Below are 905972 nucleotides of genomic sequence, written 5' to 3' on the forward strand. Positions count from 1 at the left end.
TCAGATGTAATAGGATTGTATCTAGCGAAGAAATATGGCGTTCAGATTTTGTACTTGATAACTAGTCTGATTGTTTCATATCGATTCTGGTTCCAGTAAACTATTCATTTTGTCTTACTTTGTATTTAAATCGAAAGACCTGACAAGCTGGATGTAATATATTGATGAAATGCTGATGATCTGCAAAAACGCAGTGTGACGAATCGCAACTACGCTGATTCACTTCCTTCGCAGAGGATGGCATGCGAGCAGCAGACATGGAAACTGAAATGTTGCGCCACGTACATTGGTTTGTGAGAACGGCTACTCTGTGCACAATGAATTTCACCCGTGAGTTCGTCCGTACCGGAGTGGTTGATGGAGCGAATCTATTTCGTTCGGTTTATTGTCGTTATTGAATAGCCTCCAGGGGTTTTTCAGACTATTCGTGACAACATATATCTGTGACTGAAACACGTATTGTATTGTGATCTCATTTGGGATTATTGGTAGCGCTGTTGCAGCGCTTTCAAATTCTTTACAATAGATCTAACGTGGCTTTGAACAGACACTGCAGTCATTGAGTTTTCTCGTATGTTAGCTTGGTGCGAAGTATTCCTCTTTAGTAAGAGTCATTGTTGGACTTCTTCAGACTGGTGGTGTCTCTGCAAGTGGATATATAGGCAACAATATTTTGTCTTCAGAATGCTAAATTTTACTGTAATTGTAGAAAAACAAGTTTGTGGGTTCAGGAGGGAGTCATAAAACTTTGAATGTAATCTAAGTAAAAAGTTAATGAAAGCCAGTGAAAAATGCCTGTAACAGAGGAACGCACAACGTTATTAGTTGCCATGCCACTGGTTGTTTTAAGGGAGCGGGAAACGTATTTGGGTATTTCGTACGGACAAGCAGAAAAGTTATTGTGAGACCCGAATGTGCATTTTGTTGTTAACTGACAAGGAACGGTATTAGCTTCCAGGTAACACTATCACTGCCTATGGCGGAAAAAGGTAAACGAATAATACGTTACAAATACTGTAACACACCATCAATGTTTAAACCAAGATTCCATAGTATGAAATACCTTCGCACATTTGTCATTCGCTCGACGTGTTTTCTGGCTTGGGCAGCAAACGAATATAACGTACGGTGTGGCGTAAGGTAGCGTAATAGAGTCTTTAGTGTTGTCATTCTACGTCTACATCAATACTGCAAGCCACGGAGCAGTGCATAGCGGTGTACGTTGTATTATGCTTCTTTTCAGCATATCTCGGACTCGCTAATGGAACGAGAAAAAAATGATTGCTTGTATGGCTTCTAAAAGCGTTTTATGTTGCTGTATTGTGTCCTCATTCCAATCTAAACCCACGGAGTTTATCGGTGTCTCTCTCACTGAACTGACCGATAACAGTCTAACAACACATCTCTGTATTATTTCTATTTCTTCCTTTGTTCTGAGATGGTTGCGATCCCAAACACACGAATAGTAGTCAAGAATGGACCTCAAGCTTTCTGCAAGCGATTACCGTTATAGGTGCGCAATCTGAATAGACGATATATCTGAAAGGACCACAAACACTCTCTTCACTATGATGTCTGCAGGAAAGTATCATCAGTGGATGATTGTTTATATTTAGCTACAATCATCGACTTCGACAATATTTCCACTTGCTGGAATATATGGTAGCTCTTATAAAGACACGGTAATACGCTTTAAAAAAATAAAGAAATAAATTGTATGTGATATCAGGTTAGTTTAAATATGATGCATTAATATTACGAAACAATGTGAATTAAGACGAACACGCGAAACTGTTAGTAGAGAAGACGACTGTAATATATATTTGCTGTCAGGATTCTGGGAAAGTACTGAGCATCTGGAAGAAAAAACACTATACAAGAAGCTAGTGCGAACAATTCAAGAGTGCTTCAGTAGAATTTGAAGTCCATATCAGATAGAGATCATATCTCGAACGAATTCAGCATTATGATCGTAACACGTAAATACGGTCCATACGAAAGTAGCTCAGGGAACGTAAATATAAATCTCAACAGAGAAAGCTAACATTGTGTAGTGTGTGTATCGCGTATTGAACCAGGGACCTAGACACGACGGAGAGGCTTCGTCCCCGGCGTAGCCTTCAGTAGGTCGCAACCCCACAACAGGCGCAGCAGACCACCCACTCCACCGTCGCTCCACAGCGAACCCAGGGTTATTGTGCGGTTCGACTCGGCCCCTTAGTGGACACCTCCTCCCCCCACCCCCCTACGCCATCACCCCACCCTTGGGAACGTCTCATACCATATTATGAGTGTAAACCCAGATGTTTGCGTGGTAGAGTAATTATGGTGTACCCGTACGAAAAAATGGTTCAAATGGCTCTGAGCACTATGGGACTCAACATCTTAGGTCATAAGTCCCCTAGAACTACTTAAACCTAACTAACCTAAGGACATCACACACACCCATGCCCGAGGCAGGATTCGAACCTGCGACCGTAGCAGTCCCGCGGTTCCGGACTGCAGCGCCAGAACCGCACGGCTACCGCGGCCGGCGTACCCGTACGTGGACAGTGTTTGCGCAGCAATCGCCGTCATAGTGTAACAGACTGCGTGGCTAGCCGGGCGGGCAAGGTAACATTGTTCTCACGAAATTTTTTGGGGTAAATTTAGAGAACTTTTATCCGTGAAAGACGGTGGAACAGTTCTACTGACTTGGTCGTACACATTGCCTGATCGAACGCATCGGACACCCTTGGGTGATGCGGAATTGATAACACGTGAGGCGCACGCCCCAGTATCAAAGGAGTCGGACAGTACTGTGTCGTCCGTACAGAAGCGGTAACAGCGGAATGGGTTGCTTACGAGAGCTCCAGTGACTTCGAACTTGGACTGGTCATTGGACGTCACCTGAGTAATAAATCCATCAGGGATGCTTCAACCATTCTAAGTCGACTGTGAAGTGAAAACGTGAAGGAACAACCACAGCCAAACGAAGAACAGGCAGACCTCATGAACCGACGGACAGGGACTGTCGAGCATTGCGGAGGATGGTTGTGTTAAAGAAAAAGAAATTGCATGAATTCAGCGGAAGGATTGCCAGTATGATGCAGCAGTCCAACTGTGCGAGAGAGTTACAAAGAATTGAGTACAGTAGTCGAGCAGCTCCTCAGAAGCCACACATCGCTGTATAAGCGACGCTTGAGACAGTGTAAACAGCGACGCCACTGGACGCCGGATGACTGGAAGTTTGAGCGATGAAGCAGGCTTACCCTGTGGCAAACCGATGGAAGGCTTTGGGTGTGTTGAATGCCTGCCATCATGTGTTGTGCCAGTAGTGAACGACAGAGAAAGTGGTCTTACTGTATGGGGGTGTTTTTCTTGGTTGTGATATGGTCCCCAGATTGCGTTTAAGAATAAGCTACATTCGGAAGGAAATGAACACATTTAACACCGTTGTATATTGCATAAAGTAGGGGAACAGTTCGGAGACAGTGATTGATTGTATCAGCATAATGCACCCTGACACAAAGCAAGATCTGTGAGGCAGTGGTTTCGGGAGAATAACATTCCTGGAATGGACTAACCTGGCCTGAATCCAACAACACTACTTTCACTGGTTTCGGCTCTTGACAAAGCTGGGCTGCCATTACTCCACAGACACCTCACTGATCGCGTCCTCAGCAAAGTTCAAGCCGTTATGAAGGGGGAGGGTGGAGACACCCCGTGTTGATGTCCACTAATAGATGTTAGGATACGTTTTAACAGATAGTTTATCTCGCGGAAGTCTCATGAGAATAAGAAAAGATTCGTTTGCAGAAAGATGAACTTTTTTTTCGTAGTCAGTACACGAATTGACTACAACATACACTCGTTAATATTTATGGTTTTGTCTATCATAAATGATTTTTTGAAAGCCTGCGACAGTAAAATATTGGTTTGTTTATGAATAACTTTTCTGTTACCAGTCACAATTTTCTTTTATTCACATTTTACACGACGCGCTTCGGGAAATTACACCTATTTTCAAGTTTGTTTTCTCTTTGTACTCTGCAGTTTTACGTTATGTTTTCGACGTGTGAGGTTCTGCTGTGTTTTCTTGACTTTACTGTAATATATAAAGAAGCGCAAAACTTAAAGTTTTGTTGTAGGCCATTTTTGCAGAGTCTCACATCATAAGGAAACTGTAATTACAAGTTATTCCAAATTTCGTCACTACCTGCACGTAAAAACCGAAAACCCACTAAAAATTGCAAGTTTTTTGCATATTGCAGTAAATTCAACAAAACAAAGGAGAACCTCACACATCGAAAACATTACGTAAAAATGGCATAGTAAAAAGAGAAAACACACTTGAAAATGAGTATCAGTCCCCGAAACGCGTCTTGTAAAATATGAATAGAAGAAAATCGCGACTGGTAACAGAAAGTTATTTATAAGCAAATCCCATCGTTAGTATTTGTACGAAGTACTGTCCATCATGTACTATACTGTGGCTTCCGGAATATAGGTGTAGATTCTGAGGCACTTGTCGTCTGAGAGAGGTAGGAATCTTATTTTTCTGTTCAAGACGGACATATTTCTGGTATATGTGACTGCACTTATAAATTGCAGTTTATGATGCATATTTTGATATGTTTATTAAGAAAAGTAACTTTACCTAGAGTAACTTTGCATGAATTTGATATCGACGCATGTGAAAAAAATAAGAGTGAGTGTGTTCACCCTGTGGAGCGTGCGTAATCAGTAACTGCTGCATGTGATAGCAAAAGTTTCTTTTTCCAGAAACGTCACTGGAGGTAAACCAGGTAAATAAAGTTTTCGCTGCGGTAGAACTCATATTCCGCGAAATGTCACTGCAGTTCGTTTGCCGCAATGTAGGCCTCGCCGCAGGCAGTAGTAATGACCTTTTCGCATGCTCCGCCGGCAAGCTGCAGGTATGAGGGGTGTGGCCAGCCTACAGGCTGCATTGTGGGCAGGGAGCGAATCGCCAGGAGCGCGGGGCATGGGAAGCACCGCTGAATAATCCGCAGCCGAGTGGGCGGCGTGCAGATGGTGGTGGCGGACGCCGCCTCTAGCCGCTCCTGCCTGCCACAGCGTCTCTCTGCTTAGAGCCCTTTCAGCGTTCGCTGTACGTTTAGGTTCCGAGTGCCAGTCTGATTGGCAGCTGATGTGGAATCTATTTCCAGCTGCAAATACGCGAGCTGCAAAGATCGGCTCTTCCTTCAAAGACGGGTGTTTGAGTTGTATTTTATGTTGTACATCAAGTTTTTAGCTTACGTGAAAAGTGAAGTCAAATACAGATGAAGACCTCTTCCTGTAATGAAAGGAAATTACGGATTGAAAGGTGATAGGTAGACTATAATACGGGATTATTCAGGATGATGTACACAGTCTCAATTGACTGCAAAAACTGTTTGCTTTGACGTAAGATATTACGTGAGTATGTGTATGGAAACAGCAACTCAAGAAATTTCATTTGTTAGGGTGATCTGCAGCAACACGACTGCCAGTCCAACGGTTAAGGCATCGGGTGTGATTTAGTTCTGCAAGAGTGAGTGTGCCGTTGCAGTGCGTCAGAAATTGAGAACCTCTTTTAACGAGGCTCTATTTACCTGACAATTCATTTATGAGCGGCGATAGAAGTTCGTGGAAACAGGAAATCTTTGTAAAGGCAAAAGCAGTGGGCGGCATTAACATCTGAAAAACAGGTTGAACGGGTCAGGGAAACGTTCCTCAGAAATCGACAAAGTAAATGTCTCGTGGCACTCGCGACCTAGCAGTTCCACAGCCAGCTGTTTGGAGAGTGCAGACTTAACTCCTGAAAATGAAACCGTATCGGATTCAACTGCTGCAAGCTAGTACACATTGTGAGAAATATTTGCGGAGTTTTTCATCGATATGCGGTTGCGGACGCACTCTTCCAGAACTGAATCGTGCAAAATGTCTTCTCTGTTGGCCTAGCAGCCATGTTGCTGGAGATGACTCTAACAAAAAAAACTTCTTGAGTTGCCGTTCCATACGTATAATTATATAATACCTTACCTCAATGCAAATATTTCTTTACAATCACTTGAAAGGTGACTTAAATCATTATAAATACCCTGTATATCTGAGTGCATGCTGCATGTAATACAGTTTTGTCGTCTCGGTCTTAGTAGAACTGCATCTAGGTTGCTAAAGAACGGTTAATGGATTTTTTTCTGAAATTCTGCAAGATGTTATGTTTATTTCTTCAAAATCTTACACGCGCGGGTGCTTTTCAGCATTTCTCGACGCTCTTCCGTTTCTGAGACAAATTTGTACGTATCTGCATTGCCCCTTCATATGTAAACCTTTGATCTCCCACCGCAGAGTCCAAACTGATGCAGATCCCATGCTCCTGAGCAGCATGCTGCTGAAGGTCGTGTAAGCGTCGCCTAAGTTTTGTTTCTCCTTGTGACAGTGTAGTAACTTACATTAAACCGAATACTGAAATGGTTCATTTGATAGTTTTACGATGCATGCCAATAAAGTAATGTGGAGAGAATAAATGAGGGTTCTCCGTGATAGTCGGCAACAGTATATATTTCTAAAGGTAGAGGAACTGACAGATACAACGGGGCTGGAACTGTACTGACAAGATTTATGAGTCGGTAGGTACAAGTAGTACGACCTACCCATATAATCGTCAGCACTCTCCTGTGCCACCACATTTCAAAAGCTTCTATTCTATTTTTGTCTGAACGGTAAATCGTCAAATAATTCTCATAATGAATACGCAATGACGGGAAAAAATTGCAATATAATTAATGTGGAGTAATAAAATTTCGGGAATACATGTGTCTGGGTAACATATTTAAGTGATTAACATTGCAAGTCCAAGATAAGCCATTTCAGTTGTGAAATACTGGTACAATTATAACCGGTTTAACCGCCAGAATGTTGAATGCAAGCATGCATGTGTAGTACAGGTGCCAGATGTCAATTTGTGGGATGGAGTTCAATGCCTGTTGCAGTCGGTCGGTCAATACAGGGGTGATTAAAACTTTTTGTGGATGACGCTGGACTTGTCGTTGGACGTGCTCGACTGGATAAAGATCTGGTGATCGAGCAGCCAGGGTAACGTCTGGACATTCTGTAAAGCTTGTTGGGTTACAGTAGCGGTATGTAGGCGAGCGTTGTTATCCTGTTGAAAAACACTCCCAGGAATGCTATTCATGAATGGCAGCACAACAGGTCGAATCACCAGACTGACGTACAGATTTGCAGTCAGGGTGCGTGGGATGACTTCGAGACTGCTCCTGCTTCATACGAAATGATACTCCAGACCATAACTCCAGGTGTAGGTCGAGTGCGGTTGCAGATACTCATCTAGCCCCCTAACCAACACATGGTCTTCACTGGCATCGAGTCAGAACCAGCAGTACGATGCTGTACGACGGGACAGAGGCCCAACGTCGAACACGATGGTCGTCCATGTCAGTCGTTCCACGTGGCCGACCGGAGCCCGGTCTTCTTGCGTCCGTACATTCTCGCGACTACCGCTGCGAGCAGTCATGTAAGAGGCTATTTTCCTGCCCAGTCTTTCTGCAATATCGCAGAAGGAACATCCAGCTTCTCGTAGTCCTGTTACACGACCTCTTTTTTTTTTTAGGCGTACTTGACTGACATTAACTCACCACATCCAACCTCAAAGTTAACTGACTCGCAGCCGTTACTGTGTGTATTTAAAGCAAACCTGATTTGCGTCCACTTAGTGGCGCTACTAGAGCCACTCTTATGTGACTGGCACGAAATCTGAACAGACATTATGTTTCAGATGTAGAAACACGCGTACCAACTTTCGTTTATGTCGCACATCTCCTTCTTGGTGTTCCATTACTTTTCCTCAGTGTAGTTGTCTTCTCGCCTAAAGTGTCCGTTTCTTCCTAGATTCCTGTATGCCCTGCTGTATAAGCGACGTATTAGAGGTATTTGTGTAGTAGGGATGACACTTTGAGCCGAGTTTGCAAGTGATTTCATAGTTACATTACAGCACTTTCAGGGCGGTGTACGTTATTAAGTGAGGGGCCTGAAGATGATGTAATGTGACACCGAAATCAATTGCACATAAGACGTAGAAATACAGGTGAAAGCGTCGTCCCTAAGACATTAAGCTGCCGCCCCGTGCTCTGTCGGGAGATGGATGCATTGAGAGGGTAGATATGTTAGAAGAGTGAACGTGGTATCTGTGGCGACTGATAGCGTTTATTTGCGCCAGTGGAACAGCGGCGGAGTGCAGTGGGCGTCGTGGTGTCGGGATGTGATGCGCGTTGACGCACTGCCGCTCGCAGTCCACTGTGACAGCCAGCCGCGTGCGGCGGACGGCAGCCAGAGGCGCGAGAGGGGGCGAGCGGCAAAGCGCGCGCCGTAATTGTCACCGGAGCCGCCGATAATTGTCGCCATTACAAGGGCCGCGCCATTTGTCAGCCGGAACGAAGGCGGCCGTGTCCCTGACCGTGTCCGGGGAGCTGTCCGCGCTGTGATTGGCTGCAGCCCCCTGCCTGCCTGTTACCCTGGGAGGCTTGTACTCGCCCTGCTGCTGCTAGCGGTCGGCATGTTCGCGTGGCTCGTAGTTTTTATACTTTAACAGGAAACAGTTACCTGATGACGGACACGTGTCATCAAGAACTGCATTTGCACGTTGCCTGTAGAATACACTGCTGGCCATTAAAATTGCAGCACCACCAAGGATAGCACTAAACGAAGATGTGTACGTATTGTGTAGTAGGAACAATACGTGATTAATTTTTTTAGTTGGTTTGCTGGTTTGTAGTGTACCGAGTTGAACAGAGCTTGGGTCCATGAACAGCACGGAGAGAACTGTACTGTTCAGCATAATTTGTTTATTATGTACTGAACTATTAGGTTTGCCATTCTATATCGTCTGCTGTGGCTGTTTCCAGGCAAGCATATATGACGGTATTTCAATTACTTACGAAGACGAATGGTTTGAAATAGGACGTTACGTGCGAAGGTAGTCACCACGAATAAATAGAGAATACTTCTTAATGCGACTTTCCACTGAATTCCAACCATTCATTTCAATTTATTGTACTATGAACGACCTCCCCCCCCATGAACCATGGACCTTGCCGTTGGTGGGGAGGCTTGCGTGCCTCAGGGATACAGATAGCCGTACCGTAGGTACAACCACAACAGAGGGGTATCTGTTGAGAGGCCAGACAAACGTGTGGTTCCTGAAGAGGGGCAGCAGCCTTTTCAGTAGTTGCAAGGGCAACAGTCTGGATGATTGACTGATCTGGCCTTGTAACAATAACCAAAACGGCCTTGCTGTGCTGATACTGCGAACGGCTGAAAGCAAGGGGAAACTACGGCCGTAATTTTTCCCGAGGGCATGCAGCTTTACTGTATGATTAAATGATGATGGCGTCCTCTTGGGTAAAATATTCCGGAGGTAAAATAGTCCCCCATTCGGATCTCCGGGCCGGGACTACTCAAGAGGATGTCGTTATCAGGAGAAAGAAAACTGGCGTTCTACGGATCGGAGCGTGGAATGTCAGATCCCTTAATCGGGCAGGTAGGTTAGAAAATTTAAAAAGGGAAATGGATAGATTAAAGTTAGATATAGTGGGAATTAGTGAAGTTTGGTGGCAGGAGGAACAAGACTTCTGGTCAGGTGACTACAGGGTTATAAACACAAAGTCAAATAGGGGTAATGCAGGAGTAGGTTTAATAATGAATAGGAAAATAGGAATGCGGGTAAGCTACTACAAACAGCATAGTGAACGCATTATTGTGGCCAAGATAGATACGAAGCCCACACCTACTACAGTAGTACAAGTTTATATGCCAACTAGCTCTGCAGATGACGAAGAAATTGAAGAAATGTATGATGAAATAAAAGAAATTACTCAGATAGTGAAGGGAGACGAAAATTTAATAGTCATGGGGGACTGGAATGCGAGTGTAGGAAAAGGGAGAGAAGGAAACGTAGTAGGTGAATATGGATTGGGGCTAAGAAATGAAAGAGGAAGCCGTCTGGTAGAATTTTGCACAGAGCACAACTTAATCATAGCTAACACTTGGTTTAATAATCATGATAGAAGGTTGTATACATGGAAGAACCCTGGAGGTACTAAAAGGTATCAGATAGATTATATAATGGTAAGACAGAGATTTAGGAACCAGGTTTTAAATTGTAAGACATTTCCAGGGGCAGATGTGGACTCTGACCACAATCTATTGGTTATGACCTGTAGATTAAAACTGAAGAAACTGCAAAAAGGTGGGAATTTAAGGAGATGGGACCTGGATAAACTGAAAGAACCAGAGGTTGTACAGAGTTTCAGGGAGAGCATAAGGGAACAATTGACAGGAATGGGGGAAAGAAATACAGTAGAAGAGGAATGGGTAGCTTTGAGGGATGAAGTAGTGAAGGCAGCAGAGGATCAAGTAGGTAAAAAGACGAGGGCTAGTAGAAATCCTTGGGTAACAGAAGAAATATTGAATTTAGTTGATGAAAGGAGAAAGTATAAAAATGCAGTAAATGAAGCAGGCAAAAAGGAATACAAACGTCTCAAAAATGAGATCGACAGGAAGTGCAAAATGGCTAAGAAGGGATGGCTAGAGGATAAATGTAAGGATGTAGAGGCTTATCTCACTAGGGGTAAGGTAGATACTGCCTACAGGAAAATTAAAGAGAACTTTGGAGATAAGAGAACCACTTGTATGAACATCAAGAGCTCAGATGGAAACCCAGTTCTAAGCAAAGAAGGGAAAGCAGAAAGGTGGAAGGAGTATATAGAGGGTCTATACAAGGGCGATGTACTTGAGGACAATATTATGGAAATGGAAGAGGATGTAGATGAAGATGAAATGGGAGATACGATACTGCGTGAAGAGTTTGACAGAGCACTGAAAGACCTGAGTCGAAACAAGGCCCCCGGAGTAGACAACATTCCATTGGAACTACTGACGGCCTTGGGAGAGCCAGTCCTGACAAAACTCTACCATCTGGTGAGCAAGATGTATGAGACAGGTGAAATACCCTCAGACTTCAAGAAGAATATAATAATTCCAATCCCAAAGAAAGCAGGTGCTGACAGATGTGAAAATTACCGAATCAATCAGTTTAATAAGCCACAGCTGCAAAATACTAACACGAATTCTTTACAGACGAATGGAAAAACTAGTAGAAGCCGACCTCGGGGGAGATCAGTTTGGATTCCGTAGAAATAGTGGAACACGTGAGGCAATACTGACCTTACGACTTATCTTAGAAGAAAGATTAAGGAAAGGCAAACCTACGTTTCTAGCATTTGTAGACTTAGAGAAAGCTTTTGACAATGTTGACTGGAATACTCTCTTTCAAGTTCTAAAGGTGGCAGGGGTAAAATACAGGGAGCGAAAGGCTATTTACAATTTGTACAGAAACCAGATGGCAGTTATAAGGGTCGAGAGACATGAAAGGGAAGCAGCGGTTGAGAAGGGAGTAAGACAGGGTTGTAGCCTCTCCCCGATGTTATTCAATCTGTATATTGAGCAAGCAGTAAAGGAAACAAAAGAAAAATTCGGGGTAGGTATTAAAATCCATGGAGAAGAAATAAAAACTTTGAGGTTCGCCGATGACATTGTAATTCTGTCAGAGACAGCAAAGGACTTGCAAGAGCAGTTGAACGGAATGGATGGTATCTTGAAGGGAGGATATAAGATGAACATCAACAAAAGCAAAACGAGGATAATGGAATGTAGTCGAATTAAGTCGGGTGATGCTGAGGGAATTAGATTAGGAAATGAGACACTTAAAGTAGTAAAGGAGTTTTGCTATTTGGGGAGCAAAATAACTGATGATGGTCGAAGTAGAGAGGATATAAAATGTAGACTGGCAATGGCAAGGAAAGCGTTTCTGAAGAAGAGAAATTTGTTAACATCGAGTATAGATTTAAGTGTCAGGAAGTCATTTCTGAAAGTATTTGTATGGAGTGTAGCCATGTATGGAAGTGAAACATGGACGGTAAATAGTTTGGACAAGAAGAGAATAGAAGCTTTCGAAATGTGGTGCTACAGAAGAATGCTGAAGATTAGATGGGTAGATCACGTAACTAATGAGGAAGTATTGAATAGGATTGGGGAGAAGAGAAGTTTGTGGCACAACTTGACCAGAAGAAGGGATCGATTGGTAGGACATGTTCTAAGGCATCAAGGGATCACCAATTTGGTATTGGAGGGCAGCGTGGAGGGTAAAAATCGTAGGGGGCGACCAAGAGATGAATACACTAAGCAGATTCAGAAAGATGTACGTTGCAGTAGTTAATGGGAGATGAAGAAGCTTGCACAGGATAGAGTAGCATGGAGAGCTGCATCAAACCAGTCTCAGGACTGAAGACCACAAACATGAACGACCTGTAGAATCCCCTTGTCGTTGTCAGCTGCCGCCAGTCGATCATACCTGTTGTTCGCTACATTTTATGCCACGGCATAACTTCCAAACCCCTTCCTGCACATGAACTCTTTGACCTCTGTGGAAAGGAGAAAATGCTGCGTACGGCAGATTTGTTGCCAAAAAATTTCACGTTCATATTGATCTATCTGGCCCCTGTTTGGAGCAGCAGTGTGGCGGCAGATCTCGTCCTCAATAAGCACAGTACCGCGAGAAAACATTCCTCGCCTACTGTTTTGGACTGCATGCTGTAGTTTTCTTAGGAAGTCGCAATATTGATCTGCTTTAATAGAACTGGCTTTTGACATGAAATCCACCAGGAGAACACACTTAAATGAAAAGAAACTTCACCACGAGTTTTTTGTTGTCAGAGTTTGTTTGAATTTTGAGCGGTTTTTTTGGAGGACGCGGAATGATGCCGCTTGCGTGACTGGCAAATTTTCTATGCTGTGAAGTGAGACTCCAATATGTCATCAGTTCTTCATCGTATTCGAATTTTACAACAACCACAATATCCGGACACAGTTTCACAAAGTAAAACGGCAAATATTTTTGAATAGAAAATATAACTCGTCTACGGTTACGTGTCTGTTTTACACGACTTCATCCGTCACTTGATTCTTCGAATCGTCTGTGAAGAGCGACGGACGCCTAGATGTAATTTCAACGTACACAATTCTATGTCCATTGCTAAACATTTCACACCACTTTCTCACGTATCTTCCGTTTTTTTTTTCAGTACCACGACAAAAATTTAGTAATCGGTATATTTCTGCTGGTTTCAACTTCCGAGCATTCTAACATCAAATAACACGACTGTTCTCTAAATAATCGCAAGTTTGTATCACAGGATTTTGAATCAAACACTCATTTTAAAAAATTCGCAGTAACAACTAGTTTCGACTGGCATTCACACAACACTGAGACAAGATGTCGAATATACAGTTCCGCTTTGTAGAAGATAATGATGTTAGCAGCGGGAATTTCAGTAGGTATTTAAGTCCGGTATTAGCCTCATAGAAGATGAAGCACAACATGTTGCCGAAGAAACAATTTATTTGTGAATGTGTTGCACGAGTAGCGAAACACGACACTCCTGAAGTACCCAAATGTACCGAATATGCATCGGAGTTATAACTTGGTAGCCGTTCGGCAGGCAACGCACTAGGAACGTACCAGTGAGGAAGGTGAGCCTGGCTAGCACAGCTGTGCACGAATGTCTGCGGCTGAGACCTTTTTGCAAGAATCACTCCGTATTATTATCTTACTGACTACTTCCTCGGAGAGTCAGAGTTCTAGGGCTATTGGTACAAAACACAAGCGGCCATCGTCTTCCATTACAACTGTTATCACTGGAGTTTCAAGGTTAGTCGTCTCTCTCAGATACGTACAGTGTCGCTGCAAATAAGGCATGCGTGCAGATCGCCAGGAGCATGATACTGCGAAATTGGAAATATTTCAGATGATGAAGAGTCTATAGGAACGATAATGACGTCTGCAATGTGTTTATTATTTTACCTTGAACGATGTGCTGTCACATCATTTCTAGGAACTGTAGTTACTTTGTATGCCCACACGGTGTGGACGATAAAGCTGTCGTGTTCACGTCTGACTATAGGTTGTTTTTACGAACGTTTGAAATTAAGGAATGTATAAACTTGCTAGGTTTTAACAGCAGCAATAAATTCGCTTAGTTATGTCTGTTATTTGATTTTAAATGTGTATATTCCAGCAAATATGAATGCATGTGTTTAAAGAGTATCATGTGTAAAGAGTATTATCTTGGCTAATGTTAAATCCTTTCCCTTCCATGTATTTGAAGCAGAATTCTGAAACGAATTTAACAGTAGCGTAAAGGGGCTCAGGAAACTGGCTTATAGTGTTGGTGCTTGTATTTATGGATGATAACCCAAAGTTTCCGGTGCAATGTTACCTTACTTAATTACGTCACTCCCTAATTTATGTGACTTACTATTAAGGAAACTTGTTGATTGTTGCTTCTTCCCTGTAAAGATTGGCATCATGGAGCTACCAAAAGTTGTTGTAGTATTATTTATCACATACCACTGATTTCGGCCAAGCGACCATTTTCAGTTAGTGGTATGCTTCCGGTTTATGTTTTGACGTCGGACCGAGTCATTTTCAGATGCTGCGAGTTTTACTGTTATGTGTACTCGCTGCATGGATTTCAGCTACACAGTGAACTGTTGTTGGTCTCGGGCTGCTGTCTGTTTATAAGTACACTACTGGCCATTAAAATTGCTGCACCAAGAAGAAATGCAGATGATAAACGGGTATTCATTGGACAAATATATTATACTAGAACTGACATGTGATTACATTTTCACGCAATTTGGGTGCATAGATCCTGAGAAATTAGTATCCAGAACAACCACCTCTGGCCGTAATAACGGCCTTGTTACGCCTGGGCATTAAGTCAAAGAGAGCTTGGATGGCGTGTACAGGTCCATCTGCCCACGCAGCTTCAACACGATACCACAGTTCATCAAGAGTAGTGACTGGCGTATCGTGACGAGCCAGTTGCTCGGCCATCATTGACCAGACGTTTTCAATTGGTGAGAGATCTGGAGAATTTGCTGGCCAGGGCAGCAGTCGAACATTTTCTGTATCCAGAAAGGGCCGTACAGGATCTGCAACATGCGCTCGTGCATTATCCTGCTGAAATGTAGGGTTTCGCAGGGATCGAATGAGGGGTAGAGCCACGGGTCGTAACACATCTGAAATGTAACGTCCACTGTTCAAAGTACAGTCAATGCGAACAAGAGGTGACCGAGACGTGTAACCAATGGCACCCCATACCATCACGCCGGGTGATACGCCAGTATGGCGATAACGAATACACGCTTCCAATGTGCGTTCATCGCGATGTCGCCAAACACAGATGCGACCATCGTGATGCTGTAAACAGAACCTGGATTCATCCGAAAAAATGACGTTTTGCTATTCGTCCACCCAGGTTCGTCGCCTTTATGAAAGTCGGAAACGTGATGGTACTCATTTCTCCTCCTTACACGAGGCATCACAACAACGTTTCACCAGGTAACGCCGGTCAACTGCTGTATGAGAAATCGGTTGGAAACATTCCTTATGTCAGCACGATGTAGGTGTCGCCACCGGCGCGAAACTTGTGTGAACGCTCTAAAAAGCTAATCATTTGCATATCACAGCATCTTCTTCCTGCCGGCCGGAGTGGCCGTGCGATTCTAGGCGCTACAGTCTGTATCCGAGCGACCGCTACGGTCGCAGGTTCTAATCCTGCCTCGGGCATGGATGTGTGTGATGTCCTTAGGTTAGTTAGGTTTAAGTAGTTCTAAGTTCTAGGCGACTGATGACCTCATAAGTTAAGTCGCATAGTGCTCAGAGCCATTTGAACCATTTTAGCCATCTTCTTCCTGTCGGTTAAATTTCGCGTCTATAGTACGTCATATTCGTGGTGTAGCAATTTTAGTGGCCAGTAGTGTAGCATTGCAACAGTTTTTTTGTTGCTCCGTGATACCGCTCTTTCAATACATTAGACATGTGCAGAACTGTCTGTAGAAAATGATGTGTGTATTCACTTTCGAATCCATTTAGTAGATCCATTTTGTTCGTGTACTTCTGTATGATAATCCAAGTCTTTGCTGCTGTGACATCGTTTCAGTTTAATCATGCTTCAGATTTGTATAACTTTCTGTCAAGAAACAGCATTGAGATATGTGACATTTATTGAGGTTCTCTTTTACAGGTACGTGGAAGACACTGGCAGATGTTATGCAAGCTGGGGAAAAAACAAGGTAGCGTCAGGTAGGTTTAGTAGAGAAACTCACCAGGCGCTTTGCCGAGCACTCACATTGCTATAGGCATTGTTGATCTGACACTTATGAGCAGTAGGAAAATATATTAGTAACTGGATACATAATTTTGAACTTGAATTTTGATGGTCTGTAATTGTTTTCGAACAATGCACAGTCCATTCAAAAAGTTACGAGACTGACTTTGTTCCTGGCGTACACGCGACGTCAGCGCAGTAACTACGATTTCAGCGTGAGCTAACAACTGTAAACAAGAGATGTGCATTCGACCAGTCAGTTGGGATCAGGCAGATGTTAAGTAGCGGACGTGCAGCCGGAGTGTGTCAACTTTGTTGTGTCGCAAATCGCTAGGAGGACATCTCTAAATCAAATGTTCGAGACAATCTCCAGAATGTTTTGAAGAAGAAGGGTGTGTGTGTGTGTGTGTGTGTAACGTTTGTCTCTCACACTTTGACTCCTGAACAAAAGGACGGCGCGTAGGCGCCTGCCGTGCCTTGATTGAAATGCAAAACGCGGTAACTAACTAGACTTCATGTTACCAAAACGAACGTGCCACAAAACAATGTGCACAACTTCACATGGAGGGTTAACGCTTTGACCAGTGTGACCTGCGTGTTGAATAACTTCCCGGAGAAGAACCTTGGTGCCAGTTTCACAAGGTTCTATGAACGTTTTGTGTGTTTTACTCAAGCGAGGGCTCACTATGTATAACACTTGAAGCATTACAAGTGGTTCAAATGGCTCTGAGCACTATGCTACTTAACTTCTGAGGTCATCAGTCGCCTAGAACTTAGAACTAATTAAACCTAACTAACCTAAAGACATCACACACATCCATGCCCGAGGCAGGATTCGAACCTGCGACCGTAGCGGTCGCTCGGTTCCAGACTGTAGCGCCTAGAACCGCACGGCCACTCCGGCCGGCGAAGCATTACAATCTTAACTTACTTCTATTTTTTTTTAATTCAGTCTCGAAACTTTTTCGACTGACAGGGTATGACTAGAATGAAAGTATGAGTACACCGGTACGTTGCACTTACACCCGCATGTTCCAGACACACACACCTCTCGTAGGAACGTCCCCAGTACAACAAAACTAAAACTCCGCCCGAACGGGCCATGATGGCCGAACGGTACCTACCGGCCGCCGCGTCATCCTCAGTCCACAGGCGCCACTGGATGCGGATATGGAGGGGCATTTGATCAGTAGACTGGTCATTTTTCCCTATTCAAACACGCCTAGCAGCCTTTGACGCATACGGGGTACTCTGTCACCTGGCCATACGTTTAGTTCGACAACTTTTCATGTGGGAGTCTAGGGACCGATGACCTCAGCAGTTTGGTCCCTCAGGAATTCACACACACGACTTTTCACTGACTAACCTGGCGTAATTGTGCCCTTTGCGGATACACAAGAGACGGTGTTGCTGAACTTGATTGAGAGTTAACATTCCGTAACTTCTATCATACATTTCGGTACACCCTTTCACACATTCTTCTCATATAGATTTATCCAAGGCATTACTTCTGGATTTAGAAACGTTCAGTAACATTTGCATGTTTATGAAGCACGATTGGAGCAATGGACGACATGTTTAGTTAGCGTTGAAGATAATTGTGCCTCGCACACGTTAATGGTTGCCATTATCTCAAGTTCAGGAGTTCGAACTAGGCTGATAATTGAGTTCTTTCGAATTTGTTTCTTCGTAATGTGGTACTGTAGCTCGTTCCAAATGTTATGTTACCGTATCGAGACTTATATGGGCGCTGAGAGTGGAAAAGTTGATGACCGACGTCCAGCCTTAGTCCGCATTATTGCTACTTTGAAGGCCCGCTACTTGCTTGTCATCGTCTGTCACCATAACTCACAGTCGCGACTCGTCTAACAGTAGATGATATTTCCCGATGGATGTCGCTCGAGTTTATAATACGCTGGTGGCGTGGTACATGTGACTCTGTACTCTGTACAAAGAAACTCCATTTTGTTGAATATATTTTCCAACTCCGTGCCTGGTGAACGACAAACATGAGGCTTTCAGTCGTCAGTGGATGTTGTGAACGACGCTGGCTGCTTCGAAAAGAAAGGAAATACACTGTGTGATCAAAAGTATCCGGACACCTGGCTGAAAAGGCAAGTTCGTGGCGCCCTCCATCATAATGCTGGAATTCAGTATGCTGTTGGTCGACCCTTAGCCTTGATGACAGCTACCACTCTCGCAGGCATACTTTCAATCAGATTCTGGAAGGTTTCTTGAGGAATGGCAGCCCATTCTTCACGGAGTGCTGCACTGAGGAGAGGTATCGATTTCGGTCGGTGAGGTTTGGCACGAAGTCGGCGTTCCAAACATCCCAAAGATGTTCTGTAGGATTCAGGTCAGGACTCCGTTCAGACCAGGCCATTACAGGGATGTTATTGTCGTGTAACCGCTCCGCCACAACAGGTGCTCGATCGTGTTAAAAGATGCAATCGCCATCCCCGATGGCCGAGCCGTTCTATGCGCTACAGTCTGGAACCGCGCGACCGCTACAGTCGCAGGTTCGAATCCTGCCTCGGGCATGGGTGTGTGTAATGTCCTTAGGTTAGTTAGGTTTAAGTAGTTCTGAGTTCTAGGGGACTGATGACCTTAGAAGTTAAGTCCCATAGTGCTCAGAGCCATCCCCGAATTGCTCTTTAACAGTGAGAAGCAAGTAGGTGCTTAAAACATCAATGTAGGCCTGTGATGTGATAGTGCCACGCAAAATAACAAGGGCTGCAAGCTCCCTCCATGAAAATCACGACCACACCATTACACCACTGCCTCCGAGTTTTACTGTTGGCACTAAACACTCTTGCAAATGACGTTCACCGGGCATTCGCCATACCCACACCCTGCCACCGGATCGCCACGTTGCGTACCGTGATTCGTCACTCCACACAACGTTTTCCCACTGTTCAGGCGCCCAATGTTTACGCTCCTTACACCAGGCGAGGTGTCGTTTGGCATTTACCTGCGTGATATGTGGCTTACGAGCAGCCGTTCCACCATGAAATCCAAATTTTCTCACCTCCCGCCTAACTGTCATAGCACTTGCAGTGGATCCTGATGCAGTGTGGAATCCCTGTGTGATGGTCTGGACAGATGTCTGCCTACACACATACGACCCTCTTCAACTGTCGGCGGACTCTATCAGTCAAAAGACGAGGTTGGCCTGTACGCTTTTGTGGTGTACCGGTCCCTTCACTTTTCCATTTCACTATCACATCGGAAACAGTGGACCTAGGGATGTTTAGGAGTGTGGAAATTTCGCTGCAGACGTATGACACAAGTGACAATCACCTCACCACGTTCGAAATCCGTGAGTTCCGCGTAGCGCCCCATTCTGCTCTCTCACGATGTCTAATGGCTACTGAGGTCGCTGATATGGAGTACCTGGCAGTAGGTGGCAGCACAATGTACCTAAAATGAAAAATTTATGTTTTTGGAGGTGTCCGAATACTTTTGATAACACAATGTATAGCTATAGTTAAATGATCCTTGACAATTCTGACTGGACAAAGATGGGGAAGGAATACGTTGGTAGTCTTGTTGTAAGAACCTTTTTGCTAGATGCTTCGCCTGGTTTAAGGAAATCACAAGAAATTATATAAAGGTCGCCGGACGGGAATTGAACACTTTTTCTCTCGAACTGTGTGATGTCTTAACTATTGCTGCGTTCGTCCAGGTGAGCTGCTCTGATCTATACGAGAAAAAATTAATAGCTACTCTAAGCGGCACCATTTGTTGACTGTGGTCCAGGAGAAGTATTGCGTTACACAGGTTGTAAGAAACTTACATTGAAGTTTTGTTCCTGGATGAAGTATGTCTGGATCATTTTCCTTAAGGTATTCATACGAAGCAAAGACGTGTAAAGGCTTCAATAAACATTGATTATTTTTATTGTTTTGTTTATTGATGTAATCATACCTTTTTCTCACCGTTGGCTATACGTTCACTAAACGTGATTGCGTGCTTAGCGAAGAGGAAGGAAGGTTTTTATCTCTCGTGTTGTCGGTAGCAAAGTCATTAAATCCGGTGCACAAGGAATTTCAGCAAAATCATTCCTGCATGCCGCTGATGTAAACGTTACTGGCTATTACTTCATCGTGTTGAGATTTTCAGAAGCAGCGGATAGTTGCAGGAAAAATTTTCAGCTTTTTCTGTAACTGGAGAAACCATACCGTGTTGAGGGAATCTGTGTCGTCACAAAATTTTGTTTGTGAGCAATAACTGACTTGGAGCACTAGCTATATAGAACGTCATATTAGAACAGTTCAAATTCAGAAATTCTACATCTGAATATTTGAAAAAAGACTTTCACATACGCGGTTCCGTTAGACGTCCGTCACTTCGCACCAGACGCTGTTGCTAGTCGTCATGAATGGTGCTGTAGACAAATACTGGCAGCAGTGCGGCACCATGTCCAAGATGGAGGCTAAGCTCAACGTAAAACGATCTTGTACCGATCTAACTGGCGATGTTAGAGTTCAAATTTCTAATCCAGTTTCTCTCAGTTGTGTAAGATGACGCCAGCCAACATAGTGACGACACTCGTGCAGTCTTTCCTGCGAGAACTGCCACTGTCTGCGAATATTTTGTAACCATAATACGTAAGTTGCAAACGACGCGATGGCGGGGAAAGTGAAAGAATGCTCCTATCCAGGAAGCAAGATTACGGAGGATGTCCGAAGCAAAAAAGACATCAGCAGCAGGTTTACATAGCCAGAGAAAGCTTTCTTCAGTGAAAGACCTCCGCTGGCATTAGATATTGATATGGAACTGAGGAAGTAGTTCCTGAAAATGTGCATCCGCAGCACCGCGTTGTATGGAAGTGAAACAAGGAACATCGGAAATGTGGAGAAGAAGACACCGGAAGTATTTGAAACGTGGTGCTATCAAAGAATGTTAAAAATTTATAAAGTACTAAATTAAGAAACACAGCAAAGAATAGGGGAGGTGTTCTGATTTAAAAAGCAATGTCCTCAATTATATATGTAATGAATTTTTCCAGACGGATTAAAACATGCATTCGTTAAACTTCTTCACAAGAAAGGTGACAAGAAAGGATTAAATAATTGTCATCCAATTTCCTTAATGAGATTTGTTCCAAAATATTCGAAAAAGAAACATAGGCTACTCGAGACTAGTCTCACATTTAAGTAGAAACAATTTATTTAGCATATCACAGTTTGGATTCCATAAGGGTAACTCGACTGAGAATGCTATTTATACATTCACTCACCAAATATTACAAGCCTTTAATAATAAAGTACGTTGTGTAGATCATGTTACACTCTCAGAAAACCTCAAGTTTTAAGGAACTGATAGCTTTACACATAACTGGTCAGGAACATAGATAAGAAACAGATTGCAAAAAGTTGTGCTGAATATTTCAAACAATGTTATAAAAGTAGAAAATGTAAGTGATTGGGAGGCAGTCACAAAGGGAGTCTGCCCCAGGATTCAATTCTGGGTGTGCTCGTATTCCTTATACTTGTGGATGATCATCAGTCAGAATTATTACTTTTTGCAGACGATACTACTGATATAATAAATCTCATTAGAAGTGAAACATAGGAGATTGTTTGTGATTTTTTGAGAAAACAGGCTATATTAACTTCTGTACAACAAAAAGGGACAAACCAACAATTGATGTTGCACATAGACAAGGGTCGGTAAATAGGTTAGAATGCTCCAAAACTTGGTTGTACGTGCCGAAGAAAATTTGAACTGGAAGAAGCATATTACTGATCTTCTCAAACAATTAAGTTCACCTACTTTTGCTCTCGTGTAAATGCTAACCTTGGAAACAAACGAATTAAGCTCCTGACATATTTTGCAGATTTCGTCACAATAATGTTTCGCGTAAAAATTTTCTGGGTTAACTCATCACTTAGGAAGAAACCACTGACTGCAAAAAACGGTTCAAATGGCTCTGAGCACTGTGGGGCTTAACATCTGTGGTCATCAGTCCCCTAGAACTTAGAACTACTTAAACCTAGCTAACCTAAGGACATGACACACATCCATGCCCGAGGCAGGATTCGAACCTGCGACCGTAGTGGTCACGCGGTTCCAGACTGAAGCGCGTAGAACCGCACGGCCACACCGGCCGGCCACTGACTGCACAAAAGCGAGCAGTAAGAATACGATGTGATGTTTAGTCGTGGTCGTCATGTAGGTACTTTCTCAAAGAGTTGGGCTTGTTAACTGCACCATCACAGTACATATATTCGCTATTGAAACTCGTCATAATAACCCATCACAATCTGAGGAAGATAGTGAGGTCCATACCTACAGCACGAGAGAAAAAAAAAAAGATCTTTATTACCCAATTGTTAAAGCTGTCATTGACAAAGAAAGGAGTTCAATAAGAGACAACAAAAATGTTTGATCATTTGCCCAATAACATAAAATATCTGATAGATAACAAAGCAGTTTTTAAATCTGACCTAAAATCATTTCTCCTGGACAACTGCTTATATCCCACTGACGAATTTCTGTTTAAAAATGGTACCCTATTTTTAAAAAAATGTAGTTTTTAAATGTGGTTGCATGAGTACGAGTACAAAATAATGCATTTATTAATGTTAACACTAATCATGTATACATTGCTCTAAAGTGACTCGTTCTACATGATTTCTATAAAAGAAGAGATCAAGTGTTCTATTGGGTATGTAATTAAGTGAGGAAAATGGGCAATGGAAGCGACGTACCAGGAAGAAAGGACTGCCGGCCGTGGTAGCAATGCGGTTCTAGGCGCTGTAGTCCGGAACCGCGCGACTGCTACGGTCGCAGGTTCGAATCCTGCCTCGGGCATGGATGTGTGTGTGATGTCCTTAGGTTAATTAGGTTTAAGTAGTTCTAAGTTCTAGGGGACTGATGACCTCAGATGTTAAGTCCCATAGTGCTCAGAGCCATTTGAACCATTTGAAAAAAGGACTGGTTAAGTAGGACATCTACTGCAGCGCGGTGCTGGAAGGAACTGTTAGGGGGGAAAAAATAGAAGGAGCAGGCGAACAATAGAACATGCAAAACAGATTATAGAGGATGTTGTTTGTAGTATTTACGTAGCGATGAGAAGATGAGCATAAGACAGGAAGAAGAAAGATGATTTAAACAAAAAAAAATTATCACTGTTGATGTACGTCTATACTACTTGTCGTGCGGTCTTATCGGTAGAATGGCTTTCAGGTGTTATGTCATACACTGATCAACCGGAACATTATGACCACCGACCTACTGTCGATATAAACCCGCCTAGGCGATACCAGCGTCACCTGGCGACGGCCAGACACACGCACCGTTCGTGCAGTGTCAGTGAGCGTGCTGTCCGTGTATAGAATGGGGAAGGCGCGCGATCTCTCTGAGTTTTACCGAGGACAAATTATGATGGCCCGGAGGCACGAGCATTTGGGTATTCGAGGAGTGTTGTGGTGAGTGTCTTCAACTCGTGTGTGAAACCATGGTGAAACCACGTCCAAACGTCTTTGGATTGGGAGGCAAACCCTCGTTACAGAAGTCGGACGTCGTAAGCTGGGCAGACTGGTAAAACGGGACAGGCGGCGAACTGTGGCGGAACTATCAGACTTTATGATGGGTAGAGTACAAGTGTGTATGAAGGCACAGTGCACCGAACAGTCTTAACGATGGGGCTCCGCAGCCGGCGATCCAGTGTTAACACCACGACATCGTCAACTGCAACTGAAATGGGCACTGACTATCGGCCCTGGATGTTGGCGCAGTGGCAGAACTTTGCAAGATCTGATGAAAGACGACGCCTTCTTCATCATGCAGACAGGAGGGCGCGAATCCGTCGTCTTCGAAGGGAACAGCTCCTTGACACCTGTACTGTGGGACGGAGACGAGCTGGCGGCGACTCCATTATGCTCAGGGGAACACTCACGTGGGCATCCGTGGGTCCAATGGAGCTCGTGCAGGGCACCATGATGGCCAAGGATCGTCGTACATTGGTTGCAGACCATGTACACCACATCATGATAACGCAATGGCGAGTTTCAGTTGACGTGCTGGTCCCCCAACTTACCAGATCTGAAACCTATCGAACACATCTAGGATGTAATTGAACGTCGCGTCAGAGCTCATCGCCCCCCTCCCCGGAATATACGGGAATTGAGGTGACTCGTTTCTGCAGATGTGGTGCCAATTATCTCCAGCGCGACCTACCGAGGCCTCATTGCTTCCATGCCATGACATGTCGCCTCTGTTATCCGTGCCAAAGGTGGACATACCGGCTAGGTAGGTGGTCGTAATTTACTGGCTGATCAGTGTATGCCAAAGGGGCTCCGCTATCCGCTGTACTCTTCCCGTACTGGAAGGAGCTGCTCCCACGCCGCGGTTGACTTTTTGCGGGACACGGGCAGTCACGGCAGACAACTTTCATACCCCGGAGCGTCTCTAGAACGAGGACGTAGACAGTTTCGAAGAAGTCAGCAATTACTTCACATGCATTATAATTTCTCAACATCTTCCTTAGATTTAAACCTGCCTTGTTTCTTCGAGTATGAATTACTGTTCTTACACTGTAGTTCATTCCACCTTTTCTAAGTGTGAAAAATAGATGTTCTTCCATTCCACATAATCAAAAGCCTTCCTAAGAGACGTATAAGAAAGATTAGGATCCGTATGGAGGTATGCAGGCAGTCATTTTTCTGTAATTCGGTTCCCGAGCCGAACGGCAAAGGACCGGACATAGGCAGTGGCTCGCTGGGTGTTTATGTATCAGTGCGGCCAAAGCCGCGACACAGACACAAGTCGGAGAGGACACGGTTCCAGACTGCGACTCGCTGTCGCCCAATCGCGGCTGCCTTTGGCGGCTGATCGCCTATTAAGCGATGAATGGGCCGATTGGGCAGCCTCTGGAGGGAAAGCGGGCAGTGGCGCGGAGGCGCCGGCGGCGGAGGCAGCGGTCAAGCAGCGCCATTGTGCGCCTGATCCATGCTAATGCCGCGCCCGTCCAAATTAATGCGCAAATCAGCCGGCGTGTATGGGCCCGTTACAGGCCACGCGGAATTAATACACGGGGCGCGGATCAGGATCGGCGGCGTGACGCACGGCGCGGCTAATCATCGCCCGGGCCAGCGCTGCCCGCGGCCGACACCTGTACCGCCGGCGCTTCTGCACTGGCCACCAGTTTCCGTAGCGCCTCGTTTCCTACCTACCGTCGTTTCTTTGGGCGAGGACGGTCTTTTTTTTTCAGACGACTGTAATTGGACAGTTCGTGATACCTACACTATCTGAAGAAGGCAGTTACTGTACGTAACCCTGTGTGTCGTAGGCAACGGGAGTACTCTGTATGTCCCACATAATTCTGACCTCTTCACGAACATGGTACTTTTGATGCGACAAACAGTCGTGGATTGTGGATTCGGTTCTCGGTGTTGATTACTATATCTCTTCCTCCACCGCCAAATATAAGTAACCCTCATCACCACTTTTAATGCGCCCCAGACGAGTAGCATGTTAATAATCAGTAAAATGTATAAAATGTCTCAATGCAGTAATAATAATTTATTTACATGGATGTCTAATACATGGCTTTTGCATAATCTCTCACAAATTGCAGTTCATAATTTGAAAAGTATTTGAGAAGTACATGTACGAGCGGAAAAACGCTCTTACCCGCCACAAAAAAGACGAAAAGACTCTGACTGAAAAGTGGGATACCAGCTGTCTCATTCTGCCTTCCTCAGCACCTTTAATATTTTTCCCAAAAATTTTGGCGTGCGTACATATTCGCTACCTTTTTAACATGCCACTTACCTCAAACTCCCACGAGCTCCCCTGACTGTAAATCGCTCACACACACACACACACACACACACACACACACACACACACTAGCCCACCGCTGTAAGCTGCTCATAGCCGTCCATTCACACTTATCCATTCTTACTCACTCATTTAGTCCATCTCATCGTCATTATCTCTTTGCATCTCTCTGTCACTATATCCTGCCTCACAGCCAGTTTCCTTCGTTCTGTCTTACTGCTACTGTCTCCTCGCGCTGTCACTGTCTCCCTCATGCTCTGTCTTTTTCTTCCCACTGGTGTGTCTGTTCTCACTGCCACTGTCTGTCCCTTCCTCGTTATCATTGCCATAGACTGTGTCTCTAATTATCACTGGCTCTCACTCACTTCCACTTCCTTTTTATCGCTCTGGCATTTGCACTGCCTCCTTCACTCTTTTCCTACAACTGTTCTGTCACTGTCATCTATGTTCCACTGCCCCTGCGTCCTTCTCTTTCTCTCATACTGCCATTGTCTTATTCGCTCTTTCAATACCTCAACCACTGTCAATTATCTTCCAGTATTTATTACTTTTCCGTCTCTTTTTCTACTGCCATTGCCTTCTTTTCTCTCAGCATATAAGGCGGGAATATATTCGCATGCCAAAATTAAATAAACTGGAGCATATTCTCAATTTTTGTGCTCCGATAGGAGCATTTTTCTGCTGGATCCTATCATTTTCTTGTTGCAGCAGGGCGTGTAACTCACGTGAAAAGAAAAATTTTGATCAGTAACATTTAGATAGTTTACTTATGCGACTCACGTAAAAGGAAAAATATTGGTCAGTAAAATTTAGATAGTTTACTTAAGACTCGACCGGATTTTATGGCCAAAAACATTCTGTATATGCTTCAGTACTAAAACATAGGGTTCCCAAGTGATAACGGAGACACTTAACGGCACGTTTCTCCTGCAATGTTAATTTATAAACTACTTTCCCACCTAACACCGGATTTTACATGAGTATTTTTCATGTGCAGGTATAGTGTATCACGTGAACAGATAAAAATATGAATAAAATTTTCAAGGTTATTCGAGATAGGGATCTTAGAAATACACCATAAAAATTACAGCCATTTGCTGTGCATAGCCGTCTTGGAATCAGCGTCTAAGTTTTGGCTTAATTAAAATGTTTTTTGGTGTTTCTCGATATTGGATAAACTTTTTTTGAAAACAGGAAGACGTCACTTCTAGATAAATGTGATAGAGAATATATCGTTAAGATTTGAGCAATTTGCTATGGTTAGTTACTGAGATATCCGCTAATGACGGCGAAAAAATGGTGAAGAATGCTTTTTTCGGGTTTTCTCAGCAACCGCCCATGAGCTAAATAGTACGTCCATAAGCCACTTAAGCCGCACCTGGTACCACATACAAGGTAAAAAGAACCAACCGATTTGTCCGATTTCCCTAAGCTGTGGGAAGTATGTAATCTTCAAATTTTGAACCTGTACTGTGGGATAATGACACTAAGAAGATCCTTGTGTCGAGCATATGTACAGTCCTTAGCCCGAGGGCTAACTGGAACACTTGACTAACTTCTTATCACTAATAGAACCCACGTTATGAGTTCCGGAAAAATCTCGTTATTATGTGCATCGTTTTGTAACATATTACTCGTGCATGCCGTCACATGCGTACCGATCATGCTGTTAAATGACGTGGTGGACATTCACAACTGAGTAACATATTTGTAAGGTAAGAATCTCTTCAGTCGTAATGAACTACAACTAAAGCGAATTATTACTTTACGAATATGATGCCATTGATCTAAGGATTATAGCGGTAAAAGCCCGAACAATTTCGACAACGTTGTACACGATGATTATAATTAAAGTTAAACTTTCAAACCGCTGTAGAAATAACACACTGGTCAGAATGACGTCAAATTGCAACAGAATATTATCGGAGAAACGGGAAAACGTATGACAGAAGAAAAGTAAGTAGTTACAAAATGTAGCAATAGATGGCACTGTAAGCTTCATAATTTAATAGTGGTCGACTACAAATGACAGGTGAATCACACAACAATACCTAAGGTGTACGTTTGAAGTTAAACAAACTACTACTCAGTGTGCACGGGTTAATAGGTGTGATACTGTTAGTTACGTAAGCCCATCCACCACGGCTAGATCATATCACATCGGATGGGAGGAATCGGTTTTTAATTGTCTTGAGGCCAAAAACCGCCTAAAAAGCATCACTCATATCAGTTTTTAATTGTCCTGTCCTGAGGCCAAAAACAGCATTGAAAGTATCAATCACATCGGTTTTTAATTGTTCTGAGGCCAAAAATGGCATAAAAAGGCATCAATCCAACTGTACCACTGTTTTGCGAGTGTTTTACGTTGCAAAGAAATTGTTCTGAATTTTGGTTTAAGATTATAAACATCGCATTCCTACTTCCTGCAACAAACAAGAGTACATATAAAAGCCGAGCCACTTTCTGCATTTTTCGTGCTTAAGCGATAATTGTGATTTTATAAATTTATGTTGGATGCCTTTTCTTCAAATATTTTCTCAGGTTTCTGGCAGTCGGTTTGGAACAATGGTCAAACGTGTGTGCACTATTGTTCCTTTCGTCTGTTACAGAAAAGAAATAAATTGTCGGAGATCGCTGATGTCTAAAGCATACTGTCCGAATGAATCATCAGATATCCATGTAAGCTATTGCAGAACTGTTTTGTTGCAGCTCAGATAAAGATGCCAGTTACAAAACTGTATTTCTGTGCGGAGCCCTCAGACAATTTACCGTTCGTGTTGGGTACCATTTTTCTATTGTCAGAATTGTTGGACTGGTGGGGGTGGACCTTTGACTTGACCTTGCCTGTCTCTCTAATTCTAACACCAAATATTTATTTTTGTGGAGAAGATAAAAACTCTGTGTACGTGATATGGGCCAGCTCTCTAGAGAGTTCTCGAAGTTGCTACTTTTGTTCGCAGTAGACGTGGGCGTATTGAATTAATTGGACAGTCAGTAGTATTTGGATGCCAGTTGCATGTTTTTTAGTATGGAAGTCTGGTTCTGCATCGTTTCGCAAACTAAACTTATATACACGATGAGGCGATTAAACACTATAAGTAGTCCGTGGCGTGTTGGCGACAGTTTCGTCATATAGTATAACTGTACCTTTGTACGTTGCAACACCATGCAAATGGAACGTTGATCCAAATATACCTAGCGATTTCTTTACGCGTTCTAGCTTTGACCCAACGCAGGAAAGACTTGTAATAGCTGCTTGTAGTATTTGGCCTCGTAGTGTATCTATTGATGTAGATCTAAGAGGAAGCAACTGGTTCCGACGATACAGCTGTCGGTACCAGTGTATCATGTGACGTAGGGTACCCGTGGTCTAGGTGCCATATAAGGTGGCAAAATCACGATTGGTTGTGATTTACGATTCTTAGAGACAAAGCACCTGTAGCGGAGGATGGGGACGGCATCAACCGTGGATTTATCGAAGAAACCGTCCTATAGTGCCGTGTTGGATGAAATGTAGAAAAATTACTGGTATAGTAGCTGAGCTTTGTCTTGACATCGCTGCAGATGAGAAGCTACAAGACATTACTTATCCATAATCCTGAGCGTCTCTGACACGTCTCCGTTGTTGGATTCGCAGTTCATGAAGATCCTCTGCATTTCAGACCTTCGCTGGCTGGAAGACTTCTCTGGAAGGATGACACTTGTTGCCTTGTGTCTAATGTGCACGCAACCGCTGAAAATTTTCTATCCCCACTCACATATCATAATGTTCTTTGGCCATGGACATACCTCCACTTAAGTGTCGGTAGAGTCGTACTTCTGAGACGCTTTATATCTAATAATGCTCCGCAAAGAAATAAACAATAAGTAACACTTTGTATCAGATAGGTAGCTCGTTAGTACCTGATACGTGGGTTTCAAAATTTAATTCTTACTTTTAAAGCAGGAATCGCGGCTGATTTCTTCTCCTTTCCCTGTCTTACTGAGAGTGTGCTTTTTCCACGACTATAATGACCTCTCCGTCGATGGGACATTAAACTCGATGATTTCTTTCGTTCATCTGTCCTCAGAAGTGGAAATTTATTTCTCTTCCACCAACACAGAAGCTGATGGCTACTTTCTGCTACTATAAAAATTCAGTTCTCAGTGGCCGGAAAAATGTTCTCGTAGAGTAAAGGCGAAGAAGTACGCATTTAATCTTTGACGGTAGAACTACATACACTTGTTTTGGTGAGAATACTGGACTTTACTTTTTCTACCATATAAAAAAAAAGTTTTGCACTCAGAGATCTCTGTTTCTTTGGCCGGCGGTGTGGTGAGTCTTGATGAAGTTTCATAGACCGTCTCAAATACATTATCGCTTTCCCACCGAACATGTAGTCACAGAGGGAATAGCATAAAGCATCTTAGCTCAATTCAGAGTTAACTGGTTACTTAATGCGAGGAAACTGTGACTGTGTGAATGTCCCAGCACATTTTAGCAGAATCGTCTTTCGAAATGTCAATTCGTAGTTAGAGACGCGATAGTGATTGTATGCAGAGAGGGCAAGCAGCTTACAAGCTCATAAGCTCGTATTCTTCCAAGGAACGGAGACAGGACTTCAGTTACGCAATATAATGTTAGGCGAATACAGGTGACATGCGAGGTAAGGGCAGAGATGCAGAAGTAGATACGGATGCCCGGAGGACTGCAAACTCGGAATGTAGTCGCAGCTAACGATCCCATAACCATTTGCAATAAGGCCGTGTCAGGAAGCGGGAACAGCGGCGGCGGCCGCGGCCGCCAGGTAATCACAGGATGGCGTGCCTGGAGACCTTTGTCTTTCCGCCGTCGGCTTCTCTACGTAATGGGCGCGCGGCAGGTAAATCCCCGATTCTTCGAGTCCTTTTTACCAGACTGTGCCTCAGCGGCGCACGTAAAGAAACACGCAGCGGACTACTGCAGGCGCACGAGGGGACAAGACTGTTCTGGGAGCAGACCGCGCCGGATTAATATGCGGTCTGCGGGCCCGCTGACCGCCGTTAATCATGCAAATGGAAAGCGCCGGCGGCCGTCTCAGATGCTGACCGCCTGCCCGGAAATCCAATTCATTTCGATTGCAGATGAGTCGCGGGCCCAGCCCGGCGACCGCGAGTGCGCTGTTTGCGGGCCACCGCGGCGCTGACAGTCGATACCGTCAGCTCGTGAGAGCCCAGCAGCCAAGTGATCAGCGTTGCACTATCCTGGCTGACACACCGACGCTCTTCAGGCCGAATGTCGTCGAGAGGGGTGAGCTCTTGAGGGCAGTGGGCGGTCTGCTTAGGTTTTGACACGTTTCTTTGCATGGCTATTAATTAATAAAATAGTAAGATAACATTCCAACAGGTGATTATTATCATAATAATACCACCCAATCCCTTTCCCCTCGCCCTTCCATGAACCCGTCCACAAAACAGTTAAACTAAAACTCGAATCAGCTCAACACCAAAACTTTCAACCATTCCCTGACAGCCGCTACTTTCACATTCTACAATGCGCCCTAAGTAAACACACACACACACACACACACACACACACACACACACACACACACACACACAGAAAAAGAGTGAGAGAGAGAGAGAGAGAGAGAGAGAACATCTGTTCATTCCTTTTGTCTCTAGAACAGGGGTCAGGGATGAGCAGACGTTAGGTTTCAGCACACACTTCGTTAGGTTGGCAGCATTAGCATGAACAAACCATATAGGAAGACACATAAAGTGGACACACGGTAGTGAAGACTTCAAAAGACAAAAATGGTTCAAATGGCTCTGAGCACTATGGGACTTAACATCTATGGTCATCAGTCCCCTAGAACTTAGAACTACTTAAACCTAACTAACGTAAGGACAGCACACAACACCCAGCCATCACGAGGCAGAGAAAATACCTGACCCCGCCGGGAATCGAGCCCGGGAACCCGGGCGTGGGAAGCGAGAACGCTACCGCACGACCACGAGATGCGGGCCTTCAAAAGACAGTTTTCGGTAAATAATCTACACCTAGTGCAGGAACAATAATAGTGCTCCACAGCAGTTAGCTCAAGGAACATGAAAATTTTGAAGGAAAAATTTCGTAACGTGAATATATGCGTATGTTTCGTAAGTGAAGTGATATTGCGACCTCTAGCATGTGACTGGATGAGTGTTAACGTAGATGTCAGACGTAAACTCTAATATCTGTAAGTAATCACTTATGTACGTGAAAAAATAAGACTAACACTGTTCTATAATTTAGAAATATCGCATATCAAAACAAAACTGTATCATACTAGATTCCACCGAATCTGCCTTAAATAAAAGGCAAATCGAGTCTGGAACAAATTGCAGTTAGAAAAAGGCGTATTTTATTTCCTAAACGAATACTGCTTAGACTTCTTAGATTGTTTGGATTAGGACTAAATAAATCCACGAAAATATTGGAGTGCATTACAAAGAAGAATTGTTACTTGCCAAACATAAAACTCACAAAGACGCAACTAAATGATCAGAAATATGCTTTAGATGCAGGGCCACCGAGATGATTCTTCCTAAAGCAGACTGTACTGATCGTACAAAGACGTTGAAAAGAAGGTTCAACAGTAGCCCTGCCCCTCCCCCCGTCCTGTTCCCAATCCCCAAACTACTACCGCCACGCTGCTGGAAGAAAGTTTAAACGGCCAACAGTTCGTACCGTTCCCACCTATTGGAAAAAAACGGATTTTTCAGTATCGCATAGCTTAACAGCTCATCTCGCTTTAAACTCTCTGGAAGGTCAGTGCGAACACCATAATTAGAAATGGACAATTTCGCTCACCGATCATAAAGCGTGCAACTCAATAATTCTCTCAATTTATGTCCTTTCTCTCTTTAGCGATCAACTGCGGTTATGTTGAGGAAAGAACTGAGCAGTTTATTTCGTTATATTTTTCGTTATGTGTTACTCTCAATATTTTTAATGTAATAACCAGATTTCCGACAAGGCTTAAAGTGTGGTTATTGGGACTGTTTTCTGCGGAAGATACGTGTATGGCACATACAGCATTTGTCATCAGGCCAGCGGAATGTTTGCAGCACCTCGTATCTCTCCACCCGAGTATCTGATCCACTATGGAAGGCAAAAAGTGTAGGAGAAGACAAAAATGGAAATGTATCTAGTCAAAATCGTTGGGTTGTAATTGCTACTCTGAGATGAAGATGCTGGCACAGGACAGGAAGTGATGTCGGCCCGCACCACTCCAATCTGAAGGCTGCCGACAATAGAACAGATGTGGAGAAGAATAGGTGCTTTCTCGTCCTTGGAATTTTCGAGGCTAAACGATGATGGTACATTGGGCCAGGGCCTAATATAGGATTCGGCCTCGCAAATTCTTTCATGCTGACAGCTGCTACCGTCTAGCACAAGGTACTGTTTGCCCATGAAAGTCCGTATGCTTAATTGGATCATATCAAGATCAAAATAAACAAATAATGGCGACTCTTTTTTCTGAGCGTACCCGGCGTATCTTCACAAAGCGCCAACCACCTTGCGACGCGAATCGTGTATTGAGTGGGAAAAGCAAGGTTAGAGCTGAAGCTCTAGTCTCGTCGATATCCAAATTGTTAAATATGGTGCATTAGCTTCGACGGCGATTCCTAGAGGAACGACTAGGCTTTGGCCTGTTTAAGGAACCAAGGGGTTCATAAATCAGGATGCCCTTATTAATACTTCACCGCCGCTTCGCCAGAATACTAGTCCTACCGCTCAACTTGTAAGCCACAGCAGTCAATTTTCGGATTACAGTTTTGTAAAATGATCTAGAAACGGAGTCTTAAGATACTCAGTTTATTTTCTTAATGATCCGATTAACGGTATCCGAAGTTTCCAGAGGTGTATTAATCAAAATTATTAAATCTTACTTAGATCTTCTTCTGCACCAGCTCCTTCAAAACAGAGCCTCTGGGAGCAAATATACTGCTCCTAACGGTTCTGTCACTTTGAAATGCATCCTGAAATCTTATCTTGTTGGAATGTTTAATTCCCTTTGCGACTTCGCTTGAATCTCCTCCTCTGTATCAAATTTTTACCCCTTCAACTTCATTTTCAGAAGTCAAGCGGCGCGTCTTGGAGCAGAAGTTCGCTGCAGACTTTCAGGCGATGTTTTTACTCATCCTCTTCAAGCAATCGTGACACATCCTCGCTGAAAGATGAGACATGTACCCCAACGTGTTGGAGAAGTCTTGGGTGGTCTGTCTACGACCGGAACGGTCGTCGTCGTCAAACGATGTTCGCCCGATTTTGAAACGCTTATGCTTATACCACTCGCAAGTCTGGGTCAGACCTGATGCGTTGTAGCCAAAAACCTTTCTTCGACATATAGTGCACTTCTGTAGCACTTTTTTCCAAGTTAAACCAAGTCTTTGTACATACACGTTGCTGTTTCAGGTCAACCATTGTTAAACCGCATACTCATGAGAATACGACAACGGAAATATGCTTACCAGCAGCTAACTCTACCACTCAGTTCGAATTCGTTTCCTACACTCATATTTCTTGAACTTTCGGGCAGCACCTTGTAGTGAAAACGACACAGATAATGTTGAAGCTTCGAATCCAAAAAGAAATAATACAAATATGTTCGGCTTACGTGGGCGCGAAGTGGCATCAAATACCCTTAGTTCTTTCACATAATCTTGTTCCACCAGCAACAAAACGACAGTAAGTACCAAAATTAGGGGCAGTTCTTTCACAAAGAACTGCGTAATTAGCTGCTCGGTTAAAGACGCTCTCACAGTAGTTTTCTGATTAAATTACACTGTTTCAGAATACTGTTACAGAATTAGCCTTCAATTATTATTGGTATTAAAAGTACCCGTCGTTGTTGAAATCGGCAGTACTGTCTGATAGTTCGAGGTGACGACATATAGGCAGGAAGGAGCTCGAAGGGAGAATCCTTCCTGAGAACTCAGTGGACTAGTCATTCGAGATACAAATCCGTCAGGGACATTTAAACCCTCGTAAATCTGCCCAAATCAACTGTCGGTGATGTGGTTGTCAAACAGAAATGCGAAGGAACAACACCAGGCAGACCTCATGTATTGACGGACAGGAACCGTCAAACATTGCGGAGGGTGAATCTAAAAAATCGCGTGAAGTTAGCGGAAGGAATCAGTTGTGAGTTCCAAAGTGGTGCGAGCAGTCACCTAGCACAGTGACTGTGCGTAGGGAGTTAAAATGAACGGAGCATAACGGTCGAGCAGCTCCCCATTGAACCACACATTTCTGTCGCCAGTGCTAAGCGCCGCTTAAAGTGGTATAAAGAGCGACGCCACTGGTTAGTGGATGAGTGATTTTGAATGATCAGCAGCGCTATACCGTGTGGATGTGCCGAAAGCCTGGAATACCTGCAAAACGTTATCTGGTGTCATGTCTAGTGCGACAAATGAAATACGGAGGAAGTTGTGTTAAGGTATTCTGGGGGCGTTTTTCGTGGTTAGTCATTGCGTTTTAGAAAGCGCCAAATGCCAAAGGACATGAATGTTTTTTACAGCGTTGTGTACTGCTTACGTTAGACGAACCGGCCTGACAATGCACCCTGTCATAAAACAGCATCTGTAACAGAATTGTTTGTGGAAAATAACGTTCCTGAAATGGATTGGCCTAGCCCGGGTCGTGACCTGAACCCAATGGAACACGTTTGACATGACCTAGAACGTCGACTTCGCTCCAGGCCCCATTGTCCAAAATCACTACTTTCTCTGGTTTCGGCTCTTGAGGAAAATTGGACTGTCATTCCTCCACATTGTGATACCTCATTGACACTGCCCCCACCGGAGTTTACCCGTTATAAAAGCGATGGATGGCCCTGACCCATATTAATGCCCAATATTCTATGTCCGGATACTAGTGATCAGTCTTATTTCTTTTGCAGTTACTAATTTATTTTGTTTGAGCACTATCAACCCACATCATAATAGAAAATGTTATACTTACAGCATTATATATTCCACTCATCAGTGTGGAGATAAAGCAACACGTGATGGCGTTACTAATAATTCTTTCTCACAAACATCGTAGGCACCGGTACAGCCATCCCCCTTGTGAAGTCTGCAGGTAACATGGAGAAAGTTAAACCCTTATGCGGGATTTTTCAGTGTGCCACAATGCATCACACACAAAAATGTGTTACCGTAGTTGTTCAATCGGAAACACACATGAAGTGAAACTTACTGGCAGATTGAAACCGTGTCGCGGACAGAGACACGAACGGGGGACCTTCCGCGGGCAAGTGGTCAGCTACCTAAACACTACTCACGAGACGCACTCACACCTTTACTTCCAGCAGTACCTTAATCTCATACCTTCCAAAGTTCACACAAGTCCTGTAAGTTCCGCAGGAATACAACATGCTGCGAGCATAACAATTTTTGTCGTGATGTTGCTTGCTTGTGTCCAGTGGAACCAAATTAGATAATTGTTAAATAATGAAGGAAGACGCTACGCAGGAAAATTACTTCCTTCGGAAGTAGAATCGTGACTGCGTCACCCGCGACCCACCCCTTATTTGTTTCGTTCGTCACTGTTTTGTATTACTGCCTAGACGGCAGATTTTCTTAGAACCACGGGTGGGTCATTTCTTATCCGATTGCTGCAATCGTTATTGTAATCTCATGTCTTGTATGGCTTGTTCTTCTTCTTTTTATGTAGATCGTGTTTGCCCAACAATCTCACAACTTACTTTTATAGTCCCTACGTGATGACGTTGCAGTTCTCCAGCGGTGGAGGGGAGTGAGATCAGGTTGAACCATGTGTGAACGTGTACCCAAGTATCGGACAGGTAGTGCTTTGTTCTTGGTAGTGTATTCTGATTCTATAAATAGTGCTTGCGACATACAAACTTATCGTGGACAAACGTGTAAGAACAGATGAGGACACTATAAATGGCATAAACGAGGTTGTGGCTCACGAATCTGAGGGCGAACCGCAAGTGTCGGACTTGTGTATTACGCGAAATAGGAGACGTTTTAAATAACATGACTTAATTAATTCAAAATTGTCACCAAGGGGTAGAACGACGGATCATAACTTCTTTTTTTGTCATATTACGCGAGGTGAACACCTCGGCCACTTTTCCCGACCGAACTCCATGTCGCCATAGTGATGCACAGAATAAACTTCAGAAAATGATTAAATGGCTCTAAGCACTATGGGACTTAACATCTAAGATCATCAGTCCCCTAGAACTTAGAACTACTTAAACCTAACTAACCTAAGGACATCACAAACATCCATGCCCGAGACAGGATTCAAACCTGCGGCCGTAGCAGCCGCGTGGTTCCGGACTGAAGCGCCTAGAACCGCTCGACTATAGCGGCCGGCACAGAATAAACTATCAAATTGAATTAGATAACGAGGAACTACATTCGTAGGCCAAAAGACATTATTCAAACATTGATACTGTAAGAAATGTTTGATCTAGATGCAAGTTAGGTAGCAAGAATAATATAAATGACGTAGTTTACATCGGACGACTCGAAAATAAGAAGTTTTCACTAAAAAATAACGCAACAAAGTTCCTCTGTCAATCTCACGGACAACAGTGACGAGATATGCACATTAGAACTAGTCTGACCACTTCTCGCCAGGCAGCAGCACTGTTCAGGGCAAAAAATATCCAATGGCCACTTTTCCCATGCTGGCTACTTTACCACATCTTCCCGTACTGATCTTACTGTTAATTGACAACCCGCATAGTTAGTATGTTGGCCTTGCCGCAGTGGATACACCGGTTCCCGTGAGATCACCGAGGTTAAGCGCTGTCGGACGTGGCCGGCACTTGGATGGGTGACCATCCAGCCGCCATGTGCTGTTGCCATTTTTCGCGTTGCACTCAGCCTCGTGATGCCAACTGAGGAGCTACTCGACCGAACAGTAGCGGCTCCGGTCAAAGAAAACCACCATAACGACCGGGAGAGCGGTGTGCTGACCACATGCCCCTCCTATCCGCTTCCTCACTGAGGATGACACGGCGGTCGGATGGTCCCGATGGGCCACTTGTGGCCTGAAGACGGAGTGCTATAGTTAGTATGTTATTTTATTTAACAACAGTAATTGCAATATGGGACACGGTCACAAATGTTTACTAAATGTTTTGAATGCCATTTTCATTTTAATCATAGTATTGTATTACGAGAGTCGTAATTTGATTCCATATTAGTTTCTACAAACATGTACCACAGTTGAAGATGACCGTCTCTGTAATGCGCACTCTCGAATCGATGTTACTTCCGTTTGATATTTATACCGTAGCAGCTGATCGGCGCTAGCTTCGCACGCTCTTGAGCTGTCAGCCCTGAAAGACAAACGATAAAATATCCCACCCTCACTTCTATTAATCGCGCAGTGGCTGTGCTACGTACCACTCTGCCCCTGACGTAAGCGGCAAACCTTAATTTAGCTGACGCTCGAATTTACCGACGCCAATTAAAATCGAGCTCATCTTAAAACTATTATTGTCTCTGTAAGTATTTTTGTTTGTTGCGGAGCAAGAGAAACTCTTATTTGACGTTTTTTATTTTTCTGTTAGTTGATAGAGGAATATTATTATAAAATACGGCTGAGAAACTGGGGCCACACGAACAGGTGAGTCGGACAGCAGTTACACAGGCTGCAGTGTGTCATTATCTGCGCGGAATTGAAACAGTGCTTGCAGAACGCCCCCTCCCAACTTTACCGTGTTTGAGTTTAAAATTTTTTCCCCGGAAGTGTGTGTGGCAAATCCTAGTGAAATGAGCGCTGTTGACAGAGGGTAGGCGGCGCGCGCGCGTGTTCCCCTCGCCGGCTTTGTGCGCCAGGTGTGTCGGCCGCCGCCGCCGCCTTATCGGCCGTGCACGGCTGCGTGGCTCGCCTCGCCTCGCCGCTGCCAATACCTATCGCCGCGCCGTATCGCCGGGCGCGCCCTGCCCCCGCCGTATCGACTTGCAGCATTTTGCGGCCGCTAACTCCATCCCCCGCACCGAGATCTGCCTCAGCTACGCCGTTATCGCGTCACTGGTGTCTCGCTGCCTTCGTTCTTCCTGCTATACAAGCCACCGACTGCCAGCTGCAACACAATTCTGACTGCTGCCCGGTCCATCAGTTTTACACGTGTTCGTCTGTACTTTGCGATTCGCTGTAAATTATTGTGTGGCCGAGTGCAATTTAGGTTGCTGTCCGATATTAAATCTTTCTCTCTCGATCCATTCCCACCTAAAGCCTGGGGGGCGGGGGGGGGGGGGGGGGGGTCGTGACTGATTGTGTACGAACGTTCAAAGTAATGGGCCTGACTTGGATAGGAAGAAAATAGGCAGTATAAGGATGAGCCGTCATTGTAAATTATCGGGAAAATTTCCCTGCAGATAATAATCCTGCTTTTTTCATGATATTGCTGTCCGATAAAAAAAATGGGATACCATCGAGGACTGTGTTCTGTGCCATCAGGTTGTAAATATGTGCCTACCAAACGGTTGTAGTGCTAATGATTCATTTGTTACGGTCAACGGTGGTGACAGGAGGCCTGTCTGTCCACACTCTGTTTTTACTCTGCTGGCAGTAACTGTTCTGAGTTAGAGGTGAATAGTGGTTGCAGCATTCATTCTAGAGTACAACCATGCCCCAACGGCGAGTATATTACTCCTGTTCAACAGCTGCAGCCGTTTGAACGGTGTCACATTGTGGGCCTGCGGGAAAGTAAATGGACGTATCTACGGATTGCTGCAAGCGTAACAAACAGTATGTCTGTTATATGTCGCTGCTTTCGACAGTCGTCTGTGGAATATAGCGGCATCTAGAGACCAGGTCCTCGACGTCCGCATAGAACAGACGCACGTCAGGGTCAACGCAGTGTGCGAGTGGGGACGAAGTCCGGGCGTATGTTGCACCTGCTGTATCATCGAGGACCTCGGCAACCATCTGCTTGCAGCAGGATTGATATCACTTGCTCGTCTGGACAGGCAACCACTGACGCCACGCCACCGGCAAGTGAGGTCAGCCTGGAGTCGTGAAATAGTTGACAGGAGCGTGCAGTGGCGCTCTTTTGTCTTCAGTGATGAGAATAACTTCTGTCTGTATGTCAGCTATTTAATTAGACATGTAAAACGTAGTCCTGGTGAGCTGCCTATTCAAGAGTGCTTTCACCCACGGCTCACAGATGCTATGGGGTGGCCATCAGTTACAACTCGCGGTCCACATTTGGTGTTTCTGCAGGGTACAGAACCAGTGCCCGATACGTTACACAGGCTGTTATCTCCGTACTGTTGCCATTTTTTGACAAGAAAGTGATGTTCTTTTCCAGCAGCACAACGCACACCCACATACGACTGCTGCGACGCAGCGTGCTCTTCGTGGTGTACAAGACCTGTCCTGGCCAGCGAGGACACCAGATCTCTCGCCATTTGGACACGTATTGAACATCATGAAGCAACAACTTAATCGTCCTCCAGCGCCTGCAAGTACCAGAGCAGAGTAGCAACAAAAGAGACGAGGTGGATGGGACAGTCTTTTAGAGGACGCCATTCGGCACCTTTATGATCATTTTCATGCGAAAATACGTGTCTTTGTCCCCGCCAGAGGGGATACACTGTATTGATATGACTGGACATCCTATACTGTGACGTGTCTCCTTCATGTGGTCTGAATTTAACATCATACACTCCTGCAGTAATGTACTACCTGCACATCACTTGTCAGTAAAATGGCATTGCCGTTCAGGGCGTTGAAGTTTTCTTTCTGGTAGTTTATATTACTAAACGGCTAACTCGGTTCGTGGTGCTCGGTCCCAGTTCGTGGTTGCCTGCTTCACAACAAATTTTGATTTTCAGTATTTCATATAATTACTGACTGAAATTAAAAATGCTGTCATAATCTACTCATTGAGTAGTATAATGTTACTTTACAGGTTTAACACAGTAAGTTAAGCATCAAAGTTATAAAATGGACATCGAATTATAGTTGATAAATACCTGTCGTATGACGGACAAGAAGCTGTTGTTTGTGACACGTCAAAATAATAAGCTATAAAAATGTAGATGGCTTATCACACTCTCTCCACGAAGACGATGACTTGCGACTGGATTCTTCATTGAACGAAGCGGATTTCTGTTAAAACAAAGTAGTAACTTACCATATGAGAAGTGGTGGTGACGTCTGATACGTTAGTACTGCCATATCAGACGGTACTGTCAGGTGGAGAATACGTGGCCAAAGGCTGATAGGGATAGAACAACTTGATGCAGCGGGAAACCAGAGAAGAATAGATTTTACCAAACCGTTTTGCGCCAAGACATGCAAGAGGTTGTATTCGTACCTGTTAAATATTTGTTCCTCAAATTATAAACACCGAGCGAGGTGGCGCAGCGGTTAGCACAATGGACTTGCATTTCGCGAGGACGATGTTTCAGATCTCCGACCGGCCGTTCAGGTTTATGCTATCCGCTATTTCCCTAAATCGCGTAAGGCAAATGGTCCCTCGGAAAGGGGCATGGCCGATTTCCTTTCCCGTCCCTCCCTAATCCGAGCTTATGCTCTGTCTCTAATGACCTCGTTGTCGACGGCCCGTTAAAACCTAATCTTGTTTTCTTTCAAATTATACGGATACACCAGTGAGCCAAAATTTTATGACCTTCATTTTAATAGGGTTTTGCTCCACTATGCAAACACAGTACATCAGCGATTCTGCTTGGTATGGATTCTACAAATCCTTGATAGGATTCCAAAAGTATGTGGTTCCAGATGTCTGCGCACAGATCAAGCAATTCCCGCACATTACGGGATGGTGGTTTACCGGCACGCAGATGGCGCCCTAAATGTTTTTAGTGTGTACATACCAGGCACATTTGTTGGCCAAGACAACAGTGTGCGTTCGCTTTAATGCCACTCTAGCCATTGCAGCACGTTTCTGACCTTGGAACACGGACAATTATCCTGCTGAAAGATGTCATCGCCAAAGGAGAAACTTCAAGCACGAAGTGATGCAGGTGGTCCGCAATAATGTTCGCGTAGTTCACTGCTGTCATCATGCCTTCGATTACCACCACCGCCAAATTCAGTGCACCCGATAGGATAGTTCTGTCCTCACCGGCCTGCATCTGTGGCTTAGTGCATGTTTTGTGCAGTCATTCGCCTGAATGACAGCGTGTAAGCTCCCAACCAGCTGCCAGGTATACGAAGAAGTGCGGTTCATTCGACGGGCGACACGTTTCTATTGATCCATGGTGAAAATTCAGTGATACTGTGCCCACTGCAGTCGTAACTGACGATGTTGTTGGGTCAGCTCAGGAACATCATTGACTCTGTCGTCAGATCTGCCACAGATCGCTACCTAGCCTGGATTACACATTGGGGAATCCTCCGACTTGGTCGACCGATGCCATACGGTCTACTCGTTATTTCAGTATCCTTCAACCACTTTCCATAGGTGCTCACGACAGTAGTACGCCAACAGGCGTAAGCCTCGCCGTTTCAGAGATTCTCTTTTTCAACTGCAGCACGGGTTTTGTAAAAACCGCTTATATCAGTAGATTTCCGTATCTTCGCTATGATGACTGCCCACTCCTCTCTCTTCCGCTTACATTCTTTCTTTACTGCGTCACGTGCCCGCAAAACCACCAGGAGGCCTTCAACCATACGGTGGACGGTGGTCATAAGGTCTTAGCTCAGCAGTGTATAGACTTGACGTTGTACCAGTTTGTGATTGACATATTCAATATAATTCTTAAAATTTAACCAGTTTACCTGCCACTACAACAGACTGGTGGTGTTTCATTATATTGGTAGTACGTTTCAACAGTAAGGGACATCATAAAGAAAGAAATGAAAGAAAACGACCCACAAGTCATTCCGGCTGTCGCGTGTATTAGTGCGACTGAAAAGCATCGTTGTCTCTAGAACTCCTTTATATTTGTGATACTGGTCGACTGAGTACTCATCCACTGAGGAAGCCATACTCGTGCAACGACGTGGAATACAGGTATTATTTTTATTCTGGCAGAATTTCTACAATTAGACTATGCCTAAAACACAGTAAAGTTTCTATGAAGACAACTTGTGAAGAGTTCTATAAAAGTGAAATGCGAAGTATGCAAATAGTACAAAGAAAGTGGATTCCTAAAACCCGAAAGATAGGAAGGGTGAAAGTGCAGCCATGTATTTTGGACTGGCACTTCTGCTAAGGACGAGGGAAGAACCTGTCGACTACAAAACATCTAAATAGGATTAATAAACGCCAATCGTCAGTGATGGTGGTTTGTGAACAGAAGCTAAACGCATCAAATGTTACTCTCTCTTACAGTGTAGTACGCTTAAGACTGGAAAACGGTAACGATATGTAGGCCTATGTAACAGCTGCAGAAATAGCCACCTACACAAACATAATATCTCTTATGTTTGAAGGATATCAATAATTCCTACTTAGAAAAATGCTTCCTACCTACGGTATAGTGCATTTTTAGATAGGCAAGTCATACTCTAACAAATACCTGACGGACAACACCAAGCACTTCGTCTCAATTGACTGACACACAGTGATTTAGAATTGAAGTCACGCTGGGTTTGCGAGTCGGTATCTCTTGCGATATATTTCACGCCTTTTCCGAACCTTGCTCAGATTAGATCGGCAACGACACCTAGATTTGGTCGAAGTCCAACGCATCCGTTGTCTTAACGGTGATCATTAATCTTTTTCGCCGCGCCGTCGCAGACACCGATCTTATCTTAGATCAATTGTTCCTCTGCGCAGAGGGAACAGGGCTGCCAGGCGCGGCAACAGGTACGTCTAATTCTGTGGCGGTCGTTCGCTACCGAAATATCCCCAACTGCTGAGTAGTATTTATCTTGTCGGAGGCACGCAGCCGAGAGCGTCTCTCGCGGAAGCGACACTTCGTCGCTTTTGTGTACCTGTTTACAGGTCCATGCCGTTTGCGTAGCGCTGTAGTCACGTAAGAGAAGGCGACGTTGACAAGAACGTGAAGCGTACGGATTGTGTTGCCGAAGGTGATACAGCATTTCTTGCAATCAGGGTAATATTCATTCGCGTCGTATCCTTAATATAATCTACGCAGGTTGCTGCCGCGTACAGCGAAGCGCGCGGAAACAAAGATCAACGATAAGCTGATGGTCTGAAAAATTGCAGGGAGCTTGAAGCAGCGCCGATGGGCAAAGGCAGAATCTTCGTTAAAACACGCGTAATGAGACTTCCAGAATCAAAGTCCAGATCCAGAGAGCGTGGTAATAGTTGTATTTATGGATCGACGTACAGACGCTTCAACAATAAGGTACAGACTCCTGATCCTGTCGCCGGGTCGATTTTGTTTCCTGTAGCGAACCATCTGCCTTTTTTGTCGCGGCCGCTACCTTTAGAACTACACAGAGTATTCCAGGAGGAATGGTCAGTATTCAGGGATGTGTCTGGAACGATCATTAGAAGCAAAAAAGTCTAGTAAATATGGGCTTTAAAACGCACAACTTAAGAGCTGTGAGCACTTGTTCATTTTCGCTACATCTCTTCTACCGAAGTGCTCCTGGGACTCGCGTAAACTATAGCCGCCACTCTCTGGGTTGCTTTCTCTGTCGCTGGAGTGACGGGATTTTAGGACTTTCACAGTCGGCCACTTTGATTGTTAGTAAAATAGAATTCTTCTTTTTTCTGTGCTTTGCAGATTTTCGGGGATGGGGATGGTGGTAGGGTGGGGGAGGGGGGGGGAATTGTCAGTCACACCCTTGTAGGTTGACACTTGTTGGTTAACGCGATTCACTTGCAGTTCTTCTCTGAAGTTCACCCGATTTCTTAGAGCTCAATTAGGAGACAGCCCGTTAGAATCGTGGTGGTGGAAGAAATTATCTGTTGCAGCTACACTTCGTTGCCAACGTAGGATTTCCGAAATACACACTTATTCAGTGACACACAAATACTCTACTTCAAGACATCGTTGTACGACATTCCTAGGCTGTGACACTACTGCTCTGAAGCTAAGTCCAATTGGTGCACTATATAGTGCTGTATCCGACGTAGGCACTTTCGAAGAGGAGTGAATCGTCTCGGATGGATGAGTTGCGATGACTCGAGCTGTAGCTCCGACTGTGACTGGAACTGGTATTGGCTCTCGCTGGAACTCTGGAAAACACTCTGGAAGACATTGTGCTGGAACACTACAAGCATTCTGCTGGTTTAGCTCCGCAGTATTTGGTCCCCGTTATGCGCGAAGTGAAACGTATTTCCGCCCTGGTAACGAGATCTTTCAGCTGGCCACTGGAATTCGGTGGCGGACTCGCTTCGTCTGGGTGTGTAGACTGTGCTGTTCACTCTTCGTTGTTGGAGGGTAGTCTATCTCGCTAGGATTGTGACTCGCGATCGCAACATTACCATCGCTAGTGTCGAACAGTTAAGCATAAACACGAAACTGAAAAGAGGAAAGATGAGCAGTCACCCAATTTCACAGTAAATATTTACCTACGAACCCTGCTTGTTCGTTCTGTATAGGAAAGGAGTACTCCCTGCTGCGAGTTGCGGTGTAACCGGAAAGTAAACACAAACAAGTGCATGAGACTACTCCTGCCTCAGTCTTGTTTGTACATTCCTAGTGAGTAGAGTGTAGCCTTTTGGTGAGGGTGATAACGTAATGCCACAAAGACCATTTGGAGCCTGTTTTTCGGGGTAGAATATTTTGCCACCTGGAAGTCAGTATCGTTTCCAGGCTCTGACGATGGTTTCGAGACAGAAGAAATATTCGTCATAGGTCAGTACAACGTCGACCAAGAACCACCCCACAGCAGTTCCGATTTCTGGTCGTTACTGGCCGACGAAATCGGAGTACACCTGCAAGACAGTTGGCTGTAGAGCTTGCTGTTTCCCGAAAAAGATGATATCGGAGCGTCAGAATAGCAGGTCTGTTTGCCGGAAGTCCAGATGTGTGCATCTCGCTTACTCCAGCACAGAGACGGGCCCGTGTATTGTAGAGTCGGCGACATCAAAATTGGACAATGGGTGGATCCCGCTACATTTTGCGAAGTGATTCATGTCGCAAATTACTCTGGAGAGAACCTGGTAACCGACACAACCCCAAAAACATTGTGGAAAGTTACTGGTTTGATGGTTTTGGCGTCATAGTGTGAGGAGGCAACATGCTGAATGGCCGTAAGGAGCTGCACATCTTCGTCGGTGGTCGGAGGAGTAATGCATACCCTCAGAGGTACAGAGATGAGGTACTGCTACTACATGCTCTCCTTTTCAGAGGTGCAGTTGTTCCAGACTTCGTCTTCACGTTTCAAATTATAGGATGTACTTATTGCTGAAAACTTGAACTGGAAGAAGCATGTTACTGAGCTTCTCAAAAAATTGCTTTTCGTATAATTGCCAATCTTGCAAATAAACAAATCGACTTCCTGACATTTTTGCGTATTTCCACTCAGTGTGTCTTACGGAATAATTTTCTGGGGCAACTCATCCCATAAAAAGAAAGTATGATTGCACAAAAGCGAACAGTAAGAATAGGATGTGGTGTTCACCCATGGACGTCTTGTTTTGCGCAATAACATAAAATGTCTGAAAGGTAGCAAAGCAAATGTTAGATCTAACTTAAAATCAATCTTCCTGGACAACTCATCCTATTCCACTGAAGAATTTCTGTTTAAAAACTGGTGGCCAGTAAAAATGAAAATCCTACTTGTTTTTGAGTGTAATTGCACGAGTAGGAATAAAATAATATTGTGTTCATTGAAGTTAATACTAATCATGTATACATATCCTGCACAATGACTCATTCTACGTCAGTTTGATAAAAGACTCGTTCAAGTGGTCTATGTAACGTGTGGCTAGCTAACTAATAATTAAAAATAACGCTTGCCCCTATCGAGCTGCTCTGGTGGATGAATTCCTATGCATGGGATGTGTTAGGAAGGCGAATTGCATCCTGTCAGTCTCAACAAAGGACGCTTCCAGAGCTCTGCACCGCTCTTGCTGAGGAATGGGATCGACTGCCATGAGAGCTCGTAAACCATCTCGTAGGGAGCATGCCACGTCGCTGTGCGGCATGTATGGCTGTTAGGGGAAACCAGCATCTTTTGTTGTGGAATGGGTTCCCCAGTTGTATCATTTTCTTATACACGTGTATGTTAGCTATCAGAACTTTTCTAACATTATGTTTCGGGCACTGTTGTATGCCAAATACCTCGCGATTAAGCTGAAGCTTGTTCAGTAATCCTTCCGACATCCTGATATGGCAAAATGTTCTCGTTTCTTGAGTATGCTTAACTTTTGGACATTTGTGTATTTGGTCGGTAAGGGGAGGGTAAGTGTCGGAGTATTGTTCTTAACCACCAGACATGGCGACATTATCCTGAGCCTGCGTATTGTTTCGTGTAGTGAAGGCATTCGACACTACTGACGGTGATGCGAAGTTTGGCGGTCCCCGTGGTGCGTTTGGAGGGAAGTAGGCTATATGCTGGCACCAGATTTCATTCTATCCCTTCCCTTCGTCCCTCTATCCCTTCCCTTTGTCCATAAAAACAATATACTGTACGAGCACTCTTAACAGTTATTCACATAAAAAAAAACACACTTGAGACTTCATAACCGGTCGGAGAAAGGCAGAGGAATATCACTTCCAATAGGACCTAGCCCAGGACAGCAATACGGGATTCTCGCGACTGCCGCCAACACTCATTTATGTGTATGAGACAGCCTTTGACTTTTTTGACTTTGATATTCAGTAGAAGAGAATGAACACGCCGCCCCGCGCCTCCATTTTCACTGTTTCTCTGCGATTTATCAGCTCTTGTGTTTGGAAGACTGGAAGACTTGGCTTACTATTTATTCTGGGTAGTTGAGTATGCCAAATACGCTGACGGAAAAAAATCGCATCACCAAAAAAATAATTAATGTACAGTAATGAAATTTCTGGGATACATTTTCTAGGTAATATATTTAAGTGATTAACATTGCAAGATCACAGGTTAATGTAAGCGCGAGATAGGCCATTGCAAACGTGAAATGCTATTACATTAATAATCGGTGTAGTTGCCCGAACATTGCGTGCAAGCAGCCAAACGTGCATGCATTGTGTTGTACATGTGGCGGACGTCAGTTTGTGGGATGGAGTTCCATGCCTTTTGCACTTGGTCGGTCAGTACAGGGACCGTTAATGCTGTTAGTGGATAGCGCTGGAATTGTCGTCCGATGATGTCGCATACGTGCTCGATAGGAGACAGATCTCGTGACCGAGCAGGCCGTTCTAACACGTTAACACTAAAGAGAATGTTGGGTTACAACAGCGGTATGTGGGCGAACGTTATACTGTTGCAAAACATTCCTTAGAATATTGTTCATGAATGGCAGCACAACAGGTCGAATCACCAAATTGGCATAATTTGTAGTCAGTTTGCATAGGGTAACTACCAGAAAGCTCCTTCTGTCATATGGAATCACACCCCAGACCATAACTCCGGGTGTCTTCCAAGTGTGCCTAGCACGCAGACAGGTTGGTTGCCAGCCCACAAGTGACCTCTTAACGAACACGGCCATCACCAGAACCGAGGCAGAAGCAGCTTTAATCAGAAAATACAATAGCCCTCCGCCCTGCCCTCCAATGAGCTCAAGCTTGACACCACCGAAGTCGCAAATAGCGGTGGTTTGGGATGAGTGGAATGCACGTTATAGGCTGTCTGGCTCGGAGCTGTCCTTGGAGTAACTGATTCGTAACAGTTCGTTGTGTCACTGTGGTGCCAACTGGTGCTCATATTGCTGCTGGAGGTGCCGTTATGATGCGCTAGAGCAATACGCCGAAAACAGTGGTCTTCTTTCTCGGAAATTCCACGTGGCTGTCGGAGACTGGTCCTCTTGCGAATAATTTCTCGTGGCTACCACTGCCAGCAATCATGTACAGAGAAGTCAGGAGGCGTTGATAATTACGTCTTTGTCGCCTTAAAGGCATTCATGACTAACATCGACTCAGCACGTTCAATCTCAAATGAAAAACGCCTATCAACTTTCGTTCTCGTCGCACAACTCCTTCTTGGTGTTGCAATTTTTTTTCCCGTCAGCGTATTTTTGTTCTGCTTAATTGCGGTGTACGTGATCCACTGGTTCTGCTGAGCAGTGTAGACGAGATGAGCACGGAGGCGGGTTGCTTACGTGAGAGCTGTGCGGCGCGGCGCGGCGCGGCGCGGCGCCGGTGTGTATCGTGAGTGCGGGCAACCGTCGCCGCGCCCTCAATGGCTGGATTAGGCGGGCGTGTTTTTGCGGCAGCTACTCTGTATGCGTCCCGCCCTTTGTGTGTGCTGCCCAAATATTCCGGCGCCGTGCAGCCACGCGCTGTATTAAATCACAAGTTTCCCCCGCTGCGCGCTCCCATGTCTCGCCCTGTGGTGCGATTCTCCGTAATTACAGCGTGCAAAGCTACGCAGTAATGTTTACGCAATCGAATTAGTACCAACGATGTTTTATGTTAGCTATTTCTACCACTTGTTCCTCTGGATATTTGTAATTAGTGAAATATTTTTCCCGGAATTCATTAAACACTACTTCTTCTTCTACTATTGACAGGTGCTGTCTCATTCCGTGGACATACTGCACTAACTGCTATCCCATCTATTGAGTTCTCGTCCTGGTAGTTGTTTCCCTTGCGGTCGCTTGTGTTCGAAAATTTTAGCTAGTCTTGTGGGGTTCATCCATTCCACATCATCCTTCCAATTTCTTTATCTTGTCTTCACCCACTTATTTATATTTGTATTCCACACGGCGTCTTATCAAAACATTTATTTATTTTTTTATCTCACGTGATTATTTCTTGGATCTGTTTTAGTATCTTCATTTCCTCTACCATTAACTTTTGTTTTTTGTTTTTCGTTTTTCGTTTCTGCTCTTTTTTCTCAAAATGGCTCTGAGCGCTATGGGACTTAACTTAGGAGAGATTTGGAGACAAGGCAATGTTACAGATTGATTATATAATGCTTCGACAGAGATTTGGGAACAAAATGTTAAATTGTAAGACATTTCCAGGGACAGATCTGGACTCTCGCCACAATTTGTTGGGTATGAAACGTAGATTAAAACTGAAAAGTTTCGAAAGGTAGGGGATTAAGCAGATGGGAACTGGATGAGTTCAACGAGCTGCAGGTTGTTGGAACTTTCAGAGGGAGCATTAGGCAATAATGGACTATAACAAGCGAATGAAGACGAATGGGTAGCTGTAAGTTATGAAATAATGAGGGTAGAAGAGGGTCAAATAGGTAAGAAGACAGCACCGAGTACATAGCCTTGTATAACACAAGAGATAATGAATTTACTTGATGAAACGATAAAATTTTAAAATGCAGTAAATGAAGCAGACAAAAAGGAATACAAACGCCTCGTAAATGGTATCAACAGGGAGTGCAAAACGGCTAAGCACTAGGAGTGAGATAGGTACTGCCTACAGCAAAATTAAAGAGACCTTTGGAGAAAAGAGAACCACTTGTATGAATATCAACAGTTCACATGGAAAACCAGTTCTGCCGGCCGCTGTGACCGAGCGGTTCCAGGCGCTTCAGTCCGGAACCGCGCTGCTGCTACGGTCGCGGGTTCCAATCCTGCCTCGGGCATGGATGCGTGTGATATCCTCAGGTTAGTTAGGTTTAAGTAGTTCTAAGTTCTAGGGGACTGATGACCTCAGATGTTAAGTCCCATAGTGCTCAGAGCCATTTGAACTTTTTTTTTTTTCCTTGTGAGTCAATAGACGTGGTCGGCCTGTACGCTTTTGTGCTCTACGTGTTCCTTCATGTTTCCACTTCACTATCACATCAGAAACAGTGGACCTGGGGATGTTTAGGAGTGTGAAAATTTCGCGTACAGACGTATGACACAATTGGCACCCAATCACCTGACCACGTTCGATTCTCTGCCTCGTGATGACTGGGTGTTGTGTGATGTCCTTAGGTTAGTTAGGTTTAAGTAGTTCTAAGTTCTAGTGGACTGATGACCATAGATGTTAAGTCCCATAGTGCTCAGAGCCATTTGAACCATTTGAGCCACCACGTTCGAAGACCGGGAGTCCCGCGGAGCGCCCCATGCTGCTCTCTCACGATGTCTAATGACTAGTGAGGGCGCTGATATGGAGTACCTGGCAGTAGGTGGCAGCACAATGCACCTAATATGAAAAAAATTTTGTTTTTGGGGGTGTCCGAATGCTTTTGATTGCATAATGTATATTGATCGGAACCATACTTTCTACAGAGCCGGCACGAAACACGAGGAATGATCATTGATATCAGTAACACGGTGTATGTCAGATCTATCATTAGTTATAGCAATCGATGACTCTGCTTTTTAGCCGGCCGGGGTGGCCGTGCGGTTCTAGGCGCTACAGTCTGGAACCGAGCGTCCGCTACGGTCGCAGGTTCGAATCCTGCCTCGGGAATGGATGTGTGTGATGTCCTTAGGTTAGTTACGTTTAATTAGTTCTAAGTTCTAGGCGACTGATGACCTCAGAAGTTAAGTCGCATGGTGCTCAGAGCCATTGGACTCTGCTTTTTAACGTTATACGCGAGATCAGTTGAAATTAGTCCAGATTTAATGAATGATTATTTCACTGTGGACGTGCAAAACGTAAAGCTAATGTTTGACCAAGTTATTTTGTTTAGCAGTATACCTCAAGAAGTGGAGCTTGTTCGAATGTGAGTGAATTCCTAAGGGACCAAACTACTGAGGTCATCGGTCCCTAGACTTACACACTACTTAAACTAACTTATGCTGTTAACAACACACACACCCATGCCCGAGAGAGGACTCGAACCTCCGGCGGGAGGGGCCGCGGAACTTATTCGATGACATAAAAATCACGAGAAATTAGATCCGTACCACCAAATAACGAAAAATTAGGAGGAGTCAGACTCACACTTTTGATCGAAAGATCCGATACGAGAGGAAGAAAAAGCTGAAAGTTCTGAAGATAGTGATATCATTTCTGAAGCGAACCGAGATATTTTTGTCCTAAGACAGTGATCCGCCTATTTGTGTAACCATGCTGAATTAGTTTTCAAGCGACGTCCCAGATTAATGTGCAGACACCGAAAGCGTCAACACAGTATATGATGGACGGGACTCTTATTCTGGAGCAGCGAATATCAAATGCAAATTCGAAACAATCTTCAACTGCCAGAATAAAAATTTCAATCTGCAGCGGAGTGTGCGCTGGTATGAAACTTCCTGGCAAGTTAAAATTGTATGTCGGACTGAGACTCGAACTCGAGATTTATGCCTTTCGCGGGCAAGTGCTCTACAGACAGACATGTCTGTGCACACTCCACTGAAAGTGAAAATTACATTTTGGAAACGTCTTCCAGGCTGTGGGTAATCCATTTCTCCGCAATATCCTTTCTTCCAGGAGTGTTAGTCTTTCAAGTTTCGCGGGAGAGATTCTGCGAAGTTTGGAAGGTAGGAGATGAGCAACTGGCAGAGGTAAAGCTGTGATGACGGGTCTTGAGTCGCGCTTGGGTTAGCCCAGTCGGTAGAGCACCTGCCCGAGAAAGGCAAAGGTGACAGCACACGGCTTTTAACCTATCAGGAAGTTTATGTCTTCAGGTGCTTTCTGTGGAGTTTTGTCGAGCTGTTCTTAGTCGCTTGGTAAACTCACGTGTGTCTGGCTGTTGACAACCATCTTCAGAAGTTTCTGACATCTCAGTGTGGGTTCAGTAGTAATACTGTCGCTGACGTCGCTTGGTAAACGCAGTCGACACCAGAAAGAATTATGGTATAAAATTTGGGGTTTATCATTCTGGCGACAACGAAGTCATTAGAGACCGATGAGAAACCCCGTCGACCGTATTCTGTCCGAAGAAACCGCCCCAGCATTCATCTGTCGATAAATCCTGTTGGCCACATGGAAATTATAGTGCTGTGTTAGTTAGAAGGCGAGTACGTGATTTGTCTGCGCGAAGATGCACGGAGAATCCTTTGTGAAGTTGCCAATGTGCTGTCTTTGTGCTACGCCACACTAAGCAGCCGTTGTCAACTCTTGTAACTGCCAACGGTAGGGTAAGTGCCATAACGATCCATGGTTTCAGACTTTCCCTACATTAATTTATATGCTTGGAAAAGTACAACTCTCGTTTCTCAACGTAATACTTGCCATGTTTGTTTTATGCTACCCATAATGAACACAATAGTGGCTAAATACTTTCACCGCACCTAAACTAACCTGAAAATGAACGTTAAATGCTGTACTCGCGCACCTAAGCGCACTCTGCTGTCAAAGGTGACTGTATCCCGGTACACCGCCCCTTGCTGCTGCGCATCACCCGACCAGACGTCTCCTTACGTGCGCACCATTGTAGAACGTCGCACCTCCCGTATGTGTCTTACACGTCGAGCTTTCCGGTTAGTAACGTCAAGCAGGACATTCTCTGGCTAGAGGCTAACATTTTATGAAAAATTTAAAAGTCGATCAAACTGCCCACAGTCTTGCGTACAACAATTCGTTCTCAAAGTTCTCTTTGCTATTCAGTATGAGACGCTGACTTAAATGCGTCAGTGAAACTTAGACGTTTGTGGGGAGACGAAAACCGAATCTTAACATTGGATCACCTCTGGCCCTAAGAGCTACGGTGGGGCGGAAAGTAGCAGCCAACGGCGGCTTCACAAAGCTGTGTTATTCGCATACAACAAAGCCATTTCCCAGCGGGAGTTCTAGCAATCGAGGTGGCACTGTTGCAAGCTTTGGGGAGAAGCGCAGTTCAGTTCTCGTCCAGCCATCAATATCAATATCTGGGTTTTTCACGGTTTCCCTAAACCCTGTAAGTTAAATACTGGAAAATACTCTGAAAAGTACAGAGTTGATGTTTTCCCCCCCATTCTTATTCAGTCCGAGCCTTTACTGTGTCGATAATGACCTTGTCCTCGGTGGGATGTTAAATTCTAATCATCGTTCCGTGGGAATTAAATGCTGCTATGTCTTACACTCGTCCGAACATTGCAATGAACGATTATTTATGTAGACCTCAACATGGCGGGAAGGGAGAGAGAACGATGAAGCGTTCTCGAAATTTGATAACATTTTCACAATCGTTTGTCATTTTCTGCTTTTTAAATTTTTTTTTTTATTACAGTGGAGTGAGAGCTTTCCGCTGAACCTCGAATATCGCTTTCATAACGTGTATTTCATGCGTTTCGCTTTTTGTATTTACTGGAAACGTATTGGTTTCCCTACGCCAGTATTCCGTAATCTGTCGCAAGCATATGTTACAGTCAATCGCTTTTTCGAAAATCAAATCGAAGCCTAACTCACTAGGAAACTAAAGAGGCTTACAAGTTAATAAGGAATACTTAATTATAAGCCAGTTATTAGGAGTGATTAAGTTGATTGTATGCTTGTTGTTGTGGTCTTCAGTCCAAAAACTGGTTTTATGCAGTTCTCCACGCTAATTTAAATGCTGCACTTCAAACAAACACCGTCAGGAAAGATCTTCTAACACTTTTGTTTTCATTCGATGTTAGCAGTTTTTTCTTTTTCAGAAACGCTATCCTTGCAATTGCCACTCTGCATTTTATATCCTCTGTGCTTCTGCCATTATTTTGTTGCCCAAATAGCAAAACTCATCCGCTACTTACAGTGTCTGTTTCTGTAATGTAATTACCTCAGAATCTCCTGACTTTGTCCGACTACGTTCTATCTACCTCATTTTTGTTGATGTTCATTTTATAACCTTTTTTCAAGACACTGTCTCCGCCGTTCAACTCCTTTTCCAAGTCCTTTGACGTCTCTGGCAGAATTGCGGTGTCATCCAAAGACCTTGAAGATTTTATTTTTCTACCTGAACTTTCATTCTCTTTCGTTTGCTCAATGTATAGATTAACATCGGGGATAGCCTACATTCCATAGTAAACGTAAATTTCCGATTTAGTAACTGATATGACAGAACTAGACAGAGTGTAACAAAACCATAGTAATAACTTCGTGCCTTGAAGTGCTACTAAGAGTTTGATCATGAGTTTGAGGATTGGTTGCAGCACCTCACTAGGAAGTACCGGTATTTCATTGCCTCGTTGCTGTTCACTGATCACCCTTCAGCACTTTATGGATCTGTCGCTACACTAAACAGAACGACATTTAGACAATTGATGTAAACGTAAAATACCGCTCAACAATCACAATATGACTCGAAACTGCCATATTTCTGGTACAGAACATGCGCATTAATGATCTCTCTATCTTTCTTGCATGATTTGATCACGTTAGCCACTTAAGTTCGACAGACATAGCTCGTGCACCTCCGGTAGATGTTTATGTTACCCATGTACAGACTTGCAGAGATATATGTCGCAATGGAGTATACACTGACGTCAACCCCTCGCCTTTTCCCCGACTTTCCCTTATTCCTGTGAATATCCATAGTGGAATCAGTACGAAACTCCTTATTATTGTCAAACGCTTAACAACGACTTTGGGTACAGACTCAAGCGATACATAGTTCCTTTTATAATCCTTCAGTCATCAGAAACTTTAAAGTACAGATACTTAGTCCCATTTACCAATAATGTGTAGCGGTGACTTTCTTAACAACTGAAACTCTACTAGTATAGGTGATCGTCTGTTTAGTAGTGATGCAAACATGCAGTTACGTTGGATTCATTGACTGCTCTTTTGAGCACAGAGCTGACTTTTTCAAAGTAGTCGTTAATTAAACCAAGATCCTATATGAATGAGAAAAGCCAGCCTATATCAGTGTTGCGGCATGTAAGCAAAAAGAGAGAGGAAATCTGTAAAAGCCCACTGATGATGGTGAAGTTATCCCTGAAACTAGTTTTTGGATCATAAACAAACCTAATGGTGCACTCACGACTGCCATACGGTTCTTTGATTTAGCCAGTATACGTACGAGAATCCTGAAGATGCCAAGGTTCTTGGGATTTGTGCAAGTGGTAGCAGTTTTAGAACGATCCAAATTAGAAAAAAAAAAGTCACGTACGCTTGACCCATCTCAGATATCTCTTGAAATTTTTGAAGGAATGATTGCGGATATAACTGCAAAGAAAAATAGGAGGGTAATTTCTTTTGAAACGGTTTGAGGCTGGAAAAATTTTTCCGCGGCAGATTATGAATCTCTTGAATTATTACTTAAGCTGGCTATCGATGTGGACAACCTGTCTGCAAAATAGTAATGGCTATAGGAAAATAATTCTGTCATATCATATTGATAATGTTAAATATTTGTAATAATTATCTGTTTGGTCTCATTGACGCATTCTTGTCCAGTAAGGTCATCACTGTGGTTCCACAGTACCGTTGCTGGTCAGAAATCTATTAGGGCCTTTTCCCAAGAATCAACCTTCAGTAGCGCCATTTTGATATTAGTGCAACCAAAAGACGTTGCTTGAAGACGGTCGTAGTCGACGTACTGACACATGAACAATATGTTACTGACACATGAACAATCTGTTCAGGAAGGAACAGCCTTGGCTTGTATACAAGATGCACAAAATACGGTAATTACTCTGTAGACCCTCCTTGCTGCAAATAATTAGTTGTTGGCGTACGGAATTCTCAGTGGTACTGGTAATATTTTGATGTCAGGGAAGTGCTGTTGTTTACTTGGGGCAGAGGCTGCAATTCAGGCACGATCTACATACTCGTATGTGTAATCTGCGTACGTCTTTCAGACTGCCAACGTGTGACACACATTGCTGCATCCTTCGAAGTTGGTTCGCTTTGATGAAGCTAGAAACATTGTCCGTGGAAACCCACGATTTTACAGTTTAGACAAGTTCTGTAGATGCCCTTGAAAGAGGGAACGACAAAGGCGTCTGACTGAAGAGAAGAGTGCATGTTTTTAATGTTGTTTTTGTGTCGTTTCTCTCTTGCTAGGCTATGCTGACAGTTTTGAGGTAACGTGTGCAACTTAATAATTACAATTTATATTTTCAAATATCGGTTTCGTTTTATTTTATTATTTTTTCGAAAGAAATTAATGCAAAACGTGTATAGTAACACATAAAATACATTTATTTGGTTGCACACTGACGTAACCTTCACAAACATGAAATGTATTCGCAATTGCGAGTATGGGCTATATGATGGAATGACAGCAGTGAAAATTTGTGCCGGACCGGGACTCGAACCCGAATTTCCCACTTATTGCGAGCGGTCGCCGTACCACTGGACTATTCGAGCACGACTTACGCCCGATCCAAACTTCCACATGTCGTCTACTACTAATACATTTCACCTATTTGATAATGACTGTAGTCGCCGCTGTGCCTGTTCCTTGGGACATGCATGCGTGTCGGAAGGAACTTAGCAACGTACTTCTGTACAACACAGGCACTGCACTATAGCATCGGACCTTCAAACTACCAGCACAGCAGAGAGGTAGCTAACGTAAAAATGTTGGTCACGAGGGACTAACGCGGCTAGTGCATGAAAACTGAGTTCCGCCGGCGTCGCAGCCTGCCCGTGTTAGACGAAGGCGGAGGGTGGATCGGCCGGTGGCCTTCTGTTCCCTTTCCCCTTTAAGCAGCCCTCTCACGCCCCGTGGCGCGCCTCAATCAATAATAGGAAGCGTGCTTATCCCATTTAGGCGCAACAGCCCGACTCCAGCATCCCAGAGTGCGGCGGTCGGACCCCGCGCTCGTCCCCATGGGCCTGTAGTCCCAGTTTAGTCTGTGCACTCTTGGATCTTCGCGCACGCACGCACGCACGCACACACACACACACACACACACACACACACACACACACACACTAGTACGTAGTATTCGTAATAGTAGCCTTAACATAACCTGTAGCACAGTTTGGCTCCCAGACTTTGTTCCTCTAACTTCCTCCATCTTTACAAAACTTTTCGTATTTACTCAATAAAATACCTACGCTTCGGAGATCGGTGTTTCTCGTGTCTTTTAGTTCATGCAAGCTGCTTCCCCATATTTTGCACTCGAAAATGACGGTCGATTTCTGGTTGGTTTGCAGACTGGTAACTTCAGTTCTAGCTGGTGCATTTAATTTTTTTTACGTTCTGATTCATCAGTTCCAACTCTTTCCGCGAGAGATTATACAGCTCTCATTGCCTCCTGTGCATGCGACGTTCATTGAAACACACAACACGTTCGATGAATATTGTTGTAGTGTTGTCAGGAAGAAAGGAAAGAAGGAAGATTAGAGTAGAGTAATATCCCGACGATGATGAGCACAACATCGCACTGGGGGAGCATGAGGAAGGAATCATCAAAGCATTTGACTGGAACGGCGTAGGGAAACCTAAATCTGGTGTTCCTCCAGGGATTTCAACACATCACCCCTCCCCCCCCCCCCCCCTCCACCACTGGCAATGCGAGTCCAGTGTCTGAACCACTGCGCTGTCTCGGTCAGTAGTGTCGTCAGAAGCAAGTGACTTACTAGGTTTTGTAGACAACGGCTACCTTGAGTTCAGTCATCCGAAGTCATTTCAGTCCCATGATCATATCATGGCTTTGCCTCTTCAGCTTTCGTCAAATACATCACTTATTTCGTCCCCAACGAACTCTCTTTGAAACTACGCAGAGAAAAAATTTATATTCGTTGCCACGCTTAACTACCGATATTTATCATTTTGATTTTATATCATGTCAGTCATCTGTGCAACAACGTATTTCTGTTTTTCATGTATATTAGTACTATATACATCAGTTCTACTTTTTCTCCATGTTGTTGTTGTTGTGGTCTTCAGTCCTGAGACTGGTTTGATGCAGCTCTCCATGCTACTCTATCCTGTGCAAGCTTCTTCATCTCCCAGTACCTACTGCAACCTACATCCTTCTGAATCTGCTTAGTGTATTCATCTCTTGGTCTCCCCCTACGATTTTTACCCTCCACACTGCCCTCCAATGCTAAATTTGTGATCCCTTGATGCCTCAAAACATGTCCTACCAACCGATCCCTTCTTCTAGTCAAGTTGTGCCACAAACTTCTCTTCTCCCCAATCCTATTCAATACCTCCTCATTAGTTACATGATCTACCCACCTTATCTTCAGCATTCTTCTGTAGCACCACATTTCGAAAGCTTCTATTCTCTTCTTGTCCAAACTAGTTATCGTCCATGTTTCACTTCCATACATGGCTACACTCCATACAAATACTTTCAGAAACGACTTCCTGACACTTAAATCTATACTCGATGTTAACAAATTCCTCTTCTTGAGAAACGCTTTCCTTGCCATTGCCAGTCTACATTTTATATCCTCTCTACTTCGACCATCATCGGTTATTTTACTCCCTAAATAGCAAAACTCCTTTACTACTTTAAGTTTCTCATTTCCTAATCTAATTCCCTCAGCATCACCCGACTTAATTTGACTACATTCCATTATCCTCGTTTTGCTTTTGTTGATGTTTATCTTATATCCTCCCTTCAAGATACCATCCATTCCGTTCAACTGCTCTTCCAAGTCCTTTGCTGTCTCTGACAGAATTACAATGTCATCGGCAAACCTCAAAGTTTTTACTTCTTCTCCATGAATTTTAATACCTACTCCGAATTTTTCTTTTGTTTCCTTTACTGCTTGCTCAATATACAGATTGAATAACATCGGGGAGAGGCTACAACCCTGTCTTACTCCCTTCTCAACCACTGCTTCCCTGTCATGCCCCTCGATTCTTATAACTGCCATCTGGTTTCTGTACAAACTGTAAATAGCCTTTCGCTCCCTGTATTTTACCCCTGCCACCTTCAGAATTTGAAAGAGAGTATTCCAGTTAACATTGTCAAAAGCTTTCTCTAAGTCTACAAATGCTAGAAACGTAGGTTTGCCTTTCCTTAATCTTTCTTCTAAGATAAGTCGTAAGGTCAGTATTGCCTCACGTGTCCCAACATTTCTACGGAATCCAAACTGATCTTCCCCGAGATCGGCTTCTACCAGTTTTTCCATTCGTCTGTAAAGAATTCGCGTTAGTATTTTGCAGCTGTGACTTATTAAATTGATAGTTCGGTAATTTTCACATCTGTCAACACCTGCTTTCTTTGGGATTGGAATTATTATATTCTTCTTGAAGTCTGAGGGTATTTCGCCTGTCTCATACATCGTGCTCACCAGATGGTAGAGTTTTGTGATGACTGGCTCTCCCGAGGCCATCAGTAGTTCAAATGGAATGTTGTCTACTCCCGGGGCCTTGTTTCGACTCAGGCCTTTCAGTGCTCTGTCAAACTCTTCACGCAGTATCTTATCTCCCATTTCGTCTTCATCTACATCCTCTTCCATTTCCATAATATTGTCCTCAAGTACATCGCCCTTGTATAAACCCTCTATATACTCCTTCCACCTTTCTGCCTTCCCTTCTTTGCTTAGAACTGGATTGCCATCTGAGCTCTTGACATTCATACAAGTGGTTCTCTTCTCTCCAAAGGTCTCTTTAATTTTCCTGTAGGTAGTATCTATCTTACCCCTAGTGAGACAAGCCTCTACATCCTCACATTTGTCCTCTAGCCATGCCTGCTTAGCCATTTTGCACTTCCTGTCGATATCATTTTTGAGACGTTTGTATTCCTTTTTGCCTGCTTCATTTACTGCATTTTTATATTTTCTCCTTTCATCAATTAAATTCAATATTTCTTCTGTTACCCAAGGATTTCTATTAGCCCTCGTCTTTTTACCTACTTGATCCTCTTCTGCCTTCACTACTTCATCCCTCAGAGCTACCAATTCTTCTTCTACTGTATTTCTTTCCCCCATTCCTGTCAATTGTTCCCTTATGCTCTCCCTGAAACTCTGTACAACCTCTGGTTCTTTCAGTTTATCCAGGTCCCATCTCCTTAAATTCCCACCTTTTTGCAGTTTCTTCAGTTTCAATCTGCAGTTCATAACCAATAGATTGTGGTCAGAATCCACATCTGCCCCAGGAAATGTATTACAATTTAAAACCTGGTTCCTAAATCTCTGTCTTACCATTAGAATGTGTGAAACATTCCAATTTGGGGTTGTTCTCTGAAGTTTCTTATGCGTGCTATTTGGCGTCAATGTTGTATGTAAAAGGAATAATTATTCCTTCCCCGAGCGAATTCGCCAGATTTACGTTCTCTCGGGCCGTTTCTGATTTTGTCACATGGTCTTATATTGTGTAGCACCTTTTCTTAACAACTTCTTTCGTTGCACTAATTCTAACAGGTTTATTGACGTCCTTGTCAGTAGGTTTTTTAGTAGAATGTTGCATGACGAATGCTAATAACAGCCAACTTTATGACCGCGTTTGAGTGAAAATGTGGATCACATTGTGGTGCTTCTCATTCGTGTCTGCATTAGCATTACTCTCACTATCGTACAGTACTCCATCGTTTGGCTAATTTTTACGTTCCTACTGTTATGTTTCTGAAAACAGAGAAGCGACAACAAAACTTGTAACTTTTCAATGAAATCGTTCTCCTCAGGTATACTGCTGCGGAATTAAGTTCTCCAATGCAATACCCGTTGAATTGTTGCACTTTCCGAATCAGCCACCTTTACTTTTTTTCTGTTTCACTGATGCCGGGTGTCTTGATATTATGAAAGTTAATGTGAATTGTTTGTTTGATATTTCACGAGATGTCTTAATGTTATTGAAGTGAGTGTAATCTGTTTATTTGATAGTTCATGAGCCTTCGGCAATACGTATTATTACGATTCATATCCTCCCAGACTTATGCGATCATAATGGTGCAATATGCCGGAATAGTACATTTACTTTTCCTGTAATCTATTGTGTTCTGAAGCATTAGATTCATACTGTGTTCGACGACTGTAACCAAACACCGCAGTCAGAAGTTCACCGGTTCGAACAGTGCGGTACGTTGTTCCCAGGCGTAGCTATGCCTGCATAATCGCTTCGATGTGAGAGCGCCTAATGGACTAAGTTCATGGCCGTTCATTGGCAGAACTTTGCTCATTATTGCCCCAGTAATGCTGCGCACTCTATTCTCCCTCCTTTTTTTCCTGCTCGGAGTTCGCACACACGTGTTTGATACTCCTCCCTCTCCTTCCAGCTGCTGATCACGAACCGATTTACCCCTGGTCCAGGTTCTGATAAAAAGTCGCACGATATATCGCGAGCCTATATTTTAGTGATGCAAACCGGGCTCGAAACGAATAGAGCTGCCGAGCACCGTTGGTTATTGACTATATTGACTATGTGACGGTAAAACATACCGTAAGGAAGGAGAGGACTGAACGGTTACAGAAAGTTATCGCACAGATCGCCTTAAGAAAAGGGCTCGAGGCTGTTTCCTTATCTTTCTGGAGAACACAAAAGTTTAGCTAACCTACAATATTGGCGGTGATGTATTAACTTTGCGATGTGAACGGAGTCCATTACCTGTTCTCGGATGGCAAGCTCTGATATGAAAGGATTACACTGTGCATCATGCACCATACGTCGATATCCCCTTGTGGTGGTCGGACGCTGCTGACCTGACCCATGACGACGAGTATGCCTGTGCTAACGTTCCCATGCAGTCCGCCGTCTGACCACTGTCACACCCGAAAGCCCCACAGATGTGGATGTTGCACGATCCCAGCAGCCGACCAAGTGGAGTCCCTCAATAAAGCCCCTTTCAAAGTCTGTCACGAGCTTATAACGGTGTTTCACACGAGTGCGCAGCATCTCCTTTGCAGTAGTCACTTAACATCTGACGTTGCTCACTCCCCTTGAATATTTTAGCAGGCCTGGTAACAACACTAAATACGAACAACACTAATAAATTCTAACGGCCATTCTACCTGTTACAGAGAATTGGAAATTTAATCATTTACATACCTATCGATAATGTATGTGTGTCTTCTTGGCGCTTTCAATTTTTTTGTCATGTAGTGTATACGGGAATAAGGTACCCGTGATGAATCTGTGTGCAGTACAGTGTGCTTTTTTCATGATTTAAGGGCAAGAATTAGTACCAATGCATGGCATACTCCTCTCATAGAAAAAAGTGAGCCAACAAACATAACATCATCACTTCACAAACGTATCACCATCAATAGTGGCAATTGCCCTCACTCCATGAGACACTGCGGAGAGGTTTAGAATTTTTATCCAGGGCATCGGCGAAAAGTTTAATGATCAGGAAGTTTACGTCACTACCTCTCGTCGCTTTGGCGGCCAAATACTAGCGATGAATTTCTTCCTCCATCAGGATTTGGCACGACAGAAATTACAATATCTTCCTGCCGCGTGTTTTACGACATCTATGAAAAAATATGATATTAGCATCAAATAGCAGAAAACAGTAGTATTTCGAAACTGTCGTTTGGCTGAAGTACCTGGAAAGACAGTTCATATTATTTATACCTGAAATGAAATGATGGGGATGCGGCGGTCCGGGAGTGATAAGCAGCAGAGCCGACACTCGGCAGAAAGTTTTGACAGTTTATTTGGCTCCAACGATTCACATACTCCACTCACTGATAACTTGATTATTAAGTTAAGCACTCGAATTATTGAATCGTTTAAAAGCGCCAATAAATAAATTATCCCCAAACTAAAAACCGATCTGGTTTCAAAGTTGGCTACTGTTACTAAGCAAGGGCAATGTTGACACGTTCCCCGCTGCTAGCAGACTCCGTAGCCAGTGTCCTACCAAAAACACATCCTCTGTGCCGCTCCTTCGCACCGTATACGAAGGGGCGCATGCGAAACTCATGCCCTCTTGTGACGCGCCAAGGGAACTGCCGACACCGCAGGTCCGGGCACCCACGCTAGCGTACAGGTTCTCGATACGAACGTATCAATACTTCCACATAAATAGTTTTTGAATATTTTCTACAACCTCAGCAGTGCAGTATGTGGCCAGTGCTCGAGAGAATTAAATTATTTTATGTTGAATTCCGTGTGGTCTGTTCGTCTTCCATAAAATCCCTATATCAGTGAAAGGTTTCATTGTGTTTACGATTATCAGAACAATTTGTTTATTGCACTAGTCTTACGTTTTCAAATTCCTGTCCACGTGTACTTTGTTAGTAACAGTAAGCAATTTAGATACCCCTCAAGTCACAGGTGTAAAAACACCGAAACAAGCAGACGTACTTTTTTTCCCATCTGCTGTATTAGCTTCAGCGACAGATGTTTTCTGATGTTCCCATTACATTGATGCTTAGGAGGTATGACGGAGTTAGTTCTGCACTTGTCCAGGCTCTCCATCCGAGGTAAAATGCTGCGCCCTACCTAGCAAGAAAGCGTGAACTCAGTCAAAAACTTAATACGATACTCGGTGTACGCTGAGGTGACAAAAGTCACGGGATATTCGCTCGAATTGTCCAGAATGTTCTTCAAACCAACCGCAAACAATTGTGGCCTGGTGAGTTGGAGCATTGTCATCCATAAAAACTCCGCCGTTTTTTGGGAACATAAATGGCTGCAAATGGCCCTCAAGTAGGCAGTTATAACCATTTCCAGCCAGTGATCGGTTCAGTTGGACCAGACGACCCAGCCCCATGTAAATACAGCGCTTACCGTTATGGAGCCGCCATCAGCTTGCACAGTACCTTCTTGACAACCTAGGTCCAAGGCTTCGTGGGTCCTGCATTACACTCGAACCCTACCATTTGCTTTACCAACAAAAACCAGTACACATCTGACCAGGCCACGGTTTTCCAGTCGCTAGGAGTCCAAGTGTCATGGTCACGAGTCCAGGAGAGCCGTTTCAGGCAATGTCGTGGTGTTAGCAAAGGCTTTCGCGACGGTCGTCTGCTGCCATATCCCATTAACGCCATATTTCGCCGCACTGCCCTAGCGGATGCTTTCGTCCTATGTCCCACACTGATATATGCGGTTAATTCAAGCAGTGTCGCTTGTCTGTTGGCACTGACAACTCTACGCAAATGCCGCTGCTGTCGTTCGTTAACTGAAGGCCGTCGGCCACTGCGTTTTCCGTAGTGAGAGGTAATGCCTGAAATTTGGTGCTCTCGGCACACTCGTTTCAATGTGAATCTCGAAGTATCGAATTCACTGACGATTTCCGAAATGGATTGTCCCATGCGTCAAACTCCCACTACCGTTCCGCATTCAAAGTCTGTTAATTTCCGTCGTGCGGCCATAATCACATCGGAGACTTTTTCACACGAATCACAGCTGCACCTGTGTACTGCCCTTTCATACATTGCGTTCGCGATACTACTGCCTGCATGCCGCTATCCCATGACTCTTGTCACCTCAGTGTATAGTTCGGTAGCTCGGTTATAGATTGCCAGATTGCGGATGCAAAGGTTTCAGGCTCGATCACAGGTCAGTTGTAGGAGTTTTACCTCCCAATTAATTCTTCTCTCACCTCTGGACAGGTTTGTTACTGCGAAAAATCGTGAGTCACTCCGTGGTTCCGAGTCTGTGTTAAATTGTAGACCCAGCCGTAACTGGTCGGGAAGTTAGTTCAAAGGACGGAGAGAGGCAAGGGCATATCACCTCCAGCAGGCCCAGCCCTAGTAGTAAAACACAGTGGTGGCCAAACTGCCCACTTTATTGATGACAGCTTTACTTCACCCCGCTATGGTTGTAGACAGACAAGTGGCAACAGTGACAGCGGTTAAAACAGATCGCCGGATATGTAGGATTAGGCGAGATTTGTGGAACGAGGTGGTGCTGAGGAGGTAGGAGAATCGCGGAGAGTGGAACGCGGTTTTCTGGTGGTGCGGCGCCGCGGCTCCGTTCTCGCCACATCAGTCGGGGCAGCGGCGGGCCGCTTTAGCGCCGTGACCGGCCGGCGCCGCATGACAGCTCATTACGGGCCACGCGTGCCAGCGGCCGCCCCCCGTCCCGCCAATTACCGCGTGTTTAGCGCCGCTGACCGCGGCCTCACTCGCTCTCCCTCACCTTCTGGGCGGACACATTAGGCCTCCGTCACGCCGTAAGCGTCCGAAGAGGCAGCACTGGATGTTGTGACTTGCTTCTAAACTTGTACCGTTTCGGACGGAAGTGACGTCTGTCCTATTGGTGCAGTCCGTAGCTTGTAGCTTGCTCGTTTCTTTTGACTTCGAAGGGATCGAAATGAAACCAATAAATGAGTTCTGCCTTTCACCGTCCTTTCTACCACCACATTAGAAGATCATCGCCTGATGATCTGCTGCTCTCCGGACCATAACCGTCTCGGATTCCTCTTCATGTACTGCAGGAATATCGATTGCTAATTGAAATAAACTGGTTAATGAAGAGAACGGGGAAAGACTGCAGGCCAGTAATAGATGGCCGTATATGAAAAAAGGCTGATATATTCACGTATCCGCATTGAAATGAAGGCAATCCCGATACAAGCAGATCTTGACGAGCCAGTCCGCAATTTCGGACTGCACAGGCGATCAACAGTCTTGCTGTGGGCCAAACCACAGTTACGTGGAGTCACAAAATATGAACAAGGGTGACGGTAACCATTCCAGTTACTAGAGAGAGTTGTGATGCAGCATAACGAAGATAAACTCCAGGATTCGAATCGCAAGTTATGGTAAAGAGGCACCAGTAGAAGCACGTTGCCAGCACACGGGCGGGGCCAGGACGACAAAAGACTACCGAATTAACATCGATAAAACTGCGAGGCTGGTTTCTCGCTGCCCAAAGTTAACATGTACATCTTAAACACAGTCTACCTCACTATGAGCATTCTGCCTCCAGTGACTCGATCAGAATTGGGCGTTATGGTGCCTGGTTGCTTGCATGGCGGTGGATACGAACATATGCAGCGCACGATTGCTCGTCACGTAGTAAAGCCTACGATATACTGCGACGAATTGACCGTACCAAGCACTGCCACGAACAGAGGGCGAGAGCGTGAGTCTAAGTAGCTTTGTAATCTCGTCTCCCCACACACACCACAGTTCCTCTGACAGCAGGAGGTCCCTGCTGCCGACATAAGCGAGGGCGGAAATGAAGAGTGTCGCGTAGACTTTCAGCCGCAGTGTCATTCGGATCACCTAGGCAGAGGTCGGTGTTACTGGGGTGGCGCCGCGCGTCTGTTCCCCGGAAACGGTGGTGTCCCTATCCGCAACCGTCGCCTTGGCGTCGATTTTTGAAACCAACAGCCACTGGATCTTCTGCAGTTCTACACCACTTTGACGTTTTTTTAATTTAATGATCACTAATCTCATTCTCTACCCCCACCATTTGATATTCCTCTTATCAGGCAAGCTACCACTAGTTGATTGCTTGAGAGAATTGCTTTTAATGCATACCTAAGCGAATTAAAATCATCGCCTTCTTAAAAAAGTAGAACTTAGCCCCGTGCCTACTAGCATTACACTCGTAATTGTATAAGCAACCCGAATCAGTGACTGAAACAGCGGTTTTAATTTTATCTCCCCATCCCCGTCCCCCAATTTGTATAGGGACTAGGCTGGATCGCTATAGAGATATAGATGCGATTTAAAGTCTATGGAAAGTGTGATACAAACTAATTGCGAAGCGCTGCCAACTTACAACTTCTTTGTCATCCTTGTGCTTCCATTGCTCTGAAAATTGGCAACATCAGTTTGAAATATTTTGCTATGGAGAATAAAGGCTGTTGTCTTACTACTTTTCTTCCTCTCAGCTGTGTTTTTTATTCTTTTACGTATCAGTCATTGTGGACTATGGATATTTCAACTGTTTCTCCTTTCTTTTCTTTCACAGTTCTACCAATACATCGACCGCTTCTCCTTCCTTTTCTTTCACATTTGTCTCATCATATCTCAGTTCCTCTTTCTCCTTTCAAGTGTCTCCCACCGTAGTATTGTGTTACTCATTAAAGCCTTTCTTTCTGATTGGCACTCTTTCTTGGATATTTTGTGGAGTAATTCGGGATTCGTCCGTGTCTTTCAACTACTCTGCGCCACATTTTTTTCTTTAACGGCTCCCAAAATTTTCCTTAACATTTTTACTTCTTTGATTCCAGTGCTTCCATCGTTGCTCTTTTGTTTAGCATTCAACATTCTACTCTATAAAGTGCTTTTGGTCGAGTTACTGTAGACTAGAGAGTAAATTTAGGCCTGTGGGATTGAAACGGTTGGGAACTAGGTGCTGGGTCAAATAAATTGATAGTCTTTCAATGAATTTATTTAACAGTACGATCAAACATAAAAAATAGAAAGAAGGTATAGCTCTCGTAATGTTCCCGGCGAACATTTTAGAAAAGCAGTTTATACCCTATCAACTTTTCCGCTCTGATAAACACTTAGAATAATGAGGGCGCGAGCAACATAATACGAAATATAACTGCAGCCATTGGCCACTTTAAACGACAGTAGAATAAGGAAACACTGTAAGTAATAAGCGCTTCGCGGCGACCATGTGTTAAATACAATTTTAAAACTGTTAATATTAGTAGCTCGAAATAGTCAAAACCAAGATAACCAAATTTAAAAACATAACCGTTGGCAAATAGCCGTGAGAGCAGTAGAGAACATTTCAAATGAGATATCAACACTTGAAAGCAGCTCTTGAACAGAAACCTTTAGAAAACAAGCCCCACCATTGGGCTATCTTGTAAGATATAAATTCCATTCAGTATCAAGGGTCATAAATAGTAAGAGGCTGCCTGAAAGACACCGAAAGTCTTTAAGCTTTTAAATACTACTTCCACAAGCACATACAGTTAAACTGATTTTAAAATAAAGAAAACGTTTCACGTTTTAGCCTTCAGTCGGTAAAACAAAAAAAAACAAAAAAATAAAAAGAATACACCAAAGAGCAATCACCAAACGGCCACCAGTGTGAGAGGCCACAAGAATCAAGCTACAAAATCAGGAAACGCCGAAGTGGCACAGAACAAGTCGAAAGCAAATTAATAATAAACGTGAGCAGTAGTTCTGTCGAGGCCACCGGCCTCACGCAGTTTTGTATACAAACACAAATAAAATAGATTACATACGGAAAATATCCGCTTGCCAGCCTGCTGCCTCTATACTGACAAAGCAACCCTCAGCCAAATGTCAGGGAGCGCCCACACACGTCGGGGCCGGACAATATTACAGCGCTGTGTGTCTCGATAGTCAGGATGGCGGAACCCTGTATGGCAAAACACAGGGATTTTCCAAAGTTCCCCTCGCCTGCACCCGATGGCTGTAAAGCATATGCTCAACATAGTTTCCACGTCTTTTCTGGGTGAAATTAAAACCGACAGAATCACCCTGTACTTCAGGCAAGGTAGCGTATTCAGGGACACTGTCTCCGACCCGTGACTTGACGCTGCCCAGGCCGAAAGCAAACAGCCATTTTAAGCTGCGTGGCCGCCCCGACGTGTTTCCCTCCTCGGACGTAAACTCGACCGGAAGTTGGAAAAATGTGAAACAAGACTCATCCGACTAAATGACATTATGCCATTGCTCCATAGTCCATTTTTTTGTGTCTCCGGCACCACGTTTTCCTGTTATGGGCGGGCATTTGTATCGCTGATGAATGGCGTCCACCATACGAGCTACAACAATATACCCTCGTTCGAAATGTCCTAGCTGTGACATAATGCACTCACAACTACACAAAACAGTTTTCTGACCACTATTAACACTTGCAACGTATTGGGGACATTACACAGGTTCGTGGTGAAATACAACAGCGCCACGTGTAGGCTTCGCTATCATATGAATTTGTATTCAAGCATGTGTGTCTCGCGATGTTTCCGTATTTTTGTCTCTTTGTCCAACCCCTGTATAAGACGTAATGAGATAACTGTAACATTCATATGTGATAACTCTGGCCCAGGAAAGTTTAGGACTGGATTAATTAAAAAAAAAAAAAGAGGAATTGAGATGGTGTTTCTAATGCTTCAGGTGTTCTACACAGTGCCCTCCCCCCCCCCCCCCCCCCCCCACTTCATTTCAACGCACAGAATGTTCATATAAGCATGTGACACTGTCAGTAGAGTCCTTCCATTGGATGTTCAACTCCCACGTCATATTGGTCTGAATGTCGCTAATATGGTCAGAACATGATCCTTTGCGTGAATATGTACACCTTGTTGTTTTGTGGTCACAGAAGAAAAAAAAAATCTGTTTTTTATTTTGAGACCATTGGTATTGGTTGTTCTTTCTAGAAGATTTATTTGAGTAACTGATTGTGTCTGATTTTCTGAAAGTATTGCAAATTCGTCTGCAAAGGCCAGGCAGGTTACCATAATTCTATTTGATTTCCTTACCATGTCACTGATGCAGTATGTATAACTGAAACTGATTTCGTTAATTGTAAACTGCTATTCAAATGTGTGTTCCCTGTATAATGTTATCAATCTAGAAGATTGGAATAGCTACTCATCTTCCCAACATTGGTACTGGAATTACTCTCCGTGTCATGATGCGGGAGCCTGTTGTATTTCTGCATTCGGTCAGTACAGTGCTATTGAGATTGCATGGATCGGGCTTGTTCTGTTAGCCTTAGCTTTGTGCCTTTCTGTCGGTGTAGCGCCGCAGGGAGGGCGGTACGCTCGTGGAATGCGTTTGTTCGACAGCTATCGCCGGCGACGCCGACGTCGATGGAGCCTGCGGCGCGGCGCGGTGCGGTGCGGCTCTCCCTTTAAAGGCGGCTCCAGAGCGAGCGCCAGCAGTTATTGCGGCTCCTTTAATTAAGGCGGCAGGAATGCGAGGCGCACTGTGCACATTATAATTACTAACAGCCCTGTCCCAATTAATTACTTAGCGCCCTCTGCGGCAGACTCCTTGATTTCTGCCTTTCCTACTGTGGCGTGGGCGTCACCGGCGGCGGGCGCCGGCCGCGTTCTCTCAGCCACTCGCCCTGCCTCCACACAACACTGGTGCGCACACAAACGATTAGTACAGGTCTAATGGCGGCTTGTAGATTTTATTTTGGGCACTTGCCCAGTAAACTCACCAGAGCAGGAACATGGTGTCAAGTACCGTCCAAACTGAAATGAAAAATTCAGAGGAAACGCTCGGTGAATCTAAATACAAAATTTATGACTTCAATTTATGTGCTTCGCAGCCATGTAACCCTGGGCACGAGGCACTGTTGCTTAATAATGAGTTAAATACCTAAACGAGGGTTCCGGCAAATGACTTCTCTCTTTCCACGCTGATGAAAAGTTCTTGAATCTTTATCGGAAATGTAACAATTTCCGTACATTACGAACATTAGATTCAGGTAAAAATAATGAAAAAATCCTCAAGCTGCTAGTTTGTCCAGAAAATCGCTATCATGGTCGTGCTACTCAAAATCTATGTATGTATGAAATCCAACTGGCACTTCATGTATTCCTTTGGGCATCTTATGTACTTCAAATGAAACATACCCCGTGAAAGATAATGCATGAATTTCTTGAAACTAACAAAACTTTGGAAAATATATTGTATTTACCGCGGGGCCGCATGGCTTTGTCTTCTCATTGGAGTCTAAAATTATCTGTTGCGCTCTGGTGATTGCAGTATGAAACAGTGGTTGCAGAAAAGTGATATATGTGAGTCGCAGCAAATTTAAAATCGAACCCGCATGATCATACAGGCCAGGTTGGCAAGGGATGAACAATTGCCCGGAAAACTTAACCCGTTAATGCTCGAATAAATTTGTTCAAGGAAGAAAAATATCAAAAATCATGTCGTTCTAGAAGTAATCGAAACCGAACGACACGGCAGCACATCTCAGAAGCGTTGGTAGCTTCGTGTAGAATCTGCATCTACCGGCACTGGCGTTCGAAAGTTAACTATACACGTAGTAGAATCGCACAGGGAAGATGCGAATACGCGACGCCCGCTGTTAAGGGGCTAAGGAAGAAACTAACTTTCGCGTGATATATTGTGGCCAAGTAACTTAGCTCGATGAAACGTGGACCATACGTAGAAGGAACAACTACAGTATAGAACAGAAGATAACTGCAAGAACTACGGAATGAGACGAATGGAAATGATACTTTTATTCAAGGACAATAATTCGGTGAATTGACTGGCCTGACCGTTTCGCTGATTTAAATCCCATCGAACGCACGTGAGATGCGTTGGGGAGACATAGTGCAACACATCCATACACACCAGCGACCATCCAGCAGTTGTCGAGGAATGGAACGCTTTGCCGCTGGAACTCGTTAGCAACCTCGTTGCCAGCATGAGAGCACGTTGCACAGCATGCTGTCCTCCGTGGTGATAGCACCGTGTCCCGCCTTTTGTACTGTCCAGGAGACCCTATAATGAATCTTGATCACTTCTCTGTGTTTATTGTTTTTGAATGAAGTGTCATATGGCCCAAGTTTCATCGAGCTGTGTTACTCGGCAGTGACACATCATGCGGCAGTTACTTTCCTCCCTACGTTTTGCACACCAGACTAGAATGTTGGTTCTCCTCGAATTCTGCCACAGACATGCGCCTGTCATTCAGCACAGCTTTCGTCTTTTTTTTTATTGTTTCCCTGTGTCATCATATGCTTTGTGCACTAAGATGTCAGTAAATGAAATACTTCCAGCACAGTCCCGTGATGGACGTATATTTCCAGCTAGAATTGTATTCACTTCCATTCCCCACACACACTGGTAAAATGTACTACTCTGTTGTATTCTTTTGCTAATTTCTGTCTCCAAACGAGCATTCCTCATTAATACACTTCCCAAATATTTAAAGTTGTCCACTATTTCAATATCCCGTCTCTTAATATGAATTTGTCCCTTGGCCTCTCTATCCCCTCTGGTTACCACTATGGTCCTGCTTTTCTCCACACTAAGTTTCATTCCATATTCCTCGAGGTTATCATTTAGGATGTCTATTTGTTTTTTACCTCCTTACTGTTTGTCCCGCACACCACAATATCATCCGCAAATAGTAACAGCTTCATCTCCCTTCCTCTATGGGCTTCTTTCGTCTCTTTGACTATTTCACCCATCACCATTATAAATAGTAGTGATGATATCACACTTCCTTGTCATAGTCCCGTAACATTCTTAAACCATTCAGTTCTTCGAACTGGTGTCTACACGCAACTAGAGCTTTTTCCATACATTGCCTGGACGACTTCAAGTGTTTCCTTTCCAACTCCCTTTCTCTTCAAGGTTGCCCGTACCTTTTGCCTGGGAACACGGTCAATTGCTTTCACTAGGTCAAATCTTGTACCATTGTTCATACAAAATTGTGGAAACGTCAGGTAACGATGTTTTTGGATGGCGATCACACACTCTTCTCTCCAAAGTAGACCATAAAAGCCTAATAATATTGAGACACGATGATGTGATGGCCAGCGGAGGTTCGACAGTTCATCCTCGTTCTCACGAAACCAGTCTTGGACGATGAGAGCTGTCTGAACAGCGGGCCTGTCGTCTTAGAACACAGAATCACCATTCGGGAACAGACATTGTAACGTGGGATGAGTCTGATCAGCCAACATGATCACATAATCCGTGGCGGTAATGCGACCGTGATATGGCTACCAAAATCGACGCCGAACCCCCGCCATGTTTCACTCTTGGGATTTGAAGTCGGCTACAAGTTGGAAACAGCGTGAAACAACCAAATGCAATTCTTCCATTGCTCCATGGTCCACATTTTATGGCTTCGGCACCACGTTTTCCTGTTATGGCCATTTACATCACTGATGAATAGTTTTGGAATTCCAGCTCGTCCAGCAGTTCCTTGTTTATGCAGTTCTCTTCGTGTTGTTTTGGTGCTGAAAGGGTTCGCGAGTGCGACATCCAGTACTGCAGTGACCTTTGCAGCTGTCCCGTCTTATTTTTCGTCGCAGTCCTCTTCGGTGACCGTTTGTCACTATCACTCGGCATACACATTCGTCCGCGTTGGACTTAGCGGATGATGTTTGTTTTTTTTTTTTCAGTTTTCCCTGCATGCGGTAAAAATCTTCGATACATATACCTTTCTGCATTATCCGTGAAAGTTTGTAACATCACCACCGAATCACACTGTTAACAAGAACACCACGTCGGTCCCTTGGCTACGGAAGCCCCCACCATACGAGCACCAACGTTCGAGTTGGCATAATTTGCGACATGATGCACTCACAACTAGACACAACACTGTTCTGATCACGTTTGACACTCGCGACGTATTGAGGACATTGTACAGCTGTCTTTCGTGGCGAAAAACAACAGCGCAACCCGTAGGCTTGGCTAATATCTGCATTTACTCTCGAACACGGATTTATCGCAGTGTTTCCCTATTTTTGTCTAACCCCTATAGTGTGCGGGGAAGGCGACATAAAAAATAGGCAATTATATAAAAGTTAACGTATCGAAAACTGCTATCTGGTTAATGCAAGAGCCCTGTTTTTCCTTAACTGTGGAGGTCAGTATAATGTTCTTGTATATTTGTAGTTAAATTATGAAGAATGGAAAAATTAAAATTAGGGAAGGTGTACTGACACCGGACGCCGCGGAAGTTGAACGCCTGCCAGAGGAGAAGGATTTCGAAGGGGTTACGGGTCGCCGCGGCCGCGCACCGCTGTGCTCGCACGGTGAGAGCGCCGCGGTCTCTCCACTGGAATACGGTGGCCAATAGCGTCCCACTTTGCCGGTATATAGCCGGCTGTCCATTCGCACAAACGGTCAGTTCAGTGCTCGCTATACTATCGATCTATCTACGCTGTACTAGAACTGCTTGATTACTACTTTGCTTGTGACCGGTTACACTCTTTGGTCACATCTTGGATTTGCCTTTCCGTTGCTCTTGGCATTGTTGTCATCTTTGTGGCGATATCTTTGCGGAGCGCCTCCTTATCTTCTAGGTGGTTTCTCTTTGTCCTGGTCTGTTGCTTTACCCACGATCTATCTGTCGCATTTCGTTCGCCTCCCGTTAGTTTGTGTTACTCTTCCGCTGACGGCTTTCCCACCCAGTGGCATGTTCCGTTTCATCATTTCTTCCGTAGCTGCGACGTACGCACCAATATTCCTCTAACCGCGGATATAGCAGATGTTATGGATTGCGACTACATTAGAAACTACACCTAATATGGGGCATAACTATTAATGTAACTATACAACTAGTAAGTAAAGTGAATGAAAAGAGAGAGAAAAGAGGATAAGTTTGTAACATATCGTTAGTAACGCGGTACTTAGAAACGGATCACAAGTCCGGATTGGGGTACGACAGGAAATTGAATCGTCTTTTTCGAAGAACAAGGCTATGGCCCTAATCAATTTAGGGAAACTACCGAATGTCCAAATCTGGATGGCCGGACTGGGTTTTGAAACGCCGTCCTCCGGAATGCGAGTGCTGTGTCTTAACCACTGTGCCATCTCGTTTTGGTTTAAAATGAATGGTCCACTCGGAGTGATATTTTATGTGGCAGTCAAATAACCACTCATTGTAGCATTTATATAACTGGTCTTGCTGTACGATGAAGAGAGTGAAGCGTCACACGCGTCTTGCATGGGATACTGTATATTTATGAACGGCAAGTATTGAATAGCGACCTGTCCCTTGTGATCGAGCAGGAAATTTCAGCGACACCGGTCGCTTCGTTAGGTTCAAAAATGGTTCAAATGGCTCTGAGCACTATGGGACTCAACATCTTAGGTCATAAGTCCCCTAGAACTTAGAACTACTTAAACCTAACTAACCTAAGGACATCACACACACCCATGCCCGAGGCAGGATTCGAACCTGCGACCGTAGCAGTCCCGCGGTTCCGGACTGCAGCGCCAGAATCGCTAGACCACCGCGGCCGGCGCTTCGTTAGGAAGACTAAAATTAATCCATAGCATTTTCCCTGGAAAGTCTTTCTTTCCCTGCGTAGTTTTGTTCAATACGCATCAGACGTTCCTTTTAACGAATGTAAATTTAAACATTAATTTTTCCTCATTCCAATTTCAAGTGCAAAACGGTTGATACTCAAGTGCATGTAGATTTCGTTCATTTAGTACGCAGTAGGAAAAGCAGCAGAGTTCCTTTGCATTTCTGGCGTCCGATGCATATTAATCAGATAACCTCAATACAGTCGTCCGAAATTCTGAGTCGTACCACTGGATTTGTTTGTATTTCTTTAGCGCAATAGCCGGTGCTCTAATTCAATCATTGAAAGGCTTTTGGTGTTACAGACTTTGAAATGGCTAAGAAGAACGATCAATCAACTCTTCTGTAAACGATTCGTCACATGTCACTTTACTTTCATCAATCACTAGTCTCTCCCACATGTTCCATTGTCGCCCTGGCACCCTCCCTAATTAAAGATAAAAACAACCAAGACATGACAGCATATACTTTGGGTGCCCCGGTTTCACTTTGTGGGTGCGAGGATGGGGAGGAGGAGGAGGTGATCAAGTGAAGTTGGCTACAAATTAAGTTAGAGCGTGATTGGTGTTTAATGTGTAAATAATGTTGCATGTACATGGTCCTAGCGGCTTTCAGTATTTTTTTGTTTCGTTAAGGCTCCTCCACATTTTATTCATATCGGATATACTTTAATTGATGATATAGTGGAGATACACGAGGCCATCCATTTCATTGTAAACTTAAACGCACCACGCCAAATATTAATCTGTCCCTCCTCCTCCATTCTCCCCCAAAAAAGACAACTTGTAACAATTGTGTAGCGCAGCCTTTACTTTCAATAACGGCATCAGAAACGAGGCAGAGAGTCAATGATTTTCTTCAGGTGTATCAATACCGCTGAAGCAATTCATTGATTATCAGATTCCGTATAGCTGTCAATTTGCAGTATGTTGGTTGCTACGTTTTGCCTACTCTTCAAAAAAGTGGCAGACATTTTCTGAGCCATTACTATCGGGTTGTGCGTGCAGCCCTGTGAAAACAGATTTTCTCATTTGGGAAGACAGGGGTGTTCACCGAATAGGCATCATCAAAATTGAAAAGAAAAGTAAACACTTGGTCAGCTAGTATGCTTGAATAGACGACTTGGTTCGTTCACAGTAACCTGAATGAATAGTCCCACGTCATGGAACGTAGAACGGCCCCAATCCTCCAGTAATTGCGGATTATCTCATAGGGCCACCGCTACACTCAACGCCCGCCTTATATCATCTGAAAAAAAACGAAAGAAAGAAAGAAAGACTAAATGAGAAGTCTTCAGATCACACTGCACAACTTCTGTGTACTTGTGTCCAATTCGTCGTTTAGTCGATTTTACACGTACAGCTTTATGTGCCTATGTTGCAATTTATTTATGGGCCAGTGTGGAACCCCAATTCAATTTAGTTCTTGGCTTGACAGTGGCCTACGATAGTCCAGGTATAACGTGACTGAGTTTGATATGTCGTTGCTTAATGTCATTGTTCCGTTTCATCTTGTGTTTATTTTGCCATTTACATTCACAGTACTGAATACATCTGTAATATATTTTAAAATCATAAATGTGTGGTATGCAGCATAAAAATGTTCTAAAGTGCGTAGTGAGGTAACTGATTATAATATTACATTATGTATCTTTTTTAATAAATTTGTGTCGTCTTATTGTGTGTTATATACAAGTCTGCCAGACGATTACTGTAATTCTTGAACAAGTTCAACAGTAACAAAAAAATTTGCGGCTTGTAATATTTATATATTAAAGTCTTTTATAAAAGCTGTACAGTTCGACTTCCGCTGCTGCTGTGTTACGCTGTGGATGTTGTGCGTCACGTAGGCCTCAGCAAACGTCACAGAATATAATTTCAAAGTAACCATCCAGGGGTAGGGATTTAAAGTTTGCGTCGCTTCAAGTGTTCAGCTGCAACCATTATCTTGACCTAAAATAACGAGTAACTGCGTTAGAGATGGGACGAATGGAGAGACCTCTGCGTGAAGCTATTGGGAACCTGTAAAGCGTCTTCGACGCTAGTCAAATATTAAGAGTTCAGTCATTTATCCTCAATGTTTACAAGTCGTCGTCCCTCCGCACCAGCCTCAGCTGTTTCTCATTCAGCTGCGTGTTGGTTTCTAGCTGACGTCTGTCCTGTCGGCTCAGAGGTTGCACGGCCAGGAGATGTTAGAGACCCAGGCTCTGCGACGGGTTGCCGGCGAGCAGGGGCAGCTGCAGTGTCCTCGGTCTCAATCCCGACGATCCTTCGTGATCCATCAGAGGTGTACCTATCCTTCTATCACTTGGTGGGTTTCAGCACCCAAAGGCTCCTGAGGAACAGGAACATGGACTCTAAGAGGCCCTGTTGCTGGCTTTCACATGCTGGCAGCACCCTGAGATGTGGCGGTGGCGGAAGACAGTGCGTTTCGCCATCCGTAGATGGTTGGTGGCGAGCAGTATGAAGTTCAGCAGGAGAAGTACATCATCGGGGAGTAGACAAGGGCTGGAACACTGGAGTATTTGAAGGGAGCTGGGGTGAGGTTATGACGTGAGGCCCAGTACGTGGTGACTGCATGTGTCCTTATTCTGCCACATTCACCAAACAGGCTGTTAAATGCTACTCCCAGATCCTCACTGTGTGCTCTTTTGTAAGGGACAGAGTTTCTTGCGAGCTAACGAATCTGTCGCAGTCTTCTTTCTGCTGAATGCATATTCTCACTCGACAGACTGTGGCGTAATGTGTTTAGGGCCTGACCGACTTGCGACATACTGTCTCGCTACCTGCTTCCGCCTCTGTCTTTGCTGTGATTTGTTTTCCCTGTGGCAATGTTAATGAGTTTTAATAAAAAATTCTAATTTCCTAGCCCTTACTGTTCAGTGCCATAACAGCACTGTTCAGCGTAACAGGTAATCTTAGTTGGGAAAGTCAGCCTAAGCTTCAGCACGCACGTCGCTGATTGGCTGTCGTTTTACCGCTGCAGCTCCACAACGGTGCATTTCCAACCTACGGCTGTTTGGGAACTTTCCGCTTGATTCGCCGTTCCCTGAACTTATTACCAGGTTGCTTAACTTCATCCTATACAGCGCAGATAACTTGAATTGTAAGATACTGTTGGTACGACATAAAATATTTTAAGCTGTCTGCGACAGCAAACCAGTCGAGGGAAGTAATAAAACAGCATATCTGGACGAACGTTGGAGCCAAAGCGAAAAATTAGTAGGCGACGGGATCCAACACTGGAATCAAAAATGTTAAATAACAACCCCAGGATTTACTCTTGGAATTTTCCAGTTGCAAGAGTCATGTTCGAAAAACGCTTCCTATTGCGATGACGCAGGGACAAGAGCAGAAAAACTGTAACGTAGGTGGGTAGATCAGTCTGTTTGCCTAGATCCGGGCGTGAGCTGCTGATCGACTACGCATACCGACAGCACGTCCCCTGCTAGAAAACTGAATACGACCGCGGACGTCGCTCTGGGCAACCTCAAAGAAGAAAGCTCTGAAAGCCGTAGCGTGTTTATTTGGTTCGGAACGTTTGCATTTCATAGGTCAGCGACAGAAGGGCCCGAGGCATTGGCGTCTTTCTGGTCGGAGGCGAATGAAAGCAGCTCGCGCCTGACGGCTGCGGCGTGTTGCCGGAGAGGTCGGCGTGGCGTCCACACAGAGAGCGGCAAACATAATTAGGCGACAGCGCGCGACGCGGCCTTTGTGGGCGGCATACTGTCAACACGGGGCGTGTTTGCGCTCGATATCCGCGCGATCCGATCCCATCCGTGGCTGGTCGTCCGCGGCCGTAACTTTTCGTGGATCGGGAATCGGAGCGGTCTGTGAAACTTCGGCCTGGCGACGGTGCTTTGCGGGATGTTGTGCGTCACCGGTAAGCCCTTTGTCCAGTTTCAGGCAGGCTCAGATCTTGGAGACCGCCCCTTCCCCTTCCTCTCCCCACCCACACTCCCCTACTTACTAGATGGTTACTGCTAGATGTGTTGATAAGCGGCTCCGGACTACGGGACCTCCGTAAGTCTGGGGCCGTTTTAAGGTGTTAGGACTTGCACTACTTAGGTGCCGAAGTCGCGACGGTGCAGCCCCTTGGCAGATCGCACTGCATTCATTTTCTTGACTTGGGCAAGAAAATCCTTAGAGCCGTGTTTCTCAACCTCTTTTCCTCGGGAGCACACCAATGTACGTTTCAAACTTTCGAAACACCCCTGCGTGGTGACTCTTTTCAAGGCACACAATAAAAGAAACTTATTACTCTTAAGCAAGAACATTAAAAAATAATCCGGGTAAGTGCGGATAGGATTCGCGCACCGAATTTTACGTACAAAATTATGTATATAAGCATTTCATCCATCCTTGGAGTTGGAAGTTTCGACTATTTTTGCCTGTTACATATCGATAGTGGCAAGATATCGAAATATGTGACATTCATCCATCCTTGGAGTTGGAAGTTTCGAATATTTTTGCCTGTTACATATCGATAGTGGCAAGATATCGAAATATGTGACATAAATTGCTGAATTTTCTGATTGTCTTGACATGGAAGAAAATTTTTTGCACTGCCAGGGTGCCGTAGACTCTAGTATGTGACATAAATTTCAAATTGATGCGTCTACCCGTTCCTAAGATAACACGAAACAAATATTTTGTGTCTTGTGGTATATTCACATAATTAACAGCTTTCGGGTGTTTTCCGTTACTTGTACCGTAAAACCTTGCTGCATGCCAAATTTAATTATTCTAGGTCAACGGGAAATACGCTATAGGTTTTGATGAGTTTTTGACTATCAAAATATGTAATGTAAATGACAACACCTTTCGATTACTTTATCGTAGAAGGTTAAATTTTTTACATCGCGATGGGACGGTATACCTTAGTATGTGTCACAAATTTCAACTTAATTCATGGACCTGTTTCTGAGAAAAAGGATTCTTAACATTCGGACTAGTAGACAGACGGACAATAAAGCGATTTTATAATGCTCAGTAACGACAACAGTGAAGATTGCAAAAATGGTGAGAGCTTTACTGACGGGTTGCGCCTTTTTGAGTTATCTTCAGAAATCGTATAGGAACTGCGGGTAACGCATTAGTCATATGTGCACACCAAAATTTCCACTACTTATGACTAGTGCGCTACCCGCAGTTCCTATACAGTTCCTGGACATGCCTCAGAAAGTCGAAACGCGTTAGTAAAGCTTACACTATTTTTGTAACCTATATTGTTTTTTTCTCCAGAAAATATACCACTGTTCCTGCACCATGGCCATAGAAAGGGGTGATTCTATAAGGGTTCAGTTGTTACCGACTGAGGTAGGGAACCCTAAAAACAGCAAAGACATAGAATCCATTTTTTGTTGTTATGGGCTGACGATGAAATACAAATATCATATACTAAATACGTCTCTTGAATAGATAACATATGAACATTAAAGAAACTTATTACTCTTAAGCAGGAACATAAAAAAACATTGACATCAGAAATATAAAAAGACAAAATTTTTGCGAAGTGGATCTATGCGTGGACGAACTCTCCACAGACACTTCTCATCTTGCCGTCCTTGTCAAGGTAGCGAGACCTGTAGCCACATTGAGAATTCAAACTCGCACAAGTAGGACGTTGAAAATGGTAGTAAAAGATAGCTTATATTGCTTTTTATTCGCGACATTCCGATATTCTCTTTTGATTGAGGTAAAAAACACATCAGGAGCATTTCCTTTAAACTTTGATCTCAGTCAGGAATGCAGTCGATGATATTTCGGTAAGTAGCTCTTTTTCGGAGCTGTTTAATTCTGCTTTGGTTACATTCCTTCTCAGGTGTAGACAATCACTTCCAACCCGTAGTCGAGACCTAGGGAAAGTATTTTGATATCCCTTCTTGCAACTCAGATACGTACCCTTCAGTGTGTTCCTTTCTCTGATTTTTTTCCCCGTCTGTATTCAACTCGCATGATGCGATAGCCGTAGCCAGAGAAGCAGGTAGATCGTTATCTCCTATGTCCGAGATCCAAATGGTGAGGTTTTTTTTTTCCAAAAACGTGCTGGTTTTATCACTTGATGATATGCCTTGTCGAACGCGGTGAGAATATTGCCAAAATTAGTCCATGGCAACATTAACGAAGTGTGAATTGTAGCAGCTTTTCCTCGCCCTTATACTTCTGGCAGTGGGCAACGATGACCGAATAGTCATTTTATAGAAGTATGTCTAAACCCAGGGTTCTGTACTAAATGAGCCTCCACTCTCTCGAGAATATTTTCAGCTAAGTGGCCGAAGAATTTATGGACAGTGGTAGGATATTCTTCATGGGGAATTGCAGTGAATCAATTTTGATGGACGTTTCGTGGTGTGGCCCGAAGATTCAGTTGAAATATTCCATAAATATGCAGCTAGGGTAAGCTTCTAAAGTAAGATTGTTTCCGTCCTTAGCAGAACTTCAGCATAAAAAGACATCCTTAGAGACGCGACTGCTGCGTGTAGCAAAGGCACAAATTAGTAAGGTTGCATTTCAATAGCATCTTGACTCAGATCCCCGAAGGCTAACCAGATATAGGTTTTCCGTCGCTTCACTAACTCATTTAAGACGAATGTGTCGAATTACCTCATCGGCGACTGTGCGTAAATCTTAATGCAAGGTGTATCAGAAGACTGTCCTCTACATAAATGAAGGTATCAACATGGGGTACATTTTAACTTACACATAGAAGTGTACAGTTTGTATTTTTAAAAGTACTGTCCAGTTTAGGTACTATCCAGTTTAGGTTATATTTTTTACATGCAAGCACATACAGTTTGGGATATATTTACACTGTGGATCAAAGTTTTCATTTACCGTTCACAAATGTTCATTGTGCACTCCACCGAACGCAGGGAAAATATCCAGACGACAGTCAAATCCATCCCATTCTTTAATATGCACGTCTGGAGTTACTGCATTCATTGTTGTTGGTGTGCGACGATTAGCTGCCTCAACAATGGATAGACGGTAGGTCGTGTACGGATCTGGCATAGCATCTCCAAGGTTCAGCCTTCGTCAGTTATTTTGTCGCCAAAATAACAAAATCCACTTGCTACTTTTAGTATCTCATATTCTGATTTAATTCCCTCAGCGTCCCGTGATTTGTTCGGCTACGTTCCATTACCCTTGTTTTAATATTGTTGATATTCATTTTATAACCTCTTTTATTTACCGTTTAGCATCTTTCAAGTTCTTTACCGTCTTTGCTAGAATTCCACTGTCGCCAGTAAACGTCAAAGCTGTAATTTCTACTCCCTGAGCTGTAATTTCCTTTCTAAATTTCCCCTTGGTTTCGTTTACAGCTTGCGCAATTTACAAATGGAATAACACTAAGAAAGCATGCAGAAATCAGAACTCATGTCTCTCTTTACGTCTATTACTACTTTTACTGACTAGACTTGATGAATTTCGGGTGTCACGATTTCTTCCCTGTAGTAAATGGTCATGCACATGAAGTATAAGACTGTAATTCGCTTTGCGCCAAGTAGGTATGAATGTAGCAGTAGTATGTCCAAAGATCTCTGTAATCGTGTTCTCTGCGCGTGAAAGCTGAGACATTCCACGGAGACTTAAACGCGTGATTTCGGGGTAATGGTCGCCATTACTCAGCAATTTGACGTAACCGTCAGAGGGAGTTAAGACTCGAAGTTACAGATGCGAAGCGCGTGTCACCACTTAGCTGTCCCTTCTTAACGGCTGCGGGAATCGGATCGTGCATGCTGCGCCAGCTGAAGTTCGTCCTTGAACCGACTCTAACCAGTTACACATTTTCAGACCTAATACGCGTTCGTAAAATACCGAAAATGTGCAGGAATTACTCATTGAATGTTGAACAATTATTGCCGTTTCCATTGACGGTTGATTCTCAATAAGTGACGTAAAAATTTGAAAATTTAGAAATTATAACGTATTAGCTGAGAAATTAATCTATCCAAGTATTCTTAAAGGAATTTTCCGCGTTTATAGCGCAATTCATTTTTTTTCTATTTTTGCTTAATTGTAATCCAGTGCACACACTTCGATTGTTCCTTGTCAAATCTTGACCAGGAACATGGGTTGCGGGGCATCTCTGAGATGCCTTTTGTTTCTGCTTAAATAAAATAAACTCGTAAATGAAGGTCGTCCTGGACGGAATAAACTATGCGGTTAACGGTATCAGACATCATTAATTCTTTCCTATTTATAAAATACATACACTGATGGCCCAAAACCTTACGACCACTGCCACTGCCACATGGTGGCACTGTGGCCACTTCACGCGATGAGTGAGGGTGATTCTTATTAACGTTTAAAGACCTGAGAATCGACATAGATGACGCTGAGACAAGAAATCTAATTTTTGACACATGGGGCCGTAAATTTCGCGAAATACCCCAAAAGTGGATGACAAATGTTGAACATGCGACGTCGCCAAATGACGTACCTTGCCACACGTGTAGCGGTTGGATTGGTCGATTCTGTCTTCACCGGTAGGGGCTGGACTACACATCGCTTACTCGCATTCAAGTAAACGGTGCAGTTTTCGAACATATTTTGCAAATGTGATCTGTTATAAACGTAGAAGTTACAAAATTGTTGTCCTCGGTGTAGCTGAGGAAAAGTTGATCTTATTTTGTGTTTCTTTCTAGTTTCCCCTTCTTCCTGTACAGATATTATTTAGTATAGTGAACATAGGTCATTTATTGGTAACGATGCAATTCAGAAGCCTATACGTATTTACTTGTGACGCAATACTGTATATTTTTGTTGTTCTGTACTTTGCAATAAATCAGCGAGGACCGCGAGATCGTTAAATAAAATAATAAATCTCACCCAGTATAAACACACAACTTCGAAACGCAGTGAAGAAAATACTGTTTGTCGGGCCGAGGACTCGAACCCTGAGCCCCCCACACGCTACAGTCACGCACGAAGGCCGGGAGCCACACCGACGTGAATACTTGACTGAGGTTGGAACGATCAGGTGCGAGAGACAGATGGGTACAAATGCTGAACGGAACTTTTGTCGTCCGCTTATGCGATATTTCCCGACATTTGCGCCCCTTATTAATTTACTTGTCTCAACGTCATTACGGCGTTTCGGAGGTTTTTGAACGTCAATACGAATCAGCCTGTATAAGTGGAGCAAGAGGAATACAGACCGCAAATGGGAAAGTCGACTGACATAGCTACCCTGATAGCAGATAGTTATGGCCCAATGCCTGGGAGCGAGCCTCTCGTAAAGAGCTGTTTGCATGCTAGCGTCGAGAGCATCCACGGGAAGTGGTTAAAAGAGCAGTGAAAGCACGAAGACACGACAAGGTAGTGTACGACCACACAACGCTGATGTAAGCTTGCCCGCTCTGTAAGCGTGACAGGCGGCGACCTATGGTAGATGTGGCGGCGGAGTTCAAAAGTCTGGTGCAGGCACAAGTATTTCAGAGTACACCGTTGGGCGCACATCATTGAACCCTGAGCTTCGCAGCAGATGACCCCAAACTTTTTACCATGTGCTTCAACCGTGGCGCCAGTCACAGCTGCACTGGGCGAAGCATAATCAGGATTGTGGCGTGCATCAGTGTAAACGTGTCGCCCGGTCGTTAGAATCACGTTGCTTGTTACTCCAGGGTGATGAGCAGATCCCATACGCCGTCATTCAGGCGCACGGCTACTCGAAGTGTACACCAGCGCCGCATGGGCGCAGGCCGGTACGAGCAGTATTATGCTGTTGGGGACACTCACCTGGTCCGCTTGAGAACTGTCGTAGTAATTGAAGGCACCATGACCCCTAAGGACTGCAGAGTACTATTGCGGATCACCTGCACCCCTCCGTGCTCGATATCTATCCCAACGGCTATGGCACCTTCCAGTAGGATAACTACGCTTGCCGCAAGGCCAGAATTTTGATACAGTGATATGAGCAGCGTGAGAGTGAACTCACTTTGATTTCTTTACTGGAAAAATTCGTCGGACCTGAATCCGATGGAACACATCTGGGACGGTATCGGGTGCCAGTTCCGCACCCACAAACCACAGGCCGTAATTTGTGGGACTGCGTGTGACTTGTGCGTAGACTCTGGTGCCACATACTTCCGGAAACCTACCAAGGACTTCTCGAATCCAGGGCAAGCAGGATCGCTACTGTACTACGTGGTCATAAAGTTATGGCTCATGAACGCAGTTAAGTGCACAACAAACAGCAATCGACAAAAACAGTAACTACTAGGCGATTTTTGGGATCGAAACAGGTTTTTGTTGATCACAGACTAGCGTAATGGAGACCAGAAATAAGCACCACTTGAATCACACGTTTATCTTTTCACCCGACATATTTTCTCCTAACACATCTCATCTGCGCTTTCGTATCACTTTGGTTTTATTTGTGTCGCTTTCCCTTCTTTTCGTCAGTTTAGATGACAGAGAGGAAGCAAAACTTTGATTACAAATTCTCCTCTGAAAGTGGTGTTCAACCTAGTCTTTTCTTAGAGCTCGAGGAAAAGCTCGACGTATTATATCGATTGCGCTTCCGAAATATATAACTTCACCATTTATTCTTGTGAATTTCAGAATTAAGTAAAACATAAAGATCACGTATTTTTATACCTCGGAAGATACTGTAAATTAAACACTTCTTATTTACATATCAGTACTGCATTTTGTTTTGTTGTACAGTGTAAGTACCCCAGATTTCTTTTCACTTTCTGTTTATTCATCAGTCACCACATCAAAATGTAAGCTGCAAATCAAGATTACACTCTTCTTCACTTTCGGCAGGTAAGTAGCTACGGTTCGTTCCTTGTGGTATGCGAAAACGAATGCAAAGTGCGGCTTTTTTATATTCCTAACTTCGTCTGGGATTAGCAACTTATTTTTCCTAAGCGTCCTAACGAAAGTTAACCAATGATTTTTATAATAAGTATGTGACGTAAATTTAATGTAACAAAACGTGGAGATCGAAGGAATAAGTGTACCAGATTTAGGCGCAAGCGTGGAAGGTTTCAACAGCAGTTCATTTATTTTTTTAAAAGTGCAATGAATTGAAACACTTGTGATATTAAGTGTTAATATGAAGTTAGAAGAAAATTTAATTTACTCTAAAGTAATAAAATGTAATTGTCCGCGGTGTCTTGCAAAAATGCAACGTTGACAACAGCAACAACACCAAAACCAAAATGGAAAAGAATACAAAAAGACAAATTCAAAATTCTCGTTTGTCCCCAACTAAAAATATAATGGAACCAAAACAGAAAAACCGAATATAAGGCTGAAAAGAGCGTAGTCTCTCTGATCAGCGCTCTCTCACCCGTCAGAAGTGGGAAAGAAATACGAAAAAAATTGATAAAGTCTGAGAAACATACACGCGACAAAGGAAGATAGACGAGTTGGGAAGAGTGCGGGGGTCGGGAGACTAGTGCTGTCTTCTGGCTTTCCGATAAAATAAATGCCGTTGCAACTGTCAGAGAGGGAGTGTTAGTATCGCGTCAGAGGAAAGTCGCGATACAGTTACGGACAGTGCACGAACTTAGCAAAAACTGAAATATTCCGACGCATATACTGACAGGGCGGCGGTCGCTTCCGTGAAGTTTCGTAATTACTGGTCCACGTCACAGTTCTTCGTTTGTGGTAGCTTTGTTAGCAACTACACCTTCTCAAAAATGGTAATTACATGCGAGGTGGCATACCTAAAAATTTCATAGTCGATAAGGTGGAAACTTTTGCTTATGTATTGACAAAAATACGACTTCGTGAAGCACCATGTATGGAAATCTATAGACTACATTTTTATAGTTTACAATATTGTAACAGAATAGTAGAGCGAAGCATCCAACAGCTAAAAAATGTTCAAATGTGTGTGAAATCTTAGGGGACTTAACTGCTAAGGTCATCAGCCCCTAAGCGTAGACACTACTTAACCTAAATTATCCTAAGGACAAACACACACACCCATGCCCGATGGAGGACTCGAACCTCCGCCGGGACCAGCCGCACAGTCCATGACTGCAGCGTCTTAGACAGCTTCCAACAGCTAACTTTCAGTCTTTAAGTAAGAGTTGAAGACTGTTTTTTTCTTCCATCTTCATTGTTAAAATTACTGAGTGAAGAAACACACTGTACGTTAATTAAATTGAGGGTACATGTTTGACTTATTTTCACGCCCTACAGACCACTCTCCGAGAGATACATAAAATACGACTGATGTAATGTAATAGATCCAATTAAACTGCACAACTGACGGCATCAGCGGTACGAAGTGCTAATCCACAAGACCGTCACTTTGAGTTACTGCGCATTAGACGTTGGTTAAATTCAAAGAAAAGAATATAATTGCAATAAAACAAAACCATTTATATAGCAAACAGTTCCTTCTAGCGGTACAGTTTGAAATACTTGTTACCAGTACGTAACGCATTCGAAAACACAACGAACACTGTGACCAGATTAATCGTTGCGGAACTGAATGTCAGCAGTTTCTTCTTCCGGCCCCTTCACTTAAACTATAAATGCCCCCTTCATTTCTCAGTTGAGTCGTTTCCAACGACCCATCAGGGGCAGCCTTTCAGTCTACGGAACAGTAGTTTTTTTTCTGGAGCTCACACGCTTATACACTAGTGTCCAAAATTAAAGCCACAAACCGCTGTTTCCCCGTCCTGTGTCTAATTCACCTTATAATCGTACAAACAGTCACCGGATGTCCGTACGATCGTGTTCAGAACGGAAGAGGGCATTCCGGTCAACGGACAACACCAACCATGACGTCAAGGCACCTATGAAACGAGGTAGCGTTTGCCGCGTAGCCCCACATCCACAGTCATTGTGTACACAGTCACAGACGGTGCAATATGACACAGAGAAGACGCCTACAGACTCTCTGATGTAGAGAGTCAGAGAAAGAAAGGGAGCAGGACAGTCGCAGACTCATGTGACCCGATGGCTTAGTGTGAATGGTCCTGTTGTTTCTCAATGTGGCCACAGGGCGTAGAGACTCGACAGTATCCCGAAGACCAGGACAGGGCCGAAGAGGACCGTCATTTGGCTGTAAGGGCACGGCAACTGACATGTGAGCTCACGACATCCACTGGACGTGTTGCATCGATTTAAATGGTGTGCAGAAGGCTTCGGCAGTGTGTCCTTTATTGTCTGAGACCTACTGTGTGTCTACCTCTGACACTTCTTCACAGAAGGGAATGTCTACAGTGAAATCATCAACATGGGACCTGGGCAGTCGAACAGTGGGTCAATGTTGTTTTCACAGATGAGTCCCGATTGAGGCAGATTGATTCTCGGCGGATTCGCATCTGGAGGAAATGTGGAACACGATTTCTGGATTCAAATATTGTGGGAAGAGACCGGTGTCGAGGAGGATTCCTAATGGTGTGGGCAGGGATTATGTTGACCACTCGAACACCTCTTCATGAAACTGTACGGGTGAATCGGCAAGGTTTAAATGCTGTCGGATATCGTGACGAGACGTGGATTTCATTTGCGGTTTCCGAGGTGATGTTGGCCCAGACTTCGTAGTGGTGGACGATAATGGTCGACCTCATAGAGCGCGGGTGGTTAATGTTTTCTAAGGAGATATTGCGCGCATGGCGTGGCCTGCTCGCTCTCCCTATTTGAATGGTTCAAATGGCACTGAGCACTATGGGACTTAACATCTGAGGTCATCAGTCTCATATACTTAGAACTACTTAAACCTAACTAACCTAAGACGTCACACACATCCATGCCCGAGACAGGATTCGAACCTGCGACCGCAGCAGCAGCGCGATTCCGGACTGAAGCGCCTAGAACCGCTCGGCCACTACGGCCGGCGCAGGGAGTCAGCTCCACTGTGCGAGGCACTGCGATCACTGCACAGGCCGGCACTACACAGGACCGTGGTGCAGCCGGTAGGCCAACTGACGGGGCTTAACAGCGAAATCTGTGTCTCCAGACAAACCTCATCGATAGTGTCTAATTTACTCGGAAGATTTGCAACATCGAGAAAAGCAGCTCACATCTCTCCTCTTTATTTTTGCGAATAAAACCGTCTAGCTCGCTTAATATATTTTTGTTCACAACGATGTTTTGGTTCAAATGGCTCTGAGCACTATGGGACTCAACTTCTGAGGTCATCGGTCCCCTAGAACTTAGAACTAGTTAAACCTAACTAACCTAAGGACATCACACACATCCATGCCCGAGGCAGGATTCGAACCTGCGACCGTAGTGGTCTCGCGGTTCCAGACTGCAGCGCCTAGAACCGCACGGCCACTTCGGCCGGCACAACGATGTTTTGGCTGCTCCCATCACCGGCGTAGTGTGGAGGCGTTTTCCTCGCGAGCACAGCAGGGCGACTTCCGCAACTCTGACTCTGGCCTGCAGGCGGCGTCCCCGCCGTCGGGGCGCTGTCGGCCGCGAGCGGTTGTGCTGATGCTACGAGGGTTGGAACTCTAATAGTGGCAACTATTTATTTACAGCTCGTACAAAGTAGATACGTGTTTCAAAGTTTTACTGACCTTCAAAATAGTCACCAGCACTGTGTATAACCCGTTGCCAGCGATGTGGAAGTCGTAGGATACTCTTAGTAGTGCCAGTTGTGTTGACGGTTCGAGCGACGCGTTCTATTGCCGACGAATTTGTAGCGGTTCTGAAGTGAATGCCGTGAAGTGTTTCCTTCAGATTAGAAATCGGGTTGAACTCACGAGGGCTTAAGTCAGGGGACTGCAGTAGGTAGTATAGCACGTAGCAGCCCCATCAGTAACAGCTTGCACTGTACGTGCTTGAGCATTCTCCTGCAAAATAATGGTCAGGCCCTGCAGAAAGTGGCATCACTTCTGGCTCTATGCTGTTCATTTCTGGGAAACAACCTACGACCAGCTTAGAGACAGAAGTGATGATACTTTCTGCAGGACCTGACCATCATATTGCAGGACAATGCTCAAGCACGTACAGTGCAAGCTGTTACAGATTTGTTTGATTGATGGGGCTGCTAAGTGCTATACCACCTACTGCGCTTCCCTGACTTAAGCCCTCGCCAGTTCAATCAGATTTCTAAACTAAAGGAAACACTTCACGGCATTCGCTTCAGAACTGCTCCAAATTCGTCGGGCAATAGACCGCGCCGCTCGAACTGTCAACACAACTGGCACTGCTAAGAGTATCCTACGACTTCCACATCGCTGGCAACGGGTTATACACAATGATGGTGACTACTCTGGAGGTCAGTAAAACTTTGAAACGCGTATCTATTTTGTACGAGCTGTAAATAAATAGTTGCCACTATTAAAGTTCCAACCCTCGTATTTGCAGACGAATGGCGCCATGCAGGCGTGTTAAGTACGCGGCGGCGCTTGATGGCCGCGGCCCAGTTAATTGAGCTCAAAGCCAAACTTTTCTCATCACGGCTCGCCGCTCTTAACGGCAACTTCCTTACTCCTTAATTCTGCCTCCTTTTTTTCTCTTTCCGCGAAAACAGTTGTTAGACAAGTGCCGCGTGCACGTCAGGCCGCCTCCTCAAGCGCCCACGCCATTGTGCCAGTTCTTTGTGTGAAGGCTCACATGTGCTACGCTGGGAGGAATTGAGTATGAGTAGTGGCGGGGTAGTGGTGGAGTAGCGGTGGAGAACAAAACCCTCATCAGCGTTACGATTAAGTGTAACCCGCCGTTTCAGCTACGACAGTCCCTCGCAGTTCCGTCGCCACTAATTTCCAGTGCTGTTCAAGGGTTACGAAGATGAAATTTCTGAGCAGATTGTTTCCATTGTTCTGCGAAATTGTTCTGGTCATAGCCCTGGCGACTCGGGTTTGGGGGGGGGGGGGGGGGCACAGAAATCCAATCTGCATGCGCGGGCAGAGGAAGTAGAAACGTGCTTCCTGGAAGCGACATAATACGATGATGAATTCCGCATCGCGGTACCTACGGCTAATGTAGGCGGGAGACGGATGTGTGGACAGGAGTCTCTGATTGCGCCACGTGAGCCACATTCGAGGCCCACGTTTACATTTAAAACATCTGCAGGCTAAAGGATTGAACGGCCACTGGTCTGTTATCACCCTGTTTTCCTCTTAAGTACAGTACGTGCAGTATTTCGAATTTTTAATCTTTAACATTGAAAAAATTGCGTATTTGCCTGATGATATAGTACAGCTCTGCCTGCTGTACGCTTATGCTATTACCCGCTTACAAATTGTGTGGCAGGCTGCCTTGCTTATATTCGGGGACTAAATATTGTGTTCTTTGAAATGGCAGCTTTGTGTTCACATTATACTGTTTCTGCGGTTGTGTAAATAAAATATTGTCCATGTAAGTCTAAATATTTGTAGTCGAATACAGCCTCGAATAAAATAATGTTACTGAAGAAAGTGGGAAGAGAGAAGGAGGCGCCTAAAAAACAGCAGAAAACGGCTATAAATATTTTAAAAAAGGAAGGAACCCTGGGTTTTAACGTTCCGTTGACGACGACGACGTTAGAGGCGGGAAGGATGGAGTAGGGCGTCAGCCGTTTCCATTTCATTCGAACATTCGCCATAATCGATGCGGGACTGGTATTTGAACCGCCGTCCTCTCGAATGCGAGTCCAGCGCGCTGACCACGGCGCCACGTCTCTCGATCTGAAAGAATTAGTGACCAACGGAAAAATGTCTTTGAGCTCTTTCTTTTTGTAGAGTACGGACAATGATAAGCTTCAAGTCCCACAGCGACAACGTTTGATATTGTAACATGGCGATCGATTGCAGAGTTACCGCATATACGACATTACACTAGCATAAAATACGATATTGTGTTAAGTTTAAAATGAGGAGACACTACATTCAATTACTTATGTTCTGTTGGCTTGTCGCCCGATTACAAGTTTAAACTCGTTCCTGTACGCATTAAGACAGCTTTGGCAAATGTCAAATTTAAACTGTCACGGCTGGAAACGTCACGCTTATTAAAATATTCAGGGCTGTTAATCCGTGCTCTATTGAATTTGTTGTTGAAACCCAACGTTTCGTCCACGTCTGACGAGGATGTCTTCGAGTGGGTCGTCTAATTTTCGAAGATCGTGTGCTCACCCTAACCCGCTACTCAGTTAAGTGAAATTCCGCGTGCTTCAGCACAGATGCATGACGTCACACGTTTTGGAAACTCAAGCGCAAGCGCAATTGGCCATTGCCGGCCGCTATTGCTATTACCTTGTGGTGGAAGACTGGTGCACATAATCTTCACCAGATACCATTTACTTTCACACACTCCTCCTTGCGGCTCATGTTACTGAGGTGTTTAGTAATCCCTATGGCCTCCCTGTATAGCGTTTATAGTACCCGCTTGTGGATGCCAGGTCTTGAGTCGTACCTAAAGGAATCTGGTGGTCTCCTGGCTGCAAAGCATGTTCCGCAACAGATAACTTTCTGCTTCTCCCCTTCTACAGTTGCCCTAGTGCTGTTCTAGTCGTTTTTCGACAGCTGTTTTAGCGGTACCCACGTACATGTCGCCACAACTACACGGTGACCTTAAACTTCTATTTTTTTCCAGCGGTTTGCAAGCCTCCTTGGCCTACTTTAGGTGTTTCTGTATCTTCCGTGTGGTTTGTAAATTACAGTGAAATTCCGTTTCGTCGGGATCTTTCATAAGCGATCAGTTACATCCGTAGTCAACACCAGGAAAACCTTGGATTTTGCAAAAGCCTGTACATCCCTATGAAGTTATCGTGACTGTCGTAACGCTGTATTTTGTTTCAGTGGACGAATACCCAATCTTCAGCAAAACATTGATGAGATATTCCAATTCCGCGTCCAGCAGCTCCGATTCATAACTGCGCCTCGCTCTCTCCGCTATCCTTTTTGTAACACCTCGCTGTTATCGTGGGGTCTCATGAGCTACCATTTTCCTTCTTGAAAACTAGCGCATCGTGGAGATGTAATGTGCCATCTACCTCTCCCCGTAGTGAACCTTCGGACAGTCCCGTTGGGATGTTCATAAAATTGACCGAACTCTTCTCGGTCATGTTTCCCCTGCGCAAACATAACTGAACCATATATTTGGTTTTTTATTGGCAGTTCCTAATATCTGTTCTTCGATTTTTTTCAGAAAGAAATTAAATGTCACTGTTACTGGGCGTAAGGGGCTCCCCGTAACCACGCCATCTGTATGTTCGCGAAACTCATCGTCCGAGTTTGAAGTATACATGTGTGAGTGAATATTTCAACAACTTTGCAATATCGGCAGGAAAAGTCCAATTCAGATATTCCAACACTTCGTTAAGCGGAGCGAACCACGGTAAAAAGCAGTATGACATCAAAACTGACTCATATGTCCTTTGGCTGGATTGCTATTACATTTAATTTACTGATAAAACCTACCAAACCGTTGATGTAAGAGTCATATCGTTCCACATGGTGACTTAGTGGTTTTTTTCAAGAACTTGGCACTCGAATAGCTAGCGAAGTAGTGGCAGGTGGAGGGTGTAAAACTAAACGACATCTGGGTTTCGGCGCTGAAGAATGGGTGTTCCAGTCTTCCACCATAAGGTAACAGCAATAGCAGACGACAACAACCGATCACGTTGAATTGCACTGATTTTTTCGAATATATTACGTTACTCCTCTGCGCAGGGGCATGCAGAAACAATTTTATTTCACTGAATAGCGAGCCAGAGTGTGCATCTGATCTTCCAGAAATCTACAACGCCCGTTGCAGATACGCTCGACAATTGTGGCCGAAACGTTGGGTTTGAACAAGAAATTCATCCGTTCACTGCTTAATAGGCTGGAACATTTTAATAAGTGTGGTTTTTATATTTACAGTTTATTGAAAAATGTTCAGATGTGTGAAATCTTATGGGACTTAACTGCTGAGGTCATCAGTCCCTAAGCATACACACTACTTAACCTAAATTATCCTAAGGACAAACACACACACACACACACACACCCATGCCCGTGGGAGGACTCGAACCTCCGCCGAGACCAGCCGCACAGTCCATGACTGCAGCGCCTTAGACCGCTCGGCTAAACAGTTTATTGAGCTACATACTCACATCACTTGCTTGTCGATACAAATACGGAACTTTTAAAGCACAAGTTACGTCAGTACGGCATGTGGTTTCCCTGAGAAGCAAAGAAAATGCCTTCAGAGATGCGTAATGGTTCAAGTGGCTCTGAGCACTATGGGACTCAACTGCTGCGGTCATAAGTCCCCTAGTACTTAGAACTACTTAAACCTAACTAACCTAAGGACATCGCACACATACATGCCCGAGGCAGGACTCGAACCTGCAACCGCAGCGGTCGTGCGGTTCCAGACTGTAGCGTCTTTAACCGCTCGGCCACTCCGGCTGGACGATGCGTAATGCCATACTCTCATAAGATACACTTTAGGCTGCTGTAGCTGGTCATTGCAAGTCATCCTGTTAATAGCGGCTCAACACATTTCGGTCAGTTATCATTCCCCAACAATGACTGTTACAGTAACAGTCTTCATCCCCAAATGCTGTCATTGCTGTGTCCATTTGACGCAAGTGTATTTTAGCGCCGCAGATTTGCTTTCAGTAGTTTAGTGGAGCTCGGCTGTTGTATCTAAATGCTCAACTTTTTAGTCAATTACTTCATATTTCCCCTACGTATCGGTGTTTTTTGTAATTTTTCCCACATTTGACGGACTCCACTGTACTTGTAACGGAGGTCTCACCAAAGAGTTATCAGGCGCATTTCCTTTGTTGTTTCGCCAGATGTTTGTGATGTAATGATGAAGTCGGCCGAGACGAATATCGCTCACAGTGCGTTTCAGGTGACACTCGTTGCCGGACAGAAAACGTCAGTTTATTTCTTGTTGCAAGTGAAACGTGTAAGTAAAATGAACTTTTGTGCGTCCAATTGCTAGAGAAGTTCCAGATTAGTCCAGTTCGACATTCAGTTTAGCGATATGCATTGACAGGAACACCAAAACACGAAGAACGACCAGTATTCCATTAGCGAGTAATTGTTAAGTGACGCTGGTACATGGCGGTAGCAGACAGCGGTGCGTGTTCAAGAAGAAAGTGAAATGTGTACCGGACTGTCTTAGCACTTCGGCTGCACGTCTTACACTCCGTCAGTCGATATCAACACCAGACGACGCGCAAGCAGTAAACACGTTTTCGCCACATCTTTGTTGCCCGTCGTGCTCCATCTCAGTAACCACACGTGCCATGAAGTCAGTCATCTGCCTACGTGCAACAGCACTACTCACAAGGGGGCGGGGGGGGGGGGGGGCTTACTCGTCGTCACCGATTTTTGGCCCTTTGCCTTGTGCCTTGTTGATACTCATAGCTAAGCAAGCCACGTGGGGAACTGCAATCGCTGTAAATCGAAGGGCATATCTGAATCACTAGGTATCAACGAAATGCGACGATAGAATACGTCTTCGCGTGCATGAAAAGATGATTTGTTGCGCCATCTGTTGTTACATTTTGCTAGAATACGCCTTCTATTGTTCGAGCTCAGTTTTCACTGTTTCAGATAGGGCTGTATTTGTGCACGATTCGAACTGTTCACGTCACATTTCGGCAGATTTCGGGTTCCCTTCGATCTTTTGATCGGCATACGATCTAGTGGCTTTGTTGGTACTGTGAGGCACTGTGTAAAGAGAAACTTTGATTAAATTCATAAAAGGTTCTCTCTCATCGCAGAGTTTGACGGCAAACTACGTCTAACGCATCATTTCGCCAAGTATTGCCGTGGACAGATGATGATGTACGGTGAAATGTATTTTGATGCAGTCTACTCGGAATATGATTCCCTTTCCTCTCTCGAGGAGGGTTATTAATCAAATTCCTTACCTGCCGTTAAAAATAAACATCACGGTGTTGAGCTAATGTGTTTGGGGGGGGGGGGGGAGTCGTAATTGTTCTTAGAAAACTTCTTCTTATGATTGTCTTCCCCACTAGCCAACGCAAAGGGTTTCGTTACATCAAACACAATTTACTGCGTGTTATCTCGATTTATTTGCAGCATAAGTAACGTAAAAATTGAAAACAAAACAATCTTTCTGCAGAGAGGTTAGAACTCACGACCCACGGACTTCTGTTTTGTACTCTTTTCACAGCATCAGCCGCTGTCTGGATGCTACGAAGATATTAATGTAAATGAAACGTGCCTCGTCACCTGTGCCAAAAACGCTGTTTCTTCTAAACGATTGACCACTTTCTTTTCTGATGAAGCCCTGAATATACAATACATTAAGTCGAAATCGGTGTTGACGAGTAGATGCGGTCCCCTTGTCAGTCACTGATGGTGTAGTGATCATTATGCGTGTTTCTGATGCCATGTAATAAATCGTTAAACCGAATATCTCTCTTCAGTGATTTGGGAAACCTGTATCGATTGGACACGAAAAAGTGTACTAAAAATATTTTGTTTGTAACGCGAAACAAACTGACACCAATCGTCGACTATGGGTGTCGCATGAAACACTTAGTTAGCAGTAATTGTTTTGGCTGAGCCCATACACAGTGTGTTCCAGAAATCTCCGTACCCCAAGGTCAAAAGAGTATATTTGTTCATTGGAGAGCTTACACAGAAAAACTATGCATCGAGCAGATCTGTTTGTGCACTATTGAGCCTTTCATAGAGATCTGTTCGTCTCCATGCCGTTCTATATATCTTGGGGAGTACCTCAGGAGTAAAGCTACGTCAACACGTGTGGCCAGTTCTTCATTAGTCTCCTGTGGCCTGTTAATATCCAGGCTTGGTGGTCTCTATTTCAGTTGTAATGGAGACGTCGATGAACCACGCCCTATCTGACGACCTCGTAATTGTTCACCGAGGGACGCATGCAGCTGAACAGCAGCACCTCTGTCTCCTGCCGCAACTGCACGTGATCAATGATTCCTTGCTTTCGAGATGATGTAATAGCCGCGTGTGTATCATGCTCAAATAAGATATTCCGTTCATGTACTCTGTCAAAAAATGTGGTCGGAACAGGTATTATGATAACATCCAGGTATTATAACGGGAGTCACGTAACGTGAACCGGTTCCTTCGCTACACTCGAACGTAACGGATATTCTCCTTAGACCAGAAAACCAAATTTTTCCTGTGTGAGTGCGATATATCGCACATTCAACCGAAAACAACACTATTGTGCGAGGCAAGGCATTTGGGGACTGTGCCAACAAAGCACCACAAGGTGCAGCTTGCGACTCCGTATCGTTGTCAAACTCGTTCCCTAGTAGCGGTTTAAATCCTTTTATTTTCAAAACCTTTTTTAATGTGATAAAGTTTTGTTGACCGCAGTACTTGAAGCAGAGGACCTATATTCCGCAGCATTCACGTCTGTCGGTACGTAGCGCCAGCTCGCGTAGATTCTTGGCTTTCACGACTGTCGATATGTAGCATTAACTCACGTAGAGTAACAACTCGCCCTTATTTACGATGTTTACCTGACGTTGTCGGCTGTATTGGAGCCGATCTCAGAATCTAAATACGGTTGTGCTTCTTATTACAGAAGTTTATTCGCTAAAAATCAAAAAAATCCACAATGATTAGGTACTCATTTTAGCGAAATTAAATCGCATCGTCAGATCAAGTGCATAGAAAACATTTTTTTTTTTTGGTCAGTGCCAATCCGTTTTGTCGACTCTTCACTTTAACTGGACTCAATCTGTAGAGAAAACATTCCGTAGTACCGTCTTTCGTCATACAATAAGCTTATTGTATGACTAGAGACGGTTCTATGGAATGTCGTTGATATATTATTTGGACACAACTATAGAGACGATTTTCCATAGTATTGTCTCTCATCATACAGTAAGCTATTATTTTATTATATGACGTGAGACTGCCTAAGGAATATTGTCTCTGTAAGTTGTGTACAATTATTGTGAATAGTCGACGAAATGGGTTAGTCCTCGGAAAAAAATATATTCTGTACAAATGATCTGAAGACGGCGATTTAATTTCACAGAAACTAGTAAACACTGTGTATTTTTATGGGATCTGCGCGAATAACCTTCTATAATGAGAAGAACGGCTGCGTTCATCCTTATTTGCGGTCGCTGCATTACTATTAGGGACACGTTGCTCGGTCGCAAGCCGTTTTTTGCGAGACTGTAGGGTTTGTTAGGGTGCTGATAAAGGTCGCTTGTGCAGCCGAACGGCACGCGCTCCGCGAGTGCTGGGGTTCCCGTCCGTGCATTTCCACTGTGCGCCGAGCAGGCTGTCGTAATGCGATGCGTCAGACGTCGCCACTGTTTTATTGCGCGGCGCGAGCAATACGAGGCCGGCAGGCCAGCAGCGGGCGGCACTCCTCTGCAGCGGTGACAGCATTTGTCACTTATTTTAGCGCTTGTTATTTTTTAATGGCTCATCTCTCTGCTGTCGGTTCACCACCCAGCAGCATCTACGTGAAAAGAACGCCTACATAAACTGTTCGCATTCTGTCCGTGTATAGTGTTCCGCTGCGTGCTATGACGTACTGTCATTTACTCACCTGGGAAACCTGTCTGATGACAAACCAAAGGTGACGGCATTTTACGGGAAAACAAAATTAGATGCAAGAGTGTGTTAAAGGCCAAAAATGATAGAGCAAGTAACAAATTTTGAATAGTTGACATGCTGTATATCACGTGGAGACCAAAATGATTTTCAACCTACGAGGGCGTTTTGAAAAGCCTTGCCTCTGAATTTTTTGTGTGAAAACCCTTAAAGCTCTCTCAATAACAAAACGTTATTGTTGCTGTTGTTTTTGGGGAAGGAGACCAGACAGTGAGGTCATCGGTCTCATCGGATTGGGGAAGGAAGTCGGCCGTGCCCTTTGAAAGGAACCATCCCGGCATTTGCCTGGAGCGATTTAGGGAAATCACGGAAAACCTAAATCAGGATGGCCGGACGCGGGATTGAACCGTCGTCCTCCCGAATGCGAGTCCAGTGTTTAACCACTGCGCCACTTCGCTCGGTAAAACAAACGTTAGTAACATTCTACATCTTTATTCTTCATGTTTACGTATTTGCAGCCCTCTGCCAGTAGAGGGCTCCGAATTGTACTGTGTAACATGGCGTTTTGTAACTATGTCGTTGCGGAAGGAGCAGTGTGCTGTAATCGAGTTTCGGATTCGAAGAGGTCGTCCACACGTGGAACTCCCGCGCCTTCGACATAACAATGCCAGATCACACGCGAGCACTGCGACGTTTGACAACGATCCGACGCCGTTATTTCACCGTCATCGATCATCTTGCATACAGTCCTGAGTTAACCCCATCCGATTTTCATGTTTCCAAAAGTTAAAGAACACGTTCGAGAAATTCACTTTGATAGATAAAGCGGTGGAAGCAGAGGTGACGTTGTGCCCATTCAACTGCGTCAAACATTCTACAGTGATAGTATCAACAAACTGGTCTCTCGTTGGGAGACTATGTGACTATGTTGAGTAATAAATATGTAGAAATGATAATAAAGATGTACAATGTAAATAACGTTTTTTTTTAAAAAAAACTTTAAGAGTTTCACATAAAAAATTCGGAGGCATTACTTCTGAGCACGCCGTCGTATGTTACAGAAATTTAACGCAATGGTTGGTAGTGCTATTAGCCAAGTCTTCACAACAGAAAGCAAGAGGACAGTTACCTGAAATTTTTCATTTCTCTGTAACTCCTAGTTGTAATGTTGGAAGCGAAACAAAGAAGGACGCACTAAAATTCAGTGCGGAAATGCGATTTCTCAGGCGTTTAGCAGGGTATACAAGACAAAACCGAAAGTCAAATTCAGAAATAAGAGGAGAAATAGGATTAATATCTCCAAATAAAAAAATTGAATACTACAGAAAAAATGGAGAGAGCACACCAGTAAGAGGAAGGGTGAGAGACTACCAAAAATACTACACGGACACAAACCAACAGGACGAAGAAACGCAGGGAGCCCCAAAGCCAGATGGAAGAATGTGGACTAATCTCAGTAACCGAAAAAACTTAATAAGTGCAGGAGATGATGATGATGATGATGGAAAGCCTACCCGCCCCTCCCCCCCTCTCTCGTTCCGTTCCTCCGTCCCTCTTCTCTCTCTCTCTCTCTCTCTCTCTCTCTCTCTATACCTCCCACTTCACCCCCCACCCCCACTCCCAGTCCCCACCCCTCCCCTCGGTCTCTCTGACCGTCTTTCTCTCTTTTTGTGTTGTAGACAGGCATTGTGTACATTGAAAGGAATACGATTTGTTTGAAACTACTTAACGATAAAGTAAAACTCGATGGATGGCCTGTTCGCACGGTGTGCTGACGCAGGATTGATGAAGGTGAACCAGGTTCAGATCGAACACGACGGTCAGATAAATGACCGTTTGTCTAATGAAGCGGGAACCTGCCAGTGTCTGGTTTTCGGGCAGATTTTCCACTCACCTACACAAATGCCAGGCTGGTCCCCCATGTCTGTTTCAGAAGCGGAACACAGGAGTAGGGAAAACACGAGTACACACAGAACACAGTTTATACGAATCACGGTCAGGTGGCACTCTTTTTTGCTACCGCGGCGTAGCTGACTACTTTATTGACAGCTTGTGACTGTAAAATTTAAGCACGATTCTCTCTGCTTTAAGCACAAAGGTGTAAGTCCAATTTCAATAATTTTAAGTCCAATTTCGACGATTTAATAGAAGACATATACATCCTTTTGCATGTACGTTACTTATATTCGCACACGTGAACACCATTTTTCTTTTAAAGAAGAAGTTCTTGGCTGTAATATTCACAATAAGCTTAGACCCATATGCTCAAATAAAGTCGTCACTGTTCCTGTAAGAGAGTCATTCTATCTCATTTTACCTGTTTCTGTATTTACACCCTTTAGCCTGAAGAATATCCAATTTTCGACAACTAATCGAGGAGTAATTCTCTATCATTAGCGGACTGTGCCGCTTTCAGAACTCGAAATCATCATCTTAATCAATTGCTCACTTCATCCGCTCAGCTGCTTATCGTTGTCGTCGTACGGTTTTATCATATGACGTATCAGAGTTTTCCATACATTACACCATTGAACAATAGGTATCGATACTGCCCCACATTTTTCATATCGTCCACCCATCTCCCGTTTTTCGTCGTCTCCGTCTTCTCTTTTAACTGGAAACCCTCTAGAGACACTCATTACTCCGTTTGCCTGGCTACATTTTCTGCCTGCCTCTAACAAGTTTCGTTACAGTCTTAATTACGCCTTCCGCTCTAGTATGTTCTCTGGTCCATATATTGGTTTTCCTGTCCCCCTTGATAGTTCTCAAGATACAAACCACCATTGATAGCCGAATTTTCCCCAGCTTTCGAAAGATAGTCGCATCGAATGTCCACGTTTCGCTGTAATGAGACATAACTACACACATCAAAAAAAGTTTTGCCTCACCTCAGTTCTTCCGCCCTTTTCATTGCTCATGAAAACCACAAATTGCATGTTGTACCGCCATACAGCGAGACCTTCAGAGGTGGTGGTCCAGATTGCTGTACACACCGGTACCTCTAATGCCCAGTATTCTAATGCCTGTATCCGTTGTGGCATCCTATCCACAAGTTCATAAAGGCACTGTTGGTCCAGATTGTCCCCCTCCTCAATGGCGATTCGGCTTAGATTCCTCGAAGTGATTGGTGGGTCACGTCGTCCATAAACAGCCCTTTTCAATCTATCCCAGGCATGCTCGATAGGGTTCATGTCTGGAGAACATGCTGGCCACTCTAGTCGAGCGATGTCGTTATCCTGAAGGAAGTCATTCACAAGATGTGAACGATGGGGGCCTGAATTGTCGTCCATGAAGACGAGTGCCTCGCCAGTATGCTGCCGATATGGTTGCACTATCTGTCTGAGAATGGCATTCACGTATCGTACAGCCGTTACGGCGCCTTCCATGACCACCGGCGGCGTACGTCGGCCCCACATAATGCCACCCAAAACAGCAGGGAACCTCCAAGTTGCGGCACTCTCTGGACAGTGTGTCTAAGGCGTTCAGCCTGACCGCATTGCCTCCAAACACGTCTCCGACGATTGTGTGGTTGAAGCATATGCGACACTCATCGGTGAAGAGAAAGTGATGCCAATCCTGAGCGGTCCATTCAACATGTTGATGGGCCCATCTGTACTGCACTGCATGGTGTCGTGGTTGCAAAGATGGACCTCGCTATGGCTGTCGGAAGTGAAGTTGCTCATCATGCAGCCTATTGCGCACAGTTTGAGTCATAACACGACGTCCTGTGGCTGCACGAAAAGCATTATTCAACTTGGTGGCGTTGCTGTCAAGGTTGCTCCGAGCCGTAGTCCTCAAGGCCATTCTTCTTTCTTCGTTTCGGTCAACTGGAGACTACGTCAATTCAGTTGTCTCTTTTTCCGAGCTTTAACTGCCACCCAGTGCACTTGCATTCGTTTCTGGTGGTAGCATCCTCTCCTTTGGGTCCACGTCTTCCCTGTCCTCAGCTTCGGCTTTTCCTGGAAACCTTTGTGTGTTCTTAGTTTTTCCTTAAGCGAATTAAGCTTCTGAACATCTTGACCAGAACTCCCCGTTCTTGTTGATCTTTTTCAGCTTTTAAGATCCATGCTCCTTTGGTTTTCACATCTTGAAAGTAGGTCAATATGCTTTTAGATATCCTTCCTGGGCTCGTTCGTTTCACGTGGCCGTAAAAATTAATCCTTCTTTCCCGAATCGTGTTACTTATGTTCTCCACTTGCTTGTGTACTGTATTTCTGGTTTTGACCCTTGTGTATTCGCTGCTTTCTTGATGGGACTCAGGATTATTCTCAAATTCTTTCATCCTTTGGCCTGAGATTTCTCCATCAAACCTTTCTTGTACACTGAAAGAGTAGAGTGATTGCTGCTACAGAGTCTCCGGTCGTATAACAACGTAGTAGTGTCTAATTTTAGCGTTTAAGGCTTAGTAGGTCAGTACCATTTTGTTAACGCGTGACACGAAGGCTTCTTTCTCTGAAAGGTTAAGCTTTATCCATTCCATTCACCTAGGAATTTTAAATTTTCTGCCTGCTTAATTTTTCGTAGCCCGATCTCTGGCTCTCTTGGCGCTGATTTTTATGATCGTCATAAAATCCATCTCCTCAAAGGAGATCTGAAGTCCAGCCCTTACTACCCGTGTCCTCAGTTGGTTTAGTGTGCTAAATAATGCGATTCTGCTAACAAAGTCAAGTTAGGTTGACTTCGAGGGATTTTGTGTCAGCCATCGCGCCAAGTGTCTTCGACAAATACGCAAATAATACTGATTTCATTGAGTCCAGGCCAGAAACTTTGTCCAAATGTAGCAATTCCAGAAAAAAATGTTGTAATTCGTATTCCTTGTATCAGTTTAAATTTTAGTCACGACTGCCTAATAGTCCATTTTTCTGTATCAATTTCTATAGACAATTTGTTCCTTTGCTTGACAGCATCCTTTTTTTCTGCACATATAAGTGTGGCTATGTTAACGTTTATCATGAGTATGTTCTCATGAAGTACAAAGCAAGAGGATACCTTAACATGCTAGATGATTAGAAACAATAACGTTCTTGTGAAACGGCAAACTTTCGGAAAAGATAGGACGAAATACTTGGTAGCAGAGTTTGGCTTCCCCATATGGAAATGAATAATCATAATCAGTACTTCAGGCCGTTACGCGATGGGAGACGTAGCTCAGGGTATGGAAGTAATGCTTAGAAATAAAGAACTGAAGCCCCTGCTCTCCTCTACGCAGCTAAAGTTCCGAAAGCAACGTTGTACCATTATCCGGACCAGAAGACCTAATTGTAGATCCATAGTCACAACTTTGGGTCATTCAAAACGCTCTTCTGTCTGCGAATTTTGTCTTAAAAAACTACCCATTTGTCTTATTCAGTCAGTGAAAGCAATTTAATCACTTCAGTCTCTCAGAGTCATAGTCTATATCGCATACGGCAGGAAGATGGAACCAAATGCTGTAAAACTGAAAATAAAATAAAATAAAATTATCGTACCAAACCCAATATAATTAATATATAATTACTTTATAAATGTTCTTCCCTTCTGTATTACGTTTATGTGATTTGGGTACTTTGTGGTTGTTCCTTATTTGTGGGCTATTTTACTTGTTTGGTTTATTTTTCTAGAAAAATAAAGCATAAAACTGACGATTTCATTATGAGAACAAAAAGAATATTGCTGAAACTTAGTGTCAGTTTTGAAGACTATACAAGAAATTTTTCTTTATGAATTCTGCGCATTACTTGAAAGGGGCAACATTTCAAATGCGTCAGTTGTCAGGAATTTAATAGAAAAAATCGCCTTACGATTACAGCCGACCATTTTACTCTCCGTATGTACAAGGTATAAAGCGGACTGATAGCTTTCTTAAATTCATTTAGCGCCGTCGTTCAGCATTATCGGATTCTTGTAAGCACTGCAGTTAGTAAACAGACAAAAGTTGATTAATTTCTATCGTTATCAACGCTATCCGACATATGTTACTACGTCACGTAAGTAAACGTTTCGCGTAGGTTACAATGGGAACTTAACTATGTTGTTGTTGTTGTTGTTGTTGTTGTTGTGGTCTTCAGTCCAGAGACTGGTTTGATGCAGTTCTCCATGATATTCTATCCTGTGCAAGCTTCTTCATTTCCCATTACCTACTGCAACCTACATCCTTCTGAATCCGTTTAGTGTATTCATCTCTTGGTCTCCCTCCACGCTGCCCTCCAATACTTAACTATAATAAACTAAACTAATCAACTAAACAACTGATCACGGCGTGTTTCAAAGTCCAAAAGGAAGGCTGTCTTCCACGTCTTCTCGCAGTACCATCTTCTTTCTCTCTACCGTATATTTCAGTTGCTAATCCATCTTTATTCACTTCTCTTCCACCTTGTTTTCTTTCTCTTTCCATGTCGTCTTTTCGTCTCTCCTGTCATCTCCCTTCCCCAAACTCGATACTAATTTCATGTATACATCTCTGAGACTGGTTGGCCAGCAAGCCCGGCAATATCGCAAAGTATAGAATAGGTACCTAGCGCGCCGAAGTTTGGGGGGGAGAAGCTCCAAATGTTAGGCAAAAATCCTGGAACTTTCAGCTAATTGGCTTTATGGCTCCTTATGTTGTTAACAGTTACTCTCGTACCCTGCGGCACAATATGCTGCTCAAAACGAATTCTGGATCACCATCAAGACTTGCAGAGTTTCGCTTTTGTTATAAGCAGAAGTATCTCTTTCCATCCTCTATTGCGCACAGGTAATTGATAATTTTTTGTTTCATAATGCTTACCCTTTCACATGCTCGCCTTGTCTACAAGCCCACATATGTTCACAGATGTAATAATAATAACTATATGATGGGTACTCAAATGAAAACTAAACACACGCCACGACGTCACCATGGAATGGTTCCATTTAAAAGTAATCACCATACGCATTAAGATACTTATCCCACTGGGAGACGAGACGTTCAGTTGCTGTTTGGTAGAGCTCGATCTGCCACAACGGCACCCATGCATGTCACACTTCAGGTCGCTAAAGATGTGAAAATCGCACGGTGAAGGATCCAGACGGTACGGAGGACATTGCAGCGGTTCCCAACCAAATCGCTGAAGCGTAGCTTTCGTTCGGTTGGCAGAGTAGGGGCGTACAACAGGATGATTCCGCCCGACAGCATACGTGGGCGCTTTGACTCTATGGCGTCCGCCTGCTTAGCTGAGTGGTTACGTTCTTGCCTACCATGTAGCGGAGCGGGCCTGAGTTCGATACCCGGCCGGGCTGGAGATTTTCTCCGCTCGTGGACTGGGTATTGTCCTTATCGTCTTTTCATCCTCATTGCCGGCACGCTACTCGACCAAAGTGGCGTCGACTGCAATAAGACTCGCACTCGGCGGCCGAACTTCCCCGTATGGGGCCTCCCAGCTTGCAATGCCATACGATATTTTTTTTTTTAAGTGTCTTCAAAGCGCTGCGCATTAATTGTGGTTCCATGCTCGAACAACTCGACGAGCAGAGGGCCCCTGTAGTCGAAGAAGAAAGCCATCATGACATTACTGGAACTTGTGTGAAAAGCTTTGGATTTCTTTGGCTGCGGAGAAATGGGATGTTTCCGCTGTTTATAAAAGGTCTCAGAGCTACAAGAACTGAAGTCCAACTGCACGATATAGTTTTCTTTTTTTCAAAATTGAAGGGATGAAAATATTTCCAAGAAGCAGGACCTATGAAATCGGGTCCAGATTTGTGACTTTTCATATTAATGAACAGTTTCTGTCTGTAGAACAACATAGCAATATGTTGGATATATTCCAAACCCTGTCTTCCCCTGCTGTTATTGTCGTCTAGGGCTCCGTCTAGTACCGTGGGAGTTATTCCCCGATGTCTTAAAACATGTCCTGTCCTCCTTCTAGACCCTGTTTTTCACATATTTATTTCCTCACCAACTACCACTTAATTTTTGGCAATCTTCTTTAACGCCACATCTCAAACCCTTCGATTCTCTTCTTCTCTAATTTTCCCACTTATATTATTTGTTTAGTTAATACTGTAAACGTGAAATTCGGTCGCAGGTGTAGTACAAATGAAAGAAAGCTACATGTTAAATAGATCGGATATTATATATTTAACAAACCCTCCACAGCCGCGCGGGATTAGGCGAGCGGTCTATGACGCTCCCGTCATGGACTGTGCGGCTGATCCCGGCGGAGGTTCGAGTCCTGCCTCTGGCATGGGTATGTGTGTTTGTCCTTAGGACAATTTAGATTAAGTAGTGTGTAAGCTTAGGGACTGATGATCTTAGCAGTTAAGTCCCATGAGATGTCACACACATTTGAACAGACCCTCCACAACTTATGTGGACAGTAATTACTTTACACCGAGTTCTGTCGCACAGCATTGCTTGTCTCCTTAAAATTCCTTTCAGTGACACAATTCAGGCGTTTTTGCCTGTGTTAATTGTCTATGAATATTCGATAACTGTCGCCCTTTTGTAAGAGTCTGACAACTTCTGTAGGTAGTATGCGAATGTGCAGTTCATGAAATTCACTGTCACGGAGAATAACAACAGTCCGCCTGATAATCAGAACATTATATCCTCGCACCTGACACAGCGTTTGTTCACTGTCGGCACGTACAGAGCTTATAATTTACAGGAATGCCGTTACGTCTGCTTGAGCAAATGCTACTTTCCGTGCACCGAAGACATGTAGAAATGTGGACCAAGGACCAAGAGGCTAAGTGTTGAATAACAACAGTAAGGGTGTGCTGGTCAGTACACATGCTCTGACTTTATTGAGAACCGCCCTAATAAAGTTAAATCCGATGACAATTGGTACGTAGTAATTTGCCTTAATGAGCTGATATCAGTTCGATATGTTGATGTTCCGTTACGTAGGAAAGCGGGCATGTGTGTAGCGACCGTCGAATCTCGAGAACAGGTATCCGTGACAGTCCCCGGCTGTCACATTAACACTCGGAGAATGAGTGCGCGGTTCTTCAGTAGCATGCGGACGAGATACGGCCTTTCAACGCCACTGTGACATTTCGTGACCCTCTGTCCTATTTGTGACCATTCGATTTTCTTCGACCCATTGCTTCGACAAGCACATAACGATCGAGATGTCATGCCACTGCGGACTAGTATGATGCTGCAGCATCCTACTTCATGCAGACCAGTAATAATTTCTCTCTTCGAAGTATAGGACGCACTGATTGTGTAGTATTTTCTGCTAGAATTGTAACAGCGACACTCTGTAGACCACACCACAGTTTCCGTGTCGTAGCTCTCCCACAAATATGTCTCTCATATACTGTGCGGGTAACTCAAAAGTATCTCCAATATATATTTTTTCTGATTTGTTATGACAACAGTACAAAATTTACACTGCCTTCATTTTTCAACATAGTCACTCTGCTTTTCGATGCACTTGGTTGATCGATCCATAAGCTTTCAAATATCATGTATGCTTAACATTACTCCACTCTGGGGGCAGTCTAGATTGATATGAACGTAGAAGTAACAAACATCAAAGTGCCACAGTCGTTTTGGTAGAGCATTTATTCGGATTAACGGTTTCGGCAAAACTACGTTACAATCTGCGGATCTGTAAAGATTAGACCTAGTAAGCACAAAAACTGGGTGGTAGATAACTACACAGCATTTTTAACACAATGTGGACCCATAACGTCCCTTACGTGCTACACTTCAAAGCCTCTCGCCTATGTGTGCAATAATTTGTGCCACACAATAAGCAGACATTCCAAGAACATGCATGGCATTATATGTTAGCATAAAGGTAAAACAGTCATTACATAAAATGTCATACACAGTGCACCGATAAGCTCATGCTCGCTTAAAAGTGACTTACAGACTGAGACTGGGTAGTGGACATGGAAAATATGACAGTCAGCCACCGGGTGGCCCTACAGTAATAACAAACTAAAGTATAGCTTTTCGTATAAAGTCTAGGCACAAATATAAATCCACATACATGTTTACAATGAAATTATACTGTGATTGATCCAAATTAGTATATTATTTTTTATTTTTTATTATAATTTTTGTATTTAAAAAGTAGCGTCTTAATTTTTGTTGTAAAATACTTAACCTTTTAATTCTTTGTTAACCACAAAAGAAACTGCTGCATAATTATCATTCAGTGTGTCTTAAAGAAGCAAGACGTATGGTATGTTCAAACTATATACACTCCTGGAAATGGAAAAAAGAACACATTGACACCGGTGTGTCAGACCCACCATACTTGCTCCGGACACTGCGAGAGGGCTGTACAAGCAATGATCACACGCACGGCACAGCGGACACACCAGGAACCGCGGTGTTGGCCGTCGAATGGCGCTAGCTGCGCAGCATTTGTGCACCGCCGCCGTCAGTGTCAGCCAGTTTGCCGTGGCATACGGAGCTTCATCGCAGTCTTTAACACTGGCAGCATGCCCCGACAGCGTGGACGTGAACCGTATGTGCAGTTGACGGACTTTGAGCGAGGGCGTATAGTGGGCATGCGGGAGGCCGGGTGGACGTACCGCCGAATTGCTCAACACGTGGGGCGTGAGGTCTCCACAGTACATCGATGTTGTCGCCAGTGGTCGGCGGAAGGTGCACGTGCCCGTCGACCTGGGACCGGACCGCAGCGACGCACGGATGCACGCCAAGACCGTAGGATCCTACGCAGTGCCGTAGGGGACCGCGCCGCCACTTCCCAGCAAATTAGGGACACTGTTGCTCCTGGGGTATCGGCGAGGACCATTCGCAACCGTCTCCATGAAGCTGGGCTACGGTCCCGCACACCGTTAGGCCGTCTTCCGCTCACGCCCCAACATCGTGCAGCCCGCCTCCAGTGGTGTCGCGACAGGCGTGAATGGAGGGACGAATGGAGACGTGTCGTCTTCAGCGATGAGAGTCGCTTCTGCCTTGGTGCCAATGATGGTCGTATGCGTGTTTGGCGCCGTGCAGGTGAGCGCCACAATCAGGACTGCATAGGACCGAGGCACACAGGGCCAACACCCGGCATCATGGTGTGGGGAGCGATCTCCTACACTGGCCGTACACCACCGGTGATCGTCGAGGGGACACTGAATAGTGCACGGTACATCCAAACCGTCATCGAACCCATCGTTCTACCATTCCTAGACCGGCAAGGGAACTTGCTGTTCCAACGGGACAATGCACGTCCGCATGTATCCCGTGCCACCAAACGTGCTCTAGAAGGTGTAAGTCAACTACCCTGGCCAACAAGATCTCCGGATCTGTCCCCCATTGAGCATGTTTGGGACTGGATGAAGCGTCGTCTCACGCGGTCTGCGCGTCTAGCACGAACGCTGGTCCAACTGAGGCGCCAGGTGGAAATGGCATGGCAAGCCGTTCCACAGGACTACATCCAGCATCTCTACGATCGTCTCCATGGGAGAATAGCAGCCTGCATTGCTGCGAAAGGTGGATATACACTGTACTAGTGCCGACATTGTGCATGCTCTGTTGCCTGTGTCTATGTGCCTGTGGTTCTGTCAGTGTGATCATGTTATGTATCTGACCCCAGGAATGTGTCAATAAAGTTTCCCCTTCCTGGGACAATGAATTCACGGTGTTCTTATTTCAATTTCCAGGAGTGTACATCGATTAACAAACTGTCAAAGCACCACCTCAGGTGTAGAGAACAAGAGACAGTATAGATAGTTCGTGTTCAAATTTTTATTATTTAAAAAAAAAAGTTCGTTACGTAGCCGTTGATGGCAGTATAGTTTTATCGGAACCGGTACACTGAATAAATGCTCCACTAAAGCGATTGTGGCATTTTGAAGTTTAGTGCTTCTAATTTCCGTCCAATATCCTTAAAAAGAAACACTTTTCTATTGAGCAGTATGCAACGTGTGCACCGCTTCTTTCATATCTTCATCGGAAGTGAATCGACAACCTCTTTAACGATTTTTGAGTGGAACAAATAAATGGAAATCCGTCGGGCCAGATCAAGACTGTATGCAGGACCTCGAAATCCATATTCTGAGGAGTTCGAGCGGTTTGATCGACAATTGGTGAACGGGCGCTGTCTTGCATAAAAAGAATGCGGTTTGTCAGCAGACCTCACTATACGTTTCACATTAGAGGCTGCAAATTATTTCACTGCAACGTTTACTGTGGATCCCTTTTCCAGGTTGTTCCAGAAATGGCCCTTGTGTGTCACGAAAAACTGTGATCCAAACTACTTCTGCAGAGCGGGTGCAGTAGCTCTAATAGTTACTCGCACTGTTTCACCAGTGCTCTGTGTTGAGTTGTATTGGCACCCGTGTTGCACAGGCTTTACGATAGTTGAGTCTCTTATAGATGATAAAATGTCCCTTTGGTTTGCCGATTCATCAACAGTCACTCGTCGGTTATTCAAAGTCAGGCCACGGATTTTCTGAAGGTTGGCATCAGTATGGATCCGATTGGATGTACTTGTTTTTCCTCGTCCTTCACGATTTTTCGCTCGTTTTTGAATTGTGTAATTCACTGGTTAAACATTTCACCGTAAAAAAAATAAAAATTGTCTCCGTATTGTGCTGACAGTTTTGTATGGATTTTAGCTTCTTCTGCGCCTACAGACCACAAAAAACGACTTACAGATCGCATTCACTGGTGCAAACGGAGAATGGCGCATCCATGTTTACTTCACAAGACCGCAAAGCGGAATGATAACAACAGCGCTGAATCTCGCCCCAAGCGAAGAGATCAGTGCCATCTAGCGGCTGCTTCGTGCAGTGAGACGTACTACCAGGGTAAGGCTGATTAGATCGACGTGCGCATATTTAATAACTTATCCCTCGTAGAACTGATTCAGCAGATCACGCATCTGTGTGTATGATTCGATCTAATGCGTTCGGGCCAATATTCCAATTCTTCTGACAATAATATTTTCGCCATGTATCGCAGACTTTTCCTACATACAAAGAAATTTGTGACTGTAAAACTTTTTGAGTTCAGTGACGAGTTACTGGTGGCAATAGCTGATTATTTTGTAGACCTAATGAATAACAGTTGTGGAATATAATAAAAGGGTGCTGTGTCTAAAAGTGTGCGCATTTTTGCAGTACGAAACACAGTCTTTCACTGCCTGACGGAACGTTAAACTCTACTCTACCTCCCTTCATTGCTCGTCAGAGAAATTTGTACCTAACCGTATAGCAAAACTCATCTGCTATTTTGACTGTCTCATTTCTTGAACAATTTCCCTCAGGGTCGCTTATTTTCATTCGATAACATTCAGTTGGCCTTGTTTTACATTTATCGATGTTCCTCTCATAACCTATTTTCAATTACTATCCATTCCGTTCATCTTCCAAGTAATTTGCCTTTTCTGACAATTACAATATCATCGGTATATATCTAAATTATAATTAGTGCTCGCTCATTCTGCGGATTGAATAAAATGCGGGATATGCTTCCTGTTTCAACAACTGACTCTCTGTGGTGTCCAGCTGTCGTAACTGCAGTGTGATTTCTGTACAACTTGTAGAAAATCTTTCGCTCCCTGTACTTGATTCTTGCTGCCTGCAGAATTTCAAAGAGAATTTACCAGTTAGCACTGTCAAAAGATTTCTCTAATTCTACAATCACTTTTTACGTTTGTTTGGTTTTCGTCAACGTTATTCGAAAATAAATCATAGGTACTTTTATTTTTTACAATTTTCACCACTCAGTCATATGAACATTTCAAAATGCCGTATCCGCTTTCAATAACAAGAGGACAAAAATACTGATTGTATAATGTATAAAACCTGCCGAGTAACTGTGTACATAACAATAAAAAGGAATACAGTCATGCTACAAGTGGTTATCGTTGCCTTGACAACAATATTGCAAGAGGCTAAGTAGATGTCGAGAGTTTGTACGTGAAGTGAAATCTTCGTATGTAGGTAAATGTCTATTTTTACAAAAAATATATATAGTTCTTCAGGTTAGAGTAATGCAGTATGATTTTTAAGCAAGTTTCCAATACCCGTTGCAGCATTATGGAATTGTCATGTGACTGTGTCGTGAAAAATACTGAAAAACTGATAGAAATTTACTTAATCTCCAAGAGAGAATGCCCTTTTTACTTAAGCCTCTGTGTTCCTACATTTATTCGGACCCAAACTGATCTTTCCGAAAGCCGGCCTGTAGAAGTTTTTCCGTTCGTCTATAAATATTAGGTTGGTGCACAAGTTCGTAACATATTTGTTTTGCGTGTTGGTATTCCATTGCCATGGGTGTATTTACCCATTATCGTTTTTATGTGTAGTTCACTGTTGCTATTTGAGTTTACATATTGTCGTTTTGTCAGTTGGAGATAGTGAGTGGAGTTGTGGACGCTATAATGTGGAGTGCTAAGTGGAGAAATCGGAACATTTTCGACATATTCTTCTGTTTGAGTTCAGTAGGTGAGAGATAGCAGCAGAGACAACCAGAAACAATTGCGCCTTGTATGGGGATAATGCCATTGAACAGAACGCGGCAAGAAAATGGTTTACTCGTTTTAAGGAGGATCATTTTGACATTAGTGACTCTCCACGTTCACGAAGACCTTCGGGGTTTTCTGAAGGTCGTTCAAACGCATTACTCTACAATGAGCCACGTCAGTGTACTCGAGAACTGGCAAATGTGATGAACCGTCATCATTCCACCATCGTGCGACATTTGCATGGAAAGGGGACGTTTAAAAAATCGGGTGTATGGGTTACGCATGCTCTAAGCCAACATCACAAAAACCAGCAGGTGGTCATATGTGCATCTGTCCTTGCTCTTCATCAATTGGCTCGTTAACAACACCCTACCATTCCTATCCTGTATCGTTACTGGTGACGAGAAATGGTGTCATCGTGCTAACATAAGGAAAAGAAAGGAAGGGTTGAGTCCGAAAAAAGCTGCAACTCCCCGTATACAAGGGCCTGTGCGCATCCACAAAATATAATGTTATGCGTCTGGTGGACCAGCAACGGCTTGGTGTACTATGAATTGCTTCCTCGAGGTGTAATCATCATTGTTGATATTTATTGCGAACAACTGAGACATCTTGGAGACGTAATCAAAGAGCAACGACCAGGAAAACTGCGTGAAGTGATGTTACTCCTCGATAACGCCTGGTCGTATTCTGCTAGACTGACAAAAACTACAGGAGTTGGGTTGGGAAGTCTTTCCGCACCCATCTTATTCACATGATCTTGCGCCCTCAGATTTCCACCTTCTCTGCTCTGTATCGAACAAGATTCAAGGAATTTACTTTCCGGATGAAAATGCGCTCCAGACGTGGCTTGATAAGTTCTTCGCAACAGAGCTACGCGATTTCAACAGTTGCGGAATCGAAAAATTACCGCAAGCTGGCACAGTATGACAAATAGTGAAAGCGAGTATATTACTGATGTCTTTGTTATGTGTATCTGTAACTTCTGGAAAAACGCTACGAGCTTATGCTTCAACCTAATAATTTGCGTCAGTATTTTTCGAACACACTTGTACTAAAAAATTTTTCCTATTAAAATTCAGTCTTGATCGCACCACGTATGCTACAAGAACATAGATGAGCGGTTTCGGTCGTATCACATGACCATGATCAGACCCATGGCATCCTTCGAAGATGGTAGGTGGGTCTGATGATGGTCATGTGATATGACCGAAACCGGTCACCTATGTTCTTGTAGCATACGTGGTGCGATCAAGACTGAATTTTAAAAAGAAAAATTTAAAAAGGAAATTTTTTTAAAATTTTGGATCGCTGTTCCAAAAATGTTTATTACCACTTGTACTACACCAACAAAGTGTAGGCAGCATGAATAGAAAGAGATCTGAAATGGTGCTAAAATATTATGTGCTATATTCATGCCAGTTCATGTGCAACATTCTGACTGTTCTGTTATATAGATAACTGACTAAAAGAAAATAGTAAATAAATAATATGAAAGGACTCGCTTCATCAGAAAAGCTGTTTGTAGCATTAGTGCCAGGTTTTACCCTGTTATAATGAGGGACGCGGAGACGTGATAATTATATGGAGGGAACTACATAAGGGAGTCACGAGAGATTCTTAAGAGCGGAGCCTGTTATTCGAGGACACAGGTACCTGTGCAGCGTTGGAGAAGAGCCAGTCCACGCTTGCTGCGGCCATCGAGAGACTGGGCCGTGCCGTCGGCCCCGCACACGGGCCAGTGCGGGGACAAAGACCTTTTTCATTAGGGGCGCGGCACGCTCACAACAGGTGCATATTTGCACCGCACTCGCCACAAAAGGTGCAGCCGGCGTAATGAGCTGGGGACGCGCCACATCCTCTTTAATTAGCCGCAGCCCACAGCAAGTGCCGCTTCCGACCGCGGCCGCGCGGCCCGGCTTAAGCGCGTGCACGTTCCACGTACGCCCTCACATGCGCTCCAGGCGTGCCGCAGCTCTGCCGACGTCACAGCAGCGTGAAGTTCGTCGTAACGCCACTTGTCTGCGCTCTTCCGCCTCACGTGCGATGGATTCACTGTCACCAGGCGACAACTACTCCCCCTAATCGACGATTAGGGGGAGTACCTAAGTACGCCAAACAATCCTGTGGCGGCAGTAAATAAAATTCCGGCTCAGCCACAGTGCCCTTTATTAATTCCTTCCAATTTCGGAGGATAAATCCATCTTCAGTTATTTCAACGTGGACAATTACAGGCACACGCCAAAGGTTAATATACAGGCTATTTCCCAAGAGTGTGCAAAAATTTAACAGGACATAAAGGATGCTCCACTGAACAATTTGAGGTAGGGAACCTGGGATCGGAGAAGCCAGCTTAAGGAGATAATAGAAATAAAATCACATTACTGTGTAATTTTTTAGCTAACTGCAAACACCATGATTGACACAATGAACGTAATATTTGTACTTTAAGCGTTAGACAAGTTTACTTCCAATCTCCTTAAGCTGACTTTGACCCCAGGTTCCCTACCTCAAATTGTTCTTTGGAGCATTCTCTGTGTCCTGTTACATTTTTGCACGCTCTTACGGAAACACCCTGTATAGGGACTGGGTCACCTCGAAATCATACATTGCACGACATGCTGTATGACCCTCCCAAAACGACGACCCATATTAAACGAGGCTGGCAGCTTACTCTTTACCATCATTACCCACTTCTAGATATAAGTCTCGAAGCGCTTCCTATTTTTGAGATTATTTGTCTTTTACGGGGAAGCAAGCTTAATTCAAGGTGGGGACCAGAAATACAATTCAATACACCTTACAGTTCAGTGTGAAAGAGGTAGTCAACGTTCGTTTAGTACTTTTTACTTCAAAGGTGCCCTCTTCCTCTGCTTTCGTATCAGACCAGTCAGCAAATTGTCTAACACGCTTGTTAGACTGCAGGTGACCGATCCGTTTACTACAATTCGTACAAGAATATCGCACAAACTGTTGAAAACTGTTCGATACAAAATATCACAGGGATGGTTTAGTCTTATTTACAGAAATGAGTAACGATAGAACGCGATTACCATTCTGTCGTTCGCCGTCAAACAATTCCTTACCAAACTCTCTTGTTTGAAACCTGAAATAAAAATCTAAAAGCTAATGAATATCATTTGCATGACGAAAATTCGGAGAAGTGATGGAATTGAAACGATAGACAAGGCTATATATGAGAGATTACAATAATTATTCAAGTAATTTAGCATACACACTTTAAAGTACATGCAGCTCACTGAACCACAAAAACAAGAAGGGGAAAAAAAAGATTCTCAGACAGCAGAAGGGAGCGTCTTCATTTTTTCCGCGGTAGACATTAACAATCAGAGAGACAGATTATACATCAACATGAGTCGATAAAAAACTTCTCTCCATAGAAAAACTTTACAAAAATCCACCATTGAAATTACGAATTGAGACAGATCTCAATTTATTCCAATGGTAATGTTTTGTTCTCTTACCGACTTCTCTATATATTACGATAGTTTTCGCATCCAAGTTTGTCGTGCTTGTTTCTTTATGTCGTCCGTCCCTTTTCCAATGCCTGGCGTTGGAGGATTAACTTGTAATAATCCTGGTGTAGCTACACTTCGTCACCAACGTGTGTGTTTACAACAAACACCGAAGTGCTGCTGATGTCAATGTAAACAGGGGCGTTACTCTCAATCAGTTGTCAGGTACGGATACTTAAAAGTACAATTACTGAAATGACTGCAGTTCTTTTTTCAAAACACGCCGTTATTCAGTGTCACACCAATACTTATCTTCGAGAGATCTTTGTATAATATTCCTGGGTTGTGACAGTCCTGCTCTGAGGCTAATCCAATTTGTGCACACCATAGTCTTCTGTCCGACTAGGCACTGCTGTTGCAGTGTCGTACGTTGTCGAAGAGCAGCAGATTCCTCTTCAGGCAGGTTATTTGTTTATTTATTGCCATTGTATTGTATTGTATGGAATTGAAGACCTAGAAACGACGGAAAGTCTTCGTGTCCCCACCGTAGCCCTCAGTGGTACACAACCCCACAACAGGGTATAGCAGTCCACTCACCCCACCGCCGCCCCACCCCGAACCCAGGGTTATTGTGCGCCCCCACTGTTTTGACTTCGTCATCGTCTTGAAGACGCTGACCACCCAGTTATTTTTTAAAGTGCGGGAACAGATGGTAGTCACTGGGCGCAAGATCGGGGCTGTACGGAGGATGATCTAGAGTTTCCCATCGAAAAGATGTGATGAGATCTTTGGTCTGATTCACCACGTGCGGATGGGCATTGCCTTGCAGCAAAACGATCCCCTTGCTCAACTTCCATGGACTGTTGCTTTGATTCTCGTGTGACGAAGGCCACCCACGTTTCATCGCCCGTAACAATTTGGCTTAAGAAATCATCACCGTCGTTGTGGTACCGCTCAAGGAAAGTCAATGCACTGTCTAAACGTTTGGTTTTGTGCACATCCGTCAACATTTTCGGTACCCAACGTGCGCACAATTTTCGATAATTCAAGTGCTCGGTCACAATGCCGTAGAAAACACTACATGAAACATTAGGAAAGTCATCGCGGAAGGAGGAAATCGTAAAGCGTCTGTTTTCTCTCACCTTATTGTGCATTTCCTGCACCAAACTTTCATTAACGACCGAAGGACTCCCACTCCGTAGTTCATCATGCACATTTGTGCGTCCATCTTTAAATGCTCTCACCCGCTTTCTTACCATTCCATCACTCATAATGTTTTCTCCGTAAACTGTACAGATCTCACGATGAATATCGATCGCTTTTAGGCCATTAGCACTAAGAAATCTTATAACAGCCCGTACTTGACAGTCGGCGGGACTCACGATTAGCGGAGGCATCTTAAACACTCAGTACACAACGTAAACAAGGAATAATCAGACTGTAATGGCGTCAGTGCGTAGATTGAGGTACAGGCTTTCATTTAAAAATAAAATTATTGAGATATCTTAGCACGTCTCTTTTTAATTTCGAAACGGTACTTACTTAAAAAACACGCTTCGTATATTCCGCTTAAGGACCACGAAGGTAAGGTGAGCAAAATTAGGGCTCGTACTGAAGGTAACAGACACTCGTTTTTCCCTTGCTCTATTTGCGAGTGGTACAGGAAAGGTAACAGCTGGTACTTTCCGCCATGTACCGTGAGGTGTCTTGCGTAGTGTGTATGTAGACGGTGAGAAATAGTGTCGCTCGAGTTGTGATCTGGGCGTCATTAAGGTCTCATCGATATGAATTTGTTACAGGAGACAATATGAAAATTGCAGGTTACGTTAATATTGTTCTTACTTGCAGCTTCTCTTCATGGGATTTCTCTCCTGCATTACGCATTACATTTTGCGCTTGGACAGCTCACAAAGCTACAATCGTGTTATAGAGGATGAAGCACGTGCCGCTGTCTAGGTCTGCAATACACTCGTACCAGCTCCACAGAACACTTCTAGGATGTCAATCTGGCGATCGCTGACATGTAAATGGCGCTCACGAATGTTCTACAATACATTCGTTCACCAAAAACCGAAAGTCGTTTAACATTCACGTTTTGTGCTCAATAACATGGAAACAAAAGAGAATTACCATCTGTTGATGAACGGGTAATCGCTCGAACGCGGAATAAAAATTTGGAAAGAGTGACCGTTCGAAAAAGTCTGCTATCAATGCAATGACCAAGATGCACACTTTCATATTCGTCCTGTCCACAAAATGAATAAAAAAGTAGCGTGTTATCTTCAAGAGGATCGTGCACAACTGAATATCATGTTCAGATCAGCGCTGGAATTCATTCACAGTTTTCACGTGAAAGAAGGGAAAAGCGTAGTGTCAGCAAACAGAAAAAAGTGTATAATTGCATCAAAATGACGAATTTTTAGGAATGGCACACCTGAGGAACTATTATAAGATGTTTAATATTTGTGTAAAATTTACAATTTATCATGATAGTATTTCATCTTTCACTAATTTCTTTTTTATTTCTTTTCCTTTTAAATACTGTTTTCGTCTCATGGAATGATATACCAAGTATTTTGGCCATGATACTAAAGTTTTTTCGTCTTTTCTAGTCTTCGTGAGTATTCCACGGGTATGCAACCTTTCAGCGATTTTGTATGGAAAGAAACTAAGAAATAGGAAACCTTAATGCAAAACAGACAATCGGAACCAGCGAGAATTTGCAGAGATGGATTGCTAACGCAGTTGATATGTTTTGTACTCCTTGGCAGGACAGCAGCTCTTTCTTAATGGAATGCGGCTGTTCGTAACAGCTTTCCGCAATGGATGTTTTTACATGTATTTGCTCGAAACTTACAAGAGAAGGATGGGGAACTGCCTGTGCTTATGGATGTTATAGTTCTACATACATTCGTGTCGTGGGTTGAAACATTTTCAGGCAAATCGTTTTGATTACTAAAGCGCTCCAGTTTTCGGTATGATGAACCCACCTGTTTTTGTTCTCATTTACCTTGTTTTCACGCATGAACCGGTTTAAACAGTTAGAACGCAGCGCTTACAAACAGGAGTAATTCGTTACAACTTTATTCCAATTCTACACGGCAGATGAACCAATAAAGCTTATTATTGCTACTCGCGTTTCGAATTGCTCATTAAACAGTTAATGAACACAGATATGGAGTTCCCTCCGCTGTTGCAGCTGTTAATGCATTCTTTCACAGTTTTGAACATCGAACTGTTCATTTGTACCAAAATAAATGAAAAATTCTTATCGCTTCGAGAAAGGCAATGTACGAAGTGTTTGTAACTGTTTGAACAAATATTTAAACGATTCCGTTGTATTAGCGCTGGCATGGAAGCTATACTGTTGTATCAGTGTAGGTAATGATACAACGGTGTGAATGATCTCGGAAACTAAGATGTACGTTACAAAAGTTGTTTCAGTTGATCTCTGAGTCAATTTTGGAATCGTAGTATCTCATTAAAGGTCTGTAAGGTTTCTTGCGCCGTTATTTTGCTTTCGCGCATGAAGAAAGTTCTTCCAGTGTCTTCTTACAGCGACGATATTGAACCCCTCCTTTCCGGACCGTGTCGCCAAGTTTTTAAAATAATGAACTTTTCTTCTCAACATTACTTGATGAGAAGGAACCAATTTAATTTTCTTTCATTTGTAACCGTATTCTTGATATAAGTACAGCTGCGACACATTACCGTTGACTCTGTATGTCGCCGGCCGGAGTGGCCGTCGGTTCTAGGCGCTACAGTCTGGAACCGAGCGACCGCTACGGTCTCAGGTTCGAATCCTGCCTCGGGCATGGATGTGTGTGATGTCCTTAGGTTAGTTAGGTTTAATTAGTTCTAAGTTCTAGGCGACTGATGACCTCAGAAGTTAAGTCGCATAGTGCTCAGAGCCATTTGAACCATTTGAACTCAGTATCTCCAACTTTTCACATATGTTTGCAGGACCTTTTCTGTTCAATACAGAGTGTCAAAGCGAACATCTTTCAGCCGCCTAAATTTCCAAATTTTTTTATTTCATTGGGCGAGTGAACCAAAGGTGGAAATCTGCCTACAAGTCGGTCAGCGGGCCTGAAGATGGCGCAATATGTCGCCGAAACTGCCCGAAGTAACAATTTGGAAATGGAGGCGGCTGAAAGGTGTTTTATTTGACATTCCATTACAGTTGACGTGTTTATCACCATCGTGATAATATAATTTTTGTTTATTATTCAGAAATGACTTTTGTTGTAGCCGCTTCATTAATGCTCATGAAAAAGCTCAAATAATGCAATGTAGAGTTCATAGGACTTCACGTAATAACATGTCATTGATGTGGAACAGTCTAAAATATAATAGAATGGAACGGTATGTACTATCTCACAATAATTATTCTTCGACACAGAACGTTTATGCTCAAGGTACTTCTAGCAAATTTTATATTTTATAAAAGTAGAAGTTAAACTATTTTAAACATCAGCCTACAGCAGGCGTCGTACACTTAGACGATACACTATACAAGACACTGCTGTACTCCATTTATCGACACATTATCTATCTCTGCTTAGTCGGCATCCGCACGCATTCACATAAAAAAAAGGTTCAAATGTCTCTGAGGGCTATGGGACTTAACACTCTAAAGTCATCAGTCCCCTAGAACTTAGAACTACTTAAACCTAACTAACCTAAGGACATCACACACATCCATGCCCGAGGCAGGATTCGAACCAGCGCTCGCGCGGTTCCAGACTGTAGCGCCTAGAACCACTCGGCCACCTCGGCCGGCGCATTCTCATCAACAAAGATTTGAAGCAATAGGAGGTTGAAGAGCGGTTCCTAAGTCGCTAGACTCGCATTAGGGAGTAGGTAAGTTCAAATGTCCGTCTGATAGCCATATTTAGTTTTAAGTTGTTACGTGCTCAATTTAGGCGATGGACAGAATGGTAGAGCTTGAAAAACTCTGCAGCTGTTTTTCTACGCCCTTGTTCACCAGCACCGTCTGTAATAGTCTCTGTGTCGAATGCACACTTTTTTTTTCTTCGTTGAACTGCACTAGACCAGTGCTGGAAAGGACATATCGGTTACGGTCGCTATCTAATCCTTGGAAGAAGACTTGCGTTATGCTAGAAACAGAGATTGATATTTCGGCGTATAGTAAGCTACGTTTGAACATACTTATCCACCGTTCTACAGAGAATATTTGAGTCTGCATTGCACCTGCCTGCCTGACGCAAAATGGTTTCACGGCTCTGTGGCTGTCAGTCACTTGCCGTGGCAGGCGGTGCCAGGCGCCTAACTCCACATTCACAGCCGGAGCCTCCTGTTGGCGCCCGGTTGCTGTAGGGCGTCTGCTGCCGAGTGTGACAGTCATAACAGTGATTCTCGGCCCACCTCCGTCGGCTAAAGCGAAGCGTTCGCGTGTTATAAAAGTAAAGATCTGCCTGCGGAAGAGAGAGACCCGTTCACGAAACGATGACACTCAGGAACGCGTTTGAAAGGATCACCGAAATTCGCTTAGGCTGACGCTGGAGTGATTCTCGTAGGCCTATAATGTCTGTGGTGGCCATTTATAGGCAAGAAAAAGGAAGCATCAACACTCGACACTTAGACCCCGAGGTTCATTGTGTCTCAGCAGAGTACCGTATTGCAACTTATGTTCAAAAGAGAGAACTGTGTTTGGTGTTTAAAGTAAGTATTTGGCGGGAAAACATGTGTCAGCACAGAAAATAAACAACTGGACTGTTGCGGTAAGAGATCGAAATTTAGAACTGATGTCCACGTGGTGGTGGTGTAAAGATACTCGTCTACATACACACTGACTTAAAAATATCGCCACGCCGAGAATAACCAGTGTAGAATATTGAAATTTCTTGGAAACATAGTTAAGTGATTAGCGTCGGAAGATCACAGGTTATTGTAAGCGCGAGAAAAGTCATTGCAAATGTGAAATGCTGACACATTAATATCCGGTATAATCGCCAGAACGCTGAATGCAACCATACAAATGTGCATGCATTGCGTCGTACAGATGTAGCATGTCAGTTTGTGAATATGGAGTTCCACGCCTGTTGCAGTTGGTCGGTCAATGCAGGGACAGTTAATGGTGGATGTGGATGGCTCTGTAGTTGTTGTCCGGTGATGTCCCACATATGCTCGACTGAAGACAGATCTGGTGATCGAGTAGGCACGGCAACATGTCGACACTCTGTAGAGTATCATGGATTACAAAAGCCCTATGTGGCCGAAAGTTATCCTGTTGGGAAACATCCCCTGTAATGTTTTTCATGAATGGCAGCACGGTAGGTCGAATCACCAAACCGCTGTACAAATTTGCAGTCAAGGTGCGTGGGACAACCAAGGGAGTGCTCCTGCTGTCACACGAAATCGCATCCAAGACGGTAACTCCAGTTGTAGGTCCAGTGTATCTAGTACAAAGACTAGTCTTCTTCTAACTGACACACGGGCACCGTAAGAGAACCAGCTTTCATCAGAAAACGTAACAACCTCTACCCTGTTCTCCAATTGGCTCTCGCTTCCCACCACCGAAGTCGCAAACGGCGATGGTTTGGGGTCAGTGGAACGTACGCTACAGAGCGTCTGGATCGTAGCTGCCCATGAAGTAACCGACTGGTAACGGTTCGTTGTGTCACAGTGGTGTCAATTACAACTCATATTGCTGGCCCTGATGCAGTACGGTACACCAGAGCCATACGCAGGTCACGATGGCGTTCCCTCTCGGTAATGCCACGTTGCCATCCGGAGCCCGGTCCTCATGTCACCTTAAAGGCATTCTTGAACAACATCAACTCACATCGTCTAATCCCAAAGCTTACTAACGATCACGACCGTTACAGCGTGTATTTAAAGCAACCTGATTTGCATCCTCGTAGTGGCGCCACTAGCGCCACTCTTACGCGGCTGCTGCAAAGTTGAACAGACGTCATCTTTTAGATGTAGAAAAACGCTTACCAACTTTCGTTTATCTCGCACAACTCCTTCTTGGTGTTGCGATATTATCTTCAATCAGTGTATACAGTTGTAAACTGGTGCTCTTATACAGAAGAAAAATTCCAAAGACGTCGTATTGGTTACAGCTCTTTAGTCGGTCACAACAATTAAGCAGAGATACTACGCAATGTGAAGCGAAAGGAACAGATAAAACGAGTTTTAAGAAGATCGAAATGATGACGTCGATTTATTTGGAGGGGACTCTGCCAAACAGGAGAGCATTACCAAAGGTAACAGCAGCATGCCACTTGTTTTGTAACTGGTCGTTCTTAGACAGTAAGGCAGCGTTAAGTAGTTCCTGAGGAAGTTGCGTCTATAGTTGCCTTAAAGAAACTCTCCCTTGCGAACTGCAGTTAGGTAACTTTAAAGTTCCGTTGTCTCAGGTCCACTGTAAACAAATATTCTGCCTGTATGTACATGTTACGTTAGAACCTTTAAAAGATATAATAGATTACCTACGGATGCGTACAACCAGCCCTTCCCCTTCTTTTTATCATTGTCGCTTATTATACAAAGAGCGTTCAAAAAGTTTTGTCTTCTCTAATTTTAATTTTTTGCAGAAAGAGAATGAAATTTTTTGTGAACATACTTGGAACATTTAGCTATACATTGAGCCTACTCATTATAGCCTCCGTCAGCTGTGACGCATCTGCCCAACGTTCTTTCCATGATGTAAAATTCTGGGGATTGACTTTTGCACCATCGCTTGACACAGGAAAGGTCTTTTCACTATCAAATGTTTTACCCCGCAGGTGGGCCTTCAGACGACCAAAAAGGTAAAATTCAGACGGAGCCATGTCCGGACTGTAGGGAGGATGAACAATTTTCCAACGCATTTCCTGATTTTGTCCTGAGTCATAAGGGCTGTATGGGGTTTGGCATTGTCATGGTGTAGTCTGATGAGCTGACCCTGAAGCTGTGGTCTGTGGGCCTTGATGGCACGTCGCAGCTTGTGCAATGTCAAACAGTAATGGTCGCGGTTAATTGTGGAGCAGAGTCATCGCCGGTCGTGAAGAGGAACTCCATCACCGACCGTTGCCGCAACCTGACAACTACTTCACAGTCCATTGTGGTTCACCTGTAAATAATTTTATATACCAACTTGTAGCTAAATGTTCCATGTATGTTCGCAAAAAATTTCATTCTCCACCTGCAAAAAATAAAAATTATAGAGACCACTGTGCAAAACTTTTTGAACGCCCTTTCTACTATGCCACAAGTGTACCATTATTATTATTATTATTATTATTACTTTTGTGAGAACGTGATGAGTTGTCACGGTACAAGTGTATAATGCAGGATTACGCAAATAAAAGAAAAAATGACGTGACTGGAAGGCAGTACGGGCAGACTTTTAGCCTGACGCCGTAGCTGATAGGGTAACGCGCCGCTGCTCAACAATTCGCACCTTCGAATAACATTTAGCAGGCGCGTGGGACTTTGAACCTCGAGTTCTTGAAAACTCTTTAGAGGCAGATTGTACTAGAGCAGCATTTGTTACTGCTAAATATGTACGTCTACCACTACTGTTCGAAAAACGAGCAAAATCGACGACCCATTGGGTATATGCTGCCCTTGCTAGTCGGGATCTGTATTGAGACTATTTTGAAGATATTTTACCATCGGATAGTGAGAGAATAAGAAGGAAAAGGGGTCGCTGAAGGAATAGGAAACTGATATTGCGAGAGAAGGTGCAGCGGCTCTATTACCTGTGGCAGTGGCCGTGCAGTGGCTTAGTGCCGCGAACACTGGGAGGCAGCCCCCGCTGCCTGGCCGTATATCTTTTTTTAAGCCCAGAGGGTCATATTTCTCCCCACCAGTGCTGCACCGCGGCGGTAATACGGTCGCCTTCCTGAAATATAACCAGTTTTAAATTTTAATTTCGCAACAGGAAGCGAGGGGAGAAAGCGATCAATTAATTGGCTGTCTAGTTCTGGTACCTGGCTAATACGGCGCTCCCTACCCTCCGATTATCACCGCTAGCCAATTTGCAGAGCCGCTGCTGCCGGTGCCGGCGAATTTCCGCCCGGCCGGTCGTTCCCTGTCCCCTGACCCTCTTGTCCTATCTCCGCAGACGACCTCCGGTGTCCGTGAACCTGTGACAACAGCCAGTGTGTGACGAGCATTCGGCCGCATTGTCTCTACAGAAACTGAAGCGTGAGGGTACAGGCAACTTACATCAGTAGTAAACCACCACTGAGGCACATCGTCCCAGTCATCTCGTCGTCCGCGGCCGCTAATTTCGGGAGCATGCAACATGCTGGTTGTACTAGTAAGTCTTGCGGGGACAGAACACTGGAGCTACTACCGTCATTCTTTTGACCAGCTCTTTCATGATTCGCAGAGCACCTCATTGGATAGCGCTAGCAGCAGTACTGCAGCGATTAAGATACAATGCATGTTCCAGCTGCTTTTGTCTGGGGCAATGGGCAAGGTGTTCAGAAATAAACCAAAATAGTTGTAATCCTCCAGTTCCGACCAAGGTTGCTGGGGAGTCTCTCTTTGTTATCAGGCGAATGTCCGAACTGATAATCCCTTCGTAATCATTCCCGATGGGGAATCCTTCCGCCCACTCCCAGCCGGCTCAGATATTTGATCCAAAAGAACAGTTCAAAAACAGCCCAGCCTTACTCTAATCGACAAGTAGTGGAAATAAACATAAACAGGTGTCTGTGAGAAAACGGTCTGCATTTATAACAGTACACACGATGTCTGATGTTCTCACGTGTCATAAATACACGCTTTCATCCCGGCATTTTCGAATATCCTGACTTGTCGGAGAGCAAAGATCATTCTACGCGTCCACGCGTGCTTGCTGTCACTTAACATGTTAGAAACTGCTCGTTATTGGCACTGATGGACGGAAGCCTGACACTCATTTTTCTCAACGTGCGCTGCAAATGTCAGTCGCTGAGTCACCTTTCGATAACCTATTATATGCTACCTGCCCAGTATTATCGGTATGCAAGTCGACCAGCGTACATAGGGCTAATATGTTGCATGTAACTGTAGGGATTAACCCCATTGCTAATGACCTCTTTGTCGACAGCGCGTTAATCTCTAATCTTCGTTCCTTCCTACCTTTTACATAGTTTAAGGAACTTCCACAGCCGTGGTCCATTCGCTGCACATGAAATGCGACGCTGCAGAGTGTTGGAAGAGAAAGCATTTTATCGGCAGATTTAGATGTACTTCCTTCACTGCTTCACTTGTGAAATTGTTTTGAAACTGTGAAGCACCGTTCGTTACGTCCTCGAGGCAGGGCTCACAAGTCACATCTCCTACGCCACTGATCTTAGCCTTGATGCTGCTACAGATCCGACCACTGTTCGGTAGATGTACACCGGAAACATCCTTTACTTAAACACACTATTGGTCCCTTCCAACATTCTTGGATCTCAGAGAAGTAAAGTCTCAACATAATCATGCAAATCAATCACTCATGAAAACGATCACGTTGCTTCCCATGGAAACAATTTGGTTTCGTGCCGCTTGTAGCTTTGTAACCAAGTTTGCTCCTTTGAGCTAAACTTTCTACATCCAGAGCTTCGTGGTAAATTAACTCTTGCTAACTTCAACCGTAGCTCTCGGCTTCGGAAATCGGAACTGCCGGAATCCATTGCCTTTCCTCTGCGCTCTTAGCATCCAAAGCCTTGCCCTTTATTCTCCGCGAGGATCTGTAGTTGATTCCCCAAAACCTCGAATCCACAAGAACGACTTAATAATGTTCGACTACGTTCTTTCAGACAACCTGAATTGCAGTTATACATGGTATCCCAGGAGGAATGGTCAGTATTCAAGAATGTGACAAGAAAGGAATGATTTCCCAGATTATACACATTTAATATATTTTGTTATTTATTTTATATGTTATTCAGTACTTTGTTAGGTTAACACATCTACGCATGTACAGCAGTTAGTAAACATTACAACATGCATTTTAAAGTATCAATTAAAAATTACTTTTAACAATTCACCTGTAGGCATTGTACACATAACATTACAGCTGTTGTACGGTTCACAATTAATGCTCGAATGCCGGCCGGTGTGGCCGTGCGGTTAAAGGCGCTTCAGTCTGGAACCGCGTGACCGCTACGGTCGCAGGTTCGAATCCTGCCTCGGGATGGGCGTGTGTGATGTCCTTAGGTTAGTTAGGTTTAATTAGTTCTAAGTTCTAGGCGACTGATGACCTCAGAAGTTGAGTCGCATAGTGCTCAGAGCCATTTGAACCATTTGCTCGAAAATCCCACCCACCGTCAGCATCAATGCATTTGTGCACTTTTGACGGAACATGGTTTGTTGCTTCTCTGAGTAGTTCTGCCCTAATGAGGGCAGCAGCGTCCATCATCCGACCAAGCAGTTCATCTCGCGTTCTCATACTTCGTTTGTGCGCCTCAGACTTCATCCAACTCCATGAACAAAAATCTAATGGCATAAGGTCTGGCAATCTTCGTGGCTAATTAGTTGTACTACCACAACAAATCCAGTGGTTAGGGTAAGTGCAGTTGAGATGTTTTCTCACACATCTAATAAAATGTGGAGGGGTTCCGTCTTACTGGAAGTACAGTGAAGTCCGCATGGCCAAGGGACGCCGTCAAAGTGTGTAAGTAATTCTGTCCTACAATTCCCTCTTCTAAAATGGCTGGATCTATCTACATGTCGCCGATCATGCCACACCAAACATTGGTCGGAAAAAGAATTTGAAAATACATTTCCAATGGAACGTGTGAGTTTTCTTGCGACCATCAATGACTACTACGTGTACTGTTTCCATTCCGTGTAAACGTGGCTACATCATCGAGTGGTGTTAATGGAAGCAAATGACGATTGTCGTTTGACCAGTGATAAAATTCAAGTCATGTGGCACTGTCGTCATTGTAAAGATTGTGGACACGCTTTATATGAAATAGATACAAGTCTTCCGCATACAATTTTCGCCATGCACGTGTTCGTGGGACATTGATACGTGTAGAAATTCGCCAAGTGCTGTTAGTAGAACTGCACTGCACAGTTTTAACAATGTGTTGCTGTTCCTGCACAGATTGTCGAACTATGTGTTCAGGAGAAAAATGAGAACTTGGAAAAATTCCTGTTTGACTAAATGTGCTGAAAACTCTGGTGAACACTCTACAATCTGCTATTAGACATGTTGGAAAGCGCCGACAGTAACTTCGACAGCAGCATGAGCACTATCATCGCTGAAGCCGTAAACATACACAATGTGGCACAGAATATAATTTTGGAAATCTCTTGGTCTCTAATTGATTCACTGTTAAGCATTTCGTTATGTCATCATCAGAACACAGTTTTTTCGAGAAAAAATACAATGTATTGTACCTTTTGTTCTCGCCACAGCTGTGTTCTGATGATGATGGTGATGACCGAAACGCGTTGCGGTGAATAAATTAATTTACGGCCAAGACATCCAAAATTATATTCTGTGCCAAATCTCAGTGGATTGCTTGCCTAAATAAAGTATTTCTCAGTGAAGTGATGATACTCCGTACCTGCAGATTTTTCTTTAGTGTGCAAACACAGATGCTTCTCGCTGATACACTCAATCCGTCTCACTACGCCACTCATAACACACCATGGACAACTGCGCATTCAACGGACTAATTTAATGGCAGAAACATACTCCGAGCAAAAAGGCTGAAAACATTGAGGTCGTTTGGGCTACAGTAAAACGTCAAAGAGGCTGGGAGGGTAAGACACATATGTACACACCGCTAGCTAAAAGCAAATGTACAAAAATGGTTCAAATGGCTCTGAGCACTATGGGACTTAACATCTGTGGTCATCAGTCCCCTAGAACTTAGAGAACTACTTAAACCTAACTAACCTAAGGACATCACACACATCCATGCCCGAGGCAGGATTCAAACCTGCGACCTTAGCGGTCACGCGGTTTTCGGAATAGGTGTTATGTCCATATGAATGTTTTGCCTCAAGTGGCCGTTCTTGTCTTAACTCAAAATACTGATCGTTCTTCCTGGGACAGCCTGAATATTTTGTCGCGTTTGGCTGAGTAATAGGCCGCCCCCTCTTTCATTGATACCACACCTCCTGGTCGGTCGTGTCGCTACTGTTACTTACATCGTATATTCAGGAAAGTTTTCGCTGGTTGAGATATACGTTAGCGCGAGCAGCAACTTCATTCGGATTAGGTGAAGCACCCGTACATTGAAGTGTGCTGGTGAGGAAGCTGCTCCTTGCGTTCCAGCACACGTTCAGGTATCTTGTGTGGAAGGCCTCCGGAAGTGTGTGGTGCAGTCTGAATAAGAATAAATACGTACATGATGTGGTTTCCTTGGTGCACCACTCAATGTACGTAAAACCACATCTTGAATTTAAATGCGAATCAGTTAATTTTTTACTGATGAAAGCTCTTTCCCTACAGGCTGTTATCTTAGTGGTGTGTTCGTAGCGTGATGAAGGTACATCAGTCGTCCGGGATGAAACGTGACGTTTGAGCTCCAGTGGCGTCATGAGGTGATCAAGTATTGAAGAATCAGCGGCGCGTCCCGCAGTAATCACACGGCACGCAATCAGCAGCGGGATGCGCCACGCCAAATTGCCGATAGGGCGGCGATCATTCACTGGCGCGGTGGAGCGTTCGTCGCCGCGTTCTTTTTGACGGGCGTTATTTCGGTCTCAGAAAGTAGTAGACACCATTTCCTGGCTGAATCATTCTTCCATCTTCCAATCCATACTCCCCTCCCAGACTCACACACACACACACACACACACACACACACACACACACACAAAAACATTGCTCGACAGTTACTAGTGACGAACGAGTTTCCAAAGAGACTGTTAAGACCTAACGAATCACTGCTATGCTGCAATGCTGCGTACAGTGAATGTCTTTGACGAAGAACGGCTGCAAGGCGTCATATAAGTGATTACGATCACGGTGAGGCTGACAGTCGGATTGACTGGTCAAAGTGGCGTTACCATTGTCATTGGGGATGGAGCGGAAAAGCGTGATAATAAGCTGATATTTGAAGACTAAAAACGGCGATTTCCTGTCGTGGAGATCGTGAACACAGAATGATTATAATTTGATCAGGGTTCCGTATGATACCTCTACACAGGTGTACCTCAGTGAATATGATCTTTGCCGAACATAAATGATTTGTCGTAGCGATACATACGATTGGTGTAACGTCAGTCTGGTGGAGTGCGGGCAGACGTTTAGTGTGCAGCCTTTAGTCGGTCGCGCAAGCGCCGCTGCTCGACGGCTGTCGTTTTCGTACGGTGTATTCAACAGGCATTTCTCGTATTCGCCAGAGAAGCACATCGTACTAGCGCAGTATTTGTTAGCTCTGACTGTATACCACAATCGTGTATGGATGAGCAAAATGGTAGCCATCGGTTGTATGCCAGTGGATAAACCTTGCTGAGTTCTCATGTCTCGCGCTTGTGCTCCGATACTAATGTCGCCGCAATCATCGTCGACGGTAAGTTACACCCTATTCTCACTTCTTCCTTTGCTGTATTCGGCTGTTTAAAGATGTGTTCGATTTTATCCGCCGACAGAGTGCCCGTAGTGCGAGCGACGATCGATGTTGTTCCCTACTGAAAAGAATTACGTAGATGCTCTGCACAGCAGTCAGTTTTACTTAAGTCACAGCTGGTGGCTCTCCGCGGCTGACACCTGTCGTGGCAGAGCGACTGCCGGGGCGCGGCGCGGCTCTTCCTGTTGACGTCACCGTGCTCGCGGTGCTCCCGCCGGCGGGAATGGCCGCCCCGCCGAGTCTCGCTCTCCGGAGGCCGGGTCGATAAAATGCGCCCACTGTCGCTTTCCCTCGCATTTCTTCCCACATTGCCGCTCGAGGCTGCTCAGTTGCGGATTCGCACTTGTTTACGCCGAGTTGCTGTACGACCATCTGGCGCTTTTCTGATAAAACTTTTCCGTCGGCTCCGTGACGTGAACTTGACAGGTCAGCATATTTTGTTCCTAGTATTAATTGACCATTGTAGTCAGATAAGTCATCAGTCTAACACATCTACATTCATTCAAATTATTGGTGGTAGTTGGTTCTGAAAACATATTATCAGTGGCTGTTACAATACGCCCTTCACTCCTTGTTGAGAACCTCACTGGGACACCAAAAACTCTAGCTGAGTTCAGTCAGCTCTGTTTGATAGATAATCAGCGTTAACGTCACTACAAGCAATGAATCTCCAGTTAGTTTTAAAAAAATTATAAAGAGCTGTATGAAGTTTAAGATATTTCCAAATGAAGCAAGCGCTGCGTGTAACAATTTGTAGAGGTTTGAAATGGAGCAGTCACATAGGTTTAGTCGTTGGTAAATTAAGTGGCAGATTTCAGAGGAAGTTGCTTACAAGACGCTCGCGCGACCTATCCTTCAAATATTAACTGCGTCTGTGGGATCCGTACCAGACAGCACTAACATGGGATATTGATCGTGTACAGAGAAGGGCAGCACAAATGGTCACAGGTTTGTTTGACACGCGGGAGATCTTAACAGACATGCTGAAAAATGGACTGGCAGACGCTGGAAGAAAGACGCCAACTGAAACGTCAGATCATACATTCAGAGTTTGGAGAACCAGTATTTATGAGGACTCTAGCAAAGTAATACAACCTTCTATGTGCCACTCCAGTAGGATCGCTGCGAGACAATTGGATTGGTTACGACACGCACACAGACGCTTGAACAGTCATTCTTTCCGTGCTACTTACGCGAACGGAACGGGAAAAAGCCCTAGAAAGTGGTACAATGCGAAGTAGCCTTTGTCATGTGCTTCACAGCGTTTACTGAATATACGTGCAGATTTATGTTCTTAATCGGTTATAGTAGGTTACCAGATATATTCCCGAAGATTATCTTGCCGTCTACCTTATAATTCAAAAGAGGCCTAAGTCAGATAAAGCGTAAGAGAGTTTGCTTATTGCCCAATAGTGGTATTTAATTTGTATACAGATGACTATTACGAGAACTAAAGGAGTATGTCGACGTAGGAATTGTATATCATAGACAGAAAATCAGCGTGTTTAGGTTTGCTGGTGACGCAATAGTACTCGTGGAAATTCAATAGAACCTGAGTGGGGTGCTTAATGAAATGGAACTTTGAGATGACTGATGACTACAATACTCAATTTGACAGGAAGAAAACTAGTGTAATAAAAGTATGCGCATCAGGTGCGCATACTCGACTGCTAACTCTGAATCTCGTCCAGGAGACGTGAACGTGTTTTGCTGTCTTTCAAGCAGAATAAAAGCTGCGTTTGGAGCGCAACGCTATTGGTGGGAAATGTGGATAGTAGAAAAGATGGAAGTGAAACGATAAGAAGCATTTGAAACATTTAGTTGCGTAAGACTGTTGAAGATCCAAGGGACTGATCGAGAAAGAATGAAGACTACCTGCAACGAGACAATGAGCAAAATGTCTAGCAAGCAGCGTAATGAAACGAAGGCTGGAGTCCTTGCTGAAAACAGCCGCTGAAGGGACACTAGAGGGACGAAATGTCAAGGACAGGTCTAAGCAAGAATACACAAGGCATATCGTCAATGATGTTGGATGCAGTAGTTATAAAGAGGATAGGTGGCATGTGACAGGAAAGAAGAGCTGCATAATACCTCTCAGTCCTTTCGAAGTTATATTTCAAGGACAGATATTGTAAAATATTGTAAGGTTTCAATGGGCTGTGTGAACAACATTTCTTTGTTGCTTTGTGCGCAAATATGGGAAGACTAAGTTGTTCTCGGATTTGTCTTGAAAGACAAAGTTTAGGAAACAGAACATCTCTTTTGTAGGAATCAATATGGGTTGCGCAAGCACAGATCGTGTGAAACGCAGCTTTTCTACTCATTCGCTTAAATCCGTAAGGTTGTAGACCTCACAAGACGCTGTATATGTTGCTTACCGGAATGCTTCCGATTGTTGTTGTGGTCTTCAGTCCTGAGACTGGTTTGATGCAGCTCTCCATGCTACTCTATCCTGTGCAAGCTTCTTCATCTCCCAGTACTTATTGCATCCTACATCCTTCTGAATCTGCTTAGAGTATCCATCTCTTGATCTCCCTCTACGATTTTTACCCCCCACGCTGCCCTCCAATGCTAAATTTGTGATACCTTGATGCCTCAGAACATGTACTACCAACCGATCCCTTCCTCTAGTCAAGTTGTGCCACAAACTTCTCTTCACCCCAATCCTATTCAATACCTCCTCATTAGTTATGTGATCTACCCTCCTAATCTTCAACATTCTTCTGTAGCACCACATTTTAAAAACTTCTATTCTCTTCTTGTCCAATCTATTTATCGTCCATGTTTCACTTCCATACATGGCTACACTCCATACAAATACTTTCAGAAACGACTTCCTGACACTTAAATCTCTATTCGATGTTAACAAATTTCTCTTCTTCAAAAACGCTTTCCTTGCCATTGCCAGTATACATTTTATATCCTCTCTACTTCGACCATCATCAGTTATTTTGCTCCCCAAATAACAAAACTCCTTTACTACTTTAAGTGTCTCATTTCCTAACCTAATTCCCTCAGCATCACCCGACTTAATTTGACTACATTCCATTATCCTCGTTTTGCTTTTGTTGATGTTCATCTTATATCCTCCTTTCAAGACACTGTCCATTCCGTTCAACTGCTCTTCCAAGTCTTTTGCCGTCTCTGACAGAATTACAATGTCATCGGCGTACCTCAAAGTTTTTATTTCTTCTCCCTGGATTTTAATACCTACTCCAAATTTTTCTTTTGTTTCCTTTACTGCTTGCTCAATATACAGATTGAATAACATCGGGGAGAGGCTACAACCCTGTCTCACTCCCTTCCCAACCACTGCTTCCCTTTCATGCCCCTCGACTCTTATAACTGCCATCTGGTTTCTGTACAAATTGTAAATAGCCTTTCGCTCCCTGTATTTTACCCCTGCCGCCTTTAAAATTTGAAAGAGAGTATTCCACTCAACATTGTCAAAAGCTTTCTCTAAGTCTACAAATGCTAGAAACGTAGCTTTGCCTTTCCTTAATCTTTCTTCTAAGATAAGTCGTAGGGTCAGTATTGCCTCACGTGTTCCAACATTTCTACGGAATCCAAACTGATCTTCCCCGAGGTCGGCTTCTACAAGTTTTTCCATTCGTCTGTAAAGAATTCGCGTTAGTATTTTGCAGCCGTGACTTATTAAACTGATAGGTCGGTAATTTTCACATCTGTCAACACCTGCTTTCTTTGGGATTGGAATTATTATATTCTTCTTGAAGTCTTAGGATATTTTGCCTGTCTCATACATCTTGCTCACCAGATGGTAGAGTTCTGTCAGGATTGGCTCTCCCAAGGCCGTCAATAGTTCTAATGGAATGTTGTCTACTCCCGGGGCCTTGTTTCGACTCAGGTCTCTCAGTGCTCTGTCAAACTCTTCACCCAGTATCGTATCTCCCATTTCATCTTCATCTACATCCTCTTCCATTTCCATAATACTGTCCTCAAGTACATCGCCCTTGTATAGACCCTGTATATACTCCTTCCACCTTTCTGCATTCCCTTCTTTGCTTAGAACTGGGTTTCCATCTGAGCTCTTGATATTCATACAAGTGGCTCTCTTTTCTCCAATGGTCTTTCTAATTTTCCTGTAGGCAGCATCTATCTTACCCCTAGTGAGATAAGCCTCTACATCCTTACATTTGTCCTCTAGCCATGCCTGCTTAGCTATTTTGCACTTCCTGTCGATCTCATTTTTGAGACGTTTGTATTCCTTTTTGCCTGCTTCATTTACTGCATTTTTATATTTTCTCCTTTCAGCAATTAAATTCAATGTTTCTTCTGTTACCCAAGGATTTCTACTAGCCCTCGTCTTTTTACCTACTTGATCCTCTGCTGCCTTCACTACTTCATCCCTCAGAGCTACCCATTCTTCTTCTACTGTATTTCTTTCCCCCATTCCTGTCAATTGTTCCCTTATGCTCTCCCTGAAACTCTGTACAACCTCTGGTTCTTTCAGTTTATCCAGGTCCCATCTCCTTAAATTCCCACCTTTTTGCAGTTTCTTCAGTTTTAATCTACAGTTCATAACCAATAGATTGTGGTCAGAGTCCACATCTGATCCTGGAAATGTCTTACAATTTAAAACCTGGTTCCTAAATCTCTGTCTTACTATTATATAATATATCTGATACCTTTTAGTATCTCCAGGATTCTTCCTTCTTTTATGATTCTTGAACCAAGTGTTACCTATGATTAAGTTATGGTCTGTGCAAAATTCTACCAGCCGGCTTCCTCTTTCATTTCTTACCCCCAATCCATATTCACCTACTATGTTTCCTTCTCTCCCTTTTCCTACGCTCGAATTCCAGTCACCCATGACTATTAAATTTTCGTCTCCCTTCACTACCTGAATAATTTCTTTTATCTCATCATACATTTTTTCAATTTCTTCGTCATCTGCAGAGTTAGTTGGCATATAAACTTGTACTACTGTAGTAGGTGTGGGCTTCGTGTCTATCTTGGCCACAATAATGCGTTCACTATGCTGTTTGTAGTAGCTTACCCGTACTCCTATTTTCTTATTCATTATTAAACCTACTCCAGCATTACCCCTATTTGATTTTGTATTTATAACCCTGTATTCACGTGACCAAAAGTCTTGTTCCTCCTGCCACCAAACTTCACTAATTCCCACTATATCTAACTTTAACCTATCCATTTCCCTTTTTAAATTTTCTAACCTACCTGCCCGATTAAGGGATCTGACATTCCACGCTCCGATCCATAGAACACCAGTATTCTTTCTCCTGATAACGACGTCCTCTTGAGTAGTCCACGCCCGGAGATCCGAATGGGGGACTATATCAAATAACAAAAATAGTATGTGCATGGATTGAAGACATCGTGAAAAAGAATTCGACGGAACTACTGTGAACTGATGAGTTATAGCATGAACGATAAATCTCCGTCTGATATAAATACATCTAGAAACAACGAGCTGTAGTACTGTTTATGTAGTCAGTGGGTGAAAGCAGATGTGATTTTATCGGCCTGTGGTAGCCAATGTTATCAAGCAGCGGAATGTGTAAAAGCAGGTGTAATGGTTGAAAAAGTGAAAGAAAAAGTATGCCCCGTGATTATATGTATCAATTCCCCCTACTGTCACGAAATAGCTTTATTTTACATTATACATGATGCCATTTCATAACACGTGGATGTGTGTTGCATTTAACAATATCTGTATCCATTTTGTATGGTTTCTTGTGTCTAGCCACGGCAAAATGAGACAGAAGAAATTTGGTCTGGTTAGGCATCAACAAGAAAGGAATAATAACTCAAACTTCAATGCGCTCCTAACAAGAACTCTAGTAACAGAGGAAATTAGTTGTATAATAAGGGAACAGAAAACTAAATTAACTTAGCAAACGAAAATGGAGAAGAGAAAAATATGCAGGAAAATAAGGGATAAACTTAGAAACACCAATGCCCTGGACACTAAAGCTGATACGAGGAACAGTAGAGTCATAATGAAACAGAAACTATAGAATCATAAGTGTCCAAAATTTCTAAAGGACGACAACATAGTAAAGTTCACCAGTGATCCAACACAAAGATACCAGAAACATACACAGAAACGTTTAAAAAACATCACACACATATTCACAAAACAGAAAATTAAATGGATAAAACAAAAGACTCCCAAGGAACCAACTTTGAACACAAGGGCATGCTGAAATGTAATACCTCCGAATTTTTTACGTGAAAACTCTTAAAGCCTTTGAAATAAAACAAACTTTATTAACATTCTATATATTTATTTGTCATGTCCGCATATTTATTTCTCAACATAGGCATCCTGGTGGCGACGAACACATTTCTCCCAACGAGAGACCAGTTTGTTGATCCCATCACTGTAGAATGTTTGTTGACAGAGAGACAACCTGACCTCTGCTTGCACCGCTTCATCGCTACCAAAATGAAGTCCTCTAAGGTGTTCTTTAAATTTTGGAAACAGATAAAAATAGAATGGAGCAAAATCAGCACAGTATGGAGGAAGATAACGGCAGCGAGGCCAGGGCGTCGGATTCTTGCAGATATCGCATGGCTCGTTTATTGTCTGGTACTGTCATGCTGAAGGGAAGCGTGCTCCATGTGTGGGCAAACTCTTCGAATTCGAAATTCGATTACAGCACAGTGTTTCACAAGCATCGCCGCGCGGTTTGAGGCCGCATGTCACGGATTGCGCGGCCCCTCCCGCCGGAGGTTCGAGTACTCCCTCGGTCATGGGTGTGTATCTTGTTCTTAGCATAAGTTAGTTTAAATAGTATGTAAATCTAGGTACCGATGACTTCAGCAGTTTGGTCCCTAAGGAATACACACACACACACACACACACACACACACACACACACACATTTTCACACGCACCAATGTAGTTACATTACATACATGTTACAGGGTACAGCTCGAATCCATCTAGTGGCAGATGGTTCTAATTTGTTTCAGTGTTGTGGGAAAGTCGACCAAGTAATATGTGTGACATGTAATGCCTTACCCGATATTGAGAACAGAGAAAACATTCGAGGCATTACTTTTCAGCACACCATCGTACCGTAAATAAACTGCATAACCAGGACATTCCCTTCAGACCAGATGTGAATTTTAGAGGTTCTCTTTCATATCTTCTGGCAAGGAACATACATACTTGCAGAGAGAAAATGAACAAACTGATGATGGTGAAACCTTACAAAAACGTGTTTAAGTGTTAAATAAAAAAATATGGTTGCTTAAGACAGGACCACATTTCCGTGTTTATATACTGCACGCCGTATGTTTATATACTGCACACCGTAATACATCAAGAGAAGTCAAATCCATAAATTAAAGCAGCCTGTTGTATGGCTGTGTCATAAATTATCGACTTGGAAATGAGTGATGGATCTCAATTTTTCTAGCACCAACAACATTCATCGAGAATCAAGCAGCGGTGATTTAGAAAAATGTATTCTTTCTGCAAACATAAAGAAACTCGTTGAGCGACACAGAAAGTGCATTGTCCTACGTTGTCGTCCAAGTAAGTTACCTTCATTCTATCTTAATGGCTTCTGCTTTAAACACTCAAAGGGAATTGCCATTTTTGCAGCTGTAAATACGTAATTACATAGAGGTTTTGTTGAAAATTTGATTATGTTACGTGCAAATTTAATTTCTGTCTAAGTCAGCAGGATAGAGCGATATGATGCAGTGGTAGGACAGTGGTCTGGCGCTTGGGAAGACGGTGGTCCAAATTCTTGTCAGGCCACCCAGCTGTAGGTTTGCTTTGATTTTCCTTATTCGCTTAAGGCAAATGTCAGAAATTAGTCCTTAAAAAGATCAGTGCGATATCCTTCCCCAATCCATATTTTTGCTTTTTCTGTAATTGCCTCGTGACTGGCGGTGTGTTAAACTATAATCTTCGATTTTTTAATACAATAGGAGGACAAGGACGTTATCTTGACACTTTACCGGAAGCTGATGACAGTGACTTACTGAAACGGCTAATTTCGGAGGGGAGTCGAGATCTGTATGATGGCTATTTTTCTTTCTTATCAGTATCCGATAGAGGTGCTGTTTGAAACATGTTAATATCAGGAGTTTATCTACACATACTATTTGTATGGAATGTTTTGCTAGTTGATTACCATTAAGACGGAGATATTGTTGAAACATGAATCAGCTTTTCTGTTTTCTCAGGAAAGACACTGTCACGTAGCCAATGAGTAAAGCCTTCATTTCAGAAAGCAGATGAAAACCAAATACATTGTATGTGGAGGGTGATCACCACGTCGTTTCAGTCATGCAAGGGATTGTCGATTTGATGCTGGAGAACAACATCTGGAAAAAAAACTCATATGACATTGATGGTTGCCGGCCGCGGTGGTCTAGCGGTTCTAGGCGCTCAGTCCGGAACCGCGCGACTGCTACGGTCGCAGGTTCGAATCCTGCCTCGGGCATGGATGTGTGTGATGTCCTTAGGTTAGTTAGGTTTAAGTAGTTCTAAGTTCTAGGGGACTGATGACCACAGATGTTTAGTCCCATAGTGCTCAGAGCCATTTGAACCATTTTTGACATTGATGGCCGGAGACACCGAGGGTTAGAATCAGCCAACTAATCGAGGAGGGCTTTCTTCTTCTGCGCACAAAGTCCTCTTTCCCTGCCGCATGTAGGAGTTGGGTTAAGTGTATGTGATGAATTTTCATGATTGAAATGGATATGTTTTTAGTATTGTGCATGTTTCTGTATTATGATGATGCGAAAAAGTAGAGGGTGAAGCCCTTTACCGGGATATAGCCTTACTCTTCTCTGTAACAGCAGGGCAACAACCGATCTGAAAAACCCCATCCGAAGCATGGGTCACCATCAACAGTGTCACATCCCGTCCTCCATGGGACATTGTAGAGAGAATTGGTATGCAATCCAAGACTTTGGCGCAAAATGGGGAACGACATCGGGCGACAGCGCTCTTTTTAGTTTACTAAAAATTTTGATGAGATCTGGACAACCTCCGCTTTGTTGTACACTTTTGTTAGACACCTATGATATAAAACCATGTGGCTGACAGACTAAAAAGGGCTCCAAGACTACATGGCGCACCAGACTGATTACAGGCGTTTTATAGAGAGAACAGGAAAGCCGATTCATCGTTACGACAGATGCCTCTGTCAGCATGATAATTATGGCGGAAAATGGCCTATACATGCGTGTAGTACTTGTACATAAATTGTTTCTGGTATTCTCACTTGTTTTAATTTCCAGCAGTTTGGAGGGGAAAATGTCCACTTGTTATGATGAAAGAGAAATACTGACATGAGGCACATGAGAGGACTGAAAGAATTCAGTGGCGACAAATGAAAATTTATGCCGGATCTGGTCTCGAACCTGGATTTCATGCTTTATGCGAGGCGTTGCTTTAACCGCTTCAGCTATCCAAGCACGCTTTGCTTTGCGTCCAACCCACATTCTCAACTTATCACATACTGCTTCTGTAGCGCCCCCCCCTGTCCATTTTCCTCATTCCTCGCAACATCTCGCGATGATGTCCGGTAGAGGTCGGACCTAAGGATCATCCACACTGAACATATCATGTAGTGCTGTCAAGGCTCAGATATTATTATTATGTGTGTGCTGTCGATTGATTCGGACGTATCTGGTTCGAATCCAGGTCCAGTACAATTTTCCACTTGTCGCTACTGAACTATTTCAGCCCACACGTGGATGACATCTGTATTTCTCTGTCATCATGTGTATTTACGGCTGCACAACTGAGACTATGCCGCATGTCAGAAAGAACAGACACCGCACACATAATAGTAATCCTTTTATTACTTGAACTGGGAATGAATTCATCTCTCTCTCTGCCTGCGCGCAGGATTTGCCGAGTGGTCTGGGGCGCTGCAGTCATGGACTGTGCGGACGGTCCGGAGGAGCTTCGAGACCTCCCTCGGGCATGGGTGTGTGTGTTTCTCCTTAGGATAATTTAGGTTAAGTAATGTGTAAGCTTAGGGACTGATGACCTTAGCAGTTAAGTCCCATAAGATTTCACACACATTTGAACATTTTTCTCTCTCTCCCTCTCCATCTCCCCCTCTCTCTCGCCCTCTCCCTCTATCCTCCGTTTTCAATACCTAGAAAACGTTCCGTGATCCTGATGTACCTTCTTAATTGTGACACATCTCAACAGAATGGCGAAGTGACATTATTTGTTGTATTACTTGTAAAATAGAATACATTGCTTTATATTGCACCTTCCACTGTGTGCATCAACGCGAATACACCATGATTGTATTCTTGCACCGAGTATTTCGGAAGCGTCGTAACTTTCGAGATTCACAAGTGATGCGTTGTCACTCGCAATCACTCCAAGAGGTATAGTATTATGAATCATACTACACATTGTGAAAACTGGCCGTTCCACGTCGCGACTACGTGCCAAAAGTTAGAATTGTTTTGTTTGCCGATATTCCCTTTTATTCGATCGTTACATGTGAGGAAACAAGCAGATCTGTAAGGGCCGTAGTACACGTGGTTTTTTTTTTAGCGGAATGAACTTATATTATCTTCTGTTACCTTTCTTCTTTTTGCATAATCCAAGTTTTAATTTTTTGTGTGCATGTTTTTTTTATGTTCTCTGCATAATGTATAGAGAAGAATTTTCTAATAATTTCTTTCTCTTCCAGGTATGTCTCGCTACTTCAACGACGAGATGTTTCTGTATGAAGTTCTGCTTCTGCTAGGAATTACCCATTAGAGTAAGTACAGAAAATTCCGTGCTTCAAGATTGCAGTATCTTTCTCCCCTCCAGTCGCGACAGGTAGACTGCAGTCACAAACGCGACGTAGGAAATGAACACTGTAAAAGTTGTGCGACGTTCTATCGATACACTTACGTTGCAAAGTGAAGATAAGTTATAAAACCGATGCGAATCCCGAGGAATATGGACGCCGCTCTGCAAAATACAGCTGAAGAACTCGGGAGCGAGTCGTACAGCTGGAAGTAAATAGACCCAACTGTAAGCTGTGTTGTACAAATATAATAATTCGCGGAGAGTTTCCTGTCTGCGGAATGGGATGCGCTTCTTCTCTCGCCGCTTTATATTTTTGGTCAGCTTTTGATCGAACTTCCGTCTCGAATATTGCTGCCAGAACATCAAATTTGTACCGCGAAGTTGTGAGAGCTACAGCGGCGCACGCAAATCACCTCATCCAGGCGAATGGCGGTCCCTGAGGAGGGCTCGTCGCCCCCTCTGTTGCCCCCCCCCCCCCGCCTCTTCTCCTCTCCTCCTCTGACTTTGCCTTCTTCTCTGCCTGCTCCTGGCTGCGCCTTGTCGTTCAGCTCTGGCCAATCAGCAGCACTTACACTCCACAGCCAGGAGGCGAGGCGACTGTAATCGATACTTGACTTCTCTTCATTAACAAGTGAACGGTAGCAGTGTAGCAAAGTACGAACAAAATATGCAGCTGTTGTTGTTGTTGTTGTTGTTGTTGTTGTTGTTCTTCTTCTTCTTCTTTCGGTCCTCAGTTCGAAGACTGGTTTGATGCAACTACAATGGTAGACTACACTGTGCAAGTTTCGTCATCTCTGGACAAGCAAGCTTCGTCATCTCTGGACAACTGTTGAAACCACTTCCACCTTAATATGCTTACTGTATTTATTCTTTGGTATCCTTCTACAGTACACTCAACTCAATCCCCCTCGGCCCTCATTCACACACCAAATTGACTATTCCTTGATGCCCCTAGATGTGTCCAATCAACCGATTGGTGAACTTGCGCCGCAAATTTCTTTTCCATCAGTTCTATTCAGTATCTCCTCATTGGTTACCTGATCTGCTCATCTAGTCTTCAGAATTCTTCTGTAGCAATGACTTTCAAACGGTTCCTCTCTTTTCCTGTCTGAACTCTTCGTCGTCTATGTTTCACTTCCATACAAAGCTACATTCCACGCAAGTACCTTTGGAGAAGGTACTTTTATTCGTTGTAAGCATTTATTGCTATTGTCTGCATTTTATATACTCTCTACTCTGACGTCGTCACTTATTTTGCTTCCCAACTGGGGAAACTTATCTACTACTTTTAGTGTCTCATTCCATAATCTAATTCCCTTACCCTTGTTTTACTTTTGTTGATATTAATTTTTACCCTCTTTTTCAATACAATATCCATTTCGTTCAACTGCTGTTGCAAAGTTGCAAGTCCTTTGCATCTCTGACTGAATCAGAACCTCATTGGCAAGCTTCAAGGCTTTTAATTATTCGCTCTTAATATCAATTCCCTTTTCAAATTTCTCCTTAGTCTCACTTCCTTCTCAAATAGTACTACTCTTTCATGCCCTTCCGCTCTTGTAATTGCACTATCGTTTCTGCACAAGTTATGGATAACCCTTCGCTTCCTATATTTTATCCTTCCCACCTTCAGAATAGCGCGTTCTAGTCAGCATTGTCAAATGCTTTCTGTAAATCTTTAAACGTATATATGCCTTTTTTCAGTCTATCTCTCAGATAAATAGTAGAAACAGTGCAGTCTCATGTGTTCCTGTTCCCAGAAACCAAGGTGATCTTCCTCGAAGTCGTTTTCAACCAGTTTCTACATTCTGCAGTAAATAATTCATGTCATATTTTACAACAGTGAGTTATTAAACTGATGTTTAGGTAATATTCATATCTGTCAGCACCGGACTTTTTTGGAATAGAATTGAAATATGAGGGTCTTTCGCCTGTCATATCTTGCGCACCAGGTGAAATAATCGTGTCATGGTTGCCTTCTGAAGGATTTTATAATTCTGAGGAAATGTCATCTATTCCAGGGAACTTGGCTCGACTTTGGTCTTTCACAGCCCTCTCATATTTTTCTCGCAGTACGTTACCTCTGTATCTCCCATCTCGGTTTCATCTACTTGCTTTTCTCTTTCTATAATATTTTCTTCAAGTCTGTTTCACTTAGACAGACCCTGTTCCTTACAGCTTTCGGCCCTCTCTTCTTTGCTTAGTACGGGTTTGCCATCTATGCTCTTAATACAGAACTGCTTCTCTTTTTCCCGGAGGTCGCTTTAATTTTCCAATATCTGTCTTTCCTGTAGTATGCAAATTATCTCACGATGCTATCCAGATTACTAAGTAAGATATCTTGCCACATCGTTTTGATTGTGGCGAGACAAGATAAATTACCGATTCGTAAGTATTTAATAACAAAAATCCAGTGGAGGTGTGGTTCATTTTCTGAGAGGTCGCGGGACATAATCTTAGTAACAACACAGAGTTGGAAAGAGGCTGTTAGCATTGAGTTACTATGGTATTTTACGTACCCTAGAGCTTGTTGTGGAAGCTCAGAGAAACGAACCCTCTCAGGAGTAAACACTGTTATTAATTGGTTACTTAAAATAGTAAGTATCAACATATCTACGAACAAACTGATATTAGTAACGTAGCCAGACACCTGGGTCTGAATGTATTAACGGAGTAATTGTAATTAGAGTGTAGATGAGAATGAAGCAGTGGGGGGGAGGGGGGGGGGGCGGGAGCTCAACGGAGGGAGAGTTAATTCAGAATGCAGGGCACAAGTGCGCCAAGGCAGTAAGTGACTAAGTGATGGCATACTCGTAGAGGAGTGCCAGTCAGCAAGTAAAGCACGTGAGATCATGGAAATGACGGGTGTGTGTGTTTTGTACAAATCGCTAGTAGCATTTGTACGTTTACCTTCATGGAATTATTAAGACACACTGTTTTGCGGGGTCGCACAGTAAGAGGTGGATTAATTACAGTTGTAGAATTAAATGTAACTTAGCTAAGTAGTATTGGATTTTGACGAGTTATATATGTGTAAGGTGATGTATGGTACGGTAGATTCATTACTTCATATTTTTCTAGGCACGTTATATTTTCTTCTTTTTACAGCCCAAGGAAAAGTTACTTTCTCGCTAAGTTTCGTTGAAGGTTAAATTCATGATATGACAGGAGCTGTAAATCTTAGCTAGTATTGCATTTTTTCTGTATTATTGTTCTTCGTAACAAGATTTTTTTCGGTCTGAAAGCCATTTTCAAGTCGTATTTGCGTAAGAGTGTGCATCAACGTTTCTGCCCTGAACACTTTCACAATTTAGTATGCGTATTCATCAACAGATATTTCAGCTTATGTACAAAGAAGGACATGTGGGTCAACATCTACAATGGTAGTATAAACCTTCGTCGTCGTAAACATTATGAAGGACTCGCCGTTGCACGTGGAAGAGAATGTGTGGATCAAAATGTGCATCGACGCAAGTATTAACGTACCTGTGTTTTATGTTGTTTGTATGTCGAGTCACTGATAACGCATATGATTGACAAAGGTGTGAACTGCCACTGTAAAAATTGCCCCTTGATGTACATATCCACTAACGCACATGTGATAATGTTTCCACCTGTACATATGTATGCCAGATTTAGGTTTGTGCAGAAATGATGTTGATTTTCACGTATGTGCAAGTATTACTTGACGGTAGATTAAGAGTAGAAACAGGGCTGTAATAAAGGTAAATTTAAGAAATTAGATATGGGCAAAAAGTGTATTGCCTCGAAGAAATCATTGTTTGAACCGTAGACAAATTCTTAGTGACTGTGGATACCAGCGTAAAGAAAATTCCTGCCTAAGCCTTGGGTTTTCTACGCATCTTCCTGCGTTAGCAGGTAAGTCATATTCGTTCGTGGTTTGTAAGCTCTGTGTGCATCCTGCGTAGAGCAGGTGACATTAGCGTTCAGGATTGCACGGTGCCTGGTAACAGGAAAGCCAGTAAATGACACCGTCTCCAGTACCTCCTCCGTTCATTAATTCGCTGTCGCTCCTACGTCTGTTCCCTCGAGGTCACGATATATTTAGGACTGTGGCGAATCGCATATAGGAGATTTCGTAACCTGAGACGTTAAATAATAAGCCGAAGTCTGCCGGGAGCTGGCGCCACACGTGTGGTAAGAGGACGACATAAAGTCCCGCTATTCGTTTGGCGGCAGCGCTGGCGGAAGGCGCGGCGGAGACGAATGTGGTTGGGGTGCGGCTTTCAGCAGCCGGCCGTCCGGGCGGATTAATACCCTGGCAGCGCGCCGAGCCGCGTCACCAGCTGACACGCGCCGCTGCCCGTCATTGGCGACTGCCGGAGCATCCGTAGCCCCAAGTAACGCCGATTTCTCTGCGAACTCGCTGGGGCGAGTCTTCGGTACAGATAAAGCTAACGTCAGGAGCGCTGCGGTGAAGTGCGACACGCCCACTCCTATTTTCCATGTGCTTAACGATCCGTGGACACAATCTGAGGCATGCTGTGGTGTGCGGCAGAATGTCTCCGTTGAATGACTGTAGGAGTGGTTCAGGATGACGCGGACGTAATTTCTATTTGGTGTGAAGAATGACAGTTTGCTTTAAATGTGAATAAATGTAACTCAATGTGAAAGAGTAGGAGAAACATTTCTATAAGGCTCCAAAACAGTATTATATGTTACTTGTCTCAGTTACTTTAATTATAGACCTATGTGTAATGCTGCAGAATGGTACGAAATGGTAATAGACCATTATTTGTGAAGACTGCACCACGAGGTTCGGAGCGAGGTGACGCTGTGGTTAGCACGCTGGAGTCGCATTCGGGAGGACGACGATTCAAATCAGCGTCCAGCCATTCAGAATAAGGTTTCCCGTGATTTCCCTTAATCACTCGAAGCAAATGCCGCGAAGGCACGGCCGACTACCTTCCCCATCCTTGAAATAATATAGACGTATGCCCCGTCTCTAATGACCTCGATGTCGATGGAACGTTAAAACCTAATCTTCGTCCTTTCCTTGCAACTTGAGGAAGAGGCATGAGATTACAATGAAGTTTATTCCACAAATTGGGGACATGACAGTACACACAGGATTAGAATCGTGAACGGTACGTGGACTTGAACGGTGAGAATTAAGTGTCGAGTGAAGCCGCCACGTGCTGCAGCCAGTGCCTCTAGACCAGAACCGGCCCTGGCGTGCCAAACGTGGCACGTGCAGCGTGTGCGCTGCGTGCGGGACGAGGCCCGGCCGGGCACTCGGCTTTGCTCGGATCTTCTCGGAAGTACCCGGAACATCGCGACATTTCTTTTGGGATTTAGGTGCGGCATTTTTCGGTCGGTACAATTCTGTCAGTTCGGCAGAATCGTGCCGTCAGCGCTGTTTAACTTGTTCGTCGTATGATGGACGTTCAGAGGTCCAGTGGCTGTTTGCACAAAAAGAGGCAGTCTAGCGATCTATCGTGGCAATCCTTTAAAATGAATAGGACTGCAAGAAGAGAGGCATGAGAATTCTCAATGTACTACATATTTGCTATGAAACGACATTACGATACCATGCCGAAAGAATTTGAAGATTTAGTTGACAATGAAAGAGCAAAAAAGTAGAACGATGGACAGACGGCATTCATTTTTCCGTATATCAGGCGTGGAGTGCGTGAAGAGATTGGTGGTACGAAAAGCAAAATTTCTGAAGTCGGACTCATTATTCCATATTCATTTGCACCAGTTTTCATTGGAACTGAACGAAAAGTTTGGAGACTTCATATATTACTGCAAAGTACGTTGGTTAAGTCAAGGGGCATGCCTTGAACTATTTTTCGATTTAAAACTCGCTATTGTTGAATTTATCAAGGAAAAATGAGTGCAGGATCGAAAATTAGAACATCCGGAATGGGTAACAGACGTCGCATTTTAACTGGACTTGACTGCACACTACTCACAGTAAGACTTAGCAATGTAAGTTCTCTCTGATTTGATGGGGATGCATTTAAAAAGAAAATCGCGTTGTAGAAGGGGCACATTCTGACAAAGACAGTCCAATTCCCTAAGATTACTGATGTTAAAGGAAACGCAAGGTTTGAAGAATTCATTGTGGCCTTGAAAGAATTACAATGATATTTTCATTTGGATGTTGAGGACATTCCCAATCTTCCACCTGTTCCCGAGCTGTTTTCAAGACGGTTTTCCGTTTCAGTTGAAACTGCCCCTGTGCATGACCTGCAAGATAATTCCAGTTTCCATGATAAATCTTTTTACCTTAAAACTGTCCGAGACGTCCACATTGCTTTCCTCAGGTAGAGAATCCCCATAATGAGGTTCCAAAACTGCTATAGTATTTCGATCGGCATATTTGCCTGAAAGTCGTTTTTTCCATTATGAAACTAAGTAAGTCACGATTACGTGGCAGCTTGAGTGCGGAAATTGCATCTCTCCTTATCTCTAAATTATGTCTTCAGCGAACGAAAAATAATTAAATAATAAGGAAAATTTGTTTTGCTTGTGACCTCTGTTGTTGACAAATGTGACATATAAAACCAAATCGTATGCAGTGCGACTGCGAAGCGGATGTTATTCAGATATTCTTCAATACACATAAGAGGTGTGGTCACATGTTGAATCCAGTGGCGCCCCAAACCATTGCACTTGGCAGTTTTCCCCTGTGCCGCTCGACAATAGTGTCTGTTCAGTTTCGTTCATCGGGGTAGCTCGTAACAGATACAGTCATCACTGTAGGATAAGTTGAGGCGGGACTCGTCCGAAAACACTGCATTGAGCCACTCATCACGCCAGTGACGGCGCTCACGAGGGCGTTACAGTCTGAAGCGTTGATGGTTTCTGGATAGTGGAAGCTGACGCAGTGGCATGCGTAACGCCAGTCCAGTGCTCAGAATACGACGTCGAACCGCCGACGGAAACATAGGACCGTCGACACACACATGTCCTCAGCCGTTGCAATGCTCCAAAGTCGAGCTAACACTACGTATGAAGCTGTCCTGTCGTTAACGGCCAGGCGGACAATATGGCGCTCGTTTCCCGGAGTCGAATCGTTCTGTCCCGTTAGGTATCATTCAAATGCCGATATTTCGCATTGCTTGTACGTTTCCACTCGATATGACAGCTCTGCACTGAACGAGCGTGGTGGAACACTGACCTGTTCTGTCTCATGAAAGAGGACACTGCTAGGTCTACGTACAAGCCGTCTCTCTGCAATTTTAATCACTTATTGTGGTCCCACTGTTGTACACATCCATCGATTTTGGAGTGACGCCCCTTAACTAGGAATCCGAATCACGTGTCGTTCCTGGCGACTCCTCACATCCTTGAGAGATGGAGGCTAAGTTAAAAGTAGACAGAATTTCCGTGGTCCGAGGGGGATTTAATCCCTCGATTTCGCGTTTTCCAGGCACATGCCTTATCACTAGATCATCAGGCCAGAAACGGCACAAAACAAAAATGAAACGAGAAATGTGTGTGTGTGTGTGTGTGTGTGTGTGTGTGTGTGTGTGTGTGTTCTTAAGGGGCCAAACTGCTGAGGCCATCGGTCCCTAGACATACAAACTTCTTAAACTAACTTATGCTAAGAACAATACAAACACACCCATGCCTGAGGGAGGACTCGAACCTCCGGTGGGAAGGGGCCGCGCAATCCCTGACATGGCCCCTCAAACCGCGCGGCCACTCCGCGCGGCGATACGAGAAGATAGGTCACTTGTAGGGAAGGAGAATGGCTACCTGTGGTTCGTTGGGAGAGTTCGGGGGATGCGTGTAGCACGCATATAAAGAAGACTGCGTACATTAAGGCAGTGCGACCCATTCTTGTGTACACGTCTGGTGTTTGGGTCACCAGCTTGGTCTGATTAAAGGAAGACATTGAAGTAATTCGGAGGCGTACTGCTAGACTTGGTACAAGAACGTTACGGGGCTTAGATGAGAATCCTTGAAGAATAGTCGACGAGGTTTTCGGAACGCTCTTGAGGAAACATTTTGCGAAAAACTGAAGAAATATTTTACTGATTCTTGCGTAAGGACTGTAAGGCTAAAATAAAACAAGTTAGAGACATTTTTCCCTCGCTGCAGTCTTCTAAGTCGTCAATTTGTCGTCTCTTCTCCAAGCATCTTCCTTGTGCAAATATCAGCATCCCTGCAGACGGACAACGCGATGAGAGCCTGTCGGATGTGTTTGATCATCGAATGGCTCTTGGGGCTCCTCCTGGACTGGTGTCGTGCAGTGGGTGGGGTGGGGGGTGGGGGCTCTGCTTTACCTACATCTTCTGTTGGTTTCGTATTTCATCTGGCCGACATAGTACAATAATAACAACGGTCTGTATGAATTTGAAGAGGTTTAGATATTTATGATAGTATTCTGTTTTCTGGGCCATAAGATTTCCTCAGAACAACAGTAAACTCTACAGTGCGTCTTATCGTCACAAGGGCTGCTGTACCGACGAAGTAGCGGCACACGGGAAAGTCTCACCTGCACGTTTCGGCTGCTGGACTGGATCTTTGCATGTGTAAAGAAGCCCGACTGCCGGTTCGTACTGTCAGGGCTCGGCGAACAGAGAGGATTGTGGGCGATACGCTTTCGCGGTCCCGTGGAGGCGAAAGGAGCTTTGTGGGCACGGGATACAGTAGGTGTAGGGTAACGAGAGGTCATTACGCAGTGCTCTGAGGGAGGCGGCACGAATGACGCGCGAACCCGACCTGGCCCCGGGGCCGAGAGTCGTGAAACGGGCGGCGGCGCGGCGGCGGGCCTCCCAATCCGCTTTTTACGGCTCGCGCGGCACACAGGCCCCTGGCCCCAGTTTACGGCGCTCACACGGCCAAATCAAATCACTCTGTCACCGGCGAACCAGGTCGCGCGGCTGTAACCTCGCATCCACTGGCCGCTGCCGCCGCCGGGCGAACCGATACTATCAGCTTGTTGCTGCTCGCCTCGTACCACTGCTGCTACCGCTGCTCCCGCCGACTCTCGTGTTTTCCACGGGAGTCGTAACGTGCTTCTCGCGGGAGACTGCTCTGTTTCCAGTAAAGCTGAATTTCAGAAATTGTCTGTCGAATTCTTAAAGGCACTCTGATTTTAGAATACATTACACGACATAAGTGTGACATAAGACAATAATGTATCGAATGCACAGCTGAACGAATTACTTTACCAAAAGCACATTTATATTAATCTTTCCGGTACCATAAAATATAGACTCTCGATAACACTTCCATAACAACCTCGAGACAACAGTTTGCATGAAATGACCCAGTATATTTCAGGCAGGGCGAGACATTCATCAAGATAACATCTACATCTGCAAGGATACTCTACAACTCACACTTAATTGTCTGGCAGAGGGTTCATCTAACCACCTTCACAACAATTCGCTTCTCAGACAGCACATGGAAAAAACGAAAACCTATATCTCTCCGTGAGAGCTCTTATTCCCCTTACTTTAGTATGATGATCGTTGCTCACTATGTAGGTAAGCGTCAACAAAATATTTTCGCATTCGGAAGAGAGAGATGGTGATTGAAATTTCGTGAGTAGATCCCGCCGCAGTGGGAAACGCCTTTGGTACGATGTCAATCCCAAATCTTGTACCATATCCGTGACACTCTCTCCCTTATTTTTCTTTAATACAAAACGTACTGCTCTTCTTTGAACTTTCTCGATGTACTCCGTTACTAACATCTGGTAAGAATTCCACACCGCGCAACAATACTGCAAAAGAGTATAGACATGCGCAGTGTAGGCAGTCTCTCTAGTAGATCTGTTGCATCTTCTAAGCGTTCTGCCAATAAAACACAGTCGTTGATTCGCCTTCCCCACAACATTTTCTGTGTGTTCATTTGAATTTAAGTTGTTCGTAAACGTAATTCCTAGGTATTTAGTTGAATTTAAGGCATTTAGGTTAGATTTGTTTATCATGTAACCGAAGTTTAACGGATTCCTTTGATCACTTATATGGATGACCTCACGCTTTTCTTTATTTAGGGTCAATTGCCAATTTTCGCTCCAGACAGATATCTTTTCTAAATCGTTTTGCAATTTGTTCTCCCCAACGACACTTTACAACTGTTATCTCGTTGTTTCCTAGATATACGTTCTTCCTGTGTTCGATCTGCGCCCTTTGAGACTGAAGCCTTCTCTTGTTGCCTTTCTTGAGTATTTGTGCGACCTATGCAACTATCCAGTCTTTGGCTACGTATCTTTCGTCAAGTGCGCAGTTGTAAATGATGGTTATGTATGAAGCTATTGCATTAGCATACTCTAAAAGGAACCAATTGTTATGCGATCTGAACCAGAAGACTTGCTATTGTTGAGTGATTTAAGTTGTTTCACAACTCCATGGATATATACTTCTAAATTATTCATGTCGGCAGCTGTTCTTGATTCGTATTCTGGAATATCTACTTCGTCTTCTTTGTTGACAGAATTTGGAAAGCTGTTTTTAGTAACTCTGCTTTATTAGCTCTGTCATCGATAGCTAGTTCCATTGCTGCCGCGAAGAGATGGGGTTAATAGTGTCTTATAGCTAGCATACTTTACATGATACCAGAATGTCTTTGGATTTTCTGCGAGGTTTCAAGGCAAAGTTTCGTTGTGGAATCATTGAAGTCCGCTCTAAATTTCGAGCTTCTGGAAAAAAAAAAAACGCCAATCTTGGGGATTATGCATTCGCTTAAATTTGGCATGCTTTTTTTGTTGTTTCTCAACAGTATTCTAACCTGTTTTGTGTACCGTAAGGGATCAGCTCCGTTGTTTGTTAATTTATTTGGTATAAATCTCTCAATTGCTGTTGATACTATTTCGTTGAATTCAAGTCGCATCTGGTCTACACTTATATTGTTAATGTGGAAGGAATGGAGCTTGTCTTTCAGGAAGGCGTCAAGCGAATTTTTATCTACTTTTTTGAATACGTATATTTTTCATTAATTTTTTGGGGCTTTGGGACTTGTAGTGTTCCGCGCAGTGTTCACTAATTCCTGTATCCGTTTTGACGCTCGCTATTAGCCCAGGGTTATTTGGAGCTAAGAGATCAAGTGTTTTTTCACAACCGTTTACTATTCGAGTGGGCTCATGAACTAATTGCTCGAAAGAATTTTTTAGAGAATGCGTATGGCACAATACCGGATGATGTTTTTTGCGTACCTACGGATTTCAACAAGTATTTTCACCAACATATCGAGCGTAAATTGAAGTCACCACCAACTATAAATGTATGAGTCGGGTACGTGTTAGACTCGAGTTTTCTGTTTACCTTTCAGTAATTGTATCATCTGAGTTGGGATATAGGTAAAAGGATCGAATTATTATTTTATTCTGGTCGCCAAGAATGAGCTCTGCCTATACTAACTCACAGAAATTATCAGCTTCAATTTCGCTACAAGATAAACTACTTCTGACAGCAATAAACACGCCACCGCCGACTGTGTTTAGCCTGTCATTTCGAAACATCGTTAGGTCCTTCGAAAAAATTTCGGCTGAACTTATCTCCGGCTTTAGCCAGCTTTCAGTGTTTGTAACTATTTGAGCACCAGTGCTTTCTATTGGCACTTTGAGACTGAAGCTCCTCTTGTGTTTCTCCGAGACCTTCTAACCTAAAAAGTCGCCCAGTTATAGCCACATAGATCCTAGTATCCGTGTAGCCGCCTCCTGCGTGTAATGGGCGCCTGACCTATTTAGCAGAACCCGAAACCCCACCACAATGTGGCGAAAGTTGAGGAATCGTCAACCTACACGGTCGCAGAACCGTCTGAGTCTCTGGTTCAGACCATGCACTGTACTCTGTACCAGAGGTCAGCAATCGATCCTATCGACTGTGCTGGAAATGATGAGCTCTGCTTTCATCTCAAGACTGGCAGTCTTTACCACTTCTGATAGCTGCTCGAAACCAGAGGAAATCTCTTCCGATTCAAAGCGACACATATCATTGTTACCGACTTGAGCCACCACATGCAGTTGGCTGCATCCTGTGCATTTCATGGCATCCGGAAGGACCCGTTCCACGTCTGGGATGACTGCACCCAGTATGCACGTGGAGTGACACTGGCTTCCTTCCCCTCCTTGGCAGCCACGTCGCTAAGGGACCACATGATGCGCCTTACATTGGAGCTCCCAATTACTAATAATTCCACGCTCTGCAACTGTCCGGATCTTGCATACTGAGAGGTTTATTCTGAAACAGGAAAAGCAACTGCTTCTAGAGTGAGGAACACTATCAGTCAGAGAGAGCACATGGAACCTGTTTGTCAGGCCCTTTGTGTGGTCTCCCGAGAAGTCTTTGGCACCTGCCACGCCCCTAGGCGACCGCCTACTCGAGTAGCGGTGGGGGTCAACGTCAATGCGAGCAGTAACCACCGGTGCGCACCGATCGGCGGACTCGTGGGTCGTGCTGGACGTGCGTTGGATCCGCACGGCCGGCCACAACAGTGACGTCTATCCACTGCAGCCTCTCGTAGCGTAGCCAGAGCCATCACAGCGAAGTGTCACCAACTCGGCTCGTATCCGCACGCAGCAATCGCAGCCCGTTTCGATACTAAATAAGGTGGAAAAGTACACTACACAGACAAACAAAGGAGTATCGGCACGCGCTACGGATCGCTGTTGTAGACACTGACAAAAACGAAAGAAGTGAGTGTAATGAATTTCATTAACAGGCGCAGAGATTCAAAAAGCGAACTACCAGAGGACACAGATGCCACACAATTGTTGGAATTCCTTACGCATCCTAAGTGTAGTATAACTGATTGTATCTGTGTCACCGTCAGGTCAGTACGTTGATACTGCAACTGCATCGTTTGAAGATAAACTAAATGTTCTACAACAAATGTCGGACTCTTACCGTCGTTAGAGTGAATGATTTTCTTTCCACCATCCATGGCTTCCGAAAGTAAACCTTGTACTGGGCATTTTAGTGTGCGGCAGCCATGAAGCTGGTCACATTTGCAGTAGCAAGAGAACATGCAGATAGCAAAACAACACACAGAATACCGAATTCTCTTCCAGCAGCCACCATCGTCCAGAAGCTAGGTAGATGGCAAGTAAAGAGAATAAAAGAGCAGGCAAACGTCCACTGTAAATATCTGGCACGAAAGCCACGCAAGACTCACATTGCCTTTTGTAAGAGTCAGCTAAGCAGTTGGGAACCACCGATAAAAGCGGGTAAGAAGGGGGAACGGGAAAAAGTGTGACTGGAAAAATTCTTTGCTCGCCACGGAACTCCAAATGTTGTGTATAGCAGTAAAAGTGTGCGTAGTGGACAATAGTGGAAAAGTCCTTAGCTTCATTCAGAGATGGATGTGATATCGATAGAATTTTGTTTGCTGTACGTTGAACGATTAGCGTCTATCAGACTTCAACGTAATCTTCGGAACTGATTTGTTCATCGACTTTTGAAGTAGTCTTGTTTTGTGTGTTTCGCCCAGATTAATAAAATGAAATTCCATGCTATTATAAAACTATTGTTTTGGACAGTTTATCAGCAGCCTAAATCTGTGTAATGTTAGTGAATATCTATGAGGAGCTTTCTCCTTTTTGTATGATAGTTCAGAAATGCATTCAAATATGGCGGCACATCACTTGAAAGAACGTCTCAAAGCAGCAACCACAGATGTAAACATAGCCTAAGTGCGATGAAAATGAGATTCTACGTTCCGTAATTAAAGTTATGTGAAAGGGCTAACGACATTACGTATATCACAAGAATGCCTTCGGTGCGTTTTTCTAGAAGAATTATTTACAAACAGCTTTATGTAAGACGAGTACCGTACTTGTCGCATACTGACCAAAAGCGGACTTGAAAACGAACTTCTCAGTGACATACGGACAGTTATAAAAGGAATCCGGTCGCTTTTACATTCATATTAATTTTTCTGTGATGTGGTGTCACTACTTCACATCAGAAATGAAACGGAAGCCAGGAGTGTAGTTCCGTGTAACAGTGATGGCCACGGAATTTAAGCGCGAATGTTAAGAAAAGCAATGTTGTTTGCGAGGAACGCTGTTAGTTGGATTAAGAAAACCGTTTTTCTACTTGTGGATTAGTTTCAAGAAACCGTTATTGGATGTTGATTACTCAAGAGTTTTCTTGCTTCCATCATCAATGTCTTCGGACGACCATGAGAATGAATAGAGATTACGATGTCCGAGTAGACATGGACAGTTTTGAAAGAAAGAAAAAAATCATGTTGAAATACGGCAAGAGCTGCTGATAAAATAGTTCTTCATTTTTCTTCCTGTTCCTGTCTTTAGGTATCATGAATAGTTTACATTGCAGCGTCTTACTGTGGTGTCACATGAAATGAAAGGTAATCCGTGTCGCTGTCGTCAGTAGTAAGATGTACAGTTGAGCAATTTTCGTATACTGTCATTACAGGGTTCCACTTTTAGATGCGGAGACATTCTGCAGTGTCGTAATTGCATAATTGAGGATGATCAGAAGGTCGAAGCCGTTAGTAAATATTTTATCACCAGCTTTTGGCGGTTTTGTAGTATTCTTTTTTCTCGAATTGTTGCGAGTTGTAGCGTACCATCTGCTCATTTCTCCATAGGCGAATAGTTTAGGATAGGAAAGGGTCAGTATTAATGTACAAAGTACCCTGCCATATACACAGTACAGTGACTTGTGGAGGTATGTAGATCTGCTAGCATGTCCACGAGGGTAAGAACACCAGGGAAAACGCCGTCTGGCCCAAGGTGCGCGAGCGAGGAGATTGTGATGGTATTTGACGTTACGGGGCAGGTAGCGGGTGCACTCGCCACATTAATCCCCCTTTGTGCGAGACCGGCGGCCGCGCCGGGAACCTGTGGGATGACGAGGCGGCAGCTGTGTCCGCGGCTACCTGTTGCTGGGCGGCGCGGCGCGGCGCCCGCGGACATCTACAATTAAAATTTCTCGCTGCACCTCTCTCTCTCTCTCTCTCTCTCTCTCTCTGTTTCTCTCTGTCTGTCTCTCTCCGACTCCGAGGCCGATTGGCGGATACCTCCTTCCTGCCTGTTCCAAAGAAAATCCCATTTCTTTCAGCAGTGAAGAAGAAGAATGGCGATATTACGGTGTAACTAACCGCATTCTTACTGGCTTAATCCTTATTTAATCAGTATAAAAGACATGGAAGGAAGCAAAGAAGATCAGTACCCTGTTCCGTCGAACACAAGGTCATTACAGACGGTAAAAGGACATGGATGTTATCACCTGGGATGGCAAGATTACTAACTATGAGTTATTCATGAGAAATTTTTAGTTATTTATGTTTCTTTAGATGACAAACCCAAGATCCAGGCTCAATAATAGTATATTTTCATCGTTACATTTACTTGATTTAAGAATATGTTCCTGGGCACCTCGTGTATGTCCTACAAAGTACCATATTAAAAGAGCTGCATTAAATAAAGAAAAACAACACACCCGTGGTAGATACAAAGTGGATACAGACTGATCGTGCCGAACTGAGGCTTGTATTGTATTGTATTGTATGTTAACCGGGGACCTAGAAACGACGGAGAGGCTCCGTCCCCGCTGCAGCCGCAGTGGTCCACAACCCCACGACGACTACCGCAGTCCACTTCACCCCTCCGCCGCCCCACACCGAACCCAGGGTTATTGTGCGGTTCGGCCCCCGGTGGACCCCCCAGGGAACGTCTCACACCAGACGAGTGTAACCGCTATGTTTTGCGTGGTAGAGTAATGGTGATGTACGCATACGTGGAGAACTTGTTTGCGCAGCAATCGCCGACATAGTGTAACTGAGGCGGAATAAGGGGAACCAGCCCCCATTCGCGGAGGCAGATGGAAAACCGCCTAAAAACCATCCACAGACTGGCCGGTTCACCGGACCTCGACACAAGTCCGCCGGGCGGATTCGTGCCGGCGCTCCTTTCCGCCCGGAAAGCCGTGCGTTAGACTGCACGGCCAACCGGGCGGGCGAAGTGAGGCTTGCTTACTTTCGCCTGTTATCGAAGTGAGATTATCTTAAAATTACAGTGGAGAATAGGTATTCGGTGAGCACCTTTGGTGCACCGCTAGTTACTTTCGGTATGTGACGTCTGGCACTTTTGTGGAGACTTAATGCCGGACGTAAGCGTTGACACTTCTACCGTTTCGGAGCTCCGGAGGGGGAAGAACGTGAAATTCAGGCTTTCCATTCTCAGTTGTTATTTTCCTTTCCAACTATTTCTCTTGTTGGCTGCAGACTGGTTGGATTTTCCCAGTGCTAGTTCCATCCCGGCTGCGGGCACGTGGTTAAGGTCGCTTCGAAAGCAGCTGCTGAGCTGGAGGGACAGGTTTCCGACGACCACTAAGTATGCCAGGAATTGCTTTCTGCACGTCACAAGAAAATAAATCGAGGTTCTTCCCGTTTTTCCAGAGTACATATATCGTCTTGATGAAATAAAATTGTACAGAAGCCAGTGTTGTCTTACTCCGGATGAACGAGGATGTGGGCATCCAAATGTATAGAAGTGAAACAGGGGGTTTAAGACGTAATAGTGACCTATATTCTTCAATTCGGGGTACAATAGGGCGCGTTGTGGAGTGGGTGATCAAACCCCCCAGCCAATCGGAATGGTTATGGTAGCCGATTAGTGGCGTAACAGAATCCTAAAACTAGTAGAATAAGAAGTGGAGGGGCTGGCGGTTGGCGGAGCGTATCATATGTCACGCTATGCCGAGAGCTGAGACCAGACAGGGCGGACGCCTTCCGATCGACGCTCTGGCGTGTCCCTGCTGCCAACACGTGGTTTGGTTCCGCCCCCACTCATCTCATATTGACTGCTGAAACGCCGCACGGGAGAGCTTTGTCTGTCACATCCTTAACTAATCTCCTATGCTGAAGTTACATCCTCCACTTAGGTCGCCAGTGCTAGTAACGAAGTACTGGCTGTGAATTAAGTTGGAAGAAAAATGTCTGAAGTACCAGTAAAATAGTCCCTTTTCCACCTACACTGTTGGTGGCATGCACAAAATGTTTTGTGTCTCCAAATGTATCATGTTACACAGTTTCCCAACTTAACAGAGAATATCACTGTAACACTTTTGAAGCTCAGCACATCCACAAGTTTTGTCCTCTCATTCTTGTATAACTACCTTGGATCAAAGCTAGACGACACACTAGCTTTCAAAAATCACCGAGAAACACAAAGCTCAAAGTCTACGACTGCAAAAATATTATATGGGAGCTTACCAACAGCAAATGTGGGACATTTCCAAATGCAATGCTCCTGACGTATGATTCTCCTTGGGAGATAAGTCGGGATCGGTGAGACAAGTCACATGATAATAGGTTTTTGACAACCTACTCCAGTTCACAAGATCTACCATCTTAGCACCCTAGAATGTTGGACGAAGACGAGCGGCAGAGAATAAGAAGAAGAAAAAACAGAAAAATCACCTCAGAAATTCCTTGTCTGAAAGTGAAAGACAACTTTATAAACAGAAATCAGGAAACAGATTTCTTGTATCATGACCTGCGACCCGCCGATTAGAACTGTGGCGAAATAAGACACCCGGTTGGCCTATACGGGACCTATAGGGAAAGAGCCTGATGCTGGTTTCCACGTACCTTACGAGATATAAAGACCTTGAGTAGGCTGCGACTGTAGTAACGACCTTCAAGCAAAACTTGAAGCGGTGCGACTGTGTTACTGAAGAAGCAACCTCTGAATGTTGAGCACTTTATAATATATAGCACCTCTGGCCTATCAGAAACAACCAGTGCACGCCAGGTGACCTTTGCAATTTTAGTAAATATCCGAGGAATCAAGATTGTCGAGCTCTGAGCCTGAAAATCCGTATGACATACAGAATTCTTCGGTATATCGTGTAAACATGTTGTAGATGCATTGTGGATGTGTAAATAACTGTACAGTACTGTCAAGGGCACGAAAATAATGAAACTGGAACACCATGTTAAAAAATTACGAAAAATGAGCCGAAGCGAGTAAACGCATTCTGTACTTCATTATATACAATTTTATACCTTAAAATTTGTTTTAGAAGACTATCGAACATTTAAATTCTTAACTAGTACATGTATGTGGTCTTCTCAGACGCAACAGACAGTTTAACTCCGTGACACTCTTAACGTAGACCCTAATTGTTGAAGGACTGTGTTACAGCGTTCTTTCAGATTACTTGTGGAGGTCCCTTCGCAAGGATCGTTAAGCCGTCGGCGTACGCCACTACTCCTACGCTTGCTTCGTTATCCTACAGCTTTTCCAGTACCTGGTCGAGTTCCGGATGCCAGAAGAGAGGAACACTTTTGGATCCGTGTGGAACATCATTCTAAATTTCTTTTGTAATGTCTCTCCTGGGCACTACAGAGTAGCTTCTGTGTTTTAAAAATAGTTCTCAAAACTGTTGTACAACGCTCATTGGTTGTCCACCCCTCAGGCAGTCAAGAAGTGCTGATCGCTATAAGTGATCGATAACGCTGGCGATGTCCACCATTGTGGCAGAGCGTCTTTTGCAAGGCTTATCGCCCCATTTACAGCGTCTTCTGCTGACTTCCCGCTTCTGCACCCATACTGTTGGCAATTCATTCCATGAAGATTTCTTTCCTTCTGCAGTCTGTCACATAGAAGCTTCTGCAGAACTTTCCATAAGATGTCGAGAAGGCAAATTCGTGTGGAGGACTGTTTCTATTAATGTGAGCTGTTAATTTTTAGAGGAATCCTTGTCTAACATGAATTGTACACAATTAATTCAACAAGCCATAGAGGCACAGCCGGTATCAGAAATAACTAATTTCCCTTACGTGGAGACCCACAGATGTTTAGTACCACAAAGTACAAAACTAATAACTATTTCTGCATTGACATCGTATCTTCTTTCGATAGTCCTGTACTGCATACCCGTCGTCTGATGTCCTCGTTCCGTCGCGATGGCGATTTTCAGAGCGTGGAGTGAACACGAACACTCTTAACGTCAAGCTGCCTCCTGAATACCATTGATGTAAATGATCGTGAATAAATCATCGGTTGTGCCATCCCTAGCCTGGAGTATTGAAGTGCCTAGCGTCAATGCAGCAAGACGACGTCGTAGGGAGAGAGATGCCGTCATCGTGGTCATCACAGACAGTGAAGTAAGAAGACGTACTCAGATTGCAAGAGCGCTTATAGGAAGCTGACGAAGCGGCACAATCTAGACAGCGCCTCTGAAGCTGGGCTGTGCAGTGCTACAGCTGCGGCTAACGCTCCTTCAAGAACGGAATAATCAAGAAAAGCAGACAAAATGAAGTCCTCGCCACCCGGCGGCGACACTCTGCTGCTACAGGCTGTTGTCTCTTCTGGGGTGGGAGTGCTACTGTTAGAAAAGTACTGGCCAGAAGTCACTCATAAATATGCCATCTCTCAAAATCAAACTCTTACTCTCAGAGGATCGGTGACATTCTGTGTGCACGACCTTATTGAGGTGTGTATGTGAGATGCCAAGTACTGCTGTCTCGATCGGCTGCTGACTTCAAGGTGAACTGCTGTCGTGGCAGATGAAGTATCCAGTTATCTGCCAAGGGCTTCACCTCTAATAGTGGGGCTGTACGCAGGTGACTGAGCGCCTTTGCACTGCTGACTCCCCCTCTGGGTCACTACCTCCTGCTGATGACCACGTCTGTAGTGGGATGCCTGTTCGAGCCTGGAGTGGGGGCACCAGTTCCTGAAGGTTTCCGTCAAAGCTAATCATTGCTCATGGCGGGCACCTGCCTTCAATGTCGATTATGCTAGGGACTGTGGTCTGAGTACCGTCCTTCCATGTGCTGTACTCTGCAGCCCGAGACAGCCAGCAGCCTGGGTGGGGCTGTCACACGTCGGCCGCGGTGCACGGACTCCATCAGTTGTGGCTGCCCTGCTGACTCCAGTGGTTGATGATGCTTAAGCCTACTGCTGCCCAGACATACCTGATGATGACATTTCACTGAGCTCTGTGGTCCACTGTGTCATCCTGGGGTCGATGGCGTTGTTGAATTCGACCAGATATGTCATATTTGTGGTCTGCGTCTCACTTCCAGTCACCTCCACCATTCTAAATCCACGTCCCAGCGAAGTAGGTGCCGTTACTTCCTGACCTTAGCATAGCCGTTTCCTCCAGCATAGTACAGTTTATATGCCCAGCCTCTACAGTTCTTTATACTGTTGCGTGCCGGCACCACTTCCTGATGCCAAGATTACGATCCAGGCCTGGTGTCGCGTTGTAATCGGGAAGTCGGGCAGCATGTGAGGCTGAATGATACAATGCACACCTGGAGGCGTCAGTGTTGCAGCATTATCTGTAAATACGATTTTTGGTCGAACAAAGTTTACGAAGGTTTAGTTTCTTCAGAACTGCCGGTGGTGGCCGCGTGCATGGCACACATACCGTGAAGGAATGCTGGCATTTCATCAGCGCATCGTGACGTCGCTGCTGCAGGTCAGTGCCTCGGCGGTGTGTGGTGCGGGAGACGGTGACGGGCGACGCAGATATGGCCCATTGGCTATACTTTGGTTACCCAGATCGGCTAGCACCTCAGCGCTCTCGATGAGCACCCTATTATGTTCATAGGTGGAGTCTGCTGTCTGTGGTCCAGAACGCTGGCTATCGTGAAGATCAGGTCGTGGTCACCCACCAAGGATCAACCAAGACTGCAGCAGACGCTCGCAAGTCGATCAGGAGGCTGCACGAACATGCTTTGACTGGTCGGTGCCGAGATGGGATCTTGAAGGTCATCCGTGATAATCCAGTGGAGGAAGAGGGCTGGCCATTCACCGGTCTTTTCATCCATTATGACCCAGACAGCAAAAGCAGACCATGGCTATGGTATGCATCATGTTTGGCTGCCTCAGTGTTGAAGTCAGCAAGTAGGTGGCAGGCTGGCTGTCATCGAACAGTTCCTCAGTGAAATGCATTAGACTGTCATTCTGTCTCTGGTTCTTGAACACAGACAAAATGGCAGCGTGACAGAGTGTGTCTTGTGCTCCTAAAGCTATGTGTGATGTGATGACTCTGAGTATAAACGTGTTTTCCCCATTTATCCGATGCGTCAGCGCTCCTTGTCTCACTGTGATAATTTCAGTATTGATTCTAGGTCGTCGAGCTCGGTCTTCTGTCAGTGTTTGACTTTGTAGCGGTGCTCGGATGTACAGTTACGTAGTGTTACCTCACAATGCCTTGCTATGTAGTCCAGAGGTGTTTGAATTTCTGCTTGTCCTGTTCTTGATGTCTGTTGCATTGGCCCTCGACATATTGACACAATGTGGCACATCAATTCTGCTCCGACCTGCTCCATTCCGAGCTCGCCTGGTAGCATTTTAATAAAGTTATAAAGCCTTCCCAATTCAGTTATTCTGCTGATCTGTGTGGACAGTTTCAGAAAAGTGGTGTACCAACTGTTTACCGATTGCCGTGCACCATTGTGGTCAGGTAGTGGAACCAGGACCAAGGCGACAGTGTCACGGAACTGTGGGAAATAAATATCCAAAAATAGGGCGTGCGTGACGCCAGCCGGGATCAGCGCGTCAGGGCGCGCCGCAGGAGCCCGCAGCCGCAACCCGCGCCGGCCGGGCCGTATATCAGAGCACTGGGCTCGCGCCGCGCCGTACATCACGTGCCGACTGCCTAGCCCAGACCGGCCACCGCCGAAAACCGGCTCAGCTGGCCGCTGCTACTTACCTCGTATTTCTTGACCGCCGCCGTCGGTCTGCTCACGGCCGACGTTACCGACAGCCTTTATTTATTTCCCAAAATGTGCTCCTATTTGTCTTCCTTGTTTCGTTTCCAGGAAAATACCTGTGTACAGCGTGGAGAACGGTGACCTGATAGTAAGGTCAGACTTGCTACGGGACGTCGAATCGAGCAATTTTTTGCGTCGGAATTGCAGAGTTGCGCAGCTACACCCTTAGTACGACAGCCAATCGACGAAAAGCGCGCCGTGGTTTCCGCCATAAGCTAACGTCCGCATGCGGTTTCGTCCCGTAAGCTGCTCCTGTGATATGCTGTGGCTGTTGTGCTGTTGGGATCTACTTGTTCTTCGTTGTTTTATTACAAAGGCCTAGCTCTCAGTAGATTCCCAAATCTTGAGGTCGTCAGTTTGTTCATGGCAGCATTTTCGTGGCTTCATATAATGTTGGAGGCGATTTTGAATCTTTGGAGCACAAAAAAAAACTCCATAAAATATGTTCATTCTCACTCAGCACAAAACAAAGGCGTATTGTGTAGTAACTTCGTACTCGGGAGTGATCAGACACTTTCAAAAGATAAACTTTATCATTAAAACGAAACTCAATTATAATGTCCTTGTATGAATATTCTTTCAGCTACATACAACAGAAGTATCTTTCCTGTGACGTTGCCTGTGATGTGCGTACACGACGAAACCCAGAGTCGTGGTGGGCGGCGGTGTGAAACCTGGGACGTTACGAGGCTGACATTGTTTGTGTACGCCGGCTGACGTACTGCCGGTGAAGACAGCGACGAACTGGGACAGGTTTGCCCGCGTGGAGCACTGAGACGAATCTGTTGGTACTGCCAGCATGTAGCGCTGGGACTGAACTGCTGATGCTGCTGGACGGAACTGCTGGTGCTGCCGCCATGAGGCGTAGGGCGCAACTGACTTCGCACCGACCGGCAGTGGCCTGAGACTCAGGAGCAGATGGAAATCCGCGTGACGCTGCCAGGGCATGTCACTTGGCACAGCAAAAGTAGTACCCTGGCGACAGCACTCTCTGGCGCGACAGACACGCTGTCTGTCGGTGACGTCGGGGTCCCTAGACGCTGTGGAGGCGACGTGTAACTCCGTGCTATAGACCACACGCCATATGAGGAACATATGCTACAGCGCCAAAGAAACTGGTATAGGCGTGCGTATTCAAATACAGAGATGTGTAAACTGGCAGAATACGGTGCTGCGGTCGGCAACGCCTATATAAGACAACAAGTGTCTGGCGTAGTTGTTACATCGGTTACTGCTGCTACAGTGGCAGGTTATCAACATGTAAGTGAGTTTGACTGTGGTGTTATAGTCGGCGCACGAGCGATGGAACACAGCATCTCCAAGGTAGGGATGAAGTAGGAATTTTCCCGTACGACCGTTTCACGAGTGTACCATGAATGTCAGGAATCCGGTGAAACATCAAATCTCCAACATCGCTGTGGCTGGAAAAAGATCTTGCACAGACCTGGACCCACGACGACTGAAGACAATTGTTCAACGTGACAGAAGTGCAGTCTTTCCGCAAATTGCTGCAGATTTCAGTGCTGCGTCATCAACAAGTGTAAACGTGCGAACCATTCAACGAAATATTATCGATATGGGCATTTGGAGCCGAAGGCCCACTCGTGTACCCTTCATGACTGCACGACACAAAGCTTTACGCCTCGCCTGTACCCGTCAACACCGATATTAGACTGTTGATGAGTGGAAACATGTTGCCTGATCGGACGAGTCTCGTTTCAAATTGTATGGAGCGGATGAACGTTTACGGGTACGGAGACAACCTCATGAATCCATGGACGCCACATATCAGTAGGGGTCTGTTCAAGATTGTGGAGGCTCTATAATGGTGTGGGGCGTGTGCAGTTGGAGTGATATGGTCCTCTGACACGTCTGTATACGAGTCTGACAGGTGACACGTACGTAAGCGTCTTGTCTGATCACCTAAATCCACCCATGTCCATTGTGCATTCCGATGGACTTGAGCAATTCCATCAGGACAATGCGAAATCCCACACGTTTAGAATTGCTACAGAGTGGCTCCAGGAACACTCTTCTGCGTTCAAACACTCCCGCTGGCCACCAGACTCCCCAGACATGAACGTTATTGAGCATATTTGGGACGCTTTGCAACGTTCTATTTAGGCGGAGGAATAGACTACCAGGCGAATACACCATATTGCATTACTTCAAAATGGTGTAGTCGGTGTTGCCAGGACGTTATTTTTTGTAAAAATGGAATTACCTGAAACTGCCGCATTTTTTTGATAGTACTGACCTAATTCACTGAAAACTCACCAGAGCCGGCACCTTCAGATGATATGGCACCTTGAGAAGTTAGTCTCATGGCGCCAACCCATCTCTAGGTCAGAACTACGAAGTGTCTTAGGAGTGAAATGATCACTTGTATAACTGGCAGTGGCACCAAAACTTCATTTTCAGTATGATTCAGTGGAGTTCTAAGACCTCTACAGATTACAGGTTCGGTGTGCGTGAAAATGTTGTTTACAGTATCTCAATTCAACCATATTGGCATGGGGATAGAAAGAACTTATGAAAATGATAACCACGGCCGGCCGGAGTGGCCGAGCGGTTCTAGGCGCTACAGTCTGGATCCGCGCGACCGCTACGGTCGCAGGTTCGAATCCTGCTTCGGGCATGGACGTGTGTGATGTCCTTAGGTTAGTTAGGTTTAAATAGTTCCAAGTTCTAGGGGACGGATGACCATAGCAGTTAAGTCCCATAGTGCTGATAGCGATTTGAACCATTTTTTGATAACCACGACAGTAACAGCAACATCAGACACACTGTGGTTCATATATGCATATCAAAAGATTATATTTCATAGATTATAATTTTGGATTTGAATTTTTCCAGCGGAAATGTATTTCCTACGTTATTGATCCACTTGGATAAATGTTTTATTTAATTCATTTCAATTAACATGAATTAAGACACCATCTTGTTTGATGAAACAAATCGCCTGTATTAAGGTATTTCGACCGTGTACAACGACTACAATACTTCATTTACTTCAGAATGCTTGTCCAAGAAAGTGTCGAAAAGTAGGTTGAGCAGTACTCTGCGGGTTAAGTCCATGGGTGCTGTCTTCCATTACCTCTTCTTTCATTGACAGTAAGACGTGGTTCTGATTTCCAGTAAATTTTATTAATATAAATACCTGACGATGTCGGCTGGAGAGCGATCAGTTAATTCAGTGTAAGAAAACTTCTGATATGAACTTTTTTATTGCCTCGATCGCGTTTATGTACACTGGATTACTAATTTCGACAGGAATAAGCTCCATCTTCAGATGCACAGAGTGCAGGTTATGAAATCATACTGTACAATAAACTGCACTTTTGTTTCTGTACCATCGAAACGAACTTATAATAAAAAGAGAGTAGAACATTAAAATATGTAGCAGGGTCTTCATGACAAGACAGGGTCATACGAGTGCGGCGCATCATGAATGTGTCTGGCTTGGCTGCCGGCTACATGCGCATATCAGAAACTTTCTTTAAAGTGTTGGTAATGTTGCGGATAATTTCGAACAGAAAAATCAAATACGAAAACTTGAGTTGCATGAAACAAGCTAGTGAAGTAAATACAAGTATTAAGATTGACATGGAAGTAGGCGGATGTTCAATTAGAAGCAATTCATGTAGCAACCGAAAGTGTGTTTTCACATTACATCAGAATCAACTTTTGTTACACTAAAATTTACTTTATGATAAACCAATCGAATGCTCGCAGTCGGTGTTTGAGCTAAGAAAAACACAGAGAATTCAATAGAATTATTACTTACTTCAGTACACACAATCGTGATCGCATTGTCGTTATTCATTTTTATTTTCGGGTGACCGGTTTCGATCCTCTTTGAGATGATCGTCAGATTTTACTCTCCTTGACGACCGTAGGAACCGTTGGCGTGGAGCAGGTCCATCTGTGCAGCCGTGGAGAACATAAATCTGAACATGAGAATAAACAACTTAATGCGATCACAACTGTATATAGGGAAATAAGTTATAATATTATAAGGATCACTGTTTGTCCTGTAACAATGTTCCAAAAATTTTTCACTAGAACTGTGTCACACTCCACTGCACCTGTTGCTGTGATTTCAGAAAAAATAGATTGCTTTGAATTTAACTTTTTTCTTAGCCATTGTCGTAATTCACACTTCTTGATCCTCTTAGAGTAAACGTTCTCTGTGTACATCAACAAAAAGTAAAACTAGTGATCCTTAATTTCGTTATTAAAACATTGCACCTTTCAGTCCCACATGTTGACTACCTTGCTGCTGTGCTGTTTCTGCAGCACAGCTTATTACCTTATCAGATGAATAGCGTAACGATACTTTTAGCGTAATGGACTTAAGATTATCGTCCTGGTCATTCGCGAGATGTATGTGGGAGGAAGTAATGTTTTGCGCGATTATTTTCGGAACGCACGCTCTCGGTGTTTCCTCTGTGAACCACTTTAGTAAATTAGGTAATTTGTGTGTTCTGTAAATGAGTGTTTTTACACAACAGTCCCGCCAACAACACTTAGAGACTAACCACTGCCTTCCACTCTGACGGCAATATTTTTATACTAATCCAGACACTCATAGGAACTGTTGCCCATCGAAATCCCAGGGTATGCATGGAATTGCAGATGGACTGCCAAGAGGTTTTGCCTGGATGATTTGACTGAACGAATGCTCTGAGGGAGCGTGTCTTTCGCATTGTAGGATTACTGTTAGTTTTTTCGCTGTCGGTATCTATGATTTGCAAGCTTTCTACTCGGTTCCTGGTCTGTTTCGACCACAAAGGCTATGAGATGACATCAAATTTTCGTATCTTGTGGTTTGGGAGGCTTATTTTCTTCAGATTCTTAATTGATAAAAAGGTTCCGCACGTGATAACATATCCATATCACTTCAAATGGTGTACAAATTTATTCAGTTCAGCCACACTTAAATGGTTGTTAATCATAATTTCTCTTGTCAGTGGTCACAATTTAAACTTCTTTAATTCTGATCCCGCAATACTTCTCCTGTCACCGTTTTCTATATAGATTCACCCTCGCACAACGGTCAACCAGTCTTGGCCTACAACCTCAAGATAACAGTTTGCGTACCGAGTACTTCGTTTCTAGCAACACGAGCAGCTAAGTAATGGTAAACTTCCCGAAAGTCTGGATAACAAGTAAAAGCTACGAGAGTCACTAACAACAAATTAAACACACTGATTTCCACAGAAACACTGCGTTTATTCAATCTTGTTCAATCAGCAAAGTATGTGCGTTCTACTGTACCCTCCTCCAGCACGCTTTAACACGCTCCCTCTGGTGCTGGCAGACGAAGCGAACTCGGCTAACCTGGTGTTACATTTTGCCCGTGAATGTGGTTTCTAGTCACCCCTCTAAGGTAGGGTTTTCTTGCGTCAATGGCTGCATATGGAGTTGGTGGGGGCACCCCTCTTCGCCCGCCCCCACCTCCCCAAGGGGCACTGGGTGGCCCTGCGTGGCCTCTGCCTTTTTATTCTCCTTATTCTTTTTCATGGTATGGCAAGGAAAGCGTTTCTGAAGAAGAGAAATTTGCTATCATCGAGTAGAGATTTAAGTGTCAGGAAGTCGTTTCTGAAAGTATTTGTATGGAAGTGAAACATGGACGATAAATAGTTTGGACAAGAAGAGAATAGAAGCTTTCGAAATGTGGTGCTACAGAAGAATGCTGAAGATTAGATGGGTAGATCACATAACTAATGAGGAGGTATTGAATAGAAATGGGGAGAAGAGGAGTTTGTGGCACAACTTGACAAAAAGAAGAGACCGGTTGGTAGGACGTGTTTTGAGTCATCAAGGGATCACAAATTTAGCATTGGAGGGCAGCGTGGAGGGTAAAAATCGTAGAGGGAGACCAAGAGATGAATACAGTAAGCAGATTCAGAAGGATGTAGGATGCAATAAGTACTGGGAGATGAAGAAGCTTGCACAGGATAGAGTAGCATGGAGAGCTGCATCAAACCAGTCTCAGGACTGAGGACCACAACAACAACAACAACAACATTCTTTTTCCTTTCTCGGTTTTAATGTGTTGTCTTGACTGATCTTTTAACGAATTGTCTATGCCCTCTTTTTTTCTGAGCTTTATCTGTGTTTTTAATTGTGTTAATTACATTTAAGCTTTCCAGGATTTGCCTTTCGCTTCCTTCCTTTGATGACTACTCCTGGTTTGCCACTTAAACGGGTGAAGACCCTGCAGTTGAGTTCCTTTCGTTCTAAACAAACCAACCAACCATACAGTAGTTGTGTCACAGGCTCTTTGGTTTAACATAACCATGTTTAACACAGTCAAGTGTCTCTAGTTACTTTAGCAAGCCGCAAGAAGAGTTATACAGCAGCACTTTCAAGGTAAGTCCGGCAGCGACTCTGAACCGGAACTACAGCCATCCAAAACTACAGAACAGTCAAAACATTATTATAGTTGCAGAGAGAGTGGGGAACATTGCCGCCGTTTAATAAATACTATTTTCTCTCAAATTGGATGTTTTTCGGTCGCCGGTTTTTTTTCTTTTAATTATATAATGCGAAAATATTGCCATTTCATGTGGGAAGAGAAAAAGACTCATTTCCTTGAGAAATTACTACGTCATTGACGGAATCTGCTTTCATAAATGTTAAGTATTCATCAGGCAACTGTGCTGTTCATTCGTGGAGCTATTGCAGTGTCGCGCTGTTATTCCTCCATCGCTGTAGTCGAACACTTTATTAACGATGGCCCTGTATTGTTCTAGTGCTTCTACACTTCGCCTCTTTTGTCTGGAATATCAAATATTTCGAAGGAAAACGTTTTTATTGCGTGGAACGTCACTGCACACTGACGCTGAAGTGCAGACTAAGACAAATCATATTTTGTCCTTCCCAGAAGAGTCTCTCTCTCTCTCTCTCTCTCTCTCTCTCTCTCTCTCTCTCTCTCTCTCTCTCTCTCTGTGTGTGTTAGAGAGTAGAGAGAGAGAGTTGTTACTAATTGAAAAGATGATATGTGCTGCACATTGTAGTATCGAACTGTCAGGGAAAAATCTGGCGCAGTTGTACAGAAACACGACACACATTTGAACAAACTTAATGCTGCTGACAAAAAATGTTGTTGGGTCCGATACCAAAGTTGTTATACCGCTGTGTAAGTAAAGACTCCATTAAGATTTCTGATGCCGCATGGTTGTCGATATCGGTTCCATCGACGTCTGTTTAGTTCGCTGAAAACAACGTAACTTGGGACGGCACGTGTAGGATCGATTTCGCGTTCCCCTGTTTACGAACCTAACTTTCTAGATGTGCACCAGGTAGTTTAGTTTATCCTGTCATAAATTTCATGAGATAAAACTGCAAACCTGAGTCGAACTATTTTAAAAGCGTTTCGGGACTCTTTTTTTTTTCAGAGCAGTTTCGAAAGCAGTCGCTTTGGAGAACTATAATTTCTGCCCAGTTCCTCGTAGCAGGGGACATTCATTAAATGCACGTGAGCTGCGTGTGCGTTTCTGCGTTTTGTCAATTTTCTATATCACCTGTACTGCATTGCTCTATTAACACAGAATTAGACATGGTCCATGCGTAGTTTCACCCCTTTCCAGTCCATTTCCATGACAGAGACGAAATGAAATTGTCTACACATTACCGAGATATTTAACACTTACGACCTCTCTCTCTCTCCTCCTCCTCCTCCTCGTTATTCTTTCATATTATTACTCCCGCGGTGATATTCGATTCTTTTCATTGGTTCTTTATCTGTGAGTATTCTGTTATTTTTGTGACTAGATGGACTTCCTTTCATCATGTAGTCATCTAATCCAAGATGGAAGAATCATGCACAGTACCTGACTGGGAATTATGAAAATTTGTTCTGTGTGATTTTAATGCAGAGACGGGGAACGAACCAGGCATTTACCTATGCATATGTAGTAATCCGTCTAAAAACCACTTTCACATTAATCGGCGGACAAGACAGGCTGTTGTCAGCTTCGGAACGCATTCTATTACAGATACACTACGTCACTGACGTGCATGTTGACAACAAACACGATAGTGCTGCTGATGTCAGCGTAAACGGCGACACTACTCCCAGCCAAATAGTTGGCACTTATAATTACAGTTGCTGAAATGACTACAGTTTTGTTTCCAAAACACATATTTATTCGGTGTCATAAGAACACTCAACTGCAGCAGATCTATGTACAATATTCATAGTCTGTGTCAGTCCTGCTCTGAGATTAAATCCAGTTAGCACACTGTACAATGTTGGATCCGGCGTAAGCATTGCCATAACGGGGTCGTACTTTGTCGAAGAGCCGCGGATTTTTCGTGAGGCAGGTAAACTGTTGATGAACTGGAGCGGTAATGACAAATGCCACTGCAACTAGAACTCTCGCAGCAACACGTACTCGGACACACCCTGCAGGTTAAGCTGCCGAGCGCGACTCTTAACCCTGTTGCTTGGTTGCGTGGGAATGCTAAACTCCTCACTACTTGTTTCAAGTCGTGAGTGACTTGCAGCGTACCGTTAGAGATAGGCTGTGGACTTGCTTTGGCGAGTCGGCAGTCATGCGTAGCTTTTGTTGTTTGAGGGAAGTCAATCTTGCAGGAGTTGCGGCTCAAGGGTCAACAGTACATTCATTTCTGACATACAGCTGTAGTTTGTGGTTGTAAGGGCTGTGAGGTTACTAAGGACAAAGAATTAGTTGGAAAAAGATGGGACGGGTCATACGAAAGGAGGCAGTCAGTCGTTTCGATTTAAGGAAAGCTCGGAAATCCCATATTCATTCTCATGAATGGGACTGCAATACAGCATCAGTAAACTGCTCCACGTTATTCAGTTGTTCCGAACCGTTCGTGGCGAACCTCATTCGCAGCCCTACGATCTACACCTCGATATAAGCGCAACATCACTTTCGCCTCTCGACAGACGATACATGGAGGGCTGTATTATATTCCTAGATTCCTCACTTAAAGCTGACAGTTTGAAACGTTGCAAGTACGCTTTCTTGGGATGGACGCAAACTGTCCTCAAGCGTTCGACAGTTCAGGTCTGTTCAGCTTTTGCTTGACACTCTGCCGTGAAGCAAGCAAAGCTGTGACCATTGATGCTGCCCTTCTTTGTATAAATTCAATACCCCTTGTTCTATTTACTATTGATCCCGCCACGACGTATGCAATACTCTAGCTTGACTCGTACGAGAGTTTCGCAAGCAATCTTCTTTGTCGACTTAACTTTATTTTCCTGTATTATTACTCCCAGGTATTTGTATAAGTGATTTCAGCTGTGTATTGTTGGTGCTGTAGTCATTGGATGCAACGTTTACTCCTTTTTTTGTTTTTTCGTGCACAGTTTTCATTTCTGAATATTTAAAGCAATTTTTCAATCTTTGTGTGGCTTCAAAATCTTATCGACATGTGAGTGAAGATTTGTGCAGCTTTTTTCAGACAGTACTTCATTATAGGTAATGCATCGTTTGTGGAAAGTTTGAAGTTACTATTAACATTGTCTTTAAGATCATTAATATACAACACGAACAGCAGTGCTCCCAATGCACTTCCCTGGGGCGCACCTAAGGTTACAGAAGTAACTTCAGAAGTTAACTTGGACTCTCCATCCAAGATAACTTCCTGCATCCTACCTACCATCTTGTCTATTCACAAATTTTGTTTCACACCAGACATGATCGTACTTCTGTTAATAAGGATTGCTGTTGCACCGAGTCATATGCTTTTTAGAAGTCAGGAAATGATGCAGTTACCTAGTTACTTTGATCCATTGGTTTTGGGATGGCATGTGAGAAAAATGCGAGATGTGTTTGACGCGACCATTGCTTCCGGAATCCATGCTGGTTTCCCTGGAAGAGGTTATTCTGTTCGAGATACCTCATTACATCTTGCGTATCCTATGGAGTCCTGTGGAAATAATTGAGGAAGCTGACGTGCGGAACTCGTGACTTGGATTTTTTCGATTAGCGACTCACCAGTGTCACAGATCCAGAATGCGATCTGTGTACACGGTTAAATAGAGTGACTTGAGGACACATTGAAAGCAGTGCTTAAATGCCATGATGTGTAAGGGCTCTAAACATAGCTTGTAGTGACTTGACAAATCAGTGATTTGTATGTAAATTTTATCTTCTGTAAAAATTTACACGTTTCTTTGTGTGGGTCTTCGTCTTAGGTAGATCATAAGTTGTTTACGTATGATGATTACTCCTTGTGTTTGTAAACTTCCATTCTTTCCATCGTATGGAATCAGCTTCCACCGGTGTGTAACCCATAGGAGATCCAACGTTGAAAGTCAGGTTTTAGAACGGGTTATTTCGGAAGTTGGATCTGGTTACTCTTATCATCAAAACATTTTCCGCCAGTCGCTTTACGAATGAATCAGAGTCTTGCTGCGATACGATTTAATTACACTTTCTTGATCCTCCAGCCACTTAAATGGTTCAGACTGCACGAGTTTTCGACGTAGCATTCCCCGGTCATTATGGAGTGACAGAAAGCTGACGATGCCGGGAATCAGGAGTTAGCAGTTGACAGTGACTCAGGATGGCGCACAGTTTAAATCACGCAAAGCAACTGAGAGTCCGAGAAGAGTTTATTAATCTGGTTTACGTTGCCTTTTTCCTTTCTTTCAAGCCAAGTGAAATAATATTTTGAAACAATTCAAGCAGTAATGACACTTTCTTCTTAAAGCGAGTGGCTTTCCACCAGCCGAACGTACAGTATTATTTAGAATGGCATTGCACCGTACCAACACCTTGATAAAACTTGTTATTAAACATGAGATTAACGGGCGTCCACGGCGAAATCATTAGAGGGAGGGAATTCGAAGTGCGAATTGAAGTATGTGTAAAGACGCATGCACAGGGATTTGAAACCGATTTTCACTGAGGAAACGTGACTCTCGACCTCGGTTCTTCGTGGTTAGGATCTTTTTACGGTCACTGTTATGACGCCTTGTTGCGTGGTTTTCCTGTATTAACAAACCAACAGACCATGGAGCTTCATTGACGGTGTGATCATGGGAACGTCCGAACACGTTAGCACCTTTCTGCCATTCTTTGATCATGTGTCATGAGCGTAAAGGAATGATCTAGTGGTATCACGGAATAAAATAAATAGTAATTGGCAACAGTATAACGTAATGAAATCTGTCTAGCGTACATTTGTATTGCACAGTCTGTCCACCGCTATGCGTTCTTAGTTTAGATGGAATTAGGACTGAGAAAGACGCGAGTGTTTTTTTTTTTTTTTTTTTTTTTTCAAAATTGCACTGATAAGCATGTTCGGGAAGCAGCTCCACAGGCTCTTTCCGTTTGCTAGTAACAGACAAACCGAGCCAGCTACCGTTCAGAGCTGGGATATTACCTGACGGCAGCCAACGCCAGGGTAAACAGCCGAAAGCCTGCGCAGGGACGCGCGATGCTTCACCGTAATCGCCGCCCGTGTTCCCGAAATCCGCCCGCCAAATAAATCACGCACGGACCATTGTTCCGGGGGGCCCTAATGGGAAACCCTCGCGTCCGGCGTGCATTTCGTGACTTCTTTCGCGTTATTACTACCAGTTTCAATTTCCTCCTCCGACAAGTTGCGGCTGCAGAGCTGTCCGCCCTCGGGCTCGCCGTTCCTCCCAGTTTCAATTCGAGACCCTCCTCTTCACTTGAGACTTCTCATGGTATTTTTAAGCCGGTTCTTGCGTTTTTCGTTGAGGCGATCGGTGGATCGGTGGCAACTTCTGTCTGTACACCACTGTTCACATGCTCTGGAATTTATCGTTGCACCATTCAGTTTGTATGCTTTCCACGGAAATATCTCCTGCGCTGCGCGTGTGTATCGGTAGCAATTGATATTGTTGGAAGGGTAATTTTACCCGCCGACCGCTACGGTCGCAGGTTCGAATCCTGCCTCGGGCATGAATGTGTGTGATGTCCTTAGGTTAGTTAGGTTTAAGTAGTTCTAAATTCTAGGGGACTGATGACTTCAGATGTAAAGTCCCATAGTGCTCAGCCATTTTTTTCAGTTTTACCCGATACAAATGTTGATTTCTTTTTACGTAGTCAGTCGTTCTGTCTCGCGACATACAACGGTATGTGATTTTTGCAATATGAATGCACCAAATGGCCTCCGTTCTACAATCCGTGGACGTTGTAAGCATCCTGCCTTCCCGACCTAGACTTATTTTTGGACAACTGAGGTTAGGCGCCTACTCTACTGGCCGCAGCTTGGTATTAGGCTGCGTTTTTAACTTCGTCGCCGAATGGGCGCCAGCAGTCTGGGTCTTAGTAAGTGGCCTGATGGACGGCTGCAGCATACAACGGACGTCTTAAAGTATAATTTAAATGTGGCGTTCTTGGTGTAAAAACGGGTGACTTATTGTAGAAAAGTGTACAGAAAGTGATTGATTGTAGGAAAAATAGCTAATGGTAAATCATGCGATAGTGCCAGGCCAGCAATAGCACGAGGTCTGAAATATTTTCATAATATTATCAAACAAACTAAAACAGTGTATATTCACGGTTTAGCTACCGCGACTTATAACTGCAATAATGGTTGCGAGTAGTCTTTCTGGGCTCTAGTAAATCAATGTATTTGGATGTCTGAACGATAATTTGAACCAGCGTCGCCCTAAATGCGAGTTCACTGTCTCATCACTGCACTTTCCGTGGGAGTGGGCACTCATATCAATAACCCGAGCGGACATTGCGACCAAAGAGATAGATATTGAGACAGAACAACAAAAAAACTAAGCCTAGACCGTTTAACTGTCTTACACTAGCCAAATCCCTGAAAAATTAGGAAGTATAGATTATTATGCACTTCACTGTCTCTAATAAGAATGAAAGATCAGGTTATGTTAAAGGTGATTCACAGCTCAGGGAAACCGTGTGTGTACGACATTCAGTGCTTACGTGATACGTCGTTCGAATAACAAACTATCAGAATACCCGACGATGCAATGAACCTCCGCAACACAGTGATGTGAAACATTCGAACAAATCAACCGCTGCCGAGTGCTGCTGCTCGCTCGTACATAAAGGATAAGTCGTAAACTGCCATCGCTCGCTCTGCGGAAAGGCCGAAACTGCTGGAAAAACCGCAACTGATCCGCAGAATTACAGACCATTGTCCTTAACATTGGTTTGCTGTAATATTCGAGCGCATTTTCTGAGTTTGGATATGGTAAATTTCTTTAAAAAAGAAAAGCTTCAATCCATAAAGAACACGAACTTAGAAATTACTGATCATACGAAATTGAACTTTCTCTTTTCTCATACGATACCCTGAGAACCGTGGATGAAGAACAACAAGCAGATTCCACACACCTAGATATTCGCAATACATTTGATACACAGCGCAGCAGATTGCTAACAAAGGTCCGAATATAGGAAATAGGTGCCCAGTGTGACAGCACTAGTCTTGTCCTCTAAATAGATAAGCGATCTGACAGATAGGGTGAGCAGACTGTTGCAACTGTTTGATAATTAGTGTACGTCACAGTATCGTTGTTGAGTGACTAGAGGGTGACTTGACAGAATTTCTATATGGCGTGCTGAGTGACAGCTTGCTCTGATTGTAGAAAAACGTAAGCTGATGCAGACAAGTAGGGAAAACTATCTTGTAGTTTTCGAGTACAGTATTAGTGGTGTGCTGCGTGACACAGTCATATTGATTAAATATGAAGACATAACGTTGTAAAGCGACATAAAATGGAACGAGCACTTAAAGTCGGTAGTAGAGCAGATAATGGTCGACCGTTTTATTGGGAGAATCCTTGGAAAGTGTAGTTCGTCTGTAAAGAAGACCGCGTATCGAACATTTGTGCGACCCTATCTTGAGTACTGCTCGAGTGTTTGGGATCCTCACCAGGTCAGATAACGGAAGACATCCCAGCAGTTGAGAGGCGCGCTGCTAGATTTGTTTCCGGTTGGTTCGATCAACACGCTGGGTATTACGGAAATACTCCGTGAACTCAAATGGCAATAAGTAGGGGAAATACATGCCTAGAAGAGTGGCGATAAGGGGAAAGTGAGCCAGTTCCTTTTGTAAGTAGGCTGTTTATGTTTTCTTTATGTAAGTAGGCTGTTTATGTTTTCTTTATGTAAGTAGGCTGTTTATGTTTTCTTATTGGCAACGTTACGTAGCGCTCTATATGAAAATCACTGGCTGTGCTGTGTGCAGTCTGTGGCTAGTTTGCATTGTTGTCTGCCATTGTAGTGTTGGGCAGCTGCAGCTGGATGTGAACAGCGCGTAGCGTTGCGCATTGGGAGGTGAGCCGCCAGCAGTGGTGGATGTGGGGAGAGGGATGGCGGAGTTCTATAATTTGTCATGAACTGCTATATATATATATTATGACTTGTGATGATATTAAGGTAAATACATTGTTTGTTCTCTATTAAAATCTTTCATTTGCTAACTATCCCTATCAGTAGTTAGTGCCTTCAGTAGTTTGAATCTTTTATTTAGCTGGCAGTAGTGGCGCTCGCTGTATTGCAGTAGTTCGAGTAATGAAGATTTTTTGTGAGGTAAGTGATTTCTGAAAGGTATAGTTTAATGTTAGTCAGGGCCATTGTTTTGTAGGGATTATTGAAAGTCAGATTGCGTTGCGCTAAAAATATTGTGTCAGTTTAAGCACAGTCGTGTATAAATTGTTCTAAGGGGTCGTTTCACTTTTTGCAGGAACCATCCCAGCATTAATTTGAAATGAGTAAGGGGAGCTGTGAAAAACCTGTAGTAGTGGAAATTTGAACTCTGTCTGTTCTCCACTGTCTCAGCGATTTTGCATCATTTTCCTTGTTTCTAGGGAAGTAGGAAAATTTCTTTTACAAATAAACTTTATTTTTGTCGTCGGTGACCTAGTTGTTTTCTTTCCAGTTTAACTCCGATTAGTACAGACTTTCCAGATTGTAGACAGAAAATACAGAAATGGTTCGCCGCCCGCGGTGGCCGTGCGGTTCTGGGCGCTGCAGTCCGGAACCGCGGGACTGCTACGGTCGCAGGTTCGAATCCTGCCTCGGGCATGGATGATGGTTCAAATGGCTCTGAGCAATATGGGACTTAACATCTGAGGTCATCAGTTCTCTAGAACTTAGAACTAATTAAACCTAACTAACCTAAGGACATTACAGGCAGGATTCGAACCTGCGACCGTAGTGGTCACGCGGTTCCAGATTGAAACGCCTAGGGCAGGCCGGCACAGAAAATACAACTAACGTATTTTCTCATATTGTTTGAAGAAAGCTAAGATTATGCAGGCGGTTGTACTAATAACACAACAAGATGCCCGGAAGTTACTTTCAATGATTTTGTAAGCTGCCTATATCCAACTGCAAATGGTGAGATTCACCTTTGGGGCCGCATCAGCAAGGTTTTGAACGTGTCAGCCAGCGGCCAGTTATATTGTTATCTCGGGCCCGACCGGTAGGCATTCCAGTTCAGCGGGAGTCGTGGAAAGGAGGGGTGTCCGGACTGCATGGCAAAGTAAAGGCGGCAGGGCGGGCCCGCGCAGCTATTGTCCCCGACCCCTCCGGAAGCCAGTCTCCTGCCAGGAGCCAAAGCGGCATGTCGTCCAACGGTTACCGTGCGGTGAGTCCACTCAACACTTCTGTGCGTTATCTCGACATCTGTTGCTTGTTTACTAGAAGTCGATCTGACCAGCACCTCGCCTAGCTTAGCGATCAAGCAGAACGCTTCTGTAGAATGACGGCAGTTGAAATGGTGTTCACGTCTGAAATATACAAGGGGTAGTCAGATGAAAACGAGACACATGGAAAAAGTAATTAAACTTTTTATAATTCCAAAAGTAATCGCCGTAACTGCAAATACTTTTATTCCACTGTGAGACAGAAAGCGTTTGCCTGCGGAACCTTGATTGTACCCAGGAGTGCATCTGTTCATCCAAAGCAAATTGACGGCCATTTTCTAAAGGGCTCCAAAAATATGGAAATCGCATGGGGAGAGATCGGGACCGCATGGAGTATGTGCAAGGGCTTCCCAACTATACTTCTGGAGCATAGTCGAATCAATTTTGGCAGGATGGCTCCGCAGGCAGTCGCAAACATTTTTCCATTAAGGTATTCACCGTCCTGTCTCATAGCGAGATAAATGTATAAACAGCTGTGGTGATTTCTTTTAAAATAACGAACGGTTTGCTTATATTTCGATCTGCATCGTTTTCGTTTGATTGCCCCCCTAAATAACATAGTGCCTCGTATCACTATTCCTGGGTAGATTACGAAGTTATTTGTTCAGACATATCTCTCAATATTTTGCTTTACGAATATTCTTAGTAATGAGTTTTCACGAAAGAATGTAATCATACAACTGGAGGAGAGGTTTAGAAAGTGTCAGCAATAAACCACTCATGAGACGATAATCTCTTTGAGGCATTTCACTACAATGGAGTTAGGCATTTCACTACAATGGAGTGTTATTAACAAAATATATATCTTTGCAGATCGCCTCTATGGCGAGTATCCTAACTCATAGCCTGTGATCCACAATATTCACAAGTAATCCGCAAATACTCAGTAAGGCTATACAGCCATAACGTCCAATGGCTCCAAGACCGCAGTCTCGGATACATTATCATCATCATCATCATCATCATCATCACCAGATGGATGTCGATGTATTTGCAGCGTGGGATTTACTTGTGGCACGGTCCTGTGTCGTCTCTTTGACAGAGTGAAGTGTGCCAAAAAGGTTATGTTTTGTATTGCATGCATAATTGAGTGAATATACATGTTGTATACTGCCACAGCGCGCCACACATGTTTCTCGCTACGCACTTCAAAGTAATTTTTTGCAACTCTTACAAAGCAAGGCCATTGAAATACACAGTCGTTTTTGAAACGAAAATGAATGAAGCTACCGAGTAATGAATTTTCTTAGTGTATTATCTAATCAGTCGCAGCAGTTGACAAACACTCCATTGTGGACGAAGCATTTTATTTTTCGTTTTTCGATTTCCATAAGATCACAAAGCAGCGATCGGCTGTCGCCCAAATCGAGCTATGTCACCCAAACACAATTTTGTAAACGTACAGTCACAGCGCAGAACACATACGAGAAACTAATCTATAATTCACTGGTTAAGGAACTCTCGCTGTTCATAGTACTATCGGCTGTCGGATTTTTTATTTCGGTTTCGAGCGAGATGGTAGAATGATTAAGACACTTAGTAAAATATCCCGGGTTATTATGCCGTGGCTGGGAGAATTTCATGTTGAAACCCAACGTTTCGGCCCCTTCTGCGGAAGACATCGTCAGTGGGGTTGTAGTTTCCGTGACGGTCCGATGCACAACCTCGCTTCCCTGATAATTCCCTTTCCACGTGCTCCCGTGCAGTGACATGGCTATACTTGTTTTGAAAACTCTTGCGCAATTAATCGTTGTCGTCTCTATCGTCTCATGTTGGAAGACTGGTACACATCCTTTTCAGCACCGAAATCCGGATACTGTTTAGTTTCACAGCCTCGTCCTTCCTTTTCAAATTATTGTGCTGATTAGCAGTCTCTTGGCCTCCTTGTATAACCTTTCAGTATCCCCTAGTGGCTGGTAGTATCTGGTGGTCTCCTGGGTGCAAAGCATGTTCCGCAGCAGCTGGCTTCCTGTTCCTCACCGAGCGAGGTGGCACAGTGGTTAGCACGCTGGCGGAGTTACTTGCATTCGGGAGGACAATGTTTCAACCCAGAATCCGGCCATCCATTTCCCTAAATCGCTCCAGGCAAAGGCCGCGATGGTTCCTTTGTCGGTTTCCTTCCCCATCCTTTCGTAATCCTTCGATCATGTGCTCCGTCTCTAACGACCTCGCTGTCGATGGGACCTCTAATCTTCCTTCCTTCCGTTTCTCTCCTTCCTTCCGTTTCTCTCCTTGTACAGTTGCCTTGGGATTTTTCTAATCGTTTTTTTTATCTAAGTACACGTCTCCACAATTACACGGTATCCTGTAAATTCCTGCTTCTGTAAGAGGTTTGGGAGCATCCTTGGCCGACTCCAGGTATCAGGTGGGTTTGTAGATTACAGCGATATTCCGAATCATTATGGGAATGACAAGTTGTACGCAATTCGTCTGGGCTGTTCTGTCAAATATTTTAGTGTCGGAATGACAGCTTCAGTTCATATGTAACTTTGTAGATTGATGTGGGTACTTCAGGAAATAAATAAAATTCGAAAATCAATCATTTGACAAAATAATCGAGAAGTATTGCAAGTAATGCTATGCCGTTTTCCCTGAAATTGATAGAAAAACATAACAGAAGGCTTCATTACCAAAATAAATATATTTCTCGTGAAAAGGTGATGCAGCGCTGTCGTTTTGTAACTATACTTTCGGTCAATACAAATGGAAAGTTATTCCCTTTTGGACGGGCAACTTCATCTTTAAGGTGTTATATGACTTTTATGTACCCATTGAGTGCTGGTCTTGTGGTAAATTTTAAACAGCGCATCGAGTAAGAGAAAAACAACGCAAGTTCACGTGACACGGGTAACGGGCTTTGATTCCGTTTTCCTAATAAAATAGTAGGAAAATTCATATTAGGAGATTTTCAGTCTCCATATTACTTACATGAATGAACTTACATGAAAGCTCATACTCGACAGGACATCGGCTGTCGAGATTCAGGTTTCCCGCAATTTTTCTAAATCGCTTAAAAGCAGTTACAGAACTGTTCCTTTGGAAAAAAAAACCCGGCTTATTTGCTTCCCCATTCTTGCCAATCTCAGTTTGTGCCCGTTCTCTAACGACCACGTAACTGGCGGAACGGTAAACGATAATCTGTCTTGCATGGTTTTTTTCTTTTGTATGGGTTCAGTTGAAAGCTTTCAAGTAGTGTTAGAAATCCACATGTAGCATGGTCCACATGTAGCATGGTCAACTTGTTTAATATTACTGATACTATGAAATAGCTTGCAGGATTCTAGTGAATAGATAGTGAACGATATTACGTTTTATTTTAGATGTAAAGATTTTGAGAGTGTATTTTTGTACAGGCAGCTTTTTGTGAAATCGCTTCATCGTGTAATGCAATAAACAGCCGCAATATAATTTTCTTGGATTTCTTGAGACATCAATCCGCAATGTGTCTGCGACAGGGCATACACATACTGTCATCTTCTGTTCATTCCCTTTACAACTGAAAATACGAGTTTCCAGTAACGTTGTATCTTCAGTTCGCGATGTTTTTTCTCGTCTTATCAACCAGAATTTACAAAAACAGAAATTTCGCGTGTCAGTCTACCGGTTTCAATACCTTTTGTACAACATCTATCAGCAAATTTGCTGCCTCTGGTAACATAACCTGTGTTTAACTCTTTAGGGACAATACACTCATCTATCCTATTCGAGTGCACTGTTCCTCGCCTCTACTGAAGATTTCGATAATTTGGGTGGCGGTGAGGAAATCGGGAAGAGGGCACGATGATAAATTTGAAGAGACTTTAGTTGAACTGCCCGACCACGTTAAATTCTAAACCTCTTGAGATGATATCTTGTGAAATGACGTGACACTGTTGATGATCGCCATACTCTCTATGTCTTTAAAATGACGTAAACTTAGAGTTTAACATTCCGCAACAGAGAGGTCACTGCAGACGGAGCACATAGCTCAGTTGGACAACCACTCGGGACAGAATCATCCTACACTCCTTGAAGGAATTATGCGATACGAGACTTAAATAATTTAAGTGAGCCAATCAGTATGGTCCAACATACACGACACCAGTACTGCGTCACCTCGATTGTTTTGCACATCATTTCTATATATGGCGGCGACGCCCCCCCCCCCCCACTCTCTGCCTAAGATTGATCAATGGCCCATGGTTCATTGATTACTTCAGCGGACTGTGCCTGTGCCTGAAATAAGTCAGAAAAACGGGGTCGCAAGATTAATGTCGCTCGAAGATTCCTTCGTAATAGTAACCGTTCACATTATCGAAAACAGCGTTGCCAGAAATTCTCTAGATCTGACGTCGTCGGTGATATGTCACTTGCAGGTTTGAACAACAGTATAGTGACCGTGGATCGATCCCACAACACGCAATCTACTAAGACGGGTGATTACGCAAAATAATTTATGGAAACAGGAAGCCTGGTTAATAGTTGTGTATATTCTTAATCAACTTCAATGCACAGGCAATGATGAGAAAAACGCACGTAATCCCTATGAGCGTGGAAAAAAAATCAGAGGAATGCGCCAGGATTTTTCTACGGAGGGAGGTTTTATCTGCGTACCGCAATGTGGTCTAGTGGGGCGGAAATAGCCTGTGGTGCGTTGACCTCACCAGAGTCAGGTGAGTCGCAAATCTTGTCGCAATGCAAACAATGCGTATGGAAATTTCGCTTATCGTCATGGAAACATCAGTAGCTACTTCAGTTTGTTCCTTAAGATTTACTTCAATAACCTTTCAATGAAAAGATCATCATTTTCAGAAACTGTCGTGCGACCCGTCCGTTTAGAAGTGACCTCTTGCCTGCTCCCTGGCACTGTCCATCCAGAAGTGACCTCCTCTTCTACTACTGGAACCATTGCCCTTTCTTCGGCTCCTCCCATTCCGCCAACCCAGTTAGTCTCTCAGGCACGCTCTTCCCTTAGAAATGAAGAAAGATGAAATGTCTCGGAGTGATATCTTTCTCGACCTCGTCTCATATCATATCCTAAGAAGCGGCGACTGTGTAAACCCGTAGCGACACGCAATCAACTACCAATAGCGCGCCAGGCTATTCCACGCTCAATTCACTGTTTCTAAACAGTGTCTATAAATACATAGTACTACCTCATTGGCGCATGTCTGACTGTGTGCTAACGAATCGAATTGCTCTTATCCCTGCATACGGATCCAAAATGCAGATGTCGATCCACGGGTGAACTCGAATTTTTTCAGGCACTTAACACGTCTTTCACCTTTGACAAAGCTCGTTAAAGTGAGAGGTGTGAAGCTCAGCAAACACGTAAGCAACGTAGAACCTAATGATGCGTCAACGTTGAGATCATTACAGGACAAGCAACTCGATATGAAGAAATCTGAGATAAAGAGACACCCTCCCTCCACATTCTTCTAATCAGACACAGATCTATTTCCTGGTTTTCGGTTTATATGCCCAAGTCGCAGTCAAATTTTGGAATATTAAGTATAGGTGACTGCAACGGTGCTTGTTGGCGATCGCTTCACCATTTCATTCCATTCAGTAACACGTTCTTACACGTTCAACATATATACACATTAACACACACATACATTTTAATTATTGGCTGAGACAATGTGCCCAACGAAGGGTAATGTACCAGAAATAAGTTAATAAGATTCCAAACCCCAGGTTACGACCATGGTGTTTGGAAGATGTCCCTTCGTGGTCAGGCGAATGCCGGAACTGTATGTCCCTCCCATTTATTCCCAACTGAAATGTCCCATCCGCTCCACTGTCAGCTTGTCTGATAACTGTCAACAGAACTGCGACTGTTTAATGGGCTGGATCTCGAAATGATTCAAATAAAAAATTGTTGGAGGTGGGGCAGAGCTCAGCCTCTATTGAATTTTGAGACGTCAAGGGCTAAACATTAGGAAAACAGGTCAGCTGCTTTATTATCTCCTATTTCAGGGCCAGTAAAATATATGAAGCATTTGAGAATTCAATCTTAATGTTCTAGTACGTACGGTATGTAGATGGTAGCGAAGTATTTCAACTTTATTTTAAAGAATGTAGTGGTTCTGCCTTTGTCGTTAAATACCGTTATTGTTTTCAAATAAAAACACTCATTAGGTTTACAGCGACCTCATATTTCTGAAAACGGCTTTTTTAATAGAATTCCCGAAACTCAGTCCCGGAAGCAAACTGAATGACAGAGTAAGTAAACCATTCTACTACTTCCTAGAAGGTATGACTGAGTTTTAGAAGGAGCTAACTATGTTGAATTCGCTTTACAAAGACTTTTTCAAGCTGTGAAGGCAGTAAGAAAGCATACATACGAGAATTTGAATACGAATGATGATTTACGCGGATGAAAGAGATTACGCGACGACTGTGTGTCTCTGCAAAGCTACTAATGCTATATAATCTGTGTGAAACTTCTATTACCCCCTTTGTGTTTGTGAATATGGGTTTCCAACCGCGTTTCGTATGCCATTTTTTAAGACAAATGGGCGGTTCTTTTGCGTCACCTTTTCCCATTCGTTAAGGAACCCGCGTACCGGACCTGCAGGAGAAAGGTGGACGAGCATGGCAAATAAGGAAGGAAGAGTTGGTTTGCGTCTTTGCGTCGACGGAACCTCAACAAATAAAGAATTCCGAGCTAAGGGCCAATTACTAGAAGTGAAAACACAGGACTGGAGTGAAACAAACCAGCTCTGCTGAACCATTTGTAGGCTGTAATGATCGTCAATGAGATAGTCCTGTGCGGCAATCTCTTCTGCTCTTTACAGTTTTAGTATTACAGACGCCGATTGAAAGTACGTACTGTAATATTCGCTTGTTACGGAAGAATACCCATAGTCACTGATAGCAGAAAACCCATGGCAAGTACAATTTGACAATGAGAAGTAGTGCCGGTTTACTTGGAATTTTGAAACTGGTGATCGTTGGGTAGTGTTTACGGTTTTTCCGAAATTTTAGAGAACACTGTAAACAGTAAGTAAACAAAACGACATGGAAAGTATGTTCATTCTATGTGGGCACGTAACATAACTTCTTTAACACAATGTACAACACAATTTAAGAGTTACTCGAATGAGACACGAAATATACCGTGACAGCTCGTTTAGCTGCCGAAATTCAAAATGAAACAACGAGGACGTCTATAAGTAAGGCGGCATAAGCTTCAAATGGATGACATATATGCACGCAGCCTTTATGCTCGTCATAAAGAAATAGAAGTAATAACAACGCTTGGTCACCGAAAACGCTGAAATAAATTTCCTGTTTCGTGTTCATAGCAGCAGGAATTAAAGGACTCAAGTGACCGTTCGGAAAATACTCCCAAAACATCACAGAATCACCTCTGGCGTGAACCAATCCTGAGTCAAAAGCTTCTTTGGACCGTCGTTGCACTCGAGGTTTGGTAACATTATAAAAGCGAAAAAATCGTCGGATACTTGCTGAGAAGCCATTCGTATTCATATGTTTAAGAGTGGCGATGTAAAACGATACTTTAAACGTTGCATATGACCTCAACTACCTCAAAAGGAGAAATAATCGTCAAAAACAGCAGTCCAATAAAGACGACCTAAAGTAAAATAGCCCAAGCCCACTCCGAGGCCCGTTACGCTTCGATATCGACGCCGAATCTTCTCGAGAAATAGCAGCCAGCTTGCTGAACCCAGCAGTAGCTGCCGACATTTTTTTCAGACACAACAGACTGTGAAAACCGCGAGTGGAGAGTTCCCTCTAAGGTGGAAGTCTGTCTAGTCTACCTCTGGGCCAGATCATCGCGTGCCGTAGTTAAGGGGAGAGAAGTGGCCGGCCACAGAAAAATGAGGCCATCAATAATTTGAGTGGCGATATCCCAGGAAGCGCCTGCCGGCAGATAGAAGCGCAGTGTGAGGGAAGGGCTGGGGCTGGGGAAGGGGGGGAAGGAGGCGGGACTGGGAAGCGAGGGGCGATCGAGCTGGCGCGCAGTGGGCTGACACGGCGCACGCTGGAAAACACTCGGCCGTTCGTGAATACCGGCGGGATCAAAGTGGGGTTCGCATGGCGCCACCTCTGACACTACAATAGGACTGTCGCCTTCGGCAAAATTAAGCTCTGTCAACACAGACCAGGAGTTCTTAGCAACGAGTTATCATAAAAAGGTTTTCGCGGAGTGCCACATATGTTTCATATTTAGTTTTTATTACGCAGGGTGTAACCGGTATAAGCGCAGTTATTTCTATGGTGACTGAGGACGGTGTATTGAAAAACATTAGGTCACTAATAATTATAGCCATTACATTTTGTTTGTTTTTAGATTGGCTAGTATCTCCAAGAACTCGTGGCAAGAGCAAGCCATTAATGCTTATTTCCCCCTGGACAGCAGGAAGCGTGTAGACTCGTGGACGTAAATCGGTTAGTCTACACTGACAAGCATAGCCCACTTCGTGGTGCAGTACGACCGTGTAAGAAAACATCAGGTCGTGAAGTCTGTGACGTATTTGTGGGAAGACTGTTCAATGCACAGAAAAAACAATCAGCACACCGATGTGTGTACATTTTAGTTACCACATACAATTTTTTATTCTTTTTTAAGCGTCAAATTGCAGTATGTCTTCTACGTTTGGAAACCCGTGCACTAACTTCTATAATACAGAGGGGTCCAAAAAAATGTATCCACTGTTTAAAAGTCCATAACTTGCAAACTAATTGACAGAGTTGTCTCATTTTTTGTGAAAGTGTAGCTTAAAGTCCAACTTAAAGATATCACTGTAGGTGTTCGAAATGGCACCATTAACATCCACACACAAACGATGCCGCCGAACTGCAGCACGAACTACTGACTGCAACATGTTCAGTTGGATATTTGCACATGAATGTACGATGGATTCTCGAAGTTCATCCAGTGTGCGTGGCTTTTGTCGTTAAACGACTTCGTTTAGTGTTCCCCACAGGTAAAAGTCCAAAGGAGTTAGGTCTGGGGAACGTGGTGGATACTCCACAGCACCTCTGCGGCCTATCCATCTTCCTGGTAATTTTCATCGAGATACATCCTAACACGATTTTGGTAGTGGGCTGGGGCACCATCTTGTTAGAGTAAACTCTTCTGTCTCCATACCAGTCTCGGATGCCAGACTTAACATCTGAGGTCATCAGTCCCCTAGAACTTAGAACTACTTAAACCTAACTAACCTAAGGACATCACACACATCCATGCCCGAGGCAGGATTCGAACCTGCGACCGTAGCGGTCGCGCGGTTCCAGACTGAAGCGCCTAGAACCGCTCAGCTCACTTGGTACAGAGCCATTTGTACAGACTACCTAACACGTTTGTAACTACGTGACAGAATTTTAATTATACATCCACGCATGGGGGTCACAGCGGCATCCGTCTTACCAAAGTTTTCGTCAAAAACGATTATTCCGTGGAAAACGTACGTGCCGCTGATTATACGGCTGGCTGGTTTTCTGTATGGAAGAAAAATGTGGAGCTTGATAGCAGGAAAGATGTTCTAATAATGGCAGAGAACTTCCGTTGTGGAATTTTTCCCCTTGAACGGGCGGGCAGGAAATAAATGCAGAATGGCGCCAGGCGGCTCCCGCCCCTCCTCCTCCCCCTGCCCGCTGATCGGCGAAGTTATTTCCGCGGCTTCTTCGTGATTGCCGCCTTTCCTCCCCTCTGGCCCCGCTGCAGTCTGCGCCCGGTTAGCGGCCAGCGGCTGCTCCACTTCCCCGGCGCTGTCAGCCTCCACCAGTCCGCTCTGCGCTTGTCGTCCGTGCTTCGCGGCGTGTTCGCCGTTCTGTTCCCGTCGAGCAGTTTCCCGTCTCAGAGTCTGGCTTCGGCTATCATTCTATACAGTTGTCTATGGCCAAGAGAAAAAGTATTCTGTTTTTTTTTCCAAAAAAACTAAAACAAGGAAACCTTTACCGACTAGCCCTTTCCGATTTTCTCGAGACTCGTACGATGTGAAGGTCAGCGCCTGGACATAAAGTACTTAGATGATGGCACTCAACATAAAGAAGTAGTGCCTTTGAATGTTCGAAGATTTACGGATGCTGTCCAGCACAAAACATTTCGAACACTTTAACAAAGCCACTGATAGCTGCTGAGTGCGTACTGTTTCACTCTTGTAAGCGCAAAATCCCTGGGTAGATTCTGCTTAGTAAGATATTTTTGCTTTTATTTGAATACTATTTTTATCATCAAATTGACATGCTCATTAACAGATAACATTATTTAATAAAATATTTATATTTTTTAATTACTAATGGGTTGGAAATGGGGATATTCAATCTGTATTACAATTTGGTTCGAAAATGAAAATCTTGAATAGAAAATAAAAATACTTTCGTACCCAAGAGATTAAACAGTATTATTGTTTTATAATTTTGTCATGTAACAGCAAGGCATATTAAATTTTTGTATCAAATTTTAATTTGGTTTCAGGCGATTAGTAATTAGAAATAACAAGATGTTACTTTTATTATAACTAATCTTTTCACCGAAGCTTTGCACGCTTACAACGTTCGACAGATACACTGCACACATCACTTCCTTCCCATCTCTGTTTCCAACTCTTCCTCCCACCTGTATCTGTCCGTCTCCTCTTCCCACCCTCTCTGTCTCTCCATATCCTTCTTCCATTCTCTTTTTCCATCTCTCGTATAAGATATCTTACTTCCCAGGGATAGAAAATACTTTTTTGCTTTTATCTCCGCTTCTACGGTAGCTAGGAGGTTCCAACTCCCTACAGTGCTGACTCACGTACAGCAAGCAGCATGGATACGAAATTTGGTTGAAATCGATTCGGTGGTTTAGGAGAGGCTTAACATACACGTGTTGTATATTTATATATATTCAGTATTTGTTAATTAAAATTTCCATAATTTGATAATAATTACAGAATTCAAATAAAAAAAGGAAAACTTATTAAGTATGAACAAAACCAGAGGGGACTACTTGATAAAGTCGCTTCGTATTACCGAGTGAGGGGAATTATTCATGTGTAGTTTCAGGAAGGTCTCACTCAAGACTGTTTAACGACTCGAATAGAAACCCGTGTGGATTAAATCTGTGTGCCGAAACGAGACTCGAACTCGGGACCTTTGCCTTTCGCGGGCAAGTGCTCTACCATCTGAGCTACCCAAGCACGACTCACGCCCCGTCGTTACAGCTTTATTTCCGCCAGTACCTCGTCTCGTACTTTCCAAACTTCACAGAAGCTCTCCTGCGAACCTTTGCCTGCGAAAGGCAAAGGTCCCGAGTTCGAGTCTTGGTTCGGCACACAGTTTTAATCTGCCAGGAAGTTTCATATCAGCGCAGATTCCGCTGCAGAGTGAAAATCTCATTCTAGAAACTCGTGCAGTTAAATTAGACACATGCAGCTAGTAGCGTGTGGCAGTACCTACTGCCCCGATGCCGGCGGCGACGCGTCGTGGCGTGTAGTCGCCGAGGAGCTACTGTATGCCTGCCTGTGACCGAGCGGCCGCCGCCCACAACCAACGGCGCGTGTACTTCGCTCGGTGGTGTCACGTATGTGCTCAGCAGATAACCTGCGGAGTTCCAAAACCGCCCTCACACCCTTGGAGTGTTTATCAAATCATTCTCACACAATCCGGATTGCGGCAGTCTTGCTGAGTACGCAGGTCACTTATTTGATACTGTAGGCCAAAAATCTGATCACCGGGAAGTGGGTTCCTTTATCGTATGGAGGGAAAGAACCAATGGCAGCCTCTAACCTCTCTGCTAGTAAATTGTTATCATAATTTAATTAATGTTCGGTGATCTGACTGTTTACTTCGTAGCGGAACTCATAACCGTCGGTCGTATTCGCTTCTGACAGTGACGTCATGTCTTAACGAATAAATGACGGCACGTTTAGTATTACAAATATGTACTGTTAATGACTGAGAAAGTATTAAATAATGAGAGTTCAAGTTTTACGATACATTTGGATGATTCTCTTATACGCACATTATTGAAATCAGAGTTCTACCTTTCATATACGTAAATTCACTACCAACGTTAATGCTTCCAGTTATTTGAAATAATCGGCATAAGAGCCATTCTGCATAAATCTGCATAAATCATAATAATTTCATCTCCGTTCTCGTGCCATTAACACGACCACGCGCATCGTATCCACACTCTGGCTCTATACTCGACAGGCTCCTCATGGTTGACTCTCTCAATGCTTATCGTTCGCGCTAAACGAGCGGCAGTTCCCTTAACAGTAGGCGGGAGAAAGTGTGAACCGCTCTAGTTAAGGTGAGCAGTACGCTTGCAATATCCACTCCTCCGTGAACGCTGTATAGTGGTTCTCTTTCTCGGTATTTTTTTCTGAACGGCAGATCGACTCAGTTGTGGGAAAAGACAGCTAAGACTTAACTGTGATATCAATGTCGTCGCTACTGATAGTGGGTCTTTATTATACAAAATGATTCAAATGGTTCTGAGCACTATGGGACTTAACATCTGAGTTCATCAGTCCCCTAGACTTAGAACTACTTAAACCTAACTAATCTAAGGACATCACACACATCCATGCCCGAGACAGGTTTCGCACCTGCGACGGTAGCGGTCGTGCGGTTCCAGACTGAAGCGCTTAGAACCGCTCGGCCACATCGGCCGGCCTTTATTTTACCATGTGACGAATAAAGTACATTCATTGACATAATTTAGACTTCACGATGTTCAAAGTGTCTGTAATTTTTATATATCTTGATGACGCGGTTTAGTGGATTAATCACATCTGAAGACGGCAACTTGGTGCCGAACCCGATAATGTGTTACGTATTTTTAAGCGATCTTCAAGTAATATATTATTATGCAAACTTTTATGAGGGTCGCGTACTCCCACTTGGCAGTACTTCAATTTTTAAAAATTCAAATGCCCTGTAATAATGTTATTTTAGGAAGACTGCTAGATTCAACCATTCGAGTGGAAAACGTTCACGGCCAACCGCCAACACACTGGCTCCTAGAAACTTGCAGCGATAATCCACACCGAGACACTGGCAGATCGCGTTTTTTGGTGACGTAAAAAACATAACACGGTAACAAGTTCACTTTATTGTCTTCAGCTGGATCTCGCCGAGTCTGATTCTTGTATAAAATGTCACATACAGGTAGCTAATGCTTCTACAATATCATGTAGACCTTTTACCACCTAAACACTTGCCTACGAAAACCGGAAAAAGTGCTCAAACTTCATGCCAGCGCACGAGACACGCACTTGCAAATTCTTGTAGGTTTTCCGTATTGGTAGAAACACTTTGTGGATCAGAGTGACTATCCAGAGAGCCCACAACCCGTACACGCTGGAATGGGGTTGCCAACCGACTCATCCCGAGCAACTCTTGAAATTCTATAAATGTTCAGGCCTTCAAACAAACCAGCCTGAGGAGCAGAATGCAGGCGTTCTGATCAGTACCTTGACCTCCTTCTCTTGCCAGCACTCCCCCAGTAGGTTGCAGCTTTCTGCAAGTTTGTTCCCAGCAGCTGCTAGAAGCCGTATGCCGTCTTGAGAAAGACACTGGCCTTTAAGCCAGGCTAGTAGCCTCCAACCACACCCCACTTTCTACGGACCATGCAAAGAACAATTCGTTATTCCTTCGCCCATGCTCCTTGTCTGTACCATGTGAGGTTTTCTGAGCCTAGGTACACACGTTTTTTTTTTTTTTTTATGTCTTCGATTGCAAGCTGATGGTTCTACGTAATATGGCTTCTCACCAGTTTTTATCATCCAAAATTGGATTAGAGAGCGATTGCTGCACTATCGCCTTTGTTACATCACGCAATCATCATCGACGAGCCACGCGGAGTCGCCGCGCGTTTTGAGGCGCCATGTCACGGACTGCGCGGATTCTCCCGCCGGAGGTTCGAGTCCTCGCTCGGGCATTGGTGTGTGTGTTGTTCTTAGCGTAAGTTAGTTCAAGTTTGTTTAAGTAGTGTGTAAGTCTAGGGACCGATGATCTCAGCAGTTTGGTCCCTTTGGAATTCACACAAATTTGAACATGCCGCGCGAGGAAGCCGCGTGGTGTAAGGCGCCTTGCCGCGGTTCGCGCGGCTCTCCTCGTCGGAGGTTCAAGTCCTCCCTCGGGCATTGGTGTGTGTGTGTTATCCTTAGCGTAAGTTAGTTTAAGTTAGATTAAGTAGTGTGTAAGCTTAGGGACCGATGACCTCAGCAGTTTGGTCCCACAAGACATTACCACAAATTTCCAAATTTCCGTCATCGACGACGACGACGGCTCCTGTCATTAACACGTCTGACGACACTCAGATGCACTCATTTGCTCAGTAGTGTATTGATTTCTGCTTCTGAGTGTAAGTATTACGTTGTGACATTTGCTGTAAATAATGTACTGCGTTTTACAATCGACAGTTCAATCCACAAATCATTACTTCCTACCAACTGTAGTGCCTTTGTAATGCCTAGCCTGCTTTTAACGGGGCAGTCATGAGTGCCTCGAAATACGTCCTTCAACAAGGGAGCCACAGAGCGTTCCTTTCGCCGACAGTTTCCAGTAGTTTTGTAAACAATGACAAAAATACTTGCACGTTGTGGCCACAAGAGTTTACTTTAATGTTGAAAAAATATATTTGATATGTACCTTCTATTTTCGTCTTTTCTCAGTACCATTCGATAACTTTTGCTTTGAGCTTATGTCGTATACTCGGTTTTTAGTTTACAAACGCGGTTCGCACATTGAATCGCTTCCAGACATTGTGAACACTGACAGCCGCGTGCGGTGCGGTGTTCTTGCAACGTTTTCGTCCAGACAGCAACTGGGAAGTAAAAGCAGAGGGATGAAAAAGTAGTGCGTGTGCGGGGCAGAGCTCATAAAGCCGCGCCTTTTGTTGGGGACGCAGCGGCTGCAGGTGGCGCTTTTGTGGCCGTCTGCCGCGGCGGGTTTTTCAGCCGGGACCGCCAGCGAACTAACAAGCCCGCCTCGCTGCGCACGCAATTACGCTACACGTGCCGGACAATGCGACGCACGCCCAACAAGCCGCCTGCTCGCCATGCGTCACGGGTTGGCACAACTGTACTTTCATTTTTTTCCTTTCCTTTCGTCTCAGGTGCGTTTGCTCCAAGTCTTTAACTTCAGTTCTAGTTTCAGCTCTCTTCAATTTGAACTTCCAGCTACTGCCATTGCCCTCAGCTGCCTTTATCTGACGGGCGCAGCTAGGCTGTGGTCAATCCGTCAACAGGGTTTCCCCACAGTGGCTGCTCGCTGGTCTGCCAGTACCACGAGAAAGATCCAACACTAATGGTAGGCTAACGGGTAGTCAGCCGAGTTGTTGATTCCATTTTCATGCGCAGTTTTCTGTTCAATGGAATGAACAGTCCAATGGGTACTTACACGCATTGAGAGTAAAGCGAGGAAAGACGAAAGTAATGAGAAGCGTCAGAAACGAGCACGGCATAATAGGCAGCAAAATACGCACGACGGACGGAGAAAGGAGGAGGTAAAAACCAGACTGGCGCTGGCAAAAAGGGCATTCCTGGCCAAGAGAAGTATGTTAGTATCAAACGTAGACCTTAATTTGAGAACTTTATGAGAACGGATATTTGGAGCCCAGCATTGTGTGATAGTGTAACATGAACTGTGGGTAAACCGCAACAGAAGAGATGTGAGAGTGGTTCCACAGGCGAATGTTGAAAATTAGGTGGACTGACAAGATAAGAAATGAAGAGATTCGCCGCAGAATCGGCGAGGAAAGGAGTGTATGGAAAACACTGATTAGAAAAAGGGGACAGGATGACAGGACATCTTGGAAGACACCAGGGAATAACTTCCTTGGTACTAGAGCGGGCTTTAGAGGGTAAAAAGTGTAGAGGAAGAATGAGACTGAAATACATTCAGCAAATAATTGAGGACGTGATTGCAAGTGCTACTCTGAGATCAGGAATTTGGCACAGGAGAGCAATTCGCGGCGGACAGCAGCAAACCAGTCAGAAAACGAAAAATAAATAAATAAATAAAAAGTTTCCCCTGAGGGAAACTGTCCCACAACTATAGCGACTGGTCCTTGATATCCTGGATAGTGGCGCTGGGACGAAGATGACGTCCTAGCTGATTTCACATATGTTCTGTAGGGGGAGATCTGCGGATCCTGTAGCTCAACACCACGTGGACAGTTCACATAGAAATGTGCCGTGCGTAGAATAGTGACGTCCTCTTGAAAAATGACACCACGATACTGTGGACTGGAAGTAACACATGAAGACGCAGGATGTCCGTGACGCACCGTTCTACCGTCACAGTTGCCCTCAGTCGCTGCCAGCCGTGACCTGAGGTCATACCCGATGGCTTCCCACGCCGTAACTCCGGCACTAGCGCCGCTGTGCCCTACAAAACAATGGAAGAATGGGACGTCTCCTCTGGTCGCCGCCGATGGTCACACGGGGCAGTGGAGGAACACGATTCAACGCAGAACACAACGCGACGCCATTCATCACAGTTCGTGCTTCCCGGTCACATTACTATGCCAAACACAGTTGTTTGTGTTCTGGTGTTAACGACAGCCTACGCGTGGGAAGGTAATTCCCTAAAGCTGTGCTCACGCGAGACGAGGTAGCTGACGTCAAAGCGGGCGCTACAGCCGACGACGCGAGACGCACGGCTCGTATCACACGGAACGTGTTGGTTAACGGGATTTGCAGCGCGCTCCAGCGGCAGTTGTCACACAGTTTGTTTATAAAATTGACGGGCGTAAAATTCCTACCTTAGCTCTATTTAAACGCACATTTACTTCCTTGTCCGTAATCTAGTCATGTTTTTCTGTCTGTACCCTATACAAATAAAAACATCAGTATCTATGAACACATTGTAAGGCAAAAAGGAAGGCGCATATCTAGTCAGTAGGCCTATGGGCATTAACTAATGAAAATTCTATTACAAACAGTACGATACAAATTTACAATATTCTTCCTTATAAGATTATTTCATTGTTCACATTTTTTATTAAAACTCTTGGGCCCTTCTTACTACACTACCGTTTCAGTGGAGTACCAGGACTTTTACTACGTGTGAAATACAACACTTGATACAAGAAAGTCAGAAATGTTCTACAGCAAGTAGTGCAAGCTCTCTTGTAGATAAGCAACAAAATCAATTATTTACTGCACCAATATCATTGTACATTGTACTGCATGTTAATGTGTGTGTGTGTGTGTGTGTGTGTGTGTGTGTGTGTGTGTAGTTATTTGTGAACAGGAAGTGTAATAACACTGCAGATTCAGTCCTCTGTCTGCATATCTAGGTTGAAATGGCTCTGAGCACTATGGGACTTAACATCTGAGGTCATCAGTCCCCTAGAACTGAGAACTACTTACACCTAACTAACCTAAGGACATCACACACATCCATGCCCGAGGCGGGTTTCGAACCTGCGACCGTAGCGGTCACGCGGCTCCAAACTGACGTGCCTAGAACCGCACGGCCACTCCGGCCGGCTGCATGTCTAGGTTTCTTACCAGCCAACAAACGGCTCGCCGGTCGGAGTGGCCGAGCGGTTCTAGGCACTTGTCTGGAACCGCGCGACCACTACGGTCGCAGGTTCGCCCTGCCTCGGGCATGGATGTGTGTGATGTCCTTAGGTTAGTTAGGTTTAAGTAGTTCTAAGTTCTAGGGGACTGGTGGCCTCAGATGTTAAGTCCCATAGTGCTTAGAGACATTTGAACCATTTTGAAAGTTGCCTCTACCCAACAACGTAAGGTGGCTCGTCTGTTGTAGATGTAAATGTTGATGTCACGGTGGTACCTCTTGCACAGTATTGTTGCAACTTTCCCTCGTCGTGATCGCATGTTCCGTTGAGTTGCACAAAGTCTTCAGCTGCAGCCGGAATCCAAGCACTCTTTGTCTATGTGCGACGCACGAGACAAATCACGCAATATATTACTCCGTAGACTTGCAAAGAAGCATTCATCAGCGGTCCGGATTAATTTCCAGTCTTGCTACACTTATGAAAGGGTCACCAGTCTCGCTTGGAGAGACGGGGCTACAACCTTGTAGCAATCTGACTGCGTGCAGAATGGTTCTGAAATCCGACCACTGGAGAACATACTCTATTAACCGTTAATACACCACCTACAACCAGTCGTTTCCACTTTCCATTGACAATCACCTTGAAGACAAAACAGGATAAGCCCACAGCTCAGAAGTCACACCAAAAAGCATCACTTCAATTTTCCAGTGAAATAAATGCAGGTTTGTTGCTTTCAGTTTGTTCTCGCCAAGTCCATTTCTTTCATTAACTGTTACCTCAAGTCAGAGAATGGCTCCAAGATCTGAAACGAGACGTATGGATAACAAACTCTTACGCCTTCATTGAGCCGCAGCTTTTGGTTAAAATACCTGAAAACGAATGGTCAGGGTTCTGAATCCACGCACGAGATCGCATTTGTGAATTCTTCTAAGATTTGCGTACCAGGAGAGAGAGAGAGGGAGGGGAAGGAGAATGTGGTCGGGGGGGGGGGGGGAAGGAGACAAAGACAGAGAGAGAGAGAGAGTGGGGAGAACGAGATAGATACAGGTGGGAGGCTGTGGAAGACAGACAGGAAGAGGTGGACACAGAGAGGAGGAGGTGTGTGCACTATACGTGTCGAACATTTACACGTGTGAATCTGTGGGCAAAAGACTAGTAAACGAATAAATAAATCATTGTAACTTTGTCTGAAAGAGCACACCTTACAGGCCATCGACAGCTGTACAAATTTAACGAAGGCTTTTGACTGTGTTGACCACAAAATATTACTGCAGAAGTTGGACCATTATGGAGTAAGGGGAGTAGCTTACAATTGGTTCGCCTCTTACTTTAAGAACAGAAAGCAGATGGTGATTCTCCGATATATTGAGAGTGGTAGTGATGTTCAGTCCCAATGGGGCACTGTTAAGTGGGGCGTTCCCCAAGGGTCGGTGCTGGGGCCACTGCTGTTTCTTATTTATATAAATGATATGCCTTCTAGTATTACAGGTGATTCAAAAATATTTCTGTTTGCTGATGACACCAGCTTGGTAGTGAAGGATCTTGTGTGTAATATTGAAACAGTATCAAATAATGTAGTTCATGAAATAAGTTCGTGGCTTGTGGAAAATAATTTGATGCTAAATCACAGTAAGACTCAGTTTTTACAGTTTCTAACTCACAATTCAACAAGAACCGATATTTTGATCAGACAGAATGGGCACATTATAAGCGAGACGGAACAGTTCAAGTTCCTAGGCGTTCGGATAGATAGTAAGCTGTTGTGGAAAGCTCATGTCCAGGATCTTGTTCAGAAACTAAATGCTGCTTTATTTACCATTAGAACAGTATCTGAAATAAGTGACAGTTCAACACGAAAAGTAGTGTACTTCGCATATTTTCATACGCTTATGTCGTATGGTATTATTTTTTGGGGTAATTCTTCTGATTCAAAAAGGGTATTTTTGGCTCAAAAATGGGCTGTTCGAGCTATATGTGGTGTAAGTTCGAGAACCTCTTGTCGACCCCTATTCAACAGTCTGGGAATTCTGACATTGCCCTCACAGTATATATTTTCTTTAATGTCGTCTGTTGTTAGCAATATTAGCCTATTCCCAAGAGTTAGCAGCTTTCAGTCAGTTAATACTAGGCAGAAATCAAATCTGCATGTGGAATGCACTTCCTTGACTCTTGTGCAGAAAGGAGTGCAGTACTCTGCTGCATTCATTTTCAATAAGCTACCACAAGAACTCAAAAATTTTAGCAGTAGCCCAAACGCTTTTAAGTCTAAACTGAAGAGTTTCCTGATGGCTCACTCCTTCTATTCTGTCGAGGAGCTCCTGGAAGATTTAAAAAATTAAGCAAATTCCAGTGTGACATTGTTGATTTTCTTTATTTAAACTTACGACTTGTCGCCTGAATATGTTTCTTATATTTCATTTTATCTGTTTCTACTATCGGGTTATAATTTCATGTATTGACTCGTTCCATGACCATGGAGACTTCTCCTTAATTTGGTCCCACGGAACAATAAATTAATAAATAAATAAAAATAGATCGAAATGGTTAAGGCTGCCGCTGGCGATAAGCAGGAAATACTAGTTAGAGTCTCGGTCCTGCACAAATTTATATGTCACTAATTAGGTGGTATATCTACGACTAATAAAGCCGATGCCAAGATATTGGCAGTCAACGACTGTATTTCGATCAGAAAAATGAAAAAAAGACACGAAGGCAAAGTGAGAACCCTTCTCGCGCAACCAACTTGGTGAGAAGCTACGCAGGGTGGGGGGGGGGGGGGGGGGGGGTCCTTTGTGAACAGGACAGACAAAGCGCTGGGCGGAGCAGTAACTCGGCCGGTCCGGACAATCGCCCTGGCGCCGCTCCCGCTGGCCGGCAGTATTTCGGTCCCTCTGCGGCCGCACGGGGGACGGACGGCACCTGCGGACCGGACTTGTGGCCGAGCTGCGCCAGCTCGCCTCGCGGACAGCTCGCCGTTAAGCGGCCGCCGCAGAGCCGTAAAACAGTCAACACCCGCCACTGCTCCCTGCGCCGGCCGCCGACGCCACGCCTCCAGCGCTGTTGATATATTGCCACGTTGCGCAGTCTCCGCAACTTCCACCCCACACACCACTCACACTTGTTGTTGTTGTGGTCTTCAGTCCTGAGACAGGTTTGATGCAGCTCTCCATGCTACTCTATCCTGCGCAAGCTTCATCATCTCCCAGTACCTACTGCAACCTACACCCTTCTGAATCTGCTTGGTGTATTCATCTCTTGGTCTCCCTCTACGATTTTTACCCTGCACGCTGCCCTCCAATGCTAAATTTGTGATCCCTTGATGCCTCAGAACATGTCCCTTCTTCTTGTCAAGTTGTGCCACAAGCTCCTCTTCTTCCCAATTCTGTTCAATAACTCCTCATTAGTTATGTGATCTACCCATCTAATCTTCAGCATTCTTCTGTAGCACCACATTTCGAAAGCTTCTATTCTCTTCTTGTCCAAACTATTTATCGTCCATGTTTCACTTCCATACATGGCTACACTCCACACAAATACTTTCAGAAACGACTTCCTGACACTTAAATCTATACTCGATGTTAACAAATTTCTCTTCTTCAAAAACGCTTTCCTTGCCATTGCCAGTCTACATTTTATATCCTCTCTACTTCGACCATCATCAGTTGTTTTGCTCCCCAAATAGCAAAACTCCTTTACTACTTCAAGTGTCTCATTTCCTAATCTAATTCCCTCAGCATCACCCGACTTAATTCGACTACATTCCATTATCCTCGTTTTGCTTTTGTTGATGTTCATCTTATACCCTCCTTTCATGACACTGTCCATTCCGTTCAACTGCTCTTCCAAGTCCTTTGCTGTCTCTGACAGAATTACAATGTCATCGGCGAACCTCAAAGTTTTTATTTCTTCTCCATGGATTTTAATACCTACTCCGAATTTTTCTTTTGTTTCCTTTACTGCTTGCTCAATATACAGATTGAACAACATCGGGGAGAGGCTACAACCCTGTCTCACTCCCTTCCCAACCACTGCTTCCCTTTCATGCCCATCGACTCTTTATAACTGCCACCTGGTTTCTGTACAAATTGTAAATAGCCTTTCGCTCCCTGTATTTTACCCATGCCACCTTCAGAATTTGAAAGAGCGTATTCCAGTCAACATTGTCAAAACTTTCTCCAAGTCTACAAATGCTAGAAACGTAGGTTTGCCTTTTCGTAATCTAGCTTCTAAGATAAGTCGTAGGGTCAGTATTGCTTCACGTGTTCCAATACTTCTACGGAATCCAAACTGATCTTCCCCGGGGTCGGCTTCTACTAGTTTTTCCATTCGTCTGTAAAGAACTCTCCTTAGTATTTTGCAGCCGTGACTTATTAAACTGATTGTTCGGTAATTTTCACATCTGTCAACACCTGCTTTCTTTGGGATTGGAATTATTATATCCTTCTTGAAGTCTGAGGGTATTTCGCCTGTCTCATACATCTTGCTCACCAGATGGTAGAGTTTTGTCAGGACTGGCTCTCCCAAGGCCGTCAGTAGTACTAATGGAATGCTGTCTACTCCCGGCGCCTTATTTCGACTCAGGTCTTTCAGTGCTCTGTCAAACTCTTCACGCAGTATCATATCTAACAGGACCATCCTTAAGCTGCCGCCTGACAGTCACATTTCTTACACTGCGGACGTATTGTACATTAACAGCACTATATCCGTGTACAGAGCTGTAATAAACCTATTTTGTCCATCATGGAGTAACGGGTCACTGAGGCTCAACGGTTTGGTAAGCAAGTGTATGTGCCACAGCAATTTGGTACGGGAGATTAGGGAGTAATAATTATAGAGGGACACGAACGCTTGACAACGGTAAGCAAATTCAAATGGATGGAGGTTGCTTTACTTACCCATAGATGAAGAGTGGTTGATTTGGGGGAGGGGACCAAACAGCGAGGTCATCCGTCCTGTCGGGTTAGAAAAGGATGAAGAAGGAAATCGGCCGTGCGCTTTCAAAGGAACCATCCCGGCATTTGCTCAAAAATGGCTCTGAGCACTATGGGACTTAACTTCTGAGGTCATCAGTCCTCTAGAACTTGAAAAAAATGTCCGCCGCTCGTGGTCTCGCGGTAGCGTTCTCGCTTCCCGAGCACGGGGTCCCGGGTTCGATTCCCGGCGGGGTCAGGGATTTTCACCTGCCTCGAGCTGACTGGGTGTTTGTGTTGTCCTCATCATTTCATCATCATCCAGGAAAGTGGCGAAATTGGACTGAGCAAAGATTGGGTAATTGTACGGGCGCTGATAACCACGCAGTTCAGCGCCCCACAAACCAAACATCATCATCAGTCCTCTAGAACTTAGAACTACTTAAACCTAACTAATCTAAGGACAGCACACACATCCATGCCCGTGGCAGGATTCGAACCTGCGACCGTAGCGGTCGCGCGGTTGCAGACTGTAACGCCTAGAACCGCTCGGCCACTCCGGCCGGCGGCATTTGCCTGAAGCGATTTAGGGAAATCACGGAAAACCTAAATCAGGATGGCCGGACGTGGGTTTGAATCGTCAGTTGTTGAGACGGCTCACCTTGAGCCAGCAGTCAGCTTATATACACTCCTGGAAATTGAAATAAGAACACCGTGAATTCATTGTCCCAGGAAGGGGAAACTTTATTGACACATTCCTGGGGTCAGATACGTCACATGATCACACTAACAGAACCACAGGCACATAGACACAGGCAACAGAGCATGCACAATGTCGGCACTAGTACAGTGTATATCCACCTTTCGCAGCAATGCAGGCTGCTATTCTCCCATGGAGACGATCGTAGAGATGCTGGATGTAGTCCTGTGGAACGGCTTGCCATGCCATTTCCACCTGGCGCCTCAGTTGGACCAGCGTTCGTGCTGGACGTGCAGACCGCGTGAGACGACGCTTCATCCAGTCCCAAACATGCTCAATGGGGGACAGATCCGGAGATCTTGCTGGCCAGGGTAGTTGACTTACACCTTCTAGAGCACGTTGGGCGGCACTGCGTAGGATCCTACGGTCTTGGCGTGCATCCGTGCGTCGCTGCGGTCCGGTCCCAGGTCGACGGGCACGTGCACCTTCCGCCGACCACTGTCGACAACATCGATGTACTGTGGAGACCTCACGCCCCACGTGTTGAGCAATTCGGCGGTACGTCCACCCGGCCTCCCGCATGCCCACTATACGCCCTCGCTCAAAGTCCGTCAACTGCACATACGGTTCACGTCCACGCTGTCGCGGCATGCTACCAGTGTTAAAGACTGCGATGGAGCTCCGTATGCCACGGCAAACTGGCTGACACTGACGGCGGCGGTGCACAAATGCTGCGCAGCTAGCGCCATTCGACGGCCAACACCGCGGTTCCTGGTGTGTCCGCTGTGCCATGCGTGTGATCATTGCTTGTACAGCCCTCTCGCAGTGTCCGGAGCAAGTATGGTGGGCCTGAGACACCGGTGTCAATGTGTTCTTTTTTCCATTTCCAGGAGTGTATATTGAACTGTTGTTATCATTTTCAACTAAAATCTCCATTTCACTATGTTCTCATTTTTTGCAAGGGCTGCGAACTAATACTTCACCCCTCAAAACACTGTGCACAATATGCATCCGAAGGCAGGGTTTGTTTAGCAACTAAAAATTCCTAGACCGTAGTTTTCAGTATACAGTTAAATCATGATGACTAGTCTGTAAACAAATGTAAGAAAAGTAGCCTAAGAAAATTTTGTACAGTGAAGTAGGATATAAAACAATGTATAACAGCTGAACAAATTATGTAACGAGAGCTAACTCCAGTGGTAAAAGTGAACATTTAACAAATCCACTTACCAGTGTTGTGTAAGTAATATCGTACTGCTTTTAAGAAGACATACTGTTCAAATCGTAAAAAAGCATTGAAAACCATTAGCTGTATGCAATGACATGCATTCGTACTTTGGGCTGGCAAGACTGTGAGAGTATGTAGTTAAGCGAGCCATGTTGTAAACCTACCGATAGAATATAACACAAAAATATTAGAAAGCTTACACTTAAATCCTAGTCAATTTTAAAATTTTGAAAATAACAAGGGAATGAATTTAAAATTGCAAGACAAGGAAAGTGTCTTACATTGTTAACTGGCAACATGCATATATGAAATAGAAATACTTCGTCGCTGTCAAAAACCATGGAAAGTACAGTGTATCGTTAAAAATATGATTAACATACCAAAATGTCGCAGGATGACGTTAATAAAGAAGGAAATGCTCAGTTGCATTAGTAACAATTGCATCACAAGCCCATGGTATGCTGCAATTGTACGGCAGATATTATAGTGAGAACAGTATACGCAACGGTAACAAAATTGTCAACCGTTCAATAGGTATAGACATACTAAGACAACAGTTCGTAGTGATTTTATAAATAAAGCTTTCTGATCAACGGTCACAAAATAAGAGGGGAATACCATACCCTGGCTCACAAAGGATTGATCCAACATAGCGTGTGAAATAATCGTCTTTATAAAATGTGCGCAAGTTGAAGATTAAAAGTAAACTGCCACAAGTCCAACCTGCCTTATAAAGCATGTCAAGAGTAACTGAATTATGCAAAGGTTGGTTCTCTTGATGTATATTCACTTATCCGTCTTTCCAACTCACAGAAAAACTTTTCGACTGATTTGTGTAGAACTTAAGACTGGTTATTTCAGCCACCACACCAGGTTCTCGACGCCCGTCTGTATGGTCTAAAGTTGCCGATTGTTGTATTTTCTACTTGACAGTTTCATACTCACATCATTGTCTGGTATTAGTCGAAGTAGAAGAGAATAGTGAGTTTCTGACGTAATATATAGATGTACGTTTCGCTTACGCCATCGGCACATCTTGACACACAGTAACGACTAGCACTGCTACGGAAAATGGAATATTTTTTTTCGAGTATGTGCGTTTAAGAGACTGTAAGTACGTGCAAAATATTTTTGGACAGATTCTTTCACTGTACATCTTGTAAATGGCATCTTATGAGACTATTGTAGTTTAATGATTTCCATCGTCTGAGTAGATAAAGTGTAACTGAAATAATTATTAGAATGTATAATAAAAATTAGAATTACAGCACTACGGCATGGAAGCTTCGTTATCTGTTAAATTTTTTGAACCTTAGACTATAAATTGTGCAAGGAATGAAATGAATAGAAACAACAATTAACACACACTAACACGAAACGGAATATTACTGTAACAGTCCGAAGAAGGGTGGAATAGAGACATCGCCGTGCATTACGACCACGCGTTCTGGAAGCAGCTGCCTTCATTCAATAAACATGTCACCACAAGGCGTGAAACTTTTTGTGACAAAAGACGTCGGGGAGGGAGGGGGGTGCGCAAACATTTGCCATGAGGTACGGTTTGTTGTGTGCTATTACTCCTCGCAAGGTGCGAAGCTTCCGCCTTATCGACTGGTGTATCTATCGTGATAAAGTGCGGCCGCGATAGTTAGATAATTGAGCTCGTTAATCACGATATTTAGTACGGTTGGGTACGTTCCGCCGCGCCGCGATTATCGAACAGAATTCCGCGGCCGGCGAACTGCCGCGGAGAATTGTGCCTCCGGGGAGGGACCGGCCGGAGACTGCTCACACTCGCGGGCGCGCCGCTGCGCCGCCGCAGGCCCTTGTTCGTCGTGTGCGGAAGCAGCGAAACACTTGCTTCGTTTCCGGTTTTGCATATCTACACATATATCGCCTCCTGCGACTATCAGTCCATATTTTCTTTAAATATAGTGTACATTTAGTGTGATCTCAACCTTCTTTCCACTTCTAATCTAGTGGAGGTGAATTTCTTGTTTTAAAGATTCTTAACTTAATATATTTGAGTTACTTGTTCTATAGTTTTTTTGTATAAAGGTTGATTCACACGGAACGTCAAAACATTCCATAACGCATTTCAAGTGGCGGTATTCACACATATTGGCGTCCCATTTAGATCCATTTACATTGTCAAGCTCTTCTAGGAGAAAAAAAATTAACTTTGATGTTGGTGGAGGGACGTTGGCGTCGTCGCTAATACCGAAAATTAACCTATTTTCGTGCGCTCATTCATGTTATAGTCGAGGATTCTGTGTCTTGTTGTCTTCTTAGTGTTTATTTTATTGTTCGCTTTCATTTCATGATGATGCATTGCAAAGGTTCCTTAAGAATTAGATATTTATTCCATCGAGTGTACTTCCACAAAAGAAACGAGATAATAGAAAGCCAAGAACGATGTAGCTTTTTTCAGTTCCTGGACGGAAAAAAAGACGCACAATGTGCATAAATAAGAACATAAAGTGATGAAACTCATTCCATTAAATAAAACTTTTTTTCCAACAGTAGCTATATCGTAGAATGAGTACGCTATCGTTGTTGACGATATTTGGTACTCCTAAAAACATACGCAGTAGGCGATGTAAAAAGAATCTGTGTATTGCCTCCTAAATTTTGTTTGATATATTTGTACGAATGTGCTCTCTCTAACAAATAAATGCCATTATTTTGAAATGTTTGGACGACAGTTTTCCTTTTGTCTCACTTATCGGCAGTTTACGGTACAAACTTTGACAAGAAGAACATCCGTTATTAAATTTGCTTTGGCCATTCATTAACTTTGTCATTGCTAGTTTCGTAGTTCTGATTCTATGTTTTCACTTTTTGCGTCACGGATTGTATCTCGTAACATCACTTTCACCGTTCGGTATTGGGTTAAGAAAAAAATGGTACAAATGGCTCTGAGCACTATGGGACTTAACATCTGAGGTCATCAGTCCCATAGAACTTAGAACTACTTAAACCTAACTAACCTAAGGACATGACAAACATCCATGCCCGAGGCAGGATTCGAACCTGCGACCGTAGCAGTCGCGCGGTTCCTAGAACCGATCGGCCACCGCGGCCGGCACTGGGTTAAGAGAAGGGAGGTTATGTGTAAGTTCCGTCTAGTGGAACGTCGCCTTCCCTTTCTTTCCGTTGGCGTCCAGTGTGAATCGACCTTAACAGAAACTCATCTTCCCAATATCAATAAGATAGCCTTTAAAAACATCCCAACGGAAGAGAAAGACCACAGCTTTGGAGTAAAGGAAGTAACAGGCATATTCAAGTAGTAATCTTACGTGATATTGCCGCTTGCATCCTTTATCTGCTAACATATGGGGGATTAATCAATAGTTTTTTAGTTACATAAAGTAAATTTTGTTTAGAAATTATATGAAGAAGATATGCAGTGTGGACGTCTGCTTTTGTTGGAAGGATGGCGCGCAAATTACTTTAGACAAGCATTGGCTAAAAACGAGGAGGCAATACGCGGAGCGTTGCTGTCGGAACAATCCTGCTGAAATACAATTCAGTTATAGGGTACGGAAGTAGACGCTAGGCTGTAATGAGAAACGTACCAACCCGGCTCTGGTGTTATTTGGAACAAATGAGACGAAGTATGTTAGATTGGGTATGCTGGAGTACAGCGCACGAACAAGGTGCAGCCAATATTTTCTTAATTCCTTCCACCAGTCTTTTTGTGCTTTTTGCGACAGCCATTGGAAGCATGTTACACAAGACTTCGTATCTCGTACGTAACGCCCGCACACCGGTGTTTGTTCTCTTTTTTCCTCGTGTCGAATCGTGTTACCGATCGAGGTGGCGCATTGGTTAGCACACTGGACTCATATTCGCGAGGACGACGGTTCAATCCCGCGTCCAGCCATCCTGATTTAGGGTTTCAGTCATTCCCCTAAATCGCTTCAGGCAAATGCCGGAATGGTTCCTTTGAAAGGGTACGGCCGACTTCCTTCCCCATCCTTCCCTGATCCGATGGGACCGATGACCTCGCTGTTTGGTCCTCTCCCCCAAATCAACCAACCAACCGAATCATATTATCTACTAATCCCAGTCTGTTTCGTAAACAAAGGAGCGTGTGATTCGCTGCCACTGCGAATAAAGGAAGTGTGTTGGGGGGGGGGGGGGGGGGGGGGGCGCACGCAGTGTTTGAAATCGTGTGCATCAATATAAAGGCCAAGTAAGGCATTGTCGAAACTATAATTCACAGATAGGATAGGTGATAGCAATTAGCAATAAGTAAATGATAATATGAAATGTGTCCTGATAACCGAGTGGGCTACTCCAATGGAAAGCGAGCTTGAAATTCCGGTTCAGCCATTTTTCCATGTTTTTGAAACTACTTCTGATCCATAAGTGGCTCCTTCAGAAAAAAAAAAAAAAACATAGCGTAATGCGTCCACCGAAGTTTTACAGTTGATTTTGTCTAGTTTTGATCAGACTGACTGACAAATAATTGTCAAAACTAGGAAACATGATAAAATAGCTTCTGCGACAGTATTATGATGCCTACGTACAGCGCGAAATCCTGGCTATTTATCTATCGAGTACAAAAATTAATATAGACTTGTCTCCAGTAAAGCAAATACGTGATGTACTCGTCCCTGACGGTTATATTTCGTGCGGAATTTCAACGAATTCGATGAAATTCTGTAAGTGCCTAAGTTTCCAGTGTCAAACGCAGTCAATATAAGTTTTACGTTCGTAGAACCGCTCCATGTCATAAAAATAGCTGGCACTTATTTTTGTCATGCCTTTGAGTCTACTGTTGGGACCCATACAAAGGCACTGCTACGTGACTGAAACGCAGTGTTACACCCAGAAAAATTTTGTGTCAACTGATGAACTTCTGTTAGAGATTAGCATACTCTCGGTCGAGGTGTCTGAAAGGACTCTTTATTCGTAAACCATACGTTTCCAGACCGTTTTGATGCAGTCCGCTAGTTTTTCCTAGTCACCACAACATTCCTGCTGTTTTACTTTCTCTAATGTCCTATAGTTTTTCCGACCTCCTTACGCTGAGAAGCTACTCAGTCATGCCTCCCCACAGTCCTACAAAGTTGTTCTCCTTCTGGTAGTGTAGGACCTCTTCATCTCGTAAGTCCCACGTCCACTCAGTTTTTAACATCCTGCTATTCATCACATGCATCATAACTTTTTGACCCTAAAGTATGTTGTTGTTGAATTAGCAGGTGATAATTATATTTGGAAGCAGCTTTTAATAAATAATAACGTGCTGAATAAGTTGATTTTGTGTAAAGAGATCGTTCGTCTGAAACGCCATGTGCTTTAATAATGTTGCCTGAGGTAACCTCTGAATCAGGGTTTAGAACGTGGTGCCTGTGTTCTTAGACGCGCCTAAGTCTCTGAGTAGCTGGTGGGAGTGAGGCAGACGGACGGCCTGTGTTGACGTTTCGTGGTGGAATGTTTACGCTGCGCGGGACAGTTTCTCTCGCTGTCAGAGCGCGGTGTAAGCAGTCCCCTCTGAGACACCTCTATGAACTATGTTGCCAGTTCATTCTTCGTTTTTACGTACAGCGCCGTTTAAAACTTTCTCCCTACCGTTTTCGCCTGATAATTGTCATCATCCCGCATATCTGCACTAAATAGTGAGCAGTACACAGTTTCGGTTTGACAAACGGTTGGACTCTGTTGATAAAAGTCTCAGATTCGGTTGGAACTGCTAATGACTGTAAAAATAACGGAGATACCCAAAGACATTGTATTTATTAAAGAGACTGCTTACACTATGCTTGTCCGCCCACTCCTGGAGTTCTGCTGTGCGGTGTGGGGGGATTCGCATCAGACGGGATAGACGGAGTACTTCGAAAAACTTAAAAGAGAAAGGCAGCTCGATGTAGCATCGCGATGTGTGGGAGACAGTGCCACGGATGTGATAAGCGAATTGGGCTGGCAGTCATTCAAACAAAGGTGTTCTCGTTGCGACAGGGTTTTCTCCCGGAGTTGCAATCACCAACTTTCTCCTCAGAACGTAAATATTTTGTTGGCGGCCGCCTACATAAGGAGAAATCAGAGCTCTCACGGAAAGATTTGTCTGTTCGTTTTTCGCGCGAGCTGTCCTAGAAAAGGTAGAGAAATAGCTTGAAGGTGGTTCGACTCCTTGAAACTTAATTGTGAATTGCAGAGTAATCATTTAGATATGTGGTATGTGACCACTGTTAGCTGGTCGCACATTCGCGATCCGTTGCAGACTCGGTATGGACAACCCGTGTCTTCAGACGAATTCGGCGTTCCTTATGCGATGAAGCACGCACTACTGTAAAGACGGTCCAGGAGCACATCACAGCATTTTTTGTGTTCTGAAGCAGGCAACAGGTACTTGATGACATCGAGGTGCCGCCCGGTGTGGCCGATCGGGTCTAGGCGTTTCAGTCTTGAAGCGCGCGACCGCTACGTTGCAGATTCGAATCCTGCCTCGGGCATGCATGTGTGTGATGCCCTTAGATTAGTTAGGTTTAAGTAGTTCTAAGTTCTAGGGGACTGATGACCTCAGATGTTAAGTCCCATAGTACTCAGAGCCATTTTTTGATACCGAGGTGTAAGCGCTGTTGGTAATTACTTACGGTTTAAGAATGTTCATGTGCGTTTGTGGTTTGTTGCTATGCCAGTTCTAATGACATTGTTACGAATAATGTTTGGGGAAACTGCAAGTTCCACGTGCCATTGACGTCCGATCATTCATGTAAACTGAGGGTTGACGGAAGCATTCGGAGAAGTATCATGTTGAAGATGTCACTGTAAGAATAACCTGCACCGCGTCTGACCCTGAAATGCGAAGTCCTGTTTACTTTGCTTGCTTTCACTCAGTTTCATCGCGTTGTGCTATGTTCTGGAGAAACACTGCGCCCTCTCCAAGAATTCTCTTACAACGGGACCACCCCTACTCGTCATCACGAATTTCGCCCGAATTTATAGTGCATGCTGGGCTTGGCCAGAAATTGAAAGTGGCAGAAGTGGGAGCTCCAGATGGTCAAGCGAAAAAAAGAAACCGCATTTTTAGCGTGGGTCGGGCAGCACATGAGCCCTTTTGCTAGCGTGGTTTCCAGTCAGCGGTTGGGACAGTGAAAAGAGTACGTAATGGTGATGTGAGGCTCATGGTATGGAGTCTCATGTTATAACTTTTTTTTATTTTCAGTTTTTACGTTAATTTCACTGCAAATAAACTGAAGAGTAATAATCAGTGTTCTGTATTTATTAATACTCTCATAAAATGCGTGAAAAAGGACTAAGGAAAATTTGGGATTGCAGATAAATTTAAAGGAAGGGCTGTAAGGCGTACACGGGAACTTCGTATATGAAATTAGATTCTTTTTTATTTTACATTTTATGGTTTACAAGTGCTGGGGTGGTATTCAGTGTAAAAACAAGGGAACTTTTGTTTGCGTGCAGCTACCGAGGGCTGCTCGATGGTCAAAATGAACCTAACAGAAGTCCTGTTCGCCTTAATTACGAGTACAATCCATTCTTGGAAAAGTTTTTGCGCAGTCCTCGTGGACGGTGTGAGTAGAGTCCTCTCTTGGAAATGATTTGTAAACCCCATTTTTTTGCCTTTCCGTTTTATACGTACGCTTTATGAAAATGTTAATAAACACATAGTGTATTATTTCGGTTCACTTGCAGTGAAAAAACGTAAAAAACTGAAAAGAAGCAGGGAAGTTTCAGCATGGGGACTCGACCGAATGAACCTCAATTACCGTGCAGTACTCTTTCTTCTACACCAACCGCTGCCTGAAAGTTACACTAACATACATGGCTCATCGCTCGCCCCACCCGCGTCAAAGATGTTTCTTGTTCTGAACGCTTGGCCATCTGGAACTATCACTTGTAACACTTTCATTTATGGCCATCCCCTACATACAAAATAAGTATGAACGGTAGGCGAGGTCCCCTTAGCCCAGAAAATGGCCGTCAGACTCATCTGCCCGGTGTCGTGTAGGTCGTGGTTCACGTGACTCGCAATTCTGAGTCTGCCGTCTCTTTACATTTCGTCCTGGGGTTTGTGGTTGAAAGTACTGACTCACAGAGAAGAAACTGCAACATTCACTCAGTGAACATTAGAAGGGAAAACGTTGCGCACTTCAATAACACTTCTTTAACTACTGTACAGAAAGTTGTAGGTTTCCAGGAGGACTGAAAAAAAAGTTAATGATAAACCTCAAGTATTCCAACCCAAGACGAATGGTTTCTTTGTGGCACAGTTCTGTCCTGCACAGGAATTCCTCGCAGGAGTTCGGAACTTTTCTATATAACGTGTTGTTTATTTGTATACCGTCTTACAATTTGTTTTTCTTGTTCTATTAATTTTTTGCTCATACATTTTATGAAGGTGTTCTATAAACTATGTACTGATTCGCTTCACGAGTAAGTAGCTTTGGCTCTGGTCCCTGTTGTATGCCCTCTGTGTACATTGATATTAAACTAGCTTTGTTGAATACTGTGGCGTTTAAACTTGCGTCTAACTGCTGTGTGTGCTGTATTTTAACCTGATAAGCAAGCATAAAATATCGAGGTGTAATGTGCTTGAAGCAAAACGTGAAACTCAAAATGTAGAGTAAGATAACAACTTTGAGTTGCAGAAGTATTGTGACGTGGCTACTGTCGCTGTGGAATATCTCAGCATAGTGTAGTAATTGGAAATTTGTGGTAAGTTCCTATGGGACCAAACTGCTGAGGACATCGGTCCCTAAGATTACACACTATTTAATCTAACTTAAACTAACTTAGGCTATGGACAACACACATACCCATGCCCGAGGGAGGACTCGAACCTCCGGCGGGCGGAACTGCACGGACCGTGGCAATGCGCCTAAGACCGCGCGGCCATAGCGTAGTGGTCCCGCTCTTCCATTGAAGTCAGTGGAGCTGTACACGAGGTGCATATCGGTCAAGTCTTCGTCGGTACTCATATGCACACTGCTGAATACCGCTGTTAGCGTGCAACTGACACTGCTGTGGAAAAAAAGCCCAAGCAGATGCGAACAATACTGAACGCAGGCTTGAGGGCGACATCCGCCTCGGTAACTATGGGCTCAGCATTGTAGATTTCTATCCGAGGGGACTGGATACGATTCCCGATTGTCTACGCTTGCGGACTGGGCGTTGTGTTAGCCTTACATTCGTATCCTCATTAGGGATACGAAAATCACCCGAAACACGCTGTCGTATCGTCTTTCCGCTACTGAAGTGGCTGCATAGGCACGAACCGAAAGCCAATAAATTGAAATAAAGTAAAAATAAGCTTAGACATTTGCACTGTTGTGCAGATACTCGTATTTTAAATGCACTGCAGATACAGTGGTGAATGAGGGTATGGAATCAAACGTATTGCATTTACTCTGTAACGAGATAGTGGAGACCACATATCCCCCAGAAAATATTCCTGAATAACCTTCGAAGTTTTGTCGGAGCAGTTCGGGTTGACACTGTGTAGAGAGACTAAGTAACATGTTAAAGACCTCTGTTTTGTGTCCTTGGTTTACATTGCTATTAAACTAGCTATGTTGAATAATGTGGCGTTTAAACTTGCGTCTAACAGCTGTGTGTTCTACTGTCCTGTTGCTGACCGGTTGAGCAATAACACAGTACTGGCTCAGGTAAAACGTCCATCAAACAAGAGCACAATACTCAGATACGGATAACAGGCCGTTTTAGTCAATTTGCGGCTCTAAATATGCAGCTGACAGCTTGTTAAAAAAGCTCTCCCTTAAGTAAAAGTTTGAACTCCATAAACTTTACATCTATTGTAAGGAATAAACGTCCTGCTGTAGTTTAACCTAATATTCTTCATTTTGGTAAAATCATGCACTCCATTTTGTAAACTGAAAATCCAAACTGTCAGTAATACTTTCTGTGGGTATAGATGACAACGACGAAATACTGGACTATACAGTGGTAGGACTGGCGTTATACGTAGCGAAACTCAAGTCTTCACTCACTGGTGTTGCCCTCCCGGCGCTCCTGGCCCTTAGACCTATTGTTAAGCAACTGTCATCGTGTACGCTGCTGTGGCCTGGTAGTTCTTTCTGCAATCACTCGAATTACTTTACGAAAACAGGTTTTCAAAAAAATATTAATGCACGTTATATCGCACCCTTGTCACTTCTTAGTCGGACTGTCGCAGTACTTCTCTTTGCGGGTTATGTGAAATACTAATGTGTGAAAATGACTGGTGTGTACGTTTGAAGTTCGTGGGATGAAAAGTGGTGGAGTGCGTTGTAGGGTCGGACGGTGCGTTGGCTGGTTGAGCCAGACAAAAGGAAAGCTCCGGTGTTGCTGGAAGCAATGAGGCGCGCGACAAAGGATTGTGCGGCTCTCGCGACGCTGAGCTGGCCGCGAGGGGTGGCGATACGTCAGGCCGGGGCCGGGGGGGGGGGGGCTGCGGGGGCTGCCTGCTCGTCGCTGGCTGGCGCTGCTTAATGGCGGCGATAAAGTGGCGGCGCGATAGCAGCGTCTGGCCGCCATCCGTCTTCCGGAGGCTGCGCTCATTAATACCAGCTGCTGCCGCTGGCACGCGCGCCGCGTCTTGCAGGTACTCGCCCACTCGTCCCGGCCTCCTCACCCTGGGGCACCTGTCATTGCGAAACCCGCGCTGCTCCGCGGTCATCACCGATCGTGCTACCAGCGTACAAACGAAACGCAAGATTCAGTCAATTGCAACAGGCGCCAACAGCAAATCGCTCTACATAACATCACGGCGACGATTCTCCAGTCCGCGCGAGGCGGAATTTCAAACTAGCCGGCTTACTAGCAGATCGACAGAGAGCGACACCAGTGGCTGGGCCAGTAACAACTCCAAGGAGCGCGCGCAGCCCCGATCAGCGCGCGTAGGCCCAACTACTTCCTTCTTCCACCGAAACTGAGTTTCAGCAGTCAAACAGTAATGTTATTCCGTGAGACGAGACTATTCAGGCTTGCGCCGAAAGCAGCCAACAGTCGACAGTTTTTTTGCAAAATGGGCGTATACTAATGAAGATCGAGGACCGCAGTCTAGCCTCACACTCCTCACAGACGGCGTACCTCAATGTTCTGTGCTGTCATCACTGCTCTTTGTCATTTATGTCAAAGGCGCTCCGCTATTGTCTCAGATGGTGCGGACGACACCGGCTTGCTGACCAGTAGCCGGAGGATCAACGCGTTTATCGCTCCCCTGCAACGCCAGCTCACGACGGTAGAATATTGGGCCAAGCAGAATGCAATTACTGTCAGTGCAGACAGGAGGAGAGCGGTGATGTTCACCCAAAGCCTCCTGGATTAGGCACACCATCAGGAAAATTCATGGAGCAATGACCTCATGCATCTTAGGTTCATTCGACAATAAGTTACTTTTCAAACTGCATGTACACGATAAGAGGATCAAGATTTTACAACTCATCTGCCAACTATACCCCTTACTGGCCAGTTCGCAGACGAACGTCAATATGAAACTTCGCCTTTACAGGGTGACAATCCTCCCAGCTGTTTTATGTGGTTGTTCCACGTGGGTATCAACCAACCCCTTTAATTTGAAAACGATCCAGACTTTCCAAAATGATGTCTTCGACTAATTCTTGGGGTGCTCACGTCGACAAGGATCCGTGACTTACATGAAGAGCTTAAGTAACCAATCAACCATCCAGAAGACCGTCATCCAACACACACGCAAGCTCATGGACAAAATAGAAGACCTATGACCCACGTCATGTCTCCTAGAAGAGCCAGCAATTATCCGCCTCACCTTGTACCTACTTGCTATATGGACCAAAGGACAGAAAAGCCCAGTATCCTTACCAAGATTGCAGTGAAGATAAAGTTACACTTTTATTATCTACAAAGGAAGTCCAGCCACTAAGTTGGCTGCACTACGTCACAACCATCCACAAAAAAGGGTGAAAGGGGGGGGGGGGCAGTTCCAGCGAAGCTAGCCCCGTGGCGGAGACCTCGCCTGGACGACGCGCTACCACGATCAACTCTTCTTACTCTTAGTCGTCACCGTGAAGTGGGATTGGTCAAACTGGACTCCGCAGAGTGGAGAGGACTTGCCATTCTGTTTTGCTACGTCTACTACACTTGCGATGTGTCGGACTTAGTGCTGCTATTACAAAATTTATTCCTACAAACTTTAAAGGTATTCAACCTATGACGGTAACTTTTTGGAACTCAAATTATTTGCGCATTCACTCAGTCAATAAAGTTTTTATTTTTGTTCTTCAGAAGTTAGTTATTGTGTTCATAAAAATACGTTAGCTTATTGTTTGTCTTGCCAATAAAACTGTTCAATTGGTATGCCCAGCGAACGTTTCGTGTCATGCATCACAGTACATGTTTCCTTTTTTCCTACACCGCTGGCATTAAAATTGCAACACCGTTATACAAACGTCGAAATTTGCAGAAAGCCATATTACAAGCTTGCATAATCGTTATTAGTTTAGGGCAACGGGACAGGGTAGGCAGGAGTAACGCCGTCTACATTTTATAAGTTAGAAAAGATTTCGCAATTGGTTTCTCATTCAGAAGTTGTCGTATTTGAATGGTGACTGGTCGTGATATCGTGATGTGTCTCGTATAAATAACTAGAGTGCAGTTAAAAGAGTCTAAAGGAATTAAATGGAAGCACTGAGTGAGAAGGACGTAAGACAAGTTTGTAGCCTATCCCCGAAGTTATTCAGTCTGTGCATTGAGGAAGCAGTAAAGGAAACTGACCAGGAAGAAATTGGGAAACGAAATTTAACTTCCGAGACGACTAATAACTCGCCCGTGACATAGTAATTCTGTCTGAGAGGGCCAAGGACTTAGAGGAGCAAAACGTTATTACATTAGCATCAACAGAAGTGTAAAAAGGTTAGTGGAACGTAGTCGAATTAAAGTAGGCAATGCTGAGGGAATTAGATTAGGAAATGAAGCACTATAAGTAATATTTGGGATTTGCTATTTGCCAGCTGTCGACTGGAAATTGCAAGAAAAGCCTTTTTGAAAATGAGAAATTTTTTAACATCTAATATAAATGTTAGGAATTCTTTTCTAGAGATTCTTGTTGCAGTATAGCTTCCGGTGAAAGTGCACCGTGAGAGATAAGCATTTCGGGCAACAAGTGAATAGAAAATTTTGGAATTTCGGGCAACAAGTGAATAGAAAATTTTGGAATGTGCTGCTGTACAAGAGTGCTGAAGATTCGAGGGTAAATAAAATAATTAATGAGCATTAGCGACTCGAATAACGCAAAAAATAAATTTACGGCATAATTTCAGTAAAAGAAGAATACGACACGTCCTCAGACAACAGCTCAGTGGGTGGAGCACTTACCCGTGAAAGGCAAAGATACAGAGTTCGAGTCTCGGACCGGCACACTGTTTTAATCTGCCAGGAAGTTTCATATCAGCACACACTCTGCTGCAGAGTGAAAATTTCGCTCTGGGAACATCCCCCAGGCTGTGGCTAAGCCATGTCTTCGCAATAGCCTTTCTTCCAGAAGTGCGAGTTCTGAAAGGTTCGTAGGAGAGCTTCTTTGAAGTGTGGAAGGTAGGAAACGAGGTCCTGGCAAAAGTAAAGCTGTGAGGACGGGTGCCGACAGTGATACTCCAGTGATAACAGTGGACACTGGAGTGCACGGCAGTAAGAACTGTGTACGTCTGGTTTATCTACACTTACAGTTAAATAACTTTCTACTAGTTTCCACTTGAGAAGGGTATATTTGATAATTCATTTGCTATTGTGGGTATTTTAAACTTATATTGGCGATTTAGAAGGTCTTAAATCTAATCACAAGCTTAATTGTAGCCTTGAATTCTGATAATCGAAAGACAGATATGTTTACAATGAGAGTATCGGTCATGTCCTTTTCAGTTGTACTTTGATGAGTCAGTATGTAAGTACCATTCAAATCAACTGATGATGACTTGCTAAGAAATCGAAATGGAACCTCAGGTTGAAATCCGTACACTTTATAGAAACAGATGTATGTATATGTGCCGGCTGTGTGGCCGAGCGGTTCTAGGCGCTTCAGTCTGGAACCACGCGACCGCTACGGTCGCAGGTTCGAATCCTGCCTCGGGCATGGATGTGTGTGATGTCCTTAGGTTAGTTAGGTTTAAGTAGTTCTAAGTTCTAGGGGACTGATGACCTCAGATGTTAAGTCCCATAGTGCTCAGAGCCATTTGAACCATTTTTGTATGTATATGTGTGTGTTCCACATCTCCTCCAACACCGCTGCACGGATTTCAACCGAACGTGGTTCACATATCCCTTACCTTCGGGCAAGAATCAGTGTGGGGCTAAAAACCACTTACCTATCGTAGTTCAGGAGACTTGATGTCTTAAAGAATAAGATGCTTGAAAAACTGCCGTATTATGCATGACGTTGAAAGTGATTACTTATGTGTTACTAACGACATTCGGAATAAATTTCGCAGGCGGTATCCACATATGACGCCGAATATTCCTACAAAATTATATCGTTGTATAACATATAGTTCAGGAGATATGGCATCAAGGAGATTGAGAAGTGTGAAGAAATGCCGCATAATGCATGACGTATTAAAACATTAATGCCTTACTACTAAGACACTCTTACTAAACGAAATCCCTGACACCTGGCAAAGTTTGTGACAGATTTCAACCGCGATATGGAAACGGCTGTAGGCGAAAACGGTAGCCGTCTATAGGGCCATAAAAAGGTGTTGCCATAGAGACGTATAAATAAACAAGAGCGTTGTATAGGCCTACACGCGAAGCAGCTGCGGCCAGTGGGGGGAACTGCCTGGCGCCCAGCGCACAGAAACTGCCTGGGATAATGTACTTACACAACTGTACATTGTGCACGTTTCTTTGTACCACCGTTTCATGATTTCAAAAGTGTTTACGCGAATACACGGAAATGATATTTTCACTGCGTTCCACTAAGGCAGTGCGCCTAGTCTGTGGAAGCTGTGTCCTGCAGTTCCTCGGGTGGACGAGTAGTCCTGCAGGAGCATGTTCTCGAGTAGAGTGTTGGCGAGCTGAACGATTGCGCTGGTGGAGCTGCGGGCAGGTGGTGGTGTGCGGCACGTGGCGCGGCCGGTGGCTGCGCCCACCAGCGGCGCCTCCTCCTCCGCGCTTCGCGTCGCGCGTCCCGCCACCACCGGTCGCCTCTTGGCGCCGGTCCACAATATTTGGGCGCGCGCCGCGGACTACCTCAACTTCTGCCGCTCCCCTGCACCTTTGTCGGCTATTTCTGACCCTCGAACGCCGCCACGTCTCGGTCTCCGGCCCCCTGTCGCTCTGTCGCCACTGCTCTGGCCGCGCTGGCTCGCGCACAACATTCTCACTCGCGGCACCCGCGAACAATGGACTGCCTGGTTCCACTTTTATCGAATCGAGGACAGGCGCCGCGCCGCGCCGCGTCGCGCGAGCTGTCCCGCTGCCGGCACCCGTCACATTTATCCCGCCGAGAGACTTTCCAATTCTCTGACCGGCTCTTGTGACGGCGAAAAGGGCTTCGCGCACGCGCGCACGTTTGGCACCTTGCTTGGTGATTTTATAGTTGCTCACTTTTTTATGTACTAAACAATGTTTTAAATATGACAACGGAATACCCAAAGAATTATTTCATGTGCCCTCCAAAGTGCTAAATGTTTTACGGTTAACATACATTTCATTCACCTGGTTATAATTTTAAAAAAAGACGTTGATTTTTCGTGAAAAGATCGGGATAAAATTGTAACAAGTGTTTCGTAGTAATATGCTAATTAACTGTCAATCTCTTTATAAGTTACACAGAGTAGCATAATGGGTACAAACAGATACATCACAAGTTTGGACAGTTGCTGGCTCGATGCTCGTGTCACGTAATCTGTTTGCGCCGTCTTCTCATTTCCTTTTCGACACTGCCGTAGCTTTCACAATCCTTCGTCAGTGGACTTTTTTAGGCTTTTTTGATTCAATTCGACACGGACTATCCTCTGACTTTGGTGTTCTATAATTCTGAGTGTTTTTGCGAGTCATATGAGACGTCATCCTTCATTACTTTGTAACTTTCAATTTAACACGGATTTTCGCTTACACTGAGGTGACGTTATTCATTGGCTACTTCCTAATATCGTGTCGGACCTCCTCCTGCCAGCCGTAGTCCAGCAACTGGACGTGCCACTAAGTGAAGAAGTCGGTGGAAATCCCTTGCAGAAATATTAAGCCATGCAACTCTACGAAAACGCCACTGCTCTCGATCGTTAATTGCGTTGTCCGTCTCGAGAGGTAATGTCTGAAATTTCATATTCTCGGCACACTCTTGACACTGTGGATCTCGGAACACTGAATTCTCTAACGACTGCCGAAATGCAATGTCCCATGCGTCTAACTTCAACTACCATTCCGCGTTCAAAGTCCGTTAATTCCCGTCGTCCGGCCACAATCACGTCGGAAACCTTTTCGCATGAATCACCTGAGTGCGAGTGACAGTTCAGCCAGTGCACTGCCTTTTTACACCTTGTGTACACGATACTATCGCCATCCGTGTATGTGCAAATCGCTATCCCATGACTTTTATTATCTCAGTACATAGTGCGCGAAATACACTGAAGAGCCAAAGAAACTGGTACACCTACCTAATATCGTGTAGAGCCTCCGCGAGCACGCAGAAGCGCCCCCAAAGTAGTGCTGGAGCGAACTAACACCTTGAATCCTGCAGGGCTGTCCATAAATCCGTAAGAGTACGAGGGGTTGGAGGTCTCCTCTGAACAGTACGTTGCAAGGCATCCCAGACATCCTCAATAATGTTCATATCTGGGGAGTTTTGTGACCAGCGGAAGTGTTTAAACTTAGAACAGTGTCCCTGGAGGCACTCTGTAGCAGTTCTGGACATGTGCGGTGTCGCATTGCCCTGCTGGAATTGCCCAAGTCCGTCGGAATGCACAATGGACATTAATGGATGCAGGTGTTCAGACAGGATGCTTACGTACGTGTCAACTGTCACAAGTTTCCAGTCATCAACAGACCAATGTCGGTGTTGGCGGACCCAGGCGAGGCGTAAACCTTTGTGTCGTGCAGTCATCAAGGGCACACGAGTGGGCCTTTGGCTCCGAAAGCCCACATCGATGATGTTTCGTTGAATGGTTCGCAAGCTGGCTCTTGTTGATGAACCAGCGTTGACATCTGCAGCAATTTACGGAAGGGTTGCATATCTGTCACGTTGAACGATTCTGTTCAATCGTCGTCGGTCCCGTTCTTGCAGGATCTTTTCCTGGCCGCAGCGATGTCGGAGATAGATGTTTTACTGGATTCCTGATATTCACGGTACACTCGTGAAATGGTAGTACGGCAAAATCGCCACTTCATCGCTACCTCGGAGATGCTGTGTCCCATCGCTCGTGCGCCGACTATAGCACCACGTTCAAACTCACTTTAACTTTGATAACCTGCCATTGTAGTAGTAATAACCGATCATACAACTGCGCCAGACACTTGTTATCTTATATATGCGTTGCCGACCGCAGCGCCGTATTCTGTCTGTTTACATATCTCTGTATTTGAGTACGCATGCCTATACTAGTTTTTTTTTGGCACTTCAGTGTTTTTTTACTGTCTCACTTCGAGTTCTAGTAGCATTCCGCATGCACTTCAGAATAACACCCAAAGCGATGTCGTAACTCTACGCGTTTCCACCCTGTACCAGTTTTTAAATGTACACAGAGTTAATTCGTAACATTCACGCGCATGCGCCTACACTGTTACGACGACGTCAAAAGCAAAACAAATACTGCGCGACAAACACTTACAGATATGATACATCCGTTGTGGGCTCAAACATTGTTTACTTATTATTAGGGTCGTATTTATTAGTTATTCAGATCTGACGATATTTTGTCATACAAGATAATTCGACCAAAGAGCGAAAAGACGTTTTCGTGTCAAAAATATAGAGCATTGGTATGAGAAATGATGAAAAATAAACACAATAAAGATCTCTATCCTACTCTATGTTAGTCGCCATTTAAGCATCAGCCTCGATAAAAGCTCGGTCCTGCATTTGAAAAGCTGTCCTTTTAGTCTGCATTTCTTATTAACTGCAGTTGACGCTAGTTCAGTCTCAGCTCGCAAAGGACTTGGGTCTAATTGGACCCTACGGATTGATGCCAGGTGTTTGTAATATTAAATGGTTCAAATGGCTCTGAGAACTATGGGACTTAACTTCCGAGGTCATCAGTCCCCTAGAACTTAGAACTACTTAAACCTAACTAACCTAAGGACATCACACACATCTATGCCCGAGGCAGTCGCGCGGTTCCCGACTGTAGCGCCTAGAACCGCTCAGCCACCCCGGCCGGCTGTATTATTAAGAGCATCACTATTGTTCTCTTTTAATTACTACGGCATATGTGCAGACATTTAAGGGTTATAACCTACGTTTTCGGATATAGTGCTGCGAGGTCTAAGGCGCCTTGTCACGGTCCGTGCGGCTCCCGCCGTCGGATGTTCGAGTCCTCCCTCGGGCATGGGTGTGTGTGTTGTCCATAGCGTAAGTTAGTTTAAGGTAGATTAAGTAGTATGTAGGCTTAGGGACTGATGACCTCAGCAGTTGGGTTGCATAAGACCTTACCACGGATATACTATGTGTTAGGCAGTACAGAAGGTCGGCACCAGTGGTACGGAGATAGTGTGCTCGCATGCGACGTGTGATACACTGTCGGCCGGAAGTCAGTTGCACACTGTTCTTCGGGTTGTTGTTCCACATGTCTCACCCAGCTGGGACATAACACTTTGTGTTTAAAACTGACATTATACGTTATTTATTCTTTTCATATCTTATAGTGCTTACGCGATCGCTTGAGGAAAATATATCTCTATTGTCGAGTGATTTTCGTTTTGCACCGACGAAGGCTAGGAAAAAAACACAAAGAGGAGAATGTTCTCTGTAGTTACACGGAGCGGACACGAATCTAGAAGCGTGCTCGTACATGTGAATGATATGAAGAGTATGCAGTGAGGCTGTGTCATATATACGTTTGCCTGCATTATTTTGTAATTACCACTCACCCCTCTCTCTCCCAAAGGGTAGTAGTAGCTGCAGCTAGCAAAACTGTGTAAGAGTGTTGCACGGTACACTGTGCTGAGAAATAAATGTTAAGAAAAAAATTCTATATGTTGCGCCGTTGCCGAGTTAATTTGCGTTGAAGTTAGCCAGTCAGCCCGTTGTGCGCGCAAATTCAAGCAGCTCGTCAGACACTGTATTTCCTTCGTTTCCTAAAACCGAACAAAAGAGCAATACAGAAACTGGACATGGGACGGTAGTGTAGTAAGAGTGGAACACGAGCCAAAGGGTCATCTACGCTATGAGTACAACTGGCTAATTGTGTCGGCCAAGCCGCTTGAATTTGCTAGCACAACGACCCTGATTGGCTATCTTCAATGCTAAACGGCGCAAGGTATCAGATTTTTTCTTAATAACTATTTCTCAGCACAACCTACCCTGAAACACCCTTACAAGCTTTTCAGACTGTTTCTGACCACCCTGTCTTAAAGGGTGATCTATCTTCTGGCTGGTTCGGTGCGATCCGCCTCTATTTCCTCTCCTATGCCAATCTCTTCATCTCAGAACAGCACAGATACGCAATGCCCTTCATTACCAGTTGTATATATTCCATCTCGTGCCTTCTCAATGACTTTCGTACTCCTCAGCTTCCTGTATTAGCAGGAAGATTCGCTGTTTTCTTGCCGTAACTCCTTTCATTCTGCCCCTTGTTCTAATCAGTGTTTTCCACACATTCCTGTCCTTGCATATTCTGCAGAGAATCTTCTCAGCTTATCAGCATCCTTTGTATCATCATATGTCAAATGCAACGAATCTCCTCTCTGCCGATTCTCCCACAGTGCACGATTCACTTCCGTACACGCTCTGCCCCACACGAACATTCCCAGAAACTGACGCCTATTTCTGGTACCAGCACACTTCTTTTGGCAAGGAATGCAATCTCTTTGCCTTTTCTAGTCTGGTTGTTATAACCTCACCGCTTCGTTCGTAATGAGTAATTTTGTTCCAAGGTAGCAGGAATTCTTCACTTCGTCTACTATGCGATCCCCAATTTTAATGTCTAGTTTGTCGCTAATTACATTCTTGCTGTTCTCAATATTTTCCTCTTCCTTTGGGTTACTCGGTTACTCTCAGTTCGTATCTGTGCTCAGCAAACTGTTTATTCTATACAACTTGTTCTCTAATTCTTCTTCATTTTCACTCTGGGTTGCATCGTTATCAGTGTCTCTTATCACTGACATCCCTTTCCGTAGAATTTTAATTCCACTCCTGGTACTTCCTTGTATTCCTTCTTCAGTGTGCAGCTCGAACGTAGAGGAGAAAGCCGGCATCCTTGCCTTTTTCATCCAAACACTTTTCCCTTAGTTTTCTGTTTTTATTGTTCTGTTTTCTGTTTTGTGCGCATCGTATATTACCGTTGTTTTCCTGTTAACACGGCAGTATAACGGTGGAATACTTGCGCGTTTGCACGAAGCGATGGTGCTGCCTGTTGTCGGAGCTGCTACGAGGCTGCCACTTGCTGCGAAACAAGAGATCAGGGGCCGAGCGGTCGCCCGCAGCACTCGCACGTGGATGCAGCGCCGCATTCTGCGCAGAGGTGAGCGGAACACACCGTCTGGTAGGCTGCCAGGCGCGAAAAACGTCTTAACTTCCCTTCTTGCACCCACAGCTGCAGTCGGCGTGATTTCTTCACGGACAGATTCCTAGTAAAAAGTTGTTCTGTTTCTTAATTTCGTTAGGGACGTTAAATCTGTCGGAAACCTAATGAAACTTCCTACACTTGCCACGAGTGCTTCATAATAAAAAGTAGATATCAACGGAAACGTGCGGTTGTTCACCCCAACAGGGCGATTCCTTTTTAAAATCCCGAGGGCCAAATGTGCAATACGAGTTAAGATACTTTACACTTTCTCCAAAACACACGTCGCTTAAAGACCACATATAAGACATCGCTTTACAAACCCTGCCACGAACGCCACGATCGAGAGAACGGCCGTAAGTAAAAATTGACTCGAGGAGTAATTATAGAATAAGAAATCAGGTGACAGATTGGGCATCAACCCGCTGCTCTACCCATAATTTGCGTATCAATTTTATTTCGAAATATCTAAAGATTCGGCCCCGAGTTGAAGAATCTAAATAGTTACGGAAACGAAAGAAACCTTGTACTAACCATTCCCTACAAATAGACGAAACGGAATCCGTAAACAGATTTCGGCTGCCGTTATTTTGAGAGAAATTAATAAATGTTTTTCAGAATATATCTCTTTGTGCTACCTTGTAGTAAAATTGCGCAATGTAGATGTATGTTCTGAAGTTTGTACCCGTCACAAGTTCTTTTGGAACTACAGAATTTAAGTTTAAACAGTATCAGAGAAAGACGACCAAGAATATCTGTGGCAGGATCATAGAGTAGCAGTACCTGTGAAATGAGCATAGTGTACTGACATGTCTAAAACCTAAAACTCTGTCCGAACAGGCCTCGTCAGACTCTAACTGTACTGACCGACCGCCTATAGGCGTCACTGGATGCGGATATGGAGGGGAGTGAGGTCAGCACACCGCTCTCCCGACCGATCTCAGTTTTCGTGACCGGAGCCGCTACTTCTCAATCAGGTAGCTCCTCAATTTGCCTCACAAGGACCGAGTGCATCCCGCTTGCCAACAGCGCTCGGCAGATCGAACGGTCATCCATCCAAGTGCTAGCCAAGCCCGACAGCGCTTTAATTCGGTGATCTGACGGGAACCGGTGTTACAACTGCGGAAACGCCATTGTCACTGACATGTCACAAATGTCAAATAAGATTGTTGCTGGACATCCTTGTAACGCTGTTTGTTCACATTCTGCGATAACGTAAGACCTAAACAATGATATTACACGTGTTTATCTTCTTTTTACACATTTATTTTTTATTGATAGATTTCGTGACTAATAGATGCTGCTTCGGATGCAGATAGTAGAAAGATTTCATATGCAAATACCACAAAAATCACATGATGCTTATGTCGGTAATACGAAGCGCTTTACGTGTTAAAAATATGTAGACATAGCGTAGAAAATATTTAATTCCGTACATGTGATGTTCATGATCATATGGCCATATACGTACCAGATACGTCGTACATAAATGTGACAATGTGCTGCCAGTCAGTCAGTTGAACGGCTCAAATGGCTCTGAGCACTATGGGACTTAGCATCTATGGTCATCAGTCCCCTATAACTTAGAACTACTTCAACCTAACTAACCTAAGGACATCACACAACACCCAGTCATCATGAGGCAGAGAAAATCCCTGACCCCGCCGGGAAGGTCAGTTGAACGAATAAAAGTTTTGAGCAATATCTACGTGAAAATTAGACCTTTATATGACACTAGGAATCATTTCTTCAGGATATACGGATGTCCAGCGCATTACAATTGTTGTATAGAATTCACAGTATCTGTTATGAGGATATGATTATGTGCGATTAATATTTTAATGTCTTCACGACGGGTGACTTGGTCACCCAGTGCGGCATAGAAGTGCCTTTTCTACACCGATGACATACCGACTTGTTCGCTTGCCGTTATAAAACCAAGAAATACGTACAGAATTAAATACAGTGTGAGTCAGCTGCCCCTAAGTATGGGTTTCATGCAGCCCACACTGCCTTCAGATAACACGCGCAAAATTTTCATATTCTCTCGCTCTATACACGCAAGTTATTAGTGCTACAGAAAAAAATTAACAGGACATTTTTGTAGAAAATTTGCGTTTTCGCTAGAGGCAGTAGTTTCCGAATTATTCAAGACTGACGCACGAAAGTGACCTTCAAAGACATTTTTCTTAAATAATTCGAAAACTTTGGCCTCCTGCGAAAACGTATCCCAATAGTTTCACTACTTTAAATTTCGTACAGAAAGGTCCTGTTCATTTCTTCTGTGGGACTAATAGTTCGCACATAGCGATCTAAAGAATATGACAATCTCCCACGTGGTTTTTGAAAGTGTTGCGGCTTGCAAAAAACCGTAGGTAGGGGCAGCCGGATCACCCTGTATTTTAAAACAAATAGCCGTGGCAAACGGATACACAGAGAGCTTTGTCATGTGACCATACAAGATAAAGGGACGACATTACCATAAACAGTCAACAACACAAGAGCCAAGTTTCTCAACAGCTGGAGAAACTACTTAAGAGCAGGATGGTCTGATGCCGCTTTCAAATAAATAATTCTCTGAAACTGAAGCTTAGATACAACCTAGGTATTTACACGTAATAAATATTAAAATTAGGGCTTCTGCAAAATACATCGTGATGATTGTGATAAATGTCATATTGGACAGACGGGTATGAATTTTAATTCATATTTAGGGAACGTACACATCCGCAGAAGATAACTGCAATTGGACAACACCTTTGCTAGACACAAGCATAGTGCAACCAAAATAGATTACCTCACTCAGGTCGTACATACTGCGCCCGAGGCCTGCCCGTTAAACCTACCGGAGGGAGTAGAGATCTACGGGTATAAGAAACACCCTCCCGCTCCGTAAAATCTGAAAGAACAAAACGGGTTTACAGAGAACGCCTGTTTGCCACTGAATGGCAGACTGCTGTAGGTCTTCTGATTCTGTCCACCCGTTTTCTGCCACTGCCCCGCTCCGCCCGCGTCTTGCTCGCGGCTGTGTGCGTCTTGTTGACCCTGGTTTTGAGAAATCTTTGTGCCAGTGGCTTATTTCGCGTCCCGGTACGCTGCTTTCAGTTAATTTCGTTACGTACCATATACAGCGTAAACATTTCTTTGAGAGCTGCCTTTTATAATTTGAACTACGTAATATTTTATTGCGGACCGGCTTTACGTTCTCTTCTTTAAATTCATTTTAACTCATGCTAATTTAGTAAATGTTGAATTTTAAGCATCCTTTCTCTGGCTTTCTAACAGGCGATTGTAAATTAAGCTCAACGTTTAGCGACACCCAGCGACTAGCGCCCTCGGCTATTTGTATTGCAGCTGTAAGGAGTGTCCTAACGACAACGAACCATGAGTGTTCAGCAGAATTTTATCACGCTTTTATGTAACGCGACGATGCCGATCTTGGATATATATTTTGTTTGTTTCTTTTACTAAGTTTAAGGAGACAGGTACGTTATTCGCTTGTTGCTGCTCAGATAACGTGAATGAACGCTACTACTTATAGTGTTATGACTTACCATAATACTCTTCCTCATAAATGTTCACATTCTTTCTTATATCAATCTGATGATGATCAAAAAAATAAAAACCAGTTACTGAACTGAATGAAACAAATTTTCTATATAAGTTTGTTTTGGTTTCCATCTATTTTAATTTCTGTGATGATGACCGAAGGTTTAAAAGATTGTACAAGAAAGTAACAGAATATCGTCTTTATAAACATTTCAGGGCGGGATGTCATTTCTCCAAATTCGAAGTTTTTAGAGAGACTTTCACATTGTCGTAGTAAGAAGTTATTTCCCAATGCTACGGCAGTATAATTTATTAAGACAGAAACTCAGAGATACGATGACGTGTAGTACAGAATAAAAAAGCGATAGCTATCCCTTCTTTCCCTATAGCAAAAAAAAGAGCGATGTTTGAGCTGTGATACTACCCGAAAACAAGCGAAATATCCTTCTTGTTATCTCTTCAAAGCTTTAAGCCGAGTTCATTCCGCATATCGAAGGAAAATAGTTTAAGATGTCTATGTGTACAAAATGCACGATACTTCATCATGGGATCTGTCTGTATAGCGATGTAAAGACATACAAAATCTGCAAAGCGCTAGTGGGCAAGCTTTATGCTGCGGCATGGTCACGTGACTTTGTTGGCGACAAAAGTTCTGTCCTGCTTATCCAAATACTCACTCCGTATATATCGCGTTTCTGTCGTCACGACAGAGGGCACACAGGCGCGGGTGAAAATTGGTGGAGCCTCGCTGTCGGCCAAGATTTTGACGTATATAGTGCTCGTTCTGTTTATTTTGTTCGACGTTACATTATATTATTAGAACTGTGTGATCTCACTTTGGAGCATGGCTTTCAGAGTTTTGTATTAGTTTTGGAAGTATCAGTTTTATTTACTGATTGCATGAGAGACTTCATCAATCAGTATTTGCTGCCGCACTTCTCAACTTAATGATTTATACCGGTTGACCTCTCCTGAAACAGGGAAATACAGGTTTATCTCATGTTCGCCAAGCTCCTCGCCTTACCTTATCCAAAGGGAAAGTATTCAGTGTGTATTATGGTTGATTTTAGGGGTAACCTTTTTGGACCGCAGATAGACGACATCGCCCAAAACATAGAAAGATTAATGTAGGAGGGTGCGTTCAGTAAGTAATGCAACACATTTTTTTCTGGAAGCTGGTTGGTTTTATCCAGTTTTCCCGTACACCATCATTCCCACTCTTTTGGTCACAAAACCCTATATTTCAACCTAATTTCCGTTCAATGCGACGGCCTTATGCCACCTTACTGGAAGGGCCTGTAGGCCCGCATGGTACCATTCTACTAATCGACGTCGGAGCCAATGTCTTGCTGCATCAATAACCTCCCCATAATCCACGTACTGCTTCCGACGGAGTGCATTCTTCATTGGACCAAAAAGAAGGAAGTCGGAAGGTGCTACAACCCGGCAGGCAGAAACTTTTGAGTGCTCCAACTTGGCAGACGAGTGTGTCAGGACTACCGACAGAGACAGGACTACCGACAGAGACGTCCAGTTTTGCAGCGAGATGTTTGATTGTGATCCGTCGATCGCCTTGAATGGGAGTGTCCGCAGTTGCAACATTGCAGGAGTCACAGCTGTGTGCGGTCGGCCATCAAACGGGAGATCGGACATGTCTGCGCTACCTTGTTGTGCCGACGATGACGACGCCTCGCTCAACGACTCGCCGTGTTTTTGTTCACTGCCAGGTCTCCGTAGACATTCTGCAAACGCCCATGAATGTCTGCGATGGTCTTGTTTTCCTTCAAAAGAAACTCAGTGGCAGCTGTCTGTTTGGAACGCACCTCCGTTACAGACGCCAGTGTGAAAACTACAATACCAGAACTTCATGAAGGGATAGGGGCCGATGCGGGAATATTCCACGATGTCTCACAACAAATTTTTTCAACCGAAATTGACCGAGAAGAAAATGTGTTGCATTACTTAATGAACACCCCTCGTAGTAACAAATTTTAGTACGTACTGCCACTATGTCCGCGGCGAGAGTCTAGAGGCGAGGTGGGAGCGAGGAAGACACGGAGTAGATCGTACCGTGGCTGCCACGGCAGGTGATGTAATGCAGTATGCGCACAGAGGCGCAAGTTTTGGTTCGGTGACGAGGTTAGGTGGTGCTCCTGGGAATACTGGCGCGCTGGCTCCGGAGGCGAGCCGAGGCGGCTCGCGGGCGCCTTTATAGCCGGGCAGCAGTAAAACCCGGCGGTGCCGCGCCGCTGCCGCCCCCGGTATTGCCTCATTACGGCCGAGGGCCTCTCGCGGCGAACGCGCTCGTTGCCGCCGAGCACCGCGCCCCTACGTGTGCGCCCCACTTCCGAGACGTCCAACTTCTTCTGCCTCACCACCTGCTTCAATTCAGGCCACCTGCTGCGACCGGCGCGCGCGCTCCACTTATATTAGCGTAACGTTACGTGTCCCCGCGGAAAACAGTTCGCCAATTAACTTCGGAGGCACGGGCATTAACGCCGGTTCCTTTTACACTCATCAACAAAAGCAGTACAACCAGTTTTGTTGAATACGAAGATTATTTATTTGTAATTACCTTGTAACGTATCATTCCCGAGTCTGCTGAGACCATGGTTCGAAGGAATAATTACCTCATTCGGATTTTAATCCGCATAGGAATTTTATTTCTTGTTAGTGTAGCTCGACTCTTAGCGGGACGAAATAGACAGACGTAATGGTAATTTCAGGAGTCTGAGGCTGTAAGCTGCTCTCGTTCGGTTTGTTGCTGTTTTTATTACGATATCTACATCTAGATCAGTACTCGGCAAGCCACCTAACGGTGTGCGGCGGAAGGTATTTCTGGTACTAATAACTGATCCCCCTTTTCACTTGCAAATGGCGCGTGCAGAGAATGAGTGAGTGTCAGTAAGCATCTGTATCAGTAATGATTTTTCTACAATAAGCTGTTGCTAGAAAGGGGAGCAAGCTCATTCGCACCATATTTGTAAAATCGTACAGAATCTCCTGTGGTCCTGCTCCCTTTCCACTAATAAGCGATTGTACTTGCTTTTCTGTTCCGAGATCGCTTGTCTCCATTTCTGCCATTTCGACGTTCGTACGATGATTGAAAGTAGGGACAGTGTTACGATTCCGCGGTGAAACAATTTCGATAGACCGTGTTGTCCATCTCTGTGCATAGCGAGTTACGAAATAAAACATGCGTAGTGCATTTGTGTGTGCATAGATTTCCAAACAGAGCACGACACAGTTTATGTCAGTCACTCACCTTTCGACGGTACGCCGTTCACTGTCCGCACTGCAACAGGTTTTTCCTGAACTTCGTAGGTAGCAAGGCGAATTCCGAATAGCGCGCCACAAACTCGAAAATGCACTCCCGTGTTTTTTTAAAAATCCTTGGATGAAAAATAATAAGTTGCACATTACATTTGATAACGGTTAATGACACGTGTGTGACCAGAACAAATTATTGATTGTTCATTGTTGTACGATTAAGTTCAGAATATTTTTGTAACGAAATACTGTCGGTAAACACGTTTACCCAAAATAACCACACTTCAGATTACTAATGTTACTGTTGTCTCGAGCTTGTATTCAGCCTGTGAAATTAACCAGGAAAAACAGTGGAACCAAAGTGGTTGTAAGCTTGGTTGTAACGTTTCATTCCCGTGCCTATTTAAACGAGGTTTCGGAGGAATAATAATCCGATTCGGATAATTCGGGCAGGGATTTTATTCCTTTTCAGTCTGACTTGAGTGACGGTCACGATACAGGAATGCCCTGTTGGCTGTTAAGCTCGCATCCAGCGGAATTTGGCTCTGCCCACTTGAGAGTGATGGGTTGCTTTTTCGCTATTCCGCATACATTGTGTTGAATATATAATACTTTCTGAGTGTCGTGTCCAATCCGTTAGGCTTTTCTGCCACTTTTTGGAGATTGGCGTAATCTTGCAAGAATGCCTTACAGGAAGTAGCACTTTCCAGAGGAATGTCGTTGGCGTGGAATGAAACGACCGATGACTTGGTCTGCATTCTGTTCGTGAGCCCGGGTGGAAGGCTTGAGCAGCTTGGAGCCAACCAAATCTGGCAGCCTGCAGGCATCATCCCTCCTAGGTGTAAGCGGCAGATCGTGGGCGCTTGGAGCGGTGACGTTGTTTAAAGGTGTTTCACATTTCAGAAATCGGGAGCTATCCGCAGTGATCGATAAAATCATTCTCGTAGTAAGGAAAGCTTAAAAGAATTCTCAAGGACGTTGAAATGCGTATGCCCGTATTAGTCTTTTTTTTAAAGGAAGTGATGTGGCATAGTGAATGCGTACATCGTCAGTGGGCAGAGACCTCGTATCGTATCGCACACATTAGCTACCTGGAGATAGTTGTTAATTAGAGAGACGGGGTTGGCTAGGTCTTATTGTAGTCAATAATTGCGTTTGTTTCGATGGAAACTTGAGGCCCTTTGTTTCTGGCTTGACTCTTCACTTACTGCCTTTTAACTGGTACCCTGTTTTATCTTTGTGAATATAATTTGCGGAAGTTTGCAGGGGTCCAGTTAAAGCCGCTGTACTGACTGCTACCGGTGTATGTTATAGTGCAGTGATCCTGAAGGCTATTAGATATCTGCAAGGCGTTTCGAATTGTGATTGGGGTAGTGACAGTTCTAATCGTGCCTCACAGGTAAAAGCGGATCTGACGACCCATATTAGTGAGCGAAGATTGTTCCGGGTATGGAGATAAACGTTTCCCTGTGAATCGGTGCTGCAGAACGCGGCGGTTTATTTGCCGCGCAGCACAACGAGTTGCGTGGATTGTGGCAGCGTCCGAGTCCTCGCGTGACGCAAGGGCTTCTCCGAAAATGAGATGAGAGAACATTTCAAGCGCCAGCATGGGAAGTTGCTATGACACGGCTATACACTTGTCACGATATTCACAGAACTGTCGACAGCGCGTGGATTATCGTATCATTTCTGCCGCCGCGTGTCTGTTAACTAATGTGAACTTTCTTTACCTTTGTTCTGCTGTAACTCTTCATACTTTTTGTTGATTTTCAAAGTTGATTTCAGATCGTGATGTACGTTTTTCATTCTTCCCGATATATTGCTGACGTACGTCGGTATTACGATGAAACGGAAGTCACTATCATTAGAAAAGTATTGTGAACTGCTTAAAATTGATCATGAATTGTTTTAAATTTACTGAGGACTGCCGAAAATATAATGTGATGTGACCTGACATATGAATAAATCATTAATGGTATGTGAATACACACACGCATGAGCATGAAGTAAGGAACTAAAAAAGTATACCAACATTTCGCAGCCATGTTCAAGATTTTGATGTACCAACGTATATTCTGATGTGAAAAACGCAGGGTAAAATTTTACGGGCGTACTGATAGAATGGACCCAAGAAAATTAACTAAACAAGTTGGGAAGTTTCACGAAACTCATTTAAGCCAAAGTTGAATAATAAAATGGGTGTCAGTAGAAAAGCAGGAGTCGAAACAAGCAGAGATAACACAGCAGGAAATAGAAGATTGAAAAAAAATAGAAAATTGACAAACTGGACAGTTGACGTATCTGAAAAATCGAAGGAGACTGGAAGCAATTGTTGTGAGATAGGAAAAGAAGTCCATTCGGAGGCAATCAAAGTAGTATATGTGTGAAGAAAGACTGAAAAGACTCTAAAATGCGTTACTTTAGAGCCATGAGCACTTGTTCATCTTCGCTTCTGTGAAACACATCTCTTCTACTGAATACGTGTTCGTAGCTGTTAAAGTAAGCATTTTAGACCAGTGTTTTCTGAACTTTTTGGTTTCGAATGATCATTCCTGTCATATCCCTGAATAGTGACCATCCTCCTTGGCCGTCCTGTCTAATGAAGAAACACAGACACATCGTGTGGGTAATTTTTTATGTTTATTCCGATTACCGGTTTCGAACTTAGTTACAGATCATCTTTAGACCATATCTAATTCTTGCGGTTCACAGTCCGTTAGCAGAGGAAGATGCAGTAAGAAAATAATAAATTAGACCTCCGCATTGTTGGCGATCTGCGATTCGCAATAATTAGGTATTTATCTAAAGGTGACCTGTACCTGAGATCGAAACCGATAATCCGAGTTAACAGAGTGTCTCGGTCTCTCTTCATTAGACAGGTGTTTGCGTGCTCCTGACCGTGTTGTCTGTATCGCGTGAGCTGTGGAGCGGTTGGTGTGCCGCCCGCGTGACAGATAGGAGTGGTGCGGCCATTCCGGCGCGTGGCGCGGACGCGCGGCGCCACTTGTGGCAGGGGGACGCGGACGGGCCAGGGGCTCTCGAGCGGCCGGCCAAAAAGTCTCGCTGACGGGCAGCGGCTGTTATTGCGGCTCCCGCCGATATTGCGGGCCATGTTTATGCCGGCCGGCATCGAGGCGCTCAGCCCGGCCGGCCGCAGTCACAGCGCGAGCTGCCTGCATCTCTTTCCGGCTCCGAGCCCTCACTGCCTTTCCATATCTGATCCTCTCTCACACACTTCCCTTCCTTCGAGGCGTTATTCCCTTTCCTAGACACCGCGCTGGATGGGTGCTCTCCTGTCCCGGATTTACCAGTTCTTACTCGACTAAAGAAACGGTACTCCCAACTGTCACTTGGTCACGTGACAAGCTGCAGCTACTCTCCGCAGCTGAGAGGAATGCGGCAGGGATAAGCGTTGCGACGTGCCCCAGATTGATATAGTAAGCGCTGTTCTAAAAACATTTTCTCTGACACAATTGTGTCAACTTTGTAACTGCTACTGTCCTGGAGGCGTTTGAGCTGCGCCTGTACACTGCCTAGAAAAAAAAAAAAAAAAGAGTGAAGCACCCAGAAGCGGAGGAGGAAACTAAACGAAACTTCACGCATTGGTGGTTTTTGACGATAATTCAGTGATTACAAAATCTACTCAAATTTACGAATAACTTGGCACGTATCAGTATGATGTTGCGCCCCGGCACAGATCAAGATGAAATTTGTTTTTGTTTGTTGCATTTGGTTTTGTTACAAACGTTTGTTTCAAGTCTGATTTATTTTTTAAATTTACCTGGTTTTAATCCCTGCAACCTGCTGACTTAAATGTGATCTCTGTTCAGAATATACCTAAAACAAAACGAAATGAGAAATACCTTGTGGAAGAATTTACGTACGAGATATACTTAGCAAAATTAACCTACATTATGGGTTTAGAACCAATATTTTTGCATTCGCTTGTGTCTGGCCCAAGTTAACTCGGGCAGAAGACTGAATGAAGACAGTGCAGGTGCTTCAGACAGGCTGTCCCGACAGGGCATGAAGACGCCAGAGGCAGATCACAAGGCTCCTCCGTGCCTCCCAGGCAATTTGATAGTTCACAGTGAGCGACAATGCTCTGCGGCGCGGGGCGTGGTGGAACAGCCTGGCGTATGCTGTCGTCGTCTGACTCAGGATTGGCGTTCACGCATGCAAACAAACCAGTTATCATTCAGTTACTGTTTTATAAGCAGCCAGGAAGACCAATAGAGTGGTTTTAGTCATACAAATTTTATTGGCTAGATTTTAAAAGTTACATACAGTCAGGTATTTTTAGGATTTTTAATAGTGAGTTACAATCAGGTTCTAACATGAAATTAGGTATTTTAGGTAGGCTACCATATAATTACAGTTTTGGAGAAAATATTTGAGTAATTCTTAGCCGGGAAGACCACGAGAGAATGTTAGTCGCAAAAAATTGTATTTAATTGTATTTTTAAAATTTAGGTACAATCAGGTACTAACCTGAAATTAAGTATTTTCAGGTGCTATAAAACTAGCATTTTCGATCATAAATTGGCGTAATTCGTGTATGTACAACTTTTATTGCCTTTATTTAATGAGGAACAAAATAAGTTTTTACCTAAAATCCGAGGTCTAGTAATGAGACTTCTTACGTTTGGAGAAATACAAGGTAGGTAAATCTTTTGTTTACTTTGTTGACTTGGTCGCTAATCATTTCTGCTTTCGTCCAGCTTTCCTATGTCGACAGTTGCTGCAACACTCTGTAGCCCGTCTCCCCTTACCGTTGTGTACGAAGTTGTACTCAACAGCCATATCAAGCAAGAACGTTCATAGATAAACGTGCCATGTGAGCATGAGCTTTGTCCTGTTGAAAAATGACACCACTATACTGTTGCACGATAGGATGCGGGATGTCCGTGACGTACTGTTGTGCCGTTGGAGCTCCCTCAGTCAATAACAGCTGTGACCTGAATTCATAATTAATGGCTTCACAAACCGTAACGCCAGGAGTAACGCCGCTGTCGCTCCAAAACATTGGAGGAATGTGACCTCTCTCCAGATCGCCGCCATACTCGTCAGCAGTGATCATCTGGGTTAGTACAGAACCAAGACTCATCGCTTAACACAAAGTGACGCCATCATCGGCGGTCACGGCATCACTCCATTTACAGCTGTGTGTGATGTTATGTGAACGGCAGCCTATGCATTTGACTGTAATTCCCTAGACTGGTTGCTGATAGTCTCCAAACAGTGGTGCACGATAACACAGAAGTAGCAGGTAGTCCCTTACGTTTTCTCAGATAGCAGGCGCATGTGTAAAGCGATGTGGTGGTCAGACGTAGTTGACTGGAAGCTTGAGGATGAGCGTGCCTGCGCTCATGGTCCCACACGGTTCAACATCGCGCCACTGCTGTGGAAATCAGTTTCCCGTCTACTGGTGCAGTGGAGCGTACTCCAGTTTCACCTACGTAAATACTCTGCAAGCTACACTTCAGTGCCTGGCAACCTACGTATTTCTGGACCGTTCCTTTCTTCCAGTGTAGATCAAAGTCAACAAAATATTTAAGCATTCGTAAGAGATAGTCGGTGACTGAAACTTCTTGACAATATCTCGTCGCAGGGAAAGACGCTTTAGTTTTACTGATTGCTACCCCAACCCGCGTATCATATCCGTGACACCGTCTCCCCTATTTCCCTATAATACAAAACGAACTACCTTCCTTTCAACTCTTTCAATGTCCTCCGTCAATAATATATGGTAAGGATCCCATACCGCACAACATTACCCCAGAAGAGGACGTACAAAGTTAGTGTACGCAGTTTCTTTAGTAGATCTGCCAACAAAACACAGTCATTTTTTCGCCTTCCCCACAACGTTTTCTCTTTGATTCTTCTAATTTATGTTGCTCATAACTGTAATCCCTAAATCTTTAATTGAACTGGCAGCCTTTAGATTTGTTTGATTTATCATGTAACCGAAATTTAACGTATTCCTTTTAGTATTCAGTGGATGACCTCAAACTTTCCGTAATTTAGAGTCAATTGCCACTTTCCGCACCTTACAGATATCTTGTCTAAATCCGTTTGCTATTGTTTTTGATCTTTTTGTGACTTTACTAGACGGTAAATAAGCGTATCGTCTGCAAACAGTCTAAGAGGGCTGATCAGATTATCTCCTAAATAGTTCATATAGATTGGGAACAGATGAATGCCTATAACACTTCCTAAGGGAACGCCAGATATCACTTCTGCTTTAGTGGATGATTTTTCGTCCATTACTACATACTGGTGACCTTTCTGACAGGAAATTATGAATCCAGTTACACAACTGCAACGATACTGTGTAGGCACGTAATTTGGTTGAAAGTGGCTGTAGAAAAATTGTGCCAGAAGCCATCTGAAAATTTAGAAATATAGAATCAATTTAAGATCCCCTGTCGATATCACTCGTTACTTCCTGTGGGTAAAGAGCCAGTTGTGCTTGACAAGAACAATATTTTCTGTATCCGTGCAGCCGGCCAGAGTGGCCGAGCGGTTCTAGGCGCTGCAGGCTGGAACCGCGCGACCGCTACGGTCGCAGGTTCGAATCCTGCCTCGGGCTTGGATGTGTGTGATGTCCTTAAGTTAGTTAGGTTTAAGTAGTTCTAAGTTCTAGGGGACTGATGACCTCAGAAGTTAAGTCCCATAGTGCTCAGAGCCATTTGAACCATTTTTTTTGTATCCTTGTAAATTAGTTTGTTCTAGTTAGTTGTATGTTCCATGGGTCATTTGAAAGATTCTTTTATCGTAATGATGTGAAACGAATCGGTCTGTGTGTCAATAGATCGTTTTCTTAGAGGTAGTTCACAGTCTTCGAACACAGAACATGTTCCAAAATCGTACTGTAAATCCATCATCCAGGAAAGTGGCGAAATTGGACTGAGCAAAGATTGGGTAATTGTACGGGCGCTGATAACCACGCGGTTGAGCGCCCCACAAACCAAACATCGTCATCATCATCATCATCATCATCATCATCGTACTGTAAATTGACGTCAGTAATATGGGTCTGCCTGTATACAACGGATACTTTTATTTCCTTTCTTGAGTATTGGTGTGAGCTGTACAACTTTCTAGTCTTTAGGTATGGATATATCGTCGAGAGTGCGGTTGCACGAGGACGTGCTGAAGCTAATGGCTCCGAGATTTTTTATATGAAAAGTCTTAAAGCTTTTTAAATAAATAAAAGAAGCATTATCATCATATTTTGCGTTTATTTATGGTGGATTTGAATGCTACAGTATTCAGTCTAGCAACACCGACCTTGTAGTCACTATTGCCTGTATCTCTCATGATGCTCCCTATTTTCTCAAAAAAAAAAAAAAATGGTTCAAATGGCTCTGAGCACTATGGGACTTAACATCTTAGGTCATCAGTCCCCTAGAACTTAGAACTAATTAAACCTAACTAAACTAAGCACATCACACACATCCATGACCGAGGCAGGATTCGAACCTGCGACCGTAGCAATCACGCGGTTCCGGACTGCAGCGCCTAGAACCGCAAGACCACCGCGGCCGGCTCTTATTTTCTCAGGATTGTTTGTTGCTAAGAGATGTATGCTTTCGCAACCAATTACAATTCGAGTGGACACAAATATTTTGAAGAAATCATAAGTGGGGTGCCTATTTGAAATGAGACTGAAGTTTTCTTTGAAATTTTTCAGCAACTGTATCGCCGGAGTACGGGGGGTGGGGGGATGGGTGAATGTCCGAAAGAACAGACGATGGCCAATGAATCCACCACCTTCAGTGTGGATGCACAATATTTTTCGACCTAGTGCGAGAATCTAAAAGTAGTGAGCACGGAGGACATGGACGGGAACTGCGGATAGATGGCCCTGGGTGGGAATGTGGGTTGGCGGAGGAGCGCGCCGAGATAGCCGGCGAAATTGCGACAAACACAGTGTCCTGGTGGCGCAGTGGTTAACGCAACTGTCTACTAAGCAGAAGATCCCGGGTTCGGATCCCGGTCCACCACACATTTTCACTCGTTGCCGCTGGTTCCGCAAGAAGTCCTGATGCAGCTGACATCGATAGTTCTTTCCCTTTCCTTTCTCCCTCCTCTTTCAATTTACATAATGTGAATGACAGCTGCGGATCCTCCGTGGTGTATGTTCTTTCGGACATGTTATAATCTTGTGAAACAGCCTGAAGTTTGCCCTTACTATGTAGCGTGGTAGACAGAGTGAGGATTCACCTGGTCGCTCTTCATATTAAAGAGGGCTATATTGGTACAAAGCAAGCAGCTATTGAAATGCCTTTTTTCGTCGCGATAAACGTTTCGTTTTATTCGTCTAAAATTTTGCCAATAGCAGTGTTTTCTCGTACGTTCCTTGCTTAGAATGTGCAACCGATGGCTGCAAGCACGTTTCGCAAGACTTTTGCTCTTTGACACTGCTGTTTCGTATAAAAGAAAATACGCGATAAAAGAGGAACAGTGAAACACAGCTAGGTTGACAGTGGAGTCTGCTGGCATTGTAATATCTTAGCGACGTCCAATAACAGCCCGCAGGCAGCTGCGTGTAGCGAGGGGAAGAGCCGTTTCCACGCCCCCCTCCTCTCCCGTCATGGCCTTTCTGCTCAGCTGCTTACTGTACGTTACGGCTTTATCCGTCGAATGAAAAAAATTTGCTATCCAGCTTATCAGCAAAGTACATGTCAGAATGTACTCTTTGGATGCAGTATTCAATAAAACTGCTGGATTTATTATGCATTTCTGACGCCCATTATAAGTTATGTACTGAAAAATTTTGAAAAAAAAATGTAGAAAATTGACAGGCACAGCTTCTGTTAATAAACACATGCCCTCAGAAGGAAGACATCTCCCAAAGGACTGGAGTTCGCAATCAACTTTAAACCTTGCACGTAATTGCACATTTGCAGCCAGTTAAGCATTAGAGTCAGTTTCACGACTTTCGTAAAATGCTTCTTCAAGCACACGCAAGTAGTCTAACCTACCTGCTCCATCTGTACTAAACGCTTCACCCATAGGTCCACTTGACAGCGTGTAACCAAAACTACCGTCAGTTACTATAATATGTTTGAAACTATAGAAATAACAGCTACAGTATACGTATGAGTGTCTCCTCCAAGTTATAAATCTTCTGTATGCTTTTCTATAACCTCTTCGCAGCAGTTCATTACACGATCAGACAGAACTTGATCTGCGATGGAAAGTTATTCTTATACATGTAAATGAAATATCCACGAATCACTAGTATCCGTCTCGTATGAGAATCAACCAAAAGTGAGTGCTTGTAACATTCAAGTGTGTGCATAAACTGTTTTCGTCATGTTGCATATTTTCAGTAATCATCCTCCAGGTGCACTGTCTCAGCGACAAACATTTTCGAAACAGTCTGTAAAACAGTGTTATCTGATACGTTTATTCTTCATTAGAAGATACATTTCACAGGACATAATCAGTAAAACAGGATGTAACTAGGAACTGAATTCACGACAATCGATTTGGTTACATGTAAGGCGCGGAAGAAAATTAGCTTTAAATGTGCTTGATTTTATACTTTGTAATGTATAAAATGATAGTGAATTGAAGTTAGAGTCATTTATATCAAAAGACATCAAAAGAGTAAAGCCACATGTTACAGACTCACGCACCCAGCTCTGAAGACGAGTGCCTCGCAGACTATCGGTAAAAATTCATACCGTTACGTACTTGATCGCCAACATCTCAAGCCTACAGACTTAGAAATATAAAAATAGTATTCATACGTCCCAGAAAAACTGTTGTGAATATAATAATACCAGTACAATTCATTGTTAGTAATAAACAACGTTTAAGACCACTGGTATATATATTCATCTATGTCACGTGAAGGGTTAAAGTTTGCGCGTTGTCACTTCGCAAAGTAGGAAAGTGATCGCGGAAAATGTTAATACGGATAGGTGCGACTGGTTGTTATTGACGTCATTAAATTTATTGACGGTGAGAAGAAAAAGAAACCGACATAATCGACGGGAATGCTATGAAGCAAAATATTACAGGCGAATTAAGTCGGTAATGTGCAGATTACGGATGCAAGGGCAGCGTGGCGGGAGTCCAGTATCGTCGGAAATAACGCACGCGCTCTACAAGCACATTTATGCTCCGTAATCTCGTAGTGGTACTTGGGCTAGCACCGTCATTTGCCACCTTTCCTGTTCCATCCGCGATTTCTGGGTGAGGACAGCTGGCAGTAAGCTCTAATTACTCTGCTGTTCTCGTCGTGGTGATGTCGTGGAATATGTATTAGAGGAAGCAAGAGATTATAGTTAAACATGTCCATGATGCACATCGTCCCTCTTGTAGCGTCTGCCACCGGGGTTTTATAGGAATCTCTGTGACGCTCTTGCGCTCATTAAACGAACTAGTCACGAAACGCCCCGCTCGTCATGCAGTCTTCCTATTCCTTCTATTAATCTTATCTGGCAAGGATTCGAGATTGACGATTAGTACTCAAAAATCGATCGAACGAATGCGTCGTAAGTCACTTCTTTTGTGGATGATCTACATTTCCTTGGGAGTCTTCCTCTGAATGTCAGCCCTGGCATATGACTGTAGTTAGATATAACGTACTGTGCATAAACATGGGCAGAGATTCGTTGCCATTCGATTACACTATTGCCGACAAATCTCTGGAAGCAGAAGCAGTCGTAAAATACCTGCGATTATTCGTTCGAAGCGACCTAAACTGGAAACACTGACACTCGTTTAATTTGGCGCCTTTTGCGTCGTTTCCTTACAAGGAACGAGGTAGAGATGAGTTTCATACTAGTTTCGTAACACTCGAAGTAATAACAACAACAACAACAACAGCAATAATAATAATAATAATAAGAGAGAACCGATGCCTTGTTAAGGGGGTTTCCCGGTCTCGGGCCCTTATTTTATGCTCATATCCAACTTTTTTTTCCTACAAAAATTGTTTTGTCGTGCAAATCTTTGGTAACAAAAAAAAGTAAATATCTTGACTACTATGTAAATAATTTTTGACCAGAAAACTAGTTGATCCTATGCGGCACAAAGCCGGCCGCGGTGGTCTCGCGGTTCTAGGCGCTCAGTCCGGAATCGTGCGACTGCTACGGTCGCAGGTTCGAATCCTGCCTCGGGCATGGATGTGTGTGATGTCCTTAGGTTAGTTAGGTTTAAGTAGTTCTAAGTTCTAGGGGACTGATGACCGCAGATGTTAAGTCCCATAGTGCTCAGAGCCATTTGAACCATTTGAATTTGCGGCACAAAGTGGTGACAAAAATACCCTTACGCGGACTGCGCAACTAACCTATTCGCACCATTGAGTGTGAAGTATAGGTCTGCAATCGAAATTAAACGTATCTACATCAGCAGAATTAAATTCATCTTGCTGTGAACTTAGAAAATAAAATTTTCTGAAGTACATTTCAAAATGGCTGCCACTTGCAGACGTAGGTACTGAAAATCAACCTATTTCGTTGTCTTTAAGTCTAAATAAATGACAAAAATGAAAAATGTATTGTATTTTGAGGTTCATGCCAAAATTACAAGTCTCTGTTTTTAAAGTCCAAAACGGCATCTAATTTTACCGAGTACTTTTTTTGATCATGTGAACCACTTTAACAAATACGATACGATATTACAGTAGCTGTGGCATGTCGAAAGGAACATTACACCGTACCTCTGAACATCACAGTCACCGCAACATCGTATCGTGTTTGTTAAAAGCGGTCGGTTTGTTACAGGTACAGCACCGACAACAGCCGTTATGAAATGTATTCGCAGTTGCGAAATGAACAACCATTAGCTCTATAACGTAACGCCAGTGATGAAAATTTGTGCAAGAGAGGGACTCGAAGCTGGATTTCCTACTTTCCGCGAGCGTGTACCTTGCCATTAAGGTGTTCGAGCACACTTCACGGCAAGATGCAAACTTTCAATGTCGTCAGCTGTTCAAGGGCTCGGGGTCCGGTCCAGACAAATTTTTATTGACGTCATTCCATTATATAGCTGATGATTGTCCATATTCGCGCCTGCGAATACATTCCTTGTATTTCGTAACGGCTATAGTCGCCGCGGTGCTGATGCATGTCCGAAGTAATATCGCGTCGTACTTTTGAACAACGTAGACGCTACATTAAAGTATTTATCCGCTGACACAGCAAGCGACTTTCAATTAGAATGGCTACCCTGTGGAATACACGTAGTGGATATACGAGTGCAGATTGTAGACACATGATTGACGGACATACAGAAATTTGGGTCTAGGTGTGAAGCGTGTTCAGATAGCCTAATGGTAAGGTGACCGCTCCTCATAAGCGGGAAATCCGGTTTCCATTCACTGTCCGGCAGAAATTTCCATTGTCGTCGTTTCATTATACAGCTAATGGTTGCCCCTATTTGCAACTGCGAATATTTCATGTAGTTTATAAAACGTTGTTTCGAGAAATACGCATTTAAAGCTTTGAGTTCCTTTTTCGTGTGTACAACTTTAAAATAGTTCCGTTTACCATTAACCTGCTATTACTGGGCCATACGACAATCCTTCTTCTTCGATTTGTTTTTCCAAAGCGCGAATCTCTCTAGGCGCAGTTCTAGCCTTGCCGCTGCTCTGGAACGATCGCCGGTACGAACGCTTCGTGGCAAATGAGCCTGCCTTGGTGCCGTTAACCACTCTCATGACTTTCACGTTATGCACGACACCCCTAAATCCGTCGTTAAATTTTACCCACTCCCGATTCTAAGTAATATGGATGACTTTTACACTCGAAAACTTGTGTTTTGGAACGTAAGTCCAAATTACTGAAATTACAATGAAATCCATACCATTAGCGGCTTACAGGCGTTGATAAATATCAACTTGGGCAGTTGAAAATGTGTGCCCCGACCGGGACTCGAATCCGGGATTCCCTGCTTACATGGCAGACGCTCTATCCTATTGAGCCATCGAGGACTTAGAGGATAGTGCGACTGCAGGGATTTATCTCTGGCACGCTCCCCGTGAGACCCACATTTCCAACTTACTGTCCACACACTATATTTGTAGTGCCTCTGCCCACTATACTCATTACTCGCGGCAGTCAATCTACCGATTCCCGTAAGAGTTTGAGCAATGTGAATACATCATTGCTTCATTGTTGTTCTGCATATAGCCTCCAAGGCATCTCTCCATAAAATTGTCGTCAGTCACATGTCTGTAAACATCGGGAACAGGTTAAATAACTTCACTCTCAGTGTTGGCTAATAATCAAAAAGACCCAGTGTCCAGTTCATTTCATCTTGCTTACATTTACACTAACTTTCAGAACAGTAATCGTACTGCGGATTGTCACTCGGTGAACTCGTATGAGGAAGTGTCACCATAACCTCTTTCACTGTCTCACTTTTATCGAAAGCAATACTTGGGAGACATCTGGTGGGCAGCAACAATACGTATATCGGTATTTTCTTCGACCTGGAATGTTACAGTAGGTTTACAAAGAAAGAGATTATAGAACGGAGTGGCAAACGGCCCAAGCGGCGAGACCGTTTGGAGTTGGCGTATGCTCGCTTCCATTGAAATGTGATTTTCAGGGATAAAGAATAGTTTCCCGACAAGATCGTTCTGATCATATTGTCTCAAGACTATAAGGAGTCAAAATATGGAAAAAAATTTTTTGAAACCTTGTAACGTGCGAGTGGGGCACACAATACTCGTTAAAGCCAGTACTATGGTAAGTGAGCGGGGTTCACCTTATGAGAAAGGATTTTCTTACAGATATCGACCGCGTGTACCTGGATGGTGGCAAATCAGACTTACACCCACTCTGTAATAACAATGATCCGTCAAGCAAGGCCGAAATGCAACTACACGTCAGGATGGACCAAAAGCAACACTGAAGATACTACCAATTTAATAATAATACGGTCGCCAGCCTAATTAGGCATTAACTAAGTTTCTTCCCTGTACAAGTTGGTATATATTCATGCAAAATAACAAGTAATAACACTGCTTAATATAGTAGAATTTTAGAACCAGAAAATCTATTGAACTGATGGTTTTACGTTCTGTACTGATATGGAAAAAACCATGAATACGTAACACCGCACTATAATGTATACTACAAAACTTTATACTGACTATTAATCTGATTAAAATCGGGCATAGGTTACCCTAGAAATAGCACTGTCGAGCCACATACAAAATGTCAATTTTGATACAGATAAAACACTGATAAATTTTGACTATATTAAAAAAACTGATTACTGAATTTATTATGCGTTCAAGATTTCCAGTATATGAGTTACTACTCTTTTCATCTTATTTACTGCTCATTTAAATACCTTTATATCTGTCTCGAAATAATTAAACTTCATTACTATATCAATATTAAAGTTATCTATCAACTTCGTTAGACCTTTGTTATTCATTTACTGGTTCATTAACAAAACAGGTCTTTAAACACCATTCTAACATAGCTAGGTCTGCAAGCAATTATTATTAACACAAAATTTAATTTTTCATTTCGGGACACTCGGATTGCACAACATTTGGAAAGGACCCTGTCTAAGTTAGTTGTGAGGATAATTAAATGATGGGAAAGTTCTGGCAAAATTTAGGTTATTATTGAACAGTTCACTCTATGGTCCATACGAGTACAGTACTAAAAGTTTCAACGTGCTTGTATCGATGCGGCGGTTGGCGGGCGGCGAGATGGCGAGGCACAGAGCACACATACAACCACAGCTATGGCTCTTGACGTATCGGCACTTTAATTCTTCTTTGCGTCGCAGTACTTTTCCATTTAGTGCCTATGGACTTTTGCCATGCTGTGTGTGCGTTGGAACGGCATACCCGAGGCTCAGTGAAGTTACGTCTTCCAGGAGAGCCTCCTCGCTTCAGAAGGTGTTGCTCAAACCAGTGCCAAACTCCAACTACTACTGCTGAGCCCGTTGTGCCGTGCAGTGCCCGCGTGTATTTTCCCGCGCTCGCCTGCCATCCACATTTTACCGCTCTCTGACAGACCGGGTATTCACCCGAGGTTTTGCATTCTGCATATTCTAACACATTGCCTACGTATGGACCAGACGCACAGTTACAATTTTAAACATCTTACAACATTCTCAACATTTGTTATATTTCAATTCTATTACAATATTACTTGACATTTGACATAAACATTAATATTCACATTGAAACTTGTTTACAGTTTTCTTAACACAATGACATGAAACAAAAAAGAAATGAAATCAGAACATCAATTACACTAGTTTATCGAAAAATCAGATGGAAAAAAAATTTACAGCGTCGTTGTTGTTACAACTTCGAGACCGAAAAAGCCTTTTAACACATTACGGTGGAAGTGTACTATTCGGATACCCAAATGTAAAGCGCAGTTGACCACTAGGTGCCAAGAATGGCGGATCCACCAGTATAAAAGGAGGCGTGGAATATTTTTATGTCAATAGAGAAGCAGTGGCAGTAGAAACGGTCGATCAGATGAGCTCAGGGACTTCGAACGTGGACTCGTCTGATTAAAATTACTTGTTAGTCGACAAGGACTATTTTTTAAAATCGCGACGTGCGAAGGGGGGCGGGGAGTCTGCGCTAACAATCAAACTAAAATGAGTCTTCTACGGCCGAACCAGTCGAGCAGTATTTCGTATGCTGCGATATAGTATGAAGTGTTGTAAGATGGTACGTGTTGGTCGAATCGAACATTCGCGACACCCGAGACGTTGGGAAACTGCAAAGTAATCTGAGTCAAAGAAAAAAGGTGTTGAAATTGCAGCGCGTACCGTTTAATGGCTCTGATGGTGGATAGGCGAGCGGCAGCGGATTGCGGCCGCTGGGGAGCTGTGCACCGAGGTGACGGGTCGGCGCCCGTTCCTCATCAGAGCGGTCTCGCTCTCGCACCAACTCCCCCACCCCTCCCCCCTTTCCCAGTCCCACTTCGCACTCATCGCGGAGTTTCTGCCTGCTATAGCTCCGCAGCCTCTGCCGAGAAAACTTCACTTCTGCGCCGCTCCCACGTCGCCGGCAAATTGACTCATTCCGGGGCACAAAATTCATCAGCTGCTGACGCTGCATTCTCTAAGTGGCCTTCCTCTGCCACATCAGCGCCAACTATCAGTCGACCACCGCCTCTTCCTGTCCTCAGCGTGGCGAGGCAATTTGATACTCCATAAAGGGAGTAATTTGCCGATTCCAGCTTCCGAATTTTTTGTCCTGTCCCTAAAAAGAACACGGAAAAATAAGTATTTGAAGATTCGATGCTCTTGTAGACCAATGTTATACCGCCATTAAGGCACCGACAGTATGTAGGGTGGGAGAAAATAAAACTGGTCCTGACAGTATTTACAATAAGACTGATGCGGGTTTTGACCGATGTTAAACGAATCTCACAGAAGGTAGTCTCGTTGAGAGCCGGTGGCCCACGTCTTCCCTACAGGATGTTTCGTCGCCGTAACTCGATGTCTTCATTAGGTGTCGAGTTATGGTATAGAAATGTGCTGTAGGGAAGAGGTAGACCACCGGCGGCACACCCGATCTTAACGAGATGACAACGAGTCACCAGGAAAATGTAAGAGATTCGACCACAGAAGATGTTGAAAATGGCCACCGTTTCGCGCCATTTGAGTTTCAGGTTGTGCTGCAGGTTTTGCCAAAACACTTTTAGTCTAAGACATACGCGCAAACAGTTCCGCACACGTTTTCCACAATGAATGCGCGCTGTTTTAACCGTAAGCGCCATTTCGCGTTGCACTCAACTCGTCACTAAACATGTCTCCTCCTCTTACTCACGTAAAGTAGTCGGGATAGAGCATGCGGGAGATGTGCATACGGCGACATGTGACAGCAACTGATAGGTGCATACAGTTCACAGTTTCCAGCATTTTCTGTGACGGGCAGTTCTCTATTCCATTAACAACCGTCAATTGCGCGTCAGTCTTATAAATATTTTTCGCGCGTGTTTCGTTTTGCCCACCTCATATTTGATAGGAACAGTATTCTAATCATCGTCCGACCGTCCAGACTTGGGATCACTTGGTTTTCTCTGTCTACTTCAGACGAATGTTCAGCAAGGCCACGGACCATTTTCTTTCATCCTTGTCCGTAAGTAGTAGTGCTTCGTGCTGTCCCTGTTCCAAAGAGATAAGTTAGAAAAGTTTATATACGGTAGTGACTAGTCACACTAGCAATGACCGAAATAAAAGAAAGGTTCACGATGAGATTAAAATTCGCTGATGGCGAGTGGGATTAAAATTCGCTGATGGCATTGCTATTCTCACTGAAAGTGAAGAAGAATTACAGGATCTGTTCAAGGGAATAAACAGTCCAATGGGTAGTAATATTGATCGAGAGTAAACCGGAAAAAGACGAAAGTTGTGAGAAGTGTCAGAAATGAGAACAGCAAAATAGGCAGCGAAATTCCCATGACGGACGGAGAAAGTAGGACATAAAAGGCAGGCTAGCACCGGCCAAGGGAACTATGCTAGTATCAAACGTAGACTTTAATTTGAGGAATTTATGAGTCGGTACGTTTGGAGCACGCTGTTGTGTGGTAGTGTAAGATGGACTGCGGGAATACCGGAACAGAAGAGAATCTAAGAATTTGAGAATGATTCTACAGGCAAATGTTGAAAATTAGGTCAACTGATACGCTAAGGAACAAAGAGGTTCTCCACAGAATCGGCGAGGAAAGGAGTATAGGGAAAACACTGGTAAGAAAAATTGACAGGATGGTAGGACACCTGTCAAAACATTAAGGAATAACTGCTATTGTGTTGGAGAGAGCTGTAGAGGGCAAAAACTGTAGAGGAAGACAGAGACTGGAATACATCCAGCAAATAACGGAGGACGTATTTTGCAAGTGCCACTCTGCGATGTAAAGGTTGGCACAGGGGAGGAATTTGTGGCGGGCCGTAAGAAGCCAGTCAGAAGACTGATGGGGGGAAAAAAAAAGAACACGATGACTTCACGGACACAAATGAGTCTGGGCTGGTGCGTAGCTCGTACGATGGCACGTTGGAGTTCACCTGTGCCAAGATTGCACATTCGTCAGCCAATGATTCATCCCGGAGGCCGTCAAGCTACAGTTCTGGAGAATCGACGTCAAGTTTTCGAATACAAGATCCGAGGAAAAGACATCCCGTAGCAATGTAACGTCGTCGCTAATTTTGGGAGCTGGTAGGTGAGAAGCAGCTCCATTGCGAGCAGGCAGGCGTGGAGTATCTGATATGTAAGTCCACAAGGGAGCTTGTATGTACGCCACAAATACCCACTGATTCTAGCACAGTTATGCATAGTCTGGCAGCACTCTCCGCGACATGGGCTCGACGCTAGTCTCTGTCACTTTATGGGCCAGGCAGCAGCCTCGGAAGGCAGTGGTTCGTAGCCGGGTTGGTACTACCGCATCCGTCCTCACCAGTGCGAGCTTCTAACCCAGTAGCAGTGGACGCCTCCGAAAGTGCACCCGACGCTCGCGTCGCGCACCACACACTCAATGGCCACATAGTGCTAACTGAGGCAAGTGCTGTCGATTGGAGTAATTGGTGTCAGCAAAGCGGGAAACGTACGACAAAGGCCATCCCTTCGCCGCGGCCTTCCTACGTCAACGACAACGTCGGTAAACCACGCGCCTGCAGAGGGCATATCCCGGGGGCATCGCAGCACTTCGGCCTTGTAGCTTAGGACTAAATAAAAGATATTGTATCTTGCAGCGGAGTTGTCCTAGCCACCCCTGGCCAGCACCACTGCCTCCACAGCATAGCTGTCCCATTCACACTGGGTCACTATAGAAACAGTGTGTTGAAATAGCTAAGAGCATTCAAATTGGTTCAAATGGCTCTGAGCACTATGGGACTTAACATCTATGGTCATCAGTCCCCTAGAACTTAGAACTACTTAAACCTAACTAACCTAAGGACAGCACACAACACCCAGCCATCACGACGCAGAGAAAATCCCTGACCCCGCCGGGAATCGAACCCGGGCGTGGGAAGCGAGAACGCTACCGCACGACCACGAGATGCGGGCTAAGAGCATTCCTTCTCCCGTCGTTCTCTATTTGTGTTCAATATTTTCACGCTATTTGCTAAACCACGCGAAGCTCTCTGATGAGAAGAAAGCTTTCGATTATCTCTCTCTCTCTCTCACTCTCTAGCTCCTATTTTACAAGTGTTTTGCCAAAACTATTGATGTATAATTTTTGATGAAGAAGAGCTGCTATATTATCTGGTAATGGTTATTAACTGTTGTATGGAATTAATTTACTGGTTTGCATACGGCACACATTCCGAAAAAAAATTGGTTCATATGTTCTCCTGTTACTCGTGTAATATTCACAGTAAAGATTATCTCTAACGAATATTGGGTGAACATGGCTGAAGAATGATCCGTGATGAAATGTCATGCGAATTATGGAACTTATAAAAGTATTTGGTATAATTGTGTGGAATCTAGGCTTCGAGGGAATGTTTGGCTGTGTTTGTCCATATTTCCCGTGGGTGCGTATCAGTGATTGGTATTCATCTTTTCGTTAGCGTCTTGCTCTTCTGTTACGTGTGATCTTCAGGTCTGATGGCGGTAATAAGATGTTTTACCGTAAGTCGTCGACTATTTAATTACATGTAATGTTAGCGTGTTCTTTTATCCACCTAACTGTTACATTCTTCCCGCGTTCGACAGAAATGCGGCAGAGAGTGGGGTGGTTATTGTGACGTACGTTCGAGAATCGTAGCACGCGCCATTCTAAAAATATTTGCATCACTGCACTTATGTCGACGTTGTAACTGTGTGGTTTGAGAGACGTAAATACGTGAAATCGTCTCACCACCTGAGTGCACTGATAATTTGTTCTCCTTTTGTCTGTTCACGATGTTAGTAGTTATTGGGGTACTGTGCACGAAGCTGCTTTTTTTGTCAAGTTTAAGTTTGTTCAGTTAAAACATCGCCAGTGCAGGTTTTCTCGTCTGTTTCTTGCTTACAGTGTGTATGTGATGTCTGCGTGCACGTTTCAGTTTATTTTTCTTCTTTGGAATTAGTGATACTCATAAAACAAGAAAAGAAGGTAGGAAACCAGAAACGAACACTGAAACACCGACAAATTGACAATGAAGCGTATTGATAAGGCAATATTTTTCGGCTGGCTATTAACATAGACGTTGTCCAGCAGCGTGGCAGAAGGGAGCGAAGACGATTGGTTCCTCGCTCCATGCTTTTACCTGTGGCTGCCGTTCTTCTCAACTGCCTAGTGTAGATAAATGTTCTGTGCTTTCCACGCTGGTCCACAATGGTCTTTTTTAAAGTGCCATTTGCGCTTACAACACACGGAACTACACGAAATTGCATAGTGGCCCGGAATCTGAAAATTGTAGCTCAAATTGGCAAAAGATATTCCTAGTTAGGAAATTTGAGCTAGTAGGTCGGCTGTTTTAATATTCGGACTGCAAGATCCCTCGCATAAAAACAGCCTACAGGGTAATTAAATAGTTACATCCGAGGTCAAACTCTCTGCTCTGTTGTGCGCGATCTGACATACTAAATGGGCGAAGAAAGTAACGCGTTTTTCGCGTCAAAATGCTATATTTGTATTGTGTCACTGGAGCCGCTGCAGGACGTATGTTATAAATTCAAATCCCTAGTTAATTGTTTAATCATATATTAATGACTGTTTTAATTAACATTCGCATCGAAAAATGAATGAATGCATCATAAAGCATAATGAAACTCGAGAGGTAAATCATTTGTTCCACGATATCCAGCAATATTTAGAATAGTCATACGAAATGTACACAAATGTTTCGTCAGCCTCCGGTAAAACGTAATTACTGGTCGCTATTCCGGTAATAAGTCACATCTGAAACGGCAGCTGCGTTGTACTGTCATTTTGAGCACTCTGTGATAGTCGATTAAAAAGTGTAAAATTTACTCCAGATTTTTACATGTAGGACATTAATCGATATCTACAGTGTAATCATGTAAATATGTACGTCTTTTCTAGGTATTTTGTTACACGTAAATAAATGTCAAAACAGTAATTAAATATTTAGAAACACTAAGACCGAAAGTTTACCGAAGAAACATGATAGTAATATTATATGGAATGAACGGTATTTATTCATATTTAATTTTCAGTTCACCTTGTGACACAATCGAGGCAACAACGAAAGAAATTTTTCGTTGCCGAAAAGCCACCTGTCAACTAAATTATATTTACCTATTGGCAACCGGAAATAGTTTCTGACAGGAAAGAGTGGAAATTCCTTTAGTGTCAGACTATACGAGGCACATTAGCTAAACTTTATGCACCAAACCGTGGGATAAATATCAGGAGGTAGTGAAGCGAGATGGTAACTTTTAAAATCGGTAGGTGGTTCAATAATAAGATATTATCTCCTTTTGTTGCGATAACAGGAATTAAATCAAGTTGATTTCAAAAACAATTTGGAGAATTGATCGACAGGTCGAAATGGCGAAAACTGAGCATCTTCGGCGAATTATAATCCAGCTGAGATAGCACACCTTGCACAAGTGGGTCTCTGGGCTTTATGAAAATCCACTTCATAGTGCGCAAGAGACGTTTTTTCAGTTCAGTTCAGCATTTTCAGACAAAAATGATGGCAATGAAGGCATGGTTCTTATTTTTGACACTGAATTATCAAAGAAATTATCAGCATTTGAGAAATAGGTGTAACAGAAAAATTTTATAATTTTTTGGATTTCAACTGCCATATTAGACTCATCATTTTAACTTTTACAATGATCGTCACGGTCAAAAACCTTATTATACCAGTTTCCGTCCCCACTAAACGAGCTTTTAAATTTTGAGTATATTTTCGCTATTCTGACCCATTGCACATCACTACGATCATAGCAAATGCAAAGTGCCTGTAAATACCCACCGTCTGATGATGAGCTTCAAATGGCTCGAAACATTACAAAATGTCTTTCCAATTTTGCGTTATTGTCAAGTGCGTAGACAATAGACTCAACCCTGATCCTGTATGAATGGTTACCTGGTAAGGGAATGAACGACCATTTTGTTTACGTGTCAGCAACAACAAACCAAGTGACGAGGACTGTTATGGTTTGTATTAGTTTATAGCCTACGTATGTTTTATACTCCAGCAAGCTGACGTCAGCGCAGTAATGACATGAGTATTGACTGGAAGTAAAAGGATTTATCGCTTCAAGTCTTTGAACCGCGTTGTAACTTGATGCTGAGCCCAGTCTTCCGCTGGTGGCCCAGCTTTCAGCGCCAGTAATGGGATCGTGGCGTCTTTGAAGGCCCCTGAATTAATACGTCCTCCGCCTCCTGCCCCCCGCCCCACCCTCTGTCTCTTCCTCACCGATTAGCCGCATTAGGCTGCTGCGTTTCAGCTGTTTCAATGTTCTTAACTGTTTTTCGGTGGGTACCAGGAGAAGCTGCGACGTCTTTGTCCTTCCTGGTATTTTATTACACTGTTTTGTGAATTTGATTTCGGCTTTCAATTCGTTATAAAAACATCACGTTCTTCATGTCCAAAATTTCAAAAACTGTGAAGTTTTAATGCTGTGTTTTTTTATTTTGAAGCATTGGTAATTCCATTGGCGTCTGTATCTTATTTTGCTTACTGTTAATAATCAGATTACTATTCTCATGAGGTTTAAGTATGTAATAAGTCCGACTCCAAGCTTTCGAATATTTTTAATATTTAGAAGAAATGCACCATTTGTAAATATTTAAAATTTTTGTGCTTTTAGAAAATCAAATGCAAGTAAAAAGGCTATTGGCATCTTTTCCCCAGGATTTATTGGATCTTTTATCGCTATGAATATGTTACCTTCCTGAACCATTCATTCTTAAATTTCTCTGTAAAGACATTTATTTGAAGTTTCAAGCGTACCCTTTCACCCGGCATTCTGTATCTTTCTTGCACTTCGTCTACCTTCCTTCTAGCGTCCCCCACTGTAGATTATTGTATACCTCCTTAAAGCCCTTCGTCTACCTTCCTGCGTCCACCACTGTAGATTATTGTATACCTCCTTAAAGCCCTCTATAGTGGAAGAAAAACTGCACCGAGAATCGAATTTACATTACTGATGTTCGTAGGCACGTACTTTGATGACTCAGCCACCGCCTCCACCTACGACGACATATCCCTGTAAGTATATATCTGGCTATAGATCGAAATAACCAACTTGATTTCTCACAACCTAGACATGTATAATAATTTTTTTTCTGACTGATCTATCTATTTCACATCGTTCGATAATGCACATGCACAATAGTTGTTAGCTGTCTTAAAACCTTATTTAGCAGTAAAAAGAAACGAACGAAGTATGTAGGTCTGTATTTTTACTCGCGAGGCATTGTTCGGTGTTCAGCAGATCGTAAATAGTGTACCAAACGAAGCTACTCTCTTCTCGGCACACACTAAGAATCATCGCCGTAACGCTGCGTATGAGCACGAATTTCTCTAATTTTACTGTCATCCTCATTACGTGAGACGTTTTATGGAGGAAATAATGTTATTTTTGTCTTCTATTAGCAAGTGGAATCTAGCATTTTGTTGGCACAGCTCAGCTTCATTTTTCTCTATTTATTGGCGTCTGTGGAGCTACTTCGGCGTTTCTATGACTATTTCTCGCCGAGTTAACGAACACTGATTGTTTGCGCTACTGTTCTTTGAATGTTCCACGTAACTGGTACGGATGCCACATGGAAGAAGAAAAATAGGTCCCGCAACGGCCTTTTTAGCGTACGTAATTATGGTTCTTCGTATAAATCTCAATTTGACCTCCGCCTTCTATATTTCTATTGGCGCTTCACCTCAAATCGTCGGTGAACCATAAAGTCGTGTAAGATAGAAGTGTGAATGGTATACTGTCTGTTTTGGTAACACAGAGAAGATACAACCTCGCTTCCCAACCATTTCAAACTACATCGTGCTACTTAAGAATGAGTGATTTCCATCTACTACCATAGGTTGAGGAACAAATTCATCGTTAGGCGGAGCGGCGAGTGGTGTTCATCGTCCGCGGCTACAAACGTCGACAACCTGGGTTCGATTCTCGATGCAGAGTCCAGGGCGCTTTTTTCCCCTATAGAATGTATCACCCTTTGATAAGACTATTTCTGTACCACACCCCGTATACAAAAATCCTTGCGTGCTCGGTACAAAAATTTGTCTTGATACAGACGGGTGTGGGATGGACTAAGAGCGCTGTTTGCGTCACAACGGAGGGGTGCAGTGAAGCCTCGGGGCGCCCGCCACCGGCATTCCTGTGTCAAAGACGACCGCCATTAAAACTGACACGCGCATTTATTCTGGGCGTCCGCCTCGTGCATAAAACAGGTGCGCGACGCGACGCAGCACAGCACAGTACATAACACAGAGACGGCGCCGGCCGATACGGCGGCGCGCCTGCAGCCAGCTGCTTAGGCCGCCCCGCAAAGCACACGCCGCGCTCTGTGTGCTTACCGTCTGCGGACGCCTCGGGCAAACAAACCAGAGCAGATAGTCGAAGGTTTAAGGCCGCAGACAAAAGGCACAGCACTCACCGGTCTTACGTCTGTGAATGAATGGAAACACTACAGCACGAGAGGCGAATAGTGGTTTTACAACCCGATAAGAGTGACGTGCTGACAACGGCAGAGCTGTAGACAGACCGAAGAAGGGCTCCGAGCCATCTAGAATAAAAAACCGGATCCTCGTATCAAGTGGAATACAAAGCGCTTGACAGCTGCTGAGCAGTTTTTTGTTTTAAGCTCTGTGTTCGGGTGATGACTGACGAGAACACATCTACCCAACGAAAATACTATTTTAACAACAGTTCAGAGACAAGAAATAAAAACTTTGACGTTTTTCTAGCACAGAGAGCAAAGAATTTGGAAGATTATTTGAACGTAAAGAAGTGTGTCTTGAAAAGATATTATGAGATGCAAATAAAACTAGAGTACCAGAATGTAGTCGAACTAAAAGTTATGTTGAAGGAATTAGGTTAGGTTATGAGACGCTGGAGTATTAGGGAGAAAAGTAGCAGGAGCTATATAAGACACTCACTTGGATGTAGCAAGGAGGCTAGCACTACACCAGTCTTCGGACTGAAGATCACGGCGGCGACGACGACAACGACGACAACAACAACAAGAATGACAGCAAAAGTTCCAAAGGAAGACTGTGCTCAGTGATTCTCCGTCAAATATTACTTTTGTCTGTTTTCGTCGTAATACCTTACCACAGTCAATACTTTATAGTGGCGGATTTGAATGTGAACGTAACGTCAAAGCACAGAATTGAAATTGTGGATTTTAATTTTATCAGTTGTAAGATATATTCAAATTTTGCGATGTGCTCTGGACTATTACTTGTTTCGGTGTAAGTGTTGTTAAGGGAATCCATTGTCATACTGACGCTGAGCTGCTGATTGACCATTGTTTTAGACAATGAATGATGGAACTTCGATATTCCATCAGATTACTTGACAAGTTGCCCTATTCAAACGAAAATCAGAAATTTATATTTTCATGATAGCGCAATTCACATTTCTTACCCGCTCTATTCATTCGGACTCTGTATTCAGTAAAACTTCTATGTAGGTAGTTTCTTATGGTAGTTCATGTATCTGAACCATTTCACTACCACCCGTGATGTAAACGATGGACAACCGTATGGTTAGCATTCAAGATCAATTTTATTTTAGTATTTTGTTGTTACAATGGTGTAAGCTACTCTGAAAGTTATTTGTAGGTGTTTCAGCTAATGAGCTGTTTTCCTAGAGATGACTGAGACTCATACTTAAGCACACCAACTCCCAGCCGTCAAGCTGCGGCGTCGTACTGGACGAGGCCAGTGCAGGACTTAAACCACTTGCTGCGCTATGCCGTTATCGCAGTGAATTTTTTGCTGACAGACTTGCTGTTAAGTGACAGACAGATATACTCAAATTTCATTTCAGATATTTTTCACGTCGCATACCGCATAACGGATGGAATGCAAAATATGCGAAATAAAATTGCGTTCATAACATCTTTTTGACGCTAACTTGTAATGAGTACATGAATAATAAATAATTGTAATGTTTGACTATTAGTAAGGGAGCTAGAATTTCTTTTCCCAAGAGGCACTGCTTCTCAATAGTAAGACAGAACTTTTCTACGAATAAAGTAAAACGATAGCTTTGAGGAAGGTTACTTGTCTTTCATGTACATTCCGAGGATTTGTGGATCCATCATGAAACATGTTCAAATGTTGATTAGTACAAGTTTTCATGTGTTGAGCGAACTGTTTATTATCCATTGCCGTGCCACTGAACTAAATGTCAGAGGAGATTACCTTGGGCTCTCGAGTGGGACACTGCCGCCGTGTCCATCCGATAACCTGCATCGCACAAGAAGTGGCGGGCTAACTCTTTTACACACTTCAGGTGAAAAGTCAAACAAATAAATTTTTCGATCGTGACGTCGCGCATAATGTTAACTGGCCGTTGAACAAAGAAATCGTCATGGTGGTATGGCCCTTTTTCAAACGCTAAATTTAAATGAACTTTACCCGACAAGGAATATTGATGAGTTCCGTTGCCTCACTGCTTTCGTCATTTCGCATTATTCACGGTTTCTTTCTCTGTTTCTACACGAACAACTAACTAACCACAGGTTTTATATTTTTAAGCAGCGTGTCATTTACATTTGCTGCTTTAGATATAAATTTTAGATAAATAGATAGTAGTGTTGTTCTCTTAGTCTTGTTATAGTTTGTATCTGTAAGCTTGCAGATAACGGGGGTCGTGTTTTAGATCTCAGTAAATTATATATCGTTTAATGATCTTCATTAGACTCGTCAGTACGTTCCTGTACACTTCCTCTGCCATTGTTCGCGCAACAGACCTCGCGTTCAGGCTTGTTTTTATACATTCTAAGTCATTAGTTTTAGACTGGTTTGATGCTGTCCATCTTTCCCTGTATCGTGTTAATTTTACCATTTCTACGTAACTATTATGCCCAAAATACTGTTATACCTTTTACGCATATTCTGGTCTTTCTTTGGCCTCTACTATTTTCCCGTTTACTTCTGCTTCCAACGCCAAATGAACTATTCCTGGATGCATTTCCCATCTTCTGTTGAGTGTGCCCCATGTTTTATCACGCATTCTTTTTAGTACGTCTCATTTTCATACTTTATCTGTTCCTTAATTTATAACATTCTTCGGTAGCGTCACGTTTCAAATACTACTTCTTCTACCTGTTTGTGGTGGTCCATCTTTCACTTCCATATAATTGTGCTTCGGCGCCCGCTTGCAAGAGCTTCTTCCTCATTCCCATATCTGTGTAACAGTAGCGCTCTTTTACTGAAGAACTCACTCTTTGACAATAATTTCAGTACACTTCCGATATCTTCTTAAACAATGAGTCATTTATAAAATGAGCGCAATAGAGGATGTATATTATTGGGAGAATTTCGCGTACTACGCCACACTGTGCCAAAAGACCTAAAAATTCGACGATTAGAAGGTCACCAGAGACCTAAGCGGTCAATACTGTTGTCAGTTTTATTATATACTATATTATTTCTAATGGTTAGCGCGAGAAAGGAGCAGACTGGTCGGTTTGGAGCGCTGCAGATGGAGTATAACTGGTACCAGGTGGTCGTGTGACGTCACTGTTCACGAAGTCAGGGCAGCGGAGTAGTCTTTATGTGCCAGTCACTTGTAGGCAACAGCGCAGTAAGATGGATCGACGTGACAGAGTGGCACAGACCAGCTATCGAGAAGAAAGTTGCCCGATTTGTTAGTGTGTCAACGCGGAGTTTCCGCCAAGTTTAGAAAAGAATGTGTGTTCTACTCGCTGATATGTGACACGGCATAAGAGCAGTGGTCTTAGAAGTATGCTAACCGACAGGGGCCGGAGACCCGGAGACTAGGGTCATACCAGCCAGTTTGACTGGAGGCGTGTAGTCTATGTTATGTCAATTTTTTTCAGAGAAGGTTGTAGGACTTGGCTGTTCGATAGAGGATACCAAATCAAACACCTTTCAGTCATCTAGTTTCCAAACTTATTTTGTTTGTTTACCAGTTTCTTCGATTTACTACGCCATCTTCAGGCCACTGACCGACGTGTCATGAGATTCCACCTTGATTTTGGTCGACAGATAATGGTTGAAGTGATCTAGAGCAAGCAGAAATCTACTAATACCAGTACTGCTGGCCACTGTTTTGACGACCAGAACCGAGGTGTAATCTTCCTACACGTCGGTCAGGCGCCTGAAGATGGCGTAATAAATCACCGAAACTGATAGCCAAATAAAATAGGTTTGTAAACTAGACGGCTGAAAGATGTTTGTTTTGACATCCTGGAGGCGTGTAGCGTGATCCGACGATTCACAATTTTGCCTTTCTGCAAATTCTGTAAGATGGCCCTTTGAGGCGTTTAAACCGCAGTGTGGCGAGGGTATAATTCTGATCGTTGTTGGTCCTGTAATTCTTTTTTTTTTTTTTGGGGGGGGGGGGGTTCGGCAGCATGACTGGGCCCACACATGCAGGTAAGCATGAACATGAAGGTGGAAGTTTATTTCAACATTCACAGTGACCAGGTGTTGCCCTTCTTTCTACATCTTCATGTAGACAATGCTGTGGGCATTCCTGCTTTTCAAGAAGACAACCGCCCCGTTCACAGGGCTGTGTGCATGCTATATAACAACGGGTGAAACGTACCAGTTGTCATCCTCGGCATTTTGTAGCTCTACGGGTCTAATCGTTAGTGGTCGACTTTAGCTGGGTGTGGGGCACCTGACAACTTGGATATTCTCTTGAACTGCGACCAGTATTAAAACCCAAGGCGGCGGTACGTGTTATTAGCGTGATGCCTCGTGGAGCTGTACTTTTAAGTGCACTTTAAATTTGAAAGTCTTTCGTCGTTTCCGCAGAAGCAAGTAGTGTGAAGTTACAGTGTCTGTGCCCACTTCCACACCCGGGGAATGCCGCGGAAGGTTTTTTGCCGAAAATACAATGAGTGCGTGTACAGACAGGCGCTCGAGGCGCGCGCGGCAGCCGCGCAGGCATTTTTGGTGGGGACTCTGCGGAATGCAGCGCCGCGGCAACAATAGTCAGTGGGCGCCGTAATTGGTGCGCGGCTCTCACGGCAGGCACGGGCTGGCCGGTAGCCCGGGCGTGGCGGCCCAGGCCGGCCGGTAGCCCGCCTTAATTAGGCCGCCTCTGGAACTCAGCCCTCCAGACATCCGCTGGATCCGCTTCAGGCCAAAGACCCGGAATAGCCTAGTCTCTGCACCAGCCTACTCGAAATACGCTGAGGTGACAAAAGTCACAGAGTACTTTCTAATGTTGTGTCGGACTTCCTATTGCTCGGCGTAGTGCAGTAACTCGACGTGGTATGCACACCACAAGTCGTTGCACGTCCGCCGCAGAAATACTGAGCCATGCTGACTCTATAACCATCCATAATTGCGAAAGTATTATCGGTGCACGATTTTGTGGACTAACTGTTATCTCGATTGTGTCCCACAAATGTTCGATGGGATTCGTGTTGGGCAATCTGGCCAAACCATTCGTTCGAATTATCTAGAATCTTGTTCAAACCAATCACGAACAGTGGTGGCCCTGTGAAGTGGCACTTCGGAGCCATAAAAATTCCATCGTTGTATGGGAACATGAAGTCCATGAATCGGTACAAATGCCAGCAAAGTAGCCGAGTGATAGGTTCACTTAGAGTAGAGGACCCATTCCGTTCCATGTAAATACAGCCCACGCCGCTGTGGAGCCACCACCAGCTTGCACAGTGCCTTGTTGACAATCTGGTGCCGTGGCTTCATGTGCTCTGTTCAAAAAAATGGTTCAAATGGCTCTGAGCACTATGGGACTCAACTGCTGTGGTCATAAGTCCCCTAGAACTTAGAACTACTTAAACCTAACTAACCTAAGGACATCACACACAACCATGCCCGAGGCAGGATTCGAACCTGCGACCGTAGCGGTCGTGCGGTTCCAGACTGTAGCGCCTTTAACCACTCGGCCACTCCGGCCGGCATCGTCTCTGTGCCACCCTCTAACACGACCAGGAGCTCTTACCAATTGAAATCGGGATTCATCTGACTAGGTCACGGCTTCCCAGTTTAGAGCCCAACCAATATGATAACGATCCCAGGAGATACGTTGCAGGCAATGTCGTGCTGCTAGCAAAAACGTTCGCGTCAGTCGTCTGCTGCCATAGCCCATTAACGCCAAATTTCGCCGCACTCCTCTAACGGATACGTTCGTCGTGCGTCCCACCTTGATTTCTGCGGTTATTTAGCACTGCGTTGCTTGTCTGTTAGCAGTAACAACTATAAGCAGACGGCGTTGCCCTCGGTCGTTAAGTGAAGGCTGTCGGTCACTGCGTTGTTCGTGGTCAGAGGTAATGCCTGAAATTTTGTATTTACGGCGCACTCTTGAGGCTGTGGATCTCGGAGTATTGAATTCCCTAACGCTCTACGAACGGAATGTCCCTTGTGTTTAGCTCCAACTACCATTCCGCATTCAAAGTCAATTATTTCTAGTCTTGGGGCCATAATCTCGTCGAACACCGTTTCACGTGAATCATTGAGTACGAATGGTAGCTCCGGCAATGCACTGCCCTTTCATACCTTAGGTATGCGGTAGTACTACCACCTTTATATGGCTGTATTTTTTTGCATCTGTATTATTTTTGAAATATAGGTTACGCTGACAGACTGCTGCGTAGTGCAACCCGAATTATGGGTTTGGTTGAAAGGTGATTATATTGTTGTGAGTTGACGGAGCTAACGAATGAAAATACGAAGTATTGGTTGCGGTGACGTACTTCTCTGTACCGTTATCCAAGTCCTAGGTTAGTTTGAAAGGTGTCAGGCCATTAACCGACAAGTATCGTCGACGACCGTCCTTCCAAACAGAATGGGTTAAAACCTAGCAAAATTACTGCTATCGGTAAATCCATGTTCATCTCAACCACCTTCTGAGCGAATAAATCGCGATTTTCCTTCTTGTCATGTAAAAAATGAAATAATCGCATGGCATTGTTGGCCGCTAAGGCCAAATCTTATTTCAGTCGGCGCCACTTCCGGCCGATGATGAGGGTGAAATGATGAGGACAGCACAACATCCAGTCTCCGAGCGGAGAAAATCTCCAGCCCGGCTGGGAATCGAACCCTGGCCTAGTGCATAGGAGGCAAGCACTTTACCACCCAGCTAAGCAGGCGGACTCTTTTCAGATAATACGTGGCGCATTTGCACCGAGTGAAGCAAAAAAATTATGTTCAAATGTGTGTGAATTCCTAAGGGTCCAAACTGCTTAGGTCATCGGTCCCTAGACTTACACACTATTTAAACTAACTTATACTAAGAACAACACACACGCCCATGCCCGAGGCAGGACTCGAACCTCCGGCGGGAGGGACCTCGCAGTCCGCGACACGACCCGAGTGAAGCGTTTAAGCCACAATGTGTGGAGCTCTAGTTCCGGGCGGCGGTGGTTCCTTGGTATCTTGGATTTTCTTTCGTACCAGATCTTGAGCTCACACATTGCATCTTTCTGATGAAATTACTGTAGACTACTCTTATTCCGTACTGATCAAATTTCATGTAAGCAATAAATGAAACATCAGCTTTAAGTTCACATGATAGTTGCTGAAGTCTTCTTACTAGAGATGGTTCCGATGCGTCACAGTACGTTGCTGTTCTAGTCATTAGCCCCAGGATCTATTTGAGGCAACCTACCTCACTGTTCTGTCGTGTGCTAGTCTGTAATTTGTGCATAACTCCTGCATCTTACATCTACTTCAACCAGTTTACTGTATCTATTGTTTGACAGTCACAATTTTTGTGAAGATTACTGATCCATGATTGACATCATCCGCTTATAGTTGTATTAATACAACCCAATGCGGATGTCATCAGTCATGAGGATAAAAATAATAAAAGTCCGTTTCATTTGCCAGTAATTTCTTGTTTATTACACGACCGATTTTGAAGCCTAAAAATTCATCTTCAGGTAACACCAAGTAATTACGGAAACATAGATGTGTGGCAAAGCTTTAAGCTTCGAAACCGGTCGTGTAATAAATAAGAAATTACTGCAACTAAAGCAAACTTTTATTCTGTTAACATGTTGTTCAGTTGCTGATGTTCGCCTGATCATATTTTGTTTCAGTCATGAATAATTTACTATATTCAAGCTTTGGTGTGCCACTACAAATTTTTACTCCCCCTTTCCTTCCCACACTTCCGTTCATTACCAAATTCTCTATTCCTTAGGGAGCATCTTTTCAACCTGTATCATCTTTTCATCAGCTTATTACATAAATTTTTTTTCTTCCCGTTTCTGTTCAGTATCTCGTCAGCACTTATTCTACCACCCACCTCTAGAAAGCACTTCTTGTCTGTACTGTATATCGTCCTCATTTCAATTCCATATAGGGTACAATCCAAACAAATTGTTTCAAGGAACATTTGTTTTATCAGAAACTGCTTACTTTGTTCTCTTATGAACACAGGAAATCAGTACGTACAGCCAGCTCTGTAAGTGGCTGTATGTGGCCTTTGCTTTTAGTTTTAATAAGAGTAGCTACGCATACACTAGCACCACGATCTTGAGGAAGGAAACTGATGACCACGCCGTTTAGGTGCCAACAGTTTTGAATACCGCCTTTCATCCTGTATAACTGAGGTAAGAGTCAACTTTCATTCACAGTGCAGATGAGTATAGTGTGTCTAATATTAAATGAGTCCGGGCATGTTGTGTACTCTGTTTAGTCCCTCTGCACGGGAAGGCCCGTCAGATTCATAGACACTACGGGGACGCCTTTTGAATATACGGTACAACCACTATCGTGAGACCCAAAACGCTGAAGAACTCCCTTGTAATGGCGGTCCATGACCAACACACCAAATGATGAATCACACTTACAAATTATTGCTTGAAGGAAGCGCGAGGTGAAAGTTGCAGAATTGTATGGTTCCTTTTTGGAGACAAGTTGGTTGGTAGGAGGGAGCCTTTGTCGACTCAGAATTTTTGCAACTGTACGCACATGATCCGTTTGCCTTGCAAGTGTTCGTTACGAGCAATAGAGTGCAATAGAGAACCAACAACCAATGGAAAGATTACAAACCTTCCAGCATCGTGTGGGGTGACGAGTGGGCTGGGAACCGTTTTTATTGAAATCTGGATGAGCCTGTGTTGGAAGAGAGTCGAAGCGGCTGTCATCCGCCCAGCAGGGGCGTGAGTGGGTCATGTTTTGGGCTGGTATTGTGTGCGAATGTCGGACGGCTCCCGTCGCTATGCACGGTAGTTTGGGGGCCGTGCAGTAGCGGGACATGCAACCACCTCTAACCTATCGTCGAGCCCTATTGTCAACATTTCGACGATGCTTTCAAGACGATAATGGAGGAGCGCAGAATGCCCACTTCGTTAACACTTTTCACCTAGAGACAGGAATTAGCCGATTGGAATGGCCATTGGTATCTACTGATATGAACACGATTGAGAATGTCTGGAACTTGCAAAGCTCACTCGCAGGAATTTTCCTCAGACATTGGATAATCTCTAGGAAACCTCCATCGAAGAGAGAGAATGGTCTGAACAGAAACGTCTCAGCTACCTTGCCACGGCATGCCAAGGAGTGTGCAAACATGTTTTAATGCACAAGATTGAGCTATACTGTACTGAATGGTAGCAGCAACTTCGATTTTTCAGACATGCACATTCGAACGAACGATCTTTATTTTGTTTTTATTTCACTGTAAATTTTTTTGTTATTATTGTCGAATGTTAGCCCACAACCTTACGCAGATACTCTCTTTGTCCAGAAAGTTTTTGATCAGTCGTCTTAGTTACAATAATAAAAATATCTCTTCTGCGGGAGTCTTAACCATATCGGCCGTTTTGTAACTGATGTGCTTACAGTAAGTTAAGTTCTTACGAAATACGGACAGTGGCAAGTTTATACTACGTTTATAATTTATTTTGCTACATTTGTTTTGCTTATGAGTAGACTAGCGCCATATTTCAATTAGTATTAACGCTGGAGTTAGTAAAGCGAGATTTAGAATTTTCATTGTGGAACGGGAACTTGGGAGAGGCGAGTATTTATCGAGTTGGTGCAAGGCGAACCGTGGCCCGGCACCGGTAAGCAGCGCGGCGGCACTGTAAACTCCCCCCGGCCCTGCAGATAGGCGCTGGCTGCCGCCAGAGTAAACTTAATTAAAGAGAGTAATACGCCAGCCCATAAACCGGCTGCACCGCCCAGCCCAATAACCAGCCGCTGGAAATCTTGACGCCTGGCTGGCTGCCTACCTGCAGGGTGCACCCGCTCTCTACCGTACCGCCGCCAGCGGGCACCTGAACTGCAGATCGAAAATCCAGTAAGTGACGACCACTGGCAGACCAGTTCTCTATTATTTCACTTTGCGAAGGCTTCACTTGCAGGACACGGAAGAAGGAATAGTCGTAGCTCGGCAGGGTACGACTTGTGCTCTAATTCTTGGAACGAACAGCCTCAGTTTCCGTTCAACTGAATTGACTCCGAAAGGGTTTCGTGCGAATATTAATAACAAGTCGCAACTAGTCGCTTCCTGAGCCAGTAACGATGAGCTTTCAAAAATGTAAATTATGAAATTTGAATCTTTTTTTTGTTTAACTTTACACTAAGTGGGTGACAGTAAACCCCTGTGGAGTGGACAATTTGTATTATTGTGACGAGTGGCACACATTTAGTGTGTTTCGGAGCAAGACACGGCAGGGAGTGTCACATTTCCTTTGTCAGCATATGTCAGCGGAAGCTGGATTTGCAAGGTTTCCCCTAGAATGTCACTGGAAACTTTCCTAAACATGAAGTAAGAATAATGAAATGGTTGTGGCGATGATTACATATTTGTTGGGTACACAACATGCAGGCGTTTAGCGTCCGCAGCGGAATCTCTTATGCCTCTACCATGCACTTAAGTGCGAACTGCAGAGTATTGCTATAGATGCAGAAACGATTGTGCCCCATGGATAGAGAATATGGTACATTTTTAATGGAGCACATATTCCTTCTGATGTAAGACGATTTCCAACGCGCCATTACAGTTCAAGACGGATAGGTCGAGCAGGGCTTGTCCCTTGGCCTCCAAGGTCAGCTGACCTCAGTCCTATGAATTTTTGTGCCTGGTGTCATCTCAGACGTGAAGTGAAGAACTGGAACTGTAAAGACTTGTTGAGATTTACGAGATGATCCGGGAGTGTCTGAAACAATTCGTAACTCACCGCAAAGTATATGAGCAGAGTGCTGCATCCTAATGTGAGAATTTGAATATGCCCTTTAACAAATGAAATAAACGTATGGCATTGTTGGCCGGGATGTCCCAGTCGGGTTCGGCCGCCAAGTGCAAGTCTTATTTCATTCGGCGCCATATTGGGCGACTTGCGGCCGATGATGAGGATGAAAGGATGATGAGGACAACACAACACCCAGTCCCCGGGCGAAGAAAATCTTCAACCCGGCCGGGAATCGACCCGGGCCCAGTGCACGGGAGGCAAGCACGTTACCACCCAGCTAAGCAGCTTAACAGCTATAAGTGTACTGCAAACTGTAACATGTGGCGTGCTGAAGCAGTATTGTATGTCTTCTTAAGGGAGGCCATGGTTGAATTTTGAGGACTTGATTAAAAGGTTTGTCCTTACTATGATTCTATTTTACACTGAGGTCAGTGGTGCCTTGTAGCCATGCATTCGCAGTTTTCTTGCAAATGTGTCGGACCCATATTTTCTGGAACATTTCTGCTTTTATTAGCGTACACTTTCAGCCGTGTAGTTGTCATACTATCTGTAGATAGGTTTCAAATTTAACTTTTTGCACCATATAAGTACAGATAATTGGATTTCTTTTGGTAAATCCTGTTATAACATTATTTAATAATACAGTGGAAACTATATTATCAAATAAATACGTTATGGAAAGGATTTTACCCTGAGTAAACAAAATTTTCATATTTGTCACCCATTCTTCAAATGGTTCAAATGGCTCTGAGCACTATGGGACTTAACATCTGAGTTCATCAGTCCCCTATAACTTAGAACTACTTAAACCTAACTAACCTAAGGACAGCACACACATCCATGCCCTTGGGAGGATTCGAACCTGCGACCGTAGCGGTCGCTCGGTTCCACACTGTAGCGCCTAGAACCGCACGACCACTCCGGCCGGCTGATATTCATGTAGCTATCTGTCATCTGCTCTGTTGCTATTATTTTGGTGCAGTTTGTTATCAGCAGCTGTAACGAATTTTTCTACAGCCATTACTGATACTGAACGACAAATTAGGTCTGAAATGAAACTATCGGTGTTCGGTTAGGCTGTATTATCTCAGTGGAAGTATTTACATATTAAATTCAACTGTTTAACACTGTTATGTTCAAATATATTTAACATTTGTTTGTTAGGTTCATGTATGATAATTTTTGTTTGAAAATGTTTCTGCTTGTTGGTTGTGCGCCTTGTGCAGCGTACTCAAAACAAGTTAGCAACATGCGGGTCCGCAGTGGGAATTTCGTAGGGCAGCGCTTACACATCCTCCATATAGTCTCGAACTCTCCCATTGAGATTTCCATGTTTTTTGAGCTCTGAAGGGAGACATTCGTTACCGTTGATTTGCTTTGGACGAAGAGGTGCACGTCTGCATACAATCACGGTTCCATGAGCAGCTACAAACTTTTTCCATTAAGACAGTGATCGTCTAGTCTTATTCTGGGATAAATGTATTAAAATTTATGGCTATTAATTGTGAAATAGTAAACTGTCTACCTACTTTTTGCCAAGTTTTCTTCTAAGTGTCTCTTATACTTTCTTTTTGTTCTTTCCATGTTGTCGAAAGTTTTCAAGGTTCTCTCAAACACACACTTTGTCACTGTGTGTGAAATTTTCAACTGTCTGGCCATCTTGTTTTACGTATTCTAAACATGTGTGTCTGTGTCTAAAAGGTAGAGAAAGAGGGATAACTTCAAAAAAAAATGGTTCAAATGGCTCTGAGCACTATGGGACTTAACTACTGAGGTCATCAGTCCCCTAGAACTTAGAACTACTTAAACCTAACTAACCTAAGGACATCACACACATCCATGCCCGAGGCAGGATTCGAACCTGCGACCGTAGCGGTCACGCGGTTCCAAACTGAAGCGCTTAGAACCGCACGGCCACACCTGCCGGCGAGAACTTCAACAGAACGTAATGCACAGTGAAATCATATCACACTAACAAAACAATGTTTCATTTTAGGCCAGATATTTTCGTTCTGTATCAGTAATGTAGGCCTACGATGGAGACATTGTTTGCACATGGCCTACTGTACAAAAATATGAACTGTTGTGCAGGCGACAGACATGAAATGTATTCGCAATTGCGAATATGGAAAACCATCAGCTGTAGAATGGAATGACGGCAATGAAAATTTGTGCCGGACCGGGACTCGTATCCGGATTTCCCGCTTATCGCGAGCGGTCGCCTCACCATTTGGTTATCCGTGCAGGACTCACTGCTAGACCCAAACATCTGTATGTTGTCAACCGTGAGTCTACGACATGCATGTTTGAATCGTAATTCAGAATAACACAGGCATTGCAATGTCGTAGCTTCATGAATGTATGTGCTATTAAGCTTTATATTTCATTGAAACGTATATATGCAATTTTTACCTTTTATTCGACAAAAAATAAAATAAACCTACTGACGATGGTAAAGCCTGAATGGGCGAAAGAGAAGAAAACTGTGTTTACTCAAGGCAAAATTCTTTTCAGTACTTATTGGTTTAAAATCAGACACGGACAAATGTTAGCTACAAGCTCGATATCAATATTTTCTCAAATGCGATTCAAGCAATGCCTCTCTTCACGAAAAAAGCCCTGGAGATCTAGGGTTCGGGCACTCACTGAGAATACGTCATCTTATTCTCGGGACAAGTTCAAGACCGTGCTTAGTTTAGTGATTGGATGAGTGCGGCGGTTTCCGTTTTAGTGGGTTCCTCTCCTGAGGCGAGAGACAAGTGGCCGGACCGGGTGTCGCCAAGTCAGCCGGCGTTCCGTGCGGCCGGGCGGCGGGCGCCGCTCTCGCCGTAAGTGAGCCCGGCCGTAATCAGGCAGACATCGCGTGCCGGCCCAACAGCCTAATGGCTCCGGCGCGCTCTTATATTATTCACGGCGCCCTCGCTGCCGACGAAAACGACTCACGGAATCCCGCTGCTCACTCCGTTGCTGCGACCCAACAGAAAGTCTGTCCGAGCTGCTCTCGTTTGCCTTTTGTTGCTGAACGCTCTAAGAGTATACCGCCCTAAAGTGAAGAAGCTTCCACTTCTTAACAGTGACAGTAGCTGTGTAGCGTTCAGTGAAGCGTTTCCACATCCTCGACGCTGCGCCACCACCTAGCGGCTGCCAGGAGGTAACACAGGACATTTCCTGAGCAGTGGAAACATAAACCCGTAACTTACAGATTTATGACATCACCGCCGGAGTGGCCGAGCGGTTCTAGGCGCTACAGTCTGGAACCGCGCGACCGCTACGGTCGCAGATTCGAATCCTGCCTCGGGCATGGATGTTTGTGATGTCCTTAGGTTAGTTAGGTTTAAGTTGTTCTAAGTTCTAGGGGACTGATGACCACAGCAGGTAAGTCCCATAGTGCTCAGAGCCATTTGAACGATATGTCATCACCGTCAGATCAGAGAACAACTTCGCGACATAGTTATGTGCTGGGCGAAGCCACACATCTTCAACGCAGCAGAAAATGCTTGCAGCATCTGCCTTTCGCCTGAAGATGGCCACTGGCTGATTTAAACCAATTGTAGCATTGTGACATGCTCGTGTGATAGTGTTGTAAGTATACACAAAAAAACAAAAGAATTAGATAGGGCATTTTGGAACACGATGTAGTTACGGTATTGGTGGAACCAGAAAATTTGTCGTGAAGCCATTAAATTGACCAACTCATGTACACATTTGCTGAAGAAAATGATGGCGTCATTTTGTCGGCTAGCGCTCGAAAACAAGTCTACAGCACTCACTTGGTGAAGAAAACCGTATCCACTGATGTAAAGAGTTTACTGCACAATCAACCACAAACTGAAATCATATCTGCTTGATCACGACGCCAACAATTTCTGGGTGTGTAGTAGCAGTAGTAGTAATCACTGTAAGCATGAAAAAAGCAACATAACTAAAAAAAACATGAAAATGGTCCACATTTTGCTATAGTCTACGTTGATAAAGTATAGCATAATTGTAAAACTGACACGTTAAACATCTTAGCCAGAGGTCGCAGTTATGACTTATGGAGCATGCAGATTACAAACTAACTTCCTGTGGGCAAAGGAGAAATATTATATTATTGCGTAAACTATCACGAGTTGGACGTGGTATGGCAGCCGGAATTAAGACTGGACCACGCATGATAAAAACAGAGTCTGTACCGAATCCACATTGTTCCTTGGCGGTTGAGTAATTGTAGAAATGCAATGTGACCATATGCTCCTTTACTGCTCTTTTAGACGTGGAGAGGAATACACCTTCCTGATTCAGATTGTCTAAGTAAACTTCAAACTAGCAACATGTTTAATTAGGTTGTCGGCACTGGAAGAAGTTGAGAAGAAAGTAAGATTAGGCTTCAATACCCTGTCGATGTCGAGACCATATGAGACGGGGAACAAGCTTGTATTGACAAAGGAATCTGACGGTGTCCTTTTCAAATGAAGAGGCATTTGCCCTAAGCAGTTTGGGAAACTATCGAAAAAATAATTATGAATGTGCTGTTTCAAATGGCTCTGAGCGTTATGAAACTTAACATCTGAGGTCATCAGTCCCCTAGAACTTAGAACTACTTAAACCTAACTAACCTAAGGACATCACACACATCCATGCCCGAGGCAGGATTCGAACCTGCGACCGTAGTGGTCGCTCGGTTTCAGACTGAAGCGCCCAGAACCGCTCGGCCACATCGGCCGGCTGTGCTGTTTCCATTTAGATGGTTGAGTCCACAATTCTGTCTGGACATATCCATAGGTGGTGATCCCAACGAAATATTGCATCACTTCAGAGAGTCCCTATAGGACAAAAAGGATGATATTACGGTAGATCATTGTATCCAGGCATGGTTCAAGGGAAGGCCATTGTTGATTAAGTATGATGGAGAATTTAAAGCTGAGGCACAACAGTTCTCCTGCCTTCGCCTTACAGCTCACATTGTGACTCGGTTCAACTACGGTACCCTTCGCGATAGGTGTTCAAAGAGATGTGTTCGCGCTCTGGATGGCAACTGCTAGTCATTAGTCTGTATCATCCATTTTCTAGACGTTCCTGGAATATGCTGAAAGAGGACGTGTCACCTCTTGTCTCGATGAGGATATAATGTTTTTCTGTGTGTGTGTTTACTTCAGTTGTTATGGATGTTTTCCGAATTAAAGGAAGGGAAGTTGGCCCTCATTGCCAGCATGCGAATTATTCTTCTCGAGTTGAACGAAGGGAGCCGCCGAGCTCAATGTCCATGTCATTGTCACCAATATCACATTCTCGCACTCCATTTTGCACGGTTCAGCTTACCCAAGACGAATGGTTCGATACCGCCACCAATTCTCTCAAGCTGACAAGTATTTGTTGGGAAAATTTGGTCCACTAGGAGTACTAGAAACCTATCTAGTGTGTTTCAGTGACCTTGTCCAGGGTGTTGGACCTGTCCTTTAGATATTCTGCCTACAAATAAAATAGCATTTGTAGCTACTGACATTTTCATCGTTGAAGAGCATGATTTAAGCAATATTTGATAAAAGGGGCTTTGGATCACCCATTTTGTTGGGTTTTAACACCTTTGAACTATTATATTCATATTGTGCTGTATGACAAATAGATCGCAATACTTGGCTTCGATATATAGTTACAAGCCCGTAATAGACATCTGAAGATAGATTTTATAAGTCCGAAACTGGTCATGCTATAGATGGAGGTATAGAGCAAATTTATGGATGATTGTTGATTTTGAGTCATATTTATGATCTGGAGAAGAAAGGACGCATTATAGAAAAAGCTTCGAGTAAAATGATGTAGAATAAAACATTAACAAATGTAATAGATCAAGTTTTTCCACTATGGGTGTTATGGAACATGTGATTGTATTAATGGAATATAAATACAGATACCCGCGACAAATCATTTTTAAATATCTGTTTATTTCCTTAAACTAGTTTTGTCCTCGAAATGTGGCATGCAGAAGGTACGTGTTTTCGTAGCGTGATGCTTGCCCGTAGTGGCGCAAGTTAGTGCCCAGCTTAAAGCTACGAAAATAAATATGTATGCACCATCTCAAGATGAACCTGAGAGGCTAGAAAACTATTTTTGAGAAATAAACAAATATTTCAAATATGACTGGTCACAAATACCCTTATTTATAATAGTAATGGAGAGATTGAAAGATAGCGTCGCATCTATTAGGCAGTACTTTTAGCCAGCCTGGTTCCACTAACGGAAAAAAACTCGCAACACCAAGAAGGAGTTGTGCGACATAAACAAAAGTGATTCTACATAAGATGATGTCTATTCGAATTTCGCTCCAGTCGCACAAGGAGGTGCTACTAGCGCCAGTATGAGGGTGTAAATCAGGTTTGCTCTAAATACACGCTGCAACGGCCGTAAGCTTTAGTTACCCTTGGGTTTGGACGTGGTGGTTTGATGTTAGAATAGAATGCCTTTAAGGCAACAAAGATGCTATTATCCGCACCTCACTGAGTCTGAACGAGGTTTTGTAGTAAGACTACGAGAACTATATGTTCCTTCTGAGATACTGCAGAAAGACGTGGTAGGAATATAGCCAGTGTACACGATTGCTGGCAGCGGTGGCCACGGGAATGTACGGTCGCAAGAAGACTGTGCTCCGGACGACCACGTGGCACTGCCGAGAGGGAAGACCATCCTGTTCGTGCAGCATCCGCAGCAGCGATTTGACCAGCATTTGGCGTCACAGTGCCACAACGAACTGTCACAAATCGGTCACTTCAAAGACAGCTCCGCGCCGGTCGCACTATAGCGTGCATTCCACTGCCCCTACGCCATCGACATTTACGATTTCATAGGTGTCAAGCGAGAGCTCATTGGAGAGCAAGGTGGAGGTCTGTTGTGTTTTCTGATGAAAGCTGGTTCTGCCTAGGTGTGAGTGATGGCCGTGTGTTGATTAGGAGGCCAGGTGAGGGTCTGCAACCAACCCACACTGGACGTACACCTGGAGTAATGATTTCGGCTGCGATTTCGTATGACAGCAGGAGCACTCCCTTGGTTATCCCGCGCAAATTTGTACATCACTGGTGAACAGCATTTCAGGGGGCGTTTTCCAACAGGATAACGCTCGCCCGTATATGCTGTACAGAGTATCGATATGTTGCCTTGGTGTACTCGATCAACAGATCGGTCTCCAATCGAACAAATGTGGGACATCATCGGACGACAACTCCAGCGTCATCCATAAGCAGCGTTAACCGTCCCTATATTGACCGACCAAGTGCGACAGGCATGGAACTCAGTTTCCACTGTACAACAGAATACATGCACGTTTGCATTTTTGCATTCAATATTCTGGCGGTTACACCGTTTATTAATGTACCAGCATGTTACATTTGCAATGGCTTATCTCGCGCTTACGTTAACGTATGATGTTGCAATGTTAATCACTTACGTATGTTACCTAGACAAATATATTCCCTAAATGTCATTACTCTACATTAATTATTTTTCGGTGTTACGTTTTTTTCCTGTCAGTGTACGCTGCACAAACTCTGATCACCGGTCGAACGATAGGCAGGACTTCGGAGAAATACGTGTGGAGCAACTCTTTCACAAACGGACTAAAAGCGAATCGGCGTGTAACATGAATGGCCGACAGTGGCTTTTTATTTGTATTTTATTTTTAAATATATTGATGATAGCGGGGCGTGAGCAGAGCTCGCTTCATCTGGCGGTAACTGCGGTGCTCGGCGGGATCAAATGTAATTTTCAAGAGCACGCTGCTGACGCATCAACCGCCCCGTCCCCTCGCCCTAATGAAGAGATCGCGTGGCTCGCCGCCGCAAACACGAATTTCGGGCGCACTGGAAACCCAATAACTCGCGATTGCTGCCCGCTGCACGTCGCGACAATTCAGCAGCCCACGCTCTCCAGCCAACCATGAGTGCGTTTTATTGTACTCTGTATATTTACATCGCGGAAGATCACACAACTATCGACGAATAAGAGCCAGATGCTTGACTTTATAGGTATTGTGTGTGTGATTCAGCAATGAAGAGCTACCACGAATGACTGGCTCAAATTCTCTCTTAAAATTCTCACTAGCAGGGTGCGTCGAATACAGTAATAGGAGTCTGTGCTAAAAAAATTCTGACGACCTCGTTCCTACTCGTGTAACGTTGTTTAACGATCTTCGAAATCTGTTTGACGAATTTGTATTGTCCGCATAAGCACGTAGGCGTGAGATATATACAAGTCAGAAAAGGAAGAAAACTGGATGGGTGATTAACATTTTTTGTGAGCTACAGAGATGAGAATACATATCGGATAAGGATCTCGAACAGGTGTACTGAAGATGTTTGGACAATCGTACTCAAGCGAAAAGCTTCAAAACTTGGATTTGAAGAAATAATTAATTTTATGTAGAAGACAGGAGAAGAAGCAGAATCTCTGGGAACTCTATAAAGCTATGGAAAGTATCTGCAGGAAGCTTGTGTAAGTCGACAGCTGATGAAAAGCAGTCGGAGGAGATGGTAAATGGCAATTGTCCCTTCCACTGCAGAAGCGTATTTCGTTAAGAAGGCACTCAAAAAGACCACACCGTCGTTAAATAAACGTGTTATTTGTCCAAACAGCGGTGAACAACGGGAGCAGGTTCGCTGAAGTGAACTTTGTGGTATCAGGTATAGATACCATCCCGCAGACGTCTAAGCTGGCAACGGGATTGCAGGTTTCTATCAGATGCCGATAGTAATCATGTGGGATCCGGCGGACCCAATGGTGCACGCCCACTGAACCACGCTTCCAGCAGCTCTGGACTACGGGCGCCCCCTGCGACCGTGGTGTGGGAGAGCCGGCCGCAGCCACACAGCCCCCACTCGCACTTGGGCACTTGGAGCCTCTTCGCTGCGTGACGCTACGCAGTCGCCGCCTAGTCACTTTTCTGACACCTCCGTTCGTGCTTACTTCAGAGAGCCTCAACCTTGTTGACATTGAGAGCTGGACTCTATTTCTAGCTGCAGTATTTGTAAAGAGTCTTCGTACACTCTGAGAAATACAAGTTAAACAAATCTTCTGTTTCCTTTGTTAACTTGTTCGCTAATCATTTGTGCTCCTGTCCAGCTTTTCTACAACGACAATTGCCGCACCACTATGAAGCGCACTTCTCTCCACCCTTATGTACGAAGTCGTATACAACAAACTTTGCTTCATGGGCGTAAGCTTGAGTGTCTGTGATGCAGAATACTGGCCCAAGCTCAACACACAAAATCTGACGCGACGGAGTAATGAAAACTGATATTATTTCCGTAAAGTTCGCCCGTGAAATTGATGACGTTCACAGAAGCACTCGAAGGACCCTGTTCCGAAGAGCTCTTACGCTCTTTTGTGTCTCAGTATTGACGTCACTTCCCTACATATCATCCTACTAGTAAATCATCACATGCATTAGTCAGTAGTGCTCACTGTTATACTTCTCTGCACCTCTGGTTACGGACGGATTGTTGGTTGCTAGCTACATACAGAACCGGTCAGGTTGATGATGTTAATTGCAAGATCTCTAACTCTGTTTGCATTTGCAGCATCGTGTGCAACCAAACACTTTTAACACACGGGGGTGAACAGTAAATTGTAACATGTAATGTGACGCAACGGTATTGTATTTCTTGTTAAGGTAGGCCTTGGTTGAGATTTGAGCCCAACCGATTCGGACTTAATCGAAAAGTTTGCATTTGAAATAGATTTACACTAAATTCGACACTATTTCACACTGATGTCAGTGGTGGCTCACGAACGTACATTCGCAGTTACATCGCAAAAGTCTCGGACCCATGTTTACTGCAACGAATTTGCTTCTATTACCATATACTTTCATCCGCATCAGTTTTCACTGTTAATTATGGTACACTCTGTATAGTAAAATATGGGAATGAAGGTTATCCTTTCATTGCACTGTTACTATATTTACTGATAATCTTTTTCTCTTGATTTAAACGTACTATTATATCTCTTTTGCCCCTCCCGCTTGGCATTTCATGGTTGTATGCTGCATTTATGGCTGCCGCAAGGTACTGCAAGGATTGGACGGGTAATACGATATGGCGGCGCATGTCCGACGAACGTGTGACAGCTGGAAGACACCCCGGAACAGGCGCTAAATAAAGGATTCGGTTGCCTGCTCCTGCCTCCCCCCCTCCCCCCCCCCCCGTTCCTCCCCGGGCATAACTTACCGTCAGCCCCCACTTGTAACGTGCCTCTTATGCCTACTATTTTAGTAGTAATAATAATAATACTAAAATATATATAATATTTAAATATAGTAATGAATTATTTAATTACAATAATATATTCAACATTTTGGTATAATACTAATACTTTGTGTACATCTGTGCGTGTTACATCACTTTAGGATAACGTTCAAGAAACTGCAATTCAGAGAAACGCACCATTCGAAAAGTATTCGTCCCAAAATTTGAGAATTGCATGTGCCATGCGGTCGAATTAGGAACTGTAATAGCAACAAACCCTCACAACTCTGACGTCATAAATTACGCAGTACATCATCGAAATATGGATTCAAATTAGTCAGTATTTCAAGAAGTGCTGCAATCGTGAACAGATCTGCGTCAGTGGCTACGGTAACGTGAAAAAAATCAGTATGTTGTTTCATTCAGTCGTTTCCACCTACGTTCCGGAAATCAGTCCTTTTAGCTTTTTCTTCCATGGGTGCATAATGGAGGTCTTCTCCATTCTACCTTTGCCTTATTATTCAACCTTCCTGTGACTTGCTAGTTGCCTGCGGACTCACGAACTTAGTCGTATTTGATTAAATGAACATCTGCAACTGAGGAACATATTTAAAGAATTAATATTCGCTTCGGTTGACAGTAATTTCTTAGTTTATTCCACGACCGATTTCAAAGCATACAACTTTATCTTCAGGTGCCATCAAATAATTATGGGAACATAAATGTGTGGCGGTCGGGCCAGTCAGTCACCGGGAGAGGGGGGGGGGGGGGGACACCTCACGTCAAACAAACGCATGGGAGCGTTGCCCAGCAACCACAGCGCCCACCTGGGCAGGCGAGTGTGAGCGCCACACGTTTGTGTTTCTATAATTATTTGGTGGCAAGTGAAGATGAAGCTGTATGCTTCGAAACCGATCATGGAATAAATTAAGCAATTACTGGCAACTGAAGCGGATTTTTATTCTATAGACGTGTGGGACTTGCTGTTGATAGCAGGTGCGGTCAGTCTGTGAATAAGCGTCCTTACCCGACCGGAATGTTAGTGACCGAGCTGCAAGCTGAGTAGGCAGTGCCTCACACGAGCAACTGAAAAATAAATGTAGCTTGTAAGTTCTAGAACTCACGCCGTTTCTGTGTGATTTGGAAATATACATACATCAAAAAAATGTTTGCATCACCGCAGTTCCCAGAACTCCTGAAGACAGACGTTGACTATGTATATTGTAACACAGACACAGTCCCTTTGACTGTTCAAAGATGTCACTAAAGCAGCTCAAAGATGTAAACAACCATGCATGAGCAGCACCTATTAGACGGAGGGGGTCCGACAGCCGATCAGTTCCAATCATTCCACCAGGAAGGAGGTACACGGCTCATGTTGTCTGTAGTTCAACCATGCCTAGACGGTCAATACCGCGGTTCGATCGCGTCCGCATTGTTACTCTGTGCCAGGAAGGGCTCTCAACAAAGGAAGTATCCAGAGGTCTCGGAGTGAACCAAAGCGATGTTGTTCGGACATGGAGGAGATACAGAGAGACAAGGACTGCCGATGACATGCCTCGCTCAGGCCGCCCAAGAGCTACTACTGCATTGGATGACCGCTACCTACGGATTGTAACTCGGGGGAACCCTGACAGCAACGCCATCATGTTGAATAATGCTTTTTGTTCAACCACAAGACGTTATGTTACGACTCAAAGTGTGCGCAGTAGGCTGCATCATGCGCAACTCCCAACGCGCATGGCGAGGTCCATCCTTGCAACCACGACACCTTGCAGCGCGGTACAGATGTGCCGAACAACATGCCGAATGGACCGCTCAGGATTGGCACCACGTTCTCTTCACCGATGAGTGTCGCATATGCCTTCAACCAGACAGTCGTCGGAGACGTGTTTGGAGGCAACGCGGTCAGGCTGAACGCCTTAGACACACCGTCCAGCGAGTGCAGCAGGGTGGAGGTTCCCTGCTGGCATTATGTGGGGTCGACGTACGCCGCTGGTGGTCACGGAAGGCGCCGTAACGACCGTACGATACGTGAATGCCATTCTCAGACAGATAGTGCAATCATATCGGCAGCATATTGGCGAGGCATTCGTCTTCATGGACGACAGTTCGCGCCCCCATCGGGCACATCTTATGAATGACATCCTTCAGGATAACGACATCGCTCGACTAGAGTGGCCAGCATGTTCTCCAGACATGATCCCTATCGAACAAGCTTGGGATAGATTGAAAAGGGCTGTTTACGGACGACGACCACTCTGAGGAATCTACGCCGAATCGCTGAACCAACAGTGCCTTGATGAACTTGTGGATAGTAGGGAACGACGAATACAGACATGCATCAATGCAAGAGGACGTGCTACTGGATATTAAGAGGTACAGGTGTGTACAGCAATCTGGACCACCACCTCTGAAGGTCTCGCTGTATGGTGGTACAACATACAATGTGTCGTTTTCATGAGCAATAAAAAGGGCGGAAATGATGTTTATGCTGATCTCTATTCCAGTTTACAGGTTTGGGAACTCTGGGAACCGAGGTGATGCAAAATATATACGAGGGTTGGAACTTTAGTAGTGGCAATTATTTATTTACATCTCGTACAAAATAGATACGTGTTTGAAAGTTTTACTGCCCTTCAAAGTAGTTACCAGCATTGTGTATAACCCACTGCCAAGCACTGCCAAGTGCTATACCACCTACTGCACTCCCTGACTTAAGCCCTCGTGAATTCATCTCGATTTCTAAACTGAAGGAAACACTTCACGGCATTCGCTTCAGAACTGCTACAAATTCGTTGTCAATAGACCGCGCCGCTCGAACTGTCAACATAATTGGCACTGCTAAGAATATCCTACGACTTGCATATCGCTGGCAGTGGGTTATACTCAATGCTGGTAACTACTTTGAAGGTCAGTAAAACTTTGAAACACGTATCTATTTTGTACGAGCTGTAAATAAATATTTTCCACTATTAAAGTTCCAACTCACGTATATATACGATTCTCTTGAAATGTTTTTGATGGGGTCATGACCCTCCATGAACACTCTACTCTTCCTCTCCCCCTTCCCCTCCCCATCAACCCCACCCCCCTCTCCTGTTTCCCTCCTCTCCGCACCCCTCCCCCTCTCCTCTCGTCCCTCCCCCCTCAGCACCCATCCCCCTCTCCTCCCTCCACCTCCCCTTATCCCACGGGTCGCTTCTTGTCGCACGCACTCGACGCAGAGACGAGGTCGCGTGGTTTTATTGCGGGCTGGGGTGCCTAACACTATTTGCTGCGGTATAAAGGGCGGCAGTGTCGTGGGGGGGGGGGGCAGGGGACGTAATGAAAGTAAAGCGGGCAAGGGCCGCGCCGCGCTGCAGCCGATAACGCGTGTTAAACGCGCCGCTGCTGCCGCCTGTTGTCGCGCGGTTGCTTAAGCCGAATTCCGCACCCATTAAAAGTGCGGCCGCTTTTACAAGCTGCTCGAGGTGTATTTTATTCAGCGCCCCGCTTCGCTATCTCACAGCCATTTCTTTTCCTTGTTTACGCGACCTGTAAATTTAAAAAGTCGCCTCTCCGATTTTTCATTACCGATATTAACGCCACTTTTTAATGGACTCACTGATAATGTCCACGACGTAGTGAGAATCGGAAACTTAGGTCCTGCGTTTTATACATTTGACGCTGCTTAACTAAGAGTAATTTAGTACCTCCACCTTTATTTTTTTATTCGCTCGTTTATATTTTTCAGCATCCCAGTTTACCGTGCACCGACTTGTTGCTTGTTTACAGATCACTTTCCACGAGTTGGCGTTGTTGGCTGTATTGCTGATGGCGGGCGCGATAATCTAAATAATAGAGCCTTGCCTGACGCAGCTACCATTATTTAAACAACACTTGCTCCCTACATCCAGTAGTTGCCGGAACACGTGTATTGCGACGGGTTTGAGTGACTCGCTTGATTGCACCATGGTCCCATAAATTTAACGTACCTAATTCCCTAAGATCTTTTCCTGTGTGTTCGTACCATTTGTCATTAGTAGTACTACCTCTCAAGAATGTTTGGATCTGATAGATTAGCCTGCTCCGATCTTATCTGGGGAGTTGGATTTTTGACATACTCATTGTAACTGTGATTTTAGGAATTCGCCTATAGCGGCACCAAAGTGCACAAATGTTTTGTGAGACGTTGCGGCCACTTTAAATGCACTCAAGAAACGATGTGAGTCTTGACCACTGTATTAATTAATTTTATACAGTCTTACGCGTTTCTGCCTTAAGGCATTGTCAAAGGGTCAAAATATCTATAACACATTCTTAGGTAAAACGAAACTGAATTTGTGAAACATGGATTCGAAGTATCTGGCATACATTGCTTGGTGACATTTGAGTGCAGACTGACTCAACTGACTCACTCAGTTTACACGCAAATGAATAAAGTTGGTCAGACTTTTTGTATCCACGTTTGAATAATTTAGTTTCGTGTTACCTAAAAATGTGTTAAAGATATGTTGAGCCTTTGACTGTGGCGTAAGGGCAAAATGCGTAAGGCAGTATAAAATTAAGGAATACAGTAAGTCTTTCCATGTATATTTCTGCATTACTAGTATTTGTGCCCTAGAAAGTGTTAAATAAATATGTAGCTCCAATTTTCTACCGTTCTGCTATGTAATGTTAAAAGTCTCAGACGTACTTTTACGCACCATTATTCATTGCAATTATCAATAGCATACATAGAATAACCAAGAAATTCCCAATACAGATTACATGTTAATATCGACATGTTTAAAATGTAAAAAAAGCTTTTCTAAATATGTTGCTATTAAAAAAAGTGATACGCTGAACATACAAAAATAGAGAAATTTGGCATATTATGAATTCATACAGTATACCTTTAGCTTCATGGAAAGCAAGAACAAGTCGCAAGATCTGAGGTAGGAGGCAAAACGCATACCTGATCTCTTTAGCAAAACATCCACAATTGTCGTTGCTGCGTGTGCTCGTGCGTTGTGCTCTCATACTAGGAGGACACAGTTTTTTATGACTTTGTACGCTCCAGCACGCGAGAGCCTCTTACATGCGTCAGTCGCCACCAGAATTGAACGTCAATACAACGTTGTGATAGAAATGATTTTGAGGTTGTTCTGTGTGGTGCAGACTAAATACAGTTTATATTTGGCAGTATGCGTTTCGCCCGTGTTGATTTGAAGCATTCGCAGTGGCCCATTTATCTCGATCACCCCAAAAAACTTTTTGTGCAGAAGTGGAATAAGAAGTTGTTTAGCTAGCAGGAGGACATTAACCACCGTGATTCGCAGTCTTATAATTTTGTTCGTTATCAAGACATGAAGAGTGGTACATTTTCCTGTAAAACACCATAATTTTTATTCGGTAATCCATTTCCTTTCCTGGAGAGTTATTCAATAATGTTCAAAAACGCTAAACAGAGCATCAGTAAGAACGTAACACGAAATTGACTTCGGCTGTTCTGTACTGCCACACTTTGCTGGTACGAGGGGTAACGTAACTCGTCTACTTGCTCGAGTTGACAGTAAACAGATAGAAACATAATGAAAATAGCCACCGGTTATCCAGTCAACTGGCTCCAGTTGAAGATTTGTGTGAGTATAGTGTCGACGAACGATGAGAAGACAGAAATGTTACTCACAGAATGTACGTTCGAATTTTGCTTGTGTTTCAATTTGTATGTTGTCAACTCCGACAGTGGACGAGTTACGTTAGCCCGAGTACCTTCACACTGAATTGGTACAGGAGAGTCAGTCAGTTAAGTGTTAACGTTTTTAATAACTTCCTGTTTGCATGATTGGTACACCGTATTACGTTTTGGAAGAAAAAAAAATGGCTCTGAGCACTATGGGACTTAACTTCTCAGGTCATCAGTCCCCTAGAAGTTAAAACTACTTAAACCTAACTAACCTAAGGACATCACACATCCATGCCCGAGGCAGGATTCGAACCTGCGACCGTAGCGGTCGCGCGGTTCCAGACTGTAGCGCCTAGAACCGCTCGGCCACTCCGGCCGGCCGTTTTTGAAGAAATGGTTCAAATGGCTCTGAGCACTATGGGACTTAACATCTATGGTCATCAGTCCCCTAGAACGTAGAACTAGTTAAACCTAACTAACCTAAGGACATCACACAACACCCAATCATCACGAGGCAGAGAAAATCCCTGACCCCGCCGGGAATCGAACCCGGGAACCCGGGCGTGGGAAGCTAGAACGCTTCCGCACGACCACGAGCTGCGGACCGTTTTTGAAGAAGATTTTGAATGTAGAATACTGTATAAAATAGACTTACTGCTGTTAATATCGTACGAACGAAGTTAAAAGGAAGGCAGTCTTACTGATTAATGTCCCCCTGATAGCTAATGAAAAGCCGGCCGTGGTGGCCAAGCGGTTAAAGGCGCTACAGTCTGGAACCGCGCGGCCGCTACGGTCGCAGGTTCGAATCCTGCCTCGGGCATGGGTGTGTGTGATGTCCTTAGGTTAGTTAGGTTTAAGTAGTTCTAAGTTCTAGGGGACTGATGACCTTAGAAGTTAAGTCCCATAGTGCTCAGAGCCATTTGAACCAGCTAATGAAAATATGTTCGGTGCGTTTTCTGTTTTGCTTCTGGTCAAAAAGATATTTTCGGTGGTCAACGGTAAACGGGACATCCTGTACATGCATTATTCGCGCTGCCCTTTTATTGTAAACGATAAATATTCTTATTTATCGATTTGAATCCATTATCCCAGTGTCCTACCAGTGAGCCTAATCTACTACTTTCTAGGTACGATTAATCCTATCTAATCATTCCAGTTTCTGTCTCGATGCATTTTACTCAGTGTGTTTCGAGTCACGAGTAAACAAACAGGCGACGCAGCCATTTGGCGACGCTAGCTGGTGCAGTGAGTGACTGTGTTGTTGCAGGCGGACAAGGAGAAGGCGGGGGCCGGCGACGCGTCGTCCGGCGGCAAGGCGGGAGAGAAGCGCAAGGCGGACGACAGCGAGCCCAGCAAGGACCTCAAAAAGGTACGTGGCAGCTGCCCTGGGCGTGCGTGTAGTGCCTCGCGGCAGCAGTGGCGCTCCCGCCGAGTCTAGCTGACCTCGGATGATGAATACGGGTACGTCATTCCAGGGAAACAGTGAGAATTCAAGCAAACATACAGGGTGCTTCACGTCGAAACAGTACTGTGTCATAAACTCAAGTCTCCGCACTTTGCAAAAATGTACACATACGTAGTATACCCATCGGCAATACTGTATTCGTTGTCATATCTAGACCAAGCCAGAACAAACCTGTATTCGTAAACTTAGTTAAAACAAATACAAAATATCATGTCCGTGAGCGAGCATCGACGTGAAGTAGACGGAGAGCATAAGCACTGAACATAATGGAATACTTGCTGCGGTTTCTTAGTTGATCATTTTACTACCAACCCCTCGGCACACACACACACACACACACACACACACACACACACACACACACACACATATATATATATATATATATATGTGTGTGTGTGTGTGTGCCGAGGGGTTGGTAGTAAAATGATCAACTAAGAAACCGCAGCACACACACACACACACATATATATATATATATGTGTGTGTGTGTGTGTGTGTGTGTGTGTGTGTGTGTATACTGCTATCTGGTAAGTCCCTGGGTATAAGCTCCTAAGCTCCCACTGAATGGCAGCAGGAAAAGGAGTGAGCGAGGATGGTTCAGGGGCTGGGAGAGGCTTTGTGGCCTTGTTACCACTAAAGTATAGGGCGACTACGTCTGTAGCTGGTACGTTGCGTAGATGACGGGACGAATTTCTGGATCAGGAAGAGAGAACTTATTGAAGTGTACTTGCTGTTGGATATGGAGAATGTCGAGGAGGAGGACTTGGGATGTGTGGGACTTTTCCATATAGGTGCAGCATCAACCCAGGATTGAAGTTTTCGGCAATTGGATAAAATTCGAGAAGATATTCAAGGAATTTGAGGAGTAGTATAAGATGTGCATAGGAGAAGGAAGAGTGATCCGGAAATTGAGAAAGCGTGCGTAACACTCTAGGAATGGTAAAGCTGTGAGGATCGTAGAAGGGCGTAACCACTATGTACGGCATGTTATTGGTGTTAGTCGTTTTTTGTGGTCCTGCCTTCCTCCATAAATCGCAGCCCGTCGCAGCGCCGTTCTCAGTGGAAAACCCTCTACTCGGTACGCGAGAACCCTCTACTCGATACGCCGCTGTTAGACTAGCTGGCAAACAATCTCACCCTCATTGGCTCCTGTTGTAGGGGAAGGAGTAGAAGAAAAGGTTACAGGGGAATATGGGCTCGAAACAAGGAATGAGAGAGGAGAAAGATTAATTGAGTTCTGTAATAGCTAATACTCTGTTCAAGAATCACAAGAGGAGTAGGAGGTATACTTGGAAAATGCGGGTGATACGAGAAGATTTCAATTAGATTACGTCATGGTCAGACAGAGATTCCGAAATCAGGTAGTGGATTGTAAGGCGTACCCAGAAGCAGATACAGACTCAGATCACAATGTAGTAGAGATGAAGAGTAGGTTGAAGTTCAAGAGATTAGTCAGGAAAAATTAATACGCAAAGAAGTGGGACTAACGGATGACCAGACACGCTCGAAGTTTTCTAAGTGTACAGATACAGCAATAAGGAATAGCTCAGTAGGCAGTACTGTTGAAGAGGAATAGATGTCTCTAAAGGGCAGTCAGAGAAATTGGAAAGAAACACATAGGTACAAATAACGTAACTGCGAAGATATCATGGGTAACAGAAGAAATACTGCAGCTGATCGGTAAAAGGAGGAAGTGCAAACTCCGATAACTCAGGAATACGGAAATATAAGACGCTGAGGAATGAAATAAATAGGAAGTGCAGGGAGGCTAAGATAAAATGACTGTATGAAAAATGTGAAGAAATCAAAACAGAAATGGTTGTCAGAAGGACTAACTCACCACACAGGAAGATCAAAACAACCTCCGGTAACATTAAAAGCAAGGATGGTAACATTAAGAGGCAACGGGAATTCCACTGTTAAATGTGAACAGAGGGCGAACAGGTGGAAAGAGTACATTGAAGGCCTCAATGAGAGGCAAGACTTGTCTGATGTGATAGCAGAAGAAAAAGGAGTCGATTTAGAAGAGATAAGGAATCCAGTTTTAGAATCAGAGTTTAAGACAGCTTTGGAGGACTTACGTTCAAATAAGGCAGAAGGTATAGATAAAATACCATCAAAATTTCTAAAATTATTGCGGAAAGTGGCAACAGAATGATAATTCACGTTGGTGTGTAGAATGTATGAGTCTGGCGACATATCATCTGACATTCGGAAGAATGTGATCCACAGAATTCCGGAGACTGCAAGAGCCGACAAGTGCGATAATTGTCGCACTGTCAGCTTAACAGCTCATGCATCCAAGTTGCTGACAAGAATAATATACAGCAGAATGGAAAAGAAAATTGAGGATGTGCTAGATGACTATCAGTTTGGCTTTAGGAATGGTAAAGGTACCAGAGAGGCAATTCTGATGTTGTGGTTGAAAATAGAAGCAAGACTAAAGAAAAATCAGGAAACTTTCTTAGGATTTGTGGACCTGGAAAAACCGTTCGACTATGTAAAATGATGCAAGATGTTCGAAATTTTGAGAGAAACAGGCGTAAGCTATAGGGAGAGACGGTTAATGTACAAGATGTAGAAGAGCCGAGAGGGAATAGTAAGAGTGGTCGACCAAGAACGAAGCGCCCGGATGTAGTCTTTCCGCCCTACTGTTCAGTATGTACGTATAGGAAGCAATGACGGAATAAAAGAAAGGTTCAGGAGTGGAATTAAAATTCGAGGTGAAAAGGTATCAATGACACGATTCACTGATGGCATTGCTACCCTGAGTGAACGTTAAGAAGAATTACGTGATATGCTTAATGGAATGAACAGTCTAATGAGTGCAGAATAGGTTGAAAGTAAATCGAAGAAAGATTAAATTAATGAGAAGTAACAGAAATGAGAGCAGCGAGAAACTTAACATAAGCATTGAAGGGCACGAAGGACAAAGTTAAGCAATTCTGCTATCTAGGCAGCAAAGTAACCAATGACGGACGGAGCAAGGACGACATTGAAAGCAGACTAGCACTGGGAAAAAGGGCATTCTTGGCCAAGAGAAGTCTACTAGTATCAAACATAGGCCATAATTTGAGGAAGAAGTTCCTGAGAATGTACGTCTAGAGCATAACATTGTGTGGTAGTAAATCATCGACTACATTTTTTGTTTTAATTGGGAAAATTATAATATTATACTTCAATTAGTTGTGCACTTTTCTATGGTATTGACGCTTTGATTAACCACATATATCTCCAAAAATTAAAATATTTGTTTAATGCTGCAAAGTGTATCAATGTTCCCCACATGGGGGCAAGTTGATACTAGCGAGAGGCAAGTTGATACAAATGTATAACTAATTTGGTAATTGACATTAAGGTAACAAATAATCACTCAATAGATAATCTAAAACATTTATTAAGCAGAATATAGTACAAAGGTAACGTAAGACATATTATTAACTTATTTGAAACGCACAGATCATGAGATTGTGTCCATAACCTACTCAGAATCACTGATTACAAAGTCAGATGTATAGTGAATACAAGTGTACATCTTACAGTCTTTACCACATTCTATATGGGCCCAATCTTTGCAAGAAATGCACTGTATCCAGTCCTGACCTGGCTTGGATTCGGAGAATGGTTCCAAACATATGAGACACAAGGCGTCGTTCTCCTCCTCAGACTCTGATGCAACCTTCATTTTATTCTTTGGGACACATTTCTTTTTCTTCACCTTGTTCTTCTCCTTAGTCTGACTCTCTGTCATTTTAAAAAGCCTTTTTTGGCGTTTTCTGACTTGGCTACCATTTTAGCTTCCTTTTCTTTGGCTTCCTCTTCGAGTCTCTCCTTTACTGGTGTGCTAGGAAGGATAGCGGATTTTAAAGGTTTCTTCCCTTTTTTGATATTTTTTCGCTCTCCAGCTTTAGGGTAGGGGCGGATGTCTTGAGGGCTTACAGTGAATACACCTAGAGAAACATCCTTACTTGTAGATGGAACTGCAGTTGTAGTCTCAGTTCAGTTCACTTTGGACTGTAGACCATCAGCGTTGCTTGTCCCAGCCTGAGAAGTCTTGACAGTGCTGTCTTGTGAAGTCATCTCTCTATCCGTGACTGCGCTGGACAAGAAGTCATCATCAGTAAACACTTCTCTGTTGTATGGCGCGATTCCTGTTGCTTGAAATCCAGATGTAATATTTGTAGGATTTTTTGCTCTAGGTAGTGCCATCTTTACTATGCCAGGAATGTCGTAGATTGTTACAGTTTTCCCTGGATTGTTGATCATCCAGTCGTCGACTGAAGCGAAGTAAAATTTCTTGAAAGGCCTGACCTGTCAAGCGGTTGCAGGTGGTGGGAAGTGTGCGGGGGAAACGACAACATGACGATACCATTTACTTTGTAGAAGTTGAGCACTTCAATAGATAAATGTGATTCATGGTTATCCACAACCAACAAGCAGGGATTGCCCTTGGTAGATCTTACGTGGCCGTGAAAATGTTTAATGAACTTCAAAAACAATTCAGATGTGATCCATCCGGATGGGCAGGAAGTTCCAATACATCCTGGTGGTCCGTTAATGATGAAGTGATCCTTGAAGGATACTCTTGGAAATGTGAACATCGGAGGAACTGAGTTGCCGATGACACTGACACCCAATATCATAGTGACAGTCTGCCCCCTTTCCGCTGACGTAGCTTTCCCTACTTGGCGTAACCCTTTCTGAGCAACGATTTTGTTTGGTCTCTGAACTGTTTGCACACCGCTCACGTCGACATTCCAAATATCCTTAGGTTCAAATTTGTGTTTATCTAAAGTACTCTTCACATTGTCAAAAAATAGATCAACATTGGCTTTATTAAAATTGGTAGCGCGACTAAGGCTCGTAGCCTCAGGCTCCCTGATTGATAGTCGAGGGTGTCTTTTGGTTCAAATGGCTCTGAGCACTATGGGACTTAACATCTTAGGTCATCAGTCCCCTAGAACTTAGAACTACTTAAACCTAACTAACCTAAGGACATCACACACATCCATGCCCGAGGCAGGATTCGAACCTGCGACCGTAGCAGTCCCGCGGTTCCGGACTGCAGCGCCTAGAACCGCACGGCCAACGCGGCCGGCGAGGGTGTCTTTTCATAAATAAGCTAAACCAGTCCTTTGTAGCCATTTTATGGTTAATCCATGAATCAGGCAATGTAATGATATTCCTATTAGCCACAGCAAGTTCGTAAGCTAAAACTTTGATGTTTTGTGGTGTAAGTCCGTAGTAGATTTTAGAAGAATGTGTTATATACTCTTAGAGTTGAGATTATAATTGGTCTGGAAAAATTTGTCTTGGTTTGGCATACCCCATTGTAACCGTTTGACCTTGCGATTCATCTTTTTTTCTTATACATCTAAACAATGTCATTTTGTCGATCTCGAAGGCTACAGCTGCTTCTCGTAAAGACATGGTTTTGGTCTTGACGGCTTCATAGGGTTTTTCAAAGCTCTCATTTGGGACTTTCCCTCGATCTGTCTTCCTGCTATAATTCCGCACCATGTTTCTGTAAGAAAAGACAAAACTCTAATTTTTACAATATTGGGGTACGTTGATACACTGTATCAATTTGCCCCAGCTACGTATCAACTTGCCCCATTGAATAAGTGTCTGTTACGTCAAACTTAAGTCTCTAAAATATATAGTCTAGAAAGATGAAACCATCATGAAATTCTTACCAAGAAACAGGCATTTAACTGTGCCAACAGTGAACTTCCTGAAGAATATGCTCTTGCTGGTACGCCAACTCACACACACTTGCCAACAATTACTTTCTACTCATGAAAACACAATTTCAACAATAAAAACGCGTAGAGTACTCTGTTGACAGCTGGACGCCGTGTAGCACTGCGTCGCGGTAAACAACAGCCTCTACTCACTCATGCCCGCCCTGCGCATGCGTGTTAGCTCACAGTCCCATCTGTATCAACTTGCCCATGTATCATCTTGCCCCACTCTCCGCTACACGAGATAAGACGCCATATGCATTCAGATTCATGAAAAACTTGCTTTTGTTTCATATGTAGCGCAAATTACGCAGACTATATTCATTTCGTGTTTCGTAATGAGACCACTCAGCGAGTTCCAAAGAACTTCACACAAAATTTCAAACCTTTTCTAAACATGTTCTCGCTTACATTCTTAACATCAAATATTTAACACAATAAATCATTATAATCAGGAGTGTGAAGCTACTTTATACACGAGTTCAACTATTGAAAGAATTGAGGGTTGTCTGGCAAAATACTAAAATAGTAAATAGTGTTTTCGGTCGAAAAGTCAAACATGTTAGTAATTTATAAGATGACCGCGGCAGTACTCTCACAAAGTTTTTAATGAGACATATACACTATGTGTTAGCGATTTATAGAAGCGTTATACAAACATTGCATATAACCCATTCATTACTTTCTCACTGTCATCCCCCCCCCCCCCCAGAGAATTACTCCCATATATTTTGCTCAGTGTGGAAGAAGACGACGAGTTGGTAAAAGTATGTGCATACTGGGGGGGGGGGGGGGTTGGAGATAGCGCTTTTGACTGAGGTCGGCAATGGCAATAGGGTAGGGTCAGCAGTGGTCTTAACCTGGGCGGCCTTTTCATTTATGAGGGCGAGAAAGCCACAGGCTTTGTACGGGAGGGTGTATTAGTGGCTCGTCATAAAAATAGATGGGGCGGGGCGTTTACGACCCGGCTGGTTCCTCAGAAAACCAATTTCGCCGGCTGCAGCGGCGGCGGGATGCCGCGGTGCGTATCGCAGATTGCGAGACGGCGCAGAGGCCCTAATGGAGAGCCGGAATGCGCCGTCCGCAATTACAGCGGCCCGGGACACCCGAACCCCGCCATATTGCCGGACTGCCGCCACTGCTGCCAGCCCCGGCTAATAGCAGCGCAGCGCCAAATCACCGCCTGCTCGCGTCGCGATCACGCACACCCGCTTTCATCACTAATGTCGTGTTCACGTTTGGTGGATTTCGCGGTTAACCGGTTTCGACTCTAATGAGTCTTCGTCACAACTAGTATCTTCTTACAAAAGTAGCACTTCAGGTTGCCCTCTAGCACAACAAAGCACATCTTCCGCATGACCAGGCACGACAGTTGATTTTAATTGGCCACGTAGAGTCCACATGACGACTTGAGGTGTTACTTTCATAACGATTGTCTGGTTCTGATGATGACTCATTAGTGGCGATGTCGGTAAACTGTCTAATCCACCAAATACGATCGAGACATTTGTGAATAAAATAGTGTTGCAAATAGATCGCATGCTCTAGTCTGACTGTGTCAGACTTCATTGAACCCGCCTGCTTTCTTTCCCACCACCATCCGCTAGCAGTTTCATGGTGAATTTGTACTCTTTGTATCTCCAGATATTATTTTCATAGTATATGAGTGAATGACACAGTAATGTATGATATTGAAGGTTAAAAATCTTCTCGGTGATTAGGACGCCTCATATTCCTCGTCGGCTCCCTCAGTCTTCTTAAGGGACTTGTAACTATCACGTCCATACAATCAATATAAGTAAAAATGATGATTATTATATATATATGTAACTTTTTGAGATTTTTTTGAAAAAGAGTTTCCGTAGTATTAAATTTATAAATAGTTATGTATTACTTATATTTAAGAAATAGGTATATATAAAAAAACGCAAATTCCAGTCCAGACTTTTGCCAAAATTTCAAAGCATTCGGTCAAAAACTTTCGGAGGCCATTAGAAACATTTATATGTTCTATGTAAGTACAAACGCAAATGTTTGTTTCTTCAGAATCTCAAATCTCCAAAAGTTCTTCACCGATTGCTTCGAAATTTTGACACAAAGGTGATTCTAATACGTGCGTGATTTTAGTTATATAATTCCTTAATATATGTGTATTTAAATACATGTAATATATAAATACATATATATAATATATACAGGGTGGAGAAAAATTGTGCCACGAAATTTTAATCCTGGATAGCTGATGAACCAAAATTACTATGTTGTGTAGGTCGACAATGCACCATTTTTAAACTACGGAAACTTGGCGCCACGCGCTTTGATTGGCCGCGGGATTACCCTGTTTCCGGATGCTCTGGACAACGCATGACCAAGAATGCTTTGCATGCCGGAGATCGCGATGTGTCCAAGGCGGCCCGCACGCTCGGTGGTAGCGCGCCAGCCTTCCTGTCTGGGGGCCTGGGGGCGAATCCGCCTGGGTCTTTACACATCCATTGTAGTTTCATGATACGACGTACCGGGAACAAACCCGTCAACAGCTGTGAGTTCGCGTACAGAAAGGCCTTTCAGATTGTTTCGGCCCTGAAAAGTGCCTGTTTTGTAGCTAGGACATTGTTTACTTAAATCAGGTGCTCGAACTGGCGACTCTCTGACGCGACACAAGCTTGGTAACGTCGAAAGATGTTTTGACGAACACTTTCAAAGATTCCTGGCATTGCCCTGATGTGATTGGCGGCATGTTGAATGCGATCCATTGATTCCTCTTCGTTTCTAGGTGGTTCGCATCTGGGTGGGTGAACTAGAATCTTGAAAAATCCCCACGCGAAAAAGTCCTGTGGCGCGAGGTCTGGTGATCGCGGGTGCCATGTCCTACGAGCATCTCTGCCAATTACCCGGCCATCGAAGAGTTCATTTAAATGTCCGCGCACAGCACGAGTGTTATGTGCGGTCGCCCCATCATGCTGCAACCACATGCGTAGCCGTATGTCCAGGGGAACATCTTCCATCAGACCGGTAGAGTTTATTCCAAAAGTGAAGGTAATTTGCCCCGGTAAGTCGAGGAGGTAGACGGATGGGCCCCATCAGATGGTCACCCACAATGCCTGCCCAAATGTTGAGCGAAAATCGTTCCTGGTGTCCGTGGACGTACGTGACGTGAGGATATCCCATTGCCCAGTAATGACCGTTTCGAGTGTTGTGAAGGCCATCCCGATGGAAGGTGCACTCGTCGGTAAACAACAAAAAGGCGGGATCTCGTGCAACACGTCGCAGAAACCACCGACAAAACCCTAGCCTGTGTTCATAGTTCGCCCAGGATATAGGTCTTGGACAGGGTGGTACTACATGGACGCTGGTCGTCATCCCTCAAAACCTCCCACTCTAACCTATGAGTGACCCCCATGTCTTTTCCAACCGCTCGAGCACTTCTCGTAGGTGCTTCCTCAAAGCTCTCGAACAGCCTCTTCCAGATGCAGCATCCCATCGTGTTCAAGGTCTTCCAGCATCACCATGATATCCTGCTAACGACCCTGTTTCGCCAAGTAGCCGTTGAATTGCTGTAAACGTTTGCGGATGTGGATGGCGTCTTCCTGAGTACCGTTCCTCCATCGAGCTTCATGCGCATTGCCGTCGGCTAGACCATAAACAAAAGCCATATCTCGATGTTCTTCAAACGAATACTGTACCGCCATGCTTACTGTATGACTAAATCGCAGGTGACGTGTGTGTGCTGCGAAGCGAAACTTACGTGTGAATGCCTCTGACGTGTGTGTGTGGAGACAAACAGCAAGACCTATTCGACACGTGTGCGTATCACGTTGGGACACGGCGGCGGGGCGACAACCATAGCGCTGCCCGTCAACCGACGGACGGCAACAGGGCAATCCCACGGCCAGTCGGAGAGCGTGGCGCCAAGTTTCCGTAGTTTAAAAATGGTGCATTGTCGACCTACACAACATTAGTAATTTTTGTTTCTACTGGCATCAGCTATCCAGGGTTAAAATTTCGTGACACAATTTTTCTCCGCCCTGTATAAAGGGAAACATTGTTACCAAAAATTTCAAAATGTACCTTTTCCGATATACTTCAAATTTTTACACATTACTGTAATAAACGTTTAGACACACATAGACTATATACTTTTCCATATATATGTGATAGTGAAACTTTGTTAGCAAATAGGAAAGTTGTACTTATGACTTATTGATTTGTGATTAAAATACTAGTACAGAATCTGAATTTGCCGTAACACTAAACAAGGCTCAAGGTCAGAGAGAGAGAGAGAGAGAGAGAGAGAGAGAGAGAGAGAGAGAGAGAGGGGTGGACAGAGGGATGGGAGGAAATGCACATAGGAAACAGGAAGGAAATATGAGCAGAGAGAGAGGGAGAAGATGAACACAGAAATGCGGGAAGAGGTGTTGGAGTGAGAGAGGCGCAGGAGGAGATGGAAAGACAGAGAGAGAAAGAGAGAAGAGAGAGAGCGAGGATGAGAAGTTTGACGGGGATGGAGGAGGAAGTGGACAAAGAAACGGGGAAGGGAGATGGAGAGAGACAGGAGTCCAGTTCCGATACATTTTAGAAACGTGTGCTTTCTCTTTTCTTTCTTTTCCCTGTAAGCAGACTGAGTCACAGCAAAGCATGGCCAGGTACAGCTAGTCGTTTAATACAGGGTGAATTGGAACTCGTTTGACATAATTTCGGAGATTGTTCAGGGACATTTTCTGAGTGTTTTGGTTGTAGGTAATCGTGGTATGGAGTGGCTCAGTACAAAATAACTGCATTTCGTTTAATTTATAATCCCCATTTATACTTAACACGTGTGTTGTACTGAAACTGATCTGCCCAACTGACGGTATGTGCTGTGTGTCTTGTTTACAGAAAAACTTGTTCCCTTCGTTCACGGTACTTGCTGTTGACAACAGTAAAGTCCATTTTTCTGTTCACCTTCTAGCTTGCATTTAGTATTGTTTCGTCCCGTCTCTCGTTTGTTGTCCCGGCTGTATTAATTGGACGTTTAACGGGCATACGCAACATTATGGATGTGTTTACTGATGAAGAGTGTGCGGGTTCACATAATGCAATGGAAGAGCGGCACGACGACGCTGTGCTGAGCTGTTTACACAGCAAAAGCCACCACATCACAGAATTTCTGCATCGGCACATATAGGTGCCTATGAGAAATCAGATCATTGCCTGTTACAGTGGAAGATATTGACCTACGATGCTTTCCAGAATGTTTTCAATGCCCTACAGGTAGAAAGATAAATAAGGGTAACAAATCAGTTGAAATTTAGTTAGTCTGTAGCGAACTACCGGAGACCAAGGGTTCTTATAACAACATCCGCATCCTAAACTTCGTCATTGGAATTCGAACTCTGGGTCTGTAAATCTGCAGGCTTTCGTCAGCGTTGTCATTGAAGGTAAAATTTCTATTCAGGTTCTTCTCCATACTCGATGATTCGACACCTCTGTTGGGATCTTCCTCGAAACCCTCCTTGCGTGTGTCCCCCGCCCCCCCTCCCTTCCCCGGATGGTCGAACACTGTCTCTTCCGAAAAAGTGGACTCATCATTAGAGGTATACTTAGAGCTGGTAGCGAAGGATAGGGAGAGTAATGTTACTAACACTTGAAATGTTGTCGTGGCGTACAGGGGCTCACAGTGTCCAGCTACATGTTGGACACCAGAAGACTTCTATGGGAGATTCTAGCCGAGGGGTCGAAATATCGGGTTTTTAGAAAAGTAGATGAAGACTTCGACACGACCCAATTTCGCAAAAGATTTCAAACACACTCACACCTTCGAAGAAGTTCGAAAAGTGGCTGGTTGTGCTTCGTAGGAGAAAGAAAGAAAGAAAGGAGTGTTAGCAGCGAAGGTGGTATTCTTTACCTGGATGTCCTGATTCACGTCAACGTCGATTTCATCTCGTTGTCTGGAAAGTCGTTCGGCGTCATCAAAACAATGTTTTTTTATATCAAAAGTCTTCCGAAGAGATTCAATCCATTTCTCATTTTTACGCTATCTTTTTTGTATCTATAACCTTATTACATCCATCAAACTCGGCAATTTGTTTTACATATTCTACTATTCATATAACTCCAACGGAGTTTTTCTCCACTGATACTTCTAGCCTCAAGGTAATTAATCCTGAATCCCTTCTTCTAATTATGATTCTCCGTGCACTGTCTTCGCCGTCGCTATTTTGTTAATACCTCATAATTTCGCAAATTATACTTTCCAGTTCGTTAACATATAGTATTCTTCTATGGCACCACATTTCAGGTATTTACGAATTCACATTTCTCCGTATTTCACACAGTGTACATTTCACCCCTATACACGCTGTACGCCATATACGAGGGTTGGAACTTTAATAGTGGCAACTATTTATTTGCAGCTCGTACAAATAGATACGTGTTTCAAAGTTTTACTGACCTTCAAAGTAGTCACCAGAATTGCGTATAACCCGTTGCCAGCGATGTGGAAGTCGTAGGGTACTCTTAGCAGTGCCACTTGTGTTGACAGTTCGAGCGGCGCGGTCCATTGCCCAACGAATTTGTAGCAGTTCTGAAGTGAATGCCGTGAAGTGTTTCATTCAGTTTAGAAATAGAGTTGAACTTATGAGGGCTTAAGTCAGGGGAATGCAGTAGGTGGTATAGCACTTAGCAGTTTCATCAGTCAAACAAATCAGTAACAGCTTGCACTGTACGTGCTTGAGCATTGTCCTGCAAAATGATGGTCAGGTCCTGCAGAAAGTGTCATTACTTCTGTCTCTAAGCTGGTTGTAGGTTGTGTTCCAAAAATGAACAGCATAGAGACAGAAGTGATGACACTCTCTGCAGGACCTGACCATCATTTTGCAGGACAATGCTGAATTGAAGGAAACACTTCACGACATTCGCTTCAGAACTGCTGCAAATTCGTCGGGCAATAGACCGCGCCCCTCAAACTGTCAACGTTACTTGCACTGCTAAGAGTATCCTACGACTCCCACATCGCTGGTAATGGGTCATACACAATGGTGCTGACTACTTTGAAGGTCAGTAAAACTGTGAAACACGCATCTATTTTGTATGAGCTGTAAATAAATAGTTTCCACTATTAAAGTTACAACCCCCGTATATTTTTTCAGGAACTTCCTTCTCCATAGTAATATCCGATACTGGTAGGGCTCTGCTGTTGAAGAAAGCTTTCATCGCTTGCGCCAGTCGTTTTCCGAAACATACGTATTAAACCTGGACTGTATTACATGCAGTTTTGGCTTTCTGAACTACTAGAAGTGTTGAAGGCCCACTTCTTCCAGTCGAAGGTTATGTAATTTTTCACGTACGTATCACAGTAATAGTACTAGAGAGACTATGAAATGCCGCCTTGGCTCCATCACACTCCATACCTCCGCTGTAACCGTCATAATGCTTAGAATATTGATGTTCAATAGGTCCTTCAGTGTTACGGTGCCAGGTGTGGCAATACTTAGATAAGCACTCAACATCAACTTTTCCATTCCCCAGAGAAGTAGCACCTACAACACCATTCAAGGAACGTTGTCCTCGAAGTTGCCATGTCCCAGCAAGTGCAACAGCAATGTCCCTGGTTCCACTAATGCTTACAGTTTCTTCTACTTCACGTTTCATAGATGCTTTAGACACAATAGTCAAGGCACCTAAAAATATTTTTATGCACTTTCTGAACCTACTGAGAGGAAGAGGAAGGTCCATCACCACAAAACGTATGAGCAGCCTTTTTTCCTTTTCCTATTGCACGCATTGCATACACCAACTTCAAATTCACATCATCTGAATTATGCACAATGTTGGGAGTCATTTTCGAGTTAGATTTATTGCAGGATCTACACAGAACAACTAATTTTGACGCTAAACCCTTCCTGCTACTTTGTTGTTCAGTTATTTCCAGACAGCCTACACCAGCACATTGTTTACATTTCGCTACTTCCTTTATCAAAGAAGATAAGATACCCGCATCAACAACAAATCCACTACAAACAGCGTCATTGTTAACTAAAAGATTTGAATCACCAGGAGGCGTGCCATGTGGGAGTTTCTTCCCAGAAGAACTGATACATAGGTTACTTTAAACCGTGTGGCCGGCCGGAGTGACCTAGCGGTTCTAGGCGCTACAGTCTGGAACCGCGCGACCGCTACGGTCGCAGTTTCGAATCCTGCCTCGGGCATGGATGTGTGTGATGTCCTTAGGTTAGTTAGGTTTAAGTAGTTTTAAGTTCTAGGGGACTGATGACCTGAGAAGTTAAGTGCCATAGTGCTCAGAGCCATTTGAACCATTTGAACTAGGGCAACAAACATTCAGTAATACGTGAACAAACTGCTTTAGCGAAACAAAAGTAAATACTAGCAAAGATAATCATTTACAGACACTATAAAACTGCACTGTTACCAACATATACAATGTATCATACGTATAATCGCTGGAAACAGAAAGTTCACAGTTCTTTTCGAAATAATACTGGTTTCTGTAACAGAAATAAAGGGGGCATGGTAGCACACATGACTGTAACTTTATAATTTGGCATATAAAGGCCATTTCTCATTTGAAACCCTATAATGTATATATGAATGTAATCAGGAAAGACTATAGAATTTAATAAAGTCATAAAAAATTCTATTTTTCTGCCATTTATAAGTACTCTGTATGCTTAACCATGATCGACTGGAGACCGTCGAATTGTTTGCCCACCTATGGACTAAAATTACATCAGACGGAAGATCAAGGAAGGAAATTGTGAGGCGAAGAGAAGAAAGCCTTTCACATCCAGCTGTACAAACTAACATCACAGAAAAGATCCCTAAAGACGTTTGTTTGGAGTGTGTACAAAAGTGAAACATAGACACTTGGAAAAAGAGAAAAACACAAAACAACAGCCTTTGGGATGTGGTGCTACCGCAGAATGCTAAAGATTTCGTGGGTAGATAAAGTATCGAACGAAGGGGTGCTTCGCGGAATACAGGAGGAGTAGCCCTGATTCTTGAAGCTTGTCAAACACAGAAGGGACACATCGGTCGGCCATCTGCTGAGACAATCGTATCGTTAAAAGTATCATTGAAAGGACCAGAGAAGGGAATAACACAAGAGGCAGACCGAGACTGGAATAGATAAATCAAATCGAGGAGGATACCATTTCGAGGAAGTGTCTCGCCGCTTCATTATCCTAATCCTTTATGTACTCCTTTATTATTTCAATAGCCGCATGCGTACCATCGCTGTCTGCTACCATTACTTCTTCTTTATTTCAGTGAGTGCCCGAAAAAAGAAGAAGAGCATGTTTTACACGTTTTGTACCGTCACCTTTGATGTTTAAAATCTAAAAGAAAATCATGCTTCTGAAATGTGTGTCGGCTTAGAAAACCAAGTTGCACTGCAGAAATGTTGAAAAAACCTGCTGTACTGACTATAAAAAAGTGATACCTTCATTGTTTCTTTTCGTAGCACTGCAGAATGGCCCGTGTGCACAAGGGCTGTCGAAGATGGGTCGGCCGTGCTTAGATATGTATCGTGAAAGGACAGATTATTCTCGCTGTCGTTTAACACGTGTTTATCAACACATACACTGCTTGAATTCTCGTAGCCATCCCCCTCCTTCCACCTGCCACAATCTCACTCCTACGACACTGTTTCAGTGCAATTCTTTCTACTTCTTTCTTTCGTTGGTATTGTATCCTTTCGTGTATAGAAGTTCTGTTTCCTTTTCCACTTCCGCCTTTACTGTCGTCCCCCTCCCCTCTTCTTTTGAATTTATCATGCGGAGATATTTTTCAGCCCGTTCCTGGGACTGGAACGAAAGGAAAGGCTATATTGTCCAGAGTGCTGCGATAAGAATGTCCGCTACGTTTCTCTTGTCGTGTACAATTCTTTTTTCTTTTCTTTTTGTGTATCTGTGTGCACACTTGGTTCGTTTTGTCTGCAACCAGCAATATATATAATAAAGTGCTAGTAACATCTAGTCCCTAGATATATAATATTTTCTAATATATTAAATACCAGCGTTGCAGCTTTGCTTATCCTGTATTGAGGCTCGTCGCTGCCGGGTCTTGTTGACCTCCTTTATTAAGTTTGTGAAAAATAATCCAACGCTGGCAGTAATTTTCTAGTCTCTTACACTACACTCTGAACCAGCTGAGCATATCTCGTCTTGTAGTAATTCGTAGTTTTCTCCTCAGTAGCCTTTGTCTTTCCTATTGCCACATGGCCTTCAGACAATAAAGGGGTATGTATTCCTTAGAACAGTCGCACTTTAGCCCCCGATATTCATCTTCGTGGGAAGTTTCATTAACTTCCAGTGAATATGCTATGCCCGCGGAAAAACTACTCTCAACTAGGACGAAGTGTGCTCATGATATTTTAATTATCGCATGGAAAAAATAAGATTGCGTAATTAATTTTTTGTGGGTAGGGGCTACATATGCACAGTACTGTCACACAGTGGAATCACAGCTCCACAGTACCACCACTCTGCTACAGGAACCAAAACATATACGTCTACATCTACACCTACATGGCCACTCTGCAAATCGCACTTAAGTGCCCGGCAGAGGATTCCTCGAACCACATACACAGTAATTCTGTATTATTCCACACTCGAGCAGCGCGTGGGAGAAACGAACACCTCTATCTTTCTCGATGTGCCCCGTTTATCTTATCTGGTAAGGATCCTACATTGCGCAGCAGGACTCCGAAAGAGGACGGACAGGGGTAGTGTGTGCAGTATCGTAGATCTGTTGCATCTTCTAAGTGTTCTGCCAGTAAAATGGAGTCTTCGGTTCGCCTTCATCACATTTTCTATGTGTTCTTGCCAATTTAAGTTGTCCGTATCTGTAATTCCTAGTGAATTTACAGCCTTTGCATTTGGTTTCTTTATCGTGTAACCGAAGTTTAACGTATTCATTTTACCACTCACGTGGATAACCTCGCACTTTTTATTATTTAGAGTCAGTTGCCAGTTTTTGCAACATACAGATATCTCTTCTAAACAGTTTTGGAATTCGTTTTGATCTTCTGATGACCTACTACGCATAAAGACAGCATCATCTGCGAACAACCTAAGATGGATGCTCAGATTGTCTCCTACATGGTTTATATAGTAATGGAACAGTAGAGGACCCATAACACTACCTTGGGTAACTATAGAAATCACATTTGTTTTACTCGATGACTTTCCGTCAGCCGGCCGCTGTGGCCGAGCGGTTGTAGACGCTTCTGTCCGGAACCGCGCTGCTGCTACGGTCGCAGGTTCGAATCCTGCCTCGGGTATGGATGTATGTGCTGTCCTTAGGTTAGTTAGGTTTAAGTAGTTTCAAGTCTAGGGGACTGATGGGGACTGATGACCTCATATGTTAAGTCCCATAGTGCTTACTGATGACCTCAGATGTCAAGTCCCATAGTGCTTAGAGCCATTTTTTGAACTTTCCGTCAATTACTACGAACTGTGACTCTCGGAGAGGAAATCACGAATCCAGTCGCATACTGAGACGATATTCCCTAGGCACGCAATTTGATTACATGCCGCTTGTGATACACGGTGTCAAAAGCCATCTGGGAATCTAGAAATACGGAATCAATTTGAAATGTCTTGTCTATAGCACTCAGCACTTAGCGTGAGTTTTGTGTTTCACAAAACGGTGTGTTCTAAATCCGTGTTGACCATGTGTCAATAGACCGTTTTCTTCGTGGTAACTTATAGTGTTGGAACACAATATACGTTCCAAAATCCTACTTCATATCGACATTAATGATATGGGCCTGTGATTTAGTGGATTACTCCTAATGCATTTCTTGAATATTAGATTGACCTAAGCAATCTTTGGGTGCGGATCTTTCGTCTAGCGAGCGGTTTTATATCATTGTTGAGTATGGAGCTGTTGCATCAGGATACTCTGAAAGGAAACTGATTGGTGTACCGTCTGCACCGGTTTTTATTAAGTGATTAAAGTTACTGCACTGCTCCTAGGGTATTCACTTCTAAGTTGCTCATGGTGGCAGCTATTCTTGGTTCGAATTCTGGAATATTTATTTCGTCTTCTTTGGTGAAGGAATTTCGGAAGGCTGTGTTTAGTAACTATACTGTATCAGCACTGTCATCGATAGTATTTCCATTGCTGCCGCGCAGAGATGGATTACCACTAGCATACTTTACACACGACCAGAATCTGTGTGCATCTTCTGCCAGGATTGGAGAAAACGTTTCGTTCTGGAAACTGTTACAAGCATTTTGCATTGAATTCCGCTCTAAATTTCGGGTTTCTGTGGATGATAGTCAATCTTGAGGGTCTTGCGTCCGTTTGAATTAGGGATGGTTTTTTCGTTGATGTAGGCCATGTCGACTCTATGAAAGGGCTGCATCTGTGGTAGCGTGCTACGGTCCTGCGGCGCGGTGACCTCAGTGCGTAATAGTCCTGCGGACTTGTAGGCGCCACCTACGAAAAATATTAACTGCAGGATTTTATTTTTTCGAGGGGATATTGCGCTCCTCATGAAGTTACTAATTGCCAATTAATATCTACACGGACACCTCTATCATATTTTGGTCGGACACAACGCATCCTTACTCCACGTCTCCGTTTTTGTCAAAAACTTTGTTCCAATCGAATAATAGTTATGGGAACTTGGTGGCATAGAGCGTGCTAGACTAAAGTTGTGAGCAGACCATCTACCCTTACGGGAAAGTGCATAATATACGCATCTGATTTTCTCATCTCTGGGAAGAGGTTCAAATTCAAATGGCTCTGGGCACTATGGGACTTAACTTCTGAGGTCATCAGTCCCCTAGAACTTAAAACTACTTAAGCCTAACTAACCTAAAGACATCACACACATCCATGCCCAGGCAGGATTCGAACCTGCGACCGTAGCGGTCACGTGGTTCTAGACTGTAGCGCCTAGAACCGCTCGGCCACTCCGGCCGGCCTGGGAAGAGGGACTCTAATATATTCTTCGGAGATTCCTTGAATTACTGGAGCGATTCTTCTGTGTCGTACAGCAAATGGACAGCTACGTGTATAGCGAGGGCCATTTCAGCGGCTTTGTGTTAAACTAAGGCTACGTTTTCACACCTAGGCGGTATTTATTTAAATCTCTCGTTAGGCCACAAGTAGTTCCAGATTTTTAACCCGTTATCGACTGTTTAGAGTACAGAAAAAGCACACCACATTGCCTCCATGAAACGGGAATACAATTGTGCGTAAGTAACTAATGAAAAGATAGATAGTTACATCTTATTCACATGACGTGATTCGTTCATTTTGGTTTACAAATAGTACTGTTGCGATAATTTCGCAGATAGTCAGCACTCATAACCTTGGTAAATCTGCAAAGATATAGTGCTGATCAAAGAATAAGGCTGAGGACGGACTAAGAGATATATGCACGGGTATTCACGCATGTGCATAAAGGAAAGCTAATAAAAATAAAAATCAGTAGAAACAAACGTTTAAGAAAAATGGGAAAATTCGGAAATTTAAAAATTTCATTTACCGTATAGACCAGCGTTTCTCAATTCTTCATTGTTCGCGGCCCACTTTCCACCATCACTCCCCCTTTCCCCCCGTCCCAATCCTCATCCTTACACGATAACAATATAAGCCATGTTTGGTTCTACCTTGACCATATACAGTTTTTCTTGTTTTTCTGCCTATGAGCAAATACAATTTTTCTTACCTTTCTGCCAACGAGCTAGCACAATTTTTCTTGTTTTATTACCCATGAGCGATCACACTTTTCGTTGTTTTGCGACCCATAAGGAAGAACCACATTTCCTTATTATATATCAGGAAGCAACCGCGGACGAGGAAAGAGCTTCGCTCACAAATGAATAGAAGCCATGGCAAGTGACGAAATCAAAAGACAATTTAGTAATAAATCACACTTCGAATTTTGGGTAGGGGTGGACGATATGTTTTCTTCACCGAAAATAAGAGCATTTCGTATACTATTACCATTTTCAACTTGCTACCTGTGCGAAACCGGATTTTCTGCTATAGCTGCTGTGAAGAAAAAAATAGATCTCACCTGAACATAGAAAATGAACTCAGCATCTCTGTTTCTAAAATTAAACCGCCCTTCGAAAAAATATGCTCTGCAAACCAAATCCAGGAAAGTCGCTAACAATTAGTAATTTTGCTTTTATTTTAGTTTTAAAAAGTTATTTATTAGATACATTGTGAAGTATTGATACACTCCTGTTTAGAAGTACATTATGTCAGTATAAATGTTAATTTTAACTTTTTATTATGTCAGAATATATTTTGTTTCGCTTCCGTTTAATTTTCCAATCAATATTTTTTCTTTTAATTAACTCACGCTCCCCCCTCCAATTTAGTGTTATCACTCCCCCTCCCCCCCCGAGTGGGAGGGAGGCGAGAGTGCACAGGTTGAGAATCGCTGATATATATGGTATAAATAATCCTATTTTTGAGAGTGGAATTGCTACATGAGTTTTGCTCGGCCGTCCGCAGAATGTGACTAAACTTATCGAGATACCTTCTGTTTTTATACTAAGAACAAAACACACACACACACACACACACACACACACGAGGGAGGACTCGAATCTCCGGCATGAGGGGCCGCGCAGTCCGTGACATGGCTCCTCAAACCACTCGGTTACGCCGCGCGGCTTCTGCTTTGTAGTTCAGCTTGTTTGTTGGTGTAAGGACCTGGTTGATAATTAAAATGATTAAAAATTCTGATTTCTTCTAGAACGTTTTCTTCGCTTTCTTACCATGATTGTGGATTTGGAACTTATCGTTAAAGTTTCTGGTCGGATCTTTGTTGTTCATGAGATGTAACTTGGCGCCTGCATTATTCTCGTCAGGTGTGGTGTTCCATGGGCACGTCCTACTTATTGGCGCCCAGTTTGTTTCGCCGGCGACGTGCAGCTGGAAGTGGGGCACGGTTGCCGCCTCGACAGGTGTTGGTCAGCGCTTATCAGGTTGCGCGCTGGGACGGCACCTGCGCGCGCCACCGGTTAATTACGAGGCGCAGCGACTGAACAATGGCGGCAACCGGAATGCGCATAATGCGCCCGCTAATTGTGACGTCGCGCGCTAATTGCAGTCACGGCCGCGCGGCGCGCTAGCGGGCACTGCCTGCGCCGATTGTGTCCGGCCGCGAGTCAGGCGGGGAACCCCCGGCCGGTCGGCGCGGAGACCTGTCAGGCGCACGCGGGGTGGACTCGAATCCATCGCGTGCCGGCTTAACTCATTCGCGTCATTTGACGCCGCTAATATGTCATACTGGAACCAGGCTGTCACATCCGCTTGATGCCCACAGTCCGCATAGTTACAGCGTTCAGTGGAAGGCGCTGTTGTGGAATTCGTGACAGTTATGTCGAGTGACTCTAGTGCGGAGGTGTAATGTGTTGAGAGGTCTGCGGAGCCCAAGACACTGCAAATATTTTATTTGATTTCAAATCTCTTGGCTTTGCCAAGACACAATCATGCTATTACCTTCTAGCCTAAACTGGACTTCGGTCGAAGCTAAAAATTTGTCTCTCGTCACAAGACGGTTCTTTTTTTAATTTTTTTCGGCGTCACCGACTATATATTTGCGAAAAGCCGTTTATTCCAGCAAGAGCACTAGGCTCCGCAGAAATATGTCTCACCAGAACTGTCACTTCACGCAACTGTTCCAACGTCCCGTAGTGCGATCGGAACTTGGGTCACCCGAGACGCGTGCAGTATTGCGGGGAAACTGGCCCCGCCTCCCTCTTTGCAGGACTGGCAGTCGAAACACGTGATTTGTACTTATGCGAAAGGAGAACTTACGTAAGCTCATAATCGCCGGTCCTTCTAGGTGTCGTAAAGACAATAATTATACTGAAGTCATCGCGATTCATGGTGGTCCCCAGGACATTACAGAAGTTAACCTGCTAGATGACCGTTGGTGCAAGTGGACGTGCTGCAGTTCGTCTCCCCAAAGCATTTCACTCGAGGGAATGGGCAGGTCAGTCCGTTTGCCGAATTATCCTCTCGATCCAAGACTTCCTCCACTTGCGTTGTTCGATGCGGTCGCGCTTTGTGAGGCATAAAAGTGAAAGCAGGGCGGAATGGTTACCCTGCTAAGATGCACATGGGAAGGAGCACGCTGCCACAATAACGTTGACTGGTGACTTACCGTGTTCAAATATTTGCTTGCAGGTCAGTACGCTCATGCAACGTTATAGCTCTCCACACTATAAACACCTGGAACTCCATAACTGTAATATTCGACAATGCTGGACGTGCCCTCAAATGGCGAGAGGTGGGAACACGTTTTACACCCAGCAACATCGTCGAACAAGACCGTTTTCGTGATCCAGGTCTCAGGTTGTGAAGAGCCGTAATGTGGCATGGGCGTACTGACCCCCAAATCTTTGAACACGATAGACTCACCGATCAACGTTATTGTAACACTGTACTGCTTCCCCATATGCATCTTTTCAGGGGTGCGTTCGACCCTGATTTCATTTTTATGGACGACAATGCACGACCGCTTCGAACAGCGCAGGTGGAGCAGCTCTTGGAACGAGAGGATATTTGGAAATGGATTAGCTAGACCATTCCCCAGAGTTATATCCCATTGAACATGTGTGAGACGTATTGTGGAAACGTATTGCGGCACGTCCAGCCATTGTCAGCCGTTCTGATGGACGTATGAAATGCTGTGTCACGAGAACTCTTGTGACCTGCGTGGGAGAAAGTTGCAGAGCATAAATTGCCGTCCACGGGCATCACACATCGCGTCAAGAACCATGTTCCGCCATTTATAATGCCCAGAGAACTATCATTAAACCCCGTGACTTCAATGTAATTATTATCTTTGAATAAAAGCTTCGTTTCTGTTGGATTTATTGTGTGTTTCTTTCAGTTACCTTCTGTACTACACTGTAGCAGACATTGTATTTAAGGTCCAAGTTTCCTTGAGTTATGTTACTGGGCGTCGAAAATTACCTTCTTCCTCAAGTTTTGCACACCAGTGTACATACACACTCCGCAAGCCACCGTATGGTGCATGGCGGCTGGTGTCTTGTACTGCTAGTAGCCATTTCCTTTCCTGTTCCACTCGCAAATGGAACGAGGGCAATACGACTATCTGTATGCCTCCATGGGAGCCCTAATTTCTCTGAGCTTACCTTCGCGGTCCTTATGCGAAATGTACGTTGGCGGCAATAGAATCGTTCTGCAGTCACCTGCAAATACTGGTCTTCTAATTTTCCTCAATAGTGTTTCGGAGAAGAACGTCTTCTTCCTTCAACGATCCCTATTTGAGCTCACGAAGCATCTCCGTAAAACTCGCTTGTTGAGGGAGCCTACCGCTAACAAATCTACCTAGAATAAATTCACAGGACAGAAAAAAAAAATTCTGACGTTCGTTGCAAACCAAGTATTGCAATCAGTGCAACTCCTGCACTATCTAACATTATACACTTATGACTTCGTTCATTTTTTTATTAATATACCTGCAGTCGAAAAGATGATGACTTTAAAAACTGTTACGACGTGTGATACGGCAGAGGAACAAAGAAGTTAAACTGATTAAAAATATATATATATTTTCTCCATCATGCTTCTCGGACATTTGGCTTCTGTAACTGCCGTTATCAGATTTATTAAATTCACGCTCCAGCTGGATAATATATATATATATATATATATATATATATATATATATATATATATATATATATATATATATATATATATATATATATACAACGTTGTAACTGCTCCCGGGTAGGCAAGTTGTGTTTTGTCCAACATGCTTCTCAGCTAGGGTATCAGCAACTGTCACTATCGGCTTTACAAAATGGCATCTCATGTTGCATGAAAATGACATTCACACTTCATGAATGTATATACATTTCAGCAACTTAAGATTTTATGAAAATGGCAGAAAAAGCTGTACCCTTCTACATTCATTTGAATATTTCGAAACATATGACACCAAAACATAGAAGATAAGTGTATAGCTTCTAAAATACCTGTAATAATTTCAGTTCAGAATACTCAAAACTGACTTTTTTATAATTTTTTTAAAACTGTGTGTCTACTTTTACCGGCTGAGTGCCCTTTAATTCTGACTGCTAGGGCATCTACGTCACGCCTAAAGCTTGACACGAAAGGTTGAGACGTATGGAGAATGATGGTTTCATATAGAATTCGCACGTTCTCTGTCCCATACTTAAGTGTCCACGATTAACTTGAACCAGTGGCGATGCACATAGATTGGAGCAGCAGTAATCATATGCTGAAGTCAGATTGAGAGAGGTCATGTCTGACGTCCTTAGAGGGCAACATGGCAAATTGAGGACAGCATATATTTTATTTGCTTGAACAAAGCCACTGGACTGTCCGTACTGCGTATACGTGTCTATAATTCATAGCCGTATGGGAGTAAGAAAAACCCCATCGGCGGTTCCTTTGGAGTCTAGAAATCAGGAAGGAGAAGGTTATCTTTCAATATACTGGGTTTGCACACTGGACCCGCGTCTGGCCATTCTGATAAGGGTTTTCCTTGGGTGCCCTGAATCGCTTCTGACAAATTGCGTGACGGTTCCTTTGAAAAGGCACGGCCGATTTCCTTCCCCCATGCTTGAACCAATCCGAGCATGTGCTCTGTCTCTAATGACCTGGATGTCGACGGGACGTTAAACGCTAATCTTCCTTCCTTGTTTCCTTACTTCCTTCAGAGAGGTGCATTACTTCTTTTACTTCAACTAACATTTGGGTCGTCAAAGATTTTTATAATTTCTTGTTATATCCTCTCCCCATGAGATACTGTGTGCCACTGTGAGCAGTGTCTTCTTCCGAGTTACTCTACTCCAAATGTCCATTGTATGCCGTTTCAGTTGCAGTGTTGAAATGGACCTGCATTCACTAACAACAGAGCTCGTGTGAAATTTGAAACCGATTGTCATTGACAAGCCGTGACAGCCATCTCTGTACCCTGTTAGTTATAATCTTTTTACGACCACTGTTCTTTCGTTGTGTTAAAGGGCAGTTAGTGATGCATTCCTTGTACACACATAGGACATTTCTCGTTAATACGAGGGGCTTCAATAAGTAACGCATAACTTTTTTTCTGAAAGCTGGTTGGTTTTATTCAGGATTCCTGTACACCATATTATTCCCTACTCTTTTGGCTACAAAACCCAGTTTTCCAGCATAATCTTCGTTCAGTGCGACGCCCTTACGCCACATTACTGGGTGCGCCTTTATACTCGCATGGTACCAGTCCACTGGTCGATGTCGGAGCCAACGTCTCGCTGCATCGATAACCTCAATTATCCATGTACTGCTTCGCGCGGAATGCACCCTTTATTGGGCGAAACAGTTGGAAGTCGGAACATGCGAGATCGGGTTGTAAACCGGGCCAGTGAACTTTCGTGAGCTTCTCTCGGGTACGCAGACCTGTGTGCGTTACCATGGAGGAGACGTTCGTTTGCACCTCGAATGAGAGTGTCCGCACGTTCCATCATTGCGGGAGTCACAGCTGTGTGTGGCCTGCCGGCACGCGACTTGTTCCGATAATGTGAGACTCCTCGCCCAACGACTCACCGTGCTTTCGGTCTCTGCCAGGTCTCCGTAGACTTCTGCAATCGCCTTTGGATATCTGCTATGCTCTGGAAAGCACCTCCGTAATACACGCCATTTCGAAGGCTATGTATAGCACCACCACCTATCGGAACTTTATGGAACTATAGGGGTTGAAGCGGGAATATTCCTCGATGTCCCAGAACAAATTCTGCATTTTTTCGGACCGAAATTGGCCCAGAAAAAGTGTGTTGCGTTACTTATTGAACGCCCTTCGTACACCAAAAGACCGGACAATTTCATTCATGGCGTGGTCATGGGCACGTCCAAACTCGATAGCTGTTTTATCATTCAAGCACTCATTGCCATGACTTACGTCAGCCGTGAAGGAAAACATGACTGCCCAGTACAAGTTCTAGAACAAGCGCGAAAGCGAGCACTGTGCTCTTTAAGAGGAGTGACTAATATTTTATGTCGTGAGCTTATTTAGTAAGGGATTTCATGTGGACTCCGCTGAGCACGTTTGTAACATTAATGAGGTGTGTCGTTGACATGTTGGGGGTATGTGTTATTGGAACGCTGTCTGGACTTGATTTCGCTGTGGGAGTAGATTGTGGCTTTACGGCGCACAGTCAAGCCAGGGCGCCACAGAGCTGCGAGCGGTGCGGTGCGCACGGCACCTTGTCGCCGGCAAACTGTCCGTGCACAGACCGCGCCCACACGACGGCGCGCTAATACCACCGTGCAGCGCAGACGTGCACAGTACGCCGGGGGCTGTTTACGACCCCCACCATCCTCCCTGCAGCCTGACCTCGCCACAATATCTGCGCCCGTAAATTCTTGTGCACGCATACACTCCCTTCCATAGACTACGAATAACTCGGGACAGCGTTCAGCAATTCATGTGAAAAATGTAATGTGTTCCGCTTAAATGGACGTACAGTAGCAGTACCGTTCGATTACGCTATTGACGATAAATCACTGGACAAATAACAACCATAAATTACGTAGGAGTAACTGTACAGAGCTGCCTAAACTGGAATGGCCACAGGGAACCAATTGTAGAAAAAGCAATTGCCAGACTAACATTGATTCGAACAATTTTAAAGAAACTTAATTCATTCGTGAAATAAGTTCGATCGAGTATTGAGTATTGTACTTGAACAGGGGAATCTTCCAAGGTAGGGTTTTTAGGGAAGAAATGGAGAAGATCCGACGAAGAAAGTCACGCTTGGTCACGGGATCGTTTCACGAGCGCGAGAGCGTTACGGAGGTGCTCGACATTCTGCACTGGCGCACGCTGCGAGAGCGGCGTTGTGCATCACTGAGAAATTCCGTCAGTCAGGCATTACATTACTTCCTCCCACATACGTGTCTTTCGAGGGGACCACAACGAGAAAATTATAAAAATTAATAATGAAATATTGCACCTGTTACATTTTTTTAATTCGTGACACTACACGTTCCAGGAATATTCGTCCCTGTTGTCAAGTGCTGCGGCAACTGACGTAAGTCTTGGATGTGATGTCTGGATGTGTGATTTTCTGCATTAGTCTTTTTACGTTACAAGGGCGTGCTGAAAAGTAATACCTCCGAATTTTTTTATGTTAGAACTCTTAAAGCTTTTTAAATAAAACAAACCTTATTAACATTCTATATTTTTATTCTTCACGTCTACATAACGAGCGCTGCGATATCAGACACAATCCGACGCCTTGGGTTCACTGTCATCGATCACCTTCCATACTGTTCCGACTTGGCCCCATCCGAGTTTCATATTTCCAAAGCTTAAAGAACACCTTCGAGGACTTCACTTTGATAGTGATGAAGCTTTGCATGCAGAGGTGAGATTGTGGCTGCGTCAACGAAGTCAAACATTCAAATAATGACTTTATCAGCATACTGATCTCTCCTCGGGAGAAATGTGTTCGTCTTCGGGGTGACTATTTTGAAAAATAAATATGTCTACGTGAAGAATAAAAATGTAGAATTTTACCAACGTTTGTTTTATTTAAAAATCTTTGAACAGTATTCACATTAAAAAATTGGGAGACATTGCTTTTCAGTATGCCCTCGTATCAATGTATTATGCCTCCTTAAACACGCAGAAATTTACAGATACTACTACTGTGTTATGATTTAACGTAAACAAACACTGTGAGCCATTAGAGTATAAAAGTTCGTGTCCTGATCACTTGTTAGTTTATTAAAATTGATTACCAATTTCATCCTTGCAGCCATCGTCAGATCTAAAAATGTGAAAATACGAAAAAAGCATGACAGTAGGTTTATAAAGCAACAAAATGGACATTAAATGTACGAATAAAATTAAGTTACCAAAAAGTTGCAACTACCCCACATAGGCGCGTAGTCATTACATAAGGGACCAAGAGCAGGGAGCGCATGTTTATAGGTTAAATTAATTTTGAATGATTGACGATAGTGCCACTTGTAAAGTACCAGTTACAGACAACTGAAAGTATGTGTAAAATATAGTGTGTACTAGAAGATTTCTGTATTATATAGATATACCTTCAGTTGTCTGTAACTACTATTTTACTAACACAACTAGCGCCGATCGTTGTAAATTATATTTAATTTATAAATATTTGCTTTCTGCTCTTCTTCTGTTACCATTTTATTCGCGCTTTTGATGTCCAGTTGCTTGTTTCACAAATCTGTTGATTCATTTTTATTTATATTTTCTAGTTTTTAGTTCAGATGATGGCTACAGAGCCGAAATCGTTCATCAATTTTAATAAAGATGTGAGGAAGACATAGTATGCTGTAATCTAATCCGATACAAATGTCGCCTCGCGAGGTCCGAAGGACACCCAGCGAGGTGGTGCAGTGGTTAGCACACTGGATTCGCAGTCGGGAGGAAGATGGTTGAAACTCCCGTGCGGCCATCCATATTTCCCTAAACCGCTCAAGGCATGTGATGAAATGGTACCTATAGGTGCTCCGTCTCTACTGACCTCTCTGTTGACGGGACGTTAAACTCTCATCTTCCTACCGTCCTTCCACACGGCCTCTTTTCGCGCGTGTTGAAGTAGCCGCAATATCCTGGCAACGTAAGGAACATAAAATTCCTAAAACACGTCTTGCTACCCAAGGCAATAAAAAAAGTTAAATGGTGCAATACTTTAGTATCATCGATCCTAAAGTTCTTATGTGTGTGTTCATTATATCCAGGAGTAGTATGAAATAATCACGGAATTAGCCCATACTTTCTGGAAACTTTCGTCGTCGTCAATGATGCATCCCAGTCACCAACATCTAAAATTTCCCTGGGTTGCTTTACCGTATCAACTATAGAAGTTTTTTCTGTCGTAAGGAGTATTCCACTGATATGAGCTACGGCCGAAGCAGCACGTTTGTCAGCATAGATATCATGGCGATGTTTTCTCACAGGAGCCGGTGAACACATGTTAAACTTGCTAATACTAACGAACACCCAAGCAACCGATTTCTTTCGAAATGTTACTACAAAAAACATTGCCTATCCTTGTAGATCTTGAATAGTAGTGTATTTGGAGAGGCGTTGCTACCAACAGGAATACTCCCCAAAATTAACTGCATTCTACCGCATGCAATATATATACTTGCTACGCACTTGCCCTGTCCAAATCGTCATATTTCAGATTTCTATAGCGTGAGTTACATTTTGACATGAACGTAACTGAAGTTAAGCATAATGATTAATACACCCAGAAGCTGTGTAACATTCCTCGTAAGTCTTTCACACCGTGCGTTTAGTTTCAGCCTACACTCCTGGAAATTGAAATAAGAACACCGTGAATTCATTGTCCCAGGAAGGGGAAACTTTATTGACACATTCCTGGGGTCAGATACATCACATGATCACACTGACAGAACCACAGGCACATAGACACAGGCAACAGAGCATGCACAATGTCGGCACTAGTACAGTGTATATCCACCTTCCGCAGCAATGCAGGCTGCTATTCTCCCATGGAGACGATCGTAGAGATGCTGGATGTAGTCCTGTGGAACGGCTTGCCATGCCATTTCCACCTGGCGCCTCAGTTGGACCAGCGTTCGTGCTGGACGTGCAGACCGCGTGAGACGACGCTTCATCCAGTCCCAAACATGCTCAATGGGGGACAGATCCGGAGATCTTGCTGGCCAGGGTAGTTGACTTACACCTTCTAGAGCACGTTGGGTGGCACGGGATACATGCGGACGTGCATTGTCCTGTTGGAACAGCAAGTTCCCTTGCCGGTCTAGGAATGGTAGAACGATGGGTTCGATGACGGTTTGGATGTACCGTGCACTATTCAGTGTCCCCTCGACGATCACCAGTGGTGTACGGCCAGTGTAGGAGATCGCTCCCCACACCATGATGCCGGGTGTTGGCCCTGTGTGCCTCGGTCGTATGCAGTCCTGATTGTGGCGCTCACCTGCACGGCGCCAAACACGCATATGACCATCATTGGCACCAAGGCAGAAGCGACTCTCATCGCTGAAGACGACACGTCTCCATTCGTCCCTCCATTCACGCCTGTCGCGACACCACTGGAGGCGGGCTGCACGATGTTGGGGCGTGAGCGGAAGACGGCATCCGTGCGTCGCTGCGGTCCGGTCCCAGGTCGACGGGCACGTGCACCTTCCGCCGACCACTGGCGACAACATCGATGTACTGTGGAGACCTCACGCCCCACGTGTTGAGCAATTCGGCGGTACGTCCACCCGGCCTCCCGCATGCCCACTATACGCCCTCGCTCAAAGTCCGTCAACTGCACATACGGTTCACGTCCACGCTGTCGCGGCATGCTACCAGTGTTAAAGACTGCGATGGAGCTCCGTATGCCACGGCAAACTGGCTGACACTGACGGCGGCGGTGCACAAATGCTGCGCAGCTAGCGCCATTCGACGGCCAACACCGCGGTTCCTGGTGTGTCCGCTGTGCCGTGCGTGTGATCATTGCTTGTACAGCCCTCTCGCAGTGTCCGGAGCAAGTATGGTGGGTCTGACACACCGGTGTCAATGTGTTCTTTTTTCCATTTCCAGGAGTGTATTACGTACCCCTCAATTTATTGCGAATCATTAATGACTCCTAATCAAATTATCACGAAATGGACAAAGTTTGAAGATAAAAACACGTGTTCAATAAAGTGTAGAAATTGTATTATAGTCTTCTATCCGGCTGCGAAATGAAATCTTGTGATCAGCGAATGAGAAACTAACCATTTTTCTTTATTCATTTATTCTGAAGCTTGTGTCATTATTAGCAAAAGTAGTTACATTATCTTATTTATAGGGGTTAAACACGTTCCGTGCTCAAAGACCCTTCTTTAAGTTTAAATAGAAACCGTCATTGCATAACAGAAATAATATCAACTTAATTGCCACAGTGGAAATATTCATTTGATGCGTTTGCGTATTGAGAATTGCTCATAATCGAGATCAGAATTTGACCGAGACAGACGTTTTCGAAATGACGCAGAGTCCTTATCGTTTTTCTGTCGCCACGACCTCCTCTCACGACCTGGAGATCAATCAGACGCTTCACGTCGAAGCACCTCATTCCTCATGACGATTTCTGTGTTGCGTTAGCGGTGGCCTTCCTCGACATTTTTTTAAAGGTGAGTGGGGAGAGAGAGAGAGAGAGAGAGAGAGAGAGAGAGAGAGAGACGGCAGACAGCCGCTGCCTTCGCTGCAATGCCACGAAGACAAACCAGCTTCCATCTATTGTGACCAACCGGCTGAAAAATTCCTCTCCATCCAGCTCTCAGGCGCTTTCTCTCCAGGGGAGGCAAGCGGTCGTGTGCCATTTGTGTCGATGCTCCCAGAGGGGATAGATAGCCTGTGCTGGAAATGCGCAGGTCGATACGGCATTTAGGAATGTCTGGCAGAACCCCGGATACGCGTTTTCCCTATTCTGAAGATAAAGCCACATACAGCAGGAGAATCCTCTCCACTGATTGTAGATTCGAGTACTTCTTGAGTGACAGACTCACCACATACGTAATTGGAGTGTATAATGAATTGCAACAGTAACATAGAAAGTACCAAGACTTAGTAGTACAACTTTTAACAACCGTTGCAGTTTCTTAAGGATAGATTATGGGACTTGCTGTGTGGTGATAGATTTATTCCATTCCTAGGCTTGCGAAACTAATGTGTGAATAACATTTATTAATCCTAAACTATATACTTACTATGACATTTGCAAACAGTAATAAATAAAACGATCAGATGCACCAGTTTCAGGAATATATCTAAACTACATCATTATTGTTTTTATTTTCGCAAAATTTACCTGGCTTATACCACGACGAAATGTGATGTAGTTGGCCTGAACAATAACTTGTTTTGAAATTATTAACACGTTCCTATCGGACACTGAGATTAAAAATAAAACAATGACAGTTTCGTTTTATTACTGACAATTCAGGGTCGCTTTTCTGCGTTTTAGTTACTATATTGAGAGGTACAAAAGATTCGCAAGTGGACTTTTGTGGGACTACTTACGCAAATGATTACAGTTCAGTGCACTGATGATGTGATGGCGTTGAATGCTCATGGCACATTAGACAGCAGACTGTGGCTGGACCAGTCTAGGCGTTACCCGCTGTGATAGGTCATCACGTAGGCTCACTACCAAAGTTTTTAACGATCTGCTACCAGACGTTTACATGTCTCACCTCATGAAAAAAATGGTTCAAATGGTTCTGAGCACTATGGGACTCAACTTCTGAGGTCATTAGTCCCCTAGAACTTAGAACTAGTTAAACCTAACTAACCTAAGGACACCACAAACATCCATGCCCGAGGCAGGATTCGAACCTGCGACCGTAGCGGTCTTGCGGTTCCAGACTGCAGCGCCTTTAACCGCACGGCCACTTCGGCCGGCTCTCACCTCATGACCAGCCACACAGTTTTCCACAGTGTCTGTCTCCTTTCGCCACTGGCAATCCTCAAAATTCGCTCTGACACCATTGGCGTATTTCGTGGAGATACAGTAACAGTTCCACAAGCGGCAGTATTCCTTTTAAGATATTTGAACCAGCCTCTGTAGACGAAGTCGCCTCTCGAGATTTTGACACTCTACTAGCTGCAGATATCTTGATAATGGATTAATATTTTCATCATCATTATTTTGCCACTGTGGAAAAAAAAACCGCTAGTGTCGTGTAGTTCCCGTTTACCAGACTTGGCGTAAATATCATGCGGTGTGTTACAGAGCTGTGAGGAACGTTTCATAGAGTGAGGACATGTAATACTGGTATGATAATCCGTCAGTCTGTCCGATGGGTTCCTAACGTCTCTAGCCTCTTGTAACTGTCGGAAAAAATTCAACACCCTCAAGGACTATGTTTAGAGTCACCAGGGTATAATACGTGCTTACTGAGGGGTTGTAGGGTCAGTGATTCGTTCTTCATAGTCATCGGCGATCAGTTGGCGCTCAGGAGACCTGTCTGTGCACCCTCTGTTTCGATTCTGCAGGCAGTAACTGTTCTGAATTTAGAGGTGAACAATCCATACCGGGGTACCACCTTGTCCACCCGACGAGTACGTACTCCTGCAAACAGTCACAGCCATTTTAATGGGATCACATTGTGGGCCGGACATGAAGCTGGATGGACGTAACGATGGCTTGCTACGTATTTTGGGCACAATCTATCGCTTCTTTCAAGAGTGGTATGTGGAACATTGCCGCACCTGTAGACCAGATTCTGGACCTCCGTGAAGTACAGGCGCACGTCAAGATCGACGCGTTATGTAAGCAGCAGTGGCCGCCCGAACATCTTCCAGGAACGAATCCGGGCACATGTTGCAATTGCCGTGACATCAGGGACCGATGATAACCGTCTTCTCGCTTCATGTTGAAGATCATGTGTGTCTCTGGCCAGACTACTATTGATACCATTACACCGCCAAGCACGGCTACTCTGGTGTCGTGAAAGAGTTGACTGGAGATTGAAATGATAGATGTGTCTGTATGCTAGTGACCATACTCCGCAAGCCACCTAATGGTGTGTGGCGGAGTGTACCTCTGATACCATTAACGTTCCCCCGTACCCTGTTCCATTCGCGAAAAGCGCGCGGGAAGAATGTCTGTAAACCTATGTATTGACTCTGATTTCGCGGATTTTCTCTTCGCGATCAATACGCGAAATGTATGTGGAAAAAAGTAGTACGTTGTCTGATTGCCTGGAAAGTACTCTCTCGAAATTTCAATGTTAAACCTCTCCGTGATTCACAACGGCTTTCTTGTAATGACTACCAATGGAGTTCGTTGCGCATCTCGGTAACGCACTCGCGCCGACTAAACGTGCCCGCTCTTCGTTGAATCCTCTGTAGCCCTTCAAACAGTCCTACCTCATAAGGATCCTATATTGGTGAACAATATTCAAGAATCGGTCGAACAAGCTCCATGTAAGCCACTTCCTTCGTGGATGAGTCGCATTTCCTGAAGATTCTTCCTCTGAATCTCAGTCTGGCATCTGCTTTTCCTACTACTGTATTTGTTTTGTGTGGTCATTCCACGTAAGGTCGCTCTGGGCAGTTACAGTTCACGGTCACATTTGGTATTGCTGCAGTGTAAAGTAACAAGTGCCCGCTGAATTGCACAGGCTGTTATTCTCCCCGGCTGCTGTCATTTCTTCGACAGGAAGTAGATATGTTTGCCAGCCGGGTCTTCAAGATCCATAGCAACTTATGGCCCAAGATGCTGAGGCTAAGCCGTCGCAGGATATAATTCAGCACTTTTATGATCGTTTGTATGCAAGACTACAAGTTTGCATTGCCGCCACAGAGTGGTACACTGAGTATTGATACGACTGTTTGGGCACCCTTTACTCTGACATGTGTATTTCGTATGGTTTGTTCTCATATACTCGTACAGTGGCGAATTGTCTATCATCTCAGTTCTTAGTAAGATGACCCTGTTATTGACGGTGTTGCCTTTTTTCCCGGGAGTGTATGTCTCGTCAAACTAATCTTGCATTGCTGGGAAATTGTTAAGAAGTCGCTGTTCTTCAGCTTATATAGGCAAGCTTCGTTGTACCGATTTATCTCAGTAGATTACTACGTAAGTGTATTTGGGTAAGTTTCCTGGCTAGATATGTGTGGTAATCACCGTGGATGACACTACTGACTGGTTCGGCTCCCAGATGGAACTGCCTTCTAAATCTTGTTCTTCTTGTACCTGGCCTCTATTCCATATCGTCACGGAGTTGTTACGTTAATTCCCTCCCCCTTCCTTCCAGTTGGAAATTGTATACCCCAACTGTCCACGCCTGGTGTTACCCCGTGTGCGAGCGTATTTCTCTATGTTGCGAATGGTGTAAGTGAGGGGTGACGTTGATACCAGCCCGGTATTAGCCTAGGCGGATGTGCGAAACCGCCTTAGAACCTCACCCAGGCTGGCCGGCACACCGGCCCTCGTCGTTAATCCTCCGGGCTTCCCCGAATCGATGTAGTGGTCTTTCCGACCCGTGACGTCAACTTGGTGTTCACGACCACAAATATTTTAGCGGTGCTTTTTCCGCCCGTCAAAGGAAGCTGCAACTGTGGGGGGAGGCTCTACCGACCGTTTTGTAATAGGAACATCCCTCCACATTTTATGCAGGCTTAAGACTGCCTATGCATATAGTACGTAGGAATGTTTAAATGTTTTCCTGTATTTTTTTATTTTTTAAACATCTTCTTAAATTCACCGAGCTGTTATATATTCTTATAATGTTTTTTAACTGTTGTCAACGTTTATGTATCTTATTCTTGTTTTTTGAAGAGGTAAGCTGATGAAATTATTTTTAATTATAGGTACAGCGTTTATTCCTCCTCCTTCAGCTTATTTATCAGTAAGTGTAGGTTGGATGTTTTTAATTTATTGAGCAGTTTAGTTTCATATCCCAACGTTAAACAGCAATTCGTGGTCTTGTGCCTCTAGTTAAAATCATTCCACATTTCGGCTGGTATACGAGGATTTTCCATCCATTGATTGCCCATGTAGCCAGCGAATTTCGTGACCTATTCTCTACTGGGCATTTCACCAATTATTACCATCCACGCTTCATCAACACTGTTCGATGGAAGACGTGCCATATCCGTGTATTCCTCCGTTAATCCCAGTTCTTGTATTTTCACCACAGACATTGGCTGAAGCGAAAATTGCAAACGGAAAGGGATGTTACGGTGAACACTCTTTCAGTCTAGCGATTTCAAAGTCTGGCACTGCAGTTTTCGGGGACGAAACAGGCATCTTATTTTTCAATCCAGAAAAAATTCGTTGATATGTCTTTTGACTTTGCCTCGGAGCACAGCAAAACGGGAAATTCCAAATCAGTGCTTTCGGCGTCAACGTTCCTGGTGTAGAGTAGTTTGAATTGTTTGAAACAACTGCCAGATGCCTCGTCCGTAAGAACAGTTCCATTTTTACAATGGATTTCGTTCGTTTCTTCATAACCCATCACCAGGATTCTTTTGTCAGTGACAGTCCCATCGTCAGTTTTGAAACAAATAAATAAATAAATATTACATTCAGTTAATTTCAAAACATCTTCGCTCAGTTGACTCTCTGAACTAGTGGCTGGGTTCTACATCTTTCTAATAGTTTTCCTTTTTGCTCCACACAGTAAGTTTTTGGTGTACTCGTAATTTGGCATATTTGTGACTAAATCTAAACCTGCAGCTGTCAAATCTTTGAGATTCCTCTTTGAAAATCTAGAAAGCAGGACTGTCTTTTCTTTGTGGACTCCTTTCTTGCAGTTATACATTCGTTTCTTAACCTACACATCTGCGTCGCCAAGTGGATGTTCAGCCATGATTCTGCTATTTGCAATTTTTAAGCGGCCACGGCTCTTACTCTGTTCGGAATCCACGCCAACCAGGTCGTACTCTTATCACATTTTCTGTGCACCCTCTAGCTATAACCATCCTTGAGAAGCTTCCCTTTCGTTGTTTTAACTATTACCATTACTCACGGTGCATAGAACTCAAGGAGCTTAGTCCTACGAAACGAGTGCGCTGCATGACGGGTGCTGACAACACTGGTGAAGGGACTGGCGTAAATCAGCAGCGGGGGAGGCTCTGGTTGCAAAACCCACGGTGCAAAACTGCTTGGTTGGAAAACCCACAGTACCTGTGGCACCTACAAAGAGGTCGGAAACACCACGGTCGGGAAGCCCACTTAGTCCCGAATGCCGCAAGCGGCGTGCTAATGCACGCAGCTCTCCAGGCGGTTCGGAACTGTCTTCTAAATAATGATGTAAAGCGGATACTCGCAGCAGGAGGATATGACTCTTTGCAACTGTGTGGTATTCTAGAACTTCATGCCACCCCGGGACTCGAACACGAAACTTACCGACTGAGCTATGGAGGCACGAACACGTCATCAGAGTTTTGAAAATAGGAGAGAGTCCTGGGGTAGAGCTGAAGGTGCGAGGGCGGGTTTTAAGTTGCGCCTGGATGACTCATTCGGTACGACCACTGTCTGGGAGGTCAAGGTTCCGGGTTCGAATCTTAGTCAGGCGAACCGTTTTAATTTGCGAGGGAGGTTCAAACAGTGCACATGCCGCTGCAGGTTAAAAGATATATTCTAGAGACGTCAATATTTCGCAGTTCTTTGCTGACACTAATAGCGTCCTGGACAAAAGTATTGACACTCAGTTACTACAAATCGTATCACGTACGTCTCCCCTGTACAGTATCTACATAACACGTCTTGTTATCACAAAATGTATACGACCGCTTCTTTCTGCACGTCTCCCCCCCCCCCCCCCCTCAGGAAGGTTTTTTTGATCAGTGTCATTCTCTGTCACTCTCCACACCCATCTTTAGTATTCACGTTGTCGACTTGATGGTAAATAGTGGATCATACCGCACTGTGTTGGAGTTATTGCACACCTTTTTCTTTAATTTCCTGCTGCTGTCTTCTGTGAGAAGGCGAGGCTATCCCTGAACGTAGACACGTCAAAACAAGCTACGTGGCGTGCCACCCACAGTCGGTCTAAACCAGTCCTTGGCGGAGAGAAGGCCACAGGGATTCCCGTGACGCAAGGGCTGCGGTATTTTTAACTTATTGTTGTGGCAGTTATTATACGCTTATCTGCAGACGGTAATTGGAGGATGTGTTCCGGAGCGACGCGGAGGCCTCCGGCCCTGATGACGACGCGCTCCAAAATACTCGACACGCCACGACACGGCGCGCCGCACTGAATGCGGCCGATAGATAAAGCGCCTGCCGCCGCCACAGCCGCCGTCCGCTCTGAGATGAGATGCCGCAAGTGCCGGGCGCCTGTGTCACGCTCCCCGGAGCAATGGCGCGACCGCAGCTAAATCCGTCCTCGGCAGAGCGCGTTCTCCGCCACCACCTGGGTCGCTCCTTAACTGGCCGCCTGGGGCTCTACGTACACTGACGAAAAGGGCGAGAGATGTGCCGTGGGTAGAGGTACAAAATTACCATAGGCTACCGTAGACTACCATAAGCAAGGGTATGTTACAGTAGTTTTCCTAGTAGCTTTGGCCAGTTAAGATCATATCCGCGTTACCTGTACGTTGGGTTTGTTGCATACCTATCGGGCGTTACCTAATAACCACCGCTTCTTTACGTATGCCATCCGTGTCTTCGTAGATTCCCCTAAAAACTGGAAACGTTGAACTGTCTAGGAACTGACTGAGGATATATACTGATGAGCCAGAACGTTATGACCATCTGCTTAATAGTTTGTTTGTCCATGTTTGGAACGAAATACAATACTGATTCTGCGGATCAGGGATCCGACAGTTTATTGGTAGGTTTGTGACGGTGTATAGCATTAGATGTCTACGCACAGGTCATGTAATTCGCGTAAATAACGAGCCGCATTTGTGTACACGATGATGGTGACCGATAGCAAACTAGATGGCTTCCATAGTCCTTACATCAGGCGGATTTGGTCGCCGAAACTATAATGCTCTTCATACCACTGAAACACGGTTCTGTCTCTAACACTCGGACGATTATATTGCTGAAACATGACTTCTCCGTCGGGAAAGACGTCAAGCATGAAGGGATGCCAGCGGTTCGCAGCTGTGAGCGTGTCTTCGATTACTACCACAGGTCTCATGCAAGCGCAGGAGAATATCTCCCGTAGCATAATACTGCTCCCACTAGCCTGCGTCCGTGGCGTGCTGCACGTTTCGAGCCACCATTCACCTCGATGACGGCGTTTGTGCAGACGACCATCAATCTAGTGTAGCAAAAATGTGTTTCGCCCGAAGGGCCGACTCGTTTCGATTGATCGACGGTCGAAGCCCGATGCTCCCGAGCCCACTGCAGTCGTAATTGGCTGTGTCGTTGGATCAACATGTGAATATTTGGAGGTAGTCTGCTGCGAGCTCCATTTTCAACAATGTACAGTGAGCGGTGTGCTCCGAAACACTTGTGCGTCCATCACCATTGTGCTCTTTCGGCATAGATGCCACAGGTCACCATCTATCCTTCTTTACAGAGCAGACAAGCCTCCGAACGCCATGTTGTGTGAACAGTTGTGGATGTCCAGCCATTTAGAGCCTAGTGGTATTTTCGCTGCCCTTCTATCTCTTTCCATTGATGCTCACGATAGTAGCATGTGAACATTCGACCAGCTTCGTCGTTTTCGAAATACTCGTCCGCAGGTTCTCGGTGATAATAATTTGCCCTTTGCCAAAGTCGCTTATCTCAATGGATTTCACCACTAGCAGCCCATGTCTTCGCTAGGGTGACCTACGTCCGTGTCTGCTCCGCGTCACGTGCCCGCAGCGGCACCAGGCGGCATCCAGCGTCGCGGTGGTCGTAACATTTTGCTTTACCAGTGTACAAAGAGCAGGGTAAACTGAGGAACATTTTTGTTGAACATAGTGATCTTCCTGTCTGTTACACGAGGGTAAACAGTACTTCCTGGTGGTGGCAAAAACTTGCACCAAAGGGGAGGAAAGAAGGTGGCAATAAGTTCCAAGTCACCAGACTTTGTGCCAGTGTCTTGGTTTATATATCAAACATTCACACAATGTCCCACGAAGTGGGGGCATGTGACACTGTTGATGGTGATCCGTCTGTAGGATGGGAACGTTAAGGTTGGCGGCCCTCTTGATGTTTCACGTGAAGTAGGCTAAGTGCCTGCACCAGGTTTCACCCTCTTCCTTCTCTGATCATCGTCATCATCATCATCATCATCATACGACACAAGCGTTACACTACACTGTACACAGACACACAAAACATAGATGCATTGTTATAAAAAATTGTAATTGAACATGTAGCAACTAAACAAACAATAAACAGTACTTATACTAAAAGTGAAAGAGTTAATGTTTAATTCAGGTTTTATTCGAAAATTGTTGATTTCTAACGTGAAACAGAGGGATGTTGTAAAAATAAAGAAAATAATACATATTTTTCATATAGCGCTAGAAAACGCAATTTCCTCAATAAAAACGCAAAAATAAAAAATCGCCAAACAAAAAAACAAACAATGTCAAACATCGCTTCAGTACGTCATCGAACAAATATAAATTTTTTTTCTTTTGTTGAATAATAGCTTCGCATTTATCAATAATAACAGGAAACTCTTGCCTTTGATCATGATGAAGAACGTTTTTTCGAGTATAAAACAACAACAATTATTATATATAGGCGCACGTACTTTTTACGTTTGTGCATGTAAACTGTGCTTGCATAAAAAGTAATTGCTTTAGTTACATGAAAGCGAAGAAGTTACACTATCTACTGACTTTTATTACTTATGAAATACAATTTATATTCAGTAACAATGTAAAATGCACAATGACCTAACACTGAATGATGTGTGGTTCTAATTATGTGCATAACAAAAAAACAAAGAGAAATCGCCGGCTCCCATTTTCTCTCTTTCAATACTGAACCGTAGTTTTGGTATACTGTAAATCAAGCCATGAGCAAACGGTAGCAGTCTGATACTGTAGTATTTCTGTGCCGGGGGGGTTATTAAAATTTCATCCTTCTGCGAGCCTGTTTTCAGTGTAAGTGAAAAACTTCTCGTGAAAATAAAGAATGGTGAGAGTATAGGATAGTTATAGGGTGTGCCTAAGATTACCGAAAGTTTGCAGGACATCGCTAGATAGCATACCCAAAGGCCATGCACGTGCAGATTGTCGTCGTCTTTCAGGTTTTGAGAAAGGCCGAATCTTTGGCACGAGAGACGCGGGAGCATCACACGACAGAATGCACAGCCAGTTGGCTGCAGTGCAATGACTGCAGAACGAGTGGAAACGAGATGGACAGCGTGGCAAGAACAGGCAGGGGTACTTCCAGAAATACGACACCGTGAGAGCATCTTACAGCTGTTCGACTGGCTCGGAACAGTAGACGGGTGACAACGGCTGACAAGCGGGTTCAGGTTAAAAAGAGTGTGTCCCCGCGAACAGTTGGGAAGAGATTTGTGGGAAGTTCGTTTGAGATCCCGATCTGCCGTATCTCGTTTACCATTGGCACCTTACCACGGACAGCAGAAACTTGCGTGGTGTTGGGTCAGAGATATCCGAGACACTGACTGGCATTTTGTGGTGTTTAGGGCTGAGACTCGCTTCTGTTTATGGAGGTCAGATCTAAGCCAAAGGGCTCGTAGACGACGTGATGAGAGGTCACAGGAAGCAGCGATTCTTCGGATTCATACCTCTCCAAGACTTGGAATCATGGTGTCGGGAACTATCGGATTTGGCAGCGGGAGTGATTTGGTAAATGTTGAAGGCAGGATGACAACAGCTGAAATGCTCGCCGGTATGTGGCAATAATGGTAAACTCTTTTCTTACACCATTGATGAGCAGCGTTACCGAATGACATGTTCTGGCATAATAATGAAAGACTCCACACTGTAGTTTATACCACAAAGGCATTGAGGAATGTAAGGATTCTTGACAAGCTTGCCTCGTCCCTTGACTTGTCACGCTTAGAGCAAGTGTGGGATCCTATGGGTAGACATATAATTGCGTGCCATCGTCCGGTCACCAATGTTCTTCATGTTCTTCGTACACTGACACAGTTCGAGTTTCTCAGGCATGGTAAGAAATTCATGACGTTGGCATTCGGAGACTGTTTCCTTCAATTTCACAACGAATACTGCAGTTTATTTGTGACCGTCACACCACATACTGGAGGTGATGAAGGATATCAGTAGTAAAAAAGATTGATAATTTAATATTCGTTATGTGATGAACATCTCCATAAAGTGTGATAAATCCCGCATCTCGTGGTCGTGCGGTAGCGTTCTCGCTTCCCACGCCCGGGTTCCCGGGTTCGATTCCCGGCGGGGTAAGGGATTGTCTCTGCCTCGTGATGGCTGGGTGTTGTGTGCTGTCCTTAGGTTAGTTAGGTTTAAGTAGTTCTAAGTTCTAGGGGGCTGATGACCATAGATGTTAAGTCCCATAGTGCTCAGAGGCAGCCAAGTGTGATAAATATCGGACTGGTGCTTCAGTGTGTTAAGATCCACTTGTCGAGCTTTAAAACTCTGTTTGGAATCCGAAAGAAAATAAACAATTCTGACAATGAGATCTCCAGCTTTCGTCCAGGCGAAAAATTCAAGGTGACTCTTTATTTATGTAAGTGCGTAGTTCCTCATATGCAAACTCCAGTTACAATTGGTTTCATTAACTCATGGTAACGTCTTTTAGGCGCAACACCTTCAAGGACGGAAGTATGCCTAGTTTAACATATAATACGTGAAAAGAATCTTCATCCAAGTTGGTACTACAGGGTGTCCAGTGAAGGAGACTCTGATTTCAAAACCAAAGATCGATAGACGAGTGCAAGGAAAGGTATGTTTATTGTGAAAGCTGTAAGAATTCTATGCAGAAGTTTAAAAATAATTAGAAAAGCTGCTAACCGATGGCGCTGTACGCTTTGTAGATCGTACAGTGTCAGTGTCCATTATTAAACTCGTTCTCTGGAAACAGTCTTTGCAGTCGCATTACAATCTTTTCGAAACGTACACTACTCGCAGTACGGTGGTGACGCATACGGTCTGTGAAATTTGCCATCACATTCTGTAGTGTCACAACGGAAATGAATTCAGATGCCACACACGTTGCCCATTCAAGATCGTCCAACGTGGTAGGATGGTTCTGATAGACAGTGTCTTCCAATGTGCCCCACAAAAAGTAGCACAAGGATCATATTGGGCGAATATGGAGACCAGTCCTTCCCTGCGCCAGCAAATTTGCAGTAATCCAACGCAGTAACTCTATTCCCGAAGTATTGATCAAGGAAGAGAAACATCTGTGCGATTTGATCTAGCCCTATCTTGCATGAACCACTCGGTGCCTGATGCATCCCCCAACGCTAGCTGTTTGGGGGCGGATTGTTCCAAAATGGTGACGTAACGGTCACTTGTGATGTTTTCTCGCACGAAAAAAGCATGTAATGCCTCTTCTGCACACTGCAGCCCAACCAGTAAATTTGGAGAATACAGTAGTTTCGCTTCACAGAAAAGGGAGTTTTTAGAACCCCAGAATCACCAGTTTTGTTCATAACGACTCCATTCAGATGGAAGTGTGCTTCATCTTTGAACCAGATGCAGCAAACATAAAATTTTTCATTATCAATCATTGTGAGAAACTGGATCGCAAAGTCAGCCCTCTGTCACACACGGGTATGGCCTGATGGCTATAGAACTTGAATAGAAAAATTTGCAGGCTTTGTCTCAGTGTTTTCGGCGTGCTAGAATGCTTCAAACCAGTCTCTGCTGCAATTCCTTGGACGGATTTCCTAGGATTTTGCTGAATGAATCCAGAAACCGTGGCAACACTTTTAGGAGTAACTACCTTTTGCCTAGGGCCAACATTCTCCGCTTGATCTACATCTACATGACTACTCTGCAATTCACATTTAAGTGCTTGGCAGAGGGTTCATCGAACCACAATCATACTATCTCTCTACCATTCCACTCCCGAACAGCGCGCGGGAAAAACGAACACCTGAACCTTTCTGTTCGAGCTCTGATTTCTCTTAATTTATTTTGATGATCATTCCTACCTAAGCAGGTTGGGCTCAACAAAATATTTTCGCATTCGGAAGAGAAAGTTGGTGACTGAAATTTCGTAAATAGATCTCACCGCGACGAAAAACGTCTTTGCTTTAATGATCATCAGCCAGCTGCCTGTAGACTGGTATTAGGCGAAGATCTTGCGAATGGTATTTGCACTGGGCATCAGTCGCGTTTGTAAACTGATCCTTGTTGCCGCAGGATCAAGTTCTAACTTGTGGTATTCCAGTACCAGAAAAACAAGTTTTTCAATGGAATATAGGATTTCAACCTCTTTCTTCGGTACGCTAACGGCCTTTGACGTTTCAGCGTTGAAAGAGATCGCTCTGAGCTGCGCTACACTATTTATGCGCACCACTTATTGCGAACTATTTCGAAGTTTTGCATAACTTCTGTACAAAATTATTACTGCTTTCACAATAAATATGCCGTTTGTTGCACTCATTGCCGCTCTTAGTTTTCGAGATATTTAGTTTTGAAACCAGGGACACCTTCAGTGGACACCCTGTACCTCTCCTCAAGTAGTAAATATTTAGCGAAGAAAAAAGAAAACTGAAAACAAGAAGAGTCATTCATCCTTAAAGATGATAAACTTGGATTATTAAGTCAGCCTGTCGCTGATGTTCTCTTTGCGCAACGGGGGGATAGCAGTCCCCATTTTTCTCAGCGTACGCCAAGTTCCCGAAACTTTCGGAACTGTGCATGAAAAATATTACCTTCCGTGGCAAGTCTCGCAAACTGCTCTCTTGCAAATGAGGGAATCTTGAACAGCAGTGCGTTTACATCTGTTGCGCGCGTTCGGTCCAAGGTCGCTCCGCTTCACCCGTTATGCTGGCAAACGATTTCATGGAGTACTGTTTCTTTACAGGTCTAATAAACTTACTATGGCGTGACAGGCTCGATCAGTATCTCTCTGTGTGATATATCAATTGAAGTTGGGCATGTTATAAAGAATCGTTCGGCGAAAGCTGTTACTCTTACTCGTTGAAGAAATCACAGCACGATGTCCTAAAAGTGACAATACACAAAGGGGTAGTATTTTGCTGTAAAGTCAGTTCCAATAACTTGTTCCAGCTTCTCTAGACTGATATACAGTGTCTCACTTACACACGCTATTACCTGAAAACTTAGTCAGGATGATACACCGATCACGTAGTGAATATAGGCAGCACATAATAATATTAATAAATCTTGTTTCAGAATATACATTTTAATTGTTTCACATTCCTGAGTTTAAACTAGAGGGTATATTTCCCTCTTTGCGGTTTAATAAAACGAAACTGCTCATTTTAATATTCGGCCACCGATGATATGAGAGTCATCTTCCTCGTTGAAACAGGAAGAAATGTCACTCTACATCTCAGCCCATTAATTATCTATGTATGACTGCAGCAGATGTATGTAGATGGTTCGAATGTCTCCTCGGTGTTTAGTGTCCGTGGATCAGCTTGCTTCCCCAGTTATTGCAATACGACACAACCATTGCCGCCACGGGCAGTAAAGCAAATTAGAGCCCTACGGAATACTAGCATTAAGTGTCATATTCGGCTACCGAGGGAGGTATTGGAGTTGACTCGCATTCTGTAGGTCGACTGTAGGCATAAAAATGTGTAATATATTGAAATAGATACACCAGTCTTCTCAAAATGCTCACCACCGGAACCGAGACTTGAGACTTTCGGCTTAAGTTATGTGATTCTATGCCAATGAAGTCCGTCACCGGGAAATGAAACTGTTATGAGCAGCCCCTTCCACTTTTCCGTCACTGCGAAAATATTGACAGGATAGACAAAGTTTCAGGCGAAAGGAAATATCGAAACAAAATCAGCTTTACAAGGTGAGCGGCACAACGCCATTCGGGATAACTCACGCAGGAGAGTTCTGTGAGTCAAGTTAGAGGTAGCTATGTGTCAGTACACTAACTAGATAGCGCTTCTGGCACCTTTGTTACGAGTAGTCCGTTTCGAGTTCCAGGATAGCGAGCGATATTTGTAGAAAGTGGTCGCTGAGTTACAGAAAACGGAGGCTCCATGTCCTGTTGTAACTTAACAGGAAACAAAATTTCTGTGTAATTCTCGTAATTTGTTCCACATTCACACAGAATACTTTCGGACATACTTTCCACAGTCGATTTTCTTCTCCTCACACTTTTTGGAGCTGATGTGGAAGACAGGACAATGAATTAAAGATCGTTTAGAGTCACGCCTAAAGAAAAATTGTCTAGTCGTCTCCCTGAGGCAAAACATTTATCATGGAACTTCTCTTTATGAGTCGAGTGATGAAGTATTCCTTGCTGCAGAGGGTGACTTGTGTGGATACGGAGAAGCGCCTCTGTGTTTCGATGCATTTCACTGATAGGATTTGCGACCAGTGCTTGGGCAGAGAATGGCTGCGCCCGGGGAGCTGCGGGCCGCAATATCGCGTAAGAGGATTGTTAGGCTGCGCGGCGTGTTGGCAGCACTGAAGCCACCGCACCGGGGATTCCCCGCCCCGCGCGCTCGCTGTCGGCAGCCGCGCCCACTCCCACGTCCACCCCCTCTCCCTGTAAACCCCCACCCCCATCTCACCCCACCCCTCCTCCTACGCACTCTGCTGGGAACCACCTGCAGCTTCCAGACCAGCACCATCCTGCGCAAGCATCTCGTCCCGGATCCCGCGTCACTACAAAATATCCTCTAACAGGTTTTCACACACTCTTAGCCTCTGCTATACATTCCATTCATTTTATAAAAGGGTTTCCAGAAGTTTCTTCGTCTTTAATCATTGAAACTTTATTGACAGGAAAGTTACTACGGTGAAACATACGCACACTACAACTTAACAGAGTCGTGAGACGGAAGAGCCGTAATTTTCTGAGAAACTACGTTTACTGGAGAAGTTAGGGAAATCTCAGGTAATTCGTAAACTCTTTAGAAGGGGGTGAGGGAGAGGAAATCGAGGAAGAGCTTAACTGGTCGTTGATGGAAAGAAATAACTGGTCGATTTTAGTACGAATCGCCGTAAAATTCTGTTTCAGAAGCAATTGTTTGTGGAGTAGCATAAGATATGGAGAAAAGCTGCTTTTATTCGTTGTAATCACTGTTGCTCGATCGTTGCTACCTCCGGCGGCTCACAGACCTCGACATTCTTCGTTATTGTCCTTGCGTTCTCGGCTTCCCGATCCATTTCCCTTTATATGATTACGGGTGTGATTAGCGTGTGAAAAAAGTTTATAACGTAATTGCGAATTCATCCTTTACTCAAAGGCAAATGTAACTTTTTTGAGATTAATAATTTTTCATCACCCACGTGGTGTAGATCAGCTTGGAATGCTTAAGCCTCTGTTCTCTTTAACTAATTTTGATGCAAATTAGTAATTTAGCGACTTTCTCGCAGTATCATACTAGAAGTTAACGTTGACCATACTGTGGAGAGCGTCTGGTTTGAAACATGTTGCGAAGTTGGTATTATAGTTTAATAATATTACGATCGAGTGAAAACAATTAGTGGCGTTTTTTTGTGAGGATTTTTGCTGTACGTCAGGCTGTTATATGTTAACAGGGAATGGCGACGGAAGTTAAAACCGCAAAAAAATTATAGCTTCGTTTTCAGTGTTTTGGTCACTAGCTAGTGATTTAGCCACAAAAATCTCCATCAGTGTACTAAGAAAATCTGTGTCATAGCGTTTTGTGTTTTGTCCTGTAATGCCATTAATTTTGTCGTCCACACGGAAAAAGTCCTACACCGGAAATGGAGCATCCAGTGCATTAGTTTGACAAGTGTATCTCGTCCGGTTTTGTTTGTAATTGTTGCTGCGTGCTGAGGTACAAAATATTTTGATTAAATATTGTTAATGAACACGTAAAAGGCATTAGTATCATTTGTGTCTGGTTTTCATTCCTACATGAAATTGGAGTAACATCGCAACTAAAAATTTCACTTGCGGCCACGAAAACCAGTAAAGTGAAACTCGCTCGTACGTACAACAAAACTCGGCTGAACAAAATTAGGAACTTTAATCTTTGGATTATATCAAGGATGTTTTTTGATGAAACAAAGCCGCCACCGTTCTTAAGATAATGTTAGATATGAGGTAAAAGACCGAGCATAGACATTAAATTTTTGTTAGCGACCCTGTATCGTTGTGACAGCTGTTTCGAGTGTGTTGAGTAAGTATCCCCAAACGACATTTGCAAAATTTCGGAAGAGAGCGGGCGGATCGGCACTGCTTGTTCTACTGACTTTCAGGATTTTAAACATGGCTGAAACAGCAACTGTTGAAATTCTTCACGGTAAATGATAGCAGCCAAACAGTTGCAGTATAAAGATTTATTAAAATCCATGACCACGGCTTCGGTATATCTAAATATACCTTCATCAGAAGTAAAATACACTAAAATCACATCCTGCAGTGGAGATACATAAAACAATCGTGCTAAAGGCGTCGTCAGTAGTTGATGTTTTAACTACTGACGACGCCTTTGGCACAATTGTTTTATGTATCTCCACTGCAGGATGTGATTTTAGTGTATTTTATTTCTGATGAAGGTATATTTAGATATACCGAAACCGTGGTCAAGGATTTTAATAAATCTTTATCCTGCAACTGTTTGACTGTTATCATTTACCGTGAATTTTTCTATTGTGGAATTTCCTGCCACGCGTCAGATACGGAAGGGCAATTCGACTTTTGCAAACCAGAGCCGTTACTTCCCCCTCCAAGCAACATCTCGGTAAGGATGAGTGAAACTAAAATCAGACCTCCTTTCAAGGAAAGACATCGACATCAAATCCGTATTCTTCCTGTGATAGAGCACAAATTGCCCGAGGGTGGCGTCACAGGACGCCACGCTTTTACCCATTACAGAGGAAGGTTGTGGCCACCTTCGGGCCAAATTTCAAAATTTATACGTCGTAATGGGAGAGCATTAACCGGGTTTCGAAAAAGCGATCCTTTAAATGTGTTGTGCAGTGCAAAATTATAAGCCATTTTGTGTCGCTCTAATGCTGACTAGCTCGTTTAAATAAGAGAGTCTGGGCTACCCCGCTTGCCATTGGCATCGCATTTCTGCGGTTGCAGATGCGTTTGCCTTATTATTATGACGATAAAATAGAGCAAGAGACTTTTTTGGCAGAATGTCATATCGGAACGTAAACGCAGAAGCCATGTTTTTTATATATCGTGACTCTGCGTTGCTACAGGCTCAGACTGTTATCATGTCTAAATGTTAAGCATTCTAAACTAAACTGGACAAAATATTTAGGTTCCATAGATAATTTGCGAGAATGACGTAATGAAGAGCGGAGATCTATGACAGAGCCTAAATACGCGACTGTGCACTTAATTCTTCGGGGCTGCCATGGTTACTTGCAAGCACTTCTTATGACCGGGCAGTAAGAGGTTGTAAAGGTCTGTTCTTATTTATTCCTGTCACAGCTCAGTGACATAGATAAGCCATAACGGCGCATGCACACATACGGGAAGTTTTATGGTCTGTGGTACAGTTATCGCCTTTCGTGGTGCACCACGTAGCGAAAGCATTACGCGATAGAGTACTGCGCTAAAATTACTTTGCGTTACGGCCTCATCTGGGTCAATACAGTTCTGAGAAGGCTCCAGATTCCCGTTTGCGCTGAACGCTAAGAAAGGAAGGAAAGTTTGTCTCCTCGACATCAGGGTAATCAGTGACGGATCACTAGTTCAGATGGAGAGGGAAGGGATGAAAACTCGGTCGTGGTTTGGCCGAAGTAAACACACAGGCATTCACTGAAAAATATTTTAAAGAATCCAAGGAAAATCTGAATCGATGTGGCAGCAATTTTGACATAGATCTTCCTGAATATGAATCCATGAAGTAAAATGTAGAAATCCTTGCTTGGGCGTTCATATATAACAGCACAAAATGCCGGAGTATTTTTCTCTTTACCCTCAAGTCAGCATGAGGTGATACGTCACTAGCTATCCATAAAACAGTGAGGTAGGAGACTGACTGTTTACAGTGGAAAACTTGAAAAATTATTTAAGTGACTAATCTTAGTGTGTATCAATAAAGTCGACGGTTTATTTCAAAAGTAGTGTGTACATCCTTCGACAAAGCAATCAGGTAGTTTTCGGGTGTACATTCCTCGTACCTCGCTTGCCGAGGAGCGGCTTGCGTCACTGTTATCGCTGTCCACGTATCATACCAGATGCAGAAACAGTTTATAGGTGCTCCAGTCTGCGTGAGTTGCAACCTGTGCAAAGCAAAGTTTTATGTGTCCGTACTTGCATAACACATTTCCGAAGTCAAAATGAAAATATTGTTTCCCATTGTGAAGCCAGTTGTTTTGAGTACTGCCTGTTAATCCTGCTGCTAGCGCGAACGAGGCGAAACTTTCTCGGCCCGGCACTTTGATGGATTTGATCTCATTGAAATTTTGCATCGGTTATATTGGTACGTATTGTAGAATAAAGTAAGTCAGTTGCTAGCTTGGTCCCCGTAATTTCTGTTCATACAGAAATGAAAAATAGTAGAATTGTGTTTGCGTTTCTTTCAAAAGCGTACCGTGACAGGATTAAAATCATTCGCATGATACGGTTTATCGCCGATGCAAATCCAGTCAAAGGCGCTAAGATTTATAAGATGTCACCAATATTTTCAATAGTTTTGAGTGGGTAGCTGAGTTCAATGTGGCCATACTTATGCAGATAATCTACGTTGGTGGTGGACATTCTAAAACTGAAAACACCTATGAAAGCACAGGAAATTGCAGTTTATGAAACTGGACCATTTTCGTTTAAAGATGCAATAAATGAGAACTAGAGAGGTAGATCGTACAATTAACTAAAGCTTAGTACCAGCATGATGCCTGCTGCGTGTTTGTTGAATTCTGAGAAAAAGCTAGAGGAACGGAGAATTTCTTGATTGTTTTCGCAAAAATCGATCGGATTGTGTGTAGCGATTTGTCACTGCGGATGAAAAGCGTGTTTCTCGCTTAACACCAGAAATAAACAGCAACTGGACCAGCAACTTTAAGGCGGTCCCTGCACAAAAACAGATGCGGAATGGATTTCATCTGCCTGAAGCGTTACGGCCAGTGTTTGCTGGGACGCCAAAGGGGCTCCTCTTTGTCATTATGTTGCACAGACAGAAATAAGAACTGTCAAATAGTAGATTAGGTAGGAACATGCTTGAGAAGAGAGCTATTGCAAAAGACATAAATAAACTTAATTTTTATCCGTTGCTGTCGGTGTTTCTTCTGTGACTGCATTACTTTCATATAATAAAAAACGAATCGTCTTCAGTCACAAATCGTGATTTTATTTTATTTCAATGTACAAAAAACAAACCTGGTCACCACTTGCCTCGCACAGTAAACATGGACATCCCAAAAACAAAACGCATGGGAATATATAAATTACAGCGTAATAGTTGCCCTGCGTTTTAAATAGGCAAAACAGGAGGAATTTTCCATACGTTTTACAAACAACACACTCATTCTTTCAAACTCAACCACTTTGAAAAATGCACATGTACCTCAACAGACACAGACCAAGTAACAACCACAAGAACCTAACTGTACCCCACACAGAAGCTTGATGTACTAGAGCAGTTAGATATAATGTTACCCAAAGAAAAATTTTCTAAAAACATGTTGAATGAACGAAGTTTAACATCCACAGTTTCTTCAGCAATTTTAAAAGTTTATTTTTTCCTAACGAAACAACCATTTCATAACATATGGCCACATCTGATATTTATACACATGATTGCTTTACGAATAGCATCTGTGCATAATTAACAATTTAAGATCTTCGTGTCATCTTCGAAATAACATCACGTACGTATATTTAGTAAGGTAGCATCTTTGCATTTTCATATTCTTTGGCCTGTTTTGATTCGTGTTTACAAATGCGCTGTAGGACGAGAAGTCTATATGTGTGGACAAAAATATGACTACTCAAACTCTAATCGCTACTGGCAACAAAAAATAATTTTTAGATGTTGTCATAGTTTCGTAAAAACTTGTATCCACAAATTGCCGCATCGTAATTGAAGCGTTCTCTGGAACAGTGACTTAAACTGAAATCCAAATTAGCCAGCAGTTCTCACATGTTACACTATCACGTCATATATAGTAAAACCACAATATTTCTTTTATATTTCACCGAAACTTAGTCCATGTACGATAGTTTGAAATGAATAAAAAACTATGTAAAACATTTGATGCTCTTTATGTCGGTGTCAGTGTATTTCAGTTACGTCGTTTTTCCAGAGTAATCTTAACTGGACGAGTATTAGCCTGAATTTGAAAAATGATGTAGACTAATGAAGCACCTGAAGGTGAACCCACTTGTCTCGCAATGCGTCTTGCATTGAAATAAAACCACGATTTGTGACTGGAGCGGGTTTGTTTTTTTATTTTACGAAAGAAAGAAAGAAATTTTTATCAGAATGATGAACTGTCCCACAGTGATGCTTCGGTAGCAGAAAAATTTTTGAAATATGGATTACTGGGGCATCCAACATTCGATTTCGTACTTCTAGAGTTTTCCTGGTCTTATCTCGTATCTTCATGGGGTCGGCGTGTTAATATGGTTTTGACAGTGTTAATGGTGGCAATGTAGCCACCCCTTCCTACGGGATGGGATTTGTGTTAACCCATCTTTCTGCATCTTGTGATATCCCATGTGAAAGAGTGAGGACGTCTTCGAAATATTTGCAGATCGTGTAACTGAGGCGGAACGTGGGCACCACCCCGGTATTCACTTTGCTGGGTAATCTAACGTGACCGAATACTTTTGAAATCTGTACCTACAGTGAAGGAAAAAAGGGAAATATGGTTGGAGTTAGCCAGAGGTGATTCTCTAACAGAAAAATGGTTCCCTCTGTTCCATGCTCTGACGGAAGAAAGGGAAGTATGGTTGGAGTTAGCTAAAGATAATTCTCTAACAGAAAAATGGTTCCCCCTGTGTCAACGTTGTCGTGCTTTGTATGTCTGCAATGCAGACGCGGTGTGAAAACTCAGCGAACAGTGATCCCGTGAAATGACTATGATATTGTGTAGGATTTGGAATGGGAAAGTTATTATCTCTACATGGCTACCCCCCCCCCCCCCCATGTAATCACGTCAGTGCTTAATTTTTAAAATTCTAGGTGCCGGAATCCACCTTTCAACCATACAACCCCTTCTCCAGCCATAACGATCCCGTTTCCATTTTGTCTCGTTCTCTCGTGTCGGTGAAGCGGCAAATTACAGTTACGTTGCGATTTAATACACGTGTGAAGCTTTAAATCTCCGGTGCCGACTTGTTCCAGTGAGTCCAAAAAACATTCCGTGGGAGGTGCTGGAACGCTGTTCCGGCCGAAATTAAGCCCTGAATCGTTCCCTTGATGCATCTTAATCCGTTGCGCGTCGTGAAGGCCTGTGAGTTTTCCGAGGCGCATGTTTCCGAAGAGTGCATGCATTAACTGATTTCTCTTCCACTGCTGCCTGTAGAAATTCTCGTCGCTCATGACAGAGTAGAGTAACGCTCGGCAGATTTCCTTTATCGTTGGCTGCACAGGCCTCCCTTCGGATCCCGGTTCCTTTATAGAAATCGTGCTTCGAGATTTCATTTTACTGGAAAATTCACTTGAGCCCGGCAGGGCTTTCACAAGGAGGCGTATCCCGTAGCTCTCTGGCAAACAAATAGGCCGCCATCGCGAGGGACAAAGCCGCGCCGTCCCTCGCCTCTCACCGGCCCCTAGAGGGCAAGCAGAGACAGCCTCTCCGCTACTTATTGGCATTCTGTGAATTAGTAATTGCTCTTCTTGTTACCCATTGTCTGCGGGGCGCGAGCGGAAAATGGACCTGTCGCTCGGTGCTGAAGGCTGTCAGCTTGTTTCGTAACTTTTTGCGCCTAAACGACAATGCAACCTCAGTATTGAGTTAAATGAGGAGGACCTCGAAAGGGTAGCAAAATAAAATGCAGAGACTGGGGCGTAATCTACGGTATCAGTAGAAACCAAGTGGGAATATTTGTAGTGCAAAATTGAGACGTAAAGTGGGTGGCCGAAGGTGGCAGTTAGGGTAATGCTGTTTGAAGATGTGCCGTGTACGACACCCGAATTTTTCAGGTCGATGAATAGCGTGGTCCGGTGGTGGGCACGGTATCTGTGTATTCTGCTACTGACAGATGTGTAGTGGCCAGCCGGTGTGGCCGAGCGGTTCTAGGCGCTTCAGTCTGGAACCGAGCGACCGCTATGGTCGCAGGTTCGAATCCTGCCTCGGGCATGGATGTGTGTGATGTCCTTAGGTTAGTTAGGTTTAAGTGCTTCTAAGTTCTAGGGGACTGATGACCTCAGATGTTAAGTCGTATAGTGCTCAGAGCCATTTGAACCATTTTTGATGTGTAGTGGACGTGGCAGCACGTCGCGAGTTACTTCGTCGAACGTGGGACGATAATCGGTGCAAGACACGTGGGTCACAGCGTGTCAGAGATTACACGAGAATACGAGTTCCCAGAGTTATAAGTGTCTGTCAGGGCTCTTCGGTACCGCAGACACAATGTTTCCACACGCGTAAACTGTCGCACCGGACGACCACTGGCGTTTCTCGAACAGCCCCTTAACGTTGCCTTTGCAGAGCAATAAGAGGCGATCTGTGAGTCAAATGGCCGCCGATTTGACATCGAGAATTCATTTCTGCCAGGGCTGTAGAGCTACAAAAACACTGCAAAGACCTCAGCACTCGACAACCGATTCATTTCGCTTTGCCTTCCATTGGCTTGTAGCCACTTTCTGTGAAAAAAGTAGTTACCCGACAAGAGATCTCTTCTGGTTTCAAATATCGACTTATAATTGAGGAAACTGTATCTTATAGCAAACCACTCTTGGATAAACCAGGAGTACTTCATGTTTGCACTTGTAGTGAGTATCACTAACACTACATTTATAATTTAATATTGCTAGAGATGATGTTATGCAAATACTTATCTTCGTTTGGCACCAGCTTGTAGGGGGTGATTTCAGGAACGTCTTGTTTATAATAACGATCATCTGAGTTTTTTTAGCTATACAAAACTGAAGCAGTTCAGTACAATCTTGACTTTGACATATTTATTTTGATAATTTCTCATCACACGCTTGTTTACAGCAAGCTTCGCCCACAAAAACGCGTCATACAGGTTATTACAAACAAGAGGGCTTTTTGTGCAGTACTTTTCGGAATAAAAGACATGCTGTGCTCTCTGTACAAGTGCTTACTGTGACAGATACGAGTCACAGACTGCCTTATTCAGGAATCACTGACGACCGATTTGGTGCGCATTCAGTCCTATTCAACAAACCATAGATTTTCCAGAAGGTTCTAGAAGCTTTTTGTTCAGATTGAAGATTATAATGACGTCTCGTTTTCCGGTCACCTTCAGTTTTAAGCAAGCTTTTATCTTTTTATGCTTACGAATACTTGAGAATAAAACTGATAATAAAAGTTATAAAATGTCGTAAAGTAGAATGTAAAATTTCGTGATATGCCACGTCTCAAGGTTTGTTTGTTTTTTGCTATTACAGCGTTACACCATTGTTTTCGAATGAATGAAATATGATTTATTGATTCTTAGTTTGGTGAACAATAAAGTTACATTTGGCTTTACGTAAATCAAATTTCGAAAGTAATGAAGCTCGCGTGGCATTAGTTATAAACGATATCGAAAAAATGAAACAAATTACATTTCTCTTCGACATGTAATCATTGACTACATCTTTTTGTTAAGTGAGATCTATAGGATGATCAAGTTCCATACTGTAATGCTTGTATATAATATTTCGCAAAAATTTTTTGTTACCATATAAACAAGGTTGGAAAAGGCTATAGTTTCATAAATACTTCAGAGTATAGCGCGCTTATGTAAAGATCATGAAGCTCGTACATTACAACCGAAATCAGAATAAACGCTGCCGATAAACGAGATGGAAACGCAAATTTCAGTTAAACTCAGGATGTAAACGGAGGTGAGTTCTTTGACGAGGCGAAGGCCGAATTTCTTATCCAGTTCGAGCATGTGCTTCGTCTCTAATGACTACGTCGTCGACGCTGCAATATACCCTAATCGTCCTTCCTTTGCTTTGTATGGAAGTGAAATGAGATTGTGAGGCACTGAATAAATCTTTCACCTGTCGTTGAAGGGTCCGACACTTTGCGAATGAACAAAGGTACGGTGTGAAAATGCAAGAAAACCGTGGCTGTGCGGCTATTGGAGTGAGGGAGTTGACGATGAGTTTGCTTGTGACGTGTCGTGAAGTCGGACCACCAGTAAGGCAGAAGTGACGGAACAATTGGATTCCTCGCTGTTCTCTCCGCTTCCACGTGCCGCTGCTCTGCTCTTCAGAGAAGCCGCGCTATGCCGTGCCATTTGATCAAAACCGTGGGGGGCGTGCTCCTTGCGCGTGTGGCGACACGTGGTATATTGGCTCGCATAACAAAGGTTCCGCCTTGCTGCATGCAAAGCCATCCTGCTACATATATGGACGCCTTTTCCTTATTACTAACTTAGTTGCTACATGATACTGTTGCTTCTCCCTCCCTCCCTCCCTCTGCCTCTCTCTCTTTATTTCTGAGTGAGTTGCATCATGTAGAAAGGAATAAACCAAATCAGGTGCCTGTGACGAGCCTTCAGAATTATGAACCGGAAATATGCCTGCTGCATAGATATGCTGAAAACTCCGAAATTATCGCTTCCGTGACGCAAAAGGGAAACATTGTTTTAAAATGAAGCGTGTGTTTTAGGATAATCTAGTCTGTGACTGTTACGAACGTCGGTTAAGAAATACAGATGTATACAACTTGTCCTCTACACATATCAGTGAGTAAAAAATAAGTACCAGCAACGTTTAATAATAAGAATACAGAAGCTTTTGAAAAGGTTCACTGAAATCTCAATATTGTTATTGTTTGTGTATTTGTGACTGCTGTTGATATTACTGTAAGATGGCAGGTTGACATTTGCTTGTGTAAGAATTTACTATAAGAATTTAGTACAGCATGATACTTCCGTCTAAAACTTGATTTCTTACCGTCATTTTTATCACATAATTTATACTAAAATTTCTCTGTCCAGCTTCCGTGGTACTGTCTACTGTCTGGTACCACCAAAGGTCAGTTGTACAATGTTTCTGGAGAAGACAGGTTCGAAGAATATCTCCTACGGTGAGGTATCCACGTCCCGGTCCCTTGTTACGTAGTGCGGTAGTGGTTTAGTGCAGTTCATTTGTGCTCTTCACTTGCCTGTCACCAGATCCGCGTATTCGAAGCGGCAGCCACGGAAATTCGGTTACTGTTTGAGCGCATACATCCCTGTCCTGTTAACGGGCAACCAGGAAGTTCCATTTCGGAGAAATTTGCTAATTCATTTAAAACTCTGCGCCTATATTCGGACAAAAGCCGTGTTGTTCCAAACGCATGATTGTTGTATCGCTGTCACACGTGAATGATTGAGAAGCCAAACAGTATCGACCGACGTGGCGTATACAATCCGACCACAGGATACTATTAAATTATCCCCGCATTTGGCAATGAACGGATTTTCGAAACCCGTCATGTCACTTTCAAGGACTGGCGTAATTTATGAATTTCAGATCAACTGTACAAGGTCGGTCCATTTGTCAATAAAATATGTCCCATTACGAAGAGAGAGAAATTTTCAACGTGAAATCGGGAAGAGACGCTTCCGATATGCTCCTCAAGTTTTGGTCATACACAGAAAGCATCCGAGGAAGTGTTTACAGGGCTGTGGATAACGCCGGAAGCTGCCGGTGCTGTTCGCGAAAATTACCGTTGTCCTTATGAAAGCTGCGGTGCCAAAAGACTGTAGCAATGTGTGGGAAGACCTGTGGGGGGTCGACGAATGGTGCAAGGCGTAGCAGTTGAATGTGGCGTATTGCGCATAATTAGGCGGAGAGAGATCGAGTAATTCTCAGTTACACTATACGGAATCGAACCTGACTGGGAACAGTAATAATGTAATACACCTAGGAGTAAGCATTCGTCGCAACGTGAAGTGGAACGACAGCATAAAACTAGTAGGAAGATCGGATGCCAGGTGAGATACTTCGAAAAAATTCTTTTAAAAATGTGCTTACTCCACTAAAGAATTACTTTTTTTCCCAAAATACTCCTTCATTAGATTCCTGAGTATTGCTCGTCAGTGTAGGGCTATTATCACGTAAGATTAATTGAAGAGGTAATGAGATCCAAGGAACAGCGGTGCGTTTCGTCAAGGGATTCGTTTGCAAAGAAAACCAATGATAATGGGAGAAGACAAGGATTTAGACGTTGCAGTTTACACATGGTCCCTGTAGGTGCGTGGGAAAATAATGAGTAGTCCTTTAATGTGCGAAAGAAATCAAGAAACGAACAAGAAGCTGTTCCGTAACACTGATTTCAAGGCGACTGCCCTGTTGCCCGCTTCCCTGCTCTACTGCAGTTAGCTCACAGGGCCCCTCTGTCTTCCTGTTGCGTTGCCTGTAGCCAGATGAGGGGAGACGAAGCAATGGTAGCACCGCTCGACATTCTCGCGAATTGTCAGAATCGAGCAATGCAACTTGATGTGAATGACCCACCGCGTCGACAGTGTCTGTTGAATAACAAAGTTTACTGCGAATAACGCAATAAAGAAAAGCCGTGACTGAGTGTAGAAAGCGAAGAACACCCAGTAGGGGAAGTCAGCCCAGTGGCGGGCGACGTTTTATACTTTTCTAAGAATCGTATAGAACGAATTATAATGAAACTGTTGCATAGTCACCATATATGATATCAGCATTAAAAAAATTATAAAAATAAATAAAAGTAAGTCGTTTGTAATATCGTTAATTACGTTTTAAGGGCTTGTTTAAAATTATATGGCTCAAATGGCTCTGAGCACTATGGGACTTAACATCTGTGGTCATCAGTCCCCTAGAACTTAGAACTACTTAAACCTAACTAGCCTAAGGACATCACACACATCCATGCCCGAGGCAGGATTCGAACCTGCGACCGTAGCAGTCCCCCGGTTCCGGACTGAGCGCCTAGAACCGCGAGACCACCGCGGCCGGCTGTTTAAAATTATATGCTTCAACAAACTTTTCCCATTGCCGGACATACTGTATTAGCAGCAAAACGTTGCAGATGTGAACAAAAAATAAAATTAAATAGAATAGTAGTATCGATATTGTTATGGGCCTTCAAAATAACAGTCCATTGCTCTTGTTGGAATCTTCTGCTGTTTGAAGTCTGCTAACGAAAATTTGGAATTTACTTCATGAAAACAGAAAAAAAATATTTCCTGTAATTTTCTTGATGCTGTTGAATTGTTTAATATGTTTTATTAAGTCGTACTCCAGCAGAGCAGTGAAAGTCTTTTTTCAAGTCTACCTTAAAAAGTTACCGTAGTTGCACCTTCCCCTCATTTAGGGACCTCTTTTAGGGACAGCAACACTTTCTCCTAATAAGGAGACAGGTAAGTCTCTGTTGCTTCCCTAATAACAGGTAATAAGCCGTCGACGTCATTTTTCTTTGTATCATCATCTTATTTATTTGAAACTGTCATTCTAAGAATAATACCTAAAAAATGAAAGACAGCTTCAGTATATTTGTCTGTACTACTGATTCTCTGTTTTGGGTTGGACACAAACGTAGTGTTCGAGATTGAGGCCAACACCACAGATTTACATGTGATTACTGTTATTCAAATACACAAAAGTTTTGTTAGAAAAGGAAAGCCATCTTATTCTTAATTCACAGACGTTATAATCAACGTTATTATAGTTTCGTTAAACGTACAAAAGTCGATCCAAGATTCCTACGAAGATTAGTGTTGCACCAGTAACACCGCCGAGGGAGCACGTTGTCAGAAGGGTAAACCGCTATCAGTGACAGACACGTATAAATGGAAATTCAGGAGACAGTCAAGAATGAACGACGAATTAGGTTACCATGTCAACAGAGCCGACTACTTACGTGGTTGGCAAAAAAAAAAATTTTTTTTTTCACTGAAGAACGCAACGGTAGAGAGGGCATGCTGTTATACTGGGAGTGACAGATACCGATGTCAGCTAGCAGCTGTTCACAAGAAGGCGCTTTCGATTTCAGCTCTTTTATGATGCCGACAGTCTGTATCGTACGCTCACGCAATTAACTGTGAACTGTTGATAACAAAAGTCGGGATTTCATTTTAGTTTAGGCAAATTTTGGAAATTTGTGGTAAGGTCTTGTGGGACCAAACTGCTGAGGTCATCGGTCCCTAGGCTTACGCACTACTTAATCTAACTTAAGCTCTTAACCTAAACTAAGGACAACACACACACATACCCATGCTCGAGGGAGGACTCGAACCTCCGACGGGGGAGCCGCATGGAATGTGACAAGACGCCTTAGACCGCGCGGCTTCCCCGCGTGGCAGGTGTAGGCACGGGCAATTTTTTTTCATTAATTTTACAGTTGTAAACATAGCTGCGAGACAGCAACCGTACAAGAATATGATATGTATAATACAGGCAACTGGTTTTACTTTAACCTGATTCGAAACCGATTATGGGTGCCTTCATCACAAAATCCATACAGTGACATATAGTAACAGATGAACAGATTAAGAGAAAAATGGTCTCATCATCAATACAATACTTCATAAGAAAATAATATTAAAACCATATAAAATTATAGACATTGGAGCTTACATGAGGCTGGCAATTGTCAGTAAAATTGTAGCTCCATAACCCAGTACAATATAAGCCACTAAGTGCTGTAAGAGGGAACAGCCGCTGGAGGTGAACGCCGTGTCCTTTTGGGATGAAGTAAATAAGCGCCTTCCTTATTTAGACAATTTAGAGAATTTTAACGACGTGGGCATAGGAGCGTTACAGGTCTCTAGTTATATCGGTCGTGGTACCAGGAAAAATAAGCGGCATGTTGCGCCATACGTCGGATGTGTGGTCTCACAATGCTCTTATCATGACCTGTATAATTGGAGGCTGTTAAACCGTCTATGTCCAACTTCATGTCAATTCCAGTGTCTGTAAATTTATATGATTTGGATATTATCTTTTTACAGAGTATTTAATATGACGAGAGCATTTTGCTCTTAAATATGTTCAACTGTTACTGCACGTAATCGTCTGGGTTTTGTGATGAAGACGGCCGTAGCCGGTTGGCTGTATTAGACTACCAAATCGTTTTCACTAATCCTTGTTGTGCTGCGCAGCGCGAATGTTACGTGGCCACCGAGTTATTCATCTGAAAATCGCTTACGTCAAGATAAAATCTTCAGTACAGCAAACTGTTTAAGAATCCTATTTTGAAGTGGCTGGCTGGCGAACAAAATGCACAGTATACCAACAATGGACAACTGAGTCCCTTTATATAGGGTCTTTCTTCTTGGAGTCGTCAGGCGCTTTTCTCTGGTGTTTCGGCAGATATTTGCAATTTTGTTGTTGCAACATATAGCTGGAGCCATTCAGAACAAATGCTTCTCATCACGCCCAGCATCGATGGAAAGGTTCGGTTTGTTTCTCTTTACAAACAATATTATTCTTAAAGTGGAGAGCCCACTCGACAGAGTGGTCCCAAATTAACCTAGTGCGATGTTCGTGTTACCGATATGTATTAACAGGGACAGTAGAATACGAGGAATAACGAGCGCTCCAGTAGCAACAGCAGCGCCCAGGCCTGCGCTGACTGCTACCGCCATGCAGAAGCGCGCTGCTCAGTCGCTGCTGGAGTGCCAGCTATTCTTCGTGTTTTACTGTTCCTGTTAATACATATCGGTAACAAGAATATCACCAGAGTAATCCAGTAGCGTTCTATTGAACAGGCACGTAGAATTCCGATTTAAAAATAATTTTGTTTGAAAAGGGGAAGACGTGATGAGCTGCATTTGTTTGGGCTGACACCAGCTACACGTTTGCAAAATCGAAATTGCAAATATCTGCCGAAACACCAGAGAAAATGCGCCTTGGCCACCCATAGGAGAGCCGGCCGTTGTGGCCGAGCAGTTCTAGGCGCTGCAGTCCGGAACCGCGCTGCTGCTACAGTCGCAGGTTCGAATCCTGCCTCGGGCATGGACGTGTGTGCTGTCCTTAGGTTAGTCAGGTTTAAGTAATTCTAAGTCTAGGGGACTGATGGCCTCAGATGTTAAGTCCCATAGTGCTCGGAGCCTTTTGAAACTTTTGAACCACCCATAGGACACCCGGTATAAGGAATTCTGCAAACTAAAATGCAATATACTCGTATGGATTAGACTCTGGCTATACTGATGGATTAGACTCTGGCTATGAACTGCATAGGGCTACCTTCTGCGGAATCTGATGTGCCTTGATTAGTTAAGCCAGCCTATGAGCCTCCTACTTTATTAACAGTTATAACGGCATGGATCCCCCACCCCACTTCTCTCTCTCTCTCCCTCTCTGTCTCTCTCTCTCTCTCTCTCTCTCTCTCACACACACACACACACACACACACACACACACACACACACACACATATTCTCCTTGCTCTTTTATGTTTGCCGTTTTTAGTGGTTTATCTTTCCTAAACTTTTATCGTCTTGTCTGCGTTGCTCGTTTCTTAGGGGTAACGTACGATGAGGTGGTGCTCGTGGGATGCAGAGTGTGCGTCTCCTACAGCTTGCGCCAGGGACCTCCAACTGCATTCTGGGCAGAGAGGATCGCCCACCTTACCTCCTCTCACTCCCCTCTTACTTCTTCTTGGTTTTAGCTCTGTCTTATTGTATCTTTCTTTCTTACAGCTAGGCTTCTCAGGATTTGCCTTCTCTATCCTTCTTGTGAGGCCTATTCCTGGGTCGACACATTTAAGTTGAAGGGACTGATGACTCACAGTTTGTTGCTTTTAACTCCAACAGCCGATCCATCAACACACACACACACACACACACACACACACACACACACACACTAGTGTAAGGTAAAAACCACGATACGATGTGAGATAGGCTAAGTGAATATCTTATACCTTAAACTCTCTGGGGCTGTTAACGGAATCCTCGTCAAGTTCATTTGTGCCGAGCATAAGAAGTTTGGACGCCGCGATGCAGTGTGTGTGTGTGTGTCGAGATGGCTGTCGAAAACTTCTGGGGAGGCACTCCACGCGCGACTTGGACAGAAACACTTCGGACTCGGCGCCCGATCGATGTACTCGAGCCACAGTTGACAGTGCGCAGCGCTCTCTCGAGCGGTCCAGAAGCGTATTCGGAAGCGATACGCAGAGGCGGGGAAGCGGAGGCGATTTTTAGCACTCTGCCGTGCGCGGCGCAAACTTCTTCGCGTAAAACGCTTTCGGTGTTTGCGAGAGAGCTGAGCTGCTTTCGGCGCGCCGCTCGCCTCCTGGCCGGCGCGCTGCGAGGCACCTGATGCTCGGCTGCCGGCCGGCGCTTGTCCACGGACATATGCGTGGAGAATTTGTCTGGCTCCCTTCCCGGCACCCTTACTGAGCCTGCACGGCCGACTTCCTCAAACCGGCGACTATTTTTAGATCAGAACACATTGCTGTTCTGAGAGGGCGGTAGCTGTCTCCGCAGCTCATAGTGAGCACACTCTCCACACGTATGAAATTAAACCGTAGTTATAGTCGATCAGTTCGTTGGTTGCTCGCTACTGGTGCCTATCCTCTCGGAAAATGTATTTTCACAATCCTGTAAGTGTCTTTAGACGGATATCGCTTAGCTGGGAAATTTGGCCGGCCGGAGAGGCCGAGCGGTTGTAGGCGCTACAGTCTGGAGCTGCGCGACCGCTACGGTCGCAGGTTCGAATCCTGCCTCGGGCATGGATGTGTGTGATGTCCTTAGGTTAGTTAGGTTTAAGTAGTTCTAAGTTCTAGGGGACTGATGACCTCAGATATTAAGTCCCATAGTGCTCAGAGCCATTTGAACCAACTTTTGGGAAATTTGGGAATGTTACTGTATGTGTGGGGCGTCGCATTGTCCTGCTGGAATTGGCCAAGTCCTTCGCAATGCACAATGGACATGGAACGGATGCAGGTGGTCAGACAGGGTGCTTACGTACGTGTCGCATGTCAGAGTCGTATCTAAACGAATCGGGGGTCCCATATCACTCCAACAGCACAAGCCCCACACCATTATAGAACCTCCACTAGCGTGAACAGTCCCCTGATGACATGCAGGGTCCATGGATTCATAAGGTTGCCTCCATAACCGTACACGTCCATCCGCTCGCTACAGCTCGAAACTAGACTCGTCCGACCAGGAAACATGTTTCCAGTCATAAACGGTCCAATGTCGGTGTTGATGGTCCCAGGCGAGGCGTACAGCTTTGCGTCGTGCAGGCATCAGTGGTACAGGGTGTTTCAAAAATGACCGGTATATTTGAAACGGCAATAAAAACTAAACGAGCAGCGATAGAAATACACCGTTTGTTGCAATATGCTTGGGACAACAGTACATTTTCAGGCGGACAAACTTTCGAAATTACAGTAGTTACAATTTTCAACAACAGATGGCGCTGCAAGTGATGTGAAAGATATAGAAGACAACGCAGTCTGTGGGTGCGCCATTCTGTACGTCGTCTTTCTGCTGTAAGCGTGTGCTGTTCACAACGTGCAAGTGTGCTGTAGACAACATGGTTTATTCCTTAGAACAGAGGATTTTTCTGGTGTTGGAATTCCACCGCCTAGAACACAGTGTTGTTGCAACAAGACGAAGTTTTCAGCGGAGGTTTAATTTAACCAAAGGACCGAAAAGCGATACAATAAAGGATCTGTTTGAAAAATTTCAACGGACTGGGAACGTGACGGATGAACGTGCTGGAAAGGTAGGGCGACCGCGTACGGCAACCACAGAGGGCAACGCGCAGCTAGTGCAGCAGGTGATCCAAGAGCGGCCTCGGGTTTCCGTTCGCCGTGTTGCAGCTGCGGTCCAAATGACGCCAACGTCCACGTATCGTCTCATGTGCCAGAGTTGACACCTCTATCCATACAAAATTCAAACGCGGCAACCCCTCAGCGCCGCTACCATTGCTGCACGAGAGACATTCGCTAACGATATAGTGCACAGGATTGATGACGGCGATATGCATGTGGGCAGCATTTGGTTTATTGACGAAGCTTATTTTTACCTGGACGGCTTCGTCAATAAACAGAACTGGCGCATATGGGGAACCGAAAAGCCCCATGTTGCAGTCCCATCGTCCCTCCATCCTCAAAAAGTACTGGTCTGGGCCGCCATTTCTTCCAAAGGAATCATTGGCCCATTTTTCAGATCCGAAACGATTACTGCATCACGCTATCTGGACATTCTTTGTGGATTTGTGGCGGTACAAACTGCCTTAGACGACACTGCGAACACCTCGTGGTTTATGCAAGATGGTGCCCGGCCACATCGCACGGCCGACATCTTTAATTTCCTGAATGAATATTTCGATGATCGTGTGATTGCTTTGGGCTATCCGAAACATACAGGAGGCGGCGTGGATTGGCCTCCCTATTCGCCAGACATGAACCCCTGTGACTTCTTTCTGTGGGGACACTTGAAATACCAGGTGTACCACCAGAATCCAGAAACAATTGAACAGCTGAAGCAGTACATCTCATCTGCATGTGAAGCCATTCCGCCAGACATGTTGTCAAAGGTTTCGGGTAATTTCATTCAGAGACTACGCCATATTATTGCTACGCATGGTGGATATTTGGAAAATATCGTACTATAGAGTTTCCCAGACCGCAGCGCCATCTGTTGTTGAAAATTGTAACTACTGTAATTTCGAAAGTTTGTCTGCCTGAAAATGTACTGTTGTCCCAAGCATATTGCAACAAACGGTGTATTTCTATCGCTGCTCGTTTAGTTTTTATTGCCGTTTCAAATATACCGGTCATTTTTGAAACACCCTGTACATGAGTGGGCTTTCGGCTCCGAATGCCCGTATCGATGATATTTCGGGAATGTTTCGCACGTTGGCACTTGTTGATGGCCCAGCACTGAAGTCTGCTGCAATTTGCGGAAGGGTTGCACTTCTGTCACTGTGAACGACTCTCTTCAGTCATCGTTGGACCCGTTCTTGCAGGATCTTTCTCCGGCCGCAGCGATGTCGGAGATTTGATGTTTTACCGGATTTCTGATATTCACAGTACACTCGTGAAATGGTCGTACGGGAAAATCCCCACTTCATTGCTGGCTCGGAGACGCTGTGTCCCATTGCTCTTGCGCTGAGTATAACACCGCTTTCAAACTCACTTAAATCTTGATAACTTGCCATTGTAGCAACTGTAACCGATCTAATAACTGCGCCCGACACTTGTTGCCTTATATAGCCATTGCCGACCGCAGCGCCGTATTCTGCCTGTTTACTTATCTCTGTACTTGAATACGCATGCATATACCAGGTTCTTTGGCGCTTCAGTGTAAGTACCGAGCTTGATACCACAAGGTTTGGAGATGATTGCCTGTGGACTTCATCCATACTGTCATAATTTCTTATTTTGTGATTCTGCGATTCGCCATATTTATTAATAAATTCTCCCTTCCAAATCTATACCTTTTATAAAAATGTATGTGTCTGTGTTCCACGTCTCGTAAATTACTGGACCAGTTTCAGTCAGACTTGGTGCACACATACCTTACTGTCAGTCAACGATCTCTGAGGGGGGCGGCGGAGGGGCGAGGTAAGAACCACCTAGCTATCACCCGGGTGGGGTTCCGGATGAAAAAGAAGCCTAGCCCGCGACGCGTGAATTGCCTCACTTCTTTCAGTCAGTATTTGAGAATGAGAGCACTTGCCGACTTCCAACAAACTCTGAATATAATTTCAAACCTGTGCGAGATTTTTTCTCGCTGACAACCCCGTACATAATGATGAAAGGAAAAAAGTTAACGCTTCCTAATTTTCCACTGTTCATGAAGTAAGAGTAAAGCATGAAGCTTGACGTTATAATTTACTTCTTTAGTACTAACGTATTCATGATATGTTTTGCAGACATCTTTCAAATATACCATTGAATGTAACTGCAAAATTATACCATTTTACGACACACAATTCAGGAGATATGACATCTCAAACATTAAGCTCAAGGCCAGTCGTTGCGTGGTACGGGCTCAAAAATGGCTCTGAGCACTATGGGACTTAACATCTGTGGTCATCAGTCCCCTGGAACTTAGAACTACTTAAACCTAACTAACCTAAGGACATCACACACATCCATGCCCGAGGCAGGATTCGAACCTGCGACCGTAGCAGTCGCGCGGTTCCGGACTGAGCGCCTACAACCGCTAGACCACCGCGGCCGGCGCGTGGTACGGGCGTGGACGCATAGCTACAAATAAATACCTGGGCAACGGCGGATTTCTCTGCTAATATACCTATTTCTATAAATATTCAGTGGTGAGCTGCACTATGTGATCAAAAGTACACTATGTGATCAAAAGTATCCAGACACAACCCCAAAAACATACTTTTTTCATATTAGGTGCATTGTGCTGCCACCTACTGCCAGGTACTCCATATCGGCGACCGCAGTAGTCATTAGACATCGTGAGAGAGCAGAATGGGGCGCTCCGCTGAACTCACGGACTTCGAACGTGGTCAGTTGATTGGGTGTCACTCGCGTCATACGTCTGTGCGCGAAATTTCCACACTCCTAAACATCCGTAGGTACCCTTCCGATGTGATAGTGAAGAGGAAACGTGAAGGGGCACGTGCAGCACAAAAGCGTACTGCCGACCTCGTCTGTTGATTGACAGAGACCGCCGACAGTTGAAGAGGGTCATAATGTGTAATAGGCATACATCTATCCAGACCATCACACAGAAATTCCAAACTGCATCAGGAATCACTGCTAGTACTATGACAGGCTGGAGGTGAGAAAACGTGGATTTCATGGTCGAGAGGCTGCTCATAAGCAACACAGGAAACATTGGACTATCGAACAGTGGAAAAACGTTGTGTGCAATGACGAATCACGGTACACAATGTGGCGATCGGATGGCAGGGTGTGGGTATGGCGATTGCCCGGTGAACGTCATCTGCCAGTGTGTGTAGTGCCAACAGTAAAATTCGGAGGCGGTGGTGTTATGGTGTGGTCATGTTTTCCTTACAGGGGGCTTGCACCCCTTGTTGTTTTGCGTGGCACTATCACAGTACAGGCCTACATCGATGTTTTAAGCAACTTCTTGCTTCCCACTGTTCAGTTCGGCGATGGCGATTGCATCTTTCACACGATCGAACGCCAGTTCATAATGCACGGCCTGTGGCGGAGTGGTTGCACGACAATAACATTCCTGTAATGGACTGGCCTGCACAGAGTCCTTACCTGAATCCTGTAGAACATCTTTGGGATGTTTTGGAACGCCATCTTCGTGCCAGGCCTCACCGAGCGACTTCGATACCTCTCCTCAGTGCAGAACTCTGTGAAGAATGGGCTGCCATTCCCCAAGAAACCTTCCAGCACCTGATTGAACGTATGCCTGCGAGATTGGAAGCTGTCGTCAAGGCTAAGGGTGGGCCAACACCATATTGAATTTCAGCATTACCGATGGAGGGCGTCATGAACTTGTAAGTCATTGGCTGCCAGGAGTCTGGATACTTTTAATCACATAGTGTATTATCATTGCTTTGAATTCGGATTTGCTCATGCTGTTCCTTATATCATGGCCTGTATAATCGAAGGCTGCCACACCATCCTGTGTCGCGGGACTACTGTACTTTTTATCTCTGGAGACTGGACATTTATCTTCCGAAACTAAAAGCTTTTAAAAAAGAGAGTCTTTTGCAGTTGCCATCGATGGACAGAGGCGTATCGATGACAGAGACGATAAACATCTTAGGTTTAGTGGCTGCGTTACAAAAGGCGAAAACTTCGCCACGTTAGTGCCGGGAAGTTCGCAATGTAATCGGCTACAGAGCAGACGGAATTCAGCTTCTCTTAGGGCAGCCAACTGAAGCAGATCGCCGTCATCAACGTTACGCTCCCGTTTTCTGACTCGCTGTTCCTGCACACCGCTTACGACGACGTTCTGCTTCTGCGAATTCGTTGACTCGCCTTGCTGTAGTGCACGAGAGTCTGATTCTGTCAGCAGGGCTCAACTACAGGTGATATACCATGAAAATTTTCCGCACGGTATCTGTGCTATCGTGGCCTATTGTGGAAAACTGAATGTGTTTACGTTGATGTCAGGTGTTACCGATTGATTCCTGTGACGGAGGGCGAAGTTTGGCACGTCGTTTGTCTGTTCTTTCTACGCTTATTTTCTCATGGACTTTAATTTTCGACGGATACAAGGATGCGGCGATTTAAGTAGTATTAATGTTTGATGGCCAGTAAATATTGTAATCCTAATTACTAGGACTATTCGTTTATTAAGATCCGATTAGTTGCGAAATGGGAACCACAGTGAAAATCAATAATGTTTTATTTGCAATATTTAGCTATATATTCCATCTGCTTCTTTGCCTAGTCGCCGCTCGAAGTTACACATCTTTCGTAGCGTGGGACCAACTTTCCAGTACCCTTCTCGCAGAAGGCAGCCGCTTGTGGTTTCCTACAGCTCTCTACGCTAATCTGCAGCTCGTTGTCTATGCCGAGATGCTGTCCTCACAGCCAGCGGTTCATGGGAGCAAAGAGAAGAAAATCTGAGGGAGCAAAGTCCGGGCTGTATGGGCCGGTGATGAAGCACTTCCCACCATAAACGCTGCAGGAGCGTCTTCATTGTCCCCGCAGTTTACGACCGAGAATTGTAATGAAGAAGGAAATGCATTGCAGTTACATTGTGTGTGGCTGCACGAAATCAGGCGAAATCTCTCAGCAGGCACTCGTCCTTAGCGGGAGACACTGCTTTCTAGGCATCTTTACGAACTCACTGTGCGCTCGGATCTGAAAAGATGGGCATACTAGAGACTGTCCAACACATGAGTGTAAAGCTTCATCGGATTTTCACAGTGGTTCCCAGTTCGCGACCGATCGGAGTTTAATAAACGAATAACCGATGTATTTAATGGCACTTATAACTCCGATGTACGGGTCACAAATAGACGAACATATTCAGAGTGAAGGTAAGTAGCACTACCGATCAGGATTCGCGGCCGTCAGACTGGGTGTGAAGTTCGGTCGTCTTCTTTGTGCTATTGTGGCGGTACACCTTATCACACCACCTGTTCGTGACAACACAAACAAACCGCACCACTGCATACTCGCTGATCACCGTCACCCACACGATGCAGATGCGCACTTGACCCTCCATACCAGGTTGAAGGACCCTGCCCAAGCCGGCAATACGAGGTTTTCGTATTGTTTCCAACGTTCATTTTCCAAAGTATAGTACTAACTTCATTTTTTTCCGTTGCGTAGTACTTTGAAGACGTTTTCGTTTCGTCAGCTATAGAGACCTGTTCGAGAGGAACGCCTCTCTCGTAAGCTGTGTCAAGTTTTTTATAACTTGGTGGCAGGTTGTTTGTGCATGCCGTGCTGTCGCTCGCGTTCTGCATTTTATTCATTTCCGTTCCGACCGTGCGGGAGAAGGCGGCTTGTTAGCTCGCTGACAACTGGTCTGACGCGGGGAACGAATTACGCCTCGCTTTGTGCGGCTGTAACACTGCCTCTCTTGTTCCCTTTTTTTTCACCGGCGACTATTACAGAAATGCAGATGCGAGTGCAGAAACAGTTTTTGGAGTGCTGCAAACACAGCGGGCGGCGCGCGCTTTGTCCCGCGGCTTTCGCCGTCGCGGCGCGGCTGCAGATTCGGCTTTCACGCCAGCCGGTGCGGTGCAGAGATGGCAGCGGTAGCGGCAGCGATTGCGGCCGGTAACTCGCGCGGCTAATCCGCCGCCGCGGGCGCCGTAAGCGGCTTTGCAGGCGGAGAGGCCGCCCGCCGCAGCGCGCCTCACGTCACTCACACCTCCACCCACACCGCGCGCGCCTTTGTCTCCATTCTGCTCGTGCATTGGCATTTATTTGGAGTCCGAAAGAGGCGCGGTCTACGTGTACTGTTCGTCTTCGCTGCACGTATAAAACTGCGGGCGCATTGCTGCAGAGAGGACGAAACAGCAGACTCGGCGCATTTGCCTTCTGCAGCTTCCGAAAGCTGCGCCAGCGTCTCTGTGAGTTGCGCCCAGCGAATAGTAGGGAGTCATTACAAGTTGTTGGGAGCGAGAGAATTGTACCTACCGATATCAGACTCTGCTCTGACTGGAGACGTACGTCTAAATCCACGAGGGGCATTCGAAGGTCCATCGGTGCTGATCGTCACAATTTTTTATCGAGTATTTTCACAGAAATTGGATCGCTCTTCCTCGTCCTCCCTACAGCCCGGATCCCACACATTCCGATTTCCAGTTCTTTGGCCCAATGAAAGATGCACTCCGCGGGAAGCAGTACTAGACGGTGGAAAGGTTACTGACGAACCAAGACTTTAGCTCGTCGTCGACTAGTCGAGTGGTACCATGCGGGCGTATAGGCCCACTCAATGAGGCGGCGTAAGGCCGTCGCTTTGAACTGAGATTGTGTTGAAACATAGGATTTTGTAACAAAAAGAAAGGGCAGTAATACGGTGTATTGGAATGCCGAAGAAAACCAACCTGCTTTCAGATGAAAGGGTGTCGCGTTGCTTATTGAACGCACCTCGTACATTGCTCTGCAATTTACACCTAGTGCTTGGCAGAGGGTTCATCGAACCGCCTTCACACTACTTCCCTATCTTTCCACAGTCTAACAGCGTGCGGGAAAAAACGAACACTGAAATATTTCCGTGTGAGCTCTGATATCTCATATTGCCGACAATAAAATACTTTCACATTCAGAAGAGAAAGTTTGCGATTGAAATTTTGCGAAAAGACCTCACCGCAACGAAAAGCACCTTTGTTTTAATGACTGCCACCCAACTCGCTTATCATATCCGTGACACACTCTCCCCTATTTCGCGATAATACAAGAGCAGCTAGCCTTCTTTGGATTTTTCGATGTCTTCCATCAATCCTGTGTAATAAGTCTCCCATACCGCGCACTGTTATTCCAAAAGAGGACGGACAAGCATAGTTTAGGCAGTCTCTTTAGTGAACCTGTTGCATCTTCTAAGTGTTCTCCTAATACAATGCAGTCTTTAGTTTGCGTTTCCCATGACATTGTCATGTGATCGATGAAAGTTGTTCCTTATTGTAATTCCTTGGTATTTAGTTGAACTGACAACGTTTCAGTTCGTGGCATTTATCGTGTAATCAAAACTCAACGGATTTCTTTTCGTACTCATGTAGATGACCTCACTCTTTTCGTTATTCAGACACAGTTGCCATTTTTTTGGCGTGTTACTTGTAATTGCATACATGCGCAAACAGAGGTAGAACAGAACACGAACAACATTTCTTTTGAACAATATGAATTTTCCTTTGTATTACTTTTTGAAATGTAGGTCGTGATAGAAGATTGAGCTGTGGTGTAGCCCGAGGTGTAGCTTAAGCTAGAAGACGACAGTTTAGTTTTGGGTTGGAGAAACCAATGAATGTGATGTCACGCGAATAATTTTCGTAATGTCGTGGGTCAAAGATGTACGCTGGCCGTTTTTATGAGACGCCATGTTCCGTGAATACCTGTGCTGAATGGCAGTTCTCTTGATATGTGCATAAATACAAGACATCGTCCACGAAGAAGAAAACCTACCGGATAGTATCTGATTACAGTGTTTGCGCTGAACACCTACAGCTTATTATATCGCTTGCATACTGACTGGTAATACTACGAAGTGATGTGAAACGGAACGAATACGGAAAATCAGAAATAGGAAAGACGAATTATTATTTGGGTTTGTTGTAACGTGTCTGGAAAAGTGCAGCGCATCTGTTAAGCAAACCTTGTGCAAGACTCTGGCCTGTTGTAGACTAGGGCTCGATTCCAAAATGAAGTTTGCAGCAGAGTATGAACTGATTTGAACCTTCCTAGTAGATTAAAACTGTTTGCCAACCCGGTATGACTCTGGATAGAGTCCCGGAGGCTGCGGCTAAGCCGCTCCACCGCAGTATCGTCAAGTGTAGTGGTGCCAGTCTCGCAAGATGCAGGGTGTCTCAGCACAGCGGTTACAAACTTTCAGGAGAGACAGAGTACACCCAGGCGGTGAAAATCTCACAGCAATGCTTGGTCGGAAACGCTTTCCTGGCGCGGTAGTGACGACACGAAACACAAGAAAGAAAGGACACGAGCAGGGTGAGACAACATCTGTATTAGGCTTACTACAACAGAAACCAAGAAATAAGACCAAAAACAGACGACGATCGTCATCGGAGGAGGTGTTCGAAATTCTGAACGCCGCACCGTGATGCATGCCACTTATCTCCCGGGCTTCAAAGATGTGGTGTTCTCCATGCTACGTGATTTTCCATCGTATGGGTGTGTTCTATATCTCCTGAAAGTTTGTAACCGCTATGCTGAAACACTCGCACTTGCGGAAGTAAAGGTGTGAGATCGAGATCGTTCAGTCAGCAGAGCACATGAGAACGAAAGACAGAGATCCCAGATTTGAGTCCTGGTCTGCCGCGCAATTTTAATCTCCGGCTAGATTGTTTGGCAATCTTACTATTCTGGCGACACAGGCATTCCTGGAGAGCGCCAAAGATGACCTCGGTTTACGGAACCGCAGAGTATATTAAGAGTCCGTGCCAGTGTGGTAATACATACATTGGACAATCTGTGCGCACCATCGAAGATCGATGCCCGGGACACCAGCGGCACAGTCGACTAAAGTGCCCTCCCAAGTCGGCGGTCTCACAGCACTGTTTTTCAGACAATCGTACCATATATTTTGAACGTACCAGAATTTTAGCGCAGTCTTCCAAATACTTGGACAGTGTCATTTGAGAAGCCATCAAAATTCACACAAGGAATAATCTTATCAACCGGGACTGCGGCTGTAATCTCAGTACGACTTGGACACCAGCGCTGGGTCTTACTGGGAAGACGCTCAGCAAACACAACGGTCCAGCGACCAGGACGGACACAGCAACTACAAGAGACGCCGACGCAAGCGTCTCCGCGACATCGGGCGCGGACTGCGAGGGAACGGCCTGCGTTCGGAGGGGCTATAAGTGTGCCTCGTGCCACCAAAACCCTACAGCCCCATCTCCCTGCTAGACGTAATACTTAAGACGTTTGAAAGAATCCTATCCGACAGACTTACCAAATACGCAGACAAACATGAAATTATACCCCACCTAAAATCACGATTCCGACGACATCACTCCACCCGCTACCCCCTCCTTAAACTAGCGACTGATGTGACCAAAGCTATTAACGAAGACACTGCACGCTTGCCGTATTTCTCAATATCGAGCGTCCCTGGTGATCAGTATACAGTGAAAAGTCCATGTCAGTGACGCAACATCCGACACATTTACCTCCTACGCAGGAATGGCACAAAGAGGCATCATTTCACCGTTCTTATAGTCACTATACGACTGACATTCCGACCGTCAACAGACCGACAGGGAACGTCCAACTGTATGTAGACGATACTGGCATACTGGTGCTCTGAAGAGTCACCCACGACATTACCAAGGAGTACCAACAACTAAATAATCAGACTTCAGACCTGGATGCAAACATGACGAATTAAGTACAACCCTACGAACTCCCAGACTGTCCTATTCAGACACCGAAATTTAAGCCAAAAAATAAAACAGTAAACGGAGAACACAGGAATATTCCTCTGGGACATGCCACTCACATTGACGGACACAGCCATCCACAAATATAAGACGTTCATCCGATCAATCATGGAATATGCCTCAGCACCACTAGCCGGACTTATCTTGCACGACCATATACAGACTGTTGTCTACTAAACGACGACTTATCCGAATTGTAGAGCTCCTTCAAAACCCCCTGTGACACTGTCTACGAATCAGTAGAGATCACACCACTCCAAATGTGCCTCGTAAAATTGAGTTCAGGCAATGGGCAGCACATCGTCGCCAACAGAGAAGACGTGAAAAGCACATTAACATCTAGTCCCAGAATCAACAACGAACCCAGAACTATCGTTCAGGACGCCCTTGATATATGCTCCGACCTAAGGAGAGAATAATTCGAAAACATTCTTACCCCAGCTCATCTACTAGAGAGAGCAGAACCAGAGCCTGATCCAAATGATACTGAAGGCTATGATAGAGACGTAGACGTTAAAAAAAGAGAAACAGAAACCTGAAACCTAACCACTGCGACAACATTGAACACACAACAAGGAGCTTAAGTAAAGTATGTACAAACAACACGTCTGGCAAAATGCACACATCATCATTGCCCTGACACAAAAGCTCACGTAAGCTACCAACAATGTGCCATCAGTCTCAATGTTAATTGCTAGTAAGACATATAAATATTGTTAAATCTAAATACGGTATCTAGTCTCTGCTAGAAAATCATTTGTAAACATAGCTTTACTTCGTAGTCACTAAGAAGGGGAAAATAACAATTTGTAAAAATGGTTCAAATGGTCCTGAGCACTATGGGACTTAACATCTATGGTCATCAGTCCCCTAGAACTTAGAACTACTTAAACCTAACTAACCTAAGGACATCACACAACACCCAGTCATCACGAGGCAGAGAAAAATCCCTGACCCCGCCGGGAATCGAACCCGGGCGCCGGAAGTGAGAACGCTACAGCACGGCCACGAGCTGCGGACTAACAATTTGTAAGCCTAGCTTTAGTTTACAGTAATTAAGGAGGGAAAACAATGTATATTAGCTAAAAGGATCAACAAACTTTATATTGTAAACATAGCTTAAGTTCCCGTGATTAGAATAGGGGCTGGTTCCGGCGGAGGTTCGAGTCCTCCCTAGGGCATGGGTGTGTGTGTTTGTCCTTAGGATAATTTAGGTTAAGTAGTGGGTAAGCTTAGGGACTGATAGAATTAGCAGTTAAGTCCCATAAGATTTCACAGACATTTGAACATTTTTTGATTAGAATAGCAGTAAGTTAGAAATTAAGCCAAATATTGTACAGAAAAGAGACCAAAAGAAAAATAAAATTGTTAATCCAAACCTAAGGCCCAATAGAGAAGAAGCTCTCCGTGGCCTGGCCAACTCCTCCAGAGAAGAGAATAAAAATGCAAAAAAAAAAAAAAACCTCTGGAGCTCTGCTCATCAGTGGACTGGGTGATGGCATGTTGCCCGTTGGACACTATAGACTGTCAGTACACCTGTTGGCTGTATGACAAGTTTGTTTCTTGTCGCCGAAGAACATCGAATGAAGTGTTTTTGCCACCGATGTGCGTTGTATGTTGGGACAGTTGAAGTTCACACTGCTGCATATCTTCCATGTGAGGCGGATTATGAGTAAATACAGGATGTGTGTGTGTGTGTGTGTGTGTATGTGTGTGTGTGTGTCAGAGAGAGAGAGGACGAACAAACAAACACTGCGGATGAGAGTCGCGGTTAGTTTGGGTGTCTCCTTTGATTGGGCTGAACTAACTAATAGTTGTTTAAGTGCGTTCGGTTCAGCCGATGAGTGGCCGGACACGCTCGCTTTCCGCTTTTGACCCCTCGGATGCATGGTCAGGCAGCTGATGACGGCAGCACTCAGTCGGCCGCATCTGGGGGCAGCCACAGATTGCATTTGCGATCTAAAGCCAAAAAGCGGCTGCGCAGCGAGAGCGTTCGTTGTGGAGGTAATGCGCTGCCGCTGTCGCTAATTGCGGGCCGCGTGCTCGCCGATCAGATTACGCTACGGCGCGACCCGGGGGGAGGAGGAAGAGGAAGACCTTCACCTGCCTGCTGGTGCGGCGCGGCCCACGCTGCCTCGCTGCGGCCACGCGGGGCCAGCCTGCTGGGCAAACTGCACGTCGCTGTCGGTAGCGTTTCGCGTCCTCGCTTCTGGCAGGAGGCCCTTCATACACGATTGACTTCCTTGCCTCGGTTGACTGGTTGAGACACGTGAATCTACTGCAGCGCCCCTGGCGATTTATTCCTGTACTGAGTCTCGTCGTATTTCAAGTGCTCATTTTCGTTCACACATCAGCACAAAATTGCGTGTGTTGTGAAAGCTGTCTGCTCTGGATTCGGCATCTCTGGTAAAATTGAGACTATGAGGGACTATCGTTTTTTACAAAAAATCGAAATATAGTACCAAAATGTAGGAAAAAGCAACGTTAATAGAGTTAATTAACGATCACAGCAGAATTCACGGTGAATGTTCTTGTCAAAGAAGAACACGTCCCTCTTGTAGGAGAGCACTAGTTGGAAAAAATGCCAGGACGTTGTGTGCCTTGTCACTGAGTAACGTAAATAAGGCGAACAACAAAACAATGATTAAAAAGACACGAAAGGTTGAAATCCGTTTCTATAATAGGAGTGAGCTCGACCAAAACAGGTTATAACCTACAATGTTTACAGACGCAGCTATAGTTCCCCCGTTTCTGCGCATGCGACGTATGCAGCATACTCGGAAATATACAGCTCCACACTCAGCACAGTCTATACATCATTGACGCCATAGACAAACTTGCGCCGTGTTAGTTGATAATGTTCACCCAGACACAAAGGGCGCACGCACTTCGAGTAGTTGATTTCGACCAGTGCCTCTTCCACTTTCACCTTTACAATCGGTTACACTACAACATCAAAACTCGCGAAAAACTTATCAGCGCTTGCTTCCGTAAATTATGTGAAACGATACCAAAATTGCCATTGTGTTTAAACGTCATACGTAGCTGTCAGATCACATCTAAAATAAGAATCTTTCATCCCGCGTCAGAAAAAAAGCTCTTTTATCTAAGACGGTTATCACGATAACAACTTATGACTTGATTTCAACGAGCTTATGTAATTTTGATCTTAATTTTCACTTTTTGTGGCCTTTGTATAGACTGTTAAGGCTGTTTGATAGGTGATAAGCCTTTGATACAGAGGCTTTAACCTCGAAATGGATCGTCAGAGAATGAATAAAGAAGCACTGCGGCTGCAGATGGTTAATGTACTGAAAGGATATCCGCTATGGACCCGTAATAATTTTCCCTATAAAAATTGAGAACACTGCGCACTCTGATTCTCCATATCTGTTTCCGAGCTTTTGCCGGGGCGCATGGCGTAGACTAATGTTGCATTAACTCTTAAATTATCGAACACTACTAAATTTAATAAGTCTGATTGACAAGAGGCGTGTCTGCGGCCAAGAGAGCTAATGATTCCCACGTTATACTTTCAGTCGTTGATGCCCTGCTACTGTGTCCCATCACCGCGAAGGTTAGTGCTGTTGATCTCATCAGCACATCTCTCCTCTGTCCGCCATTTGCACGTGTTGTCTGAAGCAAGGTTATTTGTCTGATAGCACATAAAGTCTATTCTTCTTTTTGATACGTCGCTTCGACGTAGTTGGCCGCAAGCATCCTCAGTGTCTTGCCTCTAACGCCCTTGAGGTCGACAGCAGGTTAAGCTGCAATTTTCCTTCCTTCTTCCCCAGTCCCTTTGGCGGTGTGCTCCTTCCGCTTTGTCCGGTCTCTCCATGGTTTTCTGATCCAGCTAAGTGCTCCACTAATCAACAAATTCTTCGATATGTCGAATAATCGGGTCTTCTGCCGGTTGTTCGTGTCGTTCTCGCATGATATTTCGACGGCGTGACTCGCTGTCTTTTTTATTTTTTTATGTCCCCCGATGTCAGGGAACACTTAAAGAAGACACCGAGTCAGATCCGTCGAAATACCGTGATAGAACGACACGAACAGCCGGCAGAAGACCCGATTATTCAACAGGTCAAATATCAACGACAAAGCTTGAAAAATTACAACAAATTGTTTTTTTATTGGCGCAACTTCCTGGTCGCTTTGGAGCAAAGATGGCCTTTGTGATTTTCTACACAAAGGATGCCACTTACGGTTCATATTTCTACCTCACGTTTACTATCTCAGATAGCAGAATTTTACTAGTTGCATATTTAGTGATTTAATTTTCAAACTTTGTCCAAATTGACTGTTTCTCATTACGCAATAATATTTATTTATTTGTTGCTTTGACAAACTAATCGGCAGCCTTGTTACCTAACGCAGGCTGTATAATATAAATCGTAATTGTGACAGCAATTAAAACACTGCGTTCATAAAATTATTTAACAGTCATACACAGTTATTGCAGCTAAAGTAATATATCCTGTCAACGCATCACCCTACCCATTAAAACTAAATATGAGATTTATGTACGGTTACATTAAGAAAATGAGTCATTTTACCTAGAAAATATGATCTAGTACTCCTTGGAACTGCTGTCAGTTCGGCATTCAGAATCTATATTTACTTCTCTAGGCGCTTCAGTCTGGAACCGCGCTGCTGCTACAGTCGCAGTTTGGATTCCTGCCTCGGGCATGCATGTGTGTGATATCCTTAGGTTAGTTAGGTTTAAGTAGTTCTGAGTCAAGGGGACTGATGACCTCAGATGTTAAGTTCCATAGTGCTTGGAGCCATTCGAATTTTAACTAATTCAAAGACAAATTATAAATATTCAGTATAGATACTGTTGAATTACTCTGTCACAAGTGATATTATTCATTCAACTGGGAGTCGTTCAGGGAATTTTTTCTGGTATCACATCGGTGGCTGTGCATCCTCAGAGTGGTGCTGCGACAGCATCCAACACCGCATCCCCATCGGCCTCATCAGGAGCCATTTCTTCTGGAATGTCGCTGGAAAACACGCCACAGGACATCCGAAAGCACCCTCAGTAACGTATGTTACTCTCTGCTTTTTTCTAGATTCTTGACTAATTACATCATTGGAAAGGCCACATCTTGATGTCGCCATAGCTTCTTGTGCTGTTTTTCCTTCTGCAATATTTTTAACAACTCGTTGGTCTGCTATTGCTAATTCAGTCTGACTTCACTTTCTTGCCTGAAACTTAATAACATTTTTGTATCTAATTTAGATTTGGACATGCTGCTCGTCAGAGTATCAAATATCTGTTCACTTTTCATCGTTACATATGCTAACATACACACCATCAGATCATAAGTCCACTCCCAATTTAAATTCATTATATCTGTCACATTCGAACAAATTGTACAGATAGTCGGCATTCAATCGCTATGAAATAACTGTGAACTAGTTTTATAATTTTATGAAAAAAATAATATAAATAACATATTTTTATTGTAATCATCTGTTCGCCGCCGGCCGCTGTGGCCGAGCGGTTCTTAGCGCTTCAGTCTGGAACCGCCCGACTGCTACGGTCGCAGGTTCGAATCCTGCCTCGAGCATCGATGTGTGTGATGTCCTTAGGTTAGTTAGGTATAAGTAGTTCTAAGTTATAGGGGACTGATGACCTCAGGTGTTAAGTCTCATAGTGCTCAGAGCCATCTGAACCATCTGTTAGGCCGAATTAGGCCTAAAGTCTGGCGATGCAAAAAGACCTAAATTTGCCACTGCTTTGTTCACAAAACAAAATACACAACAAAAATTGGAAGCATTACAGTGTGAAGCACCAATTAAATATTTATCAATTTTTTTGGAGATATACATCACATAACGGGTATTAAATTGTTAAACTGTAATTCTGTTCGGAACTGATATCTATCGTTAATGACAGTTAGGGTGTTACCCATATGGGCACAGTTACAGCTTTGTATTCGTTGCAGCATGCAAGCAAAAAGAACATGAGATTGGCATCTCGACAAATTTCACGCCATGCTGTGTCGGTTAATGAACACTGATGGCGTCCATCTGACTATCACAAACAGAATAGAGACTTTCCGTTGAACACCAACGACCACCACTATCTTCTGATTACATCTCAACCCAGCTTCCAGTAATCTGTTTCCAGAGGATCGTGGAGACACGCTACATATGTAGCCTCTGTCCGGATTTTATTTATTCGTCAGATCTGGTCGAACAATTCCTCGATCTTCTTTGCGGTGTAGTCCTTCTGGAAGGCCGTCCTCCTCGCCACACTGTTGTCCAGTGTTCACCTCGTCACCACCCGTTCTGCAGGCATAGCAAAACTGCGATCCGGGCGTATGACGCTGTCATCCGTGTCGCTCGTGCCAAAGATTCGACGTTTCCCAAAGTCCTAAAGATGGCGATAAGCTGCACGTCCGCGTCCCCTGGCCGTGCTGTGTTCCAGTGACATCAGGCGCATCCTTCATCTATAGCCATGGCTTTTTTCCTGTTCTGTGATTAATCTCACATAAGGATAAAATTGTAATCAAAGTATCCCACAAGTGTGAGCTTTCGGCTATGTTGTTTCTGGTGTAACACTTTCCATTTCCGTCAGTGATGTTTAGGTTTGTCATCGATCAATAATTCCACGTCCGTTTCCAAACCCTGATAATATATACTACTTTATAAAAATATGTCGTAGTTTAAGGTTGTTACCAAAATCTCGAAAAGTTCTTGACCGATTTACTTTAGATTTTTAAACGGTACTCTTATAAACGTTCGGCTAAACGTTGTCAACAAATATCTCGAAAATATCTCGGCCGATTACTTCAAAGCGTTAAACCGTAGCCTAATATGGTTCAAATGACTCTGAGCACTATGCGTCTTAACTTCTGAGGTCATCAGTCGCCTAGAACTTAGAACTAATTAAATCTAACTAACCTAAGGACATCATACACATCCATGCCCGAGGCAGGATGCGAACGTGCGACCGTAGCGGTCGCTCGGCTCCAGACTGTAGCGCCTAGAACCGCACGGCCCGAAGCCTAATAAAGATTCAGATATACATAGGCTGTAAATATATGAGGGAAACTTTGTTATCAAAAATCTCAAAGATCTTGACTGACCTACTTCAAACTTTTACACTACATTCAATTTTACATAACACTGTAACACACATTCGTATTGACGTAGGTTATACATCTTGCTTGTTTACACACTATACTATGTGAAATACTGCCATAGAAGCTGTTACCCTCACAGGTCCAGCGACAGGAGAAGTTTCTCTCATATTCCGTATGTCAAAGATCCCAACCGATTTACCCACGTATTTTTAGCGTCTTCTGTTCCCAATCTGGGTTTCGTTGGCTATAACAATAAACAGTACTGAAGGTTAGCGGTAGGGGGAACAGGAAATGGACAGTGAGGGGGACGGGGGGGGGGGATGAACATAAAGAGGGAGAAGCTGGAGGTGGACAGAGAGAGTAGGCAGAGGAGATGGAGATAGATAGGTGGAGGAGAGGGACATAGAATGGGGAGGAGCTGATAGACAGAGAGAGGAGAGATGGGGAAATGGACAGGAAGATCAGGAAGAAGAGATTACGGCGTATGTCCAATTCCCACACATATTTAGCAATTGTGAAGCATTGCCGGATTCGGTAGTTCAACATAAATACTCCAAATTTGTATATTGTCTTGTCAAGAAGGGGTATCTCTTTGAAAGGGTTTATATAACAAAGCTGCTATGTTTCACGGGCGTTTGGGTAAAAATCATACTAGTAAAAAAATGAAATACCATAGGGTTATGATTACACACGCTAAGGCATCCGCTTTCGTAGCGTAGTTGTTTATAAATGACTCGTGCAAAACGAGAAAAAAGGCTGCGTAGGAACCGTGTACAGGTGTAAGCGAGTGAATAGGATCACGGCATTCCCACGGGCTGAGGGCACCGCGAAAAAGGCTGCTGCAAAGCTCGGCGCCGGCGCCTCGTAAGAGGCTTGTCCCCGGCTCAAGATAGCAGGGACAGTAAAGCCGTTACGGAACGCGCGAGAGCAACGCGAACATTAGAGAGCCTGCCACCGCAGGCCGGCTAAAGCTGCTGTGTGTGTGTGTGTGTGTGTGTGTGTGTGTGTGTGTGTGTGTGTGTGTGTGTGCGGGGGGAGGGGGGTGGCTCGTAAATGTAGGGGTGGCACGGGTGGAGGACCGGTACTCTGCGCGCGTGTGATTTAATGCGCCATTTCCCCGATGTTAAACAAAAATAGGTCTCCAATCCGAAATAGAACCTGCACCGGGTACACCGTAAAATCCAGGATCACTACCGAAAGCTGTTAAAACACGCGTTACTCTAGGTAGACACCGCAACGTTTTTCCCCCCTTTCGTCCGCTGCGAGAGGGAAAAAAAAGAACGCGCCAATTGTGCGGGCGACAGGCGAGGCAGTGAGATACACAGTGCCTCGCGAGTTGCAGTCTCTTTATCGGGGCATCGGTCGTCGAGCAGGAGCGAAGGAGGGCCGCGCGCACAGGCGACGGCGGCGCTTTGTGGCGGCACAATGCGCGACGGCCGGCCCTATTGGAGACGTTGGTAGACTTTTGGCAGAGGTCACAGAAGCAGCCTTTGAGCGGACAGCTCCCGATAGCGGGGATCGTCCCGCGTCGCTTCGCTCGGCTGCGCCACACAGGGCCGACCTTACGCGTTCCCACGTCCAGTTACTCGAACCCGCCCAGCGCGCGCGCTTTGCGGTGGAAGACCGTCACAAAGGAGACATATCACTTTGCACACGGGACAGGGAACTCGTGGTCGTAGTAAGGAATGGAGATGGGCCCTCTCCTCCACTACACGGCAAGAGGGATAAAGGAGTGAAGCAAGGAACCATTAAAGTACTTGCATAGCGACCTCCAGAGTCTAGCAAATTATATAAACAATTGAAAATAATCCTTACAGTAGTGGAAGTCAGGCTTCCTACGAAAGTAATAGTACAATGTCTCAAGAAAACGTATATGACAGCTGTAGATACATATAAGGCAAACAGTCATGAAGGAATTACAGAGTTTCTTTCATAGCACGAGTAACGAAATAAGAAGTTTGCATTTACTGGAAGGAATCACAAATTGCAGAGTCTCTGCAGTCATAGACTGTGCGGCTGGTCCCGGCGGAGGTTCGAGTCCTCCCTCGGGCATGGGTGTGTGTGTTTGTCCTTAGGATAATTTAGGTTCAAAAAATGGCTCTGAGCACTATGGGACTTAACTGCTGAGGTCATCAGTCCCCTAGAACTTAGAACTACTTAAACCTAACTAACCTAAGGACATCACACACATCCATGCCCGAGGCAGGATTCGGGCCTGCGACCGTAGCGGTCGCGCGGTTCCAGACTGTAGCGCCTAGAACCGCTCGGCCACACCGGCCGGCGATAATTTAGGTTAAGTCGTGTGTAAGCTCAGGGACTGATACATTAGCAGTTAAGTCCCATAAGATTTCACACACATTTGAACATTTTTATTGCAGTGTCTGTGTTTGAGCGAATTACGATGCAAAGTTCCTTCGGACATGCAGCCCCTCATGAAATCATTAAATGTTTTCACAACTGCGAATATGGACAACTATCAGCTGAACGATGGATTGTCGACAATGAAAATTTGTGCCGGACCGCGATTCGAACCCCGATTTCCCGCGTATCGCGAGCGATCGCCTTACCATTCGGCTACACGAGCGCGACTCACGACCACGCCCACATTTCCATATGTCGTCAACCGTGTATCTACAACCTGAACGCGCACATTCATTACGAATATTCCCACACAGACGAGACATTTTACTTGAAAGTCTTTTGCACAGTGTCGGCGGATAATTACGATACTTCAATGCCTCTGTTATTCCGAATTATGATGCAATAATCCTTCGGACGTGCATGCATATATACATAATGGATGTACGAGTACAGATTGGAGACACATGCATGACGACAAATGGAAATTTGGGTCTGGCCGTGAGTCATCGGGTTCGAGTCCCGGTCAGGCACAAATTTTCGTTGCCTTCATTCCATAATACTAATGATAGTTGTCCATACTCGCAATTGCGAATACATTTAATGGAAGGGAATTGGTGTGAATGTCTTCAGTGTCCGTTGTGTTGTTGCATTGTTAGTGCGTTGTCGAAGCTTTTGAAATAACCAAGTTTCGGTTTTTTTATTGCTATTATTACCTATAATAATCGTCGAAATCGAACAAATGTTGAAAAATTCTGACTCTCAGTTTCAAGGTAAGTAGAATCAAAATATTTTATTAAACAGGCAAATAAAAAAAAAAAACTCACTTCATCCACTGTTCGTTGCTTTTCTCGAAACGTGGTAAGTGTTCGAATTCTACAGAAAGAAAACCACCGGTATTCTCAGTTTTTGAAACTCCGCTCAAAAGTCATGTTGTAGTTGGGATCCTACTGCTATTTGGGCATTACGAATAGTTATTGCTGAAGGGTGAGAACTGAGGTTGAAGAACTCTGTTTTTCGTGTATGTCCCTCATTGTACACTATGAATGAATTGTTAAGTTTTTAATTTATTCCTGTTACCGTAATTTCCTACCAACTTTATTATTTCATAGAAATGACAGACAAATATTTAATGTTTTGAAGCAAATGAAGCATAGTACATCATTGTTACGGGGTAAAGTCGTGCACACTCCGTGTATACATGTGCCTTAAGCCATGACACACGGCAACGGGAACGTTATTGTCTCAGAAATGCTGTACCCATTCTTACGTCATGTGTCTGTTGTTCGTTTCTGTTGGCATTATTATTAGAATAGCAGTCATCGTTGTTCGCGTTTTCTATAATAACGTAATATTTCAAACCAATGCAAATCTTACGAATAAAAATTACTCCTTTTTTAAAAAAGGTTTATTTAAAAAGTTTTAGCACTGCTGCTTTGACTAATTGATATTTTGGTATTTTACTCGCTTGTCAGTAACAATTTAAAAAAACACCTGTTATAACAGAGACCAAAAAAATATCGAATAATATCGGTTATTCGGAACCAAAATACCGGTATCGGTTTTAATCTGACCAAAGAAGAATACTACTGAAAGCGTGGTGCGACCTGTCGACTCGCGGCACGTCTCAACAGTGGATCTGGTAACTTGTTATTGTTATCGTGCTCCGAAGACGGCTTGATGCATCTCTCCATCCCACTCTATACTGTGCAAGCCTCTTCATCTCCGAATGGCTGCTGCAACCTACATCCTTCTGAATCTGCTTACTGTATTCGTCCCTTTGTCTCCCCGTACTATTTTTACCCCCCCCCCCCCACACACACATACATACTCTCTTCCCTCCAGCACTGCCGGCCGAGGTGGCCGAGCGGTTCTAGGCGCTACAGTCTGGAAGCGCGCGACCGCTACGCTACGGTCGCAGGTTCGAATCCTGCCTCGGGCATGGGTGTGTGTGATGCCCTTAGGTTAGTTAGTAAGTTCTAGGGGGCTGATGACCTCAGATGTTAAGTCCCATAGTGCTCAGAGCCATTTGAACCATTTGAACCCTCCAGCACTAAACTGATGATACTTTGTTGTTTCAAAATGTCTCCTGTCAACCGATCCCTTCTCTTCTGCCAGTTCTATTCAGCACCTCCTCATTAGTTATGTGATCTACCCATCTAATCGTCGGCATTCTTCTGCAGCACCACATTTCAAAAGCTTCTGTTCTTTTCTTATCTAAACTGCTTATCGTCCATGTTTCACATCCATACAAGGCTGCACTCCAGGCAACTATCTTCAGGAAAGGCTCTCTAACACATAAATCTGTATTCGATGTTAACAAATTTCTCTTCCTCAGAAACGTTTTTTCTTGCCATTGCCAGTTTATATTTTATATCCTCTCTATTTCAGTCAGCATCAGTCATTTCGCTGCCCAAATAGCGAAGCTCATTTATAATTTTAGTGTCTCGTTTGCCGGCCGGAGTGGCCGTGCGGTTCTAGGCGCTGCAGTCTGGAGCCGAGCGACCGCTACGGTCGTAGGTTCGAATCCTGCCTCGGGCATGGATGTGTGTGATGTCCTTAGGTTAGTTAGGTTTAATTACTTCTAAGTTCTAGGCGACTGATGACCTCATAACTTAAGTCGCATAGTGCTCAGAGCCATTTGAACCAAGTATCTCGTTTGCTAATCTAATTCCGTCAGCATCACCTAATTTAATCCAACTACATTCCATTATCCTTGTTTTGCTGTTGTTGATGTTTATGTTATATCCTCCTTTCAAGGAGCTGTCTGTTCCGTTCAGCTACTCTTCTTTTACTTTGATAGAGTTTCAGTGTCATTGGCAAACCTCAAAGATTTTTTTCTTCTCCCTGAACTTTTAATTACTACTCCAAATATTTCTTTGTCTTCCTTCACTGCTTGGTCAATGTACGGATTGAATAACGACGGGGATAGGCGTTATAACTGCCATCTGGTTACTGTACAACTTGTCAGTAGTCTTTTGTTCCCTGTATTTTACCCTTCTACCTTCACAACTTGAAAGAGAATATTCCAGTCAGCACTATCAAACGCATTCTCTGAGTCTGAAAATGCTATAAACATATGTTTGTCTTCCCTAACCTATCTTCTAAAAGGAGTCGTGGGGTCAGTATTGCCTCGCGTGTTCCTACTTTTCTAAGAAATCCAAACTGATCTTCCCCGAGGTCGGTTTCCGCCAGATTTTTCCATTCTTCTGTAAAGAACGCGTGTCAGTTTTTTGCACCTATGACTTATTAAGCTGATAGTTAGGTAATTTTCACCTGTCAGCAAGTTTGCTTTGAGATTGAAATTATTACATTCTTCCTGAAATCTTAGGAGATTTCGCCTGCCTCATATATCTTGCGTCCGCCCCGATAGCTGAGTGGTCAGCGCGGCGGACTGTCACGCCAGTCTGTCACGCCAAGGGGCTCTGGTTCGATTCCCGGCTGGGTCGGAGATTTTCTCCGCTCACGGACTGGGTGTTGTTTTGTCCTCATTATCATCATTTCATCATCATCAGTGGAAGGCAACGGGAAGCAATCCTAGACGCTCATGCGGTGGACCTCTCTGACCAGGCTTCCCCCATGACAAGACCTACCGTAAGGCAGAACACAAAGTTTATACATCTTGCATACCAGATGGAAGAGTTTTGTTATGGCTGGCTCTCCCAAGGCTGTCAATAGCTCTGACTTAATGTCGTCTACTCCCGAGGCCTCGTTTAGACTCAGGCCTTTCAGTGCTCTGCCAGATTCTCCTCGCAGTATCATGTCTCCCGTCTCGTTTTCATCTACGTCCTCTTCCGTTTAATAAGATTGCCTTCAAGTTCGTCTGTCTTGTATAGGACCTCCATATACTCCTTCCACATTTCGCTTCTTTGCTTGTACGAAGTTTAAAAGAAAATGAATTTGTCAAACCGTTAAAACTGCGGAGCCCGTACGACGGGTTAAACACTGGTGAAGAGAGAGTCTTTTACTTTCTACTGAACGTTCGCTGTCCAGTCACCCATCAGAGATTCGAGAAGGTACTCCGTGCTGTCCTGTGGACGGTGTTAGGGGACAGATGCGGAGCCCTTTCAGAGCGCACGCGCGTGTGCCGGTGACAGGTAGGCGCCGCGGGTGTGGAGGACGGAGCGCTGCCGTCGGCGCCCCCGGCGCTCGTAAACACGGTAAGCACCCGCCGCGCTGTGAAACGGATCCCGCCGGCGCTCCTAATGTGTTTACACTGCACATTAACGCGCCGGGATTAAGCCGGCCCATCAACGGCGCCGCTATCATCTGTTACACGGCCGCCATAAAAACGGCACCCGCTCCTTGCCAGACGCGTCGAGAGACTGCGGGCTCGCTCTTCTAATGTCGTCACCGAACTTGAGTCTACTAATTTTCCAGTGTTCCTCGTAATGTTCACGCCGAAAAAGACAGACAGTACGCTTCCGGTCATAAACGAAGTCGCCGTGTAAACATTACGACGGTTATGCAGATGGTTATCAAAATAATGGAGGCATTTGTGTTCCGAAGTACAGGCAATTTGTGTGTTGGAGCGTCGGTTTATCGTACCCTGCGGCAGTTGTTTGTTTTTGTGAGGCAAACAAGAGGTTAAATTAAATACACTGCCGCACAGAGAAAATGAAGCACCTTGAATGGGGGCAAGAGCGATGAGAAACTTTACAGTTTGAGAGAGACTATGTTGTTACGTCAGTCACGAAAAAATCGAGTCAAATTTATAAAGCACGTGGCAGTATGAGATCACTTATCAGTAAGACGTTGTAACCTCTGATCGGTATGCATGCAGTGATTCGGTTGGGAAAGGTGCCATAACGCCGTTGTATTCTATGCCGAAGCAAGCTGGTCAGCAGACACTGTAACTGGCCATAATGTCCTGGTTAATGGCGCTGGGACGGAGTTGACGTTCGGGCTGGTTACACGCACGTTTCATCAGAGACACGTCTGGGGATCTTTCTAACCATAGCAGTTCCTCACCATAACGCAGACATTGTAAAATGCAAACTTTCGCCGAAATTGTCACAATTAATGAAATATTCGCGATATTATGCCGTGGTCGATGGGATTTCACTTTAAAACCAGGCGTTTGGTCCCCATCTGCGGGGCTCAATTTCAACGGGGATAACAGCTTTATTGAATGTTCGGTTCACACCGTGGCTCACTACTGACTACAGCAAAATTTCGCTTCCGTGAAATTGGGTGTCGTCACATGTTTGGAAACGCGAGCGCAATTGGCCGTTGTCGACTGCCGTCGTCCGCAGTTACTATCACCCCTCGGTGGAAGACTGGAACACATCTTCTTCAGCAGCGGAATCCAAATTTCATTCAATTTCACACACTCCTCCTTCCTACTGAAATACCTGGGGTGTTTCACAGTCTCTATGGCCCCTCTGTATAGCCTTTCGTGGTATACGCTTGTGGCTGTCAGTACTTGAGTCCTATCAAAATGAATGTGGTGGTCTCCTGGCTATAAACCACGTTCCACAACAACTGATCTGTCAATCTCCCCTCTTCTGCAGTTGCCCTTGTGTTTTTCGAGTCGTTTTTTCCAGTTCTTTTTGTAATACCACTGTCATATCCGAGTGCCCCATGAAACTGAATATTGCAGTTACCGATCAGCCGACCAAATGTATTCCCATAACGAGGCGCTTTCAAACTGTCAGGTGCTGATAACGCTGCCTCAAACGTGTATGCGCTATCTCCGTGTCCTTCACATTGATCACTCAACATGTGACGCTGTTCACTCTCTAATATACCCTCCCAGGGCTTACAAACCACCCCTGCGACCCATTTTAGAATATTACTCAAGTGCGTGGGCTCCCACCCAACAGGACTAACAGCAGGTATTGAACGTATACAGTGAAGGGCAGCACGAATGCTCACAGGTTTGTTATTGCTCACATAGGGTCGCGAGGACAAGATTAGAATAATTACAGTTCGCACAGAGGCATTCATTCTTCCAGCGTTCCCTATGTGAGTGGAACTAGAAGAAACTCTAATAACTGATGCAACGGGACGCACCCTCTTCCATGCTTTTCACGTTTGTTTGCAGAGTAGAGGCGTAGTTGTAAATACGAGCAACACTGGTGCAGACAGATGGCCGTTCTACATGTCACAGAAAATTCCAGCTGTATTGATTTACATAACCGCCTATGATGTGTACGTGTACTAAGTTACACTGACATGCGACCTTGTCTTTTATGTGCTTTACATTTTTTACTTTTTTATCAAGCAGTCTGTAAACCGAGAATGTTGTGTTTTTTTTGCAAGGGCAGTATACGAGGGCGTGCTGAAAAGTAATGTTTGAATTTTTTATGCGAAAACTCTTAAAGCTTTTTAAATAAAACAAACGTTATTCACATTCTACATCTTTATTCTTTACGTCTACATCAATCTCACCTCTGGTTGCACCGCTCCATCACTATCGTTATGAATTCCTCTAAGGAGTTCTTTAAGTGTTGGAAACAGATGAAAATCTGGTGGAACCAAGTCGTATGGAGGATTATCGGTGATAGTGAAGCCAAGACGTCGGATAGTTGCATATGTCGCAGAGCTCGCGTGTGGCCAGGCATTGCCATGCTGAAGAAGAAGATTCTCCGTGTGAGGACGAACTCTTCGAGTTCTAAGCTCGATCGTAGCAAAGTGTTTGTCACGCACCGACGTAGTTAAACACGGCCATGTTACGTACTACAGTTCGGAGACCTTTGCTGGTAGAGGGCTGAAATTATTTAGATGTGAAAAATAAAGATGTAGGATGTTAATAACGGTTGTGTTATTTTAAAAGTTTTTTTTCCCTTAGAAATTTCGGAGGCATTACTTTTCAGCACGCACTGCTCGAGAGACTGACATGCAGACATACTTCCGAGTTACGGTGTTTCACGGTCGATGAGAATATTGTATGTCGTTTGGCATCGGTATTAGGAGAACCTGTACGCTAACTGCTGTCTGGGTGATCCTTAAGTCGCGTGTGAGCCATGTAACATGAACTTAAGACGACCTGAGGTAACATGATAGTAAAATTTATAGGCAGGAAATTATAAATAAGCAAACAAACACAAACAAACAAATCCTAATAGAATGAATTAATTAAGCCGGAATTAAATGAATGATCTGTAGAGATGAAATCATGGATCAATAAAGACGCAGGGTGGTGCAAACCATTGAGATATGCAAAATGTGTAATGTGAAGGTGAAGAATATGTAGTGACTTTTAATGTTTTGTATCAGACTGAAACTCGAATATAGATTTTTCTGTTTAGAGTGTGTGGAAATCATAAGTGGAAGCGTTAGTGACGACCAATGTTTGAGTCTGCCATGGCGGCCTGCTAGGCTAACCTAACAGTTTGGAGCCATTTCTTGTGATTAGCAGGAAATTTTGCTGCTAGTTATGGTGAGCCACAAGCTTTCAGTTCTCGCAACATATTCATTTTAATGGTGGTCTTGCCAAAGATTTTCTTTCGTTTTCTCTTTAAAATTGGCCGGGCTCGACTTGTGGGCTGTTCGAATGTCAGTCGGTTCGTAAAAAATTTGGTTGGAAAGGTATGTTGCCGTTGGAGATACATTTTGGTAGTGTGGTGAGAGTAGAGGACCTCGCTTCCAGCGGACGGTCTGGTGGTGATTTCGTAGAACAGTTTTCCTGCCGCTCTCGTGGAGTCTTGTGACGGGAATGGCCGTGAGCCGCGGTGTTCAGGGCAATCTGCGAAAAGGGCAGCATACTTCTGCTTCCCTTTTGCAGGAAGTATGTGACGGAGTTTGGAGCTGGATATAGCAAACAGTTTTACTCGGCAGTGAAGGCATGTCCGAGAGCAACGAAGTAGCGATCTTTGCGGCAGTGGTAACTTTTAGGCGTGGCGAGTTCCTGTGCCGAGTGTTTAGTGGAAATATGAAAATATCTAGCCTAAAGCATAGAGACCAATTGAACGTGTGTGAGTAACAGTAAAATCAGTTAGCAAATTCTACATGGATCCGTAGGGACAATGTTTTCAGATTATTTGGTGCAGATTAGATTTTGACTTGACCACGACAACAAAGAATTCTATGCTCGTATACCTATTGAGAATTGTCGCTTAACTGTTGAGTGGGTGCTTTCATGTCCTGATTGCCCTACATGTCATCAAACGTCTCAACGATTACTTAAGGGTACATAATCGTAACATCCGCCGTGGAATGCGTATCGTTTTCCTGTCTTAAAAACTTAAGATGACCCAAGCAGTGACTGAATTTTTACCATATTAAGATATTTGAAACAAGTTACCAGGACAGTGTCTGTTCCGCGTTAGCGAATTCCACTCTTGGACCTCACAGTTTATTATGTGAAATATGTCCTCTCGACATTGAAATATTTTAGTAAGTCACATTCACCGTGCATTGGTCTGTGAGGAGTGTGATACTACGACTTTAAAATTAGAACAATTTGACTTTAACATAGACGAGTAACTTCGATTATACATGTACCCTATCTGATGTGACTGACTGGGTCCAGTGTCAGCACAGGGAACCAAACAGACGGGGTCAAATTCCAATGAGAATCGTGATTGACCAGGAAGTGTTGTGCAAATCGGCTCGCTGTTCATTGGAAGATAATGGTGCTTCACTCCTTATGGGCAATGTTCCACGTGTGAAAATTGCTATTCTTTCTTCCTAAAAAACAATGACACAAAAACGGAATCAATGACACGCGAATTTGGGGTGAGTTAGTTTAAGTAGTGTGTAAGTCTAGGCACCGATTAACCTCAGCAGTTTGGTCCCTTAGGAATTCACACACACACACACACACACACACACACACACACACACACACACACACACACACATGCAGAGAGAGAGAGAGAGAGAGAGAGAGAGAGAGAGAGTGACGTTTCATTTGTCTCAGATTGCCTTTTACCAACCAAACTCTTTATTTAGTCAAGATGTGCCATTGGTTTCTCTCCCCCCTCCCCCATCCTTCCCCATATTGTTCCCCCAAAAGTGCAAGCATATGCTCAGTGCGGTGGTGTACGTGAGTAATACTAGCCGGGCTAGGCGCGCATTGTCGGTCAAGGGAAACAACACACCGCGTTAAGCCGTGTAATGTACTGCAAAGAAACATGAAACATAAGAATTCGTTTCGTTCGGATATAATTCCAGTGGCTGCTATGTTTAACCGGGCGCCGCACGCGAGAGTTAGCACTTTGCAGTGCGAGCCGTGTCGCTGCGATCGTGCCGTAGGCCGAGCAGTTGGGGCGACTCGCGGTGACGAACGACCGTGTCGGCGGCGCGGCGAGCGCTGAACTTTGATTCCGGCGGCAGATCTAGGAGGTCCGGCGTGTTCACGGCCGGCGGGGGCTAATGCGTCATTTGAAAGTCGCGTACGCCGTGCCGCCACCGCCGCCATGTTTGCGCCGCCGCGTGGCAGACCAACAAAAGCCCAAATTGCACCTTCGCCGGTCGCGATATGCAGATTTTGCGCGCTCGCTTTCCGCGCGGACCACAGTCGCGCATATTTTTGATATTACAAACACAGTTAACTGACCTCATTAGCAGTACTGCGAAAGCTGCTCAGGAAACGATGAACAACTGTCGACAGACTCAGTTAAAAATGGATGAAACACTTTCTCTGTTCTCGGCTAGCCACTACAGTATTTTAATGAGCTGAAAGTCACTTTGTGCAAATTGGCCAGTGTTTGGTGATAAAATTTACAGTAAAAGGGTGAATATTTTTTCGCATGTCTCTGAAATCTGAAGGGATTTCCATTTCTATGTTTTGGTTTTAACCCAAGAAAAGCTAATAGCCGCTATTTCTGTAAATTAACAAAGTCTTTCACACGTTTTCGTAACTACCTGTAAATACCCCAGAACGTCACCTATTTCTTTCCTTATTCTTTGGATCATTGGTATCTGTCATGTGATAACACCTTCAAAGTGTAGCACTTACATGCAAGTCCTCAGTTATTTTCTGTATATATTGCGATTCCTGTCTTGCTCTCTTGTTTTCGCCCCCTCCATTGATCCTTCTAGTACCTCTACACCCTGATACTTCAACACGTGTCCCATAATTGTTTCATTACTTCCAGTTAGTGTTTTCGACACATTGCTATTCTTGCCGATACTGCATAGACCGCCTTATTTCTTATCTTATCAGTCCACTTAATTTTCAACATCCATCTGCAACACCGCAACTCAATAGCTTGGATTCTCTTCTTTCACTGCCAAATAATGAGGTTTTTCTTCATTTCAGGTGCCACAGGCACAGATTTATTGAAAGATTATTCCTTAAAATTAACTGACAGACAATTCTTTAACAGAGAGGATGGAAAGTAGAATTGCTTACCATATTGTAAGAGGTCCATGATTAAGGATTTTGTTGCTAGCGCACTCGAACAGATGTAATTTCGATGGATTGCTCACGCGCTGCCTGCGCTATGTAAGCTATAAGAGAATCTCAGACCAGAGAGCAGTGTTGTCAGCAGTAGGAACAGTGTAGCAGTAGCAGTAAGTTGTTGCTGGCAGTCGTGTGTATGGAGTTGGCTGGGCCGGTCGTGGGGAGCGATGGCGGAGCCTGAGCGATATAACGTAAGGTAAAAGCAGCCTCGCGCATATGTAGTATTCTTATATCAAGTCCCATGTAAAATGTTTTAAAAAATCTCTTAATAATAATCTTTCTCATAAAAAAATTAACTTTTGACAATTATTCCTCCCAATTTAAAGAATTTACTAATTTCTCCAATCCATGGTTATCCTGATTATTGTAAAGAAAAATCAGTTGTTTCTTTTTATACATGACAAAACTACAGGCCAGCACTGCACAGGGCTGTGCCAGAAGAGTTTAGTTTCATATAGGAGCAGATATATATGCGTTATCTGGCGACTTAATTGAGGTAATAATTTTCAATTTATTCAGTATGATCTTTCAGGGCCATGACGCAGCACTGCTGACGTTAAAATTTACCAGTTTAGAGTCACAGTCAGTCAATTATTGAAGGGTTGTATATGAGTCAGATTTTTTTATTAGGAGGTTAGTCGCATTGTATTATTGGTAGGTTACGGAATTTTCTGTTGGGAGGTTGCACTAAATCTAAATCATATGTATATATTTTTTTCTGTTGGAAGGTTACAATATAATACTTCGGTCAGAAATTTCTTCCTCGCATTAACCCGTTGTTTGATATTAGAATACTTCTTTTGGGTAGGAATAATGTCTTCGTATGTGCTACTCTGCTTGTTATGTACTGCTTACTTCGTCCGTGGTGCGTTATTTTACATTCCTTCACTCACTACATGGTGTCCTTTTTCGTGTTAAGTTTGTCGTTAATATGTTTTACGTTCCTCCTTAAGCCAGGCTGCACTTCACAGAGCTAACGATGTTGCGTGGTCGAAAGTAAGGAATAGCTCGCAATCCTAAGGAATTTGAATAAAATCAAATAAACTTTGTCCAGGTTCCCCTTCTCCGATTCGTTACGTGCTTTAGTAAAGTACTACAATTAAATTTTTATACTTGTACGTAAAGATGTGTGCTATGTTTAGTGATGACTCGCATGAAAGCTATGTGGAAAGCACAAATTCCTACTTACCCCATCCTATTAAACCAGTGGGCTCTAACAGTTGTTACCAAAATAATATGCCAGTAACATCGTTGTGTTTAACGTTTGTGTGTATTGTTGAAAACATCTGTTAATCCTTACGTAACTGAATATGGCTTCTGTATAAAAAAGGTCCTGTAAAGTCTGATGCTTTATCCACCGTTGGCTGAAGTCATATAACTGAAATGAAGGTGAGTAAGGCTTTTGATGGGATACAACTCAGACAAAAAAATCAAAATGCTTCTTTGTTACCCGAAAACGCTCCAAAACGAATCGAAAAACACCCTAAAACATACCCTACCTGATCAAAAATATCCGGATACTCCTGTATTGCGGAAACGACCACAAGATGTCAGGATAGGCGGACCCGGCGCTATTATGAAAGAAGGCGGGGAATGGTGTGTTGTCAGTAGATGAACAGTAACCGCAGAGCAGGTCCGTGAGGAGCCCTCAGTGACTTCGAACGTGGACTAGTCATTGGATGTCACCTGAGTAACAAATCCACGAGGGACGTTTCAACCCTTCTAAAGCTGCCCAAGTCGACTGTTGGCGATGCAGTTATGAAATGGAAACGCGAAGTAACATCATGAGCTCAACCAAGAGCAGACAGACCGCTCGTACTGACGGATAGAGAACGTCTAGTACTGCGGAGGGTAACTGCAAAAACTAGCATGAGATAAACAGAAGGAGTCACTCGAACGTTCCAAATTGCTACCAGCAATCCAGCTAGCATATGAATGTTCGTAGGCGGGTAAACAGAATGGGATGTGATGGTCGGGCAGCTTCTCATAAGCGACACATTTTTGTATGACTGTACTGAACGACGCTCAAGGGAGTGTAAAGAAAGAGGCCATTGAACTGTGGGTGACTGGAGACGAGTAATTTGGAGTGGCGATCACGCTATACCTCGTGGCAATACGATGTATGGGTTTGGGTTTGCGAATGCCTGGAGGACGTTACTTGCTGTCATGTGCTGTGCGCAAGTGGAGTAGGGAGGAGGTGGTGTGAACGGTTTGGGGCTGCCTTTCGTCGTTTGTTATTGCGCTTAAAAAATGCTAACTGCGAAAGGCTATGAATAGATTGTACAGTACTGTGTACTGCCGGCAGTAGAGGAACAGTTCGTAGATGATGATTGTTTGTATAAACAAAACAATGCACTCTGTCATAAAGCAATATTTGCGAGGCAATTGTTTGTGGACACATGCATTCCTGAAATTGGCTTCCTTCCCAGAGTCACGACTTGAACCCAATGGGATATCTGTGGGATGAGCTGGAATGTCGAGTCCGCTCGATCTCCCAGCGTCCAACATCTCGCTTCCGCTCTTGAGGTAGGATGAGCTGCCTTGCTCATCAGACTATCGGACGTATCATTGAATGTGTTCCGAACAGAGTTCAAGCCGTCATAAAGGCGGGGAGCGGACACACCACATATTCATGTGCTCTAATATGTTAAGCCGGCCGGAGTGGCCGAGCGGCTCTTGGCGCTTCAGTCTGGAACCGCGCGACCGCTACGATCGCAGGTTCGAATCCTGCCTCGGGCATGGATGTGTGTGATGTCCTTAGATTAGTTAGGTTTAAGTAGTTCTAAGTTCTAGGGGACTGATGACCTCCGATGTTAAGTCCCATAATGCTCAGAGCCATTTGAACCGCTAATATGTATCTAGATACATTTGATCAAGTACATCTCGCGTTATCACCACAAGAACTTTAGGTTTATACAGAGTGGTAACAACAATCTTTCTTCACGTGTAGCATCCGCCAGTGGAATCACGCGTACCGTCCGCAAGTGGAATGCGATGGGCGAAAGATGATAGTGGTAGAGAATGTGGCCACACCACAATTTCTAGACATCACCCTGTGCACCGCAATGTGGGGTGTGTCCATCTTTCGCCTTTATAACTGCAGATGTAGGTCTAAATGTAAATTAAAAGTAATTTCTGTTTTGGGTGCTATTTTTCGCACTGCTCATGAAAATATGGTAAACATAGCCGAGGATACACATTATTCTTTCAGAAGATTCGATTGGGACGAAACTATTCGGCAACATGTGACTAGATTGCGATGTTTTTCTTTTTTTCCGCAACATTGTCGTACCACTTTTCATTTTATATTTACATTATTCTTAAGCTGGAAGATAATATAGTCATACGAAAATTCGACAGTTGCTGAAATACTAATAATGAAGTAGTTGCGGAAAGCTGCAATTATTGTGGATGATCGTTATAATTTAAAAGAAATCTTTCCTTTTTCTCTGAAAATCTCAGGTGTCCAATCTTGTAAGATATCCTGTCTACGCCCTTGGCTTCTGCTTTCTTGATGCTTGAAGAGCGATATCGTTAAAAGGATTTTGCGTGAAATGCACTGAAGTGCCAAAAATAATGCGATACCACATAATGTTGTGTCGGACCTCCTTTTGCCCGGCGTAGTGCAACAACTCATCGTGGCATAGACTCAACAAGTCATTGGAAGTCTCCTGCAGAAATATTGAGCCATGCTGTCTCTATAGCCGTTCATATTTGCAAAAGTTTTACCGGTGCAGTATTTCGTGCACGAACTTACCTCTTGATTATGTCCCAAAAATGTTCGATGCGGTTCATGCCGGCCGATCTGGGTGGGTAAATCATTAGATCGAATTGTCCAAAATGTTCTTCAAACCAATCGTGGAGAATTGTAGCCTGGTCACATGGTGCATTGTCATCCATAAAAATAAATCGTTCTGTGGGAACATGAAGTTCATGAATGGCTACACGTGGTCTCCAAGTAGCCGAACGTAACCATTTCCAGTCAGTGGTCGATTCAGTTGGACCAGAGGACCCAGTCCATTCCATGTAAACACAACCTAAAGCATTATGGAGCCAGCAATAGCTTGCACAGTGCCTTGTTGACAACTTGGATCCACGGCTTCGTGGGATCTGCGCCACACTCGAAGGTTACCCAACTGAAATCGGAACTTATCTGACGAGGCCACGGTTTTCCAGTCGTCTAGCATCCAACCTATATGGTCACCAGTCCAGGGGAAGCGCGGCAAGCGATGTCCTTCTATTAGCAAACGCACCCACATCGGTTCTCTGCTGCCATAGCCCAATTAACGCAACATTTCGCCGCACTGTTTTAACGGACACGTTTCTCACACATCCCACAATGATTTCTGAGGCTTTTTCACGCTTGTCTGTTGGCACTGATAACTGACACAAACGCGGCTGATCCCGGCGGAGGTTCGAGTCCTCCCTCGGGCATGGGTGTGTGTGTTTGTCCTTAGGATAATTTAGGTTAAGTAGTGTGTAAGCTTAGGGACTGATGACCTTAGCAGTTAAGTCCCATGAGATTTCACACACATTTGAACATTTTGAACTGACACAAACGTCGCTGCTCTCGGTCGTTAAGTGAAGGCCTGAAGTTTGGTATTCTCGGCACGCTTGACACTAAATCTCGAAGTACCGAATTCCGTAACGATTTTCGAAATGGAGTTTCGTATTCGTCTAGCTCCAACTACCATTCCGGGTTCAAAGTCTGGTAATTCCTGTCGTGTGGCCATAATCACGTTGGAACCCTTTTCACGTGAATCACCTTAGTACAAATGACACCTCAGCCAATGGACTGCCCTCTTATACCTTGTGTGTGCGATACTACCGTCATCTGTATATGTGCATATCGTTATCCCATGTTTTCTGTCACGTCATTGTAATGTTGGCAACTCCAAAGTTTTTATCAATTCACTACTATATACAATAAAATCAGATACCCGCAAACCCGCTTTGACTTGCTTCCGAGAAGAACTAATAACATTTTTTGTTTGTTTGTTTTGTTTCTTGACTCAGTGACTAATGAAAACGAATCTGCAGCGAAAAGATGTATTTGATCAAGTGAGAGCCTAATCGATTTCAAAAGAAGCATGAATGAAAATCAAAAAGCCAAGTGCTACATCACAACCACGAAACTACACGAGCTGTGTTACATCGCAGCTGCAGGAACTGTGGGATATTACGTCGTACAGGAACGATTTGGGTTTCGCTGCCGGTGTTCTCCGCGTCGTCCTGCGGCGTGTAACATGCGAGGCCGCGAACGGGGTATAGCGGCGAGCGATCAGATACCGATACAAATGAGGACACGTCGAAAACTGTGCGGGAGCGCGATACGTTTTGGGAGGGGTGGCGGGGCGCGGAAGGAGGGCCAGTGTTTACGAGACGGGCTCTGAAATACAGCGGGATTAGGGCGCCGGCCCTGTGGCGGTGGCCGTGGCCGCGTCACCCTGAAATATTAAGGGCGGCCATTCACAGGGCTGGCCCGCGGCTGGCCGCAAGAAACTAGTCGCGGCCGCCCGCCGTAGACCGCAGCGCCCTCCCTAGCCGCTCATTGTGCGGCCTCAACAAGTGCAGCGTATTATTCTTGTATTGCGGTCCCAGAGTTCAGACCAAACAGCGACGTTAATCAACAAACAAACAAAATATTTAGCTGCTCTGAGGATTTCTTGGTAGGGAGAGCGCAGCATGTTATCGTGGACGGAGAGTCATACCGGGTGATTACAATTAAAGTGCACCTACTCACAGAGTAATGTGTTAATGCGGAACTGATTTACGCTGGAAAAGATAGTTGCAACTTGGGCCACCAAGTGCAGATCTGGCGCTGACAATGCAATAAAGACGTATAGAAATGTTTGCGTATGTAATGAATCGGATCGGGACGTGGACAGAAAAGGTCAAACAAGCGTTGATTTTATTATTAACCTCTGCTCGCACTGTGGGAGGACTTTAGAACTACACTGATGAGCTAGAACATTATGACCACTGCCTACCGCAAGGTTGAATGTCTCCTGGTGGCATTGCGGGCACGTGACGTAGTAAGGAAAGAGTGTAAGCAAAAGAGAGATAAATGGGCAGTCATTATAGCGAAGACACGGGCCGTAAATGGAAAACCCACTGATATAAGCGGTTTTGACAAAGGGTACCTCATCAATAACTTCCACCGCAGGAGGACAGCTGTCTCTTCCAGGTGCCACACCAAGCTCGCCCGCGATTTCGAATTTCATTATCATCTTCTTTAAACGATTTAATTTCATCGGTTGTCGTCTCAGACCTTTCTGTCGGCAATACTTTCTCAATACAGCGCTGTAATTGCTGCCGTTCACAAACCGTTTTTTTTTAACAGCGCAGGGTCTCTCTTCTAGTCGTTCACTCACGTGAATACCACGTGTCAGACCTTACCTCTCACCAAGGACAACGCAGTGGCCTACGGCCTTCACATAACGACCGGGAGCAGCACCGTTTGCGTAGAATTGTCAGTGATAATAGACGAGCAACACTGTCTAAAATAACGGCAGAAATCAATGTGAGACGTACGACGAACGTATCCGTTAGGACAATGAGGCGAAATGTTGCGTTAATGGGCCGTGGCTACAGACGACCGATGCAAGTACCTTTGCTAGCAGCACGACATCGCCGGCAGCAACTCTCTTGGTCTCTTGACAATATCGATTGGACCCTAGACGACTGGAAAGTCGTGGCCTGGCCAGATAAGTCCCGATTTCAGTTGTTAAGAGCTGATGGTAGAGATCAAGTGTGGCGCAGATCCCACGAAGCCGTCGACCCAGGGGGTCAACAAGGCACTGTGCAAGCCGTTGCCCGCTCCATAGTGGTGTGGGCTGTGGTTACATGGAATGGACTGGGTCCTCTGCTCCAATTCAACCCATCATTGGCTAGAAATGGTTATGTTCGCATACTTGAAGACCATGTGCAGCAGTGTATGGACTTCATGTCCCCAATGAATGGTAGAATTTATATGGATGACAAGCACCATGTCACCGGGCCACAAAAATGTTCAAATGTGTGTGAAATCGTATGGGACTTAACTGCTAAAGTCATCAGTCCCTAAGTTTACACACTACTTAACCTAAATTATCCTAAGGACAAACACACACACACCCATGCCCGAGGGAGGACTCGAACCTCCGCCGGGACCAGCCGGACAGTCCATGACTGCAGCGCCTTGAACCACTCGGCTAAACCCTCGCGGCGTCACCGGGCCACAACTGCGATTTTTTGAAGAACGTTCTGGACAATTCGATTGAATGATTTGGCCTTCCTGATCGCTCGAATTGAGTCCCGTCGAACGTTTATGAGGCACAATCGAGAGGTCAGTTCGTGCACATCATCTTGCTCTGGCAACACCTTCGCAGTTATGCATGGCAGTAGAGGCAGCGTGGCGTAGTATTTCTGCAGGGAACTTCCAACGGTTCGTTGAGTGTATGCTACGCCGAGCTGCTGCACTACGCCGGGCGAAAGGAGGTCCGACACGATATTAGGAGGTACCCCATGACTTTTGTGACCTCAGTGTATGATGAAGTATTATCTGAAAAAAGATGTCACAGTGACGGACAGTTTGTCAACTTGTTTTGAGTGTTCAGAAATGTAAAATAGTGGACTTAAACAAATAGTATCCTATGACTGTAACATAAGTGAATCACTATGGAAGTGCTAGACTCCTACAAACACGTGGTTGTAAGATTTGTGTGGATATCATATAACTCTCATACCTCCATCGTAGAATATCGTTCACGTGAGTGAGGCTCATACCAAATATCCCGTAGCAGGCTACAGTGACTGTATACAAAGAAGGGCACCACAATTGGTCATATGTTTTTACATCCCGTGAGAGAGCGTAAGGGAAATGCGGTGATAAGGCAGATGCTCGAAGACTGGCTGCAGTTAACCTTTCGAAAGTCTGCTTACAAAGATTCAAGAGCCAGTATTGCGTGAAGAATCTAGAACAGGGCCTCCCAACCTTTTCAGCTGGCGGACCCCTTCTTCAGTCGAAAATCCATGGCGGACACCTAATCAGTCAAGAGCACAGGAACTTTAAATTTCAGAGCAAAATCCATGGGAACTGAAAGCTTCTTAATGCAAGTACCATGTTCCCAATGACTCCCCACCCCCGAAGTATCAATAGTCTTTGGTTTAGAGATGAATGAAAACAACCTGAAATTAACGATCCAATTTGAATTCCCACTGTATCCAGACACTTACTAGTGGATTTACTCCCTTTGTTCAACACACTATAGCCTGATTAATATTACTTGGTAATTGACATTTCACACGTTGGAGCTGCCTTCCTCCAAGAGCAATCGACGTCACGTCCAAACTGTTCGCTGTTGACAAGCTGCCGCATGTGGTCTGTTCACTTCCACTGTTTGGCAACTGTTGTGTAAGGAGCATGCATATTTTGTAACAGTCCTGTGTGTGTGTGTGTGTGTGTGTGTGTGTGTGTGTGTGTGTGTGTGTGTGATTTTTCGTGAAATCCGAAGAAAAATGTTCAAATGTATGTAAGTCTATGGGACGTAACTGCTGAGGTCATCAGTCCCTTGTCTCACACACTATTAACCTAAGTTTAACTTCCGCTAAGGACAAAACACACACACACACAAGTGCCCGAGGGAGGACTCGAACCTCCGACAGCGGGAGCCGCACCATGTTTTCGTGTGTGTTGCCGACTGTCAAATATTATTGCCAAAGATCGAATATTATTGCCAACTTTCGAGTGCTGTACATATGTTTTTCAAAGAAAAAAAATAGTGACGAATTTGATTTTCACATTTTTATTCACTAAATTTTACTCATTATTTTACACGATTTGGTGAAAGTTGGTCGCGGACCCCCTAGAAAGAGCCGGCGGACCCCTAAGGGGTCCGCGGACCACACGTTGGGAAGCCCTGATCTAGAAATATATTTTGGCCCGTATCGCCCCTGTAGACACCACGAAGTCAAAATAAATATACTTATAGCTTGAACACAACATTCAAGCCTGCTTGCCGTTCTCGCTACTTGCCACACTCCCTCGGCAGCTCCCGACGTTGCTTTTTTACTGCTGTCACCGCTTATAAGCTCTAGGCGAGCTACCGCGTATAGGAGGTGGTTCTGAGACCAGTCGCACAAACGGCGTCTTGGAAGTTCGCCACGGGCGTTTCACAGGTGTTTCACCCGCAACACAAATCAGGACCAGCAGAAGACACTAATAGGCCAATGTGTGTCTGTCTCGAGTAGTCTGTTTCTACTGTGCGGACGTCAGGTGTGGCACCTTCTGGCTTCTGTACACTGGGGGTTACTTTGCTCTTTAACGAGCTGTTTACAGTACTTCGTATATACAACTGATTTTAATACGATTCGTACTGTTTTCAGCGGCTCACTTGAGCTAATTTGCGGGATTACATGTGAAATAAAACGGTTTTATTCCGAGAGAGCCAAAACTATACAATTCGCTAAAAGTTTTCTCAGCCATACCGCAATGTTCCTGCAACGAACGGAAGTAACTCTGTTATCCTGAAATTGGGGACCGACGTGGTCGATTTGATTTTGGCATCTGCCATCATGTAATATACGGTTGCTACGTTTTTCGCTAGCGTAGCTGGACCTCATACCTTTGCTGGCAAATAACGGCACTTCTCAGCGAAGACAGTAAATCGTGCTATCAGCAAATTTTACGTGGCGCACTTTTATCCGGTTATTCATGACGATAAAAGTGCTTGTAGTACCAGTCAAGGTCTGCATAGCTTTACAGTCCACTTTGTTCTAAGCATCCACCCTACTTGCCACTTTTTAAGAATTCACGGATCGTCATATATGGCGCCTTTTCCACTTCTGTGATATCAACCGCAGGATTCACGTCCACAGCTACATCAACAATCTACAGTGGTCTGTCACGTGCATGATGCCATTGACCCTAAGCTGTACAATGAAATTACTTTATCTTTACATTTCCGGAGTCCTATCACCTAAGTACACTATGTGATCAAAAGTATCCCGACACCTGACTGAAAATGACTTACAAGTTTGTGGCGCCCTCCATCGGTAATGCTGGAATTCAGTATGGTGTCGGCCCACCCTTAGCCTTGATAACAGCTTCCAATCTCGCAGGCATACTTTCAGTCAGGTGCTGGAAGGTTTCGTGGGGAATGACAGCCCATTCTTCACGGAGTCCTGCACTGAGGAGAGGTATCGATGTCGCTCGGTGAGGCCTGGCACGAAGTCGGCGTTCCAAAACATTCCAAAGGTGTTCTATAGGATTGAGGTCAGGACTCTATGCAGGCCAGTCCATTACAGGGATGTTATTGTCGTGTAACTACTCCGTCACATGCCGTGCATTATGAACAGGTGCTCGATCGTGTTGAAATATGCAATGGCCATCCCCGAATTGCTCTTCGACAGTGGGAAGCAAGAAGGTGCTTCAAACATCAATGTGGGCCTGTAGTGCCACGCAGAACAACAGGTGGTGCAAGCCCCCTCCATGAAAAACACGAGCACACCATAACACCACCGCCTCCGAATTTTACTATTGGCACTACACACGCTGGCAGATGACGTTCAACGGGCAATCGTCATACCCACACCCTAACATCGGATCGCCGCACTGTGTACCGTGGTTCGTCACTCCATACAACGTTTTTCCACATCAATCGTCCAATGTTTACGCTCCTTACACCAAGCGAGACGTCATTCGGCATTTACCGGCTTGATGTGTGGATTATGAGCAGCCGCTCGGCCATGAAATTCAAGTTTTCTCACCTCCCGCCTGACTGTCGTAGTACTTGCAGTGGATCCCGATGCAGTTTAGAATTCCTGTGTGATAGCCTGGATAGATGTCTGCCTATTACATAATACGACCCTCTTCAACTGTCGGCTGTCTCTGTCAGTCAACAGACGAGGTCGGCCTGTACGCTTTTGTGCTCTACGTGTCCCTTCACGTGTCCACTTCGCTATCAGTGGACCTAGGAATGTTTAGGAGTGTGGAAGTTTTCGCTTACAGACGTATGACACGAGTGACACCCAGTCACCTGATTACGTTCGACGTCCGTGAGTTCCGCGGAGCGCCCCACTCTGCTCTCTCACGATGTCTAATAACTACTGAGATCGCTGATATGGAGTACCCGTAGTAGGTGGCAGCACAATGCACCTAATGTGAAGAACGTATGTTTTTGGAGTGTTTGTTTACTTTTGATCACGTAGTGTATGTAACTGTAGCGTTAGGGATGTTCGAGAGGGCTTACTTTAAACAGTGTATACTCAAGCTCCACTGGGTAAGCTTTGGAAGTTCAGGGAGTGACCCGTGGTCTCTGGTGATTCGATACAGGATAGTTGAATATCGTTTAATATCTTACCCCGTTCATTTTCGTATGTGTATTGAATTGAAAATATCTGCACAACAGTGCGAAATATCGACAGGATGCACTCTCTGTTTATTTTGGAGACAAACCTGTGCCATTCACGCACGGTACTTGCTGTTGACAACAGCAATGCTCACTTTAGTCACCCTCATTTTGCATCAGCAAAGCTCACATCTGACTCGGCTTTATTTTTCGGCAGTGTTAGCTTTTCGTTAGCACTGGTACACAACAGTATAAGTAGATCTGACGATAAGTGCGGGCTTTGTAGCCGTAGATGAGGGAGTAGTTCTTTTGAATATATCTTTCTTATTGAGTTTACCTTCTGCTGGTGTAGTTTTCAGATTATAACTAACACACAAACGCGTCGGAAACCTCGTTCGGGAGAGTTCTGTAGGTTCTCGTTCCTGCGTGCTTTTAGGATAGTTTTATTTGTTTCTGGACGGCTCGATTTAGCTGTTTTCGATATCGTTATCTTTGATACACGTTCTTGTGTTACTGTCGTCATCGATGTCCTGCGTAACATGACCATCGTCATTTACATAATCCGATCTAATCGTCGGAGATTCACCTATTCCAGTCATTGCTGTAATCTTGACCCTCGTGACAGACTGACGTAGCCAAATTGCCTGTGGTTCTAGTCGTATTAAACTTGTATGTTACATCGAAGAAGCAATGACGAATATAAGATTTCGGAGTAGGATTAAAATACAGAGTGAAATGGGATTAATAATCAGGGTGAAAGAAGATCAATGAAAAAATTCCCTGATGACATTGCTTATTCTCAGTGGAAGTGAGGAGGAGTGTAAGGACGCGTTAAATGGTATGGACTGGGAGTAAATCAAAGAAAAACGAAAGTGATGAGCAGTAGCTGAAGTGAGATAGCGATACACGTAACATGAAAATTGAGGACCACAAAGTGGATGAAGTTCTACATTGGAAGCAAACTAACACGTGTTGCAGGGAGCAAGGAGGACTTAGGAAGCAGACTATCAGAGACAAAGATGACATTCCTAGCCAAGGGAAACCTGCCAATGGTAAACATTGGCCATGCTTTGAGGAAGCAACACCAGAGAAAATACATTTAGAAAAGGGCGTTGTATGCAAGTGAATCGTGGAGTTTTGGGAAATCGGAAAGGAAAAGCGTTTTAGGTGTGGTGCTATGGGAGGACTGCAAAAGTAGAGGGACTACTAACGTAAGAAATGGGTAGGCTCCCCGCAGGACTGGCGAGGAGGAATGTGTGGAAAACGCTGGCAAGAACAAGGGACACGATAATATGATTCGAGTTAGCATATTAGGGGAAAACTCTCATGGTTTTATAGTGAGCAATAGAGGACAATAATCCACACATGTTATAAAAATGGACGTATGTGTGTGTGTGTGTGTGTGTGTGTGTGTGTGTGTGTGTGTGTGTCTTCCACATCTCTTAAAGTACTGGACTGATTTCAACCAAACTTGGTATACATGACCTTTATTGTCAGGCAACAGTCGCTGTGGGGGGGCAGCTTCCTAAATCATAATTCAGGATATATGATGTCATCAACAATGAGATGCGTGAAAAACTATCGCATCGCGCAAGACGTTTAAATTTATTACTTCTGTGCGACTCTGTTAGCCAGTAAATTTCACAGACAGTATCCACAAGTGCCGCTAAATGCACCTACACAATTGTATCGTGGTTCCACACATAATTCAGGGAATATGACCTCATAAACACTGAGATGTGTGAAAAACTGCTGCATCATACATGACGTTTAAATTTGTTATTACTTTGCTATTCAGTCTCTTTGCACCATACCTCGCAGTCAATATCCACATATGCCGCTGAATTTACCTATACCAATTATCGCCGTACGACAGATAGTTCAAGAGGTATGACGTCTGAACACTGAGATGTGTGAAAAATGCCACATCATGCATGTAGTTTTAATGCACTTATTCTCTGCTACTAAGACACTCCTACCGTCCAGTCAACTTAAGGAAATCACTGACAGCCGGCAGCTTTCAGCTGCGAAGCGCAATCGGCTGTAGGCGAAAACAATCGTCGCCTGTAGAGAACTATGAAGAGACGTTGCCTTATAAGCTGTACCTAAACATTTGTACTTTATTAACATTTCGTTGTTTGACTGTTTTGTGTTTATCCATAAGTTTACTAAACGCAACAGATACACATAACAGAGATTTTAGCCCTCAATATTATATTGTCATTCATTATTTCCACAGCCTTCCAACGCTGGGGTAACTTCTCAATTCCACGACTGTAGAAATGACGTGGTTTTGAGGCGAAGAACTCGTCGAGCCATGTTCGGAGCGCATTTTCATCCGGAAAGGAAGTTCCTTAAAGACTGCCGGCCGCAGTGGCATAGCGGTTCTAGGCGCTTCAGTCTGGAACCGCACGACCGCTACGGTCGCAGGTTCGAATCCTGCCTCGGGCATGGATGTGTGTGACGTCATTAGGCTAGTTAGGTTTAAGTAGTTTTAAGTTCTAGGGGACTGATGTCCTCAGAGTCCCACAGTGGTCAGAACCATTTGAACCGTTTGAGCCTTAAAGGCTGTCCGATAAAGAGCGGAAAACGTGAAATTCTCAGGGCGCAGGATCAGGTGAATTAGTTAGGTGAGGGATGACGTACCAAGTCAATTCGTGTACGTTTTTCGTCAGTCTGACAGAATGCGAGCTGGCGTTATCGTGGCGTAGTATCACTTTACGCAGTCTTCGTCATCGTCGTCGTCGTCCTTGGAATTGCATCTGCAAGACGTCTCAGTTGTTGACAACAGATGTCAGAACTGTTGGTATTCGTAGTACACCACAACGCTGCTGTTCCACCAGATGCATAACATTATCTGTTGAGGATGCGCGCAGGAGTTGCCGCTTGGGCTGGCATCAGCCATTCCTTTTATTTTCCTTGCGTGAGCATAAAGACACAATTTCTCATCACCATTAGCGATGCAGAATAGGAATGGGCGGTGTTATTGGTGAGCCAGTTGATGCGGAGAAACCAGAGATGCAAATATGGCCACTCGCTAATTGTGATTTTGTCTTAGAGCATACGGTACTCATATACACGATTTTTGGACATTCCCCATTTCGTGAAAATCTCGCACGGTGGTGGTACGATTACAGATCGTCACATTTGCCAGTTATCGAGTACACTGACGTTGATAATTGTGGATTAACGCGTTTAAACAAACGAGAAAACCATTTTCTAGTAGTCCTCTGTGCAGCGGCATTATCCCCATACACCGTGCAAATGCTTTTGGCTGCCTTCGCTGCTGCAGCCCCTCTATTGACCTCAAACACAAGAATATGTTGGAAGTGTTTCGATTTCTCCACTTGGCACTCCATTATCTAGCGTCCACAGCTTCACTCACTATCTCCAAATGACGAAATGCTAAAATGTAAACTCAAGTAACAATAGTAAACTACAAATAAAAAATGACAGTCGCTAAATAAAGCCGTAGCAACCGGAATATCAACATGCAGAACAAAAACTGTACGGACTTACGTACGAACGTAATAATTTCAAAGGTGTTTCACGAATACGTGGAAATGAAAGTTTTTCGATGTTACTCTACAAACACAGTTAATTTTTTCTTTTTGTTTAATATAGAAAATTGGCAAAATGAATACCTGGGAACGTCAGGTTTGCCAGATAGTTGTAGGATAAGATAAGGACTGGAATATACGCAAGAAGTAATTGAGGACGTTGGTTGTAACTGCCATTCTGACATGAAGAGGCTGACAAAGAGAGGAAGTCGTGGCAAACTGCATCGAACCAGTCACGGCCCATAAAAATAATGCTTTTAACCCTGTTTGATACATGTCGTGGTGTACTTTCGTGTAGCATGTCTGTGGCGTGAGAAGGCGCCACTGAACGACAAGCGTCTGTTGTCTGGGAGCACCGCGACGCCTCCAGCAGAAGGGGCGGAAGCAATAGGAGACGTGGCGCCCTCGAGCGCCTTGCCGGGCTAATAACGCATTCCTGCCTCAGCTGCCGCCGCCGCCACCGCCTGCCGAATCTTTATTAAAACCCGCCCGAAATGAACAATATTGAAAGCGCGGATCGGAGGCGATATCGTCGCCGAATAGCGCCTGCTGCCTGCAGCGGAGTCCGGACCAGCGCCTTTGTTGGACGCCTCGCGTCTGAAAGGCGGCCGCCGTACAGAGTCAGATGCCGGACACTGCGGCCTTTGTCTCTCTGTCGCGAACACTCCTTAGAAAGCTCGCTACGCCGGCGGAATCCGTAGAGGCGCTGCTGAGACGGGCTCTTTCCTTTGGATTATAACGCGTCGCCTCCCGCCGAGTCATTAGGGACGGATCGGCGCGGCAACGAGCAGCGGGAGGTGGCAGCGTCTGGCGCCGTCCCATGCGTGGGTTAGTCTTCATCTGCAGACCGGCCACCATGCAGAGTGAACTCCAACGAGAAATATTTTCTGAGTATTTTGGTATACAGAACCTGTAGTCTCGGATGATTGGTTTCAGAGTACTAGCGGAATTACACTGAGATGACAGAAGTCATGGGATAGCGATATGCGAATTTACAGATGACGGTAGTATCGCGTACACAAAGTGAAAAAGGCTGTGGATTGGCGGAGCTGTCATTTGTGCTCAGATTATTCATGTGAAAAGGTCCCCGACATGATTATGTCCGCAGGACAGGAATTAAGAGACTCTGAACGCGGAATGATAGTTGGAGATAGATGCATGGGACATTCCATTTGGGAAATTGTTTGCGAATTCAATATTCGCAGATTCACAGTGCCAAGAGTGTGTCGAGGATGCCAAATGTCAGGTATTACCTCTCACCACGGACTACGCAGTGGCCGACGGCCTTCACTCAATGACCGAGAGCAGCGGCGTTTGCGGGGAGTCGTCAGTGAAATAACAGCGGAAATCAGTGTGGGACATACGACAAACGTATCCGTCAGGACAGTGCGGCGACGTTTGGCGTTAATGGGCTGCAATAACAGACGACCGACGCGAGTGCCTTTATTTCAGTTGGTAAGATCTGGTGGTAGAGCTCCATTGTGGCGCAGAATCCACGAAATCGTGGACCCAAGTTGTCAACAGGGCACTGTGCAAGCCGTTACTCGCTCCATAATGGTGTGGGCTGTGTTTACATAGAATGCACTGGGTCCTCTGGTCCAACTGAACCAATCATTGACAGGAAGTGGTTATGTTTGCTTACTTGGAGACCATGTGCAGCCATGTATCGACTTAATGTTATCAAACAACGCGAATGTGTGGTCACTCAGATCGCCCGCCATGAATGCCATCGAACATTTTTGATACGTAATCGAAAGGTCAGTTCGTGCACAAAATCCTGCACCGGCAACATTTTCCAATTATGGACGGCTATGGAGGCAGCATTGCTCAGTATTTCTGCATGGGACTTCCAACAACTTGTCGAGTCCATATTACGTCGAGTTACTACACCACACCGGACATAAGGAGGCCCGATACGATATAGGGATATATCCCTTGTCTTTTGTCATCTAGAAGGTTAGAGAGAGCTACTGGCCGATGTTTAACTCTGAGGGCGGGTCGTTAGTCGTGCCTGGCTAGCTCATTTTGAAGAACACTTGCCCGTCAAAGTCAAAGGTTCTGGGGTTCGGGTTCCGGCCCGACACACAGTTTTACTCTCACAGAAAGTTTCTGATTATGTTTTATTCAATTAACTATCCCTGTTACCTTTGTTCCTGTTGAAATACAACCAGAACAATGAAAATTCGTATAATACTCAATCACCGTATTGTACAGCTTAATACACGGCGCGGTGTAACAACCCGCAGACAAAACACGTGCACTTTTATGGCAGTGCATTCAGTTTGGTCTGTTAGTGCACAGTACAGTCCGTAACAAATGCAAAACTGTTGTCGACCACCACGATCACTGCAGTGCGTGCAGCGACCCATACTTAACCAATCTCATTTTGTGTTCCAGAAGGGTCACTACACTGAGTTACCTGTTTATGCATTTACTGAGCAAATAATACAGTCCGTATATGATGACTATCACCAGCTGGAATTTTCCGTGACTTATCGAAGGCTTCTGGTGTATCAACCGTAGTATTCTATTAGAGAAGTTAAGATTTTATGGAATACTTAGGTCAGAAAATGCTGGTTTATCTTCTTTTTTTCTTTTTCAAGAAACGGAATGCAGAAATTTACTCTAGGCTGTTAGATTAGAAAAGGAGGGACGGCGCATCATCTAAACGGGGAGGAATCCCTTGAGTTCTATCAGTGGCTCAGCACAGCTCTTGTTTTATTTTAATTATCCACTGTTTTATTTGAATCAAGAGACAGAATTAGTCCTGTCTGCGGATAGGACAACCATTCTTGTGGAGTCAAACAAAGAAGAATAAAGAAAGAAGAAAATAGTGAACAGTCGTGGGGAAAGTACTGAATGGTTTTGTGCAAATGGGCTTTAAAACTTTGAAAAAAAAAAAGGCAGATCATACATATTTTTACTGTCGTAAATATCCCAACACCTGTTAATCTAGTACACCAACAAGAAATAATAAACAGGGTAGAAGATTCTAAGTTGTCGGGTGTGCGTATTGCGGAAAACTTAAGCTGGTTCAAATGGATCTGAGCACTATGCGACTTAACTTCTGAGGTCATCAGTCACCTAGAACTTAGAACTAATTAAACCTAACTAACCTAAGGACACCACACACATTCATGTCCGAGGCAGGATTCGAACCTGCGACCGTAGCGGTCGCTCGGTTCCAGACTGTAGCGCCTAGAACCGCACGGCCACTCCGGCCGGCACTTAAACTGGAAAAACCATATATTTGACCTGCTAAAATGTATAATTTCGGCTACTTTTAGCAGGAGAATAATTAATGGTTTAGGGGAAATAGAATTCAGTAAGTCAACATATTTTGCATATTTTCGTTCATCGATGTCTTACGAGATAACTTTCTGGGGTAGCTTCTCGCTTAGGCAAAAAGTATTTATTGCAGGAACGGAAGTAATTAGACTGAAGATGGAGTTCACACACGTACACCTTGCAGGTACCTGTTTAAGCAGCTGGGAATATTAACGACAGCATCACACAACATTTATTCACTTATGAAAATTGTTATCAACAAACAATCTAAGTTGAGAGTAACGGAGATATTATGAACACTAGAAGGAAAAATTATATGCATTTCCATCTAACGAATCTAACTGTGGTACAGAAAGCGGTGAAACATGCACCTATAAAATTCTTTGACGATCTACCCGTAGAAATAATATGTCTGACAAATAGCAGAAATGTTTTCAAATATAAAGATGTTTTTCTTTAAAATCTCCTTCAATACCACAGATAAGTTACTGAGTAGAGATAATTAGTCATTTTTAAAGAAAGAAAGCCTATAAATGGGCAGCATGTAGCCATATAAATTTTATTTTTAGTTGTATACAAGTTTTCTGTTTGTTGTATTAGCACGTTCCACATCATAAAGTTGTGAATCTGATCTGTGGAACAAGTTACTAACTATCCAACCATCATAGAGTATCTTACACGCTCAAGAATTCTTGGAGTTTGACGTGGGGCTCACAAAGTTGCGGCACTCCAAGCAACAATGACCATGTGAGGGTCGACCGGAATTTCGTAAAATTTGCTCTTCACATGACCTCAGAAGAAGGTATCATGTCCAGTGACCTAACTAGGCATGAAGTAAGACCACCGCGAACAATCTGTTGTTATCCAAACGAAATACAATTAGTCTGTAACTAATCACCGGAGACCACGGGTCTCTTATGCCAAAATAGCAGAAAATATCTCTGAACAATCTTCAGAATTTTGTTAGTGTCTTTCTGCTTCACCCTGTATATCTATGAGAGCTTTCCAGATAGCAGGTGTTCCGCACCGCCAAAAGATGGCAGACCATACACTGCGGAAGGTGAGTACCAGTGATTGAGATGTGGCCTGAAAATACGGGGTTGGTTCTTTCTGCCGCCAACTGCGATGTTAAGTCTGTGATAAAGTTTACGAACGTGCACGACGTAGCATCCATCGACACTCAGATTCAGCTCTGTCTAGTGTACGGATTATGAGCCATGAGGAAGCATAAGTAGACAATTTATGGAAGTCTCCCAGATGTCCATGAAGAGGAACGCAGGGCGGATCTTCCTTACTAGTAATGACGTCACTGTAGAACGTGCAGCTTTGCGATTACAGAACTCAGCAGGTGTTACCCGCATACATTCTGATCTTAGAAACTGCAAAGTGACCATCAGAACAAGAACCACTGCATGTTCAGCTCGGATATCCTCTCGATCCACAACGATGTTCGCCCGCTTCCGGCTCACCGAACGACATCTATTTTTGCGGGCATGGAACTTGGACATATTCGACAACATGTACTAAAATTGCTCCCACCGAATTCCATCTTTCCTCTTTGCTGAAGGCCTTCCTAGCTGGTCAGTGTTTTCGTTATGACGGAAACTACGGACGGTAGCCAGTCATTGGTTCCGACCCCAAACGGCAGACCTCTGACAGATGGATATGGAGGACGATCTCAAGGTTGGGTAGGTGTTTAAATCCAAGCGTGGAATATGCTGTACCTGTTGTAATAAGTATTTCCACTCAGCCATCTCGCACCCATTTACGCCACCAAAGCCGTATAACCCCAGAATAACATGCTTTGTGTTATCTAAAGAAGACGCATGTAATGTTTTAGAGGTTTGTCAAACTACTGAAACAAGATTTTCTGCAAGTGATAATACGCCCATTAGCCTTACTTAGAAATTCTCAAACTGTCAGACACATGGAATAATGTTTAGATGTTTTGAAACAGCTGTCGTACAAGACTTTCTTCCTACCCGGAGAATATCGCGCTGTAACTTTTCTACACGGTCGTAACTGCACCGGTGAGTGAACTACGCCTGTCAGTATAGATTAACCGTTTTGCATCCACGCGTCCACGCTTCACTACCTGACCTACAGCTCACGGGAAAATAAGCATAGTACCCTGTTCATGCAACATTTACTTGAAGGTACTAACCAACCTAAAAACGCCCTATCCTAATAGCTATAATTATAGCTACAAATGAATAAATACTGATCTAATGTTGTTCAGTACACTGTCTTCAATCACCAGTAGAAATATCTGCACTTCTAACTCTCTCTATATTTTAGCACAGGTCTGCTACCTAAAAACACATAATTACTAATAAATATTTTATTAATTTCAACAACCCTGTAGACTAGGCTATTATAACTGTCACTGTTGACTCGGATGCATATTGTATTATTTTGGGGATCGACCGGAATAATTTGAAAGAGAGAACTGTTTCCCCGTTGTAGTTACAGTTCGGCGTAAAGCCCCGCGCTGCTGCTGCGTAACCCGAGTTGGCGGGAGTGCGGTGTACTTGGTCAGGTGAAACTGTGGAACTGCTGTTTGACCACAGCGCAGCCTCGCCCTCTGCGCAGTGTCGGCAAACCGTAGAGTGCAGTAGAGGAGAGACGGGCGCCGCGTCCGCGCCGTTAAACACCAAACCGAGCGTCACGGCGGGTCGCCGCGGCTTACGGAGATACCGCGGAAAAGCTGGCCGGGGCGCGGGGCGTTTAAAGCGCGAGCCGCGACCCGCGACCCGCGCCGTCGCTGTCGGGCCGGCTTATCACGGCTAAACAGGTGATTTGCTTGCAGACCCCGCTGCGACGCCGCAGCCTGGCAAACAGATAATTAGCTTAAATCACGGGCCCGGCCCGCCGACAAATGTTTGCGCAGGTAGGTGGGTGGGCCAACAGCGTGGCGTGGCGCGCTATCTAATGTCGTAATCAGGCCGCGGCTGACGCAGCGGAAGGCCTCGACATACACCTGCGGGCGACGCGGTGACTGCCCACACCAGTGCATCCGTTTTGTTCACACTGTTCCGGCCGACTTCATCGTTAGTGTTTGACTTGAAAATCGTCTTCAAACTGTTCCAGTACACGCCCCTTTACTACCAGTAACGGCATAGGTAGATCCTGACTTCAGACTATTTGTGAGGCTGTAGCCATCTTACATACGCTGATGCGGATGCTGCTTCAGTTTTGCATTGTATTCGTCTGCAGCATCAGTTCAGCCAATATATTACCACAAAGGTCCTGGTGATAACATAACGGAATGCCGAAACCGGTTGCCTCTGAAATAAATTCATAGATGGAAATACGGCTGTTGCATTATTTATTGCTAGTTATATATATTGGATTGGTGCATAAGTTCTTAGTGTTTTTCCGTAAGTTTTATAAACACAACTGATACACGAAACAGAGACTGTCATCATCAATAACATATTCTCGTTCACCATTTACAATGCCCGAGGGAGGATTCAAACCTCCACCGGGGCCAGCCGCACAGTCAACGGCTGCAGGGCCTCAGACCGCTCGGCTAATCCCGCGCGGCCACCATTTACAACAGTTTGCAAAGGCTGGTGTAACTTTTCGATTCCGTGACTGTAGAAATCGCGTGGTTTTGAGGCGAGGAGCTCGTAGAGCCATGTTGGGAGCGCATTTTCATCCGTAAAGGAAGTTCCTTGAAGGTTGTTTCATAGAGAACTGAAAAAGTGAAGCTCTGAGGGCGCAGCATTAGGTGAAAATGGTGGGTGCGGGATGAGTTCCCGGGCCAACTGCAGTCTAGCAGAATCCAGGGGGAGTGTTACCGTAGAGTAGCATCACTTCACGCAGTCTTCCTGGTCGTTGTTTCTGAACTGTGTCTGCAAGACGTCTCATAAATGTCAACAGTGATGCTTACATCTCGGGAAAGCAATCACCGCCGCTGTTCCGCTAGATACCTAACATTATTTTTGTTGGGTGTGTGCAGATCTTTGCACGTGGAGTTACTGCTTTGTTTGGGCTCAACCATTATTTTCTTTTCCTTTACTTTAGCACAAAGACACCATTTCTCGTCACCATTAAGCATGCAGGATAGGAACGGTCGGTGTTGTTCATGAGCCAATTGATGACGAGCAAGCAGACATGCACATATGGCCGCCCGCTGATTTTCGTGAGTTTGGCTTAGTGCATGCGGTACCCATACACCGGATACGGAACCTTCCCCACTGCATGAAAATGTCGCACGATGGTCGAATGATCACAATTCATCACATTTGCCAGTTCTCGATTCCACTGACATCCATCACTTTGGATGAATGCGTTTAAACGATCTTGAACCAACCCCGAAGATCTTCCTGAGCGTTGGGAGTCGGTAATCTCAAAACGATCCTCCTTAAAACGAGAAAACCATTTTCTTACCGTGCTGTGTCCAGTAACATTATCCCCATACACGGCCTAAACATTTCTGGCTCTCCTGTATTGAACTCAAAGAGAAGAATATGTCGAAAATGTTCCGATTTCTCCACTTGGCATTACATTTTCTAGCGCCACAGCTCCACTCACTATCTCTAAATGACAAAATAACGATATGTAAACTCAAATAACAACGCTGAGCTACAAATATTTCTTTTATTTTTTGGAGTAATTACATCAGGTAGTAGAATACACAACCTCGAAACGAAGAATGAACTTCAGCTATTTCAGAATAAATACGAGGGCTGTTCCAAAAGTATCCGACCTTATTTTTTATTGTTGAAACCAAAACTGGTATCGGGGCGAGCGCGTTATGTTTGTAGGGTACGTAGTGCGCATACCTGAATTTCTTACTTCTGTGGTAACAACCAGTCGCTGGCTAGCCGTTGACAAGTGAACACACGTAAGTGGTAGTAGTCGGGTTTTGTCTTGCGGGTAAAATGACAGAAAAAGTGAAACAACGTTATCGCGTCAAATTTTGTTGTAAGCGCGGCAACTCTCAAGTCTAAACAATTTACAAGATTCTACAAGTGTTCAAGGACGAAGCAATGAGTACCACACAGAAAAGGAATGGTACAACCGCTTCAAAGTTTGCCACTCAACAGTGAAGAATGAAGCACGTTCAAGTAGACCCTCAACATCCGCAAATGAGGTTGTTTTGACCACATAAGGGCCCTGGTGATGCAGGGTAGACGAATCACGATCAGAGAAGTTGCAGACGGGGTTAAAATTAGTATGGAATCCATTAATTCCATTTTAACGTAACATTTGGACGCCAGGAGCAGCAAAGCAAAATTTGTGCCAAAATTGTTAACAACGGAGCGGAAGCTACTTGGTTCGGCGATCGCACAGATTATGCCGGGTACTGTGAACTGTAATTCCATCTGTCTTAACACAGGGGTGACGATTCCTGGTTTTATGAGTACGGCCCAGAAACAGAAGTTCCGGTCATCCCAGTTGAAGCATCCATCTCCCTCAGAACAAAAAAAAAAAAAAAAACGATTGAAGTCTGCAGCAATGTGAAAGCCATGCTAACCGTCTTTTTTGACTCTAGTGGCGAGTTCCATCACGAGTACGCCCTAGAACGTACTAATGTCAGTAGGGAGTGCTACCAAGCGGTTCTGCGTCGCCTTCGTGAAGCTGTGAAATTGGCAGCTTCGCCACGATAACGCGGCCGGCCTATCGTTTTCGGTTAATTCAGAATTTTTTGGCCAAACGCAACACGGCTGTGGTTTTTCAGCCTTCCTATTACCCTAACCTAGCACCGAGTGACTTCTGGTTTTTCTCTAAACTTGAAAAGACTTTGAAAGGGATCAGATTTCAGAAGAGGGAAGACATTACGTAGGGTTCGACGGAGCAGCTGCGCACCATACCAAAAGCGACTTTCCAGTAACGCTTTCAACAGTGGCGCCGGCCGGAGTGGCCGAGCGGTTCTAGGCGCTACAGTCTGGAACCGCGCGACCGCTACGGTCGCAGGTCCGAATCCTGCCTCGGGCATGGATGTGTGTGATGTCCTTAGGTTAGTTAGGTTTAAGTAGTTCTAAGTTCTAGGGGACTGATGACCTCAGAAGTTAAGTCCCATAGAGCTCAGAGCCATTTGAACCATTTTGAACCATCAGTGGCAGCAGAGTTGTGAGAGGATTGTAGAAGGTGAAGGCGTCTATCTCGAATTTGAGTAGTGCCTAACAATTGCGTCTGAATAAAGATTGATTTCATAAAAAGAAGTCGGATAATTTCTGAACAGCCGTTGTATGATCCAGTCTACAGACGGAAGCAATGCAGTCATAGCTTTTCACAGCTCTTTTTTGACTGAAGATCAGAGTTGAATGTGTGGAGCTTATTGAAGTGGGCGCCTCTTGCAGCATTACAGCAACGTTCAACAGTTGCGCCGTCACAGCCGAACGTATTTCACACTGTGTGGGATTTTCATTCAAATGAGACATTTTAAGTAAACACAAACGAACATAAACACGGAAGAATGCTTCCGTAATGGCGTTTGTGGGTAACTGATAGATGCAGGTACTCAGTACGCACGCGCAAATCGCCAACCGCAGCGCTGCAGTGACTGTTAACACGATATGAACAACGTTTTGCCACATGCCCTGCACTACATGTGTAGTAGCGCCATTAAAATGCACACCATATTGTCAGACGATTATGTGTTGTTCATATCCTTATACAACGCGACGTATTATTATTATTATTATTATTATATTCTCAGTAAGTGCCATTTTTAAGTGCGGCCACTGCAGCGCTGCGTTCGGCGGTCTGCACAATAATATTTAACTTAACCCAAACATTCGCCAACAATAAACTAATTAGAAAAGAAACACTATCACTAATCAAGTCTTTGTGTTTAGAAAATTGATTTCTCAGATTTCATTTCATGTTGAGCGGATATTTGATACATTATTCCTGATCGGCATTTCCCTGCCGTTCCGCTGTAGTCTATTTTCAAGTACGTGATGAAGGTTTTGCTTCTATCTTCCTAATCAGAACGTCGATTTAACACATGAAGTGAAGATTCCGCGAGACGCGTTGCAGCGTATTTGTATAGCTCTAAAATTATCATTATGCTGATTTAAGTAAACAGGAATGTAGTCCCAACAGTGTTTGATAGTTATGTGTTGTCCAGCTTTGCCGGTTTATCAGGTCGTCTTTCAAATTCAGAGTTGAAAGGAGTTGGAATCGTTATTTCTATTTATAAAGAAGCTACAGGGCTTGTTTGTTGAGAAGGGCAGCTCTTCCTCGTACCGCTGGCCACGTTTTGCGAGGTACTGAGTTTCACTGGGAAGAGTTAACAGACTAACTTGTATCTCTTTAGCAGATTCACTTCAATATGAATATCCCTACCGAACTTCACAGAAAAGCTGAACAAAATAACTTATTGTATTTACTTCGCGAGTTATCACTAATCTTTATGGCTAAAGATGTCTTAAAATTGGAATAAGTTATGTTTTTTGACTGTTTCTTATTTCCTCTTTTCTAGGTAAGTCACTTCCTGGGCCGTAGAAGACTGTTATGTCACTATCTATGCGGGGAGGAGAATTTTTCGTGACAGCAGTTGACAATTACCAGAGTAAGTTGCAGATACTTCATTCGTTCATTTCTGAAAATTTCTTCTGCTGGCCTCTAATATTTCTCACACGAGAAATTAGGAATTAGTGCTTAAAGGAATTTCAAAACGTGAAAGTGTATTTCATGTATCTTGTATAAATTGTAATGTTGTGCCATCTTTGCTTGTCGTTTGAAATCAGCTGGAACTTCTTATGGGCTATGGATGACTTTTAATTCTGCATCGTCGAAATAAAGTGCTCTCTCCGTGGTGAAAATGAGCATCGACCAGGTGTCTAGGATATTAGAAACATACGACCTTCACCTTAATGTAGTGTTTGCATTTCAAGTAATGAAAAGGTCGCAGGAAATTTCAGTGCCATATTTTAAGCCTTGAATAAAAATTAAAAAGAAGCCTTTGGAACCCAATATTCTGTGACATTAAGCTAGAGGTCTAGGTCCAGCTGCTCCTTCTTAAGACCGAGAAATTGTTCGGGTGCAAGTCATACATATTCAGTGCTGTACGATGCTGTTAATTACTTGGTGAGCCTGTTCCCATTAAATATCGACGGTCGGTTCATTTGCATCCGACTACGGTGGAACGGCTTTATAAAACGGAGCCGTTGTCGACAAAACAGCCGAAATCTTTAACGATAATTTACACTGCGCTTAGTGGAGTGACCGGACTTCTTAACCTCTCTTAAATGCCACAGGACTGTTGAAAATTTCTACGGGGTTCGAAGAAACTACATTCGCAAAATTAAAAAAAAAAGAAAAGAAAATTAACCTGGGAGGCATCGAAGACCGAATGCAAAGTTAATTACCTTTAGGAAACGTCTAAAAAGGAAGAATTCTACAAATTGTTCGTACTGAAGTAATCGGCTATTAACCATCGCTAAATATAGTGCTAAACATCTCGAAAATTCTGACGGTGTAAGTAAAACGTGTGAAAATCCTGTCGGCTAAAACGAGCAAATGATGTATTTAGTGCTTACTTTAAAATAAAGAACACCGTCTGCATGAAAATGTATTCCTTCAACATAGAAATAATGTTTTGAGAGTAACAGAAACAAATGTTCGGGAACTATTTGTTTGCCGTCTGCATGAAAAGTATTCCTTCAACATAGAAATAATGTTTTGAGAGTAACAGAAACAAATGTTCGGGAACTATTTGTTTGATGGTGGATCGAAAGTATCCGCAGTTCATTCTTTATTCAACGTCAAAAGAAATAAGCAGTCAGTTTCACTTCCCTCTTCTGTCACTCCTGCTGTGACTCATATGGTGTCTCACTAATTAACAGAACTAATACCGAGTCAACCCGTGCCAATTATCTACTGTTAGAAAAACTTCCTATTCAGTACCTGGGTCCGGGTGAGGTGGTTTGCACGCGGAACACTTGTCACAGGGACTAAAATTCCCATCCAACCAAACTTGATGTTTCGTTGTTTCCCCAAATCAATTCAATTGAATGATGATGCTGTTTCTTCGCAAAGACTGCAACTGATTTCCTGCTCCACTTGAATTAGTGCTGTCATTCTTATTACCCCGAAGTTGGCAGTATGTACTTCTCGTTGCTTGCTTCCTTCAGTGGGTGTGTGTTACATTGTATCACTCCTGATTTCTGATAGCCGGCCGCGGTGGCCGTGCGGTTCTAGGCGTTCCAGTTCGGAGCCGCGCTGTTGCTACGGTCGCAGGTTCGAATCCTGCCTCGGGCATGGGTGTATGTGATGTCCTTAGGTTAGTTAGGTTTAAGTAGTTCTAAGTTCTGGGGGACTGATGACCACAGCAGTTGAGCCCCATAGTGCTGAGAGCCATTTTTTTGATTTCTGATACCTTCGTCTCTGTAATTGCTTCTACATCACACTTAGCAGGTCAAAATTATATCTATGAGAGAGAAAGGAAGCTTAACATCTAGTGTGATAAAATTACACTCTGTCATGCATTTACGGGTGGAACGTGGCTATTGCAGTTGCTAATCTGCCTCTGTTTTACACGGTAGAGTAAATTTTAACGTTGCGGTTTCTACAAGAGCGAATTTTGACGTTATGGACAATGGTTGCAAATTCCACAATGGAAATAAGTTATTGAGATTTTTCAATTAGATTTTATGAAAATAAGAGACGTCGTTCTTCTAGTATATGCTATTTCAAGTATTTGTAGAATTTATGCCACACACTCACGTGAGTCATAAAAGACAGTTACCACTCCAACGTGTTTCTTGTGCGGCAGGTCTGAAGACGCTGTTTGGGACGGTAGCATTAATGTTTAAATTAGGATACGTATGTCCAGTAGAATTAGACTCCTGACATGAACGGCTAGATGTACGCATAGAGATGAAATAAGAAAGTAACCCCTCAGGTAGGAATTAACGATATCTAATCTAAATGAAAAGGTAGAACAACAAAAGTGACTCGTAAATTGGTAGGCTGACATCGCGTTGTAAAGATTGCAGATTAATTCAAATAGATTTTAATTTAGACTATCTTAAAAGAGGGAAAAGGGTTTGGAATGAGAAGAAGTATAGGAAATACCAAGATGATGAGAATCAGCAAAGATGAAGGTTCCGTCAAAACATCATGGAAGGAAAGAAAATGGAACAATTGAAATTTTTAGGAAGTTATGTGACAGGGAATGGAAGCTATGCGGATGAACGAAAAAGTGGGTGAATGCGCTTTTGGAAAGGCTCTCAAATGGCTCTGAGCACTATGGGACTTAACATCTATGGTCATCAGTCCCCTAGAACTTAGAACTACTTAAACCTAACTAACCTAAGGACGTCACACACATCCATGCCCGAGGCAGGATTCGAACCTGCGACCGTAGCAGTCGCGCGGCTCCGGACAGAGCGCCTAGAACCGCTAGACCACCGCGGCCGGCTTTTGGAAAGGAGATTTGTTGGAACCAAATATAGTACCGATAAAGAATTAAGAAAGAAACTCTCCAAGTGTTTTGTCTGGAGTGTAGTACAAGTATTGTATAGCAGCGAATCATTGACAGTGAAGAAGAAACAGGACAAAAACTTGGATAGTTTTGAAATGTGATTTGGAAGAAAATATTAAAAGTGAATTGTACTGACAGAATGAAGAGGAACTTATAAGAACAGGAGTGGAAATAAAAATAATGGAAATATTAAGAATGAGGAAAACATTCTGACTGGGACATATGATGGGAAGAAATTGCCTGAAACGAAGTGTCATTGAAGGAAGGAAAGTATGCAGAGAACGAAGCGGCAGGGTGAAAAAAACTAATAATGCTGGATGACATTAAAGAAAGAGGCAGAGAACGGTGAAGCGGAGAGAGTCCAGTCGGTATGTGTTGTAAGACGTACACCAAAGAAGACCCTTTAAAAAAAATAAGTAAAACCGTCATAAAGCTGGAGGTTGTCTTCAACACCACTCTGATTTGCTAGGGATAGTCATATTGGAGATGTATGCCAATGCCTTTCTCCGACATTTGAACTGACTTACGCTACCATTTATAGGGACAGGGATATATTGACATGAACTCCATAGCACAGTACGACGTGAGATTGGTGATGTTAGCAAATCAATACCTGATGTGAAAGAAGCTCTAAAAAATGGTTGGACCGACTATGGCTCGAACCCAAGCGCTTTCCAGTCCGAGAGCTGCTGACTGAGCCGTCGAGGAAGACTGTATGTAATGGACTCAAATGGTTCAAATGGCTCTGAGCACAATGGGACTTAACATCTGAGGTCATCAGTCCCCTAGAACTTAGAACTAATTAAACCTAACTAACCTAAGGACTTCACACACACCCATGCCCGAGGCAGGATTCGAACCTGCGACCGTAGCGGTCGCACCGTTCCGGACTGAAGCGCCTAGAACCGCTCGGCCACAGCGGCCGGCTGTAATGGACTAACACTCAAGTTTACAAGGAGTGACGTTCACAATCTGTGTATTTTTCTAGTCGTGCCTTTGTACAACGGATCGTTCCGCTGACCGACGCGACTGGACACAGAACAAGCACCTGACAGCGGCGACTTTTCGGGAAGACGGTTTACCCGACATGCCTGCGCGGATTTATGAACGCACGCGACTGAACAAACCTCACCTCGTTATGCATAGCCGGGCGCAACTTCGATTCTCGGCTTCACAAAGAATGCGGGGCCCGCGTTGTAACTTGAGGAAACAAGCATCCGTCTCTCTCGCCGTTTTTCATGCAAATGAATAACGACCGTGGGGCTCAGCGGGCCGTGTGCCGCGGGCTGCTGGGGTATTTCTCATTCGTTTGACAGCCGCGTGGCGACAGCGGCCGCCCGCTTCTTCTCAGCCGTCACTCCGCCAGCGGTGTCTCAGGGGCGGAAAACACAGTTGCGGTATAGGCAGCTGGATTAAAACTCCGCCAACTTTAGTCCCGAAGTTAGGTGATATAATAAAAAATCAGAGTCGTAGTTTTCGTATGGTATAAAGTTTTTGTTGTTACGGCAGTTCGAATATTGCACGAAGAATGAGATCTCCACCGATTTCTCGTCAAAACAAGTTTGGAAAGGAGTTGAGGGATCCGGAAAGAAAAGATTTTAGAGTGTTTGAGTGTCGGGTTGTGTACTGTTTTTGAAAAACCAAGATCGTGAGGTTGTGGCGTAGAGGTTAAAAAATAATCACATAGCACGTTAAAGCACCTTCTAAAACTTTTTTAACTAATGGAAGAAACTGATTGAGCGATTTTGAAAAATAGGCATCATACTCTATAAGGAGCAATCAAATGAAAACGAGACAACTGGTAAAAAGTAAGTAAACTGTTTATTATTTCAAAAGTAATCGCCATAACTTTTAATAAATTTATCCCACTGTGAGACAAGACGGTCAACAGGTTCATGGAAAGATGTTAGCGGCTGTGTACGTAATCATGGTTGCGTCCAGACGTGCACCTCCTTGTCTGAAGCAAATCGACGGCCACGAATGTCTTTCTTCAGGGCTCCAAATTCTGGCAACCACATGGGGAGAGATTGAGACTGTATAGATGATGTCCTCCTAAAAACTACACCCAGGTTGTCCAGTACGACCGAGCGAGGTGGCGCAGTGGTTACACACTGGACTCGCATTCGGGAGGACGACGGTTCAATCCCGCGTTCGGCCGTCCTGATTTAGGTTTTCTGTGATTTTCCTAAATCGCTCCAGGTAAATGCCGGGATGGTTCCTTTGAAAGGGCACGGCTGACTTCCTTCCCTAATCCGATGAGACCGATGACCTCGCTGTCTGGTCTCCTTCCCCAAAAAACCCAACTGTCCAGTACGATGTTCATCGTCGTTGATCTGCTGGGCGAATTCGATGAAGAGACGGCGCGCCTCCCCAAATCCCGGAAGCGGCGTGTTAACAAGCTCGGCTATCTGGGCGGGCCAAATAAGGTACAATTAGAACATCTAAAAGAAAATGATACAGAATTACAAAGAAATCAACCAACCAGTTGATGCGTTTTTATTTTTCATATTTCAAGCCAGAGACTGCAATAGAAAGCATAAGAAATAAATTGAAGGTTATAGTTTGCTCGGAAGAAACAAAATACCTGTGTACGGAAAATTTGTGATTGCATTGAATTATTCTTTGCAAATAGAGTACACCATGCGATTTTTAACTGACAGAAATTGTCAGACGTAGAAGTAACCTCGAGCGTACGCCACACAAGTCTCTCCATTACTAACACAATATATATATACAGGGAGCTCTGGAAATGTTGCGCTAAACTTCGGAGAGTAGGGCTGTCTTGAAGAACAAATCGGGGATAGTGTCCGGAAGTGTCATCCAGTGATGCTACAAAGCGTCGAGTTACAGATGCCGGCGCCTGCCACTAGGCCATCCATTTCGCAGCAATCGTGACTTTGTACACTGACGAACTGTAAGCGGAATGTTTTTATTGTTCAGTGATCGCAAATGATTGCCACGATCGGCAGTGGAAGAGATAGACAGAGCTGTGGCATAGACATACCTTGTCTCCTATGAATGCGATGCGCTGTAGCCTCGGTAGAAGACTGTTTCGGACGAGTTTCCGCCCACAATTTATTTTTCCTGGACCCCTCTAAAATCTCCAATGTTTTTCGGTATGCAGCAGAAAATTAAACTGCAGATGCAAACCTGTGTGCGAAACCGTCATCGAATTCACAGATGACGAGGCCTGTCTGCGCAGCAGCTAGCTCGATCTCCTCCACTAACAAAGAATATTGCGAGACATTACGCCTATGGTCCGTCCTTCAGCGCACAGAGTCACGTTTGATGCCGAAGGGTTGGCCTAGGGTCAGGCGCCAGCGTCTACAACTTCGATGCTCTGTAGCGTCGCTGAAAAACGTTTCTGGATGCGCGTTCCTATCCTCGATTCGTTTCTCAAGATACCCTCTACAACCTCTCGCAGTTCGTCGCAACATTTCTAGGGTATCCTGTATATGGCGGAGGCTCCATGAGGCTCTTCGCTGACAATGCTTTTGTATATAGATAAGTCGCAAAGCTAGAAAACTGTATTAAAATGCGGTATGATCTGTACAGGATGACGCTTCGTGCAGTTGACTCTCAACATAACCGAATGTAATGTATTCCACGTAAATAAACGCAAAGACCCATTATTATATGAGTACACAGTTGACGAATAATCACTGTAAACAATCACATCCATTAAATACTCTGGTAAGCCAAGGACTCGACAAGTCCTTCTGAAGTTATACCAAGTCCTTGGTACGCATCCGAAGATATGTCCACCCACAGGTCATGTAATGTGCGATAGTAAACTTTCTTGGTCCCCCTACGTGTCTTACCTGGCTACCCACTGTACGCAGTCCCTCAGTGTCCTACATGTCTTCAGCGGTACTTCCTGGAGAGCTGATCGGACCACCCTCGTCCGTTTGTACCGATCCCTTGTCCATTCGAAACTAGACTATGGGTGTTTCGTTTATGCATCTGCACGTCTGTCCTTCGTACGCCGTCTCAATACTATCCACCATCGTGACATCCGTTTGGCCACTGACGCCTTTTACTGTAGCCTGGTTGAGAGTCTGTATGCAGAACCTGCCGAACCACCGCTGTCATACAGCCGTGACTACCTCCTCAGCAGATATGCATGCTGTTTGTCAGCCGTGACTGGTCATCCATCCCATGACAACTTCTTAGATGACTTCCTTTATCGCCAATATGGGGCGCGTCACTCTTCTCTGTTACCTCCTGGAATTCGTTTATGGCTCTGGCTCCAGCAGCTTAACTTCACACTGCTTGGCATTTTCCCATTAGGTGTGAACCCTTCACCACCTAAACTTCATTCGTTCCCTAAGAACAATACTCCAGCCTCACTCTCCGCCGTAACTTTCACGAACTTTGAACTAATTTCGCAATAGTGCCTTGACCGTGGTGTCGATTGTTCTTTCGTCATTGGCACCCACGATTTGGGGTATCGGCTTCCGGAACTCTGTTCAGTATTTACAGCAGAGCTCTTCGCTCTACATCAGGCCGCGCAGTACATCCGGCGACACAGGCTTCTCAATTGCGCCATCTGCTCCGACTCTCTGAGTGACCTTCAGAGCCTCTGTGTTCTATACGCCGTGCATCCCTAGTGCAAAGGGTCCAGGAAAGCTGTCACTTGCTCACTCTTGATGGCGTCAGTATGATGTTTATGTGAGTTCCTCGTCACGTCGTTTTGACAGGAAACGATGCTGTTGACGGTGTTGCCAAGGCTGCAGTCCTCGTACTTCGACCCGCCAGTTCTTCCATTCCCTTCGATGTTCTCAGTGTTGCCATGTGTCAGTAAATGGTTTCACTTTTCCCCTTGATGGGAACTAACCCTGGTGAATTAAGCCGCTCCCAGCGGCTTGGGCGACCTCCTCTCGGGCGAGATCATTTTAGCTTGGTTGCCTATTGGGCACTGTCTTTTTAGTCATCGCCATTTGTTAAGTGGTGCTCCCCCAACCAATTTGTGCTCGTTGCCCTCAACCTTTGACGGTTCGCCATTTCCCTGTTTTAACCACTTACGTCGTAATTTATGCTTGGAGGAGTCTTGAGTTATCGGCCCTTTTAGCGAACGAAGCGCTGGCTGTCGACCGCATTTTACTTTTTATCCGTCGTAGCAATATAGCTAAGGGCATTTAATGTTTAGTTCAGGATCTCCGTTTCTCTATGACGTATTTTATGGACCTTTCTCCAAGTCCCTGTTTTTAGCTGTCTTTCCATCCGTCTATTGGGCTTAACGTGTAGTCGTTTTTAACTCCTTTCTTGTCTTTGTTTTATTCGGTTCAGACATGGGCGCGTAGATCCTATTTTTTCCGGCCTAAAACAAAAGAAAACAAAACAAACATAACCAGTCTCAGAAGTCAGGTGGCAGCACTGGCAGTGGGTATATAAAGCGTGTCGAGGGGACGCGGACAACAGTGCAGCCGCTGTCGTATTGCCGAAACGGAGCGGTTTAACTGACGTTGAAAACAGCACGATCATTGACCGTCAGGCCACGGGTGGAACCATTTCCGAAACGGCTAAGTTTATAAACTGTTCGCGTGCCCCCGTGGTTAAAGTGCATAGCCCACGACAAAATGGAGCCATCCAAAACCGGCACCAAGGCAGCTGCAGTGCACCGTGCGCAGCAGATGGTAGGGGTGAACGACGGTTGCACAGAGGTGTACAAGCTATGCAACTGACCGCCGACATGAACCAAGGGGCTACCAACAGTGTCTCCTCGATGACCGTTCAGCGAACGTTGCTGCGCGTTGTCCTACGTAGCAGGCGCCTTATTCGTACACTCGTGCTGACTGCTGTTCGTCGGCGACGAAGGCTGGAACTTGTGCGCCAGTATCGCCAGTGGAGGTCAACTGAGTGTCGACAGGTTGCACTTTCAGATGAATCACGTTTCATGCTCCTTCGGATAGATGGCTTGTGTTCTGTATGGGCTGAATCCTCTGAAAGCAAGCACCGTACAACAGACATCGGAAGAGTCCAAGCCGTAATGCATTCCCTGGTTGGTATCGTCATTCTGGAAGGCACAGAAGATCAAAAGAATTAGGCATCTATCGCTGGGCACTATGTCCACCCTCCATCAGCTTTTTTCCTCAGCACGATGGCATCTACCAGCCGGACAATGCATCGTGTCCTCACAGCATGCGTGCGTGATTCGATGAGAACCAGGATCACCTCCAAACTTCTCGGATTAAAACCCTATCGAGAACTTGCGGGACCACTTCGATCGAGCTGTTAGCACCATGGATCCTCAACCGAGAAACCTAGCGCAGCTGGTCGCGTTACTGTAGTCGGTATCTTCCAGAACCTCATTGACACAGTTCCCTCGCATCTCTCGGCGGTCCAGATGGCAAAATGTGGTTATTCAGGCTTTTGACAGGTGGTCGCATTAATGTGAATGGACAGTGTAACTTAGATGTTGACAGTTACTGGCGTCTTAAACACACAAATTATCTATGTGCTCGAAAATTTTACGGAGACTTTGCACTAGCATTTTCTTCATCTTAGGCGACAAACTGTAGTTGCAAACATGCGGATGATGTCAGCCAAAGTTTTAATACTGTAGGATTTGCTGAAAACGCTCTGCCTCTTCTTTCTCAAATATCATCTAGTTTTTTGAAAAATGTGTTTTACTTACGTGCCTTTTTACCTTTCCTGCTGCTCGTTTTGGTCTGTTATTGCTTGTTTGCTGAAAGGAGCTTGTCTGCTACTATCCAAACATGAGACGGAGTTTTGTTTGATAAATTAAAAGAGAGGTATATAAACCAAAGGACTGCGTGTGCACATTCATCAGAGGCAAAATTGCTCTCGCTACCTTCCGTACTCTTACAAAGGCCGCACGACGCGTTAGAACGCAGTTTGCGAGGGCTAGTGCATTGGCCTCACATTAAAGTAGAAACAGAGCTTCATTCTCAACATTGTAAGATAACAGTTTCTAGCACCACTTCAAGCAAGGTTTATATTCTGAACTTAACGGCGTTAACTGCACTTTGCTTATGCTGTAGTTTAGGTAGAAAGGTCAGTCTGCTTTGGAACGTAACATTTCGGCGAGTGAAATAGGAAATCTGTCCGTTCTCGTTGGTGTTTCATGAGGTTAGTTTCTACTGTCCCGTGTAAGTAAGCAAGTGTGACAGCCCGTCAACGCGTCCCTTATTCGTCTGCAAATTCGCTGTTTAGCACAGTGCGTCGCAGGACGATATTACGTAGTGATATGCCAAAGTTATTTTACGGTAAGGCAATAGTAACTTTAATAAGTTTTAAACCTATCGAAGCATCGAAACGAATGTACGCTGGTACGAACGCTCCAATTATAATCGACTCAAAAACCAGGGCATCTAGCGAAAATGTTTCCCAACGCAAGTTAAACTGCATTAAATTTCCTCCAAAAAAGATCCTGTTCACTTTTTAGCACTAATAATTTCAGCGTTGTAGAAGTTGGAAAAGTAATACATTATTAAAAGTAGTGTTTTAATGGTATAAAATCAATATTTACTGTTGAATGAAGTGGATTAAGAATTGGGAATAGGAATTATTATGGTCTTCCTGAAGTCTAAAGGTATCTCCTCCACTTCGTACGTCTTGCACGCCAGCTGGAATAGTTTTGTCATGTCAATAATTATGACGGACTGTCATCTACTGCAGGGGCTTGTTTCCGCTTAGGTATTATTAGTGCTCTGTCAATTTTTTTCGCAGAATCGTACCACCCATTTCATATTCACATACTTTCTCTTAACTTTCTATTGTACTCAACTTTGTATCCCCTATACCGTCCCTATTCATATTCCTTTCACCTTTCTCTTCTTCGTTTAGTACTGATCCGATATCGGAGGTCTTCATACTCCATACTGCTGCATTTCCATAGGTCTATTTAATTTTCCTACAGGCGGCATCTTTCTTTCAATCGTCATAACTGTCCGTTATCCAAATAGCCTGTCGGCCATTGTAACCGAGCGGTTCTAGGCGCTTCAGTCCGGAACCGCACTGCTGCTACGGTCGCAGGTTCGAATCCTGCCTCGGGCATGGATGAGTGTGGTGTCCTTAGGTTAGTTATGTTTAAGTAGTTCTAAGTCTAGGGGACTGATGACCTCAGATGTTAAGTCCCATAGTGCTCAGAGCCATCATCTAAATAGCCTTGCTTAGCCCTTGTGTTTTTCCTGCTGCGACTGTACTGGCCTGTCCACTAATTCCTGGCTAATTCGAAAATGTAAACGTGAAATTGAAGTACTGAACTGAACAAATGTAACTTGAAAGTCAATACCATTAGATCACTAAACCAACCCTGAGCCCTAGCACTACTGTGCCGATTATCAATTTATTAAAGTTTTAGGTAGTAGCCCAATATCACGGACCGCAATAAAAGGTTGATTTTTCTAAAGTCTGGCTCCGTTAACTTCGAAGGACAGCACATTCACTCGAGTCGCATTTGCCCAAATTATGCAACAACTTGCATGCAGGAATTTGCATAATAAAGTTCACAACTCGCAAGGGTCTGAGTTTCACGAAACTGTTACATTTATTTTCCTTTTTGACCCGCAACAACAAGTTTAATCTACTCCCACGTATGAATGTTATCCTATGCGAGAACGGAAATAACCAGGCAGTATCTTGGCTAGGTCTCCACTTACTCCAAAGCCTCGAAAAATTCTAAGTCCGACTTGGTTGATATTCATGTCCGAATCCGCACTCTAGATCAGCGGTAAAATTTTAGAGTTCTGAACTGTCCCCTGACGAAAAAATGAGCCAAGACGGCGGTCGGATATTAGTACTCTCGCACAGGACACGTGAGTCAAATCAAGTATATTTGCTTCCTAATCTTGTGAAAATATAAATCTATTCATAGATACAAGTATTGTAGATGAAATCACTATCAAATTTTATCGTTTTTTGAGTGGCGAAATTAGATTTTTAGTACACACATTGGTTTCCGCATGAATTAAAAGTTTAACATGAAGAAGTGTACTTTTGGTGATATTATTGTTAACAAATATAAACAGTTAATCATGTATCTATTTCTACTTTCCTAACTATTGTTTTTCTTTAATACTGCCGCTACTTTTACGATACAAATGGTTAAATTTGCCGCTCGTAAAATGTTTAACACCGGAGATGCACGTACACTCTTGTACTCGCTATAATTTCCCCTTTATTTCTGTGGTACTGGGTTTCCAGTATCTTACTGGGTTCAGACTTCATTAGAACATATCTGATTTTCAGTCTTTAATAAATTTCTTTAGTCTGTCCCGACGGCCCTTTCCGCTATTTTCCCCCCAACGGCTTTCGAGCACTGGAAATATCGGCCACGTGCTTTCAGAGTGAGTTAGTCGTTTGCTAGCATCAGAATTTCTGATACATGGTGTCCGCTCCAATTGCAGAGCTCAAAGAGCGCCGGCATCTAGCGGACGAACTACAAAGTTTTTTCCGCTGTGGGCGGCCACGCTCATCCACCACGTGGCTTGCTACCTCCCCTCTTATCTGTCAAACGTGAGCTCGCGCACCAACTGTCACACACAGCGTAACAGGCTCCGCGCTGTCGGCCACATCCACTCCCAAAGTTTATAAGGAGCCGTCTTGGGGGCTGTACACTCATACTGTCAATTCTATTTTTTAGACTTTTTTATTCTCGTACATAAGCTGCATTTTTATATTTTTTTCTTGCCTCAGTTCAGTTCAGTGTCTCCTGCGTTATCCAAATATTTCTACTGGCCCTTGTCTTTTTACCTATTTGTTTCTCTGCTGCCTTCAATATTTTATCTCTCAAAGCTACACATTCTTCTTCTAATTGTATTACTTTCCCTCTTTTCAGTTAGTCCTTACCTAATTCTTCCTTTGAAACTGTCAACAGCTTCTGGTTCTTTCAGTTTATCTAGACCCCAACTCTTTAAAAAAAAAATACCATTTTTACAGTCTTCATTCTTAATCTTCAGTTCATTACCAATGTATTATGAGCAGAGTCCAGAATGCACATGGAAACGTCTTACATTTCTTAAATTTGGATGGTTGACTAGGCTGTTACACCACTTTTGTCGAATGTAACTCCATCGAACTAACCACTTCATACTATTCATTTATTTGTTCTGCATTTATCAAACCGATTGTCTTGTTCAAAGCGAATTTCTATAACTTGTTTGAAAGTTACATAATAATAGATGTTTCATTATTTCAATTAATGTATGTGTAATACATTTGAAAAAAGTACTGAAGAAATCAGAAACCAAATTTGGTAATTTAAAATCAACCATCCTACGAAAAGAAAAAATGAAGTTGAAGTTAACCTTGATTCCCGCCACCTGGGAGAGACACCAGGTCCGCTGATGTGCCAGCAGGTTCCCAGTCTTAGTAACAGTAACTACGCCTACTGCCGACGGTTTAATCCACCTAACAGGTATACTTGTCACATAATTTTAAAAGCAGACTGTGAATCTAAGAATGACGCACTACACACCACTTGTATTTTCCGAGTAAACCAGACCGCTACAGCACAATAATAATAGAACATTACTGCCTACTGCTTAACATGCAAGTATTACCCGGTACGCAGATCACTATCTCACCTAGCTCGGTGAACATTTCAGACGCGCCCCCTATCTGTTAGGAATAATTCCTGGAAATTTCAATCAAAGTTTTCGTTGCTGTTTAGAGTGTTTCTGGGAGTGGGTTTAATACCATAATTCTGTGTGATATAAATTCAGATTAATGGTGAGACTACAGAATTGCAAACGACGGAAACGATCTCTAATCAGTTCGGTCCTGTGAAAAGCATATGTGAACCATTAGGACCCTGATTTCAGTTTCAAATTGCCACAGGAGAGCTGCTAACGAGATTTAATAGGAGAATTCATTTGCATTAGTTGTTACAATGTGATTACCTTTAAATGGGTGCTGTGAACGTAGTGAAATAACTATTAGATTATGTTGACATGAGCAGCACTTTTTTTCTGGATTCGGTATAGGGCAAGGACCCTTGCCTAATCAGGTGCTAGGATCCTTGCCCTGAGTATTTCTCCACTTTCAGATTCTGTCCAGTGTGAAGTTTGTTAGCGGACTCTTCGTATCAGTGTGATGTCGCAATGAAGAGGGGACAGAAAAAAATAGTCGTGTGTGGACTATTCTACAGATGTACGATATTGCAGTTCTTCTGTTATTACGATGTACTGATCCTTCGGACATGCATGCAAGTACATCGTAATTCGGAATAAAACAGGCACTACAACTTCGCATTTATCCATAGACGTCGGGCAAGCGGCGCTCAAGTAAAATGTCTCCCCTGTACGTGAATATACATAATATATCCACGAGTACAGGCTGTAGACACATAGTAGACGACATTTGGAAGTTTGGGTCTAGGCGTGAGTCGTGCTCGGATAGCCAAATCGTAAGGGTACTGCTTGCAATAAGCGGAAAATCCGGGTTCGAGTTCCGGTTCGGTATAAATTTTCGTTGTCGTCATTCCATTATACAGCTGGTGGTATTCCATATTCGCAACTGCTAATACATTTCATGTATGGTACATTAGTGTTACCGAGTATCATTGTTTATGTTCCTAGCATTTAGAGATTTGATTTTTTTTAATAAGAAATAGATGAGAAGTTTGAGAGAGGTATCGGCTGAGTGAGGGTTTGAAACGCTCCATGAGCTCAGTTGGTTAGAGCTTGTCTGCAAAAGTCTGAGTCGACGAACTTACTGGGAATAGCTCGAAGAAACAAGATGAAATGCGGAGGTGCCTGTGTGTATATTGCAAAGTCGTGGTCCTTAAACCTAGAGCTACACTACGGCGGATTAGTAATCTACTTAAGCTTTTGTATGTATGTCCATAGGACAGCCGCTGTGGCCGAGCGTTTCTAGGCGCTTCAGTTCGGAACTGCGATGCTGCTACGGTCGCAGGTTCGAATCCTGCCTCGGGCATGGATGTGTGCGATGTCCTTAGGTTAGTTAGGTTTAAGTAGTTCTAAGTTCTAGGGGACTGATGACCACAGATGTTAAGTCCCATAGTGCTCAGAGCCATTTGAACCATTTTCTAGAGGATTGATGACCTCAGATGTTAAGTCCCATAGTGCTTAGAGCCATTTGAACCATTTTTGTATGTCCATAGGACAAACAAATACACCAAGAGTCTTGGAGACAGTGTAAGAAGTGTGTGAACTCTGGAAAATGAAGCTATTGAAAGCCTTCATTATCACGTCTCAAATGCGAAGCTGAGAATACGTGTCGTCCCCCATTCGTCGAAGCATTAGATTGAAAAATGTTGGTCTGAAGTAGCTCTCTGTCACGTACAAAGGTTCCCGTACTGGTTAATTCACATTCAGAAGTACGGAGCAGTGGTTATGTGAACAGAACCAACAGCATCTGAGACGTGTAATCGACCTGCTTAAAGTACTATGGGTGGCTCGTCGGTTCAGTGGCGGAGTGACAGGCTACGGATACAAACGTCTCAAGTTATATCCTCGGCAAGTCCTAGGCTTTTACATGACACTTGTCGCAAATTTGGCAAATTTGGTGACGAGCTGAGCTCTAGAGCACCGTGTAACTGGATGGCTAAAGCAGTTCAAAAGACGGGAGAAGGCAGCGGCATGTCGTCTCCAACAGGACAATGGCTATTAAAGAACTATGGCGTTTAAACCAGTCTTCGGGTTGGGGACAACTTTACCAGCACGTAGGCATATGAGTTTGACCCAGCGTTCCAACTTGAGCTATATGAACAGTTACTGATGGCCGCTAGGACCTCGGCAGTCATGTTGCGCACGCGCACAGCACACTTTCCTCTTTACGTGTGACACCGGGCAACTCGTGGCGCAACCATAGCACATGTTAAACGCACAGATTTTAAATACCACCTTAGCATTCCGAAATTATCTACAGCTCAACTCTTTCCTGCGTGAAAAACTTAATCGAAGTAAAATTATGAATGTATTAGAGGTTCACGATGCGTTTCGAGCTCTGTGGTCATTAGTGCTAGCTAATGATTATTGCTGCTGGTTTTTTACATATAAATGAGTTAACTAGAGAAAGATACAAATTAATTTCTTCAAAAAAATTTTATCTTATTTTTATGTTTACGAATCAGAATTGTAACATATATTTCACTACGCATTCAGTGTTTATGGGCATCTTACATCTACACCTGAACCAGAATAGCAAGGTGATTGACAGCTACATATTTACAGGATAGGTACCATAACAACACCCAACCAGAGGATGCGCTCTGTATTGTGTTCTGTTGTGCTCACTGTTGTCATATCGCTCTGCTATCGCTGGTGCCAGTTGTCACTGTCAGTTGCGGACGATGTTTGCAGGCGATATTGTAACAGTTGTGATTATTTCTTGTGTTTGCATTGTTTTTCCGTGCAGCATATGTATTTTACGCAACAGGCTGTCCTAACTAGTTGCGAATATGTGCAGAAAGTCAAACCCAATGTTGCCTGGTAACGGACAGCAGCGTGTTAATGAATCCGGAATGGAAATACATAGCTGTTGCTGCGGCAGTCAAATGTAAACTGACAACATCGCACGCTTCAATAGTCGATTGTCAGTCAATTTCTTAATCTGATCGAAGCACACATCTATAAAGGGCAGGCCACCTTACGGTGTGTTGCGGAGATTGCTGGTATGAGCTGTAGTTTCCCTGGTTTTGTCGTCACAGTCGTTTCGCGAGACGCATGTGAGAGGAGGTAATGATGATCGACTCTTCCCGGTACGTATGCTCTTTGAATTTCAACAGTAATCCATCCAGCAATCCGCTAAGCCTCTTTTGTAGCGTCCGCCACCGGAGTTTCTTCAACATCTCCGGAACCATTTCGTGCCGACTAAACGATCCCGTGACGAAACGAGCCGTTCTTCGTTGGATCTCCTCTTCCTGTTCTGTAAATACAACCCCAAACTGACGTTCAGTACTCTCTGCTAGTCAGTTTTTTCTTGCGTGAATCATATTTCCTTAATATTTCTCCTGTTAATCTCAGCCTGGCATCTGCTTTTCCTACTATTTATGTGGTCATTCCACTTTAGGCCGCTCCGGATAGCTACTCCTTGGTGTTTTTCAGTGGTTAAAAGAGCTTTGAAAATTTATTGTGGTAAAATCTTCTAAAACTTTTAAACTGTGCACAGATTAAGCCGTAATGACTGGGTGTTGTGTGATGTCCTTAGGTTAGTTAGGTTTAAGTAGTTCTAAGTTCTAGGGGACTGATGACCATAGATGTTAAGTCCCATAGTGCTCAGAGCCATTTGAACCATTTTGAACCACAGATTAAGCTTTGGTTGCTCACATAGAAAACTTAAATGTTCATTTTACGGTAGTTATTGTTTCCATTGAATCGTTGCCATTAGTGTAATCGAAAATTAGAGGATTAGTTCGCGCATTACGTTACATTTATTTACGTTCAGAGTTTACTGTCAGTCCCTGCACCGCAAGAATCGAGCTGGCTACTTCCGAGGCCAGTATTATGTCCAATAGCGATTAATCTTTCGTGACAGTAACAGAGACAATTAATCACTGTTTTGCTTTCTAGACTGCCTCGAATACTCCATTTTTTATATGCAGTGGTTCTTGATTTGTTTCGAGCTGTAGGTAGAAATTAAACAGTTTCTGCTCAAAAAATCTTTTGTTTGTCGGCAAAGAACCAGACTGAAGGTAGTCGAGTCTAGGGATCCCACCATCTGCTTCACACATCGTCTCGGAAACCAGTTGAGAATGATTACACCACTGAATCGGATTGTCCCTAAAATGACGAGGAATCTTAAGCGTTATCTCTACCCCACTTTTTTTTTTTACGAAGGAAGTGTTCGGCTCTATTTAAAAGTCTTGTTTTGTTTGCTATCCGTTTCGTCGCTACAGTGCACCATCTTCAGTCCCCTCCACGATAAACCAGTAGTCTAATTCGTGTACTGGCGCTGTCAGTACTCTAAGCAGGAAGCAAGGAACTCATCTGCGCAGAAATCTATTTGATTGTGGTTTCTATCGGGCTGTACTATCACGGTTAGCTGATTATTCCCATGATTACCTGGTTTATCGCAGAGGGTCTTGAACACGATGCGTTGTAGCACCGAAATCTATAGGAATAAAGTAAGATATTTACATAATGCTGAAGGATTCATTCATACGCGAAAAAATATTATAGCGGCTGGCTCTGGTCTACGTTGGATATACGAAGATCCTACCCCACATTTCCGTTGCCAGCTTATGCCTATTACCCATCTGGATAGGTCATAGACGGCTTTTAGGCGTAATAGACGTACACTTGGTCCGGTTGCTATTTCAGACCCCAAGGGTACTCGGCAAGGAAGGAAAGAAGGAAGATTATGTTTAACGTCCCGTCGACATCGAGGTCATTAGAGACGGAACACAAGCTCGGATTGTTTCAAAGATGGGGAAGGAAATCGGCTGCACCTTTCCACAGGAACCGTCCCGGCATTTGCCTGGAGAGATTTAGGGAAATCACGGAAATCTAAATCTGGATGGCCGGACCTAGGTTTGAACCGTCGTTCTCCTGAATGCGAATCCAGTGTGCTAACCACTGCGTCACCTCGCTCTATAGGGCACTCGGATGCTATTTAAAATTAGTGCTCGAACAGTGTAGACTGCTGCTCCACCGTGTACATGACACTGTATTTGAAACTGTTCTCGGAGCATCCTGTAACACGTCGTTTTGGAAATGTAGCTCTAGACAAAGATGTGTGTTCGGCTTTCCGCGTGCCTTCTTGAATGGAATTCATGTACTCTATGTAGTAGGAAGTAAGGTGAGGCTGCGGAAGAAGAAAACATATACAGGGAAGCTCCGTCATCCAACATAAAGAATAATGATTTATTTCCTATGCAACATGCAAAGAACTTCTCGTAGTTTCCCAGTTTTTGATCGTTCTGTTAATCAATCACCATTAACATTTGTATGCGGAGCGGTAATTAAAATATACAAAATTTGCCGTATAATTAGTTTTTGCACCGCGCATTTAGCGCTTAATTAATTTCGCTTGACGGAGTGTGAGTAAATTCTGTTTACATTCATTACTCATCCACAAATAGTGTTGTCAGGGTCGAGGTCGCACAGTGACACCTCGCATCTGCCTCGCTCTCGGGTGCTGCTGTGCGAACCTCTGCTGGACAGATGCCGGAAATTACGAGTAACAGCGTTAATGTATTCCACATGTAACTTTCGTCGCCAGTTCTGCCGAGAACCACTTCAATTTCGTAATATTCCACGTAATTTTCAACATTGTTCTGCAACACCACGTGGTGTTGGTGACTCCGTTCTTCCCAGTTTTCTCGTAGCTTTTTGTTCATTTCAAAACGACCATCGTAAGATCTTTCTTCCTCAAGTTGCGGTCTATATTTGATACTAGTATGCGAGTTACGCTGTCTTACCCTGAGGTGGTCCGCTTGTTACGTCCTCCTTGCTTCGTCCGTCGTGCCTTATTTTGCTTCCCAGATGGCAGGATTCCTCCACTTCGTCTACTAGGTGACGCCACGCTTACTACGAATCTCACTTTTGCTGTACTCACTACTTTCCACATTCCGTGCTCAGTGGACTGTTCTTTTTATTCAGTAGATCTCGTAAACCCTCCTCAATTTCACAGAAAATAGCAACGCGAGGAGCGAATATTATCAGTAATGTCCTTTCGCCAATTTTCGTCCTACTTCTGAACCGTCATTGCTTTTTGAACATACAAGTTGAACAGCAGAAGAGAATGGATGCGCGACTGCCTGACGCCGTTTTTAAGTCGAGCGCTTGGTCTCCAAGTCGATGATGCTATCTATCTCTTGGTTCTTGAACGTACTGTGTAACGTACTGTGTATTGCCGGTCTCCCTACCACACTTAATGTAAGAAAGATCACACCATGAATAAAAATGTACCGAGCAGGGTGGCGCAGTGTCAAATCACTAGACTTGTTTTCGGCAGCACAGCGGTTCAGATTTCCGTCCAGTCATTTAGATTTAGCTTTTCCGCGATTTCCCTAAGCCGTTACTGGCGAATGCCTGGATTATCCCGTTAAAAGGGCACGACTGACTTCCATTCACGTATCCTAGTTTGTTTTAATATCAAATGACCGCGCCGTCTATGGGACATCAAACGCTTATCTTCCTTCCTTCCTTTATTAAAATGTAGACAGCGTAATTAATTAGCTAATTAGAACTTAGCACATTTACGAACACCATGAGAGATGAAATAAGTTGTGACAAGTAAAACTCACAGGACTGACCGGGCATCGAATCCCAGACTTTTGGACATATAGTCTGTCACTTAACACTTAACTTTGTAAATAAAATTCGCGAGGTGAGTACTGGAGATATAGCTGTTAAGGACCCCGGAAAACATGTCTCCAGTAGGAGACTCCACACTAATACTGTGTAACACAACCTGAATGATAATGTCATCAGTTTGGTGAGAGAGAGAGTTCACAATTTTCTTGAGGTATGCCACAGCCAGCTGACCCGTTTCATCGGTGATTGTACCCCGTAAGTTGCCACGTGGCAGAGGTGTGTTTCACCCACTGTTCCGAACAGTGTCAGAACATTTACTGTGGAATGAAGGCCAGTTGATTGTGCGGGCCAGTGGAGGTGTGACGGGATGCTTGAGAGTTCCTCAAACCAGGAACATATCCGTGCATCCCTGTGTCACTGAAGTTGTCATCTTGGAAGATGGGAGTGTCAACAGCATAGTCATCATGAATTTGTAGATGAATGGGCAACACTTGGTCACCAAAAATGTTGAATTAAACATCCAGGTTCATGTTTATGTTAACCTGGATCTTGTTTTGTCTCGGTAAGAAACACACCGAAACACCACAAAAACGTCACGTAACCATCATCCATACACTGCGGATTAAACGCCTAGTTGGGTCATAAGTGCACTCTGAAACCTTGCATCATTCGAAAAGAGGCACATTAGCCATTAGTCAGACCGTGCTACAAGCCTTTGCTAAGCTCCTGCCCAATTTGTGCTGTTAGGACCTTTGAAGATGTGCAGTTTAGTGTGAGAATGTGTGACACTCGTATCCTGTCCCTGTCGGTTTGAATCTCTTTACGATCACTGTTCTTGCACCAAGTTACGTGGCTGCGTGTGGTACACCATTCCTTGTACACACTTTAGACAGTCCACATTGCTGCTCCAACAAACTGGCCAACTTAATTCGCGGTATGGTTGTGGGCATGTCTTCACACAATAGCTCCTTCGTGCCGTTCGGTCAGGTCTCCATATCAGCCCATGTTAGTGCGTATTCAGTACAATCGTCCGGCCGGGGTGGCCGAGCGGTTGTAGGCGCTACAGTCCGGAACCGCGCGACCGCTACGGTCACAGGTTCGAATCCTGCTTCGGGCATGGGTGTGTGTGATGTCCTTAGGTTAGTTAGGTTTAAGTAGTTCTAAGTTGTAGGGAACTGATGACGTCAGAAGTTAAGTCCCATAGTGCTCAGAGCCATTTGAACCAGTACAATCGAGTGGCACAAACACAGTACTTCACTGTCTTTAATTACGTCAGCGGTGAAGGGTTAGATGAGCGCCTCTGCTTCTATAGTCCGAATAAAATTATTTGATAGTTAAAGTCTGTAACTTGCCGCTACATATACCGTTGATTTATAGGCGACACACAGGCACGGCGAGTCACTTCACAAAGATCGGAGCGGTCACCGCGAGATATGACGGACGCCAATGGGAGATGTTCTGTCGGCAGCTGATTTTAAATGATGAATGACTGAACTGCCGCAGACGACGTGTTTTGTAGCCTTGAATTTAAACTAATGTACTAACCTATTCTTAATCTCGTGATGTGCTGTGTATCCGAGATAACAGCCATCAGCAATTTGCCTCAGAACTAAAACTACGATCGCTTTGTTCACTGCGATTAAAGCTGCTTTCTACGAATAAAGTTAAGACAGAAAATTTCAGTTTCAACGCTAAAAGCAAGCTGTAATTTCTCGCTGTCACTTGTGACCTGAAACTATCCTCAAACTGGCAACAGAGTTTAACGCGTTGCGAACTAGCGATCAGTCAGTCCTAATTGGCACTTGGTTGTAGATTATAGGCGACACAAGCAGGTTCCAAATGATAAAACAATGGAAGAAAGACAAAATAAGAGCTAATAAAAAAATCAACACGATTTTGAAAAGACTTGAAAAAGTATTAGAAATAAAATTACATTTAAATCGATTAATTGAATAACAATAATAATTAAACTCTTTTGATTAGACTTAGAAATTTTTTAAAAAATTGGTTCATTTGACGATATTCGAAACTGCGGCCTCCCGAACGTTAAACGCTCTTTCCATTCAGCCAGGCCACTATACTGAGGTAGATTATTATATTTATGACTCTGGTTACCCAGTCGCAACGATTATCTGCAGCCTTCAAAACCGGCTTCAAGCAGTGTTGTGCGGAGCTTATCTGATGTAGGGCGATCTCTGTGATTATAATAACTGTATACATGACGCTAAATCGCGCCTTGTGCACAAGGATCCAGTAGCGTTTGATTAGTGCTGTATATGAAACGTTGGTGTGATTTATCACGTGTGATGAAATACACAGGATTCGAGATCCAAACAGGTAATGCTCGTTTCGCAGCATTTCCTGCAAACGTGACGCCATTTTCACGTGACGGACAATATCAACGATCACATGGGCGGCTATCGACTTTGTGAGAAGGAAGAATATGAATGTTAATGCTCTTCGTTTCACTCGCAGCAATTAAAGCTGTCATGTTAGGTCCATGCATGACCACACCCTCGAAAATCGCCACATGTTAGGAAACAAAGAGCCAAACTTTTGTGAAAAGGCAGAATACGACTTTTATTGCTGTTCGTTTTAGTTGCAGGAATTAAAGCTGTCCTCTTAGTTTCCCAACTAACCACACTCTCGGAAGTTGGCACACATTCGTAAATAAACGGCAAGTATTCGTGACAAGGAAGAATATGATTTTTACTGCTCCTCATTTCTGTCACAGCAGTTTAAGCTGTCCTCTTAGCTTCCTGCCTAACTGCTGTATATTTATTTCACCTTTCGTTCTTAAATCAGACACAAGGTAAATAACATCGAATATTGCAGAAAATACTGGTATTACATTCATAAGAAAGCCCCAGAGTGAGTTAACAGCGCTAACATGAAACAAAAAAACGGCATGCGGCGAGATGCGAACCCACACCTTTCGGATCCAGAAACCACGACGGTCTCCATTACGCTAGCTTTTAGTCATATGATATTTGTCTCCTGCCGTCGTTATCATAGGCTCTCTTGAAGGCATATATCGTTGATGTTTTATTAAGTGACAATGATAGGGGTGAGCTATTTGTGACACATTTTCAGTGCCCCGTCACATTGAAACGGCATACTGAAAATCATAATTCAAGCGCGTTTCATGCTTAACTTGTGAATTATTCATGATTACTGCTCACTCCCGAGAGAGCACTGTGATTGCATTAACCGACCATAAATCATTACGTGACGTTTAATTACAGCAATAGTTATAATAAATCATTCCAAGAATGACGTGTTTTTATAAATCTCCGATACAGTTGTGAGAGGTCCGTATTGAACGCTAACGAAAGTCGAAGGCCGATCACGTGGTCGTCGATATTCCGTGTGACGCCAAAATGACGTCACGTTTGCACGAGGTGTTGTGAAACTAGTATTACCCGATCCAAACACGTCGAGAAAGGAAACCAGACAGGGAATTGGAAGTGTTGTAGCAGTTTGGGAACGTCGAACGCTTCGGGCGAGACATTGAGAGCTCTGATTGGAGGAAAACAGCTGCAATGCTTGAATTATCAACTAACGAGTACTTTTAACCGGACTACAGTTGTACGCCATCTATAGCGCTCGTAAGTGGCTAGTGCGCTCTTTTTAGGAGCTACCAATACTGCATCCGTGGAGCTTATCAGCGATGTGAGGCAGGGCCACGTCGACACGGCGGCCGAGATGCGTCGAGTGGCCACGTGACGCCGTATAACAGGGCGCGCAGTAATGGGCGGCCGGCTGAGTCAGGGGCGGCGCTCCGTGCCCGAGAGGATCGCAGCGCGCCGCAGGGGGGCGCTGACGCCGGGCCGGCCGTGAGGGCCCTCGGCGGCTCGAGCCGCAGATACTGCTTACCACGCCTCTCCTCGCTATATCGACTTTTCTCGCCGCAGGGGCCGCGCCGCCGCGTTCCCTGAGAACCGGTGTGTTGTTATTAATACTCGCAAAACTGCAGCCAGCACTCTTTCCCCGAGTCTGCCGTCTATCCCCGGCTTTCCGCTGGACGGTGCCTCGCCAGCCGCGACGCCAACTCCTTCGCACCGAGCGACACGGCACAGTGGCTGAGACCCTGGGCCCGTATTCCGCAGGTACAGCTTCAGGTTCATAGCGTTGTGCCAGGTTGCGAAGGGAATGCTCAGCGAAACTGCTATTGCGGTAGATTGGTCTACTGCACAAGTAACTTACGGATATGCAGCCGTCATTTTTAAGGCACGACTGCGGCAAATAAGCGCTGTGCAAAGGAATTTACAACCTCAGTTTGCAGAGGAACTCCGGAAAGATACACACACACACACATACACACACACACACACACACACACACACACACACACATTCACACACACACAAGTGAGCGACACCAGAAATTATCGATGGTGAAAAAAGAAGTGGCGTATCATGTATTGATCAGTCTGTGCAGGGCCGGCGTACTGACCTAAAGCGTCACACACGCTTACAACAGCCGAGAAGCTCGAACAATAGTCGCGTACTAATACGACGTGACAAATAGTTCCTCAGTAATGCGAAAATTCTCGTTTTTCTTTTGTCGTAACTAGCACGAAGACTTAAAAATAGAATGGGCACTCACTTATTTCTGCGTCAGGAATGTTCTGTTTAATTCGTGAAAGTATGAAAAAAGCGAAGAAGACCATCCTCTTTTAGGGCAACCTGCGTATCTCCTTTTAGTGCGACTATAGTACCCCTTGGACAAGTAGAAGCGCTCTTAACTTTTTCCTGTGTTCTGTACGCAGTGCGTGAAATTGTGGCCATCTTCGTCTCCTAACCTTCCCGATCGTTCTACAATAACACCACGAAATGTCTAGAAACTCTACACATGTATTTCATAACGCACTACATCTTCAATAGTTATGACACTCATTTCTGCCCTCAGCGGCTCCTGCACTACACTTCAATGATATCGTCTTCTAGCTAGTAATGGGACGTGGGCAGTTAGCTTCTGTCTCTGATTTTTTGTATGTAGGAGAAATGCACAGGATAGACTAGGAGCATCAAACCAGACCTGAGTTTCTCCCGGCGAATACAACGTTCAAATAACTTACGAGAATGCAGCCAGGTGAGATCGTCGACAACCGCCGATTTGCGACAGGTTACCAAACTGTCATTTTCAGGGCAAGAATGCAGCGCTATACAAGCAAATTTAAAAATTCTGTTTGCAGAACAATTCCGGAAAGATAGTACACTCACATAAACACACACATCGCAAACACTAGGGCCACACAACCAAAGGTGACCGACGCCAGATGTTATCGACAGAGAAAATTACTGAATGACGGGCGAGCGAGAGACAGACAGACTGACAGACAGAGCAAGATTACAAGCAGAATTTAAGCAAAAAACTTCTTCTTTATTTACAGGGGTGCTTGCTGATTTAATTTCAAATATTTCGTTAACAACACTAGCCCAACAGCTCGAGGTGCATGGCAGAATCTCTGTGTTATTGTATTCCAATAATGACATCGCAGAATCTCTTGTGTTGTTATTTTGAATTTAGGGAATATAACACCACAGAGATTCTGCCATGCACTTCGAGCTATTGGGATACTGTTATTAAGGAAATAGTTGAAATTAAATTAGCAAGCACCCCTGTAAATAGATACTGTTCTATATTCCAGGTCTGGCTTGATGCTGCCAGTCTGTCCTGTGCGTTTCTCCTATATACAAAAAGTCTGAGGCAGAAGCTAATTGTCCAAGTGTCATTACTAGCTGTCAGTAGAAAACGATAGCGTTGAAGTGTAGTGCAGGGCAGAAATGAGAGTCATAACTATTGAAGAGGTAAGGATTTATGAAATTCATGTGCAGACTTGCTAGACATTTTCGTGCTGTTATTGTAGAACGCTCGGTATTGTTAGGAGACGAAGATGGTCAGTTTTCCATATACTGCGTACACAACACAGACACAAAGAAATATAAAGCGCTTCTTGTCGTCTAAGGGGTACTATAGTCGCACTAGACGGAGATACGCAGGTTGCACTAAAAGAGGATGGTCTTTTCGCTTTTTTCATACATTCACGAGTTAAACGGAACATTCGTGACACAGAAATAATAGTGTGACCATTCTATTTTTAAATATTCATACTAGTTACGACAAAAGAAAACTGAGAATTTTCGCATTGCTGAGGAACTATTTGTCACGTATCAGTACGCGACTGTCGTTCGAACTTTAATGGTGTTCTTAGGCTGACTGTCGTCAAAATCCATTGCCTCAGTCACCTTCTACGTTTTTTCTTCTTAACTTTGTTTCTTAGGATATGAAGCTACGCCAACGACCTTTGCAAGTAGTGTGATCCAGTAAGACGGATCGGTGGAAGTGCAATGAACTAGACACGGAACGGGCAGATACTCTGTATTATAAATGTATGTGGCTGCCGTAGATGTACGATATGTCCAACCATAGGTGGCACTTATTGCTAGCTTCTGCGTCATATATGCGATATGTATAGAATGAAAGTAGGGAAACTCGCAAAACACAGTTTACAAAATTCGCTGACTGTGACGTATTCAGGTTTGGTTTGTGATACGCGCTGTGACAACAAAGGCATAAGGAATTCAGTAACAACTGCCGAAGTGCACTATATGTGAAAGCCTCACCATCGATCATGGATAGACGTAAAGATGGATGGGAGAATTGGGCACGGACTCTCTGGTCCCAAGAGCAATGAGGTTATTACAGGTGGAACACGTGCTGAATTCCAACATTGGTAGGGCGAGGACAGTAACAGGAATTTCCATTCTATCTTCTTTAAGGAACCCTATTGGAAGTCTCCGGGAACGACTTTAGGAAAATGAGAAAATCTTAATAGAGACAGCTGTATTAAGCTTTTGCCTTGGCCCAGAATCCATGATCGCGTATTATCACTATATCTGTCTTACTGAGCTGGACAACAGTCGCCAAAACAGTCTGTTTTATGCGATTCAAGTTATCCGTAACTGGGAAGGTCTGCACTGCAGGTAAGCGCCATTGCGAAGTGTATCACAGGTTGCTGCACGGCGGCTCCAAGGGGTCACCTGCGTTGTAAGCTCAGCGATTTTGTCTATCTGCCACATGTCAGATCCGTGTCTCTTTCGCGATGAAGAGCGCTGCCTAAGATTAGAGACGGGAGCACATTTTCGTGAAGTTCTATGGACTCCAGAAGCATCACTACTGTAGAAGGATGCATCGAAGAATTGCGAGACCGTGTTCATTTGAAGCGCTGCATGCTGCATCGAGCGTCGGATTGATTTCCGTGGGATGCTTCAGTTTGGCGCCCTGTCGAAACCAAGCACGTTATAGTCAGAGATGTGTTTTCGTTTTGAACAGTGACAGGGAAGGACATCGAGCTAGCCTTGCTTAGGCCACAGATTCACGTGTGGCGATTCTTGTAGGCCTCGAAAAACTAAATGCTGGATCCTTGACGCGGGTCTGTTTTTAAATACAAATCGAGACCCTTCACCACCAAACTACTTCCCTCGGTTTGCAGCGTTGAAACTGGTAAGAAATTTGGTGAAATCCTGTGGCGAAGCATTGTTGTGCATTTAAAGGAACGTTGAAGCGCTTGGGAAAAAAAAGTCAGTATCACATAGGGGACACCAAAACGGCGGACTATTCCAGTCGTCATCCCACTGCACAAAAGTAATTAATCACTTCCTTCTTTTTCTCTTTCTCACTAAAAAGTGTTTTGTAGTAATCGATGCGTGCTTTCTTTACATTTCCAAGTATTATCTGTGTGCAGGCAAAGGATCAATGGTAGTTAATGACACCTCGTGGAAATTTATCCTCTTGAACTATGTGAATTTCCACTTACTTTTTATGAACTTAAGACGTGACTTCAGAGTTACGAGGTGGATAAATCCTCAAGCGAAGCTGAAAAAAGTATGAATGCATTCTTACTTTTTGACTTCAGCACTCTATCTCCATTGATCTTATTGATTTTGCTATGTAATTTCTTATGCGCAGCTGAAGATAGCTGCTGTTTTTTTAATAATTTTTTACTTGCGTTCTTCACCCTCTTTGTATTTTGTAGGCTGTCAGCCATTTGATGTAATTTTTCATCGGTAAAAAAAGGTACAGTATTTTGTTTTTGGCGACTGTTGTGATCGGCTCTCTATTCGATTGTAAATTTATAGTCACCGTTTCCTGATACTACTCACATATATTCTGGAACTTAACACATTTCTCGAGCTTTCATTTTCATAAAATGCTATTTTCCCCTTCTCAAAGAATTTTCTTCTCTCATTTTGCGATGTATCTAATTTGAGAACTATCAGCGATTACATATATTTTATGTAATGCTTCAGTTAAGTTATGTCGAACGAAGTGGCGCATCCGGTATGACACTGGCCTGAAATTTTCTGGTTTGTGAACACAAAGACTACACTAAACTTCATGACTCTGTCATTACACACCTTCCGTTCGCCTCTACTTGTTGAACAACAATCAAAACGAGACAAAAAGATCGCTTGAAGAATCCACAGTCACCATTGACACTCGCACTTACAAAGATTTAGCCACGAATAGAGGAGCTAGCGTCCAGAAAACAAGCTCAGAAATCTCATTGACAGGTCAGCAGCATATACCAATTCGTATAATTTTGTGTGTGTGTGATATTAAGTATATCCCTAGGACAAGGCGTAGGGCCTAGGTCTAAGGGTACAGGCTGGAATGGAAAATTACTGATAAAGTTATTCGTTGTGTTTTGTCTGCTTATCCATTCGATATTTATTTGCCTGTTTTTCAGATGTGTGTCTGTGCGAGAACATTTTTCCACACAAGCAACTCATCATTTGGCACGCCATCTCCACACTTTTTTTCCTCGTAAGTTTTCACCCATATCCGTTTTCGCCTTTAGTTTCAATACGCGTTGTAAACAAACCTTGCACCTGGTAGCCCCTGGCATCCCTCTCAGCTTGGCGGCGCCAGCGGCCGCTACTAATTGTGTTACGTCGTGTACGTAAATCTTACAAGGAACTCCGTGAGTGCGAGGTTGGAAGTTCTATTTTAGTAAGGCTCATTTGAAAGTGTTGTGTTAACAATTACGAAGGGAAAAATAGTTGCCAATGTCTCACCATGTGCATCAGGAGGAGACGGAAAATGAGTGTCCGGGATACGCGGAGATCAACCAATTCAAGAAATTTTCAGAACAAACCATTAACTTGTACTGTGGATAACGAATGATAAACGGCACGCCAGAGTGATCACAAAGGTTCGCAACATCATGATCGAAGGCGAACTCCTTGGGAGTTAAAAGCCGTGCAGGACATTCAGTTAGGTATCCACTCTTAAAGAACGCGTATAGAATCATACTGTTGTAACGAGGTGATGAGAAGTGACGGAATGTGATGGCATGTAACCGAATGCGACACAGTCTATCGTGGAGCTTATCGTGGAACTGGTTATCCTTTAAGGCGTAACTGTAAGTAGTGCGATAATATGTTTTATAGTGATGGAAAAAAAACAAATACCCAGAGGCTGAGTTTGTCCAATGGTTCTAGGTGGTATGAATTGCAATGTCACACACTTTTCAGGGGGAATAGTTTGCTCCAAAGGAGTACAATTTTTATACGCAGACTAGGAATCAAGCAAAAGCAAGCTATTTTGACCAGCTATTGGGCAAAAGCACTGCTCATAACATTGTTGTTCTCTTACGCCTGTTCTCCCACTCTTGTTTGCTGTGACGTAAATATTCCCTACTATCCATGCAAGATCACACACAGGAGAAAGAATCGCAGGGGGCAGAGCACCTCCAACTTCCCGCAACACAATAAATAACTTTCCAGGCAATTTGCCATTTGTATACGAATGCGTTAAGGCATTAATGTTAGTTGATCTTGATACAGCTTTCTTATTACCTCCAATTTCCAGTGTTCCTATTGTATACATTTCCTATTCAAACCCCTATTGGTCGGAATTGAAAACAAATTCCTCACCGAACGATGTGATAAGTTTGTTTGGAGCCGATTCCTTAGTTTGTTCTGCATCGTCAGGTTGCTGCTTTGTTTGAAATTTCGTTATCTTACGTATTCCAATTCTGTAGCACTGTTTGAAGTTATGCAACCATCCACTGCTTCCCTTGAAGTCACTGTAATATATGTCAAGCGCAATTTAATTTGCGTAAGGTAATAGGTCACTATAATGCACATCCTTTAAATTGTATCAAGCATCCAAACGTGCAAACACCAGTTCTTGTCCTTCCTTGAATGTCGGTATGCACTACACAGCTGCGAACTTATTAGAGATTTGTTCATAATTTTTTTTAATATACTGCGGATGATCTTCCATGTACGTAATTATATTTGGTACCCCTTTCTTAGACAACTGTTGTCCTATACTACGTTTCATTAGAGATGGGATTTGTGGCTTCTTGTCCGACAAGGTTGATAAACTACATAGCTCGACACCTGCTTCAATATCACTTTCACTTCTTAAGCACGTTCTGTCATCGTTGTACTCCTCATGTACATTGTCCGCACAGTCGACTGCATAAAACATCACACATATCACAGACTCATCTTGCAGAAACTCTAGATATTTCATCTACCACTTCTTTCTCAATCTGCGAAATTCCTTGGGTTCCTGTCTGTCGAAATGTAAACTTCGGTAACTGTTGTTGTAGATATAATGCAATGTTTCCTTTGTTTATCGTTGCCATTGTTCGCTTTATATCGACACCACTGTTATAGTATCACTATTGTGAGTTATTCGTCGAGTATACAGCTCAAATCCGCTCCGTAGTTTGATGCTACGCTCATCTTTGGATACCTCCAGCCCCGTCCGCTGTTGCCGTTAGTAGCCAATCTCGTGGTTGCATGGTAGACAATATGTGGGTCGTCGAATGCCGTTAACATCGTTGGCCTTATGCGACCGCGCACTCAAGTGGTTCCTTGGAGTTGTGGCACCTCTGGCGTGCTTGCCGGCTTAGCGCCGCAAGAGGCGACTAGGGTCGCTTGGGCCTTAAACAGGCCCTGCGTGAAATGTGTCTTCTGTTACTGCATTACTTTTTATTTTAGCATGCTTTGGGTTAGCTTAAGTATTTCGTTCGTCGCTAATACGACAGATAATCGAAGATACTTCACACACGAAGGAATTGTGTGATCGACGTTCCGAATACCGTAATTGATCTGAAGACTATTGCCTTAGTATATCACTGAATGACGTGATAGAATCTTGAAACGAGGAGATAAATTAACCATTTTACCTCACATAAACAATGTTAGCGCCGCTTTTAATGAATTACATGGACCACAGTTGGAAGGATACTTGATTGAAACCGGGGGCGGGGGGAGGAGATTAGTGTTTAACGTCCCGTCGCCATCGAGGTCATTAGAGACGGAGAACGATAGTGTATTAATGAAATGTGGAGAGGGAAAGCGGCCGTGCCCTTTAGAAGGAACCATCCTGGCATTTACCTTAAGCGATTTAGGGGCATCATGGAAAACCTAAATCAAGGTTGCTAGACGCGGGTAAAACTTGACACCGACGATTCCAGAAGTGTGTATTGAGGTGAAGGTTATAAATTTAAAACATCATTTAGTCCTTTTGTTGTATTGGTCCACTATAGTGGACGATTTTATTTTCAGTCGATAATTGCATTGTAAAAGCTTCGTAAGGCACTGGACTTAGAGTACTTTGTAGTGGACGTTTGCATTCCAGTGCCATCTGTATGACCAGTGTTTGAACTTCCGTGGAATGCATAAAGTGTCCGTCGTGCAGTGATTGTGGCTGAGTGTGAATGCTTAGCCTTCAGAATTATTTACATTTTTCAACGAATTTCTGGTACTTTTTGCTGTTGAAAGCGGTTTCCATTATTTCAAAAGTAGTTATAATCATAAGTTAGCGGGATTACAGTTGCCATAGCAAAATTTTGAAAACATAGTCAACGACAGTGGACAAAGTGTCTTCAGCCATTCTCATCTCTGGTTTCCTATGTCAATCCACGTTCTGCATGTGTGCTCGTTCTAAGTGTTTACTATCATTTTTGCAACAGTTTGTTGTTAGTAATTGCTGGGAATTACTTCAACAATGATCAGGAAGAAAAACTCAGGAAAGAAGAGATTTTGGAAATTCTGGAAAATAGTGATGTATCCCTTATTGAAGAACTTGAAGTAGATGACAATTTTTCTTCAGTGGCTGACAGCAATGGTCAACTTTACAACACAATGGATTATCTCGAGAAGATTTAGATGAAGACAATGATAATGTGAACCTTATTATGATATAATTTCGAACAATCACATTTTGGAAGAACATATTTCTGTCTCACATCTTCGAGAGAATGTTTTGTTGAACAAGTATATTGGACAGTGGTGGATTATGGCACGAAAACGGACAGTAACGAACAAAGGCAAACCTTCAAATGAAGCAACCCCAGTATATGTGCATGCAAAGGTAGAAATGAACTGAAACCGGTAGAAGATATCGGACATAATTCTGTGAATAGTTTACCATGCTTTGATCAGCAGAAATAGGCATCTAAATGCAAAAAAATCGTGGGCACAAAGCTGAAACACACATGCAGTCCATTATATGGAAGCTTCATCTTTGTATAGAAAGATGTCTCAATTGCTATCTACAATTCCATACAAAATAAACTTTGCATGAAAGTACAGTGTCCCCAGCATCATTTCACTGTTGTGTAGCTTTTTCTAAGAAATTTTCGTAACCGTTTTACAAGCATATTATTTAAGTGCTCCATTCTTTTAAAAACATTTTTAGATACTAAAAGTACAAAGTAAAAAATTCTGAACACTGTGAAAAATTATGCCATTAAGTCACATTGTCCGTTGTAGTGGACGATCCATAACTTTAGTTTGAATACTCCGGTTTTGGTTTCTTCTGTACGAAAAAATTTCCAAAAATAATTTCCGCTTGGGTACAAAATTACCATCCCACAAATGAAAGAGAGTGACTGAAAGGGTTAAACACGCAATGGAATATTAAAATCTAATTTGGAACCTTCATAGCAATGTCCTGTTTCTGAGTATAATCTCGGTACACAGGGCAAGTTTCGAGCATAATCAGCCCTACTAGAAAGACAGAGGTGGATTTTTAGTTAATGAACTGCGCACAGAACTGTGAGCGAGCTGGAGTCGAGAGTACACGAAGCTTTGGCTGTTGACGGTGCGGTTACTAGGTGCCGACGCAACGGAGCGGCGGATGTGTTTCACTGGGCAGTGAGCTGCCTGCTGACTGCTGCCGGTGTTCCGAAATTTGACGGTCGGTTGGCTGCGGGGAGCCGCCTCTGCCGGCGCCGCCAGAAGCCACCCCCTGCCAGCGCCTCCGGCCGCCTGCCCGCGGCGGCGTCGTTATGGCCGGCGGACAGCGATAAATGGCTTCCTCGCGGCACTGCGCGATTTACGTCACGGCCGCCTCCATTACGCGCCGCGCCTCTGCGCGTTGCTTCCGACTCTCTCCTATAGCTCCGTCGCTTCGGCGACCTCTCTTATTCAGCTTACCTATCGGTGTTTCATCTGGTACGGATTTCATTCGAGGAGTGACTTCACGTGCACGGTTTTTCCTAGCATCACTGCGCGTCGAACAGCGCCCACTCCAGGCGCGTTCGACGGAGAGCGAAGTCACCTCCAAAGCGCCTGACGCCATTTGTCTGGGAGCTTCCTTGCGTTGCGAGTCGTCGTTTCAGTACACTGAGATGACAAAAGTCGTGGAATAATGATATGTACATATGCAGGTTGCCGTAGTATCGCGTACTCAAGGTATAATGGGCAGTGCAGTGGAGAAGCTGTCATTTGTACTCAGGTGCTTCATGTGAAAAGATTTCCGACGTGATTATGGGCGCACGACGGAATTAACAGACTGTGAACGCGGAATGGTACTTGGAGTTAGACGTATGGGACATTTCATTTCGCAAATCGTTAGGGAACTCAACATTCCGAGATACACAGTGTCAAGAGTGGGCCGAGAATACCATATTTCAGGCATTGCCCCTCACCACGTTGGATGGTAGAAAGCATAACAACACACTGTATATTGTGGATAGCCAAAGCAGCAAGAATGCTTTCGTGTTAAACAGAACAGCCGAAACTGCTGAATAATCCTTTATTAGTACAACCGGTTTCTCAACGTATAGTTGCATAACGCTGAGAAGATCGTGAATATTTATTAATATGCTGAAAACTTCTATTGATTTGGCTCCTTAAAAAGAAAGCGTCGTCTTGTTGATAACATCAAGAATGTTAGAGATTTTTAAATGTGAAATATATCGCAATATGTTATAATTTTGCTGAGCACGACGTATTTCGTTGAGAATACCGTGATTAATAATTAATATGCTGAATTTAAGTGAGAGAGTCCTCTGTTTTTGTTGAAGAGAAAAATTACTGCGCTGTGGCCGAGCGATTCTAGGCGCTTCAGTCTGGACTGTAGCGCCTAGAACCGCTCGGCCACTCCGGCCGGCTCTACCATCTGGTAAGCAAGATGTACGAGACAGGCGAAATACCCTCAGACTTCAAGAAGGTTATAATAGTTCCAATCCCAAAGAAATCAGGTTTTATCAGATGTGAAAATTACCGAACTATCAGTTTAGTAGGTTACGACTGCAAAATACTAACATCAATTCTTTACAGACGAATGGAAAAACTGGTGGAAGCGGCCCTCGAGGAAGATCAGTTTGGATTCCGTAGAAATGTTGGAACACGTGAGGCAGTACTGGCCCTACGACTTATCTTAGAAGATAGATTAAGGAAAGGCAAACCTACGTTTCTAGCATTTGTAGACTTACAGAAAGCTTTTCACAATGTTGATGGGAAGTGTCTCTTTCAAATTCTGAAGGTGGCAGGGGAAAAATACAGGGTGCGAAAGGCTATTTACAATTTGTACAGAAACCAGATGGCAGTTAAAAGAGCCGAGGGGCACGAAAGAGAAGCACTGGTTTAGAAAGGAGTGAGACAGGGTTGTACCTTATCCCCGATGTTATTCAGTCTGTATATTGAGCAAGGAAGGAAACAAAAGAAAAATTCGGAGTAGGAATTAAAATCCATCGAGAAGAAATAAAAACTTTTGAGGTTTGCCGATGACATTGTAATTCTCTCGGAGACAGCAAAGGACCTGTAAGAACATTTGAATGGCATGGACAGTGTCTTGAAAGGAGGATATAAGATGAACATCAACAAAAGCAAAACGAGGATTATGGAATGTAGTGAAATTAATTCAGGTGATGCTGAGGGAATTAGATTAGAAAATGAGACGCTTAGAGTAGTAAATGAGTTTTGCTATTTGGGAAACAAAATAACTAATGATGGTCGAAGTAGAGAGGATATAAAATGTAGGCTGTCAATGGCAAGGAAAGCGTTTCTGAAGAAGAGAAATTTGTTAACATCGAGTATTGATTTAAGTGTCAGGAAGTCTTTTCTGAAAGTATTTGTATGGAGTGTAGCCATGTATGGAAGTGTAACATGGACAATAAATACTTTAGACACGAAGAGAATAGAAGCTTTCGAAATGCGGTGCTGCAGAAGAATGCTGAAGATTACATGGGTAGATCACATAGCTGATGAAGAGATACTGAGCAGAATGGGGGAGAGGAGGAATTTGTGGCACAACTTGACTAGAAGAGGGGATCGATTGGTACGGCATGGTCTGAGGCATCAAGGGATCGCCAATTTAGTACTGGAGGGCAGTGTGGAGGGTAAAAATCGTAGACGGAGACCAAGAGATGAATACGGTAAACAGATGCAGAAGGATATAGGTTGCAGTAGTTACTTGGAGATGAAGAAACTTGCACAGGATAGAGTAGCTTGGAGAGCTACATCAAACCAGTCTCTGGACCGTAGACAACAACAACGACGTCCTGTTTCTGTTCTTGATCAAATTGGACAGTTATTCATTGGCGCATATGGACGTGTAGCGTGTGGCACTGCTGCGGTAGTAAGAGCACTGGAGGGTACGCCAGGTCCGAAGTTCACGCAGGATCGCTACCTGTGCTTTCGCGGCTGCGGCGCGGCGTGTGCTGCCGGCTGCCGATTGCCGCCTGCCGAGGCGCCAGCAACAAGTGCTTCCTTTATTCAGCACCGCCAAAATCCCGGCAGTCGCTTTGGCGCCGCCTTGCCTCAATAATGTACGCCGCAGCGGAGCGCCCACTCGCGTCTCAATGTTGTAACGCTGCCCTCTGCATAATCATCCTCCTAAACTTGCAGCGAACACTGCGCCTTAATGCAGATCCCGCTTCCGGGTGCTTAACTTCTCAACGTGGAAGTGAAAGTAGGTGGTATTAAGAGAAGAATACACCTACGCTTAATTTTTGAGGTAGGTCTCTTTTTCGTCAGTACACTTCTACATCCACGTATTCGGCAAGCTCCTGTGAAGTGCATGGCAGAGGCTACTTAGCGTAGTACCACGTGTTATAGTTTCTTCCCATTCCAATTGCGTATGCAGCGCGGGAAGAATGACTACTTGAATGGCTCCGTGCGCGCCATAATTAGTATCGTCTTTCCTGCACGATTCCTGGAGGAGCGTCTGGTGGGGAGCTGTAGTATATTGCCAGAGTACTCACTTAGTACTTTTGCTTGAAACTTCGTCATTCAGATGTCCATTTCAGTTTATGTTTTATTTATTAGTGGAACTCGTGGACAATAAGTTCCCAAATTTTCAATGATGAAATCGCGTCTGAAGCACCTGAAAAATAATTAAATGTGTGAGGCGACCTTCCTGCCACGCCATCTGTTTTGAAGCAACACTTCAAGTCGGCTAGCTCGTTGAACAACAATTCCCTGGATTATTGCTTTATAGATCGTCTGTGACATCTTCGAAACAATAACAAACTAGCTGCTTTGTTTATGAAGAAGCAGTTGTTGTTTTTCCTTGTGCTACTGATGGAGGTTTATCCAAGTGTTCAGTTATGATGTTCTTATAATTTATTATGGGAACATAGGGAGGATGATGGTATTGGAAAGAATGGACTTTTCAATAGGGCACTTTTTCATGAACGTCCCCCCTTAGGCTTTCGCGAGAGTATTTGCGTCTATGTTCAACAGTTTGGCAGTTTATTTCAGCATTTCCATGACACTCTCCCGTGAATCAAACAAAACTGTGGCCAACCTTTTTGTCCTTCTTTATACGTTCAGTATCTCCTGTTAGTCCTATTTGGTAAAGGTCCAAAGGTCCCACATACTTAAGAAATATTCTAAGATTGGGCACACGAGAGATTTGTAAGCAATCTCTTTTGCACACGGACTGCATTCCTCCAGTCCCCTGCCAGTGAATCGAAGTCTGCCGCCTGCGTTACTAACGACTGAGCTTATGTTATCTTTCCTTTTCCTACCTGTACAAATTGTGGCCAGGTTTTTGTGTCAATTCACTGATTCCAATGGTAACTCATTGATTTTGTAGTCACGGTATACTATGTTTTATTTTTTTCGTTTTGTGAAGTACCCAAATTTACATTTCTGAATATTCGAAACAAGTTGCCAACGTCTCCACTACTTTGAAATCGAGATATGACTGGATATTTATACAAGTTTTATGCGAAAGTACTTTATTACAGATAACTGCATCATCTGCGAAAATTCTGAGTTTACTATTAGTATTTTCTGCCGCGTCATCAACGTAAAATATGTACAATATGGGTCCCTCCACACTTCCCTGGGCCACACCTGAAGTTACTCCTGCATCTGCTGACAGTTCTCCATCCGAGATAAAATGCTCCATCCTCCCTACCAATAACCTCTCAGTCTAGTCACAAATTTAAGTTGATACGCCATACGAGAGTGCCTTTGTTAATAAACGTTGGTGTGTTACCGAGTGCAGTGCTTTCCGGAAGTCTAGAAATACTGGACGCACCTGATTGCTTTTGTATACCAGTGAGTCAGTTTCACTCTTGAAACCCTTAGTCTGCAAAATGCCAGTCTACGATTAACGTATTTTTCATCCATTTAGTCCAAAATACTTGTTTAGTATTTGCCAGTTATTATTTTACCCTTTGCAATGTAAGAAGTAAGAAGAGCCCCATGCAAGACTGGCCACAAGTTTATGAGAGATGCCCTTTTTTAGTGGCTGTCTACCGGCATCCATCCACTTCTTTTCTTTTCTGTTCTGGTGTGAATTTACAGTGCCATATCACCGTCAAGTCGGCTTAACATCCAATTCCACCGTAGCATGCTGGGGAGGAGCTGCGCTTCGGCGGGTGATTCTCAACTCATGAAGGGTAACGCAGTGCTGTAAACAATCCCTGTACTATTACGAGATTGTTTTGTAACACACAGTAGTAAGAAAATGATGATGGTTAAGGAACAATCCTTCCCGCAATCCATTTTCACACGGACATCACAATCCCCAAAGTGACAGCTGTCGGTTGTCGTTCATCCGGATAAGGGTCGTAGCTTCCCCTACGGCAGTAACATATCCACGTATCGGTCACTTGAATACACTGTGAGTTAGTGAATTAGGGATGTGTTGTGTTTTCAAACGACGAAGTTCACTCACCGGCTGTCATATACTGTCCTCAGCATTTTACACTTGTATTATATGTATATACTGATGAGCCAAAACATCATGACCACTGCGGCGTTGCAGGTTCTTGATGCCATAAGCAGAGTACATGAGCGGTGCAGAGGCGAATGGGGAATCATTCCAGCGACCACATGGATCGCTAATTCGGTAAATCCGCTGATATAAGCGACTTCGATAAAGGGCGCCTGGGAACGAGCATCTCGGAAACGGCGAAGCTGGTTGACTGTTCCCGTAGTACTGTCGTGAGCATATACAGAAAGGGATTAAAGTCGGTGATATGTGGCTGATCTGCCAACAGAGTACAACACTACCGCATGCACTAGTTTTCCGCAGGACACCGTTCAGCGCACATTGGTGAGCATGAGTCACTACAGCCGACGGCCAATACGGTGTTCCCATAGTGACCCAACTGCATCGTCAAGTCACGGAATCATCGAAATTGGACTGAGGATCAATGTGAACGTGTCGCCTGGTCGAGTGAATTCCATTTCTTGTTACACCTGCTCGATGATCGTGTCTAAAAGTCACCGTGATAGCCATGAACTACGTGAACCTAATGCTGACCACCTGCATCCCTTCATCCTTGATGTCTTGCCTGACAGGCATGACATCTTCCATCAGGATAACTGTCCTTACCATCCATGCCATTCAGAAATACTGTTTGCATTGCCTGCCAACGGTGTATCAACACGCTATTGAGAAGTGGTGATAATGTTTTAGCTCTTTAGGATACGGGTTCAGGCCTCGAACTCTTGTAAGACTACTGGATTATATTTAGCCTTAGAAGCGTGATGTTGACCAGAACGGTTAGTGCGTATCCACCGCTTGCTGTGGTCGTATTTTGTAACATACTTGTGATCTGAATCTCTGAACACTGAACGGCCTAATATGGATTTAAAATATAAAGCGAATGGTGGTTTCAACCATTCTAGCTCCTTTCTTGCAGAAACGCCACGCTTCTCGTTATATTTTTCAGATTTGCACAGACGGACTGTTATTTGTTTCCAGTGACCAAAAATGGCGCCAAGATCCATGTTACAACTTTTTAAGAATGTTAACATTTGTTAGTGTATTCAGCTTGCTATATTTTATTGCAAAGCTCAAAGGTGTCACAATGGGTGTGTTAGGCTGGTCGTAAACTTACATGAGAAACAGCAAGTAATTATAGATGTTGTAGAAGAGTTGTTGAAATGAAAATTTAGTGCTCTTGAATAATAATCATGAACTTGAAAGTTCGTCCTTTGAGACACGCCCTTTTGGAAATGTGGTGCATTGTGAAAGACAGTAGCACAGCATCAGTTCAGATATTAAAGACTGCCCCCCCCCCCCCCCTCCTTTGAAAAGTGCGGGTGGGATCGACCCGAAGGTTGGTTTGAACACTACAGTCCTCTTGTAGATAGTATGCTTTATTTTTCTCTGACCTTTAAAATTGGCTTACCCAGTCTCTTATATGGCGAGCCACAATTTAACATAGGCCCTGGAACATATTCCAATATACTAATATGAAAAATATTTTTCGAGAAAGTAGCATCATTAACTTTTGTACGTGCAGTGTCCTTAAATTAATAATATACATTATGCACAAATTCACAAAGACAGAATTTTCTGTAAATAAGGGTAATTACAGAGCGTGTTTTGTTTTGCCGTGTTTCCCTTCCAATAGATGACATAATATCTGTATTTTATTTTCACTCGCGTATATCGCTGGAGGTTCAAATCTCCCTCGAAAGCCGCACTGCACATCTAACGTAGGGACGACGTAAGGATCTCGTTTCAGAAATATATTTACAAAACAGTTTTATTCCATATTTCTCTCTGAGATGAAGGCACAAATAAGGTTGACAATTATTCTTAGTGTCACAGCTTCTGAGCAACTGAGCCGATTCACTTTCCAACATATTTGTAAACAATCGTATACGGTAAGCATTAAGTGTCAGCGCCGAGGTGCGGGTAGAAGGTACGGTCAGTCCGAATTCTCGTTTTCCTAAGGAAGCGTCGCCGCCTTGTGAGGGCGGATTAGCGAAAACTTGCGGCCACCGCACTCCCTTGCTCTCATGGTGCCGTGTTTTGGAGTCGAACTGTGGTAGAGCCTTCGATCACTATTCGCTCCTGAGAAATACAGTACAGTGAGGCATTAAGGGAAGAGACTTGGTGCTTCATACAGCATTCTTGAAACTGTACGTGTGCAAGGTGGTTTCACCGCATATTATAATGGAAACTATTGTGGTATATTAACTACCTATTCAGCACCGTAATTAACGAAATTGACACTGATAACTCATTTCTTGGGACGTTATCACTACGTATTGGAAAATGATCGTAGGAGCGGAATTCGGTGTCTTGATCATCCTGCTTCGTCTTAAACTTGAGTTAGTGACTCGGCCACATCGTGTTGTTTGTGGAGATTGCCATACGTGACTCGTAGCCAGGGGGTGCTGTCTTGTCAAGAATAGTCATACGTTCGCGCAAGCACCTACTCGGCGCACAGATTGTCCCCACTACCGCTCCCTTCTGGCGATGGTCCTGTCGCATTTGCTCGTAGCGGTCTGAAATGTGTGGCTTTTAACGACACAAATGTGGAGTAGAGTCCGGGATACCTTCTACAATAACGTTGGCCCACATCTCAGCTTTTTAATTACATGATAACACTCATTTCGCTACGCTTTGACGTATAGGCTAAAGCAAGTCGTATATTGGACTAACACTTAGAAGTTAACATAGCAAAAATAACTAGGAACTATACTGTGTGGCCAACAATAATGAAACCGCACGGGGGCACTAATCGGTCGTTGGCTGCTGAAGTTTCGTGGTAGAAATAAGTTCCTGACTTTCCACATTCAAATCGACGGCGTTCTCATCCACGGTAGAGTGTCGATCGCCCCGTACGGCTCTCCAGAGGCGGCGTGGGCCCTGTGCGTCGAACACCTGTCATCGTCCCGTCCGATATCGTAAATCCAGCACAGACGCTGCTGACCTCGCAAATCCGCATTCTTGGCCAATCACCGATGTGCTTTGGCTCAAGCGTTTGTACCAATTATGATCGCATGTTCCGAGTCGGTTAACTCGCGACATAGACTTCAGCCATGTTCATTGAACACTTCTCTGTAACAGACTGCTCGGACATCGCGTGAGAACTCGCACCACACGCCGCATCTAACCACTCACACGCCACGCCTTCAAATGGGACAACCCTGCCCCTGCCTTTGTACTGAGTTTAAAATAGAACCCTAAAATAACACTATCACCAATCTAACCTGTACTGAAACTAACCTGTGGCAAGTATGGGTAACAACTATCGCCCTAGATAACTCGTCGTCTCTAGTCCCGTGAATCACATCAAGTAACTAAACAAAATTCTCAGACTGGGTGAATTCCGTGAATAATCAGGTTTATCAGCAAGTGCTTCCATTCAAGACTGTCAGTCGTAGCATATTTGACGGAATACCTTTATAAACACATTGTCGCTTCCTGGCGCGATACACATGGCACACGCTACTACTCGTACATCTGCACACTGACCCTACAAAAGTCATGTGATAGCGATATGCTCACATATAGAAGGAGGTAGTATCGCGTACACAAGGTATAAATGGGCAGTGCATTGACGGAGCGGTCATTTGTTCTCAGGTTAGTCATGTGAAAACCTTTCCGACGTGATTGTCGCCACACGACAGGAATTAAAGGACTTTGAACGCGTAATGGTAATTGGAGCTAGAAGCTTGGGACATTCCATTTCGGAAGTCGTTAGGGAATTCAATATTCCACGATCTACAGTGTCCAGAGTATGTGCCGAGAATACCACATTTCAGGCATTACCACTCACCACGGATAACGCAGTGGCCGACGGCCTTCACTTTACGACCGAGAGCAGCGGTGTTTGCGTATAATTGTCAGTGCTAACAGGCCAACAGAACTCCGTGAAATAGCCGCAGAAATCAATGTGGGACGTGCGACGAACGTATCTGTTTGATAGCGGGGCGAAATTTGGTGTTAATGGGCTATGGCAGCAGACGATCGACCCGAGTACCTTTGCGACTTGGCGTGCAGTGCTTCTCCTGGGCTCGTGACCATGTCAGTTGCATCTTAGACGATTGGAACACCGTGCTCTGGTCAAATGAGTCCCAATTTCAGTTGATAAGAGCTGATGGTAGGGTTCGAGTGTTGCGCAGACCCTACGAAGCAATGGAGCCAAGTTGCCAACAAGGCACTGCGCAAGCTGGTGGTGGCTCCATAATGGTGTGCGCTGTGTTTACATGAAATGGAGTGGGTCCTCTCATCCAACTGAACCGATCGTTGACTGGAAATGGCTTTACTGGCTACTTGACTACTATTTGCAGTCATTCATGGACTCCATGTTCCCAAACAACGATGTAATTTTTATGAATGCCACTGCGCCTTGTCACTAGGCTACAATTGTTTGCGATCTGTTGAAAGAACATTCTGGACAATTCGAGCGAGTGATTTCGCCACCCAGATCGCCCGACTTCCCATCAAAAATCTATGGGACATAATCGAGAGGTCAGTTCGTTCACAAAATACTTCTTCGGCAACACTTTAGCATTAATAGACAGCTTTAGAGGCAGCATGACTCGGTATTTCCGCAGGGGACTTCCAACGACTTCTAAGAGTCCGTGCCACGTTGAGTTCCACCACTAACGAGGTCCAACACGATATTAGGAGGTGTCTTATGACTTCCGCCACGTCACTGTAGTTGCTACTATAGCAGCTTGCTCCTCATAGCAATTCCCTGTGTTCCCATGTAAAGCTCACTATGGAATATAACCTGTACAAACAACTTCTAAGAACCGGATCACAATTTTCTGTTTCCATTTTTACGCCTTCTACGCAGCTGATGGTCGCTAAGTCACCAGTTTTGGATATAAACTCCACCCCTTATCGCTTTGTATACTATCATCGAAAAACGCAGGCGATTTCAGAGAATCTCTTACAATATTGGAGAATGTTTAGACCGAACAACTCCCGTTTTGTTGAACAAACTGAAAGGTTTATGTAGACAAACCTGATGTACACGTTGTTAAAGGATTTCTTACGAACGATTTTTTAAGCTGCTGCGCCTTAGCGTAGAGTTGCAGTATCGTACTACGGTTGTCGAACTGTCGTTGTGTATGATTTAGCGACGTGTTTCATTCGGTCTGTCATAACGATTAGTTTGGTCCAAGATCAAGTGGTGTTCGTGCTTGATGCCCCAGGCGGATATTATCATCATATGACACTGATTACTTCTTCAGAGGTCACGTGAGGCTTACAACAGTATCGATCGACGTGGGGCTGCGGTTCAGATACAGAACTCGTATTCTGGTGCTCTAGATTTTCTGTTTAATCCGGGTATCACTCTGCAAGATTGCCTGTATATTTCTTTAGACGACACCATAACAGACTTCCTTTCACATCCTTACCCTTGAAGTAGCGTGTCTCTACTGACGCTACGCTAAACTCTGCCTGTCTTTCTTTCCTTGCTTGCTCACTTCTTCCTTTTGTCGGTCCCGTGCGAGTAAACGACAGGATTACCACAGTTGTTCGAGGTGAGAGTGTCCTATCTCCTGCGGCGGCAAAGCATTTCTTATCGCTCTTGATGCGTTGCCGTGCATTCCTTGAAATTACAGTGGTTTTCTTTTTTGAACAGATGCTGTGATGAAATTTGATAGTGTCAACTGGAGCACGCAATGTATTTGCAGTACACCATTTTTTTTTTTTTGTAAATGATCGCATTGATAAATAAATTTCAGTTAACCGGTTTGGACTCCAGAATGTCATTTTCAGAAATAAAAAATCTGTACTTGTTACGTATTTAAAACGTTAAAGATGTAAGCAGACACTCGTTGTGGCCATTCAAACTGTATTAAGCGCAAGCTTTGTTTGATTACATCTTGACATGTTAATTTTGTAACAAGTAGAACAGTTTTAGTTCTCTGATGGCTCTCTAGAGTCGAAAGCGGCTGACCTTAGTTGATCTGTAAATTACAATCAAGAAATTTGTGAATAAAAAGTTAGTTACTTTCTAGAAACCTTATATTTTTGACGAAACAGTTATTGGGTGATTTTTCTTGGTAACACAAGATAATGAGATGGGCGAGCGAATTTTCTTGGTAACTCAAGATGAGATGGCCACTTCAATCGTCTATCTTATTCTGACATGTTTCGCCATTGTACATTTTTGTAGTAAAGCGTCATTATCAGGGCTTCGGCTAACGCCGACTGTAGTGTCGTCTTTGCAAACAATGTACGCAGAACGGTATTTCTGTTGCAGTGAAATCGAAATAAGTTGAGGAAGAAACCACAGTACGATTTCGTTTACAGTACGAGCAAGCAGCGGGCCCTTCACAGGTACGCTTAGACCAGTTACTGAATAGGTGTCAGCTGAAGGCTTGAAGACACTGCGTTGTGATTTGCAATGTACATTGTCGAATAAAATATGCCATTCGATGTAATTTTCGTGGTAATTTTCCAATACAAATATTTCCTTGATGTTGTTCTTTTCATCCCGTACTTTCGCAACAAAGTGTTCGCTGCTGTGTTTCCTTACGCGTGATATTACGGTCAGTCCGTCACAGAGTGATGAATAGTTAATTAATCCGTCAGCACTAGCCAACGGGCATAATAGATGGCTGCCACATCAGCGTGAAATTACTGTCTGATAAGGTCCTGTAGACAGTTGGGTCCACGCACCCAAATACTCGGCCAGAGTACCTGACGACCTCTGTAGGCTTTCGCTTTCAGCCTGCAGAGTGGCTTTGACCTGTGACAGACGCATCCAGTGGCGCGAGTGCCCCAGAGTTACGCGTCTGTTGCGGGAGGGGAGACGCTATTTGGCCGCCGGCAGAGATGGAAATGAGCCGAAGAAGCGCGTTCATATGCGCGTCTCTCTCTCTCTCTCTCTCTCTCTCTCTCTCTCTCTCTCTCTCTCTGTTTGTGTGTGTGTGTGTGTGTGTGTGTGTGTGTGTGTGCACGCACCGGCTTTTGCGGCCGCAGGCTCGGCGTAATGATTGCGGGGGCGGAGGGGCGGCCGGCTATTGATCGCAGCCACGTGCAGCGGGGGCGGACGCCCTGCCTACGGCATCCGCCGCCCCACCACGCCCCGCCACACAAAAATACCGTATGTGCCCCGTCTTAGACCACACGTCTCACACCCCGCTGACAACTCCCTTCGCAGATCGTACCCAAGACAGCCAGGAGTGCCTTCTACCTTTCAGCATTATACACTGACGAAAAAAAAAATCGCCGCATCAAAAAATAACTAACGCAGGGTAATGAAATTTTGGGAATACCTTTGTTTAGGTAACATACTTATATGATCAACTTCGCAAAATCACAGTTTAATGTAAGCGTTGAGATATGCCATTGCCAATGTGATATGCTGGTACATTAACCCGTGGTCTAGGGGTAGCCTCTTTGATGACACTTTCATAGGATTTGTCGACCTGGAAAAAGCGTTCGACAATATAAAATGGTGCAAGCTGTTCGAGATTCTGAAAAAAGTAGGGGAAAGCTATAGGGAGAGACGGGTCATATACAATATGTACAACAACCAAGAGGGAATAATAAGAGTGGACGATCAAGAACGAAGTGCTCGTATTAAGAAGGGTGTAAGACAAGGCTGTAGCCTTTCGCTCCTACTCTTCAATCTGTACATCGAGGAAGCAATGATGGAAATAAAAGGAAGGTTCAGGAGTGGAATTAAAATACAGGGTGAAAGGATATCAATGATACGATTCGCTGATGAGATTGCTATCCTGAGTGAAAGTGAAGAAGAATTAAATGATCTGCTGAACGGAATGAACAGTCTAATGAGTACACAGTATGGTTTGAGAGTAAATCGGAGAAAGACGAAGGTAATGAGAAGTAGTAGAAATGAGAACAGCGAGAAACTTAACATCAGGATTGATGGTCACGAAGTCAATGAAGTTAAGGAATTCTGCTACCTAGGCAGTAAAATAACCAATGACGGACGGAGCAAAGAGGACATCAAAAGCAGACTCGCTATGGCAAAAAAGGCATTTCTGGCCAAGAGAAGTCTACTAATATCAAATACTGGCCTTAATTTGAGGAAGAAATTTCTGAGGATTTACGTATGGAGTACAGCATTGTATGGTAGTGAAACATGGACTATGGGAAAACAGGAACAGAAGAGAATCGAAGCATTTGAGATGTGGTGCTATAGACGAATGTTGAAAATTAGGTGGACTGATAAGGTAAGGAGTGAGGAGGTTCTACGCAGAATCGGAGAGGAAAAGAATATGTGGAAAACACTGATAAGGAGAAGGGACAGGATGATAGGACATCTGCTAAGACATGAGGGAATGAATTCCATGGTACTAGAGGGAGCTGTAGAGGGCAAGAACTGTAGAGGAGGACAGAGATTGGAATACGTCAAGCAAATAATTGAGGACGTAGGTTGCAAGTGCTACTCTGAGATGAAGAGGTTAGCACAGGAAAGGAATTCGTGGCGGAAATAACCGCCAGAATGTTGAATGCGAGCTTGCAGTCGTGGCATGTATCGTGTCTTAGAGGTGCCGGGTGTCAGTGTCTGGGGTGGAGTTTCATGCGTGTTGCATTAGGTCGGTCATAACGATGCCTGTTGCGCTTGATCGGTGAAAGCAGGGACGGTTAACGCTGGTTGTGGATGACGGAGTTGTCGCTCGATGATGTCCATTATGTGCTCGATTGGAGACTGATCTGGTGGTGATCGAGCAGGCCAAGGCAATATATCGACACTCTGTTGAGTTTGTTGGGTTACAACAGCGGTATGCGAGCGAGCGTTATGCTGTTAGAAAACACCCCCTGGAATGTTGTACATGAATGGCTGCACAACTGATCGAATCATCAGATTGACGTACAGATTAATCAGTACTTGTGGGTGGGATAGCTACGATAATGTTCCTGCTCTTATACGAAATCCCATCGCATACCATAACTCCAGTTTTAGGTCTATTATTTCTTGCATGCTGAAAGTTCGGTTACAGCTCCTCGACTGGTCTCCTCCCAACCAGCACACGGTCACCAATGACACCGAGACAGAACCGGCTTTCATCAGGAAAAACAACACACTTCCACCCTGCCCTCCAGTGAGCTGTCCTTGACACCACTGAAGTCGGGTATGGCGATGGTTTGGGGTCAGCGGAATGAACGCTGCAGCGCGTCTGGCTCGAGCTGTTACTGAAGTAACCGATTTGTAATAGTTTGTCGTATCTCTGTGGTAGCAACTGCTGCTCAGATTGCTACTGCAGATGCAGTACGTTGCGACAGAGCCATACGCCGATCACGATGGTCTTGCGTCTCGGTAGTGCCACGTGGTCGTCCGGATCCCGGTCTTCTTGCGGCCGTACTTTGTCGTTACCTCCGCTGCCAGCAGTCATGTGCAGTGGCTACATTCCTGCCAATTTGCAGAAAGAAATCCACGACCTTGTACAAACTCAGTGAGGTCTTTGTCACCTTGAAGGCATTTTTGACCGACATGAACTCACCACGTCCAATATTAAAGGTAAATGCCACTGGCGACCGTCACGGCGTTCATTTAAAGCAAACCGGGCTTGCGTCCTCATAGTGGCGCGGAATTTGAATAGACATCATCTTTCAGATGTAGAAACACGCCTGCCAACTTCCGTTCATCTCACACAACTCCTTCTTGGTGATGCGATTGTTGTCCATCAATGTATATGTCATGAAATGATGGGGAGTTGAAAACAGTATGTCGCAGTGCTTCCAGAGTGAAACGACAACCTTAAAAGAATCGATTGTTTGCTGTTTGACAGTTCCTTCTTGTTCTCGTTGCTTACTATGATGATAAAGTTCAGTTCTGTGACAAATTTTAAAATCAATTTTTTTTTAAGTTTTTGCGATTCAGGGGTTAATAGGTCTCCCGCAGGATGTTGACCACTGTTTCCTCGGATACACTGCGCGTCACGAGGTTGTGGTTAGGTAAGGACAAGAGTTTAAATTCAAGGTTACAAAACGCATCGTTTGATGCAGGCAGTTCTGTCATTGGTCAGTTAAAATAAGCTGTCGACAGAGCTTCCCCCCGTTCACGTCGTACCTCACACCGGCCGTTGCAACATTGCTCCGCTTTACATGTGACAGCACGTGTCTCGTGACCCGCCGTCTTTGTGTGTCGCCTATAAGCGAGCGGCAGGTGGCAGCCGGTGTGGTAACGCTGTAGCGGAAAGTGACAGACGTCGACTAACGGGTAATTGTAATCAGACTAAAGTCCACAGTCGACGTTCGAAGTCCCTGAGCTCTGCTGACTGATCCATCCTGCTGTCACTGCTTCCCTACTGACGTAACAATAGTCCCGCTTTTCGTCATATCTAGTGGTCTCTGGTTAGTGTATACGGTATATATAGTGTGTACAATGTTCAAATTCTTTTAAATGAACTACGCCGTAGAAGCCGTTATGGGGGCCGAAAATGCCGGTCTGTGATACTCAGTAAACGCCTTGAATATAAATAAATAAATAATGGATTTTGATGTCTGTAGATTTCCGAACAGCTTTTAATTCAGTACCAAACCAATGCCTAAACAAGGAACTGCAGACCAATGCCTAATCAAGAAACTACACTGCGTATGGAATATGTAGCCAATTTGCGACTTAAATGCATACATCTTGACTGGTTGAAAACATTTTATCCTGTAAGCAGACTTGTGTACAGACACTCAAGTAATATGTGATGTACTCCAAGTAAGCGTAATGTGATTGTTACATGTTACACATTATCGGATAGCATTACGTACAATTGAGCCGTCAACATTGACATTATAGATCTGCCAAACACAAATAGCTTGAACTACTCTGCCTAAGAAATCACTGACCACGGTTCACTCTTTTTCGAACCGCAAAATACGTAAGCAATGCATATATTTAATGGCGCACAGTGACTGCTGTTCTTTGTGATGAGAAGATTCCTGACCAACTCAAGTTGAAAATATATCGCTCTGCAATCCGCCCAGTTGTGTTCCGCGGCGCGGTATGGTAGCCCACAGCAAAAGGAGCAGAGCAACAATTTGCTGTATTGGAAACCAATATGCTTCGGTGGACATCTGGCGTGGCATTTCATGATGATGTGGCCAGCGATGAAATTCACATGCGGTACTGAGTGGCACCTATCGTTGAGAAAGTGAGGGAAGCATGTCTTCGGTAGCACGGAAACGTACTGTCGAACAAATCTCTTCTGTTACAAGCTCTGTACTTTCGATATTTTGGGAACAGGAAGTATGGAGAACAACAGTAAAAAATTTTGCAGTAACATGGCCTCTAAAATGTATACCTTAAGAACTGTGAACGCTGGTTCAGTAGACCTTTTGCTTTGTCATATCCATGAATATTTATAATTCCTCCAGGGATACCCTGTATAGTCTCTGAAGCTGATAAAATCCGGATTTCGGAACTGGTTTCATGCAGAGGAGTAAAACCACAACAGTTCGTTATTGGCTTTTGTCGTCCACGTACTGTGTTCCAGCAGCTGTAAGGCGACTTTGTTACAACGAGAGTAAATCTAAAGCAGGGTGTGCTTATTTAAAATGTAATTAAGGAAAAGGAACTATGGGTGTTTGCAACTTTTCCTCTCAAAATTGCTTTCGGAGACGTGAGAATGTGTAGTTGTTTTTAGAGCCTGACATTCACATGAGAACGGCAGTTGGACTTGTAGTCTTGTGGCATACGTCGCTAAGTTCTGCCCACTTACCTTGCATCTTGCTTTAGCTGTGTCCCTCTCGCAGAACATTTCGCACGGTTGTAGGTCCATTATTTACATACTTCGTGACCGTAATTAGGATTGAGGATTCTCTAAATCAGCTGAATGATTTCGTAATTTTAAGGGATGCCAGAATAATGTATTGCCATGATGCATGTGAGCCAACAGATCGTCAGGTTCACACTGTAAGATTGCACGTACATTAAAAACGCAGTATAGCACTATGTACACATCTGAGCGACCAACTGCCACGACTGAACTGATAAACTCAGTTTCCAGAACTTAAGTGACACCACCAACCTGGTATACGGGTATTCTCCCGTATCTGTTCCACATCTGCACCGATACTCCGCAAGCCACCTGACGGTGTGTGGCGGAGGGTACCTCTCATACCACTAACTGTTGCCCTCTTCCCTGCTTCACTCGCGAATGGCGCGTGGAAAAAATGATTGTCATAAGCCTCTGTGTTCGCTCTAATTTTCTCATCGTAGTCATTTCGCGAGATGCATGTGGGACAAAGTAATACGTCGTCCGACTCTTTGCAGAAAGAACTCTCCCGAAATTTCAATAGTAAAACTCTCCATGATGCACAGTGCCGCTCATGTAGAGGAGTTTGTTGAGCATCTCTTGTAACGCTCTCACTCTGACTGAACGATGCCATGAGGAAACGCGCCGTTCATTGTTAGATCTGCTCTATCTCTTCTATCAGTCCTACCTAATAAGAATCCGGGATCGATAAAAAATACTCAGGAATCCATCGAAAAAGCGCCCTGTAAGCCACTTCTTTCATGAATGAATTAAATTTCCTAAATATTCATCCTATGAGTCTCAGTGTGGCATCTGCTTCTCCTGCTATTTGTTTATTTGGTCATTTCACTTAGCCGGCCGGGGTTGCCGAGCGGCTCTAGGCGCTACAGTCTGGAACCGTGCGTCCGCTACGGTCGCAGGTTCGAATCCTGCCTCGGGCATGGATGTGTGTGATGTCCTTAGGTTAGTTAGGTTTAAGTAGTTATAAGTTCTAGGGGACTGATGACCTCAGAAGTTAAGTCCCATAGTGCTCAGAGCCATTTGAACCAATCATTTCACTTAAGGTCGCTCTGGATGGATACTCCTATACTCCTAGATACAGGGTGGCGCACGAAATGTGTTACCAATTGTTTCTTTCACAATTTACGACGCACATTAGATATCCCGCTGGGATCTCTACAGCAGTACCAGCAGAGCTTGGAAAAAACAAATGAATTACGAAATGACGTGTAATTCACGATAATGCCGCTAGGAGACTAGTAAGCAGCAATGGCTGACAATGGAAGACTGACGACACAGCAACGATCGGCAATTGCGTTACTTTTTCCTGAAACGAAAAGCCTTGTTGTGACTCGGAGGCGTTTTCGACAACAGTTTAACACACGATGGATCCATTGCAAGAAGACCATCCTCAGGTTGTACGATAAATTTGTACAGGAAGCAACAGTATTGGAAGCGAAGCGACCTCGGCCTAAGCCTGTTTGTTCGCCGGAGAATATTGAAGCGGTACGAGTTGCTGTATAGAGAAGTCCCGAGAAATCGTGTAGAAAGGCATCAGTGCAACTGGGAATGTCCAGACGCCCCGTTCAACGCATTCTTAAAAGTGACCTCCATATGTACCCATACAAGAGGACCTGTGCACAGAAGCTCACTGAAGAACACAAGCAGCAGAGACTACTGTTTGCTCAGTGGGCGGAGGATAGGGAAGAAACTCTCAACAACATTTGGTTTTCAGACGAGGCGCATTTTCATTTAGACGGTGTGGTTAACAAACAAAATGTACGCTTTTGGGCCACTGAAATCCTACAAGTGCTTCATGAACGACAACATTATGCTCCGAGGATTACAGCGTGGGCAGCAATTTCCAGTCACGGACTTATTGGACCCTTTTTCTTTGAAGAAACTGTGAACAGCGAACGTTATTTGAGCATGCTTCGCAATACCTTCATTCCACAGCTTCTTGCTACTGCCTTGCCCTTCAACACGCAGTGGTTCATGCAAGATGGAGCAAGGCCACATACTGCAAACACTGTGTTGGAGTTTTTACACGAGCATTTTGACATGCGGATCATTTCACTCAGGTTTCCAGGTTGCTTCAATGACGGACAAAATTGGCCCCCCAATAGTCCAGACCTCAATCCATGTGACTTTTTGCTTTGGGGGGACCTAAAGGAAAAAATTTTCCCGAAACGTCCACGTGATTTAATGGAGCTCAGAAGATTTATTCTTTAAGCTTGCAGTGAAATTACGGAAGCCATGTGCCGTAGAGTAATCACTAACTTCAGTTTTCGTTTGAAGGAAGTTAGGAAACGAAATGGTGGACATATTGAGCATGTGCTGAGTTAGAACAAATCTCCATGGACGGCTCTTCATTGTAGTATATGCTCCTTTCAGATTGTATTGACAATAAAGTTTATATTTAAAAAAATGGTAACAAATTTCGTGCGCCACCCTGTATTTTATGGTAGATATAGTTTCCAACAGTTTCTCATCAATAGTGTAGATGTACAGTAGTGGCTTTCTTTTCCTATATATGAGCAAGGTGTTACATTTCTTTGCGTTCAGGGTCAATTGTCGGAGCTCGCAGTATTCATCAATCGTCTGCAGGTCATTCTGGAAATCGATACTGTCTTCTGGCGTTACTACTTTGTCGTAGACAACCGCGTCATCTGCGAACAGTCTTAAAGAGCATCCGACGCTTTCTACTATGTCACTTACATACATTGTAAACAGTGACTGTCCTATCACATTTCCTCGGCATATTGCTGAAATTACCTTTACATCTATCGATCCTGTTCGGTTAAGAGCGATGTGTTGAGTTCTGTCAGCAAGTAAGTCTTGAATCCAGTCGCTTATCTGGGCCTTTACTCGAAAGCGTAGTATTTTTTCCACTAATTGGCAGTCGGGATGGTGCCAAATGCGTTCCTAAAGTCAAGGAACACGGCATCTATGAGAGTGCTGTTGTCAGCAGCGCTGTGGATCTTATGGAGGAACGGAACGAGCTGTTTTGCAAGATCGCTGTGTGGGGAACCCATGTTGATTTTTTATATAGGAAATTTTCGTTCTCCAAAAACGTCACAGTTCTGAAGCGTAAAACATGTCATAATTCTACAACAGATTGACTTCAAAAATATAGGCCTACAATTACGTGCATCTGTCCTAAGACCATTTTTTAAAAAGGGAATGACCTGCGCTTCTTTCCAATCCCTAGGTACCCTTCGTTGCTCCACCAATGTACGTTAAACCGTTGCTGGAAGGGGAGCAAATTCGCATATTTGTTGAATCTTATAGGTATCCTATCTGGTGCTAATGCATTTTCACTACTATGCGCTTGTAGTTCACTTTCTGTTCCTCGATCGGTTATTTCAGTATCTGCCATTTCGATGTTCGTACGATGATTGAAAGGAGGGGCCGTATTTCAGGCTTCGGCAGTGAAACAATTTCGGAAGTCCGAATTCAGTATTTTGGACTTCTGTTATGTTCCGTTTCGGTGTCGGTATGGTCACTGAGTGAGTGAATACATGATTTCGGACCGTTCACTGATTTTACATAAGACCAAATCCTCCTAGTATTTTTGGTCAAATCGATTCACAAAATTTCACTTTCAGAGTCATTGAACGCGTCTCTTGTTTCTCTCCTTACGCTCATTTTCACTTCATTCAGTTGTCTGACTGCTAAGGTTTGACTTCTCTTGGATATGTTTACGTAGCAGTTGTCTAACACGTTTATTAAACCACGGTAGGTCTTTCCCATCCCTGAAGATCTCGCGCGGAACATACACGTCTAAGGCATATTGAACCAGATTTTTGAATTTTTTCCATTTGTAATCAACATTTTCGTCCTCAGCACTGAATGTTTGATGCTGACTACTCGGATATTTTGCAATTTGTATTCTGTCAATCCTGCTAAGCAAAACTATCTTCGTACCTTTCTTAATATTTTTGTAAAACCGTTAGATATAGTTCCTACAACAGCCTTATGATTAGTGATACCTTCCTCTATATTAACTGATTCGATTGCACTGTCATTACGTGTTTTGCAAGGGCCAACTAACCGTAAGTGTTAGACTTATATGTTCCTATAAGTAGCAAGTAGAGAGGTGACGCAGTGGTGAGGCACTGCAGTAGTATTCGAGAGAATAGCGGTTCGAATCCCCCAGCGGCCTTCCACATTTAGGTTTTCCATAGTTTCCTCAAATCACCTGTGACAAATGCCGGGTGGTTCCTTTGAAAGGGCAAGGCCAGTTTCTTTCCGCGTCCAGTATTTGTACTCCTTATTCAACGACATCTCCGTCGACGGGGTGTTAAACCCTAATCTTCTTTCATTCGTAACAGTGGCAGCCAGACCTAGGGTCGAAACGTAATAAAGAAATGACAGTGTCAATGAATTGCTTCTGGGAGCAATCAAGAACAAAAATGCGGTGACGGTGCCAACATCTTTTTAAAGTTGAACTGCTGTGTTACATAGACGTCTGTTATAATTTTGGTAATTTTTAGGAAAGTTCGCAGTCTGCAGATCTCGTCGTCGTACTTAAGCGGTCAAGCTAGATCTAGGAACGCCGAGATCCTGTAACGAATGTTGACTCGACACTCGAGGAGCGATATAGCGGATGCCGATGTCAAACGGGCAGCGCAGCACGATTTCTGTGGTTCTACCCAGCCTTGTAATGGGCACATGCAAAGTAACGTGTATTTTCTGTGTAATATCTTTCGGGATTTGAGTGCGTGCTGCGGCTTTTTCTATCGCTGTAATGCCTTCTCAGCGTGACCTTGCGGAGGCGGTTCCGATGCCCTGGCTCTGCGTGTCAGCTTCAAATATCGAACGAAACTACTGTTCTTTTATGTATAGTCTGCACGCTTAGGAGACAAAGAGAAAGGAAAACGGAAATCGCTGCGGATGAAAGTCGAGAATATCTTTCTTTTTGTCAAAAAGAGCAGGCTGATGATGAGCAGAACAGACTGCACAGTAGCGACACGTCAAGTGCAGTATTGTGTCCCTGCCATTGTCTTCTGGCTCACGCAAGTACCTGTGTTGCATGTTTACAAAACACCGGCCTCATGTTGCCGTTAGCTCGGGCCGGAGTGACAACACCAACAGAGTCTCTCTTATGTTCTCTAACCATTGCTGCGCAGCTTCAGTCTATTTACAGAACAGCATCAACAAATCATTGAAAGCTGCTGTAATGTGTCTTTATTTATCGACAGTTTCGATCAAGCAACCAGCTTCCGATCGCGGATGCTATTATATTAGGTTAAAGGAAGGTTCCTTGGCGTCAAAAACATAATTATTGTCAGCTGCAGCATGTGTCATATATTTTTCCATTATTCACTTTGTGCACAAATTACAGAACATTGCACTTTTGCATATCTGTCGCATCAAAGTCAGAACGTGAACTAACAATGGACGCGTGCATAAACGACGGATGCTGAAACTGATAGTGATTATGTAGTAGGCGCTAAGGAACCCTCCTTTAACATGAAGTAATGGTATCCGTGACTTGAAGATATCCGCTTGGTCGGAACTAGCTGTCGATAACTGGTGGTTTCGTGATGTCTTTTTTAGATCCCTTTCTAGTAAACTAGTAGACATGCTCGTGGCCGTAGTAATGCAAGTAATAATATTAGTAAAATTGTAGTGATAGTACATGATTTTAACGATGTATCAAATACGTGACAGCTCTAGTTATTTAAGGCCTCTTTCTTATGCTGGGTTTTTGTTTCGACTGTTGTGACTGGGCAAAGTTGTTGATACACAAAAAGCGCAGGTCTTGGATTTAAGAAAAAAACATTTTCTTAACAAAATGGTTCAAATGGCTCTGAGCACTATGGGACTCAACTGCTGAGGTCATTAGTCCCCTAGAACTTAGAACTAGTTAAACCTAACTAACCTAAGGACATCACAAACATCAATGCCCGAGGCAGGATTCGAACCTGCGACCGTAGCGGTCTTGCGGTTCCAGACTGCAGCGCCTTTAACCGCACGGCCACTTCGGCCGGCTGCCATTTTCTTAACACACACGAGTGTCCGAGAGCAGTAACTTGTTCTAGATGAGGACGTTGATGTCACCTGGAACATAACACCTGTCCTTGGTTAGCAGATAGTTTCAGATACGAAACGTTTTGATCTGGAGGTAACACAGAGCTTTTAGTCCGGTTCAAAGAAGAGGTAACTCCATTCGTTGGTTCTGTTGCTACTCAAGAGATGGGCCGCTGACACGTGAGATCATTGCGAGAGCAAAGTAGCTTTTCGATTATCTCTTTGTAGGTCGACAGTGCAACAAGTGAAGTGCTCCTTTTTAAAAAATTCGAAAATAGGTCTTGACAGAACATTCTAACACACACGTACGTACATAGTGCAATAATAAGAATCAGAGGTTAGAGACTATTTCTAAGCGGACAGGGGTCTTTCGGCATTTTACAAGTGAAAGTAATAAGATGGAGAGGGGGAACAGTTAATGTTGATACGACGTACTCCCCGATTCACACCTCACGCTGCCTCCTATATACACTATCTGATCAAATGTATCGAGACAATGAACGTCGCGAGAGTCTCTGTAAAAGGAAGTAAGAGGTATTGTTTTGTCAGTAGAGAAGCAGTAACAGCGAAATAGGTTGCTCAGGAGAACTCAGTGACTTCGAACGTGGTCTAGTCACTGGATATCACCCGAGTAGCAGATCCATCAGGGACAGTTCAACCCTTCTACAGCTGCCCAGGTCGACTGTAGCTGATGCACTGTGAAGTGGAAACGCGAAGGAAGAACCACAGCCAAACAAAGACCAGGAAGACCTAATGTAGGCCAACTGACGGACAGGAACTGTCGAGCATTGCGGAGAATGGTTGTAAGAAAAAAAAATAAAAAAGCGAAATCACCGAAAGGAATCACCTCGTGAGTTCCAAAGTGCTACTAGCAGTCCAGCTAGTTGGAAACAAGGGGGTGCAATGGTTGAGCAGATCCTCATATACCATACATTTCTGAAATCAGGGCTAAGCGAAGCTTGAGGTGCTGTAAAGAGCGACGCCACTGGACAGTGGGTGACTGGGAACGAGTAATTTGGAGTGATGAATCGCACTACACCCTGTGGCAAGCCGATGGAAGGTCTTGGATTTGTCGAATGCTTGGAGAACATTACCTGCCGTCAGGTGTAGTACTAACAGTGAAGTACAGAGGAGCTGGTATTACAGTTCGGAGGTTACTTTCGTGGTTAGGATGTGGTCCACTTATTGCTCTTAAGAAAACGCTAAATTCGGAACGATATGAACACATTATACAGCTGTGTGTGCCGCGTAGAGCAGAGGGATAGTTCTGAGGCGAGGATAATTTGTGTGAACATGAAAATGGCCCCTGCCATAGAGCAGCATCAGTGAGGCAAAGATTTGTAGACAATAACATTCTTGAAATGGACTGGTCTACCCAGAGTCCCGACCTAAACCCAATGGAACACATTTAAGATTAGGTAGAATGGTCACTTTGCTCCATGTCGCAACGTCCAACATCATACCATTCCTCCACAGAGATTCAGACAAGTCATTGAAAGTGTACTCAGCAAAGTCCGATCCGTGATAGAGGCTAAAGGTGAGCACGCTCCATATTAATGTCCACTAGTAGGTGTTCGGATATTTCCGGTCGGGTTGTGTATTATCGACGTAGAGGTACGTGCTTACTAAAAATTCTGGGAACGATGTTTGTAACTGTAGAATTTAATTAGCGGCAATGGACAATCCGTGCTTCCGTCGCATTATGTTTTGTACACAAATATCATGATTCCCATCGCATCGAAAAGACGGAATAACACGGTAGTAACTGGGCGTGTAGCTCACGCAGTCAACGTGAGGTGCTTGGAGCTTCATCCTCCATGCCGACGGTAGGTGGACAATATGTTGGTTTTGCGCACAGGAGCTGCTAGCGGAAATCGATACATTTGGGAGAAAATGAAAACGAAAGGAAGTATTAATCCCAGATATGGGAGGGATGGGAAAGTGCTTATGTTCTTTCGCGAGAGATATAAATGAAGCGATAAGAGACCGAGGAACTGCGTGGGTGGTGCCGACCCGTTATTGTGTCGATAGAATCCATGTCGCACGGACTTTGGGGCGCTGTGAACAGGGTTACGGAGGTACCGGTACATAAAAGTTGGACATTGCTCTTCTGAAAAGTTGTAAGAGAATACTAAGACGTTATTTGCACACGAAGAGGTGTCGACTTACAGTGTCGTTGTTCATTCGATAACGCTGGTAGATGTTCAAAGACAAAATCAATACTCCACAGCCATAACATTCTATTCATTTTGGCCATAGCGCGCAAAGACTCTGCCACGAGCAGAAATGGCGACGAAGCAGGGAGAGCGAGCAGGCTCCATGATGTTCTATTCTAGATTATTGTCCGGAGGAATTGGAACAATGCGCTCTAAATGGGTTTGCATGTGAGTAGCGGTTCCTCTGATAAAACAGTTTACAGTTAGATAATTTAATAGCATTTCGTAGAACTTCCCCCTCCCCTTCCTCTCACGCTTTTTCTATTTTTTCTCGTCTTGTACAATCCAAGACAGATGCCGCCCACAGTTTCATTTCTGTTTACCAAATGCGGAAGTCAAAGTAGAGGCCCAAAACTTCAGTTTAACTCTACAAGCACTAATAATAAGGTAGTTTGCCGACTGTGTTATAGCAAACTATCTTCATGGGAATGAACCCCATTCTTCCGGTAGCATGATTTTGTGTTCTTGACACAATGAATTACGTTTAATAATGCACATGGAACGGCGAAAACAACAAAATGAAAAAGAACCTCATTGTAGTAATGTTGTATGTGCTGATAATTGCCGGCCTTAGTGGCCGAGCGGTTCTAGGCGCTACAGTCTGGAATCGCGCGACCGCTACGGTCGCAGGTTCAAATCCTGCCGCGGGCATGGATGTGTGTGATGTCCTTAGGATAGTTAGGTTTAAGTAGTTCTAAGTTCTAGGGGACTGATGACCTCAGAAGTTAAGTCCCATAGTGCTCAGAGCCATTTGAACCATTTTTGCTGATAATTTTTCCCTAACGAATTTCTGAGAACTTGTATTTCACTGAATTCAACAAATTCTCTGACAAAAGCCAATTTACACTGACGGAAAGAATCACAGCACCAAGAATGAGTTGTGCTACACGAACGAAAGTTGGTATGCGTGTTTCTACATGTAAAAGATGATACCGATTCAGATTTCGCGCCAGTCGCACATAAGTGGCGCCAGTAGCGCAACTATAAAGATATAAAACAGATGTGCTTTAGGTACACGCTGTAACGATCGTGATCGTTAGACTGGGGTAGGGGATGTGTTGCTGTTAGTCAAGAATGCCTTTAAGGCGACGAAGACACTATTATAACACATCAGTGAGATTGAACGAGCTCGTGTAATAGGGCTGCGGGGACTGGCTGCTCCTTCTGCGATATTGCAGAAAGACTTGGCAGGAATGTAGAGCCACTGTAGATGATCACTGGTAGCGGCGGTCACGAGAATATACGGTCGCAAGAAGACCGGGCTCCGCACGGCCACGTGGCATTAAGGAGAGGGAAGACCATCCTGTTCGGCCTGTGGCTCTGTCGCATCGTACTGTATTCGCAGCATCAATTTGAGCAGCAGTTGGCACTACAATGACCCAACGAACTGTTATAAATCGGTTACTTCAAGTACTGCTCCGAGCTAGACGCCCCGTAGTGTCTATTTCACTAAACCCAAACACCAACGTTCGCCGCTTCAGTGGCGTCAAGCAAGAGCTCACTGGAAGGCATGGTGGAGGTCTGATGTGTTTTCTAATCAAAGCTGGTTCTGTCTTGGTGCCAGTGATGGCCGTGTGATGGCTATTAGGAGGCCAGTTAGGACTTGCACCCTGCCTATCAGCATGTAGACACAGTGGACCTAGTACTATAAACAAAGATTCTGTATTTTTTTCTGTGATGCCTGGAACAAAGCTGAATTAACACCAGCATCCAGTACGATTTCTAAGCGCGGTATTGTAAAGGACATTTTGCCAAAGCCAAGGAAAGAAGTATCCTCTTGGAAAAGGAAAACACAGACATTAATTCGACTTAGTTCGGATGAAAACTGGTAAAACCTCCGCAGCAAGAGAAATCTTTTTCAACAGGAAACAAAGAAATAAATAAACAATGCAACAATAAAAGTAAATAGAAATTTAGGTCTATGAGTAATGATGAAAGAAGTATTAAAAGCTTCAAATCGCTACCAAACATCGAGAATAATTGTGGATTTTGTTTCTTGAATTACCATAGTGCGAAATCATTGGCAAAGGGTGACTGGATTCGCTGCCAAAAATTTAATGTGTGGTACTACGAAGTTTGCGTCGGTGCCCGAAGGAAAAAGTCCTTTTTATGTGGAAGATGTCAGAGATCAGAATTGTGCCAAGAAGTGATCACAACTGTACCTATTGTGGTTCATTTCCGAACAATTTTATTTAATTCTGTGATCTTTTCTTGTTTTCAAACCAACACTTGTAACGATGTAACATTTGTGCTACATATACATTAAGCATCAAAGAATAAGTGCCATAATTTAAATTATTTATTTCCCCAATATGATTCCACTTACAACAGCATTTGTCCGAAATGGTCGAAATTGTTCCACCTTACCCTATTTCATTTCGGAAATCGGTAGGGAATTCATATTACGAGATTCACATTGTGAAGAATGTGACGTGAATACCAAATTTCAAGCATTAACAACGCAGCGAGCGACGGCATTCACTTAATGACCGAGAACAACGGCGTTTGCGTAGAGTTGTCGGGGCTAACAGGCAGGCAACACTTCGTGAAATAACAGCAGAAAGCAATGTGGGACGTACGACGCACGTAACCGTTAGGAAAATACGGCGACGAATTTAGCGTTAATGGGCTATGGCCATTAACCATGAACCATGGACCTTGCCGTTGGTGGGGAGGCTTGCGTGCCTCAGCGATACAGATGGCCGTACCGTAGGTGCAACCACAACGGAGGGGTATCTGTTGAGAGGCCAGACAAACATGTGGTTCCTGAAGAGGGGCAGCAGCCTTTTCAGTAGTTGCAGGGGCAACAGTCTGGATGATTGACTGATCTGGCCTTGTAACATTAACCAAAACGGCCTTGCTGTGCTGGTACTGCGAACGGCTGAAAGCAAGGGGAAACTACGGCCGTAATTTTTCCCGAGGACATGCAGCTCTACTGTATGATTAAATGATGATGGCGTCCTCTTGGGTAAAATATTCCGGAGGTAAAATAGTCCCCCATTCGGATCTCCGGGCGGGGACTACTCAGGAGGACGTCGTTATCAGGAGAAAGAAAACTGGCGTTCTACGGATCGGAGCGTGGAATGTCAGATCCCTTAATCGGGCAGGTAGGTTAGAAAATTTAAAAAGGGAAATGGATAGGTTAAAGTTAGATATAGTGGGAATTAGTGAAGTTCGGTGGCAGGAGGAACAAGACTTTTGGTCAGGTGATTACAGGGTTATAAATACAAAATCAAATAGGGGTAATGCAGGAGTAGGTTTAATAATGAATAAAAAAATAGGAGTGCGGGTTAGCTACTACAAACAGCATAGTGAACGCATTATGGTGGCCAAGATAGACACAAAGCCCATGCCTACTACAGTAGTACAAGTTTATATGCCAACTACCTCTGCAGACGATGAAGAAATAGATGAAATGTATGACGAGATAAAAGAAATTATTCAGGTAGTGAAGGGCGACGAAAATTTAATAGTCATGGGTGACTGGAATTCGTCAGTAGGAAAAGGGAGAGAAGCAAACATAGTAGGTGAATATGGATTGGGGGGAAGGAATGAAAGAGGAAGCCGCCTTGTAGAATTTTGCACAGAGCATAACTTAATCATAGCCAACACTTGGTTCAAGAATCATAAAAGAAGGTTGTATACCTGGAAGAATCCTGGAGATACTAAAAGGTATCAGATAGATTATATAATGGTAAGACAGAGATTTAGGAACCAGGTTTTAAATTGTAAGACATTTCCTGGGGCAGATGTGGATTCTGACCACAATCTATTGGTTATGAACTGCAGATTGAAACTGAAGAAACTGCAAAAAGGTGGGAATTTAAGGAGATGGGACCTGGATAAACTGAAAGAACCAGAGGTTGTACAGAGTTTCAGGAAGAGCATAAGGGAACAATTGACAGGAATGGGGGAAAGAAATACAGTAGAAGAAGAATGGGTAGCTCTGAGGGATGAAGTAGTGAAGGCAGCAGAGGATCAAGTAGGTAAAAAGACGAGGGCTAATAGAAATCCTTGGGTAACAGAAGAAATATTGAATTTAATTGATGAAAGGAGAAAATATAAAAATGCAGTAAATGAAGCAGGCAAAAAGGAATACAAACGTCTCAAAAATGATATCGACAGGAAGTGCAAAATGGCTAAGCAGGGATGGCTAGAGGACAAATGCAAGGATGTAGAGGCTTATCTCACTAGGGGTAAGATAGATACTGCCTACAGGAAAATTAAAGAGACCTTTGGAGAGAAGAGAACCACTTGTATGAATATCAAGAGCTCAGATGGCAACCCAGTTCTAAGCAAAGAAGGGAAGGCAGAAAGGTGGAAGGAGTATATAGAGGGTTTATACAAGGGCGATGTACTTGAGGACAATATTATGGAAATGGAAGAGGATGTTGATGAAGACGAAATGGGAGATAAGATACTGCGTGAAGAGTTTGACAGAGCACTGAAAGACCTGAGTCGAAACAAGGCCCCGGGAGTAGACAACATTCCATTTGGGACTACTGATGGCCTCGGGAGAGCCAGTCATGAAAAAACTCTACCATCTGGTGAGCACGATGTATGAGACAGGCGAAATACCCTCAGACTTCAAGAAGAATATAATAATTCCAATCCCAAAGAAAGCAGGTGTTGACAGATGTGAAAATTACCGAACTATCAGTTTAATAAGTCACAGCTGCAAAATACTTACGCGAATTCTTTACAGACGAATGGAAAAACTGGTAGAAGCCGACCTCGGGGAAGATCAGTTTGGATTCCGTAGAAATACTGGAACACGTGAAGCAATACTGACCTTACGACTTATCTTAGAAGAACGATTAAGGAAAGGCAAACCTACGTTTCTAGCATTTGTAGACTTAGAGAAAGCTTTTGACAATGTTGACTGGAATACTCTCTTTCAAATTCTAAAGGTGGCAGGGGTAAAATACAGGGAGCGAAAGACTATTTACAATTTGTACAGAAACCAGATGGCAGTTATAAGAGTCGAGGGACATGAAAGGGAAGCAGTGGTTGGGAAGGGAGTAAGACAGGGTTGTAGCCACTCCCCGATGTTATTCAATCTGTATATTAACAAGCATTAAAGGAAACAAAAGAAAAATTCGGAGTAGGTATTAAAATCCATGGAGAAGAAATAAAAACTTTGAGGTTCGCCGAAGACATTGTAATTCTGAGACAGCAAAGGACTTGGAAGAGGAGTTGAACGGAATGGACAGTGTCTTGAATGGAGGGTATAAGATGAACATCAACAAAAGCAAAACGAGGATAATGGAATGTAGTCAAATTAAGTCGGGTGATGCTGAGGGAATTAGATTAGGAAATGAGACACTTAAAGTAGTAAAGGAGTTTTGCTATTTAGGGAGTAAAATAACCGATGATGGTCGAAGTAGAGAGGATATAAAATGTAGACTGGCAATGGCAGGGAAAGCGTTTCTCAAGAAGAGGAATTTGTTAACATCGAGCATAGATTTAGGTGTCAGGAAGTCGTTTCTGAAAGTATTTGTATGGAGCGTAGCCATGTATGGAAGTGAAACATGGACGATAACTAGTTTGGACAAGAAGAGAATAAAAGCTTTCGAAATGTGGTGCTACAGAAGAATGCTGAAGATAAGGTGGGTAGATCACGTAACTAATGAGGAGGTATTGAATAGGATTGGGGAGAAGAGAAGTTTGTGGCACAACTTGACTAGAAGAAGGGATCGGTTGGTAGGACATGTTTTGAGGCATGAAGGGATCACAAATTTAGCATTGGAGGGCAGTGTGGAGGGTAAAAATCGTAGAGGGAGACCAAGAGATGAATACACTATGTAGATTCAGAAGGATGTAGGTTGCAGTGGATACTGGGAGATGAGGAGGCTTGCACAGGATAGAGTAGCATGGAGAGCTGCATCAAACCAGTCTCGGGACTGAAGACCACAACAACAACGGGCTATGGCAGCAGGTGACCGACGCGGGTGCCTTTGCTAACAGTACGACGTCCCCTGCAGCGCGTCTCCCGGGCTTGTTACCGTAAAGGTCGGACCCTAGGCGACTGGAAAACCGAGGCCTCAGTTGGTAAGAGCAGATGGTAGGTTTCGAATGTGGCGCATAACCCACAAAGCCATGGACGCAAGTTGTCAAGAAGGCACTGTGCAAGCTGGTTGGTGGTGCCCCATAATGGTATGGGCAGTGTTTACATGTAATGGACTGGGACCTCTAGTCGAACTAACTCGATCAAAGACTGGAAACGATTGTGTTCGTCTACTTGGAGACCATCTGCAGTCATTAATGGACTTCATTTTTATGGTCGACAATTCTATTGATTTGAAGAACATTCTGGACAGTTCGACTGAATGACTTGGCCACCCAAGTCGCCCGTCGTGATCCCAGTCGAACATTTATGGACATGATCGAGAAGTTAGTTCGTGAACAAAATCCGCACACGTTGTAGAGGCAGCATGGATTAATATTTGTGGAGAGGACTCCCATCGACTTGTTGAGTCAGTATCGCGTCGAGTTGCTGCACTAAACCGGGAAAAAGCAGGTCCGACACGATATTAGGAAGTATCTCATTACTTTTGTCACCTCACTGTAAGTTTACTTGATTAAGCGATTTTGCTGCTGTGGGGATAGCAGCGTCAAACGACGACGACCACGCTGACGCTGTACCAGCTCTTTGCAAATGGTGGCATCTGGTATCCAAACTTGTCAAGGGGAGATCCATTCACACGCGATCACGCTTAGTGTGAGATTTCAGATACAACCACAGGCCTTTGGCAATTTGAGTCTCGAGCATATAGAAATGAAACAGAGACGCACTATAGCGCAATTATGCAAGGAATTTTCCATCTTCACGGTTGCTTGGTATTTCGCTGTTCTCTGCATTGGTGTTTACTATAATAACTATAAATTGCATCTCATATTATCGGTCAAGATCTGTTTTTTTTAATTGTTATTTCAAGGTGCAAATCATAAAGCTACACGCAGCGTGAGCGCGTTGAATAGTTTGTATGACTAAAACGGTAAGGGCCTACCGAAGCTGTATTTTAGACAGGTATTAATGTGCAAAAGGGCAGGCGTATTTTTCTGATCTCATAGCCCATGATTTCCTTGTTAGTCGACCTACTTCAGTAACTATAGGTTATTAAATTGAAAGATGTACTATATTTGACAATTTTCGATAGCGCTTGAAGAGCGAAGCACAGCCAAGTGATGCTAGATCACGGCTACAGTGAGGTTTCTAGTCTCAAAAAGAGACTAGAAATCTGGTAAAATGTAAAGCAAATTCTGCCGCCGTGGCGAAGCGTGTGTTACACTTCCTTTGAATGAAACGTAACAGAGACGACACTGCTTAGTACCGACGAATGGCTTCACATGCAGCTGATTCACCGCGTATTTTGTCACTGTACTGCGGCCGGAATACTTCCTCGCTACTCTTTGTAAACGCTGTCGAAACCTTTCAGTACACTGCGCACTTCCGTTTCAGTATAAATTTCGCGATTCTGAAGATCACGCGAAGCCTGAACAAGGTGTTTCACCTCTGTCAGTCTGATGCCTTCTACTTTAAATCCCCTCAAACGCCCAGCTGGTTTATATTGGTTTCTAAATCACCTTCCAGTTAGCTCTCGACCGACGAAGGGGATGCATTTTCTGTGGTTTTCCGTCCATCACAGTTCTGGACATCCTCATTTCAGATATCGTTGCGAAATGGTTGGTTCACTGCATGTTCCGTACTATGTATGTAATCCTGTGTTGATCCCTCCGATCATAAATTCTTACACAAAGTCTGCACCCTACTTTATCTTAAACAGATCGAAGAATAGTACTCTTCTCCTTTCTTTCGAATACGTCACATCCCTCGGTGTCGTGCGTCTAGATATTTCGCGGCCTTTTGGTTGTATCTTCTCCCTTATATTGATTTCTACTTAAGTCCCAGTGGCGAATCGTGCTTAAGGCGAACGTAAATAAAAAAATGTAGGTAAATTAAATAAAGTGATGTTGAGCGAATTAGATTAGAAAATGAGACGGTATAGTGCTATACAAATTTTGCTATTTGGGTAGGAAAATAACTAACGATAGCAGGAGTAACGAGAATATAAGTTGCAGGCAGGTTTGTAGCGGTTCTGAAAGTGAGATATTTATTTATATCGGATATAAATTTAATAGTTGGAAAGTATTTGTTTAGGGTGTAATGTTATCTGGAAGTGAAAAGCGGACGATGATCGGCATATAAAAAAGAGGAGGAAGAAGTTGAAATGTCGTGCAACAGAAGAATGTCGAAGACGAGATGGCTAAATTTAGTAAGTAATGAAGAGGTACTGAATCGAGGTTTCTAGGGTAACTTGACTAAAAGAAGAAACAGCTCCATAGGACACGTCCTGAAACATCAGGGTATATATTTGGGAAGAAGTGACGCTAAGGTGATGGGGATTTGGGAGGGGGGGGGGGGTAGTAAAAATTGTAGAGGGAATACAGTTAGCAGATTAAAATGAATGTATGATACTGTAGTTCTGCAGAAACGAGAAGTCTCGTACAGGTTAGAGTAACGTGGAGAGCTGCATCAAACCAGCTCTCGCAGTAAGTAATTGCTTCTTCATCGACGTAGATAAAATAAAGTTACGAGAGTTAAGCAACTGTGCTCGCCAGATATGGCTAGTGTCACTCGATGAAAACTTGTTTCGAATATCTTGAGCCTATTTATACTAAGGGTATTTTGTGAACTCTGTTTCCATTGGTACCAACGTTCCGACTACTCGCTGACAGTAACGAAACGTGGAAGTAATCAACCAAACAGGCAACAAGCATAGGCGCCGAAGTGTCCGCGCCGCGTCGCGCGCCCTGCAACGGAATAAATTTATTAGCGACGGGGACACAGCGATCGCGGCGGATGAGCGCCGCTGAAACAAAGAAAATGATTCGCATTGTTCGCGGGACAAAGGCGGTCGTCATTAGGGCTGCGCGGCGGCGGCGGCGGCGGCAGCGGCACACGTGGTGGCGAGGCGGGCGACATACACTGGCTGCCGGCCATTGTGCAGACGTCGTATTGGAAACCGATACGATGTTGCGTCGCCCCGACACTGCGTAATAATGAAGTTGCAGCGCCGCTAACAAGATAGCCCGCTCTGGATTACGCCGCCACTCGTACAGCGCGGCGCGCACCGCCACAGCGTACCGTAATTAGTCAAGATCCGCGCTGCGCGCAGAGCGCACGCCTCTGCTGATTAACGACTCGGACCAGAGACCGCTGCTAACGGCCTTACTCTGGAATCACTCTGCTCTGCCGCTGTGCTCACTCTCTCCGGGGTTAACTTCCGTCTGGCCGTCGGCCGTTGTTGCTGACAGTGGGAGCCAAATGTGCTGGACTGCAGCCCAATCGTTGTACGTAGCTGTAACGCGCTGAACCTGTCCGAACTCTCGCAGACCATCCCCTGCCGAACGGCAAATTCCGTGGATCTCCATGTCGAGTACCATTATTGTGACATCACACGGCCCGTGACGTACGTCACATGAGAAATACTAGCAAAGTATGAGTAACTATAGAGAAACATCTTATAACTCGTTCCTGATGGAGAAGCAGTTTTCAGTACTGTGACCAGACCATCGCGAAATACGCTACTACACACAGAGGTGACAAAAGTCATGGGATAGCGATATGCACAAATACGGGTGGAGGTAGTATCGCGTACACAAAGTGTAAAAGGGCAGTGCATTGGCGGCTTTGTCATTTATACTCAGACGATTCATGTGAAAAGGTTTCCGACGTGATTCTGCCTGCACCGTGCTTCATTATTAGTTGGCCATTGAAATCGTCTAGCAAATCCTTTGTTCTCTTGTTTGATTTTTCTCTATTTTTTTCTTTTTGAATGTTCCCAAAAGAATTGCACTTCTTCATAGTTTTGTTGGTAGTTTTCATTGACATCTACATAACGTTAACCTCCTGTTGCCACATGTAGTGGCAGGAGGGGTACAATCGCTGAAAATCTAGAAAAGTTGCCTGTGACGTGATACTCTGCCACATATTAATAGATTTTACTTACCTTCACTGCTCATATGGCTTTATAAATACCAAACCTTTCTATTTACTTGTGTTCTCGCTCACCTGCAACGTTTGTTGTAATTTTATGCTTGATCATCGTGTTTGTTAGTTCATGGTATTTATCAGTCTGGGGTCCTCCATACACTTTGGACGCGAAATCGTAGTTGTGTTAGACGCATGGGACATTCAACTTCGGAAATCGTTAGGGAATTCAATAGTCTGAGATCCATAGTTTCAAGATTGTGCCGAGAATACCAAATTTCGGGCATTACCTCTCATCACTGACAATACAGTGATCGTCGGTCTTCACTTAACGACCGAGAGCAGCGGCATTTGCGTAGAGTTGTCAGTGCTAACAGACAAGCAACACTACGCGAAATAGTCGCAGAAATCAATGTGGGACGTACGTCGAACGTATCCTTTTGGACAATAAGGCGGAATTTGGCATTAATGGGTTATGGCAGCAGACGACCGACGCGAGTGCCTTTGCCAACAATACCGCCTACAGCGCTTTTCTTGGGCTCGCTACCGTATCGGATGGACCCTAGACAACTGAAAACCGTAGCCTGGTCAGATATGAGTCGCGATTGCAGTTGGGAGGAGCTGATGGTAGTGTTCGAGTGTGGCGCAAATCCCACGAAGCCATGGACACAAATCGCCAACTAGGCACTGTGCAAGTTAGTGTTGACTCCACAATGGTGTGGGGTGTGTTTACAGGGAGTGGATTGGGTCCTACGGATTTTCCGCTACTTGAAGACCATATGCCGCCATTCATGGACTTCATATTCCCAAACAACGATGGAATTTTCATGGATGACAGTGTGCTACCAATGTTCGCCATTGGTTTAAAGAACATTCTGAAAAATTCGAGTGAATGTTCTGGCCACCCAGACCGCGCTAAATGAATCAATAGAACATTTGGCTGTGGCTAAGCGGTTCTAGGCGCTTCAGTCTGCGACCGCTACGGTCGCACGCTCGAATCCTGCCTCGGGCATCGATGTGTGTGATGTCCTTAGGTTAGTTAGGTTTAAGTAGTTCTAAGTTCTAGGGGACTGTTGACCTCATTAAGTCCCATAGTGCTCAGAGCCATTTGAGCCATTTTATTGCAGCTGCGATGATCTCATGTGTAGCTTGACAATTATTGCCGACAGTTATACAAATGAAAAATAAATTTGAAACGGAAAGGAGATTGACGGCAATACATTGAGCTGAACGTATTTTGAATGCTAAAATCACGGCCTTCTAGGTAATCGTTTCTACCGTAATCGCAATGGATTTTCGCCACGCAGACGGTGGTATTAATCGTGATTGTTGAGCACTCCTACAGAATCTCATCAGTCGCCATTGATTAGGTAATCCACGTCATAGTTTCACAGTCTTATACAATGCAGATCGCGCTTGGACATTTGTTTCGGCCTTTCTGAACTACAAAAGGATCCGATGTTGGACACGTTACCACACGTTGGAGGACGCTGGATGTCCACACACGAGGTATTTGTTGCCGTTTCCTGCTGCATAGCTGCAAGTTTACGTGAGAAGTTCCAGTTCGATGGCTTTTGTTCTACAGTCTTTCGAAACCGTGCAGTGGCTCAGCTAACTTGATGACCAGCGCTTCGCTTGTGATGGTCATCTTATCGATACGAATCAGTTGAAACGTCTAATTCATACCTCATCTACACGAAACTGGGTGAAGGATACCTTCTTTCCTAGTTCCAACACAGAATTGGGGGGGGGGGGAGGCAGGTTGATCGAGATCGAGAAAAGGATAGGAAAAGGTTCAACATCCATCTAGAGTGACTGAGAGATACCCCAAAGTTCTTGAAATATCGCACTTTCTTGTAATAAGTGTCTCTCTTAGATGACAAACATGCATTGGTTCCACGTTAGTTTATGATCAGATTGAACCTCTCAGTTGGCGGAGTCACGAGTAACTATCTCAGCAATTGCTCAATCAGAATCAGCTTGTCAAATTGGTATTGCTAAAGTTGGCCAACAGCTGTGTAATACCTCAATGCGGCGGTGTGTAGAGCAGCAGTGTTCTCGTATACGCCCACATGCATGCGAGCGACAGCACAGACAGAAGCCGTGTCTCGGGTCTGCGCTAAGTGCAGCGGCCCTCGAACTGGATAGACCCCACTCTGAACCGCGAAGACGGGAAAGCTATTCATTGCGCCGACAGCGGAAGCGCTGCGCGGTAATTTTTTAGCCCGTCCTATAAAGCGGCTTTTAGCGTGCCAGGTAAATTATGAAGTGGTTCTCTCAAATAATGGTTCCGTCTTTTCTTGCGCGTCGATGACCGTCGAGCAGCGTTCCCGCAGAGCGCGCTGACGAGTGTATTGTTCCGAGACAACGGCTGCTCTGCTGTAATTACGACAGACAAGACCGCACGTTCGTTTCTGGCAGCGTGTTCTGAGGACTTCATAAAACCGTACGATCCATTATTTTGCTTAAGCACCACCCTGCAAAAAACGTCCTTAAACACTGCGCTTCTTAACTTCACCTTCATCTGTTATGTGATAGCACCAACTTCAGTTTCAAGTACCATCCACCATTTCCCACTTCCTCCTTCGTATTCAAATCTTTGTCTACCCCTACCATTTTCTCCCCCAATGTTATTCCTTTCTGCGTCAAATTTACTCTTCCTGAAAGCCACTATCAGATCCATTCTGCCGTTAAGAATTTTCCAGAGACTGGTTCAAAAGTGATTCTGAGCACTATGTGACTTAACTTCTGAGGTCATCAGTCGCCTAGAACTTAGAACTAATTAAACCTAACTAACCTAAGGACACCACACACATCCATGCGCGGTGCAGGATTCGAACCTGCGACCGTAGCGGTCGCTCGGCTCCAGACTGTAGCGCCTAGAACCGCACGGCCACTCCGGGCGGCCCAGAGACTGGTTTCCTTATTTGTTCTTGATTTCATAGTTGCAGTTATACACTTTATCCTTCTACAGCTAAACACTTCCAACGATGTTCCCAATTTATTCATATTGTTTACCGGTCTCTCAAGCCAAGGGCCGAGGCAGGTGATACAGCGGTTAAAGCTCTGGGGTCTCATTCTGGACGACGCCGTTTTAAATCCTTGTCCGGCAATCCACATTAAGGTTTTCCGTCTTGTCGGTTTCGTAGTAGGAAGATAGTGGGACTGTCATTTGCCAAGATGTTTACGGAAAAAAATAAATATTATTAATTCCATTTTTATTATTTAATGCTGCCTCTGGTGAATTATTGGTATCAGTACCTGCTTAGACTAATTACGATGACTTCATCATATTATGTTTGGTAGTTTTAATTTCAGTTTAAGGAAATTCTGTGCAGTATCCGAGGTTTGGCTAGGCACAAACTTCACATACTAGGCATATTACATATTAACTTAAGGAAACTTAGTAACATTCTTCTAAAGTTTTTTTTCTTTTTTTTTTTTTACATGTTGTTTCAGGAGAAACTGTAAATATTTCAGGAGGTGTTAGTACAAACTAAGTGGTATAAAACCTCCAGTACGACATGTGGCCAGTTTTCATTTGTTACAGAGACACAGCAGTGAACCGAATACTCACAGAAGACATTAAGGAAAAGTACATAATAAGTTTTAAGCTGATTTCCAAAAGTCCATCTCCGATTTCAGTGCACTTTCTAATTCTGTTGACATCACATGTAGCTCTTCAAAGATCCTCTTACTGTTCGGTCATAAGCACTATTCACAGTCTTATCGTCTATTGTGTTTACTTTTTTTTGCAGATTTCGCCTTCCAACCACCCAAAAGGTAAAAATCTGATGGTACACGAGTAGCCAAAAAACGTGACCATTTACGGCGATCCATTACCCAGGGAATGTTATATGAATTGGCCCTGTCATGCTGCAAGAACATATCAATCCTTCTAGTCAAACAAATCTTTCCGAACAATGCTGGAAGCTCACATTAAAGAAAAACTATGGTACGGGATGCTTGTAGATGATGTGCTGGCCCAACAGGTCCAGTCAACGGACTATGTATTAGGGTCTATACCATACAACACATTTGCAGAAATGCATTCTTGAAACTAAGTCTTCACAAAGAAATGTGGGTTTTCGTCGAACAACCGATGTGAGTTAGGAGCGTTATTGATACCGTCACGATTGAAAGTGGCTTCATTATTATTAAAGGAATTACTGGGCGCTTTACAATTAGCCAACGACAAAATTCCAATCATGTACCTTGCTCTCCTTCTCGAAATGTTGAATCCACTTTAAATGATAACGATAGAGGCCCTGCTGACTAAATGTCCGCAACATTCTTATATGCGAAACGCCGATACGTGTAGAAATTTTGTGTGTGCTTGTTGAAGGATTACGTTCCACCAGATGAATAATGTCTTCTACGTCGTCCACACACTGCGCCAGTCTCAGGCAGTTTAGTAAACGCCGTTGAATCTGTTAATCTGCTGTTAAAAAGCCTTCTACCGTATTCTTTACAAGCAGCAGCAGTAGTTTCCATTACAAAATCCGTGTACAAATACCATATCGGCGTACTCAGCTTCATAAATATGAACGATATGCTTAATCTGACTGACAAATTACAATCACAGTTGAAAAAATTATAATCACAACTTGAACTTCAAAACAGTAATTGTAGAAATCTGCACACGTGATCATAATTTATTTGGCTTATTACAGTGGCATGGTAGAAAAGCACAGTAAATACAATAACATGTAAGTTCGATGTCACACGAAGAAGATTGCTGGTCATTTTTAAAGTCCATATTTGTAATCCGAGATCAAAGCTCAATTCGCCAACAGAGTGGCCAGTACAGTGAACATTCCATCAAACGAGCACAAAGGAGAATGAGTCCTCTGCACAGCAGGCGCAGGTTTATAGCAGGTGCCATTTTAGATCCATTTTCTATCAGCATACATAGGATAATTGAATAATATTAAGTTCTAAGAAAATGTTGACGTTTTTCTTCGCCCCAAAACCAAGACAAAAGCGTGTACCGAGAATAGACTTTTGAAGACATAGCAGAGCGCCTCTGTACGCTGATGGAGAATTCACTTTAGAATGCTGATATTAAATTCCGATTATAATCGTATGTACGGCTCTCATGTTCCCTACTAATTTTTATTTTTTTTTTCGAGAAAAAAGTGGTTGAAGTTTTACGTTACTTTTCTGTTGTTAAGTAAAACATACCTCTAGTCACCGATCCGAGAACCACACAGCATTCCTTCCAGATCCAAAAGTAGGTCCTCCTCCACCTTCTTCGTGGCCAAGGCGGTCCCATGGGCCTCTTTGGCAGCTTCTGTCATCCGCTGCTCTGCTCACTCGAGACGCTTTTGTTCCGTTTTGCTACAGAAGTTGTAACAGGCTGGTCCGATCTCAAGTTCGACCACGTTCATAATTTCCATAATGCCTGTTAGGCCGTCGTTGAAATTTCTGTACTTGTCAACTATCTGGTTTCCCCTGTGAATGGTTTTCGCAGACACTTTGGCGTACTTGGGATGAAAAAAAATTACTTTTTGAATTTTCAACCAGACGTGCCGGGGATGATGTGTGTTGGAGCCGGCCGCAGATCGGCGGCTCGATCACCTGGTTGCTCCCAACTTCTGAACGTCAACTGGCGCGGTGTAGTATCGATATCATAGGATACCTGTTCAACTGCTGACGATTTCCAAGGCACAAAGTCCCATCTTCAGGTACAGTAGTGAGGGAATCGAAGAAAATCCACATCGTCAGAACATAGAGAACTGCTTATTCATCCATGTATCAAATGGAACCAAAATATTATTTAAGGTTTTGGACATCGAAATGAATCAATAGTGACGATTAAAAATTTGTACCGGACTGGGACTCGAACCTCGGATTTCCAGGTTTACACGAGCGGTCGCCATAACCGCTTCGGCCATTTCTATCTTTCGGACCCGTTTAATTATTTTTTTGCATTCCGCATTACGTGCTTAAGCTTTATGGCTGAACTTTGCCTTGAAACCGCTGCAGCCATGTTTGCAGCGTCCTGCACTAGTTTTGTGTTTTTGGAATCGAGAAGACGGGGCTGAGACAAAAGAGTCCAAATGTTGTATTTTATGATCTTCACTTTATGGTAGTTCAGTCATTATCTTCTTCTGATCTTCGCTTATTTTTATTTATGTAGTTGGTACTTTGCGGTGACTCAGTGATTATCTTCTTCGTAGGTAAATCTGTAACTCCTTTCCGGACGCCCTATAATTACCTCTGCACTGTATCTGTATTCTGCTCCATCCGCAATTCCAGCTCTTCGGTTTTCAGTGATGCTGTTGAACTGAATAAATGATCCAGGGTACCAATTTCTCCGTCCTATTCTGTTCAGACACGCGGTGTAAGACACATGTCCTGTAAGAAAACTGATCAACGCTCCAAGGATAGAATGTACATTTCAGGTCTATCTCTCAGAGTGTCGTCATGTTGTACCTGCAGTGTCCCAGTCGTCTTGTCATCCTCACATTATGCACGAAGTGGTCTATGTTCTACGAAGTTTGCTCTTTGCCCTACGTAATCAGGACTGCGCTTCCTGAACAGACGGAAAAGTCCAGCCACATTTGCGCTGTATGCGTGGGCTGAAAAACAACATTATTCAAGAATTAATAACATTTTTAATTAACGGGAGGAGAGGGTTCGGATAGAGTAGGGAGCTCGCCGCGGTCCGAGCGGTGGGTGGCTTCTACACACAGAGACGCGCTGCAGCCGGTGGACGGGCGCGGTGACTCGGGGCGGCGCAGGCTGCTTTGAAAGCTGCGAGACCAGGCCGGCTTATTCCCCGTAATTAATGTTCGCCCTGGACTCTCTGCTACCACTTTATTACCATTTCAGACGTACGGCTGACAGAGGCTGCTACTGACAAACTTTCCCAGCCATCAGTCTCAATCCTTTCCGCTCTTTAATCGAAAATGTTATTAATTGTTATTTACTAGTTATTCCTCATTGTAGGCGTAAACTTGACTAAATTTTCCCCAACAGTTGCCTCCTCTGAACTGGCACGCCATTGTAAATGGCACTGTTACGTCAGTGCTGTTTCCCGTTTGTCGGCGCCTCGGTGCCCTACGTCCGTCTACGTTTTGTTCATTGTCAGTTCAACCCTCATGTAAGCAAACGCCCTCTTTGCTTGCTCAGCGGTTCGTCGTTGGCCGCATGCACCTACGCCAGAGGATGTGACGCCACCGGAAATTGGCCGTATTTATGTATCAGTCATTTCGTTGTTTTTCTAGCGCGAGTAACAGAATGAGCGACGTAAGAGCGTTGAATGTCTTCGTTGTATTGCTGACGACCACCCTGTCAAGTGATGAATGCGTGCAGTTCTCTTTCTAGATCTCACTGGACATGCGCTTCCCCTGTTCCACCAGCCATGCTCGTGTGATCTTCTTTTTCGTATGCGCTGTGCAAAGTGCAAAAGTTTCCAGTCGCATCGTGCTCTGTAGTGAAACATAGACACGGAAAACTTTTAAAAACCAGTGAGACACAGATTATGCGTAACGACTTGACAAATGTCAAATTTCGGAAATTTCCGGGAGGTTCCGTGCAGACTGTACTGGGTGTGCGGATAGATAAACAGAACACAAATAAACCGTGTACTCTTGAAATCTCTACAGCACGCTTTCACACGGCACGTGCACCTGGTAGACGGAATATGCTATTTTCCACAGGTCTTTCTGCTGTCTGTCCTCTCCCGTAACTTTGCTTACCGCTTGATCCTTTTGTGAAGCGTTGAAGCGTAGTACAGATGTTTTACCGCACGTTATTTGATTTTTATTGAATAAAATTTGAAGTTATAGTGTTCGAGAATCCACCACTGTCAAATACTGTTGTATCTAGCAAAAGTTGTTAAAATCCCGACGGATACTCCTTGGTTATTTGGTAATTTGCAACTCTGTTGAAGGAGTAGACTAAGAATTGTTATTCTTCTGTTTAACGTACATTGAACCTGGCGTGGAGTGTGACTAACGTTTAAGTGAAAAACGAATGTCAATACCAGTAACGTCAATTTAGTTGACATTATTGCCCTACTGACGTTCCGGTCGTCGATATTCCTTGGTGCAGCCTACGGCGCTTGTCTCACTTGGCGCAGCTTGGCTCCTCTCGTTGCCGCACGAAGCCCAAAAGGAACGCCTTAGAGGGATAAACATAACGTGGTCTGAAGTAACATCGATACCAAATAAGGATAACTTCTCGAGAATATGATCTTTTCTAACTTCCTATTAACGCGAAATCCGTCACGCTTGTTCATTTTTACACAACTGGAGTATGATAGCTTCCGACCAGCTACTCGTCCCTCGTCCAGTCAACCAACTGACTTGAATCAAAATTATTACCGATAAAACCACGGAAAATCTCGTACCTATTAACTGTATTCTTCGTTTTTAGATTTACGTATATTGGGAATCTGACCTTTTGTTGTTCATCTGTTACCATATCTTTTTAATTCTACAGCTGTAGCGTAATGCTTGCCTAGCGCGGATCCCAGGGGTGGGGATGGCAGCGCAACTGCAGGTTAAATACATCCGTAAGGCGAAATGCGACGTTACGGCACAAACGAACCGTAATAATGGTACACATGCGACTATACTCGACACGAGGTAATTTACGTTCCCTGAGGAGAAGACTCCAATAACAACCAATACAGAGGAATACATAGCACAATGTTTACATCTGTCTTAGACGAGCAAAGTGTAGCGTCCGCGAAAAAAACAGTAGATGTATGTTAAAAAAAATGCTGCCTAACCACACACATTCTACCATTCTACTCCAAGAAATTCAGACAAATGTTAATAAGTCAGAAGATGCGACTGGACCTTCACAACCTTGCACATACATCTTGCATGATATTTTTTAGTACGTCTGACAATACGTTTAGTGCTGCCACTGACTCTTCTCCCTGTCTTGATCTTCGGAATGTTATTCCCCCCCCCCCCCCCCCAAATTGTCTTTGCCATGTTCTTGCTTAGCTCAAATTCTTTGTTGACTGTATCTTTCAGCATTTATGAAAAAAAAAAATATTTCCGTTGCGCACACCGCATAACATATGTAGAAACTACTCCATCCCCCACGATTTGACTCTTTGATGTAGCCGTCTTTCGAAAATACTGACTGCAAGCACGCTCATTGAAAACGAGCTTTGAGCATTGCCGATTTCTTCATCCGTCTGGCTTGGCCAGCTGCAACATTTCCGGTGCTGCCGAAAATGAATAACTGAACAATTCTCAACGGGTTGTTCAGTGTTATTTTGGCTCCTCTAGCGGCATGCTATAGGGTACTGCAGAGGCGTACCTCAAAGCAAACAAGAAATTAATTAAATAACTCTAATTTTTCGAAGTGATAGTTACAACGTAACGACTACCCTTCTTACCCTCTGAGCGACCATTGAGTTGTTGCGACGCTCCTCGTGTGGCTGTGCAGACGTACGCTGCCTCCCTGCGGGGCGGCCGCCTTTTGTGCCGCCTAACCCCCCGAGACGGTGAAAGAGTGGGGGATTCTGGAGACGGCGTTGTGCGCAGGAAATTGCGGCAGCGAGCGGGCAGGAAATCAGGCGTCGCTCAGATGGCGCTCCAGATAGCGCGCCTCGAATTATGCGAGCTCGGTTGTCGCGCCGCGCCGCGATTGATGGCAACCCTCCTCACAAGCGCGCGGCCCTTTCAGCGTGTGCGGTGGGCGTCGGTGAAAGCGGCAGCCGTCTGCGGCTTTGTGGCGCGTCCCTGCCAGGCGGTACCTCACTGCTGTCTTCACCCGCTCCCTCCTCTCAGTCTGCGTCTGCGACAAGAGCGGTGCCGTGGCTTGTACTGCGCAAAAATGTCGCCAGCCTTGTCTCGTTCTTGTTGTCGTTGTCAGTCTGAAGTCTCGCCTGATGCAGACCTCCACGCTAGTCTGTCCTGTGCAGATCTCTCCGTCTCGTTATAACTACTCTAACCTACATCCACTTGGACATACTGACTGTATTAATCTTCGGTCACACTCAATTTTTATCCCCTGCATCTTCCTCCATTACCAAATACACTATGTAGTATCTCCATAAATTTTCTTTACAAATTTAGATTTTAGTGACATTAAACCTGTAGTCAGATATTAACAAATGGTTTTCAATATGTGATAAGATAACTCGTAAAGGTTTTTTTATCTTCCAGGTGATGCAATTTTGACGCAAAATTAAACTAGAAAACCTAATAAAATGTGGACGTCAAGGAGAAAGCTCAGTGTATGACATGGTTCATACAGAGCACTTAATGCAATTAGACTTATTCCTGTGGGGTTTTGCAAAGGATGATGTGTGTCGAACCAAGGTTACAGACCTACAGGACTTGAAGCCAGGCATTCGCAATACATTTGGACACGTCACTGTGCAGATCTTGAATCGTATGTCGAAGTAAATGGAGTTCCGAGTATACATTACCCGTTCCTCTAAGGGTGCACACATTGATGTGTATGAATGACGAAATAAATCTTTATGAGTTATCACATGTTGAAAACATTTTTATGAAAACTTTGTGCATTCCTGTCTGTACTGTTTATTGTTCAAGTTTTACTTGCATATAAGGCCACAGAAAAAACAAGCGCTCCCAGAAAAGACTTCCTTACACTTTTCTTGATTTTCTGTGTTAACATAAGCACATTAGATCTGCCACCGTAGCAGAGGTCGCTAACGTACGCCTTTGGAAATTTGTGATAATGTCTTAGGGCACCAAACTGCTGAGGTCATCGGTCCCTAAGCTTACACACTACTTAATCTAACATTAACTAACTTACGCTAAGGACGACAAACACAGCCATGCCCGAGGGAGGACTCGAACCTCCGACGAGGGAAGCCGTGCGGACCGTGATAAGACGCCTCTGACCGCGCGGCGTACTCCTTTTGGGTGGCGCACTACTCGGAGGTAAGCCGATTCAAATCCTGCCAGTATTTGGCAGGCGGGGGTGTCGTTTAGACTTTCGACCACTGAAAACGAACAACTTTATGTGCTGTTGGAATAGCCTTTTAAGCGGCACCCGGCTCCAGCTACTCCTGTTTGGTTTGAATGCGTGATAGTTGCCTCCGGTTCTTGGTGGTTAGAAGTTTGTACGACCACTGCTACATGGTATTAGCGGCTGCGAGTGCTGCATCATTCCTTTTAGACACAATGGACATTTGGTATTGATACAACAACACTTCGGACAGCGTCATTGACGGCGTGGTCTTTGGGCTAGTCCAGATATCGCATTTCCTCCCTGACATTTTGTGATGTCTCGCCGTCGACCCACCTTGCCGCGCTGATTCTGTACAACTGACTGGCACATGCACACCACTTTACTGCCATAACTTATGTCAGTGGTGACCGCCTGATACCATTTCCGCACCACGTATAGCACACCGATCAGTGTGTTCTTTCAGGGGAGACACGTAACTGGTGACTTGAGCAGAAGCTAGGCTGCAGTTGTAAGATCGAAGGACAGCAAAGGGAACCTGCATTTAAGACGGATGTGAGACAGGTTTGTAGCATGTTACAATGTTATTCGATCTCTACATTGAATATGCAGAAAAGAAAATCGAGAATATACACTCCTGGAAATTGAAATAAGAACACCGTGAATTCATTGTCCCAGGAAGGGGAAACTTTATTGACACATTCCTGGGGTCAGATACATCACATGATCACACTGACAGAACCACAGGCACATAGACACAGGCAACAGAGCATGCACAATGTCGGCACTAGTACAGTGTATATCCACCTTTCGCAGCAATGCAGGCTGCTATTCTCCCATGGAGACGATCGTAGAGATGCTGGATGTAGTCCTGTGGAACGGCTTGCCATGCCATTTCCACCTGGCGCCTCAGTTGGACCAGCGTTCGTGCTCGGCGTGCAGACCGCGTGAGACGACGCTTCATCCAGTCCCAAACATGCTCAATGGGGGACAGATCCGGAGATCTTGCTGGCCAGGGTAGTTGACTTACACCTTCTAGAGCACGTTGGGTGGCACGGGATACATGCGGACGTGCATTGTCCTGTTGGAACAGCAAGTTCCCTTGCCGGTCTAGGAACGGTAGAACGATGGGTTCGATGACGGTTTGGATGTACCGTGCACTATTCAGTGTCCCCTCGACGATCACCAGTGGTGTACGGCCAGTGTAGGAGATCGCTCCCCACACCATGATGCTGGGTGTTGGCCCTGTGTGCCTCGGTCGTATGCAGTCCTGATTGTGGCGCTCACCTGCACGGCGCCAAACACGCATACGACCATCATTGGCACCAAGGCAGAAGCGACTCTCATCGCTGAAGATGACACGTCTCCATTCGTCCCTCCATTCACGCCTGTCGCGACACCACTCGAGGCGGGCTGCACGATGTTGGGGCGTGAGCGGAAGACGGCCTAACGGTGTGCGGGACCGTAGCCCAGCTTCATGGAGACGGTTGCGAATGGTCCTCGCCGATACCCCAGGAGCAACAGTGTCCCTAATTTGCTGGGAAGTGGCGGTGCGGTCCCCTACGGCACTGCATAGGATCCTACGTTCTTGGCGTGCATCCGTGCGTCGCTGCGGTCCGGTCCCAGGTCGACGGGCACGTGCACCTTCCGCCGACCACTGGCGACAACATCGATGTACTGTGGAGACCTCACGCCACACGTGTTGAGTAATTCGGCGGTACGTCCACCCGGCCTCCCGCATGCCCACCATACGCCCTCGCTCAAAGTCCGTCAACTGCACATATGGTTCACGTCCGCGCTGTCGCGGCATGCTACCAGTGTTAAAGACTGCGATGGAGCTCCATATGCCACGGCAAACTGGCTGACACTGACGGCGGCGGTGCACAAATGCTGCGCAGCTAGCGCCATTCGACGGCCAACACCGCGGTTCCTGGTGTGTCCGCTGTGCCGTGCGTGTGATCATTGCTTGTACAGCCCTCTCGCAGTGTCCGGAGCAAGTATGGTGGGTCTGACACACCGGTGTCAATGTGTTCTTTTTTCCATTTCCAGGAGTGTATTCTGAAAAGAAATTAAAGTTCAGTAAAAATAAATAATACAATGATACTGTAATACAGCCGTGAAGCGCCAAAGGACTTGGAAGATCAGTTGAACGGTTGGATAACGTCCTGAAAAGGGGTGATAAGATGAATTAAAGTAAAACTGAGATGAATGAAAGTACAACAAGAGCAGTGGACGAATTAAATGATGTGACGCTGAAGGAATTAGATTAGGAAATGAGGTGTTGAAAGTAATGGACGAGTATTACTACGATGGTAACAAAATTAATTACGATAGCGGAAGTAAAGATGATACAGAATGTAGATCGACAATAGCAAGAAAAAAACTTCCTGAATAAGAGAAGTGTTTTATATCGAATACGAATTTAAGTGTTAGACACTTTTTTCTGAAAGTATTTGTTTGGAGAGTACGCCTCTATCGAAGTGAAACGTTGACTGTGAGCATTACAGAGAAGAAGACAATACTCTTTTTTTTTTTAACGTTTACTACAGAAGAATGTTGAAGAATACGTGGTATATCGCATAACTGAACCAGAAATAAAATAAATTGATGGCACAAGAAGTCAAAGTGTTATAGGAAATATAATTTCGAAATGGGGGGTAGTGTGGGAAGTAAAAACTTTATAGGGAGATCAAAGTTTGAGTAGAGTAAGGAACTGCTATCAGGTTTAATGCAGATGTGAAAACTTGCGCAAAATTCAAACAGCATGGAGAGCTGCATGATACCAGTCTTTGGACTGAGGACTAGAAGGAAAAACAAGATAAGAGAATTTTTCTTCGGTAAAGTGACAGCTGTGCGATTACATTGCCCTGGCGTAGTTCTTTCTCGTTTTAAAGCCGTAGGACCAGCCGCTGCGGAGTGCGCCTTTTCTTGTGCACGTGGGGAGGTGAGTACAGAATAGCCCCCGTAACTGCGCTGTTGCGGCGGAGGGTCAGAGAGCCGCAGTGTAACGGGAAACGGCCGCGGCCGGCAAGAAGCATGGCGGGGCGGTAACTCACCGGCACGGCGGGCCACCGCCTCGCTGGACGGCTTCTTGCGTGCGGCTTCTGGATCTGGCCGTGCGCGCGCTGCGCCCTGCGGCGACTGCCTCGTGCATTTGCTACGCTTCAAAGCAGACTTTAACAACGCAATCTTCGCGTACTCCAGGTCGCTTTTAACCCTGATGAATGTGTTAAGTGTTACGCGATGAGACACCAACCAATATTTATCAAACTTAGTGGACATGTTCACCACATAACACGTATTACATAATTAAACTTTCATTCCGTTCGCAACTGACGTCCGTCATCAACAACAACAGTACGAGGTGTGACCCTACGGGCACGAATATATTTTTGTACTAGTTACGGCACAGAAGCAAATAGTTTCCTAACGTCTTCTTGAGAAGCTTCTTGGCATGCCTGAAACATGTGTCAGTTCATGAACGTTGCCGACTGTAGGCTCATATAAAAGGATACATCTTCCCATCGCACCCAGATGTGCCGTTTGGGTGACAAACCAGGGGATCGATGAGGCCAGCCAGATCAGTACAGTCCTCAAGGTTTCCGAGGTATGAACTTTAGTGTGGTCTCCGGCATTATCCTGCTGGAAAATGTTGTTTTGTACTGTAGTCCCGTAGACTGTGGCAACACCGTTTGCCGTTCTTGCCACAGACTGACGAGCATTCAGCCTCGCTTCAACAACTACCAAATCAGTCCTGTTCCCATATCCTTTAGTTCGGCACACTGTGATTCCAGGACTTTGCGAGTCGAGCATCCCCCACTTCCTGTGATCTTTCACCCTGTCGTCTGGACATGTTTGCATCGATCTGACCGCAACAAACAGAAGCGAAACTCATCTACATCATACTCCGCAAGCCACAAAATGGAGCTCGCAGCTCGTGGTCGTGCGGTAGCGTTCTCGCTTCCCACGCCCGGGTTCCCGGGTTCGATTTCCGGCGGGGTCAGGGATTTTCTCTGCCTCGTGATGGCTGGGTGTTGTGTGATGTCCTTAGGTTAGTTAGGTTTAAGTAGTTCAAGTTCTAGGGGACTGATGACCATAGATGTTAAGCCCCATAGTGCTCAGAGCCATTTGAAGCCACATAATGGAGCGTGACGGAGAGTACTTCGGGTACCAGTAACCGATCCACCTACCCTGTACCACTCACGAATGGCGCGCGGGAAGATAATTGTTCAAATGGTTCAAATGGCTCTGAGCACTATGGGACTTAACATCTGAGGTCATCAGTCCCCTAGAACTTAGAATTATTTAAATCTAACACAAGGACATCACACACATCCATGCCCGAGGCAGGATTCGAACCTGCGACCGTAGCGGTCGCGCGTTTCTAGACTGAAGCGCCTAGAACCGCTCGGTCACATCGGCCGGCGAAGATGATTGTGAGTAAGCCTCTGTATTGGCTTTAATTTCTTGAATTTCCTCGTGATAGTCATTACGCAAGATGTATGTGGGAGGAAATAATATGTTGTGTGACTCTTCGCGGAAATTTCATCGCTGGTCACCACAGAATGCTACTCAGTGTTGTCCCAGACGGCTCTGTTTCTGCACAATGGCAAACGTATGTCGCCTGACACATGACAACTGGTGATTTCAACCCAACTTCCAGTAATCTATTTCCGACGGATCGTGCTAACACTCTGCTTGGATTTCAGCAGTTGTAATCTTTCTGTTAGTCAGAGCCAGTCGAACAATACTACGATCTGAAACTTCCTGGCAGATTAAAACTGTATGCCGGACCGAGACTCGAACTCGGGACCTCTGCCTTTCGCGGGCAAGTGCTCTACCATCTGACCTACCCAAGCACGACACACGCCCCGTCCTCACAGCTTTACTTCCGCCAGTACCTCGTCGCTGTGAGGACGGGGTGTGAGTTGTGCTTGGGTAGCTCAGATGGTAGCGTACTTGCCCGCGAAAGGCAAAGGTCCCGAGTACGAGTCGCGGTCCGGCACACAGTTTTAATCTTCCAGGATATTTCATATCAGCGCACACTCCGCTGCATAGTGAAATTATCGTTCTGAATACTACGATCTTCTCGTCCTTCAGTAATTTTGGAAGGATCCTTGCCTGCTTTCCTCGCAACACTTTAGTGCTAAGTCCATCTTGTCACCGTCCATTCTTCAGCCACCGCACTACAGCCAGTTGTGTATGTAATCTCTCGGTATGATCCTCATGCCACTGATTCAAGCTTTCTAAATTCCGAAAAGTGGTGGTAGGTTCCACGTGCATGTTTTCTGGGAATGCAGTGTTGCGATATAATCGTGGCGCAGTTGCATTTGCGTGTACTGTAAATGAGCTAGCAGAAGAATGAAATTTTAATCAAATCCCACAGGCATGGAAAAACCCAAGTATCTGTGTATATATCGTTAGTGACCTGTTTCGGTTAAACTGTCTTCAAACTAAAATGTTCCTAGTGATCTGGCAGCAGTGATAAAGTAGGAACCGACTTTTTTCTCTACACATTTCATTGGTACTGAGTATAACGTACCGCTTCGTGAATTCTTTCAACAGTGCTACTTCGGTATGGACATACTGGTTTGGAGATTATTTAACAGAAACCGGTCACAAATAACGGGCGACTTGTACTTTTTTAAGTTTAAGCTAGTTCCGTGAGCGCTGTGCCTGAAACGTTTAAGACCCTACTGCCGTCAATGCTCTCTGTGATGTGCTATTCTTATCGATGCTCTCACTAACTTTATTTCTGCACTTATTTACTATTGCGAACTACGTTGATGAGAGAAGGCAGAGTGAACCTCACCTGTTTTGAGATGGAACCAGATAAATTTAACCTATCTGATCAGAGCTAAATCATTTTTTACTCTTTTTTTTAGCTAGATCAGCGCTTGGAGATTGGTTTTCACTAGGAAGATGGGGAAGTTCCTTTAGATATTTTTATGTATGCTGGAGACATCTTTCAGCTGAGTACAGTGTACATAGCGTAAAAGAGATACAAAGCAATGAAGATATTTCTTTTTTCTTTCATATTTCTTTCACAGAGCCTAATTTAATACACCATCTCCATCGTCTTGAATTGTGTAGAACAGATCTTCGATATATTTTTGGTCAGCCAGAACTTCAGCACCACGCTTCTGCCGTGGGAATAAGGAAGGTCAACTCAACTCACGTCAAAATTTGTAGAAACCGCCGGTGATACTGAGAATGTACAGCCGACTCTTCGTACAGAAAATGGCATTTCTCATCCTAAAATGAAGATGTCGGAAGCTTGTCTTGTCCTTAAAGCGCAGTAAACGACAGTTTGTTGTTCAAATAAGGAACACAGAAAAGATTAGTAGAATTCCTTTCGTCCCACGCTTTTGCAAAGTGAGATACTCAGCAGACGATTCATATTTGTGTTGTCCCAGACCAAATGTTACAATGAGTTCTGGTTGTAAAAGGCACGGACGACGGAACAATGAAAAAAATTTGCTGATAAAATGAATCATGTTTCGTGTGGTCTTGTAAAACATACTGTACGTGGTGACGGCAGTATTTTTCTGTGGGAGCGTTCACAGAATGTGCTCTCAAAGCTGTTGAATAACTTTATATTTTTGCGTGCGTTTCCGCGGCCAGAGTCAAATGTTTCGAATGGCGCTGAGCACTATGGGACTCAACTTCTCAGGTCATCAGTCCCCTAGAACTTAGAACTACTTAAACCTAACTAACCTAACGACATCACACACATCCATGCCCGAGGCAGGATTCGAACCTCCGACCGGAGCGGTCGCGCGGTTCCAGACTGTAGCGCCTATAACCGCTCGGCCACTCCGGCCGGCCCGGCCAGAGTCAATTGACATAAATGTTTGGTGTGTCTGCTACAGCATCGTACTGTAAAAAACTAAACTGGAGAAACCAGCGTTTCGGCCACGATGGCAGTGGCCTTTTTCTGGGTCTTCTGGTGTGTTTTAGCTGCTCAGAGCCACTTAAATTTCGTCGTTACTGCTCACTGAGCAGTGGCATTACGTCACAGTTTTAAAAAGGTCGTTGACATAACTGGTCTCTTAAGGCGGAAGGGTTCGGAACTTGAGTGTAACACGTCACTACAGTGGACCGAGTAGGGATATGCTGTTATCTCCACTCCCATTCTCTACGCTGTAGTAACCTGTTACACCAAAGTTCCCACCCGTTCCATCTTAAGAGACCAATTATTACAACGATGTTTTTAAAAACTGTGACGTAATGTCATTGCTCGGTGAGCAGTAATGACGACATATAAGTGACTGTGAGCAGCTAAATCACACCAACAGACCCAGATGGAGGCCACCATAACTGTGACCGAAACGTTGGTTTCTCCAGCTTAGTTTTTTACGTTACGATGCGGTACCATACCCAGCAAAGTGTTATGACTACTTTACTGACTCTTGCATCCTGTCCAGTACACTCGATTTTCTCCAGCAAGACAGCTCTGGATTCCACTTACCTACAAATATGGGGTGACGTAGGACGGCAGTGCACCGCTCAGATACTATCACCATCTGAGCTACAGCAATTACCATGAGCTTCGTTTGGAGATACGGATTTTGTCTCTACTCATGCACGAACGGCGTGTAGCATTTATCGTAGGACCAGCCACAGTTGTTTTAATGCTAAGTACATTTTCATAATACTCTGGCAGGTCAGTGTATTCTAAGTGACCAAAGGTTACTAGTTATCTCTTTGATGTAAGTGTGCTGTTAGTACGTGATACCAGGAGACATGATGATCTATGTACTTCGATATGATACAATTTTTTTGCTATCATCGTGTATTATGATTTCGTTTAATTTAAAAAAAGAAACGTATCGTTCAGCTTTGGTCACGAATCACCAAAGTATAGGTATTACCAGAAAATAGGTGCGGAATAATTTAAGTACATGTCATAGGAAAAAAATCGCATAATATTTTTCCCGATAACTTTATGAGAACATCTAAAAGTAGGTTTACGCCTTTTGTATTATTTATTGAAAAGGAAAGTAAGGAAGTGAGAGCGACCGCCAGGAACCTCAATATTTTTTTTAATTCTATGTTTATTACAGAGAAAAAATAACACATGTGAAGTCTGAAATGATGACAAAATAAACAAAATTGTCCCCATTTTCCACGTAACTGAGAAATGGCTCTGAGCACTATAGGACTTAACATCTGTGGTCATCAGTCCCCTAGAACTTAGAACTACTTAAACCTAACCAACCTAAGGACATCACACACATCCATGCCCGAGGCAGGATTCGAACCTGCGACCGTAGCAGTCGCGCGGTTCCGGACTGAGCGCCTAGAACCGCTAGACCACCGCGGTGGGCGTAACTGAGAACCTGATGTCTAGAAACACTGAAACGGATCATATTTCCGGTGAATGTGAATACCAAATGGAATACTCTGAAGCCTATTACACGACGTTCTTGAGGAATCTATTATTAAATCCTGCCTAGTCGTCAGATATGAGGTGTCTAGGGAACTTGTTTTCTCGGATTGCGAGACAACATATAAACAATTCGTGTTAATGAGTTTTATTACAAAATGAACAAATACAATATTTAACTTTGTGTTCCGCAGATGTGTCGCAAGCGAAGAGCGACAGACGAAATCTAGTTTCTTCAGTATAACAATTCCAAAGTCTGATACATAGAGGGTTCAAGCGAAGTAATGAGCTTTGACGCTTCTATGCAAGTCGCTAGTCTTGAGACTGCTGTTCGACTGGGCCGCGACCAATCGGGCGCGGCGCTTATGTTTGCTTCACGTAAGGGGCCGCTGCTGTCGCGTTGTCGTCCTGGAGAGGGGTGGGTCAGCGTGCAATTGGCTGACGTCTTTTCACGGCCGTCTCTTCTCTCTCGTTCCCCACTGGCGTGCTGGCGCTTGACTTTACGCCGTAACATGTATGTCGTTAATTGAAGAGGACTTGAATCGTTTTGGAAAATCGTTCATAATGTTGTGGGACACTAGAGTAGCATCACGCTATTTGTGGCATACAGTTATCAGGCTACCTTAATCGAATTCAGCGAAAAACGTGATATATATGACTGATGCGCAGGAAAAATTATTTACCAATCTGTTTCGTGACAGCTGTGAATCCTGACGTCGGCAGTTCTGTGGTCGGATGCAGCTTTTCTTTGTATAAATCGAGTGTCTGCTGAACAGTGACTCTAATCCAGTAACACTCCTCCATCACATTGTAGACGGATTCCACCGAGTACCATCACGATAATTCTTCCCTTATTAAATAAGATCAGTTAAATTAAACTGCTAGTAAATCCAGTTAGAGCTCTTGTCAGCGCAGTTCACTCGACCTTCGACTGGGAACTAAGCTCGTATGACCGTCAAGGACAAATCGTTTACGCCGTGGTGGTGCAACACGAACGTCAACCAAGTCCTGCAGCACTAGAGGAGGAGAGCGACAGCTCCCTGCAAGCGGGAGATGCCGCAGTGTATGAGTTACGACAAACAGGACAGGCAGTGAGTGAGTGAGTGGTTACAGGGCTGGACGCGCCTGCGTGGATTGCTGTTAACCTGTGTGCAGCATTGGCGCCACATTTCCATTGCATTAGAGCGCCTACATTTTAAATGCGCCCCGTGTAATGCGTGCGTACCACCATTACCGTCCGCTCGTCGCCAATGTCGTAATTTATTTGCAACATGGCGGTAAATTTCGGCCATTGCACCATTTTAATTGATGGCCAGCGTGTACATTAACGCTCGTGAAACCAGGCAGCATTTGTCAGACTTTAAAAATGCTGCTCCCATTACAGGATATCGGCAGTGAATGAGATTTTACTTCACCGGAAGGTGCAGACTTCGTGGATATTGCACGAACGTTTCTTACGCTTTGTTGTTTTTGTTCTTGTGGTCTTTAGTTCGAAAACAGTTTTGATGCAGCTCCCCATGCTAGTCTATCCTGTTGAAATCTGTTCATCTCTGCGCAACTTTTGCAACTTACATCCACTTGAATCTGTTGACAGTAGCGGAGCCTTGGTCTCTCTCTACAATTTTTAACACCTCCCTCCCTCCCTCCCTCCCTCCCGCCCGTCACGGCGATTCCTTGATGCCTCAGGATGTTTCCTGAAAACTGATCCCTTCTTTTAGTCAATTTCTTCCATAAATTTATTTTCTTCCCAATTCAATTCAGGACAGCTTCATTAGTTACTTGACCTGCGCATTTACTCAGCACCACGTTTCAAAATCTTCCGTCCTCATCTTTTCTATGTTGCTTATCTTCAATGTATGACATCTATATAAAGCTATACTCTAACCAAATACATTCTGAAAAGACTTGCGAACACTTAACTTTATACACCGCCGGGAAAAAAATGGTACACCGTTTTAGAGGGTTCCAGTTCACTCAAAATTTATTGTTGCAACAATGCATATGGAGTACATTAAATGATTATATTTACAGATCAGTAGCACAAGCAGTTCTCAGGTACCAGTACCGAAACATGCCGAAGCACTAATATTACTGGCGTAATCCATGGGCGGCAATGCAGACACTGACTCTGGCATCCAGTCGATTGTACAGGTAGTGAATACTGTCGTGGGATACGATATTCTACGCCTGTTCGACCTGTTCACATAGTTCTGTAAGAGTTGTTGATGGCGAGTCGCACGAGTCACTTCTCATCATATCCCACAAGTCCGGAGATCTTGCTCGCCAGGGAAGTTGCTGCACATCTTGCAGAGGGCGTTGGGTTTCATGGTCGAAGTGTGGGCGAGCGTTATCCTCTTGGAACAACGCATAACCTTCCTATTGCAAGAACAGCAAAAGAACGGACCTAGCAAAATTCCGCACGTACCGAGCGCTGGTTAGCGTCCCCTCCAGAAACACGAAAGGTGGACGTGAGTTGTAGTTTATCGCACCACAGGCCATTAAGGCCTGTGGAGGGCCCGGTGTGTCTAGGATGAGTGCACTCTAGGAAACAGCGCCCACCAGATGAACGTCGTACGCGCAAACGACCATCACTTGCATGGATACAGAATCTGCTCCCATTTCTGCAAACCACGGCGCGCCATTCAATCTTCCAAGTGATCCTCTAACGGCACCAGTCGGTCCATGCTCGTCGATCAGCGTTGTGAGTGGAAGACGGGCTGGAGGTGTGCCTGCCCGGTTCGCGTCAGTTCGTGCTGACACGTCTGTGCTCACAAGCCCTCTTGCCTGTGCTGTGGTAGCTGTACGATCTGCCACTGCTGCCCTTACAATGCGACGATCGTAGCCGGCGTCTGTGCTGCGTGGACAGCCAGAACTTCGTCTACGTCCACGAGACTACTGGTGCCATCATCGTTGCACAACTGATGCCGCACATCCTACTTGTGTTCCAGTTTCCCCGGAAGGCCCATCCCGCCACTCTGAAGGCCACAATTTGACCTGTTTCAAACTCGCTCAATTGCCTGTAGGAAGTTCGAGTGTGTCTCCGTGGCATGGTTGCCAACTTGCTTCGCACGTTTGCATCACACTGAACCTTCTGACTGCGAGCATTCCCTGTTAAAGGGCAGACACAGATGGCGCTTTGTTAGCTATGCCACTACTCTATCTGTTGGCGGACAACTTTGAAACCGTTATCAGTATACCTACTGTCCCCGAGGTGGCATATGCCATCATAGGATTAAATTCGACGTTGTCTGTCCAGGTACGCTAATTTTTTTCTGGCAGTGTATTTTTCTTCGTTAATCATTTCGAAAATTTTTAGTGTAAACTGAAAACAGCAGACAATCTCCGTCGTAATAATTTCGAAACAGAAATTTTTTCACTCTCAGAATGGAAAAGAAGGTTAATTCGGAGTAGGTACCCGAAATATATTGGCAGAGTATGGATTTTAGAGCAAAGACAGTAGAATGTGTTTGTATACATCGAGTAAAAAGATGTCGTGTCTGTCAACAACCCTATTTAAATCTAGACAGAAGTGACAGCTGCAACGCATTTGGTGTTGTGCCAGTAATCTAAAAACAGACGTGAGCAACAAATAACGGGTATTTGTGTATTTATGCTCTTTGTGTGGCGGCCGCTGGCACGATACTCTTAACGTGGCTTCGCTGCCAGCAACGGCCGCGCTAGGTTTCCTCGCTGACTGAATAACGAGTTCTCGCCTTCTTTTGGGCCGTCCACTGGTTTCGTCGACCGCATATCTCATCGTTAGTGGAGAACGTAGAAACCTTTTGTCTAGCCAAGGTGCAAGCATTGTTCCGCCCCCATTATTACTAGTCAGCCTAAATTACCGACTGCACTTAAGAGTTCTCGTATACCACAGCCAGCACGTGAATTTACACCCGGCTATTTTCCCGTATCATATTATACTTCGCTGTGCCCAGGTAACGCAAATGTCAAGCATAAGCTGGGGAGCTGTCTTACCACAGCGTATCCGCCATTTGTAGCATACATTTGTAATTTAATGAAGTGTCTATAACCGTCTGGAGACTTGTTCTCTGCGGGTCCTGTCACAACTTTTGTATGGTACGTGGTGTATGATTCACCGCAAACACGACAATTGAGGTAGTCTGACATACGTTTGTGTTACGTTGATGGACATTTTGGGGAGGCAGAGTACTTGAAAGGTGTTACAGTACCCTTCGAGTCAGTTGTCGTAACTTGAAGATGACTCGAATGGCGCATTTCACTGAAATACCTCCTCAGCTCCATATTTCGGTTAACAGACTATTCGGAGTTTCGCAACGAAATCGATTAAGAGAGCATTCCACAGGAATTGGTCGTTCGGGACACGTCACGAAAATATTTTCTTCCACCATACGGTGTTGTTACAGAGGTGGTTCGTTCTTCGACGTTTCTCGTCTCTCAACATGTCGCTCTGTAAATCAGAAATCTTGACTCATGGGAGAAGCGTACCCCCCAAACAGTAGGCAGCAATGTTGTAGCGGCAGACACCACGCTTATGCAGCAGCTTCACAGAATCGTAGTTGTAGTAGCAGCAGCAGTGATAGTAGTAGCAATATTAACAATAGTACTAGCGATATTATTAGTAGTGCATTCGATTTTGGTTGCTCCCTGTGCACTACTTGCATCAGTAACCTATTCACCATACACATTTCAGCTCAGACACTGCCGTCCCACGAAATTTTTGTGCCCTTACGTCCACAGTCGCCGTATTAACGAATATACACTCCTGGAAATTGAAATAAGAACACCGTGAATTCATTGTCCCAGGAAGGGGAAACTTTATTGACACATTCCTGGGGTCAGATACATCACATGATCACACTGACAGAACCACAGGCACATAGACACAGGCAACAGAGCATGCACAATGTCGGCACTAGTACAGTGTATATCCACCTTTCGCAGCAATGCAGGCTGCTATTCTCCCATGGAGACGATCGTAGAGATGCTGGATGTAGTCCTGTGGAACGGCTTGCCATGCCATTTCCACCTGGCGCCTCAGTTGGACCAGCGTTCGTGCTGGACGTGCAGACCGCGTGAGACGACGCTTCATCCAGTCCCAAACATGCTCAATGGGGGACAGATCCGGAGATCTTGCTGGCCAGGGTAGTTGACTTACACCTTCTAGAGCACGTTGGGTGGCACGGGATACATGCGGACGTGCATTGTCCTGTTGGAACAGCAAGTTCCCTTGCCGGTCTAGGAATGGTAGAACGATGGGTTCGATGACGGTTTGGATGTACCGTGCACTATTCAGTGTCCCCTCGACGATCACCAGTGGTGTACGGCCAGTGTAGGAGATCGCTCCCCACACCATGATGCCGGGTGTTGGCCCTGTGTGCCTCGGTCGTATGCAGTCCTGATTGTGGCGCTCACCTGCACGGCGCCAAACACGCATACGACCATCATTGGCACCAAGGCAGAAGCGACTCTCATCGCTGAAGACGACACGTCTCCATTCGTCCCTCCATTCACGCCTGTCGCGACACCACTCGAGGCGGGCTGCACGATGTTGGGGCGTGAGCGGAAGACGGCCTAACGGTGTGCGGGACCGTAGCCCAGCTTCATGGAGACGGTTGCGAATGGTCCTCGCCGATACCCCAGGAGCAACAGTGTCCCTAATTTGCTGGGAAGTGGCGGTGCGGTCCCCTACGGCACTGCGTAGGATCCTACGGTCTTGGCGTGCATCCGTGCGTCGCTGCGGTCCGGTCCCAGGTCGACGGGCACGTGCTCCTTCCGCCGACCACTGGCGACAACATCGATGTACTGTGGAGACCTCACGCCCCACGTGTTGAGCAATTCGGAGGTACGTCCACCCGGCCTCCCGCATGCCCACTATACGCCCTCACTCAAAGTCCGTCAACTGCACATACGGTTCACGTCCACGCTGTCGCGGCATGCTACCAGTGTTAAAGACTGCGATGGAGCTCCGTATGCCACGGCAAACTGGCTGACACTGACGGCGGCGGTGCACAAATGCTGCGCAGCTAGCGCCATTCGACGGCCAATACCGCGGTTCCTGGTGTGTCCGCTGTGCCGTGCGTGTGATCATTGCTTGTACAGCCCTCTCGCAGTGTCCGGAGCAAGTATGGTGGGTCTGACACACCGGTGTCAATGTGTTCTTTTTTCCATTTCCAGGAGTGTACATAAAAGAAGTAAAGACCATCGCATCACATACAGCAATATCAGACAAACGCGGACGTAGATAAACGGGGAAGTCAAGAGCTTCGTACTGCTAGACACAGTTCGGAAACTTATACAATAAACTAAACTTGTATAGTAAATTACATAAATAAATAATGTATGGTTATATGGAGAGCAATGAAATCTGATGCACTGTCTGAAGGATTATATTTGTCAGATGTAACATGACGTAACTGTGAGTACTGCAAACCCAAAATGAAATGTTTTTCGCCTCATGTAACGGTTTCTTCTGTGCGTCAGGAATTAACCGCCAACCGGTTGCGGTTTCACACTAAGATTGTACACACTTCGAGTCATCATCTGTGTGGTCCCCCTACATTTCTCTTGTATTTTATAACTTAGAGCACACCTGTTTATCTCTTATCTTCATTCTTCAGTGTTTGTATAGAGAGCGACATTACACATCTTGCGTAATTTCGTTTTACACACCTGCATATTTGATTTTTTCCTTTTTAGACGGAACGTGGCGCTCATACCCATACAGTAACGTAGCCTTTGTCGGATTCTTATAACATTTTGCACTACGTCCAATCTGGTTGTATCTTGTGTTGTTCCATGTTTTGTGCCATATGTATATTTCAACCTACAAATTTTATTTGTTAAATTGTGGGTTCGTCTTAACTCAGATCGCGTCCAGGTAACTAAACTGTGTTAACCTGGCTATCGTGCAGATCTCCTAACTATAGTCTCCCTTTTGAAAACAATGTGTTCAGTGTTTTGTTGCGACACTTTGCTGTTGTTACTCACTAGATTCAGTTGGTGGAACTCCATTAGGACAGTAATTTCGTTTTCGTAAATGATAATTTGTTCATCAGAAAATACTGATACTTGGTTCCTGCTGTTATCATGCTGTCTTGTAATGCCGTTTTTTCAGAGTACTTCAATATGTTGACGAAACGCCACAGAGTTGATTCAATTGTAGATTAGTTTTAGTGCCTGCTACTGGAAAGCGTCTAGATTCATTCGCATGTTTATGTTTCTATAATGAGTGCTGACAGGTTCTGTTAAGTGTCGTGGAAATTTTCCGTATTGCACTGAAGTGCATCGCCTCCTCACCTCTAACCAAAGATTTTTTAAAGTAATAAAAACAAAATGGGTCTCGAAGTTAAACTCCCATTGTCTCTCTGTAATTCTGTTCAGTGCAAAAACATTATCGATACAGGATCATCAACTAAAATCGTTTAGTTCATCGAATTAAATACCTCAGCTATTACCGTAAGTTTCTTTCCAACAACTTGGCCAAAAATTCTACAGGTTACACTCAGAGTTGCTGCGATCTCCTATTTTCTCAGGGATATTACTTGAGATGTTTGTACATATGTACCGGTGTCTGGTGTCTATAGAATATGTACTTTCGTATTTTAAAAGCTTAATGTATTATCACTACCAGCAGTTCCTCTGGTCTTCACTTCTCTTAATACCCGCGACGGTTCTGTCATACCAATCAGCCGATGTAGTTCGCCTAGCGCGTCTACTCTGTGTCCTACCGAAAGGTTCTTGCAGCGTTGTAAGCACTTGTCTTGGTAACGGTGTCACGCCCCGTTCTCCGTCACTGATAAACAGCAGAGACTTGTGCAAAGGGAATTAGTCACGTCTAGCGTTGTGCACACAAATACTACTGTTCTAATTTTTTCGCCAGCGGAGATGAGCTGCCCGCGCGCGCCCTTTCGCATAAGTACAGCGTAAGGGTTGCCAGGAACTCATCTGTTGATTCTTCGGAACATAAAGGAGGCACGGCCTCGTGCAGAACACGTTAGATTAATGTTTACATATCGTTACGCCGAGCGAGGCTTACTGCTCTCTGTGAAAGCGATATACCTCGCAGTATAAAGACAAGCGGACAAAAGAGAAAGTAAATGTCGTTGTGCCATTCGGTCCAGTTAAAAAAAGAACAGAGCAGTTTCCCGTATAAGAGTGCTTTAATCTCGGCGTTGTTATCGCTAACATTAATGAAACTGCTCTGTGCTGCATGTAAATTTATCAGATAGTACGTTTCGTTTACGAGAGAGTAATTTGCCTCCCTTTTATCGCACGGGACGACAAAGCCCTTTCTTATTAGAGGCGTGACGCTTGGAAGCAGAGAACGTATGTTGGGCGAGCAGCGACATTCACTCTGCATATGCGGTCTCCTCCCGCACGCGCTACTTAAAGCATTCTTCGTGCAGTTGAAGCTGAAATATTCGATTCGTTGTATGAATTTTGTGATTTTGTGTACCGGTGTAAGTGCTTGTGACGTACTACACGCCCGTCGCTCAACAAATGCCCTGCTCAGTTGTGGGTGTTTCGCTTTCACTGTGACGGAGTTCGCCGTGTCCTTGCATAGCATGCGTTTTTGGATTGCGGGAAAAGAGTGTAGCCTTTAGGAGAACCTATCGTACGAATATGAGGACAGGAAAATAAAAAAAAATGCATTGTGTAATGAATACTGTATTCTGGTAAATGCAACTCTACACTCACTGAGACTTGTACACTATGTGATCAAAAGTGTCCAGGCCCCCAAAAAACATACATTTTTCATATTAGGTGCATTGTGTAGCCACCTACTGCCAGGTAATCTATATCAGCGACCTCAGTAGTCATTCGACATCGTGAGAGACCAGAATGGGGCGCTCCGCAGAACTCACGAAATCCAACACTCCTAAACATCCCTACATCCACTGTTTACGATGTGATAGTGAAGTGAAACGTGAAGGAACACGTACAGCACTAAAGCGTACAGGCTGACCTCATCTGTTGACTGACAGAGACCGCCGTCAGTTGAAGAGGAAATTTTGGAAATTTGTGGTATGGTCTTATGGGACCTAACTGCTGAGGGCATCGGTCCCTAAGCTGACGCACTACGTAATCTAACTTAAACGAGCTTACGCTAAGGACAACACACACACACACACACACACACACACACACACACACACACACGCCCGAGGGAGGACTCGAACCTCCGACGTGGGGAGTCGCGCGCACCGTGACAAGGCGCCCAAGACCGCGCGGCTAGTTGAAGAGGGTCGTAATGTGTAATAGGCAGACAACTATCCAGACCACAGAAATTTCATACTGCATCAGGATCCACTGCAAGTACTCTGACAGTTAGACGGGAGGTGAGAAAACTTGTATTTCATGGTCGAGCGGCTGCTCATAAGCCACGCATCACACCGGTAAATGCCAAACGACGCCTCGCCTGGTGTAAGGAGCGTAAACATTGGATGACAGAAGAGTGGAAAAACATAACAGTGGAAAAACATTGTGTGGAGTGACGAATCACAGCACACAATGTGACGATCCGATGGCAAGGTGTGGGTATTGCGAATGCCCGGTGAACGTCATCTGCCAGCGTGTGGTGCCAACAGTAAAATTCGGAGGCGGTGGTGTTATGGTGTGGTCGTGTTTTTCATGGAGGGGGCTTGCACACCTTGTTGTTTTACGTGGCACTATCACATCACAGACGTACATTGATGTTTTAAGCTGTTTTAAGCACATTCTTGCTTCCCACTGTCGAAGAGCAATTCCGGGGTGGCCATTGCATATTTCAACACGATCGAGCACCTGTTCATAATGCACGGCATGTGACGGAGTGGCTACACGGCAATAACATCCCTGTAATGGACTGGCCTGCACAGAGTCCTGACCTGAATCCTATAGAACACCTTTGGGATGTTTTAGAACGCCGACTTCTTGCCAGGCCACACTGACTGACATTGATATCTCTTCTCAGTGCAGCACTCCGTGAAGAATGGGCTGCCATTCCCCAAGAAACCTTTCAGTACCTGACTGAACGTATGCCCGCGAGAGTGGAAGCTGTCATCAAGGCTAAGGGTGGGCCAACACCATATTTAATTCTAGCATTACCGATGGAAGGCGTCACTTGTAAGTCATTTTCAGCCAGGTGTCCGGATTCTTTTCATCATATAGCGTATCTTTGTGTTTACGAGCTTTTTCACCCATACGAGGCACACGTCTGCCTTCTGAAACACACTCTAGGACGAAAACAGAAAGGACGTACCACAAAGGAATTATCTGAATGGCACGAAAATCGGTGGTTGTAGTGGGTATGTAAAGACAAACGAATGATTACAGCTTCTGATAAATTAGATGATTTATTCAAGAGAAAGAGCTTCACAATTGAGCAAGTTGGTCCAACTGTGTTCGGCTTGGCACTGATTCATAGATTTGTTGGATCTTGTCTCGAAGGATACCGTGCCAAATTCTGACCAATTGGCGCGTTATATATCCAAAATTCCGAACTGGTTGGAGGGTCCCACCCGTAATGTTTCAAATATTCATAACTGGGGAGGGATCCGGCCACCTTGGTGGCTAGTGCGGGGTTTGTACAGCACGAAGAGAAGTAGTCGGAACGCCAAACATACGTCACCGGGCGAATGGAACTGAAGAAGAGAGGTGGCTCCCATTAACCTGTGCCTCTCCGTCTTTTATGACAAGCTTGCCGCTGTCTCCAACTCACGCAAGTAGTCCGTAATTAGTACTAACTTAATCTCTGCTCATTACTCATGTCCTTCCTAGGTTATCACTGCATTACGTTTCTACGGCTCCGCTGAACGGAGACAAACGTCAGCATGGTCTCATAAAGAGAACACGGCTGTTTCTCTGTCGCGTCCTGGTCAAAATCCCTCGACGTCGGCTATAAATCCAACATTTTTCCTTTCTTTTATAGGGCCGTAAAGCCTGTACAAGTGGCCCGGTTAATGCAGTAGTGGTAGGAACGCGTGCAGCCGTGCGGTGCGGTGCCGTGTCGTAGGAGACGGTGGCCGTGGTCCACAGGCTGCGGTGTGGCTGGCTAGCCCTTCTTTATGCTGCCAGCTTAATTTCGACCGGCCGCGGAAGCCGCTGTCCCTACGTTACCGCGCCGCTGGTATTTATGAAACCAATAAGCGGGGCCCGCAGCTGGCGTCTGCGCGGCGTGGGTGGCCCGCTGGCCGCCAACTTGGCCGCTCTTGTGCCCACCGTGCCGCCGGCTCCCCTAGTTAGGCCGAGTTCGCAGTTTCGAGTGGACTGTGTATCGATCACGCGCCTCCTCATTTCGTGGACCGGGCGAAGGCCGGCGCGCGCTTCCGGCTCACTTTACTCAGCCGGCGACAACGGCCGCCCAACTGCTCGGAAGCTGCGCCCGAGGACTAAAACCATTTTACGGCCATTACCGCCGCGACGGAGCGGGCCCTGTGCTCTTCCTGCAGCGCATGCCAGCAAGCGTACCACACGCGACCGAGGCGGCATTCGGGACAGTTCGACGCCGATGGCCGTCCTATGGTGGACCGACTACGAGACGAAAACAGAAATTTTAAGCTGTTCAGTATTACCAGCGTATGATTATAAAATGTAACGCAACTAACCAGAATTTCAATTCCTTCTTTCAAAAATTGGTTCTAATGGCTCTGAGCACTATGGGACTTAACTGCTGTGGTCGTCAGTCCCCTAGAACTTAGAACTACTTAAAACTAACCAACCTAAGGACATCACACACATCCATGCCCGAGGCAGTATTCGAACCTGCGACCGTAGCGGTCGCGCGGTTTCAGACTGTCTCGCCTAGAACCGCTCGGCCACTCCGGCCGGCTTCCTTCTTTCCTTATAGTTTTTAATCTACTGACGATCTGTTTTTACTGAACTAATCAATTCCGCTCATATTTCTGTTACTTTTTTCTGTTTATTGACTGTCGATTGTTAAAGAAATGAAATATAAGGGGCGGTCAAAAAGTTTCCGTTAGAGGGCGTTGCTGCAGCATATATGCAACGTAGCCCCACTCCGATGCGCGTTCAAAGGGTGTTCGGAAATTCCTGTGACAGACTACTAGGACAGAGTAAGTAGAATTGGGACCCATGTCCGGAAACGTACCGTTTTCGTGGTACAACAGTTTGAAATCATGTTGGTAACGCAACCATTTCTACAAGTAATTGATAGGCGTGACCCACTACATCATTTGTTGTACAGGTCCACTGGTTAATAGCCAAAGAAATCGGTCGTGTACTCGTTGACGGTTTCTCTCCAACGTGATACAGTACAGCCTCTTCCATTTCGGGTGGGTGGCGTCTCCTTGGAGCACCACAGTCACGCCTGCTGAAGGTAGCTTTTCTCGAAGACGTTGCGTAATTGTGGCGAAAATGGTATGATTGGGAGTCGGCTGTTGTGGAGAACGATGTTGATAAAGACGACGAGCACCTCTTCCATTACCGCGAGCTTCGCTCCTTAGAAGAATCATGTCGGTGTATTCTGCAAACGTGTACTCGACCTTGTAGCTCTAACACTCACAGATATGTGAATGAGGCTCGAACCCGGTCAGGGAGGTAGGACAGATGTCAAATTACATCAGCCGATTCGACCTACCCCCCCTCCCTCCACCGTGACTGCCCTGTTGCATAGCTACCTAGCAAACCTGTTTTCAAACTCACGCACCAGGCAAACTGTACGATTCCGGACGTGGGTTTGTATTCAAAATATTATGTACTCGCTCCACTCTACAAGTCCTACATGTTTGTAACGGGAATTTCCGAACACCATGTATAAACACCGTCATTTATGCAAGGGACTAGTGTGGCATTCATGTCTTTCGGACGTGCGTGCAGTAAATGCGGAAAGGTGAACAATGCTGACGTTATTACCAGATGCTCCCATACACGACCGACGTACTGTCATTCTTTTCTTGGCTGTCGAAGAACAGACACGGCTGACATCCAACGGAGAACGAAGAATGTGTATGCGGCAGCATGTCCGTCGAAAATCACCGTTGTGAAATCGTGCGCCATATTTCGTGCTGGTGGCGATTCGAAACAAAAAGTCGGTCGATCCGGGCGGCTAGCCTCATTCTTTACGGACAAGTGGGAGACACTCGAGCACTCGTGCTTTAGTCTGATCTCGCCCTATGCGATTATCACGCCTTCGGTTGCTTAGACAAGGCCTTGCAAGGGTGACGATTCGTGAAACACAAGGACGTGGAGCAGGCAGTTACGGACTTCTTCACGGAGCAGGACACGATGTTTTGCCAAGCGCGTATCTTCAGTCTTGTGCCTCTGTGGTATGACTGCCTAGTGGTCACGGCGATTTTGCCTGAACGGCACACCGATTCTGGACTGTACGGCCTTCGAACGGAAAGTTTTTTATCGCCCCTTATAATAAATTTATAGTTGATACAGAATCTTCAATAACATAATGACTCGTATATAAAATAAGACCTAATAAAGTAATAAAGCACACAAACTGGTGAGTCATCAACTCATCGTATAATATGGAAAGCCTTTATTTTTTAGCATACTTGGATCGTCCATTTCAGAACGGGGATCTAGTAGCTATCACCCGCCTTCGTTACGTAAAATTAATTCTATATGTCAATAAGAGATGATTTATCAGAAATGCGTAATTATAACCCAGGAGTGTCGGTGGAAAGTCCGTATACAAAAGAAGAATGGGAAATATATATACTGTATTTCTTGGCGTCTAGTCTTTCGTCGTGCGTCGGTTCGCTGACACATTTCCACGTACAGCGAGCTCGCTCGCGCGTCTGATTCCGTGACATGCGTGGCCACAACGTGCGGCTGTCGTCGGCGTTAAAGGGTTAAACCCTCGGCCATACATCCAGTATCAGATTTTCCATTGTTTCCTTAAATCATGTCTGGCGAATACTAGGATGATTTATTTGAATCGGTCGTAGCTGATTTCCTTTTGAACCCTGTGTAGTCGTAACTAATGACATCCGACCAAATGTTAGAAGATAGTAAATTTGTCCGACAGCATGAGCTGACGTTAAATAATTACACAGGTTTGTTGGCATCAGCGCCGTCTGTGCCAGAAAGCGAAGTTTTCTTGTTGCCCTCGTGTTGAATAAGGCTTAGGAATTATCTATTTGATATCGTATTAGCCTAAAATGAAAGACAAGAGAGAAATAGAAAAGTTTTGTTGTTTGCAGGTTACAAGGTGTATAAAGTATGTTAGCTGTTGTACTACCAGCACAAAATAACTGATAGCGTAGTGCGAGGTAACTATAATTCTATTAAGTATGAACAGCGGACAGAAAATTTGACTCTTGTCCGGCCCCTCCAAGAGACATCGCACTGATATCGTGTAACGCTACATCTATTCTTGATGGTGACCTCATTTCGTCGACCAAAAGAGCCCACGAGTCTTTTCAGGTATTCCGTATCCACCAGAAACAACTCATTGGTGACTAGATGCTGCAGGACAGATTCTTTTGAAGTTATTTTAGTGTCATTTTTACGCGATGAAAAAACTAAAAGTGAAATAATACAGTCACACACCCGCTAAGATAAAAAATGATATGGTGGATCTTACTTTAACAATAGCAAAAACCGTCAACAACACTTCAAATCGTCGCCAGTTAAGAAGGATAACGCTCCTGTTAATCATCTGGTTAAAAGCGTGCCTATTTTTGCATAACACGGAAAGCAACATTTGTAATCTTCAACAAAAGAGTGGTTCAGCAAAATTTGCTCACGGATGGAAATTAGTTTCCATATCGGTCAAATGCATATTTATGTCAGAGCGAAACACATTAGCAGAGCAGCGCAAATGTCGCGTACAGCGCAAATGCTAACGCAGTCGACGAACCTGCTACCGGCTTTGATAAGCATGACGCATGTGATCACTAGGATGAGGTTGGTGATTCTGATATAAATTGTTCTACGGCCAATGGACTTAACAGCAACGGTGCTACAGGAAACGTTTCGGCCTTGATTCGTCCATCCTGAGAACAAGGGGTCGAACTGCGGAGTCTTCAAATTATAGTCGCAGCCACCAACCCGAACACATGGTGGTTGTAAGGTTTTACGTGTCGCCTTGCGTTCTGATGTCAGTGCTTCTTGTCGGCGGCATCATAAAAAAAACTCAATCCGAGGTAACGCGTTTGCGCTAATAGCGTGCAGCTGTTGCAACTGAAGTCCGCGGGCAACAGGTAACGAAGATGCGTCTGTCTTAACTTGTCGCCCCTTAGAGGCGGACAGGGCGTTTAACGGAGCTGTGAGGAACTCGGAGCACAGTTGTCTGGTGTGTGTGCGTTTCGCGGCTTCGCGCGGGCGTACAAACTACTCTGCCTAACAGCTATTAGGAGCAGCCGCACGCGCGCTTTATGCTTGTAGCTTTCCTGCGCGATTAAGCGGCTCTTGTTCCACACAGGCCTGGAGTAACCTCAGCCGTGTTGGCAGTCTCCCTCGCTTGATGCAACTGCTCGGCGCGCAGGGCATCACCTGAAGATACTTTTTCTTCAAATGTTCTGCTTTGTTACCTGTTTCGTACATGTCTCAGCATGTCTATAGTAAAGAGTGAATGAATAATTGAAGCGCAATAGCTAACGTACTTTTATTTTGTATCTCTGTATGGTAGTGTTAATCTCGACATCTCCAAAGATGCTGGGTCTTAATATTCACAACCAGAACATTTCACCCACTTATCTGTTTATTGCACACCAAATGGAACTCGTGTGAACAGCACCCGGAGGGATACCGCAACAAAACCAAAATTACATGGACACTAGAAGACCTGTTCACCGAAGGCAAAATAATTCAGTTAAAAAAAAGGTAATATGTAGGTTTTTGTAATTAAGTCATGCACTAACTCTTAACGTAAATTTACATTTTTCATCTTGAATGTACAGTGTTTCGTCACTCATCATACTACCTCTCCAACTTCTCCTTTGCCACTAGTAAGTTAATCTATATGCAATTTTTTATGGCGTTAATTTCTGTTCACAATCGAATGTTCCTTTTCTAAGGAAAGAAACCATAAATTTTCTCTGTTTTTGTCCTTTCCTACTTACTTATCACATGCCACTGCCGTTGTATGACAAGAATAAAAAATTGCTTCGATTTGAATAGCAATTATCTAAGTATTTATAGCCTCTGACTGCATCCCCGGCATTAGAGAACGAAATGAATCACGTTAGACCAGGGCCTAGTACCCATACAACTGAAATCGTCTCAATACCCATACAATTGCAGTTGCCGGTAACTACTTGTTCTACCTCTATTACAGCTGCTTCTATGATTATCATAGAATACTTACTACTACTAATACTAATTCAACCATTTTGAATTTAGAATTGGAAGGAAAATCAGCATTGGCCGTATTTTGTTGTTTTATTGTCAGCAAAATCGATTATCGGTCACTTAGTGACCATCCTCAGTGCTGTCATATACAATTAAAATTGGTAGGAAGCTTGTGGTTATAGCTTCATACCAGTGCCTACCAATTTTAATTGTATATGACAGCACTGTGGATGGTCACTAAGTGACCGAAAATCGATTTTCGGTCAGTTTTATGTGATCGCTCTAAGCTTGTGGTTATAGCTTCATACCAGTGCCTACCAATTTTAATTGTATATGACAGCACTGAGGATGGTCACTAAGTGACCAAAAATAGATTTTGCTGACAATAAAACAACAAAATACGCCCAATGCTAATTTTCCTTCCAATTCTATCCACTATTTGGTCGTGGTGCACACAACACGCCATGGAGTCGCCAATCAATAAAATTTTGAATTTAATGATATAAGGGACGATTAAAAAGCTTCCGTTCGAAGGTAGTAAAGTGCAGAATCGGTTTGCCAGACAGGGAAAATCGTCGAGAGCATTAATGCAATCGCCCCACAGAAGCACCAGTTTGAAGATAACAATTTGGAAAAACACCTTGTTCTGCTGCATGAAGAGGCCCGTAACTGCCTGCTGCACATCCTCGTCAGACAATAATCCTCGGCCCTTCAAGGCATTTTTTAAGGGACCGAAGGCGTGATAATCGCGTGGGTACTGCTGCCCTAGTGATGGAGGCACTAGGTTCCTTGAAATCAATCAACGGCGAGCCCCTGTAATCACAGAATAGGATGAGCATCAAATTTCCAGCAGATGGATGGCTCTTGAACTTCTTGGGACAAGGGGACGATGGATGATGCCACTGCCCCATGCATATTCTTCATTCTCCGATGGACGTCTACCGGTGGTGGTCCTTCGGCAGTCAAGAAAAGAATAATAGCACGTTGGTCGTGTTTGGACGCTTTTGGCAATAACGTCACCATAGTTCACGTTCCCGCATTTACCGCACGCATGTCGGAAAGGCACGAACGCCACACTAATCCCTAGCCTCCATGTCGTTGCTAGGTTGCATATACGCTGCAGCAACGCTCTCAAACGGACACTTTTTGTATCCCCGCTTATAATATTGTCCTACTGTAACTACGTTTACCTTATTAGCGTTTATTTTACTTTTATTATTGGTTTAACCGTTAAAATTCTAGCAGCGTGATTAACTTCTCATCAGCTTCAATGCCACAGTGGTCATTCTGTCGGTTCTAACAATTCGCTGCCTGCAGATCGCGTAGGGACGTGTCAGAACGCGTCACTTCATTTTCCGCTGGTGCTAGGTTTCTCCTCCTTTAAATGAGCAGACGGTGGGCCTTTTTTATTATTTAAAACTCCAACGAACTTGTGCATACCTGTATAGTAAGTACATTTGTAGATGTGATATAAAAGCTCCCCAGCAACGTTAAACTGTACCTCGCTATACTCTCCCCAGTTTGGTCACCCCCGAACCGTGTGATCATAAACTGGCTCAGTACGTCACGATTCCAGTTAATGTTGGCTGTCGTAGAGCCTAGGCGCATTAAGAGATGAACAGAATCCCCGCTGCTGCATTTTTTTTTGTCTCTTGTACTCTTTTATAGCTTCCTTTTTGGAAGATACCTTACCGAGTCGTCGACAATAACATAATTAGAAACGGGGAAGTGGCTAATTTTTAATAATGATGTTGGAAGCATTCTGGAGTTACATTCTTTAGGGAACTATTGCCATAACGCAATGGGCTGGAGCGATTTATGGAAGGAAATAGAGGAAAAAGGTTACAGGCAAGTAGCGCATCCATATGGAAATGATAAGAAACGGAACACAGTCGCATTTGGCTTGTGCGTAAGGATTATGAGTCATATTCGCGAGAAATGGGTTTTATACATCCGCCAGTCCACTCCGATTGAAAATTAGCAAAATCTCTTGAAGTGAGTGCTGGGTTGGTTCCTTTAAAAGGGCCATGCAAAAATTTACTGTCACATTCCTTTTTAATCCACGTTTGAGCTCCGCCGCTAATCGTGTCGTAGTTGACGTAAACCCGTAATCTGCTTTTAATCATACTGAATACAATAACAGAGAAGGAAAGTTGCTATTCACCATATAGCGGAGATATAATTGTGTGAATCTTTTTGTTGTGTCAATCACGACTCAGCATCTCCGCTGAGTGGTGAGTAGCAACTTTCCTTCTCTGGTATTGTTACATTCCATCCTGGATTTTCCACTGTTTGAATACAATAACAGTATGATTCGTCTGCGTCAGCAGACTACCCGTCGAGCTAGTCGCAAAATTCGTACCATGAACAGGTTGCAGGTACAAAATTCTACCCGATTCGACAACTACTGTACCTCACAGACTGGCGATGTGCCTCTCCTGAAGACACTGAATGCTGTCAGTGTTGCACTCAGACGTCACGTCGAGCCCACTACTGTTGTATTTCCGTGCGGAGTAACATTCCACGTGTTCATGGAACTCCACACCGAACACAGAAAAAATAATCACACAACGACAGACTCCTTTATTCAAGTCCATACCGAATACTGCGAATTAAATTTGAATGCAATGACAGGTTGCGATGATGAGCTGATTCTCGCCACTGTCTTCCGTAGAGTGAGCAGCGATTCATCAAGATAATTTCATCGTGCTATAAATCAAAAGCATCCGCAATTAAACTGTCGGCTCATAAAATTTTCATAATCGCTGACTGAAGATAAACGGCACGCAACACAGCACACAATCGGCTGTCAGCGACAGAAACGTATGACCGCTCGTTTATAGCTGTTCTATTCCTCAGGCTGATAAATCTTGTGGCTGAATATGCGGTTCGGTTTTAGAGTTTCCAGGTTTACAATAATCAAAGTGGCGATTGAAATCGTTTTTAGTATAACATTTTTTTCTCTTTATAACCAAAAGCATATGTATGAGTTAAATGGAGAACTTGTCAGTAAATTAATCGTACATACACACAAAAAAATGTTAACTTCATTGTGCGATTCAAATCTGAGGGATTTGAAAATATACTACCGCGAAATGAATGTCTCGCACTCGTCAGGTAATTTTTCTGCTGCTTGTGCAGCCGCTTTTGTAGATGACTCCAATACAGCATTTACGCCTTCGTACGTGTCAATGGAACCAGGATTAAGGCCCATAACCGATATACTCACTCCGCTAACAGTCAAGACTCTCCCTATTTCATTAGACAGTGCCCACAAACGTGGACTTTAACCCAAAATGTTGACGTCCGATCTGGATATGACGAACTGAAATACCTGCTATTAATTTTTGTTACCACCACCATGATTCGATGCGGCTACTTTTGACAAACTTACTGGTGTTTAATGACTTCGACCACAGAGGCGAGTCAGTAAGGAACACAGAGCGCGCAGACGAAAGTCGCGCAAGTGATAGCGATAACAAAAACAAAAATCATTCATTCACTATATATTGCGAAGCCCTCGTTTCGAATAAAAAGTGAAATTCCCTTAATCAAATTTGCATTCCTTTATCTAGTGTATTCCGTAATGTGAGTTCCGTTTTTGGACATAATGCACGCAAACTTTTCTCTTCCTCGAAAGTTTCCTCGAGTCGTCGGGAATGCTGTGAATTTCTTCACTGCATTATTTCTTAGATGGTGAATGAAATTAAGACGTAGGGTACCCTGTGACAGATGAAATTAGATAGAGTTGTTCTGGGACAACGGGTATTTGTACTGTCCGTACTGAAAACATCTAGAGACGTGTATAAACTTGGCGATGTGTTCTGTGTGTAAACAGAGTAACGTGTCTGAGACTGTTTGGTAAATATTTCATTCGTCTGCAACGTAATGGTTTTCCTACATCTGTTTGTCAAGTTGTACTGCAATATAATTTAGTACGACGGTATGTTCTTGACCCCACGTTATGCTTTCTGCGGTGGCGGAAAACCACTGATTTGTAACATACCGTTCCCCGTCGTGCCGTGGGGTCGCTCTCTTGGCTGATAGAGACGCAAGCTCGATTTCCAGTGGAACGGGGCTTTATCCAGCCTGGAGCTGATGGGTTGGTCTTACCCTAATTCGCCTAAAATGGACTGCAGACGGAATCTACTGTGACGGTGTAAGGATTAGTGACGTTCTGAAGAAGGGAGGCGTTTTGCAGCTCCCACTGAAAATAAACTTCCATAAAGGTCGTGGCAGGAAGCAGCATGTCCCTGAGGCGTGCTGTTATCGAGAGGGGGAATGAGCAGTGACGATGTTGCATTCTGCTCCTAGGCTAATTAGCTGAATGGCCAAAATGTAGCAATTGTTTGAGAAGTTGTTCGGACTTGATGAGATTGACAAGATCTGTTTGACGCAAGAGGTAAGTCGGAATGGTTTTTAAAAGTGATTAAAATGTCTGAAGTTCGGAGGTACTTATCATTTGTAATCCACAAACTTCGTATTTTCAACACAGAAAGCATGCAAGTATTCGAAAGCGAGTTCCCGCGCACGGTCGTGAAATTCTGGCGTACAGCGTTGTGGTTTAGCGAGTTCGCACGTGCTCGGTAGGCGCAGGTGCCGTACCGGACTGTGCGCCGTTACCTGTCTGGAGGTGGTGTTTAATAAAAGGGGCGCACTAAGCGAGGCCTTCCAAACCACTAAATTACATTTGTTTTCGAAAAAAAAACTTGAAATTTGGTGTTTTATTGTTACTTTTCTCTTTGTAGAGACTATCGGCGACAGTTTGTCGGAACCACTGGAGACGCTGTATTCTTTTTCAATAGCGTACGTTTTTCAGTCCACTCGTCGGATCTCGGCTTCTTTCTGAAGACAAGCAATCATTGTTTTTGGAGCACCGACAAATTTAATCATTTTTCGCGGATGAAAGCGCTGGCGGTGACCCTTATTGAGGCTATTTTGAAAGCGTGGCAGTGCATAAAATTGATCCGTTTCGCTATGGAATTATGTTTTTATTACATCTTTCCTTCCCTACACCTAAAAACCGGGCGGACTGTTGTAGAACTTTTACTTCTCAGACAAATACCCCGGTAGTCTGGGAGAGGGGCAATTGGAAGGGGATTTCCAGTTGCGGAATTTGCCTGATGGCACATAATTTGTCTCGCACGCTAATATCACGTGTATTCCAGCCGCGGCGACGAGTGGAACTTGGCCCAACGCCATGAAAGTTCCGAGGGCGAGGTGAAGGCACGTTTCAGTTTGACTTAACAAAAAGTCACGAGGCTGCTTAGCAGTGCACTGTAATATTGTGCTGTACACCTTCGTCTTTCCGGACTATACGTGGGATAGTGTTGCACGAGTAGGGGAACTCTGGGTACAATCTTATAGCTAAGGAGAAAGATAGATAACGATGGCAGTTTTCATTGTTGTGACTTCAAGTGTATTTCAGTGAAAGAACAATACATACGAACTATGAGGACTTATTTTTAAAGGTTTAAATTGAATTTAATATAACTCAGCACTGAGCAATATACGGTTATAACCGATACCTTGCGGTAAAAGCAGGTACTCTGTGGGCACAAACGGGCAATGTTATATATTCCGTCTGAGGCATGGGACAACCCGATACTCATGCTAGTCATCTTCAAGGCACCCTGTACAGTCAATGGTTCAAATGGCTCTGAGCACTACGTGACTTAACATCTGTGGTCATCAGTCCCCTAGAACTTAGAACTACTTAAACCTAACTAACCTAAGGACATCACACACATCCATGCCCGAGGCAGGATTCGAACGTGCGACCGCAGCAGTCGCGCGGTTCCGGACTGTGCGCCTAGAACCGCGAGACCATCGCGGCCGGCCCCTGTACAATCCTCATGGGTCCACTTTTCACACCTTAAATACTTTGTCCAATTATTTGATTTTCTTGTTGACGAGTAGGTCTCTCTGCAAAGAAGACAAGGCGTTTCATTGTCATCTTCAGAAGAGCATCTGCCCTGCTTCTTCAGACTCCACTGACTCTTTTGTATGACCTGGACCCGGTGTCCTTCAAAAATGCGTTTGTTTTATTGATTTCATTTTTGTAGGGAGACTCAGTGATCACGGCGCATTTTGCTCTTCACCTGGTTGACGATGGACCCCCGTAATGAGGAACTAGCTTTACACTCCCCGGTGATTCAGTGAACACCAGTCGACGTACCAGGGTGTGGAGAAGAGGTAGTAACTGATTCTGTTGTATTGTGGGAATATGGCATTATTCTTTGTGTTTTACCTGAGAGTGCAACTTACTCTTCACAAAATGCATTCGCATTGAGGGGGAAAATGTCCATCTTTGTAAACACAGACAGATCACTCTGCATTTTTTGCTGTTGTAGTTATTGCAAGTCCGAACAACGGAGCTGCTTGGTTTGCCGCTCTTCCCGGGTGGCTGTTAAGTCATGTCTTAATCTCGTGACATTATAAGACGCTTAATGGTCCCATCTCAAATGAAAATATACTTCTTCAGTAAGGGATAATTAATCAAATTCTTAGTGACAAAAATAATCTGAAAGTTGGCGGAAAATAATTGTAAATTTTATACCTAATTATTAAAGAGTAATTGTTGAAACGTGTACAGACAAGTATTGTACCGTTAAAAGCCTACAATTCTGACGCCACACATATAAGTTATATGTAAGGAAGTCATAGGATAACACCAGATAGTTCCGATTTTACCGCATTGCTTCTATCGAGCGAGATGGCGTCGCGGTTAGCTCACTGGTCCCGCATTCGGGAGGATGATGTTTCAAACCAGCGTCCAGCCATCCTGATTTAGGTTTTCCGTGATTTCCCTAGATCGTTTCAGGCAAATGCCGGGATGGTTCCTTTGAAAAGACACGGCCGATTTCTTTCCTCATCCTTCCCTATTCCGAGCTCCTACTCCGTCTCCAATGACCTCGTTGTCGACGGAACGTTAAACACTAATCTCGTCCTCCTCTCATTGCTTCTACCTGGTTTTACCCCAGCTGCACCTTATCCGTAAAGTTCCTCCAGCATGAGAAAGAAAGTGAAATATCGTTTAACTCGGCATATTTCCCTAAACCCTGTTAAAAGTAATATTCATTGTGTTAGTAGTTTTAATTTATAATATGACGGTATAAGTTCCTTATAGATTCACGACCACAAAAATCTAACAAATTATTTTGTTCAACAACAACGCGGCTGGCACTACCAAGCCTCGTGGCGGTAGTGTAGTTGCCGGTACTCTTCATGACCTAACAGCCAGAAAACGATGTTACCAGTCCGTAAAGAGAAATACGAGGGCTGCCGGTTTCACACCCTTACCCGATATACGCGAACTTCCCGTACTATGATCTGGAGCGAGGAAGCCTGTTTGCCGGCCGGAGTGGTCGAGCGGTTCTAGGCGCTACAGTCTGGAGCTGCGCGACCGCTACGGTCGCAGGTTCGAATTCTGCCTCGGGCATGGATGTGTGTGATGTCCATAGGTTAGTTAGGTTTAAGTGGTTGTAAGTTCTAGGGGACTGATGACCTCAGTAGTTAAGTCCCATAGTGCTCAGCGCCATTCAAACCATTTTTTGAAGCCTGTTTGGGCTGGAGGTGGATCGGCGATTTTGGATCTGAGTTGTGCAAAACACAGCTGCGGCAGTAGGACTCGGTATGACCGTCGTGTCGGGTGACGCCAGTACCCAACCGTTCTCACCAAAAACTCAAGTGTTGTGCACGTCGTGAGTATGGAAATGATTGTGAACGGCGGCTGCAGTCTCCGCTGGCTGTCTGCAGACTGCTGCGAGCCACCACCAATATTAGCGCGCCTTGTTCCGCCGTGTACACGTGTCAGCATCCTCTGCAGCGAGGCCGTACATAGCGCACGTCTGCTATGCAGACATATGTGTACTCGCTAATGATGCCTGAGTACACAGCGACAGCCAAACAGTATTGTTGTGCCAGCAGAAACGGCATACTGATTAACACAACGCCGAGCTGACAGCGGAAACCCGGGTTTGTCATACTACCTAATGCCACGCCGGTTGGCCACTCGCAAATCCTGAGCACGGCAGAGTTTCAACTTGGCGTACTTTGTTCTTGGGCGTCTTGCAGACAACGACATAATTATACTCGCGTATGTTATCGTATAAGTTTATATCTTCATAAATACTACGTTTCTATCGACAGTATTTTGAACGCTTCGGCTGTGTTTCTTTTGTAACTTGGAGCTCCTTTTTCGGCACATACATGTATACCGCATACTCTTTTAGCTTCAGTGAAGCTAAAAGTGTGTTTGCAATGCATGTAAGTGCCAAAAAAAAGGAGGTCCAAGTTACAGAATAAAAGGCAGTTGCAGCGTTCAAACTAAAGTCGACAGAAAGATAGTATTGACTAATTGAAGATGAGTGAAAAACCGAAACGCACATTCACAAAAATAAAGCTGTATAAAAGGTGGGTCGTTGCTGAATAACGTGCGTGGAAGTTACTTTTTAAAACGGGATGACTGAGCAGAAATGACAGTTTTTCGAGTTCCTTATTAATGACAGTAAAATTTTTTATAATGTATTTTTAGAGCTAGTAAAATATGTATTTCTGTGATCCTAATTTGTTTTGCTGTATGTTATTAGAATTTTTTCCCGCTTTCCACGAAAAAAATAACTACGTTCCTAGAAACTGTTCTAGTAACTGCAATCAGTTATGTCTTTCCACATCCTTCTAACAGTTTCATTCTCTTACATAACAAAATCTGCTCATGCCCAACTAAACACTAAGCAATTTTTATATATATTCTTCTATTGTAAAATTGAACGTTCTGTTCTTGTGGGATCAAAAAATGGCAGTAGAATTTTGAACTTTTTCTCTTTCTCTGCATTTATAATGCATGTGAAACACCCTTAAACTCGAAGAGGAGAATTATATAAAATGTACCAAGAACGTCTGGAGGATACAGAAAGAACTCAGCTCCATCCGCTTATTTGAAGTTCCTGCGATTCCTCTGCAACCGGAGTAAGTTGGGTACAGCGACTGAAATGGTGCGAAGCGTCCGCCTGTGTAAAAACCGCTCCGCAACCAGCTTTGCTCCCCTCCACCAAAGGTAGTCATGTCATTTTGCGAATGTAACACTTCATAATGGGAATGCACGACTGATGCTGATTAATTTGTTTCAGATCTGAAGATAAGTCTCCAATAAGTCGAGAAGAAACATAAATGAAATGTAATTGATATCTTGTTGACATCGCATCAGGGGAAAAGTCGCTGTTACAGGACAAGGATAGGGAAGTAAATCGAGCGTGGCGTTTTTGATGGTAAAATCATGGTGCTCGCGTCAGACAATGTTGGGAATCAGTGAAAACGAAATTACAGTGAGTGAACGATGTATGAACCCCCCTCCTCCGAAATACGTCAATCTTAACCTTTGCGCCATCTTGATCGCAGTGATGCACGCAAGATCTGTAGAACGTTGTGATAAAGAAAGACTGTAGCTTTGGCATTAGTGTCCACTAAAGAGATTGAAGTTCATTTTTAGGAAAGGGGACCCAACGCGTTTTGTGTGGAAGGACCTGCACTTCCGCCTAAAGCGGTTTTTACGTAGGCATTGATGTTTGTGTTACTTATTATTTTGAATTTACTGTAGCTATCACTAGTCTTTTTTCTGTTGCAGGTTAGTATGGCGCTACTAGATTTCCACACTGAGTACGTGTGTGTTTCGTGACTGGGGGTGCTGTGCTGCGCCAAGTAAGTTCTAGAAAGTATACACTGACACTAGTGTACAGGTTTCGCAGAATCTGCCTAGTAAGGCGCAATGCTGGAACCCAAATCGAATTTTTTCATGGAAGATAACATTTCTACCGAATTCTGGATAATGGGTCACTGCCAAATGTTGATTCAGTCCGTTGTACGCTGAAACAAGTTTTCAGGTGTTTTAAAGCAATTTTAGAAGTCTCATAATCTGCTTAAGGCGAACCCCGAGTAAAAAATCATCAGTACTGAGAAGTGATCCAAATGTCGACGCAGAGATGGTGTTTGCTTCTATCAGTTTGTATTAAGAAGAGCAGTATTTGGTTTTGACAGAGATAATTTGTAATGTAAATGTGCTAAGAACAATGTAGACTGTTCAGAAAGGGGAAATTTCTATATCTGCCGCAATCGGGCCATGAAATAATTCACTGGCGACAAATGAAAATTTGTATCAAGGCCAGGGTTCAAACCCTGCTTACGAGGCAGTTGCGTTAGCCATCTACGTCACCTTGGCACAGTGGCTAGACCCAGAACTGCACGGATTACCCTGACACCCCTCCCCAATCAACCCAAGTTCCCATTTGCCGCAGACTATCAAAGTAACGGCCCCGAGTCATTTTTCCTCTGTTTGCTCGTCGCGTCCCAAGTCCGGCACGAGGTCGAGCGCAAAGTGCTCTGTGCTGAATGATCATATTAGCCTTCCCGGCGCACATATGTCTGTATCAGTGGTGTCTGGCACCACTCATTTAGGTATAATGTAAACTGTACCACTAGCGTATTTACACATCTCGTGAACCATTTCGGCATGTACTACGCCTGGCAGCAGAAAGTGGCTGACAGAAATTTGCACAGCCGTAGCAAAAATGTATACTTACTTCAGCCGTAACAGCTATATTGCTAGGTATCGTTAGGGATGCATTGCTGAGCTCTTAAGTGGAAATGACTGTAGAAGACGCGGATCTCTGAGAACTAAGTTTCTACGTTGCTAAGTCTCTTGCGTGCACTATTACGCGTCTACTTCCTTGGGTTTTGGCCGTGGACTCTTCGTCACATATCCTTATCGGAATGAAATCATAAACAGCTGACGTCGTAAGTTTAGAATGATTCGATACTTCCGTAGCGACGTCTTACATCAATAGCATCCAGTTACGTGACTGTTTCAGCAGTCTCAGAAATTTACAAAAAGATATGCGCCCTAATTGAACGCGGTTTTAATATTAGTTGATTTACAGTCACCGCCCATTATTTACACTCTGAAATTTATTTTATTGTCCTTGACTGGCTTCGACAGATTTTACACTCATCTCCAGAAATGGTAGCTTTAAATCCGTAACCAGTCATGCACGTTTCACAAAAAATTGGCGAAAATCCATTAAAGTGAAAAACATTTTATTGCGCTATATTAGTACTGAAGACAGTTCCATAAGATATATGACGTCACTGCGTTTAAACACCATTTTGGTGTGGCGTTATATTCAAGTGGTAACTACCGGGATTAGACAAAATATGAAACCTTTACTCTAAACACCGCATTTGTGGAGCTGGTTTTCTCATTTACCTATAGCGCACTGCCAGTCACTTGGGTATCCTTTGTTCTTTATTTCTGGAAGTGTTGTGAAATACAATCACAGTACCTATGGGGGATACCTGTGTTCGTACGTTGGCCTATCATCATGTTGGACGCTAATGACGACAAAGTTTTAGTACTTATTTGTTGAGACCTAACAACAATCTCTGATTACTTACAGGTACTGTATTCCATATCATGGTACTGTACATGATTCATGAAAACATCGTATGCTAAGTAGGGCCTGATACTGAATCTATTGACACGCGATGCAGGAGGACATCAAAGCAAACTGTTACCTAAAAACCACCTCTGAGCGTATTGTGCATGTGGAGAACACAATGTCAACTAAAGCCGTAAGGTGGTAATAGCATAAACAAAAATTCCATAATAGAGCTGCTATCGACCAAACTATTACAAAAAACTTGAAGATATGTCTATGTTGCAAGAACCACAAAACCTCCACCTCCGATAAATAGTCACATACAGTGCAGTCCTACATCGTTTCATACCACAGGAGAGCACCAAGGAATCGTAGAATCTACATTAATTTTGTAGGACGTTCTGTAATGTGTTAAACGGTGACATCGTGGTTTGTAATGCATTGCTTAAGTGTACAGAAATGAAAGGTATGTAATAACTTCTAAACCACTTTACGCGATGATGTTCATTCAGTGGTATAGGCGCTATGTCCAGAATTGTGTTGATGGCCACTACATTGAAATATAACCCATCCCTTGGTCACTGCTGCTAGCGCAATTGAATATTATCCACCTAGTGTGATCTGTACAGAAAATAAAACGATTAAAGCGCCAGTGCCCTGCTCCAGCATATCTTAGGAACTCTTTTTTTTGTGAGGAGTGGTACAGAACGTTCATGATTTGGGTCTACTGATGCACAGGAACACTCGGACCGTTTTGGGTACATAATGGTTGGGTGCTGACAGTATTTCGTAAAATGCTCGTTTCAGTCGAAGTGCAAGGGCTGTGCTTCTGTGGAATGTTAGGTCCCGCTCGTTTATGGAACGTGGCTGTGAAGAGTGTCGCTGGAGCGCGCCAACCAGCCAGCCAGCCAGGGAGGCGCTTCCAGCGTCAGCCCGGCTCGCGTGCGCTGCAGACGAGACAGCCGAGCGCCGGAGACGAGAAATTGCTAAACGCTTAGAATTCCGGACGGCTTGGCTTTGCGCTTTCTCGCTGTATTCTACCGGAACAAACTTTGAAGAGACTACTTATGCAGATTTTTAGCTCATCCATTACTCTGTCTGCCAAGTTATGGAAGGAAACAGCTACGTTTTGAGTAATGGCGTGTGTCACGCGATTGATTCGATTAAATGTTGTCCCTACTTTATTGCTGGTTTTAAACACCACCTCTTGCCACAATCACAGTGGACGCCACCGAAGTATAATTTTGCAAGTTATATCTGTATTTAACAGAATTCGGTTTGCTGTGGACTCTGTAACTAGCCTTCGCACGAAAACAGTGATATTATTCAATTCCAAAGTTATCGGAAACAGTTTCATTAGTTTTCGACAGCGCAGCGCAGCTATGGTTTACGTTACTGACATTTTGCCTGCCACTTGACAGTCCTTGACTCAGTAGGAAATCGCTGCTGTCTTCCGGGCTTAATTTCCATTACTGCTCACGATTTTTTTTCGTAATAAGCGGACGGGAACATCGCCCACTGAGCTTCTCGAGCACAAATAGAACTACTTGAAGGAGAAGTAGCGAATCCGGTTCTAAAGCCTGCGGTAACGGCGGAAGAGCAATCTGCGAACCACATGCTGTTCCAACACTTCTACATTGAGGGCGAACACGACAAGTGATTGGGTGTGGGCCAGTGTCCTACAGGAAGGCAACGGCAAAGAGTTGCTTGTTGCTACGTTGTATATACATAGCTGTCGTTATTTCCAATTTGTACATGTCAGTACTCTTTTGCGTTAAAATCTTGTTCATTCACAATCACTTACTCTGCACATGACTGAACGGACTAGCTGAGCAGCAGTTATGAAGTGGACTAGCGACTGTTGTTTTTTTTTTTGTTCCCAGTACATCTGACGCACTGCTACGTACATAACGCAATCGAATTTAAAGAATCCTCGCCTGTTTCAACTGCTGAAGGAAATGAGATTGGATTTTGACGTCCCATTGACGCAGAGGTTACGCTGCTCTACGTCAGTACCAGGATGGTTGGGGAACCAGAAGACTGAACGTGGTATTCTCCCAAGGCGTGTGAGTAAACCCACAAAAAACATAGAACTGGATGGATGACTGGGGATTTGAATGGAGCTGCCAACGTGTTAAGCTCGTCTGCCACGTCGTATGCACAAGCGATGGGAAGAACGAAGTCACGTTGCATTATAATTTCCGCTATATGACTTCACTCTGCATTCGGCAACCGCAGTATATATTTTTTATTTTGGGCTTTGAACATTATCGGTTTAGGCAGATTGATATTTAATGTCCTTAATTTACATAAAAACTCCAGAAGCGACGATATGGTGCATGGCGGAGGGTACTTTGTACCAATACTAGTCATTCCGTGTACTGTTCCACTGCAGATAGAGCGAGGGGAAAAAGACTGTCTGTATGCCTACGAACGATCCCTAATTTCTCTTGCTGTGAGTTGGAGACAGTCAGCTGCAAATACAGATTCCATACATTTTCTCAGTAGTGTTTCTCGAAAAGAACGTCTTCTTCCCGCAGTGGATTCGCGTTCGAATTCACGAAGCTTGTCCGTTATACTCATGTGTTCATCGAACCTACTGGTAACAAACATAGCAGCCCGCTTATGATTTGCTTCGACGGCTTGTTTTAATCCGACCTGATGGGGATACCAAACATTCGAGCAGTGCTCAAGAATGGATCACACTAGTTTTTTATACGCAGTCTTCTTTACAGATGAACTATACTTTCATAAAACGAAGTCGACGACAATACTCACATACTCCTTCTATTTCATATCGCTTTGCAACGTTACTCCCAGGTATTTGAACGACGTGACTGTGTCAAGAAGCGCACTACTAATACAATATTCGAAAATTACGGGGTTGCTTTTCCTACGCATCTCCGTGACCTTACATTTTTCTACATTTAAAACAAGCTGCCAGCAAACATCCGCAGATAGCTGCTCACCCTTTCCGTTACAGCATTTATGTATGCAGAGAACAATAGCGGTCCTCTCACACTTCCCTGCGCTCTCTTGACGATATCCTCTTTGATAAACACTCGCTGTCGTCGAGAACGTACTGAGTTCCGTTACATAAGAAGTCTGGGAGCCACGCAGATATCTGGAAACCTGATCTGTACGCTCGGACCTTGATTAAAAGTCTGCAGTGAGGCACCGTGTCAAACACTTTCCGAAAATCTAGGATTATGGAATTGTTCGTGAATTCACAGTTTACGTTGTAGATGTAGACCCTGCAGTTTCACACTCTTTTACTGCACAAAGTATACGTTGTCATCAAGCATGATTGCTGCAGGATACAGAATGACGCTGGCCAAGTCAGTGGTGAAAGTGACTTCAGAATTTAATGTGGTACGCGCTACAAAGATGCTCGCAGTAGAACTTAATACTTGTGAGTTACGGCACTGGTGGCTATGAGCCGAAAGGAAAGGGGGTTACTTACGAAATATTCTCATTCTAGGTTACTATAGCAAGCATATCAAAGGTGGGAAGGAGATCTGACATAAACATTGAAGGTAATAAAAGTTACTATATTTTTCTGTTTTGGTATCTAAATTACAGAAGCTTGGAAATAAAAAAAAATAATTGCATCATCAAAACGTGCTTTGAGTAAAAGAGAGTAATTAGTAGTGAACAAGTCGTTTAGTTTGGAAAATAGAAACCATTTATCAGATAGTTCATCGGGAGTGCGATTCAGATACAAATTTGATAATGTTGAAATCAGACAGAAAGCGCTTTGAAGTGATGGAAATTTGGCTAACGAGGTGCAGCACCAGAGTAAGGAAAACCAACGAAGACGCAGTGAAAGAAGCCATTGAGCGAGAACCTCGAAGCAACTCTTCAGAAAAGGTAAACGCAACTTTTTGGACAATTATCAAGACACAATAAGTTTTAACAAATATTTTGTTAAGAAACATTGTCGGAAAGAAAACCAAAATGAGTTAACAAAACAATAGACATCTTTGTGCTTTGTAGCAGGCACAAAATACGACTGTCATAAATGTTACAGAAAAAAGTAATTAGTAGTAACAAATGAAAAGGACAGTGAAAAATGAAAATTAGTTGCAGTGGTAAGTACCCATTAGTAGTCGAGGGTGACAATGATGATGACTATATTTGACGCACAGGCGTTGAAAAGCACTTCACAAGCAAGTGCTGCATGAATGGTCACTATCTAAAATGTCTTGCTGCCCTAGAGTCTCAGAAATGATGCTGCCGACCTGAAAATGTCTTTTTATTTTTCCAAGCTTAATGTAATTGATCAAATTAAAAAAAGCTCTTAAATAACGAACAAAAAACTGAATATGCACTCAGTTTTTCCACAACATAACTGTTTGGCCAAATCGTTCAACACCTTTAGATATTTCTTATATACTTCATCATCAGGTCGCACAAGTCGTATCATTACCGGTTTCGCTTATTACAGTGATCATATGTTTAAAAAGAAAAGGAGGCTAGTAAAATAATATGAAACTGAATTACAAATCATATATTTGTGATTTAAGAGTTAGCAACAATGTACTATTTCGTAATTAACGGTATAACCTTCAGTTCAAACTTTCAGAGCATTTTTTTTTTTTCATTGTGAGCAACTCTCGAAGCATCTTCGGTTAACGAGTTACTCTGTAAGGTATTAAAGTACGTGTGACTGTCTCTAGAAGACCATCAGGTGACTACTCGGTAACAAGTCAAAACCAGTAGCGAAAGCACTTGTGACTTCAAGGCCTAATATTTAATTAAAAAATGCACAAGGTGGTCACTGTGTTTCTGTAAGGCAGTATGCCTGATGTGTGCATGCCTTTACATTTACAGGGTGTTCCATTTACAGGATGACAGTTATTGAACTATATGAAAAGAATACGTAAATTAGTTACAAACTGAGCGTGCACACACTTTATTCAACATGTAAATGTCACTACAGATATTCAGATTTAGGTTATGTCATGTTCGATATGCCTGCCATCATTGGCGATGATGTGGCGCACACGAATAGCGAAATTCTACATGACACGCTGAAGTGTCGGAACATCGATGCTGTCGATGACATCCTGAATGGCTGTTTTCAGCTCAGCAATGGTTCTGGCGTTATTGCTGTACATATTTTCTTTAATATGGCCCCACAAAAAGAAGTCGCATGTGTTCAGAACAGGAGAACATGGGGGTTATCCAGGCCCATGTCAGTGGCATCTGAGTACCCCAGAGACAGAATGCAGTCCCCAAAATGCTCCTCCAGCGCATCAAACACTCCCCTGCTTCGATGGGTTCGATGTCCGTCTTTGCATGGACAGCATCTTGTCGAAATCAGGATCACTTTGCATAATGGGGATGAAATCATCTTCCAAAGTCTTCACGTACCGTTCGGTATTAACTCGCTTTCTTTCCTGGTGTATGGCGGAGTTTAGGTGCTTGGTGTACGAACTGGATGACACTGCAATATTAATTCTCTTTCGAGTCTGGTGTGTGGCAGAGGGTACTTTGTTTTTCGGTCCGTCTGTCTGTCTGTCACTCAGTTCGGTACAAACAACAAGGCGCGTGCGCATGCGCATACTAGTTCCCATCATGCCCCGAGGTCAACCGTGCAGTTTGAACGTCGTAACGCAAACCATTCAGAAGTTATGACGATTTTATTTCATACAGTTGAATAATGATCACACTGTTTCTTATGATCGCACGCACGGCGCCGTAGATGGCGTGCAGTGGGCGGGCGATCCGTTGCCTGGCCGCCTTTTCGCCCGTCGCTATCGCAGTACTAAATTTAAAATATTTGCAGATAAATTTTGTAGTCGCCCCTGTCATGCAAAGAGGTGCTTGAACTGCCTGCCATTTGACATCTACTTAATAAATCATCCATCACATGACGTAATTCTCTATGAGAAATTATAACGTGCGGATTTGTGTGCATTTTATCCTCCAATGCTCTCCACAGATAGAAATCACACGGTGTTAAATAGGGAATTCTAATTGGCCAGATATTGTTGCTAGTGATTCTGTCATAGAACACGTCGTGAATTACGTGCAAAGAAGCATTGGCTTGCGGAATCCTGTTGAAAAAGCGTGAAGCTTCATTCTCTTTCACTCAAGTAATAAAAACGGCTGCAAAATGTTTTGCACGTATCTTTCAATGTTATATGTGTCGTTAAAAAAAACAGGACCTATCATTCTGTCGCCACTAACTGTGCACCACACTACGGTCCACTGTAAACTCACCACAAACTTCACCTAACGCACTGTGGATTTCTGTCTGGTTTTTGCCGCGTAAAGTTTCGATCTTGATGTACGACCTCCGGTCTTAACAGTTACAGTACCCGAGACCCTGCAGGGTCCATTTCTATCTCTCTCCAATTTTATGTTAGAGTGCACAGCGAAAAAACAAAAACACATGCTTCTTCCTAAAACTACCAACTTTATCTGACGTAATTTTCGTCGGTCTACAGTTATAGCAACCTGTGCATTATTTATGAAATGTCCCTCCCGTTTTCCGCTGAGTTAGTAAATTGTTGAACTGTAATGACGCAGTCCATGGTGCAGTCAGCAAAAGCGCGTGGCAGCTGCTAACAAACGCGTGACGCTACGTCAGTACGAAGCCACGGTAACGGCGCGTTTAGTCGTCTCCTTGTAACGAGTGGTTTCGTGCGACGCTGCGTGTGTCGGCATCGCGGCCTTCACAGTCAGGTGCAGTCGGTAGGGCAGTACTGGGCGCTGAGCGCTGCACTGGGTTGCGGATCGACGCCTGGGCTCTCCATAAAGCACCGACAGCACCAGCCGCGTATCGAGCGCGCCATTACAACGCCGTCTGGCCGATATCTGGACACGCTGGTCTCTGCCGGCTCCGGCTCGACGTGTTTCTCGATGCGCTGGCCTCATTAAATCGCTACAGTCGCCTCGCTCCCAGCTTTATATTTTTCTGCCGTCCTGACTGACGCCAGAATTCTTAACAAGCCTAATGTTCAAAATGCTCGACCGCGCCATAGTAGTGAAAAAGCATAATATCGTACATTATATTACACCGTGATGGTTGAATTGCTCCTTCTCTTTCGTCAGTACCTGCATTTCCTTTTATGTTCTCTCTTGTTTCTTATTTTTTACTTACGTCCATTCTTCACGCCCACGTGCGAACCACAGATCTCCGTTAGTAAGCGCTCCGTTCGCTTACAGATGCACGTGGTAAGACACACCGTTCTTTGCATTCGGACCGTGTGTCTAAACCTGGGGGGGGGGGGGGGAGGGGGCGGGGTGCTACAAATAAAGTGCCTCGCGCTACAGTTTTTTGAGGGGGTGAGTCGTCACTCGAACGCAGTTCGTTGAACTCACTCAACTTTGCGTTGACTCATAGTTCAGCCGCACGCCATGTCGGTTCCGTACACCGCTTGTCATTTCATTGCACTTCACATGTAGATGGCATGCTAAATAACGTCTACAAGTTACGAACGCCGTTGCTTATATTCTGAAAGCACTTCATCCAAATTACAGATCTACGCTTCACACAGTTCTGTGCACACTGATTCACTAGAGGCCAGAGCAGACTGTTACCAGATCTTTATTGGTATTATTAACCGCGTTAGTTAACGCCAGGTTCCATATTTTATTACTGAAGTCGCACTTATGTTAATTTAGCCATGACGCGGTTTACTACACACTTTTATCGTTTCGATGAAATATATTCGCAATACAATCAGAGTAGGTGCTATTGTAGGTCTGGCAGTGTCGCAGGAGCGCGACTGTAACGGTATTGCTCCTATAGTCAGTCACTTTCTGTACGCTAGATATTATTAGAATTCATTGTCACAAAATAAGTAACATGCTTTTACTATGCTACAAGGGACTTTCCGAAAGTAAACTTCGTAATTGTTTTTGAAAGAGATGATGGTACATCACGTGAAACAAGCAACCTCCATATGAATCCAAATCCGCTGCTGATTCAACATCGGAAGGCGCATCAGCGGAGGAGGAGTGACGCATGTACAGACTACCGAGGAAGAGAGAGTGTCAGCAGAGCGGCGTGCCCGAGGTTATTCGAGCACACATCACGATGGCAGGCGGACGTGTACTGACAGAGTGGTCACCAATGGAAGTGCGTGCTGCTATCTGGTTGGAATGGGCACGTGCGACTTGTGTGTCCGTCATACATGAACTCCTATGAGCCGTATATTGTGAGACGTCATATCTCGTCAGATGGTTGGTCGCTGGTGTTGCGTGTTCAGAGAAGGAAGGCAGAGTGTGGAGGATGAAGGTCGAAGTGGGCGTCTCTCCACATCCACGGGCAACATTGCTACAGTGCAGTACATGCTGTTAGCGGACAGGCACATAACGTCCACACTGCTTATCGACTGTGCCCGGGCCCAGCACGTGATCCATGATGTGTTGGGTTAGCGAGAAGTGTCTGCAAGTTGGGTACCGAGAAAACTGACCCCGCATCACAAGAGTGCAAGAACGGGAATCATACATCGCTTAGTGCGGTGCGCGCGCGAGAGAAATGACTTCCTGTTCAGAATTATCACAGACAATGAGACATCGGTGTACCATTTCATCCCTGAATCCAAGGCCGCCTCAATGACGTGGAAGCCTCCCAGTTCACCAGTGAGGAAAAAATTCAAAGTGATATCCCCCGCAGCTTCGCGGGAAAGGTTATGGCCACAGTGTTCTGGGATGCGAAAGGTGTAATTCTCCTCGGTTTCCTCCAGCAAGGGTCCATCAAAGCGGCAGTGTACTGCGACACCCTCACCAAACTCACGCTCGTGGCTCTTGTGTGGTCTTTTGGTCTTGGACGACAATGCAAAACCACACACAGTAAGGCTCACACACGATCAGATTCGTCGCGTCGGAAGGGAGAGATTGGATGAAACGGCCTACTGCCCCGATCTTGCCCCAGCGGACTTTTTTTCATATGTCCCCTGCACTGAACGCCGCACTCTCTGGACGTCACTTCCGAACCAATGCTAAGGTGGAGCAGGTTCTGCGACAATTCCTTGCCTCGCAGGGCACCGAGTTTTCTCGGTTTCTTCAAACTGATAGAAGGCTACGAGAAATGTTTCAATTCTGGTGGCGGCTATGTAGAAAAACAGAGGAAGGTCTATATTTCATGATGCCTCGGTATATTTGTTCTGGCAATAAAGTTTCCGTGTGAAACACAATGACGAAAATTACCTTCTGGACGGCCGTTGTAATACCACACTAACATGATATTTTCGCTTAGGAGTAACTTCAAGATGGTTGTATGCAGCTGCCGTCCATCCGCACGACCTATACGACCAACCAGTCAGCCAACCAGTCTGCAGTGTAGGGGGCGTAGTCAGATACGCTTAAAGATATGGCTCCGTCGGAACAACAGTATACCTACTGTTGTAGCCACACTTCGCCATCAGTGTGGGATGTTGGCAACAAACACCGAGGTTCCACTGACGTCAGGATCAATAGGGGTGCTACTTCCAACCTTTCATCGGGCACTCTTCCTTGCAAACACAACTACTTAAATGAGTATATTTCTGTTTGCAAAATACAAATTTGTTCGATGAAATACAAATACGCAACTTCAAGAGATCGTTGGACAATATTCCTAGCCTGGGACATTATACTCTGAGGCTAACAATAAGTGCAGTCTGTGCACAATACAACCCTCTGTCCGGCGTTGGTACACCCGTGGCGGTATCACTCGTTATCGAAGAGCGACTGATCGTCTTCGGACAGACGAGTTGTGATGACTGGAATAACAACTGCTACTGCGGTTGGAACTGGAGATGACTGTCACTGGAACTTTGGAGCAAACTCTCGAAATCGAAGACACGCTGCCCGACCTCTTCAGGAACTCTCTCAGTTAAGCCCCGGAGCGTAGTGACACCAGGCTCCGCACTGTTTCTTCCACGTGCTGCGTGGCGTGAAACATAGTTCTGTGACGCTTACGACCTCTGCCACCGATCGCAAGAATTTGCTGGCGGATTCGCTTCGCCTAGGCATTTAGGCTGTCCCGTTCACAATGAGTCGCTGGAGGGAAGTCTATCTTGCCAGGATAGCGACTCGGGTCACAACACGTATAACCTTTATATTCGGTCCCTTTGCGATGATGTTGTTGTCTTATTTTCATTACTTTTTGTGAGGATCGATCACAATTTCCTCTGTACCTCTTCTTCCCACAATCAGAGTTGCGTTTACACCAAGCGTCCTCAGTCATCCCCTTAGTACCATGCAAGTTGTTACCTGATGCCTTAAACATGACCTATTCTCGTCTCCCATATTTTTTCCATGTACTCATTTCCTCGCCAGTTCTACAGAGAACCTCCCCATTCAGCATCTCATCTGTCCACTAAATTTTTCGAATCTTTAATACTGCATCTGAAACATTTCCATTCCTTTCTTCTCCGTTTTTCCCACAATTAACTTTCGTTCAATACTGTATTCCAGACATACATTCTCAGAAATTCGCTTCTCAAATTAAGGTCTACTATATTTTTTCTACTTTTTTTCATTCAGAAATAATAATTGTGAAAGGAAGATACATGCAAACATAGTTAACAAAGTAACTGGAATGAAGAGTCACTTGAACATTCGGCTACTATATAGCAACAAAAATACTTTTGAATACCTTCTTTGCTATTGTTTACATTGTTACCTTTTTGTACTGTTTGTGTGTTTCCTGTTTTTATTCTGTACCATTCCATTGCTTCTTCAACCTCCTTATTTCGTTTCTTGAAGAAATTGGTCCATCCCTTTATTCTTCTGTCAAGCGATTCCCATACTGTTTCGGTAGGAGGCTGTAACATGTTCCACTTAGTGAAGGCAGTTATAAAGTAGTTATTTGCACTTTACGGACTCCCTTTGCTTTGTTTCGTTATCGTACAAAAACTGGAATGTCTGTCTGCTGCTCATTTTTTATACTCTTATCGAAACACGCACCAAAACTAGTTAGATGTGTACACATATTATTAGTTAGATATGTACACTTATTATTAAGTTTGCTTGTGAAGCCTAATCTCACGACCTACTGTAGTGATTTTGAAACGATTTTCTCTGATATATGTAGTACGTTGTTGTTCTTGTTGCTGTTTACTGTTGCTGTCATCTTCAGTAAGAACACTGGTGTAATGAAGCTCTCAAAGCTAGAGTGTCCTATGGAATCCTTGTATTTCCCAATAACTACTGCAGCCTACGTCCGTTTGAAACAATAGATCATACTACACGTATGCATGCAGGTGGGGAAAATCAGCTGCCAGATAATTGTTGAAATTCGTGGTGAAAACCTTCAGCTGTCTTCTGTTTTGCAGAGTACTACTAGTTTCGGTCACCGACCATTTTCGGGCTTAGCAGGCATAATGAGAGGAATGTTATTAGCGTGATATAATCTTTTGTATTATGCATGCTAAGCTTGAAAACGGTCTGTGACCGAAACTAGTAGCACTGTACAAAATAAGGTTTTCACCATGAATTTCAAAAAACGTAATATAGTCAATAAACGAAAGTTCATCCACCCAGCTGAGGGTATTTGCCACATAGTATTATACAGCGTCCGTCAAGCTTTGTTGTGGTATGTAGGTTATCGCTTTGGTAGTCTTCTTTGACATTGAGCCACTCACCTCAGTTATCTCATTTATAGATATTTAAGGCATGTTAAGTCGAGTTCGACTACACAAACATCTCCCTGGTTCTGACTAAGGTCGCCTTTTACAAAGTCCAACTACATTCTTAGAGCTCACCTCGCTACGATAGAGCTGTTTCATGGTTACTACTCGTCTGTGAGGGTTTTTCGTCTGTCTTTTCTCACAAAAGAAGTTCAGTTGCATTTTTGGGCGCACGCAGACGAGGTTTCTGTTTTATGTTATGACCAGCGAGATGTCCTTAGCTATTTCCGCGAGGGAGTGAGGTGGGAGGGGGCAGGTCATTCTGTGCATTCATCGCAACTCACCGTACGATGCTTTGCGAAGTATAAATGTAAATGCAGCTGTACGAAATAAACTGTATGCTAGAATGATAAATGACTCCGCTGAACCGATAGTACATCGTATTTTGGTGGTTAATTTTGATTTTTTTTGTATCGACTGTGGCATGTAGTTGTCAGAAGATCGCGGTAATTTGATCCGTATTGGCAATACATTCCGTACACGCTGTAACGCGTTTCATTTTGCGGCCGAAGCGATTCCCGCCTCCCTCGTCTCACAGTGAGGCTGTAATTTTAATATTTTTCCGCCTCAGTTATTTGTAGTTGGCGCTGCAGTGAAATACGATCTGCCATCGCACGAACTAATTGGGCCCGGAGGAGAGTGTAAACTCGATAGCGATGTATTCAAATCCCGCGAGTCCAGTTCGTAAATCCGGAAAGGGGTGTGGGAGGGAGGGATCGCCCCGGCGCTGACAATTTCTCGTGTTCTGCGGGCAATACGCCACTCTGGCGGGCGCGGGGCCTAGGTGTGAAATACGGCCGGTGTCGGAGCACCAGCTCGGCGCCGCGCCGCGCCGCGCCGCTCATGCGAGGCACGCCGTCGCGTCACATTGAGGCCGGTGCGAGCCGCGCTGCCGGGATCGCAATCTGCGCGATTGCACGCCCACGCAGCGCCCGCCCCCGCGCCGCCGCTGTCTCCCGCTGCGCGACGCCGCGCCGCGCCGCGCTACACGAACCGATGCTACCTGCGCCGCTTTAATGACCCTGCTTTTTTTCATCGCTGCCGGAGCTTTTATTTCTGATCATTCGCGCTTCCAAATTTAATTGCGATCCGAAGCTGCTCTCTCCGCGTAATCTCTTCGGTCGGCGCGGTTCTCTAATGACGCAGCCTGCGTATTAGGCGACAGACACTGCCCATGGGGCGGAAAGACTGCTCGCGGATCACGAGTGCGCGGCGCGGCTGCGAGCAGTCGCCTGCTTTCAGTCTGTATCGGATGAAGAGAATTATCGACGTGGAGTGGTTTTGTTGCCGTACACTGCCTCCAGGATCAGGATGCAAGCGTAGGTTTTGCATCAGGATTACACACTCGTAAGCGCACGTTAACATGGAGAAACGAAGCGTTGCAAGTGAACGGAAAAAAAATATCGCTCGTACAGGTTTTGAAGAAGAGTCGTCGACCAGACCCAGAAGGCAGTAGATACCAGTACCAGGTTGTGCCCGTGTTCCGTGTTCCGTAACTTCCAGTTGTACGCATGACTGTTGTAATTTTTATTTTTACCTGTCACTTGCCTGTGGCTGTACAGAGTGTCCTAGAAATGTTGAGACAAACTTGGAGTGGTTTTGAGGAACAAATCGAGGATAGGAACTCGTGTCCGGAAACGAAGTTATTATAGGCGCCCGAGCCTGCCACTAGGCCACCCCTTCAGCAGCAAACGTGACTTTTAACACTGACGGACCGTTGGCACAACGTCTCGCAATTTTGTTTGTTACGTCTACATCTATACCCCGCAAGGAGTGGCGGAGGTTACTTCTGATTCCATTACCGTTTCTTCCCTTACCCTCTTCCATTTGCGAGTGATACGTCGGAAGAACGGCAGTCGGTAAACTCCTGTTCGACCTCTAATTTCTCTGTCTTTGGTAAATTGCGAGACAGATGTGGGAGGACGTAGACTGTTGTCCGACCCTTCTTCGAACGTACGCTCTCGAGGTTCAATAGTAGACCCCTCCGTCATAACACAACGGCTCTCTTCTGGCGTCTGCCACTGAAGTTTTCAGTTTGTTGAGTATCTCCGTTACGCACTCGCGCCGAGTAAACGACCCCGTACGAAATACGCCGCTCTTCGTTGCTAGTCTGTACAGTGATTTTTCACCAATAGTAGCAAATGTATGTGTGTGTGTGTGTGTGTGTGTGTGTGTGTGTGTGTGTGTGTGTGTGTGAATTCCTAAGGGACCAAACTGATGAGGTCATCGGTCACTAGGCTTACACACTACTTAAACTAGCTTAATGCTAAAAACAACACACACAACCATGACCGAGGGAGGACTCGAACCTCCGGCCGGAGGGGCCGCGCAGTCCGTGCCACGGCGCCTCAAACCACGCGGTCACTCCGCGCGGCTCACCAATAGCGAATAATCGAACATAAATCTGCCTCTTCGTTGCGCAACACTACAAATTTAATTACGTTCAGGTTCAACTGTCAGTCGTTGGACCAGCCATTGATCCTCCGCACGTCTTCCTCGATTTCGCTACAATCTTGAGCTATTGGAACGTTCTTATAAACACCGGCGTCGTCTGCGAACAGCCCTACGGCGCTTCGGGCGTTACCCATTAGTTTCATTCGGTCTCTTCTTTCCGGTATTGTAATTTTTTAGACATTACTATTTTTCATCCTTGCTGCAATACGAGGTCTGATCAAAACGGTAGCTCCAATTTATGGACCGGGAATGTAGACGTGTAAGATCGACAACGTTGAAAAACAAACAACTTGCGAGGAAACAAGATCAGAATTTCCTGCATGTCTTCTGAGAGAAGGTAGCATGACGAGGTAGAGGACTGCATATAGAATCGTTGGGCTCGAGGCCAAATGCTAAATTATATTTCCTCTCAGTTGTTATGCAGTTTTGTTTTCGTGGCTAAGTGATTAACGCGTTCTACTGACACATTAAGGATCTGGCTTTTTGTTCCCGATACTGCGAAATAATTTGTCTTCCTTCTAGCATTGGAGTGGGGTCCGATCATCCTCGTGAGGTGTGCTTGGAAGCTGTCTGAGGAGGAAGTGGCAGATTCAGGTTCGAATGCAGGCATCAGCGGCCGGGAAACAGCACCCCTCTAATCACGTCTTACACGAAGCCGCAGTCAGTTGGTGGGTCAGTGTCCTCTATGACGGTAGAGCCACTTATGTAAGTTTGTCTTTCATCACTCGAACACTTAATGAGACAGAGCACTAGTTCTATTTTTCTCGGATAAGCTAATCACTTATCACGTATGGCTGAATGAAGATTGGTTCAAATGGCTCTGAGCATTATGGGACTTAACAGTTGTGGTCATCAGTCCCATAGAACTTAGAACTACTTAAACCTAACTAACCTAAGGACATCACACACATTCATGCCCGAGGCAGGATTCGAACCTGCGACCGTAGCAGTCGCGCGGTTTCGGACTGCGCGCCTAGAACCGCGAGACCACCGCGGCCGGCAATGAAGATTGGTTCAAATGGTTTTGAGCACTATGGGACTTAACTTCTGAGGTCATCAGACCCCTAGAACTTAGAACTTCTTAAACCTAACTAACCTAAGGACATCACAAACATCCATGCTCGAGGCAGGATTCGAACTTGTGACCGTAGCGGTCGCGCGGTTCCATACTGTAGCGCCTAGAACCGCTCGGCCACCCCGGAGTGAAGATTTGAACGTTTGAGCGCTATTACCACCCTAAAACCCGAGCCTCAGAGCAGAATTTAGGAATATCCTTCACCACCGCACGTAAACCTCCTGTAGAGACTTGCAGATAAAATGGGTTAATAACAACATACATGTAACATAAGAGCATTCTTTCCTCGACCCATCTGTAATAGATTTGGAAGGTGTCCTAATATATTGCACAAAAGATTCCCTCTCAGTGATTCGTTACAGTAATTAACAGAGGTACACACCGCGGAAGTTTTACGTCCCTCTGTCCGCTACCCCCTGTCCCTGTGTACGAATTCTCCGCAAAGAATATTCCAATGTATCGCCGCCTGTCCGTTAACACATGTCGCCACACGTAAGAAATAACGCGCACATGCACGTAGTTCTTCGATATCAGTCCCATTAAACATTCTAGGCACATTGGTATAAGAAGTATGTTCAGCATAAAATCCGAGCGCTTTACTGGAATAACAAGAGTGCCTCTTAAAGTGGTTTGCTTTTCGGATGCAAGAGTCCGATTTCTGATGCAGGAGGCGAAGTCGTAGAGCTACGTCGGTATTCCTTGCATGAACTCGGTGAATCGTATGCGTTGCTTCCCTAAAAGTGCGACACTTCATACTGCATTACGGCGAATGTCGGATCTGCGGAGCCAGCCCCGCGAATCTGAGATACTCTGCAGTACGAGACTGCTACGGCGATAAACCTGAATAGCACTATTTGCCTTCTTCACCTTTGATTGTAAGTGCATATAAATCACTTTACCTGTTCCACCACCGTCTCCATGGCATTACACTAAGCCTTCATTCTCTCCTTCCACAGAGTTGGACGTAATTGACGTTGCACATTGCTGATGTATTATGTGCTCTTTTAAAATTTCGTCTGTCGTGATATAATGACCGAAGGAAGCTGTTTCGAAGTGCATGTGGGTGTAGTTTCATTAATTGCAGTATTTTTCATTTATTCCCTCGCCGATTTTCTTTAATTGTTACTAGAAGTATAGTTATCTAACACAAGATGAAACTGAAAATGCTGTGTACAATAGTGATTCAGCACGAGTCTTAGTGTCCCTACACTGTGTGTGAATTGATAGATAGTGTCATCTTAACCCCGGATAAAGCTGGAAACTCGACCTGATTGTTGATTTTTTTTCAAAAGAAATGTAAGTAACAAAAAATTACAGTGCGTAGACGACTCTGTAGTTCATAACGCTAATTTACCTCAGTAATAGACTTAGCTAGAGCATTTTTTTCTTGCAGTATTGAAAATTGTCGACGGTCTTGTAGGTCTGCTGGTTTTTAAGTAAGTGGGAGCTGTTGTATTCTACACAACATATATTTTTCCGCCAACTATTGACACCGAATGAAAAAATGGTTCAAATGTCTGAGCACTATGCGACTTAACTTCTGAGGTCATCAGTCGCCTAGAACTTAGAACTACTTAAACCTAACTAACCTAAGGACATCACACACATCCATGCCCGAGGCAGGATTCGAACCTACGACCGTAGCGGTCGCTCGGTTCCAGACTGTAGCGCCTAGAACCGCTCTGCCACTCCGGCCGGCGACACCGAATATGGAGAGGCATTTTCGCTGCTTCCAAGAGCAGAACATTGATCGATGTTGAAGGCGCTCTTCTCTAATTGAGGCTGCACCAGCGATCGAAAACCAGTCAGCGGTGTGTCCTGTGTGGGACAGTGCACCGAGAACGTTTATCGCTTGTTCTTAGGATGACTGTGATGTGGGCGTGCCACGTCACCCGTGAGTCACAGATTGGTGTAATTGAGGTTACTGGTTTTAACTTAAATCATAGAAAAAACTGCTGCCCAATTTACCAGTAAAGAGTGAAGTGATATTCCTACCCCACGTTTTATCAGCCAGCAGTTACGTAACATGAGGCACGGTCTGTTCTACGTCAGGTCTCCCTGACAGACATGGTTTTTGAACTGAGGGATTCACCGTGTGCAGATTGTCGTAGTTTAACAGCTGGTCGAAGAAATATTACGATAGCAGTAGTATACGACGCTGAGCTGAGGTCTTCCTCTTAACGGTATTATGTTTATTTATGACCAAGTATTGCAAAACAGATGCAAATTGCGAAATATTCATAAAACATTGAGCTTTATTGCTTTCTTATTACAATTACTCTGTGGTCCGATTATAAAACGGTCTCAATTATGATACAAGGAACATTATGTGAAGGGAATGGCTGTTGATGGAATGGGCGTGGCCAAGAATTGGAGGGAAACGTCGCCAGATGACAGTTTAAAATGGTTCAAATGGCTCTAAGCACTTGGGACGTAACATCTGAGGTAATCACTCCCCTAGGCTTAGAACTACTCAAACCTAACTAACCTAAGGACGTCACACACATCCATGCCCGAGGCAGGGTTTGAACCTGCGACCGTAGCAGCAGCAGCAGATGACAGTCTATGTATTGATCGTGTTTATAACCTCAGTATGAAGTTCGCTGGCGTCCGCCCAACAGAATGCTTTTAGCATGTTGCACTTCGTCGAGTATTAGTCCGTTATTGTGGTCCATCGTGGTTTTTCTGACCGGCACTTAGGGATTATTCCACCAGTGGAGAAACACGTTCTTGCTGCAAAATGAGTTCTTATTTGGTATGTCTGTGCAAAGGTGAGAGTACAGCTCAACCTCGCACTTTACCAATCTTGCACTTCTGTTGAATGAGTGAAGAGAACTTAACAAAAATAAAATGTATAATCAAAACATCTTCAGCTGTCTAAATTTCCAGTTTTTTTTAATTGAAGGACCAGTTTCAGTGCGACATTACACCATCTTCAGCCCCCCTGACCGACGTGTAGGAATAATCCCACCCCTGGCTCAGTCAAAATAAGGGCCAGCATTCAGTGACTGGTGTCCGTAGATTTCTTCTTAACAGAGCTATCTCTTCGATCATCACTTGACAACTGAAGACGACGTAATGTAGCTCTGAAACTGGTTGCCCAATAAAATAACAAGTGGAACTTTGGAGGGCTGGAGGTGTTTTGATTCGACATTTTACATGGAACAGTCGAGGTCCCGCAAGCATGTGTATAAAGATGGACTTCCAAAGAATACAGCGAGGTTTTGAGCAGATCCCAGAAAAATGTGCTCTCCGCGCAGGCAGGGAACTAGTGGTTCCCCGTAAGAGTGACTGGCGAGGGTAAATGCCGCGTTCAGTGTACATGCCATACCAATCACAGTTACAGCAGTGTCTTCATATCAGTGATTAAAAAACGAGTTGAAGCCACCAATGCTCTCTTAGACTACACAGAAGAAGACAGAGATTTTTACCACGGTTAATTTTCAGTACTGAAGCAACATTTCATGGTTAAGTTAATCGGTATAACGTTCGCATATGATTTCATAAACTCTTTGTTTTGTACAATTTCTTATGAAAAGATGTATTGCACATTAAGTCGCAGAGGAGTAACTGGAATGAGCTACCTCGAAATCTTAATGATTAATGAAATCGACCTCGGTTGTATTATCATACATTTCTCGTGTTACGACCAGTTTCGTTCATTGAACATTTTCAGGTTGATTGCAGTTAAACAAAACAGGAAATTAGGCTAACACAACAGCATCTTAACGAATAAAATAAGCAACTGACATTGGTGACAGCCTTATTGTAAATCCTTACCGAGCTCTACTGAAGTTATGACATAAATGGCCTGGTTGTCATATGAAATGTTAAAGACCAAAGCCAAAAATACCGAACATAAGCATTCTGCCTACCGCCTGGCGGGAGTATGGCGAGCAGACACGGCATGCTGCGTACAGTAAACCGCTGAGACAGCGCCGCTCCCCGACAGAGGTAAACATGTACGCATTGTATTTGGCGTCTGTCTAGTGCGATAGTCAACTGAGCGATCATAATCGTTGCAAGCAATGACGAAACCTTACGTATAGAACCGATAATAAAGAGGGCATAATTAATGCAAACAGTTGAAAAGTAGAACCGAACAAAACTTAACAACACAGTGATGACGAGGGAACTGCTGTCAGTGCTTACACCAGGCTAAACCGTCATTTGACAGCTGTGGCAGTAGGTGAATGATTATAAAGTACAGTTGCAAAGTAATTATGTAAACTGTATCAGGAATGATAATAATGGTCTCACGATCACTCAGTGTGAGCACATTTACTGTTTTCTGCTATGTTGTGTGCAGTTACTTCTCCATTTGTGCAACTAATTACTCACTGGTTTATCCGTCTACGCCAGTGCAACCTAGTGTAAGCTAAAGCATCTGTTTCTTTATGGTCCAGACATGTAAAAAATTTGACACAGTTCTCTTTTAATGTGTTAGCAAAGCTCACGACCTACCCAGTTCAGTTATTTTCAGTTCTTTTACACGTTCAGTGATAAGATGGTGATTGTTGTTATTGCTTTTACTCTGTTGCCAGGATCACTTCGTATGATCACAATTACTAGTCTGTTATGTTATGTGTAATTATTTCACAATCAAATGTGTAATAAGTCGTATAGCGGTATCAATCTATTGATGGTGCAGCTTCGTGTAAGCGCTGATGTATATTCTCTTCCACTGTAAATAAGTGTACTAACTTAACACAGACTGTTTGTAATTTTATCAACAGCAGACGTTAATTACCAGTTTGATTACTTTAGCTCTTTTGCGTTTTCAAAGACAATGCGTTATTAATGACTTCTGGTCTTCCTGTAAGAACATAATTATCGTTTGTGATATGTTTCACCTAATTATTGCAACTGTACTCTGTAACTGTTTACCTGCTGTCACAGCTGTCAAATGACGATTTAGTTAGGTGTAAGCACTGACCGTGGTCCCTTGCTGTTGTGCAGAATCGTGTTGATAACTTTTTGTCTGTCCTACTTTTCAGTCGGTCGCATTAATTGTGCACTTTTTAATATCGGTTCTGTACTTATGGTTTCGTCATTTCTTGTAACGATTATGATCTTGGACTGTCGACTATAGCATTTGACAAAGGCTAAATAAGCGTAAGATCTAAGTATAATTGTCTCTGCGAATGGAAAGAGTGCCGAAGACATTAAAAATAAGATTGGGCAAGGAAAATGAGTTATTCTACAACTAAACTAAACTTTTTGGAGCAAAAAGATGAAAAACGAATCAATACCGATTATAAACGAAACAGTAGCAGAGAGCATAAGTATTTATGGGGAAACTGTAACTTCATTGGTTCAAATGGCTCTGAGCACTATTGGACTTAACATCTATGGTCATCAGTCCCCTAGAACTTAGAAATACTTAAACCTAACTAACCTAAGGACATCACACACACCCATTCCCGAGGCAGGATTCGAACCTGCGACCGCAGCGGTCGCGCGGTTCCAGACTGAAGCGCCTAGAACCGCTCGGCCACTCCGGCCTGCACTTCATTGGTATCCATCGCCCGTCTTTTAGGCTAGGCGTTCGGCTTAAATTCATTTTTCCCTCTGGGATCTACCGGCGTACCTTCATTGCCCTCATTATCTTCCATTCATTCTGAAAGGCAATGTCATAGTAACCTCTTCAACAGCTTCCATTACGTCCCCTTCCACTTCCATCATTTTTTAGATTTCGTCATTTATGATAATGTGGTCAGATCTCGACACTCCAGTAGTCGAGATTTGACGCATCAGAAATGATGAACTCTGAAAAATGATGGAAGTTGAAGGGGACGTAATGGAAGCTGTTGGGATGAAGGGGTTACTATGACATTGCCTTGTAGAAAGAATGGAACATAATAAGGACAATGAAAGTAAGATGGTAGATCCCAGAGGGAAAAAGGAAATGAAGTCGAACATTTAGCCTAGGAGATGGCTGATAGATACCAAGGAAATTACGGTTTCCAGGTATTTCCAAGACAGGAGTTCTGTATACTGTAAACTGTGAAGATTGACATGCGAGAAACGGTATTCAAAATGGTTCAAATGGCTCTGAGCACTATGGGACTAAACTTCGGAGGTCATTAGTCCCCTAGAACTTAGAACTAGTTAAACCTAACTAACATAAGGACACCACAAACATCCATGCCCGAGGCAGGATTCGAACCTGCGACCGTAGCGGTCGCGCGGTTCCAGACTGAAGCGCCTAGAACCGCTCGGCCACTCCGGCCTGCACTTCATTGGTATCCATCGCCCGTCTTTTAGGCTAGGCGTTCGGCTTAAATTCATTTTTCCCTCTGGGATCTACCGGCGTACCTTCATTGCCCTCATTATCTTCCATTCATTCTGAAAGGCAATGTCATAGTAACCTCTTCAACAGCTTCCATTACGTCCCCTTCCACTTCCATCATTTTTTAGATTTCGTCATTTATGATAATGTGGTCAGATCTCGACACTCCAGTAGTCGAGATTTGACGCATCAGAAATGATGAACTCTGAAAAATGATGGAAGTTGAAGGGGACGTAATGGAAGCTGTTGGGATGAAGGGGTTACTATGACATTGCCTTGTAGAAAGAATGGAACATAATAAGGGCAATGAAAGTAAGATGGTAGATCCCAGAGGGAAAAAGGAAATGAAGTCGAACATTTAGCCTAGGAGATGGCTGATAGATACCAAGGAAATTACGGTTTCCAGGTATTTCCAAGACAGGAGTTCTGTATACTGTAAACTGTGAAGATTGACATGCGAGAAACGGTATTCAAAATGGTTCAAATGGCTCTGAGCACTATGGGACTAAATTTCGGAGGTCATTAGTCCCCTAGAACTTAGTACTAGTTAAACCTAACTAACATAAGGACACCACAAACATCCATGCCCGAGGCAGGATTCGAACCTGCGACCGCAGCGGTCGCGCGGTTCCAGACTGAAGCGCCTAGAACCGCTCGGCCACTCCGGCCTGCACTTCATTGGTATCCATCGCCCGTCTTTTAGGCTAGGCGTTCGGCTTAAATTCATTTTTCCCTCTGGGATCTACCGGCGTACCTTCATTGCCCTCATTATCTTCCATTCATTCTGAAAGGCAATGTCATAGTAACCTCTTCAACAGCTTCCATTACGTCCCCTTCCACTTCCATCATTTTTTAGATTTCGTCATTTATGATAATGTGGTCAGATCTCGACACTCCAGTAGTCGAGATTTGACGCATCAGAAATGATGAACTCTGAAAAATGATGGAAGTTGAAGGGGACGTAATGGAAGCTGTTGGGATGAAGGGGTTACTATGACATTGCCTTGTAGAAAGAATGGAACATAATAAGGGCAATGAAAGTAAGATGGTAGATCCCAGAGGGAAAAAGGAAATGAAGTCGAACATTTAGCCTAGGAGATGGCTGATAGATACCAAGGAAATTACGGTTTCCAGGTATTTCCAAGACAGGAGTTCTGTATACTGTAAACTGTGAAGATTGACATGCGAGAAACGGTATTCAAAATGGTTCAAATGGCTCTGAGCACTATGGGACTAAACTTCGGAGGTCATTAGTCCCCTAGAACTTAGAACTAGTTAAACCTAACTAACATAAGGACATCACACACATCCATGCCCGAGGCAGGATTCGAACCTGCGACCGTAGCGGTCTCGCGGTTCTAGACTGCAGCGCCTATAACCGCACGGCCACTTCGGCTGGCAGAAACGGTATTAGCTGTAAACAGTTCGCGAAATAAATGCCAATTGGAGTGGGTTTTCATTCTCTCTCTAGCTTGTAACACAAATGAGTTCAAGAACAGAGTAGCAGTCACTTCCGTCGACGAATACATATTACACAAAGTGTAAGACGAATTTGGTTACCTTGTAGATGTTGTCCGTGCTGCTAGTTGTGGACACAAGATGGATTTGTAATGACTCAGCAAAATGTTTTCATCAATAAACATACATTTTTAAAATCTTTTGAAACACCCCTTACGTCCTCAGAAAGGTGTTATTTTTTGTCGTAGCCTCTCAGCTTTCTGTGAGGGCTTTAAATTATCCAGTAGTACGGGAGCTTTTAAAATGAGAGTTAAAGTCGACGTAGGAGAGAGCCAGAGCCAGAGCCAGAGGTAGAGGTAGAGGTGGAGGAAAAGGAGTGGGCTGGAGGCGGCAGGTGCCATTGTGGCGGTGCCTTTTGTCCGCCCGGCCGCCTATCCATTAGGAAAGACACACGGCCAAAAGACAGGCCGCACCACACCGCGCCACGTTAAACACGTTTGGCGGTGCAGCGCGGCGGCGGAGGCACCTGTTGTGGCTGGCTGACTGTTGATTGACGCGTGCTGCCAGGTGCGACCGCGCGCTCTGTCACAAGGCTCCCGTCACCGCCACACCCCGTGTCGCCTGTCGCCGCGACGCCAGTTCTGCGCCTGGGCGCAGCACCCAAAATCACCTCGACATCACGGAACTTTCGGCCATAACAGACGCATATCTAGCGTTCACTTCTGGGTTGAGGGGACGTGCCTAGTATTTAACAACATTCAAAACAATCCATAAAATGTTTTAATACAATCATAATAATTTGTTTACGTCACGCTTATTTCATCAATCTAGCATAACTTGCAAATAACTTCCGATCCAGAAATATAACTCATTATCCAAGGTATGCTGTTACGAAGAACTCCGCTTACAGCTGTAAGCGGAGTTGTTGCTAACATCATGCCTTTCAGCAACTGCGGTTTCCCGGCTTATAAAATAGATAGTGATTATCCTGGATGATACTTAGTAACGTTTGAAAATCCGCGAAGCCACGTAGATGAAGCTGAGACAAATAATTTGTTATAAGATGCAAGCGGCCACAAGGGTTGGGAAATACCGCAAAAGTTGGTGATAAAGGTTGGGCATATGACGTCAACAGACGACGTATCTCGCCACCCGTAGAGCGATTGGGCTTGTCGGTCCTATCCTCGCCGGTAGGAGGCAGTGCTGCACATCGCTCCGCTAAGCTACTAACGTAGTAGTTACAAAATTATTGTCCTCGCTGCAACAAACCAAATTTAGGCTGAATAACTGATTATGACAGAAACAAATGGCTCTGACAAGGAAACCTCCCCATTGCACCCCCCTCAGATTTAGTTATAAGTTGGCACAGTGGATAGGCCTTGAAAAACTGAACACAGATCAATCGAGAAAACAGGAAGAAACTGTGTGGAACTATGAAAAAATAAGCAAAATATACAAACTGAGTAGTTTATGTGGAGATATGCAACATCAAGGGGAGTGTGAGCTCCAGAGCGCCGTGGTCTCGTGGTTAGCGCGAGCAGCTGGGGAACCAGAGGTCCTTGGTTCAAGTCTTCCATCGGGTGAAAAGTTTAACTTTTTATTTTCAGTTTATGTGACAAACGCTTATGTTTTCATCACTTTTTTGAGAGTGATTATCACATCCACAAGAAAACCTAAATCGGGCAAGGTAGAAGAATCTTTTTACCCATTCGCCAAGTGTACAAGTTACGTGAGTAGACAACATATTCCTTTCATGTGACGAACATGCCGTCACCAGTGTCGTATAGAATATATCAGCGTGTTTTCCTGTGGAGGAATCGGTTGACCTATGACCTTGCGATCAAATGTTTTCGGTTCCCATTGGAGAGGCACGTCCTTTCGTCTACTAATCGCACGGTTTTGCGGTGCGGTCGCAAAACATAGACATTAAACTTATTACAGTGAACAGAGACGTCAATGAACGAACGGACAGATCATAACTTTGCGAAAATAAAGATAGTAAACTTTTCAGCCGAGGGAAGACTTGAACCACGCACCTTTCATTCCGCAGCTGCTCACGCTAACCACGAGACCACGGCGCTCTTGAGCTCACACTGTCCTTGATGTTGTATATCTTGCACATAAACTACTCAGTTTGTATATTTTGCTCATTTTTTCATAGTTCCACACAACTTCTTCCTGGTTTCTCGATTGATCTGTGTTTAGTTTTTCAAGGCCTATCGAATGTGCCAACTTATAACTAAAACTGAGGGGGGTGCGATGGGGAGGTTCCCTTGTGATCACTGGACTTAACATCTATGGTCATCAGTCCCCTAGAACTTAGAACTTCTTAAACCTAACTAACCTAAGGACAGCACACAACACCCAGCCATCACGAGGCAGAGAAAATCCCTGACCCCGCCGGGAATCGAACCCAGGAACCCGGGCGTGGGAAGCGAGAACGCTACCGCAACGACCACGAGATGCGGGCTTATGACAGAAGTACAGAGTATATAAAACGCAGACTGGCAGAAGCAAGAAAATTTTGCAAAAAGGGTTTTGTTAACCTCGAAATGAATGTAAATGTATGGTAGTCTTTTCTGAGGGTAATTGTCTGGAGTACAGCCTTGAACGAAAGTGAAACGTGGACGTTAAGCACCTAAATAAGAAGAGAATGTAAGCGTTTGAACAAGGAATCGCCAGTTTTGTAACGGGGCAACTGTTTGTGGGGGAGAGACGGGGTTGTAGAGGAACACCTGAGACATAAATGCAATAAGTAGATGGATAGAGACTGGAGTAGTTACCGTGGAGAGCTGCATAAAACCAGTCTTTGGGCTGAAGACCGCAACAACGCAATCCATTACAAAATGGATTCCAGTGTCGTCATTATAAAAGAATTCGTCCAAAAATTTGAGTAGTATGTGAGTCATGCAGTTTATCTAACCCTGTAGTGCGTCGTGTCCACTGCATTGGACAGCTGTTAATGATCGCTTCTTCGTTGTTTTCAATCAGTCCTGAGGCTACAAATGCACGCAGGGCACAGCAACAGTGGGGAGCGCCTACGGCAGTGGACTGAGCGCATTTGCAGCCTAAGACCGTTCGAAAACGCAAAAGAAGCAAACATAAACAACTGTTCACTGTACTGGACACGGCGCACCACAGATTTAAGAACTTCAATAGCAACAAAGTCTCACAGCTTTAACATACTAAATTTCAGGCATTACCTTTCATCACCATGGACAACGAAGTGGCCGATGGCCTTCACTTAACGATCAGGGCAGCGGCGTTTGCGTAGTGTTGTCAGTGCTAACAGAGAAGCAACTCTGCGTGATACAACCGCAGAAATCAATGTGGGACGTACGACGAATGTATCTGTTACGACAATGCTACGTAATCTGGCGTTAATGGGCTATGGCAGCAGACGACCGATGTGAGTGCCTTTGCTAACAGCACGACATCGCCTGCACCGCCTCTCCCAGGCTCGGGACCATGTCGGTTGTACACTGTACGATAGGAAAACCGAAGCCTGGGCAGGTGGGTCCCCATTTTAGTTGGTAAGAGCTGATGGTAGGATTCTAGTGTGGCGCAGACCCCACGAAACCATGGACGCCAGTTGTCAAGAAGGCATCCCGCAAGCTGTTGGTGGCTCCATAATGGTGTAGATTGTGTTGACGTGGAGTGGACTGGGTCCTCTGGTCCAACTGAGCCGATCATGGACCATTTGGAGCCATTCATGGACTTCAGAAACAACAATGGAATTTTTGTGGCTGACAAAGCGCCATGTCACCGGGCTAGAATTGTTCGCAGTTGACTTGAATAACATTCTGGGCAGTGTGAGCGAATGATTTGGCCACCTAGATCGCCACACATGAATCCCATCGAACATTTATGGGATGTAATTGAGAACTCTTTCCTAATTATGGACGGCTATAGAGGCAGCATGGCTCAGTATTTCTGCAGGGAGCTTCCGACTTGTTGAGTCCTTGCACGTAGAGTTGCTCCACTACGCCGAGCAATAGGAGGTCCGACACCATGTTAGGAGGTGTATTTCCACTTCATAAAATCGAATTGTGTAATCATCATCATCATCATTTCAGTTAGCACTACGATTATGAACACAGGTCTGCAGACTATGGCTATCCAAGCTTTTGAATCGGGAAGGAATGCTGTTTGTTTCAGTTGTTTTCGCCTGTCTTCTGGAAAGTCCGCTCTTCTATTATTTTATTATTATTTCCCCTTGTGTCCTGTGTCATTCAACTTCCTATGGGTATGTAGTCTGTCATGGCAAGGCGTAAACTCGCTATATTAATATATTGCACAGTCAGTAACGCCATCGTCTGCAATCGGTAGCGACACAGGGTGTCTTAACTTGCCGAGCAGGTCATCGACTTTACTCTGTATGCGCGTAAACACAGTTACACATAGACTACGGTTTCGTCGCATTGGTCTGTAATGAGGTCGATTTTGAGTGTGGCTGTGAAGTTATTTGGACGCGTATGACAGGTGTAGGTGAAATCAAGCTCATTGTTGCGTCTTTTCACCGGTCACCTGATTCCCCGTGACAGCTTTTAGAGTAATTCAAATACAGTCGACGGTCAGTAGGGCGGAAATACCCAGATCACGCAATATTAGTTGCAGGCTATTTTAAGCTGCAGAGCATAAACTGGCGCGTCTACGTATTAGTTTCAGGCGGTACGGAAAGACAGTCGTGCGAAATACTTTTGAACGCGTTTTCTGAAAACTGTCTTAAGCGGCTAGTTTGACGGCCCACACGCAATGGAAATATTTTAGACCTTTTAGTTACAGAAATGACTGTCCTCATTAATGGTGTCAGTATAGAGACAGGGATTAGTGATCATAATGTCATTATAGCGACGATGATTACTAATGTTGATGAATTAGTCAAGAAACCTAGGAAAGTATTTTTGCTGGAAAGAGCAGATAAGCAGTTGTTAGCATCCCACTTAGGCAACCGATGCACATCATTTAGTTTTAGCATGGTGGAAGTAGAGGAATTATGAGCAAAGTTTAAACAGATTGTAAATCGCGCCTCGGAAAAGTATGCGCCAAGTAAGAGGATAAAGGACGGTAAAGACCCACCGTGGTGTAATAAAAAATTCGGAAAGCATATAAGAGAAGAATGTTCGAAGGAGAACGCGCAAATGACGACAGTGCGTGTGTAAAAAGAACTATGCACGAAGCGTAAAACATCTACCACCGTCAGAGCTTAGTAAAGGATCTAACCGAGAACCAGTGAAAATTTTGGTCCACGTAAACTCCCTAAGCGGATCCAATACTTCTATCCAGTCATTCGGTGACCAATCTGGTGTGACAATAGAAGTTTTAAATTTCGCACTTAAGAAATCATTCACGCAGGAGGCTCATACAAACATACCATCGTTTCAGCTTCGCACAGACTCCCGTATGGGGGACACAGGAACGGGTATCCATGACGTAGAGAACCAACTGACAGGATTGAAAACTAGGTAAGTCAACAGGTCTGCATGCAATCCCACTTCGGTTTTACAAAGAGTACTGTACCGGCCGGCCGGAGTGGCCGTGCGGTTCTAGGCGCTACAGTCTGGAGCCGAGCGACCGCTACGGTCGCAGGTTCGAATCCTGTCTCGAGCATGGACGTGTGTGATGTCCTTAGGTTAGTTAGGTTTAATTAGTTCTAAGTTCTAGGCGACTGATGACCTAAGAAGTTAAGTCGTATAGTGCTCAGAGCCATTTGAACCAAGTACTGTACGGTATTGACCCATTACTCAGCTCACATTTATTGTGAATCTCCCGCCCAGCGCAAAGTCCCAAGCGACTGAAAAAAAAACAATGGAGACACCCGTATATAAGAAGGGTAAAAGTACTGACACGCAAAAGTACAGACCAATATTCTTGATTCTTGAACATCTTCTCAGTGGGAATGTAATAGTTTCTTGAGAAGGAGAAGCTCCTGTCAGTTAATCAGCACTGTTTTACAAAGCACCGCTCATGCGAAACTCAGCTTGCCCTTTGCCCTTTTGTCACATGTCCCGTGGATGAAGAGAAACATATTCCTATGTTTCCGAAAGACATATGACACGGTGACCTACTGCAGACAACGAAGGTACGAGTTTACAGAATAGGCTCCCAGATATGTGAATGGCTCGAAGAAGTTTTAAGTAACAGGATCCAGTACGATGTCCTCGACGACAGAACAAGGGTATCGTTAGGAATGCCTCAGGGACGTGTGATAGGAGCGCTGTTACTCCCTATGTACGTAAATGATCTGACGGACAGGCTGAGCAGCAATCTGCGGCTGTATGCTGATGGTGCTGATTTGTACGGGAAGGTGTCGTCGTTGAGTGACTTAGCAGAATACAAAATGACTTAACAAAATTTCTAGTTGGTATGATGAATGGCAGCTTGCTCTGAATGTAGAAAAATATAAGTTAATGCAGATGAGTAGGAAAAACAATTCTGTAATGTTCGAATACAGCATTAGTAGTGTGCACTTGACAATCAGGTCGATTAAATATTTACGTGTAACGTTACAAAGCGATATGAAATGGAACGAGCGTGTAACGGTTGTAGTGAAGAAGGCAAATGATCCAGTCGGTTTATTGGGAGAGTTTGTAAAGTGTGGTTCATCTATTAAGGGGAGAGAGAGAGAAACATGTAGAAGATTAGTGCTACCCATATCTGAATACTGCTCGAATGTTTGGTATCCCCATTAGGTCGAAGCAATTGAAAGGCGGGTTGCTAGATTTGTTACCGGTAGGTTCGATCAACACGGAACTGTTACGGAGATGCTTCGGAAACTCAAATGGGAATCCCTGGGGAGGAACGCGACATCCGTTTCGAGGATCACTGCTGAGAAAATCTGCAGAACGGGCATTTGAAGCTGACAGTAAAGTGATCCTTCTGCCGCCAACTTACATTTCGCGTAAGGACTAGCAACATAAGACTAGACAAAATGGGGCTCGTACGAAGGTACATAAATAGTCGTTTTCCCCCGCTCTGTTTGCGAGTGGAACAGGAAGGGAAATTATTAGTGGTACAGGATAACCTCTGCCACGCGGAGTATGTATGGTTGCAAAGTAATTACTGGAAATGGAGATCCCTTCTAAATTTTCCTATCGCTACTCCCTCTGTCCCACTGCTGGCTCGCCAGTCATTTGACTGGGAAGTCACTGGCTTTGTAATTTCTCGGAACTCGGAAAACGCGCTATACCTTTATGGATATAGTGTGAAAAGTGTGAAAAAAACTATACTTGGGTGGTACTGCTTGTCAAAATTTTAACGTAGTACAGCTGTTCATATATTTTTAAATTGACAATGTAGTTCCACTCCCTTCGCTTTATGTTCATAGCAGTTCGTAGTACAGCATGTAATTAATTATAGAAGCTCGGGCTGACAGACAAGATAGGAATATTTGTTTTGAAATGCAATAAACACTTGGTAGGATACACGGTATCTTATGCAAATAGCGAGAAATATTTGTCCTACACTTATGTCACCAATCATGCTCCACGTAAGACTAAGTACAATCTACTGGCACGTCTCACAGCTTCTACGAACAGCACGGAAGCTGTTGGAAGTACCTGCCAACTTGCGGGAAGTTGCTTCTGCAGTAGCAGGTAAGTCGCCCTTAATTACTCTGTTTTGCCGAATTAATGCGTCCTCAGATTTGATCTCAGATTCGTTTGCGAAGTCCCGCAGTTGTGCGCAACAAGTTGCGGAACCGCTGCTGTGGCGACAACCCAGACTCCAGTCGCCCTCGTTTGTAACTTGTCAGGCGGTTTGCTCACTCCAGAACAAGGCAGCCAGCTAGGTGGTGCAGCGTGGGCTAAATCACTTGGGCCGAGAGCCGGCGTCTTCCTAAATGCGACGACAGCTTCCTTGCGCGCAGCTTTCTCTGGCTCAACTAGCGCCGAGTTTGCAATGACCCTGGCATTGATGTGGCGTTCAACTGCAACTTGTCGCTGAGTGCACTGTTCGGAGCTCATCTGACATTAACGTCGACCCTGAAGAAGCGTTCTCCTTCGAAACACCTCGCTCTTTCTGCGCCCAGATACCAGACTGTGGTGATCTGAGCCGCTATTTATATTCCGCCGGAGCGTCTTTAGAATTCGTTGCCCGCCGGACAGACACATATTTTACAGGAAGGCGCGCGGCGTAGATAAAGCAACGTGCTCTAAATTACTTACTCACAGGACGCCATTGTGTTTTATTCCTAGCATCACTTAGTGCTCCCTGCGTGTTCCATTGTTCTTGGTAAACTGCTTCAAGACAAAAGCGGTTGTTTCTGAGTCAGCTACAGACGGAACAGTGACAGCGAACCACGGCCTCCATTCTCTCCGCCTCGCTGAACGAAGGTGCTTTCGTGCTCTCTAAAACAACCCTTGTCTTCGACTAGCGCATAGTAATAGCGCTAGTATTACTCCCTCCAGAATTAGGACATCCGTACTACGCCTCTTAGATTGTCAACAAGGAGGGCCTATTTAGCCTGTGGACAGTAACTGTTATCTCATCTATGGTAAGTGCGAGCACCTACGTAGCTGTGAGGAAGGGACGGGGATCGGCCGACAGCGTTTGGCGCACGAAGCGTAGAAACTTTGCTAGTCATGCAGCTCGTCGCACATTGCTGCTAGGTTACTTAAAAGTTTGTAATTACACTCATTCAGTTCACACAACGTGTTGGCACAGTCACTCCCATAAGTCGTACACTTTATACACTCCTGGAAATGGAAAAAAGAACACATTGACACCGGTGTGTCAGACCCACCATACTTGCTCCGGACACTGCGAGAGGGCTGTACAAGCAATGATCACACGTACGGCACAGCGGACACACCAGGAACCGCGGTATTGGCCGTCGAATGGCGCTAGCTGCGCAGCATTTGTGCACCGCCGCCGTCAGTGTCAGCCAGTTTGCCGTGGAATACGGAGCTCCATCGCAGTCTTTAACACTGGTAGCATGCCGCGACAGCGTGGACGTGAACCGTATGTGCAGTTGACGGACTTTGAGCGAGGGCGTATAGTGGGCATGCGGGAGGCCGGGTGGACGTACCTCCGAATTGCTCAACACGTGGGGCGTGAGGTCTCCACAGTACATCGATGTTGTCGCCAGTGGTCGGCGGAAGGTGCACGTGCCCGTCGACCTGGGACCGGACCGTAGCGACGCACGGATGCACGCCAAGACCGTAGGATCCTACGCAGTGCCGTAGGGGACCGCACCGCCACTTCCCAGCAAATTAGGGACACTGTTGCTCCTGGGGTATCGGCGAGGACCATTCGCAACCGTCTCCATGAAGCTGGGCTACGGTCCCGCACACCGTTAGGCCGTCTTCCGCTCACGCCCCAACATCGTGCAGCCCGCCTCCAGTGGTGTCGCGACAGGCGTGAATGGAGGGACGAATGGAGACGTGTCGTCTTCAGCGATGAGAGTCGCTTCTGCCTTGGTGCCAATGATGGTCGTATGCGTGTTTGGCGCCGTGCAGGTGAGCGCCACAATCAGGACTGCATACGACCGAGGCACACAGGGCCAACACCCGGCATCATGGTGTGGGGAGCGATCTCCTACACTGGCCGTACACCACTGGTGATCGTCGAGGGGACACTGAATAGTGCACGGTACATCCAAACCGTCATCGAACCCATCGTTCTACCATTCCTAGACCGGCAAGGGAACTTGCTGTTCCAACAGGACAATGCACGTCCGCATGTATCCCGTGCCACCCAACGTGCTCTAGAAGGTGTAAGTCAACTACCCTGGCCAGCAAGATCTCCGGATCTGTCCCCCATTGAGCATGTTTGGGACTGGATGAAGCGTCGTCTCACGCGGTCTGCACGTCCAGCACGAACGCTGGTCCAACTGAGGCGCCAGGTGGAAATGGCATGGCAAGCCGTTCCACAGGACTACATCCAGCATCTCTACGATCGTCTCCATGGGAGAATAGCAGCTTGCATTGCTGCGAAAGGTGGATATACACTGTACTAGTGCCGACATTGTGCATGCTCTGTTGCCTGTGTCTATGTGCCTGTGGTTCTGTCAGTGTGATCATGTGATGTATCTGACCCCAGGAATGTGTCAATAAAGTTTCCCCTTCCTGGGACAATGAATTCACGGTATTCTTATTTCAATTTCCAGGAGTGTATTACTGTAGACAGTTTATTTCTAAATTCATATTTCACCTCTTAACATGAAGTGCACTTTGTACGTCACTTGCTTAATTCAGCCCTCGCAAAATACTTACCCTCCAGTTCTCATAGAACTGACCTCCTGAGTCAGTCAGAAGAAAGAATTTTCCTAAGGACGTCTTACATAATACACATTAATAAAAAAAAATCTAGTTTAAAATATACGACTGAATAACAATACATTAACAACACTGATGGAAGACAAACATTAATATGCCGTACTGCAAATAGAAAGCACCCTCTAGCCTTAAGGCAGCATGTTTTCTGCTCTACGCTGTCCGTATAGCCTCAAATCAGTCGAACGCAATAGACCAGACATAACTGTCATGGCAAAATTAGCAAATTGCTTTCCTCCGACATTTTGCTGTTCCACTCAGCAGAAACATACAGAGCACATATTGTGAATTAAATAGAAAACGTACGCTCTCGGCGTTCTCTAAAAATGCTCCGTAGAAACTGGTAATCTTGAAACCCCTCCCCCGCCTGCCACTTTATCATGCACAACAGTCGTGCATAAAACGTTTATACGAAATCTCTCGGGGACTGGCCTAAACAAAAACACACAGTACTCCTCCAGCTGTCTGTCGTCCTAAACGCCAGTCAATTCATCGAATATATTTTACAATACCACATTCATATTATTTCTTGTATATCTTGCTATTAGTTATGCTTCTGTCTATTCTCTCTGTTTGTTAATAACACCTTTCTCTGTACCTACTGTAACGCCATTTCGTGATGTTGCCAGAAGTATTTGTTCTTTTCTGCTTTTAAATTAACATAGTACCGAATGGCTATTTTATTACGTGTTTTTAATCAGGAAAGTAAGGTTCCTCCCATTGTAACGGTATAAACATTCATTTACAGATTACCAGTAATAGCGACGGCACTGATAATATTAATTGTTGTTGTTGTAGGTGTTTTGCAACACCACTACTCACATATAATTAGTATAAGTACATGAACCTGTGTTTATTGCAACACTAACACAAACGTGCATCCAGTTAAACACCTATGAACCTATCCAGGCTGAGAACTAGATCCCGTAAGTTCCAAAAGTCACTTCCAAAAGTAAACAGCCGCCCAGAAACAAAGTCAGTTACCACGTCGCTGCAAGGCTGTGGTGGTCCGTAACCTCCTGGGCTGTTTACTCGTGGGCAGTAGATTCCAGACTGGTGGCAGATCCGTTCCAACTGCCGCTAACGCGACTTTCGACCTGCGTAGATGATGGCCTCTGATCGAGAACTGGTGAAGACAAGAGTCCTGGCTGTCAGTGTCGAGGAATTCTGAACTCTTGGCTCCGCCGGTGATAAAGCTTGCTCGTGGTGAACTGCAGCGTGCCTCAGACAACGTGACGATTCTATTTCCTTCGTAAATTTTTAATGTTGTTTTAAAAAGTGTGTTTGTTTCTGTTCGAGATGCATCCTACTGTATATTCCAGTTTTTTGCGGCAAATACCAGATAAGCTGGTAATAGGGCGAAGGGAGACTCAGTTGGGAATATTTGGGTCGTATTTCCAGTTCGGCATTTTCTTTATGCCAGGTTGGCCAGCCTTTTAGCTTACCTGGACCACATTGGAAGAAGACGAGGATTCATGGTCCACACATAATACACTTAATACTACAAACAATAACAACTGTGGAAAAAATGAGAGGAATTTTATGGATTTTTATTTTTTATTTTTATTTTTTAGCAGCCGTGTGATGGATGCTCACGTCTTGGACCACTTTGATACTTGCTTTGGGCCGCATACAGCCCGCGCACCGCGGGTTGGACATTCCTGCTTTACATCCCTTGGAGGAACCTCCAAAAAATCTCAGTCAAAACATGGAATTGGTGAAATATTTAACGTATTTTTGGTACAGTGCGTCCGGGACACAAGTATGAAGGCTTCATTCATGTCTGAATATCTGTTTAACTGCGAAGAAAACTAAAGTCGATGATTAGCGCTACTTATGAAGTAAATTCCTTGTATACTTTTCATTCTCTGCCTAGAGCGGTGTGTCCTAGTATGATCCATTGTAGTGTAAGCGACTTTTCATATACGAAAACATTAATAAGAACCGGCGGTTGGGAATTACATTTAATTTAATTCTGAGGCGGTGTGTATTGCATTTATTTGTGTGTACGCAAGAGTAAAGTTGCTGACATGCGCAATGTACCTACATCGCTATCTATCGCAGGCGATGCGAACGATGGCGCATGGAATCCTTTCGGTCGCTGCAGTAGAACAGGAATATTTTCAGGAGCGAGCGAGAGAAAGAGAGAATGGGGGGGTGGGGGGGGGGAGTGGAGGAGGAGGAGCCGGCCGCGGTGGCCGTGCGGTTCTAGGCGCTTCAGTCAGGAACCCCGCGACTGCTACGGTCGCAGGTTCGAATCCTGCCTCGCGCATGGATGTGTGTGATGTCCTTAGGTTAGTTAGGTTTAAGTAGTTCTAAGTTCTAGGGGACTGATGACCTCAGATGTTAAGTCCCATAGTGCTCAGAGCCATTGGAACCATTTTTTTGAGGAGGAGAAGGAAGAGGGAGAGAGGAGACATTCTTCCCGTATTTTCACATTAGAGTCAATTAAGATGGATGCTATTGAGAGCCTGTGGCAGATTTTTGTTGCCCTTGAATTTTGTTCAGACTTTCGAGATGGATGTGTATTTCGTTTTTTCCGTTCTTTCGGATTTCGAACGCTATGAATAATGCTGCAGTGCTTCCATTTCTGGAATAAAATTGCGGAAGGCGGCAGAAGGTATTTAGGCTTTTAAAACGTCGTCGCTGCAGGGCAGGCGCGGGATTTTGTTCTGCCACCTGCCAGAGCGCGGGTCTGGAGAGAAATGAAGAGCGAGGCGGCGCCGGCGCCGGCGGCACTCCATCTCGGAGCCAATCTTAGCGCGGCGAGTTTGAGCGACGTGAATGGCGCGCCGCCGCCCACGCCGCTTTGTGAGCCGCGGCGCGAGATCAATGAGGAGGCGATGTCGCAGCACAGCCGCTGTTGATTCCCCGCATTAGGGCCCACTCAGCTCGCCGGGTTAAAAGCCGGCTGCATCTCTCGCCACCAGCCGTCCACTGCTACTGACCCACTTTGTCTCCCACGAGCGACAGGAGCGAGCGGTGCGATAGCTCTCTTCGCACTTTTGGGAGAGAGGTTTATTGAGTGTACCTGTGTATTATACATCAGGAAAAGGCATTCGACAGTGCGGCTTGGGATAAGATTCCAACTAATGGGTGGCCCAGATAAAAGAAGCCCGTGTAACTACAAAGGATATCCAGTGAAATCACAGAACTAGGAGCTGAAATGAATTTACCATTTATTTGCGGTTAAAATAAAGTGGCCCCCTGCAACATGAGTACACAGCTGTGCACGTTAAAACATATTCAGATACACCCGCCGTAAATTTTGGATATCGACGGCGGCAACTCCTGTAGTGTGTGTGGATTTGTTTCATAGACGTTGCTCTTCAAGTGTCCCCACAGCAGAAATCACATGATGTGAGATCCGGCGAACGTGGTGGCCCTAAATGTTTGCTGACAGTTCGTTCCTCAATGAAGACATCATGGACTCCTTCCAGGGATACCTAACACATGCGGCATGTTGCAGTTTAGTAAAAATAAGGAAGAGAAACTGGATACGACATATATTAAGGAGAAAGAAGAAGAAGACTATATAAAAACAGTCTTGGAAAGCTATGTGGAAGCGAAGAGGAAGCGAGAGAAAAGGAGACTTCATATTCTGCATGATGGGCTGGACGGCAGCAGATACAGCAGCATTAAGATGGAACCAATGCGCTGCCGTAAATGGAGACGCAAAGAACCTGGCAGTATAAAAAAAAAACTGACGATGATACTGCACAAGGAAGCACAAGCGCCCCACCACGTAATTGCAGAGTGAATCTGAACTCCACGGGGGCCGGCCGGTGTGGCCGTGCGGTTCTAGGCGCTTCAGTTTGGAACCGCGTGACCGCTACGGTCGCAGGTTTGAATCCTGCCTCGGGCATGGATGTGTGTGATGTCCTTAGGTTAGTTAGGTTTAAGTAGTTCTAAGTTCTAGGGGACTGATGACCACAGATGTTAAGTCCCATAGTGCTCAGAGCCATTTTTTTGAACTCCACGGACAAAATTTCGGAGACTATTCAGTGATATTTTCTGAGTATTTTCATATAAGGGACCCGTGGTCTCTCGTTATTTGTTGGAGAGTAATAATGTAATTGTGATTTATTAACCCAATAACGTTTGTTTCGTGTAAATACCCTCACGGCAGCGAAAAATCTTGTACTGTACAATCACCAAAAAGCACAACACGAAACATAGAGTGATGCAACAACCTCGGACGAAATATGTACACTTTAATCATGTGCACATCAAAGGTAGAACTGTTCGCATACCGGTGTTGTTCAAAATGTGCACCACCGTGTTATGGCGACACCTCATCGACAGACGTAATACTTCTGCAACTGCTACAAGTCTACAATTAGGTCCAAGTGAATATCAAAAATGTTCAAATGTGTGTGAAATCTTACGGGACTTAACTGCTAAGGTCAGCAGTCCCTAAGCTTACACACTACTTAACCTAAATTATCCTAAGGACAAACAGACACACACCCATGCCCGAGGGAGGACTCGAACCTCCGCCGGGATCAGCCGCACAGCCCATGACTGCAGCTCCTAAGACCGCTCGGCTAATCCCGCGCGGTAAGTGAATATCGACCGGAGTCTCGTAAACTAGGCTCTTCACATACCTGCACAATAAGAATTCCATTGGCCTCATGCCTGATAATCGAACTGGCCGTGTCCAAACAAAATGCAATTATTCTGTAATTGGACATCGGAAACCACTGGTCCCTTTTTCCTAAATAGTCAGATCATATCTCTAAGCGAAACGTCTGTCTTACCAGTCATGTTCATCCGCCATAAACTCGCCGGGCCTTACAAAATTAGATTAGTATCTAAGGGAATATATGAAAATCCAATTCAGTAGTTTTGGGGACACGCCAGTCCTGGAAAATAAATAAAAATAAAACATAAAACATGAAAGCGCCGTTAAAGAAATGCACGCGACGTTGCGGAGAGAGCTCAAAACTGTGTAAAAGTCGGTGGAACGGTTCATGGAAATTTAATTTCAGCTGTTGCAAAGCATTCGCGTGTTTTTCAATAACTTGTAACCATAAATTATTCTGTACTCTTGATAATTTTTGCGAGATTTCTTTTATGCATAGTAGTCAAACAGCAGTGACTCAATATGCAATCAAAATTCAGGCCTGTGTGACCTTTTTTAAGTGGAAATATCCTTCTGAAATATTTAGTATTCCTCCGGAAACTCTTGTGTACATTCAGGTTTGCCACATGACACTGCTGCAGCGCAATGCTTTCCAGTATTAAAATTGTGATACCGTATTGGGAGAGTCTAAGAGACAAGCCGGTCAGGTTCACTTTTCTTTTCTCCAATTTTTTTTTATATTCTGTACTATGAACTGACACAGTATTTTGGCTTTTGTGCTGTGATTAATACAATACTAATTCATAGCTTTCAAACTGAGTTATACTTAGTGTATTTTGATAAATTCTCTTGATTGCTGGGAGGCATGGAACCATTGATACGGTTGACGTAGTGACTGTTCTCAGAAGCTGTGAAAATTGAACCTGTCGTCCAGATTTGGCTTACTAGAAACTACAATAAGTCACGTTATGTGAGTGCCAGGATAATTCCTTAACCAGACTACACCCCATCTCAATCAGCTCTGCTCTCCGACTGAGTTAATATTCCGTCATTTCATCATCAATGAGACGTGAAATTCGAACCTTTTTACTTGCAAGGTTCGCATTCTGTACCTAAAGAACAAAATGCCGCCAGAAATCTGCACCACATTATTCCCAATCTTCTGAACTGATACCGAATAAACTTTCTACATAAAAATTCAGTAACCACTTCTCGTTGTCGCCCAACGAAGGTAGTTTGAAGCATAAGAAGAGGTCCATACCAACGTACTTCTCTGCTCTTTTCAGATTTGTCTCATACTGGTACGTTCAACAATTACTGCACTTCCATACAGGGCACAAGCAGAAAACATCAGTATGCCACAAACTGCGTGTGTGTTCTGCGTTACACGATATGCTTTAGGCTCTGTTGTCTACTTTGAATACTGAGTTATTAACGTATGCCCATGTTTTGCGTAGCGGATCAAAACCCAGAGGTTTTTATGTTTATGCGAACTTCGAGTATTTGCAGAACAGCAACTTGTGTTAAACAATACAACGGAAAAGCAACAAGCTGAAAATTTCACTTTTATTTCCTTGATGATTAGTTTCAGGTCGGGATTCATTTTCAGCGCATCCAGATACTCAAAATGATGTTTCCCAAAACATAAGAACCATGTCAGATATCTGTACGCTCTTTAGTTGTTCATTTGCTCTTTGTTATACACGTATATGTTTGCTATCTTGGCATGATTCTTATATTGCGGGAAATACCATGTTGGCTATCTGGATGATATGAATATGGGTCCCGTCCCGAAACTAGTCATCAAGTAAATAAAACCGAAGTTTGCATCTTTGGCTGTTTTTTCGTTGTATATATTATTATATTGTTGTCGAGAATTGTCGATTCCATGCGTTAGTAAAGCTGAACTCATCTTCTACAGCGATTCTCGGTGTTTTTGTTGTTGGCCAGCTGGAGTCGGCTATAGTTGGCGCCACAAATATCTTTATGGACTCGTAGATTTATGTTATTCGCGATCCTTTCTTATTCTTCCTGAGAGCATTTATGCGTCACAGTTGAGGTGGTGGAATATGGTATAGTACTGGTCTGTACTACGGCGTATACGTGATCCCGAGAAGGAAGAGGAGCAGATTAGCATTTAATATCACGTCGACAACGACGACGTTACAGACGAAACACAAGCTCGGATGACCGAAGGACAGAGAAGGAGAGCGGCCTTGCGCTGTCGAAGAAACCATTCCGGCATTTGCCTTAAGCGATTCGGGAATATCGCGAAAAACCTAAATTAGGATGGACGGGCACTGGTCTGAACCGTCGTTCTCACGAATGCGAGTCCAGTATGCTAACCACTGTCCTGTCCCGCTCGGTCACTCTCGAGGAGGAGTACAAAAAAACCATGGATAACAGAATAATTCTGAACCAGCTAGATATCGACGTCGCAGCCCTAACCGGCTTTCCTGGCGACTCCTGTGTCGACATATCACACAAATTCCTACATTCGTTTGTTACGTTTTATATTATACAGAGTATTAAAAGCTATGTTTACAGATTCTTAGAGTATTTAGAGAAGATAGAAACACTTTTTTATGTGACCAAGATGTTAGAGGTGCACTGTTCCCCCGTTAGTGATCCATGAAGGTTTTGGCGCCAGTCGTGTTTAGAAACGATGCCCAAACTGCCATGTGATCAGTATTGTTTTAAAGATGGCGGTGAAAATGTCGCGCGTTTACATTAATGCACAACTGGCATCTGCGTGCTAATGATTGCCTAATACGAGCAAAACAACCGGATGTTTAACGATTAATAGCTGTAGTTTTAACCAAAGGTGCAACGAGTTCCTCTGGAGCGTCTATTGCTGTCACGCCAAACCCTTCATCTCCCCCACGAAAAGAAATCCATAGGAGGTCAGCAACACCTCCAGAACAATATTCATCGCACAGCAGTGTGAACACCGTCCTCTGAAACTGTTTCTTTTTATCTCCTCTAAACACTCCAAGCTTTTGTATGCGTAGCTTTTTTACACTGTGTGTATTCACTACTGTTTGTGAAAAGTGAAACACTCAGAACCAATGGTTGCAACACGCCACCATAAGAGAGAGCGTAGAATTGCGGAACTACACTAAGTGGTTTAAATGGCAGTGCACGTAGCCCTCTGTTGCGTGACAGGTCAGTATTACGCAACTCTCAATCGGTGCAGAGCCGTTATACGAAGTGGAAACATGTTACCAAGTGTCAATACGCTAGGTGGAATATCGGCATGTGACACTGCAGCTCTTGCAAGGCATGCTGCTTCAACAGTGAGGCGCGTGGGAAACCAGTGGAGAGGAGAGAAGCTTACACAGCGTCGGCAGTGCGGCCACAGCACGAGATGGCAGTCATCTTGTCCGCTTGGCCGTAACGAACAGAACGGCCTCATCCACAGGCGCGACGGTGGAGCACTGCAACAGGTGTGCACGTCTGCGTCGATTATTCGACGCTTCTGCGGGATGGACTGGCGACACGCATGCCATTGCGTCGGCTTCCATTGATGAGAACCCACCGACGCCGCAGACCAGTGGGCACATGAACGCCGACACTGGCTTGCTGAATGGCAAAATGTGGTGGTTTCGGACGAGTACCGCTTCAACTTGTCGTGCAGCGGCGGCGGCATATGCGTTCGACGCCACCGTGGTGAACGCAATCGAGCAGGCTGTATTGTTGAGCTGCATAGCGGACAAACGCCAAGTGTTATGGTTTTGGGCGCCATTGACTATATAAGATGCGAACACATCACCAACGCCCACCTCCGTGTGAACAGATACCACTACATCAGGGAGGTTTTGCAGCCTGATGTACTGCCCCTCCTGCAGGCCTTTCCGCACACCGGTTTTCAGCAGGACAATGCCTGGCCGCATGTGGCGAGGAATGTGCAAACCTTCTTCAGAGAATAACTGGGTAACACTGCTTCCCTGGCCTTCCCCTTCTCCTGACACGTCGCCCATCTAACGTGTCTGGTATATGATCGGTCAGCAAGATGTCCGTTCAGGACCTCCTGCAACCACAGTTGATGCCTACGAGCCGCGTGGCAAAGCATTCCCCAGTAGTATATTCAGATGCTCATTGATTTCGTGCCACAAAGTCTAGTGGCTCTGGCTGCAGCAGTTGGTGGCGCTACTCCGTACTGAATGCCACGCTCGCAGTGAGTGTACAGGCCTGTAATGTGATCGTTTGTGTCGTATTATGTCGTTAATGGGAGGAATGAGTTTCATTGTGATCACCTCTCTCGGTGTTGATGTTTCACTTTTTTCAAAGCGTAATGTATTTCGCTCTACATTCTACATATGCTCTACGATAAATAAATAATGACATATGTCCTATAGTTATGATGGAGTCTGAGCACGTGGAGGTTTGCATCGGATTTCCTTTTCGTTTCTCCGTTTCTGTATCCTGGTTGCTTAGGAAACAACGTGCGTTAAAGTGCGGTTGGTGGCGTGCGTGGAGCTTGGAGTGGCGGTCCCGAGGGCGCATCACTTGTTGCCGGGCACAGGCGGCGAGTCGCGACGCTAGCAAGCCAGCCAGGAGCTGCGCAGCGCAGCCCGGGAGAGTTGTCGGCGGCGGTGCCAGCGGCGGCGCCCTCGTTAGCTATTAACGATCTAATCTCGACTAATGGCCGTGCACTATTGATGGGCGGACGCATTAATAGCCCGCAAGTCGTCGCCTTGCCCCTCCGTCGCCGCCCCCGCGCTGCTCTTCGGAAAATGGCTCGAGACGTTCGTAGCTGGCAGCCGATTGCGACCTGGCGCCACGGGGCTGTGCTACTTTCTGCACCCTGTCGTTGCGTTGTCTCCCCGTTGAATGTAACGTGTGGATCCACTCTTCCATCTCTCCCTCCCTCCCTCCCTCCCTCCCTCCCTCTTCGTCTCCTCCTCCCTCCCCCTCTCTCCCTCCGCTTCCTTTTTTCCTAATCGACACATTGGCACAAATGTTAACAAGCCTACTTCAAGTTTCTTCAGGTATATGGGCAGACTGAAGCGACGTGTGAAAATTTGTACTAAGGCCGGGATTTGAACTTGAGTCTCCTCCTCTGTAGGCAAATGAGCTAACCACTACGCCAATCTGGCGCAGTTTCTTTGCACAACTTCGTGGACTGCCCTTGCACGCCTCCCTCCTCAACACAAAATCCATTCAGATACGGGAGATCCTGCTGAAACTCAGACATAGGTGCTATTTGGCCCCAGAGACCTTAACAAGTCTCAAACATCTATAATGTATGTATGCAGCGACGAATGAAAATTTGTACCAAGACAGGGATTCTAATCCAAGTCCTCCTCATTAGGCAGATGCGCTAAACATTTCGTCATTCTGGCACAGTGGCTTCACACAACAGCAAGGACTATCCTAGCACGCCTCCCCCGTTTCGTTCGATGCTGAGGTGCTATTCCAGTATAACTGGAGAGCCTCTGCAATGCCGTTCGAGTTGAGAGGGGATATCTGGTAGGCTGAGGCATGAATGAGAATTTGGACTGAGGAAGAACCCATGCTAGGGTAGTCCGCGCAGCTGTGAAAAGTCACTATGCCAGGGTGGCGTAGTGGTTAGTGCATCTGTCTAGTGAGCAGGAGACCTGGGTTCGAATCCTACCTTTGGTACAAATTTTCATTCGTCACTTCAGTCTGCGTGATAAATACAAGTTTGGAAGCTGGAAAGGTCTCTCTCTGTAACTATATAGTTTTATTTGATTTCTTCAGGTAAACTACACCCAGTTGAAGCAACACATTGATTGTTAGATCGTGCATATCTTCCAAATTGCGGGGATAATTATTGCTACATCACCCGCTGTTCCAGATAGTCCCAGACATTTCGTATGAGAGTAATATCGGCTGATTTACCAGATACGTTGGGGTGCGATAGGGTACATGAGTGTTTGTCAAACCAGAAACTGCGTGCAGCTCTGTGAACAACGCCCCTGTCGTCTTGGAAGATGGGAGTTTTCGGAGCATATTCGTTATCAAGAACGAGAACACTTGATCACCGAAAATGTGGAAATAATTATCCTGCCTATGTTTACGGTAACCTTAATGAGTAAGCCTAAGTTAAGGTACGAAAAACAAGCCGAAAACAGCACAGGGCCGCCTCCGGAGTGGAAGACACTCTGTGAACAGTGCGTGTTGAACACTTCACTGAACCGTCGGTGCACTCGCTTCCTTACATTATTTCGAAAGAGGCAAAATCGTGACTGGCCCACCACACCACACTACGCGACTCCAGTCAGGTATTGTCAAATTTTTGTGATGCTTGATCCATTGAGGACAGTATTACTATTAACAGCATGTGTGCGATCATTAGAGTTAGCCTGAGTTCATGCTAACCGGTCCCTGATAATGGTCCTCGATGTGTAATAGGTAACCTGATCTGAGTTGAACAGCTGTGTGTCCGCTCATTAACTAACATTGCTCGTTTGCCCCATGACAGGGTCTGAACGCAACATCACCGAAATTCTGTGAGGTATTAAAGACGACGTGTTTATAGTTGGACAGAAATAATTCTTAATCCGTGGCGAAATTGGTAAGAAATAAATATTATTGACTGTAACATATTTTGGTAGAAATTAAAATTTTGAACTGAAGCTTGTTGAAATATTACGTTTACTCAACGCCCTTTTCTTGCAGTCATCATTTACGAGACTTGTCTTTCGAGTTGCCAGAATGCTTGGAAGTCAGATGAATATTTTTTCGTCGTTAAGACGCATAGGCATGAAAACGACAACTTCGTCACTGAGAGGCTGAAACATTACTAAGAGCAGTGGTACCAATGTTTGTTTTGCACTCTACCGGTAGACTTTTATAACAAATTAAACGAGTTCCTGTTCACAGCTACATTCAAACTGATTTCCCGACGCTTCTGAGTTTTTTTACATATCTGTCTGTTCGCGGTAAAGGTCAATGTGCTCTGCCATTCGTGTAAAAAAGTCATTTGCTTTTCCATGCAGTCTGGTATATCGATATAAATGTTGCTTAATGTATCGCTAGGTAATTACTGATTTAAAGATATTTTTATCACGCCATTGTGAACGGTACGAGAAAAAAACTAAATATCTAGTCCAGTGACTGCAGAGAAGCGTCTCATTTATATTTGGCAGCCATTAAAAACGGTAAGTTTTCTATACCTGTTCCCACTCTTTACGTCGCTTGTATTGTTACATTTCTAATGATTGCAGTCTCCAAGATTTTTTAAGGCGCTGGAAGCCGTTTGCTTCCTTCCCATCTGTTCGAACAAATAGTATCGAAGGCAGTTTTTCCGAGCGAGCCTTCTACTGAATGAATGGAGTTTGCAGTTTCAAAGCATATTTTTGAGCTGTCATTGCGAGAATTGCCTTAGATTTCCGAGTTAGCCGTTAAATTTAAGACGATCTTGCAATTACGAGCGCTGTCGCCCTACCGCGGTACAAGACATTGTTATCTAAGAGATGAAATTACTCAAAGTATATCGGACTTGAAACAGCATCTCTCTGATTTCGTTTGCGATTCCACGTCGGCAGACCATTTACTGGAGATGAATTAAGGTCATTAAATTTGCCAGATATTCAAAATCATAAAGGCTTCCAGAGGAGAGTTAGGTTTTACGTTTGATACCTTGCTGTAGTCCAGTGGGGGGAAATGCAATATTTGAGACGGCGCCAGACGCCCCGCCGTATGGAAAAAAGTAATAAGGAACTTTGAGGTTAACGTCCGGCCGTCGACAGGGTGATTAGAGACTAGGCTGTAGCCATGACTGGACAGCAATGGGACAGAAATTGACTACTCCAGCAATCGCTTTTAGTAGTGTCTGGAAAAGAGGAAACAAAAATGAAACTTGGATGACTGGACGAGAATTTAACTCCTGCTCACTCGAAATAATTCGGAAAGCAAGTCCATTATTTTAATTCTGAACCAATGCGCCAACTGATTCTATCGCCTTTTGGAACGGCACCCAGAAGCCCAGAGTACACAAGTGGGGAGTAGATAAAGAAGCTTGACTACTCCCGCTCTTGAACCTTTTCACTGCCAATCCCCACCTTTATAGCCATTAAAATTGCATCATCAGGAAGGATAGCAAATACCGAAATTTTACTTATTGTGCATGTACAGTATAGTATGAAGAATATGTAATAAAATTCGGAAGTGACCGAGGGGTGTACAGGATGCGAAATTTTCCAGCTGCTGTGGCCGAGCGGTTCTAGGCTCTTCAGTCCGGAACCGCGCTGCTGCTAAGATCGCAGGTTCGAATCCTGCCTCGGGCATGGATGTGTGTGATGTCCTTAGGTTAGTTAGGTTTAAGTAGTTCTAAGTTCTAGGGGACTGATGACCTCAGATTTCAAGTCCGATAGTGTTCAGAGCCATTTGAACCATTTTGATGGGAAATTTAGCACTCTAAACTGCCACCTCTGACTGCAGGTGGCGGGGCATTGAGTAAATCTGATCTTGGATGACGTACGGGTACGTCATACCACTCTGTTTTAACTCTGCTCTATCATCTACCATAGTATCTGGCACCCCTTGAGCATATGTTTTCACTGGGTGAGACATCTGGAGAACGTACTGGACAGGGCAGCAGTCACACACTGTCTGTATTGAGGTAGGCCAGTAGTAGAGCACGGGCAGTATAAGGTCTCGCGTTATCTTGTTGGAAGGTAACGCCACCGAGAACACGAATATAGGACGGAGCCATCTGGCTTACTACGCCAGGCATATGCTGTGCAAATTACCGGCTACTCGAAACAGAGCTTATCGTCTTGTGTACCCAGTGGCACCTCCTACCATCATGCCAGGTGCTGGACCACTCCGACGAAGACGAATGTAATCTGATGACGTTCGTTCTTCTCGGAGCCGCCCAGACACGGATACGTTCATCGTGATGCTGTACGCCGAACGTGACTGAGAAGACGGTGCGATGGCACTCCTGTAATTTTGTTGGGCACTTGGCTGTCAGCGCGCTTCTCGCTGGTGCTGCGTCAAGGGAAGCTGCAACAATGGTCGCCGTGCTGAAAGTTCCCGGTGTTCCAGACGTCGTCGCAGTGTCCGTGTGGATACTCGTCTAGCCGCAGACGAGCCCGTTTCCTGACTCGTGATACTGACGTGGCTGTACGATCCTGCATGGCCGAGCGAACAATAAGTCTGACCTCTCGGGCGCTAGTTGTATGGGGCCACTGAGAACCTGCATGGTATTGAATGTGGCCCTCCCGACCCTTCGATTTCATATTCGTATGACAGTCGTTGGATCCAGACCGATACGAACAGAAATCTCGCAGAACCCAGTTTCGATAGCCCACGATCTTGCCACTGTCTAATTTCGATGCGCGCAGTTAGACGATTGTCATTCTTACACGAGGCGTAATACGATTTCTCACATAGAATCAACATTCAAACACGATTTCTGGTTGAGAAATCCACTGCGTTATCTTTTTTTGTATATCAAACAAGTTGTACCTGGCCACGTGTTCCTATGGCTCAGTCTGTTTAAATGGAAAAGAAGGAAAAGAGGAAGCACGTCCTAATTTCCTTCTCCCGCCTGTCTCTGTCCATCCCCTCCTCCCCCTCTCTTTCTTCATCTCCTCTTCATTCCTCCTTTCTCTGTCCATCTTCTCCTCCCCCCACTCTCTCCATGTCCTCCTTTCCGCTCTCATTGTATTTTCCTCCCACCCCTCTGCCCATCTCATCTCCCCCTCCCCTCCTCTTCGAACTTGAACCTTGTTTATTGTTGTTTCAAAAAGTGAATCGGTAATGAACGTTTCGAGATTTATGCTAACAACATTTCGCTGTTACATATTTTAGGTATATTATGTGTAAAATATATGGCTTACATTCGTCCAAACGTTTATTAAATTAATGTGTAAGAATTTAAATTAAATTGGTCAAGTACTTTTTGAGTAACAACTTTTCCCCTTTATATGGCTCTGAGCACTATGCGACTAAACTTCTGAGGTCATCAGTCGCCTAGAACTTAGAACTAATTAAACCTAACTAACCTAAACTAACCTAAGGACATCACACACACATCCATGCCCGAGGCAGGATTCGAATCTGCGACCGTAGCAGTAACGCGGTTCCGGACTGAAGCGCCTAGAACCGCTCGGCCACCGCGGCCGGCCCCTCCCCTTTATATATAACATATTTATTTATATATTATATGTATTTGAAAATAGTATACAAAACCACGCACGTATTCGAATGAAACTTGTGTCAATATTTCAATTCAATCGACTAACTACTTTTCGAGTTTTGCGAGCACAAACATAGTCAGGCTGATTTTTTTTACATAAAGATGTAGATGTCTTAAACGTACTTATTTTATACAATTGTACTGAAATCCTAATCATTTTCACATCCATGCAAGTAGTGCAGAGGGTGCCAGTTAAGCATTTGTTGCATATCATCTTCGTTTCAGTGGCTAGCAGTGTACTAGACGTCTAACAGAGCCCTTCACAAAAACCGACAGCATTGAAAAGCCAAATAAGGGTGTTGCCCGGGCCGTCTGTTTTCTACTGTGACCATCAGAAATTCCGAATAGAATGTAATACTTGTTCTCCTGGTGTTGTTAAAAACAGTCAGCGTATCTTCGGGTAACGCAGCGCCGCGCCGCCTGTCCTGTAATTGCAGCGCGCAGCTTATTAACTCTCGGAAATTAGATTCCGCTCCTGAGCGCGCAGCCATTGTCCATTTCTGCGATGACCTCGTTATCATAACGCGATTTCTCTTCGCACTGCAAAAATTGTGTTTGTTATTTAATACGAGGCTTATTTCGATATTTCCCCTGTTATAATTTTCATGCTTAGATATAGTTAGTGGTAAGTTGAACTTCAATTCCCTGCGTTGTGCCTGATTCAGCAGTAATATCGTATTAACTTCTCGTAAGTTGGAAATTAAAAGTAAAAAAAGAATGAGAGGAAGGAAGTTACGTTTAACATTCTCGTCTACGTCGAAGTCGTTCGAGACGAGCAGTACGTGGGTTGGTGGAAAATGGATCAAGAAAGTTCCAATGTCCCGTTGAAAAAACTGTATGGACATCCCTAGGGAAATCACGAGCAGTATACAGTCTGAACAAAAATTCTCAGACTCGGACGCCACAGCGCGATTCCTTGCATACTAACAGTACAAAAAGATCTGCAACAAAATTTCGTCCCGTGCATATTTTCGGTAGAAAATGTACGTCAAAGAACGACAGTTTGGCAACAGTGTAATCACGCGTACGACGAGTATCTTCTTTCAGCACTGTCTAACTGTGCTGCTCGGTGCAGTAGGTAGAGTTTTGCATTAAAATACTCGAGTTCGGGAGTTGGACACTGGGTAGGGTGCAACTTTTTTTATTTTCTAATTTTAATCTATGGAACAATGCGGTAGCATACGCATTTTCGTAAATGATGACGTTGAACGTAAAAATTAATGGCCAGACATGACAGAAATAATCATTAAAAGTATTAATGAGTTAAAATATATTACGTGTCATAGAACAGAAATAACTACAAAACTTATCAATGTGGACATTTTAAACATATATATTAATTTTAGACATATATATTACATTCATTAAGGATTGCCAGATGTAATATTTTAGATGCACTATCAGTGACAACATGCCCTTAACAAAACATATATTGTCTTCTGAGCACACAAAGTCACCTTCTTGCCTCTCCATACACTTAGCAACTCGCTGGGTCATGCTTCTCTAAACTCTTCGCGTCATACCTGCATCCACAGTTACAAGACGAGCACTGAAGCACGCTTCCATTTCGTCTACAGTCCGCCCTCGGTAGCTGAGTGGTCACCGCGACAGAATGTCAGTCCTAAGGGCCTTGCCGGCACGGTAGCCCAGCGTGCTCGGTCAGAGAGCTGGTTCGCCTCTGCAATATAAAAACTGAGTGAAAGGATCAACAACAAACTTAAACGGATGGCATGTGACGTCCGCAACGAACAAACACAACGATCAACAACGAACAAAATGAAAAAAAAAGTAAAGAAAAAATGGGCCCGGATTCGATTCCCGGCTGGGTCGGAGATTTTCTCCGCTCAGGGACTGGGTGTTGTGTTGTCCTAATCATCATCATATCATCCCCATCGACGTGCAAGTCGCCGAAGTGCCGTCAAATCGAAAGACTTGCACCCGGCGAATGGTCTACTCTACGGGAGGCCCTAGTCACACGACATTTGCATTTTAGTTCGTCTACATTCCTCGACGAAGTACAATAAATTTAAGAGAATTTGGTAATCACCTGTGTAGTGGGTTGCTAGACGTGCTGGTGATGTGAAGTCCTAAAAAGATGTAACTGACATGAAATTTGTAAGCATGATAGATGGTACTAATAGGTAGCACCAATGGCTGGAGGATACACCGAAAACTATGTGGGAATGTGCGAGGGCATGCTGAAAAGCAATGTTTACGATTTTTTGTGTGAAAACTCTTAAAGCTTTTTAAGTAAAACAAACCTTATTAACATTATACATCTTTATCCTTCGTTTCTCAACATAGTTACCCTGGCGATGAACACATTTCTCCCGACGAGAGACTAATTTGTTGATAACGTCACCATAAAAGGGATAACTGTTGACGAAGCCACAGCCTCACCTCTGCTTGCACCGCGGTCGGAGTGGCCGAGCGGTTCTAGGTGCAACAGTCTGGAACCGCGCGACGGCTACGGTCGCAGGGACTGATGACCTCAGAAGTTAAGTCCCACAGTGCTCAGAACCATTTGAACCAAACTCCGCTGTTTCTTAGGCACCGCCACATACCACCATGTAACACGATACAATTCGGAGCCCTCTTGCGACAGATGGCTGCAAATACGTAGATGTGAAGAATAAAGATGTAGAATGTTAGTAACGTTTGTTTTATTTAAAAAGTTTTAAGAGCGTTTACATAAAAAATCGGAGGTATTAAACTTCCTGGCAGATTAAAACTGTGTGCCGGACCGAGACTCGAACTCGGGACCTTTGCCTTTCGCGGGCAAGTGCTCTGCCGACTGAGCTACCCAAGCACGACTCACGGCCAGTCCTCACAGCTTTAATTCTGCCAGTACCTCGCCTCCTACCGTCCAAACTTCACAGAAGCTCTCCTGGGAAACTTGCAGAACTAGCACTCCTGGAAGAAAGGATATTACGGAAACATGGCTTAGCCACAGGGAGACGAGGCTAATTCGTCTGTCAAGCAGCGATTTTCATTTCTCAAAATATGCGAACCTGGACGATTAGTGTACGTTACACGTGACCGCTCGCTTCACTGTTGATCATCTGGTGTTTGGGAATACCTGGAATTTCCTGAGTGCAGTGCTACTGTTTTCATTCGGTTAGCCACACTCTTTGTTCCTGATCCTGGACAAGACCGACTTTTGTGAATGTTTGCGCAGTGTGTGGGTGTGTCTCCCTGTTTTAAACTCGGATTAGTTTCGTCGAGTTTCTCAGATAACGTCCACGTAATTTCATGGTTCATCGATAAGACTTCAGAATTTACTCGGCAAATGTGTGTCTGTAAACCTCTGCAGTAGTTGCTGTGGACCTGATTTTACCGATTCATTCACTATAAATCGGGTCACGAAACACTCCCCTCAGCACGTGAGCCAGCAGAACCATCTCGGCCGTGAGGCACACTAATGCCTCGCTATGGATCTGCGCCCTGTGCTGCCACAGGGTAACACATTTATTCTTCGCACGAAGAAATTACTCCTGTTAAAATTTCGTTGCAGTACCTCGCTCCTCCACCTCCTATTTCGTGGCTTTGTTATTGTTTTTGCAAGGCAAGCATATGGTATTTTCTCATCCTCAATTCTGAACTTTTATTTCTGTAATCAGATGCCGTTCCTATCGCCATAACGTCACATGTACATAAACAGAGGAGAATATCGTGTACAGCATATGGGTCTGAATAGCTTAATCTCTGCTCGTTTGCTTATTTTAACTGCTTGCCGTAACATTTTTAACTACTATTTCCAGACCTGTTTCCATGATCCTTTTCCTGTTAGATATTCTGTAGCCAGCTGCTCTTCTTAAACATCCCATCCCGCAATCCCGCATACGGCTTTTTCTCTCCGACGCTGTGGTGGTAGGAATATACCTGCCTACAGAAATTGCTAGGTCCAGGAAAGACGATTATCTGTCATATACGGACTACGAAAAGACGATTAATGCCCGGAAAGAAACAACAAAATTTGGAACAACAATAATAAACACAGATCAGAGATTTCTACAAGATTTTCAAACGATATCTCAGGATGTATAATCCCCGAAGTCTACGCTTCAGAGGCTCTGAAGGTAGAGTTGCCTACAGTAATGATATTTCCATACCTGGCATATTATTTCGATTTTATCCTCAATTTCTTCAATTGTGAGGCTCAAAAATCAAGTTTCAAGTTCGAAAACAGCGCACACTCATTCATCCAGATTCATTGCTTCCTACAACAGAAGAAATTAAACAGATCGTAAATTCATCAAAGGACAACAATGCACCACGCGAAGAGTTGAAATTGCCGAAATGTGGAAGAATGCCGGAAACAAGGCTGTTGCTAAACTTACTGATGTAGTCCGCAACATCTGAGAAACTTCCATATGGCTGGCCCCCTGCATCGATGATTCACTATCTTCATAAGAAAGACCGTTTCAGGCTATAGCGGAAAACGGTTCGACAACTGGGTGAATACCGAGAGGGATTTAAGAAAGGACGTTCAAGTGTCGAACAGATCATGAATCTTAAATGTGTTCTCTTTTTCCTGAAACGTAGAACTGTGAAAATCGTACTGATCTTCACAGATTTCAAAAAAGCGTATGATTCAGTTGACCGAACAATTCTTCTCGAAATGCTCAAAGAATTTGGCTTAGATAAGAAAATAAGCGCAATGATCTGTTAGACTCTTCCTGACACCACGTAGAAAGTACTGTTAATGGGAGAGTATTCAGATGCTTTTCAAGTCACGTCGGGATTCAGGCGAGGAGAAAGTGATTCGCGTGCGGCGAAAAGGAGTGAATGACGAAAGTGTTGAAAGTGGAGTCATATTTGGTCGTAGAAACATAGTTTCATACTTGAGTGCTTCATCTTTCTGATGACTTCGCAATTTTTTATGATTCAAGAAAACTGAATCTATTGCAAACATAAAGTCACCACCCAGAGCACATGTAGAAGAAGGGGAAACTAAACGGACGAAGAAGTTTATATATGTAGGAGAGTGAGAGAGCCAAACTCCTCAGAAAGAAACTTTTGCATCATACACTAGAAAAATGGAGCATATCAAGCAACCAAAAATGTCTACAATAATAGGACAACGTCAGTTAATGGCAAGATATGACATTACTGCACAGTAATACGACATGAGACCGCATTTGCCGCAAAATATCTTGCTTTGAATAGAATTCTTGTCAAGAAATTACAGATAGGAAAAAGGCAGATCTTGAGCGAAATTCGATCAAAGAAAACTGTGAATTCAGGAGACGATTGTTACATGTACACTGATGAACCGAACGTTATAACCACGTGGTTAGTACCGTTCTGGTGCACCTTTGGAGCGCAGTGCTGCAGTGATTCTCCGAGGCATTGATTCGACAGATCCTTAGTAGGAATGTTCCACCAGATGTCTACGCACAGACCACGCAATTCCCATAAATTATTGGCCGCTGGTTTGTGGACGCGGAGCTGGCGCACGATTGCCAACCTGGGTTCACTATCACGTCTTCAAACCGCTGTAGCATGAATCTGCCTTGCGACACGTACTGTTATCCTGCTTGGAAGATGCCATCGGCGTTGGAGGAAGACATCAGCCATGAAAGAGGACGCAACTGGCCCACAGTAATGTTTACGTCGCTTACAGCTATCAGTGTGGTTTCGATTGCTACCACGGGTCTCACGGAAGCCCAGATGAATGTCCCCCATAGCATAACACAGCCCCACCGGCCTGCGTCCGTGCCGCGGCCCATGTTTCGAGTAGCAGTTTGTCTGGATGGCGAATCCAAAGACGACGATGGACCTAATGTAACAAGATACGTGAAGTGTTCGAGCAGGCGACACGTTCCTGTTGAACCGTGGTCTAAAATTGATTATTCTGTGCCAACTGAAATCGTTATTGAGAATGTCTGAGAGTCGACATGGCCACACGCCTAGGGATCGTCTGCTTGTCGCGCCATCTGCGCTGGACAATGTGCTCCAAACTCTCAGCCTGGTCTTCTGTCGTCACATCAGCCACAGATCGCCGCGTGTCCTCCTTTACAGAGCGCCCAAGCCTTCGACCTCCACGTTCTTTAATAAAGCGTGGCTACGCAACACTTTGTCGCCTACTCGTGGTTTCACCATCCTTCAACTACTACCGATGGACTCTGACGACAGTAGCACACAAACAGGCGAACAACTTCGCCGCTTCCGAGTTGTTCGTTCGCAGGCACCGGACCATAACTATCCGCTCTTTTTCAAAGTCACATAGGTGAGTTGATTTTCCCATTTGCGGTCGTGTATCGTCTCTAGAGTGATTCCCTATTCGTCTCTGCTACGATTATATACTTCCTTTCCCGAGTCTTAACTGCTCTATCTCTGTTGACGCTGACATCGACGAGATGTCCAGGCTCCTGTCCTTTGTTTCGCATAGTAGGACGATATTTCCATCCTGAAATTTTAGGCACACGACTATATCTCTAATGCATAAAGCGGATTCCCTCGAAAAAGTGATACTAACAGGTATTGTACTCCTTTCGTTGGTAGCCAGCTGCCATTAATGGTAGAGGGAAGAAGTTTGCCCGGTAACAAGCGTCCGAGTTGCGGAGCGCGTGCGCGCCGGGTCAACAACCCTGAGGCGCCAGCGGCAGCCCTGCTAGATCCAGCCGCGGTTTATTCTCAGAGCCGCCACCTCGTGTGACGCACTGCCAGCTGTTGTTCGCGACACCTGTCGCTGGCGTGGGCACAAACCAGTGTGACGCCTGATATTAAGCAAGTCCCGGGAAACTGTGAGCTACGTAATTTGCTCTACCTACATTTTAACAACACTCGCTTCCGAATACCTGACCGCTGTTGCATATGCAGCTGGCTATTAAAATTGCAACACCACGGAAGAGAAAATAACGAAATTTCACTTTTTGTGCGTGTATAGTATAGTAGGAAGAACACGTAATTAAATTTTTAGGTGATATGAGAGTGTGCAGAGTGAGAAATGTAGCACTCAGAGCTGCCAACTCTGGCAGAAATCGTGGCTCTAACCCTATTTGAGTGACACATAAGAGTACGTTATTCCGTGCTGTTTCAACTCTGTGCCAGAGTTCATCAATCGTAGTATCTGGCAGTCCACGGTTCAAATGGCTCCGAGCGCTATGGGACTTAACGTCTGAGGTCATCAGTCCCCTAGACTTAGAACTACTGAAACCTGACTAACATAAGGACATCACACACATCCATGTCCGAGGCAGGGTTCGAAGCTGCGACCGTAGCAGCAGCGCGGTCCCGGACTGAAGCGCCTAGAACCGCTTGGTCACAGCGGCCGGCGCAGTCCATCACCACACGCTTTCAGTGGGTGAGAGATCTGGGAAACGAATTGGCCAGGGCAGCAGGCAAACACCCTCTGTGTAGACGTAGTTTAGGGCACCAAGGGAAATATGTGAAGTTGCGTTATCTTGTTGAAAGATAACGTCAAAAAAATGGTTCAAATGGCTCTGAGCACTATGGGACTCAACATCTTAGGTCATAAGTCCCCTAGAACTTAGAACTACTTAAACCTAACTAACCTAAGGACATCACACACACCCATGCCCGAAGCAGGATTCGAACCTGCGACCGTAGCAGTCCCGCGGTTCCGGACTGCAGCGCCAGAACCGCTAGACCACCGCGGCCGGCAAAGATAACGTCACAGATACCTCGAGGATGGGGCACGTGCACCGGCCTTAATACGCCAGAAAGGTAACATATTCGTTATGCACTTGTCAAACGGCACCCTAAAAACGCAAGAAACAAGTTACTATAGCGGTTTTTACCCGCTTTTTTGTTTTTTCATGCACTCTATAAGACAGTTCGTACTCGCTTGATATTTCGACGAGCGGCTGTTTTTCTGCCTGTGTTCCGTATTTGGGTATGAAATTTGTGCGTGAACAAGGGTAATCATCGAAGCTGCATTCACGGTAAATAAAAATAAATTAATTTTTGACTGCCGTATGTTGAAGTAGCCCTATTGGACATCGCATTGAGTTAGTTATGCGAATGGACAGCATATGAAGACGATGGTTTTCGTGATAACTTTAGTGATCAAGCAATATATATTTTAAATGATACAGTGAACGTGTAGAATATGCGAAGAAGGGGCACAGACAATCCTTGCTCACGACTCTCAGAAGTTAACCTGTTCTTTCAGATCTCACTGTTTAGACTCTACGGCCTCTTTTTCTTGAAGGACACGCTCATCTGGACTAGCTGCACGACTGTCTCATACCTCAGCCAGAGACCGACAATGGGAGCTTCATTTGCCAACAAGATGGTGCTACACCACTACCCCATCTTGATGGTAGTGGATTTTTAAACAAAACAGCGGGAAAACTATATCAGATGTGGGGGGGACAGTGGTCAGGAAATTTGTCATGATCTGCACACTTACCCGACGTAAGTCCTTGCTATTTTCTGTGTGCGGTTGTGTGAAGGATTCATTATTTGTGTCATCCTTTTCAGCAAACCTACCAAGACTACGAGCTCGCAAGTACGTTTGTATGAACACGTTGCTGTGAGAGCGGGGTTAGCTTGAACCGGGCTCGATGTGTGCAAGCGGGAACACATGGAACATTTGTAACAAAACTTTGGTGTCCTCTATGTCACTGGGAAACACCGCATTACTGTGTAACTAAGCACAATTGCTCTGCGTTAGCCCAACTCCTTCGTTGATCGGTAACAGCAGCAATGTGCGAATGGTCAGGCTGGAAACGCAGCGCTGAAAAGCGATGGCCGTGCGGGAAACTTCCGTAAAAGCTCCTGCATTTCATTTACAAGGCTTCTCAGTCTAGTAGACTGACCACCGACGAACTACACATCATTCTCTTTTTTCCCCTCGAAGGTTTGAAACTGGCTGCGGCCAGCACCGCTTACATATGGTCGCATTTAGTTCGAACTGTGTGGGAAGTATTTCGTAGGGTTTTCAGTAATGCGGTAATTAGCCAATGTGTTACTGGCTCGGAGCTTGCAACGGAGACGGTGATTCCCAAGGATCACAATGATCGAACTTTTCAACTGACGCTTACCACGGAAAAGAAAGCAAAAAGTAGAAACTTGAAGTATACCGACAGTCACCAATCGACGGGATACTGATAGGGGTTGGTGCATATTAAAAATTCGTCAACGGGTGTACGTTTTTGTTTCGTGTTCCATGAAGTATGGAAGGATGGAAATTTTGGTCGATTCACCGAGGGTTTCTTTCTTTCGTTGTACGTACGGCGATGTTTCCTCGCCGAAATCAAAAAATTGCGACTGTTTGCGCGTGAGATGTATTTGTAGCGTACTGCGAACTTATAGTTCTAAGGAGGTTTATCTCACTTTAGCAACAGTTTGATTCACATCGCACATTTGTATTACATTTTTAGATCGAGGAAAAATTAATATTAACTAGTAACTGATCGCCAGTGAAAAGAGAGTTGATTTTATGTGCCAAGATTTTTAATTTTCAGGCTGTTCCGTGCACTTTCATATCGATCACATTAGTGTATTTCAGAACCAGAGAACAAGTTATTCTTATGTGAGACTCTGCGTTGGGAAACTTTTCCTGCAGTTTCTACATATCTTGTATCTTCTGTTATTGTATTACATTTTTAGATCGAGGAAAAATTGGCGTTAACTAGTAACTGATTGCCAGTGAAAAGGGAGTTGATTTTATATGCCAAGATTTTTAATTTTCAGGCTGTTCCGTGCACTTTCATATCGATCACATTAGTGTATTCCAGAACCACAGAACAAGTTATTCTTATGTGAGATAGTGTTGTCCACTCAAAGGAAGGCGATAATTTTTTTTTCCTCAGGCAGCGCCTCTTCCTCGAGTAAAGATTTCTAGTTCGTTTTTTAGTGTAAGACTCCAGAATCACGCTACAAAGATGCATTTACTAGTAAAACACAGCGCCCCTCCCGAAACTAATCCTTTGAAACAGGAAGCACTTTACATCTAGGAGTCGAGTTCTGGAGCACTTAGCTCCCAATTTAAAATATTTAATTAAGAGTACGCTTGCGGTCCGGACAAGCCGCGCTGCGGTGCGTGGCCCGTGAGAACATTTCCCGTAAGGCTTCGCTCCAGTACCGGTTGCTCGCGGTCTGCAATTAAAAGTGAAACAAGTAAACACAGATAGGACGTTCAGGAGAAAGATGGAAAGTTTTCGACCAGGCAGTCAAGTACTATGGCTCTGCAGGTCACTAGTCGATTTACAGCCTTCGTTTAGGTCACTATCATTTAATTCCAGACGTACGATTGTGGAAGGCGCGAGAAATAATAGTCTGCAGCTGCAATAGACTTCACTGGAATCGAAAGGTTTTCCAGCCACAGATATCTATGGACTTTTTCAAAAATCGTCGTTTTTCGATGTTGTAATTGCTGTTGTTGTGGTCTTCAGTCCAAAGACTGTTTTGATACAGCTCTTCATATTGCTCTATCCTGCAACCTACATCCTTCTGAATCTGCTTACTATGTTTATCTCTTGGTATCCCTCTGCGATTTTTACCCAACACACTTCCCTCCAGTACGGAACTGGTGATCCCTTGATGTCTCAGAATGTGTCCTATAAACCTGTCCTTTCTTTTAGTCACATTGTTCCACAAATTTGTCTCCTCAGTTCAGTTCAGTACCACCTCTTGACTTACGTGTCTACCCACTTAATATTTTTCAGTCTTCTGTAGTAGCACCACATTGCAAAATGTTCTATTCTCTTCTAGTCCAAACTGTTTATCGTTATGTTTCACTTCCACACATGGCTACACTCCAGACAAATACCTTCAGAAAAGACTTCGCAATATTTATGTTTATATTCTATGTTAACAAATTTGTCATCTTCTGAAACACTTTTCTCGCCATTGCCAGTCTACATTTTATATCCTCTCTATTTCGGGCATCATCTGTCATTTTGCTGCCCAGATAGCAAAACTCATCTACTACTTAAAGTGTCTCGTTTCCTAATTTAATTCCCTCAGCATCATCTAATTTACTTCGGCTACGTTCAGTTATCCTTTTCTTGCTTTTGTTGATGTTCATCTTATATCCTCCTTTCAAGACACTGTCGATTCCGTTCAACTGCTCTTCTGTCTTTTGCTGTTTCTGACAGAATTACAGTGTCATCGGCATATCTCAAAGTTTTTATTTCTTTTCCCTGAACTTTAATTCCTACTCCGAATTTTTCTTTGGTTTCCTTTACTGCTTGATCGATGTACGGATTGAATAGCATCGGGGATAGGCTACAACCGTGTCTCACTGCCTTCTCAACCACCCCTCCCCTTTCATGCTCCTCGTATCCTATAACTGCCGTCTGTTTTCTGTACAAGTTGTAAATATCCTTTTACTCCATGTATTTTACTCCGGCTACCTTTAGAATTTCAAAGAGAGTGTTCCGGCTACCTTCCGAATTTCAAAGAGACTGTTCCAGTCAACATTGCCAAAAGCTTTCTCTAAGTTTACAAATACTATAAACGTAGATTTTTCTTTCCTTAAACTATCATCTAAGATAAGTGGTGGGATCAGTATTGCCTCCCGTTTCCCAATATGTATTTGAAATCCAAACTGATCTTCCTCGAGGTCGGCTTATACCAGTTCTTCCTTTTATTCTTTAAGGAAGTCATGTTGGTATTTTGTAACTATGAATTATTAAACTGATAGTCCGGTATTTTTCACGCTTGTCATCAACTGCTTTCTTTGGAATTGGAATTGTTACAGTCTTCTTGAAGTCTGCCTTATACTTCTTGCACACCAGATAGAAGAGTTTTGTCATGGCTATTTCTCCCAAGGCTATCAGTTGTTCTGACGGAATGTCGTCTACTCCAGGGGCCGTGTCTCGACTTAGATCTTTCAGTGCCCTGTCAAATTATTCTCGCAGTATCCTATCTTCCGTCTTACGGTGATCTACGTCCTCTTCCCTTTCTATATTATTGCCTTCAAGTTCAAATCCCTTGTATAGACCCTCTATACACACCTTCGACCTTTCAGCTTTTCCTTCATTGCATAGTACTGGTTTTCCATCCAGTCTCGTGATATTCGTACAGAAGCTTCTCTTTTCTCTAAAAGGTCTTTAATTTTCCTGTGCGCGGTATCAGTTTTTGCGTCGTGGACTAGTCGTCAAAATGCTTACATCTGTCCTCTAGCCATTCCTACCTAGCCATTTTGCACTTCCCGTCAGTCTCATTTTTTAGACGTTTGTATTCGTTTTCGCCTGCTTCATTTGCTGCATTTTTATGTCATCAGTTAAATTCAGTATCTCCCTTTTTATCCAAAGGTTTCAACTAGGCTATGTCTTTTTACATATTTGCTCCTCTGATGCCTTCAATACTTCATATCTTAAAGCAAACCATTCGTCGTCTTCTGTGTTGCTGTCCCATGTTCCAGTCATACGTTACCTAATGCTCCTTCTGAAACTCTCAACTACTTCTCGTTCTTTAAACTTATATAAGTCCCATCTCCTTAACTTAGTACCCTTTTTCAGTCTCTTCAGTTGTAATCATCAGTGGAAGGCGCTAAAAGAAAGGCATTGCGCATCATGGAGGTGCTAACTCACGAGTTCCCAGAATACCAGCAAACATGCACCTCGCATAATAATCATGCCTGTAAAATTAGATAAAATGAAGCTGATACAAGAGTGGCAATGACACTTATCCTTCCCCCATACCTCTGCGATTGTTACAGGAAGAGTGCAAAAGATTCTCGTAGCGGCAGCTGCCGAGCGCACGTCGGTTGTGTCTCTCAGCGGCACGCTTGCCACCGTGGGGCTAGTGACCCAGACCTTGAGGTGAAATAGGGCGCCAAAAGTTTGTCGTTACTTTTAGTTGCTAGCAAGTCCATTGTTTGTTAACGATATTTGGTTGACAAAGAGCGTTATTTGTAAGTGTCGTTTTGTTTCTCGGTGTGGAACTTGGCGGTTTTCGCCATGTGTGCTCTAGACAGAAATGCCGATAAAACGTGTTTCGACACACAATTGAAGAGGACAAATAATCAATAGGACTCTCTTTGTCACTCGACAGTTTGACGACATTTGTAACCGCTTCACGGCCTTCCCCACACTCTTTCCACTCTTAGAGACTTCACCCTTTTTTAGGGCGAAACATCTTGTGTTGTATGTGGTTTTAGGGCTATTTTATTTTGACTGGGATTTAGTGAAATTTGGGGTTAAATTGAAGTTAAGGTATTATTTATAGTAGGCACCACTCTGTGGCCGCACCCTTTTTTAAAAGGGATTCGCTCAGAGTCTTATTGAATGTAATGCGTCAAGTTTTAGCCTACTATATTAACTGTGCTATTAACATTGTTAAGGGCGTCACCAGAACTTAATCATATTATATTTGCAGTATTCGCACGAAAAGTTGTCCATTACACCGGGACTAGTATAGTTAAGATGAGCCGTTGCGTGATGTCTGGACCCGAAAGGGGAAATGTTTTCCTGTTTCTCATCGGGCAGTCCCCATGTAGCACAAAATCTGGAGATACTATTTGACGGATGATTCTAGCTATAGCCAGCGATGGTGGTTCAAAAATGGTTCAAATGGCTCTGAGCACTATGGGACTTAACATCTATGGTCATCAGTCCCCTAGAACTTAGAACTACTTAAACCTAACTAACCTAAGGACACCACACAACACCCAGTCATCACGAGGCAGAGAAAACCGGCCAGTGTGGCCGAGCGGTTCTAGGCGCTACAGTCTGGAACCGCGCGACCGCTACGGTCGCAGGTTCGAATCCTGCCTCCGGCATGGATGTGTGTGATGTCCTTAGGTTAGTTAGGTTTAGGTAGTTCTAAGTTCTAGGGGACTGATGACCTCAGATGTTAAGTCCCATAGTGCTCAGAGCCATTTGAACCATTTAATTTGTCCAGCTATATTTATTTCTTGGTGACAAAAAGGAACATGCAAAAAGCAGACAGTTAATGGAGACATCGAAGTCTCACCGAGCCAAGAATTTTGAAGGTGCAGAAGAAATCCAAAAATTGTCATCTGGAATGTATCGGAATGAGTTACTAAGCTTGAAAGATCGTCATGACCATTTTACGTAAGAAAATCTCGAAGTGGTCACTTCATTTTCACTAGCATTTCCCTCGTCAAATGCTTAGGTAGAAAGATTATTCAGTGTTCTCAAAAATATAAAAACAGACAAATGAAATGCACTTGATAACGAACCTTTAATGGTTGCTTCACACAAAGCTGGGAACGCTAGCAAATAATTGCTGTTTCAGAATCCAGCAGTGCTATGTTAAATGCAACCAAAAAAGGCGTAAATGTAATGCTTCAGCTTCTGACGCTGTAGATTTATGAGTATTTTGTATAGTGTACTATAAATATTGTATGTTATTAAATATGTGACATTATTTGCGCCATAAATATCGAATTTTTAAGACATTCAGGGTATTTTAGGAATAATTCGGAAAGAAACTAGGGTGAAACCACAACGGTAAGTGGAATCACTGCTTCCAGTTATGCAAACGACAAGCCGCGTAGGCGGCCGGCGCTGTTGGCCGCTGGAAGGTTGCGCCGACTGGCTGGCTGTACTCTCCCTCCCCGCGAATTCGATTCGCGCCAGAGAAGCGCGTCGAATGCGATGCGCCTCATCCACCGGCCGCGCTTCTGCCGCTGCCGAGAGCTTAATCGCCGCCCGCAGCACAGCGCACTGCGCGTGCGCGGCGGACTGCCACTTCCCCGCCTCCTTCAGTCTCAGACGCCCCTCCGCCTACCGCTTCCTGCCTTCCTTCGCACTTTACCTTTATGGCCACTGCATTAAAGTCACAGCGAGACAATCACACAGGCGTCTCTCTCCTCGTAGCTGGATGAAATTCTTCCGTATCTCCGACCGACTGCTGTGCAGTATCCTGGAATCGGATGTTTCTTTTTGAGTTCGTCTTGGTGACGTATCCTCAGCGTTAGCAATTAGTCAATACGCTCTGTCTTTGTCGTTGTTGTAAAATATAATTTTCTTCTTTGAATTAGATTTTTAGTCGGGAAGATAGAGATAAACTTGGCTGGGTCTTGCGATGACCTAGATTGACTGGTTTCGGTCGTAGTATGTTCTAAACAAAGCTTGTATTGCTCGTTTAATACAGTGGTCAGTATTGATTTTAATTGAATAATTCGTAAGCACCATCAATATTTCATATGAGTTTTATAAATCTAGGTCAAACGAGCTTAGTGCTTTTAGATAAGGGGAGGACATCCCAGTGAGGCGTATATTGTAACACCCCAACCACGTATCTTACTACAAAATATTACGTTTTTCGGCCGTCGTAACGATTCGTTGCTGATGTAATCAGTAAACTTCGTCTCTTAAGATCGTTAAATGCAACTTTTAGCTAACTGAAAAAACATCAGTTTTTTTACCCCTCCCCCCCCCCCTACTTCTCCTCCTCCACCTGTTCAAAGACATAAGATACAGATTCGTAAGTCCAAGTTTCTTGATGCATAAAATTTCAGGAATTCAGCCGTAACCAAACTTCGTCCGCTGCTAACTCAGCTCTCTGCAGAACACATGGTGGCACTCTTGAGACGTAACGTCTCATTTATCTCTGGAATGGTTCAAGTTATCGAACGAGCTTGTCGGCAAATGATTGTACGCACAGGGACTGCAATTGTGTTGTATATTTAATGCTCCTTACAGTCGTTTCAACCGTAATATTGAAGCAATTATGTTTTTATTTCAACTTTCCTTGTATATATTTGGGAAAAGTTTCAATGTAATCTATAACAAACGTTGTTTTACTGCTTTCGAGTTTTGAAGAGCTTTCGAATGCCATTAAAATAAATACATCGTCCCATTTTTTTAAATTACTTCTTTAGTCTCTCGGTTGGTACAAGATTTAAGAGGATTATACACACAACAACCATTGCGTACAACCATTCGCCATATCTTTCGGGTCGAAATTTTGAATCGTTCAAGAAACGAAAAGGGTATCATTTATTGCGCCCCTCACTCTCAATATTCTGCATAATAAAACAGGTCAGTGATATACGTCACAAAAGAAAATCTCTATCAGTCCTTTGCAATAGCTGATATCGGTTTCTTTTTCCGGTGGTGTTGGCTGCGGCGCGACAACACAGAGTTCATAGTTCACCCGATGACCAGTCTGCAGCGGTGTCGTTGTCTGTACAGACTAGAATATGCAGGGTGAGTCACTAACTGTTGCCACCAAGGATAACTCCGAAAATATGACAGGAGCTGAAAAGTTTGTGGGACAAAAGTTGCAGAGACAATTCCCAGACCGTTGGATTGCACGCGGAGGAGATGTGTCGTGGCCGGCTCGTTCGCCAGATTTGATGCTTCTGGATATTTTCTTGTGGGGATTCGTAAAAAATATTGTTTATAAAGACATTCCAGCTAGACATGAAGAATGAATTGTCAGAGCATGTGCTTCGATAAGTGCCGAAGTGATAAGGAATGTCCCTCAATCCATGATAAGAAGATTGCAGCACTGCATAGATACCAATGGTCATCACTTCGAACGCCTTCTGTAAATGGCCGTTCACGCCACCTTTTTGACCTTCGTTGACCTTCAAAGACCTTACTGTTACACATCATTGGATTCGTCTCGATAGCCGCTATCAGAAAATAAGTACCTAACTGTAGCATCTCATTTAAAAAGACAAAGTTGACCTTCATATCTCTGAGGCGACCCCACCTAGCAACAAAAAACCATCGTCATATTATGCAACATTTGCCCCACAAACTTTTCAGTTACTATCATACTTTCGGAGTTATTCTAGGTGGCAGTAGTTAGTGACTCACCCTGTATAGTTGAAGCCATCCCCATTCTTTTGTTCAGCACTCATATTAACATATAAAATGTGGAGAGGGGAGAAATTGATTGGAAATAAATTTTTAGGTTTTCTTGTTACTCAGTAGCTTTAGATTAAACACATTGTTGGAACAGATCCGTCACATTGTAATATCTACGAAAGGTTACACAAGGCCCTCACTATTTCTAGCACAGGAGTTCTCGTGCCGTACAAGCTCTTAAGCATTCCAAGAGAGAAGGACGTGTTGTTTGGTTTGCCCCGTGTATTATGAATGGTGTTTGAAGAAACAAAATCTGTGCCTCGTAGATCAGAGTGTTGCATTTTTTCGGCGTTTTGTAGCTGAGACGAATAATATCCTCTCCCGTGGCCGCATGGCGTTCGTGTTTGGCTAGCGGCCTCCCGTTTTCCTTGCATAGGTTATAAAGTGCAGAACGCTCTGCAGTGGGGAACGGTCCTTAATTCGTTCCTCCCCGTATACTAGTGACTATAAGCTTCTGTGTCGCACATAAACGGAACCTGATCGAAATTCACTGCCCTGCACGGTATTACTGAATAAAGGTCCGATACGAACGTTTCCATTTGTTGCACACCCAGTGTAACTACAGTCATACACCATATTTTTTTTTATATCTGTTCTACGTGTGATACCCTGAGAATACTAACTAAATTAGTGCATTCGATTATGTACCACTGGTTACGACGCCATCATAGCTTCCAGTTGGTATCTACACTGTGCAATGTCACTTTGTAAGCTGTTTACTGTCGTACGACGCTGTCTGTAGTTCGTCGGTAGCGAGGCTTTTGCTCGCTTACAGAAAGTTGGCAGGCAAGTAGTTGGGGAAGTTCTGCAGTAGTCGCCTCGCTTGTTGATGCATGAACTAGAGCTTGACAATAAAAGTTGTATTGTAGTGGTAATAAGCAATTAGCTCGTGCGTGTGCGAGCACGACACAGGACGGGACGGGCGACGTACTTCCCTGTTTCAAAATAAACAGTTCGTGCGGAAAGTGACTTATATTCGTGAACGCCTCTTCGATTACGTCAAATGCCTCAAACAGTGAACTGGACTACAACGATTAATCGGCAAAGTACAGTGTTAAAGTGATGTATGGTAATAGCAGTGGACGAAATATCGTTATGACCACAAGAAATCAATCGCTATACTTGTGTGATCTAGATGTGAAAGAGATTATATTGTGTATACATTACTACGCTGAAGAGCTAAAGAAACTGGTACAACTGCCTAATATCGTGTAGGGCCCCCGCGAGCTCGAAGAAGTGCCGCATTATGACGTGGCATGGACTCGACTAATGTCTGAAGTAGAGCTGGAGGGAACTGACACCATGAATCCTGCAGGGCTGTCCATAAATTCGTAAGAGTATAAGTGGCTGGAGATCTCTTCTGAATAGCACGCACGCGGGATTAGCCGAGCGGTCTGAGGCGCTGCAGTCATGGACTGTGCGGCTGGTTCCGGCGGAGGTTCGAGTCCTCCCTCGGGCATGGGTGTGTGTGTTTGTCCTTGGGATAATTTTGGTTAAGTAGTGTGTAAGCTTAGGGACTGATGACCTTAGCAAAAAAATTGCTCTGAGCACTATGGAACTCAACTGCTGAGGTCATTAGTCCCCTAGAATTTAGAACTAGTTAAACCTAACTAACCTAAGGACATCACAAACATCCATGCCAGAGGCAGGATTCGAACCTGCGACCGTAGCGGCCTTGCGGTTCCAGACTGCAGCGCCTTTAACCGCACGGCCACTTCGGCCGGCTGACCTTAGCAGTTAAGTCCCATAAGATTTCACACACATTTGATCATTTTTTTTGAATAGCACGTTGCAAGGCATCCAAAATATGCTCTGTAATGTTCATCTCTAGGGAATTTGTTGGCCAGCGGAAGAGTTTGAACTCAGAAGAGTGTTCCTGGCGCCACTCTGTAGCAATTCTGGGCGTGTAGAGTATCGCATTGTCCTCTTGGAATTGCCCAACTCCTTCGGATAGCACAATGGACATGAATGGATGCAGGTCGACAGGACTGACTGCGGACCTTTGGTACAGAGCCGAGTGGAGGGTCTGAATCAGAGGCTGAGACGGTTCTGCGACCGTGTGGGCTGCAGATTCCTCGACTTGCGCCATATGGTGGTGGGGTTTCGGGTTCCGCTGGATAGGTCAGGAGTCCACTACACGCAACAAGCGGCTACACGGGTAGCAGGGGTTGTGTGGCGTGGGCTGGGCGGTTTTTTAGGTTAGATGGCCTTGGGCAAGTACAGAAAGGACAACAGCCTCAACGGGTGCGGTGCAAAGTCAGGACATGCGGGGACCAAGCAGCAATCGGTATTGTAATTGTAAACTGTCGAAGCTGCGTTGGTAAAGTACCGAAACTTCAAGCGCTGATAGAAAACACCGAAGCTGAAATCGTTATAGGTACAGAAAGCTGGCTGAAGCCAGAGATAAATTCTGCTGAAATTTTTACAAAGGCACAGACGGTGTTTAGAAAGGATAGATTGCATGCAACCGGTGGTGGAGTGTTCGTCGCTCTTAGTAGTAGTTTATCCTGTAGTGAAGTAGAAGTGGATAGTTCCTGTGAATTATTATGGGTTGAGGTTACACTCAACAACCGAGCTAGGTTAATAATTGGCTCCTTTTACCGACCTCCCGACTCAGCAGCATTAGTGGCAGAACAACTGAGAGAAAATTTGGAATACATTTCACATAAATTTTCTCAGCATGTTATAGTCTTAGGTGGAGATTTCAATTTACCAGATATAGAATGGGACACTCAGATGTTTAGGACGAGTGGTAGGGACAGAGCATCGAGTGACATTATACTGAGTGCACTATCCGAAAATTACCTCGAGCAATTAAACAGAGAACCGACTCGTGGAGATAACATCTTGGACCTACTGATAACAAACAGACCCGAACTTTTCGACTCTGTATGTGCAGAGCAGGGAATCAGTTATCATAAGGCCGTTGCAGCATCCCTGAATATGGAAGTTAATAGGAATATAAAAAAAGGGAGGAAGGTTTATCTGTTTAGCAAGAGTAATAGAAGGCAGATTTCAGACTACCTAACAGATCAAAACGAAAATTTCTGTTCCGACACTGACAATGTTGAGTGTTTATGGAAAAAGTTCAAGGCAATCGTAAAATGCGTTTTAGACAGGTACGTGCCGAGTAAAACTGTGAGGGACGGGAAAAACCCACCGTGGTACAACAACAAAGTTAGGAAACTACTGCGAAAGCAAAGAGAGCTTCACTGCAAGTTTAAACGCAGCCAAAACCTCTCAGACAAACAGAAGCTAAACGATGTCAAAGTTAGCGTAAGGAGGGCTATGCGTGAAGCGTTCAGTGAATTCGAAAGTAAAATTCTATGTACCGACTTGACAGAAAATCCTAGGAAGTTCTGGTCTTACGTTAAATCAGTAAGTGGCTCGAAACAGCATATCCAGACACTCCGGGATGATGAAGGTATTGAAACAGAGGATGACACGCGTAAAGCTGAAATACTAAACACCTTTTTCCAAAGTTGTTTCACAGAGGAGGACCGCACTGCAGTTCCTTCTCTAAATCCTCGCACAAACGAAAAAATGGCTGACATCGAAATAAGTGTCCAAGGAATAGAAAAGCAACTGGAATCACTCAACAGAGGAAAGTCCACTGGACCTGACGGGATGCCAATTCGATTCTACACAGAGTACGCGAAAGAACTTGCCCCCCTTCTAACGGCCGTGTACCGCAAGTCTCTAGAGGAACGGAAGGTTCCAAATGATTGGAAAAGAGCACAGGTAGTCCCAGTCTTCAAGAAGGGTCGTCGAGCAGATGCCCAAAACTATAGACCTATATCTCTGACGTCGATCTGTTGTAGAATTTTAGAACATGTTTTTTGCTCGAGTATCATGTCGTTTTTGGAAACCCAGAATCTACTATGTAGGAATCAACATGGATTCCGGAAACAGCGATCGTGTGAGACCCAACTCGCTTTATTTGTTCATAAGACCGAGAAAATATTAGATACAGGCTCCCAGGTAGATGCTATTTTTCTTGACTTCCGGAAGGCGTTCGATACAGTTCCGCACTGTCGCCTGATAAACAAAGTAAGAGCCTACGGAATATCAGACCAGCTGTGTGGCTGGATTGAAGAGTTTTTAGCAAACAGAACACAGCATGTTGTTATCAATGGAGAGACGTCTACAGACGTTAAAGTAACCTCTGGCGTGCCACAGGGGATTGTTATGGGACCATTGCTTTTCACAATATATATAAATGACCTAGTAGATTGTGTCGGAAGTTCCATGCGGCTTTTCGCGGATGATGCTGTAATATACAGAGAAGTTGCAGCATTAGAAAATTGTAGCGAAATGCAGGAAGATCTGCAGCGGATAGGCACTTGGTGCAGGGAGTGGCAACTGACCCTTAACATAGACAAATGTAATGTATTGCGAATACATAGAAAGAAGGATCCTTTATTGTATGATTATATGATAGCGGAACAAACACTGGTAGCAGTTACATCTGTAAAATATCTGGGAGTATGCGTGCGGAACGATTTGAAGTGGGATAATCATATAAAATTAATTGTTGGTAAGGCGGGTACCAGGTTGAGATTCATTGGGAGAGTCCTTAGAAAATGTAGTCCATCAACAAAGGAGGTGGCTTACAAAACACTCGTTCGACCTATACTTGACTATTGCTCATCAGTGTGGGATCCGTACCAGATCGGGTTGACGGAGGAGATTGAGAAGATCCAAAGAAGAGCGGCGCGTTTCGTCACAGGGTTATTTGGTAACCGTGATAGCGTTACGGAGATGTTTAACAAACTCAAGTGGCAGACTCTGCAAGAGAGGCGCTCTGCATCGCGGTGTAGCTTGCTCGCCAGGTTTCGAGAGGGTGCGTTTCTGGATGAGGTATCGAATATATTGCTTCCCCCTACTTATACTTTCCGAGGAGATCACGAATGTAAAATTAGAGAGATTAGAGCGCGCACGGAGGCTTTCAGACAGTCGTTTTTCCCGCGAACCATACGCGACTGGAACAGGAAAGGGAGGTAATGACAGTGGCAAGTATAGTGCCCTCCGCCACACACCGTTGGGTGGCTTGCGGAGTATAAATGTAGATGTAGATGTAGATGTAGGTGGTCAGACAAGATGCTTACGTACGTGTCACCTGCCAGAGTCGTACCTAGACGTATCAGGGGTCCCATACCACTCCAGTTGCACACTCCCCACGCCTCCACCAGCTTGAACAGTCCTCTGGTGACATGCATGGTCCATGGATTCATGAGGTTGTCTCCATACCCGTACACGTACATCCGCTCGATACAATTTGAAACGAGACTCGTCCGACCACGCAACATGTTTAGAGTCATCAATAGTCCAGTGTCGGTGTTGACGGGGGCAGATGAGGCGTAAAGCTTTGTGTCGTGCAGTCATCAAGCGTACACGATTGGGCCTTCGTTGAATGGTAGCACGCTCGTTGAATGGTAGCACGCTGGCACTTGTTGATGTCCCAGCATTCAGATCTGCAGCAATTTGCGGAAGGGTTGCACTTCTGTCACTTTGAACAATTCTCTTCAGTCGTCGTTGGTCCCGTTCTTGCAGGATCTTTTCCTGGCCGCAGCGATGTTGGAGATTTGATGCTTTACAGGATTCCTGATATTCACGTTACACTTCTGAAATGATCGTATGGGAAAATCCCCACGTCATCGCTACCTCGGAGATGCTGTCCCATCGCTCGTGCGCCGACTGTAACACCCCGTTCAAACTCACTTAAATCTTGATAACCTGCCATTGTGGCAGCAGTAACCAATCTGACATCTGCGCGAGACAGTTGTGTTATACAGGTGTTGCCGACCGCAGCGACGCATTCTGCCTGTTTACATGTATCTGCATTTGAACACACATGCCTTTACCAGTTTCTTTGGCGCTTCAGTGTAGCAGTTAAACAGTTCAGCCAAGTGAAGTAATATTTCAGACTAGAAATCAAGCTCTAACAGAACTCTGTTGGTTTGAACAGTAGAGTAGTGCCCATCCTCTCCATGTTTAACGCTTGCGTCGTACACGAACACTGCGTAGCACTTCTTGCTTCGTTAGTGCCATGGAGGAAAGAGCAGCCTGACATAAAACTGAAGTCAGGTCAACATTCCCGTGCACCGCAGATCGAGAACATTATTAGTCTTGCCTACACAAGAATGATCTTTATATTGGCCCAGGCCACGCGCAGTTTATCTCGAAATCTCGAAAATTTTATAACCGTAACCACTTTCGTAACAATTCCTCACCAATTACGTACTCTTTCTGTATTTTAGAAAAGGAAGACCAAGCTCACAGTGTGTGAACACAATAATAGCAGCCACTGAATATGAAAATGTTTCTTAATTAACTAAGTATATGTCGTATCTTGTCATTAATCTTTTTCATTCGCTTTCTCTGAGACGTGTAAAAGGCGAGTAGTCAGACATGAGACTTCTTAGCTGCAGGTACAAGGGATGCAGAAATCGAGCTGTTAGTGAGGCCCTCGAACGTACCCCCAGTGACCGAATGACGTCCACCCCACTGCTAGATATACGGGGAATAGGCAAGATAATATGAACAGTGGTAGTAGTGGGATGGTTACGTTTGACGGTCAACAACGCAGCTAAGGCACGTGTCGCGCTGGACTGTGCATGCTCAGTACGGACTAGGCATCAGTGCAGCTTGTTTACGAGTAGTGCGTACTTCGTATGCCGGCCGGTGTGGCCGTGCGGTTTAGACGCTTCAGTCTGGAACCGCGTGACCGCTACGGTCGCAGGTTCGAATCCTGCCTCGGGCATGGATGTGTGTGATGTCCTTAGGTTAGTTAGGTTTAATTAGTTCTAAGTTCTAGGCGACTGATGACCTCAGAAGTTAAGTCGCATAGTGCTCAGAACCATTTGAACCATTTCGTACTTCGTATTTGCATTCAGAGGCCGAGGTCGGCGTGCAATGAAAGACCTAACAGTTCCAAAAAGGGCAGATTGTGGGGGCCCGATTAGCTGGAATGTTTCAAGAGCAACTGTTTCAACAGTCATGACAGCCTATGCAAAACATGGAAAGACATCATCATGTAAACGTAATAGTGGGCGCAAATCAAAAGTAAATGACAGAGATCGTCATACGCTAACATGAATTGTGTCAAACCAGTACAAAACTAAGGCGGCTAAAGTGACCACAGAGCTCAATAGCCATCTTCTAGACCTTGTATCTATAGACACTGTCCACTGTCCATTGAGAACCCCGTAAAGTGAATATTCATGGACGAGCTGCTATACCGAAACCAATAGTGACGACAACCAACGCAAAGAAGAGTAAAACATGGTGTCAGGAGCATAAATCCTGGACGGCTGATCAGTGGAAATACGTCATATGGTCCGACGAGGCAACGTTTTCGCTGTTCCCAACATCGAGCCGGGTTTACGTCTGGAGAACGCCAAAAGAAGCCTATAATCCTCATTGCTTGAGTCCAGCGGTTAAGCATGGAGGTGGAAATGTGATGGTGTGGACAACCATATCATGGTACTCTGCTGGTTCCGTCATTACTCTCAAAGGCCGTGTTACAGCCAACGATTAAGTGAATATTTTAGGTGATCAGGTGCGCACCATGATTCAGATGTTGATCCCCGACAGTGATGCTATATTTGAGGACGATAATGCACCCATTCACACAGCCAGGACAGCACAATCGTGGTATGAGGAGCATGCAGCTGAACTGCAGCGTGTCCGCAGCTCGTGGTCGTGCGGTAACGTTCTCGCTTCCCACGCCCGGGTTCCCGGGTTCGATTCCCGGCCGTGTCGGGGATTTTCTCTGCCTCGTGATGACTGGGTGTTGTGTGCTGTCCTTAGGTTAGTTAGGTTTCAGTAGTTCTAAGTTCTAGGGGATTGATGACCATAGATGTTAAGTCCCATAGTGCTCAGAGCCATTTGAACCATTTTTTTTTAAACTGCAGCGTCTTCCTTGGCCAGCACAGGACCTGGACTTGAACACCTTGTGGGGAGTATTGGAGCGCAGACTCCTTAGCAGCTTTCGCTTCCCTCGTCACTACAGGAGTTAGGTTTTGACCGAAGAGTGGCATAACATTCGACTTCAGACTATTCTGTCATTATATGCCAGTATTCCAAGAAAATCGCAGGTGTATTGCGGGCAAATAGGGGTCCAACCTCCTATTAATTAACCATTCCCAAGTAAGTGCAGTTGTTCACATTACTTTGTCTCTCCCCTGTATGTCTCGAGCGTGGTGAGACGGAGCTACAGACTGTCCTTGGGGCGCTGTTCTTGGCCCCTGCCTCGAGGCTCTGAGTTTAGTGGTTGAGCTGTGGAGCAGTGGCTTAGTTGCGAGGTGGGCTGGTGTGGGACGCGCGCCAGACGCTGTTGGCGAATGTTAGGGTCCTAGTACACCATTCTAACGGCAGGCTGTATTTCTGGTGTGTCTCGTACTGTTACTCAGCATGCCGTAAAACGTGGCAGCCAGTGGCGCATGTATAATTGCACAAACAGACGAACAGTGCAAAGCTTGTCTTCAGAGACAACACTGACATTTGCAAGCTACGAGGTGCATTCAAGTTCTAAGGCCTCCGATTTTTTTTCTCCGGACTGGAAAGAGATAGAAACATGCGCATTGTTTTAAAATGAGGCCGCGTTCATTGTCAGTACGTCCCAGAGTTGGCAGCACCGTATGGCAGATGGAATTTTACCGCCAGCGGCGAGAACGAGAACTGTTTTAAATACTTAAAATGGCGACGTTTTCCTTACTTGAACAGCGTGAAATCATTCGTTTTCTGAATTTGCGTGGTGTGAAACCAATTGAAATTCATCGACAGTTGAAGGAGACATGTGGTTATGGAGTTATGGATGTGTCGAAAGTGCGTTCGTGGGTGCGACAGTTTAATGAAGGCAGAACATCGTGTGACAACAAACCAAAACAACCTCGGGCTCGCACAAACCGGTCTGACGACATGATCGAGAAAGTGGAGAGAATTGTTTTGGGGGATCGCCGAATAACTGTTGAACAGATCGCCTCCAGAGTTGGCGTTTCTGTGGGTTCTGTGCACACAATCCTGCATGACGACCTGAAAATGCGAAAAGTGTCATCCAGGTGGGTGCCACGAATGCTGACGGACGACCACATGGCTGCCCGTGTGGCATGTTGCCAAGCAATGTTGACGCGCAACGACAGCATGAATGGGACTTTCTTTTCGTCGGTTGTGACAATGGATGAGACGTGGATGCCATTTTTCAATCCAGAAACAAAGCGCCAGTCAGCTCAATGGAAGCACACAGATTCACCGCCACCAAAAAAATTTCGGGTAACCGCCAGTGCTGAAAAAATGATGGTGTGCATGTTCTGGGACAGCGAGGGCGTAAACCTTACCCATTGCGTTCCAAAGGGCACAACGGTAACAGGTGCATCATACGAAAATGTTTTGAAGAACAAATTCCTTCCTGCACTGCAACAAAAACGTCCGGGAAGGACTGCGCGTGTGCTGTTTCACCAAGACAACGCACCCGCATATCGAGCTAACGTTACGCAACAGTTTCTTCGTGATAACAACTTTGAAGTGATTCCTCATGCTCCCTACTCACCTGACCTGGCTCCTAGTGACTTTTGGATTTTTCCAACAATGAAAGACACTCTCCGTGGCTGCACATTCACCAGCCGTGCTGCTATTGCCTCAGCGATTTTCCAGTGGTCAAAACAGATTCCTAAAGAAGCCTTCGCCGCTGCCATGGAATCATGGCGTCAGCGTTGTGAAAAATGTGTACGTCTGCAGGGCGATTACGTCGAGAAGTAACGCCAGTTTCATCGATTTCGGGTGAGTAGTTAATTAGAAAAAAAATCGGAGGCCTTAGAACTTGAATGCACCTCGTACATCAGTCAGACCGGCAATGGACAGCGTACAGTGGTTGTGTCGGGTGAACTGTCACCTACAATACAACACTTTTCACTGAGCATTATTTCAGATACGAAACAGCAGGCGACAAAGATACGAAATAACGAGCTTAACAGGCCACTGAGAAAGAATGCAACGGCTTTCAATGCTGTCTGTAGGAAGAGACATGGTTACCATGGAGATGGTAAATGTTCTCGAACTGGCAGCGAACGATTGTGATTCCTTCTAAGTAAATTTCCACTTGCTCTCTGACACAGTTCCCATTTTGAGCGGTGCCCAAGTCACAAAGTAGCTTTCATCCCGAATGTGTGTCTGATCTCAGGTTGCTATAACGTGTTACCTCTACTCAAAACGTTTGCTACATATTAGTTTCTTCGATCTGTGTCAACGTAAAAGTCACTTGGTGCAAAATTTGAAGTATAGTATGCAAATTTCAACGATTAGTATTTGAAGTACCATGTTTTTACGTTTATCGAACCCTTTTTCTAGGCAGGTGCGTTATACAGGCAGAAGATGTTTATTTGTCTTTTACAATCATTCATTTCACATATTCTTTGCCTGGAAATCAGCGCCGGCCTTGGTGGCCGAGCGGTTCTAGGCGCTTAAGTCTAGAACCGCGCGACCGCTACGGTCGCAGGTTCGAATCCTGCCTCGGGCATGGATGTGTGTAATGTCCTTAGGTTAGTTAGGTTTAAGTAGTTCTAAGTTCTGGGGGACTGATGACCTGAGATGTTAAGTCTCATAGTGGCTCAGAGCCATTTGAACCATTTGGAAATCAGCGCAAGTCATCACTGTTCTCATAACTGTCGCAGATTGGACATAATTTCAGGCGTTTGTCGCAGACGTCAGTCAGTTGTAGAATGTAACACGTTTTATGTGCAAGTATTATGATGTTTTTGGAGAACGAGAATCTCATCGGTAAAAATCAACACGTATTCCGCAAAAAGAGGTCCAGGGCGCCGCTAGTAGCGGCGTCTATCTTCATGCCGTGTTCCTCGACTTGAGGGACGCATTTAAACAGTTTTGCACAGTCGCTTAGTGAATACCATACGCACTTAAAAACCGAGCATCGGACCAGATTTGTGACTGGACTGAGGGTTTCTCTGCAGACGGAACCGTTGCTGTTTACCTTTAGGAAGCTGTTCGCAGACGATTTAGTTGTCTACGGGAAGGTAGCGCCGGCAGGAGACTGTAGCGAATTGCAGGGATATCTCCAGACGATCGGGGGTTGGCAGTTGACCCTCAACGTAAATAAATGTTATATTTGTAAATATATGTGAGAACAGCAGCGATCGCAGTGAACTAGTAATATAGGGTACATCCAGGATAGATAGCCATGATTTTTTTAAAGGCCATTTCACAACCTAATACTTAAGGACAAAGTGAAACTTTCCATAAATTTCCTTTTCAGTTAATAAAAAAGAAGAGTCGACTTCGTTTAGAAAGACATAACAGATTAAATACTAGCTAAAATCCTTAAAAATATGTAAGACTTGGCCATCTTACGGATGGCCAGACGTCTTAAGGATAAAGGGCCATCGAACAAAACGCTTTGAAATCAAAGAGAAAATGATAAAAAAAACTCTTAACATTTTAAACATGTTTTATTGAACCTCTTGATGTAAAAAAATTTTAAGGAGAATTTGGAATATTCCTTGACTTCATTTTCTCTGCCTCGTGATGACTGGGTGTTGTGTGATGTCCTTAGGTTAGTTAGGTTTAAGTAGTTCTAAGTTCTAGGGGACTGATGACCATAGATGTTAAATCCCATAGTGCTCAGAGCCATTTGAACCTTTTTTTTTCTTTACTTCATCACGATTATTCCCTGGAATCTGCCAAGATATGCCTTCAGATTTTCGCACTCTTAGATCTGGATGCCGAGATAAGACCAGTTGAACCAGTAATAACCTGATTTTCCTTTTTCGTTATTAAATTGATGTTTTGGGCCAAGCTGCACAGCAAAATCACAAACTAGACTTCGTACATAGTCCCTTGTCAAGAGAAATCCATGAGTCTGCTTTTTTTGTGTGATGGACAAGTTGTAACTCATTAGCTGAATCCAAACAAGATCTAGGACCCACTGGAATTTTGGACTCGCAGGCGATATTTAATTTTCTCCAAAGAGTTTTTAATGGGGATATTAAACTCCATGGAAGCTTTTCCCACAGAATAATCATAATTGTTTACGTTATTGATAGCACTTGTAAAGGTCTTCTTCTCTCCACGATCCCCTAGAAGAGCTGGCCTTTCGAATTTACTTATTTGGCATCTGTAAAAAATGAGGACGCCATAAATATTTAACACACAAAACGTTTATGGGATGGCCGTCCATCCCGAGTATGGCTGTCTCTCCTGATTAGCTGGGAGACACGGCCGTAGTGCGTCATCAAACACGGTGGACGGAAACTCAAACAAAACCCACGCGCCGGTACGCAGTTCGACCTAAACGACTCTAAAACTAAAGTTTCCGTCGTCACCCACAGCATAAGTTATGTTTAAATCGAAAGGTTATGACATACTATACAATTTCATGGCATACTGAAAACTAAAGTCGTGGAAATTACTTACTTTTAGTTGAAATAAAGGGTCATTCGGAGCAGCAACAATCACTCACGATACCAACTACCAATTGAGAGACATCCAAGATGGCCGCCGAGTAAGTGACGCCAGAAACCATTTCCAGAAAGTTAAGTGATTTAGACAGGAATATAATTTAGTTTAACGCCGACAACAAATTAAATACGTGCATTAGTGTATCGTTTAGTCTTGCCGTTAAAGGTTTGACTTTTCTTTGCGTATTTTTTCAGAAAACACGAAAAGATCGTAATTTTGCGAAAACGCGCTTAGGCTTAAATTTTGTAAACGTGTTTGTTACGTGTTTCACGGTAACTTAACTAGTTTCGCGGTAACAAATAAGAAAACTACCGTAAATAGCGTATAACTTCATTGTTTTAATATAGATTTCAGAGAAACAGCGTAACTTTATATCAGAAACTTGCTTATATACATTTGTTTATAGGCCTAATTCTCGTAACGTTTTTGGAGAATCAAAGTTAAAGTATCTCGTTTAATTGTCCTTTTTTCATTCCATCGAGTGAAATATATAATATATAGCGTATACCTTCATTGTTTTAATACAGATCTCAGAAAAACAGCGGAATTTTAAATCAGAAACTTGCTTATATACATTTGTGAATAGGCTTAATTCTTGTAACGTCTTTTTTGATTTTCGGTAATTTAATTGATTTATTCTAGCTAAAGTATTATTTTTGCCATGAGTGAGAAGTGCCTGACTTATCGTAGAATTGTTAGTTCCGGGGTTTGGTGTGATGGCTGCAGTAGTTTTTTTCACTGGGGGGACTGCAGTGGCGTGGGTGTTGGGAAAGTGGACCAGGCTCATCAGTGGTTATGTAGGATTTGCAGCAGAGATAGGAAGATAGTGGAACAGGAGGGGAAAATTGCTGCCCTTCAGGCTGAGCTAGATCAGGCTAGGGAAGATCTGGACAGGTTAAGGAGGGAGAAGGGCAAAGAGAGGTGGGAGTGGCAACAGGTAGCGGAAGGAATAGGCCTAGAACTAAGTCTGACAGTTTTGTGGTGAATGTCAAAAATAAGTTTGACCTGTTGCTTCAGTTAGAAACTGATAAGCCTCAAGCAGAGGTAGGTGTAGACAGGACACAACAAACTTTCAATAGGAAATTGAAAAAGAATGTAGGAAAGTCATCGAAAAGGAAGAAAGTTTTGCTGTTAGGCAGTTCTCATGCCAGAGGTGTAGGCCAACTTCTGCAGGAGGAATTAGGACCAGAATACCAGGTCACAAATTTTTTCAAACCAAGTGCTAGTCTGGATCAGGTGACAGAGGATTTAGGTTCACTCTGTAAAGGATTTACCAGGGAAGACACCGTGGTTATTGTGGGAGGGCCAGGGAACAGCATCGACAGAGATCCTGGGTACAGTATAGAGTGTGACCTGGTAAATATTGCGTCGGCATCGAGACACACCAATGTCGAATTTGTATCTGTCCTGAGACGCCATGACCGACCTCATTTGAACTCTTCTGTTGGGAGGATTAATTTGGAGTTGGAACAGCTGCTTGGGTCGGGTGCAGGGGCTCATATTGGTGTGGTTCCTGTTGATTCTCTCAGTAGGTGAGACTATACCAGGCGCGGCCTACATCTCAACAGGAAAGGGATGGGAAACTGGCTGGGGAATAGCAGGAAATTTAAGGGGGGGAGGCACTGTCATGAATGGTAAAATACCAGTGGTTACAGGTGTTGGAGCAGCACCTTTTTTAGGATAGGTAAGACAGAAAGATGTCAAGTTCTACGAGAGGTCAGGATTGAAACAAATCTTCAGTTTAGGAAAGAAATTAAACAGCACAATTCTAGCACATTGGATCACCAATCACAGCTGTCAATTATAAATTTTCACCAATCACCAGAAATTTTATCTCCACCAAGTTGTATCTCAGTCCTAGGTAATTGCATTGATGAATTAAAGTCACCCAACCCAGTTGACATAATCTGCCTCTCTGAACACTGGTATAGGACCTAGGCCTAAGCACAATGAGAAACTCAGACAGGAGAGTACTGCAAATGTTAGAATAAGGAAAGGTTCTCATAAAAGTATAATTAAAAATAATGTAAGTATATTTCATCAAAATATTGGGAGTTTAAAGAATAAAATAGATGAGCTTCTGGTTTGTTTAGAAGATTTAGGAGCTGAGGATGAAATAGATATACTATGCCTGTCTGAGCATCACATTGTCACTGATATGGATAAGGTAAATGTAAGTGGATATAAGCTCTCTGCACATGTAATGAGAGAAAATATGGAGAAAGGAGGAGTTGCCATATATGTCAAAAGTTATCATTGTGCAAAAAGTAGAGAAACAAAAAAGTTTTGTGTAGAGAAACATATAGAAGCATGCGCCTGTGAGCTTAAATTAAATAAAGGAACATTTATAATTGTAACTGTATGTAGGTCCCCATCAGGAAATTTTCATCTATTTCTGAAAAATTTGGGCCCCTTGTTGTGCTATCTGTCAGACAGGGGGAAGCAAATTATTATTTGTGGGGACTTCAATGTAGATTCTCTGAAAGAGGGTAATAGGAAAAATGACCTTGAAGTATTACTCGGTTCTTTCAATTTGACACCCGTTATTGATTTTCCTACTCGGGTGGTAAAAGATAGCAGCTCACTGATAGATAACTTCTTTATAGACCAAGATAAGTTTAACCAGATAAATGCTCAGCCTGTTGAGAATGGTCTTTCTGATCATGGTGCACAGCTAGTTACAATATATGACATAGCTCCATTCAGCAATACTAAACAGTCCTCCAAAGTAGTACATTCAGTCAACGATTTAGCAATTGCAAATTTCAGGGAAAGCCTACAGCAGTTAGACTGGGATGAGGTGTACCATGAACCTGATGCCAATTTAAAATATAATTTATTTCATGACATTTTTGTAAATGCGTTTGAAAACTGCTTCCCCAAGAAAATAGTTAAATATACTCGTAAGAAACCTTGTAACAAATCATGGCTTACTAAGGGTATAAAAATATCTTGTAACCAGAAAAGGGAAATGTATCTGACAGCAAGAAAGAGTAGTGACCCAGAAACTATCAAACATTATAAAAACTACTGTGTTATATTAAGAAAAGTTATTAAAAAAATCCAGGAGTATGTGTATCATGTCTGAAATCAGCAACTCTGATAATAAAATTAAAACAATTTGGAATATTATTAAAAGAGAAACAGGTCAACCAAGAGCAGAGGAAGACAGTATTACCATCAAATGGAATGAAAACTTTACGAACAAAAAGTCAGAAGTTGAAAATATTTTTAATAATCATTTTCTAAATGTTGTGGATATAGTAGGATCCAGGTGTTCATTAGAAGATGCTAGGCTGTTAATGGAAGAGGCCATACCTATGCAATTTGATACAATTGAAATCTCACCCACTTCTCCCTCTGAAATAAGGAAAATAATAAACTTGCTTAAAAGCAAAAACTCACATGGAATTGATGGCATTTCCAGCAAAATACTAAAAGCTTGTTCTCAACAGATAAGTAAGATTCTCAGCCACCTGTGTAATAGCTCTCTGGAACAGGGCATTTTCCCTGATAGACTGAAATATGCTATTGTTATACCTTTGCATAAAAAGGGGGATAGATCTGATGTCAACAATTACTGTCCAATCTCCCTTCTAACAGCTTTATCCAAAATTTTTGAGAAAGTAATGTATTTAAGAGTAGCTTCACATATCTGTAAAAATGAAGTACTAACAAAATGTCAGTTTGGTTTCCAGAAAGGTTTTTCAACAGAAAATGCCATATATGCTTTCACCAATCAAATTTTGAATGATCTGAATAACTGAACACCACCCATTGGGATTTTTTGTGATCTCTCAAAGGCTTTTGATTGTGTAAATCATGAAATTCTGCTAGACAAGCTCAAGTATTGTGGCATGAGTGGGACAGTGCACAAATGGTTTAATTTATACCTAACTGGAAGAGTGCAGAAAGTTGAAATAAGTAGTTCTCATAACATGCAAAGATCAGCACATTCCTCAAACTGGGGAACTCTCAAGAATGGGGTTCCACAAGGGTCAGTCTTGGGTCCTTTGTTGTTCTTAATATATATTAATGACTTGCCATTTTATATTCATGAAGAGGCAAAGTTAGTTCTCTTTGCTGATGATACAAGCATAGTAATCACACCTGACAAACAAGAAATAACTGATGAAATTGTCAATACTGTCTTTCAGAAAATTACTAAGTGGTTCCTTGTAAACGGACTCTCACTGAATTTTGATAAGGTACAGTACATACAGTTCTGTACAGTGAATGGTATGACGCCATTAATAAATATAGACCTTAATCAGAAGCATATAGCTAAGGTAGAATATTCCAAATTTTTAGGTGTGTCCATTGATGAGAGATTAAATTGGAAGAAACACATTGATGATCAGCTGAAACGTTTGAGTTCAGCTACTTATGCAATAAGGTTCATTGCAAATTTTGATGATAAACATCTTAGTAAATTAGCTTACTACGCCTATTTTCACTCATTGCTTTCATATGGCGTCATATTTTGGGGTAATTCATCACTGAGGAATAAAGTATTTATTGCACAAAAGCGTGTAATCAGAATAATAGCTGGAGTCCACCCAAGATCATCCTGCAGACATTTATTTAAGGATCTAGGGATATTCACAGTAGCTTCTCAGTATATATACTCTCTTATGAAATTTGTTATTAACAACCAAACCCAATTCAAAAGTAATAGCAGTGTGCATAACTACAATACTAGGAGAAAGGATGATCTTCACTATTCAAGATTAAATCTAACTTTGGCACAGAAAGGGGTGAATTATACTGGCACTAAAGTCTTTGGTCACTTACCAAATAGTATCAAAAGTCTGACAGATAACCAACAAGTATTTAAGAAGAAATTAAAAGAATTTCTGAATGACAACTCCTTCTACTCCATAGAGGAATTTTTAGATATAAATTAAGAAAAAAATATTTAAAAAAAAATAAAAAATAAAAAAAAACAAAAAAATAAAAAGTTGATATATTAACTTAAGTATGTTGTTAAATTAAATTAATTATGTCATGTATTGGAAACTTTGACTCGTTCCACATCATTACGAAATATCGTATTCATGATCCATGGAACTAGTATTAATCTAATCTAATCTAATCTGACCGGCAGCGCTGTGCAGCGGATCGTGGAAGAACTACGGGCGTTGGCCATCTCTTCCGTATGGCCGTCTATCCCCGGGTTTACTCTACTATTATATAGAAGTCTTGATCGCATAAGAACATGCTTTTAGTCGTAAGTGGTGACTGGTTTCGACCCGATGTGGATCATATTCGGACCGTACTCCAGTAGTGACGTGTGAAGGCGATGGTACGGAGGGGAACGGTGATGTGGTCTGCAGTGGGTAGTTCACAGTTCCCAGTCGTGCGGAGTGGCCGCGCGGTTTGAGGCGCCATGCCACGGACTGCGCGGTCCCTCTCGCCGGAGGTTCGAGGCCTCCCTCGGGCATGGGTGTGTGTGTTGTTCTTAGCGTAAGTTAGTTTTAGTGTGTAAGTCTAGGGACCGATGACCTCAGCTGTTCGGTCTGTTAGGAATTCACACACATCTGAACATTTGAACATTCACAGTTCTTGTTCCGTGCCATCACCTCCACAAGTCACTATTCTAGTATGGTCCGATGATATGCCACGTCGGGTCAAAACCGGCCACCACGTATGAATAAAAGTGTGTTTTTGTGCGATCAAGACTGTTCTTTATAACATTTCATTAAATAAATGTAAAGTATTGCACATAAATGGGCGAAGAATCCATTACTTTTGGCGACAAATTATGGAAGCAGTAATAGTCGTAAAATACATAGGGAAGGGAGAGAGAGAGACATGGAGAGAATAGATTCAACGGCGGCGCGTGTCGTAAGATCGTTTAGTAAGTGTGAGAGCTTTTACAGACGTTCTGCATCACGGGGGGGGGGGGGATTCTATAGCAAGCCGGAGAGAGTACTTTCAGGAACAGTCGGCAAACGTATTATTTCCTCCCACATACGTCTCGCGAAACGACTACCACGAGAAATTCAGGGGAAATTACAGCTTGTACCAACAATCATTCTTCCCAAGCGCAATTCGCGAATGTAACAGGGAAAGGGAGAAAAATCAGGGCTGGCAGTATCGCTCTCTTCAATACAACTTAACGTAACTTGCGGGTTATAGAAAGCAGATGTAGATGTACTGTATATCCAGAAGACTTGCATAGTATTCTCCAGCTATTTTTTTTACCAGTAATAAGCAAGACTTTCGCATGCCACAGAACACTAGCAATAACCTTTCCGGCATGCGAAATCGGCTTCGTCGCTCTTTTGTGGCGAACTGCAGGCCAACACATTCACTACTTCGTTTCCGGCGTCAAGTGGTTGCTCCGAGTGTCATCCACACTGACATACCGCATACCTTCTCACACAGTCACTTGGGTTCTTTGTAAAACTGGCCTAACTTTTTCTTTTGGGTGGTATTCAAAAACTTCGGTTCTCGTCTCGTCCAAAGCTTTCTCACAGTTAATTCCTCGAGTAAAATTTACCGCAATCTTTGTTCAAATGGCTCTGAGCACTATGGGACTTAACACCTGAGGTCATCAGTGCCCTAGAACTTAGAATTACTTAAACCTAACTAACCTAAGGACATCACACACATCCATGCCCGAGGCAGGATTCGAACCTGCGACCTAGCGGTCGCGCGGTTCCAGACTGAAGCGCCTAGAACCGCTCGCAATCTTTGTTCTGATATATCTATGGTGTCGGCTGTTTCATACGCCTTTTGATTTACAATGTTCAGTTATTCATTGCTCACTTCCTTATTGTTTTCATCTGTCGTTAGTGTTTTATAGCGCCCTTCACACACTACCGAAATAAAATGCAACACGCTCAAGTGGGGTGTTCGGTGGCGGCAGGCTATAATATGTGAATACCTAATGCTTGACGAGTTAGTGCTTCATTTGTCTCGCTCATCGGTGATCAAAAGCTGCTGAGGAGGCCTGTCAGTGCACCCTCTATTTTGACTCTGCAGTCAGTAACTGTACTCAGTTTAAAGGGAAACAGTGTTCGCAACACTAATTCCAGGGTACAACCATGCCCCACCGCCGAGTACGTACTCCTGTTGAACAGCTTCAGCCATTTGAACGGGTTCGTATTGTGGGCCTGAGGGGAGGTAGATGGACGTGTCGACAGACAGCTACTACACATGTTTGGCACGATGTATGGATGCTCTGTCGGTGCTTTCAGCAGTGGTCTGTGGAACATTCCGACACAAGTAGACCAGGTTCTGTACGTCCGTGTAGCACAGGCGAGCGGCAAGAACGACGCACTGCGCGAACGGCGGTGGGCCATCAAACATCATCCAGGTACAAATTCAGGGCTCATGTTGAACCTGGTGTGTCGTCAGAAACCACCAAGTGTACCTCTCACCAGATTGCCACTGACACCACGACACAATCATGCATGGCCACTCTGGTGGCGAGCAAGATTTGACTGGAGAGTGGAATGGTGCTCTGTTGTCTTCAGTGATTTTTATGGCTAGCTGCCTATACCGGAGTGCTTCCCGCACGACACACTGGTTCCATCGCAGTCTTGATGGTGCATGCGTGTGGAGGGAGGGAGGGGGGTATCAGTTACAACTCGTGGTCACTTTATGTAGTGGAGAGGCAGAAGTACACACATCAAAAAAAGTTTTGCATCACCTCCGTTCCGAGAGTTCCGGAACCTGTACAGAAACACACCGGTACCTCTGATACCCCGTAGCTCGTCCTCTTGCATTGATGCATGCCTGTATTCGTCGTGGCATACTATATATAAGTTCATCAAGGCACTGTTGGCCCATATTGTTCCACTCCTCAACGTCGATTCGGCGTAGATCTCTCAGAGAGGTTGGTGGGTCACGTCGTCCATAAACAGCTCTTGTAAATCTATCCCAACATGTACGATAGGGCTCATGTCTGGAGAACATGCTGGCAAAGAAGCACCAAAGCCCCACATAGCATGTGCCACCAAAACTTATACATGACGACCAAACTGGTCATTGACCAATATGGACTAACAAGAGGAACAGATGCAAATTACCTAACTGTACAAGTTATGCATGGAGCAAATGCGAAAATTGTGGTGTACAACTCTGTTTCAACAAGCCCAACAACTGTTTCAGAGATTTCGTGTCGATTATCACACGTGAAATGATATATTTCATGTGTAAAAATTCTTCCTTAATGTCACAATGTTGCAGAACTGCAACATACACTGTTTTCAATAAAAATTGTGTTCTCAACATAAACTTTTTCAATAAAAATTATATTCCTTTTTTTATTTTTTGCCTCATACCATGACTAATGAAGAACATAATTTTAGCTATGTTACTAAGATTTAAATTATTGAGATACGATGGGTTAATTTCGCCGATGAAAGATCAGAAAAGACCAACGCATATAAACAATTTCGCTGAGCTGTGAAGCTCAGTAGGGTGCTGAAGTAGCAAGACTAGCCATTCTCGTGCAGTTAGTTGCTTGTGGATGCTGGCGATGTGGCGTTCTGAGTGCTCAGTGCATTGATTATTCTAGGATCGCAAAACAAAGCGACTATACCCCCACGCAAACTCAATAGCCTGTAAAAAAGGCGCAGCGTAGTACACTCGTATTGTTAGCAGCGGTAGTGCCAGTTTCAAGCCGCACTATTTTATGCAGTGTTTGTTTTATTTTGCTGCTGCAATAGCTTGCGTGACGAAAGAAATTTCGCCCATTGCTCAGAAATACGCAAATAAATACACATAAACCTGTCTAGTGATAAGTATATCACTAAGTTTTGCTATCGGTTGAGTTGTAGTTTCCCTTCGTGTACAGTGTAATTGACATTCTTTACTGCAATGGTTAGTTTATTTCGGATTCGTGCCAGGGCACCACATTTCCTCCACGCAAACACAACTGTGCAGCACTGTGTAGTCCATAACTCCTTCGATAGCGCCCTTTTAGGTCTAGTAAGAGTGTCTCTAGCACTAAATGAGTCTTGTGGGTATCCTGTAGTGACCTTCTGTATCACCTAATGATCTTCAGCGTTTCATTCGATCACACGACCTTTGCAGTATTCTCTAACGCTGTGTCGGAAAACACAATTAACTACAGTCCCGTCTCATTAATGTGACCGCCTATCAAAAGCCCGAATAAGCACCTTTTGCAGCGCAGTCGCCGCGAGACGTGCAGGAAGAAAGTCGGTGAAGTTCTGGAAGGGGTCTGGAGCCAAGCCGGCTCCAGTGCCGCTGACAGCTGCGCTAGGTTTCAGGGTTGAGGATCCTTGGCGAGAACGGCCCGATCGACTTGGTCCCACAGATTCTCGATTCGATGTCAACCTAGCGAATGTGGTGGCCAGGGGAGTGCGGTAAGCGCATCCTGGTGCTCCTTGGAACCATGCAAGTACACTGCGAACTGTGTAACAAGTTGCATAGTCCTGCTGGTACATGCCATCGTGACGAGGAAAAAAGAAACTTCAGTGGACATGGTCCACGAGGATAGGTGCATACTTGTGTGTTGACCCATTGTGCCTTCCAGAATGATGGTATCAGCCAGGGAATGCCACGTAAACATCCCCCAGACCACAATGTTCCCTCCTGATTGCAAGGTGTTCGCTTTCACGTGTCTCACGCCGTGCACGGCAACGGCCATCTCTCCGATGGCGTATAAAACGAGATTCAACGTAAAAGGTCACATGGCGCCACTCTTTGGACGTCCAGATGCGGTATTGACGTGCAAGTTCCGTCCTTCGTCGCCGATGAACAGCAGTGAGCATGGTGCAGGCACCTGCTGCGTAGGGCCATACGCAGCGACGTTCGCTGAACGGTCGTTGAGAAGACACTACTGGTAGCCTTTTGGTTAATCTGAGCGGTCAGATGCTCAGCAGTTGCACGTCTCTTCGGTCGTAAAGATCTCCGCAGTAGTTATTCACCTCTGTCATATAAGGCCCATGGTATACCACAGTTGCTCCTCACCATTTCACCATGCACGGTATACCTGGGTCACGGCGACACGCGCAATGCTTATACCCTTTTGGACGTCAGATAAATCGCTCCGTTTCCGCATTACGACAATGGCTGCACTGTTATCCGCCTCTCCCTCTCCCTCGATATGCTGTGTATATACCTTCTACTGCTAGTGTTGTCACCTGCCGCCTGTGAGTGGTTATTGCACTTTGACGTCGAACATATTCGGTGGTCCCATTAATGCGATTGTACCGTGTAAATATCCATCATACGCGCGAACACAGCAGGTTAAAGCCGTCTGCTATGTCTATCATTATTGGAACCGGAACCTCCTGCGTTCCAAAACGTTTATTTCTCGTATATCAGTATTTCAGGAGAGAGTCAGAAGCAAGAGGGAGAGTGCCCCAGCGTTACCAGGGAGCAGCCGAGCGTGTGGTGTGGGTCAGAGACAAAGTTGTCGGAGTATTCTGTGGCTGGCAGTGCAGACACCGGCCCTCCTACGCGGTGTCCTCCCCAGAACGGTGACGCAGCCGGAGGCCTGCGGACAGCCTCTGGGGCAGGTCGCAGAGCGCTAAACTTTCGGCGCAACCCGCACCGCGCCATCCTTAATTCAGCTCCCCACCCCCGAACCCCCTGCCTCGTTCGCCTGCATAAACTAGCCGGGCGGTCCGGGCAATCCGATTTGCGGCCATGTCTCGCCTAGCGCTGCCTCCTGCTCGTTAGCCGCTGACGGACGCTCAGTAATGAGTCGCTCGCTGTTTCCTAACAGGACGGCGCGCTTATCACTGTTTTGCTTGCCGTACTGCCAACAGGGCGAGTATCTCCTGATGGCTCCTGCGAAGAAAGGTGCGGATTCAGGAAAAGCTGCACTTGTGAAAAACAGCCTCTTTATTCATACACAGCATATTGCAAATAGTAAATGCTAGTCAACAGGTAGATTCCTCCTTCCTACATTCCCATAGGGCGCACGACACCGTACTGTATCGCCGACTGTGTGAGGGTACAGTTGGCGATACCGGTATGGTATGTAGAATCTTACCCTTGCCTATCTGTGTTGAACCCAAGATCACAGCTGACGGGGGTACGCCCCGTCGGTTAGGCGTGGGGTGAGGTTTTGGCGCCTGCACAAGTGGCGCCTAGGTACGTAGGCTGTGGATTCGGCTCGCAGAGTGGAAGGACGATCCGGGGCGCGAAAAAAGTCGCACGAATAGGAGAGAGAACTGCAGGGTTATTCAAAGTGATCCAGACAGTTTCAAGTGATTGTAAAAAATGTTTGTGTAGATGTTGGATACTATATGGAAACAGCAGCTCAAGAAGTTTTTTGTGCCATGTTCACAAATGTTCAATGTGTGAACCTTTAGTCGCAAGGCACACATCCAGTGTATGGTCAAATTCGGTCCGCAGTCGCACTAGAGTATCCGACTCGATGTTGGGAAGTGGAGGTATGAAAACAATCTCTTTGGCATAACCTAACAGATAAAAATGACACGATGTCAGGTTCGGATAATGTGGGGCCCATTCCAGCAACTGAAGATTGACAGGTGATTCACATCCGATCCATTGTTATAATGCCTTTTGTAGTCGCGACATGAACTAAGCAAAAACCCTTCTCCGTCGATCTGGCATCCGTGTTACTGTAGATCGCGGCAACAAAACAAACTTCTTGAACTGCTGTTTCCATACATATAATCGTATAACTCCTTACCCTCAACACATTTTTAACAATCAATTGAAAGTGTCTAGAGCATTTTGAATAACCTCGTATTTATTTTGTGTTTATTATTGTGCAATAAAAAATGGTTCAAATGGCTCTGAGCACTATGCGACTTAACTTCTGAGGTCATCAGTCGCCTAGAACTTAGAACTAATTAAACCTAACTAACCTAAGGACATCACACACATCCATGCCCGAGGCAGGATTCGAACCTGCGACCGTAGCGGTCACGCGGTTCCAGACTGAAGCGCCTTTAACCGCACGGCCACACCGGCCGGCCTGTGCAACATGAATCACTGATTTTTTTACGGTGTCCGAACGGAATCGAAAGGTACAATGATTAACTCAAGTCAAAATGTGAATAAATGTGCGTCTACTCAAAGTGGGCTTTGGATGCACAAAGGGTCTTTACGTGGACACGAGATATAATAGGCCCAGTGTTTATAGTAAACTATTTGATTTCAAGATCCCTTTTTAGCATGATACGTTCATTGAATAAGTTATGTCGAAGACTAGTAGTAACAGATTGAGAGGACACGTGCTACATAGGCATACGATTATGGAATTTATTATAATGACGCGTGTACCTCCGAAATAAGTTGTCCAGTAATGCAGTTTAAACCCCCCCCCCCCTGCCGAATCAATACGACAGCAAGTATGTGTTTACAAGATTAGCTAGGAACATCGTGAGAATGCCGTATCACAGGAAGCTAGTTGAAATGGGACGATCACTTAAATTAAGTACTAGCGACGGTGAATGGAAGACTGAAAAGTAATGCCTCGGAATAATTTTATTTGAAATCTCGTTAAGTTTTTTAAATAAAACAAACACTGTTAATATTCTACAGCTCTATAATTCATGTCTACATATTTATTTCTCAGCATAGTCTCCCTGGCGACGAACACATTCTTCCAACGAGAGACAAGTTTGTTGCTACCGTCACTATAGTGTGTTCGATTTTCTTGACGGAGGCACATCACGTTTGCTTGCACCGCTGTAGCACTACCGAAGTGAAGTCGTCTGAGGTATTTATTAAATTCTGGAAAAAGATGAAAATCGTATGCGGCCAAATCAGGAGGATTATGGATGACAGTGAACCGAAACTATCAGATTGTTGCAGATGTCGCAGCGCTCGTGTGTGGTCTGACATTGTCATGCTGAAGGAGAGGGTGCTCCGTGCCAGGGTGAACTCGAATTCGAAACTCGATTGTAGCACGCTGTTTCTCACGCACCGACGTTGCTCGTCACCATCTTACACGCTACAGTTCGGAGCCGTTTAGTGCCAGAGGGCTGCAAATATGTAGACATGAAGAGTAAAGATGTAAGTTGGTGGTAATGTTTGTTTTTATATAAAAATCATGAAGAGTGTTCCATGAAAAATTCGGAGGCATTACTTTGAGCACGATCTCGGAAAATGTAACGTATCTGTAAAGACTCATTACAGAAGATTCTAGTGCTACATATTCTGGAGCATTGATCCTTTGTCTGGATGCTCATGAAGTAGACATAACAACAGACATCTAACGAATTCAAAACCGTGCTGCGAAGATCGTAACAAGTTGTTACAGCCCGTACGAAAATGTAACAGAAGTGCCTCGGTAACTGAAATGAGAATCCTTGGAGGAAAGATGACGTAGTTCTTGCGAAACTGTGTCCAGTAAATTTAGAGAACGTGTATTTGACGAACATTCTGCGATCGTTACAATACCACAATTTCATATCTCACCTAGGGGTAAGGAGAATACATTAAGGCACGTATATAGGCTTATGCTCGTAGATAGATAGTTTTTCCGTCGCCCAGTGCGCGAATGGAATAGGAAACAATCTCGATAATATTGGTACGATGTTCCCTCCGCCACGCACTGTACGTTGGCTTGCGGAGTATACGCATTACGGTAAAAAGTATCCCGACTCTCCTGTGTAATGCGGACTTGACGACTACATGGCGCGAAAGGCGGACCCCCAGTGAGAAATGAGGGGGAGAATATTGTGTTGTCAGTCGGGATCAGAGTGGGTGGGTTAGTGATTTCGAACGGTTACTAGTCAGTGGATGTCACTTCAGTAACAAGTCCATTGGAGAAAATCCGAGCCGTCCAAAGCTGATCAGGTCGACTGTAGGTGACGCGACTGTGAAGTGGAAACGCGAAGGAACAGCCGCAGCTAAACCAGCACCAGGCAGACCTCGTGGCCTGCCCAGAGTCTCGACGTGGACTCTTTGGAAAATTTTTTGGGCTGAATTAGAGTGTCGACGTCGCTGCAGACCCCAGCATCTACCTTTCCTGCTGTCGGCTCGTAAGGGGACCTGGACGCCATGCCATGTAGTTTCTACTGGTAATTTGAAATCTGATAACTCAAAAACTTTAACAGATATTAGTATGAGACTTCAATCAGTGATTGGTGTGTTGTGAACTCTGTGTGAAAAAAATTAAAAACTATGGAATTCATTGTGGAGTGAATATTGATTTATAATTTACGTATAATTTTTATTTTACGTGCACTCTGCTTCCACGCTATTCAAAATAAAGGGTCAAAACAAATTTTATTCTTTTAATTATTAACTAGTTGAAACAGTAAACCAGGAATATTTACCAGTTTGTTGTTTTGCGTATTTAAATTTTTTTAATTATAAGTCAGTTTTTCCTCTTAATAATCACTGTTCGACATGGGTTCTATTTCTGATATTAAAGTATGTGCTTCTAGACCATTTTACCGTGGGAAATTCAAATATGTAAACAAAATATCGTTGTCAGGGATACTTTTTATGTAATATGTATTTATATGTATATTGACAATTCATGGCAAACACAGAGACATTATAGAGAAATACGGGTATGTTGCCGCATCCAGTAGTGATAGAACGTGATAATTTCTTGTGCAACAGCAGGTGGGAAGAATCAGACATCATTAGGTTATCCCCCACCACACCTATGTCATTAAGACCACCTGAAACATCTCATTAACTCGAACGGCGACTGCAGGTCGCTGCCTCGGCAGTAAAGCTTCACGCCTCCTAGGGGCAGGTGCATCAAGTTTACAACAGTGGTGTTAGCCGCAGTTTGTGCCAGTCTTAACGAGTGGGTGTTTTGGCTGACAAGTAACTGTCTGTCATATTTCCGAGCACGGTTGAATTTTTTAGTTCCTGTGTGTAAAGTGATTGAGCCTGGTGCTGAAGGTAAAACGACTGCTTGTTTTTACACATCAGCGTACCTCTAATTCCCTACTATTAATTTAAAACAGGTGTATTACCAAAGTGATATTTTTAAATTTGCAGGAATGCCACGTCGTCGTGGATGTGGATATAAGCCGGACAACTTCTGCTACATCTGTGGGAAGTTCACTTTTTCCAGAAATAGGAAGAAAATTTCTTCAGTCATAAAGAAAGCATATAAACATTACTTTGTAGTAGAGACAGGAGAACAAGATAAAGAATGGGCACCACATTTCTGTTGTGCTACATGTTACTGCAAACTAATTCAGTGGTGGAAAGGTAAAGAGAATGTGGCGTTGTTTGCTGTTCCCATGGTGTGGAGGTAGCCTAAGGACCAAGTTACTGATTCTTATTTCTGTCTAACAAAAATTCAGGGTTTTACAAACAAAAAGTCGAAGAGGCACATTGTTTACCCAGATCTGCCTTCAGCGAGAATGCCAGTTCAGCATTCAGAGAACCTTCCAGTACCATCAAGAGACTCGAGGTCAAATTCCGAGTGACAGTGAAATAAGTAGTACTGAAGAACTCACAGATGATGATTCTTTATATCACTGCACAAGTGAGTCATCGCCACATGTGTTAACACAGGCAGATTTAAACGATTTAGTACGTGATCTAGGACTAAATAAACAAAAGGCGCAACTGCTTGGTTCAAGATTACAAGAGTATAATCTACTGCACTAAAGTACTAAAATCAGTGTGTTCAGGCACAGAGAACATGCCTTTATTTGTTATTTTCCAACTGACGAAGCACTGACATTTTGCAATGACGTTGCTGGCCTGATGAAACTGCTGAACTTCACTTATATTTCACAGGAGTGGAGACTTTTCATAGGTGCATCGAAAACAAGTCTGAAGGGTGATTTGCTCCATAACGGAAATAAAATACCCTCTGTTCCAGTAGCTTACGCTAATTTGACAAAAGAGAATTACGAATTCTTACAAAGGATGTTAAATTCATTAAAATACAAAGAGCACAAATGGAAAATATGTGCAGATTTCAAGGTAATTGCTATGGTACTGGGAATGCAACAAGGCTACACAAAGTATGCCTGTTTTCTTTTCGAGTGGGATAGTCGAGAACGAAATTCTCACGACGTGAAAAAGAAATAGCCTAGGCGAAGATGAATAGTTAGCGAAAAGAATGTACAACGTGAAACTCTGGTAGCTCCTGAATATATACTACTTCCACTGCTTTACATCAAACTTAGCCTGATGAAACAATTCGTGAAGGCCATGGATCCAACAGGCTGTGGGTTTGCATATCTAGCTACCAAATTCCCCCGTCTTTCAGCTGCAAAAATAAAGGAAGGTGTATTTTTGGGCCCACAAATCAGGGAGCTGCAGAAAGATGCAAATTTTGAAGCATGTTTAACTGATAAAGAAGAAACCACATGGGACTGTTTCAAGATGGTGTCGGAAAACTTCCTCGGAAGAAGAAGAGCTACTAACTACAAAGCAATGGTGAAGGATATGATCAAAGCATATCAGGATTTGGGGTGCAATATGTCTTTGAAGGTACATATGATGGACTCTCATCTGGACTACTTCACAGAGAGTTGTAGTGACGTATCGGATGAACATGGGGAAAGATTCCACAAAGACATTTCTACCATAGAAAGGCGGTATGAAGGGAAGTGGGTACCTTCTATGTTAGCAGATTATTGCTGGAATATCATTCGAGAGAAGAAAGATTCACAATACAAGAGAAAAAAGCGATGTGCATTACAAGGCAGTGGCTCATTGTTTGTCAATTTTCTGTAATTTCTCATGTCAAATAAATGCCTCAAAGTGTATACACAAAGGTTACTGTGTTACATGTTAGATCCCACCCTCCGTTAATGTGATGAACTTATAACATCATAAAGATGTGCATTTGTTTGTCAAATTTCACCTCACGTTTGCTGCCCTATATCAGAAACTGAAAAGAGAAATAAAATTGCGATTACTCATAAACTATCCCTGACAGAAAAAAACCAAAAACAGTTTTCAATTCAGCACTCAAAATACAACTAGGATCACAATATTTTTTATTAGAAATAGAAAAAAAGGTTATTTTTGTAGAACAGTGTAATTTAAGAACGTATGAGGTGCTGCAGCCTAAAATAGATAATAAACTGTTGAATAATGCGATTCACTCTTTAGACAAGCACTATATTACTATTCATGCAAATTTTTTGTAGCTTTAATGCTGGATGAGATAATGATATTTAAGTTAGCAGAAACGTTGATCACAGGAAACTGAAAGGGAAATTGAAACTAAAGATGTGCATGTTATTTTCTTCTCAATGATAACCTGCCAAATCATTCTAGCTCCATAGTCTTGTTGATTCTTCGCCTCTTTTCATCTTCCTTAGTTTTCTTTCAATTCGTTGTTATTATGGCGTCCTTTGTGTTGCTTTCAGCAGCTTTTTCAGCTTCAACGACGTGTTGCCTGTCCACTCGTAGCAGCCTACTTTTCATGCTGTCCCCAGTTTTGATGCGTAGTCTGCTCGTGGTTTTTAAATTTCTTCGGTTTTGCAATTTTACGATGTAAAGTGGTTGAAATACGCAGTCACAACAAGTTTACAAAACAAATGCACACGAAAAAGTAAGTAAACTCAAGTAATCTGCTTGTATCGACAGAATGATGGATTTCAATAAATCCCTGCTCATAGTACAGTCGATATGTTCATCAAGGATATTACACAAACGAGTTGCTATGGAAATAGCGGCGCCAGAATTAAATAACGAGACATTATAGGCAGGGTTCCTTGTTTGACAGCAGTGTCAGCTAGGTATTCACGGCCGCGTATACTTTAAAGAGGCATCTGGACACGAAAATAAGAAGAAGCATGAAGTTTTATTAAAGAAAAACTCCATTTCTTGGGTCATTATGACGCCCAGGTCCCGTTAAGGAAAAAATGGGTGCCATTCCCCTACAGGTATTCAGACACTTCACTGAGCGACCGCAACAGAGATCAAGCAGTCATAAAGGCGAAGGATATGTAAATGTAGACATGCAGAAACTCTAAACGGTGCTGCTGAATGCGAGCTGGCACAACATCTACGTGTATGCGCTAAGAATGGCTATAAAGTGTTTAGCGGAGGGTATTTTTTATTATACTATACGAGGACTATCTGGAAAGTAACCTCAGCCAAGAGAGCACATCCTAATACCTTTGGCCTTGATGATGGTCTCAGTTCGTTCAAGGCGAGAGTCGATTGCTTTGACATATTCACCTGGACACTACTCATTGGTTACCTTTAGATCCCATAGAGATGAAAGAGATTTTCCTGCGGCACCTCTAAACCAAGTAGTTTTAATAATTGCAATAATAATCCTAACTATTACCTACTGTCTTTTCTGCCTCCATTTCTCGCATCGTACTCTTTCGTTCTGACGGGAATTTATTTGTTTCTACACGTAGTATGGTACTTGAGGAGGAAGACTGGAATTAGTGTTTACTTATTATATTGTGCGTGCGTGTGTGGGAAGTAAAATCTCCACAACCCAGATCTACAGTTTAACGTAAACTTCTAATTAGAATTTGTCATTCGTCACACTGACAAAAAGAAAATCATTTCCGGAGATGGAGAAAACGACAAATGACAGAAAAGAACAGTTGAACCCACTGGGTATCGAACCCGGAATTACTTACGCATTGAAATATCGAGACGTATGTGTATGTCAGTTATGAGGGAAAAGCATCACTGGAAACATCCAAACAATAAAAATATAAAGAAAAATAAAAAGGATGGAATCATATTAGTCACGCATGTAAATAAGTAACACAGCTGCAAGGGTACGTCGTTCTGAAGCTCAAATACAGGACACCGTTTAGAGGAGAAGACATGAGTCCCAAGAAGATGTCTTAAAAATACTCTCTCTTGTAACATATGATACATTAGTAAACATCACGAAGTCTAGAAAATTGAGACAGTGGTAGTTTGATAAAAAAAACCAGGAGCGATTGTTAGAATTGTCTTCTTGGTTAAAAATCAGTCTGTCACACAGGTTGAACTGGTTGATCATGGAATGGATGTAGGTGATTACATTGCAGCATCCGCGCAACAATCAAGTGATCGACATTACGTGGGCAGCTACATGTGTGCTCTAACGCTTGTCACCTGACACGGTTCCTGTTTACCTCAACCGACGACGAGCAATAGTCACTGGATACACGTTTCTCGGTGATTTTGCCGCACTAGATTCATTTGCACCCTGGAGCTTTCATCGACTTCCTCTGTCGTCGTCGCCAGACATTAGCCGCCGTACTAATACGCCGTGTAGTACTTCGTTTGTGGTTGGTCAGCTACATACAAAATTCGTGTAGGTGATCACATTTCAAGATCCTCTAAACGATCACTTAATTCACACTCCAACTGCATATGGAAGTAGTACACGGCCTATTAGTGCGGCAGTTAACTCCAGACAATGACCACAGGGGGATTCGTTGAAAATTCTAATAAAGAAACAAACCAGACGCAGCAGAAAACCGAGAAACAGATATCCAGGAATGTCACCGCGTAAAATTACATTATTGCCATTGGCAAATGTTGGTTTGCTAGTGAGTCGTCTGTTTGGATGTACACTCCTGGAAATTGAAATAAGAACACCGTGAATTCATTGTCCCCGGAAGGGGAAACTTTATTGACACATTCCTGGGGTCAGATACATCACATGATCACACTGACAGAACCACAGGCACATAGACACAGGCAACAGAGCATGCACAATGTCGGCACTAGTACACTGTAAATCCACCTTTCGCAGCAATGCAGGCTGCTATTCTCCCATGGAGACGATCGTAGAGATGCTGGATGTAGTCCTGTGGAACGGCTTGCCATGCCATTTCCACCTGGCGCCTCAGTTGGACCAGCGTTCGTGCTGGACGTGCAGACCGCGTGAGACGACGCTTCATCCAGTCCCAAACATGCTCAATGGGGGACAGATCCGGAGATCGCCGGCCGCGGTGGTCTAGCGGTTCTGGCGCTGCAGTCCGGAACCGCGGGACTGCTGCGGTCGCAGGTTCGAATCCTGCCTCGGGCATGGGTGTGTGTGATGTCCTTAGGTTAGTTAGGTTTAAGTAGTTCTAAGTTCTAGGGGACTTATGACCTAAGTTGTTGAGTCCCATAGTGCTCAGAGCCATTTGAACCATTTTTGATCCGGAGATCTTGCTGGCCAGGGTAGTTGACTTACACCTTCTAGAGCACGTTGGGTGGCACGGGATACATGCGGACGTGCATTGTCCTGTTGGAACAGCAAGTTCCCTTGCAGGTCTAGGAATGGTAGAACGATGGGTTCGATGACGGTTTGGATGTACCGTGCACTATTCAGTGTCCCCTCGACGATCACCAGTGGTGTACGGCCAGTGTAGGAGATCGCTCCCCACACCATGATGCCGGGTGTTGGCCCTGTGTGCCTCAGTCGTATGCAGTCCTGATTGTGGCGCTCACCTGCACGGCGCCAAACACGCATACGACCATCATTGGCACCAAGGCAGAAGCGACTCTCATCGCTGAAGACGACACGTCTCCATTCGTCCCTCCATTCACGCCTGTCGTGACACCACTGGAGGCGGGCTGCACGATGTTGGGGCGTGAGCGGAAGACGGCCTAACGGTGTGCGGGACCGTAGCCCAGCTTCATGGAGACGGTTGCGAATGGTCCTCGCCGATACCCCAGGAGCAACAGTGTCCCTAATTTGCTGGGAAGTGGCGGTGCGGTCCCCTACGGCACTGCGTAGGATCCTACGGTCTTGGCGTGCATCCGTGCGTCGCTGCGGTCCGGTCCCAGGTCGACGGGCACGTGCACCTTCCGCCGACCACTGGCGACAACATCGATGTACTGTGGAGACCTCACGCCCCACGTGTTGAGCAATTCGGCGGTACGTCCACCCGGCCTCCCGCATGCCCACTATACGCCCTCGCTCAAAGTCCGTCAACTGCACATACGGTTCACGTCCACGCTGTCGCGGCATGCTACCAGTGTTAAAGACTGCGATGGAGCTCCGTATGCCACGGCAAACTGGCTGACACTGACGGCGGCGGTGCACAAATGCTGCGCAGCTAGCGCCATTCGACGGCCAACACCGCGGTTCCTGGTGTGTCCGCTGTGCCGTGCGTGTGATCATTGCTTGTACAGCCCTCTCGCAGTGTCCGGAGCAAGTATGGTGGGTCTGACACACCGGTGTCAATGTGTTCTTTTTTCCATTTCCAGGAGTGTATTTCCACGTACAACCAAAGAGATGCGCTGGCATTCCCACGAACTCGCCCTTAACAGAAATGCGTATCAGCGAGTTCTGCAAGTGTGTAATTAGTTTCCGTGCATATAGATTGTTTCAAGCGAGATGAAGACGATCTGCAAATACTTATGCACAGAGCCCACTGAAGCACGATGAACAGACAACGGTGTACCCACTCAAGCTAACTAGGTGTGTCTCAGAGTAGCACTTTCACCCCATGTCCTCATTTATTTGCTGGATGTATTCCACCTCTGTCTTTCTCTACAATTTTTACCCTCAACAGCTCCCTCTAGTATCATGGAAGTTATTCTATGATGTCTTAACAGATTTCCTACCTTCCTGTCCCTTCTTGTCAGTGTTTTCCACATACTCCTTTCATTGCCGATTCTACGGAGAATCTCCTGATTCCTTCCCTTATTAGTCCACCTAATTTTCAACATTCATCTGTAGCACCACATCTCAAGTGCTTCGATCTTCTTTTGCTCCGGTTTTCCCACAGTCCATGTTTCACTACCATACTGTGCTGTGCTCCAAACGTACATTCTCGGAAATTTCTTTCCTCAAAGTAAGGTCTAAATTTGATGCTAGTAGACTTCTCTTGGCTAGGAATGTCCTTTTTGAAAAACTGCCTTTTGGCTTCTGTCTCGAGTTCTTCGGCCGACGTTTCGCCAGCAGAAGTGGTTGGCATTGTCAAAGCTTCACCCTCCATTGCTGGTGGTGTACTGGAGTCGAGCTCGCGGCCGCAGACAATATGTACCTGGCGCGCCATGTCCAAGGGCATTTCCGTGGTCGTTTGCTGTGCGGGTCTCGTCTTGCTACCTGCAGCGGTCGTTCACTGCAGCACGGGAGTCCACGATCCGTTCACCTGTCTTCTTTCTTGTTGAAGCTACTCTCATGTTTGTGTATTTCTGCAGCTTCTCTGAACAAGGGGGTTTGATAGTTCTTCTTTACAGCCAGAACTTACGTGTCGGCGAATTTTAATATGTAGTCGGCCTCACGCAGCGCTTGTTCTGCCACGACCGATTCTCCACCTGCCACAACATGCAATGTCGATTGTGTTCTGTGATCCTGGAGTTGATTGCTAGTCCAGTCATTCCAATATAAACTTTTCCGCATGTGCATGGTATGCGATATATTCCCGACATTGCAAATGGGTCCCTTGTCTCCTTTGCCGATCGGAGACACGCTTTTCTCTTCTTTGTCGGTTTATAAATAGTCTTTAGACCATGTTTGTGCAGTATATTGCCGATCCTATCCGTCACTCTGGGAAGAAATGGCAGAAAGTCGTCGAGTGTTTGTCTCTGCCACACCTCTAATGTAACTGGTGGAGAACCCATTACTCCTCAGAATGTTTTTCGAGTGTTGCATCCGCATCTGAGGTACTGCGGCTCACATATTCGTCTTGCTTGCGTTACGAGCGTATTAATCATGCCCCTTTTCTGGCTCGGGTGGCGATTTGACAGTTTTTGCAGGTATCAGTTCGTGTGTGTCGGTTTTCGATACACGCTGCAGGTTTTCACCGTCTCTTGTGGCCAGCACATCTAGAAAGGGTAACTGTTTGTCCTTTCCTAATAGGCTATTCAAGTGTCTTAGGAAGTCACCGAGTTGGTCTTCATGGAACATTTCGAAGCACAGGCACTGGATTTGGCACCTTGTATATCCAAGGTGTGTTACAGACACGTCGATGACACCTTCGTTGTGTGGAGCCATGGTGGGGGTAATTCTTTAACTTCATCTACTTCGTGATCACCAATCCTGATGTTAAGTTTCTCATTGCTTTCGTCTTTCTCCGATTTACTCTCAATCCATGTTCTAAACTCATTAGACTGTTCGTTCCATTCAACACATCCTGTAATTCTTCACTTTCACTGAGCACAGCAATGCCATCAGCTAATCTTATCATTTGTATCCTTTCACCTTGAATTTAATTCCACTCTTCAACCTTTCTTTTGTTCCCGTCCTTGCTTCTTGGAATGTATAGGTTAAACGGCGGGGAAAAAGACTAAAGCCCTCTCTTACACCCTTCTTAATCCGAGCATTTCGTTCTTTGTCTTGGTGCTGTAGATACTCTATTTATCATTTTAGATTATGAGATCTTTGGTTGCAAAATATTCAAATTATCACCCTCTGCAAACAGCCATATTTTGAAAACTGACACTCTACATTTTGCCCTCCACCTCATAGTTCACTGCACCTATAATTCTTCTTCAACCCCCCCTCCCCTCCTCTCTCTCTCTCGCTCGCGCGCGCGCGCGCGCACACACACACACACACACACACACACACACACACACACACACACAGATATAGATATATACTGTAATTGCGTAGACGCTAACTGTGACGCGCGTTTGTGGTTTTTGATGTAAAACAGACGCAAAATTAATTGAACAGTTTTCGTAATGCACCATAATTTGATGAGAAATTTGTAATATGTACGCATCAGCTTTACGTCTAGTAAGAACGTAATCCCATCTACAGTGTCATCGACAGACCACACTGGTTGCATGAGTAAGAAGATCGCGCATAGCAATGTTTGGGGCAGAGAGTAAACGTAACAAACTGCTGCCTCAGACTGTCTGTACAGTACGCAAATATCACCCAGACGTTGGGCAAATACTATCTCCCGCCTGCTGCTCTGTTTGTGGAGCGAACGGATAAATAATGGAGTACTGGGCATCAGCTAAGTTAGGACGCTTCGTTTACAGAGTTAGCAGTAGATCCATCCACATTGCACGCGTATTATCTGAAGTAATACTCAGCAGAGAGCTGGAAGTAACCGCCAGGAGGAATATAAATCAGGCTGTTTACAGAGGCTCAGATTGACACGGGAGAGGTGATAGGCTTCAGAGTACTGTTACAGCAGGAAGGGCAGCTGTCGTAAGAAGGATACGTTTTACAGTACGATGATCTGGGTCGTTACTTCCGCTTAACTGGTGGAAGAGGCGACAAGGATATATTACGAAACGAACACTGTAGATGACCTTTGGGGTGTCTAACTTGCTTGAAAAAGCTACAGAACTTACGAACCTAACATGGCAGATGTTCTAGAAAAGTAGGAAATTAGATACCAGAAACGTTTTGACTGCGCACTAATACTTAATACAAGTGGAGTGAATTAACTACGAAACGTGCGAAGGCGTATAGAGACTCGTCTTCCCGTATCCCGCTCTACTACAACAAGATAAAATTTAATATCTTTGTTTGCGTGGTCATCTCCGGCAGCAGCTGCTAACGCCTGTTATTTTATTTGTCTTCAGCTGACTGCAATCTGCTTCTTGGGTTGCAGTACGAAACCTTATACTGTCACTTACAGTTATAGTAACAGGCAAGTTTACCAACTAGACTACGTCTCTCTCTCTCTCTCTCTCTCTCTCTCTCTCTCTCTCTCTCTCTCTCTCTTTCTTTTTCACACACACACACAACACACACACACACACACACACACACGATTTTTTCGTTTTGTAATCCAGGTCTCTTTTCGTGTAATTTCCTGTTCTTCTGCCTGGAGTTGATCCAGAAGAAGAGCGCAGCTTCCTGTAGAAACGTTAGACTGTCCACGTGAATTTACCAAAGAATCGGACAACTTCATTCTTCTTCTATTCATAATAACGTTCAGACATGGTAACTCCTTTCTACCAGTGTGTCACGTCTCCATGCCGATCCATCTTACTGCCCTGATTGCATAGAACCGGTTGGCTGATACGCAGCACTTGACTTCCGTGGCTCTGGTGAGCTCATTCAGTATATTCCTTGTGTCAGGATACTTTACGCTCTGCCGCCGTTCCTGTTCCTCAAGTGGTGCTACTTCACACACATGGTGTTCGGAAATCATAGTTGCGTGCAAATACCAGTGACACAGCATGACTCACGCTTGAAGAAGTACTCAGACTAATGGTTAAACCGGGTTCAAGCTACCATTGGCATAAATTATACTGGTCACGACGTATTCATTGTATCTCGGTTTATTCTTTTGAACAAAATGCACACAACAATTCTACTTCAAAATGTTGTGTAAATGTATCTAATAGTTGTCCACAGTTGACATATGCTCTTGCTCAGCATTAACCACCGTAGAATTTATTTATAAAAGAGCTGACAAACCTATCATTGCCCGCTTATTTATTTTGCGAATTTTCTATTAGAAATCAAAAAAAATGAACTGTGTTTGTAGTGTAATATCGAAAAAATTCATTTCCATGTATTAGTATCCAAATCAAGAAACAGTATTTCTGTCCTCTGGGCGCAGCTGCTTCGCGTTTGTACAACGCGATTTTGATAAACGTCTCTGTGGCAATGCCTCTCCATAGCACTGGAGACGGGTACTGTTTTCGCCTACAGCCATCTGAGCGTCGCAGTTGAAAGCAGTGCCACATGTCAGAGATCTCCTTACGTTGACTGGACCGTAGGGGTGTCTTAGTATAGGAATAAATGTATTAAAATTTCATGCATAATACGATAGTTTTTCACGCATCTCATTGCTTACGGCGAATTGTCTCCTGAACTATGAAAGGTAGGTGGTTCTTACCCCCACAGCGATTGTTGCCTGACACTAAGGGATGTTTGTACCAAGTTTGGGTGAAATCGGTCCAGTGATAAAGGAGGAGACGTGGAAAACACGCACACACAGCGCGCGCGCGCACGCGCGTGCGCGAACACACACACACACAAACACACACACACACACACACACACACACACACACACACACACAGATATAGATATATACTGTAATTGCGTAGACGCTAACTGTGACGCGCGTTTGTGGTTTTTGATGTAAAACAGACGCAAAATTAATTGAACAGTTTTCGTAATGCACCATAATTTGATGAGAAATTTGTAATATGTACGCATCAGCTTTACGTCTAGTAAGAACGTAATCCCATCTACAGTGTCATCGACAGACCACACTGGTTGCATGAGTAAGAAGATCGCGCATAGCAATGTTTGGGGCAGAGAGTAAACGTAACAAACTGCTGCCTCAGACTGTCTGTACAGTACGCAAATATCACCCAGACGTTGGGCAAATACTATCTCCCGCCTGCTGCTCTGTTTGTGGAGCGAACGGATAAATAATGGAGTACTGGGCATCAGCTAAGTTAGGACGCTTCGTTTACAGAGTTAGCAGTAGATCCATCCACATTGCACGCGTATTATCTGAAGTAATACTCAGCAGAGAGCTGGAAGTAACCGCCAGGAGGAATATAAATCAGGCTGTTTACAGAGGCTCAGATTGACACGGGAGAGGTGATAGGCTTCAGAGTACTGTTACAGCAGGAAGGGCAGCTGTCGTAAGAAGGATACGTTTTACAGTACGATGATCTGGGTCGTTACTTCCGCTTAACTGGTGGAAGAGGCGACAAGGATATATTACGAAACGAACACTGTAGATGACCTTTGGGGTGTCTAACTTGCTTGAAAAAGCTACAGAACTTACGAACCTAACATGGCAGATGTTCTAGAAAAGTAGGAAATTAGATACCAGAAACGTTTTGACTGCGCACTAATACTTAATACAAGTGGAGTGAATTAACTACGAAACGTGCGAAGGCGTATAGAGACTCGTCTTCCCGTATCCCGCTCTACTACAACAAGATAAAATTTAATATCTTTGTTTGCGTGGTCATCTCCGGCAGCAGCTGCTAACGCCTGTTATTTTATTTGTCTTCAGCTGACTGCAATCTGCTTCTTGGGTTGCAGTACGAAACCTTATACTGTCACTTACAGTTATAGTAACAGGCAAGTTTACCAACTAGACTACGTCTCTCTCTCTCTCTCTCTCTCTCTCTCTCTCTCTCTCTCTCTCTCTCTCTTTCTTTTTCACACACACACACAACACACACACACACACACACACACACGATTTTTTCGTTTTGTAATCCAGGTCTCTTTTCGTGTAATTTCCTGTTCTTCTGCCTGGAGTTGATCCAGAAGAAGAGCGCAGCTTCCTGTAGAAACGTTAGACTGTCCACGTGAATTTACCAAAGAATCGGACAACTTCATTCTTCTTCTATTCATAATAACGTTCAGACATGGTAACTCCTTTCTACCAGTGTGTCACGTCTCCATGCCGATCCATCTTACTGCCCTGATTGCATAGAACCGGTTGGCTGATACGCAGCACTTGACTTCCGTGGCTCTGGTGAGCTCATTCAGTATATTCCTTGTGTCAGGATACTTTACGCTCTGCCGCCGTTCCTGTTCCTCAAGTGGTGCTACTTCACACACATGGTGTTCGGAAATCATAGTTGCGTGCAAATACCAGTGACACAGCATGACTCACGCTTGAAGAAGTACTCAGACTAATGGTTAAACCGGGTTCAAGCTACCATTGGCATAAATTATACTGGTCACGACGTATTCATTGTATCTCGGTTTATTCTTTTGAACAAAATGCACACAACAATTCTACTTCAAAATGTTGTGTAAATGTATCTAATAGTTGTCCACAGTTGACATATGCTCTTGCTCAGCATTAACCACCGTAGAATTTATTTATAAAAGAGCTGACAAACCTATCATTGCCCGCTTATTTATTTTGCGAATTTTCTATTAGAAATCAAAAAAAATGAACTGTGTTTGTAGTGTAATATCGAAAAAATTCATTTCCATGTATTAGTATCCAAATCAAGAAACAGTATTTCTGTCCTCTGGGCGCAGCTGCTTCGCGTTTGTACAACGCGATTTTGATAAACGTCTCTGTGGCAATGCCTCTCCATAGCACTGGAGACGGGTACTGTTTTCGCCTACAGCCATCTGAGCGTCGCAGTTGAAAGCAGTGCCACATGTCAGAGATCTCCTTACGTTGACTGGACCGTAGGGGTGTCTTAGTATAGGAATAAATGTATTAAAATTTCATGCATAATACGATAGTTTTTCACGCATCTCATTGCTTACGGCGAATTGTCTCCTGAACTATGAAAGGTAGGTGGTTCTTACCCCCACAGCGATTGTTGCCTGACACTAAGGGATGTTTGTACCAAGTTTGGGTGAAATCGGTCCAGTGATAAAGGAGGAGACGTGGAAAACACGCACACACAGCGCGCGCGCGCACGCGCGTGCGCGAACACACACACACACAAACACACACACACACACACACACACACACACACACACACACAGTATTTCAGTTCCTGGAGTATATCTTGATTAAAATTTTATCCTCAGGCGAAGTTATTTTCAGAACAGAAAAAAGCCATTCCTGCAGATGGCTATTGGGGGTGTCTAGTAGCGTTTCTCGAACGTCGAAGCATGACCAGAGGACATTGACATGTAGCCTGTAGGCAGCTTTTGGTCTTTGCGAAGGTAGTGAGAAGACATAGGAGCATAATACCGACAGATCGCACATACTGTTGGCCATAGTTCAATGACTGCAAAAAGAATCGTGATCAAGACGATTCAGGACCACATTGTGGCAAGAAGAGTAGACGGGAGTCCTTCCAGAAGAGCTACACCACGAGGAGGTGGTAGGACTGTTCGATTGCTTCAGACGAATAGGCGGATTTCAACGACTGGAATCTGAGCACGTCACCTCGAACAGCCGAGAACATATCACTGGAAGCAGAGGTGATGTCTCGTGTTCCTATGCGACGTTCACAGCTTACGTCATTCGTCAGACGAGAGACGTGCGCGGTGTGGAGCCCAAGGCAATTACAACTTACGATGGCATTCTTGCTTCTGTTTATGGAGGTCATATCGCCGCCACGCGACCATATACGACCAGGTGAAAGGTCACGAGAAGCAGCGAGTCTCGAGACCTGTACGTCTCCAACTCCCGGAATCATATTGTGAGGGGCTACTGGACGTAACATCGGTACTGTTATGGTGATTGTTGAAGAGAGGCCGAATGCTCTCCGGTACGTGGCAAGAATGGTAAATCGTGTTTTATACCCTCCATGACTAGGGTATCAAATGACATGCTCCAGCATGATAATGAAAGACGCCACATTGCATTTCCCACCACAGATGGTTTCAGGAACGTTCGGATCACTCACTGGCGTACCCATTTCCGTCACTCAGAGAACGTGATGGGAAGAAGCATGCTTTCATTCCACCCTCCACCCTCCGGGCAGCAATCTTCAGGGACTGACATATGTTCTCGGGCACGGCAAGAAATACCTCAAAGCTACCGTCTGAGGTTGTTTTCTTGCATGTCACAACGAATACAAGTACGTATTGATGCCTGTGGGTGGTTCACACATCATACTGGCAACATTGTTGGTGGACATCAGTTCCGCATGGAGTGCGTTATGTGATGAACATCCCCCGTAACTTTGGTAAATATCGGACAGGTGCTTCATTACGTATGTCATTTTCGTCAGTGTTAAAAGAATTTAAAAAATAAAATAATATCAACGCTAGCTCCGTGCCACAGAGGCATACCTCTTTGCTCTTGTTACATGGCCGTGTGCCTGTTTTCACGAGCGCAGCAGGGTACCAGTTTTTGAGGGCGCAGTATGGCACGTAACAGGGGCAGAGAGAGAGAGAGAGAGAGAGAGAGAGAGAGAGAGAGAGACGGCCAGTGCGAGTGGTCCCTTGGGAGGAGCCGCTTTAATCCCGGCGGCTGGCGTTAATTCCTGAAAACCGCCCCGCGCGCTAACTGCGTTTGCTGCCGCTTTGTAGCTCCCCTTTCGCACGGAAACACTCCGTCCTCACTTCGTCGGATCACTTATCGCTGCTATTACTGCCATCCACTCAGTACCGGCGCAACAAATCCCATCTTACGCGAGGCTATCGCGTACCCCACAGTCCCTCGCTTGAAAAATCGTGAGCCTTCGTTTGGACCTCCATAATACTGGTGCGGTGAATCGAGTGCGGCGCGTGCTCTTACTTCGCTCGCGATTCCTGGAGTCTGACACAGCCTATGGTGGCTGGCTGGCTGGCGCCCGTCTAGCTGATAACCGTTCTGATGGACGGGAAAGAATTTCAGACCTGTCACTATAACTTGTCGCGCAGAGGCAGAGAGCCGAGCCGCTTCCGGTTCGAATCCACACACCGGCTTAACGGCCCCTACAGTCGCCAGCCTGTCAGGATACAGGCAGTTTCATGCAGTTGTGTTAGCAAAGGGCGATCTGGTTACCCTTCTGCAATTTATTAAATGTTTACGTCGCTGCTGTTATTGTGAGACGAATACACATTTAAGAAGTTATTCATGTCTGTAACTAGTTACCTCAGTGCTGTTTATCTTCTAGATAAAAACAATTCTTACTCTTCTTTTACAACTGAAGCTTGTTTTGTTTTTAATCAATCGTGTTTCACTTAATTGTTTTTCGGTCGCAGGTTCGAATCCTGCCTCGGGCATGGATATGTGTGATGTCCTTAGGTTAGTTAGGTGTAAGTAGTTCTAAGTTCTAGGGGACTGATGACCACAGCTGTTAAGTCCCATAGTGCTCAGAGCCATTTGAACTTAATTGTTTAAAGACTTCAGTGGCCTATCAAGAAATTAAAGAAATATTGTTTGCTTTGCTAAAATATTTTGTTTTCGAATATCTATTGTTTCGCAGCAGTGCGTTTACTTTAATGCAATGTTAAGGTTATTTGCAAATATAGAGTGTAGATTGAGCACTTTCTGTCAGCTCTCCAATGTCGAGTAGCCTTTTCTAAGGATTTAAAGACTCAAATTTATTAGATAACCTATTTGTTTACTGCACTTGACCTTGCTGCTAGCTTCACCTGAGGCATCATGGGGATTGTAGAGGATGAGGAGGCACGGACTGGTCGCTGTGACACTCCAGTGTTACACGCATATACACGCGAGCGCGGATGTGTGTGTGTGTGATGCCTTTTTATCGCACGGTATAATATACTCTTTTTCCTTTATGGCTCGCTTTATGAAATACGCTTCGTGGTGAGTAAGCTTATCCTTTTTTCTGAGATTACGGCGTAAGATTACCGCGTCTCTTTGTATTCCAGTTGCAAAAGATGAGTGGTAGTTATTCGTATCTACGACATAATCAGCATACCCAACAAACTTTACGCGTGATTCACATCCATATGATACAAACGGCCTCCCTATATTAGTATAACTGACGTTGACAGTTGAAGGGGAGGAGAGGTCATCCGGCCGCAAAATAAAACAATTGCACAACCATTTTTTTAACTGCACGTCACGATGCCATAAACGCTGAAAAGAAAAAGTGCTGAGGACACTGTTTAAACTGCTTTTGGGTAAACAGGGAAAGCTCGCGCAATCAGTGGCATTTTATAGAGAAATCAGAGCAGCTTATATCTGACGTGGCATTACAATGAGATACCTAAGTTCCGCTTTCACTCGTAACATCTGATCATTCAGTGTAGTAGCTTCAACTCGATTAACACTGAGGAAAAAGAATAATAATGTTATTGTATCTACGTCGCTTGTCAGTTAACTAATGGCTAGAATTCATTCACAGACTGCTGTTGAAGAAGATTGCAACCAGCTACAAATCGCTTTTCATTCTATCGACATTACTGGAATCGGAAAGGACGGGACGAGGAGTAGGATATGTCATTTTCAAACGGATCGTCCCGACTTTGATTTAGGGAAAGTACAAAGAACCTAAAGGTGAACATACGTTCCTGTCTTACCGGTAGAGGATGTCCCCAGTGGTATGTCACCTGTTGCTGTCATGTGGCGTGCTAAAAGTGTTCATTCGTGACATACGGCAGCTGGGTATATCTACGTTGTTCGTTCCTTACGAGCTTAGGGTCTGGTTTCGTATGAAGTCGCACAAGCAAGCAGGGACTTAAACAAAATTTCGTTACTGCGGCACGTCACGTTAGCAGGCGGTTGCTACTACAGACATCCGATAATGGTAGGTAACAAAAGTAAAACAGGTAGCCTACATCTGTCACAGGACGGCCATACGTTTAAAATAGAGGCAATTATAATTTTCAAGCCGGCCGGTGTGGCCGTGCGGTTCTAGGCGCTTCAGTCGGGAACCGCGTGACCGCTACGGTCGCAGGTTCGAATCCTGCCTCGGGCATGGATGTGTGTGATGTCCTTACGTTAGTTAGGTTTAAGTAGTTCTAAGTTCTAGGGGACTGATGACCACAGATGTTAAGTCCCATAGTACTCAGAGCCATTTGAACCATTTTTGAACGCTTTTTATAGCCATTTGTCTGTCTTGTCAAGAATTTAACGTCATCTCAATCAAACGACATTTAAAGCAGGGGAAAGTAAAGATGTCTCTGTTGTAGCAGAGACGCAAACCTTTGCCATTGCATATACTTTTGCTCAGTGACTTCAGTCTCGTACAGGAAAACTTATTTCATTGTCTTTTGAATAATTATACTGAGAAAAAGCGAACATTTGTGGAACGCGATTAAGTCGCCATTTTGGTTACGGAGATTAAGAATAATAAAAAATCTTATAGCGTAGTGATCATTACAGAAAGTACTGATCATCTTATTTTCTTATCCGTGAGCCGGCCGGTGTGGCCGTGCGGTTAAAGGCGCTTCAGTCTGGAACCGCGTGACCGCTACGGTCGCAGGTTCGAATCCTGCCTCGGGCATGGATGTGTGTGATGTCCTTAGGTTAGTTAGGTTTAATTAGTTCTAAGTTCTAGGCGACTGACGACCTCAGAAGTTAAGTCGCAAGTGCTCAGAGCCATTTGTCTTATCCGTGACATTACTATTAACGGACATTTATCTTATAATCCAGTGGTTTTTATTGTTTTTAATGAAGACGCAGAGGAGATACGTAAGGAAAGGAACTAAATCTAGCATGCTATCCGTTTCTCATATAGAAAGGGTCAGCAATATTGTATACTCCGGCAGCCCCTTTAAGCTATTAAAGAGCAGCATATTAGGAGCACGTAACAGATTTCACCCTCTCTTTCATCGTTTCCTCAGTTATGGATTACAACATAAAAACAACATAACAGCAACATCTACATTGCAGGACTCATCAGTTATCCACGCGACCCAGATGTACGATTGAGACGCTCCGCGCACGAAAGAAAAGAGATCTTAGTTCAGTATGTATGGAAGGCTAATTAATGATTAGGTTTGTTTACATGTGAGATGTTAACCGTTTGTGTATTTGTGTGTATAAAGTGTAACGGTTTTTGGTTTTGGAAACTGCTCTAAGGATGGAGGATGCACCCGTTTCGCCGTCAGTAGGGATTAATGGGTAGATAGGGCACACTGTATCAGCACAGTGTGCAACCAAGCAGGCAGCTGCGATTCTGAGGAGAGGGCAGTGTGTCGGCGCCGAAGTGCGCGGGCCCAGTCATCACGCAATGCCGTCAACGGCAGTTACCCTTGTCGCAATGCGGCAGATACCACAGAGAAAGCCTGCCGTTTGCCGAACGATGTTTGCACAACAAACTCGTAATGTCCACACACACACACACACACACACACACACACACACTTTATACTGAAGGGGGAAGTTTAGGCACAACCATCTCTCTTGTTAAGTGCCGCTTTCATTAAACAGAGCCCCATTGTAGGAACCTAAGGCTACCTCGGCGAAAAAAGGAATTGCGTCGAGAACACTAACACAGCAGAACCTAGACCCAGGACGATGATGCTCAAAGTAAGTGCATTAGGAACCTCCCTAGTGCATCATTGTATCTGTCGTTCATGGAATCCACTCAAGTGAATACTGGATGGCAAGCTGCGGAAGCAAGAAATTGAACAAATGAAATAAAAAATAACACCGACTAGAGTAACTAACGTTATGTAGTTGCAAACTGCGACGGAGATGCATATTAAAAAATGCCAAGATAGAGAATTCAGTGAAGGTCAAGTAAGGTAGTACACAACACAGAATCATTCGCTGTACACAGTATAATACCAACGGAATAGTCGTAAACAGTCTGTGAATGGTTGGGCAGTTCTGCGGGAAATGGTTTGGCTGTTTCGAGAGAATGTTAGTACACGGTAACATACAGGAAAACCTGCGGTATTCGCCCAGCCAGAACAACACCTGGACTGAGGAGAAGAATGAAATGTCTTGGTCAAGGCGTTGCTTATCGTTGCACTATTGCAGCACCTTCGTCGTTTCAGTTCCTTATATTGATACCGACAGCTGAGGACAGATTCTTTTTGCATTACGACATATTCTGTCGGGATCCGTGAGAATGTATATAACATGAAAAGAACAGCGAACTTTAAGACACCCTACTTCCTCCACAAATACTCTGGAAGAATGGTCTGTGCGCAAATAATCAGTGAATCATGTATGACCACCAATACAACACAAACAAAAAATAGTTGGTAGCCTACATGTGTATAACGCTGGCCGCCTATCGATGTGTGGGGGAGAGAAAAATAAAACATTTAAAGTTTCTCCCCATAAATCGGAAGAAATGTCCTGTCATTTGCACTACAATATTTGCAACAGTAGCGTGAAGTGCCGCTTCTAGTCAAGAGGATTAAAATAGATTTACAGTATGTATAAAAAGTCACTGTAAAGTAAAGACACCGATACGGCCTTTGTTAATATTTATACTATGATTTTGACGTTCCATACGCCACTCCGAAAGAAAAATATACTATTTCGTGCAAAAGAGATGAAACTTACCCTGATAAGTTAGCTGTATGCTTTTCTTCTTGATATAGAAAGAAAGAATTCGACAATATAAAGAGGGAATAATATGCTCAAAAGCTGAAGGAGGGAGAAGGGTATAGTACAGCATCTCACGACTAATGCGTACACAACGGGTCTAATAAAAGTGGAGTATCAAAGACACCATAGAAATAATGAAACAATTACCAGTGCGTGGTCACACAAGACGGCAGCCATTAGAAGCAAACTGGTACAAGCAAACATACAGTTGTTCAAGAAAGGGGCTGTTTTTCGTGGTTGTCGTCCTCCGTACAGGGATTAGTCACGTATCTGCCCCGTCTTCATAAAGTTTATGTCCAGTGTTTCCTTGGTCCCCCTAGGTCTCTCCTTTCGGGTTGCAGTTCAGTATTTTATTGTGCAATCTTTCCTCATTCATTCTAATCGCATGTTGTTTCCACTTGTCTCTATACTCAGCTATCTCCTCATTAATAGCATGTTCATTGAACTCATTTCGAACGTTCATTCATCTTCAAATCTCATCTCGTAGAATCCTGTGCACAGTTGTTTTTGATATCGTTATTGACAAGGTGTTAAGAAAAGGGTACAGCTTTAGTCGGTCCATCAAGCGTCAACACATACTTCGACTGACCAGTGCAACGATCGCAAGTTTGAAAGATTATTCAAAACGTTAGCTATATGGGTCATCGCCTGTGGTTCCGCTGAAAAGACATGCAGTTTTTGCGACACTACGTATTTACTTCGGCTGAGCCATACCGTATCAGTATGTTCGACGATGATCCTGGTGTACCATACCTCCGCAGACGTTATGCTCTCCGTTAAGTCGTAAAAGACTCGGCGCTCGATACGGCTTCGCATGTCCCTTGCTGCTTAGCACGAACCTTGCGAACTACGCTAGTTCCCAGAGACTTCCTGTATCAAGGGAGATCTACTACACCGCGTGAACAGTAAGAAGCTGACGTCACGTGCGATCAAACAGGCGAGGTCTTTACGTGCTAACTTTAGGGTGTGAATCACAGATGCAAGGCAATCCGACTACAAAAATCACACATTTCTTCAGCTGTCACACTTTCTTGCTATGCGAATTTCAGAGGAAAGCCCTTGAGAGCCTCTGATGCGAACGCCTTTTAGTGAAACCATGAAATTTGTACCCTGTGGTTTGTAATGAAGAGTTTAAATTATCCTCTTTAAAACTTCTGAAGATACAAATACTTGACTACTGCGTTTTTAATTTTAGTTGCTGACGGCGACTTACGGTTACTTGCAGAAATTTATAGTCGTAGTATTTGTTGGTCAGAGGTACTATACTCCATGATGTTATTTAATTTTTAATAACTTTCCAGCCCTAGTCTGTGTCTGACAGTAAAGAAATGCCATCAGTACCTTTGCAATGTGAATAAATAAGAAGTCTCCATTTGCCGGCGTCCTCGCAGCAGTCTGAGGCACCAGCATATATGCCAACTCGCAGTTTGCTGGACTGGTTCTCGACCCCGCCGCTCAGCTCACTGGCAAGAAGTGCTTTTCGGTTGAGCCGAGTATCCCTCTCGATACGACGCGTAGCTCCGATTCGTCGGGGCGCCCTTTCCGCACCCTCCCAACTGCACACAGGGTGAAGTCGTGCAGCAACTAAGGCACTGGAGTCGCATCCGGGAGGACCCAGGTTCGAATCCCCGTTCGGTCATTCAGATTTAAATATCCTGCGGTTTTCTCGAATCGATTATGGTAAATGCGGAGGCCACTTTCCTTTCTTATACTTGCCGAACCCGAGCTTGTGGTCCATCTCAATTAATTTTGCCGTTGATGGGGCGTGCAACTTAATCGTCCTTTCTTTCTTTCTTCCTTCCTTCCTTCCTTGCTTTAAGGCTCTCTCCCGTAGTTGCAGGACTGGCAGTCTCGAGATAATGTACACAGCAGAGTATGACTGCGCCAGGAGTAAAAGAATTTCATCTTCAGTTAGAGCTCCCTGAGCTCTGTCTCATCTCCATATCTTTCCTCCAGAGTGTGCTTTGTCCCACAGCTCTGGGACAACGGAAGGAAACCGATGGCAGTTTGAAGCTTGGAGTCGCACCGAAGAGCACCTCACGGGAACGACAACCATCTGCTTTCGAGAAATGTTCCAACAGGCATTATTTTAACTGTAATTAATCCCCACGTTATAAAATGGTTCAAATGGCTCTGAGCACTATGGGACTTAACTTCTGAGGTCATCAGTCCCCTAGAACTTAGAACTACTTAAACCTAACTAACCTAAGGACATCACACACATCCATGCCCGAGGCAGGATTCGAACCTGCGACCGTAGCGGGCGCGCGGTTCCAGACTGTAGCGCCTAGAACCGCTCGGCCACTCCGGCCGGCCACACGTTATGAACAAGTTAAAAAAGTTTTAATTGATTTATTTAATGTTTTAACTGTGCACAATACCTATGATAATATGTGCAAAAGAATAAAAAAAGTTGAGGATCTGTTAGACGACGAGCATTGTGGCTTTAGGATACGTAGGGGCACCAAACAGGCAGTTCTGACGTTAAACTTGGTAATGAAGGCAAGAATTCAGGAAAATCAATACTCAAGGGTTTGACAACGTAAAATGGTGCAAGACTTTTGAAGTTCGCAGAAAATTATTATAAGCTGTCGTGAAAGACGAGTAATATAGTGTGGCTTCGAGAACTAAGAGGAAACAATGAAAATGGAAGACCGAGAACGAAGTGCTCGTATTAAGAGGGGCAGTTTCCTCGTAGCCCTACCCCTCCTCCCCTTCCCCTACTTCTCAAAAAAACGGTTCAAATGGCTCTGAGCACTATGGGACTTAACATCTGAGGTCACCAGTCCCCTAGAACTTAGAACTACTTAAACCTAACTAACCTAAGGCTATCACACACATCCATGCCCGATGCAGGATTCGAACCTGCGACCATAGCGGTCGCGCGGTTCCGGACTGAAGCGCCTAGAACCGCTTGGCCACCGCGGCCGGCCCCTACTTCTCAGTGTGTATGTACAACGAAGAAGCAGTGACGGAAATAAAAGAAAACTTGATTAGTGGTATTACAATTCAGAATGAAACAATAGCAGTCAATGAAAGTAAGGAACAATTATAGACCTGTAGAATGAAAGAGTAAACCAAAGAAACAAGAAAGCAATTAGCAGTAGCAGAAATAACGTTAGCAATAAACATCAAAAATCTACTAGTATCAAGCATTGGCCTTAATTTGAGGAATAAAATACTGAGGAAGTATGTCTGAAGTACAACATTGTATGAAACATCGAAGCGTTTGAGATATGATGCTATTGAAGAACGTTGAAAATTAGATGCACTGGTAAGGTAAGAAACGAGGGGGACCTCAACTGAATTGGAGAGGAAAGGAATATGTAAAAAAACTGACAAGAAGAAGGGACAGAATGACAGCACGTATGTTCCATGGTACTAGAGGAAGACAAAGATGGGAGTATATCCAACAGACAATTGAGGACGTTAGGTGCAAGAGATGAATACGCTGGATCAGGAGTGGAAGTTGTGGCGGGCCTAGAACGAAATGATTTACTGCAGCAAGTGGGACCATATCAGAGGGATTCTTCGATAAGTTTCGAGCAACAGCCGCATAATGTCGACTGGAGACCAGATAAACAGGTTGTACAACTTAACAACGAAAAGTGAGGCACTGTGGTTGAGTGTGTTAAGAGACTACAAAGCGGTGAAAGTAAAATCGGATAAGTGTGTTGTGACGCGGTTGCTGCTATGTCTTCGCCGTCCTGGTAGCCTTGGCAGCGGAACCACTGTAGACGGTCGCGAGTCTCTGTTGTTGAGCGGCGGTAAATAATTGAGGGAGGAGCGCGGGAAATCCGGCTGAGCTGGCGGGGGCCACATGTGGATCTGCTCAGCCCGGCCTGATTAAATCTGGCGGAGCCACCTGTGTCCTGCGGCTGCCGGCTGCCGGCTGCCGGAGCCCGCTGCACTGCCGCCTCCGCTTTCTTCTCGCCGGTGCGCTCCTTGCCTGAGACAGCGCGACACGCCTGCCCTCCTCACGATACTCGTAGCTGTAGCGTGAGAAATGTGGCAGCCGTGCTGTCGCCTTTTATAACGCCTGACCGCGCGCTACCCTCTGTGTGTGTGTGTGTGTGTGTGTGTGTGTGTGTGTGTTTACAACGTGACAGAGGTGGAGTGAAAATTAGACGGTATTCGACTGTGTTCTCACGTTGACAGAACATTCACATCACTCGTGTAATGAGAAAGATACCCGGACGCCAACAGCAGTGTTAAGAACTAGATGGTCGGTCTCAATTTGTCTTAGGATAATTTGCCTATTACTTGCACGTTTAATTGCTGTTGATTCATTTTCCGTTTATTTCCTTTAAGATTACCTTACTGTAAATCAAGAAATATATTTGCCTTAAATCAGCTGAAAAACTGCAGTGGAAAAGAACACGATAACCATGCGAGAAAAAAATGTGTGTTGTTGTTCTCCACGAAACATTTGTGCTGTTAGGAGAGCGTATTATAATAAATAAAACTTTAATATAGTACACCATGTAATGTAAAAAATGACGAGATGCACCCCGTTTCAGAGACCACGTCAAACTGCAGGTGACTCTACAAGTGACTGTTTCGAATGTAGAGGGAGGCGGCGGTCTACCACCTCCAACAGTACCATGTCTAGGAAGCCACTGTGGTGCTACAACCAACTTTCGTTTGTACGATACCTTTGCCAACACGATAAATTTTCTCTACTTATTTAAATACGAAACAAATTTCAATTCTAAAGCATGTTTACATAATTGCCCTAATCTGTTGTCGGTTCTGGCAGTCGATATATGTCAGGTTCTGTTTGAGAACGCATAAGATGGCTAAAACGTGTTAGGTAGTACTCCATTGAATACGAAACCATGTCTGTTGACAGAGGTAAAGATATAAAGTTACGTCTTACTTTTTACCGTGTCTTCCGGACGGAAGAACAATAGTAATGTCCAGTGGTTCAGGTAATTTTTACGTTATTTTTGTTGGCGCTTGATGTACGGACCATGCAGCCAGCACATTATTACACATATGGTACATCTAATGATAAAAAAAACTGGGAGGTCATACAGAACATGTAGTTGCAGCCAACTGATTGTAATAACATGTCATGGAAATTGGCAACTATCTTTCAGAGCATTGAGAAAAAGAGCTGTGGCATAGTACTGTGGTTATTCGATGATTTTCAAAGATACAGTTTAAACGATACGTAGATACGTCTCTATCGTGTGACAAAACAGTACCTGAGATGATTTCGAAATTCATTCCTCTGCATTTACCAACCGAGGTGCCCCCTGTTAAAATACTGGGACTCCCATTCGCGAGGACGCCGGCTCAAATCTCCGTCCGACCAACCAAATTTAAGTTTTCCGTCGTTTCTATAAAGCACTTAAGGCAAATGTCAGAATGGTTCCTTTGAAAAGGGGACTCCCTATTTGTTCTCGCTTTCTGAACTAGTGTTGTGCCTCTAATGACCCCTTCGCTGATGGAGCGCTAAACTAATCTTCATCTACAGTGTTTACCCTTGCCAAGCAAGAAATGGTCGAAGCAGTCGATAGCTGCTAACGTGATATCAGAATTCTTACGAGAATACTACAAGAACTGAACTGGTAGGGCATTGCAACGCTCATTAACTCCTGTGCGAAGTTTACTGTAACCAGTAAATAAACACTTGTACAGTTACTGTATTCACTGAGCATCAGACGTTAAATCAACTTAATTCTCCTGATCCTTGAATAAAAAGTAGAAGGAACTGGCACTCGAAGTTCGAGAAGATCAGTGTTTATCACACGATGCAAGAAGTTAAACTTGATAATAACGCGAGTAAGTCCAGAGTGTTCCATAAGACATACGCCACGGTAGCTCAGCATATCGCCAGTAGCCGAGCCCTTCTGATAAAGGCCTTCAGCAGTACAGCTGGGCGAGGCGACCAATTCTGCAGAGTGAAACGAAGTGGGGCAGTGTCTTACTCAAGAGTCCAGAGGCAGTGGCGGTGAGAAAACGGATTCTTAGCTTAACTGGCGATGATATGCTTGGGGTGGCTGCCATAAGGGAACGCGACTTCTGCCTGTTCTGCAGCCAGTTACGGTTCATTGTAGACACGTTAGTTCCCCAGGCGGCCCTCTTGCGTGGTCGGCGGTCACATGACGTATTACCGTCCTAAGACCTTTCAGGCAGAAGGCACACTAAAGTGTCTTCATGAACGACATATAGCAGGTTTGTGCGTACCAAATTGCTCATTACTTCACAGAGGACTGAAAACGTACGGTTTGCTTAGAAGAGCGCAGTTCCTGATTATTTTTAGCTGGGAGCCCGATACGGATTGAAGAGATCGGAGCCACTTGTAACTAAGTACGAGGGATGTTAGTTTATTAAGACCCGATCGGTCGCGAGTAGAAACTACAGCGAAAATCCCATGAAGCTTTGCACAGACGTGTTGCTCTGTGTCTGTAGTACGCTCGTGTGAACACGTTAAGACGACTAGGAAGTATGATTGCCTGATTTTATGCATCCCATTTAACGTAACTGTCATGCTTTTCCTTCTTCGTGACAATTCTCTCGGCCGCACTTTCCAGGGCCCACGACGACGCTGCTTCAGCATTTTCAGTGGGAAGTATTTGATCACCTACAATACAGCCCGGACTTGGCTTCCTGAGAGTCTCATCTCTGTCACAGGAACCTCTGGTTATGAATAAAACGTTACGACAAATGTGTAAGTCGGAACGACGACTATGTAGAGAAGTGGCTGGAAGGTGTAACTGACTGTTGGAAATAAAACATTTTTTTTATTTTTACTGCGGTTTCCATTTTGCGATTGTCCTGACCTAAATAAACGACTAGCTCTCGTAAGTTCAAGGTATGTTCTAGTATGTTCTGTTGTGTTTGCTTATCTCCTATTTCCATATACTTATCAGTTAATGTTGCTCACTAAGAATGTTGACTAGTAAACAATTTGCATCGCTTCATCCAGATCATGCACGCCAAAACTGATGATATGACAGTGCATGCGCCTTAAGCTAGAAAAAAGAAACAAAATGAATCTTTCACTGTGCAGAAAATTTGGATCCTTGTCTTTTGCGCTAATGCCCTTGCCTACTGAGCCATCCAGGCATTCCTCGTGGCCCTACTGGAAGAAAAGATTCTCTTCCTGGCTAAAGTTCGGAGACCACGAAATATGGCTAGAAACCTCATTTACCAAGTGGACACCCTTCAAAAGGCAAGTGTGTGGTTTCGAGTACAGCTTGCCCCATGGTTTTAATCTGTCGCTACATTATATTAAAAAAAATCGTGTCCTCAATTGATCGCCAGCTGAAAATTTTTAAATATCCGCTTTGCCACCTTTGTGGGTGCCTGAGGTCCTGCAACTATAAATACCGAGCATCTGCGACTCGTTGTTGAAGCGGCGTGTCTCGCTTTGAGGTTCCCCATGGTGAGTTTGAGGGCGTCTTGCAGCGCCTGACCCGTCTGGTCAATACCACATTTGTCGAGTTAGTGCATAGAAACAAACATAAACCATCCAGTTCTTATGGCTTTAGTGATAATTGGAGTTAAACTTGTACTGTTGTGGGCTGTGGGTGGACATTGCAGTTATCAAACGCCCTTACGCGAGAGACGGCCAAGTAAGCACTAACAACGCGAACCCGTGACTAGTACGCAGTGTGAAGATGCGGTGCAGAAGGGCTGCAGTGCGAACCGCGTGCGCCGCTGCTGCCGTCATGGCGGCGTTTAGCAGAAGCCATTGTGTTGCTCGTGATTTATTTGCGGCCAGCGCACTGAAAGCAGGGCCGCTAGCACGCTGTTCCGACGCGTGCAATGGGCCCCCCTCTGGGCGGATATTGGATGCATTTTTGTCCCTTGGCACCAGAACGCTGGTTATTTAAAATGCTGTCCGTGCATTTGAGTGCCGCCGTCGTAAAATAATCACGCTCCATGTGGCTCGCGGGGGATCTGTTTGAAGTGGTTATCGTTTTCCCGATGTTATTCGCTCGCGTCCAACCCGGGAAAAATTTTGTCTGTCACGAGTGTCATAGATCTGAAGACTCCGAACACTGCGACGTGCTAGAGCAAAGGATTATGTTTTCTGCTTGATGCTTGGCACTTCGCTCATGGAAAACATTACTGTAGTGATTTTGTTTAAAAACCTGTGTAGTGTCTCAAGCGCCGCGATGTACAAAATAATTAAAGATTGCTGGACAAATTCCGTAGAGCTATAGTTTATCCTGCACTGGACACAACTGGATGATCTTCCCATTATCTCAGAGAGAGAAGAAGGAAGATTCTTCATCAGCATTTTATTGGACTTGCCGTGTATAGTTTGCCAGGGATACTATTGTACCTCGTTAACACACCGAGGTTGCCCACCGTTTCTACGCGGTGTGCGCTTCATATGCACGAAGACACAATGCAGATACTGTTCAGTGAGCATTTACTGGACGCAGCGTGTATTCTGCGAAACCAGTCGGATGGCGGTAACAAACGATTCGTGACAGAGGATGCATTGCCCACAAAGTACGTGACGTAATTTACGTGAAAAAAACAACGGGCACGATGTCAAAACATGGATATTCCTTAAACTCCTTACTGCCAGTGAGATCGCACATGTTTGTTACTCACTTGTTTGTTTTTTTTTTTTCGTTTATGAGACACGGTCGTTCGGTTCAATATTCTTAACCGGGAGCTCGCATGGCGTGTGTACTTGTACATTTTGGAAAAGTGGTAAATGGCACTAGAAGAACAGGTCTTTACTTTACAAGAACACGAGACTTATCATTTTGGCACACGAGCTTCCAAATGTACCTCTATGTCGGCTGATTGCAAGAAACGGTATTCTGCACACGGACAACACGTTCGTGGCGTTCCTGTACTGTACTGTACTGAGTAGAGGCGTCGAGCACATCGCGCCAGACGTGCTTTACAGAATTTGCTGACTATGGTGCACCCGCTTGGACCACTGCCATCTTTCATCCGGCGAAATCGAATGCGTCTCAGATCACCCCAGTAACTTACCAGTTCCCTCGCGTATTCTTTATAATTCGTGCCTTGCAACAGTCATGAACTTATTAACGACACGGCCTTGTACGTCTTCACTGCAGTCTATACTTTTATTGCATTTACTGGAGCGCCGCTACACTGGTGTACGTCAGCTAACTCAGGTGAGACACTACTAGACTCGCATTCGCAAGAAGCAGCGTTCAAATTTCCTGCCTCTCACCTAGTGTTCCATGGTTTTCTTAAAACATCTCACGGCGAATGACGGTATGGTTCCTTTGGAATGTAACCACCATTTTCCAGTCTGAGCTTGTCGCTAAGGAACTCGTTGTGGACGGGGCGGTAAAAACGCAATCTTCAGTCCTGCCTTCCCTTCCCTTTATTCCTCAAGCTGTGTGCGGACGGACGTTTCTGTATAATTGGCAGTGTGACCAATTTTGGCTTTTTACGAGCAGAATTTTGATAACTTCTACGGAAGCTTGTTTTCACAAACATTTTGCAGTGGTATAAACACTTCTTCCTAATAGTGAAGTAGGACGAAGAACGGGCCTTATTTCCGAGCGTTTCTGTTACAGGGGGAGCATTCGTCTCGCGACAGCAAAATTCATAGTTGAATAGCAGCAAGAAAGTAATGGATATTGCCCTTTTTAATCGCTGGTCTTATGTTTTTCACCATGATGATAAATATTTGTTTATGAAGCACCGACAGTCATCATTTCACGCTGATGAGCTGTGTCAAAATATGGGAACGGATGGATACTTTGTGCTGCGGACGACGTGGATGTTCATTCACCTGTAAGGCGTTTTGACTTTATCTCCATTTATCATTTCCATCTCTCTCTCTCTGGGACCGATGACCGTTGCAGTCTGGCCCCTTTGGCTCTGAGCACTATGGGACTTAACTTCTAAGGTCATCAGTCCCCTAGAACTTAGAACTACTTAAACCTAACTAACCTAAGGACATCACACACATCCATGCCCGAGGCAGGATTCGAACCTGCGACCGTAGCGGTCACGCGGTTCCAGACTGAAGCGCCTAGAACCGCACGGCCACATCGGCCGGCTCTGGCCCCTTTAATCCTTCAAACCAACCAATCTCTCTCTCTCTCTCTCTCTCTCTCTCTCTCTCTCTCTCTCTCTCTCTCTCCCTCTTTGTCTGTACGTTAGGTCGTGATATGTGCTACAGTTAATCTTCAGCGAAGGGGTCCTATTTCTTTACGCCTCTCTATGCGCATACGTAAACCCCTCACATAGTTCGGGGCCGTACTACTCGCTGAACGCCACCACTGAAATCTCTACTCAAAGCTGTCACCTAAATCTACATTAAAATTTTCACATTACACACATAATAGGGTCCTTCACTTGGTACACCATACAGGGCTAGTGCCGCGGCAAGCTGGTTGGTCCACTAATTAAACAAAACCACTGACAGTTAATTGTTATATCACAGTAGTCACCAACTATTATTATACGTAACTATTTAATCTACAGCGCTGACTTCTGAACAAAGCAATTAAAACTACAAAACCCATTCTAGGATAGCACTATTTTATTCACATAAATCAGTCATTTCTTTTTGAAGGAGTGGAGGCAGCCATTCAGTTAAATCCTTCCTGTGAGTACTTCTCATGTAATTTTCCATAGATAGGGATGTCCCCATCATCATCTTTGTCATTGCTGAAGATGAAAATCACGTCTTTTCTCTCTACACGTTTGAACAGTTCTTCGAAGCGACTGCTCACTATGATTCCCATTCACTATAATGCGTTCTTTCGCCGTGCAATACCGCCGACTGTAGCAGACAATGCCAGCTGACATCCTCGGATGGAGTAATACAGACAATGAGGGACAAGCTTCGTCGCGTATGGATCGATTGCCATTGTGGCGGCAGTCCTGTAGCGTGTGCTTATCATAGAGGTGAAAAGGCCGTAATAGGACGACAGCATTATCACCGATATCAACTAACGGAAACAAGTCCTCATAACTCACCAAAAACACCTATCGTTCGCCTCGAATATGTTGCACATAAATGTATTTTCTTAATGCACAGTAACACTTCTCATAACATATAATCAACAACGTGGAAAGCCGCATCGACAATCCCGCCAAACCGCTTCTGGTTTGTCAGTCTAAGTATTTATGCCCGCCCCTGCCCCCTCCTCCACTGTCCGACATTGAGAGGCGCGTACAGTTTTCTCTGCCCATCGTCTTTAAATGTCGTACTGCATATTGCCTGATGTTTCCATGTTGGGTTCTTCTAATGGGTCTTTCCGAAGTACAGAACGATTTCATAAAGCACTCAACATAAACACATTCTTACAACTACTTCAGAAGGCTGCTAAATAAAACCATGTCAGACTCTACATCTACATCACGTCCCATAAGCCACCTAGTAGTGTGCATATCCCATAAGCCACCTAATAGTGTGCAGTGGAAGGTATTTCTGGTACCAGTAACTGATTCCCCCTTTCCTTCTCCACTCGCGAAAAGCGCGCGGGAAGAAAAATAGACGAGAAGAACTGCATATTAGCTCTAATTTCTCGAATTTTCTTGTCGTGGTCATTTCGTGAGATGCATGTGGGAGGAAATAATATGTTGTCCGACTGTTCCCGGAAAGTGCTATCTCAGAATTTCAATGGTAAAAAATCTTCATTAGTTCTTCCCCTTCCTACAGTCCTATCTGGTAAGAGTTCCAGATTGATGAGCGGTACTCAGTAATCGGTCGAACAAGCGCCTTCCTTCGTTGTGAGCTACATTTCCTTAAGATTCTTGCCTTGAATCTCAGTCTGGCTCCTGCTTTTCCTACTATTTGTTTTATTCTCCAGGCTGATAATGTGTTTATAGACAAGTATGCGGTGGCGGCGTTGACGATACACACGTCGGCGAGGCATAGTGCTTCAATGCTGTTGCAGATATTCCTTGCATCCTTGAGCCCCGGTTCGCGATGTACACTCCCCGGTGGCGGAGGACAACTAGGTGTACTTGCTGAAAATGTAACTGATAGTATTACTTTGTACTACAATTATTAATAAAGTCTGATCCTTGTCCTCTGTAACCGGGGAGTTGGCGCGCGCAGTCTAGTGTGACTACTGCGCGCGTACGGCATAGGCATTTTTGTCCGCGCCGTTCACTTAAAGTCGCTCTGGACAGTGACTCCTAGGTATTTTACGGCGGATACTAGTGTTGAAACTTGAATAGTGGCAACTATTTATTCACAACCAATACAGTCCGCCGCTCGTGGTCTCGCGGTAGCGTTCTCGCTTCCCGAGCACGGGGTCCCGGGTTCGATTCCCGGCGGGGTCAGGGATTTTCACCTGCCTCGAGATGACTGGGTGTTCGTGTTGTCCCCATCATTTCATCATCATCCAGGAAAGTGGCGAAATTGGACTGAGCAAAGATTGGGTAATTGTACGGGCGCTGATAACCACGCTGTTGAGCGCCCCACAAACCAAAACATCATCAACACAACCAATACAAAAGTGTTACATGTTTGCACCTGTTACTGTCATTCAAATTAATCACCAGCGTTGTGTAGGACCCGTTGGCAGCGATGTGGAAGGCGTTGTATACCGTTAGCAGACCCTGTTCTGTTGATGGTGCGAATGGAGCGGTCTAAAGTTATGGTGATTCTCATGTACGACTATGATGGTGTTATCCTAACGCACGTTCCTCCGCGGCAGACCGTCAATGCACAGTATTACTGTTCGTTTTTAGAGCATCACCTGCGACCAGCTTTGCGAAAGAAGCGGCGACACTTTCTGCGCAACCCATCTATCATTTTGCACGACAACGCGCGGGCGCATACAGCGCAAGCTGTGGCTGCTCTGTTCGGTCGATGGGGTTGGGAAGTTCTGCACCATCCACGATACTCCCCGGAGTTAAGTCCTTGTGACTTTGATTTGATTCCGATTTGATTCGTGACATTCGCTTCAGAACTGTTCCAGAGATTCGACAGGTAGAAGACCACTCCATTCGCACCATCAGCAGGACAGGCTCTGCTAACGGTATACTACGCCTTCAGCATCGCTGGCAGCGGGTTCTACACAACGCTGGTGACTACTTTGACGGACAATAACAGGGGCAAACATGTAACTCTTTTGTATCGATTGTGAATAAATAGTTGCCACTATTAAAGTTCCAATCCTCGTACTATTTCGAGCAATTTGTCATCAATAGTGTAGTTGTACAGTTGTTAATTTCTTTTCTTATATATGCACAATGTGTTACATTTGTTTGCGCTTATGATCAACTGCCAGAACCTGCACCATTTATCAATCCTCTACGGGTCATTCAGCAAATCGATAAGGTCTTCTAGCGTTGCTACTTTCTTACAGACCACCATATTATCCGCGAATAGCCTTAATGAGCTTCCTGCACTTTCTACTAGTTTATTTATACACATTGTAAACATGCTGCAATTTATATTTGAGGTACTGGATATGTTTCAGACTTTGTTTTCTTTATGTAGCTCGTTGTTCCTGTTAATAACGAACGAACGAAACAGTTCGAATCCTGGCGGCGGAAGAAAACTTTCAAAAAATGGTTCAAATGGCTCTGAGCACTATGGGACTTAACTTCTGAGGTCTTCAGTCCCCTATAACTTAGAACTACTTAAACCTAACAAACCTAATGACATCACACACATCCATGCCCGAGGCAGGGTTCGAACCTGCGACCGTAGCGGTCGCGCAGTTCCAGACTGTAGCGCCTAGGAAACACTATCAGTTTTTGGCCTGTAAGGCGTGGGGGGGGGGGGGGGGGGAGGAATCCCTACACGAGTTCAGGTAGCAATGTCCAAGATTGCATCTCCGTTCTCTGCGGAGTGCCTCATTGAGTGTGGGCTTGTTTTACGCTCGGTCTAACCCCTTTCAGCAATTTGGCACGAGTGTGTTATATGTCAGTTATAGATTTCACCCTCTCCCTTGTCTTTGTGTTGCGATCAATAACACAAACACGACAATGTACTCCCATGTGGTCATCAGAGTCAGTAGTAAAACAGTTAACTTCATACGCCACACAAAGCCGGCCGGTGTGGCCGTGCGGTTCTAAGCGCGTCAGTTTGGAACCGCGTGACCGCTACGGTCGCAGGTTCGAATCCTGCCTTGGGCAAGGATGTGTGTGATGTCCTTAGGTTAGTTAGGTTTAAGTAGTTCTAAGTTCTAGGGGACTGATAACCTCAGTAGTTAAGTCCCATAGTGCTCAGAGCCATTTGAACCATTTTTACGCCACACAAACACTTGATAAAGAAAGCAATCCCATTTGGTGCCATCTTTGGAAGACGGAATTATCGATTTGCATATTGCCTAAGTCTGTGCTGCAAGCAGATACAGCAGTTGTGTACATTTACGAACGTAATTGTAACGATGCTAATTAGTGTCGTTGGCTTACGGACCAAGAAATTTTAAGCACTGCAAAGCGGGCAAAGATTCCCAGTCGCTGCGTTCAAACAGATGTAAAGACGCACAGAACGCAAACACATTGGAGACTTCCCTTTGAAAGCTATATATTTACTCTTCTGTTTATTTCTTTATTACTACTGTTTTCCATAGCTGTGTTCATTATTTAATTATTAAACGTTTATGTAATGTAAGATCGGCCTCACACCGCTGCGACAGTTCCACCGCTGCCTCGGTTCGGCAGACTTTTTGAATGTGTGCGCGCAGTCGCGGACCCAGCGGGCGGCGACTTGTGTCACGATCGAATATCGTGCAGGGTGTTTCCGTGACTGATTTTCGCTTTTCCCACTGTCGCACCGATTATGAAACACCGGTCTTCCAGCACCAAACTCGCGATTCCCGATTCTTGCGAGAGAGATGACCTGCCATTTTGTTCTACGCCATTCAGACTTGTTTGTCCACAGTGGAAGCGTCTGCGCCCCTGACCAATGTGTCATACGGTGGAGCCGCACCCCACTAAGCACGGACTGTAGCAGCGTTGTTTCCCTTCAGATTCAGAAATCGAGTTATCACACTATACTCCATTCTATCAATGGGATAGGCGATTTTGTTTTCGCCGCTCAAGCTGCGTTTTAATTTGTACCAGGGTTGCAAACATGTACCTGCACACAAACAAACAATTAATTGCGTAACTTTTTTTTTCTTGGTGACTACAACCTAATGGACATCAAATGATGGATGAGAATGATGTCTAATGAGGATGATGATGGCGCTGATGTTGATGACACGCAAAACTTACATTTCACGTTGTTCTTACTATTCTCCTCGAGAGATATACGGTGTCCTCTACGAGATAAAGTCGGTGCGTGGCAACGTCAGCCAACAGTGAAGCATCCTCCCTCCTCCGGCCCGGCAACAGAGACGACGAGGCTGCAAGGCAGGAGTCGGGATTACGTGCTCAGTACTGGGAGGAATGCCGGCTGCGGCAGGGAAAATGGCTGCCGATTACTGTAACCGCACAGTGTCATTAGCGAGCTAGAGCAGGCGCAAGCCGGTGGCGCACCTGGAGGACCTCACTCCGAAAAAGCTCCGAGGCGGCAGCGCGCCGGTAATTCGCGGCCCTAACGAGCTCTCATAACGTGGCGTCGCCTCATTTCACGGCGGACGCGCAATCAGGCCAGCCAGCTGCACAAGTAGTTCCGCGCGGCCGACGCAGCGCGCCGACGCCGCGCCGACGCTGTCTGCTGTCAACGTCCCTGACGTCTGCAGCTGCGGTTTTCAACGCCGCGCTGATGTAGTGTGGGGTACCCAGAAACAAAAAAATGTTTCAAATGGCTCTGAGCACTATGGGACTCAACTTCTAAGGTCATTAGTCCCCTAGAACTTAGGACTAGTTAAACCTAACTAACCTAATGACATCACACACATCCATGCCCGAGGCAGGATTCGAACCTGCGACCGTAGCGGTCTCGCGGTTCCAGACTGCAGCGCCTAGAACCGCACGGCCACTTCGGCCGGCTACCCAGAAAGTCGAGATCTTTCTGGGCGTATTAGGTTCAGGCTCTATATTGTTTCTGTACCAAAAATGATCTTAATGGGACAAAATTAACAGATATAATGCTAACTCGGGAGTATCCCGAAAGAGTTTCACAGGACCGCCACTGTTTATTGTACGAGACATGCCAGAAAGTAATGCTCCGCATTTTTTATTGTCAGCCGAAAACAATGCTACGAATGCGAAACGTTACGTATGTATTGTTTGAAGTCTCCTGAGTGTGCGCGCCAAGTTCCCGTCACTTCCGGCAGATAGCGTAGCGTAGCTGCAAGACAATTTCAAAATGGCGTCTGTAGGTGATTTTCGCTTCAAGCAACGTGCCGTCGTTGAATTTCTCACTACAGAGAAAGAAACTGTGGGGAATATTCACAAACGCTTGTGCAAAGTCTATGGAGCATCTGATGTCGACAGAGATAAAGTTAGTCGCTGGGGATGGAGGATGAGGTCACCAGAAGGCGGTTCGTCGGAGCTCCACGATTTGCAGCGGTCTGGGAGACCATCCAAGGTTGTCATACCTGACATGTTGCAGCGAGCTGATGTCATTCGCGGGGACAGGCATTCGTGGAAGACATTATGAGGACGATGAAGAGGTGATTCACACAGTGAAGCACTGGCTCCGCCACCAGTACAAGGATTGGTACCGACAGGGCATACACGCCCTTGTTTCGCGCTGGAGGAAGGACATAGAACGGGATGGAGATTAGGTGAAAAAATAGGGTATGTAGATAAAACGCCATTCTTTCGTGTATGTAATTCTCATCGGTGCATTAATTTCTGGGCAACCCTCGTATATAGTGGACAACATCGGATGCACGAATCCGCCCGGTGGATTAGTGTCGAGGTCCGGTGTGCCGGTCAGCCTGTTGATGTTTTTAAGGCGGTTTTCCACGTGCTTTCTTATGAACGGTATTTTACGAACTTCCAGTCAGACTGTTTTAGTTGACACTTGTGTTATGTAGATGCATATAAAGCTTAGCGGTCACTTTTACTTCACAGTGGTCTTATTAAGACAAAAATAACCTTTGGTTTACTCGTCTGTAAACTTACTTGTTGTTCTACTGTTGTCCTTTAGAGATTAATTTTTCCCGTGAACTGAAAAAATCGAAGGGAGAAAGTTATAATCCCCAGTTCAGCATGGATTTAACCACGTATTTCTTGTGTTTTCGAATGCACCAGATGCCGGTAACAGGTAATCGTGTGTGTGCTGCTAAACGGCGCTGTCGCCTATATAAATTATTTTCCGTGTTGTGGTTACATTATTATCAAGTAATTTAATCGCTCATATAACATGCAGCAATTCAACATACTGTCTTATCGGTTAGCTCTTTCTTCTAACGCCCCCTTCATTTGTGTTCTGTCGTGACGCTCCCCATAAATCTGCGACTCCAGCTACGGACGCACCGGCAGTGTACCCCCATCAGAATCATGTAGGACGGTAGCATCTTCAACTGCTTCTAGACTAGATGCTTTGTGTGGGGGATTAGTTCCTTAACTACAACACACTTTTTCTGATGCGGCGTGGAATTTAAAGCAGATGCTTGATTTTTAATAAAGCAGATGCTTAGTTTTTAACTTTTGCCACCGTTATTCTGGAATTGCGTACAGTAATCTAGGTTCCTTGCGGAAATTTAGCTGATGCATCGAGAAGCGCAGAAAAATGGGTAAGTTGCTCGTAATGTTTTGCGTCCCCATTTAAAACGTCGTTTGACCGCTGGCAAATTCTGCTTCCAGAAACGACTTAGGTAGTTCCACATGCAGATGCTATGTCAGTAAGCGCAGCCACAACAAACCTAAAGGGTTCGCTGGAGCTGTAAATCAAACCGTCGAGGTACATAAACCCACTCGCTGTCGGCGCTGGCCGTGAAGAGCCACGCAATCCCGGATGGCACCCGCGGCTGTATTTGCATACACTCCTGACGTAAATCGTTAATTCCTCGGAACGCTGGCGCTCGTCAATTTGCAAACAGCAGCTCAGTCACCGCTGTTATTCCGTAAACGCTTTTAAATTCTGTAATCCAAAGTATCGGCGCATATATAGTTTTTATTTTGCGATGACTGCGTTCGTTCGTTAAGCAGCCTCGACCGCTGAGGGATACGGGGATAATCTGTCCGCTTCGTAGTAAGAGAAGCACCGCGCCGTTGTTACTTATAAACGCGTTCGGCGGTCTCTTACGCACTCCTGCCGATAAATCAGACGCGGATTCGGGTGCCGGCGGGAAGCAGTTTATTCAGCATGTATTACATGCATTATTTATGGCGCCCACTTAGCGCCGCCTGATACAGTGCGCCCTGGCGGCTACGAGCGGAATTAGCATAGTAAGTGATTGCGTCAACGCGGCTGCTGCCGGTTGCTGCTCCGCTCCGCCCCGCCCCTCCTTAGTGTGCAGAGCGGCAGGTACTCCAGGGGCGGCGCCGCAGTCGTGTAGCAGCTCGCTTACAGTGCGACAACACTACATCCCAAACAGGCAATATACAAGGTACGAGGGGCGTTCAATAAATAATACTACACTTTTTCCCCTGAAAGCAGGTTGGTTTTATTCAAGATTCCAGTACATCATATTATTCCCCCACTCTTTTGCCTGCAAAATCCTATTTTTCAACACAATCTCCATTCAGTGCGACAGCCTTACGCCACCTCTACTGGGAGGGTCTGTACGCCCGCATGCTACCACTTTACTGGTAGACGTCGGAAACAAGGTCGTTGCTGGACCAATAATCTCCCCACCATCCACGTACTGCTTCCCGCATAGTGCATCCTTCATTTGGCCAAACAGTTGGAAGCAGGAAGGTGCGTGATCCGGACTGTAGGGTGGATGAGGAAGAACAGTTTTGTGAGTTTCTCTCGGATGTGCAAACATGGATGAGGCCTTGCGTTGTGGTTACGAACAGGCCAAACTCGTTTCTTCAATTTCCTCAGGGCAGCACAATACACTTCAGAGTTGATCGTTGCACCATTTGATAACAGAATAACCCCTTCAGAGTCCCAGAAGACGGTCGCCATGACATTACCGACTGAAAATGGGGCTTTGAACTTTTTCTTTGTAGGAGAGGTGTACGCAATGTCGCACAAATAATTCTTCGTTGCTTTCCTGGTGTTCTGCTAGGCGGCGAGGAAGTCAGCGGGCACACACCTTCCAGTACACCGGCTGGTGGACTAGTGTGTTTGTGCTACCGACAGAGACGTCCAGTGGAGCAGAGAGGTGTTGGATTGTGTGATCCGTGCATCACCTCGAATGAGAGTGCCCACATTTTCCAACACTGCAGGAGTAACTGATGTGTGCGGTTGCCCTGCGTAAGGGAGACCGAACAGGTTTGCGCGACGTGGATGCGATGTTGACAGCCACCTCGCCCAACGACTTACTGTGCTTTTGTTCACTAACAGGTCTCCGTAGACGTTCTGCAGGCGCCTATCAGTACAAGCCGTTAAGGCCGGGGGAACCCGGGCACAAGTTTTCGCTGTCCTCATTCCCTTATACAGCTGATTGTTGTTCGTATTCGCAACAGCGAATACATTTTATGGAAAGCATAATGTTGCATTGTCGTATTGACCCCCAAATATTTAAACACAGTACACTCAACGGTCAACATTATCGTCATACTGTAGTCTTTCACCATGAGCGTCTTTTCAGGCGTACATTCGGCTCTTCATTTTTATGGACGTTAGAGCTCTACTGCATCGAACAGCGCTGGTGCAGGAACTCTTGGAACGATAGGATGTCTGGCGAATGGATTGGCCTGCTGGAGCAGAGAGCTACAATTATGTAGGTCTGAAGAATAAAGATGTAAAATGTTAATAACGTTTGTTTTATTTAAAAAAGCTTCAAGAGTAAACATATAAAAAATTCGGAGGCATTAATTTTCAGTGCGGCCTCGTATTTATGGCAAGCGGAAGTTTTTATGTGCAGTACAACAAGCATCCAGTAGCTGCTACCGTGTTCCTCAAGCATGGTGAGGTTTTTTAGGTGCCTCTACTAGTGCGCCTTGCGGTTTCTACTATCTCTGATAATCTTGACGTTGAAGGGTCGTTAAACCTGTATTACCTCTTCCTTCTGCTTCTCCTAATCGGAGGATGTAAATTCCGTTTTTGAAAAAAACACAAGTAGGAATCAAATTCTCGGAAATTTGGCGAGAGGCGTGTTCATAGTCAACGGGTCTCGTTTGCAGTCAGTGTGCTATCATTCCAGAGACCTGACATGTCGATTTAAGTAGGCCTACTCTCGGGCGTTGCTATGCTACTATAGTTGGGCTTCGAACAGATGAAACGAACCAACCATTCTGGCAGTGTTATACTTTAAAATACTTTAATATTGGTTACCAGAGACAGTTGTCTACATAGTTGATAGTGAAATGAAAATACTCATTTGGGCAGGATCTGTAACTATGGCCAGAGCTAGGAGAATTGGTGCGAAATAAGATCCAGGAAAGAATCCTCCAGTACACTGTCTTTTTCACAGGACGAAATTAAGTACTAGTAACTGACGAGGACGTAACACACGACGTGAACTGAGTCGTGAAGTTGTCAACAGAGATTAGCACCCATAAATAAGAAATAAAAGAAGGGGAACAATTCACAGATATAGCCCCAGACACGCTATACTAATTATCGCTAGAATAACAAGAGCTCTCGTCATATACTGAGGTGACAAAGGTCATGGGACACCTCCTAATATCGTGTCGGACCTGCTCTTGCCCGGCGTAGTGCAGCAACTCGGCGTGGCAAGTCGTTGCAAGTCCCCTGCAGAAATATTGAGCCATGATGCCTCCAAAGCCGTCCATAATTGCGAAAGTGTTGCCGATGCAGGATTTTGTGCACGAAGTGACCTCTCGATTATGTCCCACAAATGTTCTATGGGATACATCTCGGGTGATGTGGATGGCCAAGTCAAACGCACCAGTTGCCCAAAATGTTCTTCAAACTAGTCGCGAACAATTCTGGCCCGGAGACAAGGCGCATCGTCATCCATAAAAATTCCATCGTTGTTTGGGAAGTGCATAAGTGGCTGAAAATGGTCAGTGATTAGTTCAGATGAACCAAAGCACCCAGTCCATTCCATGCAATAACAGCCGACACCGCTATGGAGCAACCACCAGATTCCACAGTGCGTTATTGACAACATGGGTCCATGGTTTCGTGGGGTCTGCGGCACACTCGAACCCACAGTCAGCTGAAAGCGGGACTCCTCTGAGTACGCTACGGTTTTCCAGGCGCCTAGGGCCCAACCGACATGGTCACGAGCCCAGGAGAGCGCTGTAAGCGGCCGTTGTATTACCAAAGGCACTCACGTCGGTCGTATGCTGCCTTAGCTGCACTGTCCTAACTGATACGTTCGTCGTACGTCACACTTTGATTCTGTGAGTTATTTCACGCAGTGTTACTTATCTGTTAGCACTGACAACTCTATGCAAACTCCCCTGCTCTTGGTAGTTAAGTGAAGGCCGTCAGCTACTGGGTTGTCCGTAGTGAGAGGTACTGCCTGAAAACTGGTATTCTCTGCACTCTCTTGACACTGTGGGTCGGAATATTGAATTACATGCGTCTAGCCCTAACTATCATTCCGCTTTCAAAGTCTGTTAATTCCCGTCGTGCGGCCGTAATCACGTTGGAAACCTTTTCACATGAATCACCTGAGAATACAAATGACAGCTCTGCCAATGCACTGTCCATTTTTTACTTGTGTACGCGATACTACCGGCATCTCTACATGTGCATATCGCTAACCCATGACTTTTGTCACCTCAGTGTATGGTAGGAATATTTATAAACATTCGTATGTGCCGAACAGAACGTTTATTGCAATATACATTGTCTGGATACTCGTGTATCTCTGCGATGCAACTTATCTACGAAAAGTACTTGATCCCACTGTCACATATTTTCGATTTTAAAATTTCAGTTTCTGCGCAAAATGTAAACAACATCGTTATACCAAAACCCACGTGACATATACCGTTTGACGTTGATACGTGCAGTACGCTAAGCCCACTTCATACATGTTCCTTCTCTGTGGCCGTCAGCTGCTGCTCCCTGAATTCGATTAGTAGTATTCGCGCTGCCAGAAAGAGGCTTGAATAGAAGAAGTCGTGGAGAGATATTGGATCAGAGATTGTCACTTCCGCCCGAAGGGACTGAATTATTCCACACACCGTTTCGTCTATTCTTCGCCGAGGGTTCGGCGGAGGAGCCGTAAGGAGCCGTTATCCGTGTTTGTCAAAGGGGACGTCGCCCTTTCCCGAGATTCACTCTATCAAACGAGGGTTCTTTCCGCACAAAGCACTGTCTAAATTGGTCTAATTGAAAGACGTCAACAATAAAGACAGGATCGTACAAATGATCTCTCTTCGTTAGCGTCACTCCAAGTACTGGTCTGTGGGAGGGAGCAGTCTTTTATCCATTCTGCTGCCGTGTAGCTACGGTGTGAACCTCATAACCCTTACTGACAAAACGTCCCTTCGGAGCTCTCATTTCTATATAGGCAGCTACTTCGCTGTACGTGTCACAACTTCATAACTACAGATCAACAGAAAAATGAGCTTTTCCTAACCAGTTGGGTACGCAGTTAGGACGTGGCACTATAAAAAATGCTATGAAATTTTAATTTTTAAATCGAATCGTATATTTAAGTGTCTTTCAACGAATTTGCAATTCAAAGACATTCGGAACGAAAAATATAGTTTTTTCCCCTCTCATTACAGCAAAGTTAAATAGTTTACTGAAAATATAACGCAGAAATATAGGGAATTTTAGGTTGCACCTAATATTTTCCAGTTTCTATCCCGATCGGTCGCTTAAAACTGAAATTAGAACACGTCACAAATGTGTTCTGTGGGCAGTGGAAACGACGCTTCGTAGTTGCAACAGAACAAGAAGCGATAGTTGATTCGTGTAGATCATAGTATTAGGGCCAAGCTACTAATCGGGAAGCACAAGCGTTATTGATGAATGCCTGCGTACGATATATCTACAACGTTCGTCATTATCATATATCATATTTCACCATCTTAGATGAGGCTATCCAGGCTGTGGTTAGATAAGTGCAGATATATCCATACGTTCTGTGTACTTTGCCGTCCGATCGACGTATAGTGTCTGTCCTATGCGTCGTCGTCCCTCTTCCTGACTGAAAAGCGCTACAGAAACACTGGTTCCGATCAGAGCAAAATCCTTTCCGTGTCATTCCATTACACATTCACATTCTCTAAATCATTTTCCCTAACACGAACACGAATTTAGAATGACGTCTCTCACAATATGACTGAGTTTCATCTCTTAACTCCAAAAGACAATTAATGACCCATCTCCTACAACAGCAGAAATAACTATCACTGATTTTGAACGCACCCTTGCTCTTCATTTCTGTTTCACTATACCATAATATTTCACTTTTGTACCAAGACTCATGTTTACATTAATATTTTGTATAGTCACTATTATTATTTAGACGAAAAACAACAGTAAACATAGCAAGCGAATCACTGTTTTGGGTGTCCTATTTCATCATTTGTCAAATACTTCGTACGTGCATAGGTTTGCACGACCTATCGGCAGATATTACCTACAAATCCAAGCAAATTGCCCTTTTGAAGTTTATTATTACCATTATTATGTTTCGGCCAGCTATGAAATACAGTATTTCAACGTCTTTTTCCTTCCTCGGGCAGTCTTTTTCGGTAGATTTCTTCTATTCTTCGGCCCGAATCTTACCTGTCTTCTTACGTTTTAGCGGCGAACACAATTGTCTACAAAGTCTCTTCCTTAGTGCGTCGCGTTTGATACTTGAGATACGTATTTCTTACTAGTCACTTTCCCTAGTTAACCAGGCTCCTTAATTTTCATGTTTTTTTAATTTCTCTCAAAAGTAGGCAAATATTCGACTAGACAACTTTCTGATCTCGTTCTCGTTTGGTGACTAGAGAAAGAAATCCTCGATGTCCGAATGTGTGTCTAATGTTCTCCATTGCTAATGTATTTTGCGGTCGTGTCTTCTTCTGCCCTCTCCATTTTCGTTGCTCTGACCCAAGATCTTTCTCAGAATATTCATTTCTTTGCTTTCTAATTGTTATATCTTATTTCCTTTCCCCTCCTCCTCCTCCTTCTTCTTCTTATATTATAGTTACTACGAATTCTTAGAAGTGTTAATCGAAATAGCAGTAGTTACTGCGCCGACAGAGGAGTTAATGTAACTGTTTCTAAATATATGCAAATCTAGTCCAAATGTTTATTATTATTTAAATATTATAACCATTATCTTTACGTAATTGAACTGTAGTATAATATACTTTATACGTGTAAAACTTGTATGATGTTTCGTAAATAGGTACACAGCAGTTTCTAGAATCTTTGTAATAAATGTAAGCCTTCCATTCCCAGGTTATCTTACCACTTAATATACGTGAGCCAATCAATGACATTTAACAGGCTCAAGTAAATGTGTCTGTAAAAATTTTTCGCTTCCTTTATAGCGACAATTCCTGTTGCAGTTTGTCCGTGGGAAAGGTCTACAGTAGAAGTATACAGGGTGAGCCTTTTAGTTTCTCACAGAGATTCGCTGCCAGTGAGGACGGAAATCTTTAGTGAACTGTGGCAGCTGACACGTGGAGTTCCCGGAGCGGGAGCTACCTGTGTGGGCGCACAGTCGCCCTCAGGAACAAAGGGGCCCCGGAATTCGCCGGAGGAACGGCTGTAATCCCTGCACAAGTGTAGCCGCCGCCGCATACTTAATTAAAAGCGACTCACAGGAATGCTCTGCGCCGCGCAACCGCGCGCCACAGACGTCTCCTACCCCTATTCGTATTCGGCAAGCAAGATGTGCAATATCTGGGAACATTATCATTTCCGCCTGTTCTGTCCGGCTGGTATCTATTTAATTTCGCCAGTTATCATAGTAGCCGTATGAAACGAAGGTAGACTCGGTCGAATGTCGTCGAATTCAATCCGCTGTCCGTTGGATCGTCTCTATCTCTTCTATTAATTCGATGTGGTGTCACAGCAACACTAAAGAATCAGTTGAACAAGTATTTTGTAAGCCACTTCTTTGTTGGACGAATTACATTTCCTTACGATTCTTCCAACGAATTTCAGTCAGGTATCTGCGTTTCCAACAATTTTTAGGTCATCGTTCCACGTTAGGTCATTCCGGATGATTACTCCAAGGTATTTTACTGTAGTCGTTTTCAGCGATTCGTCGCCAATAATATAGCGTGGTTGTAATCAAACTTTCGCTACTTTAGACGTCCCCCGCGAAAGACAAGTGCTCGTACGACAATGAAACTTTATTGGAAAAATTTGTAAGGGCCTGCGGAAGAGGAATAACGAATAAATCATTGAAAGAAACGCATTTTAACTTCCACATGAGAGGTTAACATTTGTTAATTGCGTACCTTGTTTACGTTACAGGTTACAAACGTTGCTTAGCTTGTCGACTATCTGCACCCGTGGCAGCCTAGAACCGCACTAGAGATACCATTTCAAAATTGTTCGCAGCACTTTACGGACGGTGGGCCATGGGACGTTCAGCTGAGGTGACACAGCTCGTACACTGCTTGAGGATGGTGCATTGCGTCCAGCATTTCCGACGATGGCATCAGTAACATCTTCAACAATTTGTAGCGCAATTGGCCGTCGGCCTCTTCCACGAGCAATTCCCAAATCCGCCAGTTAATTCGAATCATGTTCTTCAACCTCTGCGCGGAAAGAGGTCCCGTCCGCATTCTTTTAATGCGTCGACACCCGCGAAGAGCAGCAACACTATTGCTGTTGTTTTGATAAAACACCTTTCCGAGTAAATCTGCTTTCGCTTTGTCCAGACTCACGTTGACAGTATGTAGCTGTAATGCGCACTCATTCTTGTGTTTCAGTCCCTCGTCGCCATACCAGTACTGAGGCCTAACGGCCAGTGATGACACTGACACTGATAACACCGCAAATCCCGCAGCGGACAGTCTGACCATCGTAAATGGTTTTCTGACTACACTGTCTCAACTAGCGAAAGTTTAACTGTAACCACCCTGTATAATCGAACAGTAGTCTAGTTAATTTCTTCGCTTATACGCAATACATTACGTTTACTTACGTTCAAGATCAACTGCCAGTTTGTGTACCAAACGTCGATCCTCCGGAAGCCTCCCTGTGTTTTCCAACAGTATTCTGGCGTGACTATCCTCCTATAGACAACAGCATCGTCGGCGGACAGCCACATGGAGTTTCCGACGTTATTCACAACACCATTTTATTGACAAATGAGGTTACAGGTAGTTCATCATTGTAGGAGTATGTGTTAACAAATTCAGACCAAACGAAACACACACTCCACAGTAAAGGGTGCCCAATCAGTTCACGGCGTACTGGCATCTGGCGGCAACACAGGCGTGTATTTTCACATGGACACGATCATAAAGGTGTCGAATGGCATCTTGCAATAGATTGTCCAAAGAATCTTGCGGCGTTTGTGGCTATTGGACAGTGGTTATTGCTGGCCCTGAAGAACGAGTAAGTGCCCGCTTCATCATGTACCATATATGTCCGACTGGCGAGAGATCTGGTGTTCGCGCTGGCCAGGGCAGTTGTACACCACGAAGAGCACGTTGCGTCGCAGCAGCCGTATATGGACGTGCGTTGTCCTCCTGAAAATTCACATCACCTTCGTGTCGAAGAAATGACAATAGCGCAGGGCTAACAGTTTGTGCATTGTCGTCGGCACTGGTTACTTCACCCTGCAGAAACACCGGATGTGACCGTGAGCTGTAACTAATGGCCCCCACACGATGAAGCTTGGGATGGGATCTGTGTGTGTGGGCGAATGCACCCTGTAATAGGCAGCTCACACATCACTGAAACCAACAGAGCGGGATTCCACGTTACAGTCAACTCTTTTACAATATCAGAGTAGCCATGCTTAATGGTACCGTGGTTTCACTGGAACTGGCCATGAGCATACATTATCTTAATTCTGCTACAATTCCCAAACGGCCCCTGATGACCCAGTAGGTTCAACACGTGTCCAGATTTTTGTCCCGGGATAATGTTCGGTTGGCGACCATCGTTCGCAAAATGCGTCTATCTTGAATTTCGTTTGTACTATGCGCACGTCCAAAACCTGGTCTGCGGTGTCGGAATGTTCCACAGGCCAGTATTGCGAGCAGCGACGTACCACCGATACATTGTGCCCAACATGTGCAGCAGTCTGTTGGTAAGTCCATTCACCTTCCCGGTGGCCCACAGAGCGGCTGTTGAATGTTAGAAATACTGTTCACCTCTAAAATGAGCACAGTTACTGTCTTCAGAGTCGAAACAGAGGGTGCACAGACAGGTCTCCCGAGCTGCACCTGATCCCCAACAGCCATGACAAATGAATAATTAACCGTGCAACCTGTCTGTAGGCACATATTATACCCTACTGCTGCTGCTGCTGCTGAACAGTCTTTGAGGGGTTGTATTTTTTTTTTCGGCAGTGTATATTGTAGACACTAAGTTTTGTCACACTTTCTTGGCATACTGAAATCGGATCCACAGCTATAAAATTGAATCATAATGAAGAAGACGTTTTCAGCTGTATGATAAAAATTTATTTAGGAACGAAAACGTTTCGTGGCGTGAGAGCCACATCTTCAGCGATACATCTGTATATAAAGAAGAGCGCTATTTATCGTATAGATGAAGGGATCTTTTTCATGATGATCCTGAAATTACGTTTACATATGTCTATTTTTGTTCCTTTGATAGTCACGTGTTGAGTAATATCTGGAAGGGAGTCCTGAATCCGATGAGTATGGTGCGATGCATAACTAGAACGAGCTATGCGAGGTCCATACTTGTACTGACACTGCCGACAAACAAGTCTGTTACAGTGCAGTCGCGCCCTGCCTACAGTGCATTCGCGGCGTCTTGTGGTTGACAGGGACGCGGGGAAGATTTGGACAGCGGAGTCGGACGGTATAAGCATGTCCAATTACACGGCGCACACAGAGCGGCTGGCACGAGACGCGCGCCCAATCAGCCCGGCAGGCAGCAGCGCGGGCTGGCGTCGCGACGCCTCTGATTAGCGCCGCTTTGTCCCCCGCTGACGTCTTCATTATTCACGCGCCGTCGCGACGTCGCGCCGTCCCCACGTCAGAGCCGAGCTAAGGCGGCCCCCAGCCGGCAGCCGCTATCAGGCCTCCGCTAGAGGCGGCAGCCGTCAAGAGGCGCTCCTCCTGCCGCCACCCTTCTTATTAAATTATCATCTCCCGTACGTAGCTGCGACCGGAAGTACTGTACCCACTCTGTGCTGTTCTTTGCAGCACAAAGTAACTGAAAGGTACCTTGCTTATACGTTACCATACTGCACTGTTTTCTTAAGCGGTAGCGGAGGCCGCATTAATGACGTGGAGAACACCGCCAAATCGTTAGAGCAGTGGTGCAGTTGCGTGCTGTAAGGTACCCTGATTGTGCCGAGCCTCAGTATCTGACCTTACAAACTTTATAAAAAGAATTCTAGAAACTGGAAGTGTGAAGAAAAGAACGTCATCCGATGATACAAATTAATCTAACATTACTGCAGCTGTTACATACGGGGCGATTCAGCTGCTCCTACCGCTGAGTTTTATGCAACTCGTAAGGCCTTCCAATACCACGTGCAAGATTTTCATATTCTGTCGCTTGCTACGCACAAACTATTAGTCCAACAGAAAAAAAATGAATAGAGCCTTTTTGTAGAGAATTCAGTGTAGTTAAATTTTGTTCTGGGATACGTTTTCGCTGGACGCAGCGATTTTCCGCGAAAAGACTATTCAGTCTTTTGAAGACTGACAATCACAGTCGAATGTTTGTTGCAAATGTACGTACAATGTTTAGACATTGTTCTCTGTTGCAGAGAATGGACGCACCTAAATCGGAATGGGTAGCGAAATTAATGATTTTAAGTATAGTTGTTTTCTTGTTTTGAGAGAGTTTTACTATCCCTGTGTCGCCATGCTAACGCGTTTTAATTTACGCGAGAGTTACTCAGTAACATATTGCGCCGCCCAGTATTGAGCGATTATTTATTCCTGCATCCTTTTGATGCCGGCTGGCAAATGCTAATGTAATAAAGTGCCATTGTAACCAGATGTTTTTAATTTACGGCTATAGCGTAGTGTTTGGAGTAGGCGTACCATACAAATAACCTTTAATTTTTATCATTCATTCCATATTTGTCTGTCTCTGTTAAAGGCGACGCACGTGCACTGACATACTGCCTGACACTGGTTATGCTTGTTACTTCATTACGCTAGCAGAACATGGATTTCTGTGAGGGTTACGTACGAAGACAGCCTGGTATGTTATCAAAGCCACAGATGCACAGGTTTATTGACAATTTCACACATTTAGCTGCACAGCTAAGCCGATCGTACAATGTTATTTTGCAGTAATGTCTTTTCTGAACCCTAGAGCGTAATTGTAAACCCTTTTACCAACAGACCACATTTCACTGGTACTTGATCAAACAAATAGAGTAACTCCCTGAAATGATCTACGTCTACATTATACTGCACAAGCCACGTAACGGTGTGTGGCGAAGGGTACGTTTGCTATTACTACATGATCTCCCCTTCGCTTTTCCACTCGCGAATGGCGCGTGGGAAGAATAATTGTCGGTAAACTTCTTTATTAGCTCAAATTTCTCGAATTTTCTCATTGTGGTCATTTCGCGAGATGTTTGTCGCAGGAAGTAATATGTTGTCCTACTCTTCCCAGAAAGTACTCTCTCGAAATTTCACTGATTCTCTGTGAAGCACAACGCCTCTCTTGTAGCGCCTGCCACTGGAAATCGTTGAGAATCTCTGTAACGCGCACCGACTAAACGACCCCGTGACCAAAATGATTCTTCCTATGTATGGCACCCTCTTTCCAGAATATTTGTTTTATGTGGCCATTCCACTTAAGGTCTGGTACTGCTACAGGCACGGCCTCTCTGCTCCGCGACTGCGGTTACACGTTGTTCCGGCGTGTTGACTTCTGTCTGCAAGGAAGCCTTAAATCTAGACGCAAATCTGTTCTGATACTCCGTAAGCTTGTACTTTTTTTTTTTTTACCAAACGGCGGTGCAGGACTGTGACAAGAGCCCTCCTGGAGTGAAGGGACGCGGCATCAACACGAGCGCCGTTGTCTGCAGCTCTATGAATCTCGTGGAGGACCAGAACGAGCTGAGTTTCATAAGATCTCTGTTTGCGGAATCGTCCTTGATTTTTATAGAAGATGTTGTCATTCTCCTAAAACGTCATAATTCTTAAGTGTAAAATATGTTCCAACAGAATGACGTCGACGGTATAGGCTTATAACTATGTGCATCTGTCCTACATCCCTTCCTGGAAACCAGAATGACCTGCTCTTTTTTCTAGTCACTAAGTACCCTCGATTGCTCCAGCAATCTACTATAAATGTAATACGAAGTTTTCGGTTTTCATTTCACAGTTATTGGCACCTTCTGTTTGAAGTGCCATCTGACCTGTTGTGTGTTATAAAGTGGTGCAGAAAATACCGGGTGATCAAAAAGTCAGTATAAATTTGAAAACTGAATAAATCACGGAATAATGTAGATAGAGAGGAAAAAATTGACACACATGCTTGGAATGACAAGTGGTTTTATGCAGGATGGCGCTCCGCCTCATATTGATAGATGCGTGAAAGATCTCTTGCGCTCGTCATTTGGTGATGATCGTGTGCTCAGCCGACACTTTCGTCATGCTTGGCATCCCAGGTCCCCAGACCTCAGTCCGTGCGATTATTGGCTTTGGGGTTACCTGAAGTTGTAAGTGTATCGTGATCGACCGACATCTCTAGGGATGCTGAAAGACAACATCCGACGCCAATGCCTCACCATAACTCCGGACATGCTTTACAGTGCTGTTCACAACATTATTCCTCGACTACAGCTGTTGTTGAGGAATGATGGTGGACATATTGAGCATTTGCTGTAAAGAACATCATCTTTGCTTTGTCTTATTTTGTTATGCTATTTATTGCTATTCTGATCAGATGAAGCGCCATTTGTGGGACATTTTTTAAACTTCTGTATTTTATTGGTTATAATAAAACCCCATGTCATTCCAAGCATATGTGTCAATTTGTACCTCTCTATCTACATTATTCCGTGATTTATTCAGTTTTCAAATTTATAGTGACATTTTGATCACCCGGTACATTGCCTCTGCCTGGGCAGTATTTCTTCCACTACTCAAAGGTTATAGTGCTCTTTTTTTTTTCAGGTTGACCTCGCAGTCTTAGAAGTATTTGCTTACCTGATAATAAATCATTTCTTGTGGCTCAATTGGACATTATTTTGGTGACTCGGCGTGTCCCTAACGTACCGCAGCTACCAACAGGAGAATCCGAACCACTTGTCGTTCCTGGTGACTCGTCACGTCGTTGAGAGGTGAAGGCTAGATTAAAGGCAAACTGAAAATATCCCTGGTCCGTCCGGGATTCCATCTCGCGATCTCTCGTTTACATACCAGGCACGCACTTTACCGCTAACCACCGGGTCTGACTTTGATTACCTAACATGGACACGCCCGCGTTCCCTATGTGAGGTTTTATGCCACGCTATAGAACTATTTCTCCCTATGTGAACTGTAACATGTTTATGTAACTCTCCATATTTCTTTTCTTTTCCCTAACATTTCTGTTCTCTGTTTTAGGTACGCAGCCTCTGTGGTCGGGATGGAAAGATGAGTAAGTTCACGGCGATTCCATATCATACTTCCTAATCATAAATAACAGAATATTATATGATGGTGGTGAGCAGACCGGTATCTGAATGGACACGGCAGCTCAGGCTGGCTCTGTTTATCTCCCGTACCACCTTAGGACACCGTGAGGAAGTCGAAGGCCGACAGGAAGACGCAGAGGTGGTGCCCAACTGACCAAAGCCTAGCGGGTGCAGAGTAACCAGTTAGCGCGCTTCCGACGTTAGTTTCAGCTGACAAACATGGTGAACTATACACTAGGTGACAACAGCTATGGGATGGCGACTTACAGCTATATAGATGGCGGTAGTATCGCGTGCACAAGGTATGATAGGGCAGTGCATTGGCGGATCTGTCATTTGTACTCTCGAGATTCGTGTGAAAAGGTTTCCGTCATGATTATGACTGCGGAATGGTATATAGTTGGTGCTACACACATGGGACATTCCATTCCGAAAATCATTAGGGAATTCAATATTCCGAGGTCCGGGGGGGGGGGGGGGGGGAGAGTTTGCTGAGAATACCAAATTTCAGGTATTACCTCTCATCATTGACAACGCAGTGGCCGACGGCCAGCACTTAACGACCAAGAACAGTAGCGCTTGTGTAGAGTTATCAGTGCTACACTGCGTGAAGCACGCGCAGAAATCAATGTGGGACGTACGACGAACGTATCCTTTAGGACAGTGCGCCGAAATTTGGCTTTAGTGGACTATGGCAGCAAACGACCAGCGCGAGTGCCTTTGCTGACAGCACGAAATCGCCTGCAGCACCTCTCCTGGACTCGGAAAATATCGGTGGGAGTGAAAAACCGTGGCCTGCCCAGAGAAGTCAGCTGATGGTAGGTTTCCAGTGTGGCGCAGACTCCACGAAATCATGGACCCAGTTTGTTAACAAGGCACCTTGCAAGCTCGTGCTTGCTCCATAATGGTGTGTCTGTGTTTACATGGAATGAACTGCGTCCTCTGGTCCATCCGAACTGATCATTGACCCTTTTCAGCCATTCATGTACTTCGCGTTCCCAAAAAACGATGAAATATTTATGGATGGCAATGTGCCTTGTTTCCACTCCACAACTGTTCACGGTTGCTTTGAAGAACATTCTGGACATTTCGAGGAAATGATTTGGCCAATCAGACTGCCTAAAATTAATCCCATCGAACATGTGTGGGGCTCAATAAAGAGGTCAGTTCGTGCGCGAAACTTGCACCGGCAACATTTTCGCAGTTATAGTCGGGTTTGGAGGGAGCGTGGCTCAATATTTTTGCAGGGGACGTCCAACGACTTGTTGAGCCCATGCCACGTCAAATTTCTGCACTACCCGAGGAATTTTGTCACCTCAGTGTACGTTGCAGTGTACTAAACGTGTACAATCGACGTATAATATACGCTAAAAAAGAAAAGAAAAACACTAGAGAAGTACAACCTCAGACTTGCGGGTGAAGTTTGATATCCTATATTCGATAAGAAAGGGAGATCAGCACCTGACGTCCCATCGACAGGTACGTCACAGTAGAGTCTGAGGAGGAACCAGGCTTTGGCTTGTTGAAGAAACCACACCAACATTAGCCTGTAGTGATCTGAGGGAAACCACAGAAAAGCTGAAGGAGGATCGCAAGACTAAGCTTTAAAACTCCTCCCAAATAAAAGTCGACTGTTGTTATAGTTGCTCCACTTCGCTCTGCGCAGAGTGAAATAAAATTTCGTGAAAGAGGTAATCCTGGTACGAGTAAAGACGCAAAGTCTCCAGGCAGGACTCTTCCTTCTAAACAATATGTGGTGATAGTCGGCCATACCTGTACACGGATCCGAATTTCGCGCTTCCCCCGAGCGGTTCGCCTTAGCTGTTAGGACATCTGAACACACTTCCAGACCTGATTCGTACCTTCACTGTCACCAGTGACTGACAGACAGTATGCAGGAAATCCAAGTACCAGTTCTGGTGTGGCATAAATGTTCGTTGCTCTACAGGGCAAAATAAAAATTCTTTTTTTTTATTTGATATTGAAATCACAAAAGGTATTTCAATATTCTGAAGTCTGACGATCTATTGTAGTTAACAGGATTGCTTTATAGCCATAGACAGTGCGTACCAGACCGTAATTAACAGTGTTCATTTAGAAAATGTTGATAAAAATTTGTTATGTCGCTCGAAAGTTTATTAATATTTATAACGCGGCATTAGTCGTACGCAATTATATTTCAGCTACCAAATATTGATTTGCACAGCAATTGGAAAATCCGCTTTGTTATCAAAAACGTATCTTTCTGGACGTAATTAATAACAAAAGTTGTACTATGTATCCTTAAAGGTGTTATACCTCCTTTTGCAGTCATTATGATTTTTGCTGGGGATGATTTCTAGATGTTTTTATATTTATAATTGATGAACTACAGTTTCAAATATTGGAATTTATTCCTGAAATTCAGTTTAACTGTAACAGTTGCAGATGTAATACCAAAGCGACATATGAAAATTTGCCCGGAGCGGAACTGGACCCCGAATTTCCAGTTTCTCGTGAGCAGTTGCATTTACACATACGCTGTCCGAGCACACGCCCGGGATTGACCCAAAATTCGATATGTCGCACACACACTTACACATCTATTTCTAGACGGTTTCTGATTTATCGAAAAGGTGAGCAGTTTCGTAAATATTACTTCAATACCTGACGTGGTCTGTTCGTGACTGGGCAGTCAGCAGCTTCAAAGTAATCGCACGGAAACACAATCTGCTTCCAAATGTTTTTCTTTGTATTACTGCGCAGTTAAATGTTAGACAGACCACAGTTCCATTTAGCCTCTGTAAACGCTCCTAGTCACAAACTAAAACAGTACGTCGAGCGAGTCTCTATATCAGTTTTGGGACCAATTCGCGAACCGTCTCGCCGCTTAGTGTTTCTGTGCGCCGTGTACCCGCTGTTGAGTGTTTATCGTGAACGACCGAAGCCTGCAGATTGGTCCTTTCTCGCTATTTGTTTTCATGGAAGTGACGAGGGCAGTGAATCACCCTTGTCCGGGGAACGAACTCTCGGAATGGTGGAATAAATCCGCCACAACGAACCGCAGCTGGGTGTGGGGTCGGCCGGCAGCTGCGAGCGTTTAATTCGTCGCCTCGGCGGTGGCGCGGCGCTGGCGCATTCCGGGCGAGTGCTAACAAGCCGATTTACTGGCCGGGTCGCCGCTTTATCGGCCATCAGCGCGCCGCGCTCTTTCCAGTTGCCGAAAAATTACGAGCTGCGCGACACTCACTCAGCTGAGTGAGTCCGGGGACCCCGGCGCGCCCCCACCGCCGCGGCAGGGCTCAGCTCAAAGCTGCCACCGTGCCAGCGAGCCGGCGGCTGCGGCTGCAGCAACTTGCTCTGGCCTCGCACAGTCTGTGCCGCCGCAGCCGAGGACTCTACATCATCACGACTGTCGGGTATCGCCCAATTCCAAAAATAAAACTTCTCTTCGCATATTATCTTGTGGCGACGTTGCCGCTCCTTTTCTGAAATACTCGGTCCGGTCTCATTAATGTGCCTACCGCTGGTTCAAATGGTTCAAATGGCTCTGAGCACTATGGGACTCAACTGCTGAGGTCATTAGTCCCCTAGAACTTAGAACTAGTTAAACCTAACTAACCTAAGGACATCACAAATATCCATGCCCGAGGCAGGATTCGAACCTGCGACCGTAGCGGTCTTGCGGTTCCAGACTGCAGCGCCTTTAACCGCACGGCCACTTCGGCCGGCCCCTACCGCTGGTGTTCGACGTCACCGTGCAATGACCACTCACAGACGGCAGGTGGCAGCACTAGCAGTGGAGGGTGTATAAACTGTGTAGGGGAGACGCGGAAAACAGCGCAGTCGTTGTCGTAATGCGGAAACGGAACTATTTATCTTATGTCCAAAACGGCATGATCATTGGGATTCCGGCCAAGGGTGGAAGCATTTCTGAAACGACTAAACTGTTCTCGTACCGCCGTGATTAAACTATAGGCCTATCGTGCATGGATAAATGCCGCCATTCAAAACCGGCTGCGAAGTAGTTGTGCTGCACCATCGGCCATAGATGACAGAGTTGAACGGCGGCTGCAGAGATGTGTACGGGCGAATAGACATGCAGCTGTTGAGTAAATGACTGCCCAGATGAACCAAGGGACGACAGTACGGCGGACGTCACAGCAAATGAGCCTCTGCAGCAATTTGCCACGGTTCGTGCACCCATGCTGACTGCAACTTGACGTCCAGTGAGTGGGCGACAGGTGGCATTTTCAGATCGTTCACTTTTTATGCTCCATCGCACAGACAGTCATAGCCGTGTACGGGGTGAAAAGCTCGAAAGCAAATACCCTGCAACAATCGTCGGAAGGGTCCAGGCCAGAGCAGGGAGAATGATAGCTTGGGAAATGGTTTCGTGGCATTCCCTGGATGATCTCGTCGGTCTGGAAGGCACAGTGGATCAACACTGATATGCATCAGTCCTTGGGGACCGTCTCCACCCCTACGTGCATTTGTTTTCCCTCGGCCGATGGCATCTGCCAGCAGGACAGTGCCATGTGTTCCACAGGTCGCAGTGTACGTGCATGGTTAGAGGAGTACAAGGATGAGATTAGCGTACTTTTCTGGTCAACGGCTCTCCGGATTTAAACCCAGTCGAGAATATGTGGGACCACTTCGATCGGGCAGTTCACCCCATGGATCGTCAACCGAGAAACCTGGCGCAGCAGCTCACGGCACTGGAGCCGGTGTGGGTCCACAGCCCTGTCAGTACCTCCTAGTAGTACGTCTCGCGGCGTTCCGATATTCAAAAGTTGGTTATCCAGACTTAATGTGACTGGACAGCGTACCTTAGGGAATCCTGCCAACATGGCAAAATCACGTACATATTTTAATAGTATTGCCGTTTTTCTGGAAACAATACAGAATTTACAAGTATTTTTTAATATTAGTTAAATCTTAAGTGTACAATTATTACATACATGTCTAACTTTACAGACACCAATCCCTATGTGCCAGAGATTACAAATCGCATGTGCATCCTATCGTAAAATATTGCTCAAGTGTATGGGGCGTAGACAGGTACTAGGGGACACTGAACGAATGCAAAAAAGGGCAGTATGAATACCAACTGGTTTGTTTGACTCACTGGAGAGCGTCACATAAATGTTGAAAACCTGAATTATATCCCGCAAATACACACTTACAAGAACCACTATTAAGCAAAGAAACTAGAGATATTCACCAGTTTAGCCTAATTACAGCACACACTGAGGCATCATTCTTCCGACGGTTCATACTCGATTCGGATGCGAAGAAACCATAGCATACGGTAGCGCGCAAGATATACTCTGCCATGCACGTCACAGTGATATGCAAATTATACACGGTGTTCACGGTCCTTGCACCAAACGTCTAGGGGCTATAGATCACGTCATGGGGAACAACATCTTCTGTTAGACACAAAATGTTCGCTGTCACTTCCCGGCGACACTAGGCGTTCTTTACTATTCGCCGGCGTTGGGACGAATAGATTTCACCGAACTAGCAGGGTCTGCTAACCAGGTGTGCTGCATACTATCTACCCCAGTAAATTGATACAACCGTTTCAGAAATTGTGTGTGTGTGTGTGTGTGTTGTGTGTGTGTGTGTGTGTGTGTGTGCGTGTCGAGAGAGAGAGAGAGAGAGAGAGAGGTCTACATCTACACTGTCTGCATTTTCGATGTGACATTGTAATCTTCTTTCTTAACCGTTTTCTGCTGTAGGGCACCACTACCGCCAGGAACTACTGGCACTACGAAAAACGGCCAACGTCACATGTATAGCATAAGCTAAATGTAATTTTAAACGAGAACAGCTGTCTGAGGCTCGAAACCAGAAACGGCACTATTTATTTTAATAAATGACAACATACTCTGAATGGCTGCTGTTTCTACTTTGTTTCGTATTCTTTCGTTCATCCGACTTTGGGTTACGTTAAACCAGTCAGTTTTTCCTGTCTATTAGTCCACTATTGTTTCATTCTTTCTGGTCTGCTTTCCTTTCTTCTTCAGAGATTTTTACTGATAGTTTGGTTTTCATTTTGAGTAGATATCCCTCTTTCTTGTCTTTGCAGTTTTTATCCACGAGCGTATTTTCTGTGATTTGCAGTTCTTAAGTCCTTCTCCAATATCTTAAACCAATTTCGATGTTTTTTTTGTTGCGGAAGTAGTAAAATTTTTTTAAAAATCTATTTGGGTTGATTTTGTGGATCCTCATTGTGCCTGAGAGTTTTTCAGTGGTTTGGCAATGGGTTTCATTTCTTATGTGTATTATTTTTTTGTTGTGGAATCTCTTGTTGAGGAATTCCTTAATATCTTCCTTTCTTTGATCTCCAGTCTTTCAACTGGCCGTGATTGGTGACGGACACTGTTTCGGATGCTTACAGGACTTCCGGTTTGGTTACAACTCGAGTATGTTCCAGCTAGTACACTCTCCAAGATATCTGAATTCTTATAATCTCTTTTTTTTTGTCCTGCTTTAAAACGTTTTGGTGAGTTTTTTATGTTTGTTATTATCTTGGTCTTTTCGAAGGAGATTTTGAGACCTATTTTTCTGGTTGTTTTTGTAGTTCGAGGGTCTGTTCTTTTACTGCTTCCCACGTTTCGGCTAGTAACGCCGTATGACCTGCGAATAAGCCATTTGAGGACCACGTTCCAATTTCGGTTCATCGTTCTTTTTTTTCTTTTATTTTGATGCCTTTTCTTTTTGTTCCTTATCGCATTCCACCATGGATCTTCGTGTTCTACCCCCAGACTCCTTTTTCTAGGACGCAGTCAAGTAGCAGTGGGGAGAGTCCATCTCCTTGCCGAATATCCGTTTTTATTTCAAAGGAATCGAAGGGCTCTCCCATGAATTTGACTTTGGAGGATAGGTTGTCAAGCGTTTCTGTGATAAGGGTTGTGGTTTTGTTGTCTACGTTTAATTTTTTTAGTACAAAGGTGAAAGATTCCCGGTCTGTTGAGTCGTATGATTTCTGAAAGTCAATGAAAGCGATAACATACCATTTGGTTTTGAGTTTTGGCAGGCCATGAGGTTTTTGAGGTTTTAGGATTTGTTCGGGGCAGGATCTTCCTTTCCTGGAACACATTTGGTATTCTCCAAGTTGTTGGTGTAATTGGGGTTCCGCTCTGTGTAGTCGGACTTTAGGGAATATCTTGCATGTTACGCCTAGGAGTGAGATCCCTCTATAGTTGTTGGGGTCTGTTTTGGACCCTTTCTTACGGAGTGAGTAGACGAGTAGTGTCGTGTTCGACTCATATTGAATTCTTTTATTTATCCAGATTTCTTCAAAGATGTCTTGGAGAGGTTCCTTTTTTTTATTAAGTGTTAACCTGTATCGCCATGTCAGTTTTCGGCAAGTAGTATGTATCATGCATGTTTTTATGTTTGTGAACATATTGTCTGAACCCAAGGAAGACCTTTAATCATTATAACTAGTTGGGGTACGTATTAGTAAGCTGTACTGCAAAACAGTTAGGGAAAACCACTTGGCTAATATGGCTAACGTTTTGTTTTACTCGTGGTAGTCTTCGTCGGTAATTGCTAACTGGTGACAGTGAACGGCCACGTACGTCCCTAAAAGCCGTTGCGCAGCTGACTGCTCGACTGGTCTACGACAGAAGGGAGGCGGCTCCTCAGAGGCCGCCTGTCGTGTCAGCTCTGCTGCGACTGCGGCGCGGCGCGGCGGTGTCGGGGCGGCGCCAGTAATTCGCTTAGCGAGCCACCACCCGGCGGCAGCGCCGTGTTCCTCGGAGCCCGCGGCTTCTCGACGTACCCGCAACGTGTGCTACTACTGTACCCGCCATAACGACGTCGCAACACAGCTACAGTCAGCTTAAGGCTGCTAGTCTATTACTATACGAGATTGTTGCCGAATATACAAACCGTTCACTAGCCTTTGTGCAGCAGTTTCGACATCTTCGTAATATTAAAGTGTAGTCAAAAGCTAATAACTATTTCAGACCTGTCCGCATATCTTTACGCGTAGCGTGCTACCTTGCAAGGGAGGCCGGGATGGAATCCGTGTGGTGTATAAACGACAGTTGGTATGTTTCTTAATGTTTTGTCGGCCACAGTGGCCGAGCGGTTCTAGGCGCTAGTGTCCGGAACCGCTACGGTCGCAGGTTCGAATCCTGCCTCGGGCATGGATGTGTGTGATGTCCTTAGGTTAGTTAGGTTTAAGTAGTTCTAAGTTCTAGGGGACTGATGACCTCAGAAGTTAAGTCCCATAGTGTTCAGAGCTATTAGAACCATTTTTCTTAATGTTTTCCCAGTAGACGGAGTATTCCATCATCCTTCGGACGCTTATCTTGGGCAACAATCCTTTATTTTCCGATATCTCAGGTGCTAACCGCACTACAGCTATCTTCAAGGCGAGTCATTGAATGAATCAGAACCACTTGACTCAGTGATACGCCGGTTGTCTAATACATCGACCAAATTGACTGTGGTTTTTAGCGGTTTTTCACACTCTTTTCAGGCAAATGCAGCGCTAGCCCCCGATCTCTGCCTCAGAAAGTACGGTACACAAACAGTTAAAACGAGCCAACACTCAGAACAAAGTTTACAGACTCACAGACGGAAGGCGCACACGGCTTCCCTTCTTTAGATAAACTGACGACTCTGGTGACAGGAAGCGTATCAGCCGCTAACTTGAAAAATATATATATATATATATTGTGGCAAGTAGTGAAAACAGCTGATCTTGTTCGAAGGAATATACGCAAGGTAAGAGAGAGAGAGAGAGAGAGAGAGAGAGAGAGAGAGAGAGAGAGAGAGAGTCAGATGGAGAGAGATTGGGCGAGAAATTAATGGTTCTGTTACAGATCGCTTTAACAGGGAAACCGAAACGGAGACAAGAGCTCAGATTCTTCAAGGCAGTTAGCAATTCAGATTCCTAGCATTTATTCTCTTGTCCATCCCCATTTTCGAGTGTTTCAGGTTGTCACTTCACTCTCTCATGCTTCCTGTAGAAATGGGCATCACATGCGAATTAGTAATTGCGTTTTAATGTATTTGGAATACATGTCCGCAATTGCGAAGAGTTGCAAAGAAGCGTTTTCGTAATGTAAAGAGCTACTGCTATCCAGTTCATTCTTTTCTCGTCACCGACTACTACTGCTATTAATATTACACATTCTCTGCACACAGTGCCAGCTGACATTATAACCACAACAGTGGTGTGCGGTTTCCTCTTTCTATCCGCAACTTACCATATGCTTTCCTGTAAAACACTATTCAGTGTTGTCGACGTAATCCGTAAGTAATGTATTACTTAGCGGATGCTTTTTAATTGCCTTTTAAATATGTTATAATAATTATGGAGATCGAGCTGTCCCCAGAATCCGGCAAGAAGCTTCCTTTTGGCTCTCTAAACTTCGTCAAATGGATGCCGGGATGATTCTTTGAACGGAGCAACAAGCCATTTCTACCCGCACTTTTTGCTGAGCAACTTAATCCATCCATCTTTATGATTGTAGAATTTTAGAACATGTGTTTTGCTCGAGTATCATGTCGTTTTTGGAAACTCAGAATCTACTATGTAGGAATCAACATGGATTCCGGAAACAGCGATCGTGTGAAACCCAACTCGCTTTATTTGTTCATGAGACCCAGAAAATATTAGATACAGGCTCCCAGGTAGATGCTATTTTTCTTGACTTCCGGAAGGCGTTCGATACAGTTCCGCACTGTCGCCTGATAAACAAAGTAAGAGCCTACGGAATATCAGACCAGCTGTGTGGCTGGGTTGAAGAGTTTTTAGCAAACAGAACACAGCATGTTGTTATCAACGGAGAGACCTCTACAGACATTAAAGTAACCTCTGGCGTGCCACAGGGGAGTGTTATGGGACCATTGCTTTTCACAATATATATAAATGACCTAGTAGATAGTGTCGGAAGTTCCATGCGGCTTTTCGCGGATGATGCTGTAGTATACAGAGAAGTTGCAGCATTAGAAAATTGTAGCGAAATGCAGGAAGATCTGCAGCGGATAGGCACTTGGTGCAGGGAGTGGCAACTGACCCTTAACATAGACAAATGTAATGTATTGCGAATACATAGAAAGAAGGATCCTTTATTGTATGATTATATGATAGCGGAACAAACACTGGTAGCAGTTACTTCTGTAAAATATCTGGGAGTATGCGTGCGGAACGATTTGAAGTGGAATCATCATATAAAATTAATTGTTGGTAAGGCGGGTACCAGGTTGAGATTCATTGGGAGAGTCCTTAGAAAATGTAGTCCATCAACAAAGGAGGTGGCTTACAAAACACTCGTTCGACCTATACTTGAGTATTGCTCATCAGTGTGGGATCCGTACCAGATCGGGTTGACGGAGGAGATAGAGAAGATCCAAAGAATAGCGGCGCGTTTCGTCACAGGGTTATTTGGTAACCGTGATAGCGTTACGGAGATGTTTAACAAACTCAAGTGGCAGACTCTGCAAGAGAGGCGCTCTGCATCGCGGTGTAGCTTGCTCGCCAGGTTTCGAGAGGGTGCGTTTCTGGATGAGGTATCGAATATATTGCTTCCCCCTACTTATACCTCCCGAGGAGATCACGAATGTAAAATTAGAGAGATTAGAGCGCGCACAGAGGCTTTCAGACAGTCGTTCTTCCCGCGAACCATACGCGACTGGAACAGGAAAGGGAGATAATGACAGTGGCACGTAAAGTGCCCTCCGCCACACACCGTTGGGTGGCTTGCGGAGTATAAATGTAGATGTAGATGTAGATGTTATCGTTCATTAAATTCTGCTACTCTCACTTCGACAGGAGCTGCTTCTAGGTACACCCTCACATCCAAATCTTTTTTTTCCATTAACGCGGTTCCTTAATTTGATATAACACATTCCTTTCGGCAATTCACTAGAGAAAAACCTTTTGCTTCCGATCCTCGAATGTTTCTTATTATCATGTCCAAAGAATCTCGATACATTCAAGAAATTTTACGATCTCGTGTTTTCAGCGTGAGTTTTAATTACATCTGGAAAGAAAAATCAATCCATATAATATAGACCATAAAAATTATGGCCGAGACGAGTAAGGCAATTATTTCAGCCATACCTGAGAATGACCCAGTTCCCGGAATTCCATTTGTTAAGATACTTTTTAACCCCCTGCTACTGCGAGCTCATTAGAGACTAGAGGTTTATTCAAACTTAACAAAGTAGCAAGCGTAACTAGTTCCTGCCTTCATTAAAAAATAGACGTAGCGTTCGCTTTGAGTGAAAAAGACGTCTCTCAATTCAGCAGGGTGGTCGGTAAGTCCTGAATATCACAAATGTCTGATTTTTGCGTCGCGGTCTGTATTTCATCTTACAGTGAACGATGCTAACTAAAACATTGGATAGGAGACGCTAGTTCCTTACTCACTGTACCCAGCAGCCTCATTATATGGCAGGGTGGCCACAAGGAATACAATTGTTTTAGCAGGACTCGCGGCGTTAGACGGTGACGGACGGAAATTTTGTATTTCTCATCAGGAAGAATGAAATAGTGGGTAGTATGTTGATGATGAAATATACGAGAAGGAAAAAACAGGGAAAAAAAAACACGGAAAGAAGGTTAGGGCAACGTCGTAAGTACGGGGGGAGGGGGCATTACAGACGGAGCGCTTATTGGACAGGACATGGTTGAGGCCGGTCGTCGACCATGTCCGGCTGTTCAGTCCAGTTAGGGTAAGCACGGAATGTCGGCGTTCCACAGCGTCAGGATCGTGCCACATCCGAGACTGCAGTTTGCCGTTTCGCGACAGTGCTACATGCGAGGTGTGGCTTTAAAATAACAGGACTAGTGCTGTAAAATATTTTATCTCAAAATCATACATACTTAGTTATTGCCATCCTCAGTAGTCCGCTCTTCTAGCCGTACAACACTCCGTGTGAATTTTCCTTTGATGGAAGCAGTGCTGGAAATTCTTCCTCTGTGAGCTCCTTGATGACGCGTGCCGCTTGTTCTTTCCCTGTTTCAACGAACTGAAATCTTGTTCCTTTTAATGCCAATTTCACCTTGGAGAATAGATACGTCACATAGTGCTAGTTCAGACGAATAAGATGTGTGGTCTAACAATGCGGTATGAGCCGGTGCACTATCTTGATGCAGAACCGATGATATGTTCTTTCACAATTATTCTTATGTTTTACGGGATTGAGCAAGAACCTCAAGGCAATGATGTTGATCAATAGTTGACCTTCAGGAAACTAGTGCAGATACAGTTCCATGAATATCGAAAAAAAAGTCATCATCACTTTGAATCTTGATATACTCTTTCGAGAATTTTTCGCTGTCGGTGAAGTTGGGCCCCTCCAGTGAATGGATTGGCGCTTAGTTTCTTAATCATAAGTGAAAAACCACGATTCTTCACATGTTATCACTCTTTCCAAGAAATAAGGATAATTTTTGGTGGTATTCAAAGTGTCAGTACAAAAATTTTCACGAGCTTCTTTTTGTACGACCGTGATAGTTTTCGGCACCAGTTTGGACACAATTTTCTCATGTTAAACCGGTCACATAAAATTTGCCTTACGCATTCTTTGTCAATTCCTACCGTTTCAGCAATCGATAGAATACTCGAGCAATGGTAGATCGAATCGATTACGTACTTTTTTGATATTTTCATCCATTTTCGATGTTGAGGGTGTCCCGAGCGTGAGTCATCTTCAAATTCTTCTCCGCCATCTTGGAAACGCTTGAAACAAAAACTCGCGTACGTGATAAACAGTCTTAGCTGTACACTCCTTTTAGTAAAAGGTAGGTTTCAGTAGCAGTTTTTCCAAGTTTAATGTAAAACTTCACGAGATTTGGTGGCTCCATTATTAAACTTATCATTATCTGGCGAAATAAGCAGTCTTCGCCATACACTCCTTTTAGTAATCGATAGGTTTTTCCAAGTTTCGTGTGAAACTTCACAACAGTTCATAGTCCTATTATTAAACTTATCATTATCTGGCAAAACAAAATAAGAGCTCATAAACAGACGAAGGCCACGGCCACTATGATTTGTCTGCAGACACCAGAGATTCACGCTTCTCGTGTGGAGCTGTGCGGACTGTCAGCAGAACGACTCCTGACGTGGCGTCGTTTTGCGCAGCAGCAGAGATAACTCCCGTCAACAGTGGTGCGCCCAACGACAACGCTTCACGCTTCACAGCTACTGATTGTTCATCTTTAGCGCATGCGTGCTTACTCTGTGACAGCATCAGTCGTGTTATTTTATAGGCACACCTCGTTTGGAATCAGTGTGTTCAGGAGAGCCGTACTCGACGCCGTGCAGGAAGTAGGGAGCCTCACGCAACTAGCGCCCGAGAGGACAAACGTTATGGTCACCGATCGTGCAGGATCGTACAGTCGCGTCATATACAGGGGATAGGCAAAATAATGTGAACAGTGGTAGTATTTGGATGGTTGTGTTTGACTGTCAACAACGCAGGTGAGGTACGTGTCGCGCTGGATTGTGCGTGTTCAGTACGGACCAGGCATCAGTGCAGCTTGTTTACGAGTAGTGCACACTTCGTGTTTGCACTCAGACGCAGAGGTTGACGTGCAATGAAAGACCTGACTGACTTCCAAAGAGGGCCGATTGTGCGGGCCCGATTGGCTTGAGCATCAGTAACGAAGACAACCAACTTATTGAATGTTTCAAGAGCAATTGTTTCAATAGTCATGACGGCCTACATAAATCATGGAAAGTCATCGTCGTGTAAACGTAATAGTGGGCGCAAATCAAAACTAAATGACAGAGAACACGAATTGTGTCAAAACAACACAATACTACGGCGGCTAAAGTGACCGCAATGCTCAACAGCCATCTTCGGGATCCCGTATCTATCGACACTGTTCGCCGAGGACTCCATAAAGCGAATATTCATGGACGAGCTGCTGTACCGAAGCCATTAGTGACGACAACCAACGCAAGAAAGCGTAAAACACGGTGTCAGGAGCATAAATCCTGGTCACGTCATATGATCCGACGAGCCAACGTTTTCGTTATTTCCAATATTGGGCCGGGTTTAAATCTGGAGAACGCTAAAAGAAGCCTACAGTCCTGGCTGCTTGATTTCAACGGTTAAGCATGGAGGTGGAAATATGATGGTGTGGGCAGCCATCAGTCGTGTTATTTTATAGGCACACCTCGTTTGGAATCAGTGTGTTCAGGAGAGCCGTCCCATCATTACTCTCCATCATTTCTTTCAAAGGCTGTGTTACAGTCAGGATCCCGAGTCTCGGTCCGGCACACAATTTTAATCTGCCAGGAAGTTTCATATCAGCGCACACTCCGCTGCAGAGAGAAAATTTCATTCTGGAAACATTTTAGGTGATCAGGTGCACTCCTTGATTTGTCCCCCAACAATGATGCCACGTTTCAGGACGCTAATGCACCCATTCACACAGACAGGACAGTACGATCGTGGCATGAGTAGCACACAACTGAACTGCAGCGTCTTCCATGACCAGCACAGTCCACGGACTTGAACACTGTCAAACCCTTTTGGGCGGGATTGGAGCGCAGACAGCGGTGCAGATTTCCGCCTCCCTCGTCACTATAGCAGTTAGAAGAGGGTCTGATCGAAGAGTTGCATAACATGCCACTGGAGATTATTCAATCATTATATGCCAGTATTCCGAGAAGAATCGCCGCTGTATTACGGGCAAATGGGTATCCAACCACTTATTAATAAACCATTCCCAAGTAAGTACAGACGTTCACATTATTTTGCCTATTCCCTGTACCTTGATCAGGAAATGACCCTGTATGTAGGAAGACAAGTATCCGTAGGGAGAATTGTAGCGACGTGTGGAACACCGTGGACTGTCAGTAAGACAACCACAGAGACGGCGTCCTTTACCGCAACAGCGGAGATGACGCGCGATGACAGTGGTGCGCCCAACGACAACGCCGGACAGGGGAATGAAACCTCGTCGTGTTTGCAGGCGAGTCCCGCTTCTGCGTGCAGCATCACGGTAGACACAAATCCGTGCGAGGAGGCTTCGAGGGGGACGGAGGTCACCAGATTACAAATGTCGTCGTCACTTGGGTCCAGCTCCTAGACTGATGGATGGGGTGCCACTGGGTACACAGCACCATCACCTCCGAGTAGCGTATCTGGTAACTTGGACAACAGGCTTTATATTTCTAGAATGCTACGGCTGGTGACGTTGCCCAGTCTCCGAGTTCTCCGTTACGTTTCCTTCAACAAGGTAAGGCAAGTTGCTGAATGGCGCAACGATCCACAAATACTTTTTAAATGTTTCATTTAGCGCCATAACCGGTTTTGGCCTACCATGTCTATCTTCGGATGGCTAATATTTTCCGTTATGCGCATGTTTTCACCATCGGCATGTCGTCTGTTCCCACACTACACGAGAATATTTGAGTATATAGTGCCACGTCATACGTTGTTTTATTAAAAAAATACGCTGAAGTGCTTGCATTTCTTTATATATGATGCAAAATAATTGTGTTCACTGACATAAGTTCCAGTAGATGGTGATTTGTTTCGTTGTGGTCCATTACTGGAACTTATGTAAGTGAACGCAACTATTTTGCATCATTTATAAATAAATGTAAGCGCTTCAGCGTATTTTTATTAATGAAACAACTTACCAAGTGGCACTAAACAGTCAAAAATCTTGTGCAGTGTGGGAAGCAGCGACATGCTGTTGGTCATAACATCTGTGTAAATAAAAATATTAGCCTTCTGGAGAAGGGCATGGTAGTGCAAAACCGGTTACGGTACCAAAATGAAACATGTAAAAAGTATTTGTGGCTGGTTGCGTCATTCACCAACTATCATTAACGGCCGCGGAGTTCGCAAGATCCATACAAAGTAAGGCAAGATCACTTGTGGGCCGTGTTGTCATGACACGACGTGTATGCAGTAAGTGTTAGACTGTCGTCGTGAGCAGTGCGCTGCCTGGATCTGTCAAGCAGCGAACGTGTGGTCATGGTCTGTCGAGAGACTGAGACGCCACCACTCGCCAGCGTCCATAATTGATGGACTCTGACCTACTCGTGAAACAGCACGGAATGGCCCAACACCTGTATGTGTCGTCCAAGTTAACTTCACTTCGGTTCGATACCCAGCCGGCTTAGAGCCATTGTTGCTGGCAGGGGTGGAAACTCTGTGTACTGAAGTTTGCACAAATCATCTGCAAATTTAATAACAGATTCTTCTTCTCTATTCAGTATACTCAGTATGTAAAACTTAGTTATTTGGTATGCTTTCGAATCTTGCAATTTTACTGCCCACCAGTGTATTTTTGGGTTGAGGTACCTTTGCGTTGCGCTAGCGATGATGCGTACGAGCCTCGCATGAGCTGATTCCTGTCCCCGTTTTTCTAGGCTTGCTGAACCTCTGCAGGACTGGGCGGGGTTGTTCGGGAGATTCGCAGCGATGGCACGCTCACGCAGACTGTATAAGAAGCACACAGTTGAGTGTGAGTGGATATCCTCTTGTCGCTGATCTACACACGGTTTTCTTTTCGCCGTTAAATGTTTGGTCACAGATTTGCAAATGCTTCCCGCAGAGAAAAGGGCTGTGATATTTACGACCGCTGCACTCGGGAATCCTGGGAAATTGGCGAGGCCTAAATTACCAGGCCCGGGCCGTAACGCGATTTCGTGCGGGCCGCAATGACTGTTGCGTGCTTTACTAATTGAGTGGCGCTCGATGCGGTCAACGCAGGTGAGCGCAGCGCAAACGGATGCGCCGCCGTCATTACGCAGCCATTTGATGAGCGCTGCATAAGTGATGGCGGCCGCGCCCCGGGTCAGCGCTAACAGCCTGCCTGCCTGCCTGGCCGCCGCTGCACGCGGAAATGGCTGGCGCCGAAGTCTGGGCCGGCGTAGCGGTGGTGTGCGCGCAGCTCATCGAAGTGGCGGCGCTGCCAGGAGACGCCGCCCATTAAAATGTCAACACGAGGAAGGACAGCAAACAACGAAATTTGACTCACTTTGCGTATGAAATAAACGGGTGGCGCAGATAAAAGTGGCCCATGTAAGTATAAAGGCGATGCAGTGAAATTAGAGGACCTGAAATGGACTTACTATTTGTTTACAAGGACATGCAGTCGAAAATACAATTAGAGAAGATGTTGAAAGTGACCCTCTGCAACATCAGTACACAGCGTGCACGTCAAAGCATGTTCAGATACACCCGGCGTAAAATTCGGATATCAACGGCGTCAACTTCACGACTGATGTTGTCTTACAGCTGCTCTATAGCGTATGGATTTATTTCATAGACCTTGCTCTTCAAGTGCCCCCACAGGAAAAAATCACTTGTTATTAGGTCCGGCGAACATGGTGCCCCTAAGTGTTTGCTGACAGTTCAGTCCTCAGTGAAGACGTCATGGACTCCTTCCAGATATACCTTAGATGTGTGTCCTGTTGCGTCCATCTTGCTGGAAGAAGCAGCATTGTCTTTCGCAATCAGAGATTTGAGCGCAAAATGTATCAATAATTTCCTTATATATAACCGCGATGAGGGTAGTGTGAAAAAATATTGGTCCAATGACGCGCGTTCCTGTTACACTACATCAAACGCCGATTTTTTTTCTTCATGGAGTGGTTGCTGACACACAGTGTTAGGGTTCTCCGTTTCCCAGTACCTCGTGTTCTGTGAATTCACGTGATCAGAAAGATGGAACTATGTCTCACCACTCATCATGTAATGCAAGGATCTAGTAGCCATGTTGTTCAAAAGCCACTTGCAGTCATCTACACCATTCTGTCGTCCTCCCGCAATTGCTGCTCAACCGTCACACGATATGGCCTCAAATTAAGACTTTCCAATGTCCGCTGGCAACTCGTCCACTTAAATGCACCTGTTGGGCCAGTTTACGTGTGTGCTTCTTTAGGCTCTGAATACTTTTTCAGTGAATGTATGCAATAACTTCTGGTGTACTACGAACTGAAGGAATCGCTTGTCGTTTTACATTTTCCACGGATCCGTAGGTGCACCAGCTTTTATACGGACTCTGTAGTGCTCTCTTTGCTGGTAGTCTTCTACCTGGATACTTGACCCCGAAAGTTTCGCGAGTTTCCTTAATCGAAATTATTTTCACATATGCTTCCACAATTTCAATTCATTCTTCTATCGAGGAAGTCATTTTACAGACAGCGAAGAGAAACGTCTAACTTCACTCATGAAATAAACTGAAATGCTCATAGAAGAATGATAACAACCGATTATTGCATAAAACTGTCCATTGTAATAGCTGTTTTTTTCAGAACTCGAAATACTGCATTCGCATTCAAATGGGAGGCGGGCTACTTTTAACTGCGCCATCCTGTACTAGGAAGAAAATTAGATTAAATTCGTACGTGATTTGACGGTATATAGATGGCGAAATTTGGTACACGGATCTGCCACCCCTGACGGCAACAATTGCACAAACCTGGTTATTCATCAACTGAGCGTGGATGACAGGTACGGGTACGTAATTTTCTGCCAGGGTACCATGAAGTGTAGTGCCCGGCCAGTGACGGTGAACCAGTCTCACGGCAACCAATGAGTAGATTCCGAGAACGTGCTGCATAGGATAAAGTGGAACACCTGCTAATTGAAGTACGTCAGAACAGCACGGGCAATATGCACTCTTGTTGAAAGATAATGTCACGGATCCTCGAATACACGGCACAACCTAAACACGTCAAAAATGTAATGCCCGCTGTCCAAATTAGCGGCTACGTGAACCAATGGTGGTGTTGGCCCGTATGAAGATGAAGGATGAAATGTGACATTAGTCTCTCTCAAGGCCTCCAAATCCGAACTGATCTACGGCTACGGCTACGGTTATTGTTACCGTTACTAACAGGGGTAGCTCATGATGTTGGGATCACGAATTTACTTCAAACTTTATACACCTTTAGTAGGCCATTAAAACAACATAATGTGCAAGCAGTAAGGCGCACCGCTCTGGCAATTCCGATAAAATTCGCAAATTCGCAAAGAGAGTTTTTACGCGTCTATTATGTAACGGATGTACCTATGTGTAGCTGTCGGAGTCTAGAGTTCACGGTGCTCTTGTGGTTAGCGTTCGAGCTTCGTAAGACAAACGTGTATGAGGCGACAGTTCGACTGTCGTTCAAAACTTCATTTTTGTAGTACAAATATGTTATTAAAAAAATTTGCACCTAGAGTCTTCGTTCTTGTTACATCAGCAACGTCTCACCGCTTCGCAAGTTCGCTGCCAAATGGGATCTGCCTCTGTGTCTTCAGCTCGAAGCCTGGAGGTGCAAAGCAGTTCATGGGTACTTTACCAGGTTGCATGTGTAAGGGCTTTCGCAAATCACGACAGGGATACATTTTCAGGAAAACTTTACGCGTTTCGTTATTTACTTGTCAATAGTTGTAAATGTGTTTCTTCTAGTAATTAAATTTAATTAAAATAGTAAGTATTCAAATAACATGAAATTCACTAAAACTTCATGCAAATTCACGTGCTTTTTAAATCATATTACCTCCCAAATGTCATATAAATTACATAATATGACAAGCGATGTAAAAAAATATTTATTAAAAAATTAAGTTTGAATGGGAGTCGGAATCGCTTCATACACATTTAACTTACGAAGCTCGAACGCTAACCACATGATCACCTTAACTGTAGCGACTGACAGCTAAGTACAGATACATCCGTTACATAATAGATGGGTAAAATTTCTCTTGCAACTTTCTCGGAATTGCGAGAGTAGGGCATCTTATTACCGTAGCACTTCCACATTCTGTTGTTTCAATGGGCTACTAAAGATGTACAAAGTTAATTGATGACTGGAATAAGACGAGAATCGCCAAGTGACAAGGTCTGTGTCAGTGTTTAAATAATAGATAAAGTACGGCATCGATTCTGAAATATTAAACCCAATTGGATGGGAATGCAGAAATGGGTTACCAGAAATGATAAGTTTCACCTCATTTAAACAGATACAGATATCTATTTAGAATAGTGGAGTCACACGAGAACTTAGACTTAAAGAAGTACATTTGTAGTTTAGTATTAGAAACATCAATGAACTCCAAATAAAACAGCCGCTACTCCAGAAGTAAAATTTTCTCCATAAAGCAATTCGATATTACTGTGGTAATTTTCTTAACCAGAATAGAACCCATGTGGGACAAACATAACTTACACGTGCACAACGTTCACTGTGGTCCACAAAATGTTTTAACTACAGTATGAAATAAATTGGAAAAGCAATACAAACTCTGCATACCCCTTGTGCGAATACTAACACCTGGGTTCTCATCACCAATATCGCTTAAGTTTTACGTACATTAAACGTCACCATCTCACAATTAATATTGTACTGTAAAAACTTTTTTTCAGTTTCTGTTAAGTAACGCGCTTATGCTCTGAAAGAAACAGAACGAACTCTGTGGCCGCGCTGGAATACTATAACTCAAGGCGATGTAATGCAGACATAAAATCACGATTAAAATATAAAACAATGCCAATATCACTCAAAACGCCGGAATTAATCTTTAAATTAACTACTGTAAATACTTAGTGTGCAAAAACCATCTAGTCTGTTATTTTTATGAAATTGGTTAATGACCTATTGATTTTGGATCGTTCTTGAAAACACATTTATTTACACTTCGCGACAAGAAGTAGTAGAAATATTAATTTTTATCTCTTCTGCTTTTCGTTTTTGTTGTATGGTACTTCAGTCTAGAGGGGAAATACTGTGGTCGACTTTGATTAAGTACCATTACTGATACGATCTAAAATTAGAACGCCCTGAAACAAAACAACACTCTTTAAGTTTTCTAATATTGTCCATAATAAGGACCGAAGGTAGCAGTCCTGAATATAATAATAATTAATAATAATATTCGTGACCCACCCCGTGACTAAATATCGTTCCAGTCAGCGTCAGTTTACTCATCTTCACTGCCCGAGCAGCCATCATCAGCTTTGGTTGCTCAATTCTGAGGTGTCACCTTCAAATGAGACCCTTTCATCCACAAATTCTTAGAGCCATTTCGTCTTTGGACTAGTTCTTGCATATATTATTTCGATTTTAGTCTCACTAATGGTCACAGCAAAATTCCGAAGTTCGAGTTCTGGTCCGGCGCAATGCTAAATTCATTCTGAAAACAATCCTCTACGCTGTGATTAAATCATTTCTCCACAATATCCTGTCTTCCTGGCGTGCTAGTCCCGCAAAATATGCAAAAGAACTGTGAAGTTGCGAAGGTAGCAGAGGTACGGTGGAAGTAAAGCTGTGAGAGCGTATCGTGAGTTGTGTCTGGATAGTTCGATGGTAGAGACCTTTCCCAGGTTTGAGCTCCGGTCCGGCACACAGTTTTAATCTGCCAGGAAGCTTCAGATATTTGTTTCATTCTATCTCGTCGAAGTTCTATTCTCAGCAGCGCTTAGCAAATTTCGATATAGCTCTGCTTTATAAATAAAATTACCGCTATGACTTTCATTTTGCGCTTCAAGAGAAGTAGATTATAATTTTAATAGGAGAATTTTTTTGTTAAGGATTCGGTGCTGTCGCGATGCGAATAAACTTAGGAAATTGTCTGTGCCACGATGGCTTCGCTACAGAACAGGCGTCCTGTCTGCTTCAGGAGAGAAGGGCGGAAAATTGTAGATACGTCTTCGAAAGCAATGTTGTCGGAATCGGACGTAAAAACAAGAGGTGACCAGTTGGTTGCCGACTTTATGGGCTCAATAGAATCACCTTCGGCGGCGAGGCTTCAAGGTTGGCTGCGCGAGCACAGTGCGAATCGACTTTCCGCTGCGCGCGGGGGCTGTTGAGGAAAGCATCAGTTACTTCTGCAGCAGAACCGGAAACGCCCGCCCTCGCAATGGAGACAGATAGGGAAGCTCCGCTGAGGACTCCTTTTTACAGGTTCCGCGGGGGACGCCTCTATACATTACGGCCTTTCAAGGAACGCGCCCTTTCTTGGAATATTTCAGACGTTTCAGACGGCGGTGCTCTCAACGAGAAATCCACTCCGCGAACCAGACATTATTTTTTGATCGTTAGCGCATTACACGGAATTTCTTTGTGAACACAGAGCTCCAAAGTAATTTTCTTTAGAGGTAAGTTTTCGTGAACGAACCGATTCTCAGGATGATGCTTTTATCGCATGTAGCTCGACATTTCCTGCGGTGAAACTAGGAAAAAGTGTCTGTCGTTTTATGTGCGGTTGCATTTCGCTAAGCAAGACCGTAAGCCTATGACAAGGAATTGCTTGCGGACGAGATGGCATCATTGTAAAATTTCGCATATACGTTCGCCAGAGCCCTGTCCTAAATGACAAGTCGGTCACTGTGTGTGAATTGGGCTTTCCCGGGACTTGTCAGACCAAATTCGCTATATTACGTCATACTACAGTGCCGCTAGCTTCCTTTCAAAACCTTACTAACTAGATGCTGTAAGCCCAAACAGTGGTCGCCGCGTGGCAGTTCGTGGTACTCCAGACTTTGTCGCTGTCCTATTGGATACTGTTTTTGCTTCAAACAAGTTCATTTCATGACTCAAGATGCGTGAGCTACAGTCCTGCACGACTGAGCGACGTCTTTCCTCTCGAGTGCTGGTCGCGAGAGACGCTTTAGTTCCTTTATTACGTTGAGTACGGCCTCCTGAACACATCGGCTGCATATTTTTTTGTCAGCCCTAGTATCCCCACAAACGCCAGCAGTATCGCGCAACCACGAACTACAATGCCGATATGACATGAGTCTGCCGCGGTCGAATGCCGTCTTACTTGAGAGATAACATAAGCAAATATACATAAACAACCAACATTCAAAATGCGATTTCTTAATGAGAAATCCGCTGCGTTAACTTCTTGTACATATGGAATATACACTGAGGTGACAAAGTCATGGAGTAGCGATATGCAAACATACAATAATTTAATTAATTTTTGGTAAGGTCTTATCGGCTCTTACGATTTCTGCACCATTTGTTCGCAGCAGACACAGTGGCTGCACCAAAGACTGAGACGGCGTGGAGTTTTACAATTGTTTATTGAACTTTCTTTACAATTTCTCCCTCGTCGTCGCTGCCCAGCCCTGCGGATCCCTCCGCCTCGCTGCTGCTGTGTAGATTCTCCGACAATGCGCGCAACGCGCGCTGCTGATCGCACTCGGGAGCCTCAGGCCACCAGTGCTCCGCTGAAGCCAGGATGCCCTGTGGTTGAGATGAACTCGTCGCCCCCGGCGGCGCCTGTGACCAAGACCACGCTGCGGCCGGTCCTGCTGGAAATTCTCGCTGTAGTTAGTCAGCCATGGTGCCGACCGAACTCGGGCCGACCTCTAGAGCTGAAGTTGACATCTGGTGGCGAACGGATGACTCCTGCGAACTGGAACAGACTTCCAGGACCGTCACCTACGAAGATTGAACATTCGGAAACGTCTGTCCTCAGATCCGAACTGCTTCCTAATGGCTTCTGTCTGTTGCTGCCTGCGCTCCACTATTTATATCCGGCAGGCGGACGTTTTCTACCCTCGGTGGTAGCTTTCTTGTTATTACTCCCACAGTATATTGCAGCGTAACTTAGCGTGCTGGCCTCACTTCCCCTTACTCAGCGCTCTCCAGGCTTCGCTCGGCGCTCGGTCTGTGTGCGTTCTTGCGTCAGTCTGTCGGTAGACTGCTGCCGTCAGCAAGGCTATCTGTGCCTGCCTACTTCGCAAAGCTTCGGTCGCCGGCGTGCCTCTGTTTTGCTATTCTCCACTGTGTGAACCAACACTTACTACATGGGGCCACAACAGGGCCAAACTGCTGAGGTCATCGGTCCCTAAGCTTACGCACTCCTTAATCTATCTTTAACTAACTTACGCTAAGGACAACACACACACATCCATGCCCGAGGGAGTACTCAAACCTGCGACGGGGGGAGCCGAGCGGATCGTGACAAGGCGTCTCAGACCGCGTGGCTGCAAACATACAGATGGCGGTAGCATCTCGCGCATAAGCTGTAAAAGGGTAGTGCATTGGCGGAGCTGTCATTTGTACTCAAGATGATTCGTACGAAAAGGTGTCCGAACTGGTTATGGCCACACGACGGGAATTAATAACGGACTTTGAACGAGGAATGGTAGATGGAGCTAGACGTATGGGACATTCTGGAAATCGTTAGGGAACTCAGTATTCCGAGATCCACAGTGTCAAGAGTGTGCCGAGAATACTAAATTTCAGGCACTACCTCTCACTACGGACAATGCAGTGGCCGACGGCTTTCACTTAACGACCGAGCGCAGCGGCCTTTCGTACAGTCAGTGCTAACAGAAAAGCGTGAAATAACCGCAGAAATCAGTGTGGGACATACAAAGAACGTACCCGTTAGGACAGTGTGGCGAAATGTGGTGTTATGCGCTATGGTACAGACGACCGACGGGAGTGCTTTTGCTAACAGCACGATACCGCCTCCAACGCCTCTCCTGAGCTTGTGACCATATCGATTGGACCCTAGCCGACTGGAAACACCGTGGCTTGTCCAGAGGAGTCCCGATTTCAGCCGATGATAGGATTTCTAGTTTGGCGCAGACCCCACGAAGCCATGGCCCCTAGGTATCGATAAAGCTCTGTGGAAGCTGATGATGGCTCGATAATGGTGTAGGTTACGTTTACATGAAATTGACTGGTTCTCTGGTCCAGCTGAACCGATCATTGATTGGAAATGGTTCAGCTACACGGAGACCGTTTGCACCCATTCATGGATGCCATGTTTCCAAACAACGACGGGATTTTTATGGATGACAATGCGGAGCGACACAGGGCCACAGCTGTTCGCGATTGGTTTGAGGAACATTCTGTACAATTCGAACGAAATATTTGGCCGCCCCGATCGCTCGATACGAATTCCGTCGATCATCTGTTGGACGTAATTGAGAAGTCAGTTCATGCACAACATCCTGCAATGGCAACACTTAAGCAATTATGGACGGTTATAGAGGCTTGATATTTCCGCAGGGGATTTCCAATGATGCATTGAGTCCATACCACGTCGGGTTGCTGCTCTGCGTCTGGCAAAACGAGGTCCGACACGATACTTGGTGGTATCTCATACTTTTACCACCTCTGAGTACATGGCTTTACTTTACCTACTCTGTACGGTTGCACTGGAATACTAATCATTTGCGTGTCCGAGGTTTAGTACACTTCAAAAGGGAAAATTGACTTCAACCGTCGCTTCGTGACGATAGTCGGAAATGTATGACTCTGAAAAATAATTTGTTTGTGATGTGACTTATGCCAGGGGACGTCAGATACAAAGACGTGGGATATGGGTATATTTGTGCGCTGACGAAAGAGAATGTATCATGAAATTTAATAGCGGAAAATGTGGTTTTCTTTCGACAAGGGACATTGCGGTGGACGTGACTGAGTCGTGGAACAATAAACGTGACAAGCAGACCTGCCATTTTTTCGTTGATGTTACTTGGGATGACGGAGATTTCCGTATGTCGTGCAGGTAGATCAACTAATAAAGTTTTGATTTAACTACAGCCTCATAACATTTAGAATGTGTTGAACTGCCTGTAAAATACTGCTATCACCGTAACTAGTCTTATATATTTATCTGTGTTTATCAAATTTACACAGCGTAATCTTTTAGTGTTTTCGTTTCTCTCCTAACTAACGGAAACTACAGAGGTTGAACAAAAGTATGAAAACAGCAAAAACACAACACATTTCCATGCCTAATGCGGTGTACGAAACCCGATGGCACTCAAAACAGCTTCCAGTCGCCTCAGAATGGATAAATATAGGCCCTGTATGGTTTTCAAGAATATCTTATCCAATTGCTCCTGCAAAATAGATGCAAGTTTAGTTAAAAATGATGGAAATGGATAGCGATCACACACCCTTCTCTCCAAAGTAGATCGCAAATGTCCAATAATGTTAAGATCTGGTGACCGTGATGGGCAAGGGTGCGACAATATTCATCCTCGTGCTTACAAAACCACTCCTGCAGGATGCGAGCCGAGTTGACAGGGGTTCTGTCGTCTTACAACACAGCGTCACCATTAGGGAACAAACGTTGTACCATGGGCTGGACCTCATCAGCAAAAACGGTCGCATAATACTTGGCAGTAAAGTGATCCTGCAGAGTAACCGTGACACCCGTGGAATACCACGATAAGACAACCCAAATAACTGAACCGCCGGCATGTTTCACTCTTGGGCGTAAACTATACCAGAAGTAGGAAAAAATGTGAAACCAGACTCATCTGACCAAATGATTTTCTCCGGTAGCTTCATAGTCCAGGTTTTACGGCATGTTTTCCTGTCACTGGAATTTTGGAATTCCAGCTCCCCCCCCCCCCCCCCAACTCCCTGCTTATGAACCTCTATCTGTGTTGTTTTGATGCTGACCGGCACGCAAGTGCGACATTCAGTTCTGCAGTGACTTTTGCAGCTGTGAGCCACTTATTTTTCGACACAATCCTCTTCAGTGACCCTCTGTCGCGATCATTCAGTACCTATATTTCGTCCACGTTGTGACTTAGCGGTAAAAAACGAGTCTATTCAGATGATCTATTTTTTTCGATTATCCGCTCGGTTTCGATCCACACTAACGCCTAATGAACAAAATACATGCGTACGGAACGTCGATCAGCTTTGGCATTAGGCCAGAGACTTCGTAGCAGATAGAACACAACATGTCATTCATAATGGAGAGAAGTCTACAGACCTAAGAGTAACTTCGAGCATTTACCAAGAGAGTGTTCTAAGACCATTACTTGTCACAGCATACACGTATATAAACCACCTACTGGGTACGGTCGGCACTTCGACAGTACCAGCAGTCTGTTCACGGATGAAGCTCTTTTGTGTAGAGAAATAGCAAAGCCGGAAAACTATAGAGAAATACAGTATGATATGTATAGTATCCACACTTGTCGTAGGGATTGGCAATTGAACCTTCAGCGTAAACAAATGCAATGCATTTCACATAAATAGGCGGAAAGGTCCGTTATTGTATGATTACACGATTGCAGAACCATCACTGAAAGCAGTTGGTTTCACCCATTACATATATGGGACTAGGCGTACGAAACGATTTAAATGTCACATACGACAGATACCAGACTTAGATTCATTGGAAGAATCGTCAGCAAGTTTAATCCTCCCACGGAGGAGGTATCTTACAAAAGCCCCGTTCGATCGATACAGAGTGCACCTTGCCAGTTTACCACTCTTACCAGATAGGAATGATAGAGGAAATAGAGAAGATGGACATAAAAACAGCGCGTTTGTCACAGTTCTGTTTAGTAAACGAAAAAGCGTCGCAGAGATGCTCCAACAACTCCCGGGTGGAGTGGAGGAGGAGAGGGTGGTGCGACGCTACAAGGCAGGCGTAGGGCATCACGGTACGGTTTACTGTTGGAATTCCGAGAGAGTTCGTTCCTGGAAGAGTCAACCAATATATTGGATCCTCCTACGTATATCTTGCGGAGAAACCATAAAGCTAAAATAAGAGAGATTCGAGCTCACACGGAGGTTTGCGAAAAATCGTTCTTTCCGCCACCTTTCGCAACTAGAACAGGAAAGCAGCGAAGTGACCGCGGTACACAAAATACCCTCCGTCACACACCATAAGGTGGCTTGCGGGTTACACAGACTGATGATGTTACGAACTTGCAAGCAAATTCCAGAGGTCTAATATGGACCAAACCAAGAAAGAAAATCTAGTAACTTGGGCTCTAAAATGCACACGTCGAGAGCTATAGACAGTTGTTTAGCATAAGAGATGTGTTTCATAGTAGCGAAGATGAAAAAATGCTCATAGTTCTAAAGGTATGCATTTTAAGGGACATATGCACTGGACTCTTTTTTTTTTATCTGTATTACTTCCTCCAAAAATACGGAAACAAAAGAACTTGAAGTAGAAGAGATGTATTACACAGTATTGAAGATGAACAGTTGCTCACAGCTCTTAAGGGGTGTATTTTAGAGCCCATGTTTACTAGACATGTGTTTGTTGGTTTGGTCCATACTACCACCTCTGAAAGATGGCTACCATACAATTTTAGCTACAACAGTACCGGTACGTGTATTCCACTATCAGATGTACCAGAACGATTTTCGCTTATAATTTTCGATTCGGTCGTTTCCGGACCGGGATCCCTTACCTCAAATTAATACATTTACCCGTCTCCACTCCACCCCCCCCACCCCCCAGAAATTTTGTGTCTTCATAGCCATCACCCCGGATGTAGACGCTGGTGAACAGTGTCTAATGAGAAGTATCCGGCCACCAGAATGTAAGGCGGAGTTGGCTAACAGATGTCACGAGTCGCGGACTTCCCAGTATGAAACGAGGTGGGGACTGTCGCGTTGTCAGTAGAGAACTGTGGTGGTTCTTTTTGTATTGGTTTTTATATATTATGAAAAGTTGACGTTAATGTTATTGTGCCTGCTTCACAACTGGAAAATTATTTACGTCAGTGCATCAGATGTGGTGCTTCTCGCATTTAATTTGCCCGACACGGTGTATTTATATTAAAAGACGGCACCACATATATTTTACAACGTAACTGCTGATAATGGCATGTATGAATTTGTTGTACCTCAGTGTTTTAAACTTATTGTCCAATATGCAAACTAAATTCCACGTATATATTTGTTATTAAAATTGGTATTTGTTAATTATTTTTACTTTTGTGTAAATTCAAGGCTAAGGACATTCTCGCGACTTCTTTAAGCCAGGATCGAAAAAATGTACTGAACTCAGTTTGTATGTGTGTGTACACGGAACTCGGGGTTATTGTGCGGTTCGGCACCCAGTGGATCCCCCCGGGAAAGTGTCATACCAGACGAGTGTAACACCAAACGTTTGCGCGGTAGAGTAATTATGGTGTACGCGTACGTGGAGACAGTGTTTGCGCAGCAATCTCCGACATATTGTGAGGTGGAATAAGGGGAACCAGCCCGCATTCGCCGAGGCAGATGGAAAACCATCCACAGGCTGGCCGGCACACCGGACCTCGACACTAATCCACCGGGCTTTACTGATATGTGATTCAATATTGATTATTTTTGTTGTAGCAAAGGAAGAACCGCTAATCAAGAGAAATCTCCTACATTTACATTTATTTTTACTCGTCAAAATTAGCGAATATTAAGATATTTATTACGACTCTGGGCCGTTATCATTTAGAACAATGGCGCTGACCTCTGCAAAAAGAAACTAATTTTACCTCTTCATGAATATAGGAGGTGGTGCATATAAAAACTGACAACACTTTTAAGTAATATTTGATTATATTTAGACTAAATATTACATGAAACTTATACGTTTTCTTGCCTCGTCACAGAATGGCTTCTTACACTACGAAGAAACAAAAGAGAAGAGAGCGATCATTTTGGGAAAAAAAACAGGGACTGCAATTACATTCGCAGATCATATTAATTAATTACAGAGTCTTTGTTATTTTTCTGAGAAGAGATAATATTTATATTTCGTTACGACGTCAGTTTAGGTATATTTGCGAAGTTATTTAATATCATTTTTATCACGTTATGTGGCGGTACCAGCCGTGTGAGACTTTCAGGAGAGCTTAGTGACTTGGAACGTGCACTACTCACTGGATGGGGGGATATTCCAACCCTTGTAAAGCCGGAGACACGAGAGAACAAAAGCAGGTAAACTAAGACCAGACAGGACGGACAGGAACTGTCGAGCGTTGAGGAGGCTGCTTGTAATAAGTTGTATGAAATCAGCGGAAGGGATTACCCGCTAGTTCCAAAGAGTTACTATGACTCCAACTAGCACAGCGATTGTGCGTAGGGTGTTACAAAGAGTGGGCTACAATGTCGAGCAGCTCCTCCTAAGACACACGCTTCTGCAGTCTACACTTGAGATGGTGTAAAGAGCGGCGCCATTGGACGGTGGTTGACTGCAAGGACAATCCGATGGAATGGTTTTGGGTGTGGCGAATGTCTGGAAAACGTTACCTGCGATCACGTGCAGTGCGGAAAGTGAAGCATGGGGGAGGTGTTGGTACGATATGGAGGTGTTTTCCGTGGTTACGTTGTCGTCCCATTCTTGCGCAAAAGAAAATGCTAAAACGGAACGATATAATCACATTTTACGTAACCGTGTACTTCGTGCAGTAGATGAACAGATCGGAGAAAACGGTGGTTTGTATCGGCATCCTGCCTTAAGGCAGCATTTGTGAGGCAGTGGTTTGTGGACGACAAATGTTTGCAGCAGAGTTAAAACCGCCATAAAGGTGGAAGTTGGACACGTTGAGGCGTTTACAGAATCGCGTTCCCTTATTGGTTGAGGTAGGAGCGCCAAGCTCACAGCAATTGTTTAGGGGTCTTCTCTCGCTGTCTCTCTACTACTATAGCTGCGAGACAGCGCGCGGCCGGATTCGGGGAACACCCACGCAATGCATTCAGCCAGACAGTGTGGGCGCGGAGAACGCGGCGCGGCGCGGCGCTTGTGCGAGGAAGGCTAGCAGCGGTTGCTGATAGAGGCATTCGCCCGCTGCTGCGAGTCTAATGAACGAGCTCAGCTCGGCGTCTGCTCATTGGCGCGCTCTTGTAGCGGTCTCCGGCAGACACGGGCGGCGGCTCCGCTAATGGGCATTTGTAGCGCGGCGCGCGTGTTCCTGGCGCGGTGCTGCGCTGCGCTCGAAACTAGGCTACTGCAGGCCCCGTGCTATTGTGGTAGCATCGCGCGGAACGGCTGCTGTTCTGCATTAGTTATCACACACAAAATTTTGATGTTTGAACTCGCTCGAGCATAACGACTTCCGTAATTTTAACAGTAAAGGCTTAAAAATAGGAATATATAATCATCTTGTGAGTGTTGCAAATCATCTTATTTCTGTGCTTGCTAAGAATATTGTAGAGGAATTCCGCCTTTTGCAAGACTCCTTTGTAGTTTTCATACAGACATGTTTCAGTACTTTTTATATTATCTTCAGTAGGTTTATCTGTTTATTTTCCTCCTTTAAAATTCTTGTTATATGTTAACCATTAACGAAACTTTTGGTACAAAGTATCTACATTTGTAAAATGAACGATTACTATTAAATATGATAATAAAACATTCTAGTCTAAGAATTATTAAGTTCCACTCAATTTGATCAGTAACTTTTGAAAGCAGCAATCTGTACACTTACTACCGAATGTCGCACTACACATTAACGCTTGAAGTTCAGAAATACACGGAACTAAACTAACCAAACCTGTTTAAAATCACTCAAAGAATTTTTTTTACACTTTCAGTAGCAAAAAACAAAACAATACCGAAATACTTGCCACCAGGCAATACACAAAACACGTAGGCCGAGCGAGGTGGCGCAGTGGTTAGCACACTGGACTCACATTCGGCCATCCTGATTTAGGTTTTCTGTGTGATTTCCCTAAATCGCTCTACGCAAATGCCGGGATGGTTTCTTTGAAAGGTCACCGCCGACTTCCTTCCCCGTCCTTCCGTAATCCGATGAGACCGATGACCTCGCTGTTTGGCCTCTTCCCCCAAACAACCAAACCAACATCTAGTACAACCACAACGTTCGAACTCCAGCGCCGCACACATTTTCACCCGTCGCCGTTGATTTCGCGTAAAGTCCCTATGCAGCTGACATCAGTAGTTCGTTGCCTTTCCTTTTTCTTCGACTGCCATCAGCAGCCACTCAGAGATGAATATTCCCTTGAGCAGACTGCCTATCTCCAAGGATTGTTATCCAAAGCAATTAGCTCGAACTTATTCTACTACTAACAGTTACAGTATACCAAATTCCTCCTAATTAACATACACTGAAGAGCCTAATGAACCGGTACACCTGCCCAATATCGTGCAGGGCCCCCGCGAGCACGCAGAAGTGCCACAACATGACGTGGCATGGACTTGACTGATGCCTAAAATAGTGCTGTAGGGAATTAACACGATAAATCCTGCAGGACTCTCCATAAATCCTTGAGAGTACCAGGGGGTGGAGATCTCTTCCGAACAGCACGTTGCAAGGCATCCCAGATACGCTCAGTAATGCTCATGTCTGGGGAGTTTGGTAGCCAGCGGAAGTGTTTAAACTCAGAAGAGTGTTCCTGGAGCCGCTCTATAGCAATTCAGGAAGAGAGGGGTGCGCATTGTCGTGCTGGAATTGCCCAAGTCCGTCGGAATGCACATTGAACACGAATGGATGCATGTGATAGTATGCTTACGTACGTGTTACCTGTCAGAGTCGTATCTAGACGTATCGGGGGTCCCATATCACTCCATCTGCACACGCCCCACACCATTATAGAGCCTCCACCAGCTTGAACAGTCCGCTGCTGACATGCAGGGTCAATGGATTCATGAGGTTGTTTCTATACCCGTACACGTCCATCCACTAGATACAATTTCAAACGAGACTCGTTCGAACAGGTCACATGTTTCCAGTCATCAACAGTCCAATGTCGTTGTTGACGGGCCCAGGCGAGGCGTAAAGCTTTGTATCGTGCAGACATCAAGGGTAGACGAGCAGGCCTTCGGCTCTGCAAGCCCATATCGATGATGTTTCGTTGAATGGTTTGCACGCTGACTCTTGTCGATGGCCCAGCCTCTAAGTCTGCAGCAATTTGCAGAAGAGTTGCACTTCTGTCACGTTGAACGATTCTCTTCAGTCGTCGTTGGTTTCGTTCTTGGAGGATCTTTTTCTGCCTGCAGCGATGTCGGAGATTTGATGTGTTGCCGGATTCCTGATATTCATGGTACAGTCGTGAAATGCTCGTACGGGAAAATCCCCACTCCATGTTGTGTCCCATCGCTGTTGCGCCGACTATAACACTACATTCAGACTCACTGAAATCTTGATAACCTGCAATTGAAGCAGCAGTAACCGATCTAACAAAGAGCCAAAAATGGTCCAAATGGCTCTGAGCACTATGGGACTTAACATCTGAGGTCATCAGTCCCCTAGAACTTAGAACTACTTAAACCTAACTAACCTAAGGATATCACACACATCTATGCCCGAGGCAGGATTCGAACCTGTGACCGTAGCGGTCACGCGGTTCCAAACTGAAGCGCCTAGAACCGCTCGGCGACAAAGAGCGCCAGACGCTTGTTGTCTTAAGGGTAGTTTTGTTCTGTCGTTGCAACTACAAAAATGCGTGATTCTTTTCACCAGACGCGTTTCGCTTTATTGAGGTGAAGCATCATCAGTGGCCTGTAATTAAGTTATTTACATTTTGATTTGCTTTTAGATCGAAGAACAGTGCGTTAAGAATAAGTTGATTTGTATTTACGGTGATTTTCGGTAGATTTCTCGCTTATATCGGGAAATGCCGTCTGCTAACATCAACCTGCTTTTGAAAAATAATTTCGAAAAAATACTGTAAGCGCTGTTGTCTATACACAGACAATTTATTACATAAAACTGTATAGTGGTGTGGTGTTACGAAGGTACACACAGCGCTTGGTACGGCATCGCTCGCATTTTCCATTCTCCTTTTCTCCTTGTTTAACTCAGTCCTTCCTCTTTGTTTCAGCCGTAAGGGACAGACAAATGGAAACGGGACAGATGGAGAAAAAAAGTAAAGAAATTGCTTACGATTTCAAAAGTAATCGCCATAACTATTAATATATTTAGGGCATTGCGAGACAAGACGGTCAGTGCCTTCATGAGAAATGTTTGCGGTTGCTTACGGAGCCATGATTGTACCCAGGGCTTCGTTCGAAACAAATCGACGGCCACGAATGCCTTTCTTCCGGGCGCTTTGGACTTAATTAGTGTCAACCGAGAACTTATTGCAGGGCAGGGTGGAGCTCTGATGTGTTTTTGATGAAAGCTGGTCTGCCTGGGTGCCAGTGATGGCCGTATGTTGGTTAGGAGGAGGCAGTTGAGGGTCTGCGGGGTTGCGATTCGTATGACAGTAAGAGCACTCTTGTGGTTATCCCACGCAACTTTTTGACTGCAGATTTGTACGGCAGTCTGGTGATTTAATTTGTTGTGCCCGCCATTGGTGAACAGCGTTCCAGAGGGTGCTTTCCAACAGGATGATGCTCGCCCACGTACCGTTACTGTAACCCAACATGCTGTACAGTCGACAGATTGCCTTGGCCTGCTCGATCACCAGATCTGTCTCCAGTCGAGGTCCTGAGGGACATCATATCAGGGTCAACTCCATCGTCGTCCACAGCCAGCATTAACCGCCCCTATATTGAAGACCAATTGCAACAGGAATGGAACTCGATCCCGCAAACTGACATCCGCCACCTGTACGACACAATGTATGCCCGTTTTCATGCTTGCGTCCAAGATTCTGGCGGTTACACCGGTTATTAATGCACCAGCATTTCACATTAGCAGTGGATTATCCCGCGCCATCGACTTCTGATCTTACGACGTTAATCACTTAGCTGTGTTATCTAGACAAATGTATTCCCGAAATTTCATTACTCAGCATTAATTATCTCCAGGTGTTGAGATTTTTTTCCGTCAGTGTGTCAGCGGTTCTTTGTTCTCTTCAGAAGTGCACAGTGTTTGACTAGTAATCACTTTGTATCAAAGTCCTAATCAGGTTGAGTTACACTTGCGAGAAGGTCAAAGGCCTTTCGCTGAGCGATGAATTTGGTGAGCGACAGGCAGCCGTCGAGGAAGGATGGTGACGCCCGCCATAGCTGGCAGGCAGGATGTTGGCACGGAAGAAGACCCGCCCACTGCCCAGTTTAATATCCACTGCGTTCTGGTGAAGTCTGGTGGGGGGACCCTCAGCACGCTCGAATTTCGCTAGGTGACCGGCGCAGTAGCATAATACTGCAAAGACGGCGCCCTCTGCACGCCTGGCGTGAACCTTGGTGGCGTCTCGCCGCATACGCCTGCTGCGCAGGCAACCGTACTGACTGCTGTGCGGCGTGCAGCTTATGTGCATCGTCAATACATTGAAGTGGCGACTCATGACCCAAATCAAATGGCTCTGAGCACTATGGGACTTAACTTCTGAGGTCATCAGTCCCCTAGAACTTAGAACTACTTAAACCTAACTAACCTAAGGACACCACACACATCCATACCCGAGGCAGGATTCGAACCTGCGACGTAGCGGTCGCGCGGTTCCAGACTGTAGCGCCTATACCTGCCGGCCCATGACTACGCAAATCGATATTATCTCGCAAATGTCCTGCTGTTATACCCATGTTTATTGGAACGTCTTTGCTTCTGTTATCGTATGCTTTCGCACGTGCCAGTTTTCATTATCAATTATGATCTACGCGGTAAATATAATGAAAAAATTGTATTTACATAAAGACTTAGAGAAAGCTTTTGACATTGTTGGCTGGAATACTTTCTTTCAAATTCTAAAGGTGGCAAGGATAAAATACATGTAGAGAAAGGCTATTTACAATTTGTACAGAAACCAGATGGCAGTTATAATAGTCGAGGAGGACAAACTGGAAGCAGCGATTGAAAACAGAGTGAGACAGGATTTAGCCTATCCCCGATGTTGCTCAATCTGTATACTGAGCAAGCAGTAAAGGAAGCAAAAGAAAAATTTGGAGTAGCAATTTAAGTCCAGGAAGAAAATATAAAAATTTCAAGGTTTGCTGATGACATTGTAATTCTTTCAGAGACAGGAAAGGACTTGGCAGAGCAGTTGAACGGAATGCACAGTGTCTTGAGAGAAGGAAATAAGGTAAACATCAACAAAAGCAAAACGAGGATTATAGAATGTAGTCGAATTAAGTCAGAGAATTAGATTAAGAGAATTAGACTAGGAAATACGACACTGAAAGCACTCGTAGTAGATGAGTTCTGTTATTTGGGAAGCAAAATAACTGATGATGGTCGAAGTAGAGTGGATATAAAATGTAAACTGGCAATGGCAAGAAAAGCGTTTCAGAAGAAAAGAAATTTGTTATCATCCAATATAGGTTTAAGTGTCACGGAGTCCTTTCTGAAAGTATTTGCGTGGAGTATAGCCATGGACGAGAAACAGTTTAGAAAAGAAGAGAATAGAAGCGTTTGAAATGTGGTCCTACAGAAGAATGCTGAAGATTAGATGGGTAGACCACGTAACTAATGAGGAGGTACTGAATAGATTTGGGGAGAAGAGGAATTTGTGGGACAACATGACTAGAAGAAGGGATCGGTTGGTATGACAGATTCTGAGGCATCAAGGTACCACCAATTTAGTACTGGAGGGAAGCATGGGGCGTGAAATTCGTAGACGGACACCAAGAGATGAATACATTAAGCAGATTCAGAAGGATGTAAGTTGCAATAGTTACTCGGAGGTGAAGGGGCTTGCACAGGATACAGTATCTTGGAGAGCTGCATCAAACCAGTCTTTGGACTGAAGACCGCAATGACAACAACAGCGTTTATAAATAAATAAATCAGTCTGTTGTGGCTCATAGTTTGGTGCGAATATTTTCACGTGACGCCATTTCAGTGGGGGGCGTCTCCGTGGAAATTGGTGATGTCACCAGTAATCGAACCCGGGACTACCTCGTGAAAAGCGTGAACGCTATATTTCGAATGTGGATTGTTACATTTATAACATAAATGTTTCTGAAAGGATGTTATAAATCTCAGGGTAGTTTGACTAATAAATTGCATGTGTGCCCATCACAGCAAAATATTCAGTGCTTCGCCAATTTTCAGAGACGAAGAACAAACTGTTTTATATGTGGTGTCTGTTCTTTCGGACATGTCTTCAGAGCAGATGCACCCCACGGCCGAACTCTTATGGGAATCTGCCATACGCCGCGAGTAATGAGGCTAATGGGTAGGGGCACTACATCAGTAGTGGTCTGACAGGCGGTGTAATAGGATAGTGTGTGCAGTTGCGATGACCAGTGTGTTCGGATGCTCGGTGATCAGAACAACTGCCTAGTAAGCAGGAGACCCGCGTTCGAATCCCGTTCGGGCACAAATATTCAACTTTCCCCGTCGATGTATATCAATGCCCACTATCAGCTACATTTCATAATTCCTTTGTGTCTTGGACAAACTGTTCACCAAAACTGAATTACGTTTTTCCCTTCTCTCCGTCACACCGAACGAGACGGCGCAGTGGTTAGCACTCTGGACTCCCATTCGGGAGGACGACGGTTCAAATCCGCGTCCAGCCATCTAGCGTCAGGTTTTCCGTGATTTCCTAAAATCATTCCAGGAAATTCCGGGATGGTAAATTTGAAAGGGCACGACCGGTTTTCTTCTCCATCCTTGACACAGTCTGAGTTTGTGCTCCGCCTCTGATAACCTCTATGTCGATAGGACTTTAAACCCAGTCTTCCTTCCCTCCTTCTTCCTTTGTCTCTCCTTCACCACTGTGTAGGCGACAGTTACACCCAAACAATGTGGTAGGAACTGTTGATTCCAGACCGCAGTGATCAGTTGGTCTGCTAGGATCCTGCTGTTCCATGCAAGTAGTGTTCCGTGCGCGCTCACTTTTGTGAGTTAATCTGTATTTTCACTATTTTCATAGCGATGAACTAACTAACGAAAATATGTTTAAAAATAAGAAACTATCTGGCGCATATTGGCGAAAAAAGAAAGTACAAGAAAAATAGGAAAATTAAAAACAAGCTCAAGCTTTGAAAACTTTTATTTTTTACGTCAGCTTCTCCAAATAAAAATACTCTGAGGTCACATGATGAATTCCTTACAGTTGCAAATGTCTGTTCGAGAGCTGCACCATTGCTTGTTTGCGTTTATTTTATTTGCTTATTGGCGGACTTTGTTTCCTGTTTCTAAAAAATCTGCATTTTAATAGAATGTTGAATTATTGTAATCGTTCTTTAATACAATTAGCAGATAAGTTTGTAATTGAAGAAGTAAAAGTAATATAATCATTAAAAAATGAAGAATACACTACCTCCGCTATACAGCGGACACCTTAAACAACAACGCATCTGTCTCAATTACCATGTGCAATATGTGTTGCATCATGTACCATGTGCATCATTTCACGTCTCAGGTAATTAATATAAACACTTATCTTAAAAGTATAAAATATTTTTATTCGTGGATTTATTTGTCTGTGATCAGATTTGAAAAATACATTGTAGTTTACAAAACTTTTGGCTGTATTAAGAGGTCGTAATGTATGAATCTGAGTGGGCTTACTGAAATAAAAGCGTTTAGAATCCGCAACAACTTCGTTTTCCGGTCGTAATGACCTCGTCGGCAATACGATTTCGTCCACAGTCAGTAGGCATGTTGGGTCTTCACTGTCTAACATATTTCGCCTCAAATCTTTGATAGCTCCGACATTTTCAGCTAAGTTTCATTTTACACTTTGGACTATCCTGGCCATACATCTCAGCGAAACGTCAGGAAACTGTCGACGTTAGGCTGTTTCTGAAAAACAAACCTGCTAGGAAATCTGCAGAGATGGCCGCGAATTCCTGAATAATTTTATGTAGATACCATGTGTCTTTAATGATACAGAGAGGGCAGAAGATGAGCACGTACAGAACATCAGCCTATCTTAAGTACTACAAAAAATAATTTTATTGATATTTATCCCATTTCTTTTCTGTAATAACTAGTGGTGAAAGGAGTTTTTCAAAACTCAGTTTGATGAAGACATACTTTATCTCAATACTTCCTCAAAAACAATCATGTGTAGCGTCAACTTTAGTCATTGAAAGCGATACCTTGAAATAAATAGATTCATATTCAATTTTGAATATTCTATTTTTCATCAACCTTCCATCTACATGTACATCTACATTTATACTCCGCAAGCCACCCAACGGTGTGTGGCGGAGGGCACTTTACGTGCCACTGTCATTACCTCCCTTTCCTGTTCCAGTCGCGTATGGTTCGCGGGAAGAACGACTGCCGGAAAGCCTCCGTGCGCGCTCGAATCTCTCTAATTTTACATTCGTGATCTCCTCGGGAGGTATAAGTAGGGGGAAGCAATATATTCGATACCACATCCAGAAACGCACCCTCTCGAAATCTGGACAGCAAGCTACACCGCGATGCAGAGCGCCTCTCCTGCAGAGTCTGCCACTTGAGTTTGCTAAACATCAACGTAACGCTATCACGGTTACCAAATAACCCTGTGACGAAACGCGCCGCTATTCTTTGGATCTTCTCTATCTCCTCCGCCAACCCGATCTGGTACGGATCGCACACTGATGAGCAATACTCAAGTATAGGTCGAACGAGTGTTTTGTAAGCCACCTCCTTTGTTGATGGACTACATTTTCTAAGGACTCTCCCAATGAATCTCAACCTGGTACCCGCCTTACCAACAATTAATTTTATATGATGATTCCACTTCAAATCGTTCCGCACGCACAGTCCCAGATATTTTACAGAAGTACCTGCTACCAGTGTTCGTTCCGCTATCATATAATCATACAATAAAGGATCCTTCTTTCTATGTATTCGCAATACATTACATTTGTTTATGTTAAGGGTCAGTTGCCACTCCCTGCACCAAGTGCCTATTCGCTGCAGATCTTTCTGCATTTCGCGGCAATTTTCTAATGCTGCAACTTCTCTGTCTACTACAGCATCATCCGCGAAAAGCCACATGGAACTTCCGACACTATCTACTAGGTCATTTATATATATATTGTGAAAAGCAATGGTCCCATAACACTCCCCTGTGGCACGCCAGAGGTTACTTTAACGTCTGTAGACGTCTCTCCATTGAGAACAACATGCTGTGTTCTGTTTGCTAAAAACTCTTCAATCCAGCCACACAGCTGGTCTGATATTCCGTAAGCTCTTACTTTGTTTATCAGGCGACAGTGCGGAACTGTATCGAACGCCTTCCGGAAGTCAAGGAAAATGGCGTCTACCTGGGAGCCTGTATCTATTATTTTCTGGGTCTCATGAACAAATAAAGCGAGTTGGGTCTCACACGATCGCTGTTTCCGGAATCCATGTTGATTCCTACAGAGTAGATTCTGGGTTTACCTTACGCGTTTGGACTTTCCGTTATTTTCAAAGGCATTGCTATGTCATAACAATATATATAAAAACATTAGATACATTGTATCACGGCAACATTTTCGAGCATGAATGAGGTGCAAACTCTTGCACTTGTCTCGTGCTGGAGAATTTTGAGTATATTATGTTTTTATATGACCGACGTAGCAACGTCTTTGAAATTAGCAGAAAGTCGAAACGTGTAAGGGTGATGGAAAATAAAAGTGTGGTCAAGACATAAGTAAAGTTATTAAAAGATTTAGATTTGTTTTGAAAGGTCTTACCAGGAACGCTATGTTCTCGGACCTGCATTCAGTGATCCTATGCACGAGGTGAGCATCGGCCAATTCGTCATCAGCAGACGTAGCCATACTGCTATGAATCACTGTTTATGTTCAACTAACAGTGCCGAAAAGACAAACACGATACAGAACTGAGCAGTACTGAAAGCTAGCTTGAGGGCGGGGGGAACTATTGTCAACAGCAAATATAATGAGTAAATGGAACAAATTTATTTCCAAACACGACACACAAAGGAAATTGCCAACATTTGGACTGTTATGCAGATATTTTTAGTGCAATCCGGGTTCAAAGATAAATGGGAGTAATAAATCAAACGAAATGTGTGTACGGTGTAATGATTAACCGGAAACCGCGGGACTGTTGTACAAAACACTCAGAAAATATCCATGAACAGTCTCCTAGAATTTTTCTGTGGAGTTCGGTTTTCCAGTGTTGTATAAAGCAAGCTACCCCGAACAGACTATACTACGTGTTTTATTACGGATGGCCACGGTTGGGCATTGTTTCCTAATATCACGATAATACGCGTGAAATTTAATACACACGCACTCTGAGAAGACTCTTAGCGAAATGTCTGTCGGGATTAGCAGTATCGATAGAAATCGAAAAACATTGATTGATATTTTAAGCTTTTTGGTCGTAACCAAATTTAGCAGACAATGTAGTGTTTAGTGCGCGAGTATCGCAGCACTAAATGGTTCAAATGGCTCTGAGCACTATGGGACATAACTTCTGAGGTCAGCAGTCCCCTAGAACTTAGAACTACTTAAACCCAACCAACCTAAGGACATCACACACATCCATGCCCGAGGCAGGATTCGAACCTGCGACCGTAGCGGTCGCGTGGTTCCAGACTGTAGCGCCTAGAATCGCAGCACTAAAAAATAATTAATGTATAGTATTGAAATTTCGGGAATACATTTGTCTAAGTAATACAGTTAAGTGATTAACGTTGCAAGATGAAAAAATGGTTCAAATGGCTCTGAGCACTATGGGACTTAACATCTGTGGTCATCTGTCCCCTAGAACTTAGAACTACTTAAACCTAACTAACCTAAGGACATCACACACATCCATGCCCGAGGCAGGATTCGAACCTGCCACCGTAGCGGTCACGCGGTTCCAGACTGAAGCGCCTAGAACCGCACGGCCACAGCGGCCGGCTGTTGCAAGATCACGGTTGAATGTAAGTGCAAGAGAAATCATTGCAAATATGAAATGTTGGTACATTAATATGTTGCACTTGGTCGGACAATACAGGGACAGTTAATGCTGTTTGTGGACGACGCTAGAGTTGTAGTCCGATGATGTCCCATATATGCTCGATTGGAGACAGATCTGGTGATCGAGCAGGCCAAGGCAACATGTCGAAACTCCGCAGAGCTTGTTTGGTTATGTGGGGCGAGTGTTATCTTGATGGACAACACCCCCTGGAATGCTGTTCATGAATGGCAGCAGAACAGGTCCCTTCACCAGACTGACGTACAGATTGGAGTTAGGGTGTGTACGATAACCACGAGGGTGCTTTTGCTGTCATACGAAATCGTACCCTAGACTATAACTCCAGGTATAGGTCTAGTGTATCCAGCATGCAGGTAAGTTGGTTGCAGGCCTTCAGCTGTCTCCAACACACGGCCATCATTGGCACTGAGGCGGAACCAACTTTTATCACAAAACGCAACAGACCTCCACCCTGCCCTCCGATGAGCTCTCGCTTGACACCATTGAATTCGCAAATGGCGGTGAGTTGGTGTCAGTGAATGCACGCTACAGGGCGTCTGGCTCGAAGTTGTTCGTGAAGTAACCGATTTGTAACAGTTCGATGTGTCACCGTGGTGCCAACTGCTGCTCAAATTGCTGCTGCAGATGCAGTACGATGCGCGGGAGCCAAATGCCGAACACCTCTCGGTAGTGCCACGTGGCCGTCCGGATCCCGGTCTTCTTGCGACCGTACGTTCTCGTGACCATCGCTGCTAGAAATCGTGTACAGTGGGCACATTCCTACCAAGCCTTTCTGCAGTATCGGAGAAGGAACATCCAACTTATCGTAGCCCTGTCACATGACCTCGTTCAACTCAAGTGAGGTGTCGAAAATGGCGTCTTTGTCGCCTTAAAGGGTTTCTTGACGAACATCAGTTCACCATGTCCAACGTCAGAGGTAACTAACGCTCACTACCGTAATAGCGTGTAGTTAAAGCAAACCTGATCGGCATCCTCATAATGGGGCTACTAGCGCAATTCTTATGTGACGTGTGAAATTTGAATAGACAGCATCTTTCAGATGTAGAAACACGCCTATCGACTGTCGTTTTTGTCGCACAACTTCTTGTTTATGTTGCGATTTTTTCCGTCAGTGTAGATGTGTTACAACTCATTCATTTGTAACGTTTCTACTATCGTCAGTTTAGTGTGTCACTTCTGCTTCTGTAGACATAGACGCAGTAAACATAGCGTTATCTGCTAGTATCATTAGAAGGGACCAGAACGCGATCGTTACGTTCGATGGTATCCGATTTCTGTTTATGCAGTTTACATTGCCTCGATGCGAGAGGGTACGGTTAGATTACCTTGGTTGGGCTATCGAATCTGTAGAATAGCTTGGTGCCATTCTTTACTTATTTCTGCCCCGTAGTTGCAGTTTGTTCATCGCTTGACACCTCTTGCACGTGACATCTTCAACAGTTGTTCCTTTTTTTTGTGCCGAGTCTCCCTAGAGCACGTCTACTAACGGCTGGCTTAGTCTCTTTCCTCGCAAAAGGCGCGTGATTTTCTTCTATCAGTGATCATGTTTCACTATACAGTTATAGGTCTGTGTTAGAGTAGGACAGGAAAAAAAAAGGTGGTTGGTGAAACCCTCTGGGGACCGACGTGTGTACACGTCACCCTTTGTAGGGGCTGAGAGCAGAGCTGTAAAACAAACTTGATACGCCAGAGCTGACGCTCGCTTTGCCGGTGCGCGCTTCGTTTCGCGGAATGTTTGTGCCGTTGGTCACTCCACCAGTGTTTCACAAATCAGCTGAACAGATTGCCGGCTCTTTCACTACACCCCCTCCTCCCGTCCATTCCGACTTTTTCTACGGGACTGGAAAAAAAGTTCTCGTTTCCGCGAAGGTAGAAAATATTGCGTCGCTGCAGGGCATACGCCACTCGAAAGGCAATTTCTGCAGCGGCAGGGGCTGGCCGTAGGCGGGGCGAGCGGCGGGCGCGGTGTGACGTCAGCGCGGCCGCGGTCCGCGGATTGAAGGGGGGCGCGCGGCTGCCAGCCGCATCCACATCCACATCTACATACGTGCTTAGCAGGCCACTGCCACGTGGTACAAGGGGGTACTTACATCTGTACTCTGCAAACCACTCTGAAGGGCACAGCAAAGGGGAACACGTGATAGCACTTTTTCCCGTAAAAATCGGGCGTGGAGCGTGAGAAGAAATACTGCGTAATTGCTCTGTGCGCCTTGTAGTTTGTCTAATCTGGTTTTCACGGTCTCCACGGGAGTCATTCGTAGGAGGGTGTAGACAATCTCTAGATTGTTCACTTAGTGTTTATTCCTGAAACTTTTTAAGTAGACTTTCGTAGGATGATTGAAGTCTACATTCAAGCGTGTGCCACTTGCAGGTTTTTTGAACGTTTCCGTGATGCTCTCCCATAAGTCAGACAATCCTGTATCTTCGTGCCGCCCTTCTTTCTATACATTCAATATACCTTGTTTGTCTTGTCTGGTATGGGCATCACATGTTTATATAGTTAGTTAGTATAGCAGCATTACATTTTTGTCTCTTTAATAATGACATTGGCAATTTTGAAATTCAGTTACTGGACTTAAAAAAACAAAGAACTATGGAGCTTGAAATATGAACGTTTTTGGTGTAGAAATGCGGGAGAAAAACTAATGTGGATTTAGTTCACGGCACCAGTAGTCTTCTTTGAAAGAGCTAGAGAAGGAGTATTGTTTATTTTTAACATCAAAGATAGCTTTCGTGACTTACATGATCGTCCGCAGCTCGTGGTCGTGCGGTAGCGTTCTCGCTTCCCACGCCCGGGTTTCCGGGTTCGATTCCCGGCGGGGTCAGGGATTTTCTCTGCCTCGTGATGACTGGGTGTTGTGTGCTGTCCTTAGGTTAGTTAGGTTTAAGTAGTTCTAAGTTCTAGGGGACTGATGACCATAGATGTTAAGTCCCATAGTGCTCAGAGCCATTTGAACCATTTGAACTTACATGATCAGCTGAAAAGTACTAGCGTTTGCTGTTATTTCCGTATTCGGTGTACATATTAATACGAAAACTCATTTTCAAGCGTGAACCTTATCAAAAGTAAATTGCGAAGTAGTCTTATTGTTGAGAACCTGGAATCGTGCCTAAAACTGAAAGCAGCAAAATACAAACTTGACTTATCAAACAAGACCATGGTTCACATTAATATTTGTCAGTCATTGTCATGATTTAATTTTAAGTAAACCTTCCAATTTAATTATATGATTAAATAATATCGTTATTAAGTATGACATCAAGTTTTATTCAAAGCGCCTGTGATTGGACTAAGAACTTTACTTAAAGTTTACTCAATTGTAGGGAGCGTTGTGGAATGAAAGAAGTTACGGTGTAGAGTATTGAGAAGGTGTGTTGAGATGGTTCGGACATATAAAGGGGATGGAAATGGAAATGATCGTATGGCATTTTTGGCCGTCGTATTGCAAGTCCTTTTTACATGACGTCACATCGACGACTTGCGAGTCAGTGATGAAGGATACACAGCACCCAGTCCGCTGCCGGGAATCGAACCCGGGCCCCCTGCGTGGCAGTCGGTAACGGTACATCTACGCTACGGAAGCGGGCATTTGCCGGCCGGGGTGGCCGAGCGGTTCTAGGCGCTCGAGTTGGAACCGCGCGACCGCTACGGACGCAGGTTCGAATCGTGCCTCGGACATGGATGTGTGTGATGTCCTTAGGTTAATTAGGTTTAAGTAGTTCTAAGTTCTAGGGGACTGATGACCTCAGAAGTTACGTCCCATAGTGCTCAGAGCCATATGAACCATTTTGAACCAAGCGGACATGTATAAAGGGGATGAACGAAAAGAGATAAATGAAACAAGTATGTAAGACGAGTGTTGGTGGGAGAGTTGGATGAGATAGACCTCATTGAACTTATCTCAATCAGATTGAGCATATTTTTAGCGTAACTGTTGCTTTTTGGTTCTGTTGCCTAATGACTATACCGAGCATTGATCTAAGAGATATGACTTTCGTTTATTTTGGTCACTATCCGAGATTCTCATCTGCTTCATACAGTCTTAACTTGACATTTTTTGAATTGTGTTTCTGTTCTTATTTTTCCTTTCAGATTGCGTTTAATTGTTACTCACATAGCTTGGAATGTGTTTGGATTTTAAAATTGAAATTGTAGCGCAGCCACAAGTCATATGTAACTTTATTTTGACGTATTTCACTCGACCAATGCGAGAATGTTCAGAAATTACGTAGCCGAGTTTCTCACGTTACAAGTATCAGGCCTTGTATAGCGCCGCTGTCACAAGTAAAATGTATGACGATGCTGAAGATGCTCGCGTTGTTCGAGTGAAACACGTAAAAATTAAGAAAAAATTACATTCGACTTATTGCTTCTGTAGAATTGTAATTTAATTTCTAGCAGTCGCTCTTCCCCTGCAGGCAAATGTCTGCGATCGCTTGTTTAGTTTTAACCGTTTATCGTAGTCATAGTTATAACTGATGTCAAAGCCTTATTCGACTGCCTTATCAGTAGTTATTTTTAATCTACGAAGGTATTTTCATGTGAATCTTATTATCTTCACATTATTTTTCAGATCAGTAAATTGTAGCTAGAGCAGATCTGATTCAGTTGTGGTTGGTGCATTCTCGTCTTTGTTCTGTGTCGTCTGCAACTAAAAGATTACTAGCAAAAATGAGCATCAGCAAGAGCATTCCAGTTACATTCTTCCTCTGATGAAAAAGATTCCCCCCCCCCCCCCAATCTTCATTTCACGTGATTTCAATATGCTAAATTTAACTGATCGTTTGTTATATTAACACAAGAGAGTGGAGGCTAGTTTACCAACTGATGTGCATTCTATTCTGTTTATTATCAGGCCACACTAGCTGTCTCTGAAAATGACGTACAAAGCTCCGTTCGTTATCAGTACAGCGCGCAAAAATTTCGAAACATCAAAAACTAAAACCGTGGCAGTGGTATTGTATGTCCCAAACTGTGTTTAGATAGAGCTGCACCAATGTGAGTACGTTGTAAATACGTCAGACGCGATTTGGTACACGATTACTTATAGTAAAGATATTGAAAACAAGGACAAGGTTTATTCTTGGGATACATGGTTTATGGAAATTAATGCATTTACGTAATGATTAACTTCAGCAACAATTAAACCGGTTGTAAGCTCCTCGGACACGGAGGCACTGAAGGAGGAACACAGATATTGGACAGCGGAGGAGGAGTCGGGTCCAACGGTCATGTCCTTGAAGTAACAAAAATTCAGTGAGGAAGTAGTTGTTGGCGACGACACTCCGTGTGCTGGAGGTTTCAGCGGGCGGCACTGCTACCGTAGGCGGCTTTTAGGGGCAGTGAGCAGGCGATGATACAAGACGTGGACGTGGCGTTTTAGCGGAGTGTCCTCACTGGCGGTAGAGGGTGGGGGCGTAATGGCCGACAGGTGTGTCCCCGGAGACCAGCTCGCCTGAATATTTCACCGCCAAGTTGCCAGGATTACTGCCATTCTGCCCCTCCGATATCAACTTAAATTTCTGAATACTTTATAAGCTCTGCGCCGCTCCATAATTAATATTGGTCCCGAATTCTGTGTCAGCGCGCTGAAATCTGCGCGCTCTTGCCAAGTTTGCTCGCCGCGGGGACGCTTCACGAAGTTGTGTTTAATCGTATCTGTTACTCCCACCTAACTTTGTGGCTTTTCGAGGAAAACAGCTTTCGACGAAAGTAATGTGGGGAGTTCCCTTCTTGTGCGTCCACATTAAAAGGTCTCCCTCTGTGACATTATCTACGCTTCGGGTCGATAAAAATAAGATCTGAGCCCCCATTCAATCATGCCTCAAATCAAACTTGTGGATTTCATCTGTATCGTGTGATGAATTTTAATGGCTGCAGTCAATTTCAGGATTCTGGTCCCAGAGTTCAGTTGTACTACGACTTTTTCCTAACTGTGTGACTGGTAAGTCAAACATTTGTTCGTAGAACAATATTTATTTCGTAAAGAACTTACAAAAAGGCTCACAGTAACAACCGACATCTGATGCGTTTATCCACTGTTGCCAACCGAGATTTGGATGGCGTTCACAGAAAGTATTGCGGGTCGACAATTTCTGCCAAGACATCAGTTCACTCTGCAGTGACTCTTGGCGTGCTCCTAAGGTCTGTTTAAAGACATTCCCCTCCCCACCAGTTGAAGCGATGTGGTGTCACAAAAAGGAAGTATTTAATAGTAGAATTAAGCTGCCGGAAGGCTAGCGCTATTTCACATTAGAATGTTCTGTTGTATATTAAATTTGTTTGGTGTATGATTATATTAATGTTGTAGCAACCATACTTGAATCCACTATTAATTCCACAGACCTGACTGCCATCTTAGCAAAGTAAAGTTTTTACGAAATTTGAAACTGAAGATTGATGTGTAAAGTGTCTCATTTGAAGCGAATTTTCGTGCTGCTTACAAAACTGATCTTAGATTTTGCGAGCCTGAAATGTTTCCGAAGTTTTGGAGGAGAATTTAGTATTGTATATTTTAGTAATAGTAATTCGACTGATGTATTGGAGTTACAGTTGTAAGTATAAAACATAATCATTTGCCCTCCGCCATCTGTTGAATTAATAATACTTTCGAAAACAGTTGTTTGATTGAATTTGAATATTGCACAACAGCTTCCTTTGTTAATACGTGATACAGGTTTTAAATTAGCCAAATAAGTAGGCCTCATTTCGTGGTAGTCAAGTATGGGGTGATGAATTAAACTGAGTTCAACATTTGAAATATGGATTTCTTACCGAGCGAGGTGGCGCAGTGGGTTAGACACTGGACTCGCATTCGGGAGGACGACGGTTCAATCCCGGGTCCGGCCATCCTGATTTAGGTTTTCCGTGATTTCCCTAAATCACTCCAGGCCAATGCCGGGATGGTTCCTCTGAAAGGGCACGGCCGACTTCCTTCCCCATCCTTCCCTAATCCGATGAGACCGATGACCACGCTGTCTGGTCTCCTTCCCCAAACAACCAACCAATGGATTTCTTACAGGAATCCTAAAATACATATGTAATCGGCAACAAATCAGCGATGTTGTGCTGTTGTTATAAATACGTCTTTTGTATAACAAAAAAAGTAATTTAACTTGATATAAACTTTAGGAAGGGGCAAAGACTTTGTCGCTAAGTGTCGCAATCGATTTTGTTTCGGTAATAGATTATGAAATTATAACGGGCAGTCGAAAGAAAACGACAGGTGAAAATTTGTTATTCAAAATTATTCCAAAAATAATCGCCATGACTGTTAATATATTTACCCCACTGTGAGACATGACGGTCAGTGCCTCCGTGGAAAAATGGTTGTGGTTGCTTACAGAACAATAGTTGTTACCTTCGGCCGAAGCAAATCGACGGCAACGAATGTCTTTCATCGGCCTCCAAAAATATCTGAATCGTAGGGGATGAGATCGGGACTGTATGGAGGATGTAAGGGCTTCCCAGCGAAATTTCTGGAGCGTAGTCGAAACAACGGGCACACCAGCTCCGACAAAATCGTGACACATTTTTCTTTGACTGCAAGGGCGCGCTGCTCATCAACTTTCCGAGCAAGGCGCCACAATTAACGCACAGCTGTACGTGGACACTTTGCCAAAACTGAAGCGCACCTTCAAGTGTAAACGCCCGGGAATGTTGACGGACGGCATCATATTGTTGAACTTGTTGGCAAGGTTGTTTCGACTACGCTGCAGAAGTTTAGCTGGGAAGCTCTTACACATCCTCCGTACAGTCTCAATCTCTCTCCATGCGATTTACATATTTTTGGACCCCTGAAGAAAGAAATTCGTGGACGTCGATTTGCTTCGAACGAAGACGTGCACGCCTGGGTCCAATCGTGGTTCCGTAGGCAACAGTAAACATTTTTCCGTGGAGGCTTTCATTGACTGTACTATCTCTTTGTCTCACATTGGGATGAATGTGTTACTAGTTATGGCAATTATTTTGAAATTCATAATAAAGAGTTTACCCATTTTTCCCATCTGTCTCGTTTTCACTCGACTGCCCCTCATATCACACCACGAACGCTCATCTCGAAAGATGGGTTATGGCTCCCACTGATAAAGGGCAGAATGTTCTCCAGATCAATTAAGAATGTTTCTTAGTTTCAGGCATGATAATAATAGACGAATAATTTTCTGTACTATATCCAGAAATATGTGGACAGACAATCGAATTAGAAACGGCTGTTTTGTTGGAAACGCATTGTGCCCGTCGATTCGGTAAACAAATTCGTAAGCGAGGCAGTTGACCGTGCATTGTACCATCTGTATGGGTGACAGGATCACCATTACATAAATACTACTACGTTTGTCCACGGCGAGATTGTTTGAGTCAGACGCTTGGGGCTCAAAGTCTGTGAAGTGTACCACGCCTACCTGTATTCGGCGTAACACGACGCCGCCGGTTCAGCTTCTGTGGCAAATAATACGCAGTACAGCGAACTCCTGAAACAGTGGTTACACCTGAATGGATTTTCACTCTTTTAAACTGCCCATAGTAGTTTTGCCTCATTCACGACATGCATAGTTCCTATATTTGCGATCAGAACATCGTGAACAGGTGAGGCACCCATCTCGCACGAAGCTTTCTTATGTCCAGTTATGCAAAATTCAGCCAAGATGTTAATTTTAAATCCCTATAACCTTGACAGTTTCTCGATATTATTTTGACCAAAGGGTACCCGTACAACGGAGATATCTGCATTCTCAGGGTAGTTCAGAGAAACTCATTTTGTTTCCAATCGTGAACGGGACACTGCGACTTGTGTGCACTGCTAAATCTGTCAGCGTGCCTCGAGGTGTCATTTTTAGCTAAGACCACCCGCACATTGTCAGTCTACGGCAAGAAGGCTCGTCGACAAGGGAAGTTGCCCGTCGAATCGGCTTGTACAACTACAACAACAACGCCATTCGAACATTCAGCTGCTGTCAGGAGACAAAAAACATTTATTTATTTATTTATTTAGCTTATGGCATGTAACACATCATATAAAAAAAAGACAGAACAAAAAACATTGAAGTTCTCCCTCGTAGTAGCCGCCCGCGGCCGGCGACAACAAATGGTAACCGATACCTACATACGGCTCGTAAGTGCTTTGAGCAGAACGGAGCTGAACTGCGCGCTCCCTTTCTGGAGGCTACCCAGGCAATACCTATCCCTCTCCACACGATCAGTCAGGTCTCTAGGCGTTCACGACGATGTTTCTACCTCTGCCAGTGTCCTGTGCAAATTCGGCGATCCTACATCAAGTCTCTACAAGTTAAGTTTTTCATTATCCAGTAGTGTCTGAACGTCATGTGCTGCCTTCGGCTATCTTGTATCCGCATACATACTCCACAAGCCACAGTACGGTGCAAGGCATTCAGAGATGTGGAACTATTGTAGGCGAAAAAATGATGCCATGGTTAATCGTCAATAAAATACAACTTTCTTCAGACCAATAGCTCATTTCACAGAATATGTACTAGCAATAAGAAAAATCCACATAAAGGCGTACAGGCACTTTCTTTGGTCCAAAAAGGTGTCTTATTATTCAGAAATTGCATTTTTAGAAACTCACCACCTTTCTATAGAGGCAGCGAGACCACAGAAGCCGAAAGCATGTGTTAGGTGAGAATTATGCAAACACATCCCGCCGCCTACAACCGGATAGTGGGAAATGGTGTTCATCAAGAGAACCTCCCTCTTTGCGAGGGTGGTCGGAAAAGTTATCAACCTGACAGTGAAAATGTAGGTGTACAAAACCATATAATTTTTCAACATTATCTCCTCTAACATTAATACATTTCACCCAGTGGTGTTCCAGTGACATTATTCCATCTTTGTTGTGTCCACACTGACCAGGAAGGAAAGATTTCGAGTTTTGAGACGATACGGAAGTCTGAGGGAGCCAAATCTGGGGAATAGGGCGGATGTTCCAACACTTCGTAGCACATATCTCTCAATTTTACCGTTTATGGGCAGGTGCACTGTCTTAACGAAAGATGTTTTTTTCTTGTGCAAACTGGGTCCCTCTCTCGAATTTTTGCATGCAGATCAGTTAGAAGGTTACAAGAATATTCCATAGTTACGATTTTATCTTTTTGAAGAAAGGCGGTTCATAGAATTCGTTTCGCATCTGATAACCCAGTTGCCGTAGTCTCCATCGCTGATGACATCGTCATCGCTTTCTTTCGAGCTGAAGAACTGGCCTCTGTCCATTGTTCCGATTGTTATTTTTGATTCTAGTGTCTAGTCGTGAATCCATGTTTTGTCCATTGTCATATACTAATGCAGAGAAGCACTTTTGTTTTCATGAAAACGCGCTAAACACTGTTCAGAAATTGTCGTGCGAATTTGTCTTTTATTCATCGTGAACAGGTGAGGCACCCATCTCGCACGAAGCTTTCTTATGTCCAGTTATGCAAAATTCAGCCAAGATGTTAATTTTAAATCCCTATAACCTTGACAGTTTCACGCACCTTTGCAGGCCAACCTTCCAAGATCACAACGTGCACTTTTTCCACGATTTCTGGTGTGGCTGCATTTCTTGGTCGTCCGCGTCTACCATCATCAACAATTTAACGGACTCGTTTAAATCCGACAGCCCATTTCTTCACCGTGGAAATCGAAGGAATAGTCACCTTACATATTTATGAACCTCGGATGCATTTCGATTGGCGGCAAGCATTCTGCACAGGACACGATTTTCTCCGTTTCCGAGAATTCACTCTTCGCACCTTGTTCAGACAGCTACCAATCGTCGTCTACCGAACGGAAAGACTTGCAGTTTCGCACGGAGCCTGTTGAAAGTTGTGCCAACATCTGGCAGAAAAAATCGCGCACCTAGTGCTGCGATCTATGGGCGACGCCGGGTGGACCCATTACACGGAAATCGCATGTACGGCACAACGCTGTCCGGCTGTGCCCAATTTTCCAAATTCGCTGAGCTTGTCTGGCCAGAGGTACTTCAGCACCCGAGTATATGGCGACGGGAACCGCTTTCCAGTGTTACCTATGAGCTTCTCTACGGTACAGTACGTAATTTCGCCACCAACTACACCCACGGGCTTTTACCGCGGTGGGTATGAATCGCCCTTCGCGCAACACTGCCCGTCCGTATAAATATTTACGTCTTTGTAGTAGTCGCTGCTCGCATGGGTTACAACGACGACAGCTATACAGTAGTTTAATAAAGTGGCCTGGGAAAGAGGTCGCGACATATACAGGATGAAACATAAATTACGGAAAAAGTCGTTCTTGATTCAATCACAAACGTTCTTTCATGTATTTCCATGCAAAGAAACGGCGATATAATCGACTCCAGAAACTCTCCGTATATCAGCGATCTTCTCGTATTTTTTTAGTAGCCCAGCAAGGTAGGAAGGAGTGTCATGAATAACGTACTAAAAACCCCGACCGGTGGGATGTGAGCTTGGGCTGGGAGGGGTGGGGGTGAGGGGGTTGGGGGAAATGGTTAATGGTCACATTTTCATGTTCTTTTTGAAAACTCGAAAACTGCAGTATAAAAAAGTGCGAAAAAGATCTTGTTCATTTTGTCTAGGACTAATAGTTTCCGCGTTACTGGGGTGGAAAAATTGCTAAATACCAAAAATAGTGTTTTAATGATATAAAATTAATGTGTATTAAGAGATGAGGGTTAATATAATATTAAATATGTATACCACATCTAAGTGTAGTAGTACTGTATTAAGGGATACTTCGTGTTATGGAGATGTGAGGGGCTGGAGGGTGAGGAGAGGGGGAGGGAATGTGGAGGGTAGAAGCGTAAGGAAAAGTAAGTCGCTGGAATGTGGTCATGCACTCCCTTACTTCGTGGGTGTGCAAACTGAAGAGCTTGCTGGCGAGTCCCCACTCTGTCTAATGCATTACGTCACAAGAAGCAAATACAGAGTGCTTCACAAAGTGCTCTTGCACGGTGCGCCTCATGAATCACTGGCAGTGGAGTGCGCATATATACCGGCAGGGCGTCGACTTTCCACAAAGCTCATTAACACTACATGGAATACAGAATGCGTTACTGGTAATACTTGATGCAAGTAAAGCGGATGGACACATTCTGCGTACATCTGTGCTTGCTGTTCTCCACTGCTGAAGGGAAAATTGATTCTTAGTTATCCCGTACGGCAGTTGTTGTGTTCTTCCGGGAACGACGTCTTGTCCTACCACTTCTGCCGCTCGCTTTTCAGTTTACAGACAGGCTATAACTCCCCAACATTTTTTGTCCAATTCTCCTATGTGAGTAGACAAAATGAGTTCATTGAACTGCTGTTTATATGGCGAAGTTATTTTCATGTTTTTAAGTGAATACCTCTCGACAGTTATGAAGTGAGCTTTTATGTAAAATACGTTCCTATAAACAATGGCTGAGAACACTTTAATTTTAAGTGTGATGTTGTCATTGACTTTTTTAGTCTAGGTGAGAACGGTATTGGATTGGTAAATGTGGCACGTTGCCGCTGTGTAGCGTTGACAGCATATTGTAAAGCCATGATACAGTGTTGCAGTTACTCACCATTAACTGTGTAACTAGTGGACTATATAAACCTCTTACTTTCAGAAATTGCTGATACTTGTAAAACTGAGCCGCACTGAGTAGAACCAATCATGAAACGTCCACAGCATATCTTTCCAGATTGGTGTGAATATGTCAGATGCATGGGCTGATTATGCTCAAGTCTAGAACTGTAATTTGCTGTAACACATTGCTTGACTTGAAATATCCGAAGCTCTAACACCTAGGGGACTTTCTTGAATTGAAGAGGGAGACAAGGCATGTGCAGATGTTGGGCGACACATTTGATACTTCTCATACTGTGAAAAGTATCCGAGCCATTGACAGCGGAGACAATAAAATTGACGTTGTCCAATACACGCTGACAGCTTGTTATGTTTGGGACAGGTTTTTCAGTGTGGTAGACAGTTGACAACTCCAGCAGTTGAGCTCTTTCACATAATAGCTCACTTAACAGCTGGATGTAAGTACTCACTTAAACCACTCTATAAACACGAGATCAGTGCAGTTATTTTGTCTACACACATAAGAGCACTGTACAAGAAATACTGGGCAGGTATAGTCCGTCTGCAAACTGAGCTTCCTCCCCGAAGACTGCTGCAACTATACAGCACGATTGAGAATCAATTTGTCCCCTAGCAGTGCGCAGAGATTTAAGTGGGATCTGTCCATATGCTTTGCGTTAGTGTTAGTAGTAAGTCGTATTTGTGTTTCGTGTAGTGTTAACGCACTTTAGGAAAATAAAAACTCCCGGGGCGTGTCTGCACACTCTGGAAGCGTCAGCATAACTTTCTTAAGCACGCTGTAGTTGCTTGTCGTGACGGATGACGTAGTGAATTAGAGAGTTTGGGTACTCTCCTCCTCCCTCTTCCGTTTGCTAAGCGAGAGAACTGCATGACCACAATGTGGCGACTTGCCTTCCCTCACGTGGCTACCCTCATTCCCCGCCATAACACAATTTATCCCTTAATACGTTTCCACTACACTTAAGATGTGACACACGCGTTTAACACTTGCTCATAACTCACATCTTTTAACAATAAACGTCAGTTTTATATCAGTAAAACTCTATTTTTAATAATCTGCGATTTTTCCACGCACCCCCCTCCCCCCCGAAACGCGAAAGCTATTAGTGCTAGAGGAAAAATGAACATGACCTTTTTTTTTGTAGAAAATGCAGTGTAGCTTAGTTTTGTGCTGGGAAACAGTTTCGATACAATAATAAGGTGACCTCCAAATGCACCCCCCCCCCCTCCCCCATTCCCACACTCACACCCCGCCGCTCAGTATTTCATCACGCTCCGCCCTACTACTCTAAATTTGTGATTATACGCAGTTTTCCCCAAAATTTTCCTTCGTTGACTATTTATTTCCTTCAAAAAACTGTAAGTAGAATTAAGCCTTGTCATATCTTGATAGACTTAACGAGACTTTCACTCTGCCGCGGAGTGTGCGCCGATATGAAACTTCCTGGCAGATTAAAACTGTGCCCGACCGAGACTCGAACTCAGGACCTTTGCCTTTCACGGGCAAGTGCTCTACCATCTGAGCTACCGAAGCACGACTCACGCCCGGTCCTTACAGCTTTACTTCTGCCAGTATCTCGTCTCCTACCTTCCAAACTTTACAGAAGCGAACCTTGCAAAACTAGCACACGTGAAAGGACTGCTAGTTCTGCAAGGTTCGCAGGAGAGCTTCTGTAAAGTTTGGAAGGTAGGAGACGAGATACTGGCTGAAGTAAAGCTGTGAGGGCCGGGCGTGAGTCGTGCTTCGGTAGCTCAGATGGTAGAGCACTTGCCCGCGAAAGGCAAAGGTCCCGAGTTCGAGTCTCGATCGGGCACACAGTTTTAATCTGCCAGGAAGTTTGCTAGACTTAAGCCCCCAACATCAGAACGCAAATGTTAGCTGGAAGCTAGTGAGTCATAGATGATGATTGAAGGTGCTTCATAAATACGAGGCCACCGTGGAGGGACCGGGTTCAGTTCCCGGTACTGTTAGCGATTTTTTCTTGCTGGGAAGACTGGAACGGGTGCATTCAGCCTCGTGATGCCAGTTGAGGAGCTACTGGAGCGAAGAATAGCGGCTCCAAGGTTTGAGACGCCGACAACTGCCGGGAGAGGTGTTCTGCCTTCGCGCCGGCTCACACCGCATCCGAATGGCACCATTGTCAGAGGATAATAGGGCGGTCCGTCCGGGGCAGTATGCAGAGTTACGTTACAAATACGAGCCTAGTGTGGAAAGTAATGCTGTGCTGAAAGCAGTCTAACTTCTCTGTTAATTTATGAAGAAAGGAACATTAGAGTTTAAATGATTCGCGGATGGGGAAAGAAATCGGCCGGCCATCCTATAATTTCGCTGTATCAATTTGGGGAAATCACGGAGAACATGAATCAGGATGGTCGAACGCGGATTTGAACCGTTGACCTCCCGAATAACTAACGAAGGTCATTCAGACTGATAATGTAATCGCGGTGGCTCTTCCCCTGTAGAGAATGGCTGTTGAACATAGTAAAGGTCACGGATTGTGACCCACCTGACGCGCGCACTCACCTCTAATAGCCTTCTGCTGCACTGTTTGCCTTTAGTGATGCATTCCCCTTCTGCAAACGTCTTCGTCCGTCTGGACATATTGCTGTAGGCGGTGGCATTATTTCATATAAATTTGGAGAAAGATTTTGACAGTGGTGTCTGGAATATTCTTTTTGAAGTTCTGAAGGCAGCAGGATTAAAATACAGGGAGCGAAACGTTATTTACAACTAGCACAGAAACCAGACGGCAATTATAAAGAGTCGAAAGACATGAAAGAAACAAGCTGTACATTAAGCAAGCAGTAAAGGAAACCAAGGACAAATTTGGAGAGAGAATTAAATTTTAGGAAGAAATAAAATCTTCGAGGTTTGCCGACGACATCGTGATTCTGTTAGAGACAGCATAGGATTTGAACGCAATGGACAGAGCTCCGAAAAGAGATTGTACGGTGAACATCAAACAACAAGAGTAATGGAATGTTGTAGTTGAGTTAAATCAGTGAGTTAGATTAGGAAGGGAAACCCTAAAGTAGTGAATGAGTTTTCCTATTTGGGAAGCAAAATAACTGACGGTGGCCGAAGTAAAGAGCAGACTGGAAATTGCAAGAAAAGTATTTCTGAAAAAGAGAACTTTGTTAACATGGAAAGTAAATTTAATTATTAGAAAATCTTTTTTGAAAGTATTTGCCTACAGTAAAGCTATGTACAGAAGTGAAATGTGGACGATAAACAGTTCACACAACACCGAGAATAGAAGCTTTTGAAACATATTGTTACAGGAGAACGCTGTAGAATAAATAGTTGATCGAGTAATTAATGAGAAGATTCTGAATCGAATTGTGGAGGAAAGATACTCGTATTTATAACACAACTTGACTAAAAGAACTAATCGCTTGGAAATCACCAATGAATCGTCAGTTTGTTAAAGGAAAGAAGTATGGAGGATAAAGATTTGGAAGGAGATCAAGAGATGAATAAAGTAAGCAGGTACACATAGACATCGTTTACAGTGTTGCACAGAATACACTAGCGTGGAGAGCTGCTTCAAGCCGGTGTTCGAACTGAAGACCACAGGAGCAAAAAGTTGTGTACCATTACCGGACAATTTGCACGAATTATTTACCATCTCGGCGATAGCTCTTTGCTCTTGTAGGAAGTCTATTATCAAGCTGAAGGTACAAAAGAAAACGGAATCTGAAACACATTAAAATGCGAAGACTAACTCCATCTTCATGTGCAGTTTGAACGATATTAATCGGTTAATAAAACGGCCACTTTTGACATTGCTTTCGAACTCACCGTACTTCTTTCGTTTTCTCGTTTTGTCTACGAGTAAGTCCCACTGAGAAATTGTACAGTTCTTAAACCTTTCTGCAAAAGCGGAATGAGGTTACTCGGGGTGCATTTATTGTTTAGTGGCCTAATACAGGCAAGCACATTTGCTAGGTGGAAGCTATTGATTCATTGCGCCATGTGTGTCGTGGACACTGGAGCACACATTGTTACTGTGTGTGTTGCTGCTAAGACTTCAGAGTGATGATTCGCCACAATTAGCAGGGAACCCGAAGAGTGCTCTGTCTACTTGCCTTTCCACATACAAAAGAATAAAAATACAAAGTCACCAGCTACTCTACGTACACGGATAATAATCAGAGAGTAAACTGTGTGGCTAAAACCACATTTCTTGACGATATTACGTTAAACTGGTCTAATCACAACGCATATCTAAACTTAAAGCTTTATAATCTTTGATTAATGTTGTATTGACAAGTATTCAATGCAGTAAAACATTTTTCATTTTTCCACGACAGAAATGTTGAGTCAGAGCTGCATAATCATGCGAGCAGCGGAATATCATACAAACGTTTTTTAAAACGTCGAAAACAATGTAGTATCAAGCCATGTCATACAGTAAAATGAAACAGACATTTCGACTGACTTTCAACGAGACTTGTCGCAGATTTCTCAGTGAATTCGTGGACGTTACTTGCGTATTAGTTCTGATTTCTACTGATGTTTATTTACAGTGATTATTTCAATATACCGAAACTTTAGAAACGGTATGATAAATGCAGTAAAGCGAGGACTGAAACAAACCGAGGTTTCTCGTCTTTTTAAAACGTCTCGTCAGCTCGTTAGTACATGGAAAAAATTGTATAATAAACGAAAGACTGTCGAAAATAAGCCTCGCAGTGGACGTCCGAAAAAAAGTCTCCTAAAGCCGATATATCATTAAAAAGTTATCAATAAGTGATGTTCGCAAGTCGGCTGTAATGATACAGATATATGAAAGAAAAATATAACGTCGACATTCACGTTTCCACTGTCAAACGATGCTTGAAACTCTTTAGAGTACATGGATGAAGACCGACGAAAAAGCCTTTAGTATATACGAAAAATAGGAAGGGCCGACTTGCGTATGCAAAACAGCACAGATCATGGTCAAGTTCAGACTGGTCAAAATTCTGTGTAGTGACGAGAGCAAATTTAATTTAATGTCATCTGATGGTATCAAGTATGTTCGACGTCGTGTAAATAAAAGATATATGACTTTCGGTACCAAATTCCCAAGGTCAAATACGGAGGTGGCAGTGTGATGCTTTGGTGATGTTTTTCACGCTCTGGAGTTAGACCTTTAGTTCGAACTGAAGGTAAATATGGATCGGTACGTTTCTGAAAAAGTATTGAAGACTCAAATAATACCATAAGCTGAACACCACATGCCAGCTGGATGGTATATTCAAAAAGATAACGATCTCAAGCACGAGTCCAAGTGATTTTTTTAAAACGCAAAAAAGTCGAGGTTTTCGAGTGTCCAAGTCAAAGTCCGAATTTGAATCCTATAGAGCATCTGTGGGAGGAGTTGGATCCCAGAATAAGAATAAAAAATTATTCGAACAAAGCCGCATTTTTTGAAGCTCTCAAAAATGAGAGGGAAAAATTCAGATGGATCGATTCCAAAAATTGGTCAACTCAATGCCGACGCGGTGTGAGGCTGTCATAAAAGCCAAGGGATATCCCACTAAATAATGATTTTCCTATTACGGTAGATGATAATTGTGTGTTAAAAAATGTCTTATTCAACAGTGTCAAAATACTTTGCTCCGCTATTGTCCTCATTAAAAGAAATTACACTCTGTTATGTTACGGCCGGTCGAAGTGGCCAAGCGGTTCTAGGCGCTGCAGTCTGGAACCGCGCGACCGCTACGGTCGCAGGTTCGAATCCTACCCTGGGCATGGATGTGTGTGATGTCCTTAGGTTGGTTAGGTTTAAGTAGTTCTAAGTTCTAGGGGACTGATGACCTCAGAAGTTAAGTCCCATAGTGCTCAGAGCCATTTGAACCATTTTTTTGTTATGTTGCGAACAAGGGCTACTTGGTCACTATACTGTAGAACACTGAATATCCATCAATGAAATAAATTACTGATTTGCATATTTCATATTTGTTTTTAATTAATCCAAATACTTTTGAGTGCTACTGTACAAAGTATAAGCGAAAATATGACGCATACTTACTATTACTACTACTACTACCACCACCCATTTGAATATAGCATTGTTCAGAAACTTACACAGCGGATTATCTATTAAAATACGTTTATTCTAAAATGATGTATTTAAAAATACAATTCTTCATGTTTGCTGCGAATTGGTTTGTGCAAAGTCCTGCATCGTGTAAATACCTCTGCTACATGATTCTTTTTATTTTTCTATAAAACATTCAGGTTTTAGCGTATATAGAATACTAAAGTGTTAGTTGCTATAAATACTTGACAGAGCGAAATACTGCTTGATATGTTTTTGCCAAATGTCTGGTCAACAGTGGGTGCACTGCAAAGTTTCTGTGAACAGATAAATGAATGATAAGAATTAGTCGAGACTGTGAAATCTTATTTCGCGAGTTTTAATTTCGATGAAACATTTGATTTTCTTCACTTTGTCGGCTAGTCAGTAGAAAAAAAGTTAACGTGTATGGTATCTAACCGCAGCGGCCTTTAACTCTAGAACGCAGAACGCCATTCAGGCCTAAGAATCAACAGCAAAATAAGACAGATATCAACGCTTCCGTACACAATTGTATCGAATATCAGTTGTAACATCTCAGTTTTCACAGAACTATATAACAGTGTCGTCACTCACATGTAGACTCACCTATAAAACTCTGCAAATCGCTGGAGTAATAGTTACTCAGCACTTAAGCAGAACCAACTCTCGCATCCGTAGCTTTTGACTAAAATGTTAATAAGCCACGACCAGTAGGTCTCGCTTCTGTAAGATGTGTTGAAATAGGTAATTTTGCAGGTTTATGGAATTAAATCACAGCCTTAGGTTAATTCTGTCGAAGTCAAATGGTAGTGCTGCAAGAGAGAATGGCGATTTGTTGAATTTTTATCCGCGTCTTACGAAAATATGTGCAACTTTTTAGGAAAATTATAGCGAAGAAAGAAAAAAATAAAACGTGGCGAAAAGATAGAGGATAATCTGACTAAAAGTACACAACAAATTGATGGTAATAGAATTCCTAAGCCATCTACCGAAGAGGAAAAAAATAAAAAAGAAGCAATACAGCGTTGATAACTACGAGGTGCGCTGACATAATTATTAAGAGTGCGTTAAGACGTATTGACACATTAAGAAAGTTGCAGCAGCATAGAAATTTGACAAGTACTGTGTTAGTATGCAGATAATAGGATTGTTGGAGCCAACGTTAATGGTGCCCTAGTAAGTCTTACGCAGAACCACGCCGAAAACTATTCGAAGACCAGTGACGTTGTTGATTTGCGAGCTTTTAGTAATTTATTTTGAGAAGACTAACTTTTCTCGTCGTTGAACGGGCTCGTTCAGAGCTTTTCTCGTCGTTGAACGGGCTCGTTCAGAGCTTAACACAAGTCGTGGCCGTCTTTAATTTTTCTAACGATTTCGTCAGGCCCGGGCGTCCTTGGCCTTTTCGATGCAGTTAGCATTCACTGCACGAGGTGTCATGCAGCGCAATACGACTGCCTTTTCGATGCCATTGTACGAGCCTTCGCTCGATGCCGGTCGGACTCGGTGTATGAATACGGAGATTCAACGCGGCGGTTTCTTGTTTGGCGAGATGCATTTACCGCACGACGCATTTCCTGAGATGGAAATCCTTTTAACAAATTAGAGTGGCACATGCCCCTACAGAGGCTTCACACTGTCGCAAGGTTTACGGTGTAGTTTTGCCACGCACTGCATGAACAGTATGTGTATAAATAGCTGTGTTTCCATTTATGGGCAATTCTTAATTAATTCTTATGAATATTTCTGTCCACAGGCCAAGCTAGAGACGAAGGCTTTGAAAGCGAAGAGGCCAGGTTTTACGGACGACCGCTACAACGAGACGTCGTACTACATTGAAAATGGTAAGTCTGCCTATTACATCTGCTCGAATATTCCCTTGATCCTGCTGGAAGTGTCAATTGAATTCTGTATAACAGTAAGACGCAGGCGTGGGTAACACTTAGTGAGAGCTGCTGTCAGGTAATGCCCTGATTATGTGTGGTAAAGGTACGCTGGACTCTAAAATTAATGGGACTCTCTCTCCCGAAGCTTGGTGAATATTAATTTGTTTACGGGTCATTTCGGCGTCGGCTTATCTGAAACGCAGGTGTTGATCGGGCTGTTAACATTTCGACTGCATTCATTCCACTGCCGACTTTTCAAGTGTAATAGAGGCGGATAGAATCAGGTCCTTGGCCGCAATGATTTGATTTTCTTTCGTTTTTCAAATTGTTCAAGCAGGGATCTGAGATAATCTTTAAATCATTTACCGGAATATTCCTTCGAGCTCTTTCTCAGAAGTGGAGCATGACATCCTCTTCAGTTGTGTTGCTATTGACTAGAAATTGGTGAGCTTATTAATGAACAGAGATTGAAAATATTTCCCATCAAATACTGTTTTAAGTTCTACAAATTTTGAATATTTGTTTGCTGTGTCCTTCACTGTGATTATGTTGAATTTCATTTAGAAAGACAGACCCATCTGATGATGATCATATGGATCGAAAATGGTTATAAAATGACCGAAAAATTTTGCAATCAAAGACTGCTTTAAATTGTGCAAATCCTTACAAAGACTCTGTTACCTGCAAATCCTATAGCAACCGCAAAAACGGGAACAAAACTCGTGAAAATGTGGCAAAAGAATAGTGTCGCTGGCCTGCTTTCAGAGAATTGAATATATTCACCCAGACAAGTTTAGATAGTTTTAGCAGTGACACTGTTAAATCGAAATGTGCCTGTCACCCTAGCTACAAATAATTTCCCTACAGTGTAAGACTAATTTATAATCTGTTTCGCAGGGTGAAGGAGTACCTCGTTGTGGTTGCGTTGCTATTCATGACAACCTCCGGGACGGCGTGGATCACTAAGCTACTGCATAGTTTTCTTGTACGTGTTAGTGGTTTTAAACGTGTAGAGCGGGCAGGGGGCGAGAGACTGTGCTCTGTTTACTTTTGACACGCTAAATCCATGCTTGTTAACTTCCACGATTCTCATCAGTGCACTACGTCCTATTGTCACAGACTGTGCAGCCTAAAATTTCTTTGGGAATTTCAACAATCGTGCTGTTCAAATGCCAAGAAGTCGTCCGAATCAACGTGTGCCGAGGTACGAAAAATTATAGATGAAACGGATAGTTATATGGCCGGATACCTGATGTCCAGCCATCCTATCAGCTGGATATCGGACGGCTGGATCATTGCCACAGAGCTTGTCGTAACGTGTAGGTCTGAGTAAGGACGTGAAAGTCAGGCGCGGACGATCGGGAGGATTTTGCTAAACTCGGGCATCTTCTTTCAATCAGTAAAGCGAGCGAATGACGCAACTGATTGATTGATTGATTGACTTAACTGTTTGATTTGTTATGACTTGTGATCACTTTCAGCAGTTGTTATTTGAGATTACTACTGAAAATAATTTTTAATTGCAAGATAAATTACGACAAATGCCATTATTGGGAATCTTTTATATATATAAAAAAATGGAAATAATGATTTTGCCGTTTGTTTGTTGTACCGAATTCAGCTTTCTCGTGGCGCGGAAGGAAAAGAAAAACCAGGTTTGACCAGAGCCTTGCCTTGTCTGTTATTCTTTTGTTTTGAATCGTTTATAGCACTGATCAGCAAGGTGTTTACCCGTATATGAGATGATTAACAGCGTTAAGTAGGTACCTGTTTATCGAATTCCCGACTGCAGTGCTCGTCAGTACCTCCTGGATTCCAGTTGGATTTGAGAATCTTTTTCTATAGGTTCTCAGAATGAAGAAAATATTGCAGGGGAGGGTAATACTATCGCACATCTCTGAGATATTAACCAATGGCGCTAAAATGGTTAAAAAGGTTTTCGAGTGGCTGAGTGCGATTCTGCTGAATGTTTCATCCATTCACTTCAGAGGGTTGCAGCTGAGTTATTGAAGGTCCACCCTGCAGTGGCAGGAATGGTCGCTGATGGCAGACGTGTCGTAATGCACTTCAGTCATTCGAGGTGGCTGTTAAAAAGCTGGAGCATCAGTTGGTGCAAATTATCAGCGCCACGTGGAATATAGTTTACACAGCATTATTCTGATCAGCGTGGGTCATCAAAAATTCAAAACCATTGACTGACAAAACACTCAGGAGTAACCTACAATACTCGTCTGCGCAATAGATAACCAGCGCCACACACACACACACACACACACACACACACACACACACACACGAAAAGGGGGGGGGGAGCGTTGGGGAATAGTCAAGACGCTAAAGAGGGAAATACACGCTTTTGTGCAGTGAAAGCTAAGAACGTGAACCAGTCTTTACCTCAGCATATAATGCCATCACACGTCAGTGAATGCAAATACAGTAAGTTAAATTAAATGGCTAATAACGCCATGAAACGCCCTAATTTAAATTGACTATAGTACCGAAAAATTTAAACTGACTATAGTACCGAAAGATGCATAGGATAAAGAAAGTCGAATGTTCCTTCACAAATGTGCCGGTTTCCGTATAAACGGCCTCAACTAAGATCCAGGAAAGTATTAATAATATTGTTGTCTGCGGAAGGGGAGTGGAGACGAAATGCGGGACATTAGAAATGAACTGCTTGTGACGAAACGGAAATACGCGGGCTGTGTAAGAAAAGCGAACGTTTCTGTAAACTGATGACCGTAACAGAAAGTAACCCGAGGCGAATGAACTGCACTATAGCGAACAAAATATGTTGACTTAAATGAAATACTACTGAAAACAAACATGCAAAGACATGTTAAAAACTATTTTTGAAGTTGGAATTTTAAACCGCATGAAAGAAGGACGTGTTATAAAAGGCTGAGCAGCGGCTGTTTTATCTGTTGGCGCGCGCCCAGTTCAATTTTTTTTTTTTTTTTTTTGCACTCCTGTACTTCTAACCATTTCCAAAGCTTTCATGGAAAGAAGTGGGGCTGTGGAAGTATTACAGTAAGGCAAACTGTAATCAAGCACGTTTGCCGGCTCTTGTAACTTTTACAATTGATCTCTGGCATTCTTATGTTTTCATACTGGCCGGCCGGGGTGACCGAGCGATTCTAGGCGCTACAATCTGGAACCGCGCGACCGCTACAGTCACAGGTTCGAATCCTGCCTCGGGCATGGATGTGTGTGATGTCCTTAGGTTAGTTAGGTTTAAGTAGTTCTTAGTTCTAGGGGACTGATGACCTCAGAAGTTAAGTCCCATAGTGCTCAGAGCCATTTGAACTATTTTTTGTTTTCATATTAGAAGCGTGCGCAGTCTTAATGTATCTTGAATCCTCGCTGGTAAGTTCCGCTGAAACGTGCGCGTAAAAACTGGCGCAAAATAAGTGGGAACATCTACGTCCACTTCCCCCTTTCCTGTTTCAGGCGCGTATGATGCGCTGTAAGAACGTCTGTCGGTAAGCTTCCGTATGAGCTTGAATGAAATTTTATCTTCGCGGTCGTTTCGTGAGATGCGAGGTCTGTTCAAAAAATTCCGGAACTTTGTCCACAAAATTTTTCTACGCTTACCTTTTACTTATTGTGTATTGTCTCCTTCGAAATACTCCCATTCACAACTGATGCACCGCTCCTAGCGCCGGCCGTTTCCACTTCCAGAAGCAGTCCTGGTACGCCTCTGACTGAATCGCGATCTTTCCTTACCCTCAGATGGTCGTAGTAAATGCCTTCGCCTAAAGGCTACATTTCTCCCACTAGAAGTAGTTAGAAGATAGTGGAACGGAACTGAACTGCGCGAAGCGCCGTCTGCGAATTTTCTTTTATCTCGTCTATCGTCGCAAATCTTCGTCTTTTCTACGAGGTTTTCAACTTTGGAAATAAAAAAAAAGTCCGCAGGGTCCAGGCCTGGATAGTACGGAGGATAAGACAACACAGTGATTTAGTTTTTAGTGCAATAGTACGCACCAACAGGGATGAATGTGCGGTTGCGTTATCGTGATGCAAAAGCCTTGAATTTTCTCGCCATATTTCAGACCGCTCCTTTCTCACATTTTCTCGCAGGTATCGCAACACGTGCCGGAAGTTCCATCGATTAACAGTTTGTTCCTGTGGCACGAATTCGTGATGAACTAATCCTTCAGAGTGAAAGAAAATTATCCACATGGCTTTTACACGTGACCTGACCTGACGAGCTTTTTTTGGTACAGGAGAACCTTTCCCGATCCATTGTGAAAACTGAACCTTGGTCACAACATCATAATCGTAGACCCACGTCTCATCACCAATTATGATTCTCTTAAGGAATATCTCGTTCTTATTTGCGCGATCCAAAAGCTCTTCATAGATTGCAAGGAGAACGTCTTTTTAGTCTTGACTCATGAGCCGTGCAACGAAGTTGGCGGCACATTCCAAGATGCTGTATCAGAATTTCATGGCATGATCCAATTGAAATGTTACATTCTTCTGCAATCTCTCGGACAGTCAGTCTCCGATTGGTACTCACAATTTCGTTGACGTTCCTGTAATGAGCGTCGTCGGTAGACGTCGTAGGGCACGAGGGTCACCTGTAACTTCCATCCTGCATCATTATTTGGTGTGTCTCTGTAAAGGTTTTCTTGAGTTTCACGTAAATGGATCATACAACCCACTACAAAAATATCATACTACTAGTGAAAATATCATACAATTTTATTTTTCAAACGCTGCCCACCTACCACTATCTCGACCTACGCTGATAGTATTAATTGGCGTATGTTCCACAGTTACAGAAAAACATTAAAACTACTTAGCAAAAAATAAAAACAGTGTCACTGCTAGAACTATCTGCACGAATCTATTCTATGTCATCTACTTCAGTATAACAGTCTGACATAGTTGGAAACTCAATTTCATCTACATATTTCGATGGGTCAAGATGAGCAGTGATCATTCGTTCAATCACAGCCTTGATTGGCTGGAATAATAGACATAGACAGCGTTTCTCAACATAGTTTTTATTATGAATATCCTGGTGAAAACAAAAATTTAAAAAGGAAATTTATTTTAAAAAATAATTTTGAAATTTTGGAAACTGGGATGTCTCATCTCTCACTCTTCCACATTCATTAAACAACCTCACTAGTTGCCAGTAAGGACGGTAACGGGAACAACCAAACAGCTTGCAGTCTTCTGGCAATAATGATTTTTATCTTACCTGCATGCTCTCTCGCATTCTGCTGTGGAATGCGGAAGTGATAGAACTGCCAGGGCGATGTCAGTTAAAGCACCATACAAACGCACACCATCATTGGATGAGATTTGTCTAACCTGAAAAATATATACATTGTCCTTTAATTAAGTCTGTATTTATATACATTTAAAGCATGGCATAACACTTTTTTCCTTAATCAGACTAAAAGCATTTCAAAAGTTCTTAAATAGCATATAATTATGAAAAGCTAAATGTACCTTGTACCAAATTAACATCTTTGAAAGTAAATCTGTGAAACTGGTATTTCACTTTTCGGTTAGATATAAAGAAACATGTGTTAGAGGATGATGTTTCTGTGGACATACCATCACGAGAACGCAAAAGGCATGATTAACAAAAACCTTGTACTCTAGCTACCAGAACTGCTTTTTGGTGAGAAGTAGATGCAGTAAAGACCATGGTTCCATGATCTTATTTAGCGTGAAAAATTTAGAAGATGTTGCAATTTGTGAACAACATAAAAATTCGATTAAAGAAAAAAAATCTGTGCAGACAATACAGTCTACACTAACGTGCACGAGTGAGTGATACAAGTTAGCCCCAGTTGAAGACACTCCATTATTTCAGTCAAATTGATGAGTTTGCTCAGTAGTTGGCCTTCCATTCTGTCATAAAACCACACAACAAAGCAAGCAGAACTGACTGAAGCAATATCGGCACTCTCATGTGTCAAAATGAAGAACTTTACTTTTTGAGGCTTGAAAATAAGATTATTTATATGAGACGGAGTAATAGTATTTCTTATAATAGCTGTGCTTTCCTACCTTTTCATAACATCATTTTGTGCTTCTTAGAATCAGAAAACGCACTTTTTAACATAGCTGGAGCTGAAAGGAACGTGGCAGTTTTAAGCTCAGCTTCTGTAGTTGGTTTGTTGAGCGCTATAATGCCTTTAAACAAAAACATTGCAAAAGTTGCTCATGATTTGTCAGTGATACCGCTCATCTTATTGTATGCTTCTCTGGATTGCACAGTTTCTTTAATACAGTTAGAATAGTTACTATAGAAGCATTACAGTGTTTGCATTTTGCCTTACTGCAATTTTTAGGGTCCTTTGGTATCCATGGTCGAAATGCTGGATGCTCCTCCCGCGCAGTGCGATATTATTGAAGCCTGTCCTCGGGTTTCTCATTTTTTGGCAACTCTCCTCTTTGCATCTTCCTTTTCTTTGGCGTAGAAACACCACACATCTCTTCGTCAAAACCTGACATCACACCCGCTTCATAAATTACACAAATTAACACAAAACATTAACACTATATGTTGTTTGATATGTCGTGCTACTTACCGCTATAGAGCACGAAGAGCTGAGAATAATTGTTAAATCCCTCACAGCAGGGGCGATTCTAGAAGTCGGTCAAGGAGGGGGGGGGGGCTAATGGCGGGGAGGGGGGTTGGGGGAAAGGAATAATAATAATGCTTAACAAAAGGGTGGGGTCCTCCACCGACAAATTAGTATAATTTGGTTTTGCTTAAAGTAGTTTTTGGTAACTGTTTTGAAGTTCTGGGTAAAAAAAGTGTATTAATAAATAATAAAACGCCCATTTTAAGTTAGATGATGTTTATTGGTTTAGATAGTAAGCTATTTTGCCGCTCTTATTCTTTTGTTAAAGTGTGTTTGAAATACATTGTAACCTAAATTGCTAGATAATTATAAAAAAAGAAGATTGAATCAGTTGGAGTAATATATTCGCTGATTTCTCAAGTCATTTTATCCAGTGTAATATGATACTCCATTGGTGAGGGGTGGGGTAGGGGTGGCTATAGCCCCCCCCCCCCCCGCCCCCTTGCCACCGCCCCTGCCTCCAGCACAGCTGCCAGTTATCACCATGTGTAAAGAGATATCATACTCTACAGGAAGCATGTAGCCGAAATCCATTGCTAGTTAAAAATGTATTAAGCCGAACTGTGAAGGATACACAGCGGTAAAACAAAGCTTAACTGTACAACAAGGTCCCTGCGAGGCACGTTGATCGGAAGGCGTTCCTCCACTCAGCTAAATAATCTTGACGTGAGTGTATTTCGTTGTTGGGCGTGTGCTCCATAATCGCTTGGTTGTAACTTAATAATGTATGCAGAGATGATTTTTTTCGCAACAGTTTCTCGCTTATAAAATAAAAATCCCAGTTATAATGTTTTCACTTATAATCCTTCACCTGGGATCATACATAAGGACTTGAAATTATGGTGTGCATATGATCAATACTATACACCTAACAACTCTACACACAACAATGAACCTTCCGGCAGTTACGCATTAAACACAGGCGTGTGTAGGGATGTCACCCGCATTTCGCTCCGTCACAAAAATAGGTCAAATGGCTCTGAGCACTATGGGACTTAACTTCTGAGGTCATCAATCCCCTAGAACTTAGAACTACTTAAACCTAACTAACGTAAACTACTTAAAACTAACTAATGTAAGGACATCACACACACCCATGCCCGAGGCAGGACTCGAACCTGCGACCGTAGCGGTCGCGCGGTTCCAGACTGCAGCGCCTAGAACCGCTCGGCCACACTGGCCAGCGTTGCATCACAGCAGTAGTGCGAAATTATGAATGCTCCTGAATTTTTTGAACTGACCTCATATGTGTAGGAGGACGCAATATGTTCAGTATCTCTTCTAGAAACTTCTAGCAATAAAATACATCTTGGTGTACAACGCCCCTATTACGTTAACCGGCACTTCGAAGCCCAATTTTTGCGAGTTTCTGTCGACTGAAACGACACGGGGGAGCAATCAAGCAAAAAAAAGTGGAGTGGATAAGGTGTATACTTGTCCCTCGTATCATTACTTTTGCTTCTCCCAAGTTATTTTTACATCTGAAGTTTTCTCTTTGGTAAAAATGACATGCTGTGTTACACAGGGTGTGCATAAAGTCTGGAAACACTAACAAATATTTATTGCACAAGAACTAAATACTGTGCAGATATCATACATATTGCATTTTGAAGAGAAACTCTGAAAGTTTTTTTTACATACATTCGATATGCGAACCATGAGTGACCCGGCAGATGTCAATACAGTAATCGATTTCTTGCCATACCCGTCCCAGCATGGAATCATCGACTGTGGCAGTCGCTTCCCGTATTCTCTCGCGTAGCTCTGCTACATTACATGTTAGAGGCGGTACATACATCAGATCTTTAATGTGTCCCCCAAGAAAAAAGTCACACGGAGTGAGATCTGGTGATCGGGAAGGCCATCTCATGAAATAGCTGTCCCCTTCTGTAGATCCATCGATGCAGTAGCTCCATGTTTAGGTACCCACGAACTTCACGATGAAAATGGGGTGGAGCCCCATCCTGCTGAAAGATGAACAGAGAGCTGACTGCATTTGAGGCATAAGCCATTGCTGCAACATGTCCAAGTAAGAATATCCAGTGACTGCTCTCGGCGAAGAAGAATGGCCCGTACAGTTTTCGACATGACAAGGCACAAAAAACATTTACCTTTCGGGAATCACACTCAAATTCAGTGCATTCGTGTGGATGCTTTGTACCCCAGATTCGACAATTATGCCTGTTCACTTTCCAATCAATGTGAAAACTGGCGCCGGCCGCGGTGGTCTAGCGGTTCTGGCGCTGTAGTCCGGAACCGCGGGACTGCTACGGTCGCAGGTTCGAATCCTGCCTCGGGCATGGGTGTGTGTGATGTCCTTAGGTTAGTTAGGTTTAAGTAGTTCTAGGTTCTAGGGGACTTATGACCTAAGATGTTGAGTTCCATAGTGCTCAGAGCCATTTGAACCTTTTTTTTTTTTTTTTTTTGAAAATGGCTTCGTCGCAAAAAATTAAGCGATCAACAATGCCATCTCCATCCTCATTCAATTGTTGCAACTGTGAACAAAACTCAAAACGCTTATCTTTGTCGTCGTCATTGAGCTTTTGCACTAGCTCCAATTTGAATGGTTTCGTAGACAGCTTCCGTCGCAGGACTTTCCACACTGTCACTGGAGCTATTTCGAGCTCACGGGATGCACGACGCACCGATATCTTTGGACTCCTTATGAATGTCTCTCGTACGCGCTCCACATTCACTTCACTCACACTGGGACGTCCGCTTCTCTTTGCCGGGCACAAGCAACCTGTCGTAATGAATTTGTTGTGACAATGGTAAATGTCCTTCTTGTTGGTGGCTTCTTACCGTACTTAGTTCTCTAAGTTCTAAACACCCATTGAATAGCTGCAGCACACTTGTTTTAATGGAACTCCACAACACACAGAAAGCTCGCCCCGCACCTGAACTCGCCATGTTTGCGACTAGCACTGACTATCGACCAGTGTGCGATTTGCAGGGGGGATGGGGGGGATTCCTCCCCCCCCCCCCCCCCCCCCGTCCTTTGCATCAGACCATCCCCTTCTCTGGTTTTAGTTTATGCATCCCAACCTGGGATGTTTTTTTCCCACGCACTGGAATAAAACTTTACATAAAATTTAAATTTTTGGAGCCGAACACTGAAAGTTTTTAATACAGTCTTACTATTAATACTGTTAATATGTTTGATTATTAATTTTGAAAAAGTGTTACGTAGTAGTTAAGCATTTCAAAACATTTATAACTAAATCATCATTCTCATGTTGTCATTGTTGCTTCCGTCTAAGGTGCGTCATCCGTTTACTTGCGAGCTTATGAGGGAAGTAGTGTGGCAGTCATACCGCAACAGCCGTACCGCAGAGTTGGGTGAGCTGTGGGGGCTGAAATTCCCACCCCGAGCCCTGATACAGGGTGGTGACCGGCCCCGTACCTGTGCGAACATTTATTTTTAGGCCATTTTTTGGCAACGGTATGGCGCGGACTAACGCACCTGGGATGAAAGCACAAAGTAATGCGAAGTGAGCAACGGTACCTACCAGACAGGATCGGACAGTCTGTCTTGGCTAGCCGCGAACCACGTGGGTGGAGCTTAACACAGACCCCCCTGCATCGCGAACTCCAAATTATTAGTGCCGTTCGTTCGTTGCCCCGCGTCCGCCAAACACACGGCGATCTTCACACATTCCTGCTTCAGTAGCTTCATTAGTGAGTTGAGTGCGTCCGGGCCTGTAAGAACTACGGAATTTCAGGATGTCATTCAAACAAAGTAAAATTTCTGATTTCCTTAAGAGCAGTGAATTACCTGATAGGTGTACAAACTCTGACAGATAGGATACTAACAGTGGTGCTAAAAGAGTTAAAATAGACAGTGAATGTAAACAAGAAAACGGTAATGATGGTGCTAATACAAGGGAAGAGACTGAATCTCCGGTGACTGAAATCTGTGACACGTCTCAAGGTAGGAATGGGAGTAACAGTACTCTTGAGATTATAGTAGGAAGTTGTGTTGCCTTATCACGTATTCAAAACTGGCAAAAGACTAAGCCGTGGCTGTCCGTAAATGACAAAAACTTAGTAATATGCACAGTGTGTTCACAAGTTCGTGAACTTAAGGTGGAAAGCAATGAAGGTATGCTTATCGATAACGCGTTTTTAGCTGGTTTTTCTGCTAATAACGCCAAAAAATTAAATGATAAAATGGGGGATCATGCAAAGTGCAAACCACACATGAAGTGCGTAGAAATCATGAGTATAAAAGAAGAGAAAAGTTCAGAAAAATGCGTGAGTGAAAGTGAAAAGCTGAGGGGAAAGCAGCATCAAGAAAAAGTAATCGCAACTGCTTCGTTGTTCAGATCTGCATATGTAATAGCTAAACAGAAATTATCATTCAAATCGTATCCTGCGGTAATCGAACAACAAAAGCTTAATGGTTTATCAGTCGGTAATATGCTTCATTCTGACCATGCATGCCGAAATTTCATTATGTTTGTAGGAGAAGAAATGAAAAAGAATTTTGCTCACTTCCTTGTAGAATCGGGTACAAACTTTAGTATCATGATGGACGAAAGTACAACGGTTTCCAATAAACTTGTTTAATAATATATTTACGTTTGTCCATTGAGGGAGTTGCTTACAATTATTTTTTTGACATCGTTGAATTAGAAAGCGAGACAGGAGAATGCATTTTCAGCACACTGTTAGCAGCTCTTGAAAAGTATGGCATTACAAATGATGTACTAAAAAACCACTTTGTAGGTATCGCAACAGATGGTGCCTCAACAATGCTTGCACCTTACAAAGGCGTAGCCGCTCTACTGCGTAGTCATTTACATAAGGATTTAACTGTCATTCATTGTATGAACCACTAAATCGAATTAGCTGTCCACGATGTTATGAATGATGTAGCAGATGTATACCATATACAAGTTTTTTTAGATTCCTTATATTCTGTGTTTTCTCGAGCTACCAAAAATCAGAGACTACTACAAAGTGTTCCACAAGAATTATCCTCGCAGCTATTAAAACTATGCCGTATTTTTCGCGTACGTTGGGTTGCTTCCTCATTTAATGTTGTTCGAGCTCTTCTTGAAAGTCACAGCTCTCTTGTCCATCTTTTTGAAAAACTGAGACATGATGGTTCCCGATCAACTCAGGAGAGATCTAAATTTGAAGGTTTACTAAAACATTTCACAAAGTGGTTGCTTGTAATCGAAGTAGTTTTGCTTTATGAGGCCCTAGAAGTTCTGCAAGTATTATCATTCTGTATGCAGAACAGAAATTCTTCAGTCCTTAAAGAGAAACAGGAAACTGACGTGGCTATAAGATCTCTTGAAACACTGAAAACAAATGACTCGCCACGAATTAGGATGATAGTACAAGAGTTGGAGGAAAAGCGCACATTCAAAGAGGTATTAATTAAAGACCCATCTTGTGATGAATATAACAGATTTCAGACGTTTCGGAAGAAATTTTTCAGTCTTTGGTAGAGAATATAAAAAACCGCTTTGAGGACCTGGATTTCTTTTCGGATGTAGTCGTATTAAATTCAGATACATGGCCTTCAGATGATTATGAACGTGTGTTTTATGGTGACGTCAATTTCTTGCTTGTGTAATGAGGTGGACTTTAAGTTACGTGAAAGCACGTGTGCGTCACTAATTAAAGATTTTCGAATCTATAAAGGAAATCCTCAACACATGTCCAATTCTGTGAAGGAACTTGTGAAAGCAGTCGAAGTTATACCTATATCTACGGCTGAATGTGAACACGGATTTAGTGCCATGAATTTAACACTGACTGATCACAGAAATCACTTACGAATTCCGACACATTCAAATCTACTTTTCATTTCAATAAATGGACCTCCACTGCATTGCTTTGATGCAGAAAAATTTGCAGCAAAGTGGATCAAGTCTCAGCACCATAGCGTCCTTGACAAATCAACAGGCAAACCCTGGAATCTTCAGGAGCAGTCTCATTCATCTCGTCTCTTCAACTAAACTCTGTAAGTTAAAATGACCATTATACACTGTAGTACAAGCTGAACCGGCCACACTTTGCTGTGGCTTTCTCATAATACGATGATTTAACAAATTAACATTCACTTATAATTTCAGTGTTAAAATTAAGCACAAAACAACACAAAAATTTTAATTTTACATTTTATGCATCTCATATTTTAGTATAGTTTGAGTATCGTATATAACATGAATCATTTACAAAGATGTTAATTAACAACATATGAAGATTTATTAATTTTATAAATGAGGTAAAGAAACTCGGCAATGCCCGGATGTCTCCACCTTCCCCTTATGTCCATCTCCTTCTTTTCTCACTCCCCATCTTCTCCTGCCCTTCTCTCTGTCATCTGCTTCTCTCCTCTATCACCTCCTACCCCCTCCATCACTCTCTGCTTCACTAAGGTCAGTTTCTCTCCCCCTCTAAGTCAATCTCCTCCTCCCCTCTCTTTCTGTCCCTGTGACATCCAACATTTAAATATTGAAAGCAGTAATTTGCGTCTACAATTGCCATAAGGACAATGCTGAATGTTTTTTTGTAGTTGATGTATTCAGTTCCAATATTCGGAGGACACATAATTTGCACATGTTTGCCATATATGGCTCCTATGCAGTGGGGGAAATTCCACTTCACTTCGAAATTTCTTGCTACCTTCTGCCATTCTTCAGCATCCTTTGGAATCTGAAAAGTAAAACATACTCATTACTTTCCCTATTTTTTCAGACTGAGGACACAGTATCAAAATATGACGGCGATGTAGCTATTGAAGAACATGTACCTCCCACATATGTCAAGCACATATTTTCAAATGTTCTTTTTAAAGCGGCCTTGGGGGAGTATGAACAGCAAACTCCGAGTACGGAAACATTGGTTGCAAAACCTAGCTGTGAAATTGTATATGTGGACAGTAATAATTGTGACGAATTCGTTCAAACAGAAACAGAAGAGCTTGAATTAATTCGATTTTAGAAATAAGTATTTTTAACAGTTCTTTAATATTCATTTTAATTTGCTTGAAAATGCCAATAAAACATTACTTAAATGAAATCAGTACTGAATGTTGGGTGCTTACCTTTATGTAATTCTTCAACACCAATGAAATAGCTTCACATACTTCTGGCACTATGAGGGAAATAGCAGAATATGATACTTTAAATAAGTACATTAGTGACTTGTATGAATCGCCAGTGGCTAAAAATCATAATGTGATGGCCCATCGAATTCTTGGTGAAATACTGTCTTGGCAGTTGTTATATTTCTTTACAATAAGACGTAGTTAACTGCAGTAAGTAATTAAAGTCTTCAGTCGACATTCTCGTAAAACTACTAAATAACGCACCATCGTGTGCTTCTAGTTCCTAGAATAGTATTTCATGGACCTTCTTTAAATACTCTTCTCTTCCACCATAGTTTTCTTTTCCTTTGGTTTTCATTTCCGTTGTTAGCTGCATGTGCAAGTACCAAGTAGGCCGACGCTGCGATCACTTTATCATCCATTATATTGCAAGACCGACACACGTGTGGCACAAATTCTGTTACTTTGGTATAAATTAACCTGCCGCATGCAACATACGCCGCAAGATGTTTCCTGTTGTAGCATGCTACAAGACGACGCACGCCACATTTCCGTAGCATGCCACAATGTTGCAAGACGTCGCCCCAGCGTAAACGAGGCTTTAGAGCCAGGTCTGTATTGTATGGTGGATGTGATGTGTTGCGTACGAAACTAAAACTTGCAATCAGATCCAAACGTCGTGGAAACTGTGAAGAGGTGTCATCCTGCAGCAAGATAACGCTCGCCCACATTCTGCCGAAGTAATAAAGGAGTTGAGATTCGAGGTGCTGGAACATCCACCATACAGTCCAGACCTGGCTCCAAGCGATTTTCACTTGTTTGGACCCTTAACGGAAGCACTACAGGTAAGATTTGAAAGTGATGAAGACGTCATTGCTGCGGTGCAAAATTGGTTACAGATGCAACCGAAAAACGTATTTTCTGATGAAATTTAAAAAAAAAAGAACTCGTAAAACGTCGGGAAAACTGCATTGAAGTCCAGGGATGTTACGTAGAAAAATAACGCATGTTTCAGTTTTCTATCATCAGAATAAGTACAGCTTTTCACAAATGTGCCTTTACTTTTTGAATTCCCCTCATATACCTGTATGTAGATGATTTTGTAAATAAGCTTTGCCTATAATGTACTTTAAAGATATAACAAAGGATGGCTTTTCTGATAGTTCATACGCGTCAATAGTGAGTTTCGGCAACAGCCTATTTTTACAATAATTTCGTCCCTCCAGCGCCTACGACAGGCAGGTGCTGCTAGAAGAGTAGCAAATTCGTTGACATGCTGTATGTATCCCATCAGATCCATTCACCTTTCCTTCGTTGATCGTTTTGAATTATATTCTATGTCGCAGTCACTTATTTTGATATGTAATTTTGGTGTTTGTGCAACACTTGGAAGTTGGAGTGGTTTTGACACTGTAAAGTGCATAACATTGTTATCTCTTCTAGCTGCGGGTGTCGAAGCCAGTGCTTCTCCTTCAGAAAACTTCTGTCGTCCTCACCTCAGAGGTATTAATGATTCTCACTCTGTAGACTTCCCAGGACTGTTTTTACTTACCTTGTTTGTAAACGTGAAATGTTCTGTAAAATGGGAATCATAGATAAATTAAAATTTTTGTGAAGGAAAGCTGTTCCCTGCGCCGAAACTGTGATAAGTCATGTATTTTTTGGAATCAATATGATGTTAATTGGTTAAACTTGGTTCATAATATTTAATTGCACTTTTACAGGTCTTCGCAAAGTGTATCCGTACTACTTCACTTTCACCACGTTTACTAAAGGAAGATGGGTTGGTGAGAAGATCCTCGATGTCTTTGCCCGGGAATTTCGTGCGCATCCCGCGGAAGAATATGTAAGTACTTCGAATTTTTTATCTCGCAGCTTTTTGTACAGAGTTGCTATCGTAAGTACGGAAAGCCGTAAGTCGTATACAACAATGGCCTTATTATAAATGTAGGAAACATTATGTTCTGTCATATGATAAAAGCAGAAATCTAAACATTAAAGATGGGCAAACTGAAACACGTAAATGTTTCGAAACAAATGAAACAGTACAATGTAATGTTTCGATACGGTGTTTCGAAACAGTGAAACAGTTTGTTTTGTAATCTAATAAACCTACACATTTTATCATCTTGAATGTCTACTGTATAAGTATGTCCAAATAAACACAAATGAGGTGCGAGAGCGCTAATCACATCGCAGAAAGTATGAAACCATCACTTAGTCGTCTTGGCAGTTTCGTATTTCCTGCAGCAAATGCGCTGCTTTTGTGTCATGTGACTTTCATACTTTTCAATTGGCTGAGGAAAGCCTTAGCTGAAGACAGAACCACCACGAACCGAACTGGAGGTGGGAGCAAACTGCAGAAACAACAGATATGCTACTGGGATTCCCACATTCCATTAGCATGGCTAATATACCCATCCTGCTAATTTCCATGCACACAAAGGGAATCATTGTGGATAATAGACACAGTGACTATAGACTCACAAATAATTCGAATGAATAACAAAATATAACAGAAAAAATTGTGTTTCAAGGTGTTTCGAATCGTTACTATGAATTTACGATGCTTCCCGTTCACCATTACACTATCAGTGATACGTCAAACAGATTGCTTGCAATTATACCTACATCAAATTTATATACATGTATAATAACTGTCACTCTACGCCTTTTTTTATTTAAAATGATGTAGTCTTACTTGCGTTTCTTAATATGATTACTGTACATGAACAGAGAAGCGTATGTTATAAAAAAAGTGTAATTTAACTGAATGATTTTCACATATTTATTATTTTGAATGCGAATAGTATGCGTTGTTTTATTGTTTGGTTAGTGTTTATAAAGCAGATGTTACGCAATTTCGGAATAGGACAGTCAGCTAGAAACGAAGCTTTATTTTCGGATATCTTGAGCTTCATGCTATTGCTTGTCAAAAGATTTCGACACTCTTGAAAGTGTTTCATGAAGTGGTATGTTGTGTTTCAGTACCTGTGCCGAGCCCGAATCTCGTCCGACACAGAGCGGAATGAAACACCATGTTTCGATACAATTAGTCCGTTCCAGTCGCAGGTGGACTGAAACACTCTTATTTTGAAACAACGATACAGTTTCTGTGTCTGGCTCGAGATCCGAGACAAGGGCGGAATGAAACACCACTGTTTCGAAACAGTGAACCATAGCCGTTCCGAAACACTGAAACAGTTCCAGGTATCGATACACTGTATCGAAACATAGAAACAGTGGCCAAGTCTACTAAACATAAAATGGAATGTAACAAAATAAAGGATAGGATACCATAAGTTAATCATTTGGCAGTTGCCAAAAAGTAATTAACACAGTAACTGAAAAGAATTGTGCAAATCTGGAATGTATATGCTTAACAAGAAAGAAAAACATTTGGGTACTGCAAGGTGTCTACATTATACCAGACTGATATTCCAATACATTCCTAAAAGAAGTGAAAAGAAACACCTGAACGATGTAGGCACGTTAGAAGTCCATAGAATGGGAGACTGCAAATATAAATACAAGATCAAGGATCTCAGACAGACAAGACGTTTTTTTCTTTGGTGGGTGGGAGGGGTCAAAAATGCATTTATTTTTCTGCATTGGCCTTTTATAGGCCAGCAAACCTAATATTTTCCCGGTGATTTGTTTGCATCCCTGGAATTGCGATTCTGGAAGGTCAGCAAAATATTCGCCTATTCATTACACTCAAAGTGTTTTCCAGCCACAAGTGTTTTGGATGTTGTAATAGGTGCAAGTCACAGGCCAAATCTGCTTAATAGTGTGCATGTTCTGCTTCATTAATTTATTCATTCATTCCAATAATTTGTACTTCATATCCATAAAGGTTCCCATTGCAAAAGCGTTTTACATGCAGGGCCATTGTCTAGAAGAGATTTTTTGGATCCCATGCCTCTTCTCACGTAATTATTTACCTAGTTAGTCCAGAAGGGTATCATACTACCTGATAGTTATTACTTTACCCGCTGTTGTTGTTGTTATTATCTGACAGTGTTCCTCAATGCATAATGTTTCTATCAGTTTCGTAGATTATGTCTCTCCTACATTATTTTTGACTGTGGAGATGGTGCTGCATAAGTCGTCGGGTCATCTAACAATCTTATCTCTGTTTTCCCCATCTCCTTTTTCCTTCTAGAGGCATCCGTTAATTCATTTTGTTTCATCTGTCGTCTTTACCTCTCATGTAATTTGTTTATTTATTTATTTGTCCAGCTGGAAACAATAAGTATTGTATTGATATTGCCAAATATACGTACCTATTAAATAAACATCTCTCTCTCTCTCTCTCTCTCTCTCTTTCTCTCTCTCTCTCTCTCTCTCTCTCTCTCTCACACACACACACACACACACACACAGAGAGAGAGAGAGAGAGAGAGAGAGAGAGAGAGAGAAATGTTCACATGTGTGTGAAATCTTGTGGGACTTAACTGCTAAGGTCATCAATCCTTAAGCTTACACACTACTTAAGCTAAATTATCCTAAGGACAAACACACACACACACACACACACACACACACACACACACACACGCCCGAGGGAGGACTCGAACCTCTGCCCGAACCAGTCGCTCAGTCCATGACTGCAGCGCCTTTTTGTCCGAGATATTTCATTGCGTTTGGTCTAGGCGGACGTCACCAGATGTCCGTTCAAGTTGATCGTTGATTCCTTTTCTCAGTTTTTTTATTTCAGAGGCCAAGCAGTCCTCAGACCGAACACACTGAGCTACCGTGCTAGCAATCGCTCGGCTAATCCTGTGCGGCACAGAGAGAGAGAGAGAGAGAGAGAGAGAGAGAGAGAGAGAGAGAGAGAGAGAGAGAGGGGGGGGGGGGAGCAAGAGAGATAAAACAGAAAACACAATTAATACAATATATATACGTGCTTCTGTTGTTGTAAATTCAAAAGTCATTATTCATAAGGCTTTGTTTTGTACTCTCTGAGTAACAAAGTTCCATTAGATGTAGCATCGCTCCATAAACAACTGTGTTTTATTAGAGATATGAACATACTAGTAATTTAAAATGATAAAATATACAGTTTTTTAAGTTTGGTTTCATTAGTAACTGATTTGGAGCACTGTTATAAAACATGCAAGTTGTAGCACATATCATTGCACTGTGCAGAAAAGAAACATAACCACATCAAAAACATGTGTATGTCTGGTTGTATTTGCTAATAATGGTGGCTTAACTGTGCGAGAAGTTGTCAAAAATAAGAGTCACAAATGGAAGTCGGAGTTTCACATGTACCAAATTTGTATTCAGTATTTAGAAATGAACATGAAATCTTAGTGCAAAGTTATTATTGTGCACATAGAATGCAGAGTTCTTTGTGTTACTTCTCTTTTAATGTAAAATTACACTCAATCACACCAGTGCTGCAAAATTACGAATGTTCCAGAATTTTTTTCCGTTTTGTGAAGAAACAGAACACAGAAAACTAATACGAAAACCTGTAGCTAATTATGTGGTACTTTGAATAAAGTTGTTAAAAAAAGTAGAAAAGAAATAAAGACCTTCATCTAGCCAGCTTGAATTTTCAAATCAAAAGAGAAATAACGTAAAAAACTGTTAATTGTAGATGCACAGTGAAGTTCTTAAATGTGAACTGCTCGGAATATGAACTTAGAAATATAGCAACACCTAATGCTATCTGCTGTTTCGCCAAAGCAACACAACTTCAAATTTCACAGTCAGCATGGGACAACAGCCAGGAAGCAAATCAAGATTCCCTACTCTGTAGTGAGCAAAACACCAAACCAAAACTCCTTTTTGGAGGGGTATTAGCAAGCTTGTTACCAGTGTGTGTTGAAGCTTAAAATTGAGTTGAACACTGCTGAAATTTCTCTGACGTGGCAAACAAATACGCAGTTTTCTGTTATTAGGTTGGTAAAGATTCTGAACTTTTTTTCTTTTTTTTTTTTTTTTTTTTCCTTCTACTAGTGGCAGTCATAGCCCACGCACAGTATCTAGTACGAAGGGCAATAAAAGGATTGAGCAGACAGAAATATTGTGGAGATAGTACAAATTTTCTCATGCTGCTAGGGAAATGAAAAGTCTGTGTACTTGTTGACATCAATGCTGAATAGGTATTTGCCATATGTGATGGCAAGTGGGCACTTGATGACTTAGGCACTTGTATGGCCATACATAGGGTTTTGAGTCATGAAACAACCACTTCACAGTTCAACAACTGGTCTACCCTGACTTGGCCCTGGGAGCCTCACAAGTCTGCCACCCGTGTCTTGAGGACCCTTTTCTGCCACAGCCGAACAGTAAACACACTTGTACCAGAATTCGCTTCCTTGCATAAGAATCGTCAGCCACCTCCCAAGAGTTTATAATGCCTACTTTATGTAAGAAATAAGTGCATCTGAACTGACACAGAATTTTGAAGCAATATGTACCAGTCATGTTACAAAACAAATCCAGCAGTTTACATGACATATTGAGTAGTTGCTATTCCAGCCTGCAGTTTCGATTATTTGAAATCCATGTCAAAACTTCAAAGGTCACTTCTGGATGAAGGTGACATTCTGGTCAGCTTTGATGTCACATCCCTCTTCATACGGGTACTGTTTGAGGACTTTTGACATTACTAAGGGACCACTTTAATGAAGACACAGTAGAACTATTCTGCCATGCACTCCCGGTCACATACTTCCAATGTGGTGGGAAATTCTACCAACAGATGGACAGAGTTGCCATGGGTTTGACCCTGGCATCATTTGTTGCAAACCTATACACGGAACACTTCAAAGAAAAAGCTCTCAAAGTGAAATGGAAGGTGTACTACTGCTATTTGGACAACATATTTGGGTATTTAACCACCTCAATGGCATCACAATAGTATTAAATTCACCATGGAGGTGGAGGAAAACAGATGTCTGTCTTCTCCCGACATCATGATAAAGAAGAAGACTGGTGGCACACTAGATCATTCTGTTTACAGGAAGAAGATGTACACCGTCCTGTATCTTAATGCCAGTAGCTGCCACCATCCAGCACAATGCAAATCCATGCCAACCACCTCGATGAGCAGATCACGAGACACACGTGACAAGGAGAGTCCGCCTGCTGAACTGCAGCACTTGACCGAGACTTTTTGTGAGAACGACTACCCTGAGACGCAGATATGCCATGTTTTCCAACTGAGTAAGAAGAAGAAGAAGAAGAAGAAGAAGAAGAAGAAGAGGGAAGACATATTTGAAGAAGTCACTAAGTGCTTGGCATTCCTTCCATATGCTGGGCCACCCACGGCAAAGATTGCAGGGATATTAGAAAAGAACAATATTAAAACCATCTTTCAGACGATGTATATGGCAGCACTGCTCAGAGTACATTAAAAGCAATTTGCTTAGGTTAAACAGAGAAATCAGCAGATCTAAAACACAGTCTCAGGGAAACCACGTGTTTAATTTCAAACAAACAAATTTGCTGTGCAGTGCGAATGGCTTCTGGGATTCGATCTTTAAAGATGCTGCGGAGATACGAGTTCGTGAGAATCTTCTAAACTGAAAAAGTGGTTTACAACTTAGCACCACACGGGATGCAGCAATAACAAAAATACGACAAGACTGCTCCAGTGTGAAACCGGTGAAGGCAGCGGATGGAACGAACGGGCCCCACCAGATGTGATGCCCGGACCAGCCAGCACGCAGGGAGCCCGCACCACCACCGGCCACGGCACCCCCCCTCCCACCACTGGCCGCGACACCCCTTCCGAAAGCACACGATTAGTATTGCCGATGCAGGCGAGGCAGAGGAGCCTGCGGTCTAGCGACTGTAAAGACCTAGACGGGACACGTACCTTACATTTCACCTGAAGATCACAAGTAGGTATCTTGTCGAAACGTCGCCACAGAACGATGCCTCGATTCCGCTTATAAACCGAGAAGACTTCATCATCGAGACTTGCTCAGAAAGTCTAAATTTGAATATAGCACTCCTCTACGGGGAGGAGATACAGGAAAGCTTCCAGATGCTGCAGAAAGTTCGTAACGAGGAGGTGAGCGTACTCGGCAGACTAGCCTCCCTACGACAATATCGGGCCGAGAAAGTGCTGCCGCAGTTCACTCGTCTGTGACATCCCGTCAGAACAGAGAGGAAGAAATGTATTTTACAGCATTCTAGCTCGGCGCGTACGTGTGAGCACGTACGCGTCACAGGGCTCGAACTCGACAAAAGTGGTCTCGCTATACTCGCGTGCTAATTGGAACTAGTGTCCAAACTCTCACCTTTGTCGTGGGAAGGGGTAGTCAGGAACATATTTGCAACCAGTGAACTCGGCAAACCCAAAGCGGCTGCCGGGGGCTCGAGTGCAGCATATCGATACGGTGGGCTCGAGGACCGTTATTAGTTTAACTGGAAAGGAACTGGACGAGGCAACAGCATTCGTGCTGTCAAAAGGATTAAATTTTGCACCAGTTCCAACCACATTACCTAAACGGGAGATCATCTGTAGCATCGAGTAGGCCGTCCTGGGGCTTCCCTCTGACACTGCCGAAGAGGTCAGAAGGGAGACTTTCAGGGTCCCGGAAAAAGCAAAAGTGCCATCTCCACAGCTGAACACGGGGGAGTATGCAACCTATGAGAAGACCGAGATTTGGTCGTCCTAGTGGCAGGCAGAGGCAGTGCGATGGCACTGGTAGAAGGTTGAGATCTTGTTAAAAGGTCCAGCCTACAAATAAATGAAAAAGGATCCTAAATCACCTGTGACAAGGAAGAACATCTCACTGCTAAACAATTCAGGAGTGGACAAGAACGTGGTTAGAAGGCTGTACCACAGAGCACCGATACTTCCACACCTATATGCACTTCCGAGGATGCTCGAGAAGGGAATCCCACTACGTCGACAAAATAAATTCGCCGACTTATGGAATAGCTGAGCACCTGGCACAGCTTTTGAAGCCTCTCGTGGGTCATTGACCTCGACACGTCAAAAACTCGACGGAGTTTACGGAGATATGTCGAGGGATACGTTTGGACGGAGGTAACACCCTGGTCAGTTTCGGTGCCGTGTCCCTCTTCACCCGGGTACCACCTTAGGATACCTTGACATTACTGAGGGGCCACTTCAATGAAGACGCAGTAGAACTGTACTGCCGTGCAGTCACTACTGTATACTTCCGACGTGGTGGTAAATTCTACCGACAAATAGGCAGAGACGCTGTGGGTTCCTCTGTCGCGCCGTGCGTCGCAAACCTGTACGTGGAACACTTTGAAGAAACAGCTCTTGAAGTGAAACTGAAGGTGTTCTACTGCTATGAGGATGACACATTCCCAATTTGGTCACATAGCGAAGAAAATCTACAAGAATTGCTTAACCGCCTCAACAGCATACGTGACAATATTAAATTCACTGTGGGGGTGGATGAAAATGGATGTCTGCCTTTCTGTGACATCACGATGAAGAAGAAGACTGACAACACATTAGGTCATTCTGTTTACAGGAGTGAGACGTACACTGATCTGTACCTTAACGCCAATAGCTGCCACCATACAGCACAGTGCAAATCCGTGCTACCAGCTAATATGCTGGACTCGATGAAGGGCAGACTAGGAATACAAACACCTGGAGTCTGTAGCATCAGCTACAAGTGTGCAAAACAGTACATTGGCCAGATGCAGCGATGTATATTGCAGCACTACTCAGAACGTGTAAGGAGCATTCACCTGGGCCAAACGGAGAAATCTGCAATGGTGGAACACAGTCTGAATAAAAACCCTATGTTTGATTTGGAATAAAGAAAGCTGCTGTGTGGGGCCAACGGGTTCTGGGATTCGTTCTTTACAAAGGCTGTGGAGATACAGGTCCGTGATAAATTTGTTAGCTGAGATAGTGGTTTCCAGTTTAGCACCACGTGGGATGCAGTGATAACAAAAATACGACAAGAATGCATCGACGTGAAATCGGTGAAGGCAGCGGATGGAATAGACGCGCTCCACTCAGATGCAGTTACCAGGCCAGCCAGCATGCATGGTGCACCCACTATGAGCTGCAAAACCCCTTCCAGAGTCTCGTGATGGTGCTGCCGATGCAGACGAAGCAGAGGAGCCTGCAATCCAGCAGCTATAAAGATACGGTTAGGACACGAACTTGACACTTCACTGGAAGATGACAAGTAGGAAACTTGTTGAAACTTTACCGCAGAACGACGTCTTAACTTGGCTGATAATACAGGAGGACATAATCATTGAAATTTGCAAAGAAAGTCTAAATTCACGTCCAGCAATTTGCTATGAACCGACAGGATCACCATGTCTCGAGTAGTTCTTGTTTTATTTGATTTCTGTTTTAAATTTATGTTTATCTCCTAACTTTCTGATCTCAGCTGGCAGCTTATTGTGGAGCTCAATACTGGTATGGCTCACATGCCTTTGTGTGTGAGTCCTTATTGTTCGCTGTAGTGGGGGACTGTGCTGTTTTAGGTGTTGTAGCTATAATCAGAAATCCGACATCGTCTATGTTGCCTCTCATGACAGTATTGTAGTGTCATGTTTCAACAGGACAATGCTCATCCACACATGGAATGTTTGTTTATTAATTGTCTGTATATTGAGGTATCCTGTGGTCAGAAAAATCCCCAGATCTGCTCTTGTGTGGCATTTCCATTGTTGTAGATGACTAATTTGTTCATGAGCTCTAACTTCTGGGATTAGGTGGCTCATCTGTTTTCTTCATGACCACCAATGTTGAAAAGCTCAAACTTTGTTTCCAAATTCTGTGGCGATTGCTTGAAGTATCTAGTATACTGTAATATGTAGTTTCATAAATAAATACGATATGTCTCCAGCTGATGTGACATTTCCTTGGTTGCAAATACATAACTCTTCACAGTAACATTTCTGTATAAGGAGGACTACAATAACATCTCAGTCTCAATGTAAATGTCAAATGGACAGCACGATATACAACAACAGAATGTCAAAATATTTGTCAGATAAGTCTTCCTCTCTTGTTTTCGGTGACATCAGCAGCATTGTCATGGGATACTGTTTGTTTGGTGGCATGCCCCACTTCTCCAAGTTGGCACACCACAGAATGGAATAACACAGATCATCATATGTCAGCTAGGAAGATGTTGAGTGACACATCACTTTATTGAAGTGATATGATGCCCCTCATGATAGAACATGCGTGGGACTAGCTCAGATATTGACTTCACCTCAGTGCCAATATCCAACAACTTGCCCCTCTAGAGGATACAACAGCTTTATTATGCCCTTCCCAATGAAATTAGCACACACATCCAGTTGAGATGAACTACAACATCATACTGATAAATGGGTACATACTGCCAACTTCTGTGTAAACTTGACTCGATACTGTAATCTCTCTGAAATAACTACAAATATCCTCTCAATTCCTGAGGGTTCATTTTGTTTCCTCCTTAGCTGTCATGTTTCACTTCTTTTTACAAGTAGTGTAGTTGTAAACAGTACATCGTGAGCATTATACACATGCAATAATGTAACTGAGAATTCAATTTATATTCTCCATGCCCAGTACTTGTCAATATATGATGCTGACATAGTGAGAACTTGTTTGAAAACTGTGACATCAGAGGGGAATATGTAACAAAGCTTCCAAAGAGACCATGTGATGGAGTCTGTAATACAATTTATTGCCTTTGTCTCATTAATTCTGCTTGTACTCTCTTTGTGTGTACATTAATTTCAAGTAACTGGCAGACTAAAGAAAGACAAATTGTAACACATTTCTCATATTTTTGTTTTCATTTTGTGAATGATTTTAATCTGTGTGACCTTTGTGCATTTTGCAGCTGAGACTTCATGCATTTGAAGTGCTGTAAATTTGATCACTTCTGTGATGACTTTGCTTATAGTTCGTAATTTTCTTACATTTGTAATTTTCTTACGTTTATTAAGCAGCTATACATTGAACGAACCTGTTACAGGAACGTTGCATACGTGCCGGCACATTGACAGTGAACTATGAGAAAGTGGATGTAGACTACAGGCTGAAACACAATGATCTCCTGGCCAATGTCGTCCACAGGTATCTTCATTCATTTAAATAAAATGATATAAATTCATTGTTGTTTAAAATATGTGACTGGCATTACACTCTGTCTCTGTAGCAAGAAATATAATTTCAGATCAAGTGATGATGTACTGTTACTTTGTGTGGATTCACAATGAAGTCAGTATTACATTAAACATGTAGATATGTGTATATTTTGATATATTAGTCATTCTTTGTAGTGTCATTCTTGTAAATATGTAACTATGTATCACTTTCTCAAAGGGTACAAATGTTTGTGTTAAATGTTTGGTTAGAGAGAACTAAAAATTTGAGTAACATGTTGCCTTCTGTTGCATGACACTACAGAACTATTCTAAGACTAACAGCTCTGATACATATTAATGTGTGCTCTGCTGGGACTTGAGGTTGCAGATTTTGACCAAAATTAGTGTACTAGATTTCTAATAAACAATACATTGTTTTCACTCTATAACTTGAACAACATGCAGGCCTTCCACAGCGCAGTGATTGTTAACAGCAGTGTACTGTGGTTAAAGCATAATCTGGCTTTTGATTAGCACACCAGGGAAAGTTAAAACATAATTTTATGGTACCAGGTTCCAGATGAAGTTCATTTCAAATCCAAAAAATGGTTCAAATGGCTCTGAGCACTATGGGACTTAACTTCATCAGTCCCCTCGAACTTAGAACTACTTAAACCTAACTAAACTAAGGACATCACACACACTCATGCCTGAGGCAGGATTCGAACCTGTGACTGTAGCGGTCATGCGGTTCCAGACTGTAGCTCCTAGAACCGCTCGGCCACACTGGCCGGCATTTCAAATCCAACTGCTAACAATTTGTACTGAGTTGGGTGGCGCAGTGGTTAGCACTCTCGACTCGCATTTGTGGGGCCAACAGTTCAAAACTGCATCCTGCCACCCAGATTTAGGTTTTCTGTGATTTCCCTAAACTGCTCCAGGCAAATGCTGGGATGGTTCCTTTGAAAGGGTACTGCTGATTTCCTTGCCGTCCTTGACACCATCCGAGCGTGTGCTCTGTTTCTAATAATCTCAGTTTCAGTGGGATGTTAAGCTTGATCATCTTCCTTCGTTCCTTCCATGCTAGAAATTGCAAAAATTCGTTTATATCAGGTTGCTAATCAAATACTGCAAGATGGTTGTGCAGCAGCTCTTGCAGCTAATTGGGATGTCACATGATAACATTGACTCTAGTAGTAGTAGTAGTAGTAGTAGTAGGTTATTCATCTGGAGAAAATATACATGGATTTTGCCAGAAAATATATAGTGTAAATAACACAAGAATGTACAGTAGCCTACACAATACAACGGTGCATAATACTCCAGACAGTATCATGTTTAATTACAAAATTTATGAAAAAGATATTTTATATATACACTCCTGGAAATGGAAAAAAGAACACATTGACACCGGTGTGTCAGACCCACCATACTTGCTCCGGACACTGCGAGAGGGCTGTACAAGCAATGATCACACGCACGGCACAGCGGACACACCAGGAACCGCGGTGTTGGCCGTCGAATGGCGCTAGCTGCGCAGCATTTGTGCACCGCCGCCGTCAGTGTCAGCCAATATGCCGTGGCATACGGAGCTCCATCGCAGTCTTTAACACTGGTAGCATGCCGCGACAGCGTGGACGTGAACCGTATGTGCAGTTGACGGACTTTGAGCGAGGGCGTATAGTGGGCATGCGGGAGGCCGGGTGGACGTGCCGCCGAATTGCTCAACACGTGGGGCGTGAGGTCTCCACAGTACATCGATGTTGTCGCCAGTGGTCGGCGGAAGGTGCACTTGCCTGTCGACCTGGGACCGGACCGCAGTGACGCACGGATACACGCCAAGACCGTAGGATCCTACGCAGTGCCGTAGGGGACCGCACCGCCACTTCCCAGCAAATTAGGGTCACTGTTGCTCCTGGGGTATCGGCGAGGACCATTTGCAACCGTCTCCATGAAGCTGGGCTACGGTCCCGCACACCATTAGGCCGTCTTCCGCTCACGCCCCAACATCGTGCAGCCCGCCTCCAGTGGTGTCGCGACAGGCGTGAATGGAGGGACGAATGGAGACGTGTCGTCTTCAGCGATGAGAGTCGCTTCTGCCTTGGTGCCAATGATGGTCGTATGCGTGTTTGGCGCCGTGCAGGTGAGCGCCACAGTCAGGACTGCATACGACCGAGGCACACAGGGCCAACACCCGGCATCATGGTGTGGGGAGCGATCTCCTACACTGGCCGTACACCACTGGTGATCGTCGAGGGGACACTGAATAGTGCACGGTACATCCAAACCGTCATCGAACCCATCGTTCTACCATTCCTAGACCGGCAAGGGAACTTGCTGTTCCAACAGGACAATGCACGTCCGCATGTATCCCGTGCCACCCAACGTGCTCTAGAAGGTGTAAGTCAACTACCCTGGCCAGCAAGATCTCCGGATCTGTCCCCCATTGAGCATGTTTGGGACTGGATGAAGCGTCGTCTCACGCGGTCTGCACGTCCAGCACGAACGTTGGTCCAACTGAGGCGCCAGGTGGAAATGGCATGGCAAGCCGTTCCACAGGACTACATCCAGCATCTCTACGATCGTCTCCATGGGAGAATAGCAGCCTGCATTGCTGCGAAAGGTGGATATACACTGTACTAGTGCCGACATTGTGCATGCTCTGTTGCCTGTGTCCATGTGCCTGTGGTTCTGTCAGTGTGATCATGTGATGTATCTGACCCCAGGAATGTGTCAATAAAGTTTCCCCTTCCTGGGACAATGAATTCACGGTGTTCTTATTTCAATTTCCAGGAGTGTATATTTGGCATTTTCATGCATGTAAAATATGAGCTCAAACACTTTTGTGAAAAATATTCGTGAACTATTTGCATACATTGGATCTTGTAGAGAGACTGAGACTTGGGTGTTGCAGTACTGTGAATGCTGATATGTTGAGTTGGTTGGACTGGATAGTTTTTCAAATAAAAAACAATGTTTGTTTGCAGTTTTGTTTACTGCACATAGTTCACTTACATTGGGTTGTAGTAACATTTCTGAAGAAAAATAAGTGCCACTGGTCCATAGTTTCACGCACCTTTCTTCAGTTGTAATTCAGTAATTAAAAAAAAGTAGAGCACTTTACACAATTTCAAATGTCCTCTGTTTAATAGAAGAGATAATTAAATGGATCCCAGTGTGGGCACAGCAACTGTATATATTAATGCATGTTCCTAAAATACAGTGCTAGTAACATAATGACTAACAAATGTTTGTATGCATATACAAGCAATCATACTAACGACATCCAAGTCAGAGCAGGGTGAGCAGATTACTAGCTGATGACCCCTAATTTCTGTGTGGTGTTGTGACATCACCTTTTACATATTTATAGAGTGACATTGATTTCTTACGGCAAAAATGGATAAATGCTGCAAGTCTGTCATTCTAAATAGGTCTTCCATTGCAGCTGCACCTGTCTTGCCCTGTTCAATCAAAACCCTGAATTTTCCCAACTTTTAAGTGTCATAATGATTTGTAAAATTTTACTATAACTGTCTGTAATATATGGAGAGATACAACATGTAGCTGCATATTTGCTAATACATGCACTTTTACATCAAGCATAGATAATTTCAGGGCTATGTCTTCAGTTATGCAATGATTGTTTTACTACTTTAGGTTGCAAGATCATTTACAAAAAGTATTTGCTCTGTTCTGTACATAAGTGGCTGATAAGCGTTTCAACTCTTTGGAGACCAGAATGCTTCATGCTTAATCTCAGGTATTAGCAAATACTTGTGATCCTACATTATCTTCTAATGAACCTTAAGTTATGTAAACAGTGATTGTGCTCCTGATTCCACTTTAAGGTAGTGTCCTTCAGTTTTGGACTAACAAGAAGAGATACTGCTGTGACACCCACAATTCATATAATTTTATTTGAGGAGGTTAATTACACAGTAATCTGCTAATCTCCACTGGATTCTGTCTTTTGACTTTAATGTCTTACTGTATAACTCCTTATTATTGCAATCTACACGGAGGTGACAAAACTTATGGTATACCTCATATTATCGTATCAGACCACCTTTTACCTGGTGCAGTGCAGCACCTTGATGTGGTATGGTCACCACAAGTCACTGGAAATCCCCTGCAGAAATACTGAGCCATGCTGCTGCTATAGCCATCCATAATTGTGGAAGTGTTGCCAGTCCAGGGTTTTATGCACAAACAAACCTTTCAGTTATGTCTCATAAATGTTCAGTGCCATTCAAGTTGGGTGATCTGGGTGGCCAAATCATTCACTTGAATTTTCCAGAACATTCTTCAGATGAATCATGAAGAATTGTGGCCCAGTGACATTGCACGTTGTTATTCATAAAAATTCCATTGTTGTTTGGGAACTTGAAGTTCATGAATGGTTGCAAGTGATCTCCAAGTAGCCAAACAGACCAGAGGACCCAATCCACTCCATCTAAACGCAACCCACACCATTCTGGAGGTACCACCGGCTCACGTGATCTTATGGCTTCATGGGGTCTGTGCCATACTTAAACACTGCCTTCAGCTCTTACCAACTGAAATTGGGACTCATCTGAGCAGGCGAGTTTTCCATTTATTTAGGGTCCAACTAATATTGTCACGAGCCCCAAGAGGTGTTGCAGTTGATGCTGTGCTGTTAGGAAAGGCACTTGTGTCGGTTGTCTGCTGCAACAGCCCATTATTGCCAAATTTCATTGCACTGTCATAAAGGATACATTTGTCATACATCTCACATTGATTTCTGCTGTTATTTCACACGGAGTTGCTTGTTTGTTAGCACTGATCACCCTACACAAACACTGCTGCTCTTGGTCATCAAGTGAAGACCATCAGCCACTTGTTTGTTAGCACTGATCACCCTACACAAACACTGCTGCTCTTGGTCATCAAGTGAAGACCATCAGCCACTGTATTGTCAGTAGTGAAAGGTAACACCTGAAACTCGGTATTCTCAGCAAAATCTTGACACTGTGCATCTCGGGATATTGAATTCCCTAACAATTTCCAAAATGGTTTGTACAGCTCCCAAGTACTGTTCCACAGTCAAAGTCTGTTAATTCCTTTCATACGGCCATAATCACATCGAACAACTTTTTACATGAATCACCTGAGTAGAAATGGTAGCTCAGCCAGTGCACTGCCCTTTTATACCTTGTGTACATGGTACTACTGCCATCTATATAAGTGAATATCACTATCCCTTGACTTTTATCGTCTCAGTATATATAAAACAATTACTTCATATGTTGAAAAGGCCATTGTGTGACAGATAGTTGTAAGGTAGCACAGTCCCTATCGTACTTGCAGCTTATTTATTTATAATAATCTTAAATATGTTATCTTAATTTCTAATCCCAGCTAACAAAAACCACTCAAAGATGCACACTTTTATATGAACAGATTTTAACTTTAGAATGGTTCTGTTAATGTCCTGTACATGGCTCAGAAGGCTGCAAAAATTGAAAAAATACATAAACTAAACAATATCTGCTTGCAGTTCTAAGCAGGAGAAAAGACTTACATTTTTATCCATGCGTAATATAACTGGAGAAGTAACCTATGAAGTGCATTAGAAAAGTAAAGGCCAACTGAATATAAATAAAATTGGTAACTTAACAGTATATGCGTGCCCTTAGATTCAACTGGTCTGTAGGGTAAGTAACTTCTTGATTGAGTAATGAAGTGTTAAGGAATAAACAGTTATGTCAGTTGTCAAAATTCTAGTAACTAATTAGATCTATTATTGGAAGTGAAAAATAATATTTCCAAAATTTGTTATCAGTTTTCATGAAAAATATTTACTTATTGTAGTAAGTGAAAAATATGTTAGGTGATATTTTCACTAGTTTAAAAAATATAATGTTTAAGATATGAGAATCACAGTGGCTGGCAACCTGCTATGCTCTTGAATGGAAGTGAAAGAAATTTTTTATGGTATACCAATAGTATGTCAAGAAGTATCAGTTGCAAATCATTCTGATTTATGCGAGACCAAGTTGAGTGACATGAACTTCATTTATGGTGGTCTCAAAAACAAATGTAATTGTGCATTCACAGACTGTTTCTCACATGGCCAAGAGAATTTCTAATTTATAGTGCCAAAAATTTTTCATCATCCATGTTGTGAATCTATCACCATACTAAGTGACTACTATTTTTTGTTGTGTTAGTCTGTAATTTACTTGCAACTCAACCTTAAGAAAACTCAGGTGGTGAAATGTTGGTGGAACATATGTAAAGTCAAGGCAATATAATTTTGTGTAGGTGGTTTGAGAAATCTTCTTTCATGACATTAAAAGAGAATGGGGCTAAATGGTTAGTGTACAGAAACACAATGTGTTTATGTGTTTAGTAGAGACAATATAACTAGTTGGCCTTTACTTTTGAAATGCCCATCATAAGTTCTTTGTAGTATCTAACAAATTATAACTCATTGTAAATATGAATTTTGTGTCAGGGTTCTGCATTAAATTACATACTTTCAAGTGTCTAGAGCTGCCTGTCACTTTTGTTTGCTTAAGCATAGTATAGAAAATTTAATTTTGTACAAGCTTGCAGGATATTATTTGCTTTTTAACTTTAGTTTTATGTAAAACAGTTTTTTGTTCTTACTGTTTACATTGTGTGTATTTACAAAAATAATTGATATTATTTTATCATCGTAAGCAAAAAATGCATGGTTTAACACAAAACAGCATTTATGTTACCATTATTCATTTGTGAAACTTCTTAATTACTACTGTTATTCACTGCCCTTTGACAATGTAATTTTCCTTCTTTTCCTTCAAATAAATACAAATTTTTAACAAGAAGGATAACAGAGAAGTGAAGAGACATTCAAACTGACCAGTATAATTATTTAAAAGGAAATACATGGTAAGTCATTAATCCCACTGCCACCTGATCAATCATTTTCAGATGCCATGTTACTGGAAGCTCTCTAAATAAATATGTTTCAGACAGTTTGCGTGATTCCTCCAAAAGTTATTTTGTGTGAGTATTGTCTTTTCACTATAAGTAACAGTGTGCAAAGTCAGTTGGTTTTACAACTTTGTTCCTATACAGTAAAATTCAAGAAATCGAACTGATAATTTGAAAACATAAAGTCTCATATAAATCAGGTGATGAAGGTAAAGTGGGTGGCAAAAGAGAGGACTGGAGTGAGTTTAAATACAAGTGGTACTCTATTTGTCACTTGAATGCCTCCTGCCTTTCCCTGACTGTTTTACTTGTGAGCTGGTAAATATGCCCTATAACACTAGCACATCATTCCAGTCTTGACAACACAACCTTTTACAGTGTATTTCCTCTTATTTATTCCTTGCCATGCTTTTCTGTCTTTTATTCAGTGGAATAACTGTTGTAAAATGATAACCATTATCCTACTTGATTTTCATGAAAAATTGCTACGATCTATTACAGTATTGTGGTTAACATACATTATGTGTCAGGCCTTCGTTTTAATCTTGTTGATAAAGGTTCCAGCAGGTGCAAGTCCAGTATTCAGTTTTGAGGGACATAGTTTTTGATGATTAAGAATGCTAATGGTGATCTTAAAAAATATTGCTTAGTACCCCGTGTTTGGGGTTTCTCCCATTAAAATCACATTGGAGCACAGGAAGAATAACTGCTTGAATGCCTCTGTGCACAATGTTATTAATCTAACCTTGTCTTCATGGTTTCTGTGGGAACTGTGCATGGAGGAGTTGGGGGGGGGGGGGGGGGTTGAAGAAAATCTCTAGATTCTTCACTTAATACTGGTTCTCGATGCTTTGTAAGCAGTCTTTCGTGGGATAGTTGGTACCTCTCTTCAAGCATTTGCCAATTCAGTTTTCAACATTTCCCATGAGTCAAACAAACCTATGACCATTCATGCTGCCTTTCTTTATATACATTTATTGTCCCCTGTTAGTCCAAATTGGTGTAGATCCTACACACTTGAACAATATTCTAAGATGGGATGCAAAAGTGATTTGTAAGCACTCTTTTTTATCAACTGACAGCACGTTTACACTATACTTCCAATGTATTGAAGTCAGTCACCTGCCTTACTCATAGTTGAGCCTGTGTAATCATTCCATTTCATATATCAACAAATTGTTACTCTCAGATATATGTACATGTTCACTGACTAAAACTGTGGCTGATTGATTTAGTATTCATAGGATACTACTTTTCTGAAGCGTACAATTTTACACTCCTGAACATTTAAACAAAGTTGTCAATCTTTGTACCACTTTGAGAACTGTAATAGCAACAGAACTCACACCTTTGACAACTCTGTTTGTTGTTGTTGTTTAAATGGTCTTCAGTCTGAATACTGGTTTGATGTTCCTCTCCATGCTTACCTGTCCTGTGAAAGCATCTTGATCTCTGAATAACTATACCAACCTACATCCGTTTGAGCCGGCTTCTGATTCGTCTTGTGGCCTACAGTTCCTTCCCCCTCCCCACTCTCCATTTTCCTCCAGTACTAAATTGATGATCCCTTGATGTCTCCAATGCACCCTATCAACTGAGACCTTCTTTTAGTCAAGCTTCTTTTCTCCCCAGTTCTGTGCAGTACTTCCTCATTAGCTGCAGAATCTACCCATCTAATCTTCAGCATTCTTCTGTAGCGCCACATTTCTAAACTTCTATTCCCTTCTTGTCCTCACATTCGGGAGGACGATGGTTCAATCCCGTGTCCAGCCATCCTGATTTAGGTTTTCCGTTATTTCCCTAAATCGCTCCAGGCAAATGCTGGGATGATTCCTTTGAAAGGGCACGGCCGATTTCCTTCCCCATCCTTCCCTAATCAGATGAGAGCGATGACCTCGCTGTTTGGTCTCTTTCCCCAAACAACCCCCAACCCCCCTTCTTGTCTGAACTGTTTATCACGTTTCAGTTCCATGCTAGGCTACACTCCAGACAAATACCTTCCTATACTCATTGTTAAGAAATTTCTCTTCTTCAAAAACACTTTCCTTGGCATTATTGTTTTACATTTTATGCCCTCTATTCTTCAGCCATCATCAGTTATTTTGCTGCCCAAGTAACAAAGTTAATCTACTACTTTATGTGTCTCATTTCCTAATCTTATGCCCTCAGCATTACCTGCTTTTATTCGACTAGATTCCATTGTCCGTGTTTCGCTTTTGTTAATGTTTCTCTTATCTCCTTGTTTCGAGTCACTATCCATTCTGTTCAACTGCTCTTTCGAGTCCTCTGCTGTCTCTTACAGAACTACAATATCATCAGCAAGTCCCAAAGTTTCTATTTTTTTCTCTCGAAAATTAAATTCTCCAAATTTTTCTTTGGTTTCCTTTATTGTGTGCTCAGTGTACAGACTGAATAACATTGTGGATTAAAGTGTGCTCTGACCATTATTAGTATTTCACTTAGCACTATGACTGTGAACACAATGCTGAAAACTCCCCCCCCCCCTTTTTTTCCCCCATCCCTATGTTCAGGAAATGAGGGTCATTCTGTTATGTTTTTATAGTGTGGGTCTTTACCTTTCTGTCTTGCCTTACTCACCTTTCAGTGGTTTTGCTGCTTCTACTGTGGACACATGAACTGTGTCAGATTTGTTGTTGGCAGCAGGTGAGGTCATCCTTTGAGTGAATGCTATAATATGACCGGAATGCTTTCTGCATCTTATCGAGCCTATCCACATAGGCTATCCCTCAGTACCACATTGTAAACCAAACTTGCAACTTTCTAAAATTCCATACCATTTTCAGAACCTTGTTTTGTATTGAACAGAGAACCTATAAATGACAGAGAGGCTTTGTCCCCACTGTAGCCGCAGTGGTGCACGACCCCGCAACAGGCTACAGGAGTCAGACTGGCCGGCCCACCGGACCTCGACACTAATCCACCAGGCGGATTCGTGCCGGGGACAGATACGCCTTCCCGCCCAGAAAGCAGTGCATTAGACCACATGGCCAACCAGTCGGGCTTTCAAAACTGTAGTTTTCGTGCTACTTTATTCTGAGAGAATTGGCTGAAAAACTTGGAAATTGATATATGCAAAAAAGTACAAACGCATTTATTGAACAGCTCATGAAGGATGGAGAGAAGCACTGTCACAAACCCACAAAACCCCCTCTCCTTGGATCCTTGTATGGGTTTCACATAGAGCAATAGTAAGCAGGAAAGTGTAAGAGATGAATATTGCACATGGTGTGCTTCACAGATGAATTATGAAGGAGTTTGGGAAAAAAAGTAGAGTGAGACAAGTTACAATAAGTTGCTGTTTACAGAACCCAATTTAATTCCTAAGTAAGAGTAAGAGTTGTTCAGTCTGTAGAAAGGCTTTAAGTATTCTCAGAAAATATGTTCAGTACTTCTTCAATAGGTTGGCCATTCGTACAGCTATATGCACACTCCTCCTCTGACATATGATGCTGTGCTGTTCCAGCAACTGTCAGTAAATGGCTACTAGGAGAGAGATCGGTTCTACTATTGATAAAGATTGTAATAAGATGTCTGCCAGTTTCAGTGGATGTAATATCTTGTTGATTGCGCTGTTGTGTAATAGTATATCTCTGTTTGCTGCCGTGGCATTTGTAGGACGAGGAGAAATAGTGACCGTAAAATGTCTCCTATAAAACAATAGTAGATTTTCAGTTTTTGTTTCATTGTATTACCGAATAAATCGAGATTGAAAACATACTCATAAATGAGTTCAGAGTGTACACTATTAGTCATATGATAGTGAATTTTTAAGAAAGAAAACAGATTTTGTCAGTAATTTCTTAGTGGAGTTGCACATCTGCCAGATGAAATGCCTATATTTGTTAAATCATATAATTTTATAACAATAGTTTTGCACCCATATGTGCTTTTATGTATTACAGTTTGCCCTCATATAACTTATACATCTTCTAAACAAAGTATTATTTTAATTTTGTTTGAATCTTTATCTGTCATAGCCTAATAAGCCATAAACATTTGTCTCTGGACATGAAGTCAGTTTTCATTACCAATTGTACCAGTACCTCCTAACTTATTCCAGTAATCAGATACCACTAAGATGAGATTAAGATTTTGCTCATTTGGTGCTGACCTAAACTGCCATTGTACTGATGATGTGCTATCAGTAATAACTGATTAAATCTCTGTCACTTATTCATCATGTTCTGCAAATTCTGCCTTCTAGGAGAACCTTGAAGGATAAGGAATGAGTTACACTATATATTAACCAAAGCTGCCACTGCAAGCTCACTGCCTGTCATCTTACAATACTCAAATTCTATTTTTATCTAATACTTTGAACAATGCAATTACGTAACTTTATGGAGACTATCAGCTGTCTTTATACTGGCAACATTGAAATATATCTCCATATTAGAAGTCATATTCGTGAGTCCAAATATTCTTTTGAATTTTTTGAGATATTGTCTTTCTTTGTTTTCTATGTTTGCATTTGAAGAGTTCATCCTAAGTGAACATTTACTGTTAACTATAAATACCATTAGGGAGTATTTGTGTTGACATGTAAATGTAAGAATATCTAGTCCTCTGAATAGATTTATTTAACATTTGCACAATTTTCTTACTTTACACTTCTGTTAAATAAATACACTTTTGACCTTATTTAATGATTTTGACTTGATTACAGTTAGTCTTAAGCATTAACTAAACCTCTCTCTTCCTAGCACAATATACTGGGTGATCAAAAAGTCAGTATAAATTTGAAAACTGAATAAATCACGGAATAATGTAGATAGAGAGGTACAAATTGACACACATGCTTGGAACGACATGGGGTTTTATTAGAACCAAAAAAATACGAAAGTTCAAAACATGTCCGACAGATGGCGCTTCATCTGATCAGAATAGCAATAATTAGCATAACAAAGTAAGACAAAGCAAAGATGATGCTCTTTACAGGAAATGCTCAATATGTCCGCCATCATTCCTCAACAATAGATGTAGTCGAGGAATAATGTTGTGAACAGCACTGTAAAGCATGTCTGGAGTTATGGTGAGGCATTGGCGTCGGATGTTGTCTTTCAGCATCCCTAGAGATGTCAGTTGATCACGATACACTTGCAACTTCAGGTAACCCCAAAGCCAATAACCACACGGACTGAAGTCTGGGTACCTGGGAGGCCAAGCATGACGAAAGTGGTGGCTGAGCACATGATCATCACCAAACGACACGCGCAAGAGATCTTTCACGTGTCTAGCAATACTTTTTTTTTTGTTCTAATAAAACCCCATGTCATTCCAAGCATGTGTGTCAATTTTTACCTCTCTATCTACATTATTCCATGGTTTATTAAGTTTTCAAATTTATATTGACTTTTTGATCACCCAGTACTTTGGTCCCAAATGGTAGTACCCATTTTCGTTTGGCTTACATTGGAACTGGTCCTGACATGTTGTGTAAGAATATTTTTAGGGAAGAATTAAGTTTCTCATCTGCTGTAATGAATTTCAGTTTTGTTTCCATTTTCACACCCATGTGATGTTACCGTTTTTCCCTCCTTTTGAACCAATGTTTCATTACCATTAGTAGTCTTTGCAGATTGTGATAGCAGTTGGGATCACTGGAGCTTCTTGCACTTGTATGTGCGTTGTGACTGTTACATCTATTGAAATAAATGTAAATTGCACTGAATAATGGGAAGTCCTTAAGGAGAATGCTGTTTTGTGTTTTAGCCAGAAGTAAGTGCTTTACAAAGTTTTTCAGTGCTGCCATAGCCACTTTGTGACAGTAGACATGTTTTCATACTTCCCAGCTTACTTTCCTGGCGTTTCCTCAATTTAAGCAAAATGAGATGTCCTATTTTCTCTGTAATTTTTCCATTTAACAGTAATTGCATGGGATATTCTGTTCACATTAAATTGATCCACTCTAATGGTGTACCTCTAGCAGCAGAGGATCATTTTATTTTATATTGGTGACCAATGAAAGTGTTTTATTAACAGTAACATAATTAGCAACTTGATGTGAGTACATTTATTTAATAATCTGATATTTGTATTTTTTACTATTCTTTCTTTTGCCACAGTTAAAAAGGAGAAATTTTTCCATTAGAAAAAAAAATGGCACCTAGGGATTCATCAGAGTTGATGAGTAGGTAGATATTAACAGACTGTGTACTTGATTTACAATAACAATGACAAATTGCAACCACCTTTTATGACAGTTATGATCATTTTCATAATCATTCACAACTGAAATTGGCACATAATTTCTAATTTCATGGATGTGTAAACATTTTCCGTGCAGTTGACATCAGAAACAAATGCCAGAGTAAGGAAGCAGTAGTTGTATGAAGAGAGATGAAGGAAATACACCTTTATATCTGTAGTGCAAACAAAATCTGTATTGCGCAACTTATTTTATTATAGGTTATGGTAGAAGATGAGTCAACGGTGACTGATTAAACTCTTGAAATACTGGAAATACTGTTGCAGTAATCTATATGGATGACCAGATTTTACCTTATAGTTTATATTGACAAAAATTTAAATCTAAACTTTAGAAAGAAAGAAAAAAAAGGAAGGTGCACCATTATCAGAATTGAATGGAAATCAATAATGTGATGTACATGTACAGACAAACAAGTGATTACAATTTCAGAAAAATTGGATCATTTGTTCAAGAGAAAGAGCTTCACAAATTGAGCAAATCAATAATGTGTTGGGCCACCTCTGGCCCTTATGTAAGCAATTATTCAGTTGGCATCGATTGATAGTTGTTGGGTGTCCTGACAGATAACGTGCAAAATTCTGCCCCATTTGCGTTTTATATTGTTAAAATACCAAGCTGGTTCAAGGGCCTTATCCATAATGCTCAAAATGTTCTCAATTGAGAAGAGATCCAGTGACCTTGTTGGCAAAGATGGTGTGTGGCAAGAATGCAGACAAGCAGTAGAAACTCTCACTGTGTGTGGGCAGGCATTATCTTGCTGAAGTGTCATCATACCACTGTACTGAAAGGATGCTACAAGCGTCCTAGTATGAAAATAAATGTCACCTCGGACCATCACTCCAGCTTGTTGGACTGTATGGAGGGTGACAACAAGGTTGGTATCCCATCACAGTCCAGGGTGTCTCCAGAAATGTCTTCAGCCTGTAATCTCATTGACTAGAGTAGAATTGTCTTCAGTCTTCAGAATTGTTAATTGAGAATATTTGGAGCATTATGGACAGGCCCCTCCAACCAGCTCGGGATTTTTATGACAGAACTTGGCACAATATCCCTGAGAAGGACATCCAACAACTCTCTCAATTAATGCCAAGCTGAATAAATACTTGCATAAGGGCCAGAGGTGGACCATCATGTTATTGATGTGTTCAGTTTGTGAAGCTCTTTCTCTTGAATAAATCATCCAATTTATCCAAAATTCTGACTGATTATTTGGCTGTAGATGCACATCAAATCCACCAATTTATGTCATATTCAGATAATACCTTGATGGTACCTTTTTTTCTTTCTTAGAGTGTAGTTAACAACATTAAAATCAGGAATATAGATGCAAGGGCTGTACAAGAGAAATTAACTTGAAAGTAATACACTGTTCAAAAGTACATATTAGAGGAATGTGTGTATCAGTGTCCAGTATGTTAAATTTGCTTGGATATAGGCGATACCTGTAGTATTGTTCCATGGCTTGATATCTTAACTTTCAATGTAGGCAACACTTGAAATCATTTGCAATCTGCACTTATAAGCCAAAACATTACAACCACTGCCCACCCTGTTGTTGGATGCTGCCTGATGGCATTGTGGGCATGTGACGTGGTAACAAAGGTATATAAGTGGAGCAGACACAGATGGGGGATCATCCTAGTGAAGACGTGGGCTGCAAATGGGAAATCCATTGAGATAAGTGACTTTGACAAAGGGCAGATTATTATCACGCAGAGCCTATGAACGGATATCTTGAAAATGACAAAGCTACTCGAATGTTCATGTGCTACTATTGTGAGCACCTACGGAAAGAGCTAGAAGGATAGCACCACTAGACACTGAATGATTGGACATCCATGCCTCCTCACAGAACTTGGAGTTTTTAGGCTGGTCTTCTCTGTAAAGTAGAGTAGGTGTCGATCTGTGGCATCTCTGCCAAAAGAGCACAGTGCCGGTGCTCCCACAAGTGTTTCATCATCCATTGATGAATGTGGAGCTCCGTAGCAGACCATCCCTATGTGTTCACTTGTTTACCAAACGATATTGTCAATTACAATTGCAGTGGACACGAGACCACCAGGATTCGACCGTTGATCAGTGAATACGTGTCATCCCTTCAGGTGAATAACATTTTTGCTAAATTAGGTCACTGGTTATTTCCACAAATGCCATCACTGAGGCAAATGGCAGCTTGAAACGTGCAGTGTGCCACGGATGCAGGCTGGTGGGGCCAGTATTATGCTATGGGAGACATTCTCCTGCCTTGCATGGGACCTGTGGTAGTAACTGGAGGCACGCTTCAGCTTGGCTCTGAACCACCTTCATGCTTGATATTTTCACTGACAGTGATGCCATCTTCCAGCAGTATAATTGTTCATGTCTCGGAGCCAGAATGATGCTACAGTGGTTTGAGGAGCATTTTAGTGAACTCACATTGATGTCTCAGTGACCAAGTTCACCTGATGTAAATCCTACGGAAAACATGTGGGTCACTATTGGGCACCATCACCGCATACACAAATCAGCAGCCCATTATTTACGTGAATTACATGACCTGTGCACAGCCATTTAATGGCACATACCTCCACAAACCTACCAACAAACTATCTGATCTCTGATATGCGGAACTGGTGATTTATTCTGTTCCAAAGATGGCTGAACACGCTATTAGACATGTGCTCACAATATTTTGGCTCATCACTGTATGGGCTATGTTATGCATTACAGTGTCAGGTGACTCCTCAGAAGGAAGTGAGTAGTGCGGTTCCAATCTTTTCTAGTGAGGTGCACGGATGGTAGTTGTCGTTTCTGGGTGTTGTATTCAACCAGGCACATGCAATGCAGTGCACATTGCAAGGGTGGTCTGGGTGGTCTGTTTGATCCAAAAAGGATGGACTTTCAGCTCTGTTGCTGCAGATGCCAATGCGTCTCCATGAGTTGTCCATATGTTGTAGACACTCTACAGGGAGACAGTTCAGTGCACAAGACAGGTTGGACAAGGTTGCCAATGCATGACAACCCCGTGTGAAAATCGATATCCACAGTGCAGCCGTAGACTTGTACAGAGTATGCCATGTAGATGTCAGGCTGCGATAAATGCTTGTGGAGGGCATACATGGTATTTAAGCTCTCAAAGTATAAGAAAAGCAACCAGGCTGGTGGGATGAATGATTGTTTCCACTTTGATTTTGACGCCTGTCAGACATTTCAGTTCTTTTTATGTAAAAGATCGAGGATTTAATGATGTTTTGTTGTGAAAGATATTTGGTAACATACTTAACCCTCAATTATTGCTGAGTGGACTATGACAGATCCCCAAAGTCACATTCCCATAATTCTTTTGAGCAGTGTGTTACAGAAAGGGAAGAGGAAGTAAATGAAGATAATTCAGGAAATACAGAACTGTGAGAGGAATTTGTTACAACTTGTACAGAAACTAAACTGCCATTATATCAGTCAAAATACATGGAAGGAAATTGAAAATTTGTGGTAAGTTCCTGTGGGACCAAACTGCTGAGGTCATCAGTCCCTAGGCTTACACACTACTTAATCTAACTTTAACTAAATTACACTAAGGGCAACGCACACACACACACACACACACACACACACACACACACACACACACACACACACACACACACACACCCATGCCTGAGGGAGGACTTTAACCTTCGACGGGGGGAGCCACATAGAAGGGAAGCAGTGCTTGAGAAGGAAGTGAGATAGGGCTGTAGGCTATCCCCAGCATTAATCATTCTGGACATTAAGCAAGCAGTAAAGAAAGCTGAGGAGAAATTTAGAGGGCAAATGAAGAGTTCTAGAAGAAGAAATAAAAACTTTACTGATGACATGATAATTCAGTCAGAAAGAGCATATGGAATAGTTTGAGTGGACTGAATAGTATCATGAAAAGAGGTTATAAGATGAACATCAGCAGTAATGTAACAAGGGTAATGAAAATAGTGAAATTAGATCAGGTGATGCTGAGAGAAATAAATTAGGAAATGAGACACCAAAAACAGGAGAGGGTTTTTCTATTTGGGCAGTAAAATAACTGATTTCAGCTGAAGTAGAGAGGGTATAAAACAGAATGGCTATTGCATGAACGAAATTATTGAAAAAAAGAGGAATTTGTTAATATATAATACAAATTCGATGGTAGAAAATCTTTTCTGCAGGTTTTTGCATGGCTCATAAACATGTATGGAAGTGAAACAAGAACAATAACCATTTGAGACAAAAAGAGAATAGAAGCTTTTGAAAGGTGCTACTACAAAGGAATACTGAAGATTTAGATGGGTAGATCAAGTAACTAATGAGGGGGTACTAAATCAAATGGGGAGAAAGAATAAATTTATGACATTGCTTGGCTAAAAGATGAGATCAATTGATAGGACATATTCTGAGGGATGAAAAAATGGTAAAAATTGTAGAGTGAGACCAAGGGTTAAATACAGATAGCAGATCTAATTGAATTTAGCTTGCAGTAAATATTTGCAGATATGAGACTTTTGCAGCATAAAGTAGGTTGCAGAGATGCATCAACCCAGTCATCAGACTGAAGACAACAACAACAACAAGAACAACCAGAAGTAACAGGAAAATGTTTCATCTTTTACAAACACAGTAATGTGACAGTAATACATACCAAATGAGGTGGCTCACTACACTTACATTAAGGAGTAGCAGGGTTAACATCTGGCTACCCATATTTAGGTTTTACTCGGTTCCCCTGTATCACTAAAGGCAAATGCTCTCAGTGGTTCCTTTCCAAAAGGGCTCTTCAGATTCTGTTTTACATACATTCTGTTACAGACTCCACCTCTGGTGATCTTGCCACCAGTGAGACATTAACCTCTAATCTTTCTTACTTCCTTTTTGTGACTGAAATGTTGCTGGTGCACAGTATCAAGCAAAATATATTTTTCTATTTGCTTTAGACACTACATAACTCCAATCAGCAATCTTTGAAAATTTCACTCCTGGATTCCTCACAGTGCGAGGGTCTCAGAGAAAGAAAGTCAGAACTATCGCTTAAGAAGTGTTATCTCTATAAAATCACTTGTTCAGTAAAAAAAGAAAAAAGAGAGAAAGAATCTTAATTTCATGCTTGCTTTCATTCATTCTTTTATTCGTTCGTTCAGTCACTCTCCCTCACACGTTGTGTTCTGTAAATCCTGTAATGAAGGAGAGCCATCAAGGATATGGAATGAAATAGATTATACATTTACAGATGGATACAGCCACTGCAGTTTACTTCTGTAAAAGTTTACTAACAATAAATTTTGACCAGTGGTCACTCGGCTATCCAGATATAAGTTTCCTGTAACTCCTCCTGAATCATTTAAGGTGACTTCTGTGAATTCTTAAATAGTTACTTTGAAGAGACACGGCCGAATTATTACCCTATCCTTCTCCAGTTGGAACATGTATTCCATTTCTAATGACTTTGTTATAATATATGAGAATTACTTCTAGATCACTTGAAATATACTTATGTTTATTAGGAGAAAACCAACTACTTTGAAAAAAGTCATTGCTCTTCCTCTGCTGCTGCTTTTTATCTAATACTTCAAACAAAGCATTTGTGTAGAATTTCACAGGCCACATTACCTGTCTGGATACTGGCACTGTCAACTTCTATCTGCTGTAATACAAATATTAGAATTTGTGTTCCTGAGTCACATAAATTGTTGAAGGAGTGAATAATGATGTATTCTTTTTTGTTTATATATATTTCGGGAGGGGGGGGGGGGGTTCAGTTACTCAGATATCTACAAATAACCTCTTATAGAGTTGTGCACCAAAGTACAAAACTCCATTCTGAACCCTAGAGAGAGAAGCATAGTCTGTATGAAAATTATTTTTACTTCTAATATTCTGTTTGTGGATTGCAGAGTTAATCCTAATTTCACTCATGACATTGACCACAAAAACCATTACAGAAATAGTGAGTACAAGTATCGGCACATAAGTGTAAGAAAATCTCGATCGCTGAATAGGTTTCTTCAAGATGTTCACTCATCACCTTTACACAATATTCACCTTAGCTACATTCCTCAAGAAAATTATGACATGGGAGAATGTTGAGTGAAGTTACATGAAGTATACCAGCTTTCCTGTTAGCAGATTGAAATAATGAGAAGATTTCTAAGTGCAAAGCAGGCAAATATGAACTGTTTGGTTAACTGACCAGACCCGTGTTCTCGTAAAACCTGTTTATTGTCTATCAGTTTGCCTAGGACCTTTGAACATGGAATCTCATCCAGTGTATCCTTATTGATCTCTATTTCTGTTACTTGTAAGGCAGCTTTCATTTCTTCAGAACTGTATGAAAAGGAAAATTTGTTTGAGAAAACTGTAGAATCTCTTTACAGAAGGTAAAATTTCAGCACAGCTGATACACACATTAAAATTATAAAAAATCCTCATACTAGTTTTTGGAACTGTGAGTTCCTTCAACAGGGAGACTATAAAAGTGAGAAAAAGGAGAAATGATTTAGACTGGTGATACCAAGTGAGCAGTTACAGTGGTTAGTATGCCAGATTTGCTTTGGGAGAATAATGGTTCAACTCCCTGTCTGGCCATTCTGATATAGTTTTCTTGTGGTTTCCCTCAATTGCTCAAAGTAGATGCCAGGATGACTACTTCAAAAAGGGCATAACTCATTTCCTTCCTTGCCATTCCTCAGTCTGTTCTATCTCTAATGAGCTCCCCTTTGATGTGAGTTTAAAAACTTATCTTCCTTCCTTAGACTGGTCAAAGTAGTTATATGAAACAGAAACACAAGTAAAGAGTTTCTCCACATAGGCAAAATTGTCCACTCAAAGAATATTCAAGAAACAATAAACAAGAGAGAGTCATGAAATACACTGAAAAGATCACTGAAAAGCTAAAAGATGCTGAATGCAGTAAAACAGTAGCCAGACAAGGAAAAAATCATCAACAGTGAGGAAAATTATCACCACAAAAAGAGAAAATCATTCAACAAATAAAATTTGTCACCCCAAAAAAACAAGAGAAAACCAAACAATAAAAGTGGACCATTAAACATTCAAAAGTAAAAGATTGCGAGACAAAGGATCGTTGCGCATAGGAAAAAGGTCTCCAAACAAAGTTGCAGGACACTCAAACAAAGAAAGAGGATCACCAGCCAAAGAAAAATGATTGATAATTGCACAAAAAAGATGACCGAAGAGCCAAAAAAGATTGCCAGTTAATGAAAAAAGGTGATAGGCAACAATTACAGACAACACAGACAAAATAAGAAGAAGAATAGTACCAGAGATGTAGTTACTTGTATCAAAAGGAAAATTTCCTTTAAAAAACTATAAAATGACAAGAACAAAAATGATTGGCCAGTATTACCTTCAAGAAGTGAAATTCTAAATGTGGACACCCAAAAGTACAAGAAAGTTATTCTAGCTTTTGGCACTATTAGTTCTTTCCTCAGGAAGGTGTGTATCTGATATGGATATATTTCGGTCCTTGGCTAGTACAATTTTTTCATCAGCAAACTTCTCAGTTTTTGATGAGTCCTCCAATGCTTCAGGTAAATCATTTACTTCTGCACAGCTCAATAATGGAAATGGACCAAGTTCTGATCCTTGTGGATATAATATTTAACATTTCTTGAGTACAAATTTAGTCTTATTCATGTTGTATCATTTGCTAAAGGGGCATGTTGTTTCCTTTTGCTAAGGTATGGTGCCATCCATTTAAAGAAAATACCTTTAACCACATAACATTTTAGTTTTTCTACTAGATTTTTTTCTTACCAAGAACACAAAAAATGCCAACAAGACCTGGCACTGTGGAATTGACCCGAAGACACAAAGTAGACGTAGTTTTGTTTATAGTAATATGCCTTTTACCCTGTATACCCACTCATGTAGAAAAGTTTCTAATGTTGAGAAAACCCGCTTGGCTCAGCACTAGGCCCGCGCACCAGCAGACGCGCGCTCATAGTACGACCAGAGCGCGCGAACGATACATTGCTCTCCCGCTGGTGCGCGCAGAGTCTAAGTCCACTATCAGCGCGTTACGTAACCAAGGTCACGCATTCCCTATATAAGCGGCATAATGATACCTCAACTAAATTTGTCAGATTATATATTGCTTTTTCAGAAGAGAAGCTTTTACACAAGTCAGACTGAACTGTTACAAGGTTATTCTCAGAAATTATATTCTCAATGTTACGTTTTAAACTGCCTTCTCAAAAATTTTTGAGAACGTAGGAAGGAGGGAGGCTGGTCTATAATTAGAGATCACTTGTATAAATAGGTGTTACTATTCTCTACTTCAGTCTTTCTTTGTTGAAATACCAAAGAATGAGAACAATAATAATGTAAATTCCTAGGAACAATAATAAAAAATGGAAAGACAACCACTCGTCTATAGCCAACTGATTCGTGGAGCATTGAAACACACAACAGAAATAACTGATCACTCTAGCTTTCAAGTGTTTGCTCTTTTTCTAGTAAAAGTACACACATTCACACACACAACCAGCCAAACTTTCACTCCCTTGCCACCCAATTTTCTTCCGGAACACATCCATGTATTTACGAGTCACAAATTCTTCTATTAGTACACTGTCCTTATCTGACCATAAATGACTGAAATATGAAATGTGTAAAAGTAAAAGTACTTTGAAAAGTGTAGTTGATAGTAGAGAACACATTATCATGATAAGAAAGTATTGTGCCATCCTATATATTAGTGTTTACTTTAAATCTCATTATTTTCTTTGTATTATTCAAGCAAGTGTGCCTATAGAACTATGTTATGGTGGCAAAAGAAATAATAGTAAATTCTGCAAAGTGGTAGATGTAAATCTTTCAAATTTAACCATTCCATATATTTGTTTTAAAAAACGAGTTTGTATCTGTGTTAAAGGTATGAAACACTGCAGCATGCTCCTATTTTATTAGTGTTTCAGTCTCAATAAAGGTGAATTGGTGAACTATTTTAGACACTATACGTGACAGTATTTGATTCAGAATTGCTTTTAACCCAAAAAGCATTCTCACATGACCATATCTGTGGAGTAGTCATGAATTTCATGGATTCATATTAACTAAATCAATCTACTTTGCATTTGCACAGATTCATTTAGTTTCTGTCTAGTTTCTCTTTTCTTATATGACCAATTTAAGAATTTAGTGGATCACTTTCACTGACTGAAAAATCTGTGGTAATGTATCTTAAAATGTGATATTTCTATATTGTTCACCAGTGATGACTAAAACATCATTTGTCATTGTACATGAGTGCACTATAGGATAATAGAAAGACAAAGAGTGTGTGAAAAGTTAGTTACCTGAACACCTCATAATTGTGAGAATATGTGAGTAGAACTGCATGATACTACTGATTTTAGTCTGCCCATAGCTGCATTCAGCTTTTCACAATATCATTTATTTAAATTGTAACACTGTAATTTTTAGTTAGAAAACTGACTTGTGGCTTTGTTACTAATTCTGTTATTGCGAGTTCTGTGAACTAACCATGTTTTATGCATAAATGTGAGTTAAAATTTACGTAAACTAAATGTTTGTAATTTAATCAATTTAGTAAGTTACTTTTTCAAATAGTTGTGTCAAAGCAAACATTCCTCTGCTTCTGGTTTTTTTATTTTATTTTATTTTTACAAGAAAATCAAGAAGGTGAACAAAAATGAAATAAAACATATTTCACATTGTATATTCATCATTGTCATTACAAATAGAGATTGATATTCTATACAGATAACAGAGAATTTCTCAAAAATCCTAAGAACACCTAGTTTTGTTTGTGGCACCTTGTCTGTGGTTTTCAGTGTTTGTCCGTGTGAGTTTGTGTGTGTATGCACTGTACTGCACCATTGATTTGTTTCAGGCATGAAGTCCCTGTTACCTCCGACCCTATCACCATAGTTCACATGGATGAGGATGTAGTGGTTGTTAACAAACCTGCCTCAATCCCTGTAAGTGGCAACAAGACTGCCTCTCAGACTTTCTTTTTAGTGTATGTTTATCCTCCTGACTCCTTTGCTGGATCATTTGAATCACGCAGAACTATTTGTATGTCAGAACGGACACACATATAAGGATGGTTCACAAAACTGACAACTGTTATCCATAAATCGCTTTATAGTTTCTGTATGCAAATTGTGTAATATTTTTAAAATTTACTGACTGAAATCTTATGTTTATTCATTCATTTTATGGTCTGCAAAAAAAAATAAATCAAAACATTGAGTTATGATCCTTAACTAAGTATCAAATAATATTGTCTGATTAATTTGTCATGTGCTGACATTTAGTGCTAAGTGAACTGGCATACTGATATACTGAAGTGGTTCAGATGTGTAGATTCTCACTATCCTCATATTGCTGGAAAAGTCACCTCACTTCCCAAGCTTTAAATGCTGGTAAAGAACATCAGCAGAGTGAGATAACACAGAAACAAAGTGACTATGGAATGTTTGGTCATATACTTGTCTGTGGTTTTTTTAAGAATATATGCATATATGGACATGCTCAAAATCAGACGTTCAGACTTAAATAGTCTGTAATGCGATATTTTGTTTGTATGCCATAACATTACATTAATATTTGAATATTGCTGTTAAATGTGCTATTTTCGTAGTCTTGATCTTTGGCAGCAAAAGGCTTGAGATTTTTTTGCCTTTTTGCTTTACTCCAAGCTTTGGCATTTATATAAGCTATCTTAGTATTGCAAAAGGCAGTTGAGACATACTGAAACATTTGATGTTGCATGCTTCCAGTGTGTACCATAAATAGGAATAGAGTGTATCTAATGTCACCAAAGCAAGGGTGCCAAACCTATTCCTCATTACATGATGATAAAACTATTTTTGTTGATATGTAGTATTCCATTAGTTATTAAAATTAACTTAATAAATGTAAATGAGCAATAAAAAATGGAATAAAACGTGTATAAATAATTCAGATACAGGTATAATTTATATTTCTAAGACATTAGTGTGTGAATTAAATTATTAGTGTGAAGAAGCTGAAAATTACTCTGAATTATTTTGAATCAGTAACTGTTTAGTTCAGTAAGAGAAACAAAAAATTGAAAACATGGAAAAGGTTGAGAAACACAGTCGAGAGGATGCAGTGTGTTATGGAGTTCCACAGTTTAAAAGAAATAGATTGTGAAAGAGAGGACCTTTATTCTATAGGGTGCAAAAAAGTAAGCAGTACCAGAGTTCAAAATAAATAAATGTGGAGGAGAGGAGCTTTTTTCCAACAATGTATTTTGTTACTACTATTAGAGTCTTTTGCAGTATATTGTCTACTTTCTGTGTCATTATGAACATTTTCAAGCACTCAGAATTTTCACTATTATGGTCTCATTAATTGCCAGAGTTTACTTCCTTTAACATCCTGTTTTTTAAGGTCAAAAATTAGTTGCCACCAATAAGAAACCATTGCGTGCCTACTTTAACTGTTAGTCACAATTAATGAATCTTGAGAGGCTAGAACTGATTGTTGCATACTGCTCTTTCTTCTTCTAATATGTAAGCTTGTGTTTGCAGCTGCCAACAAGGCCGTATCTTATTTTATAACACACACACACACACACACACACACACACACACACACACACACACAAAAAACTGCTAAAGACTTCTTTAATTCTAGTTTCCCATGGAGGAATTGAAAAATCTGTATCGATTACAGAGATTTTAAAAATTTGTTGATGTTGTTTAGGTATATTTTAATCCCACAGCTTAAAATTTTCAGTAATTTTGAGTTACCAGCAAAATCTATAGCTTATATTCATCAGCTTACTTAGTACAGATCAGTATCTAGTTGGGAGTTCATTTCATGTGTTACCTGTTACCTATATTGTCATGCTGAGTAGAAGAATTATTTGGAAACACAATTTGCAATCAGTGCACTGAACATTTAGTTATTGTAACTATTTGAGGCAAGAGTAATAATAACTTTTCAGTGAAGCACAAATAAGTGAAATCAGTTAACTAACTACATTGTACCATTGGATTTTGTTGAATTCATTGTATATTTATTTTTAAAACTAGAGAATAATAAGTTTGTAGATTTTATAATTGGAGGTACGAAACTACATTGTCATTTAGGCTGCAAACTTGAAAAGACCTAAAGCTATTTGATGTAAAGTATTTCTTCCTACATTTTAAGCCATAAATGATAGGGTGCAGTCAGGCAAGCAAGGAGCAGTAAGCTTCGATCTTCGTAAACAAGGTGGCATGTAACAGGACTGCTAAAAATGTTTGATGACCTAGTTGTATTCACAGAAAAGTTCAGATATTTTACTGTATGTTTTCCAAAAACATACAACCATCTGAAGCTAAATAGTGTTCATAACATGTTTCACCTCAGGTATTTCCAGAAAAATGTAATGAGATAAATCAATATGAACTCCTCCATTCCTGAAATTTAGAAAATGAAACAAAAGTTTAGAATGTAGTTTGTGCTATATCACAAAATAATAAGGGAGCAATGTGAAAAGTAAGACTCCATTTTTTAGGTAACACTGCAACTTTTTACTGAGGTAATCCTTTTCATGTCATTCCACTTCATCCGAAATTTTACAAATGAGCAGATTCCATTCCTGGAGTGTTATTCTAGATGAGCCATAAAGTGTTTATGTATGGCTATTATAGCATATACATTGAACTCTTTAACATTTTCCAATCAATAGGTTCTTTAGACATGGAATAGGTGGAAGTTGTAGACCACCAAATTAGCTAATAGAGTAGATAATCTAAGTATCAGTGTTCCAGATCATTTAGTTTTTCTGTTACCAAACCAGCTTCACAGGCAGGTGCATTTTACTGATGAAAGATGATATCTTCTCTTTTGCATTCTAGTTCTGTTCTCATTCATTTAAAAATCTATGTTGTTGAAAGGAATTTTACAGTATTTCCTGTTTAGTGTTTCGTCCTTTACTGGTTAATCAATTAGAAGAATTACCTTTTGCACTCTATGAAACATTATTCACCTTTTCTGGCAGATAAAATCAGCTCAACTTTTTTGGTGCAGGCCAGCCACATCCAATCACTGCTTTGATAACTGTCATGTTTCTGGCAAAAATTGCTAGGCCCAGTCTCATGTGAGGAAATGTTTCTCTAACTGTTGCAGATGGGTGGGCAGAATTAACTATCATTAGTTCCACCTCTGAATTCATTGTGGAACCTCTGATATTGACATGCCACACAAATCTCTCTCTCTCTCTCTGTCTCTCTCTCTCTCTCTCTCTCTCTCTCTCTCTCTCTCTCTCTCTCTCTCTCTGCGTGTGCGTGGGCGTGGGCGTGCGTGTGCGCATGGGCGTGGGCGTGGGCGTGTGCTCCCACGCGCGTGCGTGTGTGTCTAACCACAAGCTGTTCTATAAAGATGTATTTTTTGTTCTGTGACATTCTTCTGAATAAGTTTTATTCTGTATCTCCACAAGAAATTAAGAGAGACTGCGACATTTGGGGCTTTCTGTTTATTTCTGTCGCTCTAAAAATCAATTAATTAATTAATTGCCGCACAGTCATAAAAGTGAAGTGATTCTTGCAATGCCACACTACTTCTTCTTGTTCATATTCTTGCTAAGATATTTACTATAATTAAATATTATCAATTTGAAAACAACATAATAGGAAATGAGAAACATTTAGTAGCATTCTATTTTGTGTTTATTCCCCATCCTGTAGTGCTGTGTCTACCACTGTGAGAGAAGATGTTATTGATTTTTGAAGTTTAGTAGGCCACGCTTCGAAATACACTAGGCAGAAAAAGTGTTTGATTTTCAGTTGAAGACTGAAATATACAGGGAAAGGCTTTATTAGAAGCTGTTTCATGTATAGGTGAAAAGCTCTCGGGTTTTCAGTTGGATAGCATTGTTGAGATTCTGACATTTTTAGATGATGATCAGTATGACACTAACTGAAATGTCACAGTGTCTCCACACTGCCACCCACTTAGAAACCTAAGAGCTTTTCATCAGTAATATACACTGGGGAAATCTACATTCACACATGTGTCGTCTATAGCTGTGTATTATTTAAAATACATTATTGTATTTGTGATTTGAAACAACACAGGCCTTTACCTCTTTAATTTCATAAGTTTTCTGTTTCTCTTGTGTTTTTTTTCTATTATATTGTGTTCATTAGGATTTATTCACCTTAATGCTGAATTTTTGTTAACATGGCTTTGCACTGACTGTCAGTGTACATCGTGCATCTCACATACAGAATAGAAGCACTAGCCTCCATCAAATATTTATAAATGCCTATTTTTAAGGAGTATATTTTGCTGTTCTCACAGACTGCTTTTCTGCCTTTTGTGAGTGCCATTGGCAAACTGTAATAACAAAGTGACTTGTTTTCAGTCATTGCTTGCAATGTAGCCATTTAAAGCATTTAATTGTTGTAACAAATGTGAATTGCATGAGAGCGCCGATGGTTCTGAGCATGTCCATAAGAGTGTAGGGAATGTTTTCTGTGGTATGAGATGCCAGCATGGTGGCGGGGACTGAGCAGAGTCCTCATGTGATTGTATTGCAGACATGAGACCCCAGTCCTAGCAAAACCCATCAAGCTAATTCATGTAGATGAGGACATTGTGGTGCTGGATAAGCCGTGTTCTCTACCGGTGAGTATCAGTGTGCTGTGCTCCCACTTCCTCCTCACACAGACACTACAGTCTATGCTGTACAGTGATTACCCTTACTATGTTAATTTATTAAGTATGTTTTCTGTGATTGTAATAGTTTCACACTATTTTACTTGAAATATTACATTTTCTGTCATGTCTTGCCCTTTAATGGCATATGTGTCATGCCTTCCTTTCATTTCCTTGGCTCTCACTTAGCACCTACTGAGAAGCCATAAATCCCCACAAAATCAGTAGTTCACTTTCACTTGCTTGAGCTTGGCATTCTGGCTAGAATATACAGCATGTAACAAAAATGAGCAGCACAAATTGCTGGACACATTCCTCACATATCGACAAAGAAATTATGTTATACAGGCATGGGTCTGGAAATGCTTTGTTTCCACATTATAGCTCATTTTCTCCATCTTATTAATCATGGGAAACACACACACACACACACACCAGCATAAGAAATGCAACTCTTTCTCACAGGAGGTGTTCAATATGCCCTCCAAGGGCATTGATACATACATCAACCCACTCTCGTAGTGAGTCTCAGATGTGCTGATGTATTCCTGGAGTATTGTGTATGGTTTTGCAGCCTTTCATAATATGGCCACAGAGACTCTGAACATGTTGTAGTAGGTTTCCGTACACAAGAGCTTTCAAATGCCCCCACAAATAAAAATCAGGTTGGTTTTGGTCCATAGAGCATGGAGGCCAGGCAACTGTTACATCTCTATCTGTCCATCTGTCACCAAATCTGTGATTTAGAAACAGACAGACATTAACTCTAAAATGAGGAGGTGCTCCATCAAGCATGAAGTACATGTTTTGTCATACAGCTATAGATGCAGCTGCTAACAGATCAGATTGAACATTCTCTGCGAAATTATGATAATTTTGTCGGCTGAGGCTGGGTGCAAGAAAGTGAGGCCCTACCAAACAGTTACCAACAATGCCTGCCCAAACATTGACACAGAATCTTTGTTGATGACTTGCTTCAACAGTTGCTTGAGGATTGACATCTGCTCATACACGCCGATTGTGAAAATTGACAATCAGATCTCATTGAAATGGTAACTCATCTGTGAACAGCACTGTTGCAGCAAAAGTAGGATTGACGCTTTGTTGAATAAACCATTTGCAGAAGAGTACCCATGGAGGAAAATCAGCTGCTGATAGTGCCTGCATACATTAAATTGTATGGATACAGCTGGTCATCCTGTAACACTCACCAGCCTGTCATGTGGACAACATCCAGTGTTTCAGCTACATGTTTTGTACTGACACTAGGGTCATCAACATATCATGCTTAAATGCCCCATGTTCTCTAAGACAATGATCAATGGCTTCCAACATTGAGCATAAGCGCCATTGCCGTCAGCTAATCCATACATCAGAACGGCATCTGCCATCTCTGGATTTGTATACACTGCCATCGCGCAAACCAAGCCTATGATTAACTGTACATAGTAACCCTGTGCTTGCAACGATAGGACTGATCGCTAGAACAGTTGATGTTACCTGTAAACGAGCAATGACATACATCACATGGCAATGTGGACATGCAAAACAAAAACACCTGTAGTGCACAACATAACCAGATGTCACCAAGAGTGCATGTTTGCCATGATTCGAATGTTCTGTTCTAGTGTGTTTCCCATAATTAATGAGTTGGAGAAAATGAGTTGTAACATGGAAAAAAAAGTATTTCCAGACTCATGTTCATGTAACATAATTTCTTCGTCTGCGTGTGAGGAATGTGTCCTGCAGTTTGTTCCTACATTTTTGTTACACCCTGTACATAATTCTTTTATTTGTGCAGGTAGCCATATTTTTCAACTCTAGAAAAAAAAATAATGTGATCTCTTTGTGAATTAAATGATAAAACTTGTGGGAATACGCTACAACACACCAGTGATCAGATTCAGTTGTCATTAAATTTAAAAAGCATCAGTGTTATTTTGACATCCAATTTAAGAATAGAGGAAAAAATTTAATAGATGCTTCTAAGAATGTTCTAACTGATAATCATGAGATAATAGTGCTGATAGTAGAATGGTTGTTCTCTTCCTTAATTTCTATTTTTTTGTATATTTGTGAGCACACTTTCTAAACTACAAAATTCATATGCACAGTTGATTCATACTGTCCAATTATGTATTCCAGCGCAGTCCAGTGTAATTTGTTAGTAAATTACATTGTGAGCAGATCATTGAGAGATAACTTCCTGTATTTTGATTCTCAAAAATGAATAATACTCAATTAGATCAATAAAACTAAGAAAGGGAAAAATAAAAAAAGACATTCAGAAAAGAATTTTGTTTGCTAAGGTGAAAATGGTGAAACAATTTTAAACTCACAATTATGATACTTCCAGTTTTGGTGCAATACAGTTTATCATTTTACATTTCTTGTTTGTTCAGTAGGGATGTTTTATTATTATTATTATTATTAGTAGTAATAGTAGTATTATTATTGTCATTATTTCATATGGACAATATGGTTGGCATGGGTTATGATGAAATAGTCATTTAAATTGGTACTATCTGTACTATTTCGATTGTACGTGGTGCAGTCACATTAATGTGACGACTGCTTATGTTAGATGTGAACATGCAATAACCACTTACAGATGGCAGATGGCAGCACTAGCAATGGTAGGTAAAGAGTATTGGAGGATGCGGAAAACAGTGCAGTAGTTGTAGTAATATGAAAATGGAGCGATTTAGCTGAAATCTAAATGAGCATGATTATTGGCTTTCAGTCCAAGGGTAGAAGCATTTCCAAAACGACTAAGATTGTGAACTGTTTGTGTGGCACCATGGTATACTGTGTGTGGCAAGATGGCCGTTTCAAAACTAACGCCGTAGTTGTGTAACTGTTGAGCAACTAACTGTCCAGATGAACAAAGGGGCCACCAACAGTGTCTCCCCAATGAGTGTTCAACAATCATTGCTGCATATGGGCCTCTGCAGCAGATGCACGGTTCGTACACCCGTGCTGACTGCTGTTCATCGGTGACACAAATACTGCAACCAAACATCAACTGAGTGGTGGTAGGTGGCCTTTCCAGATGAATCACATTTTATGCTCCATTGGACAGATGGCCTTTGGCATGTATCACATGAAATGTCTGAAAGCAAACAACCTGCAACCAGGAGGGAGCATTATGGTGTGTGGAATGTTTTCATGGCATTCCGTGGGTGATCTTGTTATTCTGGAAGACACAATGGCTTCACACAAGTATCCATCTCTCCTTGGGGCCATGTCTACCCCTACGTGCAATTTGATTTTCCTCGACACACCTGGCATCTACCAGCAGGACAATGCAACATGTCAGTCACGCAGCTTGCAGTGTATGGGCATTGCCCAAAGAGCACCAGGATGATTTTACTGTACTCCTCATATTTAAATCCCAGTCGAGAATCTGTGTTTGCAACACAGATCCACAGCCAAGAAACCTAATGCAACTGGCCATGGCACTGGAGTCAGTATGGCTGCACATCCCTGTCAGTACCTTCTAGACCTAATTGCCAATCTTCCTGCGCATCTTCCACTGTGGTAGGTGACTATTCAGACTTTTGACAGCTTGCCACATTAATGTGATTGGACAGAATATGACAGTATAACTGAAGCTCCCATTAAGAAAAAATTAAATGAATCAGTTAAAGAAGCATAAAAAACAAGCACTGCTTATTTAATTTATCACTGGTCTGTTGAATGTTGGTGAAACTATACTACTGTGAAGCATGACACTGAGGCAATAATATTTACCATTAACACAGACTGTTATTTTTTAAAGCTGTTCTTAAATTGTTTAAAATGGGGGATAGGAGTAATAAAGTGGTCTATTAGTAGACACCTACAGAAAAATGAATAGAAGTGATCCTCATCTGATCCTGTGTTCTACACATAATTCATTCTCTGTTAGCATTCATTTTCATATTTGAAGAATATATTTAACCATCCTCATAATCAGTTTTGGCTTTAAAGTTAATTTTACAGTAAAAAATCTAAGTTCTGTTTAATAAATGTCTGATTTGTCGTAGTAAATGTCATCATTATACCCACACTGTTTAGCTACCTTCACACAATTGTTGCAAGCAGTAAGTTACCAGTCACTGCTGAAAAACAACTGACATAAAATAAAAATTGAACATCTTTTTATAAATTAAATACCCATCCTGTATGTGTGCTTAAATATAACCAAATAATTTCAACCTAGCATTGAATAGAAGAAAAAAAGCAACTTAATTTAATAACCAATGGTGTTCTGAATCTTGCATGTATGGAATAACTACAAGAAGTGAAAGTGAAGGCAGCCATCTCACTTCATAAAAGGACAGAAGCAAGAATATGTTATTACAGTCAGCAAAAATTTGCTTGATAAATACCTTATGAAGAGAATTATTTGTAGTATTCACAATAATGAGGAACTTTTGTGCACTTGCTCACAAGGAGAAATGTTTACTTAAAAATGAAGGGCATCATGACTCTTCCATGTGTTTATGGTTTGATCTCACTAAAAATTTTGTGGAAAATATGCATCCAGAATATCCTCTGAATATGAAGGGCACAAATAAATTAGTATTTCTTAGATCTTTCCTTTAACCTAATGATTACTAGCAAGAAAATATCATTTTAACTTATCTCTTGCATAAAAGAGTACCAATGCAAAAATTTGAAAATGGTGCAGTTTTCAGAAAATTAAATACCATTTTCTGTATTTCCCAAAAATTATACAGTAGCAGAGCTAACAATTGTTTCAGTGAATTTGCATGGTTATCACTCTCTTCTCTTAGCTCACCGTATGCACTACAGTAGCCAAATACAGCTGTACATTCATATCTTAGGATGAGCTCTGGGTTTTGGAGTTGTTATAAGTACTACTTTCATAACTGGTTACTTGTTTGACATCTAAGCTTTGCATTTCTGTTCTTCCAGTTGTCATTGTTATTTCATTGTAAAAAATCATTATTCTGTTCTGTAGTCTGCAAATCTATTGCTTGGTCTGGAAAGTAGCATGATTTGTATATATATTTAGTTACAGTGAGTAAACATTCATATCACACACACTATTCTATTTCTTTACGTACATCTAAATATTCGACACACAATTTCCATTACTTGCTTACCTTGTGAGTTCATTAATTCTTCTTTGCTCACTTTATTAACACTGAAGAGAAGAAAGTTAAAATAAATGCAACACAATAACCAAAACTGTACCGATATCTAAATACTCAAAACCAGATGTTGTACTTATCAAATACAGGAATTCCAAGTAAAAATATCAACAGTGTAGGAAAAGACATATTGCTACACACCACAAAGAAGTCATGACCAGTTGCAGACAGGCAAAATTAGAAGGTACTTACATAAAGCTTTTGGCCATAGCTTTCATCAATAAAAGAGAGACATACATCATTCACACACACCCGACTGCCAACTCCAGCATCTCGGGTCGGAATGCAGCTATCAAGTGGGGTGCAAGTAGCCATCTGGAGAGGGGGGGAAGGGGAAGGGGAAGGGGAAGGGATAGTAATGTATTCTTGGGGAGAGACATGAACGCTGTCTGGTGGAGTGTGCAGGGACTAGACTACCAATGGGCGCAATGTGAGGAGATTGTGGGACAGGGAAGTGGGGAAAAAAGGAGCAAAAAAGGAGTGGAGTAGGAAAGACGGACGGATGCATTGGCAGGGGGTTGCAAATAAACAGGATGGGAAATGATAATGGGGAGGAGATTATAGGAAAGAGGGGGAGGAAATTGTTGGTTGGAAGATGTGGGGACAGTATGTTACCGTAGGTTGAGGCTGGTGTAATTACAGGAGCAGAGAATGTGTTGTTAGGATAACAACTCCCATCTTTGCAGTTCAGGAAAGCTGGTGGTGGAGGGAAGGATCCAGATGACTTGGGCAGTGAAGTAGCTAATGTGTTATGTTCAGCTGCATGTTGTGCCACATGGTGATCCACTTTGCTCTTGGCCACAGTTTGGCGTTGGCTGTTCATCCTGGTGGACAGCTGGTTGGTAGTCATACCAATATAAAAAGCTGTGCAATGATTGCAGCAGAGTTGGTGAATGACATGGCAGTTTTTACAGGTGCCCCAGCCTCTGATGGGGCAGGATAAATCTGTGACAGGACTGGAATAGGAAGTGATGGGTGGATGGATTGGGCAACTTTTGCACCTGCGTCTTCCACAGGGATCTGATCCTTGTGGCAAGGTATTGGGGCTAGGAGTGGCAAAGGTATGGACTAGCATGTTGTGGAGGCTGGGTGGGTGACAGAACACCACTTTAGGAGGTTTGGGAAGTATCTTAGGTACAATGTCCCCCATTTCAGGTCATGATGATAGGTAATCAAAGCCATGATGAAGGATGTGGCTCAGTTGTTGCAGTTCAGGGTGGTATCGGGTGATGAAGGGGACACTCTTTTGCGACTGGTTCTTGGGGATAGTGGGAGGATTACGGGTGTAAAGGGAAATGGCATGGGAGACCTGTTTGTGGACCAGGTCTGTGGGATAGTACCTGTCTGTGAAGACCTTGGTCAGACCCTCAGCATACTGAACAAGGGAGTTTTTGTCACTGCAGATACACCATCCCTCGTGGCCAGGCTGAATGGGAGGGATTTTTTGGTGTGAAAGGGATGACAACTGTCGATACGCAGGCACTGTTGGTGGTCGGTGTGTTTAATGTGGACAGAGGTGTGGATGAAGCCATCAGAGAGGAGGAGGTCAATATCTAGAAAGGTGGCACATTTGGTTGAGGAGGATTACCTGAAGCAGATGGGAGACTAGATGTTGAGGTTGTGAAGTAATGAAGATAGGGTGTCTTGGCACTGAGTTCAGATCAGGAAGATATCATCAATGAACCCGAACCGGACTAGGGTTTGATGTTTTGCGAGGCTCAGAAGGTCTCCTCTAGATAGCTCAAAAAAGGTTTGCATAGGAGAGTGCCACGCGTGTGCTCATGGCTGTGCCACTGATTTGTTTATATACTGTACCTTCCGTCCAAATGAGAAGTAGCTGTCGGTTATGATAAAGTTAGTAAGATGTATGAGGAACGAGATAGTTGGTTTGGAGCCTGAAGAACGTTGGGATAGGTAGTGTTCAATATCAGTAAGACCATGGGCATGAGGGATGTTAGTGTATAGGGAGGTGGCGTCAACATTGTTGAGTAGGGATCTAGGTGTGAGGAGGGAAACGGCTTCAGGGGAGATGTTTTGGTTGGTGTTGTGAAGAAGGGACATGGGGAATGATGGTGAGGCTAAGCTGGAGGTAAGGAATTCCTGGAAAGTGATCAGTGGGTGGTTAGGTGGGAGGGGGAGGATCACGGTTGGATGGTGGTATGAACTGAAAGAGGCAAGTTTCAGTGTTGGAATTAGGGTGGTTTTGGTTTGAGGGATTGGTGGCAAAGAAGTGCTTCTATTGCAGGGATTGGAAGTAGGAGAGTAGGTCTGTGACAAATTCAGCATGGTTAAATTTGGTTGCTGGGCTAAAGGTGAGGCCTTTGGACTGGACTGAAACTTCTGTGAAGCTGAGAATTTTGGTGGAAAGATTAACAATTATGTTAAAGTGATCTTTTGGCTCTGGATTTGGTGGAGAGTTGGTAGGGAGTTTTGGGGGATGTGGCAAGTTGAAAAGGTCGGTAAGGCAGTGTTTTGCTGCTATGAGGACTGACGAGGAGCAACAATGTGGGTACGATAGGGATTGGGATGTAGTGCCTTGAGGTGGCAGTAGGATGTCAGCACGTTGGATAAATTATGGAGATGGTGTCTGGAATGCTCCTACAGGTGCTAGAGAGCAAGGGATTCAGTCTCAGTGATGTGATGTATGGAGTAGGGACTGTAGAATAGTAGTATGGTGTGGAGGGAGCAGAATTGGTTTTGAGATGACTGTGCCATGGGAATGTGTTTTTGTAGTACCAGGTTTGTGATGGCGAGGGATTGCTAGAATCTGAAAATTGTAAGTCATTGTGAAAGGAGTGGTGGGATCCAGAGAAAGTAATCTTTACAGTTAGGCTGTTTTGAGGGACACCAAGGTTTAAGCAGCATTTGAGAAACATGATAGGGGACTGGTTTCTAGTCTTGGAGAGTGATACTTTTCTTAACTGATGCAGAAAGATAGAGCCAGGGTCCACTGAGGCAGTAACGATGTAAAGAGAATGGGGAATGTCACAGTCCCTACTCCATACATCACATCTTTGAAACTGAATCCCTTGGTCTCTAGGACCTGAAGGAGTATTTCAGACACCATCTCCAAAAGTTATCCAACCGCTTCAGGGCGCCACAATCCAATCCTCATCACACCCACAGTCTTCCTCCTCGTCACCCCTCATAGTAGCTAAGCCCTGTCTTACTGACCTTTTCAACTTGCCACATCCCCAAAACCTCCCTACCAACTCTCCACCAAATCTAGAGCCAAAACATTTTGATAACAATATTGTTAACTTTTCCACCAGAACCCTCAACTAAACAGAAGTTTCAGTCCTGTCCAAAGGCCTCAGCTTTAGCCCTACACATAAATTTAACCATGCTCTTCATGTCAAAGACCTACTCTCCTACTTCCGATCCCTGCAATGGAAGCACTTCTTTGCCACCAATCCCTCCAACCAAAACCACCCTAATTCCAACACTGAATCCTGCCTCTTCCAATTCTGACCACCATCCAACCATGATCCTTATCCCTCCCACCATCCATTCGTTGATAAGCTTCCAGGAATTCCTTACCTCCAGTTTAGCTTCACAATCCTTCTCCATGTCCTTTCTTCAGAACACCAACCCTTCAGTAGAAAAAAGAACAGCCATGCACAACCTCAGAACAAACCCTGACCTAATCATCATATCTGCAGACAGAGGTTCCACCACTGTTGTTATGCATTGCAGTGACTAACTGGCGGAAGAACTCCACCAGTTATCTAACTCCTCCACCTATAAATTCTGCCAGTGTGATCCCATCCCAGAAGTCCAACAAAAACTCAAATTCCTGCTTAAAGCCTTAGGCCATTCCCAGAACATCTCCCCTTAATCCATTTCCCTCCTCACCCATATGTCGCCCTGTACAACCACCTTCTACATGCTCCCCAAAATCCACAAACCCAACAATCCATTGTGGCTGGTTATTATGCCACCATTGAAAGAACTTTAGCCCTCATTGACCAACACCTCCAACCAATTGCCTTTAATCTAGCCTTCCACATCAAAGACACCAACCATTTCCTTCACCGGCTCTCCATCATGCCCACCCTTTTACCTCGTGGATACCAACTCAACACTGTTGACGCCACCTCCTAATACACTATCATCCCTCACGCCCATGGTCTTACTGCTATTGAACCTACCTTTCCTAACATTCTTCAGACTCCAAACCTCAGTCCTCAACTCCAGACCTCAATCCTCATATGCCGTATTAACTTCACCCTAACCCACAGCTACTTCTCATTTGGAGGGAAGATACAGTATATAAATAAATCAGTAGCACAGCCTTGGGCACCTGCATGGCACTCTCCTATGCCACCCTTTTTGTGGGCCATCTAGAGGAGACCTTCCTAGCCTCGCAAAACACCAGACCCCTAGTGTGGTTCACGTTCATTGATGCTATCTTCCTGATCTGAACTCAGCGCCAAGACATCTTCATTACTTCAAAACCTCAACACCTTGTCTCCAATCCACTTCAAGTGATCCTCCTCAACCAAGCGTGCCACCTTCCTAGATGTTGACCACCTCCTCTCTGGTGGCTCCATCCACACCTCTGTTCATATTAAACTCACCAGCCTCCAATAGTACCTACTTATTGACAGCTGTCATCTCTTTCACACCAAAAAAATCCCTCCCATTCAGCCTGGCCTCCAGGGATGGTGTATCTGCAGTGACAAAAACTCCCTTGCTCAGTATACTGAGGGTCTGACCAAGGTCTTCACAGACAAGCACTATTCCCCAGACCTGATCTATGAACAGATCTCCCATGCCAAAGAAGTGTCCCCTTCTTATCCAGTACTACCCTATACTGCAACAACTGAGTCACATGCTACACCAAGGCTTTGATTACCTATCATCATGCCCTGAAATGAGGGACATTGTATCCAAGGTACTTCCCACCCCTCCTAAAGTGGTGTTCTGTTGCCCACCCAACCTCCACTATGTGCTAGTCCATACCTTTGCCACTCCTAGTCCCAATCCCTTGCCACAAGGATCAGACCCCTGTAGAAGACCCAGCAGTTCCTATTCCATACCTGTCACAGATTTATCCCACCCCATCAGGGGCCAGGCCACCTGTGAAAGCAGACATGTCATTTACCAATACTGTGGCAATCATTTCACAGCTTTTTATATTGACATGACCAACCAGCTGTCCACCAGGATGATCAGCCACCTCCAAACTGTAGCCAAGAGCAAAGTAGATCACTGTGTGGCACAACATGAAGCTGAACATAACACATTGGCTACTTCACCGCCCAAGCCATCTGGATCCTTCCCTCCACCACCATCTTTCCTGAACTGCAAAGATGGGAGTTGTTATCCTTACAACACATTCTCTGCTCATGTAATTATACCGGCCTCAGCCTACAGTAACATATTGTCCTCACACCCTCCACCCAACAATTTCCTCCACCATCTGTCGTATAATCTCCTCCCCATTATCATCTCCCATCCTGTTTATTTGCAACCCCCTGCAAATGCATCCGTCCATCTTTCCTAGTCCACTCCTTGTTTGCTCCTTTTTTTCCCCACCTCCCTGCCCCATAATCTCCTCACACTGCACCTGTTGGCAGTCTAGTCCCTGCACACTCCACCAGACTGCTTTAATTGTTTTACCCACCCATACAGTACTATCCCTTCCCCTTCCCTGCCTCCTTCAGATTGCTGCCTGTGTCCCATGTGGTAGCTGCATTCTGGCTTGAGATGATGGAGTTCATGGTTGTGTGTTCATGAAGTGTGCTTGCTTGTGTGTGTGGATAGTGTGTGTGTCTCTTTTACTGATGAAGGCTGTGGCCAAAAGCTTTATGTAAGTGTCTTTTAATTGTGCCTGTCGGTAACTTGAAATGGTGTACTTAAATCTTTTCAAATGAAAGTTCTTCTTGGTGTGATGTAGGATGAGAGGTAGGAGGATCTCAAATGTGGTCTTGTTTTGGTCATGTGGATGTAAGTTTTCTTCTGACTCTCTCAAGTTCTACAGATGAAAGCTTGAATCATTTTTACACTTTTTAATAGAACACACAAACTTACACCCCTTTCCCTTTCCCTTGTAGCAAGAGATTAGAAATGAAAGTAGAGATTGGAAGGAAAGATAATTGCTGAACTGAATAAAGTGTTATCTAAAGATTATTTGATTATATCGCTTGTAATGGTATGGAGTCAATGGAGTCAACAATAATCATTTTTTTCCTCTCGTGAAGTGCAGCTGTCAGCTAAGTTGTTAAATTTAACATGCAAATTTAGTTATTGTAAATGTGAAGAGACATTCCAGAATCTAGTCATCATTAGCTGACAGAAATATTGTGTATGAAAACACACACACACACACACACACACACACACACACACACAGAGAGAGAGAGAGAGAGAGAGAGAGAGAGAGAGAGAGAGAGATCTTGAAATACAAGTCCAAAGCCAGAGCAAGCCTATAGAACGGCAGCCGAACACTGCTAGGATACGATGAACACCAGTCCAGTACTTGCTACATGGGAAAAGCCACAACAGTGGCACATAGGAGTGAGAGATTTTGCTGCCTGTGTCAGCACTCTATGTCACACTGACAATCACCGGGGTTTGGCATGTGATTTGTTAGTGGTACCCAGATGTAATGATGATCATAGGCCTGATGGTCACTCAGAAATATGGTCACCTAAAATGTTGGTCAGTTCGTTCAGTTGTTTCTTACAGATGGACTGGGATATAATATCTTTGCTTATTTTGGTTCTACAATGAAACATTGATAGAAGACATATTTTCTTACCAGAAAATAGTGTACTGTCTCATACATATATAAAATTTTCACAATTAGGGGCACTTTTGTCAGACGAGGAAACAGGAATAAATTGAAGGAAGTGACTACCGTATGAGGATTAGACAGAGAAGTCATGTAGGACATTGATCGAGAAAGGCACCACAGGAAAGGATTAGATAGAGTGTAGCAATTTAATGTTAGTGATGAACAGTACAACAAAAAAGAAAGTGTAAAGAGAAATAGACAGACTAAATGAGGGAACAGAAAAATACTTAAAAAATCCAAGGTGAAGGAAGTGAGTAAAAGAGGAAAACAAATGTACATAAATAAAAATGTATGACAGTTGACAGGGGCTAAGTATGGGCAGAAAGAAGGAATTAAGAGACAGAAAAAGAGGCATGTGGCTTATGATTGCATATTTTTGATGTTGTAGACATTTATTTTCTTTGTCAGTGGAACTTTGTATGGTGCATATGAAACCAACAGAACTCCCATTAACAAAGAAAATAATTGTCTTAACATTTATAAAATAATGGTAAACAAGAGGCTAGAGTTTCAAATGCATAACAGACTATAAAATTTGTAGTAAATGTAAAGCTGACAGCATAAATACAGAATGGTAGCATCTTGTAAAACTGGGGAGAGAAAAAACTGCACTGAAGGTGGCACAGAAAATGCTGAAAAATTTTTGAGGGGAATAAAAAAGTTAAACAGTCTGTTGCATAAGGTGGCATATCTCACCATTTGAAAATAGATCGATTGACAAGACAACTATCTCTGTCCATTATGTAGCCCATGTGTTTCGCTCTCATGCTGTTGCACTGTAATGTTAATTTTCATAATAAATGTAAATGTTGGTGAAGAGCTGGCCATATGAAAGAACAGCTAGGGAAATTACAAATCATAAAAGATAACAGTGATGTTAGAAGGAATGTAATATAAATAAGTGACAAGATGTAGGAAAATGACAGCAGAAATTAGAAGTTACATTGTAGAGGAGGGTGATGTTCTGCTCCTAAAAAGGTGATGTTCTGCTGCTGAAACTGTATGAGTGGTTGGTTATATTGTTAGCTTAAAGAATCTAAATCATTATTAAGTGCGAGACAAGAAGTATTGACTCTTGCACTGCAGACCATACTGATTAATTAAGATTTTTTAAATTATGATTGCACATACTTGAGCCATGCTATCTGTTTATTCATTACAGTTGATGTTAAAGACTGTTTCTCTGAGTTTTGTATCCTTTGTGTAGATTTGTTATCATCTGTTGCACTATGGTGTTAAGTTTTGTGGTCTGTCCTTGTAAATTGTGTGTTCCAACAGTTCATTTGAAATTTTTCATCCATTCCCTAAATATCATTACAAATGCCATGTACACAGAGTGTTCCAATTTTAAATGTTATTTTAAAGTGGCTATTTTTACAACCACAAGATGTTCTATAGTTCTTTATCTTCTTCTAGAATTCATTGCACTTTTGTTTTTTAATTCAGTGTAAGTCACTTTGATTCATTTGTGGTTTAAAGTTATATCTTATAGCTATACCTTTTTCTACTTAATTTTCATTTGGCAGATATGATACATGGTTTGATTTTCATGTAATTTCTTTCTTGCTGCATTATTCTGATTATTTTTTTTTTATTTTACTGAGCTTGTAATTTGAATTGGCTGTAAATATGTATAAAATGATTTTTGAGAAATCCTCTCCTGTGGATTCTTATATTAATTTCAAGAATGTTAAAAAATCAGTCACTTTCAGTGTTGGCTTTACACAGTTTTCCATAGTCATATGTGATAGATGATATTCTAGGCCATACTGTTTACACTAACATGAAACATGAATTTCTGTGGAACAGAGCTAAATATGGTAAGGAAAGGTCTGGTAGAATGCAAATAATTTAGGAGTAAAGGAGACCCCTCATATGGAACAGTAGAAGCATTGAGTTGTTGTCAGGGAAGAGCACACACGCCCCTTAATCCCCTCCCCCCTCCCCCCAGCCTCTAAGCCTACTGCGCGCGCACTCACACACACACACACACACACACACACACACACACACACACACACACACACACACACACACACACCTGTGCAGTATCATTCTGCCAGCTGAACAGGCACACCACACAGTGTTGAGATTGCAGTAAGGCAGGTGGACTGGGGTGAGGGTTTGTGCCAGGTGTGATGGGTAGTGGAAGAAAGAGATGGGAAGTGGAAGGAGTGCTTGGAGAGGGGTAGCTGACTGCTCAGAGGAAGGCAGCATATGTAAGAGCTAGGAATGCAGGAGGGAGAGGCAGCAGGTGCGACACACCTCAAACTCAGCTGCTATGGTGCCTGTGCGTCGAATTTTAGGCCTGTGCAACTGTTGCCTCTCCCTCCTGAATTGCTGTCCCCCACACCTGCCACTTCTCTCAGAGCTGCAGAAACCCCTCTGCATATCCCCCTCCTGCTTCCTGTCTCTTTCTCCCTCTACCCACCCCACCTGACACAACCCCTCACCCCAGTCCACATGCCAGATTGCAAACCCGTCCTTGTGTGTTCGTCCAACACAATGTAACTGTGCTGGTGTGTGTGTGTGTGTGTGTGTGTGTGTGTGTGCGCGTGCGTGCGTGTGTGTGTGCACGAGCAGGCGCGTGCATGTGCACATGTGCATGTTTGTGTGTCGTAAGAGTTGCAGGAATAGAAAAAAAGAAAATAATTTAATAAAAGTATGCGTACATCAGTTTAAGTCATAAATGTAACTATAATTGTGAATGGACTTCCTGGAAAATAATATTTTGTATGTAACATGGTGTCACCTATAAAAATGATGATGGCTTAGTGATCTGTGCATAAGTGGTTTGGCCACTGTAGTTTCAGTCTTCATAAATGACTATTTAGTGAAGAAATAGCCAATTGCTTCCACAGAAGTTTTGCTGAGAGTTGCATTATTGACGGACAAGAGCCAGTATCTCAGTCCTGTTACACACTGGATGTTGGAGGAACAGATAGCATAACTTTTGAGCAAGGATCCAGTATATTTGAGCCAGTAAAATGATCAGTCAGTTAGGCATAGCAGGTTACTCTCTCCCCATTGTATACAACCCACAAACGCCACTCCTCTTACAACAAGCAATTGTGAAAACTAGATGCTACATTTGCTGTGACCACTATTTAAAGCATCAAAACTTTCTTTTGGTGAATAGGTTTTTTTTTTCTTTTGCAAAATAATGCTCATGTCTTTTCTCTGATTTCAATTACAATTGAGAGGAAGAATGGCCAAAACTTCAAACACACAAAAACAAGTTTTTACAATATGAAAGCTCTCCTGTAAAAAAATGATGAATTCGTGTAATATTTTGAAATAATTTTTTCTGGTTATACAATTTTGGTTAAATTCCATTTCATTTTGTTTAAATTCCATTTCATAGTTATATTCAGTTACTCTGAACAGGTGTCTCTTAGTGCAGAGTATGTAAAATAGTTAAAACATTACATTGCATTTAGGTTAGGTGATTTGTAACTGTCTTATTATTAGCTGCAAGTATGATCAAATGAGAAAAAATGAGTGAGTAGAAAATGTCAAGTGAAAAATGTGTATTCACATATAAATTTTTTTACCTATAAACCAGTCCAATTTTTGCATTGAAAGAAACACAAATTATGTGGATTTTATGAAGGTGATTAATTATAGAAAGTAAGGCTCATCTGGTGACTCAGCATGAAATATACTCTGTGCTGAGGCTTCTACATTTTCCTTTCTTTAGTACATTTTTTAATGTGATCCCTTTTTTTTCCTACCTAGAAACAGAACAATAGTCATTGCAGTTGTCAACTCTGTTACCACCACTGCTGTGTGATTGTCTTGGCCATTCGTGTTGCCAGCTCTTTGATTGCTACTGCCACATACCTTCTTTGTGTAAACAAACTCTTGCACTCATCCCTGACTTTTATTCATTGTGTTTCTTTTCATATGTTATTGTCAGGAACTTCTCTTTTTGCCATCTTGTATATTGTGACTGCAAAACACTATAGCTTTGTTTTCCAAAATATAAGAGGGTACTTAGTCTTTCTTCAGAGAACATGTTTTAAATTATTTCATTGCTGGCAGTCATGATGATAATTTACTCTAAGTAAAGTAGCGTGTGTGTGTGTGTGTGTGTGTGTGTGTGTGTGTGTGTGTGTGTGTGTCACTGCATTCTTCCCCTATGATGGTCATCTAGCATGCGTGTAAGTGCACACACAAGTTCGTTTCACCACCTCAGACTTTAGCCAGTAGATTGTATGTCAGTTCTACAACTGTGAAATTAATCAGACCTTTTTTGGAGTACGCTAATCTGTAGCTAATTTTTTATGGAACCTTTTAAGATGAAACCAAGAAGTAGGAAAATCTTGGGAGTAAGGTGATCATGCAGTTTGTTCACCCATGACTAGTTGAAAAGCGAACACCTGTCAATGTAAATACTACCCGACAATGTACTATTTTTAGGTGCTGCTGGCAGTCACTTCATCAGTGTGATAATCTGAACTAAAACTCTGTGCATTCTACTTCTCTTCAATTGAGCAACAATCACAGAATACAGGATACATCTACAATATTTTATTATATTTGAGTTTACATCCTGTAGATTTTCATCTCTCGTCTAGTTTACTAAACTGGGATCTGGTTACTAGTAACATTCTGACATCCTGTACATCCAAGTAATACGGTGTTTGTTGAATTTCTGGTTGGTTCTGGACATGTCCATCATGAAATGTCAGTTTGTTTTTTAAATGTACATTGCTACTTAATTCCATCTGTGATGCTGAAACCATAAAATTTTTACACCATTAGTAAACATTTTAAACTGCAGTAACATTTGTGTAGGTAAACTGAATGTATTTTCTGTAAAATAGAATATTGTATGACTCTTTTATCTTATTTGAAATTTGTATTTAGGGCTCTGAAGCTGCAAAATCCTTGATGTGTATTCTTAATTGCAAATGAAACATGATAAACTGAATGGATGATTCAGTTTTAGAAGAAAGGTTATAGTGTTATATTCTTAGATTTTGATTTTGCCTGCAGGCTAAATGTACCAGGGCTTCTCTAATACTTGTTGAGATATTCATTTCATAACATTCTGTCTCCAGCGACCTTCTGTTATATTTGTTACTATCCCTTAACAAAAAAAGAAAGACAGAAGCAGGGACGGTCCATGATCTCCTCTGAACCACAACAATTTATTTTCTGCAAAAATATTAGTATTTTAAGGAACCAAATTATTACAGTTTCCCAAAGTATTTTAACACTGAGCAGCATTGTACTGAATAAAGACAAACAATTTTAATACTTTTGAATGAGGTGACTTAGTTTTATGAATTAATTATAGGGGGAACATGACTTACGGACAACTACACATTAAACATTTCTGAAATAAAATAAATGTTTTCAGTGAATTGTGGCCAAATTCTATGAGCTTGTGCTTCTTTTTAATTTTTGTGTGTTTGTATTTATCTGAAGTGGCATACATGTCAAATAACTGAAATATTTATGGACTCATCAAAATACAACATTGGTACGAATGACATTTAGGTATCACACAGAATTTCCCATTTGGTTTTATATGCCACACTGTCAGAGTGACGTGTTATTTCATGTGATAAATCCAGTGTCATACATGATGACATTTGTATTAATAACGAGGGGCAGAAGATGATCAGAAATCCATGCCTGAAGCAAAATTGAGATTTAATAAGGGTTTAGTAAGATATCTTTCATATGCATTGTATGAAGATGCGATGGTTGGAACTTTAGCAGTGGCAACTATTTATTTACAGTTCGTACAAAATAGATACGTGTGTCAAAGTTTTAAGGACCTTCAAAGTAGTCACTAGCATTGTGTATAATCCGTTGCCCTCGATGTGGAAGTCATAGGATACTCTTAGCAGTGCCAGTTATGTTGACAGTTCAAACGGTGTGGTCTATTGCCTGACGAATTTGTAGCAGTTCTGAAGCAAATGCCGTGAAGTGTTTCCTTCAATTCAGCATTGTCCTGCAAAATGATGGTCAGGTCCTGCAGAAAGCGTCATCACTTCTGTCTCTAAGCTGGTCATAGGTTGTGTTCCAAAAATGAAAAGAATAGAGACAGAAGTGATGACACTTTCTGCAGAACCTGACCGTCATTTTGCAGGACAATGCTCAAGCACGTACAGTGCAAGCTGTTACTGATGGGGCTGCTAAGTGCTATACCACCTACTGCACTACCCTGACCTAAGCCCTCGTAAGTTCAACTTGATTTTTAAACTTAAGGAAACACTTCACGGCATTCTCTTCAGAACTGCTACAAATTCGTTGGGCAGTAGACCGTGCCGCTCAAACTGTCAACACAACTGCCACTGCTAAGACTATCCTACAACTTCCACATCACTGGCAATGGGTTATACACAATGCTGGTGACTACTTTGAAGGTCAGTAAAACTTTGAAACACTTATATATTTTTTATGAGCTGCAAATAAATAGTTGCCACTATTAAAGTTCGGACCCTTGTATAAGGGGGGGGGGGGGGGGTCAGTTGGGATGTTCACTTTGAGCAAAATTCCTAATGGATAATACTGTAGAAATCCACGTAACAGTACCAAATTCACTATTTCTGAAGGTAAGAGCTTTGTAAGGAAAGTTTGCCTAAATAATCTTAGGGTAGAGGTGATCATAACCTACAGCACATGTAGTCAGAGTCAAACAGGGATGGTCATATGACTTCTGTAATAGTGCTGTTTGTTTACTTCTCATACACAAAGACTGAATTTTAACAATGAGATGCGAAGATAATTTTGTTAAAGGAGTAACAGCAATTTTTTTTTTTCCTTTTTTAGGAAAGCACCTTAAAGGTCTCAATATAGTATAGCCTTTCTGTGTTACAAAAATGTTGACACAAATAGTAAAGAAAGTGTAATATCTTAGGAGTAATTTTTGTCATATATGGCCATCATTTACTTGACAATGGGCAAAGATGCAATAAAAAATACAAACTATTCTGGGATTAACTAAATGTTTTAAAGGTAAATCAATGAAACTTGTATGGAAGTTCTGGTAGAATGTAAATAATATAAGAGTGAAGGTAACAACTCACTGAATAGTGAAGCGTTGAGTCATCAATAGCACACAGAGAAGTATGAAAACTTCAGTAGCTTTCAGAAGAATCCTTTCTCAAGCTAGAGTACATATACACAACGCCAGTACTGCTGTTAAGCAGTGGAATGAGGGGAGGGGGGTTGTTATGTCAAGGGAAGAATGGAGATGGAGAGTGGGAGGGAGGGTTGAGAAAGGATAGTTGATAACTCAGAAGAAGGCAGCAGGTGTGTGAGGTGGGAATGTGGGAGGGAGAGGTAGCAAGTGCACAGGATAGGAATGTGACACATAGACAATGAAGCTGAAGAAATCGCATAGCACATGATGATGGTGATGGGGGGGGGGGGGGGGGAGGGAGTGGTTTGAGAGGCAGCGACAGAACAGAGAAAGGGAAGACTGTTGGGAAGAGGGTATGGGTACAGGGGGTTAGTGGAGACTGAGTCAAGGAGAATTGCAAGAATTAAAAAGTACTGCAAGGGCAATACCTAACCTGTCAGCTACACTCCCACCCACTCCTTGCCTGTTTCACTCACTGCTCCCAATACAACCCCTCAACAGCAACCTTTCAACAGCAGTCTCAGCATTGTGTAATCTGCTGGCACACTGTAGCTGTAAAAGAGAGAGAGAGAGAGAGAGAGAGAGAGAGAGAGAGAGAGAGAGAGTGTGTGTGTGTGTGTGTGTGTGTGTGTGTGTGTGTGTGCTCACTCAAAAATAAAAATGTTTCATCTGAAAACTAGTGAAGTTGTCATTCTTTTTTGTGTGCCTGTGGGCGACTCAATGCTTCCACTATTCATTGATTATTTGTTACATTCACTCCTAAATCAGTAAAACTTCTAGGTTTTCACATAGATTCCAAATTGAACTGGGAGGAAAATATTGACTATGTCTCCCGGAAAATAGCTTGATCGTGCTTCCCATATAGGAACTGAGTGATACAGTTCTTAACGAGTATCTGAAGGTGCCGTTTCCTGTCACACATCTCCTCCAGTGTGCTGGTATTGGGACATTCCTGTTATGTCAGTGAAATTCTTAAAGGAAAAAAAAAAGAAAAAGTCGTCAGCATTATGAGCGAAATGAAGCCTAAGGGACACTGCCACCCTCTCTTTGTCAAGCTCAAAATACTGACTGTTGTAAATTTATATATCTATACATCATTACTTTATGTCAAAAGCAACTTTAGTGAGTTCAACACCAGAGAGAATGTACACCACTTGGACACTAGAGTTAAAGTGGACTTCAGTACACCAAGACACAGAATGTCAAAGACTGGAAGCGCACAAAAATAACATGTTTAAATTTTTTTCATGAAAGTCCAAGGTCCGCTCAGATGTTGACGTTTTTAAATTTGAGGTTTGTGATTTGATACTGATACACAATTTCTACAGGGTAACAGAAATATTTGAACTAAAGATTGTTGTATTGATAAAGAAGTGGAATTAAATTGCTCTGTTCTGCTAGAAGTGGTCAGTTCTTAATAAATAACTGAACAGTGAATTCATTGACTGTGTACCTACTGAACAGATCTGCAGATAAGATCTGTGTATGACATTCTGAGCCATTTCTTGTATCTTATTAAGGTTTTATAGCCACTATGTTTATTATAAAGTAATTACAATAGGGAGCTATATCACTAGTACAGATGATCATGCCTAAGAATATTTCAAAATGTACTCAAAACACTTTACAGAAGAATGTTTTGATAGGGAGAAGTTTGTACATGCAAGGGTTAAGGATAGCCTCTCATCAAAAGCAACAATAATTCTCTCTCTGTCTCTGTGCATATGTGTGTGTGTGTGTGTGTGTGTGTGTGTGTGTGTGTGTGTTGTTTGACGTGCAGCATTATGGAGGTTCAGTGCACCATATTTCTGCCATCAGTCAACTATGCAATGTGTCTTTCAGGTGTGATCTACACTGTCTGACAGAAAAAGTGTAGAATGTGGAAGGGGACAAGAAAATGAAATGAAACTTTGTAGGTTGAGAGGGTATGTGATGTTATTTCAGTGATTACAAAACTGAGTCAAATTTGGAAAGAACTTGGCAGTATGGGCCAATATGGGCCCACTTATCAGTATGACATTGTACCCACTGTGTCCTGAACACATGTGCTGATATGGTTGGGATGTGTGTCACATAGCCATTGTATCCTTTCCAGAGGCAAACTGTCCCACAACTGTTGTACCTGGTCCTTGATATCCTGGATACTGGCACGGAGACAGAGTTTAGATGTGAGCTGGTCCCACTCATGTTGTGTCAGGTCTCATCTGCAGAATACCTCAGCATTGTGCAGACATTTCATAGAGACACAGGCCATGTTTGGATAAGCACTATAATGTTAAAAAAGAAGGCTGCAGAATACCTCAACATTATGCAGATATTTCATAGAGACACAGGCCATGTTTGGATAAGCACTATAATGTTAAAAAAAGGCTTTATGATACGTCACATGAGAGGTAACATCTGAGGACGCAGGATACCCATGACATATCGTTGCTCTGCCAGAATTCCCTGACCTCAAGTCATTCCTGATGGCTCTACACACTGTGTTGCAAGTAGTAACAGCACTTTACCTCTCCAAAACATTGAAAGAATGGAACCTCTCACTTGGTTCCCTTATACCTGCTCACTGGTCATCTGGGATAGTGCAGATCATGATTAATCACTGAACACAGTGTGATGCCATCCATCAGCAGTCACAACAACACTCCAAATTCAGCCATTTGAGTTGTAGTGTTAATGGCAGCTTATATTTGGGATGATAATTCCATATTCCAGCTGCTGCTGGTCTCCTGCTATTGGTACAGGATGATGCTGAGAATGTTGTAGGAAATTCATTATTCGGTCTCAGATGACAGGTGCACATGTGAAGGGGCTAGAATGTGTTGGTGCACAATAGCAAAGCTCCCTTCTGGTGGTCAGATGTGACTGACTGGAACCTTGACGGGAGTATTCCTGCCTGACATGAGTATGCGGCATCTGTGTGTCCTTCACAGTGATCATTGAAAATCTGATGCTGTTAATGCCCCTTGGTACAACATTACACTGAAACAACAATAATGCAATCTGATGTTTGTCTGTCTGTCTATCTCAAAGAACTGCAATGATAATCATTTACATACTCATCAAAGGTAGGTACATGTTCAAAGTTACATTGACATCTGACCATGTCTTCTGAGTGTTTCACATTTTTTGTCAGGCTGTGTATTTCCTAACAGACTGAAAGACTTATCAGGGAAACCACTTTATAAAAATGGAAAAAGAGATAAAGCAGACAATCACCAGCCAATTTCTTTGCTACCAGTGTTGTCAAAAGTTTTTGAGGAAGTAATGTATAAGAGAAGAATGGCACATCTCAGTACCCACAGTTTGCTGTTACGCTCATAGTTTGGCTTCAGTAAAAGTCTACCCAAAGAAAATGCTCTGTATTCCTTTATGTGTGATGCACTATCGGAACTAAATGATAAACTGAGGACAGTAGGTATTTTCTTTAATGTAACAACAACATTCAGTTGCATGGATCATGCAATACTTTTTCATAATTTGCATCGTTATGTTATTAAGGAAAATGTCAACAGTGTTTCATCTCATATCTGAAAAAAAGAATTGTAAGATTTTCCTCCAGTGTTAACAACCAGGGAAGATATCTGAATCTGTCTGGAGTCATGTAAAATGGCAGGTGCCACAAGTTTCTCTTGTAGATTCATTACTTTTCTTGCCTTATATCAGTGTGCTGCCACTAAATGTGACAGACGATTCAAAAACTTTTCTCTTTTCAGTTGACACTAGTGTTGTTATGAAAGACATAGTCCCACAAAATCTGGTTAATACATAAAATCAAATTACATTAAAAGCAAGAAAACACATTTAAACATGTTTAATCATATTTAATCATTTCAAAGCTTTGGCCCCACAGAACCTGCTAAATAAATAAAATAAAATTAAAATTAAGACAAGAAAAACACATTTGAACATATTTAATCATTTCAAGGCTTTGGTGGATTTTATTTCACAATGTTTGATCAACACACACACACACACACACACACACACACACACACACAAAATGTTAGCATATAAGATGCCACTCAACTCCTCCATGAGTGTGACTCAAGCTACTATCAGATTGACTTTTCACTGGTCTGAAGTAAGTTTTCCAAGACACAGCTATATTGTAAGAAGTTTATGCAAACTTGATTTCTCTGTGAGAATGTCCCTACAGCGGAACATTACTGACCTGTTTTGTACACCTCTTTAAAGTCCTGTAGATTGCCGTCTTCACTAACCTTCTTCTCATGACTATCAGATGATTTGGAAAGTTAATAAAAATAATTCACAAGAACATTGTTGAGTTGACTTCTCTGTTCATTTGCATTTATTGTCAATAAATAGTAGCTTGCTCGTACTGCGTCAGTTTAACAACACAGATGGGTAAGCTACCCAGATTGGTCTCTCACAATGTCATTAGTGACTTTATGGTCAATGCCTATATAAAGACATGAATAGTAGAGAAATTACAAAATGTTAAAGTACAAAGATGTCACAGTTTAGATATTAACATAAAAGACAGAAAAAGTAAACACTGCAAAGATACAGTTGGTAGTGAAGTATTATAAAAAAAAGTGACAAAATGGCAAGTACTGTTTTATGAAATGGAATTTTTAATGTGTACTGGAATTTTCAAAGCCCATCAAGAATTTTCTGGGAAGTGAAATTTTAGTATTTGAATATTTCATTAATTAACATACACTTTAGGAAAGCTATACATTTTTGGAAATAGAAAACATGATACTACTAAGCTTTAAGACTGGAGTTTGAAAAGGATTACATTTTAAGTCTTGAATATTCTGAAATACAAAAATTTTGAATATGAATAATTTTTGGAATATTAAGTTTTTGGACAACATAAAATAGGTGTTTGAAAGATGAGCTTTCAAATAAGCTATGTCAATCTTGAAACAAACAGTTCCTATCAGGATCAAAGTTTGAAATAACTTTAAAATTTTAAATATTTCCTTAAATAAAATGTGTCCACATGAATTAAATATATCATTATCATCAATAGTGTGAAAACTACTTGATGGGTAATAAAGTTTTGTGAAATAGTGCACAAATAAGGATTTGGCAGTTTTGTGAAAATGTGGTATGTTCATTATGTGTACAACAGAAAACAGAAAAGAAATTGTTTATGGAATTATAGGAAGTGGAGCCATTCCACCTGGCTACACCTCAACAGTAAAATGGAAACATAAGTTGATTGAATTTTATTGTACATTTATCCAAATCTCTTAATTTTTTCACGTGGTTATTTCCTGTGATATAGTGGACATGTTAAAATGTTGAATGTTATTGTGTGCTTGCCAGTAAGTACGAGAACAATGGACAAAGAAAAACTGAGAAAATATAATGGACAAGGGTGTGGTATGAATCAATAATTTGTTGAATGACATAGCAGCAAATTTGATGTTTATTGGTGCATTTTGAAAGTGTTGGCTTACTATGAAGCCATTTCAAAATGATGTGGCTGCACAGATGGTTAGAATGAAGACTTGACAATATGCTCAAGTGCAATACAAAGCCTAAAAAGCAGTAGGGGTTGTCTCTTCTTTTCATATGGTAAAAATATCAAAACATCTGAACTGTGATACTTGTCTCAAACAAATTAAATTCCTGTGAATTTTGCAATTCAAAGTTTTGAATTTTGCAGTTCAGAGCTTTGAATTTTGCAGTTCAGAGCTTTAAACAAAGATCATTCCAGATATTGAAAACACATGGTTAAGATACCTGTTAAACACATACAAAGTCAACGTTACTTTTGAACAGCATTTGTCTGTACTAATGATGTAATGATATTTAAAATCTGTAGGGTGCTGACAGACAAGACTAATGTGACTCGAATAGTAACATATATGGGGAGAAAAGGATTTTTCTCATCCACATAAGTGCCCACCCCAGAGATATTTCTGTATTAAGGAAACAATCAGACATATCTTATGCCCTACTAACATACTTAACACTCAAGAATAATGAATTTAGCATGCTTCATGAGCATTTGTGCTGATTGAGGGAACATTGTTTATGTGTGATAGGATATGCTTGAAGAATTTGAAAAATAAGAATAATATTTCTGTAGCATTTTGTGGCCATCAACAACATCTCAGGTCATATTGTCCCAAAAGCAAAATGATAATCCTGGTGGAGAATTATGTTAAATAAAATAGTTCTGGAGAAATAGCTCTCACATCTGAAGGATCAGATAGTTTTTGTGGTCTATCTGAAAAACGTGAAAAAAATGTGCAACTGAAAATATTTAACTAGTTTATTATACTGTATTGCTACTGCTAAACATTTCTGTTTTGCCAAAAATTTTACATTCACCTATACAATGTATTAATTATAACAATAATTGCAAGAATTTTCATTCTAATCTATCCTTGTTCATTGAGCTACCTTCTAAGATGGATCCTTCACATAATTATCATTTAGAATCTCTCTCTCTCTCTCTCTCTCTCTCTCTCTCACACACACACACACACACACACACACACACACACACACACACACACGCACACACACAGCATTTGTAAACTTATGTCCTTGTGTGTGCCAAGAGTGTGTTCTATGTATCTGGAGTATAATGATACTAGTGTTGCTGTTTTACTTGGTAAAGGAAGTGCCTGTATCAAAGATAAAGATGATATGAAAAGACAACTAATCAGCAAATAGATGAAGTGTTTAATGGGGAAAAGGATATAAAGAAAGTAGCACGTACTGCACCTCAGGTATCACCATTACATTCTTCTTCAAAGAACATGTGCATGTGTAAGAGTGCATGAGCGCGTACGCGTGTGTGTGCGCGCACACACACACACACACACACACACACACACACTCATCAGCATTGAGACTTGATGAGTGGGGGAGGAGAGAGATTTTCCCCCCTTGCCTACTCATTCCGAGATTCCCCCCCTTGCTTACCTATTCCCCAAAGTTTCCTCAGTGTGGCAAATGGTTGTCTTCCTTCAGACATTTTTAGCATTAATTCATATTTGCCTTTGAAAAAAGCTTTGAATATTACTGTTTATTTGCTTCACTCTTGACAATTTTCGTACCCATTCACAAAATTAATTAGATTGAAAATGAGACATTAATTTGTTCAGATGCTTCCTGAATTCATACACAGTCATTGAATGTGTGTAATACTCTTATTTACCAGGTTCACCCATGTGGGAGATATCGTCATAATACAGTTGTGTTTATACTTGCGAAAGAGTATAACCTGAAGAATTTACGCACTATACACCGACTAGATCGCCTGACATCTGGTCTTTTACTCTTTGGGCGTACGCCAAAGAAAGCTCGTTCAATGGAGCATCAAATACGTAACCGTCAAGTTCAGAAAGAATACATTTGTAGAGTGGAAGGTGATTTTCCAAGGTAAGAAGGACATAATTTTGTCTTTACTTGTGTAATTTTTGCAATTTATTGTCGTTTGTTAGACTCATACTAAGTAAATCTAGTATCAGTGGCTTATTGTTTTGACTTATTACAAAATAAAATATATGCAATTTCTTAGTGTCATTGGAGTTTATCAGCATAATAGTATCTAAGTTCAAAAAAGCAGGTTTGAGGAGATCGTGTGTGAAATATATAGATGTAGAAATGGTGTTTTGTAAACATTATTTTGCAAGACATAAACTGTTCCAGTATAAACTAATCAGCTGAAATTGATGGAACTTGAATATTAATAATTTCTAAAATCAATACAATTTTAGTAAAATTAGCAGTAGTTTACCCAGTAAAATCAGTTATTAGTGCAGTATTCAGAATTTTTGTTGACAAAAGTTTCATCATCATCGTTACTGAAGACAGTGTGGTTTTGTAGGCTATTTTGGGGGATGTAATATGTTAATGTAATAGAAATCTTATAGGAAAGGGCCACAAATTCCAAAAAGGTAATTAAATTGTCCAAAATTCTAGTAACATATCCATTAGGATACAGAAAGTCCAAAATTCAAATTACTTTCATCCCCACATTTTACAAAATTTGCTTTATCAAATTATCAGATGAATTATTGGAATACTTACAACAAATTGTACATGGGAATGATTTATTGTACAAAAGCCACTGTATTTTTATCCTTTTGATCAGGGATTTATGACCTACAAGGTACACCAGATAAATTCAGTGAAGTTTAAAAAGGAGGACTAAAGCAGTAAGGGTGGTTTGTAAGTCATGCTGAGATAGCGCAGTTGGTGGAATACTTGGTGATGATTGATAAAAGTCCAAAGTGCTAGTCCCAGTACAGCATACAATTTTAATTTGCCATTAAAATTCAAATAAGTGCACACTTCACGAAAAAGTGAAAATTAATTCTGGTAACTATATATTTACAGTATAGTGCTAGTTTGATGTTTTGATTTTTGCTATAAAAATAATCAGAGTACACAAACCATATTTTTAATGTAATGTAGTTGGCATGACATTATCTTGTGTTCTGTTTGTGACATGCTGTTTTCACTCTTTAAATGGGTGATGACATTGGTGGTGTGTAAATCATGGACTTATAGGCAGAATGTCCAAGACTGCTTTTTGTATTATCAAATACCTGTTGTTACTGGTGTTGGTAATATTTGTGTCAAACAAATACAATAGCATTGATATCTCCACCAATATCTTTCCGCTGCAAATCCCCTCGGATTTCTGTCTGCACGCCATTGGCCTTTCATTTGTGTATCTCATGTTCAATTCCCAAGTGATCCATGCATGGTGAGTGTCATTAGCAACAAGTTTTATTTTATAGGCATCACAGCTGCTGCAGAAATATCTTACATGTGTTTTCAAAGAGATGTTAAGGCATGTTTTACAAATTTAGAAAACAGGTAGTTGGAGAACATGTCATGATGTTTGTTTCTGTGCAGATATTATTGGCTGAGACTAAGACATGATAGTAAATATTTATGATTCCTTAGTTTTATGTCTTGTTTAATGTGACTGGTATGTATGACTATTTTTTATAATTTCCTCTATTTCATGCATCTTTGGGTTCAGTTGGAAAACAAATGTTTGTACAAGGATAACATAAGTAACTATGGGATGGAGGCTAACAGACCACAATTTAAGAAGGATAAATAGAGGAGCTTCTTAGGCTGTAACAATACAAAGATTTTTTATGCATCTTCTTCTTCTTAATGAAGATAGTTTACCCTTGCTTTAGTCTTAACATATACACTAGTTTTGGTAGCGAATAAGTCTTGAGTGAACATCCATTTTCACATGAAATCTGAATACTGTGGCTCTAAATTTTTCATATACCCAGCTCACTGTCAGAATAGGTGACTGTCCCAAGCATGCCATTTCTTGAGTAAATGAAATGTTTCATTCATTAAAGTGAAATAAAACAAAAATGTCTAAGTCAATCTACAATCTCATATAGTTAGAAAAAATGTTTCTTCTCGCCAGGTGGCAAGTGAAAGTAAACTCAGAGTGACACGGGCATTATGTAACTTTCAGAATCTTTTCTTTTGAAAGAAAGGGAATGATTGGAGAAAATAATACTAAACAGCAATTAAATAGGAAAGCTACCAAAGCCACATGGTTAAGGAATACATAATGAAGGGTGAAGGAATCTCAAACTCCAAAAGTTATGATTTATGTCACCTCCTGGAGATTTACGTCATTTTTAATGGCATAGTCCGAATGTATGAAACATTTCATAGGAGTAAAAGATCAGGTCTCTAAGTAGTAAATATTATATCCACTTAATTTTATATTTTATGGTTATAATAGAAGGAAACATTCCACGTAGGAAAAATATACCTAAAAACAAAGATGATGTGACTTACCAAATGAAAGTGCTGGCAGGTCGACAGACACACAAACGAACACAAACATACACACAAAATTCAAGCTTTCGCAACAAACTGTTGCCTCATCAGGAAAGAGGGAAGGAGAGGGAAAGAAGAAAGGATGTGGGTTTTAAGGGAGAGGGTAAGGAGTCATTCCAGTCCCGGGAGCGGAAAGACTTACCTTAGGGGGAAAAAAGGACGGGTATACACTTGCCACACACACATATCCATCCACACGTATACAGACACAAGCAGACATATTTAAATATTATAATCATTGTCTGTCGACCTGCCAGCACTTTCATTTGGTAAGTCACATCATCTTTGTTTTTAGGTATAATTTTATATTTTGTTGTACAGAAATACTTATATCATTTTTCTCTTTCCAGTGAAATCATTGAATGCGAAGAACCGATAGAGGTAGTAAGTTACAAAATAGGAGTTTGTAAAGTTTCACCAAAGGGAAAACATTGTACCACAACATTTCAGAAGCTAGGTTTCAATGGAAAGACAAGTGTGATTTCTTGTAAGCCACACACAGGTCGAATGCACCAAATCAGAGTGCACTTGCAGTATCTAGGTAAGACAGTTTTACCTACATGTCATCACTGTATTCGTCTAATATGGATAGAAATTGTTGTTGCAGAAGGGAATATACTTTTTTTAAAATAATCATTGTTTGAGCAAGCCTTGTGATGTCTCATGAATGGAAACAATTTATTGGTAAATGCATCAGTTTTTGGAAATCTGGAAAAAGCAATGTTTTTGTAAAGTTTGTTTCTTAGTTGTATCAAAGGAAGACTCATAAGAAGTTTTTTAGTTGTAAACACCTCAAGATTTATCTTTAACATGTAGTAGCCAATCAGTTGCTTACCAAATATTTATATTTTTCTGCATTGGAAAGTTTAGTCTCATCCCACTGATTAGCTTCTGCTATTTTATGATTTTGTTTTTGACCAATATTTTTACTCATTGTTTTTCTGAAACATCAACATATTCTTTTGTCTTCATCTGGTTAATTACGCCACTAATGGAAAATCCAAGATAGAATAACAGTAGTGTGGTAAGGATAGATTGCTGTTCACCACATAGAGGTGGTGTTCAGTCATAGACAGGCAAAATGAAAGAGAATGCTAGAAATATTTCAGCTTTCGGACAATGTCCTCCTTCAGAAGTAGAAAACTCACACACATTCATACAACAACAACTTATTCAAATGGCCACTATCTCCGGGCATTAAACTGAGCAAGTCAGTGCTGTGGTTAGTGCACTGCACTTGCATATATTCCTTCCTTTTTTGGGGGGGGGGGGGGGGAGGGGCACTAAGTTCTGTCTGCAACTGTGACTGTGTCTCTACAGATTCACAGTTGGGCCTTTGTGCCCAGAGACAGTGCACCATATAGCAGAGATGCTGAGTCCCTAAGCACTGCCGTGTGGCCACAGAGGAGCATTCCCCTCATAAATCAGCACCACTCAGGACTGGAGCAACTGAATTAGATTCTCCACCACCTACTCCAGTCCGGTCACTAACATCACCTATTCCATCAAATGCAGGGCTACCTGTGAAACCAGTCATGTGGTCTACAAGCTAAGCTGCAACCACTGTGCTGTCTACAAGCTAAGCTGCAACCACTGTGCTGCATTCTATGTAGGCATGACAACCAACATGCTGTCTGTCCACATCAATGGCCACCGGCAAACTGTGTCCAAGAAACAAGTGGACCACCCTGTTGCTGAACATGCTGCTGAACATGATATCCTTCATTTCAATGACTCCCATTCCAGTGCTACACAGTCATCATTCCACACAGTCTTTTTATTTCTCTCCTTTTCTGTTACTTGCACCCCCCCCCCCCCCCCCCTACCTCTCCCCTGCACTCCGTCTAAACTGTAGCACTGCACTGTCTGCCACCCCCACCATACTATCCCTCCCCCTCCCCACCCCAGCCTCCTCCTTACCCCCACGCAGTTGCCACTCCCATCATGCACTGGTGCTGCTGCCCACAATGTGGTTTCAGTTGCCAGAGACTGCAGTCGAGTCGTGTGTGTGTGTGTGTGTGTGTGTGTGTGTGTATTGTTGATGAAGGCCAGTGGCCGAAAACTTTTAATTTTTTAATTTTGAAAGTCCTTTTTTTGTGTCTATCATGACTCAGCATCTCTGCTGTATGGTGATTAGCAACTTTCCATCTCATAATATTGTCACATTCCATCCTGGATTTTCCATTATGTGATATTTCTAACATTCTTTTTCATTGTGCTGCCTGTCTCTGAGTCAGTGCCTCCTCTATGTGGTGAGTAGCAATCTATCCTTTCCATGTTGTTGTAATTACACGGATATAGGGACAGGTGCCTTTTTTCCAATTGATACTTTTTACATGTGTGATTAATTACCTCATAATAGAGGGTGTCTGTGTTAAACATATAATAGGTAACTTAAAACATTTTTTTACACACCCAATACACCTCAATATGCACACCTTTAGTGGCACAACAGATATCTAATCTCTATTCCACTTCTCTTCGAGTATTTTGCAGCATTGCAGGTGTTACATTTGCAGTAGATACATATCTGGTAGATCATGAAATGGTGTCTGGTACACCTGAATCTTGATAAAACTCCACAGAAAAAAAGAATCAAGTGACAAAATGTCTTGGCTTTTAGGGGGTCAAGAAATTGGTGGGCTACCTCTCCCAATCCACCAATCTGGGAACTTGTGATTGAAGATTTCCCCCACAGTGTTCACAAAATGCCATGGTGTATAATCTTGTTGAACGATTACATGGCAAAGTAGTTGTGACACTACTTATAGATCCAATGTGTCTATGTACATTGTTGCATTAACTGTAGGTTCTACAAAGAAGAATGGGCTGATAATCCTCCCCTTCAACAATCCACACTGCACACTGAGAGTCACAATCTTATCCTATTAGTCTTGGGGCTTCAGTTCCCCATTTGTGGTAGTTGTGCATGTTTACCACGCTGGGAGTATGGAACGTAGCCTAATCCAAGAAACAGATGAAATCAAGGAATTCTTCATTTTTATCCATTTTTTGCAAGAATTGTCTCTGTTAATGCCTACGGTCTCAGTCTGTTCTCAGGCTTGATATTGTGGCGAAGCTGGAGTTTGTAAGCCCATAGGTACAACCTTTTATGGACAGCGTCATTTATACTGTCAAATGAGGTGTTGTCTGACTGACTTATGGGGGCTCTGCTGGAAAGATGTGCAGATTAATTGAACAGAAGCTTTTGGAAGTGCGTGCTTGATGTGGTGGGACAAGATTGAAAGCAAACTCCCAGTTTGCTGAAGCTGCTTGTCCCATTTCTTGATTGTTACGTAAGTGGGAACATTGTTAGTTGGTTGCAGTCCACACTCACACCAAAACTGATGTTGTAGCAGTGTAACAGATTTTAGCTGCACATGAGAAAGCACACAGATCACCTTCTACCCTGGAGTTCATATGGCCACTGATGCGTATTTATGTACAAAGCAGTTACACCCATGTGCGCACAGTGCCAACTGCTGCAAGTAAACAAATAAAACATTTTGAGTTACCATACTTGTAGAACCAAACCACCAATAAATATCTCAATTATGTCTCATGTTATTATGCATTATATTGTTATATGTTTAACCTAAATACTGTGTATGTGTAGTGAATGAAAGATAACATATTAAATTACCTTATTGATTCTGGTTGCAAATGTCCTGACCCTAACTCTGCAGTCAGCTTTCTTGCAGTTTTTTTTTTTTTTTTTTAGTAATTGTTCAAGAAATGTGAGTCTTTTAAATGCAATATGTTCACTAACAAATATTATCACATTTTGCTTGTACTGCACATGATTAAATTTTTTATACAGTTTCCATAGCTCAGAAATGTAGCACTCAATTCCTTTATTAACACATGACAGCTGAGGCAGATTGTATTGTACTGGAACATTTGTTATGATGACATATTGTATAATTTTGGTAGCATCTTCTTGTACCTTCTGAATGTAGACTTCCTCTCATTCCTATAGACATGATTACAGTGTGATGCTAGTATCTTTTTGCTTCACTCTTTATCATAAGATTCATTGTGTGTAGTTTTGTGTACCTTTTTTCCCAGTACTACAAATGGATTCAGTGACACAGATGTAAGAACAAAATTTACTGTTCAGTTGCCTTCGTTATTTTCTTCATTTTATACCACTTTTTCTGCGTCAAAAGGTCATTGCAGGTGACATGATGTCCCTACATGAATTATCTGAACTTGATAAGCTCACTGGACAAAAAATTACAGCTGTTTCAGCCATCATGTCATGTGCTCAGCTACATTTACGTTTCAAACAGACGTTGTACGTTAACATGCATGAATGTGAGGATGTGACAGAGTAGCAAAAAGGGACAATCGTGTTTGGCCATGCCATGAAGTTTAGGGATTTGTTGATGTTTCACACAGACTGTTCAGCATGTCTACAAGCACACTGCCACGAAACGTGTTGGTATTGTGGTTGGAAAATATCCTGACTGAGAGGGATTGGAGATGCGTTTCACAGCTTGTGAATCAAAATTGCTTCCAAACCTAACAGGAATTTCTGCAAGCAGTGAATGAAGGTTCATCACAACCTGTTAGAGAGAGAACAACGTGATAGGAGCTGCATGCAATGAACACTTGGAGTCAGTCACTTCACAAGAGGCCATTGCTCACTCAAGCTCATAAAGATGACAATAGCTAACTTGAACTTCATAGAAAATCTGTGTGACATGATAGAAAATGGGTAAAATGCTTTGATTACATCCTCAGCGAGTGGCCTAACCTGGATGTGACATATCTACACAACCTTGTGATTATCAAGTCCATGCGAAGAATTACATGATTGCTCTAGGGTGGAATAATTTTTTGTTCAGTGAGCTTAAATAAATGAATGGTGAACCGATTATGTCTGAACCTAAAACATAAAATTAGAACTTCTATTTTCAGACAGTATGAGTGTCACAGTGAATTGCCTTAAAAAAGTTACACAGAATCCCGCTGACTATGTAACTGTGATTTAACAATTTATTTTATTTATTTCAGTAGAACAATCTTTTAAAGCTAATCTGTGACTGACAAAGAACACTTGACTACATTACTGTCCAAAACATTTTAGAAAATGGCTTAGCCAGAGAGAATGTCTGTTAATTGTGGGTATATGCAGATTCTTCCTTTATTTTGACAATGTTATAAAAATGATAGAGTGCTGCACTGTATATAGTGAAGATGTTTACACACACACACACACACACACACACACACACACACACACACACACACACACACGATCAGCTCTGGCCACAGTAGCCAGAGACAGTGGTGCGTTGTCTTATTCAGAAAAAGGTCTTTTGGCCAAAAGCTTACTTTTTTAGCATCTTTTTGCTGTGCCTGTCTATGACTCAACATCTTCACTGTATTGTGAGTAGCAATATATCCTTTTCATAATATTGTTATTACTCCATCTTGGATTTTTCTTTTCTTTATTTTGTTATTCCTGGGAAACTACCCTTGGCTAATTACTAAATATACCACTTTAGCAGGAGTACATATTTTTTAGTATCATGCTGAAAATAATGTCAACCCCATAAAAACTTTTGCTTTGGAGACTTCATCATTTTCCTTACCCATCTGGAGGTAAACTTAATTTCACTGCCTGTATTTTCTGTGTATTGATTCCCCAGCTCAGCCTAGGTACTTCAAACAGCCACATCTTTAAATCTCCTGTGCCTGTGTGGGCTTCAATACTACAAAAATATTTATCAACACATACTGGATACTCGCCATTTCCATGATGTCAAACATTTTTCAATTAGTGTTTTATTATTATTTTGTGTGACTCAGAGCTGGGGTAAGCCTTATGACTTGAAACCATTCTGTTGATTGTATGTCAAAGGTGAAGGCATTGAACTCTTTCTTGCAGATGATTGTGATGAGCAGGTAGAATGTGTGTTTTTCTTTTTTTTTTTGTGATGACTGGGGAAAAAGGATGTCTGCACGTAAACTACTCCTTTTAAACGGTGTGAAGTAGGTTCCCAGGCCAGTCTCCCCATACAGCAGATGGATCACCATCAACAGTGCCACTTGCTTTTACTTCATAAGAGACTGCAGAGAGCTTTGGAATCTTAATGCATGGTGTTAGTGCATATTTTTGTGATCTGGGACTTCATGTCAGCATTTTTCTTCTCCAAAGTGGCCAAATACTGATGTTTAGAATATTTCCACCACCACCAAGATTTGAGTGTGTTAGCAGCTACATCTATAAGATGGTAATGGAAAGCCCCAGTAGAATGTTAAAAATTTTGGGAGTAAAGGTATCAACTCACCAAGCAGTAGAGGCATTGAGTTGTCAACACACACATAAACAAGATGGAAAACTTTGCTAACTTTTTCAAGCTGGAATGGACCCCCCTCCCGCATCACGCGCACTCTCACGTGCACATTCACACACACACACACACACACACACACACACACACACACACACACACACACACCTCCACGGCTACGTTGTGCCATACATTTTGCATGTGCGTGTTTGTACATGTGCACACACACCATTAAAAAAATAATAAAATAAAATAAAAAAATAAATAACCTAGCAAAGTTTTCAGTCTTGTTTATGTGTGTCAACAACTCGATGTGTCTACTACTCATTGAGTTGTTACATCTATTTAAAAAAAAAGTCACATCTGGAAGATGGTTATATAATGATGAAACTTTTCATGGCACACTATTTAAATAACTTTGTCACATATTCTTTCTTTAAAAAAAATCTGCAATCATGTCATCATAACTCAGTTATTCACATTTGCATCAACTGTGGGGCCAGTATAATCTTGCAATTAGTTAGTTAGTTGTTAGGTAGTTAGTTTCATGTTCCATGTATCATTTCACTATAAATCATAAGACATTTTGCATTCACATTTCAAATTAGTTTGTAAATATGGCTACGTGATGAACATTTATAAGATTTGTTTTTTGTTTTATTATTATTATTAAATATACAGATGTGACTTACTAATTCCTATCCACAACCTTTTACACATTGAAATGATAGAAATTCTTCTATGGACTAGAAGCAGTTGTCAAGGAGAAACTTTTTCAGTTTTTTTCATGTTTTGTTTTGCTGTCTGTCATACATTTTGTATCACTGGGTAAGTGATCAAAATTTTTAGTTGCAACATTGTGTGCCTCTTTTGTGCCAGAAACAACCTTAATGTGCAGTAATGAATGTCATTTTTCCCTCTGGTATTGTAGTTATGTACATTATTGTTACTTCTGAACTGAAGTGCATTATTTACAACAAATGTTATGAGGGAGTTAACTGTGAATCAGTATACAGACTCCAACTCCTTAAACAGATATCTACAAGATTTTCATAGGTGAGCACAACATATTATACTTACAGCTCATTTTTGAGCTATGAAGACTTTTTTTCTTAAAGATGAGGTACCCACAGCATTAATCCATATGAAGTTATTGAATGAAAACACACAAAATATGTCAACTTACTGATTTCTCTCTCCCTAAGATTTGCTGTGATTCTAAGTGCAAATGTGGCTGAACTAAGTTGTTTTAGGAGTTTCAAAATGTGTTTTTTTCCAGTTTTTATTCTTATCAGTATAGACACTGAAAAATTTACCAATTTGAATATCACGAACAGCTTTATCTAAAAGTTCCGGGTCATAATTACACCGTACTGTAGCACCTCTCCTGCTGTTATATGTTCTTGGCATTGTCCGAAATCACCCCACACAGTACACAGTTTTACAAAAACCATCATTATTTTATGACTTGTACGAGAAACTAGACAAACTTGTACAGAAATTGTCTCAATGCTGTTAGCTACTGAGCGCGTTGACAATTACGGTTACAATAACTTCCCACTCGACCCAACAACAGAAAGTTTCCACTTTACAATAATGCATGGATTTTAACACTGAGACTGTTCCATCAATGATTCACCTAAGGAAACAATTGACGCAAAGTAAAAGTTGTGGAAAGTGATAAATGCAATATTGCACTTAAAATAACTGGCGCATGGACATCAAAATAAGTAACTCTTTGTTTCTATGCAGTAGCAAAGAGCAAATAAGCCATACTGTCCGAATTCGCCGCGGTGTCCGAAATCACCCTGTTTGACGGTACCAAATAATCACAGAGTTAGAGAAGTTAAATACAATAGGTTACACTCTATTATCTCACTAGTGTAGAGCTAACATGGGAAAACGATGAGTTGTTACATATATTAAGGCAGAACACAACTTCATAAACACTGAGACAAGTGTGCTTGTGAACTAATACTAAAAAATAGTTCATTTTAATTGTAGCTGTATGTAGAGTCCCACTGGGAAATTTTGAACTGTTTTGAGAAATTTGGATTCCTTACTATGCTATCTGTCAGACAGCAGCAATCAGTTAATAATCTGTGCAGTTTTCAGCATAGATTTTCTAAGGACTAGTGAAGCTGGCAACACTTCGCAATTGCTAAATTTATATGTGAACTGCATATATGTCTTAATCTTCTTCTTTCCCTCTCTCTGACCATCTCCTCCTGCCCCTTTCACTGACTCTCTCTCTCTATCCCCTCCTTCTCCTTCTCTACGTCTGCTTCCTCTCTCCTTCTATGTCCATTTCCTCTAACCTCTCTCACTGGGTTTGAGTCTTCTCTATTGTTATTGCCAAATCAACCCTACAAAATAAAGTGCAGGAAGCACATCCGAAAAAAATGGGAGGACAGCCAGTGCTAAATAAAGAAGGAGAAGAAATGTTGAAGCAAGGTATCTTGAGGGCTGCGCATTGGGGAATTAGATATTTAGTTAAAGGCTACCTTGATAAGTCTGGCCGAAAAGAGAAGAAATTTCATAATAATTTGCCAGGAGAAGAATGGGTGGATTTATTCCTCAAACGGCAGTCAGAAGATTTTTCCGTTCGCTTAAGCAAAAATATTAAACAAGCTCATGCAGAAGTGAACAAAGAAACTGTTTATTTAAATTCTTGCAAAATAAAAACATATCTTTAATATATAAAATTCATTATATCATTCCATATCACTTATTCGTAACAAAGGGTTGCCTTAAAATGTGTAAAATGTCACCAAAATCAAATAAAAAGCATGTAGAATTTAAAAAAAAGGCAGTAACTGTCCGAATTCGTCCTCTATATACTGTAACTTCAGACAGAGATGTAAAAAACACGTGTGTCCAAAATCACCCCAATCCATGGGGTGACTTCGGACACTTTATTTTACTGTCTCAGATAAATATACCTACACATACACTTTCTGGTTCTGGGATATTTTATTCATTACACATATACCCTACCACTTCCGTAACAGTCAATTTAATCTAAGAATATATATGAAAGTTACAACAACAAAACCATCTGAAATCACCCTGTTTGACGGTACTCTGATAGGCACAGGATGTCTTATCATTTCAAAGCTCTGTGAATTTTCTAAACACACAAGAAGCTCTTCTACTGTTCTTATGAAATCAGGTAGCCTTGCTTTTATGTGCACTCTTAATCATTTTGTGTGACTCTAAAGTTATTTTATTTTCTTTCGTAACAGTGAGTACCACAGAATCTAAAGATAGCAGTACAAGTAAGCAAGCTTGGTAGTGAAATTGTCCATCAGGTCACGAAATGTTCATTTAGTTCTACAGTCTTCCTTTACTTACTTAAAAACATGTCTTGTCACCAGGAATACTTTCCTTAAATTTGACTTCTATATTGTTACTGTTCTGAAAGATTTTCATCATCTAGAATCAGACTGCCTTGCTAAGACTATTTTGTAAAATGTTATCCTTTTTTTATTTATTTTGACACGACTCGTGTTTCTACTTCTAAAGCATGTTGAATCCATATTCTTTCTTATAAAAATTAAAAGAATGATACATCATTTACTTACATTACAAGTCTGTACCTTACCTCTGTCTTGTAGCCTATTTCAGTCACAAAAGAATTTGCTAACTGCTGTCATCAACTTTGTTTCATTTATAGGTTACCCAGTTGTGAATGATCCTCTTTACAACCACACAGTATTTGGACCAGAAAAAGGCAAAGGCGGAAACATTGGTAAGACAGATGAGGAACTAATAAGAGACCTCATCAACATCCACAACGCAGAAAACTGGCTTGGAATGGATGGAGATTCTGAACTCAGCATGTTCAAACCAATGAAAAGTGAATTAGATGATGGAATTGTGAGCAAAGGTATGTAAACTCTAGTGAAACTGCATTAAGAAACTGTTGTTTCTAAAATTACTTCTAGTATAGTAAACAACTATTACATGACAAAATTAACAGAACTGTAGCTTTTTAAAAAAATTATCTGAGATTTTGTGAGAAAGAGCAAAAAAGCTGAAGGTAATGAGGGGAAGAAAACATCACTGGAGTATCTGCTTACTAAAAGAAACTGTGTGTAGAACAGAAAGTAAAAGAAACTGTGAATTCAGTTTCCAGATAGTGCATCAGAGAGTGAATCAGAAATAAAGCTATTGTCAGGTCAAGGAAACTGCTATGAAGTAAAACTGCTGACGAATAAAGATGTATTAAACAAAAACACAGGAACCACAGATCTGTGAGTAGGATGGGTGAAGTCTTAGGTATGTCCGTGCGCCATATAAGGTTAGCTTTTATCAGAGTTCATTTCCTTTTATATGTTTGTTTATATTTTAAGACATAGGCATCAGTGTAATACTTCTGTTGGACACCTGGCCCAAAACCAGGTATTTCCACAAGTTTGGTAAATCAAGATGGCTACATCTTTTTAAGAGGGATGGAGTAGGGGCATTCATATGCTCCAATTCATCACTTAATGTGATAGACACAACCAATAATAATGAAGATAAACGAGTAGAATATGTGTTCATAGAGATCAAGTCCCTTAACAGGAAGTGCCTGATAAGTGACCTCTACAAACCTCCTCAAGTAGCCAGGTTTTTCTGCTTCATAAGTGCTCTTTCAAGCCTCAGATCAATATATGAGCATATGATTATAGCTGGTGATACTAACATAAAATTTTGACAATAGTCTTTCCAGTGTGAAATTTAAGTAGATGCTTTCTTCTTCAAATGTGTCACTACTTCATCTTGCTCCTATCCATCATACAAGCAGTAGTCACACTCTCATAGATATATTTGTAACAAAATCCTCAAACAGAGTAATTCATACCTTTCTGTTATGACATAATTTTTCATGACATACTTACTAGAATGTCCCAGAAAGAAACCACAAATGACTACATACCAAGACTTCAGACACATTAATTTATCTGGACTTACAACCAAGGTGCAAGAAATAATTTGGGGGAAGTCTCCTATTCCCTTCTCGAACAAAAATGAAACACTTCATTGATTTACTAACAAATTTATTCAACTAAACTAGAAATAGACTCCCCTAAGGACAAAAAGGGTAAGAAGGAAACCTGCAACTTGGCTAACTGAAGAATTAAAACAGCCTATGAATCTAGAGATGCTGCATATTGGGCATACAAACTGCACCCCATGTTTGAAAATCATTTTGCTTACAAACAGAAGCAGATCAGAATCAATCAACTGCCGAGAAATGTAAAATTCAGATGGGTCAGTACATTAACTGACAACAGAAACAGATTCGCTGTCCTACAGAAAAACCTTCTCGGTCATGGTATAGGCAGAGTAAGAGCTGCAGATGATCCAGCCACAATTAAACCAATTAGGGAACAGAAACTTGTTGATTACTTCATGGGGGCAAATGACTGTAGCCAAGAAAAATTCTATCTAAATCATGTTACTCGCAGACCCATGAGAAAACTATCATGTGTATCAGATCTGCATCTACTGGACATTATGGCATCACAGTCTAAATGTTGAAGCTTATTATTTTCCTCCTACTGCCCAGTATAACAGATATCTTCAACTACTCCTTAAGCATAATTTTTTTTCCTCGAGACCTGTAGAAACGGGGACTAGTTAAGCCACTATCTAAAAAGGACATTGCCACAGCATGCTCTGATTACCAACCTATATCGATTCTTCCCACATCGTCCGAGACCTTAGAATATGTAATTCACAGCCAGCTAACAAACTACCTAACCACAAACAATTTACTAGATGATTTTTTCCCCATAAACATTGCAGTTTTCCATAAACATTGCAGCACAACTTCTACCATAATAAAGGCAACAAATGACCTTAAGCTTGCTGTGGATGCATGAGTGGTTATTATGACAAGTTTCTTAGGCTTCAGAAAAGCCTTTTAATATTGTTAGCATTCACATTTAGCAACACAGATTTCTTGACAAGTGCAGTACAATGGGTTTCCTCATACGTGACATCTCACCAGCAATGTGTCATGCCCAGCACCATAAAGTTACAATGCAAGCAGGTAGTATTAGGTGTCCCCCCAGGGTTTAGTATTAGTCTTATATTCTTTTCATTATATATCAATGATGTGTCATCAGTTTTGTCCTACTGCAAATATCGTATGTATGCTGATGACTTCCAGTTGCATCTAAGTGCAAAACTAGTAAACCTCAAAACAGCTATTGAGAATCTCATTATTGAACAGTGTGCACTATCAAAATGGGCACAGGATTTGGGGTTAAAGCTCAACCCATCCAAAACCTAAGTGGTGCCAGTTGGTTATTCTAGGCTCATTAGCTCGAGATACTGGGAATCCATTCCATAAATGGGACAAATATCAACTTCTCTCCTTTGCAAAGAGTCTAGGAGCAATAATAGATGAAAATCTAAATTGGATTGAGCATGTAACTGCGATGTGCAGGAAGGCATCACCAGCCCTCCATACCCTACAAAAATATAAAAAGCTCTTCTCTCGTGACCTGAAAAAGGAACTTTGTGCAAACACTTATGCTTCCAATTATTGTTGACAGTGATGTTATTCTGCAAGGCCTTTTTCAGGAAACCTCATGGCACCTGGAACTGGTTATGAATGCCTGTGTTCATTATATCTGTGATGTTTGACTATTTGATGATATTTCACCATAATATGCACAGCTATCCTGTCTGTGTGCAGACAGTTGTAGAGATTTCTATGTCTGCTGTCTTCTCTACTGTCTTACCAATGAACACCATCATATGGCAGAAACACACTTTCTCAACATCCTTCTCAGTAGCAGAAACCCGATTCTGGAATGACCCCCTGTAGTATATTAGAGAACTAAATACCATCTCCAGCTTCAGAAGACAGTTAGTGACATATCTACTAAAACAACAATAATGATTACTTGATAGTCTACAAAAATGTAGTCTGAGATGTGGTCACATTTTCATTTGAATCTTCCCTTGGCTCAGCCACACTTTTTAGTGGATGAAAATTGCCATATGCATTTCAATATTGCATCATTTTCAAAGGCTACAAAGAGGTATTTTAAAAATGAACAAGTTGCTCACAAGGCCACAAAAGCCCAAGGGGTGTCTACCAGCCACTATGTCGCACTCTGCCTTGCGGTGTCATACAGATCCTGTGTGGAAGGGCGTGTGGTCATCACACTGCTCTCCTGGCTGTTTTACAGATTTTCCGTACCATGGAGCCACTACTGCTCGGTCAAGTAGCTCTTCAATTGTCATCACACCATACCAGTCCTCCCACCAAGGAAAAATCTTTGGCAGTACCAAGACATGAAACAGAGTCACCGGCATGGCAGCCTTCTACACTGATCACTCAGCTACAGAGGCAGACCAAAGAAGTATATACAAGGTATCATTAACATGTAATTATTACATAAATGTTACAGTGACATTGCAAAAGTTACTCTGAAATCTTACCACATTCCAAAAAATACAAAATAATCTTCATGCTAAAATACTGTCGACAGTATTGATACATGCTTTGTCATTAGCTGGGTACCACAGCCAAGTACAAACTGGTCAGAATACTGTGTGGCACTGATTCAGGTCAGTTACAAGAGGGTACTAGTGTAATGATGTATCTGCCAGTTACCTGTAGACTTGCGTATAGGAACTTTTAAAAAATATATAATAAGTTAACAAAATTACCTTAACACTGATAAATTGTCTTAACATGTGTCATACAAGTAGTTGCATTATAAAAGAATAGAGTGGAGGTACAACTTGGAACAATAGAGGGCTATGCTTATGAAGAAAATTACTAAGTAGAGTTACATCACAAACCAGTAGATGGTGTTCCTTATTGTGACAAAATACAGTATGACATCTGTAGTCAGTGTCAAGCTCAGAATACATGTCACATTAAAGTTATTTACCAAGGCATGTGTCAGACTGCAGATTCAAAAAGTGCAGTGATGAAAAGAGTAAAATTATTGTACATCATTCATTGATTTGATTTGATTTGATTTGATTTTAACAGGGAAGCTAAAACAGCTTGGGTCTAACCTGCCACTGCCAGCACTGAAACTAAGTTTATTGTGTGGTATTGCTCCCTGTATATCTAGTAAAGCCAACCAATGCCCTTAAATGGTGCAAGGAGTCCCTCTACCAGTTTTTTGTTAGAAGCAATTTCTTCAGATTCCGATGTCCCAAAGATTCTGTATCTTTTACTCTCCAATGCCATGCATTCGAAGATTAGGTTTGATGCAGTTTCTTCACCCTCATCACAGATCCTATATTTGGGGTCCTCTTCCGTTGTACCCATTGTGTGTAGGTGTTTTTAGAAATTCCCATGACTGGTCATCAGTCCAGTCATGAATTTGATCTCTTTTCTGTTCAATTCCAGGATTACAGAGTTTCTTTTGAAACATGGCTTGGGCATCATTACCTTACCATGTTTTTGTTTATGGACCTCAGTCCAATATCCTACTTGCTGTTTCCTAAGCCAGTTCCATAGTTCTAACTTGATCATAGTCTTGGTGATTGTCAGGACAGGTTCTAGTCCAATAAATGGAGTTGTTGCCCCCATCCTAGCCAATCTGTCAGCTTGTTCATTGCCACAGATCCCTGAGTGGCCAGGGGCCCACACTAGGTTTACCCTATTGCTTCCCCCTAGCTCCACCAAACCACCAGAGCCCTGTGGCATTCTGCAACAATCTTAGATCTTGTTGCAGGAGCTGCCAATGATTTCAGGGCTGCTTGGCCATCTGAATAGATGTAGATGCTACGGTCCTTGTAGCACTATGCATATTCTCCTCCACACATGCCCTGATTGCAGTAATGTCAGCTTGGAATACAGAGGCCAGTTTTCCTGGAGAGATGATGCCCTCCAGTCTTGGCTGAACCCCGCACACCCCTGCCCCAACCCCTTGGTCTATTTTCGACCCATCAGTGAACCAAATGATGTCCCTTGTACGGTGTCAAGCTGTTTTTTTCCCACTGGTCCCTGCTTCCAATTATTTTATTGTAAGGCTTGTCGAAGCAGTTGGGAGTTATTATATAGTCGGCAAGCATTTCTCCAGCCTTTCCTATATTTACCTTACTCACTATATTAGTGTGTGATTCTGGATATCTGAATGAGACCCAGTTTTTGCCAGTTTTAAGTCTGTGTGCCCCAGATGCTGCCTCCATCTTGACCCACAGGTGTAGTGGAGGCATGTCCAGCATGGCTTCCATTCCAGCGGTTGGTGTGTTGCTAATTCCACCTGTTATGGCTAAGCAGGCCAAGCTCTGCACCTTAGCAAGCTCCATAGCTGCAACCCACTGTTCTTACCTTCCACCACACTATGGCCCCATAGGAAGTCCTAGGTGCAACCCCTGGGGCTTAGGCCTCAATTTTTGCCACAAGCCCTTCTAGTATTCACTAGAGTACTTTTTGCCTTAGAGCAGATGCTCTTAATGTGAGGGGTCCACGTTAGCGTCTCGTCTAAGGTCACCCCTAGGTATTTCACTATCCCCTTCACAGGTAGAGTTTCATCGAAGAGTTTTAGGTTCCAACTTGAGTGTTGAATATGTCTCTACGTAAACAGCACCACAACAGTCTTCTTAGGTTTAACCCTCAGATCCTGTTTAATGCACCAATTTTGCACAATGTCCAATCCTCCTTGTGCCATATTTCTAACTGTGTCAGTAAATTTGCCAAGTATTACTATGACAAGGTCATCTCATCTTTTCATTCATCTCTACCTTCCTTCCACTAAGCATGGCCCTGGTCCACCTGCATATAGTGGTCCCCAGGTCATGCACCTCTGCTGCCCTTACCATGGAGTTACTGAAGGCCCCCCTCAGTATCCAGGAAGATGCAGAGGGCTACTTCTTGGAAGTGAAGTGCTTTCTCCACCTTCCCATCGAGTTGGTGGAGAGCTGTCTCACATGATTTACTTGGTTGATATGTGTGTTGGTTTGAATGTAGAGGGGCTGCCTCTCCCCAACATATAAATTAACCAGTTTTCCCAATTTTTTGAAAATGAAGGAGGACAGACTGATTGGTCTCATATCCTTGGCCTTGGTATGATCAATTCTCCCTGGCTTTGGAATGAAGACAACCTTCAGTGCCCTCCAAGCATTGAGAATGATTCTTACTGCTAGGCTAACCCTGAATAGCCTGCATAGGACTCTTACGAGCTTCTCTCCTGCCTGTTGCAGGAGAGCTGGAAAAATTCCATCTGGACCAGGTGACTTGAATGGTTGGAATGTTCCCACCGCCCATTGGATTTTATTAAAATTCACACACTCCTTGGCTGTTTCTCAGTCCCCTCTTCGAGTGCCTGAGAACCATTGTCTCTCTGGGATCACATTCTGGTCTGTGTTGTCTGGCAGGGCATATTGAGGAAAGTGAGTTTTGAGGGGCAGTTCCAGCATCTCATGTGCTGTCTTTATATATTCCCCATCCTCCTTCCTCAACATACCTCTTGGATTGGTTGGTAAGCTAGTGAGAATCTTGTGAAGTCTCGCTTGTGCAGCCGTGGTCTCCACTTCCTCAAAGAATGCCTTCCAGGATGCCTTCTTTGCTTGTCTGATTGTAAGATTGTAATTGACAAGGGCTCACGATATTTAGCCCATTGTCCTTTATGTCTCGCAATATTAAACAGTACTCGTAACTGTTTTCTTTGTGTTTCCAAATTGTTTTTCCACCAAGGCACACTCCTGTTTGTGTTCTTCTTGGTGGTTGTGCAGTTGTCCTGATATGAGGTCACTATGGCAGAGGTAAAGTCTCTGCTACTTCCTCAAATTCTACTGGGTTCCTTATCGAGGTTTTAATTTCTGATGAGCCTAAATCAAAGTCCCTCCTGTATGTCTCCAAGTCTGTTTTCCTGGAATTCCTGTAAGTCATGGTCTGTCTGATTCCAATTTCAATCTTGAATTTAATGTACATATGGTCCAATGAGGATGGCTCCATCACCACATGCCACTGTTTGACATAGCTTCCCATCATCATGGAACCAAAAGTTATATCAGTTACTTCTTACCTTCTGCTATTCCTGAATGTAGGTTCATTGCCCCTATTCAGGACCTCTAAGTTGTTAGCTAAAAGAAATTCAAGAAGGTACTCACCTCTACTGTTGGTGTCCTTGCTGCCCCACACTAGGTTGCGTGCATTGGCATCACATCCCACCAGCAGTTGGTCACCTTGCCGATGGCAAGTCTCTGCCAATCTCCTCATCTCCAAGGGAGGAGGAGAGCTGTCTTTGTAAGGAAGGTATGCCGTGGCCAAAAAAATTTCCCTCGTGATACCTTACTCACATTGCTGCAATTTAATGGCTACTAAGTCCCTGGGGCAGAAATCCATCATTGGCATGAAAGAAATTCTATGTCTTACGTAGATGCATGTTCTGGAGTTTCTTAGATTTCTAGCATAAATCAGCTTATCTCCAGTGCCACCGAGGCCCGATACACCCCCTTTATATAAATAGGGTTCTTGTATCAGGGCCATGTCCACTTCCTGCCTCCCCAGGCAGCGACTCAGGGCAGCAGAGGTCCCTTTACAGTGCTGCAGATTAATCTGCGGCACCTCCAGTCTCGTCTTGCTGCCATCTTTAAAGTCTTTGAGAACCCTGATGGTGACCTGCAAGAACCCTAAAATCAGTTTCAGTTCCTGCTCCTGCATCGCCTTCAGGGACTTCTCTCTGACCTCCACCACCAGGGTTCATCCTTCCGGTGCCACCTTCTGTTTGATCACTTTCCAGTCTTCTGTCGAGACTTTTGGGTCCTGGGCCACTATTTTCCCAAACAGAATCTTAGGAGAGACATCCTTAAGGATCTTTGATACCCATATTGATATCTTTGCAGTCTTAAGAAGCTCCGATGCCGTCTTAACCAGCAGCTTTGCATCTTCCCATGGGGATATCATGGGCACCTTGACCTTGAGCCATTACACTGTGTGCACCCCCTCACAGACAAAAATGAAGGAACCATGATCTAGGTAGACCCTCGCGAAGTAGGATCCTGGGCCAGTGTCCACCTTAATCTTTTCAAAGAGGTCCATTTGTACCAATTCCTGCTGCTGCGAGGTGATGGCCACCAGTGGAGAGCCTTCCTGGATATCTGCCATCCTAAAAACCGAGACTGCAGTACTATAGGTCTGTTTCCCTATTTCTTGCCTCAGTTTTTTCTCGCTTATCTAGGGAGGAGGGAGTCTTTAATTCCTCCCTTATCCGCTTGCTACCAGTCTCTGATTTAGTGAGGGTCTGTGTATCCCCTTCAACCTGAGACAATTTCTTCCTGGGGGTCTTAGGTTCAAGCCCCTTTACTTCCCTCCACTTATCTTTATGAAGCCATTCTTTCCGTACCTTTTTCCTCTGTTCCCCAAGTAGTTTCCTCCTATGGGCCCCAGGCAAGCCTTTGTTCTTAATCTGGTCTAGCTGTGCAGTTACAGTTCCCACTTCTGGCTCAGGTCTAGACCCAGATTCAGTAGTGGGAATGCCTTCCATCGGTTCTGACCCTGATGTTTGGGTATCTGAGGTCTTAATTTGCCCCTCAGTTTGTTTTTCTTTGTTTTCTTTAGTTGTGTCCATATTGGTCCCACGAGATTTGGGTATCTACAAGGTCCATACCACGAATACACTGCGCGGTGTAAGACTACTTATTTAGGGAAGTCACCCGGTATCCCTAAGGCTCCAATTGCGACACATCTTCCCATATGCCACGCATCCCTTGGCATGGATCACATCTCACCTTGGGTTGGGTCAGGGAACTGAGTAGGACTAGGAGTGGATAGGGACATTGTGGGACACTCTTAGTCTGATCCATCAGCTGAGGCCTTCCCGGCAGTAGGTCCTCTACCTTCGGCATAGCCCTCAGCTTTAAGCGGATGTGCAAGCCTCTGCACCCACACAGACAATGCTTCGTCAAGGTGGTGTCCCCTGGAGAGGACGTCGTCCATTAAAAAGATCACGTAGTTCTTCATGTGATGTACATGGATAGTATAACACAGTGTGGATGCGAAGTTGGTGACTTTACTTATGAGCCACTTGTGGCTCCAGCCTCATTACAAACATTGGATGTAACAGGGAGCTTGTTGTGAACACAACATGAACCCAACTGAATTACATAAAAATCTTAAAAAAGGACTACACGATTCATGTAATCCAGTGGGGGTACATCAGTCTTCACATTAATTTTTTTATATACTGGTGTTCATGTGCACATGAAATGAAAGGAAGCAAGATAAGAACAAATCATTGTAATGCATATGGGTATGGGGACATAAACTGGAGGTGCAGATGGGAGAAAGAGAACTAGGGAAAAGTGTGGGTGTGGGTGAGGGAGAAGTGAGGATGGGTAAGGAAGATGGGAAAGGATTGAGGCAAATGTCAGTAGCACTGAGAAAGAAGACTGAGGAGGGGGAAGCAAGGGGATGAATGTCCACCCACAGTTATAATGCACTTTAATTGCAAAGCAAATGCAACTGATAATGTACTACTCTAACGGCTTGTACTATCGCTGCCGCTGCAGCTTCTAATAATGATGGTGGTGATGATAAAAATAATAAAATTCTGTTGACTTACCCCTCATTTCCCAGCCCCCTCACCTCTCACAGCCTTTACCCCAAAAAACTGTGCATAGTGACTTGTGCACACTGATTGGAGTACATTAATTTTTATATGAATTTTATGTAATTCAGTTGGATTCATGTTGCCTCCTCCACAGTCTCTGTGTTATATTCAGTGTTTGTAATGAGGCTGTGGCCATGTGTGACTCATAAGTAAAGTTACAAACTTTATATCTGCACTACATTATGATACCCATGTACATGATATGAAGAACTATGCGATCTGTTAATGAACAATGTACAATAATTTTACTCTTTTCAAACAGTTCAAATGGCTCTAGGCACTATGGGACTTAACATCTGCGGTCATCAGTCCCTCTAGAACTTAGAACTACTTAAACCTAACTAACCTAAGGACATTACACACATCCATGCCCGAGGCAGGACTCGAACCTGTGACCGTAGCGGTCATGCGGTTCCAGACTGAAGCGCCTAGAACCGCAAGGCCACACCGGCCGGCCCTACTCTTTTCATCACTGCACTTTTTGCATTTGGAGTCTGACACTTGCCTTTGTAAATAATTTTAATGTGAGATGTATTATGAGCTTTGCATTGACTGTACACATCATCCCGTATTTTGTCACCGTAAGGAACGCCATCTACTGGTTTGTGATGTAATTCTACGCAGTAATTTTCTTCATAAGGAAATTTCTCTATCGTTTTAGTTGTAATTCCAATTTATTCTTTTACAACGCAAGTACTTGTAAGACACATGTAAAGACAATTTATCAATGTTAAGGCTACATTGTTAACTTCTTTTATATTTTATAAAGTTTCTATAAGCAAGTCTGTAGGTAACTGGCAGACATATCATTACACTAGTGACCAATTGTGACTGACTTGAATTAACACCTTGTAGCAACACTACCAGTTTGAATTTTGCTGTGGTGTGCAGTATATGACAGGTCATTATGCAGTAATGTCAGTAATTGTCAACTGTGTTTTAGCATGAAGTTTATTTGTATGTTTGAAATGTGGTAAGATTTCACAATAACTTTTGCAGTGTTGTTATATAACATTTCTGTAACTGTTACCTATTTATCATACCTTGTATATACTTCTTTGTAGCCTTTGAAAATGACGTAATATTGGAATGTGTAAGGCAGTTTTCATTCAATAAAAAGTGTGGCTGGGACAAGTGAAGTTTCAAGTTTAAATAATGATTAACATTGTCCCTGTATGCACTCATTGCCCTTGTACATCTTTTTTTCAGCCAGATCTTCCTCATCTCCCCATATTCTTAGATGGTGCAGTCTCCTCAAATTTCCTTTCCACAGAACTCACTGTATCAAAAAACATCTATTTTGCACACCTATAAATTCTTTTGGTATCAGCCACTATCACTAATGTTATCATCATCATCATCATCGACGTCGTCGTCGTCATCATCAAGTACTGCCACTGTTAACTTTATTAGTTCATAGGCAGTATTACTTACTTGAATTATCATTACAGATACTTAGATCATTCTAATATTGTTTGTCATATTAAAATTGTTATTTCTTAAGTAACAATAATGTAAAAAATGTACTTTATGCGTGAAATCCTGGTCTTGTGTAAAAGAATGCCAGATGGTGCTAATCAGATCTGGTTAAACAAAAAAATAAATAAATAAAACAGTGGAAACTCCAGGTAGGAGTATCAATTATGTAGGAAAAGATAGATTACTACTTACTGTAAAAATAACACTCTAAGTTGCAGACAGGCGTTATTAGAAGACACTTACACAAAACTTTTCTGCCTCAGCCTTTGTCGGAAAAAGAGAAACACACGCCATTCATTCACACGAGCAAGCACACCTCATGTACACATGATCACCAACTCCATCAGCTTTGGCCAGAATGCAACTATCACATGGGATGGAAGCAGCAATCTGGAGGGGGGAAGGGGAAGGGGAAGAGATATCAGTGTACAGGTAGGGGAAGAGAGGAGCACTGTCTGGCAGAGTGTGCAAGGACTAGAATGCCAACAGGTGCAACGTCAGGAGGTTGTGAGGCAGGGAGGTGGGGAAAGCAGAGCAAAAAAGGAGAATGTGGGGACAGTGTGTTACCATAGTTTGAGGTCGGGATAGTTACGGGAGTGGAGAATATGTTATAAGGATAACTCCCATCTGTGCCATTCAGAAAAGCTGGTGGTGGAGGGGAGGATCGAGGTGGCTCAGGATCCTCCGTGTGGGGCAGGGAAGTGAGGAAAAAAGAGCGAAAAAGAAGAGGAGCAGGGAAAGATGGACGAGTGCATTGGCAGAGGGTGGCAAACAAAGAGGGTGGGAGGCAAGAATGGGGAAGAGGTGATAGGACAGAGTGGGTGGAAACAATTGGGTGGGGTTGCGGGGACAGTTTTTTTATCATACGTTGATGCCAGAATAATTTTGGGAGTGTGTATTTAGGACAAGTCCTATCTGCACAGTTCAGAAAAGCTGATGGTGGAGGGGAGGAACCCGAACCACCTCAATACTCCCTCCAACACCAGCTTTTCTGAATGGCACAGATGGGAGTTATCCTTACAACAAATTCTCAACTCCTGTAATTATACTGGCCTCAAACTACGGTAATATACTGTCCACACACTCTCCACCCAACAGTTTCCATCCCTTCTCTCCTGTCACCTCCTCCCCATCCTTGTCTCCCACCCTCTTTGATTGCTGCCCTGTACCAATGCACCCACTCCTCTTTTCCTGCTCCTCTCCTTTTTTGCTCTGTTTTCCCCACCACCTTGCCTCACGACCTCCTGATGTCGTGCCTGTTGACATTCTAGTCCCTGCACTATCCGCCAAACAGTGCTCCTCTCTTCCCCCACCTGTACATTGATATCCCTTCCCCTTCCTCTTCCCCACCCCCTCCAGATTGCTGCTTCCATCCCATGTGATAGTTGCATTCTGGCCCGAGCTGCCAGAGTTGTCAGTCGTGTGCGTGTGTGGTGTGCATTTCTCTTTTTCCAATGAAGGCTGAGGCCAAACTCTTACGTGTAAGTCTCTTTTAATTGTGTCCGTCTGCTACTTAGCATGTTACCTTTATGGTAAATAAATAAAATAAGTATTATATATACCACAGCTAAAATTCTAATAACATAGCACACTTGCCAGTCAGGACAATCACAATTCCTCAAAATGAATGCAACTTGTCTTAGTAACCACACCATTAATCTTTGTTATGTGGCCAGTTATTGAAGCAGCACCACCATACCATTTCATACAAGCAGAATTATAAATGAATCGTGCAGATTGGTGCTAGTAAATGGGTTCTGATAATGGACAAATATGCCCTGTCATACAAATTCAGCACAGTAAATACTCCAGTCTTCATTCTTAGCTACTTGAGAAAGCCTTAAATTACCTAAAAATCTTTTCTTGTCTCCAACTTACATAGGGGGAAATGAATATCGTAATAATATAAGTGAAAATAGAGTTCACATGGAAATATTTAGTTATTCATTTTTCCCATGTACTGTTCAAGAGTAAAATTATAGATCAATAATCTGAAAGTGCTTCTATACACCCTCTGCCAAACACTTAAATTTGAATTGCAGAGTAATTATTATGTAGAATAGATATGTATTCTGCTGCATACTTCATGCACGACGAAGCTACCAGAATGGTATGAGAGAAAAAGTAAATCACATTGCTCGCTATGGTGGACTGAGAGAATTTGCTAATTAGCAGGAGCAGGGGTTTCAGAGTGAATTGGTTTGTCAAAACATTTTCCAATCTTGACTATAATAAAGTATTTGCTGTGCTTTGCAAAATATTTATAATAATATGATGTCTTTTTGGAAACTGCTTTCAGACAAGCCAAGATCAGAGTTAAAGTAATTACGGATTTTGGAGGTGGGAGGAGTTTTCCTAAGGCCCTTATGATAGGCTTGATTTCAATATATTTATGTGAAAAGTTTTGAGCTTTCAAATGCTGTTAAAAAGTATACCATCCTATTAAAAAGAATATATGTTTCATTATCTCAGTTGATACAAGAGTTTAAGAGTATTAAACGTACAACAAAATTGTGTATCCCTCTGCACACTATCATCTGCCTGCAACTGAAGCTGTGAGAAGACTATTTTGTGAAAAATGTCTGTTATCATTCTGTAAGGATCTTAAAGATAAGAAAAATGGCTGAAAGACACGATTTTGGTCTCTCTCTCTCTCTCTCTTACTCAAATTTTCATTTAATTTGATGTATTTGTAATGGAATAAATTTATGTAATATGTACTAACAGCAGATGTATTTCTTCTTGTCTAGGTATCACATGTGATGAAGATGACGTCAGCAGGGAAGCTTCACCTTGTGAAGAAACTTGTGAAAATGAGGTAGTGGGAGTGACTCAACAAGAATCTGTTGCACCTCGCACAGACTCTCTGGAAAATAGGACAAAAGTGACAGTGGCAACTCAGACTGGCCATGAAGCACCTGACTTCAGCTTCAATATGGATAAAATGACATATGATAAACACTGTTATGAATGTAAAGTTCGATACAGGGATCCAAAGCCTAGAGACCTTGTTATGTATTTACATGCCTGGAAGTACAAGGTGGGTATGAATTTAATGAATGTTGGACAAATGATCTTGCTGTTCTTGCTATGTATGAATTTTTTAAAAGTGTGAACCCTTGTTAATGCAGAGTATGCGGGAAAAATGTTTCTTTTGAGTAGTGCCTTGGACTACTAAATTTTATTATGAGTTGAGTCCGGAAAGTAAGTACCGTTTGGTTCTACAACCATGCAGCATTAGTGTCGTAGTTCCACATGTTCACACTCATCTCTCCCTGGTTCACTGTCTTTCCACTGATGCCATTACAGCAGGATTGTGTTGTGTTTACATGTGTTAGTGGTCATTCAAATTGCATGAGACACTGTTATCATTCTGTAAGGATCTTAAAGATAAGAAAAATGGCTGAAAGACATGATTTTGGTCTCTCTCTCTCTCTCTCTCTCTCTCTCTCTCTCTCTCTCTCTCTCTCTCTCTGTTACTTCACTGACCGTGAAGTTCATTCTGAAATAATGTTTTTGAACACTAAGAAGCTAAGCCAGGTAAAATTCATTATCATGTTGTAGAGATTTATGGTGAAAATGTAATGACTGATGTAATGGTGTGAAAGTGGGTGAGACAATTCAAAGACAGGTGAATCATTGTTCTTGACAAAACACAGAGTGGGCTGCCTTCTGTTTTCAACAGTGGTTTGGTTGAGAAAGTGGGAAGAAAATTCTTGGAAACAGATGGTTCACAATAAGAAAGCTTTGTGATGATTTTCCAAAACTTTCAAGTAACTACCTTGCATGTGATTGTCACGAATCACTTAAATTTTTGCAAACTGGGTTCTGAAAATTGTTACGGATGTGCACAAAACAAAGTGGCTTGGCAGTGCTTTGATATTCTTTACTTGATACGGTGAAGAGGGAGATGAATTCTTAAACATAATTGTGACTGGTTATGAAACTTGGGTTGTCATGTCATTCCAGAATCAAAACAAGAGCCGATGGAGTTGAGGCATCCACGATGCCCCAAAAAACAAAAATTCAGGATGACATTGTCAGCACAAAAAAGTCGTGTGCCCTTTGTTCCAGGACAGGCAGGGTGTTCTGCTTTTCAAGTTCCTTCCCAGAGATGAAACTATCAATGCAATACCATACTGTGAAACACTGAGAAAACTTTGGTGTGCAGTTCAAAACAAAAGGCTTCGAATGCTCAGCCAAGGCATTGTATTTCTTCGTGACAGTGCATGTCCTCATTCTGCTGGTGTCACTCAAAACCTTATCCAGCAATTTGGTTGGGAGCATTTTGGTCACCTGCCATACAGCCTGTCAGTTGTTCCTGAACTTTGAGCATGATTTTGGAGGAAGGCACTGTGACAGTGATGATGATGAAAACAATGGTGTTCAACAGGTCTGCCTTCACTGGCAGCATAGAAAAATTGTTTTGCCACTGTGATAAATGTCTGAACAATGGTGGCAACTTTTTAAAAAAAAAATAGGAAATGCTCTTTCTTGTAACAGTAAATTTTGATTTGGAAAAAAAGTTGAGTTTTTCCAGAACAGCACTTATTTTTCGGATACGTCTCATGAAAGTATTGCAGTATTTGAACAACTTTCAACAAAAATTTTCAGGGTGTACATATGACACAGTGACAGTTCTGAAATTTTGCTAAGTGCTTTGCACTTCCAAGTTATAAAAGACAAAGTGTATCTCTCCAAAACTACTTTGATTATTTGAAATTTGTCACTTACGTCGTTGATACAACTGCATGGGTGATACATTGGTGCCATACAGATGTATTTGTTAACCTAGAAATGAATAATGAAAAATCTGAAGCATATACATGGAACTCTCTGCTATTTGCTGCAAAGATAGTTCTATAGTGTTTTAAATAATAGAAGGAGTAAAGGTAATGACTCACTATATAATTCAGGGTGTAGTGGACCACAAATACATAAACAGTTGGCTAACAAAACTTCATACACATGGCTGCATCATCCTGGTACTGCAGTCCATCTGGGATGAAGAGATTGGGTGGGTAAGAGAAACAAGGAGGAGAGGATTCAGAGACGGGAGTATACTATCCCAATCGGCATAGGTATCAAAAGTTCAGTATCACTCGACACACAGTGTTGTGGTGACCAATGGATCAAGTAGCACTTTTGAGTGGTCAGTAATGACTAAGTTCACATAATGAATGAGTTGCTAGAAATATAGTTTACAAGAAAATACAGAAGAGAGGAAACTGTGAAACAAACAATAGTAGACACTCACCAAGCGGCTGCAGGAGATCACATATACAAAAAGATATTACAGTTTGAAAGCTTCCAGAGCTAGTGGCTCCTTCTTCTGGTGGGGTGGTTGAAGGGGAAGGAAGAGGGGTGGCGGAAAAGGACTGGTGAGGTTTAGGAAAAGGGGTAGAGCTCGGAAAAGGCACCTAGAATCCAGGTTCAGGGGAGACTTACCAGACAGGATGAGAAAGAAAGAATGATTGTTGGGGACTGCACTGGACAAGATTTGAAAACCTGAGAGCTTAAAGGTGAATGATAGGGTATAATAGTCAGACACTGTATCAAATAGTGCAGTTCTGAGGCTTCAGGTGATAAGAGGGAAGTGGCCTCGTGTGACCACACACACACACACACACATATTTAAACACAGAACTTTACCAACAGGTGCACCAATTGTACACTCTGCTTGGGTCATTTGTGGATTTCCACATGTCTCAGACTCCGTATCAAAACTTCAATATTGCAGCTTGGTGGATCCAAATTATTATCAGATATGAGAGGGAGGGTAGGGAAGGGCAGGTGACGGATCATAGGGAGTGATGGCAAGGGAGTGAGAATGATGTGACATGGATTAACAGACTGTGGCACAGGCAGGAGAAGATGTATGTGGCACATTATTACGAAGAAATTGATGGATGGGAGGGCAAGGAGGAAAAGGCAGACAATGGTGTGGTTGTAGATTGAATGTGTGAAATGGGAGGCATGGAGGCAGTAGTGGAGCTGAGGGTGTGGCACAGCAGCTAAAAGAGATTGGGGTCAGGAGGACTATGTGATCAAAGAAGTGTTATAAGCTAGTATTGATATTGTGGGGGGGGGGGGGGGGGGTGAGGTGCTGATGGGAGGATTCAGATGGTACAGGTTGTGATGCAGCTATTGCAGTGGAGCATGTTCTTAATTGTGTTCTTGGTCACAGTTTCATAGTGACAATTCTTCTGGATAGGCAACAGGTTGGTTGTTATACCCACAAGGAAGTTAAAACAGTGCTAGTACATGATATTACTACTTTCAAAGATTGCTTTCAATGGAGAACAAAGGACAGGCCTTGCACGTGGGTCTTTCACAGGGATATGATGCACATAGCACGGGGTTGTTGATAGACATTGCATAAGGATGGGCCAGCATAATTCACAGATTGTGTGGCCACACTAGGTGTGGAAATATTTTGCGAGACTGTTCCTGATTTCAAGGCAGGATCGAAGGTAGTCAAAGCCCTGGCAGGCTATGGGTGGTTGGAGAATCAGGGGCATAGGTCAGCAAAGCACAGGAGGTCTGTTTATGGTTTAGGTTGTAATGGTAGTTACCCTCCGTGAGAAACTTAAGCATACTGGGGGAGGGGGAGACATTGCCTGTCACTGTGGAAGTGCTGCCCATGGGTGTCTGTAGTGTGTGAGAGAGACCTTTTAGAATGAATGAGATGATAGCTATCAATGTGAGATTCTGGGAGACAAAGGCTTTTATGGGGTCCACTAAAGAGAGGGAGGTCCACATCAAGAAAGGATGCATGTTGAGCTGAAGGTGAACAACTGATGCAAATAGGAGAGAATGGATGCAGATAATGAAGAAAAAATCAGTGATCTGAAACTAGACAAATATTTAAGTATTTTATGCGGCAAGGAAGGTTTCCTGTAAATGACCCATAAGCAGGTGGTCTTATGAGGATTGTAATGTTGTAGATTTGTTTGTATATACTCCACTTAAAAAGATATTTACTCTAACATGTCACTGAGTGCCATATGCATTTTCACTTTCCTTCACGAGGTCTGGCTAACCAATGCTGCATCCCTATGTTGTCCGCTCCATCCTCTGCTTAATGTATCTCCACTCAGGCTGAAGAACCATAACATGTTTTTGTCAATCTGTTATCTCCAAGGAAGTGAGCCTGCTGATCCATTGCTGTCCCAACTGTACTCTGATTGGTTATGCTTACTTTCTCCATTGTCTGTGTTCCAACCATGACTTACAGTGTTTTAACATCCTCCATTTGTACACTGGTGACAAAATGTTACTAAGGCTTTTTCATTTGATCTGATAGGTTACAATGGCCTAATGTTGCATTATCCACATGTTTTCCTATATAACATGTGAGTCCTGTCTGTTAAGACACTTGTTGCTTTCCATTGGTATTTGCAGATAGAAATTTCAAACAATTCAATAGAGGCTCACAATTCTTAAAAAATACCATAGATTTTTGTTCCATGTAGTCACTAGAGAACTGTTCCAATACGCATTAGCTTAGTGGTAACAGTAGACTATTTTGAAAAGATAAATGAGAAAGTCCTTTGCTGTAATGTCATCTTTGAACTTATTTGAGACTAGTAAATTTTAAAAGGCTGACTGAATGTGACTTGTCAAAGGTGTACGTGATATTGAAATTATTACCTTATATACAAAAATGATGACAACTTTTGTAGTATTGCAGTAAGTAGATTGACAATTTTAAGTACTTTATGTGACATCCATGACTAATTCCAAAATACATTGAAATGTTACATGTCCATATTCACATTTCTTCTTGTTTGCCTGTTTTTATAGGGCCCCGGATGGTCATATGAAACAGAACTTCCCGACTGGGCAAGAGTGGACTGGACAGAGCCTGATGAATGAACAATCTTTTACCAGCTGCACTAAGCAGGTGTCATGCAGGGTCCAACAACCAACTAAAGAAGATTCAGCTAGCATTTCTTTTCATGTATTTGCCTCAGAGAACATTGCTGAAGTTTTGTAATCAACAATGAAAAATTTATATGGAATGGTGTGATATTTTGAGGAATGTTAATCAGTGGTATCCATGGCTGAATGTGTGAAGTCCATATGAAGATGTGGTTCAAGAACAATAGTTTAGTTTGTTAGAGTGTGTATGGGTGATGTTATCTGTCATCAGACAATTCTGTTTATGACAAAAGCATTGACTGGCTATTGGCTGTGTGCAGTGTTCAGAGAGAAAAACTTGAACATCCTTGAAATTCTTTTATTTTATTTTACTTTTTTTTTAACCAGAGAGGAAAAGTACTATAGCAGAAAATTGTGTGCTGCCAACTACAGGTCATGCTTAAGATGGACTTTAAACAAGTTCTCAATATCCTGAGATTATACATGTTGTAAGTGGATCAGTTTAAGCTACTGAATGAAGACCCATCTATGTAACATACATTTATGTTAATTGAGTAAATGCATCCACTTTTGGATGTATATTGTCATTAACTGAGAAAACAGAGAGCACAGAATGAAAAAGTACATTTAGTAAGGTTTGGACATAGTCATAAATTTTAAATCTATCAAATAAATGCATATCAGATGACAATGTGTTCTACACTCTGGTAAGTGTTGTACTCATTGGCAGTTTGCACTAGAAACAATCTTTCATAATAGATGTTTGTGTTACAAATTTTATTTACTGGTACATCTTTAAGACTAAACTGTATTTTTAGTGCAACAGTATTGAGAACAGTTATTGAGTCATGGTGGATCACAAACATATAATGCACAAAATTATTGAGTTTCATAATTAAAATATCTGTGTCATATAAAGATATCTAAATGTTTGTGTCTCTTTAAATTGTGAATATTTGTAAATGTAACAGTGATGGGATTTAGTTATTGTCTGATTGGCAGAAGTGTGAGAGGATATTTACTGAGTGATGTAGGTAATAAAGCACTAAAAAGACCTATAGTAGGAAGTATTTGAGTCTCATGATTTGGAATTGGAGAATACTATTAACTTTTCACTAAACAAAATTGTTAAATAGTTCACAATGTAAGTCATATGTGCAGATTTCGTTGTCAGTTGGGCTACAACTACAAACAGAATAACTTTTCTGGACAAGTTATAATTTACATTAAATGATTTTTAATGTTAAGGTTCTGTCCAACATAACCTGCTAATACAGCTTAGTTGTGAGTAATGATACTATCTGCTACCGTCTCATGTACATAACTCATTTTATTCAAGACAAGCTGCTGTTGTATTGATCCCTTGCATAGCACATTCCTTGTCACATATATTCAATTGCAACTTTATACACTGTTGTACAATCTGTGATTATAAGGTTACCAGATTTTCAAATACATGTATAAAAATCTCTTTGCATTGCTTGGATTCTAAAGTTTCTTTATTTGATTTAAATCAGATGGACGAATCATTTCGTAAGAAGTGTGAAAGAAACATGAATTATCTCAGCTGTTATTTAAAATCCATCTTCTGCATTTGATGATGTGTATAAAAATATCAGAACAATTGTGATAGTACACAGACTTGAGACATCAGAAATAGTATTCCCAGTAGCAGGCTAAAAATGCATATATTATAAGAGCTTCCCCTTTGGCCTTGTTTGTACTTAAAATGTGGTGTTAGGACTACAGACTGTGCCTTGTGAATTTCATTAAATGTTTTTAGAAGAAAAAGAATTTGCTATTAATGAAACAATTAATTTCAACATAGATTTTTACTTTCTTCCTCTGTAAATGTATCTGTGCTCTCAAAGCTGGTATGCTGTATACACTCTAATTACATTAGAAACTAAGTTGCATAGTGAATTTGATGAAAGTGTGAGATGGTAGTACATCTTCTTAAAACAATTTACATTCTTGAAAGTGTTACACTGGTTTTTCTCCAGCAAAGATGTTTTTTTTTTAAGGAAAGAGAGAGTCAGCACATTTCCCCATGTTCCATATTTGTTCAGTGACATTCTGGAAAAGTAAAATTTTAACAATTAAAGACTTTAGGATAAATTACAACTTTGCTTGGCACCATAAAGCACTGTAAATGGAATTAAACAGTACAATATTGTTTAAATTTCCATTCAGTCAACAATGTATATGCCACAATGAATGAGCTGGTTGCCCAGCCAGTTTAGCTGATTAGGCCTTTAGAATCCTTTTCTTTTACAATGAAATCTAATAAAAGTGGGATGTTAACAACTGATTTATGTTGCCAGTAATATTGACTGGATATATCATTGTATAAAAAAACTGCTACATACTTACGTTGCTTCATGCAGTTACTGCTTCTTGTTACTGTGTATTTGTAATTGCACAAATGATGGCATAGTCTCTGCATTTTGTTAAATGACTTCAGTATTTTTTATACTAGAAGTGAAGTATGTTTTATTTTAGCTGCTGCAAGAATGTACACAGTAACAAGCATTGTATTGCATACAACATTTAAAAAATATTAAGCTTCCTTCAGTATTTGCAGCATCCCACTTTTTCAACATATTCCTGTGCGCATGCAAATAGGAGAGATAAGATTATGCTGAACACAATCATCTGTTTATTTAACTTTTGACTTACCAGTTCTTTCTCAAAAGCTGTCACTGAAGAAGAGTTGGAGAACAAGCATAAAGATTCATTCAAAGTTGGGAAAGATTGTGGTTTCCATTTCCTTGTACTTTTATAGGGTTTGATAAAAATTTCTTATTTTTAAATGGAAATGTCTTTCTGCAAAGTGTTTCTCTTTGCATTCAACATAAAAAACAAGAGTTGATCTGAAACTTTTGTAGTTTCACATATTCCCTTTAAGATTTGTCCTTATATGGCAAATCATGCTGTTACATTGGAAGTGTTACATGACATTACAGTCATGTCACTAGTATGTTGTTTGATGATACATTAGTGAACAGAGGAAACTGTAAAACACTTCTGAATGAACTTTGTGGTGAGAATTGTGTCAGTGTGTAAGAAAACTTCTATCTTAAATACCAACAGATACCTTTTCTTCATACGTAACAAACTTGAATTTATTTTTTCCATAAGTTTCTTCTGAATCATGGCCATTACGTGTACAACAAATGCAAAGAACTCTATATGTAATCAAGTTACATTTTGTAGCAGCCAAAATAGCATATACATCTGCAGCTGGAGAAAAAATCACACATTTGAATATGAAACCTTCATATAAATATTTTTTCTTGAGACCACAATGTAACAAACTGAAAGAGTTCTATTGTTGCATGATGATATGTGGTATTTTTCAAATATTGAGAAAATTGTGTTTTGTATTTTAGGATCAAATTTTAATAATGTACGTGATACTGACCTACATTTTACAGTCAGGTGTGCATAAGCATGTACTGATATGGGGCTTTATTGAAGATTTTATCATGTTGAGGAAGTGTGATAGTGTCATGCATATTTTTTAGCAACGTTCATTTACACCTATACTTTCCAACACATCATAGTTGCACTTTATCTTTCAATCACAGCCAGGGTATTATAGTGCCACAAACAATCACAGGATGTGAGAGTTGAAATTATATTTCAGTAAAAGAAATTTAGAAAGTGATGCATTTTAGTTCCCATTCTGTAACTGGTGTAATCTGCTCTACCTAAAAGTCTCTTTTACTAAAGTAAGCAAATGTGTTTGTAACACATTAGTTTTGTATTTTAATTACTGTGAATGTATATTTATGAAAGCCTCATATTCTTCATAAAAGTAAAATAATGCTTCATGTATGACAACAGAAATAATAGTGTAGTACTATATATGAATTATACAAAGAAATGATAATTTTTGATACCAAAGTAGTTCAGATTTTTGCTTTTGCATTCGCATTTGTACCATATTATAAGAAAAAATAACAGTGAGAAAACATTTTATAAGGCTGTTTAATGAGATATGAATAATCTGTCATTGTCTCTGAGAGAATTCTAACTGACAGTTTTCACTTGTGCTTGTTTAGCATCTTGTTTTTCCTCTGCACAGTAGTCTCTCCAATCTATCACTCCAGCAATCCCTCCTATTAAGACAATCAAGTTAAAACAACACATTCTCAACTAAACAGAATAAAAGGAGTATGCAACTACATTCCTATCAGCTTACTGTCACAAAGTGCTTTGTAATGCATTGGAAGTATTGGAGTTCACACTGAATGACAAATTAAGTGAAGGTTTGTATTTGTAAACATAACATGCACATGTTTTGTTACATTAAGTCCCAGTTTAAATTTTGTCCATCTTGAAAATCATGTATTATAGACAACCGATTGTTACAATACTTGGTATCATTTGTTTTGTGTGGCGTAGTTATATTTTTTTGTTGTCAGTGGCTAGTATTAGTTTATTTCATATGTTTGTGTAGCTCATTACATCCAGGCCTTCATTTAATTATAACTGAGCATCAAGATTTAGTAAGATGAGTATCTCCAAATAAAATTTAATTGTGAACTTACAGCTGAAGAAAAAAAGTCAATATATAAGTTAGTTATGTGTGATCAAATTTATGTGATGTATTAAACAATAAAAGACTTAAGTAACTGGTGAATTTAAAGTGATGTAATGGTACTATTATTTAAAGAATGCATATCTGTTATGTAATTTAAGATCTGCATTGTGTTCTAAATCAGGTCAGCTTCCTTGAACAAACTACCAATACTTACACACAGTGCCAGTATGTATTAGCATTCCTAAAATCTGGTTTGTGTTTGCAACAGGGTATGTGATTATTTCTTAGTGTTATTTTCCAAGCATAAACAGTGTACAAATTGAAAAAAGACCTTCAGTTGTTATTTCAGTTGACCAATAAAGCGAACTATATTTCATATTGTGTTGGAATCATTTCAAGCATGTAATGTACTTGCAATACTGCCAGTGTGGCAGATTTCAATTGCCCATTCAGAGCCTTTCCTTCTACATGTACTGTTTTTCTTCTACTTGAAGTAGATACTTCATAATGCTGAAACTAAAGAAAAACCACTTTTTTAAAGACCTGTGTAGATATGAAGAATGCTTGTTTAAAATAAAAGAAAAACTTTCTTCCAACAGATAAGCATGAGTACGTTTAAAAGCAGTAATATTAGTAGAGTAGTAGTAGTAGTAGTAGTAGTAGTACAGGGTGGTTATAATTAAAAATTTCACTTCTTGAGTCAGTGCAGATGGATAACTGTTTACCGTATGGCTACTGAAAATAATAATGGTGTTCAGACTGTGTACTGCAATATTTGCATTGTTAGTAGTGTCTGTGTGATGACTTGCCGTTAGGCACCAATACTGGTGCAGCAACATAGGGTTGAAACAAAAGCATCAGTGTGTATTACAGTTGCAAACAGTCAACACAGGTCTGGACAAGGTGGGCAAGGCTTTACTTGTAAAAACTGTTTTATCAAAACAACAGCAACAGTGCAGTTGCTCTTCACAAATATTGAGGCATTAAAGGAGTGTGGAGAGGTCCTCTTTCTGCATTGTGGTTGGAGAACATGATTTGGAAGCTTGAATTAACTGGTGATTCATTATTTCTTAAGCAATTCAATATTTCTCTTTCCCATGTCCTTAAAAATGTTTCCAAAATTCCTCATTGTCCTACGATCACTCATTTTTCATGAGAGCCACCTTACATAGTGAAAGTTTAATTATAACCAACCTGTATATTTATCCATGAATCATACTTTATAATGATGATGGACATGTCATGTTTGTACAGCTTTAAACAAAATATTCTATCTGTTTACAAAGCAACTATAAATACAGTAACACAGGGGAGAAAGTTAAAGTGATGAAATGACTATTTTTACACATGTGTGCGAGTTGCTTTTGTGTGGGTGTATGTGTCTGTCATCTATTTTTGACGAAGGCCTTGCTGGCACAAAGCTTTATTTGTGACAGTCTTTTTGCTGTGCCTATCTGTGACTTATCATGTCAGCTATATGGTGAGTGGCAACTTTCCTTTTCATAATATTGTTACATAATCTGTAGATTTATATAATCTATACTTAATGAAACAGAGCTGTTTTCCCTCCTTATGCTGAAATGGGCACCGTATGTTTCCTCCATGTTCAGTGTTAATTTATTAAATTCTGCTCAATCATGTATATCCTCGAGGGTTTCATTTTTTTCTATAATAGTGGTTCTGGTGTTTTATCAGTGACCATGATGTTGGTGTCCATCAGCAAAGAGACTTTTTCTCCATGTCTATACTGGCTGTAAAGTAACAGATATAGCTGAAGTATAGGATTGGTCCCGATATACTAGCCCAAGGAACACCTGTGTTTATATTTCACTTACATAATAATTGTCTTACTAAAAATTTATTATCAGTAAAAATGTGAATTATATCTTCTGCATCTCGTTTTCCAGAGTAAGACTGGAACCACTTTTGCTATTCCTCTTACACCTAGTACTTCTATCTTGTTTGGTAGTATTTTATAGTCAGAAGTTGCAGAAGCCTTGGACAAGAATAAGAATGGGCCTATAACACAGCCACCCTTGTCAAGAACTTTAAGTACAACTTTTTTTAACTCTGTAGTAGCTGATATTGTACTTCTCCCAATTTCAAAACCAAACTTTGCTTTGCTAAGAAGATTGTATTTATTCATTTAACTCATTAAGCTGTCTTTATTAATTTATTTTATTATTTATGAGAATGCAGACAGCAGTGAAATTAGACTGTAGTTTTCAATACTCTCTGCATTACATTTCTCCAGTAAGACCAAAACTCGTGTGTGCTTTAAGTATCCTGGCAGTATAGCAGAACTAAAGGACTCATTTATTATGTTTGTTAATGGGATTTGTATGCTGTCTGCGCACATTTTCAGAACAGAGGCTGGAATCTCGTCTGTGCATTCTGACTTCATATATCTTAATTTCTGTATTGTCTTTCTGTCTTCAACCTCTGTTGTGGAGAACATCATCAGTGTGCTTGCTGTGTAAGTAATTGTGGGTGCTACATTTGTTAAAGGACTCATTTATCGTGACACAAAGGAACTACAGTCATTGGCTATGAGTGGGCATTGATTGAAAGCAATGGGGAAACTTGAAAATTTGTGTCAGACAGGGATTTGAAACTGGGGTCTCCTGTGTATTATGAAGATGCTTTGGCCACTAAGCCATCCAGACACAGCAGTCACCGCAGCTGCATGGACTACCCCAGCACATCTCCCCTCAGAAGAAATTCTCAATTTACCCACACACTACTAATGTAGTGCGTATTGGCACAGTAGAGTGCTGCTTGTGGAAGCATACACGTACAAGGTGCAGAGTGGGTAGAGCCACTAGGTGCAGTTAGGAGATTAAACAGAGGGCAGGAGGGAGGTAGGGGTGGAGGAGGGTAGTGGAAAAGGAAGAAGTAAAAAGAATGTGGGAGCACTGGAGGAATAAAGGCCTGTGTAGTGCTGAAATGGGAGCAGGGAAAGGACTAGATGGGTAAGGACAATGACTAACGATGGTTGAAGCCAGGAGAGGTGTGGGAACATAGGATATATTGCAGGGAGAGTTCCCACCTTCACAATTCAGAAAAGCTGGTTTTGGCCAGTCTGTGAAGCAGTCATTGAAATGAAGAATGTCGTGTTGGGCGGTGTGCTCAGCAACACGGTGGTCCAGCTGTTTCTTGGTCACAGTTTATCAGTGGCCGCTGACAGACAACTTGTTTGTCATGTCCATGAAGAATGCGGCACAGTGGTGGTAGCTTAGCTTGTAGATCACATGACTGGTTTCACAGGTAGCTGTGCCTTTGATGGGATTGGTGATGCTTGTGACTGGACTGGAGTAGATGGTGATGGGAGAATGTATGGGACAGGTATTGCGTCTAGGTCTGTTACAGAGATAAGAGCAATGAGGCAAGGGGTTGCGAGCATGGTTGTGTAGGAATGGATGAGGATATTTTGTAGGTTTGGTGGACAGGGGAATACCACTGGAAGGGACAGGAAGGGTAGTGAGTAGAATGTCCCTTGTTTCAGGGTACTACGAAAGGTAGTGGAAACAACCACAGAAAATGTGATTCATTTGCTCCAGTCCTGGGTGGTATTGGGTCACAAGGGGAATGCTCCTGTGTGGCTGGACAGTGGAACTTTGGGAGGTGGTGGGTGACTGGAGAGATAAGGCACGGGAGAATTGTTTTTGCAAAAGGTTTGGAGGGCAATTACAGTCTGTGAAAGCCTCAGTGAGACACTCAGTATATTTCAAGAGGGACCGGTCATCACTACAGATGCAACAGCCACAGGTAACTAGGCTGTATGGAACGGACTTCTTGGTATGTAATGGGTGGCAGCTGTCAAAGTGGAGGTACTGCTGGTGGTTGGTAGGTTTGATATGGATGGATGTACTGATGTAGCCATCTTTGAGGTGGAGGTCAACATTGAGGAATGTGGCTTCTTGGATTGAGTAGGACCAGGTGAAAGGAATGGGGCAGGAAGTGTTGAGGTTCTGCAGGAATTTGGGTAGGGAGTACTCAGCCCCAATCCAGATCACGAAGACATCACCAGTGAATCCGAACCAGGTGAGGAGGTTGGGATTCTGGGTGTTTAGGAAGGATTCCTCTAAGTGGCCCTAGAATGGGTTGGCATAAAATGGTGCCAAGCAGGTGCCCTTAGCCATACTCCAGATCTTTTTGTAGGTAATGCCTTCAAAGAAGTAGTAATTGTGGGTGAGGAGTAGTTGGTCACAATGCCTAGGAAGAAGGTTGTACGTTTGGAATCCATCAGCCATTGGGAAAGGTAGTATTCATTAGTGGTAAGGCCAAGGGTATTAGGGATATTAGTGTAAAGGGAGGTGACATCATCAGTGACAAGCAGGACACCGTGTGGTAAGGGAACAGTTACTGTGGAGAGTCAGTGGAGGAAACGGTATATTTTATGTAGGAGGGTAGGTTGTGGGTAATAGGCTGAAGGCGTTAGTCTATGAGAGCAGAGATTCTTTCAGTGGGGCTACAGTAACTGGTCACAATGGGGCATCCTGGGTGGTTGGGTTTATGGGCTTTAGGAAGCACGTAGAAGGTAGGAATGTGGGGACTGGTAGGTGTGAGGAGAAAGATGGACTCCCGGGAGAGGTTCTGGGATGGACCTAAGGAACTGAGGAGAGACTGGAGATCCACTGGATTTCTGAAATGGAGTTGCTGTGTCAGGGTTTGTAGGTGGATGAATCTGACGGCTGGCAGAGTCCTTCTGCCAGGTAATCCTTGTGGTTCAAAACAACAGTGATGGAGCCTTTGTCAGCAGGTAGGGTTATAAGGTCGGGATCAGAATTTGGGTTGTGGACTGCGGTTCTTTCTGCAGATGTTAGGGTATTTTGTATACTGAGGGATTTGGCGAAAGGTGGTGAGGCACATTTCGAGGTTAATAAATTGCAGAAAGTTAACATGGGGCGATTTCGGGGCAGTAGGAGTAGATCACATTTGAATGGAGGAGTGAACTGAGTCAGGCAGGGTTCAACATTGGTCTTCAGTTGAGTCTGATTGATAGGGTTGATGGCGAAAAAGTGGAGTGTTTTTTAAGGTGGCGTTGTGCATGTTGCTCTAGTTCCTGGATGGCAAGAGTTTCAGTGTGTGTTATGGGATCCAGGATGAACTGGTTTCTGGCTAGGTATAAGGAGATAGTTTTGTATTGACCCAGATGGAAGGAGTGAGGATAAATAATGGAGGATAAAAATGTGTAAAATACAGAAATAACATAGAAATACGGCCAAAAAAATTAACAAAAATAAACCCAAAAACGCAGGAAAAATTATGAAAAGAATGAAATGGATGAGGTAAGGATAACAAGATGAAATCTGAGGGAGTAGGCCAATAGTGAAAGGCAAAAACCATCTGAAATTGTCATGAAGTCACACTAATGGCATAGAAGAAATAAATTAAAAAATTGAATTTTGGGTTGCAAGTCTGCAGGCGGATAAGTGAGAAGAAGGGGGATGGCAGATGTGTCTAAATTAGTTGAAGTTGTAGGTCATGTGGCACAGGAAGGTACAGGAAATAAAATGCAAAAATACACAACAGTGATGCAGGTTTTGAGGGTACTGGTATAGAATTTATGTTATCGGCGGGAGCAATGTGCGACTTGAGATGCCGCACCAACAATCAGCGCAGTCTTGTTGCCGTCTGTTGTGCACGGTCGAGAAGGCTGATTCAGTGTGGCTCATAAATAAAACGTGCAATGTAGTTTGTAAGGCAACAAGAAAAACACAGGAAAGAAGAAAAAGGAGGACAGAAACTGAATATAGAAATGCGTAAGAAAATAGTAAAAAATGAGAAAACAGCACTGTATTACAAGATGGAAGAAAACCTGTCTTGCAAAGTCAAGCAATGGAAAATCCAGGGTGGAATATAACTTTATTGTGAAAAGGATAATTGCTACTCGCCATATGAGTTTGGCCAGCAAGGCCTTCATTGGAAATAGACAACATACGCACACAAGTTCACGTAGACTCAACTCACACGCACATGACCGCAGTCTCTGGCACACTGCGAGCAGCAGTAAATGATGGGGTGGTGGGGATAAGGAGGAGGCTGGGGCAGGGAAGGGGAGGGATAACAGAGTATGGGTGGGGGACAGTAAAGTGCACCTTGTGATAGCTTACAGAGACGAGGTGGAGAGAGGGTACGACAGACAGGTGCAGTTGGGAGGGTAAACAGAGGGTGGGGTGGGGAAGGGGGTAACAGTAAAGTACAGCAGTAAAAAGACTGTGGACACATTGGTGGAATAGAGGGCTGTGTAGTGCTGGAAGGGGAACAGGGAAGGGGCTAGTTGGGTAAGGAAATGACTAATTAAGGTTGAGGCCAGGAGAGGTAGGGAACATAGGATATTTTTCAGGGAGAGTTCCCACCTTTGCAATTCAGCCTAGATGGCACAGGCTGTGAAGCTGTCATTGAAGTGAAGAATGTCTCGTTGCCCGGCATACTCAGCAAGGAGGTTGTCCAGCTGTTTCTTGGCCACATTTTGTGGGTGGCCATTCATATGGAGAGACAGCTTGTTGGTTGTCACATCCACACAGAATGCAGTACAGTGGTGGCAGCTTAGCCACCAGTTTCACAGGTAGCCGTGCCTCTGATTGGACAGGTGATGCTCGTGACTGCACGCTCTACTTACGAGTCACACAGTGTCAACCATCCCGATCATGTACAGCAGACGGCTGTAAGACCACACTGATTGTTGTTGCAGCTTCTCATGTCCTACATTACTTCAGCCGATACTGATAATCCTATACAGTACCTTTGAATTGATCACTCTTCCTGCATCACTCTTGTGTATTTTTGCATCATATTTCCTGTACCTTCCTGTGCTACACAAACTTGTATCTCATATTACCAAAACCACCACACCCTTACTCCTTCTCCCCTCTACTCCAGTTCGCACCTCCAATTTCACCTAATCTTGACACATCTGCCATCCCCTTTCTTTGCACTTATACACCCACAGACCTGCAACCCACAGACCTCACCTTGCAGACCTACCACATTTACCCCACCCTTAAAAACTCTCTCCCACCATCATACTGAATCCAGAACCTAAATAGAACCAAAACACAGTCATGAACCTGTCCCCCAAAGCCTTAGCCCAGTAGAAGTGTCAGGCCCTTCCAAAGGCCTCACCTTTTACCCCAGTCTCAAATTTAGTAGTGCAGGTCTTGTTGAAGACCTTCTCTCCTTCTTCTGGTCCCTATAGTGGAAACACTTTTCCGCCTCCAATCCTACCAATAAGACTCAACCAAAGACCAATGCTGAACCCTGCCAGACTCCTCTATCCAAATGTGATCCAACCCCACTGCACCCAAATCACCCCCTGTCAACTTTCTAGAATTTCATAACCTCATACTTTACCTCACCACCACTTTCCAAATCCCTCAACAATCAAACTGATCTTACTTCCACAGAAAGTATCGCAATCTACCACCTAAAATCTGACCCCTACCTTATAATCCTATCTGATGACAAAGGCTTCATGACTGTTGTTTTGAACTGCAGGACTACCTGGCAGAAGGAATCCACCAGCTGTCAGATTCATCCACCTACAAACCCTGCCACATTGACTCTATTCCAGAAATCCAGCAGGATATCCAGTCTCTCCTCAGTTCCTTAGGTCCATCCCAGAACCTCTCCCGAGAGTCCATCTTTCTCCTCACACCTACCACTCCCCACATTCCTACCTTCTACATGCTTCCTAAAGTCCATAAACCCAACCACCCAGGATGCCCCATTGTGACCAGTTACTGTGGCTGCACTGAGAGAATCTCTGCTCTCATAGACCAACACCTTCAGCCTATTATCCATAACCTACCCTTTTATATAAAAGTTACTATTTCCTCGAGCAACTCTCCACAGTTCCTGTTCCTTTACCACATGGTTACGTGCTCATCACTTTGGATGCACATCCATTCACACCAGGGATGGCCAAATACTGCACACTTTGCAAATGTGGAAAAGTGCGGCACAAGTGTGTACATCTGAGCCTGTGGGCAATATGGAACAGTGACACGTGTGACTAGACATGTATACAAAATGAGTGGCGACTGTCCTGCTTCCTTGTTTACACAGTACCAGCAGGATCAAAGCATGCCCAGTCTTGCACCTCTGCCAACAGTAGCTTTACTTCTGATGTACTGACAAGGGAACCTCCCCATCGCCCCCCCCCCCCCCCCCCCCTCAGTCATTTAAATATGACTGGGAACAGCAATTCTTCTTTACAGCAGCAGGTAAAAACTCACTATATTTGCTGTACCACCCAATAATAGGTGACCAGCACAGGTTCGTGATTGAAAGACACTACAATTAATTTCATAAATATGAGTGTAGTTTATTGAGCAGTGAAGTACAGTAAGAGAAATTAAGTGTGCTTGAGAAAATGGATGAGGCACATCAACAGGTTTTTATTTCTCTGTTGCAATGAATAAAGCAATAGATCTTGCAGATATAGCTTGATATACAAACGAGGTGTCAATAATACTCTGCATGTAACAGAGGACATTTTGGACACATTGCCTTTGGGAGGGAATACGACAGGTGTAGACTTACTGCTAGCTATCGAGCAAGCAACTGATGGTGCCGGGATGGATTAGAATCAGTTAATCTCAGTCCCATGGATGGGCAATGCGAGGCCATCAGAGAGCACTCATATCACCGATGTGCAAAAAGCTAGGATGCACAGAAGAGATGTTACGTGGAACTCACTGCACTCTACATCGAAAGGCACTTTGTGCAAAGTCAGTAACATAAGAAAAGTCATGCAAATTGTTGTGCGTACTGTAAACTATCTGAAAACACATGGGCCTATGCATCAGCAGTTCTTGGACAAATTAGGATAGGTGTATGGTGACATATCTTACTATACCACAGTTGAGGTAAAGTGCTGAAAGATTTTTTTATGTACATTTAGCTGTAGTACAGTTCTTACATGAGAAAGGAAAGAATGAACTTAAAGTAGAAGACCCGTGCTGGATATCAGACCTCGCATTTCTCATGGACATTATGTCTTGCATGAACAGCGTGTATGTCAGTTGGCAAGGTGAGATTTATTTAATTTCTAAAATCTCAAAAAAGTAAATGCTTTTGAAAGGAAGCTTGGTCTTTGGAAGAGCCAAATATTCTCTGTAAACACTACACTTTTCCCTGCCCTTGGTTTGGTTCATGAATGTGCTAGGTTTAAGAATATGTGTCAATAATTGTACAAATTAAAGAGTGATTTCTAGCATGATATGTAGTTGTTACAAGTGTGTCTCTTATCATTCATTGCTTTGCATGGCCATTTTCAGCATCAGTTGAAGATGCTCCAAATCATTTATAATTGGAACTGATCAACCTGCAGTACAATACTTGGCTGAAGGACAAGTTCTTCGCAGAACAAAGTGCAAAATAATTCTACAAATATTTTCCACAGCAAGAATTTTCATGCCTGCATCACGAAGCAGCAAGAGTTGTGTTCATGTTTGTATCTACTTAGGTGTGTGAAAGACTTTTCTCCATAATGAAAATGAAAACTCTTCACAACCTCTTGCATTTATCAGTGTGCCATGCTTTTGTGCATGACGTTTTACTTTGTCATTTCTCATCACCAATGACAAACATGTTTCAGATTTCTTTCTTTTTCTAGTTTAAAATTATTATTTACTAACTGTGCATCGTCTTGTTCATGTTACATAGGCAAATGTTGTTATCTGAAAAATTTGGTACTAAATTGGTTCTTCAAGGTACACTTGCATTCTTCATAATCATCCTTTAATTATACAGAGAACCCTTGCCATGAACAGTATTTAGGTACCTAACACGGGTGCAAAACCAATCCGGCATATGTATGCACCATTTGTTTTTATATTTTGTTTTAGAACTGGGTCATTTGTTGATAGGGAGATGGAATAACACAATATCTTCCCATGATTGAGTTGCACATTGTGAAAAAGAGTATGAGCGTGCCTCAGGTACAGTGTATCCCAGCTTATTGGCAAGGCAAAGCTGCAGCTTCTGTGGTTAGAGACCTACACTAAATGAGTGGTTGTGTTCCATTTCCCTGCTCACATGTCTGGCAAGTGTGCACACTGTGACTGGGAAGTTAAACACGTGCAGCCCCACACATGTACAGTTTCTAGCCAGACCTGCTTTAAACTAACATCCCTAATGCCAATAGCCTTACCACTATCGAATACAACCTTTCCCAATGCCTGATGGGTTCCAAACCTACAACCTCCTTCCTAGCCATCATGACCAATTATATCGTCATCCACAATTACTTCTCCTTTGAAGACATCATCATCATCATCATCATCATCATCATCATCATCAGCCAGTTCTATCACTTAATGATGTGGCCTCTTTGAGTCGGCATGTAACAAAGCATCCCAGTAAGATCTTCCATTTCTTCCGATCCTGAGCTTTGCATTGCCAATTGAATCCCACTATCTTCCTTATATCTCTGTCCCATCTGTCTGGTGGTCTTCCTCTAGGTCTTTTTTGGTAAAGTGGGCTCCAGTCTAGGACTTGTTTAGACCATCTTTTGTTCGAGCAACATGACCAGCCCACTGCCTTTTCAATGTATTCATTCTTTCCCTTATGTCAGTGACCTTCGTTGTTTGTCTTATCTCAACTGCCCTCTTCCTGTCTTTTTTCGTGTAACCCAACATTGATCCACCGTTCCTCTTTGGGCTACTGTTACCTTTCTAACAATGAACTCATTTAATGTCCATGTTTCGCAGCCATAAGTTATTACTGGCAATACACATTGGTCAAAAATAGATTTCTTCAGCTCAACTGACATCTTAGATTTCAACATTGAAGAGTGCCTCCCATAAGCTTGCCAGCCCAATTTAATTCATTGTAATATTTCTAGGTTTAAATCTCCTTTCATGTTTATCAGTTTACCCAGGTAGATATATTCTGTGACTCTTTGGAGTTGTGTACTTCCAACAGATATATTTCCCTCAGGTGTCCATTCATTGATCATTATCTTGGTTTTATCAATGTGCGTTTTCAGTTCAGCTTCAGAGCACATTAATGCAAGTTCGTTAACTAATACTTGAAGTTCTTCTACGTAATTTGCAAATAGGACAATATCATCCACAAACCTCAAGTTGTTCAGTCTTTTACTGAGAACTTGAATTCCTTTTTCTACCCAATTCAATTTAGACATGGCTTTTTCTAAGACTCAGGGCGCTGATGACCTCGATGTTGAGCGCCCATAAACCCCAACACACACACACACACACACACACACACACACACACACACACACACTTTCCTAAGACTACCGAAAATAGTTTGTGAGCTATAGAATCACCTTGCTTTACACCCTTTTAAATGGGAAATTCATCAGTATCTTCAGCAACACTCACAAAGGCTGTGGAGGTTTTGTAAATGTTATGTAGGATTTTGATACAGCCCTGTTCTGTTCCTTGTTCTTTTAGAGCTGCAAACATAGCTGGGTGACTGATTGAATCAAAGGCCTTTTCAAAGTCTATAAAAGCAAGGCAAAGGGGTAGATGGTACTCATTTGCTCTGCTAATTATTTCCCATAGCATGAAGATATGGTCAACTGTGCTAAATCCTGATCAGAAACTGGCTTGCTCAATGGTTTGAGCCTGGTCCAGTGTAGTGCTCAAGATCCTAGTGAAAACTTTGTACACTATGGAGAGTAAGCTGATGGGGCGATAGTTCTTTATATCTTTGGTACTACCTTTCTTATATATTAGAATTATTTTGGCTTTATTCCAGTCTCTTGATAATGTTCCATGGTGCAAACAACCTGAAAATATCTTAGCTAAATGTTTTATGGATTCCTCATCCATCAGCTTTAGAACATCGACTGGGAGGTCATCACTACCTGGAGCAGTCCCTTTTTTCATATTTTCTATTGCATGTTTGGCTTCTGATGGGAGTATTTCTGCAATTTTGGAGACAGAAGCATCCAATTCTTCTAGGATCAAGGTATCATCATTGATTTTACTGTATAGGTTAGTATAGAAATTTCCTGTATATTCAAGTTTTTTTTTTCTTGTCTGTAATTTGGCCTTGATTTGTGTCTAATGCTATTAGCTGATTCCTTCCTACCATAAGCATTCACTTGATTTTCTTTAAACTAGACCTATTCTCAAGACTGGTTTTTAGCATGTCTTCATCATACTGTTTGATGTGTCTTTCATGCACTTTCTCAGACGTTTCGACAGCTCTTCATATTCTGTCTGTATCAACTTTCATTCTTCTTCTCTTGTCCATCAAAACTGTTGTTTTATTTGTCAGTTTCTTGTATTGGTTTTGAGATTTACACAAGCAACCCACTTCTTCAGCTGTCGTGATTAGTACCTTTGGTACTTCTTCTGCTTCACATTCTTTTAATTTTCTCTGAATTATTTCTTGAAATTCCTCTTTGCGTTCTTCAAGATTTTGGCATTTACAATTTTACTTTTTTGTTTAATTTGTTTTAATCTGTCATCTTTTGCATTAAATTTAAATCTTGCTCTTACTAATCAATGATCAACGCTTGTCTTGAACCTGTTTAACATAGTGACATCTTTAATGTTTTGAGGCCACTTGGTGAGAATGAAGTCTATCTCATTTTTCACTTCAAAGTCAGGACTTCTCCAAGTCCATTTGCGACTTGGGTGCTTCTTGAAAAACATATTCATAATAGGTGTTTTCAAGCATTCTGCAAATTGTACCAATCTCTCACCTCTTATCATTTCTTTCGTCTATTCTATATTTGCCAGCAATTGATCACCTTCTTTGTATGTCCCAACTTTGGCATTAAGGTCTCCAATTATGAACATATAAAAGCAATCTCTGCCTTTCTCCTAGGTTTCTTTCAGACATTCGTAGAAAGATTCTATCTCTTCATCTGAGTGAGTAGACGTAGGTGCATATGCTTGAACTATGTGGATCTTATACCTGTCTGATATTTTTGGGACCAAGTGTGCAATTCTACTTGAAATTCCTTCTAATACTGTTATATTGTTGACAATGGTTTCGTTTACTTAAAAGCCAACTCCATTTAATTTTCCATTTGGTTCTCCACAGTAATATAAGAGATTCCCTGAATTCAAGCGAAGGCAGTTTTCACCTTTATGGCGCATTTCATTTAAACCAACCATGTCCCAGTTGATTTTCTCTAATTCCTCTTCTATTTCCATTAATCTGTCATCTCCCACTAGCATACAACAATTGTACGTACATATTTGAAGGCATTGCTTCTCTTGTTTTTTAGACTTAGGATTTTGTGACACAAAAGCAGCTCCCACCCGGTGATCGGAACGTGGGATTATTTTAACTCCCACACCTGGAGATTGGAACGTGGCATTATATTAACTCCGGAAGATTTTACCTTACTGTCACACATCATGACTCAAAGGTGAGAAGCATAATTGCCACACTTGCTTCAGAACAGATTGGCGATATAACTTTCCAGGCCGCCCCCAACATGGGGTATAGATGCCTTTGGCAGGTCACTCCTCTGGAGTACTGATGCCGCCTATGCATGAGAAGTTTAGGTTGAAAATGAAAGACCCCTAGCTCTCAAAACTTGATAGCGTTAGGGTCAGAAAAGAATAAGAGTTGGCTGAGGATGGCCAGATAGAAAAGATAAAAGTGAGGAGCCTGGCATAAGTAAGTGGAAGCAATGCCAGGACTCAGCTCAGGGCCCTGTGGTCGCCAGCCATGTACTCACTAGGTGTGAGTCCCCTGGGGGATTGAAGGCATCACCTACAAACAAATCTGGGGTACGGCTGTGGGCACCTACATGGCACCATCCTATGGCAACCTATTCTTGGGCAACTTAGAGGAATCATTCATAAACACCCATAATCCCAAACTAATCCTTCCTAAGCACCCATAATCCCAAACTCCTCATCTGGTTGATGATGTCTTTATGATATGCATCAGGTAGTGAGGACACACTATCCACATTCCTCCAGAACATCAACACCTTCTTGCTCATTCACTTCACCTGGTTCTGTTCAACCCAAAAAACCACATACCTTGATGTTGATCTACACCTCAAAGATGGCTACATCAGTACCTCCATCTGGTATCAAACTTACCAACCACAAGCAGTACCTCCACTTCAACAGCTGCCATCCACTCCATGCCAAGAAGTCCCTTCCATACATCCTAGCCACCTGTGGCTGTTGCATCTGTAGTGATGAGTGGTCCCTCTTGAAATATATTGAATCTCTCACTGAGGCTTTCAACAACCGTAATTACCCTCCAGATCTTTCACAAAAACAGATCTCCCATGTCTAATCTCTCAAGTCACCCGCCACCTCCCAAAGTTCCAGTGTCCAGCCCCTTGTGACCCAGGACTAGAGAAAATGAATCACATTCTCCGTGATAGTTTTGACTACCTCATGTCATGCCCTGAGATGTGGAACATCTTACTCACTATCATCCCACCCCTCCTACACAATATCCTCATCCATCCCTACACAACCCCTGCTCCCAACAACTTGCCTCATGGCTCTTATCCCTAATAGACCTAGATACAAGACCTGTCCCATATGTCCTCCCACAACCACCATTCTGGTTACAAGCATTACCTGTGAAACCAGTCATGTGATCTATAAGCTAAGCTGCAAATATTGTGCTGCATTCTACATGGACATGACAACCAACGAGCTGTCTGTCTGCTTGAATGGCCACCGATAAACCGTGGCCAAGAAACAGCTGGACAAATGCATTGCTGAGCACACTGTCAAAATGACATTCTACGTTTCAATGACTGCTTTACATCATGTGCCCTCTGGATCCTTTCCACCAACAACGGATTTTCTGTATTGCACATGTGAGAACCCTCCCAGCAATATATCCTATTTTCCCATAATCCTGCAGGCCTCAATCTTCATTAGTCATCATCATTACCTATTTAACCCCTTCCCTGTCCCCATTCCAGCGCTACACAGCCCTTTATTCCACCAATGCACCCATAGTGTTTTTACTTCTCTTGTTTTCTGCTCCTCCCCTCCCACCCTTGCCTCTATCTAGCCTCCTTACTGCACCCAACTGCCCTACCCTCGCTCCACATCACCCCTGTACGTTCTCACAAGCAGCGCTTTACAGTCCCCCACCCCAACTCTGCTATCCCTCCCCCCTCCCATCAGACATTTGTCTGCTTGTGTCTGTATATGTGCGGATGGATATGTGTGTGTGTGTGCGAGTGTATACCTGTCCTTTTTTCCCGTTAAGGTAAGTCTTTCCGCTCCCGGGATTGGAATGACTCCTTACCCTCTCCCTTAAAACCCACATCCTTTTGTCTTTCTCTCTCCTTCCCTCTTTCCTGTATTGCACATGTGAGAACCCTCCCAATATCCAACAAATGGGTCCCAGCTGGAGATGTGAAAGTCAAGGACAGTCTATTAGAAGAGGTCAGTGAATATGTCTACCTTGGCCAGATTATAAATATGAAGGGAGACATAAGACCAGAAATCTATCGACGCATCAAGCTTGGTTGGCAAGCATTTGGGAAGAATTCAGAAGTATTCAGATCAAAAATGCCAGTAAATCTGAAGAAAGCAGTATTTGATCAATGCATTCTTCCTGTGATGACGTACGGATGCGAGACATGGACACTGAACTCATTCACAAAAGGGAAACTTAGGACAGCACAGAGGGCTATGGAGAGATCAATGCTGGGCTATACAAGAAAGGACAGGAAAAGGGCAGATGACATCCGGTCTGTGACGTAGGTTAATGACATCTTAGACAGAGTAGGTTCCTTGAAATGGCAGTGGGCTGGCCACGTCGCAAGAAGAAAAGACAACAGATGGACGAAGCTAGTACTGGAGTGGAGTCTGAGAGAGCACTGGAGGCCTAGAGGAAGGCCACCAGACAGATGGGGCAAAGACATCAAGAAGATCGCTGGTAACACCTGGCAGAGAACTGCCCAAGACCGTCCCACTTGGAGAAGACTTCTGAAAGCCTACCTGAATCCACGACTCGAAGAGGTCACATCATCTAATGATTGAATTGGCTGATGATGATGATGATATATGATGTAGCTTACCAAACGAAAGCGTCAGCATGTTGATAGACAAAAATGTCTGCTTGTGTCTGTGTATGTGTAGATGGACATGTGTGTGTGTGCGAGTGTATACCTGTCCTTTTTTCCCCCTGAGGTAAGTCTTTCCACTCCCGGGATTGGAATGACTCCTTCCCCTCTCCCTTAAAACCCACATCCTTTCGTCTTTCCCTCTCCTTCCCTCTTTCCTGATGAAGCAACGGTTTGTTGCAAAAGCTTGAATTTTGTGTGTATGTTTGTGTTTGTTTGTGTGTCTATCGACCTGCCAGCACTTTTGTTTGGTAAGTCTCATCATCTTTGTTTTTTATATATACATATATAATAGAGGGAAACATTCCACGTGGCGAAAATTTTGTGAGAAAATGTCTGCTTGTGTCTGTGTATGTGCGGATGGATATATATATATGTGTGTGTGTGTGTGTGTGTGTGTGTGTGTGTGTGTGTGTGTGTGCGAGTGTATACCTGTCCTTTTTTCCCCCTAAGGTAAGTCTTTCCGCTCCCGGGATTGGAATGACTCCTTACCCTCTCCCTTAAAACCCACATCCTTTTGTCTTTCCCTCTCCTTCCCTCTTTCCTGATGAAGCAACCGTTTGTTGCAAAAGCTTGAATTTTGTGTGTATGTTTGTGTTTGATTGTGTGTCTATCGACCTGCCAGCACTTTTGTTTGGTAAGTCTCATCATCTTTGTTTTTTATATATACATATATAATACAGGGAAACATTCCACGTGGGAAAAATTTTGTGAGAAAATGTCTGCTTGTGTCTGTGTATGTGCAGATGGATGTGTGTGTGTGTGTGTGTGTGTGTGTGTGTGTGTGTGTGTGTGCGAGTGTATACCTGTCCTTTTTTCCCCCTAAGGTAAGTCTTTCCGCTCCTGGGATTGGAATGACTCCTTACCCTCTCCCTTAAAACCCACATCCTTTCATCTTTCCCTCTCCTTCCCTCTTTCCTGATGAAGCAACCGTTTGTTGCAAAAGCTTGAATTTTGTGTGTGTGTTTGTGTGTCTATCAACCTGCCAGCACTTTTGTTTGGTAAGTCTCAAAATCTTTGTATATATATATATATATATATATATATACAATAGAAAGAAACATTCCACATGGGAAAAATATATTAAAAACAAAGATTCCATGACTTACCAAACGGGAAAGCGCTGGTAGATAGGCACAATAAAAAAACACACACACAAAATTTTGAGCTTTCGCAACCCCCAGTTGCTTCGGCAGGAAAGAGGGAAGGAGAGGGAAAGATGAAAGAAAGGATGTGGGTTTTAAGGGAGAGGGTAAGGAGTCATTCCAATCCCGGGAGCGGAAAGAGTTACCTTGTTGTGGTGGTCTTCAGTCCTGAGACTGGTTTGATGCAGCTCTCCATGCTACTCTATCCAGTGCAAGCTGCTTCATCTCCCAGTACCTACTGCAACCTACATCCTTCTGAATCTGCTTAGTGTATTCATCTCTTGGTCTCCCCCTATGATTTTTACCCTCCACGCTGCCCTCCAATACTAAATTGGTGATCCCTTGATGCCTCAGAACATGTCCTACCAACCGATCCCTTCTTCTGGTCAAGTTGTGCCACAAACTTCTCTTCTCCCCAATCCTATTCAATACTTCCTCATTAGTTATGTGATCTACCCATCTAATCTTCAGCATTCTTCTGTAACACCATATTTCAAAAGCTTCTATTCTCTTCTTGTCCAAACTATTTACCATCCATGTTTCACTTCCATACATGGCTACACTCCATACAAATACTTTCAGAAATGACTTCCTGACACTTAAATCTATACTCGATGTTAACAAATTTCTCTTCTTCAGAAACGCTTTCCTTGCCATTGCCAGTCTACATTTTATATCCTCTCTACTTCGTCCATCATCAGTTATTTTGCTCCCCAAATAACAAAACTCCTTTACTACTTTAAGTGTCTCATTTCCTAATCTAATACCCTCAGCATCACCCGACTTAATTCGACTACATTCCATTATCCTCGTTTTGCTTTTGTTGATGTTCATCTTATATCCTCCCTTCAAGACACCATCCATTCCGTTCAACTGCTCTTCCAAGTCCTTTGCTGTCTCTGACAGAATTACAATGTCATCGGCAAACCTCAAAGTTTTTATTTCTTCTCCATGGATTTTAATACCTACTCCAAATTTTTCTTTTGTTTCCTTTACTGCTTGCTCAATATAGAGATTGAATAACATCGGGGAGAGGCTACAACCCTGTCTTACTCCCTTCCCAACCACTGCTTCCCTTTCATGTCCCTCAACTCTTATAACTGCCATCTGGTTTCTGTACAAGTTGTAAATAGCCTTTCGCTCCCTGTATTTTACCCCTGCCACCTTTAGAATTTGAAAGAGAGTATTCCAGTCAACATTATCAAAAGCTTTCTCTAAGTCTACAAATGCTAGAAACGTAGGTTTGCCTTTCCTTAATCTTTCTTCTAAGATAAGTCGTAAGGTCAGTATTGCCTCACGTGTTCCAGTATTTCTACGGAATCCAAACTGATCTTCCCCGAGGTCGGCTTCTACTAGTTTTTCCATTCGTCTGTAAAGAATTCGTGTTAGTACTTTGCAGCTGTGGCTTATTAAACTGATTGTTCGGTAATTTTCACATCTGTCAACACCTGCTTTCTTTGGGATTGGAATTATTATGTTCTTCTTGAAGTCTGAGGGTATTTCGCCTGTTTCATACATCTTGCTCACCAGGTGGTAGAGTTTTGTCAGGACTGGCTCTCCCAAAGCCGTCAGTAGTTCCAATGGAATGTTGTCTACTCCGGAGGCTTTGTTTCGACTCAGGTCTTTCAGTGCTCTGTCAAACTCTTCACGCAGTATCGTATCTCCCATTTCATCTTCATCTACATCCTCTTCCACTTCCATAATATTGTCCCCAAGTGCATCGCTCTTGTATAGACCCTAGAGTTACCTTAGGGAGAAAAAAGGACAGGTACACACACACACACACACACACACACACACACACACACACATATCCATCCGCACATATACAGACACAAGCAGACATATGTCTGGGAGAACTTTATAATACCCACAATTATCCATCTGTTTTCCTTAGATCCTGTTGTGGAAGTGCCTACTTTTGGAAAGATCTTAAAAAATTACTTTAAACAATGTTTAGAACTTAGGGAACTTAGCATCTACAGTATTTTCCATTTACATTTTTCATCTTTGGTCTGATTTGCCAATCCTAGAAAAAGTTTGTATTCTACATTCCAAGAAGATCGTTTTGCTGAATAGTAACCTTTTCTATGCTGTTTGGGTATTGTTTATGGGAAAGATGAGCAGTGTTTATCAGGATATTGTCAGTTAGATAAAGTCATGTTCCCTGTATGTGGTTATCATTCCTACATCTTGTATTACACTGTCCAGTCACATTAATGTGACCACCTGGAAAATGCCTTTTGCCGTAAAGACTACTGCAAGGGATGTAGGAAGAGAGTCAATGACATTCTGGAAGGTACCAAGAGGGATGTAGAACCATGCCAACTTTAGTACCGTGGCCGGTTGCGCTAGGTTTCTCACTTGAGGATCCAACGTGTAAACAGCCTGATTGAGGTGGCCCCACAGATTCTTGATTGGGTTTAATTGCAGGGAGTTTGGTGGCCAGAGCAGTATGATAAACTCATCCTGTGCTCTTTGAACCATCCACATACACTGTGAACTGTGTGACACATTGCATTTTACTGCCGATAGATGCCATTGTGTTGAAGAAAAACGAACTGCATATAGGGACGGACGTGGCTTGCAAGGATAGATGCATACTTTTGTGGATCCATTGAGCCTTCCAGAATGATGATATTGCCCAGGGAATGTCACAAAAACATTCTCCAGACCCTAACACTCCGTCCTGTTTGTGGGGTGTTTGCTTTCAAACATTCATGCCATACATCCCAGTGCCATCTATCTGATAGAGTACAAACATGATTCATCAGGAAAGGCCATCTGTCGCTAGTCTGCAGACATCCAGTTGGGGTACTGTTGTGCAAATTCAAGCCTTCATCACCAATGAACAGCAGTTACCATTAGTGCATGAATCAGGTGCCTACCGTGGAGGCCTATATGTAGCAACATTCGCTGAACAGTTGTTGGAGAGACACTGCTGGTTGCCCCTTGGTTTATCTGGGTGGTCAGTTGCTGAACAGTTGCATATCTATTTGCCCATACACATCTCTGCAGCTATCGTGTACCACAGCTACCTCGGTGCCAGTTTTAGATAGTGCCATGTTGCCGTGCACTGTATACTTTAACCACGGTAGTATATGGAACGTTTACAAACTTACTGTTTTGGAAATGCTTCCACCCTTGGCCCAAAATTCAATGATCGTGCCCTTTTGGATGTCAGATAAATTGCTCCATTTTTGCCTTACGACAATGACTGCAGTGTTTTCCGCGTCCCTGACACTCGTTATATACCCTCCACTGCTGGTGCTGCCAGCTGCCGCGTGTGAGTGGTTATTGCACACTGATGTTGTACATAGGTGGTAGTCACATTAATGTGACTGGACGACTTACAATGATGAATGCTGTATTCAGCAAAGCAGCATAGTTTATTTTTACATGCATGATTGTCTCCGGTTATATAGTTCAGGAAGAGTTAATATGTTTATTCTCCAAATGAATTTTTGTGGGATTGTCTTGCTGTAAAATTAGCTATGCTCCTAACTGCTCCCTTCTGTAGTCTCACCAATCTTTCAATATGCACATCTGCAGCATAAATCCATATTAGAATATAATATGTTAAGTATGGAAAGTCCAGGATGGGACAATGACAATGTTATGGAAGGAATGAATTGCTTGCTAGACACCATACAGAGGAGACATTGAGTCCCAGACAGGCACAAGTGTGGATAGACCAAGCAACATTACACTGTCTGAATGCATCTGCATTTACAGTTTTTGGTATTTTTTTCTTAATCAGAAATATACCTGTACTTATTTTAAATGATTAATGGAAAATCTCATATAAAGATGCGAAACAAATACTAAAAAAGAGATAGAAGGGCTGGCCAGTACTTAGCTCAGTACAGCCGATAGATACACAAAACAGAACAGGGAGGAGAGAGGGGAAAAAGGGGGAAGAAGGGAAAGTGGATTCAGTTACACACAACCCAAGTTATGAAGCAACAGGGGAAAGGTAAACAGGGAGGGCAGCAAAGATGGAGGCATGGGTGTTAGAGGGAAGCCAAAGATATTCTACTGTAAGTACTGTGCCAGCTTCAAACCAAAGAGGATGCATGCAGAAGTAAAGAGGTATATAGTATAAAGATAAACACACATATGTAGGATGAAAAGATGCGTGAATGGCTAATGAGGAAAGGGAAAGAGGAGAAGACTGAAGAGTAAATGGGAGTGAGGTTGGTTAACGTACCTTCAGTCCAGGGGGATAGTGGGATGAAAGGATGTGTTGGAGTGCAAGTTCCCATCTCTGCAGTTCCGAGGGACTGGTGTTGGGTGGGAAAGCCAAATAGCACCTACGGTGTAGCAGGTTCCTAGGTCCCTAGAATTATGCTGGCGACCATGCTCTGCTACTGGGTATTGGACATCTCCTAGGCGGACAGTTCGTCTGTGCCCGTTCATGCGCTCAGCCAGTTTAGTTGTCATCGTACCAATGTAAAAGGCTGTGCAGTGCAGGTATGTCAGCTGATAAATGACATGTGTTGTTTCACATTTGGCCCTGCCTTGAATTGTGTATGTTTTACCAATAGCGGGGATGGAGTAGGTGGTTGTGGGGGGATGCATGGGGCAGGTTTTGCAGCGGGGTAGGTTACAGGGGTAGGAACCGCTGGGTAGAGAAGGTGGTCTGGGAATATTATAGGGTTTGACAAGGATGTTACGGAGGTTGGGGGGGGGGGGGGGTGATGAAAGGCAACTCTGGGTGGTGTAGGGAGAATATTGTCAAGGGATGATCTCATTTCAGGGCTTGACTTGAGAAAGTCATATCCTTGGCAGCATAATTTGTTGATGTATTCGAGGCCAGGATAATATTGGGTGACAAGGGGGATGCTTCTGTCTGGTCTGGGGGTAGGAATGTATTGCTCAGGAGATCTGTTTGTGGACAAGGTCTTCAGGATAGTTGCGTGAGAGGAAAGCACAGGTCAGGTTATTGGTGTAATTGTTGAGGGAATTGTCACTGGAGCAGATATGTTTGCCACGAATACCTAGGCTGTAGGGAAGGGAGTGTTTGATGTGGAATGGATGGCAGCTATCAATATGAAGGTACTGTTGTTTGTTTGTGGGTTTGATGTGGACAGAGGTGTGGATGTGAGCTTCAACAAGATGAAGGTCAACATCCAGGAAGGTGGCTTGGATTTTGGAGAAGGACCAGGTGAAATTCAGATTCGAAAAGGAGTTGAGGTTTTGGAGGAAATTAAGGAGTGTTTCTTCACCATGAGTCCAGACCACAAAGATGTCATCTATAAACCTATGCCAGGCCAGGGGAAGCAGCTGTTGGGTCTTCAGGAAAGCCTCCTCCATGCAGACCATGAAGAGGCTGGCATAGGACGGAGCCATCCTGGTTCCCATGGCTGTTCCCCTGATTTGTTTGTAGGTCTGGCCTTCAAAAGTGAAGTAATTATGAGTGAGGATGAAGTTGGTGAGTGTGATAAGGAATGAGGTTTTTGGAAGGTCTTTGGGTGGGTGTTGGGAGAGGTAGTGTTCAAGGGCAGAGAGACCATGGGTATGTGGGATGTTTGTGTAAAGCGATGTAGCATCTATGGTGACAGGAAATGTTTCATGTGGGAGGGGAGTGGGAATGGATTTGAGGCATTCTAGGAAGTGATTTGTGTCTTTGATGTAGGATGGGAGTCTGCGGGTGATAGGTTGGATCTGTTGGTCTATCAGAGTTGAGATACATTCTGTTGGGGCTTTGAAGCCTGCCACAATGGGACGGCCACGATGGTTCTCTTTGTGGGTTTTGGGTAATAGGTAGAAGGGAGGGGTACGTGGCTCAGGTGGAGTGAGTAGGTCTATGGAAGCCGTTGTGAGGCCTTGTGAGGGACCTTGGATTTTTAGGATTTTCTGCAGCTCGGTCTGGATGGAGGGAATGGGATCCTAAATAACAGCTTTGTGGGTTGAGGTGTCGGAGAGTTGACACAGTCCTTCTGCCACATACTCCACATGGTCAAGTACCACAGTTGTGGAGCTTTATCCACTGGGAGGATGACGATAGAGCAGTCTGTTTTCAGCTCCTTAATGGCATGGGATTCAGCTGGGGTGATGTTGGGGGTTGTTGGGATGTTCTTCAAGAAGGACTGGGAGGCAACACTGGATGTGAGGAATTCCTGAAATGTCTTCAAGAGATGGTTTTGGGGGGAGGGAGGAGGCTCTATTTGACAAGGCGGTCGGAACTGCTCTAGACAGGGTTCAACACTGGGTCTAGTATTTGGGTGCTGTGTTTGGGTGGTGAAATGATATTTCCAGTTGAGGTTCCGGGTGAATGAGAGGAGATCTTTAACCAGGGCAGTGTGGTTGAATTTAGGTGTGGGGCTAAAGGTTAAGCCTTTTGATAGAACAAATGTCTCTGGAGGAGACAGGGTTGTCAATATGTAAAATAAGGGAAAGACAACCATTCACCTATAGTGCACACATGGCACTCATAAATAGGTAATGTAAAACAGTGTTCACACTAACTTTTGAGCTCCTGCTCTTTCTCTAGCAAAAGTACACACACAACCACACAGACACCCAAACACACACACCCATGATCCTTAGATAGTCTTCAGTTGTGCTACAGTCCTCCTCACTTTCATTCTCACAACCTAGAGCCTCAAACTTCACTGTCACTGGATGTTTGATTTTTTTTGTGACAGTCTAGAGTGAAAGGATTTTTTAGGCTTATTTGTTTATGAAATTGCTGATTCACAAACTATGATTTCAAGAACAGTCCATGCTTGGTTCATCTTTTTCACAATTTCAACACATTTTCTAGCTGCTGTTACATCATGACAAAGTTCACTGATAACATTAAATTAAAGTTCAGTGTAGCACATTTTTGTTGTGGTTTGCAGCTATTACATGATTGACTACTATCACACAAGATTTTATTGAAGTTTGCTCTTGCAAAACTGTTTAGTAATACCATTTGGGTTTTACTGTACAAGCTCTAACATCTCTCTTCACATTTTCAGTACATGAATGACAGTTTGTTGACAGCAAATACTCATAAATTACACAGTGATTTGCAACAACTGGTACATTTTAGAAAAAATGTTATGCTGGAGCTGTAATCAGAGAATGGAGATTCTACTTGTAACCTGTGTGTTGTAAAAATATGGAGACTGTAGCTGGTTGACTTTTCATTTAAACTCTGTTGGTTATTTTGTAGGTTTCTTTCCTTTTTCCATGAATGTGTGTTTCGAACTCAGCATTCATCAGCTGCTTGGCAATATACCTGACTTATAAGCAATGCAACACAACTCACTGTGCCATTATCTGTATCCTTCCTGCCATTGTCATTAGTCCTTCTTCATGAAATGAAAGTTTTGCAAAATTTTGATTGACAGGAGAGAAAAATGAGGTAGACTGGCACATTGCTTATGCTACAAGTCTGACAAAAATTCAGGGTTGATTCTAGACTGTATTATTTCTTAGAAATTTTGTATCTAATCTGCTACACAGCCCTAATCTGCCACAAATACCATCTTTGGAATTGTCAGTAGTATATAGCATCTGCAGCATTTGTAGAATAGTGATTGGGGAGAGAAATAGTGTGAATTATTCAGAACTGAAGTAATTATCATTTAACCACACCGGACATAATTATGTCCGGAAATGCATGCAGGCATGGATGCATGCATACCTGTTAAGAAATGTTGTGATAGTTCTGGAACATTAATTCAGTGTTAATTCCTTTTATTTTTGGTGTGCAGCTTGGTATGTTCCTTGTCTCCTCAACTATGTACAACTATTCTGGTGTGGTTGCAGTTCTTCATGTTACCTTCATCTCCAAAAAGGTTCATTTAAAAATGCAAGTTCTCTTCGCATTGGGAGGTGGAAAATAGGATGTAGCTAGGTATGAGAATGAAAACTTGTGACTTATGCGTATTATAACTTTTAATTAATACCATATTGGGAGAGTGCAGTTACATATGTCTTTATCACACCAGCTCAAAAGACCGACAGACACCGAGATCAGTGAGAATAACAAATGAGGTACATAAAATAATTGATAGTTTTCCCTTCAACTTTCTGTTTGTATAATCTTGCCTCCGTAAGATACCTCTGCTGCACAGGGGCAGCATGAATATTTCTTTATACATAGAGGCCATTTAGAAAACCTACACAACTGCTCCCTCCCCGCCCCCTCTTCTGCCCCCTGTATTCTTGCATGATCTATACTACGGGATGTCAGCATACCGTGGTGGTGCACTACACTATTTGCACCTTTTTTGTACTTTAAACTCTTGGCCTATTAGGGTCATTCGGGAGGATGATGGTTGAATCCCGTGTCTAGCCATCCTGATTTAGGTTTTCTGTGATTTCCCTAAATCGCTCCAGGTAAGTGCCAGGATGGTTCCTTTGAAAGGGCATGGCCGACTTCCTTTCCCATCCTTCCCTAATCCAATGAGACCGATGATCTCGCTGTCTGGTCTCCTTTCCCAAACAACCCAACCCCAACCATATTAGGGTACTGAGGCCTTTATTTGTGGCCAAATTTACCTCGTTTGCTCCTGGAATGTGTCATTATGTAATATACATCTAATTTTGTTTAATGTACACTTTACAAGTTGCTGCTGCTACTACTACTACTACTACTACCGATAATAATAATAATAATAATAATAATAATAATAAATAGGAGTCGCATCAACAGGTGCATTTGAATTCAGACTGTAGTTTGATTATTGGAATCTAACAACTGCTGTTGCGGCATGGTCCAGTGTGCGCAGCTCACATGACTTACACTGCATAAGCACTTGAGTTTGTTAATGCTGCAGTTAAGTTTAGCTCTCCATGTGCTACAATTTCATTTGTTTACATAAAGTCAGTAAAACTGTTCATCCCACTGCTGCAATGTGATGTGCGGAGGCTTGTACATATTGTAACCATCGATTCTGTAGTGAGGAAGTTCATCATTTATGGCCCAGGCATTTGTTTGTGTCATAATCCACATTTTTCATTGTTTGAACCAGGCTCATGCTATCAGTATCCTGAGGACACTTAAAGGGGTTCAAGGTAAGTCTCCAATGCATTTATTTGTTTCTATACCCTATCTGTGCTAGACTGTCTAGTCAATACTCGAGTCCATCACGGATATAAATGTTCGTTACTCTCTAGCAATGACACACTTTTTTTCTTGGAGCTCACACAGAATTATGGGTTTCAAATCACCACAAAATGTTCGTGGCATATTTGCAGTTATTAGTTCATGTATGCAATCCTGGAAAACATACTCAGCTTTTTACATTGTGTCATGGCTTTTACATTTAATTATTCTTATGATAACCTAAGTATTTACTTTATAAAATATACTGACATGCCGGGTTTGCGTATTTCTTACTCTTTACATACACATTTTCATATGACACTTACATTTCTTTACATAAATGTTGTACAAAAATTTACATAAACATTGTACAGAAATTATACATACAATACAGTTAATATTACGTACATTTCTTGCAATTTTACATCACTTAATATCCTTCTCTTTTTACATTATCATTTTATCACATTTTGCTCTTGTGCATTACCCTTTTGAATGCTCATTTGTGAACAGTCTCTATTCATAGTCTCATCTTACTTTAGCATTACACAGGTTGTCATTTTTTCAATTTCATTTTCCAGTGTTGACAAAATATTTGCATACAACATTATCACATGATGTGCATAAGTTTTGTGTTCATACACCACACCTGACATGAGCATCCATTGTTACAGATGTAGGGGAAGGAAAGATTCATAACATGAAATTTTGATAAGCCTACATAGCTATGCTTATCTATGCCTCTGACAAGTTTACTAGGATGTGTCTACTGGTCTACAGGTAATGTTATGGACAAGAAGAAGTGTTCATTTTTACTCTACCACTGCAATCCTTCATTCATCGTGAGAGAACTTTTGAGGACATCATTTCATGACTATCTACTTGTGTTAATCCACTTACTTCGGGTTTACTATCCACTGATACATTCTGACTGTACAATATTGTTTTATATAAGTGTTATCATTGACTGTAAACAGTGTACTTCAGTGTCAGTGACTAATATTTCCTTTTGCCACATGATATTATTCTTGTATAGTCTGTTATGTATGAGTATATCTCTATGGGAATTGTGCCAATGAACAAGGGTAAAACAATGTTGAGATAGTTTGCATTCACATCCAAATGTACTATAATAACCGTTGCTTGGCACTCTTTTTCTGTCACATGTACTTGTAATGCATGGTCTGGCCACTTTTCATTTGGTAGCACGAGACCTAAATTTCAACCTCTTATAAATTTGGCGTACTGTAACTTTTTCATAAACACATTCACACCATCACACTCACACATATTTTTATACACATAATTATTTATTTCTGGTGTGGCCCTTATGCTTTGGTGGCAAACATCTGCTAATGCATCACACTTTCTGTATTCATATATCCAATTTCTGTCAGTATGCAGTTCATTCTTTATCAATTTTTTATGAGTTTGTATGAGTGCACATGTTCACACTGTGGTTGTTACATTTTTGTACGTGGAAAGAGAAGTGTTATCGTAAGTGGGGTGCAATCCAATTTTTCGTAATATATTCAAGACTTAGTTTATATTTCTTCATTCTTCATGTAAATATCCCCTTTCATGTAGTACATAAATACCCACTTGTATAGATGTAAATAGCTTGTACATAACGTTTACCCATGACAACTTGATGATTTCACTGGTGCTACAAGAAGTGGAGAAAATAAGCACTACTTGAAAGATATTCATTTGTCACCCAGTGCTGCCAATGTCAAGCTGCCCCTAGATGCAATGTATTACAAAAGGTTTGCATCCACTAGCAAATAACGTCTGTAAGCACTTGCTGAGTTGTTTACATAAGAGCAAAAACTTACTCAAGTTTACTTCTTCAAGTCACTGGTACAAATTTATTTCAGAAACTCACCACAAGTACTTGTTACAGAAGAACAGTTGTTCTTAATGAACAAAAATCATGATGAATCACAAAAATAAAAAATTAAAAAAAAAACAGAAAAATATTAAAGGTGCTACCAAGAAACACTATTCAATTAATTAAAATCAGAGGAATTCATTGAGATAAAAACTTTGACAAAATCATATGCAAATTTTGAACACCTCTTGTCTGTTGCATAATCAAGTATTCAATAATGGGAAACAAAATTGGGGCATGGTATCTCACTAAGAGACTGCTTATTAATTACTCTTCAATTTTGCAAGCAATATTTACTACTTTTATCAAAATGGTTCAAATGGCTCTGAGCACTATGGGACTTAACTGCTGATGTCATCAGTCCCCTAGAACTTAGAACTACTTAAACCTAACTAACCTAAGGACATCACACACATCCATGCCTGAAGCAGGATTCGAACCTGCGGCCACGTGGTACCATACTGTAGTGCCTAGAACCGCTCGGTCACTCCGGCTGGCTACTTTTATCACAAATGTAATGAATTTATGTTTCCAGTAACATTAAAAAAAAAAAAAAAATCATCTAAAATTTAAAGACGTCTGTAAGCCATTCTACTTTCCCTTCTGGTGAATTGACTGGTAAACTCATTTCCCACTTTTTTGACTGCTAGCACCCAATTATGTTGTTTAGGTGTTCCAACAGCACATTTGTTTCAGCCCATTTGTTGTTGTGTCATTCTCCTTTATGACAATCATACTTTTGCACACCGCTTCTGTAAGTCTAAGAAGAACTTCCAGGAGAAGACAAATTTTACAAGTACTTGCAGCAAGATGCAAGAAACTAGAATGAATTTTTACACCACAGTGGAGTATGCATTGCTTTCAAAGTTCCTTATAGATCAAAACTGTGTGCTGGGCCAAGGCTTGAACCTGGGAACCTGACCTGCCACACAGTTTTAATCTGTCAGGAAGTTTCATGAAAGAAATTGTTTCCACTAACTTGGGAACTTCTTGAATTTGACGAAATTAGCAGATTTAGCTTGGGGAAGGTGGGCGGGGGGCAGTGGGGGGGAGGGGGGGCAGTGGGGGGGGGGGCTGTGGGGGGATGTTGCAGATTTGGAGATATGACCGTTCATAATATTCAACCCAATTCTGTAATGGTATGGATAATGTGCCATATCACAGCAGGAAGTTTGACAGAATGCCTAATAAATATAATTTTAGGATTATGATGTTAGAGTTGGGGTACACTAATTCCTTCCCGGGAGGGGGGGGGGGGAGGGGGGTACGGGGTGGCAACAGGAAGGGCATCCGGCCACCTCTTCAACTAACATTGCCACATCCACTTAACCATGCTGATCCTGTGTATCCATGGGAAAAATGGCACAAGCAAAGAAAGAAAGAAAGTGGTTGCAAGATGGGCAAGTGAACCGCAACTACTCAATGAAGAAGGCTGAACTGTTATCTACAATAACGGAGAACGAACCAACTGTGAATGTGTACATCGAGGATAAAATTTCTGAGAGCAGAGGCCAAAAAGTAGTGCATTTACCACCTGACAACTATGATCTAAATCTGACAGAACTGGCATAGGTCAAAATAAAACACAATTTCAGGGAGAACAATGTTGCAGGTGACATGTCGAAGGAAAGATTGCAGAATCTTGTCAGTGATGCTTTCCTTTCAGTTACTGCACAGGACTGGCCAGGTTAATGCAGGGAAGTGCAGCAGCCTTCAAGTGACGATAATGATGATGATGATCATCTTGAAACAAACATAAATGACAGTGATCTATAGTGAACATTATTTTGACAGCTGTTTTAGGAACAATTAATTACACTCTGTAAACATTACTTCTGTCTGCATTTAATAAATGCAATGTGCAAACACATTCCAAACATCAGTTTCTTGCTTTCGATTCATAGTTTCATAAGTTGTGGGCATTCATGTAAGTTTATTGTTCATTGTTTTTGATAGGTAAATAGTACATGAGTTATAGGTAAAACTCTTGAGCATGAATATGTCAACTAATTAGGTGATTTCCAATCCATTGGAGGTGTCACTTAAGTGGACAATAATTCCATGAGTGTCACCTGCGATTTTGTGTTAAGCAAAAAACTTGGGTAGTGGTGCCAGCACTGCTGTTAGCAGCCTAAACTGCCTTCCCCTTACTGCTCCTCTCCCTGTGGTAGCCGTAATGCAGGAGCACAGCCATTCCCAAAAGCCACCGTGCCAATTATCAACTTATCATGGACAAAAAGTAGTATCATAGTGTGTAGCTAGTTTTCTGTAGATAGTGTTTACTTTGTATATACATTCCTTAGCTTAGTTCTGTCTAATTTCTTAATCTTAGTTTAATCCTATAGTGTACATGTTTTATCTTCTTAGTGGTTAACTCATTTTACAAAGTTTTCTCTAAGTGTAGATTGCTTGGTGTTTCTTTGAAAAGCTACGATCATCATTTGGTGGCTATCTGTCAGCTTACGCTGTGCTGTGCACATGCGCGGAGATTGTCAACCTTAAAGCTAGCTACTGTGAGTGCGCTGTTCTGTTCTCACTCCACTTAGCTACTTACATGTGCTGTGTGTCAATCACATGCCTACTGTGTGTTTAAACAGTGCAGTTCAAACTAAATATTTTCTTGCGTTTGGTGAGGGTAATGTTTTCTGTGTTTCTCTGACTCGTAAACATACAATGAAAATTTTACATAACTAAAACTTACATCCTAATAAGGCAACACACATGAAATAGGCAAAATGAAATCTTTCCTTTACAGTAAACATCAATTGTAATAAGTATATTCAAGTGGACAGTATGTCATCTCTTATATAAACTTATATATGTTGCTCCAAGCTGTGCTTGATCAGCATCAAATTCTTTTTAGTGCAAAAATTCACATAAATTTCTATGTGGGTAGAGCCCTTTTATCTTACCACTGTTTAAGTATACAAGTTATAGGCTCCTGGGTAAGGGATTTTTAATATAACAAATGACCCTGTGTGCAGCAGTTGCCACTTGCGATTCAACTTACTATACTTTGTCCATCCTAGGGTGGTTCTTCCTTAGAAGATTCAATACAGTATCACTATTTAAAAGCTGCTGTGGTATAAATTTTCTTAGGTACAGGGAAGTGTCTGATAGCATCAAACCCCTTAGGGTTTGGAAGGATGCCTTGAGGTGATATTATGTGTCCAAGGAATTTAACCCTTTCCTTACTGAAATGTGACTTCATTGGGTTGTGACTCTGTATTCTGAAAACCTATATAATACTTAAGCCAAGAGCCTTAAGGGTTCTGACCATGTGGGGGTAGGAATCAGTAAATCATTAACATATACAGTGACCCTACTTAATAGTTCAGGTCCTAAGACTCGATTGAAAGCAGAAATAAATATGTCTGCACTGACATTTAAACCAAAAGTGAGACTGCAGAACTCATAGCTTCAGCCTCCACATACAAAGTCAGTGTATTTAGCGCTATTTGCGTGTTATGGAATTTTAGAAGTTGTTCTTCCAGGTTGTCAGGCCGTGTCCTGACAGGCACAATAATTTCATATATTCCTCAGCGGGCATTGAGCACAAGGTAGACACTACCATCTGATCTGCTAAGGCAAAAATGGGTCCACAGTATGGAGATAACAAGGGTTGTATTATTTCCCAGTTTAGCAGTCTATTGATCTTTCCTTAAAGCCTCCCTCTCGGCCCGTGGAATGGGGTAAAACAAAAAGCAGAGGGTTTCATGTGGGTACATCTCCTTTTTTGTATTTGTATTCTTTTCTTATGCCAGGGTGTCATTTAAAGTCTGAGCATAACATGTTAGAAGCTCCTGCAGGTCTTCCTTTTGTTCTTGTATAAGACATGCTGACCTAATTACTTTGGCGTGCACGATCTCAGGGCCTATTTCCTCTTTTTGTGATTGGCCAATTCCCTGTGTGTTTACAAATATGACAGTAGGATGAAAGAATCATATTCAAACTTCAGTTTTGGGCTTTGATTTGCTTTCTCTGGGTTTTTACTTGACTAGGTCTGCGGATATTTTTGTCCATCCATAATGAAATGACACTTTCCCCTACCAATGTCAATTTGTGCTTGCTCCTTTGTAAAACTGTTCGTACCGATAAGGCAGTCTGCTAGTACCATTTGAACCACAAGAAAAGTACATTGTAAAAAAAAGCTGTCAGTTTGAATAGGAATCCAAGGCTTTAGACTTACTTCCTACAGCTGTTTCTATTTAACAATTTTGCGCTGTAAGTGTCGGTATGTGTCTTTGTTTTTGTAATTAATCAAACATACAAGTGAAATTATATTCATGGTAGTTCCAGTGTTCAATATTATGGCTACCCTTAAACCAAGTATTTGCATATTGATTACTGCCAGTACTGTGTCTTCATTTTCATCTACACAGTCGGTAATATCTTCCTGACACAGGTCATATTTGATATCACCAAAGCTGTCATATCAAAGAAAACAACTTTTAACTAGTTCCATGCTCCTACCCCTATGAACGGGGGCCTATCGAGACTGGTTTGAGTTTTCCAAATTACTCTGAACACTGACCTCCTCATTAGGGGTGACCTCAACTATTTGCTCATTACGTGTTTGGTTTCGCCAGTTCATATCTTGTGCGGCTCTTTGTTCGAAATTTCATTTTCCCCGACCACTATTCAAAATGTAATTTTGATTGTTCTGATTAAAGTCAAATGGCAGCAGATTATTTTGTCGTCTGGTTGCATTCAGCCATTGACAGTTGTTGTTTGGGTCACTGTCCCTGGTCGTCGGTGCATTGTAAATTTGCTGACTGTAACTTCTCTCACCATTAAATCCTAAACAACAGAAATTCCGTCCTTGGCTATTTTTGCATCCTCACTTGCATTTTTGTTCCTTTCTATTACTATATTGGTTTGTGTTGGTATTGCTGCAAGGGGGATATGGCCACCAACCATGTTGGTTGTTATTGCCTTTCCTCCCATGTTGTTCATTAGTTCGTGTGAGGTCTGCCTGTACACTGTAACTTTGTGGTTGCACAGATCTCTCTTCGTAGATAAGATCACTGGAATCTAGAACTGAGAGAGAATTCTCTATATTGTGCTCAGGAATGGTGATTAATTTCTCACGTATGTTCAGCCAGTATCTGATGTATCAAAATTTTTATGACATGTACGTACGGTATCAGGTTTGTCCAGTAGTGAGTTTTATTTAGATGCTTCTCAAAGTATCTTCTGGGCCCTCCATGTTTACTGCTAAATGGCACCAAGTTAAACACTTCATGCCACGGTCTCTCTTGTACTGCAATGAACCAGAACTCTTCTAGGAAGGCCCTTTCAAACTGTTCATAGGTATGACATTTTTCTGCCATGTCAGTGGCCCACAACAAAACATCACCCTGTGTATAACCTATCACAAAGCATATCTTCTGCGCTTCAGTCCAATTCCTTGGCAAAATGTTCCAGAAGGCTCTTATGAACATGGCTGGGTTTGTCTGTTTACCTTAAAACAATTGGAAACTGCCTGTATCATAATAAGCCTTCATCTGCAACCAAAGCAGAAAAGCATGCAGCATTGTCCATTGCCAGCGTGACATAGTTTTAATGTACCAGGTTGTATTCTGAATACTTTTGCAGGACAGGGATAGGAGTCAGCAGCACCTGCTGACAGAAGTTGATAGCACCTGCTGCACATTACAGTTGCAGTCACCTGACATGTTAGGGTACAAGTGCGGATAGGTGTTCAGATTATTTATCCTGTCTGTTGACACCTGACAGCTTGGGGTTGAAATTTTCCTTTCCTTTTCAATGTTACTAGTGATGGTAGTCTGCAATTTTTCCTCCACTGCTTTCAACCTGTGATCTATTCCAGCTCTTAGTTCTGCCTTCTGTACCTTCATTGCTTCCTCGATCACATCTATGTAACCTATCCCTGGACTGCCTTCTGCACCAGGGTACTACCTTGGTCTAGTACACCACCCTCAACTCTGTCCATTGTTTCCTTAATGTCTTTCTCTATCCTTTCTTGCTCCTTTCTCATGAGCTGAATATTCAAACTTATGCTACCTAGTTCCAACGACAGGTATTGCACCTGTTCAGTTAGACCTTTGTATGCCATTTGCAATCCGTCAATGATACCTGCAAGTGTATTTATATTCTGGCACAATTGTGCCTCAGGCACGGCCAACTTATTTTGCTCAAATTTGGCATATTACTTGTGTACAACATAAAACAAAGGTCTCTAAGATATTTTGGCTCAATACCCTACCGTTTTCAAGAAAATGACCCCTAAAGGTTATGGCGAGCAATCAACTAAAAATTGGCAGGATCGATAGATAATTGTAAATAGAGCATTTTTCATAATGAGGTATGGGGTCCACAAATGCATATTTTCCAGAAATCGAGGAAAGAAACTTTTACAACTGCTTAAAAGTTTAATTGTTTTCTAATTCACATAGTTTGGGAAATTAGTTTGCCTACCTTATTACTATTATTATTCTATGTTCAGTTGCTTACCTTATTAACCTTCCTATCCCTATGAATTCTGATATGAAAAACTACAATTAAAAAAATGAAAACCATATAGCTTCCTCAAGATTTGAACCCAGGTTCTCCACTTCCCAGCCAGTTACCTTTCCCTAAATTTCTGGAAAAGTATGCATTTGGGAACCCCATACCTGATGATGAAAAATGCTCTATTTACAATTATCTATTGATCCCACCAATTGTGAGTTGATTGTTCATCATAACCTTTAGAGGTGATTTTCACAAAACCGGTGTGTGGGGTGGGGGTGGGAGTGGGAGTGGGGGGGAGGGAGGGGGAGGAGGGCGTGTTGAGCCAAAATATCTTAGAGTCCTCCATTTTAGGTTGTACACAAGCGACCAGCCAAATTTGAGCCAAAAGGGTTGGCCATGCCTGAGGCCTTCCCTTGTGAGCCTCAGATATCTCCTTCATCTTTTCCATGAACTGTTCTTGTGTCTCACCTACTAATGACACTTTTTGGCTTAAATTATTTATGTCTTGTGACAGATCAGTGAGCAATTGTGCTTTTAGGTTTTTCCCCATACTTACAAGTTTATATGATAATTCATTTGAAAAATCAGCACACAAATCTTTTGCCAAGTTATTGAACTGTTGTTTTATGTCGGTTTTGAAAGCATGAAGAGTGTGGTTTTGCTGTTCAAGTAGTTGCTTTTGTGCATCTGTCTGTTGTTTTGTAAAATCATTAAGTGTTTGATTTTGCTCATTAAGCTTGTTTTGTTTTGTTGTTTTGAAAAATCATTAAATTTTTCATTAATACTTTGTTTGAGTATTTGTTTTTGCTCTTCCTTGAACTCATTCTTAAAATCATTGAAGCTGTGTTTAAATAAACTGTTGTAAAATTTGCTTCATGTGTGCAATGCACCCTGTCCAATCACGTTTGCATTAGGCATAAGTGTGGCAGGCAAAGAATGATTTAATAAGTCTGCACTGTTGTGTGTTACATTTTCACCAGAGCAAAGAAAATTGTGACCCTGTCTCATCTACTGTCATCATCATCATATCATTTTGAATGATAATGTTACTATCATCTGTGTCCAAGTTAATTGCAAAATGTGATTAGTAGTCATCACTGTGACCAACATTTTCACTTTCGATTTCATTTTTTGGCATGTCCATGTTGGCGACATCTTGTGCTTGGGTATTTGCCAATGGACTGGCAACAATATATCTACCTTGTGTACTGATTTCTTGATAATTTTACAGAATGACATAATAAATGAATGCTTTTCAAAATGAAACATTCTGTTTGTAATAGTGAAGATACCGCTATGAAACCTATTCACTGTTGCCTCACTAACATTTATCAAAATATATTGTTGGCATAACTCAATTGAATGCACACATTTCTCTCTCTAAAATCAGTTTTCTGTCCAAATGTCTATGTATTTTATGAGAATGCTTCAATTTGGGAACTGGATTAGGAAATGTACTACGATCACTATTGGCAGAGACACTACTAAGCACAGTCATGCATGTAATGGATCACAATTTTTCGCTCCTTCTGGAATCAGTTCTCCAACTAATTATTTTTAATCTTTTGCACATCATGAGAGTTCCGTTCTCATTGTGATAACGCAGTATCCCATTCATGAAACAGAGAAAGACTACAATTAGTATAATAGAAAATTTACAAAATTATATAATCATTTTAAATTATTACAAACACGCTAACACTCTCCCAATGGCAATGTCTTAGTATAGGTCACCAGAAATAGTAGTTGGGGAGAGAGAGAGTGTGTGAATTATTCAGAACTGAAGTAAGTATCATTTAGGTGTACTAGAATTATATGTCAAGAAACGTGCAGGCATGGATGCATGTGTGTTAAGAAACATTGTGGCAATTCTGGAATATTAATTCAATGTTAATTCCTTTTAGTTTTGATGTGCAGCTTGGTATTTACCTTGTCTCTTCAATAATGTACAAAAATGCTGTGGTGGTGATCCTCTCTTCGTGTTGACTTCATCTTAAAAAAGATCCGTTTAAAAATGCAAGTCCTCATTGCATTGGGAGATATATGATGTAGCAAGGTACAAGAATGAAAGCTTGCAACTTCCACATATTATAACTTTTAAATAACACCATACTGGGAGAGCACAATTACATATGTCTTTATCAAACTAGCTCAAAAGACTGACAGATATTCAACCAGTGAAAAAAACAAATGAGGTACGTAAAATAATTTAGCTTTCTATTAGGTAACGGAGGTAATCACACTTCATTATAATACCTTTGACACATGGGGAAGGCGTGAACATTTATTGATATGTTTAGGCCATTTAGAGAACCACACAGTATTCTTATCATGTATAGTACCTTTATATAATGATAACCCATATAGACCCATAAGCACTGAAATTTTTGTTTTTTCCTTGCACGGATCATCTTACTGGAAGTAAAACTATTAGCCCTGGGGGTACAGTGTATTCTTAATATCTTGCAAGAGAAATGATGATTAGTAAGTAGCCATAAAAATGTTCCAGATTCAACCCTGTTAAAAACCCATGTGATACCATTAACTAATTTTCTTTAAAGAAAGACTGTGCTGTATTGTTTCTTTGCCTGAGAGCTAGGAAGAGGGCCATGGCATCCTCTCGCCCCCCATGTACGGGTGCCCTTGGACCTGGAGCTCCAACAATATTTGAAGCAAACATACTTATGATGCACAAAGAATTCTATTTGGTGCTGAAATAAAAATGAGAACAGTAACAGTATCCAGATCTAGTTGTCGTGGCAAAAAGAATCTAGCAATACCTGCAATTCTGTTCCCGGTGAGAGAATATTTTCCAAAACAAGACTACTTAAACAAATAAAGAAGCAGACTAAAAGGCCATTTGATTAATAAAATCATATTTTTAAACAAAAATCAATGGCAGTGTAACAACAGGAAGTAAAAATGCATTCTGATGCATAATGTTTTTTGCTTAATGTATGTAACATTTCTGTGTATAATATGTTATGGTATTTCACTTTTATTTAATTATACATACATGCAGAATACAAAATGAGTTCCTTAATTTTTTTAGTATTAGAATAAAGTTTTTGATAATATGGCAATTCCATCTCTTGCAAACTGCAGAATGTCTCACTTACTGTAACATATTGTAGATGCTGTGCAGCATTTGCTCAATCCTGCTTTACTGTGGTACTCAGATTGATAATGGATAGGCCCTCATATCTTGGACTAAAAAAGCCAGTTTTTGTTATTAGCAAATACTCTTTTTTTGTAACCTCTAAAATGAAACAATGTGTCACTCTTGAACCTCACATCTAGGTGAGATTATTTTTGTTAGGATTTAATGCACTTTTCACTGTATGACAGTGTGGTCATTAATGGATAGAACTCCATGAACAATAATAAAACACATGCTTGACATATCATGTAGGAGATGGACAGAGAGAGAGTGGAGAATCAGATGGACAGAGAGAGGAGGGAAGAAGAAGTGGGCAGGGAGAATGTGGAAGAGCAGATGGGTAGAGAGAGAGTTGGATGAAGAGCTGGACCTGTGTGTGTGTGTGTGTGTGTGTGTGTGTGTGTGTGTGTGTGTGTGTGTGTGTGTGTGCGCGCGCAAATGTCTGCTTGTGTCTGTGTATGTGCGGATGGATATGTGTGTGTGTGAGTGTATACCTGTCCTTTTTTCCCCCTAAGGTAAGTCTTTCCGCTCCCGGGATTGGGATGACTCCTTACCCTCTCCCTTAAAACCCACATCCTTTCGTCTTTTCCTGTCCTTCCCTCTTTCCTGATGAAGCAACCGTTTGTTGCGAAAGCTTGAATTTTGTGTGTATGTCTGTGTTTGTTTGTGTGTCTATCGACCTGCCAGCGCTTTTGTTTGGTAAGTCTCATCATCTTTGTTTTTATAGACAATTAGGGTTCCTTCTAGGTCCGTTTAACACTTAGTATTCAGTGATTGACCTAGTTGTCACCTCTTATTTAAAGTGTTGACCAGTTGGTCATACTGGACCTGTGAGTTCAGTAGGTTTTATGACAGGTGTATTATTTATTCATTCAACACTGATTCAGAAACTTTTGTCATTGTTGTGTTTGCAGCTGCTTTGTTTGCGCACATGTGTACTTGCAAGCGCCTTCAAGCTGGAATCGGTGTGGAAGTTAAGAGATATTATTCTGTTTGAAATTTTTTATTACGCGAATTCTCATGTGTGTACAGCGATTCGCTGTTAATGTGTGTGACTGATGACCGTGCACAATGCTTCTTCCCTTTTCAAGGTTTATCCTGTGCAGAGCGTCCTTACGCAGATTCATTTGCTAATCTCTTTTCTGTCACGCCACTTGTTTAAGTGCAGTATTCTCCTTCCATCACAACTAACTTATACATACACTTAGCAACTACTCTATATCTAACAAGCACAAGTATAAAATCAAATAAACACGAAATAAATCTTTCTAACTAGGCATACAACTCACATCTACCTTTACACACTACACATTTTAGACTTAAACCCTTAAGTATCCCTGGATATAAACGGTTTTAAGTCCTTGTTCAGGAACAACCCTCTTATCTTTCCTGTGTTGGGTGTGCCAGCAGGTAACACCTGTCATGAGGTATGTCTAAAACTTGTTCCTCTAAATTTTCCAGCGCGTCCAGCAGCAGTCAAACGCTGTTGTCTGTTTTTGTAACCACTAACATTGGGCTACTATATGGTGATGTTGACAGTTCTATTATTTGCCACCGCAGCATTCTCTGAATTTCTCTCCCCATGGTTTGTCTTTTTGACCATACTATTGAATAGGAGACACGGCAGAAAGTTTGGTGAGATTTTACTTGCATGTCGAACTCATACTCTTTTATTATCCCTGGTTTTCCTGAAAACACTTGTACAAATTGGTTCAGCACTTGGCTCAAGTCAGATTGCTGTGACAGGCTCAGGTACGAAGATTCGGCTACTTTTGATTCAATACGTGGCTTAATAATTGTGTTTTCCCGTTCCCAACTGGGTTCCGGTTTGCTGCTGTCTTGATTTACAACACAGTTGTGATTCAACGCGTCACGATCCTGTAAAGTTACCTGGACATTCTGGCAGTAGTTCATATACACATCTGGAGTCCTCATGAATGCCAGATCAATTTGTTGCTGTAGATAGGTTAAGGCGCATCTGGCTCGGGAGAGGACAATTTTTGCCTTCAATTCCCTAAGCGCGTCAAGGCCCAGGATGCAAGGTACTGTGAGGTTTTTGACCACCAAGAATGAGCACAGTATGGCTTCGTTTTCCAGGGCAATCTCCGCCTGCACCTGATTCTTTATTAGCTGCACCCTGCCCCGTAGGGCACCAGCTGTCCTACAATTTTCTACTGGCAGGCTCGGTAACTTTTTCACATGATCCATGCACTTGAATAACCACTCATCAATACAAGAAGCACTCACCACTGTATCCAATATTATTATTACTTCGACCCCATTTATCTTTGCCACAAAGGCAGCCTGCACATGTCCTATTTTTTCTTGGTCCGTAGATTGCGGATCAACTGTCAGTTCATCTTTCATCTTGCATCCGTCATTGTAGCAGAGGACATTCACCCCCACATTCTGTCTGCTCCCGTCTTTCATCTTGCCGACTGTCTGGGAAGGGTCTACAGAGGTCGGCCAGAGTTTGACGGCCTGTCGCACCCTGCCGACATGTGATCAGACACATCGGTTATTCGAACATTATCAGTCACAATTGGTGACGTGAACTGCGGTGCATACACATGTGACTGATTGTTCAGAGGCTGAGGTGGAGGCGGTGGCATCGGGATGACATTGATGTGATTAACAGGCACATGACCTGACGGTATGTTTTGATGTGCTTGCCAGTTTGCTGGCCCTGCATGTTGCCACTGCTCATTGTTAGTTCTCATATTTTTATTGCCGAAGTTGGAGTTTCCTCCCCCTTCACCTCGTCTCTTTTGATTTTAGTTTTCTCCACCTCTTTTTGGTGGAGACGTGTTTGACTGGCCATGCTGGTACGTATTGTATCCAGTGCTGTGCCAGTGACCATCCACAGTGAGCACACTATTCATAGTGTTTCCTTTCTTAGTTAAGTTTTCCCATTGTGAATATTCATCACTCTTTGAATACCCGTTCTTACGAGGGCTATTATTGGACTGATTTTTTCCTTTACCATTTGCTTGTCCATTGTTTGTACTCCCCTGATTTCCCTGCCTGGCATCCTCGTGTAAATAAATCGAGGGAGTCTATGGTTGCCATAAACAACTCCAAGTCTGTGTCAGGGATGTGTACGAGTTTCTCTCTTATCGTTATAGGTAGTTTACCCTTCAAAATTCTTAGAACATCCCTGGCAGGCATGGGTTCATCCCAGTATCTCGTTTTGTTCAGGTATCTTTCAAAATATTTTCTCAAGTTACCTGAACGGGGATGGAATGGTTCCGGGTTATACACTTTTTTGCGGAGAAGCTCCTGAACAGACCTGGACCAGTATCTGGCATGAAATTTACTTTCGAATTCAGCCAACGATGGACAGTGCTCCACGATTTCCATCGCCCACAGTACCATGTCACCTGTGATGAAAGAGATCACAAACTGAACCTTTTGGAGCTCAGTCCATGATGCCGGGAGTACATTCCAGAAACTTTTTATAAATATTACCAGATGGACATTCTTTTTCTCATCATTTAATGTCTGGAACTGCCTGTGTTTTAATAGTGATTCCTCGTGCTTTACTTGCGCTACAGTTGGTAGCGCTACCTCTCCATTCGCGACGACAATGCCTGAACAATTGACTGGTGAGTACGGTTGCACATTCTCGCGGTCAGCTTTTTCCACTCGGCATACATTTATCGGCACATTTCCATACTGTGGTTTGCTATTACATGGTGTGTGGGTCGATGACCTTTCGGCCCGCTCTAATCGAGCCACCGTCTGTGTCACGCAGTCATCGACCTGCCGCTCGAGCGAGTTGGAAATTTCATCAACAGTTTTAACAATATCTTTCACTTGTTTTTCCAAGAAGTACTGAGCTTTGTCTAATTGATCTACATGTTCGTCCAATTGCGTGAACTTTTGTGGAATGTCTTTGTTCTGGTCTACCAACTCAGCCACTTGCTGTTTTACTACATCGATCTCCTGTGACAAATATGACACTAGCGCCTTGTCACGTTGTTCAAACATTTCATTCATTTTTACCAGGAACTAAGCATCACGCTCCTGTTCCCTGCATTCGCGTTCAAGGCTTTCCTGTCTTTCCTTTTTCTCACGTTGCTTCTCCCTTAGATCTAATTGTGTCATAAGTACAGTCAAGAAATCAGCTTTTGTCACAGATACTTGTACAACATTTGCTGTCAATGCAGTAGCACCCTCCTTCCCTGTGCCAGTAATCGAGTGGATTTCTTTGCTCAGTTGAGCTTGATCCTGATCAGTGCCTAATATTTTGTCCGTTTCAGGTTGCTCAGCTTCAGGTTTTGGAAGTTGAGAACCCATCATTGTAGGTGGGTTCCTCACTGTAAACTCTTGTATATTTTCATCTGTGTCATAGCCTGACAGATCTTCCCCCTCTAACCATTTGTCCTTGCGTGTCTTCACCATTTTGACTAGTATTAATCTTGACTGGTAAGACACGAGTACACACAAAATCTATTTTCCCCCAAAAATGACACACACACAAAATATGCTAACTACACAAAGCACATATAACACACTGAAATCAAGAAAAGCAAAGAAGCTACGTACTACTATTACTACTGAAATTAACAGTTACACTTTCACATTCGTAATCTTTCCGTTGCACTGTGAAAAATTATACTTCTGCTAAAACATTACTTTGGCAATCAACTGCACTAGCATTTATTTGATTCACACAGCTGATTGTGTGACCTCAAATCCAGAACACTAATCACTGTCTCAGAATTTTAACACTGATTTTTGTTCAGTAGTAGTAATTGAATCTGTTTCACTATCCGCCGACATTAAAACAAATTGAATATACACTTCTGACAAATTTTAACTCAAGAAGATAAACACAGTGCATGGCCCCCGGAACCTTTCTTCCTTTAATTTCCAGCCCAGAAGCGCATGCATATACACCATTACCTTTATTAGTTATTGTTGCTTGGTGTTGTCTTTATCTCAGTTGAGACAATGGTACGCATCTAATCAGCTTCATGTCCATATATCTTTACTGGTTGGATCTCGTACAAGTTTTGTATTTTGTGGTACATGGAAATAGATTACATATATGGCATTAATTTCACATACATATAATTACATACATAAAAAATTTTCTTTTAAATATAGTTTTCTAGATGGACAGCCATATCTCAGTCAATTACTGTGTACTTAATATTGGTACATAAACTTTCAGGCCCTCACATTGTTGGGTGCCATTTGTGACGTCATTTATAAAAAAAAATATATATATATATTTTATACATTTTTATTTTTAATTTATCAGCATGATTCTTTCTCTCAGGGATATTCTCTTTTCATATCATTTTCACTTACGTGCATAAGTAAATATGAAATGGGTTCTTGAAGGGCCTCAGTTATTCATGTACCAACTTTATATTTTGAATGTGATGACTAAAATATAGTTGCCATTAACTGAATTGAATGTAATTTTGTTAATTTCTATTTATTGACTGCAAAGCAAGGCTTGAAAGAATTTCTATTGTTGCCGTGGAGTGGCCAAGTTAAAACTTACTGAACTTGTGGAAAATGTATAATTTAAAAACATGAACTTTAACGTAAATTAGTCATCTGTTGCAATTTAAAAAGGTTGCTACAACAAAATCTCTCACATTTACAGTTACTTTTAACACCTTGAAAAATAAATTAATACTTCAGCGCGTAATGGCCGACCAGAGGCTGCAAATTACTGAAAAAATGCTTGTTAAAAATACTTAGCCACTGTGAGCATTTGAGGTGACAACTATTACAAAGAAATTCATTTTGTGATAATAATAACAATTTTATTTTAGCAGAAATACAAATAACTTGCATAAGATATGTGTAGCCGCTCAATGGCTGCCTTCCGTATAGCGAAACAAAACAGTGTGTGTCCCAAAAAAATACATCCATCCTCCTCGGCCGTACAATCGCGTCTCTTTTGATCCTTTTTTATTTTCATAGACATTAAATAAAGATGCTACTCTTAAATTATCACTGCATATTAGTTGTTTCAAGAACATTAACTATATCTTTTACACTAATTATATTCATAACATACTTTAACTGCGATTTACAACCGATAAAAATGTCAATATTTATGTGACATACTGTCACAATGAGCAGTGAGCCACATTACATAAATCCCCTGCATGCAAAGCTTGGAAATAGGATGATAATGGATAATATACCACTTTTTATAGAGTCTTACTTGCACAAATTTTTCAATGTTACCTAATGTTAGTAACAAATTCTACATGTTCCTTAATGGGCCTGTAGCTATTTTTAAAAATTTTTAAAAAAATGTGATTCTACCAATACTACAGAGACAAATTATAAATAGCTAGAACCAACAATGATTCTGAAGTACGTTCATGTTTTAAATGCATTTGTAATGTATTACAACACATTAAAAAAAGGTGAAAAAAGTATCCAAGAGGTCATATATCTTAGTTGAAATTTATAGTTTGAGCAAAAACACTAAATAAATAAAATCAGTATAGAATATTGTTAAAATATGGACATGAAAAAGCCATGGAGATTTAGACAATTTATGTTAAAGAGGATGTAAAAAGAGGAAGCAAGTTAGTTCCATATTTCATATGTCATATTCATGATAAACATTAACTTGACTCAAGGATGAACTGTGCAAAGTAAAAAAACTTTCCAAATGGAGCACTATTTTATAATGTGCAAAAGTCTATAGCAGGCTACTGGTAGACATCAGGCAGAAAATTCAAAATCCCCAGATACTCAAAAAGAAAATGTAAGAATGCCCCATTAGTCACTGAATGTAAATGAAAAAGGGTCCTACTAAGTCCCCAGATGACAGACCACACCACTCATTAATCCCTGGTAGAGTGACTGCTTTATCAACATAAACATAATTTTAAATTGTGCTTTGTCACTCCACACTACCTTCATCACAAATCATTCATCATCAGTTACCATTTGCTGATACTATTCGCAAAATTGCATTCGGCGATCAGGATTGTCATCATTAATTGTGTGCAGTAATTATGGAATGTAAACTTTCCACTTTGTAGCTTTCAAAATTCTTTGTACACTTGTACTGCTAACCCCCATTTCATGGTGGACATTGTGCAGCAGACTTCTGTGGAGGATTAGCAAATTTTTCCAATACGAGAGCTGACAAAGCAGGTCTTGTAGCTGTATGCTGTCTCCCTGATCTTCCTTTCTGAATATCACAAATTGTGCCATGCAATTCAAACTTATCAATGATGCATTTAATTGCTAGGCGGGTTGGCAGTTCTGTTTCAAACTCCCATCTCCACTGATGTAGCACTTCAGCAGTATTATCAAACTTGAAAAACCACTTCACAATACATTTTTGTTGGTTGAATGTCAAGTGTGCTCCAGCCATCTTGTTTTCTCAATACCAAGATGAAAGTACTAACATCTGTCGAGACAAAGACCATACTACAACAGACTTGTAACTCAAATCAAATGACAATATTGATACCACAATAAAGCCTGACAAAGACTGTATACATTTTCCTGGCAGACTCTGTATTGGAACAAGGTGGAACCACTAGGGACTAACTGTTTGATGAAATCTGAACTTTGTTTGAAGTGGTGAAGGCTGTTTAAGCTTTTTCAGCCCTTCTTTTTTGTGCCCTCTGGTGACTTGATCAGAGAGGAGGAAGGGGGAGGGGGGATAAAATTGATACTTGACACATTGTCTGTCCAATTGTCTGTACAGATATATTTTAAAGTGTGCAGCAAAGGTGCACAGGAGGCACTGAAGGTGTTGTCAAACTGGGTGTCCTTACAAGGGAACCTCCCCATTGCACCCCCCTCAGATTTAGTTTTAAGTTGGCACAGTGGATAGGCCTTGAAAAACGGAACACAGATCAATCAAGAAAACAGGAAGAAGTTGTTGGAACTATGAGAAAAATAAGCAAAATATACAAACTGAGTAGCCCATGCGCAAGATAGGCAACATTAAAGGTAGTCTCAGCGCAGGAACGGCGTGGTACCGTGGTTAGCGTGAGCAGCTGTGGTAAAAGAGGTCCTTGGTTCAAGTCTTCCCTGGAATGAAAATTTTACATTCTTTATTTTCGCAAAGTTATGATCTGTCCGTTCGTTCATTGACGTCTCTGTTCACTGTAATAAGTTTAGTGTCTGTGTTTTGCGACCGCGCCGCAAAACTGTGCGATCAGTAGACGAAAGGACGTGCCTCTCCAATGGGAACCGAAAACATTTGATCGCAAGGTCATAGGTCAATTGATTCCTCCACAGGAAAACATGTCTGATATATTCCATACGACACTGGTTAGGGCATGTGCGTCACATGACAGGAATATGTTGTCGAATGGGTAAAAAGATTCTTCTACCTTGCCCGACTTAGGATTTCTTGTGGATGTGATAATCACTCCCAAAAAAGTGATGAAAACATAATGGACGAACAGATAATAATTGTCTGAAAATAAAAAATTAAAATTTTTCACTAGAGCGCAGACTTGAACCAAGGACCTCTGGTTCCTCAGATGCTCACACTAACCATGGGGCCACGGCTCTACTGCGCTCACACATTCCTTGATGTTGCCTATCTTGTGCATGGACTACTCAGTTTGTATATTTTGCTTATTTTTTCATAGTTCCACACAACTTCTTCCAGTTTTCTTGATTGATCTGTGTTCAGTTTTTCAAGGCCTATCCACTGTGCAACTTATAACTAAATCTGAGGGGGGTGCGATGAGGAGGTTCCCTTGTTAGAGGGATTGTTTTGCTGTTTTGCAGCCACTCCCCCCCCCCCCCCATGCCTCCCCTCGCCCCTACCCCAACACCACCACCACTACCAGCACCACCACCACCACTACCACCAAAACCAATGATCATGCCAAGGGAGGGCGTGAAAAAGGAAGGCTGAAAAAGCATAATCAATACTGCTGAGGCTCAGGTCCAGATGGCATCAAATGGTTTTGGACATTCCATAGTGGTTCCATTCTATATAGGAGAGCAAAAATTGTGGTCGCTCTACTGTACAAAAGGCTCAGAACACATTCAAGTGTATTGCTGGCTCTTGATATCCTTACAGAAAGGTTGAATCATACAGAGGGGTATCAGCAGTGTTGACCTTTGACAGGAATGTTATCCTGTTGCCCACCACACTGTGAACTGTTGCTTTCAACTATGAGGTATATGGGAACAAGCACTCCATGGGAAGGGGCAATTTCATTGATGCCCTTTATGCCACCTCCTGAGGCCTTTCTTTGTCAATTCTGAGTTGCAGTGTGTCTGAAATGTTTTCCTTGGCCACCCTTGAGAAAACTGTGTGATTTAAATGCTGGGTGTCATGGTTCTGACCTCCAACTTAGAGGCATCAAGTGAATGGTTGGAATGTGGGTAATAGCGGGTGTGACACATCCACAATGGTGCTGTGCAGAATTGTGGTGAAATTTGGTGCCAATGTGACATCATTAACTCACCTTACATCTCACATGAACTTATGACTTGCAGTCCTTTTTACCACTAGTGTCAACACCTGGCTGTTAAAGCATCACTGAGTCCAAGGATGGTGACGTATGGTGCCACACTTTTACAACATTACAGAAGTGTTTGTCAGCACCTTTGAGTCAAAGTTCAAACTTGTTTGTCACACTGGGGGACAATTACAAGGTTTTGAAAAAGTAATCCTTTAATTGTGTTAGTCAGTGTATATTTCACTTCAATTTTTTTATCTGTTGTGCACCTACATACAATTTGGAGCAACTTTAGTAGGAATATTTATGACTGATTCTAAAACATAAGGAGTTAGTTCAAGGTAACTTAGAGAGTGAAAGTAAAGGCAAGGAGTGGAGAAGCAATAATGAAGAAAAGAGATGAGATATCACAAAAATACAACAATAATAACTCATACTTACAGAAAAAATTATTTCATAATTGCCTGTATCATTTCCAGAACATTTGTGCTTGTAGTGTAAAAGAGTGTTAGCTGAAACTCAAAATTTGGATTTCTGATTCTTTGTTTTAGAAAAATGTAACCACACAGTTATTTCTTTGAGTTATCAATAGCATATTTTTGAGAGTAACTCCACAATCAGGACCAGAGGACCTTGGAGTGCCTACTTACTCCCATGCCATACTCTGCCCTACAGCCGTATTTGTGAGTGACATGGAGGGACATGCTGCTCTCCTAGATGTCAGCTTTCCAAACATTTGTGTCATTCAGTAGCTCCACTATTTGCCCCCATAAGGCTGAGTGCACTCTCTTTTCTGACATTTCACCTATATAATATACCAGGTGTACAACTTTGCTTCCACCGTTTGCCGATAGGTGGCGACAACGGTAAGTAGAGGTCAACAGAAACAGATCACAGAGGTCAGGCAGTTAGCTTGGACCTCGGTCAACATAACATCATTCAAACATTAGTTGACTTGTATCTGCATCATAAAGCTGTTCTTGATTGAAAATGTCAGTTTACGAGCCTAATTCTCGCCATTTGCTGTTTTGTTTCAATATGAAGAAAACAACGGCTGAGTATCATCAAATGCTTTCAGGTATGTATGGTAAGGAAGCTATTAGTGAAAGAGCATGTCACGAGTGGTCTCAATGCTTCAAGAATGGCAATTTTAATGTCATAGACCAGCATAGTGGTGGAAGAGAGAATGTTTTTGAAGATGCAGAATTGGAGACATTGTACTAAGAGGTGTTAAAACCAAGTGAAGCAATCACAAGAGCTCACTATCAAACACAATTAATGTCTCTGAGCTGAGCATTAAAAGACAAACATCCAAAATATGGCGGGAGGCATGATAAAGTGATTTTGCAGCACGACAATGCTTGACCCCACATTGCAAAAGAGGTCAAAACGTACTAGGAAATGTTAAAATGGGAAGTCCTACCACACCCGACACATTCTCCAGTCATTGCTCCCTGTGACTATCACCTGTTTAGATCAATCGCATATGGCCTAACTGACCAACACTTCCAATCTCATGAAGAAGTCACAAATTGGATCGACTTGTGGATTGCTTCAAAAGATGAACAATTTTTTTGATGCAGGATTCGTACACTGCCTGAAAGATGGGAGAAAGTAGTGGCCAATGATGGAACATACTTTGAATGATACATGTGTAACCAATTTGTTTCATTAAAGCCTCAAATGTTGCGGAAAAAATGGTGGAAGCAAAGTTGTACACCTTGCATCAAAATAGGAAAAAATAGGTCTGGATGGTCAGATGAAGATAGGAGAATCTGGTGTTGAAAAGAATTTCAGATGTCTGGTGATTCAGTTGCATGTATACATCATCATCATCATCATTTAAGACTGATTATGCCTTTCAGCGTTCAGTCTGGAGCATAGTCCCCCTTATAAAATTCCTCCATTATCCCCTATTCAGTGCAAACATTGGTGCCTCTCCTGATGTTAAGCCTATTACTTTAAAATCATTCTTAACTGAAACTAGGTATCTTCTCCTTGGTCTGCCCCGACTCCTCCCACCCTCTACTGCTGAGTCTCCTGGGTAACCTTGCTTCTCCCATGTGTGTAACATGACCCCACCATCTAAGCCTGTTCGCCCTGACTGCTACATCTATAGAGTTCATTCCCAGTTTTTCTTTCATTTCCTCATTGTGGACACCCTCTTGCCATTGTTCCCATCTAATAGTACCTGCAATCATCCTAGCTACTTTCATATCCATAACCTCAACCTTGATGATAAGGAAACCTGAATCCACCCAGCTTTCGCTTCCATACAAAAAAGTTGGTCGAAAGATTGAACAGTGCACAGATAACTTAGTCTTGGTACTGACATCCTTCTTGCAGAAGAGAGTAGATCATAGCTGAGTGCTCACTGTATTAGCTTTGCTACACCTCGCTTCCAGTTCTTTCGCTATGTTGCCATCCTGTGAGAATATGCATCCTAAGTACTTGAAACCGTCCACCTGTTCTAACTTTGTTCCTCCTATTTGGCACTCAATCCGCATACATGTATGCAGTGCCAGAAATTTTTACACTGTTGGCATTTATAACATTACTGAGGATACAGCCTAGATATAAACAAAAATATCATACAGACTGATTATAATTAAATTTCTAGTTTCAAAACACTGTAAAAATTTTTTTAAAAAGTTTCTCAAAATGATGTCAAATTTCAACAGATTATTACAATGGGGGAAGCATTGTAGGGGGAAGAAGTCTGTGGACAGACGACACCCATTTCCACATCCAAGGACATGTCAATACACAGAATTGCCAAATATGGGCGAAGGTAAATCTGCTCGCACATCAAACGACACCACTTGGTTTTGCAAAGATAATTGTGTGTGCGCATTGGTGGCATCATTTATAATAGGACCATATTATTTCAAGGAGATGAGTCCAGCAGGTTCTATTACCTGTCCCATCACTGGTAAGTGCTATGAGAGTCTTTGACAGTATTACGAAGAGGATATACGAGGGCTGTTCAAAAAATAAGGTGACTTTTCAAATTGCACAGACAACATACATTCGATTACTGATGTTTTCTTATTGTTATGTTAGTACACATGTCACAAAAATATGTTCACAGTTTCAAGCATACAGCAAACTTCATTTGTTTTTGACAGATAGAAAGGTTAGACATGTTTTAATGTGCTGAGCAATTTTTGATTATTATAAAAAATGGAGCATAGAATTTGCATCAAATTTTGGGTGGAAAATGGAATCAAGTGCTCTGAAACACTTGAAATTTTGACAGTGGCATACAGTGAATCTGCCTGGTACAAACTTTTCCAAGATGGCTGAGAAGATTCCAATGACGAACCTCCCTCTGGACGCCCCAGAGTATCAACAACAGATGATAGTGTCGAAGCTGTGAAGAAAACTATTTATATATAACTGTATATGTGTGGATGGATATGTGTGTGTGTGCAATTGTATACCCATCCTTTTTCCCCCTGAGGTAAGTCCTTCCACTCCCGGGATTGGAATGACTCCTTACCCTCTCCCTTAAAACCCAAATCCTTTCGTCTTTCCCTCTCCTTCCCTCTTTCCTGACGAAGCAACCATTTGTTGCGAAAGCTAGAATTTTGTGTGTATGTTTGTGTTTGTTTGTGTGTCTATCGACGTGCCAGTGCTTTCGTTTGGTAAGTCACATCATCTTTGTTTATATATATATATATATCTGTATATGTGTGGATGGATATGTGTGTGTGTGCGCGCGAGTGTATACCCGTCCTTTTTTCCCCCCTAAGGTAAGTCTTTCCGCTCCCGGGACTGGAATGACTCCTTACCCTCTCCCTTAAAACCCACATCCTTTCGTCTTTCCCTCTCCTTCCCTCTTTCCTGATGAGGCAACAGTTTGTTGCGAAAGCTTGAATTTTGTGTGTATGTTTGTGTTCGTTTGTGTGTCTGTCGACCTGCCAGCACTTTCATTTGGTAAGTCACATCATCTTTGTTTTTAGGTATATATATATATATATATATATATATATATATATATATATATATATATATATATATATATATATTGGCCTTTACAAATGTCTGCTTGTGTCTTGTATGTATGGATGGATATGTGTGTGTGTGCGAGTGTATACCTGTCCTTTTTTCCCCCTAGGGTAAGTCTTTCCGCTCCCGGGATTGGAATGACTCCTTACCCTCTCCCTTAAAACCCATATCCTTTTGTCTTTCCTTCTCCTTCCCTCTTTCCTGACGAGGCAACCGTTGGTTGCGAAAGCTAGAGTTTTGTGTGTATGTTTGTGTTTATTTGTGTGTCTATCGACCTGCCAGCGCTTTTGTTGGGTAAGTCTCATCATCTTTCTTTTTAAATATATATATATATATATATATATATATATATATATATATATATATATATATCGACCTGCCAGCACTTTTGTTTGGTAAGTCTCATCATCTTTCTTTTTATATATATATATATGACTTACCAAATGAAAGTGCTGGCAGGTCGATAGACACACAAACAAACACACAAAATTCAAGCTTTCGCAACCAACGGATTATTCGAAATTGACACTTGGTCATCTGCGAATAACAAAGTCATAATGTAATCTTTTTGGTTGAAGTTACATGTATAGTTCTTCTCCATTGGCATATAATGTCGTCAGTGTATTATTAAAAAGCAGTGGAGAGAGGTTGCAACCTCGTCAAACTCCTAAATTAATAACCTTTGTTGTTTCTTCATTATCTACAATTATTTGGATTCTTGTATTAGCATAGATCTTTTGAACTACCTGTACAGTATGTATTGGTATACCTCTACTTATTAAAATTTCCCACAATAGCTGTTTATTTACTTTATCAAAAGTCTCTACGTAATCACCGAAAAGAATGTGTGTTTGTTTATTGAATTCCTTATGATTTTCTATAATTTGCTGTAGTATAAATAAATTGTCTGTACAGCTTCTCTCCTTTCTGAATCAATTTTTTTCTTCTGACAGCAAGCACTCCATTGTGAGTTTTAGTCTTTCAGTTATTATTCTAGCATAGATCTTATATGTTGTATTTAATAGTGATATGCCACTATATTTTTTGGATTTTGATCTGTCTCCTTTTACTGGTTTTATACGTGAGATCTTCCATTCTTTTGGTATTTCCTCTGTTATCCAGCAAAGATTCAAAAAATCTGAGGGACCTTTTTTTAAATACTACTGAAGAATATTTTATTAGTTCGCTGTTAATGCCATCACTCCCTACTGCTTTATGGTCCTTTGTGTATCTGAGAGCCTGTTCTAATTCATGGCATTCAAGATGATCTGGATTTGTTTCAAGATCTTCATCATTTTCTGTGTTCATTTCATCAGTTCACATTTCCTTGTAACAATGCAGCCAGTATTTGTTCTTTATTACATTGGTATCTGCCACATCCTTTTCATTGTTATTCAAGTATCTTACCATTTTATATGCAAGTGTTTGTCTCCCATGTACATCATTTTCAATCATGGCAACGAATTTATCCAAACCATCTTGATGAACTTATGACAATTGTCTTAACCTTCTGAAACATACACGAGACGAAGCTTTGTAAAACTTAAGATTTCTTTCTCACTTATCCTACCAATGGTTTATTTACTGTGACCAACTACATTGAAGAAGTTCTAGATTTCTCATGTCATTCACGGATACATGCAATGCAGATATCAGTTTTAGTAACACTGTTAAATATATTTCAAACTAAGCAAGCTGGGGACTTATTACTGACAACATGATACAACAACTTAGCAGTTACATCTGATGTGCCTCAGGGCTCTGTTCTTCAGCCATTCATATTTGTTATAGCAGCTAATGATTCATCATCTAGATGATACAGCATCACTAACTACAGATTAAAATTTCAAATTTACACCATAACTCGCAAGAAGCTCTTGCTCTGGTACTCAATTAGTTTTCATATAACAAATTTGTGCATAACCCTTCTGCAAAGGTCCCTAAAGAGGCTGAAGCAAAATATATAAAACTGGTAGGAATTCATACTAACTCAAAACTGAACTGGGAAACACACATAATTCATGTCTGTAAGAATATTTTGTGGGTGACCTATCTCATCTGGAAAATAACTAATATAGTCAGTAAGGAATTCTAAGAATATCAGATGTTTTCAGTCTCAGATGTCTTACAGACTGTCAATGTGTAGACACTTGTCATATCAGAGATGTTGTTCTTATACTGAAAAGGAATGCTTCCATCATGTGTTCACTAAGGTCAAAATATTGAAGAATGTGAGACTCTATATCTATATCTCACTGATTTACTTTAAGAACAACATAATAGATTTTGACGTGAGAGAGAAAATATGCTATTATGACACCAGATGTAAAATGAGTATTAACATTCCTAGCCACAAACTGACAAAAGAAAAGTCTCGTTAAGTGAACTATCTGATGTTACCAGAATGAGATTTTCACTCTACAGTTGAGGGTGCGCTGATATGAAACTTCCTGGCAGATTAAAACTGTATGCTAGACCGAGACTCGAACTCAGGACCTTTGATTTTTGTGGGCAGTTGCCCACAAAAGGCAAAGGTCCTGAGTTAGAGTTTCAGTCCAGTTCACAGGTTTAATCTGCCAGGAAGTTTCATATCTGAAGTTATTAAATAAATTGCTACATTCTGATCTGACCATATCTTTCAACAATTAAAAAAAATAAACTGTGTAAGTGCTTACTTGATAACCCATTCTACAATTTGAGATAAGTCTTTCATATGCAAGATAATGAAATTGATTCTTAAGATTCTGATTTTAAAGCAGCAGATGTTTTTGTTTGTAATGATCTTCAGTCTGCAGACTAGCTTGATTCAACTCTCCATGCTTGTCTATCCTATGCCAGCCTCTTGTCCTGTGCAATCTTCATCCACATTTGAACCTGCTTAATGTATTCATGGCTAGGTCTCGCTCTTACACTTTTTACCCTCCATTAACAAATTCACAATTCATTGTTGCCTCAAGATGTGTCCTGTCTACTCATATCTTCTTTTAGTAAAGTTATGTCATAAATTTTTCTTCCTCAGTCCAATTCAGTACCTACTGACCCACCAGTTACTCAATCAATCCACACAACCTTCAGCATTCCTCTGTAGCATCACATTTTAAAAGCTCCTATTCCCTTTTTGATTGATCATGTTTCACTTCTGTACAAGATTACACTCCATACCAATACTTTCATGAAAAGACTTCCTTACACAAATTCTGAAATGCTTTTCTTGCTACTGCATTCCATATACTATCTACATCATCCATCATCAGTTATTTTGCTGCACAAATAGCGAAACTCATCTACTAATTTTAGTATCTCATTTCATAATCTAATTCTGTGAGTATCACCTTGCAGAATTACAATGTTGTCAGCAAACCTCAAAGTTTTTATTTTTTCCCTTCTGAACTGCAATTCCCTTTCCAAATTTCCCTCCCCCGTTTCCATTACTCCTTGCTCAGTGTTCAGATTGAATGGCATCATTGATAAGCTATGACCCAGTGTCCCAGTCCTCGTCAACCACTGATTCTTTTGCATGTACTTTGTCTCGTATAACTGAATCATATATTTTTAAAAGGGTATCAGCTCCTAGTATGGTGATTTTGGTTTTTCTGTTGCTTCACGCTCTACATGTGTAACTCAGCAAACTGACATTAAAGTAATATCAATCTGCGAGTGTAAACTGTCTAAGAATTCAATAAACAAAAAATTTCATTTTTATAGGGGCATTAGTCAATGACTCTGCCCTTTTTAAAATAAAGCTTAGATAGTATCACTGACAATGCTACATATCATTTAATACTTTCTACCCACTCCATAAAGATGTATTATCAGTAGTGTTCACAAGAAAATAATATGTTGCAATTGTATTATAGGTTGGCAGTAGTTTTATCAGTTGTTTATAGTACAATGAGTGCTTCCAAGATTATACCACAATAATACATTTAGCCTCAGATAATTGCTCAGCATAGAATAAGAATCACACACTCAACAGATCTGTTGTATGTACCTGATTCTGGGAAATTCGAGAATATTCAGTATTAATTTCCAGTGAGAGAACACAGGTTTTTTACCCTGTGATAGAGATTTCAGCATTATAAAAAGGACACTAAGGAAACATGACAGATTTGTTTGGTGTGCATGATGTTGAAGGGGTGATGCTTACAAGTCTGAAACCAGGTAAATTTCTCATTCCATCATAAAAAGTTCCAGTTCAGTCAAATACAATCAGTGACTTGGAAAAACTCCAATGTTATCTGCCTGACAAACACTTGTCCTTTTCTGAAGAAATTTTGACATGACCTGTAAAGAATGACAGTCAAGATGATGACAGACACAGACTACTGTTGTAGAATGCTGCAGTAGTATTATAAAATGCAGAACTGTATATTTACATTGTATGCAATTTCAGTATCTTTTAAATGTATTTTTAAGGCATCAATTTCCAGCTTTTAATAATTAATTACATTGACAAAATATAACACCAGAATTTCAGTCTGTTGTCTGACAATATATTGCAATAATGCCAATAAAGATGCTCATCTAAAATTATTATACACACTAAAATGTTGTTCTCAATTTTGCACAAATTTATGTTGGTACAAGTCGTAAATATCCTTTTGAACTGTGTATTTTATCCCTGCCAGCTTCAAAATTTCAGAGTTAGTCCATTTAACATTGTCAAAAGCTTTCTCTAAATCTATAAATACATTGCCTTGCAAATTCCTACATTTCTGCAGAACACAAACTGATCATTCCTGAGATCTAATTCAGTCAGTTTTTCATTCTTCAGTAAGTAATGTGTGTCACTATTCTGCAACCAAGACTGATGGTCCAATAGAATTCGCACCCATTAACACTAGCCTTCTTTGGAATTATTATATTATTCTTGAAGTCTGAGTGTATTTACCCTGTCTAGTGTATACTATGCATCAGGTGGAATAGGTTTGTTATGGCAGGCTCACTCAAGTATCTAAAAAAATTAAAGAGAATGTCATGTACTCCAGGTGACATTCTCCCACCAACATTGTTCTGCACCCTGTCACATTCTTCTTGCAGTGCTATACCCCCATATCATCATCTACTCTCTCTTCCCTTTCCTTTATCTTCAAGTTCACTTTTGTTGCATCACTTTTCTATATAATTGTCCCATCTACCGGCTTTCCCTCCTTTGAATAGTAATGGCTTTCCATCTGAGCTCATTACCTACTCTACATCTTATTCATACAGCTCCTTCTCTTTTCTCCAAAGATCTCTCTAGTTTTTGTATACCTGGCATATATCTTTCCCCTAATTATGCATGCTTCTAGCTATTCCTGTTTTGCCATTTTGCATTTCCTGTCAGTTTCATTTTGCAGATATCTTAATTCCCTTCATTAAATGCATTTTATATTTTCTCCTCTCATCATTTAATTCTTGTGTTATCCAAGGATTTCTCTTCGTATTTTTATGTATTTGATTCCCTGTTACTTTCACCACATCATCTCACATGACTACCCATTCATCTTCTATTGTATTGCTTTCCCCTGCTTCAGTCCCATGTTGCCTAATGTTCTCTCCGAAATTATTAACAGCCTCTGGTTATTTCAGTTTATCTCGGTCCCATCTCCTTGATTTCCTACCAGTTTGCAATTATTTAGCTTTAATCTGCAAATCATAACCAATAAATTAAGACCACAGACCACATCTGCCTCTGGAAATGTCTTACAATTTAAAATCTTAGACTGAAGACTCTCGTGGTTAGTGTTTACTTCAGAAAAAATTTATAATTTTTTTTCTGAATTTTTGTTCCAAACCTTCCCATTTCTCTTCCACCTATATAACCTTCTTACATGACTGTTAAACCAAATGTTAGTGATTATAAGTTATGCTTTGTCCATAATTGTACCAGGCCACTTCCTCTCTCATTTTTTCTTCCTGTCCATGTTTTCCTACAATTTTTCCTTCTCTTATTACTAAATCCCAATAACTGATCATAATTAAATTTTCATCTTCCTTAATTACCTGAATGATTTCCTTTATCTCATCATACATTCTTTACACCTCTATCATCTGCGGAGCCAGTTGGCATGTAAACTTGGGTGTTGGCTTTTTATCTGTGTTGGCTATGATAATGCTTTCACTATACTACATATAGTAACTTCCGTGCATTCAAATTTTGTTATTCATTATTAGGTCTACTCCTTTGTGTTGGTAACACTTTGTTGATCGGACCAGAAGTCCTGTTCTTCCTGCCACCATACTTCAATAATTCCCATCGTATCTGCCTCCAACCTATCCATTCCCCATCTTAAATTCTCTAAGCTACCAGCTTAACTACAGGATCTGACAATTAATGCTCAGATGACATCTTCCTTAGTGGTCCCCACCTGGAGATCTAAATGTGGGCTACTTTACCTCTGGAAGATTTTACAAAAGAAAGAGATAAAATCATCATCATTTAAGTATACAGTAGACTTGCATGTTCTTGCAAAAAACAGCAGCTGTAATTTCTCTTGTCTTCTGCTGTTCATAGTAATACCATAGCAAGGCTATGTTGGCCAATGTTACAGTGTCAGATCAGTCAATCATCCAAAACTTTGCTCCTGCCATTACTGAAATCGCTGCTGCCCCTCTATAGTCTAAACTCTTCACAGATACATTTTTGTTGTGACTGGAACTGTGGTATGGCTGTCTGTCGTGCTGAGACCCACACGCATCCCACCCTGACAAGATCCATGGTTCATGGAATATGGTACAATTCACAGTATCAAAAATTTTACTGGTATTCAGGAAAGTGCCTGTTACTTTGTCTCCTTTATCCAGTTTATGTTTCTTATATAAAAGTTGCTACTGATGTTATGGTAGAGCTCTCTTTCCTAAAACCATGGTGGAGATTGTTGGATAGCTTATATTTAATGAAGTATGCCTCAACTTGATTTAATAGTACTTTCTCCAGCAATCTGCCAAGTTCTGAAGTTAAGATACTGGGCATTAGTTTTTTATGTCAGATGTAAAAATTCCAGTGATTTTTGTAAGGTCAGACATTTTCCCATAGTGGAGAGAGGAAATTATTAGGTGTCAGAAGCTTTTATTAATTTTCTTCTGCATGCCTTTACCAACTTAAGAAAAATGTCATTCCAGCTACAAGACATTTTAGTTCAAAATTTTCAGATTGTCACTAGAAAGAACGTCTCAGTAATGCTTTGGATGAAAGAAGACTGGCTAGTGTTTTTAATGTTAAACTTGAGTATCCAGTCATGTACTTAATTTGTGCCAATTCTACTGGATTTTTGTAAACCCACAAGAAAGAGTTATTTTATACATTCAGACCTAGCAAAATTAAATATACTGAAAAGCCAGCAATTCACATGAACAACCATGAAATTCAGTAATGTCACTGTGACAAAATTTCTAGGCCTTTGCCTGCAATAAATCTAAAATGGAACTCTCTCATAACATCCTTAAACCCTCTAAACCTAAACTAATGTGTGTAATCACAGTACTATCCAGCAATGCAACTCTTGAAACTAAAATTGTGTATTTTTCTTGGATACGCTCACTATTCAGATATGGTGTTATATTTTGGGGAAATTCTCTGCCTGCCATACTAACAGGAAAAGAGAATAATCCAAATAATAAAAAAAGGAAACAATAGAAGTTCCTGCAAGCCTTTTTTTTTTAAAGGATTTAAATACCCTCCCTCTTCCCTGCATTGTGTGTGTGTCTTACAGGGGTGAGTGGGGGGTGGGAGGGAGGGAGGGGGAGGGAGAGGGGGGAGAGGGGGGAGAGAGAGAGAGAGAGAGAGAGAGAGAGAGAGTGAGAGTGTGTGTGTGTGTGTGTGTGTGTATGTGTGTGTGTGTGTGTATGATGGTGAAAGAGAATCTCTCTATCCAAAACACTGCTGTGGATGAGCACCATACGAGGTTAAGGGGAAATATCAAACCTATCTCAAAAGCGTGCTTACCAGTCTAGTGTAACAATTTAAAATAAGCTGCCAGAAATTATTAAGAATGCGAAACATATACATGCATTCAAAAAGATGCTAAAACATTTTATTGAAGAATTGTTTTTACAGTTTGTCAGATTATGAGTAACAAAGTAGAATAATTGTTTAATATCATTGTACTGGCAATATGTCCAACATCTGTAATACATGTACGTACATCTAAGATTTACTGGACAAATAAATAAAATAAACATGAATTTCTTTTGGGTCATTCATTATTTCATCATTCTCTTTTAACACTATGCTGTTGTGTTCATAGTACTGCTCTTCCCACTCTCTTTTAAACATTATTGCCCTGATTGTTTTACTTGCACAATATACTTATTTGATAGTCATGTTTCAGCTATTAGGTTAGTGAAAGGGTCCCTGGATTTTTCCTGGTTAGCCTATATAATAATCTTTCATGTTCTCTCCCAGGGCAATGATTTTGGGAGAAAACTTATCAGCTTTTTTACTACAAGACAAGCTAGGTTTGAAGTCTCATTGAATAACTTGTCAGATTTCTCACATTTACAACTTGCATCATGTGTGTTGTGTACTAGTTCCCATTTTTCATTTCCTAATGCTCTCTTACATTGATAAACAAAAGAAAGTTTGAGTACATTAATTTATCATCTTTTTGTTACGTCAACACTCCCTACATCATTTTCTGTCGCAAGCACTCATTCTATTGTCAGATATGTAGTTTTTTAATATGGTTATATGCACTTTCCCCTCTGTTATGTGGACATGAACCACAGACAGTGCTGAGGTGAAGCGGCTTGCGTGCATCAACGATACAGTTATCCTTACTGTATGTGAAATCCCAACGGTATCTCCTGGAGTTGCCAGACAAACATGTTATTCCTGAAGATGGGCAGCAGGCTTTTCAGTAGTTGCAGAAGCAACAGTCTAGATGATTGACTGATCTGGCCCTTTAACACTAGTTAACATTTCCCTGCTGTGGTGATACCATGAACAACTGATAGCAAGGGAAACTACAGCCATTAATTTTTTCCCCAAGGACATGTAGCTCTATTTCACAGCCAAATGTTAATGAAATTCTCTTGGATAAATAGTCCAGAGGTAAAACAGTCCCTCATAGAGATCTCCATGTGGGGCTACTCAGGAGGATGTAGTCATCAGGAAAAAGAAAACGGATTGGAGCATGGAAGGTTAGAGCCATTAGTTAGAACATTTAAAAAAGAAAAAGGATAAGTTGAAATCAGATACACTGGCAATTAGTCAAGTACAGTGACAGAATGAACACAAAATCAAATAGGGGCAATGCAGGAGCTTGCCTAATAGTGAATAGGAAAATATGAGTCTGAATAACCTACCATTAGCAGCATAATGAATGCGTTATTGCAGCCAAGATACATATAAAGCCAACACCCACCATAGTAGTACATGTTTGTATGCTAAATAGCTCTGCAGATGAAGAGATTGAAAGAATGTATGAGATTAAAAAGCTATTCAGATAGTTATGGGAGAGGAAAATTTAATTGTGATGTGTGATGAATTTGGTAGTAGAAAGAGGAAGACACCGAAAAAAGTAATAGGACAATATACACTGGGAGAAGGGGATGAAAGAGGAAGGCACCTGGTAGAATTTTACACAGGACATAATTTAATCATCACTAACATCTGATTTAAGAATTGTGAAAGAAGACCAGGAAACACTGGAAGGTTTCAGAATGATTACGGCAAGAAAAATATTTTTGAACCAGATTTTAAACTGTGCAGTATTTCCAGGGGCAGATGCAGACTCTGACCATCACTTAATGGTTTGCAAACTGTAGATTAAATCTAAAATATTGCAAAAAGGTAGAAAATTAAGGTGGGTTCTGGATAAGTTGAAAGAAGCGGGGGGTTGTTAACAATCTGAAATGGAGCATTAGACAATCATTGATTGAAACAGTGGAAAAGAATATAGCAGAAGATGAATGGGTCGGTAGCAGAGGATCAAACAGGTAAAAAGATAAGGCCTAGAAGAAATCTCTGAATGCCATAGGAAACCCACACAGATTATAAACACACACAATGATCAGCCAGAACATTATGACCACCAATCTACTATCAATATAAAGCTGTCAAGGCCATAGCAGCATCACCTGCCAAGCAATGACTGCTCGGCAGACAAATGCACAGTGCATGTAGTATCGATGAGCCTGCTGTCCGTGTGTGCAATGGAAAAGGCTTGCGATCTATTGGAGCTGAGTTTAACTGAGGACAATTTGTGATGGCCCACAGGTTTAGCACGAGCATTTCACAAACTGCACTGCCACAAGGGCACAGTGATGCTGTTATTGTGCCAATGATAGACATACTAACTATTAGGTGGATGGTTGTATTGTTCTGACTGATCAGAGAGAGAGAGAGAGAGAGAGAGAGAGAGAGAGAGAGAGAGAGAGAGAGTTTTCCACATCTTCCCCTAAAACCACTGGACCGATTTCAAGCCAACAATCATTGTCTGGTAAAAACAACATAACTACTATAGTTCAGGAGATATGACATCATAAACAATGAGATGCAGGAAAAAAGGGTGCATCATGTGTGAAGTTAAAATACATTCATTCTTTTCTACTAAGACTGTACTTCTGTCAAGTCAACATAAGGAAATCACTAACACCTGGCAGCATTTTTGACAGATTTCAAACATGAAGCACCAGTGGCTGTAGGTCAAAACAGTAGCTCTCTATAGAGGTGTTGCCATAGAGATGTTTACAAAATCATGTTGTAGACACACAAAGCAACTGCACTTAGTGTACAGAAATTGTCGAGGATCATTTTACACCAAGACTGCTGCAGGAGTATATCTAAGTTTTGTCCCTAAAAGAAAATTGGCAAAATAAATATGCTTGGTTTGTCAGTTATTATAGAATATAACTGATGAAAGGAGAAATTACAAAAATGCAGCAAATGAAGCAGGTGAAAGGGAATACAGGTGTCTAAGAAACGAGACTAACAAAGTGCAAAATAGCTAAGCAGGAATGTTTCAAGGAGAAATCTATGTTTAAAGGAGCACTTATAACTATGAGAAAGACAGATACCATCTGTAACAAAATTCAAGAGGGCTTTGTTGCTGGTCATTCCCACATAGAAGGCTTCACAGTGTAGGCAGGTCAGTTGGTAAATCACGTGGGTGCTTTCACACGTGGCTCTGCCTTTGATCATGTACGCCTTCCTGGTTACAGGACTGGAGTAGGTGGTGGTGGGAGGGTGCATGGGACAGGTTTTACACCGGGGGCGGTTACAAGGGTAGGAGCCAGAGGGTAGGGAAGGTGGCTTGGGGATTACGAAGGTTAGTTGGACGGTGGAAAGACACTCTTGGTGGAGTGGAGAGGATTTCATGAAGGATGGATCTCATTTCAGGGCAGGATTTGAGGAAGTCGTATCCCTGCTGGAGAGCCACATTCAGAGTCTGATCCAGTCCCGGAAAGTATCCTGTCACAAGTGGGGCACTTTTGGGGTTCTTCTGTGAGAGGTTCCGGGTTTGAGGAGATGAGGAAGTGGCTCTGGTTATTTGCTTCTGTACCAGGTCGGGAGGGTAGTTGCAGGATGCGAAAGCTGTTTTCAGGTTGTTGGTGTAATGGTTCAAGGATTCCGGACTGGAGCAGATTCGTTTGCCACGAAGACCTAGGCTGTAGGGAAGGGACCGTTTGATGTGGAATGGGTGGCAGCTGTCATAATGGAGGTACTGTTGCTTGTTGGTGGGTTTGATGTGGACGGACGTGTGAAGCTGGCCATTGGACAGGTGGAGGTCAACGTCAAGGAAAGTGGCATGGGATTTAGAGTAGGACCAGGTGAATCTGATGGAACCAAAGGAGTTGCCTCTGTATACGTCTGCTTGTGTCTGTATATGTGTGGATGGATATGTGTGTGTGTGCGCGCACGAGTGTATACCTGTTCTTTTTTCCCCCTAAGGTAAGTCTTTCCGCTCCCGGGATTGAAAAGACTCCTTACCCTCTCCCTTAAAACCCAAATCCTTTCGTCTTTCCCTCTCCTTCCCTCTTTCCTGACGAGGCAACCGTTGGTTGCAAAAGCTAGAATTTTGTGTGTTTGTTTGTGTGTCTATCGACCTGCCAGCGCTTTTGTTTGGTAAGTCTCATCATCTTTCTTTTTAGATACACTCTTGGAAATGGAAAAAAGAACACATTGACACTGGTGTGTCAGACCCACCATACTTGCTCCGGACACTGCGAGAGGGCTGTACAAGCAATGATCACACGCACGGCACAGCGGACACACCAGGAACCGCGGTGTTGGCCGTCGAATGGCGCTAGCTGCGCAGCATTTGTGCACCGCCGCCGTCAGTGTCAGCCAGTTTGCCGTGGCCTACGGAGCTTCATCGCAGTCTTTAACACTGGTAGCATGCCGCGACAGCGTAGACGTGAACCGTATGTGCAGTTGACGGACTTTGAGCGAGGGCGTATAGTGGGCATGCGGGAGGCCGGGTGGACGTACCGCCTAATTGCTCAACACGTGGGGCGTGAGGTCTCCACAGTACAACGATGTCGCCAGTGGTCGGCGGAAGGTGCACATGCCCGTCGACCTGGGACCGGACCGCAGCGACGCACTGATGCACGCCAAGACCGTAGGATCCTACGCAGTGCCGTAGGGGACCGCACCGCCACTTCCCAGCAAATTAGGGACACTGTTGCTCCTGGGGTATCGGCGAGGACCATTCGCAACCGTCTCCATGAAGCTGGGCTACGGTCCCGCACACCGTTAGGCCGTCTTCCGCTCACGCCCCAACATCGTGCAGCCCGCCTCTAGTGGTGTCGCGACAGGCGTGAATGGAGGGACGAATGGAGACGTGTCGTCTTCAGCGATGAGAGTCGCTTCTGCCTTGGTGCCAATGATGGTCGTATGCGTGTTTGGCGCCGTGCAGGTGAGCGCCACAATCAGGACTGCATACGACCGAGGCACACAGGGCCAACACCCGGCATCATGGTGTGGGGAGCGATCTCCTACACTGGCCGTACACCACTGGTGATCGTCGAGGGGACACTGAATAGTGCACGGTACATCCAAACCGTCATCGAACCCATCATTCTACCATTCCTAGACCGGCAAGGGAACTTGCTGTTCCAACAGGACAATGCACGTCCGCATGTATCCCGTGCCACCCAACGTGCTCTAGAAAGTGTAAGTCAACTACCCTGGCCAGCAAGATCTCCGGATCTGTCCCCCATTGAGCATGTTTGGGACTGGATGAAGCGTCGTCTCACGCGGTCTGCACGTCCAGCACGAACGCTGGTCCAACTGAGGCGCCAGGTGGAAATGGCATGGCAAGCCGTTCCACAGGACTACATCCAGCATCTCTACGATCGTCTCCATTGGAGAATAGCAGCCTGCATTGCTGCGAAAGGTGGATATACACTGTACAAGTGCCGACATTGTGCATGCTCTGTTGCCTGTGTCTATGTGCCTGTGGTTCTGTCAGTGTGATCATGTGATGTATCTGACCCCAGGAATGTGTCAATAAAGTTTCCCCTTCCTGGGACACTGAATTCACGGTGTTCTTATTTCAATTTCCAGGAGTGTATATTTTTTCCACGTGGAATGTTTCCCTCTATATATATATATATATATAAAAAAGAAAGATGATGAGATTTACCAAACAAAAGCGCTGGCAGGTCGATACACACACAAACAAACACAAATATACACACAAAATTCTAGCTTTCGCAACCAACGGTTGCCTTGTCAGGAAAGAGGGAAGGAGAAGGAAAGACAAAAGGATATGGGTTTTAAGGGAGAGGGTAAGGAGTCATTCCAATCCCGGGAGCGGAAAGACTTACCTTAGGGGACAGGTATACACTCGCGCACACACACACACATATCCATCCGCATATACACAGACACAAGCAGACATTTGTAAAGGCAAAGAGTTTGGGCAGAGATGTCAGTCGGGACGTACTCTGTACTTCCGTCCCGACTGACATCTCTGCCCAAACTCTTTGCCTTTACAAATGTCTGCTTGTGTCTGTGTATATGCGGATGGATATGTGTGTGTGTGCGCGAGTGTATACCTGTCCTTTTTTCCCCCTAAGGTAAGTCTTTCCGCTCCCGGGATTGGAATGACTCCTTACCCTCTCCCTTAAAACCCATATCCTTTTGTCTTTCCTTCTCCTTCCCTCTTTCCTGACGAGGCAACCGTTGGTTGCGAAAGCTAGAATTTTGTGTGTATATTTGTGTTTGTTTGTGTGTCTATCGACCTGCCAGCACTTTTGTTTGGTAAGTCTCATCATCTTTCTTTAAATATATTTTTCCCACGTGGAATGTTTGCCTCTATTATATATATATATATGAAATGGGAGATGATATGAT

General features: G+C 43.3%; 1 protein-coding gene and 1 non-coding gene across 2 annotated transcripts; both read left to right on the plus strand.

The window, feature by feature from the left end:
- The first annotated feature begins 260281 nt into the window (after positions 1-260281).
- Positions 260282-840852, plus strand: LOC126154290 (pseudouridylate synthase RPUSD2-like). The gene is made up of 11 exons (XM_049916127.1): positions 260282-260371; positions 283724-283825; positions 724084-724171; positions 739624-739745; positions 749848-749948; positions 773002-773089; positions 804008-804228; positions 807030-807220; positions 816658-816870; positions 830794-831083; positions 835850-840852. Exons 1-11 carry the CDS (start codon positions 260282-260284, stop codon positions 835919-835921), a joined length of 1578 nt encoding a protein of 525 aa, XP_049772084.1. The 3' UTR covers positions 835922-840852.
- Positions 562151-562222, plus strand: Trnat-agu (transfer RNA threonine (anticodon AGU)). The gene has a single exon. It is a non-coding gene; the product is annotated as a tRNA-Thr (tRNA).
- Positions 840853-905972: the final 65120 nt, after the last annotated feature.

The sequence above is a fragment of the Schistocerca cancellata genome, chromosome 2, assembly GCF_023864275.1.
Source record: "Schistocerca cancellata isolate TAMUIC-IGC-003103 chromosome 2, iqSchCanc2.1, whole genome shotgun sequence".
Taxonomy (NCBI): Eukaryota; Metazoa; Arthropoda; class Insecta; order Orthoptera; family Acrididae; genus Schistocerca; species Schistocerca cancellata.

Bases quoted from the DNA above. Each gene is read 5' to 3' on its own strand.
- LOC126154290 (XM_049916127.1), top strand. From the start codon at position 260,282: ATGCCGCGGAAGGTTTTTTGCCGAAAATACAATGAGTGCGTGTACAGA. The intron at 749,949-773,001 runs GTATCTTCATTC...GATTTGTTTCAG, and splicing joins CTGGCCAATGTCGTCCACAG to GCATGAAGTCCCTGTTACCT. The intron at 816,871-830,793 runs GTATGTAAACTC...CTTCTTGTCTAG, and splicing joins TGATGGAATTGTGAGCAAAG to GTATCACATGTGATGAAGAT.